Source organism: Mustela erminea, chromosome 5 (genome assembly GCF_009829155.1).
Source record: "Mustela erminea isolate mMusErm1 chromosome 5, mMusErm1.Pri, whole genome shotgun sequence".
Lineage (NCBI taxonomy): Eukaryota > Metazoa > Chordata > Mammalia > Carnivora > Mustelidae > Mustela > Mustela erminea.
Window position 1 is genome coordinate 2,733,630 of NC_045618.1, and position 1,007,406 is coordinate 3,741,035.

At 47.2% G+C, this 1,007,406-nt stretch overlaps 8 protein-coding genes and 2 long non-coding RNA genes across 24 annotated transcripts; 4 read left to right on the top strand and 6 right to left on the bottom strand.

Annotated features, from left to right (window-relative positions):
* Positions 1 to 30,141: 30,141 nt before the first annotated feature.
* LOC116590321 lies at positions 30,142 to 33,975 on the bottom strand. Its single transcript, XR_004285548.1, has 3 exons — positions 33,447 to 33,975; positions 32,347 to 32,459; positions 30,142 to 30,845 (listed from the first exon to the last, which is right to left on the bottom strand). It is a non-coding gene; the product is annotated as an uncharacterized LOC116590321 (long non-coding RNA).
* Positions 33,976 to 49,399: 15,424 nt separating this feature from the next.
* On the bottom strand, positions 49,400 to 164,882 carry EFL1 (elongation factor like GTPase 1). Its single transcript, XM_032341953.1, has 20 exons — positions 164,752 to 164,882; positions 163,862 to 163,971; positions 160,907 to 160,974; positions 155,549 to 155,633; positions 144,942 to 145,075; positions 143,638 to 143,775; positions 142,000 to 142,214; positions 134,984 to 135,098; positions 133,516 to 133,592; positions 132,718 to 132,854; positions 131,672 to 131,794; positions 129,634 to 129,733; positions 123,856 to 124,007; positions 123,453 to 123,619; positions 118,935 to 119,073; positions 80,679 to 80,810; positions 76,871 to 77,018; positions 67,341 to 68,323; positions 57,943 to 58,127; positions 49,400 to 50,426 (listed from the first exon to the last, which is right to left on the bottom strand). The coding sequence occupies exons 2-20, from the start codon at positions 163,950 to 163,952 to the stop codon at positions 50,238 to 50,240; spliced, it is 3,378 nt and encodes a 1,125-aa protein (XP_032197844.1). The 5' UTR covers positions 163,953 to 163,971; positions 164,752 to 164,882; the 3' UTR covers positions 49,400 to 50,237.
* A 36-nt stretch (positions 164,883 to 164,918) lies between these two features.
* Positions 164,919 to 180,611, top strand: SAXO2 (stabilizer of axonemal microtubules 2). Of its 2 annotated transcripts, XM_032341955.1 has the most exons (4): positions 164,919 to 165,099; positions 167,538 to 167,717; positions 172,908 to 173,110; positions 179,590 to 180,611. In XM_032341955.1, the coding sequence occupies exons 1-4, from the start codon at positions 165,062 to 165,064 to the stop codon at positions 180,531 to 180,533; spliced, it is 1,365 nt and encodes a 454-aa protein (XP_032197846.1). In that variant the 5' UTR covers positions 164,919 to 165,061; the 3' UTR covers positions 180,534 to 180,611. The 2 variants fall into 2 exon arrangements, 1 of the variants encoding a protein (XP_032197846.1); XR_004285549.1 differs by lacking the exons at positions 167,538 to 167,717; positions 172,908 to 173,110; positions 179,590 to 180,611 and adding an exon at positions 165,603 to 167,116.
* Positions 180,612 to 190,782: 10,171 nt separating this feature from the next.
* ADAMTSL3 (ADAMTS like 3) lies at positions 190,783 to 527,228 on the bottom strand. 3 transcript variants are annotated; one of them, XM_032341952.1, is made up of 30 exons: positions 526,786 to 527,228; positions 525,283 to 525,383; positions 480,305 to 480,424; positions 423,299 to 423,426; positions 393,200 to 393,245; positions 383,380 to 383,616; positions 370,478 to 370,604; positions 341,944 to 342,018; positions 336,741 to 336,898; positions 321,584 to 321,695; positions 316,578 to 316,716; positions 315,426 to 315,476; positions 314,120 to 314,324; positions 309,951 to 310,098; positions 308,320 to 308,404; positions 295,349 to 295,635; positions 284,950 to 285,079; positions 272,708 to 272,900; positions 272,449 to 272,628; positions 261,256 to 261,409; positions 248,222 to 249,293; positions 243,275 to 243,402; positions 241,266 to 241,394; positions 211,730 to 211,912; positions 209,432 to 209,548; positions 202,430 to 202,613; positions 199,308 to 199,512; positions 197,030 to 197,130; positions 191,896 to 192,110; positions 190,783 to 190,989 (listed from the first exon to the last, which is right to left on the bottom strand). In XM_032341952.1, the coding sequence occupies exons 2-30, from the start codon at positions 525,349 to 525,351 to the stop codon at positions 190,883 to 190,885; spliced, it is 5,085 nt and encodes a 1,694-aa protein (XP_032197843.1). In that variant the 5' UTR covers positions 525,352 to 525,383; positions 526,786 to 527,228; the 3' UTR covers positions 190,783 to 190,882. The 3 variants fall into 3 exon arrangements, with proteins under 3 accessions (XP_032197843.1, XP_032197841.1, XP_032197842.1); XM_032341950.1 differs by lacking the exon at positions 526,786 to 527,228 and adding an exon at positions 526,123 to 526,298; XM_032341951.1 differs by lacking the exon at positions 526,786 to 527,228 and adding an exon at positions 526,123 to 526,298 and having other exon boundaries at positions 190,854 to 190,989; positions 191,879 to 192,110.
* Positions 527,229 to 543,455: 16,227 nt separating this feature from the next.
* Positions 543,456 to 674,540, bottom strand: SH3GL3 (SH3 domain containing GRB2 like 3, endophilin A3). 5 transcript variants are annotated; one of them, XR_004285550.1, is made up of 10 exons: positions 621,746 to 621,830; positions 593,790 to 593,858; positions 587,924 to 587,996; positions 585,293 to 585,436; positions 580,791 to 580,924; positions 577,309 to 577,467; positions 569,300 to 569,403; positions 568,144 to 568,253; positions 552,375 to 552,594; positions 546,551 to 551,530 (listed from the first exon to the last, which is right to left on the bottom strand). XR_004285550.1 is itself a non-coding variant. In XM_032341962.1 (9 exons), exons 1-9 carry the CDS (start codon positions 674,328 to 674,330, stop codon positions 543,936 to 543,938), a joined length of 1,044 nt encoding a protein of 347 aa, XP_032197853.1. In that variant the 5' UTR covers positions 674,331 to 674,540; the 3' UTR covers positions 543,456 to 543,935. The 5 variants fall into 5 exon arrangements, 4 of the variants coding, with proteins under 4 accessions (XP_032197853.1, XP_032197852.1, XP_032197854.1 ...); XM_032341962.1 differs by lacking the exons at positions 546,551 to 551,530; positions 552,375 to 552,594; positions 621,746 to 621,830 and adding exons at positions 543,456 to 544,141; positions 674,286 to 674,540; XM_032341961.1 differs by lacking the exons at positions 546,551 to 551,530; positions 552,375 to 552,594 and adding an exon at positions 543,456 to 544,141 and having other exon boundaries at positions 621,746 to 621,828.
* Positions 557,084 to 562,019, top strand: LOC116590328. Its single transcript, XR_004285551.1, has 3 exons — positions 557,084 to 557,504; positions 559,724 to 559,836; positions 560,920 to 562,019. It is a non-coding gene; the product is annotated as an uncharacterized LOC116590328 (long non-coding RNA).
* BNC1 (basonuclin 1) lies at positions 673,590 to 831,637 on the top strand. Of its 4 annotated transcripts, XM_032341956.1 has the most exons (6): positions 804,158 to 804,329; positions 809,945 to 810,146; positions 819,860 to 819,959; positions 821,261 to 821,496; positions 823,249 to 825,125; positions 829,386 to 831,637. In XM_032341956.1, exons 1-6 carry the CDS (start codon positions 804,229 to 804,231, stop codon positions 830,068 to 830,070), a joined length of 3,201 nt encoding a protein of 1,066 aa, XP_032197847.1. In that variant the 5' UTR covers positions 804,158 to 804,228; the 3' UTR covers positions 830,071 to 831,637. The 4 variants fall into 4 exon arrangements, with proteins under 4 accessions (XP_032197851.1, XP_032197847.1, XP_032197848.1 ...); XM_032341960.1 differs by lacking the exons at positions 804,158 to 804,329; positions 809,945 to 810,146 and adding an exon at positions 673,590 to 673,940 and having other exon boundaries at positions 829,386 to 831,635; XM_032341957.1 differs by lacking the exon at positions 809,945 to 810,146 and having other exon boundaries at positions 804,247 to 804,329; positions 829,386 to 831,635.
* LOC116591995 (40S ribosomal protein S27-like) lies at positions 785,442 to 788,556 on the bottom strand. Its single transcript, XM_032345480.1, has 2 exons — positions 788,305 to 788,556; positions 785,442 to 785,505 (listed from the first exon to the last, which is right to left on the bottom strand). Exons 1-2 carry the CDS (start codon positions 788,541 to 788,543, stop codon positions 785,442 to 785,444), a joined length of 303 nt encoding a protein of 100 aa, XP_032201371.1. The 5' UTR covers positions 788,544 to 788,556.
* Positions 831,638 to 880,021: 48,384 nt separating the features above from the next.
* HDGFL3 (HDGF like 3) lies at positions 880,022 to 953,889 on the top strand. Its single transcript, XM_032341970.1, has 6 exons — positions 880,022 to 880,733; positions 930,394 to 930,470; positions 935,933 to 936,071; positions 936,408 to 936,566; positions 940,317 to 940,463; positions 953,658 to 953,889. Exons 1-6 carry the CDS (start codon positions 880,650 to 880,652, stop codon positions 953,661 to 953,663), a joined length of 612 nt encoding a protein of 203 aa, XP_032197861.1. The 5' UTR covers positions 880,022 to 880,649; the 3' UTR covers positions 953,664 to 953,889.
* On the bottom strand, positions 953,278 to 983,043 carry TM6SF1 (transmembrane 6 superfamily member 1). 5 transcript variants are annotated; one of them, XM_032341966.1, is made up of 10 exons: positions 982,846 to 983,043; positions 977,667 to 977,770; positions 974,432 to 974,529; positions 970,588 to 970,691; positions 968,934 to 969,016; positions 968,192 to 968,313; positions 966,347 to 966,451; positions 964,322 to 964,414; positions 964,013 to 964,132; positions 953,278 to 953,393 (listed from the first exon to the last, which is right to left on the bottom strand). In XM_032341966.1, the coding sequence occupies exons 1-10, from the start codon at positions 982,935 to 982,937 to the stop codon at positions 953,337 to 953,339; spliced, it is 978 nt and encodes a 325-aa protein (XP_032197857.1). In that variant the 5' UTR covers positions 982,938 to 983,043; the 3' UTR covers positions 953,278 to 953,336. The 5 variants fall into 5 exon arrangements, with proteins under 5 accessions (XP_032197857.1, XP_032197856.1, XP_032197858.1 ...); XM_032341965.1 differs by lacking the exon at positions 953,278 to 953,393 and adding an exon at positions 954,908 to 956,468; XM_032341969.1 differs by lacking the exon at positions 953,278 to 953,393 and adding an exon at positions 960,812 to 961,189.
* Positions 983,044 to 1,007,406: the final 24,363 nt, after the last annotated feature.

Below are 1,007,406 nucleotides of genomic sequence, written 5' to 3' on the forward strand. Positions count from 1 at the left end.
TCCTCTCTCGCTTCCTCCTTTCCTCCCTGCTCTGCGCGAGCATTCAGAGAACGCCCTGGGTACCAGGCACCGCCTGGGCCCGAGGGTTCAAGGGTAATCGGGACAGATGCTCTCAGCAGCATACAAGGTAATGAGGAGACTAGCATTGATCCCACACAAGTACACATCTAATTACAGACTGGGACAAGGGCACTGACAGATAAGCATGTGCTGATTTGTTGGCGGCCTTTGATTTAAGGTTTCCTGCTGAGACAGGGAGGAATGTAAATCTGTTTTTCCCTTAAAGCCAGGGGCCTTACATAGTTTCACAAACCTTCGGAATGGATGCATTTCAGACAGCAACCCAGAACTGGGTGTGCTCCTGACGCGCACACCAGCTCATTAGATCCACTCTACGGCTTCGTGGCTAGAGCAGAACTTTACCCCAAATGTCACAGGCATGCATTCCTGCAGGGTTACAAAGCCCAATTATAGAAGGTGGGGGTTTTCTTCGGGGCCCCCATGCCAAATTGTTACGGAGACGCAGAAGGTCGGGTGGAAGAGGGTCTCGGAGCTCTTGGAAACCCATTTTCCCTCCTGATGTCCGTGTACCACGCACTCGAAGAGCTGAGACGGGACGAATGAAGCCTGTGCTCCCAATGACGGGACTCTCGATGATTCTAGAAAGGGAACCCTCATGGCAAGGGGGACGGGCAGTGGTCACCTGAAAACCAGACAGAAGCTTGGTCGGTGGAAAGCAGGAGGACGGTGCTAGCTTTTCCTTTCATGCGACTGTGACTATTCTCCATGAAGACTCAGGCTCAGAAGACGGAGAAGGATGTCACCTTTAAACAGCTCTTGTAACGAGGGGCAGAATCCTGGAAGGGAGAGCCACTGTGCCACTGCACGCTGGCTGGCTTTCTGACTGCCTGTTGATCTGTCTTTTCACCCATGGTGTTCTGGTTTCCGGTGAGGAATAAATAAATCCCCATGAAGTTTGCCTTGGGAAAGGAACCACTGTCTCTTTACCATACTTAAGGGTCAGTTAGACAAATATTCCCCAAGAAGCAAAAGCAGCTTATCTTCCCCTCTCCTTCTCCCTCACCCCAGACTGAACACTGCAGCTTTTTAAAATGTTCATCTCCTACAGAGGAAAACCTTATTTTTGAAATTGGTTTTACAAACACCCATCCCCCCCCACACACACACGTATGCACACACTTCCCTGCATTTACTTATCCTTTCTTGGGTCTGGGGCAGGTGCGCCAGGCTATAGGGCATCTTTGGGAACTGACATACACTGAGGTGGGCTTCCTGCCCCCCACTAGAGTGTCTTCTGTGGCCCGACAGTCTCTCTGGGTGCACGAGAGACCAAGCTGGATCCTGAATGAGCTCATCCCTCCCAAGTGGCCCCCAAGGATAGTTGTATCCTGCCCTGGGATTCCCAGCTGGGATGCATTTCCTCTAAGTTACTCACAAACTTCAAGGCATCTATAGGTTTGTGGAGGTTGTTCTGCCTGGGGCTTGGCAGAATTTGGGAAAACGTCCAATCCCAGAATCAGAGCTCAGAAAGGAACGCGGACACGGCAGAGGAAGGGAGACTGTCTTGTCTGCAGAGCATCCCGAGCAGGGAGTGAGCGCCCAGCTCAGTCCAGGCTAAGAGGGCAGGACAGGAACCCAACTGCGAGTGAGGCTCTGGAGTGTCCTAGGACTTGGCATCACCGGCAGCACCAGCACCCCCCCGCCCCTCCCCCCCGCCCCTCCCCCCGTCCTCCTCCTCGCTCCCCGCCTCCCCCATCACTGCCGGCCCCTTCGCTCTCATGACGACGCCACAGGAGCTGCGGACGACCTCCCGCCGCGCCTCCGCGTTCCTGCTCTGGGACGCCGGGGTACCCAGGCCCCTTCACGGCCTCGCACGCAGGCCGCGCTCGGGCGGGGCTGGCTGCCCCCCTCCCCCTCCCACCCCGGGCCCCAGCGGCGCGGCTCTCCGCAGCTCTGTCTCCCGCACCATCTTTCACAACGTTCTTCTCCGCACATAACCCTTCTCCTCCTGTTATGCCAACCCCCAGGGAAGCCCCCAAGCCCCCCCTTCTCAGCCTCCGGCCAGGAGTGAGGCTCTCCCAGGCGTACCCCTCTCCTTCAGCCCACGGTTGGCGTTCTTGGTGGTGCTCTTCGTCTCCCTGCTGAGCTGCACGTTTGGGAAGTCCCGGTGGCACTCTTTCCTGTGTCAGGTCAGACAGGACGTCACCTCTGTGTCTCAGTGTCCACCTCCAAAGAATGGGGCCATACCTACTTATCGCAGTACGTGCATGGAGGCAGCACAGGGATTGTAGAAAACGCTACACACGGGGACGCCTGGGGGGCTCAGTCAGTTAAGCGTCTGCCTTCGGCTCAGGTCATGATCTCGGGGTCCTGGGATCGAGCAATGCGTGGGGCTCCCTGCTCCGTGGGGAGTCCGCTTCCCCCTCTGCCTCTCCTCCTGCTTGTGCTGTCTCTGTCTCTCAAATAAATAAAATTAAACGGAATTAAAATGCAACCGCAAACACACAGCGCAGTCCCTCACACCAAGGCTGTGGTGTCCAGGGCAGGTGCTCAGAGCGTCCGTGGGGCACTGGAAGGCAGCCGAGGCAGCGCAGGGCTGAGGTGAGAGGGTCTGCGGTGGCGTGCGCCCGGCGTCGCAGCCATGAATGGAGCCGCAGATGTGAGGGCCACAGAGAGCCGTGACTGTCCCCACTGATGGCAGGAGAGTGCGCACCACACAGACACTACTGTGCACACAGCCCTGCGACCCAGCGAGGGGGGTGCAGCATCTGCGGCCGGAGCCCCCCCACCGTCTGTGTGGCCGCCCCAGCGCGTGTCGGGGGCCTGCTCGAGGCACAGGCGCCGCTCTGTGCAGCCTCGGCCACATCTGCAGGGGCCCAGTCGCCTCCCCAGCACCAGGCCAGCTGAGCTCGAGACAGATGCAAGACACACACAGAGGGAAGGACAAGCGGCCTGGCCAGTCAGTCCCGAGGCGCTCCCGTCCTCACAGGGGCTGCTCACAGCACCCCCACCTTGGCTCACCCCGCCTTCTCTGGGGGCTTCATCTGTTCCAAGCTCGGCGGCCGTCTTTTTTGTTAGCTTCTCCTGATCTCAGACTCGCAGGAAGAGTAGAAAGAACACGCATCTGTTCTCTACCAGATCCTCTACTGTTTATCCCTTTGCTTCGCCAGTCTCTGCCTCTCTCTCCCTGTATGTTTGTGTCACACACACACACACACACACTCATTTTCCTAAACCGCCGCGAGTTAGCAAGCACACCACGGCCCTCCGGGCAGGAACCCTTCACGCCGCGTCTCCCAGGACTGGGATCCAGCCTCACACGCCCTCCTGCTGTGACCCACTTGACATGTCCCACGCAGACAATGTCTTTGTCACGCCCGCTGTCCTACTCCGATGCCGCCCATCACGGCCAGCACCTTCTCCGTACAGGAAGATGAAAGACTCAAAAAGGTGAAAATCTCAGAGATTGAGTAGAGTTACATGTATTTTAAAATTGCCAGCTTTTGGAGTAAATCTTCGAGCACACACGTGCACACACAGCCCCCGTGCTGCCCGCAGCCCGCCATGGCGCGCGTTATGCCACGAGCCCGCTGTCTCAGGGAAGCCCTCCCGTGAGACCTGCGTCTGTCCGGGGGGCGGCGTCTGTTCTCCGAAGGGAGCCTCGGGGAACGAGGCGCACAAGGCAAGGGGACTGGGCTTCATCCCTCGAGCAGTGAGCCTTCGAGCCGTCCCCTGGGCTGGGCATCTCAGGCACAAACAGGAAAGCTGACCTTGCTCCCCTCTGGTGTTACTTTTCAGGGAGGAGCTCAGACTTAGAGGTGGGATGAGCCTGGGTTCTATTTGCTGGACAAGAGAGGATTCCTGAGCCCCAAGCCTCAGTGTCTGGAGCCGTGCAGTGGGGGCACTGGCGGAAGCTGGGAACAGCTGTCCTGCATGGGCACCGTGTCCATGCGTGGAAGCACTCAGTAGGAGCCGACCTATTGCTGTCGGGGGAAAGCAGGGAGAAATCCCCAGCCTGCTCCAACGGTCAGTGAGGGCCCAGAAGGATCCCCAAGAAGGAGGCCGCCTTTCAGGTTCAGTCAGAGGTGTCTTCAGAGGAGGCATTTGAACCCAGAATGGGTAGGTGGCTTTTCCTCTGATGGGGGGGAATTGGAGATGGCAGGAGCAGGAGGGTGTGGGGAGGGGAGGCCGTCCATACTCCGCACAGAGGACACCGTACATGCAAGGCATCGGGGGCCAAGAGGCGACAGATCCCTTCCAGGTGCTGGCCTCGGAGCCAGGGGGCTGGGCCGGGAGGAGAGGAGACCGGACGGTCCCGCAGATGCATCGGCACAAGGCTCCCTCCGAACCGCTGCCCGCTGACAGAGTCCCCGCACCACGTCCTCCTCTGCTCACTGGGGCGCCAGCAGGTGCAGGCCAGTGGACGAGGCGGCGAGCACAGAGCTAGTGAAGCTGCGGCCTCCAGGCCAGCCTGGCCCTCCCTTTAAGAGCTCAAGGTAGCAAGACTCCGACTATAAAATTAATAATGCTCATCACTGATGATTTTGAAAACATTTTTTAAGTCTCTTTTCGCACTTGCAATTAAAAAAACTTCCCCTCCGCGATAGCTTTGTTATCTGGCATGTCAAGTTAATTAAATCACTGGTTGGCTGAGTATTCGGTCACTGGGCGTCAGGCAGGCCCCCCTTCCCTCCCATTACCTGTAAGTGCCAGAAGCCACTGCGAGGTCAGGTCGCAGCACCCCGTCTCGCCCTGGGGGGGACACATCCTGGTGTGGAATGCTGAGTGCTGGCTTCCCTAAAGGTGGTCCATTTTGAAAGCAACGGATTTTGCTGAATGCACAACCCCTAGCTTTGAAATAAGACCCCATTTGCTGTGGTTCTTAAGTGGAAGCCGGAGGCCGTGGAGTCACCAGGGACCACCTTCTCCCCTTCCCATCTGGCTCCGGGCCAGGGGTGGGGAAGGGGGGTGCTGTGTTTGGGCTCTGGGTTCCCAGGTGGTGTCGGTCAAGAACCTCTCTGTCGGGGCGCCTGGGTGGCTCAGTGGGTTAAGCCTCTGCCTTCGGCTCAGGTCATGATCCCAGGGTCCTGGAATCAAGTCCCACATCGGGTTTTCTGCTCTGCAGGGAGCCTGCTTCCCCCTCTCTCTCTGTCCGCCTTTCTGCCTACTTGTGATCTCTATCAGATAAATAAATAAAAAATCTTTAAAAAAAAAAAAAAAGAACCTCTCTGTCAGAGGGTGTTTGTTTCCTCCCCTCACACTCAGTGGGAAGGAACCCCGGGGGAGCTGGTTAGGCGAAGCCCCCTGGGTTCCCCTCCTTAGAGCCCCGCTCGCCCAGTGTGCCTTTCAGCAGCACCGTCCTCCGGAGCTGTTCCGACACCACGGGCTTGCAGAAAGCAAGTGCTCGCGTCTTCTCTTCCAGGAGCAGACCTGCTCAGGGAAGGGAAACGCGGCTCTCTAACCCGGCCTGACCCGTGGCTCTGGCACCCTAACACGGCCCGGCCCGTGGCTCCGGCTCCCTAACACGGCCCGGCCCGTGGCTCCGGCTCCCTAACCCGGCCCGGCCCGTGGCTCCGGCTCCCTAACCCGGCCCGGCCCGTGGCTCCGGCTCCCTAACCCGGCCCGGCCCGTGGCTCCGGCTCCCTAACCCGGCCCGGCCCGTGGCTCCGGCTCTCTAACCCGGCCCGTCTAACCTGCCCCAGCCCGTGGCTCAGGCAGCAGCACGGGGAACCAGCACCGAGCGGACATTTTGTTCGTCCACGTTACGTGGCCTCTTTAACAAAATCACGCTTCTGTTTTTCTGGCTTCAGAAACGTTCTCTTCCGCAAACGCTAGTGAAGGGGTTGTGTTTCACTGCGCAAATGGCTTTCTTCTGAGAGTACTTAAGAGCCGAAGTGTAGGTTCCCCCCAAGCACAGGAGATGTGGTTCCATTTATAACAGCGGGTTTTATCGAAACTCTGGGAGCACGCAGGTTACGCAAGAGAGGGGCAGCTGCTGCAGATGTGGCCCGAGGGCCCACAACAGCGCACCTTGGTCAGGGCAGGGGTGCGGATAATGAGCCGAGCACGGCCCTTCCTGGGGGCTCTGGCAGCACACGCTCCTCCCAACGCCTAGAACACTCGAACACGGCCAGGCCTTGCTGGTGTGTGTGCACAGCTTGCTGCCCTTTCTCCCGAAGCACCTGCCTGCTTACGTGCAGGCAGAGGGAAAGCCATCCTTCTTTTCCAACCTGCGTGTTTTTATTGTGTGTTGTTGTGTGTGGTTTGTGGAACGGCACACTATTCAGTCCAGCTCAAAAACACACCCACACCCACTGCAGGAAAGCGTGTTGGAAGGACCCAGGAAGCTCTGCCAGGTGCAGGAAGTGCAGCCTTGTCTCATGGGGACCACTGGCTACAGGGACAGACGGTGGCTCAGTCTGTCTGTCTGTCTCTCTGGGGCTGCCAGGTCCCTGGCCTTCTCTGCATTTCTGCCTCTTTGTCTCACAGACCACCTCTCTCTGCTTCTGTCCATGGAGCTTCTCAGGCCAAATCCCCGAGGGAAGCTTTCAGAGTCTCTGAGTTTATTGTAGGGACAATCTGATTGGTTCAGCGTGAGTCCCCTTAGCTACCACAGGTCCTGGGGCGGGCCCCCATACGCATCCCCCACCGGGTCTCTGTCTTCCATAAACAGGCACATGTCCCTGCCACCTCTGACTTCTTGGTCCACATGGCAAGCATCGCCAGACAAATCCGCTGTTTTTGCCCCCCACCCGATCACTGACTGCTCCTTCTTCCGGCTTCAGAACCCCTATTTGCCTTTTGGAAATAACCCTCACCCCACACCATCCACCTGGGTCAGACAAGGCTGCCATGTCCCACTCCGCCCACCTGTCTGGGCAGCACATCACTGCAGGTCAAGTTCAGGGGACAAGCATAGGAGCCAGGGAGCAGGGCTGAGGACAGTCTCATCTAGAACTTTCTGCTGGACCTGTCAGGAAAGCAGTTTCCTCCTCCTGCTAAAGCTGCCAGAGTAGGCCCGGAGCTGCCCGTGGCCACCTGGGCTCGCCCCCAGAATGAAGACAGCACAGATCAAAAGCAGAGCCAAGAAACAGGAAGAAATGATGGACAACATGGTCAGAGCAACTCAGTCAGAACGCACCTGTAGCACGAGGACCCCAAAATCTCTTTTCGGCTTAAGCCAATTTTGGGTGGCGCTAAAGTCCAGTATCCCAGGAGTGACCCTTGCTGGACACAGGGGCCCAGCAGACCCTCCCGAGGGCTGGATTCCTCGCAGGACCGCAGTGTGCTGACTCCCTCCCTCTGAATGCACTCTGTGCAGCGCACGTCCGCGACACGAGTCTGGGCACCGTGGCTCTTTTCAAGACTCAGAATTCGGGGATTATGTAAATAGGTCAGTGGTGGGAACAGGAGTTTGGAAAGAAAACGGGCAGAGCGCCAAGGACCTGTGGGACTCAACGAGTGCGAAGAGTGTTCGGAGGTCCCCCTGGGATCAGGGTCTGCCCTGGGACGAACACCCGTCCCTCTGCCACCGCGCAAGCGGGTCGAAGGCTTCTCGAGGGTGAGCGCGGCCGCCGCAGCCCCTACAGAGGACCCATGCATCTTCCCTGTTGCCGTTGGTGGCGGGGGGGGGGAGGGGGGCGACCAGTTCGTCCAGCCAGTTTGCCGCACCCCCCCCCCCCCGACCAGCAGGTCCCAGGGGCTCAGTCACCCACCGCATGCCAACAAACCTCCCTTCCAAGTGCTGGGGTGAGGAAAGCGCTGGCACGCGTAGATCATTCAAGGGCCCCTGCTCCTCCTAAGTCCCAGCTCTGCTACATCCTGTAATCTGACCCATCCGGCATGCCCCTGGGGGAACCCTGGGGACATGACCCCAAGCTTCTCTGGCTCAGCAACCTCTCTTGTGAATGGCCCCCTAGCAACCTGTTTAATTTGCGAAGTTGAAAAGGACCAAATTAACATCAAAGATGAACTACACAAAGATAAGCCTAAGGAAATGAGCTCCAGCCCCCCCCTTTGTCAGGGCTGCTAGGGCCCAGGCAGCGTTCTTAGCCTGGAATAACCACACAGGGTCAAGAGAGACCTAAATCATTCCTGCTGTTTGAGGACTCCAGTGTATTCTTTGATACAGGAAGAACATCTACATTAAATGTTTACATCAACCCAAATACTGCAACAGAATCATGCTGGTTCCCAATAACAGCATGATCTATGACAAAAACATCATCGTAGCTGGGATGCCTGGGGGGTTCAGTTGGTGAAGCGTCTGCCTTCAGCTTAGGTCACGATCCCAGAGTCCTGGGATCGAGTCCCGCACCAGGCTCCTTGCTCAGCGGGGAGCCTGCTTCTCCCTCTGCTGCTCCTCCTGCTTGTGCTCTCTGTCTCTCTCTCTCTGTAATAAATAAATAAATAAAATCTTAAAAGAAAGCATCCTGGTACATCAGAAGCAACACAGGCCAGTCCTGACACACAGCACAGAAACGCAAGATGTACTTCTCCCATCCTTGTGCTGCGGCTCTGTGACGTCTCAGTAGCCTCATTTGGAGAGAAACCCAAGTCCACATCTGAGGCTCCTCCTGAGTGGGAGGCAGGTCACTTCGCCCTCTATCTCAGTCCCAGGCCTCCGTCCTGGTCTCAGATCCCTACTGACCCTGGATGTGGGGATGCCGGCTTCTGCAGGCCCACGTGCTCCCCCCAGCGGACTTCATCCTCCGTGGTCCGCAGGTACCGGGAGTCCTCTCAGTTCGGTGAACTCTCTCCTGCCCCACTCTGCAGGCTACAGGGATCGCTCTGGACGTTTATTGACTGTCCCTGCCCCTACTGTTCCTGCTCTTCTGCCAAACCCACAGGATACACTCTTTGCTTCGAAACCACAGAGGAGTGAGCACCGGCTAGCTAACACAGACACAGTGCAAAGGAGCCGAGCAGCTCCCGGGGACACCCCACCCCACGAAGGGGACACGCACGGAAGGAAATCACAGCACATAGTTCGATGGGGGGATGGGGGGCTTCTCTTCAGTTTCCTGTTCACTTACTCCCACTGTTCGTCTCCCCACCAGACTCAAAGCTCCGAGAAAGCAGATGGTGTTCGTTTTGTTCTGTCCCCTCCTCCCCAGCACACAGTAGGCGCTCAGTATTTGCTGACGAGAAGACACCTGGCATGCTTTCCCAGCCTGTTACTGCACGGGACACTTCCGGTGCTGTCAAGCATCTCTCAGTACGACCGCATTATCTCTGTACACATCAGCTTCCGCGACACCGTGGCGCATCTCATTTTATTTCCTCTGTCAGTGTTTTCCCAAATTTGACGGAAGATCAGAATCACCTGAGTGTCTTTCTGAAACACCGATTCCTGGGCACCATCCCAGCCCACCGGAATCACAGTGTCCCAGGGAGAGGGAGGCACTCGGCACTGGTGGGTGAGCGCCCGTTACCATTGGGGATTGGGGAACTTCCAAATCCTAACCAGCTTACCAGGGACTCCTCCACCTGCTTCCAGTTAGGAGGTTTCTCGCAAGTCTGCTCTTGGGTAGGTGCTGTGACTTCCCTTGTGTGCAGGGGAATAATGGGGCCACAGGTGTATAATGAAGCCAAACGCAGCGCATGGCTTCCCACCTGGCCTGCCGGCTCCAGTGGGGAGGGCACCTGCTGCCCTCGCCACCCCTGGGACTTCGCCCGTCTCATACCTGACTCTGAATCTCCTCGCTCTATTTCGCGCAGGTCTGACTCCTCCTGAGGCTGAACGTTTCCCTGTTTGTAAACTGACCACATTTTCTCTTTGGGGAATTTTCTGACCCTGCTTTTTGCCTATTTAATTTTTGGTCCCTTCATGCTTCCTAGTTAGTTTCTACGAACTCTTTATATCTGAGATAGCAACTGTGTGTCTTTCACATTTACTGCAAACACTTTTCCCCTCGATGGCGTTTGCTTCCAACTTTTGGAGTTCCTTCGAACACAGGAGCTACACGTGCAAATGGACACACACATACCCTCACTCTCTTGGGGAAACATTTACATGTCTGTGGGCTGGTGTGCAGGCTGGAGCCACACACATGGTGGTGGGACTTGGCAGCTGTAGTGGCTCTGTAGACCGGAGCCTCGATGACCACACAGGAAGAAAGTATGAAAGAGAAGAAGTAAAACGACCCAAGGTCCCTACCATGCCGAAGTCGGGACAGAGGGAGAGACAGCATGGGAGGCAGCCGGGGAGGCGCGAGTGAGGCCCATGGCCTTAGGGGGTCATGGACGGGGTTCCGGGAACAGTTCACGTCCTAGGCGGGGCGGCCTTCGCTTTTCCTTCTTGCTGTTGCGTGGTCTGCTTGGTGGGTTTCACACTGAACTGCTTGATCCGTCTGGGATGTCCGTAGAGAAGCCGCACAAGGTGCACCCCAGCGGCCTTCCTCTGGAGGCTCCGCCCACCTTCTCCAGCCTCGCAGACCAAGGGGTACAGGAGGAAAATAGAACGGAAGTTGTTTCCCCATGTGGTCTCCAGGACAGGCCCAGCTGTCTCTATCTCCCCCATCTGGATTAGAAGTTTGAGGTTTACTTGGATGCTTCAAATTAAGGCTGAATTAGATGAACCTTGCCTGACCACAAGAAACTATTTTGAAATCACTTTCCATTACTTGTGATGCAAAGTTACAGCTTTGTAGTTACGGTTAAGGAAACTGAGTCAGAGTATCCCATGAGTTGCCTGGAAATGTCATGACTAAAAAGGAGGGGACTGGGGAGGAAACCCCACAGCCAGCCATTCTGCAGCACCCCAGACCACCCAGAAGCCACAGGTGTAAGACTGAGGGACCCTGGCACATCTTTCTTGCTCGAAGGGACATCTCTGATCGCGCATTGTCTCAGGGAGACACAGATCAAAGAGAGAAGTTCTGACTGGCATTTCGCTCAGGTGCTCTCATGGCTTTCTGGAATAAGAAAGGGACTCCTCCAGGGCAGACCCTCCCCTGAGGCAAGAGTAGGGCTCCATTCCTTCCAGCCTGGCCAGCAGCTTGTACACCATCATCTGTGCCCTGCCCTTGGGACTCAGCAAGGCTGGCCAACTTTAGCCAGTATCGGGGCGCTGTGCCTCCCCAAGGTAGAGCAAAGCGGGGGCAAGAAGAGGTGCTTAGACAACAATTTGATACTTTAGAATGACAAGGCATTGCCATGGAGGTAGTCAGCCCTGATGAACTCGTGTGTTCTGATTTTAGCATTTGGTATGGTTTCGTATTTTCAATTACACAGCAGTGTGAGGTGGGGTGGGCACGCGGTAGCCTTTCCAGCATTCAAAGCCTATAAACAGACTCTTTCCGCCTTGATTAGGACTCGGGTCTGAAGAGGCCATGCTCTGTTCCCCTGCTGCGTGTGAAGGCAAGAATTTGAATTGAAGGCTTCACCTGATATCCCAGCCCTGCCCAGGGAATCCATCCGGTGACATCATGGGAGCTGAGTAAAGCTTACCATCTGGCATGAGAAGCTGCACAAAAAGGTGACAGCTCTTGACTTCAGCGGCCACTGAACAGCTAGTCCTGTGGTCTTCCTGTCTGGGGCAGCTTCAGTCCCCTCGTAAAGGACCAGGTGCTATTTTCGGCTTCTCGGGTCATAGAGTCTCTGTTACAACTACTCAGCTCTGGCTGGGGTAGAGCAAGAGCAGCCGCAGGAAATGTATACGAATGGCTGTAGTCCCAATAAAGCTTTATTTAAAGATCGGCCCCCGGCAGAGCCCACACTCCCTCTCCTGTGAGGGCTGCGAGGACTCCGGTACCCGGCACATGATAAACATCCAGGAGGCACAGTGGACAGTGCCATGAGAAGGCACAACCAGCACAGCACACAGGGTTTCCGGTGTGGGCTGGCCCTGGGAGAAGGCGCAGAGTGGAAGAGGGCTCACGGACCTCTCCAAACTGGCAGAGCAGGCAGGACTGCCTGAAGTGCTATCTCGGTTCCACGGGGCAGGCAGCAGGTCCATGGATCTTAGCTGTTATGAGCAGAGTGTGCAAATGCACTGGGGCAGCGAGCCTGCTCTTACCCGCCATGACCCTGTCTCTCCCCAGACACAGGAAAGAGACAGCCTGGGGAGGAAAAGCTCTGCATGGGACCCACCCGTGGGCGGCTGTTATTTCTGCAGATGGTCTCCCAGGCTTCCCTGGTGTCTGCAGATGTTGACACAGCTGTGGGCTTCACTGAAGGTTCTACAACTGTACGTGACCCCATGTGGCCATACGCTTGTCATACTGGCCAGTGGAGGTGGTGCTAACAGACTGTGTCTCTGAACAGCTTCACCATCTCTGTCTTAACACACCCTCCTTTGGGGCATCGGGTTGGGTCTGTTGTTTTTGTCGATGTCTTCTATAATGCAGATCCCATAGCTCTTTTATTCTGCTGAACTCTCCCCCTTGATTTTCTTCAGAGAGATTCTAAGGAGAGGATCAAAGCAGAGCTGTCCTCCGACCGGGCCACAGGGGCTCCTCCAGTGCCTGGAAGGGCCAGGCCCAGGACCAGGACAGGTGAGGTGTGTGTCACGGATGGAGGTCAGGTGAGGGTTCGTAACCTGACTCAGTGCTCCCAGCTCCTGGTGCACAGGGGAGGTGAGGCTCCAGTCCTGATCTTCCTGGGTGCCCCGGGGGTCATCAGGAGTCCCGGGCTGGGGGCTGTGACCACGCTGACAGTCTCCCGCTACGTCTGCTTGGCCGCGCTGCCTTTCCCAGCGAGCGTACTGGTTTGCAAGCAGAGCGCGTGCGGGCTTCATGGTGGCCACTCACCGCGCTCGCCCGGGCAGCCGGCTGCAGTCCCCGGGGCTCCGGTGTCGACGTGTGGGAGTGGAACGATCTGCCCACGTTGTTTTGCTCTGCGCTCTCTGATGGCCTGCGTGAGCGATGATTAAAACCACCGTGCACTGAGTCCTCGCCATACGCGGGGCCCTGAGATACAACACCCTGCCCGCACTTTCTCATTTATTCCTCCCTGCAGTCCTTGGACCTTTAGGGACACTACAGGCCGGAGGAACAAAGGAACTTGTCCAGCCCTGCGGGTAGTAATCGGGACGGAGAACCTGTCCACACAGCTTCTGCTCCCGGCCCGGGTCCTCCTTCCTGCCTTTGCCCGCGCAGGTTCGACCCCCATCCCTGCCGGCCGCCGCCCTACTCCGGTCTCTCCAGACATACGGCCGCGGACACTTCCCAGAAGCGGAACCCTTCAGTCTGCCCCCTGTGCCCGGCTCTTCCCACGTCGCCTCCCGTGCCCAGGCTGCTCCGTGCTGCAGCAGGTGGCAACATCGCGTTCCCATCCGTGCCGGTCACCAGTGCACACTCGCACCACGCCTGCTGCCATCCCGACGGCCCAAACTCGCCCTCCTTCCTAAGTCACGATGCTTCTGATGAGCTTCTAAGTGAGCAAGGGCAGAGAACTCTCCAGGTGAGAGCCAGCCTCCGTCTGTGAGAGGGGACCAGGTCTGCCTTCTCACCGAAACCACTGTCCTCCCTGACGTCTGCGCTCTCGGCGACGGCGCCGCCAGGCTAGCAGAGGCCCATCTGCAGTGAAGACACGTTTCCTACCTGCCTGAGCTGCTCTGTTCGCGGGCTGGTGGGTGGCACCAAAACAGAGAAAAGTGTTTTTATGGTTTTAGGAGTTGATGAAAAGCCCCAAAGGGGGCAAAAGGGAGGCTTGGCTAGAGCTGGAGTGTCCGGGTTCCTACTAAAAATGAGCCCAAGACCCAGGATTCCCGAAATAACAACCGCGCGCATTAGGGGACACCACGTCTTGGGTGAGGCGTCTCCAAAAGCCCTTCACACACCAAGCTCCGCACAGCTGTCCGGGCCGGCCCCGTGCACACCTTCCACATGCACCACACCCGTCCCCGTACTGGTCCTTGGGCCCCAAGAGACCGCACGCTCTCTGCACGGGGGCCGGCTGTGACCTCTGCTGCCCTCCAGTCCTGCCCCCGGCCAGTAGAGGTGGCTCCGAGAACGGCTCCTGAGTCACAAGTGACAGAGAGTGAGTGGGAGAGCCCAGGGAGCGAGACCACAGCTCTGCGGTGCAGGGCCACGCCGGCCAGCCCCATTGCTGCTGGCCACAAGCGGCTACTTATGTTCACGTTCATCAACATGAAACGCAATCACAGACCCAGCGCCTGAGCAGGGCACCCAGATACACAGGGAGAGAGAGCAGGTTCTGGAGAGAGGCACAGGGCATGCCTTTGCTCCTAGATACCTTGCACTCCCTCCTTGGAGCCCTGCTGGAGATGGAAGCGCCGGAGGAGAGCCCGCGGCCGTGATGTCAGACCGTTTCCCGCCTTCCCCAGACAAGCAGCCTTTCACTACGTCCCATTATTCTGCACTTTCCATCTGGGAGGGGAAGTCCTACGTCTCACGTGATAAATCACCCTTATTTATTTAGGGCTGGGAAGGGGCCAAAAGCAGACGGTCAGCAAGCAGAAAGCAATAACCACAGACGCCGGCCTGGAGAGCCCGCGCGGGGCACACGCATTCCCTGCTGACTCCAAAACATCCTCTGTCGGGCAGTGTTTGCACAGACGTTTTCAAGTGCACTGTGTTCCTGTCCCTGGGGCTTGATCTCAAGCCCATCTCATCCATTACCTGCGGACGGTCCCCTCCTTTTGCAGGGAGATGTCTGACTCCAGCCCTTCGATCCAGGGAGTGCTGTGCTCAGACCCCCCCCCCCCATTCCCTTTTTGGAAACAGTAAGCAATGGTTGCTGTGTGGGACAGGGAAATCCCTAGGGCAATACCTGATTCTTCACAAAAACTTGCGCAGCCCATGGTCTCCCCGGTTGCTGCTTCTCTGAATGGAAGAGTTCACAGAAAAACCTTGGAATTCCACGGAACACAGATACCCGAGAAGCCAAGAATGGCCACGACCTTGGGCGGGACCCATATCCTTTGGCACTGGGAAGAGTGCACAGCAGGGGTCGGGGAACACGTTCGGGGGCCTCTGCGGGCCTCCAGTCCTGAGGAGCAGAGATGGCGAAGAACATTGTCTTGGCTGAGATTTCTCTGGACAGAAGAAGGAGGGTTCAAAATGAGCCGTCGAGCTGAGAGTGTAGAGGAAGAGCTCACCTAATACGGATGAAATCAGGCAACAAAAAATGCATCTGGTACTGAAAAATGTATTTGTCCTAGTCAATGCCCAAGAGCTCCTGATGTCCGTGACCTCATTATAAGGTAAGCGGAGTGACTGGAGTATTGGAAATAAGACTGTAAACACCCAGGAAGGAGAAGGGGAGAGTGGGAGGGACTAACCGCTCTCTGCCGTAAGCGGCACCCGGACAACGCTGGACACCGGTGCTGCCCACCCCCAAGGACCCCCATCAGGAGGGGCTCAGAGCGTGATGCAGGCGTTATGCGCTGGGCATGCCACGTCCGGGGGAAGCGTGCCGGCAGTACCCACGCGTCTCTACAAATCTCTAAAGGATCCCTCCTCGGAGGGAGAGCAGATAAACAGCTTTCCTTACACGTGACTGGTCCGAACAGGGAGCTGAGCAGAGAAAAGAGACGTTCCCACTCTCTTCCCACTGTCTGCGGGACCGAGCAGGGGATGGAAGCTGCTTATCACATATCAAGCTCAAGGTACACAGCTCGGAAGTGGCAGCACTGGTGACTTAAACCTGCACCTGCCGGACACCCCAGTGCCCTGCCTCCTGGGAAGTTCCCCTGATGATACCGGAGCCCCTGACCTCTGAGCTCTCTCTCAGATGTTGCCTTTCCTCTCAGGTCCCTCCCCGAGACCTCTTCTCCCCGCCGTCCATAGAACCCGCACGCCATGTGGTTCCAACAATCCTCTCTCCCCACGGATGAGGCCCACCCGACACCCACCGACCCACCTGCCCAGCCCCGCGCCGCCCCTTGATCCCACATGCCTCTGTCGACCCGTTTCCCCTCTCGCTCTGGAGAACGACTGAACAAATCAACCAGTTATGGCCTGGACGCCTACTAGGCTCCGGGTGGGCTGGGGTGTTCAGAAACCACCGACAGGAACCAGAAATCACCACCTGATTGTTCAGCAGTGGACTCCAAGCACAACAGGCTAGCATGAGGGTTGGTGGGGGGCCGCAGGGGGTGAGCAGAAGTCAGCGCGATCGTCAGTGACAGCGGTAGGGGTGGGCAGTGGGGGGTGGCGGGGGCTGGCGGGGGTCGGCGGGCGTGTCGACGACGGTGCTCAGGAGGAGCCCGAGTGGCAGCGACATGGGGTGGGCATTCCGGGCACGGTCCCCTCGGACACAGAGGTCGCGGAACTTCAGGCACGCGGCCTAAGCGGCTCAGACATGTCAACATGCGTGGGTGGCTCTGGGTGCTGATGGCAAAGGTCGCCCTGTCAGCTCACAGTGAGCACAGGGGACAGAGAGGGGATGGCCAGGGGACGGCAGTCAGCACACGGCACAGGCCCTCAGTCTTGTTCATGGTTACGTGTGCTTATTAGAGCAAGAGCACGGACCCTCTGGGGAGGGAACCTGGACAGGAGCTGTCGATCAGAGGCCGACGGGATGCCCGCCGACCCGGCAGTCCTACTCCAGGACGGTGCCCTACAGAAGCCCGCCCTCCATCTCACTCATCCCACGGCCCAGCAGGTTGTTAGTTTGTTTTTTTTAATAGTGGGACCCTGGCGACCATGCTAATGCTTTTTGATAAGGAATTACTAGACAAGTTATCCAACATCCATACAATGGGCTGAGATAGACGGGACAAAAGGAATGAGTTAAACATACATGCATCAATGTGGAGAGAGACCCACGAGAGCCCGCAGTTTCTTTAGTCGTGGACTAGGTATATACGGGACCATCCATGCTGCCTGTGTGTGTCTGTGTGTGTCCGCCCAGGGAAGGGCCAGAAAGTATACGCCTGGTTGTACACAAGGGTTGCCTCCCTAAGCTGCTGTCACTCACCTCCCCACGCAAGAGCCCCTAGAACCCCGAGCTGTAGCTCTCGTGTTCACACCCATTTAGAGCTCGCTCTGCAGCAAGCTGGCGTGTTTAAAATGTGGCCCAGGGTGGAAGTGAGTACGAAGGCTTCCGAGCAGCCCAAATGAAACCCCGTTCACCCACGGAAGCGGCAGCCTCTCCATCTTGCTCAGACCCGTGTGCTCTCACTCAGCACGCAATTCCAACAGCGCCAGATGTGGGGCTTCCAAACTAACAGCAGATCAGAGGTAACAAACCAGAAGCAGATAGTGGAATGTACCAGAACAACAGAAAGTGACACCTGACAGGGTGGAGGGTCCTACTGAGGAAGACATTAAGCAAGGAGGGGGTGCAAAATCTGGGCCATGACACTGGAAGGCAAATAGCTTTGCATTCCACAAGGTCTGGAGGCTTATTGCCAAGCCAGTACTCTACGCCAGGCTCTGAGCTAGCATATGAGCTAGCTACTGCTTTTGGCCACTAGCTACAGGGACCCAAAATAAAACTGGTTGAACCAAGCCGGGGAGCGTGTTTTTCTTCCACATACCAAGAAACCCAGAGGTAGGGAGTCAAAGACTGAGATGGCTCCTGATTTCCTTAGTAACCTTCACCATTCCCAGCACGTGGGTTCCAGCCTCAGAGTCACCTCATGATCGCAAGATGACTTCCGCAGTTCCAGCCATCACATCTACATTCCAGTCAACGGGGAGGGAAAAGACACACTTTGCATCTGAACCGACTTCTCTGAAACACCGTTCATGTAAGCTTTACTTGACTTTGCTTCTATCTCACTGACGATCCCAGTGCGCAAGAAGATGGGAAGTGAAGGTTCCCACCATGGCCCCTGACAACACAGAGCTTCCGGCAGTAAGAACGAAATGAGAGGGACGTGCTGGGCAGACAAATGTCACAGCCGGCACCGGAGCCACGCAGATATTCCGATACAACTCCGCCTTCGAGGAGCTCCGGCTTCAGGGAGAATCCTTTCCTTCCACAGTGGTTAAAATAATAATTATGTCTTGAGACATAAACTTTCATCTTGATAAACAGACTCCGTAATTTAGGGCAACACCTTCCCAGAAGATTCTAGACTGCAGAGAAATTTGCTGAGATTGTCTGTTTGCTTTCGTTCCGTAAGAATTCCATTTCTGCCTGTGAATGCACGTGGGCCCTGCTCTCGTCCGCCACCTGTATTCCTCATAACTCCGCGGCAGGAAACTGGCTTTTGCTTGTAGCAAGTGGCCACAGTGTTGCTCAGGCGGGTAGACCAGAAGGCCCTGCGCTCCTGTCTGTCCCTCCCTTCTCCCCGATCCCGGGATGATTCCGGTTGCGGGTATCCTGCCTGCGGCTCTTCAATCCTGGCACCTCTGTCGGGAGGCGAATCTGCCGCGAGAATCTGACCATGCATCACTGCGGCAGCGACTCCAGGCGTAGGACGGTGCACTTTCAGATTTCACTCCGAGCCAATTCGATGTTTTCTTAGATAAAGTGAGTACGCTAACCTGCGGTGCTTTTCTGCCTGGAGGGAGCAGGTGAGTTTGAAGCTGGTTTCTCTGATTGCTTCGCTGGCCAGGGATGGGGATTCCCCTGACTCTGTGGAGAGCCAGCTCCGCCTCCTCCCTGAGCCAGGTCCACCTCCTGGGGGGCAAGCCCTGCACTCCCCTCGCCTCCCACTTCTACCGTTCAGGGGCACCACCTGTCCTCTCACTGCGTCGGGACCTGTAGACTCAGCGACAGGTGGGGGTCTCAGGGTGGGGTGCCCTGAGAGAGAAGGTGGAGCACCACGGGCGGCCTTGGGGAGCACAGAGCAGTGGGGGCAAGGGGCTCAGCAGCAGGGTCCACCCAGATGCTCAACCTCGAGAACCAGTCACACAACAATGCAGGCCCGCCCGACCCGGTTGTCACTCACTCTGCAGTGAGCTGAGAGCATTGGTGCAAACCAGGCACCATGACCTGTCCCTACCCAGTCCCCCGCGGAGTGAAGTAGAGGGGACAAGGGGGACCCTCGGGGAATCCAAGGACAGGCTCCCCCAAGCAGAGTGGATGGGCACAGAAGTTTTTCTGGAGGAGGTTTACCCAAACCGAGTTCCGAGGGAGGGACGGGGCAAGCAAAGTGGGGAGCAGGGCTGGTGGGGGCCCCATGACCTGGCCCAGGGCAGGTGAAAGTATGGGGGAGGCAGGACTGGCTGGGGAAGGCGACAGGTCTGGATGATGGGGCTGCCCTCAAAGGGGCGGGATGCTTGGGCCCCCCATGCACCCCCAGGGACTGTAGGCAAAGAAGGGCAAGGATCTGCATGGCTGGGTGGAGGGCGGCCTGAGCAGGCGTTCCTGGCGGTCAGACAGTGGGCCCGGCAGGGGCAGGGGCAGAGGCAGAGGCTGCTGGATAAATCCAGAACCGCTGAGGAGGGATGGAGTCCGAGGGAAGTGGGGGTAGAGGAGGAGGACCGTCTGCTTTGGGGACTGGGTCACCTCTTCCAGCCTCACGCCCTGTCGGACTGACGGGTAGTGGGAGGTTTGGCAGGTCAGGCGAGGGGCCTCCCCCTGATCGGCTCGAGCCTCCAGCCTCCAGCCTCCAGCCTCGAGCCAGGCTGTCCCTGTGATGATACGTATACGGTTTGCCTCAAGAGCACCAAGTGCCACAAGGAGGGACGAGGACACTCACAGGGAGCGGGCCTTTTGTACGCAGGCTCTGTCACCACTGGCAACAGGGGCGCGTCATTTCAATACCTTCAGAACCCCAGACATTAAGTGCCAGGTAGAATCGGGGATCAGAGACGGAGACAGGCTCAGCCGAGCTGCCCAGGCCCGGCGGTTAGACCCGTGCTCGCCGGCCTCCCTGGGCCTCTGCTCTGGCATCTGTGAACTGAGGATAAGCGAGTCCACCTTCTCACAGGGACACGGCGAGGCTCGGGTGGGATCACGCGGACTGTGCCTGGTGCACCGAGCCGCTCGGTGACTCCGTTTACTTAATAATAAAGTGATCGGCGGGCCCCGCCTTGTAGTGAATCTGAGAGCACGACCGGAGCCAGTCAGTGCAACGTGGATTTCCACGGAGTGTTTTCCTTCCCCTGCACCTCCCAGCATCCAAAGAGCTGAATTCATCTGGCCTCCAGAGCTATATGCAAGCCAGGCTCTGGGCCAGCACCGGAGCGAGGGGAGAATGTACAGCAGGTCCTCCTGCTGGACCCGACTTTCACCAGGGCCCACAAAGGACCCTCCAGGAGCAGCGGGCCAGGCTCCTCCGTGGACCCGCTGGGCTCAGTCACATGTGGTCACACTTCCAGCCACGCTCCCTAGACACACTCTGCCGCTTTCGGGACCGCCCCCTCCGGGAGTCAGACCCTGTGCCGTCTGCTTCCCGGACCACAGCCCTGGCCCCAGGTGGGGGCACAGGCCGGGCAGGTGGGAGGGGCCTGGGGACGGCTGGGCTGGCGTTTCTGTGGCCTCTGCCTTCTGCAGAGCCAGCGCCCAGGCGGCCAGAAGATCTGACTCAGCTCGGCCTCATCTGTGTCCTCAGTCACATGTTTGTGGTCAGGACCACAGGCCCCAGTGACAATGACGTTCGACCATGAGCAACACAGCCCCCAACCGCGCCGTTCCACTTCTGGGAGGGTCCCACGGCAGTGCCTGAAATCGGGCTCATGTGGTTGCTACAGATCAGACACTCTCACTTCTCAAGTTCGAATGCAGCCTTTTCTTGAACCAAACAAACAAGGAAAACCTGCCACAATTCAAAGTGAACTTCGTTTCTATAAAAAGGAAAATAAATAGTACTTTTTCAAAAAACCATAGCCCCAACTGGAACATTTAACTCTGAGACTGACACATGCCCTCTCGTAAACACAGACCTGTTTAGGATGGTGTTATTTTTTTTCCCATTGTTGAATGTCATTGAAAACCCACCACAAGTCGTCCTGCGGTGAGTAAAGTCGGCTCCGCACTACTCACAGCAGACAATTCTGCCGGAAGAGCAGAGCTCAGAGCCGCGTCCTGGGCCACAGTGGGTTGTCGCGGAAGTCACCCACAGTCATGCACGCCCATGACGTGGCGGGAGGTGCATTTCCAACCCCAACGCACGCAGAGCTGGGGGCTGGGTGGTGGCCTGTCGGTTAGGGCGCACAGCAGCGTCTCTCCATGGGAAGCCAATGGTGGGGGTCTGCGTCTGCTCAGGGGTGCTCCGGGCGGAGGGTGGGGGGCTGCACCACGTGGGGGAAGCCTTGGGCTCCCATCTCGTACCCCCCTGTGTGCGTCTGCCCCCCACACTTCGCCTGTCCAGTTCAGCCTGCAGGGACCAGGAGCATGGCCACGGGGGGAGAGGGGGCACGTGTAGGAGTAACTGAATGAATGAACACATGCCCACCCCCAGCCAGGAAGGGGCGGCGCATTCACGGCCACCTGTGGGACAAGGCTGGATGCTGGATGTGTGGCCCCTGGGCAGCTGAGGCTTTTTTTTTTTTTTTTTTTTTTTAAGAAGAGAGCATCTCCTTGTCACAAAGACAGTGACAGCGCACCCACAGACAGGGTTTGTCAAAGGACCGGGAGCCCAGTGGCAGCAGCCAGCGTCGCCGTGGCTGGGGCACTCAGGGCGACAGAATCAAGAAAGGAGCACTGGATCGTACACCAAAGTAAAACAAAGCCACTTGAGTCTATGCTGGTGGAAGTAAACGATCAAATGGATTAACAGAGACACGAGACAAGTCTCCCACACAGAGGAATTCCGAGTCATTTATGCCAACGGTCTGCCCTCGGGCAGGTGACTCTGCGTCCCAGGAGTGTGGGCTGTGCCCTCGCTTCCTTCCAAGACCAAGGGTGGGATGAGGGGCAAGGGGGAGCGACTTCTTGGGTCGGAAGGAACCGGACCCCCTCTCCTTGGCCAGGAGATCCAGACCCACATTAGCAGCCGGACGTCCCGCTGACCATGAGAGCTGCCGCTGCTGGGATCTGAGGACAGTGGGGCTTCACCCCGGCATGCTTCCTCCCAAAACCTGGAGCCCTGCTCCAACCATGAGCAACACAGCACAGACGGTCCCCCCCCCCACCAGCACAGACCCACCTCCCCAGAATGGCCATGCTCATCGAAAACAAGGAGAGTCTGAGACACCAGCCGAGAGGAGCCCGGGGAGCCATACGGCGTCCCATGCAGTGTGGTGGCCCACGTGGGATCTTAAGCCCTAAGTAAAAACCTAGGAAGTCCAAACCCACTGCGGACCTCGGGTTATAAAAGTGCACCGATACTGCTCCCCTAATCCTGACAAACAGTTCCTAGTGGCCAGGTGAGAAGATGGCAGCACCACAGAGATTTCGCACAGGGACTGGAACCGTATGTGGGAGCTCTCCATACGCACTCGATGTTTCTGTAAATATACAACTGTTCTGTTAAAAAAAAGTCCACTGATTTAACAAAGGAGGAGGAGGAGAAAAGAGAATTCTTAGTGCCTGCCTGCATACAGGGCTGAGCCAGCATGGGGAAGACTCAGATGAGGGACACGGGGCAGCCTCGCGTGCCCAGGTGTGTGGGGAGGTGCACACGCTTCCAAGGGCAGTCAGGGGACGGAGTCCCCATCAGTGACCAGGCTGTCCAGGTGGCTGGAATTCAGCATCAGCACAAAAGGTGGGGGATTCTGGGTTCGTTAAACTTGATTCTGTAAAGGAAGGCCCTTTCTGTGCTATTTATAAGCACGACAGCCTTGAAAGGAAAAGGCACCCTGTCCTAGGAAGACCCTTCGTTCCGCCAAACACTTCTACGGCTTTAGCTATGCCAGAGGTGAGTTCAGAAGGGGCAGAAGGGAGAGAGGGCACGGATAGAGAGCAGAGTCAGCTCCATGGCAGAGGCCAAGGGCTACGTCGGGTGAAGCAGGGGGCTGGCCCAAAGGACTTCTCTCACAGGAATGTGGTCTGCACGCACCTCTGTGGTGGGAACTCCTGGTGACCCCCACCCGGCCTGCAGAAGTTCTGCTAAAGCAATGGCCGGGGACATCCTGGGCTGCTTCCCTGGCAGAGAAACAAGGTTGAGCGTCTGTCTGGGTATTGCTCAAGTGGGACAAGGAAGCACCTGCAAGGCACGGAGCAGGAGGCAAAAACGCAGACAGTGTGGGCAGCTGGCCGTGGGAGCAACTCCTCCCCCTTCCTCCCCAGAGAGCTCAGAAAGTGGAGATCTCCATGCGTCCCTCCCGGGAAGGTCTGCGTGGACCAGGGATGTGAGCCAGCATCTCCTCGGGGATGCCAAGAGCCGGGAGATACCAGCTGACATGGGGACTGCGGAACTCCAGCTCCGCGCTAGAGAACTTTCGAGATGGCCTGGTCCCTGTGACCGGCAGGGCCGGCGCGTCGCATCCGAGCGAGCGTCCCGATGCCTTCCTGGGGGAGGCAGGGGCCCAGAGCTTGCAGACGGCAAGTTCTCAACACGGGACTGCACCTCCTAAGTCCACCGCACACACCGGTTCCTGTCCCAGGACAGCTGGTCCTGACATGCGGGCCAAGCACAGTGACAGAACACGGGGCGGGCCGCCCCCTCCCTCTGGGTGCATCTCTGCTCCACTGCGAACAACCATTCTCGCGGGTAACCATGAGCGCACCATTCACTCATTAGCACCCCCCGGGGAACATCTGTTTTTCTTCTTTCTGGGGGATATTTGGAAACAGAAATCCCTGTAGAGCTAAACTGACAGAGTGAGCCCGTGTGTCGGCGGGCTGGGGAGTGGCGCAGCCAAGAGCGGCTTGATTTCAAATCTCCCCGCCACCTGCATCTCCCCGCACGGGCCCCGGGTAGCTAGTGCTGCAGCGGCTCCCAGTCATTGGGAGCCAGGGTGGGAGGTGGAGGGGCCGCACGCTGACGCGCCTAAGCTGGGCACAAGGAGGGCCTGCTGAGGGCACCGGGAAGGAAGGCGCAGCCGAGCATCGCAGGCGGAACCGGTGGGGCCGGGAGCAGGACAAGGAGGCCGAGGACGATCTGGAACCATCTGGGTAGAGCCAGCCCTCAAGGTACAGTGGGAATGAAAGCAGGCAGGATGAGGGGAGAGGGTCCCCAGGGGGCTGAGGAAGGGGGCATTCGGGGAGCTCGGAGCCAAGCACAAACCCAAGTGGGGTCTCACGGCCCCACCATGCCCCGCGGGCCAGGATCTGGGTCCTGAGTAGCGCTCAGGCCCTCCCTCCTCTGCGGGAGCACAGCCCCCTCCCCACCAACCCCCACTCATACGTGCGCAGGACGCCTGGCCAGGACCCAGTGCTGGCGGCCATGCAGGGTTCAGCAGGTCAGCAGGAGGGCCACACTAAGACTGAGATTTTCCTGGACCCGAACTGTCACCTCCTGTCTAATCCAGCCCTCAGGGAAACTGAACTCTTCACTGGCCGTCAGAGAGAATCCGCACCACTAGGGTGGGCGCTAACAACTCTGACTCCCGAGCCCCCGGGCTGGCGCGCTGCCACGATGGCAGGGGCTGGCGGCCTGGCCCACGGCTCCAGGCAGGTCTCAGCAAGGCCGCTCCCAGCCCCCTGTTGCCGACTGTCCCCTGCGCGCGCAGCACCAGGCCCAGCCCTGACCTGGGGGTCCTCCACCAAGTCAATCCCTCGACGTCATCACTAGTCTCTCCAGACCCTGGGACCGACTACTTTCTTGCCTTTCCCATCCTGAAAGGGATTACAAAACCCTAATGGATCACCGGAAATTGACGGCTAGAGCTCGGGCGCCATCGCCACTCACCCTCTTCCCCCCAAAACCCAACCACTCAACGTTTGGGTGTGGGTTGGCAAGAAGGAAAGCTCAGGCACTAGGAGTCCAAGCCCTTCTTGTCTCCGACCCCAGCATGTTATAAATAAGAGGTAAAACATAACCCACAATAATACAAACACACACAGAGCATATAGCACAGGCTACGTGACACATAACAGAAAACACACTACACATATGTGCCCCGACACAGCAATGGGCATTAGTATTATTACTATTATTTTAATACAATCAAGTCTATTATACCACTTGTGCTCGCAATACAAATCTTTCTATAACAAGAAAAATTCCAACTTCCTATCAGGTCGATTATGGTGTGCTTTATTCATGGTGGGCAAATTCTAAAGTTCTCATCCTGGTGGCGGGGGGCGCATTCTATCTCTGCGAGAGAAGGAAACTCCCTTAGGTTTTCCCAACCCTTATCTCAGTGATGTTGCTAGATCGGGTTTGCACACGTGAGCCACGGATGGCAGGCCAGAGGAAGGGGAGAGACGCGCATAGATCAGAGACCCCAGGCCCACCGAGGTGTGCTTTCTCATGGCCCGGCCTGTGGGAGGGATGCAAGGTCGGGAAGCCCACAGCCCAGGGCACCAGTCCTACTCTGCTCGAAGCACATCTCCCTCCCTCCGGCCCCCAAAGCTCCATGTGTCTCCGAAAGTCTCCAACACTGAGTAGCAAGGGTGCTAGGCATTGCTGATTTCCTTCCTTTTCAAAAGAAAATTTCAAGACATCCTCAGAAACAAAAGAAAAAAAAAACAAGAGGGGTTTTAGACATGGTCCCAATCCCATGGTTAGGAAAAGTATCGAAGAGACAAGAACATAAGGATAAAATTCTGACCATTGAGTGTCCATCAGTCCTAGCGAGAGGAGAAAAAGCAGGTGTGCCCATGGAGATCAGCAGATAGGCTGCCAGGAGTGCTCACGATGGGGTCGGGCCCCGACATCCATTCCTAGATGCTGCTACTGAGCCTAAAGCCTCCAGTCTCTCCCTGCCCAGGCCCCACACGTCCACATGGACGTAGCCACAGAGAGTCCATGTGAATGCTGGGAATGACTAGGGAGTTCCCCAAAAATCCAGGGAAAGGGAGCCAAAGGGAGCCAAGGAGAAAGATACCCAGCCATCACTCATCCCTCGTGGAGGTCGGTCCAGCCCAGGGAGGCAGTACAAAGACCCAGGGGGAGCCCCGCTACTGACCTTGACTCAGAAAGTCAACAGGAGCCCAGAGCTGAGGGCAGCAAGAGAATCTTTACCCCACGGAGCCTCACTCGCTGTTCCGCAAACAGTTTTCTGTAACACACGCTCTCTCGAGACCATCTCTGTCCGTAAACACACTTCTACTATAGCATGCTGAAGGGCACGCTGCGGTACGACAAGGCATATTTTATCTCATCAGTCCCCTAATCCCAGAACTCAGGGATTTTTCTCTAGTTTTTCACTACAAGACACAGCGCTGCACAGAGTCTCATGAAGATACCTTTGTCCACTGGTCTGTTTCCTTAGGACAAACTCCAGACGGAAATGCTCGATAGGCACACCGGTGTTAATTTTAAATTAATGGTTAATTTTAAAGACTGCTAAATGGCTACATTCCTTTCCAGAAAAGGTGTAGCATCTTTCAGTCCTAGCGGGAATACAGGAGAAAGTCTGTTTCTCCCTATTCTCACCAAACAGGACTTAGCATTACAGAATGCTTGGTGGAACCTTTCAGGAATTAGTAGGCACATATCTTTGATTCATTAATCCCTCCTCTCGGAAACTACCTGCAGGAAACATTCCCTCGGGAACAGTTCTATGAACGAAGACACACGACAGAGGGCAGAACCGCAAGCGGGGCAGGCTATGGGGCCTTTGAGCCGAGGCTAAGTGGTAACCCCACTCGGTCTCACGGGCCTGTCCGTCCGTTCCCTGGCATCAGTATCTTAGGACCATCACTCATAGGACAGACATCCTAACACCCTCCCCGCCCCAAATAGCTGTGTTTCCCTGGAATCCCCCAGAAACTCCTTGCCCACAGCTGCTTTCCCGGGACAACCACGCTTGGCTCTTTGGACCCCACTATCCCTTAACCCGCTCAGCAGACCTGATCGCTGGAGACTTGGCTTTCTGAGAAGCAATTTTGAACAGCTCATACCATGGCTCAAAGCCAAAAGAGATTCTGAAGTCACGTTGCAGGCCACCCGGCATGGGGCTCTCCTGTCCCCTAACTCTTACCCTGGTCCTCTGTCCTCTGTCCTCAAGGCCAACATCTCACAAGGGGGCATCTGGCTTGTGCACGAAACCGCACCTGTGAACGACCTCTGCCCGGCTCTGTCCCCTGCTGCCTCCCTCTGTCTGGGGAAAGACTTGGGATACTCAGAGAACACGAGGATCTGACAGGGAGAGGAAAGGGGAGACATGATGAAACCAGAGATCCAGCTCTGGGTGGAACTGGCCTCTCTTTCTTTGGTTCCAAAAGTGATCTTTGCCTGCTCAGCCCCATTTCAGATTTCACCTCCTCATTCTGTCCAGTATTCCAACAACTAGGAACCCCTGTAGAATGGCTCACAGAGGTGCTACTTCCCAGGGGGGTAAGGTCCCCAAGAATGAAGTCAATGGTTCCATCAGCTTTCTGTCGCTCAAACCCTCGGCTGCTAACACGTCCACTGGGGACCACGTGTGTGCTAGGAGAAGGTCAAGAGCTACTGTGTGGCCTGGGGGAGGCCCAGGTGGGTACCATGCAGGGCAGAGGCAGGGTAAGGTTAAGCCTCAGGGACGGAGAGAAGGAGCCCCAGAAACAAAAAAGTGCACAGACAGGACCCCGGGGTTGCCAGACTCCAGAGTCCGTGGTCCTAGTGCTACCACAGCCTGGAAGGACCTCAGAGCCGTGCTGACAATGGGGGCCCTGGGACTCTGCTGTCGCTGTCCCCAGCGTTAGCCTCAGACCAGAAGAGCCCACATCGCAGGAAGCTAAGGCAACTAAGCTTGCAGGGACCCCAAGGTTCTGCACTGGGAATGTGTAAATGCGTGTTTTCCCAAAGAGGATCCCCTCAAGTATGAGCTTCACACCCCACAAAACTTGACCCACCTCAACTGAACAAAGGCATCTCCATTCCATCTTCGAAACCACCTCTGATGGGACTGTCTTTGCGACGAGGGACAGAGGAGCCTGAGCAAATATGGACAGGGCTTTGGAGACAGGGTGCCCCAGGGAGGCACCCCGGGTGCCTGACTTCTGAGCGACCAGTGTGCAAACTCGGCCTAAAAGGCTTCCGTCATAAACCCCTTCCTTCCTAACGGGGGTGCGGCCGGGACGACTTCCCACCTTCCTTCAGGACTTCCAACAGACTCAGCACCCCATCTGTAGAACCCGTGCTGCCGATGACCTCCCTCCAAGCCACACGCCCACAGGACCAGAAGCTTCAGAAGAGTCAACCAGGCCACGGGAAGAGGGCCAGGGGACGCGGAGGGATAGATCAGAAGACACATCTAACGAGCTGGAGGCTGGAGTCGCCTCCATGTTGCAGACACAGGGACGGATCGCGGGTGACCGAAGCTTCATCCAAAAATAAGGTGGAAAGAGTGACTGGTTTGGGGAAAATATTCAGGAACGGACTAGACTAGACGTGGGGGCATGTGGGAGGACTGACCCGGGTGGAAGGTGGTACCGTGCACTGACGCGGGAAGTGCTGGAGGAGGACCCGGTTTGGGGGGTGCTGGGAGGAGGGGAAGGCGGAGTCAGCGCTGGACATTTTGACTGTGTGGGACTTCGGTGTGCACTGGGAGGAAGAGCCTGCTGGGTGAGGGGCCCAGCACAGCGTAAGGCTGGGGACAGCAGCCAGGGTGGGGAAGCCCCCTTCAAGGCCTCCTGAAGAGCTCAAATAGGGACACGCAGGGTGGGAGCAGCCCTGGGGCTCCAGCTACCGGAGGGGCGAGGGGTCCCAGGCCACAGGGGAATTGCCGCAGACCAGGTGAGCAAAAGCATGATGCTCCTTTCCCCCCGCCTTCTGTCCTGTCCTGACCCTGGAGACCAGAAGAAAAGGCGGCCCCCTCCCAGCCCCACCTCCTTCAGGCCAAGGCCAGGCCAGTGTCAGGTCAAGGGATGGGCTCGCAGGTGGAGAGGGGGAGAGACGTCTTAATCCGGGCCAGAGGTTTTTTCACATTTACAGGTGACTGGAAGGTTTCCCGATCTTCCCGAGAGGACATCAATGACCTGAGAGGAACGCACAGCTGAAGCTGGGATTTTCGTCTTTTTAAGGCGGTTTCAGGAACCCGCTGAGTTCAGACCACACAATGAACCGTTACGCCATTATAAATGTTTATGGCGGACAATTTTAGAAAACAACTTGTCTACAGAAAGATGGAAATAAAAATCAGGCAGGATCCCACCACCAAAGAAAGAGTATTATTGATGTTTTGGGGAATAACACTCCAGTCTCTAAGGTAGCTCTTGTTACCTGTAATCCTGACGTCATTCGAACTCGCAGAGAAGTCGCGACTCTCTGCTCTCACCGTCTTCCGCCTCCGCACGATGCAGACAGGTGTAGGCGGAATTGCTGTTATAATGCTAAATGTATCCGTGTGATGGTGAAAGGTAAAATACTGATTGTTAACAACATACTTCTGCATTACAGACAGATGTTGATTTTCTGAACAATTTGCAGTAAGCTGGAGGTTCCCTTACCCTGGAGCATTTCCGTGTCTGTTTCCCGAGAGAACCACAGTACAACCCCAACGCCAATATCTACCAAAATCCAGCGCACAGTCCATATTCGGTGACATCAACTGTCCCAATGCTGTTCCTCACAGCACTCACTTTCCCGACTCAGCGGCCTGGCCAGTGGCCTAGGCACTTTTAAAGAAGGCCAGGCATGCTACACGCTGTCCTGCAGTGGGGGTAGGTGATGCTTCCTGCTGGTTCAGCGTATGGATACCCCAGGCAGGGTGTGTGTTCCCAGTACATCCCAACAGGATGCAAAGGAATTGGGCGCATCCCACTCTCCATGATGTTAACACCCCTGTAGGTCAGGTGTTGTTTAGGAAAACTGGAATTACACTGGATATGCTGTTTTATAAAGTGCTTTTTCACCAACCTATTACAAATGTTTGCTATGTTTTCAATCTTCTTAGACAGCAAGCACCCTTGTAATAGGTACATAGTTTCCCATTCTATGCACATCGTATTTACTTATTATAATTCCTACTTTGTGCTAAATTTCAACATTTTTCCAATTTTTTGCTAATTTTATTGCCATTTTAATAATTCTTTATACACATCAAAGATTATCTCCTGAAGACAAATCCCTAGAACTGAAAATAGCAGTCAAGAGTCATACATATTTTTAAGGCTAAAAGATGCCATTAAAAGGGCCTTGTTCTTGGGCGCCTGGGTGGCTCAGTGGGTTGGGCGGCTGCCTTCAGCTGAGGTCATGATCCTGGGGTCCTGGGATCGAGCTCTGAATCAGGTTCTCTGCTCAACAGGGAACCTGCTTCCCCCTCTCTCTGTCTGCCTCTCTGCCTACTTGTGCTCTCTGTCTGTCAAATAAATACATAAAATCTTTTAAAGAAAGGGGGGGGGGGCTTGTCCTCAGAAGCATTTACACTCCCCATCACAGCACAGCAAAGTGTCCTCCTAATCATCGCTCTCCCTACAGCATTTCCAACAGAGGGCTTCGTCATTTTCCAAAACCCTTTCTTGCTCTAGTTTCTCTTTCTTTAGTTAGAAAATCTGAACCTTTTCCCGTTTATTTTGGGCCATGTGTGCAACTTTCTTCAGCTTCCTAATCACACCCTTTGCTAGTTTTTCTGCTGAGTTTTCATCTTTTGTCATAATACATAATTCTCGTTGTTACTGTTGTATGAATGATTTGTAAATTCGATTTTGGGTTCTTGTTTTTTTTTTCCCCTTAGCGTGTGTTTTTCTAAACTTCCAAACAGCATTTCCATTACTCTATTTGCAAACAGAGTACATTTGTACTCGTATTCATAATTTCTTTTACACATGTGTAAACGTAGTTGTAAGTCACCGTTCTGCTGGGGATGAGTGTGTGGTGTATGTCTTCTGGGTAAAAAGCAGGGCCTGGAAGCATTATGGTCCGTGGTTAAGATCATCAGCTTCGGGGTCAGGCCAACCTGGTGTTGCAGAGTCCCCGTCTACTCGGGGTGACTCTGGATGGGTCTCTCATTTTCTCACGTATAAACGAGGAGGTAACAGCAGGGCTTGGGTGAAGATGACAGAGACAGTGTGTGAAATGTCCGGTCCCCGGCGCTCAGAGAATGTGGGGCTTTGTGGTTATGGGTTTGCTGTAACCCAGCCTCCCGAGAACCGACCCCAAGGCTCGGACTGTCCAGGACAGTGTAGGAAGACAGTGAGCTGCTTCTGGGACGAGGAACAGGGCTCAGAGAGAGGTTCAAGGGAGGATGAGTTCAGAGCCTGTTCTTCCTCTGACCTTGGCCGCCCCAAACCCTTCCAGGCTCAAGGTCAGAGCATCGGACAGGACAAGCAGCTGTCTCTCAGGGCTCACTTTTCTATGCTGCACAGAGGTCTGTCCCTTGGTGACGTCCACTAGCTACTTACGGTCCGTGGGTGTACATCCCCTGGCCACTGGCTTGGCGTCTTAACCTGAGTCAGTAAGTCCTTGCGTGCCCCCGAGGGAATGACGGACTAGGGAAACACTGAGCCAAGCGCCCGCACATGGTAGAGGTACACAGCCCACGCAAGCCGCTTCCTTTCCTCCTCCTCCCGCCCTCCTCAGAAGCACGAGCTGGCAGCCCAGTGCCCACTGTGGTTCTGCTCATTCCTTCTCTCTCCTCCTCTACAAAATGATGGTTTGGGGGATAACTTGCCCTCAAAAGGCCTTTTCCCAACTCAAACGTTCTGGAATTCTATCATATGGGATTTTGCATAATTGCCTACCCCTGAAAGCTCACACTCTTGACATATCCGTACACCTACAGGAACCAACACAGGAGACAGCAGGTGCCCGAGGAAGGAATGTCCCAGGGTGTCCAGAAGGGCCTCCGACCCTCTACCTCTCAGCACCTGACTTGCTTCCCAGGCTAAGCTCCCCCCTGGCTAGGTGCCCCGGCCGAAGCTCCAATCCCTCCCTGCCCCCTGCACATCCCGCGTCTCGCTTGGCTCCACGAGTGAACTCCTCGGCAGACCCCAGCAGCGCGTCATCGGAAGAGGGGCTGAAGTGTTTGCAGCCTCACGAGGCAGATTAAAGGAAACAACATGAGACCTTCACGGACAATGGCACATTCACCACCACCAACAGTGCCATCGCCAAGACAAATACGGAACGTGTCAGAACTTGGGAAACAGCCCAGGAACGGCCCACGCTTAGAATGGGAGCAATTCAGTCCCGTGGTCCAGCAGAGGAAAAAACCCCAAGTTTCTAATTACCTAGCCACAATCCTGTCTTCTGATGTAAAAGAGAGGAAATAGCCAAGCTCTCTCCTAGTCAGAGACTCGCTCAAGAGTCAGGAGCAAAACCTTGTGCCCAGACCATGGGGGACCGCCGGCCGGGGGAGCCCCAGCCCCTTTCGCAGGGTTGTCGGCAGCAGTGCCCTCCTCAAGACGTAGGCCCCCCACCCCTTGGGAGTCCTTTCCCACACGGATCTGTTGCGGGAGGGAGGAGTTCAAGAAGATCAAGTCACAATCCCTGCCCATGTGGCAATAAACGAACTCGCCGCCCAGCCACCGCCGGGCATCTCCTACCTGCTCGCCCATTCCTCCGCCGCTCTGTGCCTCCAGCAGCTCTGACCCGTCCTGACGTCCTCCAAGTGTCCCCTGTGGCCTCGAGGTCAGCGAAGAGCTCGTCCGCTACTAGGCTGCAACAGCAGAAATCAAGCTTCGGTCCTGAGATTTTTAAGGACCCGCTAATGTCCCATCTCTAGAATTTGTCAGAAGCTTCAACATGGACAGTGTGGCCTGAAAGGACACTTCCTTCCTGAGAATGGCATTTCTGCCGGGGGACGCTGTTTCCCTTAGCCTTGCTCTGAGCTGCAGGTGTGCCCCGCTGAGCGGAAGGATTTGCCCCACTGCCCGGAAGGGACAAAACTCCGGTATTTCCTGTCCACATACTCCTCACCCCCTGACCACACTCACACAAACGCACGTGCCCTGCTCCCAGGCTGCCCGGGGTTTACTCGCCGCTCCTTTTATTTTCAGGACACATAGGCGAGAGTGTGGGACAGAGACCGTGGGGCACGGGCAAGAGCCAAGGAGAAGAAATCTGGGAATGGGAGTGAGGGATCCTCTCCTGCTGGGGTGGCCTGCCTCTCAGTAATGCCACTGACACTTGATGGGAGCGTTCATTTGACTTTGGTCCTATCTCGACAATGACAAATTCTAAATAAATAGATAAAAATAACAAGCTTATCAGAAAGCTTAAAAAGAAAAAAAAAAAAGTATTGCCAGATGGTGGCTGTGCTATCTCCCCCTCCCACAGCCTAACCACACAAGCCCCATCCCTGGCCTGGTCCCCTCCCCTCTGCTGGGCCATCCCTGGGCTGCTCTCTAGTGGCTCCTTAGTGTCTCTCCTGACAAAACACCATCTGATCTTGCAGAGGGGAAACTGATCACCTGAACTGAGGTGGAAAATGACGGAGTCTGTGTGCAAAGAAAAGAGACTTGAAAGAGGGGGGAGAGGGGTTGGGAGTCCAGAGCTGGATCTAGAGCCGGAGGAACCCATGGACACACGGGTACTCCAGAATGAACGGGGCATGGGAGAGCCAGGAAGAGCAGAGCTCACGGGAGAGGGGATGAGGGGCTGTGGGGTGCTCCTCTGACCACCTGTGAAGGGCCCCAGTAACGACCTGGACAGAGATGTCGAAGCGTGATCCCTGTCCTCCAAGATCCTTGTCTCTTGTTCACGCCCCCCATCACCAGCCAGGGGATGTCAACCCCGCGAGGTCCTGGTGAGCTGCACATCTGAGCTCCTGCCCCATCTCAGCACCCCGGGGCCATCGTCTCTCCGGAGTGACCCCGAGTTGGGTGGGCTGGGGCTGACGGAGGTCTTGTGAACCCCCACGGGCTGCTGGAACTCGATGCCACAGACAGGGCAGGGCGGGTTGGCGGCACAGCGAGCCCCGCGGGACTCTGGCGTCCAGGTGTCTGGGACCCCACATGGGGACCCTCCCCACGAGCTCCCTGGGGTCTCTGTTAGAAGCGCGCTAACCCCATCCCCAGGAGCTCCACCTTGGGGACCCCATCTCCGCCCAAGGGCATCCAGCTGGGACAGGAACTCGGTTTCGACCTCGGAATCCGGGCTCCACGGCCCGCTGACCACTGCCCGCAGGTGGGCCAGCCTCGGGTCCCCCCGGGCGCGTGCAGGCGGGAGCAACAGCGACGGCAGCAGGAAGACGGGCGCTGGCCTAACGGCTCTGCGCGCCCCGCGGCCCCGCGCTGCCCGCCCCGCGCACCGGGCACGACGCCCCTTCTCCAGATGGGTTGCGCCGGGCCCAGGCAGCTCGAGGGCCCCAAGCCCCACCAGCCCGCAAGGGGCCACGTCAGGATCCGGCCGCGGAACGCTCACCCCAGCAGCCAGGTCTAGTCATTCCCACGCGGGAACACAGCCGCCCCGCAACCGCGCCCGGCAGCGACAGAGGAGGGCGCCCAGGTTCCCCGCGGTGCAAGCCCCCTTCACAGGCCGAGCTTACGTCACCGCTGATTGGTGGAGCTGGAACAAGAGTCCCTTCTTCTTGGCTTCCCATTGGCTGGTTTGTCGCCGCACCCGCATCTTCCGGACCCTTCCCGATAGGCTGGCCCAAGGCTTAAGAGCTCTGGTTGGATAGGCAGGGGGCGGGGCTGTGGTGCCAGACACGCCCACCTGTGGGGGCCGCGGCACCCGGGAGCGTTGGCAGCAGCACGCTGGGAGGTTTGTCCTGGACTTTTCCAGGGGCTGCGCTCGAAGTCCTGCGTCTCGGGAGACGCCTCGGCCCATTGGTCACCCAAGCGGGGCCTGAACTTGAGCCGTCCCTGCCCTTACCTGGGGCCACTTGGTGAGAAACCAAGGGGCAGCGCAGCCTGCAGCTGTCCAGCTCGGAGCACGCGGCCTGGTCCCTCCCAGGCTGGCCAGCAGGTGCTTGCACCCATCCGTGGGCACGTGGAGTCCCTGGAGGCTTGTGGGGCACGCCAATCCCCAGGCCCCACCCAGCTCACTGAATCCATAACCCTGGGGCTGGGCCCGCTCTGCGTCTTACCAAGTCCTCAGGCTGATTCTGGAGATTTAAGAATCTCCAGCACCGAACCTTTCTTCCCAGGTCCAGCATGCGGCCGGCAGTCGCTGGAATGACCTATCCTGCCCAAGCTCTGAGCGTCCAGAGAGCGTGGCCCAGCTGGAGAGCATGGAGGTGGGGAGCTCATTTTCCAAAGGACAAGTGTCCGTAATGGTCACCCTCCAGGTAGAGTGGAGAGCATTGGGGCAACCCTGCAAAGGTGTAGGGGAGGTGGTTGACACCAGATGGAGAGGAGGGAGGAGAAGCAGGCAGAGGGCGGAGACTATTTCTAGAGCTGTGTGGCAGCCCAGCCAGGCGGGCCCCTGCCTGGTTCACTCGGTGCTTCTAGAGCTCCCAAAGCAGCCGTCTTCAGGAACAGTATCACCAGAACAAATTGACCACCGGGAAAAATTCCTGAAAGCCGTTTGCCCAAACAGAGCAATGTTTAATTTCTAATGAGCCATTTTCGATGAGATCCTCAGTCCGACTGCTGCCTCATCAGTCACCTACACCCACGCAGGCCTTCTGCTCCAGCCAGCGGCTGCACACAACTGATTTTATGGCCTTGATAACCTGGGTGTCCTACCCCACTGCCACAGTAAGATAGGAGCCTTAGGACAGTGGTCAGCCTGGCGGGCCCCACCCTGGGTGGTTTTGCCCTTCCGGGAACAGTTGACAATATCCAGAGAAACGTTTTTGGCTGGCACAACTGGGGAGCCTACTGGCATCTAGTGGGTAGAGACCATGATGATGGTAAATATCCTGTTGTGCATAGGATGGGGGCCCCCTCCCCAACAAAAGTTATCTGCACACACCAGCACGCGCGCACACACACACAGCACTCCTCACCTACAGTCCAAACTCTTCCGATGATCTCGAGCTGTGCACACCCTGGGCCCACCTGCCATTCTGCTTTTGTCCCCGTCTCCCTCCAGTCTCTGAGCTGCAGTCCCTGTCCCAGGGACTCCCAAGCCGGACTCTGACCCAAAACGTCCTGGAGGACTGGTTCAAACACGGGTTCCTGGACTCCAGCCCCAGTGTTTGATTCTGTAGTTCTGGACCTGGGCTGCAGAATTTGCATTTGTCCTGGTGACGCTGTTCATCTGGGGACCACACTCCGAGAACCACTATCCTACACCAAACTCTCTTCACCTCTGATCCTGTCCCCAGGCTGCTGCTTCTGCCCCCGTGCACCCCTCGCGTCCGCCTCTAATGCCAGGTCCTCCACCAAGCCCTCTCTGATGCCCAAGTGGAAAGAATGTTTCCGCCACGGCCGGCCGCTCTCAGCGCTGTGGGTCTCTCTGTGGCCGCTTAGTTTCTTTTTCCATCGACAGCTATTTTAAATACATGCCTTCCAGTCAAGCATGCTTGAAAGTCCTTGGAAGAGAGTGTAATCAAAGAGATTATTTACAAAGATGTGGGCAGGATTAAAGGAAACTAACAAGGATAGTGACAACCCCCAGGGTTACAATTGCTAGAAGCCATGAATACTGCGAGGGACAAGGTGAAGTCGTTACTGGAACCAGGAGCAATCGGAAGAGGGTCACTTGACGGGAACTATGGCCTTGGGAAGAGGAGCACACGGCTGCCATCCCTGCACTGAAGTCCCAGACAGGAGAGCCCAGGTGAGAATCACCTCCTGGATCCATGAGAAGCCCAGGCCTTGCGTAACGTAGTTAGTCACTAACAAATATTTGGCAAATGAATCTTTCATCATTAGCTGGTGAGCACGTCTGGGGATTAATTTTCAGACATTTTATGGAATTCAGCGGCTCAATGAAGTTTCAGAGAATATTCTAAGAATGTTCATAGCTCCGCAGGAAAACCAGCCAGCGGAGGCCCCCGTGATATGGCTGGGAAAACCAGCTCTTTGCGTTTCCCAGCTCCGTCCACCACTTTCTCACTTTTATGTCACTGTGCCTTCAAGACAGAGAATAGAAAGGAGGGATGTATCAGATGTGTGTGGAGGACCGAGACATTTCTCAGGCTTGCAGGCAAAGAAGACACAAAGGAACAAAATTAACAGCAGAGACACCAATCTTTTATAAGTGAAATATAATCAAACCAATGTAAAGGGAGAAAATTGTGAAACATTTACTTATTTATTTAGAGGAAGAGAGACTGTGCAGGCATGGGGAGAGGCAGGGGGAGAGAATCTCACGCTGCCCCTGTGCTGAGCACGTGGAGTCCCACGCAGGGCTCCATCTCACACCCCAAAGATCCCGACCTGAGTGGAAACCGAGAGTCAGGGGCTCAACTAACGGAGCCATGGAGGCGCCCCATGGTGTACTTATATTAAAAGTGATGGTGGGTTCAGATCTATGCAATTCTTGCAGATAAGACCAAAAACATCTAGAGCTTGAGAGAGAGAGAGAAGTGGTCTTTATTCTAACACTACCAGCTACCATTTACTGAGCACTTACTATGTGATAAGAGCTGGGCTATGTGCTTTATCTATTTTGTCTCATTTAATTCCCACAACTAGCATGTGACCTGCACACTCATGGTTTCCATTTTTGTAGACGTTAAAACTAAAAAAAAAAAAAAAAAAAAAAACCTGGGAGGCCACCTTAATGTCCCAGCTTCTCCTGGGTGGTAAAGGCTGAGTTAGAATTTAAATCCTGATCTGCCTAATTAAATCCAATTCCCACTAGCTAACAGATAGTAAAAAGTCAGAACACTTGGATCAGGGACCAGGTAGGATCCCACCAAAGCCTGGGGCTAGTGTGTCACGGGATACAGGACCCAGGCAGGTAAGCACAGCCACAACTGTTTGCTCCCGAGCTCACTGACCTGGCCTGGCGGGGCCTAGAGGCGACAGGTGTTGATCTGTAGGTGGGGAGCAGATGCCGGGGAGCAGAGGCTTAGCCTGAGGTCCCTTCCTGAGCTGGGGGAGAGCATCCCGTGCGCCCCTGCTGGCAACTTCGGGGACTGCAAGAGGCTCTGTGCCCTCTGCAGACAGTCTTGCCTCCTTCTGGATGCAAAAAAGTTGGGTGCTTCAGCTTCCCCTCTGTCCTCTTTCTGCCCGATGCTACCTCTGTGTCCTAGAGAAAGCAGTGTGCTCTGGCCCTGTGCTGGGATCCCGGCTCTGCCGCTCATGCACGTCCTAACTCGGGCCAGCCACTGAAACGCTCCTTTCCTGGCTCGGTGAGCGTGATCACAGGCCCCACGGCCCTCCGGTGCAGGGGTAAATCGCGGTCCAGGAAGGGCCTGGCACCTAACAGGGACTTGCTGTGTATTGGGTTTGTACCCTTCCCTGATTTCTATCCTTCCTTCAACTAGCGGGGAAAACACCTCTCTCCGGTCTAGGCTAAGGCCCAGCTTGTCTGTGGTGTTCGTGGTCTACACTTCTCTTATGGGGCCACACAGCAGGAGCGGCCATGGTGGCCCTGCCAGCAAGAGCCAAGCAGGGGCCGGCAGGACTATGGCGGGGCTCCACCAGAGGGGAGCAGAGAGCTGGATCCAGTGGCTGGGCCAGGTCCCCACAGCGGGAAGACCCCGCAGGCACCCTGGGGGCTCAGGGAAGCCCCTTCCAGGTCATCCCAGGCTGATGGTGTCTAGGAGTTAGGAGCTGGCATCCCCAAACCAAAGACTCCAGAGGCAGAGATCCCGACGAGCCCGGGATGGCTCTTTGCCTGCAGAAGGGTCTTGAAGGAGCCCTCTTGGACAGGGGCACGAGAACAAGTACTCATCAAACGCACTGCTGTGTAAGGGCGTTATTTGGAGCATCTCAAGCCGACACACTCTCATCGGTGATAATGTCTCCTGCCAAAGCCAGTAGACGCAGGTCATGGGCTGTTCTGGGATGTGGGGAAAACAGCCCTAGATGCCCCGTGGGGTTTAGGGCCTGGGCAGGGACCAGGAAACTCCTCTAGACAGGAAGAGGAAACGGAACTCCGGCTATTTCCTCTCGATGGGCCAGGGAAGGAAGAGAGACAGGGGAGGAGAAGCAGTGGCTCGGACCCCTGTGTCCTGGCCTCCTCAGGATGCGGTGGTGAGGGTCGCTGGGAAGTGGGCCGAGGCCAGCGCCCTGCCTTTGGGTTGTGACTCTGGGAAGAGTCTTCCTTGCAGGGAGCCCTTCATGTTGACCTGGAACAGTCACACGGAGTAGACACACAGGCTCCGTGCGGGAAGGGAGAGCCGAGCCCGGAGATGGGGCTGCCCGGCTCTCCCTTGGCCAGCAGGTGACCAGAGAGCGAGAGCATAAGAACCTCCGGGTGAGACGCAGGGACCTGGCCTGGAAAGGCCACACAGGGCACATTGCAGGAGGGGTCACGTAGAAGGTGCATCTGACTCCCAGAAGCCATGCAGAAAGTGGAGAGCTGCGGTGGGGCAAGTCAGCCGTTAGCACGGAAAACAACCTGAGCTAATCACCGTGCCCTGGAGACGGCCGCTGAAGCAGCCCAGGTACCAAGCATCCTCACCTGCCACTCTATCTTCCTCTCCTGTTCCCTTTCCCATCTTCCGTCAGAGCAGCCACACTGGCCTCCCCATGCTGCTGCACTTCCTCCAGCTGAGCCTCAGGGCCTTTGCACATCCTCCCTCCTCTTCTCAAACTTGGCTCTATAGGTCTTCCTGGCTCAGTCACTTGCCCCTCTTCCATACCTTCTTCTCTAGCCCTTATCATCTTGTTTGCTTGTAAGTGTACACTTATCTTGGGGGCTCCTTGCCCAACACCTGCCTCCATGTGGATGATAAGATGATAAGACATATGATAAGATGATAAGACAGATGATAAGACAACTACAGATATCACCCCAACTTAGAGACAGATACTTGTTTGCGTCGCTAGAAAATAAGGACCCAGCTCTGCTCTGGGGAACCAAAATACTGTTAGCATAGCTCTCAGGATGAACCCCGATTTCTTTATCAACTTCGACTCAGGCTGCACTCAGATTGCCCCAGAAGTCTCCAAAATGTCTCCTGGGCTCGGTCCCCTGGGCCCAGGATCCAATCAAAGTGCTCACACGGAGCAGCGTGTTTTGAAAACCATCTCAAATGTCATAATTCAGACCATATGTTTACCAACGTGGATCAGGGAGAGAGCCAGACGCCTTCTGTTCACATCTCTGCAGCCCTGGGCCTTCCTCAGAGCTGCCTCGCTCTGGCCGGCCGTGTGCGGCCAGGAATGGGTAGCCGCATGGCCTCCGGCCCCCCGTACATTCCAGAAGCCCAAGGAAGCCACATGGACAGGCCACAGCTCACACCCCAGAGGAGCAGATCTATGAGCCACAGGGAAAGTATTTTCTTTCTCTAAAGGATCCCGAGCCTGCCGGGAGAACCCTGTCCCCACTCGGGACGGCACTGCCCCCGGCCAGTCCCAGGAGCAGCCCTGGGGCGATCCTGGAAAAGCCATCCACTGGGGCAGTAAAGTCCTTCCTGCGCTCTGGACCACCATGCGCATGGGCGCGTGTCCCCACACTGCTTGGGGAATGGGCAGGGGCGGACAGCTGAGCGGGCTGTGCCTGTGAGCATTTTTTGTCTGTGCATCTTGATGGGAGTTTTGTGGTTTTCACATTGCCTTGGGACAAAAAGGACCTGGTTCACAGGCCCCCGCTGGGGACCAGAAACTCCTTCGCTGTGGGGTCTGCGCTGTGAGCTGCCGGCTGCGGAACAACAGGCGCATCCCCGTGGGACGCCAGTGGTGTCTGCGAGTGTGCCCCGGGGGCTGACACCACCCTCGGCGCAGGACTTCTGTTCTAGGTCTGACACAAGCGACCGGTTTAAAGAGCCAGAAACGCTCCAGAACCAGGTACAGGAGCTCAGAGTGTTGAGCTTTGGGAGCACCTCAAACCAGGCATTTCAGGGGTGCTTAGGGGCTGGGGGGCACCTGCTCACTGATGGGGGAGATGCATGGCAGCCGCCTGGCCAGGTCTGTCCTGGCCCCAGGGTCCCGGCGTCTGTGCCCCAGCCCGGCCTCAGTGTGGGTAGGAAGCAACACTGTCGCCGAGAGGACCAGGGGGGCATTTTCCTCCGGGAAGCTCTGGCCCGTGACTCCTTCCTGGAGGCCCCGCAGTGGCACCCCCTCCCCCACTCGTCCACCCCACCCCGTCCCTTCCCCCTCCCACCCATCCCCACCCTCGGTGCAGGCCTAGACCTCTGCCCCCTCAACCCCAGCACTGACCTCAACTAGAACGGCCCCCTCCATGCTTGCTGCTGTCACCTCCTTCCCTCTGGCCCCCCGAGGGCAGCACCGCAGGGACTGACAGGAGACCCCAAGGACTGGCCCACCCAGCTCCACGGCGCAGGAGACACTGGAGTCAAGCGGAAACGTCAGCATGGCGCCCGCCGGCGCTCTCGGGGGGCCCGGTGGGATGTCCCCTTCCTCCTCCCTCGTTGCCCCGCCGGACGGTGAGGGCAGACCGCCCACGGAGGAGAAGGGGTGACAATAGAAGGATGAGGCTTGAGGGACCCAGGAGGTCATGCGCAAGCAGGTCTGCTCACTCGGCGGGGCATGCAGGGTGGGTGCCCCTGTGGCCCTCAGAGCAGAGCGCTCACCCGTCCTGGTTTGGCCATGCCCAAAGGTCCTTTCTCAGTAGAAGCTTTTCTGACCCCCAGGAGGTCAGGGCCTGGAGCCTAAAATCCTTCCCTCGAAGGCACTTGCCCTCCCCCGCTGGCACGCCTTCCTCCCGCGCTGGGGACACCCTGCTTCCCCCACCAGCGTCTCCTAAGCATCCGCCACACACCTGGGCCATGGCTGGACCTCAGTACCTGCTTCTCAGCTGAACGAATCTCCCTCCCAATCCTCCATTCTCAGTGGACCACCCCCCCTCCCCGCTGCCCACACCCCACAGCCCACCCCACACCCAAGAGTGCGTGCGTGCGAGGCGGACCCTGTGAACCCCCGTCCCCGTCACCACACGCCCAGCTGGGCCCTCCCATTGCAAACGGGCCCGGGAGCCTGCACGGTCTCGGGGCCAGCCCGGGAGCGCACGGGGCCCATCCCAGAGCGGGTGGGCGCGTCCGTCCACTGCCGCTAGACCGGGGAACTCTCTTGGAAACACCGTTTCTTATGAAGGACATGAAGTGTGTCTTCTCGGTCTGAGTGAGTGCACCCAGCCGGAGGGGGCTCTCAGCCTTTCCTAGGCTCCCCCAGGAGGACAGCCTGTGGATACACCGTGGGGAGGGGAGGCAGAGACTCAGGGATCAGCCCTGACTCTGAGGCTCCGTTCCGCCCCCGATTAGCTGTCGACCTTTAGGAGCTTGAGCTCCGGGATCCCTAGCCCAGCCCTGTAAATGGAAATGTAGCTGGTAAGTATCTCGCTCGGTGGGGGCAGCCTAGTGCAGTGTTCGGGAGCACGCAGTCTGGGGCCTGGGTTCGAATCCCAGCTCTGCCTGCTGTGGGCGGGGGAGGGGAGGGGGCTCGGGCAGCCGGCTTCATCCCTCCACGTCCAGGTCCCCGCATCTGGGAGACGAGGACCTGCTGCAGACAGCGGTCGCGAGGCAGCAGAGCGCCCTGCCCAGAGTAAATGCTCAGTGGTTCAGGAGGACTCGTTGTAGAGTGCTTGGCGCGGCGCCCGGCACCGCGGGGCTCGGTGCACGGCAGCTGCCAGTATTGGAACGAGTCCCCGGCTGGCCGAGAGCTGGGGCAGCTGCAGCGTTTGGAGTCCGCCCGTTTGTGCCGTGGCCGGCAGTCGGCCTTCGGTCCCCTCCACTGTCCCCCACCTCCTCGGGCCCTCCCTCCAGCCCTCTCAGCCCCGGGACACCCAAACTCCGAGACGGCCGAGTGGAAAAGCCAGTGTCGGCGGCAGGAATGATGAACTACTCCAGTTTTCAAAGTCCAGCTGCGGGGATGGAGAGAAACAGAGCAAAACTGATGGTGACACGGTCAGTAGTGCTGGCCCGTGCTTGATTCCAAGTGGGCATGTGTTTTCCAGTTGACGAGGAGACGTTGTAAGTAGGGGCAGGTGTGGCCAGCATCTTCCTGTTTGGGGAAACACGGTGGTCCTCGAGTCATGACCCGCAGGGAAGGGAGGTCCAAGGCTGGGCTGTGCATGGCTGAGGCCCCTCCAGGGGCACTCTGGATCTGAGCATCTGTGCCCGCACCGCCTCTGGTCACCTCCGTGCCTCGGAGCACCGGGGAGTACATCCAGTGGCTGACCGTTGTGAGCACGGCGAGCACGGCGAGGGGACATCTCAGGTCCCTCTGGTTCGTGATTTAATCCACTGCGCGCCAACATCTGTGTGATGGCTGGGCAAGGTCTCTTCGCCAGTCGGCCTGGTTTCCTCATGCATCAGAAGGCGCTGTCTGGGAGTCATGTGGGCTTTAACGGGGGCAGTCACAGAACGTGCTCCGATGGGGTCCAGCATGTGGTCGGAGCTCAAAAAATAGTATTCATTCCCATAACTTCTGGTATTGTCATAAAAATGCTGAATCGTCTTGGGAAGGAGTAAGTGTACTATGTAAAGGCAGGCCCCCATCTCAGGAAGAATCCCGGCCCGGCGATGCTCGGTAACGTCGCTGGGCTCCTTTCGTGTCGCCTGTGAAGAACCAAGGACTGTGTGAGGGCGTCTGTGCTCTGAGACCCATATTTCCGGTACATAAATAATGTAAAAACCCAGAGGGAAGGTGACCGAGGGTCGCTGCATCCAGTGAAAGAATCAGTGATCAGTGTGCGTGTGTGCACGTGTGCGTGTGTGTGCGTGTGCGTGTGTGTGCGTGTGCATGCACATGTGTGCCCCAGAGCCTGTACTTGGAAAATGTACGATTTGTATCCAAGGGAGCTTAACGAGGCCAAACCGTCGTGGAGGAACAGGACTCCGATCCCTCTTGCGCGAGATGCTTGGCTCTTGGAAAGGGGTCCCTGATTTTTCCTTGAGGCTCCCTGGGAGCATCTCCGAGGGGCGTGCCGCGGTGTGCCGATGAAGCCGTGCTCCAGAGCCCCGTGTGCTGAGCCCGAGCGGCATTCTGGGCAGCACGGGGCGAGGTGTCTTTGCTTCCTCCCGTGCCACCCTTTGCAGCAGGAGGGCAGGGACCGCACTGCCCCCCACCGCCACCCCCCACTTGGCCTGAGAGATCAGGCAAGGCAGCTTCTTCGGGGTTTACTCGGGCCTGCGGTGGGGTCGTGGGAGGCTAGTCCAGGGACACATCTGAAGAGGAGATCCCCGGACTCAGAGCTTCTCCCTTCCTTGCCACGGTCCGGGGCAGCCGTCCTCGAGCCGCAGAGTGCGGGAGAAGCGCTGGTAAGATGAAGGGGGCCGCTCCCGGGGTCTGATTTGGAAGGTCTCGGGTGAGCCTGAGAATTCACGTTTCTGACTCCTCCCCGGGCTAGGCTGCGGCGATGGGGGTGGGCCTCGCTCTCTGAGAACCCCCGATCCAGGGCCTCACTACTGAGTTACAGTGTCTGCCCGGCCCATCCCTCTGGACCAGGAGACGTGCAGGACACGTGCAGCTAAGTCACCTCAGTTCCCCCCTTGCTTGCAGATGCCGGGAGCTCGGTTGGCAAGTCAGCAGCGGCTGGTGGTGGGGAACTGGATATGGGGTGCACGTGTGCAATTCTGGGAAGCCGGCAAGGGGGCTGGGGTGTGCGGCGGACCCGGGGTGTGCTGCCGAGCGGGACCTACAGCTGTGGGATCTCAGATGTGCTCCTCTGACCCCTCGGAGTGGCGTGGAGCCTGCCGGGAGTTGCCACGTGCTCTCGGGGTCAGGTCGGAGGCTTCTCTTCCTCCCGCCTCCCCTTGCCGCCCCCCTCCTGCCTGCCATCGGGAAGGCCGCTCGGATTGTGCGCACACTGGCTGTCTTCTGGAGAGCGCACTGTGGCTAAAGGAGGGCAGGGGCCCCAGGGCTGGGAGCACTCCATACGGGGGTGAGCAGTCCGTGCCCTTAGGATTCCCTACAGAGGAGAGGCGCACCCGGAAGCAGGACAGGACCGCGCTGTGCAGTCAGGTCTCAGGACTGGGTGTGCCCCATGGCCAGGTCGCGGGGAGGCAGAACTGAAATGTGGCTAGGGTCCCAGGAGACCCGAGGACTGCCCCCCTTCCCCACCCCCGTCTCAGGAGCTGAGCACAGAGCCCTGGTGACTTCACAGCGCCTCCTCCTCCTATTACCCCTCCAGTCCTCTCCAGCTGCCGCTGATCTCCAGAGTCCCTGTTCAAATTCCCGGGGGCCCCAGCATCATCATGTCTACATCCTTGACCTGTGGGGGCAGACACAGGGTTTGGAACAGACCCGCTCCTGGAACAGGTACATCCCAGGCCCTTCCCGTCAACAGATGCTGTGTGGGGCGGTGGGGGGCGGTGGGGGTCATGGACCTGGTGGTTGCCCTTTGGGGTGACCCAGCATCAGATTGGTCCCACCCGAGGTCACGGCTGATCTAGAACGTTCCACTCAGACTGTGAGGCTCTCCATGCAGCACCAACCATGTCCCTCCCCAGCACCCCCATTATCTGTGGACACCGGGCCACTCAAGCCCCCAGCAACCAGACCACGGTGGCCCAAGTGACTGGGCAGGACAACAGAAGCAGCTGTTTCAGCTCCTGGAATTACCATTTTCTGACCACCAAAGGAAACCCCACTGGATCTGCCACAGAAAAGCTTGATAGAAATCCCAGCGCAGAGAGGAAAGGCACCGGGTAATGACGGCCATAGAGGGAGAGATGGAGCGGCTCTGTGGCTGGATCTCCAGGTTTGTTCTGAGTGTGAACAACACACAAAAACGTTATAGACATGTGATAAAAGTGGATTCAGGCGAAGTAGAGAACCTTGGGTCTTCAAATGTCCGGGGGTGGCTGTCGGTGACCCTGCTGGTCTCTGGAGCCACCGCTGGTGTGACCGGGTCTTCACGAGGGACGCTGGCATTCCTCCCTTTGGGGTCTGTTACCCACAGCCTCATGCAGATGTTTCTGTGGGAGAAGTTTCTAGAAAGATGCCCGGGCTACTTGTATGCCCACTGTACCTTCCAGCACGTACTTCCAAACCAGGCAGGGCCACGTCTCGGAGCGGCTTGTCCCGCTCAGTCTGCAGTGGCCACGGGGTGGTCATTTCCCTGCTGGTGCTGTGGTGTGGCCAGCTGTGCGTGGGCTCCACGGAAGTGTGGTGGCCCACAACATAATGGCAGCAATGGGGGGGGGAGTGTCTCCTTAGTAGCTCGGGTATGAGAAGCGAACAGACCTAGCTACTTGTAGGGGACTCTGGGGAACTTTCTGGTGGAGAAACATACCATAACAAGAAGGCAGCAAACACGATTGGTTGAGTAACAGGAGGAGGTAATAATTCTGAGTCCACTGGTGACGGCCATTGGAACCCAGCCCAAAGCCAGGCCTTGGGGACACGGGCTGGTCCTGCGGCCAGCTGGGTGCCAAGGAGCTGATTTACTCACGACTCCATAAAACCCCAAGACATAAAGTCCCACTACCTTGAGATCTTTCCAACAGGACAACACAAAGAGGGAAAGACAGAAAAGAAATAAAATCCAGCTCTACAGCTCTGGCCGGGGCCCAGGGAATGGTGGCAGCGGGCTGGGGGCCTGGGGAGCCAGAGCACATGGGTCTGACCCGGGGCCTGAGCGAGACCCCCAGGAGCCTCTGCAGTGTTGGCCGGGGGGAGCCGCTGGGGAGCTCCCCACGGGCAGGGTGGACAAGGGCTCCGTACACATGACCTCAGCAATATCCACTTTTTCTGGGGGAAGGGAACCGGCTCTCAAAGAGCGAAGGCCGGACTTAGTCTCAGACTTTGGGGTGCTTCTGCCGGGTTTGGAGAAATAGTTGACCAGGAAGCACCACATTTTCTGTATCCGACTCCATCCCAAATGCGAAACGTTATTTACTTGGAAGGACGGAGTGGGGAGGGAGGGTGCTCATCTCAAAAAGGGACCCCAACGCTGCTGCCAACAGCCACGTGAGTTCGCCTCCAGGCGACGTTCTCAAAAGTGAACTTGTTTTCATAAAATAAAAAGACTTGGGGAAAGGGAGCATGTAAAATGGAAAGTGTGTATTGTCTGTGATCTCATGGGATGGGCAGAACAGAAAACATCCCCAGCTCTGAATTTTCTAGATATACTTGAAAAAAGAAAAAAGAAGGGGAGTAAACATTCATAAGCGGACCTCTCATAAGGTCAGTTTTTGTTTTTTTTTCCCCCTAGAATTAGGGCAAATAAAAAAAGAAACCTCTAAATCTGCTGTTCAAACGACTCTGTCCGGTGTGATCCAACCGTCGCCCCTTAAAAGCACATTTATAGGTGCCCCAGATCCCCTGGCTGGTTCCTCCCTTCTTTGGCTCCTGCTGGGCCTGAAAGGCCCCGAGCTCCTTCCTCCATGGAGCAGGGTTCTGTCCGGAGTGAACGTGGATGCGATGCTCTTTCTCAAATCAAACAAACTTTTTGGTTGGTTCTCTCCTCTGACCTTTCGTATCTCAATCCTAAAATAACAGCGTGCACATGTGGAAAGACTCAAGATTTTTTTTTTTTGAAATGATCATTAGGATTTTATTACAGCAGAAACTCAGTCTATAAATTTTGTACAACTCATCGTTGAAAAAAAAAAAGATGCAACTATTTTTTCATTGCATCTCTATTTTTAATTTTTTAAATTTTTTTTTTTTTTTTAAAGACTGAAGAACTTCGATTATAAGGTAGAAGACCATCTCAGCCAGACCCAGAGACCGGGCAGGGACATGCAAAACCAACGGGCTAATGAAGTAATCCCCAACCCACAAGTGTCTACCCTGAGGGGCTGAGGTGAGCCAGGGGAGGGCCCTGTGGGGTGAACATGGCCACCGGGCCACCTGGGACTTTGTTAGGATTGCCAGGCCCAGAGGAAGGGGACACGTGGGTTGGAAGACACACCATCCCTTTCTCACAATCAAGCCTCCGCCCAGCCCCAGGCCAGGAAGGTCCAAGTAGGGAGAGGCCCAGATGTGACCTCTCCTCTCCACCCTTCTGGGGAAGCCCTTGCCCCCTCCTGCTGGGGCTCCTCCATCTCTCCTGAGTCTGCGGCAGGGACAACGCAGGTGGGCGCCTTCCCCTCTCAATCCCGGGGCATCAGGAGACACTCTCAGGGCTGCTGGCTCTGTGTACCGAAGGGATCAAAATAAAGGCTCCGTGGCCTCCAGCTCTGGTTCTGGTGCTTTGGTTGGTCTTCATGATCTTGCTTTAAGGATCTATCGAAATTCTTGGCTTTTATTAATCTTACCAGTTTTTGCCTAGCTCAAAGTTTAAAACGCATTTTGCCTTAAAAAGCAAGGGTTAATTTGACTGCTTCACAGTGGAACCGCTTCTAATTCCCCGGTTTAATCATCTGTTCCCTGGAGGGCTCTGGCTCTGGAAAGAGCTGCCTGGGGCCCTGAGCCTCAACCGGTCGGTGGGAGACGGGAGAGGAGGGCTGTTCCCTAACCAGGTCCCGGTGCTCACTTCCAAGTGCACGAGGTCACCTAATTTCTGAAATCAGCTCTTTTTCTAAACTTGCCAGCCATAAACTGAGCCACAGAGTACACACAGAAAATACACATTGAGACAGAATATAAATGTCATAAAGGTGCCCCGATGGCCCCTCTACCACCGTGAGGCTCCAGCTTCTACCGGTGACCCCAGCCCCAATCAGGGGACAGTCCCTGGAGTCTGCCCGTGATGCCCCGGGGACACAGCTGTCGGGGACCACAGGCTGTGCACTCAGCTCCTCCCGGGCCCCGCGGGACTTCCCCGTTCCTGCTCCATCCAACATGTGTGAGAATCAAGTACTCGTGTGTGTGTGTGTGTGTGTGTGTGTGTATTTAGACCGTGCCCCAAAGATCGTAATGGGATCTGGGTATGTTGCCTCAGATCTCTGAAAACTCGGACCCGAGCAGCACGCCCCCCTCGCCTTCCCTCCCTTGGCCCGCCTGGGCTCCAGGGCTGGCAGGGACGAGGCTTACGCGGATGTCTCCCGAGCAGAAGGACGGCTGCCTCTGGACCTCCAGGAGTGAGGATCCTGGTTTTAGGGCTTCCTCACGGCCCCAGAGGCCCTTCTACATAAACGAGGGCCGGAAACCAGTGCATCCGTGAGTGAGAACAGCGACAGGCACCCGCCCACACAGGCAGGTGCGGGCACGGCACTGGGACAGGGACACCGCTGTACGGGCTTTCAGAGACCGGGGTCCCCCCACGAACCACACAGAGGACTCACCTGGCAGCTCGGCTTATCCCTTGGCCGGCCCATCCCCCTCAGGCATGGAGAAAGGAGGGGACCTGTTGGCCGGGCCGGTCTCTGTCCCCGCACCCGCACAGCCATGGGGCCTGAAGGACCTGCCGAAACAGCTCCCAGTCTTCCGGGCTGTGCCCCTTCTCTCCATCACACGCCACACGTGCTGGGAGAGGGCAGAGTCTAAGAACCCTCTTCCCAGCACATCTGGCAGCGGGAATGATGGTATTTACAAATGCGATGTATCAATGTGTCAGCTTTTCCCGCGCCGCCGGAGTTTTCAAGATAAGCCAGCGCGTGGACAACTCTCCCAAGTTACTTCAAACATCAGCACCTGCTAGGCTTAAACAGAGTCAACTACCTGGTCGCGCCTTCTCCAGCGTCGGGGTCAACCAGACTCGCCTGACTAGTCCAGAGCTCGAAGACTGAAGGTAACATCTCTAACTAGCATAAAGACATGGTTTATTGACTTAGTTTATTGGGGGGGGGGAACATTAAAATCCTTTCGAAATAAAAGTCTGGCCTGATAATTTTATGAGTTTTGAAAAAGAATCCTTCCTTTAAGTGGCAATAAAAATTATTCGTACAACATCAAAAATTACAAAATCTATTTCTGGCTGAATCGCGTTTGCTCCTTCTATGGCAATCTCCCTGAAGGACATAGCCAAGGCAATTTAAGAAAAATATTTGCAATCAAGGCAATGATCTCGTCACGTGAGCTAATGTCCCTTAAGACTACGAGGAAGCTGTCAAGGAAATTACAGAAATTATTTTTTTTGTCTGAAGAAAAGGTGTGGGGCTTAACTGTCACTAACACCCATGGGCAATGAACAGGGGAAGTGTCACTGGTGCGGGACACACAGCCCGAGGGCTGAGGCCGGCAGCACTCGCACAGGACACCTGTTTCCCAGACGGACCCACTGGAGGAAGGGTTGCTGTGACCGTGCCTGGTTCAACCAGCTAAAAGGCAGGTGGCCCCTGGAGCACGTGGTCTCTTCCAAGGGACGGAGGAGACTGTACGCGGGGATGCGGGAAGCCACCGTGAACTAGGGCTGCGTGGAGAAGCCCATCAGCCGCGGACTGCTCGGGGCGGAGGTCGCCGCCGCGTCGTCTGTAACAGCGTCTCCCCGCACCCTGGAATCGATCAAACACACACTCTGGAAACATGCTCTCCGACGCCTCTTTAAAACATTTCTAAGGATCGGCTTTATTGAAAGGGAGCGTGCGGTGAGACGGCAGCACGGCGGGCTGTCCCAGCACCCACACCGGGCGCAGCGGTCACTTATTTTTGCTGAGGGTCCTCTGCTTCTCCGCGTGCTCCACGATCTTCTCCTCCACGGACAGGCCCTTCCTCTTGCGCACGGCGTTCATATACTTGCGGGCCTGGTTCTCGGAGTCGGCCTTCTCCCCGAAGTGCAGGTACTCCTCCTCGGTGGTCGGCACCCAGAAGGGGTCGCTGGGGACGACCTTGTAAGAGAAGGCGACAGAACGTGCTGGGTCAGGCAACCACGCTTTCATGGAGCCCGCCTTGTGGTCTCCGCTGCAGGGCCACAGCGGAGCCGGGAACGACGCGCTGGAAACGGGAAGAGACCGGAGGGTGCGGGAGGCGGGAAGGAAGGACGCGGATGGACAGAGCCGGGAGCACACACCCCAGAGCCGCCACCTCCCACCTTCCCACGAGGGAAACTTCACCTGGAATAATGTTGTGAAAAAATCCCTTCTGCTAGGATCTCTCTGGGAACTAGTGTCTCTGCATCAAGTCTGCTTTTGTCCCCAGCAAAGACTGACACCTGTAAACCCGTCCTCGATGATTCTGAGCCTTCTGCTCCAAAACTCTGTGGGCCGCCTGGTGAGCCAGACTGCTTGGTTCACCAATTTTGCCCAGACAAGAGGCAGACGGAGGCACCTCTTTCCCTCTTCTCTCTGGGCCCACGGCTGTTCGCCACCCCACAGTGAGGAAGACAAGTCCAGGGGCGGGCGCGCTGCGGACACTTGCTGTCTCAGGCTACGGCTTGGGGAGGGAGAGGGCAGAGCTCGGGCAGGGGGGAAGTCACCGAGGTGAGGGGCTGTGTTGATCTGTGTCGACCAGCAGCCAGACCATGATTATCGATGAAGGTGGTGACCATGGATATGGACTTTCCTGAGGTCCACGTCCAAAGGACTGACTTTCAGGACAGCACAGAAGAGTAGGGGGGCAGTTTCCACTCCCAAAGATTCCTTCAGGCAGAGAAAGCTCCACGAGACTGACCCTCGTGGCCTCTCTCTGCCCCCTCAGCACAGAATCTGGCTGGTAAGTGCGAGAGGAGGAAACAGACTTCGGGAGTGGGGCCTCTTCCCCTGTCCACTAGAAGCCACCCCAGGAGGCACAGAGCCTGCCTGTCCCTCTGGGACACTGACACTGGCCGCCCTGCCCTGCCCCTGTGGTAGGAGCCCTGCCATCCAGCGGGTCTCCCTCGGGAGCACAGTACTGGGTGCTCAACACTACGTTTTCCATGACCAGCGTGATCGGCAATGAAGGTGACGGTCTGACATTAATGTGCCTGGTTCTTTTTGTTACTGTTTTCTCTCATTTCTCAATTAGGGGAAGAAAGGAGTGGTATTTATTAAGAGGCCTCAAATCCTAACACTTTTCAATGTAAAATACAGAAATGAAAGAAAACTGTATTTTAAAATAGTTGGTCTTCCATTTACAATAGCACCAAAAACCATGAGACACCCGGGAATAAGCCTAACCAAAGAGGTAAAGGGTCTGTACTCCAGAGACTACAGAGCACTTTGGAAAGAGATGGAGGAAAACACAAAGAGATGGAAAACGGCCCATGCTTACGGGCTGGAAGAATAAATACTGTGAAAATGTCTGTGCTGCCCAGAGCAACCTGCCCATTCAATGCACTTGTTATCAAAACACAATCGGCATTTTTCACAGAGCTGGAACAAATCATCTAAAATTATATGGAACCAGAAAAGACCCCGAATATCCAGAGGAATGTTGAAAAAGAAAACCAAAGCTGGCGGCATCACAATTCTAGACTTCAAGCTCTATTACAAAGCTGTCATCATCAAGGCTGTAGGGTACTGGCACAGAAACAGACACATAGATCAGTGGAACAGAAGAGAAAGCCCAGAAATGGAGCCTCAACTCTATGCCCAACTCATCTTCGACAAAGCAGGAAAGAATGTCCAGTGGAAAAAGTCTCTTCAGCAAATGGTCACAGGCAGCCTCGTGCAGAAGCATGACACTGGACCATTTCCTTACACCACACACAAAAATAGACTCAAAATGGATGAAAGACCTCAATGTGAGACAGGAATCCATCCAAATCCTAGAGAAGAACACAGGCAGCAACCTCTTCAACCTCAGCCGCGGCAACTTCTTCCTAGACACATTGCCAAAGGCAAGGGAAGACGCGGAGGGCGAGGGGATTGGAGGTCCCCCTTCCTCCCCACCCACAGCCACAGCCACAAAGGCCGGTCCTCAGGGGCAAGGGGAGGCAGCTGGGAAACGGAACAGTCCCACGAGCCGTCGTGCCCAAAGACCATCTACACTGCAGGCTACTGTTAGGCTGGTTACTGGCACCCTGCCCTCCCCAGCGGGATGAGGAACCCATCACAGAGCATAGAAAAGCTGTATGTTCCCAGCAGGTCTGGGGGGCAGGAGTGAGTGAGTTGTTAATCCTGCTAAAAAAAGCAACAAATTTTATAAACAGCAAGAAATGAGCTACTAGTTGAGAGACATCGACTCAGTCTGGCCAACTTCAGACCAGAGTCCTTGTTTCAAAAATGTAACACCAGGAGTTTCCAAAAATCTCATTTTGTGTGGGCCTCGGGCCTTCCGAGGTTTGCTCAGCTTGCGGGCCAAGACTCCAAGCCTTCTCCCCTCACCTGCTGCTGGAGGCCTCCTCTGGAGACCTGCTCCAGCCCACCCCACCCCAGTGGGCTCCGGTGCCCACACGGTGCTGTGCCCTACAGAACAGCATCCTCGAGCCGGCGGTTTGGAAGAAAAGATGCTGTTTCCTAACTGGTTCACCCAGAATTCGTCTATCTGCCCACTGCAAGAATATCTTTTGCAACCCCACAGCCTGAAGGGAATGGCATTTTCTAGTTCACGGGAAGGCGGGCACCCAAGTTCTCACTGCTGTCCCGGGCATCTAAAGGAAGAAGAAGAAAAAGAGCCCAGGAGGAAAGCCTGGGGAGCTCCACGGCGGTCCCGTGCGCTCCCGAGCGGCCCCGTGCCAGCCGCCACCAGGATCACGGCTGGCAGGTGGAAACACTCGCCGGGCGCGCTTGTGATCGGAGCTGACGGTCCTCACCGCGGGTGAACCCTGGCCCGCCCCGCGGGGTGGGCTCAGGCTCCCGCAGCCAATCCCGGGCCCGCGCCGACACGCGTGCACCACCGCACTGGCTGGGCTATTTTCCTTTCTGTGCCTGGTATTAGCTCCTTTTCTTCCTTTTTCATAGAAGGGGCAAAACATAGAAAGAGAAATTATGGGATTGCTGACTTCAAAGGTTTCCTCGTGGAAAATGCCTGTAATCTTATCTCCTCTATTTTTTGAAGCACTTTCTCTCAAAAGCTCTTGATTGTAAATTATATGGTGTGACAGAACACAAAGGAAAGAAAGTGCCTTGGAGGGAGAAGCCAGATCTCAACAACTGTGTTATTTCTAAACCCGGCTATGGGGGGAAAACCAAGACAGCCAGAAACTATCAGATCAATGACATTTAATTACAACATCGTTTTCAAGACTTTCAAAGATGGGACGCTTTTGGGAAGAGGACCAGGACAGGTGGCAGGGGGACGAGAGAGGACAGCACTGAAAGCCTGACTATGATCTTCTTTAAAGTTATTAAGAGACTGACTGTTAATAACAAACTAATGAAGCCAGAAAGTATCAGTTGAAAAAAAAAAACCCCACTATTATTAAGTATGTAAGATTTCTGGCTTTTTTTTTTTTTTCTTCCTTATCAAGAGGGAAAGGAGATTGAAAAAAACCATCATGGTTTTCACATCAACAAAATCTGCCCATTCGGTAAAGCCTGGACGCTGTTACACTAGTCGTTCCTAAATACCGGTTCCTGGATGGGAGTGGGCTGAAAGGTATTTCGGGGGGCGGGGTATCTGCAGGCTCGACAGGAGGGGGCACAGCTCTGTGAAGAGCCAGACAGGAAACAGCTTGGACGGAGCTGCATGGTGTGTGGGGCAGCCGCTCAGCTCAGTGTGAAAGCCACCACAGGAAGTGTGCACGGGGGCAGGAACGGCCACAGGCCGGTGGCTTTATTTCCCCAAACAGGTCACAGGCCGTACTTTGCTGACTCCTGGTCCAGTCAAAGACGACACTTCCAACGTCCTTGTTCGGTGGCAGGACCAGATGTGGCCACAGACTGACTGCAGGCGACGGGAGACATGCAAAACCCCATGTGTGTCCCCACAGGGAAGGTGCACCCGTTTCCCGGCTGCAATGCTGGAATGCAGGGGTACGGGCTCGGGGGGCAGAAGCCAAATGCTGAGAAAGGCGGCAAACAGAGGACGGGCTCCTCCCTGCGAGCCCCCACTGCCCCCAGCGGCCGCCCCGGACGAGCCAGAGAGCCTCTGCCTTACTTCTGTCACTCCACCCCGAGATGCTTTGCACAGAGCAGCCTTACCTGCCTATTTGCAATTACGAAATAACAGAAATTTGACAGGTTTGTAAACAGGTTTGCATTTTATAAACCCGTCGGGGTTCAGCCCAACCTAAGATGATGATGTATTTCTAACAAAAAGAGACCGTGGGAATTCAAACATCCGAGTCCTCCAGTTGTGAGGCACCTGCCGTGGAAACCTGCTTTGGCCCTTCAGAGCCGAGAACCCAGGGGATCGCTAACTGCGCTCTCTCTGTTCTGACCAAACACAGGACAACCTGCTCTCATCACCAACGCGGATCAAGGCCGCCATCCCGAGACGATGACTGATCACCTCCAAGATACTCCAAGCGTGCGCTGCAGGCTCAAGAAGCAGTTTTCAGCGATGCCAGCACCAATGATGAAAGTGTCACGGCAGTGAAGGGCCACAAATCCCTCTTCGGTTTAAGTATTGTTTGGCCGCCTCGCCCCGTAATCACACGTCTGCTCCCTAGAACACAGGCAGAGGACTGTCGCGATGTGTTTCATTGAGAGCATCACGAACGTCTTTACACCAGAGCCGGGGTTCCTCAGAAGCTGCTGTGACCCACCCGCTCCTGGAAGTAGAAGCTCAGAGCCCAGAGCCAGAGCCAGAAAGCTGGGAGCGTGGCTGAGGGGAATTACTACCACTTACATGCAGAAAGGAACCAGTGCGGTGAATGTCTCAGAGCTCCTGTTTGCTCCATAATGAAACAGAGCAATGACACCTATTCAGATATAAACCAAATAAACAACCAACACTTCACTTCGTTTCTAGACACAGATACAAAATGCAAGAAAAAGTTCACAGTAAATCTCTGTTAGGATGAAAACTGTGCCAACAAAAAAAAAAGATAAATAAAAAATAAACCTAAATGAGAACAAGAGTGATGGTGCTACTGTCGAGCTTTAAGGACGTGTGAGTCCTGGATTAGCAGCTTCACTGGCCTCCATTCGGGGGACACGAACTGCCTAGACAATCTGCCCCGTCAAGTCTGTTTCTCTCAAGTGTCCCCTTTCTCTACTTTGCTGACTGACTTGACTATAGAATTCATTTTATTGATTTTTTTAGAAGATTTTTTACTTATTTATTTGACGGCAGAGATCACAAGTAGGCAGAGAGGCAGGCAGAGAGAGAGAGAGGAGGAAGCAGACTCCCCGCGGAGCAGAGAGCCCGATGTGGGGCTGGATCCGAGGACCCTGGGATCATGACCTGAGCCAAAGGCAGAGGCTTAACCCACTGAGCCACCCAGGGGCCCTAGAATTCATTTTAGAAAGGAGATTCTCCCTCACTTACTCTACTCCACTTCGTGACCTGCTTTGAAACGGGAGCCCCCCGACGGATGGACACGAGAGAAACAGGGGCGGGGGTCTGGCTGGAGCGGCGCTGAAGGGAGAGCCCAGGCTGGGCCTCGGGGCCGAGAGCAAGCCCAGGTGAGCGTGCACCAGCCCCGCCCGCGACGGCCCCCGGTCCCCCACTGCACACACTTTAACTCAGCAGGACAAACTCAGCAGGCTCCACAGTCAGCCCCAGTCAGTGCAAAGTGATACCCGAAACCAGGAGGGTCCCACACCAGACCCACCAAACCATGAACCTCCAGGGGAAAAGTGGACGCTGTGATGTTACTTCTATTCCCTGTAAAGTGACGACAGAAACTGCCTTCTTACCCTGGCCTTTCTCCTTATATGCAGTAGTTAACAAATTCTATTCCGGGGGCACCTGGGGGCTCAGTGGGTTAAGCTTCTGCCTTTAGCTCAGGTTGTGATCCCCGGGTCCTGGATCAAGTGTCTGGCTCCTTGCTCGGCAGGGAGCCTGCTTCTCCCACCCGCCATGCTTGCGCTCTCTCTGTCTCTGGAATTCTACTCCAGACCTGAGGTCGCGTCTTGAAATGTGCCCTGCATTCCCCCATCGCTGTTCCTCGGCCGCGCCAGCCTCTGGTCTCAGCTCTGCACGGTCTCCCTCCAGAGATGCTTCAGGAAGCCTGCTCTGACCCCCCCACCCTCCCCAGTTCCTGCTCTCCCCCGGGTGAGAAAACAACGTCCTCACGGTCGACATTTGCGGTATTAATTAGGGATAAGCTTTGCTCTTCAACTACCTGTGCCCACGCTGACAGTGAGGGGCTCTCATGAGCTACTTCATCCCACCACACGCGAAAGCCAGAGGAAGCCTGAGCCCCCACAACAGGGGTCGCGGACAAGGGGACACACAGGAACTGAAGGCTGTCCCCGGCAAGAAGCGGATCCGTCCCCTCTAAACACCATAAGTATTTCCCTGGAGGAAAGCTCCTGAGAGCTTCACTTCTAAAATGTCTGTGATTTTCCTTTAAAAATTTATCTTCGAGGTCTGGTGAGGATGTGGAAAAAGGGAACCCTCTTGCACTACTGGTGGGAGTGCAAGCTGGTGTAGACGCTCTGGAGAACAGTGTGGAGATTCCTCAAGATGTTGAAAACAGAGCTACCCTACGACCCAGCAATCGCACTACTGGATATTTACCCTAAAGATACAGATGTGGTGAAAACAAGGGCCATCTGTACCCCAATGCTCACAGCAGCAATGGCCATAGCCGCCAAACTATGGCAAGAATCAAGATGCCCTTCAACAGATGAATGGATAAAGAAGATGTGCTCCATATACACTATGGAGTATTACTCAGCCACCAGAAAGGATGACTACCCAACTTTAGCATCAACATGGACAGGACTGGAGATTATGCTGAGTGAAATAAGTCAAGCAGAGAGAGTCAATTATCATACGGTTTCACTCATACGTGCACAGTAAGGACCAGAGCAGAGGGTAAGGGACGGAAAACTGAATGGGAAGAAATCAGAGGGGAGACAAACCATGAGAGACTCTGGACTCCAGAGAACAAACTGAGGGTTTCAGAGGGGAGGAGGGTGAGGGCGTGGGGTAACCGGGGGACGGGCATTAAGGAGGGCATGCGCTGAGCACTGGGTGTTATACGCAGCTAATCATTGAACACTACATCAAAAACTAATGATGTCCCATATGCTGGCTAGCTGAACATAATAAAAAAACAAAAATAAAAAAAATAAAAAGTTGCATCCTACACGGAAAAAAATCTATCTTCGAAGGGAAACACAGGATTGCACGTTGCATGCCGTAAAAAGAAAGGACGAATGTGTGTGCGTGCGTGCGTGCGTATTACAGGCTGCCTGTGACCCGAGGATCATTCACCCTGGATGAGAAGCAGCCGCAGGCCTTCTGTGCCCCCGAGGGACCAGAGCCTCAGGAAGGCCAGCCGGCGCGGGAAGGTGTTTGCTCAGCCTGGTGTCGAGCGTAGGCCGCACGCGGGGACCGAGGAGCAGGGACGGGGATTCGCGCTGTTACCTCCCAGTGGCTGAACACCAGCTGTGGGCTGGCCAGGCCACTCGTCCGCTTCCTGATCTCATCCGCAAAGCCGAAGCTCTCGGCGACGGGCAGCACGGCCTTGATGATGAACATGTCCGTCCCTTCTTTCATCTCTTCTTGAAGCACCCGGCCTTCTCTCTTCGACAAGACAGCATAGACCCGACCTGCAAAGCCAGACAACTCTTAAAGTCACTGAGCTCTTACGTGTCTAGAGCCACACAGAGCCGAGATTACGCACGCCCCAGAACAAACCACTGGTGACTCGGTCAACCATTTTGGTCTACAAAAGCAGGAATGCTTTTTAAGTATTTAAAAGAAAATCTACAAAAAATTAGAGACCTAAAGGTAACAAGGAGTGAGACCACCCCAAGCGGCCTGACCCAAAAAGGCAATCCGCCCAACACGGCACGAGAAGCCGGAGCCTGTGAAAAGGACCCTCAGGTCCAGTGTTACCCATGAGCAGTCTCTGGGCACGAAATCAGGGAGATGAGTGTGACTGCGCTTCGTAAATACTGAAATATTTTCATCACTATGAGACGTTATTAATATGACGTTGATGGCGTAAGGCTATGTGGGCCCAGGAAGCAAGCAACGGGCACAGAGACATTTTTGTATCAGGAACGAAAACCACACACACAGAAATGCATGCTCATGTTTTTATAATATGTAAGTGGCGTTAAGTATTTAATTTCCCTGAAAACGGATGGTCTTCGGTATCTTTTAGGTCTGGTAATAACATCTCCTGCCCCATCACGGGAGGGCCAAAAATCCTCTCGGCTGGTACCTGTACTCTGTCCTCCGGCCTAAGGCTGGCTGACCTTGGGAAGGGAGAGGTCTTCCCTGATGCTCCCGTAGAAGCACCTCGGGGCACAAGGCTCCTTCCAACCTGGGCGCAGGACAGACTCTGCGAACGGACACTGAGCCTTGCCCAGGGCTGTGAGGCCCGGCTAGGCCCGCACACTCTCATTAAAGCCTCCCAGTTCACAGACCACTTAGAAAAAGTGGCTCTAATTGCACAGCTGATCTAGGAACATGTCCTTCAAGGTTTACGATGCTGTGGCTGAACAAAGCAGACCTCTCCTCTGAGCACCAGCATGGGCCCCCCGGCTCTCCCTTCCTGGGTGCTGGGGGCATGACCCGGGGTGCTTGCGCCCACCCAGGGCTGCTTGTTTCCAACGAGGACCTGGGGACCCGGAGCCAGCCTTCTGACCGCGGGCTCCTCCGACTCAGACGTCCCCCTGGTGGTGGGGATCAGGAAGGACTGAGGCAAACAAAAGGCAGGAGGCCCATTGTGTCATGGGGCAGCCTTAGAATAAAAAAACCCTAAAAACTCTAATGGGTCATCCTCCCCTCCAGGCTTAGCTGAAAACCACACACATCGAATTCTGGTGGTGCTGAAAGGCACGGCCTTCCCCTTCGCTCCCACAGGTTCTGCGCCCTTCTTCCCTCTCCCCGGTGCTCGGGTCCTCACTGCAACACCGGGGCTCTGCCACGGGCCCGGCTCAAGTGCCCTGCCTCGCTGACCCTGCCCCATCACTTTCAGACGGCCAGTGTCCTCTTCCCATCCACTCATGATTTCTGTGTGGCCGCGAAGCGACTGACCAGTGCCGCTGCCGGCTCTCCCGGCATCAGCATCGCCCCCCTCGGACCCTCGCCCTCTGACTGTCAGCAGCAACTGTTCAGTACCAATGTCCCCCCGCAAACACTCACCGAGGCTCTGTCTGCTTCTCTGAACTCTCCCTGCGGAGAGCTGAACTGGCGATCATTTGTGTGCGTCCCAACGACGGAGGCCACACCTGGGCTGCCAAGCCTGTCTGTACACCTGCCCCCGCCAAGCCCCATCACCCTCCAGCCCCATGCTGACCGCAGCTGCCTGGGCACCCCCACCATGCAGCCTGACCCCTCCAGTGCAGTACCCCCGAGATGAAACACCAGCCCTGGCTGCTGTCCGGACCGGAGAGAAACAGAACGGAGGGTCAGAAGGGAGCGGCAGGGTCACCCAGATCCATCATGGAGGGATTCTGAGGGCCCGGCTCCAGCTCACCTGTCCCGCGCGGCCCAGGCCAGGTCAGGGCCACTTTACCCGCTGGGCCACCCGCCAGCCCCAGATCTTCTCCCCTTTAGTTTGTCAGCTCTGGTTTCGATCACACGGGACGAGTGTCACCCCTGTGGCACAGAGCAGCCTGTAAGCTCCTCGAGGACGGTTACCTGGCTTTCTCTCTCCCAACACCCTCTGCCCCCAACACCCCCCACCTTTCCGTGACAGGCCCTTCACTCCTGTTCTACCCTGACCCTTTCCTACCCAGGCCACTGTGACCTGCTCTCCCTGCTCTTGGTATGCAGCGCCCAGAACAGAACCCGACACTCTGGGTACAGTCCGGAAGCTCGGAGACCAGCACAGTGACGGTCTCCCGCAGGCCGTACGCATCCGCCTGCAGTTCCTAGGAGGGGAGGAAGCCTTAGAAGAGCAGCCGGCACGTGTGAACGAGTCACCTCAACCCAGCGAGCCCCTTCCAGGAGGAACCTTAGGAGCTTGTGGAGCAGGAAGCAGCGGGCCGGCAGGGCAGGGATGAGCCCTGGGCTGCACCGCCGGGGCCGCAGCTCCTCCCCTTCCTTCGGGGGTCAGGCCAGCGGGCGCAGATCAGTAATTGCAGTGGAGGCTGAGTGTAATCAATTGTGTCATTTGGAGCCACACAATTTGAATTCCACTAAGTCCTAAAACTGGGGCACAGTGATGGGTCACTGAACAGAGCAAAACGGCTCCAAACAGAACCTTCCAAATGCACGTGGCTTTGAAGACAGACGCGTCCACACCGGGACCCTCTCAAGCTGTCGCTGCTCTCCCGGTGACGCCGTGGCAGCCGCAGCTGGGAGGACCCGCGAGCACGTGGCCCCTGCGAGTGCTCCAACCCCCCTGCAACCCACGTGTGCTCCTGTCCGTGCGCCCAAAGATCGCGTGTGGCCCGCTGTGCTGCGGCCGAGGCCCCAAGAGCAAGCACCCATCTGGGGAAAATATGACAACCAAGAGGCGCACCGATGGGAAAGGCCTGGTGAGGGCTAGCCTTTGAGAGACCCCGCCACGAACGTCCCAGCCCGAACTCAGGGCCTGAATGTGGTCAAGTGACCCCGGCTGCCACCAGGGACGGGACAGTCAGCACAGACGCTGTGCACCTGGCCACACGGGGTTGCTCACTGCTGCAGCGCACATCCAAGGTCCCTGCGCAGCGTCCGCCACCCCACGCACAGCCACAAGCTGCTCAGGACTCACAGCCGCTCAGAGTCACCTGCCCCACCAGGTCTGCTGTGCGATCCTACGATCCAAACCATCTCTTCGCCATCTGGTGTCACCGAACCTGCTCTGCTCCGGGGCGGCACTACACATCTCGAGTGTGTGTTTCCTTCGTCTGTAATAGGGAGCGAGACCCCAGCCGTTCGAGCTGGAAGGTTGGCAGTTAAAGGTATGATTTTTTTATCCCCCCCCAGAATTTAGGAAAAGAAGCAGCTGTTCACAGCAATGTTTTCTCTTACAGGAAACAATACAGATTTCCAATTCGGGGATGATGGGAAGTAAATTACAGCGCAAGTGGATGGGACGTTATGCCGAGGTTAAAATGAACTCTGCGAATACTAAGTAGCCAAATGGAGGCGGCTTATAAAAGAAATAAATGTAAAAAGCAAAACATCACACTCCTTCTACTGTTACAGCTATGCAAAAGGTACTGTTAATGGGCAAAGATTGCAAAAGAAAGTGGAAAATGACACACCGCTTTCCAAGAAGGAAGATTTTGCTTTCATCTTGTGGTTTCTGTTACGCTGGTAACCCTTGCGGTGTAACTTCAATGAACACACACACGCAGAGCAATTGGTGGGCACTGGCGATTCTTATAAATCAGGTCACACCAACCCCTCTCCCTCGTGTCGCAGAGCGAGCGGACTGCTAAATCAGGCAGCTGTGCTCGACAGGATGCAGATGGGCCACCACCGAACGGGGGCCACAGTGTGCTGTGGACACGGCGGGGAGCAGGGGCTCCCCTACAGAGGAACTCGGCCCCGAGTGTGGAGGAAGTGTGTCAGCAAGTTGCCCCCTCCACCGGCACGATGGGTCAGCGCCCTGACTGCGGTGCTGTGCCCTTCCGATGATCGCCGGCCATGCACGGGTGCAGAAGGCAGGATGATCAGATCCGAGGTGGACAGGAGGCTAATCAATACCGGGACGAATCAGGGTGACGAGGCAAAGACCCACATTCAACAAGATGAGTTCCTGTGAGTCGGTGGAAGGTTGCACAGTGGCCTTCAACCAACCAGCCATCCAGGGCTAGAGGTCATGCTGAGCAGAAGCTCCTAGAAAACCAAGTGGGAACATGTCCTCTCTACGCCCCTCGCAGTCCTCAGTGCTGAGCTACAGACAGAGCCAATTTCAAACTTAGCTGCTCAACTCTAGATCATTCCGGCCAGCACAGCCCATTTCAAAGAACCATCACTTTCAAAAAGTCTACCCTGTTCCGAATTTTGCTAATCCCAATTTCTCACAAAATTTCACTGGAAGACCACATTTGTTCACTTGATTCAGCTCTGCTGTGCTTTCTGTTTTACATAATTAGGCTTTGTCACCTAACTCACCCCTCAAAGCAGGAATTATGCTTAACACAGCGCAGGCATCTCTACACGTCCATACATTTTTGTTGAAATGAATTACGAGATGCTGATGAAATTGAAAAAGAACCTGCATTTGGAAGAGAAGAGGTTTTTAACAGTAAAGGGTGACACTTCTTGAGGCTGTTTCTGACGCAGTAAGGCACGTGTGTTCTCCCAGTGTGAGCATTTACCCCTGTGGGTAAAAACACAGGGAGGACTGCTGTAGCCCACGCGGTGATGGAAACTCTAGAACTAGCAGGAAGAGTTATTTTTCATACATGAAGTTGCTGCCAAAGATGAAAACCACGAGGAGCTGGGAATGAAAGAAGCTGTCCAGTTAGAAGAGGGAAGACACAGACAGCTGGCTCCTCGGGGGACAATCACAAACACAAACTAATTCCAGTGTCCGCTGTGGACAGGTACAGGCAGAGGCGCCCGCGGGATGCTCGGCTGAGCGTCCAGCTCTCGGTTGAGCTCAGGTCGTGATCTCAGGGTCGTGAGATCGAGTCCCGTGTCAGGTTCCGCACTCAACGCAGTCTGCCCAAGATCCTCCGTCTCCCTCTCTCTGCCTCTCCTGCTCATGCTCTCTCAAATAAGTAAATAAACAGAATTTAAAAAAAAAAAAAAACTTAAAAAAAGTTAAAGGTAATTTTTGTCGGTAGAAAATGAGAACAGAACCACACCTTCAGAAAGCAGAGTTCATGCGTAAAGAAAGCCGTCCTCCTGGCACCATCTCCCCAGGTAAAGCGATTCTGAGATGACTATTTTTCCACAGAACGTCCCAACCTGACTGTGAGCAATTCTATGCACTTACAAAAGGATTTCTTGTTTTAAGTCTGCGTAGAAAGAATTAAGTTTTTGAAACAGACTAAGGACAGTCATTTGGCCCAATTAAAAAAGACCTAAACTTGTCTTTTTACTTGTGCCAATTCTTGGAGAATTCAGAGCATCCGCCAGCAAAGCCTGGAAGATCCCTGAATCTCTAGGCAGGAAGCGAAGGCCTTGGGAACATAGAAGCTGCCTCGTTTCTTGTTCCAGATGAAGGTGGTGATTTAGAAAGAAGGAAAACAGAAAGCGAGCAGCTGGCCGTGTGGACCTTGGGTGCTAGAACGTGGACATCTTCCGTGGGGAAGAACCTTTCAAAGCAACAAGAAAACAGACGGAAGAGAAGACCCTCGTCTCTAAGCAGCTTCACACGGATGAGGGCTTGACACCAGCTCAGGAGGGAACGATTCCAGAGCACATCAAAGGCGGAGGGTACGGCACAGGTTCCAGAAACGTATAAGAAGGCCGGCCAGTGGCCACAGTATGGAGGCCACGCACGAACCAACCCCCACACGGGTGCCACGTTGTGGGATCAGAGGCCCCGCACTGTGGACCGTGTGCCAGGAGCAGGCCAGGCAAAGACCAACTTTGCTCCTAAGAGAGAAGAGGGAAATCCCCCTGATCAAGATACGTGTCTCTTCCAGTGACGCACCAGAACAGAGTGGACAGCCAGGTGCACAGCCAGGTTGGAGAAAGGGACAAGATCACAGGGGTGTTTTGAGGGACTGTCCTAGGGCTGCCCGGTCACGTGCAGGGGCCTGGTGCTGATTTCCGACAGGAAACGGGAAAGCAGGCACGGAGCACTGACTCAGCAGGGGATGATTCAACGGTCTGCCTGGAGTTTGGGTCTGACAAATGCGGAGCCGATCCCGGCTTCCTGTGGTAGGTGGGACATCTGCCTTCTCCGAGAGCCAAGGACGGATCCCGTCCCAACAGAAAACGCCCGGGAGCCGGCAGTCCGGGCAGGAGACCCGTGTTCCCAGGAGCGCAGGGGAGGGAAGGACAAGCACAGATGTACGGGGACCCACGATTTTCAGAAGGATCACTTCAACCACATAAAGAAGGAGAAACAGAACAAGTTTTAGGACAGCACACTCGAAGATGCAATTCCATTCAGGAATAACAAGAGTCTGAAATATCAACCACAAATGGTCCCAGTGAGAGAAAAAGGAGCCGAGATCCTCCCTGTCCCCAAAATGGAACAGGAGCTCCAACACAAATCCGTCGGGCCAATGAAGGTAGCTGCTGCGTCCTCACACTGTTCCGGGGGGACAAGCAGAGCAGACGGAAGAAGAAAAGGCGTCAGGAGAGCGTGCAGGGTGTTACCCTGACTCTACCCGAATTAAAGGGCCAACTAATGACAACTAATGACACCAGAAAGGATCTTCTCCGTTCGTTTCAGGGTAAGGATGAGACATGCCCACACTGTGGACAAACGTGGGCAGAGTCAAGAGAGACGAGCTGGGAGGCACGGCTCCCTCGCACGTGTGTCCTGCACTGTCCTCAGTGAGGAGATCAGGGAACAGACCGCGGCCCGGGAGCAAACACAGGAGAGAGGACACCCACGTTTAAGACAGCTGAGAAGCGGATGAGCAGGTCCCCGACCTCATACATAGGTTCCGTCTCTGGGGCCGGAGCCTGTACCTCACGGTCCTCACGAAGCTTGTCCTTCTGAGAAATCATGGGTAATCTCTGCCAACAGGTGAACTTTTGGGGTGAAAAATAACCCCAGGTTCTAGAAATTGCAGACTCAGAAGCCATATGGTAATTTCCTGCAGTTTTAAGAAAATTTTAAAGATTTGTACATATTCATACAAGCATGATTTAGGCCTCTGGCGATGCGTGGAGTTTCATCTTATCAGCCTACGCTTACTTCCCGTGCGGTGGGTGACATGGACCATCGGGGGACGCACACACATGAAGGAGCCTCCATCGGAACAGTCCGCTCGCTGCTTACAGAGTTTCGGGTCTCACCAGGCAAGGAAAGACACACGAAAAAAAATGAAACAAGAATCCGTGTGTTAAGATTATGGTGATGGGACTTTCTCTTGGTATTACAACAACAACAACAACAACAAAAATACCCACAAAAAAGCCTTCCTGTCTATTGTGTATCTACATAAAGCCCGAGGGAAACGAGGAATTGCACAGACCCAGTTTACTCGTACGTAATGGAGGCATTTGTGGGTCGACACACAAATTTCTGTAGTCTAGTCAATCACCAAAATTTGGATTCTGCCTCCCGGGAGGCAAGTGGAAGATGTAACTTATGTAAAAAAGAAATGATGCTGGTCCTGACGCGCTATGAGTCAGAGATGGGATGCAATGGCCAAACGCCGTGAGGACAGCACGGCCACACCTGGGAGGCGAGAGCGCGTCTGGGCTCCGCGCTGGTCAGGACATCTGCGGGGCTCCGTCCACGAACGGCTGCTTGAAGCGGGACGCTGGCCCAAGGGACAGCGACACAGCAGCGAAAGGGCACAAAAGACCCCACCGTGAAAGCATATCCAAAGGCTCCAGAGAGTTCTCTGTCGGACATATACTAGAGAACAGATGTGCTCCTCGGGCACAGGACGGGCCACCACTTGTAGGACGGAGGGATGGGCTCCACGTGGCTGGAAACAGGCGGGAGACAAGACTCTCACCCAAGAGAGGCACCGTGACACCTCGTCACCGAGAGCCTGTGAGCTGCTCAAGGAGGTGTTTTGGAGGAGGTGGCACCTGTCAGGGTCTCCTTCATGGTTCCCTGACCCTAACTCCACCTCTGCCTTCATGAATCGGGAAAGTTCTCACTGACAATGGGCAACAGCTGGGAATGGTCCTGATTGGTTTCCTGAAACTCATCTATGGGTCCCACAAGCTGTGAAGGTATACGCCGCATCCAAATAAGGCTGAGACCCCTGCACAGGACCCGTGCCCCCCCTCCACGCAGGTGTCCCTCAAGCACACAAGGGCTCTGAGTGGTCCACATCACCAAACCCATGGGGCTGGTCCCCCTAGCTGTTCCCGACACGCTGCTGCGGCCGCTCCGTCCCTATCCTCAGGGCCCTGCCGCAGAGGCCGGCCTGAATTTCTTTGGGGGAAAAACACCCCAACAATTTAGGTATCTGCTTTTAGGAATGAATCAGTAAAAGAACCTTACTAAAATGAATGTAAAACCACCACGTATCGACTCAAAGGACCTCTGCGCTAGAGGAAACCGGGTCATCGGGGTCCACTCTCTCAACCACTGCTCAGCCGCCCTTCTGCGCTTCTGGGCCTGCGGGAGAGCCGCCCGCGCTGGGCTCGGCTCCCAGCCCCGGGGTCGGGCTCTCATGTAGATCTCCCCTGATCGCTGAGTGAGACTGTCCTTCTCACGGGGGAAGGAAGACGGACGTCTCAGTGACAAGGATTAACTGTCAGCAGCTACTAAATGCCAGGGCTACAAGTCTCGAGGGATCCCAGAGGATCCTCGTCCGGAGAGGGGAGGGTCAGAGTAGGATCTGACGTAATGGTCAGGGACAAATAAAGCCCCCATAACGGTCTTCTAGAAGACCTGCTGTGTCAGGTGGGTTAGAATGTCCCCGCCCTCCTTGACCGCTTCCAGAAGGGCTCTGGGTACTAGACTGACTGAGAGAGAGAATGCCGCAAAGGTTTGGGGGTAACACGAACGGGCAGTTTACACCCCGTCCACCACGCCTCTCATCACACAGAACAGTCTGTTTGCTGCAAGGGGAAGACCTCTGGTGACGAGTTTCCTCCCCCCACAACCCATTGTGATTTCATGTTTAAGGCACCCGGCTTTCAAAGATCTTAGTTCTTAGTAACTAGATGCTGATGCAGCTTCTATAAAACACACAGTAAGTGCGTATGAGTTTTCTGACCTCGGGGACCTCGCCGCCACCCCTGGCACTTCTCGCTGTCCTCACCCTTCTTACCGAGAACGTCGCCGGTGGCCATGATGTCACACGTGTACATGGCTGCCATCAGACGCTGGGGCTTCACTTGCAGGGCGTAGCGACATGCCTCCTTCATGGTGGCAATCAGCTGTCCTGAGAAGGGTCCATAGCAGTCAGTGGGCGAGGGCTCTCCTTTCTGGGAGGTCTTCTTCTCCGAGGGCTCAGAGCCGCCATCTTGGAGCCCCGGCTGTTCGCCGCCCCCGGCACAGGCCTCCCCTTCCCCCTGGGCATCCTGCGCCACATCCCTTTGCTCTTGACCGTGTCTGCCACCTGACCCTTGTTCCTCCAGCTTACTCAGGTCCCATCTTTCCAGAACGAAGCAGACGCCCATGAGAGGCTCCTCACACATGGGGCCAGAGAGGGTTGCTAGCTGGAAACCACTCACGATGCTGTTGCCCAAATCTCGGTATCTACTGGCCTCTTTTGAAGCTTTGATGGCTGGGCCTGTCCATACTGAGTTCTGAAAGTCCTCACTTTTATTAACTAATATGTTGGGCCCACATTTTCTTGGACCAAATGACCAGATTTGGTCAACAGTGTTCCTCCATTTCCGCCCTGTCAGGTATCGCTCTAGTTTTCCTTTGAATTCGCGAATCTTCTCTTGGGTCTTCTGGTGGATCATCTGAGCATCTCTGCCCTCATTCACAGAGGACGTCAGCTGCTCCAGAGAACGAATCAGATCACTATTTTCTTCCAGAATCTGTGTGACTTCTTCCGGAAGGGGCATGGCTCGAACACTGAGTGTGGCAAGCTTATTTGGGGTTGTCATGGTGATGAGCCCATCCGCGTCAACCTGGATGCCTTCAGGGATCTTGCTCTGATCTTCTTTAGTTTGGTGGATAACTGCGACTTTTTGCTGTTTGCCTATTTCTTCATTGACCATGTCGACTTTGGGTGGTTTTGTGATTGTTTCTCTGAATGGAATAATGGGTTCAGATACACTGATTTGAATCTTTGCAAACCTACAGACAAATTCAAGAGAAACAACAAGGTTATAATAAATGGCATCGAAACTCCTATGCAGAACTACTACACAACGGAGATTCTGCAAAAACACAGGAACATAAAAGTGGTTTTACTAGGAAAGGTCAGTACTATACGTTATATCAGAATTCAAAGACCACTTTCATTTCGGATTGAAAGGACCACCTGTAACGGGAACACCCCTTCAGGGAGCTCTCTGTAAAGATACGAATTTCACTGCTTTGTTCATTCTCAGAATAAATAAACCATCTACTCAGATAAAAATGTTTTGAGTGGAAAATAAATATTTTAATAAGATCTGACATATGAATTCTTTAAGATACTGTTTGCCAATTTCAGAACCTGGAGAAGAAAAGCTCCACAGTTATCGTTCTAAACAGAGGAAGAATCACAGAACTTCCGGACCCCTCATCAAGGGCTGACAATGGACTTGGCTTCGATCATGAGGCTCCTGGCAAGGCCATCATGATGCAGGAGTGCGTCTGAGCAACACTTTCCGAAAGAACTTCCCCCAGTGATGGGGACGCTCTGTATGCACTGTTATCACCAGGTCCCCGACATGTGGCTAGTGTACCAGGGAAATTTTAATTATTTAATTAAATTTAAATAGGCACATGGAGTGACTGAGCATGTGATATGTGGCTGAGGAACCGAAGTTTTAATTTTACTTTAATGTGAAATAGCCACATGTGGCCCGTAGTTCCTGTACTGTATATGGGTCTCGAACCGTGGTCCAGTACCACGCTCAGAAATCCCCTCTTCCACGTGTTATGAGGTTTAGCTTCACGCTACATTGTCTCACAAATGAACTGAGTTCACAGAGGGCGGATTCGGGGAACTGGTGTGGACGGATTGTGAGCACAAGGAAACCACGCTCGCTCTCTCTTATTTTCTGTCCAGTTCACTCCCAGGTAATACCAAGGCTCTGGCTGCCCCCGTCTGCCACTGCCGTAATGGATGGATGTCTGAATACACATGCAGGTGTGCGTGTGTTCACAGGTACGCTGTATGTGACACTTCGGGACCGGAGAACAATGTCTTGCTCTGAGAAGTGTTACTCAGTAAGGGAACCCAATACTAAGTTTTTGAAATGCTTAGATTTGATTCTAGATTTCTGGTTTCTGTAGAACATTCTGTGGGCCTGGGCAGGTATCTAGTTTATCCGATTTTATTCTTTTTGATTAAATCTGAAAACCCAGTAAGCGGATGGTTTCCTAAAAAAATAGCATGCTACCAAAATTGGTAAAATTGAACCTAGTTGACTTAAGAATATGGAACCTAAATACATCATAATGTGTGGAAGAAAAGAACATGAAAAACATCATTTCCAAGAAAGATTTTGGTTTTGCCAGTGAGTGTGTTCACTTTCAAGGGTCAGCGTAGTTCAGTGCTGTTACAGTTCATTGCTATTACAGTTACAGAAGACACAGAGGGGTCTTTCCTTACACTGTATTCATTTAAAATAGACTTTGTGAGGGATGTCTGGATGGCTCAGCCAGTTAAGCAGCCGACTCCTGATTTCGGCCCAGGTCAGGATCTTAGGGTCGTGAGATAGAGCCCTGAGTCGGGCTTTGCATTAACAGTACAGCCTGCTTGGGATTCTCTCTCTCTTCTTGTCCCTCTCTCTAAAAAAAAAAAAAAGCTTAAAAATAAAAGAGAAGTATACATGCTTGGTGAAACAGGTGACGGGATTAAGAGTACACACAGGACGAGCTCTGGGTAACGGATGGAACTGCTGAACCACTGTTCTACACGCTGGAAACTGGCAGAATGCTGAGGATTAACTGCGCTGGAATTTAAAAAAAAAAAAACTTAATTTAAAAAAATCACTACTTTATTCAAGGTGTTGTGACTAATCACAAAAATGACAGCTAAAGTCATCATCAACACGCATTTGGTGCCCACTATGCACGCTGGGACATGCCCTCCACATTTTTAGGTATTAGAAAATAATAAAATATACTTTACTACTTGACTTGACAAAGACAGCACACACAAACCCACAGTTCAATCTTACTGAATAATTCAGATATAAAATCTAAAATTACGAAGAGAAAAAAACTGTGCATTTTTTCTTTTTACTGGTCACTTATTATGTATGAGGCACTGTGCTAAGTGTTTCACACATGTTATGTCTTTAGTATTAGCCTCATATTCTAGAGGAGAAAACCCGGTAAGAAAGATTGAGGCACGCCTCCAAAGTCACAGATTTAGTGGAGAAGCCAGGACTCAAATTTAGATCTGACCTCAGAATCCGTTCTTTTTCGGGTTATGCTATCCTGAAAACTCAAACAGCACATCAAAGGAACACCTCACCGTGACACCAAACAGCTTTTATCACGGGGTATAAAAATTTATTTGTATTAAGAGATCTGTTCAAATACTATAGCACATTAAAAATGTCAAATAAAGTAATCAATCTATGTAACCATCTGTAAAACCGCTTAGCGTTCAATAAAATTTAATACCCTTTCCTGATTTTTAAAAAGGAAAAGCATTTAGAAATCTCAGCAATAGCAAACATTTCTGAATTATCGTTCTGTTGAGAAAACACACTCATGTTCTCAGAACACTCAAGAAAACCAGCTGCAGAGCTGTGAGCCTCTGATGGCCCCATCTAGGACACTGGCCCCCTTTGCTCGGTCCTAAAGGTGAAAAGGGCTGTGCACCTCCCCAGCCCTTCAACTTCCTGAGGCTCCCGAGAAGTCCCCTGCGATAATCACTTAGGAGATGAAGGAAAGCCACTCCGTGCCATGGCAGGGGGAGCATGCCCAGGGCCATCACACCTGCAGGGCGCCTCGGGACCAGAGGCTCTAAAACTCCCGGGAACGCAGAGCCCGCACTGACTTCCAAGAGCACGCAGGAGGCTGGCTACCCCGGCCACCCCCGTGGCTCCCTGCCATTCCTGACCACCAGCACCCGGAGGTCCTGCCTCCAGGGTGAAGTACTGGTCCCTGGCCAGTACTTCATGAGATCTGGACACGAAGAGCAGTGACAGTCTCTCTGGCTAGAACCACAGGCTGTCCCCTGCCTCCTCCTGCGGCACATGACATATTCCTGAACATGTGTGAGAGCTGGAAGGGAAGCTTGTGTGTTAGAAGGCAGGTTCTGTTCCAAGAGCACTAAAGAACTCTACAATGTTATGTATACTCTTCAATAGGTTTAGCTGTAAAATTCTATAGGACAGGTGACAAACCAAAAATCAACTGGTCTGTAGCTGACCACATAGTGAACACCCACACACACGGTCACCCGAGTTAGCCACTGGCCCTCAGAAGGAGCCGCCAGGCCTTCCCTCAAGCCCATACTGACTTTGACTGGAGTCCCTTCTTCAAAATTCCTTTTATCCCCTAAACCTATACCCCTATGTGCTACAGCTCAGTCTGGTCTGCTTTCTGTACTGCATAGAGCAACAGAATCAAACCTTGGTTTTTGTTTTGTTCTAATTTATTTATTTGACAGAGAGAGAGAGAGATCACAAGCAGGCAGAGAGGCAGGGAGAGAGAAGGGGGGAAGCAGGCTCCCCGATGAGCAGGGAGCCCAATGTGGGGCTCGATCCCAGGACCCTGAGATCATGCCCTAAGCCAAAGGCAGAGGCTTTAACCCACTGAGCCACCCAGGCGCCCTCAAACCTTGCTTTTTCTGCTGGCTTCTTTCACTCAGTATTATGTTGTGAGATTTCTCCATGTTCAAACAGCTAGCTTGCTCACAAGATCACTCAGCAGAGTTTTATGGTAAGGACGTATCGTGATTTATTTTCTATCCACTACACTATCTGAGTGGTTTCCAGTTTGAGGCTATTTAAGTGTTTGTTGCTGTGAGTATCCATGCTGCACATTTGTCAAGCTTTGTGTTAAGTACCTTTAGCTGAGAAAGGGGAGTCGACCTGCCAAGCCAGAGGAAGCACCTACCTCCTACCTGAACAGGTAGTATGGAATGAGATTCTGAAGTAGTTGCAAAAATTCATATTCCCACTAGTTCTGTAGGTGAACTCCTACTGCCTATCTCCACCATCAGCTGATACGGTCACTTGTAAATTTCAACCACTCTGGTGGGTACATAGAGGTATCTCACTTTGGGTTTAATTTCCTTTCATTGATTAATAAGTTGAGTATCTTCATGTATTTATTGGTCTTTGGCTTCTGTTATGTAAAGCACCTGTTCAAGTCCTTACTCCATTTGCTAGGGATTGTTGCCTCTCGTTCACTTGTAGGAATTTCCTGTATATCGGGGTTTTAGGTCCTTTGTTTATTGTACGTATTACAAAATGTGCTCTCTGACCCCGTGGCTTGCCTTCTGACTCTTCACAGTGTTTCCAATGATTAAACTTGACTTTGCCATTCACGCTTTTCACACCCTATTTAAAAAGCCTGCCCTATTCGGAGGTCTCAAAGATATTCTCCTGTTATCTCCCAGGTACTTTATGATTTTGCCCTCCACACTTTACAGTACACCTGGAATAGATTTCTGAGTTCGGGATGAGGTTGAGGCTTTCGGGACAGAGGTCCAGGCTGCCAGCACTGTCCGCGGAGAGGCTGGCCCTCCCCGCTGTTCCACAGCACCTCTTACATCTGAGCTCCCCGCACAAGTCCGCTCATGTCTAGCCTTGTGTCCACGGCACGTGGCCGACTCCTGCAGCTTTGTAACAGGTTTTGATTTCTAGTGCATTAAGAACCTCCGCCTTGTTCTTTCTTAATGGGTTTTGGTCATTACTGGCCCTTTGCATTTCCACACAAATTTTAGAATCAACTTCTCAGGCTCTGCAACGTCGACTGGGACTGCTCTGAATATATAATCAGCTTGGGAAAAGCTGACATCATTTTAATACTAAATTTTTAAAGCCATAAAGATGGTACATACCATCATTTGTGTTTTATAGTTTTTTCACAGAAGACCCACAAACGAGTACGTTTTATTCCCGGATATTTGATATTTCTGTTACTGTAAATGGTCACCTTAAAATAATTTTTGTTTTATGTTTGTTAATGGTACACAGAAATGCAATCCATTTTGCCTATTAATCTTGAATAGAGCAACCCTGTTGAATTTACTTACTAATCCTAACAGTTTCTATAGATTCTTCTGGATTCGTCGTACATAATCATGTGCAAATGGTGGTGGTTTTAATTTTTGCTTTTTGCTTCCCACATCCTTTATTTTTTATTCTTTATAGTGCTGTCCAAGACTGAGAGTACAGCACTCCACAGAACCTGTACTGGGGGGTACCTTTTTTTTATTTCTGGTCGCAAAAAGATAGCTCTCAAACATTTCACCCAGTAAGTACATGTTTGCTAGAGTTATTCTGAAGATACTCTTTATCGGTTTAAGGAAATTGCCTTCTATTCTTAGTTTGCTAGGAGTTTTGAGCACGCGTGAATGCTGAATTTTATTAAATGCTTTTTCCTTTGTCCACTGAGAGGATTTCTCTCCTCTTTCTGTTAAATACCTTAATTAACAGAATTATATATATAATTATATATATATAATTAATTATACCTTAATCTGGTAAAGGTACATCTATATATATGTTTTTAATAAAGATTTTATGTATTTGAGAGAGAGAGCAAGCATGAGCAGGGAGAAGGGCAGAGGGAGAAGCAGACTCCCTGCTGAGCAGGGAGCCCAACACGGGACTCAACCCCAGGACCCCAGGATCATGACCTGAGTCGAAGGCAGACACTTACTTAACCAACTGAGCCACCTAGGCACCCTGATTTTTTTTAATGTTATTCCAACTTTGAATTCTTTTCATAGTTATAGGACTATCAGGCTTTCAATTTTCCCACTGGTCAGATTTTTAAGGACTTTGTCCATTTCCTTTAAAATTTATCAATATGAAACTGCTCGGGATATTCTCTTGTTTCTTGGCCCAGGAGAAGCTACCTGGCACCTAATTCATTAAGGTGCCCCGAACTCCAACATGGCATCAGGGCACTTGAGGATGCACTGACTTTTTGTCAACACCAGCTGATGTGGCTCCCTCGGGATCACCGTACAGCATGTGACATAACACTGGCTGACTGGGTCCCGATGGGCCTGTCCACCCTCCTCTTCCGCGCTTGGTCCAGCGGCCTCCCCAGCTAACTGCCCACTCCAGGGGACGAGGGGATTCCTCCCTCTGTGGCCTCCAGGTCTCCTCTCTGACACGGAGGGAGCGCGGTGTGCTTGAGCGTGAGGTCACTCCTGTTGCACCAGGTCACGATGCAAAGGAAATTATTTTTGTTTTGTGTTGAAGGGGAAGGTATCCTCACTTTTAGAAACTGGAATTTTTAGGAAAAGCAAATAACAAACACTTCAGAATTTACCAAGTATCTTCTTGAGCAGTTTATTTATTTTTGAAAAGCAGACAGATTTTTGCTCTTGTTAGCCTCATTCAATGTAAATCTAAATTATTTTCAGGTATTTGGATAGGCTATTTTCTAAAAAGATTTACACAGAGTAATTCCCAAAATAAACTGATTTATTAAAATATTTTAGGGGTATGTTAAGAACATATTTCTAAGAAACTAGTTTCTTTTATTATATATACACTATAGTTTTCTTCCTCCTGAGAGAAAAAAGTACCCATAATGAAAGCCATGAGGAAAAAATGAAAAAGACGAAACAAACATACAAATAAGTAGTAATCAATTAAAACTCATTTTAGGTTAATGGGAAAGCATTATGTGAAATGTAATTCTAAGTGCCAAAAAGCATCTTTTTAAAGAGGAGTTAATGGCCCGAGAAATGTAAGGTTATTTAACATGGATTTTAATTGGCAGCAGAGTGTGAAAAGAGAGAAAATAATTTAGTTCAAAGACCCCAAAAACTAACATAACATTTCAATGGTTTTTAAAAAATCCTCTTGAGAACTGTTCTTATTTTAAAACATACCTTAAAAATGATCCAATTAGTATTACTCTCTAACCAATATTATAACCTTCAGAAATTGTAAGAAAATGGTATCAAACATGGAGGAGACAGAAGAGCTGCCGTCCAGTTTTGCACTAATCATGGCTATAAGACATTTAAAGGAGGAATAAACCACAATGTCATTTTAAACTGAAGCAAAGAGCTCAGAAAACTCCCCCTCCGGCAGGAGTGTCTATAACATTCCACGGACGGTGCTGTTGGGGAGCTGTTCTCACGAATCCATTATCAGCAGCAGTGGGAGGACTGCAGTAGTAGTACTGTAGCAAGAGTATTCAGCAGGAGTATCGCACCAGCAGTGTAGCAGGAGTATTGTAGCACGAGTACCGCAGCAGGAGTACTGTAGCAGGAGTATTGCAGCACGAGTACTGTAGGAGTATTGTAGAAGTACTGTGGCAGAGTACTGCAGCATGAGTACTGCATCAGGAGTACTAAGCACAAGTACTGTAGCAGGAGTATTGCCGGAGTACTGTACACAAGTACTACATCAGGAGTACTGTAGCAGGAGTAGTGCAGAAGTATTGCAGCAGGAGTACTAATTGGTAGTACTATTACCAACACGACTGACTCATCATAAGGATTACATGAGACAAATACCATTTAACACAGTGACTGGCACATCATATTTAGTATATAATTATGTTGGTTATTTATAATGACCATTATAATTATTATGGTCCCCCAAAATTTTAAAATAAGAGGAAGGAAGGCCATTACAAGGCAATTCACCAAAGAAGAAAAATGAATGGCCAATTAAACACAGAAAGAAATGTTCCATTAGTAAGCACAGAAAATGTGTTTATGAACACCTGTTGCCTTCCAGGCGGGGGGAGTGTGTTAAAATAATAACATACAGGGTTGGCAAAATTTGAGAAAAGAAGCACTTTTAAATACTTTCTGCAGGTGTAAACCGTACGGGCCTTTCTTAAGGATAATATAACTCATAAGCCTAAAAAATGCGCCAGCAATATATGGCCCGTGCTGAGCCAGTGCGCCGCCCCCGCGCAGGGTCTGTGTGTGCGGCGTGCACGGAGCAGGCTGCGGGTTCGCGAGCCCACGCGTCACGGACGTGATCTCTGTGCGGTCACGGAATGGCTCTTCTCACCCTTCTGTATCCTCCTAATTGCTCAATAAACACACTGTAGCTTGGGAATAAAGCGGGCGAGCGTTATGGACAAAAGGTGATCCGGGATGCCTATTCTGTGCCAGGTCCCCGTCAGCCCGATGGAGGAACGGAAAGGTCTCCCAAAGGTGCACCTTGTGGAGGTGACCTCGGGAGGGACCGAAGTCCGCCGCAGTCGCGCCTACGATCACAGCGCGGGACTCTGTTCCGCCGACCCGCGTGTGCAGACGCTCACAGGAAGATACTCACATGGGAAGCTATTTCAGGACTCGAGCTTAAAAATGTGCAATTATTCCAGCCCAGAAGTAAATGGGCAGTCATCAAAAACTGAATCTACGACCCAGCAGCACAGTAACAGCTTATGCTCGAGATGGGGCCTTTCGTTTTTCTCCAAAAGCAATCCACGGTCTAAGTTCCACTGGTCCCACCGACCACTGCCCCCTCACCGCCCCCAGCTTGGGGGCAGTGACAGCTCCATCTGCCAGCAACCTACCTTTCTGTCAAGTCGTCCAGGCATCGCTGGAGGTGGACCTCCCCTGCTGTGACTAAAACGTGCTCTCCCGTTTCTTGAATCAGAACCTGGACGCATGGGTCGGCCTGGTTCAGCAGCTTCATTCCTTTGACGAGCTGAGGCATCTCACCTAGGTCAACGAGAAGAAGGCTGACTCAGTACAGCGAGCGGACGGGTCAAACCTCCAGACGATGCCCGTGGCCACCAAGGGGAAAAATACAGTGAAGTGAACTCCTAAAACAACTCCTCCCAATCATGCATCCACGAGAGGAGAACTGTCTCCGCTGACTCACGAGGACACAGAGCGAACACGGGACCCTCAGCACTCACCGTTGGGACCCCAAAGCTGGTCTACGCTGCTTTGTCAAATACTGGGCAAATACAAACTACCACCGTCCTATGTGTGAATCCACCTAATTTTACCACAAACGTCCATGTTCTATATCTATAAACGTAACAGAACTCTCCCCCAGAGAAGAGTTAAAACCAACAAATCAACAAGTAAAAACAAAAAACCACTTCCTGTGGTATTTACTTGAAGAAACTGGTGCCAGGACCACACGTTTAAAAGAATCTCACGAGACTGCTTGAGGGACCTGCGCGTTTCTGGAGAAAGCTGCCCTCCGGGCCAGGGCCACTGTGCGTGTGTGCTTCTGGAACCTTCCACACTCTTGTCTGCCCTTGCTGCTGGCACACAGCTGCTTTTCCCTACAGTCTGTGGTCTGCGTCTCGGGCTCGGCTGCTTCTTCACGCCTTCCTGTGTGCTCAGCAGCTACTGTCCCCTCGGGCGGAGCAAGTCTCTCCTTGATGCTTCAGCAGAGACCCGGCCCTGAAGGCATTTCTGTGCAGCCTGGTTTCACGTCGACATTTGAAGTCCCCACCATCCTCAATGCTTGGTTCTCAACAGGCCAAACAAAGCCACTAAAAAAAGGGAACTCTCTGCCATCAGGGGTTTCGAACTCCAGATCGACCTGTTCATCCGTACCTACTCAGGTCTGAAATAAGGCTTCTCTGGTGACAACTAGCACTTCGTATCAGCTAGCGACGTGCCAGCAAGTACTTCCCAGGTAGGAAGGCGTTAATGATGTGGCTGGATGAGTGTTCTTGTTTTATAGATGAGGACACAGGTACGGAGAAGCTGAGCACTTGTGCCAAGGTCAGAGCGTCTCTGGCTTTGGTGCGTGCGGGACGGGGATCAGCGCCCGCACAGCTCAGGCCGCCAGGAGCCACACGTGGGCTGCACAGGATCAGAGGACCCCCCGGCGCGTGGGGTGGCCACGGGTGGTCTCATTTGCTCCTTTTCAGCATACTGGGGTCTTCCTTTGCCTCAGTAAGTGGATTTACAGATACTACCCAGCGTTAACGAACTCACCCTTCACAGAAATGTTAATGTGGCTGAAAAGCATCTGTGCGAAAAGAGCACTGATAACATGAGTAACACAACACACACAGAGAACAGTAAAATAAGTGAAAAGCTTTTTGTCGGCTCCCCATTTACTAAATTAGCAAGTCCTTAAAAAAAAAAGGCATACACACTTAAATCCCTCTCTCCATGGGAAAGGTGACAGTTCAACAACACGCAAAAGAGAAACTTTCTTAAAACAAAACCTGGAATACAGAGACGACGTTTTGAAATTAAATGTTTGAAAATGTTTATCTATAATGATAGTCATTGGCTGGCAGAAACAGCCTCTATTTAACCTCTTATTAAATCTGGAAGCTGATCTTCCTAACCTGCCTAAAACTCTACCAAATGATCCACTGAAGATTAAAAATCAACATCTTTTAATAATGTAAGAAAGACTGAGATCATGACCAACACTCACCATCTGGATTTCAGGAAACCTCTATATATAAACTGCCACCTGGGTTTGAAGATGGGCCCTGTGAGCTCGCAAAGGCGGTGTCCACCCAGCGGCGCTCGGGGGTGGGGCACTAAGAAGCCTGAGTCCCGGAGGGTGGCCACCCCTGCGGTCGGCAGACACGGCATCCACGGAGAGCGGGGCTCTGCCGGCAGTGGGCAGGGGCACAAGGGACCAGGGCAGAGCAAACTCACAGTAACCACCCCGAGGGCTCCCGGGGGCCAGCACAGCACTAGAAGGATTCCCAGACATTCTCGGTGCGCACCGAGACAGACCTTGCAGTGACACAAGAAGACAGAACCATGTGTAAAGTTAAGACACAGACGTGGGAGCAGGACCCGCAGGAGTATCGTCCAGAACATGCACAGTAAATCTAGCAAAAACAATGTATCTGGTGGGAAAAGGGAGCAGCACTCTTTTTAAAATTATGAAGAGAACTGGGTGCCCCTTCTAAATCATTTTAATTTATTTTTTACAAAGTTCAGAACATTCTAATGAAACACACATGAGGAACACTCTGGCATCCAAGGGATCAGCCCAAGTCCTACTTAGCACATCGCCTCATGTAAGGAGAGGAAGTCAGCCTTACTGAGAGTCTGCTAAGGGCTGGGCCAGGGCCCCGGGAACCCTCTCCTGCTGCCACAGCAGGGGAGAAGTCCCCATGGCTGGGCCAGCAGCACAGGGCAGCCCACGACCACCTGAGCTCAAAACCTGCACATTTCAATGAAAACACTGTGGTCTGAATGAGCAATTCTTTCTTTACTTTCTGTTTTAAACGTTAGGATCTACGTGGAATAGAGAAGAATTAAGTCCTACTAGAAAGGCCTAAGAATGAGCTATGGTTGCCAGACCCAAAGGTCACAACTGCAGCTCAGCTGAACTCCCTGTACTGTGCGTACTTCCGAGGGCTGGAGGCAGCCGGCGACGGCCAGAGCCCGGCCGGCAGAGCAAGGCAAGAGCACGCCAGGAGGACCCAGCATCTTGGACGAGCCCAGACAGGAAGCCGGCGTCAGAGTGAACGGCATGAACCAACGCAGCCACCAGGCGCCGGAGCCTACGGCGACGGCCATTGAGGACGCCTGGCTCCGGGGTCCAGCGGAGGTGGCTGCCGACCAGGACTGAGCCCAAAGGTCAGAGATGCGGTCCTCCGAGTGTCTGCTCTAGGGGGTCTGGGGAGCCTCAGCGCTGAGGCCATCTGGCAGAACATGAGGTCGAGACCAGCTATCGGAAGGCCCCAGCTCCGGGGCGAGGAGGAGTATCTGCGTGCAAGGACAACAGGGCCGTCCTCGGTCCTGACAGAGGCAGAGCTGTCCTCTGGGTCCCTAGAAGCAAGACTGGCAGTGGTTCATGGACCTACCAGTGAGCACTGAGGATACTGGTTAGTGCTGTGTCGGGAAGCGACATACAAGAATCACCGGGGACTGGTGGGGCAGACAGCGTACAGCGAAGACGAGGAACTGATTGCTACGTGATGGGCCCTATGGGGGTGGGGCAGCAAGTGCTTTCTGAAATGGCCGGAAATGCTCCGCGTCTAGATAACCTAGCAAACCTGCCGGACAGCGCGTGATTCTGAAGCAAGAAGCTTGAGCTACGATCCTAAAACCATCACATGAAACAGGAGCTTTGCTGGGGGACCGCTCCGTGCCAGGGCTGTGGGGGAGGCAGAGAGGCCCTGGTCTCTGCCCTGAACAAGGACCCAGCTTCCCAGGAGCACAGGCGCCTAACCACCCCGCTCCTGAGGCAAGCTCAGACTCCCTCTGGCCAGAGGGTGGTACATAGCGCCTCCTGGCGGGGCGATCGCTCCCATCACACCCGGATGAAAACCCGCCGCACAACGCTGGTGGAGACAGTGAGGAACCAAGTACGAAACGCACACATGGATAAGGTGTCCTGAACATCACGGGCTCTGAAAAATGAAGTCGCCTTACTTGGGTGTTTTGGTTCAACAGCAACCCTCACGATCGGGGTGGCCTCGAAGTTGAGCGGTATGAACGGTGGGCAGGACGGCACGCTGCACAGAGTCGCCGACTTGAGCACGAAGTCCTGAAGGCCCCCTATGCCTGCAGGAAGGAAAAGATCTGGGCAGTCAGTAAGGGGTGATCAACTCAGAATTTGCGTTAGAAAAATAAGACAATCAACTCAGCGTACATGTCATGGAGGAAAAACACTTGCAAATGTGGCAAGGAACGAGGCAGAACTGCACCACTGGGTGCGATTTCGTTGCCGTTAAAAAGACAGGAATTCTGTGGCCTATGGTTTCGCAGATGCACAAATCACATGGTTACACCAAACCGGGCTAACACAGTCTGACTGTGATCGCAGAGATGAGCATGTATATGTGTGTCCGAAAGTCTTATTTTTTAATTGTAACTCTCAGTTTTTAAAATACATGAGTTTGGGGGCGCCTGGGTGGCTCAGTGGGTTAAAGCCTCTGCCTTTGGCTCAGGTCATGATCTCAGGATCCTGGGATTGAGCCCCACATCGGGCTCTCTGCTCGGCAGGGAGCCTGCTTCCTCCTCTCTCTCTGCCTGCCTCTCTGCCTCCTTGTGATCTCTGTCTGTCAAATAAATAAATAAAATCTTTAAAAAAATTACATGAGTTTGATGAAGATGAATCTCTCTTTTCCCCAAATACTCGCATAGATGTCAAGGGCATTTAGAGATGTCAAGTTTGAGGCTGCTCCAGGGTACCCCACCCAAACCACCCTTCATACCACCCCAGTGTTAGAAGAGGACGCCGGCCTCCCTCCTGCTCCCCACTGCGGGCTCCTGCAGTCGGCTGCCTAAGACCCTCCAGGAGGGTGCCGGTCTCTGAGCTGATGGGAGCACAGGAGATCCAAAGATGCGCACCAAGCTGCGCTCCCCCAGTACAAGCAGACAACGTTTTAGAAGACATCAAGTAACACACATGAAGCCATTTTTGTGCTTCTGAGCTAAGGTAAAGATTAGGGAGGGCATGTCAGGGGAGGCTGTCCGCTCAAGGGGAAGGGGACATTCTATCAGCATTCCATTGTCCATTTTGAACTCAGAAACAACTAAGGAAAGGAAACAACGCTGCTGCCTTCGGCGGACACCCTGATGTAAAGGTACCTGGGTGACGGACGCTACACAACCCAGCGCTCAGCCTGGGAGGGGAACTGAAACAAGCTTCCGGCACACAAGCTCAGGAGTCCGCAGCCAGGTCTGCTGCTGCGACCACACAGCGTGGCCGGACCTCTGCCGTCCCCCACCGAACACCGCCAGAATTCACCACCTGACCGCGCTAAGGGCGAGCTCCAACCACAAGGAAACCTCCCTTCCATCACGCTGACACCAGTCTTCAACCCATGGCCACACATGCCCAGTTCGGCTCTCCAGAAGGTCCTCCCAAGATGCACCTCCACGTTCGCCGACCACCCTCGGGAGTCTGAAGCCATCTGTTGGAGCCTCACACTAAACATCATTAGCTCCTTTAACTGTTCAGCTTGACATGATTTCTAGACCTTTCTTGTGCAGGGGACCCTCGCCAGACTGAGGTTTCCAAGGTACGAAATTCAGTCCCTGTGCTTCCCTGTATTTATTTGGTCAAGGTATAACTTCATCACCGCACCTCTTGGCCCAGCACCCAGAAAGGTCTATACCAGCCCTGGCTTCTTGCTACGTCCCCCACTGGTACATGACGACGGAACAGATCCAGGGCTACCCCAGTTTCCTCTAAGTCCACTAGGAATCACATCATCTCTCCTGAGGCCAGACCCCACATCCCATTCGACCAGCAGACACGTCTTTCTTGCACACATCGCACGTGGTTTCGACGGGGTAAGAGAGGCCAGTCCGTCCTTTCTCTCACCAGGAACGTGGGCTGCAGACGGTCAGCATATCGGGAACACTGTCTGTCTGGACGTCTGGGCTACATTCTGCTACTCCAATTACCAAATCTATTCTTGCTACTTAGGTATGTCCAGATTTGTCAACATGATTATAACTCCCCTGAAAACAGAAAAAAGTCAATACCACAGTATTCCTAGTCAAGATAAAGGATTTCTAGAAAAAGCAATGTTCTAAACAGAGTAAAAAAATCTATCACCTGCACTACGAGTCACCATTTTCACTTATTTTAAAATAAAATCTTAAAGTCTAAGAAAGGAAACATTGAGGTTATTTGGGTGAATCACACACACACACAAAAAAGATTTAAAAATCACTTTGAGAATTTCTTGAAATACTATCAGATAATTACTAAGCAGACAACCTAATATTTATGTATTTATGCAAAACACAGTTTAAAAGAAGCTTTTTTGTTTTCAAATGCTATGAAGTATAATTTTTTTTTAAAAAGTACACCCAGAATCACACTGTCCTAAGACTATCACTGTTTCCATTTTGATATATTTCCCTCTTAACCCGCCCCCACAGTCACACATAATGTACCATCACAACATCCACAGAACTTTTATCCTTTCTCTTTTACGTTGCTCTAGTCACATTGATAACAATTCTGGAGGAACACTGTCTTCACAGAAAGGACATCTGCTAAGGCATTTTTCAAGTGGGACTGATGGGCGGTAAAGGACGTGTTCTCTCAAGACAATCATTTCATAATTTCTGGGACAGAACAAGTAACAGTTTGGAAAAAAAAATCATAAATTAGCATGCCATTGATTTGGTTGAAGGACTAAGAAGAGGACAAGCTTTTTTTTTTTTTTTTAATATTTATTTTAAAAGGCATGAGATCTAAATATAAGAGAGAGGGAAAACCCGGCTGAGGAAACAGGAACACGCAGTAGCACCCGGAACGCCAGCTTATCTCTGTAGGAACATCGGTAAGTGTCATTTGGTCAAAGAGAAATGATCTAAGTCCTCTCTGGTCCCCACTCTTCCCTCCACGAGTGCGCTCAGATATGGGGAGCGGGTGAGGTCTGGCTCCCAGGCTGGCGTGACGGGTAACCATACCCAAGAAAGCACTGAGCCCTGCTCCGTGTCCGCACGCCTTCGCCTGGCCAGCCCGGCACCCCCTCAAAGTCTCCTTCCTCAAAGAGCAGCACTGTACAAACACTGTTGGGACCCAATTTTTTCCCAGGCTCTCTCTAATGTTCCCTTTAGAAAGTATTTCAGAAACAATATCAAGGAGCAGCTTTTAAGATCTAAGACTGGAAATACGGAGCCTAAGAGACAGAAGGCCCTTTGCTGACAATGTTCTACTCTGAACAACTCCCCAAGTACACAGGCCAAACGCATCTAGGACGAGGCACAACGGCGGCCGGGAAGATGGTGAAACTGTCGTGGAGTCCCACCACCGCGGCCTGAGGACCGAGCCCTCCGCCCATCTGGACGGTACTATGCTCTGGAAAGTCTGGATTCTAATGTGCACTTTCGATGCTGGTATAAAAATGGTACTGGAACTTAAAACATACACACACACATGCACACACTTTGTGGCAATACATGTCAACGCTCTAGCTAGAATACGGTTTCCTAACTGCCGCGGTTTCATTTCAAGCCAACGTTAACCTCACTGCTCAGGAACCATCACCTCCTAGTCCTCCTCATCTGCTGACTCTGCTTGATGGAACAGCTTCCTTCAAACCCCGCAGTAAAGGCAAGTTCTACACCGCAGATGCCGGCAGAGCCTCAGGCCTGTCAGAGCCGTGGACGTGACCTCCGGAGGGACCCAAGGATTTAGAGTCGTGCTGCTGAGCCTTGAACAGCACAGGGTTCGGGGCACCAGCTCCTGCGCAGTTGAAAATCCACGTGTGACTCGGACTCCCCCTAAACAAAATCACTAACAGCCCGCTGTCGGCCAGAAGCCCCACTGAGAACATGCTCAGCTGATTAACATGTATTCCGTGTGTTTCGTGTATTCCACACCACATTCCTACACGAGAGTGAGCCAGAGAAAAGGTCATTAAGAAAACCATAAGAGAAAATATATTCACAGCATCGTGCTTCATTTACTGGAAAAAGTCCACCTAGAAGTAGACCCACGCAGAGCAAACCTGTATTGTTCAAGGATCAAAGGGATAAAATTTTTTTTCAAGTACAGGTTTCCAGAGTGGCGCGAGTCTAGAGAAGCCTAGGTTTTGGAAGGCAGGCCTGTCTCTGGGCACCAAAGCCATCTCGTCTGCCTGAAGTCTGCTGCCCTGACCTCGGATCTCTCAACAGAACTCTGACACCGCCCCCTTTGTCTCAACTACGGAGGCCATCACAGGGCATCACGCACTTCGTGACTTATCACGAAGGGACGTGGGCACTTAGGTACATGAATGCTAAATCATGTTATGCTAATTCATGTTATGAATCGCGCACCTTTCCCAGGCCTCCTTGGCTGATATAATAAATAGCTCCAACGTGGACCAATATTGCGTAGCTGAGGTTTTCAGAGATCAGTCAGGTTTCCCCGGTGCGCTACCCAATCCATTAAATCCACTGCCCTTAACCTTCTTGGTGCTACAAGAGGCCCCGGGGAAAATCTTACAACAGTGACATCATCGGGTCAGAATTTTTTCTTCTCACAGGGACAGATGGAGCTCATAACCAGTTAATAATAGTTCTTAGGCAAGTTACATCAAGATGGGGGGCCTTATTCTTAGAAGAGAGACTACAGTAAGGAGAAAAATGAATTCTCAGAGGAATCAAAAATACTTATTTTGGGGATGTGTGGGCTTGCTGTCCTTGCCTGTGCTAGAGAACAGGCAGGAATCTGCCCTGCAGCGTTCTGCATCCGGCAGCAGTGATAACGGGGTGTCAGGATGGAGTCTCAAATTATGCCCCAAGAAGCAGTCCTAATGGAGCCAGACCACCTCTGCTCTGGCAGGAACAGACGACACCGTACAGCCCAGCTCTCACCCAGGGAATGACATGGGCAGGGAGGTCCAGGATTAAAATAAGAGAAGAAGGGTGCCTGGTGGCTCAGTCAGTTAAACCTCTGCTTTCGGCTCAGGTCATGATCCCACGGTCCTGGGATTGAACCCCACACCAGGCTCTCTGCTCAGCAGGAAGCCTGCTTCTTTCTTTCTCCCTCTGCCCCCTACCCCACTTGTGGGGTTTTTTCCCTTTCTAATAAATAAATAAATAAAATATTTAAAAAAAGAAAAAATAAAATAGTGGAAGAAACTCCATCTTGGGCCTGGAAGTGGAACAGATCACTAAATGCTGCCTAATATCCTACCTCAGAGCAAATAAAAAGTTAAAAAAAAGAAAAAAAAAAAGGCCCTTCGGTTATCTCTTGGTGTGTTATACAGGATAAAAAGGAGTCTCCAGAGGCTAGCCCTAGGCAAAGGAGGCAGCACATAATTAATTAATTAATTAATTAATTAAATTTTTAAAAAAGATTTTATTTATTTATTTGACAGAGAGCACAAGCAGGCAGAGAGGCAGGCAGAGAGAGAGGGAAGCAGGCTCCCTGCTGAGCAAAGAGCCTGATGCGGGGCTTGATCCCAGGACCCTGAGATCATGACCCGAGCCCAAGGCAGAGGCTCAACCCACCGAGCCACCCAGGCGCCCCACATAATTAATTTATTAAAAAATAATGTTTCCTACTGGAGCAAAAATTGGTGTGAAGGGCTGAGGAGAACAGGACAGTGGGGAGAGGAATCCCAGGCCAGGGACCCAGCGCACAAAGCCCCAGAGTGTTCTGGGAGCTGGGGGACATGCAGGGCGGCCGCGGCACAGGGGGATGACGAGGACGGTGGGCGGGGCAGAAAGGAGGCCAGTGGGACACACACAGGGCATCTGGGGACTCAGGTGCCACATCACGCCTGGACTTTCCACGGAGGGCAGATGCGGGTGAGCCAGACCCAAAGCGGAGCCGGCAGCCTTGGCCGTGACCTCGGAGCCGTGAAGAAGGGACGGAGCTAAGATCCAGATTTCAGATCCGGATTTCAGACTTGGACAACTCAGCAGAGGATTACCTGTTCAAAGCATTTCTCTACCCTCCTTTCGGGTTCCCAGGTGTTCCTGTCATTCGTGTATGTTCTTCACGGGATAAACCCTGTGATTCATCACATTTTCCCCTCCAGACTGTGGTTTCTCTTTCCATTTTGTGTCTCTTTTTGTCTGATACCCTTTCTGAGCCTTTTTTGGTATGGGGAGCTAAGATTAAAAGCGTAGAAAAGTTGTGCTTTCAAAAAACTAATAAATATTTATTAACTTTCTGTTGATGATTCAACTTTCTTTTTGATGATTTCGTTTTAAGGGCGGGGCACACGCAGGCACTTCCTGAGGTTTTTTCAATGAACACATGACCATGAGCACAGTTCTGTCCTCAGAGCTTAAAATCCAGATAGGGACAAAGGAAACCATGACAATACACGGTGATAAGCATCACAAGGAGAGAAGCAGGAGGTTTGTTCATCCGAGAGAGAGAGAGAGAGAGAGAGAGAGAGAGAGACTGACTGCCCGGGTGTGGGGGACTGGTCACCACCCGCCGAGGCCCTGCGGGCAAGTAGAACAGCACAGCCATTTTCAGCCTCAGGGACCCTGCAAAGTGTTTATGGTAGTTGTTTTATTAATAAAGTTGGTGACCAATTCGGGGATTTTTCTGGTGTATGGTATGAATTGCTTACTTAATTTTGTATATATACTACTAGCTGGTCAACTGTAAAGATCCCTTGGAGGCACAAAATTCATATTCATAGTCAGATGTACGTATGAGCTTTGTATCCTGGCCCGCTGACCTACATTTGTATTTTACATAGTAATACAGTTTTACAGGCTGCTCCTCTGAGATACGTTTCAACTCAAATGATTTAAGTAAAGCACAAAGCACAAAATGGCTAGCAGAGTTTAAAACACTGGAAATGTTTCCAGGTTAAAAGAAAGAAAAGAGATACAGCTTTACACAACCAGGAAGTTAAAACCGGATTTCTTTTTATATTTGAACTCGAAATATTTCCAATTAAAGGCAGGAAGTGGAGTCACATTGGATGAAATGGCAACTTTGTCACAGGCGCACAACAGATCCTGGTTGAACTGATCCAAGGAAGAAAATGGGGGACAGCCAGGATGCATGTGAGGCCAGAGAAGAGCGTCCCTAGCTCTGCACTGCGGGTCACATTAAAGATAGTAAGCGAGGGTCCACTCCTATATCCTTTCTCGGGACAGCAACGCAACTGAAGGAAAACAAAGGTACAGACAGCGTAGCCACGGCGGTGTGTCTGATTACACGGCAGAGAAAACACACGAAGAGCCTAGAACCACGTATGTGGGAATCTGGATGTGACTGAGGGGCGGCACTGGGGGAGGGAGGGACCACTGGGACAATTAGCTAACGACCCGGAAACGATAGTATGCACACCTCTACCATGCAGCACACACAGTAACAAATTTCACAGGGATCAAAGAGCTGAGAGTAAAACAAAAACCAACAGCACAAATCACAAGATGACACACGGAAGACTGGCAACTATTAGTATTAGTGCTGATCACAAAAATGCCAAAAATTAAAGGTTACAAAATATTTTCAGTGTTTGAAAGACAAAGGATTAGTAAACATAATATATAAAGAACTAGCACAAATCATCGAGAAAGACAGGCAACCCCTTAGCAATATGGGCAAGGAACACCAGCAGTTCCAAGAGAAGACCGAAAGAAAAGGAAGCCCCGAACAATAGGAAAACGTATAAAAAAGAATCTTAATCTAAATAATAACAAGGTAAATGCAAATTAGGACAAAGAGATGGTATTTCACAAATACAAGTGTTGTGTAAGTCCAAAGAGAGCCTGGGTTTAGTAAAGAAGTGCAGAAAAGAGTAGATCTTCTATACTGGAGACAGAAATGATGGTCACGACCCTATAGAGTAGGTCTTCTATACTGGAGACAGAAATAAACAACTGTGCATGTTCAGCAAAGGACAGCTGGACAGTGCAACTCGCCAGCCTGACTCCAGCTGTAAACCCTCGTCCAGTGCTGGCAACAGGCACACCTGTGCACCCGCAGCATCCCACAAGCAGTAATACGACTCCAGGGGGACACACCCAGGCTATTTGGTCTCTCCTGGACACACTTCGGGTTGGGGCCTACTGCTGGCATTCAGCGGGCAGGGTCGGGGCCCAGGGCCTTGCAATGTGCACAAACATCTCCCTCAAGAAATTCCCCCAGGTCACACAGCTTCTGAGTGTTCTGCTGGACACACCTGTTTCTAATGATCTGATCTTACATCTAACTCTCTTTTAATAACAAAGTACTTTCTTCACAATTAAATATACTTCAAGTTTTCAGGAATTCTGTTCTGAAAATGAGCTGTTCACCGTATCAGGGACAGCCACTCTCGGCCTGAGTCATCAGTAGCACACACGCACCTGCCTCTAGCCGCGCCTGCCACCGCCACGCTCCCAGTGACTGCGAGCCGCTGACTTGAGGACGCCATTGGTGTGCTAAACCGGAGCATTTGCACGCTACGATGCACTTAATATCACTGTGGATCATTTTTCTCTTTTATTTATCTTCCCATCACAGCAAAGGTAACTTTATTGATGTTTTTGAAATTAGGTAAGCAGGGAGATTATCTTTGAATTTCATTTCTAGGTGGATGTTCATTACATTGTATGTTATTTTTATGATTATAATTTTTTTCAATCAGAAGATTATAAAAACAAAAACAAAAACAGCCTTCAGTTGCTTCTGTGCCTTCAATGCTTGCCCTGTCTGACCACACAGCAAGAGGCCCTGCGATCACCCTGCATATGTGTTACATCGGCATCAGCTGGTTTAGACGCTAAAAACTAAAACCTTGCTCTCACCCCCAGACCGCCAGACTTGGATTTCCCTGGTGCCTGGTGTCCGCTGAGGGAGTTTTGGATTCCTATCTGATCGGGGGCTGGAATGTTTCTTGAGGTTAATCAAGGTTCTGAGAGCGAGGCGTCTGACAGCTGCGCACTGGAGGCCCCTGTTCACTCTTAGTTCCATGAAGACCCTCATCTCCAGATCCCCTCACGGGCCATCCGGGCATTAGATGTGGGCCTGCGTCACCGGACTCCGCCCCTCTGGCCTCTACCATTCGTCATGATCACCTTTCCGGTGGTTAATATTTTCTTCAAAGTCAATTTAGTAATTGTAGAATTTAGAGGGTCCCACAGAACCTTACAATCTCATATATCGTGATTTATTTAGGAGGAGAGCTCAACACAGTTGGGAAAGGAACGTTCCATATAATTTCTGCCCATTTTAGACTTATATCAATAAGCATCTGCTGACCACCTAGGTTTGCAGGTCTGTGTCAGCCACCATGGAGGAGACAGAAACGAAGACCAAGACCCCACATTCAGTCTTCTCAAGTTTTGTTCCTGTAGGTGCCCCTAGAGCATTCTGAAAGCTCAGTCACGTTATCCAGTCCCTCAGCCCTGGAGACTACGGCTACGTGTCCACGTCCTGAGGAAACATGGTTACCAGGGCACAGAATAAACCCACCAGACGCCAGAAGAAAGGTCATTCCTAAGAAGAAAAGGAAAACACTAGAACTTAACTGGACTTTAAACAAGCACAGGTTATCCGAGCGCAAGCCAGTACTTCTGCCAGTTCACGCAGCTTTCAAAGCTGTTGTGCCCATGGACTGATCCCTCTGTGGATGAATGAAAAAAGAATGTGTCTTTAAACGTTAGTGAGGCTCACATTATAGTAGTAGCGGGATTTAAGTTTACAAGAAATGAAAGCAGTTGGTTGGTACTGCTGTAGCATCAACTCCCCCAATAAAGGACAAGGAATCGGTACTGGAGGCTGGATTGATAGGAGACTCTACTGAAAAAGAAGTGCAAGTAAGTAAAGATGGGGCCCCGAACTGATGCACCCTTTCTCATTTGCTGCCCTCCTGTAAACGAGAGGTCAGTAAAATCTCCACGACGTAGCAGTTTTCATCACTAGTAAGAACATCCCACATGTCTAGCAATATGCTAAACACACTGTTTTTGGCAATAAAATACCATACGATAAATCAAATTTTGAAGACCACTTAGACCCAGATAGAGCGGAATCCAAAATCCTATGCAGAAAAGATGATATGAACAGAAGAGAAAATATAACTAAAGATGAAACCTGGAATAGTAGCATCACTGGGATTATGAATGATTATTTTAAAAAAGAAAAGATTGCAATTTGACCATGAAAATTTTTAGACACAGGCTACAAGAACTCCGGAGATTTTTTTTGGTTTTTGTTTTCTTAAGAGCTGTCATTAACAGAATAAAGTCAACATAAACCGTATAAACTGATGTAAGGCAGAGGGGACACCGCGAGGCACTGAGGGAGGGTCTCATAATGACTCTAGTCACTGGCCTATCCGCCCAGAAAGAAACAACCCACCTGGCTCCCGCCTCACACATTTTACAACCAACTGCAGACGGATCACAAGTCTTAATCTCATAAATAGAACAAAGAAACTTATAGAAAAAAAAGACAGAATTTCCCATTACCTTGGAGCAAGCAGATTTCTGGAAAAGGGCACAAAAAGCAGTAATCATAAAAAATTGATAAGTATTACACTATATTAGAGTTAGAAGCTGTGGTTTGCCAAAAGACACTGTTAGAGAGCAGAAGGTCACTCCCCAAGCGGGAAAAAATATCTCCAATAAATATATCCAAGCAGGGACTTTCATGCAGATATATAAAGAATGCGTACAAATCAATATAAAAGGAGAGAACCTTAAAAAAAAGCAGCAAACACTTAACAGGCATTTCATAAGTAGGTAAAAATCAATGGTCAATAAATAAATGAAAAGGAACTGAAATTCACTAGTCATCGGGGAACGACGTAAGATACTCCCCCCCACGCCAGAGTGGCCGGTGAGAGACAAAACAGACACTGGCAAAGGCAGGAGCCACCAGAGTGTTCAGCGAGCTCCTGGCGGAAGCAGAAACCGGTACCTTCACAGAGTCTGTGCCTACGCCCACCCGACCACACAGCAACGTCCTTCCCAACAGAGGGTGATCCAGTATCCAGGAGGAGATGTGCGGGGAATGTTCAAAGCAACAGCATCCACAGAGCCGCACGCTGGAGCCAAACTCACCATCCGCCAGCCGAAGAGGAGGTGCGCGCCGCTGCAGTCCAGCAGACAGCAAGGGCAGACCCAGCGACGCTCACCACCAGCAGGCCCGACACGCGTGGACACGCTCTACAATTCACCTTCACGACGCTTAACAGCAGGTAAAATGAATCTATGACGTGAGAAGCCAGGACGGCAGCTACCCCTAGGGGTGGGTGTGGCGGGGGGGCAGGAACCGGATGGGCACTCCGCTTCTGGGATGCCGGTGGTGTTCCGTGCCTCAATCCGGAAGCTAGTAGCACTGGCATGTTTGCAGTTTAGGAACACCTATCAAGCTGTGGTTTCCTCTATGCCTATGATGCACCCAGGAAGATTTACTTAAAAACGCTATTTGACACAAATTATGGGTACTCCAGGTGCTTCTGAGTCTTCCAGGGACGCTACAACTCAGCTGATGAGGATGAACCATTTCAGAGCCGTCACAAAGGAACCAGCCGCCAGAGAAAGAATGCATGGCCTGTTGCCTTGCCCCTCTTCCTGCCACATCGTCCAATGACCAATGAAATGCGTGTCCCAGTGCAACGTTCTTACACAGACTCTGGACTCTGTCCTTGAGCAGATGACTTCCTTATTCCAATGGGAGCAGCCTCCGACTGCGGCCATCTGTCGACCCTCTGGCCATCACTGACACTATGTCTATGTCCACACTCTGGCTCCTGACCCTCTGTGGTCCGTGCAGAGGCCAGTCCTTCTGGATTCCCACTGGTAGATGCTCAAAACAGCTTTGAAAACTATTCTTTGGGTTTTGGTGTGTTTTATTTTTCAGGAAAACAAGACAATTCCTAGCAAACATCACACGCTTCTGTACCTCTATCTATTTATAAATAAAATCCAACATGTTACCCAGAGAGTTTCTGAGCATCTCCTTCCGCTCTCCCCAGCTACCGGCGCTGACATCTAGACACCATTAGAGTAAGGCGATCTCAGTTACATCATGGCAAGCAGAAAAACAGAACAAGTGCTGCAGAAAGTAGGTCAGCAAAATAACGTCAGAGTCATTTCAAGTGGATTATTTCCATCATATGGTCCATGGTGGCCTTGTGTATGGGGGTCTCCAGACAAAGACCCCAGCAGTACCACGGTGAGTACGACGATCACTTCTAACTGACCCCAAAGAGGAGACCCATAAAAAAGGATGTCAGGAGAACCTCCCTTCCTCTCCCAGGGCCCGGGTGTGTTTTCTCAAACCCCCACAAGTGTCCTTCTGACTTACCAACAGGCCCTATCCCTAGTGAACCCTGTCACCAACCAGACAGTTCCCGGCACCGCGTCACAGAAGTGCTGATGGAGTGTCTGTGAAGAAGCCTTCCTGGGATGGACTTGGGCAAACCACTCTCAGGCCCCCCTGCCCACGAGCGGGGTCAGATGAGCCATAACCAGACCCCACCGACAGGTTTCCGTTCATTCACAAATGGCCGACTCTACACAAACTCAGCACTGGATTTTGCCCTGAATGTAATGGACATGACAGAAAGATCTCCAGGTGCCCAAGAAGACTCGAGTTAATCTGCTTTCCTGCATTATGCATCAAGGCCAGGAAAACCATCCTTAAAGCCACTGAACATCATTTCAGATACAGTCTGTGGCTCTACCTGAACACGGGAAGGAAATGACCGCCTGCTTCGTGTCAGCTTCCTGACAACCATCAGATCGCGCCTCCTCCCTGACGACAGAGAAAGTCGCAGGGAACCATGGCACACGCAGCCGCAGAGGGACCTCGACGGCCTCTGTGCTTCCAAACAACCGGCTGCACGTGGGGCCTCCTCCGAACCATCCTGGGGACGGGGCACTCACAGCAGCCCGTGTCCCCGCCGAGCAGCAGGGCTTCTAACTTGTGTGAGTGTGTGCAGTTCCCGGCTTCATCATGAACACTCGGGGCTGGACACGCACACGGAGGTCACGTGGCCTCCGCGTGCTGGGCTCTCCTGGCTTCTCGGGCTGGACTCAGATCGCGCTCCTCCTCAGTAACGCCGCTGCCTCTACTTTCCCTTCCGGAGTCACACAGGCCTCCCCACACCAGGGAGCTGGCAGTCACGTCCTCCCAGCACCTCTGTCTTCAGAACCCCCTCTCGAAACACCCAACTCTCTCCATTTCCGGGCCCATTTCTAGGCGGTTGTTTGTGTGAAAAGGTTCCCGGCTTGTGCTGAGCACGGGTCCGCCAGGAGCCAGCGGTCTGAGGTGGCCTCTCCGCCACGAAGCACAGGGCGGCTCACAAGGGAGCGGGTCCCCACAAGGATCACCCATATCCGAAGGATTATTCTGTCAGCAGAAGCAAGGACCGAGTCCATCCAGAGGTGGCGGAAGAGGATGGCATCTTTTGTGGGTACGAAAGACAAGGAGTCAAGACACGGTGCGAGGTCAGATGTAAGGAACACAGCAGTCACCTAGTGACGGCAGGGCCGGCCCACGTGGGAGGGAAGCCGGGCACCCGCCCCCACGACTGGGCTGCAGCTCCCGGGCACAGGGCAGTTTTAAAGGACACAGGCCGCAAAGGCCATCAGTGAGGTCTGCGGATGGCCATGATCACCCGGTGGGGGCGGGAGCCTGGTGCAGCCCAGGTAAGGCGCACACAAGGTCCGCAGGGGAAGCGGCAGCCCCAAGCGGGGCCCGTCCCAGGAAATTTACTGGACAGAGAAGCACTTCGGCTGAATTCTAGGCGAGGCCTGAAAAGGATCAATTTCTGAAATGTGGGGAGAAAGAAAGGTTGATCATCACATTTTATAGTCATTCTGTCCCTTCTTTAGTAACACCAAGTGCTGGCTATGCCTGGCTGTGCGCCTGAGTCTCGAGGCCCCGGGGTTAGAACGGGTTCCGCGGGGAGGCTGGCTTCCCGGTATGCAGCGCTCGCCGGCTCCTTCCACGCATTCATCTCCCCGCACTGCAGGGGTCGCGCCTGCCTCCTCCGGGCGTGGGGTCACGTCACCCCTGAGGGCACCCTGTCCTGTGAGCAGTCATTGTCCCTGGATCCCTGCGCTCCCGAGCCCGCCGCACTGACCCCCCTGGACGGCCGCAGAGGCCAGCTGAGGCGAGCAGGTCTGGCGAGGCACCCGCCCTCCCTAAATCTGATAGAAGGAGTGGGAAGAAATGCAATCATAACAAGGTTCTAGGGATGGTCCAGGAAAATGTACTCTACGGCTCGGCGGCGCTGAGTTTCTGGCCATTTAGAGTATTATCACCAGGTGCACAATAGGCCCTTGTGTTCTCTGTCTGTGAGCTGGGTCGGCTGGCAGCTGGCTGCATTTCTTAGGGAGGCACTGAAGCCAACATTAAAACAAAACCGAGCACAGGATTCCCTAAAAAGTGCAAAGTACCGGGAAGCCTGCCCAGAAGGATAATGTCAGGCTATCTTAGGAGCCCAAGAGCAGAATTCTCGATCGGTACCTATTATTAATGAGGGCTCACGTTTCAGGGAGGCTAGATTGGGCCGTGCCCTCCTCCCCACGGGCCTGGTTTACTCGCTGTGGGGCTGTGGCACTCCAAGACCGCGGAGGTGAGGAGAGACATGAAACAGGCCAGCACAGAGGCTGAGAAAAGTGACTCAGTCTCCTGGCCATCCTGACAACCAGCGGGGAATAATTCTTCCTCATCCAGAGATTTGACGCTGATATTGTTAGGAAGGTCACTGTCCCAAGCGTTTACCCTGGAAGGCCGGCTGGACGAGAACGAGTCAGAGCAGGCCGGGTGAGAAGTCCGCCGCTGGACGAGAAAGTCAGGATGCCCTCATGTCCCACGTGGGGCTAATCTGCAGCGGATGCTTCACAGAGGAAAAGAAACTGGTCTCTAAGTCGGCGGGGACAGTGACCTCTGTCAGACAGAGCCAGTGTGAGTTCTGCTGTCGGCACAGACAGACTCCAGGACAGACAGACCACCAGCACAGGCCTGCCCTGTCCAGAAGTCGTAGGACTCCTAGGAGCGCAGACGTGTCTCTGGCCTTTGTCCCTCGACAGGACCAGGACATCGGGCCACGTAGTTCCAAAAATAAAGACTCGAAGCTAAAATTACACCTCTACCTCGCGCGGGAGGCCTAGGTAGAAAGGCAGGGGTGGGGGTGGAAAGTGAGGCAGGGACTCGGTCTTGTCTGTGTGAGCCCCACAAGGAACACCCTGGAGGCGCGGCTCCTCAGAAAAGGGGGAGGCCAGAACTCTCCTCCAGGCCAGGACCGGCTGGATTCATCGCAACGCGTGTACTCGCAAGAGAAGAGAGACGGAAAGGAAGCAAAGAAACTGAACGAAAAACAACCACCGAGTTTCAGCTGCCTCAGAGAAACTGCAGGGGACGGGGAGGAAAAAGTGCATCTTTGCCTAAAAATTTGAAAAACTTCTCTACGGCAAAAACGAAAAGTGAAAAGGCAAAACAAAAACTGAAAAAACTACATAAAGTGTGGCGTGGAACAAAGATGAACAGCCTCCACACGTATAAAGGTTTCCACTAAAAAAATGAGAAAATGAATAAAATACATACAGTCAATTTTAAAAGAGGAGCCAAAGGAGCAATTCAAAAGAAGTAACACGAGGGGCCAATTTACAAGAGCGTTCCGCCTGATAAAATACACACAAATTCTAATGAGAACTCAGAACTGCGCGGACTGACCCAGACGCAGGGCTCTCTGACCTGACAGCTCAGCCCGGAAGAGGGGACAGGGCTCTCTTACCCTGAGACACCTCTGTTCCCACACACTCCTAATGCAGGCTTGCCCCCCACCCCAGGAAGAACGCTATCCTTAGACTGATCACTTCAAACACATCTGCTCTTTCCCAGTTCCAGTGTGTTCGTGCCGACCAGTTCTCCCGGTGATGCACTGGCTGGTGGGTGCTCTTTCTCGGAGTCCCTCGGTGCCACCACTTGCTGATTTTTTTTCTTATAATATAACAAAAGCAAGCAGCTAGGTTTTAGACTCATTTGCAGAACCACAGCTCCAGGGTTCGGTATGTAGAATCTTACCGAACTGTCAACTTCAGAATCCACGTAGGCACCCTCTCTTCTACCTTCAAACAATACCCAGGGGTGCCCGGGTGGCTCAGTTGTTGGGCGTCTGTCTTGGGCTCAGGTCATGAGGATCGAGCCCTGCATCGGGCTCCCTGCTCAGCAGGAAGCCTGCTTCTCCCTCCCCCACTCCCCCTGCCTGTGTTCCTTGTCTCTTGCTGTGTCTCTCTTCGTCAAATAATAAATAAAATCTTTAAAATAAAAAATAATAATATCCATAAAGTGCAAGGCACTGGGCAAGAGGGGGCGAGGCCATTAACAGAGCACAGAGATATTCTCCAGAACGATCCTGTGTTGTCTGACTCTGGCAAAGCCCTGCATGAAGGTGCGCTCTTCACATAGGACGTCGGAGGAAAGTCTGCTCTAGCAGTGGAACACCAGATTGGGCTGAACGGAACCACTTCCAGTTACCAGGTGGTCCAGCCTCACTGCACTTTGCTAACGCCAGAAGCACCACACACTTATTCTTGGATGCTTTTTCTGACTATTTATTACCTTTAATTTTGATAATCTAGCTGGATTATAAATTACAGAATGTATTTATTTTTATTTAAATTTTGTCATTTTAAATTACGTCTCGTAATACAGCGTGCCACTGGTTCCTGGAGTAGAACGCGGTGACCCCCCAACTGTCCTCCTTCATGCCCATCCCCCATCGGGCCCATCCCTCCACCCACCTCCCTTGCAATTTAACTTAGGATAATGGCTGAGTTTAACAACTGGTTTAGCAAAATGGTTTTCACACTTGGCTGTCTCGAGCTCGGCGGTTTCCTTTTTCCACATCCTGCAGGGTCTGTGACGTGCTTTCCAGACTTGAGTCTTCTGTTCCAACTTTCTGGAGGCTCCCGTTCTGCAGAGGCGACCTTCATGACCTTCGTGACCTTCACGGTGTGTGCGTCCCCCCTGGTGACGGAGGCTGGTGCAGCTGTTTGTGCAGAGCTCAGAGCTCCGCGACCGACACCCCACAGTGGCCTGCGACTAGTTCCTGTGGCTGAGAGGCTCTCTGTGCTCTGAGCATGCTGTGCCCCCACCCTGGGACCTCTGCCTGCACTGATTTTAGCTACTCTGGAGCGATGCTGCTTACCATCCCCTTCAACCCTGGGCTCCCCCATCACCCTACGCCCAGAGTATTTTGTTGAACCTTCTTGGGTGAGTTATCTTTGATCTATCTCGGGTGTGACCTCACCAACGCTATTACTTGTCACCCTACAGAGTACATTAGCAGGGGTGACGAACGCCACCGCCATCATGGTGGTTTTGTACGGAGGACACACTTGCCAGTGAGCAAAGGAGCCAACACAGTGATACACATTTACAGTCCAAGTTCCACTTTTTCTTCCAAGAGTAGGGAAAAAGTACTGTGAAATGGGTGTAACTTCCACTATTTGGTTAAAATGAAATTCAAGCATTTTAAACCAAGAGATTACTACATCCTGTAGATGCAGATTTAATTTCTACTCTGCTCTAAGCATGAATTGAGAGGTTGTATTTTAATATCTAGCTGGTGAGAAGTATTCTGAATTAGTTTTATTACTAACTGTGACTTTTAGTTTATCTTACAATATGAAAATGCCTTGCAGTTTATATTTTAGGGACTTTATCAAGATTGACCTATACTCTAGAATCCTGTTTTTAAATTTAATTTACACATAGGGAACAATGTTTTCTATGCACGTGCTGAATTGAGCTTATGTTCTAATGAGGGAAAGAAATGGACCCAGAAGGGCAGAGAATTCAAGAATCACAGCTTTCCCTTCTCGGAATTCAGGGGACGGGAAAAGAAGCCTGATGCTGACCCTAATTTCTTCTCGTGGGTAGCCCTGCTTTCAACTATGTGAATGTTCTGGAATGTGTACACAGACACACACACACACACACACACACATTTTTATCTTTGAAATTCTTCAGATTTCTGATAAGCATATCTCTCTCACACTCCTGCCCGTTCCTAACTGCATCTGTTCCTTAGGGCGTGTGTTCCACTCAAGGACACACGTCCCTGGATGCTTTCCTCCTGTGACTTTTTTCTGGTGTGAAGACACACACACACACACACACACACACACACACACAGTCCCATCAGTACACACGTCCACTGATCCCGAACTCACCAAGTCTGTCTCCCACATGCCAGCTTTCCGGCCAGGATCTGAGCTCTGCTGGAGCTTCTGGAGAGCCACTGCTTTCTCATTCACAGGCTTGGGGCTCCGCAGCCCTGGGTCTGCTCCTCCACGGCTCCGTGTTAAAACCCTAGCCACGTCTGTCATCTTCAGTCATGTGTCTGTTCTCAGCTCACACGTTCCTCTTGAGGATCTGCTCTGGCTCTCATCGATGCTGCGGCCTCCTCATCTTGCGTGGGATGATAATTCACTTTTCGGAGATCCCTCCAGTTCTTGGCAGAAGCCTGTCTCAGACCGTCCTATCTGACGGTCTGGGTCAAATTGGTCTTCTTCCCGGGTTTGCTGTAGGAGAGGGAAGCGGCTGCTTTGTGAGTGGTAGGGAGCTGCGCCCGAATACTCAGCTTCTGTCTGAATCTTCAGTCTTCACGGAAAGAGGAGGGAGAGTCGGGGACTTACTGTACATCTGCCATCTCGGTGATGCCATCATCTGTATGGTACAGAAAGGTCTGGCAACTGAAATCAGAGCAGGGGGTTTTCCTTTTGCCTCAAAGAAGTTGTTTCACTGTCTTGAGTAATATAAGCAATAATAATGGTTGAATACAGGTGTGTGTGCATGTGTGGGCACACCTTATCTTTAATGTCTATGGAACTTTTTTTTTTTTTTTAAGTAGGCTTCACCGTGGGAGCCCAAGACAGGGCTTGAACTCAAAACCCTGAGATCAAGACCTGAGCTGAGATCAGGGGTTGGATGCTTAAGAGACTGAGCCACCCTGGCACCCCAATGTCTGTGGAACATTTTAAAAAGGGACATTACGTCACAAGTAAAATCTGAATGAAGTCCCCCAAAACATATATGGCACAGCTATTCTTTTATTTTTCTGATTCTCCCTGGATTTTTTCCATCTTAGCTTGCATCCCTACTGTGATTTAAAGAAGGGTTTTCTACAATGAAAATTATTTGAAATCCACCTCCAGCACCTTAAGTATTAAAGGAAAACTGACAGTTTTCTTCACCCCGTATTCTCCCCCGGCTACATCCAGAACTTTCCGTACACACGTTACTCACTATTCACATCTCGGTCAATTACATATACTCACTGTAAAGAAGAAGAAAAACCACAACGGAATGGAAATCTTTGAGGTTGCTAATTTCTAAGATTACCTAAACCAGTGAAGTTTTCTTTTACGGAAAAGCAAGTTTAAAGTTTCATCATTCAAATGCGGCCTATCTGAAACACCTGGAAATGATTTCAAAGTTTTCAAAGTCACTATTCTAATAGGTATTACTTCCAACCTAACCATTACTGGCCTTTGAAATATAGAAGCTGGGAGCAGACTGGACAGATCAAATACTACAGATAAAAGCACTCTGAAAGGCATACAGTGCTATAAAAACATAAGGTGGTGGTATTAAAAATGGATTTGGACGTGAAACCCCAAACTCATTCATTTCAATGATTCCGTTAAGCCTTGGGTGAGGGCAGAGAACAGTGAGACTTTAATCCAGACCCGATTCTGCATCTCACTGGGGTCGTTCTGGGCCAATCAACTCCAGTCAAATTACATCCCGCCCCTATGTGATTAGAAACAAACAGGTTTTGGTCAAGTGTCCCGGGTTTTCGCTCAAACTCATCATGCTCACTTTCTCAGAGGACGTTTGCGAATGACAGGACCAAATTTGAAAGTAAATTTTCAGGGCAGCGTGTAGTCTTCCTGACAAAGAAGAGCTCTGTGTTTGCGGCAAAGTGACAATTTCTGGCTGTAACTAATTGGGCGGTGGTAAAATTGTCATAAGGAAAATGGACACGGAATACCAGCCGAAAAATCTGACACTTGCACACAACGTGTGTTGGCTGAGGGACATTTACAGCATCGCGCTTGCCTGCCCAGGAACACATGGCTGAGTGCCAGCCAGAACTGTGCAGGAAGGAGCTGCTGGAGGTACGAACTAAAGGGATTTTTTAGCATCTTGGAGGGGAAAAAAAAGGCTCAGCGCACTGCGTCTGAAAGCAACAAATGCAGTAAGTAAGACCAGGTGTGGAAACATCCGGAACCTACTGCAGTAATTAAAATACAAGCAGATGTACCATCCTGTCCTGTAGGAATTACAGAAACTAGAGCTATTCATAAATAATTCCGAGCAATCATCGTGGTCAGAGCCTGCTGCTTCGTGCCTAACGAGGGGCTTTCATACACGTCTCCTTCTCTGGGCTTCACGACTCCGTCAGGTGCAAAGTCCTCATGGGATAAAGAAATTAACAACAAACGAACCTGACACTAGGCCAGAAGGGAATGTGGTAAACTATACACACACCCACAGTGCACAGCCCCTCCTGACACGGATAGTCCAGAACTGTCCGCTGAACTGCACCGAAGTCAGCACAGATTCAGTGCCAAGTCTACAAAACAGAGAGGCGAAAACTCTGTGTGTGCGTGCGTGCGTGCTTGTGTGTGTGTATCTGTGTGTGCTGTATAAGCAAAACCTATGGGAGGCCGCACCCCAATTTGTCGCCAATGGTAATGTCAGAAGAGTGGCCACAGAGTGTATCCGCACGTGCCACCTCTGTGAGCCAAATAAGTGAAATAAAAATAAAACCGCATCGGTTAACGCTGCCAACTTTCAAAACAGAAAACAGTTCCAGTTTTATACAGACACACATTTACACACACACACACTCTCTCACACATTTTAACAAAAATGGAAATGCCCTTGGATTGTGCTGTGGTTTGTGGCCACCGGATCCTGAAAACGGCGTAGTGAACTTAATGGCCAAATACCCACACTTGCCGGAGGAAAAAAAAAATACAGATTCAACTCACTGTGTATTTACTGACCCTCGATCCTCATGGTTTAAACAGTTCGCTGATGACTTAGCATTTGCACTCGATTTATCTACAGCTTTCCTCTGTACTCAATATCCCCCCTCTTAGCTTTGCAAATAAGCATCCCTCACACTCTGAACACAAAGTCCAAGATTTCTGTACTTTCTCATTGTCAAGGTTTTTATTCAAGAGAGTCTACGTACAGCATTATTACATGTAAAAACAGTTATGTTTGTCCATATTCTCCTTAAATATGAAGGCACTTGACTAGAATAAAATTTGGCAAAGACTTTAAAAGAACTATTTTTTTCTTTTTGGTTGTTGTTGGTATAAAATCCCTATCAAAGTACGAGGCATATTTTGCAAATTAAATTCTTTAAAAAGAGCGTTAATCTCTCCTCCGGCTCACAACTGATTGTTACCAAATACACTGAGCTTTCCTAGTCAGAAGTCAAACCCATCTTCAGAAATATCCATGGTTCAATCAGCCAGATATGCCCACAAAAGTCCGTGGCCTCTTCCACAATCTCCTTGCCCGGTTCCTCAATTACCGTCCCACGGGGCCTCTCCCGCCTAACTCGGGGTCCCCCACTCTCCTCAGCCTCGAAATGGTGCTGTTGCCAACACTCCTGGCGTTCACGGTGGCCAGACCAGGCTGCTCTCCGCTTGGGCACTGGGAAACTCCTTTGTCTCTGTCATCTCTGCGAAAGAACCCTAACTGAAAGAGAGTTCCCTGAGGACTTCTTCGGGAGCCCCCAGGTAACAGAACATGAACGGCACCTCTTCCACAACTGGGTTCGGTCAGCGGCGCTGTGGGGCTCACCGGCTCCTTGGCCCCAGCTGAGTCCAGCCCTTCATCCACACGACCTGACACCAGCCTCAGACCAGACCCAACTCCACGCCTCATTCCACATGGCCCAACTATTTACCCCAAGATTCATTCCAGAAAGTTCCTTTAGCTCTCACCTAGTTCAAAGCAGATCACCAGACACCGTGGGAGACAAAGATGAGCCAGGTGCCATCCTGAAAGAATCTGTAGTGTCCGTCTTAAATTGGTGGGACATGTAGGACAGCATTTGGGAGCTGAAGCTGACATTTAATGATTTGAAAAACATAAAAGGCAATGATTTATGGAGTTAAAAATAGGATACGCCTTCCAAAACATTATGAAATCCAACAATAAACAGAAGTATAGTAAAAAAATCCAAAAAAAAAAAAAAAAGAAAAGAAATGCACAAAACACAAAAAAGTATAGTTTAAAAAAAAAAAAAAGCATAGAAGATACATTAAGACCAAAGCATAAAATAATCAAGGACAAATACTTTGGTCATAACTAGAGTGGACCACAGAATTCAACATCCAAACTAGGATTTTCAGGAGTGAAAGAGGTCGCAAAGCCTTCTCCAAGACAACAGACACAATAAACCAGGTGCCGTGGACAAGCCAGGCTGGGAGGTCGTGGTCAGTATAAAAATAAAGAGCTCGCCTGATCAAGGAAGGGAGATCAAGTCATGGGCTCGAGCACTCACTTTTCCTGCCCACATCCCTTGTCCCTACAGTCCTGCTTTCAGAATCTAAAGTCAGAGAGTCATACGAAGCAAACGGAAAACAAAAAAGGATTCATACACACAAAAATATTTCATGATATTTGCAAAGAACAAAGCTGCAGATTTGTTATATTTAAAACTAAATTTAAGTTTGGTCATAATGTGAGTTTTGGAAATACTGGGTTTTTGTTTTTAAAGACACTTTTATATTTTATTTTATATTTTATTTTATTTATTTATTTATTTGACAGACAGAGATCACAAGTAGGCAAAGAGGCAGGCAGAAGGAGAGGGGAAGCAGGCGCCCTGCAAAGCAGAGAGCCCGATGCGGGACTCGATCCCAGGACCCTGAGATGATGACCTGAGCCAAAGGCAGAGGCATTAACCCACTGAGCCACCCAGGCGCCCCGACACTTTTATATTTTAACACAGGGTTAACACACCTGGTTTCAGTTTTAAACTTGTCTAACCTCATAATGGGGACTATTTTCCAAATTTAGTATCTAAATAACTATGAATATATTAGACTTTTATGGGCCAAACAAATCCAGAAAACAGTTACTCAAAAAGCAAAGCGAGTCTGAAAGTCCCAGGGAAGACCAAGGGTCGACGACTTGTCAGCTCTTACAGCTCTGGCATTTCAGGTGGTGTACGTCACGTCTGGGCAGAGTCATATATCCGCCTATGAAAGACACCCCGCCACGCGTGCGCACACCCAGCCTAGTGGGCTCACGTTGTGCATGAGCCCACGTTCTTAGGACAAACTAATTTCTGGTTAACACACTGAACATCAGAAGTGGCAAAGAAGCAGACGAGACAAATGGCTGGTGGCCACAGGCTGGAAACTCAAGTGCCCAGTAAGCTGGGCCTTCACTCCCCCTAGCTTTCTTCCTTTTTTTTTTTTAAAGATTTTATTTGTATTAGAGAGACAGAGAGAGAGACAAAGGGGGAGCAACAGACAGAGAGAGAGGGAGAAGCAGATTCTCCTGAGCAAGGAGCCCAATGCAGGACTCGATCCCAGGACCCTGGAATCAAGACCTGAGCGGAAGGCAGACGCTTCACCCACTGAGCCACCCAGGCGCCCTCCGCTCTCCCTTTCGCATCTGTGGCACCTCGGATTCCCTATAGATACTCCAGAGGGAATGCCAGCAAACCAAAGAATAACCGTGATGATATCTCCCAGAATTTCCAGACTCTATTCTTATTCTGGCTCAAAATTCCGTTCCACGCCTGTGCTCAGAAGGAGCACTGGGAGGGGAGTGCACACATGTCTGTACACACACCCACAATGTGCCCTGGAAATGCACCCCCGCTGGCATTTGAGCTGGGTCTCGTGCCTGCACTCACCAGGCAGCACGGGGAAAAGAAGAGCGGAGGAGAAGACGGTGTGGTGTGTGCTCAAACAGGCAGGGAGCAGAGCCCTGGTGTGCACACAGCCGGTGGGAATGTGCACAGCCGGTGGGAACGCGCAAGGCCGATAGGAACGCACACGGCTGGTGGGAACGCACACGGTACGGCCGCCGGACAGCAACATAGAATAGTCCAGAATGCGAAGGGAGCTACCGTCTGACCAGCCAGTCAAACAAACACTGCATGTGCTCACTCACATATGGAAGCTGAAATCGCCAAACTAAGAGAGTAAAGTGCTGGTTACCAGAGGCTGGGGGCTGGGGGATCTAGGGACACTGACGGGTACAGACTCGAAGGTAGCAGATAAATACGTCTTGGAGATCTAATGCAAGCACCATGATTCCAGAGACAAAACCGTATTATAAACTTCAAAACTAAAGATGAGATCTCACGCGTTCCCCCGACAAGAAATGATTATGTGATGTGATAAAGATATAAGCTGATACTACAGGGGTAATCATACTGCAGTAAATAAAAAATTCAAGGCCACACGCTGTACACCTTAAATTTAGACGTTGTTGTATGTCAATTATGTCACAATAAAAATAAATCCTTAACAACCCTGATGTATTCGGGAGTGGTGAGAGCTGGAGCAAAGGGTCCCAGGAGGGAAGCAGCAGACAGACAGTGAAGGGTCTACAAGGCATGCACACAAGAGGAAGTCCAGACTGCTGGGAGGAAGTCCAGGGCCCCCTGAAAAAGACTGCCCCTTGGGGACGGGAGTCCCACTAGTTCACCGCTCAATACAGAGCCTCTTTGTAAACCAGGCAAAACTGACAAATTCTAGTTGGTCAGCTTCTCTCTTCTCCCTTCTGCGGGGAACCGGGCTATTTCCCCTCCTGTCCTTCCCTAGGGTTTTCTCCCTTATAGAAGGAAAGACGGGATCCCAGTTCAAGTCTCCTCAACCAAGCTCAGAAAAGACCAAGTCTCTGAGTCTCAGACCCTCCCGTTACAGGAGGAAAGGGCAGGACGTCAGAAGGTTGAAAGTCAAGGACTCCACAGGCAGGATGTCACAAGTCACAGCATTTCTGCATTGCCACGAGCAGAGGGAGTGAGGAGAATCTGGCGTAGGGTTTACATTAACCTTGGCTGCACAACTGTGCAGGGAACAAGGCGCAGCTAAAAAGGGGTGGCCGGGACGGGACAGTGTCATTCGTCCGAAGTCCAACTTCCCGGTCTCTGTTTGCTCGTCGGCAAAGAGACATGATCAGTTTACCATGGCCATAAGCAAACGTAAATGACAGGGACTCACTGAACACCCGCCATGCCCTTGGTGCGCAGCAAGTGCGGGTTAAGTTGCTTGAGACCTCGCTCAAGTACATTCATAAACGGGGCATCTCTCGGTGTGTCAGCCAACAAAAGATCTGCAAATACAAACTGTTTGGAAAACGAGAGGATGATGGTCATTTGGAAAAACTGAAGGCTCGGGGCTTTGAAGAGAAACAACTACTCTGCAGTAAATCTACTAATTGCTGTTTTTGTAGAAACCTGAAAGAAAACGTGCCCCTATCACACTGCCACACCCAGGGGAGAGGGGCTTGGCCTTTGGGGATTTTCAAGGCGTATCTGATTTCTTGCAGCTTTTACAGAGGCAAATCTTAGGACACGTTCAGCTCCAACAGTGAAGGAACAGCAACTCTTGCCTTAAATGTGCGCTTGAACCAGAAGACCCCAATCCTTTGAAATACGAACGTCCATGCGTTTATGTGCCAAGCTGCTGTAAATGAACAGTCACCTGGGAGCCATAAAACAAAACCAGGGACGACATGCTTCTAATTGCATGGGACATCAGGGTGTCAGCGACGCTCTCTATTCTGCTTCATTGCCTACCAACGGCATGTGTTTCCCTAACGATGCTTCTTCTACGCAGACAACCTAAGGAGTCGTAACAATCTGGAAGGTGAGGAGGAAACCAAAGGAAGAAACAAGTATACAACTGAAACGATGCCTTTAGCAGCCGGAAGAGAGGTGGGAGGGGCAAGAGAAGACAGGAAGACAGTGGCAGAGAGCCGGCACCACAGTCAGTTTCAGGGACAGCTACGAAGGTGGTCCTCAGGCTCCAACAGCAAATCCGCACCCATGAGCAACTGCTCTGTCCAAAGGACTCCAACATCTCTAACCCTCCAGTGATAAGACAGGCCTGCCCACCACATGCAGGAGCCTGGGCTGGGCAACAGCACACGGTTTCGGGCCCCACATGGACACACACTTCGGTCCCACTCCACACACACACACACACACACACCCCCTTCATCCGACTGCCTGACACTCTTTATAGACACAGTCAGCAGTTACAAGTTCCCCACGTGGGCTCTGGCCAGCGCTCACAGACACCCTCCTTTGTTTGTCTGGCCTCAGACAGGATGGAAATCCGTGGAAAAGGCTGCCCTCTTGTGCGCAGCTGCGGCCCCTGCTAGAGCAGGACCAACCAGCTGCCTTTCCCCCGGCTGGGCTGCGTGGCTTCAGAGAGCAGGCGTAGCCGCTCAGCCTCAGCCCAGAAATCAAGGCTGGTGTAAATAAGGATCAGAGAAGGTGCCAACGCTTCTGACTTGGCTCAAGTCCGAGCCAGGCATTCCAGACCTCTCTTGGGGCACGGTCCTGTGCGTCCGATCAGGATGAAGGCTGCTTTTTTAAAGCTCCTGGTTATGAGAAGAGCTCTGGGGGCTGGGGGGAGGGGCGGCTCCTAATGTGACGCCGAATGGTACCTGCACCTCTGGATTTCTGAGCGTCAGCTAGAGCAATCCACAGAGAGAGAGAGAGGAAGGCAAGGAGGATGCGGAGCCCAGCTAAGCAACGGAAACAGACGGAAACCAGGTCTAGGACAGTGGGGAGGTTCTTGGAAAAGCAGCTAAGAGACAAAGGCCGTAAGACATCACGTGACACAACCTTATTTTATTCAGATACAGATTCACAGATTCAGGTCCATGGGCGTGGCCAACTTGCCAGTGATCTCAACCAACAAACCCAGGGCTAGGTTAGTCTGGGAGCAAAACTGTGAAAGGTCTATAAATAACCCGGAAGATTAAATGTAAGCACCCAGCATGAAAAATCCAACCTAGTACAGAGTCGAATGTATAGCAAATACGAAATGCCTGAATGCGAGAGAATGATTAGTCTATGAAAGTAAGCTAAGGTTTGTCTTTTCAGAGCAAACAGTTCACTACATATTAAAAAAAAAAGTATTTTATTTTTCTTTAAATAGACTTTGGATCCTGAGATAGAAAGGCTCTTCAGAAACACTGGTATCCCTTCCCCGTTTCCCAAATCGCTCCACCCCAAATCTCAAGTGAAATGTCTAAAGAAAGGTAAAAAGTATAGAAAATCGATGGCAACACAGAAAAAGGTCTCATCCAATGCATGGGCAAACCAAATCCAAACTTTGAAAAGTAGAACTAGAGTATAAGTCACCCAGGCATACCAGAATTAACTTGTGCCACTAAGAGAGAAACTGCTCTCTGCAGGAATTAAACATGAGATCCCGGACCTCACCAATACCCAGAAGTCTCTGTTTCAGGTAAGACCCTGGGGCAGAAGTAGTAATTCTGGCAACTGTCGACTGGCTCAGTGTGAGAGAGGTAGGTCTGGGGCCCGCAACACAAGACGCCATGTGAAAGGGGAAAGGGCTTCTTCCCCAAAGAGACCAGTACCGGAATGATTTTAATTGTTCACATGATTTGGTAATAAAGTTGGGAGATGGATACAATGCAGAGCTGGGTACAAATCACGGCCCTTCCTCAGCTCTGTATTGGCAAAAAAGGCTCAAGAGGATAAAGATGTCAGTTCTTCCCAAATGAACTTATAACTTCACACAATAAAGAGTTCCTTTTATAGAAGCAGGTGTACATGTGGATGTGTGTTTACAGACAGAAATCTGGAAGAAAACACATTACACGGGTAGTACCTAGAATGATCATTTACCTAGTTTTTCTGTATTATAAGCTTCATAGTAAAAGATGATGATCATGATTCATTTTTTTTTTTTTAAGATTTTATTTATTTGAGAGAGAGTGCAGAGGCAGAGGTAGAGGGACAAGCAGACTCTCTGCTGAGCAGGGAGCCCCATGTGGAGCTCGATCCCAAAACCCTGGGATCATGATCTGAGCTGAAGGCAGATGTTTAACTGACTGAGCCACCCAGGTGCCCCCATGATTCACTTTCGTAAATACAGTATCTTCATATAGATATTTAATGTACTGGAATGAGCTAAGATGATCTCAAGTTCACATGGAAGAATAAATGTCCAAGAACAGCTAAAAACCTACTGAAATAGTGATAAAATGAGATTAACAAATGAATCGTTGAAACCATCAAAACCAAACAATATAGACTGGCAAATCCATCAGAACAGAAAACAGAACCCAGTAACAGACGACAGCATCGGTGGAAATTTAACAACAGAAGCGGGAGCAAAACTCAGGGGTGGGTGAGGCTTACTTCCTAAACGGCGCTGGCACAAGAGCTGCGCGTCTGGGGAAAAAGCCCGAGTACGTAGTTTACAGGTAACCTAGTCCCCACCCTAGAAGAGCTTAAACGAGCGCATGGGATTTACAGAACATGAAACATCCAAAGCACACGGTGAGAAAGTGTACAGAGGACCTGGCAGAGAACAGGACGATGAATGGAGAAGAAAGATGGGCAAGTGTCAGCAGAGCCGAGGTCTCCCCAATCTCACTTCTGAGAATACCGTACAAATAACAAGGAGGGGCAGACAGCTCCCTAGGCCAGGAGGCCATGGGGTCCTGCCTGCGGGGGGAGCACCTAAGCTCAGGACCCGGGAACGGGGCTTCAAACGGCTCCTGCGGGCAGCAGTGGCCGGCAGGCCAGAGCTGGGCCAGGCGGCCGCTCCTTCTCTACGTGCCTACGCCTGGAGTCAGGCTCCGACTCAAAGTCTGGAGCGGAGCTCCAACATCAGTGCTGCCCATGCTCGGGCTTCACCGGGTCGCCCCTTCCGCCTTGCTTCTCTGCGAGACTAACTCCCGACCATCTCTGCTACCCGGAGCTTTCTCCTGGGGAAGCTAACCCAAGTGTCCATCCTTTGTCACTCAGTAACTGGGAGTAAGGACGAGTCGAAGCAGTTTCGGTCACGGCCAGGGCACCTGCCTTCTCTCCTACGTATCCCGCGGGAAGACGTTTCTCAGGTGCGCTTTGCTACAACAAGGGGCGGACTGAAATGCTGACGGTGGCCTGCTCGGGTTTTTTTTCATTAGATAAAAAGAACTTCACTTAAATAAATGACATGTTAGATGAGAAAAGTGTTCTTTAATCTTCGTAATTAAGGGTTTCACTCAGGATTTATTTTCTTTATATGTGTGACTTTTGCCAGTCAATTAATGATATTTCCCGTGGAAATCAATGGTAATTACCTCATTACTTAATTAACATTCTGCCCTTCAATATTTTTAGAAACAAAATAAAGGCCACCGCCTTCTGCTATCCTCATCTACAAGACGGAACTAAGGAGCAGAGAGGTTAAGCACCCCCACCTAAGGCCGCAAAGCCAAAAACTGCTCAGCGGGAATGTAACCCAGAGTATCCCAGCCCCAACCCATACACGTCCCCCCTCCCAACTCGGTCCTTGGGGACAAGTTCTGTAAAGACAGCACCGAGGACGTCAAGGAGAGAGATTAACACCATCTCTCCTCTGAACTTAAAAAATACATGAGACAACATTCAAGATATAAAAAACTTAAAAAGAAAAATAGAAGAGACACTGGAGGGCCCACCAGGCATCTGTAGAAAGGAGACATTCCGCAGATCAGTGGACCCTCCTCCTCACCCGAGTCCCCTCTCCAGAGAGCTACTACCTTGGACTCGCGGTCTACCTTTCCCAGCTTTACGCATCACACACGCATCCGTCCCTCAATGACACATGGTATTTACGTGTTTTCAACCTCTATAAAATGCTTGCCAACTCTAAATCCACTGCATTTGCGAGCCCAACCCCAGCCGATGGCTGGTGGTGTGAAGCCCTTCACTCTCGCTCGGCTGTAACATTCCTCCTGAGCACGGCTGCACCGTAACTTAACCATCCATTCTGCTGCCCATGGATATTTAGGCAGTTACCAGCTGTTCTTCCGGCTCTCAGCACCAGCGCGGTTACGAACATTCTCGTACCCATTGCCTTCAGACCACACCCGAAGCGTCTCTGACGTGCACACCTGCAAGCGGAGCTGCTGCATGGTGGGGTCACGTGTTCAGTTTAGGGGTCTAAGAGAGCACTTTTTTCAGGCCTTTTGAAAATCAGCTGATTGTCTACTGGAAAAAAGTCAAATTTCACCTTGTCAACAAGAAGACTATTGTATCAATCATCAAGGACATCTTCCCAACCTTCATTAAACCATTTACAAAAGTCAAAGGACCTCCCATTGCCATGCAGTAAAAATACCAAGAAGAGAGGTCAAATCTGCCCTCTACCTTGTCAGTGCCCCTTAACAGAAAGAAAGGAAAAGTCCTATTCCGAGATGCGGGGGAAGAAAATCCCCATCAAATAATCCTTTGTTCTTGAATAATGTCTAGAGAGGCCATGAGCTTATTAACAGACAATTCTTTGGTTACAAACATGTAATAATTTTCAAAAGAAATTACATAGTTACAACGGTTACTTCAGTCTGTGAAGAAAGGACGAACAGACACACTAACTTAACTTGTGCAATAAGCATTTTGCCAAAGCACAGGCTAACCATTCCATGTGAGGCCCTGGGCAGGGGACTCCAGCCACCCTGGAGCCCAGCCGGCGCTGGCAAGGCTGAAGGCAACCACGGCTCCCCGCATTTGTAGCGTGCGGCTGTGGTCCACCGGCTGGGAGGTACCCAGAAAAACTAATGATAAAGAAAACAATGTATAAAACTCTAAAGAAATCCAGACAAGGCTATATGAAGATTCAGGCCATAAACACATTCATTAGAAGAAGAGGAAAAAAAGTGAACCAATTCTTCTAAAAAAATAAATGAAATAAAACAATATCTGATACACAGGACGGAAGGTCTCCTAAGGGCACTAAATCAATATATTATAGGTGAGGAATCAATTAAGGACAGAAGTAAAAATGCCATGTAACAAACTACCACCAAGTAAGACTTAACAAGAGAAAAGGGAAAACAAAACAAAACAAAACCCAATTAACGTAGAAACAGAAGGTGAAAGAACACAGATACAGAGGGCCACAAACCTCCCAGCCTGCTCCACAGATGGTTGCAACCTTCACAAGCCTCAGTTCCCCAGCTGTAAAATGGATCCGTCTCCTCCCTGCCGGATGAGATCAGATCCTTGCCCCCGAATCCGCAGCAGCTCCCAGCCCACGGGAAACACCAACAGCTGCTCCTTTCTCGTGTCATTATTATAACCAATATCGATACCTGTATCCATGCAAATAAACTAAATAACTAATCTGAAATACGTGATTCCCTATGAGAGCATGAAGTACCACAATCAATGTAGGGACAGTAGAACAAAACAAAACAAACACAGAAAACCTGAAAGGGAGAATCACAGTTGATAAAACTATCAAACCACAACCTTGACGACCAACCAGGTAGAGTCAGTTGCACAGGTGTTAACATCAAACTGCTTAAGCAGCAAAATATTCTTGTGCCATTTAAATTGTCCCATAAAATAAAAAACAGTGAAAACTGTCCCTCATTTGTTGTTCGTTTCAAGTAGCCAGCACAATGCTCTTGCCTATACTCCCCGAGTACAAAATAAACATGTATATAAAAGATGCAGATCAGCCAAACCGATAAACATTTTACATGAAGAAAACACCAACAAATTCAATTCACTGCTCTATTAACATACTGAAGTACATTCACTATTAGCCTAGTCCAGGAATATGTATGTGACTCATGGATATTAAGAAACGTGTTACTGAGATTCAAGGCATAAAATGGCTCAAAAAAGAAAAAAACATCTGTTGCCTGAAAGGTACAGGAAAGACCATTTCATAAAAGTCAACATCTATCTGCGTTTAGAAAACGAATCCAGCAAGCAGAAACAGTCATTACAGTCACTATGTCGTTATAAAGACCATGCGGATCAGATCTGCTGTGTAACCCAGTACGCCGTCTGTAAGAACGGCTCCCACGTCGGGAACGAGACCCCACAGCTGCACCGCCATTTAATACCATCCTGGCAGTTAGAGCAAATGCACTGAAACAAAAAGCTCTAAATATGAGAAGAGATCATCTCTAGGAGAAATATATACAGGTTAGAAAACATGATTATTTTTGTATTAAATATATACTATTCAGGTATACACTTAAACATGGTTAAGATGGCAAATTTTACATTATTATATTTTTTTACCACAATTTTAAGGAACAGTGTGCTCACATGTGCGTATAAAGAGACTGTGGTCACCCCTATGATAAGAGGTAACTCTTACTGAGCCTATCTGCTTTTCTCAAATGCACTTATAGTATGGCCTACACGATACTGAACATTATCTTTTAAAGAGGCCTTAAAATGTACCACTTAGTATTCATAGAGAAGAGCTATAACACCAAAATAAAACAGACAAACTTTAATAATAAAGAAACAGAGCAAGAAAACACAGAGTGAGACTTGGTCATGAGAAAGATAATAAACCAGATCAAAACAATCAAACATCTTATATAGCTAGCCCAGACGATCTTGCGAGTGAACGGTTTCCAAACTTTCAAAGAGAAGATAATTACCACAGTCGATAGAAATTCCCCTAGAACAGCCCTGTCCAATATGGCAGCCACGAGGGACACGTGGTTACCAAACACTTGAAATGTGACAAGCGCGTCTGAGGGAGTCAACGTTTAATGCTGTTTGGTACCAGCCTGTGTAGATACACAGTGGCTACCATCACACAGCACGGCTCCAGAGGGTTGAAGAGAGGACGCTTCCCATTTTGGAAATACCAAGAAAATAAAGGCCAAACTTACTCAGTAGCCAAGAAAATTCTGGACAAAATGCTAGTAAACAGAACCAAAGGGTATACTGTGAGAATGTGCAATGATCGAGTGCTCGTCTGCTTTTTTTTTCCCTTCTAGGAATGGAAGGACAACTGAACAATCAGGAAATAATTAAATGCAATCCATGACATCAATTACAGCAAGCAGAAAAGCTCTATAACTCTGTCTTCAGATACTGGGAACACATCAGTGAAATTTAATATCTATTCCTGGTTTTAAAAAAAGCATACTTTCTAGCATGACACATCAGAGAAATGAACCAAAAGCATCGGCAAGCTCAAAACTAAAACGAGTGTTTTCATTAAAGTTAGGAAGAAACCAGACAGAACAGAACAGCTGTACTGAGCACCACTCGTATTTCTGGAGGCGATTTAAAAATAAGAAACAGGACACATTATAAGGGCACAATAAGATCACTATCATCTGTAAAAGAAAAACTATTAAAACCAGCTGAAAATTAATCCTAGAAGTGACCAGTAAGGCTACTTATTATTTACTGATTAAAACAGATTCCAAGTGAAAATGTTGATAAAAAGGTGTATTTAAAAGAAATTCACTAGTAAGTGAATTCAGTGTATTACAAAGAGTACCACAAAGACTTAAGAGTCACAGACTGTTGTGATTTCCTTGGAAACAACAAAATCAATTTTGCGTATAATGCCAAAGGCTCTGGTTCCTCAAGTACCCCACACGACGAAGGACAGACGGACAGGCGGACGGACACACACACACACACCTTTCATTCAATCTCCACTGACTTCCCATCATCCAGTAATCCACCGTGGCAGAACCAGCTCAGAAAAAAGCTAATTAATGTTATTTTCCTCTTGTCGTGAAAAGAGGAATATCATGTTTCCCCTCAGAATATGCCCCTGAAATGTTGAAGACTTAACCATATGGAAGAGTTCTGAAAGTGCATAAGAAATGGCTAGAGATTTGGAATCCTAATTCAATTTCCCCTCACATTTTAATAGGAGCCTGTAGCAAACATTTATTTTTAGAGACGTCCCTGGTATGGACTGAACAAAGGGCTATTGTGTGTTAAACAAGGGGAGGTCTCTCTGGTCCCATCTATCCAAGTTTTTTAAACATCAGGTTGGAATTAAGTGATTTTAAACTTTAAATCAACTATTTCCAGACCACAAACTCTACTCCACACTTATCGGTCAACGTCAGTTCTCCGAGTGAGTTATAACGGAGTTCAAATGCGAAATCGGCGTCTTCCAAGTGCCAGTAAGGAACTTTCCTTCAGACTCTGACTACATATGCTCCGACTTGTTAAAAAAATGCCACAGAAGTTTTCATTTCCTTCTCCAACAGAAAGTTTCATCTGCATTTGATCAATCCGACTCAGCACCATCTCTGATGAAAAGCACATGGGTATCCGTCATAGCATTCTCTATTATATCCTTATTAAACAGGAATTACAACCTTTTCTCTAAGTTAATAAGAGCAAAATAGACGGGATTTATAGGCTTGCCCTGATCACTATAAACTTTGCTATGCCTTAATTTGTAATATGCGTCCTGTTACGGGCCTGCTGAAGTCGAAAAGAAAACAAGAAATTATCTATGGTTCATGGTGTGGTCATTTTAAAACATGTTCACAAACTCTTTGACACGTCTGCCATCAGAAGGTGGAGTCCGTCTCCTCCCTCCGAGTACCGGCCGGTCGCGGTGACTCGCTTCTGCTACGAATGAGCTCGAAGCCGGGGGAAGCCAGGTCGTAGAGAGGACACCGCTTCTCCAGGCTTGTCCTCCCGGAGGCTCACCCGCAGATCCCAGCACCGCCTGAGGGGAAGGCCACGTGTGCGGGCCCCAGTCCCACCGCCAGGCAAGGCCCCAGCTGGCCAGCAGCGGCCTCCTCGAACTCCAGCACCCAGGCCCAGCACTCCCAAGCGGACACCCCGGGGCACGGAGACTAGGTGTCCCACCACGTCGCGCCCAAACCGCAGATGTGGGAAACCCTCACACTGTCTTTGGGCTTCGGTGCTTTGGGAGGCAGCAACGACAACATGAACGTGTACATCAACCGGGAACGCGCACATCAGGTCAACTGGACTCAGCCGCCGTCCTACTTTTCTCAAACTCCCCATCTCCCCAAGAACGCAAACCAGAAAACAGACAAAACCCTCCTGTGCTGCACACCCGCTCTCGGTTGGCTCCCGGGGGAGCCTGGGGGCGGCGGTCCCAGCCGGTGCCCTGGCCGGGAGTGAGCTTTCTCCTGGGCCGTGTGCCTCCCAGCACTCGGCAGGCCAGGAGCCTTGGCCCGCTCATCTGTGCTGCCTGAAACCCACTCGTAGCCTCAGAAAGTCCTTACTAACGGCCCGCTCGGGAAACTGCGGCCCGGCGCCATGTGCTCCCGTTTTTTAATCAATGGACAAGTGGGATTTACCTGAAAGTGTCGCTCTGACTCCAGCACTGGTAATGACGTTTAGGACCTTCCCACTGGAGCCGTATAAATGGGTTATCGACCCAACTGAGTAACCGTTCCGGAAACCCACTGTTCTCCTCAGTGGACACTAGGAAGGGAAAAAGCCTCATTGCTTGAAATAACTTTTTTTTTTCTCAAAGAAGCACACGCCTGAGAAATTAAAGCTGGAAGGGACCTGAGAGATACTCAAGTTTAGGACTTTTTTCCACCAGTGATAAACTGACATAACCCATGGGCAGTCTCCATGACACAAGCACTAAGAATTTTTACTTCGCTCTGTCCTCACTGAAATGTCCACCTCCAATAAGACAGTGGCAACTTGAAACTCCAATGCTGTTCCTGTCTTACCAAGGAAATGTACAGAATAGAATTTTGTGTACATTTCCTAGCTACAGCAGTAAAATATCCTCCATGTAATGGTATTGAATACTTCGTCCTTAACATTTAGAATGTATGACAAATCTAACAGTATGTGATAAATATAACAAAAGCAGCCCTGGGAACCCACAAACAGTCACTAGAAAAAAAGTTAAAGTGGCTGCTCTATTTTTACCATAAGAAATGTTAGCAGTCACTGCTCTAGTCCCAATCATTGGGGGAAACTGAAGTCCAGAAAGGTTATACAACTGGCCGGAGGCCAGACAACTAGTTGGTGGCAAAACCAGGACCAGAACTCTGGTGTACTCATGTTTTCCAGTCCTGCCTGTGTGCAATTAGATGCGGATTAATAAAAGGAAAACAATTATTTTAGTTTCAATTCCAAAGGCAAATCGAAGCGGCTGGCTGGATTCCCACCCCTTCAAGGTTACATCCCTAATCCTCCTGGTGACTATTTTCCTCCTCACGGTACATAGAATCTACCAGGAGGGTCCCAGGCAGGGCCAGGCTGGGTGGGATGAGGGCGCTGACAGCAAGGACTGGCTAGTCAAAGGCTATGAAGGTTACTCACAACCCAAGACCCCTTGCCTTAACCGTGGAGGCAAGAGTAAAACACTCAGTCCCTCGTCTCTCCCGCAACTAGGGCTGACCATGGGACAGAAGTCCCAAACAATGAGGATCTCAAGAGAGAAACATCACTAAATGGGCATTTCTACCCAGATGAAAACAGCAGTGCTGTGAGAAGTCTTCCTGCCAGGACCCTGGGAGTGATTCCTTGAGACGCAGAAGCTGTCGTGGCTCCCCCTGAGGGCAAAGGCCGCAGGCCTAGAATTGCAAATAGGCAGACAGAAGGAACCAGGCTCCCTGCAGCCCCAGGAGCCCCATCCTCGGGCTTCCTGTTGAGTGAAATTCAAAACTCCACAGTCGGTTTTTGGTTACCTACAGCTATGCACAACCCTAACTCTTACTCAAAATAAATGTGGCTTTCTTCCTTCATCTACTTTGTCCCAAAGTGTGTCCGTCTGTGTTATTTCTACGTAGCTAAATTCGGTGAACAAACATTTCATCACCGGCACCACCACCCCAGCTCCTACCAAGCCCCCCACCATTATTCTCAAACAGCAGTAAACGGAAACGAGGCACACCTCTTTTCTCCAAGAGGAAGCGTTTCAGCTTACAAGAGGTCTCCTGCGGCAGACGGCAGGTGGAGGGTTGCCCCGGGCAGCAAATGAAAGACAGAAAGACAGATGGTTTTCCTCCTTATAAACCGTGCAGCCTCGGCCCTGGACAGCACGTGGAGATCCAGAAACCACTGCTCGCCAAGTCCCCAGCCTCTACCGGGGAAGGACTGCCGATGCGAGCCTTAGTTGGAGGAAACAGGACAAAAACCACTCATTCTACAAACACCTTCTCTTTCGCTTGAGTGTGGTGTTTGAGATCTTCTACCTCACTTTACGTTTAAGACACAAAATGGACTGAGTCTGAGCAAAACAGTAGTGTCATAACCAAAGCCAGAGTGTTCTCCATCCTTCTCCCGCACGTCCTTCCTGATCAAGTTGGCTACGGCAGCTCAGAGCTCCATCAGCTGTCGACGTTCAACACATCCTCCAAAGGGATAAACGAGAATGGGCGACACAGATGAAAAGCTAGGATTCTACTAACTCCGTGGCCCTCCACCAAAAAGAAAAAAGAAAGGGAAAAGAATTCTAAAAAAAAAGAATGGATCTCTGTGAGGGAATGGCAAAATGTTGAGGCAAATTTCTTAGACTCGAGTTCAATCCAAACAAATCATGAGCTGTCCTGGCCCAGAAATCTGGACCATCTCTTGAAAACACAGACAGAATTCCCAGCCCAAGCAATTACCCAAGAAATAGCTTTAGGGCTGACAGACACCTAAGGACTCAGAAACCAGCAGTACAGGGGACATGGTGCCCCACACACGCGCAAGCCCCTGGGACCCTCCAAGGGAAGGTCCTCAGTCTGAGACTTCCAGGTTGCTCTAAACTCACGAAATGGATTCTGCACACAGAAACAGAAGCCAATGAACATGATGGGCTTGACAAACAGTATTTACAGATGTAAGTTGGTCACTATCAGCAAAGCAACATTCAATGGGTTAAAAATACGGGGGAGAAAGAAAGGAGTTCAACAGACCTTTACATCAGAACAGTCTCCAATAATTTAGAACCAGAAGGGTCTCACTCATCTAGACTTTTACGTGAGCAGGAATCCCCCTTCTTGTTCCCAACCAGATGGAACCCCCACGTCGAGTGTTCCCAAACTACTTAAGCAGGGCTCTTTGAAACAGAACTACCGTACTTCACAGCAAGTTACCAATCCACACGCTAACTGCTCAGATGCGGTAGGTTCAAGTCTAAGGACACTAGGGGGGCGCGGGGGGCGGGGGGGTGGAGAAAAAAACTATAACAGAGATCAGAGTCATCTCTTTCCAAGAGTTCACTACGTGCACGCAGCGTGCTGGGTGAGCTCTCGGCCGGAGGGCAGGTACAGAGACCCAGGGCAGGGCACCACCTTACCTAGCACATTTCCTGGAGGGACCTCCTCTAGGTCTTCCAGTTCCCTGCCCATCAGCAGATACAGGTTTTCTAGGGTGCAGCACGCCATGTGGGGGATCGGGGGAAGGTCTTCTAGTGGAGTGGAGAAGCCCAATGGCACCTGGGCGAAGAAACATCGTTGAAGAGAAGTTAGAGGGCATTAAATGCAGACATTACTTAGAAACTAAGTGACTCCTACTCAGAGGTGAGATGGTGCAGTCACACTTCATGTAAACCTGAAATATGGAAATTTGAAACGGTATGATACAGAATATGAAGTGGTGAAACTTCTCAGATACTTAAAATCTGTCAAGAATTCGACAGAGTCATAAGTTTCATGGCTCAGGAATATGAATTCCATTGTGACCTGTGACCTGTCCCACCCAATTTGCCAATAAACACACCCCCCCAGCCCCTTGCCAGTAGTTACGTGCACCAGGTCACCCACCAGTTCCAGTGGTGACCGTACTGTGATCGCCACACGTGTCATTCCTCTTGTCACTCACAGTGGTGTTCATCAGATTACAGTGCTCTTTGGGCATCCAGCAAGAGCAGGACCTGGTGCTCAGTCCCACAGGAAGAGAACTTAAGCAGAGTGGCCAGATGTGATACAAAATGCCATGGGAATGGCCACACAACAGCTAGTCTATGCTCATGCTGATAATCTGCAAAGGAGCAGCTGTGAAATGCTGGGGACACGAGGAGAAGACTGAGCACAGACACAGTCGACACTGGCTGCCAGTGACACGACTGATGAGCTCACCTCCTGTCATGTTCGTTCCTAAGAGACACCGTCTCAAATTATGTACTTTTGTCAAGAATTATTCAAGATCTTGAAACGCATTCAAGATATTGCCTTGAATCATTCAGTAACCCCCATATAAATGCAAGTACCCTGAACTTGTCTCTGGTGCCCCTGGGCCCAAGTGCAAAAAACATGAAGTTAAACGCACATATAAACATAACTAACATCACAGAACGAGTGACCAAAAAGCACTAGAGGCAAGTACATTCATAAAAACCCAGAGGAGGGAGACACTGTTGTGCTCGGGAAGACGTGGAAACCGCACGAGAATGCTTGCCTTGCAGGCACACGCCACATTTCAGCGGCGGCTCTGCAGGGCAGCTGGAGAGACACCCCAGAAACATAAAAAGGAGAAGGATGAAAGAGAAACAGAGTTAGCCACAGATAACAGGATTAACCACTTAAACCACACAGAACTTAGAATTAGTAAGACAGTTTAGCAAGGAGGCTAGACACAAGGACAGTATACAAAAGTTAACTGTCTGCATCAGCAAGAGGAAAAAAAATGTTGGTTTTTTTTTTTGGTTTTGTTTTTAAAGATTTTGTTTATTTATTTGACAGAGATCACAAGTAGGCAGAGAGACAGGCAGAGAGAGAGAGGGGGAAGCAGGCTCCCCACCGAGCAGAGAGCCCGATGCGGGGCTCGATCCTAGGACCCCAGGATCATGACCCGAGCCAAAGGCAGAGGCTTTAACCCATTCAGCCACCCAGGTGTCACCCGAAATATGTTTTTAAATAGTAACTTTTAGAGTAGGAACAAAATATTAGCTAGACTAAGTCTAAAAGTGATTAAAATGGAGAAAATTATAAAACTTTAATGAAAAACACTGAAAATAACCTAAATAAATAGAAAGATAGGCCTCATCGATTTACAGATTCTATACTGCAAATGCTGATTCATGCCAAATACACGTACTGACTGAAAGCAATCAGAATCTCAAGAGAGCTTTTCACGGAACCTGACAAGCTGACCAAAAACTTACATGGAAGTGGAAAGAGGAATAAGCAAGGTGCTCACCAAAAAAAAAAAGCTAGAAGACGTGGACTTTTAAACATCTAAATCTTTAGAAGTGAAGTCAGCACTGAATGGAGACAGTGATAAACAGAATAATGAAGTCTAATTGTCCAGAAACAGCCCGAATCACGTACAAGCTTTGATTTATGACTGAGCTGGCTGAGCAGTGGGCAGAGAGGAGCATGTTCTCTGTGCGGTTTTGGAACTGGTATTTGTATGGGGAAAATAAGATTGGATCCCATCTTCATATCATATACAAACACTGAATTAAACATTTAAATATGAAAGGCAAAACTTTAAACTTTATAAGGAACCACAGGCGAAAATGTTGCCTTGGGTACAGTCCCAATTTTAATTTTCTTAAATAAGATACAAAAGGCATAACCCATAATGGAAAAGACTGATAAATTAAACCACATTAAAATCAAGAACTTCTGCACATTAAAAGATACTAAATAGAAAATGTGACACATCCCAAACTGGAGAACTTGCAAAACTTAAGAGTGGCAAGGAATTAGTATGCAGCTCCTACAAAGAACATCGAAAAACCAGTATTAAAAAATGTGTGTATATAGCACAAGTGAAAACTAGGCAGAAGACCCAAAGATATCATCACAGGAAAAGACAGGAATGACCAATGAGCATATTAAAAGAGTAATAAAGAAAATGTAAACTAAGACCTCTTGAAAAGAGCATATCATACGCATCTCATTGGCAAAAATTAAATCGACAGTAACACATTCTGGGGAGGCTGCGTAAGACCGTACGTCCTTCCACAGCGCGCACGCGAGTGGTAACGCTACAGAGAAAAGCAGAAGGATGGAGTAGACAGATGAAAGGCAGGCCCCCATGACCCCTGCTTCCTGTTCACGCCCTCACGCAGTCCCCTCTCCTGGGTGGGAGGGCCCGGAGCTTGCGTCTTCTCATCAATGGCATATGGCAAAGGCGGGGGGATGTCACTCTCATGATCGCGTAACATCACGCAAGACTGTCTTGCCAACACATCCAGCCTGGACCCGCCTTGTGGGCTGGAAGGAGGGCAGCCAAGCTGGGCAGTCCACGGGACAGGAAGCCGCAGGCAGCTTCCAGGCCTGGAGGGCGGCCGACAGCCAGCAGGAACGTGGAACCCTCGGCCTACAGGCACCAGGATGTGACTCCTGCCAACAACCTCAGTAAGCCTGGACACAGACGCTTTCCCACAGGAGCTTCCAGAAGAGCACACCACCTGGCGACACTGGCTGCAGCTTTGCGAGGCAGCAGGCAGGACCCGCTGAGCCACGCTTGGACTCCGACCCACAGAAACCGTGAGATGACAGAACGTGCGTCGTCCTCGCTGGCTGAATTTGCGGGAGTCTGGAATGCGCAGCAACCTAACGGATGGACACGCGAGTCCAAGTACGGTTTATGTCTTGGGGCGTGTGTGATAGGTTTCCGCTTGTTTTTAAAGGAAGCTGGAAGGAGATGTTATGGGCCCCGACTAGTGGAGTGTGGAGTCACGTGCAACCGTCAGTTCACTTCATGGCTGCACCGCTAGTCACCGGACACACACGGAGTGACTTCAACCTCTAGCCCCACGAAAGCGAAGACACACCACGTAAAGATAAAGTGGAATGCTCACGGAATCTGTAATGCCCCATAAATCCGTGCTACGTCACCTAATAATTTCTTACTCACCTTGACAATGGAAAGAACAAAAAAGAAAAAAATTCGCCACTGCCTGACCCTTACTGAGAAATAACAAACTACGTCTAGAACAACTCACAACTGGGTTCTTATCCGTGCTGTCACAGCACCTTCGGCCCCCGTGAGATACAGCCCCACACACAGCTGCTGCGCTCCCTCCTGCCGAGGCAGAACGTGCCACAGCCCAGCATGGGTGGCTTGGCCCCACCCAGCACCCTGATCCCTGGGATTAAACTCCTCAAACTGACAGAATAAGCATTCGAGGCAAGTTGAGGGCAGACCCTCTCCAACTGCTTCCCCCCCCACCCCGCCCCGCCACTTGCTGCCAAGTCCAGCAGCTTCTCTGGCTTCCCTGTGAGAAGGGGAGCAGGTGTTCTCCTGCTTCCGATGCAGCACATCTTCCAAGTTCTTCCTCGCCGCTTCTTGCTGGTCCTAACTCACTCCTTGGACGTCTAGCACTTCCGTCGTCCGACGACCTTTATAACTTAACTACTACGGATACACCTTGCTTATGTCCAAAAATGTTGAGGGAGCTGTGGTTTCTTTTTTTGCTCTCTGGCTCAGGTGTATTTGAATGCTGGCTGTTCACCTGCTTCCAGACCTTCCTGATCAATTTCTGGGATCCACTTGCCATGCAACTGTGGCCTGTCACCTGCTCTCTGCCCAGGCCTTTGGCCTGCGCCACCCAGCTCTTGGATCTCTGTATTTCCTGAAGGTCGGCCACTGCCCTGGCTCCAGCACGACAACTGTGGCGCCAGTTCTTTTCTCTGGCCTTGCAATTAACTAAGTAAAGCCTGAACACTGAGTTTAACATACTGGTTTCATTTTCCAAATGCTGCCGAGACAGATTTACCAAGTGTCACCAAAGCGACGTAAGAGGAGACACATGGATTCGCCTGGATGTGCTCATCTAGAGACAAAATAAGGTGATCTCAACCAATCCGAAAAGATACAAGGACTTTGGAACAATACACTGATGTTTACTTCCAATTCTTACCCGCCGCAAAAACTCGACAGGACTGTACTTGGGCCCCAAGACAAAAATTCTCTTTCCTCTTCGAGCCACACCACTGAACACGCGGGCGAAAGCAATGAAAGACTCTTGGCCGTCTCCGTCCTGGGGTGGTGATCTAAGGGCCGCGCTCTCCACTTGTGGCTCATCACCTGCCGGACACAAAAGGATAATGAGCGCCAGCAACGCTTTCTCTAAGTCAGGACCCGCCTAGAAGCAGAAACTGTGAATATGATACATCTGGCCCAGTTTCAGGGAAGAAACACCAAGAAAGACAAGAACCGACAAAAGCTACACTTATAAAGCCAAGCTCAAAAACAAGAGGATGAGTGTCCTAAGTTAAGTCAAAAATACTACTCTGCATCAAACCTATTTCGGAAAGCTGTACCTTTCTGTTGTTCTCCCTTTGGACTTGTTTCAAGGGCGCTCCCGTCCTGGGGGGGCTCTGCGGGTGCCTGCCCCTGCGTCGCGGCCAGCTTCTCCGCATGTCTCTGTCTCGCACGCTCTCGCCTCTGAGCAATTTCTTCCTGCGTGAGAAGTCTACAGGAGATCACAGCAATGTTAACTTCTGGCAACACCAAGCATCTTTCAGTCACTGCAGCAGGGAAACGGCCACTAAGTTAACGTGGCTGGGTAAGACGATGACAGGTCCCAGGTCCCCTGCAGGCAAATGGTTTCTGTAAGCTCTGCCCCTAGCTGCGGTGACAGGAGAGAAGGCCTCTCAGGTTTCTAGAACGCTCAGTGCCTAGCTCTTCTGAGCTTCTGGAGTGGTATGCGAGAGCCCACGCCCCCACCCAGAGCTGTCCCCACCAGCATCGAGCTGTTCGGGAATGCCTACATTCCTTCCGGATGAGGAGAACAGGGAAGGGAGGGAGATGAGTGGCCAATACCAGGGCTCAGAGCTCCCTGTGGAGAAGCAAGCAAAAGACCTCAATAGGAAACGGAGGTTTTCTCCACAAGCACAAAAACAGATCTTCATGGAGAACCAGGGTCCCAGAGGTAGGGTTTCAAGGTCAGGCTGAAGGACGGTGATTCAGTGGGACTGAAAGGTCACACCGTGTTAGACCCCAGCAGCACCACGGAAAAGGCAGTGCGTGGGTGTGTGGATGTGTCTGTGTGTCTGCTGGGGGTTAGTCTTGGTTGGCATGGGGTAGGGGGTTCAGTTGTTCTTCCTGAAGAGTTATCCTCAGGTCTAGCAGGCCACAAAAAAGGCACACACGGCTTTCATAACAAAGCTCTGTACAAAAGGAGAGTGCTAAGTTGAATAAAAATGGGTATTCTATTGGAAGGCAGAAACAGGGCAGGTACACTAATTCCCAGGGTTTGGCTCCTTTCCCACATACGGGCCGTCCTAAACCCTCCTATATCCTCAACCCCAACACAGAGCGAGACCAACAGCTGCCCTAGAGTCGGCAGCACTGGGGCCTCTCGGCCCTGCACACTGGGACCGAGCGTCAGGATCCGCAGGCTAACGGTCTGCCCCCAGCTTTCTGCCCCAGCTCTGGAAGCTGAGCGCCTGGGCCTGGTCCTGTGACCCCGTGCCTCCCTCCTCTCCCTCCCCTGAGGCCCTGTGACTGCTGCTCTTCTCCTGGATCTCGGACGGGACACCTGACAGGTCATCTCACCCCATGCTGCCATGCTGCCGCCCCCCGCCCCGCTCCCCATCTCCCCGACGCACTGGAACCCATTCAGATAACCCTGCTGCATGTACACCGTTCTTGTGCGTCCCAAAAGGCCACAGACTCTTGAAGCTCTGATGCCCAAAGCCCTAAAACCCGTCTTCCTTCTTGCTTCCTGTGGGTGAGACTGGAAGGTGACTGCGCCCACCACTGACTGTCCACTGCTAGCCTCGTCACACCACACCTGCAGGACAAGGCCACCCACCAGGACCGGAGACTAGCTCTACCTCCCTTGGCACCTGCCTCCTCAGAATGACTGAGTTTGGTTCTCGGAGCTGTCCCCTTCTAGTCAAACCCAGGTCGCTGCAGGGCTGTGTCCCAGGACACAGGAAACTGAGAGACGGATCTTGGAGAATGGCTTGGCCAGGGGCCGTAAGGCAACCAAGACTGCTGGGGCTGGAGGCACTGCTTCCCCTGCAAGAGACCAGTCCCCTCTCCTGTAAGCTGCAAGCACTGGGAGCCCTTTCAAGTATGGCATGGAAACAGCTTCCTCTGGAGCGAAAGCCAGCATATCCACTTCCCCTGTCCTTGCGATGGCCGGCGCTCAGGCCCTTCCCCTCGCCCTGCTCCGCTCCAGGCCCAACACCCCAGCTGTCCCTTCAATCAACTCCATGTTTCTAAACTTTTGGTAGAACTGCTTATATGAGTATCTGAAAAGTGCAAATTAAAACACAAATGCAGGATGTAACATTATCCTAAGAACAGGGAGGAGAACATGTGAGACACCTGTTCGCAGAGCAGGGGAAAGTCTCTTCCAATGAAGATCACTAGGATCTCAACATCGTCTTAAACACTTTATGTGTTTACATTACAGTTTAATTATATTACAGTTTAATTACAGTACATACTTATTCCAACAATTAAATGGAATAGATACCATCACCCCTATTTTACAGATGAGAAAGCAGAGGCTTAGGAAATTTAACCTATCGCAAAGTCCCCTGGAAAATAAATGGAGGAGCCGAAATTCAAATCCAAATCGGATCCCAAACCCTACTCATTACCCCAGGACGTCTCCCACTTAGAAGGGCTTAAAGATGATAAACTCATCATCACATTAAGTAAATCATTTTAACTTTGGTAAGAAAGACACATAAATTACATCCTGATTCCACCTAAATTCGCGACACGGTCTGGAACAAGTTAGCGTCCGCATTCATCAGGTTAGCATCTGGTGTACGGAAGCTCGCTGCCTTCGGAGCGTCCACCCACCCATCCAGGGAATGCCCTTCGGTGCCCGGCACTGCCGTGGGCTGGGAGTGGTGGCACAGGGAAACGGAGCAGAAAGACGGACAGAAATCAGGCAGGATTTGTACGAGGCACCCACCGCGTATCCCACGTTTACTGAGGACAGAGAGGAGTTGATCTACAAGAAAACAGAGGTCTACCAGCCGAGGCAGGCCGTGGTGCTGAGTTCTTCAGGCTGTGGCTGAACTAGCCCTTCCTGAAGGGGCGGCAGTCATCAGCAGCAGAGAGGAAGGCGGCCTGAGGCGAGCACGCTGACTGGAAGGCCAGGAGGCACATGCGGAGGGAAGGAGAGGAGCTGAGGACACACATCCATGCGTCCTCCGGGTTCCAGGCAGAATACGCACGCTCTGGTCGGCGCGGAATATGCCGGAAGGCTGGCTGCAGCGGCTACTAGAGGCAGCCGGGACGGTGGGAAGTGACAGACCCAGAAAAGTGGCTTCTGTCTGAAGACAGCACCTTGCTACCAGAAGAAGTGCTTGCTCAAGAAGAAAGCAAAAGCAACGCACAAGCTCGAAGATTCAGGGGGAGAGGAACTGCCTGAAAACCCTCAGTAAAAGGTTACTTAACATGCATTAGACCGAGTACCGCTAGTAAGAATTTGTGATAAACTAGTTAAGAACAGCAAAAACAAAGGCCCAGAACTAAAAGGGCAGCTGCCAGCCTAGATTTAGGAGTGGGAGCTGATAAGCCACCCAGGTGGAACTTTCCGGAACACTCAGTAAGAAGCCAAAGGAGCAGCAGCCGCCCTAACCACCCAGCGCACGCTCCTTCCCGCCCCCACACTGGCCTGTCCACAGGCTGCACGAAATGGTGAAAGAAACCACTTACTGTGTTTTGGGGGTCAAACCCGACTCTACCAGGAAGAACTGGAAAAAGCTTCTCAACACCGGCCCTGAAGCACCACCCTGGTGTGAATTCGAACAGACTAGTCAGGCTTGCAAAGTGCTCTGCGGTGCGAAGACAGGGGACAAGCGGGAGAAGAGGACAAAGGAGCAGCGGCAGCTCAAGAAGGCGGAGCTCGCGGCGGTCCCGGCTCTCCAGGGACGTGTCCGCAGTGGCTTCCGGAGGACGAGGAAGAGTGCAGAGAGAAAGGAGGTAAGAATGTGCATCAGCTCAGTAACCTTAGAGACCGGCTAACGGTGCCACAGGAAAACTAGCTTTCCCGCAGAGCACCCCGAGGGCCAGGGTGGTAAGGAGGAGCGGTGGCATGCTGTCCCGACGGCAGAGGCACCAGACCGGAGGGGGAATTCCTCAGATGGCACCTGGAAAGACTCGGCACATTCAGTCTGTGTGCAGAGGGCCAGGGCCACGGGGAACTAAAGACATGGAAAAGCTACAATGGAAGGAAGACCGCTTGAGAGAAGATTCTAGAAGTCCATGTTGACAAAGTCATGAAAGGCAGCCAGAAAACAACATTCCAGGTGAAGGAGACCGAGAGCCAGGACTGGAGCCAGGAGATAGGATCGCTGCTTCCGATATTATCAGAACTGTGGCGACTATCGTCGGCGAGGCGGCCTTTGTGTGTGTGGACATACAGCCAGCTGCTGCACTGTGCGTGTTCAGGGCCTGTCCCTGCTCTAGACGACCGAGCCATGGACATCACCTGTCACCCAGGCCAGACTGCCAAGCACGGCCATGTCCTGTGTGTGCTGAAGGAAGTCACTCTCGCCCATTCATCGTAGATCACGTGCAAAGGGTCACCTAGTCACTGGATTTAGGGTAAATTTCCCCGAGAACGGCTTTCTCGCCCCAGATGAGCCCTCCCTGCACCCTACCTGCCTGGAGGTGGGGCGGGACTAAAGAAACGGGCCAGCCAGACCCGGGGCCTTGAGGCCACTATTGCCAGGGACACGCACGTGAGGCTGACACGCGTCATCCTGGGGCGGCGCTCCATGTCAGAACTCGCCGGGGGTAATCCTACTGCTCGCCCTGGATGTGAGCGGCTGCACGAAGGGCTGTAATCAGAGCCCACGACTCTGTCAGAGAGGGAGAGAGAGCACGAGCAGGGGGAGCGGTGGGCGGAGGGGGAAGCAGGCTCCCTGACGAGCGGGGAGCCCGATGCAGGACTCGATCCCTGGACCCCGGGACCATGCCCTGAGCTGAGGGCAGAGGCTTCACCGACGGAGCCCCCAGGTGCTCCCTACTGCTCTTGTTTCAATACTTCACGACAGCGCTGTTTTCCAAGTTAAATGAGGAGCAAACTCTACTGTAAATGCAGGAAAGAAGAAAAGACAGACAAGAGACACTGGATGAACCAGGCCAGAGTCCCCGCAGTGAACTGACGAGATCTGGGTTCGGACACTGCTGGCCTCCCCCCAGCTGCGACACGCAGCCCCTCACTTAACGCTTTCTCAGGCTCCTTGTTCTCGTCACAGGTAAAGGTGACAGCCTGACTCCTTCCGCTGGAGAAGGGCTGTCAGATCTCAATGGCCTGTGGACAGGGGCCGCGAACACCGTAGCTCTGCGGCCGGTGGCCGGTGACCAGTGTCACCGCCACTGTTCTTCACAGTACAGGTGCCCCGAGGCACCAGACGCGCTGAAGCAGCACTACCCACGTCACTTCTCTCGGGCTACTCTAAACACCCCTGCGAAGCGCCGCGGGCGTAGACGAGGGCTCTACAGGAGCCGAGCTCGGAGGCACCCACAGCAGGTCTCCGTTCCAGATGCCCAGATCCTGATGCGGGGCGGACAGCGCGTGGCTTGGCAGAGCCACGGACGGCGGCAGGGGACCAGCCAGGATGAGGCTGCCCTCATCCTCACAGGAACCCATCAGGGTCTGACCAGACGGGGAGGCGGCAGAGCCAGGAAGGGAGGACACACATGAAAAATACAAGTGATGCGGAAGAGATTCTCTAAGACGCGGGAAACGTGAGAAACACCCCGTATCCCCAGCACCCAGCCACACCCCACCCACGGGGAGCAGCTGACACACTCCACAGTCGTAGGTCTCCCTGGGGGTCAGCGGGTGCACAACACACGTGATCCGTGGCCCCTCCGCTCACTGCTCTTCTTGAATTCACATTGGTTCAAATCCCTCACCCAGAGCTGATCTCAACAACTCTCCTCCGCGCCATCGGAGAAGACAGCGCCGGGCAGGGCGTCTGCTGTCGCGGCGGTGCTCGCGACCCACCCCGGCGGGCCAGCGAAGGCCGCGTCTGCGCACTCGCACGCACACCGCCTCTGCGCCCCACCACACACACGGTTTCCCTGGCCAGGACCCACCTCCCCCTCCCCCTTACCTGGGCCTGTTCTGGGGCAGAGCCTTGGCATCAACGGCGAACATTTTGGAAACAAAGATAATAACTGGATCCGTGTCCTCGCTTCCACACTTCATGAAAGCTACAAAAACAGGAAAGAAAAAAAGTCACTCGCTTTTGCCATGACCAGAAAGGCAGACTTCTAAAACACAAGATGTTTAGAACACGGCCTCATCTTAATGCGTAAGTGGCCTATAATCTTTTATGACCGCAGTAAAAATTCTCTGCAGGAACGTGTAAAATTGCTAGAACACCATAGAGCAAGAACTAGCAGAACTGGCAGCGTGGGGAAGGAAAGGCAAAATGAACAGGGCAGGAGGCTGGCCGCTGAGGCCCATGAACGGGGCTCCCCCCACCCCCGCCCCACTCTCAGCCCCCAAGATCCCGCCCTAGACCCAGAGCAGAAGGGCTAAAACAAATGCCAAGCCAACCGTCAACAAGGCAGCTTGTTAATAAAATACACACAAGTTACACAGGTTAGAAAATGGGCAAGAATATCCCATACCAGGAACAAAACGTTTAGAAACAGAGACTCAGTATTACAAAGATGTCAGTTTTCTCTAAATCTACACATGCAAACACGGCTTCCCGTCAACATGTGACACTTCCCTCCACCTTACTGGAGGTATACACAAAACCACTGATGAGGGTTTGGTTTTTTTTTTTCCCCTTAAAAAATAATCCCCCACCAAAATAACGGCTACCTAAATAAAATACCAGAGTAACACCGAAACCACAGCAAGACGACAGGAAGTCAAAAGCAAGCTTGCCGGGGACGCGGGTGCGAGGGGTGAGGGGCAGCGTGGTGGGCCCTGACCCACGCTGTCCTGGGGCCGCTGCGGCCACACACAGGAGTGAGCGCCGAGGGAAGCCGAGAGCAGAGCAGGGACGCGAGTGAAAAGCTGTACTAACACCCAGGCGAGAGACCCGGTGGCTTGGCTCCAGGAGGCAGAAACTGAAATCCTAGGAAGAAGCCGAAACTACCCAGATTTCGAGGAAAGAATACATAGGATGTGCAAAGGGACTGGACACAGGGGTGAGAGAGCACGGGTGAGCCACAGGACGCCGAGCTTTTCGGCGTGAGCAAATGGAAGGATGGAGTCTCGTCTGACTGAGCTGGGAAGAGCTGGGAGCAGCCGGCTGAGGGAGAAAGGGAGAAGTCCGGCGGGGGACACGTGAGGGTGCGGATGCTTCTCGGAAAGCCAAGCAGAGAGAGGTGTGGCAGGTACCCGAGTCTAGAGCCAAGGGGCAGATAGGCTCTGAGACACAGGTGTGGGAGTTGTGAGCCCACTGCTGTGGTGGCAAGCCTTGAGATGGGTGACACAGCCAGGACAGGGAGCGCAGGCCCTGCTTGGGTCCTCCCACAGTGACAGAGCGAGGAAGCGGAGAGAAAGGGACAGGGACAAACAGGAGGAATAGGGAGCCGGGGAGAAGAGACGGGAGGAACACAGGAAGGAGCGGCCTGCTGTGTCCAATGCTAGTGACAGATCTCGTCGGATGATTAGCAAAGGACGGTCAACAGGGGCCCTGAGAACAGCAGCCAAGTGGTTTTGGAGAGGGGGGTTTCACAGTCAACAGCACAGGGGGAGAGCAGTGGAGACCGTGAGTACATACAGATGAGCTCCACAGAGCCGGCAGAGCCTGGAGCAGGCAGTTCCCCTCTTGCGGGGAGTAGTGGGGATCCGTGGGCAGCCTGGCCCTGGAACACCTTTCCACGGTCCCCAGGGACCTGGCCACGGTGCTGACACAGCAGCTCTGGACACATTCTTGGCTGTGCAGGGGCTGGGACACAGGGTCCCTGGAAGCTTCCGAGATGAGATCAAGGCAGAAGGGAGGGGGCTCGGAGTCTCTGGTCTCCCACCGAGGGGCAAAGAAAACAGCTACAGCAACACTAAAACTCTGGCAAAATGGCCTTTTGTGGAATCGGCCATTCAGCAAACCGGCATCTGGCGACTGGCGTGGAGCAGCCGTGACTGAGGACGGTCCAGGCACGGCCCCTGCTGAGGCCCATCCACCTCACCTGCTTTCAGGGCCTGGGTTTCGGGCGGCAGAGAGTCGAACGTCTGCGATCCCGCGCACAGCAGTCTCTCCACCCTCTCGGCTGCCATATCCAGGGGGCTAGGAAGCTTCTGACACACCATCGCTGACGCCTGCTGTTAAGGACTCACAACCGCGAATACGTGCCCTCCACCACGGCACGTCCCCACGCAGACTCCCCGCACGCACTAGGGATGGGGGTGACACGTCGGTCCCCACAGAACACGCCCGTGCTATGAAACGCTCGCACATCTCGGAACACAGATACGCTTTTGGGGAGTTCGTGGACTCCCTGATATAGGGACAGATGTCCCTGACGTAGACACTCCAGGACGCAGACGGCCCCGGGAACAAGTGAGCACAGTGCCGCTTGGCAGCTCGGCCTCCGGGGACTGTCGATTGGTATCATTTCCTCACCTGGTTCCAGTGCATCTAACCTTTCATAAACGACCTTCAGCCACAAGCTAGGGTACCGGAATGTCCCCTACCACAGCCTGTGTCACGGGAGGGCTGAAGTGCCCCTGCCAGCCCGCACCAGGACACTGCGCCCACGGCCCTCCACATGGGGACTGCGTGGGACACGCATGTCAATGAGAAGAAGACCACTTAAATTCAGCCATAAAATTGTCTTAATTAATGTGAACCATCTCAGATCAAGTCCTCTGGGAATCACTAACATGAAAGGAAGTATCAATCAGGTAAGAAAATATGGCACTAAAATGAAACCCGGATCCAACATAACCACCTAAATTATCGACTTAAATCGTAGTAAAATAAACTCTTTCGTTTTTACAGACTCCTGAACAAAACTAAAGATGCGCCTTCTTGAGAGAACACTGAACTGCGACCCGTGGGACCACAATGAACCAGAATGTTCTCCTGCCAAAGCAGAAAATACGGCCGCAAGGCAGAACACTAGTGAACCCCAGAACACCTACTTTGGGGGGAAACGTGTTCTCCCCAGAGGCTTTCCTGAGTGCCAGTAACACGAACTGTCATTTCACTACAAACCACCAAGACAAAGGATACCCAGCACAGCGTGGGAGATGGGCAGCCACTGGCTGCAGATGGCATTGATCTGAACTTTAGGGTCTGAATGTCGTGCCTCCCGGGCTCCAATTTTCAATCCTAAAGAAGTCACTATTTTATCAATTTTTTCTCTGTCCCTGTAGTAAGCATACAAGGAGGGGAGGTCACACACAGACAGGAAGGAGCTCCACATTTTCCGACACGCTTAGTCCCAAGGTATCTCCTCTACAAGAGACTGAATATGCCCAGAGGGGCTCCCGCAGGGTCTCCACTCCCTTTCTGAGGCCCCCTCTTGCAGGGCTCCCAGGGGGCTCCCTCCCAGACCCCGGAGGCGAGACGTGGGGACCAGTGAAGCAGCCTGACCTATGAGCACTCAACATCATTATTCCGACTCTGGAATAACTTGGAAAAAATCAATTTACTGAAGCAAACTTCCTTTTCTACTTGTATTAGGCAAGGATGTTCCCAAGTTCCCCATTAATGATCCTGGATATCCAGCATCCTTTCTACAGCAATTGCTTAAGCTGGGTTTGTAAAAACAAAGATGTGGTGTTTCTCTCCATCCGCCTGCCCCTTCCTCTGTGCACTCAAAACCCTGACTGCTGTCCCCGCTGCTACCCTTGACCTGGGTTACACACCCTCTTTCCTACCGTTCGCAGGCAATGCCTGGGAACAACTGGCCCGCCAAGGCCCTGTTCACTTCCTGGGTCTGTCTCGGCTTTCTGAAGCAGGACGCGTCACACGGGAAGGGGAGGCAGATCACAGCACCCCAGACAGACAGTTTCACGGCAGGCTTACTTCTTCAAGACGGCATCGTACAAGCTCCATATATTCTCCAGGATCAGCTGCACGAATAAAGGTTTCTTCCCTTTAGCCTGTGAACAAGAACATGCGCCCTTAAGTTTCTGCATATGTAGCAGGCCTCACATGCTCACACACAGACACGTTCCGTGAACGGCAGGTCTCATTCCTTCTAGAAAATGTTTGCTTGACAGGATCTAGTGGGAAATGGTGGTAAGAATGCGCAGTCGGTAACACACCACTCATCTTCCTCTGGGAACCAGGGACGCGACGAACGAGACCGTGTGTGGGGTGTGTCACCGCAACAACCCCACCTCTGTCATCAGAGGGACTCACAACACCCAGGCGGAGTGCTGGGTGCGCAGGTCCCCTCCACAGACTTCTTCTAAGCAATGTTCTTAAACACGAAAACTGTTCACCTTCAAGGAAGGGAACAGTAAAAAAGCCAAGAAAAAAAAAAAAAAAACACTCTACCATTTCTATACACAAAATAATGGCACCTGGAGAAGAACACCGTCCCACACACGGCTACCCCGCCCCCGCCCGACTGTGAACATGTCCTGCTTTCAGATGGAGGAACTTTCCAGATGGAAGTCGGTGGGGCCGGTAAGCGGGGGAGCCAAGATGCACACACAGACTCGGACTCTCACTCTCGGCTCTCGGCCACCTCACTACACCGGCTCCTCCTTCAGGAGCCTTCTGAAAGGCTTTTAATGGCAAGGGAGGATGTTCATGATTCGATGTCAAGCAAAAAACAGCTACACTATTATATGAACACACGCTCAACTGAGGGATAGACGTCTCGATCCCAAAAGAATGAAAAAAATTAAAACCACAGTATTAGCTGTGTTGGCTTCTGTTCCTTTTTTTTTTTAATGTCTTTATATTTATAAATATTTCCTAAAAGGAATTTATATGGCCCTCCATGAGAATAAATTCATAAAATCCTGAATTTTACATTAAAAAAAATAACAGCAAAACAGTGTCAAGTATCCTCTGAGGCTCTGTGCCTCCGCAGGCCGGCCTGGGTCGCCTCTCCCCACAGAAGGAAGGGCTCTGGGGGCACCCGCCGCCTCCTTCCCATCAGCGGGCCTGGTGTCCCCATTCACCGAGAGAAGCCTGAGCTGAGCCCAGGAACACAGCGTGCTCAGGAAGAGCCGTGTCTCTACAGTGAAGGGGACACAGAAGCAGGATCCAAAATACGTCTTCAGGTGCACAGGGTCTGAGAGCACGGCTCCCCTCGGACAGAGAAAGGAAACAAACACAAAGCCGTCCTTTGTTCCGTGTGCGTGAGAACTCCACGCAAGCAATCCTGGAAGTGCGCCCGTGACCGTGAGCCTGCCAAGAACTGAGCCACTTTCCCCACAGCCAGATCACAGCAGTTAAAGGTGCCGCAGTACAAGTCGGAACGGGGCAGGCCTATGAGCGACACGCCCGAGGGACAGATGCCCCATCCCCGACCCACCTTCACGATCTTCTTGGCCTTCATGTTGATGGAGTAATCTCCCCACAAGGTTTTCAAAAGAACTTCCTTTTTGATGCCGATTTTTTGACTGTAGATTTTGGCAAAGTGCTCAACTCTGAAAGAAAAGCAAGTGTCGTTGTTGTGAGTAACCGCAGGGAGCGGGGGTTTCGGTGTCGCGCACTGTGCAGAGCGCTCTGAGAGCACGACCAGACGCCGTTGCTTCAGCTGTCTGACGGGCTGGAGCTCGTGACCTCCCTGTGAATTTGACAGGCTGCGTGCACCGAGATGTCGCACAGGGAGTGCGCAAAGCTAGACTCATACCCAAGGAGTCCGGGTCCGGAGCCCACGCTCTTGTCAACAGCTCCGTGTCCGCACCGATTAGGATTCATGCTAGAGCTCCTCTCTTAACTCTGCATGTGCAGAATGAAGCACAAGGACAAAGGGCTGAGGGGATCTGAAGCGGTCTTCTGCAGCTCGGCCAGCGACAAACTCCATCCCAGCCCATCGCCGCGACGGGCGCCTGTGCTCCCGAAGGGAAGGCTCCAGAGCCAGCGCCTGCCCGAAAAGGGCGTGTTAGCCTCCTGGGTTCAACAGGAAACACAGGCACACTTACTTAGCTCTCCTCAGCCCTCAGAGTAGCCAGTCAGCTCCAGTCCGCTCTACTGCAAACCCAGGCACTGGACAGCAGTCACCTGACACATCGGGGCGCCATGGGGAGCACCTGTACCGTCTGGATCAAAGACCTGGGAAAAACCCCTTTCTGGCAGGGAACAGCATGATGCAAGTATGGTATGAGTCCAACTGTCCAAGTGCCAGCATCTGGGAAGATGCCTGCCCTTTTGTCCACTGCGCAGGCTCCAAAAGTAACATACTCGGACCGGTTTGTACCTATGGGTTGGCAAACATGCTCTGGTCAGGATCCAGGGATCACTAACCCCGTCCAATGAGCTGATGCTCTCTTGCTGCGGTAACAAGGCCCGGTGGGAGCAAGAGGAAGCCAGAGGAGGCCAAGTTCATGGCGGGCAGCAAGAGGAGGCAGCACGGAGAGTGCTGGAGGTCAGGGTCCCGCGTCCCCCCTCACTGCAAATGGAGGGAGAGAAAACACCCGACCAGGAACCGAAATCCAAAGTCTGCAGTTACAGGCCGCGGGCATTCCGGGCCCGGCCTGGAGGGGCCACCACCTTGAAGGGACTGGCTATGATCGGCCGCAATTCCCATTTGACTTGTTCAGGTGGGGTTTGAGGGTTTTTTTGTTTTGTTTTGTTTTAATTTTCCCAAATATTAGTTTCTATTATTCTTTTGTTTATATTCATTATACATAAAATTTTATATGCTTTCTACATACACCACATATGATTACCTTGTAACTGTTACATTTTAAAGGAGAGATCCCTTCTCTGCACCAAGTCCCAGTTCAGTCCACAGACCAACAGCCTCTGCCTCAGGGGCTGAAAGGAGCATGACTGGTCTCCCTCCCCGTCGGGGGAAGCACGCCCAGAGCAAGGCCCAGAAGCTCCCCTCCAGAAGCAGGTCAGCACACGGCATCTCCCTGCGGCTTCTGCTTCTAACCCTCGGTTCTGCCAGGCACAGTGCCAACCTCCGTGCAGACGGGCAGATCCATTCCAGGACCTATGTGAGGGGGACAACAGAGGGCAAGCAGCGTGGCCAGAGGTCCCGGGCACGTTCTCCAGCCCAACCTTCCCTGAGAGCCCCCACCTTTACCTGGATGCCTGCGAGGGCCCCAGCGGATACGGAGGACCTGCTGGTGGACATATGGGCAAGTTGGGTCTATTCTTACATGGCTAAAACTGAAGGGAATGATGGAGTGATTAGCACACCAAACTTCTAAGATTTTCATATTTTGTATTTTTTGAAATTGCTTTTTTTTTTTTTGCCTGACATAGGACCAATTTTTGTATATTCTTCACTGACACATTCTGACTTTACTTATTACACTACCCAGATGGTTTATGTTACCATTTGACGTATCAACAGTCTGTGATATATAAAATCTCCAAACCATACAGATTTCCACTTATACTTCTATTTTTGCCTCATGCACTTCACTATGATCAGAGGTACTGACGCAGAGGTAATCTCTGTCCGTTATCCATTAAAAAAGGATCCTTATACCACAATATATTTTATAAATTCTACCTTGTTCGTCGATACTGCCAAACTGCCTTCCTTTTGGCTCATATCTGATTGACATACTGAACCAAAGCTTTGGTATTTACCCCTTAGCTATGATACTTTCTGTTTATTTATTTTAGGTAGCAAACCTTTGGAGTTTTTTTGTTGGTGGTGGTTTGTTTTTAGTAATGGAATTTCCATCTTTTAAAAAGCGATCTCCTCCATGGGGTGCTTCGTGCAGTCAGTGCTCTAACTGTTCTGGTCGGGGGGATTTCTACTATGCTTTCTGCTCATGCATCCAGGATGTCTTTAATATGCTGCTTTGTGGTACCCAGACTTTTGTGTTTTCTTAGCCTTGTACAACCCTGTGTCAGATACATGTCCTGTTTTTAATTTGAAAAGTGGTGAGTTTCCACACTCTCAAATCTCCATCAGAATCATAAATTATAGCACAGTAAGGCACCTGTCCATCTGCTCAGCCCACGGGCCTCAAATCCTTTCCTGTCTGTCATTCATTTACACATACAGGCACAGAAATCTTCCAAAATCCTGGTTTTTATTCTTTCCATTCTTTTTCTACCCACAGTTGTCATAAAACTTGCTTAATATCAACCCTTCCCCCACTACTGCTTCGTGCTCTTTGTCTGTCATTAGTTGTAATTTTAAAACTGTGACAATTTCTCCACTTTTGGATTCTGTCTTAATTTACTTCCTCCATAGAGTACCTTCAAACAGGATTCTCAGGAAGACCCGCTGACCTACAAACCCATCCATCCTGGCCTGTCTTCCTGAACCACAACATAGCCAAGGGGGAGGTTATGGGGTATCCTTGTGCATCCAAGCCGCCCAGTGGGCCGACGTTAACGGCAGGATCTGAGAACGCTGGTGTACAAAGACCAAGGAAACTGCTCTAGGAAGGACTCCTGTCCCTGTTCTATGGGGTTAGGAACTCAGCTGCGCTTATCTAAAACCTGAGCTGGACTCTGACCTAGCCAAGTCAGCAGATTCTCCCAGATTCACATCTGCAACAGGGCAGACTGAGGCCATACCCAAAGGGTCAGCCTCGAGTCACCCTCCTTCCTCCTGTCCCCTGGCATGAGAGTTTAAACCATCCTCCAAATTCTGAAATGTGCTCCTTTCCCACCTTTCAGGACACAGGAAGTCGCCCCCTTTCCCTGGTCACTGACCCATCAGAGGGAGGCTGACAGGAAAGCATCTCCAGTGCTTTCCTCCCACCACCAGGCCCCCACAAATGAGCGCACCTGCCAGTCCCCACCACCAGCCCCCTGCAAATGAGCATGCCTGCCAGTCAGCAATAGGCACTGATGAGCTCTAAATGCGGCCTTGCCTAAGGCAGGGGATTCGCTTGCTGACTGAAAGCACATCAAAGTGTCCGGGGTCGTGAGGACCCGAAGCCACCCGTGCAAGCTTCTGCCCATCCCTTCTCCTTCCACGATAAATGGACACCGAGTTCTGAGATTCAGACTCAAATTTGCCTGAAACGTTCCATGATTTATAGAAATCATTCCAAGCAAAGGATGAGCCCCCCCACCCTGGGGCAAAATGCTGACAGATGAGGAAACTAACGGGCCTGACCCGGTTATAGGACGGAATGAATATCACTATACTCTTAGCTCGAAGACATTCTCAGAAATCATCTGAGCCCAACGTTTAGTGTTCAAGGGAGGGCACTGAGGCCCCACATGGTGACCATGACAAGTCATCAGCCAGCGGGTGAAGGGCACGCTCTCTGCAGGTCGGTACTTTCTGTTTTCATGTACGTTCGCTCTCTGACTTCCACTGGGGCCTTCACGGGCACCTAGCGGACTACGGTCTCTACGACTGATGACACACCGACAAGGGAAAACCACGGTATTGTAATCTATTATCCTGTCAAGGCAAAATCTGTTTGGTCAAAAGGGAGTGAAGATCAAGTTCCTGTAAAAGGACAGAACAGCCACGACTGGCTGGGCTCCTCCCAGGCCACGCTCTCTCCCAGGCCACGCTCTCTGCTCGATTTCGGATGCCTTCTTCCTTCCCATTTGCAAATTATGTTTCAAAATGTTTCATCAACAGACTCCGCTTTCCCCTGGAGCAGTGTGTCTGTTCTGTTCCGCGGCTACAGGATGCAGCCCACAGCTAAAGCCCATCTCACCATCGTCCCACAACTGTTCATCCAAGCTCAAGACATTCTTTGAGAAGTAATAATTCTTTAATTGTATGTGGATTTTCTGATTCCACAAGTCAGTAATCATTGTGGTTCAGGAAGGTAATCAAGTGCCCACCACCCGGGAAGCACTGACGTCACCAGTCCTTGGCCTGCACGTGCACATCCGGAAGGAACAAGGGTCCCCGCCTCCCAGAGCGCAGAGCCCGCTGAAGCCCCGCAGGCAGGAAGCATACACCTCGGTGCCAAGCGGACTGTAAAATTTGTATCGGCTCCTCTACCTCATGGCTGAGTAACATTAAACATGCACCGAATGTCTCCGAGCCTTGCATGAAACATAAGGGTACCTATTTGAAAGGACTGTCCTGGGAGGCCTGGGTGGCTCAGTGGGTTAAAGCCTTTGCCTTCGGCTCAGGTCATGATCCCAGGGTCCTGGGATCGAGCCCCACATCGGGCTCTCTGCTCAGCTGGGAGCCTGCTTACTCCTCTCTCTCTCTCTCTGCCTGTCTCTCTGCCTACTTGTGATCTCTATCTGTCAAATAAATAAATAAATAATCTTTTAAAAAAAATAAAAAAGAAAGGACTGTCCTAAGAACTCAATGAGATAATCTCAGCAAACTAGCTTAACATGCAGCATGGGTACAACCGAATAAAGCTGGCCTCTTTCCACACTGCTCGTGCGGACAATAAAAGTTAACAGAGTGTATTTGCTAACACATGCACCAATGGCCTCCAGTGTATACAAGAAACTGCCAGGATGCTCTAGTTTCCTGTGGGGAAATGAACTGAAAACCCAAGGGACAGGGAGGGAGATTTCTCATGGTCTCTCGTGGACACATTTTGTACACTTTTATTTTTAGATTTATTCAAAGAATAAAGTTCTAAACAAATCATTTTACATAAAATCTAAAAAAAGATGCAAGACTGGTTCAATATTAAAAAATCAATCAATGTAATCCACTATATTAACAAGTTAAAGAAGAAAAATCATATGATCATATTAACTGATGCAGAAAAGCATGTGACAAAATTTGACACCCATTCATAAAAAGGACTCTGGGGAAAAAAAAAAAAAGGAGTACAGGGAACTTCCTCAAATTGATAAAGAACATTTACAAATAACCTACAGCTGACCTTATACCTAATGGTGAAAGACTCAGTGCTTTCCCTCTGAGGTCAGAACAAGGCCGGGATGTCCACTCTCCCTGCTCTTGTTCAAACAGTCCTGGAAGCTCCCGGCAGAGCAGTAAGCCTAGAAGAGGAAGGAAAGTGGCAAAGGAAGAGGGAAGAAAGCAGCCCCGGCGGCAGGTGACAGGAATGCCTCGTAGGGAACCCCAAGAAACCTACCAAGAACTCGGTAAGTGCGTTTAGCAAGGTCACAGTGTACAAGATGGACATCCAAAAAACCCGTTAACTGTATTTCCAAAAAGCAGGAATGAATATGGGAGCACTAAAACTAAAAATATAATACCATGTCTAATTGATCGGAAACAATGGAAAATTAGGTGCAAATCCAATACAATGTGTACACTACTTCATGGTGAAAACTACAAAATGCTAACAAAAGAAATCAAAGAAAACCTTTAAACAACTGAGAAACACAGTGTTCATGGATTAGAAGGCACAATGCAGTCCAGATGTCAAAATCTTCAAAGTCCTTATACAGGAAACAAACTACTTCTGTACCAGCGTATGGAAAACTACACTTACCGTGGTGGTCACGTCACAGTCTACACAAATACAGACTCGTTCTGCGGTACACTTAAAACGAATTCAATATTCTGTGCCACTCATCCCTCAATGAAAAAAGAAAGAGAAAAGGAAAGAAAACAAGGCGAGGGCACGAAGAGATGTCTCACCCAAGGACACACAGGGCAGATGGGCCCAGGGAGCGAGGTTCCACAGCCCCAGCAGTCAGGAAAATGCAATTAAGACCACAGCAATGTAACAATACACACCTGTCAGGATGGCTAAAAGAAAGGGACGCCACCAAACAGAGGTGACAATGTGGACCAGATCACCCCAGGCGGTGGGTGGGGGTGTAAAACAGCACCCCTTCAGGAAAACTGATGCACTAACCCTACAACCACCATATGACCCAGCAAACGTGGTCCCACACGTTCACCCCCAGGACATGAGAACCTACATTCATGGAAAAACGTATATGTGAATGTGTGTGGCAGTCTCGCTCAGGACAGCCCCAAACGGGGAAAACCCAGATGTGGCTCCACGCACAAACAGTGATCTGTGGCACAGCCACCCCAGGGCACGCTGCTCAGCCACAGAAAGGAACCACGGATACACCCAATAACTGGGTCCCCTCTCCAGAGAGTTCCACTTCCTGAAAACAAGCGAATCCAGAAAAGACTGCATAATGTTTGATTCTGTTTTCCTAACTATTATTGTCGAGACGACAAATTATGCAACAGGAGGACCCCGTGGCTCCAGGGGGTGGGAAGGAAGCAGGTGGATGTATTAGGGAAAGATCTCCGCTGGGACAGACGCCACCAATGTCAATATTCCGGCTGTGATGTCGTGCTCCAGCTCTGCAAGATGTTAGCACTGGGGGGACACTGGGTCAAGGGTACAAGAGAACGCTGTTCCTCCTCACAGCCCTGTAGCACTCAATCATCACCTCAACAACCACAAGTTTCATTAAAGAAATCAAGTGTATCGACGGCTACGAGGAGATCCGAGGAGATCCGAACAGACTTACCCAAAGCCCCAGCCGTCGACCGCACTCGTGAACACCACATTGCCCTGGTCCGGGGAGAAGTACAGGTGGGAGTCGTCGGAGTCCTCCAAGCCGGCGCTCCAGTCGTACACCTGCTCTCCGGGCTCAGAACTGGGGTTCACGCGGGACTCCGTCTCTCTCTCTGCTCTTTCTTCTAGGACTTTAGAAGTGAAGAGAGTTCCCGTGAGCGCATTAATCTAGGAGAGGGGGAGACGGCAAACGTCAGCAGAGGCTGGGGACGCGGGAGACGCGCTGTCTGGGACCGCCAGTCAGTCTGGGCTCCACGGATGGAGCTGTGTTCACGACGATCATGAACGGACATGTTTCCAACCCATTCCTTCCAGACCCAGCAAGACGGAACTGTAGGGCTTCTGTGAGGTCATTTTGTGACCTGAGGAGTGGCAGCCGCAGTACTGGGAACTCACGACCCCATGGCCCTAGTTCACAGCCTGAGCCTGAGCCCTAGTTCACAATTCCCTCGCCCGTTCTCACAGCCGGACTTGCCACCACTCTCCTCAGGCCCTTCTCCTGCCTGCCGGTCCTCAACTATTTCCCTCCCAAGTAAGTGGCCTTATTTCCTACCAGAGAGAAATGGAACCTGTTATTCAGAAATCCTGCAAGCTCCCCGACTCCAACCAATGAGCCCCGCCTGCGGACACCGTGGGTCCCTCTCCTTTCGCCTCCCTGGGGCCCCGCCCCGTCCGGCTCTACAGCGAACTCGACCCATCGATCCAGGCTTCCCCGCTGCTCTGCTTTCCCCCTTCCCTCCCTTCAGCAAAGAACCATTCTCAACGGGTCTCATCAGGGTGCCCCACTGTCTTGAAGAAAGTCCAAACCCTCACACGTGGCACAGGACATCCCCATAATCGATGCCCCACGTTCCCTCCCACCCCCGCCTCCTGCTTCCCGCGATCTCGTTCCTCAGCGACAGCAAGTCCCACGCGGCTCTCTGAACGAAACACCCTACAGTGCTTTTTCTGGTGTTTACTTTGTATATCTTATTCCTTCTCTCCTAAATGCCCTGGCCATAACTCCCGAGCTTCTTCCATCTCAAGGCTTCTGACCCACGAGTGTTCCCAGTCTCCTCCCTCCGGACCCAGGGGGCGGGGGTGAGGCAGTCGCACCCATGTCTCCGGCCACGCCCACGGCCTCTCGCTGCTCTCCGAGGATCCCTTTCAAGCTCTCCCCACCACACTGCGACATCTCTGAAGACAGGGACTCTGGCCTGTCGGTACGCTCACGGTCCCCAGCACACAGTGGACATCCCAAAATTCATTCACTCGACATACACCTATGTAAATGTCTGCTGGGAAAACACAGAAATGGTTGGGCAAACTGTCCTCTGAAGGCAGGTGATACAAAACCAAGGAGCCTCTTAATATTGCTTCACTTTAGGGCAAACGACAAGCTTTTTAATAAGAGAGCATCAAACCTATCACCCAAGCTTCGCACTCGAGGATGCTTCCAGGGAACGGAGGGGCTCCGAGGGGAGGCCTGTCCCGTACGATGATGCCAACACACGGCAATCGTGGGTTCTACAGACGCAAGGTTCTGTGCCGACTTACCAGCTTCCTCCTTGGAGCCCTGATTTCTAAAGCCCTGTAGTAAAGGCAGAAATACCTGCTCTAAGATGTTCTTGAGGTGAGCGTAGGCCTCCTGCGGGCTGAACTTCAGCTCCACTATCAAGCGGTCTATCTTGTTGATCACCAGCACCGGACGGATGTTTTCCAGCCAGGCCTGGCGCAGAACGGCTTGTGTCTGAAGGAAACAAAGGCAAAGGTAAAACGCACGGTCGGAAATACTTAACGTGCCTAAGAACACCCTGAGTCACGACCCCTCATTTCCATTCTCTTGTACCATAGAAAGGTGCCCCCGAACACTCACGAGGCCTGCGTCACGGAAGGAAAGTAATGGACAAGAAACGCCCTTGACTTCAGGGGACCGACGAGTCATTTGAGAAGGATAAATAAACCCGTGCAGAGTTTACTGAACAAGTAGAAGAAAAACACTCGGTGGCCGCCAGCACATGGGCCGGAGAACCAGAACAACCCCCAGCAGGCCCCGCGTGCACCCTGCTGACCGCGCTCCCCGCCAGCATTCCCTGCCAGCTGTGCTTCAGGAGTGAGATGTACCAACGGTGCTATCTTGTCAGGACAGACACTAAGGCCATGCTTCTCGGGCTGGGGGACTCGCGCCCTCAGGGGAAACCGGACGGGACAGGATAGAACAGGGCACAACTTCTTAGAATTATCAAATTTCCTCCATTTGAGTAATTTAAAGCTTTTATCATTCTTTTTTAAAACTATTACAACAAACAAAGGTATGCTCAGAAGTGGGATACAAGGGTGACAACATTTTTTGAGATAAAACGTGAGGCCTCCAAATAAGTCCTTGTAAGAACCGAGCCTGAAATCCACTCCGTGGCCCACGCTCGGCACATCACCTGGGTGAACTTTTCCACCTTTGGTGCAAAGGAGAAACATGAGCATGAGGGCACAGAGGAGAGAGATACAGAAGCGGTTGGGGGCCAGGGTGGGTGTGTGGGTGGACAGAGGCATCCATGTAGCCTGAGAAGCCGACACGAGAGTTTCCCGCTGGGGAGAACTGGCTCCGTGTCTTGCCGTCAACCACCTCTCCCAGTTCAGAATCCTCCCCAAATTCAGCCTCTCTCAACTCTGGTCCAGGCCCTCTCCGCAAGGGGCCATCACAGACCCTTCCAAGTACTTAAAGTCATCCTGGCTGCGATCCCTTCCGGGTGCGGGCGACGTAACGCCATCACAGACCAGAACGTGATCGAAGGAAGTGGAAGACCAACTTCCGGCTGTAACGTGGCCGGAGCCGTCAGCGGCCAGTCCCTCCCATCTTCCCCGCCTTCCTATCTGACCAGGTACGTAGTTCCACAGGACGACCTCCTAACCTCCTACCTGCGGACAGACCCCCTCCACGGCGTCGACCACGATGATGCAGCCGTCACAGATGCGCACGGCGGTGGACACTTCCGAGGAGAAGTCCACGTGTCCTGGAGAGTCTATCAGATTAATCAGGTACTCCTCGTTACCTAGAGTGGAATTTGAAAACACACATTTTCAGCTGTGCGGGTACTCGAGACTCACGTCCTAGAATGAGGAAAGGGCTAAGAAATGGCTAAATAAAGGTAAAGCAGCCACAAGGCGCACTCAACAGCTGTCCTTCCAACCGAGGAATTACCACCGATGAAACCCCTGATTCCAAGGAGCATCTGTCGAAAATGCTGAAGGACCTTACTGTTCTCCAAGTTCCCACTCCCCAAGAGCCAATGTGAGCCGGCACCGTGCCAAACAGGCTCGTGCACCAGTCACACCTTCCCGAGCCCTTACAGGAGACCGAAGAGAGGACGTGAATGTTACTATTTCGCTCTACAGATACCAGGATGAGACTCAAAGAAACCAATGCCACAGCATAAAAGCTGTTCACGGGGGCCAAAACGGGAAATGCCAAATTAAAAAGACACAGAGCATTTGGCCTCTAGATCCCCACAAGCTCTCGGAGAGCAGGCTGTGAGCCTGAGATCTAGACCCAATTCTCCAAACATGCAAGGGGGAGTTACTCTGTGCCAAGCCGTGGGCTACGTGCTCGCACACAAATTTACCTCCTTCTATCCCTTTGACAAATGAGTACTGAGCCTTTAGTAGGATGGTAACTCCAGTGGTGCTGTCCCAAGCACGGAGAGCCCCACATCCCATCAAACCCCGAAGTCGGTCCCACATCCCGTTAACTCCTAGGCCATCCCACAAGAGCCAACAATAAGCGGCGCTCAGGTACACACTTCTGCTGGAACATAATGAAGAAAGCCACGCAGAAGAATAGTAATTCATTAGACATCTACACTCATTCCCCATTTGCTAAACCTGAAACAGTTTTCTTTTTTTTTTAAGATTTATTTATGTGGGAGAGAAGAGAGAGCACAAGCAGGGTGAGGGGCAGAGGGAGAGGGAGAAACAGGCTCCCCGCTGAGCAGGGAGCCCAACATGGGACTCGATCCCAGGACCCTGGGATTATGACCTGATCGAAAGGTAGACACCTTACTGACTGAGCCACCCAGGTGGCGCACAGTTCTCTTTTAAAGGGAAAGCAATCTCTGAAGGCTCCAACTCCCCCCCACACTTCTGCTCATCCTCCTAACTCCATGTTTTTCTACTTCCCGGTGCTCCAGAACTCCTCCAGGACCCAACGACGGGATAGTACACGTTGCAGGCCACTGAAAGGATGTGCCCCAGTGCCATCGGCACCAGCTGATGACTTGCCTCGTGCCCTAGGTGACAGTGACACTGAGAAAAGACCACAGTAACCACAGCCAGAGCTCACATCTGTGCACTCTGTACCTGGCACTGTGCCAAGCACTCTGCAGACCCTGGGTTCTGTTCACCAGCAGTCAGCTTCTGTGGTTATTAGTACCATCAGCACAATTTCAGAGCAGAAAAACTGGGGAAAACAAAAGTGTCTCAAGGACATCCAAACCGGAACCCAACTGTGAAGTAAACTGCTTAAGATCAAACAATTCAAAACAGTAGAGTAGAAGTTCAAACCCATCTAACTCCAAAGACATACCTTACACCACACCACTCAAGATGGCATCAAGTTCATCTCACATGTCAAATGTCCACTGGGAGTGAATTCCTAAACACGAGGTTAAGGATTCCAAAGTGCACTGGGGCTCAGGGGGAGAGAATGCCACCAGTGACAACGGGCTGCTGCTTACACACCAACCGCCTCCGGCAACCTGTCCCAGGTCTTCTCGTGCAAGCTGCGTTATAAGGAGTCCTGGCTCTGCCGGGCCCACCAGGGAAGGCTCCAACCAGAGAGGGCTGTAGACATCTCCAGGGAAAACCAAAGATGGCAAAGACCCACTTTCCTGGGACAGTGGCCCCTGGGCCTCAGTGGAGCCTTTTACGGCCAGGGCTCACAGTGCCCTTTGGAACAAGCCCACTGCTCTCTACTAAATAAGCCAAAGGAAAATGAGCAGCACTAGCAGGGTCCAAGGTCCCACCAGCTCCCATCACGTAAAATAGAGAAGCCGTGAAGATTCCTAAAATCTCTCCACATTTTCCCAGCCTAACGCTTCACTTCATAGAGAAACGTGCCCCAAAGGGAAGAGATACACGCAAGGTCACAGCAGGAGGAGAAAGATTCCTCTAGACTTTGCAGCTGGGGAAACACCACTCGCTCGCTCCTGGGGATGACGTCCAGATGCCAGCGCAGGAGATCTGAGCACTCTCCCACCCTGCCAGACAACAGTGGGGCCCGAGTCAGAACTCCCAGAGCCTGCATCCGCTGTCAGGCCCTCTACAGAACGTAAGATGCACCCACAGAGAACCTTCGGGCTTCCTGCACAACAGTTCTTTTGCCTTTTACTGGGGTTAAAGACCCTTTAGATGACACCCAGAAAAACAACCATACTCACCCACCAATCCACCTAGCCACCCCCCATCTACCCTTCTCTAATTAAGTATCCAATTCTAGACCCCTTGAAATTCATTCAAGGACAGCAAGTTCAGACGGCAAAGACAACAGAAAGCTAGTGACACACCAAGTGTTTTTACCTACAAGTAGGCAAAGTGAAAAGTAAGGCTGCGTGATTGAAAACTTTTGGGAAATGCAGTGGAGGGGGGCTCAGGGTGAGGAAGAGGTGCACGACACACATGTGTACTAAAGGCTCGGAGAAGGTCTGTAATAAAGAAGCCTGCCTGACTTCCCAAATGGACCTGAGGGAGGGAAAGGCCTCAGGTGGCGGTCACTCACACAGCTGGTAAGCACAGAGCTCAGCACACAGCCAGTCTCTGGCTTTCAAAGGTTTTATCTTCCCTCTTTCTATGTAACTTCAAACTCAAGTTCAAAGGTAGGGGAAAGAAGTCCAATATCCAGCAGAGGGAAAAAAAAAAAAGCCCGTAAGTCCAACTCTTCTGCTGTCTTCAGCCACACCATGCCTCTTTAAGATGTGCTTCCCTGAATGCCATCTACCACTGTGTGTGTGAAGATCAAACACACACACAAACACACACACACACGCACACACTTAAAAAAAAAAAAACGGGCGTGGCGTTTATCACGTTAGATATCACTACTCCTACCACAGGAAATTATAATTTCGAAGCATGCGAAACGGCCTGATTTGCCACACGGTCCTAAGGTGCTTATGGGATTGACACCTGCTAAGGTATTAAGCCAATCCTTCCCGACATTCCAAAACACAGCTCCTCACTTCAGGGACTGATCTAATCAGCAGAGCACCAATCCAATTTTTTTTTCCCACATTCTATGCGACTGGGGAAAAGAGAAAGTTGGAAGCCCCAAAGTTAACTGAGGCAGGTATCTTCCAGTGTCTGCTCCCAGAGTTAGGGGGAAAGCATCCCTCCCTGGCCCATGAGTCCTCAAGGATTAAGATGCCACACACAACTGTGTCACGGAAGGTGCACACCTGTCACCAGTGCCTGCTGAAACTCTCCTCTGTGAAGAGGAAAACTTCACATGAGGTCAAGTTCAATTTCCGAACACAGGAGATGCTGGCTAGCGCGCGCACACGGAAAGCCGACGGGAGACAACGTGCCTTCAAACAGAGAGATGTCCCCCCAGTCGTGGACGAAGACCTGCACCTCGTGCGAGGGTCTATTCTGCTTCGGCGCGCTAGGAGAGCGCCACGCCGCACGACCACAGTGTCAGGAACACGGACAAAACCTGAGCCACATGAGAACGTGTTCCCCACTTACAGAACACACGACATTTATGGACACAAGTTAGGCCCCAATTATGTGGCAACCACAGGAGTTTCCACAGGAAGTTTCCCCAGGAAATGCCATCCCTTTCTGTTCTCAGCTAGTATATATGATTATTGTAAATACACGGATGTGGCTCATTATTTCACAGAATCGGGCGACATGTCTTATCTCCTGTTTGTCGACACAGTAAGAGGTCCTGGCAGGAGAGCCGAGTGGGTCTTCGCGAGTAGGTGTTGCAAGAAGCAGCAGTGGGTGGTTGATCTGATGGTCTAAGTGTCAGAAATGAGGTGGTTCAGGGAGGAGCGAGACCACGACCTACAGACAAGCACGAATGTTGAACAAACGACGTTTCCGGCTGCACAGCCCCATCCCCATGTCCTCTCCAGACCCTCCACCAACATGGAACAAAGACCACACGCGGGCCACCTCTGACTACAGTCGTCCTCACTGGCTGCTGGTTTTTCTCCCCAGGCCCATCCCCGCTGCCCACTCCCCGAACTCGACATCACTAGGAACCTCGCCACCTTTGAAATCCTGTTGCGTGGGCAGGGAATCTAGCAATGACATGTCTACACTGTCTTGACCTTTCTACTTACTGGCATTTTTGCCTATAAGGATATAGTAAGAAGCAGAATAAGGAAGCCTTGTGTAAAAAAATAAAAAAGGTTGACGTTCATTTCTTGGAACCTACGTCAGGGTTCCAAACCTTGGCAACCTGCACAGAATCTGTGTTCTGGAGAGAAAGTCAGAGACCAAGGGCTATCTTTTACTCAATTGCACAGAGCCCATACGCGTCATCACTGTGAGGTGCAGGTCCGACTGCCAGAGCCGCTGGAAGAGGGACAGCAGCACGCCCCGACCAAGATGGAGCAGGGGCACGTGCAGCTAGGACGAATGAGCACCTGTTCTCAGGGTGAGACAGACTGCAGGGAGCATCCTTGAATGCTGATGGCCACGTGTCAGTGAAGATACAGGAGAGGAGGAGCCATGTCCAGGGCACACGTCTTCCATGCCGACGGGAGACAAGCGGAGATCTAAAAGCAGCCCGTGGGGAGATGTCTGCTGGGATGGCGGGGGTGGGGGGGGAGGTGAGCTGGGGTCAGAAGGAGCGTTAAATGTCCTAGCGGAGAGAACACCAGATCCAGCAGAAGGAAGTCTGCCAGCACCCGGAGGACCAGCCCAGACCCCAGCCCAGGGGAGGAAGGAGGAACCGGAGCGCTAGCTCTGCCCAGGGTTATAGTTTTGCTCGGGGAAACACGACAGAAGGCGAAGAAACTGAGGCTCCTGGAGGGACCGTTAGGGAGGTGACCGGTCTGAGCTGTCAGAGGTGGGCACTGAATGCAGGCCACGGACGGGGCTGGAGAACTTGATGAAGTCGAGGAATGGGAGCTTTACCCCAGGGGAGAGCAGGAGGAGGGAGACTGCGGGGAAGGGGGTTCTCCAGCCTGCAATGACCAAGTTGGGCAGTTCCAGGCGAGGCTAACACGCAGAAAGGAGTGGCCAGCGAGTGGGCGAAGTGATCTACACACGGCCGCCGCACGCCCTCAGAGGGCTCGTTCTCAGGAATGGTAAGAGCTACCTGGGCAGATCTGGGTAAAAAGGAAAATGACAAGCCAGGTGCCAACGTCACTAAAGAGCTTGCACCGTCCTCAGAAGCTGACAAGGACAAGAAAGAGAACAGTTAGACCGTATGAATCTCAGAAGAGAGGAGGGCTTTAAAACAAGGCTGGGAGAATGAAGCTTTGAACTAGAACCGGGAATCGAAGAGAACGGCAACCCTGTATCTTAACCCGGCGACGGACAGGGCAAGGAAGAATGCGTCCAGGGAGGGCAGCATCTTGGGAAAACTGCCAGGCTGGCGGGGAGAGGACACATACAGAAAGATGCGGAAGATACAGAGAAGCTGGTTTCCCCTGGAACATGTGCAGAGTAGGTTCTGGGAAGGAAGGAACATCCGGAGGCTGAGGGAGGGTGTGAACATCACAGAGACACATGGGGAAGAGACAGCTGAAGAGGTTCCCATCTTGGGCGGCGACCAAGGACAGCAGGGATGCGGGCAATGCCGCCGGATGTCTCTACGCAGCCCCAGCAATCCCTCGTGGACAGGACAGAGGCACAGGTCAAGAGCCATCAGCCATCGTCTGGACTGACCGACCTCCAAGAGACTCCTGGTCCAAGTGCACAGCTGGAAACAGAATCATCTGGTTCCCAGGACCACTGCCAACATGCCAAGCCCTCTGTCCATGGGAGAGTTTCTGAAAGTCCCTGAACCCACTCTGGATGTGTGTAAAATGTGGGCAGCATCCAGCTCACGGGGTTGCTGTGAGGACTGCCCACGAAATCATGTGCATGAGGCCTCGACTTAGAACCAAACCATCACGCACCTGTGTTCTTACCCCCAGCACCCACGGAATTGCTTCACAAAGAAAAGCATTATCTTAAGAGAAAACAGTCTGACCTTCAGTCAAACAAAGAACAGACGATGGAACCCCTCCCTCCTAGCCTCAGTCCCACAAACAGGACAGCAACTGGGACCGTGGGTCGCCGCTCACAGTTCCAGAAGGAAAGGGAAGCTATGGTGTCTCAGGAAGAAGACGTTCCCGCACACGCCGGCCTGGCCTGAGTGTGGGGGGCAGGACTCCATCTTCCATTGGCCCCGTCTCTGCAGATTAAGACCCAGGAGCCTGCACAGATGCTGTCTTTGGCCTCCAAGCTCCACACGGCTCCCTCGTGGACGAATGCTGAGTGTCTCACTGAACCCAGCCGTCGGTGGGCCTGTGAGCCTCACGTTACAAACCGAAAGCCTGTACGTTAGAACCCGCAGCAATTTCTTCCACAGGGGGTTTCATGAACTTGTAAAGAAGATGCCAATCGCTTAAAACCTGGAAGATTTTACCAAAAGCTCGATGCCAACTTCTCTTGAAAAAAGCAGATTCCCACAGAGCATCAGTCAGCCGGAGCTGAATGGTGTCTGCCCCCACCTGAGGGCTTGGGGTGAGGGTATTTCAGAGGTGGGTACAATTAATTCACCCTCTAGCCTGTCTGCTCAGGTGGAGGTGTCAACACCAACACCACGTCGAGAACTAGTAATATACGACTTAATAATCACATTTGACTGGGGCTCTGAGAAGTAGTTAATGATCTGGGGAAAAATTAAGTTAGATGCTTACCTCTGATTATGTGCACGGCCACACACACACAAAATGATGGTTGGATTAGATACATAAACTGAAAACATAATGTGTAAAAACTATGGGGTGATTTTTATTTCATTTCTTGTGTTTTCCTGTAGGTTCTATAATACACTGAGTTTTCTATAATAGATATAAATTTGTAAATGCATTTAAAATTCTTAAAAAGGTGAGTTAGAATGCACACTTCATTTCAGAAGTTCTTGCCATAGTAATACGTATTTGCAGGCACAAAGAATGGCTACACAGCGGAACAGCAGTGATATGCCTTGAGACTATTCGAAAAAACATGCCATGAGTTTCAAGTTACATGACCCATTTAAAGACATTTCTCTCATCTTTATCTGAAATCTGGGCTAACGGATTCAAAGGAATCACATCCCCTCAGGATTTTTTTTCTTATATACAATGTACTATGTACAGTATCTCTTAACTCTTGAAATGACTAGATAAGTAGATGGTATCCTTGTGGGAAGGACAAAGAGAGCTAAGAGACAGGGAAATAACAAGGTTTAATAATGCAGGTCCAACATTTGTAGCCAATTTTGGTCACAGAAGTAAACATGAGAGGCTCCATTTTCTCAAGGAAGAACCACGTCCCTGGAAAATGCTAAGTAGCATCTTCTACACTATACCTGGGGTTTCCACACCATTTGTCTAAGATACCGGGGTTTTGTAAGCATGTTTACTTTAAACTGGAAAAATACCCCCTCTTTCAATCCAAATAAGGATTTGAAAAAATTTCTGAAAGCCAGTTATATCAAGAGTCAGAACCAGAACAGACTTAATTAACATTTAATGCAGAGATTGCTAACAAAGAGGTGATTTGGCAGGGGTGGGAAGGGGAAGACACAGGGAAGTAAAAACCATGTGTGGAGTTTCTTTAACCAACAGTTTTGCCTCCTCCAGAAGAGGTCCCCTTGGGATCATCCCACCTTCACAGCAGGGATACCCTCTTGCAGAGAATGAGCACTGAGATACAGGTAAGAATGATCTCATCTCCGAGGCATTCCGACAGCATGTGCCTTGGCTCAGCACCTCCAACTTCTACTGCCATTTTGCAGGTGGGAAAAGGCGGCTTGCACCAATGGTCAGGCGTGGCAGCTGCCTACGTCAAGCCCCTCTAGGCGGTCACGTTCACAGACACAGCTGATATGCTGTGACTCCACTCCAGGCACCACCCAACCCAAGGTAACCATCCAACCCAAGGATGTCAATCCGCAGGCACAACCTCTGCCTAGGGCCCAGCATTAAAAATAAGCTGGGCCACTTCCTGATCCTGAGAATGTGTGACCAGAAACACAAGGCAAAGCAGCAGTAAGCAATGGAAATACGGTGGAAAAAAGAGGCAGAAGTTGAGATGCAAGGTCAGGGCAAAGTTAGTTTATGAAGATAGGGACACTAAGAGTCGGAAAAAGCTACGAAAGAAAGACAGACTTACAGAGTAATGGAGACAAGGACAGAGAGCGAGACCCAGGGATAAAAGTGGAGCTCCAGAGAGAAGAACCATTAACTTATTCTGGTCGTTTCTAGGGCCATGATCTTGGATCCAGAATCAACACCCGGCTTCACCTTCTATGCGCTGTCACTCAATGATGCTCCTGTTTTTCTTGGTTTTCATGAATACTGTCTCCAACACTGTATTACATAGAGGCTTTCAATAAGCCATCCCAACACCAGCACAAGCGAGCTGAAGTCTTGATTCTGTGTAGTCAAAAAAGCAAATCTAGAGGTGCCTGGGTGGTTCAGTGAGTTACACCTCTGCCTTTGGCCCAGGTCATGATCTTAGGTCCTGGGATCGAGCCCCGTATCAGGCTCTCTGCTCCGGAGGGAGCCTGCTTCCTCCTGAACCCCGGCTGCCTGCCTCTCTACCTACTTGTGATCTCTGTCAAATAAATAAATAAAATCTTCTAAAAAAAAGGAGGAGGGGGGCACCTGGGTGGCTCAGTGGGTTAAAGCCTCTGCCTTCGGCTCAGGTCATGATCTCAGGGTCCCTGGATCGAGCCCCGCATCGGGCTCTCCGCTTGGTGGGGAGCCTGCTTCCCTCTCTCTCTCTGCCTCTCTGCCTACTTGTGATCTCTGTCTGTCAAATAAATAAATAAATAAATAAATAAGAAAGCATTATCTAAAACATTCTGAGAACAAGGTGCCCAAGGTCAGCGGTCAACAAAGCAGAGGTGAGACCATTCCATTCCCAGGGTCTTACAGCCATCCTCCTCCAACACTATGCCAGAAAGACAAGTGAAGTGGAATGGGCGTTATGTGGTACAACGGAAACCTTAATACAACGGTTAAAAAGGGGGTGCAAAACTGGAGACAAAAACTCAGAGTCAACAACGAAAACTGACAACTAGAGGAACTGTCAAAGAAAAAGAGACTGATGGCATGAGTGTGGAGAGGAAGGCTACGAAAGTCTCCAAGTCTGTAAGAAATAAGGGAGACCTAACTAAGCAGAGCACTGACCCACGCCACACAAGGGGGACACGCCCCTTAAAACATGCACAGTAGTTTTAAAAAGATAAGGCATTACTTTCAACATTAAACATTAAACATTAGGAAGAGCTTCAAAACTGGTTTAGTACAAAAATATTTGGCAGATGGACGTCAAAGAGAAGAGAGTTGTGCCTCGTGCAGAAGGTTCCCTGGTGCCGGTGCCAGAGAGAGGGCACCGTAAAAGACGAACCACAGATCAGTCACTTAGGGAAATGAGATACATCTTTATTATTTCCTTCTAATTATAAAAATACACACTTTGTGTAAAATTTCCAAGGAGTACAAAAATAAATATTTTAGAAAATGGAAGTTTCACACAACTCAGCCCCTGGAGATAACTGATGTTGAGGTTTTAGTGTGTACCCTTCCAGACAGCTACCTGCACACGCAGTATTTTATACCAAACACATTCTTATCACACAAGTGTTTACTCTGACACTTGCTTTTTGTCTCGACATATTTTTCCTGTCTTATCACATACAGATCAAACAGGTGTTTGACAGCCGCATGGTTCTCATGGGAAGGATGCATCAGCATACTTGACCATTTTCCAAAAATAGACATAAAGGTTGCTAGCATTTTTCTGAACTAATGCAAACTTTTTAGTGAACATCACTGACTATATACCTCACAGGCTTGTAAGACTGCTTCTGTCCCGTAAATTCCGTGAAATTACCATGAAAATGGCATCCTGATTTGGGCACAGGAAGCTGTAACAATCGTGGCAACCAATCAGGTCAGATTCTAAATCCAACCCTGAGGCCACAGGACAGAATAAGGAACCCGTCAGGAAATGGAACACTAAGGCTGAGCCAGCAAGGTCCTGAGACTCTCCACCATCCTTGGGAAGAAATCCACACAGTCGCCTGGGTGGGTGGGAGCGGGTGGGAACTGCCCGTTCTTCGCCCTTGCGCCCGTCAGAGGTCCCCATCTGCATCCCAGTCTGGGCAGCCTGTCTCTGACAACAGGTCCTCTGGAGGCCAGAATGAAATGTGTGGAACATAAAGCAAAGAAACTGAGGCACACAATTAACTCAGAAAGAGAAAGAAGGACACTGACGATACAGAACGATTTTTTCTTTAAAACACAATTTACCTGTCGCGTAGTGCAGGGAAATGGCACTGGATTTCATAGTGATCCCTCGCACCTGCTCGTCCTCTCGGCTGTCCATGTACCGTAACTGTGGAAACACGACACGCATCCTTACTTCCCAGTGAATGAGAACCTTAACACTAAAATGGACCGAGTTGGACTTCTGATTTAAACACACCATTTTTACACTAAAAGCTCTCCTATGTTTTATAAATGGGAAAGCACCGGAGAACTCTCTGATGTGTCCCAGTACCGCACCCCCCCGCCCCCGAGTGCGGCTCATTCACAGCCGTGAACAAGTCCCAGAAAGCAGGACTTGTGCGGGGGGGGAGGGGGGTTCCTTCTGCACATCCAGAGCAGAGCTGGTCCTTCCTGACTCCTAGGTCACTTGACCAAGTCCCAGCAAAGACTAAACAGTAGGTCTCTAGAAGCATGAGGAGCCTTCACTCCTTTCCCCAGACTGGCAGGTTTTAAACATGTTTTTAGAAAAAGAGTGATATGCTGGAAGGTATCTCTGACGTAACCACTTAGCCGATGGCTTTCATCGGTGTAAAGCCACAAACGAGGGCCCGCACCTCACTCTCGGGGCACCGCAGCACGGGGACACCAACGCGGCTTGACCTACGGAGCCACCGCTCCTCTGCACGCCCGCGGCCCTGCGCACCTGCGGACTTCCTCCCTCTGCAGGCTGCCGTCCCTAGCCCTGCCTCACTTCTCACCATGTGTCTTTGAAAAATTCTTCACCTGTACACGGACTCACTTCTCTCGTTCAAATGCTCTGGGAGTAACCTACTGATGTGGGCCTCTGCCGCGCTGACTCACACACCGACCCCTTCATCGGCGGACAGCCGTCCACGCCCGAACTAAGCCAAACTCCTGGAAGCTGCAGTGACCTCCGGCCAAACCCAGTCATCCTTTCTGCTCTTCCGTCTTCCTGACATCAGCATGGCCCCAGGCCGGCACCGCCACGAGCCCTGCATGCGTGTGTGCATACACACACACGAGATCCTTCCGGAAGTCTGCAATCGCCTAGCTCCCTTCCTAGCTCTCCGGAGATGGTCTGCGGGACCGCCTTCACCTCTCGGACCTCTGAGGCCTTCCTCCAAAGTCTCAGTCCCTGCTCATTCTTCCCCACGTGTTTTTAGGCACGGAGTTGAGAGAAAACGTGTACAGCAAGAACAGTACCAATACAGTGCACACCCGTGTGTGGGCCATCCTATTTAAGAAAGGAAACAAAGATGTACATTGCTTTTCACATCCCCCTGTGCTCCTGGCTCACAGGTAACTACTACCCTAAACTTTACCCTGTTCATTCAGTTGCTTTCTTTGTAACTTTTAAAAATGTGTGACTTACCAAGCAACGTGTCATTAAGAGTTGCAGGTTTTAGTCCTCGGACGAACATATTTGTACCCTACATACACACACACGCCACACACACGTATACGGCACCGTCACTTTGTCTCTGCTCAGTGTCCCGCCCCGAGATTCGTCCATTCTGATGGGCGGAGGCCTTGTTCTTTCATCCCCATTACCGCAGGATTCCACCACACAAAGCCCTAGGCCGGGTGCACCGATTCTAGTTTTTGAAACTACCACTAAGCTGTCACTAACAGTTTCCAACTGTCTCTTCTGGGTGGATGTCCACCAAGAAGTGGAATTTCTGAGAAATGAAGTGTACACATCTTTGACGCTCCTAGCTGTCTCCACGCTGTTTTCCGAAGAACCGGAACCGCCCCGCACTCCGAGGAACGGGTCGGAGCTTCTCCTGCTCTGCCACCTCGGCAGCACCGGCAATGGGCAGCCTGTTTTTAAATCACACAGAGGACAGTATTTTTCTAATTTACATCTCTCCATTTACCAGTGGGGTTTTATTGTGAGCTTCCTGGTCAATTTGTTTCTCCGTCTTTTTAAGGGGTTGCACTACAGATCTGTTCTGTTTTGGATAAGTTATTTATAGTCTCTGATTATTAGACCTCGGTCACTTATGTGTCATTATCTGCCCCCCGGGTACCAGGCCTATCTTTTCACTTTCTTTATGGGGTCTCCCTGAAAACAGACAGTTCTTAGTTTTAATGTAGTTGAATTGTTCAAATGGTATGACATAATGGTATGTACTTCTTTGTCTCATAGAAGAAATCTCCTCTTAAGCTCTTAAGAGTATTGTCCTGTATTATTTTCTACAAGTTATATAATTTTGCCTCTCACATATAAGTATTTTAAATTACATGCTACTGATTTTGTGTGCAGTATTTTCTACACAGACAACCAACCGTCCAAGGATATCGAGAGAGGCTCGTCTTTTCCCTAAAGATCAGAAATGCCAGCTCTGTGATAAATCAGGACCTGTTTCCAGGCCTGCTATTCTGGACCATCGGTCAATTTTACCCCTCGGCCAACTGCAAACCACGAGCTATCGCTATACTTACTTACTTCCTAGTAAGTCCTGCTCTCCAGTAAGACACACTGCACATCCTACTCTTCTTCAGACATGTCTTTACAGACAAGTCATTACTGGCCCTTCATTCTCCAGTATTTTAGAACCAGCAAGTCACACTTAAATTTTATAAAACTTGAAATTTTTACACTGAAAAGAAATTTTAAAAATAAATTTAAAATAAAAATAAAAAGTAAGAGAAATAGAAGCTTGAAGAATCAGAAGAATGTTGGGAAAAGACTATCTCTTGAAGATATGGCTACATATTATTCTCACTCAAATAAAATAAAATACCTGTTTAAAAAATAAGATAAAATAAAAAATAAAAATAAAAACAAGAACTGCTTAGAAGTCAACATTAAAAAGAACTATCATTTTAAAAATACTGAGCGCAACAATCTGTGAGCATGGTCTAGCGAGCTCTCCGTCCACTCACGTTTCCCCCAGTACCTCACAGGTCCATTTTTTATGCGGTGTAAGTGCTCTATTTCCTGCACGCTGCTCATGTACTCTCTTTTCAACGGCTTTTGTATCGTGAAGGCTGCTAAATTCTTATTAATATCCGAGCAATTTATCTGTATACTCTTCTGAGTTTTCTACAAAGTTGTATCACCCCTCCTAAACTTTTTTTTTTTTTTTTTTTGCTATACTGTTGCAGCAGAGAGCAGAAGCTGTAACACAGTGAGCAGAAGGGAGAAACAGCTGCTCTTGCCTTATTCCTGAACAGAAATGCAAAAATGTCAACACTGCATCATTAAGGATACTGAATGATTTTTTTTCTAGTTTCTATAGTTTTTTTTCTCAAAGATTTATTTATTTGACAGAGGGATCGTAAGTAGGCAGAGAGGCAGGCAGAGAGAGAGGAAGGGAAGCAGACTCCCTGCTGAGCAGAGAGCCCGATGCGGGACTCGATCCCAGGACCCTGGGACCATAACCTGAGCCAAAGGCAGAGACTTAACCCACTGAGCCACCCAGGCACCCCAGAATGATTTTTTTCTAAGTAGTCCATACCACACTGCAGAAATTCCCTTCCATGCCAACTTCGCTAAGAGGTTTTATCAAAAGGAATATTAAATTCTATTGTGTTTTCTGCATCTCCTGAAATGATCGTAAGTTTCCTACCTTTCACCTGTCAACATGGTGAAATGTGTTAAAGCAATCTTAAACTCTTCCTGATAAACTATCCAGCTATGAAAAACTAGCTCTTTATACAATTCCAGATTCTGTTTCTTAGTAACGGTTATACTGTTGCCTCTCCCATCGCACGGAGTCACGGGACTGTCCCATCCGGCATTATTACGCTTGCCGACCTCGGGAATCAAAGTGGGGAGCTGGAGAGTCTTCCCTGCTTCCTCCCTGCTGTGCTCTGGAATGGGTGAGTGAACTGAGAGCATTTGTTCTCTGAAAGTGTGGCAGAAGGAGAGAGTTAAACCATCTGGATTTTGCGGAAAGATTTTGGCCAACAAATTCCGTTTCTGGCATGTCTATTTGCTCTTTCTGCCTGACCTCACGCCGGGAGTCCCGGCTCTCCATCTCCAAGCCTGCTGCTGGGCAGTGGCCTGTCCTGTCCCTCCCGCACCTTCCCCGTCCCGGCAGCACTTTCTCCCCTGCAGCCTGCGCGTCCTCCTCCTCGCCTTTCTTCTGGATCAGTTTTGCAAGATACTTATCACTCATGTTAAAAAGACGACCAGAACTGTCTGTATTGCTAATAGTTTTTAATAGACTACCTTTCCAGAGAAATGTTAAGTTCACAGAGCTGATCAGAGTACAGAGGCTCTCAAACACTACCCCCAACACTCGCAGTTTCCCTATGACCCCCAGCTTGTGTCAGTGCTGGTGTGAAGCACGTTGCACTTGAGCCTGTATCGAACTCCGCTGTGAACTGAGGTCCCTAGCTCGTTAGGGCTCCCTCTTTATGTGTGCAATGACCTGTGTCTACCTGTACTGTATCACAGGTGTTGGTTATGTCAATCTTTTCCAAGAACTGACTCCGGCTTCATTGACCTTTTCTATAAAATATGTTTTCTACTTCATTAACATGTGCTTTATTACTTCCTTCCGTCTACTCTAGAGCTACTGCACTTTGCAAACTTCTCAGGTAGAAAAAAACACAAGTGGTTCCTTATCTTGGACAGCCTGGTTTCCTCGCTCCCTCCGCGTGGCCCCTTTAGGCCAGTCCCCACACCGCCGGCCTCTGATGCGCAATTCCAACACCGGTCTCCTACAGCTACCTTCCTGTTCATTTCTGCTTCTCTACCTGCTCTCTGCTCCGTTCCCAGTCACCTGATAAATTCTGCGCATTGTGTCCTAAATGCATTAAAGGAAGAAACACCTCCATTTCTCCACTGCCAGTAACTTAGTCCACAACCTTTCACTCACAGCTGGAAACAATATCTCTTTAATTTCATTCCCTAAAACCCTATTTTCATCATGATGCTCAGATTTCGGGAGCCCTCCCTTGGTACTTGAGTTTGACTTCAAGTTCTTCTATGACCCAACACATCCTCTCTACCTCTGTTTTTCCTCTGTGGTAGTCTCCTGGCAAACGCTCCACCCAAATCAAGCACAACACACAAATCACCCCCGATCGCCTTTGCCCGCCGATCCCCCCACCGGACGGGCTCCGCCTTCTCTTCCATCCACACACCTCATCCCCAGGAAGAACCTCGTCCTCTGTGGAATCTTCCACAACTGTGTCAGGCTATCACTGGACTTCTTGCAAAAACTCATTTTGCATTTGTAAGATGTTCATATAAAGCAATATAAGATGAACTTTTTCCCAACATCATTTTCATCTTGCTAAATAGATCAGCAGCTTCTTAGACACAAAAACTGTACTTTTGGGGGATCTCTAAGAACACGTCACATTGTAGACAGCTAATGCTTACTGAAAGGCAACAAGTATTCATCAAATAGAACAACTTACCTTGCCTGCCAGGCGGCTGGAGATGATTCCATTGCTGGATATAAGACAGTCAGCCAGAGTAGTTTTTCCTGTTAAAACGACAACATTCATTCAAATCTCTCTTTTTCTAAACAGGGAGGGAGATGTACCGCACTTACAGAGCTACCTTCTGACCGCGAGAACTGGTTTCATGAAGATTTGCTATTTACCTACACAGAGCGCAGCAAGACCCAATGAGCACTAGGACTTCAGAACAGAACACCATATGGACGGACACAGACTCGAGCGCTCAAAGAGCTGTAATCTGTACCTCCACCCCAAGGGAGCCCATCGCCCTCACCTGAAAAGTTGTCAAGTGACTGCCCCTACACCCCGCCCAGGGTAGAATTTTTTTTTTTTTTTTAAACAGAGGCATCATGCGTAGATTCAAATGCAGACTCCCAGGTGATAAGAGAAGCCGCCATGCCAATCAAAAGAGATCATCTGATAAACAACGTTTACATAGTTGGTAAATCTCTGTCCTACAAGAATTTGACCTTGCTCATCTTAATTATTACTCATCTGATATCCCTGACAGTGATCATGCTATTACCTTGCGCTCCTGGTAGCCTAAAACGGCAACAGTACAGCAGAGCACTCATTTTCGTCTCTCAATGGCATCCTGGGTAAACCACCGCCAAGAAACAGAACATAATCTTCTGCCGTATTTCCCCACGTATGGCCTTGGCTGGTGTTTGCCAGGTAAACTAAGAAAATACTTAGCAAAGAAATTCAGGAAATGTGCCCTAAGCTCCTACTGTAAGGGCACCAGCTAACCCGCAGCTACTCCCAGTTACCTGGAAGCCAAACAGAAGCCAGGGAGCCACCACGTAATAAAAAAGCCTCTGCATACTCAAGTACACACCCAGAGTTTCATAAAGGTTTTATGAAGTCCACACAACTTGAAGTGGCAGATAACTTTGTTCCAAGAGTGCTGCTTGCACAGTTACTGCAGCTGGGCTGAAGCAGCAAAAGGAGGGTCTATCTTTACAACCAATGAGTCCTAGAACACTCTGGGGACTTGAGCAAAGCTATGAATCTGTAATAGTACAAAGCAGAAGGCAACCGAGGGAGCACTGAAGGGCTGTAATGTGTCGTCCGCCGGGCATGGACATCTTGCGTGTCCGCACAACCCCAGGGCGCCACTTCCCTACGATCCGATGGAGTAGAACTCATTCTCAGTATGGCAAGCATGTATCCCTGGAGGGTTAAGAGCCCAGAAAGCACTATCTTTCTGCACTCTCTATCTGTATCCCTAGGTCCTGTATCCCTAGGACCAGACACCCCGTGACTTAATTCACAAAGCAAAAGAACAAATGCTTTTGTCAGACCACAGGTCCTCAAAATGTGAGCAGAGTCATTAGGAAAACTCAAGAGGGCAGAGGGTCAGTGACGGCACTGTACGTATCACGCACTCTCAGCTGGCTTCGGTGACCTCGTGAGCCACCACTTCTCCTTCCCGCAGTCCCCACACTAGCCCACAGCTCCTGCCTCAGTGGCAACAGCCGCCTCACTAACCTCTCCTCTGCCTCTCAGTGCACATGAACAGGTCCACCAGACTGTCTTCCTAATGTGCTGGTTACAACAGCCCTGCTTTGTTTCGTTCTCCCAAGGGATCCCTACAACCTAATAATAAATGTAAATGATTGCCTTCACAATAAAGCGTGTATCGGCCAACGGCTTCTCATGATCACCTCATTTCGCCCCCCACAATCCCGTAAGATAGGTAGGATCTACAGCCCAGTCTAGGCGTTGCTTACTGAAGCTGAGAAAGGTGAAGTGGCTTGAAATGGAGTTTGAACTCAGGCTGTCCAACTCCAGGGCTGGAGCCCTTAACCCTAAGCCTGGTGCCCAGCTGACATGAAGGGCTCTAGGAGCCCTGACCCAGCCTGCCTCTCGGGAAAGAGATCTCACTTCACACACGCCCTCCTACCCCCTACGTCGGGTACCCACGCCCTACCCCTTGTGGGTACCCGAGCTAAGGAGTTTGAAATCAAGGGCAGGAAGCGATGTGCTGGTGTGAGAGCAGTTGTCAGAAGCACACACATCACCCATTAGCTATCTCCTCCCTTCCCATGAACTGTGCTGTCACCCACATTTCTTCCCTACCGATGCTACTCCCACTTGGAACGTGTGCCCCACCTGCCAGCTTGAGTCTCCCTTCAAGGGTCACCTTTAATACTAAATACAGCGTGAAGCCTCTTCCTAACGGATTCCTGCCTTCCCAATCCTCCAGCTCTCCACCCCTAGGAGTCCCCTGTCTGCCCCTCGTCTTGTGCGGCTTCAACCCCCAAATCTCCTCCAGGGCTCGACTGCTGCCCTCTTTGTAAGTTCAGACCTTCTGACATATGGAGCAAAAGAACTTGAACTTAACAGATGCTCAGTACAGACCTGATGAGTTGAACAGAATCACCTAACACAGGCTCTGAAGACATCATGTCGAGACAACAGACTTTTTATATTACAAATCCATTTCAAAAACATTCACTTCAACAAAAACTCAAGTCCTCATTTTAAAAAAGCAATGATACAGGGATACTGGAGTTCAGTCAGTTGAGCCTCCAACTGTTGGTTTCAGCTCAGGTCATGATCTCAGGATCATGGGACTGAGCCCCACTTCTGGATCTGGGAGTTGGGACCCCTGCTCCCCTGCTCAGCGGAGAGTCCCCTTAAGAGTCTCTCCCCCTCCCCCTCCCCTTTCTCTCTTTCAAATAAGTAAATCAATAAAAATCTTTAAAAATAAAATTTAAAAAATTTGAAACAATGAAATACAGCATATAGAAGAATGCTAATCACCAGTTAGCTGTGTTCGCTTGAAATGCTTTATGGCGAGCGTCCCTAAAGTCATTAAACTCCTACAGTCATCCTGGCTTCTAACACATGTGGAGTCACACCCCCTTAATTTCTGAAAACAACCCATGTAGAAAGGAGTCTTACCATGGTCAACGTGAGCCAAAACGCAGATGTTCCTGATGTTAGCAGTGTTTTTCTGCAGGTGAATCATCTTATCCAAACTGTTGAGCACCATGGTCCCTTATTTCCTGTGACTAAACATCAGGTAAGCGTCACACATGGCGCACGCCCTAAGATCAGGGCCTGACACTTTTCTCCTCTCACGCAGGAGCTGACCGGACTTGTCAGGTCCCCGAAGCTGGGAACCCAAGGAACGTCCGCGGAAGGGGACACACCCACCCAGGCCCAAGCCCAGTGTGCGCTCGGAATCGCAGGCCACAGCACGCCGGCATCACGGAGCTCGCTCTCCCTCTGGGGCTGGGCGGGCGCGCGGGATCCGGGAGCTCGTCGGGGCGGGGACACTAGTAACTGCCGCCAGACAGGCCCTTCCCAGGCAACTGTCCCCCGTGGGAAGGGTCGTCTGCAGGAGGGAGGGAAGACGCGGACAGCGCTCCCTCCCGCCCCTCGATCGTCCCCCACGGCCCTCGTTCTGGCACTCTCGCCCGCGCTCACCCGAGACCAAACTCCCGGCTCCAGCACCGCCCGCGGCGCCCCAAGAAAGTTCCGGCTCCCACGCTCCCTCACCGGGCAGGTGCACCGCCGGGCTCCGGAAAGGAAGGTCGGCCCCCACTGCACGGTCCCTTCCCCTCCCCGGGGCCCCGCGTTCGCTGTCCCCGGGATCGCGCGTCCACACACTCACAGAGGCGGCAATCCCGGGCCCCCGGGGGGGGGGGGGGGCCCGACGGCTCCGGGCGGCGGCCGCTCCCAGTCCGCGCTCGCCCCGGCTCCCGGCCCCCGACCCCCCCGGCCCGCCGCCGCCCGCAGCCTGCCGAGGAGGACGCCGGCCGCCAGCGCGGACCCGCGCTCACACTCACCGGCTGCGGCCGCGCCGCCCGTCCAGTTCCGACCTGCTCGGCCCGGCTCAGCCCTTTGCCCGGCCACACCGCACGCGTCGCAGGCGCCGACTGCCCTGCGTTCCCCGACGCGCGCGCGCGGGGGGGCGGGGCCGGGGGGCGGGGCCGGCAGGCGCACGACCTCTGACCCGCGCGCGCCTCTGACGCGCCGGAAGCCGGCGCCGCGTCGGTCTCCCAGGCGCCCGCGGTTGCCCTGACGACCGCGGGAGCGTGGGCCGCGCGGAACCGGGTGTGCAGAGGGCCGGCGGGGCTGCAGCGGTGCGCCGTGAGCATGAGGAGCCGGTGTCTGTGTCAGATCTGCACCTGCGGGTAAGGAACGGCCAGCGCGGCGGCGGCCGGGGTGCGGGTGGCCGCAGCCTAGTCACCTAGGAGATGAAGCGACGCGGACGCCCGCTCCGCAGCCTCCGCCCGACCCTCGCACGGGCCCGGCTCCGGGGCCGAACCTCCCTTGCTCTGAGACCCCCGGCCGCGGGCCCGCGGGTCGGGCGGAGGCTGCGAGCGCCGGAGCGGCCGGTCCTCCGGCTGGCCGGGGGTGCGATCGGATCCCGGCGGGACAGCGGACGCTCCGGACATCTCGGGGGAAAGAGGGAGGAGGAGGAGGCAGGGCCGGTGCATGGGCTTTGAGCCCGTCGGTGCGTCCTTCCGCCTGCCGCTCTCCCCCCAGGCCCGACCGCGGCCGCGGCCGCTCCATGCTGGGCTCCCTTCGGGATCCGCCCGACCGAGAGGGGCGGGGCTGCGGCCTGAAACCCGGACTGCGCCGGTGGTCCCGCCTGACCACCTCCCTCCCGTGTAAACACGGTCTCCTCCCGCAGCCTCCCGGCTGGCCCAGGGACCGGTCACTGCTAAGTCCGCGCCAGGAGCGCGTGGGTGCCGCGGAACCGACGCCCGACCCCGGGACAGCGGGAAGTGAGTGCAGTGGTGTCCGCCCCGTCCGTCTCGTGTCTGTGAGGTCATTTAAGCGGATCAATCAAGATGTTCAAAGCCCGTAAAAAACTTAACCAGCCGACGCAGCCCCCAGAAAAACTAAAAAGGAGAGATCGTCAGAAAGCTTTTTCTTTTCTAGAGACTGGAAACGTTGGGCCAGGAGACTTTTGCTTTCCTTTATAAGCTTTTCAGTGTTTACTTGTTTTGTTATAAGGTGAACGTATGCCTTTGCTGGAAAATAAAACTAAGAACGACGAGAAATTCCAGAGCCTCGACTTGATCCTTTTAACTCCGTGCACCCCTAGCAGGACCTCCATGCATGACCTAATAAGCACCGTGTCCCTGGGCTTCCCAAGAGGTCAGGTGTGGTGCTAAGTCACTTCAGGACTTTCCCAAAGCCTCAGCTGCCAGCCAGCAATCCCAAATCTCTTGACCCCTCGGACTTGGAATTTTCCTGAAGAGCCCTGACACCGTGTTTTCACTTTCCTCTGCACCGCAGTTCTTCTGCTTGACCAGCACCCTCCAAGCAGAGCAGCTAATCTCTCGTTTGTTCTTCCTGAGGGTTCACTGAGCTCCGATATCCTCGCCAGCTCTGATTGCATCGGCACAGCATATGCATTTTCTTCGAATCCAGCCTCCCCTGGGCTTGTACTATTAGCCCTAGCACATAGCTCAGGTCCCCAAATGACATAGCGTGTGAGAAGCTGACCTCCTATTTCAGCATTGCTGGATGTTACTTTTCTGTTGTTCGCTTGGGTTTTTCTGTCTTGTTAAGAAGTTTTTCTTTTTCTTTTTCTTTTCTGAGTATGAAATGAATATACATGAGGCATGGTACGAAAATGCAAGGCAAAAAATGTACAATATAGTGAAAATCCCTCATAATCATAGTCCCCACCATAAATGTTCTTTAAGACTTGCTTTACAAGTCCTCGGAAAGGAAACAGAGAAACAGCATACCATCATACTATATTCTACAACCCACTTTTTCACTGTTTACAATTTCCGCATCTTGCAACGGCCGCACCTAATGGTCAACCCCATTCTCTGCAACCACTATTGCTGTCAGCTTTTATGATATATTGGTCAGGATTCTGCGTTATGGACAATATAATCTACTGCGGCCCAGCCCAGAAATAAAAGAACTTACTAAGGAGTTTGTGTGGCTCACAGAATTGTTGGAAGAACCAAAGAAACAGTTTCCAAAATAAACTTTTCAGGAAAAATTCCCCAAAATCTCACCTCAGAACTGGGCTGCCAAGGGAGCCACGGCCTCGGCCAACAACCAGGAAACTGCAGCCGAGCTGTAGGCCTCAGAACCACCCCTTACCGCCAAGGTCAGGGAGCTGCCGGTGGGTCAGGAAGGCACCGTGGAAACCTGAATGCGTCCTGACAACTAGGGCTCCAGCCTCTCTGCCCCACCTCCACAATGCTGCCAGCAGCCGGGCTGGGCTCTCCCCCTCTCCCTAGATAGCACTGAGTCGGAGTAGCAGGTGAACGTCCAACAGGAGAAAGCTAAATTGCATGGAACCTGCCGGCGGGGGCTCTGGGAGCCATGCATGTGAGCTTTTCAGCTTCTTAGTACAAGGAAACCCTCTAAATCTTCGTCAGAGGAAACCAGAGTCTCCACCACAAAGGATATAACATCATTTTTTCTTGTTTTGATAAATACCATTGCAGAATAAAGGTGTTTTGTGTTTGTTTTTTAGGAAAGCTGCTTTTAAATTTAGAGATTCTGTGTGTATTGAAGGTCTCTCTAAGATACAATTATCCTAAAATATTTGGGGAAGTCAGAATAATCTTTCAGTTTATTTATGTTTGCACAGGCGACATCACTGTCCACGTGGAGCCACAAGGATTTATGAAAATTCTGGCGTATCTTGCCCCACCACTGAATATTTGGAAAAATACCCTACGTATGGCAATGTTCCTCCACCTCAGAGTCTTAAACCCAAGCAAGAATTCCGAGCAGGCCGTGGTAAAATGGAAGGAATAACAACATTTAAGTAAATATTAAACTAACTGCTTTATCTATTTCTCTCCCAACTCTTCTGGTCTTAATAAAGTTTTTTAACTCTTTAAAGTGAACTATTAAGTTGATCGAAGTTGAACAAATTCAAGAAGCTAGTCGAGTTGCAACTCGAGAAAAAAGAAAGACAAAAATTAAGTTAGAATGACAGAAAGTAAGAAGGGAAAAGGGAAATGAAAAGTTTTATTGATTTTTTTTTAAACACTTAAAATCTCTTATATTGTTTCTGCTTTACACTGTCATCTCCAACTAGAGAAATACAGGAACCTCCTGTTTTTTCTGTCTCTGCTCGAGTTTTTACATCTCTAATCTGTTTCCTACACTTCAGCCTGCAGAGATGATCTTTTTGAAATGCAGTTCTACTCCGAATCACCTCCTTGCTTAAAATATTTCTACTTGCCCACTGTATTTAATATATACCAAAATCCCTTCATGGTTTGGTCCTTAATTGCTTTTCTAATTTATTTTCACTGTGCTCTTTAATGCTCACATCCCATAGGACATTTTTCTTTTCTTGAAAATATCAGGATTCCCTTGCCATGGAGCCTTCCAATATACTATGTTACTTACTTGTAAATTTCACCCCACTTAATGTCCATGTAATCTACAGATCTTAACTCAGTTTTCACTCCGAAAGCCTCTGACACACGTGTATCCAGTTCTCAGGCTGGGTAACAGTCCCCTGTGTAAGCCCTCAAAGCATCCTCCTCCTGTTCATCATGGATCCACTCCAGAGGCCCACGCAAGCAGGGACTGTGTCTGTTCTTCTCTTAGCTTTCTACTTCCAGAAACCTAATGCGATGCCTGCTAGCACATAGTAGGTACTCAATATTTATTCAGTGGATTATAGACCCAAAAAAATCCTTCTAAGCCTAAACTCCTCATTTGGACTTAGCTCTTTTTTTTTTTTTTAATTGTTTCATATGTTCATCAATGGGTTAATTTTTTTCCTAATTCTGTTAATGTGCACACCATATTCAAGGTCCAATCTTACATGTTAAGTACAAAAAGATCAATAAATAGAGATTTCTGCTTTCAAGGAATGCATACATCAGATTTCTATAATTGGGGGTTTACAATGCACTATAATAAATTTAATTTGCTGCATTACCTGTTTTCATATCATTTAGATGGAGCTTATTCTACTTGCATGAGCAAAGGTTGAAACCTTCCAACTTTTAGTCCGATACGTCTACCTTTCACAGTCCAGGCAGCTCTTGTAGTAACAGGGCCTCACTGATGGCTCGACTTCTGTAGGTGTGCGGCTCGCCCACAGACCTGAAAATCTTCCACAGCCCTCGGACTTGGTGTGCTCTAGAATCATCTGGAAGGGTTAAAATTGCAGATTCCAGGGTTCCACCTAAAACAGTCAATAGATAACGGAGTGGACCCCAGGAATCTGCATTTTTAACCAGCATCGCTGGCCATTCTGTCGCCGTCTCCCAGTGAAAAGGGTCAAGTACTAGTACTGACCGCTGGTGGGACTGCGTCCTGCCGTGGCTCGAGGACTTGTGGCAGTGGCACTTGGAAAACAAAACTGCAGATAAGTAAACAAGACACACTTGAAAGCAAATGAGATGAAGAAACTGAATAACTGAGAAGAGCAAATGGGCGTGGTTGCTCCTATTTCTTCTCTGAACTGTTCATTCTGCCTCCATGCCTTAATGGCTCAATGGAGATTTCACAATTTTTACTATTTTGCATTTAACTAGTTCTAAATATTGAAATTGGGAAAGTATAACGTGCCATATCTTTCTTTAAAAAGGTAATTGCCTTTCAATTCTGGGTTTGTCAGGTGACTTGTTCAGTACCCCTTCATAGTTTAAAAAAAAAACAACAAAAAACCCCAAAAGACAAAAAACAACCAACCAAACGAACAACACCAAAAGAAAGAAAAGGGTCTCCCAACTCCCAAAAAGTCCAATTATGCCAATAAAACTAAAATTTCCGTTTCTTAAATCATCATCTCTACACTGAGGAAAACATTGCATCTTTTCTTTGTATTTTGACCGGGGAACTGGCGGTATTTCCCAGAGCCTCACCCTGGGGGTCTAGAGCCCTTCCTTCACTCCCTCCTGTCCGCTGTGCTGGACCAGGCAGCAGGAAGCCGATGTATCTGCGCAGAGAATAAAGGGTCATCAGATGCTCTCCTAGACTAGAGGACGAGACTGTGCGAGGAGCAGATGTCTAGATGCACATTAGTACGTTCAGTGCAGTTCGAGGACCGCCAGAGTTGGCGGGGAGCCTGCCCTGGTAGGATGGCTATGGACGTGTCCTGTGTTTGGGGACACATCCGATGACCACGAGTGTATTTAGCCATTACCCTCCTCCACAGAAAGCTGCTTTGGGTGTGGCGGTACACTTCCTCACATTTGCTCTAACCAGGGAAACCAAGACTTAAGCTTTCTCTCTGTCCGCTCCCGGATTCTTCCACTCCGTGATTGCATTTTAGTCTCTGTTCCTCTAGCTGATATTCGGGAAGAACAAAGAACAACTCAGATGTCTTGAGAATAAGAGGTATGTGATTTCTACTATTTATCTCTTAAATAATACTTAGTAAGCGCCTGTTAAGTGTCGGGCACGGTGCTGAGCCCCGGGGATAGAGCGGTCAGGGGATCGGGGTGGCTGTGCTCCCGGGTGCTGCGGTCTAGTGAGGGGGGGCAACATGTCCCTCAAAATAAACACAAAATCGCTCCGGGGAGAAAATCCATGAAGGAGAGGCACGAGGTGACTTGAGAGGCGGAATAAAAGATTTGACTTTATCAGGGAAATGATCTTGATGAAGTCCCAAAAGTTCATGTTCGCTTTTGTTTCCTGTGCCTTTGGAGACATACCTTGAAAGAGGTTGCTGTGGCCGGTGCTGAAGAGGTTACCGCCTGCGTCCTCCTGTCGGACTCTGATGGGTTTATGCGTGGAATGCGTGGAATCCCGAAGGGTGTGAAGCTGCAGGAGTAGGAAAGGGAATCGCAGAAAGCAAGAGGAAGCGACCAGCCAAGGGGCCACGTGTGGTGGTTTCTGTGTCCTTAGAGCAGTAAGAGGCCACTGAAGGTTTCTTTTCCTGCTCGTTTGTCTGCCTGCCTGCTTGCTTGTGTTTTGAGCGGGTGGAGAAGGGGGTTAAGGAAGAGGCCAGGCCGCTCAGGCAAGGAAGGACTTGTCCGATTCGCATGTGAAAGGATCCCTTTGGGCACCAGATGAGGACAGACCGAAGCTGGAGTGGACGCAGGTAAATGAGTTTAGGAATTGTTGATTTGATTCGAATGAGCTATTGTGGGAGTTTGGACTGTCGTGGTCATGATGGAGAAAACGGTGAGATCTGCGAGGGATTTAGGAGGGGATTTAGGAGGGGAAGGTGATGGGAGTTGAGGAAGGGGCAGCTACGGGAGGGAGCCGTAGTGTGTGGGACGAGAGCGGGGTCCCTGCGGTGATGCCCTTCGCTACGATGGGCGCCAGCAAACGGACCAGGTCGGCTGGGGGCATGTGAGGTTCTGCAAGTGCGGGTAGGGAGCTCAGAGAAGGGTCCGAGCGGAGAGAGAAATTGGTGCATCATTTCTGTTTCGGGAGGGATGGAAGTTGTGGGAGTCGAGCTGTCTTGCGGGGCGGGGGGAGCACTGCAGGAGAAGAGGAAGGAGAACAGGCCCAAGTGCTGAGAAGCCCCCGGCCGTTCGTGGCCGAGGAGAGGGGGACGAAGCTGCATCAGAGACTCAGGAGAAACCAGCAGGGAGGCAGGAGGAGAGTCTCCTGGAGACAGGGAGTGGGCAGTAATGCCCATCGGGGAAGAGGACGACAGGCGTCCAAGGGACTCGGTCACGGAGAAGCCACTGTGGCCCGTCAGGCGGCGCTGGGCCCCGGCCGGCCATGGGTGGATGGGGCCGAGGAAGAGGAGCCAAGTCTAGAAAATCATCTCCTGAGAAGGAGAAGGGAGTCAGCGAGGCTTTTGGTTTTAGGAGCTGGGGGACGTAAATTGAAAAGAGTGATTAATACAAGGTGACTTAAACCGATGAAATGAGGGACATGCTCAGTAGAGCTCACCAGAAAAAACACAGTTTTGAAGACGTGTAGTCATAACAGCAGTAGCTGACATGTTGCCCTTACTGTGTACCAAGCTCTCGTACACATGTGCTCACGTGTGTAAGCGTCCGTAACACAGCCCCGTGAACTAGATGACACGATTGTCCTCGTTCACAGAAAGAAACGGGGGCCTGGCCAGCTTAACTGAGTTGCCCAAGGTCATGCATCCAGTGAACGACAGAGCCAGGATGTGGACCCAGGCCATCTGGTCACTCTGGGTCTGTACCCACCAGACAGCCCCAGTGTCTGTAGGACCATTTCCGCCACAGAATGTTCTAGCATGCCCATGGTGGCTGGACTGCACTATGGCTCTCATCCATGGCAAGGGCTTCTCGCGGGTCCGAAGATGAGTCGGAATCACATCCATATCATGAATGTGATTTACGACTGAAGGCCAAAGTTTAGACGTTAATAATTTATTTAATTGATTCTTTAATAATAAACAGGAAGATGACATGATTTCAGTAAGAGGAGAGCATGCCCAAAGAGCTTAGTTTTTAATTACGATGAATAAGGATTTTGACAAAGTAGACCCAGGGGATATATTTAAATTTTTTTCCTTAGACTCATTAGATCTTTCACCTAAGATTTCCTTCCATGTTAGGAAAAATCTAAGTTACATAAAGATGTTATTTATGTGGGCCCCAGGGTGGCTCAGTGGGTTAAGCCTCTGCCTCCAGCTCAGGTCATGATCCCAGGGTCCTGGGACTGAGCCCCACATCAGGCTCTCTGCTCAGCAGGGAGCCTGCTTCCCCCTCTCTCTGCCTGCCTCTCTGCCTACTTGTGATCTCTCTGTCAAATAAATAAATAAAATCTTTAAAAAATAAAGATGTTATGTATGTAAGATCCAATCAGCTGAAGATCCACATTCTAATGATGTTTGAAAACTGTGATTTTTGACATATTTCTTAAGACGTTAGTCACTAGACAGGGCATAAAGGAATTAAATGACTTCTCTTCAGTAGTTTAACAACTATCACCATTTTAATATCTTCTTGGACTTTTCAACTGAAATAAACCTTGAAAATTTCAATACTACTTTGGGATAATTAGAAATAAAAGAACCCGTGAGGCTATGTTTCAAACTTATATATTTCAGATCGGATTATCGTCCTTATGAGATAGTCAAACAGCCTCGCCACGTGCCAGAAGAATACAAACCAAAGCAGGGGGAGATTGATCTTGGCACCACCTACAAACGGGACTTTAATTCTTACGAAGTGCAGCCTGTGGCCATAGTCCGGCCTCTGGAGAGACAACGAGTTAAACAAGGAAAGGTGGACACTGTCCCAACCTATAAAGGTAACTTGCCATTTCGAAAGTGAAAGAGCCCAAAAAACTAAGGCTCACTTCCATCCAATGTCCAATCCTAATTTGGGGTGTTGCCAAACTTCGCTCTCATGGCTTAGGAACACTTTTTTTGTTTTGGTCAACATAGTATAGCGAAAAAAAGACCATTCGCCTGATTGAGACCTCAAAGACCTGGATTTCTATCCAAATTTAGCCACATAATTCATTTTCACTACCTAAAAACATACACAGTTGACCCACAAACAATGTGGTTTGATCTGCGTATGTGTATACTCTTTTCGATAAATGTATTTCCTCTTCCTTATGATTTTCATAACCTTTTCTTTTCTCTAGCTTACTTCACTATAAGAATACAGCATACCATACGTTTAACATACAAAATATATGTTGACCGCTATGCTACTGTTGAAGTGTCTAGCCAACAGCAGGCCAGTGGTAGTTTTGGGGAGTCAAAGTTCTGCACAGAATTTTGACTATACAGGGGAACAGGGCCCCTAACCCCTGTGTTTTTCAAAGGGTCACCCGTAAACACAAAGGATGCCATTGCACAAGCATTATGTCACATCACGCCACATTGATTTGGCACTGTTCCTTTCTCTCCGTTCCAGAACAACTTGGAACTCTACTGAGTGTACTGGAGTCTTACAGAAGGTCAAATAAATAGCAACCGTCTTAACCATTTAAGTTCTGAGCCAACTGATACAGCAAAAGTGTTAGCAGTCAGAGAGCCAAATACTCCCTTTATAGTGATAAAGACTAGGGTGAAGGATAAAGCAGGTGCTTCCCGATACTGAACTGGGAATAAAAGAGGCTTATCCACCTGGTAACAATGTTGGGCCACCACTTAGCAGACCGGCTTCTCTAAGATTTCCAGCATGGAAGAAGCGTGCGAACACCTTCTCCCTGTCGGCAGCTGACTCGGAAGAGCCAGGGGTTGGACAATGTATGGCTAGTTTCTTTCCAAAAATCAACCTGATTTTAAAATACCCTATTGCTCTTGGAGAGTGGGACCTTTTTTTTAAAAAAAAGGTATCTTATTAGTACCTACTATTTTTTGTTAGCAATGTAATTGCATACTTAAGTGTGTATCCTTTTCATTATGTGACACAGCTGAGTGGTATGTCCTCATATAAAGCCCTTTTATAAAATTGATGTCACCCACAATAAAAGCAGTGGTTTATGGTTTAAATAGACAGCAGCTGAACTCGTATGTATTCTTCAAATATCACCCTTACCAGTTCAATGGGTAAGTAAACGCATGTTTACCAATTCGCTATGATCTAGAAGTAGGGTGGTTGGGAAACTTGTGCTTTCATCTTTCTGGCTGTGGGCACATAAGATGCTACACAAGGAGCAAAGTTTTAAGACAATGTATACGGTCAACAAATATATTCTTATAATGCAATTTAGCATAAGACAATTACAGGTCTGTATCTCCTGGTATGCAGAGGAGGTCAGATACTGCTGTAATAACTTGACATAAAATAACAACTTGACATAAAGTTGTTTGGTGAAAACAACTGGTATTTTAACAACCACAGTAGGAATTTCTTTTCTTTTTTGTCCTACAAAATCTATCAAAAAATATCAGTAATATTGTCCTGATGCTGTGACAATTACACATCACACACACATTCTAGCTTCTCACTACCTGGGTTTCCTGTAGATTTCCCATATTTCCACCCCCATAATCCAGCGTTCCTGGGGTCCCTCTGGCTTTCTCGCTTCTGACCTTTCCTAGTGAGGAAATATTTCTAGGTATGGAAGCATGAGATGAGGGGCCAAGGTAGTACTCTTTCTCTGTGATGATCTAGGTTTTGTAGATAACTATTTAAGGACAGGTCGGTAACTGGTGAGAACTCACGATGAGAAGAGACTCTAACTACCGAGAATCAGACAACAGAGGAAAGACAGAGGGGGTATGGTAAAGAGACAGGAAGAGGAAACCCTGTAGGGCTCTGGTGAGAAGGTAGCTTCTAGATTGTGGAGACGCAGTTCTATGAGACAGGTTAATCTTAGACAGAAACCTATCTGCTCCCAGCAGCCTCAGGCTAGAAAGTCATTTATACTGAAATGTAGATGGTGAGAACAGACCAGCACTGGAGTTGGTAAATGTTTTAAGGGATACTCTGCTCTGTGCTAGGCACTGTAGGGAATACAGAGATCTGAACTGTACGTGGTTATTAACAGATACTTTATGGTTGAGGAAAAGAAGCGATAGTAGCATAACAAATTAACCATAGCAGCAATAAATAAATGTGTTATCACTAGGGAGGAGGATAATTCACTAGAAAGTTAATGGAACAAGTCATGTTTCAAAAATTTAGACTGAACAAGATTCAGGCCAGCCTGACCAGTAAGTATTGATCTATAGGAGAGGGAGAGACAACACAAAAACTAGGACGAAGTGAGCAAAAATGCACAGAGCCAGAAAAATAAAGGGGTTCTTCTGTAAACAGAGGATTTCAGGAACTAAGAGATTGGGATATAATTCTATAAATGCAGGTAGAGATCAGACTGTGAAGCACTGATTACCAGACTGAAGTGCTTAGCATTTTTCTCATAGCTGCTAAAAATGCTTGAGTTCCATTTCCAGGGAGGATATATTAAATAGCAGAAAGCCATTATTTCCACTGCAATAGCTAAAAATATGTATAATTTTTTAAAGTGTATGAAATCTCTTTAATGGCATTAGACAGCTGTGGAAGCAAAGAAACTTGCCAAGACGGCAAGCTACGATAGCCAGCTGTTTACTTCTCCAGAACACTGGTCACACCAGGGCCTTGGTGGAAAACTGAGTGTGGCAGAAGCAGAAAGACTCTGCTGGGTAAAGGGAAATGAGTGGAGCACGTGATATGTGGACTGGCATGACACATTGGAACCTATCAGTCCTCCAGGTGTATAGCGGGTCTTCCTTGTAGGATGTTTGCTGAGCGTGTAGGGGGTATGATGCCCTAGGAGACTGGGCCAGAAGGATCCCACAGCTGTACTTGGGAGTAAGTGCTTAGAAGAGAAATTCCCACAGAATGAGGGCTCTACCACAAACACACCACAACTTTTGTCCTTTCAACCAAAGGAAGATTATGTCTAACTAAAAGTGCCCCTGAATACCAGCCTAGCTCAACACCTGATTGGATCAGGGTGACCTAAATCGGATAAATACAAAGATAAAAAAACAGATAAATACAAAGAATACCACACTTAGGCAACTTTCATCAAAATTCAAAAACCAAGTGAAGGTGAATTCTCAAAAGCAGTAAGAGAAAAACTATGCATTAATTATGAAAAGAAAAATTAGAAATATACCTAACTTTTCATCTAAAGCCATGGAAGCCCAAAGATAATGCAATGACATATTTAAAGTGTTGAAAGGGTAAAAACAAAACAAATTAAAAACCTAGAACTTTAAACCAACAAATCCCAGAATTTTATGTCTAGTGAAAATATCCTTCAAAAAATAAAATAAAAATGTTTCCAGGAACAAACAAACAAACAAAAACCCCAGAGAATTTGTTATTAACCAACCATACTACAAAAAGTAGTAAAGGAAGTTCTTCAGGTTGAAGGAAGATGATTCCAGAGGGCAGCATGAAATCCAGGAAGTAATGAAACACGCAGAAGGAGTAACTTTATAGGAACATATAAAAGAATATTGACTTCTTAGAGTCACAAGAATAATTATATATTTTTACATAAATACAGAAGTAAATATAATAGCACAGAAGGCAGGAGGGTGTAAATGGAATTACACCATTGAAAGTTTCTTACACTGCTCTAAAAGTGGTAAAAATACCAATTTAAATTCAAGTAGGCCAAAAAGATACCCTAATAAGTCAAAAATGCATTTTTATTCTAATTATAATGCTAACAGAGGAAATGGAATAATAAAAATACCCTTTATCCAAAAGAAGGCAGAAAATAAGAGGTGAGGGAACAAAGAACATTTGAGAAAGAAGCAAATAGCAATATAGTCAACTTAAACTCATCTAGATCATTCATTATATTAAATGTAAATGCAATAAAAATTTCACTTAGAACTCCAAGATTGATAATTCATTTGGAGTATACCAAGTGTCACTTTGCCTCTTGAAATAGAGATACCTAGTAGGAAGATATGTATGGGGAGTTGGTGTTCAAAAGGAAGTCTGGAATGGAGATTCAACCTTTGGAAGCCATCAGCTTACAGGTAGTATTAAAACCATGGGGATTGTTGGATGAGATATAGATTGAGAAAGAAATCCCCAGGATGGAGCCCCCTGGATTGGTGCTGTAAGATGTCACAGGGAACAGGTTCCAAATACCAAGGAAGAGAACTACATGTGCAACTCAAGACTTTTGTCTTCAAAGAGGAACCTCGAACAGCTCATTATATAAGAATGGGGATGGAGGTCTGCATACAGACATTCATGGTGAGCAAACACATTCAGACACCTCATGGGCTTAAAGCGGTTCAGATGAGAGCAAACTACTACATCATGACATACTTTAGATTCATCTCCTACTTTCACCTGTTTCCATATTTTCAAATTTGGGTTCACAAGAACAAGAATGGCTTACCCAGCTCATCTCTTCTTGCCAGGCTGTTTTGTCTGTCTCTACTGGCCTGAAGATTGTCTGCTCTTGGTCCACACATCCACTCTCATATGAACATCAGTAAGTTGATGAGGTAGAGGTGGTAACCATTTGCTCCACAACTTGGTCATTGGGGCAGAAATGTCTGTGAGTGAGGGATTTTTCTCTCCAAAGGAGAGAGCAAATCCACATAAAAAGCATTTGAGTTTTGGCCTTTCCAATAGACATTACATAGACTTTAGTTTAGATTCTAAAACATCTTGTATAACCTCTGTCTTTTATGAATTAACCTTTGGTGTACATCTTTTTTTTTTAATGTTTTTTTTTAATTTTTTATTTTTTATAAACATATATTTTTATCCCCAGGGGTACAGGTCTGTGAATCACCAGGTTTACACACTTCACAGCACTCACCAAAGCACATACCCTCCCCAATGTCCATAATCCCACCCCCTTTCTCCCAACCCACCCTCCCCCCAGCAACCCTCAGTTTGTTTTGTGAGATTAAGAGTCACTTATGGTTTGTCTCCCTCCCAATTCCATCTTGTTTCATTGATTCTTCTTCTACCCACTTAAGCCCCCATGTTGCATCACCACTTCCTCATATCAGGGAGATCATATGATAGTTGTCTTTCTCTGCTTGACTTATTTCACTAAGCATGATACGCTCTAGTTCCATCCATGTTGTCGCAAATGGCAAGATTTTATTTCTTTTGGTGTACATCTTTTTGGGTGAAGTCAATTCCACAGTATTTCTTAGCTTTCTACCTTTCTCATCTAGAAATAAAAAAACTAATAACCTTTGGTTGAAATATAAGTACTTCAGTTTTCCATCCATGGTCTATGTATGCCACAAGAAGCAGAATTAAAGTATTTAACCCTAAATCTTAGACTTAGCTCTAGTATTCACTTCTAAATTCTACATACAAGTTCTGGTATGTTTAAAAGCACTCAGTTCAGGCCTCTGGCCTCTATATAGCCCTCTGTCTTTTGATGATACCTTGAAGTCCATTTTCTGAAAAGCTGAAGTTGAAGGCAATGATTTTTCTGGGATAGTACAAGTTATTCTGTAAGTTTGCTCAGGGAGTCTGGTAGGCTTTCCTACAGTATAATGGGTTTAAATTTTCTTTCATTTGAGGAGCCCCTCCAAGGCAAAGAATAATATCCCCATCACTTTTGCCCACACATCAGGGCCTTTGATTTTATGTTAATCAGTAGATTTTATGGTTTCTTTTCTTTTTTTATTTATTTTTTATTTTCTTAATCTCTTTTCAGTGTACCAGAATTCATTGTTTATGCACCACACCCAGTGCTCCATGCAACACATGCCCTCCATAATACCCACCACCAGGCTCACCCAACTTCCCACTTCCCCCTTCAAAACCCTCAGATTGTTTTTTAGAGTCCATAGTCTCTCATGGTTCATCTCCCCTTCCAATTTCCCTCAACTCCCTTCTCCTCTCTATCTCCCCACGCCCTCTGTGTTATTTCTTATGCTCCACAAATAAGTGGTTTCTTTTCACTTCATGTGTTATGGTGAAAATCCCAACCAGTTCCTGGAAAATGCAACCATAATCTCCTACACTCTGTCTTTACCCAAAACACAGGCTTTCAAAAACCATCAGCAATCCAAGCTCGGATGTTCCATTCCCTTGTTGTGTATTCAGGTAAATCTAGAAGTAGAAATTGTATGCACTAATGTGGGGAGATAGGAAGAGGAAGGTGGATATGAAGAAAACACAAATCAGGGGAATCTGAGCAACGTCAGACTTGATTAGTGTTCAGATTTCTGAAGGAAATGGAAGGATGTTTGGCAATGAGGGAAGTGAGTCATGATTTTTAGAAGATGGTTGCTTTATGCAGTATTTTAAATGCTCTTTTTTTTTTTTATTTTCAAGATGATTATAGAGCTTGGGACATTCAGAAAATTGACCCTTATAAACCAGAACAAGCTTACCACCCCCCCACCGTGAAATTTGGAAATTCAACCACATTTCAGGATGACTATACTCCTCAGGAGATAAAGCCCAGGCAAAGCTTTAAACCCAGCCCCGTGGTCAAACGTTCTACAGTCCCTTTTAATGGTGATACAAGTCATCGCCTTGACTACGTACCTTATCAGCTAGAACTCAAGTTTGAAAGGCCAAAAGAAGTGTACAAGCCAACCAGTCAACCCTTTGAGGATCTCACAACTCACCGATATGACTTTCAGGGTCTTCCTGGCGAAACTGCGAAAATCTGCAGACCTCCATACACCAGAGTGACCCAAAATGCTCATTTTGAAGGAAGCACGGAATTCCACGAAAGCTTCCAACCATGGGAAATCCCACCACCCGAAGTCAAGAAACCACAGGAGTATGTCCCGCCTGCAGGTACCATGCAGCTAAACAGCACAAGCCATCTCGACTATGTTCCCTATCAGACCAAACGTGTTAGTCTCATCAGGCCAGTTTCTCAGAGAAAATTTAACAATGTCCCTTTTCAAGGAAAAAGCACCACAAAGGAAGATTTTCCAGCCTGGGAATGCTGTCGTCAAGGTCTTATTAAGCAGCAGCAGCAGATTTCCAACCCATCTGGAAGATTCGATGGTTGGAGCACTTTCAGGTCTCACTATGTGCCCCACGAGCTGATTCGGACCGAGAGCTGCAAACCCGCACATGCTCTGTTTCAGAGTTCTGCTCCGTTCGACGACACCACCATGTACTCTACAGAGTACACACCGAAGAAACAGGAAGTCTGCCCTGCTAGCTATCCTTCTCCTCCAGGCTATATCTTTGAAAATACAAATTCTCAAGGTCATAAATTCTTCCGCAAGGTCACGCCCATAGTGGAGGCCTTCTAATCATCAAATCATGTTTAAAAGGAAGCTAACAGATGCTGGTTTTCTAAGGGAAAAGCCAGAGTTGTGTTTTTTGTTTTTTGTTTTTGTTTTTGTTTTTGTTTTTTTTAGAGGGGAGGGGAAGAGGAAGAGAGAGAATCTTATGCAGGCTCCAAGCCCAGCACAGAGCTGACATGGGGCTCGATCTCACAATCCTGAGATCATGACCTGAGCTGAAATTGAGAATTGGATGCTTGACCGACGGGGCCACCTACACGACCCAAAGCCAATTTTATATAGTCAAAATAATTTATGGGAGAGCTAAAACAAATCATTTTTAAATCTTTCAAAATGAATTTGCAAAATTATAAGAAATAAGAACCTTAAAATCCATTTTGTATTGCTCTTTTACCAAGATTGTCCTTTAATATGCTATTCTGAAAGTTGAATCATGGACATTCCCAAATGAACTACTTTAATCCCCAACCTACTATTTGGTTGCTTGCCTCCGTCTATTATCATGTTCCCATACATTTTTAATTATGGTGACTACACAGTTACTCACATACAGTTTTCATGTATCAAGGACAGCAGGACTGTCTGGCCCACCTCTGAAAATGACGCACGGATTCCTCATCCAAGACAGTGGTCTTCATGTCCTCGGACTTCAGGGCATCTACACAGTCCACTATGGTTGGTGGTGCTAGGGCGGTCACACTGCCCCTCACCATGTTCAAGTTCATAAGAGGAACTGTGGTGCAACCAGCAAGGGGTCTGAGGGCTGGGAGTCAAGGCTCTGAGTTGGGGTCCCGATGACATCACCCTGGCCAATGACTCATGTCTTTGAGCCCCAGTATCTCCACTCTTAAAAGGACATCTGCTCTGCTTAGTTCACAAATACTGCGTTTTGAGCATCAGATCGTACGATTCATTGTAACCCAAAAGCAAAAGTGCTAAGGAAATGTCAGGCATTCACACTAAGTCCCTTAATCTCGTTTTGTACCTGTTTTCTCCATTTTCAGAGTAAGGTAACTAACCTACTCACTACTCATTTTCTGGCCTGAGGCAAGGATTGTAAAATGACCGAATTTGCTCTGAGCTTAGGAGTAGTTTGATTCCGGAAGAGTCTTGTCCTCTCCAGCCCCACAAGCGCCGGCGAGCTCGTTCCAGAGAATGGAGAGCTTGGATGCGGAGAACATGGTTTGAAAGACAATACTTACGGGAAGGAAAAAGGTATTTTGTTAGAGTAGTTTTAGAAATGACCGACAGCAGTGAAGAGTCTTCTGGATAACCTTGGGTAAGGGCGTACCTAATGGCCATGCCCCGAGTCAGGGTTCAGAAGCAGGGGCAGGCTCCGGGTGGGGCAAAGTTACGTCCTTCTTCTCCAGTGTGAGCTAAGTGCTAAGAAGGGAGGGGAGAAATGATCCCAGTAAGTGAGCCAGGAAGAACAGGCTGCATTTATGAACGCTGAGAATGTCCTAATGAATCACATTCCTATTGTTTCTTTTTCTTTGATAAATGATTGTATGATGGGAGAGTATGATTTAGTGTAGCACAAAATTTGATCTTCTGTAGCTTTAAAGTTGTCTCAAACAACATGCTCACTTGAGAATAAGTGCACCAATATTTGGCTAAAACATTTTTAATATTTGAAAGTAGCTTGTTTTTATTAACATTTGTATCTATTAGTGAAAATTATGATATGTAGAATTCTTTATCTAGGCAACATTAATAAAGCATCAATAAAATGAATGAATTTTCATGAAATCATTTCTGAACCAAATTTTCTCTGGAAAAGGGAGCTTTTTAAATAAAGTCTTATCTAGGTTAACCTTATAACTACTCTTGCATTTTCCATAGAAAACATGATTATAGACTCAAAATGAAACAGTAGGGAGTATGGTAACACTCTCAACCTGGCCCATTTTCTGAGCTAGACATTCAACTTCCTCTGCAATCTGATGGGAGTGGTCTACCCCCTGGACAAAGGTTACCCCTTAGTAAGATACATCCTGGGATTTCCCAAGGCAATGTGACTTGAGCTGAGGACACAAAGATGAATAATGGTGTGTCCCTATAATCTAACACTCAATGTAACAGATGGGAATAAGAGATTGGAACAGGGGGTACATGGGCAACTTAGCCTGGGAGTTCGGGAAAAGCTCCCTTAAGGAGAGGACAACTGAGCTGATCTTTGATCTGTAATGACATCTTCTTCTATAGACTAGCATACGTGACCTTGCACAAATTATTTTCCTCTCTGAACCCATTTCTTCATCTACAAAACTGACTTCAAAGGATGTGTACCTGGAATATTTAAAGAATATAAAACTCAAGAACAGGAAAAAAACGGGTCAAAGATCTAAACAGATACTTCACCAGACTATCTATAGATGGTGTATTAGTTTGCTAAGACTACAAGGACAAAGTACCCCAGACTTGGGCAGGGGTCGGGGTGGGGGTGCTTAGGCAACAGACATTCACGGTATCATAGTTCTGGAGGCTGGAAGCCCAAGGTCACGGTGTCAGCCGAGTTGGCTTCTTCAGAGGGCTGCATCGGAGAACCTGTTCTGTTCGTCTCTTCTAGCTTCTGGAGTTTGGCCAGCGATCTCATGTTGCCCAGCTTATAAATGTCTGCCTTCATCTTCACATGGCATTCTCCCTGTGTCCAAGCACCCGTCTCCAAATCTCCCCGTTTAATAACAATACCAGTCGTCCTGGAATTCACAGACATGCGACTTACCCTAATGTCACCTACCCCAGGGATCCTATCCTAACTGGATCCTCTGCAAAGACCTTGTTTCCAAATAAGGTCATATTCTGGGAGTTAGAAGCTTTTTGAGGAGGGGAACACAATTCAACCCACAAGAAATGTCACATAAGCAGGTGAAAGGTAGTATCATCAGTCATTAGGGAAATTCAACTTATTCTTTTTTTTTTTTAAGATTTTATTTATTTATTTGATAGAGAGAGATTACAAGTAGGCAGAGAGGTAGGCAGAGAGAGAGAGGAGGAAGCAGGCTCCATGCTGAGCAGAGAGCCCGATGCGGGACTCGATCCCAGGACCCTGAGATCATGACCTGAGCCGAAGGCAGCGGCTTAACCCACTGAGCCACCCAGGCGCCCGGGAAATTCAACTTAAAACTACAATGAGATATCATGACATACATATCCAGGGCTAAAAAGATAACACACACACACACACACACACACACACACACACACACACACACACCCCAGGCATTTTGGAACATCTTTTGACAGTTTATAAAGGTAAACATACACGTACATATCACAGGGTCACAGAGAAGCAGGACGTGGGAATTTCAGGGGGTGATAGAAGTGTTTGGTAGGAAACTGTGTGGGTAAGCAACTCTCTGAACTCGTAGAAACTAAGAACTGCAAACCACAGAGTCGGTCTTACTGCCCGTTACATCACAGACCCGGCTCCCCAGGATGCGAGGAGAACCCGGGAAGGAATGCAGACCGTGGGCGGGTGACTCCAGGTGTCCTAGAAGCAAGTCACCTGAGCACACAGAAGAGGGCGGGAGGAGAGAGGATTACCTAAGAGATACTGAGATAGAGCGCGCCGACTGAACACTCTAAAGCTATGCTAAAAAGGCTCCCACACCAACACTGCAGTCCGGCTGCTAAACTGTCCTCCCGTCACAGGGTTACGGGAAACCGAGAAGAAGACTGTAATCATGAGAGCCAGGCTTCCCACGGTCACAGAAAGAAACTACAAAGAAGAAAAAGGCACTTGGTGACTAACATAACAAAAAATACTGATTAAAAAAAAATACCATCTCTGTTTACCCACACGTACTGAGAATTTGAGTAGCAAACGCTTCTCAGCAAAATATTGACCTTTGATGGGGCCTTCTCAAAAATCTTCCCTGGAAATCTTCAACCTCCTTGCTAACTTGATAATGGTCACCTTGAGCTGTCCTTACATGAAAGCCTTTAAAAGACTTGAGCTTAAAAAAAGAAAAAAAAAAAAAGAAAGAAAGAGAAAGAAAGAAAGAAAGAAAGAGAAAGAAAGAAAGAAAGAAAGAAAGAAAGAAAGAAAGAAAGAAAGAAAGAAAGAAAGGCATCAACTGTAGTAATGACCGTATGGCATTAACTAACACCCGACCCGACATCTCAGGATGAACTCACAGATGCAGAAATAAACAGATGCCTCTGTGTGTGTGTGTGTGTGTGTGTGTGTGTGTGTGCGCGCGCGCATGTTTACACGGGCTAGTATGGATGTGCAACCTAAGAAACCTCCCAGTGGGCAAAGCTGGAATGACCTGAGCAACAAAATGATGACAGTTGGCATTTTTACTCAAAGTTACTTTGTTTGAGTTAAAATCCAAACTGTTGTTTAATATATATATACATATATATATATGTATATATATATATATTTAGGGAGAGAGAGAGAGAGATTGATTTAGATATATATAGATCTATCTCCTGGAGTCCGTACTCATGTAAATAAATACATAAATGGGAGAGAAGACACAACTCTTCCTTACAGGATTCCGTTAGTAAAGGAACGAAGAAAAGAAACTCACCCCTGGAACATCATCACGATAATTACTGGAGGCACAACCTATAAGATGCTATAAAACTAGGGGGAAAAACTTTAAGGAGGAACAGAGTATTTGCACAGTCTCTAGGTATTGTCTCCAAAATACAAATATATTAATTACAAAGAGGGAAACCGTGACCTAGTAGAGAAGAAACCCGGCAGGAGCCACCTTAACCAAGGACCAAGGTAAACATGACCAGTAAAGGACATGTCAACAGCATGTCTCTCTGATGCCGCACCGGGAGAGGCGCAACAGTGCGTTATAGCTGCCTCCAATCCTGAGAAAATACCAGATCACCTCCCACAGAGGGGCACTCAGCACCATCCCTGGCCAGTGTCATGGTCACAATTCCCATGGTCGTGAGAGACGAGAAAACGGGAGCACCACGGTTTGGAGCCTTAAAGAGGCACAGCATTGCGGGATGGTGGATCAGAACCCAGGGCAGAACAGAGGACAACAGTGGGAAAATGGTGAAATCCCATTAAAGTTTGCAATTAATAGAGTTATACCAATGTCGATTTCTTGGAGTGGTTTTTAAAGTTTTTATTTAAATTCCAGTCAGTTCGCATGCGGCATAACATCAGTTTCAGGTGTGCCATGTGGTGACTCATCACCTCCATCAGACCCCAGCTCCTTCGCCCCCCATCGCCCATTTCCCCCAACCACCCCTCCTCTCTGGTCACCAGCAATGTGTTCTCTAGTGAAGAGTCTATTTCTGGGCCTGCCTCCCACTCTCCATATTTTTCAGTCCTTTGCTCATTTGTTTCTTAAGTTCCACACATGAGTGAGATCATATGGGATTTGGCTTTCTCTGACTGACATTTCGCTTCGCATAATACTCTCTAGCTGCATCCATGTTATCGCAAGTGGCGGGATGTCATTCTTTTTGATGACTGAGTAATATTCCGTTGTCTATATAAGCCACAGCTTCTTTATCCATTCATCACCTCACAGACTCTTGGGCTATTTCCAGAATTCGGCTCTTATAGACACTGATGCTATAATCATTGGGGTGCATGTGCCCCTTCGAATGAGTATTTCTGTATTTGGGGGGTAAATACCTAATAGTACATTTGCTGGATCATAGGGTAGCTCTAATTTTAACTTTCTGAGGAAACTCTGTACTGTTTTCCACGGTGGCCGCACCAGTTGATTCCCACCAAGAGTGCCAGAGGATTCCCCTTTCTCCTCATCCTCACCAATATTTACTGTATCTTGTGTTGTTATTTTAGCCATTTTGACAGGTGCAAGGTGACATCTCATTGTGGTTTTGATTTGCGTTTTCCCCATGATAAGTAATGTTGAGCATCTTTTCATGTGTCTGTTGGCCATCTGGATGTCTTCTCAGGAGAAATATCCATTCATTTCTTCTGACCGTTTTGTAACCACATTATTCTTTTTCGGGGTGTTGAGTTTTTATAAGTTCTTTACATATTTCGGATACTAACCCTTTATCAGATATGTCATGTGCAAATATCTTCTCCTATTCTACAGGTTGCCTTTTAGTCTTGTGGATTATTTCCTTCACTGTACAAAAGCTTTTTATTTGGATCAAGTCCCATTAATTTATTGTTGCTTTTGTTTCCCTTACCTCAGGAGACATACCTAGAAAGAAGTTGCTGTGACCAACATCCAAGAAGTTGCTGTGACCAACATCCAAGAAGTTGCTGTGACCAACATCCAGGAAGTTACTGCTTGTGTTCCCTTCTAGGATTTTAATAGTTTCAAGTGTCTTATATAGGTCTTTTATCCATTTGAATTTGTTTTTGTATGTGGGGCAAGAAAGTTTCTTTCTTCTGCACGTGGCTGTCCAGTGTTCCCAGAACTGTTTGTTGAAGAGATTGTCTTTTCCCCCACTGGAGAGGCTTTCCTGCTTTTGTTAGTTGATCATACAGTTGTCGGCCCATTTCTGGGTTTTCTGTTCTGTTTCATTGATCTGTGTGTCTATTTCTGTGCCAGGCCCAATTTCTTAGTTTCAATCAGTATATTTGTTTGTGTACAACATTGACATTAAGGGAAGTTAGACGCAGGATGCACCAGAATTCCCTGCAGTGCTTTTGTAACCATTCCATACATCTTAGTCACCTTAATATAAAAAGTTTAGGGCGCCTGGGTGGCTCAGTGGGTTAAGCCACTGCCTTCGGCTCGGGTCATGATCTCAGGGTCCCGGGATCGAGTCCCACATCGGGGACTCAGTGGGGAGCCTGCTTCCTCCTCTCTCTCTGCCTGCCTCTCTGTCTACTTGTGATCTCTGTCTGTCAAATAAATAAATAAAAATCTTTAAATAAATAAATAAATAAATAAAAAAGTTTAAAAAAAATAGTTTGGTTTGTTCTGCCAGGCTCATTAGTTTTGCCTTTTCAACTCCAGCCATCCACCAGTCTATCAGCAAGTTTGCTTATGATTTCAGAGGTCATTCTACACCCCTGACAACACGTGTGATGCCAGGGACCTGCTGATGCCCCTGCCTCGGCAAGGCTCCAGGTTCAGCAGAGACCCGTGGCGTGGGGTCCGGAGCTCGACGAGGGGAACCATCCTGAATTGAGGAACCACGCGGGATCCCTGGTGTGATGAAAGCTTTCCGCTCTTTGCACTTGGGAAGGCTTGTCAGGGCCGGTTGCAAACTTCTCCCGTCCTTGGCTGGTTACAAAGAAAAGCCCAACAGTGGTCTCTCCTTATGTTTTCCTAGCATGACTTTTTTCACCCTTTTCCTAGTTGATATGTAAGAAATAACGTTCTGGGGGGGTATTGACTTCATCACATTGTACAGGAGAGGACCCAAGCCTTCCAGCAGCGCTTGGACTGCGGCATCTGGATTTCTCCGTATTCTTGGACGGTCACTGAGGATCACGAAGTAGTTCCGAAAGCCAAGAAAACAGTGAGGCATTCCCAGGGGAGTTTCTCGGAGTCGGGAAGGACATGCCTCACATTTCCTCCCCTGCCTTGTAATGCTCTCCACTCCTTGTAACCCACGGACACGGCCTCAGTTTGAGAGAGAGAGAGAGAGAGAGAGAGAAAACGAAGGGAAGAAAAGAAGAGAAAAGTGAAGAGAAAGGAGGGAGGGGAGAGAAAGAAAGAAAGAAAAAGAAAAGAAACGGAGGGAGGGAGGGAGGGGGAGGGGAGGGAAGACAAACCTACCCTTCTAGACATCGGGCATTCCAACCGCTTATCTCCCACGTAGCTCGGCCTCCTGAGGTTAATAGAGTCTCACAAGTTACCTAACAATGATTGATTTTTCTTCAACAAATAACCTCAGAAACCCCAAGGCCCGAGGCGAAGGGAGGGGCATCTCAAGTTCAACAACGTGGATCCTGTCTATAAAGACTCCCCGCCCATCCCGAAGCGCTCTACACTCGGCTGGGGCACGGAGGAAGCGCTGCCACAACGTCTTCAGGCGCAGACACCTCACGTCAGTCCCTGAACCCCTCAACGTGGCCAAAAATAAGAGGGTATGACACCTCCTGCGCTCCCACTGCCACCCACTTCTGCACTGTCTCAGCGGTCAATGAGGGCTTGTTTCCAGCCCTTCTGCCCTCGACATCAACGACAGTCCATAGGGCGTACATGATTGGGATAAGGGACTCAGAGGGAACTTCTGTGTGATCGGTCCTGAATCTTGTCACCCACACTTCACAGGACAGCCCAGAGCAGGGGGCCCATCAGGTCTGCTCCTGGACCCCCGAGGAGGCAGCCAAGGTGACAACGGTCAAGGCTTCCGGAAACAACACAAATAAGCCGCCCACATGTATAAGGATTCCACTGCATAATCAAAGTAGATTTATTTCTGAATTACATAAGGAGTCATGAAAGAAACACTAACTCTTGTGTGATAGGAACAGTAGTAAAATACAGTACACAGGAATGTCACTTGAACGATACCAAGACAACGGTATGATAGCCAACGAAAAATAGCAACTTTAAATACAAAGGAGAAGCTATTTAATAGGAAATTTTGTTGATAAGAAAAAATATATGTCCCACGTTCTTTATTACATACTGTACAAAATAAAATATTGCACCTTTAAGTCATATAATAAATATGTACAAAGAGTATCTTACAAACGATCTTTCTTTTAATTTAAACACCTTCCCCAACCAAGTGTGACTGAGGACCAGCGCCCCACGGGCTGTGTGTGCCCATCATGTCCCCATCCTTCCCGGCCACCAATCCCTCCGCATACAGTAGTGCTCATTGTCAGTGTCGGTGAGGCTGAAGTTAGAACACGACAGCTGGTGCTCCGAATACGCGGCAGAGAGACCAGCAAGCTTGCCCACGGACAGATCCAAAGCCCAAACGCGCTGTTCACTTCTCTGTGATCAGGGCCTCGGTCCCGCACGACCTGCTTCAGGGGACGCCGTGGCCAACGGGCTGTCGGCGGCACGGGATGCTGACCGAGGGAGGATGGCTGCGTCCTTGGGGCCGTGAGCCATCCAAAGCCAGAACCGCTGGGGATGTTGGGGAAAGCACCCCAGAACTGAATCAGCGTCACAACGTCACAACTTCACGCAAGCCCCAGACTCCTTCGACAATTTAGTCCCAATTTACTCTCCACCCGGGCACCATCACCAACACCAGCACCGGCGCCAGTCTGAACGCAACCCAACGCAACCCAGCTCGGCCTCTCGCTAACCCCCAACGCCAACTCTAGCCTTGACCCTAACATACCTTCCTCTCTCACCTCACCCAATCCTCAGACTAAAATGAACCCTACACTTACCCACCAAATCCTAGCTCTGACCCCTAGCCCTCCTGTAACTTCTAGCCCAACCCAAATCCACTTTGGATTTACCGACAGATCGGTCTGAATTAAAACACTTATTCACAATAATTCTTTTCAATCACCATGTTTGCTATTTGGATGACTTTCTTAGAACCTTCAGGATTATAAGAAATAAAAACCCTGAAATAGAAAATCCTCAGGAGTACGATTCTAGGCATAAATTAGGTCTAATAAGGCTTTGATGTTTTTTGTTTGTGTGCAAGAGAAGAGTGCTCAGAAAAACTCTCATTCACAGCTCTTAAAAGAAAGCTTTGAATACACATTTCAAAATCAGTAGAAAAGGTGAACGTGCCCTCTCCTTTGATTTCAGAGATGCCTCATCTGGTCACAGATCTCCATAGTTGTGGAATTGGTGGCAATGTCTACTCTGGGCTTTCATCCCCGGGTTCTGTAAGAGCAAAGACAAGATGCCACCCGCCCCCTCCCCCCCAACTCCCAGGGTCCTTGGATCAGTCGGTGCCATGAGTGTGGCCACAGGGACCGCTTCCTCTTCACAGACTAGACTTAAGGACCCATCAAAATGCCACCTGCACCACTTATGCCATCTCAACAACTACTGGCCAGGGCTTCCAAAGTGTAGATGCCTTATCAACAGGCTGAAACCCTAAAACTCGAGAGAAGAGGAGATCATCAGTTGCCGCATGCCCGTCACGTCTTCAGGACGTCCTACCCTCCACCCGTCTACACGTACAGGAAAAAGCAGCCTGTGACATCGCACTGGGGATCTGGGCAGTTTCCCTACTAGGAGGGCACGGGGAGGGTCCCAAGTGCAAGGGCACACCTGCCACGGTGTGTTTGATCGTCCCGGAACAGATCATCTCAAAGAGCTGCGATCAAAAACCGGCCACCAGGAAAACAATAGGACATCCCGCCAGTGGCAAGTTCGCAATGACCCCTGAATGCAGAATCTAGAGTTTTGAAAGAAATAACATGCTTCTGAACCAGCTGCGTCGGGGGAAAGAGCTTTTCCGTTTGGGTTCTGTCTTCACAGCAGCATTCCGATCCCGCCACACGTTTACCCTTCTTGACACGACTGACAGCACCTCTGCTTGTAGAGATCGAGCGAACACAAGCCGAGATGCTTCACGAACACACAGTAGTGAGTTGTGTCTGAGCAGTCTCCTGCGGAAAAGGGAAAACAGAGATACCCACTGAACACACAGCTCACCAGAGAAGGAGTTACAAAAACTGAAAAAATAAAACCCTTTGAGTTTATGACAAGCCTAACACTGCAATCACGGAGCGAGCTGGAGAAACCCGGGCTTGGGTTCACGGCCCAGGGAATAGAGTCACGGGCACAGTGACAGCGCCAGGCGGGGCAGGTGGCAGCTGCATCTGTGGGGAGCCCAGCGGCATGGATAGAACTGTTCCATCACTACGTCCTACACCTGAAACTGTGCAACCTTGTACATCAGCCGGACTCAGAAAAAAAAACTGAAAAGCAACCCCATTAAGCTCGGGATGGAGGCACGGCCCTACACGAGAGCCAGAAACTCACGGGGCTCACTTCTCATCCAGGCCACGTGGCCTCACCCTGCTCTCCGGGGCCTCCCAGCCCTTGTGGCCCACGCTCCTCCTCTCAGTGCTGAGAACAGCAGGGCTGTGGACCCTTGGAAAATGGATAAATGGGATAGACCTGCTCCCTAGCAAAATATATTTATGATGAAGTTTTATAAAAATGATATAACAATTATAATATGCATAATATAAAAACGTGTGTCCATGAACATATATAGTATTAAAACAATATACTGTATATATAATATAATAATAATATAAACATCTATGCCAAGAATCCCCGTCCTAGCTGAGGAGACCGCCCTCCGGGCAGAAGGGGAGTGCGGTGAGGCGGTCAGACGTGGGGACAAATCCATCATAGCCAATGCCGCCGACACCCACGGGATTCTTACATGGCCGGTCAGCGGGGACACCAAATAGGCTGCCCCCCCGCCTCCCCCCCACCCCCTCGCCCAGGTCTGGCTGGGACGAGGCTGCCGGCCGGCGGTGGTACCTGAGAGAGGTACGTACTCTCACAGGAAGGCCCCAGACAGTGCCGCCAGGAAGCCGGTTTCTTCCTCTGCACACAGTGTCTCTCGGCCACGGGTCTGCAGCTCCAGGAGCGGACGCACTCGACCTTCCGGGACTGGAAGCCTCGGCCGCAGGCCGCCGTGCAGGGCTTCCAGGGGCCCGGGCGCCAGCACACGTCGCAAGCCCCCGACGAGCAGTTCCTCCTCAACGTGGGTCTGAAAGAGAAAGAAGGGAAAAGACAAGGGAAAGAAACAGCGAGTGGAAATGGGAGAGGTGGGGAGTCACTCCCTGCTGGGACAAGCCTTTCTGTGTACCCGAGCTCCGAGCCACGAAGGTTTCAGGATTAGGACCGGACTCATCAGATGCATGATTTGCAGGGTGCATGGTGGGTGGCGCGCGCGTAACCAGGACAGAGAAGCCAAGCACACGTGTCCATTCGCTTCCCACACCGAGTCAGGACACGTGTCTCAAAGGACCGGCTGTCGCGAGAAGCTGGGGCGGGTCAGCTCCGGCAAGGAAGGGAGGAACGGCTCACATTCAGCCACTTCGGACGTGCTAACGACACACAGACGGTTGTGCTTATCAAAGCACATGGGGGAGGTTCGGGTAAGAGTGTCACATGTGTGGGAGCGAGCTGGTCTGCTAAGGGACGGCACTCAGAGTTGGCCACGCGGTGAGTCGTAGTCAGATTTAACACGGGCCGTCCGGGGACAGGGATCTGTCTCTGGTTCCTTACCCTGGCAAACAGGACAGACAGCTGGGGCCCTCGACTCTGGAAGTTATCTAGCGTAGAAGAGACAGCCAGCTTGGTGGACACACTTTGGGGTGCGTGACCTTGTTCCCCGTGGCAGGGGTCCTGGGCGATATCGTGCCCCTACACGGAACTCTGTCCCACCCCACAGGCGACCGGGAGAGAACCTCAGCTTCACCGAGCTGCCTCAATGACGGTCCTTATTCCAGGAATGTGGAAGGTGCTGGAATAAGACCGCAATCACGACGTCTGGAGATCACGAAAGCCATATTCTGCCACATGGGCCAGAGAACCAGAAAAAGAAAATTCAGGAAAATAACAAAGAAGGATGCGAAACACCAAGAGCTGCAGAGGCTAGAAGAGAAAAAAACCCCAACAACTTCTCATTTCGTGGTCTCAGTGCTTCCCGGGGTCTGATGGAATCTGCCCTTTGAATTCCTGAGGCATTTTCGTATTCCTGTAAGAGGCTCCTTACCAGCACACGGGATCTAAAAGGAGCGCAGGATCGCCACTGGAAATGGAGTAAGGTGGAGAAACTGTGTTGACCTGACCGGCTTCTGGCCCTTACAGAGTTGGAAGCAGTACTCCGAGTGGCCCGTAGGGGGAGACTCCATCAAAAGGTTTGTTTGAACAACAGGGTCACGCCACATTAGGGTTTTACCAGGGAAGAGAGGAGGGTATCCTGTTCATTTACAGGGCTTTTTTTCCCCCAGTGGGTGTGAATCCTAGAGGACAAAAGGGTAGTTGCTTCGGACAACCAGGCATAGAGCCAGTACTCCTGGCCCTACCCCCCATGCAGAGATGAGCTCTTTCTACCGAAAAAAGGTGAATATTCACAGAAAACACCAAAAAACGTATTTTAAAAGGATGCCCAATGGTGCACAAGTGTTGGGTGGTCCCATCGGAATAGGAAATCGCCCATTTTTCTCGCATAAGTCATTCTGAGTTGATTTTACTGTTTCCAGCCCCAAGAACCCTAACACACAGCCACTTCCGCTCTGACGGAAGGCAGGGCCGGCGGGAAGGCAGAAGGAGCCCCAGGGCTTACAACGGATGAGAGGACGCAGGGAACCAGACAGCCACGCGGCAGCCGTAGCTCCAGGGGCTGGTCCCTGAGGTCATGTGAAGGGAAGGTGGATCCAGCACAGCCCACGTCCTCGGGGCCGGGGACAGGACAGGGGACGGGGCTGCTCCAGCTAGGGGGACGCAGTCTGGGCAATGGTGCGACGCACGCGTGTGCACGGGCAGCTCAGCTGCTCTCCCGTGTGGCAGGAAATCACAGTCACCCTGTTGCCACTAGAGTCCCCCCATGTCCCGACTCTGCTCAGTCGAGCTCCTCCCCGACCTCACACAACCCTTCACCATCAGCCACATGCAACCACGGGCTCGCTCCTTCACCCACTTCCATGCTTCCTGTCCAGCTCCGCAAATCTTTTTCTTTTTTAAAAAAGATTTTTATTATTTGAGAGAGAGAGAGAGAGAGCACAAGAGCAGGGGAGAAGGGCAGAGGGAGAAGCAGGGAGCCAGATGCGGGACTCGCTGAGCAGGGAGCCAGATGTGGGACTCGGTCCTAGGACCCCAGGATCACGACCTGAGCAGAAGGCAGATGCTCAACCAAGACAGACAGACGCCCCCACATCTTTTTCTCTAAAGCCCCATTTGACCGTATATTGAGCCCCTCCCGTGCCTTCTACTATGTTTCTACCTCCTGTTCTCGCTGCCCTCGGTTGGACAGCGCTGGCACATCCACAGTGTGTCCCGAAGGAAGGAGGCCGTGGCTGGAGCTCCGAGAGAGGCGGGGGTGAGGTCTGGGGTGGGGCTGTCAAGGGAGGAAAAGGGGGCGCCTGGGTTCTTGATTTCAGCTCGGGTGGTGATCTCGGGGTCATGGGATCGAGCCCTACATCCGGCCCCCTGCTCAACAGGGAATCTGCCTGAGATTCTTTCTCTTTCCCTCTGCCCCTCCCCCATGTCCCCGCTACCCTGTATCTCACTCTCTAAAAATAAATCAGTCTTCAAAAATAAATAAATAAATAAATAGATAAATAAATAAATAAACAAACAAAGGGAGGGAGGAGTTGACCGTGTGGCGTTTTCTAGGCCACACTGCAGACTTTGGTCACCCTCCTTGCTAAGAGCGAGTGAGGTCTCTAAAGTGGCTTTAATCTGTCGGGGAGGTGGGGTGCTGAGGTGGTGCGATCAGATTTGACTTTGGAAAGGACCGCTCAGGCTGCAGGGTGGGGACTGGGCAGGAAAGGACCAACAGGCGGAGGGGGACCCGTGGGATGGCTCGGCTACGGGCCATCATGGCAGAGATGGGTTCGAGAACACAATACAAGGAACCAAAATGTATATGAAAACTTATTGGGGGACGCCTGGGTGGCTCAGTGGGTTAAGCCGCTGCCTTCGGCTCAGGTCATGATCTCAGGGTCCTGGGATGGAGCCCCGCATCGGGATCTCTGCTCAGCGGGGATCCTGCTTCCTCTCCCTTCTCTCTGTCTGGCTCTGCCTACTTGTGACCTCTGTCTGTCAAATAAATAAATAAAATCTTAAAAATAAAAGTTATCAGAGGGGCTCCTGGATGGCTCTGTCGGTTGAGCATCTAACTCTTGATTTGGGCTCAGGTCATAATCTCAGGGTTGTGAGATCGAGCCCGTGGGGAGCTTGCTTAATATTCTCTCTCTCCCTCCGTCTCTGCCCCTCCCCTCTGCTTGTGGGCACATACATGTGCTCTCTGTCTCTCTCTCATTCGTTCTGAAAAAGAAAAAAAGTAATCAGAAAAATACAAATTACAATAGGATGTGATTTTTTACCCATCAGATTGGCAAAATTTTAAAGACTGAAAACCCATTGGGGCGCCTGGGTGGCTCAGTGGGTTAAAGCCTCTGCCTGGGATCGAGCCCCGAGTCGGGCTTTCTGCTCAGCAGGGAGCCTGCTTCCCTTCCTCTCTCTCTGCCTGCTTGTGATCTCTGTCTGTCAAATAAGCAAATAAAATCTTAAAAAAAATAAAAACAAAAAAACCCATATAATGTTCATGAAAAGGGGGAACCCTCATGCACTCTTGGTAGAGACGTTTTGATGGTAACTTAGCAGTATCAGAATGAACAGGCCTGTCAATTCAATCCTAGGCTGTACCCAAAACATAGCTGTTAGTGGATAAAGATATATGTTCTAAGATGTTTACTACAGCATTTGTTTGGGATAGGAAAAAAAAAAAACCTGAAACACACAAATGTCCATCAGCAATGGAATGAGATAAAAATGTTAAATACAACAATGGAAAAGAGCAAAGGGAATCTTACGTACCAAGATCAGGGAAAGTCTATAATGTACGGATAAGGAGAAAAAGCAAGTTTCAGAAAAGTACATCAGGTGCGTTAAAAAAGAAAGCTCAACGCGTGTACACGCTTGTGCCATCCGCCTGTCTTTGAGAATGCCAAATGAGACCTCTGGGGTGATCCGTGTCGGTCTGTGTGTGGTCTCTGTCTGCTCAGCAAAAGACAAAGCTAGGTTGTCTGTTGAGAGGGAAGGAAGCTGTTCTGATCATTTTCCACTTGAGGAAAACAGGTCCGGCTGGGGTTGTGTTGTGGGGAACAGGAAACACAGCGGACTCTGCGTTGCCAAACCTTACTGAAGGCTCAGAATGGACACGGAGCCAACTGTCAAGGTCATCTCGTTTTCTCCGGCAGCACTCAGGGTGGGGAGGAGAGAGAGGGAGTCACATTCTGAGCATCCTCTGTGACCCAGGCTGCAGAGATGTTTCAGACCAGCCAACTCCCCGAAACCTCCCAACCATAGTTTTGCGTGGACCGTAATACCCCAGGGGGTAGACTAGACCCTCGGGGTAACCTCACGGAACAGCGCCCCTCGACCCCAAACTGAGCACCAGCTTTGACTCCTACACAAGAGAAAAGCAAACTCTCTGTGTTTAAGCCCCTTCGCAAGGTAAAAGCTTGTTTCATTCTGCTGCACCACTGTGCCCGCCTCCTCGCCCGAGGTTTCCAGGCAGAGGAATACACCGTCCGCGGCAAACACTGGGAAGATTTAAGCTGTAAACCTCAGTGAAATATCATTAGGCTTGACCAACTTTGGCTACGGAGGGAAAAATGCCTGTCCTCAATGCTACTCTTTTTTTTTTTTTTCCTCTTTGGGGTGTCCCTGTCCAGATACGTTTCATGTCTACATCACGTGTAATTAGAACAGTGGATACTAGTGACTCTTCCAGCCTTACGCACGCTGTCGGGGACGGCACTGTAAGAGAGTGTCCCTGCTAGGAACTGTCGGTTGTGAGAGGTCGTGGACGGGAGGGTCATTGCACTGTCAGGAAGTCACAGCCACGGACTGGGGCAGGAGAGGGGTTCGCGCGGCCCCGGGGCAGGTCGGTACCTTTTTCTGTCATCACAGCGGGGGTCAGAGCTGTTGTGCGGTTGACAGACTTCGTGTTGCGGCTGCAGCCTCCCCATGCGACCCAGGCAACGTGCAGGACACTGGAACAGAAGCACAAAGTAGGAGACACCACTGTGAGCCCATGCGTGCCGTGGTGCCAAGACCATGTGCTGAGATGGGGCTGGGGGTCCCCAGGGAATCAGGGAGGGTGGAAGCTCGGCTCTGGGGCCAGACAGCCTTCCCTCAGCATCTTCCTCCTCCTCTACACCGCCCCCCCACCCCCCGCCTGCCCCAGAAACTTAGAGCACCTCTGGGGAGAAGGGAGAAGGAGGGGGGCCAGTCTGTAATGGACAGGGCTTAGGTCCAACAATGACATTGCTTCAAACCATAAGCAACTGCCAAATTTGGGTTTTCCTGCTCTGAGCAAAAGCAGAGGCTTCTGGGTGAAGGTGAGTTCAATTATGGGAAAAAAATTCTTTCCTGATGCGGTTCTTAATTTTCTTGCAGTCATAATACATATTAATTTTTCCTTATACTCTGTTTTATGCTTGAAATGACATCGGATATTCCGCTAGGGAGACTTCTAAACCAAGAGCTCAGGGTGGCACCTGGCTTCCCCTTCATGCTTGGAGCAGAATGTGCGTGGACAGATAAACTGAAGGAATCATTAAGCGAAAAAGGAATCGTAACTGAAGGAGCCGGAAAATTCCCAGTCCATCTGTATTTTGAAGAATGAGGAAGTACATTCCGGAAGGAACGCTAAGGGTGCGGCTGGACCATCCCTCCTTAAGGAGACCCCCGCAGGAGCTGGTGAGCCAGCCCCGTGGAAGCCAGGAACAGAGACGGGATCGTACTAGAAGAGACCGTGAAGGGACGGTTAAGGGAGGCTTTAGAAGCTGTGGATTCTACAGGATGGGACAAAACTGCTCAGCGGCAAACGTGCTTTATCCTTCAGGAAGAGGAAAGAACGAGCTCCTGTGACAGGCCTGGCAGGGGATGGTGTGGAGAGGCTGTTTCCTCGATTTCCGGGGTCCCCCACGGCCCCTACTTAGTGCTTCCAAAGAGCCACGTGGGGGAGGCTGCGGTCTAGGGCCCTGGGGGTCTGGAGAGCAGAGCACCAAGCCAAAGATTATTCTCGAGTGCCAGGATCTAATGGAATTAGCCCTGCTAGGTTTGGGACTTGACGGGGACCCGTAGCCTCTTTCCTTTTCTGATTTCTCTTGTTTGGAAAGGGAATGTCTATCTTCTGCCTGTCTCATCAATGTAGTTTGGAAGTACGTAACTTGTCTGCCTTCATAACTTCACGGGGGAGAGGTATTCTGCGTCAGGACGGCTTGCTTCTTACCCATTCCTAGTTTAGGTGACGTTTGGTGAGACTTCGGGTTTGAAGTGAGGACGGAATGGGCCAAGACTTCTAAGGATATTGGGATGGGATGAATGTACTTTGTGCACAAGAAGGACATGAATTTGTGGGGGGCAGAGGGTGGGATGTTATGGACCCAACTGTGTCCCCTCAACATCTGTATGTGGTAGCCCTAAGCCCCTGGTGTGACTGTATTCGGAGATGGGTCTACAAGGTGGTATTAAAGGTGAAATGAAGCCATAGGGTCGGGCCTTTATCTGCTAGAATTGTGGCCTTAGAAGAGGAAGACACACCAGAAATGTGTCTCTCTCTCCCTCTCTCTCTGCACAGAGAAGGGGCCACGTGAGGACCCACCGAGAAGACACTGTCTTGAAGCAGGAGAGTGAGGCCCCACAAAACCAACCCTGACAGAACCTTGACCGTGGACTTCCAGCCTCCAGAACTGTGGGAAAATAAGCTTCTGCTCTCCCTGGCACCTGGTCTGCGGTATTTTGTTAAGGCAGCCCTCGCAGATGAGTTAGGTTCCTCGACATCTCTTTAAACTTTTTTTTTGCCCCAAGTATTTTTAATTTTAAAACATTGTTCAAGGTGCTGTTTGGGACCCAGGCCATGAGACTTTCGCACACTGCTCCTCGGCTCCCTCTCTCGAAGCCTGCTTGCACCCCAGCTGCCCCGGACCAGCCAGTCTTGGAAATTCTGTCCCTGACCTACTCTATTCAAAGAATCCAACTTTGATTCTCCTTTATACTGGAAGACAGTGACTCCCTGATTTCCAAATCTAATCCCTGACGCCAACATATACACTAGCCTTAGAGAGCAATCCGATGTTTTCCCCTCAAATTAAAAGAAAAAAAATGTATGAGAAGCAAAGCGACGATTACATTATTGTCACAGCACTAGATCTGTCAGCTGTACCTGGCCCCCCGGTTCAACGACCCACTGGCCGCAAGGATGACTGGAACACGGCCTTCTTCCCGGAGGCCTCTCTTTGGGAACACACGCTCCCGGGGACATCAGCTGCGGGGTCCCGTCGGCTTTGGTGCGTTTGCAGGTCACCTGGCGACTGTGGAATCCTTCTCCGCAGGACACAGAGCACTCTGACCACGGGCTCGTGAACCACCTGGAAATAAAAACTACAGCAGCTCAGTGAGGACTGTAAGGTCAGCCCCTGCCGCGAGAGCCTTGAACATCGAGCCTAAGACTGACGGTGTGGGGGCCGTCGCGTGTCTCTAGGGGAACGGGTCTCTGCTCAGATGACTCCTGGCTCTCTGCTCAGACTTCCCGTTTGTTCAGGGGAGTGACAGAGGGACCAGGGGAGATAAGGAAAGATAAGGAACATGGGAGTCTGCAAGGGTACAAGACCTGGAACTCGCCGGGCCCCAGACAGCACAGCTAGGGAAAACTGAGGTGGAAATTTCAAAAAGGTGGATTTCAATTCACTGAAACCAAAGGGGAGAAAATAGTTTTAAAGCACATATGTGCTATTTGCTCTGGGAGATATTCACATCTGATTCCCATTCTTTGTGGGGAAGACACCAACCAACGTCCAAAGGGGTAAAAGTGTCTCAGTTATGGCCACATAACTATAAACCAGCAGAGCTGTGGTTGGATTCTAGGTTCGTCGGACCCTAAGTTCACACCTTCATAGGACGCTCGGAGCTGGACACCGTTGGGAGACTGAGTGCTGGGTCACTGCGGATGTTCAGGCTCTGGGGAGTCCCACCTAAGCTGGGCTCTAGGAAGCTCCAAGAGACCACGGACCTGGCGGGGCAAAGAATTACCTCATCGTGGTCACTGAGCTACAGCTGGAATTAGTGCCCCTTTAGTTATAAAGATGCCAGCTGCAAAGTCCAGCAGTATTAGCACTGCTGTGATTTCATTACCAAGGGAAACCACGGATATTTTCACAAGGCATTACGGCTGCGGCAGATATCTCAAAGCATCCTTTATACTCACCACCCTCCACTTCACGACTAATGCACCGCTGGTGTTATTTGTCTTAACAGAGAAGCAAGTCTAGTATTGTATCACCATTTTTAACGTGTCAATCCTCTATATCAATGTTAGCGGTTTCCTTTGTGATCGAGTATATTCTATTTTATAGATTTAAAACCCTCGTCCTGAGAAGGGAGCCCCAGGCTTCTCCAGACGACCAGAGGCGTCCACAGCACAGAGTGAGGAAGGGCCCTCCGTGTGAGAGCCCTTGGGTTACGAGACCTTGAGGTGTCTCTCATAAGTGTGAAAGAGGACGGCCGCTTATCCTAGGAACTTGCACAGGCTAGAGAATACGTAACAAGCACCATGGCTGATACATTTCTTTCCACTTTATAAGAATCAAGATTTGGCCCAACCAGCTGCCCCCAAGTTCCTGGAGCATCAGTTTGATACTTCCTGAGGGACAGAGGACTCAGCGCAAGACCTTCCTCCCAAGAACACGGCGGGTGCCGAGAGCCACGTCAGCCACCGATGGCCACAGCCCCGCAAGAACACGTTCTCAGACATCTGCTTTGTTTGCCAGTGGACCCTGCCTCCCGCTACCTTCCCAGGCCCAGCTCAGAGGATCCAGGTAGGCACTTGTACGAGGGTTGTGAACTCTAACAAAGTGTCCATCTCCAGTTGTGCTCCATAAGTGTTATTGCTATCTTATCTGATTTTACTTATTTATTTTGTTTTACTAGGGATTCTGGTGCCATTTGGTCAGTTACTTCTAGGGACTCTGTGATTCAATCATTCATTCATTCACTCCACACACATCCGTGGAGGGCTCACAATGGGGACAGACATGGTGCTAAGTGCTGGGAACAAAGTGTTCTGCAAACAGCTGTGTGTTTACCCTCCTGGGGTGGACACTCTTGCAGGGGACAGACATGGTAAGAACCATGGACATGAGTGATAACAGAATAGGAAACAAATAGGGGGCTGGCTGAGCTTGGGGGGGAAGGTAAGGAAGAGTTTTCCTCAAAAGAAATGAACAGAAGTAACTGAACTCAGAGAGGGAACAGTGCTCCAGGCAAGGGGAACAGCATGTGCGGAGCCTCTGAGTCAGAAGAAAGGCACGTCTCAGAGACAAAAAGAGCGTGGAGATCAGATAACCAGGCTGTGACAGACAGAGGGGGCAGCCCGAGGCACAAGGGTGGAGGGACTTGTTCTCTCACTCCTGTATTCAGTCAGGCAGCAAATACTCACTGAGCACTGTGTAACTGGTGTAGACATCAGGGTGAACAACATGAGTAAGACAGAGTTAGGGATTTGGGCCTTGGTCTTAAGAACCACAAGAGGTGTTTGAAGGGCTTTAAACAAAGAGGCATCATGGTGAATTTGTGTCTTAAAGATGATTCTGCTCACGCATGGGGAGAGCACTCCAGGTAGGGAGACAAGAATCAGGAGGATTCTGGGCCATCCATGTGAGGGACATTGATGGCGTGAGCTCCTGGGGGTGGGGGAACTGGACAAGAACAGATGGAGGTGACAGACACAGGGGTCTGGGATGCAGTGTGTCTGGAAGCCTGGGCAGGGGGGTACCCAGTTTGGAAGAGATCATGAGTTTGATTTTGGACATGTTTAAAGGACTGATTTCTAGCTATTACCTAGAAAGGTTATGAACGGTTTTGACCCCCAGGGTGGAGCCTAAGGAATGGCACTTGGAACAGGACCTCCAGGGATGCTGGCCTGCGGCGCTCCCTCCAGGCAAACCCATGGGACCGGCTCTGCTAAGGACCACATAGCCCCGTGAGTGCAGGAGGCAGATTTGGGTAGCGGTCAAGAGCAGAGGCTCTGAACACAGATCCTCTCGATTTGAATTCTGGCCCTTGTACCTGGAGGGCCTCGGGGGTGCTTTCCCATTCGCGAAGTCTGAGAAACTAACAACGTCTGCCTCCAAGGTGACGGCGAAGTGGTCCGCGCGAGCACTGAGCAGAACGCCCGGTGCAGGGTACGTGCTCAGCCCATCGATGTGACGGCGCTAGGAAATCCAAGTCACCACGCCTTCCACCCCAAGCCCAAACCTGGTACTGATACGAAGAGTTGACGACACATACCTTGAGGGGCAGTCCCGGATGTTACAGGGCTGAAACCCGGCCAGCGGCTTCGGGAGGTGCTGGCAAAGGGCCTCGCTCACTTCCTGTCCATCGGCCAGCACACACCGGGGTCTCTGGACTCGGGCTCCCGAGTGGCCGCAGGTGGCAGAACAATGCGTCCAGTTCCCGAGCTCCCAAAAAGGCTCTGTGGAAAGGAAGTGAAATGTCATGACAGCTTCGAATGAGATATGATGATAGGGCTGGAGAGGACACGGCCACAGACCACCAGGAGCTGTTTTCTGGTAGACTGCCCATCGGCTGCTTTGCGAAGCACTCGGAGAGTACGCCATCACCTGGTGGCAGGTCCCCTTCACATTCCAGGCTTCCTCCTCTGACTCACTGTACTCACTGGTGGGAACGGTGGCCGGCACGGGGCCCCTGGACCGCAGCCTGGGAGAGGCGCTATTGGAAGCCAGCTAGATCTGCCAGAAAAGTCCCAGAGAGCGGGAGAAGGTGCTCCGTGCAGTGGGCTGGCTCCTCAGCTTCCTCCGAGCACGGCCAAGAGGAGGGCGTCTCGGGAGGATACTCACACCGCTTCCATTTCTCAAATGTGGGCCAGGCGGAGAAATGAAAGACCGTTTCGCAGGGACCCGGGATTAAGCAGTCAGGTTAAAAACGCATTTCATTCCATTCTTACTTTCCCATTAATTCTTATCTAAACTTCAACTTACTCTTGGAACTGCAGAAATAATTTGTCAGGGACACATCTGGAAAGGTAAAAATGGGAGTTTCCTTTAGCAAAGTTGAAGCTGATTCCCTCCAGTAATTAGGGCTTTTTAATTGTAGCCTCATTCCAAACAGCCTTTCCCTTCCTTTCTGACACTTGGTAAAAAGATGAGGTACAATACGATGATGACAGATTTGTATGTGGCCACGGAAGGTGCCAGATTTTCCTGTCACAATCACAAGTAATTGATAGCTACCAGCTGTGTCCACAGACTCCCTCCCAGAGCAGAACGGTTTCTTTAACTTATTGTTTTCCAGATTTTCCCTCTGATTTTTGAATTTTTGTCTGAAGTTGCATATGGCAACCTCTGCAAAGCAGAATCCTACATATGTTTAGTTGGCCCCCAGGATGACAGTTTATTCGAAATAATTTTTTTTTAAATGGCCAGGTTTATGGAGAACCTCCCGGGTGAGGGTACTGAATTAGACACCTGGCCATCAGTTTGTCCCTTGATCCTTATGGCCATCCTGTGAACTAGATCAGTTCCATTTGCCAAAGAGGGAAAAAGTGAAGTGACTTGCTCAAGGTCCTTCATCTAGAGCCCAAATCTGTCAGACCCGACACCTAACACTTTCTACTATGCCATATTTCATGAAGACACCTTGATGCTTTGAGGCAGGAAGCACATCCACCTCTTTAAAACCACGGGTGGGTTTGTTTTTTTTTTTTAAATCGAGGTGTCATTCACATAGAATAAATGCTCAGAAATCCGGTGTGCAGTTTCGTGAGTTTTCACACCTGTATGCACTTTTGTAAGCATGATCAAGATATAAAACAATTCAGTTACAAGATACAAACAACTCATCACCCAGAGTTTCCTCCTAATTTGATCTTTAAATTAACTTTAAATTTTTAAACTAACTTTAATCTTCAAATTATTATTATTATTATTTTTACTTTTTTTTAATTTATTTTTTATTTTCAGCATAACAGTATTCATTATTTTTGCACCACACCCAGTGCTCCATGCAATCCGTGCCCTCTATAATACCCACCACCTGGTACCCCGACCTCCCACCCCCTGCCCCTTCAAAACCCTCAGATTGTTTTTCAGAGTCCATAGTCTCTCATGGTTCACCTCCCCTTCCAATTTACCCCAACTCCCTTCTCCTCTCTAACTCCCCATGTCCTCCATGCTATTTGTTATGCTCCACAAATAAGTGAAACCATATGATTATTTTTTAAAAGATTTTATTTATTTATTTGACAGACAGAGATCACAAGTAGGCAGAGGGGCAGGCAGAGAGAGAGGAGGAAGCAGGTTCCCCACCGAGCAGAGAGCCTGATGCGGGGCTCGATCCCAGGACCCTGGGATCATGACCTGAGCTGAAGGCAGAGGCTTTAACCCACTGAGCTACCCAGGCACCCTAATCTTCAAATATTTCAATCAATTATTTTAATCTGAATTATTTTGGTCAATCCCCTTCCCCCACCCAGACAATTACATGTTCATTTCCATCAGATTCACTGTGAGTGTCACCTGCCCTAGGCTTTCATTCATGAGCTCTTTGGCACTGGCTTTCCATTCCTTTTCTGAGATTCATCTGTATTGCTGCACATAGTTTAGTGCTGAATAATATTCTATCGTATGAATATACCATAGTTTATCTTGTCTCCTTCTGGGTGCCATGAGGAAGTGAGGGCTGCTGTAAACATTCCTGCACAAATTTGTTTGTGAACATGTTTTTGCTTTTCTTGGGTCACTGCCTGTGAGCGGAATTGCTGGGTCAAATGTTGATGTAGGCTTAGCTCTCTTAGAAACTACCACACAGGGGCACCTGGGTGGCTCAGTGGGTTAAAGCCTCTGCCTTTGGCTCAGGTCATGGTCTCAGGGTCCTGGGATGGAGCCCTGCATCACGCTCTCTGCTCAGTGGGGAGCCTGCTTCCTCCTCTCTCCCTGCCTGCCTCTTTGACTACTTGTAATTTCTACCAAATAAATAAGTAAAATCTTAAAAAAAAAAAAAAAAACTACCATGCAGTTTTCCAGAGTGGTTGTACCAGATTGCACACTTCACCTCCAATGCCTATGAGTTCCAGTAGCTTCACATCCTTACCCAAATCTGGCATGATCAGTCTTTTGGTTTTCACCATTCTATAAAGCGTGGAATCATTATGTCTTTGTGGGTTTAACTGTCATTTCCCTGATGCCATCGTGTATCTTCTTTTGTGAGCTGTCTGTGCAAGTATTTTGCCCGTTGTTTTTGGGGGAGAGGGGAGAGTTCATTGTTAACCTGTAGGAGTTCTTTATATACTCTAGATGTAACTTTCTCAACAGACAAATGTTTGGTCTATCTCTCTCCCAGCCTATGGTTTATCTGTTCGTATTCTTAATGGTGTCCTCGATGAGAAGATTTTAATAATTGCGATGAGGTTCAATTTGATAATTCTTTTGTCTAATGGTTAATGATTTTGGAAACAAGAGCACTTGAAAAGGAGATCATATTCATTTCCATAAAAGACTTCTCAATGCTTCACATATGTTAGAAATAAACTCTATAGTCTTTTTTTCTTTTAAATTAAAGTATAATGAACATAGAGTGTTGCACTCGTTTCAGTGATTCAATAATTCTATACGTTACTCAGTGCTCACCGTGATACGTTCACTCTTGATCCCCTTCCTCTATCTCACCCATCCTCCATCCACCTCCCCTCTGGAAACCCTCCATTTGCTCTCTGTATTGAAGAGTGGTTTTTTTAACCTATTTTGTTCTTTCTTTGTTCATGTGTTTCTAAAATTAGATGTGTGCGTGAGATCATATGGTCTTTGTCTTTCTGTCTATTTCACTTAGCATTATGTCCTCTAGGTCCATCCATGTTGCTGCAAATGGCGAGGTTTCATTTTTTATGGCTGAGTAATACTCCATTATCTATATATGCCACATCTTCTTTATCCAGTCATCTATTGACGGATACCTGGGCTGCTTCCACATCTGACCTATTGTAAATAATGCTGGTACAAACACACAGGTGCATATACGTTTTCAAATTAGTATTTTCATTCTGTTTGGATAAATACCCAATAGAGGAATTACCAGACCATATGGTAGTTCTGTTTGTAGGGTTTTGAGGAAATTCCATAGTGTTTTCCGTAGTGGCTGTACCAATTTACCAATATTCCCACCCACAGTACACTGAAGTTCCTTTTTTTCCACATTCTGCCAATACTTGCTATTTCTTGCCTTTCTGATTCTAGCCATTCTGACACGTGTGTAGTGATACCTTATTGTGGTTTTGATTTCCACTTCCTTGATGATGAGTGAGGTTGAGCATCTTTTCACGTGTCTGTTGGCCATGTGGATGTCTTCCATGGACAAATGTCTGCTCAGGTCCTCGGCCCATTTTTAATTAGACTGTTATTTTGGTGTTGAGCTGTGTAAGTTCTTTATATATTTTGCATATTAACCCCTTATCAGATATGTCATCTGCAAATACCTTCTCCTATTCAGTAGGTTATCTTTTTGTTCTGTTGATTATCTCCTTCACGGTGCAGAAGCTTTTTATTTTGATGTAGTCCTAATAGTTTATCTTTGCTTTTGTTTCCTTTGCCTAAGGATACATATCTAGAAAAATATTTCTACAGACAGTGTCATAGAGATGACTGCTTGTGCCCTCCTCTAGAATTTTTATGGTTTCAGGTTTCACAATTAGGTCTTTAATCCATTTTGAGTTTATTTTTATGTATGGTGTAAGAGCGTGGTCCAGTTTCATTCTTTGCATTCATTGTGTGGTACTGGCACAAAAACAGACAGCTGGATCAATAGACCAGAATAGAAAGCCCAGAAATAAACCCATGCTTATATGGCCCATTATCCTATGACAAAGGAGGCCAGAATATACAATGGGGAAAAGAAAGTCTCTTCAACCAATGGTGCTGGGAAAACAGGAACAAACTCTAGTCTTTACCTTGACCTTCAAGCCCTGAATGATCTGGTCCTCAGCCATCCTCCAACTTCATTTCCTATCGCCGTCCTCTATCTCCACTGTGCCCCCATCACGTGAATTTTCTTTGTGTTTCTTGAAACACTGAACTAAGCTTGTTCCCAGTTTATGGTCCTTGAACTCACTATTTCCACTGCCAGAAATGCTCCTTCCTTATCTTTGTGCATGGATGACTCTATCTCATTGTTTAGGTCTGGGCTCAACTACCGCCTCCTTAGAGAGCTGGTCCTGACTTTCTCCTCCAAAGTGGCTCTGTGAATCACTGTGCTATCTATCACTCTATTTTGCTTCCTTCATAGCACTTACCACAGGGAAATATGTGTTTGTTTCCTTGTTTGTTGTCCATCTCTCCTACTGGAAAGCCAAGCCCATGAGGGTGGGGAGCTCTTCCGTACTGTCCACTGCCAGGACAGGGAAAGTTATATATTGGGTACTCAAGCAGTATTTGTTCAATTAATAAGTGAGTCTCTTTGAAATGCTATGGTAAGGATCCATTGAAGAACTGGCATATTCCAGAATGTGTGCACATGTATGTGCATGTGTGTTTGTGTGTGTGTGTGTGTGTGTGTGTGTGTGTGTGTGTGGTGGTTAAACAAGGAAGGTGGTGTTGATAAACAAAATGTTTAAATATTCTGAAGACTTTAATTTTCCCAGCAGTTTTGGCCTCATGAATACTCAATCTTTAAATTAGTTGATTTGAGGGAGTTCCTTGAGTTCATGTCCCCTTCTGCGTGGAATTCCTACCTGCCTTTGTCCATCTGTTTCTCTGCCTGGAATGTTCTTCTTCCTCTTCCCAGAACAAACATCATGGGCTACATGAAAACATGGTTGCCTTCTCCACAGAGAGTTAGAGCCCCGTCCTTAGTGCTGACAGTGTACTTGGTCATCCTTCTCTTCCAGGACTTGTCCCCCTGCTTCCAAATACCTGTTTACATGACTGCCTCCCTGTATAGACTATGAGCTTCCCAAGGGCTAAGTCAACTCTGTATCCCCAGCCTGGTAAGAGTAGGCATTGGGCAACCACTTGTTGCATGTTCCTGTAGACCGAATGTTTGCATCTCTCCAATATTCAGACGTCAAATCCTTACATCCAGTGAAATGGTCTTAGGTAGTGGGACCCTCAGGAAGTGAGGAGGTCATGAGGGTGGGACCCCCATGAATGCAATTAGTGCCCTTACAGGAGAGGACCCAGGGATCTTCTTCACCCCTTCTGCCACATAAGGACAGAGCAAGTGGGCCCTCACCAGACACCCGATCTTGGGCTTTGCAGGCTCCAGAACTGGGAGCAATAAATGTCTATTGTCAGTAAGTCACCCAGTCTATGGTTTTTGTTAGAGCAGCCCAATCAGACTAAGACAAATGCGGAATGAGAGGATAATAGTGCATTTTACAATGGGAGTATTGTGTCTGAAAGAGAAGAAATACATAAAGAGTTCTGGAGAATGATGTCATAAATAACATGAGTGGGTTATGTGAGTGGTGGGTTATGTGAGTGGTGTCCCAACACCATTTTCCTCTTCCATGCCCTCTCTGCATCTGAGATGTGGAAGCCTAAGAACTACAGTTCTAGAATCCCTACCTGCAGAGTTATCCTCTGGGATGTGTTCTGCAAACGAGAGGCATTTTCTCAAGATTTAAAAGGCCAAAACAATGTAGCCAGTACTATTCCTGTGTAGGAGGTATAATAAAGCATGAAGCAGAATAGTAGCTTCTCCACATCCTTCTGTGACTTCCGTGACTTACTCGCTTCTGAGTCATGGGAATCTGAGATCATCAGTACCTTTTTCCTGTGATTCCAGCATTTCTGATTCTCTTAACTCTACCTCTCCCCCCTGGCCTCCTAAAGAGTTTTGCAAGCTTGAAATACTTAGATTGGGTTCTCCTGACCAAACAGTGATGCATAACAAAGTTAGTAAGTATAGGGAAAAAACTTATGAAAAGAGAAAAATGAAAGAATTGGTTCCAGAATTCTTAGCAAATCTTCCCTCTGTGAATATTTACCAAGTTGGCAATCGTTTTAAAACAGGAAAGCCAATCCCTGTTGTATCACAAATAATGAAGCATGTTTGGGATATGAGCTCTGCAGGCTTCCTCAGGAATGATTTCTTTATAAAAAATGTTTCAATATGGAAGGAACAAGTTGAACCACAGAAGTCTGAGGGCAAGGGGAAAGCTGGCCTAATGCCTAGGAATCATTTTACTTGTTGAGAAGTGTAAAACATGGAGTCTCGTAGCTAAATCCTTTTGTTTGCAACTCCTCACAAATGGTAAATCCTTAAAAAGTCAAAAGCTCTAACCTGGAGGTAGGGGTTCTCCTGTTGGGTCACTGCTGTCAGTTCCAGCATTGGACACCTGGAGCATATGCTTTTTACGGTCCTTGGGAAATACACTTTTACTGTCCAAATGTCTTTGTTCTGAGAAAAAGAAAGAAAGAAAAAAGGAGTCTTGTTTTCCAGTTAAACAATATCTCCTTCTTGTCCCACCTTGGGTGTTCTTAAAGAAGACAACTACTAGGAAGTCAGCTCTTTCCAAAGAAATGCTCTGTCCTGGGGGCTTGGGCTCACACAGATCTGGGAGTTACATATGGGTTTGGGTGTGTGGGGGTGCTGTAGGAGTTTAGTTAGAGTAACTCTGCTAACACGGGATATTTCTGCATGTTTTCAGGGTTTACAGCCTGCTAAGGCAGGAAAAAATGGATTCACCAAAATTTCAGAAGGGACTGGAGGCGGCAGCTGAGACTCGCAGAGTTCCTCCACTCAACAGGAGCCTCGGCAGCAAGAGAACGAGCGAGGTTTCATGGCGGACCTCACGTGGAGGGAGTGCGGGCGTTCAGGAAGGCCATGAAGCTTTCAGAGCAGGGAGGTGGAGGAATGCCGTGCACTGTGTCGTGTAAGACGTTCTTAATTCCTCAGTCAAGTTAGGTGAAGGCATGAGCTTGGTGGGAGGGACTCCTGAGAGAAGAGGTGTACGGGGCGCAGCTGAGAGACGGCCACGCAGCTTCATGAGTGGAGAGGAGCAGAAGCAAGGAACGAGCTGGCACTTCTCAGAGCACGGGGAAGACATTCAAGACTCTGACAGGCTTGGCCAAGCCCATCAGTTGAAAATCTTCATTCCAAGATCCCAGAAGACCGTGGGGGCTCTTTGGGAAGGGCCACATGGAGGTACACCAGAGCCTTCCTGATCAGTGATGGTGGTCCACAAGGGGTAGTAAGAAGAACGCTCAAAGAGAAGGCTATATATTTGGGCTCCAGGGAAACTTTCTGTGAGTTCTAGATCTCCTCATTCATGCAGTGGGATTAAAAATGACCACCACAACCCTGTGCTCTGGCAAACATCAGAAGAGTGAAAGAACACCGAAGTGTTTTGGGCATGACAAGTGTTCTAACTCCCCACATTGCCATCTACCACCTGTGCATGTCCCCAGGTGTCTCTAACTGCCAAGAAGAAAAGCCACGGAGAAGGCTCTTTTCCATCATCCTCTTGGTTCCGCAGTGGATTCTATAATAATCTCATACCAGGTCTGCCAACAACTCAGCTTCATTCATCTGTGAAACACTTAATTAACACTCACTACACCTGTCTTAGGTGCTGGTGAGACAAAGAGGAATAACAAATGATCCTTAATGTCCATCTGATGGAGTCCTGTCATCAACTCTCAACTGGTTCCAAACCCTGATGGGGAAGAGGAATATTATTCACTGAGTCCTAAAACCTCAACAATTTAAAGCCCATTTTCGTGATCAGAATTTTTTGAACTCCATTAATTATCCCTACAGATAGCAGAAACAGAAGCAGCTTGTTATCCTGGTCCAAGAGCACATTGTAATGATCTTCTCTAAATGACATTACTGACCCAAGTGTAAGGTGTCTTAAGACTCGATTGATTAGTGTTTATTGAGTACCTACTGTGTGCCTTATACTATATTATATCCTCAGGAGTGCAAAAAAAAAAAATCACACATGGTCTCTAGAATTAAAGGGCCTGCAATTTAGCCGAGGAAATGTAAGTTAAAAGGGGAAACAGTCGGAGAGCAGTGTGTGTTGGCACTTAATCAGAGACCAAATGGTTAGACCAGAGAAAAGAGGTCAAACAAAATCCAGGGGATTCACACAGGAGATAGGAACTCTTCTGTAAGAGACAGAAGTTGGCCCTACATTTCTCCAAAGAGAAAGGCAGTGAGGGACACTTCTTTGGAGAGCAGTGTTCCTAGAGGTCATACTTCTATGGATGCAGCATGAGAGAAGGGAGTCTGTTGGACCACAGGGCAGGAAACCATGTGGACTAGGACAGAGCTCATTGGTAGCTTGGAATGGGGGATGGGGTCAACAGATAAGCAAATATAGAGGCAGTACATGAAGGGTCTTGATTCTGAGCAGAAAACCTTATATGCCAGTTCTGGGGCAGAGAAATATTAGCAAGAAAGTCACAGTCTTCCAAGAGAAGAACTGGTAGGACAAAATGCCGGATTTGGTGCTCGTTTCTAGGTGGGCAGAGGCAAGCCATGGTCAAAACCATCTAATGTCCATTAGATGGACTGGGTCCTGCTTTGTACATGTTACAGGAAGCCCTTAAACCCGAAGCATTTGGCACTTACCCAGCAGGTGGAGAACAGAGGTCGCCACTGCCTTTCCAAGAGCATTGGTGGCTGTGCAGACATAGGTTCCTTCATGTTCAAGGGAAACATTCTGCAACAACAGGGATCCATTGAAAAGCAAGGAAACATTGTCACTCAGAGATCCTCCTCTCTTCAACCAAGTTATATTAGGCTGAGGGACACCTTTGGAATAAAAACAAATATGACAAAGGCAAATTGCTTTAAGAATAGGGCCACAGAACCACAGGACAAATACCATTTAGCAATTTAACCACAAGTTAGCGAATGGGCTTAACTCCATATAACAGGACAGATGGCTATTTCTAGTTCTACAGATCGTCCAGGGCAGATAGCGAGCTCCATTAATGCAACAGGCTTTGGTCGATGAGGCGCCTGGCTGGGGTATGTCTGTACGTCAACAGGAGCCAAAGAGGGTGGGGTGACTCTATATCAGAAAAAGGAAGAAATACAAAGCTGAGTGGGGGCAGCAGGAGGGCAGCTGAAAAGAGGATTTGGTGGAGTTGGAGGCAGAGACAGAGAGAAATGCCCAGGGCTGAGTTATCACAAAGAAGTCTCCGGAAAGCAAAAATATCTAACACGAATCTTTAACACTTGCCCATCGACCACAAAACATCCCTCCTTCAGAAAAAAATATAAAATCCTTAGGGGGAAAAAAAAAAAACACTTGGGTCATTGATCCTAGGAGGATAATTTCAGGGAACACAAAGTGTTGAGTTTTGAGTCTGGGTTGACGTAGCGAGGCACGGAGATTGTAAGCATCCCCTCTGGACAGAGAGAGAAGCATGAGAAATAGAATTTCATCCCCTGCCATCTTGAGAAGTCTTAGCATTTTGCTGGGGTATGAAATGCAAAACTCAGAAGAACCTCTCTTGGTTCTGAAGAGCTGGGGCGGCCTCAGAAGACCCCGAGATCCAGCCATAGGTAAGTGGTTTTGGCGACGTGTTTTCCTCCTCGGGGCTCTGCTTAGAGGGAATGTGCAGGCCTGGTGAGGTTTTATGCCCAGAAGCAGGTGTCACAGCTCTCATCATGACATTTGCAATGTTCCTGATCATAGGCAAGATGCATGCCCTGTGAAGCCTGTGACACGGAGTCCCACAGCTGTTCTCTGCCCTGGGAAGCAGGTCTGATTGGCTCCAGGTTACAGCTGAGGAAGCTGGGCAAGTCAACAGTGGGCTGGAGCCTGAACACCCAGAGAAGTGCTATCACACGTGCATCTGCCTTCCTAGTTATGTCTACAAACACATGCACACGGAGATGTCGGACTCTCCTGAGGTCACCAGCTAGTACACACTGGAGCCAAGATTCACACCCACATGGTTTATTCCAGAACGGATCTCTTACCCATAATGTAGGTAGGTCTTGCATATTCTTGATGAACTCATTCCTAGGCACCGTGTGTTTATTGCCAAAGTAAACAGACTTCTAAAAAATATGTTTTATGATGGTCTGTTGCTGACAATAAAGCTATGGGAAGCTGTGAATACTTGTGTATTTCTCTTGTATTATCATCTCCCTGAACTTCATTACAGCTGACGCTTGAACAACGTGGGGGTTAGGGATACTGACTCCTCTCCGCTGCCGTCAAAATTCCATGTGAGTTTAACTCCCCCATACTTAACTACCGACAGTCTGCCGTTGAACAGAAGCCCACCAATACCACACACAGTCAACTACACGTATTTTGTGTGTTATATGCATTGAAGCCTGTATTCTTACACCACAGTTAGCGAGAGAAAAATGTTATTAAAAAAACCATGAGGAACAGAAAACGCATTTACAGGACTGCATTGCATTTATTTTAAAAAATCCACTTAAAGGTGGGCCTACACTGTTCAAACTTGTGTCATTCAAGGGTCAACTGCATTTTGAATAGTTTTCAGTTGATCTGTTTGGGTTTTTTTTAAAGGTAAACAACCAGATGCCCCTGGGTGGCTCAGTTGGTCAAGTGCCTAACTATTTTGGCTCAAGTCATGATCTCAGAGTCGTGAGATCAAGCCCCATATTGGGCTCTGTGCTGGGCATGGAGCCTGCTTAAGATTCTCTCTCCCGCCCTCTGCACTTCCCCTGCTGCTCATGCTCTCTCTCTCTCTAAAAAAAAAATAATAAATAAATACATACACACATACAAATTAAATAAAAAGCAATCATACCTACACACTGATAATCTTATCTCTCCTTTTCCAATATTTGTACCTATTATTTCTAACTATTGCATTGCATTGACTAATGTCAATTGCATTGACTAATGTCTCTAAAACATGCAGAACTGAGGCAGTTACAACAAGTATATTTGTCTTATTTCCAACTTTAAAGGGAATATTACTAAAGCTTCCTCCTGAAGCCTGATATTTGCTTTAAGTGTCTGATAGTTGTTGTCAACGCAAAGAAATTTCCTTTTATTTCTAGCTTACATGGAGATTTCTAAGTCTCTGAGTTGATCCTGAGTTCATTTTAATTTTCTTATTTTAAAATTAAAACATTCGAAGCTATTAATTTCCTTTTGAGTACAGCTTTGACTATATATCTTGCATTTTGAAATGCAATATAATTATCACCATTCATTCATTCATTCATTCAAAAAATGCTTCTAAACTACCTACTTCACATGAGGCTTAATGCTGGGCTAAGGGTATGATGGTGAACTAAGCCCCACAAGAAACTTAATTTAAAAAAAAAAGGAAAAAGAAAAAAACCTTAATTTTAAGGGATGGCTTTGGAGGGAAACAGGTGATTGCAGTAAAAGGAGGTCAGGGCTTATGATAAAGGAGAACATGGAGGCCGTCACCGAGCAACTGCTCTTAATGCAAACTGAGGAGTTGGGAAGATTCCCCACCTGCAGGAACACCTAACCTAATACCTCAGGACGAGGAGAAACACATCAAGTGAAGGGGAGAGCAGTGGTGGACAGATTGTTTGAGGCCCAGGGAACAGCGGGCATTAAGTCCTAGACACAAAGTGAAATAGAGCGCCTTTGGGGAACCAGGGACGTTTGTTATGACCGGGGCTTAAAGGACCTGGACAAGGAGTGAGAGCAGACGGGATGAGAGGTGAGCAGGTGGCCATAAATGCAAAATTTACTCTGCACAGAAAGGAATTGGACTGAATTGTTTTAAGGGAAATGGGAACCAATGTAACTATTTTCGGCAATGATCATGTTAAACAATCTGAAAATACCAGATGGGCGCTTGAGCAGGATCAGCCTGGGTGGCTCCGTCGGTTAACCATCGGACTCTTGAGTTTGGGCTCCGGTCGTGATCTCAGGGTCCTTCGGTCATGATCTCAGGCTTGTGAGACTAAGCCCTGCATTGGGCTCCATCCATGCTGGGAGTGGAGCCTGTTTAAGATCCCCCCCCTCTCTCTGCCCTGCTTGCACTCTCACTCCCTTTCTCCAAAAAGACAGAGGAAGGAAGGAAGGAAGAGAGAGAAGGAGTAAGAAAGAGGGGAAGGAAGGAAAAATTAATTAATTAATTTTTAAACACCTGGATGTGATGTAAAACAAGGGAGATGGGCTCCACGGGTCAGGAAGACCATGTGGGTGGCTATAAAAGCACCTGAGGCGAGAGACAAAGGTTGGATATAGAGGCCGGAGCAGTGGGTCTAGAGAGACACAGGTCAGCTTCCTGTGTATCACAGAGGAAAACACCCTCGGTCACAGCGAATGACTTTACAGGGGGAAATGAAAGAGAGAAGGACGTAGGACGACACGCAGACAGAGGGTGGTGACATGAACTGAAACAGGTAAACCTGGGGAAGGGCAGATCGGCACGGAGTACGTGAGAAATTTCTGTCCGTGTGTTGAGACCGAGAGAGCGGGACGACATCCGAGCGCGAGTGACCGGATCTGGAGCCTGGGGGGAGACGCCCAGACTGGGGGTGTGAGTGTTAGCCCAGAAATGAGGATTGGAATACTGGAACTCGATGAGATGATGACAGGGAAATGCACGAAGTGAGCGTAGGCGAGGGTGCAGGATAAAATCTGTGGGACAGGAGGATTTTCCGCATGGGTGGTAACCGCATCTGATTTTCTCTTTGGTTCGCATCTTCCTTGGCAAGGAATTGTAAAATGTCCAACTTGTTGGCATTTTAATCACCCGACCTTCTGCAAGGGAGTTGTGCCTTTAGTGCTGTAATCAGAAAATGCAGTCCAGGGCGCCTGGGTGGCTCAGTGGGTTAAGATGCTGCCTTCGGCTCAGGTCATGATCTCAAGATCCTGGGATCGAGTCCCGCATCGGGCTCTCTGCTCAGCAGGGAGCCTGCTTCCCTCTCTCTCTCTCCCTGCCTCTCTGCCTACTGTGATCTCACTCTGTCAAATAAATAAATAAAATATTTAAAAAAAAATGCAGCCCATACAACTTCTGTTTCTTGAAACTTCTAAGGTGTATTTGTGGCGTAATATACAATCCTTTTTTTTTTTTTCCAGTAAGTGTTCTATATATTCTTGAATTCTATATATTCTTGGAGGCATATTAATTTTTTTAGGGTGAAAGGTTAAATGTTTATGATTAAGTCTTATATTATTTTAGTAGTCCTTATTAACTTGCTTTTCCTCAAGCTCTCCTGTTCGGAAAAAAGTGCTCCCATCTCTGTTCATCACAGTTTTTCCTTATGTTTTTCTTGGTTTTGTTTTTATGCATTATATCTTACCTACCACATGACTGTTCGTGCTGACTACAGGTTACTGTGGATTTCATTTCTTTAATGGTTGTCTTTTGATCTTTTTTAAGGGTCTTCCATCCTGTCCTGCCTGATTTGACTATTATGACTGCTAGTTATTCTGTTTCTGTTTGCTTCTGCTTAATCTGTTTTGTACAATTTTTACAATTTTCTGTATAACTCTAATTTGGGAATATCTCTTGTAATAGTGTGTCATTAGGTTTTATTTGGAAATCCAGTCTAAGAGCCTTTGCTTTTAAGAGCAATGTTAACCCTATTAATATTTAGGGTAATTACAGATATGTCTGGGTTTACCTTCTCATTGTCCGATGCTTTCTGATTTTATGGGTCTTTGACTTTTGGTTATCCTTTCTTTGTTCCCTTTTATCTCATAAAGTAGAAATTAAATGCTGTATTTTAAGTTCCACTAATGTTACAATTTACTTAAAAAAATAAACTGATTGACAGCAGTTTAGCAAACTCTTCCAAAATTACAATTGCATTTCTCCTTTAAACTAGTAATCCCCTTTTCTAGGCATCAATGCACTTAATATGCCTGCATACAAAAATGTTCTATTTATGCAGCTGTATAAAAGCAAAAGACTGGAAACATGTCACATATCCAACAACAGGGACCCATTAACTAACTTACAGTATATCAATGCCATGAAATATTGATGATATATTTAAATTACTGAAAGAAAAAGTGGCCAACCAATAATACATCTAACAAAACTGTCCTTGAGAAATGAAAGAGAAATAAAAACCTTCCCAGACAAAAGCCAAGTGGGTTCATCATCATTAGACCAGCTGCACAAGAAATGCTAGAGAGGGGCACCTGGGTGACTCAGTTGGTTAAACCACTGCCTTTGGCTCATGTCATGATCCTGGGGTCCCAGGATCGAGTCCTGCATCAGGCTCCCTGCTCAGCAGGGAGTCTGCTTCTCCTGCTGACCTCTCTCCTCTCATGCTCTCTCTCTCTCTCAAGCTCTCTCTCTCTCTCTTTCTCTCTCATTCTCTTTCTCAAATAAATAAGTAAAATCTTAAAAAAAAAAAAAGAAATGCTAGAGAGTTCTGCATGTTGAAATGAAAGGACACAAAACAATAACACAAAAGCATAGGAAAGTATAAAACTCATGAGAAAAGGTAAATATATTCACAAACACAGAATACCATAATACTAATGGAGCAGGATAAATCACTTTTAGCTCTAGTATAAAAGTTAAAAGACAAAAGGAGTAAGATTATAAATGCGAAAATTTGTCAATGGATACTCAATGTAAAAACATGTAAGTGTAACATAAAGTGGGAAGATGGAGAGGTACAAAGTATAGAGTTTTTGTATTAGATTGTTATCCCCTTAAAATTAATTAATTTTAATCAATTATAACTATAAATTAATCAATTATAACTATTAGATGATTTATGTAACCCCACGGTAACCGCACAATAAATACCTACAGTAGATATGCAAAAGAAAACCCTGAAGCATGTCACTATTAAAACAATCGACAAATCACAAAGGAAGACAGGAGTAGAGGAAAAGAGATGAAAGGACCACAAATAAGACAGGAAAAAAATGGACAAAGTGACAATACTAAGTCCTTACCTGTCAATAATTACTTTAAACATAAATGGATCAAGCTCTTCAATCGAAGGCACAGAGTGGCTGAACTGATTTAAAGAAAAGATCCAACTATAAGCCGCCTACAAAAAAGACTTACAGACAGAGACTGAGAGTGAAGGGATGGAAAAAGATACTCCGTGCAAACAGTAACCTGATGAGAGCAGGGGTATCTGTGTTTACCCTAGACAAAATAACTTCAAGTCAAAACTGTTACAAAACTGAGGGTTTGGAGGGGAGAGCAGTAGGGGCTGGGTAGCCTGGTGGTGGGTACTAAGGAGGGTGTGTATTGCATGGAGCACTGGGTGTGGTGCATAAACAATGAATCTTGGAACACTGAAAAAATAAAATTAAATTTAAAAAAACTGTTACAAGATGTAAAGATCGTATATATTGATAAGAGAGTCAATTCTTCAGGAAACTATAATAATCATAAATATATAACAATCATAACTATATATGCTCTAAGTATTAAAGCACCTAAATACATAAAACCAACACTGACAGATCTGTAAATAGAAACACATAGCAATACAATAGTAGTTGGGGACCTCCATATCCCACTTTCAACAATGGACAGGATGCCCAGACAGAAAATTAATCAGGAAACAGTAGACTTGAACTGCGCTATTAACTAAAGAGGCTTAACAGGCAGACGTAGACTATGCCACCCACCAATAGCATGATATACACTCTTCTCAAGTGCACAGGAAACATTCTCCAAGGTAGATCACATATTAGGGTACAAAACAAGTCTCAACAAATTTAATAAGGCTGAAACTACACAAAGCATCTTTTCCAACCACAAGGGCATAAAACTAGAAATCAGCACCAGAAGGAAAATTGGAAAATTCAGATATGTAGAAATTAACCAAGACAGTCTTGAGCAAACACTGAGTCAAAGAAGAAATGAAAAGGGAAATTAGAAAATACCTAATACAAATGAAAATAAACATACAACATAGCAAGACATGTGGGAGGCAACAAAAGCAGTACTAGAAAGAAGTTTATAGCATTAAATACCAATGTTCCAAAAGAAGGAAGATCTCAAATAACCTAGATTTACCCTTCAAGGAACTAGAAGGAGATGAACAAGCTAAAACCAAAATTAGAATGAAGGAAAAAAAAACTCCAAGATTAGAATACAAATAAGCAAAATAATATAATATAATAATATATACACATATATATTTATTTAAAATAAAATGGATTAAAGACAAACATAAGATTTGAAACTGTAAAACTCTTAGAAGAAAATACAGGAGAATAGATTCTTCTTGAGATTGGTCTGGCAATGATTTCCTGGATCACCAAAAGCAAGCAGACTTTTTATTATTCTTAAAGGAATCTGGGGATGCCTGGGTGGCTCAGTGAGTTAAGCCACTGCCTTTGGCCCAGGTCATGATCTCAGGGTCCTGGGATCAAGCCCCGCATCGGGCTTTCTGCTCAGCAGGGAGCCTGCTGCCTCCTCTCTCTCTGCCTGCCTCTCTGCCTACTGGTGATCTCTGTCTGTCAAATACATAAAATCTTTAAAAATAAATAAATAAATACAGCAATCTGTGGTTGGTTCCTTTTTTCTTTTTGGATTTCTGCAGGATTCTTTCTATTACCAAAATTTTCAAAACTTTTCCCTGGATATGATCAGGAGATAGTCTTTGTTCAGCAATTTTGCCTGGAACACACTGGGGCATTTTGTCTGTAAAACAGTCATTGTTTCCACTCAGTAAAACCTTCTCTCCTCTCCTCTCTATCCCCCTCTTCTCTCTCTAAGTTCTGTGTCTGTTCCTTTGGCTCCGTCTCTTGCTCAGGAACACCAGTTGGGTGGTAACTCTCTCTCCTCCAAGTCCATCACCAGGCACCATGGTTGTTAGCTCGCTGCTCTTGCCTTTGGCTTTCTGCTAGCAAGCCTGACCTTGCTCCTACTTTACTCCTTTCATTTTATTTACTTTTTTTAAAGATTTTATTTATTTATTTGACAGAGACCACAAGTAGGCAGAGAGGCGGCGGGGGGGGGGTGGTGAGCAGGCTCCCCGCTGAGCAGAGAGTCCGATGTGGGGCTCAATCCCAGGACCCTGAGATCATGACCTGAGCTGAAGGCAGAGGCTTAACCCACTGAGCCACCCAGGCGCCCCCTTTCATTTTATTTTGAGTGTTTTATTCTCTGCTCCTAATTCTTGCTTTACTTCTCATTGATTTTTTAAAAACACTTTCTAGCCCTATTTTTATTTCTGTCTCTCTCTTAGCTAGTCCCCCCCAACCCCCGCCGCTGCCCCCGCCACTCTACTGAACTATGATGGACACAGAACACTGTGCATGTCTGGCGTGGGCAACTTGTTGGTTTGACACACTTGTATGTTGCAAGATGACTGATACCACTTCTTCATTAGCTAACACCTGAATCCTGTCACATGGTTACCGTTTCTTTTTTGAGGTAGATACCTTTAAGATCCCTTCTTTTAGCAAATTTCAGTTAAATAAACCAACAGTTTCGTTTTCTTAAACTTCTCTTTGTTTTCATCTTGCCTTTCTAGAGTTTTGGGGAGACACAACACATGTGCAACCTAACATTTACTCTTTTCATACAGTAGATATGCTTCATGTGTCTCTCGAGTGTGCAACATCATTTTTGCTGCACAACCTCGGCATTCTGGCTCAGAGCTCTAATGAGCAGAAATTCCTCGTTGCCTCATCCAGGTCCAAATGGACGCTTGGGCTCCCGATGCTGTCGATGCTTGATGTCTTTTGCACGCTTTATTATTATTTCAAATGGTAACATTAGGAGGGGCCAATTTTCTGCCTAAAGACTACAGTAGTGGATTTGTGGTTTCCCGAAGGTCTTAGACCATATTGCTCAAAACTGACAAGACTGAGGGCAAGAGACTAAGTTACACTATCTCTTGGGATCCCCCCCCACCAGCTCTAAGATACTCATGAGATCCATTCATTCATTCGTCCACTCACCCTTCCTTGTATATACTTACTCAACTCGTGTTTTTTAGGGGCCTTCTACAACCAGCACTCTTTCAGAACATCATTACTGCATTAATCTCAGGCCTCCCCAGCAGGCTATGAGGACAGCGTCTGGCAGAGTAAATAAATACAGGAATATTTGCCAAATGCAGAAATGAGCTGAACAAGGGAATGGATCCACCAGATGAAAATCATTATATCTCCAAGATACTTCTTGGTTATTCATGGCAATGTTCTCTCCCAAACAGAGAAGGTGATAAAATATGGACTCTGTGGTGAGATCTTCATACCTTCACGCACAACTATTTTGGGATCCATGGTAATTTAGTGAAGGGTTGTACTAGCTAGGAAGAAAATAACCTCCTTAAATATTTTGATTAAAAAGGTGAAAATCATTTCAAAAAATCTCTTCAAACCCTTCACCAGCCTCCATATATGTGAATTTAAATTATTTACTAATTCCAGGAGATTCCTTTAAGAACGCCTATTGAGTTAATTCGTGACTAAGCATTTTTGAAAGCAATACAGAAGTTTGAAAATATTATAATTCAAGGATCTTAATTCAGACTTACCTCCTGTAATTAATTAGTTTAAGTAAATGAGGTTTTTCTTAAGTTATAAAACCTCTTCCAGGGAGAGATCCTGAAGCATTTCGGATACATTGGCTTCTTCATTATGCCTCCAGGGTAAAAAAACATGGAAGCAACAGTGCTGTCAATTCTAACTTGAAAGGATGTCTACTCGGGGCCTTTAGCCAGGCTGAGGAGGCCACGTGGGGCTCTCACTCAGGAGGAGGGGACAGCAGGTGCCTCGGCCCAGAAGCACGTTCTTCCCGTGGGGTCCATTAACCTCAGCCGGGTTCGCAGATGGAAATCAAGGTTCATGACCTTTCCACTAACTCTAGCTGACATTAAGCATTTCCATCAACTATGAACATAAGCAACAATCCAAGGCAGCAGTACTCTTGACTCTGCTGCTAATGGATAAATATTTCCACTCCACATGACCATCGTATGGATACCTCAAAATATCTTTTATGCCACCACTACTTCGAGATTATGGTAGTTATTGGACCTGATGCTAGATTTCGAGTTGCGTGCATCACTGGAAAGAAGCATTTATACTATTAGATCACACTTTTGATAAATTAACATTTTCATGTCTGGAATTTGATAGCTGGTTTTCTTTATAATAGGATGTATTTTATTTTCTGCATTTGAAAATACTCTTCTGAGAGGCAGCTCTGTAGGCTTCCTCAGCACTCTCCTGCTACTTTGGAGGGACAGGAAAGAACACTGGGGCTGCAGAGGTGGGAGTGAGGAAGGTGCGCTAGGAGACAAGGGCAGAGAAGGGGCAGGTGGGGAGAGGGCTCAGATCTCAGCTCTGCCGATCACTGGGAAGATTTGGCTTTTATTCTAAAGGCTTTGAGGAATGACAGGAAGTCTTTCGAAGAGCTGCTTTGATTGCCTGAACAGATCGCAGGGCACAAGGAAGAGGTGGGAAGGACCACGGAGGAGGCTGTTATCACAATCCAGCCGAGAGATGATGGTGGCATGGACCAGTGTGGTCGCAACGGAGGTGGTGAGAAATGATCAGATTCTAGATAGATTTTGAAGGTGAGATATTTTGAAGAAGCTGACAAAGGATGGGGGCTGCTGACAGATAGGGGGATGTGAGAGAGAAACGCTCATCAAGAATGGTCCGAGCGTATCATGCTTAGCGAAGTAAGTCAAGCGGAGAAAGACAACTATCATATGATCTCCCTGATATGAGGAAGTGGTGATGCAACATGGGGACTAAGGGGGTAGGAGAAGAATCAATAAAACAAGATGGGATTGGGAGGGAGACAAACCATAAGTGACTCTTAATCTCACAAAACAAACTGAGGGTTGCTGGGGGGAGGGGGGTGGGGTTATGAACATTGGGGAGGGTATGTGCTATGGTGAGTGCTGTGAAGTGTGTAAACCTGGAGATTTACAGACCTGTACCCCTGGGGATAAAAATATATTGTATGTTTATTAAAAAAAAAAAAAAGAAAAGAAAAGAAAAGAAAAGAATGGCCCGAGCACCTGTTATAAGGGCGTTGGCATTCTCTAAGGTAAGAAAGTCTATGACAGCAGCCATTTGGGAGAAAAACTCAGGAATTCAATTTAAATTTGTTAGGTCTGCAACATCTGATAGTCACAGAGAGATGCTGGGGAGGCACTTGGATCTGCTCAGGTAGAGCTTGGAGGAGAGGTCTGGGCTGGAAACCCAAACTTGGGAGTGGCCGGTGTTATCGATGCCGACGCCGTTAGCGTCCTTGAGCACGGCTGAGGTTGATAAGGGAGTGAGGACCGCGGGAGACCGGAGAATGTCTGGGACTGGCCCCGGGGCACTTCATCCTACAGACCATAGAAGACTACACAGGAGACTGAAAAGGAACAGGTGACACAGCGTGGAGAGTAGAACGGAGAAAGTGGTTTCCCAGAAGCCAAGAAGGAAGTATTTCCAGAAGGAGGGAATAGATGCTGGTTGAAATGCAATCACTGGGGCGCCTGGGTGGCTCAGTGGGTTAAGCCACTGCCTTCGGCTCAGGTCATGATCTCAGGGTCCTGGGATCGAGTCCCACATCGGGCTCTCTGCTCAGCAGGGGCCTGCTTCCTTCCCTTCCCCTCTCTCTGCCTGCCTCTCTGCCTACTGTGATCTCTCTCTGTCAAATAAATAAATAAAATCTTTGAAAAAAAAAAAAAAAAAAAGAAATGCAATCACTGTCAGAAGGGCTAAAATCACAACGACAAGCAACAGCAGGTGTTGGCGAGGACAAAGTGGAGGCCGGAGAACCCTCGTGCACTGTGGCTGGGGACGCAAGCTGGTGCAGCCACTCTGGAAAACAGTACGGAGGCCGCTCAAAAAATTAAAAATAGAACTGCCATAGGATCCAGCAATCACACTACTGGGAATTTACCCAAAGAATTAAAAGAAAAAACAAACCACTAATTCAAAGGAATACGTGCACCCCGATGTTCACAGCAACATTCTCTACAACAGCCGAACTATGCAGGCAGCCCCAGTGCCCATCAGTAAAGGATAAAGATGTGGTTTACATATGGTTCCTGCTCAGCCACGGAAAAGAGTGACATCGTGCCATCTGTAACAACATGGATGGAGCGAGACAGTATCACGCTCAGTGGAGTGCGTCAGCTGGAGAAAGACATATACCATATGATCTCAGTCATATGTGGAATTTAAGAAACAAATGAACAAGGTTTTAAAAGAAGAGAGAGAGGGCGAAAGAGATAGAAACCGAAAAGCAGACTCTGAGCTAGAGAACAAGCTGGTGGTCACCAGTGGAGGTGAGGGGGTGGGGGGAGGGGGCGGGAAAAGGTGAAGGGGCTGCACAGCACACTCGTCACGATGCGCACTGAGGAATGAGCAGAATTGTTGAGTCACTATATAGTACACCTGAAACTAACATAACACTGTTAAAACAAACAAACCCAAACCTGATGGTCTTCCTGGACCTTTGCCATCAGCATGGACCCCACATAGCTCAAATCCTGCACATCCTAGACCAATGCCTTCTCCCCCTCCCATCATCATCACAGCGCCCCCATCCAACTGGTCACCCACCTCAGACCTCACAGCCACTCCTGGCTCCTGCCTTCTTGTTCTCCACGGGTAATTTGCCACCAAGTTTGTAAAAATCATTTCTAACTTGCAACTCCTTTGGATACTGTCTCCTCTTGCCCACGGCTGTGGTCACTGCTATAGCTCAGGACCATAATTCTTCCCTTAATTGCGGAAACAACCTCTCGGCTGGCTTCCCTACTCTCAAACCGTCTCTTCGTGTGAGGTCAGAGGGAGCAGAGCGCTGGCCCCTGCCCGCCTCCAGAAGCACATGGCCCGCCTGGGAAGCCTGGCTCTAACCACACTCCCAGTCCCACCTCCTAACCGTCCGGCCACGTCCCTCCTGCCGCAGGCCGTGCACCGTGGTCAGCTCAGTGTCGTGTCCACAGGCCCACCCTTCACTCCTCTGCAGTGTTCCCACCTTCTGGCCTTGGTCCACTCCTCTTCACGGATAGCCCTGGGGGTGCCTCTGCCACTGAGGTGCTTGTCCTCCCCTCCCAGTTCCTGCAGAGACTCATTCAGACACTGTCGTGTTTGCAACATTGTCTCGCGGTCAGTTCTACAGCTTCCTGGGAGCTCCTTGTCCTCAGCTGGGCGCGCAGCAGGTGCTCAGCCAGTCTGCTGAGTTGCAAGTGTTTGTGGTTCTCGCGTGGATGTATATGCCCCTCCCCTGCTCCCCACTACCAAATCCGTATGCAGAAGCCCTCACCCTCCGTGTGGTGGGTATTTGGAGCAAGGGCTTTTGGAAGGTCATCAGGTCCAGGGGAGGTGAGGAGGGTGGAGACCTTGTGACGGGATTAGTGCCCTTTATAAGAAGAGGAAGAAACCAGAGCGGCTCTCTCCCTCTCTCCCTCTCTCTTTGCCTCCCTCTCCGTCACCTCCTCTGCCGCGCTCTGCCCCCTCTCTTTCCCTGTGCGGAAGCAGGGAGAAGATGCCCTTTGTGAGCCAGAGAGAGAGGCCCATCAAGACTCCTGGCACCTTGATCTTGGACATCCTAGCCACTGTAACTGAGAAACGGATGTTTGTTGTTAAAGCCCCTATCTATGGTATTTTATCAGCCTGAGCCTTATCAGGGGAGGATTTAGCTTTGGGCCTGTTGCCTGTCGTAGGACTCACCTGCCCTCAGTGCCTTGTGGTACACATTTTTGTTTTAAAAAAGAAAAACTCCGGGCGCCTGGGTGGCTCAGTGGGTTGAGCGGGTTGAGCATCTGCCTTCGGCTCAGGTCCTGGGATGGAGCCCCACATCAGGCTTTCTGCTTAGCAGGGAGCCTGCTTTCCCCCACTTTCTCTGCCTGCCTCTCTGCCTACTTGTGATCTCTCTCTCTCTCTAGAAAAAAAATAAAAATAAATTAAAAAAAAAAAAAAAGAAAGGCTCTCCCACACGATTTTTTTTTTTTAGTCCATTTGGGTGATTAGTTATTCTGAGGTACGGTTATGTCCTAGATTAAGTCCCCCATGCCTTTGCTTACATCACTTGGTGTGGGAGACAACATAAATGCAACTCAGACCATCCTCCTCCCCTCCCCCCAAATCCTCTACACCTTCGGTCCGTCACAAATTTATTCATCAAGTGAGTATTCTGTAAGTGCCTACTGGGTGCCAGGACTCTGCCAGCTCCTGAGAGCTTAGCCTTGCTGGCACATCAACTTCTTCAGCCTTTAGGCTTTCAGAAGGGAGGGGAAGGGAAGACATCCCTTCCTGAGCTCCCTCCCGAGCTCCCTCTGTGCTGAGACAAGCGGCCACACCTCGGGAGCCCCCAGCAGTGCAGTACACACAGCAGGCTTATCGAAGTAAACTCAGGTTGGAGCACTGGTTTTGGTCTCTACAACTCCAGCTGTCTTCTAAAGAAGCTGGATGCTTTCCTTAGGGACATTCTGCAAGATTTCAATGGATGCATTTGTAGACAAGAGCCACAAAACAGGGAGAGAAGAATTTGGAGTTCCTGCGGCAGTCCTGGGGGTTGGAGTAAGCAGAGGAAGGACAGGAAAGAGAACGGGGAAGAGGAGCCAGGGGCCAGGACGCCTTGGCCACAAGCCCTCAACCTTAAGCTTTGCTTTGAAAAGCTGCCAAATGCCTGGTATTAGTGGGTGTCTTGCTGGGAGGAGAAACCAGTCAAGGAAGTGAGTTTTGTATCCCGGTCGATGGAGGGCAAGAGAGCATATGAGGTCAGTGCAAGAGGGAGCCAGAGGCAGAGTGTCCAGGCCAGAGTAAGACCCCAAGAACTGTCAGAAGTCAGTTCCAGAAGTTCTCTGAATTTCCAGTCTCTGGAACGGAGAGGGGTCAGAGATAACTTCACTTAAACCGCCACCTTACAGTGGCAAGGATATGACAGTGAGTTTATGTACACAGTGATATTCCAAAACAGAACTTGGCAAGTTTTGAAGCTCTGAAAGGAGACACAAAGGGCTCCCCTGTGGAGGGAAGAGGAGGGAAGTTCTCCACCGCAGCTCCGCACCTAGACGCATCACTATGCATGTGGACATTTTCAAAGAACAGAAGAAGCCAGAGGAAATTCAGATGGGATTCTTATACTCCTGTTCTTTTTTTTTTTTTTTTTAAGATTTTATTTATTTATTTGACAGACAGAGATCACAAGTAGGCGGGGGGTGGGGGGGGTGGGGTGAAGCAGGCTCCCTGCCGAGCAGAGACCCCGATGCGGGGCTTGATCCCAGGACGCTGAGATCACGACCTGAGCCGAAGGCAGAGGCTTTAACCCACCGAGCCACCCAGGCGCCCCTATGGTCTTTCAAAATAACAAATGTTTGCTCTGTTCAAACAGCTACAAGATGTCAGAAAGAGTTTAAACTTGTTTATCTAGCCTCAAAGACAGGCTATTTCCCCTAAGACACAGAGCTCTGAAATATTCAACGTTCTGCTTCCACAATGCTGAAATGATTTTTGGAAGGCAAATGTTGTGGGGAAAAAAGTTCAGATCTGGAGGGTTGTAAAGCATGTGTTGCAGCAAGCCAGCACCTCTGGACATCTTTAGAATAGTCACTGTTTTAAAAACAAACATCCTTTATCCTTGAAAGGCCCATGAAACATTCCACATTGCAGAATCCTTGGCCAATTCCAGACTGCTCTGAAAAGTTGGTTTTTTTTATATCACCGTGTCACATATATTATACCTGTAGGTTCTTGTTCATTTCTTTGTTTCCTCCAACTACTCAGCACTCATACAATATTCTGCATTTTTTCCCCCACACATGACAATTGAAAGTTGAAGCTACCATTAGTTAGTTCCAGGGGCTCTGAAGAAATGGTGGTGTCCATTTACAGGATAAGAGGCAAACTGAACACAGTGTAGACAAACCACAAGGGGAGTCATTACTAATAAACAAACAAGAGCCCACAGTTTCAGAGTCAGAGGAAAAAAAAATCCTCAACCCTATCAGCGCAAAGAGTAGCTAAACTCTTCTTGACAGAGGGGTCAATCTTCACAAGGTAGGAAATATTGTACAAAACACTCTCATTTTGAGTTAGCTGCATACCCTTCTGCTCTTTTTGGCAATACATAATCTATGCCTTTTGGCTATAAAGGACTCTCCATCGACGATGCCTTAGCCAGAACTTCCTCTAAATATCAGGCTATGGCTTTAACCAGCCACAGAGCTCCCTTGAACAGCTGCTAAAGTACTTTCTCTTCTCGAACAAAATGATGTTAATGGATTGAATAATCAGGTCCCCAGTAGTTTGATCTGAGGAACTAGAAATAATCTGGGTCACAGCGTCTATCCCCAGTTCTATATTCAAGACTCTTTAAAAATGTGTTTCTTCTGACATGGAGGAATGGTGTCGATAAGTCTCCTGCTGGCATGGTCATCCCTGACCTCCGCTTTGCTCAGGACTGGACAGTTCTCGGTCTAAGTCCACTGGTCAGATCTCACGAGTGCTAGGGAGTCCACTGTGGGTACTGTCCTCCAGGGCCTTGCTCAGAGGCTAGAAAGGGCCCATGACAGTTATTCCACATACTCTCTCCACACCAAACCCCCAGTGGTTCCTTGGAGAATAAGACTCAACGTCAAATCTGATGCAAATCAAACATGGCGCACGCAGGCTGGAGCTAGCCAAGTGGTGTAAGCCACTCGCTCCGGCTCAGAGAATTCTGGAACAATGGCTCAAATGTGGACAGCCTTGGACTTTCTGGAGACCCTTTCTGATCAACAGTAATTTTGATCATTGATCGATGTAACATCGGGATTTGGAGGAACAAATAGCTATGATACGGTCCTCAAAGGTTGCACTGAAAATTGCCTATTTGGAAGTCATGCCCCATGATCTTCAAGTTGGTCTTGCTGCCGTCACCAGCAAACCCGAACCATCAGTGGAGCTCCTGAGGTGACATCTCAAGGCTGGGATGACGCCCCAAAACTCCCTTTCCCCCTCCCTCAATGTTCTGGCTCTTTCTTGATTTTCCAAGTTGCCCCCACTTACCCTATAAAATGGCTCCTTTCTCCCTAGAAATTGGGGGGAGTAAGATTCAGTTTTCCTAGCTCCAAAGCTTATACTCTTCTTGGAGGATTAGGGCACAAAAGCCCTTTCAATCTGTGGGTACCAACTGCTAACAAGAGCTCATCCTTCAGTGTCGGGGACCTCACTGCTTTCCAAACTGTGAAATGCTAAGATTTTCCATGTGCTCTTCTCTCTTCTGCAGATTATTTGCTATTCTCTTGTACCACTTGGAAATTTTCTGCTCATTCTTTTTTTTTTTTTTTAAGATTTTATTTATTTGGGAGAGAGAGAGAGAGAGAATGACTGGTACGGAGGGGCTGAGGGAGAGAGAGACAGAGAGAAGCAGATTCCCTGCTGATCAGGGAACCTGACACGGGGCCTGATCCCAGGACCTCTGGGTCATGACCTGAGCCGAAGGCAGACACTTAACAGACTGAGCCGCCCAGGTGCCCCAGTTTCTGCTCAGTCTTAAGGATCCATTGTTGGCCCTCTCTTCACTGACCCTCTCTGACGCTGAAACTGAGTCCTCCTCTGTGGACCTTCAAACACTGAGGTCTCAGCTATTGACAGGCCTGACTCCACCTTCAGAATGAGCCCAGTGTATGGACGCAGGCCCTGCCCCATAGCCCAGCTTCCCCTTCACTCCTTGCTACCCACTGTTTCCTGAGGATGTCTCTCATTTTGAAATAACATTTGAGGTGAGTCTAAGTCCCAGGAAAATCTTTGGCTCCATTTACTGGCTAATGCATTAGTTCTTAATGTTGGATACACATTAGTATTGCCTGGGGGACTTAAACCACCCAACGTTCCCTGGCTGGACTAGAGATAAATTGAGTCGGACTCTCCGGGGTAGGGTGGGTGGGAGGGAGGTGATGTCATAATGTTCATAATAAAATGACTTTAGTATACCTCACGTCAGTCATGAAAATGAATACATGGGGGTAGCCTTCGCAAATATATAACGGGGGAGATAAATGAAAAGATAAATGAAATCAATGAAAAGATAAGAAAGACAGAGGGATACTGAAGCCTGGATGTTAGTGCAGATGTTGAAATTCTCTTCAGGTTCCATCGTGTGTTCCCCACGGGGGTTATTTTTTTCCATCACCAGGTCCTGAATGCCTTTTGCAGACTATACCAAGAAGCCCTCATGCTTTATTATTTCTGGGAGTTTAATTCTGACAAGATTTTTCTCTCTCTCAGTCTGTACCCTATGTGGGTCCCGCAGGGCCTACTGTAGGAAGGCACAGCTGGGGCAAAGGAGTGAACGCAGATGGACAGGTGGTTGGAGGGATTTCCCTAATTCCATGTGTTTGGCACCATAGGTATTCCTCCAACCTGCAAGGCTATCCTGTGCCCTCTGTCACCGTCTGTGTGGGTCTCACACCATTCACAGTGAGAAGCCGAGACTCTTGGGGGACACAGAGCAAGTGAGAGCCTTTCTCGTAGGATAAGTAGATGTGAGAGGTTGGATGCTGGCTCTTACTGCCTTTTAAGAAAAGCCTGCCAATGGTTTACAAGCACATCACGTAGAAGTCTGGAGAACTCTGCTTGCTGCTCTGGCTCCTGTCCCCGCAGCCTTCTGAGGAACCAGGAGAACACAGGGCCAGCCTAGATCCACCACACAGGCACTCATGGAATTGAAGCAACTTATTTCTTTGGAAACCTGAGCTTCAGAAGACCACCAAGAGAACACCAGAAGTCTGGAAGCAGAGAGGATGATCCCAGTTCCTGCCTTTCTGGATCACCTCAGGTCTGTCGACAACAGATCAACAGGCTCAAACAGGACCAAGCCAGGGCCATTCAATTAACCTTAAAAGTTATTAGGTGGGCTTAATCAATCTTCACATCAGAAACATGATGATTAAAAAAATGAGGTAAAAGCTATTTTAAATCTGAAATAAGATATAATTGTGGAAAGGTTACATGTTATTTGGGGAGCAGAAACTTGACATGGGCCTTGACCCCACTCCAGTGTTCCAACCAGTGCTCTCAAACACTGTTAGCAGAACCAATTTAATTTTTTTTGGTAGAATAAAGTCCAATTTATAAAACTATAAAACATGAAGGTCTTTTAGTTGAACTGTATTTGGGGGAGAGGATAGGTAGGGTAGAAAGTAAGACTGGGGTCCTTGACAAGGACAAAGATTAATGTGGAGCTGGGTGTCTGTGAGGTTTGGGGGACAGACAGACATACTGGTAGGACTGAAGACAGAAGTGGGGTGTAGACACTTGAGGATGAAAGCGGTGTTGTTGATGACAGGACCAGCACAACAGCTGTGGTCTAGCAGCCAGAAGACGCGGCATGACTCAGTACCCACAGACATACACACCCAAGCACAAGGCTTTTCCCAATAAGTATGAAATCTGATAGGTTCCTGAATAGCCCTTTCTGTGTTTCACCTTCCATATTCGGCAATAATTCCACTACCCTAGCATTTCTTGCTACTTCTTGATTGGGTAGACTCGTGCTTTCTCCACTTGGGAAACTGGTGTGGATCAGAGATGAGGGGGAAAATCACCGCTCAAGGAGCTCTGAGAATAGAGCTTCGGCAGACCGCTAAAGAACAGAAAATGGGTTTGCAAATGAGGCTTTTTTAAAAAAAGATTTTATTTATCTATTTGAGAGAGAGGCAGTGAGAGAGAACAAGAGAGAGGAGAAGGTGAGAGGGAGAAGCAGACTCCCCGTGGAGCTGGGAGCCCGATGTGGGACTCAATCCCAGGACCCCAGGATCATGACCTGAGCCGAAGGCAGATGCTTAACCAACTGAGCCACCCAGGTGCCCACAAATGAGGCTTTTTAATCCACTAACTCAATAATCCCAATATGAACGCAAAGAGGTCTGGGTTAAGCCTATGAAGGTTTAGGTGAGGGAGTGGGGGGTCAGCCAGCCCACGATTTGCCATGTCCCTTTCCCGTTGCTGCCGGAATGGGGGAACACAGGTCTGGGTGGTGGTTCCACCAACCTGGGCGCTGACCCAGCTCGCTCAGGCAGACCCCCGACCACGCCCGTGAGCAAGAGCCAGCCTTTCCGTGTACTCGCCCTGGACCCTTCATCTCATACCATGGGACGCTTCTGCAGGCCAGGCTGGGGCCTGCTTGTTGCCTATACCTGAGCCTCTGACCCCTGTCCCCAAGCTGTGGTGCTTCCTAATTCCCCCGTCAGGCCTCTGTTCTGACGCCCTTCTCTCTGGCCAGCACTCTGGGGTTCCCATTCTTCTGTCACGAGTCCAGATGCTTCTTCTCCAACCAGTTCCTTTGGGGTCACACAGACTCGGGATTAAATCTTAGCTCACCTCTCAGTAGGTATACAGACACGGCCCCGTAATTGCAGATGCCCGAGCCACTTCCGCATTAGCAAAACAAAGACAATAAGCAGACCCGCCTTGTAGGCTGTTCCAACTCAGACCCATCAAATTATTCTTATTTTTTTAAAGATTCTATTTATTTATTTGACGAAAAGAGATCACAAGCAGGCAGAGCGGCAGGCAGAGAGAGGAAGGGAAGCAGGCTCCTTGCTGAGCAGAGAGCCCGATGCGGGGCTCGGTCCCAGGACCCTGAGATCATGACCTGAGCCGAAGGCAGAGGCTTTAACCCACTGAGCCACCCAGGCGCCCCAAGTTATTCTTATGTTTGATGATGAGTTTTGATGGACTGTCAACGTGCTCCATAGGGGACGCTCCTGTCCCTGTCCTTCGTGGTTTGCAATGTACTGTCTCTCCATGTTCGACTCTACGGCTGTGTGCCGGCGCTCTGGGCTGGGCCGGGGACACCTATGTTCCAGATCCCCAATTAACAACACATGGGTTGCTAAAGGCCAGATAGGCCTTCTCTGCCTCTTGGATGAAGCAGAACCATTTAATGTCTTGAGTAACTAGTCCAACAATCAACGACCAATCAACAACCGTATTACAATTCCACTGGTTTCAGATTCTGGCTCTCTGGACTTCCTTTCCCCTCTAACATTTCATCCACAGCGTAGGCAGAAGGCTCTTTCTAAAACACAGAGCAGCTCACACCACTACTCTACTTAAAGCTTTTCTTGCCTCCCATGCCAAGGCAATGAAGTCCAAGGGTTTTAGCCTGACATTAAACGCCCTTTACAACCTGGTCCCAACTGAAACTTCCAAAGCCCCCTCTTCCCACTCTCCTCCACCCCCTCTGCTTTAAGTCACACGGATCTGACTGTGGTTTTGCAGATAAGCCAGGGACTTTTGCGTTTCTGTGCTTTTGCCTATATGCTGTTTCTTCTGCTTCCAATGGCTTCCTTTTCGTTCCAAGTGGCCTGGTTGTAACGTCATCTGTTCGGCAAACCTCTAATCCTTGAGAAGCCTTAACTATTCTCTCCTTTGTCGGACGCACTCAACCACACTTAGATTTCTGCATCTGTGGTATCATAGTTTCCTTGTCTATCAAGCTGCAGGTACCAGGGCTAATTCGTCTCTGTGCACCGAAGAACTAGACTGGGCTTAGCAGATGCTGAGCGAATGCTTGCTGAATGGATAGAACAATGCGTGGAATTTCCAGTCACCCATGATTGACTGTTGGGTTGAATATGGCATTAAGGGAGGAGGATGCTGGGAAGATTTCTGTATCACAGGCAGAAGTAGGAAAAACGAGGGACGGGTAGCCTTTCTGAGTGGGAGCAAAGGTTTTCAAGATACTTAGAAATAATTTTAGCAAGTTTAAAGATTGTATATGGTTTCAAAGAGAGGCAAGCATCATATAGAAGAGGGAATACCTTTCAAAAAACACAAAAACCAGCTTTAATATGGCCCAAAGCAACACAATGTTTAGTTCATAAAATAGAAGCAAGGAGATGATCCCCAGGTTTTCTTTATAAGTATTCTGAAAATTACTTGCAAAATTTTGTGGGTAAATGTATTTTTCTGGGGCAAGGGTTCTTCCTTCCTTCCTTTATTTATTTATTTTTTTTTTTGGAGAGGATCAAAGAGATTTTGATTTAAAGATGTTACATCACTACCATCGAACTCCACGCTATGTAATATAAACCGACGGTTGATGGGGGAAAATACTTGTCAGAGAGATGAACTCCGTATAGGAATTTAACCACATAATCTTGCTGCACCACAAAAATGTTCTCAAAATTCTCCCTGTAAGGGAAATTATTAAACCCAGTTAAAAAAAAAAAAAATAAAAGCTAGTAATTCCATTAGACATTGACAAAACTTGAGGTGGACGCCACAGCATTTTAATCCTAAAAAAAATCCCATGATGAAGAAAATACCTTTCAATTCCTGTCCTATGTTCTGACCACCAATCCCTTAGACACAGAAGGCTCTCCTTTCCTCTATGCTTATTTGGAGGACCAAGCACCCCACGTGCCCCCCCGGTCACACTTGCTTCCTGTCAACTGCTTGTCCATACTCCGTGGGGTGTTAATCCCGTAACTTCTTTCTACTTGTCTCGCATCCTCTCCCATCATTGGGCAGCATAACAGGGAGAGGGATGGAGGGCTTAAACACACCCCACCGGCAGGTTTCACTTTCGAGAAGGCAATTTGTGATATGTATTCTGACTTACAGAAATTGTAATGCCTTACGACGTTATAACAACATTGACTGACCTGTGACCTAGTCATTCCACTCCTGTTAATCTTTTTTAAAAAAACGAATCTCAACAACACAAAAAAGTTCTATGCACAAAAATGTCCCTCACACTGCTAGATGTAACTGTAAAGAGAATAAGCTGCTTAAGTTTCCCTAAATAAGGGAATGGCTTAGTCGTGCTACATTCATAGAATCTGTACAGCAATTAAATGATATTTATGATTTTTTTTTTTTTTTAGCACCATGAGAAAATTCTTTGGCTTAATGAGAAAAGGTCACAGGATGTAACAAAGTGGAAATGCCGGCTATGTCTTGGTGGTGAGATTATGGGAGTTTCTTTGCTTCTTACTACTTTGCTATGCTTTCTAATGATTTTATAATGAGATGCATTACTTTTTATAATGAGACAAGAAAACAGAACAAAAGGGAAGCCTTGGGAGTGAAGGGCTGCTGCGTTCAGAGGCCGTGAACTCAGCCCTTCCATGGACTGTGTTCATCACTTTGGTCAGGTCTCTCCTCTACGGGTCTAATTTTCAAAACACAAGGGCAGGACGCATGGATTTCAAAGGTCCCTCCGTGTTCAACTCCCAAGACCAACACCTGGATACTTTCCATGCACATTGCTTCAAATCACCTTCTGAATGTGCTGCCCTCCAGTTAACTTGTTTTGCCCTAAACATCAGCTTTTTAATCAGGGAAAGACGTTTTTCGAATCTGGTTCCTTCTTTTTCATTACAACGCTAGTGCCTGGGTCTTAATATAGGTAAGTGGGTTTTTCATGGGCTGGGGGTTTCGTGGGCTCCAAGTAGCTCCTTGAGAAGGACATCGTATAGACATTTTCTGCCCCCATTAAACATTTTTTCACCGAGGTGGTGTTGATACATAATATTTAGTGTCAAGCGTATATCACAAGGATTCAACAATTACACACATCACGAATTCCTCGCTACAATAAACGCATTACGGTATTATTGACTCCAATTCCCTGTGCTGAACTTATCATCCCCGGAACTTCTTTACTCTGTAACTGGAAGTTGGTACCTCTTCATCCCCTCCACCCGCGCCCCCATCCCCCCATCCATCTCCCCTCCGGCCATCTAGAGAGAGATTTTCTCTCTGGGTTCCCTCTCAGTCTCCCCGATCTTGGGTGAGAACATTGCTGGCACTCAGTTCTAACCCAGACTGGGCAGATGACTTAACTCAAGCATTCTTCCTACTTTTACTTTATTTGTCCCAGATTCCTATGAAAGGCCAGGGGTCCAGGACAGATTTTTAGGGCTGGTCATCCACCTCTGATCCCTTATTCTGTAATAGAAAACCACAGGCCAAGGTGGTCTGCGACAGGCCCCGTGTCTCATAGCACAGCAGAAGCAGGGCTGGGATGAGAACTGAAAAAACCAGGGTAGCAGATAACCACAGGTCTGTCATGCAGAATTAGTGCCCATTCACACTGGACTCTATTTGCTTTAGATCTTGATTAAGCAATGAAGCATCACAGCTAGGATTTGCTTTAGATCTTGATTAAGCAATGAAGCATCACAGCTAGGATTTGCTTTAGATCTTGATTAAGCAATGAAGCATCACAGCTAGGTTAACATTCCTTCTCCACTTCCCTCCTTTTCTCCCGGGAGTAGTGCCCATCCTGTCACTGGGGTCCAACCTTCCCGTGAATATCTGTGTATTTTCTTTTTGCTGTATAATTATACGCTGATAAGTAATATCTATGGTTGCATTGTAGGTTTTAAAACTTTGTAGCATTGTCCTATTGTGGGTATTAGGATTATGATTTTTAATGAGATACATTGTATATACTGTACAATTCACTCTTCCGAGGGTACAATTTCGTGATTTCTTTAGCACACTCATAAAGCCGTGCAACCATCCCGACTGTAATTCCGGAACATTCTCATCCCCCCCCTCCCCGCCAGAAATGTGTACCCGTTAGTCATACCGCCGGTTTTCCAGTCTCTTAGTCACTGGCAGCCTCTTATCTGTCTCTGCGGATTTGCGTGTCCTAGACATTTCATGGAAATGTAATCACACAATATGTGATCTGCTGCGTCTGGCTTCTTTCATTCACCGTAATTTTTCAAGATCCATCCATGTCTTAGCGTGGAAACAGTCCTTCCTTCCTTTTTATGGCCAAAGAAAATTCTATGGCATGGATATCCCACATTTTCTTTATCCGCTCATCAGCAGATAGACATGGAAGTCGTCCTACCTTTTGCTGTGGGCCTCTCTGTACACGTTTTTGAGGGGACATGTGTTTTCATTCGTCTTAGGTATATATACCTAGGAGTGGGATGGCTGGGTTTCACTTCTGGGGGAACCATCAGACTGTCTTCCAAATCAGCGGCACGATTTAAAATTCCCACCCGCAGCGCAAGACGGTTTTCTGACTTCTCTGCATTCTCCACACTTCTGTCCTCCGACTCTCTGATTACGGCCGCCCCAGTGTGGGAAGTGGCATCTCGTTCCTGGGCGCTGTAGGCAACTGATGAATCACTAAACTCTACCTCTGAAACTAATAATTCAGCAAATGCTAACCAACTGATTTTAATAAAATAAACAACAAAAAAGAAAAGAGTCATCTCATTGCGGTTCTGACTTACACTTCCCTATGACTAACGATGTTGAGCATCTTTTAATGGGCTTATTAGTCATTTGTACCATTTTTTTTTTTTGGAGAGATGTCCACTCAGATCATTTGTCTGTTTTAAAGGAGCTTGTCCTTTTATTGCTGAGTTCTAAGAGGTCCTTTTATATTTTGGACACTCTCTTACCGAATATATGATTTCCAGAAAATGTTCACTCGTTCTGTGAGTTTTCCTTAGGCTTTCCTGACAGTGTCCTTGGCAGAACAAACATTTTTCAGTTTGAAGAAGCTCGCTCATCCACTGTTCCTTTCGGCGCTTGTGCCCCAGCTAAGAAATTATTGCCTGGGGTGCCCGGGTGGCTCAGTCAGGTAAGCCTCAGACTCCTGATTTTGACTCAGGTCACAGTTTCAGGGTCGTGAGATCAACCCTCACATCAGGCTCTGTGATGCGCGTGAAGCCTGCCTAAGATTGTCTCTCTCCTTCTCCCTCTGGCCTCTCCTGCTCGCACTCATGCTCTCTCTCTCAAACAAATAAATAAATCTTTTTTTTTTTTAAAGAAGAAAGATGGGGCGCCTGGGTGGCTCAGTGGGTTAAGCCTCTGCCTTCGGCTCAGGTCATGATCTCGGGGTCCCAGGATCCAGCCCCACATCGGGCTCCCTGCTCAGCGGGGAGCCTGCTTCCCCCTCTGCTGCTGCTCCCCCTGCTTGTGCTCTCTCTCTGTCTCTCTGACAAATAAATAAATATAATCTTTAAATAAATAAATATCTTTTTTAAAAAAGAAAGAAATTATTGCTTAACCCAAGGTGACAAAGAATTGTGTCTGTTTTATTTTAAGGGCGTCATGAAAGCTAACAGCCTTTTAAATGTAGGCTTTTGGTTCAGTGTGCATCACGTTTTGTATATGACGGGAGGCTGGAGGTCCACTTTACTCTCCTACGGGTGGATATGCGCTGGGACCAGCACTGTCTGCGGAAGAGACGACGCTCTCCCCCACCTCGAGTCTTCGTAGTGCCCTTCTTGAAAGATGATGTTTTCAAGATGGACCTGCGCTGAGGCTGGTGGCTCTAATTTGCTCGTCTGATGACCGCGCAGGTTTCCAGGAAATGAGCAGATCTCCGTGCGTGCCTTCTCTTGCTCACAGAGATTGAGGTTGTTTCTTGCACATCTTTTTTTTTTCTTTCTCTCTTCATTTATTACCACCCCCACCACCGCCACCCCCAGTGCACAAGCAGGTAACTGTCTCTTTGCCTTGTGCAAAGGGCAACCCCTTTAAGTCGAATTTCTGGGTTGGGGCACCCCGAGGAGCCCGACATGCAAGACCAGGTCAGAACAGACACTCAGGTTAGCTGTGTTTCTAAGGAGCTTGAGGGAGGAACACAAGCAGCACAGAATACACCCGTAGCAGGAAATTATAAAATAAATGATGACCTTACTAAGCATTAACACTACAAAAAATAAATAAATAAAATAAAACACACAGCTGTTAAGATGTATGGGTCATTCCTCTCAGATGAGCTTTCCTTTCTCACCAGAAGGTGGCAGAGAGGATACAGCTCAAACTCTTCTTCTCCCATTTTTAAAAGGAAAAAAAAAATTATTTTTTAAAGAGCAAAGCAAAGGTCTCTTGCAACTTAAAGCTTCTAACTTTTAAACGTACACATTTGCAGGTTCTGTTAGGTGATACAGTCAGAAGAGATGTCACCTCAGGGAGACCAGACACAATCACTGTTGATATTCGCATGAAATAAAATATATTTGGCCATACCAAGAAAGTATGAATCTGTCTAAAAGGTATGAATAGATGAGCTCATTATAGTTACTGGAAAATATTTTAAGGGCAACTGAAAAATAAAAGACAAATTTACACATGCCGCCGATTCACAGACATAAGCTCCGTGTGCAACATGAAAATACAATTTTGCGACACGGCGTTCGAGTCTGTAAATGATCTGCCATCCCCTTCCATAAGTGAGGGGATGGATTAGCTGAAAATCCAAAGTCCCTCCTTCCCCTGGCGTTTAAGCGGTACACTTCCCACTGCGGAGGCACAGGCAGGAAAGTCCCACACGAGCTAGTGACAGAACCGTGTCTAAAACCCAAGTTTGCTGACCCTTCCCCAACTTCCCCATCTGTCTTTAAAAAGACGGATCTCCAGAAAAAGCTACGTCCGTATGGATTCCGCCTGTACGAAAACACAGTGAGTTCACGCCAGGTTTATTTAAAACGGCATATAACTCAAAATGAGACGGGTTTATTTGTGAGAAGAAGGGGTCCCGATGAGTCCCCAGGGGCTTGTCCACAGGGGTTGGAGGCCAGGTAAGGAGACAGAACAACCTGTGGGGCAGCGTCTGATAGGAGAAGGGAGGCATGAAGAGGAGGAGAAATGCCCCCAACACCGAACTCCCTCCAGACCCTAGGGGAGCAGGGGCACGGGGGCTGCGGGAGTCAGGCCCGGGTCAGAGATGGCCCACGTGCCAACGGGGCCTGGCCCAGAGAATAAAACCCAGACGCATTAACGGTCTTTGCTGGAGGCTTCCCTCACTACACCCTTTGCCGCCGAATCCAGCCGCTGACTTATGACAGCAAATGACACACCACGAGCCTTTCAGGGGGTCATCCCCACTCCCCAAACGCCTGGTTTTAAACTCTTGTGGCAGCAAGAAACGCAGGACTAACGTTAGAAGTTGAGGTTTGTCCTCGCAGAAGGCAGATCTATTTTGCAGAATCGCCTGCAGGTGTAGGACTCTAGAAACCCGAGCCGCTTGTGGCTTGGCGGCTGCCAAGTTCCGTTCTGCTTTTCTGCTCGGCTGGGCCAGGGAACGTGGCCCGTTCTGTAAGGGTGGGTAGCACTTTGCCAGAAAACTCACATTCTTGTGGGTGGAGATGCTGGGAGGCTGGATGGAGTCTGCAAGTCTGTGTAGGCCAAACGCTGCAGGGACTTCCAAGGGGTGAAAAATAATACCTTGGGGGTTAGCAAATTTCCACGGCTTGGGGAGCCAGAGGTGCAGCTCTGGAAACACGGCAAGAGAGCGACCACTACAGGGAGGGAGTTCCTGGAGGGTGGACGGCGCTGTCCTGGGCTCCCTTTGCTACACGCACGGTCACTGTGTTACCGACGGCAGCGCGAGGACTCCCGGGTCACCCTGCTCCTCCGGGCCGAGGCCCAGGTAAGATTCGTTCCAAGTGGCTGCAACCTACAGGGGCCCCGTTAGCTGGAAACAAGAGAGACGCCGTCATCCCCACAGAGAATCAATGCAAGGTAAATCACAGGTGCACGCTCTGTCCCCTTAGAACAGATCTGAACTGTGACGAGGTCCCAAGGCTCCCTGAGAAACTGATCAAGGTCATTCATACGGCGCCCCTAACCCCATACATCGGACACGTGTGCCGGCTATAATGTTGGTCCAGTGGAGGGATGCGTGGGCCCTGGTTAAGATGGAAAAATCTGTGATGTCAAGAGCAATAATGGCCTGACATTAAAGCGAGGTCGGACTGAAAGTGTTATTCCTATTAAAGCAAGGAGCTGTTGGAAAGAAAGCTTCTCTCTCAGCGCGAACAAAGCAGAGCGATCCACGGAGGCACAGACTGGTCGTGCTGGTGTGGGACAGTCCAGGATAGAGACGGCGTGGGCCGGGGAGACCCCGAGATTCCCACCCCCAAGCCGGGCTTGGCCCCGCTGGAGGACACCTCCAAGAGTTTCCACCGAACCCCCTCCCTGACGCTCTGCTCATCAGGCAACCACAGGACTAGAAGGTGGCCTGTCATGTCGGTCTGTCCACAGCGACACGGTGCCCTGGTCACGCCTGAGCACGCAAGTGTGCGAGGCCGTCCCAGTCCTCACGGGAAAAGGAGACATGGGCGTGTTGTTTTACACCCTGGTCCCATGAGTCGGTCTCACCCTTGAGAGGGACAGCCACCGTCAGAGGGCTGGAAACTCAGATGGTTAAGCCGGTCGGGCTGAGGTCTGAGAGCTGCCACCTCCTGGCAACACCGGGCACGACACGGTCCCCCACCCTGACCCCGGAAACACCAGACTTGCCTTTTACAGGACATCGGATCGTCACGTTGGCTCCCAAGGCTGCCTCCACGACACCTCCAACCACGACGGACAGGTGACTGTGTCCCAGTCGGCTGATATTTCTCTCAGTGGACAAGATGGCTGGCGCCTCTTCATGGAAAGGAAACAGGAAACGATGTTAGGTTTGGGCTTTTGCTCTGGGAAACCAGCCACATTTGGTAAACCTGGCGCAGCAAGTGGCTGTCTCTGCGTCCCGCACGGAGCCCCCCTTAGGGCTGGCACATACACAGCCGGGGGGTCCTTAGTGCCTGGACGCACAGGCGGGCGGACAAGTGGATGTACGCGTTCCGAGAGATACCCACGGGGTGGTCTGCACAAAGCAGAGCTAGGCTCTGAGGTTATTCTGGTTTTATAACCAAAACCGAGGATAAATCCTTCTTTGATAAATCGAAAAAGAAGGATTTCCAAAGCTCACAAGAAGCCAAGAAGCAGGGCCAGGCGTCCCCTTGGAGGAACTGAAGAGGGATCCAACATACCGGAAGCTTGGGAGCCACTGACTCTTGCCCTGCAAGGGGCCCTTGAAACAAACCCACCTAAACCTTGCACAGAAAAATGACCATAACAACAAAGTCACGGAGAATCGAGAACCTAATCAGGGACTTTTCTTTCCCTGGATTTCGAGAAACGTGGACTTTCAACGGATTCGTTCGTTCACACAGGAAGTACACTGTGTGCCTGGGCTCAGTGAGGGGAAAACGGCCACCGTTGCCCGTTGCCCTCAAGCCACCCCGACTGGTGGGGGACACCGTCTCCCAGGGGCTGGTGGCCGCTGGGACAGAAGAAGGTGCCGGTCGCCCAGGGGTCTGCCAGTAGCCTGTGAGGGTCAGGGGAGGCAACATCCTGTTAAGGGTGTTGGCAGGGCGTCCCTTCATGAAGGACGACTGCCGTGATGGCATTGACTCCACCATTAGCCCGTGAGCGGCGGGAGGGAGAGGCCTGTTTCATCTACACACCGGGCACGCAGAACGAATGCGCGTCAGCCGACCGCTCCGTATCCACGTACTCAGGGACCAGGGGACACGCTGGGCCCGTCCTTCCAGGAATCTGGATGGTCCTCGATGACCCCATTCCCCCCAGGAATTCCCAAACCTGGGGACTGGCATTTTCTGGGAAGGGGTTGATGCTCACAGGAGGGTCAAAGCACAGAAAATCAAGGCCTGAAGGCCCTGCCTTGGGAATGCAGGGAGGCGACAAGCTCGGGGAGCTTTGATAATCCCCTGGTCCAACCTGCTCAGAGCGTGTGGATAGGGGGTCCCTGGCACCAAGCTCAACGCTCAGTGGTCCGAATGCTGGATTCTAACCCCGGTATGGCTCCTCTCCTGCTCTCGGTCCCTGTGAGCCACGGACACCGGAAACCACGGAGCAGAGAACTGGACGAGGGAGCGCGTGGTTTATTTTTAATCCCAGAGCAGGAGCTCGCCAGGAGGATGCGTTGTTTACGACTCACCACCTAAAAGTGTTCCTTCGTAATTAAGTCCATTTTCCTTATGAAAATGATACCATCTGCCTCCTGGGAAGACAGACCCTAATTCACAGTTACAACCTCCTGAAAGTGTTTCTAAGGACGGGTGGGTATGCCTTGGGAGGCAGAGAGCCCCCTTGGAGGAGAACTATTCTCCGGCATCAGCTGGTGGCCCTTAAAAAAGGAGAAGTCCTCACTGTCAAAGCTGCCGGTGAAACGGTCTCATACATCCCCGGTTCTCAGAAAGCGAGCTCTAAGGCAGGCGCGTTTCCAAGATCGGGTCCTCAGGCCGGCAGCGTCGGTGTGACTTGGGACCGGGTTAAAAACGCAAACTCTTAGAGTTTTCTCCATCCCAGACCTACTGAGTCAGAAGCTCCAGGAATGGGGTCTAGAGATCTGTGTTCTGACCCTCCCTTCGGGTGCTTTGGCTGCTTCGTGCTGACGTCTGGGAACTGCCGCTCTAGAGAACCCCAGACAGGGCACTCCGGGTGTCAGCAACGGGCATTACCTGCATAGAGCACCGGAGAACTCTCCACGTCCGAACCGAGATGGTTAGCTACCGAGCATCCGTACGTTCCTTGTTCCTTCTTTGTGGGGTTCCGTATCTGCATTTTCCTCTTTCCAGCCAAGATGATCCTGTGGGACAGACAGGAAGCGTGCTTCACTGCCTGGGCGCACCGCACTTCCCAGGGAGAGAGGACTGCAGAATCCGACCCTGGGCTGGCAAGGGTCCCGCCGGAAGACGGGAGGGTGGAGACGTCTTCCTCCTGGGCTGGAGCTCAGAGACCCGGTTCCTGGACGGTGCCGGGAGAGCCCAGCTTCCTGCCTCACTGTACACGAGAGGACACTTTTGTGGATGGACTCGATGCTTAATCCACCACAATATCAAAAAGACAAACTAGGAAGCATCGGCTGGAAGGATGTTAGCCCCCCTTTTGGGGGCCAAATCCTTCCTCACAGACAGCAGGAATGGATTTTTCAGTTCGGGTTTTCACACGGGAAGTGAGCGGGCCGTCAGTCAAAGGGACTGGGCTCTGGCTGTCACCTCGCTGTGACTGTAGGAAGTCAGAGGAGACAGTGGTGCCGAGACTGCGTTCTACTGGCCTCGGAGCAGCCTGCTGAGAGTCTGGGCTGACCCGAATGAGCTCCGTACGGCTTCCCAGCTACGGACAGCCGTCACCGCCAGCGGGTACATGATCCTGAGAACCAGAGCTGGTCAGGTGTATGCTGGCAGATGACGTAATGACTTGGGGAAGAGAAAAAGGTGCTTGTTCTGCTTTTATTTTAATTTTTTCCTAACAATTTGAAGCTGCTTCCTGGTCACCTGCATCACTGGTCCGTATACCATTTTTTCTCCCCTGCTGCCTCCCACTTTCCAGATCCCAGCCACAGGGACGATTCTGACCACTAAGGGCTGTGTGTTTCTTCATGAGCTGAGCTGGGGCCACTTCTCCATTTCCTGTCACTTCATGGTGCTCTCAACTGTGCTCCAGCCATAATGAGCCTCTAACAGTTTCCAGAACATTCCATGATCTTTCATAACCCCGAGCGGGTACATGTGTCGTTCACTGCATTTGGAATGCCCTCCCCCCCACCAACCCCCATTCTGGCAAACTCTGACTTACCCACTGAATCCCGGATCAAATATAATCTTCCCTGTAAAGCTCTCCCCAATCCTCCTAGAGTTATCTTCTCCCCCTCTGGGCTCCTTCTGCTCTGGTTTGTGTATTTGTTTGATGAAATATCTATTTCTTCCCGCCAGATTGTGATCTTTTCAAAAGCAGGGACCAAATCCTACTCACAGCTGTGCATCGACAGTGCCGAACACCGCAACTTTTGTACAGAAAGTTCTCAGAATCCTCCGATGACTAAATGGACAAATGGTCAGAATACAACAGAACCATGGCGTGGAATGTGCGTAGTAGCAGGACACAAAGCCCCCCGCAACACACATATGAAATCCACAAAAGCGGGCAGAAACACAACCTCGGAATCGCCTGGACCAAAATCAGGAGCACGACAGACCTAGTTACTAGTAGGGCCAGACTTCATGCGAACATCTGCAAATAAAATCTAAAATCCCCATTACAGAATAGTCGATTAAGAACAACAACAAAATGAATAACTACATTTGAAAAATAAATACACTAAAATGTTTTCCTCAATTATCTCATATACATGTTTATAGGATTTGGAGATCTTCAAACCATCCCTTTGTTCTATAAGTCTCAGCGGCACAGTGAGAAATCACGGCATCCGGCCTGGGTCGGTCCCTGGGCTGGAGAACAGCGGGTGAGGTTCCATAAGGGAAGTGACCTTGGTCTCTGCTGGACAGCCTTACTTGTGACAAAGCCGATCTTTCCACAGCTATCAGCCCCAGCGAATCTACCCACTGTCTGCCCTTTCTGGCTGAGAATACTTACCCAGATAACGTCTAAACCCCTATGCCCCTACACACTTTCCTCCCCTTGGGTAGATTCCATTTTGGAGTTACCTGGACTGAAAAGACAGGTGAGATTCAGAAAAATGTATCTACAGGTGAGAACCTTTTTTGCATCAAGGAAGTGAAATGTACGGAGAACAAACTCATTAGGTAAGTTTGAGGAAGAAAATGGAAGTAAGGATGGATCTTATTTTTTTATTCTCTTAACAACTGAAAAGCGAAAACTTTTAATAGCCATATGGAATCGCTTCGGTATCCAATGGTTGATCCTTAAAGTATGGAGAAACCCACTTGAGCTGGATGTACTGAGTCAAAACCTGTCTTCATGTGACCTTCAGGAGTCTCAGGCTCAGGAGCTCCTGTTAATTCCACGTGGTCAACACAAGCTATTTGAAATCAACCCCACAAACACTCAGGTAAACTGACCACGCTGTCCCATGACCCCCGCCCTGTGGACGTGGCCATAGGTGAATCGATCAGTTCCCCTCGCTCAGCCTCGGCGTCTTATAAAATGAATATTGCTGAGCCATCCTCAAAGGGCAGTCCAAGGACCCCAGAGGTTCCTGAGCTCAAAACCATTTTCATAATGACGCTAAGCCATTATCTGCCTTTCTTGTTCAGTTGACATTTGCACAGATAGCCTATGTGCACCAGGTGTCCCTGTGTCTTGGCCACCACGCACTTGCTATGAAAGCAAAAATGCCAGTTTCCCTTAGGAATGTCCTTCACGCGGCCATGCGACTTAACTGTTTTTTTTTTTTTTTAACCAAATCTTAACCCTCAAGCGTGTATATTTTTCATGTTCTGTATACAGAATGGGAAACACACCCAAAGCCCCACACGTCTGATCTGCAAGCTGAACGAGCAACCCCCGCCCCGTTTTTTTCATGGAACACCATTTTTACTCGAAAGAATGGCTAACATTATAATTATTCAGCCTGGGGTATGTGGCAGCTGTTTTAAAAAATTAACTGAAAGGAACAGGCTCATTCAAGGAGCGCAACTGATGGTGTTGAATTTTCATGGACTTTCACGTGAAAATTAAAATTTTAGGAAAATTAGTATCCTCCATGGTGAGCCTGACAGCATTCCAGAACTCAAAGATTTCCTGATGCACTGGGTAGTGACATTTCAGAATGTGTGTGTTTTTTACATTGTCTAAGGACACGGACCAACAGTGGGGAGATCGCTGTAACTTGGGGAGCCAGTATTTTGCAAACGAGCACTGTGTGATATTACAAAATCACTTGTAGGTGAAAGATCCATTCCGAGCACAAGATAAGGCGATACTCTGCTGTAAGGGAAGAATAAAATGTCATCAATATCGCTTCAGAGTCCACATTCCAGCCGACTGGAATTTCAGAAGCTACTGTCGTCAGAAAAAATAGCCACGATTATCTGAAAAGGCTGTGAAAAATGTCCTCCTTTCCAACTCTCATACCTGGGTGAGGCCGAACTTTCTCTATGAACGTTACTTACAACAGCGTATCACAACGTACTTAACGGAGAAGCATTTATGAGAATGCAGCTGTGTTTTATTAAGCCAGACATTAAAGAGATTTGCAAAGATATAAAACAGTGCCAGCGTTATCAGTCCTTTTCTTTAAAGATGGCTTTTTCAAAAAGCGTTATTTATGCGAACCTGTGATGGACTTCTTACTGTTATTTCTAAATGGATTAGTAAATAGACATGTTCAATGTTCTATTTCGATTTCTAATATGGTAAACATCGATAGCTATAACTCACATGAACAAAAGCTCTTTAGGCTTCTTGGAAAAGCTTTTAAAGTTTTGGTTTATTTTATTTTATGGTTTTTTTTTTTTTAGGTTCAAAAGGGTCCCAAGGCCAAAAGATTTGCGAACTGCTAAGCGAGTTGATCTGGAAGGTTTATTTCACTGGGAAAACTTCTTTCGACCCTTGTGTTCAGAGTTCCACAGTAAAAAATGAAGAAGTTAGATTTGTTCTATCTTCTCACTCTAAGGTACAGCCTAATCATGTATCACCAAAAATTGAGTTTTACCTAGATTTCTTCCACTGTTTCACGCATTAGGCTCAAATGCACTAACAGACATGGTAAAAATAAAATTTGCATTTTTTAAGTACAGTAAGGTCTGCAAAGCAATTTAACATCTGCTGTTCTGTTCCTCTTAACAATCCCAGGAGGCAGCTTGGGCTCTCTGAAGGCAAGCTAAAAGGAAGCAGACCATCTCTGGTCCTATGTGTATAAACAGCAAGACTTAGAGACACGGAAAGATGCAAAAATGAATTACTACTTGTCATTCCCTGCTGTTTCATGTGAAATGAATGAAATGCACTATCTTCGTATGGACACACAGATCATGATAAAACTCTGACTTGATATTGTGTTGTGAACATCTCAAAAACTTTGATCCTTATTCTAGGATCTCATGACCTAACACTTGGCATGATACAGAAAAGTGGTTCAGATACTCAGTCTTTCTACTGAGGCTGTCATTTGTGTGATGTCCACACATCCCTGGCGGTGTTCAGGAGATAGGGTCCCTGGCTCTGGATGGCCTGTGAATTAGTCTTGGGATTCTGTCTGTTGGTGACTTCATCAGAAAGCTACTAACTCTCGGGGCCAACATGAACGCCAAGGAGATACCACGTCTCCCAGATATAGAAGCACACCATAGAAAAATTCTGATTTGCAGTTCCCACCTGGTGTGGGATTACTCCAAGGATGATTGCTTTTTTGAGGCCTTCTGTGGTTTATTTTAAGTGCTCTGCGAAGAGAGAGGCTATGCATGCTTAAACTCAGTCGGACTGTACCCAGTCTTGGTAATGATGGGGATGGTAAAGGGTTAATTTTTAACATTCCAGTGCGTATGTGAAAACCACATCCTAACCTTTTTTTTTTTTTTTTTCCCCTAAAGAATCCCGTTGGAAACACATTCTCAGAAGAAGGAATTTGAAAGTCTTTTCAAGAAAACTGGAATGCCCATTAAGAAGGTATGACACAGGGAACACTGTATCCTTCTTTTACTTACTTTTCGGAGGGTTGTAACGAGGTCCCATCCTTGGTCCACGTGTAGGTGGCCTGACGGGGGGTAATGAGCTCACACAGTATATTGATGACCTCCGTCCTTTTCGTGATGTACACGGTATTTCCAATCCTTGAATTTATTGTTTTGTTAAATGAAATCGAGGTGGGCTCTCTTTGCCTCCTGAGAACGGGTCCCTTGGGCCTGAAGGTCAGCTTGCCCGAGTTCTCCACCTCCGAGGCTGGAGGCCTCCTTTTTGCTTCCCCCCTCAGCTGGGCAGCGGGAGGCACCTCTTCCTGGGCACCCCTCCAGGGGGCCAGTGCTGGCTGCACCTTGGCTAACTCGGCCACCAGCTGGTAGATCGCCTGGGACGCCAGGTCGTCACTGACCTCTCCGGTCTCCATGAGCTGACTCATGTTTCGGATCAGCTCCTCGAACTGGGCCGTCTCCATGCTGTATGCTCCGTGTTTAACGGCTGCTTCAAACTGCTTATTCTTAAACTCCCAGGAGTGAGGGTTTCCTGCAGAATTACTGCAGGGACCCAACAGAGCCCTCCAGAAAGGCTGCTTAGCCACTTGGCCATCCTCTGGATACAGCTCATTTTTGCTACCCCACAGCTGCCTCATTTTCTGCCACGTGGCTCCCAAGCCATTGGCGTCCTCGTGGTCCATCCCCGGATATGGTCTCGCACTCTCTGCGAGTGCTGGGGGCGCGATGAGCCGGTTGTCCGTGCCGATGAGCTTGAGAACCTCGGTCTCCCACGCGGGGCCAGCCACGCAGCGGTATGTGCCGATATCCGGGGCCGCCAGGCTGTGGATTTTCAGGGAGCCCGACTTGGTGACACCAAGCCGCTTGGAGTTCTGCAGACAATGACCATCCTTCTCCCACTGGATCAGGGATTTCTGGAATCGGCGTACTGGGCATTTAATGATCACCGAAGTATTGGGCAGCAAATAGGCTCTGCCCCCCACAGTCAGGTTAATGCGCTTCTCCTCCCTCGTCTGGATGTAGACTCTCTGGACACCGAGGATCTGGGGCCCCTGCTCCCCAGGCTGTGTCTTCGTCTCTGGTTTCGCTTCTGCAGGGGGGAAAGAAAGAAAATGTGAACAAGTGTCTCCGTAATATAAGCTTTCTGGCAGTAATCTTCCAAGGCCGATGCAAGTCAACAAATGTATCTTTTAAAACAGCTCCCCCCATATGACGGAATATTACTCAGCCACCAAAAAGGATGAACACCTCCAACTTACATCAACAATGGATGGAACTGGAGGGTGTTATGCTGAACGAAATAAATCAGAGAAAGACAATTATATGGTTTCACTCATATGTAGGATATAAGAAATAACACAAGGGATCGTGGGGGCACAGAGGGGAAACCGAATGGGAAGAAATCAGAGAGGGAGCCAAACCATGAGAGACTCTGGGCTCCGGGAAGCAAACGGAGGGTCGTGGAAAGGGAGGTGGGTGGGGGCATGGGGTAACCGGGGGATGGACATTGAGGCCACGTGAGGTGAGGAGCACTGGGTGTTATGGCCAGTAGTGAATCACTGAACACTGCATCTGAAATTAATGATGTGCTGTATGTTGGCTAATTGAATTTAAATTTTAAAAAAGGAAAAAAAAAACAGCCGACAATGACAAGATAAACAACAGGATGCCGTATATCTGTAGATTGAGGTACATGTCTCACCTGTCTAGTACGTTAGCAGTGAAGAATGGGAATCTGAATGAAGGACATAACATGTATAAATTATTTTGCAAAGCCCTGGTTTAGGGGAGAGGTGAGGTGGCGTGTTTATATCAGTAAGGGGTGTCTGATGTTGGCGGACGCCCCAAATATCAGATGCCCCCTTGCTGATACGACTCAGTCGGAGGCACATCAGCTCTGGGGGAGAAAGCAGAAGCTGGACGTGAGCACAAACATTAGAAGGACCTGGAGGTGAGGACGAGGTGCCAGAGGGCACCGGTAACTAGAGGAAGTCAGTCAAAGCAGCAGGGCCTGAAGGGGCATGTGATCCCAGAAGAAAAGGGAGAACAGGCCCGCTGAAGCCAGACAGACAGACATCTCTCTGAAGCCAGACCGACAGACCTGAGTTTGGACCTTAGCTCTGCCCCTCGGACAAGTCACCTGATCTCTCTGAGCCTCCGGTTTCCTGCCTAGGAAATGCGGGGAACACTAGTGCCTTCACCTGGGGAGTGTGAAAGCCTGGTTGGACGTTTGTACCAAGTGTACAGCCCAGCAGGGAGCACTCGATACGCACAACCTCCAAGACCCCAAGAGGTGACAAAGGGAGGTCCGAGAGGACCCCCTCATCCCCGGAGAGGTGCGGCTGGCTCTAGCTGGTTCCCGGACGTGGGCTCCAGTGGATGGCCTCAGCCCAAAGAGGACGCACCTTAGGTCTCTGCTTCGGAAAAGGAACCTGCAGGAAGGCCTCGCTGAGCCCCGGGGTGATTCCGAAGGCGGGGGGAGGCATGGCATGGGTGGAAACCTGGTCCCTCTTTGATGATACGCTTAGGTCCATAGGGACCTGGAGGACCTAGAAGTAGCACGGGGTGAGGGAAGATGGACGCCTATCTGAGGTATTGCTAGACTCAGGAGGTCATGGCACCGGGGGCCTCACTAGCTTGGAGGATCCTGGTTATAGGCCCTCCAGCTCAGGCACTTGCAGGGAAACACCAGGAGAAGAATCAGACCAAGTCCCCACTTAGACGGCCCTCTGCAGCCCACAGCAGTAGCTATGGTGGGTCTACTGAGACCCTGTTTTTCCAGAACTCCTGGAGTCCTCTTTGGTGGCTATGATCCCCATAGGGCTGAGCAGCTTGCTGGGGTGGGGCGGTACCAGTGCATCCAGGAAAACCACAGGGCTGAACCCATAATATCTACAATAGATGTTCTTGGTGAAGGACCCACGTGAGTCTGCAGAGTCGCAGTTGGTAGGTCCAACTCCTGTCCGGGATTCTGCCCGCGATGTTCCTCAGCCCATCTCCAAGAGGAGCTGGGTGACGTGCAACACACACACGCTTCCCTGCGGGGTACAGTCTCCGCGGAGGTCAAGTTCACCCCACCAGCTGAGGCATAGAGATGGTCTTTCACTCGGTAGCACAGGACGTGGAACGTCCTGTCACACATTCAAAAGCAGGAAGAAAACTTTGGGATTCGCCGGCCTGTATATAGTTCATCCACTATTACAGGCAGCGACGCCATCTGAAAGACTTCGCAACATGCACGGCACGAGTGTGTAGACAGAGGCTAGTTACCAACCATTTGGGAAGTATGTCCACATTTTTTCTCTTTTTGAGAGAGAGAGAGAATCTTAGGCAGGCTCTGCTCTGATGCAGGGTTCCATCTCACGACCCTGAGATCATGACCTGAGCTGCAGTCAAGGTCGGACGCTTAATCAAGGAGCCACCAGGGCCCCAATATGTCCAGATGTTAACGACTAGTATGGGAGGATTCAGTACCAACTAAAGCCGCGGCTCTCCAACTGTGCTGCCTGCTAGAAGGTATCACTGTATTACTATTCGTCATCTCAACGAATGGGTCCCATCCCCAGAAATTCTGACGTATGGGGTGGGCCTGGGCATTGGAATTTGGTTAAGTTCTCAGGGTGCCCAAAATGTGCAGCCAAGTTTAAGAGCCCTTGCCTCCCCCCACCAAGCATACTGCCGGATTAAACCACGGCAGCAGAGAAAGGTGTTCGTGACCCCATTTCTTTTACCAAAAGGCAATGTGACGGGATGTCGCTGGTCAAGAGAAAAGGGAGAATAAGGAATCAGCGTCTGCGTTCTGGTGCGAACCCGCCCAAAGTCTATGTGGCAGGTGGTGTCTTCTGGAAGAAGACCGAAGGAGGATTTCTTTCTGGGCTCAGCCTCAGGGATCATCTTACCCTGAGTAATGAGCTCGTTTCCCAGCCAGTGCACGCCGAACTGTGTCACTGATCTGGCTGCCTCTTCAAGATCGCAGCCGTGTTGGCAAGTTCGGAGCCAAATCTGTGCCCACACACGAGAGGAGGGCACAATTCCAGACCAAACCATGTGTTCACCTCATTTGTTTTCCTTTCTCATTCCCCACCTACTTCTAATTTTACTTACCTAGGTGCATCCTATAAAGAGTTCCAAGTGGCCTATCATTGTGTCAAGGTAGGAAGCGTGCGTCTGTGTGTCCATGCACACACCTGAGCATCTACACAGACACATGCCTCCCTCCCTAGACAGAGCCCCCCGGGTCATGCACAAGGATCTCGGTGAACGCCCCATCTGGTCATGGGTCCCTTGGTGGCCAACAGTGGAAGGACAGATGTGCACGTGGATAGCTTCAAGGTCACGACACAAACTGGGCCAAACTCAGGCTTTTGAATTTGTGCAACTGAGGCATGTGAGGAGACGGGCTACTTCAGGGTCAGCCTGCTGCAAAGGATGAGGTCGTCGCTGAAACATTCCTACACTTACTGGGAGACGGAAGCCCATGTGGGCAAGGCAGCACACGGCTCTAGCTGAATGGTTCCCGCGGGGGATGATCTGAGGCCGGTAGAGGTCCACACAGCATCTGGGTGCCGGAGACACGACCAGGGACATGGGTTCTAATTACCTGTTGGTCCACCGGTAGCCAGATATTCCTCAGTTAAGGCTGAGGCTTAAACCAGACGGGGCCCTGACTCCTTCCAAGGCAGCTGGGGAGTCTAAAGGGGAGGAAGTGGAGCCTCGGCGAGGAAGCTGCCCGAGGGGCTGGGTGAGCCACGTGAGAGGGCGTCTGCTCCCACTGGCCGCCTGCCCAGTCTCTGGAAGGTCAGCCCTGTGACCGTGGCAGGTTCCATTCCCAGCCCAGCTTTCGAAAGTGCTCGTGCTGGTAGAGCAGGTGAGCTGCCTGGGGCGTGATCCAGGGGGCGGGCTCTGCCGGGCTGCTGGGTTCCACAGCGTGGGCTGTTCTTCTCTTGGGACGCCTGTGGGTTCCTTTGGAGAAGTGCGTGGAGTATGACATCGCTGGACACAGGCAAGAACCAGTCTGGTTTTGGGTGACTGCCTCCTTCTGCCCCTGGACGATGCCCCCGGATGGCAACACTGGCTCAGCCCAGCTCAGGAGGGCATCTACTCCACAGAGAGCAGCCAGGAACCTGCGGCTTCCTCCGGGAGGGGCTGCGGCGCGTGCAGGGTACCGCCCCTCCCCCCTCCTCTCCGCTGTGGGGATGTGAGAAATGCCACATCTTCTGGCTTTTCTAGAAAAGGTCTTCTTCTAGAGGTCTTCCTTCTGGTCCTGTGCCAGCCTGCCCTACCCAGCCTGGGAACCCGAGGCTGCCCACAGCAACTGTGTCTCAGCTCCTTGCTTGTCAGTGTCCTGCCTTAATTCCAGTCCTGTCCCTGCCATAACTCAAAACCTTGGTGCCAGGCCAGCCTCCTGCCCCAAGCCATCGGGCTTGGCATATACACTTGCTTTGGCCAGCACAGGCCTCCGGCCACGCCCAAGGGGACTTCAGCTGCGATGCAGCCTCTTAGCCTTCTAGAACCGCCCAGCACCATCAGAGGCCCCCAAGTGTGGCCGCAGGCTGGCGCTGGCTCCAGGTCCTTCCTCGAACACAGAAGAGCCGGCAGGCTCTCTGGAGCCCAGGCAAGGACCTGCGCATGCTGGACTCTTGCCAGACTCCGCTGACGGTAGAGGCACGGGAGCTGAGGGGGGCGGGGGGTGCTGCGGGTCAGACTTGCTAAAGGAGCCAGGAGGGCCCAGTGTCCCCGGGAGGCCGCTGCCGCAGCTGCCACATCAGCCTGATGGTGGCTTCTGTTTACCGGCGCTCGGCGCTTTCCAGCCAGACGCCGTCTGGCCTCGCTCTCAGCTCCTTGCTCAACACTCCCTGGGAAAGGCCACCTGCGGTCTGTCTGGCCAGTGACCCATGTGAAGTCTCCCTTCCACATTCTTAGTAGCCGTTCTAGGCCACGCGGCCCCCTGAATCACTCACGTCTCCGGGAAGTCCCTCCGCTCACGCGTTCTTAACGTCACGGGGGCCTTTCCGGCCGCGGCTCATTGACGCTGCTCCGCGCACTCCGGGGCCCCTGGTGTGGCTTTGCACTCTGCCCTTCCCATCTGGCGACCCTGCAGGTGTCCTGAGCGCCTCACAGCTGGCTAGCTTATCTGACCTGCTTGATCTTGTCCGGGCTATCAGTTCTGGTCTATCAGACTAGTCTATCTAGCCTGGTTCATCTAGCCTAGTTTATCTGGTCTAGTTTACCTGGTCTAGTTCATCAAGCCTAATTTATCTGTCTAGTTACCTAGTCTAGTTTAATTGAATTTATCAAGTCTAGTTTACCTAGTCTAGTTTACCAGTCTAGTTTACTGGGTCTAGTTTATTTAGTGTATCTGGTCTAGTTTATCTGCCTACTTTATCTGCTCTGTTTATCTGTCTGGGTTACTTGGTCTAGTTTATTGTTCTAGTTTACCTGACCTAGTTTACATAGTCTAGTTTACCTTGTCTAATTTATCTAGTCTAGTTTGTCTGTCTAGAATATCTGGTCTAGTTTATGAGTATAGTGAATCATTCTAGTTTACCTGATCTAGCTTATCTGTGTAGTTTATCTGATCTGGTTTATCAGGTCTAGTTAAACTGGTCCAGTTTATGTAGTCTAGTTTATCTATCTAGATTATCTGGTCTAGTTTATTTGGTCTACTTTACCTAGTGAAGTTTATCTTTCTAGTTTACCTGCTCTAATTTATGAAGTCTAATTTATCTGTCTTGTTTACCTAGTCTAATTTAATTGAATTTATTCAGTCTAGTTTATCTAGCCTAGTTTATCAGTCTACTTGATTGGGTCTAGTTTATCTAGTTTATCTGGTCTAGTTCATCAGGTTTAGTTTATCAGATCTAGTTTACCTAGACTAGTTTACCTAGTCTAGTTTATCTGCCTAGTTTATCTAGTCTGTTTATCTGTTTGGCTTACTTGGCCTAGTTTACCTGGACTAGTCTGTCATTCTAGTTTACCTGGTCCAGTTTATCTAGACCTAGTTTATCTGGCCTAGTTTATCTGTCTAGATTCTCTGGTCTAGTTTATCTAGTCTAGCTTATTTGTCTAGCCTGGACTTCTCTCTGGGGCTCCAGACCTAATTATCCACTACTTATCAGAGATCTCTTCCTGATACTTCAAACTAAAAATATTATACTTTAAACACATTATGCTTGCCCCGCATCCCATCCCAAGTAGACTCCTCTTCCTGTATTCCCTGAGTTAACGGCATCACTTTCTCCCAATGACCCCAAGCCAGAAAGCAGAAAGTCATCATGATTCCTCCCTGTCCAGTGGTGTCTGGCATCTGGCCCTACCTCTCACCAGCTCTCGGATCAGTGAGGATGTTAGTGCCTGTCCCCAACTCTGCATTCAACCATGTCACATCGGTCACCCAAAGCTGGCCATGATGGGCATACTTACACCACAGACATCAGCAAAAGAAGCAAATAGTAGCTACCCTCCCTCCTCACCACCCGTAGACCCCAGAGCTGGTTGTTAGACACTGATAAGCATACCCCGTCCCTATACCTTAGCTTGAGGTACTTCGGTGGGATATTCGAAACATCCTGAGAGTCCACCGCGATGCTCTCTCCCCTAGATACTGCCACAGGCCCTCACCCACACTCCCAGCCTGCAGCCTTGTGTTTATCCGATGTGTCCACAGAGCTGTCAGAGTAAACAGACCAAAATCTGACTGGGTCATCTCCTTCTTGGATAAAACCTAAACTCCTTAACCTGGAGTTAATATCCTCTACAACTGAATTCTCAAGCTTTCTCTTTGTCATAACTTTGAACCTGTGTTCTAAGCCTGTGGCATTTCTGGCGGTTTCTCTGGAACAGGACTCCACCGGACACCCTCTACTTTTGTCCACACCGCTCGCCAGATTGTACTGCATCCTCCTCCACATAAGCCTGGAGAATGGACACTGATCTTCCAGAACTCTGCCCAAGGGAACCTCCCTGTGAAATTTTCCTCACCTCCCGCTCCCCTAGGGGCTTTGACCGCTGCCCTCTGTATCCCATCACAGCACCCGTGGCACACACTTTTCTCATTTCCGTGTGTATATTTCTCTCCCACTGGACTCTGAGAGCTTAGAGACAAGAGAATGCGTCTTTTCCGTTTCGTGTCAAAACACCTAAAACACAGTAGCCCCGGGTAAAGGACCACAGAAAGAATTCATAAGGAGATCGTATTGCCTGACACTGCAGACCACGGATGTCCAGGACGAGTGATCATCTCTACCCTGAGGGCACAGCAGAGCGCCGGGTACAGAGTAAGGTCTTACTCTTTATTGAATGAATGAATGGCTGAGCGTGCGCCCTTAGATGCTGCAGGACAGAGCAGCCAACCCCGAGGGGCTGCCAAGGTGAGGGCCTGTGCCCCCCCCCCCCCAGGTTTCCAAGGGCTGCAGCTACGTCAGGCGGGGTGGGCGTCACTGGAACTGAGAAGCTACAGAGAGAGTGGAGGCGGGGCCTGATGGGTAAGACGTGTGTAGGAGGTGGGAGAGCTAACGAGGCAGACACGGGGCTGGAACCAGAGGGTGACCAAGAGCTGCACACCAAGAGCTCACTTCACCAGAGAAGTGAGTGTGTTCGAGATAAGCCCTGGCGAGGCATATCTTTTTTTGACATTTCAATCACCTAGTGCCTACCGGGGTGCCTCCCTTCTCTGAACCATCTTGATCTCAGTACTTTCTTCTTTTTTTTTTTTTTAAAGATTTTATTTTTATTTTTATTTTTTAAAGATTTTATTTTTATTTATTCGACAGACAGAGAGATCACAAGTAGGCAGAGAGACAGGCAGAGAGAGAGAGAGAGAGACAGAGGGAAGTAGGCTCCCTGCTGAGCAGAGAGCCTGATGCGGGACCCGATCCCAGGACCCTGAGACCATGACCCGAGCCGAAGGCAGTGGCTTAACCCACTGAACCACCCAGGCTCCCCTTAAAGATTTTATTTTAAATAAATAAGAGATCACAAGCAGGCAGAGAGGCAGGAAGAGAGAGAGGAGGAAACACTGAGAAGGGAGCCTGATGCGGGACTCAATCCCAGGACCCTGAGATCATGACCTGAGCTGAAGGCAGAGGCTTAACCCACCGAGCCACCCAGGTGCCCCTTGATCTCAGTACTTTGATAAAAAATAAGAATTCTTCACCAAATCTCAGGAAACCTAAAAGCCTAGAGCTATCATTTAAAAAACCTAAAATCAAACATTACTTCCGGTTACTTTTTTCTCTTCGGATCCCTAAATAGAAACCAAGACAGGGAGGGACACCTGAGCGGCAGAGTCGGGTGAGTGTCCTACTCTTGGGTTAGGATCAGGTCTGATCTCAGGGTCAGGAACCAAGCCCTGAGCACGGAGTCCGCCTGTGTTCCCCTTCCTCTCCCTCTGCCCCTCCCCACTGAGCGCACACTTGCTCTCTCTCTCAAATAAATCTTTAAAACAACAACAACAACAAAGAAACCAAGCCAGGCAGACTTCTAACAGCAATATGAGGACAATTCAAGTCTGACATATTTCAAAAGCATTTCTGTGGGTCTAAGTCATCGTGATAAGCACTTCCGGGGGCCTATGTGGAGAAGAGCCCAGGGCTACTGAGAACCCACCTCATACAAGCTCCCACCCTCAGGGGACACAAGACACAGCACAAGTTGCTCTATGATATTTTATCCTTTCTTAAAGCAAAATAGGAATTAAAAGGATGGCATTAAAGATAACCTATTTTTTGAGGCTTTTACACAGGCCTGGCATTGTTTCTAAGCATGTTGTAGGTATTATTTCTCAGGACATTCCTGTGAGGTAGATACAACCACGAATCCCATTTTACAGAGGAGAAAACTGAGGCTGGCAGAGATTAGGACTAGGGATTGGAACACTGGGATTGTCACTCAAGGGATTAGCTTAGCCACAATGATGTATTATCTTCCAGAGATTAATACAACTAAAAAGGTGACTGGGGAAGGTAGGGTTAGCAATGGTCTTTCAGAAATAAGAATGCCAGTCACTAGATACGGCGGCAGAAAGAATTCAAGCAAGAGGTCAACGCCTGCCGAGGGGCAAGGCAGGGCAGGGACGGGGGACGCAGACAGGGACAGAGCTGGACCAAGGACAGCTCAAGACATCTCTCCCACCCGCCCGCCACCCCTGCACGTCACAATGGTCAGAATAAAGACCAGCAAAACTCACTCCTCCGACGAGAATGGGTCTTACTCCAACCCGAGGCGCCCGTCAGAAGACTTATTTAGAAGTGGAGGCTTGAGAGGGACTCACGGTCGCAGCACAAGTGGGCTTGGTCTTTCTTGTGTTCAGACCCCCTGCAACAATGCAAGGACCAGGCCCACAATGAAGACCCCCCATGTCCAGCCTGGGGCTCACCCGGGACAGGCAGAAGTGAGGTGAAGAGGCGAGGAGAGTCAGAGGACATTATGCGACGCAGGCCTTGGCAGTCCCAGTGGAAGGAAAGTCACAAGCGGCCGCAGAGAAAGGGAATCGGAGCTCCTGCGGGGTAGAGAGCTACCACGGTGAATTTTTAGGGGATTCTTAGGAACTAGGGAAAAACACGCGATGCGCAGGTAAATCAGAAAGCAGGAACACGAAGGTTGGTGACATGATTTCCTTCAGTGAGTCCCAGTAGCTCAGGCTGGGGAACCCAAAGCCAAACAACCCGAACCTTTATCACCTGAAATGTGACCCCAGGGTTGAAGAGAGCAGGTGGTCACGGCAGGGCTGGAAGGAAAGGTAAGAGTGTCCACAGCGAGGCTCTCACCGCACACGCAGGAGCAGCATGGGGGTGGGGGGGGCGGCAGGAAGCCACTTCTGAGGGCCACGTCTGAGCAAGTGTGACCACGCCAGGGTGATGGGGCAGGGGTCAGGGAGGTCAATGACAGAAGGAGACAGGGATCAAGGTGTTGGAAAGGTCATGTTGGTTTCTGGCAAGGAAGAAGGGGCCTGGTGGTAGTGTGTGCTGGGAAAAGGCAGTTGGTGGCTGTCCATGTGTGATGCCCGAAGGTGTGCGAGGGCCAGTGTTAGCCCTGGGTGCATGACGGCGGTGGGGCACCGGTGCCAGACAGCGGGGGTCGGGAGGACGGGGGAACGCCGAGTGCATCGCTTGGCTCTGGGAGATGGTGGTGGGGGAAAGAGGATGCCACAGCACAGTGCAAAGGGAGAAGCCGCATTTCAGCACGCCAGGGCCGCTGCGCACAGGTGAGGGCGTGAGCCAGGCTACAGCGGGAACGGAGGCCCAGCTCGGGGTGATCTGGCAGGGCTGGGAGCAGGCGTTCCCCTCTCTGTTTCCATGACCCACATGTTTGGCAAGCTAGGGAATGGGGTGGGGAAAGAAGAAATATTACTGGCTTTTTTCTTGTTCCTTGGCCCTCCCTAAAGCTTATAATTCCGTTCTCTGCTGCATGCGGTAATGGTTTATCATTTAATCTGCACCATGCTGCATACCCTAACGACCACGACATACTTCCGCAGGCCGTTTGGTGGTTATCTTAGAGGAAGTTCCTGCACCTTTTAACATCACTCCCCTCGAAGGCAGTTTACAGCCTAACTGCACTGCTACACAGCCATCCGCAATTAATCGAAGTCAGACAGAGAAGCATTTTGAAGCATGACATGGTACCATGTGCCACAGGCTTTCTTGAATTCCGAGACACAAGGAAACTTGGAATCTCAAAGTTTTGGAATCTCAAGATTCTGGAAAAGTGTTCTCGAAGAATTCCCAAGGAGAAAAGTTGACATTGTCCATGAATCAGTATAAAGAGGTGGCTGAAGTGTGGACTCAAGAATCAGACAGACCCGTGGTCACACAGGTCATGGCGTGCAACTGGCACTGCGGATCTTTGGTCAAGTCTCGTACATTCTCTAGCCTTGGGGTTCTTGTCTCTAAATGGGGATAATGTGTGTCTCACGAAATGCTGGGGACTAAAGGACTTAATGCATGCAAGGAAACCACACAATAAATGCTACTCCTTTTTTTTTCAACTCATAACTGTTTGTTTGTTTTACTTTGTTTTATGAGTTTCTCCAGGAAAGTTGTTGGTATTTTTGGATTTTACATCTCAGGGTTTTTGTCTTAAGCAGCATTAACATAATAAATTTCTGACTTTTGTTTTCTTACCATAAGTTCAGGAGGGTACCTGAAGTACTTAATAGGTGAATTCACTTTAGAGGTAAATAAAGACTGTGAACAAGAAAGCGGGAGACAGACCAAGAAGCTGCGCAGTTCTAGTATGCGTTTCCTCTTGCCCCAAACCTCACCTCCCCCCACTACTCTGCTGCCTTATTCTCTCTCTCTTTTTTTTTTAAGATTTTATTTATTCATTTGAGAGACGAAGAGAGAGCGCATGAGCAGGGGAGAGGGAGAGGGAAGAAAAAACTCCCCGCAGAGCAGGGATCCCAATGCAGGTCCTTGACCCCAGGACCTGAGGATCATGACCTGAGCTAAAGGCAGATGCTTAACCAACTAAGCCACCCAGGTGGGCCTCTGCTGCCTTATTTTCATGCATTGCCACCCACCTTCCTACATGAAACACACATATATTTGTGCAAACATACATTTCTGTTAATGTACACTGAAAATACAGAGGAGTCCAACATGCATACTAGCTTTTAGATGTAATGAAATCATACTCTCAACTCTCTATACTAAGCTTGTTATTTAGAATTAATTGAAAAAGTGCCCGAACTACCATTAAAAAGAACACCAATTTATGTTTTCATCCTTGCTGGTTTTAGATTTTACACAAGAACAGATACCTGAATATTTTAAAATGCTCAGCTCTTCTCCTCTTACTGTAGATCCAAATGCATCACCGGCAAAGAAAACCGGAAAGCAGTCCGGCTTAACTTCTACAAGGAACACTCCCGAATTGTTAGTGGAAGAAATCACGGCCACGGGATGGGGAGAAGGAAGTACAAACGCAAGCTAGGAGGCCAAACAGATGCATTTGCGCAGGTTAGGAACGTGCTGCTTCACGGGAGGTAAAGCCATCGGGACGAGAGGAACAGAACGAGCGTATCCGCTGGAGAACAGCCTGGACATACTTACTAGTGCACGCAGGCATCTGGCAAGGTCTTACGAGAGGGGGCCCTGGAAGGTCTCGGCACATCATCTCACCGAGGGGAACGCGCCGGCCTTTGGCAGTCAGCCTCTGACACACCTGCTTTCTTCGCTGGGTTCCAACACCGCAACTGACGGAGCACTGCAAGGAGAATCGGCACCCGTCACGCGGGGCTTCCGCAGACCACGGGCAGCCAACAGCCAAGTCCCCGATGGCGCAGAGAGGGGTCGCACGTGTGGCTGTGCCCATTCGGAAGCCAGTCCTAGGCTTGAAACCCTCTTATTTCTTATTGATAACTTATGTCTTTATTTCGAGTATACAGGACACACAATGTGACATTAGCTTCAGGCGTACGACACCGTAATTGGCCAGGTCTATACAGTACCTGGTGCTCCCCGCGGCCACCGTCACCACCTGTCACCAACCAACGTCATTACAGTATTATTGACTGTATCCCTACCCTGTACTTTTCATCCCTTTTATTTTTTATTTTTAAAATAAAAATAATAATTATATTAGACCGAATTTAAATAGAAAACTAAAAATAAAAAATAAATTAAAAAAAAAAAAGACAACGGAGAGGCATTTTTTAATTTTTTATTTTTTTTATTTTTAACTTATCTTTTATAATACAGGGAGTTTCCTTTCTACCTCTCTGCCTCTCTCCCCTCCTTCCCCCTCTCTGAGACAGTAATTAATTTCCAGTAATTTACTGTCCTGGGGATTTTTTGGGCAGTGTAACTGATACCTAATTTTTTAGTTGTTTATTTATATAGTACAATGATTGCATTACAAAAGATACACACCCACAACCAAGACTTCAAGAAACAGAAAATTATTAAAGGAAAGTTTTAAAAATCACTCGAACTACATAAAATAACACTAATATCTGATCTTCCAAGTGTGCCTAAGGTTGGCATTTGATAATCATTTTTGTACATGCAGTTCTCATTTAAAAATGTAATGCAGTTTTATTAGGTATATCAGAAAAAAGGGAACTGAAGTAGAATTAAAGGAGTTGTTGTATAGCTGAGGTTTGGTTTTTTTTTTTTCCGCCCTAACAATTAATTCCCTAAAGAACCCTGTAAAGTTAATGAAGAAACCAACAGCAGATTTAGATGGTTGTTTTTAATGACCTGTTTTGACTTAGGGGAGTAGCTACTGGCCCCCTGCTAAGAGGGACACAGACATAAGACCATTCAGTCCCCCACCCCTCGGCCAAACCTCCAGTTAGCCTCCGAGATACCATTTAGGTGAGGTCAGGGTTTCTGATATTTGCGGTCTTTGTGGCGTGGGCTTATGGACACATATTTTCTTTTCTTTTCTTTCTTTTTTCTTTTTCTTTTTTTTTTTAAGATTTGATGTATTTATTTGACGGAGAAGAGAGACGGAGGTTGGGGGGCAACACAACCAGGGGGAGTGGGAGGGGTAGAAGCAGGCTTCCCCTGAGCAGGAAGCCTGATGTGGAGCTCGATCCCAGAACCCTGAGATCATGACCGGAGCCGAAGGAAGATGCTTAAGGACTGAGCCACCCAGGCGCCCCGATGGACACATATTTTCTGACTGCCTCTCCGTTGTCTTTTTTTTTTTTTAATTTATTTTTTATTTTTAGTTTTCTATTTAAATTCGGTCTAAATAACATATAATGCATTATTATTTTCAGAGGTAGAGCTCAGTGATTCATCAGTTGCGTATAACACTAGCGCTCATTCCATCGCGCGCCCCCCTCGACGCCCGTCACCCAGTGACCCCATTCTTCCACCCATCCACCCTCACCTCAGTTTGTTTCCTAGATTAAGAGTCTCCCTCTCTGATTCCGTTTTATTTTTTCCTCCCTCCCCCTATGATCCTGTTTTGTTTCTTAAATTCCACATGAGTGAGATCATATAATTGTCTTTCTCTGATTGACTTATTTCACTTAGCACAATACCCTCTAGTTCCATCCATGCCTACGTAAATGGTAAGTATCCTTTCTGATGGCTGAGCAATATTCCATTGTATATATACACCATTTCTTCTTTATCCATTCATCTGTCCATGGACAGGTGGGCTCTTTCCATAGCTTGGCTATTGTGGACATTGCTGCTGTGAACCTGAGTACAGGCGTCCATTCAGATCACAATATTTGTATCCTTTGGGTGAATACTCAGTAGTGCAATTGTTGGATTGTAGGGTAGCTCTATTTTTAATTTTCTGAGGTGCCGCCACATGGTTTTCCACAGTGGCTGCACCAGCTTGCATACCCACCAGCAGTGTAAGAATGTTCCCCTTTCTCCTCATCCTCACCAGCATCTGTTGTTTCTCGTGTTGTTGATTTTAGCCATTCTGACTGGTGTGACCTGACATCTCTTTGTGGTTTTGAGCTGTATTTCCCTGATGACTTTCTACATGAAGAACACCAAGAAGAGCAGATACTTGGGTCAGACTTTCCTTCCCTTTGAACCATGCAGCCCCTGTTCCACTGTGTTCGTGCCCTGAATGCTACTGTGGGGGTATGCATGGCCAGACAGGGAGTGTCTGTTGTGTATCTGTTTGCCCTTTCTGCTCAGAGGCCGGTAGGCTCTTTCTTTATGCATGAAGCTCTGCACCATAGGCAGCCTACGTCACCCTGGGTCATAGTTTCTTGGCACGGGGTATGCCGTTGTGACATACAGACCAAAGCTTCTATCAAAGAAAGTTTTTATTATTATTTGTCGTTAATAAATTCCACTTTACTATCTCTGAATATTTTTCTCTTATTTTCTGTGCCATTTGTTCTGTTCTTTTCACATTTCACACCAATGCCCTCGGGTTGATCTCCTGTCTTCCACACCCACCGCGGTAGGTATGGCATTCCGGCCTCTACACGTCTCGTCTTCTGTCATTTTCTTTAATTTTGCTGTTGTTTGTAATTTGTGGTGTTTTTGTTTTTGTTTTTTTTTTTTTTCGCCCCCCACTGTTCCAGCTGTCTTCTCCTTTTGCTGACTTACAATCTCTTTTTGAGCTCAAGCCTCATTTTAGAGCAACTTTCCCACCAGACACCGGGTCCATACTTCCCTCGGGAACACAGAGCTGATTTGTTGGAACCGTTCCCTTGGTAATAGCTCTGTGGTGTGACCGCCATTCCTGTGACTCCTGCGTGCTATTCCTTTCCCTGCAACCCGACTTCCTCTTTTTCCTTCTCGGCGCCCCCGCTTGCCTGGTGTGCTGCATAGGTTTTAGGCATACTGGAGCTCGAAGCACAGCTGTGTGCAAACAACGTGGGCAGGGGATGAGCCAGGGCCACTTACATTAACTGTGTGCATCACCCTGGTTGGTAACACACTTTCATTTCTGTTGTCCGCACGTCTGTTCAGCTCTTGGCATTTGCATGGCCACTGTGACTCAGAGAAGAGCCTGTTCCGCAACTGGCTCACTGCGGACTAACGCGGCAACTGCTGACTCTCCTTCCCCCCACGTCAGCCCTGGAAGCCTTCCTTGGCTAGGAGGCCCGCGAATGCCATGTCTCCTTCAGTGTCCCCTGCCCCACGGCTCCGCAGGGGTGTTCTCTGGGCAGCTCGTGGTCTAGCTTTTGTCTGCCCTCTGTAATCAGAGGGCCCTTAACGGGCCTTGGAGAGCTACCCAGCACTCAGCCCCCGAGGGATCCTTGCCAGCTCCCAGCCTTCCCTCTCATTTTGGCCCAGATCTGGCGGTCTTTGGCAGGTGTGTTCCCTGATTTATAGCTTGGGATTTTGGCCATTTCATTGTTCACTGAAGACAGAGTGTTCCCTCGCTTCCATGCTCCTTGTGGGTTTTTTGTTGGGTTTCAAAGGAGGGGAATGGAATTTTTTTTTTTAATCCTTTATTGTCATCTTTAACAGAAAGCCCTAAACTATTCATATTTTTCAGCACAGAGAAAAGCTTTTTGTAAGCTTTTGAACAAGTAGCTTAAAATTACCATTTACCGAATTATGATTTGTTTGTTTAACCAAATCCAATCATCCTCTAGGGGTTTCCCATGTAATAAAAATTAATGTCAATTTCCTTTTTCTTTTTAAAGATGTATTAATTTATGTATTATAAGGAAAGCACAAGGGGAGGCCCAGGGAGAGAGAGAGAATCTCAGATTCCCCACTGAACGCAGAGCCCAACATGGGACTCTATGCCAGTACCTGGAGATCATGACCTGAGTCGAAATCAAGAGTCAGCCACCCAATCGACTGAGCCACCCAGGCACCTCAAAAGTTAACACCAACTTTTAAATTTTGCTTCATATAACAGTGACTTACATAATTTCCAGTCTTCACTCATAAGCCATTTCTAATGAAAATATATGATATTTTTTCTCTCCATGATGAATGGGAGCATCATCTGTAAACCCCTTCTCTGGATGGAGGGCTTACCTGACCTGTGTCACCTACGTTCAAAGTCAGGGTGCCACTACAGAATGTTCCCATCTCAGAAAGAAAGGAAGTGACCAAATCAGTGCCATTAATTACAATTCACAAAGCAGCAACCTTATCCAAAGCTTCTACTATTTATTCTACAGAAATCTGATAGATTCCGTTGGAAAGAGCTCAGAGGAACAAGATACCCTGAGTTTTTGCAACTTTGCAAGTTTGTCTGTGATACACTTGAAGGTCACCTTGGCACCTCTAACATCCCTGGCTCACATTTTCCTTCTTGTAGTACATTAATATGTTGCTCCGCTGCTATCTAGTATGAAGTGGTCTTGTCGAGAAGTCTGATGCTAATGTGATTTTCTTGTCCTAGTAAGTGATGTGTCTTTTTCCCTGGATACACAAACACGTTTTCCCTTATCTTTAAAATATGGTACTTTAGCAGAAGCTGTCTTGATAGTGATCATGGGGGGGTCCGTTTTTCTGGGGCTGTAATGTGCCCTTTTGATATTGTGATTTGTGTTATATGGCGATTTTATTTATAGCTCTGTGCTATTGTTTCATTTTCTTTCCTTGGGACTCTAATAATACACTTTGGATTTTTTTCTCTTTCATATCTGTTATTTTTACTTGCATTCTTTCTATTTTCCTTTGCTTATTTTCAATTCCTTCTTGTCTTTCATTTCTCTTATTACACTTCTTTCTAGTTTATTCTCCCCTTGTGAAGTTCTCCCGTGAGTTGTCTGGTTGTCTCCTGAACCACGTCAGCTCCTTCTCCTCACATCCCCATTATCTATTCAACTCATTTTGGGGCTTTTCTGTTGCTGATTTGTTCCTATGTATTTCTTAATTCCTTTCAGCTCATTTCAGAAGAGCAAGTTACATTTTCATCTGCCAAATTTTCAAGACATTGCTCTGCTCCTAATACTTTCATCTCACACTATCTTTGCACGGGGTCTGTTGATGCTCCTATTTAAATAATTTTTTTCCCTGAACTTTTAGGAGAGAGTAAGGAGGTGGCAGTGTTTCAAGGTCACTGCATTCACTGTTCCTTATTCTGGTGTTGAGGAGAAGTCGTCAACAGTTTGGCCACAATTCCAAGATGTGTATCTTCTAGAGCCTTCTGCTCCCAGGGGTCCGAGCATCCCTTCCCCTCCCCCTCTGTGTCCTCTCAGCTTGGGTTACAGTTGTGGTGGGTTTGCCAGATGTTTCTTCAGCCCTTAGGGAGATGCATTCCCCTCATGCTCTCCAGGCTTCTTAAGGCTCCAGTGGGTCTGCATGATCTTCCTCATACTCAACCACAGCCTGGGACCCGGCGTCCTCTCTCAGGGTCACTGATGGGTCTCATACCCCGAGGTGGCAATGCAGCATTGACTTCTGTGTTCCCTGGCTCTTGGCCTGCTCTCCGACCTTCTTTCCGTTGGCCCGGCTGCAAAACTTCCAGCTTCTGCCCGGTTCCCCCTACGAGGCATGGCTTGGCCTCACCCACACCTATCACTCATGTTAAAGTGGCTGTCTGTGTTTTTCCTTTCCTGTGGTGACCCCGATTGCTCCTGGTTTTGTGTGTGTGTGTGTGTGTAATTGCACTACAGTTGACATACAATACTACATGCACGTCAGTGTGCAACAGAGTAATCAGACAACTACATGCGTCACCAAATGCTCACGGAGACACGTGGAGTCACCTGCCACCACACAAAGTCCTTATGATGTCCTTGACCCTATTCCCTGTGCTGGGCCTTTCATCCCTGGGACTCATTTCCTTTATAACTGGAAGTTTGTCGCTCCTCATCCCCATCAGAGTGAAGGATCTGGGGATGGATATTCCCCAAGCACCCTGCTGTCCTGATTTCGCTTCACTGGAAGCCTCCTACTTTCAAAGGACTTTCCGGTGACAACAGACGCTCCTCTATCCCAGTATTCTCTTTCCCGTGGCTTCAGCTACTGCTTAAATGCTGACGCTTCCCAAAACTAACTTCAGTGCGGATGTCTCCTGAGCTCCAGTTCCTCACGGATGCCTTCATAGGCTTCAAACCACACACACTTCAAAACAGACTCATTTTTTCTCCCTTTCAAATGAGTGCACCCCCCCATGTGCTTTTCCTTCCCTTTGAAAATGATGCCAGCTCTATGCACCGACCAATGCCTCTTTTTTGCTCCTTTCTTATGAGTTCAGCCACCAAATCTGCCCACCACGTCTGCTAACCCTTTCCCACCACTATCTACTATTCTCTACTCAACTGCTTCCTTATTCTTGGTTTTTTCCCAACCTCCTCTAAAAAGCCCTCACAGGCTCTGGTTCCTTCTCCCACCTCCCCCAGCAATGTGCTGTTCACACCACAGCCAGGACTGTGTGCCTAAAAATGCTAACATCTCACCTCCCTATTCAGAAACCTTCCTCGGTGTCCTCAACCACTACAGGGACAAGGACAAACACCCACGGTCCTTCCCCGTCTGCCTGAGATCTCGCCTCTCCATCTCATCTTCCCTTTCTCTACTGCATCCTCATCTCCAGACTGACAAGCTCGCCACCGGAGGCTCGTGTGCGCTCTTGTCACTGCCTAGACACCCTTGGTCTCATTTCCACCCAGCCCACGCTCAACCTCGAAGACCAACTCTATGGCTTCATCTTCTGCAGCACTTCCCTGGGACCCACACGGACACAGAGGTCTCCCCTCGACTTCCATGCAGTGCTATAGACGGGAGCCCTTTATTGGGCTTGTTACATAGTTTTCTGTGTCTGCCCCCTTAAACTGTGAGCTCACTTTAGATCAAACTCTTGGCTGACTCAGGTCCCGAGGGCCCGGGGGTCGTCTACACAGCAGTGTGCAGGCAGTGTGTGCTGGTGAGTTGACTGAGCACATGGGGCAGTGGCAGCATGCATGTTCGGTTGAGAAGGTTTTAGATGTGTCTTTATTTCGGTCAACACGTATTTACTGAGCACCAAGTGGGACACACAGACACAGAGATGTCCTTTCTCTCTGGCTGCTATGATCTAGGCAAGAAAATAAGGCATATCTGTGTGTGTCTGTGTGTGTGTGTGTCTTCGTGTGTGTATGCGTGTGTCTTTGTGTGTGTGTCTGTGAATGTATGTGTGTGTCTGTGTGTGTATGTATGTTTGTGTGTCTTTGTGTGTGTGTGTCTGTGTATGTGTGTGTCTCTGTGTGTGTATGTGTGTGTCTTCGAGTGTGCGTGTGTGTCTGTGTATGTATGCATGTGTCTTTGGTGTGTATGTGTGTCTGTGTGTATGTGTGTGTGTCTCTGTGTGTATGTATGTGTGTGTGAGACTGTGTTTTCGTGTGTGTGTGTGTGTGTGTATGTGTGTGTCTCTGTGTGTCCGTGTGTGTGTGTGTATTATTTAAAATAAGTAGAAACAGAGAAGCGTGTAGGCTGGGTATATTTCAGGTAGGTCAAAATGTAAGAGTAAACTGTTATCTGGGGTCTAAAAAGACATTATTGGGCGCCTGGGTGGCTCAGTGGGTTAAGCCGCTGCCTTCGGCTCAGGTCATGATCTCAGGGTCCTGGGATCGAGTCCCGCATCGGGCTCTCTGCTCGGCAGGGAGCCTGCTTCCCTCTCTCTCTCTCTCTCTGCCTGCCTCTCCATCTACTTGTGATTTCTCTCTGTCAAATAAATAAATAAAATCTTTAAAAAGACATTATTATTCAAGTAGAAGAGTGGTTACCTACAAGATTATTAATATTAAGAAACTCAAAATTAATACTACAAAATAAAAAAATAAAAGGAAGATGTTAGGATAAACCTGCAGAGCCAATTATGCTTTTCTTCACAGAAGGAGCCCTGATGCACTTGGGTCCATCAACCCGGATCGAGACGGCACTAAGCCGTGCAGGGTAAGACGGACAGACTGGAGTCTCAGCGAGGGCTCAGAGGGGCCACATGTTTCCTCCCTCTACCGACTGCCAGTTATGGAGATGAAGATAAAACATACCTTGGAGGAGCCCAACCAAGGTTCTTAGACTTTGTGAAGAGGAGTCCAGACCCTGGAACTTCTTGAGATCATCTCCATCATAAGTGACCATTGGTGAGCTGGAACTGTCTTACCAATAGGAGCGTGTGTGTGTGTGTGTGTGTGTGTGTGTGTGTGTGTGTGTGTGTGCATGCGTGTGTGTGACCCAAGCTCTTGGGGAAGCAGCACTAACTGTAACATTTGCCTATGTCTGTGCTGTCAATGTTCCCATCACGGCTATTTTCAAGCTATCAACCTGATGTCCTTGAGCACGAGGTGGGAGACTACAGTCGGTTCTTACAAGCCGGTACGGATGGGCTCCGGCCCCCTCTCATTCTCGTGAGTCATAATCAGTAAGCCTACTGGAAATTAGAATGCCATATTTATAAAGCCACGTGTCCGGGACACAGCTTGAGCTGTTCTTCGTAAAAGTTTCTCATGAAAGAGATCTTCTCCTTTTTACTTAGCATGTGGATAAATTTCAAACACCGAAGAGTTAGCAGGTGTCAGAAACTGAACACAGGAGCTGAAGCAGTCAGAGACGACCACAAGCGTTGGAGAGGTGATGGCGTACGGACAGAGACAGGGAGTGAGGTGGGGAGCCAGCTGGGAACGAAGAGGCTGTCTCTTGGCTTTCCCAGCTGGGAGACAGCCGCTGTTTGGAGAGCTGGGGCACTGTACTGGACAGAAGGTTAGAGACTGCTGGTGGAGATAGAGAATTACCTAGAGAAGTCAGAGAAGAGGTCAGGACACAGAATCAGCTGTGGAGGAGAACAGTGCAGTCTATGCATCAAATATCTATCTGGTCAAATACTGAGCTTTTTGGAGATCTGCAGGAAGACAGACCAGTCGACAAGATGTAGTTAAGTAAACAGGAAAAATAAAAAACACCAAGAAACTTCATGAAGGAGGGTGATGAAGGTAGAAAAAATGGTCAAAACCTCCATCACAGCACAGAGAGTAAAGGAGAAGGAACGATTTTACTGGATTTCCGTCAAGGAATGGGGCCCCAGAACAGGTTACAAGGGGTCCGTGCCTCCCAGAAGTCCACCGTTGGGGAAGACCGGCCCGTAGAGGAGTCAGGGCTCCTTTCTTAGAACTTGAAATGCAGTGTTAAGAATCGAAGGCTTCTTCTTGCCCAAAACCGAGTACAGATCTAAAACCCAAGGAGCCCACGCACGAACAAAGCCCACACATGCCATGAATAGACCTAGTGTCGGCAAAGGGGGCGCTCCCAGCTGCAGGCGGAGAGGTCTGGCTCGCTGAAAAATGGGAATTCTGGCGTGGCTCCTCAGCCTCTCTCTGTCCAGGGTTAGTGGCCAGTTCCAGCATCCAGAGGCCTCCTCCAGCCCCGCGAGACGGACGGCCGCCCCCGAGCGAGCCAGCCCATGGCAGGAGGACGCGTCTGGCAGAAACCTCTGGAGACGGTGGTGGTTTGGCATCGGAGCCTCTGCCAAAACAAAGCAAGTCTGCAAGGACAGGACATTTCAACGAGCAGGAGAAAAGCTGAAACCCAGCGTGTGCCTGACGGGGCCTGAGTCTGGATATTGGCTTTTGCTTTCCAAGGCTGAGGCTGGCTGGGCCTCCCTGAGCGTGTGTGTGGGCACCCACCCTGCTTCCCAGACGGGGCATTTCTAGAGATGCAGCTCTGGCTGGGATGGGGGACGACGTCTTGACTGTGCTCAGGCTGATCTCTGGGGGTGACTGCGAAGTCACTTGTGCCCTGCTTAGTGGTTGCCTGGGAAACCGACAGTCTGAGGTCCGACCCAGCTCTCGTGGGTAACCTTCTCTGCTCTTATGTCGCCTCTCGCTTCTCCTTGCAAAAGACTTCTTCTTCTTCTTTCTTTCTTTTTTTTTTTTAAAGATGTATTTATTTTTTTATTCATTTTAGGGAGAGAAAGAGAACACGAGTAGAAGGGGCAGAGAGAGAAAGAGAATCGCACGCAGACTCCCCACTGAGCACTCCGTGCTCGATCTTAGGACCCTGAGATCTTGACCTGAGCCAGAACTGAGGGTCAGATGCTTAACCGAGTGAGCCACCCAGACACCCCAGCCCTGCAAAAATGCTCCTAATGAATGATCTGCTTGTCCTTGTTAGCAGACTTGAGCTTTTCTAAAAATCATCCCTTCCACAGCACTTTTTGCATTTCCCTGACTTTGCAAAGACTCTTGGGGAAGAATATTTACCTGTTCGGAGCCTGCCAGAGCTCCAGGACCTGTCCGCAATCTCACGGCCACTGGCTGACTCTCTACGCCAGACAGGAAAACCATACACACATTCAGGAAGTAGCTCCCCAATGAAACACAATAAAAATTATGGGTCATTATAAAGTTAAAGGTGGGAAATGCTGCGTGGTTTTAGGAGATGAAAGATTTCGCAGAAGAGGGATGCTCAGACCTGGATCTGGGATTTAAGAGCAAGGACACGCGCAAAGACACAAAGGCAAGCATGGGCGGACACCCTACTTTGATGACACATAGTCAGCAACTGCACATTCCCTGTTCCCAGAAAGAGTGGGCAGGGCGTGGACTCACCACCCGTCTGCACGCGAAAAGGCCAGTGAGAAGACACGGACCTGACGTCTACTTCCGGCGCCCTTGCAGGGCTGTAGCATGACATGAGAATAAGAGGGTCTGACCGTGCCCAGCACTGAACGCAGGGCTCAGGAAGTTCAGCGATGCCGGCAACTGCCCTTTCCTATTTGTTGAGATGATTCCCGATGTCAGCTAGCCCCTCCTCCCCCACTGCCAGGTCACGTACCCCAACCACATGCTTCCGGATCATCTTGGGGGAGTCTGAAGCAAAGATGGGGCAAAAAAGAGGAGGGGCCGTGAGGTGGGGAATGGCCCTTACCTTCGACCAGTCTCCCACGGTGATCTGGGGAGGGCAGTCTGCTCTGGCACAGGACTTGTGGGAAGAAGCCTTGGGTCCTTGGCACAACTCATCGGAGAGATTCAAAAAGCTGCCATCGGTTAACAGCTGCCGGCAGGTGACTCTTCGATTTTGAGTTCCCCCGCCGCATGTCCTGGAGCACTGAGAAGGCAGAAGAGGGGGTCAGGGCTCAACGGTCACAGCGGCGGTGGGGGAGGGGGGCCCCAGGCCACCATATTACCTGTTGCCACTCTTCAATGTGCCAGCTAGGCGGGCAGTCAAACTGGTTGCACGCTTGGAGGGCATGCGGCTTCTCGTCTCCACATTCCGCGGCGGGGGCCGGGGACTCCCCAGGGTGCAGGCAGTCCACCTCTCGGGTCTGGATTCCCACACCGCAGGGGGCCGAGCAGGGGCCCCAAGAGCCCGTGTGCCACCTGCACCAAAACACAACAGGGCAAGCTGAAGCGTCCCGTGAGACCACATGCAGCGGGCAGAGGGTACACAGTTTCCAGTTCTCGGGACATCCATGCACAGACCCGAGGGCTATGGCCGCCTCACCGCTAGACGCAAGGAAAACACAGAAACCTAACGCTGAGAGGCCAGAAGGGTCGGGAAAGTGCTCAAAGGTCGACGCATCTGGGAAAGCCCAGAGTACGAGAGAAGCAGAGTTCTGCCCATTCTAGAGTTCCACCATCCATCCATAGTAAAAGCTTGGGTTTGGTTTGAAGTAGAGCCCCACGACAAGGATGATTTATATGGGTGTCGAAAGAAAATTTAAATGCTTAAAAGCACACTTCAGGAAATTTTCAGGGCGCCTGGATTCATTATTTGGAATATCCCTAAGAAAATTCTTCTCTGTTAGGATTGGATTTACAACACGTATATATAATGTGATTCCTTTCCAATAAGATCTTGGAAAAATCAGGTTTTCTCATGAAACATCTGCAAAAATGAAAAACCAGAGTAGCTGTTTGATATATATTTCCAAATTGCATTCAAGGAAGAATCTCTCAATTCATACTCCCAGTAGAAGCATGTGAGAGTGCCTGGCTTCCTACCCGTATACCAGTACCGGACCATATCTCTGCCCCTCTGATGAGTGGAAAGTTGTACATTATAGTTAACTTAATGTATGGGTATATAATTACTAGTAAATATGGATTTTTAACTAGTTACTGTAGAGCTAGCTCACGAGGAAACAATTTTAAAATGCTTAAAATCGACATAAAAGGATATTTGCTCCAAGAGTTTATAATAGCAAAAAAAAAAAAAATTAAATTTTACAAACTGGAAGGAAATAATCAAAGTGTTTTGCAATAAGGGGTAAAATAAATAACCGTATACTCATAGGGCATAACGCTAACAACCATTAAGAAACAAAGTAGAAGTATAGTTATTGACATAGAAACAAATTTGACATTTTTTATTAGAAAACAGATAAAAATACCATATAATATTGTTTTATGTATTTATAAATGCAGAAAAAAGTCTGCATAATTATACATCCAGATGTTAACAGTGATGATCTCTAAGTGACAGGATTTTTATTTTCTTCATTCTTACCAGTATTTCCCCTGATTTTTCTTAAAATAAACATTTATTAGAAAAAGTTAGTTCTTTGAAAAAATAGTGCTAATCTAAAGGTGACTTTCAGATTTTTTGATTTTTAATTTTCCATAATAAGCATATTTTACTTGTGTAAATAAGAGGAAAAATTTAAAAATGAAAAATATTCGAGACAAATACAAGGGACAAAAATTTTAAAATTTTCACTTATGAGGACAAAAGTTCACAATGAATATAAAATAATCATTCAAGTATGGAGACTGAATAAAAAGCATGAATACATATGAAGTACAGCTCCTACATACAAGAAAAATGAAAGGATAAGAAATAAAAATTTTTAAAGGCTATAAAATACTTCTCTACGCCCCTGACATATTAAGAAGGTAAAGCTTAATAAGAATATAAAAACTGGGGCACCTGGGTGGCTCAGTCTGTTAAGCAGCTGACTCTTGATTTTGGTTCAGGTCATGATCTCAGGGTCATGGAATGAAGCCCCACATCAGGCTCCACAGTCAGTGGGGATTCTCTCTCTTCCTCTCCCTCTGTCTCTCCTGGCTCCTGTGTTTTCTCTCTCTCTCTCTCAAATACATACTTTAAAAAAAAAAAAAAGAATATAGAAAACTAACACACTTGAAAACCTTGATTAAAGCAAATAACTTTTTAGGAAATTATAAAAAGATCTTATTCCAGAAAGAAACTAGATCCTGGGGCACCTGGGTGGCTCAGTGGGTTAATCTTCTGCCTTCAGCCCAGGTCAAGGTTTCAGGGTCCTGGGATCGAGTCCTGCATCGGGCTCTCTGCTCAGTGGGGAGCCTGCTTCCCCCTCTCTCTCTCTGCCTGCCTCTCCGCCTACCTGTGATCTCACTCTCTGTCAAATAAATAAATAAAATCTTTAAAAAGAGAGAGAGACTAGATCCTATGAACTTTGTGGTTAAGTTCCCACAAATTTGCAAGAAACAGGTGAATTCCCATGTCATTTTAAAAAGTTCCAAAGTGAAAAAGAAGAAAGAATTTTAATGCATCATGAAACTAGGAAAAACCTTGAACTCAAAACTGACAAATATATATAAACATTGTTTTACATGTAATGGTATAGTTTAAATCTTAAATAAGAGTGAAGTATAAATCCTAAGTAAAACAGAAGCAAGTTAATCAAGGGATTAAAAGACTACCCAGTATGTGCTATGAACTGAACGGCTGAATCCCTCCCCAAATTATTATACTGAAGCCCTCATCTCCAGCATGCTGGTATTTGGGACTTTAGGAGGTAATTAGGGTTAGATGAGGTCATGAAGCTCGGGTCCTGGTGAGAAGGTTAGTGCCTTTATCAGAATAGAAACCAGAGCGCTTCCTCTCTCTTCCTGCCAGTAGGAGGACAGAGAGAAAATGCCGCTGTCTGCAAGCCAAGAAGAGAGCTCTCCTCAGAAACTGTGCCCAGCCAGCACCTTGATCTTGGACTTTTCAGCCTTCTCAGTGAGAAAATAAATTTTGTTGTTTAATCTACCCAATCTACAATATATCGCTATTACAACTTGAGCTGATTAATATGATATGTTTTCTGACCACCATGGAAGTATATTAGACAATCCCCAAATATTTAGAAGTTACACAATAATCATCTAAATTACTCATGGGCCAAAGGAGAAACCACAATGGAAATAAATAGCTTTTTAAAAATGCAGGTTAATAAAAATATGAAGTGCTAAAATCTGTGGAATGCAGCTAAAGCCATGATTTCAAGAAAATCAATAGCCTTAAATGGACATCGTAAAAAGAAATGCTGAAAATCATAATCTAGATATCCATTTCAAGAAGTTAAAAAAATACAGTAAATTAAACAAAACAAGCAGAAAAGAACAAAATATATGAGACTAGATATGAATGAGCCAGAAAATAAAATAGAAGTTGCCTCTTCAAAAGACTCATAACATTGATAAATTCATGGTGATTTATGAAGAACAAAAAAGGTGAGCCATAAATTACCAGCATCAAGACTTAAAGAGAGAATCTCAGAGGCATTAAAAATAAAGAGTGCACATGTGTAATGAAAATCACTGTATGTCAATAAATTTAAAATTTTGCATAGACTGAAAATATTCCTACAACAACCAAATAATCAAAACTAACTCATAAATATAGAGAACTCTGACTAGTCTCTATAGCTATTAAATTAAATTTGTAATTTAAAATATTTTAAAAATAGGGGCGCCTGGGTGGCTCAGTGGTTTAGTTAAAGTCTCTGCCTTCAGCTCAGGTCATGATCCCAGTGTCCTGGGATCGAGCCCTGTATCGGGCTCTCTGCCTATTTGTGATCTCTGTCAAATAAATAAATAAAATCTTTTTTAAAAATTTACAAAATATTTAAAAAATAAACTCAAATGTCAGATACCTTCCTTGGTGAATTATTTAAGGCATAAATAATTCCAACCTTACATAAACTCTCTAGAAAATGTAAAAAGAGGGAAAACTTTCCCCAACTCATTTAGGTCAATGTCACTCATAAACACAGAGTAAAAATCCTAAACAAAATATTAACAATGAAGTGATGTATACAAAGAATATTATTACATCATGACCAACTTGGGTTTTTTCCAGGAAGGCAAAGTTGTTTCGACCCTGGAAAATCAGTCAGTGTTTATGATAGCAACAAAATGTTAGAGAGAAATCATGCTATCATTTCAACAGAGGCAGAAAAACATTGGATAAATTTCAACAGCTATCATGATCCAGAACTTTCTTAATCTGAATAAATGCCCCCCAAAAAGTAAATGGTGGTAGTAGGTGGGCCAGAGACTAGAGCAAGATATTTCATTCCTCTCTGTTTCAAAAAAAAAAAAAGAAAGAAAGAGAGAAAAAAGAAAAAAACAGCAATGACACTGAAAGAAAGACATAAGAATAAAGCTATTGTCCCATATGAAACAAACATCTCAGTAAACCAGAAATCAACCGAAGCACAGTGCTAATATGGACTAAAGTTGTCCCGGTCTAGTGGAGATCAGGATTGGAAACTTGCAATGGCAGCTAGGAGCTCAGTTTGTGTGGGGAAATTAAAAATGGAGCACCAAAGTGAGGGGGTCACTTCTAGAAACCCAGTAGGGCAAGACTCCATGACCCTCCATAAAGGGCTATTTGTGTGTGTGTGTGTGTGTGTGTGTGTTTTTAGATTTTATTTATTTATTTGACAGACAGAGATCACAAGCAGGTAGAGAGGCAGGCAGAGAGAGAAAGGGAAGCAGGCTCCCCGCCGAGCAGAGAATCCAATGCGGGGCTCGATCCCAGGACCCTGGGATCATGACCTGAGCTGAAGGCAGAGGCTTAACCCAGTGAGCCACCCAGGTGCCCCCTGTTTGTGGTTTTTAAATTCTCAGAGGAGTCTTTTTTTAACCCAATTTACTGAGGTATGACTGATATGTAAACAGTTGTATATATTACTCAGTGAGTTTCGGAGTAAGGACACCCGTAAGTCCATCAGCACCATCAGGCCATAAACACATCCATTCTCTCCCAAAGTCTCCCTCCATCCCTATTCTTATTCTAACTCTTTAGCACCATCATGGTTACCATTACTGTTATTCAGGGTGTGGTAAAACCACCTACCGTAAGATGGACCCCCTTACCAAGTTTGAAGTACACAATGACACAGCATTGCTAGCTAGAAGCGTGATGCTATAGCTTCCCAGAACTGGCTCATCTCGCCCAGCTGTACCTTCGCACCCTTTGACCATCACCTCCCATCTCCCCTCCCCCCAGCCCCTGGCAGCCATCCTGCTACTCTCTGCTCCTGTAAATTTGACTACTTCAGAGCCCACAGATAATGAGATCACACAGCATTTTTCTGTGTCTGGCTTCTTTCATTGAGCATGATACAGGGGAGGCTTTTTTTTAATTCCTTCCACTCACAGGCAAAGCCAGGACAGATAATTTTCCTTGAGATCTGCCTTTTCGGGGTGGATTTTTTTCCAATGTGTCTTTTCACTGAGGTAGATCCTGGCTTCATATGGGAATCTCCATTCCATTCCTTATTTCCTGGAGATCCAATGACTTGTCTGTTTCCAGAAAAAAAAAACTGTTAAAGCCAAAGGTCTAGATTTGTGCCATTGGCAACTGTCCCCTGTGGAAGCCCTAACTTAAATACAAGGTTACCATGCTAGATCCATGCTATAGCTCTTTTCTTTTCTTTTTCTCCCTCCCTTCCTTTCTTTCCTTCTTCTTTCTTTTTTCTTTCACTTCTAAGGATTTATCTTACTTTCTTACAAGTGTCGTTTTACGTTTCAAGTTGTTTTATACATCTTTTACTCAGTATTTTAGAATCTTTTAGTAGAAGGGTCTTCAGTATATCTAGTTCATCACTTGAGTAAAAATGGACCTTCACATACTCAGAACAATTATTTTTGCAAGGTTAGCTCTAGGTGGATCATGATTTCCCCATAGTATTCTAAAGATATTATTTCTTTACTTTTTGGGGAACTTAAGCTGTTAATAAGTTGTTAGTTGGAATGTCTTTTAGGTCTTACAACTTTTAAGATTTTCTTATCATCTTTGACTTCCGGCAGCTTTGCTATTATGTATCTAAGTGGGATTCGTTTTCATTTATTTCTCTTGACACTAGGAACAGACATTTTTTTTTTCTTAAGTTTTAGTAAACAGTTTATTTAATATCTTGTTTCTCTGCCCTTACCGGTTCTTACCTTTCTTCTCTTTCCCCCACACTTTCAACTTTCCATGCTTTAATTCTCTTGACTTCCTCAGTGCTACCTTTAAGGCAGCAATTCTTTCTTCCCTTGTTTGTGGTTTACTTATTTTTCGCTGGGTTTTAAAATTTCTGAGTTGTGTAACTGGTTCTTTTTAAGACTCCCCTATTGTGACTATATTTCTGCCCGTGTCTATTTCACAATTTCTAGTTCTTTGCACGGATACTATTTACCAACTTAGATCACCGAAGAGCTCAGTGACACAGTCTTTCTCAGACTGTTCTTGTATTTTGATTTCATCTGGAGTGAGTTCAACTTTCAGCTGCTGAGTCTGCTGACCATCTTCATTGGTATTAAGTTTCTTTGTGTGCTTTGGGATTTCATTCTGCAGGCTCAGTTTAGTTTCTCTCTCCCCACCTCCCTTTGTCCTTTTCTCTGACACTTTCCCTCGGTGTCTACAGTGTTGTTTACTTCCATCTAGCCCTCCAGCATCTCCAGTCCAGAACCAAATCTCATACGGACAACACCGCACAGAAGCCCCATATGGACACTGACGATCCAATCACTGAGCCAACGTGTGATTTGTGGCTACACGGTTGTATCTCCCCTCCATCCCCACAGGCGAGTAGCCTCATCTATACAATGCCTTCAGTTTGCGATCAGCAGCAGCTTTTTTCCTGCTTCCATTCCCAAAGGAGCAGTGAATGTGGTTCTTTCTAATCAGTAAAAAGGAAGATATTTCGGCCCTACCTTCTATGGAACTGAACTCTCATGAGTCTTGACTGCTTAGGGGTCTCAAGTCCACAAGAACCACAGGTCTGTTTCCACTCACCACTTCACACTTCCTTTCCATTCCTGGCCCACATAGTTCTTTTCATGATATGGTCTTCAGTGTGTTGTTTTAATTTCCCTGCACTTACATTGCCTCTACCATTGATCTGTGTTTGGAACAGAAGGTAAAATTAAAACACCAGCTTAACTGGAAGCCTACCAATTAGGTGGGTAGTAACTGATTATATCTAAATTTCCAGTAGCGTTGCAGGTGAGGGAACTCACCAACAGTAGAAATATATATCATATTTTGATGACAACCGAGCTATATGGATAAATAATTAAAAGCATGAGGTTTCACTATCAATTCAGCTTAAGTATATAACGTATTTGGAATGACTGCTGGATAATCATCTTTCAAGAAAGTGTATAGCTAGAAGAATCCATCAGAGGCACAAGGGACTGGAAATGAAACCACTGTTAGGCAAGAAATGGGGAACTGTTTCTTCTTAACAGACTGAAGACTAAATACAGGGTTTTTTAAACTTCGAGAATTGGGTAACAAGGTAAAGCAAGGAGGTAGAGAAACACACTACTCTTGCTTCTTGCTTTCTGACTTCTCTCCCTAGCAGTGCTGATTGCTGTCAGAGAAGAAAGCTCCCCTCAGACAAGTGGGACCATTATGTAACCCCTGCGTGTTTCTACAAGCTGCTGGCTCTCCCCTGGAAAAACCGGACTCCATAAATAGCAGACACTCAGCAGTTATGGCATAGACCGGGGGGAGGGGGAATCACTCCATAAGAGCAAATAAACATACAACACCCCACCTTGGAGAGTCCAGCCTAATTCATCAAATGCGTTCGCCTTTGGGTAAACAAAGATCCACGGACTGTCCGGCCCGATCTCAGTGGTAACTTTCACCCTGGGGTGATATTTTACTGCTATTGCCCTTGGAGTCAGTAAATATTTGTGTGGAAAATATTATGCAACACCCTGTTCCTGTTTTTCCTACACCACTGGTTTCTAGAACCTAAAACATTTTTGTAAACTTACCTTCACTTTGGCACCCACCCTTTGTCTCTGCTGGGTTTTTTCCAATATAACTCTCAAGCTTCGAAAAGTTTATTAAATTTGCAATTTTTGAAACGAGGAAGAGTATTTCCCTTCACATAAAAACAGACTCTTAATTTTGCAAAGTGGCCAAGACATGTTGCGCGCTCTATTATTATTCCCAGCTTGGAGGGAAGCTCTGTGGGCAAGACGGTGCCGGAGAAGATAATGCGTGATCATTCTTGCTGAGGCCCAGAGATGAGGGCACGGGGCTGCTGCCGCACACGGGACAGGTTGGCTCGCTTCCCTCAGCAGCCCTAAGGAACAGGGTCTGCACTCGGTACTAACTCTTGCTGGGGTTTGGGGAGCCGAGGAAGGGAAGCACTGCAGACTGAACTCAACCCTACTGATGGCCGCCTGGTCAGCTCAGGGGAAGGCTATTCCGAAAAGACCCGGTTGAAAGACTGGGCACGGCTCTGAAGACTTGAGTAAAAAAATGCAACTTGAAAGCAGCCTCAATGGTGAAAGGAATAGGAGTTGAAAGGAACCTGCTGGCACAAAGTCCAGCATTTTCCATCATTACTCAGATGAAGAGGCCCAGAGGGGCCCAGAGGGCTAAGGCGCTGCCCGAGATTCCTGGAGGGGGCACAAGTGGGGCACCACCCCATGCCCCCCCGCCCACCCCCAGTCCTCTCTCAACTATAAAGAGCTCCCCTCTCTCAGGGGTCTCAGCATAGGGTCCTTCATCATGTTCTGTCGGACTTCATTACACCAGTGAGAAATGACGGCTTTCCTGGGAGAGATTTCACTTTTTTTATGGAGAAGAGAGATCCAGATGGCGGGCACAGTATGTGCAAAGGCCCAAAGGCAGGAACGATCACGAGCATGGGTCACGGTGAAAATTTACCGTAGCTGCTGAGCACGGTCCTCAGGGCACGTGCGTGCCTCCGTGTATGTGTGCGTGTGTGTGTGTGTGTGTGTGCGTGTGCCGAGGGTGGTAGTGACAGGAGATGTGGTCCAAGAACCTAAAAGCAGGGGCACAAAGGACTTTATAGGATGCTATGGACTGAATTATTTCCCCACAAAAGTTGTTGAAGCCCTGACTCCTAGTTCCTGTGAATGTGATCTTATTTGGAAATAGGGTCTCTGATCGATTCAGAGGACGTCATTAGAAAGGGCACCAACCCAAAATAAGTGGTACCCTCATAAAAAGTGGACGTTTGGACAACGGGACAAGCAGAAGGAAGACAATATGGAAACCCGGGGAGAACAGCATCCCCAAGCCAAGGAACGCCTACCAGGAGCTGGGAGAGAGACCTGGACCAGGTTCTCCCTCCCAGTCCCAGAAGGAGCCAACCCTGCCTGCCCCTTGATCTCGGACTCCCCAGCCTCCAGAACGGAGACAATCATCTTCTGTTGTTTAAGCCACCTTGTCCACAGTACTGTGTGACAGCAGCCCCAGGAAGGTCACACACATGCCAAAGTAAAGAACACAGACTGTGATCCTCAGGTAAGGAAAGTTCCTGGAGGGTTTTATGTGGGAGCCTCTCACGGTCACCGTGATTTAGAAAGTTCTCTGAAGGTCATCCCTGTGCGTGTGGGTCAGAGCAGGAAACCCAAGAGGAGAGAGTTTATTTGGCTAACATGGAAACAGTTCATGCAAAATCTCTCTGCACGGAGGCAGGGGCAGTTGGGAATGGCTGGGGAGGACTGCTAAGAGGTTGAGAGAGACGGCGTCGTGAATTGTGTCCACATCCTCAGTTGAGAAATGAAACCAGAAAAAGCCGCTTAACACAAAGAAGAAGAAGAAACTCAAACTCTATGATAAATAGAATAAATAGTAGGGAAATGTATGATTTGGACTTCGCCTTAAAAAAATGAAACTAAAAATAATGAAATCAAGTTATTTACACCATGCACTGAACGTAATGTCAGTGGTCATGGTCATGGCAACTCAGTCTGCTCATTCTTAGAACAAAGAATCGATTATTCTGCATTTTCTCTCTCGCTCACTCTCTCTCTTTTTTTTTTTTGCTAAAAAAATTGCATGATGACCCACTACAGCGGTCTTCACTTTCAGAGCTGGATCAGAACAGGGTTGTTTTTGCAAAAGCAAAATTGAGTTTCACCATGTCCTCAGCCCCCTTGGTGTGCCCTGCTGGGCAAATCCCTCTCACTTTAACCCTGCTTTGTTTTTGTTTTTTAAATATTTTACTTATCTATTTAATTGATGGAGAGAGAGATAAAGAGAGAGGGAACACAAGCAGGGGGAGTGGGAGAGGGAGCTGAGCAGGGAGCCCGATGCGGGGCTCCATCCCAGGACCCCAGGATCATGACCTGAGCCGGAGGCAGACGCTTCACGGACTAAGCCCCCCGGGCGCCCCTGAAGCCTGCTTTGTGTTGGCACCTGTGTCCATTTTCTGTTTAATTGGCCACTTGTGCCCAAGTCCTCACTTGTCAATGGCTTGGGCTACAGAGAAAGACCCAACGGGGGAAGACTAGCTTTCCGTTGACAGGGAGTAAGATTTGGAGCTAGAAATAAAGCACACTCCAAATTTATGGGTGACAGTTTCTTTTTTTCACTCCTCCTTGTTTATGACTACAGAACTGCACACTTAGCCAAACCGTAGTCACCATTTGGAGTTTGTATAAATTCCAAATCGTTTCGTTTGTAGTCCTCTTTCCAGAAAGCCCGCGCCGGCTGGTGTCGAGAAAGGGGAGGTGGTGGAGGATTCCAACCTCGTGGGAAAACGTGTTGGGGGAGGACACTCTGTGTCTTCCCCTCACTGTGCTTTCCCTTGTCCCTCACCCCGGCTCAGACAGGTGGCCATCTGCTCCCATCTACAAAGCCTCGGGGGCAGGGATGTGTCAGCGAATGAAAACAGAAGTCCTGGCTTTTCCAAAAATATCTAAGTCAGTGTTTCCAGTATTAGAATAAGAAACAACTGAGAAATGTAGATAACAAATTTGGATTATGAGAGCTTAATAGAAGTGCCATTTCTCCAAAGATAAAAGGGGACACTCCCAGTAGCTCTACACTCAGCATTTCCCCCATATGACCGATGCTCTGGGAAAGGTCTAGACATACCCGTTAAAGCGAGCATCCTAACCCCGGGTTAGAACAAGCCTCCCTAAAACCCCTCCTGTATGTCTCTTCGGCAATCTTGGATCATTCCGGAATGCAGTAAACATGGGGGAGGGGAGGCAAGCAGGAAGGGAAGCAGGTATCCCTGTGCTGTTCCTGGGTTCAGGTCCTCACTGCTTCTCAGCGGAGCACAGCGAGGTAGCTCCAACACGAGTCAGGAAGTCCCTGGGATTTCCTGACCCTACAGCTGAAGTCGGCAATATGGTCACGGGAATACAATCCCGTTCCTGCCCCCACTGGAGGGGTGCCCTCACCAAAGATGAAAGCACACATTGGAGCCGGGCTCGCTGGGAGCCTGTGCCCGTTGGAGGGGCAGACGCAGGAGAAAAGGGCTGTGTGCAGGGCAGGAAGGCTGGAGTCCTAGCGTAGACACGCTAGTCCATCCCGACCCCCAACTCCCTCAGACCACCAAGGCAGGAATTTTATATCACAGCCAACACATCTCAGGGAATCAAAGTCAGAAGGGTCAAGAGAATTCCAGAACCCAACTTATTTCCTGAATAAACATAAAATACACCGGTCCTCACTCCAGGACGGCCGGGGAGACACAAGGATCTGCCTGCGTGACTGAGTCCCAGAGGTCGCAAACCTGACTTTAGGGAATAAAGGTACCTTGTTAGATGGGTGATACGATTACCAAGAGGCAGGTAAGAGCTTCTGGCAAAGAGGGAGGGGAGCGGACCAGGAATGACTGCTGTATTTTTGGCAATTGATTAGTGATGGAAGCATGATCAAGCCAATGAAGGCAAAGGATTGAAGAAGGAAAAAGTGGGTGGATTGAAGAAGGAAAAAGTGCACCCCTCCGTCTGAGATCTGAGGCAAGTCAGCGGGAGCGGCGGCAATACCCGGCGTGTAGCTAAAAGTAGGAGATCCGCTCAGTCACTCCACAAACACTGGCCCGAGCCCTGACCGGGAACGTGTGCTGACTCTACCGCGGAGCCTGAGCCCTTCGATGTGGCGGGAGGCAAAGCAGTGCCCTTGAGGAGGCAGAAGAGAACAGTACCGCGGACCCCGTGGTTCTGCAAACGCAGACCAGCTGATGTTCGTTCCCAAGAGCCCAGCTAACGGCCGTTCCTGCCTACCTCGGCGGTCCCCGTGCACCCAGCAGGAATCTGGCCGGCGCACGAGGTGAATGGAGAAGAGAGAACGTCTCCCCAAGCCGGGAGAGGGTGGGCACCAGCCTCTACGCACACGTGGGTGTCTCTGCGGGAGAGGGTGTTAGTCCCACACGGCATCGCGGGAGCACAGGCCAGCACGTACCTGGGGGGGCAGGGCTCGGTGTTGCAAGCCTGGCTCATGGCTGGCGGACGGTGGAGCGTGTCGCACAGGCTGTCGCTGACTGTGCTCTGGGTCTGGGTGTGCAAGCACACGGCTATGGCTTCCTGACGGCCTGCAGGTGGGAGACAGCAAAATGCAAGTGACTTAGAATATCTTATTGTGGAGGGAAGAGGGGGTGTGGGGACTTCTTGAGCCGCTGCCCTCTGACTACGCCGCTCGGTTCCAGGTTGCATTGCAGGGGGCACATGGGGGCAAACAGCTGCGCATTTTCCAAAGTCTTCCTGCCTGTAATATTCACCCCACCGCCTTTCCTGGCCACATACACTCCCCTTGAAACCCAAAGAAGCACCCGACCTCCCTCATAACCTTGTGAGGTCCAAAGAATGGTCTCACCATCTCCAGTTCGTTAGTTGAATAATAAGGACACTGAGGTTTAGAGAGAAATCAAGACATCCAAAAAAAAGGGGGGGGGGAGATAGATTCAAAACTAAAACTTAGATTTCCTGTCTCCTAAGCCAGTGCTCTGTCTTTGTCCTACAGGGACAGTCAACCAAGCAGGGACTGTCCTTGAGCAAACAGGAAACTTCCACAGGCTGATCTTTGCTTTGGGGCCCCTGTGGCCCCAAAGCCCACATCTTCACCCCTATTCTTCGTCTATGGAGACAAAAAGAATTATTGGAAAATCAGAACTGCACAAGGTATAAATCAAACTCCGGATGAGAAAGGAATCACATAAAAATTGTAACAGCAACTTGACTCTGCTATTGGAAATATGCAAATGTATTCAGTTTCACGCAAGAATGTGTGTTCCATTAGGTTTGAAGACTGTGGTTCTCTTTCCGAATGCCATGTTTCAATCCATCCGTTTTATGGTATTTTACAGAGTGCCGAATAGGCCAAAAGGATATTTAAAATACACATCGGTGAGGTGAGGCTCTTTCCACTGCATTTTCTCCTGCTTTCTTCAGTTGGAATCTCACGTTCCCAGCCATAGCGGGATGCGATCTCCAATCTCCATGGATCGCCCATGACATTTTTTTTTTTTTTTAAAGTAAGGACTAACTAACTTGGGATACCGAGGGGACACAGCGACAACTGAATCACCAGTTTCCATTCGCAAATGTCAAGCTTCGTCCTGACTCTGTCTGGACACAGATGCTCCTTTTCTAGCAGGGCTGCCTTTCTTTTTTGTCAGAGAAAAGCCCGATTACCTTGTACATGTATTTTAATTTGTAATCAAAACACTTTAGAAAATGTATACAGAGCCAATTTTGGAGTGTTTTCTGAAGATGCAGTGGGTCTAATGTCATCTCATTTAACCATTCGGATGAAATATTAGACCCCGCATTCTCTGTCTTAAAGCAAGCATACTCAAAAGAATGTAAAAATCAATAGGTGGCTTAGGATACTTATTGGGGTAAAATGTATTTTCTAAAGACGACCACAAAAATACCTTCCACCTCACATACTCAACCTATGAGATCACTTCAATGCTTTTCACTTCAAGAGGCTTGATAAGAGCTTTATCGTCAAAAGGAGAAGCAAAAAATATAAATATAATTTTACTTCTTATACTTAGCAAAACTTGGGTGGTAACGGTGATGCCTTCTGGAGCTATGAACTAAATGAAGCATTAAAATTTCAGTATAATTTTTTTCTAATCCATCCCTTTGGTCATATGAGGCAATATCCCTCAGTCCACGCTTGACTTCTACAATGTCATAATAAGGGGGTCTTTCGGGGGCAGAAATCATATTCAAGGCCTTCATCAAGAAATGAATTAACATGGGGGGAGGGATTCGAAAAAGGGAGGCAGAGCCAATTAACACATTTCCTTGTTTGGTTTCAGGTTCACATGAGTTGGTTTTCTTGCATGCAAGTCTTGAGTAATTCAACATTCCAAATAACATAAAACACACACACACACACACACACACACACACACACCCCTCTCAGTACGAAATAAATACCCAGAGCCATGAAGAACATCGCTCTTTAAGGTGCTCTGTCCAGTATTTTTACATCAAGTTGTAAGATAAAAATGAAAAAATGCATTGAGTAAGAAAAGTATGTTGATTTAATAACGGGAGAGCCTTGGGCCCTAGAAAGAGACATGAACATGGTCTTGAAGCACTAACGGAACAGGAACAAGAACCGATCCTCTATTAGTCTATAAACTTCAGTAAGTCCCAAAAGCCAGAGGTCATGCCGGTCACATTCTCTGACCACCGCAGAGTCCAACTGTAAACAAATAACAACAAAACCCCCAAGTCCAACCATTGGAATTTTCTAGACGTCATTCCCTATATAACTCTTGGTCAGAAAGAGTGAACGGATCCCACAGTATTTGTGGTCAGAAAAAAGAGGAGAGAGAGGCTTAAGGCAAACAGAGACCAGATGAACAGCTCATAATAACAATACCATCATGAAACAGATGCCTTTTTTTTCCCCCAAGAAAACCTAAATAAGGGAAATTACTTGAAAATTAAGATCTTGACTGCAACAATAACCAGGAGTGGGGGGTGGGTCTTGAAAATGACGTCCAAGACCCAGCCACGATGCTCTTGCCTCAGTCCCGTCCAAGAGGGGAAAACAGGAATGGGTAAGAACCAGGGCTTTCAAACTTTTTAAACAAATAACATCCATGATATAAACATTTCTTAGAAGATGTTCTTTATTGATTTGAGAGAGAGAGCACGTATGAGCCGTGGGGACAGGCAGAGGGAGAGGGAGAAACAGGCTTCCTGCTGAGCAGAAAACCTGACATGGGGCTCGATCCCAGGACCCCAGGATCCTGACCTGAGCTGAAGCAGACGCTTCACTGACTGAGCCCCCTGGGTGCCCCGTGACATAAACCGTTTGACGCTATTGGGAGGTCTGGAAAACTCCGATTCGTGATACCACGACTACAACACTGACGGCGGCATCTGTTCAAGGGAAAGAGAATGTCGCTACTTCATAGCACATGGCCCTGTACTACCACCTGCCCGGGCCACCCTGAACAGAACAGTGAGTCTGTTTTCCTCCCTCTCCACTGCTCAATGCCCAGGTTGCAGCCCCGCAGACCGGGGAGGTCTGTGAGTGCATCGCAGGCACGGCGGTGGCAAGTACGGGCTGTAGAACCCGGGGGCGGGGGGGAGCGTGACACGCAGCCCAGGCTTTGCTGGAGCCTGACAGGAAGCCACCCCTGCACTTAGACTGGCTGGAAGAGACGACAGCTCCGGGCCTGTCGGGACTCAGAGCTCTGGAGAGAACAAGACAGCGGTGGCGACCCCTCCGTGTCGGGAGCGCATCTCCGTGCGGAGCGAGCGAGCAGGAGCCCCAGGGGCCGGCTGGGGTTGCAGCATCCCCCTTCCCCTGTGGGGAGCCGTGCTTGGACTCCGCCCTGTGAAACGGGGGACACCGACACGTGCGATGCCATTCCCGGATCCTATACCGGATCCTATACCAGCCCACTGTAGTCAGCCGGGTAAGAGCAGTGTGCCGTGACCTCCCACATTGCTGCATTCGCTCCCCAAATCATTCACACACAAACGCGCTCACATATACGCACACAAAAGCACCAGGAACTTCCTGCCATCAGGCACAGAGACCCACTGCTTCTTGCACACAGAGAAGCCTGGCCTGTTTCCATTAGGAGCTGCCTCTTCCACATCTCGAGACCGAGCTCTACCCGTGGGTCACTTCCTCTCCTTTCCATCTTCCCAGGAAACCTGTGGATGACTTCGCCTTTTGATTTCACGCTGGAGCTTTCTCACTTCCTTGTAAATGTCCCCGAGCCACTCAGTCATTGACGAACACAACACGCACAACCCATGATGCCTTCTAGCCTTTTCGCCTTCTCTGTCTTCATCACTAATTTTGCCCCCAAAGTATCTATTCTTTTCATCTCTAATGTAGTCACCCGTGGCTCCTTCCTCCATCCTGTCAAAGCGGACTCTCAGTCACCAGCGGCCTCCGGCTCTCTTCCTGGAGATTCTCGCTCCTACCCCGGCTTCGGCGCTCTCCGCACACAGATGACTCGTGAATGTCTATGTCCAGCTACATCTTCGCACTTTGCCTCGGATTCACGCGTGCAACGGTCTACTTAGCGTCCCTACTGGGGGAAGTCCGAAGGCATGTTGAAGTCATTCCATCCGGAACTGAACGCGTGATTTCCTTGTGCCCAAGTGGTCCTCCGGGGAGCACGCGTCATCCCAGAGAAGAATCCAGACTCGGACTGGCCACCTCACTCCCCCTCACCCCCTCCACACACAGACTCCCGCCTCCGACCCGTCTCTCTAAGTCATCTGCCGTCCACCATCTCCAGCATCCTTACCACCAAACGCCAAGCCCTCACCTGGATGAGACAACGGCTTCTTACCACAGCCTCCCTTACATCTGTTCTTATCCCTTCCAACCCCCCCCCTTTTTTTTTACAGTACATCTGGGCTCACCTTTTTGAAATAAATACAAGTTGGATCCTGTAACTCCCACTTTGGTTCTCTGAGTGGCTTCCCTTTGATCTGGGGATCAAGAACCAAGTCAGCTTTGCGTAACACAGTCATCGGCCCCTGCCTTCCTCCCCGGCGTCAGCTCGCCGTCTTCCGGAGTGTTCCGGCTGCACCTGCCTTCTTCATTCCCAGGACGGACCATGCACCTGCCACCCACCTGCTCTTCTTTGGTTCGCTGAACGAATTCCTCATCTTTCAGATTTAAGTTCCAGTGTCATTGCTTTTAGGGAAGCTTCCCCTGACTTCCCTAATTAGGTCAAGTCTATTATATGCCTTCTTAGCACCATGTATCTCTTTTGCTATCACCAGCTGTGAGTTACATACATGTGTGGGATTATGTGATCAGCACTCCCCCCCCATGTGAGTTAGGGATGACGGAGTCACCATCACCTAGCCCAGCGCCTACCACAAAGAAACATGCGACCACTATTTGTAGAATGTTATTTTTGAGAACAACAGAGATTCCTGCCCCTTTCAGGACAAAGCGAAGCTTGGCCTTGCCCACACTGCTCACCGCTGTTTTTGTGATCCCAGAGGATGCAATGAGACATAACGCTTACATAAGATAAATAACTATTTGAAAGGGAAAAATGAAACCATCTTTCATTACGGATGATTATTTTACTTAGAGAATTCATAAGAATGGACTCGAAAATGAGTAGATATTTTAAGAGGAGCTCAGAAAATCAGATCTTTTAAAAGTGAAAAAAATGGGAGCATTAGAAGAAGAACGCCCTATTATTATTCTATAATCAAATAATCATCCCACTAACACTTATCATAGACTACGTGCCACGCGCTGTGATTAGGCACTTCTCCTACATCACCTTGTTAAATAAGCACATTCAGTCCTTTCCTTCAGCCTCATGAAGGAGGCATAGCTCTTTGCATCTCACAAAAATGAGCCTCTACAAACTTATATAAGTGGCTGGAAGAGAGCGGCAGAGCTAAGGCTCAAAGTGCGACCAGGCTTCAAGTCCATGCAATCTGCTACTAGCTTGTGCGGTTAGAGAAAAGGAAGGTAAAAATTGAAGGTGGTAAGTGCAACAAATAACATAAAATACAAACAAATGTTCTGGTGAGGAATGTTTAGGATGTAGTAAGTTACAAAACCTTCAGAGGGGAGAAGGGAGTTGGGGGAAATTGGAAGGGGAGGTGAACAATGAGAGACTAGGGACTCTGAAAAACAATCTGAGGTTTTGAAGGGGCGGGGGGTAGGAAGTTGGGGTACCAGGTGGTGGGTATTATAGAGGGCACGGATTGCATGGAGCACTGGGTGTGGTGCAAAAATAATGAATACTGTTATGCTGAAAATAAATAAAAAATAAATTAAAAAATTTATGCAAAAAAATAAATTAAAAAATTTATGGGAAAAAAAGAAAAACCTTTGGGTGGGGGGTGGGGGTCCTTGGAAAGGCAAGCCGATCTTCCAGGACATCTGTGTGTATGGACACGCACATACACATGCACACGCAAGGCTGCACACATACACACGTGTCCCCTGGAAGCTGGAAATTCAATATGTCTGCATTCTTCATGCTTTTGGGAATGAAAAAAAGAATTCTCTGTTGCCACTCCCGTGTGAAAACAGATTCAGGAAATCTTCTCAAGTATCAGCAATTCTGACGAATAGATTAATTGATTTTCTGTATGATGTGAAGATAAGTTAGAAGACGCAAGTACACAGATTGTCAAGATGTAACGAAAGGCTTATCTTTTCAGAAATCTGCAGTTTGCATATATTACTTTTCTATCAGAAACAGGAATGTTGGGGAAATAGCCAGGTGCTGGGGAAATCCTATTTTCCTGTGGTATTCAGTTACGGCAGACCAGGATGAGGGTTAAAACCGACGCTTGTAACCATAGGCCAGGAGGACTCGTAGAGGCTAAGCCTCCAAAAGCCACTGAAATGCATCACAGAGAGGCGAGTATCACTGTATTTAAGTAGCGCCGTCAAGACAGTCGAGGAAAATAACCAAGAGCTGAGGTGCACCGAGTCAAGGACGGTGTCCTATTCATTTTCTATCCTGATGCTGACCCCAGAACCTAGAGCCACGAGTCTAGCACAGAACAGACGAGCGGTTCCCTGCCTTTATCGAGGATTTGGGTTTTGAGCATTGGGCCTTCAGTTTTACAGAATTTAGTAATCTATTTAAGAGGAAAATTTAAGTTTGAGCCCACAGAGTTAAAAACATTACTTCTGCCGGGTTAAGAAGCTTATTGTATCTACTTACCATTCAACCAAACCTCTGTAAAAGGTGAGAATTATTTTCTGTTTTGGACCGTGTGATGGGCTCTGGGCCTCAGTTTCCCTAACTATGAAATTCGGGTTAGTGGACATCCAAGGTTCATGTAAATGATATTATTCTAGGATTAAACAACATTACGCACCTTCACAAGGCTAAATTGCTGTTTAACTGAGTACTGAAAGATTCCCAAGCTGACCTCTGTCACAATTTGTAAAATGTAAAAGGATTTTGTAAAATCCTCCCATGTTCACGAAGTGACATCAGAAAATAAATGGGCAACATCACACCAACCATCTGAGTGCTGAACTGTACTTCTGACATTTAAGGCAGTTTCCCTTCTCACAGTGGTCCCCAAAGGCCTCAATACCAATGAGGAGAGACATGATTATCCAAGTTTCACAAAACCTGGATGTGTTAAATGGATTCAAAACTCAGTCTTTTACTCCAAGGTATATACACAAGAGAAGTGAAATAAAAATATGTCCATATAAAAATGTGTACCTGAAGGATCACAGCAGTGGTATCCACAACACCCAACACATGCAAATAATCCATATTTCCAGCCAATGAATGGATAAATGAAATGTGGTGTATTCACATAGCAGAATAGTATTCGTCATACAAAGGAATGAAGTAGGGCGCCTGGGTGGCTCAGTGGGTTAAGCCGCTGCCTTCGGCTCAGGTCATGATCTCAGGGTCCTGGGATCGAGCCCCACATCGGGCTCTCTGCTCAGCAGGGAGCCTGCTTCCTCCTCTCTCTCTGCCTGCCTCTCTGCCTACTTGTGATCTCTGTCTGTCAAATAAATAAATAAAATCTTTAAAAAAAAAAAAGGAATGAAGTAGATTCATGGAGGAACTTCAGCTAGAAGTATTACACGAAGTGAAAGAAGACAAATGATCCTATTATGTGATTCCATTTATGGGAAGTGTCCAGGGTAGACGGAAAGTAGATTAGTGGCTGCCACAGGCTGCCACTGGCAGGGAAAATGGGGGTTTGAGTAAAAATAGGGAACAAGTGCTTAAAGGTACAGGATTCTTTGGGGGTTAAAGAGTTCTAACATTGATTATGATGATGTTGCCCAACTTTGTGAATATACTAAAATCCGCCAAATTGTATAGTTCAAATGCATAAATTGGATGGTATGTGAATTACATTTCAATAGAGCTATTACAAAAAAAAAAAAAACCAAAACACAGAAAGACAAAGGAAAAAGAAAGTCACTCCCATGGGTTCAGCCATCCTGGAGGTGGACCCTGCGCCACCTTGGTACACAAGACAGTAGCAGAGTCTAACATTTTGGCATTAAGCTTCAAGGACGAGGGCTAACAGACTCCACCAACTGAATCAGAATTAACTTGGTCATTTTCCCTTGGGCATCTCCAACTGCTCTGTTAGTCCCAAGGACCCAACAAGTGTGCTTTCCCAAACTGGGGGGGGGGGGGGCTTTCCAATCAGGGAAAGAACTAAAACCAAGGATGACAGAGTACTAGACAAAATAGTGATTCTACCAAAGTCAACATTCAAAAGCTTGAGGGGCACCTGGGTGGCTCCACTAGTTAGGTATCTGGCTCTTGATTTTGGCTCAGGTCGTGATCTCAAGGTTGTGGTTTCGAGCTCTGCACCGGGCTCTACGTTCAATTCAGAGTCTGCTTCAGATTCTCTCCCTCTGGCCCTCCCCCTGCTACTCTCTCCCCTCCTCACTCTAAAATAAATGTAAAAATCTCTTTAAAAAAACAAAACAAAACTTGAGATTAACAGATTTGAGGACATGCCAGCAATAGTAGAGTTCTTTTCTGCTCTCATAATAAAAGACAAAGACCCAGGCTTCTGGTGAAACTACAGGAATGTGGTGGTTCAGAAGTGGTATAGACAGCTGACATTTTGCAGTAACGTAGAAGAAAGTTCCAACATCTATAACTGCGGTTGAATAGGGGACCATTCTTACATCATAGCAACCTCTAGAGGGATTCTCCAGACTCATCAAGAAAGTACCAGTTTCTATTATCGCCAAGGACATATCAAAAGGAGAAGGGAGGGAAAAAGAAAATAAGATGAAATCAGAAAGGCAGACAAACCACAGGAGATTTTTAACGCTAGGGAACAAACTGAGGGTTGCTGGAAGGGTGCAGGGGATGGGGTAGTTGGGTGACAGCATTAACGAGGGCACTTCAAGTAGTGAGCACTGGGTGTTACGTGCAACTGACCAAACGCTAAAGTGTATCTCTGAAACTAATAACACAAGATATGTTAATTAGTTGAATTTTAATTAAAAAAAAAAAGTTAAGGTTTCCAAGCTACAACAAGGGTGGTGTCCAGGGTCCTGAACTCAGCAGGAGTCGAGTTCTGGGCAGCAGCACAGGTGTGGCTGAGATTACATGTCCTGGCAGCAAATAAGAGTCCAGGTGAATAAGAAAATCTAAATTCCTTGGTAGTTGGGTAGGCTTCTAAAAACCGGGGGAAGCAAATAGGAGAGCACAGAGAACGCAGGGACAGCTAAGGGTTCTTTTCTCAAATTCTGTGTGCATTAGTCCATATGAAAGGAAGCAGCCGCCTCGCAGAAGCCTGGGGGTAGAACATCTACCACTCCATCTTCGTCCGCTGCAGGCTGGCAAAGTCAGAGCACAGGTGTCTGTGTCAGGAGAGGTGGGTTCAGAGGCTGACTTACGACAGGAGAGAGACAAATACCATCAGGTCTTGGAGACTGGATGGGAAGGACCGGGAATTTACGTAAGAGCCTGGGGAACAAAGCGTGAGGGGCGCAGGCACAGTGATGGGACTATGAGCTCCAAGACCCGATAGGGCGTTCCAAGTAATGAGCTCAGGACCACCAGGAGGAGGGGGGCATGACCTTGACCCAACGGCCTCCAAAGGCAGCAGCTTCTTGTATTCTTCCTACCACTGCAGCCAGCGGAGTGCAAGGACAGCGTGTCCGGGGTTCCTGACTGGGTGAGCCACCTTCACCTCAGTAGACGATCTAGCTTTCCAGTTATTTCTATCTCCTTCCAAAAGACGGCCCTGGAGAAGGGCCATCTGGACTCCTGCTCTCTACTCATCCACTCCTTCTAGGATCCTGGAATGTTCAATAACCCTGGGGCCAATGCCACACGGTTGAGGCCCCCCAGCCCCTACTCCGAGCAGGTCCACTGGCCGCGCACGCGACTCCACACGCACCCACGTGAACCGCAGTCATCGGCTCATTCCTCGCTGGCTCCTGGCCCAAGGCACCATATGAACTTACTATATTCTGAGGATAAGTCCTGACAGGGCACCACCAGACAATCCCAGGCCGCCTCACCTCAGAACACTGGTTTACAGGCAAGACCGCCTCCATTTATCCATCCTGCAGTTTCCTATTTATTTCATGTTAGACAGTAGCCTCTTTCCCATCTCACTTATGCAAATGCTAGGACCAAAGGATCACACCATTTTCTTGGCCAGGATGCAATCCCACTACCCTTCATCTTCTAGAGGATAATCGTGATGGAAAAGAAAGAAAGAAACGGCAAGGTTTTCAGTTATTCAAACGACTTCCCCTCCTTCCGACTTTTCTAACTTGCATCTGGGGCCCGCGCGATTTCGGGATTTCTCAAGCCGTCAGAGACACGAGACAGGACTGCCCCCGAGGGAGAGTCAAGTACCTCCCAGGCATGTCGCCGTGCAAGGGGTGAAGCCGGCATACTCCCAGTGGTAAGTCATCCTGCCGTCCTCCTGGAGAGACGCGTCCGGCTCGCGGGAGGCAGGGCCCTCGTCACACGGCTGGAGGAGGCAAGGCCGCTCGGTGGGCAGTTTGGGGCCCTCACACTCCTCCTCAGGCAGCTCAGTCTCCGTCTGCGTGAACGTGAGGAGCACGCGGCACTTGACCTCTCGGACCTGGACGCCCGGGCCGCACGTGGTGCTGCAGGCTGACCAGGGCTCTGGAATGAACCTACGGAAAACCAGGGTGGAGGGTGGGGGACACACAACCGTTACATTTGGGCCACTGAGGAGAGAGAAGCATTCTCTGAGGTGAAAAAGTGACTTCATTCTGAGGGGAGTCAGAACATTAGAAATGCTACACTTCCACGGATGCTCAATTATGTCATCAACACATTTTCAAACCTTATTTTTTTTTTAAGATGTTATTTGTTTATTTGACAGAGAGAGACAGCACAAGTAGGCAGAGAGGCAGGCAGAGAGAGGGGGTGTGGGAAGCAGGCTCCCTGCTGAGCAGAGAGCCAGTTACAGGGCTCGATCCCAGGACCCTGAGATCATGACCTGAGCCAAAGGCAGATGCCCCACTGACTAAGCCACCTAGGTGCCCCTTGAATCTTATTAAAAACAGAATTATCCCTAGAGATACACTGCATGTTCGCATCTGTTCTATAACTCAAGTTCTGTGCTGTGACCTTTGCATAATATCCTGAAAATCAGGGGGCCCCTGCTTGGCTTAGTTGGAGTCTGAGTCCTGATTTCATCTCAGGTCATAATCCTGGGGTTGTGAGATCGAGTCCTGCGTCTGGCTCCACACTTAGCTTAGTCTGCTTCTCTCTCGCTCGCTCTCCCTCTGCCCCTCCCCACGCACTGTCTCTCTTTCTCTCTCTCTCAAATAAATAAATAAATATTTAAAATTGCATGGAACCTTGGGTGTTAGATGCAAACAACAAATCAGGAACTCTACATCAAAAACTAATGATGTACTGTATGGTGACTAACATAACAGTAAAAATAAATAAATGAATAAATAGAGTAAAAATAATTATCATTAGTTTTTTAAAAATTTGGTAATCCAGATGCCATTCCACAGTGATAATTTCTAACCTGATTTCTTTTATAATGTGGAGACTTCTCATCAATATTTATTCATCTAACCTTTATCAAGCTTATCCTTTAACTGGCAGGGTTTTTATTAAACCCTCAATATTTAGGAGCTAAGCTACAAGACAACAGATGTTTTCGGCAGAGCAATGATGCTTTCATATCCTCTTCTGTTTGTGTAAATACACGGAACTTCATCTTCCTGAAAATATCTTGGGTATTCCACCGTCTAGGTGAATAAAGCATTTATTTCTGACCCTGAACTATTATCTGCTGAACCTGAGGTTGTCCACCTATGACTACAGGTCAATTCCAGCTCTTTTGTTTTTCTAGAACCTACTAGCTAAGAATGATTTTGATGGTTTTAACTGGATGGGGTAGGGTGTGAAAGAAAGAAAACATTTTTGTGAACAGCATAAATTCTGCTAGATTTTGTGCTATGTGGCTGAGCTGGGAATCTGCAACAGACACTCTTTAGCCAAGAAAGCCTAAAATATTTACTGTCCGGGCCTTTGCAGAAGATGTTTGCCGATTCCTGCACTGAATTTAAAAGCATAGATTCAGGAGGGATACAGGTACGTAAGATATCCTGAAGCAACTCTTACATCACGAGACACTCCCCCGTGCTAGACAAGGAAGAGCTCAGTATAGATTAAGTCAGGGAACTGTGGGTGCAGTCCTGTTAAATGGGTGCATTTACTGCAAAGCTCTCCCAAAGACTATGTTGTATGAACACGTGTATACCATAAATGCTATGAGGGAGGTATGGTGTGCACCGTTTCCTATGTTTATGAGAATACACACCTCTACACACAGGATAATGCACAAAGTCACTTCAGAAAATGACGAAGATGTAGTTCCAAGGCTTAATGTTCGAAATCTCAGAAAGATAGGGTAATAAGGGTCTCTCTGAGTCCCCAGCTGTGTCTCCCCAGACAAGACATCATCACAGTTGTCCACAATGACACAGTCGTCAGCAGAATGAAATCCCAGTACTACGCATGAGACCAGGAAAGAGCTACCGGTAAGCCCTCCAAATTCTGTTTATTGTATTGAAAACTGTTAGTGGAGAATTCCTGCCCTAACCCTTCCAGGCCAGGAGAGAGCTCGCCCGACTTCCCGGGTTGGAGGCGTTCTAGAATATTTGCACAATGCTCTTTTCTTTCCTTGATGTTTCCCCCATAGAACTGGAAAGGAAAAGCCTGACTAAATTTGAGATGAGGAAAGGGCACCTGGGTGGCTCAGGCAGTTAAGCATCCAACTCTTTTTTTTTTTTTTTTTTTTTTTGACAGACAGAGACCACAAGTAGGCAGAGAGGCAGGCAGAGAGAGAGGAGGAAGCAGGCTCCCCGCGGAGCAGAGAGCCCGATGCGGGGCTTGATCCCAGGACTCTGGGATCATGACCTGAGCCGAAGGCAGAGGCTTAACCCACTGAGCCCCCCAGACACCCCTAAGCATCCGACTCTTGATTTCCGCTCAGGTCACTATCTCAGGGACGTGGGATTGAGCCCCAGGTGGGGCTCTGCGCTGGGCAGGGAGCCGCTTAGGGTTCTCCCTCTCCCCCTGCCTCCCCCCACTTCCTATAAAATAAACAAATAAATCTTTTTAAAAATTTTAAGATAAGATATCCATACAATGTAACGATATGAGGTCAATTAAAAGAAGGAGGTGGGCATGGGGTGACTGGATGGCTTAGTCGGTTGAGCGTCCAACTCTTGGTCTCAGCTCAGGCCATGACCTCAGGGTGTTGAGATCGAGCCCCGAGTTGGGCTCCACAGTCAACAGGGAGTCTGCTTGAGATTCTCCCTCTGCCCCTACCCCTGCTCATGTGCGTGCGCGCGTGTGCTCTCTCTCTCTCTCTCCCTCTCTCAAATAAAGTCTTTTTGTTTTAAGCATCCGACTCTTGATTTCCGCTCAGGTCACTATCTCAGGGACGTGGGATTGAGCCCCAGGTGGGGCTCTGTGCTGGCCATGGAGCCGCTTAGGATTCATGTATTAATTGAGCAGGACTGGCCTCCTCTTCGTTAAATGAAGTGAGTATGGGGTAGTTCATATGCTATGATCTTTTGTCTAAATACACACAGAAAGGTATACATGCGCATGTGTAGTGTATGCACTCTGTAATTCTATATTTATGGGACATATGTCTACCAAAGCTGATTCCTGAATCATCTCTCTTTTCTGGAAGCGATTGCATATGTCAGGGTCTGGAGTGTAAAGCGGAGGCTTCCCTTTCTTGTCCGTAGCTTGAAAAGGTTTGGATTTTCTCACCGTGTGCATACTGTACATTTATGGCCACTATTTTTTGCCCTCCTCTCTCCTTAGTAATAAAAACTTAAAAGTGGGGATTTTGCTTTAATGGGAAGCAGATGTTTTTCATTCAGGCTGAACTCCTGGGTCTCCTGTGATCCAGAACCCTCATGGAATACAGAGCAGGCAAGAGAGCTCACACCTCCTTTCCCAACAGGGCAAATGAAGGCTGCCTCCGGGGCTTTCCTAAGGTTCCCGGCATGTTTCAAGTTGGTTTTCAGAGGTCCTTTTAAGGGTCCTCTTAAACATCAGATGCTAGCGCTATCCAGATTAGCCATGAGTGATTTCAGAGGACAAAAAAACCCCAAAAACAGCTATGGCAACTCAACCTTTATGCATAAACTAGGATGATTTTCTTCTGTGGATTTTTAAATATTTTTCATTTATTATTGTTTGTCTGTTTATTTTCTTTTTTTTTTTTAATTTAAATTAATTTTTTATTTTTTATAAACATATATTTTTATCCCCAGGAGTACAGGTCTGTGTGTCTGTTTATTTTCTTAAAGACTCGATTTATTTATTTGGCACAGAGAGAGAGCATGAGCAGGGGGAGCTGGCCAAATCATGGTCATCTTTTTCTCTTTTTTTAAGATTTTACTTATTTATTTATTTGACAGAAAGAGGGCAAGCACAAGTAGAGGAAGCAACAGGCAGAGGGAGAGGGAGAAGCAGGCTCCATGCTGAGCAGGGAGCCCGATGTAGGACTCGATCCCAGGACCTTGAGATCATGACGAGAGCCAAAATCACAAGTCAGACACTTAACTGACTGAGCCACCCAGACACCCCCAAAATGGACTTTTTAAAATGGCAGTTTGTAGAGACAAAGTGAGAGAGAACCTAAGTAACCCGACATTGAAGACAGCTGGATTCTGTAGGTGGATGTTCTGACCCATGACAAACAGAAAAAGTATTCAGAAATAAAATATGTAAAAAAAAATATTAAAAAGTGTCTAAACCACAGCTCGTAAAGGCACACTGTCTTCCAGGAAAACAATGATAAAAAGTGATGAACATAAAAACCTAGAGCTTGACGCAGAATAACGGCTGCCCCAAAGATGCTCACACCATAGGCCCTAGAATTTATGAATATGCTGAATTGTATGGCAAAAGGAATTCTGCTGATGGGGTTATGATTATGGACCTCAAGATAAGGAGACTGTCCTAGCACGGTAACCTGATCACGTGAGTCCTTAAAAACAGAGCAGCCTCTCCAGCTGGAGTCGGAGAGACGCAGGTGAGGAGCAAGAGAGATTCAGAGCATGAAGGGCACTCAACCCGCCATTACTGGCCCAGAGACGGACGGGGCCAGAAGCCAAGGAATGCAGGCAGCCTCTGGAAGGTAGGAACAACTCTCAGAGCCAGTAAAGAAGTGGAGGTTTCAGTTCTATGGCTGCATGGAACTGAATTCTGCCAACGACATGAGTGAGCCTGGAAGCACCTTCTCCCCAAGGCCTCCCGAGAGGCGCTCAGGCTCTTGATTCTGGCTTGGCGACCCAGCACAGGGGAACTGGCTGAGTCGGCTGGGCTCCTCACCTACAGAACCAAGCTGGCAAATGTGTATTAACCACTTAGTTTGTGGCCAAAGCGATTTAAAAAGTTTGAATTTTCTAACCTAGCTAAAATTTTTTTTACATCAGGAATTTTGAAAGAGGTTGGTAATAAAGCAAGCTATGTCAACCCATCCATTTTAAAATGGAGACACCAATAGAAATGGGATGTTTAGGGATGTCTGGGTGACTCCGTCAGTAAACGTCTGCCTCCAGCTCGGGTCATGATCCCAGGGTCCTCAGATCGAACCCCACTTCAGGCTCTCTGCTCAGTGGAGAGCCTGCTTCTCCCTCTGCCACTCCCCTGGCTTGTACTCATAGTCCATCTCTCTCTTTTATATATCTCCTATATATTATAAATAAATACAATCTTAAAGAAATGTAAAAAAATATAAGGAATAACGAAATGGGATAAGAAAAGGAAAAAGTCCAGTACAAATTTTAGGAATGAAAAAAATGAAGTTATTCTTTGATGATGACTTGAGAACTATGGGAGATAGTAAAGTTAATTGAAGATTTTAAAAAAAATCAGAGTTCAATAAAACAGTCCCTATCTATCTATCTATCCTAACATCAGCAGGTTTTCCGGAGCTCAGCCAACACTTGCTGTTGCTGTCGGCCATCAGGAACCGTGCTAAGAACAGTACCTGTATTATTTGAATATAATTTTCAGAACAACCTTTTGAACAAGTACCGTTTCGTCCTGACTTTACAGATAGGAAAAAAACTGAAGCTTAACACATGTAAGAAAACTGAGTTGCAAGAAAATGCAGGCCACTCGATTAAAACCACCAAACACTGAGGGGATTCGAACCCCAGAGACCAGGTTAACTGGAGAGAACAGCATGTGCCTCCGAATGGAAAGACTCCAAATTGTAAAATGTTCATTCTCCCTTTCGTTATTTTATCAAACAAATGCGGTTCTGATCCAATTTGAGTGGGGGAGAGGCTGGAAACAGACAAGACGACTCTCCAGTTGTTACGGGAGGTCAGGTGAGGACAGGCAGAAGCATGTCACACAAGAATGACAATTGCAGAGCTTACAGAGCCCATGCACAGCCTGGAGAAAAAAGGACTAACAGTTACAGTAATCCCAATACTGTGGGACTAGCCATGGGGTGCCCCATTCACACCGCAAAGGCACTTTGAAATCAGCACGAGCAGGACAAATTATTTGCTGGATAGTGTTGGGCAACTTGTTAATTATTTGGGAAAGACACCACATACCACATTCCCCCCAGATCAAAGTTACATGTAAACCGTGAAAACATGAAAAGTACAGTTGACCTTTGAACTCCTTGGGGTTTTGGGGCACCGACCCCCCTCCTCACTCCCTGCCCACAGTCAAAAATCCATGTGTAACTTCTGACTCCCCAGACTCGTAACCAACAGCCTACCGGTGCGTCACCCATAATGTACACAGATAGTCGCACCTAATCTGTGTGTTACATGAATTACATACTGTCTTCTTACAATAAAGTAAGCTGGAGGGAAGAAATGTTGCTAAGAAAATCGTAGGAAGGGAAAATACATTTACAGTGCCATACCGCCAAGATCCGCCGGTGAGTGGGCCCATGACGGTTCAAACCCATGTTGTTTGAGAACCAACTGTACTAGGAAACAGCATTTTTTTTTTTAAAAAAAAAGGTCATTTCACCATGTTGATGAAGGTGTGGGGAAGAGGGTGGGCTCCAGGACTGCCGTGGACAGGCAAACCCGTACTGACGTTCTGGAATGAAATCTGACCATAGAAATTCAAGGCCTTTGATGTGCCTGTCTTCTGTCCTGGAAATTCCACCCCAGAGATGTGTCCCTGTCTAGACAATTAGAGATGGGCAATTCGAGATTGGATACAGTCTTTTCCCTTTTTTGTCTTTGTCATGGTGAGTGATAGCAGCACGTTGCAGACAGCCAGAAAGATCTTTTTAAAACATAATCATGATGACACCCCTTGTTACAACCCTCTCGCTACCTCTACATGATGTCTAAGCTCCCTAGTGAACCATGAAGACCTCCAAGACGTGCTTGTGTTTCCAGCTACATCTCTGCTCCCTTGCGCCGTAGGCTGCAAGACCCCCACCACACTCAGTAGTCAGCAGCCAGGCACGGCCCCTGTAGACCAGTTGGCCAGCACTCAATCGCGTCTGACACCCACGTGCCTCTCAGGACCTTAGTTCACGCACCATCCCTCCCAGGAAGCTACCCCTGACCCCCTAAACCTCACAGGACAGTGATATAACCACTAAACTCTCTGTCTACCTTATTAGACCAACCTAGGGATGGGCAAAGCTTCCACTCAGGTCACCTAAGCTTCAGCTGGAGCCTAGCGAATCACCTCTACCACTTTACAGCTCTGAAATGCTGGACGAAGCCCTAGTCTTTCTGTCCCTCGGTGCCTTCACCCCTAGAGTGAGGGGAACAGCAACAGCTCCTCACGGGGCGTTGGAATCAAATCATTGGAATTAAATGCATGAATCCACGCAGACCCCGGGCACAAATGAAATCCTCAATATTAGCTCTTAGGACCATTTTGAGAAAAACAGATGCCTGCAAGACGACATAATCTGGTTTTAGCAAATATATCTTCCCCAAAGGGAGAAGCTATACTCGCGGGGAAGGACACATCCAAAGTGTTCCAACCCTGTCCTGTTTCCTTGGTTTTCACATATGAAAAACGAGAGAAGGGGCAAGGCGCCTGCAGAAGCATCTCGAATCCCAGAGAAACAAGGACGTCTCCAGGGAAGGTCTTTTAAAACCACGATGAATCGTATCAACCGTCAACACATTCCACAGCTGGAAGCTATGAAAGGTCAAAATCACAGTTCTCCTGGCGTAGCTTTATAAGCTATAATTTTTATTTTCCTAATTAAAAAAAAAAAAAAGCTTTTGAACATCCACTCTCTGTGTAAACTCAAAGCTCAGGCCATGGCAAACCACAGAGGCAGAAATATTTATCTTCTCCAGGCAGGTTTGGCAGGCTTTCTTCGAGGACTCGGAAATAGCGCTACGTTCTCCTTCTCCTTCATTGTCAACAAGCAAGCATCCCCAAACCACAAAAGACAGCGCTTACAGAAGGATGAACTGGAAGCCGAGGTATGCTGCGGTTTTGTTGGGAAATCGAGGGAATGAATAGTCAGAAGGGGTGGAGGAAACTATAAACTTCACACTAGACAGCCAGGGACAGGCCAGAACCTGCCAGCAGCGTGAATTATAAAGGAAAATTCATAGAGACCTCAGAGGGAGAGAGGGAGAGAGGAATCAGGGAGAGAGCAGCCTCAGGGGCGGAGCAGGTGCCGGGGGCTCAGTCTTCCATGCTGGAGAGAGACGGGTGGTGTCTTCGGGAGGAAAGGGTGTGCTGGCTTTGCTCAGGGGAGCAAGGGGAGGAGACCAGCAGCCCAGGCAGGTGCACTGGTAGCAAGAGCAGGTTTGGCCTGAACCCATGGTAGCTTTTATGACATTGCCCCTTCTGATTCAGTACAACGAACGGGATTTTCAGACTGTGGAAAGGACCCTACAGACGACCCATCCAGGGGCTCTGAGACTTGGAAATGTCTTCCCAAGTCACCCGGGACACTTGCTAAAAATGCTGGTGACAAATTCCTGCAGAGGGACAGCAGAAGAGCGGGGCTGGGGGCTGGGGGAAGGGTGTGGGGCACAGGGGAGCTAGTGCTTCTGGGGGAGAGAGTCTCTGCTGGGGAAAATGAAGCAGCTCGGGGGGGGGGGGGCGGTGCTGGCTGCACAACCAGGTCAGTGTACTTAATGCCACAAACCTGCACCCTTAGGAATGGTTGAAACGGTCATTTTTGAAATTGGAGCAGAGCGGATATATGACAGTCTATCAGGTTCAGGTGCACGCCAGAGTAGGTCGGTAGTTTTAGACATGACGACGCGATCCCCACGATGGTGGTTGTCACCCTCCGTCACCATGCCAAGTGACAAAATAGTGACGGCATTGCCTCTGCCGCACTTTCCACCCCCACGATTGATTTACTTTATAACTGGAAGTCTGTGCCTCTTCATCCTCCTCCACCTATGTCACGCACGTCTTACCACCAAATAAGTAAATAAATACAAGTTATCTGGCAGAGCCAAAAAATATATATGCTAGTGACAAAGCCCCCTCCCCACCCAGTGGCGGCTCTGCGGGAACCAGAGATCTGCATTTCAGGAGCATCACGAGAGATTCTGATGGCAGTGACGTGAGGACCAGGATTCAAAATGGTATTGCGACTATGAAAAGAGAAGATGAAGAAGGAGGGGGAGGAGGAAGAGGAGGAGGTGGTGGTGGAGGAGGAGGGGGGGAGGGAAAGGGGGAGAAGGAGAAGAAGAGGGAGAAGCAGCAGCAGCAGCAGAAGCAGAAGAAACAGCAGAAGCAGAAGCAGCAGAAGCAGCAGTAGATGTAGAAGGAGCAGTAGAAGGAGAAGCAACAGTAGAAGGAGAAGCAGCAGTAGAAGGAGAAGCAGCAGTAGAAGGAGAAGCAGCAGTAGAAGGAGAAGCAGCAGTAGAAGGAGAAGCAGCACTCGTCCTTCAGAGGCACATCCTGCGATATGACGAGTGAACGGCTATGCTATCTGGAGTCCGGCTCCCATGTTGGTGGCAGAGAGTGGCCTGACAATGGCTAGAGCCGGATGATGGACGCATGGGGGTCCATTATAATGGCCTCTCCTCTTTTATATAAGCTTGAAATTTTCTATAATTGAAAAAAATGCTTTTAAAAAAAAAAAAAGCCTTTGACAGGTGGCCCCCATTGCCACCAGAGGAGGAAGCAGGACCGAAAGGCTGGTGGGACGAGCGAGCCTCGGGGACGGAAGGCAGAGCAGGAGGGGACCGTCGGGGTGTCCCAACAGCTTGTGTGGTGACGGACGGTAGCTACATGTGTGCTGAGCACAGCAAAATGTAGCAACTTGTAGAATCACTGTGGTATACACCTGAAACCAAAGTAACATTGTGTCAGCTGTCCTCTGATAAAAACGTTATTAACGGGGTGGGGGTGAGTGGGAGCTTCCTGTGGGCGAGGCACGACCAGCAGCTCACTGTGGCTGCGGCGTCCCACTCGGGGCAAAACAAGGAAGGGCTCAGGGAGGAGGCTGGGGGCCCTGAAGGGAGACGCCCCCCACAAAGTCTGGTTGGCCTTGGGAACAAGTGTAAATCTTTGGATGATGGGGAACCATGGGAATATTCTCAACGTTGGAAAGAAAGAATTAGATCTGGGCCTTAGCTAGACTTGTCCAGGAGCTCTGAGATGGCGGGGTTGGGGGAGGGAGTGGGGAATGAATCAGAAGGCTCTTCCAAGTGTCCAGGGAATTGAGCTCAGGACCTAGACAGGATGGTAGTAGGAACAGAGAGAAGGGGCTGGAACAGAGACAGGTTTTAGTGGATACAACTTGCACGACCAGTAGTTAACTATATGTAAGGGAAGAATGAGACAGAGGCGAGAGTGACCCCAGGCTTGTGGTTTAGGGAACTGGACACCAACCCCATTAACCAAGACAGCATGCACGGGAGGAGTAGCACTTATAATCCAGGTGTGTTCTGGGGACAGAAGATCCCGGTAGGATGCATTGTTCTAGACTGAGAACTCTAAAACCTTCCTTGCGTGACAACCACACACTCCCTTCTAGCTGTCTCAGATCTCTTTCTTTCCACAGGTTCCCTCCCTTACAGAATCACAGAAGATCACGGGGCGCCTGGGTGGCTCAGTTGTTAAGCATCTGCCTTCGGCTCAGGTCATGGTCCCAGAGTGCTGGGACTGAGCCCCACATCGGGCTCCCTGCTCAGTGGGAAGCCTCCTTCTCCCTCTCCCACTCTGCCTGCTTGTGTTCCCTCTCTTGCTATTTCTCTGTCAAATAAATAAATAAAATCTTAAAAAAAAAAAAAAGAATCACAGGAGATCAGAGTAGGGAGAAGTTTCTGGTAGTATTGAGCCTAACACCCTTCCTGTACAGTTGGGAGGTGGAGACGTGTTAATTGACTTGTCTACAGATCTTATGATTTTTTAATATAGTTAAGGCCATCCTAACTTCAAATAAAAAACTGTAAAAGTATCAAACACCCATAGAACCACTTCTTGCCATCAGCTTCCCTACCACTCTTCACTCCTTTTTCAGTACTCAAACACCCACCTTCTTCTAATTGGGAATTCACGTCTTAAATCTCTGCAAGGTTTACTTCTCTCCCCTTTGAATGACGCTACTCTAAAATTAACTGGAAAAGACCCTCTTGGCCATCTAGATAGTGTTCTTCTTGGTCCGCATCATTTTCCCTTGGCTTTCTGGGAGATCTGCACCCCTCCTCAAACTCTTTACTGACTTGATCTTTACATTCATGGTCCTTCTTGGGTCTCCTCTCTCTGCTCACTACTCCGTCTCCTGCATCACCAACTTCTTGCAATCCCCCTCCTCCTCTAGATCACCGCGCTACTGTCGTGAGCCCAGAACCCCTCTCTTCTTCAGTCAGCTATTCTGGGGTCATTCACCTCACAGCATCTATAGTTTCTTCTGGGTTCACTTCCAGGCCCGACGCTAGTCCATGTGCAATGGTTCTGCGCCATATCCTATGGGGGACGTGCCAATTCTCCTGAGCCGCATCACTAGAGGCATGGTGCCTTCTCACATAGAAGAAGTAATCCACGTTCCCCTGCGGCTCCCTGGGCTGGGGCCCAGTTGGAAGGGACACTGACAGATGAGCAAGTTCCGAAACCAGCAATGTGGTTGGTTTTTAGATCCAACAACACATGAAAACCACTGGAAAAGGCTACAAGTGATGAGCTTGGGAAAGACCACACCCTTGGGATCCAGCTTTCTTCAAATTTGTAAAAACCTGCCACATGGGAGGAGGCATAGATGTGGGGTTTGGGGGGAGGGGGGTTGGGTTTCTTTTCTGTTTCAGAAAGCAGAAATTTGAAAGAGGCCTATTTAGCTCAACCAGGGAAAAATCCCGCGTAGAACTCAGGTTGAATGAGCTGTCTCTCAAGGCATGGGGCTTGGCCCGTCTCAGAAGGTGCTGATGGAGAAATGCCTGCTCTGAGTGGGAGACTGACCATATGACCTGATTACCTTCAAGAACCCTTTTCGTGCAACACTCTGGGAATGCTCTCTTGGTACAGAGCTTGTCAGCACCACAGACGTGACGCGTCTGACAGGGGATCAGCTGTCCTGTCCAATGACTTGAGGCTACCATTGGCGCGGTCATTCTTCTAGACTCTTGAATGAAAAACCTCAGAGCACCTTGACCCCTTGCTCTCTCCAGGTCCCTGCCCCTCCGTACCCAGAGGCTTCCTTGACGTGCTCTCCATTCTTTTCCCACTGACACCATTTCACTCTGGGTTTGCCAAGTCGCATGTGGACAGAAGTCACTGGATCTCTGAGCTGGAATGGACCCCGGAGAGATCAAGTCCAACCCGCCCGTTTACAGGATGAGACACAGAAAATTAAAGACTCGTCTAAGATCGCATAGTTAAAAGCGGTGGTTCTAGGCTCTAAGATACATAGCACCATCTTCTTCCCACTGGTCCAGGCCAGAGCAGGGCTGGGATTTCTCCTTGTCATGACTCAGGCCACCCCGATGCATTTCAACGGAACTGGTTTGGTTGAGACGGGCCATGTCTTAACCGTGGAATGACTGATTTACTTGTATAATATTGTCATGGTCCTTGGTCAAATCACATGTGTTAATCTAGACATAGTGCTTAGCCCCAATCTCTTAATTGTAACAGACCACTGGGTCTGCTTTGAGTTAACAAACACTGTTCTTTTATGTGCTTCTCACAAATACTGCCAAAGTGGGACTGCTGAATTGCGAAAGGAAGAAGAATTCTAGCCAGCTCAAGCTCTCTAGAGTCTGAAAATTCAGGTCATTTGGATTTGAAATCTATCATTGTACTCCAATGAGTACAAAAGTTACATATATCATGTTAGCTGGCTATGCCCCGATTACTCCCATGGAAGGTCCTGGACTCACGTTGGTTCTTCTGTTGCTATTCTGGTCTCTTCTAGTTCTTGGGCTTGTTTCAGCCAAGGTAACTTAGCTTCCACCGGACTTTTTTCTAAGAAAAATGGAACATAAACAACAAGCTTAAGGGACTTGGAGATATGACCATCGTTTGCCGAAGGTTTCATCAATAAAGCAGTCGTGCTTTGCAAACACAAGCTGAGTCTGTTAGCATACGAAGCAGCTTCTGGGGTGAACCAGACATTTCTGTCATATATTTTTTTAATTAACACATTATCCACATGCAACCAGATGATCCCACAGCAGAGTTGAACACGTTTTCCGAGCGAACATAAAAATGACTTTTATTTTTTTAAAAATATGTCTTTTATAAACCAACTCTGTTGTTTCCATAGGAAAGCTTTTACTTCAACCTTACCAGCTTGCTTTCTTTCGCCGCAAATTCTGGTTGCCCGTGAATACAGAAATTGCTAGAGAAAACCCAGTAACATAGATGTGTGGAAAGCTGGGAACAGGGGAATCTGTGCTCTGATTTACTTAAATTTTTATCATTGTAGTTGCTGAGGGAGCTCATTACCAACTACAGCCATGGTGCAGGAGCAAGACGCATGCCCCTTTCTGTCCTTCAAAGCCTCCCAAGATATGAAGAAACACTAGTTTTGAAATAAGAAAGGAAATCATTTTGCACCGCTGCGGGGAAACTGCAGACACGGAGGACATGTGCACCAGGAAGGAGAGAAGACTTCACTTGGTGAAAATTTTATAACCAGGATAGGTCCTTGCCATGGCAACCGGTGATTTTTCTGGAGGGCAAACACAGTAAGTAAATATTTGTTCAGTGCTTCATTGTACGGCTACTTGTATGAACAATGGGCCCAGAAATGGCGAAGAAGAATTTTACTATATTTTCTACGACACGAAGGGAGATTTCTTGGTACTAACAGGTGGGAATAATCTTTCTTTCATTTCCAGACAGGAAAGGACTGTCATGAGTGTTGGAAATACCTCGCTAAAATATATGGCAATAATCCTATACGGAGAGGAACGTGTGCCGGAGAGCTGATGCCAAGACTTCCTGCCCACGACGCTACCCATGTCTGTTAATTCGTGTGGAACAAATGGGAATAGCAAAAGAAACTCTAAAAGCATCTATAGGTCTAGACTGGGAGCTGAAAGTCTTAATTCATTCCATAGTAGGCAACAGGACACATGGTAAAGAACATGTCTAAAATACTGCGGGAGCAAAGAATGAGAACCCTGGGGGAAACTTCCTGCTCCTTTTCCTTTTTATCCTTCTATTTTTCTACCCCCATGCCACCTTTTTCTCATCCTGTTCACCCTACTTCTTTTTATTCAAAACAAGGATTACATTAAATTATTCTATGTCCACCAAGAAATGTCAGTATAAGCCCAGACGGATAGGAGCCCCTCTACATGCACTGAGTCAGTCTGAGCTCAGTCCCCCTCCCCAGATCACTCAATCACGTCGGCCCAGCTTCTCTACCCAGGTGGACGGCTCGCCCGGCATCTGTGGGTGAAACCAGTTTTTGAGAAAGTAAGTGGAACGGAAATGCTACAATATTCGAATGAGAGCAGGAAAACACCACTGGATTTCACTTCAACAGGCACCACCAGCTTACCCTTTGGCTTATAACACGGGATGGGAATGATACATTCTTCTTTGATGTGTAACTTCAGCTGTGGGTTGCAGCCGCCCACGTGCTGGCCGCGGTGGTTGATACACAGAACGACGCGGTAACGCAACCCTCGGCCACAAGTCACCGTGCACTTGGAAGAAGAAATGAAAAGCCAGTGAACTCCTTGCTCATGAACCGATCCACAAAGGTATTAACAACTCATGCAAGGAGAGCCAATCACGGACATGAATATTAAACACAAAAGACACCAGGCAACCACGTAAAGAAGGGGGTACAAGCTGATTTGCTGTGATTCTTATGGGTCAGGGACCCTCCCTTGTAAGGCTTCCAATTCTCAATCTGAAAAGTATTTCAGATGAGGTCACACGACAAGAAAAACGGAAATGCCCTGAAATCTTCCTGCTCCAATATGAAAGAAACTTGATATAAGTTTTCTCAAATTGGATTAAAAATTGTTTATCACATTATCCAAACTAGCTTGTGACAAGGAAAAAAAAAAGTTTTTTATACTATCATTTAAAACATAAAATTCTGATCAATCACATGAAAGGATTATCTTTCTATTCTGTCTACAGAAATCGATCTTACAAAACTGCGATCATATGAAAAGGTGACCAAAGAGGATTCCGCCAAAATGGTTAGGAAAAATGCTCCAAAGAAAGCAAGTAGTTAGAGTTGATAAAGAGTCGTTAGAATTATCTTTTTCTGGGGACGCCTGGGTGGCTCAGTGGGTTAAAGCCTCTGCCTTCAGCTCAGGTCATGATCTCAGGTTCCTGGGATCGAGTCCCCCATTGGGCTCTCTGCTCAGCAGGGAGCCTGCTTCCTCCTCTCTCTCTGCCTGCCTCTCTGCCTCCTTGTGATTTCTGTCTGTCAAATAAATAAATAAATCTTAAAAAAAAAAAAGAATTGTCTTTTTCTGGATTTTCCCATGAAGTTTGTATTTTTTTTTCTTTCACTATTTATTTATGATTTGGATGGTACTCTTGGTAGAATGGAGTATTTTCACGTCATGAAACCTAGGATGTCTTTTCAATTCATCTCCATACGCTGGTAAGTACGTATGTGAATATGTATGTGGCTTGTTCTTATTAATAGACTTTATTTTTAAGGACCACTTTATATTAACAGGAAATTGAGCAGACAGTCCAGAGTTCTGTGCCCCGGCCCTCCGCACCGTTCCCTCTACTACTGACATGGTATCAGTGTGGTACAATTATTACCACTGATGAACCAATACTGATGCATTATGGTTAACTCAAGTCCAGAGTTCACATTGGGATCATTTTTGGTTTTTAAAAATTTGTGATTTCTTGCAATTTTCTGGCTTATTCTAAACAAAAATTCACTTGGATACCCAATATTTTGTGTGCTTTCTTCTTCAAGAGTCATCCCCGAAGTGTATAAACTAGCGGCCTCACCAGTTCTGGATCCATCCATGAAAGGGACTGAGAGCCTTGGGGCATCCGCTAAGGGACAGGCAGTGGCCCACAGGAGTCGCCTCACTATCTGTCCCACACTCCCGCAGCTCACCAGCTTCCCTCCTGTTCGACAGATGAGCGAACAACAGCCTGCCCCCGAAGGACCTCACTCAAGGTCACAGAGTTCCCAAGAGGCAGAGCGGAATTCCGTTCCAGAGCCTCCTGTTGCCACAACCATGACATTGCCGCTGATTCACCGAGTTCAGAGATTCTTAAGTCTATAGATGTTTTCTACATGGTCACAGCCAAATTTCAACAAATGCGTGACTCCAATAAAGGAGTATCAGTAGAGAGCAAAGAGGTGGCTACCAGGCTGGGAGGGGGTGGGGAGCTGGGGGTAAAATAAGGGCTGGGGATGAAGGAGGGAACTTGTGCTGGGCGCCGAGTGACATATGGAAGCGCCGAGTCACTGTATTGTAACTCCCGAAACCGTTACGGCACTGTATGTTAACTGTACAGGAATTTTTAAAATTAGGATTAAAAAAAAAAAAAAGAAAAGAATATCCGCAGCCCTCTGACTTCATCTTGGCACTGTTATGACCATTGAACAAATATTCAAATGTACTGAGTGTGGTTTGAGATTAGACCCTATTTCTGGGAAATGGACTCGGCGACCCCAAGATTTATGAACTTGAAATACATGACGCTGAGAAGCTGTTGCCTATCGGTCAAGAAAGAAACAAAACTTCTGCCCAAACTGAAAGAAAATGGGGTGATGCTAAGGTCTGACTATACCAGAATTGGTCGGTCCAAAGGGGTATTGGGTCGTCCAAAGGAGCCTCCCCCAGGAAGCTGGACACTGAGGCCAACAACGGCGTCAGGATCTGCATTTACAGAACTCCACTCTGGAGCTGACCGTATCCCTAATGACAGCGAATTCTCGTTACTGAGAATGTATTTGGTTGTTGAAAAGAAATAGAAAGTATCACAAGCCAAGAGAGGCAAGCGAGATGATTCAGTAACAGCCCTCTGTTTTGAAACCACGAGTGACGGTAAAGCCGTGAGACTGATGAGGGCATGAGGAGGTGGGATAAAAGCTCTAAAACCAACATAAAACACACGCACGCGACTTCGAAGAGCACAAATGAAGGATGCCTGGGTGGCTCAGTGGTTAAGCGTCTGCCTTTGGCTCAGATCATGATCTCAGGGTCCTAGGATCGAGCCCCACATAGGGCTCCCTGCTCGGTGGGAAGCCTGCTTCTCCCTCTCCCGCTCCCTCTACTTGTGTTCCCTCTCTCGCTCTCTCTATCAAATAAATAAAATCTTAAAAAAAAGAAAAGAAAAGAAAGAGTGAAAACAAGCCAGGCAGTTTCTAGAAGTAAAAATGTTGATTTCTGATGATAGATCACAACGTGATTTTTGGCACATAACTCAGGAATTCAAGAACTAAATAATCCTTTTTTTTTAAGATTTTATTTATTTCTTTGAGATAAAGTTAGAACTCAAGTAGGGGGAGATGCAGGCAGAGGCAGAAGCAGACGCCCCGCTGGAGCGGGGAGCCCTATGCAGGACTCGATCTGAGGACCCTGAGATCATGACCTGAGCCAAAGGCAGAGGCTTAACCGACTGGATCCCCCAGACGCCCCTGAATAATCTTGCCATAATAAAATCTCCCCATCTCAGTCTACTTATTTATGTGAACAAGTTTCCCCAGCGTGTACATGCGAAACAAAACAAACCAAGGAATCACAGTAAAAATTAAGAATAAAATTACCGCTGAACCCATGTCTCATTCTGGCAATGGACTATTATTTCAAATTCCCCCCCCTCATTTTCTAGACAGATTGATCACAACTGAAAATTTACTTTTTATGTGTAGAATTGTTTACCAAAATTTGAAATCTATTTATGTTGTTTTGGTATAAACAACCCAGGGAAATATTTCTAATACTTAGGGCCTTACGGTCACAGGAAATTAAATTCACTTCAAATAAAATAAAATTAATTAATTTCACTCACTATAGATTATTTTCTTGGAGAAAAGTACAATGGTGTAACAATAAAAAACTATAAAGCATGAAGCTACATTATATTTGGATACATTTCTAGGGGGAGAGTGGATTGAAAGTGGGAGGTCAAGGGGAAAAAATTGCAGACGATCCCAATTGTTGAAGAAGAGCTCCTCTGTGTGTTTTTGAGGGAAACATGCCAAGGGTAAAAATCAATGTGGCATTTACATTCTGCTGGACACATTTTTTTTTTAAATGCCATAACACTTGTATTTTAAAATGCCAGAATTTTTACATGTTAGAAATGACATCCCTTGATACTTTGTATTTAAACTTACACAAAAATAAACATACAAAAATGCAAAAAAAAACACAACAACTTCTAGATATTGGGGCGCCTGGGTGGCTCAGTTAAGCGTCCAACTCTCGGTTTCCGCTCAGCTCATGATCTCAGGAGTGGTGAGATCAAACCCCGCGGCGGGCTCTGCGCTCAGCACGGAGTCTGCTTCCCAATCTCCCTCGGCTCCTCCTTGCTCCTTCCCAATAAATGAATAAATAAAATCTTTAAAAAAATTTTTTTTAGATATCAACCTAAATATTTGTGAAGGGGTCTACAACTTTGCGAACATCTTTCAGGGGGTATGTGAGAAAAGACTGCAAACACTCAGCCAGCGTCCATGAAAATCTGAGATTTAATGACAGGTGTCCTGTCCTCAGGTCTTACCTGAGACCACTCCATGGCGACCCACTTGGGGCAGTCGAACAGGTTGCAGGTCTGCATGACCTTGGGTTTGGGCGCGTACATGCACTTCCACTCCTCCACCTGCAAGATCTCCCCGTGCATGGACTCTTCCACACACACGAAGCCCCGTCTCTGAATCCCGCCGCCGCAAGACACGGAGCACGCGGTCCAAGGATTGTGTTCCCAGCTCAAAAGCAAACAAATAAAAACACATTATTTTTGCGTCATGTGTTGGTTTGTTTCAAGCTTGCCAAAGGGAAAGAGGCCAGTTGTGGTTCCACGGAAAGCACATGGGACTTGGAGTCATGAGACTTTAGTCATAACGGCCCTACACAATATATAGTCACAGGGTGGTTTACACGTCTGACCCCGAGGCTGCTGTCAGGGGGCAACGCCACGTCTTCCCTCGTGCCCCAGCGCAACGCCATTCTGAGAACCACACTGGCTAACATGTAGAGTGTGAATGCATTCTTTAAATCGTCCGTCCAGGGATGCCTGGGTGGCTCAGTGGGATAAAGCCTCTGCCTTCGGCTCGTGTCATGGTCTCAGGGTCCTCGGATTGAGCCCCGCATCGGGCTCTCTGCTCAGCAGGGAGCCTGCTTCCTCCTCTCTCTCTGCCTCTCTGCCTACTTGTGATCTCTGTCCGTCAGATAAATAAATAAAATCTTAAAAAAAAAAAGTCAGTCCACTACAATACTAAGACAATATACTAGAGCATCACAGAAACCGAAGGTCAGAAACCAGTCATCTGGGCATCGAAGGGGATTCAAATTTCCGACCAGCTTCAGGACCTGAGCTCCCTCTATTGTGGCCAGTCATCCGAGCTATGCTTGATACCTCCAGCGATGGGAGAGTCGCCGTGGGAGAGAGCGCATTCCGTCTGATTCTAAAACAGATCTTCTTCATTATGGAGTTGAAGTCTGCTTTCCCTTAGTTCTCTGTAAAGATCTACTATCTAGGGGCGCCTGGGTGGCTCAGTGGGTTAAGCCGCTGCCTTCGGCTCAGGTCATGATCTCAGGGTCCTGGGATCGAGTCCCGGTCCTGGGATCGAGTCCCGCATCGGGCTCTCTGCTCAGCAGGGAGCCTGCTTCCTTCTCTCTCTCTCTCTCTGCCTGCCTCTCAGTGTACTTGTAATTTCTCTCTGTCAAATAAATAAATAAAATCTTTAAAAAAAAAATCTACTATCTACCCCTCTTACATTTTAGACTATTGCTACAGATGGGACACACTGCCTAGCAAACAACTTAGAGCAAACTGTGGAATGGAAAAAAGCGAACACGTGACTCACCGAGGGAGAGGCTGGAAATGGTCATAGGGCATGATCTCTTTAAATCCGTCACTACAAATGAAAACATTGGGGCGACGTCATTTCTCAATTAACATATTTGTTAACTTGACCCCTATGGATCTGACATCCCAAAAGAGAGCTCTTTCACTTTGAAAACTAAATATGCACATGTTATGAACTCTTCCCAAAAACTCAGCCACCACCTTTTTGAGTTTCAGGAATATCTCTGGCACACGCCGTGCCCAGCTCTATGAAAATACAGAAACCAGTGGTATGTATTTGTCAAAGGAAAGAGTGTCTCTTAAATTGGATAAATCTATTTTTTATCATCTAAAATTTTTTTTGATATAGTAATGCTATCAACACGCTATCGTTATTAGTGGAATCGTCAGAGAAAATTTTATTTCATGGAATTTGTCTTTTGAAAAGGTCTCTGTGAATAATTATGTTCACCTGGGATTACAGGAAATGGGCAGCTCAGTGATAGGAAATGAAATCCACTGAGAACGCTTCCTTTTCCACTCGCACGCTTCTGCCGTAGCCAGCTGGCAGATGTCTGGGGGATTCTGGGACTTGATACTGTGCTGTTATTTTAAGATACTGTAGTAAAGCCAGGAAACTTCCGCCAAGCCATCCAAGTCAGCAGGTACTAAATTATGCAACGGGATGGTTTATGCATAGCTTTTCTGCTTTGGCATTAAGACTTTTCACTTTCTTGCCCAATGCATTATTTACACAGAATTTAATGTGAACACTTCAAAAGTCAAAACGTGGTCACGGGTGACCCAGTTTAAAAGGGAAAATGGTGAGTTCAAGACCTTTATGACTAGCAGATGGACAAGACCTCGTACTTGGACGAAGAGCACTTTCCCATTGTGCGTGCTAGAGACGCTCAGGGAGGGTCATTCCGCAGAGGCAACTCTCTGAGCACAGGAACACACAGCCAGACAGGACAGCCCTGCACCGCATGAGCCGGTCAGCCTACTCCCTGTTGGACAGGTGACTGATGCACGTAACGGCCACCAGCATGTAGTCAAGGTCACGTGGTGCAAAGGGCACATGGTGCAAATGGCCCTCTGCAAAGACCAATCAGTCTAGGCCACACTTGATTTCCTTCTTTTCAGAGGGGAAACCATGGGTGATGGTGCACACCTCGATGGGCAGGGGTCCATGCTGCACTCCTTCAGTTTGGGTTTTGGCTTTACGTTTTCGGGGTAGTAATGGCAGTAATGGTCAGGAACCACCCTCTTCAAGCGGATGTCCACACACTCAGCTGAGTTGAGCTGATAACCTAACGGGAAAAGAAAAGGCAAGTGTGAACATTGCATGGCGGCCTCTCCACGGGGCACTGATCCCTTGCCACACTCTTTTTTTTTTTTTCCCCTTAAGAAACTTGACTCAGTGGTTCTCATCCCTGGATGCTCAACAGAACCCCTGAGAGCTTTAGCACACACCAGTGCCTGGGTCCCTTCATGGTCCAATAAAGCCAGAAACACCGTGGCTTGGTCCAGGAAATCTTTTTTTTTTTTTTTTAAATGATCTTCAGGCTCATCTAAGATGACTAAAGTATCTTCTAAGATGACTGAGATGGCCAAGATTGGGCCATCTTGGACTGATTGTGGAGGTCTTAACAGTTGTAAGTTAAACACTTTTTAACACTTAATGAGAAAGTTACAGCAGCCCCCTCTTCCACAAGGCCTGAACCCTGGGGCAGAACGTCACCCACTGTTCTGTCCCTGACACCAAGTCAGACCCCCCTTCTTTCCGAGCGCCCGCCCTCTTTACCTGTCACCACCCCCATCCCCCTTCCCCAGAGACACCTGTTCATCATTTATAGGTTTTTAAACAGGCATCTGCCTCCTGTAACCTTGTTTGTGTGTATCCGTTTTAACCAAGTAGTTATTTTAAATCTGGTTCTATTTTCTACTTCTCTCACTCAACACTACATTGTTGCGAGCTCCCACCGCAGACCATCTAGATGCTGGTGTATACCAGTTTAACTCTCTTGCTTTCCCAGGGAACCTGGGGCACCTCGGAGGCCAACGAACTTCTCACCTGGAGACATGAGCACTGTCCGTACAGGGAGGAGCAGAACCCATCCCCTCTACCGCCCCCTGCCGGGGAAGGGATGAAGACTCACTTCCGAGTCTATTAAATTCAAATTGTCATCGCTGAGGAAAGTGAACATTCCAAAGGGGTGAGTGCTGTAAATTTTTTTAAAAACACCCAAAATGATGCTTCTATTTCCTGAAAGATCTGATTCCAGGCTTCCTGTCACTACATAAGTGTCATGTTAAGTTAAAAAAAAGAAAAAAGAAAAAAAAACAATTTTTCAAAACCAGAATGATCTCTTCAGGAAAAAAATAAAATAAAAATAAAGCCCAAGCTAAGCTCTCAGTCTCAGCCAGTTGGTCTAAAGGTCTAAAAATACATTGAAGGGCCTGCTTGTCGAGAGGAATCTGATTTCATAAACCACTAGACAGCCTTCTGCAAGCCACGGCTGGGATGTAAGCGGAGTGCAGAAGGACAGCCTGGTGTGCATTATAAAAAGCAAGGCTGAAACCGCAAGAACGAAAATCCAAACGGAGTCAATAAAACGTTACTCGGGTGCCAACAACTGCCAGAGAGTCTACAATATCAGATGGCAGTGGCGATTCTGGAACTTTCTCCAGATCGATCTTAAGAATCCCGCATAGATGACTGCAGACAAGACCAGGAAAGTCCATCCAAGCACCTTAGGGAGCAGGGAACTAACTCGCCTGACTATCCCAAAACTCAGAAATGGCAGTTACAATGATCGTGTACACTTGATTACTAATATAATTACATTCTGGTATTGCTTTTTTGCGGGTTTTTATGTGTGTGTTTTTATTTCCTCCAACACAAGAAGAGAATGAAATTACAGCTCCCTGAATCAGAGAATAACTTTGTTCTAAATGGAAACATACCTCTAGGAGACAAAAAAAAAAAAAAAAAGCATACAGTGTTTATAATTTAAGGAGAGACAATTAATTTTCCTCTTTAATTTTATGGCAGTACCAAGATAACTAAAAGTGAAGGAAATAAGACAGATCGCCTTCCTATATTATGAACAAATGTGCTGAAATTCTGCCGGTGGGCACGCAATGGCAGGCTGCAAGGGGAACCCCGCAAGCAGCATGACGACCCCCTTCTGTTCTGACAACCGCCGCCATCTTGGTGGGCAGTCTCACGACTCGGTGCCCCCACGTATGGTTCCAGCCAGGCTGACTATGTCTTTCCTTTAGAATCCAAGTATAAGACCCATCTGTGTTCCTCCCAAGAATTTCATCAAACTAAGCCGAACCCCATTACAAATGTCCCTCCCAGAGCAGAAAGCTGCTCTTTTGTCTTATGTGGCTACATGGGAACGTCTCTCTGAATAAGGTGGTGTGAGAGTTGGTGGATACATTAAAAAGAAATGTTTGTTTTCCTGCCAAGTAGGATTAAAAAGAGCCCCACCGGCTCTTTGCTTTCATGTTGGGATCCTTGAGAGACTCCATCGTCCCTGGAGCCATGGCCCAGCTGACGCTACGGTGGTGGGGTTCTGCTTCTGGATATAAAATGTACATGTAGGGAGCTCTAGGTATGTCCCACTCCCCCTGAGGCATGGAGTCGTGTCTGTATCTCATAACTCATCCCCAGAGAATCCCGGGAGAGGGGACGGCCAGAACTCTGTAGATTACACAGAGGCATTTTAAACAAGACTCAGGTTTGCCTTGACTCTAACGTAGCAGGTATTTCCTGAGTACCCACTAACTGCCAGGCTAACCGCACTAGACTCCTTGGCACGTGTCCTGTTGTTTTGTCCCCCAACAATGCTGCAGGGTGGGAGGAGGGGGAAATCGTCCTGTTTTATGGATGAGCAGACTGAGGCTCCGGGCCAAGTAGTGGCAAAGCCAAGAAGGGTATCCAGGTCCCGGAACTTGAGCTCCGCGGCCACACCGCCTCTTGCAGTAAACATCGTCATGCAATTTTTAGAGAACGAGTCTGGCCAAAGTGAGCCTGAGGCCCAGGTTTGGAGAGATTCATGGAATTGATGCAGGTCACGGTCTTAAATCCAAACGCTCTTTGACCTCAATCAGTGTTCAACAAGATCAGAGGTGTGGTAAGAATTGCCTGGCGGTCACCGTTGCAAGGTCAGTGACTCGGCACTTTGGAGGAGTTTCTGCCTGTGAACCGTACTCATCATGTTCCACAAAACATGTTCTCGCTTTCGGGGGGGTCAAGAGAGAGAATGTGACGGGACGACTGCCAGGGTTTTGTTTCCATATTCGTTTTTGTGATTGTGTTCAATTTATGGCAAGACACCAGAGTTTGCCGCTTGGAACTGCTCGTATTAGATCCTTTTTTGTGAATATGTCCATTTAAATTTTTTTAGAGGTCCATTTAAAGAAAAACGAGGAGTAAATAATAGGTCAGGGTAACACAGATACAGAAAAGCAGTGAAGTTAATACAGTTACAGGTGATATCCTGAAGACATCGCTCTAGAGAGCAGCGGTTCTTAAGCTGGGACGTGCACCATAATCTCCTGGAGAGAAGGGCCCCACTCCTTGAGTTTTGGATTCAGTAGATCCAAGTTTGGGCCCAAGAATCTGAATTTCCAGCAAGTTCCACGTGACGGCTGCTGCTGCTGGACCAGGAAACCCACTTTGAGAACCACTGCTGTAGGACCATACTCATGGTCTCTTACCCATGCCTGGTCCATGAAGAACTAACTGGGAAGGTTAACTTTTCACCTTGTTTCTAGAGCCCCATTCAACCCCTAGACTGCTTCTCTTCCATTCCCAGCAACACAAGCTCCTTCTGGGGGTCTGGGCTACTTGGGGCTCCCTACAAAAGCCTCCTGCTTTCACTGGGAGCCTAAATCGCAGAAGACAGCAGTCTGACATACATGTGCATAGGAACCTGACCTTGGTGGAGGAGCCCTCCTTGATAAGCCTGTGGTTTAGAGGAGAAGAGGCACTTGGTTTGTGGCTCTCTGAACAAGCTCATATTTGATAGCCCTGCAGGGCAGAAGTGGTTTGGGGCTAAGCTGACGGGGCTGGGCTGCAGAAGGCCAACTGATTGTACCCCTTCAAACACAGCCCTATCTGAGCCTGCCTGCCCTGACCTGGTCCCAGGGGTGGTGGGTGGTTCTCAGGAGACACAAAGGCAAAGCCACCTAGAGCCTGGGGCTCTGCCATCAGACAGACCCGGAGCCGGATCCTAGCTGGGCTATTTGCTCGCTGAGCACACAGGAGTCCACTTTTGACCTTTCCTATGTTTCCACTGCTCATACGTAAAAACAGCCATGAAAGGAGATATTTTTTAAGGTTGTTTGGAAGAATAAATGTGAAGGTGAGTGCCCTAGCCCATGGCTTGATACATGTAAATGCCCTGTGCTGTTATTCTGGTGCTTTTAAGGGGAGTAACAGCATGAAGTCCCTCTAGCAACTCTAGTAACCATGGTCGTGGGTCGGCAGTAGTCTAGAACCATTCACCTTCAATTAAAAGAGACTTATCTCCATGGAGGCTCTGGGGCCTCATCTCCTCCAGGCAGGTACTTCTTCCATGTCAAACAGACGGTGATTCTGCACTTGAGCCTGCAAATCTGTGTGGCACGTGTGGAGCCCTGGGCTACACTTGGCCCAGAGCCTTCCTGAGCTGTCTGTGAAATCCTTGAAGGAAGCAAGCAGTAAGCAGGATTTCCCCTTCACCACTGAGCAGCTACCCTTTCTCCCTCTGGGAAGTCCTGCTCTGGCACCCGATGGAGGACAGGGGACATTGAAACATTAGAACCAATACATTCATGAACTTGGTCAGACTGGGCAAGTGACGTGGCCTCCCTGTTCTCAGGTCTTCCATGGAAAATTAAAGAGAAGACCCGCTTTAAAGACAATCAAAACAAGAAAGGCCAGAACTCATGCAAACACCTTTCTAGCTTTTTGCTAGAAGTAAAACGTGTTTTCCAAATCCCGTTTTCACCTGTCCTCAAGAATAAATGCATTTGGGAACACCACCGCATTCCAGCCTCTGAGGAGGACGCCATGTGATTACATATCCCCAGTTACCACGCCCATTGTCAAGTCAGCCTTAAAAACACAAGTATGTCATTTCTGACTCTGAGCCCTAAGCATGCCCGTGGTCCGCGCCTCACCTCCTCCACATGTTACGGTGCAGGGGAAGAAGTCGGTTTGCCTCCACTGATGACTGATTGGCTGGTAGAAGAAGAACTGGACCACGCTGTCCTTGGCCACTGTGTACCTGGTCTGGACAGAGAGAACTGTGGTCAGCATCTACGTACGATGAGCCAGTGCTTCCCACACCTTTCCACATGCGACGAATCTATTTCACTGATACTGACCATCACATATCGATCACAACACACTGTGGCACAGGAAGATTCCAAAAATTGTGATGTGGGACAACATTTCATTGAGGTCTGTCATCCATGGGGGCACAGAAGATCTTCAGCCCGTCTCCCTGGAGTCATCCTTCCAGACAACTCCATGCCTGGCAGTGAGTTCTCAAATGTGTCAGGTAGACTTGCTTGTTTAACTTCTTTTTTCTACCTGATACGTCTGATTTTAATTTCTATGGAGCCGGGACTGAGCCAGTCTAGGCTGGTTGGCAGCACGGCACAGAACTGGGATTCTCACACTTTCAATAATAACATCTCGAAGCAAATCCGTCCAAAAAGGTCTTCTGAAAGCACAACTGCAAAAGCTCAAACGTACACAAATACGTGGTGTTTACACACGTATTTGTTCCAGCATCTAATGAGCGTTCCAGCATCTAATCAGAGAGGAGGAGGGGCACCGGTGCGTGTGAGGAAGCAGAGAGAAGAGGAAACGTACCGCTGAAGGACCACACTCAAGCAGCAAGTTCTCCCCCCAGATTTTTCTTTTCTTCTCTCCTGACTGAACAAACGAATGAACTGAGGGAAACAACCAGAATACAACAAAAAGAGAAAAAGAAAGAGGGAAAGAAGTTGAGTTCAGTTCTTGTGGGATGGACCCAGAAATGCCAACACACATTACGGAGTTCAAGCCAGAGATACCGAGGAAATAATGAAGAGGCAGTATTTGATGATGTAATTGCTGAGGGTTTCTCAGATCTTGAGAAAGACAGGTGGATTATTCAATTCAAAAGTGTCCAGCAAGCTCTGAGCAGACATTTTAGAAAAGTACAACAGCCAGGATAAGGAAAAATCATGTTATTGGGAAGAAAAAAACATGATTATCTGCAAAGCAGTGAGAATCAGATTGGAGTCAGAGTTCTCACAGGAAACACCAGATGTGGGAAAACAAAATCATACCTTCAAAGCGATGAGGAAGAATAACTTTTCATCTTGAATTCTGTCAGTGATTAACCAACAATCAAACACCAATTAACGATCAACAAACAATCTATGATCCAATTATCATCATAGTCAGTGAAATAAAGATATTTCAGACACAAGATGACTGAAACTTGACCACTTGAGACCCTCACTGGAAAAAGAGAGAGAGAGAGAGAGAGACTACGAAAAGGTGCCAAACAAGAACTAATATAAAAGCAGAAGATAAATAAATAAATAATCATAAAAGCAGAAGAATTAAGGGAAGGCAAGAAGCGGTAACAATGAAATCACTCAGGAAAGCTTATTCATAAAGGTAAATAAGAGTTAACCGAAAAATAAGATTTTGATGTATCTAGTTATAAAACGGTATAAAAACTCCAGCATGAGATGCGTTGTTGGAGAGGAGAGGCAGGGACGGTGGGGGGTGGGAGCACAGCTGTCCCAGAGGCATGAAACTCTTGTAGAGGGGTTTTCTCTGGCCATGGGAGGATGTCTCTGATGAATCCTGCCAGAGAGAATAAGTCGAAACGTTGCCTAAAATATTTCTTAATGTATCTGAAGGCACCAGACAACTACCGTCCTAGTGAATATTCACAGCGCCAAGATTCCAGACACAAAGGAAGCCCAGCGAGGTGAGCATAACCCTCGGCACCCCCTTTGGCACCATGTTTCTGCTCCAGGCACTTCCCGTCATGCAAGTGGTGACTGAGTGGCTGAGAAGCTGAGCAGACCTGTCATCAGACCTGTGGGTCTAAGACCAAACACTTGAGCTCAAGATCCACTGAAGCTGGAGCGGTACCGCTAAATGCCCCAGGTGTGCCACCGAGACCCCGAAAAGCTCTACCTTAGGAAAAAGTGTGAACTGGACGTGAACCAATTTCCAAGGGGAATGAAGGCCAGGTTCAAATTATTTCAATTCCTTGTTGGCTGAAGATAATTGGTTGCTAACGTGTCTTCCAGAAGCAGAAATTAATCCTGTCTCAAATTATATCTGTAATCTCCTCACCTACTATATATAGCAAAACTGAAAACCAGGCCCACAAAAAAGATAAAATTTAGTAACAACCAAAAAACATGGAGCAATAGACTATACATGGAATTACAGAACATCCGGATATTGGCATCACCTGATAGAAATTTAAACACCTGGGTACAACGCCACTGCTCCCTGTGACTCTAGCTTTGGCGTCAGATGGTATTTCACAATACTCCCTACCAGTCCTAGGGTCTTAAAACATCAATGTTAGCACACGGCTCACTCCTAGGGCTCTAGTTTTTAGAGTCTGGGCTAAGATAGAACGGTTAAAATGCTTAAGAAACTAAATGACAAGATGGAGAATTTCACTAGAAACAAAGAAGCTACAATAAAAAATAAAATGGCCGGGGCGCCTGGGTGGCTCAGTTGGTTAGGAGTCTGCCTTCAGCTCAGGTCATGATCCCAGGGTCCTGGGATCCAGCCCTGTATCAGTCTCCCTGCCCCTCTTTCTACCCTCCCCTCTGCTCATGTGTGTTTGCTCTCTCAAATAATAAAATAAATAAATAAAATCTTTATTAGATAGAAATAAGTAAATAAGTAAAATGTCAATTCTAGAAGTATGAAGCACCATAATTTAAATTGGTAGCTCAATGGATAGATCTGACAGTGGATTAGACTGGAGTTCAGCAATATTTTCATAAAAAGCCAGATAGCAAACATTACAGTTTTCAGGCCATATTGTCCCCATGGCAATTATTCAAGGTGGCTGATATAGTGCAAATCAGCCACAATCCATAAACATACGGCTGTGTTTATGTCCAAATAAAATTCCACTTACAAAAATAGGTCATTAGGTAGCTGGCCGGGTTCTGCTGGTCCCTGGATTACACACACTTAAAGAACCAGTAAATGGACAGAAAAGAATGAGATAGAAAGTAGACATGAGAGATAAAGGTATAGCCATAGTCCCAAACAAAGAACACAGAGAATGGGACAGAAACTGCATCTGCAGAGGCAATAAATGAGAATCTGCCAACACTGATGGTGGATCTCAAGCCAGAGTTGTGAAGCACCATGAACCTCAAGCAGAAGAAAGCCACTAATTACATCACAGTCAAACCAGTGACAACCAAAACTAAAGAGAAAACACTTAAAAGCAGACAAAGGAAAAGACCCATTAGCATCTAAGGCACCAAAATAAGACTGACAGCTCCCTTCTCAACAGAATTAATGGAAGCCAGAAGACAATGGAGAGGGATTCTCAACATTCTGACAGAAAATAGTCTCATAACAGTAAAATAGTCATGTCTCTAGAAGTAAAGACCCTAAATGTTAGTGTTCCTAACAAGCTAGCCTCAAGGATAAATAATTCAAAATTAACAAGAATGGAAAAAAATCAGGCAAAGGTACAGTCACAGCACCGGTTTTGTCATATCTTTTATGGTAACTACTGGAATGAGCAGACAAAACCCAGTAGGCTATTATTTTTAATAAAATCATTAATAATAACATGATCAATGTGACATATGGACAGTGCCCAATGACAGAAGATGATGCGTCACATCTTCTACTATCTGCTATGTTCTGAACCACCAGTTAAGTTTCAACAGATTTCCAAACAACTGACATGATATAGACTATGTTCTTTGACTACAGTGGAAATAAGCTACAAAATAATAAGATTCTGGAAAATTTCTATGTACTTGGATAAGACACTTCTAATTATTCCATAAATCAAAAACTATATCGCTATGAAAATTATAAAACAATTTAACTGAATGTTGATGGGAAAGATTTTCTATCAAACTTTGTAGGACAAAATAAAAGGCATGCTTGGAGTGAAATTCATAGACTTAAATACATCTGTTATGGGGGGAGAAAAGGATGAAAATCAATGACCTAAACAGCCAACTCAAAAAATTATAAAGGGGGGAGTCTGGGTGGCTCAGTGGGTTATGTCTCTGCCTTCGGTTCAGGTCATGATCTCAGGGTCCTGGGATCGAGCCCCACATCAGGCCCTCTGCTCAGTGGGGAGCCTGCTTCCCCATCTCTCTAACTCCCTCTCTGCCTACTTGTGATCTCTGTCAAATAAATAAAATCTCTAAAAAAAAAAAAGTTAAAAATGGAACAGTTTATTGAATCCAGAAAAACTGGAAGTATGGAAATAATAAAGATAAGAGTGGACATTAATAATATGGAAAGGAAACTACTTTAAAATAGGTTATAAAGCCAAAAGCTGTTTCTGTGAAAAGTCTGATAAAAGCTACAGACCTCCAACATGATTGATTAAGTTTAAAAGAAAGTAGGGACAAATAGTCAGCATCAGGAATGAAAAAAAAAAAGGACTCACTACAGATTCTGGAGACAATGAAGAAATAGTAAGAGGATATCATGAAAAAAACCTCTGCCAATAATTTTTTTAAAAGTTAGCTAAAATACAGGCACACCTCGGCGATATCATGGGTTAGCAAATATCACAATAAAGCTAGTCAAATAAATTTTTTGGCTCCCCAGTGCATACAAAAGTTATGTTTACAACATGATAAAGTGTATTAAGTGTGCAGTAGCATCATGTCTAAGAAAACAATGTATGTACCTTAATTTAAAAATACTTTATTGCAGAGCATCTACTCAGCTCTGTCGATAGAGCACGCAACTCTTGGTCTTGGGTTGTGAATTCAAGCTCCATGTGGCATGTAGAGACAACTTAAAAATAGTAATTGAAGAAAAATCTTTTAAAAAATACATCATTGCTAAAAAATGCTAACCACCATCTGAGCTTTCAGCAAGTTGTAGTCACTGATCACAAACCACCATTGCAAGGACAGTAATGATGAAAAAGTTTGACATATTGTAAGAATTATCAAACTATAAGACAGAGACTATTATCAAACTATATAACTCAAATGAGCAAATGCCACTGGAAAAATGGTGCCAATAGACTAGTCTGAGTCAGGATTGCCACAAACCTTTGCAGCAATTTGTAAAAGAAAAATACATATATCTATGGAGTATAATAAAATGAGGCATGCTTGTAGACAAAGTCCTTGAAACAAAACTGACACAAAAGGAAACTAAACATCTGAATAGTCCGTATATTTTAAAGACACTGAATGCATACCCCTAACAGTTTCCTGCTGAATATTTCTGGATATTTAAAGAAGAAATAACTCCAATTTTATACAAACTATTGCAGAGAATAAGAACTGAGGAAATAATTCTAACTTTGTTTTATAAAGCCAGTATAAATTAGTACCGAGACCTGATATGAATATGTTACAAGAAAAAAAAAACCCCTCTCCTGAACATAGCTACCAAAAAATCATAAATAAAATAATTTAAAATTTTACCCATTGACATATAAAAGGATAATTGTTTTGTTAATAATAAAATAATAACTACTAATAAGTAAATGCTACCAATATATTATAATAATGATAGTGACTAGTGAAGTTTATTATGGAACAGTATGATGGGTCTAACGAATGTAATTCAGTATATTAAAGGAAAAAACAAACCAAAAAATAAAGGAAAAACATATGATCACTTCAAAAGATGTAGAAAAAGCATCTGATAAAATTCCATACTTACATATGACAATGGAAACAAAATAGAAAAAAGGTTTCTTTTTTTTTAAAGATTTAATTTATTTATTTGAAAGAGAAAGAGAGAGAGTATGAAAGGGGAGAAGGTCAGAGGGAGAAGCAACTCCCTGCTGAGCTGGAAGCCCCATGTGAGACTCGATCCCCAGACTCCGAGATCATGATCTGAGTGGAAGGCAGACGTTTAACCAACTGAGTCACCCAGGCACCCCGAAAAAAGATTTCTTTCATCAAATAAAATACCTATCAAAAATTCTATAGCAAACATCATACATGACGGAGAATTAGAGTTCTTTGTCCTTGAAATCAGAAGCATGAGAAGAGCTGCTGTCACTGATTCTATTCAATATTGTATCAAATATACTACACAGTATAAGATAGCAAGAAAAATGAATAAAATATACAAGGATTGGAAAAGAAGAAACAAAATTACCATTTTTTCAAGTGTCATAATTGTGTATGTACCTAATCTAAAAGATTCTATAAACTGTTACTATTAATAAGTCAATATACTAAGAATACAGTGTCAATATACAGAAACCAATTAGATTTCCATAACTTTGACACAAATAAATAATGAAAAAAATGCCATTTACAATAACATCAAAATAACAATCAAACAACTGGGAATATATTTATAAAAGATACCTGACATAAACTTTAAAAATTAGAAACATTACTAAGAGAATTTTTTGGACTAAATAAATGGATGGACATATCATATTTATGGATTGGAAAATTGGTATTGGAAAGTTTCCTGTTCTTTCCAAACTGACATATACATTCAATGCAATTTCCATCAAAATCCAAAAGAATTTTATAAAAACGGACAAGCAGACTTAGAAGTTGATATGGAAATGCAAGGAGTCAAGACTATCAAAGTTCATCTTCAAGAACAAAGTGGGAAAACTTACCAGTAAATATCAAGACTGGTTTTAGTGTTGCAATAATTAAGTCAAAATGGAATTGCACAGACAGATCAATAAAACATAAGAGAGTCCAGGGACAGACCCACACGTACCGTTTGGCTTTAAGACAAACGAAGAAAGGACTGTGCTTTCACCTAATGGTTCTGGGTCAGTTGGATAGTGAGGTGCAAAAAGACATTAATTCTACTTTACAATGTGTGCACAAGTCAGCTCCAGGTGAATTACAGCTCGTAATATGACAGGTAAAACAATACGTCTTCCAGAAGCAAACACAGAAGAATAGTTTCCTGACCTTTAATGAGGCAAAGATTTCCCAGCATACAAATACAGATAGTCCAGCATAAAATTAAAAATTGGTAGCTTACACTACAACAAAATTATGAGCTGCTGTATGGGAAAGCTGTGTTAAGTACATGTAACCGAGAAAAAAAAAAAAGAGACTGAAAATAAAATGAATTAAGCATTGAGCTCTAGAAGCTAAAAATACAAAACCAAAATAAATCCATGTGAAGATAAACAAAAATAAAAATTTATATAAGTTGAATAGTTTTTAAACTCTAAGTTGATCAGATGAAAACCTAGTTCTTAGATGCCTCAGAGACAAGTCTTTGGATGGTTTGAACAAAACAAAAATTAGACAAGAAACCAGTGGAAGAGACATAGTTGCAGGTACAATGAGTTTTTTTTAATGATAAGATGATACTCTGATTACATTTGAAAGAATTAGGTGAGCTAGATACTTCTCTAGCAAAATATAAATTTCAAAAATTTATTTAGCGTTCAAAATTCAACCCCCCCCCCAAAAACCAATAAATCTAAGAGGGACTGAAATGGTTTGCTGGGTCCCACCCGTTATCACCAAAAAGAAAAAGATTTAAAAAAAAAAAAAAGTAAGAGAAAGAAAAAAAAAAAAACACCATTAAACCCAGATGTCTTCCTTAAAGAGATGACCTGATTGGAGCAGAGGCATCTAATTGCTGACCAGTGCCCACTTCCCTTTCTCATCCCGCCGAAGGCTCACTCTTGTCCCAGTGCTCATTCCTCTGCCATGATGAGTCTTTGGTAGCGCCTGAGGGTCCCACGTGATCATGGCGGGCACAGCTGCCTCGCCAGATGTGGGGCCCGTGAGAACGTGCCTCTCGCTCAGACGACCGCACCCAGTGCACCTGACCAGCTGTGCCCATCCCTGGCCCCACTGGCTGCTCCCACCCAGGAGGAGGCCATTTCCTGGGAGACTCTGTGTCACAGGATAGATGACTTTGGCTCAGAGCCTCCCCTGCAGCCTTGCTGAATTCTCTAGAACCGCTCTGCAATCCCAGGCGCTCCCACCCGACTGTCCTGAGTCCCTCCTTCCTCTGCTTGGGGTCAGAGCTTCCCTGCAGCGGGCGGCTCTCCCAGCCTCCCTCTGCTCCTGCTCCGCTCTGTCCTGCCTCTTCCTCAGGGACATCCCGCTCCTCAACGTCTTGCGTGTCTAATCCTCTTTGGTATCTGCTTCTTGAAGAACCCAGAAGGATGAAGGCCCAGGGAATGGTTTAGAGCGAGCCCCTGACCCTCTTATCGAGAGTTGATAAAGGTCTGTGGGGCTCCTGAGAAGAAATTCTCCCAGCTGCAATGCTTCACAAGGAAAAAAAAATCCTAATGGGCTTGCAGACCTTGTCTTCTCTGCATGGTAGCTTCCTCCCCCAAAGGCAGGGCAAGGACAAGTACAAGTTGACATGTGACATTGCATCTCTATGGGTAACGCCCTATCGGGTGGGGACATGGTCCGTCTTTCAGGGGTCCTGTCCTTCAGACCCGTCTCCTCCATGGTGGTTTTCCACCTGGGACATTAGAGTCCGGATGGGGGGACAGCTTGGATCTATGTGTGTATGTCCCCATCCTGTCCTTGGGCCCAGAGCTGGGCTCCTTGTCCCTTGAGCCTCTGGGAGGACCGCAGGGAGCCTTTGAGTCAGTGAACTCCGCTGCGCGCTCTGCCGGCCAGCGGAGGGGGCTCCTCCAACCACCTGCCCATCCCACACGCTGCTGGCGCTGCAGGCTCTCTGTGGCGTGCTGGTGCCTCCTGCCCACCCCCTGGCCTGGGGCTCACAGCCCCTTCCCCAGGGAGACCATACGCTCTCCTGCCTAAGCCAGGAGGGCTCCGACGGTGGAAGGAAAGACTAAGCCAGGGCCTCAAGCATAACATGGTCTTTTCTGAACAAAGTAGTACGTATGGAAGCTCTACCCTTACCCCTCCGCGACAGGGTCATCTTGCCCCCACGGGGTCAGCTCCTCCAAGCTTGGCCAGCGAGGAGCACAGGGAATTTTCCAGATACCTTCCATGCCGCGTGAGGGCCGAGAGAGCCTCCAGGGAGCTGCACACACCCTCAACCTGCGGCTACTGTGCACACTAGAGCCCGTTTCATCCTGAGGGGGCTTCTCCAGGTTGTGGCCGAAGGAAGTAGATCCCCTACAGGGCACCTTCCTCATTTCTCCATGGGGACGGGAGCAAAAGCTTCTTTTCTGACTTTGAAACCTTGGTTGATGTGCTTCCCTGCTCTGGAGAGGGACCGCCCTCATCACGTGTGTCTCGGCGCCTAGCCTCCTCCTGCCGTCTCCCCGCACATCCCTGCTGGACCCCCGCACTCCAGGCCACGCGCCTCCAGAGCACAAGGCACGGAGGACGCGAAGCCCACGGCTCAGCCTATGGGGCGGTGGGCATCCCCTCTCTCCTGAAGAGGAAACCCTGAGACTCTGTGTCCAAGCTTGGCCTTGACCCTGACGGGAGCTGAATCAGTTCAGGAAAAACCTTACTTCCCTCCATCAGTCTGATGCTCCAGACATAAGTCTGAACCAAAGATGAAGAAGGGGGTGGGAGAGGGAGCAGGAGGGGGAGGAAGAAGATCCAACCTCAATGATCAAAAGTTGACCATGAGTGCGTGCGTGCGGGTTACACATAGAGCTCAGCTGTGCATTCTGGTACCTCCTGGAACAGTATCAGAACCGCTTTCACCACGAAAACTTCCCGCAACTGCCCACATGGCAGCAAACGTCAGGGGAGGCTCCCAGAGTCTCCGTGGTTAGCGGCAAACACTCCGGTGGAGGGGAATTCTGACTGAGAGGCAGGATGAAACAGGTAAAGCTGCTTTTCCTTCGGGTGCTGTTAGGGGTTGAATGGTGTCCCCCCCTCCCCTGAAAGATATGTTGCCGTGTTCACCCACAGCTCCTCAAAATGCAGTCTTCGTCAGAAACAGGGTCTTTGGGGATCCAGTCAAGATGGGGCGAGGCCATCAGGGTGGGTCCGATCCAGTAGGACGGGTGTCCTTAGAGAACGGGGGAGCTCGGCCTCGAGACAGACGCGCACGGTCACGGCTGAGGGAGAAGGCCTGAGCACAGAAGCGGCTGAGGGCGTGAGGCAGGAAACACACTCTCCCGCCGCCCTCCGAAGGAACCAGTCCTGCCGACACCTTGATCTTGGGCTTGCGGCCTCCAGACCTACAATCTGTCTACGATTTGTCACTGAAGTCACCCAGCTGAGAGTGTCTTTGCAGTGGCCTCAGGAAACTGATACAGGCACCGACCCTAAAAATTGTGTCTTGCTGTGATTTGAAATACCTGTGAAGGCCGCTGCGCAGTCACCATCTGCACCACCTGGCAAGGCTATAGCCCGTTCTTTGATCAAGGAAAACAGGCGGTTTCAATCCCTCGCATACCCGCATCAGGGAGCCGCGCTGTGGAAACTGCCCCGAGAAAGAGGGATTGTGCGAGGAGAGAACGCAATGCGTACCCAGGGCCGAGTTGGGGACACGGAAGGCAGAGGCTCGCCTCGCTGAACACGAGCGGGAAGAGCATCAGAAAACAGTTTCCTACAGACACACAAAATACGCAACCGGGGGGAAGAGGAGAGACGTCTGGAACACAACGGAAGATTCCAGACCACGAGAAAGAGGACATGTTTTCTCTCCCGGAAGATGGAGATGTTGTCAGAGAGGGAGAGCTACCACGGAGTTACCAATAGGGAAGCATGGAAAGAGCTGTCTTTCCCAAAGCCATTTCGTTTTGGTCTCGTGGGCACACACTTCAAGTTCACATTCACAAGCGTCTACTCACAGATGCACAGTTTCCGGAAATTCTCACTGAACAGACCGCGCCTTTCCTACCCTCCCATCCGCAGGGCACAGGGCACGACGTCCTTGTGCGGGACTCTCTACTGCTACCTGGTGGCGGCATACACACACATTCACAAAGCGAAATAATACTTCAGGGGCTCGCACGCAAAACACCGTGACTCCGCAGTGCTGTGACATCCACGAAAAACACAAATCATTCAGGAAAACAAGAACCTATAATGAGAAACCCACTGGGGAGAAAAATAAAATGCCATTTTCAAGAATGGTCCAATCATGAAAATGTAGCTTCTGAAAAAGTTAAAAAAAAAACCTTGGTCTCCTTGGCGCAGTGACTTGCCGGGTTTTAGGATCTGGACAATACGACAAACGAACCTACCATCCCACTGATGTCTTTGGAAGTCACTGACAGTGTCAGAAGAGAGGGGTCGTCAACAGTCTGTTTATTAAAAGTCCACGAAGGAAAGGTCTCCTCTACGAGCAAATGGAGGAGTGTGCCTCGGTATCCCTCGACGCACCCAGGACTGGGCCACGTTAGCACTGGGCGGGCAGAGCCTGTGTGCATGACGCAGCCTCGGGCTGAGTCGGGTGCTCCATTTTTAGACCAGCGGCTCTTGGTTGATGGGCATGGGAAAGAGATACAGCGAGACACACGGCTGACCGCCATCAGCGACCTGCCTGCAGTTTGAACCTCCCCCTCGAAGCCCAGCCAGGATTCGACTGCGTGATGAGCCTTGAAAACAGGAGTGGAAGCAAAGCTCCCCACCTTAGCAATAACACAGGCCGGGTCATACTATCGTGCTCCCAGGGAAAGAAAAGAAAGAGAAGATAGGAGGGGAGGGGGAGGGGCGGGGGGAAGGGAGGGGGGGGGAAGGGAGGGGAGGGGGGTGGGGAGAGAGAGGAGAGGATGGGGGAGAGGAGAGAGAGGAGAGGAGGGGAAAGGAAGAGAGAGGAGGGGAAAGGAGAGGAGGGGAAAGGAAGAGAGAGGAGGGGAGGGGAGGGGAGGGGAGGGGAGGATAACGGAGGGGAGGGGAGAGAGAGGAGAGGAGGGGGGAGGGGAGGAGAGGGGAGGGGAGAGAGAGGAAAGGATAGGGGAGGGGAGGGGAGGGGAGGGGAGGGGAGGATAAGGGAGGGGAAGGGAGGGGAGGGGAGGGGAGGGGAGAGAGAGGAGAGAATAGGGGAGGGGAGGGGAGAATAAGGGAGGGGAAGGGAAGGGAGGGGAGGGGAGGGGAGAGAGAGGAGAGGAGGGGGGAGGGGAAGGGAGAGGAAGGGAGGGGAGGGGAGGGGGGAGGGGAGGAGAGGGAAGGGGAGAGAGAGGAAATGATAGGGGAGGGGAGGGGAGGGGAGGGGAGGTTACGGGAGGGGAGGATAAGGGAGGGGAAGGGAGGGAAGGGGAGGGGAGGGGAGGGGAGAGAGAGGAGATGATAGGGGAGGGGAGGGGAGGATAAGGGAGGGGAAGGGAAGGGAGGGGATGGGAGGAGAGAGAGAGGAGAGGAGGGGGGAGGGGAAGGGAGAGGAAGGGAGGGGAGGGGAGGGGAGGAGAGGGGAGGGGAGGGGAGGGGAGAGAGAGGAAAGGATAGGGGAGGGGAGGGGAGGGGAGGTTAGGGGAGGATAAGGGAGGGGAGGGGAGAAGAGAGAAGGTGACCAATGGAAACGTGTATTTCCTAGAAACCTACACTATCTGGGCAGGCTTAGAAGTCGGGGGAAAAACAACATCAGACTCATTCCTGCGTCATCACCGTGTCTGATTTCGCCGAATTCTCTCCCACCAGATGCACACAGGATCTGTGGAGGTGAATGGCGGGAGGCATGAGAATCAGCCTCGAGTTCCACGTGAGTCAGACGGTTGTGTGTAATGCCTTCTCTGTGGGTATATCCATATTTAAAAACCTTTCAGTCAGGAGAGGTCAAAAGCTTCCCGGGGGTTGAAGTGAAGGCCCAGGATTGTTTATTAAATCTGAGGAAACCAGAACCCAGAGTGGAGAACAGAAGACAGTACTAATTCGCACTCGGCCGATGTGCTACTGAAATGTACTCCCTTAAGAGGGGAACGTGCCATTTGGGCAAGAAAGTGTAAAACAATTTTTAATTCGGCAAGTGATACAGGGCTGTATTCTTCTCTTTAAGAATTGTTTCAAGCATTGGAATATTCTAAGTAAAGCTAAGATCACGCCCCCAAAGCGCTAAACCCCTCTAAAAGAAGCGTTGTTTTTTCATGTTTTCAGTGCAGGGTGTAACCAGAGCTTTTTTTTTTTTTTTTTTTTTTTTTTTTTTTTTTTTTTTTTTTTTTTAAAGATTTTATTTATTTATTTGACAGAGAGAGATCACAGGTAGGCAGAGAAGCAGGCAGAGAGAGAGAAAGGAGGAAGCAGGCTCCCCGCTGAGCAGAGAGCCCGATGCGGGGCTCGATCCCAGAATCCTGAGATCATGACCTGAGCCGAAGGCAGCAGCTTAACCCACTGAGCCACCCAGGCGCCCAACCAGAGCTTTAAAAAATGCGAACACACACACACACGCAGAAATATACGGTGTATGTGCGCGTGCGCGGTGAAGCACGGACTCAATAAACAATGTTCTTTCCCGCTGGCACTGCGACCAAACAGTGTCTTGAAATGGTCATTTTTGTGGCTCTTCTTCCGGTTCCATCGTTTTACTAACGGGTCCTACGCAGAGAGCTCCGAGTTGACTCGAGATGAACACAGGTTGTCTGAGGAGGAATGAAATGAGGACAGAAAAAAAAGGGGGGGGGTGCTGTGGGCACGTGTATGCATGTGTGTGTGTGTGTGTGTGTGTGTGTGTGTGTTACTGTCTGGAAATCAGATGGGCAAACCCTAAGGGAGCAAAACAAGTGAAGAAGGTATGCATAATGCACCAGAGAGAAAGAGAAAGGAAAGACAGATGACAGCTCTGGCTTCCCCAAAGCCTTTCCCACTGCTATTGTCCAAGAATAACCCTGGGTTGATGCTTTTAGGATCTGAGGCGGAAGTCACTTAAAGATCTACGGATGGCAGGTGTGTGAAATGACGCCCATGCCTCCAATGTCGGGAACACAATAGGGAGCGGTGTGGACCACGGCAAAGGAAACTGTGTGCCCTGATGGGAAAGCTGCTGGTCCCCAGCGGCAGCCAGCTCCTGCCATGACCACGGGCAAGCGAGCAGTCAGATCTTCCCATTTTTTTTTATAAATATTTTATTTATTTATTTGACAGAGAGAGAGAGAGATCACAAGTAGGCAGAGGTAGGCAGAGAGAGAGGTGGAAGCAGGCTCCCTGCTGAGCAGAGAGTGTGATGTGGGGCTCGATCCCAGGACACTGGGATCATGACCTGAGCCGAAGGCAGAGGCTTTAACCCACTGAGCCACCCAGGCGCCCCAGATCTTCCCATTTTTAATGAGAAGTAGGGAAAAAAAAAAAACACTGGCATTTTTATGTTACAATCCTCGATTTTTAAATGTTGACCATTTAAAACTCAAAATTTCGAAGCCACAACACTGCGCAGCTCAACACTTGGCTGGCCATACGCAGGCGGAGTTGGGAGCATGGACACGGGTGTGTGACCAGGAACGTTCTTTGACAGGTTACTACGTGGCACACGGACAGTTCTTTTGGAAGGCACTGGGTCTTTGATAGGTAAAGCCATTCCTGGCAAGGAGGGCTACTTTCTTTCCTCCATTTCCATTTGGAAGGAGTTTCCGAAAAGGGATGGGACAAAATGACCCATGGAAACATCCTTTCCTTTTCTCATATCTGAGATATTTTTAATTTTACCAGAATTTTCACACTGTGTCACTTGGAACTTATCAGCCACTGCTCTCCATATCCACTGACTGAGGACAGATGCTCCCCGATTCCCCCGGGAAGGGGACACAGGCTCCTGATTACACACAAGAAGAGTTCTTAGAAGGCTCCCTGGTGACCGCGGTCGACAAGCCTGAGTAATGAGACCACTGAGAAAACAAAGAAAGAAGGGAAGTGCTGGGCATCCAGCTCCCCTGCTGTGCTCTGCTAGCGGAGAGAGAGCACACACAGCGGCATGGTGACCGTTTAACCGTGGACCATTTTCACCGAACTCTATCTAGAGGTTTAAAACTTCTAGAGGCTGAACACCACTGGAGTCTACCGATGCGAAAACAATCTCACCCCTGCTTGAGTGAAGTTTGTTTCTTAACTAGTGGGCTCGAGCAGCAGACACCGGAGAGAGACGAACAGAGTTTAGGAACCCACCACCGTGTTGGAAGTATCCATGAGACACTTTGTGCAGAAATTATGACTGATGACTTTCTGCGGAACACACCGCACGTCCTGGAAATTCGGGATGTGCAGAGCTTATGAGGCAGGCCCCTGGGAAAGGGGCTCCTCCTACCTTGAAGATGAAATCAGCCATCAGAGGTCCTGGAATCTTAAAGGTCTGCCTCTCTGAGCCCCTCTGGAATTCAACTGTGGTGTTTTCTATGACAAAAACTCCGGGGCTGTTAAAGCTGTGTTCTTTTTTGTTTCCTTGAAGTGTCTTTGATTCAATAACTAAAATTTGAAAAGAGAATTTAAATGAGAGAGCTGTCTCCAAAGCATTCTATTTCAAAAAATAACTCACTACATGTATCAGCGTATGATATCAACACAGGATCAGGATATCCACTCGGTTGCATTGACTCGGGTTGGTGGAACACACATGTGAGCTTCTGAGTCGCCCGCAGCTAAACTAGACAGGTCCCAACCCCATTGGTTAGGCCCAATTAGGTCTTCCCAACTCTTTGGAGCCGTTTCTACAGGGGAAAGAGAAAATGTCTCTTTCTTCCTATTTTTCATGATGCTGGTATTATTCAAAGTAAAAGATATGTTCCTCATTTGATCATTGCTGGGAAGATCTTAAACCCAGTCTTTTATTTAGACAAAAATCACCATGAATTCTGAGTTTCCTTTTTTAAAAATAATAAACTTTTTTTGATTGAAATAATCATAGATGCACAGGAAGACACCAAGATAGTAACGAGGTCCTCTGTAGAGTTTATCCAGTTTTACCCCAAAACATGGTTACATCTTAGGTCACTAGAGTATAGTATCAACGCCAGGAAACTGTCATTGCTACAACGTGAGCATTTGTACCACTTTCAATGGCATCTACCACATATCGCCACGATGAAGATATGGAACCCTGATATCACCACCAATCTCTGTCCCACCCGTTACTGCTTTATTCACATTTGCTTTTATAGGAACGGAAGAGCTTTTAGATCTCCTACAGAAAATGGTCATGGTTTAACCCAAATAGCATTTCTACTTTATTTACACTAGATCTTAGCTAAAAAGCCAAGAAACGATGTACTTTATTTAAAAGATTTTTCTTTCCTCCTTTGTTCCCCCTTTCATTGTGTAAATATCATCATCCTTAGTGGATCTGGTCTGAGGTTGAAAGAGGCAATTTTTGTTTAAAAAAAAAAAAAAAAAAAAAAAGCCAGGCTAGGGGGTGGGGCACCTGCATTTCTGACCTCAGCTCTATCTCCAAGCCTCGGGCTTTTGCTGCCTTATTTCTAAAATGTGGCCTCAGAGCCACAGTCCCGCAGGTGCTCTTCTACTCTGAAACCTACACTTGGTTTGTGGCTATCAATGGTTCTTTGACCACCTTGAACAAAGGACACAACAGAACCCGAACCCCAGGAAAGCTGATGAAACACAACAAAACCGTCTGGCACTGGGGTCTGCCATCTGCATGTGGCTGTTCTTGGCTCTTTTCCATTGATTTCTCTCTGCCCCGGGAGCACCTGCCGGAATCCAAGCGTCCCCGGACAGACTGTGTAACAGGCATAAAGAGACATCCCTGATTACGTCTGACAGGCAGGCTGGGAAATTTTCTGGGAACCCTCCAAGGCTGGACAGGAGCTCCTCGATCTGCAGGAATCATTAGTGGTCGAAGAATACTGCCGGCTGCTCACAGGCACACGGAACCCCAACCACGTTGGCCCTGATCTCCATGACCGCAGTAGATTTTTGGAAAGTGTGAGATTAACTTCATTTCCTAGTTCCAATGAAGATATAAAACTGAGTGTTATAAAGTGAGCTGTCAGGAGAAATGAGAAGGAGAGCCAGAGAGGGTGAGAAGTCCGTCCCCGGGTGGATTATCCCTCTGACGGAAAGGCGCAGACGCCGTGAGCCTTGTGGCCTTATCAGGGACACGGAGGGAAGCTGGACAAAATCCATCCTCCCAGGAGGCCTGCAAAACACCGGGCTTCTAGGCTGAGTTCAGCCTGAAATGAGCTGACTAAATTCAAAAAAATGTTCTGTGCTGGGGTCAGGACTGCACGGCGTTAGCCTTCTGGGCTGCAGCGTCCCGAGTGCCATCAGACCGCAGAGCTACGGGGGGATGTCAGAATCTGGGAGGAAGGAAGACCAGCAGGACAGCCACCCTCTAAAACCAAAGGCCAGCATTTCTGTTAGTCCAGTCCTCGTGTTTCGTGTTTTGGTGTCAAGTCTCTTTTATCACTTTGAGCGGCGTCCAAGACCTTGAGTGGCAAGGACATGAGAGCTCAAGGGGCAAAGCCAGTTTTCAAGTGCATGTGAATTATCCAAGTCCACTATCTAATTATCCATATGCTTATGATAAAATGTCTTCATGGCTGTAACTTCCAAAAGGCTTCCAGCTCTGCAGGTCACACAGAGCAGCATACACAGGCGGTGGAAGCCAGGGGCTCTGACCTCTGTTGTGTAACGGGGTCAGAAGGAGGGGAACAGAGACAGGGGAAGTGATTGGGTGAAGGCCGAGTTCACGGATACAAATGATTCTGACAACTGGGTTGACAAGAAAGCCAGTGTGATGAAGTTCTGGGTGAGGCGGAGGTTTTCCGTGTATGACGTCTTGGCTTCCCAAGTCTATTGCTAACCAAACATACTCAACGCTGAATTTTGCTACAGTAAAATCTCTTTTGCAGGAATCTTCTTAGGGCCTCCATTTTTGAAGTGTTAGGGAAATTCGGGACTATGCCATTGGGATAATGCTGGGGTCAGGCGTGGAACAGGATTGGAAATTTAGGATCTATACACCTCCAGGCAATAGGTAAGATAGACCTTCCATCCCGTGGCAAAGAAAGTGACACTAACATTATGGGGTGTTCTAAGTTCTTTAGGATGTTAGCCTTTTGGAGAGCTGTAGTTAATACAGATCTTAAAAGTATGATTTATTACAGCCAAGTAAGCTTTATTTCAGGAACATATCTTCGTTTCAAATAAAAAAATTAAGAAAACAGTTGTATAAATCGAGAAAATAAAACCACTTCTATATTTAGATGTTCAGAAATGTTAACGAAACCCTTTGTAAATGAAGCCAGTTCTGTTCATCAGTGGAGAAGGATCACTTTCGGGAACCCTTCCAGAGCCAACTGCAAGACGGTTCAGAGGAGAAATATTCCAAGCAACAATTCTGTCACCTTTGGAGACACGGCAACATTTCTGAGCTCTGTTCTTGGAACAGTGCCAGTTTTGAGTATAAAGTTTTGCTTAATATGCCAGAACATATTTGCATGTAAATGAGTATGTTGCCACCACATACTTGTCTTGGCTTACTCTGTTTGCTGTCTACGTCCTCTGGTTTGGAAGCCGAATTATGGGGAACTGCCTTTAGCATCATGAGAAAACTGGGCCCAGTCACTGAATATTTTTTTAAACATCTTTTTGATATGCCATAAAATCCACATACCGTAAAATTCGCCCATTTATAACCCAGCTTAACGATTTCAGTATATTCACAGAGCTGTGAAAATATCACGAGATCTAAGCTTAGAACATTTTTGTCATCCCCAAAAGAAACCCTATACCCGCCAGCAGCCAGGCCCCCATCTCCCCACCAACTGACTTCCCCTAGCCCCAGGCAACCACCAAGCTACTTTCTGTCTCCATAGATTTGCTTATTCTGGACATTTTATATAAGTGGAATCACATGTGGCCTTTCGCAACTGGTTTCTTTCACACAGCATCATGTTTTCAGGAACCATCCATGGGGAGCATGTGTGGTGTTTCAGTCTTTGTTACGGCTAAATAATATTCTACGTGCGCCACAGTCTACTCATCTGGCCATCAACTGGTGGACTTGGGTGGTTTTCACTTTAGGTTTATTATGAATGGTGCTACTTTTAAGATTCAACGGTCCATATTTTTGAATCCCAAACCATATGTGCCAATGGGAGCCCTCCAATGATTTACAAAATTTGGATCTGAATGTTTTTTTTTTTTTTCCTATTTTCAAAAATCAAGTTCACGCTTATAAGGATGAAAATTTACTCTCATCAAGAGATGTAGGCTTTAAGCCATTTTACAAACCTTTGTAAAAGTTTTGCTCTTTCCTCATAGAGAAAGCCTTGAATACAGTGTCCATTACAGGACTGTAAACATTATAGAATTTTAGTTAAAAAAAAAAAAAGTGGTCCCACCCTTTTAGTCCTAATTGATAAAATAAAGTTATGGGTTAAAAAAAAAGGGGGGGGGGCTTTCAAACAATGGTTCACCCTTACTGCCCCAAAGATATTCTCTTGCTTCTCTGATTGAGATTCCCATGTACTACAGAATTTCTTGTTTTTTCAAGATTTTAATCTATGTTAAATTTACCTAAACATTTTGACTTAAACTTTTCTCAAAGAACATTTCTGGTTGGAATATTACTCTGAAATTCAAAATACACACACACACACACACACACTTAAAAGCTACCAAAAACATTTGATGCTTGTGGCCCAGAGAAAATTTTACAAGTCCAAAATCTTTTTAAAAAAAAAAGATAAAAAGGCAATCTATGTAGCACTTTGATCCCATGGACCTTGATTTGCATAGCTTTAAAATCGTTTTTAAGTACTGTTTTGTACTTTTATGGAAAGAGATGGCTGAACTCAGTACACTTTTTCAAGGCCAGGGAGCCAGTCTTGGCAGAGACTCATTCTCCTGCAGAAGCAACAAGAAAGTCCTGCCTCTGGCCACAAGGAGACCTTGGGAAAGAAACAGACAAACTGCTCTTTCCTGTTCCGTTAGGTCCTAAGAGACCAAAGAACAAGAGGAGACGCCATCTGAGTTTGGCCAAAGAAACGATATAGTGGCAATCTTCTATCAATTCAAAGTCCATATTCTGGGAAACCAGTGTTTGTTTTCACTGTCCCTGGACCTGACCTTGCAATGTGTTGGCAACAAAGCTTATACTTTTCAGTTATAATCACTGATACGGTTCTGTGTTTTTTTAAAAAAATTTTTTTAAATAATTTTTGTCCCAAACCTTTGGAATTTCCAGAAAACTCTCGAATACTATTCTACTCTCCTCATAAAAATAGTTTATTTCCCATACAACTTGATTTCCTCTCCCTCGAGGAGATTAAACCCAAACTGGTATATTTCCAAACACTGGGACATGAGAACAGAAAAATTCACAGTATTGATCATTCCCTAGTGATATAGATAATTTCAGAGTGATTGGCAAAATCCTTGAGATATTTTCCTATCTACCCATTAACACGAAGAAAGTTGGTTTTTTTTTTTTTTTTTTGGCTAAATAAACTACCAGGAAATAAAAACATGTTAGGATAAATTGTACTTACAAAGATGTGCTGGTCCTTTCACTGTGATTCTTACACTTCGACTTCCCAGAGGAACAGCAATTACATTTTCTTCCCCTAGGAAAGAATGCGGGACAAATGTAGTAAAACTTACGAGAAAGGCCTATCGAGATAAGGAAGTCAATCAAAACCAGGAGCATCTGCAACTGCAAAACAACTACTGTGCATAAGCCATGTTCGTACTACCTATAATTTCATTTAAATGTATTAAAAATAAAAACATTAAAGAAAAGTTAAAATGAATACCCTGGCCTACCACCTCCACTGCCTTCCTCCTCCTGGCCTCATCCATGTGCTTTGATGGGGAGGGGGCTTGCGGGAAGGTCCTCAAACTAGGGCCCTTGGGCCAAGTCTGGTCACACCCATTCACTTAAGGCTGCTTGACCCTACAGAAGATAAGAGTTGAGTAGTTGTAACTAAGGCAACAGAGCTCCCAAAGCCCAAACTGTTTACTCTCTAGTCCTACACAGAAAAAAGTTTGATGATCCTTGGCCTAGATCATTACCTTGGGGCAGTCCTCTGGTGTTACACATCCTGAAATTAATTTTTATGGCTGCATAATAATCTAGACTCATATAAAATTTTACCGCAGTAGGCTCTGACTTGAACACTAAGCCTATTACTAAATGGCATTAACATACCATCAATGATATGAATTACTTCAAGCAGATGTTGTTTTTGTTTGTTTAATTTAGAGAGAACAAATTTTTTGGATAAATTCTGGGGCAAAATTGTTGGATCGAAGGATGTTACTATGTTTGCTGACTTGTTTATACATTTTTATTAGATAAAAATATCAGTTTATTATTGAAAATTTAAAAATGCAAATAAGCAAGAAGAAAAAATAAAGCTATTTCTAATCCTGCTGCCCAGAGATCATCACTTCTAACATTTGGATAAATACTCTTTTCAAATTTTGTTTGTTTTTTTTCCTGATATACACACATGCAACATATATGCATAGAGGTAAAATACATACATGCAAAAAAACAAAACAAAACAATGGACATTATGTAACTATTCACCACTATAGGAGAGATGAAACAAACAATGATATTTCTGTATTTAGGAATACTCTATGCCTGATAAAAACAATGGTAAGAAGCTATAGGACTTCATATAGAAAGAAAGCCAACATACATATTGATGAATAAAAAAGAAAGTTAAAAAGCAATATATATGGGTAATGATTTCTTGAATGGGACACCAAAAAGTATAGGAAACACATGAAAAAACAAATAGACTACATCACAGTTAAATTTTTGTGCATCACAGGATACCATGAACAGAGTAAAAAAAGGAACCCATGGAATGGGAGAAAATATTTACAAATCACATATCAGATAAAGGGTTAATATCCAGAACATATAAAGAAATTGTATAATTCAACAAAAAACAACAACGAACAAACAACCCAAAATGAAATGAGCAAAGGACTTAAACAGATATTTCTCTCAACAGAATATACAAATGGTCAACAGTTGCATAAAAACATGCTCAACTTCTTTAGGGAAATGCAAATCAAAACCATAATGAGATCCCACTTCACATCTAAAAGGATGGTCATTATAAAAACAAAACAAAACAAAACAGAAAATAATCCTCAGGATGAGAGGAAATTGGAATGCTTATGAACCACTGTTGGGAATATAAAATGGTTCAACCACTATGGAAAATAGGTCCTCAAAATATTATATACAGAATTACCATATGATTCAGCAATTCCACATCTGGGCTTATACCCATAAGAATTGAAAGTAGGGATTCAAACAGATGTTTGTACACCCATGTCCACAGCATTATTTACAATAGCCAAAAGGTGGAAACAACCCAAGTGTCCATCAGCAGATGAGTGGGAAGCTATCATGTGGTACATACATACATACATACATACAATGGAACATTATTAAGCCTTCAAAAGGGGGAAATTCGGCTATCCAACATGGATGAACCAGGAAGATGTAATATTAAGTGAAATAAGTCAGTCACAAAAGCATAAATACTGTATCATTCCATTCATAGGAACAGTCATGTTCATAGAGACAGAAAAGTATAGCAGTGTTTCCCAGGGGTTGGGGTAGGAGGCAATGGGAGAGTTCTTGTTTGTTTAGTGGGTACAGACCTTCAGTTTTGAAGATGAAAAAAGCTGGAGACAGACTGTGGTAATGGTTATATACCAGTCTGAATGGATTTAATGCCACTGAACTATATACTTAAAAATGACTAACATGGTAAATTTTATGTTATGCATATTTTACATTAAAAAATGCATGAGGCATAAACTCATTGTAAGGTACATGTGTTTGATATTGCATTTTCATGTATATATTATTTATAGAAATATTTACATATATAATACTTAATATTGTGTGTAAATGCATAGAATAACACTGTAGATACATACATAATACTATGAAAATTCATAGCACTGTGCAAGTCCATATTAGTAAATAACAGAGTGGGATTTTAATCCTTTAAATTCATGGAAGGTTTTCACCAAATCTTTGACACTGGTTACCTCTAGGGAAAGAAATGAAAGTTCTAGGAATGAAGGAAGAAGAACATAGTTCTATATTCTCTGTTTGTATAGTGACAACATACTAATGAGTTACTTTTCAAATATAATATTCAAAAGCTAAAAACATTTTTTACAAAAGAAGAGAGAAAATGGAGGAAAAAAAAAAAAAGGACTGGGGCCCAAAAGTTTTACTGGGCGAGTTTTGCACATCTTAAGTAAAAGTAAGCACATAAAAAGAAGACTGAAAGGTTCTCAGAAATGCACAACTAAAATTATGTTGAGATATGACCTCATGCGTGTTAGAATGGCCATAATCAAAAAGACAAGAGATAACAAATGCTGGCATGGATTTGGATGAAAGGAAACTTTTGTGCACTGTTGGTGGGATTAAAAATAGGAACAACCCCTGTGGAAAACAGTATGGAGTATCCTCAAAAACTAAAACTAGAGCAATTATATGATCTAGCAATTCCACTTCAGGGAATATAGCCAAAGGAAAGATAACACAAACTCAAAAAGATATCTGCACCTGCTTGTTCACAGGTGTTATTTACGAGAGCCAAGACATGGAAACAGCCTGAGAGTCCATCAATGGAGAGAAAGATGTACGGGGTGGTAAACATGTATACAATGGAATATTACTAAGCTATTAAAAACTGAGGAAATCCTACCATTTGCAAGAACATGGGTGGAATTCAAATGCATTATGTTAAGTAAAATAGATCAGATGGAGAAAAACATCGTATGATTTCAACTATATGTGGAATATAAAAACAAAGCAAAACAAAAACAAACTCATAGAAAAGCAAATCTGGTAACCACCAGAGGCAGAGCATAGGGTGTGGAGGAATAGGAAGAAAGTGATTAAAAGGTACAAACTTCCAGTTATAAGATAAAAAAGACTAAGGATGCAATGTACAACAGGATGACGAGTTAACAGTGATGTGTAATACACAGGAGAAATTTTCTCATCACAAGGAGAAGTTTTTTTCCTTATTCCTTCTCTTCTTTCTTTTCTTTTTATTATATCTATATGAGAAGATGGATGTTAGCTGAACTTACTATGGTACTCATGTCACAATATATGCAAATCAAACCATCAGGTTGTGTGCCTTAAACCTATACAGTGACGTTCGTCATTTATTTTTCAATAAAACTAGGGAAAAAAACTACAGCCTCCAAAAACAGGTCTGAAGGTATTCTGATATTAGATAAATAAACTGCTTTGTGCATTCTAATTAATATTTAATTGTTTTAACTATATTTTATAATATGTTATACTTACATAAATGTTAATAGGTTAATATACAATATTACATATATATGTATACATATAAACATATACTCTAATATTTATTCCTACTCTGTCTTCTGAAAATCCAAAAAATATTAATCAACTCAATAGCAATGAACATCCTTGCATCCATGTAGTGCCTCCTAATACCAATTCCCACTAAAAAGAACCAGGGATTCTTTAAGAAATGGTTCAATCCTGATCTGGGTCAGAAAAGGAACTAGCTAATCCTAGAATTTTGTCATGGAATAATAAAAGTAAGGGAGCTCCCAAAGACATAAGTCATGTGAACTGAACTAAAGTTATGTGAAAGGACTTCAGGGTCAACATAAAGGGTATCCAATATGGCAAAAAGGTGACAATTTGAACATTAATAAGAATGATAACTGAAATGAAGTGAATCACACAAAATATGTTTAAATCCTTAATCACGTGAAATGTGTTTAAATCCTTAAGTCCTTAATAACACCAAAAGAAATTACTGGTCATATTCTGAGGATGCTACCAACCAGCTCATTTTTTTTCGAAAACTGATAAATAAAGGCAAAAGAATAATGCATTTACTATGCCTTTCCACACAAACTGTACTTCAGGGAAACCAAATAGTTGATGCGGTGAAGATTTTCTTTGTAGAAATACCCAAGCTGATAAATGAAGGACTAATATATTATCATTATTTAAACATCAATTATCCATAGCTATGGCATCACAATAAGACAGAAAACCATACAGTATGTGCCTCATAATATGATGCAATAGGAAGTACGTAACAGCAACTTTAAAGCATTCTTACCAAAACAAACACACATCTGAATGTGATCCAGCCTCTATTTCTAACAACCTACTTACAGGAAATGTAGGGTACAAAGGAACATACTAAACCACATCATGGAAATGTAAAGAGAAAAATATAAATTATGGAAAAATCTGTAAGACAAATGAGCAGCTTCCTTAACAAATAAATATCAAGGGGGAAAAAAGGACATACTTACAATTACAAACAAACTAAGAAACATAATTAAGGATAAAAAGAGAGAAGGACATACTTATAATTTTAAAAAAGAATTAAGAGACATATAAATGCAACATACAGATCTTATTTAGAGACTAACTTGAATAAGCAAGCAAAAATGATGGAGTAAGGAACTCTGAAAACTACACCTCCATGAAAACACTAGAAAAAAATTGTCTGAATCAAAATTTTCAAAAATTTGAAAAAATTAACTATGGCTCGCAGCAATCTGGGAAAAATTTATTCAAGAAGAACACTCAGTAAGAACAACAAATTTTACAGCATTTTGAATTGTCTAGTCCCTATCCCCCATCCTCAGCCTCTGCTGTAACCTTGAAAACCAACATCCCTTAGTCATTGTGAAAATCAGCAGCCTGTAAGATGCCGCAGGGGCAGATTATGGTTGGAGCTCCTTCAAAGCTCCAATTCTCAACTGTCATTATTTGACCTGAAGGATGGTTCCTTGGAAGACCTCACTCACAAAGCTGTCTTTATTTTACCTACCTAGGAGCTTTCCCAGTACAAACAGCCCTTTCCCAAGGGGCACTTGTCCAAAACAATCAGAGGCAATTGTTTAACATCGAGGCTACCCAAGGTGGTAGATAACAGTTGAAGAAAATAACAAGCTATCCAAAAGCTTAAAAGGAAAAGCTGAGGAATAGAGATGTCCACATGGGGGCTTTGAAAAGTGCCAACATACTCCAGGGAATCTAGAAGGCCACACATATGCAGAGGGCTGTGTGCATACTCAGAAAAGACCTGAGAAGGCCCTAAATTCTCAGCTCTGGCTGACCTTGAGACTCTGCAATAAGCAGGAAGTGAAAGCTGTAATAGAGTTGTCAGCTGCCTGGTGGAGTGTTGAACTGTGCTTTAACACACATACAGAGCCCCTTAATGAAGACTTATTGATTTTAGACATATTAAGTCTCTATTGAATTATTAGTTGACCACTAAACCAATCGAGCAGAGACTTCAGTAGCAACATGTGACAAAGAATACAGACTTTACAAAATGGATTTAAAAAGTTACTTAACACATAGGAGCAACAAACAACAACTGGGGAGGGGTGTAGAATTTGATTTCCAGACATGCAACATTATATTTAGAATGTCCATTTTTCAACAAAAAAGTTACAAAACCTACAAAAGAACAAGAAAATATGGCCCATACACAGGAAAAATAAAAACAACCAATAGAAACTGTCTCTGAGTAAGCCCAGAGTTGGAATTTTAGACAAAAGCTTTAAATAAACTATATTAAATATGCTCAGAGAAATAAAGGAAACCATATTTAATCCAAACAAGTAAACTATAAGATCATATTTATGAGATGATCTGAGACAAATGAACACAGACTGGGTATCTGATGACATTAAGGAATTACTACTAATTTTTAGATGTAATAATGGCTTTGTGATTACGTTTTTAAAAAGTTTTAATTTAGAAGAATAAAGGTCTAAGATTTAAAATTTATACTCTAGGCAAATATATACAAAAATAAAATAGGAATCACGTATGATTGCCACACAAAGTTTAACTCAAGGTAAAAATACATCAAATAAAGGAACATCACTTCAAAATAATCTAGGGGATAATTCTGCTACCATGACCTTCATATATGCTTTATATAAATGGTACAAAAATATATGAAGTAAAATCTATAGGAAAGAAAGGAAAAAAATGGGAGAAAATGCCTATTAATAATAAGACAATAACACATATCTTTCAACTGATGGATATATGAGAAGGTATTTCTTTTTTTTTTTTTTAAGATTTTATTTATTTATTTGACAGACAGAGATCACAAGTAGGCAAAGAGGCAGGCAGAGAGAGAGGAGAGAGGAGGCGGCAGGCTCCCTGCTGAGCAGAGAGCCCGATGCAGGGCTCGATCCCAGGACCCTGGGATCATGACCTGAACTGAAGGCAGAGGCTTTAATCCACTGAGCCACCCAGGCGCCCCGAGAAGGTATTTCATAGTAAATTAAAAATAACTCATAGACATAAGAAAATGCTCAGAGTTATACAAAAGTAATAAAATAAAAATACACTTGAAAGTTTTAATCCAACCTTTTAGCAAATTACAAAGACTGATAACATCCCACATTGGAAAAACTGGAGAAAACAGTTGCTAAAACTATGAGTGGGAGTGTAATTGGCAACATGTTTGTGAAAGGCAATTTGGCAATATCAACCAAAAATTTTAATATGCCTCCCATTTGATTCCACAACTGCCTTTACCAGAACTTTTCCTATGAAAAAAATTTTATAATTGTGCAAAGATGGATGTTTAACATATTTTATATACCTAAAATCACAACTCTTTGCAATATTTACTGCAGCATTTTTGAAATAATAATGGACATTGGAAACCATATAAACATTTATGAATGGAGGGTTTGTTAAATAAATGTTGACATATTCATCAGAAAGACCAAGTCAGTCTACGTATACCAACATAGAACTAGGTCCATGACACAGTATGAAGTGACAAAGACTATTTAGGATGGTAAATATACACACATCTGTAGACACACACACCATCATGTCACTAGTGCTTCTCTGAGGTCTAGGAATATAAATGATTTTTGTGTTGTTCTTTATGAATTTTCTGTATTTTCTAAATTTTATATAATAAAAATATATTGATTTTATTCTCCAATGTTATTTTTTATTTTTTATTTATTTTCAGCATAACAGTATTCATTATTTTTTCACCACACCCAGTGCTCCATGCAATCCGTGCCCTCTATAATACCCACCACCTGGTACCCCAACCTCCCATGCCCCCCCGCCACTTCAAACCCCTCAGATTGTTTTCAGAGTCCATAGTCTCTCATGGTTCACCTCCCCTTCCAATTTACCCCAACTCCCTTCTCCTCTCTAACTCCCCATGTCCTCCACGCTATTTGTTATACTCCACAAATAAGTGAAACAATATGATAATTGACTCTCTCTGCTTGACTTATTTCACTCAGCATAATCTCTTCCAGTCCCGTCCATGTTGCTACAAAAGTTGGGTATTCATCCTTTCTGATGGATGCATCATACTCCATAGTGTATATGGACCACATTTTCCTTATCCATTCATCCGTTGAAGGGCATCTTGGTTCTTTCCACAGTTTGGCGACCTTGGCCATTGCTGCTATAAACATTGGGGTACAGATGGCCTTTCTTTTCACGACATCTGTATCTTTGGGGTAAATACCCAGGAGTGCAATTGCAGGAAGCTAAAGACCACCTTGCTTAAGAATGCTTGAATCAACCAGGAGATCAAAGAAGAACTGAAACAATTCATGGAAACCTATGAAAATGAAGACACTTCGGTCCAAAACCTATGGGATACAGCAAAGGCGGTCCTAAGGGGGAAATCCATAGCCATCCAAGCCTCCCTCAAAAAAATTGAAAAATCCAGAACATAGCAGCTGTCTCTACACCTTAAAGAACTGGAGAATCAACAACAAATCAAACCAACTCCACACATAAGAAGGGAAATCATCAAGATTAGAGCTGAGATCAATGAGGTAGAAACCAGAGATACAGTAGGATGTATCAATGAAACTAGAAGCTGGTTTTTTGAAAGAATCAATAATATCGATAAATCATTGCCCACACTAATCCAAAACAAAAGAGAGAAAACCCAAATTAATAAAATTATGAATGAAAAGGGAGAGATCACAATGATCACCAAGGAAGTAGAAACAATTATCAGAAGTTATTACCAACAGTTATATGCCAATAAGTTGAGCAAACTTGAAGAAATGGACGCATTCCTGGAAAACTCTAAACTCCCAAAATTGAACCAGGAAGAAATCGACAACCTGAATAGACCGATATCTAGTAATGAGATTGAAGCAGTGATCAAAAACCTCCCAAAAAACAAGAGCCCAGGACCTGACGGATTCCCTGGGGAATTCTACCAAACTTTCAAAGAAGAAATAACACCTATTCTCCTGAAGCTGTTTCAAAAAATTGAAGCAGAAGGAAAACTTCCAGACTCTTTCTATGAAGCCAGCATTACCCTGATCCCCAAACCAGGCAAAGACCCTACCAAAAAGGAGAATTTCAGACCAGTATCACTGATGAATATGGATGCTAAGATTCTCAACAAGATCCTAGCAAACAGGATCCAACAGCACATTGAAAAGATTATCCACCATGATCAGGTGGGATTCATCCCTGGGTTACAAGGGTGGTTCAACATTCATAAGTCAATGTGATACAACAAATTAATATGAGAAGAGAGAAGAACCACATGGTCCTCTCAATTGATGCAGAAAAAGCATTTGACAAAATCCAGCATCTGTTCCTGATTAAAAGGCTTCAAAGTATAGGGATAGAGGGAACATTCCTGAACTTCATAAAATCTATGAAAGACCCACAGCAAATATCATCCTCAATGGGAAAAAGCTTGCAGCCTTCCCGTTGAGATCAGGAACAAGACAAGGATGCCCACTTTCACCACTCTTGTTCAACATAGTATTAGAAGTCCTAGCAACAGCAATCAGACAACAAAGAGAAATAAAAGGTATCCAAATTGGCAATGAAGAAGTCAAACTCTCTCTCTTCGCAGATGACATGATTCTTTATATGGAAAACCCAAAAGACTCCACCCCCAAACTACTAGAACTCATACAGCAATTCAGCAACGTGGCAGGATACAAAGTCAATATACAGAAATCAGTGGCTTTCTTATACACTAACAATGAAAATACAGGAAGGGAAATTAGAGAATTGATTCCAATGTTATTTTTAAAAATTGATCAGTTAATTGTCCAATGGCTTCAGATTTTAAGATGGCATTTATACTATTAGAGGGTGACAAGGATCTCCAAGTAGAGTTAGAGTGACTACATTCTTTATAGGCTGAGGCTGGCCAACGTGTTAAGGACAATAATCAAACTATGAACTTCACTGGTATTATTTAAGGTAAAAAAGTCAAAAATACTACATCAATGAAAGACACAGAGTTCAGACAACTTTTTGAATTTTTATTCACATCTGACTTCTTTGTCAAGAAATACTTCTATTTAGAAGTAATAAAAACATATCAAATCACTATGCTGTCCACCTAAAACTAATATAACATTGTGTGTAAACTACACTAAATTAAAAAATTAATAATAAATACCAAAGTAACACATTATAATTACCTGAAAATTTGCTTCCAAAGCCTTTTTCAGACTCTCTAATGAAATTTTGGTGATGGCTACTGTTAACACTGCTGTATGGTATATTTAAAAGTGGCTAAGAGAATAGATTCTAAAAATTCTCTTGGTATAATTCATTAGCTATTCCTGATTTTAAAAGAAGAACTCTCAGTAAATAAAATAAATCAAATGTTTGTAACGTGATTTTTAAATGCCAATAATGGGAAGCCTGAATAGCTCAGTTAGTTAAGCATCTGACTCTTGATCTCAGCTCAGGTCTCAATCTTGGGGTTGTGAGTTCAAGCCCTGGGTTGGACTCCTGGATGTGGAGCCCACTTAAAAAAGAATGCCAGTAATATGATTAGTATACTTTATGCTTAAATACTAGAAACACTGTTACTTAAATGGGGAAATGAAGGGATGTTAATTACCACCACTTGATTTAGAATCTTTAGGGAGACTAGCCAAAGTAACTGGGCAATAAAAAATAGTCTAAGCACTAGAAATCAGGAGGAGATTAATATGTGTATACCTCATTTTATTTGCATATTGTGGAATTGTTTTTTTTCTTTCTTTTCTTTTCTTCTTTTTAAAACAAAGTAAAGATTTGTGGCAACACTGCATTCAGCAAGTCTTTGGGTGTCATCTCTCCAACAGCATTTGCTCACTTTATGTCTGTCACATTTTGATAATTCTCACAATATTTCAAATTTTTTCATTATTATTATATTTGTTATGGTGATCTATCATCAGTGACTACGACTCACTAAAGGCTCAGATAACAGGATTTTTTAGCAGTAAAGTATTTTAATTAAGGTATATGCTTTTTTTTAGATATAATGCTATTGCACACTTCATAGACTATGATATAGTGTAAACATAACTTTCATATGCACTGAGAAACCAAAAATTCACTTAACTGCTTTATCGTGATATTCACTTTATTACAGTGATCTGGAGCTGAACCTCCAATATCTTCTAGGTGTGTCTATGTTCAAAAGTTAGTAGATTTCAGAAATACCACAATAATCAGAAAACATAATGGAAGAAAATATCCCATTTGCAATGGCAAGAAAAAATGATGGAATATGTTGGAATAAACTTTTTAAGAATGAGCATGACCTACAAAAAGAAAATGTTAAATCTCTCTCTAGACATAAATATGCCTTGAGAAAATGAAAAGGAAAAGATTAATTCATTTGATATAAAAATTAAACATAAAATTGTCAAAGAGAAAAAATTATAATTACTTACAAGTGAATAAGAAAAAAAATAAGTTAACAAGAAAATTGGCCAAATGCTTGAAAAACAGTTCAAAGGAAAAAGAAATAAAATTATAAGAAGCTTATGAAAAGATGCCCAACTCGGTGGTAATCACAGAAATCCAGATTGAAAATAAGATATATTCATTTATTCCATTAATAAAAATGAAGTGCTCTCATAAATTTTAATTTGTGAAGATAGCAGTAAATCTTACGGAGGAAAAATTGGCAGTATCTTTTGACAAATAAAAACATATAATCAAAAATAAACTTGTATAAATGTGAAGCCTAGCAAAACTAAGAAAATACCCTAAACGTTCATTAATATGGGTCTGGTTAAATAAATCATGGCATGTTTTTCTAGGTCAACATTTTAAGAAGATAAAGTAGACTTTTGAGAACCAACAGGCCCAAAAGCTTGGTGATAAAATTAAGTTGTAACAAAAATTGTATGTAAGTATCAATTCTGTCTTACCTTCAAAGGCATAAATGTGCAGAAGTTCTGTGTTATATTATGCACAGACACTACAGTCTGAGCTCATAAATATTTTGAAAGAGTGCTAAACCCAAGTGACATGCCCAAATAGGTTTTCATCAGCTCTGGAAAGCATTCCAAAGCACATCCATTTTCAAGACACATTTGTATTATGTATAGAACATGCTGTGTGTTTCTTGCAGAAAATTTAGAATATCCAGGCAAAGAAAATAAGCAAGTCATGAATGAATCACAATGCCAATATGTTATCATATTAGTGCATTTTCTCCTTGGGGTAGGGGGAAACCGTTGAGTATGTATAATATATATTAATAATTTATTATGGCAGAATGAAGTAATTTTTCTGTAGAAATACAAAAAGGCACAGAAGGATAGAAAGTAGAAGGAAAAGTTACCCCTATGACCTCACAAACTTCGGACCAATTCTGTGCTTTAGAGGTATAGCTACTATAAGTATAACTATAAGTAGTTGCTTTTATTACAGATGTTTGCAGTGTGTGTGTGTCTGGGTGTGTGTGTGTGTCTGGATGTGTGTCTGCGTCTGTGTGCTTCAACTATCACCCACGACACTTACACACTCAAGGGAAACCTCTCAGACCAGAACCCTTGGCGTTTGATTTTAGCCAGAATGCTCCATTCTGGGAACAAATTTTCTTCTGTGTAGAAGGCAACGAATCCCCAGTTGTCCACCATATTAAACTTGGAGAGACTTACACACTGTAGAGCAGCCGGGCAAGGCTTGGAATGGGGGCAACCTAGAAGGGACCACTGTAAAGGATTTAGTGTCCTTAGAATTATGGGAAAAGAAATCTACAAGATACAGCATCAAATGTCTTCTCCTCCAAAGCTCAATGCCCTCCCATTTCCGTAACTCTCCCACACAATTTGATACATCAAGGCTCCGTGATACTTTTATAGGGCCGTACCTCCCAGAAGCACCTGGAGAGCTTGTTAAAACACAGATCCCTGCCCCACCCACAGAAATCCTGACCCAGAAGTTTCGGGTGGTTCCCCAAGAACCTGCCAATCTAGCAGCCCCCAGGAGGAGCCCTGCTTTGCCTGGCACTGATTCTGAGCTGGGAGTAGAGAGGACAACTCCAGGTCACTGTGACAGTAAGGGAGCACTGCTCCATAGTCACCGATCTGTCAGCATTTCTTCACCATCCTGCAGGAAATGGCGATGTTCTGACTCTGACCAGAAATGCAGGAAGAACTCTAGAACTCTAGTAAGAGAGAGGATTTTGAAGGTGGTGGGGCAGGGGGCAGCAGAACTAAAGTCTCCACAGTGGTAAGAATTGTTAACGGGTTTTGTGAAAGCAGTTTCAGTTACGCAGTGGGCACAGAAGGCTGTGGTTTGAAAAATAAAATGATGGATGGAGGCGTAGAGAGACAGGAAGTACAAGCAGGTTTTCCAAACTCTGTCGGCAAAGGTAGGGGAAAGATTCGGGTGGTGGCGAACGCTGTGGAGAATTTAAAATACATACGTATTTTATATATAATTCACACACAAGTCTTAAACTTACACTTTGTTGATGTCACTCATCATCAGGGAAGTACAAATAAAGCACAGTGAGACATCACCTCCTCCGGTCAGAACGGCTCAACGCAAAAACAGGACATACCAAGGGCTAGTGAGGATGTGGAGAAAGGGGAGCCCTCGTGCACTGTGGAGGGGAATGCAAACTGGGGCAGCCACTGTGGAAAACAGTAAGGAGGTTCCTTAAAAAATTAACAGTAGAACTACGATATAATCCACTAATTCCATACTGGGTGTTTACCCCAAGAAAATGAAAATACCAACTCGAAAAGATACAGGCACCCCTAGGCTTACTGCAGCTTTATTTAGAATAGCCAAGATATGGAAGGATAAAGAAGATGTGAGAGATACCTATATATTTATCTCTCACACATCTCATACACACACACACAGGAATATTATCCCACTACGAAAAAGAACGAAAGCTTGCCATTTTCAACGACATGGACGGAGCTAGAGAGTATGATGCTAAGGGAAATAAGCCAGAGAAAGACAAATCCCATATGATCTCATTCACATGTGGAATTTAAGAATCAAATGAACAAACAAAGAAAAAAAAAAGAGAGAGAGAAACCAAGAACACACTGGTGGTTGCCAGAGGGGAGGGGGTTCGGGGGTGGGTGACAGCGGTGAAGGGGCCCCGGAGGACATCTACTGTGATGAGCACTGAGAAATGTACAGAACCGCTAAATCACTCTATCGTGCACCTGTAGCTAATATAACACTGTATGTGAATTACACTTAGATTAAAAAATATATATATACTTGTATTTAAGATGGAAGAAATCTGGGATCTCTTTTAACCCTGATGGGAAAGGAAGAGAGAGGAGAGACAAGGGGTGATGGGTGGAGTGGGATCTCTGAGGAAGCAGAGGGGCCGGAGTCCAGGACGCAGATGGGGAGATGAATTAGCCCTGGAAAGGAAGACAGACCCTCGTGCCTCTGTAACCGGAGGGAGCAAGGAGTGGCTGTGGACAGCTGTGGGGCGAGGTCTCTTCTGGCGGTTTCTGTTTCACTAAGATTTTTTTTTCACAATCTTCTTTGGAGTCTAGCATAGAATCAGTTTTTGTATACGGTCCATAGCTGCTTGAAAACACAGTATATTCCTTCAAAATGCAATTCAGTGATACCGGTTAATATAACAATAATTACACTGTGCAGACCCTACGTGTAATTTTTACTGACTTAACCGCGGTTTAACTTCTTACAATTTCTTCCTATACTTTTTTCTGCTGTATGTATTTTTATGTAATGGCAATTGCATGCAAATTTTTAAGACCAATTTTTCTCATTGATGGATATAAAATACTCATCTTTGATTTGGGTGGTTTTTTTTTTCTTTTTGCCTGAGATTCTGCTAGCTTTGATACAAATACTGCTAGCATGCTTTGTCTGTCTTGTCTATCACAATGGGCCACTTTTATTTTTTTTAAAGATTTTATTTATTTATTTGACAGAGAGAGATCACGAGTAGGCAGAGAGGCAGGCAGAGAGAGGAAGGGAAGCTGGCTCCCCGCTGAGCAGAGAGCCCGATGCGGGACTTGATTCCAGGACCCTGGGATCATGACCTGAGCCGAAGACAGAGGCTTTAACCCAGTGAGCCACCCAGGCGCCCCAATGGGCCACTTTTAAATCCCAAACAGCCTCCCGGTCAATTCCCCTTCAGTCTAGAGCTACCCAGAGCTAGACACCAGGACGGAGAGAGGAATCTCTTGTAAATATCGTGGGCGCAGTCTGCTAGCTGGGCTTCAGCACAGGCTAAGTATAGACCACTTAAAGTCTCCTACTGCAAGTTTGCAAAAGAGGCCACTGATCGGATCTGGTCGTGAGGTTGCTTTATGATATACCTTCTAATGGTGTAGACTCTAATGTCCAGAACAGTCCCACAGTGTTGACGGCAACAGGTCTCTCTGTCCGGGAACATTCAGATTTCGTGGTGGTGGTGGTGGTGGTGATGGGTGTTTGATTCAGTTGAACACTTTCAGTGTTTGAACTATTCCAAAAATTTTTACTTGAAATTTGGGGTAAGAGATTTTTGATACTGCTACTCACTGGGCCATCTGCCAGGGACCTCTTCTTGTCACATGTTACACGTCCTCTGCATTATTGTTACTCTACAAACCACCTGGAAAGGCAGTGTGGATGGGTGGTTAAGGTCACCAGTTCTGGAGCCAGACAACTTGGCTGGAAATACCAGCGCTGCCACTTACAAATGCTGTGTGAACTCAGGCATGTTTCTTACCTTCTCTGAGCCTCAGTTACACCTGTAAAATGAGAACAATAAGCATACTTGCTTCAAGGGGGTTTTGAGAAGTACTATATGCATGCGGCTTAGAAGGGAACTTAACCACCAGTAGGGCTGGGTTAGTGTAAGTCACTCAGACCTCCCTGAGCACCTGCTATGCCCCAAGAATGATGCCAGGTAATTTGAGGTAAATTACACCTCTTTTATCCTAATAAAAGCCCTTTCCTACAAGTAAGAAAACTGGATCCCCCCCCCACCCCAAGTTTAAATGACTTTCCCAAGATCACAGAGTTCCAAGGCAGTAGAGCTGAGGCTAGGACCAAAAGCTATACTCTGAGCCTGAACTTCTGCTGTGAGACCCGATCATAATTGTGTAAACCCAAACTCACTCATCAGAAGAACGTTCATTACAGACTTCCACTTCGTGGGTTTCGCTTGTTTGATTTTGCAATCACTGGGCTGACCTAAGGATCCATTACATTTGCTTCCACGGGCTTCCCTCCCACACATAAATGCTCAAATCCAGCTGTTCCATCATTTTTTTTCTATGTCTCATTTCCTGCTGCAGATCACAGTTTTGCTAAGTAGCAAGATGTACAGGAAGTAAACTGTCCACACAATATTAACTAATCAATAAACATCAGTTTCAGCCCAGAAGGACTGTAATTTATGTCAGCTTGTTTACTTTCACTATAATGTCCAACTAGAACGGCAACAACCCAAATATGTCCATTCCATGGTGTTACAAGAAAAGAGAAGCTTTACTCCCCCCTTTGACAAGCTCATTCCTACTGTTGCATTGCTGGTTTTTGTTTTTCAATTTAGTCGGTTGGAGGTTTTTGGCTGAATAAAAGTTTCCATCAAGCATTTTTCCTATTACTTTCCTTTTATTTTATTTATTTTCTCTTTCTGTTCTTTTTTTTTTTTAAGGTTTTATTTATTTATTTATTTATTTATTTATTTATTTATTTATTTGACAGAGATCACACATAGGCAGACAGGCAGGCAGAGAGAGAGGAAAGGAAACAGACTCCCTGCTGAGCAGAGAACCTGAGCCTGGGACTCGATCCCAGGACCCTGGGATCATGACCTGAGCCAAAGGAAGAGGCTTAACCCACTGAACCACCCAGGCGCCCAATTCTTTCTGTTCTTTAGGTGAAAACACACCCTCCCAGCCCCCAACACCGTCCATTCCCAAGGACCAAAGGTGTGTTTTTTAAAAGGAAGGAACGTATCTCAATAAATGCTAATGTGAATAATAATAACAGCCTGATGGAAACATTGGAAAAAATGGGACCATAGTTGTGAAACCATTTTGTAAGCTGAGAAACAACAGTGTTTGTGAATGTGCTCAAATGCCCATCACCACTGTCATTTACACTAGAAGGAGGTGGTCTGTGGACCCTGTGCAGAGTGGGGGCTGACAACTTTTCAAAGTGGGGTACTCAGGGGACGCCTGGGTGGCTCAGTTGGTTAAGCAGCTGCCTTCAGCTCGGGTCATGGTCCCGGCGTCCTGGGATCGAGTCCCACATCGGGCTCCTTGCTCAGCAGGGAGCCTGCTTCTCCCTCTGCCTCTGCCTGCCATTCTGTCTGCCTGTGCTCGCTCTCTCCCCCTTTCTCTCTCTCTGATAAATAAATAAAATCTTTGAAAAAAAAAAGTGGGGTACTCAGTTTTAATCAAGTTCACCTGTCGCTCTGTGCAGGTAGAAGGGAGGTGAGGGAAGGGAAAGTCCATGTATGGAGACACCAGTCCCACAGGTGAGGACTGTGCATGCTGCCTTTTGTAGCTGGAGGTGAGGCCAATGAGATATGCCAATGACAAAGGCAGGGAATGTCAAATTCAGAAACTGACAACCACTTCTGAAAAGGAGAGAAGGGTATTAGAGAATCGATTCCATTTACTATAGCATCAAGAACCATAAGATACCTGGGAATAAACCTACCAAAGAGGTAAAAGATCTGTACTCAAGAAACTACAGAACTCATGAAAGAAATTGAAGAAGACACAAAAAGATGGAAAAACATTCCATGCTCATGGATTGGAAGAATAAACATTGTTAAAATGTCTATACTGCCCAGAGAAATCTATACTTTCAATGCCAACCCAATCAAAATTCCACCAGCATTTTTCAAAGCGCTAGAACAAACAATCCTAAAATTTGTATAGAACCAGTAAAAACCCCGAATCGCTAAGAAAATGTTGAAAAAGTAAAACAAAGCTGGGGCATCACCTAGCCTGACTTCAAGTTTTACTACAAAGCTGTGATCAGCAAGACAGCATGATACTAGCACAAAAACAGACACACAGACCAATGGAACAGAGTAGAGAGCCTAGATATGGACCCTCCTCCCTATGGTCAAATAATCTTCGACAAAGCAGGAAAATTTATCCAGTGGAAAAAAGACAGTCTCTTCAATAAATGGTGCTGGGAAAATTGGACAGCTATGTCTAGAAGAATGAAACTTGGCCATTCTCTTACACCATACACAAAGATAAACTCAAAATGGATGAAAGACCTCAATGTGAGGCAGGAATCTATCAAAATCTTAGAGGACAACATAGGCAGTAATCTCTTTGACACTACTAGCTACAGCAACTTCTTTCAAGATATGTCTCCAAAAGCAAAGGAAACAAAAGCAAAAATGAACTTTTGGAACTCTATCAAGATAAAAACCTTCAACACAACAAAGGAAACAGTCAACAAAACAAAGAGGCAACCCATGGAATGGGAGAAGATATTTGCAAATGACACTACAGACAAAGGGCGGATATCCAAGATCTATAACAACTCTTCAAGCCCAACTTCCAAAAAATAGATAATCACATCAAAAAAAAAATGGACAGAAGACATGAAGAGACCCTTCTCTAAAGAAGACATACAAATGGCTAACAGACACATGAAAGATGTTCATCATCATTAGCCATCAGGGAGATTCAAATCAAAACCACACTGAGACACCACCTTACACCAGTTAGGATGGCCAAAATCAATAAGACAGTAAACAACAAGTATTGGAGAGGATGTGGAGAAAGGGAAACCCTCTTACACTGTTGGTGGGAATGCAAGTTGGTGCAGCCACTTTGGAAAACAGTGTGGAGATTCCTCAAAAAATTAAAAATAGTGCTACCCTATGACCCTGCAAGTGCACTACTGGGTATTTACCCCAAAGATACAGATGTAGTGAAAAGAAGGGCCATCTGTCCCTCAATGTTTATAGCAGCAATGTTCACAATCGCCAAACTGTGGAAAGAACCAAAATGCCCTTCAACGGACGAATGGATAAGGAAGATGTGGTCCATATACACAATGGAATATTATGCCTCCATCAGAAAGGATGAACACCCAACTTTTGCATCAACATGGACGGGACTGGAGGGGATTATGCTGAGTGAAATAAGTCAAGCAGAGAAAGTCAATTGTCATATGGTTTCACTTACTTGTGGAGCATAAGGAATAGCATGGAGCACATTAGGAGAAGGAACAGAAAAGTGAATTGGGGGAAACTGGGAGGGTGAGAACGAACCATGAGAGACTGTGGACTCTGAGAAACAAACTGAGGGTTTGAAGGAGAGGGGGATGGGGGATAGGTGATCCTGGTGGTGGTATTAAGGAGGGCACGTATTGCATGGAGCACTGGCTGTGATGCATAAACAATGAATCTTGGAACACTGAAAATTTTAAATTAATTTAAAAGGAAAAAAAGGAAAGAAAGGACACACCAGGAATGTGATTTGGGGAGAGCAGCCGGCTGCAAGCTGGAAACTGATTTCTATACCCTCCCCTGCCCAGCTACGACATCCCATGGTCCTGCCCTGAGCAAATTCCACACTATGTCATGGGAGTCTCTCACTGTTGAAACCACACCTGAACGTCCTTGGCCGTCAGCTGTGGGGTCTATGCAGAAGCATCTCTCCCAACCTGGAGCTCCATTTCTTTCCTGGCCTAAAATGCTTTCACCTCCAAAAAGCAGGGTAACAGGCAGGTGCCTAAGAATATACACTTCCATGCTCATTTCCAGGACTCAGTTTGAACAGCATTCCATAGAGGGGCTTCATTATCCACATTCTGTCCAGATGTTCCCCAGCACAGCAGCATACCACTTTTTCTCTGTCCTTTATAGTGCATCTCCAAAATCAAGAACCTGGTGAGGATTAAATGTTCATTGGCCTCTGACTCCATAGTGGGAAGTAGGGGTTCAGAATATGTCACCCCAAATATGCCACCTTGGCATACCTATTATTTTGAATGAAAAGTACTTGAGACATAGCAGATGTGGCAAGGACACTCTGTCCATCCTTCGTCCGCATGAAAGCAGAAGATGAATCTTCCAGGAGAAAGGCCCCCTCCCCATACCGGGGGGCATAGAAGACATCTTTATCACCAGCCATAAGGAATTTAGAGCCGAGAAGTCTTCATGAACAAACCTTGTTATGGCTTCACCATTTACTACCCACAGCCTAAGCCCCTTGTCTTGTCAGTTCTTCACAAATGTATCATTTCTTTGTTTAAAAGGTATAAAAGCTTCCTGCATTGGCCACTTCTCTGAATCTCATATCTTTGTGGGATCCCATATATACATACATCATTCAATTTCTTTTTTTCCTATTAATCTGTCTTCTTACTGGGGGGCTGTCAGCTAAGAACCTAGAAGGATAGTGGGAAAATGATCTTTCCTCCATGACAGCGCCACCAGAGGCTGAAAAGCAGAGGTATTCACCAAAAGCACATATCAGAGGCACCTAGAAAATTTGGTGACAGATGGACCACCCAAAATTCTAGCGTAGGGCTTGAGGAGTAGAACACGGAACAAGCTCTCCAGGTGGTTCAGATGTGCAGGCTGGATTTGGAACCACAGGCTGGACTCTGACAGGGGGAACCACGGGCAAGTGGGTTGAGGCAGCCTTTGCTCTACTTCTGGTTCTGTTCTTGTGGTACCTTTGTTCAAACCCATCTCTCCAGGCCTCGGTGGACATTCCAGCGCCTGCTCCTCTGGCCACCCTTGGAAGACAGCTCAGGAGGGTGACGGAGCACAGACTCTGAAGTCAGATCAGCTCAAGCACTTACTTGCTGTGAGGCTCTGAATGACACTTTTCACACGGAGCCCCTTTGTCACTGTCCCATTTGTCAAAGGGGAGGCTGTAATTGTACCTACTCTGCAGGGTTATGCTGAAGAGTAAATCACATCATACGTAAAAGCACTCAGTGCAGCACCTGGCACATACGTACAGAGCCTATGGAGGCCACGGTTATTACCATCCTGGTAATTATTATTGTTGAGAACCTCCAAGCTCTCATCTGGTTAGTGGATGTCAGGTCTCCTGGGTAACTCCAGGTGGGACGGGGCTTGGCTGCCCATAGGCTGCTTCTGCTTTTAATTCACGTGGGCAGCTGGTCTAAGTGGATTCTTTGGTCCTGTTCCAGTCAAGTCACTACATCTTTATGGAGAACATAATAGGTGTCAGCTTTAGGGCAGGTGTGAAAGGCCCTTGATGAGCTCACATGCTCATAATGGGGTCAGCGCACAGACAAAGCGCCTCCCATACAGGCAGAGATGATAGCATGTAGAAGGTACCTAAGCAAGAGTTCATGGGAGATAAGAGGAAACTTTACATCAACTCACTTTTCTTGCATATATAAAATTTCCTGGGCCCTTTAAGAATAAAGGTAAGCCAACCTCTGTTGAGCCTTTTCATTAAAGCACTAGTAAAGATCTTCTTATAAGATCCTGGTCTTATTTCTCTGACCTCTATTCAATCCCAATATCTGTTTAAAAAAACAAAACAAAACAAAACAAAAAACCAAGAAATAAATTACAGATCTACTTAATGGGCTTTCAGAGCTAGAAGAGGTCTTGGAATTCATCTGTGCTGATGCTGTTAGCATATAGATGAAATAGCCAAGGTCCCTGCGATCCCATCCAAGATCACAGATAGTGAGTGGCCAAGCTGAGCTTATTATCCAGTCTCTGGCTTCCAGTGCAGTTCTGTTGCACAACACTATTTAGTCTCGGTGAAACCCTAATGGGAAGCAGAATCATCTCTAGCAAAGAGCCCTTATGCATTCGTTCAACATCTCCTGTGCTCCTGTGACATGCTCTAAAAAGGCCAAGCAAGAAGCAAACAGAAAGGAGAAGAGCCAGCTCTAGATTGTGGATTGGTCAGAGAAAGTCTCCTTGAGGAGGCGATGCTTGAGCTCAAGGTGGAGGAAGAGGCAACCACATTAAGAGTGGAGGGAAGTGTTTTCCAGGTCCAAGGATAGGTCCAGGCATCCTTGGGGAATGGGGGGGAAGGGCAATTGGCACTTGGGAATCTTCCAAACAGTAAGACTGGAGCCAAGTGCACGAGGGGCAAAATGGCGCACATGACATAACATAGAGCCAGCCATGTAAGACTTTGAAGGCCATGGAAAGGGTATGGATTTTAGAATAAGTATAAAGGCAGTTCATGAAGAGGTTAAGCTGGGGAGTTCATGGTCAGTCTGGCTACTCTGTGAAAAACAGATTCCATGGCACTCCCTCTCAGTGGGGCCAGCACGTCCTTTTCCTCTTGTTTTTCCTCATGCAGAAGACACAGAACACACACACGAAAGCGTGAGGGAGCTAGGAAGAGCAGGTGCACAGGGCCCTAGATACTCTCCATGTGCTCTCTCTCATTGAATTAAATGGGGGAACACCTCATTAAAATTAACAGGGTGTTGCATTTGAATATTCCTTGGCCACAGAGACTTCTGTTACGCGTGTGTCATCCTTCAGAGTCCTGCCCTCGAAGGAGGAACAGGGAGGTCGGGGGGACGATGTGAGCAGACGCCGCAGGTGCCACGTCACAGCCAGTCCCGTCCTCGCTGTTACAGAGCGAGTTGTGTGTGCAGGCTGTTTGTGGGAGTGACAGTCAGAGGGAAAATGGCCTGTGTATGAAGAGAAAATGTCATAATCATAACCCTCCAGCCCCGGGATTCTATTTCTGTCAGGAGTACCGCGCGAGGGATGTTTGGTAAGAGGGTGTGGTTATCTAAGTCCAGTGAAATGCTGGCGTTCCCGGTCGGCCTTGGGCATCCCTGTATCAACAGGCTTAGTTGCCACCAGGTAAAAAAAAAAAAAAAAAAAAAAAAAAATGCACAGAGGCCCAGAGCAGACCAGCTGAGGTTGTTTATTCGCCTTATGTGGGTAAGACCAAAACAGCGGGGGCGCCTGGCTGGCTCAGTTGGTGAAGCGCCCGATTCTTGATCTCAGCTCAGGTCTTGATCTCAGGGTGGGAAGTTCAAGCCCCACATTGGGCTCCACGTTCGGTGCGGTGTCTACTTAAATATATATATGATATATCTATATTATATATACGTGTGTATATACATGTGTTATATGTCCGTTATATATGTGTGTGTATATATAGTGGACAATCAAGACTCCAAGTACATGGCTTGCTTCTTTGCCGCCGTGCTTGGAGTTTTCTCTCTTTAAAAACCAAGTGGCCCCTACTTCCCTGTTCCAACATCCAAAGTTATTTATGCCATTGTTGGTTCAGTCTCCCCTTCTCCTGCGGAACAGGAAATTTGCGTGTTGTATCTGGATTAATTTCGGATTTTTCTCATAGCAAAAGTTCTGGCTCTGGGTGCTACGACCTCGAATCTGCCTCGCTGGCTGGTGGGAAACACAGCCCGGGAGCAGGCTTGAGTGCTCTGTCCAGAGCTAGCCTGTGCCAATGGTGTCTTACGGCCGCCGCCTGCCTCGGGGTGAGCCCCAAGGAGGGCAGGAATGATTGCCTGGCAAGGCAAGGCCGTAGGAGCTTCGTGGACCCTGCAGGCCCCGTGATACACACTTGGGGAAAGACATGGCTTGGTTTCCCACATTTCTTTCACACAAAGCGTGATTATAGGGAAGTGCTTCCATATGGCCCAAGGAAAATCCCGGCCAAGAAGGGCTGTGGCGGGCCAGTTTCGGAGAAGGAATGGACGTGAAGGGGTTGTACAGAAAATCCAGGAGGAGAAGCAGCGTGTTTTCATGCAGGCAGGGATTGCTAACGTTAGCCGGAGCCCGAGCACACACGTACGGGGCCCAGTGCCCGGCCAGCAGCCCTGCCCTCTCCACGTCACCTCACCTGCTAGATGCGCCCGTCACCCTTTCTTTGTAGAAAGGAATCAAAAAGATTAGCTTTTTCGGGGGTTTTGACCTGGAATGTCCTGAACTGGTACAGGGGGTCTGAGATGCCCTAAAAAAAAAAAATCAGAATGGCAAATTTGGGCCTTATGGGTACATACGCATTCCGGGAAAATGCCCACCTTTCAACAGATTCTCCGAAGGATCTATAATCCAAAAAGCAAACATCAATGCGTGTGTGAGAGAGCGAGACAGGGAGAGAATCGGATCTCCCTCACCAGGAGGGCAAAACTGGGGAAGGCAACCAGGCCCCTTCCAGCCAAACCTCCCCCCAACCTATCCCTTCCCATTTCAGGGCCTCCTCAGCACACTTCCCCAGAAACACTGGTTTCATGACCCAGTTTCTCTCAGCTTCTCCCCTGGTTCAATCAGAATGATCTCGACTTCTAGTCTCTGCTGGACCCTGACAAGACGACGTGTATTTCTGAGGAGACTTCCAAGGTTTTTAAAGCCAACGCTAACTCCAGGCCCATCCCCATCCCCTGGGCAGGCAGGCGATGATGCCCCCCTTGTCCGCCTTCAAGTCCAAACGCTGACCTGACTTAACCCTTCACAGTCCAGCCTGGCTCCTTGTGGTCTCCCTCCTTTCCCACTCGTTCACCCTTCCTGGGCACCTCTGACAAGGTCTTCTTCCACACCCATCAGCAGCTTCTCAAAAGCAAGACCCAGGTGGACAGATGGTTGACTTGGACATCTGTTCACGAATGTCCATGCTGATGCTGAATGTATGGAAAAGCTGCGTCATCCATGGTACCCAAAGGAGCCACGTGTCTAATAAAAACCCTGCTGGCATTTCCTGGGCACTGTCAAGGTGCCAGACGCTACAAGGAACGCTCAGCATGAGCGATTTACTTATTCATCCCGACAACATCTACAAAGGCAGGATTAGGGCCATTTCCAGTTTCAACGACAAAACCAAAATACACATAGAAGTTTAAAAAAAAAAAAAAAGAACTTGGTCTGTTTACACAGTAGTAAGCCACAAACCTGGGATTTCAACCCCGGCCCCAGAGCCCAATTTCTTAGCGACTTTTCTATATTGTTTTTCATAGGTTCCTTAACATCCCCGGTCCTTAGGCCCCCATCTGTTGAATGGGCTTATAAAACAGCAAAACAATGCTAGAAAAGATGGGCGTAATTAAGGAATACAGGAATGATAAAACGGTATATGGATGTCAGTAAGAAGAGAAAGAGGCAGAACCCACTCCCCCCGCCCCAGGGGGGGACATTCCTTCCTACACAGAGGGCACAGCCTTCAAGGAATGTCTTCGGCTCCACCGTCTTTACTGTCCAGGTGTGGAGAGGCGCAAAAGTTTATAGTGACTTCACAACTGCAGAGAGGAAAGCCATCCTCTAGGCTGATGAAGGCAAGAGAGGGGGCCTGGGTCCGGAGACACATGGCACAGCAGCTTCCCCAGCCTTGACGGCCTCCTGCAGACCAGGATGGGAACACACAAGTGCTGCTGAGTCCTCACCGTGTCCTCCGTGGGGCCTGCGCGGTCCCCCGGCTGCTGACCTGCTGCCGGTGCGTGGTCTCCTTCTGTCTTTCCGTCTACCGGTATCACCTTCTGTCCACTCCTCAACCCACGGCAATCAGGCCTCGGCTCCGGCCTGAAATTCACGGAGGCCACTCTTGCTAAGGTCACAGATGGTCTCCGAGTCGCCAGAGAGTACGTTTTGGACTCTTATTGCAGCGGGTGTCCCAGCAGCAGCTCGCACGGTCGACCAGTACCTCCCCTGGGGAGTGACTCAGTCCTCTGGCTCCCAGGACCCTGCGTTTGCGAAGTTCCGCCTTCAGCCCCTCTTCTCCCGTCCTCTAACTCAGATCCCTTCAGTTTCTCCATTGGCCACATGCCCTGACCCCGGGCGCTCCCCGGATGCGGCTCGGCTTCCTCATGTATCTACACGCTCCCCTTGGGCGGCCCTGCCTGCCTTCGCTCACCGCCAACGAGGGGACGTTACCACGAGCCAACCACGGGCCGCCCCATTTCAGACCCAGCTTTCCATCACAGACAAAACATGAGCATCTGTTTGAAGGTCTCAGAAAGGTACCGAGATATCAAACACTTATAGGGGCAAATTTCCCAAGAGAAGGAAAATCCAAGGAGGTGAGCCCTGATCTTTGGTACCCCTCTTCAGGAGCCCCCCGCTCAAAGGAACAGCTAACACACCCACTTTGCTGCTCAAGCCGGAGTGCTGGCCGCATCCTCACTTCTTGGCTCTTGTGGTCTTCAGTCCAGGCATTATGGAACTCTGAGGATTCTACCCACTAAAGATCTCTCGGATCTGTTCCTTCCTCTACCTCCCCCACCACGCTCCCTGGACGAGGGCTTCGTGACTGCAAACACTTTCGAGCGTTTTGGACTCCATGCCTCCAGGCTCAACGCACAGGGAGTCCAGCCTCCCCCTGCTGCCAGAAGGATGCTAGTAAAACACAAATCCAGCCATGTCGCTCCTCTGCCTGGACTTGCACAAGTGACTCCGCTTAACGTGACATGTGCGGCGCCACGGCGAGGGCCTCCGTGGTTGCTTCCAGGACGCTGTCTGTCTCACCCTCCACCCTGACCGTGGCTGGAAGGGGATCCAGGTCTGAACGACACAGAACTAGTCTCTCAAGCACGCCAGGGCTTTCCGTTAGTGTCCTCCCACGGACTTCGCGTTTCCTCCACCTGGAAAACCCTCCCCACCGCCGTCCGCGCCTCCCAGGGTGCTCTCCCCATACGGAGAGAACAAGTAAAATCCCTATTTCATAAGTCACATCAAAATAAATTCAAACGAGCAGATTTTAACGGAGAAAAACAAAACCGTAAAAGCGCTGGCAGAAAACACACAGGAATAATTTTTTCCCTTTCAGGCAGGGGGTTGCCAACTACAACCTGAGGGTCAAATTCAGCTTACTGCTTATTTCTGTAAATAAAGTCTGATGGGTTTTTTTTTTTTTTAATTTCTGCATGTCTTGTATTTTCCCCTCCATTCTTTTGAGTTTAACTCACTTTTTAAAAACCATTTGATTCCATTCTCACTTCTTTTTCCGTATATTTTGGACATATATATTTATATACTTCTTTTAGATGTTTCGATATTGCTTATTTAAATACCATACAGATCACAGTTAATCTCCTGAACTTGAAAAAACTCTATTTTTTGTCAGAATTAAAAAATGTATGTTTACTTTAAAAATATGGGAAAAGGAATACTTCAAAACCAGACTAGTCTGCTGGTTATGAATGTCTTGTGCGCATTCTAAGTAGAAAAGCAAGTCTTCTTCCCAAAGGACAACGTCGCTCGGGCAGATGGACCGGCAGAGGAAGGGTCTGAAACATAAAGGTGCTCATGGCCACTAGCAAAAAGAGGAAGCCCTGGAAGGGACACAGAGCAGCGAGCAGGTGCTTGGGGAGGAAGGCTCCGGGAAATAAAGGACGTGGCCTCAGGTCTGCGGTCGATGTCTGGCTGACCACCTGGGCGCCAAAGTGGGTTAGAACACACACGGCCGGATCTGAGAAGAGGGCATCACCACGGCTTCCAGAAAAGCCACAGCTGTCGCTCATGAGCCGGTGGGTGTGCCCCTCCGGACTTCAACAAGGTCCCCTCGGGAGGATCTGCTTGCCAACGCGTAGTAAGAAGCCTCGGCTAACAGCGCCCAGGACGGGGGAGGTCCAGGATGAGCAGCCACTCTGGCCCGTCCTGTTTTCGGAAGGGTCCTTCGTACCACTTTGAGGTCTGAGGTCCCCCAGGGGCACGCCAGCAAGGCAGCCCTGCTTCCCGGCATCACAGGCGTGGCCCACACCCTCCACGCTCTCTCTCGCTTCTGCGCCAACTCGGGCTGTTGGGATCGCTTCTCCGCCGGGATGCTCACTGAGGAAGTGATGACGCAACAGACTGGCCCTCGGACCACTGGCCACACCGCCTTCGGGGCGCCAGCTTGGCCATCTCCTCCTGTCAGTAACAGGTGACAGGCCTCTCGACCAGCACTGCCGCTCACTGCCACGGCCGCCTATGGGCCTCGGGCACCTCTTGTCACCACTCCCCAGTTTCCGTGGCCGATGTCCACAGTTCTGGCTTGAATGAACTCTGTTGTACATAAAGTTTTATGGGAACACAGCGATGCCCTTTGTTCTCGAATCGTCTGTTGGTGTCTCGCTGTTGCAACAACAGTCCAGAACCTCGAGGCCGGGAACACCTGCTCGGTAAAACCCTAAAATACTTACTCTCTGGCCCTTTACCCAAAATGTTTCCTGACTCCCGCATCAAAGGACTAAAAAAGGCGGATACTTCTAACAGAGGAAAACGAAAGTTTCCGAGCACATAAAACTTCGAAACTAACGATCCTAAAAACACAAATAGTGCAAGTCAAGTAACAAATGGAGATCCCTGTTTAAAAGAGGCATCACCAAAAGATTGAAAAGTAAAAGTAAAACGAAATGGGCATAACAGACAAAAGGCAGATACTCAGGATATAACAAAACTCACAACGGTAGGGAAAAGGTCAGCGCCCACACAGAAAAACGAGTGACTTTAGCATCTGATCTGAAAGAGGAGAGAAGGCAGAAAAGATGCTCTTGTTGGCAAGCCACCAGGGCAACTAAAAAGTGGTGGCTTCATGCTCTACCTTAAAAAAATGGCAAATATTTCTTTAAAAACTCATCATACTCCGTATGGGTCAGGATTCACAGAAACAGGCAGTCTTGGGAAAAAAACGCTGGAACCCAGAATGCGAGCGAGAGGCTTTGGAAGAAATGTGACTTTTGGAGAACGGGTCCGCGGCGCCTCGCCCCAGGAAAGCTTAGCTCTGGGCGAAGCCCGAGCGCAGGCTGCCCTGCGGGTCCCCTCCCTCGGAGCGGGGTTTCAAACCTACTTTTTTCCGGAGAGACGTGCGACTTCGACTGTCCCCGCACCAGCCTGCAGGTGGAGCCGTTGCCGGCGCAGACGCCACAGTTGTCCTCGCGGGCGCTGCTCCCCAGGCGACGGTCGCAGCCCACGGCCTGCGGACAGAAGCGGGCGTCAGGGAAGGGCCAGGCCGCGGGGCCCTCCGGCAGCCCCCCGGGGGGAGCCCCCTCCCGCCCACCGCTGTACAAACCCAGGAGCGACAGACAGGGCCCGGCTGTCAGGAATCTCACCAAGACTCAGTGCCCGGCAAGGAGACGAATTAAAGCTGTCCCCTCCCTTTCCATTTTCATTTACGTCTTTATCTGGAGTCCTATTTTTGTGTACAGAAAATGAACGGAACACGACAGGCCCTGTTTCCTCTGCCCCCGCGCCTCCCACGTCTCCTGTCCCCGCTGAAGTCGATGCATTTCCATCTGGGTCACGGTCTTCCCTTCCACATCTTCCCCACTGGTATCTCAAGCCCCACATCCTAGAGCGCAACATCTCTATTCTGTTTCCCTGTCTATTCTGTATCTTTATCTGTCCTTCTGGCCATCGTTATTGATCTACGTGAGCCTTCCTCTGTTGTGAGATCCCCATACGTACCTTTGTAAGCCATTTCTGGATTTAAAACTTTCTTAACTTAAATATAATTTAGTTAACATACGGTGTGCTATTAGTTTCAGGGGGAGGACTTAGTGATTCATCAGTTGTCTGTAACACCCCGCGCTCATCCCGTCACGTGCCCTCCTCGGTGCCCACCCACCAGGTGCCCTCTCCCCCGACCCCCTCTCCAGCCACCCTCAGTATGTTCCCTGGAGTGAAGTCTCTTGCGGTTTGCCTCCCTCTCAGTTTTCACCTTAGTTCATTTTCTTTCCCTTCCCCTGTGTTCATCCGTTCTGTGTCTTAAATTCCACATATGAGTGAACTCATATGGTATTTGTCTTTCCTTGACTGACTTAGTTCACTTCACATAATACACTGTAGTTCACCCATGTCATTGCGAATGGGAGGAGTTCATTCTTTTTGATGGCTGAATAATATTCCTCTGTGTGTGTGTGCGTGCGCGTGTGTGTGCGTGTGTGTGTGTGTGTGATCTCTTCTTTGTCCGTTCATCCCTGTGTGCACATCTGGGCTCTTTGTAAACTATTCCTTAAATGCAGGAGAGGAATGAGTGGGAGCAATGTCTCATAGCATATGCCTGTACCACTAGCTCTCAGTCCTTTGTGAGTATCTGTGTGTATGGATTCATGTGTGTCTCCACTAGATCGTGAGTTTCTGTCTATGAGGACATGGGCTAGGCGCACTTCTTTGTACTGTACAAATATGTCTTCTACATAACGTGTGCCAACTTATAGTAAGTGGTGGGAGAGTTCATCCCTACCTCCCATATTACTCAAACTTGTCTGCCTTTCTATACCTGGTGTTTAAGTGCAGGGACTCTGGAGACAGAAAGCCTCCCTGTCCGGTCCCTCCAACACTTTCAAGATGGCGGATGGCCAACAGTTCAAACTCTCAGAGACCCATCCTCCTCGAAACTAACACACAGATAGTAATACATACTTCGCATAGGGTGTAACAAGAATAAAATGAGAAAATATACGTAAAAACCCCTCGTACAGGCATTAGAACATTATAAAGGGCTTAATAAAAAAGACCCCCTTCTATTATCTCTGTTTTTCATTTTGTTTTGACTCCTGGGCACGGCCCCTGCGTTTTAGCACCGGGAGCTGCTGGATCACGACACCCAAGGTGTTGAAGATGGAATAAAACTGGAGGGAGTTGAAAACACATCTACGGACTATTCTTTCCAAAATGCTGGTGCTGAAGGGAAGGAGAAAGATCAAATAAAAGTTTCAGGGAGAGACAGGAAAAGTTCCAAGGAAGTTTAAGGAAAAGCCTGTGATTAAAGATATTTTTAAATTCACAAAAGGCTGTCAGAAGAAAGGGTTTCCATTTGTTCCTTGTACTTCCAAACAGTGAAAGCTACAGGTTTAAGCCCAAGTTTAGATCAACATCAGAACGTTGGAAAAGGCAGAGTTATCCAACAACAAGCGTTCAACCATGAGCTGGGTAGGAGTCTTCTTGGCGGGAAAACTGGGGAGAGGATTAAATTCTCTGAGGAGTCGCTAAATCCAAAGGCTTTTGAGATCCTTTCATCCTGATTATATAATTTTATAAAGGTGGTAATGAAATACTAAGAATAATAGTTGATTTTTACTGAGCGCCTCCATGTGTCTGGCATTACGCCAAGCATGTCACAACAGAGTCTTCACAGCAACCTGACAACACAGGTGGTGTCTCCTGTCCCTATTTTACAAATAAGGCACTTGAATGTCAGTGAGGTTAAATGACTTGCCAGCATCACAGAGCCAATCAATAGGGTCAGTAATGGCCAGAAAACCCAGGTCGGCTGACATCAGAATCTTAACACCACGCTACGCTTTCCACACCTTTAGGATCAGTAGACGGACCACAAAGAACCAAGTCACACGGGCAATTTTATTAATATTTACCAGTACATGTGGAACAAATTAAGAGAGATTGATTCTGGAAACACACTTGCATGGTTGGGATTCAATCGGTGAGTAACTTGTGTTCATGCAACTTTCTCCAAGGGGAGTAATTCTACCATTAAGTTATAGAAACCCTGTTCCTGAGCCAAGCTCTGTCCTCACAATTTCGGTCCCTGAGCGCTCTGCATTTCATGAGAATGAGAATCACCCTCTATCTGGCCATCCAGAAAGGGTGTGGGTTGAGGAGCTAGGATGGGCTTGTTTTGAAGAGCGTTTAGGGCCTTGTAAGATCGTAGGCAAGCAAACACCTCCCTGAGCACTCACATTTGTTTCGGAATTTCGTTTCAAGTGACAGTTCATCCAAATCTTACAGCCAAAAAAAGCAGTGAAAACATCACAGAAAAATAATATCTGAGAAGAAGCTCCAGTTGCCTTGTGATCCACAGGGTCTAGGTCAGAACTGCCCTTGAAACCGAGGGACTACTGAATTTGGGCTCTCAGACCTCATCGTCATCCATAATAAGCAACGTTTGAAAAGCTGCCCGAGCAGTTTTCAACCTCTGTGACATCTCCTGAAGTCAAGATCTCTACTTGGAATGATTTTAAAAACCATGAATCGATAAAATGTGTCAGTAAATTTATTAAAAACTATTAAGTGACCAATTTTTACACAGGCAGGCACTACACGGTATAATTTAACAAGACAAGGCCCATATCCTACAGCGCATCTAATGAGACAACTTACACAAGATATCAGACTTAAACGAATATTTAAAATACATGAGCCGTGCTTTCAGGAATAAATACTCCTACATAAATCATCACTTCAGCTAAGGACTGTTTCACCATTTCTGCATACATATTCCTAACCAAATAAAAGAACATAGCATTTAAATAAAGTGGCATCACTCCATGTTAAATCAATGAATCTTTCGAGGTAATTCTAAGTTAATCCTTCTAGAGTCAATTTTTTGAGTCACCTTCTGTTTGAGATCTCTTGAAAGTTGGATTCTATCATAGAAAAAACTTTAGGGACGCCTGGGTAGCTCAGTTGGTTAAGCGGCTGCCTTCGGCTCAGGTCATGATCCCAGCGTCCTGGGATCGAGTCCCACATCGGGCTCCTTGCTCGACAGGGAGCTGCTCCTCCCTCTGCCTCTCCAGGCCTCTCTGCCTGTGCTCGCTCGCTCTCTCTCTTCCTCTATCCCTGACAAATAAATAAATAAAATCTTAAAAAAATTAAAAGAAAAAAAGAAAAAACTTTACATTCTTGCCTTGAAAATCAGAGTGTATGGACTCTGTGGTGGTCATCAGAGACGTTCTCAAATACGGAGCTTCTTCTTTCAGCCCATAGGAGGACTCCACATCCCCATTCCCTTAGAAGTAAAGTGTGGTCTTGACTGTCTTGGGTCATCTTTAACTGTTTTAAGGCACTGAGCTTTGGCAGTTGTCTGTTAGCACAGGAAAGCCAAGCAGGTGTCAGAGCACAATTGAGCTGTTAGTGGATAAGGCAAGGTCATTAACAGCAACGTGTTATTTTCAACTGGACATTTCACATCAAAATCCAGACTTCCGGCTTCTGTTGACAGACAGAAGCCCTGGTGTGTTTATGGGTAGATCCCCCCTTCACAGTGGGCAGGTCCCAACAGCCCTCCTGCTCAGCATGACCACGCCCAAGGACCCTGTCTCTGAGCGTCTGTGTAAGCCTGACGGTGCTGTGGTGCAGGACCCACCTAGAATCCTGGCCGTCCCTTCCCAGAACCGCATCTCACGACCTGTTACAAACTCCAGCCACATCTCCAGCCACAGAGAATACACGTGTCATCAGCACAGCGCAGTGGTTTCAGAATCCGGTTTTTCAAACCCGGAAAATTCCTTAGCCTCTTCAAAGCTCGTTTCCAAGTGGGAACGATGACCATACCTACATCACACATGGGAGGAGCTCACAAAGCCAAGAGCTTTAGATGACGCCTGGTACTTACTAGACACCCAGCGGATGTCAGTTGCTATCAGTAACTACAACGTGGCTTCTTCATTGACTCCGCTGTCAGGAAACTCGATAAACACGCACGATAAATCAGCGCTCAGCTTTCAGCAGCCAAGCTCTCTCCTGTCACTGCCCAAAGAATCAGCCGACCCATCAGCATCACAAAAACAGAAGAGGAAGTGCACTTTCAGAATGAACTAATTCAGTACTGGAAACCACATTTTTCCTGCAAGCCCCATCAAGCCTTGGAAACTACTGGAGCCAACGCGGCCTCGGACGTCATGAAGAGGGAGCTGTTGTCAGCAAGCGCAAGGAGGGACCAGGGAAAGGGAGCCTGTGCTGGATGCGGGCCTCCTGGGGGACAGTGACCGGCTGGACTCACGGAATGGTGTTCACGAAAGGACGGAGGGGAATAATTCCTCCTTTTTTGTCTACTTGAAAAGCCCAAGGCTGAGAGATGGTATGAATGCGGACCACAGAAAATGAGTACATCCTGCCCCCGGCGTCTACTCCAACCACGTCACAGAGACTGCTCGAGCTGAGATCGCCAACGGGATTGGTGTGGCCCAAATAAAGCAAACACATTTCCCTTCATATCCTCTTGACTCCTCCGAAATATCGGACACTGCTGACTCTCCTTCTTAAACACTCCCCGACCCTTTACTTGTTTTTTCTCACTTCACTATTATACAGAAGTTCTGCCCCATCAAGGGCACCCCTTCCAACGCTTGCTCCTCAAGCGGTGGGGCCATTTCCATTTCTGTCATTGGAAACCTGCTTTTCTTATTCAGTCTTCAGTGACATATATTGGCTTTAACCAACGAGGTTAAAGCGGCTAGAGATAGCAAGAGTAGCCAAGAGCGTAGGTCGAAGGCAGTGGGGACCATAGGTGTAAGAGTTTTCTGGCACTTTGCAGAATTGGAGAAACAGCACAAAGGGGGGAAGAGTGGAATCTTTGAGGAGAGGTCAATAGGAGATTCCCAAAGAAAAAAGAAAAAAAAAAGACTGAAAAATTAAACAACAACAACAACAACAACAAAAAAAAACAGACTATCCAAGGACTGTGGGATAGCTACAGTGAGTGTGGCCTGAGTGAAGTGGGAACATCAGGAGGAGAAGAGAGAGATAAAGAAGCAAAGAAGCATTTCAAGTGATAATGACTGAGAATTTCCCCCCAATTAATGTCAGACACAGAACTATAGGGCCAGGAGGCTCAAAGAACACCGAGAAAGATAAATGCCAAAAAGACTACATGTTAGCTCTCACGTTCAAACTGCAAAAAATCGAAGATAAACACCAAACCTGGAAAGAAGCCAGAGGAATAAAACACCTTATCTATAGAGCAGCAAAGACAAGCATTACATCGGACTTCTCCCAAGAAAACACGCGAGCAAGAAGAAGGTGGAGTAAAATATTTTAAGTGCTGAAAGAAGAAAAACCATCAACCTAGAATTCTATGCCCTACGAAACTATCCTTCAAAAGTGAGAGAGAAATCAAGACGTTCTCAGGCAAACAAAAGTTGAGGGAATTTTTCTGCCTACGGACCTAGTTCTTCAGAGTAGGAAGTGATATGGGTCAGAAATGTGGATCTAGATAAAGAAAGGAAGTGCATCCGAGAGTGAATAAAGGAAGGTAAAATAAAGGCATTATTTTTTCTTATTCTTAATAGATCTTGATGATTACAGTTTATCAAAACGATAATAGCAACAATGTGTTTGATTGTGTATCCTTACACATGTATATTTGCATAGCTACGGGCTTACATATGCTTATGTGTAAGTGGGATGAATGACAGAATTGATACAAAGGACATGGGGGGGGCGCCTGGGTGGCTCAGTGGGTTAGGCTGTTGCCTTCGGCTCAGGTCATGATCTCAGGGTCCTGGGATCGAGTCCCACATCGGGCTCTCTGCTCGGAGGGGAGCCTGCTTCCCTTCCTCTCTCTCTCTGCCTGCCTCTCTGTCTACTTGTGATCAATCTCTGTCAAATAAATAAATAAAAATCTTTAAAAAAAAAAAAAGGACGTAGGAGGGTAATCAGGATTCTATTGTTGCTATTACTTTGCTGCAGTATTTTCACTGTACCCATGAAGCAGTGCAGTGTTATTTGAAAGTAAATTTGGATTAGTTATAAATATATGCTACAAGCTGTAGGGCCACTACTAAAAAAGGCAAAAAAAAAAAAAAAAGGAAAGAAAATGCATTCATATAAAATACTCAATTAAAACTGCAAAAAAACAGAACAGAGAACAAAAAATAGGAATGTAGAACAAGTGTAGCAAATAAAAAATAGTAACAAATACAGCAAATATTAATCCAACTATATCAATAATCGCTTTAAACATCACTGGCCTAAATGTACCAATTAAAAGATGAAGATTGTCAGAGTGGATCAAAAACCAAGATCCAGTTAACACTGTCTACCGGAATCCCCTTCTAAATATAAAGACATAAACAGATTAAAAGTAAAAGGATGGCAAAAGATATGGCATGCTAACATTAATCAAAATAAAGCAGGAGTAGGTGTATTGATTTTAGACAGAGCATACTTCTGAGGAAGGAAGTTATCAGGTTTAAGAGGGGCATTTACGGAATGATAGCGGGAACAATATTTCAAGAAGACATATAATCCTTAATGCGTATGTGCCAAATGAGAATGTCAAAACGCATGGGACAAAAACTGATGGAACTGCAAGGAAAAACAGACAAATCCACTACTAGAGTAGGGAGAATTCAGCACCCACCTATCAGAAGTGGACATATGCGGCAAGGAGAAATCAGTGAAAACATGGCTGAACTCAACAGCATCATCAAAAAAATGGATATAATTGATATCTTCTTGACTGCTTCCTCTAAGAACTGCGGGATGAACTTTCCTCTCAAGCTCACACGGGACATTCACCAAGAAAGACCACATCCTCGGACACAAAACGCACCTCAACAGATCTTTTGGGTTTTTTTTTCCCTTTTAATTAATTAATTAATTTTTTTTAATTAAATTGATTTATTTATTTTCAGAGAAACAGTATTCATTATTCTTTCGCCACACCCAGTGCTCCATGCAGTCCGTGCCCTTTATAATACCCTCCACCTTGTACCCCAACCTCCCACCCCCCCACCACTTCAAACCCCTCAGATTGTTTTTCAGAGTCCATAGTCTCTCATGATTCGAACCTTTTTTAAAAAATGGAATCATACAACATCTTCTCTTTGACCACATTGGACTTGGAATCGGTATCAGAAATATAGCTGGAAAATTCCAAAATACTCGGATATTAAACAACATACTTCTTTTCCTAAGATTTTATTTATTTACTTATTTATTTATTTGAGAGAGACAGACAGACAGACACAGAGGACATGCACAGGAGAGCACAGCAGGCTCCCCACTGAGCAGGGAGGCTGACACAGGGATCATGACCTGAGCCGAAGGCAGGTGCTGAACTGACTGAGCCACCCAGGTGCCCCTAAACAACATACTTCTAAATAACACAGAGTCAAGGATGAGATCTCAAGAGAAATTTTAAGGTATTTTGAGGAAAATGAAAATACTATTTATCAAAATACGTGGGATGAAGTAAAAGCTCTGCTTATAGGGAAATTTACTGCATTGAATGCATATGTAAGAAAAGAAGAAAAATTCACAATCAATCATGTAAGCTTCCACCTTAGGAAATCAGAAAAAGAACAAATTAAATACAAAATAATAATAAAAAGAAAAAATAAAGAAAACTAGAGCAGAAATCAGTGAAATTGAAAATAGGAAATCAATAAAGAAAATCAATGAAACCAAAAGCTGGTTTTTTAAAAGATCACTCAAATCCCAAGTCTCTAACAGGCTAACTAAGGAAAAAGAGAAGATACTAATTACTAATATCAGAAATGAAAGAGGGGACCTGCACTACATATCCCATGGATATTGAAAAGATAACAAAGAAATATTATAAACAATCCTGTGCCTTCAAATTTGATAACCTAGATGAAATGAACCAATTCCTCGAAAGACACAATCTGCCAAAACTCACAGAAGAAAAATCAATCTGAATGGGTCTCTATCTATTAAAGAAATTTAACCAATAATTAATAACCTTCCAAAACAGATAGTACGAGGCACAGATGTGTTCATTGGCGAATTCTACCAAGCATTTAGGAAATTATACCAATTCTCTACAATCTCTTTCAGAAAAACAGGAGAGAATACTTCTTAACTCATTCTATGAGAATAGCATTTCCCCGAATGCCAAAACCAGATAAAGATGTTACAAGAAACTTACAGACCAATTTCTCATGAAAATTAAATGTACTACCTAACAAAAATTTTGTACAAGAATTATAAGAGGAAAATAACAAAACTCTGATGAAAGTAATTTAAAAAGAACTAAATGAATGAAGAGATAGTCCTTGTTTGTGGACAGGAAGACTCAGTGTTGTCAGGACGTTAGTTCTTCTCAACTTGATTCCAAGAAGTTATTCTGTGGATAATGACAAACGGACTCAAAAGTTTATGGAGAATGTTCACAGCAGCAGTGGCCACAGTCGCCAGACTGTGGGAAGAACCCAGATGCCCTTCAATGGTGAATGGATAAGGAAGATGTGGTCCATATACACAATGGAATATTATGCCTCCATCAGAAAGGATGAATACCCAACCTTTGTAGCAACATGGACGGGGCTGGAAGAGATTCTGCTGAGTGAAATCAGTCAAGCAGAAAGAGTCAATTATCATACAGTTTCACTTACTTGTGGAGCATAAGGAATAACACAGAGGACATGGGGAGATAGAGAGGAGAAGGGAGTTGGGGAAATCGGACGGGGGAGACGAGCCATGAGAGACTGTGGACTCTGAGAAACAATCTGAGGGTTTTGGAGGGGTGGGAGTAGGGGAATGGGTGAGCCTGGTGGTGGGTATTGTGGAGGGCACGGATTGCACGGAGCACTGGGTGTGGTGCATAAACAATGCATTCTGGAACACTGAAAAAAAATTTCTTAAAAAGGAAAAAAAAATTTATAGAGACAGAGGGAAAAGACCAGAATAGTCAACGCAATACTGAAGGAGAAGAACAGTGTCAGAAAACTAACACTACCCAACTGTAAGACTTACTATAAAGTTAAAGTGATCACAACAGTGTCGTACTGGCCAAACAGGAGACAAACAAATCAATGGAAAATAACAGAGAGCATGGAAATGCATGAATACCGTCACCTGATCTTTGACAAAGGAGAAAAGGCAATACAACAGAGAAGAGATCATCTTTCCAACAAAAGGACTAGAATAACTGCACATCCACAGGCAAAAGAAAAAGTATCTAGACACAGACTTAAATCCTTCACAAACATTAATTCAGAACGAATCCCACACCTAGATATAAAACACTAAAGTATAAAACTCCTAGAAGATAAAAGAGGAGAAAAATCTAGTTGACCTGGGCGTGATGATGACTTTTTAGATACAATACCAAAGGCACAATGCCTAAAAAAGAAATAATTGTTAAGCTGAACTTCATTGAAAATTAAAAACTTCTGCTTTATAAAAGACATGGTCAAGAACATGGGAAGATGAGTTACACTGGGAGGAAAATATTTGCAAAAGACTGTTACCCAAAATATACAAATATCTCTCATGACAGAAAATGAACAACTCAGTTTAAAAATGGGCAAAAGAGTGGAACCTGCGTGGCTCAGTGGGTTAAAGCTTCAGCTTTGGCTCAGGTCATGATCCCAGGGTCCTGGGATCGAGCGCCGCATCGGGCTCTCTGCTCAGCGTGGAGCCTGCTTCCTCCTCTCTCTCTGCCTGCCTCTCTGCCTACTTGTGATCTCTCTCTGTCAAATAAATAAATAAAATCTTTTTTTAAAAATGGGTAAAAGAGCTTAACAGTTAACTCATCAAAGAGGATATATAGATGGCAAATAAGCGGAAGAAAAGATATTAAACCCCGTATTTCATTAAGGGAGTTACAAATCAAAGCAACGATGAAATGACACTACACACTTACTAGACCGGCCCAAATCTGGAAGAAGGTCCCCACCGCATGCTGGTGAGGATGTGGAACAAGACAAAGCCTCATTCATTGCTGGTGGGAGTGCAAAATGGTCACTTTGCTAGACAGTTTGGCACTTTCTTACAAAACTAAACATACCCCTACCGTGAGCCAACAATTAAACTCCTTGGCGTTTTCCCAAATGTGTCAAAAATTTGTGTCCATACAAAAATCTGCACATGGATGTTTAAAGCAGCTTTATCCTAGTTGCCAAAACGTGGGAGCAACCAAGATGTCCTTCAGTAGGAAAGTAAAATGTGGTTCATCCAGACAATGGGGTGTTAGTCAGTGATCAAAAGAAATGAGCTGCCAGGTTATGAAAGACACGGAGGATACTAAAATGCACACTACTAAGTAAAAGAAGTCAATCTGAGAAGCATACACACTCTGTGATTCCAACTATATGACATTCTGGAAAAGGCAAAACTACGGAGACAATAGAAAGATCGGTGCTTACCAAGGGCTAGCAGGGGAGCTGAGGATGAACAGGCAGAACACAGAGGGCTTTCAGGGCAGTGGAACTGCTTTGTAAGACACTCCCCTGGTAGAAGCAGTCAACAAACCTTCGCATATCACCAGGAGTCAGCACAGACCTTGGGTGGTAATGATGTGTCAACGTAGGCTCATTGATCAAAACAGACGGACCACTCTGATGTGGGATTTCCTAGCGGGCAGGGTAATGCATGTGAAGGGCCAGGGGACAGATGGGATTCTCTGTACCTTCTATTCAATTTCGCTGTGAATCTAGAAAATTAAGTCTACTTTTTAAAAAGTGTGGGTGTCCAGGAAGAACCTGAAAAGCCAAACGAGGACCGCGGATTTCACCGTCAAGGCCGCGATCAGTCATCAAGGGATTTCAGTCGGGGAGAGACCAACTCTTACCATGAAACTGTCTTGGGTTTTGAAGCAATCGCTTCAGGTGCCGTGTGGAGAATGGACCTGCGCGGGGCAATGGGGGGAGGTGGGAGCCCAGGGGAGGAGGCTAGCGAGCGATTTAGGTCAGAGTCGCTGGAGGCGTAGACCAAAAAAGAAGTCATGCAGACAGAAAGGAATGGCGGATTTTAAATAAATAAATAAAAAGACTTTGAACACAGAACGACAAGGGATTAGATGTGTGTGCTGACAGAGGGGACTCAGGAAAGACTCCAAAATCGTGCGGTGAGCGATGGGAGGCCACATTCTAGATGAGCGGATGGAGGCAGGAGAGGCGACTTGGAAGAGCAAGGTCATGGCTCGTCTTTGACCGTGTGCCTCCCGAGATGGCTGGTAGTGGCTGACACTTGGTCGGAGGTTGGGTGTTGTCCTTATTCACACTGCTTTTCTTAGGAGCTTAGTAATAGGTATGGGATCCTAGACACAATTCCTTTAAAATATGCCTCCAGAGATTAAGGGAACGGGGTAGAGTTTCCTCGTTTCCCTGCCATTCCCATCCGGTCTCAGCAACTCGGCCCGGGGCCCTGGATCCTCACAGCCACTGCGAGCTGGGGACGGGGGTGGGGTTCTGCTTCTCCCTGACCTGCTTCACAGCGTTGCGAACTCCGCTCCCAAAAATCTACCGGGACGCACTCACGCTCGTTTTTTGAGCAAGTCAGTCATTGCTCCCAAAGACCCAAATCAACAAATTAATTTTAATAAAAGAGTGAGTGGGGGCGCCTGGGTGGCTCAGTGGGTTAAGTCGCTGCCTTCGGCTCAGGTCATGATCTCAAGGTCCTGGGATCGAGTCCCGCGTCGGGCTCTCTGCTCAGCGGGGAGCCTGCTTTTCTCTCTCTCTCTCTCTCTCTCTGCCTGCCTCTCTGTCTACTTGTGATCTCTCTCTGTCAAATAAATAAATAAAATCTTTAAAAATAAATAAATAAATAAAAGAGTGAGTGGTTAAAAGGCTCCCCAAACCCATCCACATTACCCTTCCCAAGTTGTGGTTCTCTAACTGGGGTCCCTGGGGCAGCCGCCTCAGCATCTCCCTTGAACTTGTCAGAAATGCAAATTATGGGGCTCCAGCCCAGACCCACTGGGTCAGAGATTCTGGGGGTGAGGGGCCCCCCGCACCCTGTGTTTTAACAAGTCCTCCGGGCGATTCTGATGCCGTTTGGAGCTGGAGCACCACTGACCTAGAGGAACCATACGGGGTCATCTACTGCCGTCTTCTGAGTCTACCTGGACAAAGTTTATGCTTTTTTAAATAAATAAAACATAATTGGAAGGTGAGTGATGCTCTCTGCCGTATTTTTTTTTTACATGAGAAGTATCAGAAGCAACGTTTCATCTGCATGAACGAAAATAGAGAGTCAGGCTCGGTAGGGGGAGTGGGTGTGGCGCTGCGGGACCCCGGGGTACGGGAAGCAGGTGTGGCTCACCTGACAGATGCCGCTGATGCACATGTCCAGGGAGTCGGAGCTGCAGCGAGTCCCATCCAGGACCTTGGGAGCCAGCTCCACCACCAGGCTCTGTCCCCGCGCGTGACACTTGAGGGCGCAGGGGGCAGCCGGATCGTTGTACCGGGGAAGCCATTCGTAGTAACGGCCCTGATACTGGACGTCGTTGTAGGCGGAGCACTGCTGGGCTCGGAAGTCCTCGGCATCCGGAGGGCAGTCCTGCGAGCAGAGGAGAAGGGCCACACGCGCATCACTCAGGCAGATCGGCCACCGCAGGGCAGAACAACTTCCCAAGAGTCTCACGAGACCAGACCCCGCCACTGGCTTCTCCCCTGGGAGTCACCTCATTTCTTCACCTTACGTAAAAGCTCTCTTTTGACCGTCTCGCTTTGAATTTTTCTAGGGGACTCCAGGTCTTTATGGGGAATGTTAATTATCATCCGTGCCTTCAAGAATGGTTTCAGTGGGAAGGGTTGATTGGCCCTGCTTTGGCACCAAACTGCCAAGCTTTGCGAGAACTTGTGTTTGTTTCTTTGTTTCTGTTTTTGTGTTGGTTAAATCATGTGCCCTTCTTCCCTCCCGGTGGGCCCCCCTCCCCCACCCCGACCTCTCCACTGGAACCAAGGGCCTGCCTTCAACCCACTGGAGGATGGAAAGAGAAAACGGAGCTCTTTCAAATTCTGTCTATAACAACAGCAAGGAAACTCTAAGTAAAAGCTCTAGGGAGCTCTCATATGAACAGTAAAAAGTGTTGGTGCAAGTTTTGATGACTCAGAAACCTTTTTATTTAATTACCAATCCCCCCCGCCAAGCCAGATGCTGGTGGACCAATGTTACTTTACTCTTCAGAGTTGGGTACAAACTGCCTAATTGACAGGAATTCGTTAATCCTATACAAACTTCCCAATGAAAGGAAACAGATATGGAAAGGCAACAAATTATTTTGTGTTGCTTTTCTTATTATAAGGTATTTACCCCAAAGATACAGATGTCGTGAAAAGAAGGGCCATCTGTACCCCAATGTTTATAGCAGCAATGGCCACGGTCGCCAAACTATGGAAAGAACCAAGGTGCCCTTCAACGGACAAATGGATAAGGAAGATGTGGTCCATATACACGATGGAGTATTATGCCTCCATCAGAAAGGATGAATACCCAACTTCTTTATCAACATGGATGGGACTGGAAGAGATTATGCTGAGTGAACTAAGTCAAGCAGAAAGAGGCAATTATCATATGGTTTCACTTCTTTGTGGAGCATAACAAATAGCATGGAGGACAAGGGGAGATGGAGAGGAGAAGGGAGTTGAGGGAAATTGGAAGGGGAGATGAACCATGAGAGACTATGGACTCTGAAAAACAATCTGAGGGTTTTGAAGTGGCGGGGGGGGTGGGAGGTTGGGGTACCAGGTGGTGGGTATTATAGAGGGCAAGGACTGCATGGAGCACTGGGTGTGGTGAAAAAACAATGAATACTGTTACGCTGAAAATAAATAAATTAATAAATAAACAAAATCTAAATAAATAAATAAAAATAATCAATGGTTGTTATAAAACCTTTGGGAAATAGTTTCTATTTAAAAGAAGAAGAAGAAGAAGAAGAAGAAGAATAGGAGTGTCTGGGTGGCTCAGTGGGTTAAGCCGCTGCCTTCAGCTCAGGTCATGATCTCAGGGTCCTGGGATCAAGTCCCGCATCAGGCTCTCTGCTCATCGGGGAGCCTGCTTCCTCCTCCCTCTCTCTCTCTCTGCCTGCCTCTCTGCCTACTTGTGATCTCTGTCTGTCCAATAAATAAAACCTTTAAAAAATTTTAAAAAATAAAAGAATAAAGGACAAAGATCCTTGTACCTAAAGTCTTACACAAATCTTTGATGATTTCCCAAAAACAAATTTCTGGAAATAAAATTTCTGAGAAAAAGGGTGTGTTTGATGAGCTTTTCCAAACATTGCCCAATTACCCTCCAGGAATTTCCCTCCTTATTATCACCAGGCTCCCTAAGTTCCCTTTTTTTCCCCCAATCTCTCTTCTCAGCTTGGGTGCTATAATTTGCTAACAGTTTTCTAATCATGTTAAATAGAATTTCATTGTCTTAATTTACATTTCCTTTCATATCCTAGGTTTGATTGCTTTCACGTATATTTGCTTTTTGTATTAACTCTTCAAACATTTCCTGTTTTCTGTCCTTCATTTATCTATTGGAATGTTTGACTTTTTACTATTTTTAACAGATAAGAGGATCAACCTTCCTAATGAGGTTACCAACCCTTTGTCATCTGTACTGGAAATATTTTCCCCATTTGATTTTGGTTTGGGGACTTTGCAAAGTCAAGAAACTTTACATTTCCAGGTAGTCCGCTCTGTTAATATTTCCTTTTAAGGCTTCTTCTGTCTTTAATAAGTTTAGAAATGCTTTTTCTACCCTAACAGATAAATACTGGAATGTTTTTCTAGTTTTTTTCTGGTTTAGCAATTATGTTTAACACTTGGTTACACTGGGAATTTATTTTGACACGTGGTGCAAGGTAGACACTTAACATTTTTTTCCTACAAAAAATTATTTTTTTAAAGATTTTATTTATTTGACAAAACACAAGTAGGCAGAGAGGGAGGCAGAGGGAGAGGGAGAAACAGGCTCCCCGCTGAGCAGAGAGCTCAATCCCAAAACCCTGGGATCATGACCTAAGCTGAAGGCAGCAGCTTAACCAACTGAGCCACCCAGACACCCCTTCCCTACAAAAAATTATTAATAAATTATCGGCCAGAATCTTAAAATTCAATTTCTTTCATTTCTCCCCTTTTTACTACTTAACTTTTGTATCTTGCTGTGTTCCTGCTTCTGGCCTTTATAATCTGCCTCAAATCCTTTTTGGAAGTAGGTAGGGAAGACATAAAATATAAGAAATAAACATCCCCCTGGGATTAGTTGTACTATTTTGCAGTGAATCGTTCCAAAATCCTGTATTGCATCCACATTTTTCTTGTTTCAGAAACATTAAATCTTAACCCAGGTCACACCTATGGAAGAAAGAGTTGATGCAAAGACTAAAACTGGTCGACCTCTCTCTCTTGAAACGAGGACTGTTTTCCATCTGGCCCCACGGAAGATCATCAGTTGATAAAACTGTATGGCCTCCTCTTCCCTTAACTGTGGCCAGTTTTCTCTGTATCTGACTCTTTGAGACGCAAGCCAAAGAATGGAAGAGAGCAGACTGAGAACCTTCCCTTATCCTAGGCTCACTGATGTGGCAAGCATGCTTTAGGGACTGAAATTGCTTGCTGTCTGACCCCTGACTGTCTTAAACTCCATAAACCAAAGAAATATCACAAAATTAACAAGGCTTCATTAACAGACAGCGGAGGATGCCAGTCTACACTTAGTTCTTGCCAAAAGGGGGGCCTGGTTTGGACACGGGACCCAGCCTCATTGGCCACAGCTGATCATCAGAGAGGCAAACACCTGGTCCGTGCCAGGACAACCTTTCCCAGGAACTTGGAACTGCAGCAGAAGAGCTGGGGACTCCCATCAGTCTGAGACAGAGCTAACCATCGCTTTCCTGTTGAGGCAAAGCCAGCCAGCTCTCACAGCAAAGAAGAATGAATTAGACAAGGAAGAAGGAAAGATGAGAAACCATGTCTTTCAATACAATTACGTAACGTGGGCCCCTCACTTTCTGATTCCTGGGTCCGGGCCCTCAAGGTGTGCTGATGCCCAAATTCTATTAAATAGCCACACATCCATCCGTGAATCCCATTTTTCTTGAGTTACTTTGAGGGGGCTTCTGTCCTGGGAAATGACGATCCCAATGAAGACACCCTTGTATCTGGACAGTGCTTTCCAGTTTACAAGGGGTCACACTGACATTCCCTTTGAGGTAGGTAGGGTCAGCAGAATCATTACCCTCATTTTATAAACAGAGGAAACTGGGATCCTCAAAGTCTTCAGTCACTAGCCAAAGACACCCGGCGAGACTAGGACAGAGCCAAGACTGATTACCAGACTGACAAGTGCTCCGTGATATGACACCGCTTTCTAGTAATCTTGGAAGACATGGAGGGCTTGCATTAAACACTTGCATTCACTTGGCATTCTTCCAGCGTCAACACGAAGCCTGTCTAGTCGGCTTCTGCTGGGTCCCCTGCGCTGGCTCAAGACAATCTAGGGATTCCTGTGTCTTAAATAGTTTAGTTGACATTTAGGAAGCTCGAATACCAAACGTTCTTCTGCTTCCCTTTCCCTGAGAAGCATTTCCTCATATAGGTTAAGACAACCCACTGGTTAAATATATTTTAGGGGCGTTGCCTAGGTGACAGTCTGTGGAGAACAGAAAAGAAAGATCTAGTCGCCTGATATCGCGTGGAGAGCCCGTTGTCTCATCGGAGATGCTGCGTGTGCCGCATGACCTACAGGGACCCACTGGGTTACTGTTTGTGTTGATGGACGCACAAGGAAGGCTTTGCAGTGAAGGAAATGAAATTGTCCCAAGTGTTAAATTAAAAATTGATTAAGTGGCAGGACGCCTGGACGGCTCAGTCAGTTAAGCATCTGACTCTTGATTTAAACGCAGGTCATGATCTTAGGGTCCTGGGATCGAGCCTGGCATCGGGCTCCATGCTCCGCGGGACGTCTGCTTGGGATTCTCTCTCTCTGTCTCGGTGCCTCCCCCTCCGGCATGCTCTCTGGGTCTAAGCGGAATAAGTAAAAATATATTTTAAAAAATTGAAGAAGTGGAGTTGATCAGGAAAGAAGAAATCCCAGATCAGGAAGACTTGACTCAGTCAGGAGGGGGCAGCCAGCCTGGAAAGCATAGAAGAGGAGGAGGAGGAGGACACAACCAGTACCCGTGGAGGACCGTGCCAGAGACAGAGATCTCTTCTCCCTCCTCAAGCCGAGAGGATACACACGTCATCCTCATGGACAACTGAGCGAGAAATGCAGGGACAGGGAGATCACCTCATCAATGGAACATTTTTATGCAAAAAGGGATAGACCTTCAGCTAAGGGATGATTTATATAAAGGGACTGAACCAAACTTTAATATGGTTTACATATTTAGGTCATTTTTCCTAGATAACCAGTGAGTAGGGACTTAGAAGGAATGGGATTCCTACTGTAAGCAAATTTAAAATTTTTATTTTCTCTTCACGTCCAAGGTGTACTACAACTTGGCATCCTCTAATATCACCGAAGCCAAATTTCTAGCATGGAAATGAATTATAAGTGGCCATGATAAGAAGGCAGCAAATGGTGCATCACGGAAAAGTGATGTTTCAGAGGAGATTTGGGATGATAGGATGTTTTTTAGGACAACTATAGGAATCTTTCCTATACAAGCAACAGGGACACAGCAGAAATGAAGTCAGTAGCAGTGAGGGACAGGGACCGGGCGTGACCAGCAAGGGTGGACGTTTGTGAGCTGAACACAAGAGAGTCTAAGCAGATTCTGGAGGTCCTTGAAGGCAAGGCAGGACCCACGGAGGGGACTGCAAGCGTGGCACTTTAAAAGGACCTGTATGACGGCAGGCTGGACCAGAGTAGGAGCAGCGACAGTGCAAAATAAAGAACACCTCTACGAGGAAACTGCCAGAGCTCAGCCGTCCACAGGACCCATGGCATGGAGAGTCTTTCAAGGGTCCCATCAAATGTCATCCGTCTTTTCTGGAAAGCTGCCAGGGACCCCACCATGCAGAATCCACCACTGTTCCCTCCCTGCTCACATAAACACGTGTCCATGCTGCAAAACCCTCGGACCAAATCATGATATGCTTGTTTTTAAAGGCGTTTTCCTTCTGCTCTCTTCCAGCCCTGCCTTTGATCCCGTAAACCCCGATACAAAAAGGAGAGGTCAGTGGTTTCAAGTACTAGAACTCCTTGCTGACAGGCGTGCCTTCCCTTGGAAAGTCTCCACTTGCTCTGGGAGACGCCCGGTAAGGGAAGGTCTTCACTGAGGCCTCAGGGGCCTGGGCCTGGCCGTCGGGCTCTTTGCAGGGTGCTGACCGGAGGGTTCTCTCTGAAGGTGGCAGCTACTGGGGGTTACGGAATGTTCCAGCCCAAAGCCCCATTTTCCCCCAACAGAATGACCCCAGGGAGAGCCGCTGCAGGGAGGCCCGCTGTAGCGGGGGGTGGGGGGGGCGGGGGGGGGGGGCGGGGTGGTGCTCACTCCCCAGCAGTGCCTCTCATTCCGCCCCGGGGGGAGTAGGATTTCTTCCTCTCTGCCCTCGGAATGTCACTCCCCATCACATCCGCACTTTCTCACAGGAGGACATTCGATCCTGCCTTGAGTGCTCGGAGCTCACTCTTCCTGGGCAGACATCAGAAATGCTGCTGTCGGGTCTGTCCGCGTCAAGCAAGAGCCTCGCCTGCAGCAGGGACACCCCCCTCCCTGAGGCTGGGGCACGGAAGGCCCACGGCCATGGGGAACTTCCTCTCCCTGACTTCCCCTCCGCTGCCTCTCCTCTCCCTGACCCCTGTCCCTGGCCCACTGTGGCCCGTCAGAAAGTCTATCCTACAGCTCCTGGGATTGGTGGTTCTATGACGGTCTCGGAAGGGGGGATGCTCCTGCGACTCCCCCTGGGAGTCATGGGCTCCTGAGGCAGGAGGAGCAGTCGTATTCGCTGTCACCGGTCATCTGACAAGGCTCCAAACCTCGCAGGCTCCTTTCCAAGAGGCAGTCTGGCATCGCACAGTGGCTAGAAGTGTGCACTCCAGAGCCTGCAGCGCGACTGCCGGGGTCTAGCTCAGCTCTGTGCCCCCGAACACGTTTCCTACATTTCCTCCTGTGTGAGAGTGGAAGCAAGGGCCGTCCGGGTGGCTCGGTCGGTGGAGAATCTGACTCTGGATGTTTGGCTCAGGTGATGATCTCAGGGTTGTGGGATGGAGCCCCACACAGGGTTCTGCACTCAGGGGAGTCTGCTTGAGATTCATTCTGTCTCTCTCTCTCTCTCTCTCCCTCTCTCTCCGCCTCTCCCTCTTTCAAATAAATGGTTTTTAAAAGTGGAAATCAAAATAACATCTACTTTGTAGAGATATTATGGGGATTAAGTCAGTGGATTCATGGATAGGCACTTAGAACAATGCCTAGCGTTCAGGAAGTGCCACAGGAAGCAGCATTCAGAATGCAGGGGGTCAGTTAGTATAATTATTGTGGTTGTTGTTGTTGATGTTTGTTAAGAGTTGGAAAGCCGGCCTGCCCCGATGGCAAGCTCTGTGCTTTCGAGGCAGAGAGCCTGAGCCTTCAGACGATGTGAAGGAAGAGAAAGGACGGGCGACCTCTGGGATGGGAGGGAACGGAGGGTCTCTGGGGTCCCCCGGCAGTGACCTGTGTTCCTCCCCGGGCCAGGCTTCCCTGATCACCAAGACTGGGACGGTGAGGTCCCTCAGGTGGGAACAGGGGGATCTTGCGGCCCCCGGACGGGGGCTCTCATGCCCCTGGAAATACGGGCGTCAGCGTCTCTGAATCCCAAGGCAAATCTCCCTCGTAAGAGCGCCTGGTCTTGGAATCATTCAAGGCAGCTTCCTTCAGAAGAGGGGGTGATGGGCCCCATTTCCAGGGAAAAGGGAAGCCCCTGACTGTCAATGGAGTGTGGCCTGTCTGCAGCGGGGACACTGCATGGCCGTGAGAAGCAACAGCAGGCGTGCCGTGACGGGACCTCACTTCTCTCCCCACTGGAGGTAGGTGGCAGACGGGTCCCCCCTCCTGCTCTCGGCACCACCCTGGGTAGCGGGAAGGGGGAGATCTCAAAGGGGGGGATTCTAAACCTCAATTAATAAAGCAGGAAGCAATTCAAGAAAGGATGTGACTATCTTTGAACCCTGAGTTCCTGTGGTTACGTCCACTCACGGTGCCTGACATCCTGGCCATGTTTCTATTGTCTATTCCCAGGAACACAGTGTGTCGTCTCTCCTGGGGAGACCACCGGCCCTGTCGTGGGGACTACACGGGGCCACCTCTGATCCGCGGGACACCTGAGGCTGCAGAGCCAGAGCCTGGCACACGGAGGTGGAGGGTGTCCTGAACACTTCTGCCCCGAAAGGCCTGCCACCAGCCCCCACTTCTTTCCCTAACAGGAATTCTTTTCAATCTCTGAGTTAGCAAAGACAAGCATGGTGACTAATGCCGCGTTCTTATGAAATCTCTCGACAGACCCCAACTCAGAAAACCAAAAAGGGCAACATTCACGTGGCGGTCCTGCCCACTGGTCACCACTTTCTAACCCTCCAACCCTCCGCAGCCTACAGGTGGTAAAGGCTTCCGCAGGGTCCTCCCAGAGGGGCCCTCGCGCAGAGACCACAGGTCCTGCCAAGACCACGGGGCCTCAGGGGCCTGGGATCTTCCCTCAAGCTCACCTAAATCCTAACCATTGCACCCAGTATGCACTGGTTTTAGTAGGTTATATTGTATGTCTACACTGTGTGACCCAACGCTCCTAGACCCCCTTGTGCTGAAGAAAGGTGTCTTCTCAGAATTAACAAGAGCAGAATCTCTCTCTCTTTCTCTCTCTCTCTCTCTCTCTCTGTCTCTGTCACACACACACACACACACACACACACACACAGAAACCCAAGACTGAAATCTCAAAGGGCAACACCTTGATCTGGGCATTTAACACGAAGTCCCCCGACAGTTTCAGAACATGGCAGGGTGGGCTACTGGGTGTAATTTATCGTCGAATGGCTGCAAGGAATTTGTGGTCACTTGTTAAAGCGGCCCTTTTGTAACAAGAAAAAAAGCCCTCAAAACAAACAACAGCAAAGACAAACAAACAAAAATATGTGGCCGCGCAAAAGGCAGTGCATAGAAATGTCTCCCTCCGAGATAAAGCCCTCCGCTCGTGCCTGCGGGAGAAAACAAAGCCAGACTGGGTTTGTGCTAAAGGTCCAAGTCAACCTCTCTGCCTCCCTCCCGCACCCCGCAGCTGGACCTCAGCTCATTTAATTACACATCACGCCCATGTGCGTCCCCCGAGTCCTCGCCCCTCCCCCCCCGTCACAGGACATGTGAAATCTATTTGCTTTGTGGCCCCAGATTCCTCCAGGGACATGATGGACACCGGTCTGTCTGGCCAGGAGCCGAGTGGTGGAGCAGTCTGAATGCCCAGTAAACAGGTACCCACACCTGCCACCTGAGTTTGAAGCCCGTTGAGAGAGACAACCGCATCTGCTTTATCTCTGATGAGAACAGACTGGCGGCTGGGCTGTGCCCTGTGGTCAGAAGGTCTCGCTCCCAGCGCCGCTCGCTACTGCCCCGGGCTGGCAGGGCTGCCTCCCAGGACACATCTAGGTCTGCAGGACAAAACCGTGTCCTGACGTAGGATGTTCTTGAACCACCGATAGAGCGCCCTTAAACACCTCGAACGGTGGACAGGGCAGGTGGTTTGGAGCAGGAAGAACACCATAGACCTGTTCAAGTCTGTGCTCTCCCATTGTGCCCACGGGAAAGGAATTTTACCCCAGGCCCTCATTTGCAAAAGAGAAATCGTCACACCTTGTCTGCCTCAATCTCAGACAGTGTGAGGGTGGGGGGGACACCCTGTACATAATGCACTTGAACTCTGAAGGTATTTACAGGTCTCAGGTATTGTTTCCACGAATTCAGAAACTACTAAATACTTACCAAATCAGTTTATAAATATAAAAAGGCCCAAAAAGCCAGGAAGGTATGAGATACACAAAATCTGCTGTCCATTAAAAAATGTTTACCTTTTCCCCAAAGGGTACCAAGGGGTCATTAGCTTTACAGCACACATAATCTTCCAAAAGAACCCAGGAGTTTTACTGGTCTAGCTGTTCTTCTTACAGAACTTACATGATTGCTGCATGTCTTGTATCGAATATTCTGTCCTTCACAGTTCCTAGAGGGGAAAAAAAAAGAGGGAAAAAGAAATGATTTCATAGAAGTGGCAAGCAGCTCAAAAGAAAGGACAGAGGGAGTGCGGGAGGAGCAGAGGGAGGAGGAGGAGGAAAAGAAAGAAAACGAGGGAGTGTGGGAGTGAGGGGGAAAGAAGGGAGGAAGGAAGGAAAGGAAAAAGAAAAAGGCCAACACAAGGTGACACTCGCGAAACTTACATCAGTCTGGGTTACCTCAGAGATTCCAAGTTCAAATTCTAAGAAATAACTTTCAAAGAATCAGAAGGGCAAAAGGTCTCATGAAAGTGTCCCTTTGAACAGAGAGTGAATTCTTCAGCTGAATCAATGGAATGCTATTACTTATGTGCAGTTTTCACCCTGGGAGCCACGGAACCCCTGACATTAATGTGTAACGTGTGTGCCTACTTATGGGGTTTTTTTTTTCTGTGAAAAGGAAGAGGAAGCTCCGGGTGGATGCATTCGTGCACGGTGTCCCCCCGCTCCCTGAAGGACCCTAAGCTGGCTGGGCTCTCCGTGACCTCTGTCTGTAATCGATACAATGGACTCCGTTAGACGCTGGCTAGAGGCAACCCTTCCACATTTTCTTCCAACTACTGGCCTTACGGAACGGAAGCTGCAAAATCGTGTCCAGGTGATTTCCCTGGGATGCTGGTGCTATAGGGTCCGAAGTCATGTGTAGGCTTGAGAACCCCCCACAAAGGACCCCCACAAGCTCTATCCTCCCCTCCAGCCAGTGGCTCGGGAACCCTGCCACTTGTTCTCCCGGCCCTGTCTTCCTTAGGATGCTCAGGGTTCCAACCCGCAGGTGCTTTCCTCAACCAGGGCTTGCTGCTCTGTAGTTTGTATTAACTCCTTACAGCTAGCTGGTCTGCTAACGGTACTTCCCAACTTCTCTGTTATACATTCTTTTTTTTTTTTTTTAAACCTTTGATTTACCTGGTCAGTTCAATGGCAGATTCACAGCAAAGAAAGCTAAACACAGGCTTCACTCAACATCTGGCTTTAAAAGTTGGTTCAATGTTTTAAAATATTTAGTCTTAGAAGAATAGAATTTTTTTAAAAAATGCTTTTATTTATTTGAGAGAGAGTGAGAGATCATAAGCAGGGGGGAAGGGGCAGAGGAAGAGGGAGAAGCAGACTCCCTACTGAGCAGGGAGTCCGATGCGGGGCTCGATCCCGGGACTCCAGGATCATGACCTGAGCAGAAAGCAGGTGCTTAACCAACTAAGCCACCCAGACGCTGCAAGAAAATACATTTTTAAGAACTGGGTCTGAGTGGGGGCACCTGGGTAGCTCAGTCAGTTAAGCATCTGACTCCTGATTTGGGAGCTCAGGTCATGATCTCAGGGTCCTGACATGGAGCCCTGCACTGGGCTCACTCACTGAGATCTTCTCTTTCCCTTCCCTCTGCTCCTCCCTCTCTTTTTAAAAAAAAAAAAAAAAAGTGGCTCTGGATGGATCTGATTTTTGGCTGCTACGGTTTAAATAGGAGCCTCTATGACATCATTGATAATCCGTTTCAGTAATATACCATCATCGCACATATCTGCTGACGATTTCATTCTTATTGATTACAAAAAGAGTACGTGAAAACTAATAATACGCCAAGAAGTGTAAAGGAGAATAATCAGTCTTTCTAAATCCCATCACCAAGACCTTCCCTCTCCCTACTTTGGCATTTAATCACCCCGTGTTTCTGAGTGACTTACGGATGTGAAATCCTAGTACAATTCAGCCTTGGATTAGTTTTCATCTAATATAACAAGCAGACCCTCATTTCATTACTAATTCTTCGGAGAAATTATTTCAGTAACTATGTAATAGTCCATTATACAGACACTGCATTTTTTGTAGACCTGAATTTAAATGTTCTTAATTGTGGTGAAACACACATACCATAAATTTACCAACTTAACCATTTTGGGATACACAGTCCAGCATTAAGTACATCCACATTGCTGTACAGACAATGTGTGGTCATTTATGCTGCCTCTTTTTTCCCCATGCTTCTTACATTTACATATGGTAGAATTCACCTTTTGGGGGGTGTACGATTTTACGAGTTTTGACGAATCCATCCTCCACGTGAGTAGTTTTCTTTTACTGGCATGATTATTTAGTATTTTATGTTTGACCCTTTCTGATCCTGCTTTCCACTTTTTCTTTCTTTGCAATCCTTCTCAAACTATCCACGTTCATCTCATACCGTCCCTTCCTGTCTGTTCCACGTGTAGCACGGATCCCTATTGGGATTACGGAGACAACATATGGGAAGAAGTTTGGGAGTTGGGGGGGAAAAAAATCACAGCATTATGGCTGCCTCAGAAAGCATTATCTAAATGACAGTTAAAGTTCTGAACTCAAAGGCAGACCACGTATACAATCAGTTGCCCTTGCTTAGTACAATTCTTACGAGTTCGGGATTAGGACGTCTTCCCAGATGCTATGTTAGTAATAGGTTGACCAGTCTCCGCATCTTGTAACATTGCCTATTTCCTCTGTTTTGTGTCTTGTCATACATGACCCTCAAGTTTATTAAACTTTCGATGAGACTACATGAAACTTGAAACACTCAAGAAGGACCAAACTGGGAGGCTGACGGGAAAACCGGATTATAGGGTGGAGAAGTCTCTCATGGTCAAGGGGAAGTGACGCCATTCTCCTGGGAGACAAGAGCTAAGCCAGTGGACAAGGTCATGCACTTACATGACTTATTTCATTGTGCTTTTATGTGCAGGGGGTGGGGGGAGAAGAAAATAAATTACAGAAAAAAGTGGTGGATGGGGATTTAAAGTACTCTGTTTATTTTGGAAAGGCCCCAACTGAGAAAAGCAGCTAATAGATTAGGGAAGTGATAACCAAAACCTTTTGTACCACACTGACTTAGAACCCTAAAAGGCTTTTAATTTTACTGTCCAGAGACCAGGCAAACTGCAAAGAAACAAGTTAAGATAGTATTTGAATTGAAATACTGATATACAGAAAAACAAAACAGTCAAAACCTATAAAGAATGATATTCTCTTTAAAAACATTCTGGAACTTCAGAAAAAATGATTTCAGAGGCACTGATACCACTTGTTTAACTTCAGCGGTTTTTTAAATGAGAAGCAAAACTACTGTTGTAGGGATGCCTGGGTGGCTTGGTCAGTGAAGCATCTGCCTTCAGCTCAAGTCATGATCCCAGGGTCCTGGGATCGAGTCCCACATCGGGCTCCCTGCTCAGTGGGAGTCTGATTCTCCCTCTCCACCCTGCTGGTGATCTCTCTTGCTATCTTGTCACTACCTGTCTCTCTCTCAAATAAATAAATAAAATCTTTTAAAAAAAAGAAAGAAAGAAAAGAAAAACAATTTTTGTAAAAAGAAATTTAAAACTAAAAGGAAAAAAATGTATCCTTGAAAACAGCTTCTGGTTGTGTCTCAGGTCTGTTGTATAGACCAGACGGTCACAGTCTACACCCCATTGCCATCTGCTGTGCCCTGATTGTAAGCCTGGGACCCAGGAGGCACGAACCTGCATCTTAACCGACGAGACCAAAAATGTAAACCTAAGACATGAGGCTATCGCCACGACCAATCCCACTACAAGGGCAGCAAAGTGACATGGAAAGAGAGCATTTTACTTCATGAACTCTCAAATACAGAGTACCATTCTGGATTCATTCCTTCATTCCTTCTCCAAGAACTTCTTATGGTGAACCTACTAAGTACCAGAATGTGGTTATAAATATGAGGGAAGACCACCTCTCAATTCCCTGAACCAACCAGTAGTAAGATTTTTTTTTTTTTAACCCAACTCTCTGGCCAACATTTTTAACGCCGTCCTTCACATCAACCGAACACACAGTAAACTCACTGACTGATCTCTATGGATGTGGTATGTCCTGGTGATACTTCAGTATGAAAATGAATGACCACTTTGTGAAACAGGCATGAAATGAAATTCAAGTTATTTTAAAGTTAAGGACACTGGAGTCCTAATTCCCCAAGCAGGAACCTGCCAGCTTATTCTGGAAATAATTCCTTTGGCCCCAAGCAACCAAGCTGCAGAAAGATTACTTCCAAGTTTTTAATTTCATTCTAATTATTATATGCAAGAGCTTATGGTTATCAGGAGTAAATGAAAATTCAAGAACATCATTTCACAATTATGTATTTTCTACCCATTACAACATTTGTAACACCCTGAAACTGGAGATTTTTGAAGCCATAAATTTATGAATATATAAAAAACATATGTTGATTTCACATGAGGATACATTAAAAACATTAATAAAATTTCCCTGGAGTTTATAGCAGTATAATTTATTACACTCATTTGATGATATAGTTACTCAAATACTCGAGTCTTAAAGACAGAGAAGCATGAGTTTTGAAGAATAAAAATATATTAATTTTTCAACTAGTAGTTAACTTAAACCTGTTTCCCATGGTTGGCAGTTGACTAGCATATCGAGTTACAAACTTCTGCAAGAAAGACCTTCTGGCTGGGTGATGGTCGGCAACGCAAAAACACTGACTGTGAATTTAAATATAATCAAATCCTGAAATAACATTATTCACAAAGAAATCAATGAGCAAAATAGCTGCATGCACTCCCTTCCCTAAATCGGGAATTTAAATAAGCACCCTGATAAAAAAGAGATGGCACAGAAATGCTTTCAAAAGCTTTGAGATGGTGCTTTATTTGATTTTATATGTATCCACCTCTGTCTTCCTCCTCCAAGAAAATGGACCACAGAGCTCCCTATTTATGAAGATTTAATAAGTCTCCAAGGCTCCCCTAGGATAAAGAGACCTGATAAGCTTTTCAAGGGAAGTAGGTTTCCTTCTTAAGAACCTCAGGGTACTTTCAAAGTGACAGTAAACATTTTTAATGTGGGAAGGGGTCGGGAATGATGAAAGTTTGAGGCTGCCCAAAAGGGGGAAGCAGGGACGTGTTGAACCATTAATTCATCTGTTGCCCTTCTTCTGAATTGCTATAATTCAATTTTTAGGCAGAGACATGATGTTACTGTCCCTGTTTCTCATGAGAGATGTGGAGGGAATGGGGGGGGGGGTGCCACAGGCCTGGCCCCATGCCAGGAACCAAGCTGGAGACAGGACATATGATATATATCACCATACCTTTATCTGACTATACATACCACAGGGCATACTATTCTCGCATTCAATTTTTTAAAATACTTGATTAGGATCTTTCCTAGCCTGGTATATTTTTCAAATTAGATGAGCTCAGGAAGTAAACAAATTTGGAGACTCTCAGGCCTAAGAACAAATTTCAGAAGACAAGTTAAGATTTGTTCATAAATAGGCTAAAAAACCACTAACGTCCTAAAAAACTGAAAGGAATTAAGCAAGTACTGCTTCAGGAATGAACACTTGAAATAGAGACGCAATATGTATGACTGAATTGTTTTTGTGTTCTTACAAGTATTTTATTATGAAATGTTTTAAGTCCACACAAAAAAAGTAAGAATGACACAAACTCATATACCCACTAGTAAGCCTCATTGTTTCTTAAAGTTTTCTTTGGAATTATTTTTAAGGAATGCATCAGTCCTGGGGCACCTGAGTGGCTTAGTTGTTAAGCAACTGCTTTTGGCTCAGATCATGATCCTGGGGTACTGGAATCCAGCCCTGAGTCGGACTCCCTGTTCGGCAAGAAGCCTGCTTCTCCCTCTCCCACTCCCTCCGCTTGTGTTCCCGCCCTCAGTGTCTTTCTCTGTGTCAAAGAAGGGGGGGGGGGAGAAAGAAAGGACGGACGAAAGGAAGGAAGGAAGGAAGGAAGGAAGGAAGGAAGGAAGGAAGGAAGGAAGGAAGGAAGAAAGAAAGAAAGAAAGAAAGAAAGAAAGAAAGAAAGAAAGAAAGAAAGAAAGGAATCATTACAGACATGTCTCCAAAGGCAAGGAAAACAAAAGCGAAAATGAACTTTTGGGACTTCATCGAGATAAAAGCCTTCTGCACAATAAAGGAAATAGTCAACAAAACAAAGAGGCAACTCATGGAATGGGAGAAGATATTTGCAAATGACACTACAGTTAAAGGGCTGATATCCAAGATCCATAAAGAACTTCTCAAACTCAACAGCCAAAAAACAAAGAGGTTAAAAATGGGCAGAAGACATGAACAGACACTTCTCCAAAGAAGAACACAAATGGCTAACAGACACATAAGAAAATGTTCATCATCATTAGCCATCAGGAAGATTCAAATCAAAACCCCATTGAGATACCACCTTACACCAGTTAGAATGGTCAAAATTGACAAGTCAAGAAATAACGAATATTGGAGAGGTTGTGGAGAAAGGGGAATCCTCTTAGGCTGTTGGTGGGAATGCAAGTTGGTGCAGCCACTCTGGAAACAGTATGGAGGTTCCTCAAAAAGTTAAAAGTAGAGCTACCCTATGACCTAGCAATTGCACTACTGGGCATTTACCCCAAAGATACATATGTAGTAACAAGAAGGGCCACATGCACTCCAATGTTCACAGCAGCAATGTCCACCATTGCCAAACTGTGGAAGGAGGCATGATACCCTTCAACAGTCCAAGGGATACAGAAGATGTGGTCTATATACACAATGGAATATTACGCAGCCATCAGAAAGGATGAATACCCAACTTTTGCATCAACATGTATGGGATTGGAGGAGATTATGCTGAGTGAAATAAGTCAAGCAGAGAAAGTAAATTGTCATATGGTTTCATTTATTTGTGGAATGTAAGAAATAGCATGGAGGACATTAGGAGAAAGAAGGGAAAAATAAAGAGGGAGAAATCAGGGCGGGAGATGAACCATGAGAGACTATGGACTCCTGGACTCTGGGGAAACAAACAGGGTTTTAGAGGGGAGGGGAAAGGAGGAGGGATTATCCTGCTGTTGGGTACTGAGGAGAGCATGGATTGCATGGAGCACTGGGTGTTATATATGCAACAATGAATCTTGGAACACTACATCAAAAACTAATGATGGTTGTCTTTCTCCACTTGACTTATTTCGCTAAGCATGATACCCTCTAGTTCCATCCATGTCGTCGCAAATGGCAAGATTTCATTTCTTTGGATGGCTGCATAGTATTCCATTGTGTATATATACCACATCTTCTTGATCCATTCATCTGTTGGTGGACATCTAGGTTCTTTGCATAGTTTGGCTATTGTGGACATTGCTGCTATAAACATTCGGGTGCACGTGCCCCTTCGGATCACTACGTTTGTATCTTTAGGGTAAATACCCAGTAGTGCTACTGATATGAGGAACGGGAGATGCAACATGGGGGGTTAAGGGGGTAGGAGAAGAATAAATGAAACAAGATGGGATTGGGAGGGAGACAAACCATAAGCGACTCTTAATCTCACAAAACAAACTGAGGGTTGCTGGGGGGAGGGGGGTTGGGAGAAGGGGTTGGGGTTATGGACATTGGGGAGGATATGTGCTACGGTGAGTGCTGTGAAGTGTGTAAACCTGGCAATTTACATACCTGTACCCAGGGGGATAAAAATATATTACACGTTTATAAAAAAATAAAAAATTAATTAAAAAAAACTAATGATGGACTGTACAATGACTAACATTAAAAAAAAATAAAGAAGTGTATCATGACAGATACAGTGGAAGTCCCCTGCCAAACCCCTTCAATCCTATTCTCTTGCCTCCCTCTGCAGAGGCAAAGAAATAAGTGGTATCAGAGCGTACATGACCTTCCACAGCTTGATTTTTTTTTTTTAAGATTTTATTTATTTATTTGACAGAGAGAGATCACAAGTAGGCAGAGAGGGAGGCAGAGAGGCAGGCAGAGAGAGAGGAGGAAGCAGGCTCCCCGCTGAGCAGAGAGCCCGATGTGGGACTTGATCCCAGGACCCTGAGATCATGACCTGAGCCGAAGGCAGCGGCTTAACCCACTGAGCCACCCAGGCACCCCCACAGCTTGATTTTTAAAAATTTGTATCAACACTATGTTTTTGAGAACATCCATGTTGACAGATGCAACTCAATTTCATCCATTTTTATGGTTCCATGGGAATCCCATGTTTTCCTAAAACCCCGATTTTCCTAAAGTTGATGAAGATTCTGCAAAAAGCAATCTTATGCAATAGCTTTAGGCATATCTGCATGCATTTCCGTGGGATACATACCAAGGTGGGTCTATTCTCTTGTGGGCACTTAAAGCTTCGCTATGACTAGATACTGACATACTGTTCTCCGAAGGGAGAATACCAATTTTCACCCCCATTCATAGTGCAGGAAGGTTTTTATTTTCATACATCTAGGTCAATATTTGGCATTTTAAAATGTTTAGGTGGTGGGTATCAGAGAGGGCACGGATTGCATGGAGCACTGGGTGTGGTGCAAAAACAATGAATACTGTTACACTGAAAAGAAATAAAAAAAAATTTTTTTTAATAAAATGTTTTACATTTTGCCTAATCTGAAGAATATAAAATATCTCATTTTGCATTCTTTTGTGTCTTTTTGTGAATGAGGTTAATATCGCCATTTGTTTCTGACTAAGCAGTTTTCCCTTCTGTGAATTTCCTGTTCACATTTTTTTTCTTGTATTTTTTTTATTAAATTTATTTATTTATTTTCAGAAAAACAGTATTCATTATTTTTTCACCACACCCAGTGCTCCATGCAATCCGTGCCCTCTATAATACCCACCACCTGGTACCCCAACCTCCCACACCCGCGCCACGTCAAACCCCTCAGATTGTTTTTCAGAGTCCATAGTCTCCCATGATTCACCTCCCCTTCCAATTTCCCCCAACTCCCTTCTCCTCTCTAACACCCCTTGTCCTCCATGATAATAGTTATGCTCCACAGATAAGTGAGACCATATGACAATTGACTCTCTCTGCTTGACTTATTTCACTCAGCATAATCTCTTCCAGTCCCATCCATGTTGCTACAAAAGTTGGGTAGTCATCCTTTCTGATGGAGGCATAATACTCCATAGTGTATATGGACCACATCTTCCGTATCCATTCGTCCATTGAAGGGCATCTTGGTTCTTTCCATAGTTCACATTCTTTCTTCATTTTTCTACAAGTTTGTTTTTGCCTTTATTTTACTGGTATGGAGAAGTTATTTAAACAGTTCAGATACTAATCCTTTAATTTCTATATTCACTGTCAAGAGTCTCCCACTCTGGGCTTTTCTTTTGGTTTATGGTATATTTTTATGACATAAAATTATTTGTGTGGTGGACTTGAATTTATCAATATTTTCCTTTGTAACTTAAACTCTTTATATCTTAGTTAAGGAATAATTCACTACCTGGAGATCATAAAGACATTCTTTGGTATTTTCTTCTAAAGGTTTTCAAGCTTTGCTTTTCATAAGTAGACTTTAATATACCTAGAATGTATTCTTTATGTGTACTGACATTTTCTAATATTTCCCCTTTGGATATCAATATTCATACCTGAGCTCCATGTACTGAATATCCACCCTTAATCTAAAGATTTTTAGTGCCTCCTCTAATATATTTCAAATGCTGATATATATTTTTTTCTTGGATCTCCATTTTGCTACACTGGTCTCTTATTGGTACCCAAGCTACTATGATAGTTAAATTTCTTAAATTTCAGTGTTTGGGCAAGTTACCCATCTTGTTTTTTGAAAACCTGTTTTCATTACCTTTGTATTTCCATATGATTCTTAGAATTGGGAGTTACATTTAATTTGAAGATTAATTTGGGGAAGAAATGATATTTTTATGATGTGACTTCCTATTTATGAACATACTATATTTCGTCATTTGTTTAGGTGAGATTTTTAAATCATTCAAAAAGGTCTTGTACATCTACCGAATATTTTACAAGATACCTCATATTTTCTTAGTAGGGCAAATGGTGTCTTTTTGATATTTTGCTTTCTCAGTTCTTGCTACCATATAAGAATACAGTTTTTATCTGTGCATTAATCTTGTTTACAGTACAAGGACTCTTATTAGTCCTATTTTTTTATGGGTAGATATTCTTATTCTCTTAGACAATCAGTCTCTGAATCGTGAGAACTTTATCTCTTCCTTTCTAATTCTTATACTTTGTAATTCTTTCTCTTGCCTGAATATACTGATTAGAGCCTCAGAAACATTAACAAATATAAACTATGACAGCGGGCATTCTTATTTCATACCTAATATCAGAGAAAAGGCGGTAGTATTTTACTATGAAGGATGCTATCTACTATAAATTAAAGAGTACACCTCTCTTTCTAGTTTGCTAAATTTTTCTTTCCAGTTATGAAAAAAATGCATCAATGTAGATAACTGTAATTTTTCTCTTATGTCATCAATGCTGTGTCTGATGGTGCTTACTCGTGGCAAATATTTCCTGTTGTATTATGTATGTTAGGATAGCAAACTAATCTTAAATAAGGGATCTACTGATAGGACGAGGAATCCCATAAAGCCCGCCTTAGTGGTTTGTCCCTCCGTATCTTTTGTTACTGCCAGTAGCCTCAGAGGTTTCTAGGGTTCCAAGACCATTTTTCATATTAATTTCTCACCTCAAAACTTCCACAATCATAAAGGATATATACATTCAACTCAATATGTACAATAAATGTATATCGATATACACGTAACTCAAACTCTTAGGGAACAGGTTCATTGTTCTCAAGTGGACACTTTTTTTTAATTCACTGTTGAGACCAAGAATTTAAAATCTTCTATGCTGGTATATGGCTTTTTTTGTTGGTCCCAGTCCATCTGTTTAGGAAACATATGGACTTACAAAGGTCCTACCTTAATATTATGGTTGGAGTCCCTACACTGTGCCTCTTACACCTCCAGACTTGATCTCTTGTAATTACGAAGGAATTGAAACTCTACAGTCTGAGTTCTGGGCACCAGGAGATTCCTCCTCCATTCCCCAGATAACCACAGGATCAGGTATGAACTTCTTGGTCTGGTATTTAGTTACCTCTTTGTTTAATTTTTGGTTCTGTGGATTTCCTTTCATTTCTTCCAAGTTCACCTATATTTCTTTATTGAGACTTGTTAATGTTGTGGGAGTTTTTATCCAAGTAACATACAATGTGAGATTCGTTTCAGGTGTAGAATATAGTGATGCAAGAATTCTGCACATTACTTAGTGCCCATCATGGGGAGTGTGCTTTGATTTCCCCTTTATCTATTTCAGCCTCACTCTCCTCACCTCTGGCAACCACCAGTTTGTTCTCTGTATTTAAGAGTCTGGGATTTTTTTTGTCTCTTTTCTTCTTTGTTTTGTTTCTTATATTCCATATATGAATGAAATCTTACGGTATATATCATTCTCTGATTGCCTTACTTCATTTTATTATATTTTTATTACTATGATTATATAATTATAATAACCATTCTTATATATTATAATATATTATAACTACATATTATTATATATACAACCTCTTGCTCCATCCATGTTGTTGTAAATGGCAAGATTTCATTCTTTTTTATGGCTGAGTAATAATCCATTGTGTATATACACCACATCCTCCATATCCACTCATCTACAGATGGACATTTGGGTTGCTTCCATATGTTGGCTATTGTAAATAATGCTACAACAAAGGGTGCATATTTCTTTTCAAATCTGTGTTTTTCATTTTCTTTGGGTAAATATACAGTATGGAATTACTAGATCCCATGGTAATTCTATTTTTAATTTTTTGAGGAACGGCCATACTCTTTTCCACTGTGGCTGCACCAACGTGCATTCCCACATCAGCCACAGAGACATTTTTCCAGATATGTCTCCTCTGGCAAGGGAAACGAAAGCAAAATTAGACTACTGGGACTGTAACAACAACAAAAAAACCTTTTGCAGAGCAAAGGAAACCATCAACAAAACAAAAAGGGGATCTACTTAATAATAGAAGATATTTGCAAATGATATAATCAGTAAGAGGTTTATTCCAAAATATATAAAGAACTTACACAACTCAACAATAAAAAAAGAAATAATCCAATTAAATATGGGTACAGGACCTGCATAGACTTTTTTTTCCGGAAAAGACATAGAGATGGCTGACACAATGAAAAGATGCTCAACATGACTAATCATCAGGGAAATGCAAATGAAAATCACAGTGAGATATCACTTTACCTGTCAGAATGGCTAAAATCAAAACACAAGAAAGAACAGGTATTGGCGAGGATGTGAAGACAAAGGAACCTTCAAGCACTGTTGGTGAGACTTTATTTTTTTTTTTTTTTTTTATTTTTTTTTTTTTTTAAAGATTTTATTTATTTATTTGACAGAGAGAGAAATCACAAGTAGGCGGAGAGTCAGGCAGAGAGAGAGAGAGAAGCAGGCTCCCGCTGAGCAAAGAGCCCGATGCGGGGCTCGATCCCAGGACACTGAGATCATGACCCGAGCCGAAGGCAGCGGCTTAATCCACTGAGCCACCCAGGTGCCCCGAGACTTTATTTTTTAAACCAGTTTAGGTTCACAGAGGAAGGTTCAGAGAGCTCCTGCATGCTTCCTGCCCTGCATATGCGTAGCTTCCCCCATTATCAACATCCCCAACTAGAGTGGTACCTTTGGGGCAATTGGTGATTCTGCAACAACACATCATGATCACCCAAAGTCCACAGATGATGGTTAATTCTGGGTGTTGAACATCCAGTAGGCTTGAACAAATGTATAACAACATGTATCCAGCATTATGGTATCACACGGAGTATTTTCACTGCCATAAAAATCCTCTGTGCTTTGCCTATTCATCCCTTCCCCATCCTAACACCTGGAAACCACAGTCTGCAGAGTTTCATCTTTTCCAAACTGTCATATGGTGGGAATCACAGTATACAGCCCTTCCAAAATGGCTTCTTTCACTTAGGGATATGTATTTAAGGTTCCTCCATGTCTTTCCATTGCTTAATAGCTCACTTCTTTCTGGCGATAAATCATATTCCATTGTCTGGATGGACATGGTTTTATTTATCCATTTACCTACTAAGGGCATCTTAGTTGCTTCCCTGTTTTGGCAACCATGAATAAGTTCTCAATCCTTTTGGGTACATGCCAAGGGGCGCAACTGCTGGCTTGTGTGGTAAGAGTATTAAACAGTATGTTTAATACTCTTGTTTAAGAGTACTCTTGTTTAAACTATCTTCCAAGGTGGCTACACCAGTTTGCTGTCCCACCAGCAACGAACAAGAGCTTCTGCTGTTCCATATCCTCACCAGCCTGTGCTGTGGTCAGTGTTCCAGATTTCGGCCCTCTAATAGACACGTAGTGGTAACCCTTTGTTTACTTTGCATTTCTTTGATGATGACATACAATGTGCACTGTCTTTCCATATGTTTGTTCGTCATCTCTATATCTTCCTTGGCACAGTGCCTATAAAGGACTCTGGCCCATTTTTTAATTAAGCTGTCCATTTTCTCATCATTAAACTTTAACAGATCTTTCTTAATTCCTTTGTCAGATATGTCTTTTGCAAATATTTTCTCCCAGTCTGAGGTTTGTCTTCCCATTCTCTTGACATTGCCTTTCACAGAGCAGAAGGGCTTAATTTTAATGAAGTGTCTTTGGTTGTGTATCTAAAAAGTCATGGCCATTGCCACACTTGAGGTCATCTGTGTTTTAGCCTATGTTATCTTCTAGATTTTTATAGTTTGGTGGTTTACATTTAAGTCTATGATCCATTTTGAGTTAACTCTTATGAGTGATGCAAATCTGTGTCTAAATTCTTTTTTTTTTTTTTTTCGCACATAAATCTCTAGTTGTTCTAGCACCATATGTTGAAGAGACTATATTTGCTCCATTTTGTTGCCCTTGCTTCTTTGTCAACATCACTTGACTATATGGGAGTCTATTTCTGGGCTCTCTATTCTGTTCCATTGACCTATTTGTCTGTTTTTTCACCTACCATATTGTCTTGATTACTGTAGCGTTACAGTAAGTCTAGACATCAGATAGTGTCAGTCCTCCAACTTTGTCCTTCTCCTTCAATACTGTGTTGACTGACCGGGGTCCGCTTTCCACATAAATTTTAGAATCCATTTGTCAATATCTTACAAAATAACTTTCTGGGATTTTGATTGGGATTACATTGAATCTATAGACCAGGTTTGGAGGAACTGACATCTTGACAATACTGAGTCTTTCTATCCATGGACATGGAATATCTCTTCATTCAGCCTTATGATTTTTAAAAAAGAGTTACGTTCTATTTTGCCTGGCATTTCTAGGTTTTCTTCTCCTAATTAACTTAAATCTTTTACTTAAAAATAATTATAAATCGCATGCATTTGTAAGAAATAATGAAGAGATCCCATACACACTTGACCTTATTTCCTTCAATGGTAACATCCTGCAAATGACAGAATCAGGATGCTGATAATACAGTCAAAATACAGAACATTTGTCTCACCACAAGAACTTCTCAAGTTGCCTTTACAGCTTTTTTTTTTTTTTTTTTTTTTTTTTTTACAATTTCTTAGTCTTTATTCCTTTCTGATGTTCCAGTCTTTGAGAGACCATTTGCTTGGTGGTTAGTAGCTGCCAACATGAATTTAAACTTTTTTTAAAAATTAATTTATTTATTTTCAGCATAACAGTATTCATGTACCTTCTTTCTTTTCACTCTCACCTCCTCCTTAATGCTTGGCAACTACTAATCTATTCTCTAATTGTTTAATTTTTGTCATTTTTACATGCAACTGATAAATCGTTAAGCTCTATATCTGAAATTAAGTATGTACTATATCACGGCTAATTGAATTTGAATTAAAAATTAAAAAAGAATATTACATAGTTTGTAACATTTGGAGAATTTTTTTTTTTTTTTTTTTTTTTTTTTTTACCTCTGTAATTTCTGTGTTGATTCATTCTGGTTTCCACGTATCAGTGGTTCTTTTCCTTTTACTGCTATGCAACATTCCATGGTATGGAAAATGTGGCATTCATGCCACAGCTTAACTATTCACTCACCAAAGAGCGTCTGAGTTATCTTCACTTTTTGGAAATTACGAGTAAAGCTGCTATAAACATTCACATATACATTTTGGTGTGAACACAGTATTTATTCTATTTCTGTGGTATAAAAGCCCAGGAGTACAACTGTTAGATTGTATGTTTACTTTTTAGAGACGGTCTGTTTTTCAGAGTGACTATACCATTGTACGTTCCCACTGGCAATAGATGAGTGATCTAGTTTCTCTGCATCCTTGCCAGTGTTTCATACTGTCACGATTTTTTTTTTAAGATTTTATTTATCTGACAGAGAGAGAGAGAGAGAGATCACAAGTAAGCAGAGAGACAGGCAGAGGGAGAAGCAGAGTCCCTGCGGAATAGGAAGCCTGATGCAGGGCTTGATCCCAGGACCCTGAAACCGTGACCTGAGCTAAAAGCAGAAGCTTAAGCCACTGAGCCACCCAGCCACCCCAGTCATGATATTTTTTGATATGATATTTGTAATGATATTTCATGATTGTTTTAATTCACATTTCCCTAATACATAGTGATGGTAAGCATCTTATTTTTATTTTTTTATAAACATATAATGTATTTTTCTCCCCAGGGGTACAGGTCTGTGAATCACCAGGTTTATACACTTCACAGCACTCACCATAGCCCATACCCTCCCCAATGTCCATAACCCAACCACCCTCTCCCTACCCTCTCCCCCCAGCAACCCTCAGTTTGTTTTGTGAGATTAAGAGTCTCTTATGGTTTGTCCCCCTTCCGATCCCATCTTGTCTCATTTATGGTAAGCATCTTTTAATGTGCTCATTCACCATACATTCTTCTTCTTTAGTGAAACATCTGTTTATGTCTTTTGTTCGTTTACTAACTGGATTGTCTGGTTTTTAATCACTGATTTTTAAGATTTCTTAATTTAGATACTAGTCCTTTGTCAGATATGTGGTTTGCAAATATTTTCTCCCACTGATCTATGTGTCTCTCCCTCTGCCAATACCATAGCTTTGATTAGTAGCTATATAGTAAGACTTTATATAAGATAGACTGATTCCTCCTCTTCCATTCTTTTTTTTTTTTTTTTTCAAAATTGTTTAAGCTATTCCAGGGCTTATGCCTTCCCATACACATTTTAGAACAATACTATTTTAGCATAATTATTTTAGAATAATCTACAAAAAATATTGCTGGCATTTTGAGAGAAATTGGGTTAAATCTGTAAATTCATCTGGGGAGAACTGACCTCTTGTGTTGACTTGTCCAATCCATGAACGTACTTGTCTCCATTAATTTAAATCTTTGATTTCTCTCGTCAGCACTTTGCAGGGCTCAGCATACAAGTTCTATAAATGTTTTGTTAGATATACACCTAAGTATTTCACTTTTTTCGAGTAATTGTAAATCGTATTTTATTTTTCATTTCAGTTTCTATGTGCACATCACTAGTAAGAGAAATAAAATAAATTTTTGAATGTTATTTTTCATCCTTGCTAAACTCACTTTTTTAGTTCTTGGGTTATTTTGTAGATTCCTTGGGATTTTCTACATTTGACAGATAAGGACAGTTTTGTTTCATCTTTTGGATTGATACGTCTTTTATTTTCTTCCCTTACCGCAATGGGTTGAACCAGAGTGGTGAAAATACACTTCTTTGCCTTGTTACAGATCTTTAAGGAGAAAGTATACAGTCTTTCACCATAACTATAACATATAACGTTAACTACGGATTTTTAGATATTTTTATCAAGCTGAGCAAGTTCCCTTCCATTCCTATTTTTCTGAGAGTTCCTTATCATGAATAGGTGTTGACCTTTCTCAGAAAATTTTTATGCATCAGTTGATATGATCCTATGAAATTCTTCTTCTTTAGCTCGATAACTGAGTAGATTACAGTGACTGACTTTCAAATACTGAACCAGCCTTACATCCCTGAAATCAACCCCACTAGGTCATAGTGTAGAACTCCTCTTATATATTTCTGAATATTATTTCATAGCATCTTATTAATAATTTTTACATCTATATTTATGTGGAATATTGTCTGTAGTTTTATTTTTTGTAGAGTTTTTATTTGGTTTTGATATCAGACTAATACTATATGCATAAAATGAATTTAGAAGTATTCTCTCCTCTTCTGTTTTCTGGAAAAAAAAATTGTTTGGAATTGGCACAAATTCTCCTTAAATACTTGGTGGAATTCACCAGTGAAACAATCTTGGCCTGGAAATTGTTTGGGGGTCAAGAGTTTTTATATTATGAATTCAATTTCCATAGTAGTTACAGAACTATGTATCTACTTCATATTAAGGATATGTTTGGATTTCACAGACCAAAGAAAGAAAGTCCAAAGACAGCAGTGGGGAATTTTTAAAAGCAATTCAATTTGCTCTGCAGAATTCACAAAAGGCTCCAGAAGAGGCACATGAGATATTTCTGGAAATGGGATAAAATTGGGGCCAAAAACAGTAAAATTGGTTGAAAGTCTGCCTAAGGAGCAGTTAAGACTCCCGGCTCCCTTTCCTTACTTTGGCAAAACCCTGCACACTATTATCTAAAGAGGGTAAAACATAAAGTCTCCAGACTGAGAGATAACATGGTTCAATTAAGGGAAAAGTTACTGAAAATGGGGATTAAATTTTTAAAAATTCACATATTTAGAGCTGAGACCCCAGCTTTCAGCCCTACTCGGTTTTTAGACCATTGGAATCCAAAGATCCTTGTCTGACAAGTCAAAGCAGCCCGAAATAAAACACCTAGAACATCATCCAGCAATGAGATAAACCAACCGCACCCCTACAATCAAGATTACAACTCTTGTTCTTAAATATGAACATACACAGATCATCAGAAATCTTAGAAAAGTCTCTTACATGAAACCTAATGACAAACATGAAATGAAAAACAGCATTTTGGAAGGAACTAGGACTATAGGAGGAAAAGAAAACTTCCTCCTCAAAAAGCCTGTTTATATGTTTGGAGATAAAAGAAAATACACTGCATCTGGAGAACAGGGACAGAATGCTATTTTTTAAATTCAAGGAATAAAAAAATTCTCAGAAAAAGAAAATAGAAATACACACCACACCCACACACACACACACACACACTCACATACACATATATTTAGACTATTTAGAATATATATATATATATAGAGAGAGAGAGAGAGAGAGTGTGTGTGTGTGTGTGTGTGTATTTAGCAAGCTGGAAAATAACAGTTTAGGTAAATTTCCCAGAAAATCGGGCAAATGGACAAAGAGAAGAAAATAAAGTCTAGTATCTGAATAATAAGAGTTTCAACAAAAGAAAACAGAGAAAAATGAAGAGAAGAAATCAGCAAAGAAATAAGTCTTAAAGGAATGAATTTTCACAGTGGAAGAGCACGTGGTAAGTATAAGTCAGTGGATGAGAACAGACTCACAACAAGACACAGCATTATGAAATTTCAGAAAAGTGGGAGCTGATAAATGCTTTTATATACATCCAGAGAGGAGGGAAAACGAGTAGGAAATCAGAATGCCTTCAGATTTTATAGTAACAGCACTCTGTCAGGAGACAGTGAAACTGGAGGACAAATGCCTTTGAGTTTCTAAGGGAAAATCATTTCCATACAATTCTGTACCTGGAAAACCATCCTTCCACTTTGAGAATAAAATAAAGACCTTTTCAGATATCCAGGAAGCTCCTGAAAAAAATGTACTCCATACAAGGAAGAGGAAGTTAAGGAAAAAAAAAAAAAGGAGCAGTGATTAGGGACCAGGCGGTCGAACCCTGGAGAGAGGTAAATGACCCACACAGGATGACGGGGAGATGAGACTCAGGATGCCCTGATTCCTGGCTTGAGAGCAATTAGCAGGCTGTCTGGAATTCTGCAGGAGAGAAGTCTAAGAGAAGATGAAAGAAAATGAAAATTAGAAAAATTTTTGAAAATTAGAACAACTCATTTTTTTTGAATTAGTGATAAACATGTAGAAAACGATGAAAGCAAGCAAACCCATGAAGAGCCAATTATGGATTCTAGAGGAAAGAAAAATATACTCAGGAAAGGAAAAATAATCATACTCTATTACATGACTCAGCTGTGAGTAGTGTAAGGATCACAGTCATAATAATTTAAACGTTGAACCGTGGTCTGGCCAAAGTTGAGTGTGACCCCAGGATGAGGAACTGAAGTGAGAGAGAGAGTGTTTGCACGTATGCGTGTGTGCAGCACAGCTGCAGTCAGGGAATGAGAGATGTGAGAGCTTGCTAAAATCCTCGTCTCCCAAAGTATAAATCTGATAGATAATGTTTACAACTGAACAACCAAGAAGTTGCAATGTAAGCTTTAGAAATTCAGAATAAATATGAAAACAATCAGTCACCCTTAAGGAATGAAATGATGACAAGTAGGGGATCCGCACACTTGTTTTTCTCCTCAAGCCTCATTGAGCTATTTGGCTCTTTAAACTATATACATGTACACCTTTAAAAAATAAGTAAATAAACATGCAAAAACTTTTTAAAAATCTTACTGTAAAAAAATCCATATTTCCCAATTTAGCTTTCAATATTCTTCACAAAATGGCCAACACTTAACCCACCCCATGGACCTATACTATAGTCAAGTAGGTATCTCTTTTATCAACTCCAGGATTTATTAATTCATGTATTTATTTATAAAATAAAATTTACCTAATTTCCAACGTTTGTCAGTAGTAACACTGAACATAAAGAGATGAAAGACACAGTCTATGCCACCAAAATTTGGTCTCAGTTGTGGAAACAAAAATAAAACAACATGGTGAAATAAAAGTCTTATAGAAATATTCACAAGATCCCATGGAAACATGCAAGAGTGGCACATAACCTAGTAAAGGGCGAGAACTGCCAACAAATGCTTAAAGGAAGAAATGAGGATTCAGAAGAGTTTTCAAGGTCAACTACGTGTCAACCAGAAAAAGGGGGAAAGACCACTTTAGTCAGAAGGAAGAGCACTGACCAAAAAACACAAGTTGATAGTGAGCTCACATTCAATGACCCATTCAGTTAACGCTGTTTGGGTCGGAATCCCATGTTCAATACTATGTTAGACCTTGGAGTGGTGATGTCTTTGACCCTTCCCTAGAAGGACTCTTATTTTGCCAACAATATATAAAGCACAACAGATGAACATCAAAGTTACACCAAGGTGTCAAGACAGGTTTCCTAAATGAGGGTGACCTTGCACAATCAGTAAGAATTACCCAGATATCATACTAAGAAAAAAAAAAAAAAAAGACTCAAATGCATGCAAGATACAGTGTAGATGATTGAGACAGTAGACAGAAATGGGTCAGGTTCAACCCGAAGGAAAGAATGTAAGGTAAGAAATATGCCATAGGAGCATTTTAAAACTTCATTAGAAGTCAATAAATTGACTCTCTCTCTCTCGCTCGCTCACACACACACACAAATTCAAGTGGCAAGGGTCTTTAAAAATCACCCCCAAATATACAAAAAGATAAAAGAGATGAAAGTGATTGGAGAGAACACAACAGAAGCATAAGGCAGGTGGAAGTAATGGATGTTCATGAGGCCCAGAACAAAGGGGCAAGAGCCAACAGCAAATGATACAATAGAAGAAAAATTTCCCTACAATAAATAAGGATCTAAATTTGCTCAACCAAAAAATGGGTGCTATGTGCCAGGGAGAAATAAATTTTAAAAGACTGAGAGCTAGACACGACCTTACAGAATTCTTGACTTGATGAAGAAAAAAAAAATTAAGTCTTCCATAGGCTTCCAGACAGAACAAATAGGTTATCTACACACGAACAACAACAACAAAAAAAATCAAACTGGCCTATTGGCTCTGTGGGCAGCCACAGTGTAGACCGAACGTGACGGAAAAAGAACCTCTGGAGAGGTTCTTGAGAAGGAAAATCTCTGTCTCAGGAATGTTATTCCTAAATAAGCCATTCACTGTTTACGTGTGAAGGCAAGAGAAAGACATTTTCAGATGTACAAGGGCTCATAAAGTATAAGACCCACAGCTTTTTCCTGAAATTAAAAAGGCCATAAAGCCCTGTTGCTTGAAGTGTGGTCTATGGACAAGCAGCATTGACATCACCTGGGAATTTGTTAGAACTGAAAGCTCTTGGGCCCCACTCCAGACCTACTGAATCAAAGTTTATATTTTAACAAGATCCCTAGGTGATTCATATGCACATGAAAATTCCAGAAGCACAGCTCAAAACCTATCCCTGCCAACAAAGTGATTCAAAATGAAGAATTAAGGAGACCGATAATGAGCACAGGAATCATGGATGTGCACACACGTGCACACGCACACACACACACACAGTGAAGCTTCAACATGGGTCTGAAATAGGATTACAAAAGCAAAGACAGAAAGGAAAATGCCGCTGCCAATAAGCTGAACATAAAATCTCAAACAATGATAATAACAAAACCCACAAAGCGGAAGTGAAGAGGAAAAGCGTAAAACATTCATTCTCTCGCACTGGAGAAATCAGAAGAAACTATTTCAGCATTGCTATGGGCATTGATAGCTATAAAGTAATTATTAGAATATGGCTTTTGAACATCTTCAATTTAATCGTCAGTTAAAAAAAAAAAAAACCCAGATCATATATATAATTTCCAAATGGCCAGAGGTAAAACTTCAGAGAAAAACATAAAAGAAAAAAGAAGATTTTAAATAGAAATAGTAATCTGGACATTGATGTTGAACTCCCTCCCCCATACAAACGCATACTGAAATGATCAACAAGGCATGTTAATAAGTGGACATCTCTGTATCATACTTAGAAAGCCAAAGAGGCTAGACACAAGCCAAGAACTTTGAGATACAGTGTAAGCAAGTCTGAATTAAAGGGGGTGTAGAAATATACGACTCCCTGTACACGGAAAGGAAGGCTGCCTTGGAAGGAGGCAAAAGAGATCCATAGGAGAACCTTCCTATACCCGGTAAATTAAAGTGGACGCAATTCCCAGCTATTAAGAAGAGCATGGGGGTGGCCAGCATAAGACAAAAATGTGAAGGCACATATGATCCCACTGGATGCAGGTCCCTGTAAAATCTCAGTGCCTACAGCGGCTCTGGCACTCTAGAAGGGTTACATATGGGATAGGTAATGCCAAAACTACCTCAAATAAAGGAAAGCCACAAAAATCATAGAAAAGAAATTTGTCCAGCAGAAAGGCAAATTTCTTCCCATGAATGCCTTCCACTGTGCTTCCTGATGGTCTCCCAGTATGGAGATGCTGACCCCAGAGCTGCAGTAGACCTAGACAAGTGCTTCTCACGCAGTCAGACGACACTTCCTCCACGGAGATCCAGAACTGGAATAACAAGGGACTTGACCAAATACTGACTCTAATCCAGACCCCTGGTATTTGGAGTATAGGGACTTGGAGATACACACACACACACACACACACTTTTTTTTTAAGGTTTATTTATTTATTTGGAAGAGAGACAGCAGAGAGGAGGGGGAGAAGAAGAGAGAGAGTCTTAAGCAGACTCCATGCTGAGTGCAAAGCCCAACATGGAGCTTGAACCCACAACCCTGAGATCATGACCTGAGCTGAAACCATGAGTCAGATGTTTAGCTAACCATGCCACCCAAGCACCCCATGTATATATGTATTTTTAAAAATTAGGTTTTATTGCTTAAATGGAAGCTTCGACCATCAACTGTTTGCAGCCAAGTCTTTCCTAATACATGTGTTTTGGGCTATAAACTTGCCTGTAAGGATGGATGAAGTTACATCTTCCAAGTTTTGATATAGATGATCCCTCTCTTTCTGACAATGCTTCTTTAGTTTCTACTCTGACACCAGCATAGCATCACCAATTTCCTTTCATTTAGTGTCATATGTCATAGCTTCTTCCTATGATTTTCAGATGTTCTTAACATTTGTCTCTAGTAAACAGTGCATGATTTTTGTTTTATCCTCTAACAAATTTTATCTTTTAACTGGACTACCTAGTCCATATACATCTAATGTAACAACTGATCTATCTAGTGGTTCACAACTACCATTTTAACATTTCTTTTCTATTTGTCGCACTCACTCTACTTCCATTTCCTCTCCTTGAGTTTTCTCCTTCGTGAGTTATTTGGAATCAACCAAGTATTTTATCATTATTCTACTTCTCTCTATGATAGCTGGTTGTTATATAATTTCTTATTGTGCTTTTAACGGTAACCCTAAAAATGACAACACGGACTTGGAAAAGTCAAAGGTAAATTAGTTACTTCTATGGTTTTCCACGTAATTCAAAAACATTAGATCATTTTAACTCCATTCGCTCCCTTCCCAAATTTCATGTCATGGTTTCCCTCTCTTTTAATTTTACATACACTTAAATCCCGCAAATCTTACTATTACTGCTCTAAGTGGTTCAGAGTCACTTACACTTCTGTTCTCAGTTGCTTTTCTTTTCCTCCTGCATTTCCATCCTCTATATGGGGACATTTTTCCTCTACCTGAAGAAATCCCCTTAGCACTTCTTTGAACACTGTTCAGGTAGCAAAGAGTTCTGAAGCTTTTGTTTGTCTAAAAACATCTTTATTTCACCTTCACATATGAAGGCTATTTTTCCATACAATAGGTAGAAAATTCTATTGTAATAGTTATTTTCATTCAAGATATTCAACAGTTCATTTCATTATCTTCTAATGAGAATTTACCAGTCAATGTTATTTTTGCTCCTTTGAAGATAATAGATCTTTTCTCTCCAGCTTCTCTTAAGATTTTGCTATAATGTGGTTATGTGTACTCACTCTCTTTGGGGTTTGCAAAGCTTCTTGAATTTGTAGCTTAACATCTACATAGCAGTAACTTTTAGAAGTTTTGGGAAATTCTGGGCTACTATCTCTTCAAATAGTGCTTCTACTCTATTTCCTACCTCCTTTCCTTTTAGGAGTCCAGTTGCACATGATTTAGATATTTTCATTATTCTATTTCCTGTGTTTTTCCCCTCTATAATTTACCCAGGATAGTTCTACAAACCTCTCCTACTATTTCTAATCTGCTGTGAACATCATCTATTTAGTTCTTAATTTTAGCTATCACAGGCTTCTGTTCTCAAATTTCCATTTGACTCTACTTTATGGATTCCAGTCCTCTGGTAAAATCCTACATTTTGTCATATTTATTACAGGGTTTTTGTTGTTGTTGTTGTTTTCCACATGTAGATCTAATAGCTCCAGGACCTTTTTCTATTGTCTGTTTTTCTTCTTGATCCTGTCTCATGGTAAGACTGGTAATGTTTTATTAAATTATAGGAATGATCTACGAAAATTGGTATAATCTCAGGTTGATGTCATCTTCCTCCAGGGTATTGTAGGGTTTTCTTCTTTTAAAGCTTCCTGGAGGCGGCTGGAATAACAACACATTTTATCACTCAAAGTAGAGTTAAGCTCATTCAACTGGGTTTCAGTCTTAATGACATCTAGTCTATTTAGGACTTTCTTTTTTAACCTTTCTCCTAGCATATAGTCCATCAGGAATACCAGTGTATCACCTGAGGTGTCTCCAGGGCTTTGAACCCCAATTTTTATGTTCCAGGACCATGAGAACACCAAAAAATCTGCTTAGCTTCTCAACCTCTTTGTAACTGCTTCCTCCTTGGCTTCTCTGCCTCTCACTGCTTAAGAATTAGTGAGTGCCTGGATAAAAAGTATAGCTCTGATCAAATCACTTTTCCGCATATTGCTTCCTTCAGTGATCTTAGAATCTCAGGTTCTGAGTCCATGACTATGTTTACTTCTCAAATTTCTGGTTCCAGTTGCCCACCAGTGAGCTATTAATATCTGCAATCATTTTTATTAATCCAAAGCCAAGTGAGACAAACAAGAGCAAAAGAGTGGATTTTCATAAAACCAAATGAATTCAATTTAAAGACAAGTTTTTAAATCCAAGAGTACATCCTACCTTTAGACACTGAAATGACAAGATTCTGATTCTAATTCTTTTTTGAAAAGTCTGTGATGGTAGACCACAGTCAAGTTGTTTGTTCATATTTATTTGTGTTCTTATTTGGCTAAATAAAAAAGTTGACAACCTATATTAATTCCAAATATGCCCTTTTTAAAAAAATTTTACTAGGTTTGAGTTTTGAAAGTCTGAGAACGAGATTCTTTGCCCTGGCTCACAAATCTACATTTTTCTTCAATTTTGGCCCATTCTGCTATCTCCCTTGTCTGGGGTTCTCTTGGCATAAAAGCCTCTTTTCATTTCCTGCTCTAGCACCTTTATGTATGCTGCTCCCACTCTCTGAATTCTTTGTTGCATAGCCCTCTCCTATAAGAACTATGAGGGCAGGCTCTGTGTTAAATTCATAATTGTTAAACTTCCTGCATATCTTAAGGCACCAAAACGCCCTGGTGAGAAGGTATTTGCAAGTGACATATCAGATAAAGGATTAGCATCCAGAATACATGAAGAAATTACACAACTCAACACACACACACACACACACATACACACACACACAAAACCCAAATAATCCAATTAAGAATGGGCGGAAGACATGAAGAGACATTTCTCCAAAGATGACCTACAGATGGCCAACAGACACATTAAAGATGCCCAGTATCACTCATCATCATCAGGGAAACGCAAATCAAAACCACAATGAGATATGACATCATACCTGTCAGAATGGCTAAAATTAAAAACACAAAAAAACAACAAGTGTTGGCAAAGGATGTGGGAAAAAAAGAACCCTCATGCACTGTTGGCAGGAATGCAAACTGGTGCAACCACTGTGGAAAACAGTATGAAGATTCTTTTAAAAACTGAAAATAGAACTACCAAGAGATCCAGTCATTCCATACTGGGTATTAACCCAAAGAAAATGAAAACATTAATTTAAAAAGATGTATGCACCCCTGTGTTTGTTGCAGCATTATTTACAACAGCCAAATTATGGAAGCAGCCCAAGTGCCCACAATAGATAAATGGATAGAGAAGATGTGTTCACAGAAGAGTATAACTTGGCCATGAAAAAGAATGAAATCTTGCCATTTGCAACAATATGGATGGATCTAGAAAATATAATGCCAAGTGCAGTAAGTCAGAGAAAAATCCATTTAAGAGACAACACAAAGAAAACCAAGAAAGCAAACCAAGAAACAGACTCTTAAGTATAGAGAACAAACTGATGGTCACCAGAAAGGAGGTGAGTGGGGTCATGGGTGGGGGAAAGAGGTGAAGGGGATTGAGAGTGCAGTTATAATGGTGAGGACCGAAGAGTATACAGATTTGCTGAGTCACTTTACTATGCCCCTGAAACTAACCTAATACTGTCCTTTACTGGAAGGTGGATGATAGGTAGATGATAGATGGATAATAGAAGACTGATTGATTTTTAAAAGGATCTGGTGCTGAAGACCTCTCATGGAGGATTGCAAAGAGGAAGGATTTCTGAAGAGTTCTTTGAGAAGTGTGTGCTATGCTCCTACTTTCCACTCTGCCCCACCAAGAACAAAGAAAGTGATGAGGGCTTCAATCTGCTAACCCCAGACCAAGGGGATGAAATTTAGGGGTACCCCCTTAAGGAGTTCAACCCATGTCTCCTGCAGTTGGTTAGTGGCTAATTCATACCTCAGCAATTTAAAGACGGAGAAATTGGTCACGGTACCTGTGTGTGAAGAGTAAGTCTTACCACACTGATTCCCAGCACTTCAAGAGTCCGCTTAGCAAAGCTCACAGGAGGGTTTCTGGTGAGCCAGAGGTGGGCCACGGGCAAGTCAGGCAACACAGCGCTATCTTGGGAACCTGCCAAGATGGCCACTGAGGGTTGATGAGACATCAACAAGGGGACCCCCGCAGTGTGCCTACTTGTCCAGGAGCTGAGGGAGCAACAGCATTGCCAAGACAGGACTGTGAACAGCACATCTCAAGGGCACTGCTGGCAAGACATGCCAAGAGACTGGGAGAAAAGAGGAAACTGCCTCAGAGAAATGTATCAGAGGGATCACAGCAGAAGGAGATAGCTTTTTAAACGTCTGCCAAACCACAGGGCACCGAGACATGCTCTCCAATGTCAAGGCAGACCTCCTCCTCCTGTTGTTCTCATCATGCCCAAATTTTCCTTCCTGAATAGGGGCAGAAAAGACAGAAGAAGCTTAGCAACTTCCCTTCCTTCTCCGAAGTGTTTAATGATCAGCTGACCCCAGTTAGGAGAGAGAAGATGCACGCTCACCACATTCACACACACACACACACACACACACACACATACACGCGTGCACACACACACTAAAATAGATCACTTAGCAAAATTATACTCCAGACAAAGTCAAAGTCATTTTTTAATTAGCAAAATAACCAATAAATATGTAAGCATTTGGGTTGTATGACAGAACGATGAAAGTGGTCATTCATAGTCTTCAATATATTCCTCTGGTTCTTTTTAACAAATACAAGTGTATACTATTAAAAAAAAAAAAAGACAGCCATTTGTATGTCTTTATTGGAGAAGTGTCTGTCCATATCTTCTGCCCATTTTTTGATATGATTGTCTGTTTTGTGTGTGTTGAGTTTGAGGAGTTCATTATAGATCCTGGATATCAACCTTTTGTCTGTACTGGCATTGGCAAATATCTTCTCCCATTCCATGGGTTGCCTCTTTGTTTTCTTGACTGTTTCCTTTGCTGTGCAGAAGCTTTTGATTTTGATGAAGTCCCAAAAGTTCATCTTCGCTTTTGTTTCCTTTGCCTTTGGAGACATATCTTGAAAGAAGTTGCTGTGGCTGATAGCGAAGAGATTACTGCCTATGTTCTCCTCTAGGATTCTGATGGATTCCTGTCTCACATTGAAGTCTTTTATCCATTTTGAGCTTATCTTTGTGTACGGTGTAAGAGAATGGTCGAGTTTCATTCTTCTACATATGTTCATCATCTCTAGCCATCAGGGAGATTCAAATTAAAACTACATTGAGATATCACCTTACACCAGTTAGAATGGCCAAAATTAGCAAGACAGGAAACAACATTTGTTGGAGAGGATGTGGAGAAAGGGGAGCCCTCTTACACTGTTGGTGGGAATGCAAGTTGGTGTAGCCTCTTTGGAGAACAGTGTGGAGATTCCTCAAGAAATTAAAAATAGAACTTCCCTATGACCCTGCCATTGCACTCCTGGGTATTTACCCCAAAGATACAGATGTCGCGAAAAGAAGGGCCATCTGTACCCCAATGTTTATAGCAGCAATGGCCATGGTCGCCAAACTGTGGAAAGAACCAAGATGCCCTTCAACGGATGAATGGATAAGGAAGATGTGGTCCATATACACTATGGAGTATTGTGCCTCCATCAGAAAGGACGAATACCCAACTTTTGTAACAACATGGACAGGACTGGAGGAGATTATGCTGAGTGAAATAAGTCAAGCAGAGAGAGTCAATTATCATATGGTTTCACTTATTTGTGGAGCATAACAAAAAGCATGGAGGACATGGGGAGTTAGAGAGAAGGGGGTTGGGGTAAATTGGAAGGGGAGGTGAATCATGAGAGACTATGGACTCTGAAAAACAATCTGAGGGGTTTGAAGTGGCGGGGGGTTGGGAGGTCGGGGTACCAGGTGGTGGGTATTATAGAGGGCACAGATTGCATGGAGCACTGGGTGTGGTGAAAAAATAATGATACTGCTATGCTGAAAATAAATAAATGAAAAATAAATAAATAAATAAAGCTGCTACCAAAAAAAAAAAAAAAAAAGACAAACACGAATGAACCACATTCCTTTTCCAACTGAATCCCACCACTGATTGCAAATCATTCACACTCTTCAGATCTGGAGGTGATAGAGTAGTGCCAAAGTCCTACCTTCTGGGCACCAGACTCTACACTGGAAACTTCTCCCCCAAGTGACTGAACAGCAGAGGGAAAAAAATCCTATTCCACACATGAGAAGCCCCTCCCTGACCCTTGCCCATAGGCACCTGGTCCTCCTATTGTAGGCCTCAACGGGATAGAGACATGCCGGTACAGCATCACATCCTGTCATCCATCCACACAGTGTGACACAGGAGTAACAGGGTCTTCGCTTCCTCCCCAAGGTAATGGTACTGGGGAAGCAGGTACACCACTTTGTGCAAGACTAATCCCTGGGTTCAGTTCTGCAACCATTCGCGTAGAGCCCAGTGCTGGGAGTTAGAGCTCAGCCTGGGGTAATGACACCAACAGCACCTCCAACAGCCTCCCTTGCTGTCCTGCAGTGAACCAAGGGTCCTCCTTTGCAAGGCCACATGACGATCTCCCATCTGACCTGCCATGCACGGTCTCAAGGAAACTGGAAGGTATATGTAGTCACTCTTAAATATCCCATAGAACAGCGACATCAACAAATCCCGACATGAGCTAAACAAAATGTGTTCTCCCTGCATTTCTGATCTACACCTTGACACCATCCAGGGCAAATCAACTTACCCTTTTGCTTTTCAATATCCCATATCTGAAGACACCTGCCATGATCCTGGCGCCTTCCTTTGGTCCAGAACCGGGACACCAGGTTCCATCAACCTGGGGCTCTGTCTTACCTGACAGCTGAGGTGAATCCTTGGCTGGGATTTAAATGGTCCTACAAAGGATTACCTTAAATTGTCCCAAAAACAATGATGAGTGTGAGCTCATCATAAAAAACTAATGGATTTTTTTGAAGGAGCCAATCTTACGTTTTAACACGTTATGTAATATAAGCGTACCTAAGGTGTGAAAACAGAACATGCATTGCCTCGTTAATTGATGGGTTGCTCAGAGAAAGTGAAAAAACTGAGATGACTTAGGGGTAGAATTCAGAAGACTTGAGCCATTATCCCTAGTCTGGACAATCTGGGGCGAGTGACTTAACATGCCAGCCTTCCCTCCTGCAAAGCTTAAAGTGTTGAGTGCCCCAGGCTCCTTTGAGCTGGGAGTCTCAGGTGGATGGACTATGGCCTCTCTCATGAAAATGGGGCCAGTGCTATTTAAATATGGTACCATGAGGATGACTGATGTTTATATACAGCAGATGTCATATTACCATCCTAGTATCTTCTGAAGCCAAGAAGCAAGCTGTTCCCCAGCCCCAACCTTCAAAGGCACTGACATCCGCAGAGAAGAGCTGTAAGACCACCACTCACCTCCCAGTCAAGCACCTCCGCAGAGAGTATGAAGCCCCTCCCCCGCAGGTCCTAGAGCAGTCACTCCAGCTGCCCCAAGCATCCCAGTTGCTGTCCTTCTCTTCATCAGAATGCATATTTCTTGAGGTCTAGAATGTGAAAAAACACAGTAAGTTAAGACACATATGCTAGAATCATCCTAACATTTTTCCAGTTTTTCCTAGTCTTATTCTAAGTTGTTCACAGAGAGAAAGTTGCCTAAAAGTGCTTTGCTTTGGAATGGCTACATTAAACACACACATGTGCGCATGCACACACACACACACACACACTCACACACACACACACACACACACACGACAGTTGTATATGGAAACTAGTGACACGTGAGTACCCTTCCACCTTATGAAGGTTTTGTCCAGGCAGCTAAGGTCAGTTGTAACTCTGAAATTTTATCATTCTAAAATTTAAATAAACAAAGTTATGTTTTATAACCAACACAGCAGGGTCCCCAACTTGTACCTAAGACTTCTCGCCACTGAAATCCTGCCTTGCCCTTCTGTTAGGAAGATAGGCGCTCGCTCCAAGGAAATTATTTTGCATGAGGATTTGTGAAATCTCCTGAAATGGGCCCCATCCCAAGAAAACAATGTAATTAAAGCCTTGGGAATCCAAGAAAATAGAGAAGCGTCCACTAATTAAACCAAATTAGTTATTTGGTTTAATTAGTGTTCTGAAATGGCCACCATTGACTTATGTTGGGATACTCTAGAGAAAAGAGGAGGACATGTATAAGTTAAAAATACATAGACAGGGCGCCTGAGTGGCTCAGTGGGTTAAAGCCTCTGCCTTCGGCTCAGGTCATGATCTCAGAGTCCTGCGATCAAGCCCCTCATCGGGCTCTCTGCTTAGTAAGGAGCCTGCTTCCCCTCCCTCTCTGCCTAACTCTCTGCCCACTTGTGATCCCTGTCTGTCAAATAAATAAAATCTTTAAAAATAAATAAAAAAATAAAAATAAAAATATATAGACAGATTTAGGTGTAGATATGAGAAGAAATGACATGTCTTACTTAAATAAAGTTACGAAACTTCACTAAGGGGCCTAGAGTAGGCTCCGTTGAATAAATGGAGAAACGTACATAGTCCTAAATGGGTAGACCTGAAACTATAAAATGTTATTTCTCTCCAAACTAATCTATAAATTTATAACAACTCCAAAATCCCCAAAGGAATTTTTACTGAACCGGACAAAATGATTCCAAAGTTCATCTGGCGGAGTAAGTCTACAGGAGCCAATAAAAAACTGTAAAAGAAGGGAAAATGCCTCAATTAAGAGTAGAGAGCTGGCGTTGTGATAAGTACTGAAAATCTACTAAATTTTTTTAAAAAGAAGAGTCCAGAAACAGACCCAAGTATAAGGAGGTAAGATGGAACCACAAGTCAGAGTGATGAATGTTTATAAAAACAAAACAAAAACCAGGATGGCTGGGTGGCTCAGCTAGCTAAGCGTTCGACTCCGGGTTTTGGCTCAGGTCATGATCTCAGAGTCATGAGATGAAGCCCAAGGTCATCAGGCTCCATGTCCGGTGTGGAGTCTGCTTGTGATTCTCCCTCTGCCCCTTCCCATTGAAATAAATTGATTAAAAAAAAAAAAAAGAGGGTTTTTTCAGAAAATACACCAAAATGATTTCCAGATACACTGGAAATTTTTATTAAAAGCACTGAGACTCTAAAATAGTAGAAAAATTATAGATAAACAGTCTATAGATTTGACCGAGGCAAGACTGTCCTAGACAGGTCAACAAAGTAAGCAATGAACTTTGGAACACACACACATACAAAAAAAATTAAATTAAAAAATAGATATTTTTAAGCCAAGAACTTTTCTAAAAATTGTGAGCAATAAAACCCTTATTTCTATACAGGGGGGGAAAAAAAGGTAGAAGCTATAAAGGAAAAGACTAGATTTCCATTAAACTTCCACTTTATTTACATTAAAACAAAAATGCCCAAGGCATTTGCAATCTCTTCATCCTTTGGATAAAGGCGCAGGTATGTGAGTGTATACGCAAAAGCATACCGCAAGGACAAGCATAGGGGTTGGAAGGGTCAAGATGCCTCTGAGAACAGAGGATGTGGGACTTGGAGCAGACGCTGTCCACAACAAAGGGATACCAGCTGAATGTCATATAGCCCCTTCACCCTCATAAAAGATCTGAAGCCGATACGATGAAGCATTCTATCTGATGAACCCATGGGGTGCTGTAATGGGTGTTAGTTTTATCTGAACTTGCATTTTTGGGGTATCTTTTTCAAAAAAAATTTTTTTTGAAGAAGAAGAAGGTAAAAGGCAATCCTTAGAACACAGGGGAAGACTGCATCATTTTCATATAGGTAACCGTGTAAGTACATGGAGAAAGGAGTGAGCTAACTTAAAACGTTCGCCATGGCGACTTCCAGGTTCGAAGACTCTGAGTGATTTTATCTTCTTTTGTTTTTGTTTCTCTGCATTTTTCAAACAATTTTTTTCTTTAAAGCAAACACTGTCATACTTGAATTTAACGTTTGTAAGCAAGCAAAGACAGACCACATTGATGCAGAGAAAAGTTCAAGTCAGAGAGAATTTAACAGGGAAGCTGTAAGTCAGAGAACAGGAATGCTTATGAAGGAAACCCTAATACTAATAAAACCACAGTGAACAGCTGAACTAGATATTACATGGGCTTCCTTAAGCCCTTAGGCCATGTTATCTCATCTAACCCCCCAAAAATTATTTTTTAAATTAAGAGGGGGATCTGTAGAAAGGGCTTTCAAAAGTGAAATGGAATAATGAACCAAGGAGGGATTTTTCCAATCATTTCCACCCCAGACTCACCGGTCAGTGGGTTTCATGGCTTCTTGCCAAGCTACTTATTCATAACCCCGGGCACGGTCCTGCTCGAGGCAACACCTCGGGAATAGTCCAACGAAAGGAAAGGGTAAATATCTGGGAACTGATCAAATCTGTCATCAGGAACACGAGCTAATTAAACCCGTATTATTTACTGTTCTAATTAGATCACCGTTCAGTTCCATTTTCTACACTAAATGTCACCAAGTGGAACTGCATCCTGTGTATAACATAATGTAAAATAAAGTTCTAATTCATAAAACACACACACACACACACACACACACATAAATAGCACTTTAATACATTCATCTGGACTTCTGGGCTGGTAAGTCCAAATCATTTAGGTAAACATTTAAAATATACACAGCTGAAATTGATTTTTCATTTTGTCACCCGATCTACCGATAGGTTGAATGTGAAAAGTTGAAAAACATCATCATATATATTTTTAAATGAAAGTTGAGAGTTCCTTGCAATATTGCTTTAATTTGTTTTTATTCCCACTATCCCATCTGTTCGGTTTATAGTTAGAGTCGGATTTCTTTCCATAACTTCTCCACCTTTACTTACCAAAATTAAAAAAAAAAAAAGAAAAAGAAAAGAAAAGGATCTTGATCTTAAAATAACTAAAATAAGCATGTTGTAAATGTAGGCATTTGGTCTCTCTGGTTAGGTCAGTGAGATATACATCTCCCCCCCCCCAAGAAAACAGAAAAAAATCGCATCTCAAGAGGGGTCCTCGAGTTCTTCTCCTGCCCTTGGCTGGGAAGATGATGGCGGGATTTTGCTGTTTTCAGCCGGTCTCCCCAGCCTCCTTCTCACGGATGCTTCTTCACCCAAAGAGCAGCAGTAATATTGCTGACATGCACCCAGTTCGTGTATTCCTCCTGATGGTGACACAGCAGCGCCTTCCTGGACCGGACCTCCTCCCAGGGCAGGGGACCGCCGGTCTCCATCAGCTTCTGCTTGAGAACCTTGCCAGAGCTTTCCCTTCAACCGTCCTAGCTTTTCCACAAATATTTACTCTGCACACACTCAAGTGTGCGCGTGTTTCATCTTAAAATGTCCTGTCCAGGATACAACACGGACCACGCACTGACCAACCCTCCAGGTTTCTTCCAATAAAATCTGAGTTTCTGAGTTTCCTCTTTTTCCCTCCTTCCTTCCCTCCCTCCCTTCCTTTTCAGACACACCATTTCTTGGATCCCATCACAGAGGCCGCATCGCGAAATGCTCAAAAGCTAAGCGGATACCCTGGATACATTTCTTAACCTTTCTAAAACTCACCTATAAAATGGAAATGACAACCCTCGCTGCAGGGGGATTGAACTAGAACAGCACACATGTAACAAATCACACCTCATCTCATAAATGTTATAAGCAAAGGTCTCAATAAGGTCGAAATAGCGTCTTTTTCAAAGCAGGGACCGCAGAACCTGCTCGCTCCCACCTTTGCTTCTGCAGGACTTAACAGGAATCACTGCCGGATGTCCTCTTGTTGGCGTTGGCCCAGAGCGCTGTCTTATCAAAATGCATTTGAACCTGACCTGTCACCCACCTATGAGCCACTCTGCTCAGCTCTGCAACTTCCCCGGTCCGCCCAGGTCCCTGGTAAACATGCTGGACACAGCTCCCTAATCTTACGAAATTCCATTAATGCCTATTTCTGCCTTTTTTTTTTTTTTAAGTAGTAAGCAGACCGTAATGCCAAATCAGCAGCCAACTAATCAGACTTAGAATCTGGGGACACAGTTTAGAGTTACAATAAAAATAAGGAATAACACCCATCGCCATCGTCCACTGTTAGGGGAGGGAAGAAAGCAGCCATCCGGCGGCCCCGGTCCGGCCGGTGGGGCTATGTTCTTGAGCTGTGGGGTGGCGGGCAGCCTCCCAAGGCAGGGCTAGTAGGCAGCCCCACTTCGGCCGGCCCCAGCCCTGAACTCCAGGGACCACGAAAGCTGACAGATGGGTGTCAGCCTGATGGCTGGCCTGAAGGTAACTCTAAAGAGTCAACTTCTAGGCTTCGCAGCTGGGTACCACCGTTCCCGGTTCCCTCCTCACGGGCATCTCCATACGCTGTCTTCACTAATTATGTGAATGCCATGTTATCAGTCCGTTATACGTTACACATCAGGAATCCAGCAAACCCAGCCACCGACCTATCGTCACAGGCAGCGGGCAATTTGCATCTTGGAAGGAACGCACCTGCTGCTGGGTTTCGCCTGACCACAACCTTCTCCGGGTATCTCACTGGGACTTCTTTTTCCCCTGTCTGTGTGGCAAGAAGAGCTACGTTTCTGTTTTTCAGAAGCGTCTGGCTCTATCCAGGTGATGACACGAGGGGTACCCGTCCTTTGACGGATGCCCACGACCCAGACACACGTGTGAATTTCCCATACAGGAACAAAGACCAAGGGCTTCTGAAGTTCAAGAATCAGTGCTCGTGGAGGAGTGGCCTGGACGAGCCACCGGACAGCCAGTGACAGGTGCTGGAGGAGTGTGATGACAAAGAAGCAGCCTTCAGGCCTTGACCGTGACAGACACAGGGCCCCAGAGCAAGAAGCAGCTGACACAGAGGCACCTGCTACCTGGTTAAGAGACCCTCCTCGGGGATATGTGCTTTCCAAGGATGTGCCAGTTCTGCCGAAGCTGCCAGCGGACCCTCACCATCCCCAAGAGTCTCTCTCCCTCCGTGTGATCGCCGGTGGGGTCTCGGGCTCGGTTCATCTCTATTTTGTAACCATGTTAGAATCAGATGCTTTCCTAGTCTCTTCCCTTTGATTATCTATGGTTCCCACTTTTATACAACGAATATGTACCATTTATGCAATAAAACACCCAATAAAAGTTCTTTTTTTTTCAAGGGGGGAAAAATCCACTGGAAAAAAACCCATGGAAACACCTTCAGAGAAGCAAAATGCACATCATGCTGTTTGTTTAAAACTATCAGGCTTGGGGTGCCTGGGTGGCTCAGTGGCTTAAAGCCTCTGCCTTCGGCTTAGGTCATGATCTCAGGGTCCTGGGATCGAGCCCCGCATTGGGCTCTCTGCTCAGAGGGAGCCTGCTTCCTCCTCTCTCTCTGCCTGCTTGTCTGCCTACTTGTGATCTCTGCCTGTCCAATAAATAAATAAAATCTTAAAAAAAAAACCATCAGGCTTAAAGATCTCTTAGGAAATCATATTTTCCTAAATGAAGCTCTAGCTGGGGAATATTTTTGGATGAAAAATTCAAAAAAGATATTGTTTAGTCATTATATAACAGGACTGGAAAAAGCCAAGACTATTGTAGGAGTAACTGTGTTCACGATCTCATAAAGACTCAAGGACTCCTTGCCTTTCATGGATCCCCATGCATAAATCAAATCATAAAATATTTTCCTGACAAGTTCTTAAATCTGTGACTTATAATAAAGAGTACAGTTCTACCAGTCTTGCAAAAATGTTAGTAATTAAACACAGATTTCACATATAAGGTCACTTATTGGAAATGCTATATTAATAGCTCCATATTAAAATCAACCCAAAATAAAATAAGTTCCACTGGGATATTACTTCCCAGACATCAAATAAATGTTCATTCCAATGTTACCACAGAGGTTATTTAAGGAGATCACAAACGACCCAGATTTGGTTAACAGTAAATACATTCTTTCAGGTTAATACGACCTTACAGCCTTTAACAACAAAAAAAAGTTTTAAAATGTATACACTGGATAAGTGACATAAAAATGTCACTCAAACTGTCACACAGACTCGACAAGTTAATTCAACTGGAACATATTAAACACAACTAAAGATGTGCGTGAGGCACTAATGAGAGATGCTCTTTCCCCCTGGATCTTTCCTCTCCCTTTCCAGTTCCTTTGATCCTCTACTGAAAAGTGCATACAGTTGTCCCTTTATCATGGGGATACATCCCAAGACACCCCGTGGATGCCTCATACCACAGATAGTACCGAACCCTATGTATATACATGATTTTTCCTATACATACATACCTATGATAAAGTTTAATTTATAAACTCAGCACAGGGCGCCTGGGTAGCTCAGTTGGTTAAACAACTGCCTTCGGCTCAGGTCATGATCCTGGAGTCGCGGGATTGAGTCCCGCATCCGGCTCCCTGCTCAGCAGGGGGTCTGCTTCTCCCTCTGACCTTCCCCATCTCGTGTTCACTCACTGGTTCTCATTCTCTCTCTCTCTCTCCACATAAAATCTTTAAATAAATAAATAAATAAATAAATAAAAATAAAACAGGCACAATACGAGATGAACCACAGGCACCTGGGTGGCTCAGTTGGTTAAGGATCCAACTTTTGATTTCAGCTCAGGTCCTGATCTCACGGTTGTGAGATCGAGCCCCATGTCGGGCTCCCTGCTCAGCGGGGCGTCCGCTTGCGATTCTCTCGCTCCCTCTCCCTCTGCCCCTTTCCCTGCTTGCGTGCTTCCTCTGTCTAAAATAAATAAATAAAATCTTTTAGAAAAGAGAGATGAACAATAACTCGTAATAAAATGGAATGATTGTCACAATATATGTAATAAAAGTTAAATGAATGCAGTTTCCCTCAAAATATCTTGCTGCTCTCACTCCTGCTTCCTCTTGTGAGGACGTGTGATGACACAATGCCTGCACGAGGGGATGGAGCCAGGGGGAGGACGTGGGCATGTGACACAGCATCAGGCCACTGGTGACCTCCTGACATTGGAGCCGAGGAAGGACCGTCTCCCTCAGGGCTGTGGTTGACCCTCAGTAACTGACACCATGATAAGGAGGACGCCTGGCTGTCCATAGCTTATGACCCTGATGACCAATGGCCTCCAGGGTTTGGCTGACCCTCTCCAACAATGTGGTCCGAGTTATTTCACCACCTTCTTAAAACCCCTCACGGATCCCTCGGGACACACGTCTAACACCTCCAGACTCCTGTGACTTGCTCTGTCTCATTCTCCAGCTTGGGCTCATACCACATTCCACACCCAAGCACATCAGGGTTCAGACGGTTCCCCAGACACAAACACATTGGCCAAGTCCTGCTTCCCATGGCAACCCCAGAGCGAGTGAAGACCTTCTTCCTGGGAAGCTCTCTCTGCAGGAGACCAGAAGGGGAGAGCCAGCCAGGCCCAGCTTCCCTGAGCCCCGGGTAGGTACAGTCCCGGAGAGCCCCTGAGGAAGCTTCTTCTTTGCCGGATCCTTCCGGCGGGCCGCAACACCGGGGAGGCCGCCCCAGTGCCGTGACTCCTCACCTCAACCGGTGCCTTCCCTGAGTTAGCCAGATGGACCGACCATCCACACCCTCGGCGCAAACTCCTAATTTGGAGGTTGGTTGGACCTCTTGTTCTAGTAAAAGAAAATTCTCCTGCAAATGTTACCAAGGCCTCCCAAATCACGGTGACTAAGGTTTTTTCCAGGTCCAGATGAAGGAACACCAACGAACCATTTCCAGACTTCCGAGAGTGAGGCTGACCTTCTATATACAGCGATCCGGTCCACTGGGTTAGGGAGGAGACCTAGGGCCCAGCACAACACAGAGGGCAGATTCAGAGAGGGACCATTTGAAGAGAATTCTAAAAACCCACGATTTGCTGAGGTGTGGACAGGGTGCAGGGAAAGACCAGGGCTGACACGGCCCTTCGGACTGGCACCAGGCAGGCTCTGTGCATGCGATGACTCACATTATCTGCCTGGGTCTCCCATGCGAGATGGGGCAAGGCGGCCAGACGCTGTGTGTAAAGGTTTCCTGAGAGGCACTAAAGCCATGACTAAGAATTACAGCTCATATCAACCCTACAGTGAGAGCCAAGGAAGCAAGTACACTTCCCTCGCCCCCGTCTCCAGTGCCCCACAGTGCTCGTGGGAGCCACGGGACACTGGAGGGCACTGATGCAGGCTGCGCAGGTCCACCTCCTGGGTGCGGGCAGCACAGGGTGGCAGGGCTCGGGGAGAAGATCTGGAAGTTGGGGGAAGCTTTCCGGCATGGTAACTTACTGACTCACTGGAATATTTATCTTGAAGGAGAGGAGAGACTTGGGCAAATCATTACTTTGGGAAAATTACCCTCGCTGGGATGTGGGGAAGGAATGCAGGGACAGAGCCCACAGGGCACGCAAGAGATGAGAACTCAGGGCTGGAGACCACCAGGGTCTGCAAGAGGAGGTCACAGACGGGAAGGTTTGTGTCGCTGTTTGTTTACTTCTGTACCAAGATACAACTGATACAGAACATACCCGTTTGAGGTGTGTAACGTGATGACTCAACAGTTGTCTATGCCACAGTGATCAGCACGACAAGCCTGGTTCATATCTGTCACCATACATCGTTATGAAACTGCTTTTGTCTTAGGATGAGAACTTTTCAGATGGACTTTCTTAGACATGCAGTTTCCAGGAGCTAGATCCAACAGGACAGGTCAGCTGCCCAGATCGCAAGGAGGATGGGTGACTCTGGGGCTTCCGTACTAAGTGGCCTGTGGTGCACATGGGAATCTCACTCAGGTCTCAACCACCTGCAAACCCCACCCTTGAGGCGGGACTCCTAGTGCCCTGAGTCACGGACATAAGCAGCACCTGGACACCCGCTAAGATAAAGGGAGAGACCCCACGAACCCAGGAGGAGCCCGGCCTGCGAATCTGATTTTTTTTTAACCATAATTGCATATCTTACCCCCAAAAAGTACATCTTGGCTAACATTCAAAAATGTGGCGATTGTACATAACAAGCTACATTTCTGACTTTTCAAGAAGAGAGGCTATCAATACAGGACCCACATCCCAGCATGGCGATAATGCAAACGAAGGATGGCCACATGAGTTTTTTCACGTATAATTAACATTTAGTGTGACCCTAGTTTTAGGGGTCGAATTTAGTGATTCGGCACTTCCATACAACACCCAGTTCTCATCACAACAAGTGCCTCCTTAGTCCCCATCACCTGTTTCCCCATCTACCTCCCCACCACTCCCTCTAGTAACGAAACCAGCAGTTGGTTCCCTATAGTGAAGAGTCTATTCCTTGGTCTATCTCTTTCTCTCACTTTTCCTCTTTGCTCCTCTGTTTTGTTTGTTAAAGTACACATATGAGTGAGATCAGATGGTATTTGTCTTTCTCGGACTGAGTTATTTTTCTTAGCGTAATACTCTCTAGCTCCACTCACGTGACTGCAAATGGCAAGATTTCATTCTTTTTAATAGCTAAGTGATATTCCATTGTCATATATACGCCACGTCCTCTCTACCCATTCATCTATATTTACTGCAGCATGTTTACAACAGCCAAGATACAGCTGCGTGATTTTTTTAAGAGATTTTATATACTTATTTAACAGAGACACAGCAACAGAGGGAACACAAGCAGGGGGAGTGGGAGAGGGAGAAGCAGGCGTCTGCAAAGCAGGGAGCCCGATGCGGGGCTCGATCCCAGGACCCTGGGATCATGACCTGAGCCAAAGGCAGATGCTTAATGAATGAACCACCGTGGCCCCCTAGCTGCACGATTTTTAAGGGGCACATGCCCTCCAATTTGCACAGATCTCATCCAGCCACTATGCGGATTCACACTATTTGCCTGGTCCCTGGGGGCTGAGCTGGGGGTTTGTTGGTAATGAATGACTGTCGGCTTGAAGGTAATCAATAGGCATGTGCATCTCTAACTCATGTAAGATTCTTAAAAAAAAAAAAAAAAAAAGATTCTTTACAATCTTGCCACAGAACAACATCATGTTCTAGCAATAAGAAACATAGACATGAATAACTTTAAAATAAACAACAAAGGGCACTTTGCCACCTTCATTGAACGATGAGTCAGCAATGTGCACACAGAAACAGAATGTAAGAAGTTATTCCATGATGCTTATTGTCTAAACTCTACTCTCTTTGCACCCAGGGGCTTTCTCTCTGAGGTATTTCAAATATAAAATATTAGTGTATTTTAAAATCTCAAATAAAAATTCCCAGGGTGTAGAAAAATCATAGTTTGGAACATACCTATGCTGGCACTAACACATGGGACACCATGGTCCCCGGGAAGCCCAGGAATCACCCAGGGCACTTCTCCATAACAACTCCTACACAATCCAATGTTATGGATGAGAACATCTAGGTAATGTTTCTCTCCATAAGTGCAACTTTCATAGCTACTAAACAAATTAGAAAAGAACCATAACCAGGGGTGCCTGGGTGGCTCAGTGGGTTAAGCCTCTGCCTTCGGCTCAGGTCATGATCTCAGGGTCCTGGGATCGAGCTCCACATCGGGCTCACTGCTCAGCGGGGAGCCTGATCCCTGCCCCCACCCCACCCTCTGCCTCCTGCTTCTCTTCCTACTTGTGATCTCTCTCTTGTCAAATAAATAATATCTAAAAAAAAAGAAAAAAGAAAAAAGAAAGAACAGTGACTAGTTCCTCTTCAACTATAGCATGATACATAAATAAAAATGCCCAAATACAATGAGGTTCTTGCTTTAACTTTTGGTTAAAAAAGAAATTCCTAAGTATAAAGGTACTGCACACGAAGAAAAATTTAATAGGATATCATCCACAATACTTGGGTAAGTCATCATGAAGTGTGTCCAACACAGTATCAGGTAAGACTAACTAGCAAGGAAAACTAAATGCTGCCAATTAAAGTCTGTTGGACAGTTACAGAGCAGTAGGTAATGGATCAACATCCCACTGAGGACAACAAGAAAAGAAAAATCATCCTCTGTGAATAAAGACATTTTTAGACAAATAGAAATATATAAAATAGAGAGAATTCGACATCAGCAGAGCAGTCTTAAAGGAAATGGTAAAATTTGGGATTTTTTTAAGACTTTTTATTTATTCATTTAAAAGAGAGAGCATGAGAGAGAGAGAGAGAGAGAGAAAACACAAGAAGGAGGGAGGAGCAGAAGGAGAGAAGTAGGTTTCTAGCTAAGCAGGGTGCCTGATGCAGGGCTCCACCCCGGGCCCCGGCATCATGCCCTGAGCTGAAGAAATGCAGAATCAAAACAGGAACGGCAAATATGGATGAACCTAAATAAAGAGCAACAACATAAAACTGCAATTATAATGGCACGTGGGGTTTAAATTACGTGCATGTAATTAAGCTACGTGACAACGGCGTTATATGAGTCAGAGAGTGGTGGGTAACATGTGATATCCTGAGATCCTCGCATCATCCAGGAAGAAGATTAAAGGACAAATTTACAGTCGAGGATCCATGTTTTGATCTCTAGGGTCACCACTAACAGAAGAGAAGAGAGTTATAATTCCCAAATTAATAAATGAGAAAACATACATTAAGGACACATATTCATCCAATCCAAAAGAAAGCAAAACAGAGAGTAAAGAGAACATAGATGAGATGAATACATTTAAAACTGCATAGTAAAATGAAAGATTTAAATGCAAATAGACCAATAATTGCAATAACTCCAAGTAGAATAAGGCCATGAAAAGACAAAGATTACCAGGGTGAAACTTGACAATTCAGTTATGTTCTGTTTAAAAGAGACATTTCTGGGGTGCCTGGGTGGCTCAGTGGGTTAAGCTGCTGCCTTCGGCTCAGGTCATGATCTCAGGGTCCTGGGATCGAGTCCCACATCAGACTCTCTGCTCAGCAGGGGGCCTGCTTCCCTTCCTCTCTCTCTGCCTGCCTCTCTGCCTATTTGTGATCTCTCTCTGTCAAAAAAAATAAATAAAATATTTTTTTAAAAAATAAAAAATAAATAAAAGAGACATTTCTGAGCACCTGGGTGGCTCAGTGGGTTAAGCCTCTGCCTTCAGCTCAGGTCATGATCTCAGGGTCCTGGGATTGAGCCCCACATCGGACTCCCTGCTCAGCAGGGAGCCTGCTTCCCCCCCACCCCTGCCTGCCTCTCTGCCTACTTGTGATCTCTGTCAAATAAATAAATAAATAACCTCTTTTAAAAAAATAAATAAAAGAGACATTCCTTATTTATTTTTTTTAAGAGTGGGGTATAGAGGGAGAGGGAGAAAGAGAATCTGAAGCTGATCTCACAACCGTGAGACAGTGACTTGAGCCAAAATCAAGAGTCAGAACCTTAACTGACGGAGCCACCCTAGGGCCCCTAAAAGAGACATTCTTTAAATATAATGATCACAAAGACTGAAAATAAAAGATAAAAAAAAGAGAGAGAGAGAGAGACACACACACACACACACACACACAAGACTACTAAGCAAAATAAATTTAGTATAATTATACAAATCAGATAGGGCTGATCTTAAGAAGAAGAGACAAACTGAGATGCATTACAATGTTTGAAGTTTGAATTCTCCAGAATGGAACAAAAGTTCTCAAAGTACCTAATAACATAACCTCAAAATATATAGAGCAAAAACTCAGAGAACTATAAAGGGAAACGGAAAAATCCACAGTCATGGGGGCAGATTCTTACAGAACTCCCTTACTAATTTATCCAACAGACAACAGATCAGTAAAGGTACAGGGCACTGAAACAACTCAATTACAAATGGAATGAATATCCATGTATAGAAAACTATAACCAACGATTCCAAGAACACGCGTTGTTTATAAAATGCTTACAAAAACTGATTGTAAGCTGAGCTATGCAGCAAATCTCAAGAATTCAAAGGATTGAAATCATATAAGCACTCTCTCTGCCCACAAATCAAATAAACTAAACACCAATAAAAAGAACACTAAAAAAAAAAAAAAATCCCCATTTGGAACTTGAGAGATTCTTTTATTTTTTCCCCATTTTTCAAAGTCAAGTATAATTAACGTACAGTGTTAGTGTCAGGTGTACAATACAATGACTCACAATCCTATATGGTTACTCAGTGTTCTTCAAGACCCGTGCCCCGTGTAAATCCCCATCACCTATTTCACCCGTCCCCCACCCACCTCTCATCTGGTGACCATCAGTTTGTTTTCTGTATTTAAGAGACAGGTTTTTTCCTGTCTCTTTTTTCTTTCTTTGCTCATTTGTTTTGTTTCTTTCTATTTTTTTTAAAATTAGATTTTTTAAATTTTTTATAAACATTTAATGTATTTTTATCCCCAGGGGTACAGGTCTGTGAATCACCTGTATACACAACGGAATACTATGCAACCATCAAAAGAAATGAAATCTTGCCATTTGTGACGACGTGGATGGAACTAGAGGGTACAGGGGTACAGGTCTGTGGAGGTTTACACACTTCACAGCACTCACCATAGCACATACCCTCCCCAATGTCCATAACCCCACCCCCCTCTCCCAACCCCCCTCCCCCCAGCAACCCTCAGTTTGTTTTGTGAGATTAAGAGTCACTTATGGTTTGTCTCCCTCCCGATCCCATCTTGTTTTATTCATTCTTCTCCTACCCACTTAACCCCCCATGTTGCATCTCCACTTCCTCATATCAGGGGGATCATATGATGGTTGTCTTTCCCCAATTGACTTATTTTGCTAAGCACGATACCCTCTAGTTCCATCCACGTCGTCACAAATGGCAAGATTTCATTTCTTTTGATGGTTGCATAGTATTCCATTGTGTATATATACCACATCTTCTTTATCCATTCATCTGTTGATGGACATCTAGGTTCTTTCCATAGTTTGGCTATTGTGGACATTGCTGCTATAAACATTCGGGTGCATGTGCCCCTTTGGATCACTACATTTGTATCTTTAGGGTAAATACCCAATAGTGCAATTGCTGGGTCGTAGGGTAGTTCTATTTTCAACATTTTGAGGAACCTCCAAGCTGTTTTCCAGAGTGGTTTCACCAGCTTGCATTCCCACCAACAGTGGAGGAGGGTTCCCCTTTCTCCACATCCTCACCAGCATCTGTCATTTCCTGACTTGTTAATTTTAGCCATTCTGACTGGTGTGAGGTGATATCTCATTCTGGTTTTGATTTGTATTTCCCTGATACCGAGTGATATGGAGCACTTTTTCATGTGTCTGTTGGCCATTGGATGTCTTCTTTGCAGAAATGTCTGTTCATGTCCTCTGCCCATTTCTTGATTGGATTATTTGTTCTTTGGGTGTTGAGTTTGTTAAGTTCTTTATAGATTTTGGACACTAGCCGTTTATCTGATATATCGTTTGCAAATATCTTCTCCCATTCTGTCAGTTGTCTTTTGGTTTTGTTAACTGTTTCCTTTGCTGTGCAAAAGCTTTTGATCTTGATGAAATCCCAATAGTTCATTTTTGTCCTTGCTTCCCTTGCCTTTGGCGATGTTCCTAGGAAGATGTTGCTGCAGCTGAGGTCGAAGAGGTTGCTGCCTGTGTTCTCCTCAAGGATTTTGATGGATTCCTTTCTCACATTGAGGCTCTTTATCCATTTTCAGTCTATTTTCATGTGTGGTGTAAGGAAATGGTCCAATTTCATTTTTCTGCATGTGGCTGTCCAATTTTCCCAACACCATTTATTGAAGAGGCTGTCTTTTTTCCACTGGACATTCTTTCCTGCTTTGTCGAAGATCAGTTGACCATAGAGTTGAGGGTCTATTTCTGGGCTCTCTATTCTGTTCCATTGATCTATTTGTCTGTTTTTGTGCCAATACCATCCTGGGTCCTAAATCAGGTCTCAACCGGTATCAAAAGATTGGGATCATTCCCTGCATATTTTCAGACCACAATACTCTGAAGCTAGAACTCAATCACAAGAGGAAATTTGGAAAAGCCCAAATACATGGAGACTAAACAACATCCTTCTAAAGAATGAATGGGTCAACCAGGAAATTAAAGAAGAATTGAAAAAATTCATGGAAACAAATGATAATGAAAACACAACGGTTCAAAATCGGTGGGACACAGCAAAGGCAGTCCTGAGAGGAAAATATATAGCGGTACAAGCCTTTCTCAAGAAACAAGAAAGGTCTCAAGTACACAATCTAACCCTACACCTAAAGGAGCTGGAGAAAGAACAAGAAAGAAAGCCTAAACCCAGGAGGAGAAGAGAAATAATAAAGATTAGAGCAGAAATCAATGAAATAGAAACCAAAAAAAAAAAAAAAAATAGAACAAATCAATGAAACTAGGAGCTGGTTCTCTGAAAGAATTAATAAGATTGATAAACCCTGGCCAGACTTATCAAAAAGAAAAGAGAAAGGACCCAAATAAACAAAATCATGAATGAAAGAGGAGAGATCACAACTAACACCAAAAAAATACAAACAATATAAGAACATACTATGAGCAACTCTACGCAAACAAATTTGACAATCTGGAAGAAATGGATGCATTCCTAGAAACATATAAACTACCACAACTGAACCAGGAAGAAATAGAAAGCCTGAACAGACCCATAACCAGTAAGGAGATTGAAACAGTCATCAAAAATCTCCAAACAAACAAAAGCCCAGGGCCAGACGGCTTCCCAGAGGAATTCTACCAAACATTTAAAGAAGAACGAATTCCTATTCTCCTGAAATTGTTCCAAAAAATATAAATGGAAGGAAAACGTCCAAACTCATCTTATGAGACCAGCATCACCTTGATCCCAAAACCAGACAAGGATCCCATTTGTTTTGTTTCTTAAATTCCACATATGAATGAACTCACATGGTATTTGCCTCGCTCTGACTTATTTCACTTAATATTATCCCCTCTAGCTCCATTCATGTTATTGCTAATGACAAGATCTCGTTCTTTTATGATTAATATTCCATTATGTATGTATACCATACCTAACAACACTTTTCATAGAACTAGAATAAATAACACTAACAATTGTATGGAACCACAAATGACCCTAAATGCCAAAACAATCTTAAGAAAGAAAAGTAAATCTGGAGGGATCACAATCCCAGATTTCAAGATACACTATGAAGCTACAGTAATCAGAACAGTGTGGTCCCAGCACAAAAGCAGACACATCGATCGAGGGAACGGAGTGGAGAGCCCAGAAAGGAACATGCAACTATGCGGTCAATTACTCTTTGGTGAAGAAGGAAAGACTCTCTCATGGGAAAAAGACAATCTCTTCGACAAATGGTGTTGGGGAAACTGGACAACCTCATGCAAAAGAATGAAACTGGACGACTTTCTTATACCATACACAAAAGTAAACTCAAAATGGATTAACGACCACGGCACCTGGGTGGCTCAGTCGGTTAAGCGTCTGCTTTGAGCTCAGATCATGATCCCAGGGTCCTGGGATGGAGTCCCCTGCATGGAGCTCCTTGCTTAGCCGAGAGCCTACTTCCCCTCTGCCTGCCACTCCCCCTGCTCATTCCTTCTCTCTCTATCTCTCTCTCTCTGGGTCAAATAAATAAATAAAATCTTAAAAAAAAAAAATGGTTGTGAGACCTGAAACCATAAAACTCCTGCAGGCAAATAGAGACAATTTGTAGTTGAAACACACCTATTTAAAAAGAAGAAAGTTGAAAAAAAAATCAATGATCTCAAATTACTTCAAGACATTAGGAAAATGGCAGCAGAGGAAACCCACAGAAAGTAAAGGGAAAATAATGAAGATGTGAACAGCGATCACGGAACAGAAAACAAAAAGAGAAAAAACAGGATCAACCAATCTAAACCCCGGCTTCCTATGAAGACAAAGAAAAGTGATACAAACCCTTGGCAAGACCACCCAAGAAAAGAGAGACAAGAAAGTCACTAACGATCAGTTCCAAGAACGAAATGCGAAGCATCACCACAGAGTCTGAAGGCACTAAAATAATTAGATGCAGACCCAGCTCCCTTGCCTTGAAGCAAGACCCGCTCTGCAGGGTGACGCGTACCCCAGGGCTCCCTGCAGGCCGAGCTGGAGGCTGGGACCACTTCCTGAAATCCCACCCTGGCCGCGCTCCTTCCTTGTCCCTTCCCTGTCTCACCTTTCCCACTCCCTTATTGGGCTCCCCTAGAAATGCTTCTCAAACAAATCACTTGAACGTGACTCCTCATCTCAGCTCTGCCTCTCGGAAGCCAACCTAAGAAACTTCTTGAACTATATACATGTAAAGTATGTATATACTGATGTGACAAACCTTTAATATTGGTTAATTCTGGGTGGTAGGTACATGTGTGTCTGTTATACTAATCTCTGAATTTTTTTTCTTTTGATTTTTTTTTCCTAATTGATGAAAAGGTGGGGGGTGGCGCACACTCCTTAGAAGATGTAAATAAGGAGAAATTCCAAGGCATTCATGCAGTAAAAGCAAGCCGCCTGAAAGGTGAAAAGTCTGTCTTCTCCACAGCAACACTTCATGACAGAAGACAGGGAAGCAATACCTACAATATTTAAAAAAAAAAAAAAGTACCCTCCAGGAAGATATTACAGTCGGCCAAGACATACTCAAGAATAGAGGCGCTTCAGCAAAATTTAAAATTTTTATGCATCAAAGGACACTATTAATGGAGTAAAAAGGTGATACACAGAAAGGGAGGAAATATTTATAAATTATGTATCACATAATGGATTAAGAACCAGAATATATTAAGAACAGCCCAAAACCAAAAAAGAAACACCCAACTAAAACCTGGGCAAAGGGAAATAAGTCAATCAGAAAAGACAATTATCAATGATTTCACTCACATGTGGAATTTAAGAAACAAAACAGAAGAGCATAGGGGAAGGGAGGGAAAAATAAAACAAGATGAAATAAGAGAGACTCACAACCCTCGGAAACACACCGAGGATTGCTGGAGTTGGGCACTGAGGAGGGCACGTGATGTAATGCGTACCGGGTATTCCATGCAACTGATGAATCACTGACCTCTACCTCTGAAACTAACAATACACTATATGATAATTGATTTTAAATAAAATTCAACTTAAAAAATAAATGAAATAAAATCAAAATTGGACAAAGGACATAAATCAACATTTCTCCAAGAAGACATGCAGATGGCCAATGAACTCATGGAAAGATGTTCAACCACTCATCATTAGGGACACACAAAGGAGAATCACAAAGAGAAACCACCCCATACCTGTGGGATGACTGGGGTTTTTGTTGTTGTTGTTGATTTGTTTTGGTTTTTATTTTACAAAACCAGAAAAAGAAATAACAAAACGAGTTTGGAAGAAACTTTTTTTTTAGAAAAATGGGAACGCCTGTACTTTGCTGGTGGGAAAGTAAAATGGTGTAAACAGTCTGGTGATTCCTCAAAAAATCAAACAATCGCCGTGTGATCCAGCAATCCTATTTCCAGGCATATATCCGGAAGAACTGACAGCAGGAACTCAGACAGACATCTGTCCTCCTGTATGCACAGCAGCATGATTCCAAGCAGCCAAAGGACAGACACAGCTCAGATGTTCACAGATGCACGATCAGGTAAACAAAATGTGATATATCCATACAATGGAATATTATTCGGCCTTAAAAAGAAACGAAATTCAGAGGCACCTGGGTGGCTCAGCCAGTTAAACATCTGCCCTCAGCTCAGGTCATGATCTCAGGGTCCTGGGATTGTCCTGATCCTGATCTCAAGGTCCTGATCATCAGGCTCCCTGCTCCGTGGGGAGTCTGCTTCCCCCTCTCCCTCTGACCCTCCTCCCAGCTTGTGCTCTCTCTGTCTCTAAATAAATAAATAAATAAATAAATAAGAAAGAAAGAAATGGAATTCTGCCTGGACAAAGCTTGAAGACCATTATACTTAGCGAATTAAGGCAGACCCACAAAATAAATAAAAGACAAAGAGTGTGTGATTCCACTTCTGAAGCACATGGAATAGAGAATTTGTAGAGAGAGAAAGTCGATGGTGGTTGCCAGGGTCTGGGGCGGAGAGAGGAAAGAATGGGGAAATTATTTTTAACGGAGATGAAAAGTTCTAGAGATGGTTGGTAGGGGATAGTTGCATAATGATGTGAATATACTTCAAGCCACCGCACTAGATGCTGAGAAATGGTTTCGACGGTGAATTTTACGTCATGTGTATTTTACAATAAAATGAAAGAAGAAAGGCAGCACTAACATTTTCAAATATTAAAAAAAAAAAACTCAGAAAATAGAGCCTTTCCCGAGAAAGTGGATGAAGAAATCTAGCCAACCAAGAGATGATTCGAAATTTTAAAAAACAGGATAGCAGAAGTCATATAAAAGGAACGTAAAAAAATAACAAGGACATTAAGGTTGTAGGACAGAACCTATACTGTATTTTCTTAGTAAAAATATAATAAAAATTGGGAGGTGAATGGAGGACAGTTACAGGCAAGTTAAGTAATATGGCCTTAAATTTCATCATGAAATTTTTAAACACAATAACCCCAAAGTCCTAATGTCCCTCGTCTCCTTCTCAGGAATGTCTCTGAGGAAGTATTTATCCTTCCGTGAGGCATTCAGCCCAAGTTTTGCAAGCCCCATCACTTCACTTCCACCCTCTATTAAATTCACCAAAATTAAATATTTCTCATTGAAAAATGGCATACACCCTGTGAGAGTCTTTCTACAGAAGTACGTCCATTTCCTTATCCTATGCAAAATCCTGCCTGTGTATGTGTTTGACGATGTCCAGAAATGCTATTTACCAAACGCAAACACTAGTTATTTCTAGAAAGTGGGATAGGGGTGATCTGCGGTTTTCTTCGTAGTTCTGTACTGCTGGATTTCTTAAGTACAAGCATATTTTTTTTTAAATGTCAATTATTCTGATAAGTGAATAAATCCACCTGCCTCCAAGGAAGTCGGGCTGTGGCTTCCAAACCCGAAGCGATTTGGGGTCTCTCTGGGGAATGCTCGCCAAGCAGCCCGCACCAGGGGCTGGCATTCCTGTAGGCAGGATTTATGGAAACTGCCTCAGGGCATCTCAAGGCCGACAGAACAAAAGCCTGCAGTCAGATGCTACAGATTATTAACGTCCAGCCTCACACATTTCAACAAATGTTCTAGAACAGTACTTCTCAACCTGACAGTTTCATCCCCACAGGGAACACCTGACACTATCTGGAGACATTTTTGGTCATTGTAACTAGGGAGGGGATGGTGCTGACAGTGGGGGCCCAGGAGGCTGCTAAGCATCCTTCGGTGCCCAGGACAGCCCCCACCACCCCCTGCCACAGAGAATGATCTGACCCCAAATGTTAACAGTGGCAAGATGGAGAAATGCATTCTAGAAGGATACATGACCACACAACCGAGATTCCTTATGCTCATAATGACTTACACTGGTTAAAGTGAAAAGAATTATTTTATAAACAATATAGCAACAAAGCATCATTAAAATCCCCCTAACCTTCAGATAGTCTTAACGATGCAAATGGCTTTAGAGGGAGAGGGGGAAGCAGGCTCCCGTCGAGCAGGGAGCCCAACATGGGGCTCGATCCCAGGACTCCGGGATTCAGGACCTGAGCCAAAGGCAGACACTTAACTGACTGAGCCACCCAGGCGCCCCACTTCTTACTATTTTAAAGTCGGTTTGTATAGGACTTTATATACTTCCTTGCCCTACATTAAGAACCGCAAAACGGTCTTTAGAAGCTCTTAATTTCAACATACCTCAAACCATATTCAAAGCATTCATATTTGACAACCCACAGTGGACTTTTCTTTCCAAGGGAAAAATAAGCATAGATTTTCAAGTTTAATGATACCAAGTTTTTAAGGAATTCTTTTTTGACTTTTCTCAGTGATTTACTTCCATCCATGGTTAGCCATTTCACATAGAAAAACAGAGGTTTTGTGCCAACAACTCATCAAGAATATTACCCAGACCGCATTTTAGGGGCATAGGCTTTAAACAAACTCCCACAAGAAATATTCTTTGACAGCTACAAAAGTAAGTCATGAAGGAAGCCAGCATGTTGTTTTTATCTCACTCCTTCTGGGATCGGCCGGCCATCTGCATGCTCCAGGCCACCCGTGGGTGGCATGTCAGCCCAGGTAGAGAGAAAAACTGGGACATTCTGCACCTTCACGCCTGGAAAAGCTAACAGCAAACTTGTAATTCTTTGATAAAAATGGCAGGAGCGTCTCTCTAGCTAAATGGCAATGGCCTTGTGTAGGTCATTGCTAAGTGGCTGAAGTTCAGATCCACTGAGTTTTCCAAAGAGTGAGCCAGGGTTTTTGCAGGTTTAGCAACGTTAAGAGTCACCAAACTTGATTGAGTCGCTGCCCTCAAGAGGATGAATCAAGTTACAAGAGAAAGGAAAACACATGATTTCAAGAGGGCGCTAAGGGCTCAAAGAGAAAGGACAACCAACAATGCTCAGTGTGAGAAGTGAGGACTGTGTGCTGAGAAGGTGGTAGATTTGTGAAATCTTGGTAGATTTGTGAAATCTATATGAAACCCCACCAGTGACCCAACCTGTGGAAGGAGCCAAGCTGTCCTTCAACAGATGAATGGATAAAGAAGATGTGGTTCATACATACAACAGAATATTACTTGGCAGAAGACATGAACAGACACTTCTCCAATGAAGACATACAGATGGCTATCAGACACATGAAAAAATGTTCATCATCACTAGCCCTCAGGGAGATTCAAATTAAAAGTACATTGAGACACCACCTTACACCAGTTAGAATGGCCAAAATTAGCAAGACAGGAAACAACGTGTGTTGGAGAGGATGTGGAGAAAGGGGAACCCTCTTACACTGTTGGTGGGAATGCAAGTTGGTGCAGCCACTTTGGAGAACAGTGTGGAGATTCCTCAAGAAATTAAAAATAGAGCTTCCCTATGACCCTGCCATTGCACTCCTGGGTATTTACCCCAAAGATACAGATGTAGTGAAAAGAAGGGCCATCTGTACCCCAATGTTCATAGCAGCAATGGCCACGGTCGCCAAACTGTGGAAAGAACCAAGATGCCCTTCAATGGAAGAATGGATAAGGAAGATGTGGTCCATATACACTACGGAGTATGATGCCTCCATCAGAAAGGATGAATACCCAACTTTTGTAGCAACATGGACAGGACTGGAAGAGATTCTGCTGAGTGAAATAAGTCAAGCAGAGAGAGTCAATTATCATATGGTTTCACTTATTTGTGGAGCATAACAAATAGCCTGTTGGACATGGGGAGTTAGGAGAAGGGAGTTGGGGGAAATTGGAAGGGGAGGTGAACCATGAGGGACCATGGACTCTGAGAAACAATCTGAGGGTTTTGAAGGGGCGGGGGGGGGGCGGTGGGAGGTTGAGGGAGCCAGGTGGTGGGTATTAAGGAGAACACATATTGCATGGAGCACTGGGTGTGGTGCAAAAACAATGAATACTGTTACGCTGAAAAGAAATAAAAAAAGAAAGAAAGAAAGGAAGGAAGAAAGGAAGAAAGAGAGAAAAATAAATATTACTCGGCCATCAGAAAGGATGAATACCCAACTTTTGCACTGAGATGGATGGACCTGGAGGGGATTATGTTCAGTGAAATAAGTCAATCAGAGAAAGACAATTATTATATGGTTTCACTCCTATGTGGAACATAAGGAATAGCACAGAGAATCATAGAGGAAAGGAGGGAAAACTGAATGTGAGAAATCAGAGAAGGACTCAAACCATGAGAGAATCTTGACTCTGGGAAACCAACAGAGGGTTGTGGAAAGGGAGGTCGGTGGGGGGGTGGGCATTAAGGAGGGCACACGATGTGAGGAGCACTGGCTGTTATATGCAACTGATGAATTATGGAACCCTACACCAGAAACTAATATGTTGGCTACCTGAATTTAAAGAAAATAATAATAAAAAAGGAACCCTACCTTTATCTAAGCAAAGAGTCTCTATAAGTCATGGGGAAAGGAGGAAATATTTGTATAAATCCTAGTGGGTTGCAGATAAAGTAATCAAAGGAGTACAGTCACTTGTAGAGATCTGTATCATGTAAGGGAGAATTTTATCAACCTGATAATATGACCGTAACCTTGACATCAGCCACGTTGCAGGCACTTGCTGTCCACACATGTGGTTAGTGGCTACTGTATTAGTACAAATATAGAAAATTTCCATAATTACAGAAAGTTCTATTAGACTTCAATGGTATGAATGACTGTTGAAAATATGGTCACAAAGTTGAAAGCATTCTTCAATATTTCAATATTTCAATATTCATTGAAAGTATTCTTCTTGGAGAAGAAAGCTAATGTGTCCGTATGTGTGCGCACGCACACACACACACACACACACACACACGTGTGTGTGATACAACCTTCCATTAACTCAATGGTTTATTTGATTTATTCACTTCTGTGATTAACTTAAAAATATTCAGCGGGAATTTTTAACCGCAGAGCTTAAACTTCCAATATTCCCAGAGACAATGAATTCAAGGAAAATATGGTCCCTAGAGAAAGTACCAAAAGTAAATATACCAAAAACTGAGCCGTACCAAAAAATATGAACCTGAAAAAGGAATACAGCAAACAATAACAGTAAGGAGAGTGAGCACGAATAAAACACAGCGTTTTCATTTCCTGACATTCCGAGTCTCAGGTCCGTTTCTCACGTTAATTCTGTCCGTCGTCACACTGCGAATATCCTACTCTTCCCTCATCTGTTTACACACTTGCCTTAGCTTTGAAGCCTTTTTCATCTAATCTTGTTGTCTTCACATACTCATTGTTTTCTTCCATTTCATCCATAGCCAAAGCAAGATGTTATTTAAATCATAATTGTTTTCCTGCAATCAATCACCTTCTAAATATTCTTTTTAACCCCTTGTAGGATAGAGTCGTACGTGATGATTCAGCATCTTCCCACATTTCCTCCATTACTGCTGTCGGGTCTTACTCATTGTGCAAGGAGGGATCTGTTCTAGGCTGGTGTTTGCTCCTAAATGTCGTAGGACAGCGTCTTGCTGGGTAGACAGAGTCTCGCTTCCCAACTGGACGCTAGGGGCACAACCCTTCCGCCCAGGGCTGGCTGGTGCTTGTGGGGCAGGTACCAATCACGACTAAAATTAGTGCCAAGGAGACAGTCTCCCCTCCGCAATTTCTTCTCTGTGTTTATTAAGGTTGTTGCCTCTGAGAATGAGGTTTCCATGTGGAGTTTTCTGTTCATCCCAGTAAGTTTCCTGGCACAGCCGCTCCTTCTTAGAAAGGACCCGAAATGTCGGGGAAAAGCCATACGGGAGAAAAAGCACAAACACCCTCTCCTTTCCATTTGGTGTGGCCCTGCTGATGCTTGATTTCTACCTGGACGGGGCTTCCAAATACTGCTGACCGCCAGTGGCCCAGCCAACAAGGCTCCAAGCAGAAGCACAGCTGTCCCCCTGCTGTTTGAGACTCGACTTCAAGTCCACTCTAAATCTGGCTCCGTTTCTAAGCTACTGGATGACCTCCAGCACTTTGGTTAAGTCAGCATATCAGGTTTTTTTTCTTTTTCCCATGATAATACAAAATGCCAAAATCTTAATGACCTTGAAATAACCATTCATCACCGACGCACAGCGATAACCCCACCTCACCCGGTCACCTGCGTCCACTGGGTCTTCATTTTCCAGAGCTCCTCTCCATCTCATTTCCTCGGAGGAACCTCCCGGACTCCAGCCTGTAATCAGTCTCCCTCCTTACCTGCAGTTTTGCATTCCATGGTTTCAGTGGCCCTGCTCAGCCAGGGTCTGGACGGGCGAAGGTGGTCATCACAAGGTCAGTGGTAGCCTAATGCTACAACCCCGAGCCTACGTCACCCACCTCACATTGTCTCGTCATGTAGGCACCAGCTCATCTCACATCCTCATCAGGAGGCTGAGTACAGCTGGCGAAGGTAGTTCGAGAGGAAAGACACATGCATGTAACTTTCAGGTAACTTTCATTACAGTTTACTGTTTCACTGTATTTGTTAGAATAGTTCTATTTTATTATTGTTGTTGTTAGTCTCTTACTGTGCCTAATTTATACACTAGACTTCATCATAGGTACATATATATAAGAAAAAAAACACACAGTTTTATGGGGCTTAATATAAGCCTACAGATGGTTTCAGGTGTCCACTGAGTCTTTGACTGTATCCCCTACAGACAAGGCGCAGGGGTGTCTGCTGTATCTGCAAACCATGTGATTATCTGGTTCATGTCCGCCTCATCGACTGGACTACAAGTTCCACAAAATCTGGTATTTGATCTAGTTTTATCTGCCGGTGTGTCTCCAGCACTTAACACGGTACCTGACATACAAAAGGCACTTAATAAAAGCATTTACTAAATAAATACATGAATTGGTAATTTAGCTAATGAACAAACACATGAATTAATACTTTCAATAATAAGTGTGTACGGATAAAAATTCATGAACCAAGAAATTAAAATTTCTCCAACATGGAAAATGTTCTCTATGAATCATTTTGAAAACGAAAGGGGCCAGAGTTCTGATCTGTGAGTTTATCTTTTTTTTTTAATGTCTTATTTTTATTATTCCCTAAATTAGCTTTTGATTCTGGTCATTACACCAAGCTATGCCACATGCCTACAAGGGAGAAAGAAATACATCCCTCCCCCACGTTCTCAACGAGTACGGGCTCACACTGGCTAGTTTCTTTATTGCCTTTGTTAATCCTCTTTTCATTACTATTTAAGCAGAAGCTTAGGTGAAGACATTCCATCTCTAGTGCAATAAGGAAAGCTAATTCTGACTTCCGTGGAGCTGGGTTGAGTTACCGGATATGTTCTAATTAATTAAGAAACAAACCCCTTAGGCTTGTAATAGCTGATACTTGATTCTGGTTCAGCTTGAATCCAAATTCCACTGGCTTCAAAATTTGTGTAGAAATAGGGGGACCTGGAAGGCCATGAGGGCGGAGGAAGCATTTCACAGGCAATATCCCAACCAGCCAGAAGTCTGGTTTTATAGCAGACTAGCCTTCGGCATTTCTCAAAAACACAATTAAGGAACACACGTTGATAGGTAACTTTAATGTGGAATCACAAGAGGTTAGAGCTGAAAAGGGACTTTCAGGTCCTCACTTTTACAGGTGGTTAAACAGAAGCCTGGACACAAAGCTACAGAGGCGATTGGGTGACAGCAGGCTTGCATGAACACTGTGATTTCTGCCTGCACCCCAGGACTCTCATCACTAGCCAGGACCCCTGCCTTCACCAGCGACTAATCTATGGCCATTCCTGTCTTCCATCATTTGCTACTACTACGTATCCTGCATGTGTGCGCTGCGTGTGTCCCTTCCAAACATGGTTTCACATCTGTCACTGTCACCGTCACCCACTGCTCCTAACATCTTCGGGACAGAGCTGGAAGTCTTTGGCTTGGCAGCCGAGACGTCCCGCCTTCGGCCTCCTCCCAGCACACCCAGCACCACATCCTGCGGCAGTGACAGCCACTACCATTCAACTGTCAGGGTCACCCCAGTAGTCCTGCTGACTGCACATACAGTTGCTCATGCCCCTCTCCCCTCCGTGATCCATGGTGGTGGGGGGGATGCCCAGAATCCCCACCAGGGAAGCCCTGTTGCCCTCAGTTGCAGGAGTGTGTTACCCAACAGCTGTCAGCCATCAGCCTTTTCCGAAGTGAGGTGCCGCAGAAAGGCATCTCTCTGGGGTCATTTCCAGGGGCGGCCTCCATCCAGTGACTAATCCTGGCCATCTCAGTGCAGCTTGGGACAGCTGATTGAGAGCTCCCCATGGGGTGGGCTGGGGCTGTATTGGGGTCAGCATTACAGCTGGACGTCCCCCTCTGCCTGTCTCCCCTCTCCTTCATTCCTGCCTTCCAACCTCCTCTTCCATGGGTCTCAATCCCAAATAAACCTCTTGCATGCTGAACTCTCCTCCGAGTCCGGAAAACCCAGCAGGCAACTCTCCCTGCCCCATAACGCCTTCCTCCATCCTCTGTCGAGGTCTAGACCGCAGGCCACCCCTCTTTGGAAGTTCTGCAGCACGTATAGACCATTTCGCTTATTTCATATCAATATGAACTGCCCGCCCTATACCTTTAATTACTTCATAGGAACATAGTGTCAAAAGCGACCGCCCTGTTTTAAACCTGTTTGCATCTACAAGACCTAGCATTGGGCCACGCACCCAGGGAGTGATGAGTGACGAACCATAACAATGTTCATGATAATGCAGGTGCAACAAATCTGGAAGGGAGGGTCCATAGACTCGAGCTCCCTGAGAGCAGACAACTGGTCTCCCCCGCCGCCACCCCCCGGTTCTTCAGAGGAGAGAAAGGGAAGCGGCAGACATGTTTTGTTGAAGGGGAATGACATGTGAAGAATGTTGTACGAGGTCTATTCTCCACATCCGAACATCTCCGGAAGACACTGAGCGGACCCCTGCCGGGACCTGCCACTCTGGGGCCAGAGCGTCTGCTTCTGCGGGCGCCATGGCTGCCCTCGTCCGTCTACAATGCACCGCCGGGTCGTGAAGCAGGAGCCACTTCTCCGCCCTTGAAGAGCCAAGCAAAACTATCCCTTTTGTTTTCTTCTTGGGGAAAACCAGAGATGTCCGGGACCCATGGGTTTGTCTTACTTAAAACAAAACTGGATCACACTGACTCTTACAAAGTAGACCAAAACCCAACAAAAGCCCACTGTGAGCGGTTAGAGCCTTGAATTCTGTGACCTGCGAGCGTGTTCTGAAGAGGAACGAGGAGTCTCACCGTCCAGGGAAAACTCAAAAGCTGGATACCGCCCTCGAGCGAGGGGGGCTCCACTTTCTGCTCTGAAGGGCCAGGGGCCGGGCATCCAGCCCTTGTCCCACAAGCGCGGACAGACCTGGCCGGGCCCCTGACGGGAAATCGAACGAGGCGGGGAATGGAAAAACTCACTGAGAACACTTCTCCTGCCGGGACAGACATGGTCCAAAGTGGGGACACGACGAATGCCTTGAGGGACCAAATAATGAAATGTTGTTTGAACACTCCTTCCACGTAAGGAAAGAGCACATAGAAGATGAATGGCAAAGGAAAAGTGAAACAGGAACAGGACACCATGGGGAGGAGGGGGTCAAGGAAGCAGGAAACCTCGGGAATGGTCGGGGCGGGCTCTCAGAGGGATGGATTTCAGGAGCGTGCAGCAAGAGGACAGCCCAACACTTCCTTATATCATGTGTAATTTCCAAATGACACCTAGACCACCCCATTCTCTGGGCAAGCGTCCTCCGAAACCCAATCCAACCGGTCACTTCTCTTAGCTTTGGACATTTTCTTGGTGTCCAAACAGATAAAGGATGAGGCAGAGGCAGTCCCAGAGCCCTTTTATGTCCCCCCAAGGAAATCTAGGACAAAACAGTCTTCGCCTTACATTCCCAGAAATTAATCATTCCGTCAGAACAACAGGGAAGGAAACTTCCTATTCGACTTCGCTTTGAACAAAATGAGAAACAACTTCGAACCCGAGGTGTGAGCTGTTTTCACCTAAGGCTAGCTTCCTCGCGAGACTGTCAGTGTAAATATCACGCACGCATGTTACCCAGCGTCCTTCATAATACGGCCCTGGCTTTCAGCTGAGTAGTCAGGGGCATCAGGGGCATGGGCTGAAGAGTGAAACAGACCTCCGTTGACATGCTGTCACCCTAGGACGGGTGACTCAAGTCCAGTCATTTAGCCTACCAAATCCGAACTTTTCCATCCATACAACAAAGAGCTGATTGGTGTCGGACACTAACAGTTGGCCCTCAATATCCATACCTTCCTTTTTCTTTTTTTTTTTTTCTTTTTTTTTTTTTGCTAACAGAATCCCTGGTGGTGATCATCTTGTTCTCACTTTCCAGCCTCTCTTGCATTCTAGGTGGCCATGCGACCCAGTTCGGGTCAAGGACACACAAGAAGACATTCGTTCTGCACGTTCTGAGCAAGCACAGCTCTTTTGGTTAATGGGACATAAGTGGCTCCACCCCTCTTCTCTCCTTTTTTCCTCCGGGACCTCAGGGGGGTACCTGCGGGTCCAACAGCCACCTCTCAATGACAAGAGGAACAGCCAGGGCACGGAGTACGGAGAACAGGGAGGCAGGCTGGATCTCCGATGGTGTCACTGAGCTACGGCACCAGCCCTATCTGGGTAAGGAACTACTGGTAGAGCATTACGTTGGCACAGCTAAAAGTACTCAACTGACATAGAGACTGTGAAGATTTAAAAAGATTTTCTATTAAAGTCATTTGGTGAAGCACCTGGCACTGCCTCCGTTTGTCCAGTTCCAAAGCTTGCCTTCCTTCCATAACAGCAGGCTACCAGGAAAATTGCATTACTCCGTAACATATATTGCCCAAGGGCCTAAACTGTCACTCTATATACTTTTTATTTTATGTATTAATGCAAATACCTCTATATAATAAATGAACATATCCTTTTGACATGACATAAAGGGCTTCTCCAGAAAGGAATATATAGGAAATTCCAAGCACTGAAATCCTGCAGACAAGCTACTCACTCTACCTCACACAGGGCGAGAATGGAGAAAATCATGGAATCCGAAGTATGTTGATTCAAACAAAAATGTTCTGGGTGTCCTTGGCAAATACTAAGTCATGGATGTGGTTTAATCTTTCCTACACATCAACGTTCTGCTTTTCTAGGACAATTAGAACAAACTGTGCTGCATAAACGAGCCTTCCACATACAGAAAGTTTGCCCCTTTCAGTATTATTTGCATTGAAGAAATATTTTCTTGTTAAATCTGTTGTTATAAACATCAATTATTACACTAGGTTTAAATACAGCACTTTTAATATTCTCACTGATCTCTTTGTACACTATTATAAAGCTGTCTATTAGATCTTAAGGCACAATGTTAGCCGCTAGTAACTCACATCTACCTTTTATTAGTTCCTCCACCTTCCCCAAAGGGTAAGCAGAGAAATTAAATTTCATAAATGGCAAAACCATTTCAAACGTAGATGCTTGTGCAGGGAAAACAAAAGAGTAGACCACTCAAAAGGCAAGAGAAAGTCCATTTTTTAAAATATCTGTTAAAACCAAAAGAAGTAATGTTAGATTCCTGGTTTTGCTCTTTAAATTCAAGGCAAATGGACACAATGGTAGAAGAAATAAAGATGGAATGATTAGGTAATGAACACTTACCGAAAGGGAGTGTATACAGATGAAGCTAAAATATAAGGAAATTTGTAGTATCAGAGGAGATCTGAAAGTGAGTATCAGTGGTAACAAGCAGAAAATAAAATACATAACCTGAATCCCATAAGGAACAGGCAAATATTAAAGCTCCTCTTAGAACGCTGATGAAAAGGATAAGTAAGTTAAAACAAGGTAAGAAATAGTATTTGTGGCAATCAGAGAACAATGTCAACAAATAACCAGTGTTCTTTATTGTAAAAGAAAGAAACTTTCTGAAGTCAGATCTCCACATCGAGACTACAGCTTCATTTCAGGCAAAATCATTGAAAAGAAATCCTCCCAAGGACATATCCAGACAGGGCACCTGGTGGCTCACTTGGTTGGGTAACTGCCTTTGGCTCAGGTCATGATCCTGGACTCCCAGGATCGCATCTCACATGGGGCTCCTTGCTCACCAGCCAGTCCTTCTCCCTTTGACCCTCCCCCCTTCTCATGCTCTCTCTCCCATTCAAATAAATAAATAAAATCTTTTTAAAAAATTAAAAATCAAATCAAAGAAAAAGAACACATCCAGACAAAATTTCTGCCAAGATTTAGAACTAAGCTTATAAGCTTCCAAACAGGAACCACATAAGTGATTAAAAACTGAGAAAAATCATAGTTGCCAAGGACTATTTTATTATTTTTATTCCTAATTTCATTTTTTAACACGAGGATTTTTAAAATGTTTAATATTTTCCAAATAACTTATAATCACAGATCTTATTTCCTCCTTGATCCAATAATTACTGGCTTAGGAGGCTTACATCAATTTACAAATGGCTAGATCTACATAATTTCTTCTTTTGTTATACATGTCTAATTTTAATTGCATTGTGTTAGGAAATGAGGTATGTATCTCTAATATGGAAAATTTACTGATTTTTCCTTGTGAACTAATATGTGGCAATTTTTTGGAACTTTCTATTTTTTTTTAAAGAAAATATATGTTCTATTTGAGAGGATAGAGTCCAATATAAATCTATTAGATCAACTGTATTGAGTATATTTCAATTTATATCTTGCTGATTTCACCTATTAGTTCCACCAGTTTGGGAGTTTTCTTAAATTTTTGGATTATAATTTCTTCAAATAATTATAGTTCTCTTCCTTTGCAGTCTTTAAACCAAGTATTGCCTTTTCCTTTCTTATTGCATTGGTTGGGTATTCTAATACTTAAAATTATTATATGATTCTATTATCCCCTTCTTCATTTCAATAGGACGTTTTAACACTAAGTATCATGCCGATTGATAATATGCATTAAGAAATGTTCCCTACAGTACCACTATGCTAAAAATTTCTTTTTTAGTATTTTATGTTGAATTTCGTCATATGCCTTCATGACATAGTGAGGCAATTCTACAATCTGTTAATAATTGAATTTTTCATCTGCAATGACTGCAGTTTAAACTATGCCTTCATCCCTAAGAAAAAACACACGATTGCAATGTATTAACCTGAAAAGAAAAGGAAAAAAAAAGCTGCTAGATTCCATTAATTAATATTTTATTTAGGATTTTCGCATTTGGTTCATGAGACTGGAATATAATTTTCCTTCTCTGGGTTATCTTTGATGTTTTGGTATCCATAACACACTAGCCTTTTAGAAAGCTTCCTAGCTCTTTCTACGCTCTAGAGAGTTTATATTAATAGAAAAAACATAGTCCCTTGAATGGTTGTTAGAATTCATATAAAAAGTATCTTTGCCTGGTATCTTTCTGGTTGCTTTTTCAACCTTTTCTATAAATATTGGTCTATTTTTCTATTATTTATGTTATAAATCTGGGTTTTATATTGAAATTATCTATTGTATCTAATTTTTCAATTTTGTTATTGATTATATATAGGAAAAGATGTGTGATCTATGGAGTACGCTGGTCATTCATCCTCTAGATTTGGGCTCCCTGTCTCCCCTTGCAGTCACTGGCTTCCTGCATCATAAGCCTGATTCTCTGACCCATGTTTCACTTACTGCTACCTAGGAGAAAATACTATTGCCATGTACTACTCAGCTCAAACAGGCCATGCCCCACTTCTTTCCACCCCCCCGCCTTTTTTTTAAGATTTATTTATTTATTTGACAGACAGAGATCACAAGCAGGCAGAGCGGCAAGAAGAGAGAGAGAGGAAGGAAAGCAGGCTCCCTGCCGAGCAGAGAGCCTAATGCGGGGTTCGATCCCAGGACCCTGGGATCATGACTGAGCCAAAGACAGAGGCCTTTACCCACTGAGCCATCCAGGCATCCCTTTCCACCCCCTTTTTATCTGCTAATTCTAACCTTAGGACTTCCACAGAATGTCTTTCATCACAGAATTTCCCTTGAGTATATTGTGGGCTACAGTCACACAGAGTTTAGGAACTACCTACTTTTTATTCTAGTACTTCCTTAGAATTTCTAGTGTTTTGGTACAACTTTCTTTTCTTTTCCAGGGTTATCATTGAGTTATTTGAGGTCATCTCATGAGATTTTCAAGATGTGATAAAGTGAATGCAAAATTAATTGCCACCATCTTTTTTTTTAAAGTTTTTTTTTTAACTTTATTTTTTCAGTGATCTAAGAGTCACTGTTCGTGCAACACAACCATCAATCCATGCAATCCGTGCCCAATGCCACCATCTTGATCCAAAGTGTCATCTCCTGTCTTAAATTTCTTGTAAAAATGCCTAATATTTCCTCTGACATGGGATCTAATTTTTTAAAATATGAATATATAATCATTAAATATTCTATATACTCCATGGTACAGCTAATCATTTGGGAGGACCTAAATGCCAAGACTGATGGAAAAATCCAATGGAATATCAACAGAATTTCTAAAGAATGAAAGACCAGCTTTCCCTTACTTATCAACATTAGTTTATTACATAGGATGGTGTGTTGGATAAACCGGAGGAAAAATTTTTGCCAATACTGCTAATGTATGCCTTAGCAATACAGACTATCCCATTTAGTTAACTTTGTTTCCTCCTGTCCTAAGGATGGCTATTCAGATCCAGTCAAAAGGAAGTATTTGTCCCTTGGTTTTACCATATGCAGAGCTACCCCAAATCCCTTCTGCCCAGGGATTAGGTCAAGGTAAGAAGGACTAACACACTTTCCAGCTCTACTGGTATCCCACTTCTAGGCAAAAACTCCCTCAAATCCTACAGTACGGTCCTTAAGGTGAGGCTTCCCCTCTAGCCACCAGCAAATTAGGGAAAACCCAAACCCATTTAATTACAAAGGAAATTTATGAAACAGCTGTTGTCACAAATATTGCTCAGTAGCAAAACAAACAAACCTACCCACTTTCCGGTTACAGATGTCAAAAATAAATAAAAATATGTCTTAGTTTATTAAACATCTCCCACTGACCACAAAACCGTCCTTATAAATACTTGTGATTCTTAATGGCGGAAGCTTCTAGAACATAATCATTAATGATATGAATCTGGTAAGAAAGGTTAAGGAAACCCATCATTGGAATTTGCTTGCATAGACAGGATCTTTGTGGACTAAAGTCTACTTTCTTCTAAAATCAATAGCTTTTTAATCTTAAAATCAGCAACAGTTGGTTTTGTTCCTGAGAAACACTGTTAGTTGATCATCTTATGGACGCTGTGCATTACGTAACTGGCTGGGCTTCTCCCTCCAAGTCAGCTGTGGGAAAGCTCACACTCGAACCTGCTCCCATCCTGTGGTAAGTACCGAGAGCTCTAGTGCAGGCTTACTCTTGGCGTCATCGTGTGCCTTTCTCCTTGTCTTTGTCATCTAAACGAGGTTTATTTGTCTGATTTTCAAACTCTTTATAGGCTGCCTTGTTGAAAACGAGCTATATATAACCTCTTTAAAAATAAAACCTCTCATTCTGAAACCTTTGCGTCGCAAGGCTACCTCACAGTTTTAGTGTCCTTGACATGGACCAGGATAACTACAGGGGGAGCCCAGAACACAGCGTGATCAGATTAGAAAACCCGTACGAGGGGTGCCTAAGTGGCTCAGTGGGTTAAGCCTCTGCTTTTGGCTCAGGTCATGATCCCAGCATCCTGGGATCGAGCCCCACATCGGGATCTCTGCTCAGCAGGGAGCCTGCTTTCCTTCCTCTCTCTCTCTGCCTGCCTCTCTGCCTACTTGTGATCTCTGTCAAATAAATTAAAAAAAAAAAATTAAAAAAAAAAAGAAAACCTGTATGAGGAGTACAGGCGCCGTACCTTCTGGAGGTTTGCTAAAGGGAGTTGAAGGACCTCATAGCAGAGATGCAACGTCAAGCAGGACCCCTCTTGCCCTCCCCACTAGCAGAAGAGCTAGGAAAAAAAATGTTTCCACCATCTGCAGCCATCATTCCCAAGGTGAGATGGGAATTACCTGGGGACAAGCTGTGCCCGACGCCCTGTGGGGGTCTGAAAAGGAGACTCACTTCTCCTTATCTCCAACCCTGACTTGTGCATGCATGGTCCAGAGGAGAAATGTTCTGATTCCTTTATGCCTGCTGTTCATATCTATAAACCCTGAGATTATTTGCTGAGCATCTCCCCCTCCCCAAAAGGGCCCCACGTGGACCTTAAGTCGGCAGAGGCAGCTCACCACAAGAGATGCTTCAGCGCTCAACAGAGCTATTGGGTCATGGAACTCCAATAGGAACAGCTCCAGGAACAGGAAACTGGGACTCTATGCTTGGCTTTCCTAGCTCTGCTCTGGTTATGCCCACACCAGCTTAGCTACAACTTGAGGATAGGAAAAAACAAAAACAAAAACAAAAACAAAAAACAAAAAAAAACATTTTTTAAACAAAATGTTGTTGTTTGAAATTATTATTCTTTTTTTTTTTTTTTTAAGAATCCTTGGATGGTTTTTTCTGTTTTTTTTTTTTTAAAGATTTTATTTATTTATTTGACAGACAGAGATCACAAGTAGGCAGAGAGGAGGAAGCAGGCTCCCCGCTGAGCAGAGAACCCAATGTGGGACTCGATCCCAGGACCCTGAGATCATGACCTAAGCTGAAGGCAGAGGCTTTAACCCACCGAGCCTCCCAGGCGCCCCTAAATTATTATTCTTATCAGTGTCATTAACTATGAGTAAGTCGCTACAAACCCAGATTAGCATAATAGTAACTCGATAAAAATTCTTACAATTGCCATATTCACTCAGATCCCCGAAACCCAAGAGGGATTTTTTTTTTTTTTTTTTTTTTTGGCACACACACTGCAAAATATATGTCAAAGACCTTTTCCTCTTTAAAGAACCCACACAGATGCATCATAAATTGTTGCCCTAAAAATTACTATCTGGACTTAATGGCTTTATGAGTTCATACTTTGTATTTTATCGTTCAACTGTTTCAAGCTGTGGAGAATTATTATAAAACCAAAAAATTAACAATTTCTGTTTCAGAGACTCCTTATTCCCTTTATGCTGGGAGGCTCACCACACTTCCCTCCAGTCTGAATACCAGCCTTTAATTAAGTGTCCGCCTGCAATGTCCATTCCTCATATACCATTCCAGATGTCTTTCCAGCAGGAAGGAGTCCCTGGGCTGTTTTGTGGTTGATGTCCGAGTCACTTTCCTGCTTTTGCTGGGCACGAAGCCAAATAAATGATCTAAAGCATTCAAAACAGAGGCCAGAATTAATAAATTTTTACCCCTATGAAATTCGGGACTGTGCACCCTGTTTTATGAAGTATGAGGACTGTCAACAAACTGGAGGGGATTTTTAAATAAAGTCATCCCCCCGTAAATTTAAGCAACACCATTTTCTCCCAACAGCAAGACAGCTTCCCCCGGACAAAGCCTGGCGAGGATGGCCCCATCGTTTCAAAGATTCGCATGAAAATGTAGCATATCGCAGAGCGAATTATTTTCCAAACCTCTAGACCCACAGACTTTCTCTGGTGAGTTAAAATGACATGAAATCCCGCCCATATAATGTGCGCAGCCCACAAAAATGCCGAAAGACAATGAACTTAACACCAGTCCCAGAGCTGTAATGACGTGGAAGCCATGACTCAGTCTTTCCCATGGACCGTCCATGCCTAATGTGTAGACATCCATGTCTACACCCCTCACCTATGTGACACTCTGTCACAGGGTCAGATTAGGGTTCATTCTGTCCACCCATTGTCCCTGCTGGGCTGCGGACCAGTCAGAAACAGAAACTGTCCTGTGACTCATTGTCCGCCCCCTCCCCGGAAAGCTGGTATGCAGTAGGCGCTCACCTTGCTTCACTGAATGGTTCGGTTCATTCTCATGTGGGACGCTGTAAGGAGACGTTTTCCATTTCCCATTTCACTCTTGTGATTACACCCAGATGGTCAATTTAATGAAACGCAGAAAACGGAATAACGCGGCAGGTGGTAACGGATGCCAGCTCAGGGAACCGTCACCAGCGCGCTTCCCCGTAACAATGCCGTATTGTGCGCTTTCCAAGGGCCGTAATTTATCCAGCCCATTCTGACAGATTCCAATGACCCAAATGTCACTGACGACAATATCCATGACCCAGGCTCGCCACAGCCTGACAGGAACGGCATTCAGAGGGACACCGTCTCCAAAGCTAAAGAAACAGACCCCTTCACACAAGCAAAGGTAAACAGGCACGTGTGATGTTCTGATGACAATGCTGCCCCATGTGAGAAGTGGAAAGATAATCTAGGGCAAACGGGGAAAATTCAATAAATTCCGTGAAACGTCGGTGGAACACAATGGTGGTCTTATGGGATGCGAGCTACCGGTTCAGATGGAACGGAACGTTGTTCGTGCAAGTTCTCAACCGTCTGAGGATATTCCTTGTGACCCAAACTCGTCCCTAAACGTAGATAAATGGAGACATGATAACCCTGGTATATATTAGTGCCTACGATTACTCAAGCAGGATAGAATTTTCTGGAAGGAACCATTTTTAAGGAATCACGTCGATCCCAACCTGTTCCTTTAAATCCCGGTTATACTAGTGGATGTTTTGATCCCACGAAGGAAGCATTTGTTAGACAAAATACAGTGATGACTCGTTTATCTGACACCATTGGGAAAATTAGGTGTTTTCCAAATAATAAAGGGTAGTCCTCCCAAATACCATTTTTAGCTTAATTCTTTTTAAATGGAAAGCGTACATGACAACCTTGAGACAGGGGACCTACGCAATCGTGTCACACCTTCTTGGTGCTCGGGATCATTTCTGGGAACACCCATTATTGTAAAAGCAATGGGTAAGACTGTTGTGTTTTTCAGCGTCCCCACCCGATAGACCTCTGGGTCCCTGGGGCTGGTTCTGCTCTGCCCTGAAACGGTGCTGCGGTTTCTTTGAAGGATCGTCCAGCCTCAGTCCATCTTGGTTCACCAGTCCAGGCTCGGGAAGCCATTCCAGAGTCAACCCTGCTGCTTGACTCCCAGAGTCCCTGCCTGTAAAAATCCCTTGTTTGGGCATATGGTCGGTGGCCAAGGCTCCTGGTCTTGTCCACTGGCTCCTCCTCTAGGCAATCACCATTCATAAGTGACCCAGTACCTTCTATAAAGTTCCATGTCATTTTTTTTTCCCGAAGATTTTATTTTTTTGAGAGACCCAGAGAGAAAGAGAGTAAGCAGGGGGAGGGGCAAAGGAAGAGGGAGAGGCAGACTCCCCACTGAGCAGGGAGCCGGATGAGGGATCCCAGGACGCCAGGGATCACCTGAGCCAAAGGCAATTGCTTAACCAACTGAGCCATCCGGCACGCCTCCATGGCATTGGTAAGCATCAGATTTTTAATTTTGGTTTATAGACATTGTCTAGGTCTTAAATAAAAAAGTTAGGACCTGCCAGTTAGACACCACTCTGCTAGGTGACCTGCTCTGTGACAATTCTGTCCCTCGGAGCTTCAAACAAAAACCACAGTCCTAGGTGGTTTTTATGAAGTAGAGATCCACAGAGATATTTATTCCCAGAGGATTTTTTAGCGCTGAGTTTCCATTTCAGAAATAATCTGAAAAATTCATGGGCGTCTGGGTGGCTCATTCGTTAAGCCTCTGCCTTCAGCTCAGGTCATGATCCCAGGGACCTGGGATCGAGCCCCACATCAGGCTCCCTGCTCAGCGGGAAGCCTGCTTCTCCCTCTCCCACTCCCTCTGCTTGTGTTCCTTCTCTCATTGTCTTTCTCTGTCAAATAAATAAATTCTTAAAAAAAAAAAGAAAAAAAGAAGAGAAATAATCTGAAAAATTCATCAAGGCGTACTGCTGTTCATCTGAGAGTGGGGACACCTTATAGCCAGGCGATGCCCCTGTTCCCTTCTGTGTTGCTCTGCTGGCAGTGTTCAAGTTCATGGATAACTTGAAGCAAGTGGGTTTTACTTTCAATGCAATATTTCTCTCTCTTTCTTTATTTGAGGCTTTATTTATTCATTTGACAGAGAAAGAGAGCGAGCACAAGCAGGGAAAACAGCCGGCAGAGGGAGAAGCAGGCTCCCGACTGAGCAGGGAGCCTGTTGAGAGACTCCATCCCGGGACCCTGGGATCACAACCTGAGCTTAACAAACAGAGCCACCCAGGCGTCCCTCAATATAGTATCTCTCAAAGTATGGTTCAGTTCTCAGGTTTGAGCGTCACTGCAAGGGAACAAGGGACCATTTCTAGGGGGTCCTCCGGTCGGGTCAATCAGGTCTAGCCTCAATTTTTTATGCCTTTTTAAATCACACAATATTTCATTAAATGATCTGATAACGGCAACTTTAAGGAGTAAAGCAAGTTATGATTTCAAACCTACGCTTGGCCAAATAGCTTTGTACTGAGAGATGGAGATTCACACTGACTTTACAATATCTTTTCACTCAAATGTCAGAAGGAGAGGAGTGAACACACGTGGGTTTGTATAAAGTGAACCCCGGGGGCACATGCATCGCCAAGGAGGAAGCCTGTCAAGTTATCTGCTCCGAAAAGGGAAAGAAAGGGTTCCCATAAGAAAACAGAGTTTCTCTAGAAGAGAAAACCAGAAAGATAAGCTCTTTGAACTCTAGGTGAGGTTCTTTAAAGAAACACAGGAAGGGAAATCACCGCCAGACACAGGAAAATGTAGGCACTATTAAGACAAGGGCACCTGGGGGGCTCTGTCCGTGAAGCAGCTGACTCTCGCGTTCAGCTCCAGTCGTGCTCTAGGTCGTGAGATCGAGCCCCACATCAGGCTCCGCATTCAGCATGGAGTCTCGTCAGCATGGAGTCTCGTGGATTCCCTCCCACCTCTGCCCCTCCCCACCAAGCTCTTTCTCTTTCTCTCTCTCAAATAAACCAGCAAATTTAAAATAGAATAAAATAAATGAAAACAAAATAAAATGTTTAGTCCTGGATGTCTGCTCCAGCATCCTTCCTATTTATCAAAATTGCCGCCAACCTTCCTGGGGGTTTGGTCCCTCGTCCTGAGCCCTCCTCCCCCCTTACTCAGCCTGTTCATCGTGTTTTCCCCCACCAGCCTGGTCGATCCACACTTGTAGAAAACCCAAGAAGCACATTTAAAAGAAAATGCAAAACATTCATAATTCCATAAAGACAACCACTGTTGACATTTTGCAACGTTTCTTGATGTCTCTTTCCATCCACATACGATTAAAATCAGAGATTTGTATGATTTTAGGACCCGATCTTTTAACTTATGGCTATAATGTTAACATTCCCCGTGTTATTTCAAAAGTGTAAATATAATAAAAATGTGTAATATTCCATCTTAGAAATCCCATAATTCACTCAGCCATTTCTTTATAGTTTAAGATTTGGACTGTTTCTGGTTTTCATGTATCATAAATAATGTTGAGATTAATGAATCTTTCGTATAAAGCATTTTGTTTTCCTTAGAATATACCCTTGAGAAATTCCCAAGAAAGACATTTTGCTGGATCAAAAAGGAAAGCTATTTTTGAGGCTCCTAATACACGTTGCAAAACTGTTTATCAGAAGCCCTGTACTCACGGTTATTCAGGAGCTCGGTTTACACAATCTCTCCCACCACAAGCACCACCTCTGGGTTTTCATACTTTCTTTTCTTTAAAGTAATGCTAGGGGTGAAAATACTATTGGGTCATTGTCTGAATTTTGGTCATTGTTTGAATTTACATTTAATCTTGGAGAAGTTGGATATCTCCATAGAATTGCTAACCACTTGCTTTCCTCAGGGATGAAAAATTATTTTCCTTTAAAATATTCATCTTCTATCTTCAGTTTTTCTTGCCTATCTAAAAAGTCTTTATTTCAGTGAGCATCTTTTTTTTTAAAGATTTTATTTATTTATTTGACAGAGAGAGATCACAAGTAGGCAGAGATGCAGGCAGAGAGAGAGAGAAAAAAAGCAGGCTCCCTGCCGAGCAGAGAGCCCGATGCGGGACTCGATCCCAGGACCCTGAGATCATGAACTGAGCCGAAGGCAGAGGTTTAACCCACTGAGCCACCCAGGCACCCCTTCAGTTAGCATCTTAACCTAAGTTCTGTTATGTGTTATTTTTCTTTACTTGTTCATTTGAATGTTTTTCGACAAAATATCCATTTCACGCCTTCTAAGTAGTCCAACCCATCAATACATTTCATTTTCCGTTCATTGTATGTTTCGTATTGTAATTTTGAAAAATTTGAGAAACATCTACTTCTATGACCTTTTTATATTTCTATGGTTTAATTTTTATTTAACTCTTCAAACCATCTGGAATTTATTTTGGCATACGGTAAAGGTTTAAATTAACTTTCTCTAAATAGTTAACCAATTGTTCCAATAGCACTTGTTGAATATATTAAATGCCTACATTTACTGGAAGTACTTGAGATAATCTGTTCACTTCTCAACAGAGATTATAGTTACATTATAATTCTGGAGATAGTCTCATTTTTGTTAGTTCCTACACAGTGTGTAATTTTATTTTTCATTTCTATCTCTGATCAATAATTGCTATAGGAGAATATTTTAACATTTCTAAATGTTTACAGTTTCTAGCTTAGAACATCTTCCTTAATGTTTATGCCTATTAGACTCTGAGAATGTGGCCTGTATTAATTTCCATATCTAAGCTTTTTCTATTTCTGCATATGCTAAAATCTGAGATGCCACTTCTCATTTTTTTTTTCTTCAATTTTTGAAATCAGAATGCAATGCATCTTACAACCTCAGTGAGAGTTTCAGCAACCTCAACAACCTCAGTGATAGTTTCGGGGTTTTTTTCTGGTTTTTGGTATTGGGTTTGGGGTTCTTTTTTTTGCACAAGCTTTTGGTAAAGTCTTACCACATTTAATTTCCTCTCCTTTCAGTCTCTCTCCTCTCTGTTTTGAGTATGTAGGTTGAGACTCTGACATCTATACAACACAGCTACCATCTCCTTTTCTCCCTGGTCAAATTTATCTCCCTGTCCATTCCCAGTGTGACTGACTGGCTGATGTTTGCTTTCTGTTTCCATTTCCTGCTGAATCCAGAATGCGTGATCCCTCCCGCCGCTTGATTTCATTTGAAAGGAGGCCTTTCCCTTGTCAGGCTTCCCTCCCCTCAGGCCACCCTGCCCTCCCTAGAGTCTAAGCTAGTTTCTCAGCGGCAAGGACTTCTAATTTTAGTATATGTGCTGCCGAAGCGAGCAAGGGCAAGGACTTCTAAAACACAAGCCAGGGTCCTACGTTTCTTTAGGTCTCTTGTACCTTTATCCTGCAGGAAGGCGACACCTAAGAGAGTTGACAGAATTGGAGGTCCTCTTCTCCCAAACTGCAGAACCTTCTGTAGGTTCTCTGATATCCCCTGCTTATACTTCTTTAGGAAGTCAGTCTCTCTGGAATTGGATAGCTGAGCCCTGAATTGGGGGCTGGGGAGGAGGATCGCTCAGAGACCCTTGGGGGGAAAGGGACCTTACTCACGGAAATCCTTTACTGAAGGATCTATGAGTCTGAATCATAGATTCAGTGTGCATATGGACAATGGGATGGTTGGGTCCAACCCCACTAAATGCTCACGAACAATAAGACACCCCACTAGGTGTTTACTGCTGACCAGATGATCTCTGGTTGTTTGAAATGAGATTTCCTATGGTACGAGGCAAGAGTTGGCTTAATACCTGTGGAGCACAGCCATAAGATCACACATAGAAGACAACGTTGAATGTCAAGACCACCTCCCACAGCTATGTCAAACTGTTCCAATCCCAGGTCTGGTCCACTTTGCTAAATTATAGAGTATAAATGCTGTATCCAAATAAATTAAAACATTAAAAAATAAAAATCTAAAAATTGCTAACTATATAGTACATAAAAGATTTTCTAGACGCATCTCAACCTACGAAAGAACAAAGATTTTCCGCATTTAGTTTTTAGGCTCTTATTCTAATATTCTACAGTAAAATTTGGCAAGATTAATGGTGATTTTTTTAACTTAAAAAATACAAGTGGAATATTTTAAGGGTGAAAACTGAGAAAAAAAAATACGCTCTTAAAACATTTTAGCTAAAGGTTTACACTAAGTTCATGGCACTATAAATCCATGTCTTAAAATGGGCTGAACTGGGGACACTTACTTTATAAGAGTATTATCCTGTAATGGGACAGGGAATTAAGCTGCTTCAACTGAGAACACAAAATAGACTCAACCTGTAAAATATGCTAATGGTAGCACAGTTTCACTGCCAGTAGAAGGGCATATTTTCTGTCATTAAAATATATTAGTGCTTAACATAGCTATTCAGAATGTAATGCTCCCTGATGTATTCTAACCTTTGTCCATGCTGACAATCCAAAATACCCTTTGTCACTAACCTCTAAATCGGTACTTCTCAAACACGATCTGGCATCAGAATGTGTGAAATAGCATGAAATGCTTTTATGAGGCCCAATGGCATACAATAAATTAAACTTTAATTTACTATACTTTTAATTTGGGACTAAACGAGAATTAGTTCCTATCATATTTCAACATGACAAAAAGGTCAGAGGCCATTTAAGAACTGTCTACAGAAGAAACATCTAATGGTGAAAATGTTTTTCTGCTATTTTTTTTTCTTGAGAATTTGAGATCTTTTAAACTGCATTATTCAATTTTAGGTATGCAATCTAGTGTAGTAAAAAGTGAGCAATGTTTTCCCTTGAGAAAGACCTGGGTTTGGTGAGGTCATTACCTCCTCCAGAGCCCAACCTCCTTACTAATAATGGAATGACACCACTTCACAGGAATGTTGGGGTTTGTTTTCTGGTGGTTTGCTCAGTAGTTGTTATTGTTTTCACTTTTTATTATGGAAATTTTCAAATGTAAGTATAGACAGAATGGTATAATCAATTCCCAGTGTCACCCACTCAGCCCCACAATTAGCAACCCAAGGTCAATCTTGACCCACTCACGACCCACCACACCCCCCCCCCAATATTCTGTAGCAAATACAAAACATCATGTCATTCCACCAGGAATATTTTCATGTGCATTTGTAAAAGATACCCTTTTTTTTTTAAACACTATCACATCACTGTTTTCCCAGCTTAAAAATTAGCAACTGCCAATAAAACGTTAATTTTCCAAATTTCTTATGTCATCAGTAGTATTGTAATTCAGGTTAACTAGTTAGTTATTAGTTTAAATGAAGATCCAAATAAGATCCATATACTGCAAATGCTTGAGATGTCTTTTAAGACCTATTTAATTGTTTTGGACCCCCCAGCTAGTCCTTTCTTTCTTTTCTCTTTTCCTTTACAGTTTAACTGGGTTGTTTGTCCGGTAAAGTTTGCCATTGTCTGGATCTTGGCTGTTGCATGGCCATGACTTCATTGAACACATTTCTCTGAACCCTGTATTCCTTGAAAATGGGCAGTAGGATCTGGAGCTTTGACTTTTTGGTGGAGGGTGGGTAGGGACCCCAGAGGGCAGGAATACTTCATAGATGGTATTGTGTTCTCCATCAAGAGACACGTAATGTCTCTTTTTGTGATACTAGCAACAGCTGCGGATAGTCTATGCCCAGAACCATCGGTTCACTGGGGGTTGCAAAATGATGATTTTTCTCATGCTACCATCCTTTCCTTATCAGCTGGAGCATTTCTGGACAAATTTCCCTTGTTCGCCATTTGGTCACTCCATGGAACAACTCACATAGAGAAGGCAGGATAGATATTAGGAGTTTTTTCCCCTCATTCATTTTCAAGATCATGAATTGATTCCTGAGCCCCTACCACCATTGATTAACACATTTTACTATCATTATTAATTTATGGATTTAAACATAGTTGATATATTTAAATCCTTTGCAGTTTTTATTCTTATTGATGCCCAGACTGTCCCATTTTATGCTCCTAAGAGTCTCTGCACGTTGTCCCTGGAGCCCTTGTGATGAGATTCTAGCAATCCTCAACAACCAGGGTTGATTAAGTGATATTCCAGTCTCATTGTGCATATTTCTACCCCGAGCCATTTTCCCATGACTCTCGATTCCTTCTAAGTAGGAAGTGATATTTAGAGACCATAGTCTGCGCATTAATGGTGCTGTTGCTGGTAAGCTGGTCATTTGATCACTGTTTCCAGGACTTTTCAGTAAGTAGCACTAGAAAATACATCCTATTTTGTTTTTGTTTAAGATAAAATACCTCAGGCATCCTTACAAATTACTTACAGTTCAACTTTAAGACTATCATGTCTTTCATTTCTCTTTTAATCTATCTGTCATTTCTCCCACACCAAGAATCTGGGTTCTTAAGAATACCAGAAATTACAAAAAAAAAAAAAAAAAAAAAAAAGTGAATGATCACATTTGAATTGTTCACCTGCTTTATTCCACATTAACTGCACACCATTCTCGGGGAGCATGACAAGTGCTGCCTCAACCATAAGATTACTATAAAACATTTTATAATTATACTTTCAGTTCTTTTTTCATCTTTGGATATAACCACATACAGTCAAAGTAATAAGTGTTAAAGTCACTTGAACTAATTCTTCTCCCTGTGTGGTTAATGCTACCAAATGAAAACACAGACTGTTTTCAGGGGTTTTTTTCCATGTATTTTTGGTTTGAGAGATTATATTTTTCAAATCTTTTCATTCTATGACTTTATAAACTATTTGCTGTGTTCCAGAGTCAAAGGTATAAGACAGATGTATGAGAAGAAGTCGGGCTTCCATCCTTCTCCGCAGGGACTATGCTAATACTCTCCGTGTTGCGAATTTCAGTACGTGTGCTCCTGCAGCGAACACAGAAGACTGTTTCAAGAAGGAACTATAATTGTAATGTATGGACAATATGCCAGTACATGGAAGTGACTTACTACAGGAGAGCCATCATCTTAGTCTTATTTGGAAAAGAAAAAGCCCCTTCTTCTCTAGTTTCCAAGATTGGAGTTGCAGGAGGGAGGTATCTTGGAGAGAATCCTATTTCACAGCCCCACATCCCACACCCAGTACGGTGCCTGGCACACAACAGAAAGTCAATCCCTATTTGCTGAGAGAACAATGGAATCAGAGCCTGAATATGTGTCATTGTTCCTAGACCCGCTGCTACCAGCACGGACATCACATACCAAGGCCTCGGGTCCAGGAATCTTATTCTTTGTTGGAACAGTGTGTTCGGGATTAGGTCTGTAAACGGAGCCCATCTGTACTCAATGCCTGTATTTTACATGTCACGGCTCTAGGTAATAGGTACATGTTTTAGTGTTTAATACAAGGGAAAAGTTTTGAGTCAAAAACTTTGCCTTTTCCTCATGAGAAAGGGAAGCTTGCTCGACTGTTTTGAACTCTGCAGACCTAAAAACTTCTCATCGTTAACCCCCAGAGGGAAGGGCTCAAGAGAAAGCATCAGCTGAGAGCACGAGGCATACGGTCCTTGGTCTGCCGCGTGGAAAGTGTGGAATTACAAGCAGGGTGGCCGGTGTCCTCACACAAAAAACCTGACTCTCCACCCCAGCCTCCAGACCAATAGCGTTTGGAAGAAAGAAAGTCTTTCCTCGGTTTCAGGTAGAGAGGGAAAAACAGAAATGAATACACATACACATAAGAAAAGAAATCAGGACAGACTCTTTGTTATGACCAAGGATAACGAACTTTTTTGAAGAATTTATTTTACTCCTTAAGGAAAACTCGGAAATGAAGGTTTCATTAGAATTTCACCACGTGTTGTCATGCCCAGAAACAGACCTTCTATGTGGCCCATGTCCATGGGAGACAGAGAACTCACGCGGGTTTGCTCCAGAATCGTTGTCCACCAGAGGAGATAAGACAGCATGTTAACAATTACAAACCAGATGAAATCCTGGGCCATGAGCAAGGATGAGCTACTATTCCCCAAAGAGCAGGAGACAACAACCATAGGCGGACGGCCTCTCTAAAAGCGACCTGGGGAAGGATGGAGGAGAGGCTACCGAAGCTGGGCATTGTGAGAATCATAGACGCTCAGTGGCAAGCTTGGCATGCCAAGGCACTTGGACAGGCAAGGGCTGGGAAGGGCTGGAAATCCCATTTGATCAAGATGCCCGGCACATGGAAAGAAACGGGGGGATAAGAGAAGCCAGGTAGTCCTGGGCCAAGCTACGTAGGGACGTGAATGCTGATCAGAGGTTGAGCTATCTCAGAGGAGGGAACAAATGAGACCCACTTAAGGTTCACAAAGGAGCGCCTGGGTGGCTCAGTCATTAAGTGTCTGCCTTCGGCTCAGGTCATGATCCTAGGATCCTGGGATCGAGCCCCACACTGGGCTCCCTGCTTCTCCCTCTCCCACTCCCCCTGCTTGTGTTCCCCCTCTCGCTGTGTCTGTCAAATAAATAAATAAAATCGTAAAAAAAAAAAAAAAAAAGGTTTCTGACAAGGACTGTAAGTTTTAATAAGCCAATGTTCACTGTGCATCTACTACAGACCAGGCTGTGAGTCAGATCTGGAGGATGATGATGAAAAGACACAGCCCCTGCCCCTAAGGGGCTCAGTGCCTGTGGGGAGAGTCAGAGGAGGAAATAATCATTGTGCTGGGGGCAGAGGACAGAACCAGTGGGAGAACTTCCAAGGGGGTAAGGGAAGACGGATGGAGAGAGTGCTTAATTAGTCCAACCCAGCTCTGGGAAGGGAAGTGTATGTTAGGGTACGTTCATTAATTTCTACATAACCCAAATCTATTCATTTAAGCAGCCACATATTATTAACTTTCAGAAGTGGAAACCTGTCCAAAACAATTGTGCATGTGCGGAATGACGAAGAAATTGAAACAGTTTCTGGGAAGAGGCAATATTAAAGGCCATCAGTCACTGTCCGGGACTATCACGGCTGACCCCGGGGACATGAGGCTCGGCAGAAAGTGCTCCAAACCTCAGATCCTGGACCATGTTTTCTTGGAACAGTTCATGAGGCAGCGGCCCCACAGGCTTCGCTGTTTGGCGAAATAAGTAACCCATACTAGCACTCGAAATTCAAGTTGACCAGGTGCCCTCTCTGAGTACAGCCACCTTCTTCAGTGCCCCTCACTCTCCCCCTGCCGCCCAGGAAGGCTACGATCTGCTCAGGAGGGAGGAGTGAGGCAAGAAAATAATTCCTGAGAAGCCAGAGGAAGGAAGTCAGCCAGCAAGCAGACCGGGTCTCACCTGGGCGGGAACTAAAGGTGAGGAGCCATCTGGGGACTTTCTGAGCTGGAAGATAAACAAGGCTCAGCCGAAATGACGGGGGAGGGGCAGGGGTGTAAGAAGCAGAGGACGATGTTCCAAGAACTGGGACAGTCTGGAGAAGAGCCGTGTGAAAGGACACACGAAAGCCTCATTCATAAAACCAGGCCTGGACATTCACTGGAGGGCAGTGCCGAGAGGACGTCCAGGTGGGGCACCCTGAACAGCCACACACGTGCTGCCCACGCGCCCTTGGGATGTCCTACCAAGCACAGCAGCCAGCAGCACCCCACCTCGGAGCTGCCGGACCCCTTTCGGCACCGCAGCCCAAGAGCAGACGGTGGAGTCCAGGCTGGAAAGTTGGATGAACAGCCGTCCCCATTGGCGTGGGCCACCTCAGTCCTGCTCGGGGCAGCTGGCCACCCTACAGAAGCTTCCATAAGACTCACAGAAACAGGACTATAAAAGATAACACAATAGAGAGAGTAACACAACTGAGCCTTTCAAGAAACCTCTCCACCTGGCCCCAGGCATCCACACAGCAGTGCCATTTTCCCACTATCCAGGACCTCAAGGATGCCTCGGCCCCCCCAAGTCCAGATCCAAGAAAATATGGTCCAGAGTCATAAAGCTCCACGTGGCAGCAGACCAAAGCGTCCACGGAATGACCCAAGCCGCACAGAGCCTTAGTCTGTCAGGCGCTTCCTTGCAAGCCATGCCTGTGCTCTTGTGATGTAGCCAGAACTGGCCCAACGAAAGGAAACGTTTCCAAACACCAAATAAGCCAATCAAAACATAATGCTTGAAATCCCTCACGACAGGAAATAAATTCCGCTATTGCCTCTACACCCAGCCCTTCCGACTCCAGCGGCGAGAGGATCAGCAATGTCTTCCCTGCCGCCCCACCCCCCCAATCTGGCTTTCTCTCCCCAGGCCAGCAAGTCAACTCACCTTTGTTTGGGGGCTCTCTCAACCTCTAGGTTACTTCCTCTTGACCGAAGAAGGACATGACATGGCTCTGTTCAGCCTTCACCCGCCATTACTCCCCATCCTCATGGCCAGGCTGCAAGTCCTAAGGCCTGCACGTTCCCCAAGATGGCAGACACTCCCGGAAGCGCTCCCTTTGCTACACGACAGTGGCGTACAAGCCCTGGGGACACACATTCAGTAGCAGCGACGAGAGGTTGAGAGGTGAGCACACTGGCTGTCGTCTAAGGAGTGCAGACGACACAGTAGGATTGCTTGCAATGACCTAGTCTCCAAGCGCTTGAAGACGGAGGATCTCTGAGCAGGGACTGGCCTGATCTCAGACAGAAGGGACGTCCAAGCACGGGCAGAGCAAGGCCTTCGTTGGGATGGGACTGGGCTCTCCACTCTCAGGACTCATCGGGGAAGCTGCATCGGGGACGGTCGACCTTCACACCGTGTAGGCACCATTCAACTCACCTTGTGAAAGCGATTTTTTTTAAAAAAATCACACAGTAACCCCAAAAAGGAGTCCAGGAAGACAGTGTTAGGAGAGGAAAGCGTCTACATAGTTCTAAACTGGATCCCGAGTCCCCAGTAAAAGACCTTATTCTTTTTGGTTTGAGAAATAGGTGATTTGCAAAAAGCTCAGGGATGCTGAAATTCAGAGTCCGCCTATGCCAAAGCTGATGAGAACAGCACGTCCTGCTGCATATACACTGCCCTGTATTTGCTCTGTGCCCAGACTGAGAACAGACTACACGTTATTCCAATTAACGTACTCTGGTCCTCTCCTAACAGACCATGAGCTCGCTTTCTCATTAGATCGCTAAATCTTCAGAATATTTAAGGAGCATAACTCCACTTGACCAAGATTACTCACTAACAAAGGAATGAGCTATTCGAGCTCACATGGCGTGCTGCTAAAAAACATCATACGCACGGGCCAGAAACAACACGGAAACCCTCCTATCTGGTGAATCCACGAGCGCTCATCTCGCTTGGGGGAAAGGAGTGAACGGTACCTCCCCTATACATCCAAGGGCTATGTCCATCTTCCTCCACCAGAAATTGCAGAAGTTGGTATACACTTCCCAAGTGAAAAACGATGACATAAATAACTTGGAAATGTCAAGTGATATTTCTGAGGCCTGCCAACAGTTTAACCACAATGAAGGGCCTCGCCAAGATATTCATGAAAAGTTCAGAAGAAGTTACTATGAGAAGGATGTCCTCACAGCAAACAGATTTCTTCTCCTTAGGAAAAAAATGCATAAATCAATAGTTAGAATAAGGAAAGGGAAAATTAGGTTTGGCATAATAGTGGAAGAAAACAGACCCTTAGGAGAACTTTAGAAATGAGACTACACAAAGACTTCATTATTAATATACTATTGTTACTACTAGTATTAGAAATTCATTCAAACATTTCTTTCATACTTTTCCTTCCCGCAGATTAGATGTAAAAATGTCTTCTCTGAGCTTAAGGGCAAAGAACAGGCACTTGGCTCTGCTACCAGCTGGCTGTGTGATCTTGGGTAAGACCCTGTTCCTCTCTGGGGCTCAGAGTCCTCACCTGAAAAAACAGAATCCCTGAACGTCCTTCCAACTCTGGCTACAATTCCAGATGCCTGTCAGGGCCACAGACCCAGTCCTCTGCCTCCCTGGCGATGGAAAGAGTTAGAGAAAAAAAAAAAAAAAACAGCTGGAGAGGTGTTCTGAAAGGGGAAATCACACAGACGGGCAGTCGGTGGCATCCAGGGAAGGCAAGAGAAGAGTCAACTGTGACTCCATCCAGAGTGCCATAATGCCTTAGGGTTTTACCAAGACAGGCTTTTATAAACACAGAATGGGTCACGTGAGAGTCTGGATTTAACTTCGGGGAAAGTAATTGAAATTCTTAAAAAGGACGCCTGTCTAGGGGGAGGCCAGGGCAGGGGGAGGTAGGTATTGGGAGTCAGATTTAAAAGCTAAAATGAGTAGGAAAAAGTAGCAGGAGACAATAAGAATTTGAAAATCCAGTGGGCACGGAAAGCAAGAGTAGATTAGAGGGTAGGTAACAATTTGTAACTTGAAAAGAAATCCTGAATCCATTTAAATGTGGCAGGAAGAGACAAAACATATGCCAGATAAGGTAGGGGGCCCCTTCGTTGGAGTCCACAGGAGAGAGAAGGGGACAGGGAGAAGGGCTGATGGTACAAACACGTGTACAAAGAGCCCTGCAACATGAAATCAAGGTGTTCCCTCATTGGCTGCAGGCTTACGTCAGAATTTACCTTTGGTTAATTTTAGGAAAGTCAGAACCCACCATGAACGGAACATGCAGCCTTGTCCCTCATGCCTAGAGTCCAAGGGATCAAAGTTTGGTTCTGCCTTTCAGTGTCTTGTAGTCCAAAGCTAGCAAGGTAGACCTTACACCACCACGTACACATACAAAGGCACACACAGAGACTTTAGGAAAATGACATGGGCGCTAATTTCTAAGTGTGCTTAACCTCCTTCCATCCCACGATGCCTGCCCGTAAGAGGAAGCGTACGCCAGGAAATCCACGGGGGCTGGCAGATGCACCTTCCACAGTTCCCTGCACCTAACAAGCATTAAAAAATGAAACACACAGATACACACAAAGAAACACAAAAATAAAAGACTATTTGTGTGAAACAACAAGTTCTGCTAACTTTTTTTTTAAGATTTTATTTATTTGAGAGAGAGAGCATGAGCTGGGGGCTGAGGGGGCCAGAGGGAGAGGGAAAAGCAGACTCCCCGATGAGCAGGGAGCCCAACATGAGGCTTGATCCCAGGACCCTGGGATCATGACCTGAGATGAAGGTAGACGCTTAACCGACTAAAGTGCCCGGGAACCCCGAGTTTCACGAACTTAACAAAAAAAAAAAAGACTTCCAACCAAGGAAAGCTAAGCCTAGAATAGACTTTCACATCGATCCCCATAATCGACCTCTGAGGCCCCACGTTGAAAGCTTCAGTGAGCTGAAGGATAGAAAGACACATCACCCTCTTTCCCAGAGAGAGACACAGGCTGAGAGGGACTGCCCGCCCCCACCGGCTATGGAGCAAGAACAAACTGTGGAATTCAAGACTCGACATTCAGCCATCTGCCTTCGAACAGGTCCTCTGTGGGGTCAGCTCCAAAACCACCATGAGGAAGGATGAAAGAATTCACCCCAGAGGCTGGCTGGCTATCGAGTCTTTGGACCACAAGCCCTTCGCTCGTTGTCCCAAACTACCCCGTGTCCACTACCCTGTGAAGCAACCAAATGTCAGGTTGTGGCCACTGCAAGGACACGTTTGCTGAACGGGAAGTCGGCGCCATTTTGACGGGAGCGGCCATGTTCCACCCAGACTTCGAAAAAGAGGCATTGCTCGGTGATGTTGTAATTACGCGTGTAAATGACATCAGTATAGATAATTCTTGACTCCTGAAGGAGTTAAGTTTAAGAACGAGCTAAGGAAGAAACTCGGGAATATAAAATCCTTCCCCAGGTCTACAAAGGTCTCCAAGACTCTGTGGACGCCAAGGGTGGAAGCAGCTTTTTAGGAAAGGAGATCATTTTTGGGGGTGATTCTCCTGAGAAAAGGAGCAGGATACTTGAGGTCAGGGTGTCAGTCTCCGTTGTTTCACACCGCCTGGCTGTCCTTGAGTTGGTCACTCGCACATGCAGAGCCTCTGCTTTCTGGCTCGTAAAAGGAGGCGTCGGAGCCAGGTCTGCACCGGCTGTAAAATTCTATGATTCTCTAAGTAACCGTTTACTGCGCGGCTGGCAAGGCCACCTCGATAATCAGAATGACCCAATTAACACAGTGCAGTGTCGGCTATTCTAGCTACAGTTGCAAAAAACAAAACTAAAATTTAAAAAGCCAGATCGTTGCAGAGTGGAAGGCACTCTGATCACGAAATCCAGTCACTTTATTTTTCAAAACAAATGGGAGACTCTGAGGACCAAAGAGGTCGAAAAGCTTTGTTAAATTACAAGCTGATTAGTAGCAGAAGCAAGACTAAGGCTGCCTGACGGGTTCTGCTTGCACCGAGCTGCGATCTTGCCCCTCCAGCTTCAGCCCTGCCGTCTGCACCAGCAGCTGCCTCGGACCCTGTGCCTTTTACGTGACTCATTAAACAGCCTCCATCACAGCTGGGCTTTACTGGCCGTGGGGTTATTCATTTTCCAGACACCTAACCTAGGAGACCCTGGAAGAGCGACCTAAAAGGCCTTCGTGAAAGTGGGCCAGGGTAAAATTCTCTAGAAAGTCCTCCGAGAGCTGCTGAAGACAGCAAGCATCTCTCCTCCACCTGCTGGCTTCTCGTGTTTATCGGATGAGAATTCTGCAGGTAGGAGGTTCGTGGGCAAGCTGGTCCCGATCCCATAACTTCAGGAACCAGACCGCTGCCTCCACACCCCTCGCTCGCCATCGCTTGGGCTTCGGGCCACTGCGCAAATCTGCAGACCCCACAGGTGGGTACCTGGCCTCGGACGGCCCCTCCCTCAGACCCTGCTCTGCTCCTGGCCAGGCTGGATCTATGGATTCCAGCATCCACTGGGCATGGCGGGGCACCACCAGGACAGCTGTCCCCACCACGCTCCAGATATGGACTCTGCAGAGGGACAGCCCTGAAAACCTTTTAGGGACACTGGGAACTTCGTGCGGGGAGCAAGGCTGCATCCTACCCAGCGTGCTGCCTCGTGTTCTAATACGAGACGATTCCTTCCCAAAGCTACAACATACGGACACTGAACCCCAAATCCTGCTGGGTGCACCAGCTTGTCACATCTATCAGGCGTGATGCTGTCTGAGAGAGGCCGGACTCACAGGGGTCCGTGCAATGTGTCTCCGTTTATGTAAAACCAAAAATAAAAAAGCAAAACTGGAATAGTGACAGAAGTCAGATGGAGTGATACCTCTGGTAGGGGTGAGACTTGGGGGCACAAGGAGCTTCCCGGGGGTTGGACATTCTCCGTTTCTTGATCTGGGTTTCTGGAATCGGGTGATTCCAAAGGTATGAAGGTATTTAGAAGTTCAGACGTGTGTGCTTTAATATACACATGCTAAATAGAGCTCCATGAAAATCAAAGTATTGTGTGAGGCCCCCGACGTCAGCAGAGAACACACTTCTTCCTTTCCTTCGGCGTGGGGGTGTCTGAGATTCTCCGGATGGGGTCTTTGCAAACCACAGGGGTCACAGGAATAGCTAGATCACAGGCTTGCAGGCACCCGGCCCGACACAGAGAGACTTATGTGAATGACCCCCTTTGATCCCTAAAGCATTTCCATGGGGTGGAAATGGCCACGTCTCCCCTCACACAGACAGCACGAAGTCGCTTCATGACCTAAGGGGAAGCAGCGTGTGCAGAGTCACCCTGGAAGTCAGGCGTCAGAACACTGAGGCCAAAGCAACACAGTGTGACTCCAGAGCCCATGAGACAGAGAGAAGAGGAGCAGGAGGACAAGAAGGGCAGGAAGCAGAGCAGAGAGCCCGACGCAGGGCTCGATCCGGAGCCCCGGGGTCATGACCTGAGCCCAGGGCAGACGCTTCGCCGGCGGGGCCCAGATGGTCCCAGAGCCTCTGTTCTTCACTGGTCTTCACGGTTCCTTGGGCGCTACAAGGTTGGGGGTTTCTCAAGCTGGCTGATGCTGGGCTCGTTCTCTTTTTCCCTCCGCCCGAGAGGCCTGTGCCTGTGTGACACGGTCTGCACACTCAGCATTAAGAGGAAGGAGGACCGAGGCCTGGGGGGACGGCTTCTCTCCACTGGACCATGTTCTAGAGTTCATTCGGGAGGCACACCGAGTTGGGTACAAAGGCCTACACGGTCTCTTTTCTTTGCCTCGACCAGCAGAAAGCAGGTGCTCCTACTGCTCTTACTCACCTGATTCCTCCCCCTTGAGAGAAATGCGCAGTGGGGGCCACCCAGAATGTTTTCACGTGCTATTTGCTGGGACGTTCTGGAACACCGCGTCTTACTTTGGACACAATTTCCACAGCGTGCGACACACCTCAACGATCTGCTCTGGCCTTCTGAAAAGGCTGAGGGGGCTTATTTTCCTTTTTCTAGCTTGTCTATTGTTATGACATCAAATATAAGTACGGCGTATCTGTAGAACCCGGAGAAGGCATTAAGTGCTCTTTAATTAAACGGGACGCGGCTCATGGCTTTCCAGACGCCCTCTTTTATCCTCTACTGCCTTCCCAATTAGCTCCCTGGAGCTCTCACATGCCAACCTGTTGGATCATTGATTTCTCGATTAAAAGCGGCCATAAATTACAGGCCCTGTAAAAACCCACCGGGGAGAAGGGTAGAAAGCAACTTAATGACAGCTTGGACCCCATCCGCAGACAGGCCCGGCTGCCCACCCAGAGTATCAACTGGGCTCTGTTACGGGAACGTGGGATGATGCCTTGCCCGCCCCTGCCCCCCACGGCAAGAACTCACCCACGCACTTTTCCAGTCACTTGGAAAACAGACGGCCTGCTGCAGTTTTCTATGAAACAACTGGTCTCACCACTGCCCCTGAGCACCAGGCTGGCTCCCTGCCCACGGCTGGGGCCCTGTGTTCACAGCCTGCCCCCAGCCCAACCCCAGGGGCAGGGCAACATGTCCTAAGGGCAGGCAGCCCAGCAGTATCCTGGAGGACGGAAACGCGGCTGGGATGCAGGTGCCGGGGACAGACCACCATTCCTGCCGCCCTCGGCTGCTGACTCACCCTCCCTCACCAGGCCAGGAGATCTCCCACCTCACCTCAGGGCTCTGCCTGCCAGGCCTGCTCCCCTTCATCACACCCCACATCTGCCCACGTGGCCACAGCGACCGCCCCAGAGCTGCAGCTCCCGAGAAGCACCATCCACCCCGTAACTAGCATGCGGCAATCGGGCCCGAACTTGCCGTGTGGCCTTGACCACACAGAAGAGGACACCTCAGTCACCGGCCCATTCTGCTTCGCTCCATCGTGGGTGATGGAACCTGCAGGTGCCAGGTTCTGCCAGGTCTGCCCAAGCTCTCCATCACCTTCGCTCCCACTGGACTGCCCCATGAACTCGGGCCCCACCAGCAAGAAACCTCTGCATCTGGCAGACTGGACGCGCTCTGCTTCCAACGAGTGGGGAGTGATTTCGGGGACACGCACGATCCTTGATGCTGTTAAGGCATCAGAGTGAGGTCCCTTCAGCGAAGCAGAGGGGAATCAGTCCTCAGTGCCCACCTCTTATGCCAAGCACAGCCTTATTCTCCACGAGCCTCCGTGAAGGGACAGAAGCACACACACACACACACACACACACGCACACACACGCACGCACGCACACACGCACGCACACATGCACGCACACCTACCCTGTTCCTTTCCGCAAGATGGGCAAAAAGATCAATGTTGGCGCTGGTAAAAGAAAAGAAATAAAAGCCAGGAGAGCAAAAGAGAGGGAGGCTTAAATCAGAAAACAATACTCTTGGATCATTTCAGATAATAAATAAATAAATTTAGTGATCACTAAAATGAATGACTCTGTCACAGATTTCCAATAAAAATAAGAAAAAGTGACTCAAGCCAACGTCCCAACCAGAGCAAGAACCGCGCCCCGTGTGGGAAACTGTACGTGCAAACGCGGGCAGCCCCGAGGTCATGGGATCCCTCCAGAGAGTCAAGAACTCGTTGTGCCAAGGGGAAAAAAACACGACAATTTTCAAGTTATCTTTGAGAAACCATTTCCTGCCCACTGGCAAATGGCAAAGCCAAAGGGAGCCTCTTGGAGGAGGTTCTCACCTGGTCGTCGTAGCGGTACGTCAGGAACTGCTCCCCCGTGGTGTCTTCGAGAAAACTTCCCTGAGGCGAGAGTGCAAACTCGGGAAGGAAGTAGGCTCCAGGGGACTTCTCTGCTGTGGTCTGAAAGGCAAGGTCACCTGGTTACAAGTAAGGCCCTGTGAGGACCCCCTGACAGTCCCCGAACTGGGTGATTCCCAGAGCACCCACCTGCTAACAGCTGTCCCAGGAAGGGACGTGACCTTGCTTAATAAAGGCCAAGGTGAGACACACCAGGGGTCTGAGTGAGGCACTGTGAGGCCAGGACACTCCACTGGTCCACCTCAAACTCGCACACACGGTACCGACTCCCTGACACCCGCCCTCTCCCCACTGCCCACAACCTTGCAGAGTTTCAGCTACAGCACAGTTAACTTCAGCACTGTGGATGCCAATCCACTGTGCCTAGGACTTTCATTTCCTTCCTTCCTTCCTGTTTTTGTTTGGTGAAGGAGTGAGAAACAAACTTTCTTCAGCACTATGAAAGAAACGCATGTTCACCACAGAAACCTTTGAAGATAACCAATAAACACGAAAGAAAATATATAAGTCACCCGGTAATCTCTCCAACCTATAATCACCACTTTTAATTGTTTGGGTGTATTTCCTTTGAGACTTTTTTTTTTCTCATAATGCTTTGGATGTTTATAGAAAAATCCAAGATGAAATAAACATGGCTTTGACAGGGAGACTCGTTTGGTTCAAGAAATGCCCAGACTCGGGCATCTGGATCACTAGACAGAAGCCCCCGTCATCAGGGCTGAGGGGATTCAGGAAGAAGGACATCATCCCTTGGAGACTACAGGGGGTTCCAATGGCCCAGTGGACCTCCTGCCATCAGTTGCCAATACCTTCAGCCAGGATTCCTGCCTTGACTGGTTGACAAGGAGGAAAGAGATAAAGGAGATGGCGCCCCGTGACACCGTGTGCAGCCCCACCTGGTCTGGGAACGCAGATCAGCGACTCTGCCTCCAACACGGCACCTCACTCCCCTGCTTGGGAAGGAATGAGTAAGAATCCAAGAAAGAGGCCACGGGTGCTACTCTGAGAAAAACACTCTCTGCAAACAGGAAGCATGAGGAGTAAAAGTCCCCCTCAACTGCCTCTGCTCCCCCAGTGGTCACATTCTCAAACTGCAGCAGGAACTACAGTTAAAGCAAAACATCCGGGGTGCCTGGGTAGCTCAGTGGGTTAAGCCTCTGCCTTCAGCTCAGGTCATGATCTCAGGGTCCTGTGATAGAGCCCCACGTCAGGCTCTCTGCTCAGCAGGGAGCCTGCATCCCCCCCACCCCCCCCGGCCTGCCTCTCTGCCTACTTGTGATCTCTCCCTGTCAAATAAATAAATAAAATCTTAAAAAAGAAAGGGGGTGCAAAACATCCATGTGAATGTCACACTATAACAAGGGCAATCAGTAGGTGACTGTCTTGGGAAGGCACAGAAAACAGACAACTCTAGGTTTTGGTTGGCACTAGACTGTTCCAAAAACTTCAGAAGTTTCCTATGACATTTCATTCACACATTTGTCCCAGGGAGCAGCAGGAATCTTCCCAGAGCCATGCGCCACCCCCGCACCCCATCTCCCTTGCCTTGCTTCAGAACAGCTAGCTTCAGTCTGGACTGCTCTGATCTGAAGTGAGGAAAACAGGACAGTCACCCAGAAGCCTTGACACAGGTTTTCTGGGTAAGTTTTTTCTAGCAGAATGCTGTCGTCTGTGGCGGCAGCTTTGCTTCAGAAATTAGTGGAGTCCCTGCAGCCTGCCACAGTGCCAGTGGGGTAGGAGTCTGGCAGGGAAGTCTGTCCAGGCTCCAACAAAGGTGCAGAACTCATCTATGACACCTGGCCAGCCGGCGCTGATGGCTGCTGGAGACTGTTGCTCCAAGTAGCCTGGGAAGGAAAGGCAAGAGGAGCTAATACCACAGACCCCACAGAGACAACCGACTCTCAGACATTGTAGTGCTGTTTTATGGATCTCAACCTGAAACCCCAGAAAAAGCAAAAAACCTCTCCAGTACTCATGTTTTCACACCTCGGTCATTTTTCATGTAGGAAAAAAAAAATATCGTAGACTCTCTGGCTTGACTATAGCTATAGCTAATCACCTTCTGCTTTCTGACCTGCTGTTTCCAATGGTTAAATTTTGTCAGGCTTAAAAAGAGAGAGAGAGAGAGACAGGAATGAAAATGTCCATGTGAAAAAAGAAGGTAAACTTAACAACAAGATTTCTTGCTTCTGTGTATGTTTCCTAGGCGGTTTGAGGATGTGTCAAAGTCTAGTTATTCTTACCAAAGACAAACACATCTAGGGAATCCTCAGGGAAATCCTACATGACCGCAGAACAATGATGGGTTTCATCTCAAGACAGTTCCCTATAAACTGATTACCAACACACCTAGCAAATAGTCTGTAACGTTTAGTTGCTGTCATTGTGATTTGCCTCTATTGTTTTTAGAATTCAGAGACACATAATTTTAAATACGTAAGGAGGCTTGCCACCCACCACAGAGAAGAAGCCAGGCCTGGAGTCCACAAGCGGCTATGTATGAAGACACAGAAATCCAGTTACCAGAGAGTGGGGGCGGGAAGCCACATAGGGTCATCACCTGAAGACGGCTCCCTGAATACAGTGCTTTATGTGTAGTTGATCACATGTTCCACACGTATTTACTGAGCACCTACTATGTACCCGGAGCCATTCTAAAAGCTATGGGTACCATGAGGAACAAGAAAGATAAGGTCTTTTTAGGGAGGTTTCATTCTAATGGGAAGATGCATAATAAGCAAACAAAATCATAAGTAAGAGAATTAAAGTTCTCAGTGCTATGAAGAAAATAAATAGGGTGATATGGGGTAAGTTGAGTCTGCAGAAAGAAAGGGGGTCAGTGAGGCTGATCCAGGTGGACAAGGAAGAGAGTAGAGAGAGAGGGAGAGATGGAAGAATGGAAGAGGCAGGACACGTGGAGCACTGTGGGCCCAGGCAAGGGGTTACAGAACCACCAGGTGTATCTCAAGCCTTGACTGGAGGTCATGGAGGATGGGTTAGAAGGGGGCAAGAAGAGAACCATTCCAAGGATGGAAGGCTGTTGCACTAATCCAGGCAAGAAGGGGTGATTCCTTGGATGAGGATGTTGGCAGTGAAGAATGGGAGAGCTGATGGACGAGAGGTAGAACCTCCAAGACTTGCCGATGGGTGAGAAGAAGGGAGGAATCAAGGACAATTTCTGGGGTTTAGGCTTGAGCAATTTCTGGGGTTTAGGCTGTAAAGGAATGCCATGGAAGGCAGCCCTGGCAGGAAGAGAGGGCAGAGAGGCGATAATTCTGTTTGAGTCACGTGCAGTTTGAGATGCTAGGAGACATCCATGCAGAGAGCTTGAGTTGGCCATTTAATACGGACGTCTGGAGCTCAGAAGGACAGTCTAAGGCCAAAGACAGAGATTTGGAAGTCATTGTTGACATTTTCATACATTTATACATACACTCACACCTTCACAGCCATCCTACCTGAAAGGACCCTCCCTAGAGAGTTTGGCAGACGAGGGCTTCTGTCTGGGGCCCCTAATAATTCCCATGTCTGAAGGGGAGTAGAGAAGGAGCAAGCAGAAGAAGTTAAAATGAGGAATCCTTCAGAGAAGACTCAAGAAAAGAAGAGAAATCATGGGTCATGGAAGGATTCGGCATCAAAGAGAGTGGCCAACTACCTTGAATGCCTCCGAGAGACTGACTAAGATGAGGCCAGAGAAGGGCCCGCTGGGCGTAGCAACAAGGAGATCTTTGTCAACCTTGACAAAAGTAGGTAGAGTGGAGCGGCGGGGACCATGGTCATGGGTTTGGGGACTGGATAGAAGAAGAAGACGAGACCAGGAAAGGACACTGAGAACAAGGCAATGGTGAAAGGGAATGTGGAAGTATGGGCAGGATTTTTAAAGACTGGAGAAGCGGGAGCGTGAGTGCTTGGTTATGGGAGTCATCGGGGGTAAGAGAGACAATGGAAGAGACGAGAGATCACTGCAGTAGGCCAACCCTTGAAAAGACAGAGGAGTGGGGTCCCTCCTGTGCGTGGAGAGCCTGGCTTTCCTAAAGAGAAGGGTCCCTGGTCCATGTGAGTCTACACCATACCACACCCGCCGGCAGACCCCTGACTTTGACCCTCCATCTTCACTGTGCCTCCTCCTCCGACACCCTTCTACTGGGTCCCAAGGTCATCCACCTGTGTCTCTCTCCCCACTTTCTTACCTCCCAGCCGGCTCTCTCACCGGGGCCCCCTGCAATTGCTCTCCAGCTCAAAGAGTGGGCCACCTCCATTGTCTCCCAAACAGCTGCCTTCTGCGGCGAGGTGGGACCGTCCTAAGCCCGCTGTGCGTGACATCTTCTGAAGACTCCTTTGGTCACACCACGCTTCTCTGAGATCAGAGGACTCACAGCTCGGTTTCCCCATGATTTAAAACAGCTACAGACACTTAATTAGCTCCACTGAGCTTTCTTTTCTCTGCTTAAATTCGGATTGGGTAAAATGAGGTCTGTTTTGTGAGATTAAGAGTCACTTATGGTTTGTCTCAAAGTATCATGATTGTTTATTTAATGCTTTATTGTATTTGTTATTTTCGATGCAAAAAACTACCATCTTTAAATAAGAAAATGCCATTTCATTAAAGTCATCCAATAACAATTAAAAAAAAAAAATGAGGTCTGTTTGCCCCACGTTTTATTCCTATCCCGGGCTTCTGCCTCTCCCCGCAGGCCCACTGAGGTGTCGCATTTGGAGGAAGTTCCCTAGGGCTGAGAACAACATCTCTCTCGAGTCAGCCCATCCCCGACTGCAGGTGTGTGGGCAGTAAGGAGGGAAGACTGGTGGGTTCCACCACCTGAGCTACGCAGGACAGGATCCTTCTTCAGCAATTCCACCTGCAGGGTTCAAGGTCACTGGTCCCTGGGCCACAACAGATTCCCTCCACACCCCCCATCCCACATCAGATTCCCTCCACACCCCCCATCCCATTTTTGTTACCAAGAAAACAAGGAAGACTTTATACTTGTCTTTTTTTATCAAAATCCTTACTCCTGAGTAAATTTCTCATCATTCAAGAGTTGATTCTAAAACTCCACTCCAATTCCAGTCCTCTCCCTCCAAGGGCGCACCAAGGTCACAGGGCACCCCCCTGAAAAGGTGTGCGGAGATGTCCCATGATTATGAAAGCCCTGCACTTGAAAAGCCCCTCTCAGTCTCCTAATCCAGCCTGTCCACCTCAGAAATCCTGCTAGATGACCTGCAGCCTCTACCTGAATACCTTTAGTGACGGGGAGCTAACTCCTTCCCAAGGCAACAGGGATCTGTCAGAATCTAGGAGGTTCGCCGACACTGACTTGGTCAGAAGTGACCCACGTCTCCCCAGCTGAGGTCTGAGGTGCCCCTGCCACCAGCACCGCTCTCCCGGCCTCCTCGCCCACAACATCCCCCGACACCTCCCCACAAACACACACATTCAGAACTGAATTCCCGAGCCTGAGCCCAGTAAGCATCAGAGTCCCAGAATTACAGAACACAAGGAACTTCAGAGACACTCGTATCCCAGCCCCTCTCCTGGAGCAGGCATTTCTCCTGCAGCATCTCTGACCGCCCCACGTTGGAGTCATAGGAAGCCCTCTGGAGAGAGAGCCGGGGAAGACTAAAATCAAGCACACATCTCATTCTGAGGTGAGTGCTGTTTGTCTCTCTTCACATGTGAAGAAACTAAGACACAGGAGGCCAGGTGATCTGACTGGGGGCGCACGAGCTCCCAACAGCCAAGTGCAAGGTCACCTGTGTTCCGTTTCCCTTCCTCCAACAGTGGGAAACAGTCTTGAGAAGAACCGGGAGTCAACTGGCTGAGTTCAGCGGTCAACTGGCTGAGTTCAGCGGTGGCTTCCGAAAGCAAGTGTGGTGCCGGTAACAGGCCTCCGAGAACACGTGCGGACATCCTCACCCAGATGGGAGCGGACTTCTGACGGGTCAGGGAGGTGGCGTGCACGGCTCCTGGCAGGGTGCGGTGACCCAAGAGGTCAGGCCCTGGAGGAGCAGGAGTGGAAGGGAAGGCGCGGGGAGGAAGCCAGGCCAGGGAGCGTGCAATCTTCCCAGGGCCCAGATCCAGGGCCCAGAGAGAGCCTGCCAGAATGCCTCACCTCCCGCCCCCCGCCACTTTCCGCAGCTGCCGAGTCACCAGGGATGGGGTCAGGAGGAATCCAAACGGCCCCTCCAGGGACTATGACTCTGAGACCTGGGGACGCAGCTGCGTCTCCAGCTCCCGTTCTAGCTGAAGACTTGGACTTTGGCAGGAGGAAATAACCGTACAATGTCAATTTGAAGACAAGATTTCAGGGTCCCAGGCCTTGATCTGTACCCCATAAGGATGGAGAATGCCTATCAGGACAGAGCAAAAGGCGTGGCTGAGACAATGAAGGAGAGAGAAGAGGAAGAGGAAGAGGGTATCCTCTAGTAGACAGTGGGGTCGCTTATGCCTCGAAGGTCAGGCAGTCACAGTTAAGAAAAAATACAATGTGATTTTCATGGAAATTCAAGAGGCCAGTCTACACACTTCTCTCTCCCCACCAGTGTGGGGAGTGCACACCCCCTCCCCAGTGTGAACGCAGCTAAAGAGCCCCCCTCCCCCACCTGCCCCACACCACTAACCTTGCTTGCAGTCAGGGAAGGCCACCCAATCTTTTTCCCACGTGCCACCATGAAGCCACGTCTTTGCACTCTGACAGCCAGACTGCACGGTCCCCAGTATACACATCACTGTCCTGTCGCTGTGCATCAGCCCACATTTGTGCATCACGCCTCTGTCTATACCCTTGTCATGGCCGCGAACAACACCCAGGAGCCGGGCTGAGACCCCAGCCTTCACCAAGTCAAGAAGAGCCCATCTCCGGGCCGGTGGTGACTTCACCCAACCACAGTCCCTGCCTCTCAGATGTCCACCTGTTGGCCCTTTGGGGATTCGAGAAACACCTTGCCAGATGCTTCACGTCTGCAGTGACACGGACGATGCTCAAAGTCTGGGGACAGAAGACCTGAGATCCCAACAGGTAGGTTGGGACAGAAGCTAAGCGCAGGAAGGCAAGTTCCTGATCCATAATGCAGGACTCCTCTTCCCAACACCAGCGCTTAAGGGGAGACTGTCAAGGTTCCCATCCGGGACATGAATGCCCAGGAACCCAGTCTCGATTCACAGCAACCAAGATCTGGAGGGGCGAGTTCACCATCTGGATGGGAGTATGGGACTGCTCCTCCCAGTGATCATACTGGATGAGTCTGGAAGTGAGCCCCCAGGCGGAGCAGGCAGAACGCCCCAGTCCTGCAGATGGTCTGCAAGGACCACATTCTCTGGGGGGGTCCTGAGGGTTGCTCGTCCTGGCCTGGATGGCACCTGGAACCTTACAGGGTGCACCTGCCAGAGCCCAAGGGGGAAAATCAACTTAACCAATATTATTTAAACTCAGCATACCAACCACATTCTTGCTCCAAAAAGGCTGATGTGCTTTTTGTCTCTTGAACCTGCAATGGCTGTTTAAAAATTAAAAAAGAAAAAAAAGGGAAAGAGAAAAACCTTCCATTTTGTTTTGTCAAGTAGGATGTCATCATTCCAAGACTTTTCAAAGTCCTAGGTGTCCTAACACTTCCACACAGGACGCAATTTATATATGTGAAACACACGCATATGTAAAACACACGCCCACGTGTACATATGAAAATATGAAACCCAGGTACCTCGGCAAGACTGGAAAAGTGGGCTGAAAGAAAATTCGTTTTCAGATTTTTTTTTTTTGTTATTTTTAAACAGTTCTGCTAGGGATTTCAGATCTGTCTTCCCTATTTACCATCAACTAATTAATATTGTTAGATTGATGAGTTGATACCGTTGGGTTGAAAGACTGAGTATTTGGATCAGTGTCTGGGTCCACCTTGGCCACGTAGCTTCCAGCTTCACCTTCAACTCTGAGTCACGTTTGCAAAAGAAGTCCGAGCAACAGATCTTTCTGGATCCCTCCTAGAGCTGCTGGGCGGGGTGTGCCCTGCAAGCCGGCATATTCAGAACCTGCTGCTCCCCGCAGAAGGTCATTCCCTGAATGTGTCCCAGTAAGACTCTCTTTGGCAAATGGGAATGGGGAGCTAAGAGACATCAGTCACAGCACTAGCCTGTGCCACTACACATGCACTATTTCATCTTCTCTCTTCCTCTCCTTCACACACACACACACACACACACACACACACACACACTGGCAAGCAGAACCGAGACTCACGGGTGAGAAGATCCTGCTGGAACAGATTTCATCATTCAGTTTCCCGACAGGAGAAAAGCCTAGAGTGGAGCCATGACACCCCCCTACGTCTCTGAACCTTCCTCGGCACTCGGCCTTGGGCTTTGTGCGTGGAACACATTCACCAATTCGCTTCCTTTTGCAGACGGAAAGCCGCCCAGGCCGCCCCCACCAGCCCCAGGAACCCCCCTGACCAATGCCTGAATGTGGTCCCCGCCGCGGAGAGACCAGAGCGCTGCGGCTGGGTAACACCAGCATCTCACGCGGTGGGGGATTTAGAAACTCCACCGCTACCCTGATGGGGAGAGGCACGAAGCCTGCCCCTGCCAATGTACACAACACGGATCCTCGCTGGCTGGACCCACCCCCCCACCCCACCCCCAGATTTTAAGACTTCATTTTTCAAGACCTTGAAGTAAGCTGACCCCCTGGAATGAGCCTCCGTTTGCCAAATGTCACGTGGAAATAAGTCTACCTTAGAATACCTCGGGGGAAAACCACTGAGTATCGTGTCCCCTGGACAGGGCTCCTCGGGTAAAGAGAGAAACTAGACGGACGCCACCTCCAACCTGACTGGACTGCAAACTCGCGAACCCAGGCCTTCCTCTCCCCCCGCCCCTCCTCTTCCTGGCCCGTTCCTACGGGGGCCCCAGGAGTCAGCAGAGGAGGGGACCCCCCGGTTTCTGAGGACCTTGAGCTGCCGGCGAGGATGCCACGTGTGGGAACCGTTCTGGGCCACCTCTCCGGCCCTCCCACGGCCCCCTTCCCTGAGGGGCCTCAGTGCTCCCAGGACACTCCCAGGCCCTGCGTGGGCACAGGAATCTGCACTTTGATCCGAAAGTGAAGGCTGTATTTTTCCCACAGCCTCCTCACCGCTAACACTCATGACTCTCTCTGGCAGAGAAAAGGCATCTTTGCTTTTTTAAATCGAGTACAAACAAGTCTCTTATTTTACCGGAGGGGTGGCGAGGGGAGATCCCCAGAGCCCGGTGCATCTCCCAGCAAACCTGGGTTTCGCAGCGTTGGTGACCCGGCCCCTGCGTGTTTATGAAGCACCTACTACGCTCCAAGGCTGTTTCCGACGCAGAGAATTCAGCCGTCGACGGAACAGACGAGAATCGCTTTTCCCGAGGAGCTTACAGTCTTAACGAGGTGAAGCAGGAAATGAACGGAAGAGAGAAGTCAAGGGCGCGGCACCCCACGTGGGAGAGGACTCGGTGGGGAAAGGCACAAATTGCGGTTTTAAGCAGAGCGGTCAGCAGGTGACCGGACGAGCACCGGGTCACACACAATGGATGAATCGCTGACCGTTCCAGCCAAAACCAAATTAAAAAATAAAAATACACAAATAAACAGAGGGGTTAGGGGAGGCGCAGGTAGGTCAGGGTGCCCTGTGGCATCACTTTTTTTTTCTTTTTCTGATTTTCAAAAATGACAAATTGGAGCCTGCCGTTTTCCTGGGAGGTTTCGAAATATCTGTGTTCTCCAAGACTCCGGCTGGGATCGCAGAGCTCTGGACCCGTCGGCTCCTACCTACAGCCGCAGTGGGACCCCTTGCTCCTTGGCCCCAGTGGCTCTCCGCCTGCACAGCCTCCCAGCTCTGGCCCGGCCAGGCCCCAGTGCTACTCCCTGGGAGTTCCGACATCTCCAGCTTCCGGGGAGCCAGAGCCCAACCTGCCGGGCCCCAATAACATGAGCATGGTGTAAGCGTGCAGGAAACACTACTCGCTGACAACCGATCACTTCTGCAGGCATGCTATCTCTGCCGTCAACCTCGGAGTCCATTCCTGGGTATCGGGCAAGTCTGCGGGCGTACCTCATGCATGAATCTGCATTAACTCAGTAGCAAGGAAGCAAGAAGAAAAGAGAGAGAAGGAAATAGAGAAAGAAAAAGGAAAAAAGGAAAGAGGGGGAAAAAAAAAAAGCATTCCCAGTTCTTCCTGATTTGGCCGTGAGACACCACCCAACCTGACACAGTCCAGAAACACGTCAGGAACATATTCATGTTTATTCAAGATTTTTTTCTCACCCCCACAGCTTTATTTCTTTCAGGAAACAGCTCGTCGGTGTGGCTGAAATCATGCAGGCTTTCAAAATGCGGCCTTCCAAGAGAAGAGAAAGACAGAAATGTGCTGTTTGCACATACTCTGAAAAACATTTATATGCATCATCAGCTGGTTTGTTTTTCTAGGCTTAGCAGGGCAGGAAGTCTCCAGGGCTAACACGTCAGCAGAGCTGCCAAATGTGCAGAGGGGGTGCTCCTGCCTTTCGGGATTCTTCAACCAGCAAGACGCGAGGAAGACGGTGATGTAGACACAGGGTGTCTTTGGTCCATGTGGATAAAGTGGCAGGACGCTTATTTCCACAAACTACCCAAAAAGTAGAGGTTTTTCACATAAAATGCTAAGGATGCCTTGAAAACAAAAAGCGATGCTTTTATAAAATTAAGCAGCTAAAAAGGTGACTGGGTGGCTCAGCTGGTTAAGCATCCGACTCTTGGTTTTGGCGCAGGTCGTGATCACCGGGTTGTGAGATGGAGCCCCCGTTGGGCTCCACACTCAGTGGGGAGTCTGCCCAAAACTCTTTCCCTCTGCCCCTCTGCCTCTCCCCCTGCTCACATGTGCTCTGTTCTCTCTCAAACAAATAAATAAATCTTTATTTTTTTTTTTAAATTAAGAGGCTAACATCAACCCCAGCAGTAACAGAGCTATACTGGAACCATAAATCAGCGGGAGAAATTATTACAGATGCATTACCTTTTGTTAGAAAAGGAAAAGAGAGAGAGAGAGACAAACTATAATCTTTGACCCAAATGGGGTGTTGGTCGAGGTACAGATTTATGGATTTAAGCTGAAATATTTTAAGGTCCGATTTTAATTTCTTAATGATAATGGAATGAGAAGTCATTTCTTTTGAGTGATTAACACAGCCCCATATCATTCCACATTTGTTTGACATGAAAATGTCACATCGTTTTCAGTCCTGCGTAAACACAGGATTCATTTACTAATGGTGCCAGACATGTGGAGAATCACAGTCACACACCAGCCACACTTGGTGACGCTGGACACCTGTTACAACTGGGGATAGACAATCTTAGAAAGGGGGCCGGATCTGAAGTTGGGAGTCCAGGCTCCAGCCCACCTTCCCAGGAGACCATGCAGTTTCTGGAACCTGCTTCCGGTCTCCAGGTCCTGCTCACCACATCGTTAAACAGGAAGGCGGTCTTCAGTGAGCTCCGAGGTTCCCCACAACTGGAGGGAAACCAGGCAAGAAGATGAATGTGTAGTAATTTTGTTTGCTTACTGTATTTTTGTATTATCAAAGGAATATTGTTGGTAAGAATTTAGAAATCCTCCTGCACACACAAAAATACCAAAAAAACAAAACAAAACAAAACAAAACAAAAAAACCCAAAAAATACCCAGCAGTAAAAACAAAAAATACCCAGCAGTCAAAGCAAAACTCCAGCATCCTTCCTAAGGAGAGTCATTGCATTTTCTTAACCGAAAGCAACCGAAGAGCAGAGTGACCCCCTTAGTGACTCAAAGGCCCCTCAGATAGAGCCTCGTGAAGCCCCATGGTAAAAGGAAAACACAGAATAATTTCGAGATAAAAGACCTTAACCTTTTTCTCCACGCCCATCTCCCACCCCTGCCACTACCGAGGGGGAGCTCTGGAAGGAGCAGGTGAGAAACTGAGACTCAGTTTCCTCACCTGTAAAATGGAGGTGAAAACCATATACGTCCCCCAACTACTTAATAAAATAATGCAAATGGCAGTGCTCTTACAGTTGTTAGGAAGCTGCACATGATAACCATGACTGTTATCACAAAGTCCCCAAGATACGTTTTGGTTTTTTTAAAGATTTTATTTATTTATTTGACAGACAGAGATCACAAGCAGGCAGAGAGGCAGGCAGAGAGTGAGGAGGAGGCAGGTTCCCTGCTGAGCAGAGAGCCTGATGCGGGGCTCCATCCCAGGACCCAGAGATCATGACCTGAGCTGAAGGCAGAGGCTTTAACCCACTGAGCCACCCAGGTGCCCCCAAGACACGTTTTTTGTTTTTTGTTTTGTTTTGTTTTAAAGATTTTTTTTTATTTCTTTATCATGTAGGCAGAGAGGCAGGCAGAGAGAGAGAGAGAGGGAAGCAGGCTCTCCGCCAAGCAGAGAGCCCGATGTGGGGCTTGATCCCAGGACCCTGAGATCATGACCTGAGCCGAAGGCAGAGGCTTAACCCACTGAGCCACCCAGGCGCCCCCCAAGACACGTTTTTAATAGAAGTAATAACATAAGCATGTCCCGAGTCCCACCTCTGTGCACCCGCTGGGCTAGGCAGCAGAAACCCAGCAAGGCACAGTCCGCGCCCTCGGGAGCCCGCCGTCTCGGGCTGGGTACTCAGAACACTGGGAGCATATGAGAGGGACGAGGCGGGGGGGGGAGGAGGAGGTCGCTGAATGCATCATGAACACAAGAGTCACCACGCTGAGATGTAAAGAACAAAGAGGAATTAGGACAATGGGGAAAAGAATGGGGGAGCGGAGCCTTCTAGAATAACACAGGCATGATAAACAGTGTGGACAAACCAGAAGACTGGAGAGAGCAGGGCAGGTTGGACGCGTGGCGAGTAGCCCTTTGTGGCTGTAACACAGAAGGAGAGAGAAGCCAGGGGAAGCTGGAGAGGCAGGCTTGGGCTGGGGAAGGGGGTCTGGTGGTGCAGATCCAGAAGTCCGTTCTTATCCTTGGGAAGCACCAGAGGGATTAAGCAGACATGTGAGACTATGACTATGCAGACCGGATAGGAAGGGGTGAGACACAAGGCCAGGAGACCTACAGTAGGCTCCTGTAGTACCCAGCAAAGAACCAAAGGTGGCAGTGAGGACAGAGCGGGGAATGAGCCCTAACAAGACAACGTATCTCAGAACTCAAGAGAACAATCATGCCAGTGTGTTTCAAAGATTATGGATACACGAAAATGTTTTAGAAAAAAGTCTAAATGATGAAAATGGACTCTAAAAAAAAAAAAGGAAAATCTCAATGGTCCTTTAACCACTAAAGAAATAGAATCCCTATATAACATTCTTCCCATAGAGGAAACAATACATCCAGAAGGTTTTAGAGGTGAGCTCTACAAAATATTTGAAGTGTAAGTAATTCCAATCTTAAAAAAATATATATTTAAGGAACAGAAAAAGAGAACCCCTCAATAATTCATTTCATGATATTATCACCTTGATAACAAAACCAAGCAAGAACAATGCAACAAGGAAATTACATCTCAACCTCACTCTTAAAATGAATGCAAAGTCCCGAAATAAAATATAAGTAAAGTAAATCAAACACTGTGTACAAAGAAACCATCCACGGAAGGGCAGATCAATCAGTCGTGGCAAATTTGTGCCCTGGAACCCAACAGAACAGGAAAAGAGAATGATCTCAGCTTCGCACATCGACCCAGATGAAATTTCCAAGCAAAATTCTGGTCGGCATGGAGCAGAACAGGGTATGATTTCATTTGTATACAATTCAGAAAGGGCTGATGCCACATAATGTATGATTGGGAGATACAGACTCAAGAGGCAAAGGCAGTTAGACACAAAGCACACCTTTTCTTGTGGTTAGCAGATGGGAGGATGTGACAAGAAAGGGACACACCAGGAGGTTCAGGGCTACTGACAATGTGGCATTTCATGAGCTCCACGCTGAGTACTCAGGTGTCTATCACATCATTGTTCCTGGATCATCACCTGTACAGTTGTGCGGGTCGGGTACTGCACACAAGCACAGGACCACCCTCCATTAAAAATCATGTTATGGTTTTTCTCAGAGCGCCTGAGTGGCTCAGTCAGTTAAACGGCTGACCCTGGATTTGGGTTCAGGTCATGATCTCGGGGTCTTGAGATCGAGATCGTGTCACACTCCAACTCAGCAGGGAGTCAGCTTCAGTGTCTCCCTCTCCCTCTGCTTCTTCCCCCCCCCCAACTCTACTCCCCGCTTCTCTCAAACAAATAAATAGATCTTTTTAAAAAATCATGTTATCAGCTTAGGGTGGAAATCATTCCACAACACACGTAAGTCAAACCATGATGCCGTGTGCCTTAAACCTATACAGTAATATGTCAATTACAACTCAGTGAAATTGGGAAAAAACATATTATATCAATTTCCTTTATATATATTACATATATTTCTTATTTAGAGACAATAAAATAAGTTTTAAGTTAGACCTGTAGTACACGCGTGTTTATATTTCGCACTAAATAAACATATCCTCTTATCAATGGGGAAGTGGTGGCTCATTCAAGAAATTCTTCAGAACGATAGGTAAATTGGGAAGAAAAAGGACAAGTTCAGATCCCTCCTCAATCAATTCCATGTGAAATCAATTCCATGTGAAAAAAATATATAAAGGCTAAAAAATATGTATATCATATATAATATATATTTCTGCTATCTTATAGAATCAAGAATCATGCATGTAAAGCAGATTTATCTATAAGATTCTATCTTATAGAATCAAGAATCAGGAGAAAAAAGTCTGCTACCCACCCAACTGTCTTCCCAGTGTAAGTTACTTTTTCTTTCATCCAGAACTTGTGAACACACCTAGGCTAGCTGATGTAAGTAAACATCTACGAATGTGTCTTCCTAAAAAAACCATTTCTACTGACTGCTTTCTTTCTGTGGGGGGCGGGGGAGTACACTCTCCCATTGGTGTGTTTCACATTTTTGCTGAAACCAGACATTTTAAAGAACAGAATGTGGCAACTCAGAAAGCTTCTCATCTTCACTCTTAGAAGTCAAACACTGTACCCCCATATGGGTGCGTCTCCGCTCATGTCCTTTTCCACTGGTCCTGACTACAACCCTTTCAGGCTCAGCCTTGTTCTCGTTCAAGGACATTCAGTTGTCAGAGCTGCTGCACTGTGGCCTCCTCCCCATCCGTTCCTCTCCCTCCATCCCCTCTGCTGTTGGAACGCTAGGTCCCCTCAGGCTGCTCTCCACGCCTCTCAGCGTTTCCCTGGAGACTGCCACTTTGTGGTTCTCCACTGGGTTCCACCACCCTTCACCTCACTGCATTGCTTTCAGTTCATCTACTGAATGAAAATGAAAATGAAAATAAGTCCCATTTCTTTTCACCTTAAGACAGCCCTTTGGGAACTTCTCAAACCCAACACCCTAAGAACAAATAATCCAGTCAAGAAATGGGCAGAAGACATGAACAGACATTTCTGCAAAGAAGACATCCAGATGGCCAACAGACACATGAAAAAGTGCTCCACATCACTCGGCATCAGGGAAATACAAATCAAAACCACAAAGAGATCCCACCTCACACCAGTCAGGATGGTTAAAATTAACAAGTCAGGAAATGACAGATGCTGGCGAGGATGCGGAGAAAGGGGAACCCTCCTCCACTGTTGGTGGGAATGCAAGCTGGTGCAGCCACTCTGAAAAACAGTAGGGAGGTTCCTCAAAAAGTTGAAAATAGAACTGCCCTATGACCCAGCAATCGCACTACTGGGTATTTACCCTAAATATACAAATGTAGTGATCCGAAGGGGCACGTGCACCCAAATGTTTATGACAGCAATGTCCACACTAGCCAAACTATGGAAAGAACCTAGATGTCCATCAACAGATGAATGGATAAAGAAGATATGGCATAAACACACACACACACACACACACACACACACACGCACTGGAATACTACGCAGCCATCAAGGATGAGGAACAAATTAACAAAAAATCAGGGAAAGACATGAATAGGAAACCCATAAATGAAGACACGAACACAACCATTAAACTTATGGATATCACCACCAATTAAAAAAAAAAAAGATCTCAAACACTTATCTGATTGGCAAAGTCTCTTTAAAATACTACCCGGAGCCAGCAAGGGTCATGTTTAAAACACACTGTAGCAAACTAGACTTTCAGATGTTTAAATTCAGATAGAGAACCACTGCAATCTTCCCTTTAAAAATCTGCACAAAAAAATTGCTGTCTCCCAAATATAATGTCAGAACAAACCCATGTTTAAAAGCTGAACTGGGCGGGGGCGCCTGGGGGGGCTCCGTCGGTCAAGCGTCTGCCTTCAGCTCCGGTCCTGGGGTACTTCAGGGTCCTGGGATCGAGTCCCATGTTGAGCTCAGCGGGGAGCCTGCTACTCTCTCTCCCTCCACATGCTGCCCCCCACCCCCGGCTCGTGCTCTCTCTCTCTCTCTCTCTCTCTCTCAAATAAAATTAATAAAATCTTTAAACAAAAACTCTGAACTGGATAAAAGTACAGTACCAGCTGGGGACATGAAGCACCTCAGCACACCCGTGGGGCACCTTCCTTCAGTGCTTTTTGAGCAGCAGCTCTATGCCGGACCACGTGAGAGGTCCGATGACAGTGGTGAAAGACACGGACCCCAGTCTGCCTTCAAGGAATTTATATTCTCGAGAAAGTATCACCAGAGCATTTCAGATCAATTTTGCTAATTTTAAAATATGGGAATTATATGCCTGCTGGACCTCCCAATCTGAGAACCACTACTGAGGAATGTGGAAGCATCGCTCCAAGTTACTTGCATGCAAACACGAACCTCCCTGGGCTCGCTTAAGTCCTAAGTAGCTTATGGAGGAGGGAAGGAAGGGGATAGAGCTTTCACCTGCTCCAGACTACGGAAAGTTCCAGCTGCACTCTGGTTCTCTCCTTGCAAGGTGAAGAGAACACGGGAAATTAGCTAGTGGTGGGCCGCGTGATGCAGGAAAGATGAAACACAAGACATTCTGGCCCCCACCTCTTCCCGAGAAGTCCTGTGTCCAGTCCAGTAGCCACTGGGCAATGCAGCAAGCAGGTGTTCCAAACATGACCACGGCCGTCCCCCCAGGGCATGTCTGACACCACAGATCGTACCAAACCCTGGACAGCCTATGTTTTCCCCTACCCGTACCTACCTATGATGGAGTTTAATGTATAAATCAGGCACAGTAAGAGATGAACAGCAAGAACCAGGAACAGAAGAGCAACTGTAACAATACACGGTAGGAAAGGTTACGTGAATGTGGTCGCTCTGTGTCTCACAGCATCACACCACTCCGTTCTAACCCTTCTGCTGCCCCTTCGTCTTCCCAGGAGGACAGGAGGTGACACCACACCTGCGCCAGGAGATGACATGAGCTGGATGATGCCGGCGTGACGTAGCACCAGGTGGCTCGTGACCTTCTGAGAAAGTGTCAGAAGGAGGATCACCTGCTTCAGGGCTGCCGGTGATCCCAGGTAACCGGGGCTGTGGGACAGGAAGCTGCGAGGGAGGGGGACCCCTGTGTTCTGAGCTGGGACGGGTTGCAGGTGGAAATTAACACCTGACTTCAAAGTGTGCCCAAAGGCGCGGTGAAGCATCTCACTGAGAATTTGTTACACTGAGTGCATGCTGACATCACCATATTTGGTATTTGGGGTAAAATGAAATACATCGCTAAAACCGATCTTGTTCCTTTTCCCTTCTTTTAACCCGGCTCCTGGGAACCATACGGAGACATCTGCGGCTTGCATCGCATTGCTTTTGAACAACACATACAGGACCCTGGGGTGGCTCTTACTCCCCTGCAAGTGCTGAGAAGGAAGAGCCCTGGTCTAGGACAGGCGGGCGTCCCCAGCCTCTCTACTCGCCGAGATGCAGAGCTGGCTTCAAGACAAAGCACATGACACCTAAAGGGGCTTCAGAAAGGAATAATCCAGACCCCACAGCACTGCAGACTCCACACCCAAGGAGTGTCCACCCGCCACCCAGCTGTTGGCTCTGGTGAGAACGGCCATCAATCGTCAACCAGTGTGCACCAGTTTAATTGCAAGAACATGCCTCAGAGAGCCCACCTTCCAACACTGCAGTGGAGCCGAACAGCCAGATTCAACGTGATTCTTGAACAAGAAGCCATAAACCGTGTGGGGCGCCTGGGTGGCTCAGTGGGTTGAGCCTCTGCCTTCGGCTCAGGTCATGATCTCAGGGTCCTGGGATTGAGCCCCACATCAAGCTCTCTGCTCAGCGGGGAGCCTGCTTCCTCCTCTCTCTCTCTCTGCCTGCCTCTCTGCCTACTTGTGATCTCTTCTATCAAATAAATAAAAAATAAAAGCTTTTTTTAAAAAAAGAAGCCATAAAACCTCACGAACATCTTCCGTGTCTCTGGATGCCAGCAGCCGCACGTCAGCCCCACTCAAACAGCAGGATTCCAGGCGTTTCTCCGGCTCGGCCTGTGCCCCACAGTCAGAAGCCGGAGGCCATGGTAAAGAGCCGCACGATGTTGTTGGTTGTGTGTACTCGTACTGACGCGTGAACACATCACAAACCTTCCTGGGAGGAAACCGGGCCTTACGTACCGTTGCTTAAAACCTGCTGGAAAGCGTCTTTACGTTTTTAGACGGGAAAATGGTGGAGCGGCTCGGAGGGCCGCCGGGCTCGACTCGGGGGTCTGTGACAGGTTGTAAAAGAGAGGCGTCTGCTACTTGGCTTCGGGCAGAAACCCAGGCGGTGGAGAGGAGGCCAGACCAGAAGGAAGGAGGAGGGAGAGGAGCCAGCTGCCAGAGAGAGGCTGGAAAGAGCCCATGTGGGGTTTCGACACGTCCACGGGGAGGTGGCCGGGAAAGAGAGTCTCCGATTCCGGGGGCCCTGCTCCCACTGCGCCTTCCCTCGGGAAGATACGGGAGGAGGAAGGAGCGACCTCGTGGCCAGGTGCCTCCTCGGCCCCGGGCATGGACCAGGGGCTCGGCAGAGTCTGTTTGTGCTAATCTCACCTCCACCCTGCCAGGCGAGTTCAGGTCATCCCCATGTTCCAAATACGGGGAAAACGCTGAGGTTCTCAAAGAAAAGAGAGTTGTGTGACATCGGTTAGGGAGGAGCGCAGCCTGTTGGAAAACTCATTCATTTCCTCTTCACAGAGCCATACAGCACAGAAAATCATTTTTCTTTGGGCATAAAAAAAGAATGAGGCTAAACACTGAGAGGAAGACATACAAGGATATCTGTGTGGCATCGAGGTAAGAAGGGACTTCTCTAAAAAGGCTCAGAAAAAGGCAAATTGTAAATGATAAGAGGAATAAACATCTACCCATTCATTTATTCAATTAGTAGTTGTTGAACACCAAATACCGCTCTAGGTACTTGGGGTACATCGCTGAATGAAAGAGGTCCAAGTCCTTACTCTCCAGGAACGTATTTGCTCCAGAGACTCTACATTAAAGCTCAAATAAACACTTTTGTTCACCATAGAAGGTAAAAATGTAGGCCACTGGCTGAGAAGAGATGGTAAGTGACAAAGGATTAATGTCTGGAATACACAGATAATGGCTACAAATAAGCTAGACCAAGAATACTCAGAAAAACTTCCGAGTAAAAAGTATGCATAGGCAATTCTCAGGTGAAAACCGAATATATGAAGTACATATGAAAAAGGGAGTATTTTGCTAGTCATCAAGAAAATACAAATTATAACATCAAAAATGTACCATTTTACAATCAAGAAACTGACAAAAATGAAAAAGCCTGACAACATCCAGTGTTGGAGATAATGTGCTGTGAGTATTCCTGGCTTTGGGGTTGGACTAGAAACAGGTACCAGGACTTTGGACAATAACTTTATGGTAGCTGGTAAGGATGAAGACAGGTGTATCATTTCACCCAGAATTTCCACTCCTAGACCTGAGAGAAATTAATCTCCAAAAAAAAGATGGATGGAATTATTCATAAAAATAAAATTGGAAACAACCTTAATTAAATGTCCTAAGACATTTAACTAGGACAGGAGAATGAATACATAGCGTTTAACGTCTCCATACAGCGGAATACCACAGAGCAACAGACATGAATGAATGGAAGCTCCAGTAAACACTGATGATTCTCATTGACAGGATGTTGGGCAAGAAAAACAAGCTGCAGAAAACTCTGTAGGATTCCTTTTTTTTTAAGATTTTATTTATTTATTTGAGAGAGAGAGAGGGCATGAACAGGGGAGAGGCAGAGGGAGAGGTTAGTAGCAGGCTCCCCACTGAGCAAGGAGCCCGATGCGGGACTCGATCCCAGGACCCCAAGATCATGACCTGAGCTGAAGGCAGACACTTAACTGACTGAGCCACCCAGGCACCCCTCTGTGTATAATTCCATTTATATTAAGTTTTAAAAGTACAAAACAACACTGTATACTTTAAGAATACGTAGGAATCTATAAAGACAAGGAAGGGAACTATAAACTCAAAATTTAAAAGAGTCTTTACCTAAAGGGACAACAGGGAGAGAAAGAGAGAAATGTGCCTAGGTCTTTGTATTGACAATGTTTTATTTCCTAGAAGCTAGAAGGTAGTACATGAGTGTGCCCTATGTTATCACTTAATCCTTTCTAATTCTTAATTATTACACAATAAAAAGATTTGGGCAGACTAAACATAAATGTCAAAAAGAACAGAACAGTTATGGGAAATAAGCCAGGATTCTCAAGCAATAAACTGGTGCTGCTCTTGATAAGTCCTAAACAGGCCATCTTTGCTTTGAACTTCGACTCTACCAGCAAGCCCTAAGGTTGGAATATCATTGCGAAGTGTGCAGCCAGGGACACAAAGTACTATTACATGAGAGAGAAACCTTCCATGTCTTTTCAAGCAGCAGAATGAGAAAACACAAACCAAAGAGGTAGAATAGAAGGTCTCGGGCTGTCAAAGGCTAAGCCAGGTCTTCCGGATGTCTCAGGGCCAAGGCCGCCCCACAGGAGAGGCTCAAGGGTGCACGTGGAAAAGGCCCCCGACTGGCAGATAAAGGGAAACTCTACCGAACTCAGTGAGGGCCCAGGAAAAGCAGAGCGCGGTGCTGGATGGACTGGGGGTGGCTGGATGGGACCAGAAGGCTTCAACAGGACCCATTCTCTACTTCTCACAGTATCTACTTGTCTCCCCAGCTCAATACGAGCGTCTTCCCAAGCAGAGAGTATGTGTTCAGATGAGCCCCCGCAGTACCCAGGGAGCTGCGCTGGACTGCGGGCCCAAAGGGAAAGCAGACACAGACCCCAGGGAACGCTGGAGAGAAGTCAAAAGTGAAGTCCAATAGGGGAGAAAAGACATGAGTAGAAACACCTTGTTACAAGGTGGGACACAACAAGGGAGAGATTTACGGCAGTGAGAGGGTTGGGGAAGACTCGGCAAACGCCTCGCATCTTGAGTTAAGAACGGGGGGGGCAAGTGGAGAAAGAACTGAGCGGGCAAGAAGCAGCAGAGGAAAGCATGAGCCATCGTTCAGCTTGACTAGGGCATGGATACACAATCAGCCCACTGTTCGGAGGAAACGGTGAGCCATGTACAAAGACAGAGCGAGAACTCAGAGATGCCTATCTCAACGACCACAAATAGAAGGTCTGAGCAAGTATCTACTTACTTTCATTCTTCCCACTGATTTCATCTTGGCTCAAAGGGATGGACCAGTTTTATTGAGCCAATGCCTAAGACTGAATATGTGGCCTGAGTCCAAATATTTCCAAGGGAATTTCCTCGTACTCTCAAACCTCTGATAAACGAGGCAAGCTCTCAAGACCTGCCTGGGATGCCTTTCTCAACCGCCACACCATGCAGGCCATCTGGTCCACCTGACAACAGGCTGCGTAATGACCAGTGAGAAAAGTGGGTGGGAAGCAAATCAGGATACATTCACATTTCTTTACAAGTTATAAACAACACATTTTTGTAACGGAAGAAATAAACATAGCTCACTTCTAAGAAAACAAGTGGTTGTAGGAAAGTCATTTGATGACATCTGCTTTCTGATGGAAAATTTCAGGAAAACAGCATGATTCAGGCCAAGCCAAGAGACAGCCCAATTAGCATTATTTATATGGCAGCACTATCATGCTTCCTTGTACAATAAACAAATACAGAATCTCTCTACTCTTTCACACTAATGTTCTCCAACTACACACCAAATGCTTCCTTCTTCCAATGTACAGTCAGCAATTTATTCCGTACTTAGGGCCAACAGTGAGGGTGGTATGCACTAGCAGGCTCTGCTGGCAGACCTAACATGTTTTGGAGAAGAAGGGTAAAATTGTTGAAGAGAAGAGCAAACAGAGAGGAAGCACAGAAGAGAAGGAAAGGAAGATATGCCTAAGGCAGTGGCAGGTACAGTGACCCAGCCACTGGCCACCAGCACTGATGCCAGAAGATGTCTAGAGCAAGACAGTAAGTGGACTAGAGGAGTGGGTTGGTTTGGGGCTCCATGGTCTTTGGTGTCCCGTTCATCCTACCCAAGTCTTTAGACACAACTGGCCCACCGCATATGACACCACAGAGAATGCAGAGAAGCCTGTGACAATGCTGAGCCCATCCCAAGAGCCACAGGGTCAAAATGTCAGCATTTAGGTAGTGGAAGTGACCGAGTTCCCCCACCCAGAGACTGTCCCAAATGACCAAAGAACAACAGACCATGTGAATACCAACAGTTCTGGAGAACAGTCTTGACATGATGCCAGTCAGATGATAAAAGTCAAGGATTTTGTTTTATCAAGTATAGGCAGGACCACATAAAGAAAAAGTCACGAGGGCAGATTTACAAATGTCCATTCTTAGGAGAGCAGTGCATAGGAACATTACGGGACTAAGTTAGCAAAATTCTAGAATAGCTTCTAGATGAGGGGGCTTCCCAGCTGGAAACCATGACAAAGCACAGGGGAGGCAGGAACAACATGAACTCTCTAACCATGGATCAAAGTCAGCAGGAGCAGGGAAAGCAAGGGACCACATCCAAATGAGTCTGTAGATAGGGCCATGATCCCAGCTCCCACAATCAGACCTTCATGGTTCTGGATGAATAAAGCTGCAATACAGAAAAAACCTATATGATCAAGAATGATATTTAAAGGATTGAACAGGGGCGCCTGGGTGGCTCAGTGGGGTAAAGCCTCTGCCTTTGGCTCAGGTCATGATCTCAGGGTCCTGGGATTGAGCCCGACGTCGGGTTCCCTACTCAGCGGGGAGTCTGCTTCCTCCTCTCTCTGCCTGCCTCTCTGCCTACTTGTGATCTCTGTCTGTGAAATAAATAAAATCTTTAAAAAATAAATAAATAAACTAGTAAGACACAAGTACCAGCCAATCAGATGTCAACTGTAACTACTGATATGGTCTGGCAGGCAGGTACTTGCTTAAATCTTCCTAGATCCATTCCTAACAATCTTCGAGATGGATTTCTAGGGCACACAAGCAAACAATGGGGGAATTATGATAGCCATTAGTGCTGTTGACTAAGTATTTCCAGTTTCCCTCTTGGGTCCATGGTACACACCCCCATCCCTTTGACATTAGGTGTGGCCGTGTGACTGACTTTGGCTAACAGAATGTGAGGGATATGGGTCACTTCTATTCAGAAGCTTTAAAATCAGTTCCCGACTTGTCACATTTTCTATTTTCCTCTGCAATGTCAACCAGCAGTGTTTCAGATGGCAATGGAACTGAGAAGAAATGCAACTGATATGCAATGTGCGAGGAGAAAGTCTTCCGTGTATTGTGCTGCTGCAATTATTTTAGATGTTACTGCAGCGCGATCTCACTGATCCTGACTGATACCAAGAAAAATGTGCCTCACCGGTTTTGGGGAATAATGCATATGGTGATAGGATCATTGCAAATGTTTATTTGAGGATCAGTGAACAGAATTAAACCAACTTGGAAACTACAAACATCTACAGCATGAAACGAAATAATATAACATGTAAGAGATAAATTTTCAGAAAAAAGTTTTATTCTAGGAAACAATGTTAACCCATTGAGCCACCCAAGTGCCCCTTTTTTAAGATTTTATTTATTTATTTGACACACAGAGAGAGAGAGGACAAGTAGGCAGAGAGGCGGTGGGGGGGGTGGTCTGGGGAAGCAGGCTCCCTGCTGAGCAGAGACACCCCCACCATGCGGGGCTTGATTCCAGGACTCTGGGATCATGACCTGAGCCTAAGATAGAGGCTTTAACCCACTGAGCCACCCAGGTGCCCTTACAAAACAATTTTAGATAGCACTTGCCTTGAACATTTAAAGAAACTAAAGTAAATGTGCACTTTGAGGGGAAAAAAAAAAGGTAGGAAAGATGATTTGATAAAACAACAGTTTCGGGGCACCTGGGTGGCTTCAGTGGGTTAAACCTCTGGTCATGATCTCAGGATCCTGGGATCAAGCCCCACATCAGGCTCTCTGCTCAGCAGGGAGCCTGCTTCCCCCTCTCTCTCTGCCTGCCTCTCTGCCTACTTGTGATCTCTGTCTGTCAAATAAATAAATAAATAAATAAAATCTTAAAAAAAAAAAAAAACAGTTTCAAATGAAAAAGCAGTCGGCATATGGAAATACTGTCTTCATGCATTAGGTAGATTAAAGAGAAACATTACATTACAGAGAATTAAGAGTCTGGGAAGTAGCAGACAAGCATGAGAATTGGGAATGAAAGGGAAAGTGCTAGAAGTATAATAGAAGATGACAGGCAAGGAGAATGGACAAAGGAGATCCCATATGGATAATCCATGTTCTTAAAGGAGAGAACAGAAAAACTGGAACAGAAAAATAAATGTAAAGATATACTGAAAGAAAACTCCCAAGTCCAAAAAAAATACCTAAGCTGTGTTGATCAAAATCAGAACCTAGTCATATCCTAGTGAAAATACTGAATTCCTCAAAACTTAAAAAAAAAATGCTAGATTATAAACAAAATGGTGTAGATTCAAGTGTCCCTACTCCCCCTGCTAAGTATAATAAAAACCCTGGACATAATGAAGTAAACAATCATAACAAGACTCTGAAAGCAGAAAAGAATAGGGTTGATAGGCTAGAGACTTCAGGGCTTGAGGAACAAGATAGTACTGGGTTCCCTGGGTTTTCCTTCTAGGTTCCACATATTCTGGACAGAGTGCAGACAACTGCAACACAGAAAAAGAGCAAGCAAAGACACCCACTCCATAAAAGCCCCAACAGAAGTTTATTTCTCTAGTCAAAGGACCAAGAGACAGCCCAGCAGGACAGAAATTATTTTGATAATAACCACCTTGTCCTAGCCAAAGAGCATGGATTGTCCCACCACCACCACAACCAGCAGTGCCAGCAAAGAATGAGTAGAATGAGTGGAGAGCCTGGACCTTTACTTCTGGACTATCTCACTGGACAGTCTGGACAGGCTACCCTCCCTTAGCTGAGGGCATGTTATCACCAAAGACCAGGTGAAGATCCTGGACCCTCATCCCTACCCCCAAGCAATAGTGGGCAGCCCTAAGTGACACCTCCCCCACTGATGCACGTTATCTGCTGATACCAAGTGGAGAGTGTGGACTCCCACCCCCCCACCCAGCAAGGACAGATGGCACTCCTCCTCCTCCCAAGTAGAATGAGGAGGGTAGGTCAGAGCTTAGAAGAGGGTAGCTAGAGAAAGGGAATTTTTAAACTGGCATATAAAGTCCTAAACAGACCCTTAACCTACCCACAAATGAAACTGAACAGTATTAACTGTATAAAAGGTTTGGGAATTGAACTAGAGTGTGGAATATCACTGCCCATAAATGAAGCAAACCAGAACACCACTGCAAGGGCTCTAAAAATTGAATTGTCATTATAATTATGGCAGATAAGGACCTGTATGCTATTCCAAACAGGGTGACTATAGTAGAATATAGATTTAAGTAGATTCCAGAGTCTCATAACATAATACCAAAAGTATTTAGAATACAATTTAAAAAATACTTGTTGGGGCACCTGGGTGGCTCAGTGGGTTAAAGCCTCTGCCTTCGGCTCAGGTCGTGATCTCAGGGTCCTGGGATCCAGCCCCACATCTGGCTCTCTGCTTAGCGGAGAGCCTGCTTCCCCCTATCTCTCTGCCTGCCTCTGTGCCTACTCGTGATCTCTGTCTGTCAAATAAATAAATAAAATCTAAAAAAAAAATAAAAATAAAATAAAAAATACTTGTTATACCAAGAACCAGGAAAATCACAACTTAAATGAGAAAGGACAACCAACAGATGCCAACACTGAGAGTTTGTCAGAATTTTCTGACAAAGACATTAAAGCGGCCATCATAAAAATTCTTCAGTAACCAATTATGAATTCTCTTGAAACAAAAAGATAGAAAATCACAGAAAAGAAATACAAGACATGACAAATAAAGAAACAAATAGAAATTGCAGAACTGAGAATACAACTTAATTAAAAAAAAAAACCCACACCAGATGCAGTTTTTTACCATATTGAGATGACAGAGCTTAAAGGAGAAGAGAAATAGTGTGGGGCTGAAAAAATATATTTGAAGAAATAATGGCCAAAATTTTTCCAATTCGGGGAAAAAAGACTCAAGAATCTGGATCCTTAAACAAAACAACCCCAAAGAACGACACAACAGGACACATCGTAATCAAACCTCTGAAATTTAAGGACAAACAAAAATCCAAAAATCAGCTAGAGAGGAAAAATGCATCACCTAGAGAGGAAAAATATGAATGACAGTGGATTTCTCATCTGAAACCAAAGCGGCAGAAGGAAGCAGCACGTTTCAAGTGCTGAAAGATCCGTTAGACCAGAATTCTATACCCAGCAAAAATGCCCTCCAGGAATAAAAAGGAAATGAAAACATTCTCAGGTACATGAAAATGAAGAATCTGCTACCAGAAGACCTATCCTTAAAGGGGAAAAGAAGTATTCCAGAGAGACGGAAAATGATAACAGAAGGAAGCTTGGATCTTCAAATAGGAAAAAAGAACCAGATAATGGATAAAAACGGGTAATGGAATACCCTTCTCTTAATGAACTGTGAGTTGTTTTTTTTTTAATGTTTGACAGTTAAAACAAAAGTTGTATCATCTGATATGGCACTCTATGTACAAAAAAAAAAACCATATTTAGGACAGTTACCATATTAAAAGAGGGGAGGGGTAAAAGAACCTACATGGAGGTCAGACTTCTACACATCCCTTGAAGTAACTGATAAGACAGAGCAATCACGATGTGGGGGGCATTCAAGAGAGACCACATTCTGGGACATAAAACAAACCTTAGTAAAGCATACAGATGGGAAAGGAAGAAATAAAACTGTCCTTATTTGTAGAGGACATGACCATCTGTTTAATCACCTCCCATTCACCCACCAGACAGGGGAGGGATTCTCCCTTGGGTTATAGGAATGGCCAGGCACCTGACACCTGACAGACAGCAGGTTATTCATCACATACTCACAGCCCAGAAGAAGAGGACAGTGCAGGTCATGCGGGCCATGTGGGGGTTTCATGTGGGAGAAGAATTAACAAGCAAGGACAAAGGCAGGCAGGTAATATCAAGACGTGACCTCTGGTTCCTTAAAGAGGATGTGATTGGCTTGTTTGAATTCTGTAGTCTGGCAAGGAACTGAAACCCATTTTCAGGTATAAGCAGGCCCCCACATAAGGAAGTTTGTTTGGCTAGGGGCCCATATCCATGGGTGCAGAGTGGAGAAGGGAACATGCCGTGAGGCCTTTCTAGACCCTCCTGGTTTCGCCAGATGTCAAGGCAGCACACAATATGGTCCTTAATTTTAGGCTTAATCCACACTGTCTATATACAGAATTCTAAGGACATCACATACACACACACACACACACACACACACACACACACACACACACCACTTCTAGAAATAATATATGAGTTTAGAAAGATTATAGGTACAAGAGCAATACACAAAAATCAATCGTTTTCCTATGTATCAGCAACTAACATGTGGCTAATGAATGAAAACCTCAACAATGTTTATAACCATTCAAAAAATTACAAATTATTTAAGTATAAATCTAAAAGACACATACAAAATTTTATAAAACACTTGTAAAAGAAGCCAAAATCTATGTAAATAATTAGGAGACAGATCACGTTCATGGATTGGAAGACTCAACATAATCAAGAAGTTAATTCTTGGGGCGCCTGGGTGGCTCAGAGGGTTAAGCCTCTGCCTTCGGCTCCGGTCATGATCTCAGGGTACTGGGATCGAGTCCCGCATCGGGCTCTCTGCTCAGCAGGGAGCCTGCTTCCTCCTCTCTCTCTGCCTGCCTCTCTACCTGCTTGTGATCTCTGTCTGTCAAATAAATAAATAAAATCTTTAAAAAAAAAAAATTTAGAGAAAAAAAAAAAAAAGAAGTTAATTCTTCCTCAAACCGACCAATAGGTTTAACATAATTCCTATCAAAATTCTAGCAGCTTTTTTTTGTATGTATAGACAAGCTTATTCAAAATTAATATGAAAATGTAAAGGAACTAGAAATTATTAAATAATCTTGAAGTAGGAAGGAGCACTGTACTCAGTTTCAACACTTATTATGTAACTACAGTAACACAGATAATGTCTTACGGAAGGAGAGAGAGAGAGGCATATAGTTCAATGGAACAAAATACAGAGTCTGGAAGTAATGCCACACAGATATTCCCATTGATTTCTGACAATCAGCAAATGATGCTGGAGTCTTTGGATATTTATAGACAAAAGTAAGTCTCAGCTTTACCTCATACCATACACAAAACTTAATTCAAAATGAATCATGAATTTAAACACAAAGTATAAAAATATAAAACTTCTAGAAGAAAACAGGAGAAAATCTTCAGGACCTGAGCTACACAGAGGTCTCAGCCATGACACCAACACCATGATCCACAAATGAAAAAAAAAGTGATAAAGTGGACCTCATCAAAATTAAAAATTTGGGGTCTACAAAGACCCTAATTAAGAGGATTTTTTAAAAAATCAACCTACAGACCAAGAGAAAAATCAACCTACAGACCAACACACCCCACAAAGGTAATCCTAGCATACCATGAAAGCTACAACTCCTTTATATATACTCAACTTGCTACTAAAAAGAAAACAATGTGGAGAGTCCTCAAAAAATTAAAAACAGAGCTACCCTATGACCCTGCAATCACACTACTGGGTATTTACTCCAAAGATACTGATGTAGTGAAAAGAAGGGCCATCTGTACCCCAATGTTCACAGCAGCAATGGCCACAGTCGCCAAACTGTGGAAAGAACCAAGATGCCCTTCAACGGATAAATGGATAAAGAAGATGTGGTCCATATACACTACGGAGTATGATGCCTCCATCAGAAAGGATGAATACCCAACTTTTGTTTCAACATGGATGGGACTGGAGGAGATTATGCTGAGTGAAATAAGTCAAGCAGAGAGAGTCAATTATCATACGTTTTCACTTATTTGTGGAGCATAAGGAATAACACAGAAGACATGGGAGATGGAGAGGAGAAGGGAGTTGGGGGAAATCGGACGGAGATGAACCATGAGAGACTGTGGACTCTGAGAAACAGACTGAGGGTTTAGGAGGGGAGAGGGTTGGGGGAGGGGTGAGCCTGGCGGTGGGTATTAAGGAGGGCACAGATTGCACGGAGCACTGGGTGTGGTGCATAAACAATGAACCTTGGAACACTGAAAAAATAAAATAAAATTTAAAAAATAGTAATAAAAAAAAGCAAAGAGAAAGCAGAGAAGACTGTCCGGATTATAAATGCTGAACGCAGATTAGGGCTACATATGCTCTTCTACTGCCAAGTCTAGTCTCCTGCTCATTTCCGGAGAGATCTCTCTTTCTTGGTCTCATCAGGGATGGCCAGTCAGTGGATTTGTTAACTGAATCTCAGAACGAGGTGCTAATCCCACAGTCTAACATTGTGGCACAGAGCTCTGAGCTCCATGAGTACTTCCACGTGATCCCCAGAACGATGCACACGTCCTGGGTGCCATGTGTCTTTCGAAGGACAAGCTTCCCTTGGTTATTCCTCGAATGGAAAAATCTGTTAACTCTCTCCAGGAAACTGCTCAAGGGCTAGCCAAGGGAGAAGGCTGGGAGCCAAGGCTGGCTTGAAACACCTGTGTCCTGGGGTGGGCACCAAAGTGGATCAGCAGACAGCATAGAAAAAAATCGGGATGGGGCCAAGAAGGACAGAAGCTCTGGCCGGTCACCTTCCGGGGGTTCGCCAGCGCCCGAGCAGGGAAGGACAGCACGCCACCGGGTTGCCGTGTGCCCATGCATGCACATGAGCCTCTTGATGACTTTTATCAATTAGCTGCATAATACACCGTAGCTAGCTCATTCCACAGCATGGGCTCGGCTCTTCCCTGCTCCCCACCCCACATCTTTCCATGGTCTGTTAAGGGGTCAGGCTGCCGAGTACGTGGCTAAGGGTCCAGCAGGCTCCAGCAGGCAGCAGCCAGGTAGACCGTGGGCCCCAGCCAGGTAAGCAGCCTCCTCACATCAGGGCCAGAACAGAACCCGCCACAGCAAGGCCGTCTGCCACTCCACGCGTTCCTTCCCTACTTCATGCACCGAACACTTTCCTGGCTCTCACAGTGGGAGCGGCTAATGCATCCCAGAAAGTGTTTACAGTGTGTGCAGCGCGAGAGCTCCACTCCCAAAGCAGTGAGCAATGATGCCTGCCACATGCTGGACCTCCCAAGGAAGGAATGGAAAGGAAGGTTTGAAGGTCACCTCAAAGCCACTGGGCTTCCTCCAAGAGGCAAGGCCGCAAAGCCCATCCTGAAGCATGAGGCAAAGCCAGAGACCTCGACCAGGGTCTGGGAGGGTCTTCTTTCATCAGAGGGCCATGGAGGAGGGAGTATTAGGGACCCTGGTTCCTGTGACCACTGCTCCATGGAAAGAAAGTTCTGCATTCTACTCGTAAAGTGTGCTCTGAAAGGAATTTGCTTGAACTAGCCACAGGGCATTGGACCTGCTTCAATCTGCCCATCCCACACATTTCCCCATCTCTTCCCTCCCAACCCGAGCTTAGTATGGCCACAAGTTATTGCCAACACATGGGCAGCTCTGCCTCCAGAAGGACAGCTCTGCCCCTTACATTTGGGCTGGATTCTTTCCATCAGTTCCTTCCATCTTCAGTCCTGGCAAATGGGCAGTCATCCAAGCCAACAAACAGAACCAAACAAGCAGAAGGCAGTCTTCACAAGTGCTGCCTTCACCCCGGCAGAAAATTCTGACAGTGATTTCTTCTTTCCAGACTCATCTGGAGTCCTGGAAGTCCAGATCGCACTGAGTAATAGCAAATTTGGCTCGTAATTTTACACACACACACACACCCCAACTTACCAGTACCTTATTTTTCAACTTTGACATGGATGAGCCTCTTTTCTTTTCATAAAGTATAAACTCTTGGTTTAACCCATTTTCTAACATAGCTTAAAAATGTACCCTTCCTTAAATGAGTTCCACCAACTCTCAGAATTCCAGGCTCTGAAAACCAAGGTGGTCACTTCCATCTAGTCGCAAGGCTGATGAAGTTTGAAATATCCCAACTGCTATGAAACAGACAACCTGTTGCTAGTGATATCAAACACTGTGACTGTATGGCAACAAGGGCGACCTGCCCAGGCCCTGATGGAGTGTGAACTGGCACCACCTGGTAATTAGAATACTCTTGTACCAAAATGTTGAAGGTGTCATTATGGGTAATATTGGAAAAACTAAAAAACAAAACAAAACAAAAACAAACAAACAAAAAACAACCAAGAGGCCAAGATCAGCAAATTGGGAAGCAGAATTCAGTTTCAGCCAGTAGCTGGACCCATTATTCCTCTCCAGGAGAGAACTCTCTCTGCTTCTGGAAACAGCTGGACAAGCACTGGAAGGGGGGAAGGTGGGCTCCTGAGGACAGAGGTGAGCAGGAGACAAGAAGAAAACAGGTAGCCTGCTCCTCTCCGGGAGGAGAGGCCTCAGTGTGGTGAGTGGGTTAACAGTAGACAGGAAGAATCAGCAGAAAGAGGGGATAATGGAACAGCATTCCCTCATGCAAGGAACGTAATTTATAGTCAACTACCCACGGCAATTTAGAATAATGTCAAAATGTGAGCTGTCCTTGCCACATTCGTGAAATTAAGCACTTCAATATTCAGCATTTCAAAACCTAAAATGTAAAGATTGTTCAGTGAAGAAAAAATAAATCAGAAATTAAAAGCAAAATTTTAAAAATTTTGAAAAATTATAAAACACCTCCCTTTGCCCTACAAAACTTTTAATTTTTGATGAAATAGAAAGTTTCTATAGGGAAAGGTACATCACCAAAGTTGATTAAAGAAGTAGTAGAAAACCTGAATAATGCAACAATCATACAGAACATTAAAAAAGCTGTCAGAGAATAGTCTCCCATAAAAGGTTCTGTGCCCCAAATACTATCAAGATCTTTCAAATCTTCAAGGAACAGGTTGTTCCTGTGCTGTTTCAACTGATCCCAAAAAGAAAAAGAAATGATGGAAAATGCTCCAACTCATTTTTATGACGTTAACAAAAATCCTGATATAAAAACCTGGAAAATATAGTACTAATCAACGTTCATCAGTAGATGAGTACAGACATTGTACTTTTCAATAAACTATTTGTAAACCAAGTCCAGTTGAATCTTAAAAAGATAATATATCATAGCAAAGTACAGTTAATGCCAGGAACACAGCATTGATTGAATATTAGGGATCCCATTAATATGACTCATTGTGTTAGTAGGTCAGGGGAGTGAAAGGCTATGACCACCTAGATCTCTCTGAAGAGCCCTGATAACCAAGCATGCCGGCAATCACAGTTTTATGTGTACACCACTGGTAATAGTCGTTCAACAGGGGAACAAACCGCCCCAGGGACCAGAACTACACCCGGTGATGGCCAGCCGGAGTCCGGGAGTTGTGCTGGGAGTCTGCCTCCTTTATTGGCCCTCCCCCTCCGGCCAAGTATCAGAGAAGGACAGTCAACACACACAGAAGCAGACAGAACGTGGGGTCTGTTAACCAGGGCACTGTTTTCTCAAACTATAAATACAGCTCATTAGTGGGTCATAAAATTAATCTATCAGGTGAAATTAATCTACCAGCCATTTTTTCATGGACCAATTGGAATGGAATGGCTAAAAAAGCAGTCATCGCCGTAAATCCTTCAGAGAAATGATAAGCATCATTTTCTTGAAACTTTTGTTCCAGCAGCATGAATACATATACATGTAATGTAAAATGTACTTCTTCCTGGCTGGCTTTATGTCACTGAAGTGAGACTTTGCTACAATTTCCCAATTCAGTAGTATTTGTTTATGGTGAGGGCGTAAGAGTAGCGATGGGCGTACGCTCTCCAGAACTATACTGCCTCCACCGAAAAGCTTGGCTTTGTGTCCGCTGACTGATGAATGGATAAAGAAGACGTCACACACACACACACACACACACTCCCTGGAATACTGTGCAACCATAGAATAGAATGAAATCTTGCCATTTGCAAAGACATGGATGGAGCCAGGGAGTGTAATGCCAAGCAAAATCGGTCACTCAGAAAAAGACAAATACCGTATGATTTCATTCATATGTGGAATTTAAGAGACACAACAAAGGAACAAAGGGGGGAAAGCAGACAGACAGATGAACGAAGAAACAGACTCTTGTGTAGAAAGAACAAACTATGGTTACCAGTGGGGGGTGGGATGGAGGAAACAGGTGACGGGGAAGAAGGACAGCACTTGCCATGATGGGCACCGGCTGGTGGAGGGAAGTGTTGAATCACTATGCTGCAGACCTGAAACTAATACAACACTGTGAGTTCACTAACTGGAGTTAAAAACTTTTAAAAAGGAAAAGCCTGGATTTGCCAGATTAAATTAGATTATTTGTTACTATATAATGCATTGTTTGTTTCAAGGGTACGGGTCTGTGATGAGTCAGTCTTACACATCTCACAGCACTCACTATAGCACACGCCCTCCCCAGTGCCCATCCCCCAGCAAAGCCATCCCTCCCCGACCCTCCCCTCCAACAAACCTCAGTTTGTTTCCTGAGACTAAGAGTCTCTTATGGTTTGTCTCTCTCTCTGGTTTCATCTTCTTTCATTTTTCCCTCCCTTCCCCTATGATCCTCTGTCTTGTTTCTCAAATTCCACATATCACTGATATCATATGACAACTGTCTTTCTCTGATTGACTTATTTCACTCAGCATAATACCCTCTAGTTCCATCCACATTGTTGCAAATGGCAAGAGTCTTTTTTTTTATGGCTGCATAATATTCCAGGGTGTGTGTGTGTGTGTGTGTGTGTGTACCACATTTTCTTTATCCATTCACCTGTTGATGGACATCTAGGTTCCTTCCATAGTTTGGCTACTGTGGACATTGCTGCTATAAACATTCGGGTGCACATGCCCCTTCAGATCACTACATTTGTATATTTAGGCTAAATACCCAGGAGTGCAATTGCTGGGTCGTAGAGTAGCTCTATTTTCAATTCTTTGAGGAATCTCCATGCTGTTTTTCAGAGTGGCTGCACCAGCTTGCATTCCCACCCACAGTGTAGGAGGATTCCCTAGATTAGATTATGTGAAAACATTCACTCCTACCTCTCACATCCCCCAACACACACACATATCCACATAATCTCTACGGGAGGTGCACACTTGCCCCCTCCAGTGATTTGGAGCTTGGTCTTATAACTTTGCCCTGGCTTCACAGCAAGTAAAGAAACTTCCCTACCCCCGACCATGGCTTCAGCTATCTGAGTTGCTTTGGCCAATGGGATATTAGCAAATATGACTGAAGTAGAAGGTACAAGAAAGACCCTTGCGCATCTGGACCTACCCTCATGTGTGCCTGTTATCTTCAAGGCAAGAACATAGCCTGGCCAGTCTGCTCAACCGAGGACGATGGGGGACATATGGAGCAGAGCTCCATCACTTTAAAAAAAAAAAAAACTGAATCAGAACAGAACCCTCACAAAATCAATGAATAAAATTTTTAAAAATAGAAACAAGCAAAATGTAGTCAGTGAACGTGTGTCACTCGATGAATTTCTCAAAATAACAGTCACAGATAAATTATAGACAACCTGATCTCTCTTTCAAAAAGCTCAGGCAGAAATATAAAAGTATACAGAAAACACTTAAGACAACAGAAACAGTGAGCTTAGAAAAAGAATGGCAAAAATCAAAAAAATAGAAGCCTTGCAAATTCAAAGACCATGCTACAAAACCTTTCCTGAACACAGAACACACACTTATGAAGAGGAAAAAAAACTAGTTACGTAAAAATCATTTACATCATGGCCCAGTGAAAATATAAGACAGAATAAAGAAGAAATTGTGTAGCTATCATGGCAGAGAGAGTGAGGCACATATAAGGGGGAAAAACCAGACTGGCCGCAGAGTATTCAGTAAGACTCAATGCCAGAAGGTACAGAATCGATATTTACAACGACCTCAGGGAAAAAGTGAGAAAAGTTTTCTTTCATTGTATCGTTGAATTTTTGGGGTTTTGGTCTTTTGGGAGAGAGTAACTGTACGTATGTTGGATCCCCTTTCATCATTTTTCTATTATTTATTTGTTTCTGTTTCATCTGGTAGAATACCCATTCTGTCTGGCACGTTCCCAGTTCCTTAGTCCCCTGTGTCTGTGCCATTCCTCACAGGGCCAGCTGCTGCCGAAGACCAGCACAAGGAGCACGTGAGGCACGAGACCGAATGCACTAGAGCAACCCAGCGCCTCCACTCCGCTCTGGCGTCCGGCTCATCATCTTACTAACTAAGTGCTTCCTTGTCTCTTGAGCAACATCTGACTCTTATCGTCAACACTCAAAAGTCAGTGAGGTCCACGGGAAGCCCCTTAACCCGCAGCTCTTCCTTCTGGGAAGTGCTGCTCCCTCCCCCGACCTTCTCCCCTTCACCTGTAGCAGCCTCTGTCCCTAGAAGGTCACCTTGAGCACCTAGACAAAAAAACTGTGTCAACGATTTTGCCTTCAACTCTGGGATGCTTCCCATTCTTGGTGTCAGGTAAGACCTCTTTGGGGGACAATATCTACTTCTTCCGAGTCCCATCGGGGCCCCCAACATCACTGTTCTTACCAAAAGTAAGAACAGGCACAATTTTGTGACAGTGTCCCTTAGGGAAATCTCTGTCCTGCTCACAATCCGAGGAGACGCATACCAGCCTTCAGGATCCTCTCTCACATCTAGGTTCAACAGTACTCAAAAAAAAGTACTTTGTATTTTGTGTTGAGGGGCTAGTACCATTTCTTCATTTCACTGAAGATAAGCTTGTTCTTTTTTTTTTTTTTTTATAAACATATTTTTATCCCCAGGGGTACAGGTCTGTGAATCGCCAAGTTTACACATTTCACAGCACTCACCAAAGCTTGTTCTTTTTGTTGTTTGTTTTGTTTAGTTTTGAGGGAAAGAACTCTGGTAACTCCCCCATGATGCCAGATCTCTTTCAAAACAACAGGATTTTTGTTCTTGGAACTTGACCGAATCATTTGAAAGACCTTCTGGATTAGCCAAAACTATGATACAGAAGAAAGGTCTTGCCTTAATAGTTACCGAACACACTACAAAGTTACAGTAAAGTAGCTTGTTAAAAATATGGTATTAGAAAAAAATATGGTAATAGCATGGGAAGAGACCAGCAGATTAATTAACTGCATTCTAAAATTAAAATGTTAATGCTTTTTTAAAAAGACTAGAAAAAGACACATACATGTATATATTTTCTCTCAGTATGATATTTCTAAGCCTGGTACAGAGGCAAACAGCTCTTAAATTGAGAGGCTCCTAGAGTAGACAGCTTGGAAATTGTAAATGTCAGTGTATCCAAAACATAAAGAAAAATAAAATATTCATGACCAAATGGGAAAATTCCTTGCAACATAAGAAGAACAAAACGTGAATACAAAGAACAGAACATTTACAAATTAATTTTAAAAATCTCAATAGAAAAAACTGGCAAAAATAGGCGGGTAAAATCTGTTACACTATTTCTAATGTCTTAAGAAAATCTTACACAAAATCAGTAATAGAAATGTCCCAAAAGTATTTTTAAGAATCTCTCACAACTAAGATTTCCTTAAACTTTATATTGCCAGCTGCTGCAAAGTAAGAGTACACATTGAAAGAGAACTTGATAGTGTAAATTTAAGGTCTTAAAACTGCACATAGCTTTTGACCCCCAAATTATGTCTAATGAGTACATTTTTCTAGAAATGTATTCAAAGAAAATGACCACAAATGTGAGCAAGGTTGGATCTGCAATGCATTTTTGTAGCAAATTATCTGTAACAGCAAAAAGCTGATCAACCTAAAGGTTTGGCAGTAAAGAATTTCTTAATAAAATGTAGCACAGCCAAATAATGCAGTACTATGAAGGCATTAAATATCATTATAGGAAAAATATTTAAGGACATATGGAAATATTCCTCACATCGTTAAACTTTTAAAAAATTATACTCCAACTACAGTATAATGACTTTTAAAAGATGCATGTATATTAATATTCTAAAAAGAATATTAGGAATAAGGCGCCTTGGTGGCTCAGTTGGTTTAAGTGTCTGCCTTCGGCTCAGGTGGTGATCCCAGGGTCCTGGGATGGAGCCCCAGGTCAGGCTCCCTACTCAGCGGGGAGCCTGCTTCTCCCTCTGCCTCTGCCTCTCTCTCTCTCTCTCTCTCTGTCTCTCTCTGCATCTCATGAATAAATAAATAAAAGCTTTTAAAAAATATTAGGAATACATATATACAACCAAACCCTAACAACTGGTAGAATAAAAGATTATTTTTGCATCTTTGTCTTTCCCTGTGTTTTCCACATTTTTTCATCAACAGGTTTTATGTTTTTAGAGCAGGAAAAACACACAGTGGAAATGTCAAAGGAGAGAGTGAAGAGAATTTCAAGAGTCCTTTAATCTTATAAATGAATTTTTATTTAAAAAAATGGTATTCTTCCATGCTCGCTTCGGCAGCACATATACTAAAAAATAGGTATTCTTCCTTTTTCTAAATTATTTGCAAAACAAAAGGCTACTATATTTATAAATGAAGGCTTGGAGAACAAATGCATTTCTGAGTGTTTGACCACAATAATTTGTAGCATACATTGGCTGGAGCTGTTCAGGGCTGACAAATTCCAGAAAGTAATTGCATAAAATACTTGGAGAGGAAATTGCTTTATGCTTCCATGCTATTTATGGAAATTAGCATCTTTGTAAAAATAAACTGCCAGCAATCACAATCATAAACCTTGAAATGTGGTTTCCATAAGATGTTAGCTCTGGTGCGTTAAGATCCATTAGCAAGGCAGTGGGGGAACCCTGCCCACTTTTCTGTTATGAAGCAGTTACATATAATTGGTTTTTTCCTCTTGTATCTTAAACCCTTCTTTTCTCCTAGATGCTTCCCTGTGGAGGATACATATATAGGCTGAAAATCTCACTTTGCCCAGCACAACCTTGCTAACAATCTCGTTTCCCTCTCCAAGAGCATCGCACATCTTTCTTGGTGCTTTCACCTTCTGGAACCCATATCATGCCCTGAAATTACTCCTTCAAATGTCGCCTACCATTTCACAAGATCAGGGTCAACTTTCATGTTCAAGCGTCCCTAAAACTTATTCAAAACCCGAAGGAATCTTCATTTCCTCCCTCTCGCGTGCTCTCAACCCACGGTCATCACGTGTCAGGATGTATCTCCTTCAGGTTCTATAATGGCTTCCCTACCCCCCTCTTGTCTGTGGCTAACTCCCACCCATGCGCTCTCATGAACGGAGTTGAAGGTCTCCTTATTACCAGCCTGGACCAGTGCAGCGGTCTTCCAAGTATCCTCTGCTCAAGTGCATCACCGGGGGTCCAGTGGTTCATAACGGTGACTCCCATCGCCTCCCCAACACCCACAGGATACCATGCTGCCTGCTGAGCAATGTCCTCCTTCTTAATGACATACAGAGCACGCTTGTTGAGGTCCTCTCCAGGATCACCCCAAACTCTTTGTTCATCCTGACTTCACACCCTGTGCCGCCATGCACCCTCCTCTCAAGCATACTGTATCTAGGGAAGCAGGGGGTGGCCCCCGTGCTTTCAGAAGCCACCATTCTGCACCAGACGTCTCGAGAATTCTTTGCTGGTCGTTGGCTCTAGACCTCACCCCGCAGAACCTCACCGACAGTCTTTAACTACATCACCCGTGCTTTAATAAAATTACCTTTTTGCACCAAAAGAAGAAAAGAAACAAATTCTGAGAGGAGCGAATGCAAGTTAGTGCCTAGTGGGCACCAGGCAGGGCAACAGAGGAATGCCCAGGATTCTGGCTCCAGTGACCAGCTGATGGGGAGTCTAAGCCCGGAGACAGAGTTGTGGGCAGAGGGTCTGGAGACTTCCGTCTGGGAAGTACCGTGCTTGAGCCCCCCAGGGGAGTGGGCGAGAGAAGGGGGCTAGTAGCTCCTGGATATGCTGACGTGCAGCTCTTGGAAGAGGCAGCCATAAGCCTCTCGGAGAGACTGGCCCTCGTGCACGTGGGAGAGGCTTTCGAGTTTCGAAAGAAAAACCAAAACAGACTTACCGGAACAGGGTTTTATTTCCAGTGTTTACACTTAGAAGTTAAAGTAAACTAGAAGGTAATTTTTTATCTTTCCAGTCTATCTAGAACCTTCCTGGAAGAGAACACTTGAAGGCCTGGACCACGATGAGAGTTGGGTCCCCTGGTAATAAATCGCCGGCAGGAGCCCCTGGAGAGAAAAACCAGGGGAGTGGGGGAGGTGCCCGGCGAGAGCGTGGCAAGTGCAAAGAGGAGGCCAAGTGCAGAACTCTGGGTCTGAGCAGTTTTTCTCAAAAGCCAGACATGAGAAGGTCAGAGGGGCAGAAGGAGAAAGACATCAGGTGTCGCCTATGTCAAACAAGGAGAGGGCCCCCCTTCATTCTTACACCGGATTCTCACGGGATAGGATCTACCCGATGACTCCATCCTGCAGGTACAGGCCTTGGGGGCGAGTTGGCAACAAGGTGGACCCCCCTGCCTCCAGGACAAGCTGAGGCCCCCAAAACCACTGTGGAGGGTGACGTCACACAGGGAGGGCCTTTATGACCTAAAACCCAGAGTGCTGGAGGAACTCGACCCAGAGTTCCTCTTGAAACACAACGAAGAGGAAAAAGGCCACAAGGTATATCAAATGTGTAACAAAGCACAGTCAACCAAGGAGAAAATTATTCTGATGAATATTCTAGAAAGTAAGCAAAGCTGTGAGCATGAGGTGTTCACGACAGGCGGCTGATGGCAAGCACCTGTGAAGGAACATCCTGAAAAGAACCCAGATGTCAAACAAAGGAATAATGGGCTTTAACGAATTATGGTATCACGGCATAATCGTAAGAACAGTGAACACGGCCATTTCATGTGTCGGACGTGTACTGATATGTAAAGACCGTCATAATTCAGAGACTGAAGACAACGGTGGCAGTATCTTTAGTAGGATCCCATGTACGAAAACATAACACACGTCTTTATGCCCAGAAAAAGTCTGGAAGATTACACACGAAAACACAAATAGTTATTACCTGGGCGGGAGTAGTAAGGCCAATATTTTATTTTAATTTCCCTTTCATTTACCCAGATCTTCTATTTTTCTACAATTTACGCTCACGGTCAGTCCTGCCAGACACAGTGGGTCAGGCTCGAGCAAGGAGGTCGGTCCGTTCACTGTTGTTCTCTGAATCCTCTTGCCTTGACGGGGACCAGCAGGAACAGGGCCCCGGAGCGTGGCAGGGGAGTTCTCAATGTGGGCGCGGAAGAGAGACGGGAAGTGGTTGTCCGGGGACCGCGCTAGTGGTGCAGAACTCCGTCTGTGAAGACGGAATACAAGTGTGGACGCTCTCGAACCACCGCTCCTGCACGACCCAATGCAGCCCCGCGGACAGCGACCCGCGACCCAGGCTGCCATCTGGGTCCGCCGCCCTCCTCCTCCCCCGCGTCAGGAGGGGGGTTCTGCGGAGGTGGGGGGCTTCCGCACCTCACCACAGCAACCCACGCCTGGGTTCGGGCTCCGGATATAAAGGGGACAGGGTGAAAGCTGAAAGGTTGGGATGAACATCTGTCGTGTCCGAAGCGGGGGGAACCACCACCGGGGCCAGAGCCACCACCACGACTCCCAAAGCCTCCACCGAGATGACAGCCACTCGGACAAAACTGCCCTGGAGACCCAAACCACCCCAAACCACCCAGGATCCCCGAAACCAGACTCCAGACAGCAGACTGAGGAAATCCGGATGATGGAGAAACGAGAAAGAGCAGCAAGACCAAAACCAATGCCAGAGAGACCAGACCACCAGACCACCGAGACCAGAGCCGCCACCACCATGAGCGCTGGCCCTACGCCCTACGCCCAGAGCTGACGTGTCTAATTTTAGTGTCACAATATCCAGTGGGACCTCTCCTGACCACCAAACGTTGGCCAAAGCGGTGACAGAGAGGAGCCAAGTACCCCACGTTCTAAAGACACCAGCCTCAAGAGCTCGCTAGGGAGCAGCACGGTGGGTCCTACTGTCACCGGCCTAGTCTCTAAGGACGACTGAGATGCACTGAAGGAAAAGGCGCTCACAGAGACTCCACGGGGGAACCTGCAAGCAGGGGCTGGCGATCCACACCCCACCGCGGGTAGGATAGGACCCTGCCCACCCCTCACCCCCAGAGCAGTGAGTGGGGGCCAAAGAGAGGAGGCAGCGTGGAGAATCCCATGTCTCCACCGTCTGCAGAGTGAGGACGCATGCGTGGCCTACGGATCGAGCGGGCCACGCCAAAGGGACTGGGGTGTCGTTTTGTAATTGACACACGATGTCACTTTGGTTTCCGCCATAGCACACAGTGATGGGGCAAGTCTGAGCGTCCCGCTGGGCATCCGGGTGTAGACCACCTTGCTGGTACCCCAGCCACAAAGCTGTGCACCGGGCAAGAAGAGCCCAGCAGCAACAGGCCGGCAGAGCCGGGCCTCCTGCTCCAGGAAAGGGGGTCCTGCCGGCCCTCCGAAGAAGCCACACAGGCCACCCGAGGGCACGAGAGGCAGCGAGAGCCGGACGTGCAGTGACAATCACCCAAGAGAAGCAAGTAGTTAGGTAGAGAGCTCTATGCTCTTCTCCCCGCTCGCCTCTGCTATTTCCAGTGCCAGGAAGGCTGCACCGGAATAATGAAAAGGAAGGAGCGTCCCAGGCCAGTCCTCGCCGCTGGCTGAGGTGGGAAGAGGGCCGACCACAGCATGACCCCGTCTCACGCGCCCCGAGCCCCGTGTCCACCCTGCATGAGCCAGAAGGGAGGGGAGATGTAAATCAGGGGAGTCAGCATTTCAAATAGGACTGGACTTTTTTAAAATGGAAAAATTAAAATGAATCGGCTCTAGACTTTACTAAGGAAGGGAGTGGGCTTGACAGGGCGTGGCTGGAGCCCACGACTGGCACGTGTGTACTCCCACCGAGAGGGGGCTCCCCCACGAGGGAGGCTGCAGGGGAGCGCTGGTCCCCGGGGAGAGGAGCGGGAGCCACAGGAAGCTTCCAGGGCCCATGACCCAGGGGGCTGAGGGAGACAGCAAGCTCCTCCAGAAACGCTCCAGAACGAGTCAGGAGAGCTCAAGACTGCCGACCTCGTGCTTTGCTCTGCGGCCCGTCACTGCGACCTGTGGCCAGCGACTAGAGGAGGTCAAGTCGTCTGCAGATGCGTTAAAGGAAATGTAGTTTCTATTAAACGAGTTGGCACGGCCCCGCTCCCTGTGGCTCAGCCTCCTGTCTACTGGTCCTCCACCAGTCACCTCGTGGCAGCCTGTACAAGGCAAGGAGACACACTGAAGAACATCTAAAGGCCCCAAACCCCCAAGTCCCAACACACCCCAGAGAGGCAGCTTCGAATGGAACCCAGGCTGACCGTAGGCAGACAACCAGGTGTCCAGAAGCAGGATCTCAGGACTGACCGACCCTTCACTAGAACATTCTCTTTCCCTGCATGGGGAGACCGTCCTGCCCAATCCCACTCACACCTGAGGAGAAGCCCCTGAGGAGTTCCGCCCACACCCCTAGCCAGGCAGCACCTGTCTGTTCTGCTGATGCCTCCTGACTGCCCCCTACGGGACCGCCGCGGGGACTACAGGCAGTGACTGCCGCAGAGAGCTCAGACCCATCACACACAGGTCCTGCCAGACAGTCTCTGTTTCATCTGTCCCCTTCTCAAACTTGCAGTGGATTCGCTCCTCCAAACAATTCGATGAGGTAGATCCCCCCCTCCCGAATGCCAGAACGGACGCAGAGAAGTCCGTGTGATGGGTCAGGAAGAAGGGGCGCTGGGATTCGAGCAGCCTGAAACTTCTTTTCACGATCTCCCGCACACACTGCCCGGTGCAGGGGAACAACACTGCCAGAGGCGCACAGATATGGAAAAATCCAAAAGAGGTCACTGAGTGATTCAAGCTGGGCAAACACTGCCCTTGGCCAAAGGTCAACAGACTGCCTCAAAGCACATTTAAATTTTATAAGGTGCAAGAAGACAAAACGAAACGCGGTGCCTTGAAACCTCGGCCCCAGCTGACCGGGAATGGAGCCCGTTTCAGATCTGCTGATGGGAAAGAAAAGCGAATCTCCACCATCTGTCACCCCACGGCCCCTCACTAACTACAGAAACCCTAAAGTCACCCCGAAAATACTTAAGACACATCTGTTAGAATGTGTTTATGGAGCAACATCAGTGAAATAGGATGATGGGGGAGAAACTGTACCTCGAGAGCCAGTTTTCACGAGCCACCGAAATCGTGGGGCACTGGAGTTGGAAGAGGCTCAGAAACACCGTGTCCAAGAAAGTGAACTGAGAATCAGTCTGAGTAATGGATCCCACGATGTGTGTCTCTATTCAAGGGTGCGTCCTCATTGAACAGACATTAAAGCCCTTCTAACCCGCATGCCCAAGAAGTTACGCCTGATGAGAGGAGTTGCCTTGTTCTAATTCTGACAAGGGGCTGTCCTGGGCTAGCAGCAGCCCTGGGGACACGACACTAAGACATGCTCTGCACCTTTCGACCGATGGCCACAGACTGTTTGGCTCAATCCAGGCTGCAAACACATCTGTCTGGCTGTCAGAGCTTTTCAAACCGGGAGGTTTCATAGGAAATCTGGATGGCCCAAGTATCTTGAAAAATTAGATGATATGGCAATCCTGGGCTTGTGTTCCCACTTGGCAATGACCAGCTGGAGGTAAGCAGAGGCTGCTCTAACTAGATGAAGCGTGGGCCATCCACTTTTCCGCTGTCTCCAGGACTCCCTAACGTCTCTCTGGCAATGCTGTCTTCACCCCTTTATTTCAGCCTGCCCCGTTGCCAAATGGGGATGCCAGAGATGAGCTGCCCGCACCCCCGGCTTGTGGGAAAAACAGCAGTCTAAAGAAAGGACTGCAAAACAGTGTGACATGTGTTGATAGAAGTAAACTCAAAATAGTTACTTAGTGACTGAGCTAAGGCCAGAAATTGGGCTCTGCCCCATTCATTATGTCCTGGCCTCTAGCAGCCTCACCTCTCGTGGGCACACACAGACCACCACCCTAGACTGAAAAGACTGGGTCCTGCACAACCCCAAGTCATGGCTGGCACGTGATATCCAAGTGGCATCCGGGCACTGCTCAGGACGCAGAGAGGACCCAAGGAATTTGAATCATTCTTATAGCTAAGACAACCAGAAATACCGTTTGCTGGAGGTAAGAGAGAAAACCAGATGCTCTTGGCATAGGATTAATACAAGTCATACCACATCTTAGGTGATCTAGAATAATGCTCCTAAGCAAGCAGAGGGGCGTGTGCCCTTCTTCTTCCCTCGATATTACCTGCAGGAGGGCAGAGTGCATGAAGACCGTCCATATCAGCAGCCACCAGGAGCTCTGCCAGGAAGCCATGGGGTCTGGTCTCCTGGGGGTCTCTCTTGAGCCTACAAAAGAAGAAAAAGTTGGCTTTCAACCAACTCTGCCCCCAGCGGCAGCACCCATGACTTAAGAGACCAGTCAGAGGGAGGGATTCTGAGCCTCCCATAATGTCTTGGAAAGGTCTGTGTAGGTCCAGGATGGGACTACCTACTACAGGGCGCAGATGGGTCCACATCAAGGTCAGGAGGGCAGCTGGACCCGCCTGCCATGCGCAGCCCACACCTCCAGGCCTTCTGAAGCTGAGAGGTCTCCACACCAGCCACTTTCCAGCTCGTGTGTCAGCAGCAGGGTGTGGCTACTGGCATCTGACTCAGGAAGCCAGTGTGGAGCCAAGGGTTAGGGCACCTGCCAGCTTCTTCGACTTCAGGCAAAAATGGATCTGAGACCAACTAAGCCAGCCCGGAGAGGGGAAGGGACCTGCCTAAGGTCACACAGCAAGATGGTGACTGTTCTGGGACTGGAACGCAGGTCTTCTGACAGTTTAAGGCTTTCCCCAGCAGATGATACCATGTCCTGTCCGAACCCCAGACCTGCAGCCCGAGAGGTCTGAGAGCTGAGCCCGGGGGGCTTCAGAGGGCACAGCCTCAGCGCTGGCCCAACACAACCGCCCAAAAGTAGGTGAGGGCAAGCCAGCGGAGGCCCCCCTGAGCCCAGGAGGGCCGCGGGGGGTTTCTGCAGGTTCTCCTGACAATTTACAGGGAAATCAGTATGAGTCTGGACTGGAAAAGCCGAGGTCACACTCGCCTCTCGCTTCGCCTCGCGGGCGCCTTGGCGGAGCCGGTGTCCGGGGGCGGGTCGGTGGCTTCGCTCCATCTGGAGAAAGCATTAAGGGCCTGGCCTAATGCGATCCGCAAATGTGCTGCTGTTTCCGACCTGAGGCGGCGACTCCGGGCCGAAGGGAGGCGGCCGGTGCCGGGCCCACGCACCGCGCGCCCCCCTCGCCAGCTCGGCCCCGGCCGCCCCGCCGCACACCCCGCCCGCTGCCCGCTGCCCCGCGGCGTCTCCTCCCGCGTCCGCGCGTCCCCGGCACCCTGTGCCCGCTCTCCCCGCGGGCGCCTCAGGCGCTCGGGACCCACTGGCCGGGCGGCGGGACCTTCCGACGCTCCCGGTTCCCGGCTCCCGGCCGCTGTCAGCCCGTTCTCCGCCCGGGAAGCCCAAGGCCGAGAGCCCCCGCTCTCCGGGGCTCCCCCACAAGGAAGAGCGCCCCCCGCGCGCGGAGAGCCCCGCACACGTCCCTCCGCGAACGCCCCCGGGCCCCACGGAGCGCTGCAAGGGGAGCGCCCCGGTCCTGGAGGACCCCGGGACCCGCAGAGAAATACCCTCCCGCTCCGCGTCCCCCAGCCCTGCTCGGCGGCCACGGCCCCGCGTCGTCCTTCCCCGACCTCGCGCGGAGCTCGCGGCACCCACCTTGCGCAGCGGACGCTTCTGGGACGTGCGGCCCGGGCGGCGCGGGCCCGGCGCGCGCGGCAGAGAGGCGGGCGGGAGCGGCCCCGTCAACACCTCGTGCGGAATCCGGCCCCAGGACGTTCCCCGACGCCGGCCTCCTGCCCGCGGCGCCGCAGTCGCCGCCGCCGCCGAGCAGTTAAATGGGGCTGGGACGGGGGCCGCCCCGCCTCTCCCGCCCCCTCCGGGCGCCGAGCGCGGCGCGGGCGGGGACCCAGCGGCGGAGGGCGCGCGCCGCCACCTGCACCGACCGGCAAGTGCACGGCGCGCCCGGCCGCCCTCCGCCCGAGCCGGGGGGCGCCGGGGCGCGAGGGGAGCGCGTGAGGGGCCGGGCCCGGGCCGCTCGGAGCGCGCGGGGCCTCGGCGACGGCGAGACGCGGCTGGAACGCTCCTCCGCCCGCTTCCTGGAAGCCACTCCTCGCCCTGGGCCGGCCGCCAGGCGTGGTGCCAAGAGCCGGGATTGCCGACGCCGCCACCGCCGCCGCCGGCAGGCGCGCTGGGGAGAGGCGGCCGCGGCCGCGCGAGCCAGCCCGGGGCGCCCCGCCTCAGTCGGAGCCGGGAGGGGGGCTGCCGCCGCCCCCCACCGCCCCGAGCCTCCAGCCGCCCTTCCCGGGCCCGCCCGGAGGCCACACCGAGGGCTGTCCGGAGCCACCGGCTCGTGCCCGCGGACCTCAGCCGGCCCCGGACCTGAGAGGAGTCCGTGGCCCCCCTCCCGGCCCGCGCCCCTCGGTCCCGGGGGAGACCCCGCGCCCCGCGCAGACCCGGCACCCGCCGCCGACTCCTGGGCACGCTCGCCGCACGGACGTCCGGCTGCCACGGGCCACGAGCGGCCGAATAGGGTCACCCCCGGCCAGGTACCAGCAGCCACTTAGGGGAGCTGGGCTTGCTTGAACCGCGCTGACGATGAGGGGCCAGGCCCGGGGTTAAGGGTAAAGGGGTGTCAAGACCGGGAACAGGGGTGACTTTCCTTGTGGACTCCTAGAAGTGAAGGGAATTAGACACAATGTTCGTCCCTGGCGTTGGCCTCATCACGAAGGTATCAAGGCAGGGGCCGGGCATTGCTTGGAAAGGCTGCCTTGGGCCCCCACCTAAGTGCGACCACGGACTCATTTCCTTGGGGGCCCGAGCGTGCCAGCCACTGTGCTGAGCTCTTCCGGGCCCAACGGGGTTGGTTAGGATCCTGATTCCCACTTCACAGCGAGGAAGCCCAGAGGATAAATACATTGCACGCAGTGAGTTGCAAAGCCGGGACTGAAGCTGGTGAACTCTGCTGTTCATCCCTGAGGTTCATCTCCCGCCTGTTCTGTAGTTGGTACGCTCAGATGCGGGTAGAGCTTTACAGAGGGGAGCTGACCCCCTGTCTGCCTCCCTCCCACTGTCTTACCTTCCTGGCCCCCGGGTCTCCTCTGGCGGAGAGGAGGATCTGCAGACTGTCTCGGCACTCCATGTGAGATGGCCGGAATCTCATGGTGACATGAGCAGAGGACATTCAGGGTCAAGAGGGCAGAGAGGACCAGGACGCAGTGGGACACGACTCAGTCTGGGGCAGGAGAGCTGGGCAGAACCACAGAAAACGCACTTACCTACAGTTCTTGTAGTTACGATCTTAGGAGGTCAAGGGAACGGTGAAGCTGGCAGTCGCGAACTCTGAAATGCAGAGTTAGGTCCCTGCCAGCCCCGGGTCACGTCCGCCAACCAATCAATACACAACCTCATTTTATCTGTGGTTCTCATTAAAACATCTACTATCTTTTCACGAGCATTGAGCCCACAACCACCAGCGGTACAAGTCCTGGCCCAGTGCCCCGCATCGAGCTTGAGGATTTGCTCTGGAGGACACATCGCTCACAGCCACTGCTTAGGACCTCCAGCCAGGCCTCCAGCACGGCTCTTGGAGGCCCTGTTAAACAGCAAAATCGCCAAAAAAGAAGACCGAAATGTAAAAAGTGGCACTGCATTGACCCTAAAAGGACACTGGTTTACAGCGTGAAAGCCGACACGGGAAGGCAGAGGCGGGCCTCCCTGTCCCACCTTCACGGGGAACGCGCGTATCAGGCGATTCACAGTTTCCACCTCTTTGCCAAATGACCATGAAAACATTGCAAGTATCGATTTGCAGATTCCAAATAAATCTTTGCAAGGAGGTGAATTCACAAACACAGAAGCTGCAAATAATGAGGACGGACTGTAGGTGCTTCTCATATCAGAACACCGTTCCAGAACATCTGCGGGGCACCTGGCACTGTTCTGGGCCCGTCACCTGCCCCAGCCTAAGGGGGAGGCATTGTTTTTATTCCGCTTTACAAATGAGGAGACTGCTGCAGAAAGGTTGACCCGCAGGTTCTTAGCAACTAGAATGTGCCAGTTCTCACGTCATTCATATTCTAAAACCAGCCCAGTGTTTCACAGAGTCTGTTGCCAGAAGCTCATGAATATTCAAGATGAAATGGAGAATTCAAAGAGATATTATGCCCCATGCAGCTGGGGTGAGCTGAGCTGCCCATGCCCACACGCAGTTCAGGAAAGCACCAAGAAGACCTCTGGAGCAGAAGGTGTGCTGGCAACGCCGGAGCCACTCTGCTCCAGGGACTCCTGCCTCCACGGGACTCCCTGCCTCATTTTACCCTGGGCACTTGTGATTCCTGCGCCCGCCTCCGGGGAGCGCCTGCACCAAGTGTGGAGGCCGGGCTGAGCCGCTCTCTCCCAGGGGCTACACCTCCTACAGGGCCAATCCCTTAAGAAACAGGTGGTCTGGAGTGAAAAGGAAGAGAGCAAACTTCCCCAGCTGCCTGCCTCTCTCTCCAGCGGATCAAGCGGTCCTGTTTGTGACTCCAGCACTGGGAGTGTGGGTGACGAAGAGCCACGAAGGACAGACTCCGCTTAGGGAGGGGCTGGCCGGACCTCGCAGGCCCTGTTCCCGGGTTCCCACCTAACTACCCCCATTAGGACTCTCCTTCACCACTTTGCCCAAAGTGTGGACACAAAACCTTCCCTTAGTCCCGTATCCACGCTCCCCTCCGCCCTGTACCCCCGCCACTCAGCTCTGGCCAACATGTTTGAACAAGACATTGCCAAAGATTGGGAAAAATCTGGGGAGTGGGAAGAACAGAAGAGAATGAGCCCCCAAAAGACAATCTTGGATTGGGCTGCTGGGCGCGGAGATGCCCACCCAATCTATCTCCCAAGGCTCAGGACCTAGGCTACCCCCTCCACCCCCAAGAGAATCCCCACTGCCTGAGGACAGGGCGGCGTCATCAACCCTGAGAGGTCTGAGAAACCGAGTTCCATTTCCTCCCGAGGATGCATCCTCTTGCGTTCCAGTTTCCGTTACCAGCCACGGGTCTGCTTCTTCCCTGAAGAGCTTCGGGGATTCCCACCTGTACTCCCAGCATCGCCTTCTAACCCCAGCCACAGGCGGGCAAGTGCAGCAATGCATCATTCGTGTGCCAGGCGCAGACAGAGGACCAGGGAAGACCAGGGACGGTACTGTGGGTGACGCAGGTGTGGGAGTAGGTGTGCATTTTACCCTTAGACAGAGAGGACGTCCTTTCCCGCCTCAGCCTGAATTTGTTCTTGATACAGAATTGCTCCTTCTGCTTGCAGGACTTGTGAGATGGGTTTGAGAAGGCACAAAGCCTGCACTCTCAGCCAAAGCCGCCAGGAGACAAGAGGCCGGGGCGCGCTAGGTGAGCATGGTGTCCCAGGGCTCGGAGATAGTCAAGAGGGTGTCCTTACGGAAGAAAATGGAAAGGGAGTCGAGAGCAGGACAGGAAAGGGGAAGAGCAGGACGAGCCCGGGGCCCAGGTGCTGTCTCGCCTTTGCTTGATCGTTAAGGTCCCTGGAGCAGGAGATCCTGCCGCAGACTTGGCCAGTCTTAAGGCAACAGGCCTGGACTGTGGTATCCACATGCCAGTGAGGCCTGGCCAGCCCTGGACTTGGGTGGTGGGTGTGACCTCCCAGACAGCTCCCATAAACCAGAGACAGCGCTTCAGAGAAGCCCTAAGGGGTGACCCCTTGACAGCCACGCTCTCTTCAGCTGGGGCACGGGTGCACCTGCCAATACTGGGGGTCTGAACAGGGCGTCCACATTGACAGCATCAGCTGCACCTGATTTTAAGGTCTCCTTAGCTCTATATGGGAAACATGCTCCGCTGGTGATTACAGTTTTCTGCCTGTCCAGGATGGGGTCCCTCTTTGGAACAGAAATTTGCTTTATAAACTGTGTTCAAGTATTCTGCCTCCTAAGCAAGAAAACACCCTTGGGAGGAGGGGTGACAAGAGGTCTCCCCTCTTGTGAGGGGTGAGGGGCTCTGGGCTTTGGCACAACCTCATTCTTGGTTTCTCCTCTCATCCTGCACTGAGATCCCCCAGAGAGCATCTCAGGGCCCCAGATTGGTGATTTCGTGACTTCTCCGAGGGGCCAGACTCATGATTTCAAGTCAGGAGCTCAGGAATGAGGGCGGTTGTGGTTCTGGAGCTCTGAGCCAATCGGAATCTCTCTCCAGAGGGTGGTGTAGGACAGACTCTTTCTAGAAAGTTTCAAATCTTTAGCGGTGAGATAAGGAGGGTTAGCGTCCCTTAAAGTGTTGGAAAGGGACAGAACTGGGATCTGGTGACCTTCCATGCCTCAAACCAAGGCTGGTTCCCACGTGGCCTCTAGGACTAGCAAGAAGCTGACCTGATTCAATCTGGTCAATATCATTTCAATTCAATTCATATCAAACAATTCAATATCAACACTCTGATAATCACACACACACACACACACACACACACACACACACACATCCAGATGGACTACTATGGAACAGAAGCAAAACACAGAGGCCCCAGGAAGAATGGATTTGCTAGTAGCCTTGAACCATTTCACTCTGCCCCTGAGAACATTTATCTTCCCCTGAGAGGTACAAGGTGAGTGGGGAACACTGGAGCTGTCATCAGGAAACCCACAACTGAGGTCCAGGATTGGCCACAAATTGGGGGATTCTGGGCAAGTCACTTCACCTCTCTGAGCATCCGCTTTCCGGGCTTCCTTGGAGGCAATGGATCCTTCCAGTGTAACATCCAAAATTGTATCTATACTCTTCTTGTGTAATATAGCAACACCTTCCTAAACTACGACTCAGCCATGGCAATGTCTGTGGCCCTAACCCCAGCCAGAACAGGAAAGCCCTCTGAGCACATCCGCGTGACCCCAGATTTAAGCATATTGTGTCTGAGCAAATACTCGAGGCTCACTCAGACTCTTGATGCTTTTGTTTGTGCATAGTTCCAATGTGTCTGTTCATCTGGCTCCCAAGAAAAACTTGGTCAAGTTAGTAACTTTAGTTAACTAAAGTTAGCTTTAGTAAAGGTAGTAACTTCATAACTGTAAATTTGAAAGGAAAAGAAAGCCTGCTAAGAAAAGGGATATTAACAATGTAAAGTCACTACTGAAGAACTGTAAAAGGCACAAGAGATGGGGAGCAGGGAAGCCCACCATAGTGGAGATAGAAAAACATTCTATCACAAAAGGGTTAGATTCAAGAAAAACAACAACAATAATAAGCAAGATATGTTCCTTCAATTCTTCACTCAGTTTCTGAAAAAAATCACATCTAGAACATCACCTCCGACGACTCTAGGAGACCAAGATTTTATTCCAGGGCTGATCAATTTGCACAAAAAAAGAACAGAGTGCAAAGTACCTGTACACACCGTTTGGGGTTTTTTGTTTTCTTTAGTTTTGCTTTTTTTCTGTGTGGGCTGTTGTTTCAAATTGTGAAAACGGTTTTCTTCCAAGTCATTAAGAAGAGGCTTATTCCCTGGTGTCACACTGCGTGTCCCCTGCCCTACAAAATGAGACCCGCCTATTCAGCCGGCTCCCCCACATGTTCCTTACTCTGCCAGCTTGGCAATATTTGGGTTGGAAATACCACTAAGGAATACTTGAAAAGTCTTTTTTCATATGTAAGTTCAACAAAACACATTTCTATGTATTGGGTTTGCAAAACACACTTACTTCTGGATGGTTTTGATAGCCCATTAGGCAATTTTTTAAAAAGATATTTATTTATTTATTTATTTATTTGAGAGAGAGGGAGAGGGAGACGCTAACTCCCTGCTGAGCAGAGAGCCTGAAGCAGGGCTCCATCTTAGGACCCCAGGATCATGACCTGAGCCAAAGGCAGCCGCTTAACCAACTGAACCACCCAGACGCCCCTCGTGAGACATTTTTATCCCCTCTTTACCAAGGCCCAGGCAAAAATGTTCTGTGGATGACTGGGAAGAACCAGTTTCCTTCAAATCCCACCATCCCCAACTGGTCAGCTTCAGATTCGAAGAAAAATTCAGTTCAATGCAGTGAAATGCAATGTATATTAACGGACAGTCTACTTTGTGCCAGGTATGGGCTAGGTCCTGGGAACACATTGGCATGATAAGCTATCACCCCGTCTCGGAAGGAGCCGATGAGATAGGGTATGATAGATGTTCCCAGAGGTGTCAGAACAGGGAGCTATGAAAGAATTGGGTACCGCGGCAATTCAGACGGTCATAGGAGCGTTAGAGATTTCCTGGGGGAAGTGATGTTTCAGTTGATAGCTAACGCTTACATACAGGCACAGGATCTTGTTTAAAATAAAATCAGAAAGCTATTCTCCTTCTCTACTTTTTCTCCAATGAAAACCAGTCTACTATTCCAAATAGGCATTTTAGAATAATTTAAAGGGCTGCGGTAGGCATCAGATCTAGGGAAGAACAAGTAAATTCATCACATTCCCTGGAACAAATCCTATCTGACCACATAACACGTGGGAGTTCTGTGTGCATCTTCAGACTCATAAGGAATTGAGGGAACACTGCAGAGTATCTGCAGTGGACATACCCTAATGGGGGTCCCCAGTGACCCCTGTGTCTCCTGGTATTCACACCACTGTGTAATCCCCTCCCCTGAGTGTGGAGAGGACCTGTGACTTACTTCTAGAAATAAGATACGACCAAGCTCTCTCTTCCTGGGTGCCACCTGCAGAGGTGGCAGCCGTCTCCTGCTTGGCATCATGGCCACCCTCAGACCTCTGATAAAGCCCACGATCATTATAAAGAGGGCCAAAAAGTACATCCAGCACCAGCCAGACCCATATGTCAAAATTAAGCACAACTGGCAGAAACACAAAGGCGTTGACAATAGGGTATTTAAAAGATTCAGGGCCAAATCTTGATGTTCACCACTGATTACAGGAGCAGCAAAGAAACAGAGCACATGCTTCTCAATGCCTCCTGGAAGTTCCTAATCCACAGCATCAAGGAGCTCGAAGTGCTGCTGGTGTGCAACAGATTGTACTGTGCAGAGATTGTTCATGATGTCTCCTCTAAGAACCACAGAACCTCCTGGAAAGAGGAACCCAGCTGACCATCAGAATCAGCAAGCCCAATGCCAGGCTGTGCAGCAAAGAAAATGAATAGACGGGGCGCCTGGGTGGCTCAGTGGGTTAAGCCTCTGCCTTCGGCTCAGGCCATGATCTCAGGGTCCTGGGATTGAGCCCCGCATGGGGCTCTCTGCTCAGCAGGGAGCCTGCTTCCCCCTCTCTCTCTGCCTGCCTTTCTGCCTACTTGTGATCTCTGTCAAATAAATAAATAACATCTTTTAAAAAAAGAAAATGAATAGACAATTTGTGTACGTATCATATTTGTGTTGATAAAACCGTAACACTACACACACACACACACACACATATACACATACAAAGCATTTGACAAAGGCACAGGGATAGCACTTCTTTGATTATGTTATTTAACATTATAACTTCCCTCTCACCAGGAGACCTTCTCCCCGGTTTGATAGATTGAAGGGAGCCAGTAATAGAGACCCATGTGGCAAAGTGCTGAGGACCTCCAGCAGACAACCAGCCAAAAAAAAAAAAAAAAAAGCAGCAACTGAATTCTGCCATCAACCACGTGAACTTGGCAGTGCATCCTTACTCAGTCAAACCTCAGATGAGACCTCAGCCCTGACTGACCCTTTAATGACAGTCTTGTGAGAGACGCAGAAACAGAGGATCCAGGTGAGCCCTGCCTGGATTTCTGAAATACAGAAGTTGCCAGAGACTCAGTGTGTGAATGTGTATTGTTTTAAGCCACCAGGTTTGTGATACTTTGTTACACACTAGTAAATAAGTAGTACAGTGCCTACAACTAAAGAATTAAGGGGGCGTCTGGGTGGCTGGATTGATTAGGCATCTGACTCTTGATTTCAGCTCAGGTCATGATCTCAGGGTTGTGAGATCGAGTCCCATGTTGGGCTGGGTGTTGAGCCTGCTTACGATTCTCTCTGTCCTGCTCCCTCTGCTCTCCACCGCTCACAATCTCTTAAGAAAAAAAAAGAGAGAGAGAGAGAGAGAGAGAGGATTAAGAAATAGTTCATCTGTTGCTTGTTCCTCTCATTTCTCTTTTCCAGTATGTTCTCAGTGGTACCAGCTGTGAAATGGGGTGGCTATCACATCAGACCCAGAACTAGAGAGCTCTGGATTGATTTTGAACCCACCATTTAAACATAACTTCTTTTTATCACGCAGGGAGATATGAAAATCTATATAAATAAACATTTTTATTTGCTTAGAAAATCGAATTTAAAGGGATGTCATTTAGCTCTCATTTTCAGGATGCCTGTTAAAAGCCAGCTTCGAGAATACTGTTCCAGCTTTCAGAATCTGGAGAAAGAGGTTCTAGTCTGGCATTCCCATGCATTCCTCTGTAAAAAAAAAAAATAGTTCTGGGCAGGAATTACCCATGAGAAGGTTTGGGTGTGAAGTAAGAATTCCAGACGAAAAGGAAAACGTGCAAAGGCCCAAAGATGAAAAGTTCCAATTCAACCACCACGTGCTTTGTAAATGTTTGTTGTGGCAGAGAAAATGCAGCACATTCGCCAGACCCCATCTCCTACGCCTCGTCCTTGGAGCCTACAATTCCCAGCATCCTCACAGAGCCACGTGACCCATTGTGGACAGTGAAATAAGAGTGGAATTGCTGTGTCTCTCTTCAGAGTCGAGGCAGTGGCAAGCCCCTGTGGTTTCTCCAGTCCCTCTCTTCCCCTTGGGCAGCTAACACAGATGCTGTACATGGCCATGGTGAGCCACGAGTCAAAGGATGCTGAATTGCTGACCCCAGGACAGCTGGCTTCGAGAGTCATCCCACATACGCTGGGACTTACACGAATGAGGAATTACATTTATCTGTCGAACCTGTGGTTTTTTTTAGTTGTTGCTGTAGCATAAAGCAGTCTCTGCAGACACACACATTTGCGGCACAAAGTTAAAATGGGATTGGCTCAGGTTAAATGGGCAGAAAAATGAGTAAGGGTTCAAGTTTGTGAAGGGCACTCATGCCGTGCTATGGGGTTTTGGACTTTACCCTAAGCTCAAGGGCTTGCTTAGCATAATATCTGTCCACGCGATGGAGTGATAAGATTGGAATGATTACTCTGACTGTGTGTTTAATAACCCAAGCGAGAGTCCTATTAGCATAACCTGGCACGAGCGGTCATGGACATGGGAGGAAATTGATGGACTGGAGAGTTGTTAGGGAGACAGGATTGATAGGACTTGGTGAATGACTTTAAAGGTGGGGGTGCCAGGGAGAGATGTGTGAAGGCTGGCTCCCTGATTTTTGACATGGACCGTGTGTCATTCACTAATACAGAGAACGTAAGAGGAAGAGGAGGACATTTGTTTCTGATTTTGATTTTCACCTTCGTCCATCATTGGCTCATGGCTCAGAAGCTCAGGCTTGAAGCACGTTTTCTCAACTCTGTTCCTTTGCTCTTCCATTGTGAGCGTCAGCCTGAAAGAGACATGCAGAAGCCCCCGAGTCCTCCAAGGCAAGTAGGACATTCAATCCTAGCCTGGGTCCCTGGTTTACCATCAAAGCAAGAAGTGGGACTTGGGCGGCACTCCCCATGAAATTGTTAAATGCTCTTCCATTAACTAAACACCAGAGCACTGTGTTTTTATTGTTGTTTTTGAACACCAAGAAAGAAACCAAAAGATGGCATGAAACAAATATTCCTCAATTCATGTACGTCGTCAGGAAAACTGAGAACACAATGTCCTGTGCTCTGCAAAGCATAAATAAAGAAATTGGGAAAGAAAATTAAAACAAAACAAAACAAAAAACATCCTGGTATTGACATGAAATTTCAGGTCAGGTAGAGATTTCGGATCCAAGATGAATCGAGCTCACATTTTTTTACTCAAACCATCTAACCATAACCACTAAACAGAGATGATATAAAAGTGTCAGAAACCAGGGAAGAAAATCCTCCCCGTAGCTGAGACGCCGAGACGAGGTACGGCAAGTAGCCGTCGCTCTGCCAGCAAGCACCCTCATGACCAGGGAAGGGAGCTACGCACCCCCCCTACCCCCCCAGCCCTCAGCGTCCTCCCTCGGCTCTGCGGGGAAGGCAAGTTCACAAGCGCAAAAAAAAAAAAAAAGTACCAATGCAGTTGGCAATGATGCTTTACGCCTCTGTCCTTAAAGACAGGCTGATTCTAGGGCACCTGGGGGGCTCAGTTGGTTAAGCACCTGCCTTCGGCTCAGGTCTTGATCCCAGGGTTCGGGCTCCCACTCAGCTCCCTTTGTCCTTCCCCCCTGCTCATGTGCATGCTCTCTCTCTCTCTCTCTCTCAAATAAATAAATAAATCTTAAAAAAAAAAAAAAAAAAAAAAAAAAAGATGGACATTCTTTCCCTGCTCAATCAGCTGGGAGACTTCTCCTGGGCTTGGAAAGAACCAGAAGAATTTCCACTAATAAATTATACGCCGTGACCCAGAGAAGGAAGGACCCAGGAGCGGGGCAGAGGCGAGCAGCGCGCTGAGTCTGAGAGACGAGGAGGTGAGGGGGAGGTTGCTGGAGTGCCGGGGCTTTGGGAGGGAGGGAACACCTTGAAGAAGGCTGGATGTGGGTTTTCCACACACTCCCGGATGACAAACTCTGCAGACAGGAGGGCCTCATGGCACAAGCCCAGGACCCAGTCTTCTTTCCAGTGGCTGATTAGTAGCGGCTTGCTGTCGACCCCGCGCCGGGAGCCAGGCGAAGGATGCTCTCTGCCGGCCTTCTCCGCATGTGTGTGAGTGTGAGGGGTGTGGAGGGGTCTCCCCTGTGTGGTACCCTCCTGGGTGCCTCTTCCCAGCTTCCTCCCCTCGCTTCCTCTTGTCACGGGAAACCAGACACCGTGGCTTTAAACCCGAAGAGGAGCGCACGGTAAGACCCCCTCTCCCGGCAACAGAGCACCTGGGCGCTCTCTGCAGGGGAGCTGCTCTCCAGAGGGCCCAGCGGGGGGGCACGGCGGATGTCCGCCCCGTCCCGTCCCTCAGTCCCTCCCCCCAAGCTCGCCCTCTGACTCTGCTTCCCTCTGGACCCAGGACTCAGGAACGAGACGACGCCGAGAGGGGTGGGGAAGTCACGCTAACGGAGCTGCTTCTGCGTGGAAGACACATCACAGCGGAGAGGGGTCCTCAGGGACGGGGGACACTTTCCCCAGAGGACTCTGACATGAGTTAAAATAGCGCAAGAATCGAATGAACTCCAAGGCTACTCCATGAGCTCCCCAGGCCGCTGTAACAGACAACCCCAGCAGGTGGCTTAAAACAACACAAATGCATTCTCTTGCTGCTCTGGCGGAAGTCAAGGTGTCGCCAAGTCTGGCTCTGGCTGATGGCCCTGGGGGAGAACGCTTCCTTGCCTCTTCCTGCTTCTGGTGGCTTCGGGTCTTCCTCGACTGTGGGCTGAGTCCCTCCCAACTCTGCCCCTGTCCCCACGTGATCTTCTCATGACCTTCCCCCCCAACCCATGTCTGCCTTGTGACAAGTGTCCCTCTCCTTTTTCTTGTAAGGAACCAATTATTAAATTTAGGGCCCCCCTCCCTGATCCAGGATCTTAAGATCCTTCACTTAACTGCGTCTATAAAGACCCTATTTCCCAGTAAGGTCACATTCTCAGGTTCTGGGAGGTTAATCCTCGGACATAGCTTCTGGTGACCCTTATTCTATCCTCTGTCACAACCAAGACCTGAACTCTATATTCTGTATTCTCGATGCCACTTGAAAGTACGTCTAACCACGTTGCCTGAAAAAGCTTATCAGAGATTGTACAACTGAGACCAAAAGACGTGAAGATACTCTCACAGTAACATTCTAGCATAAATATGCCCCAAATCTGGATATAAAATTTCTTCCTTTACCAAATTCCCAGGCAGGAAATGACTATATTTCTTGTGTTCGGGTGCTGATGCTAAGTACAAGATCTGCTGGTGACTCACCCCAAGCCCCTCAATGATCCTGAAGTGTGATCGATCTTGTCCCCCGCACAAAAGCTGGGCTGCTCCCCTGAGTACGTAGCATCTCTGACGATAATCCTGGCCAATTCCCCTTCTCCCTCTAAAAAGGCAGCTGCACAGGGAGCCAGCCCTGCCTCCTGGGCTGACTTCCAGGGTCTGAGATCGGCACGGACTCCTGACCGTGTCCTTCTGTGTTTTGCCTGCCGCGTTTCCTAAAACGCCAACATTCCCATCAAATTTTGAATTTCGCTCTTTAGATCATGCTCTCTATCCCTTCCAGTCCAGCCGAGTTGCTCTGCTCACCAGCCGAGCTACAAACTGTTGTTTGCCTGCAACACGGACACTTACTGATGTGCCCATAACGCTTTCTTGCTTATAGGATTCCAGGGTTGTTTCAAAGAAATCCATGGAGGATCCAAGGAACAGAATTCGTCAAAGTGGCTACCACTGACCTGTCCTTGTGAGACTGCCCCCTGGAGGCAGCGGGGAGGATTTGTGGCACGGCCGGACGCCGGCGTTCTGCTCCTTGAATGGAGTATGGAGTTAGTTCTAAGCGCCTACCCATCTGCAGCAGACGGGACTTTTCCTATAGACCAAGGAATGACAAGAGACAAATAACCGAGGTGTTTCCTCTCTCCAGGATGTTTTGGTTGGTGTATTACAGGGTCTCTTGAGCGATCAAAAGTATCTTCAGCATGAGGTGAGGTTAAAAACGTTGTCCAGACATCGCCGTGTAGTCCTGCCCACACCAGCTGGTGTCCCTCAACCCAGACCCAGTGTTGTCAAGAACACGTGGACTGGAGGCCAAGCTGGCTGTCTCATGCATGTAGCACGAATTCACAAGACATCCCTAGGAGGCCTAATCCCCTTACCTCGGACCCAACGTGATCTGCAGTCCTTCCTCTCAAGCAAAAGGGGACTTCCAAGTAGGACACTGTCAACCAACCCAACTGCGCCTTTTCTCTCCATTTCCCTTTGTCCCTACCCTTCTTAGTGTCCTAAATATATGTCTAGTCAATTTCTGATCTTGCTCCGGATGATGTGGATTTCAGCAGGAGTTTCTTCAATGTTGTGGGTTACGCTGTCACTCGGGTATCTTTGATGGCTTCATTTATTGTGTCTGCGGATGCTGGAACCTCCAGCAGAGACTTAGAAGCAGGGGGACACAACCGTCCATGCCCACCGCCTGTTCTCCTGTAGGTACGCAGCTCTAAGCTATGGTTTCCTTTTCAGTAATGATCACTAGAACCTATTTGCTACAAATTAGGTTGTAAATGTGTTGGCCCTACACCCCACGTTTGCTAATGTCTCTGGGAATAGACTTCTAAGCCTCTTTGGTACGGCCGAAAGGTCTGTCCCTGATAATAACGGATGATGTTGAGCACCTTTCCATGTGCTTACTGGGTAATTACACACCTTCTTCTGGGAAGCGTGTCTTCGAATCTTTGGGCCATTTCTAATTGCTTATTATTGACTCGTGAGAATTTTTGACATATTCTGAATTGTCTATAGTCGAAGATAATATGTGTTGTGATTATTTTCTTCCAGACATGCATTATGAATACTTTCAACTGTGGTTTGTCTTTTTATTACATTTTTAAATGGCATTCTTTGATGAGCAGAAATTTTAAAATTTTCTTTTTTTTTTAAGTAGGCTTCCTGCCCGGTGTGGAGCCCAATGCAGGGCTCAGACTCATGGCCATGAGATTAAGACCTGAGCCGAGATCAAGAGTTGGATATTTAACCGAATGAGCCACCAAGCCACCCCAGAAATGTTTAATTTTAATTATGTCTAATTTATCAGTTTTTTTGGGGGGGGTAGTGCTTTTTTGTGTCCTAAGAAATTATGCCCATTTACAGGTTATGAAGACATTTTCTTGGTTTTTTAGTTTTTTTGTGTGTGTTTTTTAAGATTTGAGAGAGAGTGAGCTTGAGCAGGGGGAGGAGTAGAAGGAAAAAGAGAGGCAGGGAGAGAGGGAGAGAATCCCAGACTCCGTGCCCAGCATAGAGCCCGCTGCGGGGCTTGATCCCATGACCCTGAGATTGTGACCTGAGCTGAAACCAAGAGTCAGATGCTTAACCGACTGAGCCACTCAGGGGCCCTGGGAACAGATATTTTAACAATATTAGCATTTCCATCCATTTATTAGGTATTCAATTTCTATATGCAAAGTCGTGCACTTGTCAGTGTGAAGGTCTTCCATAGCTTTTGTTCAAAACTGTTTTTGTACTTTCTGCTGCTCTTATGAAATTTTTTCATTATTATATTAAATCTAACATTTAATAATTTCCAGTATACAGAAACATATTGATTTTTGTCTATCTCATGATCTTGATAAATTTGTAGTATATATATTAGTATATATACTATATATTAGTATATATATGTTAGCTCTAATTTTTTTAATAGATTAAGAATTTTCTACATATCCAATCTTTTGTTTTCTGCAAAAAAAAAAGTTTTATTTCTTGCTTTTCAATCTTTAGGCCATTTTTTTTCTTTCCTTACTGTACTGCATGGTTATAAACTCATTCTAAAAACCATGATCAGGGCTATTTGTTATAAATACTCCATTCCCCTTCTCCATAGGTCTGTCTGGGCTTCTGATAACCCGGGTCTTCTTTGAACCCTGCTCATCTTCATTCCCCAGATAGAAATACCTTTTCTCATTCTCCTAAGTTTCTGTGAGGAGGGGTTTTCTCCAAATAGCCCTAGCCAGTTGAGTTCCCTGGCTTGAGTTTGGGTTAGGAATGGGGCGCCAGTATCCCAGCCCCTCCTTGGAAGGCGGCCTGCACGCAGGGAGCGGGCGTTCTTGACCCTTGGCAGCCGTGCGGGAAGCTCGGTGTTGAAGGTTCGTCCCTGTAAGAGCGGGTGACCCTTCCCAGACTGGACCCGGTGAGTGCGTCTGAGCCCTCTGGGGTTCCGTTAGCAGATGCTGTCGCTCCACTGTCTGACACAGCCTCACGATGCAGGTTGCACACTGGCTCTTACCTGTTTTAACCCCCGACTAATGACCCGGTTTATTTAGAACTCATAAGGGAAAGAGGGGAGCCCTGTACTGAAACCTCCCCCGACCCGTGCCCCCCGCCCCAGTCTGTAAGTGCAGCTTCTGCGGCGACTGCGTGTTAACTCAGTTAACTGCAATTAGTTTCTTTCCCAGACAAGACTCAGAAGCGTATTACAGGCAGCGAGAATGGCTCCGGATGTCTTCTCGTTGATAAATTTCAAACATGGCCACGAGAGACGGAGAGCTGGTGGGGTATAAAAAGCTAATGTGCGAGTATGTGGGGGCAAACACATAGGATGAGGGGCAGCGTGGGAGAGGCGGAGAACACAGGCGTGGCAGGGAGACCACCCAGGTCAGGAGCCCGGCTCTGGCATCCCATGACCGTGTGACTGCGGGCAGGTTGTCCCCAGCCTGGCTGCGTCTCAGTTCTCTTATCTGCAAAATGGGTTGATAGGAGCATTGGGTGTATTCATTTAAACACGCACAGCAGCACCTGCCGCACAGGAGGCCCTCCGTCAGTGTTAGTCATTATTATTATTTATTATGGACGCAATGTATACAGCTGCTTTAGAGAAGGTGTCAGGAAAGGGAGTGGGTGGGAAGAGAAAGGAGGAAGAATGTCCAGGATGCTGTTGGGACTTTGCTGGCATGCCAAGGACCCAGAAGACTGAGCAGTCTGGTTCTGGTCTCCTGGAACCAGCCTGGCTGCTGAGCATTTGGAACTAACGTCCGTGAAAAGCAAGGTCCAGCCCGGTGACCGCCGTGGGCACCTCAGTGGGCAGTGGGGTGCAGTTCAAACTCCCCTCACACCACGGGTTGTTGGATCGTGGGCAAGCCGTCTGATGAGTCTTCTTCTCTGTGGAAGGAGAAAGCGTACTCGCCCCTGCCTGATGGGCGCTGTGGCACCCCCTGGATCAAAGTACACGCTGAGACTGTACTCTGAGCGAGGCCAGGGGCTGGTTCTCTGATCCCGAGCGGTCTTGTTACTGTGCCCGCAATCCAACTCCTGCTCCCTCCTGAGCACCCCAACAGGACCGGCGTAAAACACTTACTGGGTATCGGGCAGTAGCCAAAGCTTGTGCTACGGGCTCTTTAAATGGACTTGACAGTGCATTGAAGAGTTTTCTATCCTGTGTGCTGTGTCTGAACTGGGGGACAGTGAAGCCCCACTCTCACACCTGCTGACTCAGTAAGAAGCACCCAGGCACCCACACTGGGACCCAATGGCCAGCCATGGGGCAAGGGGGCAGTTTACAGCTGGACCCCACCGCGCCTGGAAATCAGTCCAACATGAAGAACAGCTGAGGCCTTTTGCCAACATGATGTTCAAGTTTATTGGGCGAGTCACAGTCAGCTAGAACATAAGGAAAGACCAGATGACACCAGTAATGTCAGGAAACAAAATATTTAGCATTTCTTAAGTTTCAAATTTTGCATTCCGTTGCAGCTGAGGGATATAAACGGGCAATTCGTGGACATAACCACGATTTATTTTTAGCAACAAGAAGCACAAACATTTATTGAACCGATAACTTTTGGGACAATAAGCAAAAAAAAAAGAAAAAAAAAAAAAACCAAAAGCAAAACCAAAACAAAAAACTATAGTTTCATGTAGCTAAGACAGGAAAATCATTTATACAAACGGAACGGATACAAAATACATTATAAAGAGAACACACCTACAAAAGTCATTAGGTTGGTCAAAGAACAAGGATGTCACAGACCACCACACTGGGAGAACACTGGTGTGAATTCATTTCAGTTATGAAAGTGTGTCCAAAGTGTGAGTTACACATTTACTGAGGTAAAGGCACGATCACTTCAACATAGTTAATGGGGAAGAATCCAGATTCTCCGTGTAGCAAGCCCTCATACCAGTTCTCATCTATTTGATTGGTTAATGTAATGACGTCCCCTTCTTTAAATCCTAGTTCTCCTTGGTTTTCTGGTTCAAAATCATAGAGACCACGACAGCAGGGCTGGTCCATGGGAACGTTAGAACCTGTCCACATTATATGGAGACAAAAAGTACAGGTTAATGTGATACCTTGTCCTTGGAGGAGCGGGAGCCGGAGAGCTGGAGACGTCCTGAGCAGGACGGCCCCGGCTTCCTGCCCACAGGGCCGGCTCGGCCACTCACCGGTGCTGAGCTCGCGGCGTCTGCACCAGCTGCTGCCAGCCCCAGGACGCCCTTGCTGACCTCCCAGGCCCAAGGCTTTTGGCTTCTCCCTTGGGTACTCCCATCTGGAGGAGTCAAGCCCAGCCCCCGCCCCCAAAAGCAGCTCCTCCCCTTGGTCTGGAGCCTGAGGGACACAACAGAATTCCAAGGCCCGACCCCTGTCCTCAGGGAGCCTATGGTTTCTTTGTGGACACCGGACAGTATGTGTGGGACATTTAAAGGACCCAGATGAGGTGGAGAATCACTGATAGCTCCGAAGCTCAGCGAAGGAGGCAGGAAAGGCCTGGGTGGTCGGGACATCTTCCCGGAGCTGGTGACCAGGAGCTGGAAGGGGGCAGGGCGTGACTCGGGAGAGGACGGACAAACCCTTCACAGACCAGCCTGACTGACGTGCCGGGCTCCCTGGGTGAAGCCAGAAGGGCTCGGAATAAGGTCTTTCAAATAGTTATGTTCTAATTTCAAAACGAAAACATGGCAATAGTAAGAAAGGGTTGGAGGAGAGAAGGAAGGGGAGGGGGAGGGAGAGGGAGGGGAGAGGAGGGGAGGGGGGAAAGACGGGAGGAGCGGGGGAGGGGGAACTAGGGAAGGGCGGAGGACGGCGTGTGAAATGGAGAGAAGTCCCCTGTAACCCACCAACCCAGGGCGAACCAATGTTAAAGGAACATTTTGGTGGAGAAGCTTCCAGACGTCGTGATGAACGTATCTGTGTATGTATTTACATAAATCTATTCGTTTCATCAAAGACCATCCCTATCCGTATTATTGTGAATCTCTTTCCAGAATCCTTTCGACGGCCGACCAGCCGTCAACTCTATCAGGATGACACAGACACACTGTGTCACGCTACGACATACTGTATGACTTGATTTCAGTGACCCTCCTCCTATATTGCTGGATACATAAGGTCCTTCCTTCCTTCTTTTTTTGTTCTCTCGTGGCGTTCCTCCAGAACTCTTTGAAAAACATCCTAATACATGTTTATTTACAAACATGCACTATCAACACCGGAAGGTAAACTTCAGAGGGGGAATTTACTATTCATAAAACCATCAATTGTTCCAAGACTTTAAACATTTACTACCAGTTTATTTGTCCATTGTTTTTGTCTTAAAAGTTTCAGGAGCCCCTTAGAAAATGTCATAAATATTTTTTACATGTATCATGTTTTCTTCCATTTGTTTCTGGAGCGTGTCTTGGGGCTGGGGCAGGGAAGGGCGTTTCTGGCACACAGAGAGAACACACAGAGATTTTAATCAGCATAGTCAAGCTCATCCACCTTTCCATCCCTAGTTTCTCCTCCACATTCATTCAACTAAATGCATCCCAGGAATGATTTAATTTCTTCAGGTGAAAATTTTTACTCTTAATTCCACCGAATTTTGGCCAATACAGGCATTATTTATTTATTTATTTATTAATTAAAAAGATTTTTATTTATTTATTTGATAGACAGAGAGAGATCACAAGCAGGCAGAGAGGCAGGCAGAGAGAGAGGGGGGGGGAAGCAGGCTCCCCGCTGAGCAGAGAGCCCGATGCGGGGCTCGATCCCAGGACCCCGAGATCATGACCCGAGCCGAAGGCAGAGGCTTCAACTCACTGAGCCCCCCAGGCGCCCCAAGGCATTATTTATTTTTGAGGACACTGAAGCAGTTATCTCAAGACAACTCATTAAAGGACCCGTTATTCCTCCGCTGACTTCAAATACTGCTTTTATCTTTGTCATATATTTAATGATCACGTGCACTTGGACGTATTTCAGGATTTTCTATTTTTTCCACTGATCCACTCAGGAAACTAACAATGTATCATTTTAAATATTGTAGCTTTAAAGGGTTATGCGTTAATAATTAACAAGGTAAGCTCCTCATTTCCTAACCTCATGAAATCATTCCACCTGGTAAACTTTATTGAGTCCCCCCCCCTCGAAATTTCTTTTTGGGGGGGTACCTGGCTGGTTCGGTCAGTAGAGCATACAGCGCTTGATTTTAGGATAGTGAGTTCGAGCCCCATATGGGGCATAGCAATTACTTTTAAAAAATCTCATTTTGATTTTAAATGGATCATATTTTTTTACTACTCTTTTTTCAAAGATGTATTTATTTGAGAGAGAGGGAGACATAAGCAGGGCGAGGCAGAGGGAGAGAGGGAATCTTCAAGCAGACTCCCCACCTAGCGTGGAGCCCAATATGGGGCTCGATCCCAGGTTTCTGAGATCAGGACCTGAACCAAAATCCAGTCAGCTGCTCAACTGCCTCAGCCACCCAGGCAGCCCCAGAATATTTTTAATGACTGATGACCACTGCAGGCCCAGAAGGAACGACTTTCTCGTGGGTGATACTTTTATCTAGAGCTAGACTGAATTTGTTACTATTTAAAATTTTTCCATCTGTATTTAAAAGTGCAATTCCTCCCATTTTATACTCTGGTCAGGCCTTGATATCAGAGCGTGTCAGCTTTAAAAAATAGACTTTTTTTCTATTTTCTAAAATATTCGAACTTGAAGACTTGAAACGATTTGCCCCCAATTATCCTGGCTTATGGATTTCTGAATGTAGAATGCTTTCTCGGACAGTTTATGATGGTGACATAGAGTGTCTGAGAAGGAGAGGGGGTCATCGTGGTCCAGCTTACGATAGGCTCTCACGGGGACATGTGGCCTCAGTGGTTCTCATGATTCCACCTGGAGTAGCTGAGGCTGCCCTGAGCGGGGGAGGTGACGCCTGACCCAATCATGTCAAGGGCATGGACACTGGTGAGTCCAGCACAGACACGACTGTCCCAGGGAAGATGGAGCTGGGAGGAAGCCAGCCCCGCCCCAGGAAAACCACACCCCCCTGTCTACCTGGCAACCACCCCAGGGGCAGAGGCCCCCAGCAGAAGGCCCAACAGGCCGTCCAGAAGGAGACCAGGGAGGTCTCCACACCATCCACAGCCAACTCCTCATGGCCCTGTGTCTTTGGTCACACCAGCACAGCGAGGTCTGCAAAGGTGAGAGGCAGTGTCCCAGGTCGAGACCGTGCAAGGTTCATGGTCCAAGTCCTCTAGGAAGAGCTTAATCCCTGCACAGGACTGAACTATCCACACACGCCGTCTCACCTCTGCCATCCTGTTTGACGCTTTCTGTGCTTACTTCCTTTTTCTGTTCTTACGAAACACCCTTCTTTCTCTCTGGACTTTGAGAGTTGAAACAAGCTCTGCTCAAGATTATGCTCCTTCCTCACCAAACCTTTCATGTCCCCGGAAAGAGAGGAGAAATTTGGGTATTTCTCTGGTTGGTCAAACGAGGAGCCCCTCAGTCCTGGGCAGCAGATCCCTGCGTGGGGCCTGTTCATTTCTCTGACAGGCGGGGGGGCGGTCCTCCGTCAGGGCCAGCCCCACTCCTGACCTTCCCAGCACGCTGTCCACACCCGGGAGGGAGCAGGAGCCAAGCCCTCCTTCCCTTGCAGGCTGTTCATCAGTGAAGTTCTCCATGGAGCTGAGATGACCCCTTGTCTCGGCTCTCAACATGGCGGCCGACTAACAAGCTCTTCGTCAGCAGAACCCTGGGCCAATGAAATCAGGAAGCTCTGACGCTGGCACCGGGGCCTTAGGATTTTTAAAATTTCTCAGGAGTCTCCAGGGTCCAGGGGAGGTTGCAAATCACCCACCTAACGGCCTTCCCTTCGGTGCACTTTCTTCAACCAGAGCTTGGGAGTGTAGAGGAGTTTCATCGGGTAGGGAAAGGGGAGGGGATCCACTTCTCCCTCTCCAGGGAAGACGCTCCTTCCTGTGTGGGGACTTACAGGAAGAGGAGCCTTTCAGAACCTGAATCCGCGTGCACTGTTGTCTCTAGAAGACAGGCGATGTTTCTAGTCCTTGGATGGCTCCTTCCAGGACACGCCTCCGTCCTATCCCAACCTCTTGTATTCCTTTTGTCCTAATGGTGGCCGTGGAAGGACTTCAACACGAGGTCCTGTTCGTTATCTTGCGTTGGAACAGAATGACGTTCCATCGCTTCAGAGCACTGGAAACTGAGTTTAGCCTGAAGAATTTTCATTTTCCTTTGGAAAGGCGATGCCTCGCCGGGTGAGCCGGGGCACTGAAAATCCACGCCAACTGGGACTGTGGAGTCGAAGTCAACTCTATTAATGAATACCAGTGGTAACGTGGTCTATCGAAGTGATTACTAGCCTATAGCATGTCTTGCCCTCCCAGCGCACTGAAGAGGGAGATGGAGTTCGGTGCCAAACCACACGGTGGTCATCTTGGACAGATTTCCTTGAACGTGAAATGTCGGTGCTAGAAGGGTATCTGGTGGCTGTCCACGGACCTCTCTCTTTTTGAAGAAGACACAGTGACACTTCCAAGAGGTCACAACAGCCTGGCCCCTGGGCTAATGGCAAAGCCAGAACCAGACACCAGGGCTCCCGGCCTGGGCTCTATCCTGCTGATGTCACCTCCTACATGATCTGTGACACCGCGAAGGGTCGCCAAGACATTTTACGGGCTATCACACTGACCAAGGGTATCACAACAGAACAGTTTTTCCTCCCGTTGACTCTGCAAGCTACCTGCAGTGACTGAAATCAATGCTGAACGGCAGGCACACACACACCCTGCCCACCAGCCCGCGGCATGCGCCCACGTGTGCACGGCTGGCACACACGCTGAACAAATCAGGGAAAAGATACATTACTCACTTCTCACTTCATTTATTCTAGGCAAGGGACCACTGCCACGCTGCCCATTTTGATTTTCTAAGAGCTGGAAAACGACCAGCGCTCATATCACACTCCATCAGCAAGTGAGCCCCAAACATGGCATCTCCCCTGAGAGGCGGGGGGCTGGCGTCATGAGGCAGGCCACAGTTCCCCGACCAGGCAAGGCGTGAGCACCTGGCTCTCCGGTCATGTCTGCACCGCCCCCGGCACCGCACACAGTGCCCCCAGAGCTGGGGTTGGCTGTCCTGGCCTACAGCAGCAGGACGATATTCTGGAATATCACCCAGTGCCTTTGTCGAGCTGGGTCATTTCCACTCTTGGGGGCGTTCAGCCCAAGGACTACAGCCTCCCTTACTTTAGGGAGAGAGAAGAGCCTGCACATGAACAACGCAGTCAATGTTGTAACTTCTAGGTTCCCAAATCATGCCATTTCAGCCACAAACTGGTGTGAAAGCCAAGGTTTACAGGCTTTCATGCCCAGACCAGAGCCAGGTGGGCTTTTATGAGATTTAAAAGGCAGAGAGACAGACATACAGACAGACAACCTGACTTCTGGAGTCTAAGGAACCAGGATGTGAAGAACCCAGAGTATGGAGATTTGATTACAAGCCGTGGAGAGGGAAGGGCTATTTCCCGCCACTGGAGACCTATGAGCTTTTTCTAGAGGTGGAGAAGGGGCTGGAGAGAGAAGAGGGTGGGCAAGAAGGTTGAAATGCTCCCCTGAGTCTACCCAGGGTGGGGGTAGGGGGGGTCTTAGGCTCCACTTCCCACTGGAACTCTGGGAGGAGGCACATACTCCAAGTGCTCCCAGCCAGCATGGTGGGGAGGTGTAATTACACAGGGAGGGGCCTAAGGGAGCCACCCCTGGCTCCCCATGACCTTGGAACACATCTCGAGTGCCCTCCGGAAGTGAGGAGGTGCTGTGGGGAAGGGGACAGCTGGACCAAAGATGGCCTGGGGCGGGCAGGACCCTGAGCCCCCACAAGCCAGAGGGGGAGGCCTGGCCCACAGAGCTGGGCCTGGAGTGACAAATGATCCCAGCAGTGCGAGCAGTTCAGCCCCAGACTAGCCCCACTGCCTGCCACCGTGACGTCCATGCCACGTCCCCTGGCCTCCGGGCAACATCCGAGGGGAGCGGTGTGCGGAGGAGGGGGTCTGCGAGAACCATGAGCTGCCCTGACAGGGAGTCTCCACGGAACAGACCGGGTGTGGGTCCTGAACTGACCAAGTGATAAACGGCTAGTGTACTTTCTACTGCAAGAGACCGGGTTACCTTAAAATGGCAAGATTATGGTTTTTTCCACCATTAGAAGAGATGGAAAAAAGATTAATTTTTTTTCTTTTTTTTGGCCAACAGTAGAAATGGAAAAAAGATTAACTTGTTTCCCCCACTGCTCTAAATGGAGACACATAAGCAAGTTCAGTTCACTTAAGAGAAGTCAAGCTTCTGCCCACCAAAGTGATAATGTAGGAAGTTCCCCTCTCCACTAAAGAGGGGTCAGAGTCAGCATGGGATGGAGCCCATGGGACCAGGCAGAAAGGGGGGGGGGTCTTCCTCACCGGATCAGACACAAACACCTGCATAGGACCCCCAGCTTCCCACCATCAGAAGCCAGCACTTCTGCAGAAACCTTCCCATAAGGAAAGATGGATTCTATCCAGTGTACTGTCTCTGGGGACACCTCGTTCCTTCTGTCCCCTGGGGCCTCACAGCCACTGCTCCTTGAGCTTGGGCACACCTTGCTGGCTGAGGGGTGGCCCATGCTGTCCGGCAGGTGGCTGATGCCCCAGCCCTAGCCCAGGCCTCCGCCTGCCTGCCCTGGCCAAGGGGCCCGTGTTTATTTTCTCTTACTCCCGAGCCCTGGCTTAACGAAACATGAGAGCAGAGGTGGGAAAAAGTCTTCCTTGTGAAAGCACCACAACAAAGATTATTTTAACAGAGAAAAAGGAGGGTCCCTGTTAAATATTTATTATTCAAGTCCTGATCCACACCATTAGGAGAAAAAAGAAACAAAGGAATCCATAACACAGGAGTTTCAAGGGGGCCGGGTGTGCGGTGAGTGCGTACTGCGTCGGGAATGCACAAGAGGCCGGGAACTCGTGTTTCCCTAAAGTATGTTCCCTGCCCTCTTGGCAATACTATGGCCTGGTACCTAACAATACGGGGTCCCCTCTTACCATTTTAACAACACTAAAGTTCTGGGGAGGGCCCTTCCCCATCCTCCCTTCTGTGTCCCCAAGTCCCAGGTGCAGAGGCCCCTCACTCTCACGGAGATGCCCAGCGCTCTCCTTCTGCTCGCGGTCCCACGGTCCCACCAGCAGCGGGGATGACTTCATAACCCTCAGTGCCAGGACAATATTCTAAGTGGCTCCCTGACATCCGTGGCTTTACTCTGGTACCATGACTCCCCCCAGTTTGGTGGATGGAGGAATGAAGCATTAACAAGTTCAAAGCAACTCAGCAGTGGTGCTGAGACGTGGCCTCCATCTGGGTCCAGAGTCTGCTCTTGGCCTGAAAAAAATCACTGGCCTGTGAGATTATCCCCACTCAGCTTCTGAGCCAACCCCAGGCCAGGGATGGGCATGAGGGCAGGGGGGGGGTCTATCAGTTGGGCTTCGGAGCCTGGCCTGCTCCGGGGAGCTCCCAGGCCCTGGAACGTTCTTTGGGAGCATTCTCTCCTACAGCCCTCCCTGGCCCTCAAAGGTCTACCAGGTCCCACACGCTCCAGAGATGTTCTTTGGCTACTTATTCCCGGCCCTGCTTTCCTCTGCCTGAGCGCCTGCTTCTGAGTATGCAGCTCAGGCTTCAGTGAGAAAACAAAAAAACAAAGCAAGCACCGGAGTTGACTCTGGGTGGCACAGCAGCCACCAGAGTGAATGTGGCATCTGATGGCCCTGGGTTTCTGCAGCCTGGTCTGCTCCTGTGCCCCCCCGACCCTATGCCACGTGCCAGGATCTGCGGGCCGGTTCTCCAGGGCTGGACTTCTGCTCCTGGCACTGACTGCGCTGGAGGGGGAGAGGCAGGGAGAGGTCCGCGCAGCAGGGGGCATGCTTCTCTCCGTAGCACAAAAATCCTGCCACTCTTCTTTGCTGGACTTAAACTTGGGTCCCTTCCAGACCCTCACAGGAACCCCCCACTTGCTCTTGTCTGCTGCTGCTGCCTCTGAGGACTTCATTCCCTGGAGGCACCTGGGGCAAGCCGTCCCCCCTGAAAAGGTAAGCTGTGATGCCCCCTCGATCCCCCAGTCCTATTTTTAGAAGGGAAAGGGGACAGAGAGAGACGAGAGTTACAGGACGGTTGTCGACGTGTGTGCCCATCAGGGAACAAGGTCTGGCGACTACCAGAAGCTACTGACCTGAGGATGGCTCTTTGTCTTTTAGTAAATGCCCCAGACTGCTGTGCCTTTTGACTTTTTGTTCCTGCTTTGTTTTTTTGTTTGTTTTTGTTTGTTTTTTTAAGTCTTTCTCTTGCCTCCCTTGTCGCCGGGCTGTGACCTGTCACTTTCCTGCCGTCAGTGGACCTTCCCGAAGCCGTCCCTCGGCCTTTCTAATCTGCTGCTTCCAGTCTGCTGTAGGCTAAGAAATCAGATAACCAGTTAGGTCACATGAACAGCCACGGCGGGGGCGGGCTCTTGCTCCGTGGCAAGCGCCCTGCCCAGCACCTCCGATCCACATGATCGTAGGACAACCCCGGGCAGTCACAGTGGTAATATCTGCTCTCTCGAGCATGAGCTTGAGACCCAGCAGGAGTAACCAAGAGCGAGGATCTGGACCTCCCTGTGACCTCACAGCCCATGTAATACTGAGGCCAGCAGGTGGCACCTGTCTGGGCCAGGTAGGCTCCCATTCTGCCTATTTCCTTGGGCGGACGTCTGGAAGTTCGGGGGGTGTTTCCTTACCACCAATGCTACGCGTGGGGCTGCAGAGAGCAAGTTTCCTGTTCAGGGTGGAGTTACCCCAGCCGGGAACGGACCTGAGCCTCCCTCTGGAGGCTTTGGCTGTGCACCAGGGTGACCCTGAGAGCTGGCTTTGCCTGCACCATTAGACAATGGGGTAGTTTGCCTTTTAACCTGCGGGGGCACAGACCGGATCCAAACTCTCCAGTGTATGTCCGGTTCAGACTCCTCTCCAACACCCAGCGAGCGCTTACTCCCTCCAGGCCAGGCACCTCCCTCAACCTATGAGGTTTGGTTCAAATTGTAATTTCTCTTTTCCCAATCTAAAATCTCAAGCCCTTGCAGAAGAATTATTTGGAAGTTAAGCACTTTCCCTGCAGCTGACCCAGACACAGCGCTGGTGCAGAATTGTAATAAATACCCCCAAAACCATTTTGTCCGCCGCCTCTGACATGCTATTTTTGTCCACTGCTAATAAACTACAGGGGAACGGCAGATCCCTGGTTTCTAGCTCTGGATGAGGTCACCCCTGGTCCCAGATTTTCTTAGCTGCAAATTTTATGCCTTAATCTGTGGTTAATGTTATAGATTAAATGTCTGCATCCCCTCCGAATTCCTACGTCAAAGCCCTAATCCCCAGGGCAGTGGTATGGGGGGCTCTGGGTAGGTGATTAGGCCATGAGGGTGTGCCTTCGTGAATGGAACAATGCTGCTGTGTCGGGACACATCGAGAAGACAGCCACCCGTAAACCAGGAAGCGGACCCTCACCGGAAGTGGAATCTGGTAGCGCTTCGATCTTGGAGCTCTCAGCCCCAGCACTGGGAGAAATGATTATTCGAGCCCCCTGGTCAGTGGTATTCCATTAGAGCCACCCAAGCTCCCTAAGACAGGTATTAAGTTACTAAGAAAAGTCCAGTGAAAATCTACGAACTCTCTTTCTAGAAATAAGAACACTCCATGCACCCAAAGGAGATGTGACTTGTGGAAATCTCTTGTCGGGGGACTCAACCTCACTCATCACACTGTAATCTATTAAATAAGCAGGTGTGACTTGTTTTCACCGTAATTCCAACCCTCCACTGCTTACACCGGCTGCGCGAGGTGGGTGTGCGCAGGGAGTTTTGTGCCCTCCCCCTCGCACAGCCTTGCGAGTCTGGAGACATTATCTCAAAAGCTTCCTGGGACCACCAGGTCCCGTGTTTGTGGGCTGCCTTCGCGGCTCCGAGTGAAGGGAGAGAAGATGACACACGTTGGCCTTAATCAGAGGTGACTTCCTGGCCCCCAGGGTGGAGTTCAAGCTCACCGATGGGCTTTGTTTGGGCTGCCCCCTGCTCCGCACAGTGTGGCTAAGTTATCAATACTTAAAAATCAGGAGATTGCATGTAAGCAAATGTATGATTTCTGGCTTCTCTTGAAAAATCAGAAAGGCCGGCTCTTCTGGGCCCATATTCCGAGGCAACAAACAGCTGCTCTTGGCAGCCAGCGCCCCCCTTTGGACAGGACTAGTATTCCATACCTGGCCACAGACTCACCTCTCCCCTTCTGTGCACCTGCCACGGAGGTCCGTGTCAGCTGCCTGGTGCCAGGTTTCTTACACTTGCCCTGGGTCTCTCATCCCCATACTCTGGCACTGGGGTTTGCAGCTGGGGCCACACCCACAGGACAACTCCAGGGGGGTCATTCTCGTGGACTTAAACATAAAGTCCTATGGGACCGTGCCTTATAGCTGCCCTCTGTGTTATCCCAGGAAACATCGACTCCTACACTCTTTTTTAAAAAATATGAGTATCTATGTTAATCTTTAGATGAGGGCATTTCAAGTGTTAGCTTAGAGACCTAATGCTTCATCACCACAGAATATCAAAATGTTTAAATAGGCAGCATCGGAGATAATAAAATGCCATCATTTCAGCCAAGTAGCAGTAAAATTCTCACCACTACATCAGAAGTCACACCTTACAGCTTTCCGAAAACTCTTTTTACAGACTCTTTATAAGAATTTCAGGAAACCATTCCTTGCCGTGAGAAAGCCTTCCTCTCTAAAGCTTCCTCGGGACGAAAAGTAAGAGGACTCTTCCCCCTTCCTGAGTCAGTGGCTGCTGATCAACAGTAAGAATCACGGTTCACGTTCCATCAATTTAAAGAAATATTTTTTTAAACAGAGAACACAGAAAATGGTCAATCTGTGCACTTCTCACGTTTTTATGAAAGCTAAATACTCATGAACTAGAACTACAGCAGCCACAGCACTGACAGGGGAGGAAACCTGCAGTGTGTTCAATCCAATCACTTCATTCAGGGGCAAGTTCAAATCTGCCCGGAAAGCTTAAGAAACTCCCCCAAAGTCACACAGCAAATGAGCGCCAGATTCTGAGCTGCACTACAGGGCCTGTTCACTTCTCTCCTGTCAATAGCTCTGACCCACCGGCCGCTGATAATGTACAGAAATGCTTATTGGGGGGAGAGGGAAGGGGAGGGTCGGTGACCGAAAAACAAATAAGAAAACTGTGGGAAGGAAAGAAGGAAAAGCAAGAAACAACCTGCCCACTGGGCGATCGCCACGGTCGCTGCCGAGTGAAAATTTTCATTTCCTCTTCGGAAATTTAGGTAAAAAAAAAAAAAAAAAGGCATATATTTCTCTTTGGAAAGTGCTTGTCTTCTTCAAGTTGCGAACTTCACACTTGACTTTGGAGTAAATGTTTATTTTCTAATGTAATCCCAGAGATTTTTGCTCCGACGAGGGGAAGGACTCAGACTCCAGATGTTACTTCCAAGCCCCCTTAGCAGTGTCAAGAACTTTATATAAAAGTCTCTTTTATACCTGGAGGGAGGGAGAATGTCTTCACAGAAGCCATTTGAGAGATTTATTTCGCCTCACTCTGCAACGCCCATAGCGTGCACTTGGAACCCACACGTGTTCCCTACCCTCGGCCTTCCTTGTTTTCAAAGTCGACCTCAAGCTGGAGCGTATGAACCCCAAGTTGGGAGTATATAAAGTGACACCCTCTTTAAGAACTTAAATGGGGGAAAGGGAAAAAACACTCATAAATAAAGGAGTTGATAAGAAATGCAAAATATGGGGCGCCTGGGTGGCTCAGTGGGTTAAGCCTCTGCCTTCAGCTCAGGTCATGATCCCAGGGTCCTGGGATCGAGCCCCGCATCGGGCTCTCTGCTCAGCCGGGAGCCTGCTTCCTCCTCTCTCTCTGCCTGCCTCTCTGCCTGCTTGCGATCTCTCTCTGTCAAATAAATAAATAAAACCTTTAAAAAAAAAAAAAAAGAAATGCAAAATATTCTTTTTCTAATTCCGTAAGTGACAACGAGGGGCCCCAATAACACGCGAGCCTAGACTGCATACTCCCAGCCTGTTTTCTTCAAAACCGAAGGTTTTATGGGAACAAGGCAGGCGCACGTTTCAGTCCGGGGGCTTTTCTTGGCCCTCCTGTCTCTTTGGGGACACAGGGGCAGCACACGCTGATGACGCGTCGTGACCCCACGCACACGGGCTTGGACGGGCTGGGCCTCCTCTGAGCCAGGGCTGAACTCGGTTCTGCCTGCAATCCATCATCTCAAGAGGTGACCCGCACCCCCCCGCCCCCTCCCCTGCTCCTGGCTCACTTTACTCATTCTCTCAGGCAGCGAGAAATGTGCTATCAAAGCATCCATCTCGGTCCCACGATGGAGTCTGCCTAACTGACCTGCGCCCTTTCATCTCCCTCTTCTCTGTTCCTTGAGAAAGAAATGATGAAGAAAATGTTCTTGGAATGCGTTCCTGGCACAGTTCTGAGAGCTTTGCTTTAAATTGTTAGTGAAATGCTTGACATTTTTCCTTCGCTTTATAAACACTATGTGCAAATCATTCAGGATCCTAATGGAAAGTAATTTCCCATTAATACGGGCTATAAAATGCCATTTTCTTTTGAAACCCTGCCCCAGAAACAAACAGTACAGGACCCCTTTACAATCGCAAATTCCACCCACAAATCACCGAAGCCCGATACTGGAGTCGGGGGCCAAAGCCACTGCCAAGGGCAATTTCAGAGAGGCAGCCTGGGAAGGGCAGCAGTGGAGAGCCCGCCCTTGGGACACTGAGCCTTCCGAAAAGACATCTTTTGCACATCTGTGATCTCTGGCTGACCATCGCTCTTCTAACAACTTAATCTGCCCGGGGCCCTAGCTACTGGCCAAGGAGGAGGGTACAAAAGCACTGACATGCACAGTCTGGAAAAGAAAGCCAAGGAACTCACTGTCCTATCAGCATTTCCTTTGTCCAAGTCAGATGCATACAACAGGCTCCCTTTGCAACCGCTCGCTGGCCACGGATTCCCCGTGATCGAGGAGCTTGGAACTAAATCATTCCCAATGCTCTTATACATTTTAAATGTTCCCCAGTATTCCTTTTTAAGGATATAAAGTGAAAGATCTAGAAAGTGAAGGATCTGACGCTGCTACTTATTGTCTCTGTGGCCTTGAGAAAATCTCACTTAACCTCCCTGGGCCTCCGTGTACTGGTCTGTAAAATGGGCACAATAACCACATGAGAAATGTGAAGGGCGTCTTCTGTACATTAGCTGACCCACATTAAGTACTCGGTAAGTGGAACGGCTATATTGTTACATTGTTATTTGCTTCTGTTTTATTTTCTACCGTTACCACTTCCTTGCAATATTTTTATGGCCATGAAATGGTGTGTGTGTGTGTGTGTGTGTGTGTGTGCGCACGTGTGTGTGTGTGTTATGGCCATGAAATGGGGTATAATATATACCTGCCCTATTTCTGGTACTGAAAAAGACGGCATGCTATGTCCCTATGCCCTTAAGTGCAACTTCAGTTCAACTGCGAATCTAAGAGGTCAAAGTTAGTATCGCTACAGGTAGATGAGGACACCCTCTTATCACAGGAGAGCTGAGTTTTCCTGGATAGCAGAAGACAGCAAGGGGGCTGGGAGCTGGACCCTCGGTGCTGGGGTCTGCTAGCTGGGCTCCATTCAGAGTGCGGGGAGGGCGGCTGACGGGCAGCCTGGAGTTGGACGCATTTTCAAAGTTTTTACTTAGTTTGTTTTTCTATCCAGCTTCTTTCCAAACAGAAATTCTGAAGTGGCCTACAATAATACACATATTCAGAATAGAGTGTTTCTGTACCAGAAGTCAAAAAGCAAAGCTACAAACACTAGGGAAACAACAGATTTTCATCCAAACAAGAGAACTTTCGAGAGTAAAAGTCGGGGTGGGGGGCAATACTAAAAACTGAACTAAAGTGAGACACAGGACTGTCTTGGGACAGTTGACTTGGGCCTGTCCCAAGCTAATGAGGACACACGGCCGCCCTGGTGGAAGGGGAGGAGGGGCCCGTGAGGCAGCTGCAGTACCGTCAACGGTCCCTGGGCTGGGCCTTTGCATCTGGCGCGGAGCTTCCCAGCGGCCAGGGAAAACAGGCAATAAAACGTAATGCACAATCTCATTGAAGAAAGAAGTATACCTTTTCTCAAGGGCCATCAACTGTCCCATCATTAAATATACTTTTTATTCAAATATTAAAGACGATCTTGAAAACAGGAAAATACTGCCCATAAATTACTACCCTTTAACCTGGTCTGTGCAGAGACACTGATCTGCAAAACTGTCATCACACTAGACTAACTATCCACCCAACCATCACACTGCACTAACTACCCACCCAACCATCACACTGCACTAACTACCCACCCAACCATCACACTGCACTAACTACCCACACAACCATCACACTGCACTAACTACCCACCCAACGACACACTGCACTATCCACCCAACCATCACACTGCACTAACTACCCACCCAACCATCACACTGCACTAACTACCCACACAACCATCACACTGCACTAACTACCCACCCAACGACACACTGCACTATCCACCCAACCATCACACTGCACTAACTACCCACCCAACCATCACACTGCACTAACTACCCACACAACCATCACACTGCACTAACTACCCACCCAACGACACACTGCACTAACTATCCACCCAACCATCACACTGCACTATCCACCCAACCATCACACTGCACTATCCACCCAACCATCACACTGCACTAACTACCCACCCAACCATCGTACCATGAACATTTTCACATTTCTACATAACATCCGTTCCAGTGCATTTGGATGGCTGCATAAGGTCCCATTTGATGTTCCACATCTCCTTAATCGGTATCCTACTACTGACAAATACATATAAACAAACACCGGTCATCGTGTTATTTTCACGTCTGGCTTGTCACGTCTCTAGACAGTGCTGTAACAGAAGGACAGGTAGGCTACTGCTTAAATTATTTCCTTAGAATACATTTCCAGGAATGAAGCCACTGAGAAAGCATAAACATTTTCATTAATTCTGACAGACACTGCTCAGTGGATTTCCCAGTGAGTCACCCCAGGACTCGGCAAACTCTGGTCTGCAGGCCAAATAATGTTTTAATGGGACACAGCCTTGGGCATTCATTTTCGGATTGTCTATGGGCACTTCTGACTGAGTTGCAGGGCTACAAGAGAGGCCATAGAGCCCATGAAGCGTGAAGGATTTTTCACTTGACCCCTGACACAAGACATCTGCCAACTCTTTAAGTTACCTTACTATGCGTCCCCACCAGCAGTGCGGGCCCAGGCGCGGGGCACACTCTAACGGAAGTGAATCACGTGGGACCCCACAGAGAGGTCAGGGAGAGAGAGAACAGATGTTTGCTTCCTCAACAAAGGTGTAGTATGTGTCTGCGGCAGAAGCCACAAGCTAACCACCAAAACCCACGCTCGCTTTCTTCCCCAGGAATATGGGCCCGGCTAGGACGTGGCTTTCTGGCTTCCCTCCCCCTTCCCCAGCCTTTGCAGCGAGGTGTCGCCATTGGACGCTGCTCTCGCCAGGCTGGGAGCGGAAGTGAGGTGAGCCAGTTGGGGCCCATTTCCTAAGGAGAAATCTCGAGTCTGGGCTCCCAGCCTTGATCTCCACCTTCTGAACCACTGTTTTTTGGAGTCTCCGTGGAGCAGTAACTACGACCTGACACAACCTAGTGGCAACAGTCGGGTGTCGTCACCATCAAGCATGGGGTGCGGAGTCGGTGGGCGGGCAGGGAGGAGGAAGCAGGTGTAACAGGCATGAAGGCCACTGACCCTCGTTAGGGCGTGGCAGAACATCTGGTGAAACTGCGGCCTACGGTAACTTTGAAAGCGTATCACATACCAGTAGCTCGAAAGAAAAAGCTGGATAGAACAAAACGTGAGTGTGCACGAGCTGCAGCTTGGTGCATCCAGCGAATTATTATTATTATTATTATATTTTTTGAGAGAGAGAGCAAATAACTTTAAATGAAATATTACATCAAAGATGTAAAATGGAAACTCATGCCACGTACCATAGAGAATGTAACGGGGAGACTAATTATGATGGAAAAAACAAAACTTTTTTTAAAGAGAGAGCGTGTGAAAGGGAGCGCGAGCAGGAGAGGAGCAGAGGGAGAGAGACAGACTCCTCAGGCCGACTCTGACCCCGGTGTGGTGCCCGATGCAGGACTCCATCTGTCCACCCCGTGATCACCACCTGAGCCGAAATCCAGAGTCCAGACGCTTAAGAGACGGAGCCACGCTGGCGCCCCAAACTAGACAATTTTGTTCAATTCAAGCTGGGTACTCCTGCCTGCAAAAGGCTTTCAGGCCAACGCCTATCTCGTCTGCTAGAATCTGACATTAAAAACATTCCCATCTAAGTAAACACTGTGGCTTTCTCTCCTTGAACTCAGAATGATGAAAAAAGAATTGAGAAAAGAAAATAATCGTCTTATGATATGATTGAAGGTTCTTCATGTCTGTGGCCCCTGGGCTCCCAAAGCCCCCTGGGACGGCAAACAGCAGGGAGACGTGTCCAGGGGGACACATGTGACTGACCCGAGGGAGGCTGGACAGGCTGGCAGCCTGTCCTCCAATCTCGAATCTCCATCTGTCGTAAAACGAAATTTTTAAAATTTCCAGGGGATGTTGGCAAACAAGACCGAACACGGCTGGAGGACCAGAAATCGTGGAATGTGCGGAACAGCTGAAGAAAGGATGCGCAGATGGAAGGTACAAAGCCCGAGTGGTTCCCGACGAGGGATGCTCCAGAAGCGGACCCCGAGGATGCCCAAGGCCCAGAGCCAGTGCGGGCTGCAAGCTGGACGACTGGCCGGCATTCTGGGAACAGAGCGGCCAGGTGAGTCCTCCCACCCCATGTCCACACCAAGCACCGGGGAGCCCAGGCATCCGCCTCCAGGAAGGAGTCACGAGGGCAGGGACCTGGACCAGAAAGTTGAGGCAGTGAGGAGGCAAACACCCAGAAAACCAGAAACCAATGCACCTCTCTCGTCACAGCAACCCTGAGTCCCTTACAGGGATGTGAGGAAGCTAATGACTTATCAAATTACATGTTAAAACTAAAAAATTTGACTAAAAAACTAAAAAACTGTGTGATAAGCAGAGTAATAACCATCTTCCCACCCCCCGCCCACATCCTAGAATCCGTGGATTCCTTTCTTATGTGGCAGAAGGGGATCTGCAGATGTGATTAAATTACAGACCTTGAGATGGACGAGACCTGAAGGATGTGGGCGGGCCCAATTTTATCAGCCGTAATCCCAAGTGACCTTAGAAGAGGAAGCGGGGAGGGTGAGAGGCAGAGAAAGTGATATGATAATGCAAACACAAGTCAGACAGCTTGGAAGATGGTCCACCATTGGCTTTGAACATGGAATGAGGGGCCACAAGCCACAGAATGTAGGCAGCCTCTAGAAGGTTCTAGAAGAGAAAGGACGAGAAGAGAAGGCAGCTTTCTAGAAGCCTCTAGAAGAGACAAGATAATAGCTTCTTCCCCAGAGCCTCTCAAAGGAACACCAACACCTTGGTTTTAGGACTTCTCACCTCCAGAACTGTAAGACAGACAATAAATTTGTGTTATTTTAAGTTCATTCAGTTGGAAAAAGAAATTCAACTGATGGGCTAAGTAAATGAATGCGTACAAGGAAAAAAATTCACAAGGTGAAATTTTCTCTGAAGACAAAGTAAAAAGAACAGAGATCTAGAAAGCAAGAAGGAAAAGATGAGCCAAAGAGAAAAGACACATTTTCAACATCTAATAGGACTTTAAAAAGAAAAAATCAGAGAGAATCAAACAGGCTACTTAAAGCATTAAAAAAAGATCTCCCATCACTAAAAACAGTATGAGTAATCAGATTTAAAGGGTCAGTGAGAACAAAGGGAAGGGAGGGGGTAAACCGATCTTCTCGTAATTCCAATAGACTTGCCAGGAGGGAGAGACAACTCCACAGTTACAGTCAGAGACCTCAACACCCCTGCCTAAAAATGAATAGAAAAGACTAGACAAAATAGCCACGAGGTACAAGTGATTTGAACTACGTTATCAAACAATTTGACCAAACTGGCATTTACAGAACCCTTCGCCCAACAAGAACAGAACACAAACGCATTTCAAGGGAAGAACATTTACAAAGATGGACCATACCCTGGGCCATCAAAAGGAAGTTTCAAAAAATTTTAAAGGTTAAGAGTCACTTATGGTTTGTCTCCCTCCCAATCCCATCTTGTTGCTGGGGGGAGGGGGGTTGGGAGAAGGGGGGGTGGGGTTATGGACACTGGGGAGGGTATGTGCTTTGGTGAGTGCTGTGAAGTATGTAAACCTGGCGTCTTCTTTGAGAAGACAGGGAGATTGATGCATCCAGAGGTAGAGAGAAGACACAAATTTTCTATCAGAATCGAGAACAGTGGCATCACTACAAAGTCTCTATCTCTCATAAGGAAAATAAGGGAATATATAAAAGACTTTATGCAGTAAATCTGGCAACTTAGGTGATATGGACAAAGGCCATGAAAGACACAAACTGTATGCCTGGGGATAAAAATAAATGTTTATAAAAAAATAAAAAATTAAAAAAAAATTTTAAAGGGTACAAGTCATACAGAGTCTGTTATCTAAGAAAAATAGAATTAATTAGAAACCTAAACAGAAAGATATGGAAAATCCCCCAAACATATGGAAACTAAATAATATATCTCAAAATAAACCATGGGATCAAGAGGATATCAAACATGAAACTAGAAAGTATTCTGAAGAGGATGAAAATGAAGACAACATACCAAGATCTATGGGATGCTGCTAAAGCAGTGCTTCGAGGGAAAAACCAGCACTCAACACACAGATTGGGGTGGACGAAAGGACTCGGTGACCTCAGCTTCTACCTTAAGAAATGTGATGAGGAGGAGCAAGCAAATCCAAAAAAGGAAGGAAATAATAAAGATCAAAGTGAAACTCAATGAGCCAGAAAACAGCAAGTGACAGAACCAATGAAACAGAAAACTGGTTCTTTGAGAAGACAGGGAGATTGACGCATCCAGAGGTAGAGAGAAGACACAAATTTTCGATCAGAAACGAGAACAGTGGCATCACTACAAAGTCTCTATCTCTCACAAGGAAAATAAGGGAATATATAAAAGACTTTATGCAGTAAATCTGGCAACTTAGGTGATATGGACAAAGGCCATGAAAGACACAAACTACCAAAGATCACTCAGGAAGAAACAGATAACCTCAACAGCCTCATACCTACAGGGTAATTTGATTTGTAGTTAAAAACTTTTGCACAGGGAAACATTTATTTTATAGAGCAACTTTAGCAGAGAAAGCTGACAAGCACTGTGTCAACCAGGTGGCCAGCAAAAGCATCGATACAATTAGCATCAATAGTAATGATTCATGTTGATATCCGGAGAATGGCGCTTGGCCTCTGTGGCCTTCCAATTCCACACTCCCAATTCCATATCCCCAGTCTCATCACTAAAAAAATATCGACAAATCTCAACTAGGGACATTCTACAAAATACCTGACTGTGACCCCCCAAAGCTGCCAAGCTCTTAAGAACAAAAGAAAGTCTCAGAAACTGTCATAGCCAAGAGGATTATAAGCAGATATCATGACTAAATGTAAGGTGGTGTCTTGGATGGGATGTTGGAACAGAAAAAGGACATTAGGTAAACACTAGAAAATCTGAATGAGGTACAGACTTTAGTTATTAATAATGTATCAATACAGGTTCACTGGATGTACCAAACTTGTAAGATGTTAATAATAAGGGAAAAAAATAATAGGGGAACAGTTTGGAGTATATAGGAATGATAAGTACTATCTCTTCAACTTTTCTATAAATCTAAAACTATTCTAAAATTAAGTTTATTTAAAAAAAAACCTTTCTCACAAAGGGTTTATCCCATGAATACAAGACTGCTTTAATTAATTTCACATAACTCACCACGTTCACAAACTAAAACAAAAAACACATTATCTCCACAGATGCCCAAGAAATTCATTCCTAATAAAAGCTCTCAGCAAACTATGATGGGAAGAGAATTCAATCTGATAAAAGCATCTATGAAAAACCTACAGCTAACATCATACTTAATTATGAGATACTGAAGGCTACCCCCCTCTCATATCAAGAAAAAACTAGCAGGTGCACACCAACTATTCTATTCAACATGATACTGGAGCTTCCAGCAGATGCAAAAAGGCAACAAAAATAGTTAAAGGCATCTTGACATCCATTAAGTCTTTATTTGCAGATGACATGATCCTCTCTATAGAAAAACTTAGAGGATCTACAAAAAATCTGCTGAAACTAGTAAGTGAATTCGGCAACATGGCAATGTAAAAGCAGGTACAACAAAGGCAACAATCAACAAGCAAGTACAACAAAGGCAAAGTCAACAATCAACAAGCAAGAACAACAAGGCAAAGTCAACAATCTATAGGAAAGACCAACAGATAAAAATCAGCGGTATACCTACACAGTAGCAATAAAAAATTGGTCACTGATATTTTTTAAAAATGATGTTTCAAGTCACATGAAAAATATGAGGTACTGGGAGACTGATTTAAAACTGTGTTAAGTCTTATCTGCTAAAAAACAGCAAAGCATGGCAGGATAAAAATTAAGAAAACTGAAGTGGAAAATAGACTGTGTTCAAGACTGGAAAACTCCATATTGTTAAACTGTAAATCCCCACTAAATTGATTTATAGATTCAACCTCAACCAAATCAAAATCTAAGCATGATTGCTTTTAGAGAAATTGAAAAGCTAATCCCATAATTCACATAGAAAAGCTACTAGAACGGCCCAAAGAGCTTTGGGAAAAGACCAACATTAGAGGACTAACACCACCCAACTTCAAGACTTAGGATGAAGCTAGAGTAACCCACTATAAAAAGTTGAATGACAACAGGCACGCAATGGTAGTACACAGCATGATACGGCTTGAGTATTATTTTTATTCTCGTAACAGCATAAATAATTGATAGAGGATATAAAAAGGGAAGTTACCACTGAGGCTGCAGAACTGTTAAAAAAAAAAAAAAACTAAAAGGATCAGCAGGAGACCACCATGTGGAAATCGCAAAGACACATACCAGATCCGAAGAGATGGGAAACCAGTTTCCACGACTCTTAATCCCAACCTTGTCTATGCTACAGATGGGTCAGGAGATGGAGATCAGAAAGGGTTTTTAGAGAAACTTCTGGAGAGCCTGAAGGAGGGTGGGGGGGGGGTGTTTATGTTCTTCCCTATTTCACATCAAGTCGAGGGAGACTTTCAAAAAAGACCCATAAGAGAGCTTGAAATGTGCTCCCTGGAGCTTTAAGAACAGAAGCAGTGGATGGAGAAAGAGAGAAGCCAGCTCCCATCTCTTTGCTGACACCGATCTTTCCCCTACAACAGGCCAGAGTTTGAGGAGGGAGAGCCCAGCTTGAAATCAAGATCCTGCAAACATACACTCAAGAGCGTGGAAGATGTCCATTACCCAAGAGGAGCCAGGTAAGTCACGGGGCTGCCCACGTCTTCACCAAGTAGAGGCAGCATTTAACATAACAGGGTGGGGTGGGGAGTTGTGCGTGGTCAAAATGATGGTACCACGAGGAAAACAGTGATTCTGAGTAACTTGGAGGAGGAGGGAGGGGGGCAAGTACACGGGAGGCTGAGGACGGGGAGCACAGTCTTCATTGCCGTCTCAGGAAACCACAGATATTACCCCAAACCAAAAAATTAAGAACTAGCAATAAAAGCGTATCATTTAGAACAATGGAGCTAAATACCAAACAAAGGGTTGAAAGTGGGTTCTTCTGGGAGCAGGAAATGAAGATGGGGAGAGGGCAGAAAGGGAGACAGCTGCTTTTCATTAAAAGCCTGGTAGCAGGGGCGCCTGGGTGGCTCAGTGGGTTAAGCCGCTGCCTTTGGCTCAGGTCATGATCCCAGGGTCCTGGGATCGAGTCCCGCTTTGTGCTCCTTGCTCAGCAGGGAGCCTGCTTCTCCCTCTGCCTCTGCCTGCTGCTCTGCCTGCTTGTGTGTACCCTCTCTCTCTGGCAAATAAATAAAATCTTAAAAAAAAAAAAAGCCTGTTTTTTTCTTTCTGGAACTATATGCATATTAGTTTATGCATATAGTTAGTATATGCATATTAGTATATGCATATTAGTCCCATCATTTTTATTTTTTAATTGAAAAAAATCTCAAAAGATAACAACAGTGTTAGAAGAAAATCCCACAGGCAGGTGTGTTACAGGAAGACAGTTTGAAATCCTATACTATATGCATATTAGTATATGCATATTAGTATATGCAAATAAATAAAAGCATATTAGTATATGCAAATAAATAAAATCTTTAAAAAAAAAAGCCTGTTTTTTTCTTTCTGGAACTATATGCATATTAGTTTATGCATATAGTTAGTATATGCATATTAGTATATGCATATTAGTCCCATCATTTTTATTTTTTAATTGAAAAAAATCTCAAAAGATAACAACAGTGTTGGAAGAAAATCCCACAGGCAGGTGTGTTACAGAAAGACAGTTTGAAATCCGTGGGCAAATAAGTGAACTTCGACTTCCGTCCCGTACAAAAACTAACTCAGAGTAGGTCATGGACTGAAATGTAAATGTGTACAACTCTGGGGAAAAAGCACAGGAGAACTTGTTCAGGGACAGACAGAGAAAGCTCAGACTTGACACCAAAAGCGGGATCTTAAAAGGAAGAAATGAGAAACTGAACTTCACACCACAACTAAAAACTCTGATCTGTTGAAAACCCTGTTAGGAGAATAAAAAGAAGCTACAGAGTGAAAGAAAACATTTGTAACCACCGATTCATCAAAGGACTTATATTCAGAATATATAAAGAACTCTAAAATCGTAACAGTAGGGGCCCCTATTAGGCTCAGTTAGAAGAGCAACACATTCTTGATCTCAGGGTCATGCGTTTAAGCCCCACATTGGGTGTAGAGATCACTTAAATAAATAAAACTTTAAAAAAAAATGCAACTATAAACTGGAGGTGAAAAACCTATGAGTATCCCCATATGTAAAGACTGCGAATGAATCAACACAGCAAAGTAAACAACTGACAGGAGAAATGAATACACAGACAGACAGTTCAGACCTAAGAAAATACAAATGGCAAACAAAACTACAGGGGTGGGGGGGGGTTCCTCTCGACTGGTTATCCCAGAAAGGCAAATTAAGACTGAATACTCTTTTTTACCCATGAGTGCTTGGCAAAAATGGAAGTCAAATGACCCGGGTACGGGCAAACAGGCATTACTACATCCAGAGTAGCGCGCCGCATGGGAAGGTCATCTGCAGCAGCTACTACCGTTTGACATTTGCATTTGCTCTAACTTCCAAGGAAGACATGCCCGTCAGCCCACGGAGGCAGACCAGTACCTGCTTTCAGCAAGTAACGGGAAACAGCTTTGGTGTCCGTTAATAGGGAAATGGTATATATAATGGAAAGCTATGAAGCTGTTCAAAACTCGGGGAACAGAGACAGATCTATAGGCCCGACACGGAAATAACTCCACGCAAACCATACCCCACATACGACCTTGTATTTGACAACCTGAAAAAAAGTCTAAAACCATGTATATACACTGTCTGTAGACGGGGCAGGGTTCGTACCAAAGTGCCAGTTTTTGAAACCTGACCTAAGTATCCCAAACCAGGAAGCTGGAAAAGGGGCATTCCTGAGAGGAGCGGGCGGTGGGATTCACCGAACGACCAAAGAAAAATATTCGGGGTCTCAGGCGGAATGCAGCAGTAAGCAGAGGCTTCTGGCCACGCCTCCTCCCAAAGTACTGAGCCACACAGAATGGTCATCTCACCTGGCGTCTTTGCTGTCGAGGCGGCGGACACCCCATTGAGCTCACTGGGACTCCTCTTGATGGGCCGTGGCTTATACTCTCGTCTGGGGACACTGGATGCCGCTGATATCCTGAAACACGCATATGAAGACCAGTCAGACGTCACATGGAGAACGCCACGGCCCCAAGTGTACATTTCTGTGCTGCCTGGGGGAGCTTACGAACTTGGGGGAGAGGTGGTGGTCGGGAAGGGTAACTTATACGTGCTGGTTCGCAAGTAGCTCAAAGTGAAAGGTGTGATGTCCCCGGTGTAGTTTTTCAGCTATGTATTTGAAGGGAGGGGGTCCTCTCACGGTCTCTGAGGCGCCTGGGAGGGTCAGGGTCCTACGGGGCACCCAGCAACACCAGCTGCCTTTTCTCCCTTGTGCTCACGGAAAGAGAAAGATACACAAACGTGCTCGGGTGAGCACTGCAGGCTTCCCGCACCCCCCACCACCAAAAAGAGTGGAGGACCGGCCACACCTGAGAATTCTGCCACCGATTCAAGCAAACCTGCCTCTAAATGTATCCATTCTCATCATCCCAGGTAAAACAATATTCTGTTACCAAAACTGGTCAAGAATGGGGTCTTTTTTTTTTTGCCCCATTATATTAATGGGGTTACTGTGCCTACCACCTGTGAGAGTACTGATTTTCAGAGAAGTACAGAATACGTCATCGTTAAGGCCCGAGGGCAACAGCACCTTTCTAGGGTCACTCAGAAGGTATTTTTGACTCAGTCCGTCTCCAAGTCAGTGCTACGAGCCTGGCCTGCTCCCTGGCCTGGTGGAAGAGAAATGCATCTTCTTCCCAGATAGTGACATACTTTCTGCATCATCTGCATCATCTCACACTTCTCCACATCCCCACCCACTGACGAGGACCTATAGGCCATCGCTGCCCCAAGCTCCGGCTCTCAAATCGAGATTGAAGCCGGGACAACTCTGCTGCATGAGCAGCTCCGTCTGGTCGCCCTGAACACAGGTCACAGAATACCTTCAGGGCTGTCGCACACCCAACCCTGAAAGCCAGCCAAGAAAATTCAGAACAGAATGGGGCGGTGGGAAGGGGTGGATGGAGGGACAGGCGGACGGAGGGACAGACAGACGGAGAGGCCGGCTGGGGTGGAGGCCCTCACCGCATCCGCAGCTTGCTCTGTAACTCCTGCAGGATCTCGGTGGACTGTCTGTGGTAGTCCAGAGCTGCCTCTACAAACACGGCCAACTGGCTGACTTGTTCTACCTGTGGCAAAAGTGAAAAATTATGCCAAGGCCTGGGTAACGTTCCGGGAGAGCGTGCGGGGACCAGCACCAAGGACCCGACCTGGCTTTGCGTCGTCCTCGGCGCTGGTCTGTTTCACTTCCTGACTCTTGGGAGATTTTTATGCTGGGAAGTTCATGGGCCTGAGCACAGGGGTGGGAGCTAAAGGCTTTCTAATGACATGGGAAGCCAACACTGAGTCAACGAACCCCTTCCTTCGTGAAACGTCTCTACGGGCATCTTCTAAGTCAGATCAGGAAGCTAAGTAAATAAAGCTGTCCTCACCTAAGAAAGGAAACAGGGGCGGGGGGGGGGGGGGGGCACCACGGCAAAGACTTGGCAGCTCCCGCTGTGTCTCATTGCTGTCCGCACAAAATCACGGCCATGAACATAACAGCTGAGAGGAATGACCTCTACAGCCGCTGGCCTCTCTCATTCCCTTGAATCGAGACATTCATGAGATGTGTGACCCGATCACAGCGGACGGAAAAGCTGAAGTAGAAAAGCTCTATGGCATGAGAAACCCTGCGAGACCGGGGGGTGCGTGGGCGGAGGAAGACATGTCTCCTGTGGGGGCTTCCTGGCTTCCCCCGCGCGCCTGAGCAGCTGCTGGAGAAAAGCAGGACTCACGACGCTCATGTCGGCAAGCCTCGGACGCAGGACCTCTGGGCTGGGGTGATCAGGACCCCGGCAAGCGCCCCGTGACCTCCCCCTCCAGAGAAGGACACAAACCAAAATCAATCCCCCCTCATCCGTCCAAAGCACCCCCAAAGCCTATGCGTCATTCCCACATGCTAAGCAGCTTGAGGACAGACTTGCCCCAATTATCACCCCCCACCCACGTACCACGTGGGACCAATCTTCAAGACCCAGGCTGCTTCCATCTGCTGCTACAGACCGTGCTTCGTCTGCCCTCACGCTTGCTTCCCTTCGCACGCACCACTTGAAACACGGGTTCAGCGAGCACTTACGACCCACAGCATCCCACTGGTGACCCGCCGTGCTCTGCATCCGAACAGGAAATCCCACTGTGCTGCATTCACTTTGCCACGCTTGCGGGGTGGGAAGAGCACCAAGCCTAGCCTTAAATTCCCCAAACCCGATAAACACAACAAAGACAGCCAGGCCCCTCGGAAATTCTACAGATTTCTTAAGGTTCACCTCTCTGGCTTTCCCTGCCATGGCCCAGCGCGACCACAGCAGAATCTGCAGCAGCAGGAAACAGGCTCCCCGGTGGGGCAGGGGGTGGGGGCGGCGGGCTGGGTCCCAGCTGAGCCCCACCTCGCTGCCTTGAGTAAAGCCAACTTCTATTTTAATGCCCACTTTGAAATACATTTGACATTTCTCTTTTCAAAGGAGCAGTGAGAAAATGAATATTCCTGGAAACACACGGGGAGGGAAAGGTCGCCAGCTCTCCTGTCTGGGGGCCTCAGACAAGTTCTGTACCCTGGAGAGGCATCTGCCACTCTTCGGTCGTTGGCTGACTTTGGGAAGGAAAGAAATCCCAAGGCCCCTTGGGAGAGAACAGCAGCCCCGCACAGTAGGTGCTCAATGCAGCCTGGAGGAGAGGCAGTACTACACTGCAAAGTGCTTGCTGGAAGCCACGTGGTACCACAAGGGGCTCACGTGCTGGGCAGGAAACGGAGGCGTCCGGCTGTCCCCGGGCCATTAGCAGCAAGGTGTGCGTGGGTGGTCTCTGCTTCCCAGACCCCGGTCAGGATCAACCTCCGGACAGGCAGAACCACAGCAGTGCTAAAGCCAGGCCTTGCGAGCACCCGTCTGGAAGGCAGAGCATTTCTGTGCAGGCCACAGCGCTGGATCTGGCCGACCTGCCTGCTGACTCGGGGAAGGTCACCTGGGACGTGAAGACAGCGGTAACTCTGCTTCCGGCCAGGACCGGCACCGCCCCTTGGCTGGGGCCACCTTGGGAGCAAAGTGGGACCAAGCACCGTAGAAGGGTTCACACCACGCACACGGCGCTTCCGGCTCAGGGTAAAGGGCCCTCGCCGCCAGGATGGCTCACACCCGGCCAGGGGCCCGAAGCAAAAGGCTCGGACGGCCCAGTAAGCTAGAGGAGGACCGGGGAGGGGCCTGGCAAGTGGTGGGTGAGGATGAGGAAGGTACTGGGGTAGGAGGGGGTCATGGAACCAGAAAGAGCTTGTGACGGACAGAAAAAGGGCCTCCAAAGACGCCCAAGCCCATGTCAAATCTGTGGCAAGAGAGACTCTGCGGGGGAGTTAAAGGTCCTGAATTAGACGACGACCGGGTTATCCGTGTGGCCCGGTATCATCACCGGGTCCTACGAGAGCAAAGCAGGAAGGTCAGAGTCCGAGAAGGAGGTCCCTGAGGGGAGGCAGAGGCAGACATATGAGGACACCCGGGCTTTGCGGCAGACGCCACACCACTCCGGGCTTCCTGGCTCCCTTCCCTGCGGCAAGACTCCGTGTCTCTCCGGGGCGCCGGCCGTGGTGCTCTCCACTCGACGACCCTCTCGTTAGCTGCAAACCCACGGCTGATTACGCACATGTGAGGCTGCTGGGGGTCCGGAGCCCTTGCGGATGGAGGCAGAGCATTGACGTCCCCGTATTGCTGTGGGCTGTGGCCCCAGGGACACTTGAATTAGATCTGGGCCACTGGGGTGACCCAGAGACCAAGTGCAAAGGATCTGGACTGAACCCAAAGGAAGGACGTCTCTGAGGACTGCATCATGTAGAAAGGTCCACTCTCCGCAGGTTATGGAAGCAGGGAGCCAAGTAGAGCAGGGCAGCGAGGCACACCCTGAAGGACACAGCACGAGGAGAGAGGACAGGGTTGGCAGCAGGTAGCGCCTGCCCCCAGATGCCCGAAATCTGCAGCGTGCCTGGTGTGTGAGGATAAGGAAACGCATCTCTTCTGGAACTCGATAAGCTGTCCGTCCCCTCTCACAACGGAAAACGACACATTTCCAATATAGGGAGCATCAATTTGAACTGTGGTTGTCCAAGTTGTTCTCTGGTCTGTCCTATCAGAGACCTCCACTCCTGCACTCTTCGGAGAAGACAGAAGTCTGGGCACAAACAGATGTCTTTGCTAATGGGGTGAAAGCTTTATTCAGTGTTTCTGAGGAAGTCGGAGCAAGGCAATTAACTCAGTGACCTGGGTCACAGCCCCCTGGGCTTCCGTTCTCCACTTCACCTTCTTAAAGTTAGGTTTCCTGCACAAAGTTGGTCACATGGTGCCTGACACATGTAGGTCAAGTGACTGTCCAGAGGCAAAGAGCTGAGCAGAAGTGAGACCACATCAGAGATCAGGTGGTCTGTTCCTCGTTGGGTGCCTTCTCTCCAGGAGCCCAGTTTTTCCTAATGTACCGTGTCGTGTGTCACCAGTCCCTTGAAATGACAGTGATAACGATGGTGTTGGACATGCCCTCCGGTCGAACAAGTCTGCGACGCTCCCCGCTGCGCCCTGTCTCAGGAATCTCTTCGAGATGAATTTCTCCCATTATCACATGAAGACTCTTGGGATCAGAAAACCTAGTTCTGTCCATGTGAGGATCTGTCAACTCACTTGACTGTAGAGACGTTATTCGTGCGACCTATCGTGTCCCATAGAATGAATTTTGGAAAAATGCCCCTTGGCACCAATGGAAAGAACCCAGGAATCTGCAACCCAGAAACCCCACTTGCTGTGGGAGCCCAGGGACAGAGAGAGGATGCCCAGGCAGGAGGCAGCTGTCCGTCCTCACGGGCCTGGAATGGGGGTCTTCTAGGTGCTCTCTCGGGCGCCTGCCAAAGTCAAAGACCTACATTCTGTGAGGTCAAGGGGAAGGGATAAGCTCCCCGCAAAGACAGAAGGAGGGGGTTAGCAGGCCTGCACGGGGGATATGCTGTTCCCAAGCAATGGTGAACACGGTAGCCAGCCTGCTCCATTTCCTGCTCCCCCACCTCAGAGTGGACTGTGGTGGGCACAGGGGCCCCTCTCCTAGGGGGAGCCCCGCCAGTCCCAGCCAGGCATGTCCCAAGGGCTCAGCCACAGCCCTGTCCTCCGGCGCTCCCGGGAAAGCTGGGGGACCCAAACACCTGCGGGCTTGCGTCTGCGCCGGGAAGAAGAGGCTAACCGTGCGAGCGAGAGGTGGAGATGCCCAAGGCCTCCAATCCGGCCGTGACGGGCAGAACAACCGAGGACCCCAGTGTGGGGCCAGAGGAGACTTCTCTTTGCTTCTCCCGCTTGCAACTCTGCCAAACCTAGAGAGGAAGACAGACGCCAGTCTCCTCAGGAACGTCGGAGTGACCGATTCGGGTCCCTCATGTCACCCTCCTTCCTTCTACGTCACAGGGTAGGGGTGCTCTGTCGGACTGAGGGCGTCAGGGGCCCCCGACAAGCAGGGTGTCTGCACCCAGCACCGAACGGGCAATAACTGGGCCCTGCTGCCGTCTGAGTTCTTCAAGAACATGGGCTTGCAAGCCATGATCCCCTTCCCGCTCTGCCCGCCTCACGGCCCCAGGGGGGTCCAAGGTCTAGATTTCAGGGCCGAGGAGGCAGCAGGAGTCCCACCACAGGCCCAGGCCCACGTGGCCCACACAGATTTCCAGAAGGTTCTGTCCTCTGGGCGAGGGGCCGGTAGGTGTCCCTGGTTCGGCTGTGCCTGTTTGTCTCTCTGCTGGGAGAACACAGATGTGAGGACAGATGAGCAGACGCCCCCTGGAAACCCCACAAACGGCCCGTTAGCCGGAAAACCCTAGGCAAGAGGCGGATCTCTGGCGTTATCTGGCGAAGCCGTTCTAGAGCCTTCGCCACGGCTACAGGACGTGAGCGCCGGACGCGACGCCAGCCACTCCCTGGGCGGTGACACTCTGGGGATCGAACCGTCGGTGCCCGGCAGAGACGGGCGGGTGGCACCGGGCCACACGGGCCACGGACACGCCCCTGCCCTCGCGCCACCCGCGGCGCTCTGCTTGTCTCCCTCCTCCAGCCCGTCTTCACTCCTGCTGGGGACGAGATGAGGGAACATTCCTTGGTCACTGGATGGCTTCTTCTGCCCCCAAAGCCAGCGCTGCGCAGCCGGAGGCCCCATGTCTCAGAGAGCGTCCGGAGGGCTGAGTTAGGGCGGCTTCCGTCAGCTGAGGGCAGAAGGAGCAGAAGTCCTAGCTGGACACCCGTGGTCCCTGGCATCCCCTCCAGCTCCGCTGCCAGGAGGCCTGGAGGCTTCATTCCTGCATGTTCTCATCGGTGAAAAGGGCTGCCCCTTGGTTCCAATCTGGCTTCTGTGTCCATTCCTCAGAGGGACGACCAGCTCTGACCCCAAACCTGTAGCTCACGATGGTACCAGCATCTCCCACCTGTGTCCGGAGGAAGTCCCCACAGCAGGTGCCAGACCAGGCATTAGCGCTGTCCAATCCCCTGGACAGACCTCCCATGTTTACCGGGGAAGTTAGACCCCTGGCCACCTTTAGTGGCAGGCTCAGCTCCTGGAGGAAAACCAGCCGTCCCGAAGCTTCACTCCCCATCCAGGGCCTCTTCACCAAGAACACAGCAGGCACAGCTGGAAGGGGCCGAGTGGCAAAGTCAGAGCAGGAGCTGGTGACCCAGAGACAGCAGGAAGTCAGGGCTCGGAGGGCTGCAGAGCCCCTGGGACTGGCCTGGGTGCAGAGAAGAGCCGGGGCAGGGCTGAGAGCTCCGCGAACGCCTCCTCCCCCCATGCCCTGGTTCTCTGTCTTTCCCCGAGTCACCTGCTGTTGAACCCCAAACACCGACCACCTCCCTATCCACCTGTCAGGTCCGAGGGCTGAAGTGGAGATTTTCTAGACCACGACTCATCCACAGGACTGCCAGGCCACCTGGGTATGGCCCAGACACGCCGACACAGCAAAGGTCAAGAGAATGCCCTTCTGGGTCTGACTGCTGTTGCCCCGAGAACAGGACGACGGCAGCCTTGCGAGTGTCCTCCACTATGAGCCCGTGAAGGGGGGAACGGTGAAAGCAGGTGCCACCCCCGGCACCATGAGTCACTCAGCAGAGGGCCCCTCGTCCCTGTCACCATCACTGCCATCACCGCCAACCTCTCGAGCGCCGCGCTGGCCTCGCCTGCAAGAATCAGCAAGCAGGGGGACCGGCTGAGTCCAGCAGCTAAAGGCGGCACGCGGAGCCGAGGGCAGAGAAAGGGAAGGAGCCGAGCTCCAGGGCGGCTCAAAAGTCCTTAATCGTCTTCGGATTCCGGTCTCCTCCTACCTGCGTGGCTGGCTTCCAGGGGCTTTGGCCATAAGGCCATCCCCGAAACGAGCCGGCACCACCTGTCGGGGGAGGCGTGGACCCTGCCCGGAACTGAGGGAGCAGCCCAGGCTCCCCAGAGGTGAACGGGGGTGCCCTCCACCCCAGGAACCTCAGGGGACGCACAGCAGTTCCCTGCGGGGCTGGAGTTAAGATCGAGCTCTTACTCCTGCAGGGGCGGGCTGGGAGGTCACTGTCGGCGCAGGGACCAGGGACTGAGTTTCCCTGAGGAAGGGAGCACTCCTGACTGCTGCTTGACCCTGAAGGGAAAGCAGGTCTCTTGGGGGAACTTCAGAGAAACTGAAGCAGGCCCTGAATGGAGGACTTGGCAAAAAGCCCGTCATCATTGCGCTCCGTGGAGGAAGATGCAGGCGGGGCCGTCCGCCTGCCCGACACACGAGATTCGACCTCAGTTTAAATCTGCGCCGAACACTTCGAAAAATCAAATACGACAATCTGAGACGAAACAAAACCAGAATTGCCAATGGCTTTGGGAGTTTCAAGAGAAAACTGGTATTTTTAAGGGGAAAGAAACAAGCAGGAAAAACAGAGCCGAGGGCCCCCTGTCTTCCCATTTCCCACAAGATGTAAAAAACCTTATGATAAACTACTAAAAGGAGCAGCACAGCAAAAACAACTTTTCCCCACGCAGGTTTTGTGGACGTGGGGAATTTTCCAGACTGTTTTCTCCAGGATCAACGTCTTGTCAACACTGAACGTAACACCCCCACACATCACCCCAGCACACAAAAGCTGCTCATACATTTTGTTCGACGGGACTCGGAAATGCGAGACCCTGATACGCCTCTCCGTGAGCTACCAGAAGCAGAACATGGGTTTGCAGATAAATCAATCCTCTGACTTGTCTGCACAGGTTTGAAAGGTCAACAAACAGGGTCCAAAGCTAAAGCTGGGCCAAAAAGGCACCGGGCATTGCCAAGTCCAAGTTTAGGACAGGGACAAGCAGGTGGCAGAAGACTCTTCCCATCAGGCAGCAACAAACGCCGAAGGCCTCATCCTTGAGGCAAAGGAGGGAAGCCTCCAGCCTTCATGCCGCCCGTGACCGTGGGGGTGACCGTGCCTCTTGGGTACCATGCATCCGGCTTCCCGTAGACACACAGAATAAAAGCTGGTGGGAATCACAGTGTGACGGATGAGTTTAAATGTACGAGGGACCTGTGTCAAGGCCCTCACGCTGGCCGAGCTCACGACCACCAGCACTCGGGTGTAGCTGAACGGAGGCCACACTCTGACATCCTGAACGCTCGCGGTGACGGAGCATCAGAGCACGGTTCCTCCACAAAACCACCACCTCGCAGAGTGCCCATCTCAGTCTCAGCAAAACCGCACGTCACCCCACGACATGGGCCTTCCCTTCCCCTGCAAACCCACCAGGCTGTGGCCTCAAGTACAAGGCCCAGTTGCTGTCTAATTCCCGAAATCACCCCCTCCCCGGGGCTGCCTGCAGCACACCGTGTTTGAGTCGGGACTTGCCAAATTTCTGAAGCAGGAGATAACGGCTATGGAAAATTCCAGAACTTTTGTAAACTAAGGCTCCAGCACTTTTCCACATGTTGGTCCTAGTCATATAGTCAAGGCTTTTAATCACATTAAAGTCTCCTGTTTGGTTTAAATACTTACATCATTTTCTAAAAAATTAAACATGCTTCTTTCAGCCAACTCCTTTGACTCTTCAAATTTTTCTACCGCTTGTCTGACTTCTTCATCTGGTATCTTACCTACTCGCTTCTTTTTATAATCATAATCCAGGCGGCGGCCTTCCAGCTTTTTCAGGTGGTGCTGAACGAGACAAAGGAGTCTTTCAGAGAAGCGCACACTCAAAACACAGGGCGAAGAGACCCCTGTTGTTTCCATGAAAGTAGCCCCTGCTTTCCGTCTGCCTACCTTCTTGGGGCAGGGACACATCTTACGTGTCTGTGTGTCGCCAACATCCACTAGAGGCCACCTTTATGCAGGTCCTCAAGGGGTATTTGTGGGTGGATGGAAGGGTGGTGGGCAGAAGGTTGGACGGATGGATGTGTGGGTGGACAGACACATGGACGGTTGGACAGGTGGGTGCATGGGCAGATGGGCAGATGGAGGACGGGTGGTTGGGTGTGCCGTTGGGTAGGTGGGTGCGTGGATGGATGGATGGGTGGGTGGATGGGTGGTTGGGTGGGTGGCTGGGTGGGCAGCTGGAAGATGGGTGCATGGGTGGTGGATGGACGGGCAGATGTGTGGGTGTGTGGGTGGATGGCAGAGTGAATCAGCCTCTATATGGAACGTAAGGAAACAGCATCAGCATCAGATTCCATTGCCCAGAGTTCTGTATAGGACCCACCACTTAAGCTCTATCCATGTTCAGATAATTTCCAACTAAATTATCTACACCAAAAATAAGCGCATTTCCTTTGGCACCACTGTCAAGTCCTAAGAGGTAGATTATAAAGGCAGAAGTTTCCAGTAGCCCCTAGAATACTTCTGGGTATCCCACAGAATTCCAAGCAATGACAGAACACAGTCATTAAATGCCATCAATGAACACGCACACACAGAGGACAAACACTGACCACCTCTGAAGGGTGAGATTTCTTTTAAAAAAAAAAAAAAAACAAAAACAGGATCTCTTTAACAAAATGTAACAATTGTAAACATTCAACCTGTCCATTCACAGAATGGGCTGCTTTGTGTGGTAGGAAATGGCCCACCTCAGTCTGCGTGCAAGCAGAGGGATCCCATGTCAGAAATACCGTAGAAAGCTCAGCTGTACGGGGCAAGGGAGAGGCCCAGAAGAGCTCACACCTCTAATCCCCGGAAAACAGGTATTTGCTAGGGAACAGATCCACAAACACAGACCATCCTGCTGACGGACACTGGTAACGTTACTGTGCATTTGAGTGAAGAGCACTGGTTCCGCTTCCGGAATGAACAGGCAAAAAGAGCATATGCACAAAAAGCCAGAATCATCTTTCCTGTATGTTCTGACTCGGGGCAAATCTGGTATTCCCTCCTGGTCTCCATGTGCGGCCATAAAGCAAACAGGGATGGTGAGCCTGGCTGCTTATGGGCCAAGGAATGTTTGAAATCCATAAAACCCTTCCCGGGTCTGATCAGCTGATCGGACGGGGACAGGCTCTCCCCTGCCGGCATCTGAGGCACAGACAGCACAGCGGAGACGTGAGCAGCTTCCGAACGGGAGACTCTGAATTCCGGATCATCACGTGACTTCAGCGCAAATTGATGGTGTTTCTGCATCAAACGGCAGCTGTGGAATGAGACGCCCTCCGGATACGGTTCTGTTACACGGGGGACGCCGACACTGAAGGGCAGGTGTACTCTGCACGTCTGTCTGGTCCACGCTCACGCCCGGAGCCAGCTCTGAAGCTGGTCCAGGGCTGAGGGATGACCTCCAGAGGACTTTTGGCTCTCCCCAAGGACAAGAGCACAAGAAGAAATAGTGTATGATATGTCCCAGCCAAAGGGGGGGGGGGTCTCTTGTCTTAAGGTTCTGCGTGTGGGAAGGATGTCTTGGTGACCCCACATCCCCAGAATGGCCCTTTTCTCGAGTCATTTGTTCTTTAATAATTTGCCACCACAAACCCCATCCTGGGCCTTGGGGTCCCAGAAGTGAACAAAGCGGGACTCCTCACCCCGAGGCACCTGGTGCCCAGCAACAGGAGAGAAGCAGGGAGGCTCGAGGCACAGGCGAGCGAAGGCTCAGCCAGGAGGGAACAAAGGCTTCCCAAAACAAAGAGCATCTCAGATCTGAGAGGTGAGCACTGTGCCAGGAGGGGAGGGAAAGGAGAGAAAGATAAGGAACAGAGGGACTGCCCACAGCAAAACACGGGCAGAGAGGCTGGGTGGCAGCACTGGGGAGGGGTCGGGTGGGGGGCAGGCCCCAGAGGGAAGGAGAGGCCAGAGAATTGGGACTAAGGTGGTGGGTCTGTCGTCCACCACCACTGGGCAGCTACAGATGGTCTCCATCTAAGGCTGCCCTGGGGGACTGATGGGGACTGAGCTGAGGGTGGAGGGAGGCATGAAGCCAGGAGGCAAGGGCTCCTGGGCGGATGTGTCCAGATGTTAAAGCAAGAAGCCAACAGATAGAAAGGGGAAGAATGGGAGATTCAGGAGAGAGGACGGAGGACATGGCCACGGATTCCAGGGCCCAGTGGAGCCCTGGCTTCAGAGGGCAGGAGGGACACTGTTTTCCTGACATGGACAGGAAAGAGAACCGGGCGAGTGAGGGGTGAGAGGGATACTGGGGGTCAGGGTTGCTGAATGTTCCAGGAGTCCCTGAATGTCCGCTTTTGTTTTTCTTTCAACCTCCCTAAAGTCCCCTCCATACCCTCCGATTTCCTTACAGATCCTAATGCCCATATAGGCACCTAGGACTCTCCATTCAGGAAATCTGGTTTAGGGCTCAAGCATTTGCCTTTGTCACATGTGATGCTGAGGCTGCTGGTCCAGGGGTCTCCCAAGGAAAGGGAACACCCCCAAGGTTCAAATAACTTCCAAGCTGGCGTGTGCTTGCCTTGCGATCACTCCTGAAGGTGCCTGGAGGCAGGTCCTCAGGGCAGGTCCCTAAAAGGGTGCCAGAAGCCAGCACAGGCTACCCCTCCAGAGCAGAAGTCCCAGCGGGGGGTAGAAGTCTCGAGGCTGTTTTCGCACATACACAAAAACTCCGCCAAGCAAGCAGCATGCGATCACTGACAGGTCCCTGAGAGCTCCCGTGCGTGCTCTGGGAGACCATTTCTAACAGTTTTCCAAACATAAGACGTCAATTCCCAGATACCGATGTCCTTGAGAAGCAGTGAAAAATAATGACTACGGGTCTGGTGCCAAGTATCAAAAGAGAGGACCGAATACGGTATGAACTTGATCATAAAAGTTCTCCTGTGAAGTTATGGTTCATTCTGGTTCGCACTTGACCTTGACGTCTAGCCGGCTTCAGTGAGATGCAGAAGGGCGGGCTAAGACCCGGCGAGCCAGGTCAGTGTGGATTACTCTCGCAGCACCACGGCAAGACGAGGCTCTCACTGAATCCCCCCAGAGGCATTCTAATGATTTTAAATACAGACCTCATTTTAAGGAGCAACAGGTAGATTTACAGCTGGAAGACTTACCCCAATCTCTTTTAGATCTTTGTCCTGCAGTAACTGAAGGGGATCAATAAAAGTCTGCTTTACGTTAATATCCAGAGAGTCCTTCACCTCCGCCAGGAGCTTCATGGATTCCCCGACTTCTATCAGCGCGTTGCCTTGAACAGAAATTGCAAACAAGAGAGGTTCTTTAGCAGAGAACTCGAGGATAATGGGGGTATTTATCTGATTCCTTCCCAAAAGTTTGTGGATGACAGTGCAAAAGGGTCCTCCCCCGGGATGGTTGAATCCTGACTCAGGAAAAAAACCCAAACAGCCACTGAGGCTCAGAGAGACCAAAGCATTTCCCATTCTGGCCACTAGGTGGCGAAAAAAACCCCTCTTTAAAAACTGGTATGGGTCTCCCCTGCTTTTTCAAAGTTCAGGCTGAACACCATCGCCTTTCCAAAACACCTACGAAGTACTTGTTTCTGGTAACTGAAAAACAAAAAAACAAACAAACAAAAAGAGGATTTTTGCCTTTACAAAAAAAAAAAAAAAAAAAGCAAAAAGTGAGAACATTAAGCCTTCGTTCTGCAGCAAGTTATTAGGGGGCAAGCATGTACCCCAAGTCATGAGAACAGCACACAGCACCGCAGCATCCAGCCGCCACGGCTCTGAGCTGTGACTGGGAGCGTCTGTGCTTTATCTTGATTTAGCCTGGACATGCAAGATGTGCCCTGAGATCTGAGAAAAGCCTAAGAGAGGTGATTCTGGGGTTCTGGTAACATCCCCGAATTTTTCCACATAAATTAATAGTCATTTCCTCTTTGCTTTACACCACTTTGCTTTACAAAAGACCTCCTAGGAATGCTCTACTTTCAGAGAGCAGGGAAATCTCCAGTTTAGTGAACTGGCACCTAGGGTTCCTTAGAAGTTGGAGAACAAAATCCCTCTTTGTAAACGATAAAAGGATTCATTCATCAGGGCTAAGTATCGACCAATAAAGGCTACAATAGGAATGAATGAACAAAACCTCCTGTCAGCTTCTAGCTACTAGATCTTGGGGTCACTCCCATATCCTTTAGATGGTTCTAAGACTCCTGACCCCCTCTGATGTCAAAGAAAGCCTGGCAGGGTGACATGGGACAGCCTTTCACCAGGACGGGCATGGTTTGCTCTTGCAACAGGGCCCGGGCCAGCCACGCACAGGCTTGGGCAGTGATTGGCAGCTTTTGCCGGATTACGCCCTGGTATCCCGGGGCCAGCTAATCCACCGAAATTTACAAGCGGGAGTCCTGGTGGCTGAGCAGAACGAGGGTGGCGGTTTCTCTTGAAGGCATCTCTGGGACAAGATGTATCAGACCAGACTATTTTTCCTGTATCAGAGTTCTCCAAATTGACCCTGGAAACATGTAGAGCTTGGTGTCTCTCAACTCTTCGGCTAGAAAAAGATCTTAGAGGCCAGCCCAAGAATTTGCATTTCTAGGAAATTCTGACCCCAATTTGTTGCCCCTACTAGTCCAGCCATGCAAAGTTCATGCACCTGCAAAACAGTGATAGCAATGAAGACTCGCCTCTATTTTTTTTTTTTAATTAACTAGATAATACTTGGTACAGGACCTTGCAAAATACAAGTGGAAACTCTTACTTTAAACTATGGCTAGCCAGGACGCCGTTCTGAACCACTGGTAGCTTCATTCCCCCTAAATGTCCTTAGCTCAGTCTCCAGAGTCTAAATCATTCCAAGATAAAGATGAGGTACCCCTTCCCAGCCTGGGGACGATCTCCTGCCCAACTGATCAGAAACAGAAGCTACTGTTTCTGGCCCCTCGGCCCCGGAATGTCAAATTCAACTTTGACAGAAACATTTTCAAATGTTTCTCGGGAGACTCCAAAAATTAATTCTCAATATCGGCCGTCACCTTGGACCTGCCGTTCCCTCCCCGGTTCAGACTTAGTGCGATAGATTCCACAAGGACGTGAGGCTCAGCCTCCACTCACTGAGGCCTCTGTACTTCAGGAAGGTTCTACCATGTGGCCCCGAGAGGAAAGCATCAGACAGTAGTCTCCTCCCCAGAAGAGTAAGCAACCTATCTGTTCCTGACGCCCTCCCGTGACCGGCTCTCTTCCTCAACACAAGTTCCCCTACACTGCTGGGGACCTGGGGAGCCAACAGATTGTCGGCCCATCCAGCCCCCTGCCCAGTCGCCGTGGCACGTGCACGGCAGGACTGGCCTTGGCTGTGAGGGCCTCCCCAGCACCCGCACTGTCCCCTCAATGGGTCTGCCTTCAGGATAAGGAAGAGGCCATCTTGTCCTCATTCACCCACGGAATACAATACAATTCACACTCTACTGCCCTGAAGGATATTGTCACCCCCTGTGACTCATGAACGTTTTAGCCTTTGGGATTTTTTTTTTTTAAGATTTTGTTAATTTCAAAGAAAGAAGGAGAGCAAGAGAAAGGGCACAAGCAGGGGGAGGGAGAAGCAGGCTCCCTGCCAAGCAGGGAGCTTGACGCGGGGCTCGATCCCAGGACCCTGAGATCATGACCTGAGCTGAAGTCCGACGCTTAACCAACCGAGCCACCCAGTTGCCCCTGGGATTTTTTTTTTTTTTAAGTTTTCAGGAGATTTTTCCCCCCAATTTCTTAGATCAGTTACTACAACCAAGTATCTGAATTCTCAATTTCCATTGCCTGCCTTGCTGAATAGCAAAAGTGACAAATTTTCCTAGAAGACGAAATCATTTGAATGTTCAACTCACCTCCAATGTATTAATTTAAAGAAATCTCAATTAAAATGTTTTTGTTTTGTTTTGTTTTTAGCAAAGGAGACTTAAAATGACTCTAGGTTTCATCTGAAAAATAAAAGGGTGAGTATATCCATGAAATGTGTGCAACAAGACAGCAAAGGGAAATTTTAGCTAAGTATATTAAAGTGTACTTTAAAGTTATAATACTTAAAATACAACACTGGATCAAAATAGGGCACAGATCTAGAAAACAAGGCAGGCTAGAAACAAACGTAAAATATAAAAATTTAGTTGTAACAAAATTTCCCTTCATTGGAGGAGAAACACTGAACTTTTCAATAAAGTATTAAAACAATTAGCTATTTGTGAGAAAGCAAAATTAGAACCCAGTTATTGCACAGTATCTTCCTGTTAAACCCAGAAGGTCAGAAATTTAAAGGTAAGAAAAGAAACATGTTTCAAAATAAAAGTATAAATGAACACTTATACAATACGGGGGCGGGGGGTGGAAGTTTTTCTGAACACAATAATGAAGCCGAAAGTCACAAAGGAAGACGTATGAGTCCCACCAGGTAAACAGTAAAAATCTCTCTCCGTTTAGGAGATCAGGAACTAAATCCCTGCCGGAGTCTGACTTCATTCACATACAAGCCAGGCAAGGAGCAAATATCCCGACCATGGGAAGAGCTCATGAACCGGGAGGGGAAAAACAAACACCTTAATGAAAAAAGAGGCAAAGGATACACATACCCAACTGACAAAAATGTCTACAAACAGGAAGGAACGCTACCTTACGCGTCATCTAAAAGGTACAGTTAAAGCAGTACTAAGAGATCAATTTCAATATGCTATGCATCCAATTACCAGTTATTTAAAAGTAAACTAAAAAAATAATCCCCGCAGTTATCAGTTGTGCTGGGAAACAAACAGAGTCTCGCTCACTCCTGGCAAGAGTATGCAGCGGGCTTCCTCTTTCTGGAGAGTTCTTGGGGAGGAAGCTTCAAAAGTCTGCAAAAACAGGCATGCTCTCAACCCAGCAATTTCATGACTCGGGATTTCATCTAAGAACATAATCTTGGCCATCCCCACAGATTTACCTATGAAAACGGTTGTTAAAAATGCTGTGTAAAGTCTTTTTGCGTAAAGAGAAAAACTCCTTAAGTGTCTAATAATTGGGATTGACGGAACGAGCTAGGACATCACGCATGGATTATTATGCAGCGTTTAGAAACAGTATCGTAGAAGAGGGATTATTTTATGACACGGATCAGGATAGAGTCGATGGGAATAAACAGGTTACAAAACGGTCTAAGGGTGTCTATACCACAACCCCACTTGGGTTCTGTAAGGTGCTTGTGAACACAGACGAGAACCAAGACTCTATCCCTGGATGTGTGAGAGTGGGTATCACTGGCTTTTATTTTCTTGTATTTTACTCGCTTATATTTTCCAAACTTCCTGCGATGAACATGGAGGACTTGGGTGATATTAAAAAAAAAAAAGTTTGTTAAAATAAAGGCACTGTGGGGGCTGCTGGGTGGCTCCATGGGCTGAATGTCCGACTCTTGGTTACCGCTCAGGTCGTGATCTCAGGGTTGTGGGATCGAGCCCCGTGTCGGGCTCTGGGCTCAGCGGGGAGCCTGCTTGAGGATTCCCTCTCCCTGGGCACCAACCTCTCCCACTCTCTATGTAAATAAATGAATCTTAAAAAAAAAAAAAAAAAAAAAGGGCCTCGTGCATCACCTACACTCGTTGCGGGAGACCCCAGGCCCAGGCGGGGCGCGCACTCACCGAACGTGGAGCCTTCGCCCAGCTCCTTCCCGTACTTCAGCATACAGTCGCCCAGCAAGCCTTCCGTCTGGGGGTAGCCGGTGGTCTTCACCTGCCCTCGAATCTTCGACACAGTGTTCAGCATTCCTAGCTTAGCTCTGTATGCTTAAAAACATTGTCATTTGTAATTCCTTAAAAGGACAAGGTGAAGCCACAGGTTTGTCGCATTGAACCGGGGAGGACAAAACAGAGGCCACCTGGTGGGCAACTTGCAGGAGGCCTGGAGCGAGGGACAGGGCCAGTGTGACCGCGTCCGTCTCTCACGGGATTTCCCAGACTCTTTCACCAAGGGGGGTGGTGCTGAGCACTCAGCTGCATGGCCGGGACGGAGCACAGGGGACCCGGGCTACCCCAGCCCGTGGGCAGGGTGAGACACCGAAAGGCCTGCCGTGGCCCACACCAAGTTGGGTGCAGACACCAGGACGGCCAGTCCTTCCTGGGGCCCAACAGATCACGGAGACCAGAACTCCCGAGGTGCCGATGTCAGCTGGTGCTGACCACCAGCGGGCCACGAACACCCTCCCTGTGCCCCCAGAATGTGCTTGTCTGATTATATCCAGTATCATTATGAAGGGCTGCTGCTCATTCTGGCTCAGCACAGAGCCAGGAGGAGGAAACAGACCCCCCCAGGGAGCTGGAGTCTGTGTGTGGATGGTCCCCTGGGTGCGGTCAGGTCCCCAGTCCCCTAGGGAAATGACATGCGGCCACGCTCCTGAACTTCTCTGTGACTCAGGTGGGGAGCGCTTCCTGAACCCAGCTCTGTGGGACGGCCCAGGCCAGCGCCGGCCCTGATGCAGCTCCCTCTGGTTACTGTGAGGCAGAATAGACAAGATGTACTTTACTGATAAAGTCGGGGATGAGGTTGGGAAAAGGAAACCACAGCGATATTGCTAAATAAAGATGGAAAGATGCCCCTAAAAAGGCAGAAATCGTGTTAATAAAGGGTGGGAGAGGGAGCGCCTGCGGTCTCTAGCTGACAGATAAAGAGCGGCCGGCCTGACCCACGCAGGGATGGAAACCGGACAAATCAGGAGATACCTACGGGGGGCTGTGACTATGAACTGACCCCACGCTAAGGACCTGGGACTTTATCCCACAGGCCTGAGCGTGAAGCACACACTAGCTTGTGGTGTCTGAGATAGCGTTAGGAAGTAAAGGGATCCACTTTTATTTGCTTTGGCTTTAATAATGACATGTTTGTTTTCACATGTTCTAGACCAGCACCTCTCAAACTGTAGGCGCATACAAATCCCACAAGGATCCTGTGAAAACGTAAAGTCTGACGCCGGCAGTTTGGGAGGAGCCCGGATTCTGCGTGTTCCCAGTCTCTCAGGGGACGCCAGTCCTGCTGCAGACGCTCCCACGGGCCGGCCTTTCTGAATCGTGCCCACCTTGGTTCAAAGCCATTGTCCTCCTGGTCCCTGCCCACAAAGGCTTCACTCTCCTACAGATGACACACATGCACACACACAAACACACACACATGCACACGCACAAACACACACACATGCACACGCACACACACACCCTTAGCTCCTCCTTCCCACTGTCAGGTTAGAAACCAGAAGGCAGCAGGCATGTGACAGGTTGCCGTGCAGCTGGAAATAACAGAGGCCTCTGTCCAAGCAGGCATGTCCACTGCTGCCCCCCCATCCCCACTCTGCCCCCTTCCAACGTTGCTTCTCTGCGGATGGGATCTTGGTCCAACTTCACGCCACCCCACGATCCAGGAAAACCCCTCGCCAAGAGTAAGCTCTTGCTAAGTATGTGCTGACTGATTTATCCGGAAAAGGAACTTATGTGGCTCACCTCAATCCCGGAGGCGGCCAGAGCAGAGATGTATTTATTATAGTTTTTAAAATTCTAATCACCTATTCGGTCCTAAAGACTTCTACACCCACCAACCTCCCCAGACAAGATTTTTATAAAATTTATGTTTTTAAATTTTTACTGTTCAGATTCTCAGAGGGTTGTAGGGTCTGTGCTGATTCCCATAGCCAAGGGAATGACAGTCACCACGTGCAAATACTAGATTCCTAAAAGGTCCCTAAAAGGGAAAGGCAGATTTGGCAATGCGCAGAGTTCCAGGCTTGGAGGCCCTGCCCCCTGTCGGTTTCTGGATTTCACAAGAAATCCAGGAAAAACTCATCAAGGGGTACTCGTTCATGACTTCAGAATTAAAATCCTCCTGTGGAAGCAATTTCAAGGGGATATACACCTTCAGAGCAGGAGGACGGGATTTTTTTTTTTTTTTTTTTTTCCTAAAAGAGGAGATGCCTCCATAAGAAAATGTATACAAAATGTTTGCTGGCTCTCAGAAGCAACTCCTCAAAGCTGCCTTAGCTCCACAGAGCCTTGCGGCTAAGCCCAGCCCCCACCCGAATGAGGTCACTGCAATTCACAGCATTGTCTGCCGGGATTCACTGAAATACCTTGGTCTGGAGGCCTGACTTAAAAAACCCTGAATTTTATTATTTGGATGCAAAAAACGTTGTTTCTAAATTATGTCAGCCATACGTCAAGCAAACACGGGTGACTGATCCGTGACAGCAAATGAACAAGAGAATATTTCAAGACATTTTCTAACTTTACCTGGATTTGGCTGAAGATATTCTGTGGCCTTCGAAAGAATTTCTGCAACAGCTTTATTGGTAATGTCTATTTTCTTTAAAAGAAAAACACATAAAAATGTTGGTAAATGACACTGAATTCACAGAAAGACAGAGGAGTAACATGCATTAATTTGATATTAAGAACACGTTATTATGGTGATTTTAACCTGAATGAATTTCAGCATTTTGGGGGAGAAGCAATTATTTTCTCATGTTGATTCTGGGACAGCTCTTTCTCCCCTTGATGATGGAGAGCATGCATTTCTTTTTCTTTTTATCAAGTGAGTATTCACATAGTATCTGGAAAACTCAGACAAGTCATTACACTCCACTCGGTCACTGGATATATGTCTCTCAGGCTAACACTAAGCATGTCTGAGCCAAACTTTCCTTATCTGCCGGGTGAACTTGATGCCCATACTCATATAAGGACGCCCTAATAATGACTCACATTAGAAACTGCCACAGTGAATCAACAGTGAAAGAATCCTTCTCACCATCGGGTCACTAACATAAACACCCAGGTGTTCTGTCTACTGCATTAAGACTGAATCTTTCCTTCCACAAAACCATTCCTGGAGGGTACCTAGGTGGCTCAGTGGGTTGAGCCTCTGCCTTTGGCTCAGGTCATGATCCCAGGGTCCCAGGATCGAGCCCCGCATCAGGCTCTCTGCTCAGCAGGGAGCCTCTTCCCCCCCTCTCTCTGCCTGCCTCTCTGCCTACTTGTGATCTCTGTCAAATAAATAAATAAAATATTTTTTAAAAAAATTCCTGGACACCGGCTGCTGGTTAGCCAGCCACTGAATGTGAGAACAGACAATGAGGTTAAATGTGCACATTACAATAGCTTTATTTCATACCCTCAATAACCTGAAAGAAAATATAAGGAAAAAGGAGATCCCATTCGTAAGAGCAACTTGGAAATACACAACAATAAGGAATAAATATAATGAGAAATGCACAGTATCTATTTCAAAAACCGTATTTCTAAATGGGAAAGTTTAATTGTACAAAGATGTAAATCCATCCCCCAAATTAACATGTAAAATGAATTCAAATCTCATCTGAATTATTTTTTTCTTTTTTTTTTGTTACAACTTGGCAAATTAATATACTAAACATACTGGATTACAAATACAGACCTAAAAACAAAGTGTAAAGGTAATAAATTATACAGCAGTGTATTCTGAAATATGGGGATGGGAAGAATCGTGTAAGCATGACCCCAAATCCGAATGTCTTAAGTGAAAAGACCAAAATTCTGATCCTATAAAGACTGAACAATGAAAAGACACAGTATACAAGATTCGACAAAATTGGCAAAATGAAAGAGAAAGAAAACTGTACAAGGGACACATGTTAGTATCCACAAAACACAGAACTCCCACTTAAAGAACAAAACAAACAAAACCCAGCCCAACTAGAAGAGACAAGAACATAAACCAGCAATCCACAAACAGGGAAAAATGCAAGTTCAAACACTTGACAAAATGTCAGAAAAATTGTAAATTAAAAAGGAGATACTTTTCACTCACCAGATTGGCCAAAAAAAAATTTTTTTTAATTGATTTGTCCCAATATCAGGTATGATACAGGTGTGGGGGGAATGGGCCCTTTCACGCACAGAGTGCGAGATAGAATCAGCTTCTGGAGATGAAGGTGATGGCGTTATCATCAGTAGTAATGGGCGTATCAGTGTCACTCTTGGACTTCCAGAAATTTATCATCTGGAAACACGCCAGCAAAGTGCAATTATGTAAAAGTTTGTTAGACCATTTTATATCGTATTGAAAACTGAAACCAACTTGAATGACAAGCGATAAGAGAGTGATTGGATCAATCGTGAAACATCCAAATAAAGGAATATTTAATCATCAGACAGAAAATATAAGGGAGCTCCATGGGTACTAGCAAGATGCCCAGAGCGCATCGTCAGGGAAAAAAAGCAAGTTGTGGAGTGATTTGTAATACAAGAGATTCATTTTCGTAACTCAAAAAAACGCTTTGGCCAGGGTCAGAAGCTTTCAACCAAGTCAGCTCTCGATCAGCCTGAAGCTCTAGTTGTTCCCCATCGCTGAAGGCCTCAACGCGGGGCCCTGGGAAGGTTTAACGCGACAGCATGTAAATGACGAGGCCACGAATCACGCTCGTCTTATGCACACGTGCCTACGTGCACGGGGCCTCGTAACACGAGAGAGAGCAGGATCACCTAAATGTTTACGTTTTACTAGAGTTTCAAGAAATGCAGTTCTTAGGAAAACCCTGTTTTAAATTTGACATGATGTTGGAGCAAATTCCATGCGTCGCTTTTGTGATTCTAGACGTCTGCAATGTGCAAGGGCATCGGCTTAATTGAGTCAGTGAAGATAAACGTGTAAGGGTTTAATCTGTTAAGCCTATGACTTACAAGAACCTAAAATGAAGAGTAACCGAAGACGATCACCGTTTTTGTGCCGAAATTACTAAATTTATAAATGAGGGTCATCGGTTCAGCTTAAGTTTAAGAAAAACTAGGTTTTAGATTTATAAACTTTTTCAAGTCTCCTATTAATTAAGACACAGCTCAGCATGTTCCTTTCCACGTATCCAACCTTGTTTAGACATGAAAAGCCACCAGGAAGCTAGCCTTCGTCTCTGAAGGGTGATCCTGAGATCTGTGGGCAGGGTTCCTTTCTGCTTGAGATCCTTTTCTATCTTTTGGGGGAGGGGGAGAAAGCCAAGAAACAAATGGTCAGAGTCAGAGGCCTGGTGTGCATAGACAGAGCCGCTTCCAGAACGTCGGAACTGGGAATCAGACAGCAGCTTCCAGAACGTGCCAGCAGTCAGAACTGGGAATTAACCCTTTACAAACTGAAGGAGATGCCCACGAACCACACCGGCAGATACGGGCAATGAAGATGAACACCAAAAAAAAAAAAAAAAAAAAAAAAAAATCCATGCAGTTTAAAAACAAACAAAAAATTAAGCAAAGTCTCCCTCCTAGAATAACTGGGGCTCTTGTGGACAGAGGGAAATGTTCAGGCTACGAGATGCTATGCAATGTCTGCGGCTAGCTGTCAGGACGAACGGGGGAAAGTAAAAATCAGTTTTGTAAAGTCTACCTAGTACACAGGCACCTTTGCCCACTGATTAAATCTGGAGTTTCCTTCCAATGTGGGCAGGGAACGTGCCCCTGCGGCGCCCCGAAGCCCACGCCACGGACTCTTCCAGGCCTCGGCCTGGGCTGGAGAGCTGCAAACAGCCCTGGTTTCAATGGCTGTTCATGATATTCTATTTTTAAAATTATTTTTAAAAAGAATCCACCAAAAAAAAAGAATCCATACCTGTCACTCTATCATCTTATTCCTTACACAATCTATCTGTCTAACCCTTCTCTCTCTCAGTCACACTTGGTGGAGGAGGCTTTTTGAAAAAAAAAAGGGGGGGGGAGTTCTTGGTTTTATTCATTGGTTCTTCTATTTTGTTGTTATTGTTTTGTTTCCTATTTTATTAATCCCTCATTTATCCATATTGATTTCTTCCTTCTACCTAAAGTGATTTAATTTGCTGTTACTGTCCTAGCTTCTTGACTTAAATCATTTATTCATTTTCTTCATTTATTTTCTATTAAGTGTATTTAAGATGTAGCGTTATACCACAGGTTCTGATATATAGAATTCTGTCTCTTGTGCCTAAATGATCCTTGATTTTACTTTTCATTTCTTCTTTAAGAACAATTTTTATACATTTTTAAATTTCTAAACACCTAGAATTGGGAATGTATACCTTCCTTATAGTCCTGTATTCTATGATTTTACCCTGGGAATTCTTTTTTTTTTTTTAAGTATTTTTCTGGAGCCTAACATATGATTATTTAAAGGGACTTAAAAAGAATACAGATTCTCAATTTGAGGAATGTAGACTTCTGTATCTATTTATAATATAATCAAAACTACTAATTATATTTTATACTAACTGCCTATGAGTCAATCTATTATTATCAACTCTATCTATTATTCATGAGAGGTATGTGAACTCTTCTACTCTGGATTTGTCCATTTTCCATGTATTTCTGACAACTTTTCCCTTATGTATTTAGATGCCATGTTATGTGGTGCATAATGGTTCATAACTATCACAATTTTCTGATAGAATGCATGACTGCATCTTTTTCACATAATTTTTAAAAGATTTACTTATTTTAGAGAGACAGAGCAAGCAGGGGGAGGGGCAGAGAGGGAGAGAGAGAGAGAGAGAATCGTCAAGCAGACGCCCAGCTGAGCACAGAGCCTGATGAGGGGCCCAATCCCAGGAGCCTGAGATCATGACCTGAGCCAAAATCAAGAGTCAGCTGCAGCTGCTTTAACCGACTGAGCTACCCAGGTGGCCCCCTTTTCATAACTTTTCCCACTTAGTGGGGTTTTTTCCCATCAAATTTCACTTTGACTTTACTACTCGTCCTCCACTTCCATATGGCTAGGATTTGTCTTGGAGTATCTCCTCCATTCCTTTGTCATTTCTGTGCCTTGTTTTAGGGGGGTCGGATACCATCTCATTAATCTCTTCCAGAAAGTCCTTAAAATTTCTGGCCACACGTTAGATATCTCCCTGCTTTTCACTGCTGTAAGAAAACAAATGGATTTTATTTTTATATTTCTCCTGTCGTTCACTGGGGTTTTAGGAAGAAAAGGAAGTAAACAAGACGGACCTCCGTCCATCATCCGAAACTACAATTGCAGAGATGTGGTTTTCAATTTGACATTTAAACTGGGTCATTTTGTTAGTAAGAAAGTTACACATGACATTCTTATATACCAAGGGATTTTTAAAAGTAATTTCAGGTATGCCAATGATGTTAAAATATTTCTGTGTTTTTCAATTAATCAGAAATTAAGTTTTTTCAAAAGCAAAACAACGTGAGCTTTTCCTCTCAAAGCATTAACATTTCTAGAACCGTAACAGTGCGCACCCAGAAAGGACAGTGTGGCCAGGGCTGGGTGTCCTGACGACAGGAACCCTCCAAGCCACGGCCTGGGACTGGACCTCCTCCCCCACATCTGATGACAGCTCTGCAGCCTGCTATGTGCGGTGTTCTAGATTCTACATCTGAGGATAGATGCTTTGTTTCTGTCCGCCCTCTCTCATCTGGGGCGTCTCATTATTAAAACAAGGCTATGTTCACAGGGCTCAAGACCAAGGGGAAGGCAACTGGGGACGCTGATAACTGCTAGTGGTCCTAGTTCTCCCTCCGCCTCAGCCATTCCCCAGCTGACCAGCAAACAGATGAAGGGCCAGAGATTTTACAATCTTCCTTTGGAGGGTGTTATACTCATTTCTACAACAAGATCATATTTTCCTAAATGCTTTCAAATACCTAATTTTTTTGCATAATAATTTCTTTTGTATCCATGTGAGGCAGGCAGGGCACACGTTATCTAACTTGTGTCACTGGTCGGAAAAGATGAAAGCGCTTATCCACGTTCACACTGCTGGTCCCAGCGACAGAACCCAGATAAACGTTATCTGTCACGCAGCTTCTGCAACACATGGGAACAGAGCCAGAGTCTTCCACACGGTCCATCGTTATGCATTTGAAGGGTCTCATCCCAGAAATACATTTTGATTTTCCAGATACATCATCACAATTACGTGGGTCTTTTTCTTGCAGTAACTGTTTGCCTAGATTGACCATGTTTTGAACATTCTGACTTTCGTCCACTAGAGGGAACCAACTAGCCACGGCCCAGCTCACATCAGCAGGACTTCACATCCCAGGTTCCCACTAACAGCCTTAACATCATCAGTACATCTCACATGAGGATGAAAATCAAATTTGTAATACAACTGACATTAGCATGCTCTCTTACCCTCTCCATGTCAAGAAATTCGTCATCTAGTTTCGTTCCTTCGACGCCACTTATTTTTTCACTAAACAGCTGCAGAAATAAACAGAAGTTAACTGCATTATACAATCTGTTATCATAGTTTGACTCAAATCTCTACAAACAAAAACAAAAACAAAAAGCTCATGTTCAGCTTGTTGCATTCTTTTTTTGAACCAAGTCCTCTAAAGAAAATTGTTGGAAGAAGGAACCGAATCAAAGGACATGAGAATATGTCTATTTCTCACTCACGCAACAGATATTAATTGAGCACCTACTGTGTACTTTACATACAGTATGTATGTAAAAGTAAAGTATATAAAGTATGTAAAAGTAAAGTATATAAAGTAAAGTACTTTACTGTATGTAAAGTACACAGTAGGTGTTCTAGTAGAAACACAGATAAATAAGATCCTTACATAGGAACCTACAGTTCAGCAGAAGACATAATACGTGCACACTCAACTGAACTACAAGGGAGGAAAAATCCGGACAAAACAGTGCTGGGTACGAATCACTGTAAACATACCAAGTAACAGGCATTTTGGTGATCACAGGATTCTGGGAGCCCAAAGTGTGGGAGAGAAGGGGGGACATCCAGGACCTGTTTCCTACAAGGCTTGGCATTTGAGCTGCCCATTTAAGGATAAGGGACATTTCAACAGGCAGCACTGAACGAGTCTCGCAGCATAAGGCAGTGCAAAAAAACACCCCAAGACGGCAATGTGTAGGACACGGTTTTACCACCATGCCCCTCTGGCATTTAGACCAGATAATTCTCTGTTGCGGGAGGCTGTCCTGGGCATTGCAGACTAGTTAACATCGTCCCTGGCCTCCACCCACTCAATCCAACAGCACACACAGACCCGCGTGGGGGCAACCAGGAACGTCTCTAGATGACTCAGACTCTCTCACTGGTAGAGGGCAAATGTGTTCGAGAAACAGCAGGACATTTGGTTTGACTACAATGACTAGTGATCGAGGGAGAACGGGAGAAAACAGATGCCGCAAGTTAGAGAGGGCAGGTCACACAAATTCTCAAATGCCAAGCGAAAAGGTATGCCGCAGAAGTCCCTAGAGATTCTTTGTCCAACACAGTGTATGTACTCAGAGAAACCTTTTAGCAAAGGGAGTCTGGCTCCAGCGTGGGCTGCATTAGAGAACAAGGAGGAGGGCTGAAAATAAGGTAAATTGCTTTCTTTTTTCCTTTTTTTTAAGATTTTATTTATTTATTTTACAGACAGAGATCACAAGTGGGCAGAAAGGCAGGCAGAGAGAGAGGAGGAAGCAGGCTCCCTGCTGAGCAGAGAGCCCGATGCGGGGCTCAATCCCAGGACCCTGAGATCAAGACCTGAGCCGAAGGCAGAGGCTTAACCCACTGAGCCACCCAGGTGCCCCGGTAAATCGCTTTTTTTAGAAAAGCACAGCAACATGATCTGCTTATACCTTTAAAATATTTCTGTGAATTTAAAAATCAGTAGTACAGCAGGGGAGGGGTTTCCCATCAATTAATGGTCAAAGGATCGCAGGTTTTTTAATGTCAGTGCGACTTTCTGCTGCTATTCCCACTGGGACTGCAAATACAGCATTCCTTTTTAATAGGAGGAGTGAAGGTGCAGACAGCAGGTAACTTACACTCGAGGTGGGAGGAGGAATTATCTGGATGGAGTCGTTAGGGGAAGAATGAACAATGGCCATGATTTTTTATCTTCCCTGTAGCTATGTCTTTGCAGCTTCTCCTGGCCAGAGTTGGAGTCTACCTACCCCACCCTGAGTCTGGACTTGACACTCGTTTTGAAGCACAGACAGAAACGGAGGCCTTTGCAGATCTGGCATGCTCTCAGTCATTCTCTTGAAACCCCGCTGCCACCACGTGAAAGGCCTGGGCTAATTAGCTGGGTGGTGACAGACAAGTGGCCCGAACACTCCCCTCAGGACAACCAGGCCATCCCTGGGATCAGAGCCCCTAGTTGGTCTGGCAGCTGACAGCAGGCACAGGACAAAGCCCTGGGAATGGACTTGAAGAGATGCTGGTTGTTTGACATGAAACACTGGAGCGCTTTGTTACACAACAAAAGCTAGCTGATACACTACACAACAGCTCTGTTTCTCAGCCTCAGTACGGAGGTCACAGGCGAGTCTGCCAATGCCCTGATACAAGGTATAACCTTCCACAGAAACGAGACAGAATCCCAGGGCCACACGCTTAGTGGCATTTACGTGGGAGTCTCCATCAATTATGTCCGCCAAACACCTTTTTGTCTAGTAGTGAGACCATTTAAAATATTAGTTCTTAACTTTGGAGGTAATACTCTGAGACTCCAGTGAAAGTTACACAACCACACCCCAGGAGAAACACTCCTTTTCCTGCATGGTAGATGCCAAAGTGGCCACGGGGCCTTGTAGCTCCTCCCACTAAGAAGCACCTCTATTTCTCTCCCCACTGACTAGCTTGTGTCAACAGAACAGAAAGTAACAGGCCTTAATAGGTTCATTATAGCTACGAAGTGGCGGTGTCGATACTTCTGGCCCCGCTCCGAGCTCCACCGTAACCATGAGCCTGAGCTACCACGTTGGAGACCGAAGGCCACTCAGAGCAGAGAGAAGCCTTCCAAGCTGAGCCCTCTCGTGCTCCAAACCTCCAGCTGACTGGGCAGCTGACTGCCAGCAGAGGGATCAGTTCAAGCCCAGCTGAGGTCAGCCAGACCAAAAGACCTCCCCAGTGAGCCCCGCCCAAATCACAGACCCACAAAATGGTGACAAGTTTTTGTCACCTATGTACTGAGGTGGTTTGTTCCACAGCAAAAGAATTGATACAGTTGCCTATAATTTCAGAGGGTTACCGTAACCCCTCTGCAGAAGCTCATTCTAGATCCCTGTTTTAAAATACCCATTTGAAAAGCTCCTTAGCACTGACAGGCAGACCCAAAACGTCCTTAATCTGAATCCGTTTGACTGGTTCGGGTTCTACCTGTTCTATTTTCAGAAAGCAGAGTGTCTAATAGAAGGAGGAATGTTCTGCTTTTAAGAACAAAAAATAGTGAGATTAATATTCCTGTGTTTGAAGAGAGACGATAACATAAGACGGTTTTCAACATGAGTCCCAGGTAACCATCATGATCAATCTGCTGCTTTTTCTGAAGTGCCCCAGTGGTGCTCAGCTGTTTGAGAAAGTCAGTATAAATACGCATTTGGTATCTGCTCCTTAGACGATCTATTGATACTTGATACTTAATCACTCAAAGAATATGGCTGAGCACCTCCTATGTACAAGGCACCATAATTAGAACATGCAGATAGAGACGAAAAAGACAAGCATGGTCCCTAAGGGCTCCTGACCTCATTAAGGAGTTACAGAAACTGGGGTTCTATTTCTTGTAAGTGTTAGAAACTAAACAGAAATGCTTGAGCTCCTACTTGTAGTGAAGATAACTAGAAAAATTCAAGTCCAATACATCCCCTCTGAATACAGAGCAATGATCGATTAAATATCCCCCAAAAAGGAACCATAAAGACAAGCAATGCTTTAACAACAGAATCGATTTTTGTCATGGACCAGAAAAGGAACAGAGAAACAAAACATGATGGACAGAGCTGAAGTCTCGGTTGTGCTGGTGTCTTGTCAGCCACAGGCTCTGGTGGCCAGTAGTCTAGCTCTTGTTGGGTAAAATGGTCTCTACAAGTTCCCCGTGAGACAAGAGCCCAGAATCAGGTTCTGCTTAAACCCAGGGGATGGGGAGGGAAGGGAAGTTGGAAAAAACATCCATATGCAAACCACTGTCCGAGGTTGGTACCTTTGGCAATCCGTGGGCCCATGGAGACTGGAGAGCAAAGAAGCAATTGGGTCACCCCCAGCTCTCTGGCTAGACCAAGGTACTACCAATATCATCAGAGACCAGAAACCACACTTCCACAGGAAGCCAGGCAGAAGACCTCACAACCACCAGAGAGAAGTGAGCAAAGACGGGATAAGAGTAACAAAAAGACACCCTCCCCAGTAAAAATTAAGCACAGAAATCTAAATTCTAGGGCACAAGGCTAAATCTAACACCAAGTAAGAAAGCCAACAAAATCAGAGATCATGATGTGAATTCACGTCCAGTGAACACCATGAAACAATATGACAGAAAGCTTGTGTGTATGCTAATGATGTCATCAACATGATAAATGAACAATGTCTACTAAGGAAGAGAAAGCAATTACATAGAAGGGAAATTGTACAAATTGCTATTAAGAATTAGAAATCTTGGAAACCAAAAACAATAATCATGAAAACAAAAAATTCAATAAATGGGATAAAGTCCAGACTGGACACAACCAGAGAGAAAACTGGTAAACTACAAAATATTACTAAAGAATGTATGGAGAGAACAAAAAATTTCAAAGGAAAAGATCTTTTTTTTAAAGAAAATATATGAAATATCAGTTTAGAGAATAAGATCTATCAGATACGGACTCCAGAAAAAAGGATATACTATAAGAGACTCAGTATTTTAAGAGGTAATAAGCTCTGCTGGGCTTTTTTTTTGTTCTTGTGGGTTTTGTTGTTGTTGTTGTTTACACAACTGAAAGAAGGCGTGAGTCCACAGGTTGGACGTATACTCAAATGCTAAGCAAGGTACATATTAATTCGCACATCAAGATTTCGAGAATAAACAATTCTAAAACTCCCACAGGGGGAATAAAGCCACAATTAGATTCACAGCAGATTTCTCTTCAGCAACACCAGATTCCAGGAGGCAATGGAAGATCAGTATCAACGTGCTAAGAAATGTGAAAACCTAGGATTTTGTTGTCTCCCTCAACTGTTATTTAAAAAGTAAACAAAACAAAGACCTATTCAGACAGACCATTTGTTTCTAATAAGAGTAATGTTAACGTACTTCATCAAGGAGATAAAAGTTGATTCATGACGGAAGGTATGAACTGCAAGAAACAATAGTGAGAACAGAAACTGATTCACAATGGTGGCATATACAACCGCAGACTAAAAACAAACAAGCAAAAACAAGTCTGTGAGTTCACAAAAGGGTAATGTTATAACCATAAGCAGTAATAAGATGGGAGGGGGAGGGGGCCCAGCGGATATTCTGAGCAGAGTAAGGTTCCTTTATGTTCAGGAGGAAGTGGGAAATGGACATCACTTTAAACACTGTTAAAACTTTAGGTGAGAATCTGTGTTACATAATTAATCGTAACTACTAAAAGCATAAAACAATAATATACATACAGTACTATTCGTGTTATAACATAGTTTACACACCAGTGCGTTGGTTGGAAAACCGCTGTTTTCCAATCCAAACAAAACAAAACAAGAAAAGAAGTTTGGCACGGTGGGGGCGGCGGGGCACAGAACAAAGGGGATTACAAAATGGAAACCACAATATAAGACGGTATTAAATCCAAATACATCAGTAACTATTGTCCATGTAAATGATTAAATTCAACATGTTAAAGGATAAATAAAGTGGATTTTTTTTTTTTTTTTAAGTAATCTCTCCACCCAACGTGGGGCTTGAACTCACGACCCCTAGATCAGGAGTCATGTGCCTACGGACTGAACCAGCCAGGTGTCCCAGATTTTTTAAATCCAGCTACATGCGGCCTCTATGAGACACACATAAAATATAACTGAAAATGAGTAGTAGATAAGTTAAAACTACTAGGAAAATGCTGATTAAAAAAAAGTTGGTAACAACATCATCAGACAAAAAAAGACTTTAAGGCAAAGCACTAGTAAGTACAGAGAACCGATCTAATAATAAAAGGAGAAAGCCACCAAAATTCTGTTACAATAATGACCCACCTAATAGCATAGCTTCAAAAAACTAGTAATAAAGCAAAAAAAAAAAAAAAAAGAAAAGAAAGAAAGAAAAGAAAAGAAATAAAAGAAGTCCACAATCATAGCATATTTCAATACAAATGTATCAGAAAACTGATGGCCCAAATGTGAATTAAAAAAAAAAAAAATCTTGGAAGGAATATAAGTGATCTGGAAGACCAACCTTGATCAAATAAGAACATATATACCTGCCCTTCCAGCCAATAAATAGAAAAATGTATATTCTCTGCAAGTAAAAACAGAACATTACAAAAACTGACCACTTACTAGGTCACAAAATCAGCCAACACTATATAGAACATTTTTTTTTTAATTTTACCACCATGCCATTCAATTAGAAATCAATAATAAAAATAAATAAGTCAGTATAAAATTTTTGAATTTGGTCCTAATTGACAATGAATGATAAAAGAAGCCCTAAAAGAAATTAATTTTTTTTAATTTAACAATAAAAATAGTATCCATCAAAACCTGTGTGGGATGTGGCAAGAACGATATGTAGAAATCAATGAATTACCTTAAATTCACCCACATGAAAAGTCACTTCAACTTAATATTTCAAACATTAGTGACACAACGTCATTCAGTCTAATTCCCTAAGTATCTGGAAGTCCGCTGACTACATCCATATGCCAGAGATACCGAGGTCACGCCACACGCTCGTGGGCCCACTGAGAAGCAGAAGCCGATGGCCAGGATATAGTAAGTACTCACCCAAAACACAGATGCAGAATTTGCTATTAGAGCTCGGATGGAAGGAAGCAAATCATACAGATGAGGAGGGGCCAAGAATGTTCTAGAACAGGGCCTAGAAGGCTACATGGACAGCACCCAGGAGACCAGAAAAGAAGTGGCATTTCTGCCAGAGAGACAGAGTAAGCTAAGGCATTACTTAGGATAGGAGGGCATTAAGGAGAGAGCGCAGTGATCCAAATGGGTAACTGATAGGAAAATGAACACCCAAGCACAGGGGCAGGGGCCAGACCCTGAGGCTGAACTCAACCCTTCAAGCAGTGGAGACGTTCAAGCAGGTGAGTGGTATGATCAGGTCTGTCCTTCAGCCAGGAAGATCACCCGAGTGGTCCCAGGACAACACTCGGGACAGGCACCTGAGAGCGGGCAGGAACATCCACTAGGAAATCCTAAGGGACATCCACATGAAGGGGTGGACTGGGGGAAAGGTGTCAAAATTTCACTCTGAAACTCTGCCGGCTACCTTCTTCGACATCATATACCAGCTGCCCTCGCCTAGTCATCTGCCCCATCACAAACAGCAGTGTCCGACCTGGGCTCGCCAGACAGGAGATACGAATGTGAAACACACACCTGGGGCCAATCCGCGTGGTTCCCACAGTCCACGCCCCCACCCCGCCCTGTGAAAAAGACCACGCAGCAAACTAGGCATCTCTGGGGTGCCCTGGTCCTATGGTCAGAGACAGAAGCCTACTTGCCATCCTCCAATTTCGCCAGGAACAGGAAAACAAAAGGAGCATTTTCAAAGACCACAGGGAACACTGATATAAAAGAAATTTATCTGGGAAACAAAGGTTTTGCCTTGCTTTTCAGCCAGACCCAGCAGGGGGAGGGGGAGGCTGAGTGGGAAATGTTAACACAGCCTTGGCCTTCTTCTTGGGCAAATAATCTGTTTTCAAAGAAACCTTGGCTTCTCCACCTTCTTCCCTTTAATGAAGCAAGAAATTAAATGGCCAGAGAGTCTGAACCTAGGAAAAAATGTAAAAAAGCAAAATTTATACCTCAGGGTAAATTAGGAAGGGCTCCAGAATAGTATCCTCTAACCGGTGTGCCATGAAATGCAGACTGCCCAAATGAACAGCTCCTTGGTCATATAAATTGGAAATACTGGGATTAACCAAATAGGGAGATTTCTTTACCAAAACATTTTCAGAGACTTCAACGTGGAAATGGCATTGTGGATATCCAAGGGGCTGCCTATGAGAGGTACAATTTCCCACCCTTACCTGGTCATGGGAGATGTCTCATACAAGGAAGAAATCTTAGATTTCTGAGAAGTCTACTTGGAGAAGTCCTGCACCAAAATGTCACCCCCATTGGCTCCCTGAGTTCTCTCCCCCCGCCCCTCCCGCCCCAACCTATTAACAGTCCTACTCTGCTTTGTCAGCCCTGGAAAATAGGGCAATGTGCAATTATAAATACAAACAAGTAAGGTTATTTCTAAGTCATTAACATCAGGGGAAGATGAGGAAAGTGTAGAAGTGAGCTCTCCGTACTAGTTTTGCGACTTTTCTGAGTCTCAAGTTATTTCAAAATATAAGTTAAAAAAAAAAAAAATCTCTGAAGGCTTCCGAAAGCAACCCAGGCAGTCAGGATCTGAGAAGCCAAAATCATGAAGAGGATGATGACGCACCGAGAGAGCCATCCATTTACAGCTGCTTTTGCTCTTTGGAGAAAAATGTCTGCCTGACAACACAGGACGTAAAGGCTGAGCAGAAAGCATCAGCAAGAACTTGCAGAAGTCCCCTTGGACTTGGGAGGGGAAAACCAGAGTGCACTGTAACCAAGGAAACCGACACAGAAGAGGCCAAAATCCCAGGAACATAAAGCAGTGACTATAACACGTTATGTGCCATTTCCTCTCGAGGCTTCTGACGATTCCTCAGCTGCATACATGCGAGGCGAGATGCTAAGATACCAGTGTGAAGAGGCTGCTAGAAGGCCGAACATCGAGGTGGAAAGTTCTGCAGTATCCCAGTCACCAAGAGACAAAACTGGAGTACAGGACTCCCTTTCCCCTCATTGTTGTCGGAATAAAACTAAATCCTCCCTGGAGGAAGATAACATCACCCAGATGTCAGTCAAATAATAATTTTTTAAAAAGCATCTGGTATACCAGGAGACCGAACAACAACAAAAAATTGAAACTAAATTTATTTACTTTTTTAAAAGTAAGCTCTATGCCCAACGTGGGATTTGAAGTAAACTCTAAGATTGAGTCACATGCTTTAGCAAGTGAGCCAGCCAGGTGTCCCCAAACTAAATTAAAAAAAAAAAATCTAATATGTAATCCCAAATAGACATTAGAAATTATCTTCAAAATTGGGGCACCTGGGTGGCTTAGTCAATTAAGCATCTGCCTTGGTTCAGGTCATGGTTTCAGGGTCCCGGGTTGGAACCCCACACTAGGCTCTCTGCTCCACGGGGAAACTGCTTCTCCCTCTGTCTCTGGCCCTCCCCTCCGTTCATGCTCACTCACAAATAAATAAAATCTTTTTTTAAAAAGGAAATTATCTTCAAGATAATTATGATTACCTATGTTCAAAAAAATAGAAGACAAAGTTAAATTCTACCAGAAAACATTCTAGAAGAGTACAAATGGAAATGGGTAGAAGAAAAATGCAGTAATGGAAATCCAGAATTCAACAGCTAGATTTAATAACAATTAGACACTGAAAAGAGAGCATATGGACAGTGGAAGATAAAGCACTGGAAAGTAGGTTGAAACATAATGGGAAAGACGACTAAAAATACACACACAAAAAAGACATTACAAACATAAAAGACGCAGTAGAAACACCGTACAGAAACACTGTAAAATACATAAGTGTATTTTACAGTTCCAGAACGAGGGGACAGAGAAATTGAAAAGAAGCAGTATTTGAAGAGATGATGGACAAGAATTGCTCAATATAGTCAAAAGACACCAAACCACAAATTAAAGCTCTTCTGTGAATCTCAAGCAGGATAAATATGAAGAAACACATACTTGGAACAAGTCTTTTGTTGAAGACTGAAGATGGAAAAACTTAAAGAAAAAAATACACCAAAAAAGCAACAAAAAGCTTGTGAGCTGACAATGCTACAGAAATCACAGCACAGGGGCCCCTGGGTGGCTCAGGGGGTTTAGCCTTTGCCTTCTTCTCAGGTCATGATCTCAGGGTCCTGGGATCGAGCCCTGCATTGGGCTCTCTGCTCAGCGGGGAGCCTGCTCCCCCCCCAACCCTGCCTACTTGTGATCTCTGTCAAATAAATCAATCTTAAAAAAAAAAAAAAAAGAAATCACAGCACAGCTACAAGACAATAAAAATCACAACTTTTAATGCTGATAGAAATTATCTGCCAACCTAAAATTCCATTCTCAGTGAATACACCCTTCATAAAGGAAGGCAAAATTTTAAAAATATTCAGAGGAAAGAATTGGGAGAATTTTTCATTGACAGACACACACACAGCAAAAGAAGCACTAAAGGGAGTTCTTGAAATAAAAGAAAAACATCCCTGATGGAAATAAGGAAATACAGTAGGAAATGAAGAGAACCAGAAAGAGAAATCTAAATGAATACTGACAGCTTAAAACAGTATCTTGTGAGGTTTTAAATATATGTGAAATTTTGAAACATGAACACAATGGCACAGAAGTCACCACTAAAGAGGTAGCAATAAATTGTTAATGGGTCTTTTATTGCTTGGATGTTTTAAAGTACTAATTTAAGAAAGACTCCACCACATAAAAATGCAGGTTGTAATCTCTAGAGTTGCTCTTTAAATAATCATAAATATATAACAAGCAAGATGCTGGAGAAGAAAATGGAATAATAAAAATGATTCATTCAAAAGACAGTAAAAGAAGGAGAAGAAACAAGAATACAACAAATAAAAAATAATATAGCAGATTTAAATGCAAAAATATCCGTAATTACTTTAAGTGTGCATGAACTAGGGTGCCCGAGTGGCTCATTTGGTGAAGCGTCTGCCTTTGGCTCAGATCATGATCCTAGGGTCCCAGGATCAAGTCCCACAGTGGGAACCCTGTTCTTCAGGGAATCTACCTCTCCCTCTGCCCCTCCTCCCACTTGTTCTCTCAATCTCTCTCTCAAATAAGTAAATAATCTTAAATAAATAATTACATACACGCACACACAGACATGGACTAAATATTTCAACCAAAGAATCAAAAGCATCAGCCAAGATTATAAAATATTAAACTATATTATTTTCTGCCTATAAGAGATGCACATTAAATAGGATAGGAAAATAAACAGAAAAGAGACATTGGACAAACTTATTTCTACAACAAAAACTCTGGAGAAGCTAATACTAAGATGTAAAATATACTTTCAGAACAAAAACATTATTGGTAGAAGAAGGACATAAAGAATGACAAAAGGTCAATTCAAAATTAATAAACATCCTAAATTTGTATGCACTTCACAGCACAGCCTTAAAATGTATAAAGGAAAAATCTTATAAAACTAGAAATAAATAATTCCAAATATTTCAATTTTTCAATACAGCTCTCTCAGTAGGAAATAAAACAGACCAAAAAAATAAATAAATCAGTACAGTGACTTGACTTGAACAATCTAATTTACACATGGAGAACACTCCAGCAAACAGGACAGAATAACAATGGTTTTCAAGTAACATGGATCATTTACTAAAACAGACCATGCCCTGAATCATGAGGCATGTCTCCAACAATTTCAATCAGAGCATGTTCTCTGACCACAGTGAGATTAATACAGAAATCAGTATCTGAAAAATTTTCCAAATTATTCGAATATTCGAAAATATATATCTTAAATAACCTGAATCAAATATGCAGTTTCCAGAGAGATTAAGAAATACCTACAAGTGAGCAATACCAAATGCATAAATACATTTGAACTTGTGGGATGTAACTAAACTGTTCCTTAAAGGGAATTTTAGAGCTCGAAATCACCAGTTCCCAAACTCTCACCTTTCAGGATCGCTTTACTCTTCAGAATAATTTAGGACCCGTACCTCACACCATACATCAAAAACAATTCCCGGGGCACCTGGGTGACTCAGTCAGTTAAGCATCTGACTCTTGATCTCAACTCAGGTCTTGCTCTCAGGGTTGTGAGTTCAAGCCCCACACTGGGCTCATGTGGAACCCATTTAAAAAAATAAATAAAAATTCCTCATTGATCTTCAAATAAACACAAAAGGTAAAAGCTTAGAGAATCTTTAAGATAACATTACCTTGAGAGAGGAGATAGCTCAACCAATTCCCCACCATTATTAAAAATTCCCCAATATGAAGAAAAAGACTGATATCTTGGGCCTCATTAAAAATAAGACTAAGAGAATGAAAAACCAAGTTCTATATAGAGTAGAAAAAGATATTTTCTATACCCTCACCTGAGTGTATTGAAATTTACATTGAAATTCAAGTATCATTTCACATTGAAATTCAAATATCACTCAGATATTCAGAAGAATCCTTACAAGCCATTAAGAGGAAGGCAGCATACTAAGTATATTTTAGCACAGGCAAAAACCATATAGAGGCAGCTTCACAAACGGAGATATCCAAATGGGCAATAAATATACAAAATATTTTCATTTCATTATCATCATGGAAACACACATTAAACCACAAAGAGATGAGATCTCATCACTATCACAGAGACTAAAATTATTGTATAACAACAATAATGCAACTTTCTCCAAGGGTTAAGGGAGCAACCAAAACACTCATACACTTTTGGCAGGTTTTACATTGGTACCATGACTTGGGAAAACAGTCTGGCAGAATCCTCAATAATTGAATATATAAAAAGCTATACTCTATGACTCATTCATTCTACTCCTAGGTAAAGACCCAGAAGAAATTCCATGTATGTAACCAAAATCCATATACAAGCAACATTACTCATATTAACCAAAAACTAAATGTCGATTAACAATAAATAGATTACAGCTATTTCTATAATGCAATTCTATATCACAATTAAAAAGGAAGAAGTGCTCCTGTCCCATGTAGGAAATACACATGGGCAGATTTCAGATGTAACTGTATGATTCTGATTATACAAAGTTCAAAAATAAAGAGGAACATCTGGTACTATTTTATTCATATAAAATTTGAATACAGGAAAAACTAATCCATGGTGATCAAAATGTAGTAGTTACCTTGAAGTTACAGTACAAGAGAGCTTTCTGGGATGCTAGATCTAGATCTGGCTAGAGAAATCTAGAACTGGCTATAGGAATGTGTTCTAGATCTGGCTACAGGATCTAGAACTGGCTACAGCAGTGCGTCACTTTGTTATAATAGATGTTATAACGTTAAGACCCATCACTACTGAGCTGTATTTTAGTTCAAAGTGTTTAACCACCCCTCCCATAAACTCTGCATTCAATGTTTTCAGCATGTGCACACATCATATTTATCGTGATTTATTTATCCCTAAGGAAGTTTAACAAACAGTGCTGGCCTGTTTCTTCCTCTTCCATCTGAATAGCAGAAGTAACGTTCACGTCTGACTATCCACATCTGCGGTCTCTGTGCAATAGAGTCAGACTAAACCATATAGAATTCCTAAAACAAAAATCCCCAGGGGGCTATTACATGATGACTCTGTCCTCTGCACCCTAAATGCTACTTCAAGTTTAATTATTATAGCAGCAGAATAAAGAAATCAATTAATTTCACTAAGAGGTAATCAGGAGATAATATACATAGAAAGGATCACAGACATCGAATCAAGATGGTGGACTGAATACACACATCTTCCCCTCCACTGTACCAAACACCTTTAAATAAACTTGTAAGCACAACATATATAGAGAGAGAAGCATATGACAGACACATAACAGGACTGAGAAGCAAAAAAGGTGACAGCAGCAGATCATAAATGGCAAGAAGTTCCTAGAAGACAGAAACCAGGTGGGATCAGAGAGCTAAGCAAACAGCAGGTCAATCCGTACATGATAGGAAACTGCTCCCAAGTTGTAAGTTCATGCATTAGTCTTCGCTTATCCACAGGGATACATTCCAAGACCCCCAGTGGATGCCTGAAACCACGGAAAGTACCAAACCTCATATAGACTGTTTTTTCGTATATGAATATACCCATGATAAAATGTAATTTATAAAGTAGGCACAGTAAGATCAATAATAATAAAATAGAAACATTACAATACACTGTCATGAAAGTTATGTGACTGTGGTCTTCTGTCTCAAAATATCTTACTGTTCTACGCTCACCCTTCTTGTGATGACGTGAGATGACACAGTGCCAACATGAGGAGATGACGTGAGGTGAATGATGTAGGCACGGTGACGTAGCATTGAAGCTATTACTGACCTTCTGACAATATGACAGAAGGAGGACCACCTGCTCCAGGACCATGGCTGACCGCAGATAACTGAACTGAGGGGTCACTAAAATCATGGAGAGCAAACCACGGGTAATCAAAACCCAGAAAGCGAAAGTGCAGATGGGGGGAGGGGTTACTGTACAGAGAAATTCCAAGTCTAAACAGAGTAAACATAAAAAGAATGGAGCAAGCCCCTAGGAAATCATCAGGAGATCGGCTAAAAGAACTGTACAGAAAGCAATAAGGATCAATGGGGCCCCACCAGCCCCATCCCTGCGCCATCTTGGTTCGAATCCCTGTCCTACTGCTAACTAGAGTGGTAACTGCAGGCAAATTAGTGAAGCTCTCTGCCTCCAACTCCTCATCAGCGAAGTATGGATCAAACAGCAACAGTAACTGCCTCATTAGGGTTAATGAATGGGAAACATTGAGAACAGCATCTGACACTGTTAAGTCAGTGTCTCATTAAACAGTAGCCATTAATATTACCACTGGAAAATGGGAAGCTAGTGTGTTTGTCCTGCACCTACAATCTAGAGAGGGGACTGCTCTAATCAGTGGGCCCCAAAGTGGGTATGAGGGCCTGAGAGATGCAAGTGAAAGTCCCCCATTTCCAAAGTAAAAGCCTTCTTCCCAGCCTGGTGTCTTGTGGCCTCACCCTGGTATAAAGCCCATTGGGCACCACACCCACCCAAAACTCAGTCCTTCCAGTAATAAAAGAAGACTGTTAGACAAATAGACAAAACCTAAGCCAACTACCTAAGTGTTTGACCTTGTCCTTCATTCTTATCAACTGATGGCCAGGAATCAGTTAAAGGAAAACTGGGAACATGAGGGAATATGTCAAAGTGGAAACTTTAAAATGACCCAAAGGAGGGGAAACTGGGTGGCTCAGTCGTTGGGTGGTTGCCTTCGACTCAGGTCATGATCTCGGGGTCCTGGGATTGAGCCCCATGTCAGGCTCCCTGCTCAGCGGAGAGCCTGCTTCCTCTTCCTCTGCCTGCCGCTTTGCCTACTTATGCTCCCCTACCTCTCTATCAAATAAAAAAAATAAAAATCTTTAATAAATAAATTAAATGACCCAAAGGAAACAGAGGTGATGAAGGTGTACAGAGGAACTTCTAAGACTTCTCATTAACTCCCACAGATACATATGAGAAGATACTATATGCAGAAAACAAGAAAAGGCTCCAATGAAAAAGGAGCAAATCAGAAAAGGGCAAAAACAAACAAATAAAAAACTCAATAATAAAGGGTGAACATAGGATAGAAGCTGAAGGTGAACTGCTTTGAATATGAAGCCAGAGTCAAGAAAATGTGTCCCAGAATCCACACCAAAACCCAACAGGATATGGGAAGTAGAAAGAAGTTTGGCCCAACCCCATCTTGGCTAAGTGTGGCCAGGATCACCCTACTTCTGAGTACCCCACCCACTCTATCAGGAAGGCCTGTGTCCTCAGGCCAGGCATGACTTCGGGCTTCCTACAGGGGCTGATTCTGAACTGTGAACCCACCAGGGGGAGAGGGGTTCCAACTGGAGTAAATGTTCCCCGTATATGCAGAGGCTGACTCCTCTCAGCAACACGCCTAGAAATTAGAGGCTATCGCTGAGGCTGACTCCGCTCAGCCTAGGCATGGAGCTAAGAGGACTCAGCCTCAGTGACAGCCTCTAACTTTTTAGTCTAGTAGAATCTCTTCTACTTACTTTCTGCATACCGCAGTTTTTCTCAGAAGCGGTATCTATCATTTGGCCAAGGAGACAGTTTGCACTCTACTGGGCAGAACTTCCTCCAAGTTGGTGACATAGGGGTAGAGGACTTCTCTAGTTTCTAGCACTGATGACAGTTTTGTATTTCTTTGGCCATTTTCAATTAGGGTTGTTGGATGAGATTGACATTTTTCCCCATAAATTTCATTATGTTTCTTTAAAAGTATGTCCACATGTATGCCCAATCCAATGATCATCAGTTGTAGGACTCCATGAGTCTAACCTTTTCAAAAGTTTGATTCTAGCCTGTATTCGTGGCGACTGATCTCTTTCAGAGCAAAATGTGATCCTTTAGAATATTCGTTGTGGAAGGCCCTGCATGGTTAAGGCAGAGTCTTTGGGGAATGTAATTGATCACCAAGGTCACTCTCTTTCTGGGACTCTGTGCATGGGGTCCACACCACAGGCAGACCCACACGGGAACCCAGGATTCCCCTGGGACTAGGGGAGGAAGTTTCTCTTTTCCTTTCTTCCTTTGTTTTCATTTGTTTTGTTATGGTCCCTTTTCACTGACCTAAGTAGGCAAAAACCTCACAAGGACAGTGTCAAACAGCCCTTGAAGGGAATTATAAAATCAAATCAAAGAATACATTTTGTACCACATGAAACAGTCTGGCTGGAAAAACATATTTCATCCTCCTCAAGCCATCCTGTGCTCTGAGGAAAATTCCTTCACCTTCGAAAGGAGGGAGGAAGCTGATGCTGAGAATCCTTTATTCCTAAGATTTACCAATAAATACCAGTCTAAATAGCTGTCTAAAAAGAGTTCTAGCACAAATGGCACATCTGTGTTGTTGTTGTTGTTGTTTTAATGAATAAGCAGGAACCCAAAGCTTTGAATTTTAAAACTGTATAACCAAGCCTTGACCAATGATAGCTCCTGTTTTTCATGTAGACGGTATTTTATAAAACTGAAAAAATGAGAAATACAAAATGTAGAACATGATCAAGTCTTATTAAAATCTGAGTTACAAGGTCCCCCTACTTCCTGATACATTCACTCAACAGTCTGGGACAATTCTTCCCATCTTTTTCCTAAGTTTAGACACCCACACATGTGCGTGCGTACACACCACACACACACACACACACACACACACGCGCGCGCGCACGCGCACACACACACATACACACACAGGCATGGGCATGTTTCTGTTTATAAAAGTAACAAGCTACACACGTTTCTCTGCATCCACTCCAAAGTAGAGACCTTTGCATTCAGCCATTCCTTCAACAGATAAAAAAGTGGACTGCCCCCTAGGTACCAAGCTACATAGAACATTTGTATGTCAGTCTATTCCCTCCCCAATACTCGGAAGACAGCAAGTTACAGTATTTTCTGGCATTTACTGTTGCCGAGAAAAGTCTGAGGGAAGGAGCTTTTCTGACATTCATTTTTACTACTCTTCATCTTCAGGGAAAACATTAATTGCTCCTTTATAAAGTCAAGTGGCTTTTCCCTGTTGGTTTTTCTTGGTCTTCATGGAGCCCCCCGAGTTGCAATACTGGGTCAACTAGTTTATGAATTTTGAAGAACCTATGGACAGAAGCAGAGGTCCAGAGTCCCGTGCCCTACACCGACACGAGGGAGAGAGAGAACAGAAGAGATACATTGTCCTGGGAAGTAAGGCAGCCCCAAACTCAGGGCAGATCAAGGGCCAGCAAACCCTGGGGCCCAAAGTGAGGCCTGTGGTATTATAGGGACCCTCCCCCAAGAGGATCTTCAAAAAGAAGGTTAGTGCCACCAACAGTTAAAAAAAATAAAAAATAAAAAAATAAGTGCATTCATTGTGGGGGGCAAGCCAATACCAACCAGAGAGGCCCAGGAGCAGATGAGGCCCCAGTGAGGGCGTCAGCTCTGAGCACCCGTCAGGGACCAGCAAGAGCCACCTGCATCGTCAAAGAAGCCACCAGAAACTCCCCTGTCCCACTGTCCCCTCCTCCCACCACAGACTGAGGGCCAGCGGCTCTGGGAAGGAGCCTCAGGGAGGACAATCAGAGCGCACACCCTCCCAGATGGCCATGGGCTGCCTGCCGCCCAGCCCTACCCCCGTCTCCGAGCTCACTGGGCATCGGCCAGGCTGTGAAGACCCCGGCGGAATCAAGGTCGACAGGACTCACGCCCTTCCCATCCTCACACGGGACCTCGCACAATGTCCCCGCGTTCCCCTCTGGTTCCCTTCCCCTCACTTCTCGGACCAGCTTCTTCAAGAGCCTCCGCACAGACCAGCCGCGTCTCCCCACTGCCCGTTCACATCCCACCCCCTAGGGTCAGCGCCACCCTGCCAGCTGCCCACTCGGGACAGCCTCCCCCACCTCGCTAGTGGTACCCGGGTGTCGCTCAAGGTGGCCACACACCCAGACCAGCCAAAGACTAACTAGGCCACCAGTGCCCGTGCCGTCCTCTGCTCCCACGACCACAACTGACTGGGTGACCCATGAGAGCCAGCGAGACCGAGCAGAAGCCCCTGGGGTGGGGGTTTCTGGGTAACTGTGGCATAAAGGTGATACACAATGATATGTCACCGGACAGAAAGCTGACGCTCTCTCTTCCTTCCTCCTACCTGGAATGTGACCCGTGACGTCTGCGGCTGCAGAAACCAGCAGAGACCAAGGAAACGGCAGAGACTTTCCCAACCTACTCAACACCCCCAGCAGCCCCGCCCCGGGCTCCGCGCTTGGTGAACGAGAGAAATCCAGACCTGGACGTGCCACAGTGACTTGCAGCCACGCTCACTCCTGACTGACACAATTTATAGTCTGCTTCCAATTAAACTGTGCTCCCCGGGGACCTTTCAACTTCTAAATCCCCCAGAATAAAATCAATCTCAGCTCTGAGCTCACGTGGCCTCCTTCAGCATTCTGACGCTACTGACCATTCCTTGCTCGAAAGTAGCCCTTTTAGGGGCGCCGGGTGGCTCCGTCGGTTAAGCATCCGACTCCTGATTTCAACTCCGGTCATGATGCCCGGGTGGTGGGATCAGGCCCCCACGTCGGGCTCTGCACTCGTGTGGAGTCTGCTTGTCCTTCTCCCTCTGCTCCTCTCTCTCCCTCTCAAATAAAACCTTAAAAAGGAAAAGACAAGTATCCCTTCCCGTGGCCTCCGTGGCCTCCGTGGCCTTAGCATTCTCCCCTGACTCCCCAGACACTCCTTCCTGACCTTTGTGACTTCACTGTGTTCCAGCACGGTCACCGTCTTGACCCTCTCTCTGGCCCTGCGTGATCTGTCCCCAGTGATTTAATCAATCCCCATGATGTATGCACCCACCTACACATGCTGCTGATGGGAATCTGTCCCCTCCAGCCCAAACCGCTCTCCTAAACGTCAATGATTTTCACACCCCAGTTGCCTGCTGGACTCTGTCTCCGGGTTCCCCAAGGACACCCCAACCACACAATTTAAAAATGAACGAACCCATCACTCCACTCGTCACATCTCCTCCTTGGCCTCTACTCCTTTCTCCATCGGTGGAGGAAGCACCACGCACCCAGTCGAGAAAGTCTGGAACCTGGAAGTTGTTGAAGACCTTATAGAAATCCTAAGGGACTCCCAGAAACCCAGAAACATGTGTGTGTGTGTGTGTGTGTGTGTGTGTGTGTGTGTGTGCGCGCGCGCGCGCGCACACATGCGTCTCACGTAAGTAAAAGTGAGCACCTGCGGAGATGCCACCGGTCTGTCTTCCCTCCCGGTCGTCCCTCGTGTATCCTCCCCCAGCCCCACCACGTAACCAGCCGCCCGTTCCTGTCCCCCCTACATCCCAAACGACTCTCGAGTGCGTTTCTGCCCCTCCAGCCCCACGAGGGCACCCTCAGTCAGGCCACCGCCATCTCACCCACAAGCTGCTCTAACAGCCCCCCTGAATGGGCTCTGATTCCTCCTCTGAGATATTCAAAACACCAACCACAAAGTGTCACCCCCCCTAGGCTGTTGCCTTTAGCAGAAAGCCCATACTCCCACACCCAGAGCGCCGTGCCCACCACGACCTGGCTGCCGTCTAGCTCTCTCCGGCCTCATTCACTGCCAAACCCGTGCGCACCCCCGACACTCCTCCACTCCTGAACTCTGAGTCACACAGAAGCACCTTGTTCTTTCCTGCCTGCAAGGAAGGCTCGTCCCAGCTGCCCTTCAAGGCACAGCTCAAGGGTCACGGTGCGCTCAGCCTGCCTCCTAATGAACAAGGAAAGTAAAGGGATCCCATAAAAAACTGATTCTGTTGTTCCTTTTCCTGCGCTGCTATTGCTAGGACCTGCCCCTCTGCCTTGTACGTACTTTATAGAACACGGAAGGCAGGTCCTTCTTGCAAAGGTCAAGGAGGAGCTTTGGAATCTTCTAACACAACAACAGGTGCTATCTGAGGAGTGACCAGGCAGAATCATCAGGAACAACACTGTTCCAAGACCACCCACTCCCCGAGACCCTGGCTTCAGGGTATGAGGGACCATGGACAACAGCCAAACACTCGTCTCTGTTCCTGGATGTCTGAGCAGCCGCGTGCACCAGACACCCCAATCCTCAGTAAAAACCCCAGGCCCCAAGCAAAGCTGAGACTCGCTCTTCTGGTCTTTCTGAGCCTCCCTCAGAGGCTCTGTCTAGATCTGCACTCTCCCGACGGCTTCCGTCAACTCTGCTCTCACGTCCTCTCTACTCGTTTTATTTCTGTCCTGTGCAAAGCCAATAACCCTCTTGGCTGGTCCTCGGACCCAGCAGGCCTGTGGCTCTGAGACCCAGCTGGGGGCTGGGGGACCCCCCCTCCTGTGGGGAAGTGCTCCCACAGCCCTCATCACCCCGCACTGAAGACTGTGACGTGTCAGCCCTCTGCGGGGGCCTGTGGCCCTCTCCGGTGGCCCGGATCCTACTCCTCGTGGGATTGCCAGCACCCGAAGGGGGCATACCGAACAGAGGGCCCCTGACCACAGACTGCTCCCCAAAAACATATGAAGGGCACGTTAAGGATCTCATTTGAATTTCTACGAGTGACACTTTTCTCCAGTAAAAGTCCTGGAGAACTGGGCCCTGAATGATAGCAAGGAAATAACCATAATGCCTCAAAACCACGGTCTCCCGGCCCAAAGACCTTCGAAAGAAAGCATCTCATCACCCAGTTGCTAGATGATAAGAAAAGAAAATCCTGACTCTCAACTGAAGGAAAGCAAACCTGTCGCTTCAGTATCCTCCAGAGAAGGGGAAAAAAAAAAAAAAAAGGAAAAAACACAAAAATGGTAACTTACGATTTTTATCTGGATCTCTCTGTAAACGAGTTATATGGGATTTTTTTTTAACTCCTCCTCTAAAAATAAAACAGCTGAACAGAAAGTCACAGGTGGGAAGCATGATGAATGTACGTGATTTCTCTCTGAAAACGGGAAGATACATCGCTCACAGCAAAACAACAAAGAACACAGAACTTAGATTTTCTCTTTTTTTGTTGTTGTTTTTAAGAAAACAATGGGTGAGCAAGTTCTGTGTGTTGAAGCTTTGGGGGGAAAAGGCTGATTCAGGCACCACCTTGCAAATAAAAACTTCTGGGGCCCTAGAGGCCCCTGCAGGCCCCCTAATGGTTCCTGTGATCCACCCCAGCTCTCACCACCCCAACCCCACACACCTCCCCAGGACCCTAAGAGGAGCCACCCTTCAGTAAACCACCCCAACAGGCCAAGAAAAAGTCATCCGTGTAGTACAATTGCTTTCTGTGGCCTTGGCCACGCCCTCGGGCCTTTGCTGTTGGGTTAAATTTAACACCGTTCAGCACCAACCAGGACCTTCACAGCTAGAAGGTTCTGGTATCTCTGGGGGTCTCTGCTGCTTTCAGCAGCGCAGGGCTCCCGCGTATCAGGGAGGAGAATCCTCTCGAACTTCACATTCGGTGGTTTCTGGAGGCTTGAGGCCAATGAGACATGAGAAGAGTAATAGCCAAAACAAAACAAAATAAAGATACAAGTACTTGAGGCCACACCAGATGCCTAAACCAAGGTTGGGTCTGCGTGTAGAGAGGAAGGCCAGGACATTTACCGGATTTCCTAAAAGCTCCCCAAACGCAGAATGTCAGCTCAGTCATAACTCCAGAATTCAGGTTAGAAAACTCAGTGCTGCTGGGAATGGCTCGGGATCCGCCCCCATCACGGGGCAGCCCCGCGGAAGAACGGGCTCAGGCAAGTGCCTGGGGTACGCCGTTCAGGAACCCTCTTCCCGGCTCTGCCCCAGAGATGCTCCCCTCTTCCCCTGGGCGCCCACCCCCACCTCCCTGCAAAGCCTCCCTCCCAGCCCTGCCCTTCCACACTCTTCCAAGGACAGGCACCTGAAAATACTCGTGGGTTTCCACCACGTCATGTTTCAGCTCAAGGCTAAAAGGCTAAAAAAAATCAAGTGAGCCGCCACGGATGGGGTTGCAAAGGCGCCGTAACAACAACAACAAAAAAGATGCAGGGCCGATCTATTCTGAGATGCTGATAAGAGAAAAGAGGTCAACATCAGACAACCGCCCTTCCTCTCCGGGTTGTGCTCCTGAAAACCTGTGTGTAAATGTGGTTTTCGTCATTCCAAACACATTGTAAATTCACTTCAGAAGCTGATTGAAAGGTGTCAGCGAAGAGTCCTTCGCCAAAACGAAAGCCTGTTCACGACACAGACATCACCCCTGTATCTCGCCGTGTAACTTCATACGTGGGTCTATCAGCTCTTCTCAAAATGCGAAACATCTCTGATTTATGGGAAAAGGGAGTTAAGCTTTAAAAAAACAAAACAAACAAACAAACAAAAAAAGACAAAAATAAAATAAAAAATAATAATTAAAAAGGAAAATAAAAAAACAGTTTTCCCAGTCATCTTCCTGTGGCCACGCTGGTTTGCTTGGATACCCCAACTCAGAAAGAGACCCTGATTCTGTGGTCCCCAAGCAGACTGGAGCTGGCACAAATATCCTGCCTCTTCTTGGCCAAACGGAGATTGACTCAGAAAGTTTAAAAATTTTGCTTTCTTTTAAAAAAAAGAAAAAAAACCGTAATGACAAAGCAAGGGAGGAAAATCTGTGACTCAAACTCAATTCTAGAGGCAAATTAGGGTGGTCAGACTCGTGGGAGCACAGAGCACGAGCGATGCTACCCCTGCCCCCACACACACACCTGTACCCACCCCACCCCCCACTCCAGTCATGCAGGGAGGGGACATGCTGTGGGGTGTACTGGCAGCACCGCGCTTGTGGCAGATGTGGTTTGAGGGAGACCGTCCCTACCGCAACACTTCGGGGTTTGAGCTTTCAACTTACAGCATGGTTGTGGCAGGTGCTTTCTGTGACCATTCGAGTAAGTAACGGCCAAGATGAAAGGTTCGAGAAGAGCTTTCTGTTGGGATGGCCCCTCTTGCCTCTACAAGCTCCTGTGGGCTCTGGTTTCAGCTTTTCCCTCATCTCTTCTCGCTCTCCTGGAAAATTCCGGACACTCTCAAAGGTTCACTTCCCATCAAGCACCCAACGTCTTCTCTCTAGCCCCGAATCAGTCTCCTGAGCTCCAGATGCGCACACCCAGCTGCCCCCGGAGGTCGAGCCCGACATGCCCCGTACCCACCACCTCCTTCCCCTCGGCATCCGTCCTTCCCTTGATGCCTTTCCCAGACGGCACCTGCTACCCAGGTGATCGGCAGAGGGGCTCGAACAAGACCTCACATGTTAGGACTCCTAGCTGTGGCCTCAAAAGCGCACAAAAATCTCAAACCAGTTCCACCTGCCTTTGAAAATCATCAGACCCAAGCCCTGCTCCCACCCTAGCCTCCACTGGCCGCGGCGAGGACCCAGCCCCTGCTGGGAGCCACGACTTCATGTGGACAGACCAGAGAGCCCGGCCATCACCCAAAAAGGACCCACAGGCCACGGTCCCTGGACCTCGCAGTGAGATGGGCATTACGGTCTTCACGTTGCTGTCGGATGTCCCCGTCTGGACGGTCGTCTGCTCGGAGTCTGTAGGGCTGTCTGCCTACTGTCTCTCAGCTCTAGCACCACCCTCCACAACTACTGGGTGGCCCCGGGGCTGGGACTCAGCAGTCTGTGTCGCTGGGGCTTCCCGTCACGTTCCAACAGTAGGAAGGAGGAGCACGGAAGACGGGACGGGCTCCTGCAGCGCCCCGCCAGCCCCAGGAGAAGCTCCGGCTCCCGCTCTTGGCACCCAGAGTGCAGGCACCTGGCATCCCAGCTCCAACCGCCCCTGCGGGTGATCATGACCCACGGGTGCTTCTCCTCTGACCACGCAGCTTTGTACCAGCACCTCTTCCCTCTGTCCCCATCCCCTCTGGCCCCTGGGAAGCAGCTGCTCCCGCGAGTCACCACTCTCAGGATTATTCCAGCTCCGTGCTGGTTCCTCCAGACTTGAACCCCCGCAGAATCAGAAATCCCTCTCACCAGGAATGTCTGGCGTGGTTTCTGGGTCCCACCTGCACCGTGAGTTATGATACATAATCCCTTTGCCTTATAGTGTGTTTACTTCTGTGACAGATTCTGTGTTTTGCTCACAAAATAGCACTTTCCACGGCACAAACCTGGCAAGTTGGCTACCGTACACTCTGCCAGCGAGGCTGACTTTCAGACTGGAAAGGAAAGAACGAGTATCAGTAACAAGAAACTAAAACCTCACAAAGAGGCCAGCCGGACAGGCAGAGAACTCTGGGCCCACAGTCCGTCAACTCAACTTTCAGAAGCTAAAGGCAGCTTCATGCTGAATACTGAACAAGCCAATTTTAAATGTCTGCTTTTGCTCTGTGTGGACAATAATGCATTTTAGGATCTGATGAAGAAGGTGATGCCTCCCACCATCCACAGAGTCCCGTCAGCCCCTCCTCCAGAGGGTCCAGCAGCACCCATCAGCCCTCCCACCTCTGCGGCAGGAACCCCAGTGCCCGACCCCCTGGCAGCTGACCCTGGGAAGACAGCGTCAGCCACTTTCCCAGTCCCTGGTGCAGGGATAACTATACCAGTGTGGAAAATGAAGCCGCTTACTCCTCGGGACACACAATTTAGTAACAGGTGGGCTCCACTGTCGTGAGATCTCCCCCTGGGTCTCTCATGTTTCTGGGAGTCTTGCAACCAGAGGTTCTACTCTCTTATTCAAGACTATCTTTTCAACGGTGTTCAGATGACGACCAGTCCCAGAAGGTACAGTGTCTCTCTCCGGGGAAACGGATAGGTTTATTGACTGTCCAGTATCATGAAGACAATGTCTGCCTCTGGAGCAAAGGTTGGGCAGGCTTACTGCCCATTATAAAACATTCAGGTTCCCTAGGCTCAGGTTCCTCCCCTATAACCAATGTAGTACACGTACAGGAGTCTGCTGGCTCTCTTAATGTCTGCCCTGTGGGACTCAGGACTTGGGGCACTGGCCCCAGAAAATACTGAAACTGTCACACCTGCCATCGCCAAGAGAAATATAGTCATCTGTCTCTGATCCAGTGGCTTGTGTCTTCTGCCAGCATTCATGAACCCGAGCTGGCTAACTCATTAGTGTGCAAGCAGTGTAAAATTTCAGACTCTCTGTAGCTCCTAACGTGCATTACTAAGTGTGAAAACAAACTATTAAGCCTTAGAAGACCAAATACATACCTTCGTAATCTAGAATAGGGAAAGACGTCTCAAACAGAATACAGAAAAGCACTAACCACTGAGGGGGAAGAAAACTAAAAAACTCGGCTACATTAAAACCAAGAACCTCCATTCATCAACAGACACGATTAAGAGTTTGAATATGTCTGCAGTAATAACACAATCGATACACAACTGACAAAAGCTTAGATCCGAAATGAACATATATCCTTTGGATTAAAAAAAAAAAAGAAAAAGAAAAAGAAAATCCAATAGAAAAATGGGCAAAATATTTGAGCAGACCCTTCACAAAAAAGGAAATCCAAATGGCTAAGACACACATGCACAGGTGTTCAACCTCATTCAAAGCAGGGGAGCTACAAAGCAGAATGAAAAGCACCACGGGAAACCATCCTGGAGAAAGGCGGCATCATCTAGTAAGGTACACGGTCTGACCTAGCAATTCCACCCCTTAGGTATAGCCTCTAGAAGACATGTCTGAGAATGTTCACAGCAGCGTACGTTGTGACAGCCAAACACCGAAAACCGCCCAGAAATCTACCAAGAGGAGAAGGGATGAACAAACTATGGGAGAGTTTGTGCCAGATGAAATCAAATGGGGCTGCTTATGCCAAGAGGTTTTAAAATCTGGCTGGGACGTATTAAGGGGAAGGGCCTTGTGCACGTCCTTACTGGGGGAACCGTGAACTCCTGACCTGGGAAAACCGCAAATATTCCAAGGACTTAGCCAGAACACCGGCCACTTCCTTCAGTGAGGGACTCTGCTTAGCCATAGCCCTAGCAGTCAAATTTCCTCAGTCAGAACTATTTTGCTGCTGGGGCAAATCAAAAATTGTTTGTAAACAACATACAAACATTCTCTTTTTGCTTTAAAAACCCCTGACCTTTGCTCCAAGGTGGGACGCTCTTTGGGTTGCTACCCCAAACTGCAATTCTTCGATTCCAAACACGCGCTCTGGCTTAATTACTGCATCCTAACAACTGTAGGTTCACGTGGCATATGACAGTATTCTGTAGGACAATTAAAAACGAAGGGAGTGCATCGACCCAGAACAACACGGATGGCTCTTAAAAAATAAATATCGGGTGAAAAGAAGTTAAACACAAAAGAAAATACACAACATGACTTGGTCTTCATTAAGTTCAAAAACAGGTAAAGTAATCCACAGTATTTAGGGTTGCCTACTTTAGTAGTTCCACTATAAATAAGTAAGTGACTGCTGCCATGGATAGGATCGTAGTTACTTTTAGGGGAAAGAGGAGGATTAACTAGAAAGAGAACATGCTTTCCGGGGTGCTAGCAATGTTCTGTTTCTTGGCTCTGACGGAGGCACACTACTGTTCATTTATAATAATCCAACTGTCCGTACACTTACGTTTCATGCCCTAAAGAAAGCAGCATAGGAAAAAAAAGAAAACAAAAACAAAAACCAGAAACAAGAAACAATACCCAGGTCAGGAAACGGACACTGCCAGGAATGGAGAGGGCTCCCAGACACCCCTGCACCACACCACCTCCTCCCTCCCCGCAGACGGCCACGACCTTGCCTTTACCCACGGAGTGCACACTAGTAAATGCTACGGTTCACCTGCATCTGTTTTGATTTTTACACAAACGAGAATCTGTGAACATCTGCATTCGGGTCTGAAAACGGGGGACAAATCAATCAATTACTGCGATGGACAGGCTTCTTTCAACATAACGATGTCTTCTTAGAGAACAGAGTTCAGCTGAAACAAAGACTAACAGGCTACAACTTCATAAATGTGCGAGAAGCTGTGTGGAGAACATCCAATTTCGATTCAGCAAAGCAACGTTCGCCGTGACATTAACCCAGGGCTGTTAATTTGCATTCTACCGGGTGGGCAGTTTTATTTGCATTGAACTTGAAATAACTTTGGATCTTACAGTTGCCCCAAAGCTACAAGCATAAGTAAACACTTAACTTTTATGTTTATACGTATTTGAGTAATAATATTAGTGCTCAAACTAAGTTAAACTCAACACAAGGAGTCCCTTATTTAAAAAAAGGGGTCACTTGAGTCAGCGTTCACTCTTTCCCCTTTCACTCCCCCTCCCACCCTCCAGGGCCACAGCCTGCTCCCTAAAACCAGGCCCTCCCAAGGCAAACAATCACCCGTGACACCTCTGCGCATGATGTCAGGCGCTCTGCCTGTTGGCTCTGGAACTCTTTCCAGGTCCATCTGTCACACAGGTGATCAAAGCTGGGGACTAAATTAAGGCCCGGGGAGCCAGCAGAGTGTGAACATAGTTTATTTGGGCCTGCTGACAAGGCTTTGAAACACTGATGACAATCCAGAGCTCAGACTCTGGCCTCCCTAAGGCTTAATTATGATCTCAGGGAGAGAAGCCCCCACCCAGTGTATGTGTCACCTGTAAAACAGAACCCAAAACTTCGCAGCTTCAACAACACAAAGGCAGTCCCTTGCAGATTTGAGGGTCAGAAGTCTAAATGCATCTCCCAGGGCCCACATCAAGGCATGAGCAGGGCTGGTTTCCTCCAGGGGCCCTGGGCAACAAGGCGCTTCCCCGCCTTTCCTAGCCTCTAGAGGCCACCGCATCCCTTGACTCCGGGCCCCTAAGTCCCATCACCTGGGCCTCTGCCTTCCAACTTCATATTACCTCCTCCTCCGTCTTGCCAGCATTTTCTAAGGACCCTGTGATTCCATCAGACCCAACCAGATAATTCAGGATAATCATCCCATCTCAAGATGTTGACCTACTTAAAAATAATGAACGGAATTTAATCACAGCTGCAAAATACAGTAACGCTCGCAGGTTCCGGGGATGAGGACAGGGACATTTTAGGGGGTCACACCCAGGGAGCGGAAGTCGGACCTATGACAGGGTCCAAAGAGGCCCCACCAACTCTTGCCCTAAATGCAGTGTCTCTGGGAGAATGGACCCTAAACCCTGCGGTCCAAGAGATGGATGTGGCCTTTGTTCCTGCACAGAGCTCCGACCACCTCTGGACGGTCTTGAGTGACATTGTCTTCCGTCATTCCTTCATGAGGACCCCCTTGAGAGCACCAAAAAGCTTATGCCTCGGAGATTCCAGGAGGACAGCACACTTCGAAGGCGCGGAAGCCCCACACCCCGTCCCCATGCCCCATCTGGCTGTTCCCGAGTTCCATCCTTTCATAATAAACCGGGGAGCTCATAAATACACCATTTCTCTGAGCTCTGGTAGATAAATCGAGCCCAAGGAGGGAACCTCGGGTGTCCAGCTGGGAACAACCCCGACTGGCAGCAGGAGTCAGAAGCAGGAGGGAGGGGGCGGTCTTGGGGGACGGGGCCCTGAACCGGCGGAACGGGGTACCCGACGCTGGCTCCAGGCCGACGGACGATGTGAGACCAAGTTGACCGCTTGGTGATGGTGGAAAAACCATCCTTAACACAATGTGCTACCACAGATTAAAACACACACATACACACACGCAACCATTTTTGCAATTGTCTCATTCTTTATAACTGGAAAAAGTTAAAAGAATTTGCTTTTGTTTTTTTTAAAATAATTTTTTGAAACAAATGTCTGGCTTACAGAGGTGTTGCCAGAATTTTACAAGGAACCCCCAGTCCCACAGAGCTCTCCAACGTCCTCCGCCAATTCCTAAATGTCGCTTCACCGGCTTTGTCCCCCGCCCCGCCGGTCTCTCTCCCGCCCTCTCCCCCCTCAGCCGCGGTGAGCGCACAGGCAGATCCGACCCCCCCACTTTACCCCTGAACATTTCATTGTGTATTTCCAATGCACCTGAGCTTTGCAAGGTGTCTCGTGGGCTGAAATGACAGTGGGAAAAGTTTTCCAAGGGAACTATCCTTCTTTAGGTCCCAATATTCAAAGAAGCTGAGCCACTGTTCTGGAAAGTGGAGGGTGTCACAGCTCATTGTATCCCAGAAAAGTTATTTTTCACGTTATTTTATCCCAAACCCTGGGCACTGTGACTTTTGCCCTTAAGCCTCTTACAGGCAGGCACCCTTAGCCCGTCATCTCCACCCACGGTAAGGAGGCTCAGCAGAGCTGCCTGTGAGCAGTACGAAAGGAAGAACAACACGTGGGAAATACCTCTGGTCTGGGCTGTTTCTCGCGGTCTTTTCTATAGGGGACATTCAGTAAACGGAGACTCCCTCCAGGAGGACGGCTCCGCCACCGTACCTCTCAGTGCTCCAAATTTCGTGTCTGTCCCGTAATCATCCAAGGATGACGATCACTCACTTGGGATCCTTACTCATTTGTGATTTCTGCTCTTAGTCACTTTTAGGATTCAATGGAAAAACTCCATGTGGGAAAGATTCGTCATGCCCTGGGTGGCGTGGGAAGCAGAAATCAACAGAAGGTCACGGGGCAGAGCAAGAGAGAGAGGAGCAAACCCCAAAGACCAAAGGCACGTGACGTCAAGTTGACGGCAGAGTTGGAGGGAAGATCTCGGGGCCGGTAGGAAAGACTTCAGACGGGAAGGAAGATGGGCACTTAGCCTTGGACAGTGGGGGCCACTGGAGAGGCTGAGAGGAGGGAAGGAAGTTCCCAGGTGAAAGGAAACGCCCCAGGGGACGTAGGTGTCCTGTGTGTCCAGGCCCAGAAGGTGACACACCCAGTGTGCTCCACAGTGGAGCGTCTGGGCAGACCTAGGCTCGCACAGGAGGTGGAAGAGATCATCAGCGCCAGGACAGCACGTTATGGGACTTTATTCCGCAGTCACAGATGATCTCGCAGAAAACAAATCTCCTCTCCATGACCAAGTAATTAACACCCTACACGCTTAATGTTCAAAACCTTGACCTAGTTCTGTCTCGATCCAACAACTTCTTCAAACCCCCTCCACGGTGATGAGGGAGCAGGAGGCTGGCTGAGGACAGAGCAAAAGCTGGCGCCTTGCACCCCCTCTTCACCCGCTCCCCTCCATATGTGTAGCATTCCTCAGGCACCCCTGACTGCCATAAAACGATAAACAGTTAACTTGCAGGGATCGCAGTCCTGCAGAACAGGAATCTCCCTTGCTCTACAGATGTCCTAGAGACCTAAACAGGGAGGTTACCTTATCAATAGCACAAATTTCCAGAGGCAAATAACTCTCAGTTCCTGAAGCCCTAATGTCTCCCTCCCACCATAAACTGGAGGAGGCTGAGGTAGAAGGGAATGTAAATGACAGCCGGATCATAACACCCCACCAAGAACCTCCCAACTATCTTGATGTTAGTGCCTGACCTAAAGACGACATTGATCAGGCCATAAGGGCAAGGCCTCCCCCGGCACCTTGTAGGCCCTCCCTAACATGTGAGAACTCTGTTGAAATCTCCCATCCCTTCCCCTCACCTTCCCCCAACCACAAGGTATATAACATGCCGACCCTCACAACCCGGGGCAGCAGCTCTTCCTGCCCACGGGTCCTGTCCCCGTGCTTTAATAAACCACCTTTTGCACCAAAGATGTCTCAAGAATTCTTTCTTGGTCATCGGCTCTGGACCTCAGCCCACCGAACCTCACCTAGGTTCTAGAACTTCATCAACGGCATGCCCGTGAACTCTGCGGTGACTGATGGACCGCCAGCGGGAGGTCAGGCGGGAAGAGTCACAAACACGCCCCGCAGGGAACGACAGACACGCACAACAGGAGAAGCCCTCGGTGCAGCCCTGCGTCTTCCTCTCTACGCGCTCCTAGGGACCCGCCGGCAAGGAAGGGGCAGCGGCACTTGTCATAAGGCCCAGTGCTCTGTAAGGTTTCTAAGCAGGATTATTTTCAAATTGCTCTATAAGGAGAAGAGACATAACCTTTTTAAAGAGGTGAGAAGCAGGAAAAACACTGCTGGTGCTCCTTCCCCTGGATAACGGGTATCCTCTGTGTTCTCTGCAAAACGACACCTTGTTCGGCGTGGGGGTGGTGGGGAGAGCGAGCGGGGGAGGTGACAGCCAGACAGAAGTCGGAGGAAGAGTGACAATTACACCCAGATTCTGAGCAGGAGGGAGGGGGAGGGAGGGGGAAGAAAGAAGAGGGGAGGGGGGTGGGGCAGAGGTCAGGGAGAAAGTGACCAGCCCAGGACCACAGTCCGGCTTCCCTCCGAAGCAGAGAGAAGATCTTCCCAAATTTAATCTGCAGGGAAAGCAAAGCAAAGCAGCTCCCGCCAGAACCAGGAGCAGCTTTGCTGACGTCGGGAATGGGAAGAGCATCAGGCTTTCCTGGGACAAGAAGATATTTTGGAACCTAAGTCCCTAGAAGGCTTCTGACTCTAAGAGTCAGGGGACCTCAGAGAAGGCAAGAGCTAGATTACTATTAAGTAAATGTAGAGTTGTTTAAAAAAACAAAGTTATTAAACACTATTAAACACATTTTACTCAAAGGGTTTGTTTTTTTTTTTTAATCGCCTTAAATATACAGCTCTAGCTCTTAAACCGTTCAGTAGCTCATGTCAGTGCCCCTCATTACACAAAGCCAATGCCACCCACGGCCCCCAGGGCCCAGCACTGGCTGTGAGGTTTCCTGAAGAGTTCTCAAAAATCCCCATTAATGGAGAGAAGCAGGGTGGGGACAAGTCCTTCGAAGTAACAGGTGGCACTTGTCTGGCTGGGGTGGACCTGTCAGGGCCCATCCCTGACCTCCGCACAGGACCTGGGTCTGACCACCGCTGCGCCATTGCTCTTCCATGTGGAACTCCCAGAACAGGGAGCCTGTGTCCTGCCCACACTAGGCAGAACCCCAGCAGGAAGACTGTCTCTCTGGGAGCCTGGCTCCCTTCATGTCCAGCATTCCTCCAAGCAACAAACTCCCCCTTCCCCTGGGGACTCCCATGAGCTTATACGTCTGCAACACTAAGGCACCACACTGCAGGGCCAGGGCCAGGGAAGGGGAGTTTAGGAGAAAATCCCGGGGGGATGGTAAAGATAAGCATGTGGCTTCTTAGCAGCCAAGGTGAATGGGGGGGGGGAGGGGGAGAAAAGATGCACAGGACCCCGTGTAGGGGGCAAAATGAGGGGACGGAGCTGTTTCATCCTGAGCCTGGAGACAAAGCAGCCAGTAGGGATGCTCACAGCCCAAGAGAACAGGAGTTTGCAAACTTTGGGATTTTAACGGCAATAATTACTTATAACAGTACTCGTAATAGTAAGAATTTAAAAAATTATATTTTAATACATTATTATGAATTATATGTGTGTATATAATAAAATATTTTATTAAAGGCTTTCATATATGTTTTATAAAATAAGGTGTTACAAACATTATTAATAATTTACTATTATTATTATTATTGTTTCCATACAACGGTGTTTCCAACTTTTCATGTCCTCAGGAAGGGATTCTTCATCCCTTTTTTAAACTATTGCTGTTCATTTTAGTAAGAACCCTTAAGTACTAAAATTGTAAGTAGAATCAAGTGAAGTTCAGATTTGATAGAAACTCGCTTTCTTTCCCCGCATGGGTCCTTGTTTTTCTCACTTTGCTAAGAACCAGTGAGCACTTCCGAGAAGGCCAGGAGTCCGGACGCACGAGGAGCTGGAGAGCTGGTATAAGCGGACGCCAGGGCATTCCTGCCAGCCCTGTTCCTACTCGCAGTCCCGCAGGGGGCTCTGCAGACCAGCAGCCTCCCCAGAGAGGGAGGTCAAGGCAGAAACTCTGGTGTTCACCCCCCCCCACCGCCATCCCTCACTCACTCTGCTCCTCTGAGGGCAGGCTGTCCTTTGAGAAAGCCTCAACGCCACCCTCCCGCTGAGAGCTGGACCTGCTTTACACAGCCCTCTGCAAGGCCAGAGAAAGGGTGAACTGATTGCTTCCCTCTTTTCACTTTGGCTGCTGGGAAGCTCAACGTCAAATCTGATCATGGAGGCACCTGGGCGGCTTCAACAGCAAAGCATGGGACTCTTGATTTCGGGTCAGGTCATGCTCTGGGGACCCCGGGACCCGGCCCTGCATCCTGCTCTACGCTGTGTGTGGAGTCTGCTTCCCGCTCCCTCTGGCCCTCCCCCCACTTCCCCACTCTCTCAAATAAAAAAATACAATGCTTTAAAACAAACAAACAAACAACTGAGATCAACAAGAGCAAGTCCACTGACTTTTCTGGAGGTGTGTCCACGGGAACATGTACGCCCACAGACCTCCACGAGTCTTGACCTCACCACGACACATTTACAGTTTCCCTGATCATGATTCCTTATCGCCCTTCACATTCTGCTGCTTCAAATCCTAGGTGGGACACAGAATATAAATAAACAATAAAAAAACCTTCAAGTTAAAAATTACAAAACTTTGCTAAACCAATTCACTGCTAGGGGACAGCCGAGGCAAACCTAAGGTCTTTTACGTAATAACCAAACGGCAAAGCAAAAATCACTTATGCCACCATAGTAGGCATTAGGGCCCGAACTTACATCAAGGAAAGCTATTTTCTTCCCCTGAAAGATATCCTATATCGGGGCCATCGGCTTCACTTAAAATGCACAGAGCTTCTGGACAATGAGAAGCACTTTTCTCTTCCATGAACAAAGACGTTTTATTCATATGTGAATAAAGCAAAGGCTCTTTCTCTCCTATCTACATGAAGCGGTTCTGCATTTCTATACAAAATGAGGTATTTTGCACCAGGCAGAGCTATATTACTCAACTGCTGTGCATTGTGGGTGAAGCCATCTGATGGCACATGCATTAGTAACAAAAAGCACTTTGTGCTACCAAAGAAGAAAAAAAGAGGCCTCAAGCCTTCCATGACACTCTCTTCTGTTTCTCCTTCAACATAAGGCCAGTGGGCGAACCCATACATTCATGCACTCCCGTGGAACCTCGCGCCGGGCACGCTCCGGAAGGAGGAGCGGCGGGCCCACAGCCACAGGATCGCGGGAGAGAGAGAGAAACTCCAGCCCAACTATTCCTAAGCACTGTTCTGGGGGGGGGGGGGGGGACTTTTTCCAAGGGTGTGATTTAAAATGGGTTTTTTGTGTTCTTTTTTAAAAAGAACATTCTGGTTGCTGCATGAGAATAGGAGCAAAGGTAGAGGCTCGGGCAGACTGGGACGGGGGATGGGCTCTTCCCAGAGTGACTGAAACCCCTTAAGACACCAAAAAACAGTTTCTACTTACTCTAGGGTTAAACCCCTGAATTATTCATGTTTCTTGATAAATTTGGAAGGCATTATAAAAATGGCATATTCTTTAAAGAACTCTGCCCTCTTTCCTTCTCCAGAAGTTTAAATCCTCTTTTTTTTTTTTTTAAGATTTTGTTTATTTATTTGACAGAGATCACAAAAAGGCAGAGAGAGAGAGAGGAGGAAGCAGGCTCCCTGCCGAGCAGAGAGCCCGATGCAGGGCTCGATCCCAGGACCCTGAGATCATGACCTGAGCTGAAGGCAGAGGCTTAACCCACTGAGCCACCCAGGTGCCCCTTAAATCCTCTTCTTAAAGTGTAGACAGAGTTTTTAAATTAACAGAACCAAACCTGACCGAGGGGCTAAATTGAACAGAAACCAACCTTTATCACACCAATAAAACCAGGTCTGAAATATGAAATCCTCGCTTAAGAACAAACTTCTTCATTACTCCGACTACTGAGCAGCAAATTACTGAGCAGGTCCGATCCCCCGTGATCAGAACTCAGCTTCATGAGAACGAGGTCACAGAAAACAGACGCTAATTTCAAGCCCGAATCCAGTGACCAGCAGGCAGCGAGCATAAACTTCACCGACACAGTCCTTGCCGCGCCCGGCAGGTGTCGGCGGGAGGGAACCACCCCACTAGCCACATGCCTGGGTTCTGATCTCCGCACACGTGGGCCACATCTCCCGCCTTCTCACCTCCGACACCCGTCAAGCTCCCTTCTCCTGTCCACGGAGGACGGGGCTTGGGCACACTGGCCCGTCCCACGGGCCATACCTCTGACCGCCCTCACTCTTCTGGTCCATACTCTTCCTAAGAAAAACAGGTATTTCTGAAATGTGTGGGTGCTTTTAAAGCATACAAAAATGCACCACGTGTATTAAAAAAAACCCAAACCACTGGGGTGCCTGGGAGGCTCAGTAGGTATGTCGGCTGCCTTCAGCTCCCGTCATGATCTCAGGGTCCTGGGATCAAGCCCCACATCCGGCTCCCTGTTCAATGGAGAGCCTGCTTCTCCCTCTGCCTGCTGCTCCCCTGCTTTTGCTTTCTTTCTCTCTCATAAATAATGTCTTTAAAAAAAAAAGAAAAATAACCCAAAACATCCATTCCATAAAGGCCCGCCAGATGCTTAATTCACAGGAAGCTCCTGGGGGAGGAGCTTGCAAAGGCTGCTCCTAGGGGCTACCTGTGCCCCTATTCTCAGGCAGCAAACACAATGTTCCTTTTAAAATGTAAATCTGGGGGTGCCTGGGTGGCTCAGAGGGTTAAAGCCTCTGCCTTCAGCTCAGGTCATAATCCCAGGGTCCTGGGATCAAAGGGGCCTGGCATCCGGCTCTCTGCACCACGGGAAGCCTGCTTCCTCCTCTCTCTCTGCCTGCCTCTCCGCCCACTTGTGATCTCTGTCTGTCAAATAAATAAATAAAATCTTTAAAAAACAACAATAATAATAATAAAATAAAATCTAAAAATTAAAAAAGCAAAATAAAGTAAAATGTAAATCCATCTTGCTCCTACAATACTCCAGAAGCCTCCTCTTTTCACTCAGTGTGAAAGCCAGAGTCATCATTTTTTTAAAAAATATTTTATCTATTTATCTGACAGAGAGAGACAGCGAGAGACGGAGCACAAGTGGGGGAGTGGGAGAGGGAGAAGCAGGCTTCCCACAGAACAGGGAGCAGGAGCCAAAGGCAGACACTGGCTTAACTACTGAGCCACCCAGGCACCCCAAGCCAGCGTCTTTAAAGTGAAGCCCCCGTGGACAGCCTTCCATCGCCCTGACCACGCTCCTCTCCATCACCAGCTCTGCTCCTCCCTAGGACTCCTTGGACAACTCCTGCCCTAGGCCTTGGCATAGGCTGTTCCCTCTGCCTAGCACACACTTCCAGCAGACACCTGCACAGCCGACTTCCTCACCTCCAAGTCTTGCTCAGACGTCCCCTTGTCAATGAGACCTATGCAGACCACCCTACTTTACATACAACTGTCCCCCACCCCGTTCACACCTCTAGTGCTGCCACCCACCTTCCCTTCATTTTCTTTCTTCCACCGTCCTTATAACTTCTGAACTTACCATAAAAGTCATCTGTTTTGTTCATGGAAACATTCCAAGCCCCTAGAAAAGTGGCTAGTACTCTTTTTTTTTTTTTTTTTTTTAACGTAGGCTCCATACCCAGTGTGGAGCCCAGCGTGGGGCTTGAACTCTGATACTGAGACCTGAGCTGAGATCTAGAGTCAGATGCTCAAGTGACTGAGCCACCCAGGCGCCCCTCAATAAACATATTTTTTAAGATTTTTATTTATTTGACACAGAGAGAGAGAGAGAGGGCAAGAGAAAGCACAAGCAGGGGGAGCCGGGAGCAGAGGGAGAAGTAGACTCCCTGCCAAGCAGGGAGCCCGATGCTGGACTTGATCCCAGGACCCCAGGATCATGACCCAAGCTGGAGGCAGACGCTTAACCAATTGAGCCACCCAGGCGTCCCTCAATAAATGTTTTGAATGAATGAGTACCTGGAAGATCCAAGATGAATCACTAAAAAAAAAAAAAAAAAAAAAAAAAATCAATAAAAGATGACAATAAAGGTCATGAGTTAAAAATAATATATATGCAAAAACAGATTTTCAAATCTCAGTAATAATGGGTCAGGAAAACTATAGTGTTTTACACAGAAAACATTATATAAATAAAACCTACTCAGGTGAGGGCAGAGGTGGGATGGTGCTCAGCCCCTCAGTCAGCTCTCAGAGGCCCTTGATCTCCGAGGGAGAAGCGGCTAGAAAGCCAGACGTTAGAAAACACTGAGGAGAAAAGTGGTAAGTCACGCCAGCCCCTGAAGATATTGAGGACTTAGAACACCTCCAAAGAATTTGCCGGACTCTGTTGAAAGAAAACCTGCAAGACTTTACCGAGGGAACTAAAAGAATTTGGAAGTACATGGTGAACCAGGACACATTCATCAGTGGGAAGATCGAAAATCCCCAACAAGTCCTTTTTCTACAGATGCATCTATAATGCAAGCCGGATAATGATTCTTATGTTCCTGTTTTGAGGAAACTGACAAAAGGGTCCTAAGGCTCATCTTGAAAATAAAAATGCAAACTAAAAAATGTCAGGAATGCTGCAGAACACCATTAAGGAGGAGGGACAGGTTTTAACAGAGATGGAGCGCAGAGCTGCAGTCACTGTAAAAAGCAGGAGGCGCCCAAATCAACAGCAACAACAGTGAACAAAACAAAGTTCAGAAATAAAGCCAATATTATATAGTTTACAATATAAATAGCACTTCAGATGGGTAGAAGAGGCCAAAATAGTCTGTAACCTTGTTAACCTGTAATCATGACACTGAGGATATAAAAACACACTGCACACTCCTTACAGAGTCAAAAAAAACAATTCCTAGTGACCCCATGGTCTAAATATTTTTAAAATGAAACAATAAAAATAAAATCACCATACGTAGGTGATATTTGTGGAATCTCAGAGCAGTAAGGTTTTTAATCAGAAACTTTAATAGGAGCAAAAGACAAATAAAATGGACTGCAAAAAATCCTACTGCATTAAAGTTTTTTAAAAATCTTGTTATCAAAAGACATCATTTAGTCTTTGGAGAGTTTTGAAAAAGACAAGTCACAGAGCAGGAAAAGATATATGCACAGCATATAACAGGAAAGGACTACTATCTACCATATATAAAGAATTGCAACAAACAAATAAGAAAAAGACAATTTATAAAATGGACAAAATAGGGGCACCTGGGTCGCTTAGTGGGTTAAGCATCTGCCTTCATCTGATCTCAGGGTCCTGGAATCGAGCCCTGGCTGAGCAGGGCACCTACTTCTTTGTCTCACTCTGCCCCTTCCCATCGCTCATGCTCACGCACATTCTCTCTCTCTCTATGCTCTTTTTCTCAAATAAATAAAACTGAAAATAATAAAATGGACAAAATAGTTGAACAAGCATGGCACTAAAGATAAAATTCAAGAGGCTAATGAATAAATGAAAGAGTTCTTAACCTCTTTGTCTCCAAGGAAATGTAAACTTAAGTCCAATGAGGCATCACTACATGATGCAAAAATCTGAAAGTCTGACAATACCAAATGTTGACAAAGTCATGAAACACTGGGAGCTCTCATAACCTAAAGGTGGAAGTGTACACTGGTATAATCTGGTGTCATCTGGAAAGTGAAAGGAAAGGTGAAGATGCCCACCCCCTTTAGCTAAGCTACTACAGCATTAGGCGGACCTAGGAAAACCTATGCAATCTGCATAGGTCTATTTATTTGTTGCAGTTCTTTATATATGGTAGATACTAGTTCTTTCCTGTCATATGCTGTGCATATATATTTTCCTGCTCTGTGACTTGTCTTTTTCAAAACTCTCCAAAGACTAAATGATGCCTTTTTTTTTTAAGATTTTATTTATTTATTTGACAGACAGAGATCACAGGTAGGCAGAGAGGCAGGCAGAGAGAGAGGAAGGGAAGCAGGCTCCCTGCTGAGCAGAGAGCCCAATGTAGGGCTTGATCCCGGGACCCTGGGATCATGACCCGAGCCGAAGGCAAAGGCTTTAACCCACTGAGCCACCCAGGTGCCCTAAATGATGCCTTTTGATAACAAGATTTTTTTAAAACTTTAATGTGGGAAAACCAATGTGGGCAAGGTGCCCAGAATACTCACAGCAACCCTGGTAATGAGAGCCCACGACACTGGAAAACAATGGCAGTGACCATCAACAGGAGAAAAGACACCTAAGTGCAGGATTTATATAGTGGATTTCTAGACTGCAGATAAAATAATAATGATAAAATAATGAAGCTACATGGATGAACTTGCATGATATTAAAAACCCCAATTCAAAAATACAAATGATCCCATGCATAAAAATCAAAAATCATGCACAACACTCAACTGTAGTGTTCAGACACACACATAGATGGGCAAAACTGTAATTATAAGCAAGGAAATCATTATTATTATTATTAAAAAAATCAGAATGGGCACATTTGTTATGTATTGCTGTGCAACAAATTATGCCAGTATGCCACAATCTACCACGGCAACCATTTGTTTTCTCACAGCGTCTGAGGCTCAGGAATCCAGAAGCATCGTGGTTGGGTGGTCCCGGCCCCCAGTATTGTGAGGCTGCAGTAAAGCTGTCCACTGGGCTGCGGTGCCCTGAAGGCAGGACGATGTGCCGCCTGGTTGTTGGCAGGCCTCCATCACCCACGAACTCCTAGACTGAGGCCCTCATTCCCTTGCAACCCAGGCCTCTGCACGGGGCTGCCGGAGTGTCCTCAAGATGCGACAACTGGGTCCCCCCAGAACCATTCATCCATGAGAGACTGGGAGATCCCAAGACGGAAGCCACACTCTTTTTTAACGCAATCTGAGAATCAATACCCCATGATTTCTGCCATGTTGTACTGGTCACATGGGACCGCTGTGGGAACAGTGTGACGGGGAGTGAGGCAAGACAGGAATCCCTGAAAGAGGGAATCAGGGGGGGCCACCTTTGAAACTGGCTATCACAACAGTGGCTTCTAGAAGGTTGGAAGGAGAGTCGACCAGCTCCTACGGGGGGCTTGCAGGAAGCCGGGAAGATTCTGCTGCTTGACCGGGTGGTGGGGGCAGCTCATCTCACACTCACTTGATGAACTGCGCAGGTCTACTCGCGCACTGCTCCACAGGTAGGGTGTACATCGCGATAAAAACCTTCTGTAAAACACTTTAAATTTCAAATGACCCGCAAGGAACAATTTTTTACCGTAATTTAGCCATCATGTGAAATATGTAAGGAATCTTTAAAAACCAATAAAGGACAAACGCCACAAAGTAAATAAACAGGCAATTCGTTTAAAGGGTGAAAAGTATGAGTAAAAATAGGAAAATATTCCACCTCAGAATGAAAGAAATGAAAATCAAAATAACGGTGTGCTGCCTTCGGCCCCGTGTCTCCGTCAAGACGGAAAGAAACGGGGCTTCTTTTATCCTCTTGAGGGAAGATTTTTCTGCAGCTTTGCTTGGCGATGCCTAAGAAGTCCTCCAAATATGCAATGCTCAGCCAGAAACCTTACCTCCAAATTATGTTTTTCCCTAAGAAATTGTCAAAGATGTGTCGGAGACAGGAGCACGTGGTCCCTGACTACACGTTATTCCAGTTAGGAGTGCGAACTAAAGCCAGACCAGCGGGACCAGAATCCCAGATCCAACACTTACTCTGCACAACAGTCATCGGACTGGTGCCTCGATTTCCCCATCTGTAAGCAGGAGACAGGTAACACCTACGCTTTAGGGCTGCCGAGGGGGTTAGGTGAACCAAACATACCAACCTCTTAAATTCATCACCCGACACAGCACTCGGTAAGTTCTGCTTATTATTCTTGACATATTGTTAGGTGAGAAAAGTAGGTTCAAAGCCAGTATACGTTATTTTTATATTTTCACAGACGTATGTCAATGTAATAATACGAGATATACACCAAATATTAAGATTAACGTAGGTGCATGGTAATGAGATATGGATGCCTTTTTTCTTGCTTTCTCTTTGCATTCTATACTTTTTCTTCAATGAGCAAATACTGAGCCAGTGCTCCTATGGGAAACACAGGTTAATTTATATTATTCCTAGAGAGAAATTTGGTCTCCATTGGATTTGTCTGCATGTGAAATACTGCAATTAACATTATTTATAAAACCCCTATTTTTCTAATGAGTCATCGGGTTTCCTTTCTCTCCTCTAAGCTGTCCAGAAGAGGCTGGTAGGTCTTAAATGCACAATACATTCTCACATGCCCAGAATGAGTAACAGATTTTGCACTCAAATAAGAAAATGAGTAAATTGACCTTTCAATGTCTCTTCCCCTTGTGACACCAATAATCCTACCCTGTGTTCCACCTCTAACTGTTTCAAGAATATTAAACAGGACCAAGATTAACAAAGTGATTTCATTTTTAAATTTGTAAATCAAGAGGAGAAAATCGGATTAAGGCAAAAAGTACTCTTCAGATGTGCTTTACAAATATAAAATTAGAATTTATCTTAAGATGTGAACTATGTCCTTCATAACTTGGGTTGCCTACAGTGCTATGTTACAGGGAATGTAAAAACACAGACAATAATTTCAAATTTAACCAATTTACTTTCATAAACTTCATAAAGTTGTTAACTGTGCCATAAACAGGGTGACAAGCTATTGGCTGTCTGTTTCTGACGAGCATACAACAACTTTGGAACACTGGAAAAAAAAAATCAGACAAAAACAACAAAAAAGGTAATATTTTCTAGTCATTGCCAACATAAACCAGTCCTGCAAAGTACTAAGTCTCAGAGACAGTGAGAAGGCCAAGAAATATATTCCAGAATTCATGACTATAACTTTTACCAAAGGGTACTGCTTAGGCTGTGTCTTCCAGAAAGCAGAGCTTGAGGCAAGGATTAACGTGCTGACAATTTGTTTGAGAGGCATAAGCCTGGGATGGTGAGGGTGAGGACAAAGGGAGTGAGGCCCTAGGAAGACACTAGGGAGGATGCAGTAAAGTAAATAACGGCACAGGCCACTTTTGCAACAAGCCAGAAGGTGGTAGACAGGAGGGGGCAACAGGCCACCAGGCAGGTGTGACCAATCAGTACTTGAGACTTTCTCAGAAAGAGCTGTAAGAACAAGCTGCACTTCAGGGTAGCCCAGGGAAGGGAGGGAAGAAAAGGAAATTTATCTGTGTGGCTCCCTCCTATCACGTCCCATTGGTTAAGGCTCATCACAGAGAACCAAGGACCCAGTGTCTCTGGTTTCACCACCCAGCCCTTTAGCGGCCACTCAAGAAGATAGGCCCCATGTCCTGCAAGGTGGCATTTTACTCAAGATCAAAAGTGGAGGGAGATTTGGTATTCAATAAGGCTCAGCGTTTGTGGCTCAAAGGCCACGTTGGCCCAGGGCTACACCTATGAACTCCAGCCTGCTCTGAGAGCCTTGCAAGTGGCCCACAAAGGGGAGCCATCAGGTGCTCAGGAAGAAGGTCAAAGGAGTCAACAAGAGAGAATTTGGTGAGATGCTCAAGGCTGGCGTTTAATACAGATCTTCCAAAAACTAAACTCCATCCAATTGTTTTAATGTTCTCAGCAATCACAATCCATAATTTCTGCCTTGTTCATTCATTTATGCATACATAACGAGTAGCTCCCATGAACCAGGCCCAGTCTGTGTTAGGGTCCTGCAAAACAATAAGACAATTCCAATCCTCACAAACCTATTCAAGGAAACACATCATTCGCTAGACAAATGCTGATTGAGAGCCTGGCACGTGTATTCATCTCTGCTCTAGGCCCAGAGATTCAATGATTAAGAGTCAATAAAATGACCACACAATGGTAAACAATGAGAACTATACCAGTTATAAACCTAAGTCAATGATTACCAGTGTTTGAACTAGTATTACTGCAACCTGAGTAAAATACACGAAATCCATCAGTACACAGGGCATTAGAGCAAACAAAGACACAATAATTACATAACACAACAGGGCCTGGGCACAGAATGGGGAGATCTGAAAGAAATCCTAGACTAATTCCAATGAAATTAGAATCCAAAAGCCTAGGAGGTCCCTGATAATTTATAAGATGCATTATTTCAGAAAAAGTTACCCATCTGCTGAAAAATCAACATGTGGAAGTGGACAAGAGCCCACTGAAAGGAATGGGCTGTTGATGTGGAAGACGCCTGACACCAGCAAGGAGCATCAACTGAGTGACCGTCCAGCGACAGTCACTCTGGAAGGAGCCGCATTCTCAATCCAGGTCCCAGTATCTAACCAGTAACACAGAGCTTGGCTGTATCTGGCTTCCCAATTCTATGTAGGGGACCACAGCTGGCTTGGGACTGTGGGGAAAAAGAAATCCTGGGTGTTAATGTCTCTGTCCTAGATATAATGATTAGTAAGGCTCCCAGTCACGGTAATAATGTTTGCAGGCATTTTTATGTGTCTGTCTACTGTTTATGGAGTTTTAAGCCTTCCGAGAATTATACACATTGAACTTGTAGCGACACTTTACAGTGTTTAAGAGAAATTACTCAATGAAATGTATAAATGGTATTGTTTGAAAGGCTTAATTGGTTTTTTTATTTAACACAAATGTTACTGGGTTTACAAATGAATTTACAAGATTTATATATTTTTTTAAAGATTTTATTTATTTATTTGAGAGACAGAGTGAGAAAGCATGAGGGGGAGAAGGCCAGAGGGAGAAGCAGACTCCCCATGGAGCTGGGAGCCTGACGTGGGACTCGATCCTGGGATTTCGGGATCATGACCTGAGCCGAAGGCAGTCGCCCAACCGAGTCACCCAGGTGCCCCATATACAGTTTTTCAAAAGTTTAAATGGAGGGGCGCCTGGGTGGCCCAGTCAGTTAAGTGTCCAACTCTTGATTTCAGCTCAGGTCATGATCTCAGGATCGTGAGATCTAGCCCTGGGTTGGGCTCTGTGCTCAGCATAACTGGCTTGAGATGCTCTATCTCCCTCCTGCTCTTCCCTTCTCCTAGCTCATGACATATATTAATTGATTGATTAAAATAAAATCTTTTTTAAAAAGTCTAAGGTAGAATCTGCTTTTACATTTATGACTTTAATGAATTAAGTACTGGATAAAATACTGGTCAGCATGAATCTCCCTTTCTGAGCCTTTAGGTATTAAAGACCAAGGGACAAGAAAGACAGAGCTCCTAGGCCACAACAGACCGGGTATGTACACCTGCACACGTGTACCTGCTATAAGGACGCCGGCGGGGGAGCAAGCAACTTTCCCGGGGGGCGGGGGGCGGGGGGTGGGAGCCAGGAAAGAGCAAAAGTGCCTGAAGCAGCAAGCGATGCTTCAGCAGAGTCCTGAAAGAAGAGAAGACAAGTACCAGGTAGACAGTGAGGATCCCTCAGCAGGAAAAGGAGCGTGGACATGGTCCAAAGGGCAACCCAACCCAACTGCGGGAGGTCCTGGATGGCTACAGCTGGGTCAGCAGACACAGGCAGAGGAAGGGCGGTCCTGGCAGCAAAGGGAAGCAGCAGACATGGACCCTGAGAAGCCTGAGAAGCCAGGGGCGGGTTTTTCGTAGGGTGGGACATAATCAGATCCGTGTTTTAGGAAGCTCCTTCTCACAGGTTAGGGAAGATGGCTGGAGAGGGAGGAAAACAGGGTGTACCAGCAAGGTCGGGGATGGTCCATGAGCCAGGCCCCCTGAGGCAGCCATGGGTACCGAGAGGGATTAACAGATTTTAGGATCCTTAGGAAGTAAAATCTACAGCATGTGGGCCCTGCAGAGATGTGGGTGTCGAGTGGGTACCCAGACAGCACCAAGTAAATGACGACAATCGAGAAATGCCGAACAAGGGGCACCCGGGTGGCTCAGTCAGTTAAGGATCTGCCTTTGGGTCGGATCATGATCCCGGGGTCCTGGGACTGAGTCTCGCATTGGGCTCTGTGCTCATCAGGGAGCCTGCTTCTGCCTCTGCCTACTCCTACCCTTGCTTTCTCTCCTTTCTGACATATAAATGAATAAAATGTTAAAAAAAAAAAAAAAAACAATCAAACAGATAATGACTAGCATCACGTCAACAATCACATGGCTCTGGAGCCCCCTGCCCGAAAGAGAAGAACAGATGTACAGTTTCTAGCAACTGGAGTGGTGAAAAGGCTGTGGGGGGGGAGCACAATGGTGGGCCATGTGAGATGTGGGGGGCTCCCGGGTAGAGATGCCTAGGTAGGCGGGGACCATAACTCACGTGATATGCCAGGAGGCAGAAAACAGACTTGAGAATTATTGGTAGGAGGTCCCATGGGTCACCTTGAGAGCGGATGGGCTCGCCCGGGGAATATGAGCAGAGCTAAAGGACAAAGAGGACCCAGAGCGAAGTCCCAGCGGCCACCGAGCTGAAAAGGACGGAGAAAGAGAAGCCACACGCTGCAGCCGACAGAGCGTGGAGTCTGAGCAGTGAGTGGCGCCGTGAGGACGAACACAGCAGGTGTTTCGAGGAGGAGGGCGTCAACGTGCACAACCAAGCCCACGGGATCAAGGCACAAATGTCTGCTGGATTCTCGCAGAGGACACTGAGGACCCCGATGGAAGCCTTTCCACAGGGAGACTGGGAGGGAAGAGGCAGGTGACCTTGGGGGGAGGGTGATAACACTTTGTAACAGTCTGGCCCTGAAGAAAGGAGTGAGCCGGGAGGGGCTGGAGGGAGACTGAGTCAAGGGAGCATTTACAGAAGCAGCACACGTGACTAAGGGTGATGAGGAAGAGAGGCCAGGACGGATGCCCGGAGCGCTCAGGGCTGCAGTGGGTCGGGAAGAGCCACCATGGACAGTGGAAGAGGAAGCCATGGGAGGCACCGTGAAGGACTAGTGCTCATCCTGCAGCTGAAGGGGAGGTCTGGGACACGAGCACGGCTCCACGACTTCCTCCCGCAGTGCCCGGCAGCCCCGGGAGGAGAGCAGACGGACGGCAGACGGCTCTGGGGCTCCAGACTTGCAGGAAGTGTGAAAAACAAGGCAGCGATGGGGCTTGCAAAGTGTCTGTGAGCCAGGGGCTGCCCTGAAGGACAGCGAGGTGGGCAGGAAAGGAAGAGAAGCCAGAAGATATCCAGCTCTGGGGAGACAGCGGGGGCTGTTGTGCTGTGGAGATAAGTCAGAGGGAGCAAGCCGAGTGGAACTTTCCTACGGACCTTGAATCAGAGCTAAGGCCAAAGCCATAGATCAAAGGCTCATGATATCCCACATCCAACAAGCTTCTAGCCACAGACGAAGCCTCCAGCACCCCACGCTTACCAGCAGATGCCAACCCTGGCCCCCGTCCCCACCCAAACTGTCCACAAACCAGAACAGGGAGAGGACACAGGCGAGGACCGGGGAGGCCAGCCTTGCGGGGGACGCGCCCTTCAGGGTGAAAGGAACATGGAACACCGACCGAGGCCAGACAGGCTGGGCTCAAGTCCCAGAACTGCCACCCACACGCTGTGGGACCTGGGTCACTTCATATCCACGCTGGTCCTCAGACCTCTGGTCCATAAAATGAGGATAATAACACCACGTGGATATGGCTGTCACAGGGATGAGCTCCGTTAAAATACTTAATGTGCTCAGAACTGCACTACGTAAGTATGAGCTCATTTTCTTATTTCTTCCCCTTCTCAAGGGAAACTGATGGGAGTACTTTTCCTTCCCCCAAGCCAGGCAGGGGGCCTCCAAGAAAACCACTGGCGAAGACTGGAGCTGCCTTCGAGGAAGGACTACTGGTCTCCCTGGCCCTCAGAAGGTAGGGGAGAAGACTCCAGGAGTCCCCCAACTCAAGACGGCACAGGCAGGGCGCCCCACAAGAGGACCCGGGGGATTCCCCAGGCAGCTTCAAGTGTAAGTACCGGACATAGCACCAGAGAAAATGGGGGGATTTTATACCACTGATGGGACCAATGGGGGAAACTAGGGCAAAGCTACTCACCCAGACCAAGGCCAGGGACCGTACACACATACCAGCCCAGGTGGGAGACACAAAAGAACTTGGCCTCCCCCACTAACCCCCTGCACCCAGCACGATGGGTGCCTCAGAGCCTGACCCCAGGCCCTCCTCCACTTCTACAACCAGAACCCTGCCTCTAGCCACGCTATAGGGGACAGACTAAGTCATAACTATGGAAATGGAAGGTGTCCTAAAAAGTGAGCATGGCAGGAAAGCTATGGCTCCGCCGAAGGTATCCTTGGGGTCCCACTCCACAGAAGGAAAGGAGAATTTTCAGCAGAGTGGAAAACAGTGATTGCTAAAAATAGAGCCAGTTTCTATTTAAGTACAGAGTTGAGACCTCTCAATAAATAAGACAAATAGAAAAGACCTTCAGGTTCCAAGTACATTCTCCACGGCCACCTGCTCCGGTGGCCAAGCCCATCAGAAACCAGCCCCGCAGGGCACTGGTCGCATCCCCTCCAGCGGCTGAGGGCTGCCGTCCCGTTTGCTCCCCAAAGCACAGAATACCGGTGGTTAAGCCTTGAGCAGTCAGACCAGATGAAACCTGGCCCATGTGTTCAGTCTCCAAGATCAGACTTCTGCCTCAGTTTCCTATTTTCCAATTTCATTCTGGAAAAGTCCACACCATTTGTTTGGCTAATGCCTGGCAACAACCCTAGCTTTCTCCAACGGTCTCTCCTGGAGGACTGTACTATTCTCTTACTGGATCCTCCCTGGACTGGGGTTTGCTTCCCACCTCTTAGAATCATGGTGGCAAGGCCTTCTTTTCTGCCCCTGTCCTATAATACCCCTGGAGTACTGCCAAGGCCAAAGTCATCACATCTTCCTGGGCAGCTCACTGGAGTTACCAACCACCACTCTAAAGGAGAAGCCCACAGCCTGGCCTGAACCCCAGTGCCCAGGCCCCTCTCTCCCCACTCACCCACCCCGGCAGCTCTGGAATGTAACCGAAACTGTCAGAACCACATGCCTTGGGGAAGGGGCAGGGGCTGCAGATCGGAAAGTAAATTCAAGAAGACCCGATGAATGGGTTGATCTCGGAACAGAAAATCACTGGACGGGATTTAAGATTTTAGGATGCAGCAGGTCTGAGTGCTGTGGAAGCCTCCGGTCTGGCTACGGACACGCAGTGGGGGATGCAGCTTCCAGGGTGAGCGGGGCCGAGGACGGAGATGCTTGGAGCTCATGAGCCCCAGGTTTGGGTCACACTGAAACCAAAGCTGGTGTGTCCTGGCCCCAAGACCGGAAGTGGGTCATCCCGCCACAGAGGAGGGGGCCCAGATGGGAATATTCCTGTGCTTCATTTGAACATTCTATTTTGGAAAACTAAGAACATATCACCAAAGTAGACAGAACCAGGTGATGAACCATCATGTAGCCATCGCTCATCACCGGCTTATTTCAATGCAAATCCCAATACTTGCAAATCCTTCCGTCTGTATCTGTAAGAGGTAAGCACCCATTTTTTCAACACAGCCAGAAATGATTTTCACACCTGAAATAATTCAACAACAATTCCTTAACAGCATCTGACATCCAGCTGGCGATCCTATCTCCCCACCAGACTCCTGCCTTTTCACAGACGGTTTGTTTAAATCGGGAGGCGGATAAGGTCTGCATGTTGCACCGGACCGAGAGGCCTCTGTTTCAGTGTGGGTCCCCCTGGAGAAGGGCCCCAAGTGCACACAGTTTACCTGGGCGGGGCCCCCAGCAAAATACTGGTTGGAGAAAAGGGAAAGGAGCTGGCGATGGAAAGAAAGCCGGCAAAGGGTGCACGTGGAGTGCGGTTCCTCTGGGAGTCTGGAAGAGAACGCAGGGCACCCCAGTGTCCTGACCCCAGGAGGCAAGGACAACACTGGGTAATTTGTGCACCTGCCTGTCCATCACTGGCTGAGGCTCAGGGGCCCCTGATTCTCTGGGGCTCTGCTCTGCTGGCGGTGTACTCTCTCAGGTGGGATAAAAAGCCTCAGACAGGAGCCCCCCGCCCCCAGAACCCCCACCCCACCCCACCCCACCAGGCCGTCCAGCTGAAGGAGGGGCGCCAACTGCTTCTGCCCTCCTGGGAGTTTCCTTCATCTACATTTCCCTCTCCGTCTTACTCCTGCCCACGGACTTCCAGAAGAAATGGGTTATCTAGCCCTTCTAATTCCCACATTCCAGATTTCGCAGATGGCCTCCCCCGAGCGGTGCTGTGTCCTTTGTTCCCCCTTCATGTTTACTGTAAACTCAGTAGCTAGAAGATTCTAACTTCTGATGGGAAGACCTAGAGGTCAGGGAGGGCATCTAACAACAGGTTGCCTCCCTTCCCTTGGTTGGTTCAGTTGCTTAATGCAACTATTCCCCAGCAGGCCGACCTCCTTCCCGCGCTGGAGGCCAAGCCAATACCAAGGGAGCGAGGCTCTGCGCCATCCAGACGCCTCCCCCACGCATCCTGAGCTGGGTTTAACCGTGACTTGAACACCTGAAGCTGTCACTTAGTCTCCCACTCCTCAGAGCAGCTCTCAAATACCCGCTCCCTCTGAAAGCAAGCTGCAGGCCTGAGCAGCCCGGGCACAGCGTGTATTTCCGACTTTGTGTCTGGGAGAGGGAGCTGGTCAGGGCCTCCACATCTTACCCACGCTGGTTCCCAGGAAAAGCGCGCTGGCTGATCCTACTGCCCAGACAGCCCACGCTAAAGCAGCAGCTCCTGAAGGGACGCAAAAGCTCAGTTCAGAGAACCATCTAGTCCAGTGCAGTGTTTCACGCAATACGGACAAGCCAGCCCCTGATGCTTGGGAAGGAGCTTTACCGCATTTTCATTCATTACCCAAGGTCACTTCTACTTGCCTCCAACTCACTCATTCCAGAAACACCTACCGACAGGGTGAGCTTAGGAACCACGCTGATCACCGGGACAGGGTCTCTCTTGACCTCCATGATGAGGTCAATGCCTTGAACATCACCCCAGACCAACAGCATTCCAGTGTGTCATCTTCAAGTCATCGGAGACACTGATCGGTTTCACTCAATGCAGCGACCCCACACGTGTGGGTTGTGCCTCCACCAACAATCATTCTCCAGGTGCCAACACCAACTAGTGTCCTATAGTGCCCTCCGGTTCTGACACTAAGGGCCTGAAGTTTGCATCGGACTCCAAGAGTTGAGGGCTCAGCCCTCACTTCGACATGAGTCCCAAGCATGGGATTACCAGCACTTCTGCCCGGCCTGGCTACAAAGTGGGGAGTTCCTACAGTCTCCTCCGCAGGTCTGATAATCTGCTAGAATGGCTCACAGATCTCCCATGCCCCCTGGGTGGGGCTCACCACCCTCCACAGGTTCACCAACGCAGAAGCTCTCCAAACTTCTTCATTTAAGGGCTTTTATGGAGTTTTCTACAAGGTAGGCATGACTGATTAAGTCACTGTTCACCGACCTTAACTCAGTCTCCAGCCCCACTACCCCTCGCCTGCCACGGAGGTTAAGAAGTCAAAGGCTAGGGCTCAAAGCTGCAACTTCATCACACCTGGGCCTTTCTGGCAACCAGCCCCACCTAAAGCCATCTAGGGGTCCCCAGCCCCCACTCATCAATAAGCATATAAAAGACAATTTTATCACTCACAAGACTCCAAGGTTTTAGGAGCTGTGGGTCAGGAACCAGTGAGGAAGACCAAATATTTACTTTATCACAGACTCTATGGGTATTACTTATCTGATAACAAAACGTCCAACCAAGTTCAACCAAGTCACGGCACGAAGAAGCCCATCCTAGACACAAGCCATGGCCCCGTTCCTGGACACACACACACTGGGACTTCTCAAGGGCAAGGACCATGTCTTGCTTCTCTCGGTGTCCCCAGGATCTGAGACCCAGCCCGGCACACAGAAGTCCTTCATCAGTCACCAGTCCCCGCCAGTGCTGCACTTCCCGCGCTCCCCAGAAAGGGCTCCGAGTCCAGGCACACCTGGGGATGTCGCGGGTTCGCTTCCGGACCCAGCAATAAGGCAGACACCACCACACGCAGGGTCCAATACATCTTCCGGCTTTCCAGTGCACTGAGTTACACTGACACTGCACTGTAGCTATTAAGTGTGCAAGAACATGAGATCTAAAAATATGTACCAAGTTCAATTAAACGATGCTTATTGCTTAAAAATGCTAATGACCGTCTGAGCTTTTAGCCGTCACTGGCTGCGGTGCTCCACCACACCGCGGTGGAAAGGAAGCAGCCTAGACCCGCAGGGAAGGGCAGGCCATAGGGCCAGGCACAGAGACCTCGAGGGTCCCGACCTCGTCATTCTCTCTGAGGTCTTCTCACACAAGGTCAGCAGTCTCTTCCCAAACTCTCAGCAGAGCTCTGTGAGCCGTACCATCGTGTCCTCAGTGACCCCGTTCCCATTCCCCCTGCCGCAGAGACAGGGCTCAGCTCCTTTTTGTCTTTCTGTCTGTCCAGCTAGCTAGCTATGTCCCTCATGGCTTCAACCCGTTCCCACCAGACTCCAGTGCCCATAGGAACAAACCTGTCCTCTCTCTGACAGGCCTCAGTCCCCTGCTTGATTTCACCTGGCAAGGGTATTTTTTTTTAAATTTTTTATTTTTTATTTATTTTTTATTTTTTATTTGACAGAGAGACATCACAAGTAGGCAGAGAGGCAGGCAGAGAGAGAGAGAGGAGGAAGCAGGCTCCCTGCTGAGCAGAGAGCCCGATGCGGGACTCGATCCCAGGACCCCGAGATCATGACCTGAGCCGAAGGCAGCGGCTTAACCCACTGAGCCACCCAGGCGCCCTGGCAAGGGTATTTTGATACGTTGTCTTCATTTTAGAGGCAGAGACCCAGAGAGGTGCAGCGGCTCTCCTGCGATCACATAGCAGAGCAGGAGCCTGGAATGGACAACAAGCATGCCCCAGGGCGCAGGCGACTGCTTCGCCCAACAGAACCCAAGCCTGGGGTTCATAGTTACGGAAGAATAATGCGGCCTGCAGATACGGACAGGTGTCCCCGCGCTATCACACACCAGCTAAGGACTGGGTAACAGAAAATCAGTCACTGAAGGACAGGGGCCAGGGTGAGCCTCATCCCACCCAAGGAAGCAGCAGACATCAAAGGGAAGGAACCACAGTTCACCCCGGAGAGTGGAAACCTGTGGAGCTTTTTGCCTTTTTCCTTCACTTTACTGTGGGCCTCAGTGTTCTTCACAGGGAGGGTATCTTCACAATTAGGGAAAGCAGGCCAATGACCCTGATTCCTGGAGTCCCTCTCACAAGCCAGTCTCATCTCCCAGGAGTCACACGAGACGTCACATCTGCCTAGAGTGCAGTCGGGGAAAACGAAGGCTTCCCAAAGCCTCAGGAGACAGCAGCTATTTCCAGGGACCCCCGTGTGCTAGTGGAGGCAGTGCTGGCCTTCCAGGGCCCCCGTGCCTCCTTGGTACACAGCATTAGCGCTTCAGAACTCACCAGGATCCCCACCAGAAAGTCAACAAGGATTAGGGGAAGCGGGGGACTAACCGTGCCTGGAGGGCCACAGACATACCCATGAAAAAGAATACAAGTTTGGAGGGGGGCAGGGATAGCAACAAGTCTGGAAAAGGTAAGAATCCCTGTATCACACAGCAAAATCAAAAGGCTCTTCTACTGTTGGGAAGGAATCCCACTCCATGGTCAGTGACCAGTGGACATCAGCCACCCAACCCAAAGTGGCTGCAGGTGCGCCGGTGAGCACACACTGCGTGAGCTGTGCCCAGGCAAAGGGAGCACGCCCTTTCCACCACAGACCCTGTAGGTCTGTGTCTTTATCCTACAATTTCCTAGCACGTGGCAGTCAAAGACCCACTGTAACAAGTTCAGTATGGCCGAGAGAGTCCCCACACATGGAAGTGAAAGGTGTTGAGGTCTAATTCACAAAAGGAGCACCATATGGGCTAGCCATGACCCCCCACTGGTGGCCTAACCTCACTGGCCAAACCCCAAAGGGATCTAAGCCAAGCCACACCACCAGCGCAACCTTGCTGGGAACCCCTTTCGGAAGAGATCGAGTCCCTCGTCTTATCTGTAACTTGTATTCCTCCTGCATCCTGGATCCACAGCCCCTAGCGAGCCACCAGCACGGCAAGAGGTGCCCACGCCCACGCGCTCCTGGGCCGGCAGCCTCCTCACCTGGAAAGAGGACCTGCACACAGCTGCCAGTTCTCACGGCAGGAAAGACCGACCAGGTCCTACAGAGCTGGCCTCCACCTTATCCCTCGTCAGAAAACAGATGGAGAGGGAAAAGAGAGAAACTGTGTCAGCCAGAAAGAGCTGACCGAGCTGTGCCACTGACCAGAAGGTCGCACCGGCGACAGCAGCCCAGCCTGGGGCCTGACAACGAGGACAGGGGGGCCCACTGAGCGGACAGTGTGGCGCGTCCACAAGCCAACACTAGGCCATTCATGGACCAGCCAACAGAAGCACAACATGTCTGAGGCCAGGACCAGGATGTGAAGCAGAAGGGAGCAAAACAATTCCTCGCGGAGTAAGAGCAAAGGCCTCCTTACCCACAGCTCTGTGGCGGGAAGAGCGGCGGCTGACGGGGGCCCCCACAGGAAACAAGGGCACGCTCCCCGGAAACAGGCCACATACCAAACAGAAGAGGCAAAGATATCCAACAGAACGCAGGGAGGGGAGGAAGCAGGCCGAGAAAATCAACACACTGGAGGCAAATAACCGGAAATGCGACCCCCAGACGAAGGTGCTGAGAACCGGCATGAGGACAGAAGGTGGGACAGCTGGCCCGGCCACTCCAACACGCGGGTGTCACGGGGGGGCGGGGAACAAAAATAGAAACAAAAACAAAAACAGGAAGGGAGGGAGGGAAGGAAAGCAGGAGGCAAGGGAAGGGGAGAAGGAACTCTCCTAGATCATGCGATTTAAGAGCTGTTCCACTCGTAGGCATAGACCCAAAGAACTGGACAGGTACTCAACTATTTACACATTGTACGTTTGAGTATTGCTGTGTCCTGTTTCTGTCCCCACCCAAATTCATATGGGAAAGCACCAACCCCAATGCGGCGGTATTTGGAGGTGAGGCCATTAAGGGGTCATTACATTTAGGTAAGTTCCTGAGGGTGGGACCCCCCAACGGGACTGGTGTCCTTATATGATGTAGGAGAGTCGAGAGCTCTGTCCTCCATCTGAGGGCAGCCAGATGACGACCAACGACAAGCCAGGAAGAGGGCTCTCCCCAGGAACTGAACCTCGGACTTCCTACCCAGGGATGGTTTAGCCATCTGGTCAATGGTATTTTGTTACGCAGCTCAAGCTGACTAAGACAGATTTTGGTACCAAGCGGTGGGGTGTTGCTGTGACAAGCGTGCTGTGACCTAAAAATATAGACGCGACCTTGGAACTGGGTACAGGCTGAGGCTCACTGGTGTCAGGTGCCCACCGGGAGCATGGCTGTAAGGGCGATTGTGTAAGAGCTCGGAAAGAAAAGAGACGCTTCTCTCTTCTTAGAGATAGAGATATAATCATGACCAAAATGCGGGAGAAACAGGAAGAGGAAAGGTCCTCTGGTGAGGCCTCCAATGGACATGAGGAACACGGGCCTGGACACAGGCAGTCCTTGATGGACCATGATGAGAAGGTGCCTGAAGCGGCCGGTTCGTGTGTGGTGGCTGGCAGAAGTTGTGAGCCATGAAAGTGGATGCTTAGCTGAGGACATTTCTTTCTTTCTTTCTAAGATTTTATTTATTGGAGACAGACAAAGAGATAGATCACAAGCAGGGGGAGCAGCAGAGGGAGATGGAGAAGCAGACTTCCCCTGAGCAGAGAGCCCGATGCAGGGCCCAATCCCAGGACCTCAGGATCATGACCTGAGCCGAAGGCAGATGCTTAGCTGACTGAGCCGCCTAGGAAACCCCAGCTGAGGACATATCTAAGCAAAACACTGAAGGAACAGCTTGGTTTCTCCTTGGTTTCTACTTGTCACAAAATGAAAATGAAATTAAATGAAAGAATGAAATTCATTGAAGAACTCGTTGTTCAAAGGAACGGAAGGAGACTAAGGACAAAATGAAGGGATTTCAGGGATGCCTGGGTGGCTCAGTGGGTTAAAGCCTCTGCCTTCGGCTCAGGTCATGATCCCAGGGTCCTGGGATCGAGCCCCGCATCGGGCTCTCTGCTCAGTGGGGAGCCTGCTTCCTCCTCTCTCTCTGCCTGCCTCTCTGCCTACTTGTGATTTGTGTCTGTCAAATAAATAAATAAAATCTTAAAAAAAAAAAAAATGAAGGGATTTCTTAGCTCCAGCAGAACTAGGCCACAGAGCTCCTCAGCTGTGAACACGCACCATTCTTCAAGGACAAGCGAAGAAAGATTCCAAAGGTGATGCAGAGTGATCAGGGCTGGGTCCTTAGTCTCAAAGTGGGGCAGGTCGGTGGGGGCAGGTTCATTGCCTTGACAGGGTCAGGGGTCCGCCATCCAGAGCTGTGGGGGCATGACAGGACCATCACCCCCAAGGGTCCTGAAGGTGGGACCACCACCCAGGTGGGTCCCAGAGACAGAGGGCACCAAACCCAAGAGATTTATTCTTCAGGCTTAAGATCTAATGGCATTTGCCTTGCTAGGGTTTGGAAACACTTGGAACCCAACCACCCGTTCCCTCCTTCTGATTTCTCCCTCTTGGAATGGCAGCATCTACTCTGTGCCTGTCCCGCTGCATAAGTTACCTGGTATCCCAGGTTCCAGCTGGAGAGGAATTCTGCCTCAGGATGAAACTTACCTCGAGTTTGCCTTAGAGGATATTTACATGAGACTCTGGACTTTAGAGCTGATGCTGGAACTAAGACTTTTGGACCTGTTGCGATGGAATGAATGGATTTTGCATGCAAAAAGGGCACAAATTTGGGGGGACAAGGGAACTGAATGTTATAGTCTGAACGTTTGTATTCTGCCCAAAATTCACATGTGGGAGCACTAGCCCCCAGTGCGATGGTATTAGGTTTATACGAGGTCATGAGTGTGGGGCCCTCCCGATGGGATTAGCGCCCTTCTAAGAAGAGGAAGAAAGGCCAGAGCTCGTGCTCTTTACCACGAGAGGATGCAGCCAAGAGAAGTGCAAGCCAGGAAAGAGAGTCTCTCCAGGAATCAAATCTGCTGGCACCTTGGATTTTTTCCAGCCTCCAGAACTATGAACAATAAAAGTTGCAACCACCTACGGTACTTTGTTATAGCAGCCCAAGCTAAGGAAGAGAAGTATTCACGGCAACTCTGTCCATAACAGCCAGTCCCTCTGGCTAATATGAATGGAGACAGATATGGATAAATGGATTGAACAAAAAGAGGTATACATGCACACAACGGGATATTATCCAGGCATAGAAAGGACTAGAGCACAGACACGTGATGGTCAAAAACAGCACTGAGATGCAGAAGGCCCCAGAGTGTACAATCCCATCCGTATGAAACATCTAGAAAGCAGATCAGTGGGCCCCAGGGACTAGGGGCAGGAGGAGATGCGGGGATCTGCATTAAAAGGTATCCAGCTGCATTCTGGGGGTCGGGGGGTTGGGGGGGAATGTTCTGGAACCAGACGGGGAGAAATTGCACAGCAGGATCAGTGTATGAAATGCCACTGAACTCTACCACGCAAATCTCACCTCAAGAGAGATTTAAGAGGCCTAACAACTGAATGCTACACTCCGTCCTTGACCAGCCTGGGGCTTGTAGCGGCCGCCTAGAAAAGACATGTGGGGACAATAAGGGAAGTCCCTGAACCCAGGCTGGGCATCGGAGGATACAGAGAAGCACGGCAGGGTGCGATCCCCACGGTTAACAAGGAAAATGTCTTTATGCCTCAGACATGCACACTGGGCTGTTCGAGGACAAAACATCATGACGTAGGGGCGCCTGGGTGGCTCAGGTGTTGGGCGTCTGCCCTCAGCTCAGGTCATGATCCTGGGGTCCTGGGACAGAACCCCACATGGGGCTCCCTGCTCAGCGGGGAACCTGCTTCTCCCTCTGCCTCTACCCCTCCCCCTGCATGTGCTCTCTCTCTCTCTCCCCCTCTGTCAAATAAATAAAACTTTAAAAATAGCTCAGGGAAAGAAAGACGGTGACGCAAGGTGGCAAAGTGCTCATCACTGCATGCGGATGACGTTCTGTGTAAGACAGGGTCGAGGCATTCACCATATTTTTCTCTTCGGTCTTCTGTAGGCTTGAATTTTTTCATGATAAAAGGCAAAAAATAAAAACCTCCGAGTCACAATCCCAGCCAGTGACTTTGCAGGCACCAACCCTCTGATTCCCGAGTCTTCTCTGGAGAAGTGCTCGTTTCTTCCCAGAAGAGCCAGCCCGGCACTGAAGGAGAACAGACCGGAGGGCGGCTGGTCCCGGACTTCAACACTGACTCTGATTTACACAAGAGGAACCACAGATGACAGGCACAGCCATGAAACCGACACGCCAAACCCAGCACCAGTCGCGGGTCACACTTATCACAACAGTGAAACTGAAAGAGGCAAGCCGAGTTCCAGGGCTGGCGGGGAAGGGACCCACAGGTCCCTCTGAAACACCACCGAGTGGCCAGATCAGTTAGAATCCTCTTTCGGCTCGGGAGTAAGCTGGAGACCGTGGTCCTCTTCCTCCATCATAAAAATGAACTCCTGCCCCCTCGGAGTCCAGCGGCCCTCCGGTGGCCTTCTGCAGCGTCTGTCTCACATAGAAAATAGCAAATCCGTGAGCTCCACCTCTGCAAGACAAATTTAGCAAGAACAGCCTTCTTCCAACGCACCTGTTTCAAACCACGGATTTCTCTGCACAATTCAAAGGAGGTATTTACTTCAGGGGGAAAAAAAAAAAGAAAAGATCAATCCCCGAATCTCCAAGAACCTTCCCTCTAGGGTAGGACCTTTAGGGTACGAAGTTCTGCCATCATCCTGAGCCACTGTGCTCCTTCAGTCACATGGTTAAAGAAAAGCATCGCTTTGTTCCCTTTGTCCGCAGTCGGAAATTTTCAGTTCTTAAAGAACAAGTCAGCCTGAGTACTCGTTTCTGACATGGATTCCATCTCCCCCATCATGACGGGCCCCACCTTTGAAAAAAGGTGCAGAGTCTCCGTCTGCCTCAGTCTCCCCATCTGTCAAACAAGACAGGAGCTTCCTCTGTGTAAAGTTGTTAGACTTATGGGGCACCTGGTGGCTCAGTGGGTTAAGCCTCTGCCTTCGGCTCGGGTGATGATCTCAGGGTCCTGGGATCAAGCCCCACATCGGACTCTCTGCTCAGCGAGGAGCCTGCTTCCCCCTCTCTCTCTGCCTGCCTCTCTGCCTACTTGTGATCTGTCTGTCAAATAAATAAATAAAATCTTAAAAAAAAATAAAGTTGTTAGATCCGTAGGAGATGAAGCCTGTACGTATGCCTGGCATGTGGCAGTTATTTTATTGGATCAAACAGTGAATAAAATGGAATTATCATTAATTATTATAACAGTGTATGGGGCATCTGGATGGCTCCATTGGCTGAGTGTCCAACTCTTGATCTCAGCTCAGGTCGTGACCTCAGAGTCCTGGGATCGAGCCCCACATGGGGCTCTGCGCTGGATGTGGAGCCCTCTCTCCCTCGAGAAAGATGAGTAAATAAATAGTATCGACGCATGAATTTATCCTGACAGACTCCAAAGACACAGAATGATAAGAACAATAGCAGGAGGGTGATAGGATTAAAGGGAATTTTTTTTTACCTTAAATTTTTTTCATTTGCATTGTAATAGTTTTAAAATAAAAATTGGAGAAACAGCCCAAAACTAATTTCCATTCAAAGGATGGTCATCTGACATCGCAAGGAACACAGCCCAGGTCACCACCACACCGACAGAGATCCTGAAAGAACTCAAAGAATAACCATGTAATGACAAAAGCTGGCATCTTGGTAGGCATGACTACACGGCAAAGATTCTACCAAGCACCTTAACCCTGTCCATTCAATTAATTCTCATCATGAGTCTAGGAAGGAAGCCCCTGTCCCGTCATGACCTCCATTTTACAGATAACGGCACGATAACGGCACCCCCACCACCCCAGAGCAGATGGCAGAGGCAACATTCCACGCTACAGGTGGGGCGCGGACGTGAGGGGGCACCTGCCCAGGCCCGGGACTCACCTCTAGTCGCTCAACCCTGTTTCCTGCAAGCCCCTCCCCCTTTTAGGCTGGGCTGTGTTTATCTGTTGTCCCGGTGTGTGCAGCATCAGCCCGTGTGACGGGCAAACTATTGGCGGTGCCCAGGAGTCCGTGGTCCTACAAGCAGCCCTCAGCCCGGGAGCCGGGAGCCGGGAGCAGGGGCAGCCGGGATTTAAACGCCCAGAGCCTCCTCCCTCGGGCTGGGTTACTCTCAGGCAGCTTCCATGCTGCCCCTGGGGTTCCCTCCCCAGCACGCTGAGCCCCAGGTGCCCTCAGACGTTAACTCATTTGGCAGCTCCCCCTTTACTGGCTTCCTTCTCCTCCTTGTCCCTCTTCCCCACTCCCCAACTCCCCCACTGGTTTTCCTAGGATTGCCTTGAAACCAGCAACAACTCAAAAAAACTACCTCTGCAAGAAACTTTTGTCTCCAGGCCTGCCTATGGGGACCCCCAAACCAAGAGAACAATACACACGGTCCAGCTAGATGACCCCACACCCCCAAACATATACCCATCAGGCTGTACTGCCCACAATTTAAATGGAACAAGAATGTTCCTTCAGTGACCATCCCAGATGTGCTGTCCTCTGGAGGATCCTGGAAATAGGCGCCCGGCCCTTACATCACCAACTGTCAGGTGCAGAACTTACCATACACCGTATGGAAACCTGTGGCATCGTGGAGGGGTGCAGAGGAGCTGGCAGACCAAAGTATTCCCCCAAGAAGGCCTTCTGCTCCCCAAGGACCCAGAAGAGGGTTCTCAGGGGAGATCAAGGGTGAGAGGGAAGCTTAGCCAAATTCAGACGGAAGGAGTAGGGTTTCATTTTCTGTCCCGGGCAAGCGGCTGGTGTGAGCGCATAGAATCACGTGCCAAGCTCCGTGCCCATCGCTTCACATGCCTTAGGGCATTTGATCCTTGTTTAACTTCGCCCTATCTGAGCAGTTACTCGCCCCCCTGTGCAGAGCAGGAGCTGAAGCTTACAGAGGGAAGTGACTGGTCTACGGTCGAACAGCTCTGAGCTAGAACTCCCACTGGGTCTCCCTGAATCCGAACCCCAACTTTTTACCAAGTTATACAAGTCCCTGCCGAACGATGGTTAGAATAAAATCACCATCTACTGGACCTCGTACTATGTTGCAAAGCACTTTAGATACATTATTTCTTCCCCCCACTGCAGCCTACACCTTCCAGTTACTGCCGATCCGGTGTCAGTTTCACACACCCACCAGCTCTGTGAAGAATGACCTCCACTTTACACACAAGAAGACTGAGGCATCAGGAAACGCTTCCCCAGCAGGTACAGGTGCGGGGAACCCAGAAGGCTCTGCTCCCCGTCACCGGCTGGACCTCCTGGGCTCCACTATGCTCTCTGTAGTACAGGCAGAGGGATGCAGCCCCCTCCCCCATCCACAGTCCCTGCTCAGAGTCAGTGCTTAGGGGGAGCCTCGGCTGACCTTCCTCTCCTGCCCGCTCATACGGAAACCAGCAGAGGTCCTCCGACAGCTGCTGCCTCCTCCATCACCTGCAAGTTCTCCCAAGTCTTGTGTTCTCAGAGTGACTTGACCCCGTCCCATTAGTTTTCGATCAAAGGCCCTGGCCCTCCCTGCCCATGCATCCTCTGGGCTCACGCAGTCTCCTCACCTCCTACCCCCTACTCTCACAGCCCAGAAAGCCCCTGAGAGATCTAAGTGAGCAAATCAATAGCCTTGACAAAGAAAAAAACGTATCATGGATTATATCATATACCTTCTTTTACCTAAGTCTATGGGGCTTTCGTCCTCAGAGAAGTCAATTAAATAAATCCAATAATATTTGTTTCTTAACAATCTGTGCCGGCCTTCTGATGTTACACTCCTCGGTCTGATGACAAGCTCCAAAAATTTTTTCCATTATGGCAATTTCAACTGATTTCCATTCCCAAAGAACCCCCCCCAACGTGTCCCAAGGAGAATAAACACACAATATTTCTTTAAAATATGCATGTCTGGCAACTCAAAAGGGTACCATCTGGTTCACATAATTTCTGCATGAAGTTTCTGGAAAGCCTACAGAACATACAGGATCCATGCCTGATGCAACAGAAGCCGAAACATCCCACTGCTATTGTACAAGCAACTCAGGTAAACTGAGGCAAAGACTGGCCGTGCTCCTTGCACAGGGATACAGTGATCAACTCCCTTAGAACATGGCTCGCGAGTGAGAATACACATATTTCATCAAAGTCACGCTAGAGAAGGAAGATAAACATGGAAATGACATCACCCTCAAGAATCATTTTTGAGGCCTGGGCAAAGTAAGTAGAGAACTGGCAAGAAAAGCACACTGGGACTCTTAACAAAAGGATACAAAGGAGAATGCAAGAGGAAGTCGGAATCATTAAAACAAGAAGGCGACAATGGCAGTGGAATGAACCCGGCACTGCTTTCCCGGTGAGGAATTACAAAGAGGAGCACAGCCAAATGCTAAACAACCTGGACCCAGAAAACACTTCCTGAGCCCCCCTGCTCCCCATCCCAGTACATGGCAGTCATTCTTCTCCGACACCCTCAACTTCGGGGAGGCATTAGTCCAGGTGACTTGGGGGTTCGAGAGTGTCCTGAATTACACAGTAAGAGTTTCTTTCCGGGGCAAAGCCCTTCCCAGGTCACCAGGGTGAATCAGAATTGTTCAGTGAGTGGAGATCCTCCAAACGAACGCACAGCCCAACTGCAGATGCGGACACAATGTTTCTGGGTCTTCAGAAATGTGCGTACCAGCATACACAGGTTCCCCAGATTTAGAGTTCAGAGCCCAGGTTGGCAAACTCTGTCTGTAGAGGGCCAAACGGTGATCATTCAGGCTTTGTGCTGCCGGCTGTCACTGGTCACAAGGACTCAACTCTGCCATTACAGGGCAAAAGTGGCCACAGACAACCCACATATGAGCACGCGTGGCTGTGTGCCAATAAAACTTTATTAATGGACGTGGAAATCTGAACTGTATGCAGTTCCACGTGCCACAAGTGTCATTCTGCTTTTCATTTTCTTCCGCCATCACAAAAACGTAAAAATCATCCTTAGCTCACCAGCTGTACGAAAAAGACAAGTGATGGGCTATACGGAGCCCCGAAGCTACAGTTAGCCCACCTTGGATTTGTTGTTGCTTTTTAATATTTTCTTTCTTTATGACAGGGAGACACAGCGAGAGAGGGAACACAAGCACAAGGGAGCTGGAGAGGGAGAAGCAGGCTCCGCGCTGAGCAGGGAGCCAGATGCAGGGCTCGATCCCAGGACCCCAGGATCACAACCTGAGCTGAAGGCAGAGGCTTAACCGAGACACCCAGGCGCCCCCCACCCCAGGTTAACGCTTCCAGATGATACAGTGTCTAAACACATGATATCTGTTTCAAACGAATGATGAAGACACCGCCTTGAATTTATGCAAAAATTAGAAATCATGAGGAAGAGGGCAGAGGACAACAATGGATTCATGTCACACAATGGTGACAAGGACAGTCCTGTACGGTCTTGGAATCAGGCAGACCTCTCCTCCAGGGCTCACAGGAGCCCAGTCCAGCTGCGTAACCTTGAACAAGTTGCATTTAACCTTGCCCGGCCTTAATTCCTTCCTCTCTAAAAGGGGGAATAACAGAGTACCTTCTCGAGAGAGTTATCACGAGGATGAAATGAGATTCCTGCCTCCAAGAATCCTCTGCAGCACCCAGCAGGTCTGCAAAATAAAGCTATTTATTGTTAGTCTCATCTGATAACACCCACGGGACCACGGATGGGCTGACTGCAAAACTGGACGGGCTGACTGCAAAACGTTCTTCCTGGATCTGAAGGTAAGATTTTTAGATGTCCTGACTCCTCACTTATAAAAGCCAAAGCTCCAAACTAAGTTGACACTCAACACAAAACTAACACAATAAAAGGACATTTTCATTTCAGCAGAACACCCCAGTTACCCAGCTGTCGGGAATCTAGAAACCTCAGACTTCTGTGAAAGTTGTGAGCTCGAACTCCTGAAGAAAGAATATACCATGAACCATCATTTATTCACTCAACAAGCATCTCGGAAGAATTCTGCATGAGGGGAGTTCACAACATCGAGTAGGAAGGCCCCAGAGGTAACCAAAATAATTTCCACACAATAATCACGATATGATCGATGTGTGTCCGTCAGGGCTCAGGGGGTTGTGAGGACAAGCAAGCGATCTGGAAGAAAGAGGCTGAGCACACAGAAGCGGGGTCAGCTGGAGGTCTGCAGGCTCCAGGACGGCAGCAGAATCTTCCAGAGAAGTAACAGAACAAGGAGCGAATGAGCCCGAGGCTGCCGGAGAGGGGGCAGAGGGCTGCAAGAAGGGACTGCGACCGCAGGAAAGATCGCCCCACAGCAAGTGAAGGAACTGAGAGCGTCCACGCTAGGGCTCCGGGGACCCCCGGGGGAGCCCTACTCCCTGTGAAGCACGGGGGTGTGACGGGGATGGAAAGGAGGAGCACATGGGAGCACCACCTAGGAGGCAGGAGCTACACGGGACTAGGGACTGGATGTCACGGATAACAAAGGAGAAGACAGAGAAAAACAGTCACGAAGCAGAAACATGGTAGATTCCAGGAGAGATGGATGGTGTGGTCTGCGGGTCTACAATCAGAGTGTGTACGTGTGTGTGCATGTGTGCATGTGTGCGTGTGCGTGTGTGTGTGGTCGGGGTGGAGGAGGGGTTGCTGGCTACGCCAGCTTTAAAGCCAGGAACAGCCAAGGAACAAGAAGAAAAGGCAGCAAGAGAAACACACGGAACACGCCTCCCAGGCTTGTGCAGCTACGTGGGGAAGAGCCGCCAACAGCCAAAGCCGCAGGGCCCGCCCTGCTGTAGCAAACGCTCACTGTGTCCCACGGGCTCCTTACGTAGCTCCTGGAAAACGTGCTACAGAAACAGCCAATGCATATAAATACACAGATTCAAACCGGATTGCACCTACCACTTCACCCGTTTTGTCCAAGATTATGGCAGCATACAAAAATACTGCAGACCTTTCCCCCTACCCCACAGAAGAATCCATCAGCCTGTGTGTGCATTCATTCATTCTTGAGGAATCCTGTTCATTATATACGAAAAGCAACACACACAAGCCCTTCCTAATTGCGGAGTTCAAGCACCTCGATGAAGAAGAGAAAGCCCCGTGAACTTGAAAACACTCCTCCATCTCTCTGGTGCACAGAGGAGACCCCAAGCCAGACACCGGGACACAGGGAAGAAGGAGGTCCAGGTGCTTTTCATGGGCTGTCCATCTTCTCTCGTTTTTGTTTTTGTTTTATTATTTGAGAGAGAGAGCCAGAGTGAGAATGAACTGGGAAGAGGGGCAGACTCCCCGCTGAGCAGAGAGCCCAATGCGGGGCTCGATCCCAGGACTCTGGGATCATGACCCTGAGCCCAAAGCAGATGCTTAACCCACTAAGCCACCCAGGCTTCCCCCTCATTTGTTAACACGGCGGGAGCAGCAATGACTCGATCAGGTTGCTGCGAGGATGATGTCCGTGTGTCGAGCACCTACTTCGAGTCCGTGAAAACAAAACACACTCGATACACAGACACTCCGATGAATGACCGCGGATATGGATCTCATGATCTTCATTTAGGGGTGAGGAAACCAAACCCAAGGGGAGTTCCGTTGCCCTCTCCCAAAGTCACGCTTCTTGGCAAACATGGGAAACCTACTTCTCCCAACCCCAAATCACATGCTCTTAGGGTACCCCGCGCACCCCACCCACCTCGTCCGGCTCTCACGTGGGGGAGGCTGGCAGCTCTGCCAGGTTGGCACAACCGGTGTTCATAGACAGACCCCCCCAGCCTCTGCACATCCAAGCTGCTCCTACCGACATCAGTACAGACTCAGCTCCTGGAAGTTCAGCTCCAAACGCTGCGGCACGGAGTAGAAGGAAGGCGCATTTAACATACTTGACTTAACAACGCCCACCCAAAGGGGGGGTGGGAAGACAAGAAAAGAGAAATTCCTTTATTCTCCCCAGTTGCTCCCACTCCCGCTACTGCTCCTTCAAAATAAAGCTGGGCCTCCAGTGACTGTCTCCAGGACAGGGCTCCACTGCTGAAAAGCCAGAGAAACAAAAGAAGTCAGTTCTTGGCTTCTGAGCTTCCAAGGGCCTGAACCCTAGCTATCTATGGCCAAACCATGGGATTTTATATGCTATTTACACTCTGAAATATGTTCATTAGATGTTAACTGTACAACATCACTCTCAGTCCAGGCATCATGCCCTCATACCCAGGAATCAAGTCTTAGAGAGATGGGACCATGCTTTTGACAACCACCACCTTTTCTTGGAAAGAAGCACCTGGTCTAAGACATCAGTCTGAACAGCAGGAATCCCCTGCATACAGAACTCAAGGCTGCTGCTTAACTTCTTTCTAAAAAATTTTGAGTTATGAAAAATGTATTACTGTCCGTTTTAAGATACATGACTTTTACATCTGACTTGACAAGAGCACCAAAGAAGGGGGTCTTGCCGGCCTTAGAATGTTCTAGAACCTATTCTTGCATTCTCTCCTCAAAATATTCCTAACTAGGTCACTACAAGCAAAGGACTAGCTCCACCTCGTTTCTGGCCAGCGTCGCACAGTCGTGGGGGGCCGCCCACTCATTCCAAAGCCTGCCTTCTGCCGTTCGGCCCACTTGGCACCGTCGAACTCACCTCATGATTTGACAGCTCTCTGCCCGGACTCCAGATCATTCTGCAGCTCCCACCTTATGCCAGCTGAGCTCCTCTGGAGAGCCCACCACAGCAAGGGCATGGGCGAACTCACAGTTCAGCTCCCTCAGGCAGGCCCTCCCACAAAGTTTCCAGGAGCTTCCCCAGACAAGCAGCCAAGCTCTCTGGTCAGAAACCACGTTTAGCTCCCAAGCAAGTACCGGCAACAACACGGGCAACCAGGAACCATTCTTCTCCTATTCAACCCTGACCTGCCGAGGAACCATTCAAGCAATATTCGTGAGCCTAAGACCTTCAAGGAAAAGCTACCAACCACTCAGCCGTGGGGCATATCAACTCATCACATCAGACTTTCTCTGGACCTGCATTGCTTTTTAAATTTTTTAATTCACTACTAATATTTTAAAAGTAGGAAGTTGTGTATACAATGTAAAGTTTGAACCTTCCTTATTAGCAGAGAGTTACTGGGCATCCCGATTGCCAGGCAGTGTTGCAAAGGGTTAGGAGGCCACAGGGGATAAACAGGACAAGAAATTAACTGACGAGTAAAGCCGCTAGCAGGGATTTTTTGTTGGGTACATAGACCACTTCCATTTTAGGGGAGATGGAATAGATATAGTTTTTTCCTATTCCTCCCATTAACTGCAACTAAAACCCCAGATATTACATATGATAAGCCATTAGAAGATCCTGAAAGGTGGAAAGAAGGTTTACCAGCTAGGAAACTCGGGACCCAAGAAATGACACAGGCATGAGTTTCCTGCACTTTCTTTTCCCCCCATATACCCAAGACTTGCAGCTAAAGAAGTCAGCAACCCAGAAATACTAACAGGTGCCAGGAGGTGGAAAGGTCCCAGTAAAGACCCACCGCCCACTCTAGCCAAAGGACCAGGCAAGGATCAGCCTAGCAAGACAGAAAATGTTTAGAGAATAACCATTCTACTCCGGCTGTACTCCAAACACTACAGAGAGAACTGAGGCCCCACCGCCCTCCACACCAGCAAAGGATGAGTGGGAAGCCTAGATTCCCACCCTTCCCAGGCTATAATGAGGTGGCCCAATCCTCACCCTCTCCTTACCCTGGGGTCATGCCAGACAAGACCAAGTAGGAAGCCGGACTTCCATCTCAACCGGGGAGTCGTAACTCCCATATTACTCTGACCTTTCACCTTTGGTGTCAGCAGAGACTGTGGAGGAAGCCTCAACTTCCTCCTCCATGAGGGGCAGTGAGGTCCCCCACCCCTCACTGCCAGGAGGCCTGGTAGAGAGTCGGACATTCACCACCACCTAGTGGTAATGAGGCCACCCACTCTCGTGGTGTTGGCGCAGGCCACTTGGGGATCGGTAACAAGGCTGTTCTACCTGTCCCAGCCAGAAAGGTATCAGCGAAGGCCCAGTAGGGAGCCAGAGCTCCCACTCTGAGTACCAAGACTCTGAGTGGGGACATAAGGCATCTACCCCCACATGGAAGTAATGGCAGTGCCACCATCCTTCCCTGCCAAAGCAGTCAAAGAGAAAGTCAGTAAAAACAGGCAATTTAAATGAGATCAAATCTTGGAGCGCCCGGGTAGCCCAGTTGTTTGACTGCCCGACTCCTGATTTTGGCTCAGATCATGATCTCAGGATTCTGAGTTCGAGCCCTACAACAAGCTCCACACTGGATGTGGAGGTCTCTCTCTCTCTCTCTGCCCCACACTCTGTGCCAGTAATCTCTCTCTAAATAAATAAATAAGACTGAATCTTACAAAATAATATTTAGAGGGCCCAGGTTTCAATTTAAAAAACCACCATATCATGCAAAACACCAGGAAGATTTCAAACTGAATGAGAAAAGACAAATCAATTGATGTTAACACCAAGATGACAGAACAATCAAAATTATCTGACAGACTTTAAATAATCTGACAAGCAATTATGACAATGCTCAAAACTAATGAAAAAATAGAAAGTCTCAACAAAGAAACAGACAACATAAAGAAGAACAAAACAGAAATTGTATAACTCAAAAACACAATAACTGATATAAAAGATTCAACCTTCAACTCAACCACAGACTACAGGAGAAAACAATCAGTGACCTGGAATAGAACAGAAATTACCCAATCTGAACAACAGAGAGGAAATAAACTGGGGGGAGAAGGAGAGAACAGAGCTCAGAGACATGTGGGATTATAACAAAAGAGCTAACATTCGGTTAAGCATCCATCTCTTGGGTTTGGCTCAGGTTGTGATCTCAGGGTCCTAGTATCAAGACCCATTATCAGGATCCATACTCAGTGGGGAGTCTGCCTGAGATTTTGTCTCCCTCTCCCTCTGCCCTTCCCCACCACATTCCCTCCCTCTCTCTCTTTCTCCCTATCTCTCATAAAGAAATAAATCTTTAAAAAACTAAAAAAGAAAGAAAATGAAAACTTCCAAATTTGGCAAAAGACATACATCTACAGATTCAAGAAGCTAACCGAACTCCAAGCAGGATAGCAGAAGAGACCCACACCAAAACAATACAGTCAAACTTCTAAAGCCCGAAGCGAAAGAATCTTAAAAGCACAGAGAGAAATGATACCTAACATGCAGAGGAAAACATTAAAATTACAAATTTTTCATCAGATATCCCAGAAGTCAGAAGAAAGTAGAATGATATTTAATGAAAGAAAACTGAGGTCAACCAGGAATCTAGAACCAGAGGAGGTATCCTCCAGAAGTGAAGGGGAAATCAAGACATTTTCATATGAATAAAAACTAAAAGAATTTGTTGCCAGCAGACCTATCCTAAAATAATGGCTAGAGGGATTTCTCCAAATAGAAAGGAAATGATGAAAGAACTAATCCTAGAACATGAGGAAGGAGGGAAGAATAGAGTAAGAAAAAACATATTAGTATAGATTCCTTCTCTTGAGTTTTCTTTTCTTTTTTTTTTTTTTTTAAAGATTTATTTATTTGACAGAGATCACAAGTAGGCAGAGAGGCAGGCAGAGAGAGAGGAGGAAGCAGGCTCCCTGCTGAGCAGAGAGCCCGATGCGGGGCTCAATCCCAGGACCCTGGGATCATGATCTGAGCTGAAGGCAGAGGCTTTAACCCACTGAGCCACCCAGCGCCCCAAGTTTTCTAAATTGTATCTGATGATGAAAGCAGAATCACTGATGATTAAGTGAAGAGGCATAAATTAGAATCATAGGACACTGATGTGTTTCCAAACATATGCAAAGGAAATAGTCAATAAACACAATTATATTACAAATAGAGAAAGATAATGGGACATAAAGGGAGATAACTCTACATTTCACTAAGACTGCTAAGATTATGACATCAGTAGACTGTGATAAATTATGTAGATAGAATGTGATACCTAGAGCAGCCACTGAAAACGCTATAGAGGTTCACTCAAAAACACTCTAAAGTTGACCCTAGAACAACACAGGTCTGAACTACATGTATAAGGATTTTTTTTAAAGATTTTATTTATTTGACAGAGAGAGAGGGAGAGAGTGTGCGCACAAATAGGGGGAGAGTCATAGGGAGAGCAAGAAGTAGGCTCCCTGCTGAGCAGGAAACCCGGATATGGGGTTCAATCCCAGGACCCTGGGATCATGACCTGAGCTGAAGGCAGGTGTTTAACCAACTCAGCCACCCAGGTGTCCCCAGATTTTTTTTTTAAGGGTTGGCAGCAAAAGCCACAAAATGTTTACAACTGTCCACCCCACTCTCCATGGGATGCAATCAAAGGAGACCGGTGCAGAGGCTGGGCCTACCACCCTAAATGTGGGGTAGAGGCAGTCAGCAACTCCCCCGTAGATCCAAAACCAGGCATGGCTGTGCATCACCTAGTATACTGAGGGGCTGACTGGGTCTAGGTGGCTCTCACCTCTCACCTCTCACCAACGGAGTCCTTCCCACACCTAGGTTCCAGGGATGCCCCAGGGCAGCCACAGACCTCAGCTCCTCCCCACAAAGGGCAGATCCCGCCACCCCCCAGCCATACCGTCTTCTCCAGGCCTGCCCATCCAGGTATGCCTGAAGCTGCCAGTGGTCCCAGGCCAGTGATGCACCTCCAGGCAGATGGGGCAGTTGCACTGCAATTCTGGGCCTATGTTGCTTCCCAGGGTCTGCAACTGCTGAGCTGAGGCCACCAGGCTGCACAAGACCAGCATCTTGGGGCCACACTGCCACCACCTTGTACCCCCTCCCCCACCTATACACAATGTTTTTCAACAAATACACAACAAATTTTTACAACAAATACACATGAACACTATAAACATATTTTCCCTTCCTTATGACTTCCTTAATACCATATTCTTTTCTCTAGCTTATGTTATTGAAAAACTACAGTACATAATACATTTAACATACAAAATATATGTGATCGGCAAGGCTTTGAGTTAACAGCATGCTACTAATAAATTAAGTTTTAGGGGACTCAAACTTGTATGTGGATTTTCAACTACGAGGACACCCCTAAGCCCAGCATTGTTTAAGGATCAGCTGTATATAAATCAAAATGAAACTTTAAAAAATCAAGTAACACACAGAAAAACAAGGGGGAAAAGCCAAGAAACAAAACACAAAAAAACAAAAAACAAAACAACTAAATGGTATCCATTTGCCCTAGCATATAAATAATTACATTAAATATAACTGGTCTAAATATACCAATTAGAAGACAGACTGGCAGATCAGATTAAAAAGTAACTATATATGGTCTACAAGAAGCTTACTTCACATATTGCAACATAGGCAGGCTGAATGTAAAAGAATGAAAAATTTATATCATGCAAACATTACTCAAAGAAAGTTAATTCAGATAAAGGCAACATCAGGGCAAAGAATGTTACCAGAAACAGAGAGGGACATTCCATAACAACAACAGATTTAAAAGAGTAAATCCAACAGCAACCCTAAATGTGTACACATCAAATAGTGGAGCTGGAAATCATACAAAGCAAAAACTGATAGCAGTAGAAGAGGAAAGAAACAAATCTCCAGTTCTATACATGAAGTCTTCTCCCAAAAATTAACAATTTCTTGACAGAAAAATCAATAAGCATATAGAAGAATCCAACACTATTAACCTAGTCAATACTCATAGACTACTCCACCCAATAGCAGAGACACATTATTTTCGAGCACCCACAGAATATATACCAAGACAGACCTTGTCCTGAGCCAGAAAATAAACCTCAATGAATTTTTTTAAATTGACCTCCTGCAGAGCATGTTCTCGAATGACAATGGAATCAAACTAGGAATCAGTAACAGGAGCATAACAGGAAAAATGCCAAGCACTTAGGGACTAAAATGCACAATTCTAAATAATCAATGGGTCGAAGCGAAAGTCTCAAGAGAAATCAAAAAGTAACTGAACTGAATGAAAATTAACATATCAATATCAGTGAGACTCAACTAAGACTGTGCAGAGGGAAATATATACAGCACCGACGCATATGTTAGAAAGAGGAGAAATCTCAAAATCAATGATCTGATTTCCCTCAAGAATGTAGAAAAATAAAATAAATTACAAAATAAACTAAAACAGCAAAAATCAATGACACTGAAAATAGCCAAAAAAAAAAAAAAAACCAAAACAAAACAGAAAATGAAACAAAAACCTCGTTCTTTGAAAAGATCAATAAAACTCACAAACCTGTAAGACTGACAAAGTAAAAGGGAGAAGACACTAATCACCAATATCAGGAATGAAAGGGAGGGGGCATTACTACGGATCATGCAGACAACAAAATGATAACAAGGGAATACTAACTCTCCACACATAAAATTGATAACCTAAATGAAATAGACCAATTCCTTGAAAGACACAAACTAAAAAAAAAGTCCCAAATGAGAAACTTATTTATTTATCTTTTTAAAAGATTTTGTTTATTGGGGCACTTGGGTGGCTCAGTGGGTTAAAGCCTCTGCCTTCGGCTCAGGTCCTGCCTGATATCAGGGTCCTGGGATCAAGCCCCGCATCTGACTTTCTGCTCAGCAGTGAGCCTGCTTCCCCTCCTTCTCTCTCTGCCTGCCTCTCTGCCTACTTGTGATCTCTGTCTGTCAAATAAATAAATAAACCTTAAAAAAAAAAAAGATTTTGTTTATATTGGCAGAGAGAGGCACACTGAGAGAGGGAACACAAGCAGGGGGAGTGGGAGAAGCAGGCCTCCCGCTGAGCAGAGAGCCTGATGTGAGGCTCGATCCCAGGACCCTGAGATCATGACCTGAGCTGAAGGCAGATGCTTAACCCACTGAGCCACCCAGGTGCCCCGCAAATTAGAAACTCTTTAAAATGATTTTATTTGTAAGTAATCTCTACACCCAACATGGGACTCAAACACACAACCCCAAGATCAAGACTTACACGCTCTAACAACTCAGTCAGGCAGGCTCCCTCCAAATGAGAAACTTCTAATCTCAGACAATTTCATCAAATAATCTATTAAATGTCTAAAAAACAATTAACACCAATTCTACACAATTTCCTTCAGAAAACAGAATAAAAGAGAATACTTCCCAATTCATTTTATTAAGGCAGTATTATTACCTGATACCAAAACTACAGAGACAGGGTTGCTTGACTGGCTTAGTCCATACAGCATGCAACTCTTGATCTCAGAGTCTGTCAGTTCAAGCCCAATGTTGGGCGTAGAGCCTACTTAGTAAAAAACAAAACAACAAAAAAAACACTATAGACAGTACCAAAAAATACTAATATCACTCATGAATTCAGACACACACACACACACACAAAATGAATACAGATGCCTACCAAAAAAAAAAAAAAATCCCTAACAAAATATCAGCAAATAAATTCTTCTATTCCTATAAATTTATTCTATATTTTTAAAAAGAAATATACACAACAACCAGGTGCATTTTATTCCAAGGATGCAGAGTTGGTTCAATTCTCAAAAATCAACTGATGTAGTCCATCACAGTAATACACTAATGAAAAACCACAGGATCATATCAACTGATGTAGAAAGAGCATTTGACAAAATTCAACACCCATTCATTATTTACAAAAAAAAATCCTCAGTAAAGTTGAAACAGAAGGGAACTTCCTAACGTTATAAAGAACATCTGCAAAAACCCTACAAACTAACATTGTACTTAATAGTGAAAGACTGAATGGTTTTCCCCAGAATGGGGAACAAGGCAAGGATTCCTTTTTCACCACATTTATCAAATCACGCTGAAGGTTCTAGCCAGTGTAATAAAGCAAGAAAAAGAAATAAAAGGTATAACAGATAAGAAAGGAAGAAATACCACTGTCCTATTTTTAGATGACATTTGCATAGAAAATCCCAGGGAATTTTAATTAAAGGAAAAAACCCTCCTAGAACAATTGAACATACAAAAATCAATAATATTTTTAAATGCTAACAGTGAAGATATGGATATTAAAAACATAATACCTTTTACAATTGCTTTAAAGAGCATGAAATACTTAGGTGCAATTTTAGCAAAACATGTACAGGACTTGTGCTCTGAAAACTACAAAATGCCAATGAAAGAAATCTGAGGGCAAATTACATAGAGGGACACGCTGTGTCCATGGACTAGAAGACTCTGCATAGGAAAAATGTCAGTGCTCCCCAAACTGATATACAGGTATAATGCAATCGCTATCAAAATTTCATAAGGGTTTTTTTGTACATACAGGAAAGATGATTCTAAAATTGAGACAAAGACTCTAGAATAACTTAAAACAATCTTGAAAAAGAAGACTAGCTTGGAAAGAATCAATCTGACTTCAAGCCTTACCATGTAGCTACAGTGATCAAGACTGGATTATGCTGACAAAGGAATGGACAACTACACACAGATGAATGGAAGAAAACAGAGAAGACATGAATATGTCCACACGAAGATGCCCAACTGATTCTGACAAAGGTACAAAAGTAACTCAGTGGATTTTCAACAAGTGTTAAGGAAATATCTGTGGGCAAAAAAATGACCTCTGGCCCAAGTCTCCTGACTTACTTTAAAAAAATTAACTAAAAATGGGTTACAGACTTAAATGTAAAATATAAAACTTTTTAGAAAAAAGCGGAAGAAAAAATCCTTAGGATCCAGGGCTAGGCAGAGTTCTTAGATACCAAAAAACATGACCCATAAAGGGAGAAATTCTCAAACAGGACTTCATCGAAATTAAAAACTTTTGCTCTATGAAAAACCAGGTTAAGAGGATAAAAAGAAACTACAGACTTGAAGAAAACACTTGCAAACCACACATCCAACAAAGAACTATCCAGAATATATAAAGAACTCACAACAATTTTTAAAATCCTATTAAAAATGGGCTAAAGATATGAAGACAGTTCACCTAAAAGGAGATACAGAAAGTCAATAAGCTAAGCACATGACAAGTTGTTAGTGATTAGAGAGAGACAAATAAAAGCCACAATGAAATTTTAAAAATAAAATAAAATACTAACAGTAAATGCTGAAGATGATGTGGAAAGAATGGAAACTTCACAGATTATTAGTAGGAATGTACTATGGTACAGCCACTTGGGAAAACTAAGTTTCTTAAAATACTTAACACGTTAACTACCCTAAGATGCAACAATCGCACTCTTGGGCATTTATCCCAGAAAAATGCAAACTTAAGTTCACATGAAACCTGTACATAAATACATACAATAAGTATATTCATAAGAGCCCCAACCTAGAAATAACCCCATGTTCTTCAACAGGTAAGTGGTTAAACTGTGGGACGTCCATCCCCAACCACAACCTAGATGAATCTGCGTATTATGTAGGGATAAAATCCCAATCCCAAAAAGTTACAGACTGCATGGGTTCCACTTATTTAACACCTCTAAAATGACAAATTAGAACAAATTAATGGTTGCAGGGGTAAAAGGGGGGGGGAGGGGGCAGGAGGGAAGTGGGTGTGGCCATCATCTCTGTGGTGACAGATCTGTTCCGTATCCTAACTGTATCAGTTTAGGTAGCTTGTGATCATGAACTATATAGTTTTTGCAAAATGTTACCACCGGAAACAAACCATGGAAAGGTACTGGAATCTGTATTACTTCTCCCAATTGCCTGTGATCTGTAACTATCTCAAAACAAAGTTTAATTGAAAAATACACTGAGTTACAAAGGAAACTAATGACACGGAATACACTTGTCAAAATATTAACATATTTGTGGTGTGGTTTTCAAAAACACCTGGTTAACGCGATAGCGAGGGCACAGCTCTGTTTGAATTGGGTGGTGGGGAGGGAAGACCTCGCTGACCAGCCACCCTGGATTCTGTGCTATGATCGAAATGCAAGACGGACACACCTTGCATAGATCAAGAGGCCAGGTGGGGTAGGTTGAGGGCACAGCTACTACAAAAGCCCCGAGATAAGAAGACCTTAGCTCTTCAAGGGAACTGAGAGGTCGGTGTGTCTGATCGCCAGCAGGAGGTGGAAAGGGGCCAAGGGATGTGCGGTTCTACAGGCCAGAGGAGGAGGAAGTCTGGGTTTAAGTCTAAATGCCGCTGGAAGCCAGGGAAGAATTAATGGGAGCAAAGAATGATTCGGTCTGAGACATATTTTAAAAACAGCATCGCGACCACTGTGAGTAAACAGATCGCAGCGGGTAGGAATAAAGGTCTGCGATCAGGGGATCAGGGAGGGAGGCTCCCGCAGCCCTAAGGGCCGGCCGGAGGCCTCGGTCAGGGCCAGGAGCAGAGTGACAGCAGAGATAAGAGAAAGATGAACACATTAGCAGTTTATTTTGAAAAGAGAACCAAGAGGAAGGGCTTTCTGGTGAACTTCCTGTCCAAAGAGGGAAAGAAAAAAAAAAAATCAGAGATGAAAGATGGTTTTCATTTGTGTTTTACTCAAGCAGCTGAGGGCACGGCGGTGTGGTTTACAGAGACCACCGGCAGAAGAAGCCGGGGGTGGGGGGGGCGGGGAATCCAGAGGTCAAGTCTGGATGGCTTAAGTTTGAGAGCCTTTTTAAATATCCAGGGGGAGAGGGGACCCCTAGGAGTCTGTCGGGAGTCTGTATGCAGAAGGAGCTTCTGGACTAGAAATACCATCCCCAGGGGAACCAATGTATGGATCATCTATACGTTGTGAGGCTGGAGAAAATACGTTGGCGGGGTGTAGGCTGAGACAAAGGGGAGGGGTCCAAGCCAGAGCCCTGGGGCACTCCAGGGCTTCTCGGGGAATGGAGGGGCGGCGGAGCAATAAAGGAGATCAGGAAGAGGAAAACCTAGCCATTGTGGGCGCTCTGAGAGGAGCAGCGTCCCTCGGGGTCACAGGCTGCTGAGAGTCAGGTGGGGAAGCGATCCCAAGATGGGGCAAGGGTTGGGGGGGTTCATGGGAGACCTAGGCCTCAGAGCGCCAGAGAAGACAGCCGGCAGGAACCGGCTAAGAACAGGCGATCAGAAAGTAGAAATGGGGCGACCATGTTCTCCAGACATTTTGCTGGGAAGGGGAGAAGCAGGATCTCAGACCAAGCGAGGGCTTTTCCCCATCTCTTTTAACAACATACGGACAAGACCCTGGGAACTGCAAGCAAGAGCTCCCTGGGAAGGCATTTCACAGAACTCCAACCGAAGTCACAATGGCACAGTACCTCGTGCTTGGTCCTTCCCCCCCAGACCCTTCCCCCAACTCAACACTTTCCCGGGTTTCTATTGAAATGCAAAACCCAGTCATCCGCATTTTGATGGTGTAGAACGTTCAAAGTGTGTTCTCCTACTACTTAGCCAAATCCAATAGTGTGTCAGTTCTGTTTACCCGCAGTTTGTTTTCTGGGTACAGCAGGACAATATCAGCTCCCCCACAGACACATGATCCCCCACATGCTTAACTTTGGGTAATACAATTTACACTCAATTTGTTAATCAAGTTGAAAAATTAACCTGAAAAAGATAGCCTCCCCCCAAATCCCTGCTTTTAAATGCCTTTTTTAAAATCAAATTCCAAGCAAATGATACCCTAATTTAAATTTACTTTGGGGGGGGGGAGTCACCAGGGCTAAGAAATGTTTGAATTCCTTTGTGTAAAAAAATCAAAATCAATTTGGCTTGGACATCTATTCTAGCTCCTGGACTTAAAATTTAAAAAAAAAAAAAAAACCACAAAGATTTACAGATGAATTTATCAAGCCATCTATGTGGAAAGGGGCAATGTTTTAGCATCATACACTTTCTGTTGCATCTCAGAGAAAAAAAATAAATCACTATGGATTTTGTAAAGTGCATTTTCATCTTTCTCTCCAACAAGACAGTGAAACGAGATACATTCATCGCCTCCCTAGAGAGTCTCGTAATTTACAAAGACTGGCCTTCTCTGAAGTGTTTACCCATAAATGGCCAGTAAGGGCAGCTGGTTGTCACACGAAAAATCTCTAGGCCCCTTATGACCGCTCATCATTTTTTTCTGGCTAATGCATTAAAAGAGAAACGGTAGGGGAGTTAACCGCCCCCCTTCAAAAAAAACTGTTTGAACATGAAGCCTCCAAGTGTCTCCACCACCCAGGGTCATCGCTATATGGTTAATCTGGAGAAAGAAGAAAAAAATGAGGAAAGTTAAACGCTCCCTAGACTTCCCTGGGATGGGGAACACGTCTTCGGGAAGTCCAGAGAGAAAGGATATGGCTATTCACACAGAGTTCAGCTCAGAGGGAATACAGGGGTGGCCTGAGTGTCCGGGCCCGCTCCAACAAGAACCACCATGTCAAGAAAACCACCAAGAGTTATGCCTTCTTAAGCATCATTAATACAAATCAGTGAGTTCTAACCCTGATGTAATTACTCTGAGTTGCATTTTCATTCATGGGGCACCATGTTTGATAAGAAACCACAAGGCCATCTTTAAGCTCTCTGTATTTATCTCTAAGAATTCATGCTATATCTCTACCAGTTGGGAGGGTCCATTGAAAAATCCTTTCAAGAGCAAAAAGAGGAATTACGAATGAGGGACACTTGGGTTCTAAGTCGAAATGCTGAGGAAGAGAATCAACTAGATTTTGGGATCAACGCCACCTGTGCTCTTTTTATTTTCTCCCTCTTCCCTTTTCGGTCTCCACCTGCTGCCGAAATGAGGCATAATCCCTGCAGTGAACAGATTCATTCTCAGTAATGTAAGGGGAGTAAGACACCAAGAAAGAAGAGCCAGTTATCAGGAGGTTGTAAGTTATTTTGCCTTGTCTGTTGTTGAGAAAAATCATCATCAGTCACCATGGTCCTAGTTCCTTTATTTGTGAAAGATCTACTTTATCATCTTTTTCTGAACTACTTTAAGATTTCAGAACGGGGAGGTATATAATAAGATATAACCCACAGACCCTACAATTCACCCACAAAGGTGGATTCCACGGTTTTCGCAATAGTCACAGAATTGTGCGTCACTACAATCAATGTTAGAACAGAGACACAGCTTCCAAATCCTCTAATCCAAGGTACAGACACAACTATGGTTTAGGTGGGTTAAGTCACGTTCTCAACGGTCGCAGAGCTGGTCAGTAGCACAGCCAGGCCTGGATCCCTGGGAATGATCAAGCCACTGACATCATCGGGGACTCCCTTTCCCCTGCCCTGGAAAGGTTCTTGTGAATTAAAACCCGCTGTTAAAATGTCTGACAAGAACATCTGGCATTCTCTACTCTCATGCTCCCTCTTCTATTAAACCCGGTCTAATTTCTCCACCAAATCTGTCCCCTTGCAAGATTTCTTAAAAAGACTTCTAGAACAGATAAAAACTTATCTACTGGACACTCTGACCACAAAATGTGGTCTGTAAATCACAGAGAGAATCTGTGATTCCTTTCTTTCCCGATAAATGCACAAAAGACCTCAGCTCATGCAAAACGGTCGAAATGAGATCCACTCTTGTTTTGTTTTTAAGGGGCTGATGACCGGTGGTTAAACTCAATGACATCACCAGAATGACACTTCTCCAATGCCAATAACTTTCTAAAACCTCAACATTCACACTGGCTGGGGGTCAGAGACCGACCTGGATCACCCTTGAGTCTATCATCTCTGAGATGTGCTGCTCTGAAGTTCATACCAAACGAATGAAAATCTTCAAAAATGGTCAGTTTCTGGCCCGAGCTAAGGAAGCCAGTGTAACAAGCACAGCCAGAAACTACTGGTCCCCCAGTGCCCAGCCAAGCTCTAGTTCTGAGCTCACAGCAGCACCTGCCCCACTGCTCCTGCCTTTAAAGGCTCCCCACCCTGCTTCCACGACACTCTTCTCTCTCCAACATTCTACCAGCTCCTTCCTTCCTGTGCTCTTCTACCCCAAAAGTTTCCTTTATTCAATAAATATTTATTGAGTGGACACTGCTTATCAAGGACTGGGCTAAACATTATTCCCAAATGTGGCTGCTCCCCAGAGCCTATATTTAGCTCATTGTGCATTTTTTGACTTTCCTGCACTTACATTTTTTAATGTCCATTTAGGGCTTAAATCCCCAAAAGTCTACAGTTCCAGTCTTGGCCTCACCCCCTTGGTCTCCAGATCAAGGCGGGCAGCAGCCCCGAGGCCACTGACATCTGAAGGGCCCCAGACCCTTCAAAGAGCCCAGGGCCAGCGATGGGTACACCCAGCAGGCCCCTCCTTCAGGACTCCTTATCACCCTGCACACAGCACCACTGTCCAACCAGGGTCCCCAGCCAGAATCTGGGCATCCCCCAGTTTCTTCACAGAAGAGGTATGAGTGAGGGAACCGCAGTGTCCTCAGCCTGAGACTGAGGCTAGAAAAAGAGAATCCTCTAATCGCAGCTGCTTTCCAATTCGTGGCTTAAGATCTCATAAATGTGGATTCTGTATGAAATCGGTCCTCCTTGGTGCTAGCCAAATTGGGGGTGTGGGGAGGGGGCGAGAAAGGAGGAGGGAGAGGCAGAGCAACAAAACCAGGGTTGCAGGTGTGGGATAGGCTCGACAGTGTGAGCTCTGCCATGGCCGGAAGAGACCGCAATCTTGGAATACAAATTTGCTTGTCGTCAACACACACACTCACGCACACACAGCAATTTCATGCCTCCCTGCCTGTTGTCCTGTTTCCTCGTTCAGAACGCCCTTCCCCCTTCCCTTCCACACACACAAACACACCCCCACCCACAATTCCTGCTCCTACTTAATTCCCCAAAGACGCGTCTCCTCCTCCGGGGAGCTTTCCCAGACGCCCCCACCGTGCTGTCTGCCGCGCTCTGCGCGTGGAGGTGCGTCTAACAGTTTGTTTACGCGTCTGCCGACGTCTCAGCGCCAGACCGCGGCTCTCCAGGAGCAGGGGCCCGGCCGGCGCCGCCACGACGGCGCGCAGGCGAGGCACCGCCATGGGGAGCCCCGGCCCGGGGTCGCGGCGCGCTCCGGCGAGGTCCACCCCCAGGCGCCCGCCGGACCCAGCATCGCCCGACCCACCGCGAGGCTGCAAGACGCGCTCGCTAGGGCTCCCAACCTCCAGGTAGGCGCCCGGCGGCCCCGGGGTCCCCCGCCCAGCGCGGGTAGGGGGGCGGCGCCGAGCGCAGCGCGCAGGCCTCCGCGCGCCCCTCTCCCGCGCGCCAGCCCCCGCGGCCCGCCACCTCTGCTCCTGGCCCACGGAAGCCCTCCGAGTGACAGCGCTCGGGGCAGAGCGCGGGCCCGGGGCGGCGGGGGCCGGCGGGGGGCGGCGGCGGAGGGAGCGGGCGGCCCTCGCCACACCTCCGCGCCCCAAGAGAGGCCCCTCGGGGCGCCAGAGGCCTAAAGCCGCAGGGGAGCGCGGCCCCGGGTCCCCGCACCCCCACGCCCCGACCTCCCCGCGCCTCCCTACCTGGCTGGCTTTGTGGAACTGCTTCTTCAGCCCCGCCACCGACATCGCGACTGCGCCCGGCCGGGTCTGGGGGGTGGTCTCCGGACTCCGCCGGGCCGCGCGGCCGCGACGCGCTGGGGGAGCGGGCGCTGGGGCCGGTCCCCGCGCGGCTGGGCTCCGCCGGGCCCGCCTCCCACGGCCAGGGCCACGGCCACCGCGGCTGTCACACTCGCACACACGCGCGCACGCAGATGGCAACACGGCGTTCCAAAGCCCCTGCGCAGCCCATTGGCCGAGCCGCGGCGGTATGCAAATGAGGCCGCCGGGGCCGCCCACGCCTCATTGTTGCGTGGAGACCCGCCGGCCCCGCGGCTGGGACGCGGGGCCTGGGCGTGGGGAGCTCGCGGGTGCGTAGGGCAGGTCCACGCGGGGCTTCCTGCGGGCCGGGGGCTGTGGCGTGGCCGCGGCTGCGGAGGGAGGGCGCACCTCGCGTGCTTCTGGGACTTGGTGCGAAACCGGCGTTTGCTCGGGGGCCACACCGCTTCCCTCGGGCGCAGTTTGGGTAGGTGTCCGTTTTCAGGCAGGGACGCTCCCAAGTCTGCCGAAGGGGACCGAAATGCGCCCGGAGGGGGGAGGGCAGCGAGGCTGCTGCTGCTTGCCCCAGCGCGGTGCCCTGGGTGCAGTCCGCCCACATGACCGTGGCCTTCCAGAGGGCCCAGCAGTTACTGGGTAATTTGCTGATAAATACGGTGTTCGCGAAGCCCACGGTCACGTGCATGAAGGGGAAGGGGCTCCAAGGAGCTGTGAAGTGCGCCCTCCTTAGGGGGGCGAGCGGGGTTGGGGGGGCGGGGGGAACGACACGCACCACGGGCGGGATCCCGCCCCCTCGGTAATTCCTACCAGCTGCGTAGGTTCTCCAGCCTCATTTTGCACAGCTGAGGCCCAGCCCCGGGCCTGGAGCGTCCCATGCCTCCTTCTGCCTGAGCTGCCCCCACCAGGTCAGCATCAGCGCAGAACCCTGCCTCCGAAGGTCCCAGGGCTCCTGAGACCCCCAACCCACTCTTAGCCACGCTTAACACTGAAAGAAACAAACCTCTTCGTCCTCCAGGCTGCCCCTAAAAGAGAGGAGCTCCTCTTTTCTGAGCCCTCAACAGGTCCCATCTGGGATGACCAAGAGCCATGGTTTGCCCAGGCCGCTTCCGTTTTGCACCTGCTGTTTCTTGGCGTCATGCGTTTCTCCAAGGAAAAATCCTTTGCCATTAGCTCAGGACTCCCTTGTCCCTGACTTCATTCCATTGACGATTCGTGGGTAACTGCACCTGCCTGTACCCCGTAGAGGGCGTGGACAGGAGCGAGCAGAAGTATTCATTTTCTGGTAGGGGAGCAGGTGGACTGAGGGGAGGGGGAGAGAGAGGCCTCCCAAGGATGAATCCGTATGGGCTGGACTGGCCTACAGGTGGCATACGTAAGTATCGGGGTGGTGTGACGATGAAGATGGCTGGATCAGGATAGCATGGCAAGGTGGCCTGTCCCCAGAACAGTCAACGGCGCGCTCCACCCCAGGGGAAACTGACCCTGAGGTCCGCTGGGTGCAGGGACTAGAGCTGGGGCCCCTTTGTCTGCGCTAGTCCAGTACATGCTCCTCTGCTTCTTTCTCCATGGCCCAGGATGGCTTAAATAGCACAGGTCTGAAGGAACTTGCCCTAAACCAATCCAGCTCTGTGCCCTTTGGGAAGGAGGTTTTTTGGTGTTTTGTTGTTGTTGTTGTTAAGATTTTTTTTTAACAATTTTTGGAGTTTCCTCCGTGATTGATAGTGTATTCAAGTCCCCCCCCCACCCCGTCAATGTTGGTAATTCATCTCTTAATTTAATCGGGTACACAGTTGTACATCATATCTCATTATTTTTAAACTTCAGAATCTGTACCTTCCTTCCTTTGTAAATTTGTGACCCTCACTTCCCAGCGATTAGACTCCCGGGAAGGTTTGCCAGTTTTGCTGGTCTTTCAGACTGGTCCTGGAGCTTACTCATCATCGCCACAGATTTTTTCCTATCGTTGATTTCTTTCTTCCTAATACATGGCTTCCTTCTGTTCTGCTCAAGAGACTGACGTTATAACAGAAGACACTGGCTCTGGCCCGTGTGAGCTGGAGCAGAATGGACTGGAGAAGGGCATCGGGCCCAGAGACTGATGGCGCGTAGGGTACCACGTGGGGGCATGCACAGGAACGCGGAATCTCGGGGGTCAGATCCCAGCATGTCCACGGGCAGCTCAGGGGCATGGGCTGGCTTGGCCACCGAAGCTGGCCGTGGCTTCCAGGCTGAAGGCTAAGCTGTTCCCTGCTTCTTTCAGGCACCCACGTGAGATGCAGAGTGCAGGGTGGTAGCGTCTGATTGGCTAAGTCTAGACGGTGCACCCAGGCTCGCGGATGTCTAAAATCCACATCCTAAGGGACCCCCCCCCCCCGACAAAGGAAGCAGCTGCAGATCCTTGGCAGTCAAAAAAAAAAAAACAACCAGCAACACAAATGCCCACTAACCTTTGTTTGGGGACTCCTCCGTCTCTTCAGTTGAATGTGTGGGTTCTCTTTTCTTATTCTTTCATGTTTTATGATCAGCACACCGAAGGCTATGTATGAATTTTCTTCCTGAGTACGGCTCAGCTTCACGCCTTCTTCTCATTATGGGATATAGTTCTTCTGATTATTTTCTAAATGAACTTGCGTTTGAAGTTTTAATGCCCTCTTTGATCCAAATGTTCAAGACTGTTGTTTTGTTTTCATCTTTTCTAGGTGGTTGCATTGCTTTTATTTATTGTCTGTTAAATCCTAGACTTGTACTATGGTCAAAGAACCTGTCCTAAAGGTTTTTTTTCATAGCCCTTTATGTTACATTTTATAAATGTACCACAAAGATATACTGTTTCTATGGTCCAGTTTTACTCTGTATCCATAATGGGAGCGCACATTCCAGAAGGTCCGAGCTCTGAATGAGATTCCAGACTCATGCTAGCAGGAGCCACAGCGGCCCGTTCAAGGCTTGCCCTTCAGGTCACCGTAGCCCCTCCAGTGACCCAAGGGCCCACAGCTCTCCAGTCTCTTCAGGGGAGGAGGATACAAATGTCTTGGGCTATTGGACAGTCACCTGCAGGAGAAGAAATCAGCAGGAGGGCCTTGAATCCCCGATCAGTGTTATCTACAGAATCTTTGGGCATTTGGTGGTTGTCATGGGCCAGTGACAAGGAGGATGCCGTGGTTGTGTCGGCACTCTGGATAGATGGCCCACGTTCTGGCAGAGGTTGGGGCGTTCTCTTGTTCCTTTTCTTGTCATACTTGGCTCTTGCATCGCCTTGACCTTCCCTGGTGCCAAGTGCTATGCTGGTGTGCGTTGACATTTCTCTGTCTTGTGCTTAGGCAGCTAGGATTTGTGCTCTTTGTGTCTGTCCTGTGGTGAGTGACTCATGCCTCCTGTGTGGGTGGGAATGGAGAGCCCTGGGTAGGGGTGAAGAGGGAGGGATGCATACTGATTAATGTCTAGAACAGGATGACATATCCCATTATGTATCCCATAAATCAAGTCTTCCGGACATATCCTCCAAATGCTCTGTCTCCTGATTTTGTTTTTCCTTCCCTTATGGAAGACTCAGAACATAGCCTACAGTGTCTTGCTTACATTTGGGAGTTGAGCTGTTGGTGTGTTTCAGGGCTACAGTATCCTGCCCATGTTTACAACTGTTGTATCTTCCTTGTGGGTGGGAATTTTGGCCATAGAAGGTAACCTATTTTGTCCTGTTTATGGCTTTTTGTTTCTATTTTACTCGTTACATATCAATTTTTGTATCCCTACTTTTTGTTCTTCTGTGTTTCGTGTATTTTAACTGGTCTTTTTTTTTTTTTTTTTGGTCTCTTTTGTCTAGCTTTATAGACATATAATTGATACATGACATTGCGTAAGGTTGCAGTGAGCAGTGTGATGAATTGATAACATGAAAATTGTGAAATGATCACCACAATGAGATTAGTGTTTCCATCACCTCATATAATTATCTTTTTTTTTTAATGGTGAGAACATTCGAGACCTACTCTCTTGGCATCTTCCAAGTATGCGTCCTTTCTTTTGACCTTTCTCTGTGTCTCAGGCATGCGTTCTTATAAACAATAAAGCTTAACTTTGTTTAGGGGCCAAAATAAGTCTTTGCCTTTTGTTAGAAAGATTTAAAGCATTCACATTTATTAGGAAAAGGATTTATTTGGTCTTGGGTTTTCATGCTATGCCATGTTATCTGGTGGTTGCTTTTGTCTCCCTTCAAATAGTTCCTTCTATCACTAGAATCTAATTGTTGACTCAGATTTTCTTTACTCTTTTGGAAATTATACACCTCTCTCATCTTTCCTCCACCAGTGGTTACCACCGTTCTGTAAAATATACGACCTTACGTTCTCTGTCAATGTCAATAATCAAGCATTCGGGGGAAGCCATAGCCTGACTAGCACAAGCCATGCCTGGGGCCCCCGGACCAGGTCTTCCTCGTCCCTCCTTCGGCTTAGACCAGCTTGTGCTCTGGCCCCAGCAGTCTGAGAAGTTTCCAGCGGAGACCAGAGTCCACTGTCCTTCATGGGAAACAGAATATCAACCCGGGTGAGACTGAGCCGCAAGGTGTTGGTTTTAAGTCAGGGAGGCAGAGATGGGGAGAAGACAGTTTGAAACGTGAGATAGAAGAATAGTGAAATTATTTCAAATTCAAAATAAATGTTTTGGTAAGTATGTATTTCCCATTGTAGAATAACACTTAAAGGCAATTTGGAAACTATTGGAAAGGAAAAAGAAGGAAAATGTACCTTGGCAATCACCGTCGAAACAACGCTCTTAATATTTGGGCATATTTTCCTTTTATAGTCTGTTTCCTATGCAAAATTTAAACATACTGTCACAACCGTGATTTTCCTTGTTCTCTTCATTACAGGAGCATTTTATATTTTCTCTGGTCTACCCACATCATTTCCATGATGACTTAATAACCCATTATGTAGACAGATCATTGAATCTGATTATTTTCTATTGCTCAATTTAAAAGTTTTTTTCCCCAAATTGTTCATGATTTAAATAATGCTGCACAAAACATCTTTTTCCGTGTTAGGATTTCTGTATTTAGCAATAGTTCCTTAGACTGAATTCCCAGAAGTAGAATTAGTACATGAAAGATTGGAATGTTCTACGTTGCAAATTGATATATATTGCTTCCTAATCCGTGGTCCTTAGAGGACAGTCTTATACAAAAAGGGGCGAGTGAGGGGAAGGAGACAAAGAAACATGGATTTATATCACCCAGTTGCCTTGAATTTTATGTCATTAAACTTGTGGCCTGACACAAGCTCCAGATTGCAGTTTTAGGCAGATCTTGAAGAGCTGAGTTCAAACCCTGGTGTCTTAAATAACCCTAAAATGTTAGATTAACCGTGACCTCTCTATTTCTAGCTTTGTCTCTCTCTCCCTTTATTCTCAAGAAAGCTCTCACCCAGACGCCCTTCTGAAGAGGGATCCGGGATTGCTCAGGCATGCATGGGTGTGGCTTTGGGCCGCTTGGCCACGTGTGTGCAGAAGGCCACGTATTCGGACACACCAGACCTAGAGCGGGCTTCCCCTCCGTTTCCCGTCCCCAGGTACCTGGCTGCAGCAGGAAGTTGAGAGCATGGAGCCTGTTTTTGCATTCCTGGTAACTTCATAGGCCTTTTCTTTCGTCCATCTGGGAAAGATATGTGCCCATTGATGAGGTAACAGAGCAGACATGATGTATCCCAGATGCTGAACATGGCAGATTGCCTTGAACTTGCAAGATCGCAACTGGGGACAAACGTATAGATTTTCTTCACCTAATTGTTTTACGTGAAGCTAATGGAAAACCAATTGGTCAGTTCCAAAAAAAAAAAAAAAAAAAAAGGCAAGAGACATCTTCTCGCTTTGAAATGTGGAGGGGGGAAAAAAACTGGAGTGTGTTCGTTGATGCAAAAACAAAATGTAGGGGAGGGGGATCATCTCAACTCAACACATCGCAGAATTACCTGCATTTCTCCCTTATTCTGGACTCTGTGCACAGGCGGTTAGAATTCTGGGTCATGCTGCTATTCTAATTAACCTTTGTTAATTACATGGGTGCCATTTTCATGTTCACACTTACCCCCGGAGGATTTCTGTTTCCCTCGTAATAAAGGGATGCTCGTAATAAAGGGATGCTCGCTTTGTGCTGGGGAGGAGCGAGGAGAGCGGCGGCCACGGCTTTTGTGAGCTAGTGCTGCCACCTCGTGGTGGTCGCGAGAAGTGGCAGAGACAATCCTCAGGAGCCGTGAGCAATTTAGGCGGCGCTTCCTGACCCGTCTTTTTCCTTATGTGTTAAAGCTCCTAAAAAGCACCCTGTACCTCCAGCCGTGTCACAGCAGCTCATCTGGATGGGGTTAAGATACCTGAGGTCCTGGGGCACATCTGGGGCTTCAGTGAATAAGGAACCCTCTTCTGGTTCCTTCTGTATGAGTCGCAGGAAGGGCTGTTCCATGGTGGGCTCGATGGCCCTTAGAGCCAGTGGTCACAATACCAGCCCATGCATCCCAATTCCATCACTATCTGTCCCTTTTTTCTCTGGGGTCCTTCATCGCTCTTTACTCCGCCTGATACCCTCATAATGTCTGTTTCAGATGTTTTTTCTCATCTCTCTCCGCCAGCAGAATGAATAAAAGCTCTAAGGCAGAGCTGTGCAGTAGAACTTTCTGTGACGATGGACATGCTCTGTCTGTGCTGTCCAGTGCTAGCCAGCTGTCGCTATCCGGCGTTTACCAGTCGGCCGCCGCTGCTCCCGGTCTTTCATTTTATTTCATTTTGATTAAAATTTAAATGGCCACCTGTGGCTACTGGCTACTGTGTTGGACAGCTGAGCTCAAGAAGGGCAAGAGATGATTCTGTCATAGTCAGCGCACCGTTCCCAGGGCCAGGAGAGCACCGGGGACCAAACCGAGATCCATTCTTCTGCTCAATGTGCAGCAAAGACAGTCCCTGAGACGTGGAGCCCGCAGCAAGGAAAGGGCTTCTTCTAGAGGCAGCCGAAGGAGGAGATGGGGGGTGGGGGGAGGGGACATGCCTCAAATGGAAAGCAAATGAGGAAGGTCTGGGTAAAAAGTAGCACCCACGCTTAGTAGCCAATAGCTATGATGACTGCATTGATTGACCCTTTGTTCCCTGGTTTCTAGGGTCTCAGAGCTTCTCGAAAAACGTAAATATTCATGGAATGAATAAATGACCAAAAATGAGGCTGTAGATTAGCCAGAAGGTGGGAGTGATGGTCAGGGACGAGTTGCAGTGGACGTGGATGGCATCGAGGGGCCAAGGAAATGTGAGGTGTCGGTGTTCGTGTTGCATATTCAAGGTCACAGGAGCAATGGTCCCGCGGATGCTGACTTCCAGGGACAGGTGTGAGTTCGCTCTGCAGCCGGAGCTGGAATCCTGCCCGGACGGTCCGCAGCGTGGGGAGCACAGGAAGCAGGGTTTTTCCAGGGGCGGGCTGGGCGGGAAATTCCATCTGGTTTCGACCTTGTCCCTGACTAGCTCTTGGGAGGGACCTTGAAGTTGATAGCACTGACCTCACAGGGTTTGTAGGAAGCTTTGTAAGTATGTGAGAACTTCTCCTCAGGATTGTTAGTGTGCCTGGCGTGATTCCTGGGCACTGCACGGGGTGGGAGAGAAGCCTGTGGACCCTCACTAGCCCTAGACCTCATCAGCCCAAGCTCACACGTGTTCCCTCTCCGGGTCGACTCCAGGCACCAGCTGGGACTAACACTGTAACTGCCCATCGTCCCATTCCTCCTTGGGGAAAAAAAATCAAATTCCTTTTATTAATTGTGCCGAATGAATACGTAAAAGACACCAATTCTCAGGACTTAGCAATGGTTATGGAATTGGAGATCACTGTTATTCTAAGAGAAGACACAGACATTCAGTCTTAAGAAACGAATGTTTGTGGGCTCTCCAGCTCCAGCTGGCTCAACCAGAAGGGTGTGCGACCTTTGATCTCGGGGTGGTGAGTTCGAACCCCAGGGTGGGTGTGGAGATTAGTTAAATGAAACCCTAAAAAAGGAAAAGAAAATTATGTTTTCTGGGCTAGCAAAGAGTACTTGGGTTGAGCTATTTTTCTACGAGCGAGCTTCCCTTTTTCTGGGGAAAAGTCGATCCCCAGTTTGACTTCCTGTTATTTTTACTGCCCTTGAGGGAAGAAATTGCGTTTCCCTTTAACCCTGGGATTTTGCCGTGGTTACACATGTAGCATTCAGTTAGCCTCTGGTATTTGGAGAATCTACCACTTCTCCTATATGTATCTCTGATCATAAGAGGAAAGTTTACAGCGTTACAGCATCCGTCCCTGGATTGATTTGTATTTTTTTCAGTCAGTCCGTTGCTGTTGTGATTATGGCCTATAGGGGGCAGTAGGGCCCTCAGCGAAACAGCAGAGCTTTAAGCTACTACTGTGGTCCTATACGGTATCCCACCGCTCTCTAAAGCAGTTTCTGGACTTGCAGCGTGTGTATGCATCTGCTGGAATCTGTCTAGGATGCAGGCTCTGGTTCGCTAGGTCTGCAGCAGGCCCCAAAGCCCGCGATTCTGCATTCCTGTCCAATGCCAACACTGCTGGTCCAGGGACCTCACTTTGAGTTGCAAGATGGTAAATGGCAGTCTAGTAGAGAGGCAGGATGCAGCTTTACTCACATACATTTGTCCTATGAGTCGTGAACATGCACGGCCCACAGCTCCTGTGTTTGATGAACTGGCTGGATTGGAAACAGCTGAGTTTCCGGAAGGTTCTTTCCCTTGACCTTGGGGGTGTGATTTTCTCTTTTGTGGCTCAGCGGCTCTGTTGGTAAACTTCAGAAGCTAATATTATTTGTCATCACCTTGGCCCGGCTAGGTGTAGAATTCTGAGCCCGATTTTGCCAGATTTTACCCTGAGAGTAGAATGTGCCCCCACGCCCAAAGCTTGGGACCAGTGGCCCGCGGTTCCCTTCCGCGGCATAGGCCCAAGGCGGCCCCTGAACATGCAAGGGGAAAGAGGTGCAGGTGGGACATGCCAGACCCACCATGCTCCCTCACGCAACCCTGTGAGATACGCACAATCTCCAGGTGAAGGAGGAGAAGACCAAGCTCAGAGATGATGAAGGGGCCCCCCCAAATGGTGCAGCTGACCCGCCTCTCAAGCTTTGGCCTCAGAAGTCCACCCATCAGCCTGGAGAGAACTTCTGTGTATCTAAACACCCTTGCTCTAAGATCACCGGGGCTTGTTCACGTAACACACGTTTATTGAGCGCCTACTGTGTACTTGGCCTTATGCTGGGGGCTGGGCCAGCAGAGAGGAATCAGAGTTTGTCTTGTGGGAGCTGATATTTGAAATACAGGCGCAAGTTTCACAAAGAGTCCCAAACGGTCATAGGAGAAAAGCCAGAGTTTGTGAGCTGGCTGGTACCTGTCCCTACCACTGACCCCTCCGGGTGCTTTTCCCCTGAGCACGGTAATGCAGGAATATTCACTTGGTATTCTGTGTTGTGTATTTAGAGGCTAGATTGCTCTGTGCACTTATGTGACACTTACTGTATTGAGTTGTGGCTTTATTCTCCGTCATAAGAGTCTTAGCTGGGGAAAAAAAAAAAAAAGTCTTCGTAAGTATGTTTTGGATTGACTAGAACCATCCTTGCAACTTTTCCTGACTCCTGACCTTTACCTGCATGCACCCTCCGCCCTCCTCCCACACAGACGAAGTGATGGGAATGGGTCAGGTGTATCCCCATCTGTCATCAGCCATCTTCCTCATGGACTGTGAGCTCACCAGCAGCAAGCTTCTGGAAGAAGCGAATACACACACACACACTCACTCACTCACACTGCAGACTACAGAACCCAACAAACCCTGTCATCCCACAACATTTGAGAAGTCAATGACTTAAGATCTTACCTATGGTTTGGAAGAACAGGAAGGCATTGACTTGAAAGTTCATTTGGTTTTAGGCAAACCTGATCTATGCCGTTAGAAATCAGGTGCTGCTTCCCATCATGACCCGAAAGACCCAGGAGTCTCCTGGGGACCACCCGCGTTCTGTCTCGTTCTTGGCGGGGGGGGGGGGGGGGGGGGGACACGTAGGAGGCTTCACTTTGTGAAAAAGCATTAAGCTATATTCTTCAAATGTGATCTTTCTTGAGTGGATAAAGAAAAGGTGGCGTATATATACAATGGAATACTATGCAGCCATCAAAAGAAATGAAATCTTGCCATTTGCGACGACGTGGATGGAACTAGAGCGTATCATGCTTAGCGAAATACGTCAGTCGGAGAAAGACAATTATCATATGATCTCCGTGATATGAAAAAGTGGAGATGCAACGTGGAGGGCTTGGGGGGTAGAAAAAGAATAAATGAAACAAGATGGGACTGGGAGGGAGACAAACCATAAGTGACTTTTTTTTTTTTAAGATTTTATTTATTTGACAGAGAGAGAGAAATCACAAGTAGGCAGAGAGGCAGGCAGAGAGAGAGAGGGGAGAAAGCAGGTTCCCCGCTGAGCAGAGAGCCCGATGCGGGGCTCGATCCCAGGACCCTGGGATCATGACCTGAGTTTGGAAGGCAGAGGCTTTAACCCACTGAGCCACTCTTAATCTCACAAAACAAACTGAGGGTTGCTGGGGGGAGGGGGGTTGGGAGAAGGGGTGGGGTTATGGACATTGGGGAGGGTATGTGCTATGGTGAGTGCTATGAAGTGTGGAAACCTGGCGGTTCACATACCTGTACCCCTGGGGCTAATAATACATTATATATTTATAAAAATTTTTAAAAATTATTTTAAAAATATGTGATCTTTCTAGAGACAAAAAAAATGCATAAAGTTCATAACTTTAAAAGATCTCGACCACGCGTGGCCGCCGTTCTGAAGAGGAATTAAATCGCGATGCTGAAGTGCGTGACAACGAACAAACGCCCCGAATTCTCTCCACAGATCCATCACTTCTGCTGAAAAACAAAACAAATCACCAATTACCTAATCCTGGCCACCGCTGTGCAACACATTTAAGGCTTAAAAACTTCAAACACGGCCTGTCTTCTCTCTGTTTTCCATCCTGCTTTGCCCTTCCCCCCTGACACTTGCTGGATGATCTCACCTGATTTTTATATAGAAAATTGAGTGCATCTGGTGTGCGCTCCCTGCAACCCCTCATCTCCTCCTGAATATGATCCTGGGAGGCCACATGTTCCTCCCTTCTTCCCGCTGACTGTGAGAGCAAGAAGCTCTCCCCTCCCCCTTCCTGCAGGTAACTACCCCCCATCCCCACCCCCACCCCCACCCCCGCCACCCCTACCGAGGTCAGCCCCTCCCCACAGACAGCACATGCCTGATGTGCCAGACCTGGACCCCGCTCACTTCCAAAGCCTTTAATTTCAGGGAAATAACTTCAGCCTTTTTGTGCCCCTCTGGGACAGTGCTAGGACGCTGCCCTGAGATCTGTGAGGCCACCTTTCCCACAGTCCTGACCCTCTGATTTATTTTTTTTAGGGGGGGTGGGGGTGGTTTGCCTTTGCTCGTTTCCCAGACACAGGCGGGACCTAATTTTAAGTACCTTTGAAAACTTAGATGCTCAGACTCCTGCAAATGACTTAATTAAGGAGACTGAAACACCTGAGTTTCTCAGAGTACCTAGAGCCTCCTTGGCTCTCTGAACAGGCCACGTCTGTACAGCCTGAGGGTTGGAGGTCCAGAGCTTGCCTCTCTGTCCTCCATAAGAGCCAGATCAAATGTCTAGCAGGAAAGCACCAGGTACCACCTAATCTAGTTCCCAACCTGCTGGAGGGCCCCTGAGAAGCCTCATGAGACTAAAAGCCAAAGTGTCAATTCCCTAAGGATACATTTCCCCAAAATGTAGAATTGTATGATCTATTGTAGTTCACGTAGCCTCTGCTCTGAGGGTTGCCCCACACCCCAGTAACATCTGTGCATTCCCATGGATACCGAACCTGGAGAGAGGAGTGTAAGCTTGCTTCTGTAGCGGGACACTTTGTCCAGGCCACAACCTGCACAACTGTCCATGGAATGCTTGTCCACTCTTTTGGAGGTATTTTGGGTAGCTTTTGACATCTTTCTGCTTCCTCTACTTTAAAAAAAATTATTGGGACGCCTGAGTGGCTCAGTTGGTTAAGCATCTGCCTTTGGCTCAGGTCATGATCTCAGGGTCCTGGGATCGAGTCCTGCATCTAGCTCCTTGCTCAGCCTGCTTCTCCCTCTGCCTGCTCTGCTTGTTCTGCCTGCAGCTCTCCATGCTTCTGCTCTCTCTGTCTCTCTCTTTCTCACAAATAAATAAATAAAATGTTTTTAAAAAATTATTAAGTTTTTTATTTTAATTCCAGCATAGTTTACAGTGTTGTATCAGTTTCAGGTGTCAAATCATGTCTCTCTCTGACTCATGTCACTTAGCCCAATATCTTCTAGGCCCATCCATGCTGTTGCGGGCGAGAAGATTTCATTCTTTTTATGTCTGAATAATATTGCTTTGTGTGGTGTGTGTGTGTGTGTGTATCACATCTTTATGCATTCATCTATCCGTGGACACTTGGACTGCTTCCATGTCTTGGCTATTGTAAACAATGCAGTAAACATAGGGGTGCATGTGTCCCTTGGAATGAGTGTTTTTGTCTTCTTTGGGTAAACACCCAGTACTGAAATTATTGGATCACAGGGTAGTTCTGTGTTTAACTTCAGAGGAATTGCCATCCTGTTTTCCACAATGGCTGCACCAATTTACATTCCTCCCAACAATGCATGAGTGTTCCTTATTCTCCACATCCTCGCCCACACCTGTTGTTTTTTTGTGTTTTTGATTTTAGCTATTCTGACAGGTGTGCAGTGATCTCTCATTGTGTTGGATTTGCATTTTCCTGAGGATGAGTGAGGCTGAGCATCTTTTCATGTGTCTGTTGGCCATCTGGATGTCTTCTTTGGAGAAATCTTTGTTCGTGTCTTCTGCCTGCTTTTTAATTGAATTATTTTGGGGTGTTGAGTTGTATTGGTGTTTTATATGTTTTGGACACTAACCCTTTATCGGATATGTTGTGTGCAAATATCTTCTCCCGGTCCCTAGGTTGCCTTTTAGTTTTGTTGATGGTTTCAACAAAACCAAGCTTCTTGCTGCACAGAAGCTTTCTTGATGGAGTCCCAGTGGTTTATTTTTGCTTTTGCTTCCCTTCCCTCGGAAGATGTATCTAGAAAAATGCTGCATGGCTAATGTCAGAGAAATTACTGCCTGTGCTCTCTTCTAGGATTGTTATGGTTTCAGGTCTCACATTTAGGTCTCTAATCCATTTCGAGCTTATTTTTGTGTATGTGTAACAAAGTGGTCTAGTTTCGTTCTTTTATATGTAACTGTCCTATTTTCCCAACACCCATTTGTTGAAGAGACTGTCTTTGCCCATTGCATATTCTTTCCTGCTTTTCCAAAGATTGATTGACCATACAGTCATGGGTTTGTTTCTGGGCTTTCTGTCCTGTATCATCGATCTATGTTTTTGTGCCAGTATCATAGCATTTTGATCACTACAGCTTCATAGTATATTTCAGAATCTGGTATTATGATACCCTGGCTTTGTTTTTCAAGATTGTTTTGGCTATTGGGGGTCTTTTGTGATTTCATAGAAATTTTAGGATTATTTGTTTTAGTTTCTGTGAATATTATAATACAGAATATTATTGGTATTTTGATAGAGATTTCACTGAATCTGTAGATTGCTTTGGGTGGTATGGCCATTTTGACAACATGTGTTCTTCCTATCCGTGAGCGTGGAGTATGTTTCCATCTGTTTATGTCATCTTCTGTTTCTTTCATCAGTATAGTATCAGTATAGTATAGGTCTTTTACCTCCTAGGTTAAGTTTCTGCCTAGATATTTTATTATTTTTTGTATCATTGTACATGGGATTACTTTCTTAATTTCTTTTTCTGTTGCCTCATTATTAGTGTGTAAAAATGCAATGGATTTTTGTACATTGGTTTTATATCCTGCAACCTCACTGGATTCATTTATCATTTCTAGTACCTAGTAGTGTTTTGGTGGCATATTTATGGTTTTCTATATAGAGTATGATGTCATCTGCAAATAGTGACAGTTTTACTTCTTCCTTATCAATTTGGATGCATTTTATTCCTTTTTCTTGTCTTATTGCTGTGGCTAGGACTTTGAGTACTCTGTTGAAAAACAGTGTTGAGAGTGGACATGTTTGTCTTGTTCTTGATCTTAGGGGGAAAGTTCTCAGCTTCTCACCATTGAGCAGGATGTTAGCTGTGAATTTTTCATAAATGGACTTTGTTATGTTGAGGTGTATTCCTTCTAAACCTACTTTATTGAGGGTTTTTATCATGAGTGGATGTTATACTTTGTCAAATGCCTTTTCTGCATCTACTGAAATGATCATGTGGTTTTTATCCTTTCTTCTATGGATGCAATTTATCACATTGATTGATTTGTGAATATTGAACTATCTTTGCGTCCTGGGAGTAAATCTCACTTGATCGTGGTGAATGATTTTTTGTAATGTATTATTGGATTTGATTTGCTAATATTAAGGATTTTTGTATCTATGTTCATCAGAGATATTTGCCTGTAATTCTTTTTTTCTTTTCTTTTTTATTTTTCTTTTTTTTTTTTTTTTTTTTTTTTTTGGTAGGGTCTCTATCTGGTTTTAGTATCATGTAATGCATGCCTCATAGAATGATTTTTGGAAGTTTTCCTTCCTCATCTATTTTTGAAAATAGTTTCAGAAGAAAAATTGTTAATTCTTCCTTAGATGTTTGGTAGAATTCGCCTGTGAAGCTATCTGGTCCTGGACTTTTGTGTGTTGGGAGTTTTTGATTCCTGATTCAATTTTATTGCTAATAATTGGTCTGTTCACATTTTTTATTTCTTCCTGGTTCAATTTTAGGAAGTTATGTGTTTCTAAGAATTTATTGATTTCTTCTAGGGTTATCCAATGTGTTGGCATACAATTTTTTTTAATATTTCCTTATTGTATTTCTGTAGTGTCAATTAAGTCTCCTTTTTCATTTCTGATTTTGTTTAATTTAATCTCTCAACCTCTCTTTCTCCCTCTCTCTCTTAGTCCCTCTCCAAGTATGGCTAAAGGTTTATCCATTTTGTTGATCTTGTCAAACAACCAGCTCCTGGTTTCACTGATGAGTTCTGTTGGTTTTTTTAAAGCTTCTATTTCATTTATTTATAGTCTAATATTTATTTTTTCCTTCCTTCTACTGGTTTGGGGTTTGTTTGTTCTTCTTTTTCTAGATCCTTTAGGTGTAAGAACAGATCATTTATTTGAAATTTTTCTTGTTTCTTGAGGTTGGCCTGTGTTGCTATAAACTTACTTCTTAGAACCACTTTTGCTGCATCCCAAAGATTTTAGAGTGTTGTGTTTTCATTTTCATTTGTCTCTATGTATTTTTTTATTTCTTCTTTGATTTCTTGGTTTGCTACTTACTATCATGTTACTTAGCCTCCATTTATTTGTGCCTTTTCCAGATTTTTTCTTGTGGTTGATTCCTAGTTTCATAGTGTTGTGATCAGAAGATGCATGATTTGACTTTGATCTTTTTTAATTTGTTGAGACTTGTTTTGTGGTCTAATATGTGATACACTTTGGAGACTGTTCCATGTATACTTGAAAAGAATGTGTTTTCTGTTTTAGAATGGAATGTTCTAAATATATCTTTTAAATCCATCCGGTCCTAGGGCACCTGGGTGGCTCAGTGGGTTAAGCCTCTGCCTTCGGCTCAGGTCATGATCTCAGGGTCCTGGGATTGAGCCCCGCATCGGGCTCTCTGCTCAGCAAGGAGCCTGCTTCCCTTCCTCTCTCTCTGCCTGCCTCTCTGTCTACTTGTGATCTCTCTCTGTGTGTCAAATAAGTAAATAAATAAATATCCATCTGGTCCCATGTGTCAATCAAAGCTACTATTCCATTGTTGATTTTCCATTTGGATGACCTGTCCATTACTGTTAGTGGGGTGTTAAAGTCCCCTACTAGTATGTATTACTATCAATCACTTTCTTTGTTTGTTATTAACTACTTTAAGTATTTTGGGGTACTCCCAAGTTGGGGGCATAAATATTTGCAATTATTATATCTTCTTGTCAGATTGTCTCCTTAATGATTATACAGTGTCTTTCTTTGTCTCTTGCTACATTCTTTGTTTTAAAGTCTATTTTGTTTCATAAAAGTATTGCTACCCCAGCTGTCTGGTCACTCCCGTTTACATGATAAACGCTTTTCTATCCCTTCACGTTCAGTCTGCAGGTGTCTTTAGGTCTGAAACGAGCCTCTTATAGGCAGCATATAGGGGGGTCTTTTTTTTTTTCATCGACTGCATCACCCTATGTCTTTTGGTTGGACTATTTATTTACTTCATTTACATTGAAAGTAATTATTAATGGGTATGTACTTATTGCCATTTTGTTACTTGTTTTATGGTTGGGTTTTTTTTTTTTTTTTAAAGATTGTTTATTTATTTGAGAGAGAGAGCACAAGTAGGCAGAGCAGCAGGCTGAGGGAGAGGAAGAAGCAGGCTCTCCTGAGCAGAGAGCCGGATGTGGGGTTCAGTCCCAGGACGCCAGGATCATGACCTGAGCTGAAGGCAGCCGCTCAACCGACTGAGCCACCCAGGTGCCCTTTATGGTTGTTTTTGTAGTTCTTCTCTGGTGCTTTCTTCCGTTGCTCTGAAGATTTGCTCACGATTTGTTGGCTTTCATGAGCAATGTACTTGGATTCCTTTCTCTTCATGTTTTAAATATCCATTGCTGGTTTTTTATTTGTGGTTACCTTTAGGTTTGTGTATAACCTCCTATGCACATAGCAGTCTGTGTTAAGATGATGGTCACTTAAGTTTGAACCTATTCTTTATTCCTCTCCCCATGTTTTAGGTTAGGTATGTGGTGTCATACTTTACATCCTTTTATTTTTTGAGTCCCTTGGCTGATTTTTATAGATATACTTTTTCTACTGCTTTTGTACTTTGTACTTTCTTACTCCCATATATGTTTTTTCCTTTCCACTCAGAAAGCCCTGTTTGACATTTCTTGTAGGACTGGTTTAGTGGTCCTGAACTCCTAACTTTTGTTTGTCTAAGAAGCTCTTTATCTCTCCTTCTAATCTGAATGATAGCCTTGCTGGGTAGAGTATTCTTGGTTGCAGATTTTTTTTCCTTTCAGCCCTGTGAATGCCACTTCCATCTGGCCTGCAGAGTTTTTTGCTGAAAAGTCACCTGAAAGCTTATGGGGTTTCCCTTATTTGTACTGTTTTCTTTTCTCTTGCTGCTTTTAAAATTCTCTTTATCATTACATTTTGCCATTTTAATGACTACATGTCTTGGTGTGGATCTCCTTGGGTTCATTTTGTAAGGGGGTCTCTGTGCCTCCTTGATCTGGATTTCTATTTTCTTCCCCAGATTTGGGGATTTTTCAGCTACTATTTCTTCAAATAAATTTTCTGCCCTCTTTTCTCTGTCTTCTTCTGGGATCCTTATAAGGCAAATGTTATTACTCTTGATAGAGTTGTTGAGTTCTCTAAGTATTCTCATTTTGCATAATTTTTTCCTTTCACCTGCTCAGTGTGATTACCTTCCATTACTCTGTCCCCCAGGTCACTGATCTAGTCTTCTGCTTCATCTGGCCCACTATTTATTCCATCCAGTGTATTTTTAAAATTAATTTATTTGTCGGTGGGGGGGAGTATACACAAGCAGGGGGAGCAGCAGACAGAGGGAGAACCAGGCTCCCCATTGAGCAAGGAGCCTGATATGGGACTCAATCCCAGGACCCTGGGATCATGACCTGAGCTAAAGGCAGACGCTTAGCCAACTGAGCCACCCAGGCATCCCCATCAAGTGTATTTTTTAATTTCATTTATTGTGTTCTTTATCCCTGACTGGTTCTTTTTTCTCTCTCTCTACTAAGGGTCTCACTGTAGTCCTCCACTCTTTTCTCAAGTCCAATGACTATATTTATGATCATTATTTTGAATTCTCTGTTAGGCATATTACTTATCTCCATTTAACTTAGGTGTCTTGCTGTGGATTTTGTCCTATACTTTCATTTGGGACATAGTCCCATGTCTCTTCATTTTGTCTAACTCTACCTTTGATCATATCAGTGACTATTTTTTACCCATTTCTTCTAAGGATTCTTTAATTTTATTTTCATATTCCTAGTGCATATTTAACAAATTGACAGAAATCTTGGATACCCAAAGTATCAGATTTGTCTTTTTGAAGTGTCCTAATTCCACTTTTCTATTTTAAAAATGAGTTTAACACAACTCAGTACACCATAGGGAATTATTAAGTAAATTATAGCAGGTGGTGGATTTGTTCCAAATTAGTAAGTCCTGCCCAGATGGTTAGAATGAAAAAAAAGGAAGATTCATAAGTATATTAAGCTCAATTGCACTTTGTTTTTAAAGCTAAACAAATAACAGGGGCACACATGGGTGGCTCAGTTGGTTAAGTGTCTGCCTTCAGCTCAGGTCAGGATTCTGAAGTCCCAGGATCGAGTCCCGCATCAGGCTCCCTGCTCAGAGAAGAGTCTGCTTCTCCGTCTTTTGCTCCTCCCACTGCTTGTGCTCGCTCTCTCCCAAATAAATAAAAAAAAATCTTTTATTTATACTTTAAAGCTAAACAAATAAATAAATGGATTAGGGGGTCACGAGATACTGATTAATACCTCCAAAATTAATTGTTCACCCTTAAGAAATATTTTTGTGGTTTTCTCTCCTCCACCCTCTTCCTGCAGCCTGTGCCTTCCAAAGGTCGAATAACTGAAAAGAGTGTTCACAGTATAACCCAAGTCTGGAAGGAAGGCAGACACTCTTCAGGCTAATAAAACCCAGCAGATATGCCAACAGCACAAGGTACCTGACATATTTGAGATAATCCACCTGGAGACCAGATGACCATAATGGCCTTTTTCCATCCCACCAGCAGGATCTGAGGCTCCCTCCACCCTGTCTCCAGCATGGGGCAAACCAGAGAAATCCACTCCTAAAGCTCCACCCACTGGCTGACCATGTACACCCAAGGCCGTAGCGAGAGCAGCCACTTCAGGAGAAGATGAGGGGTAAAATGACTAGGCGTGGAGATGCTGGGTGGCTGGGAAGAGTTCTCAAGGGAACCAGTTCCGCTCATGTCCAGAGCAGGATTATTGCAGACTGAGAACAAGCATGGACGAGCTGTTGTCAAGAAGACAACTAGACCTGTTTGTCTGTCGGGTGCCCTTAAACTCTGGGAACAAGACTTGCTACTCATGAACGGTATGTGGGGATGAACCGAGTCCATTAGTTCCCCCCCACACCCCTTTATACTCCAAACAGATCGATTCTGTCACTTGCACGTAAGGTTAAGAATTAACTGAAGGAGGCTTTTCAGCTGAACAAGGCAGACAGCCTTTATCTCCGCCTCCGCCCAGAATCTCACAAAAGGACCCTAAAGGAATAAGAGAATGGGAAGAGATGCCGGAACAGAGATGTCAACCAGATTTGGAGAAAGCGGATGCAGCTGACGAAATGGCACCGACCGGGCTGAAATCTGACTGACTGCAGAAGAAACAAAACTGCTGACAACCTGGTTCCCAGGACAGAAGCCTGGGAAGGTTCAGGAACCAGGACACAAGCACCTTCACAGAGAGAGAATGGTGCAGACAGAAAGCAGAACTGATGTAAAGCTTGAATGAAAGGAAGAGCTGGGCGCTCCCTCCCTCTCCGACCCCAAGCCCAACCCACACAGCCACGGGAATGAGCTGCCTCTCTTTGTAGAAGGCAAAAGACTTAGTGTCCAGGGAGGCTGGACCAGAGACACTCTGGCTGGTGTGATGTCAGCTCAGCCGACTGTGCGCTGAGGCCCCTCCCCTCGTTCTGTGAATGCCGGCCCCGGGAGGGCTAGCTCTGAGGGAAGACCCCACAGCTGATCAGTTAAGGAGGCATGTTTGACTGCATGGAGCGTACATTCTTTTAGAATGTTTGGGGATGAGTCAGGGATAAGTAATTGCTGTAAAACTAAGTGAACACAAAGTAAGGCAATGAATACAAAACGGTATAGTAAGGGAAATAAAATCATAATATGGTGCATGTGCTAGCGTGAACAACATTGACATAACCATAATGATGGTAATACGAAATATCGATTTGGCCAAAAACGGATATAACAAAATTGGGAAGACGGGGATGGGCTGTACAGCCATCTAGAAAACATACTAAAAGTTCAGAAATGGGAAGTCTCTAGGTGACTTCTAAAATGTTGAAAATCAGAATTAGTAATATAAATGTGTTGTGTAGAAATAGCAAAGTTGAAAGAGAAAGAAAGAGAAGCTAAAAACTTTCAAGCATTTCTCATGAGCCGTGGCGAGGGGAAGCAAATCGAGATTTCGGAAGGACTGGGGCAGACGCGGCTGACTTTCTTATGTGTCATGGAGTATCACTTGACTTTTAAAATTATGTACACATATTGCTTTAGTAAGAATTAAATTACATTTTTAGAAGGAATTTGTTGGACATTCTTCAGAATGAGGTGTGCATGTGCTCTTGGTTGAGAGAGGATTAACCACCCCTTTGCTCCCCCTAATCACCCCCAGATGCGTGGATTCCTTCGGCATATACAAGAGGAATTTGAAGAGAAACAACATGGGGCTAGCGTCGCGGTCGACCAGTACGACGGATTTTCTCTGTCCACTGCTCAGCTTAAAGGCCATGGCCGTCCATGGTCATGGAACTGTGGTGTAGTGTCTTATGTCCATTTAAAATGGGCATTTTTATGGACACTTATGTCCGTAAAACTGCATCCAGAGGGGCCTCCCTGCCTTTGGGAGCTAAACAGAATGTTTGTTATGGAACAAAAGTAGCCCCGACCCAAGAGTTAATGATGTCTGTGCTGCAACTTCTAGAAGGGCGCCCAGGTTGGGAATGAGTACGTCCGCTGAGGACTGAGATCCCACTGGATATTGCAACATAGAAGATGCCTCCCAAAGGATCTGCCCTGGTTGAGGTGACCCACAGAAACTGTGGGCTTACCTTCCTCCTGCGCTGAATCATGAGTGTCCCTGATGGCATCTAGAATGGTGAATCCTTTCCAGAAGGTTCTCCGTCTACTCTGTCCAGATCCAGCAGAGGAATCACTGTCTATGGCAGCCATGGCCTTATGAAATCCATTTCTTCAGTAATAAGACAGGAAAGTCGGAATCTCTCCATGATCCACGGGCTTCAGAGTGGATGTTGTGTTCAGGTCTGAACCATCCCTGTCAGGGCTCTCGGGGGACCAGATGCAACACCCAGAAACAGTAATATCTTGAAAAGAATCTTTTTTTCTGACCAACAGTTCTCAACAGTGGACTTAAAATACTCAGCAAATGTCGTAAGCAGATGTGCTGTCCTCCAGGCTTTGTCGTTCTGTGGGTAGCGCACAGGCAGAGTGGGTTTAGTGTAATTCTGCAGGTGCCTAGGATTTTCAGCGAGCACAGGCTTCAGCTTAAAGTCAGCAGCTGCATGAGCCCCTGACAAGACAGCCAGCCAGTCCTTCGAAGCTTTGAAGCCAGGCCCTGCCCTTCCCTGCCCTGAAAGTCCTAGATGGCATCTTCCTCTGTGAGAAGGCTGTTTGGTCCACACTGCAAAGCCGTGGTGTAGGACTGTGGAGCCCCCTTCGTGAATGACCTCCCCTAGATCTTCTGGAGTACTCGCCGCAGCTTCTCCATCAGCCCTTGCAGCTTGACCTTGCAGTTTGATGTACCGGGACGGGGTCTGTCCTCATGAACCAGCCTCATGAACCAACCCTGCTAGGTTCAGACTCGCCTTCTGTAGCTTCGTCCTCTCCGCCTTCCCAGAGCTGAAGAGCGTGAGAGCCTTGCTCCGGTTTAGGCCTTTGGCTTAAGGGAATGTTGTGGCTGTCGGATCTTCCGTCCAGACCACTGAGACTTTGTCCTTATCAGCGGTAAGACGGTTTCCATTCCTCATCATTCGTGTGTTCACTGGAGTAGCACTTGTAAGGTCCTTCCAGAACCACTACTCCACATTCACAACTTGTCTGTTTGGGGCGGGCAGCCGGGCTTTGGGCTTATCTAGACTTTCAACACACCTTCCTCTCACTGAGCCTAATCATTTCTAGCTTTTGATGTAAAGTGAGAGACGTGGGACTCTTCCTTTCACTTGGACACTTAGAAGCCATCATCGGGTTATTAACTGCCCTGCTTTCAGTATCGCTGTGTCTCAGGGATGGGGAGGCCTGAGGAGAGGGAGAGAGAGGGGAACCGCTGGTCGGCGGAGCCGTCAGAACACACGCAAAACCGTTACATCGCATCAAAGATCTCGGGTGCCAGATCTCCATGACAAACAATAAATTGGAGAAGCTTGAAATATTGTGAGAATTACCAAAATGTGACCCAGAGACACAAAGTGAGCAAACACTGTGGGAAAAATGGTGCCAACAGACATGCTCAACACAGGGTCGCCGCAGACCTTCAATTTGTAAAAACGGCAGCTTCTGTGAAGCGCTATAGGAAGAGCACAGTGAACCGAGGGGGACTGTCTTCTGCACTGACGTTGCTGAGAGAGTAAATGTCAGATATTCCCACCCACCCCCCCAAAAAGAAAGCCCAGTTGATCCTTGAGCAACACAGGTTTGAACTGTGCAGGTTCCCTTATATGTGGATTTTTTTTCAGTAAATACAGAACAGTCCTGTAAGTGCATTTTCTCCTACTGATGCTTTTCTCAATAACATTTTCTCTAGCCTGCTGGGCTGTACAATACAGCGTATGACACACACGACATGCAAAATCTGTGTCCATCAGCTGTCACGTTATCGGGAAGGCTTTCTAACAGTAGTAGGCTGCTCCTTGCCAAGTGTGGGGAGTGAGAGCTTACATTCAGATTTTCAATGGTGCGGAGGCTCAGTGCCCCAACCCCCATGTTGTTCGGGGTCAAGTCTAATGGTAATTGTGTGATGCGATCGCAGTGTTAGCTAATGCTGGGGTGGCAATCGCTTTGCAGTATCTATGCAGGGCCTGTATCAATACGTAGACAATACCCATGTGATCGATGCGCAGTGTGCACATCCGATCGACACTCTGTCCACCGTAAACTCAACACAGCATTCTGTGTCCGCTGTATCTCAACAAAGCCTGAGAAGAATAAAACCATAATAAAGAGAAAAGGAAAGAAAATGAGGTAGGAAACTGATCAGAGGAAGAAAAAGCTGAGGAAAAGGTTCGGGACCAGGCTGAAGGGTCCATCACCCTGTAACGTAAAGTCTCAGCCCATCGTTCAGCTGCTGCATTTGCTTCTAGCGTAACCTGATCTGGGTGAGTCTGGCAACGCTTAGATAGATTTGATCCCTGGAAAACAGTGAAGCGAAACATGGGATGAGACTCTTCTCTAAAGAGATGAAGGTCTAGACGTTCACTGTGGTGCCGCTGGAAGAGGCTCAGATAGAAACCTCCAATGCTGAACCAGCCCCTTGGGCTGGCCGTGTGGCCCGTGCCCTGGGACGGGGTGGCACAGCGCTGGGAGCGGGTGACCGTGGGGAGGGCTGCTGGCCCACGAGCCTCTGAGGACCCCAGACTGTGATGCCGCCGACGAAGAATGAGAGGAAGGGAGCAGGTGCTGGTCCAGTGCTCCCCGCTCAAATGTGCAGCCGCTCCCGGGAGGCTCAGAGACCTCCGCCACCCCACACACACCTTTTTAGATGGAACAGCAAGTCTGGCATCTAGAAACCACTGTGAATTTTCTCAGACGGCACTGTGCTTTCCCTGCGCTGTGTCAGGTTCCTGTCGCCGCGGGAATCCCTCAAGCCTTGCTTTTCCTGTTTCCAGTGTTTTCTGTCATCTCCCTGAGAGAGATTTGAGCAAGGAAGACACACAACCAACTGCCTTCCTATCAAGGACGCTCGATGGGCACATGGGAACATGCTGAAAATGCCAAAATTCATTGAACCCAATTAGTGTGCTTCTCAGGCGCCCCTGTGATCTGTTCTCAGGCTTGGGGAGATGATCTGTTCCTCCTGCCCATGTCCCTGCCTCCCCACTCTGCCCAGTGGCTGTGGCCCATTGGTTTCCCAGGGCAACTAGAGGAGACTGTTGACCTACACAGTCTAGGATCACGAGTTTTAAGTCACCCCATTTTCTCCCTTCCTGTTCCTCCAGACCTACACTGTCCAGCCCAAGAGGCTCTAGGTAAGTCAGATGGGTGAGTCAGCTGGGCAGGGAAGAGTCATTCCAGGAGCAACATTGGCTTCCCAAGAGAACACCAGACCTCTCCCAAGAAAGAGAGAGGCTGACTTCTCTTTGATATTGTGGTAGCTGGTCCATTTCATTCCAGTTCTGAGTGTTTCCCGGTTAAGGCCCCTCAAGGTACCTGGTGCCAGGTCAATGCTGGTAGCCTTTGCTTTGTCTTGATGGTTCCGACACTCGTGAAAGCTGATAGGATAAGAGAGAGTATTCATTTCGCCCTTCAGGTATGCCGTCAGTAACAGGGCTAAGATCTGAGGAACAGAGATTGGAAAGAGCCTCCCAGACAGAAGTGTGAGCATGTGCAAAGGCCCTGTGGCTGAGGAGAGGGCATAAATCTGAAAGAAAACCAGGGTGCCAGGCCAGCTCTGAAGTCAGAGGAAACGTGGTGTGACATGAGGCTGGACCAGTAGGTGAGGCCAGGTGGCACAGGGCCTTGTGGGGGCCATTAGAGAGCCAGGTCTGAATCCTGAAAATAGTGAGGAGTTGAAATTTCTTAAACCAGTGAGCAGATGAGTGGCCGGGTCACAGTGGCTGCATTTGTGGAGGGCAGCGTGGATAAGAGATCAGAGGGGCCCTGGTGTGGAGGCGGCATTTCAGATGTGACGGGATTGGGGAATGAAGGAGGCTCGTGGGAGGTGGAAGTGAGGAGACGGCCGAGACCGCCTCAGGCGACAGGGGATGTGACTGGGTGACAGACTGAGCAAGGGAAGGAGGTCTGTCTCAGCAATGACCTCCTAACCTTCCAAGGCTGCCAGGAGCTCGGCTTCTCTCCTTCTCCCCCAGGGGATGGGGGGAATGTAGCCTCCGATGCTAGGCTCACTTGAGTTTTCCTTTGCCTCCAAGACCTTGCCACAGTCATTCTCCACGGCGCACTGTGGGTCTGTCCGGGATCTGCTGTTCTGGGAGGGAGGCCTGTCCTGTCATTCACTGAGATGTGGACGCAGAGTCTGAGTCTACCCCAGAGATTCTGGTCCCCGCTTCTGCTCCCTCAAGGGGTCACTGGATGGGGAGCTGGGAGGCAGGAAAATAATGACTGGCACTGTGCCCAAATCTGGAAACTTTACTTACTCCATCATCTTTGTCCTTATCCACAAATTGCCCAACACAGCCCACCTCTACATTCCTCTTGCCCTTTTCCGCCTCATCCACTTTGAGGGTCTCTCCATATACACTGATCTTGGTTTTTCTTGGTTTTTCTCATTTGATACAGATTTATTAAGTAGTTCCTTATCAGCGCTGTCTGGAGACCCAGCAGTGAACAAAACAGATCCCAAATCTTCGCAATCTTGTGGGGAGAGACAGATAACACAGACATACAACATTTTCACTGGCCAACCGTGACCGTGCCCTGTAAGAAAGAGCTTTGTTCCCTCCGTGCTTCATTCATTCGCACGGATCCCTGTGCCTTTGGAATCCAATTCTTTTTGCTTGAAAAAGAAGATGATTGGGATAGTTCCCATCCTTGGCATTTTAGAGACCCAGACAGCATTAAAAGGGGAATCATGTCATCTTCCAACCTCCATAGACCAATTCTTGACAGTGTGAATTATCTGTAGACAGTATTTTTACTGGCAGTCAAAACAGTCAATAGTAAAGACACCTGCCCGCTGATCCAAGACCCACTCCGTCTCCCCTCTTCACTATGTTATCCTGTTTGGAAGTACGATATTTAAGGGTGATCATTTACATATTAGTAATGTCTCGAGGCAGTTTTATTGCTTAATCACGAACAGATTGAGAGCTGCATTGCTGGAGTCCCTAGTGGGTAGTCAGGGACCGTCAAGAGAAATGGTCTGCATCTGGGAAATGTCACCGACGTAAGCAGGGCTGACAGAGGACACCAGTCTCCTGATACTGTGTTCTATAGAGAGAAGAGGAACGTGATGCAGGGGGCCTGGGTGGCTCAGCCGCCTGAGCGTCGGACTCGATTTCGGCTCAGGTCATGGTCTCGGGCTCATGAGATCCAGCCCGGCGTGGGACTCTAGACTCACTGGGGAGTCTGCTAGAGAGTCTCACTCCCTCTGCCCTTCCCCCAACTCATGGGTGTGTGCACATGCTCTCTCTCTCTCCCTGTAAATATATATACATATATATATGTATGTATATATATATGTAAAGTAATTCATTCTTTTTCGAGCATGCTCAATAGAAATGTGTTTTTTTGGTATTGAGAGTTTAGAAATAGTTCCCTTCTGCTTTAGAACCTCATGTTAGTGCCCCGTCTGCAATTGCACGCAGGTATCAGAGTGCAGAGTGGTTCAGAGTGAGAGTCTGGGTGTTGCTGGGTGTTGGGGGACACAGGGGGGACACGGAGGTGGCCTCCGAGTGGGGAGCAGACTGGCACTGGTGCTGTGGCTCAGGTAGAGGACAGAGCCGGGCTCCGGCAGCGGCGCCTGGGGGGACTTGGGCTGGGGTGGCTGTGTTCTCTCCTCTGTCCTGAGCGGAGGCTGCCGATCCCAGGGCTGGTGGTCAGGGCAGCGTGAACCTGATGGTCCATCCGCCGCCACCACTATGGAACAGCGGAGCTGACCTCCCCGTCGCCAAAGGCCTTCCCACGCTTCCCAGAACTCAACTTCACCCTCAGAGGAAGCAGACATCGTTCAAAGGACTTGGCTCTTAAGCAGGGGTTTTCGAAATGAGGCGGCCTCTGGGGATAAACATCCCGACCCCGCCCAAGGGACATGGGGGAAGCAGCTGCCATCGCGGAGACTCTACTTTTAAGGACAGCACTCATGGACACTGTCATCGCACACGGAGAGATTTTCATCGCCTTTCATCGCCTCTATCACTCCTTTCGAACATGAAATAACGTTTGAAACAGGGACGGCTGTGCCCAGAATCAATATTTCTCCCCGAGCTGAGCCTACATCAGAGAACAGCACATCTCGGCCGGGTTTGCTTGAATCTTACAGTCCCAGACAGCTGGCGGGAGGGCAGCTAATGATTTTCCTCCCCTCCCCCCTCCTTCCACAACTCCCCACCCCCGCCCCACCCCCCGCCCTGCCACGTGGTAGGATCTGTATTCTGGCCACACTTCCTTGGATGGAAAACTAAAGAAATCTGATATGTTGTTAACTATATTCTTCTTTGAGGTTTTTTCCCCCACATTTCCTATATGTTCCTGGATAGAAACGTACAGGCACTAGAAACTTTACCGCTATTTTTTTTTCCAAGGTTATTAGTGTGGGCTTGGGGATAAGAAGTGGGGGGGGGGGACATCAATCCCATGAGAAGAGAAATTGAGGCCCCAAGAGGCTTACTTGCTTCAGCCATGTCTCTGCTCTCCGTCTGGTGTTCCCAGACCCTAACTCTACCCATCTCCCCCCATTCCCGGCCACACTTTTCTTTCTTTATTTTTTTAAAAGACTTTATTATATTATTTGACAGACAGAGAGAGAGAGCACAAGCAGAGGGAACGAGAGAGGAAGAAGCAGACTCCCTGCTGAGCAGAGAACCTGATGTGGGACTTGATCCCAAGACCCTGGGACCATGACCTGAGCCGAAGGCAGAGGCTTAACTAACTGAGCCACCCAGGCGCCCCTTTGCCACTTTTTTCTATTTCTCTCTCACACAAGAGAGAAATTTAACCACTGCTCAAATGCAGAAGCAGTAACTTTTCTTTAATTATATGGTTTTTAAAAAGAACCAAGCAAAAAAATCCAAGAACAAACTGGGAAAACACTTGCAATTTATACTACAAACAGTGGTCTTCTGTGACTAATATAGCAAAACCCTAAAAATTCTACATACTAACAATACCCACGTAGAAATATACTAATTTAAAAAAGATACCATTTGTAGCAGCCACTGGTCCTTTGGAGTGCCCGAGAAAGGCCGGGGACGGATGCGGAATTGATCCCAGGACCTCTGAACCTATCTTGGGAGGTGGACTCTTGGAGGAGGTAATTAAGCTACAATGAAGCCCTTGGGGTGGGCCCTACTCCAGTGGGACCGGTGTCCTTAGAAGAGGTTTGGACACAGGCATGTGCCAAAGTTAACCGTGTGGAAACACAGGGAGAAGATAGGACCATCTACAGCGCAAGGAGGGGGCTTCAGAAGAAACCAAGCCCACCTGCATCTTGATCTTGGACTTCCGGCTTCCGGGACTGTGGAGAGAATAAATCCCTGCAAACTTACAGCCGTGGGGTCGCTCTGTGCGCAGAGAATGGCAGCAGATTTGGTCTCCTCTTTGGTCTTCATGATTCTCCCCATTGTCTGCTTCCTCCTCTCTGCCCAGCTTCCCACAGGAGCTGCAGACATAAGCACGGGCAGGCTCCGGGCTCCAGGGAAGGGCCCTGATGGGTCCAGTGCGAGTCGGGGCTCCATCAGTAGACCAGTCCCTTGAGGCCAGGAGGCTGGTATGGAATGACTCATTCAGGAGGCATCGAGGACTCGCCCTCAACACAGGGGCTGCCTGCCACTCACATGCCAACTTCAAGCCAGCCGGAGAGCACCCCACTTCCTGGCCTTCCAGAGTGTCGCCCTGAGCAGAGCCGTGGCGTGACAGATGAGGCAGACCCTGACCAGGGGACTCCCCGAGAATCCAGAAGGACCCTGGACCCTCTTGGAAAACACACGCATGTTCCTGGTAGTGGTTACAAGTTGAATTAATGGTCACGCTAAACAATTTCTTCATCGTCCTTTATTTTCTTTGTGGATGGATGGAGCAGACGGTCCTAGAAATTATGGGAAAGTCCAAGACAATAGCTCTCGGAGGGGAGTTAGAGACACGCAGTGAGTTTCACAGATTGAAAGCTCTTGCTAGGGCTGCCTCTGCCTCTGGGTTCCCAGAGAGGAACCCTTCACATGAGATTAGAGTCAGAGTAAACACACGCACGTCTCATTTAGACGCTACCCAATCTAGGGGTCCGAGGTTTGTGGAACAAAATTCGTAAGGGCTTTGTCCTTATCCTTCTCGTGGTGCCATAATTTAACTGTGTTCCCTAAAAGAAAAAAATCAGAGAAATATCCCCAAACTTGACCTTCTGCCTTCCCCCACCAAGACAGAGACCCGTCTTCCTGGACTGCTGGCTCTTACAGGTTTCTCAGTTTCAAGGTTTTACTTGTAACTACTGGCAGGCGAGCCTCACGTGGTCTAGTCATCCACGGGGATGGAGGGGAGGGAAGGAGCCTGAGATCGGCTCACCGGGCAGGTGGTCGGGCTGCAGGAGAGCCACTGGGGCAGGGGGAGTGGCTAAGAAGTTAGGTCCCAGGATCCAGGGCTGATGAGACTTTGCAGGACTGTAAGCCTGAACCAGTGTAGGGGCGAGGCATGTCTGTAACAGGCCCAAGGCAGCAGCAGCGGCAAGCCTGCTTGGAGGTCCAGCACTGAGGCTGCCATATTGGCCTTCTGGATCTAGCAGTGTTTCCAGAAATGATGGATCCCCCATCGGCCCCTGAAGCTCCTTGGCTTGTTAAAAATACAGATTTCCTTAGCTGTCCCTCATCCAGAGCTAGCCCCCCACCCCCCCAACGATCCAGACCCACCGAATCGAAATCTGTAGGGTCAGTGCCCAAGAAAGAACAATTTCAGAGCCCTGCACCGTGGTTTTACAGAGCTATGTTATTAGAACTTTACGGAAGTAGAGTCTTGTGCCTTCGGAGAGTTGGTAACTGGATGCAAGTAGCGAGAGGGACATTTCTGAGACCGGAACAGCCACCAGGAGCCATAGTTTTCCAGCTTGGTAGATCTGGAAAGTTTGGCTGACAGACTCCAATCTCTTGCCCTGACATTGGCCCTTCCAGCCTGCCCCTCCTGCTCTCCTGGTGTCTCTATGCAAAAGTTCAGCCTGACTCCTCCATTCCAGAAAGCACACGTGAGGCAGGAAGTCCTCAGGCTCTCCTCCCCCAATGCCTAAGGACTGAGAGGAACATCACTGCCCCCGGCCAACCGGCCCAGGACAAGGCAGTTCCACCAACCTTGGCTCTCCCGTCCACTACGAGGTCCAGCTCTCAGGATCAACTGCTCGGACTCCTGTTTTTAGGGTTACTGCTAGTGCTTTGGGGGCCCGAGGTTTTGGCTCCAGTTGCTGGTGGTTGGGATTCCTTTTCCCTGAACCATTTCTGGAGGCGCTGCCTGGTTACCCATTTTCTTTAGACTCCGGCCAACCAGCCTCTTCATGAAGGTCGGTCTGGTGCCAAACCCAACGTCCTGTGGGGGCTAAGAGAGTAGAAGGATGGAGGGATGGTCCCTTCCGTTGAAGGGACGTTGATCTAAGAACGTGACAGAAGTCACGTTGATCTGAGGTGAGGTCCTGAGACCACAGGTCTGTCTTGGCTTCTGCTGTCACCCCAGGGAGCCTCCGCGAAGCCACTTCCGTGAAGGGTACACACAGCTGTGCAGCTGGAGACCTCCAGCCCATGCCTCCGGACAGCAGGTAATGCCCACCAGCCCCCACATCGGAGGTATTCCTTTGGCTGGTCTCCAGGGCCCGTGGTCAGTAATCAATCCGTTCCCTTCTCCTGTCTCCCTCTGATGCCCCAAACATAGCCTCACTCAGAGGCTCACTGAAGGGCTGGATTTACACTCGAGATCCAGCCACATGAAAAAGAAGAAAAGAAGAAATCATTCCAGTTGTAAACATTAAGCATCGGAAGGAGACTGAGAACACACAAGAACTCAATACAGCCTGGTCTCCGCTTCCCCGTCCATAAAAGTCGGCCCAGTCCCCAGATCCCTCAGGACGAACCGGCGGCTCCCGATGCCAGGAAAGTGCTCCCCCAGCACCAGGTGAGCCGGACAAATGAGAGGTAATTGACAAGCGAGCCGGCCGGAGCAGCCAGTCCGGTCAATGCCGAGAGCTCTTATGCACTTAAAGCCCAGGCTGGGTGATAATGGCCTGAACCCCACCAGGGATCTCCCGAGTCTAACTTCCAGGCCACGTGGCCATGGTGCTCCATTTCCATCGGGCTCATTAAGACATGGCGAAGACAGCGTCCGACCGAGGAGCTCCCCCTGGCCTTGCTCTAGATTTATGGAGGAGAGAAGTTGCCAAGAAGGCGAAGTAGACATCACAGGGCTTCCCCCAGGAAGATGAGGTCCCAGGGGCGGGAGGACCCTGAAAGGCAAAGTGAACGTAGGTCGGTGCTGAGCTGTGCGGAGAGACGGGAAGTCGTTCGCTCACGGAGGGGCCTGGGTGTGCTTCACTGTTCAAAACCTTAATGTCTTCGTCTGCAAGGTAGAGCTGATATTATCTATCCCAAAGGTGGCTGTAAAAGTGGAATGTAAAAGGGCAGTATTGGGCTGGGCAGGGAATGAACGGCCAAGAAACAGTAGCTATTTTTTTTATACTATGTTATATATAATAGTTGGTGTTTTCTGCACAGGGAAATAGCCCCACAAGGGCCCAGCCCTGAAAAGTGAAATTCGGTTGATCTTTCAGACCCAAAGGCAGCCTAGGGATACCTGCTCCTTCAAGGAAGATCTATGGAGGTGGGGATGCATCTGTCCACAGCTGTTACTGTTTCTATCAGCTGTGTCAAAGAACCAGTCACTTCAGCCAGAATGTATGCAGTTTACTCCCTCGTCTCCAGAATCCTGTGACATTAGCATTTTCCCCGTTTCTATGCATCCGTTTCCCACCAGTGCCGCGTGCTACGTTGGACCATCATCCAGGGGACTGTAGCCTGGAAAGGCTGCAAATACAGAGCAGTCCACGCCCGTCTCCTGATCATTCCTGCTCACTCTCCTCAGAGACAGTAGAGACATAGTATCCCCATGTCCAAGCTGGAAAGACAGGTGCTAGCAGTGGGAGTTACAGTTTGTAGCTCAATGGAAGAAGAGTAAAGAAGTGTCCATGGAGTAGGGCCATCCAACATGTGCACATATGCACAAATACGTATGTGCACCCATACACTGTGAAAAAGAATTTCAAGAATTTCAAGCATTTCCACCGTCCAAATCCAGCCCATGCTAAGCTCAGACACTGGAAACACTTTATTGTTTATGCTTTAATCCTTTCCAAAATTTGTCTGTGAATTAAGTCCAATCCAAATGCCAAAGGGCGATGTTTATTGAAACATTGATTTTTGTTGAAAAATGATGAGCTCGTTATAAAGTGTACGTGGAAATACAAAGAGCCAAGAATAGAGCCATCTTGAAAAAAGAGGCACGAAGACACACACTACCTGTTTGCAAAATTTTTTTATAAAGCTATAGTAATCAAAAGAATGTGGTATTAGCAGAGGAATAAATAGGTTAATGGCAGAGACCAGAACCCTGCAATAGGCCCACATATATAAAGACAACTGAGTTTCAACCCAGGCGATTCAATAGGGAAAAAGGAAGTTTTTCTGTAAAATGAGCCGAAACGACTAGACAAACATGCAGAAGGAAAATGAACCTTGACTTCTACCCCATACCACACACAAAAATTCATTTGAGATGGATTTATAGATGAAAAAGCTAAGATTGTAAAGCTTCTAGGATAAAGACAGGCTGGATAATGATTTTTTATAAAGGCACAAAAAGTACTAAATGTAGACAAAAGTTTTGATGAACTGCATGGCCTCAAAATCAAGATATTCTGCTTATCAGATGACACGACTGAGAACATAAAAGAACAGAGTCTGGAAGAAGATAGCCCTAATACATATGCAGGACCCCCCAAAAAAATCTTGTGTTTAGATTATATGAAGAATTACAGATCTATAATAAAAAGACAGAACATTTGAATTATAAATGGGCAAAATACTTGAACAGCTGTTTTGCAAAAGAAGACACACAGGTGACAAATCGGTCCGAGAAAAGATGTTCACCCTCACTTGTCATCAGGGACGTGCGAGTTAAAACCTCAATGAGACACTGTCTCACATCCACTAGAATGGCTACAATTAAAGGAAACCAGTTACAACAGCAAATATTGGCAAGCACAGGGATCAACTGCAATTCTCGTGCATGGCTGCTAAGAATATACAGTGAAATAACTGATCTGAAAAATGGTCTGGCCATTTCTTAGGCAGTCAAGCATGCAACCATCCTGGATGTGCTAGGTATTTACTTAAGAAAAATGAAAATGTTTTTCCTTTACGAGACTTTTGCAAGAATGTTGATGGGAACTTCATTCGTAATTTCCAAAAACTACTAAATGACCATCAAGAGGAGAAAAGATAAGCAGATGGTAATATAGTCACACTGTGGGATACTTTTTAGCAGTAACAACTTATATGTAACAATGATGCAGCAATAGGTGAATGAGTAGTGCATTCATTTATACATGAATTTGAGTTTCGGGGCACCTGGGTGGCTCAGTGGGTTAAAGCCTCTGCCTTCAGCTCAGGTCATGTTCCCAGGGTCCTGGGATAAAGCCCCACATCAGGCTCTCTGCTCAGCAGGGAGCCTGCTTCCTCCTCTCTCTCTGCCTGCTTCTCTGCCTACTTAAAATCTCTACCTGTCAAATGAATTTGAGTTTCTTAGGTGAATCTGAAAAATATGTTCCATGGGGCACCTGGGTGGTGACAGTTAGGTGTCTGACTCTTGATTCAGCTCATGTCATGATCTTATTATGGTCATGAGAGGGAGCCCTGTAATGGCCTCTGTGCCGCATGTGGAGCCTGCTTAAGATTCTCTCTGCCCCTGTCCTTCCCCCCCACCTAAAAAAAAAAGTTGCGTAAAAGAAGCTAAACAAAAAAGAGTACAAACTATTTATTATGTTTCTATCAAGTTCAAGAATAGGCAAAATTAATCCGTGGTAATAAAATTCAGAACAGTAGCTGCCCTTGGGGCATAGGATTTACTAAAAAGGGGCATGAGGGAACCTTCTGGGCTGATGGAAATATTCTGTGTCTTGATCGTAATGATAGTTTCATGGTTACATAGGTGCACACACTGATCAAGTCTCGTCAAGCTGTATATTTAAGATCAATGCATTTTACTGTATGTAAATTTTACCTTAAAAAAATTCATCATTCATTCTAGTTCATAGGTTTGCTTTTTCACAGGGGGATCTGTTAGTAATTCAGAAGCTACATTCTGTATGGAGCAAATAAGTATATTTTTTGAGGATCATGGGAGCCAAATCTCTCCCTGTTGTGAAGAAGGGAGTTAGAAATATGGAAAGACAAAGATTAGAATAAATCTTACAGTGTTGGACTGGAAGAGAAGTACCAGTATGAATGGTTCATGAAATATGGCTTTTAATTTACACACTGATATGGAAATATACAGAGAGAGCCTAGAAGCAATGACTCTAGTAGCTGTGAATGCCCATGCCCAGATCCGTAGTCTAAATACCACTCTTCCCTCCGGGCTGATAGCTCCTTGGAGAAATGGCTGATTCCAGGGATCCAGGAAGAGGAAAGAGAACGTACAGATGAACCTGAAACATCTTGTCCCACTGGAAAATATAGATGTGTTTAAAAAACTGGTGAGAACATGTCTAAAGGACACAGAGCCTACCTGAAGGGCTGCCGTTGGCCAAATCTCGAGAATTGGGGAATCAAATGAAATAATCATGAGAAATCCATGTCGGCACATTGAAGGATTTCTAACCCACTGAGTAAAGTGAGAATCCACGAATCCACTCTGATACAATAGATATATACAGACAGATCTTCCTTACACAGAGGAAAAATAATGCACGGTGGAGTAATGACTTTAAGATTACCAGTGGATGCTTGACTTGGTGACCAACAGGATATTTACATAATCTCCAATGATCTCCCATAAACTGCTTATTAAGTATAGAAGGAAAAACTAGACCTTTGCCGAGAAGAGCCTTGGCGGGCGTATTCTTAACCCAGATTGACAGTTTCGTGTCCGTGTTCACTTGCTGGTGTGTGATCGTTACACTGTGTAGGACAATGTCGGTGTTCTTAGGAAGTCTGCGCTCAGGTAGTCAGGGATCCGGGGGCTGTCCTTATCGGTCTGGGCTGCTGCAAGAGAAAACTAGACAGTGAGTGTCTTATAAACAGGAGAAATTTATTTCTCACAGTCCTGGGGGCTAGAAAGTCCAGGAAAGGGGACAGCAGAGTCATGTCTGGTGAGGACTTCCTGGCACTAGATGGCTGTCTTTTCTCTGCGTCCTCATGTGGCAGAAGGAACAAGAACAATCTGGAAGTCCTTTTATAAGGGCACTAATCCCATTCATGAGGGCTCTACCCTCATGACCTATCACCTCCCATCTCCAGTGCCATCACACAAGGGATTGGGTTTCAACATAGGAATCTGGGGGGGACTCAAACATTTAGTTGATCACAGAGGCCAACGTTTGTTACTTATTGTCAAATGGTTCAGTGCACATCGCTGTGGTCCATACAGAGAGAGAATGATGAAGTCGTCAACGGGGCATGTGCAGACCCCCAGCAGATCTGGATTAAGGAGACACAGAAGTTCTTCATACTGTTTTGGCAACTTTTCCAGAAGTTTGAAATTGTGTCAAAATTAAGCTTTAAGACTTAGTTATCCTGACTCTGTATTCTTCTGAAATATAACAAGAGCAAAAGTCTTTTTATTCCTTTCCCATACCTCAAAACTCATGGAAGAAAAAAATAGAGAAAAGTTGGGCTCTTTGATGGGACAGAACTGTCCAGATCTGGGCGGAGGCAAGAAGTCATGCTGAGAGCCAACACATGCTCCTCAGTGGGTTTTGGGAGGAAACAGAATCTAAGACAGAGTAGAAAGTGCAGAACCTTTCCTGGGGCTGTCAACACCTCTGGAAGGGAGAGGGGAAGCAGGGTTGGGCAGAGAAAGGAAACGAACTGCCGTGCTTTCTTGACAACGGCTTCAGTCCTTCCCATGGGCATCTCTAGAGCTGGTATGGCCCTTTGCAGGTGTCCCACGTTCGGAGGAGGAGGCTGGCCTTTCATATCCCTGTGTCACTGGGTGAGCGCCAGAGAAGGAGAGGGAACAAGAGAAGTCAGCGGAAAGAGGAGAGTTGATACAAGACCTCAAGAGAGACCAACTCAGAATCTGTCATGAGAACCGACTTCGACGCAGTAGACTTCTACAGGCAGCAGAAAACGAAGATAAATCCCTTTTGAGTAAGGAAAGCAAGGACATCAAACAGCATATTCATGGACATTAGAAAATGTGAAATATGTTTGAACTGAGCCAAATCTTTTGCAGCTCTCAATCCTGGTTTATCCTGCGACCTGTGAGCACAGTTGAGTTTCCTGTGCTGCAGAGGACTTGGCAGAAAAGCTATACAGCCCAGCAAAAGCAGACCCCCTGACATCTGTCGATGCAAGAGTGAGCTTGTCACAGGCCCAGTCAGGGCTTCTGGACCAGACACCCCAACAGGGAGCCATCCCTGCCCCACGGCCCCATGTGCCCCTGGTCCTGCCATCTGGACAGTGGGGGAGCCCGCTCTCCGAACTTCCTCTGCCTTTGACCCTGGATCCAAGCAATTGGCACTGGCCCACATGGACGGACAGCAACGTTCTGTAGGTTTTCTTAATACATTTTCTCTATTCTTGACTGTGTCCCCAAGATTCTCAAAGGTAGGTGATTCTGTGAGAGCCAGCTAGCAACACACAGAGTCACCAGGATTGACTCCGTACTTCAACTAATCACACGTGAGGCTCCAAGTCTTTTCTTGCTTGTTCCAAGTTTTACAGACTGAAGACAGTTTCCCCACCTCATCCTAAAGAGGGTCCCACTTCATGCTGTCGGGCAGATGTCCTATTTCAAGGAATCCTGGAGTACTGGCCCTTTTCTGCTTTTCCTGCATTTTTTTCATCTGTGCCAAGATTTCTCAGCCTTGACGCTGTCGACATTTGGGACTGGATGGTTCTTCACTGTGACAGAGATTGGAACGGGTTCTGTCCATTGTAGGATGTGAAACATCCTGGTTTCTATCAGAAGCCCACCCTCCCCCCCAGCTGTGACAGCCATAAACACCTCCACGTGAAGCCAGATGTCCCCCGTGGGGGCAAAAGTGCCCCTGGTAGAGAAACAACTGAAATCTTACAAATGATTCCAAATATTTTATAACAGCTACACTTTATAGCCAACCTGTTCTCTCCCAAATCAAGGGCTTTGTTATTTAAAAAAAAAAAAAAAAAGCTGGATGAGGTATGATCCCACTGTTCGGGGGGTCCCTCCGGCCTCTGTCCATCTCCGCGTATTTGCAAATTGCAATGCCTCATTGATCCCCCTTTCAGAGGTCCCATTATCCATTCATATTTTGACGCTAAGAGATGTTTGCTCAAGGCACGTCCACTGTGTCTAATGGTCTCGGTAATTTAAAAGCTTCCTGCCAAGGCAGGAGGCATTTCCCACTATTGACTGTGGTCTTCTGGAAAAAGCATGCTGCCTGTGCATGATGTGCCTGGGTCTCCTGCCCCACGCCGGAGCTTCAGGTGTCCTCTTGTCTGCACACACAGCAGAGGAATGTCAAGAGGCTGCATTCATTTGCTCGTGATTCTAGTCCCATGGAGATGCTGACTGGACAGTTGGTCCTGATGCTGCCTGGGGAAGTGGACCTCCAGGTGGAGAATAATAGGGAGATTATTGTCCTCTCTCTGCCCCCGCCGTGCTAGTCTGAATGGGTTTTCTTCTTTAAATCACTGGGACACTTCTTAACTGCAGACAGGTTTTACGGTTCAAGTGTTCTCTGGAAACCTACATTGCATTTTGCTCTTGGGAAACCATTTTTTTTTCTTCTCTTAGAATAATTTTGTAAGATGGGCGTGCTTCGCGTGGCGGACATTTGTGCCCTCAGTGTTGCTCAGGGAGGAAAAAGGACTATAGGCTCAGCAGCCCATGTGCCCGGGATCCTAAGCCACTTTCAGCAAAGACCTGCTCTCCAAGTCAGCTGCTTCTCCTTCCGTTTTTTCTACTAAAACTCCGTGTGACATGCTCTGTGTGAAACCGAACCTCTGAGCGTTCCGTGGTTCTCTCTCTGGAGCACTGTTCGACTCCTGGGCCCTCTCCTCTGTCCTGCCTGCAAACAGATTGCCGAGAACAGGAAATGCAATGAGACACAGGCCCTAAGGCAGTACGTGTGTCGGGCAACATACCTCAGTTCTGTGTTTCGAGGGTTCACTTGCTCGAGGTGGCTCGTATTTGGAGGGTCCTGAGTTATTTCTTATTATGATCATCTGTCCTCGGAATCCTAAGGCCCCATTTCGTGTCTTCAGCTGGGAGGTAACACTGTTCACCAACCTAATGAACACTGTCTTATGGCCAGAAGACTGTCACTCTGCAGGCCCAGGTGACAGGCCTGGGTGGGGACGCCCCCTCCCTCGTGGCCCATGGTGAGGCCCGTCCTTCCCTCGCGCCAGCTTCCCGGGGGCATTAACGGCGTGCGACTGCCATCCAGCGTGCGACAAGTTCCATCGGAGATTCTCCTGCATCTCCTCGGTTTTTTTCCTCCAGCGGTGCAGAAACCCAGCAGGAGTTAGTTCAAACCCGAAAAAAATCCAGCGGTGATGTGAAGCCGGGGTCTTCTCTGCGAGCATGGCGGCCCTCCTCCGGCCCCGACATGCGGTTTGGGGGCTCCCTCTCTCTGGGAAAGGCCACAGGGTCTCTGAGGAGCACAGCACAGCTGCGTGTGGCTCTTTTGTTCTGTGGGTTCAAGGTCACCTCTCTGGTGGAGAGTGTGCCGATGGTTCCCTGTCACCCATTCTCTCCTTTTGGTGACAGGATTTCCTGAGTATTGACCGAACACTGGACCGCAGGGTTGGAGACAGGATTAGAAGGTCGTATCCAGGAGGGACCCACTCCCCGCCCTCCCCCCCACCCATCCGTCCACTGCTTCGGTTCAAACCAGTGGCGTCTCCCCACCTTGCGCCACCCCCTGGGCCAAAGGCACCAGGTGTTGGCGCTCGCATCAACCAGAACCGGGCCCGCAGGCGTGGAGGAGGGGGTCTGGAGTATGTTTTAGGAGCAGAGCTATGGGACTTTCTAGGGACATGGATGGAGCAGAGGGAGAAAGGAAGGACTCAAGACCTGTCATGTCCTACGAGATCCTCAAGACCGATATCCTTGTCTTTTTTTTTTTCCCTAGAAAGAGAGAGCAAACGGGGTGGGGGGGAGGAGAGGGAGCAGAGGGAGAGAGAGAATCTTAAGCAGGCTCCATGCTCAGTGCAGAGCCCAAAGCGGGGCTCCATCCCACAACCTGGAGATCATGACCTGAGCAGAAATCAAATGTCAGATGCTGAACCGACTAGGCCACCCAGGTGCCCCTCCGATGTCCTTATCGTGAGGCGTACAAGGGTCGAGCTTTAGTTCCTGATTGTTTTACAAGCTGCATTTCTCACCTCTTCTTTTTCCCGCCTTCCAGACTCCCTCCCCAACGCCACGCTGTAGCCGTAACAGACAACGTGCCGTCCCCTGGGCTCCCCACATTCTCTCCAGAGCCGCACCCCATCCTTTATCCGACTAACACCGACACCTCATAGCCACCGGAAGCTGCCTCTTTAGGGGAGATAAGACTGGCTGGGGCTTCCTCTTGTGTCCTCTGTAGCACCCTCTACTGACCCTGCAGTCACCAGCACCTTGCATTGCTATGTAATTGCTTGCAGATTTCCATGTCCCCCACTAGATTACAGGCTCCTCGGGGGCCAGATGGAGGCGTCTTAGTCATTGTCACACTCCCCAGACCTAGCACCGGGCAGTAAACCCTTGACATGCAGTCAAAGCTCAATACACATTGAATATATGCATAAATAATATGATGGATGAAGCTTAGAGGGGCGCCTGGGTGGCTCAGTCGGTTAGGTGTCGGCCTTCAGGTCGTGATTTCAGGGTCCTTGGGAGGTTCACGTCAGGCTCCCTGCTCCTTGGAGAGCCTGCTTCTCCATCTGCCCGTCACCCCGACTTGTGCTCTCTGCCTCTCAAATAAATAAATAAAATCTATTATTTTAAAAAAAAAGGAAAGCTCAGAGCGACTGGCCAACTTTCTCAAGGTCACTGGACAGTAAGTGGTGAGCTAGGATTCCGGTCCATTAAGCAAAGGATAGAGTCTTTCTCTTTCCTCACTCTGCCTCCCAGAAGTGAAAATGATGATAACAAGGAGCCTGCTTGCGGGGGAGTGAGAGAAATTCTAGGAAGGCGGTTCCATCCGTCTCTCCCTTCCCAGAAGTGACACCAGTGGCCGACATGGCCCTTCCTTGGCCACATGCGGCAGCCTCGAGCTGGAGCCGAGGGAAGGAGGGGCTGGGTCAGGCAGAGTCTCCGATACCTCAGCTTCCGGGGCCCCTTCCTAGAGAATCCATGCCCATCCCCCCACCCCCCACCTGCCTCTCATCCCAGCCCATGGGCGCAGGCTTTGTGGAGCACTTCTGAAAGAAAACAGTCCTGGAGAATTGCTGGGAAATACTAGCTTATTTTTATCCTTTCGTGGACATACACCTGTCAATGAGATTTTTAGAAAATGAATACGTTCCGGCACATGGCGTATATGCCCGTATTTGCAAGGCTGCCTCAGTCCTTAGATACGCCGCATCCTATTGGTGGCTGAATGTGAACGTGTCCTTCCTCTAGATGTTTTAAAAGCTGAGACCGTCTGGCCTCAGAGTTTTCAAGGGGATGTTCTCCTTCCAAGCGGATTCATGAAAAGTTAGCACAGGACTTTTGCGTCATTGCTGCTGTTAAAAGCTGCAAGCAGTGTTGTCTCTCTCCTGCGAAAAATGTGGGTTTTTATTTTAAAATCAATCCTGGGGTTCATTTAAATTACGGCAAGTGTATGTTCCAAATCCACTCGCTCCCTCTGACCTGCAGGAACACATCTGCTCCGCGTTCGGCACCCCGCCCCCCACCGACTTCTGATGGTGGCACAGGCCTGATTCCTTTGATTAAAGAGAAGGGTTTGTTGGGGTGTCATGTACCATATATCAAAGGAGATCAGGCACCCGCCTGCGAGTCAGATGACCAAAGGAGCGATCGGGACGTCGCGCCGCGTCTGCTCAGGGGAATGAGTCATGCTTTGGAAAGGTGTGCATTAGCGGTGGTTTTGGTAACCATCACACACAAGTCCCAGGGTCTGCAGCGCTCAGAGAAGCACGGTGATTTCCCGAGTATCCTCCTCTCCCTCGCACAGGCTTCCAGCCGCACTGTACAACCGGCATGGCAGGGGCGATTCCACAACATGTGGCAATAATTTCCCGAACTGAGATGTGCCCAGCTGTGCTGTGGATGGGTCTAGATTAGGAAAGCACCTTTCCTTTAATCAAAGCATGATGAAAAGTGTTCGTTTCTGAATAGCAAGGCTGCCCAAGAACATTGTTTCATTTTTATTGGAATCAAAATGTACATTATTTTCTGTATTTTTTTTTTTAAACTCCTAGAGTAATTGGCTTCCACGCCAGACCAGTTTCTGTGTCTGCGAGGTGGGCTGTCCACCCGGGGTTTTAGAGATGGGAACAGAAATGGGTCTCGTCCTGTGGAGCTACTTCCCAGACCACAAGGCTCTTACTATGGGAAGCGTGGGGTCGAGCCCAGGAACACCGGTTTCCTGCGATACCCAGAATGCAGAATCTCAGGCCCGCCCCCCAGACCTACTGAACCAGAACCCACCTTGTAACATCGTGATTCCAGCAAGTCAGACACCACATTCTTTTCCTTTCACAGCCTGATCATTTAAGAGAGAAAATTACATCAAGTGGCAAAAAGCTGCTAGTCCCCTGACACAAAGACACAAAACAGATTGCCTGTTTCCTTCCTTGGTTCCTTTTTTGAATGTGGATTTTTTTTCCAGCTCTCTTGATGTGTGATTAGCAAATACAAATAATCTCTATTTGCCTGTATCCAAGGACCGGACTGCACACCTTGAACTTACATGTTACCTCAGTTGTAGGTCAGGAAAGCTGGGGGATATTCTATCTATTTAGATTTCCTCAAAGTATGTTTCTCTTCTTGCTTCATAGGGTGGCGGGGTGATGGACATCGGGACATGTGCTATGGTGAGCGCTGGGAATTGTGTCAGACTGATGTTTCACAGACCTGTACCCCTGAAGTAAATAATATATTATATGTTAATAAAATTAAAATAAAAATAATTATTGAGCATCTACTATATGGAGGGAAAAAAAAACTTAAGTCCCACCAAATGGCAAAAGCAAAGTCTATTTATTCAGATCTTGATGTAGGAAAGGAGTCAGCCACCGTCCCCTGCATGTGGGCAGAGACTCCAAGCAGACAGAGCTGGGAGCTAGCTTGATGGTGGACAAGGGGAGGCTTCAGATGCGCCCAGATCGGTGGCTTTGGTTGGGGGTGGGGTGGAGGAGTCTGTAGGTGGCCCGGCCAGAAGCAGGGCATCCAGTGTGGTTGGTTAGGAGTCACACTTGGCTTTCTCTGATTGATCCTAAGTTGGAAACCAAGACAAAAACTAGGGAGGCTCTTCGTTATTAATGAAGTCCCGGCCAGTCGGGGCCGACCGTTCCAGAAGCCATCGCCCTGTTGCCTGGGCTGCTGCTGGAGACAGCAAGATGCCTCCTGCACGGCTGGCTTAGAGGCCGGCTTCCCGGACTGACGAGTGTAGTAACACGGGTGGTTTTCTGGGCAGGCTGCTGCCGGCTGTGAGGCGAAGGCTGCTCGTGTATCTGGTCTCGTCCGTGTCCACATGTGTGTTCCGTCTCTCAGGTATATGCCAGGCGCTTGGTGCTGGGATGCGAAGTCACGAGAAAGCGGTGTCCGCACTCAGGGAGTTTGCGGTCTAGTGGTTACCGTGGTTATTAATTTTTAAAAGTTCTTTTAATGCAATAAGACATGAAAAAGAAATGAGGAGTCAAGATTGGAATAGAAGTTTACCCACATCATTAAGTTCATGTGGCCTCATTGTAGTCTTTGGTGTTAGCATATGGGGTAAGGCAGACTTTCAGGCCAGTGGATTGACAGCGGGGGCAAGAAGGAGCTGGTTTTTATTTATTTATTTATTTTGCTGAAATTATCATCATTAGACTATAATGGAGACCTCCTGCTTAGGTGGCACCCTCCAGGCCAGGAGAGACCTGACCCTCAGGAGCAGTCACAGTCTCTGAACATACACAGTCCAGTGCACCCTGACCTGGCTCTGGGGGAGGGTCTCCGCCCCGTACACAGCCACGAGCAAGGCAGGCCACAAGCAGGACAACTGGAATGAGGAACCCACAAAGATCACCCCAAAGCAAACATCTTAAAGATCCTCTCCGCCCTCTTTCGGGGACTCGGTATGCCTCTCGTTGGCACGGGTGCTGGTGAAAGACCCAGCCCCAAGAGTTGCGTTCTCGAGGCAGAGCCCCGATGAGAGCACGGAAGGAAGAAAGATAGTTAACTCGTTTTTCTACTGTTTCTGAATGATCAGGATCTCAGCTCCTCCTCTGCTCAGAAGAGAGAAGGACCATCTCTTAAAGGGTGAGCTGGCTTTGGGCTATGTGGACTCAGTGGAGCTGGGAGGGGAGTCCTGAGGGGCCCGTCAGAGCCGACCCACTGCAGCGTGAGCGCCCTCAGCAGTGAGGTCTTTTCCATCCATGGGATGGAATGCTGGGTGACAGCTCGCCGGGGGTGCCAGGGATGCTAGGGAGAGTGTGGGAGACCACGTGCTAATGTCCTCTACACCCACCCCTTCCCCACCCCCTGCTGTAGAGCAGCACGAGACATGAATGCTCTAAGAGTGACCTGTCTTTGATCTACGTCAACCAGGACAATCACAAATCCTTTGTCACTGTGATTGCCTGAACCAGTCAGCCCTCGGCATTCCCCAGGGTGCTTGTGACCCAATGTAGTGCTCTGGGCTATAAGGTGAGACGCTTCTGAAAGACAAAAATGCTTACTCAGCTTTTGAGAGCACTTGAGGAAAGGAAACCCTCTGACCTTCCAGAGGGCATGGTGTGCGCGTGTGAAGCCAGGAGCCGCCGCAACCATTTTGCCATCACGAGGGAAACCAGGTTTAGGATGAAGCTTCCAGAGAGAATAAAGTCGGAGCATAAAGACAGCAAAAAAACAACCCGTTCTTAATTTCCTCACCAAAGTGCTGGATCATACCAGGCCTGAGGCCCACCCAACTACTTCTGGCCTTCAGTTTATAAAAGCCAATGCATCCCTTCATTCTTTGAGCTACTTTCAGTTGGGGTTTCTGTTTCTCAACCTTGAACAGAACTTATGCAAAGGGGATGCCTTTCCTGGAACACAACCAGGCCGAGTTGACTTCTGAGGATGTTTCAGACTTCCAAACATTTCACAGACAAGATAAACATCCTCATCAAGGACTACTGCTGAGCAAACAAATTACATATTTAACTCTAAATTCAAGAAGCTAAAAGACATACCTAGACTCGAGGGGCTTAGGAGTACTTCCTCCTCAAATACCACAGAAGGGACTGAGTGGGGTCTGGGCATCAGAAGGAAAGAGGGAGCATCTTGGCTAAGGCCTGTGATATTCAATACTTAACAATATGCTTTATTTGCCTAGGATCTGACGCTGTCGTGACAACGCCCTGTTTGCTTATGAATTTGGTTTTGTTTGGCAGGAACTTACCAGACACATCAGCGTCCTGGCCATAGATGACGATTAAGACCTCAGAAGGCCCAGGGTCCGCTCTTCCCTAAATCTCTTAAGATGACTCCCCACTTCTATAAGCAGCTCCCCCCGTGTGTGCTTTGTACACCAGGGTCCACGTCGGGGCCCTGCAACAGACGGGAAAAATGTAAGCTCTGGGGTCTAAGATAACTTTTTGAAATAAATAAAGATGAGCAAAGACACGATCGTCCACAGAGCTATTTCCCCTTAGTCGTGGTTCCGTTATCTTCTCTGGCCAAGAGGATGCACGGACGCCAGAACCAGGGTGTGGACCGAAGCGGGTCCTGTTCGGTTTCCAGAAACACGGGGTCATGTTTCCTCCGGAGCATGAACAGGAGAGAGGGGTTGCTGTTTCTCTTACAAAGAAGAGTGTATGGCCTGTGGGAGTCCTGGGGTTATCAGAAGGCCTCCGCGGTCACGGGAGGGGAGCTGTCGAGACGGCTTCGTAAACTGTACTTCTCAAAGGTACTGGCAAGAGGGGTGCTGGCCCTCTCCGGCGGGAGAGGGGCCCCAAGCTGAGGACAGGGGTGGGCACCACTATGAGACCTCGGCTGTGAGCCCTCAGTTTTGGCGGGGAGGGGCACGGGGTGGAGGAGATGCTCTGGACCCAGGGACAGAGGTGGCACGCGGGACTGGCAGGCTTCCCTAGATGCCGCTGCCTACTCCCCCGACCCCGTGACCTCCAACCACACATGCCCTCCTGACAGTCCCCAGAGGTAGCTCTTCTCTCACGGAGCCCAGGATGCTGGGCGTTAGGACGTTTCTGGTGAGTTAGTGACAGGCTGCCCTTGGCACCCTAGGCAGAGGCCAGGCTCTCTCCTCCTTAATGTGCATTTTCAGCCCAACCTTAGCCTCTCCGCTTATCACCCTCCCCTGCTCCCCAGGGACCACTGTCTGCAATGTAATGGCTTAGCACAATGCCTAGCATCCTTCTAAGGTCTCCAAAATGCCAGCCGTTATGGCTACCCTGTGTCTGGCCTTGCCACAGCTGTGCCAACACAAAGCCTTTAAAGATCACCCAGAACCCATTTCCGCATGGATGGGTTTTCCTTGTCAGTCACCTTCAGCCCCCCACCCCCCGTTCCATGGGCAGTAACTCACTAAAATGCAGACAGACAAAGGGGCCCAAGGACAGTGCTGTCCCCCAGTCCCTTTCAAGGCTTCAGTACTCTCCCTACCCTCAGGCCAACGATCCGATCTCTCCCCCGTGACTCTGGTGAAGGAGAACTTGCCTCATACCCCCGGCCGCACCTCCTGAGCCTGGCATCCCACGCTGATTCCCTTCCCCTAGAGCTCTGCTCGGGAGGTCACATCCCGTTCTCTTCCCCGGGCAGCTGCTGGGCCCAGAAGAGTGGTGGACTCCAGTACCAGCCCCCCTCGCCGCGACAGGACCACATGGCCTGTAACATGTGAGCCAGGACCAGCGGCAAGGGCCAAGGTCTTGGTCTCCTTCCCTTCAGTCCCCGGACTGACTCTGGGACGCCTTCGGGTAACCAACCAGGCGGGGAGGACACACCGCGGGGCACGGAGACTGCATCCCGAGCCCAAAAGCGTTTGGACTCTTTGCCACCGGTGACAGCGCCCACGTGTCTGTGTTCACATTGGGCTGCCGAGGCCCAAGGGTGAGCCACCGCCGTGAATCAGAGGAAGACTTTCCATAGGCAGTGATGGGTGCTGTTGCTTGTCCCCGCATAGGCCCGTGGAAAATACTTCAGACATGGTGCTGGCGCTCAGAAGCGTGGTCTCCATGTCTCCCCTTCAGACCCCCTCACCCCGTACCTCCCCGGCGGGGCCGCGGAGGAAGGGAGTGGGCATCGATCTTGGGTTCTAAGAGGTTTCCACCTGCCTTTCGTTAGAGAAGCTGGTTTAGGACCACAAAGCCTTAAACAGAGAAAATATTCTCAATATGTGGCCGACAGGTGGGTTGGGGAGGGGAGGGCTGTTGAGAAAATACTTCTTTTTTTTCTTCCTCTCCCAATATGGAACCAATTGATAAATGTAAGAGACGTGAGACAGATGGACAGAGATACAACCCATCAGCTTTAGTGTTAACAAGCTGATTGGAAAATGTGTCTTTAGACTCCTCGGAGAAGGCTTGCCAACACTGGCTATAAACGTGCCCCCGATGTTGGCCCCGGACAGATGTTGGGGGCAGCCGAGGCGGGGAAGGGTCAGGTCAGTCATTGATGTACACTCACCCAGGACAGCAGCCTGGCCCCGGCGAGGGGAGGGGAAGCAACAGACTTTTGATAGATCAGTTCCTCCGTCTGTGAACCGGCGTGTGTCAGCTTCTTTTTAATCTGATAACTTAGAGCCCCTCTGACACCACCCCGTGCCCACGTGAAGAGAGGAAGGACTCGGATGAGAGACAAGGGGTGTCCCTCTTGATGTAAATGTCGGCTCTGGAAAACACGAGAAGAAGGGAACAGGTGGCCTTGCCCAGACATGGGTGTAAGCCAAGTTTGCTTTGCAACCTCCTCCCCACTAGAGAATCATAATGACTGTTCTGCAAAGGGTTGTTAACATTTTGAAAGTCAGGAGAGGCTATGGACTAACGAGGCCATTGGGCATCTTCTAGGGGAGCAACAAGTCACGGGACCTAGGAGCTGTAGTCACCAGTGGTGCTCCCCGATGGGCAGCTGGGCTCTTCTTTGCGTACTTTGCCAGTCAAGTCATCACTGGTGACCGCGGCTCAGGGCGGCTGTGGGCTGAGCCTGGGCGGCCGTCCTGGAGAGGTCCTGTGTGTGTGCCTGCCTGAAGACCTCTCCCAGCCTGTCACTAAGTGTGCCGAAAACACGGGGACACTTGCCTCCAGTGCCCGGATCCTGCCTGTCCCTGCGTTTGGCTCACATTACTCCTTGGCTCACGTTTGGCTCAGCGGTCTCCAGTCTTTGGCTCACTGGTCACTTTCTCAGAAAGGCTCTGCCCTTACCTGCTCACCCCCACTGCTCATGTCTTTCCTGTCCATGCCCGTAGCTCTTCAGTCCTTTGGGACTTCTACTGGCGTGTGGTCTTGTGCTTGTTGGTATGATTCTTTGGTCCATGTCTGTTGGTCCCAACAGACCATCAGCTTCAGGAGGACAGAGACTCTGTCTGCACCGTGGGCAGCACATAGAAGGGGCTCGAATGCGGGAGCCTTGACTAAATGAAAAAGCAGATGATTTTCCTGCCACACCAGAGAACAACTACTGAGACCGAGGGAACCCCCACTCCCCGTCTGCTGAAGCGCAGGAACAGGAACTTGAACTCTCAAGGCCCTACCAGGAGTCGAATCCTACTTTCCAGCCGTTGTTTGTAGCGTGACCTTCGGCCCATTACATAACCTGGCTTCCGGTTTCTTTTCCTGTTATCTGGGGACAGTAAGAGGACCCACTTGACTACCTTGTTGTGAGGACCAGTGCACGCGTAGCCTGGGTCAGAGTAAGGACTCGGCAGACGCTGGTGATCACTGCCCCCCGGGGAGGGAAGCTCGGTGGATAGAAGTTGAGAAAGACCGACCGAAGTGCCATTGATTCTTTAGCTGTAGGGGAAGGTCACCTGCTGGCGAGGGTGGAGGAGGAAGGAGATGGGGTTTGAAGGGGCCGCTCTAGGGCTGGGAACGGGTGGGGGGGTTGTCATGGCTGCAAGGCGAGGCTGGAGCCAAGACTGCAGAGCGGCCCCGACCCGCAGAAGTGAGCGATTCCCCACGCACCTCCCCGCTGCAGAGCAGGGAGACGGGAATGCGGATCCAAGCAGGACTGAGGTTTTGCAGGGCGGAAATCTCAGAGTTGAAAGCAGGGCAGAGGCAGGGTATCAGCACGGGACAGGACCTGGAACCTACTGCGCGTGAGATAAAGGTGGACGGTTCAAACCAGAACGTAAAGGCTTACTCGACAAACAGTGGTGGGGGTCCTTGGGTCACACTTTGGGGGAAAAGGTAAAGTTAGATTTTTGTCTAATGTCACATGTCCAAGTAAATTGTAAATAAGTGGAGTGGGAAGTAGAAGGCAGTGAGGTAAGAAGGAAGAAAACCAAATAAACTTCAAGGGGCAATTGATGGGACCTCGGTGAGTAGAAGGCTGTTCCCAGCCCAGCGACCGAGTCAGAAGCCATCAACAAGACAAATAACGTAAAAGCCGTAGAAGCCAAAATGTTTTATGAAAATTAATTCTCCCTGTTCACACGGGGGAAAGGGTTTGCAATATCATTTGCAATATCAGCAAAACAAAGGAGTGTGTCTTCAGTATATGCGGTGTGCTTTCCAACCCACGAGTGAGGAAGCTGCTGAGAAAAAGCAGAGGGTGTGTGTGTAGGCATTTATGGAAGAGGAAATGCAAAAGGCTAACAAGCATAGGAAAAATCAAAGTATTAATCAAAACAATCACATGTTAAATTCCTGGAAAAAAGAGTGCTCTACCAATAAGGTTGGGGGAGTTAAGAATGTTGGGAAAATTGGCCAAACTTTTGGGGAAAAAAAAGTGAATTAGATCCTCAGTTTAACTCAGACATCAGTTAACATACGAGAAGAATTAAAGATTGAAATGTAGATGAGAAAATTATAAATGAGAAGGTATAGAAAATTGTTTGGGGGGATGCCTGGGTGGCTCAGTGGGTTAAGCATCTGCCTTCAGCTCAGGTCATGATCCCAGGGTGCTGGGATCGAGTCCCACATCGGTCTCCCCGGTCAACGAGGAGTCTGCTTCTCCCTCTGCCTCCACCTGCTGCTCCCCCTGCTTGTGCTCTCTCTTTCTCTCTCTGGAAAATAAATAAAATCTTTTTTTAAAAATTCTTGTTTTATATTCTTGATAGGGACAAAACTTTTCTTGCTGTAACACCAATTGGGCCACCACAGTTTGGACCACATGAATATTTAAAATTTGTATAAGGCCAAACACACACCCAAGCCCAAAGTTAAAAGACAAGCAGGAATGAAGGCTTCATAACAGAACAAGCACGGGCCTAATAATATTATATAAAGAGTTCCTAGAAGTCAGAGAGGAAACGCCGAGCACATCAAATAGTAGAAAATGCTTGGGGCGCCTGGGTAGCTCAGTGGGTTAAGCGGCTGCCTTTGGCTCAGGTCATGATCCCGGAGTCCTGGGTTCGAGTCCCACATCGGGCTCCTTGCTGGGTAGGGAGGCTACTTCTCCCTCTGCCTCTGCCTACCAGTCTGCCTGCCTGTGCTTGTGCTCTCTCTCTCTCCCTTTCTCTAACAAATAAATAAATAAAATCTTTAAAAAAAATAGTAGAAAATGCTCAATGTCTGGGACATCATAAGCATTCAGGAATAAAATAAATTTTGCAAACGGGCAATGTACACAAGGAGAACTGAAAACAGTGTAAAGATGCCTTGAATACCCTTGCTAAAAATCAAAGTAAGGGTCATCTAAACGGATAATGATCCCTTTCTTCTTCCAAGTTGACAAAGATTTTATTTTTTTATTATTTTTGTTAAAGATCTTATTTATTTGACAGATCACAAGTAGGCAGAGAGGCAGGCGGGGGGAAGGGGGGAAAGCAGACTCCCCACCGAGCAGAGACGCAGACGTGGGGCTCCATCCCAGGACCCCGAGATCATGACCTGAGCCGAAGGCAATCGCCCACCCCACTGAGCCACCCAGGTGCCCCTGACAAAGATTTTAAAAGACGGATAATATCCAGTTCTGGTGAGACTGTGGGCCTACAGGCATTCCCCTACTTTGTAGGTGGGAGGGTAAATGGAAACAACCTTTCTAGAAGACAACTTGCCACCATGTATCAAAGCGTTACAAATGTGGTACCCACGTGACCAGGAAGTGTCTTCCTCGGACTTCGTCCTAAGAAACTCATTTTGCGTGTGTGTATGGATTTGTTTCTCGGGCTGGTCGTCAGCGCTTTATTTCACGTCTAACCGCTGTAAAAGAACATTTATTGACGTGTGCAGCGATCCATGGTATACTTGTGAGTGGATACAGTCAATTACAAAGCCGCGTGTGGAACAGAGAATGCAGAGACTAACTACCCGTCGGCATCCGCTAACGAGTGATTTTTGTTGGCCTTTCCGTGGCTTCTCCGGATTGTCCACATTTTCTAAAGAAACAAATACCGAGTCGTAATCAGAAGACACGCAGTAAGTGGTACTTTATTGGGGGGGCTAATGAGGAATAATGAAGAGTAAGTTCTGTGTTTCTGGGTTCCTGTCCCCTCGGATGTCTCCAGCTGGCGGATGCAAATGCGGACACATCTACAAAACTTCTTCTGGTGTCAGTGTCTCTGGACCCGTCTTGAGCTGCTCCGTCTTCCTGGCTGCCTCGAAACCTGGCTAGGCTATTTCTGGGGCGAGGAAGGGAGGCGGGGAGTGCAGATGCTCACCACCCTGAGCCCCGTCCTCCACTTGCTGCCCTGAAGCCACTTGAGGGCGCCCGTGACTGTGGCTCTGTGGCCAAAGGGACCTGTTCGGACAGGACACTGCGTCCTGGATCTCCAAACAGGGAGCCTGAGCGAGCCCCACGGTGCCTGGTGTCTTCACTTACCGAGCCGTTTCAGAGTGAAGAGAGGTCCCCCTTTCCTGTTCTGGTCGCATCTGGATAGTTGGGGTCCCCTTGTCCCCCACCCCCCCCACACGCAAACACCCTCTCCACTTCTGCCTTCAGCTCTTCTTTTAGGGAACCTCACGAAGTCCTGCCCTAGGCCCCTCCACCACCCTGCCGCTTCTGAGTAGACCCCTCCTGCCGCCTGGGGCCAAAAGTGAAAAGCCACAGCCCCAGGGAAAGGCGGCCGGGGAGCCCCTCAGAGGTTTCCTGTTGGAAAGGCCATGAGCGCACCCCAGGAACCTCCGCTGGCCTCCCATCCCAGCAGGGAGGGTTTTGTGTCCCCACCGCCTAACAATGCACCTTGTCACTTGGGTCTCTGTTTCCCCAGAGATCTGGGTTCCACACCACCTGCCCTGCCCGGCACTGGGAGGCTGAAGGCGTGATGGGAGGCAGAGGGTCGGCGGCGCAGGAAGGCGGGCCGGGCTGGTGCACAGAACACCAGCCACACAACCGGCCTGCCCACTTGGCCTTGCTTTCTGCCACGGATGGCGGAACCTGCCCCGTGTCTGGCGGTGACGAGGCCCGGAGGCCAGGACCCAGCGCTGCCTGGCAACGAATCCCCAAGGTCTTTGGTGAGTCCGGGAGCCCACGGATAGGCGGGGGGCGGGACCATCTCCACTCAGTGTTTAAGGGACAGGAAATTCCTACTGGCGGGATGACCTCATGCTGACAGGGCTGGGGAGCGTCTGCCCGGGGCTTAGTCTGGGAGAGGCACAGTGGCCTGTCCCAGGATGCACAGAGGCCACGGCCTGTGGGTTCCTCCCAGGGGATTCAGGCTGCTCCTTTAGCGTCCTGGAGGCTTACCCTTCTGCAGACCCCAGAGCTGGGATCAGGCATGCAGGCCACTGCCCATCCAAACCCTGTCTGCACCCACTCCTATGAGGGTTCCTGGGCCCATCCCTGGTGCCTAAGACAACCTAGACCCCATACCTCCACATGGCTGCAAAACCAGCTCCCTCCCCCAGAGCCTAGGTTCAGAGGATCTGCATGCACCTGGCCCCAGGACAGGGTTGCAAACAGGCCCTGCAGGGGTTGGAGGCGGAAGGCAAAAGGGGTGGCCTGGCAGCAGCAAGATCAGGCCCCAGACTGCTGGGGGGAGCACAGAGGCCTGCTGGGTGACATCTAGGCGACGCTGGGCCCATGTCAGTAGCGGCAGCTCACTCCCAGCCCTGCCCTGGAAGTAGTGATCAGGACATGCCCAGCATGGGAACGTCCCTTCCGCAACAAGCAGGCTGAGGAGCGGGTGGACTTCGGCAGGGACTCCTGGGCCAGAGCCAAGGGCGGGGCTGCACGCTCCAGGCAGAGGTGGCTCAGCCTGAGACCCGCCCTCGGTAGTGGAGCCCAGGGCTGTGGGCCATAGGATCAGCCTCACCGAGGCTGGGGACTCCTGAGAGGCCACAGTGTCTGAGCTCAGCTGCCCCTGCCCAGCTCTTCCTGCAGGCCACAAGTCGTGGATAGGAGGGTGACCTCAGTGCTCAAAGGCAGAGACCTGCTGCAGCGGGCATCTCCGTCTCCCCCCACCCTTTGCCCCCAGTGTGGGGGACATAGCCCTGGGTGCCCTGGATGGTTTGGCCCAGAGTGACAAGCTTCAGGGGTCATATACCCTGTGTGGACTTGTATCCTTTGTCCGTGATCTCTCCTGAGGCGCGGTCTGGTTGAAGACGGACAGATGCATTCATGGAATGACTGTAGGGGCTACCTCTGGTCCAGGTCTCGGGGGGGCCTGCAAGCAGCCTCCTGTCTCACCCGGTCCTAAGGGCAAAGTCCCAACCCCAGCGTGGGGCAGGGGGAGCATGGGGGAGCTCTGGACCCTGAGGCGTTCTGGCCCTCTAGAGGGGCAGGGGAAGGGGAGGGTGCTCTGGCTTGCTCATGGAAGAGCTCGGGGGAGGACTTATAGTCACAGAGAAGTGGGAGATGGAACCTCGTCTCACACCTGACGGGGAGCCCCGTGCAGGTGATGCTCAGCAGAGAGGGTGGTGACATTCACGCCTTTGGGTTTTGTCTGTTTCAAACTCTCTTTTATTTCTGGTTCTTCAGCTCCTTGGCCTTAGTGACGAACATTGGAGATAGAACTCTCAGGAGATACAGTTTGACAACAGACACTGTAAGTGTCCCAGCACTGAGGGAAAAACAGGGACCCAGGGGTGGGCGAGTGGGGGTGGAAACCTAGGCACATTGCCTGGGAAAGCCTGTGTACCCCCTGGAGTGTCAGCTTCCCAGGGGAGGGTGGGGATTCTTACTTGCTTTTTTTGTTTCTGGCAACTATGATAATGCCCAGCACGTAGCAGACAGCCTGCGCACACTTGGTGAATGAATGATGCAGGTGGGGGGGTGAACCCTAAGCCTGCCAGCGCGCACCCCATAGCCAAGCAACCCTTTTTGCTGGGAACCGGTCCTGAGTCACCCCGCCCTCTGCCGGTGTCACCCTCCTCATCCCCTTGCTCAAGACTCCAACTCCGCCCGCTGGCCACCGCACCACGGGAGTGGCAGGTGTTGGGGAGGACACTGTGAATCAGACAGGATCTCTGCCCTCGGGGCACTCCCAGTCCAGGGCGGGAAGCCGACCAGAAGAGAGACAGATCTCATCAGTGGGTTGATTGTCTGGGGAGAGGATGTGTGCGTGTGCGCCGGGAAGGCACAAGTGACAGGGGTGGGGTGAGCCCCAGGAGAGTTCGCCCGGTCCTGGGGAGCAGCACTTTCCGAGTCCCGGGCAGATCAGGGCTTGAATCCCGGCCCCACCCTGGAGGAACGTGGGGCAAGTTAACTTACCCTGTGCTTCCGTTTCTCGTCTGCCAAGTGGACCTGAACCCTTCCCCAGCTTTGTGTGAGGATAGAATTGGGACAGTTCATGTGAAATGCTCAGCCCGGTGCCAAATACATATTTGCTAGTGATGGTGTTACTGCTGTTAAGGTTTTAAAAAGAGGAGACCTTTGAATTGAGGCTTAGGAGAGGACAAGGAAAGAAAGAGTAGCTCTAGGTGAGTCTTGAGAGAAGTTCTGGGCACTAAGCATGTCCGTCCGGGAGAGTAAAGCTGGGAGAACACGTTCATGACCTCTGCTTGCCCAGGGAGGAAGTAGGAAAGACTTGATGAGAAGAATAGGGGCCTGATGGGCCATGGGAGACGTTTGGAATAGCCACCTTGGGGGCGGGTGTAAGAACCGAAGGGATCTATCAAGAACCTGGTTATAGGGCTGAACATCTGGGATCTTGAGGGCCCAATCAGCACCATTCCGGCAGGAGTGAGTACCAAGGAGGCAAATGATCAGGCTGGACTAGGACCGGTGCTGGCCAGGAGGCGGTAGAGAAGAGGACGGGACTAAGAGACAGCGAACTCCTGAGCGTGTTGTTCAAGAGGGTGACCCATGATTCCAGGACCTGGCACAAAGCCTGTCGTGTGGACATTGCCCCATAAATGGTCACTGAATTCGTGCGTGAAGGAAGGGATACATGAAATGAACCTGTGTTCTAGCTTGGTGAAGAAGACACTCGAAGGCAGATCCGAGGGTCGGGTCATGGCCTCTTCAACCCATGTGCTCAGCCTGTTGACTACTGGTAAAAGGACACGGGTGGGCCCTTGACCTCAGGGCAAGCTCTGTGGTTGGCAATCCTGTTCTCTTCTGTTTGGGTCAGCGTGACATTGGAGCTCTGGACCATAGCTTTTCTCAGTCCATAGCTTTCTGTCTCTGCCCCTCTCCTTCCCCCTTGAGCCACTGGTGTCAGAATACGATATCCGGAGCTATGGCAGCCCTTTTGCAACGCCAGGAGATGAGCAGTGGACACAAGGCCAGTGTGCTGAGGATGATAGGGTATAAAAACAGAGCCTGGGTCTTTGATGGCAAGGCGGAGCTGCTGCCCTGGTCCTGGGAGTGTTTGGCTCCAGACTTCTCGGTAAGCGACCAGTAAACGCCATCTTGGATTAAGCCATCTGTGGTTTACTGTTCCATGCAGCTGAATGCCTCCTAAGTGGGCACAGTGGGCAGGGCCACTGTGTGCACAGTTCATGCTGTGGTCTAGTGGGAGCGCCCCAGGAGTTGGGCAATGTGGCCTCATACCAGCAGGAGAAGGGGCTAGAGATCGTGAGGACTTGGCAAGTGGGTTGATAGGACCTGAGCCGAACACCTGAAGCTCTTGCCTTCCCAGGGGACTTTCCCCACCTCCACTCCCGTGCTTTTTCCTCCACTGCCCACCTGCAGGTTCCACAGCTCAGCCAGCAGGAACACGAGCCAATCTCCTCCACCGCCCCTCCCTCCAGCCCCCTTGGCCCAGAACTTGCAGTCCTGTCTGGCCATTCTCTTGGAGTCTCCATCCATCACCTGGCTTTGGGGGGGGGGGTACTTCATTCCCCTCTTGCACATGGAGAAGGGAAGGTACGGCCCAAGCATACCCAACCCTTGAAGGCCAGAAACCTTCTCGTGGCTTTTTCCATTGGGAGTGAGAGAGAGGGCAGCTCTCTGGGAGTGGGATTGGTCCGTCCCCCTCCTGGCAAGCCTTGCTGATAGTGGCTGCTCTCACTGCAAGACCCCGGATCCCAGATTGAGTGGCTTACTGTAATTCCGAGGCAACAGGAGACTCCCTCTCTCATCCTGCTACTTCCTGGTGAGTCATCCCCTCCTCTTGCGTAGACCTACACGGGCTGCGTGGTCAGCCGCCTCTTTCTGCCTTGCAAGAACCTTGGGAACCTTGCAAGTTGGAGGTGCAGCTATACTGTATTTTCTGAGTCTTTTAAGTCCTTTTGGCCAAATTTCTGCCATATATATATATATATATATATATCTGTTTGGGGGTCCCTTGGGTATTTTAGAAAATTGAAGCCCTGTTGGTCAATTTAGCCCAACTTTGGAACTATTGCTGACTCGGGTGTGTGTGTGTGTGTGTGTGTGTGTGTGTGTGTGTGTGTGTGTAATGGAAAAGTACTTTGTGATTGTCTTAGCTTCCTGAGAGGTAAGGTCTCCGGGGAGCCTAGAGCAGCCCAGATGGGTAATGTAGTTCCAATTGGAACAATTGAAATCCCAGCCCCAGAACGATTTTCCTAAGAGCACCCAGACCTGACTTGCTCCTTTCCTGCAGCATCTAGAAAAACCACACCACAGGCTGGCCCACCATTACGTCATCAGGACCCAGTACAGTGAAGGGCACCCAGCGGGTCCTTGACAATTATTTAAGGAATGTATGACTGTTGGTACCAAGTTAATTTATCAGGGTCAGAACTGGTGGTTAAATTTCGTGAAGATTCTTCGTTTTCTCCAGAGAGTTTGTGAATAATAGCTAGTAGTGTGTAGACTGTGCATGCTTTGACAGAAATGGGTAAAGATCCGTTATTCAGCTCCATATAAAGAACCGTAAACAAGTCGGGTTAAGGCAGGAGCTGAAAAGGATCTTAAGGACAGTGAAGTTGACTGTCAGTGGTGACCTGAGGTGGGCGATTTGGGGACACAGGCAAGAGGAGATCAAATCACGGAGGTGTGAGGGGTAAATGGGAGAACCCAAACGGGGAGAAACCAGGATAAGCAGTTCTTCGGACAAGCTTCATTGTGAAGAGAGCAGGATTTCTCAGCGCATTTTTCTGCCACGCGCCCTCCCCTCCCTTCTCCTTCCTGGTACCTGAAAGAACAGAAATAAAATCAGCTTATCCAAGGGCACCCTGAAAAACAACAGGTGTTGGCAAGGATGTGAAGGAAAAGGAACCCTCGAGCAGTGTTGGTGGGAACGCACACTGAGGCAGCTGTTGTGGAAAGCAGTATGGAAGATCCTCAAGAAGTCACAAGTAGAACTACCCTAGGACCCAGGTATAAATACTCTAGGTATTTACCCAAAGAACACGGAACCACTAATTGGAAGAGATACACGCCCTCCTGATGTTTAGGGCAGTGTTATCTACAATAGCCAAATTGCGGAAGCAGCCCAAGTGTCCATCAAATGATGAACAGCTAAAGAAGATAGGCTGTGTGTATCCACAATGGAATATTACTTGGCCATAAAAAAGAACGAAATTTTGCCATTTGTAACCACATGCGTAGATCTAGAGAGTATAAAGCTTAGTGAAATAAGTCAGCCACAGAAAGACAAATACTATATGATTCCACGCATCCGTGGAATTTAGGAAACAAACTTGGAAAGGAAAAAAACACAGGTAAACCAAGAAACAGACCTAACTCTAGAGAACAAAGTGCTGTCACCAGGGGGAGGTGAATAGAGAGTGGGTGAAACAGGTGACGGTAATTAAAGGGGACACTGACATGATGAGCAGTGAGTCAAAGAGTTGTTGAGTCACCATCTTTGTACATGTGAAAGTAAAACAACTCTGTATGTTATTTATACTGGAATTTTTTTTAAATGCACCTTGAAACAGCATTGTGGGCCAACCTCTTCAACCCCAAGGACCACCCAACAGAGGGAAGACACAGCATCAAAACACCATACTTTGTATTAAACCCCAAGTCTTCTGAAAGCCTTCTGTTGCCCATCTCCTAACAACCCCACTGACCATTGGCTCTGAAACACAAGGCAAGTGGCACTTGGCCTCTTGGGCCACAGGTGCCTTGAAACTCAGGTGATAGTAACAGAGAAGAAAAAACTTGAAATATTACATATGCTTGAGGAGGGTTCCTAGAGCAACTAAAGCCCACGGTGAGGTGTCGTCAATCTTGGATATAAAGCCACCGTGTCGGGGGCTGGATGGTCAGCTAGGATTCATGACGCCGGAACAACTCGAGGAAGAGGGTGTCTTGAGTGCCGCTTCTGGGGACATCTTCCCACACCTTCTCTGGGAGACTCCTAAGGAACGCCTTCACTGCTTGACAAAAAGACTGGGAAATCTCCATCAAATTCATGGACTTACTCTGCTTTCCACTTTAAAATCCCGGGGGATCCCAGAAGTTCGGGAATTCCTTCCCCGTTGGGCACAGGTGTGCCATGGCTCACCCCTCCTCTGCCTCCACCTCCTTGGCAAGGCGAGTGTGGGTGATGGAGGGTTCCCTCCCCCCCACCTCCAGCAACCAGGGTGCCGAATGCTCTGAATGGTGTCTGGTCTTCGGGCTGGAGAGAAGCCCCCTGGCCAGCCGGAGTGCTGGCAGTCTGCACCGTGGTCCTGGGCAGAAGGATGCCCTCCGGGGGAGGGTCCACACCTCCCCAGACGAGACGCACTGGCACGCCGTCCCCTCCTCCGAAGAAGGGGGGTGGACACTCAAAGCCACACCTTCCCGGGATTTGTGTCAGGCTGCGGACCCTGCAGCTCTGCTTTGATTCCAGAACGAACCAGACTAAGGGTGGCCCAGGAGGTCAGTGTGGACATGAAGATTTCTGCTCCCCACCCTCCCACTTGTTTCTCTTCTGTCCTCTCTTCAAGCTGAATCTTCCTTGTGGCCCGATCAGCGGCTTCGCGTGCAGCCGTGAAAGCCGCCTGTAGCATCTCCTGTGAGAAACAGGTTTCTGAAAATCCCTTCCTGGCTGGACACTACTATGGAAGGGGCACAAAGACACACACGGCGAAAGGGAGATGTATCCCACTGGGTAGGTTGGGTTTAATAGATCCAACCCTGAAATCATGGAATTATTACCCAAACATGCAACATAGTGACAGGTGGGCTTACGCAGTCATCTCTCCTAAGTCTTCTTGTCTGAATCTCTCCCGGAACGTCCCTGCTCCGAGCCCGCCGGCTCCGGGGCCGTGACTCCATCCATCCTTGTGCCGGGAGGTGAGGTGGCCGGAGAAGGGACGAGGCGGGCGGGGAAGCCTGGACAGAGCAGCAAGGCTTTGCCCCGAGCGACGGCAGACACCACACCTCAATTAGAGGGACCAGTCTGGAATGTGAAAAGGTCAGGAGCATTGGGGGAGACGTGGTCCTGTCATTCTGGAATGTAGGCAGCGGGAGCAGGGGCAGGCCGGCACCGTCCCGAGGCCTCTGAGTCAGACGCGGCGAGGCTGGAATCCCAGCGTGGCCGCCGGCGGGAGGAGGGACGCTGCGGGAGCGCGGAGGGAGGTCCCCACCTCGGGCATCCCTGTGGGTCCTGCACACGAGGCACCCGGCCCAGGAACACGTGTCGTGATGGGACCACACTGGGTCACAATTCCCTTGGGTCGGGAGAGCAGAGGCCACACACTCAGACCAAACGTAGTTTTAACCGTGGCTTTTTAAGGAACTGTTTCTTCAAAAAAAAGGAAATCCTGGCCACCGTCACATTTTGAACAACCCAGAAGAGCACAGAGACGGGAGGCCTGTGAGGGAAGCTCTCTCGTCAGCGCAGGTGTTAAAAGCCCATGTAGGGGCGCCTGGGGGGCTCCGTCGGTGAAGCATCTGCCTTCGGCTCAGGTCATGATCCCGGGGTCCTGGGATCGAGTCCCGCATTGGGCTCTCTGCTCAGTGGGGAGCCTGCTTCTCCCTCAGCCTCTGCCACTCCCCCTGCTCGTGCTCTCTCTCTTTCTCTCAAATAAATAAAATCTTTAAAAACAAAAAAGCCCATGTACCCCAGATGGAAGGGGGTCCCCTCCCCAGGAAAACACCAAATAGCCTTCCCCTCTGCTTCTTACCACTCCCCGTCTTCGAAGCAGACTCAGCCCCCCTGCTGCCCCCTTTGTCTTGTTCAGTGATGCTTCCTGCACTCCTGCCAACTAGACGCCACAGCTCTTAGTTCCTCCGCAACCCCCTGCGACCCGCCCACCCCCCTTCCACTGAGGCTGTCCTTGCCAGGGTCCCAGAAGGACCCTCTAAATGCTGCAGGGGACAGCACCTCCCCACACACAGTTCTTACCTTCCATGACCCAGCGGCACCTCTGTTCCATTGGGAAAGCGTTTTTTATATCCCTGCTCTGTTCTGGCCCCCCCCCCCAAATACAAGGGTGACGGTTCCCTAGTTAACCGCTTCCTCTTGGATCTCCTGGTTTTCCACAGTAGTTTTCTTCCTCCTATGTTGTCTGCTGGTTCGTCTTCCCCGGTCGCTGTTGAAATGGGGTTCCCTCTCGACGACCTTCTCATGGCAGCTGGCCAGCTCCATCCCGGAGGGTGAATGACCACGTCCAGCCCAGACCTCGCTCCCCAGCTACTGACCCTCATCTTCTGCCTCCAGCCGACACGGCCACGTGTCAAAAGCACGCCTGTCTCCCATGACCTGGGAAGCCCCCACATTGAAGCTGCCCGTCAGGCTGCCCCCTGCCTCTCTGTCCTTTCTGTCCCTCCTTATCAGCTTCCTCCTGCCCAGGGCTCTCACCTCCCAGCCTCACCGCCTGGAACATGCTTCTTCCTTTCGAATCTGGTTCCCATCGCTCCGCGCCGCTGGCCCTCAGATCACCGGGCTGCGTTGTTAGAAACGCAGACTTCTTGGGACCCGCCGTGGACATCCTGCGTCGGAATCTTGGGGGGTGGGGGGGAAGTGCTGGAATTGTACATTTTTACGAAGCTCCCGGGTGATAATGATGCCTTCTCAAGTTAAGAAGGAACAGAATAACTAGAGGCTGTATTCTAGAAGCGTAAGAGGCAAGAGTTGGCAGAATCTCGTGATTGTGCGGGTAGGGGATGTTGAAGGGGAGCGAAGAAAGAAAACCCTCCCGACGGAATGTGGAGCTGCGGCAGTGCATCCCGGGGAACCAACGGCAGGAGCCCCGAACTGATTTTCGCAGCTGAGCTAATCAATTCAGTTGTTACACCTTCAGTTTGACGCAGTCTGGAGCCCCTAGTGGGAAATGAGTAAAAACATTGCTGAGGTGTTTTCTGAAATTCATTCTTTGTTCAAATTCAGAATGACCTTTTATTCTTTGCCCTCTACTAATGTTGAAACCCGAGTTGTCAAACCCTTATGCCTTATGAAGGCACAAGACCGATGATCTTAATGACTGAGCCACCCAGCTGCCCCAAGACCCATGATCGTGAAGTAGGTGGGTCTGGGGCCGTGTCGAGGAACAGAGGGGGTTGTATCTGGAGTCGAAGCACAATCTGAAAAGGACTCTGCTTAATTGGACCTCAAACTGATCAGCACGTCCCCTTCTCCAACCATTTTCTGAAACAATTATCCTAATTTATGTTTCTGAATTGCCAAGGGAATAGTTATCCCTGAACTCCCACTTGCCAAAAAATATTTAAGCCTCCTTGGAGAGTCTTTTCAGAGGAGCCTCTTACTGACACCGTGGTTTTTTTGTAATAACCTTCAAACCCCAAAATACACCTTATCAATAAATTCTTTCTCTACGGAATCGCTGCTGCCATCCCTGAGCTGTAAGCCTCAGTCTTCATAAGAGAAAATGCGTGTCCTAATTGTTCATTCTGTAAAGTTAATCCGTGGAGATCTGAACCTTGGAAGGACAGCCCAGCCTCAACATGGCACAGCGGTACAGAAAACCGTAACCGGGTCCAAGTTTCACAGTTGCTAACGAGAATGGGAGAAAAACAAACGCTAACTGAACGCTGATGATGAGAGATAACTCTGCTGGACCTGAGAAGCGTTTTCTGTTAACATTTGTGCTTCAGGACCCCGTGCTTTTATAGATATGAAAGTATTTAAATTTGCTGTCACATTCCTTCCTAGCCTTAAATCAGCAAAGCCCAGGCTTCTGCCATGACTAGAACCAAATGTTGTTTTCCCAAGACAGGAGCTGCGGGATCAGGGAAGTGTCAGGCAATTCATCAGCAGGAAGGAGGACAAGATACCAAGCCCCGAAGGCTTTAGGGCTTATTAGATACTTAACCCTTTCCATAAAGCAGAGAGGCTTTTTTTTTTTTCTCTTTTAATGAAGAAAACATTTCTGAATTCATGCTTTCTTCTCTGGGTAGACAGCGTTTAGAGTCCTAAGTTGGAATTTACCAACTAGAGACAGATCTTCAGAGCTAATTGCTACTGTAGCAACTTCCTTCACAGGTGGGTGTCCAGGGTAGGGAGCCCTGAGACCAGATCCATGGCAGAGCCAGGAGCACGTCCCCTGGCCCCGAGGTCCCTCCTCCATGAGGCCACCATGTGCAGCCTTCCTCTTCCGTGCCTGCCTTCCCACGAAACAAACACCGTGCTCCTCCCTCACGCGATTTCTAATGGGGATACCCTCGTAATCAACGTGATAGCTCGCGCCCAAATCCTGAAATAAAATATGGAGGGTATCTCTGGCATTGTGCTCCATCTAAAATTAGGTTTTTAAGTTAAAGCAAGGATCTCACTAATGAACAGTGTTGAAAATTTCAGTCGCCTGTATGGGTGTGGGTAGATGATGTCACTCCAGAGGTCAGCTTCAATTCAGTAAAGATACAGGAAGGACTTTGTATGCACAGGCCCCTCTGGAAGACGGGGGAGGGAGACAGAGGAGAGACATGGAACCAGCCTTCAAAGAATTCACCGCCTCGCAAGAAGTCAGCCGGCCAGCCAAAATACTTAACTGCAGCGGGTTAAGGACATCTAGGATAGAGGGGGTGGCGTGCTGGAGCAGGCTGGCAGGAGCCCATGTCTTGCTAGCAAGCATGCATCCCAGCTCTGCCTTCATCATTGTCACGCTGATAGCGTGAAACTGACCCAAGCTGAGAAAGAAAGAAACAAAGAAAGAAAGAAACAAAGAAAGAAAGAAATTGACCAAAGAATGAAAGAAAGAAAGAAATTGACCAAAGCTATAAAAGCGGGTTCTAGAGAGTCGATCGTTAAACACTTAGCAGTGCAACACGGGATGGCAAATACCACAGAAGAGATGTGTTTTGAGGGATGAATAGGAGTTCGGTGGAGGGAGGGTCAGGGGGAAGAAAAGTCGTCTAGCCGGGAGGAATACCTATATCGGGGCAATTGTATGTTTAGGAAAAGCAAGTGCACCCATGGTTCGCAAACCCTAACGTGTGTCAGCATCACCTGAAGAGCTTGTGGCTGGGCTCTGCCCTTGGACTTTCTGATTTAATACGTCGGGGGTAAGGCCCACGGAAGGGTGTTTCCAGCAAGTTCTCAGGTGATGCTAATGCTGCTGGTCGGGAACAGAGGTAGATGCAGAACACCCCATGCTCGCCAGAAACCCTGATTTTTCTCCAACTCCCCAGCTTTCAGAGTGTGGTCGGGGGCCCAACGGCATCAGCATCCTCTGGGAGCTTGTTCTAAAAGCACGGGAACCACGGGCCCCCAGACCTAATCTGCAGCTTAACAAGATCCTTGGGTGATTCGCATGCGTGGAAGTTTGATAAGCATTGGTCTGCACAGCCCACGGGCTCTCGGGCCCGACCCTGCATGAGAGTTACCCAGAGGAGGTCTTCCAACATGCTTATGCCCAGGCCCCATCTCCAGAGACTTGGATCTAACTGATTTAGGTGACCCTGGGCCTGGGTGTCATTTAAAAGACCCACAGCGGTCCTGACGTGCAGCCGTGGCTGTGGACCTGGGCCCCAGCCACAACCTTCAGGTGGGAGAAGGGCTCCTTGGCGGGGCAGCCTGGCCAACCGGCCACGGCAGGGCTGTGAAGTCATCACTGGGGGTGAGAAGAGCTGGAAGGGACGGCGTTCCCTGCTCCCCCAAGACCTGCCTCCTTCCCACTCCTCTCTCCCTCCTGCTCGCCTGGGACCCCCCCCCCCGCCCCCGTGCAGTGTTCACTTTCTCTTTCTCCCTCCCTCCGTGGCCTATATTAGCTAAGGTAATAAAGACCCCCCAGGAGCCTGTTATTTCCATATGCAAAGTACTCTAACATGAAAGGGAGAACGTGTAAGGCCTTTCTGTTTCTCTAATAAGGTACCTGGTCCTGATCTGTCATCTAAATGGGCAGGTGAATTGGAGGGGTGGGATTTTTCTCTCTGTAACTCAAAACCAGTACCAGCTGGTGACGGAGAGCCTTTGTGTTTGCAAACAGCCCTCCGCCGGCCCCCCTCCCCTGCGACCCCTTAGAACTTGACCCTGAACAGAAAAGTGAGTTGCTCACTCTATGCAGGGGACATGTCTATGCGGCACGTGTTCTGAGAACACACTTAGCATGTATGCATTAGATTACGTAGCCTTCTGGGACAGTTTGGCCGGTCCAAACGGCTTTGCCAACTAATAAAAGCCATTAGCACTGAACTTCAAAAGCATTAGGCTAAGTGAAAGAAGCCAGACACAAAAGACCACCTATTGTAGGATTCCATTTGTATGAAATGCCCACGGAGAGAGAAGGTGAATTAGCTGTTACCTGGGGTGGGGGCTGGGGAGGGGGGGTCCGGGGGGGCGCGGCGGGCAGAAACTACAAATGGGCATTGAGGGGTTTGTGTTGGAGGCTGGTAGAAACATTCTAAAATTAGATTATGGCTATCGCTGCACAAGTCTATAAATATACCCGCACACCACTGAATAGACAAATTCCATGGTATGTATATCACACTTCAATAAAGCTCTTTGAAGGGTAACAACAGAACATGAGCGTTCAGTGTTCGTGCACCTGAGAATATGCTTTTCCGGCCTCCTCCCCCTCTAACGATACACGGTGAATAAGAGACAGCAAAATGATGTTAATACAGACTCCTTTAAGAAAAAAATGTGTTTACATCGCATGTGGCTCGAGAGCATTTTTATTTGCCTTAAAGGGCTATTAGGTCTAGTGAGGCCATGAGAAGGAAAGGGGGGGGGGAAAAAGGGAAAGTTTAAAAAGAGAAGAAACTAATGCTGTTGTATGTTGTTGACACTAGGCCCCTGGGGAAGCTCGGGGCCCTGGGAGGGAGGGGGGCAGAGCTGCGAGAAAGGGTTAACCCGGCGGGCGCCGACATCTGGCGGGAGTGAGGGCGTTGGCAGAGCCCGGTCCGCCCGTACCAGTCTGTACAGGGGAGCTGTCCCGCCTGCTGATTTATCATTCCCTAATGTCACGGGGATGGGATGTTGAAATTGTGGCTAGAATGTGAAATACGAAAAACATGAAGATTATGATTTAGCGTCTGGGGAAGATCAGCATTCGCCGGAGAACAGCTTGTAAATGGGAGACATCCTTGGCAACTGCCTGTGGTTTTCAGGACTCGGGCTCTCGGGGAAAGCAAGCCCTCGGGACAGGGGCCGCCAGGGTGTTCTTGTGCTAGAACAGACAGAGGCGAAGATGGAATTCGAAAGGGCGAAACCGCCTCCGTGCTGGGATGGAGATCCCTCCGGCGTGCGCCAGGAGGACCAAAGTCAAGTTTAATTAAACAGAGATGTGATGTTGAAGGATAAATAAAACAATGTGGGGTGTAAACAGCTTAAATCAGTGATTCAAATGACACCGGCGGGTGTCTAGACATGAGCTGCGTCCTGATAATTTGTAGTCTCCGAGAAGCGCAGATGAGCAAGGGGATATCCCCAAATGTTGCTCATTAAAAGAAATAATAGCCTGAATTTTAAGGAGGTGCTGAATAAGGGACCTAAGCCCTAGGATGGTTTTCACAGTTACACGTGGAGGAAAAGTTGAGTCCGCAGAAGAAACAAAGTTGCATATGTGTATACATCACAGATGGTTGCAGTGGGTGTTTTTCTTTTTCCTGAGAAAAATTATTTGGAAAGATAGAATAATTACTGAAGGGACAAAATCAAAATCCTATCATAAAGGACCTAAAATCTGCCACCACCCCCCCCAAAAAAAAACCAGACCCAAATGTGTAGCGTCTTTCTCCTTCGCGTGGCATCTTTCTTCCCGACTAGATATTATGTGTTGTGAGATTTTTGCATTTCCCACTTGCCAGCATGCCCCCGTTTCCTGGGGGAGGATGGGATATGCAGTTTCCACATTGCTTGTCGGTTATAGAAATGAGCGTTGACAACGTTCCCTCGGTGCTTCGGGTGTATTTTAATTACTTCCTGTCATCCCGAATGCATCTGCAGTGTGGATCGTAAGAACTGGCCTCGAGACATGGGTGTGCTACACCGTTGGTGAAGTAGGACGGCCTGACTGCGAAGTCTTCACTGTTCGTTCACTGGCTCACGCATTCGTTCGTTCATCCAGAAAAAGCATCGCTCCGGGCACTCTACAAAAATGGGCAAGTTGGACCCTGCCTTCAGGGAGCACCCAGTCTGCCCAGTGATGTGTGTGTGTGTGTGTGTGTGTGTGTGTGTGTGTGTGTGTTTTGCTGGAGAGGGCTTGTTCTGAACCCACTTTGCAGTACTGCATGGGGAAAATAATTATTAAGGGATACTTTTTCTGTCCGGCAAGGTTGGGCAGTGGGACTTTGCCCCAGAAGTCAGTGGTTCCTTCCACTGAGGGTAATCGCTCTTCAGAACCCATTAAAAAACGATGAAAAGAATGTTTGTTGGAACTCACCCTGAAGCATAGGGCTCCCTCCCCCGCCATCCTGGATCTCACTGGGTCAGGCCAACCCCAGGTTACAGTCCCCTTGGCAGAGGGAACCGGGAGCCTGTGATTTTTTTTTTTTTTTTTTTTTGGTCTGTCCGTCATATCACGGTTTTACGATTATTGCTGTGCGATTTGAAGAAGGTCCACCGACCTCCCGAATTGTGCTTCTTTGTAAAAGGACAGGGTAGAGGTCACGAGATGTTCTTGAAGGGCCGTTTCTAGTTCTGATATGTACCTTTCGTGTTGTGCCGTCAGAACGGTCCCACGTGCCTTGTCAGTGGAAGACGGCGCGACCACGACAGTGTGGGGCTCCTGCCGTAGCTCCGGAGCCCAAGGCCGCACCCACGGTCTCGGAAGGAGGCTCCGCCAAGCTCTTGGGGTTTCCAGGACATGAACCAGACACCATGGCCTCATGCACTTAATGGACCATCCTTTGGGTTTTTGTGGATTTTTTTTTCCTTTTCTTTTTCTTTCCTTCTTTTTTTCCCTTCTTTTCTTTTTCTTTCTTTCTTTCTTTTTTTTTAATTTTTTGGTTGTCTGTGGGTGTTTTTTTTTTAAGATTTTTTAAAAAGACGTTATTTATTTATTTGACAGAGAGAGAGAGAGATCACAAACAGGCAGAGAGGCAGGCAGAGAGAGAGGAGGAAGCAGGCTCCCCGCCGAGCAGGGAGCCCAATGTGGGGCTCGATCCCGGGACCCCAAGATCATGACCTGAGCTGAAGGCAGAGGCTTAACCCACTGAGCCACCCAGGTGCCCTGCTTGTCTGTGTTTTTAATTGTTGTCTGGACAATTGAAGTCCATTCAGTCTTACCTCTACATGAGTGGAGCAGAACTGTGCATTTACACACCTGCCAGCATGCTTCTGTTTCTGTGACAGTGAAATTTCCCCTCTCGTGTGCCCCAGACTTCCAGAACAACGGCACAAAGCACAGGGTGCTTTCTTTGCATCATCTAGTTTCGTTTCATGCCTAAAACTGATGCCAAGGAGTTCAGCAAACACGTGTGAGTGCCTGCACCAATCCAGGCCCCGAGTGGGGTGCCAGAGATCCCGAAAAGCCTGTTCCTGCCAGGGTGCCCCCCTCAGCATCCGCAGCTCCGTGGGAGAACGTCCTCACAGAGCCCACCAGCCCCATGACCCTCCCTCACAGAGTTGTAAGGTTTCTTTTCCCCAGAGAAGGACCTAAGCACAAAATACCACTGTCCTTCTATGAGAAAAGAAAAGACGGTTGATATTACATCAATTCACGCCCTCTCCAGATATGTTACGATCCCAGAGTGGCTGTTGTTCTCTATTGCAAATGTAATCTGTGCTTATAGTAGAAATTTTGGAAAATACAGAAAAGGAGGAAGAAGGAACACTCATCAGCGTGAGTTGCTGTACGGTCAAGGCAAAACCACTGGCAACGTTTTGGCCTCTTTCCCTCTGGTCTGTATTCCACAAATACTAACTGAGACCCTGTGCCAGGCATGGTGCTAGGTATGGGCCAGTGAAGGACTCAGTACAGCCAAGAGGGAGAGATCCTCGCTGAGTGTGATGGCCTGGGAGCCCCTCCGGTTTGGGCCTGACCTCAGGGCCCTTGCTTAGATCATGGGTCTAGCAAAGGGTTTCCAGCAGAAGAGATGTGTTAAGGTGAGATCTGAAGAATCAAGGGGAGTTGGGCAAGAGAGGGGAGGGGTGGCCGTGGGGGTGCAGGCATGAGTGAAAGGCGGGTTTAGAATGGCCGTCGGGCAGTGGGCAGGGGCCCCCAGCAGCAGGGGGGACGGCTCTCTAGCTTGGCTGCTAGAGAGCCAAGCCAGGCCCTGCCACGCAGGATGCCCGTCGCAATTCTGTAGCTGCAAGACTGGATCCTGCTTCTGTTTCTGTTTCTGGGTTCGGACTTGCTTCTGCAGCATAATCAAACATGATTACCCACTACCATAATGGGTACAGACTTTCCCCCCAGTGGATGAGGCACCATTTCCTTAATTTAAAAGGAGAGGGAGAGAGAGAGAACTTGTCTTTCTGAGTTTCACATTCCCCTCCTAGTTCTCCAACGTCTTTGAATAATGGCAAATCAGAAAATTCTAAGTAAGGTCGATGTTCTTTTATTCCAAGTCAGAATTTGAACGCTCCAGCAGTACCCACCAGCGGACTTCTGACGGCAGAGGTTAGACTCGCTTCTGGAAGTAGAATCGACATCGCTTTCATTCCCTTGGCTGGAAAACCCACTCAAGCATCCAGAGAAAGATAAACTCACAGGACCCGTTTCTGGGAGCCTTCCTTCTCCCTCCAAACATCAAAGACTGTTGACAGTATAGCAGCCTTTCAGTAAAGAAGCAGCTTGAGAAGTAATAGAAAATCTCAGTTCAGAAACAACGCACGAAGAAACTCACTCCTTCATCCCTCCTAACCGCAAAGAAGCAATAAGCCCTGGTTCCTACATTCGTTTATTCAGCGAGCACTGTGTGGTGAGCCTGTCTGCCGTCTTGAGTCTGGAGTAGAGGCCGACACCTGCGTGGCCTCTGCCTTGCAGACCTGACTGTTGAGAAAGAGTCTGATGTTCAACAAAGAAACATCAATAAGCATTTTATTTCCTAGAGCGGTAGGTAGGTGCCGTGACGGAAAACACAGTGGAGGGGAAAGCAGAGAGAAGCAGGGCGCGTTTAGGGAACTGGAAAGAGGCTGGGAGGCCAGAGCACAGAGGGAGGTTCGGGGAATGTTGGTTAGAGGAACAAAAGAGATTTTCTCCTCTGTTCCTCTTTTCTCCCTTGGCACGGCCATAGACATCTTACGAGAGACCTTGCCCATTTGGAAACCCAGCAGGCTCGTCTTCAGACTGGGTGGGCTTGGCATTGGGGTCGGGGAACAAGTCATGTCACCTTCAACTCACGCAGCTCCTTCCTTCCTTTGGTCTTTGAGGCCCTGAGGGTCTGTAACCTGGTGAGGAAGGCAGCCCTCACGACTATTAAAATGCTAAAAGCATACATGAAGGGAGTTCTGTTTATGTGCGTGCCGTTTATGTACTGCTCATTGATTTTCCTTCTGTTGATTGTTCTTAAGAAGGACCTGAAGATAGAATGCTCTCGTGAGCACAGAGCCTACTAGAATGCTGTATTCAACACCCGCAGAGTCTCAGAAAAGGAAGGTTAGCTTTGGACCACGTTATTGATTTATTCTGCGCCCCCGAATCAGTTGGAGCTCTTCGAGTTACAAGCTGGCTTGAGCAGAAGGGGAGCCTGATGGCAGATGTTCCTGCACTGTCCTGGCGGGGTCAGGCTAGGTGGACAGTGCACCTTGACGCCGGCCAGGGTCCGAGTGATGTAGTGGACTCAGCCCAGCTCCGTGTTTGCAAGTGTGCTGATTCTCTTCTTGGGCCATATCTCCCCACCCCTCAAACCCCTTCCCCAGGTCAGAAGCTACCGCAGCTCAGTTTATGCATCAGGATGGAGAGGGCTATAGTCAGCGCCCACCTGGGGAGCTAGGGAGGGAAGGGAGACCCGCCCAAAGCACCCGGCTGAGAGTCAGCGAGGCAGGGCCCCATAGAAAGAGCAAGGTCCTGGACTTCTTATTGAATCCAAGAAAGAAAAATAGGCCTCACCCTCCCCTTCCGCGCCCCCCCCCTCAAAAATCACTATCCCTCAAACCTAACTTTTGATAGGACCCATTTACGTGATTTGATAGAAGGAAAATTTGCAGACCGGAGGGCTGGAGAGCCAGCAAAGTCATCTAGTTTGATCATCTCTCTGTTGGCAGGATCAAATCCAGATCTTTCCAGGCAGATTAAAGTGTGTAAATGTTTCCAGCGAAAGAATCAAGCAGTGGGCCCCGGGCCTCTAATGATTCTAAGCCTTACCATCACCCCCCAGCCCCTCCTTCTGGCCAGGCCGTCCACAGAGGAAGAAACGGATTCTATTTTCATTTTCTCTGGGATAAATACTGTTCTTTCCTGCTTCTAAGGCTTCGAATTCCACCATAACATTTTAGATTCACATCGTTTTATTGTTATGTCATCTGACTTCCTTCCTAGGTTTCTTTCATCTTAATTCAGGTTTTGTGTCTTGAAAGCATTCCTGAATTTTATAGAGAGAATAAAGCGGATGCCATGTGAAATGTATTTTTTTTTTTGCAGTAAATATTTTTTCAGAAGTGTGTTCTTGCCCTCCCCCGTCCTCCAAGTTCTTCAGCCTCTCCGAGCCTCCACATGCACATCTGTGAAATGGGCACAGCAACACTAAGAGGTCTCCTGGGGGTTTTCTTGTGAGGACGAAACCACTTAGAGCCTTATTTCTGGCCATTTGTCACTTATAACAAGTGTTAGCCTCTGCTGCTAGAATTATATGATTGTTACGATCATCACTGACATATTATAAACTGTCCTTAGACTCTCCTCGCCATTGGGATTCTCCTACCCTTGCGCCATCAGAATTTCCTTGAGACCTGTTTCCCCACTCCGCGAAGCAAAAACAAAACCCAGGTTTTCAGTGTTTCTTGACTCTGTCCTCCTGCACTCTTGATCTTCGTATTGATCTTTGATTGGGTTTGCTATGTGATCTTTTTTTTTTTAAGATTTTATTTATTTGACAGAGAAAGACACAGTGAGAGAGAGAGAGAACACAAGCAAGGGGAGTGGAAAAGGGAAAAGTAGGCTTCCTGCCAAGCAGGGAGCCTGATGTGGGGCTTGATCCCAGGACCCTGGAATCATGACCTGAGCCGGAGGCTTAACGACTGAGCCACGCAGGTTAGGTGATCTTAAAACAGAAGCGTTCAGTGGCCTCGCCACTGGGGCTAAGGAGAGGTGCCACAGGGATAAGGAGAGGGAAGCGGATTCTTGCAAAGTGCATGTTTCTGCTACTAGATTCTGCCCCCGGGCTCTGGTCTTGGGGCATGATCAGCCCTCCCCAAGTATTTTCACTGTGTGCCTCCCCATGGACCCCCCAACCCTGGGCCCGGGGGGCAGCTCCCACCACACGGGTGCCTCCAGGGGCCTGAAGCTGAATGAAAGGCTGCCTTTGCAGCAGACCTTCCAACTCAGTGGCCCCCAAATTTACCCAAATTGCCTCCAGGGGCTGCTGCGGGGACACGTGCCTTCCCTCCCTGCCACCCCCATCCGTCAAGCCTCCAGCTCAGCGCCGCTCCCGAGCCTGGGCCTCAGCCCTGCGTCCTCCGCTCCATCCACCTTCTGCCTCTTTAAGCTAAAAGACATTCATGATGTCCAGCATCGGCCCCGCGTCTCTCCTGAAGTTTGGCTCCTTCGGAAGCTCAGCGGGTTATAGGTTGAATTGAGGCCCCGTTTTTGTTTTGTTTTGTTTTTCATTTTGTACCATTTATTCTCAATCTAACAGATACTCCTTGATGTTTTCGGGGGAAAACTTTGATGTTTTCCCCCGTTTTTACGGATCTTCCATAATGTAAGGGTCGTAACCAGGGGGCCTGGGTACCTGAAAAGCTGGGTATGCTGTGTTTTCCTCTTCCACCTAGAATCTTTCTTAAGTGAACGATTGCAACTTCAAAACGCAGCCTCTCTTCCCACTTGAGATCGGAAAGAGGGCACTATTTCATATTTTTTGCAAAACGTTTCAAATATCAGAGCCTCCGTAAAATGCTGTTCCTGGCACCATGCGGGGGGGGGGGGGAGTGGTAATGGGCAAACCCCTCCTGGGGAAAAGAGTGCGTGTTTCTTTGCAGCGATACGGGGTCTGAGCACGCCAGGGCTTCTGAGCAAGGCTGCCCTCAAGGGCTCTGACTTGCCCGCCCCATGGGCCAAAGCTTGCTGTAGCCCCAGCCGTTTACTATGCACAGACAAAAAAGGAAATTCACGAGCGCAGAGAATGTCAAGTGTATGGGTGCTGCCAAGAACCAGAGCCAGATCCTCCTGGCTGTCTCCAAGGCTTCTCCTTGGCCTTTCCTCGTTCACGAGGGTGGAGCACCACCAGGTAAACCAACCGGATCACGTCTCTGTGCGCAAGCCTGTGGTTGGCTGACGGAAGCCTGTCCTTGCACGGTTGTTTACGGCTTCTCCTTGGCCTGAGTGAGGATGCCCATTGTCCCCAAGCCAGGTGTGCAGGCCAAGTTCCTGTCCTGTGCAGATCCACAACTTGCAGCTTCCTTGGGGAGTGGGGGGCTGTGGGGAGGGGCTACATGGGCTCTCTCCAAACCATGTTGCCTTCCTTTCTCCTACAATTCCCAGCCAGCCAGCCAGCCCGCCTTGCCTCTGCTCTTTGCTGCAGAACGTTCTGGGGAACCCCATGACTAGAATGGAGCTTCACAGTGTCCCTTAAGACCCAGGAGCCGACAGTACCTCCTGACTTGAACTCAGAACAGATCAGGACCGATGAGCATACCTTGTCCACCTTTAGGCTGGTCGTGCCGTTTGGGGAGGTGGGCGCTGGAAGAGGAGGGAACGTTTGCCCAGGCCTGTCATGGGCAGGAACTTCCAAAGGATGAGGTTGGAGCCCTCATTCCTTTGCTAACCAGCAGGGTGGGCTTTCTTCCTCCTCCAGGCTCCTGTCTCCTCCAGAGTGACATGAGGACTGGACAAGACAATTTCTCTAGCCTTTCATGGCTCTAAGCGATAGTACAGTGAACACGGGCTCAGACCACAGCCTCCTGCAAGTCACGGTTCCAAAGAGAGAGAGGGAGACGAGGCACCACTGAAAGGCATCTTTCTCCTCCTGGAGACACAGCACAATGCCTGGAAGTGATAGACATCTCTTCTCCCTTGTCTGACGGCCCTGGTGGAGTGAGCACTGCCTTTGTGGTGCTGGGCGTGATCCCAGGACTGGACATCAGCATGGAGTCCTGGGTTCTCTTTGTTCTGGGAAGAAACCTGAAGTTTAATTCGGGGGCCATCCCTCACCTGCCACTACGTGTGAGGTACCATGTGGAAGATACAGAGAGGTAGAAAATACCATCTCCACCCTCAAGGTGATTTCTAGCTAATCCGAGCTGCTAATCCGAGCTCACTCAATGCTCTTGCTTTTTCTTGTTTACTTCCAGGCCTTTGCACACACTGTGCGCTCAGCCTGAATGTTCTGTTTATCCCCATGCTGTGTACAGTTGTGCGGGTTGCAGACTGCATAATTCTAGATCTATTTACACATGTGAATGGTGCCCTCAGAAAGGTGCAGTGCACAACCTGTACGACTGCACAGCATGGCTTTGACTGTCATCTCACCCCATTTCTCCTATCTGGGGGTAGCTCATAGTCATCTCAGCTTTTGGCTTAGTCATTGCATTTTTTTCCCTTCCTTCTTTCCTACTTCCATCCCTCTCTTTCTTCCTATCCCTCACATTTATTGAGCACGTACTGTACATCAGGACCTGGGCTAGAAGCTGGATATACAGTTGAGAAACAGATAGGGTCCCAACCCTGTGGAGCTTATCATTCTCGTGGAGTGTTTATACGGTTCTTCCTCTGTCTTCCCGGTCTGCACCCATGAATGCTTCAGGTGCCTGCTGATCAACTGAGGAATGGCTCTGGCTTAGGGACCTTCTGTTCTAGAATGCAAGGCATCTCCTGGGGCGGGGGGAGCCAGGAGGGGCTGAGGAGACCAACCTGAAGCCAACCAAGCTAGAGCGCCCCCCCCCCAGCTTCCTGTCCTCGGAGCACCCCGGGGCATTTGTGAAGCTCATTAGTGCAGCAGCGATTAATATGGGGCCCAGAGCAGGACTTCCCCCTGCCAGGGAGGCCGCAAAGCTCCAGAACATTCCAGGGAGGAATGGAGCACCACCCAGGCCTGGCCTCCCGGGGCTGCAAAGCAATCCCTAATGAGTCCTCTCCCGGGGAGGGTGAAGTCACCTGCAAACAGGCAGCTCAGCCTCAGGTGTTCTCCGCGAGGCTTAAAATAGCCGGCTCCCTCCGCAAGCACCTTCCAGCACTGTTTAGGAAGGCGAATGCCAGGAAACTAATGAATCTGAGCTTAGTGAATTAATTGTTGATGAAATAATATGAATAGTGCGCTTCCTGTTCATCAGTCTCTACAGAAATTAATTAGCCCCGCTTGGCAGCAAGCAGGATCAAATTTTCAACTTAATTTATGATTTTGGCCAAATTGTCTATGGGAAGCCTTGCCTGGAGGACCTTCCGTGGCTGCTTCGTGTCCGGACAGGCCTTGCCTTTCATAGAAGACATGACTGCTGTAAAAGCCCCAACAAGAGAAGAGGGGAGGGGAGGAGGAGGTTGGGGGGAGGGGAAGAGGAGGTGGGTGGGGAGGTAGGGGTAAGGGGGGGGGGCGGGGAGGTTCACACTTAGCCTGTGAGGCTCCAAGAAGATTCCAGGTTCCCACATCTCCTCGCTGCCTCAGCCCTCCCCTACTTAGCCGTTTGCTGGGGGAAGAGGGATGGCCCAGCAGTGGGGCTGACTTGGGAGCTAATTGCTCTGATCTGTGTGCACTCCCTCCAACTGCAGGATGATATGAAAGAAAATACTATGAGAAGTGGTTTTGGGGGGGCACTGTTGTAAAGTAGGGCGCAGGGCACTTCTTGGGCCTGGGGGACCCATCCAAGGACCTGGCTGTCATGAGATGTGAATTTAGCACCTCGGTCCCGTGTGCCCCAGAACAGAGCCCAGAGGAACTCAGCTTTCGTCACCCAGGGGTTGGGGGTGAAGAGGGTCAGGCTCTGACTGCACCAGTTGCTGACAAGAACCCCAAGCAGGCTGCCCCCACCCCAGGGCAGCCGAGAATCGGATGTGAACCTGGAAGCAGACTTCCAAATGATGCCAGTCTCTGAAACATTTCCGGGGCGCGAATGCGCGCGCGTGTGTCCATATGCTCTTGTTCTGAAAACACCAGCTTTCTCAGGGAAAAGCCTGTGAACTGCTGAGTTAAAACGTGCGTGAGATTAAGAGGATGTGTTCCAGTCAAAACCGGAAACTTTGGGGCACCTGGGTGGCTCAGTGGTTAAGCATCTGCCTTCGGCTCAGGTCATGATCCCAGGGTCCTGAGATCAAGCCCTGCATTGGGCTCCCTGCTCAGCAGGAAGCCTGCTTCCCCCTCTCCACTCCCTCTGCTTGTGTTCCCTCTCTCACTGTCTGTCAAATAAATAAATAAAATATTTTTTTAAAAAATGAAAACTTTTAGGCAGGCTCAGCCGTCAGGAAAAGACTAGAGCCCCCCATGGTCATTTCCACTACTCAGCCTGAGTCGCGGTTGTCCAAGCCACGGTGAGGCTCTGTTCCCGGCCTTGGAGATCCGGCAGGGACCCAGGTTCTCCCGGCCACACCCCCATGAAGCTTATCTTCCACGATGAGCACCAGACACGAGCCATCGGCATCTGGTTTCTGATTCTGTTGAAGCTTAGACTCGTTAATATTTTATTTTGGGCCACGTTACTGAATTCTGGGTTCTGTGCCGGTTTTCCGTTTTTAAAGCAAAACGCACGTTGCCTACGAGGCACATACGACATCCTGTCCCTTGCGTGTGTGGCTGTTTAAGTCCACGTCGGTACAGATGCTCTCAGATGGAGGCCCAGCAGGTCCTGATCTTCCAAAGGGAGCTGGAATTGGCAACCATTTCAAGATGTAGGACGCTGGGGAAGGAAGCCCGTTTGCCCATGACCTTGACTGTTTGTAGGTGCTCCCAGGAGGTTTGATTCTTGACTGAGAAGCGCGTTGGATCTGGCCGTGTGCGAGGGCTCAGTGGGGCCCCAGGTCTGCTGCTAGGATCCGGAAAAGCCTATTTGATGGAGGGTGCTGGAACCTGGGCGAGTGCCTACCTCCTCCCTGTAGGCGTTCGCAGCTGCAACCAGACTACCCTTCCCTTTAGGAATTTGTGATGTTATTACCAGCTCACTCTGTGACCTCAGGCTCTGTCTGCCCTTTGTTTACCTTTGTTCTCCAACTGCCAGGTATATAATTCCACAGGTTCCCTCAGGTAGCTCCCTGGGAGAAGGTAGATTGCATCAACAAAGGTGTGTGCGGAAGCATGGACGTCTCCCTTTCGTCCGTTGTCCCTGCTGCACGAGGCACTGTGCCGTATCAGATGTCCTCTGCTTGTCCCGTCCCCGGCCTCTGTCTACCTGTCTCCCCCGTTCTCAAACTAAATGTGGCACAGGTGCCACTCACATGCTAGCCCGCCTCCTAGGGCAGCCCACGCTGTCCTTGGAAATGACCCACACCTCCTCCCCCTGCACAGATTTCCCAGTCTTCAAGGAACACCCGTGCATTCTTAATCTCTGTGTCCACTGTCATCTTCGCACTGACGAGAGACTCCATACGTGTCTGCTCCGTGTCTGTTCCACTCTGGAAACGTCTGAGAACCAAGAACTGTTTACAGAATATGGCGAGATTTAATGCAAGAGGTCTTACTGTTAAGTCCACTGGTGCTGAACAGTCTCAGTTTTTTCTTTACTGAAAGCAAATGAGGAGTTCCTCTCCGTGGTGCCCCAGCACCCAGAAATGTGACTTAGTGTGGTCTTTCCACCTTCCTGTGCCTCATTCTTTCTGCTGTGGAGAGTGCGCCCAGCACAGAAGGTGGAGACCGTGGGTTGACCGCAGGAGTCAGGAGACCAGGGGTCAACTCCCGGCAGAGGGACCCTGCCCCAGCTTCAGTTTGCTCAGTGCTGGACTAGAAATAATAGTATCCATCTTGCCCAGCTCGAGGACGGCGGTGAAGGTTCGACGAGAGGGCATAGGTGCAGGTGCTTTAGAATGTTCACCCCCAGAGCACCTGGGTGGATCTGACTGTTGATCACCCGACTCTTGGTTCTGGCTCAGGTCATGATCTCGGGGTCCTGGGATCAAGCCCCGAGACGGGCTCTGCACTCAGCGTGGAGTCTGCTGGAGATTGTCTCCATCTCCCTCCGCTCCTCCCCCTGCTTGCCCGCTCTCTCTCTCTCTCTCAAATAAGAGAATAAAATATTTTTTAAAAAAACAAAACCAAAATAAATAAATAAAAGTCTCACCCAAGTGCGTTCTCTGTGGGAGATTCTCCGAGCTGCACAGTACAGCGTGTATTCACCTCGCTGCCGTCAAGTTCTTTGCAAATGAACGCTTTGTACAGACATTTCCAGTTGTATTGTTATTAAACTGCTCGTTGAGGGAAAAGATGGGGGAACACAGGCAAGTTGGCTGGATGGAAGTCATTAACATAGTCCAGCATTGATGCTGCGTTCACGTGGGACCTAGCCGGTCCAGTGCCTAGGGACAACTCCTCATCAGGTTAATTATTACTTCGTAATCTCAGTGTTTTAGCTTTACGGTGGTCAAATACAAAAGATCCACCTTTTGGTAATCTGGAGAGTTGAGCCAGAAGTAAAATTGAGGCGCTCTCTGTGGGAAAGTATGTGCCCTAGTGAAAGTGATTTCTCTTACTCATAGACAATTTATCTTTGAAATAATGACCAGGATATAGGAACTATTCTAATTGTTTGGGTTGCAAAAATTAACTATTGGGAATTCATCAAAATAAAAAGCTTTTGCACAGCAAATGAAACAGTCAACAAAAGCTGACAGAATGGGAGAAGAAATTTGCAAATGTCTTATCAGATAAAGGGCTAGTATCCAAAATCTGTAAAGAACTTATCAAACTCAGGGCGCCTGGGTGGTTCAGTCGGTGAAGCATCCACCTTCGGCTCAGGTCCTGATCCCAGGGTCCTGGTAACAAGTCCCGCATCGTGCTCTGTGCTCGGTGGGGAGCCTGCTTCTCCCTCTCTGCTTGTGCTCTCTCTCTTTCTCACTCTCTCTCTCAAACAAATAAAAAATTTTTTAAAAAGAACTTCTCAAACTCAACACCCAAAGAACAAATAATCCAATCAAGAAATGGGCAGAAGATATGAACAGACATTTCTGCAAAGAAGACATCCAGATGGCCAACAGACACGTGAAAAAAAGGCTCCACATCACTCAGCATCAGGGAAATATAGATCAAAACCACAGTGAGATACAACCTCACACCAGTCAGAATGGCTAAAATTAACAAGTCAGGAAATGACAGATGCTGGCGAGGATGTGGAGAAAGGGGAACCCTCCTACACTGTTGGTGGGAATGCAGGCTGGTGCAGCCACTCTGGAAGACAGCATGGAGGTTCCTCAAAAAGTTGAAAACAGAGCTACCCTATGACCCAGCAATCGCACTACTGGGTATTTACCACAAAGATACAAATGTAGTGATCCGAAGGGGCACCTGCACCCGAATGTTCATAGCAGCAATGTCCACAATAGCCAAACTATGGAAGGAACCTAGATGTCCATCAACAGATGAATGGATAAAGTCGTGTGTGTGTGTGTGCGTGCGCACGCATGTGTGTGCATATTCCACTGTGTGTGCGTGTGTGTATACAGACACAATGAAATATTATGCAGCCATCAAAAAATGAAATCTTGCCATTTGCAAGGACATGGATGGAACTAGAGGGTATTATGCTAAGTGAGATAAGTCAGTCAGAGAAAGACAATCGTCATATGATCTCATTCATTTGTGGCATTTAAGAAACAAAACAGCATCACAGGGGAAGAGAGGAAAATATAAAGCAACATGGTATCGGAGAGGGAGACAAACCATAAGAGAATCTTAACCACAGGAAACAATCTGAGGGTTGCTGGAGGGGAGGGGGTGGAGAGATAGGGTCACTGGTGGATGGACATGTGATGTTAGGAGCACTGGGTGTTATACAAGACGGATGAATGAGTCACGGACCTCGACCTTAAGAAGAAAGAACCATACACTGGGGAGGAGTTACCATCAAAACCTCACTCTGGACTTTATCACTGAGCAACTAGATTCCAAATGCGGATGGGGGGGGTTGTGGTTTTCTGGGCCAAAGGCACGCACAGCTGGAAGAGGCCTTGCAGAGCCCACCAGCCCCTCCTTCCGCCAGTGGGAGAAATCAGTGGTGGGCCCGTGTGGGACCACCCTCCTGACGTCCTGCACGGCCGGCATCTCGCCTCCCCCACGCTGATGTTCCCTTTCGGGTCACGGCTCTTGGCCTTCATGCCTTCGGCCTAGGGCATTTTGATCAAACTCTGAAACCACGTGTCGGGTTTGAGGATGCCATGTGGCTTCAGGCATGTGACCTCCCTCTAAGACAAAACTGGTAGCCCCACCTGTCCCCACCCTCACCCCCACCTCGCCTCCAACCTGGGTAGTTCCCGGGTCTAAGGAGAGAGGCTAAGAGTAAACAGCACAGAGCATCTTTATGCATGGATCTCCAAGGACCGGCGTTGGTTTTCTTTTCCTGACTTCGGGGTCAAGGCTGTGGAACAGGACCCTCGGAACTGACTGCCCTCTGATTGTGGGAACAGAAGCAAACGCAGAGGAGTGGATGAAAGGCAGAATATTTAACCTGTCTAGGGGTCAGGGAAATGTAAGGATTTTTCTTTAAAGATTACTCTTTTGGGAAAAATCAAAAAGACTGATAGTATCTGGTGTTAGTAAAAGTAGAGGGCACGTTCTCCTAAAACCTTCCAGCGTATAGATCCTCAAATCCAGAAAGGTCACTTCTGGTTATGTGTCTTATAAAAGCTGTCCCAAAGTATAAGTGGACAGTTATGCACCCACAGGTACATAAGGCTGGTTTTTATAGCGCTATTTGCAATAGTGTAAAAATCCAGTACTTGGAGGAAAGGTCAGTAATTGTGGCGCATGCGCATAGGAAAAAGCATTCAGCTCCCAAAAGAACGGGTAAGACGTGTAAGTGCTAACCAGGGGAGATAAGTTTCCATACACGCACATATCGATCATTTGGAGGAAATAAAGCCAATTTCACAGTCATCTGTGCGGTCCGATCTTCTTGTTCAGAACTCTTCTCACTACACACAGATAGATTTCCACCTGCACAGAAGACTGTCTTGAAGATCTTCTAACAGGAATTACCCTTAGGGAATTGGAAGGAAGAATGGGGACTTTTGCACTTTACTTCATATTTTGTGGCTGTTTTTACAATCAACACATATGCCCTATTTTTGTAATGTAAATAGTCTGGTGTGAGTTCAAACGGAAGCTTTATAAAGGAAAGCCTTCTGTGCCAGGAAGCTGCGGCCAATTCAGAGCCATCTCTTTCCCATCATTTACACTTAAAAAAAAAAAAAAAAAATTTTTTTTTTTTTTTCCCCCAGGGAATCCCACAGCTAGGACTATTTTGGTAAAGAGGGCTGGTTTCTTTGTGTTCTTTTTTAGAATTATTCTCCTCCGATTTGGAAAAGATTGCTAGGCAGGTGGTTCCTTGCTGCTAGAGAAATCCCCAGCCTGGCTATTTTGCCATCGACGGTTCTGTTAGGTGAATGTTAAGATACTCCTCTGTCATCAGAGAGAGAGAAAGATAATGACACTGTCAACGGGGCCGGACCCGGGGGGTAACTTTGCATGCCACAGAGCTGGAGACCCGTGTTCTAAGCGTAAGGTTTCCCATGTCCGAGACGATAAAGAGAATCCAGAGGTGATACTGGGGTGAGTAGCACATAGCTCTCACCTCCCCAACACCTACCATCCATCGACCGTGATCTTTGGGGATAAAGTTGTGAAGAAACGGGGGCCAAATTGTGGGTCCGCTGGAAAGCTCTGTAGGTCAGCCAGTGATGTGTGCACGAAGGGAGGCTAGGGACAGCTGCGGGGAAATGACCGCAGGAGAGAAGCAAGAACAAAAAAACGACAGAAGTTCATCACTAGGGTGAAAAATGTGGTGGTTCTTTCTTTTCCATTTTTCTCCATAAAGAACAAATAAACAAAGCTCATTCCTCTGTCATAACTCTAACTTGGAGTTGACGACAGTGATCAAATGACTTCTCTACAACCACGCCGTCCAGCATTATGGCATAGGTAGAAGGATATTTGAGTTCTTGAAACAGCTGCGTGCAACTCGAAAACACTGATCTGAGCTCATAGTGACTTCTGGTTCTCTTAATAAAGAGTTATTCAGAAATTCTCATTAACCGGCTGATGAAAATGTTGTGGCTCTAGGCGCCAACTTAAGCAATATATGTTTATTTTCACTGGGTCCAAATTGCCAAAGAAAGGAAGGGATAGGAAAGGTTTTCCCCCAGAGAGCAGGAGACGGTGGTCTGGAACAGGCACGGAAGTTCCCTGCCCAGGACAGTGTCTGTCTGCCATGCCCCAGGTAGATTAGCCTGGATGCCTATTCAAAAGCCCTTGGAGTCCAACCTGATGGCGGTCAATCCTTGCCGATGTCAGCACCTGGAGGAGAGGAACTTTGACTGAGTGAAGAAGCAAGAGAGACATGAGCCTACCACTGTGGCCACCTTGACGCCGCATGGCCCCCACTCTCAAAACACGCCTCACTTACCAGCTTAACCGTCCCCGGACTTCGACATCAGCTCCCAGGCTTCTGGGTCTTGGCATGCACTTGACCCTCTGCCTAGAATTCCTTCTACTCTTTCTCTACTGCCCCTTCCTACTCTGCTCAACTTCTCAGCAAAGTCTGCCCTGATCCCCCCAAGTCTGAAGGACCCTATTAGGAAGCAGCACTTACCTTGCTTTCCGCTAATTCTTTCTGCTGCTTCCCAGACACTTTCTTGATGCCTCTGTTCCACGCCTCATCACAATTAGATTGACATGAGTAGCTGTGTGCAGAGAACACTCATCACCCCCCGCCCAAAAGGCAAGTTTCTCCGTGGCAAGGGCATGACTCCATTCTCATATCATCTGTGCACCTGCCTCTTTCTTATTACACCAAGTGTGGACTAGTGCAATACCCATAGAGTTTCTCAATATGGCGGGGGGGGGGTGCGGTTCTAAAATACATCCTCAGCAAATGCAAGGGGCCAGCAAAAGGTACTCAAAGAGGTCATGAGGGAAACATTTTTATGGATTTTCCTTCACTATGTGAAGGACCAAAAAAAGAAAAAAAAAATCAACCTGGGGAAATAAAATCGCACGCATTTTAAAAGAAAGCCATTTGAAAGTACTTACGATAGACTCAATTTTGAAAATACGGACCTCTGTCAAATAAGCAGGTACACTGGCAATTTTTATAGGAAACAACGTTTTGGAACAAGAATGGAAAGCAACTCAGCTTAGGGAGACAGCCATTACAGTTAGGACTGCATAAGCTGATCAAATATCTTTATGAAGTGGTGTTGAATATATATATATATATATATATATATATATATATATATATATATAAAGAGAGAGAGAGAGAGGTCATGTTGCTGTAGGTAGAATTTATGCACAAAGGACATATTGTCAGGGTATATGCTCAAAAATAATGAAAACAGTTAAAACAGCAGTATGCTGGAAGAATGAGATTGCGGGTAATTAATTGCTTTTCCTGGTTACCATTGGTTATAGAATGAGTACAGTTGGGGAGGAGGACCCCAAAGTAAAAAATCTCACCGAACACATTATCAGTTAACCACACCTGTGATTTGGGTTCTAGGTTGAACGACATAAAGATGGTACTTTTTTCCACCCCTGGATCAGCTTCCCTCTAATCTTTTGAATTTCATATTCTCCTATTTTTTCAAAGAGATAAGAATTCTCTGAAGAAAATTTCTGCTTCCGGCAATGACAGACTAGCTCATTGCCAACTGGTCTTCCTACTGACATCACCCGGATAAATATTCAGAAGATACAGCCTCTTGAAGTCACCCAAAAGCTATGCAGACCGCCAATCTGAGGGGCCAACGTCCTGGCAAGAAGGGAATGGTGGGAGGGGTAAGCCTGGGAGGCACACTTTCCCCAGCAAGGAATCTGTCACCTGGAAGACAGCCGCCAAGGAGCTGTGAGCAGAGCAGAAAGCTGCAAATGGGCATCTGGGAAGCTGAGCTGAGCCGTCAGCAGGCTTACAGCAGCCTTACAGCTGGGCAGGGATGAATATTCAGAAACCACCAAGCAGGACAGGCTATGGTCAGCATCTCGGCTTTCATCTGGAGCTGGGGATAGACCAGCATTCAACAATGCGGAAGCCCGCCCCGTTCCGCCTCATCGTAAGGGATATTAACATGCTTCTGGTCGTAGTAGCTGATAAGTGGACAGAAGATAAGTAATGATGTGGAAAGAGCTGAACAAAGTTGATCTCATTACACACAGCCTAACATACACACACAGTTAGGGTTAGGGTCAGAGGGCGCGCTCTTCTTAAGTGTATGGGGGAACATTTTCCAAAACTGACCATATTCTGTTGGCTCAAGAGTTAACTCTCAACAAATTTCAAAGTTTTTAAATTATGCAGGATACATTCTGAGATCACAGTAAATTACTGACACAGCTGTAATACATACATAACTTTCAAAAAAAAAATCCCCCAACATTTGGAAATTAAGCGATACACTTCTAAATACCCCATAGGCCAAAGAAGAAATCACAAGAGAAATTGTAAAATATTTCAAAGTATATGCTAAGTGATATCTAATATCTCCGTGTGTGGGCTGCAGCTAATGCTAGGTTTAGAAGGGAATTTATGGCTTTAAATGCATATATTAGGAGAGCATGAGGTCAATTATTTGAGTGTTTATCTTGGGAAGTTGGAGAAAGAGCTAAATTAAGGAAAGAATTCAGATAAGAGCAGGAACTAGTGAAATAAAGAGCTGAAGGACAGTTGAGAGGGTCAGCTGAGCCCCAAGTTGAGTCTGTACAAAGAACAATAAAACTTGGCAATGTTAATCGGAAAGAAAAGGGAAAAGGCACAAATGACCGATATCAGGAACGATAAAGGGTACATCACTACAGTTCCCACGGGCATGAAAGAAAATTCTCAACAAGGATACCTCTCAATCAACTTTGATTTGATAAAATACTCATTACAATTGTCACAGCTCACAATGTCTGGTAAACTTAGAATTTTGGCGGTTAGGTAATAAGGAAAATAGGAAATCCCCAGGATTATTCAACATGGGAGCCTGAGAAGCTCAAGAGAACATGTTACCTGGACCTCACCTTTAAGGTGGCTAAGCCTGAAGATATTTAAGAGACGGTAGAACCCAAACTTTCACAGTCATCAATTAAACTGGCAGTACAACCTTTTAATTTTTCGTCTATATTTCTGGTGATAGCCCAAATGGCATTAAATCTTTACTGTGCTATTTGCCTAATTTTGAACACCTCTGCAGTTAGAACACAAAAGGAAACCAGGTTTAGATTTACAGCTATTTAAAGAGCACTTGTCATGGATTATGTTTCCAAATTCTTGTTAACCACCTTGTGACATTATGAATTACAACCCATTATCACACTGTTGATCTAAGTGTTTACCTTGCTGAGACAGTGAAGCGTTTTAGATCAGTAAAACCTTGATTATTTTAAAATCTCACCCTCTTTGAGCACAAAGCGCTGGACTAGCTCCCATCCCACTGCGTAGGGGCCCTGTCCTGAGGGAAACAACTCTGGAAACGGAGATGAAATAGATTAACGGGCTGGTGGCCCATATTGAGGGCCCTAGAGCAGGAACCCAGCCACACGGTTTTAGTTCCAATGCGTAATTCACTGAGCTCTACATGTAATTGACTTATGACCTTGGGTGAGTCTCTTCCTCTTTGGGGCCTCAGCTTTCCCATCTGAGAATGGACAGTGATGGTCCAGGTGATCTCTGAGGGAGGGGTCTAGCTGGGCTGAACATCAGGGCATATCCTCTGTTCGTGGAGGGAACAGCAAGGACTCAGTCACTAGGGCTGGCCCCAGGGAGAAGGGGCGCCCAAAGGTACCTTGTTGGGACTTAGCTGGACAGATCGGGGGTGTGGAAATAAGGCCCTGCTTCCTTATGTTTAAATGTGGGTATATACCGTGCCATGCAGGAATGTCACTGGGTAGCTCTAAAGACCCCAACACCCCCCATTTATCTATTTGAGAATGCGGAGTCCAGTAGGTGAGGGGAGGATCTGCTTGCCCCATGGTCTGAGGGGTAGCTGTGTAAGTCAGCGTTCTCCAAAGAAACAGAAGATGTGTGTGCGCATGTGTATATAGAGAGAGATTTTAGGGAACTGGTTCACAGTTATGGAGGCTGACAAGTCCAAAATCAGACCCAAAGACAATGCAAAGTTGCAGTTCAACTTCAAAAGTCCATCTGCTGGCAGAATTCCTTCGGGCTCAGGGGAGGCTGGCCTTTCTTCTCTGGAGGCCTTCAACTGATTAGATGAGGTCCACCCACCTTGTGGAGGGAAATAACATTTTACTCAAAGCCCACTGATGTAACCGTTAATCTCATCCAAAAGCATTCTCACAGAACCATCCAGAATAATGTGTGGCCACACACCAGGACACTTGGCCCACACTAATTGGCACACAAAATTAACTACCACAAGTCCACCCCTTGTCATCATGGCACCCATACACATCTCATTAAACCACACTTGATCTCTGAATAAAGAGATGACACACGACACAACTACCTGTTGCACAATCGAAAACACACAAACCTTTCCCCCGGAGAGGGTGCAAACTCCTTGGATGATTTTTACTCTTGTCCTTGAGATCTCATATCTTAAATACTGTGATAGGAAGGTAGAAATACTTATACAATGTAATATGTCAGTTATAGCTCAATAAGGCTGGGAAACAAAATTTAATACTTAAATACTATCCTATAAAGTCACTACAGCCACCTCGTGTTACATGGTGCACATCCACAATCATATTCATAACAAAATACGAAAGAAATCCTCATTCCTGGAGCTGGTTACATGGGCAGAGCTCGTAGTTGTAACTACCTTCCTCCTCTACCCACTTCATATGACTTTGCTTTCCGCAAGCACGTCTGTCGGTCATGGTTCTTTATCTGGTGGGAAGACCCCGATCTTCATTCGTGACAGGGCTGGCCATGAGTAGTCCTGTATTAGCTGTGTTGTTGTAGTTTTCCTCTGACCTCAATTACAGGGCAAGGCAATAGTTGGAGATGCCCTGAGAGATCTCCCGTGCTCTAGACACACTCTTCCTGACTTTCACTATGGGGTATGATTTCCCGTCGGTGGTCAGAATTTCCCCAGCCAGCACAGGAAGTCCCTTCCTCGCCTGTTGATTTAAAGGCATGAGGAGCCCAAAGTGGCCAGGTGGCAATTTTAATATCCACTCCGATGGCACATGAAATCTTTGGATCCAATGGAATCTTCGCTCTGTCTTCTTGGTGGAAGCATACCTCCCTTTGCAACCAAGACCTCTAAGTCAACTGAGCATCAAGTTGCTGGAAGAGAAAGCAAAAATTCTGCGAGTGAGCCACTAGGGGTAATCATGAATGGGGCCACCCCCATTTTCATCCCTCGATTCCTGGACCCGTGAACCCTGCCTATGGGAGAAACACCACAACTATATTGGACACTGATTCAGAGCACGTACAGCCTTCTAGAGAAGCTTTGCCAGGACTCCACAGCACTGATGCTGTAGCTGAGTCTTTGAAAGGCCATTCCACTGACTGCCAAGGCGCCTGCATCGGGATGGTGGGCAACATGGTAGGGCCAGCGGATCCCATGAGCATGGGCCATCACCACGCTTCATTTGCTCTGAAGTGAGTTCCTTGATTGGAAGCAATGCTGTGTGCCGTGCCGTGCCGTGATGGTGGACAAGGCATCCTGGGAGCCGTAGGGGCTGAGTCCTTGCTGTTCGCTCCAGGAACAGAGGATGTGCCCTGATGTTTAGCCCAGCTAGGCCCCTCGCTCAGTGTGTTCCACTAAGAACAGAATCTACTGCCTCCAAGACAATGTCCAAACCCTGCCAGACACGCAAGGACCACCCTGTTCCGGCTCCTGCTTCCTTCTGCATCCTCACCTGCATTGCTGTCCCTCCAGATTCCCTGCTGGAGCCCCCCAGAGATATTGCCTCTTTCCTGACTTTGCTATAATCTTTAAAAACCCTCAGTCTTCATCTGCCCACTCATTGGTCCATTTGCTTGTATGTTCATTCCATCGTGAAGGGTTCCCTGGTGGGCGGGGTGGCATGGTCTTTGCAGAGAAGATGGGATAAATAAGTTAACCCATTAGGGAGTGATGGCTGCCAGGATAGGAAGTATACAGGGTACCGGGACAGGGGACAAAACACCTAACCTGTGGGGCCCAGGGAGCCTCCCTGAGAAGGAGGCATTTAAACCAAAATCAGCCGTGCACACAGGTATCAGCCAGGTGAAGAAGTCAGAGGGGTGGTCTGCTGGGAAGGGGGGCGTAGGGCGCAGGATGTGGGAGACCCTGCAGACAAGAGAGCTGTGATAAAGCTCTAGGAGCCAAAATGAAGGCAGGAAAACTGGGGTGGGCAGTGCACGGGACAGAGGAAATAGCCCAGGGAGGTGTGCCTGGCTCTGAGAGCTGTCTAGTAGAAGCAAGTGAAGGATTTGTGAAGCGCTGGCCATGGACGGTTGGGCGGGCGGGGCATGTGCAAGAACATCTCCAGGTTTTGGGCTGAGACAACTGGGTAGAAAGCGTTGCTATAGTTACTGAGATGTTCTCTGTTCACTCCTGAGCCTGGGAGGTATTCATCGACTTGATCAATGAGTGAATGGGAAAATGACAATAGTTTGAGAGGAAGATGAGAAGATGCGTCTGGTTTTGGATGTGGTGCGCTGAAGGCCCCTGGGGGGCGTCAGGTGCAGGATGCTCCCGTGGGCCCAGACAGGGCCAGGAAGGGCTCTGGGCACACTAGTGCTCTGTACAGCGGGAACGACAGTGTCTCCCCTGCCTCCGGTCCCCGCGGAGCATCAAACGAGGAGATTTGCCACAGTGCTTTGGAGACCGCCATGTGCTGGAGGCAAGGGTTTAGACCTGGAAGCAGAGAGGCCTGGCTCGAACCTGAGCTTGCCTCTTTACAAGCCATGGGACCTTGGGTATGTTTGTCATGGAGCCTCGGGTTTTCATGCCCAGAATGGAGGTGATGCGCCCTGTCTCCTCGGTTACCATGAAGCGATACGATGCTCCTTTGTATCCGGTATAGTGGAAGGGCTGGAAATGTCAGCCAATCTGTCATTATCCTGCAGTGTCCTCAGTCCTGGTGTTTCTAAGACCTTTGAAGAGGTGTCACTTTGAGTTTCTTTTCCTTCCGCTCCACCGAAATGTCCCGTGTGGCACTCCCCCCCACCCCCTGCCTCCTGGCTCTTCCCACCGTGCTCCGTCCCATTCTGGTAGAAGGTTCTACTCTCTCCCTCCCGCGTTGGCTTCAGCTCAGTGTCCCCCGCAGCACCAAAGGCATTGGAAGCCCAGGTTCTAAAACCAATAAGGATGAGTTTCAAACACCCGCCTTGGAGCTGGGTGACCCTGGGAACTCGCTGAACCTCTCTGAACCCCGGTTTCCTTGTCTGTAAGATGAGAATGCTGACGGTGCCTGCCCTGCAGGCTTGCAGGAAGGAACAAAGAAGGCTGTGGGGAGGCGGTTTATCAGGGGATCTCGACTCACTGGGGTAGGTAAACACGGAATTGTTTTATTTACCGAAAACTTGTCATTAGGCATGTTGTGTCAAACCCCGTCTTCCTGGTGGGCAGCAGCGCGGTCGCTGGGATGTCCTTCTGGTTCTGTAACGTCTCGGCTCTCTCTTCGGTTCATCCTCTCTGTTGTTGCCTTGAAGAGACTTCTTTCAATTCTTTAAGACTCTGTTCTGTTCACCGAAAAATGAAAGATCCTGGAGACAGCGGCCTGGGTTGGGACTCCAGCTCTGCACTCACTAGCTGAGAGCCGGGGGCAAGTTACTTAACCTCTCTGTGCCCCTAGCCTTGTCATCTGTTAAATGGGGATAATGACGGGGCTTACCTCACAGGGGTGTTGCTGCGATTAAAGCGCTAGGAGAGTGCCAAGTGCGCCCGGTAAGCATTATGTAAGTTTTGCTATTATTATACCCAGTTCAGAGTTCCTCTCCTGCTCTCCCCGAGGCAAGGCTAGACCTGTGGTTTTGTCTGATGCGGCTCTAGGTGGTCTCCCTCATTCCCTTCCTTCTCCTGCCATCTCTCCACAGTGAGGCCAGCGCTGGGGCCTAGAGGAGGCCCTAGAAGACAGCTGTCATCCCACAGCTGACGGTGGACACCCCACACGTGGGCCGGCAAGGGGACGTCCCTCTGACCCAGCGATAACGTGCCCTACGTGGCCTCGATGAGGGCGGGGGGTGCCTTCAGGAGGCCCCAGGGGAGGGCTCCCTCCTGGGAATCTCCCATCAGCATCGATGGTCCCTCTCGATGCTGGGCCTGTATCTTCCTGCCCAGCTCCCAGCATCCTGGTGCATATCTCCCCCACCGACAGGCCAGGTCTGTGCTCCTCCAGTCCTTAGAGCTAGTGTTGGGGGGTTGGGGCGGGGGGAGGAGGGGCTGACACTTACCCTTTCTGCCGAAGAGGTTTCCCCAGCGGCCCTAGGTCACGGTTTCCGGCTTAAAAGGCAGGCCCCTTGATCCCTTCCTTCCTTACCTGCTGCGTTTGCTTTACCAATTCAGGGACATGAGACCTAACACCGTCCTGGGATACGTGATTATTAATTTTTTAAAAAGGGGGGAAGGAGTTACACATTGCTTTTAAAGTGTATATAAGTAAGTGAGTGAACAAAAAACAAGCATATTACAAACCAGTATTCTAAGTACAGTAATAGAGTAATAAACTAAGTGCCAGTAACTAAGAGAATAACAGTAAGATACGAAAATATGATAAAGGTGGTAATTCTGTAAATGATCTTTAAATAAAACCCTTTCTTTATCGTTAAACAGATTAGAACGACCTGCCGTAAGAGCCCACCGTTGTGGTAGCTGGAATGCAGTCAAATGCTCAAAGCTCTGTATGGGCCAGCCTAATGTTTTGCTTTCACTGGGGGTGAAGTGTTGTCGCAAAACCTTCACAAATACTCAGGGAAGCCCCTTGGACCCTAGGAGAAAGGGGTTATTATGGCCATCAAGGCTGGGTCACAGCTGAGGGAACCAGGGCCTAATCTCCTCCTGGAGAAACTTACCAAGGTCACACAGCTGGTAAGTGCAAGACCCGGGGTTCAAACCATGGACGCTGGCTCCAGAGGGCAGGCCCCAGACGAGTGCATTATTTTCCAACGGCGGCGCTCTGGTGAGCAGTTCCCTTCCAGCCTAGTACTTTGCCACGTTTATTCCAAAGTTGGGGACGGATGGCAGAACCACACCCTGGAGAGCAGAGCCTCTGGGCTCAGCAGCAAACAGAGCCCCCAGGGCAAAAGGAACAAGGACAGGTCTCCCGAGGCAAACAGGGCGAAGCAGATGGAGTATCTTTTCCCTCCAAGAACGTCTTTCCTGCCCGTGTGCTCCTTGTCAGTTTTCCCATCAGGAAAATGGGCACATACCCTGTGCGCGTGCGGCAGTGGCAGCAAGAACTAATTAGCTCCTGTGATGAGCGTGGAGATCGCCAGCTAGAGGTGCTAGAACAGGGGCAAAGGATTCTCACATGAATTCCAGTTTCACGTCCTGTGGCCCGATCCTCTCTGGGCAGGAGGTAGTGCCCCGTCTTGTCGAGATCTGATCTCTCAACACAACCATGTGTTTTCTTTCATCCAAATGACTGTGCTCATCTCAGGAGCAGCCTTTAATTTTCTTCTTGGAACCGAGGACCATCCTTACTTACAGCAACAAAAGGTCCCTAGGACGGTGAGGTAAGATTTGAATTAAGATACCTTGGCATAGTCTACTCCCTGGCAATTAACGGGCAGGAGGTTTTCAGGAGCACCCACTCGGCTAAGAGCAACCTTTGTCTCAGGACTGCGTGTCTATCGTTGTCCCCCTGGTTCAGCACCCCCCAGTGGCTGGCGCTCCGCAGGGTGATAAGCACGTGGACGTCGCTGCTGGGGCCTTGGAGGGTGCAGCCTGATGGGGAAAGCCGTGGGGCTCTCAGACCTCAGGCTGGCATCGCTGATATCAGATACCGAGGGGGTGGGTCTCCAGGGGACCCTCGCTCCCGTGTCTTCCTGACCGTCACCTGCTTTTTGGCCACTGCTGTTCATTAGCATCTCTCTCGGGAGAAGAGGGAACAGGCCAGAAGAGCCAACTTTTGCTTGTCCATTTGGCTCCTTGTCAGCAACTATGGTAAATGTGTAATCTGATGGAACCACGGTCCAAGATGAGAATTTGGACTCCTTCCCTCCCTCTGCCCCTTGCCAGGCATGTGAACTCCTGTTGAGGCTTCAAGTCCCAGCCTTCCCCGGGGCCCCCAGGCAAAGTCAGAAGTTAGTCACTCCCTCCCCGGCTCCTGAGCCCGTCTCCAGCCCTGGGGAGCACTCAGCACCCGGTGCGGGTGAGCCTCGGGCCCCGTCCGCCAGCCAGCGGGCAGGGGGCTCGCGGTCTCCCTTTGGCTCCAGCCCCACACGTCCCGGGCCCAGGGCTTGGCACAGGAACCGGTGCGAGAAATGTGTGCCGAATGAACATGTGAACCCAAGTAGACCTTCTTTACCATTTCCTCGGAAAATCACGAGTTAATGCTTTGAGGGTTTTTCCTTTGGGGTTTTTCTGGATATGTGTGCGTGTGCACCTGCTCGTTCGTTTGCCGTCTTTGAGAGAACTACCTCGCAGAATATCTAGAGCCCTCGATTCGCCTCATTCATTCCACAAATGCTTGTGGCTTCCCATGCTGTCCCAGCACCGTTCCAGGTGCTGGAGGAACAGACAAACCCCTGCCCTTGGAACGTTCACATTCTAGGGACGGGATTCTTTCTCAGGCACTGACTGTCCCCCATAATTTCCGGCCTTATAGTTACCTCTCTAGTCCTTTTCCCTAAAGACAGTGAACCTTCTGAGCCATGTCCGCCCAACAGTCTGAGACACTCAAGTGGCAGGCACCTCTTTTGGTCTTTTGGGGAGGGGGCCCAAAAACCCGTGCTGGGAAGAAGCTCTTTGGGAGGTCAGATGTCAGGGGGAGGCAGCAAGCTGGGAGCATGAGGGCGGGTGGCGGGACAGGGAAGGCTCGTCCCCTCCTGCAGCTCACTGGCAGCCAAAGACACTTGGGCCTCCCCAGGAAAGACTCGGGGGCCTTCTTGATGTCCGAGTCAGAGCCGGGAGCACAACGGAGACCGGCCCACGTCGACTTCTGCCTGAGTCAGGTCTTTAAGGGGAAGAACACTGAGTTTATCTAAAGCGCGGTGGATTCCCACAGCCTTCGGCAGACCCGTACTGCAGCCTGAGCACAAAAACAGATTCTGCAGCCAAGAGGATGCCTGGTGATGAGCCCCAGGTATGTATTATCACAACTGCTGCTTTCGCCGAGAATTCTCTGTGCGAGGGGAGGGGACCCGCCCCGCAGATGCGATGTTCAGCCAACTTTTTAGCAACTGCTCTTCGTGCTTGGTACTGACATAGGGACTGGCAGATAGGTCTGTCTGCACAGTCCAAGTGTGTACCGCTCACACCTCAGGGAAGGGGGGAGGTTCCAGGCGAAGGCGGAACCCCTCTGGGCTTGCCATTCCGGGGATCGGGTTGGAGGCAACTAGAGCCATGATTATAAAGGGAGATCTCTGTGTGGACAGGAAGGCAATAGTTTTTTGATGAGTTGGAGTGATGATTGAAGTCATTTTGGCTTTCCTGGTGTCTGGGTGGAAAGAGAACAGGTGCACGCCTTTGCCAAAAATGACAGCCTCTGAGTTCTGCGGACGCCCCGGGAGAAGGAGTCCTTCCCGCGCCATCCATGAATTTCTCAGAGGCTGGGAGGTCTGCAGGGAAAAGCACTGGGGCGGGGGTGGGGGTGGGGGGCAGAGCTCTCCAAGGCCTGGGAACAAACATTGAGAAATGTTCTCCATCTGCCCAGCCCTACTCGCCCACGAGAACCGCATACCATGATTTCTGCTTCAGAGCAGTGTCGGCTGCTGTTGGCCAGCGGACGGACCGTCGGCACACAGAGGCCTTCCCGTGAGGCCTTCCGGCTTCATCTACCGTGTCTCTGTCCCTGCCTCATGTCCGGCTCTTGCCAAGGGACATCACCCATGGCTGGCGGTTTCTTCTCCTAGAAACACGTGTGTACGCGCGTGCACACGTGTGCCCGTGAGCAAGTATAATTCACCTTTCCCCGTTGTTCATGTGAGCAGGCAGGATTCCTGCAAAGGCTTTTCTCAGGGAGTCCAGAGCATTTGGAGCAAATCCGCATTCGGGGCGCTCTATACACGGTGTCGGGGGGCAGTTGGGAGCTCTGGAAGGGGGTATATAGGGGAGGGGGACACAGCTGCAGGCTGCCTAGGGCCTTGGGAAGCCCGACCAGGAGAGAGAGAGAGACCCTGGGGACGAGACGTGGTTCCCCAAACGACCCCATGCAGCTGTATTTAAGAAGACTCAAAGTGACACGGAGCACGACGTCTGCATCCGGCACCTGCACACTGCTCGGCCGGGGGCCGGGAAGGGGGGTTCCTGCCCCTTCGCGCCACTCAAGGGCAGGGCAGACGTGGCGGGCAGGCTCGGCACGGCGCAGACACGCAGCCCACGGCGGGACACCTGCAGTGCAAGGTTCCCAGGAAGGGCTGAGTGTGTGCATGAGGTCACCGGGCTCTGTGGCTGCTCAACTAGCCTTGGCCTGCGTGGCAGTGACACACGTCTGCCGACTGGACGGGTCAGTGCCTCCCGCTGCAGGCTGCCGGTGGGCTTGTGCCCCTCCTGCATTTTTCACTCTTGACAGCAAGCATCTGCTGCGCACAATCAGGACGGTGTCGGCCTGTGGGTCCAAGGCGGCTTCCTACACATCTGGCCGGGGCTGGCTGAATCACTTCCCCCGGGAGGGTGGCTGCCAGCCCTGTGACATCTGGAGAGTGGCAGGAAGCGTCTGGATTCATCCCAGAATGATTTTTATCTCCACATGCTTTTCCAATTTCATCAGGGCCTCCGTGCTACATTCCGAATGACATGTCCACATTTGCCACGGACAAGAATGACAGATGGAGAAGATTCGTCTCTGACCCTTGAAAGCCGGTCATGTTCTGTGAGGTAAGAGCTCTGGGGCACAGAAGGTTCCGGAGGAACGGGGCCCAGAGATGGCTTGAAATATATATGTTACGTCTGTTGGAGCTTCTGGAAATCAAAGTCCCCCTGCCCAAACTACTGGTTTATAGAAGCCAGGAAAAGGGCGTTTAAAATTCTAACTTTTCTTTCACATGAAGGCATAATTTGTGTTGAGTAAAATGCACAAACCTTTAAGTGCACACCTTGGTAACCGTTTAGTTTTCACACATGCACAAACCCCTCAGTGCCCCAACCCAGAACAAGGGGTTAGGACACCACCAGCTTTCCAGAAGGCTCCCAGGCTTCCCCTCGTTGTCAGCAGCCCACCAGTGCACGTCCCCACCGTTCTGGTCTCTATCACCAGAGAGCAGTAGGAAAGGCATTTTGATTTGGGGGTCTTGCTGCTTCACAAACACACAGCATACGAAAAGGACTGCAATTTTGGGAAATGGCCCCAAATTTGCACAGCAGACCCGAGTTGAGGCTCAGATTAAGGGATTTGGGGCCCCTCCCATGTCACGGTACGTGAGGGTCCTCCCAGAGCCGATGTCTCACGATTGAGGAGGAAATGGTCCTGGAGGGAAACTTTGTCTTTGGCCATGGGGGACACTTCTCGGCTTGGTCTCGCTTCCTAAGGGGCCTCGAGGCTGAGCTCCTACACCTGTCAACGCACAGCCACACGCCTTCAGGCTCTCCCCCTGCGCTGAAGGACACCCAGGCCTCGGGCCCAGAGCCTCGGCTCTCCTCCTTGAGGCGCCTCTGCCGGGTCTTACTCCCGTCCAGGAATGAGGCCCACGTTGGAGCTTGCTCGAGGAGAAAACGCTTAGTCAGACCCAGAGCTAGTCCCTGCAGGCCCCGCACTGTCCTCAGGAAATACCAAGAGAAAGGGCCGCGGGAGACGGGATTAAACCCTGCTGAGTGTTCCGGTGCCCGGCGTCTCCCTTCTGCGACTGTCCTCGGTGGACTTGCCTGTCCAGTTGCCCTCTCTCAGGAACAGCCGTCACGACGAGCCCCTGCCCAGAGGGACACTGGCCTCAGCAGCACGGGCACACCTTTTCTGGAGGGTTCAGCTCGTCAACACTCTACTTTTATGCTTAGATTTGAAGGCACCCACTTGGAAGGATTTCCAGTTACATTTAGAGGGGGGCAGGAGAAGGGGACGCTAGGCACAAGAAAGCTAATGGAAGAGTCCAGAACAAGAGCTGTTTTTGCCAGGGTCCGACACTGACCATCTGTGGGACCTGGACGGGCCGCATCATCCCTGCTGTCCATTCCCCGTCTGCACGACGTGGGCAGAGCTGTTTTGCTGAGAGCAGGGCCGGGGGAGGCCTGCTGGGCACGTGGCTGCCAGCGATGTAGGGTTTTGAATGAACGCATCCCTTAGCTTCTCTAACTGCAGATCGAGAAGCTGAATTTCCTTAGGCTCCCTGAGGGCCCTGGGTGTCTGGCCGTGCTGACGCCAGGCAGCCCTTAAAGATGCCCTGGAGAAGAGGTTCCTTCCATGAGCGCCTGGGGCAAAGGGCATATCCAAAGGGTCACTGCGTCTGCGCTCACGGGGGGACTTGGACAAGGTGGGACTTGGCAGATAACTTTGAGAACCCCAGGGAGGAGGGAGGTAGGATGTGTTTCCATGGCAGAAGAGTGGACTTTTCCTTCTTCGTGGCCAAGTTCACTGTCTGTGGAGGCCGACTCTCCGCGTAGCGACGTCACACAGACTCCCGGTGCTTGGGGAGCTGGTGTTTTTGGCAGAACTAGACACATCGCAGGACAGAACACCCCAGGGGTGGGGGAGCTTCTTTGTTGCCACATCGTAGGGCTCTCCTGGTCAGACCGAGCAACCCTTGTGGGCATCCAGTTTGTACAACGGGCTCTGGTCCCCGGGCTGCAGTCCTCTTTGTCCAGTAATGTTCCGAGAAGGCTTTTTCAAGACCTTCAAGATAGCAGGAAGAATTTCTGTGTTGAGTCTTTTCTTTGATTGGGCTGGTCTCATCCAGGCACCTCCTACTACTGAGCCCTGAATTCGTCGCAGCTTCCAGAAGAATCAGCAGGTGTGTGTGTGTTCCTATAATGCAAATGCCCCATGTTGTAGAGCAGCTCAGAGTGTACACTAGAAGCACATCGATATAGCACTGGGTAGCTGGCTGGCTAGCTACTGCACAGACCGTGCACACACAGTCCCACAAAGGTCCCTTGTGCGGCCCCAGCAGGGCCACAGCTTAGAAATTCCTTCCCTTCACCAGTCTGCCTCCCTAACCACCACCACGGTCAAGGGGGGGGGGTTTGGTGAAGGCAACAATTTCCAGGCTGAGAACAACTTGAAAATGTCTCCCCCACCATGCAGAGATCATCAGCTTCAGCGAGCTTCCTGTAGCAAGGCCTCTCCAGGAATGTGCTGCTTAATTATTTCACAGCCACACCGTGGGGACTGCTGTATTATTAGGATGGCCGGGGACTGCTCTGTCTGGAGTCATCCCTCGCCCGCCCACGTCCCCGGGGGAGCGGGACAGTGACTTACACTGTGACTTAACGTGCAAGAGCTGTTCCATGGTGAATGGATGAACTTGGCATCTTTGAACTTAAACTAAGCCTCTATTTCTGACATACTCATCTTTGATAAAATAAGCTTAGGTTCAAAAGAAAGCGGCATCTGAAGTGAGGTTTCCTTGCAGGAGAAAAAGAACAATTGCTCTGCATGCATTTTAACCACGGGGATGCTGGAGTGAAGATGCATTTCCCACCCCTGAGCTTCCTCAAATCATTTTTAATGAGGTGGGTTATCTACAAGTCACGTCAACTTCTGTGACTCTCCCCCTCCCGTTTCCTCCTCCTGAGATGTCCTTTTATCCACCCCAGCCCCAACTTTGAGTACCTAATTGTGTCTGTTATCCGAGACCCACATTCCACGGAGCCCCCCTGAATGTCCCTGACTCCCTTCATTAACGTGACTCTGCGGCTTCTGCAGAATTCTACCCTGCTCTCCAGCCCCGAGGATCCTCACCCCACCGTCCTACTCTGCGCTCTCGAGAAAACTCCCGGAGAACAGGACCAGCCTCTCCCCGAGATATTTTTTTTTTAATTACGGTATAATTGACATATAATATTTTCAAGAGCGTTACACATGGCAGGCAGGCAGTGAATATGCAAGAACGAAAGGTTCCAATGGGAACCCTGGGAACCCTTTCGTGATTCAGAAGTGATTCGGATTAGCTTTTGGGAACCCGGATTTCGATGATTACCACCTTTCGTTTCCTCTTTCGCGTGTCCAAAAATCAAGCTATGGAAAGTCATCTGCACGTTCACTTGTCAATCATTATGCATGTATATCATAAAACTTATCTTTGTGGATTCCTGGTTGGACCATTTATAATAGCCCGAAGCTGGAAACCATCCAGATGCCTGTCCCTAGCAGAACGGATAATTAATTGTCGGATTTCACACAACAGAATATTACAGGGCGATGACAATGACAATCTACCATTACAGGCAACAATTTGGCTAAATGTCATTAACACAATGTTGAGTAAAAGACACCAGACACAAAAGAGTATAATCTCCTTTAGGTAAAGTTCAACAAAAGGCAACACTAGTGTTTGCTGTTAGAGGTCAAGGTAGTGACTTCCCTTAGAAGTGTAAGGACTGGAGGGGAACACGAGGGGAAGTTCTGGGGTGCCGATAGTAAACTGGTCTCTTGATTCGGGTGCTGACTGTACAAGTTTTCAATCTGTAACGATTTATTGCCTGCTTCAGCTATGACACAGGTACCTCTCTCTGGGCATAGCTCTGCCACATGCACTGTTTCTGGAGAGACCTTGGCCTGGATCCTTCTTTCCATGTCAAGGACCAAAAGGGGCATCTGGGTGGCTTAGTCAGTTGAGTGTCTAACTCTTGATTTTGACTCAGGTCATGATCTCAGGGTCGTGAGATCAAGCGTCACGTCAGGGTCCATGCTGGGCATGCAGCCTGCTTGAGAGTCTCTCCCTCCCACCCCACCCTACCCCCGCTCTCTAAAAATAAATAAACAAAAAGTATCGGGGTTCAAGCTCTGCTGCAATGACCAGACACCTGTGTATTAGTTCTCTGCTGCTGTGTAACAAACTACCCCAAAACACAGTGGTTTTAAAGAGCAACCGTTCATAATCGTGGAGCTTCCACAGGTCAGGAATCAAGGAACAAGCCAAGAAGTCCTACTCAGAGTCTCTCACGAGGTTTCAAGCAAGATGTAGGCAGGAGCTGCAGTCTGGGACTGTGGTCTCCAGCCCCAGAATGACCTGATGACATGCCTGTGGGAAGAAGGCCCGAGTTCTCACCATGTGGATCTCTCTGTAGGACTGCTTGAGTGTCCTCACAATATAGCGGCTGGCATCCCCCAGAGCAAGAGAGAAAGAGTGGAAGGAACAGCCTCAGTGTTTTTTATCCCTTAGTCTCCGAAGTCCCACGTCGTCTTTCCTACCAGATTCTAGTCATCAGAAACGAGTCATGAAGTCCAGCCCACACTCAAAGGGAGGGGAATTAATGTCCACCCCTTGAAAGAGAAATATCAAAGAATTTGTGGGTATGTTTTTAAAACCATCAACGTCCATCTCCAAAGCACAAATTATTTACATTCTTCCCATATGTAGAAGACAGTTATTGCCTTCCAAGACCACCAGAATTCTCCCCCATGTGAGCATCAGCTCAAATCCCAGATCTCGTTCGCTGAATCAAGTTCGGGGGCAGATGAAGCTCTTCAGGAATAGTCCTTGAATACACTTCCTCTCACTATAAGCTAAAGATCCCAGTTATCTGCACCATCCCCTCCCAACACACACACCCAACATGCAGTGATGGTACGGGCACAGGGCAGCCACCATAGAAAAGGGGGTAAAAGAGAAGCCACCCCAAAGCCATTGCCCAGTAGCAGTCCTGAAATGCAACTGGACAGATGTTGGAAGTTCCCTGACTAGGATTCAGTCCTGCATCTGCTCGGGAGTGATTCTCATGGCTCTTGGTCTGACCTCCGACTCTGTCTTCCTTTTCCAGGAAAGGTGACCTAGGTTTGCAGCTGCACAATTTTATGTGCTTCTTGCCAATGGGATCCTGGGAGTCCAAAGATCTCTTTCATGTTGTATTGTCTCTTTCCTTTTCACACTGACTATGATTTTTTTAATCTTTTTTTTTTTTTTTTCAAGTAGGCTCCATGCCCAATGTGGGACTTGAACTCATGACCCTGAGATCAAGAGTCACATGCTCTACCTACTGAGCCAGCCACATGCCCACCTCAACTGTGATTTCTTAAACCTGAGGTACAGAGACTCTCCAGAGACTCAGGCCCTGCAGTGAATGTGCTGGTCCATTTCACACTGGTGTGTGGCCATCACACCCAACAGTCTCTCAACCGGCTACTAACACGCCCGTGAAGACACAGGGAATTTTGTTTTTTTTAATTCTCATTGCTGAAAACTAAGACACCCCTTGCCCCAAGAAAAAGATAAAATCTCAGGGAAACCGATATTAATTAGTTAGAGCAAAAATTTCATAAACTTACTGTCATTTTTAAGCTCAGGGAATGATCTGGTTTCACGCCTCAAAACAGAGACCAGCAGGGGCACCTGGGTGGCTCAGTGGGTTAAAGTCTCTGCCTTAGGCTCAGGTCATGATCTCAGGGTCCTGGAATCGAGTCCCACATTGGGCTTTCTGCTCAGCAGGGAGCCTTCTTCCTCCTCTCTCTCTGCCTGCCTCTCTGCCTACTTGTGATCTCTGTCTGTCAAATAGAATAAATAAAATCTTAAAAAAAAAAAAAAATCCAGACCAGCAGAAGAAAAGAAAGGGAAATATCTGTGGCTTCCTTATCATCACCAGAAAATCAGGCAGCTAGCCCTCTACCTTTTGGGTGCCGTGTCTGCCCCATCCACCCCACCCAGTAGAAACATCTCTACACAGAGAAGGACCACCCTGGCAGAAGGAGGTCAGGCACATGGTGACAAATCCTGGATATCCTGAGTCCTGGTTCCCAGAAGTGAAGCAATGGAGACAAAAGACCCTGGGTAGCAAGGCATGCTGGGAATTGTAGTTTTTGTGTTCTATAGCAATTCAGAGTATAAAAGAGACTAGCCATGCACAGGGCAATTACCATGAGCCCCAACACCAGCTTAAATAGATGACCTTCTCAGTAACGTACCATTAAATACACCTGTGAACATCTTTTTCTGGAAGAGAATCTACATTTTGAAGAAAAAGAAGAAGAATCTGTATCTAACCCCGCAGACTGAATTTATAAACAAGAGAAACAGAGGAGAGAAATATTTAAATATCAGCTGCTTACCAACCCTAACAATGAAAGAGTGTGGAGGAAAGCAGACTTTGCAAGACTAATAAGTCACAAAATTAGAACCTGGATATATGTGTTTTAAATACTAGACTTGGGCCAGAGGAAGTTATACACCTTAGAAAAGCCAAGAAAGAATGACGGTGTTACTAGTGGTTCTTAAATAAGTATGCCTCAGAGTGACCTGGAAAACTTGTTAAAACACAGTTTGCTAAACTCCACGCCCCAAGGGGTTATAATTCAATGGGTCTGGGTGAGACGTGAAAATTGGCATTTTGAACAAGTTCCCGGGCGACGCTGAAGGTCCTAGGAATCCACTTTAAGAACCGCGGAGGACTAGAAAATGTCTTATAAAAATAAAATGATTGATGGACGGATAAAGAAAACATATATCCATACAATGGAAACTTTAAAAAGTTTCTATATGTTCTTTTATAGGAAACTATAAAAAAGGAACAACGTATTGATCCGCCCTAGAACATAGAGGAACCTTGGGAACATGATGCTGAATGAAAGAAGCCAGACGCAAAAGGCCACAGAGTGTATGGTTTCGTTTACATCAAAGATCTGGGATAGGCAAATCCATAGAGACAGAAAGCAGATGAGTGGTGTTCAAAGGTTGGGAGAAGGGGAATGCAGAGGGATGGTATTGGTGTGGGGTTTCTATGGGGGGTGGGTGGGTGATGAAAATGCTTAGGAATTAGACAGTGATGATAGTTGCATGACCTTGTGAATATGCTAAAAACCACTGAATTCTACATTTTAAAATGGCAAGTTATACGCTATATTAACCAGACATCAATTTTTAAATGTAACCCTGAAGCTTACCAAAAGAGAATATAAGTGGCTTTCTGTGTATTCTTGGGTGAAGATCAACACTCAAAATGAAAAGATTCTCGATTTGACTCCGTGTGTCTAAAAAAAAAAAACTTGAGAAATAGTAAACTTCAAAACCCTATTTGCAACAAATATAGTAGTGTTAATAATCTTACTCTTTCAGACTTTACAAGTTATTACAAAAGAAAAAGACCAACACTTAAGGAAACTGGATTAAAGACCTAAACTGGGGGGTGCTGGGGAGGGGGGGTTCAGTCGGTTAAGCCTCTGCCTTCGGCTCAGGTCATGAACTCAGGGTCCTGGGATCGAGTCCCGCATCGGGCTCTCTGCTCAGCGTGAAGCCTGCTTCCCCCTCTCTCTCCCATTCCCCCTGCTTGTGTTCCCTCTCACTCTGTCTCTGTCAAATAAATAAATCTTAAAAAAAAAAAAAAAAAAAGACCTGAACTGGGAGTTCTTAAAAGCTGAAATACAGGGGCGCCTGGGTGGCTCAGTGGGTTAAGCCGCTGCCTTCGGCTCAGGTCATGATCTCAGGGTCCTGGGATCGAGTCCCGAATCGGGCTCTCTGCTCAGCAGGGAGCCGGCTTCCCTCTCTCTCTCTCTGCCTGCCTCTCTGCCTACTTGTGATTTCTCTCTGTCAAATAAATAAATAAAATCTTTAAAAAAAAAAAAAAGCTGAAATACACCTTGCTTGGAAAATGTACTTAAAATAGTCAGTCTAATTACCTATCAAAAATAGAAGTTAAACTAAGGGACTTTTTTTTTGGCCAAAAAAATTGGCAAAGAGTTTTTAAAAAAAAATCTCTGGTAGATGAGACGGCAGACTTCAGGAAGGGAGAGGGACGACCTGGGAATGTTCATCTCAAACCTTTAAAGCCGATGTATCCTTTCGTATCTTCGGATCCTACAACATCACTGACATGATTTTATACTAAAGGAATAGTTCAGGGGCACCCGGGCGGCTCAGTTAAGCATCTGACTCTGGATTTCAGCTCAGGTCACGATCTCAGGGTCGTGAGATCATCCCCAGGTCAGCTCTGTGCTGGGCGTGGAGCCTTCTTGAGACTGTCTCTCTCCCTCTGCCCCTCCCCCCACCAAAACCCCCCCAAAAAAAAGGAAAAGAAAGAAAGAGTTAAGAGTTCCTCCAAGCAACCTTCCAGCAGGTGGTTGATCAACAACCCTGTTTAAGATTTCCAGCATCAGAAAGGAGCTGTGTGTGAAACAGTCAGAGTTGTATTGAAAGATGGTCCTCGGCCATTTAAATGAAATGAGATGTCCTCAGCCATTAAAAATGATGTTGTAGATTTAATATTTATTGCCATGGAAAGATGCTCACGATACACAGTCAAGTGAAAAATACAGGTTACAAAATTATTTATCTAGTGAGCCGAGTGTTTTTAAGCTCTGTCTGTGATATAACAGATCCAGAAAGTCATACACCTGGGGTTACAGAAGGTGTCTCTGGGTGATGAGAATAAGATTTTTTTTTCCTTTCAAGCTGTTTTTTCTCCAAGTACTATGCAGTGCTTTTGTAATGAAACAATTTGCACTTTTCTAAAAGAATGTCATGTAAAATTGAGGGGGACACTCCATTTTCCGCGATGACACTCTGATGTACAGGAAATGGAAACAGGGAGCAAACTGCAGAATGGGGCAGAGATGCCTAGGGGCCCCACTCTTTCTGCCCTGTTCCTGCAATAATATTCCCTCTGTTTATTCTCTGTTCATTGTGCATAAAAGTGCACAATTCTGCTAACCAGAGGCACTCTGTTTTTTGAGGAAACTTGGCAGCTTCAAGGAGAAGGTGCTTCTTGAAGAGCAGCAAACGTTCTTGGAGAAATTTTTCATTTCCCTAAATATTTTATCTGGGAGAGACTTCAGAGACTCCACATCACTGAGCAGGTAAGGACACCAGACTTGAACACCTTACTGGGTGGGGGTGAGGGGTCGTCACCAGTGAGAATAGCTACTCCCAGGTGCGTTCCCTGTATTAACTTACTGACTCCTCACGGCAACCCAATATGCTAGGTCCTATTATCCCCACTTTAGAATGAGAAACTGAGGCACAGAGAGGGTAAGCCACATGCCCAAGCTCATAATATTCAAATCTAAACTTTCTGGATATAAAGGTTTTTTGTTTTTTTAAGATTTTATTTGAGTGAAAAAAAGAGCGAGAGTGTGTGCAAGAAAGGGGCTTGCCCAAGCTCATAATATTCAAATCTAAACTTTCTGGCTATAAAGGTTGGTTGGTTTGTTTGTTTTTAAGATTTTGTTTATTTGAGTGAAAAAAAGAGCGAGAGTGTGTGCAAGAAAGGAGCAGAGGGAGAGGGAGAAGCAGACTCCCCACCAGGCAGGGAGCCCTCAGCAGGGCTCGATCCCAGGACCCTGATATCATGATCTAGCCAAAAGAAGACACAGAACTGACTGAGCCACTCGGGTGCCCCTCTGGCTATAAGGTCCTATAAGACTTTTCAGAGTCTATTTAACAATAACTTTAAACTTCTGGGTCCAAATAAACATCTTGCTACTATCATCTGGGGAAGTTCCTTTACCTCCTCCTCAGGCTGCACTCTGTCCTCCCGAAAGGGTCCGAGTAGTCCTCGAGATTGCTTGCCACTCCTGATCCTTGAAGACACGGGGTTCCTTGGACCCCCCTAGATCTCCTTCCCTGTTCCCCAATCCCAGTGCCTCTAGGGTTCCCATCTGGAGAGCAAAAGATAGGGTTGGGCGGCCGCTGGGCTGTTGGAGGGGTGGATCCTCCAAGCCCCTTCTGCTCACGGCGGGTTCAAGTTAGCAAACTGTGTCTCAGTCCTTCCTGCCGGCGCAGCCCGCCAGGCACACACCTGCAGCTCCTCTTTGAAACTCTGAGGCATGGACAGTGCTCTTGAATTTTCAGGGTTTTTTCTGAATTTTCAGGATGTTATTTTATTCAGTAACAAACGTGGGGAGGGAGCAGGGGACACCATGCTTGGAATAAAGGAGCCTGTAGTCTCTAGAGAATTTTAAAATAACAAAACTAGGTCTTATCAGCTTATTTGTTTGCCTTTGAGTTGACGGCAAAGTCTGTTTTTTAGCATCTCCATGTGCCAGTGATTCTAAACAATGTTGGTGATAAAAGACCCCAACCTGGGGGCACCCCTTGGCTCAGTCCTTAAGTGTCTGCCTTTGTTTGGTTCAGGTCCTGGTCCCAGGGTCCTGGGATTGAGCCCCACATCAGGCTCCCTGCTCAGCGGGAAGCCTGCTTCTCTCTCTCCCACTCCCCCTGCTTGTGTTCCCTCTCTCGCTGTGTCTCTCTGTGTCAGAAAAATAAACTAAAATTTATTTTACTTATTTATTTTTTTAAGATTTTATTTATTTGACAGAGATCACAAGTAGGCAGAGAAGCAGGCAGAGAGAGAGGAGGAAGCAGGCTCCCTGCTGAGCAGAGAGCCCGATGCAGGGCTCGATCCCAGGACCCTGAGATCATGACCTGAGCCGAAGGCAGAGGCTTTTACCCACTGAGCCACCCAGGCACCCCAAAAATCTTATAAAAAAAAAAAAGCCCCCCATCTGGTGAATTGGACCTCTCCCACCATCCACTCCGCACACAGGGCTTGGCCTACCACAGCTGTCATTCCCAGCTTTTCTTAGGCTCTGCCTTTTCATTTGTGAGTCGTTAACCCTCACTGGGTACGCGGTACCCCAAGTGATGGGGGTAGACGGATGGGTGAAGAGCCGGATGATGGGAGGGCGGGAGGGAGGCGGCGGACCGACCTTTAAAGGAAGCCTATGACTCCCTCTCCTCCCAGGTGAGGGCTGTCTGGGAAGCCGGAGCTGGGAAACCCGGCCTGAGCCAACTCTCCCCTGAGGGCAGACATTGTCCCCAACTTGGAGTCAGGCTCCTGCTGGGAACAGGGCGTGCCTTGGAGACCCCGCCCTCCTGTCCCAGCATCTGCGAGACATCCCCTGTGCCCCAAGGCCAAGTTAGTCACTTCCTCCTGCAGTCCCACAGAGCGGCTTTGTACACCCCTTGTTAGAACCTGGAGCGCCCCACGCTGCACGGGGCTCCCTGAGGGCAGGGACTGACTTGTTCCTCTCTGTTCCCCGGGCTCAAAATTGTTCAGTGACCCCGAAAACCGAATCCCACGCTGTCTTCATCTTTCCCCCAGGAACCGTGTCCGCTGTCAGTCGTGATAACTAGGGGCAGGAGCGAGGTGTTTTTCATTCATGGGTTCCCGGTTCCAGGGATGCTGGTTTATTCTTATGCAATGATCACTAGGCGCCTGTCTCTTCACTGCCCTTCATCTGAGGGATTTCCTTTGTGGAAGGCATTCAGTGGCCAAGCCTATAGAGGAACCGCACTCAGGGCAAGGGGGGACATTTCTGGAAAGAAATGCAGACTTGCGCCACAGGAAGTGTGTGTGTTTCATTCAGTCTGTGTCCCGGCCAGCCTCGATCTACAGCTTTGCTGGGGCCTCCGTGCAGGACTGGAAGGACTTACTAATCACGGGTGGGGAGGGGCCGGGAGGGAGATGCGACGGGACGCGTCCGGCCTTGTCCAGGCCACACCCAGTTTAGTCAACGACTTCTGAATCCAGAAAACGCACAGGAACACAGTGGCGCTTGGACCTAGGGCTTCACAATCAAACTGCCAACCCGCTTGTGCAGCGAAGCACAAGTCAGCCCTCCTGCAAGAAGGCCACGCCCCAGCGGCGAGGAAGGTCTGCCCTGCCAGAGGAGATGGGGTCCTGCAGAACCCTGGCCAGTCTGCTTCCTTCCCTTGACACAGGGGAACCCCCCGGGGGGCTCCCACCGCGGCCTGTCAGCAGGAATCAGTGCGAAGAACGTTCTGCCAAGATGAAATCCAACGTCTGCTGGAGCGGCGTGTTAAAATACATTTTTCGAGGCACCTGAAATGTCAAAGCATGTAAAATAAATAAAAGCCAATTAACAGTCACATCTGGGGAGATAGAGCGGGGGGCCGGGGAAGGGGACAGGATGGAGGGGGAAGCCTGGAGAAGCCCCGGCTGATGGCTTTTGCAGCCCTTCCTGAGGCCCAGCTTCCTTTCCCAGATGCTCAGAGCCCCCCCCCCCCACCAGGCCCCTGGCAGTGTTCGCCCAGGCCGGGTTTGCAAACCCATGTCCCGTGGGCCAGGTCCAGCTCACAGCTGTGTTGCATTTGGCTCAAACGGTGTGTTCTTTTTTTTTAAAGCTGAAAATCTGCAACTAGGACAGGTGCTTTCCAGACAACCGCAGTCCTCACTCCTCCCAAATGTCTTACGACAGGTTGGTCACGTGACCGGCCAGGCCTCCTCTGTGGGCATCGAGGTCTGTGACCCCCTATGCTCTGGACTACCAACCCTGGCTGCCTGTTGGAATATTCCAAGGGGGCTTTAGAAAATACCAATGTCTGGGTCCAACCCGTAGAGATTCTGATTTAATCCACCTGGGGTGCAGCCTGGACGGCAGTCTTAAAAGCCTGACAGCTGACGCTACTGTGCGGCAAAATCGGAAAGACTCTGCCCTTGAGAGAGCTCTGAACCAGGCTGCATTCCACCAGAACTGCTTATCTCTAAACAGATCAGTTCCCTTGACCCAAGGCTGGGCCACCTGGTCACAGAAGCACCACCTCACCCGGACCCTTGAACCTGACCTTCCCTGAAAGGGGTCCAGGCCAAACTCCCCAAAGGATCCCTAATGACTTGGAAGATATGATCCCTTTTAAAAGGATGACTTGAGCGCTCGCTTCGGCAGCACATTTACTAAAAGGATGACTTCAGGGCCACTTTTCTAGAGCTTTAATAGATGGCGACTTTAGCCATAGGCACGTTCAGAATCAACCTATATTAAGCACAAAGCACTTTCTCACGTGACGCCCCATCTTAGATCTGCAGCGACAACATCATGAAGGTATTACTCTCCCATTTTACAGGTGGGAAAATGGAGATACCTAGCCCTGGGGCCGTAAAAGCCCGACTGGGTAACTCCAGCTGCAGTTGAATTTATTTTAATAAACACTCAGTGTTTATTATGCAGCCTGGGGAGGGCTGTATTCCAGAACAACCCTAAGGATTGTTCACAGCCAGAATGTACTCTGACGGGTCAGTGCGGGGTGCCACGCTGGTTGGTAAACATTTATGTTTAGAAATAATGGACATGTCTCGGGCGCCAGGCACTTCGTCCTATCACTGCTGTTGTTAGATCCACAACAAAGGTGAGTAAGATAGGGCCACCAAGCTCCAAGCCTCACGCCTGGAGGGGGACGTGGATTGGGCCATCCTCCCCATGGGATGTGCTACACCATCCAGGAGGTTGTGTGCCGAGTACGTGAGAGCATCAAGGGGGAATCATAGACTTCGACCTGCAAACACCGATGAAGGCTCACAGAACAAGAGTCATTTAGATGGGCGTCTTAGAAGATGAGTAGGAGTTTCCCAGGCAGAGGAGGGGGTGAGTGCGTGGAGGTCCTTGCATCCAGGCGGCCTACTGCCCAGCATGTTTGGAAAACTTGGCTTTGAGTCAGGAAAAGAATTCCAGGTTCCCTTGAAAGTTACTTTATCCTGCTTATCTATACACCTAATGGTCCTGAATGGCCTCAGTAATTTCTTTCAGTATGTGGCCCTTCGAGGTGAGTTGCAGATGAGTTTCCCAGCTGCAAAGACGGACCTCACGGCCACAGCATCTCTCTTTTGTTACCCAGCACCTCTCCTTTTTAAAGAGCATTCCAGAAATCTACAAGTGACCCTTATCTCCAGCAGCAAGTTGTCTCTTTTCCTCTCTCACTGTATACAGTCCCTGCACCCTGGTGTTGCTAATTACCTTACCTTGGCCAATTCCAGTGGCAGCATTATTTTTTTTTAAGATTTTATTTATTTATTTGACAGAGATGGCAAGTAGGCAGAGAGGCAGGCAGAGAGAGAGTGGGGGAAGCAGGCTCCCTGCTGAGCAGAGAGTCCCATAATGGGGTTTGATCCCAGGACCCTGGGATCATGACCTGAGCCGAAGACAGAGGCTTTAACCCACTTAGCCACCCGTGCCCAGTGGTGGCATTATTTTTAAAAGCACGGGGCAAGATGGAAATTCCAGAAAAAGGAGCACACGGTGTAAACACGAATCCTCGGGATATTTGCTGAAACTCGTCTTGGGACAGTTAGAGCCTAAGTCATTCCACTGATCGATACACTCACGTGAATGTCTGTAATTCCTCTTGGCCATCTCTCTTACAATCCACATTCTGTCCCTTCCCCCAGACATTTTTTTTTTTTAAATGTCGTGAATGAATTGAGAAATTACGGATTTTTATATTCGGGCCCGGTGAGTTATCTAAAGGCTTTTATTTTATCTAATTATGGCTCTACCTTGGAACGCGAATGCACCATCAGACGTAGCATCTCCTCATCCGAGATCAGCCAAGATGTCTGCGCATGAACCTGCACTTCTCCTTTCCACGTGCATGTGTGTTAGCCCGGAGCAATGTACATGACTTTGATATTCTTCAATATATGCAAGCTGGAAGGTCTGTGCAAGATTAATTACAAACTTAGGGGCCTAGGGTAGGTCAGCCCTTCATTATCATTAATGAACCTTCTTCATCTGTGCTAAGAGACCTCTAATTGGGTTTATTTCTTACAGTAGGCATGAAAGCATCCCTCAGAAGTTTACTCCGCCAGCCTCTTTGTTGGGGTAAACCTGCTAATCCACGCAAGCTGAGGGACCCACGGAGGATAAATAAATTTCGTGACGTGAGCGGGTTGAGGAAGCCACAGTGAAAACCCACTACCTCACAACACACACTTGGTTCATTAATCTGTGAGTAGAACCTGGCCTTAATTATTCATGATAATAGCCTTAATATACTGGTTCGCTGCAGCATATTTTGTATCGGTAATGGAGGTCTCTGTCCTTCACGAACTTATTACAACTCTCTGCTATTAAATCTTCACGGAGAGGTGGGGTAAGAGCCTGACCAGGGTTTTCATGGGAATGTCGTGTTCGAAGCGTAATAATCAGGCTTTACTGTTCTGCAGAGACTTTCATCCTGGGGATCTCAAAGCCCTTTACAAGCCTTCATTAGTGCCAGGAGTACCCCGAAGGCACCCTGGTTTTACTATCTTTGTTTTATAGGTGAAGAAACAAGACCAGGGCTGGTGAAGTGACTTGCCCAAGGTCACAAAACAAATCAGCCGGACATCTTGCTAGGGCTTAGGCAGGTTTGGGTGGTGACTGGCTTTCTTCCGAAAGAAATCGTTTGTGTGAGTCTTCGAGCTGAAGTCACCGTGGCCGTGACTTTCAGCGTCTGGGTGGTCCCCCCATCCCAAACTCTGGCCCGTTTGAGGCACTTACCAGCCCCCCACACCCCACCACCACCACCACCCCCGCCGCCTGCTGAAGGGAGGGATTAACAATCGTCTTGCTGGTGCTTCCGATGATTCAAAATTCCTTGTGAGTTACTCACTTTTTTTTTTCCCCCCACAATTTCTGTCCCACTCGGTCTAGCTTGTGGGAGAGTGCTGGGAAGTATGCTAACTATGCCACTGCTGTCACTTTCATAGTCACACTAAGAAGAAGTGAGTGTTTGCAGGGTTTGCTCTTAGGAAGAGACAGAGAGGTTTCCATCCCCGATATTATAGGATATTAATAAAAGACCTTTGCTCGAGTTCGGCCCTGCCGTTGTGATGGGGAGTTCTAGATAATTACGTGGTAGGTTCTCCTGCTAAGTCCTGCTATGCTTTCTAAACCCTCCCGCTTCCAGAAAACTAAGAAAGAGCTCTGAGAAAGGTATTTTTTTTATGGCTAGTGACATCTAGACTTGGGATCCTGCTTTGAGGTTGGCGAGGGTGAATCTCTTTTGTTTGGTTTGCTTTAAATGTGTGTATTTGATCCCAGCTCAGATTTACATTTAAGACATTTTTAAAAGCATCCTCACTCCCCGTTGTGTGGAATGCCAGGAAACGGGTTCATTCCACGAGGAATGAGCTTTCAGCTCTGTCCTTTGTGACAGATTCCAGAGCGGCTCTACCTTCAGGCAGGCGGGTCACCAGGCCGCTGCCGTGACCCCCCCTAACCTGTACCAGGCTGCCGGCAAGCACTCCTGTCAGCTCTGTTTACTCTGGCAAGACTGATGGCATCCAGGTGGATTTCCCCACCCCCGCGCCTCCCCCCTCCGCCCCCGCCGCTCCTCTCTGCCCCACAGCTCCGCAGCCTTTGCCAGTCGCCGAGATCCCGGGTGCAAAACCCGACTTTGTGGTGGTGGCCTAGCTGCAGGTCAGACCCCTGGCTGGGCTTCTCAAGAGAGCAGGCCCAAGGTGGAGGGTCCCCTGAATCCTCTGCGCCTCTCAGCCCCCCACCCCCAGCCCCAGAGGGTGTCCTCTGGCCTCTGGGAAAATGTGCCTTCATGCTTGTCCCTGCCCTGCTTTTCGGGGGATAAAATCACCGGCCTGGGAGGGCTGCGCTGTTAGGCAGATAATCCTGTTAAGCATCTGGAGGGCCTGGTCGGGAGAGGTTCGGCTCAAGAATGTCGGGAGGAGATGGAAGGTGCTGGAGCGGGACTCAGGGCGGAGGGTAAACCGGCTGCTTCCTGGCGCAGAGCGGCCTCAGGTCAGCAGCTGCCCCGGGCTGGTGAGAGCTGCGGACCTTGCGGGACTCAGGATCACCATGACTGTTAGGTCCTGGGAAGTGTTGTTGGGCCCTTGGACAGGGCTCAGAGCACCAGGACTCTGACCTTGAGTAAGGCTCGGTTCCCTGGGGAAGGGTGTGTGCAGAGGTGGGGAAGGAAGAGGAGGAGTTAAAAAATAGCTAAACTCAAGGCCACAGACTGCAGAAAGGGAGTGGAGAGGGCGTCGAAGGCACTAGAGGGACGGGGACATGGGGGTGAGGGGTGGAGAGGAGGGCGTACCTAGAAGAGCAGAGGTGTGTCCAGGGACTGTGGCGCAGGGACGTCTGGTACGAGGGTTCACGTGGGTGCGGGGAGCGGGGTGCTGACTGGCCACGGTGGGGCCGGGAGGAGAGGGCCTTGAGCGGCTGGCAGAGGGGTTGTTCAGCAGGCAACAGAAGAACGTTCTGGAAGGATTAACCAGGAAGGTGGGAGACTGGCATGATCCAGGCAGTGTTCTAGAAAATTCATCTGGATCAGTGTGTAGGTGGAAAGAGATTGAGAGCAGGAAGCCGTTTGACAGCAGGAACCCACACAGGACTTGATAAGGCTTAACCTGTTCACAGTCAGGAGGCTTCTTCCGTCTGGAGCCTCCACTCCCTGCCATGGTTAACTTCATTCACCCCTTAGGTCTTGGCTTTAAATGCCACTTCTGCTGGGGAGCCCTCCCTGACTGACCCCACTTTAGGCAGGGCCCCTCAGAGCCCCCGTGCTTTGTCACAATGACCTCATTGTGTTTTATGTGGGGTTAAAACAACAAGGACAAACACCACCTAACATAAAATGTACCGTCTTCGCTATTTATACACCTCAGTCGGGTTAAGTACAGTCACCAACAAGCACCACTGTCCAACTCCAGAACTTTCTTATCTTGCAAAACTGAAACTCCATAACCGTCCATAGCTCCCCTTTCCCCTCTCCCCCAGCCCCTGGCCACCACCCTTCTGCTTTCTGTCTCTGCAAATGTGACGACCCTTAGGTGCCTCATATAACAAGTGGCAGCATACAATACTTACTTTTAGTATTTTGAAATAGCCAGTATCTGGCTATTTCACTTAGTGTAATGTCCTTAAACTTCATCCATAGGATAGCATGTGACAGGATTTCCATCCTTTTTAAGGTAAAACAATATTCCATTCCGTAAATATCCATCATGGAGATAGCTAGATAGATAAGAAGATAGACATTGTATTTTGTTCACCCATTCATCCATTCATGAAATTTGCAGATTTTCTATCTTTAAATAAAATAGACTGTGATAGAAGGAAACAGAACAGAATAAAAATATGAGAGTGCTTCCTTATAAGAAGGGTATGTATCGAGTGGAGAGTCCCTTCTCAGAACTCCTACATAACAAGATTGGCAAGATGCGAAACAAAATTTAGAAACGCGAAAACTCCCTCCTCTCTCTTGCGTGCAACAGGACAAGTGTGCAGGTGGGAATGGATGAGTTGTCTCACCTTCAGCCACCAAAGGGAGAGGAGTGGTGAAGGGCTCCTTCTCCTAGCGCGCTACTTCTGGCCACATTTTTGCAGGCATTCTCCACTCTGTGGCATTCTCTGTGTCGCAGTGTGCGTGGGCTGGCTGACTAGCCCCCGTCGGCCTTGCTGCGTGATCCTGGAGGCTCTCACCAAATCAGAATGTAGACACCTGCTACTCAGCCTCACTGGCCACTGCACTCCAGATTGAGCTCCTGACAGGAGCCACGAGCCCTTTGCCTCTCAGTGTCCTCCGTTTTGTGCTCCTAGCACCGCCTACTAAACCCTGGACAGGAGTCCTTCCTTAAGAGCAGGACAGTGGGGCGCCTGGGTAGTTCAGTGGGCTGAGCTTCTGCCTTTGGCTCAGGTCATGAGCTCAGGGTCCTGGGATCGAGCCCCACATTGGGCTCTCTGCTCAGCAGGGAGCCTGCTTCCCTCTCTCTCTGCCTGCATCTCTATCTACTTGTGATCTCTGTCAAATACATAAATAAAATCTTTAAAAAAAAAAAAAAGGAGCAGGACAGTGGGGAGCTAAGGCAGTTGTCTGCAAGGTTTATACCTTCCAGCCACAAAGCATAAGGAGGGACACACACACACACACACACACACACACACACACACACACGTGCGCACGAGCACCCCGGGGCCAAGGAAGTAAAGGGGAGAGGTTGCAGAGTGATACCTAGGTGCCTGGGCGATGGCAAGAAGAGGATATGGCAGTGACTATCACCTCAGATCTGCTCCCTGGGCGTCGGCAGGACATCCCGCCCTCTCCGCTGTGCTTTCCCTTTGTTCCAACTATTACACTTCTGTGTAACCATGTAAGTGTGCACGGAGGGCCAGAGCCTTCGTGGATGCCCTGTGCACTCGATGGCCCCCCGCCCCAGGGTAGCACTGGACCAGGAGCAAAGTCCTCAGTAAATATCTCTGCCTAAGAGAACCAAGCAAATCAGTGTAAAAGCTGCACGCTGGAAATAACGTAGCACTGGTAGTAGGTCAATATAATGGTCACACCCCTTGAAATGATCTCTGTGACTCAAAGATTCCCACGGCATTTAGATGTAGATAAAGGCTGCGTTGGGGATGCTAATATGTCGTATGATTATGCTAATTTTCAAAATGGGTGATAAAATAGAAATTCACAATTAAGGAACCGCATCTGACACTTGCTTGTTGCAAGCGGTCTCTGAAGTTGTTGCGGGACTCAGAACACCTTACTGAGATGGAGAGACACTGAAGGCATGAACGGAGATGGAACTGCCCATATAAATTATATGTTTAGAAGCAGGACTCGAGTCAAAGTTGGATTAAGTTCACACTCTGGGTTCCTCTTTACCCCTACAGGTGACAATGATAGATAAGATGTAAAAAAACAGAGCAGGACAAATACATAGCCAAGCTCAAAAAGAAAATAAGTACTTTCGTGGACTCTAAATTTTTCGGAAATCATAGCTGGCAAGTGGGGAAGCCTTAGCATATTTTTTATCCAAAATGTGCTTATTGGAATGATTTCCCACTCACCTTGATTCAGGATGCTTTCGTGCTGCTTCCTTAAGAAGAAGCATCCTTCTGTAAGCCTTGCTTTTCCTCCTGTGGGCTGGCAAAGGACAGTGGGGCAGCCAACACACAAAACTACTGTCTCTGCATGGCACTTCACATCCATGGGGTAGGGTTTGGGGCTCTGTACCAGGCGTTTCTTCCTCGGCTTCCTCTTCTCTTCCAGGGATGGGTGGAGGAGGTCCTTCACGAGGGGCATGTACTCGTGGAGATCGTTACCACCCGAAAGGCCATATTTTTTTTTCAGGCTTCCTTAATGGGTCAGGGAGTCCCACGTCAATCTCAGTTGTACACAGTGATCTTAGATCTGGTTCTGACTCTTGTATTAAGTTTTAAATCAACAGTGAGTAGGTGAATTCATTCCAGCTGACATGATAAGAATAGACCTGCCTGAAAATGACTATTTTAGGGTCTTCAAAGGGATAAATAAATGAATAACCTCCATAAAAGAATAAAAAAGCTATAAATAAAAATATTTATTTTTTAAAAATAAATAAAAATAAAATAAAATAATAACATAAAATAAAAATAAAAAAACAAAACAGGCAGAAAAGAAACCAGAACAAGGGAAAACGATAAAGAACTTAAAATAAATCTTAGAACTGAAGAATGTATTCACTAAGGTAAAAAAAAAAAATACTCCTCTGTATGGAACATAAAAAGAAAAGTAGCAAATTGAGAGAGAGTACCAAGAATTTTACCCAGCACAATAAAGATCGGTAACAAAGAGAGTTCAAAACTCCCGTAGTTCAAAACTCTTTGTTATCGATCTTGATTGTGCTGGGATGTGCCAGAGGATGGACAGAGAGATTCCAGCAGGTTCCAGGATAGGTCTAATAGTAGTCTCAAGTAAGAGGATAGTGAAGATAGGAGGATAGGAGAACAACAGTTGAAAAATGTTGGCTGAGATTTTTTCCTCATAGTGAAAGAAAAAACACCCAAAAACAGAGCATGCCATTAAATCATTTGTAGATACATCATATTAAGCCGCAAAAAATTAAGGATAAAAAGGAAAAAAAATCAAAGTCATGTAAGAGGCAAGACAGCTTCTGCAGCGGTGTATTAGATCAACAGTGGACCACTTGTGAGCAGTATCAGAAGCCAGAGACTTACAGTGGAATAACGGGGTCGAAGTGCGGAAAGAAAAAAGAATCTGTTCTGAGTTCTTCACACAGCTAAAGCATCAATCACAAGTCAGAGCAAAAGAAAAGCTTGTTCAGATTTGCAAAGTCAACGGGTATCTGCCCTTCACAGATTCTCACTGAAAAAACTACCAAAGGACTTACTTCAGCAAGAAGAAAAGTGAACCCAAAGAGATGGGAATGGATTGTGAACAAAGAAAGCCCAAATGAGGGGGGAAATAGAATGGTAGATGAACTGTGGACTGTAAATTTGGGTAGAAGTTACCCGAAGATGCTTAAGATAAGAAGGAAATGTTGTAACACGAGCCAACACAAAGAAATAATTCAGCAGTGTGAATGAGAAACCACTCAGTCTGCTCTAGAGTAGCTTTGTTCAGCCATCCAGCAGAAGCAGGCTGAGTGACCTATACCTCCTGATTGATTTATACTCCAGTCTTACTCCGAGGAAGAATTAGGTTAGCTAACCTGCAGCTTTTCCTGGTCTCTCCTTCATTTTCAGACCCAGGAACTTCCTAAGAGAGTTGTTGGCAGCCTTTTGATTGAACCTTTGGCACTGGTCCCAGGGAGAGCACTCCGTGTTCAAATGAATCACGGGATGTGAGGTTTTTGGGAAATCCAGTCCCTCTAGTCTTCCAGACAAACACACTAAAGACTTTTAGAAAAGCCCAAAGAAACGTGGGACCTATGAAGAAATTCCACAGTCCTGAAGAATATGGAAGACCCCAAAGGAGAGTCTTTCTTTTCATGTAGATTAACTTGAAGATAAAGCTGCTATTTCCAAGGAGATGAAGGAATTCATTACACCAATAAACAGGTCAGCACAAAAAGAGAATGCCACAAAATTATATCCATAATAACTGAAATTGGGTCTCCATTTAAAAGTGGTAAGAGCAGAATGCAAATTGCAGAAAAGCTGGTCATCCAAATAGGTGATAAACCATAAATTAGATGCCAAAAGCTGGGTAAGTCCATATAAAATATTTTAAATGAAGCAAAAGAAGATAATGTCTATGAAGAACAAGACATCGACCTCTCCACCAAACTGAATAAAACTTTCCTGAAAAAGAAAACAACAGCTGATTAAGAATAGGTTATGGGCACCGGGCTGGCTCAGCCCATAGAGCACACAACTCTTGATCTCAGGGTCGTGAGTTCAAGCCCCATGTTGGGCACGGAGCCTACTTTAAAATTAAAAAAAAAAAAAAAAAAAGAAAGAAGTTATAAAAGTACACGCAGAATTTGGCAGGGGAAAAAAATTAGCTTGGAAATCAGGAGGATTTGCCTTATCCCAGCTTTGATCAATAAAAAAGAAACAATATTAATACATATCTTCGCATATTCTTAAACCTCAAGGGAAACATTCAAGGGGGTTAAAATCAAGCTTGCTCCGTATGTCTCTTCTGAAATAGCCAATGTTCAAAGTGGAGAAAAACCTGGAGTCCAGTAAGACGTTGATGCAACCCACGGGGATTTTATTTCTAGTCACAGGTTGTTCATATACAAGGGAAGCTGAAAGACATTGTCAGGTTTGGAGAGACTCAAAAACATTAATAAGCTTAGTGCTGTCCATGCGGATCTTCTTCAAGAGTGTTCAAATCATTGGTCAGAATTAGTGAAGGAACTATTAATTGGGAAGTTACGATTGCAAAAATCATGGTGACTGTTATTGAAATTAAGTTATGGACGTAAGTATAAAAATCTACATCAGGTTTTTACAATGAATAGGGGGAAAGGGTTACTATTTTCTAAATAACTGGTGCAGATATTGGAACAGAAGGGAAAACAGTTGAGAAGAACACAGGACTTTTTTTAGACTGCACACACAGCTTTGGAGGGGACTCCTGTAGAGCCCCTCCCCACCCCCCACCCCTGGGTGTTCAGGTCTTTGTGAGATCCCCTGCCCTGCCATGTGAGCGGGACACTCTTCTAACAGACTGCAGCAGAAATAATGGCATGTGCCCTGTGAGATCACGTTATGGAAAGACACCGCCTTCCATCTTGCTCTCCGTCTCTTGTTCTCTCTCGCTTTCCCCCTTGCTTGCTCTGAGCAAAGCACCACCGCCATGTTGAGTCGCCCCATGAATAGACCCACGTGGCAGGAAACTGATAACTGGCAGAGTTATCAAAAGCCAACCAAGATCTGACACTTGCCCATAGCCACATGGGGGAAGGGGGCTTGGAAGCAAATGCTCCCCCAGTTGACTACAGGCTTACTAGAGACCGAGCCAGAGGACTCCCAGCTAAGCCATGTCCTGGGACTAAACCATTCGTTGTCGTAAGCTATTACATTTTAGGATAATTTGTTACATGACAACACATACCCATAATCTGATCAGATTTTCAATGTTAGAAGAATCGGAAAGGTAAGGAAAGAAAGGGAGGGTCAGAAGGGCATGATATTTCTTTTGTCTATAAAGGGGAGTCCAAAGATTCCAGCTTTGGTTGAGCACAGAACAGAAGTTCACAAAATGTTTCGAGAAAATTGTGACTGAGGTGAACAATATGGGGGAGGGCTTCCAAGAAGCCAACAGTAGACAGGGCTCCTTTCCTACGTCAGCACAAAAACAAAGAGAAACACTAAGGAAGCACATGGCAAGATCTCTAAAGTCAGAGCACAGGTGGCACTTAGATCGGGTGTTATGTTAGAGCGCCAGGAGTCTCGAGGTGGTTTTAAAAACAGAGAATCCAACAATACTGACTTATTCCACAAACAGGCCTCTGTTGAATGCCTCTCCTAAGATACTCGGTGAGCTGGACAGATCCCATCTGGTGGTGACTATGTATAAGAAATTACAACACAGGGGCGCCTGGGTGGCTCAGTGGGTTAAGCCGCTGCCTTCGGCTCAGGTCATGATCTCAGGGTCCTGGGATCGAGTCCCGCATTGGGCTCTCTGCTCAGCAGGGGGCCTGCTTCCCTTCCTCTCTCTCTGCCTGCCTCTCTGCCTACTTGTGATCTCTCTCTGTCAAATAAATAAATAAAATCTTTAAAAAAAAAAAAAGAAAGAAAGAAAGAAATTACAACACAGAGTAGTAAGTCCAACAACCAGGAAAGTACGGGACATAAGAAAGCTGACTGATGGGTACTCTTTCTACCATCACATTGTTAACCCTTTCTGCTTGGGACTATCCACAGCTCAGCACACTCCTCCAAGTAGACCTCCAAGATTCCCAAGCCCTAAAATCCTAACACACGCACACACACACACAGGACTGCAACAAAAAGTTTTAATTCACTGTTATTAGGTTGTGACAGATTAAATAGATTTTGCACCAAAGAAGAATTAGAGACTAGAGAATATGGATAATATACTTTTAAGGTAGAATTAGGAGATGGTATTTTATAAGCAGAATTATTACACAAATTATTTTTGTGTAATGTAAACACCAATAATTTTTGACATAGCCCTGTCAATAAATTCAAACGAGTAGAAATGACATCGGACATAATCTCTGGCCAGAGTGTTGTAAAGTAAGAAATCGTAAGCCAAAGACAAAAAAAAAAAAGCCATCAATCAACTGGAAAGGCTTATGTAGTATCTGGCTCAAAGGAAAATAGCATAAGAAGAGAGGGTTTAGAAAAAATGGTTAGGGAAATAATACACAAGAAGACATAGGAAGGGGCGCCTGGGTGGCTCAGTAGGTTAAAGCCTCTGCCTTCGGCTCAGGTCATGATCTCAGGGTCCTGGGATCGAGCCCCACATTGGGCTCTCTGCTCAGCAGGGAGCTTCCCCCTCTCTCTCTGCCTGCCTCTCTGACTACTTGTGATCTCTCTGTCAAATAAATAAATACAATCTTAAAAAAAAAAAAAGAAGAAGAAGAAGACATAGGAGATGGGACTAATGATATACCCAGTATTGAACTTACAGAATGAAATTAGGTTTTGAAAGAATTTAGCATTCAGTGTAAGCTGCTAGAAATAGAACGAAAAAGAACGCCTAGGGAAAATAAGAGGAAGGAAACAATAAAGATGAAAGAACGTGACTCTTTGAAGAAACAAATAACGTGGACAAGAGGGAAAAAAAAAAACGCGACAAGAATTGAGACAATTGACATAATGAGAGCGAAAATCTATTTTAAAGTTATCATGTAATTGTACCTAATTCTGTGCTACGGAATTTTAAAACAGCAGTTGGGTGGACATTGCTCCCTAGAAGTAAATAAATAATTGAAGTAGAAGGAGTAGGAAACCCAGAAAGAAGAAAACGAATCGAAAAACACAGTAATAAAAACAAAACCTCTACCCCAGTCACCAGATATCGGGAAGAAGTGAGTAGAAAGGACGATGACGTCAAATCTCACAGAAGCAGATCGTTGCCATGTTTGAAAACCTTTTCCATGGCACCGGGGAGAACGGGAGGCTACCAACTAATGGGACAAAAACATGTGTACGGAGCCCAGACTCCTGTGACTTACATAGAAGGAGTTACATACGAAGGCCAATTTCCTTTACAGATACAGATATGAAAACCTACAATGGATGGAATGCCATGGGATGTGGATTCTACGGTCCTACATCATTTACTGGGTCTTTATTACTGGGCACAGGTGGTACTCCAACACTGTGCTAAACCCTGGGAAGCCCTACATTATTAGTAAGATATGGTCATGGTGGGGCGCCTGGGTGGCTCAGTGGGTTAAGCCTCTGCCTTCGGCTCAGGTCATGATCTCAGGATCCTGGAATCGAGCCCCACATCGGACTCTCTGCTCCGCGGGGAGCCTGCTTCCTCCTCTCTCTCTGCCTGCCTCTCTGCCTACTTGTGATCTCTGTCAAATAAATAAAATAATGTTTTTTTAAAAATATTAGACAGGTTACATGCAAATACAGTCATTCTCAGAGTGTAGTGTGGAGTGGGGACATCTAGCCCAGCAAGGAGTTAAACAGGGGGCTCCCAGCAAAGACTCCCCAGAGGACAGTGAGCTGGAGCTAAGTCTCAAGGAAGAGTAGAAATTAACCAAAAGGGAGACGTGGGGAGCGAGGTCCCACGTTGGTGCGTGGGGCTATCCCGGTGTGCGGGACAGGCGTGGAGGCACGGAGGCGGGCATGCTTAGAACAGTCTGTGCGGACAGAACCCGAGGAACGGGAAAAGGGCAGGAGGGGGACGAGGAATGATAGTGAAGGAACAAAGAGAGCCAGGAGCATGAGAGGTCGTGGCGCGCGGGGAGACGGTGGTCCGGGGAGACCGGTACAGGGGGAGTGCAAGCCGCGGACAAAGGCCCGTTGGAAGAGAAATCAGAGGTCGAGAGGGGCAGTGTAGACGCGTATGAAGAGCTGGGGCCACGAGAAGAGAACGTGGGCGCGGTGTGAGATGGAGGGAGTGTTCTGAGTTTTGCTTTCAAGGTTGTTTTGGGTATTTGGGGCTGCGTGCCAAACCGCTCTAAAACCGAGGATCTGTTATTTTTCCGGATTCTGTGAGTGAATGTGGCCGCTCTTCCGCTGGTCTCCCCTGCGGTCGCTCGCAGGGCTGTGTGCAGCGGGTGGGTCACCTGCTTGGGAGGGTGAGACACTAAGAGGTGGGGATCCTCTTTCCCAGAGTGGCCACTCATGCTCCAGGGCCTCTGTCACATGTCACGTGGCCATTCTCTCCAGCAGGACAGTCTGGACTTTCTTAGACATGGTGGCTGGGCTCCCAAAGGGCATAATCTGAGAGAGAGAAGCTCAGTGTGCACGCGCTTGCCCAGGCTCTGCTTGTACCACACCTGCTCATGACCGTTTAGCCAAAACGAATTACACGGCCAAGCCTAGAGTCCCCCTGGTAGGGGACTACTCAAGGGTGTGCACCTCAGGAGAACAGGGTGGAGGGATCTACTGATACAACAGGCCACTGTCAGGGTGGTTTTTTCCCTTAATTTGGGAGAGTTAAGAATGTGTATATGAGGAGCCCAAGCTAATTGAAAGGGAGACATTGAAGATACAGTCAAAAGAGATTCTTACTAATGGGGTCCCCGAGGGTGTGCTTGGTGAGGAGGATAGAGAAAAACACGATCCTCTAAGACGGGGGAAGAGAGATTAAAAAGGGGTTGTAGATGTGTTTTGGTTAAATTGCTGAAGGGAGGAAAAGAGGGGAGGGTCGTCCATGGAAACGCCGCACTGCGGTAGAGACTTGACATTGGTGGAAACCCCAGCTCCGCCGCCATCTTGTTCCTCCATCAACACTCAGTCTGCATGTTGAAGCCGAGGAGGCCAATTATAGTAAGGGTCCAGGTTTAGTACTTGGTTGTTGGACGCTTCAGGAGGATGGTGATGCCAGGGAACTGTGGGTTACTGGAGAGAGTTAGGAGAATCATAGAACAGGGCTCTGAGTCCGTAGGTCAGAAAGAGAGGCCAGGAGGGGACTGATAGAAAAGATAGAGTCAGGACACTGGAGGTCTCTCTGGGTTCAAAACATACTCAAGTGTGAGGGAAGATGTGAGAAAGAGAATAGAAGAGGAAGCCCAAGGAGGGGCAAGGATCGTAGGACGGGGTTCCTGGACGGGCAGACCACGTGAACACGGAAATCCAAGGATTCACGAAGGCCCCGGGTGGGGCACAAAGCTCTAAGCCAGTCCCTGGGGTCAGCAGCGAATGAAGGGGGTGACGGGAAGGGACAGTCCTGCCGAGGGGCTGTTCATGAGAGCAAAGACTAGGTATCTTGGGTCCTCACGCACCGGTAGAGTGCCTGGCACGTGGAAGGCACTCAGTATTAATAGTTATTTGTGGCATAAACAGGTGATTCTAATCCTCAGTCTACGGGTCACAAAGCCAAGGCTCCCAAAGGGTCAAAGTTACGCAGCTAGGTTCCGCTAGCCCCAGCGTCCTACCTCTTACAAAACCACACTGGATGTCGATTTCCTTCTCAAGCCTCCCGGAGGCAGCTCATGATTTTATCATTTCAAAACTATTTCAATGGCCTTTGTCATTCCTTGGGTGTTGGGTTGGAATATCCTGAAGCTGAATGAAAAAAGGGAGTGGTTTTATTTTTAAAAAAAGAGAAAAAAAAAAGTTCCTTGAGGCCTAGAGGGATTTACTCACTTATTGGAAATACATCACATGTATTTTCAAGGCACATCTAAGGAAGCTGGTCCCGTAATCATACCCTTGCCCGTTTGCCAACATTTCACTGTGCTCTCTTCTGCTGAGGTCGTGGTCTCATCTCCTTTGTTAAGACTCAGAAAATCAGGAAGAAATGCACACACATTCGAGAGCTGCCCACCCGTAGTCACCACAGATTTTTCCCAAAGACTCTGTAGGATTAAAGAAATTAATTAGCCTTCAGCCGAGCAGGTCTGAGGCTCTTCAAGCCTTCCCATTATCCTTAAAGAAAAATGAAAACATCTCCCCAAGGGCTATTGTCCGTTATGGAATCCAACTTGAGAAGGAGGGTGGCGACATGCTCCTCTTCCCCACCGGACCAAAATTTCAAAGCTTCCAACGTGTGGTAAATCTAACCAAAGATAAAGATTTGCAGGTGTTTTTTGCATAAAAGCAAGAAGGGCAGATGTATCTGGAACGTGCTTCTAACCAAATGGGACATCTGTAATCCATTAGGGGTGTCCCGAAGAGAGAAAATGAGAGGAGAGGGTCAAGCAGAAAGCCTGCCCCGTGAAGACGCGAGCTCGAGGATGTGTGTGGACCCCGCCGTCAGAATCGGAGGACCCCGGGCTTCCACGAAAGGTTACCTTCCCAGGGGTAGACTCCCATCCCTGCCCAAGACCGCGGCTCCTCTTTTGTCTCTCCTCCTCTCAAGCTATCTTTGAAATGTCAATGTCTTCTCTTTACTCAAGTACACCTACATATTTTAGTGTTTAAGACTTGGCAGTCACCTCAGATAAAGAGAACGTTCCCCTCGGAACACGCAGACTTTCCTTTCCCAACACTCAGGAAGAGCGACCCGTGTCCTGACTCGGCTTCTCGCGCTCCAGCAGAACAAAGCAAAATTGTCACCACGGGCATTACTTGTGGGTTACTCACTGGCTGTTACACGCCTTGCTTCAGACTCTCAACAAAACCACTAGCTTTTATGAAAGCATGTGTAGCAAAGCCTGTTGCAAAATCCCCACGGCTGTGAACATGGTGGGAAGGTGTGTAACTCCAAAATGGTCATGAAGGAGGTCACTAGATTTTGTTCTTGTCGAGGATCATTGCATTTGGCCACCTTTTCACAGGCTGCCGTTGAACTTCTGTGACAGAGCCCCAAAGGACGAAACATGGAGCCGGGGCCGGGGGTTGGCGGGGGGTGCTCCTTAAATACGTTCCTTCACTGAGCGTACCAGGTCTGTTTCCTGTAGAAAGGCTCTTACGTGCTTACTGGCCTTTTGATAAACCATTAGTGCTGGGGCCTTTTGTTAATTACTAAACTCCTGGTGACAGGGGGGGGAAAAAAAACCCTGGCCTGTTGAAACTTGTGTTGTAATTTGAGGATTAAAAGCCACACCTCTGGGAAACATCAGTATCAAAGCTGATTCGGTGTCGAAGACAAGGGGTTAGAAGCCACAGTTTGACAAAGTGGATTTCCAAGTGCAGTTGGCAATTACATTTGTAGAAGTCCTCAATTATGCCATTTACAAGAGGGTACTTTTAAGAAGCTACAAGTCAGGAATGTGTTTTTAAATCTCTTCATTTATACATTTATAGGTAAAGGCCATATTTTAGCATGAAAATCAGCAGAACTTACTCTCCAAGACCTCAAAACCAAGAAGGAAAAGTCTCGTCAAAAATTAAAATACGTGGTCAGTGCTCTTCTGGAAAATAATTCAGATCAAGGAGAAAATCATGCCTCCAGCATCAGTGTGCTGTGATTAGAAGAAACTCCTGTCTTGGCCCAGGATTTGTGAATTGAGGACCTGTGTTAGAAGAGTGTCTCCTGACCTTTCCATCACTAATGTCATCTGAAAGTGAAAGAAGAAAGACTGTAATGCCAGAGGACACTTGGTATTTCCTTTATTCTTCCTCCCAAAACAATCTTCCAGTAAAACTGAATGTAAGTTTCTCTATCAGTTGAGAAGCTTTCTACTTCTCTACTCTACAAAACAAACAACAACAACAACAAAAAATCTCAAATTGGCTTAAATGACACAGATGATTTAATTGTTCACAGAAAAGGCCAAAGGCTTCAGGCATGGTTTGATCAGGGCTTCAGTTGACTTTATCCACAATTCTCTGAACTCTACCCAACGCCATGTGTCAGTTCTGTTCCCCTTCTGATTTTCCATTAGCACAAGATGCTACCAGCAACAACAGGGATCACATGGCTCTTTTCTTCACAACTGTAGAAAAAAACTTGGCTTCTCATGACCACCGAACAAAAGTCCTGAGCTTTGAGCTGATTGGGCCATTCTGAAGCCAATCTCTGAGGCCAGAAAACCATCTGGGTGCTGATTGGTTTTCTCATGGGTTACCTATACCAGTCACCTGTGGGATTGAGGTTGGGTGCCTCCCCAGATGATATGGCTGCCACCTGCTAGGGTAGGTAGGCATAGAGTGGAGGTCTGAGGAGGCAATTCCAGCATAGTCTCTGCTACAGTCCTTCATACACAGACTCTGGATCACTAATTGATTTTTATTCCATATCAGACACAAGCTCTGTAAAGAGAAATCCATTTTCCCTCTACACTTGCTAAGTCCAGATCTTTAAAGATGGCTTTACTTTTTCAAAAACATAACAAAATGGGTTAACTCTAAGTTTGTTCTTTCATAACTCTCTTTTCGCAGAAGAAGACCCCGAAAATCCCCAAAGAAATGGTTTTGAAGTTTGATCTAAGTTAGTAATTGAGAATGATTTAAAAATCGATCCTAAAGCCCATCTTCCCTAACCCTTTCTTCCCAATTTCCAAAAGCAACACGAAACCAAGTTGGAATTCTCCGTTACAGAAACCCAGATATTTTCCCTTAAGGTTCGGATAATGGGTCATGAGATATGGGGGAGGCGCCACACTCCAAGGTATGATGAACCTTAAAACTTTCCTTGATGCATGTTCACCAGCCTCCCAAAACTTGTGAAAGCAGCGCCTGTCCTGTCCTCATAAAATCCGCCACCCCACCCCCCAAATTAATCAGCTCCACACGCAAAGTGCCAGTCGCAGGGATTTCCAACAAGGAAGGATTGCTTCTGCGCTTCCGTTGGAAATAGAATCCCATTAAGTTCAGAGATGTAACTGGAGTAGTCAGTCAAGTGTCCAGGGAGGAGTCGGCCTGTGACAGTCCTCCCACCGCCTTGGTGAGGAGAGAAGGAGCTGGTCAGAGGGCAGATCCCAGCCTTGACTGTGGAAAGGCCGTGGAAGACGGACTTCCTGCACCCAGACATACCCAAACAAGGGTAGCCAAGCCGGCCATGTTCTCCCCAAGCCTTCCCCTTGGAAGAAGCGTCCTGAGCTCTCCCCGTGTCCGTGCAGCAGATGAGTGTTCTTGCCTGCTGACAAAGGCACCGCCGACGCTTCCAACCTGCACCCGGGACACGCGCCCTCAGAAGACGCATCCGGCTTGGGTTTTTCAGTTTGGAATTTACGATCACGTTGATCACTTCCTCACTGACATCCCCCCTTGGCGCTCTGGCGATCTGGACCACCGTGAGCCACAATGCGACGGGCCCGTGGAGCGTTCCTTTCTGTGTAGCCCAGGCTGTGTGTGTCATTTTGGCCCTTGGACGCTCCCGCTGTGTGAAAGATGAACAGGAATGGTCTTCTGCCACCAAAAGCCCGCAACACCACCTTCGGAATGGCTTCCTCTCTCTCTCAAGAAGGAGCAGCACTGCGGCCAGAGGGAAGAACTTGCGACATCTGAGCCAGGCCTGCCCCCCGGCAGGCAGCTGGGGTGTGTGTGGGGGGGGCGGTGGGGGTGCAGCTTGGCCCAAACACTGCTTAGTCAGGCTCCCATGCTGAGCTGAGCTGCAGATGTGCCCAGACCTGCCACCACCAGGTGTCTGCGTCTGGGCTGGGAGGTGACGGCACAAATGTGACTCTTGCCTCCCGCTGTTTCCCAACACTGTCCTCAGAGGAATGTGGAAGACTCAGGCAAGGCCATCTTGGAAGGCCTCTGACAGAGCCACAGCTCTCTGGCCACCCAGCCATGTCCAATGCCTTGGCTGGCCCTGTCCCTTTGACCCTCACACCGTGCCGCCCACAGCCCCGGGGCTGGCTCCTCCCCGGAGCTTCGGGGAGACTCAGGTGGGAGGCAGCTACCCACCTGTTCTGCTCCAGTATGTGGCTTTCATCATTAGTGCCCAAACCTCCCCAGCTAAAGGTGTTTCTTTTTAATACAATGGTCCCATGATTAAAAATGCCTTTTTTTAATTAAAAAAAAAATCTTTTTGGAAATTCATTTGTCCCCACTGGGGAAAAATTTCACACTTCCCACGGAGAAGAGATTCTGTATTTAACAGAATTATTAACGACTAGAGCAACTCTTCCCCGAGTGTAAATATTGGAAAAGCTTACCTGCCCATTAGCGGACTTTCGATGCAACACAAAAAGGTCGTTACTAATCTCTGTGTGGCTTCTGAGAATCGCATTTTAAGCTCAGGCAGGCTGTGAGCCGTTTGCCATCAAGACTTAATAGACAATCTGCGGAAGTTTACTGCGCACCTACTAGGAACTAAGTAAGCCCAGGCCTCAAGAAGACGTCACTGTACGTAGCAGAAGGTGCAAATGAACAGCACGTTGGCCAGACCCAGCCTGCAAACATATTTTGTTTGACTCGCACCATATCTATCAAAAATGTGAATTAGTTGCCAACTTCTAGATATCAGAATATTTTCAGCTTCTCTTGAAAACTCAGGAAATCTGGCAAAACCGAGCTCACATTCCTGGCTAACAACTGCACACTTCAGACAGGCACAGGTTTTCTTGGTTCACACGGCCCCCACTTGCCCTGGCTTCCCTCCGACTTAACTTGCCTGGGACCTCAAAACAGACCCCAGCCTATGTCAGGGTGAGCAGTCACGGCACACCCACCCACCGGGCGAAAGGCCTCCCTCAGACACAGCAACCCAACCTGGTCTCAGTTAAGAAGACACAGATTTTTCTGATTTTGTGTCTTCTCAGCTTTTCTTTTTTCATAAACTTTTTTTTTTTTAATCCCTGGTAATATAAGGTTCAGGAAAACATTCTGTTTTTAGTGCTAAGACAAAGAATTGAACACTAAAGGAAAATGACAAGATTGAAACACAGAAAGCAGCAAGCAAGGATTCTGAGAGCAGGAGGGGCCCTCGGGGATGCCCCCATTGGCCAGGCCTAGAGAAGGTGAAGGTCACACACAGGTCCCACAACTGAGCAGTAGAACAGAAGCGTGATCTGAACAGTCTTCACCCAGCCGGTGACATACTCTTTTTTACACAAAGGGGTGGTTTCTCGGTCCTGGCTTCTGTTTCCGGGTTTCCGAGGAATGGCAGAGAAGCCCATCAGATCTGGAAATAAATCTGAGAACTGATTTCGGAAGTTGCATGGTAGTATCAGATACACGATTGCAAACGAACCTGCAGGAAATTAATTAGTTTTCATCTAGACCTACTGACTCCCTCAGTGTAGGTCAAAATTGTCGTATTTGAAGAAATGTGTCCATTGATCTGGATGGTGTGTGTTGGGAGAAGCAGTCTGTTTTGATACTTTTCGAATTCTGGATTGCCAGAATCTTCCTTGTGTTTTCAACCAGAAATAGAGTAAAACGGGTTCATCCTAGTATTTGTTGCTAGTGGGAAATTTTTGCTAAAGAAAATATAATTCAGTTGCAACTGACACCAAGTTGCTGACCAAAACTCTTTCACTGGACAGATTAAAGGTACTAAAAGTGGGCTGCTGCCTGGGACTTAAAACATTTTGGTATATTAATCGTAAGCATATATGGCCATTCGATAATACTGCAATATTAAATTACTGCAATAATAAATTAATACAAAAACCAGCTTTATGTCCAGCAGAGCAGAGGGGAAGAGAGCCGCGTTTGTAGAACAGAGACAATTTTACTTAACCCCACCAGTATGGCCAGGGACACGGTTTCATGCCTGCTTTTACGGACAAGGACAGTGAGCCGGGAAAGCCAACTTCCTCGGCCAGTTTCCAGTTGCTGGGAACTGGCTTCACCTGGGTCATTCTGACTCCAAACCCCAAGCTTTGTCAGCTACAGTGGCTCACGGCACAGAAGCCACTGAGATGAGCCATGGGTTGGTGGGTCCCGGGAGACTTCTGAGAAGCGGTGACATTTGAGAAGCACCTTGAAGGACACCTTGTGTCACAAGGGGGGACAGAGAAGAGAGGAGCAGGAAGGCCTCAAGGTTGAGCCCCGGCTGGCCGGGGGAGGGGAAGTGCACCGAGAAATGGAAGGTGAGGAGTTTAGGTTTGGAATTCACAAAGCAAAACTTCCTCCTAAAGCTTCCATGTGAAAAAACACGAATCCTCCCAACACCTGTAAAGCAGGTGGCCTCACACTTAGGAGGAAGGGTCCCATGCCACAGACCAAGACACTTAGGGGGCCAGAAAGCCAGGAATGTGCGTCTAGCCTGTGGAGAGGCAGCAGAGCCCTCTGGACCTCAAGGGGCCCTCCGACCCACACTTTCTCCCACCTACACGCTGTTGGCCCTTTCCCCCCTCTTCCCCTCAGAGGTCTGCGCCTTCTGGAGCCAGAACCAGGCACCGCTGCCTGCCTGTCTGCCTGACTGCAACGCGCTCTTTCTTTCCGACTCGCATCTTCCCCCTCCGAGCCTGGGATGCAGGACGCGTTTTGTCGCCTGCCCCAGGCCGGACACCAGCAGCCAGGTGGGTATAATGCACCGCGGGAGGAGGAAGCTGGGCCCCCTCACCCATCCAGTCCAGTCTCCAGAGGGTCTTTTTAGAAGGCCCGATTGTGCTCAGATTCTGTGTCTGCCTGCCCCCGGGCGTCAGGAGAGCCGCGCGGGCCGCAGCAGCTGCGGGCGATGCAGCCTCGTGGCTTCTCGGGCCCAGCAAGCGGGTTCTCCCAGAGGCTCCTCCCCATCGGCTCCGTCCCCACCTGCGGGCCCGGCTCCGGTTCGGTGTTCCCGGGACATTTAATTCCTTTACCCTCAGCGGCCTACCGCAGAGGTAACAACGGAATCCCCTTTTACAACGGAAGCAACGGAGGCTCCGAGAGCGAAGTCCCTCGCGCTGGGACAGCGGGGCAGCCGGGGCTGGAACTCCCGGCCCGAAGGAAGGGGGTGCTTTCTGAGCCTCGCGGGGACCCCCTTTCCCCACCTCCCGGGACGCGCGCCCACGCTTCCTCCGGAAATAAACTTCCCGGGGGCGAGGGGGGCGCGGCCCTCCTCCTTGGCCGCCGTGGGACCCCGAGGGCGCCCCGGGGGAGGCAGGGCGGCCGAATCATCCCCGGAGACCCGAGCCAGGGAACTTCAGAGCGTTTCGCCCTTCCCGGGAGAGGCAAACACGGACACGTCTGTGTCTTCGCCGACAAGTGCCTTCAAGCCCGGCGGGGGCAGACACCTCCGCGCCGGCCGCCGGCGAGGGCTCCCTGTCGGCGGGGGCACGGCCTCGCACCAGCTGCGCTGATTTAGTCGTTCGCGGGCCGCCGCAGCGGGCGGCGCTTCCCCGGGCGGCGCGGCGGCGCCCACGGCCTCGGGCGACGCGGCGGCCCGGCGGGGGGGTGGGGCGGGGGGGCGGGGCGGAGGGGCACCCCCCGGGGCGCCAGGGGGCGGGCGTGCGGGCACACGCGGTGCGCGGCGGACGGGGGCGGCCACCGCGCCGCGCGGCCGGGGCGCCCGGGGAGCCGCCCACTTCGCCGCAGCGGCCCCGACGGCCGAAGCTTGGATGCGGCGGCGCCCGCCGAGCCGGGGCGGACGCGGGGTTGGCCCGGGCCGGGGACACGCGCCGGTAGCCCCCGGCGCTGCGGCGGCCGCAAGATGGCCGAGGTAAGCGCGGCTCTCCCCCGGCGCGGGGGGCCCCCTCGGCGCGCGGGGCGGGGCGGGGGGAGTCGGGGGGCGCCGCCCGGCCGGGCTCCGTCGGCTCCGGGGCGCGCGCCCGGGGCCACTTCCCGAGGCCACCTGCGCGGCGGCGCGGGCCGGGGAGCTGGGAGCCGTCGCCGCCCGACGTCCCGGAGCCGCAGACGCGCGCGGGCACCAGGCGGGTCCCCGGAGCCCCCCGGACGGTCCGGGCGAGTCTCGGGGCAATGTCCACGGCGAGCGTGCCTCCCCCGCATCCCTCCCGGCCCCTCGGCGCCTCTGGTGCGAGTCGGTGCTCCCGGGATTTTGTTTCTGCAGAACTGGGCGCGCGGTAGCCGCGGTCGGCCGGCGACGAGCGGACACCGGCGCGTGGCGGGGCCCGGGGCGCCGGGTCTTTGGAAGCGTCGCGGAGCGCGGGGCGTACGGGTCGCGCCGGAAGCCCCCGAGCCGCGAGGACGCGGAGGGGGCGCGACCACACGGGTGCCCGCCGAGCCCGCGGGTGGAAGCCGGTCGGGCCCGCGGCCGGTCCCTCCGTGGTGCTCATTTACCTGCCGGTGCCCGGCGCCGCCAGGGACACGGGGACCGCGGGGACCGCGCGCTCGCGGCTGGAACTCGGGCGGGGAGGGCGCCGCGCCGGGTCGGCTCCCGGAGGCAGGGGCGCGCAGGGCTTGGTGGGAGGGGGGCGGGATGGGGGCGCCGCCTGGCCCCTGCCCCCTCGGGCGCTGCCCGCCAGACCCCAGCCCCGCCGGCCGCCTGGCTCTGCATCAGCCCCTACGGATTTGTCAGCCAGATGTGACAAGATTGTGGAGAGGCGCGGGCAGGAGGAGATCTGATATTAATCAGCGCATAGCTCGGAGCCAAACTTTCTCAAACGCGGTGTAAGAACATGCTCTTCTCATTTAAGGCATCCCTTTGTGGCTGTGGGGCTGCCACCGGTCCTAGTTTGACAGTTAAATGGAATGCCAACAAGCAGCCTTAATTGTGGGAGTAAAATTGTGTGTGTTGGGGGGGCGGGGGTTCAGACCCTCTGAGGTTCAGTTATGTCCCCTAGTTTTATGGCCGCGCTCACCGCGGTTCTCTGAAGACAGGGCATTTAAATCGGGCCAGACGCCTGGTCGCAGCCAGGCCTCTGCTGTTAACACTTAAGGGGCCTAGCAGAGGCCCCACTGGTGTCCTGGGAATCCCTGTCAGTGAGTGAGTGTGAGTGAGTGTGTGTGTGCATGTGCGTGCAGGGGAAGACGTGTGTTCCTGCAGCTTGGGCCGACACAGCACAGCTAGCAGCAGTTTTTTAAAAAATATATTCTCATGAAAGTGACAAAGATTTTGGCTTTACGAAAAGTGAATTGAAAAACAGCATTTGGCAGATTACCTTCTCCCTTTCTTTCTGGTGCCTTTTCATTCCTGGTTTACCGTTTTAATTTGCAGAGTTCGTGGAACCTTTTCATACTCTCCCTTAGATGCTTTGCTTGCATATACGTGCTTATGTGTTAAAACTTTCGTTCAGTGGTAAATATACTGGCTCCTCTGATGTCCCTCCCAGATCCCTTGATATGTATTATGAAAACCTCATTCACCGTGTGATATGTCAGAATAGCATTTTCATGTGTTTCATAAAACAAGACGACTTCACAAACACGACCAGTTGTCCAGGACTGGATTTTTGCTTTCCTTGGGTGTGGAAAGATAACCACCACGTTTGCTCTGATAAATCTTGATAAATAGCTTTATCCGTTCTGGCAGACCTAAAAGAATAAGGTGTGAGTCATCATTCACTTTCTCATTGGATAGGCTTGCTAACTTTAATTTCACCAAGAAAGCACAAGGATCTCAACTCAGCTGTCGGTTTGAACGTGTTGGTGTCACAGTCCAACGCGGAGGAAAGGTGGTGAGCTCTTCCCTGAGTGCAAACACGGCTTATGCTTCGGGAACTCATAATTATGTTCAGACATATGCATAATTTAATTTGGAAAATCATCTGTACCCATAAATGCTGTTGCCCTCAGAGCAGTAAGAATTTAGTTACCCGCCCCTCTTCCAGTCCGAAAGTGGTTAGCGGGGAGGGGTTCTGTGGCTCTTGATATTCGTTAGGCTGTCTGCTCTCATTATAATTCGTATTAGAAATATTAACCCACATGAAATAATTCCTATTGGAAGTGTAAGGTTTGCATGGGGGCGTGATTTTTATTCATTGGTTCCTTTTTACATCTCTGTCCTGAAGCAGTTAGGCCTGTGTCCCAGTCCCATATTCTGTATTTCAGAATCATCAGCTTGGGAAGAAGGAAGATCCACCCCACTGGGTGAGAAAAGTCATACAAGTTTCCGTGTGGAACAAATAATGATTGTCCTTTAAGCATCCCGTTATCATTTATGAATGCCTAGGGATAAGTGTAAACATTTTAAAAGTTCGGTTTGCCGGTAAAACTAAACCACAGGGGTGAGGGGCAGAAGTGTCTTAGCCTGTGTATATGGCTTTAGAAGTTATTTTGACAGTGGCCTTAAAGGAGTCCCCCTGTAGGTTCCACAGGGTAAATTACTTGCAGGGGGAACGTGCTTTACCCCAGGGTGAATTTTCACTTCTACAGATGTCATTTAGAGTGAGTTGCTTTTGTCAGAAACAGCCCTGTTTAAAAAGAACTAGAACTAAGTACCCCAGGTAAGATATAATCTCAGTGCTGAGCCACCCATGTTTTTTCCTTTGTATATCTAAGATCAAGATTTAGAGAGCCTGTAATCTTTTTTTAATTATCTTACTCCGAATTTCTTCCTGCAGATTTTTAAAATTACCTATTTTTTTTTTATGACTTATCTGAGAGATGTTAAAAAATAACTCAGTTCGGTGCAGAAGAGACATCTGGAAAGTTTTGTAAGTTTTTTTTTTTTTCTTTTAAATAGGTTTCCACCTGAAAACGTTATTTCCTCTTACCTTGTCATTCTTTGAAGCTCTTTTTCTTAATTCTGGGAATGCTAGGTGTCCAGGGCAGCTCACTTTCGCTGCATGGACACATGTCTACTTTATCCCGGAAAGGGTGGACAGAACAAAGAGCCGTCGGATCTGGGGCCCTTCCCAAACTTCGTGTAGTTGAAGCGGGCCAGAGGGCTCTCGCCAATCTCCTCCGTGCTCTGGTTCATTTTTATAAACCAGCCTAACACATCATAGGAGAAGTTTGCCTTGAGGGATGATAATTTCACTCACCTAATGTGGAGGGAACTGGTTGTCTCAGTTCAGGAAACGCTTTAATTCAGACTACTAACTTTTTCTTGTATATGGTTGTATTTGCCTGTTTTGTCCTACATATTACTGTATGATCTTTCCACACACTCAAACAAACATCACAATTATCTTCCAGCCCTCCACCAGCTTCCAGAAGCCTTGTCCCAGTTCTGTACCCTCTCTCTGTTCTTTGCGAAGGTAAAAATCTCTCTACGGAACACTCGAACTTTCTGGTTTTAAGGCTTTGATCAGGATGGCATAAGTCACTAATGCTGGTCCTTTCTTTTTAAAAATTCATTTTGAAAATCTAAGGTTGCTTTCTCTCTTTTTTTTTTTTTTTAACACTTCACTCTTAAAATCTAGTTCTCGTTAAGTCCTTGAAAGAAATATCTGCAAAATTTTACACAGAATTTTCACAATTTCATCATTGTCTTGAAGCAGCAGGCACCAGACACAAAGCTGCTTGCTTGGGTAGCTGGCCACCTTAGTTAAAATTATCCGAACGTATAAATGTCTTGTGTGTGTGTTGGTTTTGTTTCTTCTTCCGCTCTTCCCCTACAGCTCTGTTTCATTCAGAAGTTCCTACACGGTTAACATCCCTCCTTTTTTTGTTATCAAAGTCTTCTAAAGATCGCCCCTGAGGTCCTCCCAAATTTAGGTTATAAAGGAGGAAAAAAAATGTGCCCATATCATTTGTATTTTCGTATAGTTTTTTTGTTGTGGTTAGGTTGCCTTTTTTTTTTCTTTAATGAAGAAATACTTGGTTCATAAGATAGCATTTGGATATTTTTCTACTTTTTGTGTTTTCTGGTTTCAGAACTAATAATTTTAAGAAAAAAGGGCACAGCTGTTAAATTATTTTGGCACAGAGTTTATACTTTGATTTATAGAGATCAAAAGAACAAGTATTTTCCCCACCATCCTCTTTGAACTAAGCAGCAAGAGAACGAGGCAAGGGTGTCACGCATACTTTCTACTCACAGGTAGACTTGGCCCAACATCTGTGCCCTGGGTTCTACCTCCCCCCTGCCCTGCCGCTGCCAGACCCTTCTCATCCCCTCCCCGTGCTGGCAGTGAGAAAGCAGACTCGATTAATTCTCCAGTGTTGTTTTTGTATTGCAAAGGCTGCCTACCTGGTTTGGGAGGCTTCCTGGCGCCCTTTTTTCTACTGTGTTCATGGTAAAGGGTGTCCCCTTGTTTTTGGGAATCCAGGTGGTTCCATGAAACCAATTGAGAGACGCCCATCTGGACAGCCCACTCCCGTCTCACTGCATGGCCTCGCCAGGTGTGCTCCCCTGGCCCAGGGCAGAAACGTCTGGTCTGTGGCCTGGCCTCCCGGCCTTGACATACGGGGCTGGGATGAGCCTAGGACCGTGGCATTTCCTGCACACGATGAGGAGAGCACACCTCCGCCAGCCTCAGAGAGCACCTAAAAAAATTAGCCGTAACTCTTCAGTGTCATTAAATTCCCAGTCCGTGTCCAATTGTCCTCGACGGTCTGGCAAGCCTTAGTTTACCCACTGGTGCATCCAAGTCAAGATCCAGATAAGGTCCCCCCAGGGTCCCTCTTCTGTCTGTCAGTCTGCACTTTTTTCCTTGCAGTCTTACTGTGGGAAATGCTTTATCATTTGTCCTATAGGATGCTCCCCAGGCCGGATTAGTGATTGCTTCCTCCTGGTATCGTTTACATCGTATTATTCCTCTGGCCCTGTATTTTCCGGACACCGCAGTTGACCCAGGGCCTTGATCGGATTCAGGTTGAATGTTTTCCGCAAGAACACGCCGTCCGTAGTCATACGTATCTTTCCATTGGGGGCAGATGGCCTGGTCATCATCTTTTACACCAGGAGTTGCGGGACTGTAATCCTTCATTCACTCCCCGGACACTTCTGGAAAGGGAGTCTGTCTCATCAGCGGTTTGGTTATTCCGAAACACAGTTGTATTAAAAAAAAGATACAGACTTGATTCTTGCCCTCCGTTTGCCAGTTTGAGGAACAATTCATTGGTTCCCTAAAGGCAGCTAATGAGCCTTTCTTTTGTTTTTAGTATCTTTCAGAATTGATTTTAATACAGTGAATGACTCACGCCAATTTCTGACGAGCCGTATTCTCTCCTCCTTGGTTCTTGAACAGTCGAGCTGGATGGCTGGCTGCCCCCATGAAAACGTGTGCTCCCTTAGGGCAGATGCTGAGCTCCTCGTCTTTGTGTCCCGAGGCCCCTACAATTACCAGTACATAGTAGATGCTTTAAAAACAAACAAAAACTCAGCGACAACAAAAGTAATTTGTTAAATAGATTGGCATCGTTTCGTTGAACTGCTCACGGAGGACGATGGCATGAGACGAATGTCTGGTCTTGTGTCTCTCTCTCCAGGCCGCCTCGGGTCCAGTGCCACTTGCTGCCTCCCCTACAAGGCCCTCGTGGCCTTTCTCCTCTCTTCTTCCCCGTTGTCCTTGTTGCGCATCTTGCAAATGGGGCTACTATGTTCAGAATCCTAGTTGTACCTCTGTGGATTTGCATATGGAAGGAAAACTTAAAAATTGAAAGAAGTCACAGAAAAACGAGAGGACAGGAGGTAGGGAGCAAAAAAATCCGATTTCACAAAAGACATAAGAAATTACAAAATGTGTGTAAGAGGTAGATCCAGAGAGGCCCAAAGGGCAGTTTGGAAGAGACCTCCCACCGTGAATGACACAGTGTCCCCAACCACGAAGGTTAGCCTGCAGCCACAGTGAGAATGGGGTGACAGCTTCACTGCAGGAGAAACCAGGTCCTCACCCCACAAGCTGAGGGTGGCCCTGAAAAGACTCTGAGTGGTATAGATCCTGATTGGCAGTGTTTGGTCTGAACTGCAGCCTTCCAAGACTCAAACATATTAACGATTGTCTGTATCAACACTTAAAAATACAACTTGGAAAAACCTGAAGCGGTTTTATGCTATAAGGTTGATGACTTAAAACATGGTTTGTGATTTCGCAGATTGGCTCCTTGATTTTTTAAGTTAAGGAGTTAAGATTCTTAACACCAAGAATCTGGCACAGCCTTAGAATCTCACACTTACGAGACAACTACAGGCTCTATCTAAACTTGGCCTCGGTGATTTCTCCTCATTAGCCACTTTTCACGTGATTTTTTTACGCAGCCCTTTCCACGGTCAGCAGGACAGTTGGTGTGTAAATTAGGAACTACCTTCTGCTGCTAGTCTAAGCTCCTAACAGTCACCATCCTTCCTGTGCAGCCTTCCTTAGGGCGTGGCCTCAGAGTTGCCTCGTGGTCGCAAAATGGCCTCTCCAGTCCAGCCATCATATTCTCGTTCCAAGAAGGAAGAAGGAGGACAAGTAAAGAAGTCTCTGCTGAGTCAGCTCCCATTTACAAGGAGCTTTCTGTAAAGCTCCGCCTAGCAACTTCCACGTGCTTACCACTGGCCAATGCTTAGTCACCTGGCCACCCACAGAGTCTCAGAAAGGAAGATCCGGCAAAAGGCTTTTGGGTGGGCATGTATAATTAGTGAGCATGGCGCTGCTGCCTCATTTGTTCCCTCATTCTTCTCTCAGCTCATCCCGGTGGAGGGGCCTGCAGGCTACCAGGCCCCGTGCTAGCTGCTGGGTGCCAGTTTAGGGTTCAGTGGGTTCCTTGCCTCTTTTCGGAATGATTCATTGTGTCGCAATGTTTGTGGACGTTTTTATAATAGGTATTTTTGGTAGCTCTGTCTGTGCCAAGTCAGACCACCAGAGCCCAGAGGACCCAGGAACCTTGGTGTGGGCCTTGTCGCAACAACACTCTCATCGTACTGATTGATCTTTTCAGCTCTTATTTGTACGTCCTCATTAATATGGCAACTAGGCCTTTGAGGTTGGCAGGAACAGAAACCCAGCCCTTTGTAGGCAGAGGCTCCATGGCATGGAGTTGAAGGTTCTCTGGCAAATGGGAAGTAAGACCCAAGTCTTCTAAGCCAGTTGTAGGCTTTCCTGCCTCCCCGTGGAAGATGTTCATTGTGGTGAAGGTTGCAGGAAGTGCAGGCTCGTCACCTCTGTGTCCAGAGGGATTCTTTTTAACACAGGCAAATCAAACTCATTTTGTTGTTTTTTTTTTTTTTTAAATAAAAGATTACTTAGAACAAAATCAGGACTCCTTGGCCTGTCCCACAAGATCCTAAGCAAAGTGCTCTCTCCCGCCTCTCTGACCCACATTTTCCACCGTTAACCTTACTAACTCACTCCATCTACACTGACTCCTTTTCTGTTCCCTGAGCCGCTTTGTGCCCCTGGGCCTTTGCACTGGCCATGCCCTCTGCCCTAAAACACTTCCTCCCTTTCCAGTTCTTCACTGGCTCCTTGGTGTCCCTTGGATTCAATTCAAATGTCACCTCTTCAAAAGTCTTCAATGATGATCTTATCTAAGTCCCCTTACTTATACCCCTCCCCCTCCAGGCTACCCAGTAGAATTGTTGGCATGGCTTTCTGTTTATTTTGTTCAGTGCTATCTTACTCTGAACTGGTACTGTTTATTTTCTGTCTTTTTTAGATTATAAGCCCCTGGAGGGCAGGCACCTCATTGGTCTTGTTCAATACTTTAACCCCAGTGTTTAGAACAATGCCTGGCTCATTAACATTCAGTAACTATGTATTCTTGTATTATTATCAGCGAAGTTTCTTTACAGTGTGAAACTTTAATGTCCTTATCTGTGTAATGTGGATGATAATGACTGACTCTCAGAGTTGCTGTAGGAATTAAGTGAGACCATAAGTGTTAGCCCTAAATAGTGATATTTCAAGATAGAATCTACCTCCAGTATCCAGGCTGGAGTCTGCCGTGACCTCCCGTGAGTCCCTCTGCTTCGTCGTCCATAAAATGGGGGCATTTGTACCTGCCTCCCGGGAGGGGGTGATGAAGAAACCAGACAGTACAGGGGCCTACTTAGTGCGGTGCCTCACACGCCGTGAACTCAGGAAAGCTCACCAACTGGGAGACTTTGGGGAAATTGCAAATCTTCCATAAATACAAGTTTCCTGAGAAGAATGCCCTCCTCACAGTGTTGTACTGAGGGTCGAACGAGAACAGCTATGAAATCATGCCACCACGCAGAAGGGCAGGTGCTGGGAGAACATCCAGTGTTACCACTGGATTCACAAGTGTCCAGTGGAATTTTCCGTGATGGCGAAAGTGTTTTGTATCTCCACCGGCCAGTATGGTAGCTGCGAACCCCGTGTGTCTGCTGAGCACTTGAAATGGGGCTGGTGTGACCAAAGAATTGAACTTTTCATTGTTTTCATTTTTATTCATTTAAATTTAAGTAGGTGGGGGCCCCCAGGTGGCTCAGTGAGTCGGGCATCTGCCTCAGGCTCAGGTCACGATCCTGGGATCCTGGTCCTGGGATAGAGCCCCACCTCGGGCTCCTTGCTCAGCTGGGAGTCTGCTTCTCCCTCTGCCCCTCCCCTTGCTCATGCACATGCACACACACACTCTCTCTCTCAAAAATAATCTTTAAAAAATAAAATTTAAAAATAAATGTAGACAGGCACATGTGGCTAGCGGCTGCCATGCTGGACAGGGCAGACCAAGTCGCTTGAGCCTACAGAGCTGTCCAGCAGGTACGCAGTTGCGTTTTGGATCCAATCCATTCCACAGATGCGCCCTCAAAGCATCAGTGCCCCAACTCTGGAAGCCCCCTGAGGTCTTCTGTAATTTTGCTCCTTCCTCTCGCTTCTATCCCCTGCATTTATCCTCAGGGATAGGAAAATACCTGCATGCACTAGAGATAGAATCAGCTTTGAAGTGGACAGTTCTTAATCGGAAGCTCAGCATCCAAATCCCATCAGAGGCCTGCGTGGCCCCTCCACCCCCACCCTAGGGAATGTCTGTGCGTGGACCCCACCGTGTGCCTGGGCCGGCTGGTGGCTAAGAACTCAAGTCAGCATCTCCCCAGACGGAAAGTGGAGCAGGGGTGTCCGCAGAAGGAAGCGGGACCCTCAAGTCTTTCTAAAAACGAGGTTGTAACTTTCTGTCCCAGAGACTGCAAGTCACGGAGGCATCCATCACGATACAGGTGTGTTGGCGATTTCTGGATGAATGAGGGAGCCGAAGACAGCTACAAAAAAAGCAAACCAGAATTTTGAATGTTGATTCGTAGCACATCAGAGTGACTAATAACAATTCGGAAATAGTCTGATTAAAATGAGTGCGTAAAAAGCAATAATCATGTCTTGATGAGTTCAGAATGTTGTAAACATCTGCTTTATGTTTCTGAAGAATGGAACAAGTATTCGGATTCCAGGGGAAAGGGTGTAAGTTTTAAGAGTTTTCCATATTGATTTGCATGAGTACTTTTCGTCCTGTAATTAGAATTTTGGGGTTTGATTTCATTTTAGAAGTTTTAATTTGTCTTTAGATAATGGTGCTATAATTTTTGCCACATCGTGGAATTCTGATATGGGTGGAAAAACTCAAGGGCCTTAATATTGGAAGTTTTCCGAGGTACTGTAATTAGCTTTTTTTAGCTCATAAATAATTCCTCTGAGATTTCCGTGGATGTTTAATGAGCTTTATTAAGCCTTATTCAAATAGGTTCATATAGAGCCACATGAGTACTTCTTATAAAACAGCATTCATACATTGAATTTTATCCATAATGCTGCTTAAAATTCTGTCCCCAAACCAAAAGCTGCAAAACTGAATAGTCAGGTTCGGCCGGTGGGTCTGACCTGGAGGCGGTTTTGCTCCACGTCTGGGGAGGTTTTCAGTTTTCACAACTGGAAGAGGGAGAGGTGTTTCTGTGGTGTCTGGTGGGTAGAGACCGGTGTGCTCCTGGGCACCCTACAATGCCCGGGATAGACTCCACAGAGGATTATGTGACTCAGGATGTCGATCAGTCTGGAGTTGAAGAACCCGGAGTCCTGTGTCAGAGACACAGAAAAAGTGAATTTCAGTCTTGGGCTATGAAATGTGCTCGGGATCATTTCCCTGTAGTTAGTTTCCTCGTGCTGGGCCTGAGGTGCACTCACCCAGAGCTTCCGGGGGCTTTGCCCGAGCAAGAGCCCTTTAAGCAAAATCTTCAGGAAAGGAAGGACACCTTTCTGTGCCCGAAGCTGGTCCTGTGTTCTGAATGAATGAGTGTGAATTTACTCTGTGTGGCTCTGCCGCTTTGCTTACAAACAGTGACTGGCATCTTGAGGGACAGGATCCAAAATAAGAATTTTTTTCTCCTTTTAGAAATTTCCTTTAGCAGTGCCTGGGTGGCTCAGTGGCTTTCGGCTCAGGTCATGATCTCAGGGTCCTGGGATCGAGCCCCGCATCGGGCTCTCTGCTCAGTGGGGAGCCTGCTTCCCCGTCTCTCTCTGCCTGCCTCTCTACCTACCTGTGATCTCTGTCAAATAAATAAATAAAATACTTTAAGATTTTTTTTTTCCTTTAAAGCAGTCACATTTATCAGAATGTAGGTTGTGAAATAGTCCAGAGGCTCAGTACAGAGTATGCTGGGAGCTGCTGAGAGTGCAGATGACTGGTTCCAGGATCAGCCGGTGCTCAGAGTCACAGGGCTGTTGGAGAAATCTGGACAGCACGCTTGCGCTGCAGACAATGGGACATTCTTGTTGGGACCGTGCGTCATAGAACTTAACGGGTACTCATTTTTGTCTTTCCAGATCAGGGATAGCATGTCATCATGTGTCTAGGAATACAGATGTGTGGGTTCCTGTGTTCAGCCACCTGTACCAGTCTCTAGGAGCAGAATCTCTCTAACCGAAAGGTGTAATAAATAATACCTGGCACAGCATTGCTCCATCCTTTCTTCATTAGGAGACTAGATTTTTTCTTAAGATTTTATTTATTTATTTGACAGACAGAGATCACAAGTAGGCAGAGAGGCAGGCAGGGAGAGAGAGAGGGGGAAGCAGGCTCCCTGCCGAGCAGAGAGCCCAGTGCGGGGCTCGATCCCAGGACCCTGGGATCATGGCCTGAGTTCAAGGCACTGAGTCACCCAGGCGCCCCAGGAGACTAGGTTTTTTTTTTTTTTTTTTTCCCAATTGTGCCTCCCCAGTGAAATTTTAGTATGATACTATATACTGTGTTTCTGTTCACATATGTGTATCTGTGTTTCATACATAAAAAGAATATTTTTTCACCTCCCCCGCCAAGAACTAATTTTCACCTTCGGATGGTATCACCCCTGATAAGAGCGAACGCAGTATTCCAGTAAGGTTGTGGTGATCACAGGGGGTTCTTTGTAGGATGTCGTATGGCTTTACAAAGAGCAAATGGGTTTTCGGATACATATTTTCTCTTTTCTGTGTCGTGATCCTTCTGGAAGCGGTCAGGGAACACCGTTACTGTCGGCAGCTATGATCAGCCCCACTCCTTCCCCTGAAAATCTCGTCTAGTCGCTCTGTTGAGGCTGGTGGTAATCTGAAAGGAGTCAGGGATGCCATCACATCAGGGAGATTTTTAGCCTGTATTTAAGCAAAGTCGCTGACTTTGGGGGGGGACTTTATTTTTTAAAACAGTTTTAGATTCACAGCAAAATTGTAAGTAGAGATTTCCAATATACCCCTGCCTCCACACGTGGACAGCTACGGGGTTATCCACATCCCCCACCGGAGGGCACACCTGTGACAACTGATGAACCTATGCAAACACGACATCATCTCCCAAAGCCCATGGTTTACTTTAGGACTCATTCTTGGTGTTGGACCTCCTATAGGTTGGGGCAAATGTATAATGGCGCATACCCATCATTATAGTATTGTACGGGGTATTTTCACTGTCCTAAAAATCCTCTGGGTTCTACCTAACCCCTGGCAAGCACTGATCTTTTTAACTGCCGGCATAGTTTGCCTTTTCCAGAAGGTCATGTAGCTGCAGTCAGACCATGTACAGCATTTCAGACTGGCTTCTTCCACTTAGTAACGTGCTTAAGGTTCCCCCGTGTCTCTTCATGGCTTGGTGGATCATGCCTTTTTAGTGCTGGGTGATATGCCAGTGTCTGGAGGGACCACAGTGTACTTACCCATCCCCCTGCTGAAGGCCATCTTGGTCGCTTCCAGGTTTTGGCGATCATGAATAAAGCTGCTGTTTCCAACATCCACATGTGGGTTTCCGTGTGGACATAGGTTTTCAGCTCCTTTGGGTAGATACTGAGGAGCGTGACTGCTGGGCTGTATGGTAAGAGTATGTTCAGTTTTGTTGGGAACCATCAAACTGTCTTCCAGAGTGGCTACACCATTTTGCATTCCCACTAATAGTGAATGAGAGCTTTTGTTGCTCTCCTGACGAGCATTTGGTGTTGTCAGGGTTCTGGACTTCGGCCTCTCATAGGCATGTCAAGGACTGGTTTTTTCAGTAGTATTTCCACTGAGATATACTTTATTGACTATAAAACTCACCCCTATAAAGTCTATAGCTGAGTGGTTTCCCTATATCCACAGAGTTGTACAACCATCACTACTATGTAATTTCAGAACATCTTCACCTTAAAAAGCAACTCTGGTCAAAATTTAAAACATCTGTGCTGCAAAGGGCACCACAAAGAAAGTGAAAAGATCATCCACGGGCAGGAGACAACATTCGCAAATCATCATCTGTTAAGGGACTAGTACTAAGAATATATAAAGAACTCTTACAACTCAGTGCTAAAAGACAAACAACCCAATTAAAAAATGACCAAAGCATCTGAACAGACATGTCCCCAGGGAAGACCTACAAATGAATGGCCAATGAGCTCATGAAAAGTTACTGATCGCTGTTAGCCACTGAGGAAATGCACACCAGAACCACAGTAAGATACCACGTCATACCCACTAGGCAGGCTGTTTCTAGACAGACAGACAACAAGGGTTGGGAAGGACGTGGAGAAATTGGAACCTTCCCACATCGCTGGTATGGGAGTAGAATGGTGCAGCCACTTTGAAAAACCTTTGACAGATTCTCCAGTTAAACAGAATTACTATACAATCCAGCAGTTCCACTCCTAGGAAGACCTAGAAATGAACACCTATATTGTAGGTGTTAACTACACCATAACTTGTACACAGCGCTCCTTCTGCAGATGTGGGAAATGTTCTAAAATCAGATCATGATGTTTGCACAACTCTATGAATATCCTTAAAATCATTGAGTTGGATACTTTAAAGTGGGCAAATTCTACGATATTGGAGTTGTGTCTAAATTTAAAGCTATTTTTTAAAAGATGAAAACAAACAAACAGAATAATATTCTCCTCCCATTGCCACCCATTAACTGTCCCTCCTCATTCCTGCCCACTACGCACAGCCCTGGTCACTGCTAGTCTGCTTCCGGCCTCAGTAGACTGACCCCTTCTTGACATTTCATGTAAATGGAATCCTACTGCCTGTGACTTTTTGTCCTTGGGTATTTCACCGAGTGTGTTTTCAGGGTTCACGTATGCTGTGGCATATGTCAGCGCTTCGTTCCTTTTTTTTTTTTTTAATTTTTTATTTTTTTTATAAACATATATTTTTATCCCCAGGGGTACAGGTCTGTGAATCACCAGGTTTACACACTTCACAGCACTCACCAAAGCACACACCCTCCCCAATGTCCATAACCCCACCCCCCTTCTCCCATCCCCCCTCCCCGCAGCAACCCTCAGTTTGTTTTGTGAGATTAAGAGTCACTTATGGTTTGTCTCCCTCCCAGTCCCATCTTGTTTCATTGATTCTGCTTCGTTCCTTTTGACGGCTAAGTAGTACTCCACCGCGTGGCAGTGCCCCGTTTTGTTTAGCGGCTCATCAGCTGATGGATGTTGAGGTTGTTTCCACTGTTTGGCAGTTATAAACAAGGAAGCCAGAAACATTTGGTACTAGCTTCTACATGGGTCTATATTTTCATTTCTCTTGGGCATCTACCTACGGGTGGGATTTCTGGGTCATACGGTAAGATCATGTTTAACTGCTGGAGGAATTGTCAGACTGTTTTCCAAAGTGGCTGCAGCATTTTACATTCATATTGGTTTTTAAGTGAAGACAGTTACATACTCCTTAAAGTGAGTTTCCCAAGTCCTGGGACAGAACATCCCCTTACCTGTCCCCACAGGAGCCCACAGAGTCCGTTACCTGACAGAGGGAGGTCCCCCCTCCCCAGACACACACGGACACCCCAGTTTCAGGGCTCTCCTAATTCATGCCGGTTCCACCCAGCGGCCCTTCCTGGGAGCCTCACTGACGCAACTTCTAGGAGAAGTTCTTCAGACCTCTATCCCCTTTGGAGGAATTCATCCTAAAAATATATGGGACGCTTTGTTCTCAACACCAGAACTTAGCAAACACGTACTTGTGTGTATTGTGTTTCAGCCGTGTGAACTTGAACATGCGGCTGGCTGTGCGCATGGGGCCGCCAGCCTGGCCAGGCCTCGTCTGCCACATAGCCCAAGGGCTAGAAACGGGGAGCTGTCCTCAGTGTGTCTGACCACGGCATGTTGTCCGTCTGTTTGGACTTTTCACTTTACCACATGTGGGGGGGTGGGGGGGTAATCATGCCTACATTTGGATAATTGTCCTTTCAGATCGTTCTCTCTCACTTGTTCTGGGACAGTCCCCGTGTAACTTTCAGGGGCCACTACTTTGTTCGACTTAAGAGATTGGTGGCTGTTCACCCTTTCTGTGCTCTTACTGACCAGTCAGGGGGCACATGGGGGGCTCAGTCAGTTGAGCATCTGCCTCTGGCTCAGGTCATGATCTCAGCGTCCTGGGATTGAGCCCCAAGTCAGGATCCCTGCTCAGCAGGGAGTCTGCTTCTCCCTCTGCTTCTCCTGCCCCGCCCCCACCAGCTTCTGCTCTCGCACGTGCTCTCTCTCTCTCTAATGAATAAATAAAGGGGCACATGGATGGCTCAGTCATTTAAGCGTCTGCCTTCGGCTCAGCTCATGATCCCAGGGTCCTGGGATGGAGCTCAGGCTGAGCAGGGAGCCTGCTTCTTCCTCTCCCTCTGCCCCTCCCCCTGCTTGTGTTCCCGCTCTAAAATAAATAAATAAATAAATAATATTTTTAAAAAATAACAAGCAAGATATTTCCATCCAAAACTTTCCTTACAGAGCGTGGTGGTGTTCCCTAGCCCCCACTCTCCTGCAGAGCAGCTGTGGGATGTGTGCGCCCTCCGTGGGCCCCGGGGGCCAGCTGCTCTTGGGTACCGAGTGCGGGGTCCCCGCCTGCATCTGGCACAGAGTGGGCATGCAGTGCCCCCAGAGCGTCACCGAAGGGAGGCCGGTGTCCTGTGTCGCAGGAGCAGCCTCGCGTCTGTGCAGCACTCACGGGCTGCGGGCCCCGTTCTCTCTTGCAGGCTATTGGCTGCACCCTGAACTGTAGCTGCCAGGGGTTCACACCCGGGAAGATCCACCACCGCCGGTGTGAGCAGTGCAGACACGGATGGGTGGCCCACGGTAACTTTGTTTGTCCTCCTCCTCCCTCGGCCCCTCATGTCCCCTCTGAACGACTTGGAGAGATTCGGGAATGGACTGTGTGTCTGAGAAGGTCCCCACACTCGCTGGCTCACGGGCTGAGAGCTTGGCACACGTCCCCTTTTTGAAGCCTAATGACCCTGCATGGTGGGTGGGGTCTTAGCCCCATTCTGCAGACGAGGAACAGGTGCTTCAGGCAGTCCTTCTGCAGCGACAGAAATGTCCTGTGTGGGCGCCTGGGTGGCTCAGTGGGTTAAGCCGCTGCCTTCGGCTCAGGTCATGATCTCAGGGTCCTGGGATCGAGTCCCACATCGGGCTCTCTGCTCATCAGGGGGCCTGCTTCCCTTCCTCTCTCTCTGCCTGCCTCTCTGCCTACTTGTGATCTCTCTCTGTCAAATAAATAAATAAAATATTAAAAAAAAAAAAAAAAAAAAAAAAAAAAAAGAAATGTCCTGTGTTGTCTAACGCGGCCGCCATCAGGGTGGCCAGTAAAATGGAGAATGCTCCATTAAGTTTGAATTTCAGGGAAGCAATAAATGATTTTTTAGCCTAAGTATGTCCCAGTGAATACTCTGAGTGTAAACGTATCCTACTCATTCCCTGTCTCCATGAAACTCCTGCCCACACGTAACCGGGCATCCCGTATTTTCATTGGCCAAACCCCGCGATCCCACGCTGAGTCCCGGGTGGGCTGCCAAGTACTTGAGACGTGACCAGCAGGACTCTGAAGAACTGAATTTCTGATTTTGTTTAACTTAAGAATTAAAATAATTTAATAAGGCAAAAATCATTCCATAAAATTAAACATGTTACAAAACCGCAGAGCCGTGCGCGACGGACTGTCGCATGGACAGCGTACATTCTGGCGGCTTAACCGGCCCTGCCTGACCGCTGGGACGCGGCAGACGAGGGGCCAGACCCGGATCTGTCAGACTCCCCCAGCCGGGCTCTTCACCAGCAGACCCCGTCCTTCCTGATTTTTCAGCCTTTGATCATGTGCCCGCCGCCCTTTCCTGGCACCTGCCCTCCACGGGGCTGTTTTTCACTTCTTAGGGACAGGGAAGGAAGAAAAAGAAGAGTCTCAGGCCAGTCCATTTTCTCGCAGATCTAAGTCTCTGTGGATGACGTAGAGCCTGGTAGCTGTAAGGACTGTGACCTAAGCGCACGGTCGTGTTTTCCATCAGAACGCAGAGCCGAGCTCTGCTGCTAGCCCGCCCCCGCACAGCATCTCTCCGAGAAGGAGAAATCTTCACGAAGGGTGTTTCTCCAATTTGCTTTTTCAGCTCTGAGCAAGCTGAGGGTCCCCCCTGTGTACCCCACGAGCCAGGTGGAGATTGTCCAGTCCAATGTGGTGTTCGATATCAGCAGCCTCATGCTCTACGGGACCCAGGCCATCCCTGTGCGCCTGAAAATCCTACTGGACCGGCTCTTCAGCGTGCTGAAGCAAGACGAGGTGCTCCAGATCCTGCACGCCTTGGACTGGACCCTCCAGGACTATATCCGGGGATACGTGCTGCAGGTAGGGGAGCACAGCCAAGATTCTGCTGGGATGTCTCTTCCAGTCCTTTGGAGGAAAGGGCATCCTTTCCTTGTGTAATGGCTTAAGCCCCCGCTTCACATTCTGGGAAGAATCCAGTGCTTTCTCCCAGATACCGGGGAACTTCCAGACATGGGAACATGGACACACTCTGTGATTTGGGTCTCACTAAGCCAGCTCTCCCACAGCAAAGCGTTGGCCCCGATCACTATCCACTGGCCACCTATGCCAGGTCTTACTGAGGGTGTCTGTGCCAGGTCTTACTGAGGGTGTGGGAGTGAGAGAGGAGCGAATGTTCCAGAAGCACGTTGCAGAAGCTGGCCTTCCTTCCTGGGTTCCATCACCCTGTGATACGTCTGTGTTCCGGCTCCTGATTGTTCTTACTCCCCTCAATTCCCTGCTGGCCTCTGCACGTGTTCTCTGCTCCCCTGCCCTGTGCCTCTCACCACTTCTCCGTCTGTTACTCTGCGGAGTACTCTTACGTCCTTCTAGGCCACGTCACGGGGGTAGGCCCTCGTGTTTCATATCCACAGGCAAAGAACATATTTCCAGGGACAAATGATATCATTTCTCTGATGTAGCAGGCAGTGACAGCTTTTTTTTTTCCCCTTGACACTACGAGAAAATGTCAAAATTTCAATGAAATGGGGGATGAAGGTACTACCAGGACTAACGTATGCTTGAGTCTTACCCCAGGCAGGCCATGTCATCAACACAAGCACTTGGGCTTCTCTCCGCTGGGATCACTGGACCCTCTTCCAGTAAAATCTCCCAGGGCCGGGAAATCATCCTCATATTCCACGTTGAAAAGCCAGAGGCTCCGAGTGCTTCTAAATCTTGGCTAACGTCACTCAGGTTGTGAGTGGCAGACCCAGGGTTGGAACCTGTTTCTAACTCTGAAGCCCGTGGTTGGCCTGTGGAGGGGTGTTTGCTCACCTCCGGTGCAGGACCCCCAGCAGGCTAGAAGCACCCTTTTATGTAAAGCAGCATTATGATCCTACATTATGACATAGATCAATATTTAATGATCCTAATAATCTTGCTTTCTAGTGTTAGGATTAAAAATATGGAATCAATTACCTTGAACCTCCAGCACATCAAAAATTTATGATGTTACATCCCCCGTCATCTTCAGAACTCTTCCATGCATTGTGCAAAATCTCAGTAGGCCATCAAATACATGTTCTGTGATAAAATATTTATTGTAGTTTTGGGAAAAGTTAGGCCTTGCTAGAGTTTTGAAAGATCTCCAGCATGCCAGGGTAATTACAGTTCTGCTTTGTGAACGTGGGCAGTAGATCAATACGGGTTCATTTGTTTTCTGAGGTTAGTTGCTGGGGGAAGATGATTAAACTTGCAGCAAATAAATACTTGAGCTCTGTCTAGGTCTGACTGCCCCCTCTGTCCTCCTGAGATGAAGAAGGGACTACCGTTTGAACGATACATGTTTTCATTCCAGTGGGGAAAAGGATGACATCTAACGCGGGAACAACTGATCAGTTTGAAATAAGATGGAAAATAATCACCCCGTGTCCCTTAGGCCAGAGTCCTACCGTCTTACTTCTCTCTTTCAGAGCCCTGCTTACATCTGTGCGGTCAGTCTTCCATGCGGGGCTCCGGCCTGGGAGAGTAGCGTGAGCAGGGGTGCTGACCTGACAGGGTGTCCCCTTCTGATATGCACAGAGAAGAGGGTGTAGGGTAGTAAATTAACTGCAGTCTGTGCCTCTGGTCTAGGACGCGTCGGGAAAGGTGCTGGATCGCTGGAACATCATGACCGGCGAGGAAGAGCTGGCCGCCCTGCAGCAGTTCCTTCGATTTGGGGAGACCAAGGCCATTGTGGAGCTCATGGCCATCCAGGAGAAGGAGGAGCAGTCCATCGTCATGCCGCCGGCCGCGGCGAACGTGGACATCAGGGCGTTCATCGAGAGCTGCAGCCACAGGAGCACCGGCCTCCCCGCCCCCGCGGACAGGGGGACCCCCAGCAGCCTGCACCCCTTTGAGAACATCGTGAACAACATGACCTTCATGCTGCCCTTCCAGTTCTTCAACCCTGTGCCCCCCACGCTGATAGGGTCGCTGCCCGAGCAGTACGTGCTGGAGCCAGGTCAGGACCAGAGTCAGGAGCCCAAGCAGGAGACGCATGGACCCTTCCCCGGCGGCGGTGGCGGCGGCTTCTTGACCTCCGCTCCCGCCTCATTTCAGGTCGAGAAAGAGCCGTGTCTCAACTGCCCGGACACGGTTCCCAAAAAGGAAGACGGCACCCATTTAAGCGACTTGGGTTCCTACCACCTTGTCCCGAAGCTTGAAAGGACCCAGTTGTCCCCCGAGGCCAAAGGGAAGCCGGAGAGGCACAGCCTGGGTGCGAAGAAGGGCCGCGTGTTCTGCACAGCGTGCGAGAAGACCTTCTACGACAAAGGCACGCTCAAGATCCACTACAACGCCGTGCACCTGAAGATCAAGCACAAGTGCACCATCGAGGGCTGCAACATGGTCTTCAGCTCCCTGCGGAGCCGGAACCGCCACAGCGCCAACCCCAACCCCCGGCTGCACATGCCCATGAACAGGAACAACAGGGACCGGGACCTGAGGACCAGCCTGCACCTGGCCGCCTCGGACAGCTACGAGCGCGCGGGCTTCCCCGCGACGTCCCCAGACCGCAGGCCCCCGCCCTGCTACGCGGCCTCCGGGGAGGACCCCAGGGGCCAGCCAGCCTTCCCGAGCCTGGGCCCGGACGGGGTGCTCTTCCCCAACCTGAAGACGGTCCAGCCGGTCCTGCCCTTCTACCGCAGCCCGGCCACCCCGGCCGAGCTGGCCAACACCCCCGGCGTGCTGCCGTCCCTCCCGCTCCTGTCCTCTTCCATCCCGGAGCCGCTGGCGCCGCGCGAAGGCCCGCCGGACGCCCTGCCCAAGAAGAAATCCCGCAAGTCCAGCATGCCCATCAAAATAGAGAAGGAGGCCGTGGGGGCGGCTAACGACAAGCGGCTGGCTCTCAGCTCCGATGAAGACGCGCCCCTGCGGGTGGCCAGCGAGGAGGAGCCCGAGGCCGGCAGCCCCCGGGCGTCGGACAGAGCACCTGAGGAGCCGTGCGCACCCTCTGGGGGCTTAGGGGGGCCCCTCCCGGGAGGAGGGAGGGTCTGCCATGGGGACTCAGGGCTGGAGTCCGGCGGGGCTACCCGCAGGAGCCCCGAGTGGGCCACACGGCCGCCAGAGAGGGAGGCGGAACAGAAGCCAGCCCTGTCCGCCGTGCCAAGGGAGCCGCAGGACAGTGGCCGTGAACCTCACCTCGCAGCCGGGACCGAGCCCTGCGTCCCCTTCCCTGACTACATCAGACTGCAGCAGCGCCTGCTGGCCGGCGGGCTCCTCGGCGCCCTGTCCGGCCGAGGAGTGGCTTTTCCTTGTTTCGAAGACGCCAAGGAGCCGGAGCCCGTGGGTGCGCGTGTGTCCGGGCGGCAGAAGGAAGAAGCTCGCTTCCAGTGTGACGTGTGCAAGAAGGCCTTCAAAAACGCGTGCGGCGTGAAAATGCACCACAAGAACATGCACGCCAGAGGGACGCACGTGTGCACCGTGGAGGGCTGCGAAGCCACGTTCCCCTCGCGCAGGAGCAGAGACAGGTAAGACGCGGGTCCTTTCTTCTAAGGCCGTGGTTCAGAAACTTCCGCTGGCGCCCGAGCCACCGGGAGGGGTTGTTAAAACATCTTTCCGAGCCCCGCCCGTGGGCTTTCCGCTTCTGCAGGGGTGGGCTGAGGCCTGAGGGTTTGTGTTTGAGTCCCCAGGTGGTCCTCCTTCTGCTGGTCCAGGGACCACAGTTTGAGAAACACTGACCCCTACACCCCGTGCTCGGATTCAGATCTAAACTCATTTGACCTCGAACCCTGACCTGAAAGGACATGAGGCTACGGGCAGTCTGTCTTTTCTTAAATCTCCCTTTGTGTGGATTTTCTTTATTATGTGTTCAGTGCAGAAATACTCACAGATTTATTATGGGGACATGAAAAAACTATACGGTTTATGCACCATTCTGCCTTTCTAGAGCCTGAGAAACTCTGAATTCGGAAACATACCTAGAGTAGATGGTTTGGGATGAGCAATCGTGAGCTAGTCTCCTGCGAGGGGAGGGTTAAATCATCACCACAGACGACAGAACTTGTCCACTTTTCATCTTATGATACGAAGCCCATCAAAGGAGAGGTTTTCTCCTAAGTCCGGTTAACGAGCTCTGTTCGAACAGAAGGAGAACTGTGTGGTCAGAGAATTTGTCATTATTAAGGCAGAGACGAAAGGCGCGTGTTAGCAGGTTCCTGCAAGGCTTGTGCTGTGGGTTAAAGCTGAGATGTCTTTGGGTGGGGGGCGTCCCTGGGCCCCACATGGCGTCACGCTGTGTGCAGAGTGCCCAGGCAGGGCGGCGCTCTCATCAGTCTGGCACACGGCGCTGGCCTCACTGTCTCTCTCGTGCTTTTCTTCATGAGCTCGAGTCCCATCACCACAGCCTGGGAAGGGAGGCACACGCGTTACGCAGATGTGCTTGTTCGTGAGCAAGCTTTACGTTGAAGAAGAGACAGTCCCACCGGTCGATCATCCTTGATAGTATGACCCTCTGCTGGCCTACAGTGTGCATCGCATTAGAAGGCTTGCTGAATTTAACGTACACCTTCGTTTTATTCTTTTTCGTGTATTTAATATTTCTTACATTCTGAGCTATTTGTAGACACAGGCCTGCTCTCCCACCGTAAGAAAGCATCTTGAATTATAAATGTAGACTGCTAATTCTGGTGGTCTAGAACTTGGAATGTTTAGAATCAGATTAAAACGGCACCCTTTTATTTTGTTTTGTATTTTTTAAGATTTTATTTATTTATCTTGACAGCGTATGCACAAGCAGGGGGAGGGGCAGAGGGAGAAGCAGTCTCCCCATTGAGCAGGGAGCCCGATGCGGGGCTCCATCCCAGGACTGAGATCATGACCCGAGCTGAAGGCAGACGGTCAACCAGCTGAGCCTCCCAGGCGCCCCCAAATGCAACCATTTTGAAAAGAGCTTTGTGGACACGCCTGGGGTCAGGCTGAGAGCTGTATAGTCTGGACGGCTGTCTTCCCCTCTTGAAGCCGCTGCCATCAGCAGTCACTGGGACCCCTCAGGAAGGGACTGGAACTGTGCCTTGAATGCTTAGTTAGCCAAAAAATATTTAAAAACTTTCTGCGAGGTGCTGTGGACAAAGTCCCTGCTTGCAAAGGTCGGTGGGGGAGACGGCAGTAAAAAGGTGATTATGGCTAAATGCAGTCGCCACTGCAATAAGAGAGAGGTGCTGTGGGCACATAGTTGGGGCCCCTGACTAGACTCTTTTTCTTTTTTTTTTAAAGATTTTTTATTTATTTGACAGACAGAGATCACAAGTAGGCAGAGAGGCAGGCAGAGAGAGAGAGAGGAGGAAGCAGGCTCCCCACTGAGCTGAGAGCCCTATGTGGGGATCGATCCCAGGACCCTGAGATCATGACCTGAGCTGAAGGCAGAGGCTTAACCCACTGAGCCACCCAGGCGCCCCTGATTAGACTCTTTTGAGAAGTTAGGGAGGGCTTCCTGGAGGAAGGGGCATGACTAAACCAGCAGCTCTTAGATGTTTTGGTCTCAGAAGCCCTTTTACAAATTCTTGAAACCTCAGGGCCCTCAAGAACTTTTGTGTGTTTGAGTTTATAAGTGTCAATGTTTACTGTATTAGAAACCAAAACTGAAAAAAATTAATACTTATTTCATCCCTTAAAATAATAAACCTATTATATGTTAACATATGTTAACATAAAAAAGGGGGGGAAAACATACATAACATGTAATGAAAAATAGCCCCGTTTTCCAACCCAAAAACTCAGTGAGAAGAGTGGCTTTGTTTTACATTTTTGCCCATCTCTGTAACGTCTGGCTTAGCAGGGAACAGCTGGCTTCTCACAGCGGCTTCTGTGTTCATCCTGTTCCAATACTGCATGTCACGTAGCCTCTGGGAACCACACACGGTATCATGAAGGAATGACAGTGGAAAAGATCGTGTCTTAGGATCACGATGATGAGAGGGGATTTGACTTCAGGGCACCCCTGAGAGAGGCCCGGGGACCATGAGGGGTGCCCAGACCGCACTTTGACGACCACTGGTCTAACAAGGCAGAGGTGGGGGGTGGGGATGGGAATTCATGGCATTAGCAGTCCCCATAGCAGCAGGAAGCCTGGCACTCGGCCCAGAGGGTTTTGCAGTTGTGGTCGTCACTGGTTTTAGGAGACGTGGCACCTGGGAAATGCACCTGACCCTCCAAGGGCTTAGGGAGAAGGTCGGGGGATCCCACGGGTTCGCTCCTGGCGTTCCTGGGGGACTCGAGCCCAGACGTTGGCTTTCTTGCCACAGGGACCTTCCCATGCGAGGTTCCGGTAAATGTGTCTGTCTGACTTTTTTTTTTTTCTTGCCAACCACTTATGTGCCAGGACCTGCGTGTCAGTCCGGTGTCTGGTTTTCTGCCGACACATACCTGCCCCTTCCACCCAGAACGCGGACATAATCACAGGGCAGAGCTGCCGTCGAGAAGAGTTGTTTGCAGAGTGGGTGATCTGGGAGCACGGTTCTGATTATGTCCCGAAAAAGAATGCGTAAGGGATAGAAGAGAGACGTTGAATAGCAGATCCGATATGTTTTAGGAACTAGGATGAAATTTCCACCCACCCCCACCCCCACTGTGTCTTCCGAGGTTTCAAAGAGCAAACTCAATTCTTAGTTATTTTGGTGGGGGTGTTCCCCCCACCCCGAGGTGGTCCTGGCAGGCATCCTCCTCTGTACGGGTGGGGGAGGGGAGGCAGTTTCTCTGTTTGGAATCGGTTTTCTCTCACCTGTAAGCTTGTCCCCCGGCAGTACGGGCAATTTGTGTCGGAGTCCGAGGTCAGCAGGGGATCTCTGAGCAAGGCTGACATTGATGGACAAGTTACATCCAAATGATATTGTGTGAGCGAGAAGCGTGTGTCATCGTGGGTACTCATTACCTCGTTCGGGGGTAATCATCGGGTGGAAGATTGGTGGTGGGTTCGGTGCTGCATTTGCAAAACTCCTGTCTGGTTTATTGTGAAACGTTGCAAATATGAAGTGAACTTAAATTCTCTCTCTCTCTCTCTCTCTAACACACACACACACACACACACACACACACACACACACAATGTCTAGCCAGTCAGATTCTCTCTCCTATAGCACTTCTGGGGGTCAAGGTAGTGTGAGTGTTACAGACCCTGCTAGCACACAGACAGTTTAGAATTTTCTAATAACCACATTTAAAAAATATAAAAAGACACAGGTGAAGTAATTCCTAATAATGTATTTTGTTTCATTCAGTCTATCCCAAACCATCATTTCTGTGTCTGACACAACCACGTTTCGGGAGCTCCTGTGTCCCGTGGGAGTAGCTATCCTACTACAGGGGCACTCTAGAAGACATTTCTTGGTTTCATTGCAGTGAAGTCCTCTGCTTAACTCCTTTTTGGGACCAGTTTCCTCCCAGATCCCCTGGTTCCAGTGTCCCAGGGGAGCTGACCTGATTGGAGTAGGCTCGAAGTTCTCTGTAGATGAGGTGCGGGAAGCTATGTGTCCGTCACATGGTAGAAAGTAAGAAGGACTGCATATTCCCAGCTTCCGGGCAGCCGGCTTTCCTGGTCGGCGCTAACTTCCGCCAGGCAGTGAACAGCCGGGGCCAGTGTCCCCTGGACACACATTTCATCCCATCCCCCACTGTGGTCACTCCTTCTGCGCCACAAAATTTTTCTAGTATCCACCTTGTGTCTCCCCTCGGAATGATGACTGTTTTTACAACAACAGCCCAACCCACTGCTAACCGTCTGTTCACTCTTGTAGACACAGTTCAAACCTAAACCTCCACCAAAAAGTGTTGACCCAGGACGCACTGGGGAGCCCCGACGACCATTTCCGCGCGGCTTACCTTCTGAAAGACGTGGCGAAGGAGACCTTCCAGGACGTGGCTTTCGCGCAGCAAGCTTCCCAGACATCTGTCATCTTCAAGGGAGCGAGTCGGGTGGGCAGCCTGGTCTACCCGATCGCCCAGGTCCCCAGCGCCGGCCTGGAGAGCTACAACTCCGGTCCGCCGAGCGACGGCACCGTCTTGGATTTGAGCACTACCTCGAGCATGAAGTCGGAGAGCAGCAGCCATTGCTCTTGGGACTCCGACGGGGCCAGCGAGGAAGGCACCGTGCTCATGGAGGACAGCGATGGGACCTGTGACGGGCCGAGCCTTGTCCCCGGGGACGATGAGTACCCCATCTGCGTCCTGATGGAGAAGGCCGACCAGAGCCTCGCCAGCCTGCCTTCTGGGCTGCCCATCACGTGTCACCTCTGCCAAAAGACGTACAGTAATAAAGGGACCTTCAGGGCTCACTACAAGACCGTGCACCTCCGTCAGCTCCACAAATGCAAGGTTCCGGGCTGCAACACCATGTTCTCCTCTGTCCGCAGCCGCAACAGGCACAGCCAGAACCCCAACCTGCATAAAAGCCTGGCCTCGTCCCCGAGTCACCTCCAGTAACAGGATGGTGGCCGAGGGGGCGAGGGGAGCTGTTGGCCCTCATTCAGGAACAAGGTGGTCCAGAGAAAGGTCTCTCATTTCGTTGAATACCATTTGAGGCGAGCCGGGCAGAAGGCCTTAGAGCTGACTTTCTTGTAGGAAGTCTGCTGGGGGTGGGGGCAGCCCTTCCTGTTATTTTTCATAGCCCCAGGGGCTTGTCCCTGACATAACAAACACTGGCAGAAACACGGCTTTTCCCCACATTTGTTTACACGTTCCTGGGGAGAGCGGCAGGTCTGTGAACCGACAAGGGGGCCCAGAACCTTGGGGGAGCTCGAAGTGAAATATCAGCTGAGTGTCCCGGGGAAGCAGGCAGCCGCCACCAGTCAGGAGCCAGGCTCCAAGATGACATGTGTTTTTTTTGGTGTTTTTTATTTTTTTCAGTTCCTGCTTTTACTGAGTCTGAAATCCAGACTTAGGGGTGGCGAAATGGCTTTTTGAGACTGTGCCTCCGTTGGGAGAGGAGGGTTGCTTTTGTTTTTGTGTTTTCCCCTTCAAGGGTCTCATGGACCTCCAGGGAGTCCCCAGAGGAAGGAGGTGGGTTTCCAGCACACAGGACCAAGGAGGTGACAAGGATGTCCGTGCTCGCTGTGTAGCAAGCGTTCAGGAAGCTGGGCGGGGGGTGGGGGGGCAGATTTCATGCACTTAAACATAGTGGTCCTCAATTTAATTTAAAATAATTTTGGTAATATTTAATTTTTGTTTGTTACGTGAGTCATTGGGGTGAGTGCAGACGTGTCACAGCGTGACCTCTGGGTCTCTGCTCGAGGGCAGAGCGAGGCTGCCCGATTCCATTCAGTGAACCTGGCCACTTCAGTCCCCCGTGGAGGGCGTGCAGGACCGTCTGTAAACACTCGGCCAAAGCGTTTAGAGAATGTGGTTCTGATCTTGAGAATCGCTGGGTCCCTCAGCCCTCGTCCTTTTATAAATGTGTAAGGTTAGGAGGAACTCTCCAGTGTACACAGTAGAGGAGAAGTAGCACGTGACTGCTATACTGTACGTCTTAATATTTAACTTATTCTGAAATCTACTCCACACGTTACACACATCTGCTGTTGTGAAAGGGAGATTCCGTGGGTCCGGTGAAAAGACCGTCCCTCGAAATTCGGCATCTGCTGTACCCGGAAAGCCTGTGGCAGGGAGAGAGAAACTGATGTCGCGTTGAGGCTGAAGGCAACCCGTCTTTTATAAACTTGACAGTGGCTTTAAGTCATGAAAGACACCCTCTCCGAGAACCGGGGGGCCGTGAGAGAGATCCTTCCTCCGGCCCAAGGGTGAGGAAAGCCGACAGCCCATTATGGATCGTTTCAGCGTTTTTTACAAATAAATGTGACGACACTTGGTCTCTGTATGTTTCCACTGTTCGTTACTCAGTTCATTCCTCCAGTTTCCCCCAAGTGGAACAGTTTGTATACAAATGAGTTTTCTATGATTTAATAAAAATGTATGCCACACGTTTTTGTTCAAAAAGGCCAACGTTTATTAAGACTGGTCCTGCCGGACGGACAGAGTGTTGCACGAAGTAGGGGCCGGAGATCAGTTGATTATTAAGAAAAATACAAAATAAAGTGTCTGAAAATAATGTGCTGGCGACGATAATGCTTCCAGGCGGTGCGGGAAGTCAGATCCCTGAGTGATTCCTGCCGCTCGCCTTCTGAAACGTGCAGAGTTTTCTTAAGTCCGTTTTTATAATTAATCTTTTATCTGCCCTACCAATACACAGATAAAAGCATGATCCCCTCGGAGGAAAACAGAGAGAGAGAAAGAGACAAACCATAAGAGACTCTTAACTCTAGGGAACAAAGCGAGGGTGACTGGAGGGAGGCAAGTGAGGGATGATGGGGTCCCCGGGCGACAGGCATTAAGGAGGGCCCGCGATGGAGTGAGCGCTGGGTGTTCTGTGCGACTGCCGAGTCCCTGAACTCCGCCTGTGAAAGTAATAATACACTCTGTGTTAATTAAATGTTTTAAAAAACAGGAAAAGCAGGGGAGGTCCATGTCCCTGCTTCTGGGAAGAGGCGACCCGAGGGGGCCTTCTCATCCACTGGCACCTGGGCACACCCGCCCGCCTGCTCTAGGCCCCGTCACCTGCTGCCCGTGAGACCCCTGGAGCCTCCTCCCTGGTCTGTCGCATCCGTGCTGGCCTCCGGGAGCAGCCAGAGCTTCTGAGATGTAAACAGATCCCGCCATGCCCCAGCCCAGAACCCTGCAGGGGTTGCCTTAGCTGCCAGAGAATATCCAGAGACTCTCAAGGTCAACAAGGTCCTACGTGCCCTCCCACCCCACCCCCCCGACTTCTCCCTCCTCTTTCCCACAACCCCTTCGGGCTTCCTCTTCCCTCGGGCTCTGTCGAACCTCCCCTCTCCATGATCCCCCCCCCACAGCTTGTCCTAGCTATGGGAGCGGGAGCGGACTCCCTTCCGGCTCGGAGAATGGCCTGGGAACCCTTCAGGGTCTCTGCCCCTGGCCACCACCCCCTGTCCATCTGTCTGTCTTCACGTCTGTCTTCCAGCCGGACTCTGCTGTCAGACCCACCGAGGTCTTCTTGGGCATCTGAGGGCCCCTCGCTCTGCCTTTCTAATTTCCTCCACTTGTGCCCGTGGGTGGCTGCGTGAGTCTGAGTCCTCCAAGAAGTGGGCGCCGGAAGGACTCGTGGTGCGGGGGTTTTATTAAGAGAGAAAATACTGCTGGGAACAGGAGGGGGGCTGGGGAAGGCAGGGGGAGCCGGCAGACACAGGGATGTCTGAGCCCCGAGGGAAGGACAGAGGGAGGAAAGGCAGGGCGAAAAGGATCCCAAACTGCCTTGCGGGAGGGTCAGCGAGGGCGCTGCGGAGGCTCTGACCAAGGTCAGCCGTCCGAGCAGCCCCCCATCTCCTGGGAGTGGGTTCCCTGGGAATGAACCCCTGCCGCCCTCGGTCTGGCTGGGAGCTGCCTGCGTGAAGTGTGGCTCTGTGCACACCTGGCCGTGGGTTTCGAGCACCGTACCTGGAGCCCTGGGCCGGATCCTGCCTTTCTGAGATCCCGGGGTCCTGTTCAAGGTGAAATCAAACCTGCATTGTTCTCTGGACACAAAAGTGGTGTTGCTGCTGCTCTTTTTGAAGGCGGATGCCCTCGCTCACCGCGGCCGGCCGCCTCCAGGATGGTGTCCCACCCTTCTCGCCTCTCCCCTCCTGACTCATCCCTTCCACTTTCATCCCTCCAGGATGACTCGTGCAGTGTCTCTGGTCTGAACGAGTGAAAGAAAAACTCGTCTCGGGACCCCACTCCCTTCTGGTGACTCTTCTTCCTTCTCTCTGGGGAGCTGGGGGCCTTAGAACAGGAGGTTCACCTCTCCCCCAGTCACTGCATTTCTTCCCTCACCCTCACGAGGCCCCCACCCTCACCGAGCTTCCAGGGACCCCCAGATAGGCCTTACCCGAAGGACACATGTGGCCCGGGGGTGTGCCCTGGCCTGTGCTCACACTCTGGCTCTCTGGGGCGGCTCATTCACCCCCACGACTTCAACCGTCTGTGGCTGATGCCTCCTAAGTCCACCCCTCGGAGCCGCCCTCCTGGCCTGCAGGTGCCCACTGGATCCCACGGAGTTACCCGCAGCCCCGTCCAGCTCCACGGGGCCCAACCCCGGTTGTCCTCCCCCCCCCCCCACCCATCAAACGTGCTCCCCTTCCGTTTCTCGGATTCAGGATGGAGGCAGCAGCACCGTCACCCAGCCAACCCCCATGGAAAGTCCAGGGGCGGCACCTGGCATGGTCAAGGGCATGGCGCTTCAAGTGTGACCGTTCTTGGGTTGTCCCCACACCGGCCCCGTGGCTCTGGCCACGAAACAGCTTCTCTGGGTCTGTTTTCTCCTCGGTCTGACAGGGACAGGGGTAGTCTCTGCTTGGGTGGATCCCAGTGAGGCTCGAAGGACCGGGTGCGTGAGAAGCGCGCCACGGTGCCCGGCACGGACGCACTCAGCAGACGCTGCCTGGAAGCAGCTGCACCATCATCATCTTCACCATCGTCGTCGTCATGGTCACCACTGCTACCCTGGACCTTTCCTTGCTCTGGCTCCCAGCAGCAGCCCACAGTCACCGGCCTCCGGCGAGTCTGCCTACCAGCCCTGCCCTCAGATCCTCCCCCTTTTTCACGCTAGCGGTCAGCGTCCATCCGACCAGGCAGGCCTCCGCTTCCTCCTCCTTCCCGAGAGCGGCGCGGCAGCCTCCTGCTCTCCGATCTCTCAGACCCTCCCTCCCCGCAACAGCCCCAGGGCAGACTGTACCCCGTCCTCCAGGCTGCCCCCGTGAGGGTGGGACCCGCAGCCCGGCTGACCCCTGCGGCGGCCCCACAGGCCCGGGCTTGTGGGTCCTCACGGCCCTGCATCTGTCGCTTCTCTCCAGGAACCACCTCTCCAGTCTCTGACCTGTAATGCTCGGCCCTCCTCTGAGATTCAGGTCAGGTGCCCCCTCTTCCAGGAAGCCTCTGGTGACTTCCCTCTCCTTCTTCCCGGGCACACGTGTGTTATCAGGGTTTTACTCCCAGCTGTGCCCTACCCCACCCACCCCAGCCGTCATCTGGCAGATCTGCTGTCAGCATTTCCCCCTCACCCCGGGGCCTCCAGCTGCTGATCGTCAGACTGACCCAGAACCCACCTACTAGGCGCTAGGGGAGACTGTAGCAGACACGGAACCCGACCCATAGGGTTTAGAGCAAAGGGGGCAGGTATCAAACCAAAATAAAGAAAGAAATAAAAATAAATTATAGAAGCTTAAATTTCCAGAAGACAAAGGGTCTCTAGCTCCGATTTCTCTTGCCAGCATCCCTCCTGGTCAGACCCGAGGGCACAGGGTCGTGACCTCCCCACGACCTCTCCGCCTCCAGGCTGAGCACTCTGGGTCCCCCCGTCCAGGCCTGTAGCTACAGAAATGTAACTTCACTGTCAATGGCCAGCACATCCCTAAACCTCAGCCTTGTGGGGTCAGCCTTCTGTTTATATTCAAATTCAACAGCCTGAACCTCCCCGCTCCTTGCCCCCTACCCCGGCTCTTGAGAAAACTGACCTCTGCAATCACTTTCTCCATCAACCTTTGAACAAGAGAAAAGCAGGGGCCTCCTGGATTCACAGCGCAGACTTTCACATCAACACCACGTCAGCGGACAGCTGAGAACTGGCTGTTCACCCTGATCCCAGGGGTCTGATCCTGCCTCCCGCCCCTGCTCTCCCTAACCTAGCAGAAGGTCAAAGGCCACGGAGCGGGCATATCCGCGGCCTTTTGGTCTAGCATAGGGTGTTTTTTTCTAAGTGGCTAATCGACTCACACCCAGATTTTGTCTGATTTCTCAGAATCCTCCTCTATTAGGGAAGTGTGTACATCACGGATTCTTTTCCTTTTGTTCTTGTTTTTCTTGAGATAAAATTCACACAGCACAAGACTTATTTAAAGTGTACAGTTCAGTGGCATTTTGTGCATTCTTCTGTGCACCTCTGTCCAGGTTTGATCGCCCCAAAATAAAACCCCGTCTCTGGTCACAGTCGCCACACGTTTGTCTGCTAACTAATCTGCCTTCCGCCTCTGTGGGTTTGCGTGTTGTGGATCTGTCCTGTAAATGGAATCCTGCGCCCTCCGGTCTGGTGTCACCAGCTTCTATCATTCAGCCGGATGTTCCAAGGTTTGCCAGCTGTGTAACATGCATACATCACTCCTTCTTGGGGTTTGGCGATAATCCACGATGTGGATTATCCCACATTTATTTTAATCTGTCTTTCTACTCATTGGCTGATGGCCACGTGGGGTGTTTCCACTTCGGGGCCATCATGTGTAATGCCGCTGTGGACGCCGGTGTGTAAGTTTTGGTTTGGACATGTGTTTTCTATTCACACGGGTATATATCTAAGAGTGGAATGGCTGGGTCATACGGTAATTCTGTCGGATGCCAGACTTTTCAAAGGTCACTGATTCTTAAGCAAGGGTGCACGTTGGAATCCCTGAGGCATCCTTTTAAAGCACTGCTTCCTGGTCGGACGTTCCCTCATAGGGTCTGATAGAACAGGTCTGCTCCGTGGCCCGTGTACGGAGAATTTCAAAGCTCCCCACGGGTTTCTCCCAGCTCAGGTTGGCAATTTCTGCTGTGGACCAAGGGGACTCAGAGATGACATCATTCATCAATGTCTCCTGAGCTTGTCCGCTGAAGTCCGTTTTTTCAGACCTGCTTGATCATGAGAATCTTCTGGGGCACTCTTTTAAGATACAGGTTTCCGGACTCCTTCTCTGGAGATGTGCTAAGTACTTAGGGGGCCTCGAGGCAAGGGGGAGCTTGTTGGGGGGAGCCTGGGAATCTGGAGTTGCAGTAGACATTTCAGGTCTAACAATCTGGCAAGCTTTGGAAGCAGTATCTTGGATTCTTCTCAAAATGTGGGCTCTGAGCAGCAGCGGCGGCAGCTGGAGCTTGTAAAAAATGCAAATTCTCACAACAGCTACATCGGATTCTGCTTTTTCATCATTCTGCAGTAACTGTAAGCATGCTTATATCTTAGAAGCACAGTGTTAGGCCACTTACGTTGAGTGGTAGAGTCTGCAGATAAGCGGTTCTCAAACTTGAGCAGGCATCAGATCATCTGCCCTGGGAGCTTCTGACTCTAGTAGGTCTGACACAGGGCACCTGTCACAAGTTCCCAGGTGATGCTGATGCCCTTGGTCTGGGAACCACACTTTGAGAATCCCAGATCTAGAATCCGGACTAGGGTTTCTAGAACCTGGCATTATTAACATTCTGAGCCAGATCATTCTTTCTGGGGTTGGGGGTCGGGGGCTGTGCTGTGTATTATAAGATGTTTGGCTGCTTCTCTGAACCCCCACCCACTAGATTCCAGGAACACCCCCAAAACTGTGACAGCTAATTATGTCTTCATACATTGCTAAATACCGCCCCCCACCAAGGGGTGGGTGACCAAAGACCTCCCAGGTGAGAACCACTGGTCGAGAACATTCCTAAAAGGGAGGGGTCACTCATCCCTCTCATGGGGAGAGCAGCCTGGACCCCTAGCTCGGGCATCCTCTCAGCCTCTCCTCCCAGACCCTGGGGCATCTACAGTGGAGCCTGAGACCCTGTGGGGCAACAACCTTGGAACCAGGATTTCCTCATCAGGGGCAAGGATACCGTGTTCCCGCCTCCCTGGCAAGAGTGGGGGGCGGGGAGGGGGCTGCAGCAGAGAGGTCTGAAAATCTGGACACCAGGTGTGAAGTCCTGAGCAGGTAGCCCCGTCCCTGTCCCCTTCCCCTCCTCACCCGGAGCTCCTTCTTTGTGAGGTAGGCTTTGTCTATCTGTTGAAAACCAGATTTTCCAAAAAATTCTAACAGTGGGTTCAAGCAAACTTCATGAAGAACGGAATGTCTGCTGGTCACCTGATGCTTTTAAAGCTACACCCCAGGAATCGGTGTGATTGGTAAGCTCTCAGTAGTCGAACGGTGTCCTTCCTATATGTTCTCCGCAGAGAGCGGGGAATGTTGAAGAGGAAAATAAGACATGTTTTAAAGACGCTTCTGGGCTCTCCCCTCTTCCTTGACCTTGAGTCCCATTTCGGATTGTTGGGGAACAGTGCCCTCTGCTGGAATTTTCTGGTTATTGCCACTGAGCGCCAGTCTTGAGGACTATGGGACCAGACAGGTGTGTTTGGAAATGCCCCTGGGGACCCACCCTTGTCCTCCAGCTCCAAGGCCAGCTGAAAAAAGGACTTGTTTCCTGGAGTAGAGCGCCTCGGGCTAAGACGCTGGTCTGGGCAGGGTTCACACTGCCAGCCACACTCCCCATTAAAGAGGTAGGGGCTGAGGGCGACCTCTTTCTTCACCCTGGACAGCACCCGCCCGAAGTAAGCGCTCTGCGGGTGTGACCGGCCTCCCTCTGAACAGTCTTGTGGCAACAAGCCCCCACCTTGTCAGATGCCAGAGCTGTCCTAGCTACCCTCTAGGAAGAAATTGTGTTTGGTGGTAAGAACAAGCTCGCTAGGGCTGGCCAGGGAAGGGGAGTGCGGAGCCTCCTGTCCCGCTCCGTTGTACGTTCTCCAAAGTTTCACCTTCAAGATGTAAGCCTGAGGCACCTGGGGGCTCAGTCGGTGAAGCGGCCGACTCTTGATTTCGGCTCAGGTCACGAGCTCAGGGTTGTGGGATCGAGCCCCACGTCAGGCTCTGCACTCAGCAAAGAGTCTGCTTGGGATTCTCTCTCTCCCTCTCCCTCTGCCCATCCCCTGCCCTCGTTCCCTCTCTCTCTCTCAGATAAATAAATACAACTTTAAAAAATTAAAAAAATAAAATATAAGCCTAAGAAAATGGTAGACGCTCAACACCACAGGCTGTGAAGTTTGCCTTAGACCCTATAAAGGTATTTATAGGTATGTATACTGTTATCCCTATTTTTGAAAATATTTTGATGTTTTGGCAAATAAGAATTATATGTATTTCAGGTAATGTTTTGATGTATGTACACATTGTGAAATGATTTCCACAGTCAAACTAATTAACATATCCATCACCTCCCGTGGATGTGATGAGAACACTTGATGTCTACTCTCAGAGAATTTCGAATGTGTCGGGCATTACTGCTAATGGCAGTCACCACGCTTCACAGTGGATTTCCAAAATGTATTCACCTCAAAACCAGAAGTCTGTGCCGCTTGATCAACTACCGTCTTCTGCTAACCACCATTCTCCTCTGTTACTGTGAGTTCAACTATTTTTCTTTTTGGTTTTTTTAGATTCCAAAGGCAAGTGAGCTCAGAAAGCATTTGTCTTTCTGTGTCTGACTTCCTTCCCTTTGTCCTGTAGGTTCCTCCATGTTGCAAGTGGCAGGATTTACTGCCTTTTTTTTTTCTAAAGATTTTTAAAATTTATTTGACACAGACAGAGATCACAAGTAGGCAGAGAGGCAGGCAGAGAGAGAGAGGAGGAAGCAGGCTCCCTGCTGAGCAGAGAGCCCGACGTGGGGCTCGATCCCAGGACCCTGAGATCATGACCTGAGCCAAAGGCAGAGGCTTAACCCACTGAACCACCCAGGTGCCCCTAAGTCTTTTTTAATTTAAATTCAATTAGCCACCCTATAGTACGTCATTAGTTTCAGAGGTGGAGGTCAGTGATTTGTCAGTTGCGTTTAACACCCAGGGCTCATCACAGCCCGTGCCCTCCTTAATCCCCGTCACCCAGTTACCCCATCCCATCACCCACCTCCCCTCCAGGCGTCCTTGTTTCCTATAGTTAAAAGGCTCTCCTGGTTTGTCTCCCTCTCTGATTTCTTCCCCTTCGGCTTTCCCTCCCTGCCCCTACGTTCCTCTGTGCCGTGTCTCATATTTCACATGTGGGTGAGTTTTCTGAGTCTGACAGTAACGATCCTGACAGGTGAGCTGCTTTCTCACTGTGATTTGATCTGCGTGGCCCTGATGCTGAGTGATGTTGAGCAGCTTTTCCCGTTCCCACTGGCCATTCGTGGCTCTTCTTTGGTAAAGTGTCTGTTCGGGTCCTTGGCCCATTTTTTAATCAGGTTTTTCGTTTGTGTTGTTGTTGTTGTTGTTTAAAGATTTTATTTATTTATTTGACAGAGAGAAATTACAAGTACACTGAGAGGCAGGCAGAGAGAGAGAGAAGGAAGCAGGCTCCCTGCTGAGCAGAGAGCCCGATGCGGGACTGGATCCCAGGACCCTGAGATCATGACCTGAGCCGAAGGCAGCGGCTTAACCCACTGAGCCACCCAGGCATCCCTGTGTTGTTGTTGTTTTGTTGTTACCATTGAATTAGGAGTTCCTTATATTTTGGGGATACTAACTCCTTATCAGATAGATGGTTTACAAATATTTTCTCCCATTTCATCAGTGGACTTTTACTTTTGTGGCTGGTTTCCTTTGCTGTGCAGAATCTGTTGAGTTTGATGCAGTCCCACTGGTTTATTTTGGCTTCTGTTTCCTGTGCTCTTGGTAGCTGTTTGGGAAAATCCTTTTGCCAAAACCAACGTCAAGGACATTCTATCCTGTGCCTTGTTCTAGGAGTTTCATGATTTCAGGCCTTTCATTTAAGTATTTAATCCTTTAACTGTGTCTTGTATAGGAGACTAATTTCATTCTTTTGCCTGTGGCTGTCCAGTGTCCCCAACACCATTTTGTTTTGTTTTGTTTTAAAGATTTTATTTATTTATTTGACAGAGAGAGACACAGCAAGAGAGGGAACATAAGCAGGGAGAGTGGGAGAGGGAGAAGCAGGCTTCCCGCTGAGCAGGGAGCCCAACGTGGGGCTCTATCCCAGGACCCCGGGATCATGACCTGATCAGCAGGCAGACGTTTAACTCACTGAGCCACCCAGTCGCCCTTCCCCAACACTATTTATTGAAGATACTGTCCTTTCCCCAGTGCATATTCTTGGCACCTTTGTCAAAAATTAGTTCAGAGCCCATGTGTGTTTCTGGGCTCTCCTGTTCTGTTCTGTTGGTGTACGTGTCTGTTTTCATGTCAGTCCCATATGGTTTTTACTACTACAGTTTTGTAATGTAGTTCAAAGTCTGGAAGTGTGATACCTCCAGCTCACCCCGCCCCAAACACTCAAGATGAATTTAGTAATTTAGTCTTTTGCAAATTTTAGGATTTTTTTTTCTATTTCTATGAGAAACACCGTGAATTTTCATAGGGATTGCATTGAATCTATAGATCGTTGTGCAGGGACATTTTAACAATATTAATTTTTCCAGCCCACGAACAAAGGATATCTGTCTCTATATTGCTAAGTCACGTGCTTCTAAATCTACTACTCAATCATCCATTCTAGACATTAACTATTTTCTTCCTCCTATAGAAAATGGAGATTTAAGTCTGTTGTGTTTATAAACAAATAGCTTTTTAAAAGTTATCACTATACCTATGGAAATTCTTTAACTGAATCAAGAGTAGCTTCTGGGGGGAAAAAAATCCAATTGTCTTAGTCACAAAAGACCCGAACTTCAATGTTCAATACATGAGAGGCTCCCAGACAAAAACAAACAAACAAACAAAAACAAAACTCAGAGGTAAACTGAGCTAACACCACTGTCTCATTATTATGAATCAACTGTATTGATTAATAATTAATAATCCCTTGGGTTTTTGAAAAGCACCATATAATTTACAAGAGCAAGTAACATAGTGAATTGTCACAGCACCCCTGGAACGGCTGCAAAGGCAGCCTCGTTTTATAGGTAAAGATAAGCACAAAGCCGGAGGGACCTGAAGGCACCAGTGGGCCCCCCACCCCCACCCAGCAGGACCGCCGCCTGGGAAGGAAGGACACACAGATGAGAGCGCTCAGCCCCCTGCTCTCCTTGCTTCTGGATCCGGTCCTTCCTGCTCTGCTCCTTCACCCCATGCTCCCGGTTCCCGGCATATGTCTGCAGGACCAGCGCACTGAGGCTCCCTTGGGTTTCTCCGTCAGCCGACTTCCACCGCCTGGTGGTCAGAGGCATTCACGCCACCAGGTGCCCATCCTCAGTCCCGCGTCCCCTGCCTACAGCTCAGACTGTGGCTATTGAGAGCTGCTCAGGTGAGGGCCATTGGGGCTGCTGCCAGGGCTGGGCTGAGGTCAGCATCCCCGGGGCAGAGGCGGAGAGCTGCTGCACAACGCTTGGGCTAAAAGTGGATTCATACACAGTCAGGACAGCGCTGACCTCAGACCCAAGCCCCCAGAGGAGAGCCCCGAGGATATAATAGTGTTAACTCTTCTTCCATACGGGGGGCTTTTCTCGGAATGCGAAAGTAAGCCAGACCCATGAGGGGTGGGGAGGGGGGTGCGTGGGAAACATGCAAGACAATGACAGCAGAAAGCTCCCATCTCATGAATGCCACCACCCTGCTGACTTTCTTCCATCTGTTGCCTTTCTCTGGTTAAAACTGGGGGGAAGGGGAAGTGATTGTTTGAGCACTCACTTTTCATTTTGATGTAAGTAGTATTTAGTTTGTTATTGTGTTTCTATTTATTTTGGATATTATCCCTAAGAGCTCTGTGTGTCAAAGGAGTAGTTCTTGAGGTACAGGTTTTCCAACTGCCTATGATTCCTCCCTCCTTGGCTTTTGCTGCTGCCGTGAACAAAACCTGTACGGGTTTGTTTATGAGGCGTTATCCGTGAATGCGGCTGGCTGGTGGTGTCGAATAGGTGGGGATGGTGATGCTGGGTGGGGCAGGAGAGGGTCTGTAATTTTACTCTATAATGTGGGTGTCCTGCAGCACATGGGAATGCTTGAGAGCATACAACAGGAAAAAAAAAAAAAAACTAGTCTCAAACAAACAATTTATTCCAAATAACATTCTTGTTATGTAGGTACAAGTAAATGCTGATTTTTTTCGGGGGCCCAGTCTGTAGGGGTCAGCATCAGTGCAAGTCGCTTGCCTTCTCCCTCCATATTGTCAAGGAACAGCGAGGCTGCTGCTGCTCCGGCCATCAAACCTGAACCAAAGGTATGAAGAAGGAGTAGAGGAGTGGCACTGATGATGTGGTTTCTGTATTATCAAGAAAGCAAATGTTTTTCCAGAAGGCCCTAGAAGAAATCTACTTGCATAGCCTTGACCTGAATTGGGTCACACGGCCTCACTGAGCAGCAGGGAGCACAGAAAGCAATGATTTCAGTTCGCCCTTGTCTCTACAGTGGGGGTGATGAAAAAGAAAGAGTTCGGAACTGTCTCTGGAGTTAACCAGATAACAGTGGCTTCCACATCCTTCCTTTGTCCTGGGTGTGAGTCTCCCCTCCTCTTCCCCTTTCAAGTGGTAGGTGGCTCAGAGACTGGGTCACGACTCCCAGCTCTGTGGTCCGGCTCAGGAGCCAACCTCAGCCACGCGGACCAGGTCACAAGCCAAACGCTCAGCCTTCCAGGGTAGCTTCTCCTTCAGCTGTACCCTTTGCAGTGTGCCCCGGTCATGCAGGAAGAGCCCCTCTCGTGACTGACACCCGCTCCTGGATCTCACTGCTCCCAGCCAGTCTCCCAGGAGGGGCACTGGCTCCCTAGGGGGTGCCCGGAATGACCTGTGGGGCTCCAAGAAGGAAAGCGGGAGCTCTGGGCAGTGGTATTTTTATCTTCACTAAAGAAAATACGCAGGTGAACAGGGACACCCCCCTTTAGCGGCCATACCAAATGGATGTGTGGTACATATGGGGAAGGCGGGGCCGCACACGAGGAGCTGCTGGCAGTTGCCTCTCAGGGTGTTACAAGATCGTGCAATCACGTGTGCCCAGCTTAGAGCATTAGCAGGTATTACAACACCTAGTTGGAAAGCCGAGCCCGCACAAAGTGCACAAGGACGTTACAAAAATCCCTGCGGAAACAACACAAAGAAACACAAAGAAACACCCTCCCAGACAATGCTATGGACTGAAGACAGTACGAAAGCAAGCCCAGGCAAGATAGTAAGACGGAAAGAGCACATTTTCTGCTGGAAGTGGACTTTTCATCAGCCACATTACAAAGAAGAAACTACAGCAATCTCATCAGATCTACTGAAAGTCAGTCCAAAAAAAAAAAAAAAAAGGAAAGAAAAAGAAAAAGCCAGATTTTACCAAGAATATTTTTTGGAGTGTGGGTTTTATATCATAAAGATGTGCTGTTAATGAATGAAATGAAAATGAGTTGGTTTTAAGTATTCTATCTCATCTGCTTAAAACTTATACTTAAGGGGCCTCCCGGGTGACTCAGTCAGACTCTTGGTTTCGGCTCAGGTCATGATCTCAGGGTCCTGGGTTTGAGCCCCACATCGGGCTCCCTGCTCAGCCAGGAGACTGCTTGAGATTCTCTGTCTCTCTCTTCCTCTCTCCCTCTCTCTCTCAAATAAAAAAATAAATCTCAAAAAAAACCTTGAAAATGTTTTATATTTTAAATGACTTGTGAACATATCATTATCTGTGTATAAGCTATAGAATAACAAATATATGTTCGGGTATATCCAGCTTTTTCTGATAATGGGTGGCCATAAAAAAAATAGTTGGGGGACGCCTGGGTGGCTCAGTTAGTTAAGTGTCTGCCTTAACTGATCCCAGGGTCCTGGGATTGAGCCCTACATCAGGCTCCCTGCTCAGAGGGAAGCCTGCTTCTCCCTCTCCCTCAGCCCTTCCTGTGTTCACTCTCTGTCTCTCTAATAAATAAGTAAAATCTTTAAAAAAAAAAAAGATTTGGAGAAGACTGCCCCAATCAATGGACCTTCAGGGCTCTGACTTTGTTCCTATCAGTAAGGGTTCTTGGCCATTAAGTGCAAAACCCAATTTTAACCAGAAAAGGACCTTATCAAAGGATGTAAAGTAGCTCATAAAACCTTCAGGTAAGTCAGTCAAATTTGGAAACTACACAGTTAAAAGCAACGCTTGCCTGTCCCACAGCAGGACTCACCCAGCAAAGACCCTTCTCCTCCTACTGAATATCCTGTACCACCTGGGACCTTGGTCACTGGTCTGGATGCCCTGAAACTCCTCCACACTAGAACCAAATCTAACCTTCCAGAAAATGGAATTCACTGCTTTACCCTGGGCTCTGTTTCAGATCAAAGAAAGTCTCATATTGTTTTCCACAGTAGCTACACTAATTTTCTTTCCCACCAACCGTGTACAAGGGTTGTTTTTCTCCACATCCTCACCAACACTTGTTGTTTCTTGTGTTTTTTATTTTATCGATTCTAACAAGCATGAGGTCATCTCACTGTAGTTTTGATTTGAATTTCCCTGATGATGAGTGATGCTGAGCATCTTTTCATGTGTCTGTTGGGGCCATCTGTGTGTCTTCTTTAGAAAAATGTCTACTCAGGTCCTCTGCCCATTTTTAATCAGATTATTTGTTCTTTAATGTTGTATTTTATAAGTTCTTTATATATGTTGGCTACTAATCCCTTATCAGATATGTCATTTGCAAATATCTTCTCCCGTTCAATACGTCTTTTGTTTTGTTGATTGTTTTCTTTGCTGTATAAAAGTTGTTTTTTTGATGTGGTCCCATTAGTTTATTTCTGCTTTTGTTTCTCCTGCCTTAGGAAATGTATCCAGAAAAATATTGCTATGGCTGATGTCAAAGAAATTACTGCCTGTGTTTTCTTCTAGGATTTTTATGGTTTCAAGTCTCACGTTTAGATCTTTAATACATTTTTGAGGTTGTTTTTACGTATGGTGTTAGAAAGTGGCTTCATTCTTTTGCATGTAACGGTCCAGTTTTCCCAACACTGTTTATTGAAAAGACTGTCTTTTCCCCATTGTATATTCTTGTCTCCTTTGTCATAGATTAATTGACTACATATGTGTGAGTTTATTTCTGAGGTCTCTATCCTGTTCTGTTGATCAATGGGTCTGTTTTTGTGCCAATACCATACTGTTTTGATTACTATAGCTTTGTGATGTATTTTGAAATCTGGAATTGTGATACCTCTGGCTTTGTTTTTCTTTCTCAGGATTGCTTTAGCTATTCAGGTCTCCTGTGTTTCCACACATATTTTGGTATTATTTGTTCTACTTTTGTGAAAAGTGCTATTGGTATTTTGATAGAGATTGCATTGAATCTGTAGATTGCTTTGGGTAGAATGAACATTTTAACATATTAATACTTCCAATCCATGAGCATGGTGTTTTTTTCTGTTTGTTTTTTATCTTCTTCAATTTCTGCCTTCAGTGTTAAGTAATTTTCAGAATACAGATCCTTCATCTCTTTGGCTAAGTTTATTCCTAAGTATGTTATTATTTTTGGTATAGCTGTAATGGTGATTTTTAAACATTCTCTTTATGCAACTTTACTGTTAGTGTACAGAAATGTTACCAATTTCTGGGTATTAATTTTGTATCTTGCCACTTCCCTGAATTCGTTTATTGACTTATAGCAGTTCTTCAGAGGAATCTTGAGGATTTTCTATGTATAATATCATGTTGTCAGCAAATAGTGACAGTTTAAGTTCTTTACCAATTTGCCTGCCTCTCATTTCTTTTTCTCCTCCGACTACTGTGGCTAGGACTTCTAGCACTATACTGAATAACAGTGGCAAGAGTGAGCATCCTTGTTTTGTTCCTGACCTTAGAGGGGAAGTTCTGTTTTTCACCATTGAGGATAATGTTAGCTGTGTGGTTTTTTTTTTTTAAGGATTTTATTTATTTATTTGACAGACAGAGATCACAAGTAGGCAGAGAGACAGGCAGAGATAGAGGAGGAAGCAGTCTCCCTGGTGAGCAGAGAGCCCAATGTGGGGCTCGATCCCATGACCCTGAGATCATGACCTGAGCCGAAGGCAGAGGCTTTAACCCGCTGAGCCACCCAGGCACCCCTAGCTGTGGGTTTTTTATGTATGGCCTTTATTATGTTGAGGTATGATTCCTCTAACCCCATTTTGTTGAGAGTTTTCTTATCATAAATTGATGTTGAATCTTGTCACATGCTTTTTCCTGCATGTCTTGAGATGATCATGTGATTTTTACCCTTCACTTTGCTGATATGGTGTATAACACTGATTGACTTGTAAATATTGAATCATTTTTTGCATCCCGGAATAAATCCCACCTAATCATGGCAAATGATCTTTTTAATGTATTGCTGTATGTGTTTTGCTGGTATTTATATATATAATATGTTGAGGATTTTTATATCTATGTCTGTCAGGGATATTGGCCTGTAGTTCTCTTTTTTGTGGTGTCTTTGGTTTTGTTAACAGGGTAATCCTGGTCTCATAGAACATATTTGGAAACTTTCCTTCCTCCTCTAGTTTTTGGAATAGTTTGAAAATAGAAAAACAGGTATTAACCCGTCTTTTAGTGTCTGGTACTTACCCCTTGTGAGTCCACCTGGTCTTGAACTTTTATTTTTTTATTTTTTTTTTTTAAAAAGAGAGAGATGCAGCGAGAGAGGGAACACAAGCAGGGGGAGTGGGAGAGGGAAAAGCAGGCTTCCCGCTGAGCAGAGAGCCTGATGCAGGGCTTGATCCCAGGACCCTGAGATCATGACCTGAGCCGAAGGCAGACGCTTAACGATTGAGCCACCCAGGCTCCCCTTGATTGTTTTTTGATTACCAATTCAATTTCATTATTTGTGAATTGGTCTATTCAGATTTTCCATTTCTTCCTGGTTATTTTGGAAGATTGTATGATTCTAGGAATTTATCCATTCCTTCTAGGTTGTGCAGTTTGTTGGCATGCAATTTTTCATAGTATTCTCTTATAACTCTTTATATTTCTGTGTTATCAGGTGTTACTTCTCCTCTCTCATTTCTGACTTTACTTATGTGGGGCCCTTTTCTTGATGAGTCTGGCTAAGTGTTGATTTTTTTTTTAATCTTTTCAAAGAATCAGCTCTTAGTTTCATTATTTGTTTTTCTAATTCCTTTTAGTTTCTATGTCATTTATTTCTGTTCTGATCTTTACTATGTTCTTTCTTCTACTCTCCCTGGGCATTGTTTGTTCTTCTTTTTTTAATCCCTTTAGGTGTAAGATTAGATTGTTGATTTGAGCAATTTTGTTGATTTAAATATGTGTTTTCTTTAGTTCTCCTTGGTGAATCTGGCCAGAAATCTGCAGTTATTTTTTTTTTCCTTCAATTTGTTTATCAATAACCCTGCTTCATTTTTCTATTAACTAATACCCTACCTTTATCCTTATTAATTCCTTATTCCTGCCTTGCTTGGGCTTGTTTTCTGTTTTCATGAGTTGAGTGTTCTCATACCAAGAATCTGCCTCATATTATGGAGGTTTTGAAATGTAATGTCATGAGGTATCTGAGTGGCTCAGTCAGTTAAGCATCTGCCTTCAGCTCAGGTCATGACCCCAGGGTCCTGGAATAGAGCCCCACATGAGTCTCCCTGCATAGCAGGGAGTTGGCTTCTCCCGCTCCTTTTGCCCATCTCCTCCTATTTGTGCATTCTCGATCTCAAATAAATAAAATCTTTTTTAAAAAAATCAAATGTAATTTTATTATTATTATTATTATTATTTTCTATATACTATAATTTTAACTTCTATTTTCTCCTTGATCCAAGATTTAATAAAAAGCATTTTGTTTTGTTTTTATTTCTAAGTTTTACAAGATTTTTGTTTAATCTTGGATTTTTACTCTCTGACTTTATTACATGGAGGTAAGGTAGTGTGATCTGTTCATTTACAGTTTTGAAGAAATAATCAGAATTTCCTGTGTAGCCCAATATGCCATCAATTTTTGTGGATGGTCCATTGACATTGGAAAAATTAAGCTTTATAGAATATTTTTAAATTTCTAAATGGAAGGGTCTTTTAAATTTTTTTTTAATTTATAGTTTAATTTCATGATCAGAGAGTACTATTAGTAATTTTCTACTTAATGGAGTTTAACAATATTTCCCTTGTGATGACCAGCTTTTGCTAATGACTCATGTGTGCTTGAGAAAATGCATTTCCCCATAATCAGGGTAAAACTCTTGTATATGCATAAAATCTACCTTATTGGTTATGTTAAGTCATTATTTTTGCTTGTTTTTTCTCCATTTGATCTGTCTCATACTTACAGTGGTATGTTAAAATCTCCTATTATTAATGTGTTTCTATCTATAGCTCCTTGCCTCTTCATACTTCCTTATTTTATAGTTGGTTGCTGTGTTATTTGGTGCATAGCTATTCATTATTCTATTTTAACCATTAGTGTGGTTTTAATGTCTTTATTTGTTATGCTTAATCTTTTTTAATTGAATACTGTTTTGTCTGATATCAGGATCACAACTGCAACTTTCTTTTCATTTCCATTTACCTGTTTTATTTTGCCGTTTTTTAAAAAGCTTTCTTGAAAAACTTTGTTTTAGGTATGTCTCTTGTATATATGTTGACTTTATGAGCCAACTTGAAAATCCTTTTGTTAGGTGAGTTAAGTCCATTAACATTTATTGATATGGTTTATATGTTTGGCCTCAATTCTGTCTTACTTTATAGTTGCTACATGTCTGTATTTATTATATTTCTCTACTCGGTGTATTTTCTTTGTTCTAATTTTTGAGTTTGTTTTGATATTTAGGAAATTTGGACAAATCATAGAATATTTGTCTAGTTACCTTTATAGCTAAACTTTTTACCATAATCTCTGTCCTATATTCTTTATTCATTTGGTTTGTCAGCTATGAAAAGTGTTCGCTGACTCCTCCCTCTCACCTACAAACCATCCATAAACTTAGTTTACCATCCTTTTGTATATTTTTCTTCTACCCATCCCTTCCCCTTTGTTTTAGTCTTAGGGCTACAGTTAAATAAGCTAAATGAATTTGCATTTATAGTATTCTTTGTCTTCTAGTATGCTACAGGTATAGGTTTATGATGGTTTTATTTGTTCCTGTTGTTTTGTACCATGTTTTGAAGGAAATGTGGAGAGATCAATTTAGAGACCCACCATCATGCAGGGACACCTGGAAGTTGTCCTGCACTTTGAGAACCCAAAACAAAAATGCCTGCTACAAACACGTGCTTTGCTGGTTCATTAGCATTTTGCTAGATTCCTTTCAAGTCCTGGAATACTGCTTATCTGTGTCTGTAGAAGTGTTTATTTCGATTTGGATGCTGAGAGTCCCATCCATGCCGGTATTTGTCCCTGACATTCTTCTTCGATCATCGCATGCATGACTCAGTGCTGATGGCTTTCTTCCTTCATATCTTAAGGTCAAGACCTTGTTACGGTTCTGTGATCAAGACCTCAAAGGGAACAAGGAGGGAGCCAGAGCTGTGGCCCAAGGTCTTCTCTGTATCTCTTAGAGACTCTGCACCATGAACCAAGACCCATAAATGTTACTGATATTTATAGGCAAGAAGGTACTGGGTTGAGTGCTGCCAGTGTGTCTTATAGCCCACTCTGTTTCCTCCTATCTTAAACAAGGGAAAGAAAAGAGGGGCGCCTGGGTGGCTCAGTTGGTTCAGATTTGACTCTTGGTTTCAGCTCGGGTCCTGGTCTCATGGGCCGTGTGATTGAGCCCCAGGCTGGGCTCCGCACTCAGTGGGAAGTCTGCTTGAAAATTCTCCCTCTGCTCCTCCTCCTGCAGGCTCACTCATACTCTCTCTCTCAAATAAATAAATCTTAAAAGAAAAGAAAAAAAAACCCTAGGGAATATCCTGGGATTCGAGAACGCGCAAGTTCAGACTGCTCTGGAATTACAGGTTAATTCTTGGTCTTCTTGCTCACGTCCCAGCTCACGGTGACTTCCAGAAATACATTATCTGTAGTTTGATAGTCCTCTTCCACAGAAAGGAATATAATGGTTTCCAGTGGTTTTGTTTCCTTGTTTATTTCCATTGGGATTTAGATAGGAGTAGGTTGCCTTTACTCAAGTCCACATTTAGCCCTGAGATCCTATATAAAGATAGTAGACTTTTACAGCAACGTCTCCATACAACGTTAAGAAAAAGGGTACAGTGTCATTTTTACCAGATGTTAACAGCTCCTTAACAGCCCACCGTGTGTGCTGACTCCAGAGATAAGATGTGGTCTTCTAGAAACTTCAGCTCTTGCTCAGCAGGGGGAGGGTGACTATGTAGGAGAATAACAGGCAGTGATGAAATGCCTGGTGTGGACACCAGACGCTACAGCATTTGAGGGGGCGCCTGAATCATACAGGGGAATTTTGGTGCAGGAGAAATGAACACAATTGGGGCCCAGAGGGCGAGAACCCTCAACCAAAGGGAACTTGGGGAAGAGAGAAAATGAACAAAGGTGATAACTAGGACATCTGGTGTGATCTGGGTGAGCTATAAGGGTGCTGTATTTTAATCACTAGCTGATGCAAGTTACCTTCTTTCTGTGATAGCCTGGAAGAAATTCTGGTCTTCCCAAAGCTGTGAGTACAGTTACGGACTCGTCTTCTGTAATTGTTTGTTCCCTTCCTCTCCAATGGATAAAATGCCACCTACTGGATCAGCCGGTATTAAAGAGCTTGGGTGTTTTCCTCAGAAGCTTTGTGTTTCTCGAAAGTACAGTTGGCTGGTGAAATCCATTTTACATGTCTGAAGATAATTCGTCCATTTCCGGTTACCAATTTTTTCAGAACACCAGTATTCAGAAAATACTAGCACAGTACCATGATAGCTAACTCTGTGTGTCAACTTGGCTGGGACACAGCGTCCAGATACCTCATCAACTGTGATTCTGGATGCTTCTGTGAAAGTTTTTTTTTTTCTTTTTCTTGGATGAGATTAACATTTTTTTAATGTTTATCATTTTAGTTGACAAATGTTATGTTAGCTTCAGGGGCACAACACTTTGATTCCACAGTTCCATATATATGACGCTCACCAAGAAAAGCAGAGTCACCATCTGTCACCAAATGACGTTATGACAGTATTACTGACTATATTCCCTTTCCTATATGTTTCATCTCTGTGACTTATTTTATAACTGGAAGCTTGTGCCTCTTTATCCCCTTTATCTGTCTCACCGTCGCCCCAAACCCCACCCCCACCCCGCTCCAGCAACACTCGTTTGTTCTCTGTATTTATGAGTCTGTTTCTGTTTGTTTTGTTTTTTAGGGTCACACGTAAATGAAATTATACTGCATTTGTCTTTCATGTTCTGACTTTTCTCACTTAGCGTAACACCCTTTAGGTCCACTCCTGTTGTCACAAATGGCAAGATCGCATTCATTTTTATAGCTGATATTCCATTGTATATATATTTTATATAAACACACATATAATACACACACACACTCCCCAGATATTCTCTATCCACTCACCTACCAATGGACACTTGGGCCACTCCCGCATCTTGACTATTGCAAATAATGCTGCGGTGAACATAGAGGTGCACACATCTTTTCGAATGAGTGTTCTCCTTTTCTTTGAATAAACATGTGGTGGTATAGTCACTGGGTCATAGGGTAGATCTGCTTGTAATTTTTTGAGGAGCCTCCCTACTGTTTCCAGAGTGGCTGCACCCATTTGCTTTCCTACCAGCAGTGCAAGAGGGTTCCCCTTTCTCCACATCCTCGCCAACACTTGTTATTTCTTGTCTTTTTAATTCTCGCCATCCTGATATGTGTGAAGTGATCTCACTGTGGTTTTGATTTTCATTTCCCTGATGCCGGGTGATGTCGAGCATGTTTTCATGTGTCTGTTGGCCATCCGAGTGTCTGCTTTGGAAAAATGTCCATTCAGATCCTCTTCTGCCCATTTTAATAGGATTGTTTGTTTTTTGATATCGGATTTTATAAGTTCTTCATATATTTTGGATATTAATTCCTTTATCAGATATGTCACCCACAGATGTTCTCTTCCACCATTCAGTAGGTTGCCTTTTTGTTTTTCTGTCAATTTCCATTGCTGTGCAAAAGCTTTTTATTTTGGTGTCGTCTCAGTAGTTTATTTTTGCTTTTGTTTCCTTTGCCTGAGGAGACCTATCCATAAATATGCTACTAAGGCTGATGTCCAAGAGATTTCTGCCTTCTTTTTAGATTTCTGTTTTCTTTTAGGGGTTTTGTGGTCTCAGTCTCCATATAGGCCTTTAGTCCATTTTGAGTTTATTTTTGTGTCTGGTGTAAGAAAGTGGTGAGATTAACATTTATTTTTATTATTATTTATTTATTTGAAAGAGAGTGTGTGTGTACAAGCAAGGGGGAGAGGCAGAGGGAGAGAGGGAAGCAGACTCCCCACTGAGCAGGGAGCTGGATGTGAGGCTCAATCCCAGGACCCTGAGGCAGATGCTTAACCAACTGAGCCACCCAGGTGCTCTGATGAAGTTAAGATTTAAATTGGTGGTCTTTCAGTAAAGCAGATTACCATCTGTAATGGGGGTGGGCCTCATCTAATCAGTTGAAGGCCTTCATAGAACAAAGACTGATCTCTCCTGAGAAAGAGGGAATTCTGCCAGCAGACTGCCTTTGGCCTCAAACTGCAACTCTTCCCTGAGTCTCCAGCCTGCCATCCGACGTCATCAGATATACACATACACACATGCTGTTTGGTTCAGTTTCTTTGGAGAACTCTGACTTGTAACTTCTTTGTGAGGATATGAACATGTGTTATCATTGGTAGGACCATTCATGAACAATGGACAGGCGCTCCTTAGAGAAATGACTCCAGACCTTTAAACAAGTGAGAAGTCCTTTCAGGCAATAGAGGTACCCTAAGGAAAAAAGGAAATAATAAGTAGATAAAAAGGAATAAATGTGTTGTGCCCTCAAAGTTAGAGACTGTAGAGTGTCTGAAATAAAAGGTTAAATGTGGAAGCAGAACACAATACACTAAGAAGAAGAGTAGGAAGATTTCAGAGCCAAGGAAAGAAACCGAAGACCAAAAAAAGGTCTGTATAGAACTAATTCGTAAATAAGAATAAAATTCAAGGAAGATAATGTATTACACATACAAATCCCACAGAAAAGAAAAAAGGCAGACAAATGAAAGCAATTAGAGATAAAATGAAGAATATGGAAGGCACACACACAAAATGATGTCCCTAAATAAGGAATAAGCAAATGGGATGCAATAAAAAAAAAAAAAAGTTTCCAAAATTAGGACAGACGAAAACACCCCTGAAATGAAGAAAGAACTATTGTCTTCAAAGTCAGGCCACTGAAAGTGACTGTGTTGCTGGGGGTAAATATGGTACATGAACATCAACACTGAGATATATCCTGAAGACGTTTCTCGGCTCTGAATTGTGGCTCGGGACAAGCGCCTGTGTCTTGTGCTGGGGAACAAAGTCTCCAAAAGGACAAAGCCAAAAGACAGGGGCGCAAGACAAGAACAGCATGCTTCCACCAAGCCAGAGGGGACCATTTCTTGTACATCAAAAGCCTCCTCCGTTCCCCGCCCCCAAAAAAGAGACACAACATCCTAACTGTCCCCATACATATCTCTGGGTGAGGCTGATTTCTCTTCTAATTCAGTTGGAATCCACGTGAACCATTTGGAACCTAAAGGCTAACTGCAAGCCTTATATAAAATAACAGGGAGAAGTGGGAAGGGAATAATAACAGACCTACGGGTGTCTATGCATGTATCAAGCGCGGGGGAAATAGGCGCGGCTACTCTACCCCACATCTATAACTCGTACTCAAGAAGCAGTCTTTGGACCTGCTACAGAGACCTGGGGCTGAAACACATTCGCATGTAGCATAGGTGACCTCCAAGTGGCAAATCAAGTATTTTGTCTCTTTTATGGTAGTGAGCAGTCTAACATAGAGTAATGTGTCGATCCCTTTGGAAGGGCTATCCCAACATGCTTTACACCCATTGAACTTCCAAAAACTGTTGTTAAAGTATGCCCCTGACATCACGGGGTTCTGCTTCCCATCTTCTGACACACATGTATTTTAGTAAGACAGCCTAGGTATTGGTTACTTCCTGTTCATCAGAACCAGTCATCATTTTATGGTCAGTGTCATGGGCTATTGGGATTTTCTATAGGTTGTCAAGACAACCAAGTTCTCCCTGCTGATTATATCATGGTAGAGAGTAGAAGAATTGACATGGCCAGGACCCCTGGGTGGCTCAGTTGGTTAAAGTCATGATCCGCTGGGTCCTGGGATCTAGTTACTCCCTCTGCCTGCCACGCCCCCTGTTTCTGCTCTCTCTCTCTCTCTCTCTCTCTCTCACACACACACACACACAAATAAATAAATAAAATCTTTAAAAAAAAAAAAAAAAAGAATTGATCTGGCCCTGAGGCAAATGTACCACGATCCCTGCTAGGTGAAAGCAAACTGCTTCAGGAGAACTTGCAAACTGATAAAGAAGGAAGAGCTTTTGCCACATCAACAGCTGTGCACTAAGTATGAGGAGTGGAGTGGATTTGCTCCAGGAGAGAGATTACATCGGCAATTAATTGGTGTCTCCACCCAACTACATGATAATCATCTGTGACCCTCCAAGATCCAGCCACCTCTGTGCGGGCCAACTGGGCAAGGTAAATGGACACTCCCTGGAATTAACATCCTTGGAGCTTTTAACTCTCTGAGGAGGCATTGACCTCAGAAATTCCCCCAGAGGTTTTCGGCTTACGTCCTGGTAGGGAAGGGAGGTTCCAAGGTCGTCTACTTGGCTCTTCCTATCATAATAGTCCTCACAAAATAGATCAGGGAGCCAAAGTTGGGGTCTTGCAGCTGCTAAATATGTCCATTTCAATTATACATTAAAGAACTATAGGGCGTCTTAGGGGCTCAGTCGGTTAAGTGACTGCCTTTGGCACAGGTCATGATCCTAGAGTCCCAGGATCATCCCGCATCGAGTTCCAGCTCAGTGGGGAGTCTGATTCTCCCTCAGACCCTCCGCCTCTCATGCTCTCTCTCGCAAATAAATAAATAAAATCTTTAAAAGATTTTATTTATTTGACAGAGAAAGACACAACAAGAGAGGTAACACAAGCAATGGGAGAGGGAGAGGGAGAAGCAGGCTCCCCACCGAGCGGGGAGCCTGATGCAGGGCTCGATCCCAGGACCCTGTGATCATGACCTGAGCCGAAGGCAGACACTTAATGACTGAGCCACCCAGGCGTACCAATAAATAAAATCTTAAAACAAAAAAAGAACTATGGAAGTAGCCAGGTTCATTTTGTTAATCTCAAAATGTATTAATGAACAAAGCTTAACTCATGGATCTAAAATAAAACATCTCTGAAATGTTGAAAGCAGAGCAGGACAGTGAAAACATAAAAAAACTGTACTTAGCACCCAAGTTATGACCTCTAAATATCATTACCCACTGAAGAGAGTCAGAGTTTCTCAGGGAAATGACTGATTCCATATCTGGGACAAGAAAATTAAATCTGGGCCATCTTATCATACCAGAAAGCAAAGAATATATCGAAGACTGCTATGGTTGTCATATCAAAGGGACTTGTGATGTAAATTTAAGAGCTCCCGAAGTCTAAAGATGAGACAATTCCAGTATCAATTAAAATGACAATTTCCAATGAATTGCATCATATCAAATATTTTTAAATCTCTAAGTTCATAATAACACTACAAAATAGAAAAAGAAAAAGGAGAAATTCATAGATTACCTTTGGTGAATGCTAGAGAACTCACTCATCATTTTGAAAATTTAAGGAAACGAAACTGACTTTCCCATGTGAATTGTACCTGAGAGTAACCAAATTGGCCTGCCTCTCTGCCTACTTGTGATCTCTGTCAAATAAATAAATAAAGTCTTTTTTAAAAAATGAGATATTAGGGATGCCTGGGTGGCTCAGTCAGTTAAGCATCTGCCTTCGGCTCAGGTTATGATCCCAGGGTCCTGGGATCGAGCCCTGCATCAGGCTCCTTTCTCGGCAGGGAGCCTGCTTCTCTCTGCCTCTGCCTGCTTGTGCTCTCTCTCTGACAAATAAGTAAATAAAATCTTTTTAAAAAAATGAGATATTATTAAAATGAGAAAAATAGACCTCATGTGCTGATTGTTGAAAGTACATAACACCACCTGTGAAGTATTCTTGCCAAAATGTTGAATCTGAATCTCATCAAGCCTCCGGATCGAAATACGAGTTTTTGTGGAGCATAACAAATAGCATGGAGGACAAGGGGAGATGGAGAGGAGAAGGGAGCTGAGGGAAATTGGAGGAGGATATGAACCATAAGAGACTATGGACTCTGAAAAACAATCTGAGGGGTTTGAAGGGGCAGGGGGTGGGAGGTCGGGGTACCAGGTGGTGGGTATCAGAGAGGGCACGGATTGCATGGAGCACTGGGTGTGGTGCAAAAACAATGAATACTGTTACACTGAAAAGAAATTAAAAAAAAAAAAAAAGAAATACCAGTTTGTAGGAAATACAAGGATTGAGGCACATAGTAAGTACCACAGAGGAGAACTCTCAAAACCAAGGCTCTGGGAAATGCTACAGAGGAAAAAAATCTGCTATTTCCAACAAATATATTACAAGGAAAAGAAAGAGTTGGAGCTGAAAACCTATACAGTAGCAATATATGGGCTTTAATGTAGCTCATGATTTGGATAGACAGTAAAATTAGGAAACTGTTAGGTGAGTTTGAATGCTACAATGTTATTCCATAATGGTATCAGAGAGGACTGTCAGTTGTTTAAAGAATGTCATATTATGGTTATTTTTTAAGGAGTCTTTATCTTTTGGAGATATATGTTGAGATATTCACAGATGAAGTTATATAATATTGGGGATTGGCTTCAAAATAATCCAGGTAGAGAGGGAGTTTTCAGAGTACAGACAAGATGGGCCATCAGTCGATAATTGTTGGAACAGGATACTAGATACAATGTGAGTTCATTATACAACTTTTTTGATTTTGCACATGTTTGAAAATTTACACAATCAAAATTTCCTTTAAGGATTTAATAAAAATTATGTACAGGGTAATAATTTAAAATCAGGTAAGATTAAATCAAGTGAAGAAGTAGTTTATAAAAGAAAGAGACTTTAGAATGTTAAAGGGAACAATCCACAATAAAGTTACAGCAGTTGTGAATCTTCTTGCAATAAATAAACTCCATAATATGAAACTGCAAAGAAATAATAAGAAATTGGCAAAAGCATAATAGCAGGAAGAGACTATAATTCATTTCTCTGAGCAAATGACAGATACAATAGGCACAAAAATAAGTAGGGCTATAAAAGCTCTGGATTGTATAATCAATAAGGTCGCCTTCCATATCCTGAGCACGATGAACACTCTGCTTAAGCTCCAACACAACATTTATAAAAATCAATCTTTTGTAATGCCATAAAGAAAACCTACATCAATTCAAAAAAGTAGAATAAAATCAGACCCCATTCTGTTTTAACGATGCAATAAAACCAGAAATTTGAAAAAAAAAAAAAAAAGTAAGATCCGGGGCGCCTGGGTGGCTCAGTGAGTTGGGCAATTGCCTTCGGTTTGGGTCATGATCTCAGGGTCCTGGGATGGAGTCCCACTTCGGGCTCTCTGCTTGGCAGGGAGCCTGCTTCCCCCCTTCTCTCTCTGCCTGCCTGTCTGCCTACTTGTGATTTCTGTCAAATAAATAAATAAAATCTTTAAAAAAAAAAAAAGTAAGATCCAAAATACTCTCCTACATTGCCAGTGGGAATGTCAAGTGGTATGGCCACTTTGCAATATAGCCTGGCAGTCTCTTAATAAATTAAACATACATTTATCATGTGGCCCCAACACCTCACTTTTCCATATTTATCAAAGAAAAAAGAAAGCACATGTCTATAAAAAGATTTGTACACAAGTATTCATAGCAGCTTTATTTGTAATGACCAAATACTGGAAACCACCCTAATGCCCTTCAACAATTGAACAGATAAACAAGTTGTGGATTCGCACGATGGAATAGTACTCAGCAATAAAGAAGACAAGCTATGGATACATGGAACAATGTGAATGACTCTCAAAATAATGATGCTGAGTGAAAGAAGCCAGACATAAAAGAGTTTATATTGCCTGAGTCCACTTATATGGAATTCTAGAAAATATAAACTAGTATGTAGTGACAGAAAGCAGATCAGTAGTTACTCAGGGAAGTGATGATGACAAAGGGACATGGGGGAGTTTTGAGAATTACAGATATGTTCATCATCTTGATTGCATTGGTGCTTTCATGATTACACCCACTTGTTGAAATTTATTAAGTGGTGTGCCTTTAAAATGTGCAATTTACTGTATATCAATTACACTTCAATTTTTTTAAGTCCTAGGAATAAACAGGACCTACATGAAGAACATCTTAAAAGTCTATCAGAACACATAATATAGATGTGAACCAGTGGGAAGGCAGAATTTAATCTCATAGGGATATTTGATTTCATAAATTCAGTGCAATAATAATATCAAGGGATATTGCTTCACTTAATTATTTGAAGTTGAAAAATGATTCCAAAATTACTCTAGAAAAATGAAACCCAAGAAAATATCCAGGTGATCCAGAAATAGAAGAATAACATTAGCACGGGAATAGGCAAACCAATGGAAGAGAATTGGGAGTACAGACATTAACCCCAAAATAGGTGTCTAGGATGTGAATAAGATGATGTTTCAGATCAGTGGGGAGAGGATTATTTAATAATTGAAATTGTATAGTGAGCTATTGTGAAGTAGAAAGATTTGATTTCTCTTTCCTCTGTCTCTGTCACACTCCCCTGCAAAAAAAAAAAAAAAAATTGTTTTACTCAAAAATTTTAATGTAAATGAAATCATCAAAGTCCTAAAACAAGGCATGGATAAACATTTTTGTAACTGTGAATTGAGAAAAACTTTAGTAAATTTGAATCAAAATCTAAAAGGCACAATGGAAAAAACTGGTCAATTAAGCCACAATAAAAATTTAAAACTCCCGTAATGGAAAATAAAGACAAAAAGTAAAGAAATTATAAACTGTGAAAAATGTGATGCGGTACTGAACCCTTGGTGTAGCTCTTTATGTATTAGTAAGATAAAGATAACCCAGTGAAAATAAATGAGCAACTCAAAGATGAAGGAAAATAAGTAGCAATCAAACATGCAAAAAGATGCCAAATCTTATTAAAATTAAAACAAATGTGAATTAAAGCACTGTTTTAGTTGTCTATTGCTATGTGACAAATTACACAATGCTTAGTAACTAAAAACAATAGATATATAGGTATAGATTTTTTAAAGAGGATGAGAGGGAGGGAGAGAGAATCTCAAGCGGACTCCCCGCTGAACACAGAGCTCAACCTGGGGCTCGAACTCATGACCCAGAGATCATGATCTGAGCCAAAAATCGAGAGTCATATGCTTAACCCACTGAGTCACCCAGCCGTCCCCAAAATGATATTTATTATCTCTGCTATTTTTGTAGATGAGAATTCAGAGTGGCTAAGCTAGGATATTCTGTCTTGGGTCCTTTCATGAGGTTGTAGTCAAAATGTTCCCTGGGGCTGAATTCATCTGAAGGCAAGAATAGAGTCCAAGGCTTCATCTGCAAGTTGCCTTATTCATATGGCTGGCAAGTTTGCACCAGCTGTTGGCAAAAGTCTTCCAATCCTCCCCAAGTAGGCATTTCTGGAATTCTCTTTGAATGCTCCTACAATGTGGGGACTGACTTCCCTACTGCAAGCAATCCAAGAGAGCAAGGCAGAAGCTACAGGGACATTTATGACCTTAACCTTGGCAGTCATACACATCACGTCTACCAGTCACCTGGGGCTGGCTTCATGGGCACGCAATCTGCTCGTCACACAGGATTGGAGTTCAGAAGAGTCCTGCACTTGGTTTAATGTTCTGCTATTGCCATATTGATCGTCTCTCTTTTTTTAAGATTTTATTTATTCATTTGAGATAGAGAGAGCAAGCATGAGCAGGAGGAGAGGCAGAAGGAGAGGAAGAACCAGACTCCCTGCTAAGCAGGGAGCCCGATGAGGGGCTCCATCCCAGGACCCCGGGACCGTGACCTGAACCAAAGGCAGATGCTTAACCATCTGAGCCACCCAAGTGCCCCGCCATATTGTTGTTCTTAACAATTTTCTCTTTGGACTTTCGTAAGGGAGGTCCATAGGACAATGAAGATGAGACATGAGCCAAAGGGATACTTGCAATATGTTTATGCACCACTATTTTTTGCCAACCTTTTGCCTATAGTGTTAGCAATGCTCCGAATTTTGGTGGGAATTCAGTGAGACTCAAAGCAGGGACAAGGTTAGTATGTTTAGGAAGTCACCAGCTTCCAGAGTGCTGGGAAAATGTGCATATATTAGGAAGTAAAATAAAAAGGGGTGCCTGGATGGCTCAGTCAGTTGAGCTTCCAAATCTTGATTGCAGCTCAGGTTATGGTCTTGGGGTTGTGAGATCAGGCCCCATTATCGGCTCCACATTGGGCATGGAGCCTGCTTGAATTCTCTCTCCCTTTGCCTTTTCCTCCAGCTTACACGTGTTCACTCTCTCTCTCTCTCTCACACACACACACAAAGTGAAGTAAAAAGAGCTAAGTTAATTTTGTACATCACTTCCACTGTTCTGGTAAGAAAAAAATACGTATGCATATATAAGCTATGAAATATGAATTATGTGATTTGGGTGATTCTGCCTGAGTTAAATGCTCCCCTATTTGCATTTAAATCTGGCATTGCACATATAAAGATGAATGGTAAAATTTGCTAACATTTTAACATTGTGATTTTTCTTTACTTATGATGACATTAATTAGCAAATATAAAAGCACCATGACAAGTTGAGAGAGAGATTGCAGAAGAAAGAGAGTACCTTTATTAATAGTACCTTTAGTCCCTTTGTTGGCAATTTTTCCTGCTTTTTGAACAAGTATTTTCACTTTTTCCACTAAGCCTTTTCAATTAGGTAGCCAGCAGGGCCACATAGATGAACTCTGATTCGGGGTGAGAGGAAACTCACACACCAGGAGGTTCGGATGAACAGAGGTTATCTTGGAGGCTGTTGACAAAGATAAACAGGTTTATCACCTCTGAAGCTGGCAAAGGTTTTAAAGATGGGTGTCCATGAATGTGTGGAGAAAGAGGCGTGTTCCGACCAGTCAGAATGGTCCGCTGATAAACTTTTGAGGTAACGTTGATGAAAAATGCAAACACACATAGAACTGACCCTTGAACAACCAGGGTAAGTGCGGACCCACTTACACACGGATAAATACAGTACTGTATTTATATTGATAAATATAAATACAATATATAAATATAAATATCAATAAATATCAATAAATATAAATATAAATATACTGTATTGATAAATACAGTACTGTAAATGTATTTTCCTTTTGATTCTCTTAACATTTTTTCTATAGCTTACTCTATTATAAAAACACAGTATATAATACATAAAACATACAAAATATGTGTTAATCAGCTGATTACGTTATCAGTAAGGCTCCCAGCCAACGCTTGGCTCAGTAGTCAAGTTTTGGGGAAGCCGAACGTTACACACAGATTTTCAACTGCGTTGGGGTAGTGGGATTGCAACCTTAGCCCCTACATTGTTCAAGGGTCTGCTCTAACTGTAACCCAGCAAATTTATTTTTAGGAATTTTGTTCAAAAGCACTTCCAACATGATGGAGAAGTACACTGCAGCATTGCTAGGGAGACATTGGAAACAATATATTATTGGAAATTTGGAAACAATGTAAAGATACGTCTTCATCCCCTGACAAGGAAAGATGCCTGCAATTGATCCTTAAATGAAACAAGCAAGTTCTAGACCAATATGTTTAGTAGTGTACTGTTCGTGATTTTTGCAAATAGAAGATGTTAACAGTGAACTAGAGACTGAAATAGGGTAAGAACAGGTGGGATGGGGTAGAGGGGAAATTTTGCTTTTACATATTTCTCTCTGTGTTAAAATTAACACAAAGATATTACTTGACATTTTTAACTAAGTTTGAAAAACTATCTTTGGTTCAATTCCAAGGTGTTAATGATGTTTTCCAATGACACAATCTATTAAAAAAAAAATCACGGGGTACCAGGCTGGCTCAGTCAGTGGAGTATGCAACTCTTGATCGTGGGGTTGTGAGTTTGAGCTCCAAATTGGGTGTAGGGATTACCTAAAAATAAAATCTTAAATAAATAAACATCATCATCAGATCATTAATCCACATGTGATCAGAACAAGGTCAAAAATAGAGACCGGGTACCTCTCACCAGAGCTTGTCCCTAGATTGCCAGGAATCCATTAATCAATATTCTTTTGGTAAGATTACTTTTTAATCAGGTCCAATTTATTGCTTTGATATGAAAGCACATCCAGGGTCTTTGTAAGACCTTGGACACAGGACGCCTTCAGCGTACTCCTCAGAGCGGGTCTAGCACACCTGACTAAAGAGAAAGCCTTCGTCATCTCCCCTTTTCCTTTTTAAGTCGTTACAAACCTTTTCCAGTTGGTTTTGCATGGAAGATTACCAAAACCTTGCTCCCAACAGTAGGGTCTGCCCAGCTCAGATGATTGCCAAATGCAGATTAGCAGCCCCTGAGCCACATTCGGCTCCTGCTTGTATTTCATTGTCCCACAGGGTTCTTGTTGGTTTTGTTTTGTTTTGTTTTGAAACATTAGAAGCCATGGAAATACTTGGACCTCACTCCAGTGTGGTCACAATGAGTTGCTGCTAAGCACCCTTTCCGAGAGCCCCCACCACTTGCCACAGCCCCCGCTGTTCCTTTTCTCACACCTAATTTATTCAACCACTTCTTGCCTTGACCCTGAAGCCATTGGAGTATAACTGGTTTGTTAAAAAATCCAACTTATTTTATTTTTTACTTAAACAAAATTTACCCCATACCTCGCTGGTTCCGAAGTACTTACAGAAAGTAACCTTTCCATGCCCAAAATAACCTTACGGAAATGATACTCGTATCAAGCCCATTTTACAGAGGAGGTAACTGAGTCCTGGAGAAATTAAGTAACATGCCACAGGTCACTCTGCTAATGAGAGGAGGAGCCAACATTTCAGTGTAGGTAGTCTGGCATGCTTTTAACCACCACTACGAGAAATAGTTTTATTTTTTTCTTATTCTCTCGGGAAACCCCTTTCATACTGGATAGAGGACTCTTTCTCGAACTGATTCCCTAAATTCAGGGAATTTTTGTTGTTGTTGTTTTTAAAGATTCAGTCCATTTACCTTTAATGTGTCAGTCACAGATCTGACTTCGAGCTCCCTCTCTAGCTCATCTCTCTGACCGGAATGGAGGGAAGAACTTCTTCACAAACACCACACTGCCCTACAGGGGCCCTTCCTGGTCCTGCCATCCCTTGTGGAGAGGAAACCTGTTGTGTAGCAACCTCTCCCATTCTCTGCTCCCTGGAGTGCACCAGTCCTATGAGTTTTTCTAAGAGCAAAGGACCCTGCAGGTGAATTTGTTTGGGATGAGCCGTGTCCTCTGACTACCTCTTAAAGACTCCCAATTTTGTTAGATTTTGTTAGCCCTTCCGTAGATTCTCCAACATAATTAATTAGAAGCTCTAAGAATGCCCACAGTAAAGATGACATAACTGTGCCTTCACTAAACATTTCCCAGACTTACAGGACTATGAGATTCTTTCTGCCCTACATTTACTACTGGGCCAGGCACAGACCCAGGACACAGAACACATTGCCTTGGGCCCTGCCTATCACAAAAAGTGTTCTGGGCTCCGAGCAAAAAGTTTCTGTCCATCAGTATCCTGCAACCTAAAACCAAAGGGGACTAAGTCAAAACACAAAGGTCTGTGGGTAGCTCTGCGCCGGGGTAAACGGTAAACACGGGCTGGGAGTGTGGAGAAAATCTGAGTGGGAGAAGCGCTTACACACGGAAGAGAAAACATGAAGTTGTCAAAGCCTCTGGGAGCTTGACTACAATACGTTTTTGCATAACAAAATATCTTCTCCAGGTAGAACTAAGCTTCCTGTTTTTCCATTCTTCCGCATTTTTATTCATCGTTCTATTGTGCATTAACAAAGGTACCAGCCAGCAGTTGCTCCTGGTCACTGAAGAACATTTTGCAAGACTAAACAAGTAAAATGAATCTTTTTTTAAAAATTCAATTTAGTTAACATATAGTGTATTATCAGTTTCAGGGGTAGAATTTAGTGATTCATCATTTGCATGTAACACCCAGTGCTCGTTCTATCCTGTGCCCTCCTTAATGCCCAGCACCCAGTTACCCCATCCCACCACCCACCTCCCATCCAGCAAACCTCAGTGTTTTCCCTAGAGTTAGGAGTCTCCCTCTCAAACTAATCGTAAATGTGTATATGTCCTTACATTTGTCCTTTATCTTAGCATAAAATAGACACATTATGCTTGAATGAGAAACTGGTTTATCTTCGTGAAAATATTTTTTAAAGATTAGGGGCCCTTGGGTGGCTCAGGGGCCCTTGGGTTAAGCCTCTGCCTTTGGCTCAGGTCGTGATCTCAGGGTCCTGGGATCGAGCCCCGCATCAGGCTCTCTGCTCAGCGGGGAGCCTGCTTCCTCCTCTCTCTCTCTCTCTCTCTCTCTGCCTGCCTCTCTGCCTACTTGTGATCTCTGTCTGTCAAATAAATAAATAAAACTTAAAAGAAAAAGAAAATATTTTATAAAGATTAATTAAAGTTCAAATTAAAACATTTCGGTTTTATACAAATAAGTACATAGCATCAAAAATTGTGGAAGGCTGTTTTCCCAAAAAAAATAAATAAAGGAAAGAAAAATATACAGAGATATACAAAATATACAAAATATATATATATATTTGTGTATATATATACAAATATATATACAAGATATATACAAATATATATATACAAATATATATTTGTATATACAAAAAGGTATATTTGTATATACAAAAGTATATATTTGTATATACAAAAAATATACAGAGATATACAAAAATATATAAGACCAACAGGTGCTTGACAAGGTGCTTAGTATCACTAATCACTGGAGAAATGCAAATCACTGTGAGAGGTCCCCTCACCTGTCAGACAGCTAATATCAAAAAGTAAAGAAATAACAAGTGGTGGGGGAAGGGAGCCCTCCTGCACTGTTAGTAGAATGCAAGTTGGTGCAGCCATTGTGGAAAGAGTACAGAGATCCCTCCAAAAATTAAAAATAGAACTACCCTGTGATCTTGTAATTCCACCCAATGATTGCACCTAGTAATTACCCAGTAATTCTGGGTATTTCTCTGGAGAAAACAGAATCACACTCTCAGAGACGTCTGTACTCCCAAGTCCATTCCCCCATTATTCACAGTAGCCAAGATGGGGAAACTACCTACGTGCCCACCAACAGTTGGATGGTTGAAGAAAACGTGCAGGACCTGTGTGTATGTGTGTGTGTGTGTGTGTACACAACAGAAAATAATTTACCCATAAAAAAGAAGGAAATGCTGTCATTTGCAACAACACAGATGAAACTTCAAGGCATCGTGTTAAGTGAAATAAGTCAGGCAGAGAAAGGCAAATCCTGTATGATCACTTACACAGGGACTCTATGAAATTGTGAGTGATGCTGCGGTGACTATGGGACTACAGAGTTCTCCGAGAGAGTCATGCTGGGTTTGTTCCCGAATCTAGATATTGCCTAGAGAATATTGTTGGCAATTATAGTTGTTATTGTCCCAGGAGAGCAGTATTTCTTCCCAATGGAATAATTTTTTAAAATCACCCAAGAACTATGGTGATATATCACAGACATTAGTAATGTCTAATTCAAGATTATTACCAATAAAATGCATGTTATACGAATCTCAATTTTGCTGAAATTCCTCAAGGAATTACAGGTCATGGAGTCAAGACAAAACAATTGATTAACTGTGTATGCCCTTAGTTTATTACTCACCCAAACATCACCACACCATCCACAGAGCAGCCAGACATGCACAATAACAATTATATTCATTATCTCTGTTTTTTGCCATTTTTAATCACTTACAGACCATAGCTGCTTACACATTTTTCAGTGTTATCCTTTTTTTTTTTCAAAGATTTTATTTATTTATTTGATAGGCAGAGATCACAAGTAGGCAGAGAGCCGAAGGCAGAGGCTTTAACCCACTGAGCCACCCAGGCGCCCCCAATGTTATCCTTTTGAAGGTCCATTTGTCAAAACAGGGGGCAGAACACATTTCATCTGAAAGTGTGTTAGCCTGATTTATAAGTTTTTAAATGTTTTCACTTGATGTGTATCTTCACTTTCTACTCTTGCCCAGGGTCTCTCAATATTAGGAGCAAACCTGCTTATGAATGTCCTAACAGGCAGTTTTCTGCAGAACATTCACTGGGGAAGAGTTAATGTGTAGACATCAAAGGTCAGAAGTACCGTTTCTGACTCTTTGCCATGTTCCTTTCACTGCCAACTTCTCTTACTATTACTTTTCTCTCCATCAAACTTTATTTCCTCCATAGTCACTAGTTTTCCTCATTGATTCATGGACTTTTCTTTCATAATGGCCATCATTAGCCTCAAAGACTTTTGGTCCTATGGTGAGTTCGATGTTCTGCATCATCAGCCAAGGTCCCATGGTTGCATCTTTCAGCCCCAGGTGACTTGTATGTATTGCATATGTCCCCATTGTGATTTTGGTACCCATGGCAGATGCTGCTAGCTAATCACAGAATCTTGATCCTGGATACAGTTTCGGGAAGCATTCTCCTGCATAGTTAGGAAGCCATTACTAATAGTTTAGAGTTGACATGGTGAAACCTATCAGCTGCCCTTGACTTAGAGCTGAGTCAGCTCCTATAATAGGTGCTGGGCATCCAGGAGTGAATGGAATCATTTATCCTCTTGAGAAGTTCAAAATTTATTAGTAAGTGGCCCTTAATGATCTGGAAATGTATATACCTTCTAAGAATTAACTCTAGTTCTTGAAGTCACTTTGAAAGCCAGAAATCCCCTTCATTTTAAATGGAGTTCATTTGGGAATTTTTAGCCGTGGTCCAAAAATCCAACATTCATTTTGTTTTATTAATATTTTATTTTTTTTAAGTAATCTCCATACCCAATGTGGAGCTCAAATCCACAACCCCAAGATCACAAGTCACCTGCTCCACTGACCAAGCCAGCCAGTTTATTTTGGAATAAACTTGGTTCAAATATGGAAACTAAAAAGATGTGGAAAAAAACACAGGAACAGTGCAATTAATTGTCGTAAGGTGAGCAGAATTGTGTGAATACTTCCCCAGATGGAGAAGAAGAATATAACCTGCCCACAAAAGTCTCTTGTGCCCCTTTCCTACAATTATCTGCATCTTCCTTCCTAAAGGTAATTGCTGCCCCAAATTCTAATACCAAAGGTATGTTTTGAATTTTTTTGTAAGTGAAATCACACAGTATTGATTTTTTCTTGTGTCTGATTTCTTTGTCCAATAATATAAGGTTAATTGATGTTACTGCTTGTGATAGTAATTTGTTCCTCCTCATTCCTATGAAGTGTTCCATTATAAGACTCTTCTACGGTTTATCCAACTGGATTGTTTCTAGGTTTTGACTGTTAAGAGGAATGCTTCTAAGAAAATGCTTGTCCATGACTATTGTTGCGCATATATTCACATTTGTATATCTAAAGAGTGAATTTTTTTTTATCTTTAACTTCAGTGTATCCTATCTTAAACTTTAGTAAATAATGACAAATCGTTTTCCAATGGGTTGGACCAATTTATACTGCTGGGAGCAGCATCTGGAGGCTTCAATTACCCCACATCCTTGGCAACACTGGGTATTATTGGTACTTCTAATTTTAACCTTGCAGGAGTTAGTAGTCTTTCATTGTGACTGTATGTTGCATTTTCCTGATAACTAATGATTTGAGAAGCTTTTCATTTGCTTCCTTGCCCTCTGTCCAAAACCTTCTGTGAAGCGCCTGTCCAGGTTTTTTTTTTTTAACTTAAATATGCTTTATTGTGCTCTCATCACTGAGGTAATTTCTTTCAGAAAGTGGTTGATTTTCTGTTTCTAGAGTTGATGTTCTTCTTCTCTTCTATAAGCCGTTGGATTTGTAGGTGTTTGCAATCTTTAGATAAGCTATCTAGCTGATCTCCTGCTAGCTGAAGTAGTCTCAGCCTGCTACTTCTCCACCATCTTGACTCCTCCCCTGTCCAGGTTTTTTAACCATTTTTCTTTTGGGCTTTTTTTTTTTTGTTTTTTTTTTTTTTTAAGATTTTATTTATTTATTTATGTGAGAGAGAGAGAGAGGGACTGGAGGGACAGAGGGAGAGGTGCAGCCGACTTAGTGCTGAGTGCAGAGCCCAAAGCAGGGCTCGATCCCACGACCATAAGATCATGATCTGAGCTGAAATCCAGAGTCAGATGCTGAACCACCTGAGCCACCCAGGCACCCCTGGGCTGTTGCTTTTTCTTACTGATTTGTCGTTCTTTTTCATATTCTAGGTATAAGCCCCTTCATGATTACTTGTCTTGCAAATATTTTCTCACACTCGATAGTTTGTCTTTGTACTGGCTTAGTGTTGTCTAAATTTCTGGTTTTAGTGAACATCAGTGAATCCAATCTTTCCTTTATCGTTATTCAGGGATTTGGGATGAGGATATCCTATTTAAGACACTTGCCTACCCCGTATTTGTTATTATATTCTTCTACTTTTCACATTTAAAACCAAAATATACTGGGGCGCCTGGGTGGCTCAGTGGGTTAAAGCCTCTGCCTTCGGCTCAGGTCATGATCCCAGGGTCCTGGGATCGAGCCCCGCATCGGGCTGTCTGCTCCGCGGAGAGCCTGCTTCCTCCTCTCTCTCTCTCTGCCTGCCTCTCTGCCTACTTGTGATCTCTGTCTGTCAAATAAATAAACAAAATCTTTAAAAAAATAAATAAATAAAACCAAAATATACCTGGAATTGATTTTTGCATATTTTTTGAGTTAAAACTAAAGAAATTTTATCAACCCAGCACTATTTATGTAAAAGGCAGGACTTTCCCCAAAATGTGTCTTTTTCATAAGTCAAATACGTGTATATGTGTGTTGGTTTCTCTTCCGGTTTTGTCTCATTGTTTATCTGTCTTGGTGCTATAACTTCACTGTCTTAAACATTTCACCTTGATAAATACTGATATCTGATAAATTCCTCCAACTTCGTTCTTTAGTGTTGTGTTGGCTATGCCTGCCTCTTTGCCTTTCATATATGTTTTAGAATTAGACCGTCATTTTACACACACACACATATACACACACACACACACATTCACACACACATGAAGTCGTTGGGTTTTAACTTGGTTTGCTTGGGATCCATAGATCAGTTTGGGAAGGAGTAACACATTTTTTTTTAATGATTGATTGATTGATTGATTGATTTGACAGACAGAGATTACAAGCAGGCAGGGAGGCAGGCAGAGACAGAGGGGGAAGCAGGCTCCCCACCGAGCAGAGAGCTGGATGTGGGGCTCCATCCAAGGACCCTGAGACCACGACCCGAGCTGAAGGCAGAGGCACAGCCCTCTCAGCCACCCAGGCACCCCGGATTAACACATTTATAATGTTGACTCTTCCTATCTAAGAAAATAGTATCTCTTTCAGTTTAGTCTTCTTTTATTTCTCTAAATAATATTTTATAATTTTCTGTATAAAGTTCCTATAGATCTTTCATTAGATTTACTCCTATGTAGTTGATTTTTTTTAATGCTATTGCAAATGTAACACTTCTAAAATTTCATTTTCTAGTTGTTTATTGCTGGTATACAGAAATGCGATTGATTTTTTTCTACATTGACCCTTCGTGCAATGACATTGCTGAATTCACTTAGTCTACTACTAGTGTTTATTGATAGATTTATTTAGACTTTCTACATACATAATTATGTCATCTGCAAATAACAGTGTTTTATTCTTTTTTTTTTTTCTTACCTTATTTCACAGGATAAGAATCTTGAAAAGAAGTAATAACAAATGTTCTTGTCTTGTTCCCAATCCTAGGGATAAATTTCAGAATTTTACCACTAAGTAGGAAGTTTGTTATAAGTTTTTAGTAGAAGCCCTTTAATCCATTAAGATTCCCATCTATTTCTAGTTGTTAATTTTTAAAAATGCATGCTGAATTTTGTCATTTTCCTGCGTCTCTTGAAAGGATCATATGATGTTTATCCTTGAATCTATTAATGTGAATGATGTTGATTGATTCTCAAATGTTAAACAACCTATATTCTAGACTAGATTCAAATTTGCCAGGATATATTATTATTTTTGTATATACCAAGATTTGATTTGCTGATATTTTAGTTGAGATTTTTTTTTCATCTATACTATAAGGGCGATTGGTGTGTACTTTTCCTTTTTGGTGTTGTACTTGTTGGGTTTTAGTATTAAGATTGTGTTGGAGGGTGCCTCTCTGGCTCAGTTGGCAGTGTGTGTGACTCTTGATCTCAGGCTGATCTCTATACCCACACAGGGTATACAGATTACTTAAAAATAATCTTTAAAATTTCAATATTTCCTGTAGAGCTGGTTTGGTGTTTGCAAATTCTTTCAGTTTTTGTTTGTCCTGGAAGCTTTTAATCTCTCCTTCTATTTTCAATGATAGCCTAGCTGGATATAGTATTCTTGGCTGCATGTTTTTCTCGTTTAGTGCTCTGAAAATATCATGCCAGCTCTTTTGGCCTGCCAGGTCTCTGTGGATAAGTCAGCTGCCAATCTAATATTTTTACCATTGTATGTTACAGACTTCTTTTCCCGGGCTGCTTTCAGGATTTTCTCTTTGTCACTGAGACTTGTAAATTTTACTATTAGGTGATGGGGTGTGGGCCTATTCTTATTGATTTTGAGGGGCGTTCTCTGAACCTCCTGAATTTTGATGCTTGTTCCCTTAGCGAAATAAGTCAAGCAGAGAAAGACAACTATCATATGATCTCCCTGATATAAGGAAGTGGTGATGCAACATGGGGGCTTAAGTGGGTAGAAGAAGAATCAATGAAACAAGATGGAATTGGGAGGGAGACAAACTATAAGTGACTCTTAATCTCACAAAACAAACTGAGGGTTGCTGGGGGGAGGGGGGTTGGGAGAAGGGGGTGGGATTATGGACATTGGGGAGGGTGTGTGCTTTGGTGAGTGCTGTGAAGTGTGTAAACCTGGCGATTCACAGACCTGTACCCCTGGGGATAAAAATATATGTTTATAAAAAATTAAAAATTAAAAAAAAAATAAAAAATAAATAAAATCTTAAAAGAAAAAAAATCTTTAAAAAAAAAAAAGATTGTTTTGGCCTCATAAGATGAAGTTGAGAAGTCTTTTCTCTATGTTTGTGTGAGATTGGCACTATTTCTTCCTAAAATGTGTGGTATGATACACCAGTAAAGCCATCCAGGCTTGTAATTTTCTTTGAAGGGAGATTGTATTTACAGATGAGATTTCTTTCTTTAGCAGATTCAGGATACTCACATTTCTCTTTCTTCTTGTGTCAGTTTTGGTAAGATATATTTTCCTAAGGCATTGTCTGTTTCATCTAAATTTTCAAATGTATAGGCATGAAACTTTCTATCATCTGCTTTTTATTATTTTAAATATCTGTAGAATTTGAAATGATGTCCCTTTTTCATTCCTCAGTCTTGACAGAGGCTTTTCCATTTTAGTCCTTCTGGAAAACCAGCCTTTGGTTCTGTAGAGCTCCTCTATGAGATATATATAGATATATGTGGGTATGTGATGATATATATATATAGATATAGATACAGATCTGTGTGTGTGTGTGTTCATGTAGGCTCCACACCCATTCCCAAGCCCACTCTATTCCCAAGCCCAACTTGGGACTTGAACTCAGGACCCTGAGATCAAGACCTGAATTGAGATCAAGAGTTGGATGCTTAACCAGCTGAGCCACCCAGGTGCCCCTATCCCCTCTATGATATATTTTTACAGCTTATTAATTTCTGCTTTTTGTTATTCCCCCCTTCTCTTTTGTTATTGGGGGGTTTACTTTTTTGTTATTTTTCTAAGTTCTTGGGATAATGGATAAACCATTGTTTTTTATCCTTTTTTTCTTAATATATGCATTCAAGACTTTCTAAACAGCCTTAGCTTTATCTTAGAAGTTTAGATACATTGTGTTTCCAGCATTATTCCATTCAAAATGTGTTTTTATTTCCATTGTGATTTCTTTCTTGACTCATAGGTCATTTTTAATTAGGCAGCAAAAATATTGTTTATTTCCAAACATTTGGGAATTTCCTAGATTCTCTTTTGCTGTTGATTTCTAGCTTAATTTCACTGTGGTCAGAGAATATACCATGCCTAATTTTAATCCTCTGAAAGCTGTTGGGCCTAACTCTATGAGCTAGCATATGGTCAATTTTGGTAAATGTTCCATGTATATTTTAAAATGCTGTGATTCTGTAGATATTTGGTACTGTGTTACAATATGATTATGTTTTTTTTTACTTGTGTTACTTGAACCATCTATCTTTTTACTGATTTTTTAAATCTACTTGTTCTGTCACCTCCCAAGAAAATGATATTGAAATCTCCCATCATAATTGTGAATTGGTTTATTCTCCTTTTATTTCTGTCAACTTTTTGCTTTATATATTTTTGAGGCTGTGTTATTAGTATATACAAATTAGGAATTTTATTTCTTCCTAGTTGACCTTTTATTTTTATGTAATGTCTTTTATTGACATTTATTGACCTTTTATTTTTATGTAATGTCTCTTTATAGCAGTATTTTTCAATTGTGGGTATTGACATTTGGGGCAGAATAGTTCTTTGTTGGAGGGATGGGGTGCCATCCTGGGTCCTGTAGGATGTTTAGCAGTATCGTTGTTCTGTATCCAACAGATGCCAGTAGCATTCCCAACCCCAGCTGTGACAATCAAGAATATCTCTATATATTGCCTAATGTCCACTGGGGGGCAAAATCACTCCTGGTTGAGAGGCACTGATCTACAGCAATACTTTGTGTCTTCCAGTCTATTTTGTCTGAATTAAGAATGGCATTTTCTATTGGTATTTGCAATAGAAAAACTTATACATTCAACCTTTCAATATCCCTATTTGTGATGTGTCTCTGATAAGCAGCATTAGATTGACTGATTTTTTTAATCCAGTCTGACAATCTTTTTTTTTTTTTTTTTTTTAAAGATTTTACTCACTTATTTGACAGAGAGAGAGGGATCACAAGCAGGCAGAGGGGCAGGCAAAGGGAGAGGGAGAAGCAGGCTCCCCACTGAGAGTGCTAGACATGGGACTTGATCCCAGGACCCGAGGATTATTACTTGAGCCAAAGGTAGATGCTTAACTGACTGAGCCACCCAGACACCCCCAGTCTGACATTCTCTTAATTGTAATCGAAGTATTTTTCCCTTTTGACTTTAATGTGATCCCTCACGTTTGGGTTTAAATATGCTAAATGACTATTTGCTTTATATTGAAGCCATGTTTTATGTTCTTTGTTATATCCCTGTTATCCTGTGTTCTTTTTTCTCTCCTTTCCTGATTTCTTGGGTTCTGTATTATTTTACTCTTTTTCTATCCTTCCCATTAGTTGAGCATTCTTTTATTATCCTCTTAGTTGTTGAGAGGTCATGACATGTATCTTTAACTTATGAAAATGTAATGTTGATACTTGGGCCACCTTCTGTGTTATTACCTTAATACTTTCTGTATTAGGACCTTAGACGTTTTTATTCCATTTCCTTCAATCTCACACTTTGTGAATTTTTATTTCTCCATAAATAGAACCAAAGTAATTCATCATTTCTTAATTTCATACAGTCACTGTTTACTTAGACTGACTCAAATATTCATGTTTTCCATTGTTCCTCGTGTCTTCCTGTATCCCCCTGCCTCCATCTGGAATTATTTTCTTTCTGCCTGACTAGCTCCCTTTAATCTTTCACTTAATGCACATCTATGATTGCTGAATTCTCGAGGTTTATACTTGCCTCACAATTGTCTTTCTCTTTTATTTGAAAGACAGTTCACTTGGTTTTGGGATTTCAGATTGTGGTTATTTTCTTTCTGCGGTGAATCAGGTATCAGTCTTTTGGCCACACCATTGAAGAGAATGTAGTTTTGTGTTTGCCTTCTCTTTGCCTATGGGTTTCAGTTCTACTAAAAGTTCTTGGATGTGGTTTTCTTTGTATTAATCAGGCCCTCAAAATACTTTTTAACCATGGCTTAATAACTTTGATCAGTTTTATTTTTTTTTAAAGATTTATTTATTTGACAGAGAGAGATCACAAGTAGGCAGAGAGGCAGGCAGAGAGAGGGGGAAGCAGGCTCCTCACTGAGCAGAGAGCCCAATGCGGGGCTCGATCCCAGGACCGTGAGATCAAGACCTCAGCCAAAGGCAGAGGCTTAACCCACTGAGCCACCCAGCCTTCATCAGTTTTAGAAAATTCTTGGCCATTGTGGCTTCTGATCCTGCTTCTATCCCATTCTCTTTTTTACCTCCTCATCTGAGACTTCATATTAGACTTTCTAATCATATCACACAGATGGAAAATACCTTACAAATATCAACCAGTATAAAGTCAATGTGGCTATACTATATTATTTTCTGGTGTTTTCCCTTTCTTTTTATCTCTCCGGGCTTCAGTCTGAATATTTTTCTTTGTGGCCTATCTTCCACATCCCTAGCTCTCTTTAGCAGTATCTAACCTACTATTAAACTCTGCTTCGGTTAGTTATCTCTTGCTACATAATAACGTACTCCAAAATTTTATGGCTTCAAACAACTGCCACCATTTATTTGCACATGGTTCTGCAATTTGGGCGAGGTTCAGGAGGGACAGTATGTCTCTGGGCTAGACATGCTGTGGCCTCGAGTAGCTTAACTGGGGTTGGTGGATCCAAAATGACTTCAGTCACATGTCTGGCACTTCAACGAGGGGGGCTGGGAAGAGTTGGGGACTGGCCCAATGTCCTCTCTCTCTTTCTCTCTCTGCATTCTTTCATTCTGTGGGGTCTCTCTCCATGTGCCCTTCCCCTCCCATACCAGCAGCGAATTTGTAGGTATTCACATGGTGTGTTGGAACTCCATGAGGGTGAAAACAGAAGCTGCTACCCCTTTCAACGCCTCGGCCTCGAACTAGCCAGGCATTGTGTCTCCCACACCCTTCACTCACCGAGTAGCCTGTCGGATGGTTGCACCCAGATACCATACTCTCCCCAGACTCCTGCAACCCTGCTCTGTGTAGCATGGTCTCCACTCCTTCCCCAACCTCCTGGTTCCCCATGGCTCCTTGACCTAGGACCCAAGACAGTGACAGGTGCAAGTGCTACTCAACAAATATTTTTTTACAATAAACAGAGAAAGGAATGCAGACAGGCCGCAGTGCTTTCTTCAGCAGTGCCATGCTGATACTGGAACCAGGCTAGCCAAAATGGTGGCCAAAGCTGCAAATTCTTCAAGCCTCTCATGTCTTTTATATCTTGAATCTCCTCCTGCACAAAAAGCTTAATAACTCACTAACGTCCTCCAGTTTGCTCTCAGCCAGGACAGGAGAGTGAGAGGGCGAGCGTGAAAGCAGTCACAATGGAGATGGCCTGTGGACTCTGGGTGTCCGGGCATAGAGTTCCCAGGGTCTGAAACAATCCTCCTTTCCTTCTGCAAATACGATTCCAGGTGGCTCAGGTAGTACCTTCAGAGACCATACAACGCTTCTGGATCAGTACCAGGGTGCTCTCTTCTTGCCTTAGTGGCCCGAGTATAGCAACACAACTGACCCAACCCTTGACTCATTGTCCTATCATGTCCGTGTTGACTTGAATGGTTCCTTCTGCCGACTCAGAACGGTCCAGCACTCACCGAGGGGGTGTACTCGGTCTCACCACAGGTAGTACAGGACAGCCCCTCCACTGACTCTCAAGAAGGTGTATGTGACAGCCCTTTCTCTTTCAAGGAATGTGAGACCAGTTCCTCAGGGACATTTGAAAGACGCCTCTCGTGGCAATAGTAGTAGAAATGAACTCTGATGCAAAGTGCAGGGAACACCCTCGGACATCCGTGTGTGTGTGTGTGAGAGAGAGAGAGAGAGAGATTAAAACCAAATTTTCCTGACTCCCTTTCCACAGTTCTTTCCACCGCACCATGTTACCAACAACCACCACCACAAATACTACCAACTAATATTTAGGGAGTCCTTACCATTTGCCAGGCATTGTTCTGGGTGCTTTCCAGATATCACCTCATACATCATTTGGGGAGAAAGAATCGATTTTAGGCAACTGAAGCATCAGAGAGTGGGTAGAATCTGGGGGACAAATCTGAAGGAACTATTGGAGTTTTATTAGGAACTTGAGTCAAGAATACGAAAGGTGAAGGTGAAAGCCAGACGGGGTCAACAAATCGTGTGGATGTGTGTGAGCGAAAAGAGGAACAGCAAAAAACAGACCAAAGTGCCAAGAGCAGGGCAAAGCAGTAGCCCGTAGGGATTTTAGGATAATAAAATCAAAAGTGATCAAAGGACATTGATATTATTATCATTTGTGAATTGAGTTCTTTCCAAGTTTCAGAAGCAAAATTAATGTGTTCTATTCTGACATAGCAAAGAGACCAGCTCTTGGGGCCAAAATAAAATAAAATACATCAGACTCTTAATGGTCTTAGTGGTATCTCTAAAGGGTTAGTTATTATCTGTTAAATATTTGAATAGAGCATTGTTCTGGAATAGCCACAGGAAGAGGCCTTTGCATAAAAGCAGAGGAACCAGTCTGTAAGCCCTGTCTGCAGTGAAAGCCACAGGGCAATGCTTCAACCCCACAACACTGTGTCGACAAGGTGGTCTGCGCCCAGCCTGGCTGCGGAGACAGATGGGCTCTGAGGCAAACGCATGAGGAGATTCCCAGGACCAGCCAGAAGGAGCCTGGAAGGGGACCCCCTGTGCGCTTGTTATTGACGCTGACTCGGTCAGGGCACGACAGGCAGGCAGAGGACGTGTGCTGAGCCGTGAGACCAGGCTTAGAAGAAACCCTGAAACCAAAGCCTAGCTGGGAGAAATCTCTACATTCTCAAAACAGAACAAAACAGAAAAACAAAAACAAAAACCCTATCGACAATGCCCTCTTTGGCTTTTGTCTTCAACCTCTCCCTCGACTGCTTCTGCTCATTGTAAACTTCCATTTCTCCAATCTTTGACCAAGCGACCAGTCACAACAGGACAACTCACCCTTCATGCATTCTTGAGAGACCTTCTCTACTGCCGGGAATGAGGTGTCTACACTTCCTGGCTGTCACTTACGAAGCCACTGCTCCTTGGTTTCGTCCCATCACCATTTTGGTGACGCAGTTCCCACCAAGGTCACCAAAGACATCTCAGTCACCAGATTCAGTGCACCCATCTCCTGCCTTAGCTCCCTTGACCTTCCTGTGGCATCTGCCTGGACAGGTCCCTCCTTTTGGAAATTCCTTATTATAATTTTTTTTTCTTTTTGGCTTCTCCAGCACTACTTTCCTCTTCTTTTTCTGCCTGACCCTTAAAGGTTCATGTTGCCCGGCTCTATCCTTGGCCACTGCTTTTCTTATTTGACACAGTGCCCTGGGAACCTCCCACAGGGTTTCAATTGCCACCTGTATATTAACGTCACTCAAATCTCTAGATTCCGCCTTGCCTTCCTTCTCTAAGCTGTACATTCTGCTGCTCACTAAACACCTCTTTCTGGATGCCCCACGGAAATTTCAACACACAAAACCACTCATTATCTCATCCCCAAATTGCCCTTTCTTCATGGATTTCCTCAACTGAGTGCCAAAACGAATCATCCTGTTGCTTAAGCCAGAAACCAGGGAATGGTTTTTTATTTCTTCTTCCTACTCAGTTGCCACCCAGTGAGTCACCAAGCCCTGTCTCAGCCCTTCTGTCTCCTGGTGAGACCCCCCGCCCCCGAACTGAGCCTGTGCCTCTAGACTCTTACCCTCAAGTCCACCCCCACACTGGCCTCCAGAGTAATAAGTCTGGCCCCAAACCGTGACCATGTTCCTCCTCTGCTTAAAGGCTCCCGTGGCTTTCAACTTGACAGCCTGTCTGTCCTCATTTCTTGCCTCTCCCCCGTTGCCACGCTAGGCCCACAGGGAGGCCAGACTGGAGGGGGCAAGCAGCCAACAGCTAGGGCTTTGGCAGCTAATCAGAGGGATTTTGGTTTGACATATGAGGATATAGGAACCGTTCTCAGGTTCATGAGCGGGGCATGATGACACATACACAGGACAGGTCGTAGAAGTGGGAAACACGTTCACAGACTGCTAGGAATCGAACGTTGGTGTCCTCCCAAAACTCAGCTGCTAAATCCTAATGTCCCATGTATTTGGAAGTGAGGCCTTTGGCAGGGGATCAGGTCATGAGGGTGGAGCCCTGATAAATGAGATTAGTGCCCTTATAAAAGAGACCCCAGAGATCTGCCATGCCCTTCCCTCCTACCTGTGGAAGAACCCAGAGTAAGGACTGTCCTCGAGGAACCAGGAAGTGGGGCCTCACTAGTGGACAGACTCACCAGCACCTTGTTCTTGGACCTCCCAGCCTCCAGAACTGTCAGAAATCAGTCCCCCCTTCTGTGGTATTTTATTGTAGCCGCCCGAAGGGACTGACACTGGCGGCGACAACGGCGACAAAAGGACCTAGACTGGTCTTCCACGGTAAGAAAAGAGGACAGGTGAGCCTGCAGGACCCATGGGGGAAGGCGTGATATCTAAGTAGTAAGGAAACGCATGAGTAGGTCACGTCAAGCACTAGTAACAATGTCAACAAGCCTCAGGAAGTCTAGAGACTTCAAAGCCCCATTACTGGAAGCCCAGCACCAAGAAAGGAGCAGGGGTTGGTCCGCCAGGCAACACACACACACACACACACACACACACACACTCTACAAAGCAAGCGAGGGAGGCAGGTACTGATGGAAATGAATAGCTTCTATAAAAGGGAAGAGCAGGAACGCTCAGAAGAGGGGACAGACGCGAACGAGAGCCATCCTCGTGACAAACGAAGGCCACAGCAAGTAGGTTACACTCAAGGGCTGCGCCAGTGACTTCTTACGGGTGGGCTTCGACATGATGAAAGAAGCAGATTCATCATTAGGCAGATTGAAGACACGTTGTCCGAAATGTTGCCAGGATTGGAAACAAGTGACACGCCAGAGTTAAGTCCCTTTCCCCAAACTACAGGCCTGCAAGACCCACGCGCTGGAGAAGCACGACCGCGCTTGGACTCTGGAGTCCTGTAGTTCCGCGTTCGAATCCCGCCTGTGCCGCCAGGCCAACGAGAGCCACCGCCCGTGACTCCGGCCAAGAGCCTGCCCTCGGTGGGTCACAGTGCATTGTCAAGGGCAGACCTAGGGCGAGGACCCAACAAGGTCGCCGACTCCAGAGCGGGGCTCTTTGCAGGCAGCCTGATGCGCAGGGCAGCGGGTCCCCTCGCGTCCCCCAGGCCTGCAGCGCCTTTGTGCCCCACTCGCCGGAGAGCACCCGCAGCAGTGGCCCGCGGGGGGCAGCCAGGCGGGGGCCGGGCGTGGGACTGGGGGGCGCGAGGAGGTGGGGGAGCGCCCCCCTAGAGCGGCGCGGGCCGGCGGGGAGGGGGGCGGCCAGGTGGTGATTGGCTGGGCTGCGGCAGGCAGCTCCGGGCCCAGAACAAAAGAGAGCGGGCGGCGGGCGTCCCCCGGAGTAGGCGCTCCCGCCCGCCCCGCGCGGGCTTCGGTGCTGGGGGAGGACGCGCCCGCCCGCGGAGCAGCCGGGCTGGCGCGCTCGGTTTCTGGGCGAAAGCCGGCCGTGTACCTAGGAATTAACCGGCCGGCGCGGGAGGGGAGGGGAGCGGGAAGCGGGGCGGGGGGGATGCTGAGCGCGCGCGAGAACAATAATAAGATCGTGTTTGCGGTCGCTGCCCGAGGAGGAATTCGGAGGAGGCGCGAGGCCCGGCGCTCGCGCCGCGCCCGGGAGCCCGGGAGGGAGGCCGGCGGCGGCGGCAGCGGCGGCGGCGGCGGCGGCATGAGGCAGGCGACGCGGCGCCTGTGAGCAGCGCGCGGCGGCGGCGGGGACCTCGGCGCGGGCGAGAGCCGAGCGGCCGGGGGCTCCCCTCCCCCGCTGCCGGGCCGTGATTTGCCGGGCCTGCTGCGCCCCCCGCCCACCCCTCGCCTCAGCCGCCGCCTCGCCGCTTCCCCTCGTCGGAGCGGCCGCTCGCCCGCCCGCTCGAGGCCCGCGGGGAGCGCGGCGCAGTCCGTCGGCCCACGGGGGGGCGGCCTCCCGGCATCTTCGCGGCGACCAAGGACGACCGGGGGAGGAAGCGGCCGGGATGGCGCGTCCGCGGCCCCGCGAGTACAAGGCGGGCGACCTGGTCTTCGCCAAGATGAAGGGCTACCCGCACTGGCCGGCCCGGGTGAGTACGGCGGCCGCGGGCGGGCCCGCCCGCCCACCATTTTCCCCTTCATGATGGCGCGCCCGCCCCCTTCCTCCATCCGCCTCGGCCCGGAGCCCGGCGCCCCGAGCCGGCGGCGGCCGGGGCTGGAGGCGCGGGCGGCGCTGCGCACGGAGGCCGTGCCCGGGCCGGAGCCGAGGGTTCCGGGCCGCGCCCGCTCCCCGCGAGGGCGGCCATCCTTCCGCCCCCTCTAGAAGGCGGCTCCGGCCCGGGCAGGCCCGCCGCGGGGAAGCCGGGCAGCCGCGGCGCGGGGGCGGAGGGCCCGGGCGCGAGGCAGGGCTGCGGGCAGGGTCGCGGGTGGGCCGCCGGGTCCCGGGCGAACGTCGGGGCACGTAGGGGAGCGTGATGCAAATGGCTGGCGGCGGGCCGGCGGGGGCCGCGGCGGCGGATCCTGGAAAGGGCCAGTGGTCATCCAGAGGCCAGCAGGAGCCTCTTGGCAGCGGTTCATCCATCCCTCGGCGCCTCCGTCGCCTTCCAGACTTGTTGAGTTCCCCCCGAGCCTCGCCGGCCGCATCATTGTCCTGGCGTCCGCGCCTGCCCGCCGCCCGCCGCTCCGCGGACCCACCCGGAGCAGCCGGGAGCTCGCAGCCCGGCAGCGGCTGGCGGGTCCGCGGAGCTCCCGGTGCCTTTTCACCTCCATGTTTGTTTTAGGTCGGATCCCAGACCTTCGGCTCGGCCTCCCGCTACAGCCCACAATAGCTCTCTCTTCCAGGTCGTGGCTGGCGCTTTCTCTCGAAAGCATCTGCGTGTAATACACAGCCTCAATTTTTTTTTTTTTTTAAATCGGGCCCTTTGGGCGAGGAGGAGATCAACACTGCCGTGTGTGCTTTGTGTCTTAAAAATAAACCCCGTTTACTTTTGATTTTTATGCTAGTTGGCAGGTAGGTGTTTGAAAGGAGAAATAACAGTGAAAAGGAGGGTCGGGGCATCTTGGAGGCTCTGTTGGTATCCTTGGGGAACAGAATAGACGTGGGAAATATTGGCATAAATAAGAGTGTGAGCTCTAAAATGTTGTATTACAGTCAAGTGAAGGTAGCTAGACCGGGGGGGGGGGGGCACCCATTCACAAAAGGAAGTGACATCACGGGTGGCCAGGCTGAAATTAGTGAAGTTGAAGTAATGGGTGGACATAATCACTTTTTTTTTTTTTTTTTTGCATTTAGTTCCGCGATTGTAAAATAGAAAAAAACAAAAACAAAAAACCCAAAACCACAAAAAACAGTTGGCCTGGGAATTGGGGGGCCTGGTATTGGGTTTGGGCTCTGTTACGGACTAATCATTTCAGCTGTCTGAACATCCAGTTCTGAAATCAGAAAATTATCATCTCTAGGATTCCTTCCAACAACCTCTGGTTTCCAGTGAGGTTCAGGTTCCATTAGGCTGTGATAATAACTTTGGAGAGTAAAAAACATACAAACAAAAAACCCAACCAAAATTTAAAATTTCATTAACAAGTTGCTTACTTAGATTGGCCACCTGTAGTCATTTTGAAACAAAAAAAGTGCAGAATAAGTAGTCCTAGTTCTATATCTGATTGCACACAAAATTCCTAGAAGTTGTAATTCCAAACCAAGGCAAAATGGAAAATAAAATGAGGAAACAATCAGGTGGTTAGATAAAATAAGTACAGGAAGGAAAAATCTGTGTCTCTTCCCCATTTCATGTAAACTCCTCAAAGAAAGGACATGTGTTTTCTTTTTTATAAAATGGTATTTTATAGTGAGTGGCATGTTGTAATTTCCAAGAAAAGGTAATGGTTAGAAAAAGATGTGAGTCCCTACTCTGGTAGTTACCATGTTGTATGCTCCATGGATGTTCTCAAGTTGCTTCCACTCCAGGTGGCTAAGGCATTATTCCCATTCTACACCTCGCTATAGATGTCTGTAGATGATGTTACAAAATGCTAACTGGAAAAAAAAATCCTACTTCTTCATATTTCAAATACTGGCATTCGATATGATGGCGCTCTTGTGGGGATTAGATTCTGTATGGCCCCAAGGGATCAGACAGACCTAGGAGGAAAAGCATGGGGGAGACAGATTTTGGGAGGACTCTTCTATCGAAGAAGGTCCATGCTTGAATGGAGAAGCAACTTCCCTGCCGTAGGGAAGCTGTTGGGTCCTAGGCAGCCCCTTGTGAGGAATGTGGGCCCAGAGGATTCACTCCTCTAGCAAATTTGGTCAGGTTGGATTCCGCTTTTGGCCGCCCTTCAAACTCTGTGACCTTAGGCATATTCTGTAATCTTTCTAAGTTTTAATTTACTAGCCTGTGAAATAGGCATAATTCTCACCGCACAGATTCAGTGTGTGTAAAAGTACCAAGCAGCTACCTTTTTTACTTTTTCGATTTCTGACTTTCCCCTTATATCACTACACTGTTTTTAATTTTCAGCTTTTGAGTAGATAGGTTATTTTTTCCAACCTTTTGTCATGAATCGTTTCAAGTGTATAGAAAAGTTAAAAACAGTTGTCCAGTGAACACCTTTATATCTACCACTTAAATTCTACAATTAACATTTACTGCACTTGCTTTATCTTGTGATTCATGATCCATCCCTCTATCCGTACAGCAGTCCATCTTATTTTAATGTATTTTAAGGTAAGTTGCAGGCATCAGTATAATTTACTCTTAGATACTTCAGCATGCATTATCATTAACTAGAGGTCAGTATTTTTTATAGATCCTTTTTCATTCTTTCTTTCTTTCTTCTTCTTCTTTTTTTTTTTTTTTTTGGCCTTTTGAGATAAAATTTATATAAACTGAAACACACTTAAATGTACCATTCAGTGAAGTTTGATTAATGTATACGCTGGTATAATCCAAACCCCTTGTAAGATATACGGTAGTATCAGTACCCATGAAAGTTCCCTCGTGGCTCTTCTCAGTTAATTCCTGTCCTCTTCCCTGTTCAGATGCATTATATTAGCATTCAGTGGCCGACTAGCTGTTTCTAACAATATATTTTATATTGCATATGACTTAAAAATACAAGTTTTATTTGTACCTACGGATTAACTAGCTTGATATTAAAAATACTTATGCTAAAATAAGAGTCTCTGAACCCTATTGATCATGTGCTCTATTGGTAAAAATCCCTAATATATATAAATTTACTTTAAATTATATCTCCATGTAAAATGCACTATTGCTTCCTACATTGTAAAATAAATACAAAAGAAAGCAGATGACAGATGATGTAATTTATGTTTTAAAATTCTTATTAGCAAAATATTGATAGCAGTAGATTAAGTCTATTTTTAAAAATAACTTTTGGAATTTTTTTGCCTGTTTCTTCTGAGATCTGACTAGATAGTCACAGTTTTTCTAAAGAGATTTTCTACAATAGAACTGTCAGCTGGGCCATTTCCTTGTTTGCTTGTGCTTACATTATTGGTATTATCTTTGCAGGACTCCTTTTAGCCACTTGTTCATTTGGCAAGAGTTCATTTAGAAGTGAATATTCCATAATTTTGCTCAACTAGGCACTCCCAAATGGCGTAAATCACAGTGTGCTCAAAGTGAATAAATACAGCCATCTGAATAAGGACACCGGTGCCCATTTATATGTTAAATATCTGTAAAATTTACTTTGTAGGTAAAAGAATAAGAAACTAAAATAGAAATTGTACCATTTTCTTCTCACAGCCTTCCCCCAAATTATCTTGTATATCTTCTGAGGTGTGAGCACTCTGTGTGTTACCCCTGCTCTGAAAGATGGAAGTAAAAAGCAAAGCAAAACAAAAAAGTCCCCAAACTCTTGTATTTCAATCAAAACTCTTTTTTAAAATTTAAAAACCTTCTATGAGATCTCTCCAGCCTTGCTAATAGAAGAGTAAATAGATAAAATCACTTGGGAAAACCGGCCCAATCTACCATAGTTAAACACACACCTATCTTGTAATTGAGCAGTCTGTTCTAGGCATCTACCTGAGAGAAGTGAGTGTTTATGGCCATTACAAGGCTTGTACGACAAGGCTCAGCCATGACAGCTTTATTCATCATAGCAGAAGATTGAAAACAACCCAGATGTCCATCAGCAGGAGAATGGCTAAACCAAACCGTAACGCCTTCATGCAGTGGCGTACTGCTCAGCAGTAAAAAGGAACAGACTCCGGAGGCCCACAAACATAGGGCTGTATTTCAAAATTTGGGATTGAGTGAAAAAAAAAGCCAACATGAATAGATTCTGTATGATAGCATGACCATCGAAAACAGGCAAAAGTGGGGATCAGTTTGTAGTGGTTGGAGGGGATGTTACAGACTGGGAGGAAGCTCTGAAAATGTTTGTTATCATGATCTGGATGTGATACACTCAACCTTATCAGACTGCACAGTTAAGATTTGCACACTATCCTGTGTGTAAGTTTTACCTTACCTTCATACTTTGAAGTGGGAGAAAAGAATCTAACACTTCAGACTTCATGGATTGAATTTGACCATTCTCAGCTTTCAGTGAGAATTTTATTTTTCCTTTGAGGCTTCAGTGCTACCAATTTGCATCTTCCTGTTCCCTTTTGACTGTCTGAGAAACTCATTTACTACTTTACAGCTTTCTGTTTACATTTCTTTTTAGTTCTGGTTTCTGCCTGTCTTTGGTTTAACTATATTGGTTTTTCTAATACTTTCATGCTAAATCATTGCTCTATTTTTAATCTAGCTCTCAACTTCTTACCTGATAAGTCGAGAGCTAGATAAAACATTGGGGGTGCCTGGGTGTCTCAGTCAATTGGGTGTTTGCCTTCAACTCAGGTCACGATCCCACGGTCCTGGGATTGAGCCCCATAGCGGGCTCCCTGCTTGGTGGGGAGCCGCCTTCTCCCTCTCCCTCTGTCCCTTTCCAGTGCTCCTGCTCTCACTCTTAAATAAATGAATAAAATCTTAAAAAAAAAAAAAGGCACTTGATCACCATTCTAGGACAGCTTGAAGAGCTAAACTCTTAGCTAAACTTTTACTGAGGACCTACGGTGTGTAAGCCATTGTGCTAAGTATAGTTTTTCATTTTTCTACCAACAGATTAAATTTTCAACAATTTAAAAATATTATAATTACATATTAAAGTTTCCATACCTTTTTTTTTTTTTTTAAGAGTTTTTATTTATTTGACAGCGAGAGAGGGAACACAAGCCGGGGCAGTGAAGAGGGAGAAGCAGGCTTCCCGCTGAGCAGGGAGCCTGATGCAGGGCTTGATCCCAGTGTTAGGATCATGACCTAAGCCAAAGGCAGACGCTTAACAACTGGCTTAGCCTGAGCCACTCAGGCTCCCCTCCGTACCTAAACACTGATTGAGAATCCTTAGTTCTGATCCATAGTACTTCCAGTTTCTTTGCTGTTACTAAACTCTGAACCTTTATTTCTGGAGACCAAGCTACAGAATTTCAGGGAATGACTTGGGACTTAAATTCTTTTTAATCTCAACATGAAGTAAGATGTTTATATTCCTGTTTCTTTGGCACGAGTCTAGAGTAGCCCATCATTGGTTCATCCCTCAGGTAGAGTGGCAGGAATTCATCAGCCTTTCCCTGGGGACTATATTCATGTTGCTGAGGGACTGGCACGTTGTCTCATTTTCTTCTGCTTAAATCTGGGAACAGATAGGCAACTTAAACCCTCAGTGTCAATATGTACATTTGCTCCCATTTCAACCTGCTGAATCAGTATTTCTGGCACATCCCCTTTGCTGTGCCGTAATGACTACTGTTTCCCTGGGATTTGGAAAATGTTAATTCTCTGAAGCCAGGTTTCTACTATATGAGATTGTGTTTCATTCTTTTGGAAAATGACTGATAGTTTAAAATTATATGACTGTATTGAAAATATCTATTAGCATAAGAAAAACATCGTAGGCTAGTAAATATGGTAAACCTAATAGGGAAGAGCCCAAATGCTCCTGTTTATTGGAGAAAGTTACCTTCTGATACAGAAGATTGTCCAGATGTTCAATCAGAATCCAGTCTACTTGAAGCTGTGATTAGTCCACTGCCAAAAGGCTTCTTAATCAGAGCCTTGCTTACTGGGAGCATGGTCTGTGGACCGTTAACCTGTCAAGGACCAGATAGGTGCAGAAATGGAAAGTAAGAATTTAGAAAAAAATTTTTAAGCAATCTGGTAGAGTAACTTCATGTTTATGAATTTAATTTTTAAAATGAAGTTTATGTTTTCTGTGACTTTATTTTTCTACTATTTCATCTTTCATGTATTTTATAAAAATGTCTGTAACAAATTAGAAATTTTTTAAAAAAAAATGTCTTTCACCCCAGGGTACTGACTATAGAGGATCCTTAAAGGTCAGTAGTACTCCTTGCATCTAAAACAATCTGCTCATACGATAAACTTTTTTTTAAAGATTTTATTTTGGGGATACCTGGATGGCTCAGTTAGTTAGGCATCTGACTCTTGATTTCTGCTCAGGTCATGATTTCAGGGTCATGAGATAGGACCCTGCATGGGGCTGTTTGCTGGCCATGGAGCCTGCTTAAGACTTTCTCCCTCTCCGTCTGTCCCTCTCCCCCCAACACTCTGGCTCGCTTGCTTTTGCTTGCTCTCCTAAAAAGAAAAAAACATTTTTAAGTAATCTCTACACTCACGACCCCAAGATCAAGAGTCACTTTCTCCACTGAGTCAGCCAGGAACCCTCGCTCATATTGTAAACTATTTTAAACTGTCTTCAGCTATTTAAAAGAGAGAATGGATTGACTTTTATAAGTATCTCATCTGTGTAAAAAGTTTTTATTACTTAAGTAATAATATTCATTGTGGAAAGATTGCTATTCCTCTGCCTTGTCATAAGCATCATGAATATGAACCTACATATATAAGTACATAATTTTTATAGTTATATACAGTTTTGTAGCCTTTTATCCCCATTTAAACACTATATCTTAGGGAACTTTCAATGGCAATGAATATATTCCTATAGCATTATTTGTAGTAACTGTCTGGTGATTTATGGTATAGACCTATTTGTTATAAATTATAACCAGTTCCTTTATAGGGACATTTAGGTTATTTCCAGCTTTTTTTTTTTAAATTTTTAAAGATTTTATTTATTTATTTGACAGAGAGAGAGAAGGGGAAGCAGGCTTCCTGCTGAGCAGTGAGCCTGATGCTGGGCTCGATCCCAGGACCCTGAGATCATGACCTGAGCCAAAGGCAGAGGTTTAACCCACTGAGCCACCCAGACCCCCCAATTTCCAGCTTTATACTCAGATAAAATAATGCTCAGAGAAGCATGCATTAAGCTAAATCATTAGTTAACTTCCTCAGGACAAGTCTCTGGGAATATCTCAGTCAAGTGGCATGTGCATGGTTTAAAACTTTGGATTTACATTGTCACATTGTCCTCCAGAGACGTTTTGACTGTCTTACCCAGTAGAAGAATAAGAGAATACCTGTTTCCATACATACTCATTACAAGTAGAGGTCTCAAATTTTTAAAAATATTTGTCAGTTTAATAAATACAAATATTTAAATGAATTAATTTATTTGTTTACATGTTAGGCAGAGTATATATATATATATCAATCATATGTGACATATCAAATCATGTATCATATATGTCTTGATTACAAGTGAGGACAAATACTTGATAAAGCTACTGTAAGTTGTAAGAAAACCAAGACTTAAGAAATTCACCTAAGGTTACGTACTGAGTAAGTGTGTTAATCCCCAGATCGTTAAGAATGCCACAGGAACATAAGAAATGTGACAAGAGTAGGTAAAGGGACTGAAGAAGCATTTGGTGATGCGTAAGACCGTTTCTGTATATATGTGGTACTGAGAAGCACCTGGGAGGCCAGCACTCTCGTGGTTGAGAACATTTATTGTGACATTAGTATATTATTACTATTTTTATTATTATATATTATTATTTTTATTACATTATTTTTCTCTAGTCTGTATCTCTTGGCAAGCCCTTTGACACAAGGCAGTGAAAACCAACTAAGATATTAGTTATGCATGCAGAGAAAGCAGAGACTCATTAAAATCAATCCCGAGTGAATAGCATGGTGTTGACGTAGTGTAAGTTCGAAACCTTTATGTGTGAGAGGATACATACACTCTGAATACCAGGTGGAGCAGTTATGAGAGTTACTGGTTCAGTAGAGCCTAGAAGCTAAATCATAAGAACTACTACTAGCCACTGTATTCTTAATCCCTGTAACAGCATCTTCGTGTGTTATTTCACTGCCATTCATAACATGTAATAGCTTCTCGGCTGTGTTAGTAAGTGAATTTTTCTATTCTATTTTCTTACCAAATAGGAATTTGCTGCAGTTAGTCAGGAATAGCTGTATAGTCACAGGGAACCACATGGAGGTAAAAAGAATGAAGTAATCTGGGTGCCTGGGTGGCTCAGTGGTTAAGCATCTGCCTTTAGCTTAGGTCACGATCCCGGGGTCCTGGGATTGAGCCCCGCATTGTGCTTCCTGCTTCCCACTCCCCCTGCTTGTGTTCCTGCTCTCTATGTCTCTCTCTGTCAAATAAATAAATAAAACTTTTAAAAAATGAAGTAATCTGGTAACTGTTGAGTTTTAAGCCTTTAGAAGGGATAGCCTTCTACTCAGGTATCTGAGTAAGACTTCCTATGATGTTGGAAAGAACAGTGACACCAGGAGTTAAAATACACATACTTCATTCCACCACTGTCTTGGCTTGTCAGGTTTGGACATCTTTTTTTATTATAGCCTCTTTGTAAAATAGGGGGGATGATAATTCTTAATTTCTTTCTCATTTTTCCTTGGAATCAAATGTTGAAATGTACATGAAATAAGTTGGCTAAAAGGATCATAGACCATATATGGGGAGGTGTGTGTGCGTGTGTGTGTATATATATATATATATATATATATATATAGTCTGCCTAACTTGTAACCAGACATTATATACACACACACACACACACAACCAGACATTAATTCAGTTACAGATTTGTGTTTATTAATACCACAGTGTCATATAGGCCATTTACCAAAGTCTGTCATATAGGCCATATACCAAAGTCCTGCAGCTAATATCATCCTCAGTGGGGAAAAACTGAGAGCTTTTCCCCTAAAGTCAAGAACACGACAAGAACGTCCACTATCACCACTGTTGTTCAACATAGTACTGGAAGGCCTTGCCTCGGCAAACAACAAAAAGAAATAAAAGGCATCCAAATCAGCAAGGAAGAAGTCAACTTTCACTCTATACTCTGGTACTCTCTATAGAAAACCCCAAAGGCTCCACCAAAAAACTGCTAAAGCTGATACATGAATTTAGCAAAGTCTCAGGATATAAAGCCAGCCTACAGAAATTTGTTGTATTTCTCTGCACCCGTAATGAAGTGGCAGGAGGAGAAACCAAGGAATCCATCCCATTTACAATTGTACAAAAAAACCATAAGATACCTAAGAATAAACCTAACCAAAGAGGTAGAAGATCTGTATAATGAGAACTGTAGAACATTAATCAAAGAAATTGAAGAGGACACAAAGAAATGGAAAAACATTCCATGCTCCTGGATTAGAAGAAAATATTGTTTAAATGTCTATACTACCCACCCAAAGCAATCTACACAGTCAGTGCAATCCAGATCAAGGTAACACCAGCATTTTTCACAGAACTAGAACAAACAATCCTAAAATTTGTATGGAGCCAGAAAAGACCCCCAAATAGCCAAGGTAATGTTGAGAAAGAAAGCAAAGTGGGAGGCATCACAATACCAGACTTTAAGCTGTATTACAAAGCTGTAGTCATCAAGACAGTGTGTACTGGCAGAAAAACAGGCAAATTGGTCAATGGAACAGAATAGAGAACCTAGAAATGAACCCTCACCTCTGCAGTCAACTAATCTACAAAGCAGGAAAGAATATCCACTAGAAACAAAAGACAGTCTCTTCAACAGATGGTGTTGGGAAAACTGGACAGAAGAATGAAAGTGGACCACTTTCTTATGCCAAACACTGAAATGAATTTAAAATGGATTAAAGACCTAAATGTAAGATAGGAAACCATCAAAATCCTAGAGGAGAGACAGGCAGCAATGTCTTTGACCTTGGCCACAGCAACTTCTTACTAGACACGTTTCTGGAGGCAAGGGAAGCAAAAGCAAAAATGAACTATCGGGACTTGATCAGGATAAAAAGCTTCTGCACAGCAAAGGAAAGAATTGACAAAATGAAAAGGCAGCTGCCGGAATGGGAGAAGATATTTGCAAATGACATCGGGTAACAGGCTAGTATCCAGAATCTATAAAGAACTCATCAAAATCAACACCCCAAAAATAAATAATCCAGTTATGAAATGGACAGAAAACATGAACAGACATTTCTCCAAAGAAGACGTACGAATGGCTAACAGACACATGAAAAATCCTCAATATCACTCATTAGGGAAATACAAATCAAAATCACAATGAGCTACCACCTCATACCTATTAGAATGGCTAAAATTTACTCTGGAAACAACCGATGTTTGTGAGGATGTGGAGAAATGGGAACCCTTTTGCACTGTTGGTGGGAACTCAAACTGGTGCAGTCACTCTGGAAAACAGCATGGAGGTTCCTCAAAAAGTTAAAAACCAGAGCTGCCCTATGACCCAGCAATTGCAGTACTAGGTGTTATCCAAAGAATATTAAAAATGCTGACTTGAAGGGGCACATGCACCCCAGTGTTTATAGCAGCACTATCAACAGTAACCAAATTATGGAAAGTACCCAAATGCCCATCAACTGATGAATGGATAAAGGTCCGTGTGTGTGTGTGTCACACACACAGGAATATTACTCAGCCGTCAAAAGTGAAAACCTGGGGCCCATGGGTGGCTCACTTGGTTGAGTGTCTGACTTTGGCTCAGGTCATGATCTCGGTCCTGGGATCAAGCCCATGTTGGGCTCCACGCTTAGTGGGGAGCCTGCTTCTCTCTTGCCTTTGCCCCTCCCCCTATTTGTGTTCTCTCTCTCAAAAATCAAATCTTTTTAAAAAAGGAAATCTTGCCACTTGCAGTGATGTGGATGGAACTAGAGTGTGTTATGCTAAGTGAGATAAGTCAGAGAAGGACATATACCATATGATTTCACTCATGTGGAATTTAAGAAACAAAACAGATGAACATAGGGAGGGAAAGAAAAATAAGATAAAAACAGAGAGGGAGGCAAGCCATAAAAGACTCCACTGTAGAGAACTAACGGTTGTTGGAAGAGAGGCGTTGGGGGGGATGGGCATTAAGGAGGGCACTTGTGATGAGCCCTGGGTGTTACATGTAAGTGATGAATCACTATATTTTACTCCTGAAATCAGTATCACGCTGTATGTTTAACTACCTTGAATTTAAATTTAAAAAATTGTGTTTATTAAATTTCTATTTGCTTTCCCTTCTTTTTCCCTAGGAATCACGTGTTAAGATGTACCTAACAGTTACCTACTAGGAGAGCACCAAACTCCTTGTCATACTGTGGTAGAAACCTAGGAAAGTCTCAGTGGATGTTCTTGTGGTTGGCAGGTGTCTTTCAGTAGTTTTCTTGTGGCTTTATAATATTGACTTGGCTCTAGGCTCTGAGTGTTGTGGGCATTTCTCATTGGCACCCCTCCCTCAGATTCCCGAGTGTGGTGGGCCATTTCTGGAGGTTCAAGCTTAAGTCTTTGGGGGCAGACTGAACTGGACTGCGTTGGCGCACAGGAAGGCTCTGTGAGAAACTACTTTTCCCACTTGAGCACAGACACTTGAGCTCTGAATGGACTCTCTCCATCTGATCATAGTCTATAAGGCTGCCCGGAAGTAGACGTTATCTGGTTGTCAGAGTGGAGGGAGTCCATGCTAATAACGAAGTCGCCTCCACGGGGACTGGAAAATTCTTGATAACATTAACGTCTCAGTTTCTGTTGCAAAATATATATAAGATGAGAGCTGTTAGAAAGGCTGGGTTTGTTCGGTTCAGAAGTGGTTGCCAATATAAAAATGAGTGTCACAGAAGATTCAAAAATTTTTATGTAGGAAGAAATGTCAAAAAATAAACTCATGTCTTCAGATCTGTTTTTCCTTTTTCTCTGTCCCTGAAGTAGAACTTTTGTGCTAATGGCGTCTTTAACTTTGGAGGAAATGCATATTCAGAGGGAGTGGTATGACAGATCCTTGGTTCATTTTTTTTTTTTTTTAGAGTTACATATGTTGACTAGATTGAAAACTAATTCCCTCTAGACCTCTGTTTGACTTTCGAAATGAGACCAACTACTTTCAAACAAGACATAAGTGTTCTTATTTCCCCTCACTGAACTGCTACGTGAGGATTCAGTCAATAATTTTGAAAATGTTTAGATCTTGAAAATGAGTCATTGTTGCTGATTAATTCTGATGCAGTCTAGTCCGGTGGCTTTCAGACTTTTCTTGTACTATAGTAAGAAATAAAGCCCATAGTAAGAAATAACTACTAATTTCATACACACACACACCTGTAATACGGTTTTACCAAATCATACTATATGTGATGCATTCTGATATTTTTATATTTTTATTTTGTATAAAATCAGGTTGCAACCCACTGAATCAGTTTCACTTCCTACAGTTTGAAAACCACTGGTCTGGTCTTTTAGGCCAAAGGGAAATTAATCTATGTGAGTTTTATGTGTGTGTATATATATATATCAGTAGTTGGATTTTTTTTTTTTTTAAGATTTTATTTATTCATTTGAGAGAGTGAGAGTATGAGCCAGGGGGAGGGGCACAGGGAGAGAGGCGAGGAGATCCCCCGCTGAGCTGGGAGCTCAGTTCCAGGACCCTGGGACCATGACCAGAGCTGAAGGCAGACACTTCACTGAGCCACCCAAGTCCCCGATGACAGCAGGAGTTTTGAAACGAGTTAGCAGTCCTGAGCATTTGATTGTGCTGTAGCCATGGTGTGGTACCTTCTGAGGCCGGTGTAGTCATGGGACTAACATTCCTAGTGCTTCTGTATTTCCTTTTAAATCACTTGTCTAATCAAAAAGAGACTTCCTTGCTATTATTAGATCAGCCTCAGTAGAGAGAACCGAGTCTTGATGGTAGTAAGGCATTCTTCGGTTTCTGTAAAAGGTGCATTTCTGAAAAGGTGTAGTAAACACAGTTTAGGCTCTCACATCCGGCTGGTTCACTCACACAAAGCAAGTACACGTCTGTTAGAAAACACGCCTGCTGTACCGAATGGAAGGATCCTGGAGCTGGAAGGATCCTATTAGGTTAATCTTTGTGCTATGCCAGATACTCCGAGCTCTGCTCGTTCTCCGGCTCAGTGCCTCTGTTGCTGTGGGGGTCCGCCGGCCCTACCCAGTGGGAGGCCAGGTGGGCGGGGAGAGACAGAGCCTGTGATAGAGTTATGAAATACGATGGTTTCCACTGTTTGTTTTTAATAAGCTCCTTGTCTGGGCGAGGATTTATTTAGCTACTAGGGATCAGGTAACCCAGAACAAGTGTGTCCCTTGTTTTGTATTGCGCTAAGAGCAAATTACAGAAGTAGAGCAGTTCAGCGGGAGTGGGCAGTTGGAGCCGCTTGCTGGAGTGACACGAGAGGACAGTGACGGGGGACGCCTCCTTTGCCGCAGTGCACTTGTTCCTCCCTCAGTGTTACTGTGCACTCGGAGTCAGCCCGGAACCTCTCCATGTCCTCGTGTCACGTCCACTGCCTCTCCTTACCCACATGTCACCTCTGAGGTCACCTGGACTCTCCCACTCTAGTCTCCTTTTCTACTTTGAGACATTCTTCCTAGAAACCCCTTCCTGGTCATCCTTGTAGTCGTCCCTGTCTGCTCCAGCAGGTGCGTCCTGCAGCCGGCCGGCCGTTATCACCCAGTGTGCAGCCCGGCCCTGCCGCAGATTGCTTTCTTGTAGGTCCTCAGTGCCCCTGTCCATCCTTCTTGGGTGTTCCAGCACCCCTTGACTGTTCTCCAACTCAGATGTCTCCCCCTCGTTTTCGGCACATCATTGTACCTTCGTATTCCGTGTGTTCATTCGGAAGGTGAAAGGGAAGAGTAAGGGCTTAGTGGGCAGAGGAGGTCACGTCGGCATGGTGCCTCTGTCCCTCAGCAGACGAATGACCTTGGGTAGATTACCTAATCTCTTTGCCTCAGTGGACTCTTCTATAAAATGGAAACAGGAAGGACTTGTTTTCTGAATTGTTTCAAGGATTTTGAACATAAACAGCCTGGAGTTTAACGTGATTAAAAAATATTTGTTTCCCTCGGGTTCACCTGTTCCCTGTGCTCCTTACTAAATCCCTCCTCCTCCTTGATTCCACCTTTTCCTCCTTGCCTGCAACATTCAGTAAGTATTTTTGGAATGTTTGCTATGTCCCAGGAGCTCTCATAGGTCCTGGGAGTGCAGAGGGACTTCAGCAGCCTTCTCCCTCCTCTCGCTCTTTCTCTCCTGGCCAGAAATAATCCTCTCTCCTGTCTTCTAGGCACTGCTCCCTCTGCTTTCCTTGGTAGCCAGGCTTCTTAAATAACTGACCTTACTGTCTTTCTGCCGCTTTCCCAAAGGTCACCGTGATCTCCCAGTCCAAAGAACACATTTCAGTCCTCCTTTTTTGCTTCTGTGGAATTTAATACCGCCTTTTAAAAAAATTCTTTTCTCTTGGCTTCCTTCCTGTATTTCTTTTCTCGAAAGGTCCTTCCACTTCTCTGACTGTGCCTTTGCAGGATCTTCTTTGTCTTCAAGCCACCATTTAACAACTTCTAAACCCCATTTCAGGCCCAGAATCAACTGTTGTGGGCTTTAGACCCCTGTGTCCATTTACCGTCTCAACAGCTCCATCTAGCCATCTCTCGGGTACCACAAATTCATTGTCAAAACGAATCTAGCTGCCCCTCCCTGCCTAAATATTTCTGTTTCCGTGAGAGATTACAGTTCAGTCACCCCAAAAGACAAAGACCTCAGATTATCCTAGGTGCTCTTTTCCCCTCATCTCCCACATTTTACTGGTCACTAAAGATGTCTAGATGGCCATGCCAACGCAGGCCTGCTGGTCGTTCAGATAGAGAAAAGTGGTGTGAAGTCTGATTCATCACACAGCCCACGGCATAATAAGGATGCTGAATGCAAGAGAACTGAGACATATTCATGTTGTAAACAGGATATAATTTCAGTAAAATAATAAGATATTAAACTGGTATCATTAATTTGGATTTATTGATTTACTTCATTTCTACTTAATATATAAATTAACCTTGGTTTTATAGTATATGGTTATAATATATTGTTGCTATATTTGAGCATGTTCTAGAACATTATGATAAAATTTTATGACAGCTGGGGTTCTACAAGATTTTGTTCCCTTTAAAAATAATTACAGACAGGGGCACCTGGGTGGCTCAGTGGCTTAAGCCTCTGCCTTTGGCTCAGGTTATGATCTCAGGGTCCTGGGATCAAGCCCCGCATTGGGCTCTCTGCGCAGCAGGGAGCCTGCTTCCTCCTCTCTCCCTCTGCCTGCCTCTCTGCCTACTTGTGATCTCTCTCTGTCAAATAAATAAATAAAATCTTTTTAAAAAAAAGTTTAAAAATAATTACAGGGATGCCTGGGTGGCTCAGTGGGTTAAGCCTCTGCCTTCAGCTCAGGTCATTATCTCAGGGTCCTGGGATCGAGCCCTGCGTCAGGCTTTCTGCTCAGCAAGGAGCCTACTTTCCCCTCTCTCTGCCTGCCTCTCTGCCTACTTGTGATCATCTCTCTGTCAAATAAATAAATAAAGTCTTAAAAAATATAAAAATAATTACAATTGCCCCTTGAACAATGAGGGGGTGGGACTTGGGGCAATGACCCCCATGGTCAGAAACCCAAGTATAACTTTTGACTTTCCAAAAACTTAAGTACAAGTAGCCTACTGTTGACCAAAAGCCTTACCAATAACATAAACAGTTGATTAACACATATATATGTTTATTCTTATGATAAAATAAGAGAAAGAAAATATTGTTAAGAAAATGATAAGGAATGGGGCGCCTGGGTGGCTCAGTGGGTTGAGCCTCTGCCTTCGGCCTGGGTCATGATCCCAGGGTCCTGGGATCGAGCCCCATATCGGGCTCTCTCCTTGGTGGGGAGCCTGCTTCTCCCTCTCTCTCTGCCTGCCTCTCTGCCTACTTGTGATCTCTCTGTCTCTCTGTGTCAGATAAACAAATAAAATCTTTAAAAAAAGAAAATGGTAAGGAAGAGAAAATACATTTACAGTACTGTGTTAGAAAAACCTCACATAATGTATATGATGTGGGGCCCTTGTAGTTCAAATCCGTGTTCAAGGGTCAGATGCAATTTAAGATGCCACAGATTAAGAGACCTCAACAAATTAGAATGAATTCGTGACAATGAGGGACCTAGAGAGAAAGACATAGAAGGACATAATCAGGGATTTGAATGTTTAGTCAAAGAAGGAAAGATGTACATGCTGATAGTGATTTTCAAATATTTAAGGGACTCACATGCAAGAAGAAATAGGAAGTGTGGGGTAGCAGAAAGAGTGTCTACTTTGGAGCCACAGGTATAGGTTCAATGAAGCTCTACCACTTGTTGACTGTGGTCTTGGGTAGATGACCTAATCTCCCTCAGCCTCTGGTTCCTTTTCTCTGAAGTGGACTTGGTATTCCCTCCCCCCACGAGGTTGGTGAGAGAACTTAGTACCTGACACATAGTTGAAGCTAAGCCAATATTAATAGTTCCTTCCTTTCCTGGGTAGTTTTTAAAAGGGTGGAACTAGAATATGGGATAGAAATTGATCTGAAAGTAGGCTTATTGCAAGGAAGAACAGTTAAGAGAAAGTCTTAGGACTAATTATCGAGAACTTATATGCCATTAACTTCATCTGTCAGCACATAACCCTGTGTGATTCATGTTGATGCCCCTTCTTTACAGATGAAAAACCTGAAGTTCAGAGAGATTTTAAGTATCTTTCCAAAGATTGCCCAGTTATAGTAAATGATAAACCTGGAGCCTGTGCTCTGAACCACTACAGTGCACGGTGCGTTCTGTCTGTGGCAGTGCTTGCATATTCAGCCACCCATTCAGCACTGTTTAGTGAGCACCTATTCTACGGCAGGCACTGTCCCCCACACAGGCAGAGTGCCCGGTACAGAACATGACAAAGAACCTGCCGCCCAGTGATTCTTCTCTAAGGCAAGAAAGTAGTTGAAGGGGACAGGAAGTGCTCGCAGTGGTACAGAGTGAAGAGAGGATCTTGCTGTGTTTTATGTAAGAATGTTCAGGGAAAGCCTCTCATAACACGGCATTTAAACAGGGAACCGAAGGAAGGGAGGAAGCCCTGTGGATATTCATTTTAGGTAGAGAAGAGCAAGTTTCTCATAATTAATCTTTCTATTAAGAATAATTATTCTGAACCATTTTCACTTACTTGTTTTTCTAGATTGACTTTAGCAATACCTTGAGTTTCAAAAGAAATCACAATGGAATTTTAGTTGGAAATGAATTAAATTGTAAATTAATAGGAGAAATGACCCTTTTTCCATATTGAAACATTGAAACATGCCTGCCAGAGGTATGGAATGTTTGTTTATTTTTCTATCTCAGTAGAGTTTTGTGGTTTTTCTTCCTAAAGGATCCACACAGTTTTAAAAAATTACTGGGTGTTGTTTCCTGTTGCTGGTGCTTTTATAAATGGAATCTGAGTAGCTCAGAACAAGCACCTTGGTGTCCCCCCGACATCGTAGCTTTCTCCCACACCTAGTGTGCTGGCAAGTCCTCTTAATTCTAACTTCAGAGTATGTGCAGAATCCAAAACTTCCACAGCCATTATCCTTATCCAAGCCAGTATTGTCTCTTAAATGGATTATTTGAGTCCATTTCTAGCTGGTCTCCCTTTCCATTCTTGCGCTCTGAAGATCTGTTCTCAGCAGTGTGGGCACTGCCTCATGGTAAAACGGAGTGGACGTGCAACCTCCTCCCTTCTCTGCTCCAGTGCAGCCTGGGGCCTCCTCCCTGCTCCTTACGGTGCCAGTCATGCTGCTGCCTCAGGGACGTTGCTCGGGCTCTTCCTACATCCCTCCCAGACCGCTTCCAAGTCTCTATGTAGGCGCCAATGAGAAATTTTACCATCCGTTTAAAATATAACCCTGTCTTCATCCTTGGCTCTGATTTTGTATAGCTCTTTATTTGCATTCTTATGTACTAAATAATTTACTTATTTAATAGAGTTATTTTCTATTTTATTTTGCCCCTTGTTTGTTGGTGTATCTTTAATGCCTTTAACAGTGTCTGGCTCACAAAAGAACCTAAATATTTGTTGAAGGACTAAATTCAGTCTTTTTCTTTTATATTCTTCAACCTGGTCTCTGATGATACATGCCAAAGCTTTTTATTTTTACTGATTTGTCATCCTGCTATACTTTATTTTTCAAAAAAGATTTATCATAGGGAGTGAGTGATCGGGGAGAGGGGTAGAGGGAGAGAGAATCCTGAAGCTGGCTCCTGCTGAGTGTGGAGCATGACACAGGGCTCGATCCCAGGACCCTGAGATCATGACCTGAGCTGGAGTCAAGAGTCAGCCGCATAACCCCTAGTCACCCGGGGGCCCCATTCTACTGTACTTTTTAATTCTGTTTTTCTAGTGATACACTTTTTCTTAAATCATATGCAGATAATTCTTTTGTCTTCTCTGTTTCAATACTTGTTACGCGGGCTGTGAATTCTCTTAATATATTAACTAGAACTTTCAGAACAGTGTTAAGCATTGGAGATAATTGACGTTCTTGTCTCCTTGGTTTTTAGGAGTACATCTTATTTTATTACTCTATGGTTTTGTCTGTTTTCAGATAGATAGTCTTTATCATGTTGAAATATTCTTGTATTCCTGTTTTTCGAGGAATTCTTTTAAAGAAGTTACATTTTGTTAAATGCCTTTTTTACCATCCATTGTAATAATCATAACATTTTCTCTTTTAGCCTTTGTATTAATTATATAAACATATTAAATGTTAAATTGTACTTGCGTACCTGGAACTTACCTTCCTCTGTCCCAGTAGGTATATGTGTGTTTCTTTTTTTGTTGAGATAGAATTCAGATACCATAAAATTCACCCTTTAAAATGATGTAATTCAGTGGTTTTTATTACATTCACACACTTGTACAACCATTGTTGGCAACTCCAGAACATTTTACCACTCCAAAAGGAAACCCTGTATCATGAAGCAGTCATTCCCCATCTACCCATACCCCTGCCAATCACGAATCTACTTTATCTCTATGAATTTGCTTGTTCTGGATATTTCACTGAAGTGGAATCATAGAATGTGTGGCCTTTTGTGTCTGGCTTCTTTCACTTAGTGTCATGTTTGTCCGTATTCCATCCATGTAGAGCAAACATCAATCCTTCATTCCTTTTCATAGCTGAATAACATTCCACTGTGTGGATATTCCACAGTTCTTAAAATCACTCATCAGTTGGTGGGTACCTGGGTTGCTTCTGCTTTTGGCTGTTATGGATATTGCTGCAATGAACATTCATGTAAGTTTTTTATGTGGACTTAATGTTTTCAGTCTTTTGGCCATATGCCTATAAATCAAATGGCTGGGTCGTATTATTACTCTCTGTTTGAAAAATTGCTGGACTCTTTTCCAGTGCTGCCTCCTACGTTACACTCCCAGTAGCCTGATTGCCCTGGCTGAACCTCTGGTACAGTGTTGACAAGAAATCAGAGTGAATGTCCTCATCTTGTTCCTGGTCCTATGGGGAAATTATAGTGTTTCACCATTAAGTATGATGTTAACTAAGGTTTTGTGTTGTTGTTCTTTTTTAATAGATGCCCTTTATCAGCTTAAGGATATTTCCTTTATTCCAAGTTGGTTGAATGTTTTTATCATGAAAAGATGTTGGATCTTTTCAAATGTTTTTCCTGTGTCTGTTGAGATTATCATGTGGTCTTTGTCTTTGGTTCTATTAATATGGTGTAGTGTATTGATTGATTTTGATATGTTGAACCAACCTTACATTCCTGAGATAAAGTCTTTGGGTTATGGTACATAATTTAAAAAAAAAAAAATCATGGGGCGCCTGCGTGGCTCAGTGGGTTAAAGCCTCTGCCTTCAGCTCAGGTCATGATCTCAGGGTCCTGGGATCGAGTCCCGCATCGGGCTCTCTGCTCAGTGGGGAGCCTGCTTCCTCCTCCCTCTCTCTCTGCCTGCCTCTCTGCCTACTTGTGATTTCTCTCTGTCAAATAAATAGATAAAATCTTTAAAAAATAATAATAATAAAAAAATTAAAAAAAATCAAAACCAGTTTTATTAAAGAAGTTTGAAAAAAAAAGAAGAAGAAGAAGAAGTTTGAGTCATTTCCTTCCCTATCATTCTAGCTTTCCCAGTCTGTCAGCACACATGGTTGGTACACACGACATTGAATACTGATTGACCCTTCTTATACATGTTGTTTCATGAACGTGAAACGCAGTAACAGGGCTAACCCATTAATCTTAAAAGTGTCCTCTTTTAGGGGCGCCTGGGTGGCTCAGGGGGTTAAAGCCTCTGCCTTTGGCTCAGGTCATGATCCCAGGGTCCTGGGATCGAGCCCCGCATCGCATCGGGCTCTTTGCTCAGCAGGGAGCCTGCTTCCTCCTCTCTTTCTCTGCCTGCCTCTCTGCCTACTTGTGATCTCTGTCAAATAAAATAAAATAAAATCTTAAAAAAAAAAAGTGTCTTCTTTTATTAGATGTTTATCCTTGTCAGTCAGTCAGTGTCTAGCTCATTCCCCTCTGTTCAGTAGAATTAAATGCTTTCCTCATTCCAAATAATGTGCTTACAAACTGTCTTCTATTTTGGTCTTTCTTCCTAAAGGTGAGTTTATTTCCTTCACTTCTTAAATGATTTGGTTTAGTTTCTTTGTTTTATAATCTGTTATGCTGGAGCAGGTTCTAGTTTTAGCCAATAGGATTATTTTCCTGTCACTTTTTATAACCCTGTCCCCTCATGCAACAACCAGTTTGTTCTCTGTATTTAAGATTGTTTCTGTTTTGTTTTTTAGATTCCACATATATGTGAAATCATGTGGTATTTGCCTTTCTCTGTCTGAGTTATTTCACTTAGCATAATACCATCTAGATCCATCCATGGCATCGCAGATAGCAAGATTTATCCTTTTTTATGGCTGAGTAATAATTGTAATTGTATATGTGTACCGCGTCTTCATCCATCACCTGTTGGTGGACACTTGGTTTGCTTGTATGTATAACTTGGCTAATGTAAATAATGCTGCAGTAAATACAGGGCGCATATTATCTTACTGAATTTCATTTTATTTGGGTAAATACCCAGTAGTATAATTACTGGAGTCATAGGGTATTTCTATTTTTAATTTTTTGAGGAACCTCCATACTGTTTTCCCACAGTGATTATACCAATTTACATTCCCAGCAGCAGTGCATGAGGGCTCCCTTTTCTCCACATCCTTGCTAATGCTTGTTATTTCTTGTCTTCTTGATATAGCCGTTCTAGCTGGTGTGAGGGGATCTCTCACTGTGATTTGGATTTGCATGTCCCTAATGACTGGTGACACTGAGCGTCTTTTCATGTGTCTGTTGGCCATCAGAATGTCCTCTTTGGAGAAATGTCTATTTGTGTCCTCTGCTGACTTTTTAATCAGATTTTTTTGGCTGTTGAGTAGTATAAGTTATTTATGTATTTTGGATATTAACCCGTTATTGCATATATCATTTCCAAATATTCTCCCATTCAGTCAGTAGGTTGCTGGTTTCCTTCTCTGAGGGCTTTTTATTTTGGTGTAGTCTCAGTAATTTATTTTTACTTTCGTTTCCTTTGCCTGAGGACAGATACCTAGGGAAATATTGCCAGTGTTGAAGAGGTGACTATCTGTTTTCTTTTAGAAGTTTTATGGTTTCAGGTCTCACATTTAGGTCTTCAATCCATTTTGAGTTTATTTTTATGTATGGCATAGGAGAGAGGTCCAGTTTCATTCTTTTGCATGTAGCTGTCCAGTTTTCCCAACATCATTTATTGAAGGGACTGTCTTTTACTCGAATGCTCTTGCTTCCTTGGTCATAGTTTAATTGATCATATAAGCGTGGGCTTATTTCTGAGGTCTGTATTCTGTTAAATTGATTTGTGTGTCTGTTTATGTGCCAGGGTCATACTGTTTTGTTATTGTGTATCTTCAAAACTTCAAAGCCAGATTGTGTTACCTCCAGCTTTGTTTTTCTTTTTCAAGATTGCTTTGGCTATTTGGGGTCTTTTGTGGTTCCGTACAAATTTTATGATTATTCGAGTTCTGTGAAAAATGCCACTGGTATTTTGTTTTTGTTTTTGTTTTTTAAAGATTTTATTTATTTTATTTGACAGACAGAGATTACAAGTAGGCAGAGAGGCAGACAGAGAGAGAGAGAGGAAGAAGCAGGCTCCCTGCCGAGCAGAGAGCCCAGTGTGGGGCTGGATCCCAGGACCCGGGGATCATGACCTGAGCCGAAGGCAGAGGCTTTAACCCACCGAGCAACTCAGGCACCCTGCCACTGATATTTTGAAAGGGATTCATTGAATCTGTACATTTTATGGGCAGTTATGGACATTTTAACAATATTAACTCCTCCAGGCCATGAATACAGTATATTTTTCCATTGTGTTGTCTTCAGTTTTTTTTTATCACTATTTTATAGTTTTCACAGTACAAGTCTTTTCGCCTCTTTGGTTAAGTTTATTTCTAGGTATTTTATTTTTGGTGCAAATATAAATGGGATTGTTAATCTCTCTTTTGCTGCATCATTATTAGTATATGGAAACACAACAGATATTTCTGTATATTAATTTTGTATCCTACAACTTTACTGAATTCATTTATTCTAGTAGTTTTTTTGATATGGAGTCTTTAGGGTTTTCTATATGTAGTAGGTCTTCTGCAAATAGTGACAGTTTTACTTACTTTTTACCAATTTGGATGCCTTTTGTTTTTTTTCTTTTCTGATTACTGCTACAACATTCAGGATTGTGTTGACTAGAAGTGGTGAGAGTGGACATCCTTGTTTTGTTCCTGATCTTAAAGGAAGGCTCTCTTTTTCACCATTGGTATTATATTAGCTGCGAATTTGGCATATGTGGCCTTTATTAAGTGGAGGTATGTTCCCTCTAAAACTACTCTATTGACACTTTTTATCATGAATGGTTGTTGGATTTTTTCAGATGCTTCTCCTGTATCGAAAAGATCATATGGTTCTTAACCTTCATTTTGTTAATGTAATATATCACATCACAGATACTAAACCATCCCCACACCCCTGGAATAAATCCCACTTAATCGTGGTGAATGATCCTTTTAAACTATTATTGAATTTAGTTTGCTGATATTTTTTGGGAGATTTTTGCATCTGTGTTCATCAGAAATGTTGGCCTGTAGTGGGTTTTTTGTTGTTTGTATATTTGTTTTTGTAATGTCTCTGTACAGTTGTAGTACCATGGAATGAATTTGGAAGCTTTCCTTTCTCTTCTATTTTCTTGTAATAGCTTGAGAAGAAAAAGTATTAGTTCTTTAAATGTTTGCTAGAATTAAACTGTGAAGCCATCTGGTCTCCTGGACTTGTGTTTGTTGGCATATCATTTTCATAGTAATCTCTTATAACCCTTTGTATTTCAGTGATGTTGGTTGTTGCTTCTCTCTCGTTTCTGACTTAGAGTCTTCTCTCTTGTTTTCTTGATGAGTCTGGCTAAAGGTTTATCAGTCTTATATTTTCAAAGAATCATCTCATGGTTTCGTTGATCTTTTCTCCTGTTGTTGTTAGTCTCTACTTTGTTTATTTCTGCTCTGATCTTTATTATTTACTTTTATTATCTTTATTATTTATTATTATTATTATTTCCTTACTTCTGCTATGGGCTTTGTGCTTTCCCTGATTCTTTAGGTGTATGGTTAGGTTGTTTGAGATTTTTCTTGCTGCTTGAGGTAGGCCTGTATTGCTAAACTTCCCTCTTAGAACTGCTTTTGTGCTTCCCAGAGATTTTGGCTTTTGTGTTTTCATCTTCATCTCTCTCCGTGTTTTTTATTTCATCTTTTATTTCCTTATTGACTCACTGGTTGTTTAGTAGCATATTGTTTAGCTTCCACATGTTTGTGTTTTTTCCATTTTTTTCCTTGTAAATGATTTCTAGTTTCATACCACTGTGGTAGAAAAGACACTTGATAGGATTTCAATATCTTCTTAAATATACTGATCTATATTAAATATACTGATCTAATGCGTAATCTGTCCTGGAGAATGTTCCATGTGTGCTTGAAAAGTATGTGTATTTTGCTTTTTGGGGATAGAAATGTTCTGTATATATCTGTTAAGTCTATCAGGTCTGATGTGTCATTCAAAGCCAGTGTTTCCTTTTTGATTTTCTGTCTGGATGGTCTGTCCATTGATATAAGTGGGGCATAATTCTTTTTATGTTGCTGGATTCAGTTTGCTAGTTGGTATTTTGTTGAAGATTTTTGCATCTTAATCATAAGTGATATTGATCGATTTTGTTGAGATGTCTGTGTCTGGTTTTGGTATCAGAGGAATATTGGCCCCCTCTCAAAAAATGAGTTGGGGAATGTTTCTTGTCTATTTTTTGAACATTTATTTCTGTAGTATTTATGATAGGATTATGTACTCTTATTCATCAGAGAGAAATAACACCGCATCCTGAATGAGCCTTACCTTACATTTTGTTCCATTGCTTCTTTACTTACTGCAGATAATTTTGAAGTCTTTAATGAAAAGTTGGGATGCCTGGGTGGCCTCATTGCTACACATCTGCCTTCAGCTCAGGTCATGATCCCAGGGTCCTAGGATTCAGCCCTGGCTTGGACTCCCTGCTCAGCTGGGGGTCCACTTTTCCTTCTCCCACTCCCCCGGCTTGTGTTCCCTCTCTCGCTGTGTCTCTCTCTGTCCAATAAATAAATAAAATTTTTAAAAAAAGAGAGAAGGTTAAATGTTAGTACCTCCTGAGACAAGATTTAAGATGACTTCCAGTGTTGTTATATTGTTGTTGTGTTATTTGCGGGGATGGATAAGAAAACTAAAATTCATAAATCTTTTTGATTGATTTACTCAGGGTTACAGAGCAAATTGGTAAGAAAGAGCTGCTCTAAAATCGATTTTCCTCTTTACTCACCTTTATGGGATGAGAGGAAGAAGAACATGTGGAATTCACAGTATTTTGATGGTTAGGGAGAAACCTGATTTAATTTAGAAAATTTAAAGTTCAGGTAGGGAAAGGATCAAAACCAGACTTGGCATGAGCTATTTATGTGTTTTTCACTTTCTTTTCTTTTTAATTGTGGCAAAATATGCATAACATAAAATTTACCGTCTTAATCATTTCTAAGTATGTAATTCAGCAATCCATCACCACCATCCAACACTCCTCTCTCCTCACCGGAGTGAAACCCTGTACCTGTTAGACAGTAACTCCTCTCCCCTCACCCCAAGCCCTGGCAACCACTGTTCCACTTTCTGTCTCTATGAATTTGACTCAGCACCTCCTATAAGTGAAATCATATAGTACTTGTCATCTTGCAACTGGCTTATTTCACTTAGCATGATATCCTCATGGTCTGTCCGTGTTGTAGCAATTGTCAGAATTTCTTCCTTTTTTTTTTTTTTAAGATTTTTTATTTATTTATTTGACAGAGATCACAAGTAGGCAGAGAGGCAGGCAGAGAGGCAGGCAGAGAGGAGGAAGCAGGCTCCCTGCAGAGCAGAGGCTAAATAATATTTCATTATATGTAGTACCACATTTTGTTTATCCACTCAGACATTGGTGAAAACCTGGTTGCTTTCACTTTTTAGCTGTTATAATGTTGCTATAAACATAAGGGTACAGATATGTCTTTGAGACCTTGCTTTTAATTCTTATGGGTAAGAGTCTAGAAGTAGAACTGCTAGATTATACGATAATTCTATTTTTAATTTTTTGAGGGAATGCCATAGGCACTTTTTTTCATAGGAACTATATATACCATTTTACATTCTCATCAACAGTGCACAAAAGTTCCAATTGCTCCATATCTTTGCCAACACTTGTTATTTTCTGGATTTTTTTTTTCTTTAAGATTTTATTTATTTGTCAGAGACAGAGAGAGCGCACAAGCAGGGGGCTTGGCAGGCAGAGGGAGAAGCAGGCTCCCTGCTAAGCAAGGAGCCAGATGCGGGACTCAATTCCAGGACCCTGGGACCTGAGCCTAAGGCAGACTCCTCACCAATTGAGCCGCCCAGGAGTCCTGGATTTTTATTTTATTTTATTTTTTGGTAGTTGCCATCCTAGTGGGTGTGTGATGGTATCTATCTCATTGTGGGTTTGATTTGCATTTCCCTAGTGATTGGTGATTTTGAGCATCTTCCTGTGTCCTTGTTGGACATTTGTGTATCTTTGGAGAAGTATCTGTTCAGGTTCTTTGCCCATTTTTTAATTGGGTTGTTTTTGGCTTTTGAGTTATGGGAGTTCTTTATATACTCTGGATGTTAACTACTCATCAGAAACATGATTTGCAAATACTTTCTCCTGTTATGTGGGCTGCCTTTTTATTTTGTTGATTGTTGTGCTTATTATAATTTATTTATACAAGCAAAGTACAGGACTCTGAATGAGATGTTTTCCAAGACAGTGAGATTCTATGGTAGCACATGTATAGCAGGCAAGAGCTAGGAAATTAGGTGCTAGGGTCATTGTGATCTGTGTTATCGTATGCATAGACTGGAACAAGAGAGGAAGTTACTGTCAGATAAAAACGGAAGTCCAGGGGTGCCTGGGTGACTCAGTGGGTTAAACCCTCTGCCTTCGGTTCAGGTCATGATCTCAGGGTCCTGGGATCGAGGCCTGTTTCGGGCTCTCTGCTCAGCGGAGAGCCTGCTTCCCCCTCTCCTTCTGCCTGCTGTCTGCCTGCTTGTGATCTCTGTCTGTCAAATAAATAAAATCTTCAAAAAAAAAAAAAAAAAAGTAAGACTAAAGGCAAACCTACCTAGTTTGACCAGCCTTAGCCTTAGATGAGGCAGTTGGATAGAATTGAGAACAAGGAAAACAAGATCGTATTTAGAAAATAATTGTGACTGATTATCTAAGTGATCAAATGAGTTTTTGCATAGATAAGGTGGTCAAGATGGTTCAGCTAAGCCACTACCTTTATTTGTCAAAAACAATCATATTTTAAGACTAAATATGGTAGGGGTGCCTGGGTGGCTCAGTTGTTAAGCATCTGCCTTTGGCTCAGGTGAGGATCCCAGGGTCCTGGATCGAGTCCCATATGGGTCTCCTTGCTCAGCTTGCTTCTCCCTCTCCCCCTGCCTGTGTTCCCTCTCTCGCTGTCTCTCTCTCTTTCTCAGTCAAGTAAATAAATTAAATCTTTTAAAGAAAGACTGAATATAGTTTATGGAGCGCCTGGCTGGCTCAGTCGGTAGAGCACACAGCACTTGATCTCAGGGTCATGAGTTTAAGCCCTGTTGGTTGCAGAGCCTACTTAATGTTAAAAAAAAAAAAAAAAAAGTCTAACTATGGTTTAATTTTGTTTTATACCAAGAATTAATTGAAATTTTCATATGATGAATTTCATCCCTGAGGCAGAAACTAAAGGAAAGAGTCTCTGAGAAAATTAACCAAAAAGTGTTGTATTTTGGGAGCACTATTGTGACAGGAACTAAGTCTTGTCCTCTACTAGTAGAAATATAACAGTTTGCTCATTGTGTTTCGTTTTCTTATTTTATGGACAATTACACCGAAACCTGAGAAGTGAACATCAGTTTCCTCATGAGCGTGCTGGCCGTTGTCTGCTCTTCACGGTGGCGTAGGTTGCTGGGCTCGCCCGGTGGCCTGCCTTCTGTCACTAAGTATTTGTTGAACGACGCTGTCAGGAGCACGTGTCCATCAAAATTTGTTTTGTTTTGTTCTTTGCTTTTGTTTTTTATTTTTACATTGGTGTTTTTGGCAGAAAGACAAACTATCTTCCCATTTTTATCCTTAAAAATAGATTACAGCAGCATTTTGAACAGATGGTTCTAAACCTTTATAATCGTAATGCTACCATAGGTTAAATTTTTGAGGCATTTGATGAGTTATCATACTTGTACGTTGATTCAATGATTTTTTCGTCTGTATCCGCAGTCGAAAGCACAGGTTCCTTTCCAGAGGCATTCAGGGTTAATGGCTGCTATCCTAGATATGAAAGCACGTGTTTTCTTCCTTCAGCCTTTCTGCTGTTTCCTCCCTCTTCCCAGGCTTTTTAAAAGTCCTTCTTGCTATGCCTTATGAGAGAAAGCCCTTCTTTCTGGTAGTCTACCACACTTGTGTTTCTCAGGTGTTTTTTCCAATGAAGAAAAATAGTATGTGTATAGTGAGTCTCTTAAATAAAAAGGCCAGAGTATAGAGTACATAGACACCCCACATAGCAAGCAGAATCAGTGCTCCAGAAAATAGCCAAATAGAAGACAGACTCTGCAGAATGTATCTAGAAAGCAAAAGAAGTTAGAGACAAATAAAATAAGCATCAAATAAATATCTTTCAGAGAGAGTCAGCTTGCAAACATTGTGGACTCTAGCAGAAGACAGGACAAATCAAAACTGGTTATCAGGGGCACCTGGGTGGCTCAGTGGGTTAAAACCTTTGCCTTTGGCTCAGGTCATGATCCCAGGGTCGTGGGATCGAGCCCCGCATCTGGCTCTCTGCTCAGCAGGGAACCTGCTTCCCCCTCTCTCTTTGCCTGCCTCTCTGCCTACTTGTGATCGCTGTCAAATAAATAAATAAATCTTAAAAAAACAAAAACAAAAACTGGTTATCAGAAAAAAAGAAACCTGGCTATCAGAATTATAATGAAACTTTGTAGACTTTAACAGGGAAAAAACCCAACTCTAACACTGGAGATAGATTAAGGTTTGCCACATTTTGGACTAAGACTTTGGTCAAAGTCTTATATAAGATAAACTTGTAATTCTGTATGCTTCTAATCAGGCAGTGGAATACAGACAGTGTATTAGCTTATTGAGATTAATGATAAAAGCTATGTTGAGATTTTGATTGGATTTGGATTATATCTATCGATTAATATGGGGAAATTGCTACTTTATAATACTGAGGTTTCTAATACAAGAATGTGGTCTTTTTCTCCATTTATTTGGGCTGGCTTAAATGTTTTTGAATTGCTTTATAATTTTCTATACACATCTATTTTAGATATATTCTTAGATATCTTTTCCTTTCTGCTGTTGTTATAAATATATGTTTCTAAATGATGTTTTCTTTTTGTTGCTGTCCTTTAATATGGAAGGGTGGAAAGCCAAGACAAGATGTTCTAAATAGAAATAACATGGTGAGACTTAGCCTACCAGATATCAAAATGTAGAATTCTTCAAATGATAATTAATAGTAAATTAAGACAAGTTTGTCTCAGGGGGAGATGTGCTAAACAGTAGAACAGAAGGAGAACTTAGACACTGGTCCACAGATTTTATGGAACCGCGATGCATGACAAGGGTGGCATTGCAGGTGGGGGAGGGGATGTGGAGAGACTATCAAGAGTTAAATATCTGTGTGTGTTCACGATATAGTTTCCATAGGAAATTAGATCCCTGTTTCATACAGTGTACAAAAATCATTTCTACATAGATAAAAGTGTGAAAAGCTTTTAGGGCATATGGGGAATATATTGTGTTCCTAGAATAGGGAAGAATTACCTGTCAAGACACAGAAAGAGCTATCCATGAAAGTAAAGATTAATAAATTTGAGTATATTAAAATCAAGTGCTGTGTTCAACAAAAAAAGTTCCTTTAATGAACTTGAAACTCTAAGCATGGAGTCCGACACAGGGTTTGATCTCATGAACCTGAGATCCAAGACATGAGCTGAGATCAGGAGTTGGACCTGTAATGGACTGAATCACTGACTCAGCATTTCTGTTCCTAGGTTTACACCCTAGAAACACATAAACATGTTCACTAGAAGATGTATAACAAGAATATTCACACCAGCATGATTCATAATGGGAAAAAGAAACTTGGAAATAACCCAAATGTCCTTTGACAAAGAATAGAAAATTAAGTTTTGGTATATTGACGTAAGAGTATTATACAACATTAAAAATGAATGAGCTACAGCTGTGCGTTGGCTGCTTTCAGCATAGGCAGGTGAGCTTTACAATGATCAGTGTCAAAAAATAAGTAATAAACACTTACTAATTGGTTTAAAAAAATAACTTAATGAATTCCTGCCATGTGCCAGACAGCGTTTGGGGTGCTAAGGATTTAGTAGTGAACAAGGTGGACAAATTTCCTATCCTCATGAAACTTACATTTTAGTTCAGAGGGAACAGATAAATTAAGCAAAGCAATATGTAACAATATAATTCATAAAAGCTGTGGAAAAAGATGAAGCAAGATAAGAGGACAGCATATAATTTGATTTGTGTATTTGTGTTTCTGCAGATTGAGGAAGGGTTTTTTGAAAACGTAACATTTGAAAAGAGTTGGGTGTCCTATGGGAGAGAGTGTTAGTACTTTCTTGGGGGAAAATAGGAATGAGCCTGGCGTTTAAGGGAGTTGAAGAAGCCAAGTGTGAGTCCGATAAAGAGCCAGGACTAGGGGAAGAGGGCAGGAGAGGAGTTCAAGGGCATGGACAAAATTCATATCATGCAGGGTCTTACAATTTTAGTACTAAGTTTAGGATTTTAAAAAAAATATGGAAAGTCCTTGGAGAATTTGGGGCAGAATGACATAATCTGAATCATGTTTAGAGTCTCAATTGATTGTTGGGGGCAGAGATGGGGTTTGGGAGGTGGATACAAAGGGCCCAGTTAGGAGGATTTTGTTGAAGTGCAGACATTAGATGATGGTGTGGTAGACCAGAGGTGGGGGGACAGCAACAAATGGAGAAGGAAGTGGCTAGTTCGGTGATATATTGGGGGGTTTATAATCGGAAGGATTCAGTATTAGATGAAATATATCTGTGTGGGAGAGAAGTAAATCAATAAAGACCTCTTACTTTCTACTGAGAGCAGCTGGTTGGACAGTAATACCATTTACTCACCAGGGAAATACTCACCTGGGAAATGTAAGCAGGTTGGGCCATAAGGTTAAGAGTTTGTTCTTAGATCCCTTGAATTTAAAATGTCTGTTAGACACCCAAGTATGTGAGTATGAAGCCCTCAGAAGGGAGGTCTAGAGTTCAAGGGATAGAAATAGGGGATTCATCAGCATACAGATGGCATTCAAAACCTTGGAGTTCAAAGAGACCACTGGGAGGGTGAGTGTAGACAGAGAAGAGGAGCTAGGAAAGGAGGCCGAGAAGTGGATGCGGGGAGAAGGGGAAGGTGCCTTGAGCCGTGGAGTCCAGGAACTCAAAAGAAGAAAATGGGTCAGTAGACATGCTATGTAACAGAAAGATATATTTGTTACAGAAATTACAGATATCAGGTTAATATATCACAAGTGAATAGTAAAAAGACAGTCTTACATAGAGAAATGCAAAAATGATCTGAATAGGCAGTTCACTGAAGGGTAAGTCCTAATGGCCAGTACACCTCTGAAAAGATGCTTAACCTCATCATTAATCAGGGAAATGCAAATTTAAAAGAACAGTAATACCTAATGCTGTCAAAGATTGGAAGGGAGTTCGTTTTCATAGCTTAGTGAAAATGTGAATTATTACAGCCTTCTTTGAAAGCAGCCTGGCAATATCTATTAAAATGAAAAATATCTCTAATCTATGATCCAACAATTTCACTCCTAGAAATCTGTCTCCTGGAAATAGAAGCACCAGTGCATAAAAATCTAAGTATGTTTACAATAGCCTTTTTAAAGGGTAAAAACACTAAAAATAGGGTAAATGCCCAGTCCCTCAGGGAAAAGTTGAATGATTATAGGTTATCCAGTCATTGGATTATTATGCAGCTGGTTGAAGTCAAGGACCTTGAATGATGCAGACAATTTTATAAAATATGACTCATTGTGTGTACACGTGTGAAACACAGTAGTCTCCCTCTTTCCAGAAAAACTTTGCCTGTGTATACATTTGTATCTGTATGAAGGTAGAGAAAAGCATAGTTCTAGATAGTTCTTGTCTGGGGATAAGTAAATCTGAGGGAGGTTGTGGAGGTAAGTCTCTACTCATTCATTCACTCAATAAACTCAAACACACTCATGTCTGTTTAAAAGAAGAAGGATCCCCAGGATAAAATCGTTTCCGTGATATATCCCATTTATGTCAAGTGTATGTGCCTATATATAAAGATGGGGAAAGACAGTCACCAAAATTATAATCCTAAAGTATAATTAACTTTTTTAAAAATAAAATGCTAAATTGGGGTGTACTTTCACCATTTTTTCTCCTTTCAGTGCTAGTTCAAATGGAGAAACTTGATATTGATAAATTCCATTTTCAAAAGAATACTTTTTATTTTTATTTTCATAAGAATAATTTTTAAGTAAATTTACAAAATTAGTACCATTTTATTCCCTTCATTAACTTCTGTTAAACATTCATCTTCCTCTTGTTTTCTTAGCTTTTGGTCCTTAACCAGCAGTTTGTTTTGGGTATAAACTAAATAGAAATTAGAACAGATTAGTGGTCAAACCCACAAGTAGCTATGTTCAGTTGAGTGATAAACCTCACTTAATATCTGAATCACGAGCAGTTATTTAGCATTTACTGTATGTATCTGTTCAATAGGTATGAAGATACTTTCATACTGTTCAGTTTTAGAAAATATTTATGATATTTATTGATTTTTAAAAATATTATGTATTATATGCTTTTTAAAAAATTTGAGTATAGTTGACACACAATGTGACATTAGTTTCAGGTGCACAAGGTATTGATTTGACACTCTGTACCTTATGTGGGGCTCACCGGGGCTGTAGCTAGCACCTTTCACCATGGAGCTCTATTACAGTATCATTGGCTATATTCTCTGTGCAACACTTTGTGTTCCTGTGATTTACTCATCCCATAACTGGAAGCCTGGACCTCCCACTCCCCTTCACCCATTTTGCCCGCCCCCTGACTCCACTCCCCTCTAGCAGCCATCAGTTTGTTCTCCGTATTCATCGTGAAATCATAGAGTATTTGTTTTTCTCTGACTTACTTGAACTTGACAGTATAATTCCCGCCAGTCCATCCATGTTGTCACAGTGGCAAGATTTCACTCTTTTTATGGCTGAGTCTTAATGCCTGGTGCCTGCATTACTGTGTCTTTATCCAGTCATCATCTATGGCTTTAGACATTTGACTTGCTTCCTTATCTTGGCTATGTATTGTAAATAGTGCTGCAGTAAACACAGGGGGCCACATCTCTTTTCGTGGTAGTGTTTTCATTTGCTTTGGGTAGATACCCAGGAGTGGAATTATTGGATCATATGGTGGTTCTATTTTTAATTTTTGGAGGAACCTTCACAGTGGCTGCACCAGTTTGGGTTCTCACCAGCAGTGAACAAGTGTTCCTTTTCCTTCACATCCTGGCTAACACTTATTATGTCTTGTCTTTTTTGATTCTGGCCATTCTGATAGATGTAAGTGTATTTATTGATTTTTACATTGAGATTAAAATGGACGTCGTGACTGTCATTAATTATGTGAACTTCTAGAGCAGTGTGGAAGCCTGTGGGTTGGGAAGGTACCATTTACAGAAGATTGGGGCTAGCCTGGCTGATTTTCTCTTGTCTTATCTTCATGCGTTACTTGGTATTCATCTTGACGGGTCTCCCACCTTTGCTCTTCCTCTCTGAGATTTAACTGCTGTGTCATCTTGCCTTATTTTACTTACCCGAAGCTTTGTTTTGCTTCTACTTGTGTTCAAAGCCATTTTATGATGCTAGCTAGCATCGTTCCTGTTTCTTTGGATAAGGTCCTGTAACTGTTCTGGTCACTCTCTGCTAATGAAAAGCCCCCAGATCAGTTCTAGTCACAAAAGCAAACCAAGTTCTGTAAGGAGTATGGTCAGTTCTGTGTGATAATTTAAAAGTTCAGACTTTATTTAAAGCCAAAATTTCGCCCTTCCAAAGAATCTTCTAACTCCTGAAGTAGGTTGGCCTACTACAGTGGGAAGGAGGAGGGGTCAGCTACTTTTTCTGACTTGACCTGACATACTCACTGCTCTTCCAGCGTCCTGCAGCCCCCGAGGCAGAAAGTGGAGCAGAAGGTGTCAGGAAGGTTCTTACTTGACTGTGACTGTTGTGGGGCGGTGTTCATGCTGTCTGGACTTAGCAAGTGTGTACAGCTGATCATTTTGCTTATGAATTCTTTTGCAGTTTCTTCAGAGCCACCCAGTATTAATTATCTTTAGCCACATGACACATCTCTCCAAAACTTAGCGGCTTAAAACAACCCATGTTTGTTATCTCACAGTTTCTGTGGATCTGGAATCTAAACATGGCTTACCTGGATCCTCTACCTCTATGTCTCTCACAAGATCAGAGTCCTATTAAGGCTTGACTCGGGGATAGATTTGCTTCTGAGCCTACTCCAGTAGTTGTTGGCAGGATTCAGTTCCTCATGCGCCAGTAGCCCAACGGCTTCATTTCTTCACGAGCTATTGGCTAGAGCCTTCCCTTGGTACCTTGCCGTACAGGCTTCTCCACAGTGCAACTCACAATACAGCAGCTGGCTTCCTTCAAGCAAGAGGGGAAGAGTCAAAAAGATGGAAGTGACAGTCTTTTGTAACCCAATCTTGGAAGTTACATCCTATCACTTTCGCCATATTCTATTCATTGGAAGAAAGTAACGAGATGAGCACACACCTGAGAGAGGAGTACACAGGCCAGGAGTACCAGGAAATAAAGATCATTGGGAGCCGTTTTAGAAGCAGCCTACCATCCCACCACCAATATTCCTGGGATTATCTCAGTTTCACTTCTCTTGATACAGGCAATTGTATCTCTTTTTTGAGTAGTCACTTACAACTCCCTCCTCCTTGGACATCTTTCTGCTTGGTCCCCTCACCTCCAGGTGGCCCTCCTGAACAGGATTTAAGACAACCCCCATACTATCTATCTCTACCTAATGGTGTATGGAAAACTTGCATCCTTAACCACAAAAAATTGGGGGGTACAAGCCAATCCCAGTGTAATCATCACCCATTTCAGTCTGCCACGAGAACCACCACTAGCAAATCTCTACTCTTTCCCAAGATTTCTTAGTCTTGAGTCAATCACTGGTCTTCTATGACTCTAGTTCTAGAAGACATATCATAAGCGCTTCCAAGTGGTCTTGTTGATGCTTTTTTCCCTACATCAAGGTGCTAGGGGAAAGGAGAGCCTTTTATCAACTCTGTTTACCTCCAACTTTTTTTTTTTTTGGCTAGAGCTGAAGTTCACAAGGAGTTTTTGTTTGGTTTGGTTTAGTTTAGATTTTTTATTTATTTGAGATTGAGAGGACGAGCAGGGGGAGAAACAGAAGGAGAAGGAGAAGCTGACTCCATCGGGCTCAATCCCAGGACCCTGAGATCATGACCTGAGCCAAAGGCTCACCCGACCAAACTACCCAGGTACCCCTGCAAGGAATTTTGACCACATTCTTGGATCTGCAGCTAAAACTGACACTCAGGTAGTCCGTACTGACATCCTGCTTCTGCTCTTTGCTTTCTTCCTAATACTTTGAAGGCATTTGCTTTGGGTGATTGCTCACAGTTATTGTAACAAGGAAAATGATTACCAATTTATTAAATCAAACAGTGGAACATAATAGAGAAGAGATGGCAGAAAGATTAATAATGAGAAAGGGAAGGGAAGAAGATAGGAGAAAGCACTGGATACCTTATTTGGTTTCAGATTAGAATAAATAGGTAAATATTGTCTTAATGTTATTGTGTAATTACTGTTGTTTTAATAGTGTCCTCGAAATGTTTGAGGCACTTGTAGAATTAAAATTGAGATATTTGAGTTTAATTCATAGAATAAAGGTAAATATGAAGAAAGAAAAGAGGCATAAAAAGCCAAATATTATACTGGAAGCATAGATGTTCTCCATTTAGACCCACAAATAAAATCTAATATAATGTTTGTAAGAGACCGACCTAACACAAAATAATGGGAGGTAAAGATTACTCCCAAATTAGAAAGATCTATTTATCAGAACTGAATGGAAAGATGACAGTAATTTATATCCGGCAAAATAAAATTTAAGGGAAAAAAAGCAGGCAGTGCATATCACTTTATATTGACAACATAAAGCCCAATGAAATTGACACCAAAAATAAAAGATGTGCTCGAATTGGCATAAGTCTTGTGAATTCGATTTACAAGTATCCAAATATTGTTTTACATAATTATCTTTCTTTAAGCTTTTTGGTGGGGGAAGCAGGGTTTGGAAGATCTGGATGAAGCAATAAATTCTCTTTCTATTAAAACATGCTACCTAAATCTTTGTGTGTAATTATGAAAGTTTCTCTGGTGGAGAACCAGCCAAGAATCCTTGCTGGGGAAATGCAGAAGGCAAGGGTCAAGTTCTACAAATACCGTTTCTTAGGAATTCAAACCGGGTTTGGAACTGGAGGCTTGTGCTGAACCCCCTTTGCTGTGGGAAAAGACGCTGTTTCTATCCAGTGGGTGTAAAGAAGTATCTTCAGCTGACATAGATTTCTGAGTCTGAGAAGTTTAATCGTCCAAGTACTCTTTACCCAATAAAAATTCCATTCTGCAGTTCTTGTTTTTTTGAAATCAGACTTTCTGGGGCAAGCCCTAAGCATTTATAGTTTGATTGATTTACTCTTAGAAAATAATGTTTTGGTTTGTTTTTAGTTTCAGAAATGTAGTTCTGTAACACTACCAGTCCTCCTGCCCTGATGTAACTAGCAGTGATAGTTGGCAATAGATCCTTCCTAATGTTTTCTTACGCTTATGTAAGCATTTGTAGATAGATAGAGATAGGTAGATGCAGATACACACACACGTAATTTGATGCAGTTACCATTTTCTCATTTCAGCTTGCTCTTTTCACTTGTCCTTGATAATGCTGCTAGCTTTCCAAGTCAATACATACAGATCTTGGCAATGGATATGCCTAGTATGGCTGCGGCATCCTTTAGTTAATCATTTCTATACTGATGGCCCGTTAGTTATTTCTTCTTTTGGCAGAACTTCGGTGAACATCTTGGATTGTTTATCTTTACATGCTCCTGCTCTCCTATAGAATAGATTGGATCCTAGAAGTAGAATTGCTAGACATGTGGTATGTGTGTCTTTAATTTTGTAATATATGAAATCATATCCACTTCTTAAACGTTTGTAGCAATTTATATTTCGTTTATGTAATCATTTATGTGGGTGCTGATTTCCCCACACTTAAAGTTGAGCACATTTCTAGCTTAAGAAAATAATTCAGTATAACCACAAAAGTGATACAGGGGAAAATATGAGAAAATTTTTTTGTGGTCTTGGAATAGGAAAGGCCTATTAGGCAAGATACAGACCCATAAGCCTTAAATAAAAACATTAATAGCTTTTACTATATTACTATATAAAAATTAAGAATTTCTGCTGGCCAAAAAAAAGTGTTGCAGATGAAATCAAGACAAATGATAAGTGAATAAAAAACACTTGTAGAGTATGATAGAAAAAGGGCTGAGAGGGCACCTGGGTGGCTCAGTTGGTTACGTGACTACCTTCAGCAGTAGAAGGATGAGTATTGGACTTAGAAAAGCACTCACTCACTCAGCAGTGAGTCTGCTTCTCCTTCTGACCCTCTCCTTCTCTCTATCTCTTTCATTCTCTCTCTTGAATGAATAAATTTTTTAAAAATCTAAAAAAAAGAAAAGGCCTGAGATATAGATATGCACAAAATGAGCTTTTACAGATCAATAACCCAGTAGAAGCATGAGTATTGGACTTGGAAAAGCAGCTTGTAGAAAACATAAAACAGATAACTCAACATATGAAAAAGTGTCCAACGTCCTCTATAATTAAGAAAGGGCAAATTAAAACACCATTTTTCACATAGCAAATTGAGATCCCCATTATTAGTGAAGATACAGGAATATGGACTCACATATGGTGGTGTAATTGGTATAGTCTCTGTAATTGACATTTTGGTGGTTTTACTTTTTGAATTGTTTTTAGCTGAAGTATTTTATGTACAGTTTTACAGATCAACCTTTGTTTATGATGAAGTACAACAGTTTCCTTTCTCATCCAAATTTATTGACTAGACAATGTCTGTTGACTTTCTATCTTAAAAGACAAGAATATATGGGGCACCTGGGTGACTCAGTGGGTTAAAGCCTCTGCTTTCAGCTCGGGTCATGATCCCAAGGTCCTGGAATCGAGCCCCACATCGGGCTCTCTGCTCAGCAGGGAGCCTGCTTCCCTCTCTTTCTCTCTCTGCCTGTATATCTGCCTACTTGTGATCTCTGTCAAATAAATACATAAAATCTTAAAAAAAAAAAAAGACAAGGATATAACCAACTTGGTCTACTACCCTCCTATTATCTCCATTCTACATATTTTTACCAAAGTATATTGAAAATACAGAAAAGTTAAAATACAAAGTGAACACTGTATATCCACAACCTAGATCCTACAGTTAACATTTTCCTAGGTTGGTTTTATCACACTTCTATCCTTCTAACAATCTCTCTCTCTATCCATAAATCCACTTTATTTTTTATGTATTTTAAATTAATTTGCATAGAATTTCATTCCATACACTTCAGCATGCATATAATTAACTGGAATTTAACATTTATTTACATTTTTTGAGGAAAACTAATACACAGTGAATGCCTAAGTCTTAAGTGTTTCATAGGATGAATTGTGACATATTTATACACCTACATAACCCAAATCCCAATCAGCATATGGGGTATTGCCATCGTCCCAGAAAATTTTCCCACGCTTCTTTCCAATCCCTAAGTCCCCGAAGTTAGCAATGTTAAGATTTTTTTCACCATAAAGTAGCTTTTCCTTTTCTAGAACATCATGTAAATGGCATCACGCAGTATTCTTTTATGGTAAGACTTCTGTCATTTAACATGTTTTTAAGATTCATCCATGTTATTGTATGATGATCACGACATCTTGTTTATTGTTGAATATTATTCCCGTGTATGAGGACACTGCATTTCCCTTGGCCACTCTCCTGCTGGTGAAGGCCTGGCTGCTTTCAGGCCAGGCTCTTGTGAGTGAAGCTGCTGTGTACCTCCTCGTACAGATCTTTGTGTGGTCATGTGCTTTGATTTCTCTTGGATCAGTGCACAGAGTATTGTGGCAGTTCGGTGTGTTAAAAGATCATCACGATAGATTTCGCTTCATACCGAACAGCATGGCTGAAACTGGAAAGGCTGGCTGTACTGCCGAACCGGGTCGGTCAGGATGGGGAGCAAGGAGAGCTCTCATATATTGTTTGAAAGAACAATACGATACAGTAACCACTTCGGAAAATAGTCTGGCAGTTTCTTACACAGGTAAACATTTACCTAGGCTTTACCCTGTAATCATGCTCCTGGGTATTTATCCAAGAGAATTGAAAGCATATAATTAAAAAAAAAAGTGCAATAATGTGTATAGCAGTTTCATTCACAATAGCCAAACCTGGAAACAATACAAATGTCCCATCAGTACACCCCCAGGGGAATGGGTACAGTGGAAGACTACTTGGTAGTATAAAAGAACAAACTACTTAAATAATACGAAGTCATCTCAGAAACGCATTAAATGGGTACCTGGGTGGCGCAGTTGGTTAAGCAGGCAACTGCTGGCTCCCGCTCAGGTCATGATCTCAGCCCAAGGTCATGGGATTAAGCCCGCTGTTAGGGTCCAAGCTTGGTGTGGATTCCACTTGAGTTTCGCTCTCCCTCTGCCTCTCCCTTGTACTTGTACTCTCTCTCACACTCTCTCTTTCGAAAATAAATAGATAAATCTTAAAAAACAAAAAACAACAAAAACACATTAAGTAGAAGAGGCCAATAACAAAGACTTCTTCCCTTTTTAAAATTTTTATTATTATTATTTTTAAATTTTAAGTTTAGAAACAGGAAAAACTGATCTCTGGTGACAGAAATCTGGGAAGTGGTTGTCTTTGGTGGGCTGCAGTAACTGGTAGGGAGGATGAGGAGGCTTTCTGAGCTGACTTCATGTTATATACTTGATTAGGATGGATTATATGGGTCTATGATGTATCAAATTCTTATTCATTTAAGATCAGTATAATTCACTATATATATAAATTTTTACCTCAGTAAAAGTGAAACCTGAAAAACAAGTGTATTTCATACCTTTTCAAAATTGAACCCATGTGGACAGTTGCTTAGAAGACTGTGGGGACTGAGGGAGAGTTGAAGGAATAGGCCAAATTTTTAGACATTTCAATTTAAAATGTGACTTCCGAAATTTAAAAAAAAAAAAAAAGAGGGCCTGGAGGCTTAAATGAAGATCTTCTATGACAATCATAAACCAAATCCCTTCCTTTTTGGAACCCGAGTTTTTCCAGTTGTCAGACTGGCCTTCCCTAAGGTGTACCATGAGGAAGAGGGATGAGTTAATACCCAGCACATGCCCCGTCTCCAGAATCAGCAGTGCTAGTGAAGGTCTGCGGTTAATTGTCCAGCCTGCCCCCTAGAGAGTCTACCACAAGGTTAAAAGCCCTGCATTCTGAGTATATCACAACCTCTCGAAATTACTTATAATTCTTTTTTTTTTTAAGATTTTATTTATTTATTTGACAGAGAGAGAGATCACAAGTAGGCAGAGAGGCAGGCAGAGAGAGAGAGAGAGAGAGGAGGGTAAGCAGGCTCCCTGCTGAGCAGAGAGCCTGATGTGGGGTTCGATCCCAGGACCGTGGGATCATGACCTGAGCTGAAGGCAGAGGCTCAACCCACTGAGCCACCCAGGCACCCCACTTATAATTCTTTTAAAGATAAAATTGTCAAAGTTTTCAAAGTTCTGTGGAGTAAAAAATATGTCTATGAAATTGCTCTTTTCAACTAAGAAGTGATGGTTTTTACGTACTTAGAGTTATTAGGGACTGCTTTTCTAGAGATTTTTTTGAATTGTTATTTTGGGAACGATTTCCATATAGTCATGCTTGTGATTCTTTAACAGAGTGTTATTTTCAAATATTAAATTTATGAATAACCTGTTTATCAAGCCAAATATAGCCACATTTTAAGAATTCTTTCCCCTTTATCTTGTGCACATTTCTGTTTTCTGTAATGTGCTTTTCTCATTTTACCCTGCAGTAAATCTGTTAACTCGTTTGTAGAACTCTTTATCTAAAGCCATTTTTAGAATAACATCACAAGTTTTTTTTTTCCCCTCTGTAATTTAACTTCATTGTATACACTTTGATACCTAAAATAGTCTTTTTTTCTCTATTCTTTTCATTATTCTTTTCTGCTAGCCCCTCAGATCTTTATTGGCATACTCAGAGACAAGTTTGCTTGTCATTCCTATTTTTTTTTTCTTAAGCATAGAGACTCCTTTATACTATAACCTCAGAATAGTTTTTTCTTAGTAACCTGTTACTGAAAGTGCTCCATGATATGCTTTCTTTTCCCCGTCATAGTTGGAATCACTAATTTTCTCTATGTGCGAGTGTAGGCTTCTTCATGTCCTAAGTCAATAAGGAAACCTTGGTCCTCAAGGAGTATTTATTATGCATGTATCAGGCACTGTTTTAGGCATTTGGGCTACTGTGTAAAGAACATGTTTCCCCTGCACAGAGATTATATTCTTTTTTATTCTTCTAAGATTTTATTTATTTATTTGTGAGAGAGAGAGTGAGAGCGTGTACGAGTGAGTACAGGCCGTGAGAGCAGCAGCAGAGGGAGAAGCGGGCTCCCCGCCGAGCAAGAAGCCTGATGTGGGACTCGATCCCAAGACCCTTGAAGGTGGACACTTAACCAACTGAGCCACCCAGGTGTCCCAGAGAGGTGCTATTTTTAATTGGGTTGTAAGGAAGTCTCTCTGATGAGGTAGTGTATGAGCAGAGATTTGAACAAAGTAAGGGAATGGGCCAAGGGCACTTCTGAAAGAAAAGGCATTGCTGAAGGAGGGAGCTTGAGTATGTTTGCCTGCCCTTCTGGCTCTTAGGACCCCTGCACCCCAACCCCCGACTGCTGCATGGACTATAGTGAACGGAACCAGTAAGCTACCAGTGTGGAACCCCTGACCCCTAGTATCCTGATTAGATTCCCCTAATGTTGGTTCCAGGGTTTTCATACCCTCCTGTTCACCCTGTTGGTGAGAGAGGGATTCCCACCGTGTGATTACGGGAATGCCTCAACACACATCACCGCACAGACGAACTAGGCCGCAGCTTATTAATTACATGAACTCCCACCCGAGAGGAAGAGGACACCGTGTGCCATGTGGGGGTTGCACTGAGGAGTAGAGTGAACAACCGGGGCAGTGGGAGGTGGGCTTCGGAGTATCAAGAGAGTGGGGCTCCCACGGAAGAGTGTGGTTGCCTTGTTTTCATCACTTGCAGGGCTGGCAGTACTGAGCTTCAGGTCTTACACCACGGCCTGAGCAGAATTTGTTTCCTGGAAGTACTCTGATCTCAGCGGCATCACGAGAGTTCTCAGAGAAGATCTGATCCCTTGATTAAGATAGGAACTTATATTTCTGAAAATAATGAATAATGACTTAAAGAAACAATGTTTTAAGTGAACATGGAAGATGGTAATCCAGTTTTTTTGTTTTTTGTTTTAAGAACCATAATTCTTTAGCAAGGAACTTTTGTTTGTTTAAAAACAAATTTAAGGATATGACAGTATAAATTCTAGGAAGTCACTAGGAAGTCTAGTGAAATACAGCATCTCTGCTAGCTACATGAGTTATTCTGAGAATACTGTTTTTTTACCACATCTTGTTAGGAACAGGATACTCCAAGACCCAATTTGTTATTTTAACAGAGAAAGCCAACTTCTTGCTTTATCTTAATAAATATTCGATATTAATGGATTTATAAGCTCACCCTTTTTAATCTTAAGAATAAGAATAAAAAATGAGCCAGTTATATCAAAAAGACAAAATAACCAGTGTTGGCAAGGATGTAGAAAAGAGGGACCACTCATGCCCTGTTGTAAGAATGTGAATTGGTGCAGTCACTAAGGAAAACAGCAAGGAGGTTCCTCAAAAAACTGAAAATAGAAATACTGTGCGATCCAGCAATTCCACTGGTATTTATCCAAAGAAAATGAAAATATCAATTTGTAGAGATCTATGCATCCCTGTTTATTGTAGCATCATTTAGAATAGCCAAGATATGGAAGTGTGTGTGTCAATAGGTGATTGGGTAAAGAAGATGCAGTGTATGTATATGGTAGAATATTACTTGCCCATAAAAAGTGAACCATTGCCATTTGTGACAACATGGGTAGATCTGGAGGGTTTTTGATAAGTGAAATAAGTCAGGCAGAGAAAGACAAATACCATATGATTCTACTTTTATGTGGAATCTAAAAAACAAATGAATAAAACCCAGAAACTTATAAAATTGAAGAGACTCACAGATAGAGGAAACTGTTGGTTACGAGAGTGGGGAGGGGTGGAGGTGGGGCAGGCAAATAGGTGAAGAGGATTGAGGCTACAAACTTAGTGACAAGTCATGAGATGTAAAGCACCAGGTAGAGAGTCACTATGGTCACTTTGTGTGGTGACAGTTGATGACTTACTGTGGAGATCATTTCATAATATGTAACAGTGTTGATATGATGTATATGTGAAACTAATAGGATATTGTATGTCAGTTATAGTTCAATTAAAAAGAAGAACAAACTGAACCAGCTTTGGCAACATTTTAATATTTCATTGCATATTTTTAGACTATTTGTAGTATACTGTCCCAACACAAGTAAACTTTCCTTTCTACAAACCTGTAGCTTTCAGTATTCCTTGAATATTGGGTTTTAGCCTTCTTAATCCTCTCCCACATGCTGGAACAACCCAGATACTTGACCTCAAGTACAAAACTAATCTTTTCCCATTAATAAGCAAAACACATCCCATTACATTGCCTACCTGGTTACACTTCTGTGCCATGATTGTTTTTAAGTGTAGTCTCAATCCCCTTTTTCATAATTTTTAAAAAAGATTTTATTTATTTATTTGACAAAGAGAAAGCACAAGCAGGGGAGCAGCAGGCAGGGGGAGAGAGAAAAGCAGAATCCTGCTGATCAAAGAACCTGACATGGGGCTCGATCCCAGGACCCTGGGACCATGACCTGAGCCAAAGGCAGACTCTTAACCAACTGAGCCACCCAGACACCACCCCATTATTTACAATTTAACCAAAGTAACTAACCTCTTTTTCACAGAGAGTCAGATAACTTGAGGGATTATTGTCGTATATAAGTGTTTTAACAAACCGTCAATGCTCACAGGCAAACATAGCACACATATCCTTTCTCTGCCTCCTTAGACTAGCAAAAATAGTCACCACACAACATATAAAAGTTCACATTCTATATATTTTAAAACTACACATCATTACCAATGTTTCAGTATTTTATTTTATTTAGAAATTATTCAAGGATACAAAGATTATCCATTCGTTAATTCAATATGATACTAGTCCAGTGTCCTAAAGTTAACTTTTGGAAATTATGTTTAATCTAACATACCACAGAATATATTACCATTGATATAGAAAAACTTGTCAGGAATAGAATTCATTTACGTTTTCCTTAATCTTTAACATCATATGGAAGTAATATTAGCTTGATATCAATAGACCTGTTTAAGAAGTTCCAATGTAATTAGTGTCTTCATTAGGAAACCAACCCAAATTTTACTTAAGAAAATAAAACATTTGCTTATATCACATTCTACAATGATTAGATCCACACAAAGTTGTTTTTACACCAAAATTATCACCAGTCTGATTTGTTCACTTTGATTACTTAAATTTGGATTTTTTATATAGATGCCTCTGACCTATCAGTTTCTGTGAGAAGGATTTTTTTCTTAGATGGTCACCACATTGAACATAATACAGTACTCCTTTAATAAAAAACAGAAATGTTGACATTTTATACATTTTAAAGCATTAGGAAAACAATCCTGCATTGGTGCATTTTTGCAGTCTCAGTGCAAAAGTCCTGCAGAAAAAGTGAGACATATTAATCACAAGAAATGAAGGCAGTCCACCCGCAGGAACCACAGCAAGAGGCTGGAACATCTTACAGTGTAATTGAGAATCAGCTGGAGTCTTCTTAAAACATTGATTCGATTCTTGGGCTTAACTCCCAAGGTGTCTAAGTCAGTTGGTTAGGATTCTGGAATGAGAACTAGCATTTCTAGTGAGTCCCCAGGAAACACTAAGGGTGAAGGTCCACGGATGAAACTCTTGGGTTTTCTAGGAAATAAGAGGTTGCCTTCCTCCCATAGGGCTGTAGACCTGTAGACTTCAAGGGGTAGAGGCTTGGTCTCTAACTGACATCCCTGAGTGTCTCTCTAATGATCAAAGCAGACAAATGAATAAAGAACAATAAGGCTACCATATTGAACATACTGTACATTCACTTCTTTTTCTCCTGAGGATTCTTAGGTTTTATATTCCTTCATATTATATATGAATATAATATAAAGAAACCTTATGTTTATGTGATATGTGTATTTTTATTTATTTTTCCATTATATCACATTTTTGTAAGTCATATTAGTATCTGCAAACCAATAAAAAGAGCTCTTTTATTTTAAGAAAATTATATATAATTTGTTAAGACCATTTTCTGGGTAGAAAAATGTTTCAAAATCACAAAAGGAGGGGTTTGTATTGTCAAGTACAAACACAGAGAGCTTGTGGCTTCAGGTCTACAGGTTCAGGTCCAGGTTAAAGGAGGCACAGAGCACACACATTCACTGATCTAGGTCTCCAAAGGGCTTTTCTTCTTTCTAATAGAAGCCAGACATTCTTCTGCAAACGGAAAGACTAATACACCAGATTGTTTTTTGCCATGTCATTCCGAAAGGCAAGAGGTCACCATCATCCTGTAATAGGGCATAACATTTGGCTGTGTACAGACCAAAATCAAAACCAAACATAGCCAAGAACCAGAAACAAAAGCAAAAATAACAAAGTACAAAGTCAGGAAAACAGAAACAGAGAAAAACAAACTCTGAAGATAAAGTCCTGTAGCCACTTGCCGTTCACTATGGGAGCCAAAAAAGAGTGCCTGGGAGGTACATTTTTTAATTAGTTCAGGAAGATGTATCTACTTGAACAACTTGTTACTCCAGAATTGCCAACATCTTAATTTTCAAAAGAGTTAAAAACAAAGATTCTCAATAAAATGCAGTGAGTAACAGCTTCCTGGTGGTAAGGCCAGCTATGCTATTTTTGACAGTATTTATTACAGGGACACAGACTCAAATATTCCAAGGGGCCAGGTTAACAATATAAATAAGGAACACAAGCATTTACATTATCTAGAAAGCGGTGGGCATGTAACAAACACACTTGAGGGCACATACTTTGTCTAAAGGTGGCAACCGTTGAAAATGTTCGCAAACTGTCGCCTTGTGGGAATTCTTGCTTATCCACGTCTTTTATATTTTTTTGACAGAAGCTATTAACGTGGATTTCAATGTGAATCTTCCCATTTTAAAGTGTTGGTAACTAATTCAGTTAAAAAGCAAAAAACTCTGTATGAGCCAAACAAAATTTATTTTCAGGCCAAAAATGGCCCAAGGGCCATCACTTTGCAACCTCTGCAGTAGATGCTACTTATGTAACATTATAGCAAAAGAAGAGTTTAACCAAAAGTTGTATTTTTGTTGGAAAGAAGGTTTTAAAAGATTTCTTTTTAAATTGTATACTTTCAGTTTTTTTTATAAGAGTGACAAAACAGTATGCCCACCGCATATTTAACATGTACTTCCATTTTAAGTTCCATTTTTTGGTCCATTAAAAATACAGTTATTCACTTTCTGGAGATCTATGTCACAACAATGAATATTGTTACTACTGAACTATACATTTAAACATAGTTAAGATGGAAAATTTTGTGTTTTTTTTAAAAAAAGATTTTATGTATTTATTTGACAGAGAGATCACAAGTAGGCAGAGAGGAAGGCAGAGAGAGAGAGGGGGAAGCAGGCTCCCTGCTGAGCAGAGAGCCTGATGCGGGGCTCGATCCCAGGACCCTGAGATCATGACCTGAGTCAAAGGCAGAGGCTTTAACCCACTGAGCCATGCAGATGCCCCATAAAATTATGGTTTTTATCATATATTGCCACACACATGTATTATTGAATGTTTAGTGAATTATATTAATAATAATAATTTTAAAATTATAATATATATTATAATTATATAATATATAGTCTATAATATATATTATTATAATTAATAAATAATAAATTAATTCATTTTAAACTGTCTTTGTAGGGCAGTATTGAATGTAACGGTGTGGGATGGGGGGGAAGCCTGGAGACAAGGAGATACTTAGAGCACTATAGCGGCCTTGTTGAAAGATCATGAGAGCTTGTTCAGGGAACTAAATTTACTAATGGGAGTGGTGATCAATTTGAGAGACATTTCCGGAGCTGATCTGGGAGAATTAGATGACAAACTGAATATGGGGCTTGAGGAGATAATAAAAAGATGAAGGTTTCGGGGCGCCTGGGTGGCTCAGTGGGTTAAAGCCTCTGCCTTCGGCTCAGGTCATGATCCCAGGGTCCTGGGATCAAACCCGGCATCGGGCTCTCTGCTCAGCAGGAAGCCTGCTTCCTCCTCTCTCTCTCTCTCTCTGCCTTCCTCTCTGCCTGCTGGTGATCTGTCAAATAAATAAATAAAATCTTAAAAAAAAAAAAAAAGATGAAGGTTTATTTCTTAGTAACAGATTATACCAATAATCAAGATTAAGAAAAACAGATTCAAGGGAGGTTAGTACCGTTTTAGACAAGCCATGGTATTTCAGAACTTGAAGGAAATCGAGAGGTCACCAAGTGCAACCACCTCATTTTATAGATGTGAAAGTCAAGGCCCCAAGAGATGAGGTGATACCTTTGATGTCGCAGTTTAAATCAGAAGCAGGACTTTACATGTTCTAGACTCGAAGTTCCCCTTTCCTCCACACACACGGTGTCTGTTCTGACACAGCTTCCTCCGGTTCCGGGTGAGCATGTGCTGGTGTCCTCCCCAGGCCATGTGTGAGTGAGGGGGCCTGCACAGCTCCTCGGGGGACCAGGCCCCACGCCCTGCCTCTTGCTCTCTGAACTGCAGTTGGGCCCCTTCTCCTCTTCATAGGCTTCCTTCAGCTTGAGCTGCTTGGAGGACCTGTGAATGGAAGTGGTTTGTAGACCTCGGCAGTCTCCTGCCTGCAGGTTTGTGTAATCCTGTCCGAGTCATAGGAGTTCAGAGGCAAAGCTGGGGCTGCGGATGGAGATTTGTGAGGCAAGGACCATTTCCTGACACACTGTAAGGAATTATGGATGTATAAGAATATAATAGCTGAAGGGTTTTAACTTTATCTTACTAGAGGACCTCAAACCCGGCTATTTGTAGGAATCAGTAAGTCCCTGGGGGAGGACTGAAGCGTGTGTGTGTGTGTGTGTATGTGTGTGTGTGTGTATGCAATATGTATATTTTAAGGTTTTATTGATTTATTAGAGAGCACAAGCAGGAGGAGCTGCAGGCAGGCCGCGGGAGGAGAGCTCAATGTGGGCCTCGAACCCAGGACCCTGAGATCATGACCTGAGCCAAAGGGAGAGGCTTAACTGAACCACCAGGCACCCCCGAAATATATTTTTTTTAAAGTTCCAGAGGTTTCATATGCACAGCTAAGAATGTTATAAGCAATGAAAAGTTATAGAAGGATTTGAAGCAAGACAGTGAGATAATCAAATATCTGTTTTAAAAAGGTTTCTAGGGACACCTGGGTGGCTCAGTCGGTTAAGCATCTGCATTTGGCTCAGGTTCTGATTCCAGGGTCTTGGGATCGTGTCCTGTGTTGGGCTCCTTGCTCAGTGGGGAGCCTGCTTCTCCCTCTGCCTGTCGCTGCCCCTGCTTGTGCTTGCTTGCTGTCTCTCAGTCTGTCCCTCTGACAAATAAATAAAATATTTAAAAATAAAAATAAAGAGGAGGGCTCCAGAGTGGCTCAGTCAGTTGGGCATCAGACTCTTGATCTCAACTCAGGTCCTGATCTCAGGGTCTTGAGTTTAAGCTCCTTATTGGGCACCTCGCTGGGGTGGAGACTACGTAAAAAATAAAATGAAATTTAAAAAGGTGATTCTAGCTTAAATGGGTGGTAAGAGAGACTTGCAAAAGCCCAGGCAAGAGATGATAATTTTTAATGACAATATATTTCATGAGTTAATTTTTATAATAATTCTTTATCTTACAGCACATGTTTCTGGGGGTGTGGGGGTGTGTGTGTGTGTAAAAATTCACTGTCATCTCCAGAAGATGCATCTTTTGGATTTTTTGTTCTTAATACTACTCTTTTTAACTATTTCTCTGGGACAGATTCCCAGCAGCAGTTCTGTCGAGTCAAAGGAGATGAGTCGTTTTGGCTCCTGGTTATGTATTATAATGGTTATAATCAATTTACAGTGTTACTCTCCACATGGTGGGCCAAGTAGGAACTTTGGAATCATTTGTAAGATTCAAAAAAGAAAAACTATTGGGATTTTGATTAGAATAATTTTATTTTGAAATTATCAAAACAATGTTTATATCATGCTTATGCTATTTTACATGATTTCACTGAATATTTAATAACTAAGTTTATTTTTAACAGATTGATGAACTCCCAGAGGGAGCTGTGAAGCCCCCAGCAAACAAGTATCCTATCTTCTTTTTTGGCACCCATGAAACGTAAGTCAACAAAACAACTTAAAGCTTCAGCAACTCTAATTTCTACTAAATTATGATCTTATACCTGTTCTATGACATTTTATATGTTATTAAAAGGATCACAATTATATAAAATTACCAAGGTTAATAATGTATTTTTCTTTATTTTTTTAAAAGATTTTATTTATTTATTTGACAGACGGAGATTACAAGTAGGCAGAGAGGCAGGCAGAGAGAGAGGAGGAAGCAGGCTCCCTGCTGAGCAGAGAGCCCGACGCGGGGCTCGATCCCAGTACCCTGGGATCATGACCTGAGCCAAAGGCAGAGGCCTCAACCTACTGAGCCACCCAGGCGCCCCCTGTCTGCTTATTTAAAAGCAAACAAACGAAACAGGGCTTGGCAGCATCTGTGCATCTTACAGGTAGAGGGAAGGGGAAAAGAGAGAACATGAAGAACAGGTAACTTCTTTGTAAGGAAATGACAAAGTTGCATATATCACATACACTTGCATTCAGTGCAGTGGCACAGACTGGGTCACGTGGCCACGTGTTACTGTCAGGAATTGGGAAATCGGCCACCAGCAGGGCAACTCTTAATGGGGAAATAATTGGAAGGAGTAATCCATTAATAAAAAGAAAGAAGACAGTAGATACTAGGAGACGGTTGACAGTCTTGACACAATGGAAATGTTTGTGGTCCGTCAGAGCAAGGACATAATTGAGTAGGAACTGCAGATGTGGGGGAAAGCTAAACACTGTCTCTTACAGTCGTCAGGTTCAGGGCCCTCCCTTGTGTTCATTTGAAGTAGTAGAGTCAGGCGTGAACTTCTTAGCTTGCGGTCTGTGCCTTTCTGACATCTTCATTCTTATCTGGAAAGAGCTAGCGACGGGGTGCCTGGGTGGCTCATTGGTTGAGCGTCTGACTTGATTTCAGCTGGGTCATGATCTCAGGGTCATGAGATCGAGCCCTGCATTGGGCTCCGTGCTCACCGTGGAGTCTGCTAGAGATTCTCTCTCTCCATCTCCCTCTGTCCCTCCCTGAATTCATGCTCCCTCTCTCCCTCTCAATAAAAATAAATAAAATATTTAAAAAAAATTAAAACAAAAATAAAAAAGAAAGAGAGCTAGTTAGGAGACTGAAGGCCCTTAAGACATATTTATTTCTTGGCTTCATGTGAGACATAGTTTTGTTTCTTTCAGAAAGTTGGTTTTATTTTCTTTTGTTTTTATCTAAAAAACACTGTGTAGGGGCTCCTGGGTGGCTCAGTCGTTAGGCGTCTGCCTTTGGCTCAGGTCATGATCTCAGGGTCCTGGGATCGAGCCCCACACTGGGCTCCCTGCTCAGTGAGGACATGCTTCCCCCTCTTTCTCTGCCTGCCTCTCTGCCTACCTGTGATCTCTGTGTGTCAAATAAATAAATATAATCTTTAAAAAAAAAAAAGACACTGCATACATACTATGCACCATTACCATGTTTTCTTCCATAGAGGTTGCTAGAAAGTTTAGAGATTAATGTTTTACCTATAATAAGTACAAAGGGCTTTATGACACATATTTTTCTCTTTGCTCCATTCCTGTCTCCAGTTTACATCTATACCATTACTGTGCTTTTTCTCTAGGACCTATTTCCAAACGATTGTATCGTATCCCTGGGACCAGGCAGGCTTTAATAAAAAAGATTATCACATTTCCACCATATAGGACAAATCAACCATTTACTGACATTATGTGGTCACTTTTATTTACTTAGTAAACATTTTCTAGGCATTCCTTAATGCACTGTAGAACTAGGAGCTTGCCACCTGGTGTATTGCTGGTGAATGTAATAGGATCATTCCAGTGAACAGTGTGAAGGGTTTCACAGCGCTGTTTTTTACAGCATCCCTAATGGAAGCCAGTGGCATCATTCCAGGCCTCAGTTCAGTGAACGTGGTTCTGCTACCAAGGAGAAGTATCAAACAATCCATATGTGAGTTTTTTGCTGGTTTGATCATCCAGAGGTAGATTCTTAAACGTCTAGAGGAAAATGAACTTCACAAAACCAGCTGTGAGTTCAAGTTTCAGCAGACTGTGTATTGGGTATTAGGTGCCCCGAGCCTGTGGCTGTATGCCTGGCCCATAGCCAGTGTTCAGCCTCTCTGCGGAGGCGGAGAGGGCGTGGGGTGGCTTACTCCCGTGGGCACGGTGCCTGCCAATGGTCAGTGTTTAAAATAATCACTGTGGGTTGAAATTAAATTAAAAAGACATAAAAGAAAGAGGGAAAAGTATAGGAAAGGTGAGGAACTTCACAAGAAAGCTGTGTGCTGGTCAGCCAGAGGAGCACCCCCAAGCACACTAGAGGTTTCCTCAGAACATCACCTTGAATTTATTCTGGTGCCCAGTCAGATAGGTCGTCGCAGCCCCCAGTCTCCCTCGTGTAACAGCCCAGCAGGTTTAGTTCGGACACTTCTCAAGGTGCGTTAGCCTGGAGGGAAACCATTCGCAGAACATGGACCTGTGAACGCTTTTGTTTCCTGGCCCATACTTTAAGACTTGTGAAGCCTGTGGGGTCGCTAACCAGTTGGGAGAAAATTTGATGTGCGGAATTATCTTTCTGTAATCTAGGAGAAAACGAGGTTGTGTGTCAAAAATACGTTGTTTTAAGACAGTTCCTTCAGGGCTCTTGTTTGTGGCCACAGCTGTGATGGCTACTGGACCCATGAGCCCTGCCTCAGAAGAGCACAAGCAGGCTCTGGTTAGCAGCAGCAGCTCATGGGCCCTCTGCTGCCTCGCCCACAGCTAATTCCTACACTGGGAGTCCGTTGCTGGAGGAAGGTCAAAACCGTAGTGGAATAAGGCCTGACAGACTTCTCAGAAAGTCAGACGGACATACCTAAAGTCCATTTCTTTTCTCATGTTCCATTTGTCACACAAGACTGTGACATGACTTTGATTAAAATGTCCAGCAACCTAATAAGTTATGTCTGGATTCAGTGAGATAGAATCATGTTGACCAAGCAATTAAAATTGGTCAAGGGAGTTTTGGTGGTTGGGGTAAGAAAACTTCCCCAGATATTTTTGTCAAATTAAAGTTTTTGATCAGCTAGGTAATGCGGAAATCAGTACTAAGACCCAGTCAGAAAATGGAGTGTGTGTGTGTGTGTGTGTGTGTGTGTGTACACATACATACATACATACATACACACATACACATAGATGTATATATAAAATATATATATATTCTGGTGGGCAACAAAGTTTATTGAGAGATGGCATCAAGCGATAGTACAAAGCTCCTGATGAGGGAGGGCACCCGAGAAGATGGCCCAGAAAATGGCATTGATAAAGATCGACAGTACACTGTTACCACACCTCTCAGAGCTTTGATATCTCCAGCTCAGACCTTTCCTCTGAGTTCCAGAATCACGTCTCCAGCTGCCGACTTGACCTCCTCACTTGGATGTCAAACCAGGGTTTCAAACTTAACATCTCAAACTGAGCTTTTCACCTTCAAGTCTTGTTCTCTCAAAAGTCCTTCAGTTCGGTACATGCCACTCTGGTCTCGTTTCCCAGCCTGGCACCCTGGAGACAGCCTCACCTCCTTCCTTTCTCTCACATGGCATCTCCAGCCCAGTAACAGTCACGTCGGCTCTTTCACGGGCACGAGTTCAGAATCCAGCAGCCCCTCGGCCACTGCACCCCGCACACCCTGGCCCGAGTCACTGTCATCACTCCGGGGGCCGATGGGTCCCCCTGCTTCTACCCTAGTGCCCACTTCTTCGGTCTCTTTTCAGCTCAGCAGCCAGAGTGATGCTATTAAAACACAAATCGTCACGTGTCTTCACAGACCTTTCATGGTTGCTCATCTGACTCTGAGCCTTGATAGCGGCCTTCAAGGCCCCACGTACTCTGTGCCCCCGGCCGGTCCCCTCTCGGCCCTCCTCTCACTCTAGCCACGCCGGCCTCTTCATTTCCTCGGCACAGTCGGCATTCCCACCCTCGGGGCCTGTCGTACTCACTCTTTCTTAAATGTGCCCCTGTCCCCGGAACACTGCCCAGCCTGCTTCCTCACCTCCCGGGCCAGGGAGGCCTTCTGCGATCCATGTCTCTGGAGCGACCACATGGCACCCCCAGCCTGGCCATCCCCCTTCTCTGCATTCTTTATGTTGGCACACGGTACTGTGCTTTCTGCTCCCTGTGTCTGTCCAAACCCTGCTCGCCCTCCTAGCACATGTGCCCTCTGAGCGCAGAGGTGCCCATCCGCTTGTCCCCACAGAATCCACGGCACGGCAGCAGGGCCTGACCCTTCACGGGTGTTCGGTCCAGTCTGTCGGACGGAAGGGTCTTGGAATCTCAGTTTGAAATGTAAGCTTCTTGGGTGTCCCGCCAGGATGTGGGCCTCTCCCGTCTCATTCACCAGCTTGATATGCTGCTGGTGATACTGCAGACTCTGGTCTGAATGCTCAGGTCTCTTAGCCGGCCCCAGGATTTGTCCGAACTCCTTTTCTTTTTCTGGTTATGATTAAATTAGGATAAAGCTTAAGGGGCACCTGGGTGGCTCAGTGGGTTAAAACCTCTGTTTTCAGCTTGGATCATGACCCCAGGATCCTGGGATCGAGCCCCCCATCTGGCTCTTTGCTCAGCAGGGAGCCTGCTTCCTCTGCTCTCTGCCTGCCTCTCTGCCTGCTTGTGATCTCTGTCTGTCAAATAAGTTAATTTTTTTTTAAAAAGCTTAAATTGCATAACATTCTATGTTTGCTACATCTGATTTTTTTGTTTGTGCCTCATTAATCACTGAAATGATTTTTTAATTTATCGAAATAATAGTGAATAAATATACTAATGTGATATATAGAGTTAAAGTCACTTTTTAAAACCAGTGTTTGTATTTTTACTGTAAATCTCATAAAACCCTTACCTATGGAGGATTAACATAAATAAGTCTTAGTTTAAGGTGATGACATAAGTGGTCAACATTGGACATCTTTAAAATTACGTGTGTAACTGAAAGTTTTAAAACAAAAAATAAATTGCTAATTTAAAAGTAAAATCCAAGTTACATGGTCTAGAATTGCTGGCCTATATAGCCGGCCCTTTTTTTCTGCCTAGAAGTATATTTATAAACTTTTTAAGATTGTATTTATTAGAGAGAGAGCAAGAGTACGAGCCAGGGGCGGGGGGTGCCACAGAGAGAGAGAGAGAAAGAGAGTGAGGAGGAAGCAGACTCCCTGCTGAGTGTAAGAACCCAATATGGGGCTCGATCCCAGGACTCTGAGATCATGACCTGAGCTGAAGTCAGACACTTAACCGACTGAGCCACTCAGGCACCTTATATATTTATATATTTAAATGTAAACTGTTTTATGATATGTACCCAACTCAGAGGGTTTATACTTTTAATTTGTTTACTGAAATATACTGTGACACCTTAGTTGATATTGATATTAAAAATAGTTTGTATTTGAAGGTCAAAGTATCAATGTTATTTCTAATCTATCTCTACAGTGCATTTTTAGGTCCGAAAGACCTTTTTCCATATAAGGAATACAAAGACAAGTTTGGAAAGTCAAACAAGCGGAAAGGATTTAATGAAGGATTGTGGGAAATAGAGAATAACCCAGGAGTGAAGTTTACTGGGTACCAGGTAATGATTTGCTTCATTGTTAGATCTCATTTCTTTGGTTTTTAACTCTCTTTGGGGTCTTTCTTACATGTCCTTTGTACTGGTAGTTACCCTCCGTCTATTTGAAATCAGAATTCTTTTTAGCTCCAGTAACGTTTTGGATTAAATAAATTCTGTTACCTAAGAGGGTTCAAGTCAAGTGGTCATGGAAAAATTGAAATTGACAGTCCTTTATTTTGAAAATCTTAAAAGTAAGCTGAACCTTTTCAGGTTAAAATAGAATGATTCTTTTCACAGTCAGTATTCTTTACTATTTTTTTCAAAAATGTAATTAGCCAATATCTTGCTATTTCTTAGGCAATTCAGCAGCAGAGCTCCTCAGAAACTGAGGGAGAAGGCGGGAACACTGCAGATGCGAGCAGTGAGGAGGAAGGCGATCGAGTAGAAGAAGATGGAAAAGGCAAAAGAAAGAATGAAAAAGCAGGCTCAAAACGGAAAAAGTCCTACACTTCAAAGGTGAATGAGAACCTTTTCCATTGTTATTAATGTTATATGCATGTTCTTTAAGGTTTTAGATGATTCTTAATTCATTCCTTGGATGCAGGGAAGTATCCTAGCTCTGTGGACCTCTGCCTCCAGAGACAGTAAGATAGCCAAGGGGGATAGGACAGGTAACCTTAGACGTGAGGGCATCTTCAGGGCTGATCTGGCACTGAAAATACCGCTTCTCAGAGAAGGACTGTTAGTAATGTGTGTTTTAGTTAGTAATGTGTGTATCAGGTGTACAAGAGTAGGTGTGCCTCCTATAGGAACCTCCAGATGAACTTGGAAGAATTTAGGAATATAGGAGACCCGGTACCATTCACAACAAGTCTATGCAAAGAGAATGATTTACTCCTAACCTGTCTTTCTGCTTTAAAGACTGTGCAAATAATAACTATAAATTATGAGGGGGTCTGAAGGCAGTGAGTGGGAAGAGCATGTAGTTCAGATAGAGTGGCCAGGCTTTTCTGAAGAGGCAGAGTTCATGCCAAGGCCTGAAGAAAGAGCAGAAGAGGAGGGTTGGGTGGGGCAGAGCAGCTAAAATCTGAGGCAGAAAGTGTCTGACGTGTCCTGAATTGAAGGAGGACGAGCATCGTTGGAACATCGTGACCAAGAGGGAGAGAGGCAGGCAGAGGCTCAGTGATTGAGCCTTTGAAAGAATTTGGATTTTTTCCCAATGTAATGATAGTTTATTGAAGGCTTTAAACAGAGGAATGACATGATCTTAGATATACACACTGAAAGTCTAGGTTTTTCATACAGTAATTTAGACATGCAGTTGAACAAACTATGAGATTGTAAAAATTGTTCACCTTTAGAAACTGAAAGCAAGATAAATACATCTTTGAAGAGCAGAGATTGGTACAGGTTTCACTATAATTGTTCTTTCACATGATTGACTACTTGGATAAATTATTTCCCTTTAGATTCTGGTATTTAGTGGCTGGCCAGACTTAGGCAGCTCCTTAAAAACCAAGTACCAGGAGCTGATTGGATTATCAGCATTTTATTTTACCATCTATAAAGTCCCCCCAGCTAGCATACAGGTGGAATTGTATGATCACGTCTTACTTCCTGCGTACCTAATGAGAAACATGGTATCTGCCTTGAATGGGGATAAAGTTTGCAAATCACAACAAAATAATTAGAATTTTCCTTGTCAGACTGTATCTTTCATCGCATTTTTTAAAGATGGTTTTGTTTTGTTTGTTTGTTTGTTTGTTTTTTAGTATTTTGGATTTCACTTAAATACCCAATTCAGTTGATATTTTAAATTTACGATTGCCTGCTGAGCTGTGTGATGTGTTGTACCCTTCTAAATTATGTAAGCTACCTGAGGTATCTGAGCCATTTGTTAGTGTAGATATGCGGCTTTTCGGTGTCATTATTTCCTCATTCATTGTGAAGACCAGAAGTCATGGGGCTCAGACCTGATGTGGGTATATAATTTTAAAGCAGTGAAGGGGTAAAGACATACTTTACTTACTAAGGTTTACCTATTTTAAATTAAGGAATCATCTTTTCTTTTTCTTCCAAAGATCACAAATTCCATGATCACTCAAGAACCATGATTTTTAAATTTGATTTTTTACCATTTTATTTATTGTCGAGATAAATTATGCACAAACACAAAAATTTTGGAAGCGCATAAATGATTTTTAATTTTTAGTATTGACTGAGAAACTTAGCACAGTGGTTCTCAAAATTGTACACGCATCAGAATTACCTGGAGGGCTTATTAAAAACACACATTACTAAGCCACTGCCTAAATTTCTGTTTGAGTAGGTCTTGGGTATGCGGGTCTGAGAATTAAATTTTCAGTTAAGGCTGATGCTGCTGATCTGGGAACCACATGTAGAGAAGCACTTTCCTGACAATCTCCTTTCCCCTTGGCTTCCCAAATGTTTCCTTTTTGTTGAGTATGGCTATCTTTTTTTATACCTTCTTCTTAAGGTTGAGTATCTTCCTTTGCCACTGAAAACCAGTGGTTCACAAACTTTTAACTGCATCTCAGTCAGCAAGCAGATTTGAAGGAAGTTATGTGTCTGTCTCTTTGGCAGTAAGTAGATGAATGATTCCTATCTGAGCCATGACAGATGCTGGTCAGAATATTTTACACACACATTATTTACTGTATAAAGTAGGGCAGGTCAGAGAGCCTCACAACATTGGTGATGATGCTAACCCACTAGTCATCTTAGTTAAAGAAACAAAGGTGGCAAGAGTTGGACCCCCAACCAATTCAAGACTATAGTGCTGAAACATTTGGAGGGTCCTTCCCCGGAATTACAAGAATTGCCGTGATCTGAGTTTGCTGACAGCTTTGCAGCGTTACCAAGTCTAGCTGGGCAGCCAGATTTCTTCGAGTACTGAATGTGACCCTTGAGCAGAACTTCTGTACTGCCCTAATTCTGGTCCGTGTGCCGAACGATAGCACTTACAGATCCACAGTGGGGTTGCTTGTTAGGATCGTTGGTAAGCATTGTGAACTTTAGGGAGTTGTGTGTTACTACCTCGAAGAACTGTAGGCCAGAAATCATTACTTGAGAATTACTACCTAAAGCAGTTACTACGTTTCAGTAACTATACTGTATTTACTAGGGAAACAAAAAGTGGTTTGCTTTCTGTATTGTCAGACTTGATCTTAGCTTTACCTGTAGACACTCCACATTTGGATTATTAAATCTCTGCTTTTCCTTCCTGTAAAAAGTAAAGATGACCTCAATTTAAACTGACATTTGGGCTTAGTTGGTGGTTTCAGTTAAGTAAAATAGAAGCAGTGTAATTATATGCTCCATCACGTAGCTAGAAGATATTTTCTCTTTGGAAGTTGGGTTTAAAATATTGATTGTCTGAGGAAGCTCCAATTTGCTAATTATTTCTGGAAGACTGAAAGTGACATGGCTAAATCAGTTTTGCCTCAGCTCTTATTTGCTGTGTGCTTAAAGATTCTTAAAATTCTGGAGAGGACATGTTAGTGAGATGGTAAAAAAAAAAAAAAAAAAGTAAAAACTTTCTTAAAGGTGCACAGCAGGGCCGGCTTTTGATCATTTTAATGCATTCTGCAAAACAGCTCTGGCTGTAAACTAGAACTGTATTTTCATCTTCCTTAGAGTTCATCTTGATTTCAAAGGCAAGGTGATAAGAGAAAAGGGCTGGTTCCCTCAGGCTCTTCAATAATCATCCGTAATTTAAAAAGATTAAAGTTAGTTTCTATCACATGGTGATATAAATGTTTTCTGCTCTTAACCAGGCAGCTTCAACAGGTGTCCTAAAATGAATATTCATCTATTGTCTTAGCTAGTTCAGCTCACTCTCCTGAGACCTGAGTTTCTGCTGTGAAATTCGGGGAAGCCTTCTAGCCCAGGAGCCCCCAAAGGTGGCGCCGGGCTGTCCATCTGGCCATCATTCATCCTTTGGCAGTGCCCCGGGGACATGAATCTTTCTTTTCTGCTTTTACCATTGCACTGCTGGAAAGAATAAACAGGTCATCGAGTGCACCTGTACCTCCTTTTCCAGCTGGTTACACTGAGGCCCAGTGAGGTGACACGGTGTGTCCCAGGTCACCTGGCCCAGCCTCGGCACACCGCACTGTGGTGCTGGTATGTCCTGTAGCGAGTTCCCTGATTGGATGTAAGTCAGCCACTTCTGTGTTTCTTACCTACACTTGTGCATTGGAGTTGTGCTTTTGACTATAATTTTTAACTTGTCCAAACGTTTAGAAATCCTCTAAACAGTCCCGGAAATCTCCAGGAGATGAAGATGACAAGGACTGCAAAGAAGAGGAAAACAAAAGCAGCTCTGAGGGCGGAGACGCCGGCAATGACACAAGGAACACGACTTCAGACTTGCAGAAAACCAGTGAAGGGGTAAGGACGGCGCGTGGTCTCGCGCTTCTTCTCACCTAGAAGACCGGCTGCTTCGGAGCCGCCGCCGGCAAGCCCTGTCCCCATAAATGAGTGGACGCAGGGGGCCGGCAGCCTCTGGGGGTCCCACACTGCTCTTGGGTACATATGATTCAGAGCACAAGAGGGCGGAGGTCTACGCCTGCCTTACGGTTTGGACCCTAGGAACAGGTCTCAACTTGATAGTCTTTTAAAAAGGAAGGTGAGCAATATTGAAATCATGAAATGCCACCTTAAAATTGTATAATTGTATCTCTTTTATTATAAGACGGCACATGCACAATAGGGGATTTCATACTACACCTTCTTTCCTAGGAGTTTGTACTCTAATGTCCCCAGGGGGCCTTTAAATGTTTAAGTATTCCAATAACACGTGAAGACTGGTACTTGAAGTATGGAAGGGGAAGACTTGTCCACTTTAAATTTTGTTAACTCTGTCTTAAGGTGGCGTACAATAGCGTATGACTTTGAGGTACACAACAGTGAGCCCACACTGACCGACGGTACTAAATGCTCGCTGTGATAGTCTGGCTCCCATCCGTCATCATAGCCAGTTACACCAACATTACCGTCTCCGTTCCCCATGCTGGCCTTGCACCCCTGTGACTGACTTGTTGTGTGATGGAAGTCAGTACCTCTCTGTCGCCTTCACCTGGTTCACCATCTCACCCACTCCGCTCGCTGGTGGTAATCAAAGTCTGTCTCCTGTATCTGCGACTCGGAGTTTTGTTTTGTAGATTCCACGGACGAATGAAATCAGGTGGTATTTGTCTCTTTGTCTGACTTGTTTCACTTAACATGGCACCCTCTAGGTCTGTCCACGTTGTCACAGATGGCGAGCTCCCATTCCTTTTACAGCTCAGTAACCGTCCATTGTACACGGACACCATCTCTTTATCAATTTCCCTGTTGCTGGACGCGTGGGCTGCTTCCGTACCGTGGCTGCTGTAGATAGTGCCACGGTGGACAGAGCAGTGTATGGATCTCTTGACATTGGTGTTTTCATTTTCTTCAGATAAATGCTCACGAGTGGAATTGCCAGTATTTCTCACCTTTTGAGGGCCCTCCCTGCTATTTTCCACAGTGGCCGCACCGGTCTGTAAGCACTCCCTCCAGCAGTGCGCCACAGTTTCCATTTTTCCACATCCTTGCCAGCACTCGTTACCTCTTACTTTTGGATTCCAGCCGTTCTGACAGGTCCGAAGTGATAGCTCACTGTGGTTTTGATGCGTGTTTCCCCGGATGAGAGGTGGTGGGCATTTTTTCATGTGTCTTTTGGCCATGTGGGTGTCTTCGATCTTAACTTCTGTTAACCCCTATCAACTTTAAAGTGTTAGCGAAGGCACATTTTGCCCCTGGTCATTTTCTGTTAGTCTTTTCTCTGTGAAGACAAATGGGACAGTGGTAAATCATGTTGAAACAGTACTCCGCAGAATACATTGTTATTGTTGTTCTGTGAGGTTCTGGTTTCAGCTGAGTGCTGGGCGTTCTTGTCAGTACAGTTGACCTCTCAACAGCTCCCTCGTGCCGTTTTCCAGAGTCACTCCCCAGTTGTGATTCTCATTGTTTGCTCATCCCTCTTAGCCACTCAGCTTTACTCTGTCCTCTGTATCATTCTTCCCTTGACCTCTTCCCAGTAACGAGTCCTCTGTCGTTACCTTTGCGAGTAGTGCTCCTGGGAACAGTCCTGTTAACAGTCCCCAAAGGCCGGAGTACCTGACTCGTTTGATTTTCTCTTTATCGCGCCCGCCGTCTTCACCGCAGCTGGCTTCAGTGGGCATGCAGCAGAAGCCTCACAGCTCGTCTCCCTTTATGAACTCCCTTCTGTCTGCACGTCTGTGCCAGAGGAAGCGGCGATCTCCACCCGTATTGCTCAGAGTGTGGTCGGTGGGCAGGTAGCATCCGTGTCGCCTGCAGGCCTGTTAGAGATGCAGAATCCCAGGCCCGACCCCAGGCTCTGCGAACCATTTTAACTAAGCCCCAGGTGACTCACATGCACCTGGAAGTCTGAGACGCATTATTCTGTGCCTGTCTGTTCCCAGGGCCCAGAGTTGCGTCTCCTCCTCCTTTCTCCAAGGCCCCACCCGGTCTGTGATCACCTGTCACCCTGGACCTTTATCTTCTTTTCCCTCTGCCTAGAAACAGTGTTAGGCATCCCTTCCCCCACATATCCTACTCTCTCCGCTCTTCTCTTCATTTCTAAACTTCCAGATTGAGTTTCTTGCCTCCAGTGTCCGGTCCCTCACCCGCTCCTGCCTTCCTCCAGGCGCTCGTGTTGCTTCGTCCCCATGGACGGAAATTGCTCTTGTAAAGGTCCATGGCGGCCCTCTTGTTGCCAGATGCAGGGTCAGGGTCGTCGTTAGTTTTTATTTTATCTGTGCAGCATTTAAAGGCACTAGCCACCTTCCCTCCTGACTTTGCCTCCAGGTCACCGGCCTCTCCTGCTCCTGCGTCAGTTCCTTCCCAGGGCGCCTTCCTTCCGTCTCTTGGTGTCCTGCTGTTTGGAAAGCTTCCCCTGTGTTTATCTGCTCCCCGCTCCTGGTTTCAATCATTATGTACTACTGGTGACTTCCCACCCTGTATCTCCTGCATTGTAGACCCATTTTCCTAATGGTTCATGAAACCATTTCAACTCAGATGTCTTGAAAGCACTTCAGAAAATACTTGCTGTTAGAAGCAGCAGCAGCAGCAGACTCAGAGTAGTGATGGCTGCCATCTTACTCTGTGCCACAGACTGCCAGTGCATCGTCTCACTTGATTCTGCACAAATCCCAGGATGTATCATCTCCATTTGCACCTGGGGAAACTCGGGCTGGAGAGACTGGCCCAGGGTCACATAGCTGGGGAGAGCCTGACTGTAAAGAAGGAGACTGAGATCCGTTCATTTATTCTTTCAGTTTTTGTTTAAGTTGAAGCACAGTTGACACATGTTACAGTAGTTTCCGGTGTACAGCATGGTGATTTGACAGGTCTGTGCTTGTGCTGTGCTCACCACGAATGTAACCACCACCTGTCAACACACAGCACCAGTACAGTACCATCCACTGTATTCTCTCTGCTGTACCTTGTCCCATACTCATTCATTCCAGAACTAGAAGCCTGGACAAAATGGGCCCATTTTGCCCATCCCCTGGCCCTCCTCCTTGTGGCAGCCATCTCTTTGTTCTCTGTATTTATGGGTCTGCTTCTGTTTAGATCCCACAGAGAAGTGAAATCGTACGCTATTTGTCTTTTTTGTCTCACTTAATTCATTTAGCATAATCCTCACTAGGTCCACATGTGTTGTCACAAATGGCAAGATGGCCTTCCTTTTATGGCTCAGTCGTCTTCCATTGATATCGCAGCTTTATCTGTTCATCTATGGATGGACACTTAGTTTGTGTCCATCTGGGGAGTGCGGAAGGAGAGAGCAAGAGAGAATCCTCAACAGACTCTCCCTGCTGCGCGCGGAGCCTGGTGTGGGGGTTGATCCCAGGACACTGAGGTCATGACCTGAGCAGAAATCAAGAGTTGGCCATTTAACTGACTGAGCCACCCAGGCACCCCCATATATTTTAGTGGAATTACTGGATCATGTGGTAGTTCTACTGTTAGTTTTTTGAGGAAGCTCTGACTGTTTTCCACAAGGGCTGCACCAGTTTACATTCCCACCAGCAGTGCACGAGGGTTCCTTTTTCTCCACATTTTCGCCAACACCTGTTGTTTCCTGTCTTTTTTTTTGACAGATAGAGATCACAAGTAGACAGGAGGAAGCAGGCTCCCTGCTGAGCAGAGAGTTCAATGTGGGGCTTGATCCCAGGACCCTGGGATCAGGACCTGAGCCAAAGGCAGAAGCTTTAACCCACTGAGTCACCCAGGTGCCCCTCTTGTCTTTTTGATATCACCATTCTGACCAGTCTGAGGCTATCTCCTTGTGGTTTTGATTTGCCTTTCCCTGATGACTAGTGATGCTGAATATTTTTTCATGTGTCTGTTGACCATCTGGATGTCTTTGGGAAAATGTCTACTGAGGTCCTCTGCCCATTTTTTAATAGGAGTATTTGGTTTTTCTGGTTTTGAGTTGTATGAGTTCTCTATATATATAGGATGTTGAGTTGTATGAGATATATATAGATATAGATATATAGGTATATATCTATATATATATTAACCTCTAATCAGATACATCATTTGCAGGTATCTTCTCCCGATCCATAGGTTCCCTGTTACTTTGTTGATGGTTTCCTTTGCTGTACAAAAGCTTTTTATTTTGGTGAAGTGTCAATGGTTTATTTTGCTTTTGTTTCCTTTTTCTAAGGAGACACATCTAGAAAAATGTTAAGCCTCATGTTCAAGATGACTGTCTAGGCTTTCTTTTAGGGGTTTCATGGTTTCAGGTCTCAAATCTAGGTCTTTAATCCATTTTGAGTTTATTTATGTGTATAGTGTAAGAATGTGGTCCACTTTCACTCTTCTGCATGGAGCTGTGCAGTTTTCCCAGCACCATTTATTGAGACTGTCTTTTCCCCCGTTGTACATTCTTGCCTCCTTTGTCAGAGATCAATTGACCATGTAAGTATGGGTTGATTTTTGGTCTTTCTTTTCTGTTCCACTGATACATATATATCTCTGTGCTAGCACCATACTCTTTGATTAATGTAGCTTTGTAGTGTATCCTGAAGTCTGGGATCGTGATACCTCCAGCTTTATTCTTCTTTCTCAAGATGGCCTTGGGTATTTGGGATCTTCTGTGGTTCAGTACAGATTTTAGTAGTTATTTGGGCCAATTCTGTGAAAAATGTTCTGGTAATGTGATAGGGAATGCATTGCATCTGTGGATTGCCCTGGGTAGTATGGACATTTGAGAATATTTGTTCTTCCAGTCAATGAGGTGGAATATCTTTCTGTTGATGTCGTCTTCAATTTCTTTTGTCAGTGATTTATTGTTTTCAGAGTACAGGTCTGTCAGGAACTTGGTTAAGTTTCTTCCTAGGTATTTTTTCTTTCTGGTGCAACTATACATGGGATTACTTTCTAAATTTCTCTTCTGTTACTTTGTTATTAGTATGTAGAAACAACAGATTTATGTATATTAATTTTGTCTTATAATTTTTACCGAATTCATTTATTCTGATAGTTTTTTGGTGGAGTCTTTAGGGTTTTCTATCTGCTTTATCACATCATCTGCCGATTGTGACAGATTTACTTTTTCCTTACCAGTTTGGATGCCTTTTTGTTTTCTTGTTCAATTGCTGTGGCTAGGACATCGGTACTACATGAATTAAAATGGCAAGAATGGACATCCTTGTCTTATTCCCGATCTTAAAGGAACAGCTCTTAATTAGCTGTGGGTTTTTCCTATATGGCCTTTATTTATTTATTTAATTTAAGATTTTATTTATTTGTTAGAGAGACAGAGAGAGAGCGTGCAAGCACAGGCAGACAAAGTGACGGGCTAGAGGCAGAGGGAGAAGCAGGCTCCCTGCCGAGCAAGGAGCCTGATTGTGGGACTCAATCCCAGGATGCCAGGATCATGACCTGAGCTGAAGGTAGCCGCTTAACCAACTGAGCCACCCAGGCGTCCCCTATATGACCTTTATTATGTTGATTATGTTCCCTCTAGATCCACTCTGTGCAAAGTCAGATCCTTTTATTTTTAGCTCATTTTTAATAATACATTTGTCATATACAAAAGAATATATATGTACTATAAATTTAATATGGTATTCTCATGAATACCAGTAACCCTGCCACTCAACCTAAAACAGAACAGTAACTTACATCTAATTCCATACTCTTCCTACCCAGGGATAATCACTAGTGTTGTATTATTTCCCTTCATTTTCAGAATTTTTGCTCCTATCTAATGTATCGGTATATACTTAAATAATACATTGTTTAGTTTTGCTCATTTTTGAGCTGTTTAAACAACAGTGACGTTCACTTACTCGTGTGCTTCCAGGAGCCCCTCACACAATTGTGTGCGGAGTAGATTGTTAACTCTCTGATGCTGTGTGACACTCAGCCTTACGAATACACCACACTTGATTCAGTCTCCTTTTGACAGTCATGTTGGTTGTTCCCAGGTTTTCACAATTCTGAACTGCACTGCTGTGAACAACCTCCTGTTCGCCTCCTCGTGCACAGAAGCTAGAGGGTCTTTACTGCACACGAGAGCTGGCTGTGCCAGGTCAGGAGCTCACGGTTGCTAACTTTAGAAGAGAAAGCCCAAGGACATCCCTAAGTATCTGGGCCAGTTCACACTCCGGCCGTCCTCGTACAGCTTTCCTGTAACTGACATGTCATTGTCAGACTTTAAAATTTGCTTATAATCATGAGTGTACATTATAGTCTTAGTTTGCAATTCTTTGATGAATAATGAGGCTGAGCTTCTTTTCACTTGTTTATCTACCATCCAGGTTCCTTCTGGCATCTCCTTGATTTTGTATTTCTGCCCATTCTCCTATTGGACTATTTTTGGTGACTGATTTGTAGGACTCCTTTACGGATTCTGGATTCTGACTAGTGTGGTTGGTCATGTGCATTTGTACATATCTTCTCCACACTTGTAGCTTGTCTGATTTTTTTTATGATACCTTTTAGTGAACTGACTTTCTCTCCAGTAATCAAATGTCTCAGACTTTTCCTGTTATGGTTAGCATTCTTCTGTCTTATTTAAGAAACCTGTCCCTTTCCCAAGATCGGAAAGATACTCCCCTATATTTCCTTTTAAATTTGTAAGTTTTGTTTTTAACATTTTAGTGTTTAATCCATCAGGAATTGGGGCTATAAGATGAGGTAGGACTATTGCCTTTTTTCCCCACAGAATAACCATGGGAACCAGAATCATTTCTTAAATTGTCCCTCCTTCCCTCTCTGACCTGCAGTGTCATCTCTCACAGCCATGGGTCGCTCTCTGGGTTCTCTGTTACGTTTCTTCGGTCAGGATCATACTTTTCTTAGTTATAGTAGCTGTACAATGAGTCCTGATGCCTAGTACGGCTAGTAGACTAATCTTAAACTTCTTTTCAAATACTTAATAGTCGTGGTCTGAGAGAGAGTCAAGAGGGGCTTTTTTTTTTTTCGATGGGAGAATTTACAGCCCATGTGCTGGTAAGAATGATTCACATGAGGAATGAATGAGCACAAAATGGTAATGTAGGAAGGAGTTGCCAAAGCAGTACTCTTCAGAAGATAAGGAGGCGTAAGATCTAGAACACATCTGGAGGGCTCCCTTGGCTCCCCTGCTGAGGTGGGAGGGAAGGCAGGTAAGTGGGTACTTAGTTAGGGTGAGAGCTTGTAAAATTTCTCATCTGATTGCTTCTGTTTTCTCAGGAAGTGAGGTCAGCATTTGAGAGTTGATACTGGGAAGCAATGTTGGAAATTTCGAGAGAGCGAGGAAATGGGACAAAGTAGTCCCCTAGAAGATGAGAAGAGTGGATAGACTTGGGGAAAGAAGTGGGGGCTTACTTGAGGTTAGTGGCCTTGACTTAAAGTGAGAACAGTCGTCGGGATGGGTGTGCGATCCTCTCCAGGCATTCCAGTGTTCAGCTGTGCAACCACAGAAAGGCAGAGAATCGAGTGCAACTAGGATGGAGGGGGGTGGAGGCAGAAATGGATTTTGTGCAAGGAAGGGAGCAGTTACAGCGATGGATCATTGAACCAAAATATGTTTGGAAGGAGAAAAAAAGACATGAGGAAGGGAGTGGGTCAACAGATTTTCAGTATCAGAGAATTATTGAAGGTAGAGTCCTAGCTAAAGAGAGAAAGCCGGGGACAAGTGGTGGTGGACGAGGGCGGTGTTCCGTCAGGTTGTGGAAGAACTGCGGGGGTGGTCGCCCTGCACGTGGGGCTGGTACTTGAGTGGGACGTTTCACTGGGTGAGTGCCGTTCGTGGCACAGGTCCCTTGACGCCTGCCTGTAAAATACCAGACAGCCCCCAAGTTCTTAGGACAACCAAAACTGCCTTCATAATTCCACCCCCCAAAACAGTGGCTTAAAACCATGTTTGCAAATACAGCTGTCCCCCCTTTATCTGCAGGAGCTCTATTGCCAGAGCCCCTGTGGATGCCTGAAACCGTGGATAGTATGAACCCCATATATACTGTATTTTTACCTACATGTATGTGCCTGTCATAAAGCTTAATGTGTAAGTTAGGCACAGTAAGACGGTAACAACAGTAGCTAATAAAATAGAACTACTGTAACAATATCCTGTAATAGAAGTTAAGTGAAAGTGACGTCCCTCAAAATATCTCCGTGCGGTACTCCCCCTTCTCGCTGTGGTTGATGAAGGGAAATGACAGAACGCCTGTGAGATGACAAGTGAGGGGGTGACGTAGCCCCTGTAACGGAGGCCACTGTTGACCTACTGCTGGAAGGAAAGTCCGAGGGAAGGTCGTCTGCTTCCCGACCACAGCTGACCAAAAAAAGTGAAAGTGCAGATCTGTGGGGGACTCCTGTACTTCTGGGGCGTGAGCAACACTTGCCCCAGGGAGGGACTGAGCGAGGCTGGAGGAGGAGAGAGAATCAAGGCACTGAGAGGTCGGAGTTTCGGAAAGACAGTTCTACACCCAGAACGTTCCCAGTGCTGAGGATACCGAATGACGGTGGGAGGAAGGAATAGCCCCAGCCGTGTGGAGGGGACGGTAGGCAGGAGGGGCGGCAGTTCAGAGCTGGGAGGACTGGGTGGTGGGAGGAGAGCACAGCAGAGAGGAGGAACGGCTTAGGAACCGCAGTGATGGTCAGGAAAGACACCTTCCCCGCCTCCGGGCCGTGGTACGAGAGCTGCCGCGGGAGGCCTGCAGGAGAAGCAGCAGCCGTCCTCAGGGAGAACTAGGTTTCTGTTGGAACACATGAGGGGGCAGAGTGGCCAAGAAATGCAAGTTGGGAATATGGGATACTTGCTTGTGGCTGACTGTGATTTCCAAGGGGCCTGGCGGAAGAGATCAAGGAATGTGGGTGGGGGCAGGAGAGTTTAAGAGATGAAGTCGCAGCCTAAGAGGACGCAGCTGACTGGGCGTGAGCATGTAGGAAGTGACATGCCCAGGAGCCTGTCGTTTTAACTACAGTAAGCATAGGCCATAAGGACGAAAGGTTTGAGGGTCTCGAGGCAGATGGTATTGTGGTTATAAGTACTGGTGAGGGAAGGAGAGAAGAGGTTCAGACTTCTGGGGACCTTTACTTCCAGAGGCTCTGACAGCATCCTCGCTGCTCATAGTTCGAAGCATGAAGCAGACAAGGGCAGGCTCCAGAACACGTGGGGCGCCCTTCTTGATCCACGGGGCTGTGACATAGTTACTAACCTTTGTGACAAGAAGACCGTGCACCGATTGGCTTGGGCCTGCTGTGGCAATGATGCCGTGTAACAAATTACCTCAAGATGTAGTGGCTTAGAACAGCATTTATTATCTGGCGTTCTCCATGGATCGGGAATCCGGACAGGCATAACTTGTTAAGCCTTCCATCTCTGGGTCTCCAAAGCTGCGAAGAAGGTGTTAGAGGCTCAAATCATTTTGAGGCCCAGCTGGGGCGTTGGTCCTCTTCAAGGCTCACTCCGTAGATGTTGGCAGGGTTCAGTTCCTCCCTAACTTTGGCCAGAGGTGCCCTAGGTTCCTTGACACGTGAGCTTCCCCCTAAGGCGTCCGTCATGCCAGAGAGCTTCATCCTCGAGAGTGCTAGCAAGACAGAAGCCAGTCCTCTGTAATCTCGCAACCTCATCGCAGACGTTACATTCCCATCACTTTTTCCTCATCCTGTTCATTAGAAGTAACTCACAAGGTCCGGCCCACACTCAGGGGGAGAGGGCGTTACACAAGGGTGTGCCGGAGACCCTGTCCGAAAGTCACCCATCCCTGAACCAACCACTGATGATTGAGACTGGGACCAGTCAGTTTCTCCCCACTCCTGGAGCTGGAGTCAGGTCCCCAAACCACAAGGCCACCATAATTGCAGGGAAGAGCAGAGGATAAAATAAATATTGGGGGACAGCCATTGCGTTTGCTGTAACCACTAAGCAGTGTCCATGCTTTTATCCTTCTGGCCCTGACCTTTTCTTTCTGCTGTAAGGGGCTATATCCTTAGTCTCCCCAGTGCCCTCAAGATCAAGTCCAGACTCCTTACTTTGGCAGATGTTGGCCTTTGTACTCAGATCCCAGGTTATCTGTGCAGCCTTTCTTCTAACCCTGTACTCAGTATCTGCTCAGCCAGTGATTCTTCAAACTTTTTGGTCTCAGCGCCCCTTTAATTCACTTATAAGTTATTGAGGGCCCCAAAGAGCTTCTGTTACACCTGTGAGCATTTATTTAATTAGGAATAAAAACTAATTTTAAGATAGTTATTAATTTGTAAAATAATACTCAATATAAATAACATTTTTATGAAAAATACATTTTTTAGAAAGTGTTTTGAGAAGAAAGACATTGTTTTACATTTCATTATTTTTTTTAAGTTTTTATTTAATTTTTTTAGCAACCTCTGTACCCAGCATGAGGCTTGAGCTCACGACCCTGAGATCAAAGAGTCACACACTCTACTGAAAGCCAGCCAGGTGCCCCATAATGTTTTGCATTTTAATGTCTGGCTTAATACGAGACATCAGGGTTCTCATATCTGCTTCTGTTTTCAGTCTCTGGTTGAGTTATATGAAGAAATGTGGCCTCACATAGATATGTAGTTGGAAAGTAGAGATATAAGTATTTTAATAGTTTCTTCAGATCATTGCGAATGTTCTTTGATATTACACCACCTCTGTGAAAGAGATATTTTCTGAAAGGTTACTAGCCATGTGCAGTCTGAACTTTTTGTATTCTGTTAATGAAGTCAGTTGGACTGTCTGGCACTTTGAATAGCTCTTACCCATTTAGAAGATACTGGTTCCCTGAATTAGTTGGGTCTTCCAAATCTTTCATTATAAAGTATTTTTAATCATATTTTTAAATACCAGGTATATCTTGTCAGAAAAATCCTTATTGGGAAGTCTTGACTGTAGAGGACTAAGTTTTCCAGAATTCTAAGTTTCACTTAAAAGCTCAAGTTTCATCGTTGGCAACAAGTACTTCCACTTGTCTTCCTTGAGGGAATAGGCTCATTTCAGTGACTTCTGAAAAAGCGTCTGAAAACTATGAGAAACTGTGAGAAAACTATGGTTATAGTTTACCTGTCAGCATTTTGTCAAGTGACAATGGTGCTCCGTGAAAAGACCCTGTGACTTCCACCATCTCATCACTTCCGCAGTGTTCAGGGCTCCTTCAGCTCTGCGCCCACGCACAGCCTCTTCCTGTGCCTCGCGTCCGTGGGCCTCGGGGGCCTGGTTGCGTTAGTCCGCCGTCCTCTAACAGAGGGCGGCCTGGCGCAGAGCACGGCTGCCGGCACAGAGGGAACCACTTCTTGCTGCGGACTTGGAGGAGATGTCCAGGCTAGCACGTGCTCCGAGCACCATGTCCAGGATACATACCATTGTGAATCAGCAAGACGGTTTTTGATGCGGAGATGCCAATAGAGTCGTGGTGGTATATGACAAGTTAAAAAATGGATTTGTAATTCGCTTTTTATAAGCACCCATTCGACAGTACCTTGTTGAAAGACACTGCCCCCTGCCCCCCCCCCCAAATTCCATGTCCTTGCAGTTGTGGTCACAGGTATCGCCTTTTCTTTGTTGGGAGCATTAATTGTATTCCGAGGCGGCTCTGGGACCATCTGTCCCAAAAAATGTTCTTCAATACAGTTTGAGTCGTTGGTACTATGAATGTTCCACCGATGTCCACACAGATTTTATTGCCTTTCACACTGGTATTAGTGAAAAGACATTGTTAAATAAATTCCTTTGGTTAATAATTTTTCATTGCTTTAAATGGGTGTCTTCCTCCTTCACCAGGGAGGAAAACCCCCCAAGTCTGTGAATATAATCATATCTAGTATTTTTGTGTGTTAATAATTAGGAGTCACTAGTCACTGCATTTTGCAGGTTCACAGATTTGAAATAAGATTTTTATTGTTTTTTTTTAGTTGACTTTCTCATTCAGGTAGGAAAAGAGCAGGCTGGCTGTAAGAGAAGTGTATTTCTTTTCTTTTTCTTTTAATTTTTAAGATTTTATTTATTTGACAGACAGAGATCACAAGTAGGCAGAGAAGAGGGTGGGGAAGCAGGCTTCCTGCTGAGCAGGGAAATCCCAGGACACTGAGATCATGACCTGAGCCCAAGGCAGAGGCTTTAACCCACTGAGCCACCCAGGTGCCCCAAGAAAAGTATTTCTGCCATCTTGAGGTTTAGGAGCTTTTCCTGTTTGAAGGTCCTGGAATTATTTATGTATGGCATAATGCACACTATAGATCTGGACTGTATATGTGAGAACATACCCACGAGCGAGTACGCATGAGCGCACAGGCGAGTTCATTCACTTAGCAAAGGAAAGAATGGAAACAGGCTGTTTTAGGAGGAAATACAGAGGCCCGAAATCCCTCTTTCCTTTGTCCTTTGAGAGCATGCGGGGTAGGGGGAGTAAGGTATTTGGGTTAATGATGAAGAAAATAAAAACAGCGTCCCTATGAAGAAACGTAACCTGGTAGGATTTATGGTAGGACCCAGACTGAAACAATTCTTTTCTGAAATGGAAATATTTTGTCACACAGATGCCATCTAAATTTTAAAAGAAATCTAGACTTCCTTTCTTACCGTACATCTTGATTTTGTTAAATCTTGTATTTCTTCGAGCCATATGTCCCAAGTAATTAAGTTATAAATATTATACAGAGTAATTTGCATACATTCCAAATGCTTTTTAAATTTGAAGCAGCTTACCTTTCTTTCTGACACCACAGTCCTCACAAAGATGGATTATCTCAATTTCTCCAGTGACTTTATCCCAGCAATACATTGTCCTGAGCTGTACGAGTGCAAACTACTGCACTCTGTCCCTGCCAGACAGTAGACAGAGTTTATTGTTTTGTTTCCTTTTTTTGAATGGCACACTACAGATGCCCTAGCACCTCTTTTAGCTTGCTGAGCTGACCGGTATCAAGCACAGCCTCACCAGGCTGTTCTTGCTGAGTATTGGTAATGCTGCAGTACAGATTAAAATCTCAGAAAATCCCACTTATTATACTTTATAGGTATGGAGCTTTTATTGTTAATGTCCCAAATCATCTAAAATCTTGTTTTCTTTCTTTTTTTTTTTACAGACCTAACTACCATAATGAATGCTGCATATTAAGAAAAACCATAAGAAGGTTATACATTTGGTTGTCTAATAATCTTGGATTTGATATGAACCAACACATATTCCTTGTTGTCACTGACAGAACCCCAGTTTGTATGTACATTATTCACATTCCTCTCTGTTGTGTTTGGGGGAAAAAAGACATTTTAGCCTTTTTTAAGGTTATTGATTTAATTTCATGTTATTTGGTTGCATGAAGTTGCCCTTAACCACTAAGGATTATCAAGATTTTTGCACAGACTTATACATGTCTAGGATCCTTTTATCAAGGCAGTTACGTTCATCATTCTCCTGCCTTTACTCCACTGTCACCAGACACTCCATTAAATATAAATTAGCACTTTCTAAAAATGACCACTCAACATAATGCTTACGGGATTTCCTCTCTGTGACAGAACCCAGGAATCAGTTCCTAAACACATAATGTTGGCATATTGAAGATGAAATTAAATTGTCCTTCAGTTTTGAGGCCATGTGTAAAGTTTAATCACATTGTAAAATATCTACTCCGCATTAGAAATAGCTAGTCGACAGCTTATACTTCTCAAAACTCATATTGTTACGTACAAAAACTCAGTTTTTATATGTGAAGTTAGTGAGTCTTTTGTGTTACTCCAAAATAAAGGCAATGATTTATTTTTTCCCCAATGCCAATACAATTTGAGCTAATCACTCAAGGTGGATAATTTACATTTTAAAGCTGGAATCAGCAGTAGCCCTATGGGAAACCAGACCAAGCATTGACTTTTAAATGAACCATTGTTTTCTTTTGGAACTAGAATTAGAATAGTTGGTATTCATCCACAAACCATTATTATGTGTACATTATTGTTGCTATTGTGATAATAGAGAATTTTATTTATTTTTATGCCAGCTTATATTGTGAGAACACATTTAGTCAGTTTGGGTTTTATCAATCCTGTTATGCTTGTCCTTGGAACATCTTTCGCGTATTCGAGGTTTGTAGTTGAAAAGTTTACTGTAAAAAAAAAAAATCAAAAACAAAAAAATGTATTGTTTTTACAGAATAAATTTATTGGAATGTGTACTGGGAGTAAGATTTGAGGTTGTAAACAACGAAGTTAGTGTAATTTGGCTTCATCTATGTAATGTGAGGTATTAATGTAATTCATATATTAAAGCAAAAATTGTTAACAGCAAGTTGACAATAGAATCAAGTGCAGGTGAGGGTTTTCTTTTTCTTTTCTTTTTTTTTTTTTTTTTGCACACTGTCTGGGTGTTAAGTGTTTTGTAAACATGGAGGAGGGAGAGGAACGGCTACATGATTGCTCGCACGTCTCAGATAATATTTATCAGCTCAGTGGACCCTAAATTCGCACACTTGACATTATCCAGGCATTGATTTGGACTCCCATTTCTTTTTTGTTTTCTCACTGTGGTGAAGAGCTAATAAATAACATGAAGAGAAAATGTGAGCTGTTCTGCAAGCCCGAGGCCACCGAGGACAGCGATGGTGCTGGTGCTGGTGGCAGCGCGCCCGAGTGGATGGAAAGCACCAGTCTGCTTACCCCTCTAGGGCGCACGGATTTTTAGTTTGCTTCTCTCGCTTAACAAATACCAGTTTTTTTCTCTATACTCATAATTCCAAATATGAAAGGTTCATTAGAAGATAAAAGGGATGCCAATCCAGTTCTTTCTCCCTTAGAAGTATTTTTTAGTTTTGAGTGCTGTAATTTAATTTTAAATTAACGAAATTTAATTAATTCATCAGAAATCCCCTTCATTGCTCACACTAAAACATAAGGAGAATGTAGATGACATTTTGAATTGGAACATGTAACTGACAGATTTTTAAAATAAAAACCCTAGAGACTACGAAACTGTTTCTGAAAAAAAAAAATACAAAATGTTTCCAGTTTAATAAGATTTGTTTTCATAAAAGGCCAAAAAAATTTATTAAAAATATACACAGAAATACAATAGAAATATTTCCAGTCACCGATAAAACCAGTATTCATTAAGAGTAATGATAAAGTTATCGATCTCTCCTTAGCTATTTAGGCTCACAAAAAAATTTTACTAAAAGCAATTTTTAAAACAGCAGTGAATATAATAGACTTTCCTTGGGAAAACATTTTCAAATAACATTTTAAAATACTGTGATGATTTGCTTTTTATATTGAGGTTAATAATGATGCATATATGTCTTATATGCAAAAAGTATCTCTCCAGTATGTATTTGTTGTTTTGAATTTTTTAATATGCATAGGCCATATTCACTTTTGAATAGTTTCATTTTCATTCTCACTATTGTAGGAGCTAAATTGTAATTGTTTACAGTTATATTTAATATGTGCAAACAATATGGAAATAGATGGTCAAGTTTATTCACAGATAATTTTGAATATATTTCTTTAAGCAAACCGTTTCTCAACTTCACTTTTCCTTCAAAGAAAGAAAATTTTACCCACACAAAACCACATGAGAGCTCACATACAGTGCAGAACAAGACTTTATGTAGAAGTCTTCCTGAATGAGAAGGGAGTGAAATGGGACAAAATTATCAGTCCCAGGATAACAAAGTCAGTAATCTAGAGAGGAAGAACATGAAACAATATTTTTATTCAACTTTTTCATCTGCCTTTGTTTTTATAAAGAACTCTGGTTTGTAGATACAACGATAGGCCAAGAGCTGAGGAAGAACTCCATATGCTATGTTTAATGCTAGAAAAAGGGTTTTCGCTTCTTCGGGGACTCTGTAGACATAAGCAGTTCTAGCATGAAGAGAAGCACCGATGTGAGAAAACTGAGCCTGTTGCATTTAAAAAAAAAGGGAGGGGGAGGTAAGCATGAATTCTGTGTTCAGTTGGATTCACAATGTGTTCTGGGCGATTCATTCAGACCCTGCTTCCTGTGCCCTCAAAACCAGTACTCAAGCAATCCATAGTCTTCAGGATTTCATTGAATTTAGGGCCAGTCTTAACATAACTGTTCAAATAAAGTAAACCTTCCTTAGCGAGGCTTTATCATGCCGGCTGTTTAGTCACCCACCAGTGTCCCTTACCAAACATCGGTGGCTCAGTTTAAAAGAAAAATTGAGCAAAATCTCGGTATTTTTGTTTTTGTTTTTTTCTGATTTGCATTCTGGAGATCTATTAGGCCATCACTTGTGGCTTACTAAATGTGTTCCAATGAAGATGAAGAAAGTACTAGAGTTTACAAAGTGGAAATATTTTTAATACAGCTATTTAAAGAGAAGTACTGAGGACCTCGGCGTCATAAATCAGTCTTTGACCTGTTCCCTGCAACAAGAGCTCAGAGCCCTTTGTTATATATTTTTTGTTTGTTTCTTCAAGCATTGGTTTTTTTATGCAACTTTAAAAAATACTAGTATGTAGGGTTGTCACCAACTTGGATGGGGGTAGGACTGTGGTTGCTCTTTATAGAATGGTAAATGTACCTGCCGGCAACCTTTTCAAGTCGAAGTCTAGTTTATTTAGAAGTAGAGCCAGTCCCGGTCAGCATCACCTGAGCTAGAGCTGCCGGTTGGTGCGTACATACTTGTTATAACATGCATTCAGGATGTATCTTTTTTGGTACTTTTCGTAAGCACAGGGGAAAACTTGATCAGAAAAGGCTTCCAGTGAGGATTTCTCAGGGTTCTCATATTGTTACAAAATGCAACCCTGGAGTCTGCGTGTTCGTATCTCACTGAAATCTAAACTGTATGTGAATCAAGGATTGGAAATTAAATATATCCAAGTGATGGATTATTAGTTCATCAGGATCAAAGTGAAGAGAGAAGTACTATAATCCAAAGAAGTCACAGAAGAATAATAAGAATGAAAAACTAAATAATTTGCTTCAAATTCGTATGAGTTACCTTACACTTCCTTCCGTATGAGATCAGTCTGTTCTGCTAAGTGGTTCACAGATAAAAGTGTTCCTTAGCACCTGACTTTATCATGGGAAGAAAAGGACACGCTTTCATCGGCGGCATGTGTATGGATTTCTATCAGTGACGGGTACTTTAACAGGCTACATTTTTACAAATTACTGGTACATTCTAGGGACCTCACAGTACAGTTTTGCTACTCTCTGGAGATAAGAGATTAGTGTGGTGTGTTACCAAGGACCAACACAGAATCTCTCCACCCCTGCGTTGTGACCCAGGAGGCTCTGGGAGGGCTTGGCCCCCAAACACACGTCCCCCAGGCAGATACCCAAACAGCGCCCAGTAGATGATAAGCATTCCATCTCCGGGCTCTGAAGACAAAAGCCCTTGCGAGTTAAGGGCACTGGAGAGGCTGCCCTGAGAAGCCGCTCTTGGGCAGTTCTAGGAACACAGACCAGGAGCTTGGCCCCTGTTGCTGTTTTTCCCTAGGGCCTCTTTTGAGTAACAGTGTTTTTCTGAATAATATAACCAAACTTCCGGACTAGAGGCCAGATATGAATCTTGACCTTCAGAAAAGTGGGTTTGGTGTCTCTGTCTTTAAAGACGCTTGTACACATGACAAAAATCACCAGGTTTGGGGAAATGCCAACCATCCTTTGAGAGATTATTAGGAGCAATCATGCCTCCTTGCATAGGGAAACCTGCATCAGAAGTCAGTGAATTCCGTAGGCTCTTCTCCTGCACTCCCCAGTGCAGTTAATACCTCATTTTCAAAAACCACAAAATCATGGCAACGTTACAAAATGATCATGTCCTTAGATTAGATTGTAAGCCCACCGGGCAGGTACTGTGTCTTATGTTTCGTGTGGCGCCTCTCGCATTGTTAGAGCTCAATAAACATTAAACAACAATGGTCTTGTGACTGTCAAAATACAAAAAGGTTCTACAAAGCACTTCTCTATTTTTATACCTATTTCGGTAGGCCTGTCTTCTCCAGAATTATTAACCGAGGGGTACAGATCTGCGTTCCTAATGCAGAGCGGTGGCTACAGGTGAGAAAGAAGCCTGGGGCCCTATCCCGCAGTTTCTGGCACTGCCTGCCGCTCTAACAGGTGTGTTTGCAGTGGGCACACCTCCCGCTGAGTAAGCCCCCGACCACTGCTTCCTTCCAACCCCTGTGCTGTCCGCTTTGCAGAGTTGCGAAGTTTCAGAAAACCCTCCATCTCCCCGGAGAACGGTTTCCTCCCCGAGCACACAGCTGCTAAGGGCCTGCACAGGCGTCCCGTGTGACGCTGCTCCCAGCACACGAGGCCTGCCGACGGCAGGGCCGAGAGCTCAGCCTGGCACCCGCTGGCTCTGGGCTCCTTGCGGCTGAGCTGTCACCCAGGCTCACAGGTACAGCTTGTGGAGCGCAGACATTTCTGCCGAATTCAGTGATGTGACATTGAGCCCCTAATCTTTCTTGCCATTCTAAACCTGCTTTCACCTCAAGTAAATTTCAAAGATAGGCTTTGATCCTTTTATTAGTGGATGATTAGAATGGAAAATGAGGCCAAAAAAAAAAAAGGGGGGGCAAAGAATGGTTAAATTTTAATAACTCCCTTTCCTTATATTTAGAGACAACATGGAAAGGATGACTAAAAGTCATGACCTTGAAAGCAGAAAGGAGAGGTGAAAGTTACCCTGTGTCCACATAAGTATCCTAGGCCAAAACTGATGTGAGCCCTGGGACAATAGCCAGGCTATTTGGCTGATACAAATATGAATAGTTAATCCAGAACTATGTCATTTTTTAGGGTTTTCTGAGCAGCACAGTCCAGGGGTTAAGAACACTGCATCTGAACCAGACGGCCAGTGTCCGATCCCAGCTCCACCAGCAGCATGACCTTGGGTTAGGTATGTAACCTTTTTGGCTTCCTCATCTAGAAAAGTCGGATAATAATGGAGCCTACCTCATAGGGGTTGCTATGCCCACTCAATGAGCTGATCTTTGTGGAGTGCTTAGGACAGTGCCAAGAGAATCACCTGTTCGTGATCTGGCATTCTCCTTTGCTGACCACTCAGGTGGGCTCTTCTTTTTTAGATCCCCTTGCTGACCTTTTGACGATTTCAAGACGGTCTGTCTCTAATCTTAATGCTAAATAAAGATGTTTACCGATGAATTACACTGGAAGCAAACTATTTAATTAGAATTTGCATTAGTATTCCCAATTATCCATGTTCTTCTAAATCTTTCAGGTTTTTCCTAATGGTTTCCATAAGGGAAACCAGATTCTCCACAGATAAGCTTCTAGACCCGTTTGTGAGAAAGGGCACAGCACCCGCAGTAGCCAGGGAGTGTGAGAGTCTTAGCTGCGAGTGGGAAGGGGCACTGCCCCACCCAAGGCGGGACTGTTCCCGCTTCCAGGGCTGTGGGTATTACCGGACGGGCGGCAGGCTCCCTGCCAAAACCCACTGGGAGTCAATCCCAGATCTCTTTCCCTGTCCCTCTGATCTTTAGGTAATAATGTCTGTTACACATGGCTTCAGATGAATGAGTCTTTGAGCAACACAACGCACTTCCTCTCCAGACTCCTGTTGGGAATCTTAAACCAAGGACGAAAACAGCAACAAAGACCCAGGGCGCTTTCTGTGCCAGGCCCTGTGCTAATAAGCCTTGTACACAGAGGCCCTCATTCAGCAACCCTCCCCCCCCAGCAGCTTTAGCAGAAAGCTCCTATATTATCCTCACTTTCACAGCAGAGGAATCCAAGGTGGCCAAGTTCTCGAGCTCCCCAGGGACAGGCTGAGACACGACACAGTCTCTCCAGAGATTGTGCTCTTAACCATACTGACTGGATTGTTTTCTTCTAATGCTCAGTGATATTTTAGCAGAGAAAAATTCTTCAGTTGCCAGAAGGTACTAATAATAAGTGGATCTAAGCAACCTGGAATACTTTTCAAATGAGATTTGAACTTTAATCCTACAATAAGAATTTTCTAGGAAAAGACACTTGAGTTATGAATAAGTCCCCACTGGTTCTTTGGCGTAAAATGTGACCTGGTTTTAATTTAATTTGATTTTTTTAAATTTTTATTTATTTATTTATTTATTTTTAGATTTTATTTATTTATTTGACACAGAGAGAGATCACAAGAAGGCAGAGAGAGAGGGAGAGGCAGGCTTCCTGCTGAGCAGAGAGCCCAATGCAGGGCTCAATCCCAGGACCCTGGGATCATGACCTAACTGAAGGCAGAGGCTTTAACCACTGAGCCACCCAGGTCCTGTTTCTTTTACTTTTTGATTTATGTTTTTGATTTTTAAAGACTGCAGATTTTACAGATTTTTACAGATTTGTACAGGATCTGAAATCAGGGACCTTGTAAGGACTTAACATGTTTTTTCCACTGACTTGTACTGATCTAGAAATTTTTCACTTTTTTCCCTATTAAATCAGAGTCTTAGGAGTCCACTAGGCTTTTCAAGAAATGAAACTTTGATAAAATTAGTGGGATCGTGAGTGCATAAAGCTTCTAAACACGGAGTGCGGCAGTTTTAGTAGGCGAGGGATGTGAGTTGGGTTATGGAGGGTGTTCTCTGTGATCAGTGTGTCAGATGGCCTCCCAAGACAAGAATTCGTTTTGTAAGCAAGTATTGGCTACGCAGAAAACCAGTTACGTAACAGTCTCATCGCGGGCACTCTGTTTCCAGGGTGATTTGTAACTTTTCCTTTGGCTAAACTCTGGAGTAGCTAGATACTAAGGCCCCGCGCAGAGTCCTGGGACGGTCGGACGCCCAGTTCTCAGACGACGCCATTTCTGGGTGGGGAGAAACCTGCTCCTGTCACTTGTAGGATCTAGTCTGTAGCCTCCAGCCACCTTGTCGCACTGGGCTGTGGTGGACAAGCCGAAGAGTTCCTGCGAGGCTGGGGCTCTGGCTGAAGCCGCTAGTGCTGCTGCCCAGAGCTGCCTGCTGGCCCCCTGGCCTTCCCGGGAGCGCTGGGCCAGAGCTGCTGGGCCTGGCTGCAAGCCTACCCCTCACCAGCAGCTACAATCCTGGGTTCGTCTTAGTGCTGTCACTTCAAGCGCACCCCCAGGCCCCCAAGGTGTGACCTTCCCAAGCCTCCTGATTGTCCCCTGTCCACCTGACTGGGTCCAACAGTGGCCTCACTCTTGTTAGCTTCCTCGATGGGGACGGTCCGGCTTCTGCAGCACGGCCTGCTACGGGGCAGACGCAGGTCCCCAGGCATGGAGAGGGACCGTGACTATCAACTGCAAGCTAATCCTCGAGGAAGGGACCGGTAAGAGTGAGGCTGGTGGGAGCCCCTCTCTCCTGGGCGGCCAGGAAGGCAGAAGCCAAGGTTTACTACCCGCTGTGACCTGCCGTAGCTCCTAAGCGCTCTCCCCACCTAATGCGGCCTAACCCAGCCTACCCTGGCCTAGCCCGGCACTCGCAGCCCCGCTCCTGCGTCCCTGCCTCCCAGCCCCGGTCTGGGGCACAAGGTCTAGCTTTGTGCCAATGGGTAGGACTCCACCATGGCTAACGTCTGCATGAGAGGAAGGATACGGGTAGAGAGAAACATGGGCACTGGGGTCAGACAGGATTCCAGATCCCTATTCTGCCAGTTAGTAACTGTGACCCCAGGCAAGTAACAAGCTGCCCTGAACCATCCCTTTTTTATATTTAAGTGAGGCTTTAAAAACCAAACAGAACTGCGGGGCTTGTGCTGTGTCCATCACTCCAAGCCTCCTGGGGCGCACAGGAAGACCACAGGATCTGCTTCCCTTGCAGTCATGTTGATGCCAGTCCTGGCTCCTAAAAATACCCCCCATGCCCTTTGCCCAAGCAAGAAGGCAGACTTCACTGTGCTAAGCCACTGAGTATTTGCTATGCCAGCAGAGCTCACAGCCTGGCCTCACCCAGACAAGTGAGCAGAACACTTAGCCTGCTTTGCCTCCCACAAAGTAAGTAGAGGAGTGCACGACCACTGCAGGGCCAGGAGCTGCAAGCAGTGGGTGTGCGATTCCTCCGGAGACAGAACCAACTGGACCTAGCGATGTCCTACACGTAGGGGTGAGGTCATGGCAAAGGCTGTTTGCAGGGATGGGCGACATGGAGGATAAGGTGTAGGGAAGGTCAGGAATGCTGTTTTAGACACTATCTCCAAGATTAGGATTCGGTCTAGGAGTCTGGGAACAGCTTGGCCTAAAGACAAAATCAGAAGTCAGCTTATAGGGATACCTGCGTGGCTCAGTCTGTTAAGCATCTGCCTTCAGCTCAGGTCATGATGCTAGGGTCTTGGGATCAAGTCCCGCATCAGGCTCCTTGCTCAACGGGGAGCCTGCTTCTCCCTCTGCCCGCCTCTCTCCCTGCTTGTGCTCGCTCGCTGTCTCTCTGACAAATAAATAAAATTTTTAAAAAGTCAGCTTAAGTTGGTATTGAAAGATACTGGCCTGAGGAGTCGGCTGTTCGGAGGCCTGCAAAGAGCAAATAGTAGTTCTCTTCCATCTTAAGTCCTTCAAGGAAAGGACAGGAACCCTTACTTCCAGATGCTGTACCAACTTTTTGGTACTAATATTCTAATTCTGTAATTGAGAATTACCTCAGACTAGAAGGATTTAGCTCAAAGTGTTAAACCCTGACCACCACAGCTGTTTTCCAGCCTGTAAACGCCAGGGCGTCGTGCTGCCTTCCCACACCAGGACTATGACGGACACTGTCCAGATGAGCCTTGTTCTGCTCGAAAAGAGCAAGATGCAAGAGTGACTTTATAAGGTAGATTCATTTGTTTCTTTTTTATTTATAGTGAGAAGTGGGGAAAGAAAAATTACTGAATAATTTTCTTCCCTGTTCATAAGATCAGTTTGTCTTGCCAACTGTTAGCTTGTAAAAATGTACTTTGAGTAAGATTGCACTTCCACAGGTAATTTTATTTCCAGTTCAATGAAGTAAGCATTCACTGAACGCTCGCTAAGTGTTCCGTGCTTAGAGGCCAGGGGCTGGACTGAGTAGCAGGGGGGAAGGAGAGGCATGACTGGGGGCAGAATGTTCTCCAACCCGGTTTCCCTGGCTCAGTGCAGGGTAGCACAACAGAATTCTGACATCTTTGGTGTGATATAGACATCTACAAGGTGACAGCTCTCCATTCTTGTTAGTAGCCATGGTGTTCAGAGATGGGGAAACCGCCCCAGAGAACCAGCAGGGCCCCTTGCTGGGTGTGTGACCGGGACAGATCGCTAACCTCCCTGGGCCTCAGCTTCCTCCCCTGTACAGCCGGGTGACACACTGCCACATGGTTATAGCACGATCTGAATGAAATGCATATGCAGAAATGCCTCCCAAGGCACTGGGGAACCGAAGGGGATGAGTCTAGGACCCGCTTCCCACCCCCCGGAAACACCAAGCAGAGATGTTTCTCGGATTCCCGACAAGGATAGCCAGACCCCCAGCGGACGTTGTGAACGGAGGGTATGTTTAGTACCTGCGCTAGACCTCCGGCGTGCATCAGTGTGACGTCGGGCATCCAGGAGCATCCAGGAACCACCAAGCCATAGAGCGCAAACACGAAGTAAGGGACAGAGTAGAACAGATACGCCAGCATCTGCATTGAACAGAGAAATAACATCATCAGCAACTTCACAGTCAGCCCCGCCTGATGAAAAGCACAAAAGATGAACGTTTTTATCTCTGAGAATATTCACTCCCGTTTCCCACATGGGTGCCCATGTTCCCATTCTTAAAGAACCGAACACCCATGTTAGAAAGACCACGGGCTTCATAACTACTTGACCTGGATTTTAGGATAAGCAGCGGGATCCTTTAGGTAGGGCTCTTGAAACTGCGTGTAAAATCGGCAGAGCTCAGCCGGGCAATCCAAAGCAATCTGGGAACAAAAACAAATTCATTACATAGTTGCAATCACCTCGGATCCTCAGCGTGCGTGCGCTGGGAGGGCTAAAGGTTCCAGGTTCAGCCACAGACCACTTTAACGGCATATGGGAGTAGAAGTTTATCAGTAGGAGGGAAGAGAAAAGCAGTGGTCTGCAGATCTGCTCCGAGGAGACGAAGAGATTAACAGTGGAGCAGGAAATACCTGACGCCCTATTCCTGGGTACTCCTTCAGTGCCAAGACTCCCACTGGCCAAAACACCGCTTCCGCCAGATGACCAGTTTCACTCTTCCCGGGAAGAAATAACTAGCCAGCTGTTCTGTGCGGGAAGAAAAGGACATCGCTAGCCCAAACTCCTCTCACTATGCTTTGCAGAATTTAAAACACAGCCTCCTGCGCTCTGCAGCACCTCACAGAGCACATGGCCGATGGGGGCAGTAAAGGGTGATCCGAAAGCAGGGTCCTGTGCAAAGCCATGTTCCGTGTCCGCCTTGAGAGGGAACAGAGCAGAGCAGAACAGAGTGGGTCACAGCAGACTCCTGGCCACGGAAGAGACACAGTCTCCTTGGCACATCATCAGGTCCCTCTGAGTCACCTCCCTCCTGCATCACTTGTGTCCTCGGTCATAAATGTCCTGCCTAGATGACATCTGGGAACACAGGCCAGTGACGGAATGGGTACAAACAGGCCCAGGCTGAAAAGCCCATCTGCAAAAGTCCCGCGCGCATGCCCACATCTTCCTTGCGCACAGAGGAGCGGACAAGGCTCGGCGGGGCTACAGCCGGGGCTCGTTTTTGTTGTTGTTCTCTTCCCTTTGCCACAGCAAACTAACCAAGGACCAGTTTTAAGGTCGCCTGGCTGGCTCCGTTGGCAGCACAAGTGACTGCTGATCTTGGGGGCCTGGGTTCAAACCCCATGTTGGGCCTGGAGATGAGTTAAGAAAAACAAAACAGTTGTACCGCTCTGTACTCTGAGTAAACCCTCCGGCCTTCTCCCTTACACCCCTTCCCTGTGCCACCCCTCCCATTAGCTGACTCGACTCCGGGAAATTTCTGATGATCTACTGCTGGAGACCAGAGCTTCTCGCTCTGAACCCAGCCAGCCGCACAGAGTGTACGGTTCAAGGACCCCCAGACAGTGGGTCAGGTACATCAGCTCACGCTTGCCACTCGCCTCACACTTGCTGTGCGAGCCAGCAGGCAGAGAGCAGTCACTGTCACCGACGCGGAGTATAATTACTCCTATGGTGCTGGCCGCTGGAATTCGTTTCCACTAAGAGCAAATCATGGTACTCAGCATTACGAAGGCCATCCACCAATAAAGATCGTAACTAGTGACCCTACGTGGTCAACACTTACCACATCTAAGGCCCTCTGTTAAGTGTTTGATGTTTGTTCTCTCATTTAATCATCAAACCATCACCGCAAGGTAGGTGCTGTTACTTTACAGCAGAAGAAGCTGAGGTCAGAGAGGTTAAGTCATTTTTCTAAGGCCACACAGCTGGGAAACAGCCAGGACTCTAACTCCTTGCTCTGGACCCCGCCTCACTACCCTGTCCCTACTCCCGAGAACACAAGGCATGCTCTGTGCCACAGTGTCACTGGCGTCTTCAGGAACGACCCTTCCCAAAGACAATGACATTTAAAGCAGAAACAACAAGGAAACCAAAAGAATGAGACTCTACTAGCTCATTTTTCAGGTACCCTAACATCGGGGAAGGAAGAGACTTCTGGGTGGGCTTAGTCTAAGGAGGCAAAGGAGGTGCATGTGGCAGCCCAGCGCTCCCCGGCCCCCGAGGGAGGAAGGCTGGGGGCCGACCTGGCGGGTGGTAGAGCCGCAGCAAGCCGGGCCGGGTTTTGTTGGGGCACTAGGAATCCGGATTAAATATATGTTTTCTTTAACACTCCTGTGATCTGTGCCGCTTACCAGTCCTCTAAACAGACAAAATCCAGTTGCGAGGAGGAGGCACACGACCAGCATTAAATCAAATGGTCTTCTCGTCAGGTCCTTTGCTTGAGCTTCCTGAATGACCTAAAATAAGAGTTTGTACCAATGAGCAGGCCCAGAGCGCCAGAGAAGCATCAGAGATCTACGGACGCCTAAGCGCTCTGGTGCTAGACGGTGAGAGAATTCTCTGGATGGGTGATTCGTGTCATAAACCACTGGCCGCCCAACCTAGGAAAATCGTGTCCCGCCTCCTCTCTGCTTCTGCTCTGCTCACGTGACATGAGGAGACGGGGCCCGGCGGTCCTGAAGGGCCCTTTGCGCTCTCTGAATCGTTCTTTTGGTTTTTGTTTTTATCTTGCAGTAATAGTTTTGTGATTATAAATGTAAGATACATTCATTTAAAAAGGTAAACCGTAAACCCAGCACATTATTAGGAGCCACTGTTTTCCTGGAGATATCGGTCTACTTACCTATCTGATCTACATGTATTTTTTTTTTTACAAAATTATGACTTTATGTATAACCAATTTTGTATTTGTTCTTTTGACACTTAACATCTACCTACTTTACAAGCACTTTCCCATGTTACTAAAACCTCTCCTGACACGTTGTGTGACGCGGAAGCCCTGCATTTCAGCCCTGCTCTCACTGTCGGACATCTGGGCATTTGCACCGTTCATGTGACGATGAGCGATCCTGTAGGAAAGTCTTGACCACATCTCTCTGACGACTGTCCGAGGACAGGGCCCTCGACGTGGGATTTCTGGGTAATGGGGTTAAATTTGCGAAGGCTGATGACAGCCCCAAACTGCCTCACAGAGCGAGTGTGGATTTATGTTCCTATCCGTGCTGTGTGACGATGGCCATTTCTCCCTGCCCATCACTGTGTCTGGACATTTACAAAATGATACTGAACAGTTTTCTGTGTCTCATGGCATGAGCGGTGTTGATACACTGATGCGGAGACTGTTTTAAAAGCAGTGGAGCCCAAGGCTGTGGGTACTTCCTGCTGTTTAACAACCACCCCATTCCTCAAAAGGATGTCAGTGTGTCACCCTGAGTGTGCACAGCAGGTGTCTAATTGTTTACAAATGAGGTTTATAAATTACAGTGCGTTTAACGAACTCCACTAAGTCTTAGAGTCAACCAAATAATCAGGTTCTAAAGATCGCTAGTAATTCACATTCCATGTTTCACTTTGCTTTATGGATCTTGCTTAAGGGTCTAATAACAATAAGAAGAAAAGAAACTTCGATGTCACTAGCTTAGAAGTAAAGACCTTAACAGAGTATCTGCCCGGCCAGCACTGCTTCACCTTGACCACCTTGGCGGTGAATGCAAGGGAAGTGTCTCAGAAGACGTCCTGTAGCCAGTCTCCGGATGCCTGGATCCCTTGGTAAATTAGACCCTGAGGCTGTGTGTGCAGCCCTGCCCAGCAGGAGCCCTGCAGCCTCCCCTTGGGGCGGTAAAGGCACTGTCTTCTCTGCAAGGGGTGCCCAGAGGCCTAAACACCAGGCCTTTAAGCGCCTCAGAAAAACCACACAGTCCACGCACTAAAGCAGGATCTGATGGGAACAGCCAGTATGACAGGTAGCACAGGGAGTTCCAGAAAGCCCAGCCCGTCCAGCTGCAGCAGATGTGTTCAGACAGAAACAGACCATCTCTGCCATTGTAACTGACTGTGACCAGTGCCCAGAATCCGCACCGTCAAATGGACTGGCCGGATGGTCCAGTGCGCGGAGGCACGGTTCGAGCCAGTAGCCAGGAGATGTCGGCGAGCCCCGTGAGTTTGGGAACAGGTTACAGTTAACATAATAAAATCACCTTTGAGGGATAATTATAACTTTCTGATGGCTGATTATAGATTCTGAAACCAGCCCAGACAGGAAGACAAGTATACGGTATGCTTAAGATAAAGGCAGGACAAATGCGGGTTCCATACTTCCCTATTTAAAAGAAAGAAAGAAAAAGTCAAAGTCAAAAATTTGCCAAAAAACATCTCTAAACACGAGTAACGTTCAGGACACTCAAGTAATTTTAACACCGTGCTGTGGACCAGGCAATATTCTTTATGAGACCAAATAAAACACGTCAATTTAAAACTACAAGGTACTCATTACCAGCACGTCCTACCTACCGTATTTTTTAAAGAATATTTAATATAATGCCCTGAGTGTTTACACACATAAACAATAACCTCTTTCACGTTAGCTTTCGAGAGCCTTAATACTCTTAATACTAAATAAAATACATTTATCGAACGTGTCAAAGAGTTACATATGATAAAAAAAAAAAAAGTTGTAAGAAATATTTGCACACTGCAGGTAGCCACAGCCACAAATACCCCCTCTGAATCCTAAACGTCAGGAGTCGCTGATTGTCTTATCGATCAGTGTACACTTGTGAAAGTTGCTCAAAAGCATTTAACAGGTGAGATGACAGAGGGGAAAAGGAAGAATTCGGCACGCCGCTGTCTGGTAGGCTTGCAATAACAACCCAGACAGCTTCTCTGTCTATGAACATTGTTTTAGAAGAGGAGAATGAACTTTAAGGTGAAGTTTCTTACCCACAATGTTTCCCGGCACAAAAACAACAATGCTCATGATAATAGATCCAACCCAGTAGAGGCCAATGGTTCTATAACTTTCCCTGCAACGAAAAAATCTTGGCTTAGTGCACTCGAGTTAGGATACAATTAGCAAAAGATGACCCACGTGGTTAGCATTACCCTAACTAGTAAAGTGTACGAATCGCAGCTTACTGAACCGATAGTCATCAGTCAACCCTAAGGGGCCCTAGTGGTCAAATTTCATCCCCATCTGTGATAAGATAGAACCCTATTTGTGTCCTTTTGATAGGAAGTACACGTCTACCCTGATCACCTGTTAAACTACAACACGGTCAGTCACGGTCCAGGGAGGCCTGCATCCCACTGTGTCCTGTGAGGCTCACGGCAGGGAAGGAAAAAGAAAGATCGCACAGGAAGGAAATTGGTTCCATGCTTTAAGCCATTGTAAGTACGAGTAACAGGATGTTAAGTGGACTTTCCCTGGTGTCAGAAGGATGAAGCATTCAGGGCCGTCCAGCCTGTGTCCTAACGGAGCGGCAGGCACAGACCCCGAATCCTCACAGGGAGGGTGGCCAGAAGCTCTTCCGGCTGGTACCCCTGCTCATACCCACTCCGTAAGGGGTGATGAGAGTCCTCAGGGAGATTCTCTGAAGGGGGGCAGAGGGGCCACACTGCGCTTTCTGCCCTGTCCCATGCCCCAAGCCAACGGCTGCTGCTTCCCAAGAGGCCAGTTCACGATGGCTGGGATTGTCAGCAGGACCGGCGAGAACCTTCCTAGCAGAGATTAACGGACCCAAAGAAGCCCCGACCCACTCCCGGCCGCCTGCAAGCAGAGCCCAGGCATTCTCAGAAATACCTGATGTGCGCCCTGGAGGCTTGGGAACGTTCATGAAGAGACAGGCTAGGACCTGGAAGAGTCCCAGAAGGACTAGAGCTGTCCCTGGGCTCATGACTCAGGGCGCAGAGGCTCGGGGCAGGCAGTGGGTCGAGGTGAATTTCCACCTTGTCTGGGCAAGAATCCATCGTTTTCTCCAACCTGGAGCCACGGGGAGGCCTGGGAAGGTGGCCAGGCTTGAGAGGATCCTGCCCCAAAGGGTACACCTTCTTGGGAACAGGGACACCAGCAGAAAGCAGCAGTGGGCGTGTCACCATGGGCAGGGAAGTCCCACGAATTCAGCCAGTGAGAGCGCCACTCACCTGAGGGCTCTGTGCCATGCAGTGTCCCGGGCCGGGGTCTCCGGAGAGCGCACCTCCGTGCCCCCCACGACAGGCTGGCGTATCACAACTGAGGGCACGGATGCCCAGAAACCAGAAATCACCACGTAAGACTGCCCTCGTGCCTCAGGCCCACGTGCATGAACATGCGAGGAGCCCCTCTGGAGAGGAGACTGTCCTTACAAGACAATAGTCAGAAGCGGAAGGGTCTGCCCAAGCTGTCCCTATGGCTGGGGATCGTCCAAAGGGACGTGTTCAAAGGCAGCGGTGCCAAGGAAAGACCTTGTGCTGACTCCGTCTAGCCTGTGTCCCTGGAGCGTATCTCCCCATTCCTGGGTACCTGTTCGTGCCTTTGCCCCGCCTGTGGTTTCCTTACACAAGCACGTCTCGGCGGCTAAGCTGACACAGGGACACACAAGCGGACGGACGGACTTACTCCCATGCGATGGCCGCCACCATCACCAGATACATCAGATAATGAGCGGAGCCGTCCCAGTAGCAGATCATGTGCCCGTACGCCGTGTTCAGATACGGCTCACCCTAAGGAGAGAGTCAAAGAGTGGTCGGCTTTCAGTCGGACGCAGACCGCCCCGCACACACCGGCCCGGGCTCCGAGGAGAGCAGAGCAGGGAGCTGGCTTGGGTTTGTCCGCAGAGACGAACTGAGGCCGAGTCCCACACTTCGCCCTGAAGCCGCTATTGCTGAAGATGCCCGTGGGATAGCCCTGAGCCTGCCTGGCCATCGTCTGATGCATTGGGTGACACGCATGGGCAGTGACACAAGGCAGGTGACATCACGGGCAACCGTGGTGGCACAGCTAACTCACCGAGGCCAAGTCAGATCTGTGACCAGGTGCACGGCTCTGGCCGGAAGGGATGCAGAGGGACCCTGCCCACCCAGCCACCAGCTGCGCCGCATGGCCACCCCCAGGCTCGCGCCTCTGAAGCTGCTCCACATCCGGGCTCTCAGACAGACAGACAGACAGACAGGCACCCCACTCCCCCAACCTTCCCAGCCATCCTACGGGACACACACAACTCAGTCCGCTCTACACACGAGAAAACAGGGCTCTGAGGGGTTCGTAGGACCGGCCTAAGGCCACATGGCGAACATCAACATGCAGCACACCATCAAAAGCCATACTTCTGAGAAACTAATTTTATCAACGTGACATTACGGCGTGCGCTACGTTTCCCTCCTCCAGACGGCCCGCAGACAGTCACGGGCTAATTCGCAGGGGTTCGGTGTCCTTCCGACCCCCCATTCTCCTTTCTCCTCCCCTCCACGTTCATGCTCTCCTGCCCTGTGCACCCCCGAGACGCCCTCCGTCCCGTCTGCAGCAGCCAAGAGGGGCCCCACTGAAGCCTCACGCGCCCAGGGCAGGGACAGCCCCGTCGTCCGTCCCCACGAATCAGATGGAATAAAGACCGTGGAGGAAGCGGCAGGAACACAGCAGCCGCACTCGTGTGTTCATGCCTGGCCCGCATCCTCCCTCTCTGACGTGCTCTGGCCGGACAATCCAATCCAAGGTCATGACTTCATTTCCCGCCGACACACCTGGCCCTCGAGCCGGAGCTGCCTCTCCTGGCAGCCGGGTGGGCGTCTTCAACTGGGCGGCCCGCGGGCCCTTCCAACCCCCTGAACTCCTTTCCCTCCGCAGCTTCTGCCCTCTGCCAAGCCCAGCACCCAGCCTGCCGGGCTCAAAGCCACAGGCCATCTTTATCATTCCGCTCTCCTCTGCAGTCTGTGGGCAAGTCCGGCCAATTCTCTCTCTCCGAGCTCCCCACGGGCCCCCCTGCCTCTCCGCACAGCCCCGATCAAGCCCTTGGTGCCCCTCACGGAGCCGGTCCCGCACGGTCTCTCGGTCCCCTCCTCTCCGATCCACCAGCCAAACAAAGGGTCGTGAGGCCTGTTTCTTAACACGTTGCTCTTGTGCTCAAAAGCCTCCCGAGGCTGGGTGCCGCCTGCAGGCCCGGCCCTGCCTCCCCCATCTGGCAGCCGGGCGCCCCGAACCTGGCCCTGCAGACCTGCCCAGAGCAACACCCCCTCCCACCTTCTCACACCCTTTGTGCCTCACCGCCTGCCACCGCCACCAGCCCAGCGTCTGTGCCCTTCGCAGCCACCTCGTCCCCAAAACCTCCCCGTCCCGGACTCAGGAGGTCCCAAGCTCTCCGGCTCCTCCACCTGCCTCTCGGCCTCACAGTCCGCTGCGTGCGGGGGCTCTTCTGACCATGGCCTCCACTCATGCCAGCCTCGGCCATCCTAGCGCTCCCCCTTCTCCCCAGCAAGACTTCAGGTACCGTGTATACTCCGAAGGCCCCCGAACCTCTCCGTCAGGAACGAGACCTGCAAAGCCCTGCCAACGGAGACATCTGCCGGGATGTCCCTCCACCACCCGAAACGCGACATGTCCCCACATGAACTCCGCGTCATCCCTGCACACCTGCACCTGGGGAGACCCCTGCTGCTTCCCACCTCCAGGCTCTTGCTCAAGCCGTCCCTTCTCCTTGGAGGGCCCTCCACCCCCCTCGTCCATCTGGAAAATGTTCACCCTCCACTGTCATTGCCATTTCAAAAACTGCTAGAGTACTGTCACTAAATCAACGGGGACTCCCCTGACCGCTTCCAGCCCCGGCTCTTCCCTGCGTACAGGCAGACCTTGTGCTCTGGCCCTTGGCTTTACGGAGCCTGCAGACATGGTGTTTTCACACGCTGAAGGTCTGCGGCAGTTCTGCGTCACAAGTCTCTCGGGAAATGCCGTTCCTGTGACGGCATCTGCTCACTTTTGGGCCACGTTCGGGTAATCCTGACGCTATTTCAGACTTTTCCATTATTATATTTGTGATGGTGATCTGGACCGGTGACCTCTGATGTTGCTGCTGTGACCGTATGCGGGCCCCACACACAGCGGCGACTGTCGGGTGTGGTCTGACTGCTCCGCCTCCCTGCAGCCCGCCCTCTCTCTCCCTGTCCTCAGCACACTTCACCGTTGTCGTATTCTAAGAAACTGTCACAGCCACCCCAACCTTCAGCAGCCACCATCCTGATGGGTCAACAGCCAGCGACTTCACAGCAAAGACCCTCCACCAGCAAAAAGATGAGGACTTCCCGAAAGCTCAGATAATAGCAAGTTTTTAGCAAAAAAAAAAAGTATTTCAATATTAAGGTATGAGCGGGCTTTAGACTGTAGATCCCACACTACAGCATCGTGTAAATGTAACTTCTAGATGCATCAGGAAGCCAAAAACTTGACGGGGCTTGCTGTGCTGTGAAATTTGCTTTATTGCGACCGTCTGGGACCAAACCCGCGCTGTCTCCACGGTGGGCCCTGACTGCCCAACTCCTGTCTGTGGGACAGAATTCCCCCTGTAATCCCTCGGGTTTAACAACCCCAGCATTTTCCCCAAAGCAGGAGTCCGATGTCTTCTTCGACCGTCTCCCCGTCTCCCCCAACTTATCCCTGAGCCCCATCCCCTCCAACCACTCAGAGCCTCTGGAACTCGTCCCTCCACCCCCTCCTCTGCTTGGCTCTGCCTAAGCCATCCGCACACCCTTGCCGGCCCTGCAAAGCCTCCGGACTTGTGTCCCAGCTCCCAGCCCTGACGGTCGCCTTTAAGCCCGTCCTTCCCAGAGCCGACTGCCTTGTTCCCTGACTGAAAATCTTCCCTCAAATGTGAGATAAAGTCCAAATTCCCTTTGCTTAACATACGAAGCTCCCCGTTGTTTGAAACAGAAATGAAGACTATACTTTCCTGTGTGACCCTGAGTAAGTTACTTAACCTCTCGGGCTGGATTCCTCACCCCATGAAACAAGGAAAGAGGAGTAGCTCCCTCAGGGGCAGGTGGCCCTACAATACGATGACAGGAAGGGGAGGATCTTCAACACCAAAGGGCTCCCTTCAGTGCCTCGGTGTTCTCCAACACACGTAAGAACGGCCCGGGCTTCTGGATATGGTAATGTTTTAATAAGACACCAAACACTAACTCCTTTAGAGTGTACCATTTATATTAAATAGAAGCACAGGAGAAAGGTAGTGGACCAGGTGTGCGGGAGGAGGGATCAGACCCCATGCTGGAAGGAAGGGCCTCACCTGATTTAATCCCAACTTTCTGCCTCACTCTCCACAGGAATAAACCACCTACGTCTGTGGCAGTACATGAAATACCACGGGTCCTCCCCCTTAAACTAAATGCAGGCATCTCCTCTGTCATCTCTGAGTGATGGGACGTGGGTGGCCGACCCTTCGGCATAAGGCTAAGGTCACTAAGCGATTCCGTACCTCTCTCAGGTAGTGCGTCATGAACCCGTCAATGACTCCGTCCTGTTCCAGGCCTATGATGAGGCTCACCACGCTGGTGAATCCAAACACCGCATACACTAGAGCAAAGGAAGAAGCCGTTATTTATGTCTTTATCTCTCTGCCAAGTTAGCTCTACACCCACTGTGGGGCTTGAACCCAGAATCCCCGAGATCAAGAGTCAACACGCTCCATGCCTGAGCCAGCCAGGTGCCCCAAGAAAGAGTTTAAAAAGCAGCAGCTCGGGAGACAATGACGTAGAGCTTGGCATTCACCGAAAACAGTGACTTGGGCTTCATCTTTTCCAGAAGACGCTGCGGGCACCATCAAGAGGGACTAGCAGAAGGCCCTCCTGCGCAGAAGGACCCTCGCCCTTGTCATGGATCTCCACGTCATTGCCAGAGAGCTCTCTGAGGGGACACGCCCCGGGGGGACAGAATCACACACTCACCCGCTAACTCTGTGCCACGGGAGCCTACCCGGCCACCCCGTCCAACCTCCACAACCTCCCAGTGGCCGCCGTGCGCCACACCCGCATCCCCCCTGCAGCCGGCTGGCCCCGTGCTCGCCTGTTCCACACTGAAGAGCCCGAAGACTCTGGACAGTGACCGACGGGCAAGTTGGAAGAAGAAAGGCCGCTGATTTTTTAAATGGGTCCAAGACGGCCCACTGAATGTGAAACAAGCCAAGCCACAGCATCTCAGGAGACTCTCACTCAGGTTGTGAGAATCTCCTAAATGGCCCACGAGCTCCCAGCAGCAACCAGCTACGGAACGAGCCCTTTACACGGCAAGGGGTCAAACTTAGCGCATGTTAGTTTATCGGCAAGGCCGCGTTTTCAAGCTGTATCCCATCACAAGCCACGTGGCGGGCACAGGCAGGACAAGAATTCGAAGGTGGACAGAAGAACAGCCATGACAGAATGAGGGTTCTTCCCAGAGAGGGGGAGCCGGCCTCGCCAAGTCCGCAGCCGGGGCCGCGGCGCCCACATCCTCTCCAGGCTGCAAGGCCCACGCGTGCGCCCTGCCCCGCAGACCCGGCCTCCCCGTGCGCCCCCGGGCCTGTGCCCCAGATCATGCTGTCAGGATCAGCCACCAAATGTCCCCCCGAAAGAAAGCACCCGCATCGGATCACTGAGGCCGACGGGGGTGTCCCGTGCTGGGTCTGAGGCGACCAGCCCAGCCCCAGGGATGCAGTGTGCTCAGGCTGGGACACAGACAAGACCAGACGGCTGCGGGCAGCGGAGCTAGCGTGCTCGGCCCTGGGGGGCTGGGAGAGACCCAAGTCAGCGAAGCGTGAACTCCACGGATGGTGGGAAGACAGCAGCCGGAGAGCACTCTTGAAAGCTGGGCGGGGGTCAGAGCGCAGGCAGGTGCTGTGCGGCAGGAGAAACGAGGCGGGCCTTGAACTCAGGGCCAGCTCCTCTACCCCCTGGTCGTCCAACCTCAGACAAGTCACGTCATTCACCCAAGCCTCGGGGTCTTTTACACGCAAGCTGGGAGGAATTCGTTACTTACAATGCTTTCCCTCCCCACCTTTGCCAAGACCCACGGTGGGCAGAGAATATTCCCCATATGCCACTGATGATGGATGCAGCCACACGACGTGGTTTGGCCAGTGGAATGTGCATGCAAGTGGCAATGGCCACGTCCCCATCTCCTCTGCCATGAGAAAGGCCCACCGTGGGGAGCTGCTGGTCCAAGAACAAGGAGACACGTGGGGCAGCTCTGGACATGGCCCACAGCCTGACGCACAGCAGTACCAGCCGATGGGCAGACCCATGAGCACGGACACTAAATGTTTACACCCAGGACTGGAAACACCTGGAGTGTCCGTCCATGGACAAATGGATAAAGAAGATACGTGTACACACAGTGGAGTATTACTGAGCCGTAAGAAAGGAGGAGGGAAGTCCTGCCGTTTCCAACCACCTGGTGGACTTGGAGGGCGTTACGCTAAGTGAGAGGAGCCAGCAGAGAAGGACCGAGGCTGTATGGTCTCCCTCACGGACGTGGAACCCGAGCAAGCTGAGCTCACGGGAGCAGAGGCTGGAATAGTGCTTGAGGGGCTGGCGAGGGGGAGACATGGGGCAATGCTGGTCGAGGGGTACAGACCCACAGTGACAAGATGAGTAAGTGGTCAGCGCGGCGACGGTGGTGAACGAGGCCGCACTGTACACTCAGTGTTCCCACCGCAGGCCATAAAAGGTAATGATGTGATGTGAGGGACCCTACGGTGAACGACCTTGTCGGGGTCACCGTCTCACGGTGTGGCCATGTGTCACACCATCCCAGGGTAACCCTTACACCCGCCCTGTGTCGGATGTCAAGTGTGTCTCAGCAAAGCGGCGGAAACATGGGGAACGTCTGTTGCTGCTGCAGGACACCGAGGTCTGGGGGGGGTCTGACCTGCAGCCTCACTATTGAAGACTCGGAACCAGGGAAGGCCCAGCCCAGCTCCCAGCAGGTTAAGCGCTTGAAGGCAGGGACGGCTTTGCCGGAAGCAGCATGGGGCAAAGAGGAGCCTGGCTTCTGGGGTCAGTGACGTTCTCACTGCATGACCTTGACCACCTGTCTCAGCGGCCCCGAGCCAGCTTCTTCATCTGTAAGTGGAGAGGACTTGTCGCAGGGATTAAATAAGCTAATACGGCCCCAGCGCTCGGGGCCACACCAGGCACATAGTAAGTGCTGGATCGGGGTGTTTTTATTTATGTAATATACATGTGTATTTTTCAGGCACTGCTTAAATATTCGACTAATATCACTGAATGCAGCAGCCCCCATGGGGAGCGTTATTTCCTCATCATGCAAACGTATGGACCAAGACACTGTGCAGCTCAGCTCCATGCCAGGCGGAGGGAGCGGCAGAAGCGAGGCAAAGGCAGGAAGCCTGGGAAGGAGCTACTGCAAGAGTCAAGGGCAGAGGTCAGAGCACGGCTGGGGGTGGGGGCAAGGAACAGAGGCGCCTCCTGCCTGGCGCTGGCATTGACCTTCTGCCATGATCCCCGCTGGGGAAGGGCGGGGTCCACGGCCCAGAGGAGGTGTTCGTCTAGAGGGGAGGACTGTTGCCCTGAAACACTCCTGCTTCCTGCCACTTCCCCATGGGGCTCAGGGTACTGGAAGCAGACGACTTCTTCATGGGGGGACATGAGGAAGGTGAAGGCCAAACGCTGCGCTGTGAGGGGGACACCAGCCACCTCCCTCCCGCGGAGACGTACCATAGAACAGTGGGTCCCGGGGTGGTTTTCTTTTGACCAGGACACGAGCCAGCACGGCCACCAGGAGCAAGATGAGGGCAGCAACCCCCACGATTGTCCAGGAACTGCAACAACCAGAACAGGGAGGCGGTCACTTATCGAAATAAACATGTGGATGCGTGGAATTTCCTGGCTGTGAATGCTCTCGCCCCCACGTCTGCCTCTGCCTCCAGCTCCAGTGCCGCAGGCTGAGCTGGGTGCACCTGCAGCCTTCTGGCCCCTGCGGGCCACCCGTGCGACTTTCACGGACTGGAAGCACCAGTTCCTCACTCGTCCTAGCCTGTGCACCTTCACCCTCCCCGCCATCCCACGCCCCCTGAAGACGGTCCCTGCCCCACCCCCCCAGCTCACCCCTGCACCTCCAAATCCTGTTCCCCGGTGACTGACAGGCCTAACCGCTGCATCTGTCGCCTCTCTCAGGGCCGGAAACCCTCGGGCTGCACTCCAGGGAGCACAGAGGAGTCTCAGCTACACACACCTTCCAGAAAGACCAGGAGGAAGGGCCCCAGGCCACGTGTATAATCAAAGGGACCAAAGAATAAGGCCAATCCAAGGAGGGAGGAGTTCGGGCCAGAGCTGCGGCCCAAAGGAAGGAAGCCAGCTCCCCACACCAGGGCCAGCAAGCCAGAGTCCAACCCCACACCCGGAAGGTAAGCTGAGGCTGAGGTGGGCACAAAAGACATGGTACCAAGGAGACCAGGGTCCAAGGCCCCTTCCCCATGGGGCAGCCCTTGGGTGTAAGGCTTGGTTGAGTTAGCAGTCAAGACACCTGGAGTCTAGGACCCCCTTTGCCACTTGAGCGACCTGAGAAAGCCATGTCATTTCATCACCTGCTTATAACTCACTTTAAAACACATTAAGGGTAAAATGTATTATGTACCCATGTGGGCCAGGCACTGTGGATGAATGGAGGCCATCCATCCCTGTCTCCGTGGACTCTGAGCGCTCTCACCCAGGAGGTCACCTCCAGTCCTGCAGAGATGCGCTCTCTCTCACCCCCCGGCACCCAGCAGGGCTGGCAGGGCTAGACACAGGATCACGTGGCCCTCTCCAATGGCCCTCTGCACCATGGCCTCCTCAGCTGAAACCCCGTCCACACCACCACAGCCCAGGAGCATCTTTTGGATCACCTTTGCTATATGCCCCTGGGGCTTCTGGAAAGTACCTTCCTCAGTCACAGCTTCCACCAGGACCCAACAATACCTACCAACAGCTGAAGGGCAAACTCATGCTAAAGCTCGCTCCACCCGCCCCCCTGCAGCTGGAATGGGTGTTAGAAACCTGCCCCCAGCATAAGAAAGCTCAGTGGGGAAGTGGGAAGCGAGCCACCCAGGCTGCAGGTTAAATGGGCCCCCAGCGAGACTGGTCGCAGTGCAGGAGAGCTGTATCCCCAGCACCTGCCCCCAGGCCCACACAGAGTCAGGGAATGGGCTCTGGGCCTCAGGAACACCCAGATTTCCAAATGCTGTCCTCCACCTACAGCATCAGAGTCCGTTGGGTTGGGGCAAGGGAATATGCAGCTTTTTTTCAAGATTCCTGGATGAGTATGACAAAGTCCGCCTGGGAACTCCTGTCAGGGTGTATAGGAATTAATGAATGGATGAAGGAGGGAAAGAGGGGAGAAGAAGCCAACAAGGAGAAACGGATGGATGGACGGATGGCGGATAATGAACGAATGGACGGATGGTGGATGGCGGGTGGTGGATGGATGGACGGACGGACGGACGGATGGATGGTGGATGGATGGATGTATGGATAGATGGATAAGAGATGGTGGATGGTGGATGGACGGATGGATAGATGGATAAGAGATGGTGGATGGATGATGAATGGTGGATAGTGAATGGACGGATGGATGGACGATGGACGGACGGATGGATGGATGGATGGACGGATGGATGGTGGATGGACGGATGGATGGACGATGGACAGACGGACGGATGGATGGATGGATGGACGGATGGATGGTGGATGGACGGATGGATGGACGATGGACGGACGGACGGATGGATGGATGGATGGACGGATGGATGGTGGATGGACGGATGGATAGATGGATAAGAGATGGTGGATGGATGATGAATGGTGGATAGTGAATGGACGGATGGATGGACCACGGATGGACCACGGATGGACCACAGATGGATGGATGGTGGTTGCATGGATGGATGGATGATGGATGGCGAATGATGGATGATGGGACGGACGGATGACAGATGACAGAAGGATGACACACTTCTATGATAAGAATGAGGATGACTGTGTCAATGTCCAGGTAGGATGCTGAAGCAGGAAATTTCTAGTGGTGCACATCCGTGGCTCTTCCTGTAGGGATAAGCCAAAGAGCAAAGGATGGAGGAGGAAGCTGATGTGGGTCAGGAACATGATGCTGGACTGAAGCATCCCGTGAGAAGCGAAGAGGTCCGGTGTGCTATGTAAGCTGACAAGCACTTTAATCACAGCCCGAGGCAGGTGGTGGCCAGGAAATGGCCCCCATCCCTGCTCCTACAAGGACCTACGCATTGTCGCACAGCGGGTGCCCTCGGGGGAGTGTGAGGGTCGCGTAAACTGCACTCTCACAACTGCCACCTGGCAGAGGAGCAAGGAGCAAAGAGAAACTGGGGCCGCAGATTCCGGGCATATCCCAGGGACCACCAAGTGCATGACCAGCTCAGAACTGAGAGAGAAGGATCCGGCAGGACTTGGTGGTGGCGGGGGCTGCTGAGACACAACAAAGGGTGGAAACTTTGCTAGTCTTGGACTGGGGGCAAGGGGGGGTTACTGATGCCCTTCCATGAAGGGTACATGTATGGGTGCGCATGAGAAGAGAGATAAAGTGTGTGTGTGTGTGTCACAGACAGATGATGAGACTAACGGATCCTAACTCTTTCCTGACTCCATAACCTGCCTTACTTTTTCTGGTTTTCAGCCTTTCATAAACGGCCTGCTGGGAAGGAAGCTTCAACTAATCCAGCGGATTCGAACCTGACCGCATGCCCGCTACGCACAAGGCCCCGGGCTGGGCCAGACGACGCGACGGTGAGCTGTGGCCTGGGAAGGTGAGTTCTGACCACAGCCAGAGAATTCCGTGGGAGAAGCGCAATCCCAGGGGGCCAGGTAGACAGAGAGATCCTGTGTGCTTGGAGGGAGGGTCTGGAAAACGCGGAGGTGGCATGGTACCTGAGGCTATCAAACCAGGGATGGCTTCCACAGTCAGGTCGGGGAGGAAGTCCTCCCAGTCAGAGGCGAGAGCATGAACCAGGGCAAGGAGGCAAGGGCTGGGGCAGAGAAGCTCCTGGGGGAGGCTTGGCAGGCCTGGGGTGGGGAACCGCAGGGAGGAAACAGATGTTAGCCCAGGCCTGGGGCCAGTGTGGAAGGGGACAGAGGGGTGGGGCGGAGTGGAGGAAGAGGCCAGAGGAGCCAGAGGTCACTGGGATTCTACCCTGCAGGGGGCTGGGAAGAATGACTGGAACCAATTATTCAAAACTCTGCAGGGCTTAGCGATGTGCTCAATACTACACGGCAATACATAATTCAGTGTGTGCTTAGTAAATGCCGTCACCATCCTGCCAGGGGCTGAGGCCAGAATCTCAGAGTCATCCCCAAACCCTCTCCAGGACATGCAGACCTTCAGTAAGCAGCACTGCTCTCCCGCCCAGATACCCTGCACCCAGCCGCCGCACCCCTCTCCTCCCTCTGCTCCCTGTTCCCCTACCTGGAAGGCTCTGTCCCCAACTCTTCCCATGCCCACCTCCTGCACCTCAAACCTCCTCCTCCAAGAAGCCTCCCCTGACCACCAGTCACCTTCCCAGTCACTCATGTCACCCCATTTTTTGATGTCCTTTTCAACACCCACTTCCCTAACCTTTCCTAGCTTGTCCATAGCTATATCCCCAACACCTGGAACAGCGTCAAGCACAGAATATGTCCTCAATAAATATTTGCTGCACTGCGCACAATGCCACTGTGGACGCTGTATTCACAGACATGTGACATCTGCTGCCCGGAGCTGCAGCTCCCAGGAGATGTACCCCGAGACGGGGTCAGACCAAGGGCAGTCACGGCCAATGTCCAGGCAGTGCTCCGTATGGATGGGGGCCATCTGGATAAGGCTGTCAGCAAGTGGTAGCCCCAGCAGAGAGAGAGAAGGGGGTAGGAAGTCACCACCCTGGAGGCAGACCCTTATCCCCAGCTCAAGGACTGGAGGGGGGTTGCCACGTGCAGACTGATGCAATTTCCTCAGCACCAACTGCTGGGGGAAACCTAACAGGTTAACTTCTTCGACCCCACGGACAGCAGGGAACACCAGCAGGCACGGAGGCCTGGCACCTCTCCCACCATCCGGGCAGGCCCGCAGCTGCCTGGTGCCGGGTGGCATAGCCCGGGATCCCTCACACCAGACTGAGGCGGGGCTTTGAACCAACCCATCTGTGGCCTGTCAGCCCCACCCATTTCCTTGGCCTTGAACGGCTCGGCCTCCCTTACCCCGCGCCTCTACACAAAACGGTCTCTTTGGATCCTGACAATAGGGAACAAATATAGGCCATTTCACAGACCAGAAAACTGAGGCCACGCCACACGGGTCGTGCCAAAAGCACGCCTAGAACCCGGGTCTTTGCTTGTCGGCCCGGGGCTATTCCTGCTAGTCATTCACAACAGTTTCTAAAATTAATAGGAAACGAGAAGTATGTGCGTGCCCATACATGGAAACGTCCCTGTGAAATGCGAAACGAACCCGGCACAACCCGAGGGAACACGGCCACGCTCGCAGCTGGCGGCGTCTGTGCCCCCACACCCCGGCCCCTGGGCTCAAGGGCAGGGGCATGGCCTCGTTGACCTCCGTCACCCCGGACACCCGGGCCGGCGCGCGCGCGCCCCGCACTGGGCTCCAGAACCGCACCGAACGGCCGGGACGCCCGCCCGAGCCCAGCTCCCCGCCCCCGCCCCGGGCCCGCGCGCCCCCCTCGCGCCTCCCCTCCCCCGGCCCGGAGGGGGAGGCCCCGCAGGCCGCCGGCCCAAGCCCTGCGGTTGGCGGCTCGAGCCCCATCGGAAAAGTTGCCGGGGGCTCGCGCGGCGCCGAGGCCACTTGGCCGCCCACCCCCGGCCCCGGCGCCGCCCCCCGCCGCGCGCGCCCACTCACTCGTGCTGGGCCGCCAGGTGGTTGAAGACATAGGTGACCGGGATGGCCGAGAGGGACAGCACGAAGACCCCGGTGGCCGCAGAGGCACTCATCGCCGCCGCCGCGCCGCTCGCCCTTCAGCGCATCCCGCGCGGCGCCCCGCCCCAGCTTCCGGCAGCGCCCGCGCCCCTCGGCCGTGCCCTTCGGGGCGTCCCGCGCCGCGCCGCGCCCTCAGCAGCGCCCCCTCGGCGCATCGGCCCGCAGCAGCCCGGGAGCGCAGCGCCGCGGTGCGGTCCCGGGGGGCGCCCTGGCCGCGCCCCGGCCGGGGAGCGGCGACAGTCCGCGGCGCGGGACAGGTGTCCCGGGGGCGCGCGCTCTGCGGGAAGGCGGCGGCGGCTTGGGAGGCGGGCACGGCCGGCCGCGGATCCTCGACGACCTGGAGAGGCTCTGGGCCGCGCTGCGGGCGGCGGGGGTGGGGCGGGGGGTGGAGTCACACCCGCGGGCGTCGGAGCGGGAAGGGCCGCGCGAGATCATCCACGTGGGGAGCCCTAGGCCGGGGGGACGGGAGGGACGATGATCCCGAAACCGTGGATCGTCCCCGCGAGCAGCCGACAGCGGGCAGCAGGCACAGCTCTGTGCAGAGAACCGGGTCAAACCCGGGCTGCTCGCGCGCGTGCCGCTGACCTTGATCAAGTTACTTAGCTCTTTGGTCTTTTCCCTTCTCTGTCCAATGGGAATAGCGCGCACAGCGCAGGAGGCGATGAACTGAGCCGCTGTGTGCGGATTGACACCTCCCCCCGCCCCCCGCGCGCCGCTCGGAACACCGGGGTCTCCTGCAATTCCCGTTTCTGGGGGTTGAAACTCACCCTGGGGAGAAACGCTGTGATTTGAGACCAGGTAGCGTTCCGGAGGCCGGACTTCTGCGGGACCGGAGGCGCGGGTCCCTGCGCGGGGAACGAGGACCGGGAGGCGAGGGCCGGGGGCTCAGACCGCCGTCAGACAGTCAGACGGGCACCAACTATGCCCGAGGCTGCTTGACCGTGCTGGGGGCGAGGTCTCAGAACCCCTAGGCCTCAGCCTGGCACGGTCTGCTGTACCAGGAAAGCGGAGGACAACGAGTTCCAGACAGACAGCAGCCCGGGCGACCCGGAGAGGGGAGCGGTACTCAGTACTAAGGCGGCAGCGGCCCAGGGCCTGAGGGCATCGTTCGGCTCCTTTTAGAGAGGACTGAGATGAGCCACAGAAAGGCCGTAACCTACCCCTCTGGGGTCACTGCACTTTCCCAAGCCAGCTCTCCTGATCGCCTACCTGGGTGCTCCCGGGAGGCTGGGGTCTAACTCTGAGGAGGTAATGATAAAACCTTGGTCCAAATCGTGACACAGCCAAAGTTTTCCCCAAGAGACATCCGTACCTCTGACCGGGCTGTCACCCTCCCTCACAACTACTCCGAGTGCTTGTCACTGTCCTTAAACTCTCTCTTCCTCCAGACAACAAACCCCTCTGAGCCCCCCACTCTCCTCCTAGCCCTTCCCTGAGGCCAGCCGAGCCCCTCCCTCACCACCCAAACCCGATACATGCGTTTTACCTTCTCTCTTATACCTTGAACCCCTCTGACTGCCCTGGGTCCCTCCCCTCAACCTAGGCACACGCAGGACTACATCCCAGTGTAGACATGGCTCCCTGGGCCAGCGGCTCCTCTGTTAGCCGCCTTCTCTCCTTTCTCACGCACGCTCCGATTTAATGCCCGAGCTCCGCTGAGAGATCCCAAATTACGGTCCTCCTGCTGGCATCTCCCCTCAGCGCTGCTGCATGGCACCCCACGGACTCATCCCAGTCAACATGGCCAAAATGGATTTCCTCATCGGCCATGAGACCAGCTTCCTCTCATCTGGTGGCCACCACCCCTCACCCGACAGGCCAAGCCAGACACCTGGGAATGCACCTCAGTTCTGGCCGATCCCCCTTCCTCTGGTTTTGGCAGCACTGCCGGCGCTCCTTTCCAAATACTTCTCAAGTCTGCGCCCCCACCGTCTGTCCGGGTCTGTCTCCCGGGTCCTACCCCTTCCCTCGTCTCTCCGGCTCTGATCCTGCTAATTCTAGAAGACCTCACCTGACCCCCACCCTGGGCCTTCCTCCCCCTGCATCAAGCTTTGCTTTCTTCAGAGCGCTTCCACTCTTCCAGATTAACTTGCTTACGTGTCTGCTTTCTGTTCTGTGTCTCTCTCTCCATTATGACGTAAGCTCGGCAAGGTCAGGAACGCACCCGTCGTGTTTATGGTTCTATTCCTATCATTTCTATTAGCAGAAGAGGTGCTCGAGAAATCTTTGTTCAGTGAATGAATGCTCAAGTCAGCATTGTGCATTGGAAATATGTGAGCCGCATGTGTAATCTTAATTTTTTTTTTTTTTAGGTAAACTCTATATTCAACATAAGGCTTGAACTGAAGACCCCGAGGTCAAGAGTCACATGCTCCACCAACCGAGCCAGCCAGGTGCCCCTGTAATCTTAAATTTTCTAGCAGCCACATTACAAAAGAAGAAGGACGCAGGTGAAATTATTTTTCATGGTATAGTCTATTGAAGCCATATGTCCAAAAGATTATTGTTTCAACAAGTCATCAGTGTCAAAGATATTAAGATATTTTATACTAAGTCTTTCAAATTTCATGTATTTTACACATAACAGTATATTCTGTTTCAGACTAGTCACATTTCAAGCACTCAACGGCCACATGTGGCAAGTGGCATCTATACCAGAATCATGGTTCTAGAACTTTCTCCCCCTCTCGTACTGTCCTGGCTTCAGCTGTGCTCTCTGCTGGCTACTGTCAAGAATGGGTGTGATATTAAATCACTTATAAGCTTATTCAAGTGTCCTCAGAGAGTCTACCATGTTTCTAGCATTGTTCTAAGACATGGTCATGCATAGATGAATTATAAACACATCTTCCCAAGAAGGCCACAATCTGGTGCGAGAAAGGGATATGTAAACAATTACCATAAAAGGCGTCAAAGATGTATGTACAGCTTGTTAGAGAAACCACCGGTTCTGTCTGGAGGAGTCAAGAAAAGCTACGAGGAGGAGGTGAGGCTTGCGCCCAGACTCGAAGAGCAAGTAGAAGCTGGCCAAGCAGACCAGGAATGGGTGGGGCTTCCCAGGCAGTGGAGACAGCACACGTGATGGCAGAAATGGGTGGGCACATGCCACGGGATGAACTTCAAGTCACTTGCTTTGCTTGAAAATACCAGGATGTCATGCACAAAGGGGCTGGCAGGAGGTGAAGCTGGACAGGTGACCCAGGACTCGATCTCGGATCAAGTGCAGGGAGCATGTAAGGTTCATGAGTGGGAGAGAGTACCATCTTCAAAGCCCCGCCTGGCAGCTGGTGGGGACCACGGTTTAGAAAGAGGAGAGACAGGAGGCAGGAAGACCAACTAGGAAGCTAGGACAGTGGTCCAGCGACAGATTATGAGGACACGAACCAAGGAAGTTCGAGAAAGAAAAGGGTCTGGAGAGGGATCGTAAGGGGAAAAAGTTGGGAGGCGGGGACTGAGCACAGGTTTGGTTTCAGACACGTGGGGCTGCCAGTGCCCATGGAGTTCCTGGGAGGAATGGTCTCATTGGCAACTGGGGATACCAGCCTGTGGCATCAAGAGAGGTACAAATGACAGATATAGATCTGGGGAGTCAGGAGCCTGGAGATGTAGCTGAATATCAAGGAGATGAATTCCCTGTCCCAGGAAGAGGTTAGAGACAAAAAGAATTGTAACAGACACGGCCAGAGAGCGGGTGGTGGCCCTGCCCAAGGGCATGGGAACACAGTGGCGTAGGCCTTCAACACCCCAACCTCAGGAGCTGTTCCCTCAGAGTCCGCAAGAGACCCGGGGGACACCGCAAAGCTCAGGTGCTGTGATATACATGTTGGAGATTGTGATTTTCTTGATAACAGTTCCTCTTAATGCTGAAAGTATGAGTGGCCAGAACTCTTGTAGTCGAGGAGCCTGTGCGCTAGAAACCCTCCCCAGCAACCTGCCCAAACCCAGTGAAAATTATCTCATTCCACAACACTACTGTACTGTGGAGACTCCAAAGTGTAGTTAACCTTTGAATAATGCAGGGGGGTTAGAGACCCCCTCTCTACCCGCTCAGTCAAAAATCTGCATATACCTTTTGACTCCCCAGAAACTGTTGACCAGAAGCCTTACCAGTAACATAAATGGTTGATTCATGCATATTTTGTATGTTATCTGTATTCTACACTATTTTGTTATGATCGAGTAAGCCAGGGAAAAGAAAACGTTAAGAAAATCATAAAGAAGAGAAAATACATTTACAGAACTGAGCGTTTATTTACCAAAAAAGAGATCCACGTATAAGTGGGTCCATGCAGTCCAAACCCATGTTGTTCCAGGGTCAAGGGTATTTCCACTAATATTGTCTCTTTTAAGCTTCACAGCAGCTCTCTGAAGAAGAGAGAGAGCCCTTTATGGATGCAGAAAGTGAAGCTCAAAGAGGCCACGTGACTTGCCCAAGGTCAAAAGGCTAAGAGAGAGGTCCAACCTGAATTCAGTCACTGTATCTGTGAATCTATGCCCAGTGACTGAGCCTAAGTCACTAGACCCACGTTGCCACAGCTCACTGAGCACCACGTTGGACTCCTTAGAAATGGTGGATGGACACGCTACAGGCTTAGCCAGCTGCCTCCTTGCTCAGGAAGCTGAGGTCTGGAGTTCTAGTCCATGCCGAGCAGTAAGTATTAAATTCCCATCTTGAAAAAGGGCTGGATATGACTTCAACGGTACTCGGACAACAAAGTAGTTTGTTTTTTTATTTTGTTGTGAGTTTGTGTGTATGTATGCTTTTTAGGAGCATCAATCTTGCAAGCCATGGAGACTAATATTGTAGCTGTGAAACTTGACTCCAAGCTTCCTGCAAGCAAGCAAAAATAGACCCGTGGAGGTACGCACCGTTCTGTGGTAAGAAAGACACGGGATTTTGTCACATTGATTCAAAATAATTGACAGATCAGGAATTCAACGGAAGCAGCCCTCACCATGCCCGTTTCTGCCACAGAGGGGAAGTGAAAGCAGAACATGAGGGAACTTGGTCATCAGGAGCTAAGAAAGAACGTCGGGAGGGTAGGACGGAGTAACTCCTCTGAAAGAGTAAAGTGGAAGTCAGCCCACACGTCTGCTGGCCCCCAGCCCCAGAGCTCTTGTTCTGCACGTTTCGGTTTCGCCCTTTTTAATCCTCCTTTAAATGTTGTGTTCATGTTTTTATGAAAGGCCGCACGCTCGAGATGAACGTGCAAGGGGTCATCAAACAGATTGGTTTGTGGGGTGTATAGGGACGGGACAGATAACCTGAGAGTGACCAAGGTAAGGCTGCTGTGCCTTCGTGGGTAGACCACTAGGATCCTGTCCAAAGAAGGCACCAGACAGTGATGAAACCCCTCGGAGAAACCCCAAGTCACTCTAAACACTAAGTCACACTCAACACTAGATTTCTCGTTGGTAAACATGAGTGCCCTGACAAGGGCTGCGGTTAGTGACATGGGTGTTTTGGGGTGACGACTGCTGTCTGTCCAGCACCTAATACAGTGCCAGGCATAGAGCAGATGCCCAATAAATGTGGACTGGAGAGAAAAAGGGGGAGAGGAAGAAGGGAAGGTGGGGTTTAAACTAAAATAGGAGGGGAGGGGAAGAGATAGAGGGACAGACGTCTGCAGGACAGTGAGAAGGAAATAAATGAAAGGAGAGATGAAGTTAGGCTATAAAATGTTCGTCAAAAGGTCTAGTGCGCTGGCTGGTTGGGGCCTGGACAGTTGCCCTGGGTTTCCTAGCAACCAAAGCAAGGAAGGAAACATAATAACATTCACAGTATCCATAGGATAAAAACAGATCAGTTGTTCAGAAGCTCTTCCCTGGTTCCTCTTAAAGGAACACTGTGTCATACAGTATGTCCTCAGCAACATTCCTCCAATAAATATAGAATCAAATTCTGAACAGTTGTCTCTCAGTACAGCCTCAGTGCGGGTGATCGGCATGGCGCCAAGACCCACTCAAGGAGCCAAAAGAACTTCACCAGATAAGCAACCCTCTGAAGGTTTGGCGTGGGGCTGTGCTGCATTTTATAATGAGGGCAGAGCTCTCCCACGGAGATAGAGCATCACCTCACAGACCTTCTCAACACCCCCACAGGGTTCTTCTCCCCTGCCAACCTGAAGCCATCTCCAGCTGGGGTCAAAGGGAATCCAGCAATATCCCTCCAGGCTATGCTCAAGGAATAGCATTTCATGTAATAATGTTTCCATCGAACAACACCATGGGAAGTTTGAAATTTTAGGGCTGGCAAGAAGGAAGAAACCGTCTACGTTGTTAAGTAAGGACAGAACGTTACGGTTTGACAAGCCAACGGAGGGCAACTTGACATTCCTGTGTGAAGGAGCTGAGCACTTGGACAAGGACTAATTTCAAACCCAGGGTTGCTGCGGTATTCAGACCGCTCCTGGGGGATAGCAGAAAGACCTAGTTAGGGTTTGGGTTGGACAGAAGTGATTGGAGAGGAGGTAGGAGGCTTCCTTGACAGTTACCTCCCCTCCTCTAGATGCCTTTTGAACCTCTGATGCAAGAGGGGACATAATAGGTAACAGAATAATTAACATTATTAACTGGCCAATAAATGTGTGTATATATATTTGGGGGGTGCTTGAATGGCATCTGCCTTCAGCTTAGGTCACCCCTGGGCCAGGCTCCCTGAGCAGTAGGGAGCCTGCTCCTCCCTCTCCCTTGGCACCCCCCTCCACTCATGTTTTCTCTTTCTTTTAAATAAATAATAAAATCTTAAAATATATATATTATATATACATTTACGTAGGTAGGAAGCTATGCAAATATATATATATATATATATTTGAGAGAGCGAGAAAGAGCACACATGCACACGCATGTAGTGGGGAGGGGCAGAAGGAGAGAGAATCCCAAGCAGAGCCTGACACAGGGCCCATCTCACCGCCCCGAGATCAGGACCCCAGCTGAAACCGAGAGTTGATGCTTAACCGACTGTGCCACCCAGGTGGCCCCAATAACTATATACTTTTAAGAAAGAAGAAATAATCCAGTGCTTGAAGCAGGAAAGGATACTCCTGGTCAGCCAGAAACGTGAAAGATACTTAGAAGACTGTGGTAGCCTTGGCTTTGGTGGCCCCACAAGCCACCGTTCATGCCTCGTGGTAGATCCTACCGCCTGGACTCTGGACTTGGCGTGTGGCTGGCTTGCTCTGGCCAGTGGGACCTTAGCGTAATTGAAATAGATATCGGTAAGAGCTTACACGTTACAGTGTGTCCTCTGGGGATACTGTCTTGGAAGCCAGCCACGGTGCAGTGAGGAGGCCCAAGCAGCCACTCAGAGAGGCGGGCATGGGCCGACAGCCCGAGCTGAGATCCCAGCCAGCAGCCAGCCCCCACATGGAGGAAGGCTGGTCCAGACTTCCTGACCCTCCCGACATCAGCCCCCCATGAAGCAAAACAACTGCATGGTTAACCCACAGGATCATAAGAAAGTAACTCATTTTTGGTGTTTAAGCACTGAAGTTTGGGATGATTTGTGGTGCAGCAGCGGACGGCTGACAGCAGAAAGCAGAGCTGGAGGAAGAGCAGAGGGAACATAAGGCTCACACCCGGGACGCCTCCTGAGGGAGACAGGGAGCAGGTCCACGTTCAGAGTAAATAGACACGGAGTGGAGGCGGCTCTGAACAGCGCTCAGGGAGGGGCGGCGCCGCAGGCCACTCTGTCAGGCTGTCCTTCTGTCTCCAGGCGAGAACATGGAGTAGCCAGAGGCAGGGGTGGTAATCAGGAGCCCTGCTCTGTGGAGAAGCTGGGCCATCTGCCTTGAGGTCTGAGGTAGGCTGTAGGGCCAAAGAATGAAGCAGAACCCTCTGGGACAACTAGGACTCTGGGACAGCTAGGGAGTCCCTAGCCTGACTGACTGCTTATGCCTCATCCTGGTACCCAGAAAGATTTCTGTGTCTGGAACTCCACGGCCAGAGAACCCTCAGACAGCTCCGTCGGCCAAGGGAGAGGCCGGAAAGGGGCCGACAGATCTGCAGAGGCTCACGGAAGCTACCCAGGCTCATTCACACAGCCCTTCTGTCATGTCTGCAAACAGAAAAGCGAGGTTGCTAAATGTAGTAGGAAAATCCATAGCATGGAAGAGGAGGGTCAAGTTAAACCAACAGAAAAATTGACCTTGAGGGGCGCCTGGGTGGCTCACTCAGTTAAGCGTCTGCCTTTGGCTCAGATCATGATCTCAGGGTCCTGGGATCGAGCCCCACATCAGGCTCCCTGCTCAGCTGGGAGCCTGCTTCTCCCGCTCTCTCTGCCACTCCCCTTGCTTGTGTGCCCCCCACCCACCTCTCTCTCTCAAATAAATACAATCTTAAAAAAAGCAGAAGAAGAAAAAGAAAAACTGACTTTGGAGGAAACAGAACAATTTAGGAAGGAAGAGAGGACTTCATAAAAGTTGCAATTAATACCCTTAGAGGAACTTGAGATGTGTTGGCTGAGGACGGGGAAGGAAAGGCCATCAGAAGGGAACAGAGAACCAGAGAAAGTTCTTGGAAATGAAAAATGGGATTGCAATAGGAGAAATTCAGTTAAGGGGCTGAACAGTAATTTCCATGCTGCGCAAGGCCAAGCAGTTAATCTAGAATCATGGAATCTTAAAGAATGTAGAGCAAGAGGAAGAAAGAGGAAGACCGTATAAGAGCATGGAGAGGAACCCAAGAGATCCAGCGTCAGTCTGATGAGGAAAGAATAGAGAAAGTTGGGAGAGAAAATTACTAGAGAAGGAACAACAGTATTTTCTTAAGGTCAAGGAATCCATGAGTACTCCAGATTGAGAAGGCCCACTAAACAAAATTAAAGAGACCAAACTCTCCCTGCTAAGTTTACCAACCTCCCTTACCCTGATCCACTCATTCCCTTCTCCCAGAGCACTTTCCACTTGCTAGCATGCTATACTTTCTTATCCATTGTGCATATAATCTTATATATGCACATTCTTATATACTTTCTTATCCATTGTGCATATAATCTATGACCCACCTTTCCCTGCTAAATTGTGAGCTCCAGGAGGACAGGAATTTGTTTCCGATTTGTCCCTTGTTCAGTGCACCCTGGCACCTGCCCTCTAGTAGGCGTGAGTAAATATTTGTGTTGAATTGAATTAAAATCTAGATAGACATGCCGGATATAAACAGATCCTAGAATCTTTGGGATTTCCTACAATAGGACGAGAAACAGAACTGTCATCTAACATTCACAACAGCGGAGCCTGGAAAATAAGCAAGTTGCTCTCTTTTACATCCTGAGAAACACTGTCCCAGTCCATGGCTAGAGCAGACACATCTGCGAACCTAAATTAAGCATCGGGGAGTGAGGTGTGATTGATCACCAGAGGAACCCAGTGGGAAAATCAGCCATTTCCCCCAGAACAAACCACCAGTAGAAGTTCACATCTCAAACAGTGGTATAGAATGATATAGTTTCACAAGGGAGAGTTTTCCCCCTACTCTGAGCTCAAGCCACGACACATAAGTTTCATTTTTAACTCTTAAATGATGGGAAATGTTTGGGGGGTTCACCCTTTTATCACAGATAGATACCTCCGTAAAGGTCCCAGCTATCTTCAGCAATGTCAGTTTCAACCTTCTGCAACCAGCGAACTGGAAGCCAGGTGTCCCAGCCTGGTATAGACATGAAAACCAAGTTTCCAAGTATTTGAAAGGACACCCTCCCTAAGCTGCACATGCCTTATCACTCACAGACTCCAGGCCCCCAAGCCTGGTTTCCTCTTAGCCTCTGGGGATTTCCCTTATGTTTGTGCAGGTCTTCCCATGTGCTTAAGTGATTCTGTTATATGAATTATATGTGACTATTTTCAGGTGTTTTTTAAAAAATATTTTATTTACTTATTTAACAGAGAGATTACAAGTAGGCAGAGAGGCAGGCAGAGAGAGGGGGAAGCAGGCTCCCTGCTGAGCAGAGAGGCCAATTCGGGGCTTGATCCCAGGACCCCGAGATCATGATCTGAGCCAAAGGCAGAGGTTTAACCTACTGAGCCACCCAGGGGCTCCTCAGGTGTTGTTTTAGTAGGAGAGTTTGCAGACGATTCGGTCCAGATAGCTCAGAAATTTAACTTGGAAGAAAACTTGAAAAAATGAAACTATCAGGTAACAGGTGCCCCCACCACAAGGGCATTTTCAGAAATGTGAGTTCTCAAAAAATCAAACTCCCTTGAGCTTTTTCTCAGAAAGCTCCTGGAGGATGTGTTCCACTGATATAGGGACGTGTCCAACGCAGATTCAGAAACAGAAGCTCCAGCCCATGAATAGGGCCAAGAGGTCTCCGGGATGAGGGGCAGCAGCTGTGTAGCCTGGAGAACACGCAGCCTGATTAGGGCACAAAGAAGTCAACTCCAGGAGAGCCATCTCTAGAAAACGATGGAGTCGTTAGATGACCGAGTGTTTTGTGTGAAGGTTCTTAGAGAGGAGAAACAACAGAGTTTGAGGCTGAAGTAGTGAGAGGAAGTCGAAACTAAGCACACCGTCATCATTTCCCGCATAGCAGAACGTCAATAAATAACACTAAGACCTGAGAAAAATCACAACGTAGCAGCGTAAACGTGTTCCTTGGAAATATGCAAGCAAAAGCAAGCATTGGGAGAGGTTGCCTTTGGAGGCGGAAATCAGGGGTGGGAAGGTCGGGTAAGTGTGACTCCTGCCTTCATATCCAGCCTTGTCAATGTACTTTCATTCAATACACATATAGCTTTGATAAAAATAAATCAGTAAATACAATGGGTATGATAGCATAAGACAGTGTTCATTTCATTGTTGATTTTTGCAGCAAGACAGTTTTGATCCAAAGATAGGCATCTTTGCGTAAGTGTTCAAGAGATGACTCAGTTTTCCAAAGGCAGCTCTTAACCCTTTCATGCTTGGATCGCCATCTCCGGGGCACCCATCATGTCTTCATCTTTGCCACTTTGTTCTTCGTTTATTAATTGGTTTTATGATCAAATTCTCTTTTGTGAATAAGATGCCTTTCTCCGGCATCACTTTCATCAACTTCGTGAAACTCCCCAACCCAACAATCCCGGAGACGCGGGCTGACTGCTGGGATAAAAAGCCATTCTCTCAATGGGCGGGGATAGACGTTGGGGCTAATCCAGTGGGGACCAGTTTCACACTGGACCAGTTCATTAGTGAACTTGCTGCAGGGCTGATGGCTTTTGTTACTTTACATAAACTCAAACTGTGGGGTCTTGATTAACGAATAGTCCATAAGAATTCTGCTTGTGGGAAAACAGACTGTCCTGACAGCCACGATCACGGCTCAGTCATTGGTTCACCACCTGCTTGACGTCCAGCATGGAAGAAACTGGCCTAACAGCGGGCAGCAGAGAGAAGGAAGAAGGAAAGATCGGTGAGGACTACACAGACTGTGCATTTCACCACGGTTCCAAGCGCGAGTGTGCAGGAGGGACGCCTGTGCAAATGACACCCGCCCCCCACCCCGGGCAGGGAAGCTAGTGACAATTTTAAGCTGTAGGGGGATAGGTTCTGTTTGGCTCTCTGAGGAGCCTACCCTGGGAGACGTGCAGAGATTGAGGTGGCTGAAACGGGACAGAAGGAGGAGAGGGGCAGTAATGGACCCAAGAAACAAAGGAGTTTGCAATCAGGGCAGAGAGGGTGACGGCAGGAAGGCCAAGCTAATTAGGACTCGAAATCAGAGTGTGTGGCTACTTGGATCGGAGGGGCAGGGACCAGAGGAGGAATTAGGAATGGCAGCTGGCTGGGGAGAAGGAAAGGAACAGCCATTCTGTAACTGTTGGAGATGGGAATTTCTACTAAACTCGGAGGCTCAGATGTAGTGAAGCCTGTTGGGTTCTCCTCTAAGGCTCCAAGACGGTCCTCCTCGCTGGGGCTTGGTGCTGCCCAAATAAAACCAAGTTTTAGAAACTAGGAGAGAAAGAACTGGGACCACCTTGCAGGGCTGTTTGGAGCTCTTCGAGTTACAAGTAACAAGATAACTCACGCTGGGCTTAAGCCATGAAGACAGTTGAAAATCCGACATGACAAGAATCCTGGAGAAAGCAGCTTCCCGGTCCGCTGCAGCGGCTTGAGGACGTCCCTGAGGACCCAGGGCCACTTTCTGTCTTCCTAACCCCCATCCTCAGCACGGTGGCTTCTCCCCCTTGAACTGGTCAACACACAGCTCTTTCCTCTCTTGGCTTTTATTTTTTTATGTTTTTAGATTTATTTATATTATTTTTATTTTTTTTGTAAAGGTTTTATTTATTTATTGGAGAGAAAAGCGCCAGCAGGGGCAGAGGGAGAAGTAGACTCCCTGCCTTACAGGGATCCCCCCCCCCAAACTTCCCTGCCGAGTGTGGGGCTCAATCCCAGGACCCTGAGGTCATGACCTGAGCCCACCTAACCGACTGAGCCACCCAGGTACCCCTAGATTTATGTTTTCATTTTTAAGTCATCTCTACACCCCACCTGGGGCTCAAACTCACAACCCCGAAATCAAGAGTCCTAGGCTCCATGGACTGAGCCAGCCCGGCGCCCCTCTTGCCTTTTGTTTTTGACTGGCCTGCGAAATGCTTCCCAAGAGCCTGCTCCCGGACTCCTTCCATCCCCCTGGCTGCTTGTGTGCTCTTTGCAGACCAGGCGCTAACAGGGCAGTGGCGAGCCTCCAACCAATTAACAGCTTTTCTCGGTGGCCCGGTCCCTTCCTTGTAGGTGTTGTCGCCCAAATGCAATCTGGTCTTACAGCCTAGAAAGATGAGATAAGAGGTAGGTAGTGATCTTAAGTCATATTTCCTGCCTTCAAGACCCTGGAGTCTCGAAGGGGGACAAAAAGACAAAAAGAAATGACCCAAGTCAGCTTCCTCCTAAACAGCTCCTGATAGCATTTACAGGGAGGGGAAGGAAAACAAAAAGGCCTTATCTATATGAGGCACTTGCCAGGATACAACTGGTCTATTTAAGTTCCTTATGGAAAACATGCCGGGAAGGGACGACCTGGTGGGGCCTAACCTACGGGAAAGCACGAGCATCAGCTGGGTCATTACCGGAGGGTAAAGCGAAGCTGTTTCCTGCCCCCTCTACGCACGCAGTGCCCCACGTGCAGCTCTCACCAGCGCTCACGTTCACTCTGGACCAGGGCGTGCCAGCGCGTGATGAGGAAGCATGTGGAGCTACACTGGGCAGCCCACACTTCTTCGTGTCTCCAGTCTCAAAGTCTCCTGGAGCTTTGGAATGACTAGAAAAGGCCAATCCTGGACAAGATCTCTGACTTCTTGTGAGTTTGATGGAAGAATCCCGACTTCTGTGTTATCTCAGGTAGGTGAGCTGCAATGTTGTTATCCTTGTTTGAGAGATGGAAAAGTGGCCCCTTAGCGAGCTGAAAACCTTGCCCACACTCACCTTGCTAGCAATGAGCAGGCCAGGAAAGGCTTGAGGCTTTGCAGCCAGAGCTCCCGCTGACACCAGGACAGGGGTTTGAGCCCATGGCTTCCCTCAGCCCTGAACACAGTTTTACCACATACAGAACCCAATTCTGCTACTTTCAGACATCAACTGATCTATTGAGGCCACAGGCTAAAATCAAACAGCCAGATGTTCTTTTCACTTGATTATCAGGATTTCAGCTGGATTTTTTTTTTTTAAGCCAGGTATCAGCAATTAACTTTAGAAGGTGTTGGAGGAAGTTCCAGGGAAGGAGATGTCATTGACTCGGTCTGATGTGCTTGTGGGACTCCTGTAGGTGCATTTCTAGTGGACATTCAGATATCTCAAACCGGGGTTATGCTAAGAAGAATGATCAGGGGTGAAGACAGAGACAGAGGAATCACCTGCATTGGCTGAAATCATGGGAACAGATGAGGTTGTGCAGAGAGTGAGTTTGGAGGAGGGAAAAGGAAAGGGAAATCAGGTACCAGTGCTTATGGCTGGGGACAGACAAGGAGCTCATCCTGCAAGAAACTGAGAAGGAAAGATTAGAGAGGTATGAAAAAAAAAAAAAAATTCACCCAACTGCAGCATAAAACCCAGGCAGAGGGGCTGGTCCCGTACCACAGCCAGCAAGATCGAATGACATGTGGATTTGGCAGTTAGAGGATGACCAGTCAGTCAACAGCCTTGAGGTGCCCAGCGGAGTGGGGCCAAAGCCAGACTCTTGCTGGCTTGGGCAATGGCAAGAGATAAGGTGTGCCGTGAAGATTCTGTGATAGGAAGGAGAAAGAAAGAGGCCACGTCGAGGCTGACATAGGGGTGAGGACATCTTTTCTGTTAGGGGACATATGTAAATATTTGTGGGTACCAGCCAAAAGTGCCAGCAGGAAGAGAGAGCTGAAGTCTCCAGAAAGAAAGGAGATGGTCAGCAAGAGAGCGAGGGGATGACCTCAGAGCGAAGGCAGACAAACCAGCCTCGGCAAGAAGGTTCCCTTCAGAGGCGGATGGGGAAGTAGACAACGACCGACTTAGAACTGAGTGAATCTTGTGTCTGTTGCTGGGAAATGAGTCGAGATGGGCAAAGTTAAATGAAATGTGTTCACATAATCAGGCTGGTCTATATTTACTTTCCCGTAACCGGAGAGCGGCATGTCCTAGGGATGTGGACTCTGAAACCCAGCCCGCTGTTCTGAATCGCATTTCTGGCCATGACATGCTTTTTCGTGGAAGGTCATATTTAGTTCCCCGCAGCCGTCTCAGCAACCACTCAGCCTCCGTGGCTGCTTTCAAAGGCTCAGAACATATGGGACAGATCATTCCGGCTCCTGAATGTCCTTGGAGCCCTAATACTATTTTTATGAACATGACAACAGCTTTGGTCATGGGGGTATACACCGGACTCACTTCGGTTGTTTATCTTATTGTTGATTGCATCAGAGTAGTATGTGAGACAGCTGATAAGGCAAGTACAACTGGACAGTTAAAATAGATTAAAAAGGGGGAAAAGCCGCAACGGTGACAAAAATTTAAAAACTACCTCGCGTTCCATGGTAATTACAGGAATGTCAATATCATTTGAAAAATGAGGCTCTGTCTGTTAAGTAATCAAAAGCAAAGTCAAATGATCCAATCTATGTGGGGTTGACTTTAGGAAAAGAGCAATACAGAAAGTGCCAGGGAACACTGAAATTGGTTCAGCTCATTGAATAATTGCTAATGTTTACTGAGCATTAACTCCAAGAGTTCAGCAGCTTGTCCAAGGTCGGGAAGCAAGGAGGTGACCCCGCCACACCTGAAGCCCGGAAGCTGGATTTCAGAGCCTTGTTCTGAGCCAGCACTCAATTCCTGCAGCAGCCGCGACATTCTCAAAGCTTAGCGACCCTTTGTGCTGAAAACACTCAACAGACCCAAAGCTAAAATACTCAACAATGAAAGACTAAAACCTTTACACCTAAAATCAGGAGCAAGACACGGGTGCCTACTTTCACGACTGCTAGTCACTGTACAGGAAGTCCCAGGCAGAGCAATTATGCAAGAAAAGAAATAAAGACTTCCAAATTGGAAAGGAGGAAGGGGAGAAAAAAGGATAAAAGGAAAGGAGGAAGTAAAATTGTTTTTTAAAGATCTGTTTATTTATTTAAAAAAAAATTTAAAGATTTTATTTATTTAACAGAAGGATGGAGAGTACAAGTAGGCAGAGAGGCAGGCAGAGGGAGACGGAGAAGCAGACCTCCTGACAAGCTGGGAGCCCGATGTGGGGCTCGATCCCAAGACCCTGGGATCATGACCTGAGCTGAAGGTAGACACTTAACTGACCGAGCCACCCAGGCGCCCCAGAAGATCTACTTATTTATTTTAGAGAGAGACACAGAAAGAGACAGACAGTATGTGCAAGCGGATGGATGGCGCGCAGAGGAGAGGAACAGAGAATCCCAAGCAGAGTCCGTGATGAGCACAGAGCCCCGCGCAGGGCTCAACCTCCCAACCCTGAGATCATCACCTCAGTCGAAACCAAGAGTCAGATGCTTAACTGACTGCTCCACCCAGGTGCCCCAGTAAAATTATTTCTGTTAACAGATAGCATCATATATAGACTATCCCAAAGAGGACAGCCACAGTAAACCTATTAGGGCTAAATTATTGGATTCTGCAAAATCGTCATATACAAGATGGACATGCAGAAATCAGTTGTATTTCTATATACTAGTGATGAACAATCTGAAAGTAAAATTTAAAAAAAAAATCAATTCCAGGGGCTCCTGGGTGGCTCAGGGGGTTAAGCCTCTGCCTTCGGCTCAGGTCATGATCTCAGGGTCCTGGGATCGAGTCCCACATTGGGCTCCCTGCTCAGCAGGGAGCCTGCTTCCCAACCCCCGCCTGCCTCTCTGCCTACTTATGATCTCTGTCTGTCAAATAAATAAATAAATAAAATCCTTAAAAAAAAAAACAATTCCAGTTATAATAGCATCAGAAAGAATAAAAATATGCAGGAATCAATTCAGCCAAGTTGGTGTTACGACTTGTGCACTGAACACCACAAAACATTGCTGAAAAAAATATATTTCTAAATACATGGAAAAGACATTCTGGGTTTATGGATGATAAGATTTATTAATACTGTTAAGATGGCAATACTGGGGGCACCTGGGTGTCTCAGTTGGTTAAACGTCTGCCTTTGACTCAGGTCATGATCCCAGGACCCTGGGATCAAGTCCTGCATCAGGCTCCGTGCTCAGCAGGAAGTCTGCTTCTCCCTCTCTCTCTGTCCCTTCCCCCTGTTTGTGCTGTCTCCCTCTCTCTCACTCTTGCTCTCTCTCAAATAAATAAAATCTTTTTTAAAAATGGCAATACTGGGGCGCCTGGGTGGCTCAGTTGGTTAAGCAGCTGCCTTCGGCTCGGGTCGTGATCCCAGTGTCCTGGGATCGAGTCCCACATCGGGCTCCTTGCTCGGCGGGGAGCCTGCTTCTCCCTCTGCCTCTGCCTGCCATTCTGTCTGCCTGTGCTAGCTCTCTCTCCCTCTCTCTCTCTGATAAATAAATAAAATTTTAAAAAAAATAAAAAATAAAAATAAAAATGGCAATACTGCCCATTGTAATCTACAGATTCAATAAAAGCTCTACAAAAATCCCAATGCTGTTTTTTGCAGAAATTGACAGGGTGATTGTAAAATCAAAAAGGAATTGCAAGGGGCCCTGAATAGCCCAAATAACCTTGAAAAGGAAAAACAAAACTGGAGAACTCACATTTCCCAATTTCAAAGGTATAGGAATCATGGGGCAAATGGGTGGCTCTGTGGGTTAAGCCACCACCTTCGGCTTAGGTCATGATCTTGGGGTCCTGGGATCAAGTCATGCATCAGGCTCCCTGCTCAGTGGGTAGTCTGCTTCTCCGTCTCCTTTTGCCCCTCCCCCACCCCCTGCTTGTGTTCTCTCTCTTTCCCAAATAAATAAATAAAATCATTTTTTAAAAAGGGAATCAAGACAATTTGGTACTGGAATAAGAACAGATATGTAGATCATGGGAATAGTATTGAGAGACCAAAAATAAGTCCAAAAATCTCCAGTCAATTGATTTTCAACAAAAATGCCAAGAGCATTCAATGGAGAAAAGAAATTTCCTTAACAAATAGTGCTGGGACAACTGGATATCTTCCTGCAAAGGAATGGAGTTAAACCTCCACTGCACACAATATACAAAAAGTAACTCAAAGTGGATCGTAGACCTAGAGGTGAAAGGTAAAACTAAGAACTCTGAGAAGAAAACATCGGGGTGAATCTTCATGAGTTTGAGTTTGGCAAGAAATTCTTAGAAATGACACCAAAACCACAGGTGACAAAAGAGAGACCAAACCAATTGACTCAATCAGAATTAAAACTTTTGTTCATCAAAAGGCACTACCAAGAAAGTAAGACGATAACCTACAAAATTGGGGAAAATATTTGTAAATCGTATATCTGATAAAGGTCTGATATCTGGAATATAGAAAACCCTTACAACTCTACAACAAAAAAACAACCCATCTCGACAACAAAAAGGCAACCCAGTTTAAAAATGAGCAGAGAATTTGAAGAGACAAATGGCCAGTAAACACATGAAAAGAGCTCATCACTAATCATTAGGGAAATGCAAACCAAAACCACAAAGAAGATGCCACTTGATACCCACTAGGATGACTACGATCAAAAAAATGGGAAGCCACAAATGTGGAGGTCGTGGAGAAATTGGAACCATCCTACACTGCTGGTGGGAATATAAGACGATGCAGCTGCTCTGGAAAACAGTTTGTCACTTCCCCCAAAAATGAAATGTAGAGGGGTGCCGGGGTAGCTGAGTCGGTTAAGCAACCAACTCTTGGTTTGGGCTTGGATCAAGATCCCAGGGTCCTAAAATGGAGCCCCGTGTTGAGCTCTGCCCCAGGCATGAACCTGCCCCGTGTTGAGCTCTGCCCCAGGCATGAACCTGCCCCAGAGCCCCTCTCTCTCCCTTCCTCTGCCCAGGCTCCTCTCCGCTCGTGCCCACACTCACTCTCTATCTCTCTCTAAACAAACAAGTAAATGTAGAATCGTCGTGTGATCCAACAATCCTTCTCTTAGGTATCATACTCCCAAGAACTCAAAACACACATCCCAGCAAATACGTGCACACAAACGTTCACAGCATCGCTGTTGCTAGCAGCTGAAGGGTGGAAACAACCCCAATGTCCACCCACCGATAAATGGATAAAGAAAATAGGATATATTGATTGTACAACGGGATATAAGAAGGAGTGAAGTACTGGTGTGTGCTACCCTTGTGAGCCTCAGAAACATGGTGCAAAAAATAAAACAAACAAACAAAAACAAAAAAAATTTGTGCTAAGTGAAAGAAGAGTCACAGAGCAGGTGATTTCCTCGATATGAAACATACCAGATCGGCAGATCCATAGAGACAGAACTCAAGATCCATCAGTTACTAGGGGTTCAGGGGAGGAGGAACAGGGAGTGACTGCTTAATGCACACAGGGTTTCCCTCGGGGGCAATGAAATGTCACAACTAAAAACAGAGGATCGTTGCACAGTAGAGCGATTATGCTAAACGCCACCAAACTGTGCACTTCAAAATGGTTAATTTTGTGTCCTATGAATTTAACCTCAATGTTTACAATGTATTTACTTAAGAGAGCATTGAGGATGTGCCCGAGCTTTCGTTTGGGGTTAATATCTATCAGTATTTGTTGTGTCAGGAATCAAAGCGGGGAAATGTAAAATATCTTTAGGCATTTGGGGTTTTTTTATTTTGTTTTGTTTAAGAGTTTTTGTTTATTTATCATTTGACAGAGACACAGCGAGAGAGGGAACACAAGCAGGGGGAGTGGGAGAGGGAGGAGGAGGCTTCCCTCTGAGCAGGGAGCCTGATGTGGGGCTCGATCCCAGGGCCCTGAGATCGTGACCTGAGCTGAAGGCAGATGCCCAACGACTGAGCCACCCAGGCACCCCTAGGCATTCGTTTTAAAATAAGAACAAAAATGGATACCTAGAGGAATAAATATGTAAAATTTTAAAATAAGAACAAAATGCTTTTATGGAAAATAACTTTATTTTCCACAACAGAGATTAGGGAGAAGGGTGGGATTGCCTGACACCTTTAAAAGCCTCTCGAATGCCTGGCGTAATAGAAGACAGCGGAATTCTCTCTTCTGCTTTCAACCCGTTAAAATACCCCACTGTCAGGCAACTTTGGAAGAAGCTCAGCCTGCGCTCCTGAGACAGTGAGTGTGAAGAAGGTACATTATGTCTCTTGTTACTGTGAAAGTAGTTTTGACCTCACAGGACCCCTGGAGCCCCCAAGAACCCCAGGGGCCCTGATCGTATTTTAAAACCTGCTGCTGAATGCCATACAGGAAGGAACAACTTCATGGGCGTAGGACCAGTGCAGTCACACAGGACCCTATGCTAAGTAGGTTTTATGCTCTGCTGTCCCCATCTTCAAATTCCTGGGAGATTTTATCTTTGAATTTATGTTTTGTAGGTGAAGTCCGATGGGCCGATGGGGCATGCACCAAGGCTTAGAACTTTGGCTCATCTACTGTTGCCCCCTCTTGTTGCCTCCCTGCTTCCCAGGAACCAACTCAAGTCACCTGTTCCTCGCTGGTGCCTTGGGCCTTACCTGGCCTCCCCTCCCAGCTCTTGCCCAGCAACACAGTCACCCTCATCCATGGTGGGGGCCTTGGCTTAGAATGGGAAGGACCCAAGTTTGGCACATACACCCCGTGCTGATTCCGAGGAAGGCCTGGCCGCACCTGACGTCCCCCAGGAGCGGAAATGCCATGGTGCATTCAGCAGACAGTCCACAGGGAAAATCCCTCACCCACCCCCAGACCTAGTACCTTCCAAGTCCTGGCACGAAGTTTGCAGTGCCCTTGGGTGTCCCTCCCAATGGCTTGGGGCAGCAGGTCCATAGGAGGGGAACATCTCTGACATCACTCAGGTGGCTGGCTGGGGGTAGGGCGCTGGCAGCTGGTGTGGTCCTGACATGCTGCTTGGGGACGGCCCTTGGGGGCACCTGTGAGGTGGCTACTCAGCCTGCCAGTATCCCTGTGCCCAGGGATGGGCACATTAAATTAAATCGCAAACAGAAAACACCAGGACAAATGGGGAGGGGAGAAGAGGGAAGGACAGTGGAAAAAACAAAGTTTCCAGTTTGAGTAACTTAGAGGTACTTATTTACTGCTTTTTGGACCAGGGCCTGCATTTTCATTTTTTAGGGGGCTGCAAAGTATGTGGTAGGTCCTGCATATAGTCTCTGAGGAAATAATTAAGAAGACACCTGAGTGTTCTTGCCCTCTGTCCTAATGAGGCTACAAAAGGAAATTATCCTCAGCAAATGAATTCGAAGGGGGAAAAAGCTACAAATAAAGGCACGTTAGCTGTATTCCTTATTATAATGAAAATGCAATCTAAATGATCAATAACAGAAGAATCACTGAGAAAAATTAGTTTTTCCTTTACCGTCTAAAATCTGCTCCTCTCCTGCGTTTCTTTCTCTCATCTCTGTCCACTGAAGAGAACTAGAAATAGTAACCAACCCAGAATAAGTGAGCTTCCTTAGAGGCCAGATTCTGGTTTCTAAATATATTTCTCACTAAAAGGAACAAAGGTTCCTTAGAGAAAATGTTGATTCCAGGTCTGGGGCAGCAGATACTCCAAAGCAAGGAAGCTCTCCAAGACTACTGTCCTCGTGTCCCATGATTCAGAAATGCAGAGCTTTGAGCAGTGACTGGCTGACAATGAAAATGCCTAGACACCAGAGCTGAAAACAAGCCCACAGGCATAGGTGGGACGGTGACCAGGGAACATGTTGGTTGTCTGCATGCCTTCTGTCTTTGAAATTTGTTGGCAAGGTCTGTCATTCTTCAAAGATTTATTTATTTATTTGGGGGGGAGGGCAGAGGGAGAGAGAGTCTTAAGCAGGCCCCGCACTGAGTGTGGAACCCAACGTGGGGCTCAGCCTCATGACCCTGAGATCATGACCGGAGCTGAAACCAAGAGTTGGACACTGCACCGACTGAGCCACCCCAAGACTGCCATTCCTCTTCCAGATCAAAACCTGGCACGTGTGGTTGTTGTTTGGGTGGATTAGGTAGACTGTCGGACGATGAATAAATTGACAAAGTAAGAGAAACAAATTGTTTAACTCATGAAGAAAGGGATGACGGTGGGCAGTTGCAGTGCCAGGAGATTTCTTCTCAAATTCTGTTCAAATACCTAGGAAAAGTCCTAAAACGAACTATTTTCAGCAGCAGTGAAAGTTTACGAGTTGAAGAAAGTCAAAGAAAAATGAACACCAGAGGAGAAGAGAGCTGCAAATCCAGTCACACTAGGGTCGGAAGTGCCGAAATACAGCTTCTTTGTTTATTTTTAAGTGATCTGGTCTTTCCAGGTCCCACTGATCAGATGACAAGGAAACAAATGTATTCTAGTCTATTCCAGCACAGTTAGTCCAAGCCGGGATCGTGTCTGATCTACGTCAGGCTGCCTCGGAGGCAAAACCACTCAGTCCATCACCCACTCACCTCTCCAGCTTATCTTCAGTAGCATTTGGGTTCTGGGAAGGGGTCCTGTGGGACCTCAAGATATTGCCACCTCATGCTGGCCCTTGGGCCCGTGTTGGGCTGGTGACCACTGAAGTGTAGCTGGCCTGGGCCCTGGCTTCTGGTGTCCACAGCTGACCCCTGCGGTTGCTGTCACCCATAGTCCAGTCTTGTTTCTCTTGGTTGGAGCCTGAGGGTTGCTCTCCAGCTGGCCCTACCTCACCTTGGCTCTCACTGGCCTATGGGCTCCACTGAATCACTACCACATTGTCCATCTGGCCCCTGACCTCCGTCACCTTACCCTCATCCCTTTAGATCCATGGCAGGGCCACTGGCTCTCAAGCCTGCATTCCTGGGGGCTAAAAGTAGCTCAGGAGTGAACACTGCATCTTCTCCCTAGCCACCCTAATTTTAAACCATTCACCTCCATAAAGAGGCCAAACATTCACCTTTCCCTGCTCTGGGAAGATAAGCCTCCTGTTTTAGAGAGAGAAGGCTACGAGAGAACACTGTGTAAGAGGGAAATAAAACACAACCATTTCTTGTGTGCAGAACATCGTCACCAATACTCGGGCCAAACCGATCTAAGGAAAATGACAGTAAAAGGAAGAGCCTAAGGAAAATTTCTTGACTAAACCATCTTGAAGAAATGCAAGCATTTGCAGAACAGATCTCCAACATTTTTTGGAAAATTCTAATGGAATCTAGTCTTCACTGAAACTGGCACACGTCCTAAATGTATAGTCAGTGAATGTTCAAAATGGGTTCTACACCCCTTCAGTAACACCCAGATCTGGAAACAGAACATAAGCAACACCAGAAGCCCCCCTCATGCCATTTCCATTGTTTAGCTTCTCACACCAAAGATTAATTTCTTGGTTTTGCTCTTTACATATGCAGGATCATACATCATATACTCCTTGGGGTCTGGCTCTTTTTAATTCAATAGTATGTTTGTGAAATTCATTTATTCTGTTACATATATCAATTCATTTTCTGTAGATTTTCATTGTGTGAGTATGCCACAATTTATATTTCTGTTCTACTGAAGATGAACACTAGCATCTAGTTTTTATTACAAATAGCACTCCTATGGGGCACCTGGGTGGCTCAGTTGGTTAACCGCCTGCCTTTGGCTCAGGTCATGAGGGTTCTGGGGTCGAGTCCCTCATCAGGCTCCTCACTCAGTGGGGAGTCTGCTTTTGGCGAACATGTGTACGTAATTCTGTTGGAATTATCCCTAGGAGTCGAATCTCTAGGTCATAGATGATAGGTGTGTTCACCTTTGTGAAATAATGTCAAATCGTTTTCCAGAACCACAAAATTTATTTACATCCCCTGAGTCTCCCGTGGGCATTCTAATTGTTCTACGTTCTTGCCTACACTTCTTGTTACCAGCCACTTAATTTTTTGCCATCATGGTCCTGGTGCAGTGGTATCTTACTATAGTTTTAGCTTACATTTCCCTGATGATGGCGATGTCAAAAAGCTTTTCCTGTGCTTCTGCCCTTTTGCATTACCTCCTTAATGAAGGCCCTATCCAAATCTCTTGCCCATTTTTTATTCAGTTAGCTTCCTTTCTTTTATCCCTTCACACACATGGGATGATAGTTCTTTGTCAGATGTACGTATTCAGACATATTTTCCTAACTTATGACTTGCCTTTTTTATTCTCTTCATTGGCATCTTTTGCTTATTTATTTTTCTTTGGTGAGTGAAATGCTCTTTATTTCCTTTTTGTGACATTTATGCCTGTTCCAGTATGTTCTTCTGGTTTGTTTTGGTTTTTTTTGTTTTGTTTTGTTTGTTTGTTTTGTTTTGTTTTGGAGGGAGTCTTTCACATTTAGATCTGTAATAGATTTGGGGGGGATCATGTGAGGTCCACCATTTGTAAAAGAGAGAAAAGAGGACATATATCTAAGAACAATAGGCCAGGGTTTAAAAAAAAGTTGTTATGAAAGGTTCATAATAGATACATGAAATTATCACTAGAACAACTATGGCAGTGTCTACATAAACCATTCTCAGTGTTCCCCGACTTAGATTTCTATTTGGTTAACAAGTCAAGCTTCCCTATACACTCCTCTTTATTGAACAACCCTCTGTGCATGAGTCAGCTAAAAACCTAACATTTGGTTCTGTTCTCCTGGCCCAGGACAATGCAAGCTCTAATGGGGTCAGAGGACGGGGGTGAAGTTTTGACGTAAGATGATGGGTTCAGGGAGTCCGTGAGAACTTTGTAGGATCTGGGGTTCCTGAGAACATGGTGGGAAAGCAATAAAGATAAACCGTGCTTTGGTTTGGGGCCAGCCAACGTGGCAGATGTTGGAGTGAAGAAACCAGGGCTGTTGGAAGTTACAAACAACAGCTTTCCCGCATTCTTCTCCCAGAAAGCTGGATCCAAGGAATGTTCCCGCCTGAGGGAACCTTGGAGATAGGAGAGGTCCACAGGTAAAGGGAGTGTAGACATGATCTCCTGTTCTCAGACA

Excerpts from the sequence above, each read along its gene's own strand:
- ADAMTSL3 (XM_032341950.1), bottom strand. The coding sequence starts at position 526,204 with ATGCTTTCTCCAGATGGAGCGAAGCCACCGACCCGCCCCCGGACACCG. Across the intron at positions 336,899-341,943 it reads GAAAGGACCAGCACATCTTT|TTATTGAATCAAAGACACTT; the intron begins GTAAGTACAATT and ends TTCAAATTTTAG. Across the intron at positions 190,990-191,895 it reads TCTGGGGCCTTCCTGTGAGA|GAGACTGCTCAGACACAACT; the intron begins GTACGTACCTCT and ends CCTTTTCCGCAG.
- HDGFL3 (XM_032341970.1), top strand. The coding sequence starts at position 880,650 with ATGGCGCGTCCGCGGCCCCGCGAGTACAAGGCGGGCGACCTGGTCTTC. Across the intron at positions 930,471-935,932 it reads TTTTTTGGCACCCATGAAAC|TGCATTTTTAGGTCCGAAAG; the intron begins GTAAGTCAACAA and ends CTATCTCTACAG. Across the intron at positions 936,072-936,407 it reads TGAAGTTTACTGGGTACCAG|GCAATTCAGCAGCAGAGCTC; the intron begins GTAATGATTTGC and ends GCTATTTCTTAG.
- LOC116591995 (XM_032345480.1), bottom strand. The coding sequence starts at position 788,543 with ATGCCCCTCGTGAAGGACCTCCTCCACCCATCCCTGGAAGAGAAGAGG. Across the intron at positions 785,506-788,304 it reads AGCATCCTGAATCAAGGTGA|TGCCTTCGACGCCCTCTCCA; the intron begins GTGGGAAATCAT and ends CCGTCCCTCTAG.
- BNC1 (XM_032341956.1), top strand. The coding sequence starts at position 804,229 with ATGCGGCGGCGCCCGCCGAGCCGGGGCGGACGCGGGGTTGGCCCGGGC. Across the intron at positions 810,147-819,859 it reads GAAAAACGAGAGGACAGGAG|GCTATTGGCTGCACCCTGAA; the intron begins GTAGGGAGCAAA and ends TCTCTCTTGCAG. Across the intron at positions 819,960-821,260 it reads ACACGGATGGGTGGCCCACG|CTCTGAGCAAGCTGAGGGTC; the intron begins GTAACTTTGTTT and ends TTGCTTTTTCAG.
- TM6SF1 (XM_032341965.1), bottom strand. The coding sequence starts at position 982,937 with ATGAGTGCCTCTGCGGCCACCGGGGTCTTCGTGCTGTCCCTCTCGGCC. Across the intron at positions 966,452-968,191 it reads GTTATAATTATCCCTCAAAG|GTCATTCAGGAAGCTCAAGC; the intron begins GTGATTTTATTA and ends CTCTTATTTTAG. Across the intron at positions 964,415-966,346 it reads TTTGTCTGTTTAGAGGACTG|ATTGCTTTGGATTGCCCGGC; the intron begins GTAAGCGGCACA and ends TTTTGTTCCCAG.
- SH3GL3 (XM_032341961.1), bottom strand. The coding sequence starts at position 621,823 with ATGATTATCCTGAATTATCTGGTTGGGTCTGATGGAATCACAGGGTCC. Across the intron at positions 577,468-580,790 it reads AAGATCTAAAAGAGATTGGG|CACCACCTGAAAAAGCTGGA; the intron begins GTAAGTCTTCCA and ends TGTCTCGTTCAG. Across the intron at positions 569,404-577,308 it reads TTAATTTTTTAGAAAATGAT|GTAGAACAAGTCAGCCAGTT; the intron begins GTAAGTATTTAA and ends CTTTTGCCACAG.
- SAXO2 (XM_032341955.1), top strand. The coding sequence starts at position 165,062 with ATGAGGAGCCGGTGTCTGTGTCAGATCTGCACCTGCGG. Across the intron at positions 165,100-167,537 it reads TGTCAGATCTGCACCTGCGG|GCGACATCACTGTCCACGTG; the intron begins GTAAGGAACGGC and ends ATGTTTGCACAG. Across the intron at positions 173,111-179,589 it reads CACTGTCCCAACCTATAAAG|ATGATTATAGAGCTTGGGAC; the intron begins GTAACTTGCCAT and ends TTTATTTTCAAG.
- EFL1 (XM_032341953.1), bottom strand. The coding sequence starts at position 163,952 with ATGGTGCTCAACAGTTTGGATAAGATGATTCACCTGCAGAAAAACACT. Across the intron at positions 143,776-144,941 it reads TGGAGGGGGTCTGTCCGCAG|ACACAAGCCGTTCTGCGCCA; the intron begins GTAGGAGGTTAG and ends TGTTTCCTTCAG. Across the intron at positions 135,099-141,999 it reads GTCGACGGCTGGGGCTTTGG|AGTTGAGCACTTTGCCAAAA; the intron begins GTAAGTCTGTTC and ends CTTTTCTTTCAG.